Here is a 1,137,500-nt window from a genome sequence, read left to right on the forward strand (position 1 = left end):
GAGTCTGGTCAGAGTAGCTTCCACTGCCGCCCTCTTGAGGGGGTCGTGACAGGGAGATTCCAAGAACTTGTCCGGAGGGGTTCGAAGGAAGTCCAGGTAGTACCCCTCTCTGATGATGGCTAGGATCGGGGTGCTCCCTGAGGAGCTAGCATTGGGACCTGGGTGGGACTGGCCCTGGACTGGATCTCCCAGGGCCTCCTCACAGTGTGCGCATAGGGCGTCCGCTTCCTCGCTCTGTGCGGCTCTGATGTGGCATGTGAGGCAGAAGCCTTGGGCTTTTATGCCTATCTCTGGAGGTGCCGCTTCTGTGGACGCGTAAGCTCTTATGCGCTCCATTGCGTCTGGTATATGCGTGCCGGTTTTGCTCCGAGGTGTATATATGCGCCTTGTACTGTGCGCGAAGCTTATGCGCAGAAGTTTTAATGTGCGCCTAAGAATGTGCGCCCAAATTCTTGTGCGCCCAACTATTGGCGCCTAAAATATGTGCCCAGCTGTTTTCGGGCGCCTATAATATGTGCTTAGCTTAATTTGTGCGCTCAATCGGGCGGCGAAGGAGGCCAAGATGGCGACGGCGAGCGTGCGGGCAATATGGCGACCTCCTTGGAGGGTCTCCACGTGGGCAGACCCTGTTTCTCCTCGATCTTCGGAGACCGGTTTAAATAGAAGATGTACGCCTTACCTTGTCTTCGGTGCTTCCCGGTTTCGTCCCGGGCGGTCTCCGGCTGCGGGGGGAGAGGGTAAATATCTTCACCGCTGCGCTCGAGGGGATGCACCCGCTGCCTCTCAGCCACGCCTGAACTCCTCTCGCTCGGGGGCTAAGTCCTCGCCACGATTCGGCTCCGGACCGAGGCTGCCTCTATGCCGCGCCCGAACCCTTCTCGCTCGGGGGCTAGGTCCCTGCTGCGATTCGGCCACCAGACCGAGGCTCTTACCTCCGAGGGACCACGGAAATCACCTCGGGAAACTCAACTGGGGGAGGGACCCGAGGGTATCACCGCAGGAGTGCGGGGCTCGTCTTCAGGTAGGTTTTGTTCTTTAAATTTGTTCTAACGCTCGGCGAGCGTGAAGATAGCTCCTAACTGCTTTGGAGACGGAAAAATACTGAGAATCTGCACTTCCTGCAGGGATATATGTACTAGGTGCTGACGTCAGATTGAAATCTGATCCGTCTCCAACTGCTAGCACGAGTACACTATACCCATTGGTCCTGAGTCCATCTGCTACACGCTAGGTAAGGTCATTTGTGCTGCACTGTACTTGCACTACATCATAACCTGCATGTTTCATCTTATATGTTATTTATTTATTTATTTAATAGCTTTTATATACCGACGAACGTTGGGAACATCTCGTCGGTTTACAGAGAACAGAACTGAGCAACAGGCTTTACAATTATCATATAATTATATAAGGAACATTAAAAAACATACAATTAACAGAGTAGAATATACAAGGAACATTAAAAACATACAATTAACAGAGTAGAATATACAATAAATAATTAACTAAGTGGTATGCATGATAGAGGTTATCCATCTAAACGGGGGGGGGGGGGGGGGAAGAAATTCTGATAAATAGGAAGGATATCAACATTTGTAGGCGGCATATAAACACGTGTTTGGGAATAACAAGTTCTTATGTACAATATGCTGTCCTGGTAATTTCACTTTATGGGGTGTAGGGGAGATGGGAGAGTGTCAGGTGAAGTGGAGAGGGTGTGGATAGGAGGTGGAAAGGATGGGGGGGGGGGGGAGGGAAGAGGAGGGAGGTAATGAGTTGGGGGGGGGGTTGCTAGTGACTGTGTGCATGTTAGGTGTATGAGTGTTTGAAGAACCAGGTCTTCAGGTTTTGCCTGAATATTTTTGGGCAGGTTTCTTGGCGGAGGGAGGTAGGTACCGGTAGTTTATTCCAGAGTAAAGGACCTGCTAGGGAGAGGGCCCTTTCGCTTGTGGTGCGAAGTTTAGTAAGCCTAGGTGATGGGGTGTGTAATGTTGCTAGATATTGTTTTCTAGTGGGTCTATTGCTGTTGTGAAAGGAGAGGTGTTCTTTGTACCAGTGCATGTTCTGGTTGTGAAGAGATTTGTGTATTAAAGTGAGGGCTTTGAAGGTAATTCTAGATGCTACGGGTAACCAATGTAGATGTTTGAGTACCGGGGTTATGTGATCATTTTTGTGGGTGTTGGTGAGTATTCGGGCAGCTGCATTTTGGAGGAGTTGTAAAGGCTGTATGGTGTTTTTAGGCAGGCCTAAAAGCAAGGAGTTGCAGTAATCTATTTTTGATAGAATGAGTGCTTGTAATATAGTACGGAAGTCACTGAGATGTAAGAGTGGTTTGAGTCTTTTAAGGGTGTGCAGTTTGTAGAAGCAATCTTTAAGGGTGTTATTGATGAATTTCTTGCAATTAAGGTGACAGTCAATGGATACGCCGAGGCTTCGTACATGGGTGGGGAAGGTGATGTTAGTGGAGGGATTATTGTTGTGTGTGTGTGGGGGGGTCATAAGATGGGTGGGGGAGATGTTAGGGGGTGAAATAAGGATGAGTTCCGTTTTAGTAGCGTTGAGGGCGAGAAAGTTGTTGGATAGGAGGCTGCTAATTTCAGAGAGGGCGGATTTCCAAGTTTCAATGGCTTTGTGTATAGAGTCTTTAACCGGAATAAGTATCTGCACATCATCGGCATATATGAAGTGCGGAAGGTTAAGTTTAGCAAGGAGATGGCAGAGGGGGAGGAGATATATATTGAAGAGCGTAGATGAAAGAGATGAACCTTGTGGTACTCCTTGAGCGAGGTTGTGGGGTTTGGAGGTTGAGTTACCCATTTGTACGCTAAATTGTCTTTCAGCTAGGTATGAGTGGAACCATTGTAGAGCCAGGCCTGAGATACCAAAGCTGCTAAGACGTTCTAATAGGATTTGATGTTTAATGGTGTCGAATGCAGCGGATATGTCTAGGAGAATGAGGATGTGTGAGAGACCTTTGTCAAGAACTCTCAAAATTTGGAGAGAGAAATGAGTAAGGTCTCTGTGCTATGGTGTTTGCGAAAGCCGAACTGTGAGGGGGAAAGGATGTTGTTTTCATCCAAGTAGTCTGATAGCTGTTTGTTTATAGCTTTCTCAATGACTTTTGTAATTAGTGGCAGGTTTGAGATAGGTCGGAAATTGGTGAGATCAGAGGGGTCTAGGGAGGGCTTTTTCAGTATGGGTTTCACGATAGCATGCTTAAGGTTTTTGGGGATATTGCCAAGTTCAATGGACTTGTTTATGATGTTTGAGATGGGCTTGGCGATGATCCCGGGGATGGAGAGGAGATGTTTTGTGGGGATGGTATCTGTTGGGTGTGTAGAGGGTCTGATTTTTTTAAGGATAGATTCAATTTCTAGAGATGAGGTTGTGTCAAATGTTGAGAGATTAGTAGTAGATTGGTGTTGCATAGTATCATTGGATGCTTGTTTGGTGGGGAAGCATGACATGATGTTGTTGATTTTGTTGTCGAAGAATAAGGCTAGTTCTTCACATTTTGTCTGAATGTCTATGTCTGGTATGGTTGGCGTGTATGGTTTAGTTAAGTTGTTTACTAGTTGGAATAGGGCTCTTGGATTGAATTGTAGGTGGTGTATGCGTTGTGAGTGGAAGTCTCTTTTGGTTTTATCGATTGCAACTTGGTAAGAGTGCATGTAGGCTTTGAATTTATTTAATTGGGTGGCGGTGGGGTCTTTGCGCCACGCTCTTTCGAGCTTTTTTAAGTTGGATTTCATATTTTTTAGTTCTGGCGTATACCAGGGTTGTTTGTGTTTTTGAGACATGTCAATTGTGCGTTCCTGTATGGGGCAGATCTTGTTGGCAATCGTATTGGTGATATGGTTCCAGGATGTGAGTGCCGTATCAACGTCTGATAAATCAAGCGAGTTGATATCGGTAGTCATGGCTGATATTAATTCTTCTTGCTTGCAGTTACGTCTAAAATGTATGACTTTTTTACCTTGAGTGGGATGATGGGTTTTAATTACAGAACATGTTGCGTCGATGCGGTAGTGGTCGGACCAGGGGATGGGTGTGCATGAGGGGGTGTTGGCATGGATCTGAGAGTTGGTGAATAAGAGATCGAGGGTGTGGCCTGCTTTGTGAGTAGGTTGGGTGATAGTTTGTGTGAAACCGAGTGCGTCTAATGCAGTTAGTAGGGAATCACAGGCGGGCGATGTGGGGATGTTATCTACGTGGAGATTGAAGTCTCCAAGGATGAGTGCTGGAACTTGTATGTTTATGTTTTTGGAAACGTATTCGATAAGGGGGGAGGGGTTAGCCTCGAGGAGACCTGGTGGGGCATACACTAGGCAGATTTGGAGATTGTGATGTACTGCATCACCCAGTCTAATATATCCTAAATGCCCTGCACTACACTCTTATCCAGTAAGTCCCAAACTAGCTCATCTCTTCTATTATACGGATGAACTGCACAGAGTAATAAATCCTTGAAATAAATAAATGTGTAGACAGAATATAGCAAAAAAAATCCTGCTCAAACGTAAAAAAAGGATAATTATACGAGAGACCTTCATACTAGGCATCATCAGGGAAATGCATTCAAATATTTACATGTTTCTTCACCTTATAATCATTGGTCCCAATAAATGTCCCAGTGTTCATAATACACACAGTGTCCCACATATTTTTAATTTGCACAAAGTTACTTATACTATCAAGCTGAAGAAAAAGTCAACACTTATCTTGTGTGTAATCAGTTCTCACCAAGAACGCAGACATAAGCTGCTGATTTTCTCAAAAGACGACCTCCTTCCTCAAAACCAACTGACACGGGTCCGTGTTTCAAACCGGGGTTCTTGTTGTTATTTTATATTTATTTTACATTTATTTTTTATCATTTATTTTTATATTTGGGGACGTTGTTTTTGAGTAATAAATAAATGAGTCACCTCCAAGGTTTCCATGCACAGAAAAAAAGGTTTGACTGACAGCCTGCAGGCCCGGAGTGAAGCAGGAGGGAAACCTGCTGACTCCTGCCTGTCAGGCTGCTGGTTCAAGGCCTGCTGAGACCAGAAAAGAAAAAAAGACTGGTCTACTGCTGCAAATAAGTTAGAGGTAGGGGAATACCTATAACTTATATTCAAACTTTAAAACTAATTTTAATTTTTTTTTTTTTTTTTACTGAGCGCAGCAGTCGGGTTCTAAACCCTCTCGGCAGCCAGATAGGGGGGAGACGAGACCCGGAGAGACTCGGTCCCCACACCTGGAAGCGGATACGGACTCAGGCTGTGCAGCGCACAAGGGGCAAAGCCCCCCTGAGCCCGGCAAGAGCTTGGAGACGGAGCCGTCTCCCTCACAGAAGAAAGAAAAAAAGTCACTAAGAGCAAAAAATTTGTTTTTTGTTTTAAATAGGAAAAGAAGACTACAAATAAGTACTTGCTTGAGCCTAAGGAAAAGAAGAAGGAAAAGGCTGACCAGCCTAGAGCAGAGAACGAAGGGTGAGCTGCTGCACCTGCTGGAGACAGACGAATACTGAAGGGTTACAGGATAGGCTCTGTCCTCATAAGGATACCCTTTCAGTTTTGATCTGTCTCCACCTGCTGGAAAGGAGGCTCAACCCACAGTCTGGACTGATCCGGGTACGTAGAGGGAAAGGGGATAGACTCGGGAGTAATCTTAGGAAATATTTCTTTACAGAGAGGGTAGTGGATGCATGGAACAGCCTCCCAGTGGAAGTGGTGGAGGTGAGGACAGTATCTGAATTCAAGAAGCAAGGGATAAATACAGGGGATCTTTCTAAGGACGTGATACTAAGTTAAAAAAGATATAGTTGCGATGGAGAAGGTACAGAGAAGGGCAACCAAAATGATAAAGGGGATGGAACAGCTCCCCTATGAGGAAAGGCTGAAGAGGTTAGGGTTGTTCAGCTTGGAGAAGAGACGGCTGAGGGGGGATATGATAAAGATCTTTAAGTTCATGAAAGGTCTTGAACAAGTAGATGTGAATCGACTATTTACTCTTTCAGATAATAGAAAGACTAGGGGGCTTTGGATAAGTTCTTGGAGGAGAAGTCCATTAATGGCTATTAATCAATTATACTTAGGGAATAGCCACTGCTATTAATTGCATTAGTAGCATGGGATCTTCTTAGTGTTTGGGTAATTGCCAGGTGCTTGTGGCCTGGTTGTGGCCTGGATTGGCCACTGTTGGAAACAGGATGCTAGGCTTGATGGACCCTTGGTCTGACCCAGTTTCTTATGTTCTAAAGGGGAGGTGATGATTTCAAGGGGGCAGGGAGAGGAAAGAGAATTGATGAGAGGATGATGATGCCAGGGAATGAGAGAAGGAAAGAGAAGGGAACATGGTGATTCCTGTGCATTAAGGAAGATGACTGGTGGGAAGAGGGGGAATCAGGGCTGGCGTGGGCATTAGACAGTTGTCTAGGATGCCATCGGTGGATGCAAGGGTGCCATTTTTTAAATGTACAAATGAGGGATGAGAGCGATCGTGGCACATGGGACAGAAGGAGGTGGTGCGTGAGACAAGAAGATAAAGATTTCAGAGAGGGGAACAGAGAGAGAGACAGCCATGTGATACTGTAAAGTCACCACCTAGGACAGTTGGAGACCCTTTCACCAGCACTGGGGGGATGTGATGATGCCATGGGGTGGGGGTGAGGATGATAATGTCAGAAAGTGGGAGAGTGAAAGGAAGGGAAGGTGATGATACTGCATGGAGGGGGGAGAGGGAAGGGAAAAGAAAATGATGATGAAGGTGGTGGTGTGCCATGACACAAAAGATTTGTGAACACTGCCTTAAGGTGCTGCCAACAGTGGCTGAAGCATGCGGTGTTGGCACCAACCCCCAGGCAGTCTCTCATCTTGCCACCTCCTGTGATGGCCCTAACTCTATGCACAGAAGTTTCACATCCTAAGAATACTGTCCCTTTTTCTCCTATTTTGTCTCTATTTTTTTTTATTTATTATTATTTTATATACAGACATTCGATCTCAATTGAGATATCACACCGGTTTACATTCAGGTACTGTAGGTATTCTCTAGGGGAACTGTAGGTATTCTCTAGGGGAAAAATGTGTCATGAATAGATCACACTTCAGGATGCTGTTTATTTATTTAGATTAATATTCTTCCTTTCAGCCATTTCAAAGCAGATTACATTCAGCACTGTAGTAAGGCAGATTATAAAGGATGACGAGGACAAGTAGATTAAAAAAAACAACAAAAAAAAGCCGCATTTATTTGCCACTGTTCTTCTTCCCTTACAGATCCTGCACTAGCCTACCTGAACAACTATTTCTCTCAGCCCTTAGGGGGTGAAGCAATCCAAGAATCATGTGCACCAACTATGCCTCAATTTGTGATACGGATGAAACTAAGGGCAATTTCCAAAGTGCCCAGGTTTTGCACCACAGGGGAAGCCTCAGGTAAAACCTCCTCCTTCCCTGGAACAGCACCGAGGACATACACTGAGGGAGGCATTTCTCAGAGAGCCCTCCTACTCGGTCAAAGACTAATTACTGATATATTTGTTTTACAAGAAAACAATAAATCCTGCTTCATGCCACACCAGCTCTATGGATACAATTAACATTTCTCACCTTTAATAATCGCCCAGACCCGCCTTCCTTCTCTGCCGGGGATTCCTAGCCCTCCCTGTGCAGCTGAACAACTGCAAGGAGGCTTCTCCCTCCCCCTCCATTCAGCCTCTCCCCTGACCTCCCACCCATTCATTCACACCTCCCCCTCTCCCCGAGGTCACTCCTGCTCTGACCTCCCCCACACCTCCGCTTCGGCCCGTTACTTGCCCTCGCCGCCTTCAAACCGTTATTTCCAGTCCCTGGAGAGGCGCAGCCTGACGTCACTTCCGGGAAAGAGAGAGCGAGGCAGCGGCCAGAGGCCAAGTGCGCAGGCGCGGCACGGGCTGTGAGTGATCGGGGCAGACGGCCAGAGGCTAAGTGCGCAGGCGCGGCACGCGCTGTGAGCAGCGTTGCCATCCTCGCTTATTTCCCTCCAGACTGGGCTTTTTTTTCTAGGCATTCGCGGTTTTTTTTTTTTTTTTTGATTCACGGGTTGCTTGTAATTGGGCGTTTTTTGGGGCTTGGTGGGCGGGACGTTTGCTCTGATGTTGCAGTGATTGGCTGCTGCCGCAGTAAGTTAATCGGAGCTGCAAACCTTCCTACCCGGAAGTGTGAGGGCTCTGCCGGAGGTCGCCTCCTTTCCTTCCCGGAGACAGCACTTTTTTTCCCGCTCCCACATGCAGCGAAGAAAAGTTTTTTTTTTGATTGAACTTCTCTCCTGCAGGGCCTCCCTGCCCCCGTCACGGCTCTCTTCAGGCACCTTTTTGTTTTCTCCTCCTGCAAGTTTCCTGCCGTAAGGTAAGAATCTCTGGTTGCATCCTTTTTCCTTGCCTTCCGGGAACGGTGCGGGCTCGCAGCACAGCTCAGGTATCTTTGTTGTTTTGCCTCTTCTGTCCCGCTTTGTTCCCCTCCCCAGTATCGTAGGGGCCGGCCCGGCCTGGGGGCTACTGTGCCTTAAAACTACTCCCCCAGCCTTTTTTGTCTTTTTCTTCCTTTTTCCCTCCCCCACCCTCATTAGCTTTTGCTTTTTCAGCCTGAGTTCAGGCTTCTTTTTCTTTCTACCCTTCAGCCTGAGTTTGGGCTTTTTTCAGCCTGAATTTGGGCTTTTTTCCCCCTGAGTTTGGGTTTTCTTTTCCTACCTTTTTAAGCCTGAGTGGAGGCTTTTTCTTCCCCTGTTTCAGCCCGAGCTTGGGTTTTTTCCCTCAGTTTAATCTTTCTTCACCTTTTCAAGCCTGAGTTTGGGCTTTTTTTTCTCCTGAGTCTGAGCTTTCTCTTCCTGCCCCTCAAGCCTGAGTCTGGGCTTCTTCCCCACCTGCTTTGCCGGCTCCCGCTGCCCCACCCACCTGTTCTGCACACACGGCCTGGTCCACGTTTTCCTCCCCCATGCGGAGGAGAATCCAAAGTGGTGCCCAGCGGAGGGTGGTGACATCGCGGCCTTCCCCCCCATCCAGGAGGCGCTGGCTCGGTCCGGGCACTGGCTCCCAGCCATACCCGCTGATACCGCCCGGGCTGCACCTCCTGCTTCGACTTTCCTTTTTGTTCCCCTGCTGCCTCGGGGGGACTGAGACAACCACTTCTGCCCCTCCCGTGTTGCAGGTACCCGGCCCGCATTCATCTGCCCCTTTATCCACCACAGCAGCCGCCTGCCGCCCTCCCGCTCCACGCCAGGTCCTCCGGTTCCCTCCACCTCACAACGCTGGTGCTGGTACCGCAGCACCACGAGGACAGCATTATCCATCAGGGGGTCAGGCACTGAGTGAGTCAGCTAAGGGGGTGGTAGATGGCACCAGGGGTTCGTGCTGAGGGCTTGGAGGGGGGAATCGTCGGCCCCCTTGGTTCTGGGTGGGTGTCCTCCTCAGGTTGTTGTCTCTAACCCTACAGGATCCATGCTCACGACGGCCACCATTGCTCTCGCTGCCGCTCCCCCTCCCATCCGGCCGGACGCCGGGTCCATCTCCGCAGCCGGAACCTCCGCCGCCGGAGGCAGGCCCCTGAAGTCCGGGGGCAAGGCCAAGTCCAAAACCAAGACCCACATTGAGCCCAGCTCCGTGGGAGAAGGCGTGTCACTGCTGCATCCCGTTTGCCGCACCGTCTTACGCGGCCGTGGCTGCGGGATGTGCCTCCAATTCGGCTCCCCCCTTCCATCCCCCTGCTGGTGCCGCCCCGCCGCGGAGAGCCGGCCCTACGCCCAGAGCCGGCATTAGCCGTCGCCACGGAGTCCGGTGTCCCATCCCCCGGGTGAGGAACCCCAGTTCTACGCCTCGGCGATGGCCCAGCTGGTGGGCCCTAGAAATATCATCTCTTCACCAACCCTGCCGCTACACATACGGCACTGGTGGTGAAGGGTATTTTTCATGTTTTGGAACCCTTAGATGGCATAGGGACGAAGGTGTTCCTCTCGAATGTCCTGCCCGACGAGACGCTGGCGGCACACCTTGGTGCCCTCGGTGAGCTGAAGTCTCAAATTACCACCATTCCGCGCCCTGAAACACATCGAGTCGTACCCGCAAGAGGCCGTGCTCAAGCTGAAGGCAGGGCAGGAGGAGGCAGAGGGGGTCTTTATCATCCCCCACCAAGGCTATGCCTATCGGATTTACTACGGAGTGGGGGAGGCGAGGTGCTTCTCGCGTAAGGGGGTGGGGCCCACCCGCAAGGCGTGCCCCGTGGCCAGACCGTCCACCAAGGCCACCCCCTCTGCGGCCGCTGAGCCGCGAGCCTCAGCCATGATAGTCCTCTCTCTCACCCCCTCCAATCTACATTTCACTACAGGAGATTGTGCACCTCTGATGTCCTCAGCGAACTCCTTGCCAAAGAACTTCCTAACCTAGATGTCTCAAACCCTAACTCAGCTCTACTCTCATGGCACAGCATCAAAGCAGTAGCTAACAAATTATGCCCATTATCGACCAAAAAAATCAGCCTGACTTTTTTAAAAACAAACAACCTTGGTTCTCCAACGAACTCCGAAAATTTAAGCAAGACCTTAAACAGAAAACAAATGGCACAAGACCCCCTGCCCCAGCACATTAGCTGCATACAAATCCGCCCTCCACTTCTACAGGAACTCAACACTACGAACAATAAGATTTTTACGCTCCTATGTATCGGAACTCACAAAACCCACCACCCCATCCATCCCGGACAACCAAGCACAATCTAAAGCCTTCTTCCAGAGCAAAATCTCTAACCTCCTAACATGCCTACCCCCCAGCTCTATCCCTCCTCCCATCTCCTTCGCTTCTTTTTCAAATAAGGGAGCATCACTTGAATCATTCAAACTTACATTCGCCATGGAGATTGAAATCATACTAAAGAGAATGAAGCCTTCTACTCATCCTTCCGACCAAACTACTCCTATTGATGCCTGACACCATCTCCAAGCATCTGGCTGATATTATAAACTGCTCTCTATCACAAGGAATCTTCCCTGATGCTCTAAAACTCGCCACCCTCAAACCCCTTCTTAAGAAACCGACATAGACCCCAGGGACCCCAACAATTTCTGCCCTATCTCCAATCTACCTTTTGTCGCTAAGATCATGGGAAAAATTAGTCAATGCTCAACTCTCAAACTATCTTGAAGACCATAAAATACTTCACCCAACTCAATACGGATTCCGCAAATCACTAAGCACTGAAACCCTTCTCATCTCACTCACAGACCACCTCATCATGGGCTTGGACAAAGGACACTCCTTCTTGCTAGTGCTCCTCGACATCTCAGCGGCTTTCGACACTGTGAACCACGCCATCCTCCTAAATCGACTATCTGACATTGGGATAACAGGAACGGCTTTGAGATGGTTCGACTCCTTTCTCAGTAGTAGAGGATATAAAGTCAAAATCAACAACAGAGTCCCCACACATCAATTCTTCACTAGGAGTACCCCAGGGCTCTTCCCTGTCTCCCACCCTCTTCAACATCTACCTCCTTCCCCTCTGCCAGCTGCTATCAAGCCTAAAACTAAAACACTACCTCGACACCAATGACGTACAAATCCTGATCCCTATAACTGAATCCCTTACGAAAACACTTAAGTTCTGGGACAACTGCCTCCAAGCTATCAACCTCTTCCTCACCAGCCTAAACCTGGTTCTTAACTCTGCCAAAACAGAACTCCTCCTCATATCCCCTGAATACAGCGATACCCCTCAGCTGACCCACCCCAACACTCCAATCACACAAGCAAGAGATCTTGGGGTAATAATTGACAACCATCTGAATTTAAAGAAGTTCATCAACCACACAACTAAGGACTGCTTCTACAAACTACAGGTGCTAAAAAGACTTAAACATCTTCTGCACTTCCATGACTTCAGATCTGTTCTCCAGGCCATTATATTCTCCAAGCTAGACTATTGCAATTCCATTCTACTAGGTCTCCCTGCCTCCTCCACCAAACCTCTTCAGATGCTCCAAAACACAGCTGCTAGAATCCTAACAAACACCAAAGGAAGAGATCACATTACACCCATCCTCTGCGATCTGCATTGGCTACCAGTAAGCTTTAGCATCCTTCACAAATCGCTTACCATCATTCATAAGACCATTCACCACCAGGTCCCCATCGACCTGCAACTCAGACTCCACACCTCTTCAAGACATCAGGGAAGCATACAAAGGATCCCTACTTGTTGACATTCAGAAAAAAAACTTAAGACATGGCTGTTTCAACAAGCCTTCCCCTAACCCAGGCTTACATCAGCTATCCCACAGACCTTATACTAAGGCCTACTATTCAGTGCACACCATCTCCATCATTGTAATTGATTTGTTATAGTTACCTAATTACCTCTCTACTTCTGGCTTCTTCATCTTCCGTGTTCCATTACCCATGTTTTATTATAACTTCTTATATGTTAATGTTAACCCCCTGTTCTTTGTAAACCGATATGATCTGTATCATGAATGTCGGCATAAAAATTCTAAATAAATATTAAATTTATCTTTGAACTTTTCTCTTTTTAGAAAGATGCTCAAATCTCCACAATCTAGTATTGGATGGAGGGCACCTGTTTTCAAAATCAAAGTATTTTGAGTAGAAACCCATTCTTTTTGTATGTTGGGACCTGGTTGAACTACTTTGGATTGATAAAATGATTGCAACACTTTCTGCAGAATGGAGAATTGGTCGTTTGAGCGTTCCTGCTAAATTGGTGGGGGTGGACATGGTAAGCATTTGAAATGTAGAGTAACCTTTATTTTCAATAACCATTTGACTAACGGGGGGGGGGGAATCTTGTTTTCTATCTATTTTTAACTCCAGTAATGGGGTTTGAGGGAACGTTGGATTTGCATCAAAAGGGACTGAGGAACTCAATGTAGGTGGTATAGGCTCGGTTGAGCTCTACTGCAATTGTCTGGTTTGTGGCTGCTGACACACGAGCCGATACAGTAAAGCCCACCGGAGAGCCGGCACTCCGAGGCAAGCGCCCACTCTCCTGAGCGCGCGATCAAGTATTTAAATGAGGGTCCACGGTAAAAAGAGGACGCACCTCCTTTTTGACAGGAGCGCTGGCTGTCAGCAGGTTTGACATCGGACGCTCAATTTTTCCAGCGTCTGTTCTCGAGTCCGCTGATAACCACGGGTTCGGAAAATGGACGCCGGCATAATTGAGCGTCTGTCTTCCAACCTGTGGGCACATTTAAATTTTTTTTTTTAGTTTTGGGACCTCCGACTTAATTTCGCTATGATATTAAGTCAGAAGGTGTACAGAAAAGCAGTTTTTTCTGCTTTTCTGTACACTTTCGCAGTGGCGGCAGGCAATTTCTGAAAGTAAAATGTGCGGCTTGGCTGCACATTTTAGTTTCTGGATCGCGCAGGAATAACTAATAGGGCCATCAACATACATTTGCATGTTGCAGGCCCTATTAGTTTTGGGGGGTTGGCTACACATTTGACACGCTATTACCCCTTACTGTATAAGGGGTAAAAATAGCGCGTCAAACACATGGCCAAAAGCGGGCCAACGGTGCGCTCCACCGCTGTATCGGCCTAGGTGTGAGTGCAGTTACTGCTGCATAAGTGTGTTGCCTGCAAGTAGGATTATAACTCCTTTAAGAATAGTATTCTGGTCTCTTGTATGGGTCTTGCCTGACCCTTCGCTGTGGCATGGAGTTTTGGCACATAGGAGTCAGAGATTGAAGAACCATACTGATTCTTTAGCACTAGTGTGTTTTTATCTTATCCCCAAAGAAAATCTCCTGCAGCAAAAGGATCAGCCACATTTTTATGAACAGCATCGAAGCCCAGATACCCTCAGCCACACTGGCCTGTTTGCAGCCATGGCTGTTACAGAACCACTTGCTGCACTATTAGAGACACAAAGTGAGTACATTATGAATTTCAAAAAATGCTGTGTCTACCATGACAGTATTTTAAGAATGTTCCTCTTTTGGCAACTTTTTAGAATAGTCATGAAGTTTTTCTAAATTATACAGAGAGTGAACCTTTCTGATCTGATATGCAGCAATCTTTGCTTACCTGTACCAGGTATTCTCTGTGGATAGTAGGATGTTAGTCCTCACCCATCGGGGACAGTAGCAGTAACTAGAGCCCCAGTCTAGAACTTTGAGCTAAACAATGTTCGTACTTTCAAACAGGCCCTACTGAGCATGTGCAGCTGTCGTGATCACGCTGCTCCCCTTGTCAGTCACTAAGTCCATGAGAGGCCTCCTACAAGGCGGTGGGCAGGTTTTGTGAGGATTAACATTCTGCTAGCCCCAAAGAACACCTGTGCTTTCTCCAAGACAAGTAGGATAGCAGTCCTCACACATGGGTGATGGGCTTGCTAAAGTAGGAAACCACATCATACTGAAAGCACCACCTCTCCCCCTTTTGCATGTGAGGCCGCTGACCCACAAAGGGGTCTAGGCAGGAAAAGAGTTGAGTTCTACAAAAAGAAAACCATAGAAGAGACGGCTAAAAGCCCAAGGTGCAGTCGAGGTAGCTAAGGCCGAGGAGTAATGCCAGTGCTAGCAAGAAACCCACTCTGCATCATGGAAAACATTACAAGCAGGCTTTCGGCTCCGTAAACTGTGCCAAAGCTAGGGCTGGAACCTCCTCTATACAGGAAAGTCGAGAGATGCAAACAAGAGAAGGATTCTTGGAGAGGAAGACCACAGTTTCCTTCAGTGTTACAAGACACCAAAAACCCAACTAGGGCCTGAGAGATCCCCAGAAAGACTGCAGTCGGCTGGCATGCGAAAGTCAGAATGCGTCTGCAGCAGTGCGCCTATGATTGGCTGATAGGCACAATGGGCAGAAAAACCCAAGCAATGCGTGGAAGAATGATCAGCAGCAGTGTCTGTGACAGCTCCTACGTGCAACAGTATCAGACATAGCTACCCATGCAGGACACCATCAAGAGTTTCCAGGATTGTCTTTTATAGTCTTACCAGGATTTATCTCCCAAACCAGGGAGGTAAGTTAGGCCTGAAGCTCACCCAGACTGTACCCTGGCAAGGGCAGGCTATCCATCCTATCTACAGGATACTTCACAAGAGCAGGAAGGCAGTTTAGACAACCTAGTGAAGCAAGAAATGTTAAAGGCAGTACTTGGTTTGGAAAAAGTGGTGTATTTTTTGCTGCAGGTATATATTGACATATACTACTGCCCTAGCTTTTCTTTCCCTCCCCTTGACATTCTAGCTGGAAGTCAGAAGGATCAAAGAACACAAGGGGGGGCAAACCACTGGACTGCAGGGGTAAGAATAAGTCACTAGATTGTATATCTCAACCTCAAGCAAATAACTCGCTACTGAGTCCAGTAGGGTGTTATTTACAGAGATAGAGCCCTCACCCTGCTTGGAACTGCTGAAACTGAGGGCGAATCCCCCAGGGAAGAAATCCAGAAAAACTACACCAAGAGACAAGAAGCCAGGGTACCACAAGTGCAAACCCCTGTTGAACAGGATTTCTTTACCGTCCTGGAAACTCTAAGGGTACCAGGGCATGGTCAGTGTGATCTAAGCTCAGACTGCTCATGAACCTGGCTTAGATATTAATACCTCTACCATGATTATACATACTGCCCCCAAGGAAGCACACGGTCCAGTAAATGGAACAACTGTTGTATGAAGCAGGACTCCCCTGGCTGCAGACAGGGTTATCCCTAAAATGGGGACAAAGCTTGCAAGCCACTGCAACCAAAGTGTCTCTCACCCATGGATATGGCAACAGGTTGAAAGGCATACTTGCCAATTAGATGGACAAGAACCCTCCTAGCTAGGGTAGTGTCTCGCAGGCCAGAATGACTGGCAATAGGTATCAAAGGTGACTCCTGGTCAGGAGAAACCCCTGATCTTCACTGGGAAGCTAGGATGAAGAGGAGACTCCTAGTATGACGGGGAGACCAAATCTGGAATGACTCCATTGTGAACTAGACCCACTGTGTCTTCGGTCGTCCTAAGGAGGATGCTACCATCTGACCGGCTCTTGGATCCCGCAAGGAACAGAGAGTGACTGACAGAAGCAGTGACATCCCTTCTTCAGGAAACTGAGAATGAGGGACACCCCTTGTAAGGGTGGACAACCAGAGGACCCATAAGGGTTGCCCTGGAAACCCAGTCATATCTTCCTTTCCTGAAGGGATAGGAAAGCAACAGAAATAGGGGGCTCACGATACCAAAAACCTTTTAACTCTCCAGGTGAGAGCTGAGTTACAGTCACTGATCGCTGAGGTTCAGACGAGACCAATCTGGCACTTACAGCCACCCTCAGCTGCAGTAGACCACGGTAATAAAAGGAGGGACCCCAGCAAAAACAGTCCAATGACCACCACTGCTGTCCACCACGCCTGGCTTCAAGGAGATGCACTGATTTAAAAGAAGCAAGGCTCCAGTTTGGTGATAAACCTGCAAGGGACAGAGCCCCAGGGAGTTTCTAACAATGGAGGGGTTGAAAGACATTCCTCGTCTGAGGAAGATGACTCCTGACACTACCCTCCTGGTATCCACTCCCATAGGAGTTGAACTAGGGAAACAGTCTTAGGTCAGTTCTATGATTGTGGCGCAAGGCCTGTTGTGCTTGCCACAAGGGAAACACACATACCCCCATACAGCAGAGGGCAACTGGAAGAAGTGTCCTCTGCTGTAAAAGTGCACTGACTGGTACTCACAGCGGTATCCCAACCTACGCAGAGTGGCACACCACCTCTCAAGAGTCTGTGGCAGCTCGCTCCCACAAAGCAGAGTGTGTTGGTGCCTTCCTCACCAGTTAGAACAGACTACAAGGCTGATACCTTGACGTGATGATGGCAGAAACCTGGCACGGCTGTGTTCTGCACAGACAGGGAAGAATGCTGCCTACCAGCACCCAAGGCGCTTGGAGTAGATGCCCTGCCATATCAGACTATGCATGTTGTGCTCCAGTCACACTAACTCCCAACGAAGTAGATAGGAACAGTGTGACGATAGCTCCCCTACTAGGGCTCTGGATTACGGCGTGGTGGTATCCCCAAGTACCTGATAACACTTCAAGAGGCTGGACATGGCCTTGAAATTGCATCTGGAATGTCTCACTACTGTTTCCTCATAGAACGATGGCTGTGAAGTCCATGGCGACCGACAGTGCCCCACGGTTGTCCTGCAGCATCTGACCACATCCACTTGTGTCCACTGTGGTGACTGCACCCGTAGGGTCCATAGCGCTCTTGCACTCTCAGACGATGGATTGCATCAATGGCACCAAACAATGTTGCACCCAGGGCTTTGACGGCACTTGAGCATGTCTTTATTAGTTCAATGGTATACAGCGCCATCCCCGGCACCAATACCCAAAAGCACTGATGGACTGGTGGTACCAGGGATGCCTGCATGCAGAGACTCTGCAGCCCCCAACACGCATATTTGCTGCCCAAAGGAACAGCTGACTGCCAGTACCATCAACTGTTTCCCTCAGCTCACCTATGTCTGAGGTGTCAATGCTGCGAGCTCAATGGCATTTCTTGTCAGCAGCTATAGCTGATAGCCTTGCTAACACTCAGCACTAATGGTGCATGAAGCCATGTGGGGCCTCCGATGCCTCCTGATCTCAGTGGCTCAGAGCCTCCAAGATTATCAGCATCCATAGTGCCAGAGCGCCATAGGCCAGTGAACAGACCAGTGCCCCATCTGGTCACCACAACCAGGCCTTCAAGGGCACTGGAACACTGCACCTGGATGCCTCGGTGGTGCAGGGTGTCTTGAGTAGATGGCAACATTGGCACTTGACAGTCCGTCCAAGGCCGAAACCCGTAGCCTGAGAGCTTCAGTACACTCACAGGCTCTCACTCTCCGGCAGTCGATGACTCCAATGCATCAATCCATAGATTCCTAGGGCACAGAAGGCCCTTGCGGCATCAAGAGCATCCAGGCACCTCGATGGCATCAAGGGTGACCATGGTGCTCAATGGCATTCCTGGTCCTAACATTAACATGTCAGATCGGTGCACTGGTCGTAGATGTGCGTGGGCAACCATTACTGGGCATGGCACCACATGTGCAGCAGCAAGCTGCTTTCCCAGGCTCCTGCTTACCCTCTCTTACAAGGAGACTGCACTGCCATCACAGGCAAGGAGGGGAGGCTAGGACATCCAGGGCTCCTGCGCGTGGAGACTAGTTCCTTTTGAGGATAAGCTCTCTCCCATACAGGAATGGTGTGGTCCTCGCTCTAGTCACTGTCTTAACCTTCATTGATGCTGATCAATCCATGAAATGACATGGAAATCCTGCCCAGGTAGAACTCAGGCGAGTCCCCAGGCTCAACGGCCTACACAGATCACTCATGGACTGCATTGTCAGTCCTGCCAGCACCTGACAAAGGTACTAAAATCAGACAGAGCAAGGAGAGGACACACTGCAGGTGCAGTATTTATTTAATAAGGGATAGTATTAGACTGGCAGACAGTGGAAAGAAAAAAGGAAAATAAAACTACCATAAGGGAAAGAAAAACAGCTGCAGCTCTAGAAAAAAAATCAATTACAAAAACTGTGAAGACAGCAAAACTGAATACCATGACACACATGGCCCTGTGGAAATAAGAGAGACTGAGGAACTCGGCCTAGTGGGCAGCGCAATAACTACAGCTGCACATGCTCAATAGGGCCTGTTTGAAAATTCTAGAATGTAAGATCAAAGTTCCAGACCGGGGCTGCATCCGATGATGTCACCCATGGGTGAGGACCACCATCCTGCGTGTCCTCTAATCAGCGATTCTCTGAGCTTTTCCAGGAGGAAAATTCAAGTAAGCTTTCAGCGTTTTTGCTTTTTCATTGCTAATTCTCTGATAATGGAAGCATGAGCGAGTTGTATGTTTCTCATGTCCGGGGCATTTCTGTATCCTATTATTTTGCACTGTTTTGGCTAGCAGTGGGCTGGAGAGAAGTGTCTTTCCGATTTTCATTCGCGAGTCGTGCATTGGTAGCACTCTGTACTGCTTTGGGAACTGGCTGAACCGCAGCATGCTATGTTAAGTCAGTTATACCTTTTGCGTCTTTCTCTAAACTGAATGGTATTACCATTGACATCTTTTGCAAAATGTTTGGGTATGTGGAGTCCTCTGGTAAATTCTTGGGCTGTTCTGGCTCGAGTGATGGTAGTGCCGGGGATGATGGATCTGTTTATCATACAGGGTTGTTTTGAATTGCATAAGCAGATAGTTTGTATATACAAAGCTGTTTCAGAATTGTGTTCTCTTCTCTAGTATTCTAGTCTCTTCACAAAAATATGAGGATGGAAGCTTCAATTGTAGGCGCTCTTGCAACTTTCTCTAGTAATGGGGTGCATAGAAGTTTTCTTGATTAGGAATCTATTTTGTCTACCTAAAGGTCTACCCATAATTTCTGTACACATGCATGACATTCGTGTAGCAGGCTAGAGGTGTGATGATTTGGGGGTTCCAATGTTGGAGGGGAGATACAGAAATATCTAATATGTTACGTTTTTTTCCTACTTGAATAGGTTCTGAAGCAGCCTCTGATGATGTAGATAGATTATATATACACAACAGTGTCACACCCTTGGTTACCAATCAGAACGCCTTTCTTGCCCTGGTGATTCCTTAAGTCGATTGTTTTGGACCAGTCATTCTGGGCACTGCTTTCGTGCCAGCCATGGCTCCTGGCTCGGATATTTTGGCTCTGATGTGGTAACCTTTTTCTTTTGCACAGATAGTTCACAGCTGTGACCTGGTTCAGCACTGTGGCTCTTAAGCATAGGTGCAGATGATTCTGGGCTTACCTGGCCTGGAGATATTTTTGTACCTGTTTTGGATTTGATATGAGCATTCAGAGCCACCAAAGTCAAAACGCTATAAATTAGCATCAACAGGGACAGTGGTCCACAAGGATCACAATTCAAAGAATTGCAGGAAGACCTTGTGAGACTGGAAAATTGGGCATCCAAATGGCAGATGAAATTTAATGTGGATAAGTGCAAGGTGATGCATATAGGGAAAAATAACCCTTGCTGTAGTTACACAATGTTAGAGTCCATATTAGGTGCTACCATCCAAGAAAGATCTAGGCATCATAGTGGATAACACATTGAAATCGTCAGTTCAGTCTGCTGTGGCAGTCAAAAAAGCAAACAATGTTGGGAATTATTAGAAAGGGCATGGTGAAGAAAACAGAAAATGTCATAATGCCTCTGTATCGCTCCATGGTGAGACAGCACCTTGAATACTGTGTACAATTCTGGTCACCGCATCTCAAAAAAGATATAATTGCGATGGAGAAGGTACAGAGAAGGGCTACCAAAATGATAAGGGGAATGGAACAGCTCCCCTATGAGGAAAGACTAAAGAGGTTAGGACTTTTCAGCTTGGAGAAGAGACGGCTGAGGGGGGATATGATAGAGGTGTTTAAAATCATGAGAGGTCTAGAACGGGTAGATGTGAATCGGTTATTTACTCTTTCGGATAGTAGAAAGACTAGGGGGCACTCCATGAAGTTAGCATGGGGCACATTTAAAACTAATCGGAGAAAGTTCTTTTTTACTCAACGCACAATTAAACTCTGGAATTTGTTGCCAGAGGATGTGGTTAGTGCAGTTACTGTAGCTGGGTTTAAAAAAGGATTGGATAAGTTCTTGGAGGAGAAGTCCATTACCTGCTATTAAGTTCACTTAGAGAATAGCCACTGCCATTAGCAAGGGTAACATGGAATAGACTTAGTTTTTGGGTAATTGCCAGGTTCTTATGGCCTGGATTGGCCACTGTTGGAAACAGGATGCTGGGCTTGATGGACCCTTGGTCTGACCCAGCATGGCAGGTTCTTATGCTCTGGGCACAGATATGTCAGCCAAAGAATGCAAAGCTAGCATGCACATCTTGTGTCCACATTATTGGCCATCTTTTTTTTAAATGAGCTCTTCCCTTTCTTTTGTCATTTGGAAAGATGACTGGCAAGGCTGACCAAGAGACATTTCCAATCATTTGCTGAAGTGGGTGAAAACAGACAGAGAAGACTTGCAGGCGGGGATGCTAGGGGGGAAAAGCTGATGTGGTGCTGGAAGTTACCCATCTTAGGACAGCTGTGCTTGTCTATGGGAAAAAACACATTAACAGTGCCAAAACATCCAACAAGGACAAATTGGGTTGCATTCCATCAGAATTAAGTGATTAAAGGAGAAAAATTCTTTTAAAACACTGAAGGCGAAAGTCCAGTGGATTTGGCACATGGTTAGCAAAAGATCTTTGCTTTTTCTAAAAAGCTCTGGACGATCTCCATCTCCTCCATGCAAAGTGTGCAACTCACAGAAAGCACATGGACGGTGCTAATTGTTTCATTCTGAAATCAGCAGAGAATTATCTCCTTTAAATGGACTGTAGTCTAACTCTGCCAGGCAGAAGTCACTGCACACCACAAGTTTATTGCTAATCACAGGCAATGCGCTAACTTTTCAGATGATTTCTAATGTTCATATGTATCAAAAAAAAGGAAAAAAGAAATTGCAAGAAATTTGAGTCTCTATACATACAAAGAAAGACCAAAGAAATTTCATTTAACTGAGTTCTAGACACAGAATTGGGCAAGTTTGGTCGGTCAGGAAAATATAAATATATATATATATATTTTAAAACACACCAAGATTTCTTAGATGGCAGTTACCATCCACCCAGGAAAGAGTCTGTCTTGTATTTCCTGCAGGTCGCAAGCTGTAACACTGACGTTGGCTGTAGCGGAGCCTCCAACCCCAGCTGCTACACTGCTCCCATTGACAGATGATCACGATGGTAGCCGAGCAGTCAATGTGGTAACTTACAGGCCTGAGGAGGGTGAAGAATTCAACAGTCCAAAGGTTCACAGATAGTAAACAGCAGTGGCTGGGGTCTTGCAGAGCAGCAGGGCACTGGCAGGATAATGAAACGGAAGAAATACCCAATTGCAAAGGTGCTGCACCTTCCAGCACCAGAGGGGGAAATGAGCCAAACTTGTTGGAGCACAGACGTGCAGGGCAATAGCTGCAAGAATAGAAACACTGGCACTAGGCTAGGTGCAGTGCAATAATGGCAGCACTTTGAACACATTGTGTATAAGGGACATGTAGAATGACTGGACGCAGACAGACCACTGCAGCGCCATAAGCCTGTTTGCCTCATTCGTTACCACCTGAGGCAAGGAGCAGCAGAAGCCCTTGAATGCAAGGCATGTTCTCTGAACACACGCCACAAGGTTGAAAGCTGTACAGAATACAAGCTATGAGAAACTGCAGACATCAGCAACAGATGAGTGCAGAAAGTACTGCCAGCGCTGCTGCTTCCCAGTGCTGTGAAGTAAGGTGAAGGCCCTGTAGCACATCCAGGCTCCTGCAGCTACTCCCAGCCCACTGAACTGCTGCTAGTTCTAACCCCTGACAGCCACCACTGTCTACATAAGACCTTTTCAGTAGCCTTAAATCTGAATTTTTGTTCATCCCTCCTAGAAGGCCCCTGTACTCCAGCTGAGGCCTGCTAACAGCGAGCAGTCACTGCCTGGGAAAGGGTGGGGGATCCACACTATCCCCGCACCTGCAACAAAACACAGCAAACTCCAGACTCGATTTCAGGAATAAGACTGCATTTTCAGAGTTAATCTTTTTGTCCAATCACTAATTGTCAAATTAATAATAAAAAGAAAGAGGACTCACACAGAGTGCAGATAAATAGTTTGGGTGGTAAGCACCAGTAATACTGCCTGTCCTTTGTAAGGAGATGAGAGAGAAAACCTCCACCCACCAGAGTCTTCCCAATAAAGGGGCATTTTGCTCCATTTCTTTCCCAAAATAGACAAAGGTCCCATAGACCACGCTAGCACTGCCGAGGATGGAAAGTCTCCATGAAGCAGTCAGGCAAGCCAGCGGCCTCAGCACAATTATCTGCACCAAATCAAAGAAGAGTCCGAGGCTAGAGAGCTGGGCTGGGGTTCATGGTCCATCTCCAGCACAGTAAGCACAGCTCTCTCTGCCTTCTGTAAAGACACCGCCTCACAGGCTTAAGAAATTTGGCTACAGTTGTCTGGAGTGTTGAGATTGCGCTGTTTTCTTGCGTGACGATATTATTGGCATTGGCAGGTGTGAAGGTCGGGCCCAGCTGCTTACTCCATGATAGCACGGTACAGTGCTGGCTCGATGTAATCCTCCCGGTACCGGGAGTTGATGACTCGCTGCCTCTTTGCTTCTTGTTTGACTTCCTTCTCAGCAAAGATCTCTGTGAAGCGCATGTCAGAAGCCACAGACTGTGGAAGGAAGAGCAGAAATCAGAAGAGAGTCACTGGGTCTTTAGTAAACACCGTGTGCAGAAGGTGCACAGTCGACAGCAGTAAAACAATTCTGCCAGTCTTCATCATTATCATTGCTAAGTAGTATAATACTCTGATTTTTTTCCCCTCAATCAGCAGCTCTCCTGTGATGGGTCTAATCAGAGTGTGTCTTACTCTGCTTAGCATGTGTGGAGCTCAGAGTGGTTAGAGCTGCAGGGTGCAAACCAGGAAAGCCAGAGTTCAAATCCCACTACTACTCTGTGACCTTGGGCAAATCACTTCACCCTCCATTGCCCCAGGTACAAAACTCAGATTGTGAGCCCGATAGTACTTGAAAGGAACTCACGTTTGAAGTATCTGAAAAGCAAAATATAAAATTGCTTATCCTCCAGCTGCCAGAAAGATGCACTGGAGAGAACTAAACTTTTGATCAAAAACCTTGTTCATATTCTGGATGGGATGTACTAGATGAGTATGTGACTCAATCTAGAACTTTGGAAGGTGAATGTTGTTTATAATTTTTCAGAGACCCTGCAACCACACACACAGACACCCCCTGGTCACACCTTATGTAAATTACTCACCAATCGAGATTTGACTCTCTTTGGTAATTCCTCTTCAAGCGTGTACACATCGTCCCTTTTCACCATCAACTGGGATCCGTCTTCAAACTCCACCTGCCAAAGACCCCAGCACATCAAGGGTCAAAATCAGCAGCCCAGACACATCCCAACCCAGCCCAGCACATCAGGTGACCTTTGGAGCATACAAACTTGTGGTTCAGCGATATGTACGCATTTATTTTGAATTTATGAGTTGCCTATACTGAATCCTTAGGTGACGTACAATAAAAAAATGTTAATGTACAAGAAATCATAAAACTAAAAAAAATTTAAAATTGGAGACCTAAACTCCGCTGCTAAATATATAAATTAAAATAGCACAAAAATACTGAGTCAAATTGCTACATTAGGTGCTGATCAGTCAAAAGCCTGCTGAAGCAAGACTGTTTTAAGCATAGATTTAAAAGTCTAAGTTGCTAAATGAAGATTTTCAAAGCGTTCCAGAAGAGAGAAGCAGCAGCCCATGTTGTGAAGAGCAAGGCGAACATGCAGGATTAGAAAGACACAACAGCAACCTTGAATCTTTTGCACTACCGCATTGGCAACCAGTGGAGATCAGTAAGTCCAGGTGTTAACGTGAGCCCTCACTTTTCATCCTGCATAATCTGAAGCACCTTCACACACAGGCTGCGAGTCCCATACAATTACAGCAATGGTAGAATCAGGGCCTGTACAACTGCCCGAAAATTGGCATCCAGCCATTGCTTTAGACCTCAGAGCTGCCAAAAACAAAAAAAAAAACCCACCCCCCCAAACAAACCAGCTCGTAAGTGCTGCTTTAATTTGACAATAAAAGGTCAAATTTGAATCAATAGTGAGACAACTGGAATATCAATATTCTCAATGCAAACAGATGAAGAAACTCAGTGAACAATCAAACACTGTGGGCTGATCTCCTCAGTTTTAGAAAGATTTAGCAGCAGCTTGATGGGGCTAACCATTACTTGACAGCAGTTAAACAAATGGTGATCATCTCAGAGGTTTACCACTATGACAGGCACACTGCAATGAAATACTGGATGCCATCAACATACAATCTGTATCCCACACAGAGACTGGCTCGAAGCTTCCAAACTGGTGCCATAAAGATGTTAAATAGCACAGCAGACAAAGCCGATGCCTGGGGGCACCCACTGAAACTGGATAGGAAAATTGGTTCTTACCTGCTAATTTTCATTCCTGTGGTACCACGGATCAGTCCGGAACCGGTCGTCCATGGCAAATGTAAGCTGAAGCGATAGCCTCTTTCAACCAACGGGCAACGGTAGCTTTAGATGCCTTATGTCCTTTCTTAGCACTGTTCCACAGAACAAAAAGATGATCCAAAACCCGAAAAGCATTGGTGACCTCAAGTACCACAAGAGAACTCTTAACATCTAGACGTCTCAATTCTCTAGCGTGAGGAGTATCTCGATCTAAATCTGGAAAGGCCGGAAGTTCCACCGACTGATGTAAGTGAAAGGCAGAGAAAACACCTTCGGAAGAAAGGAACCGTTCTGAGCGATACCCCAATATCCGAAAACCGTAGAAAAGGTTCCTGATAGAAAAGGGCCTGCATTTCAGAGACCCTCCTAGCAGAGCAAATAGCCACCAAAAACACAGTCTTGAGGGTTAAATCCTTCAAGGTAGCCTTCTTGAGGGGCTCAAAGAGAGGTTCACATAACACCCGGAGCACCAAACTAAGACTCCAAGAAGGACAAATGGAACGGACCGGCTGGTTAAAGTGCTTCGCCTCTCAGAAAGCGGACCACATCAGGGTATGCTGCCAGAGATGCTCCTTCAATCTTGTCTCTAAGACACCCCAAAGCTGTAACTTGCACCCAGAGGGAACTAAAGGATAACCCCTTTACTGAGTCCCTTCTGTAAAAATGCAAGGATCTGTGGTACCGATGCCTGGCGAGGAAGGACCCCTTGCTTGCCACACCAAGAATTGAATATTTTCCATGCCCGGATATAAGTCAGAGAAGTAGAGGTCTTCCGCGCCTGTAAGTGAGTGGATATGACATCCTCAGGATACCCTTTCTTCCTCAATTACCTCCTCTCATAAGCCAGGCCGCTAGACAAAAGTGATCCACCTGATCTAAAAATACCGGACCCTGACGCAGCAGGTTTGAAAGATGACTTAGGCGCAGAGGACTGTCCACAGCCAGGCTGACTAGGTCCACAAACCATAGTCTCCGGGGCCACTCCGGAGCTAACAGGATAACTGTCCCTGGGTGAGTTTCTATTCTTCTCAGAGTCTTACCTTCGAGAGGCCATAGGGGAAACACGTAGAACAGAACGTCACAGTGCCAAGCAAGGACTAGAGCCATCTACTCCTTCTGCCCCATGTTCCCTTCTGTGACTGAAAAAGCATGGCGCCTTTGCATTTTTCTGAGTCATCAAGTCCAAATGGGGAGTGCCCCACCGGCGAGAGTGAGTCATTGCTTCCAAGGACAACTCCCACTCTCCGGGGTCCAGACACTGATGGCTTAAGAAAGTCCACTTGCATGTTGTCGACCCTGGCTACGTGAGAAGCTGCCAACAGGGCTTGATGTCATTCTGCCCAGGCCATCAGCTTTTCCACTTCTAAGGCTACCGGACGACTCTGCCGCCTTATTTATTTAGGTAGGTATTTTCCTGTCCCAGAGGGCTTACAATCTAAGTTTGTACCTGAGACAATGGAGGGTAAAGTGACTTGCCCAAGGTCACAAGGAGTGACAGTGGGACTCGAACCCGGGTCTCCTGGTTCGTAGCCCTCTGCTCTAACCACTAGGCTGCTCCTCCACTCCTTGACGGTTGATGTAGGCCACAGTCGTCGCATTGTCTGACAAGAGTCATACCGCCCGATGGTGGATGAGAGGAAGCAATCTCTGCAACGCCAAATGCACCGCTCTTGTTTCTAGGCGATTGATGGACCACTGTGCCTCTTCGTGTGACCACTGGCCCTGGGCCAACAGACTGGCACACGGCCCTCCAACCGGAAAGCGAGGTCTACACCTCGCTTCAAGTGGTTGAGGACAAGCTACCAACCAAGACTGGACCTGGCGGACTCCGTGAGTGGCACAGCACCTGGAATTCTTCAGACATTGGATCCCAGCGGGGAAGCAAAGCTCTGTAAAAGTCTCATATCAGCAAAGGCGCAGGGGACCAATTCCAGAGTGGACGCCATAGAGCCAAGGACCTGCAAGTAATCCCAGACCCTGGGTACTGGCAGTGACAAGAGAAGTTGAACCTGAGACAACAGCTTGACAATCTGTTCCTGCATGAGGAAGACTCTGCCGACCCGAGTATCGAATCGTGCTGCCAAGAAGTCCAGGACCTGGGAAGGAAGTAGATGGCTCTTGGGATGATTGATGACCCAACCAAGGGAGTGCAGGCGATGTAACACTGTGTACTGCCAGCCTGCAGAAGTCCTCAGACTTCACACAAATGAGCCAGTCGTCCAGATATGGGTGAACCAGTACTCCCTCCTGCTGGAGGGCTGCCGCCACCACCATCATCACCTTGGTGAAGGTACGGGGAGCTTGTCCCCAGGTTGTCTTCAGGGAGCTTATACACCTTCTCTCCTCCCAAGGACTTTATCAGCTGTGCCAAGTCTTCTCTAAACAGGAACTTACCCTTGAAAGGGAGCGCCCCCAGATGAGACTTTGAAGAGACATCGGCTGACCAGTTGCGGAGCCACAAGAGCCTCCTGGCCGAGGCTGCTGACACCATGGTCCAGGGCGAGATACGGAGATCATATAAAGCATCCGCACCATACGCCTCTGCCTGCTCAGCTTCCTGAGGAGAGAGATCCCTAGCACTGAGAAGCTGTTGAACCCACCTCAGGCTCACTCGTTGCGTAAGAATGCTACAGACAGCCGCCCTGACACCTCGAAGATTCTCTTGAGATGGACTTCGAGCTTCCGGTCCTGGAGATCTTTAAGAGCTGCTGCCCCTGCCTCCGGAATAGTCGTCGTTTTGGTGAAAGCCAACACTGAAGCATCCACCTTTGGAACCTTGAGGAGTTCCAAGGAATCCTCAAGGCAGCGAATAGAGCTTGTCCATCACTCGACCTACTCACAGGCTTGCCTCCGGAGTATCCCACTCCCGGATCATCAGTTGCAGGAGCATAGGAGGAAAAAGAAAAGTCCTGGATGGACCACACAAGCCTGCCAGGACAGGGTCCACTGTGTCATGGCCCGGGACCTCCTGAGGAAGCGCTTTCCCCAGCTCAGCTAGGTCATGCGGACTCAGCAGATCCAGCTCATCCGTCTGGAACAAAAATGAACCACCCTTGGGTCATCACCTTCCACCAGAACGGGTCTCTCTGGTTCCTCATCCTGATCCATCCCAATGAAGGGAGAAGGAGCCAGGGGAGAGTCCAGGGCCGGGAGTCCCAGCAGATCAGAGGTCCCCCTGATCCTTCCAAGGCGAGAGACTCCTGATCTTCCGAATTCTAACAGCCCCCTGTGGATCCAACCGCCTAGGGACTTTCCGAGGTGGTGGCTCTTCAGATAGTGTACGCGTCCCTGTTTCGCCTTGCTGGGACATCCTAGCCAGCTAGGCTTTAACATTAGGCTGTGCATTAACAGCACAAAGTCTGCAGTAAAAGCAGGCTGACCTTTAAAATCCCCCCGGGGAACCACAAAGTCATCAGGGGAGTCTGGAAATGAGCCAGATTCCCCTGATCAGCCAGATGCTTTCCCGCACTGCAGGACCTGGCTGAAGCTCTCCCCGACGCTCTCGATGTACCCACCCCGCCGGGGAGGCATTGAGAGCAGAGGCCTTCGCAGGAGAATTGCGTAGCCAGCTCCACACAGGCCATGCATCGGGACGCATGCAACATGGCTGGCGAGGGGAGAGGCATGCTGGTAACTGAAAAAAAAAAAAAATCAGCAACAGCCACCGGAGCCTGGAAGAATTGACACGGCAGCAAAGCGACTGCCACCCAGCCTGTAGAGACAGCACAATAAACAGCTCACAGACTTTTGGAATGGATCTTCTCTGGAGACAGGAGCAACAAGCGGGAGGGACCGGACCACCGGTACTCACCAGGCCGTGGAGCTGTTCAGGCCTCCAACCATAGCTCTAGTCTGCCTGCAACCAGGGGGCGTGGTCCCACCAAGACCTGCCAACCCCCTGGGAGGAAAAGCACTCCTTTTCTTCTTTTGCCTTTTTCTTTTTTTTATTGTCCTGCTTGATCAAGCATTAGCTGATATAGGTAGAACACCCATATTCTCTCTTTTTTTTGTTTTAGTAATCTTGGATCAGGACCGCAGGTTCTGCCACCACCATCTGCTGGAGACAGAGAAATACTGAAGGGATGCAGGTAGCACACCGCACTAAGAGGGGGTGCTCTTCAAGTTTTTCTCTGTCTCCATCTGCTGGAAGGGAGGAAAAACCCTGCAGTCTGGACTGATCCGGGTACATAAGGGAAGGACTGTAACCAATCCTCACCTGCTGCGATCGGCCAGAAAGAAAAGATGTTAACCACTAACACTAGACCAGAGGTGCTGCACTCTTAGCCGATAGAGAAGGATTTGATGAGTCAACATATCAAAGGTGGCTGAAATGTCCAATAAAAACAAAAGTTTGCCCAGCATCAAATCTAAAGTAGAAAGTAACAAAGTTTTGGTCCTCAGGGACTTTCTAAAGCTGAACTGATACTGGTCAAGGACCTGTTGTCCTGAACAAAATCATTATGGTCAGTAGTTAGCCAAGTTAGTATGGTCCAGCCCAGGTATATATATTTTTTTAAAGCATAGGAACAGACCCATTGGATTAGAAAACGTTGAGGGTGTTCCCATAGCGACCAGTCTGTGACACTATAGTACATTTGAATATTATACAATCAGCTAGAAGCTTCTCAGTCTGGCCATCCACAGGGCCAGGGATGAACATTACCCCAGTTTGCATGGCCAAATGGGACACTGTTCTCGCCAGCCATAAGTTTCAACTCCCAGGAGCTGTTAAGTCTGCAGTCTGCCAGAATACCCTTCTGCTGTGTGCAGCTGTCCTTCCCCTCTCACTCCCAGAGGCTCACCTGGTACATCTGGATTGTATGGGACGCTACAAATAGGGCTCCGTAGACCAGCCCATCAGTCCAGCGGACCTCCACCTTCTCTCCTGCAGAAGGAGGACCCAACTGAAGACAATTTCGACTCTGGAAAAAAACGAAAGAGAAGGAAAAGGATGACATAGGATAAGGACAAGAGAAAAAAAATCTAAACTGAGCCCAAGCACCTATATCTACTTCACTCTTACAGAAAATAATAACTTGTGTGGCAAATGCTGTTCAGTGTATTATCCAGACTGATGTAATGCAAGACAGCTTGCTCCCCACAAATGAGCATTTCCCATAAAAAGCATCAACTAGCCTCTGCTCCATGTATCAACACATGGAGGTTAGTCTCTTCCCTTAGCTCAGTGGTTCTCAACCCTGTCCTGGGGACCCCCCCAGCCAGTCGGGTTTTCAGGATATCCACAATGAATATGCATGAGAGAAAATTTGCATGTTATGGAGGCAGTGTATGCAAATTCTCTCTCATGTATATTCATTGTGGATATCCTGAAAACCTGGCCAGGGTTGAGAACCACTGCTTTAGCAGGAGTCCTCTGAAATGAGTCACGGAGTAAGACTGTTCCAGGTCCCCTGGAGACATTACTGCTAGCACACACCTCATCCTTTACTACTTAATATAGCCATTTAACTACCCAAACAGAAATGGAGGTGGTGCATCAGGATGCATTTGTTGTGAAGTGGGTGTCAGACACTAGGATAATTGCTTACTATCAGTTATTTGATAATTTCAGGTACATAGATCACTGGCCAAAACAGAAATTTCTGAGTCAAGATTTCTCCCGAGAGTTGTAAGCTCATGCACTGCTCTGTCACAGATGGTGGGACCTCAAAACTTACATCCCTCACCTCAGTTTAGTCATCTGAATTGCTTACCTATAAGATGTGTTCTCTATAGACAGCCACATACGTGCGTGGCCTTATTTGACAGCATGAAATGTGGAGCATTTCTCCCACAACTTAACTTCATCTACATGGGACTTTCCACCTTACCATCACTGCACAGGGCTCCTTCAGTCCTCTAGGGAACGTGTGGCTGATTATCCCGGAGAACAGCTACCAATAAGCAAGCTCAGACACAAGTGGGAATCCCTGGGGGCCACGCACCAATGGGCAGGATAACATTTTGGTGAGGCAAGGCTTTGCTTGGGTTCCCAGTCTCAAAAACCTCCAGAAGGTGAACAACCAAAATACAAAGGGGTCTTATTTTATTTTAAATTTGTTCAGGATGGATTACAAGTTTAACATTCATAAAACTTTAACACACAAATGGCATAAAAACAGTATAAAATACAAGCATTTCATTATCTTTTATACCGCGACTAGCTTTCCATTAAGTAAAAGCCTTATTAAAATAGTCTGCCTTCCACTTTCTCCTGAACAGCTTAACATCCTGCTCCTCCCATAGTCAGCGCTCCAGGGCACTGCTCCCGGCATGGACTTTGCTGCTGAAGCAGCTGAAAGGCAGCGGGTGCCATATTGGCAGAGGACATCACCCACTCATACAGCTGATCAATTTTGCTCCTCTCTCATTTTGGCATCAAACTTGGTCCCTGCTTTCCACTCCAGAGATGGCTGCAGTCGCAGGTGTAACTGCAATGAATGATGCTATAGACAAAGTCTAATCACGATGGACTTTGCATTCCATTTCCACTCAGAATGAGGTGGAAAGCAGCAGTCATGCATGTCATCTCATTCTTAACAGCAACTTATTGTTAAGGAAAAACACCATCCATTCTGCTCCATTTCATTGCCACAATCCCTGGGATATAGGGATCCTCTCTACCTATCCAACTTTCTTCTATGCTGTTACTGTTTTGTCTCCATTACCTGCTCCATGCATCCATCTCTTCTGGGAGTATTTTCTGATGTTACTCCTGAGTCTACCCCTCTGTAGCCTTTCACTGTGACCTCTTGTTTAGCACTTCCTTTCCAGTGTAATGTTCGTTTCCTGTGCATTTCTACTTTATCCAAGGCATCTGAATGTTTATCACATCCTCCCATATTTATGTTTTTCTGTTTCATCTCATACGGCTTTTGGTGTAGCCCCTGCACATTTTGATTGCCTTTCTATATTTATTTAATGGCTTTTATATACCGATAACTGTTTGCACATTGTATGGGTTTAAATAGAACAATTGTGATATATTGTTAACAGGAGAGAAATTATAATACTGCGGTCAGGGGGTAAGAAAGGGTTAAGAGGATAGGATTAACATATTAGGGTTGGATTATGTACAAATGAGAGCATTCATATGTTGTTAGGAGAGAAATGAATACATAAGGCATTCAGAAAACACCACAACTATGTATAACAGTTAATATATATAATTAACAGCTGGTAATTAACCCAGATGGCCTGTGGGCAATGCAAAGATAGGGGTTTGAAAAGCCATGTTTCTCCTTTTAGAGGCACAGCCTCCACGTAAGGTCTCACCACCTTTTCTCTATGTACCTGGAGGGCATCAGATGTGAGCAGAGGTTGTTGCACATCATTGTTTCATCCCCCACTCTGTACTGCTCTCTTAGATCAGTATCCACTCTGTGGCAGGAGATGAGTTTCCTTCAGAGGGAACTCCCATTAACCTGGAGCCCTCGTTTCTAATCCGACTGACTACCCCCTCTGCACCAGTACTCCCAGCCGTCACGGCCTGCCAAGAGCTTGGCTTTTCAGGTATCCTTAATATGCATGAGATGTCATGCAAATATACCATGTAAGTTAATTAGGGATATTCTGAAAGTCTGACCCTCGCGGGCTGGGAGTGAATACTGCTGCTATAGGGGAACGGGGCTCGTCCAGCATGCTTTGTTATACTGTAACCCACTTAGAAGAATGGAGTGTGCTGAGGATATATACTTTTTAAATTAAATTGAAATTAAAGTGTCAAATTAATGGTCACTCGTGTGTGTGTGTATATATATATATATATCTCTGACACAATCTCTTTGGGAAACCCAAGGTGCCTTGGATAGGCGAGCGTCCCCTCATCACCGCTGTCAGACTAACCAGCTTCCTGCTCACTGCCATACAGAGTGACCCATCTCTCATGCACCCCCCGGACCCAGGTTACATACCACAATATCCTCTGGGTACAGGTTGTCGCTGAAGGAACCATCATCGAAGTTGACTTCATAAAACGTTTCTTTCGTCAGCATGACGACTTCACACTGATAGTAACGTCCATTCTTGTGTTTACTGATCACAGTTTGTCCAACTGTTATATCCTTCAAGGCTGCTTTACTGTTCTGAGAGAGACAGTGAGGACATATGATCAAGCATTTCTGTGTCTCCCTGCTACAAAGTCTGCACTTAGGCTGGGGAGGGGAAGGGATGCAGAGCAGGTCTGTGCATATTACTCACAACCAGAAAGAAAACAATGACAGTATCCACCTGAGAGATTCTGAAATGAGAGCAGAAGAACAAGCACAGCCAATGTCCTTGTACTTCTGCCCTCCTACACCCACTCATCCTCTTCTGCAAGGCCTCCTGCCAAGTTTCTCTACCCGGCTATCAGTCAGAAGGATGCACTGCTGTGCATCCAGCCCCGTATACTTGGCACAAGCTCCCACAAACCGTGCGATGGAGTTCAGATGCAACCTGAAAAAATGACAAGTAATGTGGGCTAAGCATTGTTGGGTCCCAAGAGTTAGAAAGGTCCGTCCTGATGCCAGTATTGTGACGTCTGGGTCTGCATTAATCTGAAGTCCTGAACATTCTCTCAATACTGTTTGGGATCAATATTCAAAGCCTCACAAGTTATCAGACTAAACGGCGAGGATTTGAATATTGAACCACTTATGGGGCTGGGTTTTAGCTACATAACTCGTTAGCTGGATTAAAAACGGCATTCCAGGACCTTAGTTATTCGGCCAAATCTCTGGCTAACTTTAGACCTGTTTCAGAGCAGGGTATTCTGGCTGGATTACTCGCCAAGTAGCAGTGAAAAAAGAAGAAAGGCCTGCAGCCACCCGCAGCCCTACTCCCCCCACCCACACGCAGCCCTACTCCCCCCACCACCCGCAGCCCTACTCCCCCCACCACCCGCAGCCCTACTCCTACTCCCCCACCCACCCGCAGCCCTACTCCCCCCACCACCTGCAGCCCTACTCCCCCACCCGCAGCCCTACTCCCCCCACGCAGCCCTACTCTCCCCCCACCACCCGCAGTCCTACTCCCCCACCCACCCGCAGCCCTACTCCTACTCCCCCACCACCCGCAGCCCTACTCCTACTCCCCACCCACCACCCGCAGCCCTACCCCTACTCCACCACCCGCAGCCCCGCAGCCCTACTCTCCCCCCACCACCCGCCTCCCCCCACGCAGCCCTACTCTCCCCCCACCACCCGCAGCCCTACTCTCCCCCCCACCACCCGCAGCCCTACTCTCCCCCCCACCACCCGCAGCCCTACTCTCCCCCCCACCACCCGCAGCCCTACTCTCCCCCCCACCACCCGCAGCCCTACTCTCCCCCCCACCACCCCAGATCCCTGGGATCCGGGAGAAGCCAGATTGCAAGTGGGGAAAGGGCCCAACCTCTGCAACACTTTGCACTGATTTAGAAGGGGATGGGATGTGGGGGGTGCATGGCCCACCAGGGCCATTAAAATAGGTTGGGAAAAGCAGATACTCAGCGCTACTTACCTGGATCTCTTTTGAAGACAAGCAGTTAAATGATAAGTTATTCGGCCATACAAGGCCAGATAACTTTGGAGCTAACAAGCCATATTCAGTTAGGTAGCCGGATAACTTTAGCAGCGTATATTCAATGGGACATCTTTATCCCGGCTTAACTTCAGCTGGATAACTTACTGAATGCGACCCCTTTAGTTTTAAAGTGTATTCCACTTTAAGAATTATTGAAAAACAGGTTTACATTTAATAAATATTCTGCCTCTGTATGCAGGGCAAGTTGCATGATGCTCTGAGAACAGAATATTAATCCCACAAGATCTGATTCAATTCTGTTTTCCAGTTGATCAGTATTTCTCAGCTCTCTCCCTTCGCCAGCCCAAATAGCAGCAGCAGGCATTTGAGACAAGAATCAAAACCTTCATCTGTTGGACAGAGCTAAAGCACAAATCCATACACTGCTGTTCTCCAGAGGGAGAAAGCGGAAGCTCTCACCTCTGGCTGAGACAGGGACTTGTGCCTGAAGCAGGTAATGAACACCACGAAGGGCCAGTCGTCGGGCTGCATCATGACTCTGGCCGCCTGTGCACAGGTGACATGGAAGGAGGTGGGACAGCGGCCATGGGAGCACTGCACACAGCAGCCAGCAACTCTCTTCCTCCTCTTCTTACAAAAGATGCATTTCTAAAGACAGGAGATGAGCTGTTACTGTACTCTGACGGCTGACGGGGAGAGAGAGGCAGAGCAGGCCACTGAAGCAGGACTCTTACCAGCCGGAATCTCTGCAAAGGGATCCTGCTGACATCCACGGGACTGCGCTCTGAAATATTCACAAACTTGGCTTCCAGCACTGCCACAGCGCACATCACATGCACCCATCTAACAGAAGAGAGGCATCACACAGTAACACTGCTCACTAATGCACCTCCCCATAGCCATTCACCCCCTCCCCTCTCTCTCAGTGCCACAATACATTACTGCTATTAATTCCTGCACCTTTAAGTATCCTTTCTGTCCATTAAATGATTTTCTTCCCTGAACGTATTTAAAAGCATTGCCAGTGTGTGCCCTGGTTTTCGTTTAGAAGCTCTCACCTGTCGTCGTTGGCCCTGTGGAGTGCTCCACCTCGAAGGGAACATAAACAGCAGTCCTGCAGAAGCAGAAGTTATATCATTAACAAGCAGCCGAGAACGGGACCCAGGAGAGGAGGATTAACAACAAAAGAAGCTTCATTCAGGCCAGCGGGCAGTCATGCAATGCCAGCAAGAAGCAGGAGCTGAGACAGTCATTCCCATGACGCTGAGAGGCAGGTTTGGGAAGAAATAGAGGAAAAAGCCTATTACATGGAATCATGGACAATGATTAAAGAAATAACCTGTATCATATAAAATGATTATATGAACTGGCCAAAGAAATTGTTTTACATTGTACAAAAACCAGTTAATTGCGAGGATCTAGCAAGCTATTCTGAGAAGGTTGTTAAACGTCCTTCAGAGGGTAGATACTTGCAGGGTTGCAGCAGGAAGCCTCAGTGATGTCCTGCTTTGAATTTGAGCCTAGATTGATACCTGAGGTGCAAACAGTATTCTCGAAGTTAGTCAGCCTCATGTTATCTTATTCCATGTCCATTCTCGATCATCCAGGATTGAAAGAAACTTCCCATAAAATTGCAAGTATTATAAATAAGTCTTTGGCGACTTGTCAACTGTCTTAAAACCATGAACTTATGGATGAATTAAATACAATGGTCTTAAAATTGAGACAGTCATGTGGATAGCAAGTCCCTCTTCAGTATCAGATTGGTAATGTTTCTACAACTGGAGAGACGTGGAATCCGTGTTGGATTGAAGCTACTCATTAAAGCAGTTGCTAAGCATTAGACAACTAGACATCTGAAACTCTCAGGAAGATCTTAGGTTAGTTGCTCCCTCATTAGCACTGTCTCAACTAGACTATTGCAATGCTTTACATGTTGGCTTAGCACAACGCCAGGCATGTACTTCAATTAGTGCAGAATACCACTGAAGCAGAACTGATCTGACCACGTTTGGATATGCTATGGTACTGTTTTGGGGTAGGGTGGGAAGAGGTTTATCTATTAAGAAGTATATTATTGTGCAATAAACTTTGTACATTTGTTGGTTATTTAAACTGCAATAAAAATTTTGAATTGAAAAAAAAGTTACTTCCCTGATTGTAGCAAGTGTGAAAGCTCAAGACAGTATTTCTCCTACACTGGTTGCAAATTCAGCAAAAAGCACATTCACTGAACTATGGAAGGGCAGGCAAATATTTTGAATGAAGTAAATATCTTTTGCCCTTTGTCAATTGTCTAAAACTGAAAAAAGGGGGCAATTGTGAAAACTCTGCTAATGGTTGCACGCATTCTCTTTGAAAATAGAGCATGGAAAAGCACCGCAGGGATGCACGTCTGCTTTTCCAATGAAAATGCAAACTATGGATGCTGTTGCCTCTGATCTAACCTCCTCCTCTCATGCTTTGAACCACATGCACAGTGGGCTGGTTTCAGACAGCTTTGGAAAGTTGCCCTCACTACCAGCCATCATGCAATCTTCATTTTGTCACTGTGGAGAATGTGCAGGGAATCGAACTGACTAAAAACCAGAAGGAATATTTTTTTTTTTAAAACTAAACAGAGCCTGAACCATAATCTGAAAGTTTGTTGAACCAAGATAGGCAGAGACCACAAAAAAACCTCAGGTTACAAGTTCAGAATAAAGTTTCAATTAAAAAAACAAACTGATAGGGTCCACCCATTGACTCTACAACCCAAATAAGAGCATAAGAACTGCCATACGGGCTGGGTTGGTGCAAGGGTCCACCAAGCCCAGCATCCTGTTTCCAACAGAGGCCAGTCCAGGTCACAAATACCTGGCAGGATTTCTAATAGTAAATAGATCCCATGCTGCTAACGCCCAAGGATAAGCAATGGCTTTCCCCAAGTTTATCTGGTTAATAATCATTTATAGACTTTTCCTCCAGTATCTTGTCCATATCTATTTTAAGCCCAACCGCACTAACTGCCTTTACCACATCCTCTGGCAATGAATTCCAGAGCTTTATTTAGTTGAATGAACACATTTTCTCTGATTTGTTTTAAATGTCCTAAGTAACTTCATGGAGAGTGCTCTAGTCTCTATTTTTTGAAAGGATAAACAATCCATGTGAATTTCCCCATTCTGTTCCTCTCATGAGAGGGGTCTATGAAAGCAGTCATCCTCATAGGGAAGCCATCCATCCTCTATCACTTTACCCTCAGAATCACCAGATATAACTCCTAGGAGGATTCACTATTTGAAATTGATTAAGTATTTAATATTTATTTTTTATTTCATGCATGTTTCTTAGTGATGATGACTAATACTAGTTCTAACAGATTTAGACCTATTAGTTTGCTTTATTCTGGAAAGGATTATAACGCACCTTTTTATTTAAAATTCTCTTACAAACTGTAACCGTACCAGTTGGTTCCTGTGTGACGAAATGGTTACTGAACCATTATTAAATCTGATCCAGAGTCAAACTGGAATAGCTTCAGGCGCAGCTAAATCTGAACTAGAACCAAAAAGTGTACTGGTTTGACTCCCTGATTTAATGAAATTAAACATGCCCTGCATAAAACCAAGAACGTATCAAGACAGAACAGACTGATGCTCGCTCCGTATGCATGAGGGAAAGCAGAGTCACGCTGAACCTTCTCTTCTGCTCCTGTAAGAGAAAGCAGAGGTTCTCCCTGGAGCAGTAGATCATCCCCCAGGACACCTTCCTCTTTCAAGGCTGGCACAGGTCACTCCTTTGTGCATGGTTTGCCTACAAACTTTTGGATTAAAATATTTCACAGACTTGGTGGAAGTGCAGTGCACTGCCAAGCAGAGAGACTTTGCTTTAATTCCAGGCTCAGGTCTTTTGTTTCCCAGATTGGATGGGGATGCTGCAGAGGCAATGTTCAGAGTCCCTGTGAAGGAGGGAGTAGTCATTATGCAACAGTGACTCTAAGGTCCATCACAGCAATGATCGGGCTAAGTGATGCTGGGAGGGGACAGAAAATCCTCAGCTAGTTCTGAATGAAGGCTCATGGCTCTGTTCTAAATGAGCTGGAAGCCCAAAGGAGAAGGATTAAAATGCCGGGCCAGAAAAGATATCAATCTTATAGAAGACCTGGAGCTGGAAATACATTCCGAAGGTCATGAATCGAAGACACTTCCAGTGATCTTTGTGGATACCAATGTGTAGGCAAGCTTCTGTCACTTCCTGGGAAGCCAAGAACTTCCCGCTGTGGGCCACCGCAATGACCGAAGGTAGGGGGTCCATCCAAAAGTCTGGCACTTTGAGGTCCTGGTTCACCTTTTTCAGGTCCAGGATCGAGCGGAAAGAGCTTTCCTTCTGAGATACCACGAAATAGATGGAATAACGCAGCCTGTGGAGGGTCTGCCAAGCAATCTGTCTTTTTCAAAGGGGATCCACCTGGTGAGATGATAAACAGGTCTCGGAGAGGCCGAGCAAATTCTAACGCGTAGCCATATTCTATGATGCGTAGGATCCACTGGTCGGAAGATATCTTTGCCGGGACAGCCGGAAAGAGGAATGGGTCAGCCGCATGTAATTGGGGGGACTTGGGCCCCAGGGACCCTTGGTCGAAGCTTTCTCAAGTCGCTCTACGGCCGCAAAAGAAAAGAGACCAGGACTGAGACCTCTCCAAGGCTTGTCACTGGCCTGGAGCAGGAGTCCTGCTCTGTCAGAAGCGTCTCTGCTCCCAAAAACTAAAGCGGGTTGGGAGAAATCTGGAGATGGCTGAGGTATGTCCTCCGGGGGCTTATGGACTTTATTGTTGCCTAGAGAGTGAATCCGCTGCCCAAGTCCTCACCAAAAAAGAATTTGCCCTTAACAGGGAGAGCGTTAAGCTGGGCCTTACAGGAGACATCAGCTGACCAGGTGCGTAGCCATAAGAGCTTCCTCGCCGAGAATGTGGAGACCATTGACCTGGGGGAGGTACAAAGGAGGCCACAAGGCATCCGCCCCATATGCAACAGTCGCTTTAAAGTGCTCCGCCTATGCAGAGTCCTGAGGTAGGTCCCTGGAAGTCAGCAACTGCTGCATCCACCATAGGCTTGCCCGAAATGTGAAACTGCGACAGCCAGCAGCCCGAATGGCAAGGGCCGAGACTTCTAATATCCTTTTGAGAGGAATTTTGAGCTTCTTGTCCTGGAGGTCTGTAAGAGCCACCACAACTGCTACTGGAATAGTGGTTCTTTTGTGACAGCCGACAGAGGCATCCACGTTGGGAACTTACGAAAAGCTCCACGTTCTCCTCGGGCAAAGGATACAGTTTGACCATAGCCCGGCTCACTCTCAGGTCCAACTCCTGAGTATCTCACTCCCAGACCATGAATCGCTGAACCATATGATGAGACAGGAAGTCTTGGCTGGCCCTCACAAAACTAGTGAGGACCGGGTTTGTCGAATCCTGCGCCAAGACATCTGGAGGAAGTGCAATTCCTAGCTCTGCCAGGACATGCAGAATGAGAGGATCCAACTCCTCCTTCTGAAAACAAGCAAACAACCCTCAAGCCGTGTCCTTCCAGATGCAAAGCCTTGCCCGACTCCTCGTCCAGGACGGAAAGAGGAGGAACAGAGGGAGGGTCAGGATGTTCACAGAGGTCCAAGGTGCCATGAGTAGGGCTCAAGTCTCCCTGCAGTGGTGGACCCCGAATCTTTTGGACCCTGAGAGATCCCTGCAGCTCCAGCCACTGAGGTACCCCCTCCTGGGAGAACCGTCTGCCTGCCTGAGTGGTGACCCATTACTGAGCTGCAGCTAACCAGCAAGGAAAACATCAGGAAGGTCGGGCAGCGAGTCCTGAGGGCTCTCAGGACTCGATAGAGCAGGAATTAAATCGGGCAGGAGATCCCTTCCCCCAGCCGCCGCAGCTTGAGCTGCCGAGAGCATTTTTCAAAATGACAGTCATTCCCGCGCTCAGCGGGAACGGGCAGGCCTGTGCCTCCTGTACACGGGCCGTTCACCTGCACCGTGGGCTTTTGCTGCTGACTCCGACGTGGCTCCCAAACATCCCTCCCCACCGGGGAGGCAACGAACATGCAGACCCTTGCTGGGGAGCCGTGACGCTGCCTCCCTGCAAGCCGAGCAGATCGCAGCACAGGTACAGAGGGAGCAATTGGGGAAGGCGGCGTTGTAAATTCAAATCAGAGGAGGGGATCTGGGGACACAACGGGCGGTCGCGGCTGCCCGCACAGCCTTGGACCACAAATGACAACCACTGCCACACAGCCTGTATAAAGCCTCTTATCCTCTCTTTTTTTTTTTTAAGTGCGGAGCGTAATAAAGGAAAAAGGTTACCAGCACAGCATCCAGGCTGCTCCGGGTCCGGGCTGGTGGAGGGGGAGGGACTGGACCACCGGTGATCACCCCTGGCACCAGACTAGAACGGGGAGCCTCATGGGGTATTCAACCCCTGCTCTACCATAGGGGATGGTCCCACCAGGACCTGCCGACCCCCTGGGAGGAAATTCCACTCTTGTTGTGCTTGATCTTCCTTTACTTCTAATGTTCTCTCTTTTTTTTTTTTTTAAATCTTGAGATTGGTTCACCACCTCCATCTGCTGGAGACAGAGAAATACTGAAGAGATGCAGGTTAAAAGGGGGTGCTCCAAGTTTTTCTCTGTCTTCATCTGCTGGAAGGGAGGCAAAACCCAGCAGTCTGGATTAATCCGGGTATGTACAGGGAACAAAGTTTTGGATATATTGGGGGCTGGGGCCATGTACGGAACAGTTAAAGGCTGTATGTCAGAGATGGTTTACATTTGTCTGTGGCGGGAAGAAGGATCCTAAGAGATCAATTCAAACCCTATGCCATAAGAAACATAGAAATGACGGCAGAAGAAGACCAAACGGCCCATCCAGTCTGCCCAGCAAGTTTCACACTCTTTTTTTCATACTTATCTGTTTCTCTTGGCTCTTAATAACCTTTTGGTTTTATTACCCTTCCACCCCCACCATTAATGTAGAGAGCAGTGTTGGAGCTGCATCTAAATGAAATATCAAGCTTAATTAGTTAGGGGTAGTAACCGCCGCAATAAGCAAGCTACACCCATGCTTGTTTACCCCGACTGTGTAATTCAATCCTTGTTGGTTGTCTGTATATAGATCCACTTTTCTTCATTCCCCCTGCCATTGAAGCAGAGAGTTATGCTGGATATGCATTGAAAGTGAATTGTCAGTCTTTCTCCCCTGCCGTTGAAGCAGAGAGCTATGCTGGATATGCTTGAAGACTTTCTCCCCTGCCGTTGAAGCAGAGAGCTATGCTGGATATGCTTGAAGACTTTCTCCCCTGCCGTTGAAGCAAAGAGCTATGCTGGATATGCTTGAAGACTTTCTTCCCTTTCTCCCCATTTAGACTAGAGGATGGGGGTGGCAGAAGGACACTTGAATGTCACCCCCCACATCTCCAAGAAATGGGTGAAAGGGATAACAAATGTCTGCTTCCTGGCCCACAATAGAGTGGATATATAACTTCTTCCTTATAGCCCTTCTTTCTCAATCTCCGCCGTTCAAAAGCCAGGCCGCTAGACAAAAGCGATCCACCTGATCGAAAAATACGGGACCCTGCCGAAGAAGGTGGGGGAGATGGCCGAGGTGGAGAGGGCTGTCCGTGGTGAGGGTTCACGAGATCCGCAAACTACGGTCTGCGGGGCCACTCTGAAGCCACCAAAATGACGGGGCCCCGATGGAGCTCGATGCGTCTGAGCACTTTGCCCACTAGCGGCCAAGGAAGGAAAACATACAGGAGAACGTCGTGAGGCCAGGGAAGGACCAATGCATCCACTCCTTCTGCGCAATGTTCCCTTCTGCAGCTGAAGAATCTGAGAGCTTTCACATTGTTCATGATGGCCATCAGATCTAAGTATGGGGGACCCCACCTGCGGACTATCAGATTCATCGCTCTGTCTGACAACTCCCACTTGCTGGGGTCTAACTGCTGGCGACTGAGGAAATTGGCTTGAACATTATCCTTCCCCGCAATGTGGGACGCTGCTAAGCGCTCTAGGTGACGCTCCGCCCAGGCGAAGAGCTTGCTGTCTTCCAGAGCCACCAGGCGACTCCTGGTGCCTCCCTGCCGATTGATATAAGCTACAGTGGTGGAGTTGTCAGAGAGAAACTGCACCGCCTTGCGATGGAGTAAAGGAAGGAAGACCTTGAGAGCCAGGCATACCGCTTGAGCTTCCAATCGATTGATGTGCCAGCAAGATTGGCCCAGGGACCAGTACCCCTGTGTAGCCTGGGTCTGGCACACCGCTCCCCAGCCGGAGAGGCTGGTGTCCATTGTGACAAAGATCCACTGCGGCGTTTGAAGAGACATCCCCTTCAGAAGGTGGGTAGGCAAGAGCCACCATTGCAACATGACGCCGGCAGACTTTGAGAGCGGGAGGGGCGTCCGAAATTGCTCAGATACCGGCTTCCAGCGGGATAGCAAAGCTTTCTGTAACGGACACATATGCGCAAATGCCCAAGGAACCAGACTGATAGTGGAGGCCATGGAACCCAGAACCTGGAGGTAGTCCCAGGCCATGGGCAGAGCAAGTGAGAGAAAAGTGCGCACTTGGTCCCTGAGTTTGAGCGCCCGCTCATCTGAAAGGAATACCTTGCCGACTCGAGTGTTGAATCGCACCCCCAAAAATTCCAGGGTCTGGGATGGCTGAAGCTTGCTCTTGGGAAAGTTGATTATCCACCCCAGGGAGGTCAGACAAGTCAGGACCTTGTTGACTGCCAGCTTGCAGAGAGACTCCGATTTGACTCGGATGACCAATCGTCCAGGTAAGGTGGACCAGCACTCCGTCTCGATGAAGGGAGGCTGCCACTACCACCATGATCCTTGGTGAAAGTGCGCGGCCCACCAGCTCCACGGGCGCTGAACTACCTTCCGTGCCCATTTGCACCTCCTCACCCCCCCCTGATGCCTGCAGCACAGGAGAAAGCGGAGGGGAGGGGAATCCCTGCCTTCCCCATCCACGATAGGGCTCCTGCCACGTGGTGCTAAAATGGCTGCCGACTCGCTCACCCAACACATGGATGCCGATTTGCCCGCAAACGAGCAAAATGACAGCGAGGGAAGAATGGTCACACCGTGCCCCCCCCCAGCCTAAACCCGCTACATGCACCCAGAGCCCTGGGCTGTTGGCGCAAGCAAAAACTACTCCTCCACCCGCTAGCCCTGGGAAACAGCAACCGCTGCTCAGGCTCACCACGGTCACCCGAAGACAGTCCCTTCCTGCAGACAAACTGTTAAAATACTATACCTTGCCCTCTCCTATCATCCTGAAGGAATAAAAGATACCTCCCTGAACAGGATCAGTGGTGGCCAAGAGGGGAGCCTTGGAGGGTCGAGGGAGCCAGATCTCCTGGCTATTGGACCCTCCGGTATGTCGCGGACAAAGCCCAGTCAGGGTATACAACCCCCCGGTTGCCCGGCTCCACCTCAGGGATGGCCCATGACGGTGCTTAACTACCTTCTGTAGTCCACTACCACAAACACATTAACTATTCAATACTTCCTATTTATTTTTTTTTATTTTAACTAAACCTAGACTGCAGGTTTGTACCTTTTCCATCTGCTGGAGTCAGAGAAATACTGAGGGTCTACAGGTGGCACTCAGTTATGTAGCAGGGCCTCAAAGTTTTGTTTCTCTGACTCCATCTGCTGGCAGGGATGCAAAACCCGCTGGTCTGGGCATGTTCAGGAAATAACAGATTTACATTACCTTGTTCAAGTCCTTTCATGATTTTGTAGACGCGGGTTTCTGCGAAGACGTCTGCATGTTTTACTACATAGGGCCATTAGCATGTGTTACTGAGCGCATTATGGCGCTTATGTTTGGTGTGATTGGATTTTATGCACATATCTAATTAGCATATGCAGCCACTACAATCCCCGCTTCTGCTGGTTTTTATTGCGTGTGACAAAAATATCCGTGCAAAAAAATAAGCATGGGTCTTATTACATCAGCCCCCATAAAAGCATCTGAAATAGGTAGGGAAGACTCCCAGGGTCTGGCTGTCCTTCACTATCCACAGAACCTTATTTGGATCCATGGCGGCTGACAGCTGCCATGGATCTGAGTTCTCATTGAAGGTGTGGGGAGTCAGTACTCCCCACACCTTCAATGAGAACTCAGAGCCTATGTTCTTACCATCTCTTATTACTCCGAAAAGACCTAAATGTTCAATAAGGCCCAACCTACTGGCCATCAGAAGATCTACCAGATCTCCCCTGCTTCGTATCATGAAAACATCTCCTAGGCAGTGCAGACCTCAAAGCTCCCTTGGACTTATCCTCTAGAAATCTGAGAGCTTAGACCACAAAATGTCTCAAGTTCCTCTCCAAAAAGGAACATCCCTTTAAAAGGAAATGTGACTAGTTGAGTCTTAAATCAGCTGGAGATTTTGAATTATGTTTTACAATTTTCTTTTAACTAATTGTATTATGTATGACCTATGATTGTCTTAATTGTGATCTGTCTAGCATGATTTATTGCTAGAGGCAGATAAACACATTTTTAAATAATTGCACAGCCACAACAAATGCCAGGCTGCTAGAACAGAATCCATCTAAGGAGGCCACCTCATCCAGAACAGAACCAATACTTTCCAATGAGCTTTTCTGGAAAAGCTGCAACAAATGCAAAGCAGCTCTTGCAATGATCCCGCTGCACACAGCAGTCTCAAAAACGCCTGCTTAAGCACTGATTCAATCTTCCTTCCCTGCATGCTAAAAGATTGGTAGTCCCGGTGACAGGACACGAGTAGGTCCATGCTAGAAGCCTTAAGCTTCTCCCTTTCTTGTGCATTCAGAGGGTAAAGCTTAGCCAAAGCCTTGGCTTCTGGAAAATCCACTCCTTGATCAACTGATACAGGCTTTGGATGGTTTCCTTAAATCCACCACAAGGTCTCAGCTGGATACAATCTTCACCCTTTCCTTTTGTAATATTAAAAATCTTCAAGGAAGTTACTCCTTGTGAAAGCAGCAAACGAGAAAGGACTCGCCCTCTCCCACGGGACAATATGGTCCCCTCCTCCAGCTCTGTTACCACTGCCATTTGTTTGCTTAACGTCCAGTAGAGAAGAGTCCTACCTGGAGAACGTATCCTCTCCAGACGGCAGAAAGCAGGAAACCCTAGGGTCTAGCTTTGCCCCATATAGAAAGTCTGATGCAGACATTTCAAAAATGTGACTGACCGTATTGGCCACAAATGTGCAGAGAAGAGGAAGACCCAATTGCTCTTAAGGCTGCAGTGCTTGTAGTCCCAGATGACCCCGATACCGTGTCCATAACTGTAGAAAGCAGTAAGGGAGACTCCAGCCCCATGCACCCTCCTGTCTGCTGCAGCACCAAACACATCAGTGGGAATGGCCTGACCAGTCGGCCCTGGCCCCCAGAGTGCCCTCTCGCTCCTTTGCACTGCCTCTGCACAAGTTTCCTTGACCCTACATGGCCAAATGCATCCCATCTGCATTGCAGAGCAGGCTCCTCTTCTCAAAACTGTCCACAGAGAAAAACCCACTACACCTGGTCTCCTGTTCATCCTGAATAGCTTCCAAAATAATTCCTCTGCTGCAGAAGAGCTGCTTTCAATTTCTTTTTTTTTTTTAAACTAATACTTGGGCAAAAGCTTGCATTTGGACTGATCCGGGTACGAACAGGGAAAAGCTGTTAACAAGGAGAGAGGGGACACCTTTATACTAACATTAAACGATGGCAGATGATGACCAAAGCTCCATCCATTTCTTTTTTTAAAGTAGAGAAAAGTGCGCACACTTAGATAAAGGACGTGGGTGAGTGCTGGAGGAAGCCTCATAGCCGTTTGCACAGGAAGCCACAAGGCTAGGTTCCCACCGAGGCAGGGAGCAGCCCAATCCACTTCTTCACCCCGCCTGAAAACAAGGACTCCGTCACAGCACAGATGCTTGCCTGCCATTCACTGTAACCAGAGGATGGTGGCAGCCCGAGTGCAGCATGACCCAGGCTTCTGGTCTGGTCTAGCTACACGAGGAAGGGTCTCCTTCTCCGTGGCCCTGCAGAGGCTGGCATCAAGTGCCATCTCATTATCACCATTAGGCCAAGAGATGCGAGGAGAGCTGCAACCAGGAGAGGGAGAACATGGTGCTCTCACTTCTTACCTCTGCCAAAGCATTAGCTGCACACCGGGAACACATCCAGTCTTCTGTGGCCTTCTCAGAGGGAACACCATAACAACCTTATAAGGAGACAGAAGGGAGCAGATTGAGAGAAGAAATAAAAAAAGGTACATTTCATTTTCTTCATTAATATATTAAGCCTGTTTATGAAACTATACTGCTTGATAACTCAATACATTTAAAGGACGTTAGACACATTCCTACTCCCATAGCAACCTAAAACTTAACTAGGAACTGATCAAAATTGAGATGAAGGCAGCAGTAAGAGGGGGGGGGGCTTCAAAGTCTTTTGCATCGAGCGTCACATACATGCATCGAGCGTCACATGTATGATCAGTCCAGACTGCTGGGTTATGCCTCCCCTCCAGCAGATGGAGTCTGCTGGAGGGGAGGCATAACCCAGCAGTCTGGACTGATCCTGGTACTACAGGAACGAAAATTATCAGGTAAGAAACTAATTTTCCTTCATCTGCAAATTTGATTACCTCACTCGTCGTATTTCTTTCCAGATCATTTATAAATATATTGAAAAGTAAGGGTCCCAATACAGATCCCTGAGGCACTCCACTGTCCACTCCCTTCCACTGAGAAAACTGTCCATTTAATCCTACTCTCTGTTTCCTGTCTTTTAACCAGTTTGTAATCCACGAAAGGACATCGCCTCCTATCCCATGACTTTTTAGTTTTCGTAGAAGCCTCTCATGAGGAACTTTGTCAAACGCCTTCTGAAAATCCAAGTATACTATATCTACCGGTTCACCTTTATCCACATGTTTATTAACTCCTTCAAAAAAGTGAAGCAGATTTGTGAGGCAAGACTTGCCTTGGGTAAAGCCATGCTGACTTTGTTCCATTAAACCATGGCTTTCTATATGTTCTGTGATTTTGATGCTTAGAACACTTTCCACTATTTTTCCTGGCACCGGTCTGTAGTTTCCAGGATCGCCCCTGGACCCTTTTAAAATATTGGGGTTACATTAGCCACCCTCCAGTCTTCAGGTACAATGGATGATTTTAATGATAGGTTACAAATTTTTACTAATAGGTCTGAAATTTCATTTTTTAGTTCCTTCAGAACTCTGGGGTGTATACCATCCGGTCCAGGTGATTTACTACTCTTCAGTTTGTCAATCAGGTCTACCACATCTTCTAGGTTCACCGTGATTTGGTTCAGTCCATCTGAATCATTACCCATGAAAACCTTCTCCGATACGGGTACCTCCCCAACATCCTCAAATGTGAGTCTGGTTTGAAAATATGGGACCCTGACGAAGAAGGCCCGCCAGATGACCGAAGCAAATTGGCCCACCCACCACCAAGTTGATCATATCTATGAACCACGGACGCCACAGCCACGCTGGAGTGACCAAGATCACCTTGCCGCGATGTTTCTCTATGCAACGCCACACCTTGCCCACTAATGGCCAGGGAGGAAACAAAATAGGACCCCTTACGGCCAAGGCAGAACTACAGCCATTAAATCCACGTGCGGAGATCCCCACATATCTCGGATGAGCTGCATCGCAGCTTCCAACAATTCCCACTCGCCTGGGTCTGAGTCAGACAAGAAATCCGCTTGAATGTTTTTGACCCTGGCTATATGGGATGCAGCTATGCACTCTAGGTGCCTCTCTGCCCAAAGAATTAACTCTTGTGCTTCCCGAGCTACTGCCTGGCTCTTGGTTCCACCCTGCCGATTGATATAAGCCACTGTTGTCGCATTGTCCGAAAGACTCCTCACCGATCGACCTCTCACTAATGGCATAAACTCTCGCAAGGCTAGACGGATCGCTCTGGTCGCCAACCGGTTGATAGACCACGCAGACTCTCTCGTGGACCAGGTACCCTGGATTGAGTGGCACTGAAACTGCTCCCCAGCCAGAGAGACTGGCATCAGTAGTAACTAATATCCAGTCAGGGACCTCGAGGTCCACCCTTCGAACAAGATAGGAAGTTTGAAGCCACCAAGAAAGGCTCTCTCGCAATGCCCTTGAGAGGCAACAGCAGTTGAAATTCCTCTGAGACTGGCTTCCAACGAGCCAAAAGCGCTCTTTAACAGTCCCATATGGGAAAACACCCACGGTACCAACTCCAGTGTTGAAGCCATTGAGCCCAGAACCTACAAATAATCCCAGACCTTGGGCACGCGTAACTGCAACAACCAAACTTGACTTTGCAGTTTTAGAACTCTCTCCTCTGAAAGATACACTTTGCCAACTAGAGTGTCGAACCGACCGCCCAGGTACTCCAAGGTGCTGGAGACAGAGAAATACTGAGGAACTACAGATGGCGCTGGGGTTTATAAAGCAGTGTCAGTGAAACTTTGTCTCCATCTGCTGGCAGGGATGCATATGCCCAGGAGTCTGGACTGATCCGGGTACGTACAGAGAAATCACTCTTAAGGTAGTTTTTCTAGTGGCAATTTGTTTGGCCGAAGAATTTTTGATCTTCAGGCACCATCATGTAGAGACCCCATTTTGAAGATCTAAGATTCCGGGGTCTCATTGCATACAGTGCCCTCTTTTCTCCCAAAGGTTATGTCTGTGTTACATTTGAGTGTTGATGCCGCATGCAAGGGCTCTGTTACATTACCTCAAGATCACTAATAGCTTCTGGATTTCTGACCATCTTTTTGTGCTTTAGAGTGGGGCTAAAAGGGCAGAAAGTCTCAAAATCCACGATTGCACGGCAGTTGAAGGAAGCTATAGGCTCGGCTCATATCTGTCAGGAGTATCCTGTCCCGGGGGGGGGGGGGGGGGGGTGATTGAACATACTGTGACATCACAAAGTCAAAGTCGTAAGATTAATTTGCTATCATGGCAGCAGTGGCAAGGCAAGGGTCTCTGGTGCCTGGTAGCCAATGTATTTGGGAACTTCCCCCACTCCCCCCCCCCCAATTTTGGGGGCCCCTCAACCAATTGTACAAATAGAAAGGGGGCCCCTATTGTATCCCAAAACAAACACTTGAAACCCAAATATTTCATCGTTCAGCTACATTACGAAGTATTCCATATGAACTGAACTGTGTGTCAGTCCAGTTAGTATTGAGTGATAGGATATGCAAGACCTGTCATCAATATTTTGCTTCTATGGTGATGCTGCAAAGCCACACAGCAACGCACAAACATAGAAATGACGGCAGAAGAAGACCAAACGGCCCATCCAATCTGCCCAGCAAGCCACGCAGTTCATCCATTTATTTATTTATTTATTTCCCCACCCTTTTTCTCCCTCCCCACCCATCACTATTGGCTTCCAGCATCCTCCGGCCCCAACTCCCTTCCACCCCTCCACCATGCCGAGAGCAGCACCGTATCCGCATCCCAGTGAACATCCAGCTCTAACAGGGGTAGCAACTGCCGCAACAAGCGGGCCACACCCCTGCCCCATACTCCTACCCACCCCTGCTTTGTTTGTTTTTTGTTTTTGTTTTTTTTGGAGATGGCAGCCCTCCGTGAAGGCGGAACACCAACTACTGGCCACTGGCATCCCGCTCCGTGAACGCCTCTGTGGCTACTGCCGCTCTGTGCAGTGTTTTGCTGCCTCCTCTTTATTTACTCCCACTAGACCTGATGGATCCACAGTGTTTATCCCACGCCCCTTTGAAATCGTTCACAGTTTTAGACTTCACCACTTCCTCCGGAAGGGCATTCCAGGCATCCACCACCCTTTCTGTGAAGAAATACTTCCTGACATTGGTTCTTAGTCTTCCTCCCCGGAGCCTCAGCTCGTGACCTCTGGTTCTGCTGATTTTTTTCCTATGGAAAAGGTTTGTCGTTGTCTTTGGATCATTAAAGTTTTTTAAGTATCTGAAAGTCTGAATCATATCACCCCTGCTCCTCCTTTCCTCCAGGGAGTACATATTTAGATTCTTCAATCTCTCCTCAAATCTCCTCGTATGTCATCCGATGAAGATCCTTCACCTTCCTGGTCGCCCTTCTCTATACCACTCTCATCTTGTCTTTGTCTCTTTGTAGATACGGTCTCCAGAACTGAACACAGTATTCCAGGTGAGGCCTCACCAAGGACCTGTACAAGGGAATAATCACTTCCCTTTTCTTACTCGATATTCCTCTCTCTACGCAGCCCAGCATTCTTCTGGCTTTAGCTATCGCCTTGTCACATTGTTTCGCAGACTTCATATCATTAGACATTATCACCCCAAGGTCCCTCTCCTGCTCCGTGCACATCAGCCTTTCCCCCCCCCATCGAATACAGTTCATTCGGATTTCCACTCCCCATATGCATGACTTTGCACTTCTTGGCATTGAATCTCAGCTGCCATATCTTCGACCACTCTTCCAGTTTCCTTAGATCCCGTCTCATTCTCTCCACTCCCTCCGGCGTGTCCACTCTGTTGCAGATCTTAGTGTCATCCGCAAAAAGACAAACCTTACCTTCTATCCCGTCCGCAATGTCGCTCACAAAGATATTGAACAGGACCGGTCAACATCAGGTTAGTTCCAACCAAGACTGGCTGCCCGTTGACAATGTGAGCTGAGGTGATCACTGCACATGCAGAGAATGTAGAGTGTGGAGTGGCAAGATGAAGATGATCTAGATATACATGCACTAGCTGTTCCAGAAAATGTTTGCCAGTTAACTATAATACAAACTGACTGCAGTGCGTAAGGATTGCCTAAACCGTTCACACGGACTGATAATTGTTTGCAGTTTAGTATTGCAGCTTACTATATACTGGGGACTCTAAATTTGTGACATTATAATTGAAAGGGGGTTTGGAGATTTGTAACAAAGTGTGATGAGAGGGGGCAGGGGTTGATTTCATGCCAAAATAATGTGACATTTAAGGACGGTCGCATGTAGTGTAGCAGGTGATGCAGCTCACTGTGCTTGATTTAGGGGCTGGGAAATAACACAATTTTGCAATAATCAAATTCTACACTTCATTTCTATTTTGCCTGCAATAATTGTTTACTAGGGATGTGAATCGTTTTTCAACGATTAAAATTATCGTCCGATAATGTTTATATCGTCTTAAATCGTTATAGAACACGATACAATAGAAATTCTAACGATTTAATCGTTAAAAATCGTTAAATCGTGTTAGTGCGCACTAACTCGAGTTAGTGCGCACTAACTCCCCGTTAGTGCGCACTAACTCGATTTAGTGCGCACTAACTGAAAATGATACAAATAAACACTTCCAGGTCACTGAAGGTCAGTTAGGAATGAATATGTGTTCCTATTGGCTGGCTGCCCTCTTATCTATTGATGTTACCAAGGTTACCACTGAGGTGATGGTTGGGGGGATGGGAAATGGAACTGGAAACTAACGAACACCAACAGAAAATGAAACAAAGTGTTCACACTTCCCAGGTCAGTAAAGGTCACTTAGGAATGAATATGTATGTATGTATTCCTATTGGCTGGCTGTGCTCTTATCTATTGATGTTACCAATATGGTTGGGGGGATGTGAAATGGAACAGTTGGAAGCTTGACAAAAAAAGTAATGTAATGATCAGCACTCACGTGACTAGAACTTGTTTGTTTATTATTTTGTTAGCAGGCACCTGAAATGCTAGTGCATGTTGAATTTGCCAATCACTGTGCATTTAGAAAGGTGGTCCTGGCTGGAACTGTACACAGTTCAAATATATGTAATTGATTGTTGGTAAGTGTATTTTTTTAAGTAGCCACACTGGCACCAGTATGTTTACTTTTCCTCCTACTTAACTCACTAGCTCAGCTTTGTAAGAAGGGCTTCTCTGCTTGTGTGTTGTTTTTGTTTGGTGTGAGGAGAGCAGAAACATCAGATCTTTATTCAATCTACTACAGTCATCTCTTACAGTGCCCTATCCCTATTAATACCAGGAGTGTTGTGATCTTCCTGCACACAGTGCCCTAACCCTGATACCAGTCTGAGACAGCTCCCTCCCTGCATTACTAGTGAGAGGCTGGCTTCACAGACAGGGGGGAGCTGCCTGACCCTCACTCCTGACTTCCCCCATGTCCCAGCTAGTGAATGGTGTGTGGGTGAGGGGGGGGGGGGGGAGGATGGTGAAGTCTGAGACAGCTCCCTCCCTGCATTACTAGTGAGAGGCTGGCTTCACAGACAGGGGGGAGCTGCCTGACCCTCACTCCTGACTTCCCCCATGTCCCAGCTAGTGAATGGTGTGTGGGTGAGGGGGGGGGGAGGATGGTGAAGTATATGGGGGATGGGAAATGGAAACAGTTGGTAGCTTGACAAAACAAGTAATGTGATCAGTCAATGTGACTAGAACTTGTGCCCTAACCCTGATACCAGGGGTGTTGTGATCTTCCTGCATGCAGTGCCCTATCCCTATTAATACCAGGAGTGTTGTGATCTTCCTGCATGCAGTGCCCTATCCCTATTAATACCAGGAGTGTTGTGATCTTCCTGCATGCAGTGCCCTATCCCTGATATCGGGATGTGTGCAAGAAGATCACAACACCCCCGGTATCAGGAATAGGGCACTGTGTGCAGGAAGATCACAACACCCCAGTATCAGGGATAGGGCACTGTGTGCAGGAAGATCACAACACCCCTGGTATTAGGGATAGGGCACTGTGTGCAGGAAGATCACAACACTCCTGGTATTAATAGGGATAGGGCACTGTGTGCAGGAAGATCACAATACCCCTGGTATCAGGGTTAGGGCACAAGTTCTAGTCACATTGACTGATCACATTACTTGTTTTGTCAAGCTACCAACTGTTTCCATTTCCCATCCCCCATATACTGTCAGTAGGAAACTTGGTAACATGAATAAATAAGAGGGCAGCCAATAGGAATACATATTCATTCCTAAACTGACCTTAACTGACCTGAAAAGTGTCAAATTGTATCATTTTCAGTTAGTGCGCACTAACTCCCAGTTAGTGCGCACTAACTCCCGTTAGTGCGCACTAACTCGAGTTAGTGCGCACTAATCGGAAAAAACGATTTTAACGATTTTTTAACTAAAAAATCGTGCCTAAGACGATTTTCTTGCCCTGCCACACGATTTCTATCGTTAAGACGATATGGAAAACGATTCACATCCCTATTGTTTACTATGCACAAATGCATTACTGTAGCTTAGCAAATAGGGACCAGAGTTAGGCACACTGATACATGCAGATGTCTGACCGAGACGTGGCCCCATGTGATGGGGATAGGCGCAGTCGCACTTACTGGCATGAACACAGACACAGCACTTGGTGCAGCTGATAAGAGTGCTGGTACCATCCTCTTCCAGGAACGGTGTCGACAGGTTGAGATCAGTGCTGCTCCCAGTGGTTGTGAAGCACATTTCAGGGATCAGAGGCTTTGTTCGGATCTTAATGCCATCTTCACTTGGGTCACTTTTAATACTCTGACCTCCAGATTCAGTCTGATAAGAGAAAATGAGCATCTTATATTAGGAAAGTGATGCTGTTTATATAAGGAGGTAGGAGATAGATACAACACAATCTTAACTCCACTCTATCACTGGGTAAGACCACCAGGCAGCTCTATGCTTCTTTACAGAGAAATTGTTGCCAATGATAAGGGCAGGTGGGAAGCAGCAGCTAGAAGAAAGGGGCTGTGGGTGGCCTGAGTATTGGAGTAGTTTTAGAACCCTATAGGCTAAATCACATGAAATACTAAAGGCCCAAAAAGGGAGAAGACAAGCTTAACATGCACAGCGCTTGAAGCTTCTAAGAGGAGACAAGGAAACAGCAAAGTTTCATGCATACGTGAGTACACTCTTAGGCACACATTTACTATGATACTATCTATATTCTAGGAACAGCAGGCTCACAGCTGCTTCCCTCCAGCCTCACTTCATACAAAGTTTCATGCATACGTGAGTACACTCTTAGGCACACATTTACTATGATACTATCTATATTCTAGGAACAGCAGGCTCACAGCTGCTTCCCTCCAGCCTCACTTCATACAAAGTTTCATGAATACGTGAGTACACTCTTAGGCACACATTTACTATGATACTATCTATATTCTAGGAACAGCAGGCTCACAGCTGCTTCCCTCCAGCCTCACTTCATACAAACATAGGACAGAGAAAGACACTCTCTCCTCAGGTTTCTTAGCTCAGACTTCTAGAGGGGGAGCTAAGGTGGTCCCTCAGTAGCAAAAGCAGAGGTTGGTGACACCTTTTCACCTATTTTTTATTTTCTTAAGGCATAAGGCTCTGAGGACCAGAGTCCGATGCATGAAGGGCTGAGGGACTGAACAGGAGGTACAATCCAATATAAAGAGCTGGATGGCGGGGACATTATCTTAAGAGTCAATTAACATTTGTAAATCAGGTGTTAATATTTAACAGCAGGTTTAATTGTGCTACAAGAAAAAAACCATGAACAGCATGGCATAAAAGTGCAGTATATCTATACACACGCACACACAAGTAAATCAAAATGTGAATAGCATAGTATGTAAAATACCAGAGACAAAAATTGCTCTAAATCACAAAACGTTTTTCCAGAAAATTGACAAAAATGGCTTTTATAAAGAAAATATGAAGGAAAACAATTTTAGAAATCAAACCAGAAGGCAGTACTAAAGTAGAGAAAAAGCCAATTCATAACTTACTACCAACGCAGTGAGCCAACTTGTTAAAGCACTGCATAGTGTGCCTATCAGCTTCAAACTCTTAAAATCACTACTGGCATAAAAAACCCTACTTGGAAATGTAACTAAAATAAAAAAAAGTGTGTGCTAAATGGAGAAATTACTACATACCTGATCATTTCCTTTCCTTTAGTGAAGGGTAAAGTCAATCAATGAATAAACTAGGTTTCCTGCACTTCATATACGCAGATGACGTGCAAATCCTCATCCCCATTAATGACTCCCTACCTAACGCCCTGAAAATCTGGGAAGCTGCTCTTACAGAAATAAAGAACCTACTCACGGAAAACTTCCTGGCAATAAACACTGCCAAAACAGAACTACTCATTATCACTCCGCAGAACAATGCGTCCATCAACTCTTTCCATATGTCACAAACCAACCTTCCCATGGTACAGCAGGTACGCAGCCTCGGCAAATTCATAGACAACCATTTCTCTTTAAAAAAATTCATATCGGCCACAGTCAAAAATGGATTCTTCAAACTACATTCGCTAAAAAGAATTAAATCTCTTCTACACCCTCACGACTTCCGAACAGTCCTACAAGCCACAATTCTACCAAAACTCGACTACTGCAACTCAATCCTCCTAGGACTGCCTAAAAATTCGCTACAACCGTTACAGATGCTACAAAATGCGGCTGCACACATACTCACCAACACTCATCGACACGATCACATTACGCCTGCAGTACAATCTCTGCACTGGTTACCTGTAGCTTCCAGGATATTGTACAAAGTACTTACCCTCATTCATAAGTCTATCTATAATCAAGATATGCAATGGTTCTCTGATTTCACAAATCTAATAGACCAACAAGAACAATTCACCAAGCCAAACTTCAAACTCCCACCCTCAAGCACGTCTCGACAAGAGAACGCTCTTTTACTATTGCAGGAACTATCTTTTGGAATAAAATGCCTACTGACCTACGCCAGGAGCCCTGTCTTAAGAAGTTTAAACAAAACCTCAAAACCTGGCTATTTAAACAAGCTTACCCAGAATAGGAATTTTCTTAATCTGAACTGCTAATCACTCCATCACTTTGTATCCTCATTACCTCAATAATTTCTCCCACTGGCAATCCTTTGTAATCTAGTTATGTGCCCCTAAAATACAATTTCATTCTCCAAACAGAATGCAACTTTGGATTCTCCTAACTTCTATTGTTTGAATATACCTAGATGTTTATACTTACCTCCTATATTATTATCCATGTTAGAAACATGTAATACAAGTTAAACAAGCCTATCATTCATTAAATTACTTGTACTTGTTCTGTTCTATGGTCATTAGAATGTAAAGCTAGTTGCTGAATTATTGTTTATTGTAAACAGAGGTGATGTTTTCAACGTGCCGCAGTATATAAAAAAAATTTATAAATAAAAATAAATAAAAGATCCCAACGAGAGGTTTATGGAGAAAAAGCTAAGGTCACAGCTATATAGTCCCGCCCTGACATTCTTTGGAAAAGCCAAACTATGGACAAAACGGATTATACTTGAACATTCATGTTCCTCAACCAACAGGAAGACTGAGATCAGCCAAACGAAGGAACCCATCTAGCAAACTAAGGGCTAGATAAGGCACTTACTCATTGTCAATGCATAGTTCACCCTACAAAAGGCTAACCACAAATTTAAACACCAGCAGCTGAGGGCGGGTCTGGGATTGACCTACCCTTCACTAAAAGGAAAGAAAATTATCTGGTAAGTAGTTCTGTAGTTAGCCAGGCCTGAAGTGTCTAGATTTGGTTTCTTTAATATAGGTTTGAGGATAACTTGTTTCAAAGCGGGAGGGACCAATCCAAGGGTGAGTGAACAGTTAGTTTCTGATATTGGTTTGGCTGTAACATCAGGTAAAGTTAGGAGTGATTTTGTAGGAATGGAGTCCTCCGGGTGTGTGGAGGGTTTCATTTTCTTTAGGAGAACTGTTCTCACAGGCGGAGGCTGTTTCGAAGGAGTCGAGAGTGATTTTTGGGTTCTTCTGAATAGTATAAATAGGAGGGGGGAGGGGGGAACTTCGAAATAAGGTTGGTGATTTTGGAGTGGAAAAAGGTTGCTAGTTCATTGCATCGTTATCTGTGATAGGGGAGGGAACTGTATTGGTGAGGAGTGAGACGTAAGCGAATAGGGCTTTAGCGTCGTATTGGTCGTTGTGGATTTTTTGAGTGTAGTAGTCTTTTTTGGTTTTCTGTATGGAGGTTGTATATGAGTGAAGAGTGTGTTTGTAGGATGCTAGGAGGAAGGGGGGTAGGGTCCTTGCGCCATTTCTTTTCTTTGGCTCGTAACTGTTTAAGTGTCCTTAGTTCCGCCGTGAACCAAGGTTTTTTTTTGTTTTAGAAGGGTTTATTTCTATGTGTTTAGTAATCTCCTTCCATGAACAGAGGTCTGTATCTACTTTAGTGGGCAATCATTCGCATTGCCAGTGCTCCCTGCTTACCTCCGCCATGGAGCACAAACAGGCGATCGGACTTCCACAGTCTTAGTCTTGATCAAATACCGCAGAAAATGATGCTTGACGCAAAAGGTGGTACTCAGATTCATCTGTCCCTGTCCAAGGCAGGCAGAGAAATGGACTGATTCTAATGAAAGTCCAAAACCACTTTGGGCAAAAAGTAGGGCAATGTCGGAAATTGAACTGCATCCAGAGTCATATAGAGAAAAGGCTCATGGCAGGAAAGAGCTTGCAGCTCAGAGACCTGATGTGCTGAACAGATTACTACAAGGATGGAGTACACAGCGGTCGAAAGGTCGACCTGCCAAAAACTCAAGGACCAAGTTGAGATCCCACATAGGCACCAGAAGCCGCAACTGGGGGTGAAGATGCTTAACTCCCTACAGAAAATGGGACACATCTGGATGGAAAGACAAAGGCCTTCCCATTGACTCTTCCTCTATAACAAGTCAGGCTGCAACTTGAACCTTCAAGTTATTAACGGCCAAACCTTTAAGCAAGCCGCCTTGTAAAAATTGCAAAATGAACAGAATATCCACCTTGAGCGGTTAAGTAGCTTGTTCAGAACATCAGGCCTCAAAGACCCTCCAAACATAGGCTGGAGAAGTAGAAAATTTCAGGGCCCGAAGAAGAGTGGAAATTACCACAGGCGAAAAATCCCGGTTCAATCAAGCCTTTTCAAAGGCCAAACCGTAAGACAGAATTTACCCGGATCCTCGCAGAATAAACCCCTGACATAATAGATCCGTGCAAGCCAATAGCCTGATGGGACTACTCACTAGAGGTCTCTGGAGATTGGCAAACCACAGCCTTTGAGCCCAATCCAGAGCCACTAAAGACTGTGTTGGCTTGACTTGCAATCTTTTGGACTAGCCTGCCTATCAGAGGTGAGGGCGGAAACACAGAGAAGGGCGCTGCGTGGCCACTCCTGAAAAAGAGCATCTATGCCCATCACTTTTGGGTCCTGCTTGCCACTTAAGAAGCATGGAATCTTTGCATTGCTGAAGGTTGCCAACAGGTCTAGATCAGGTAGATCCCAGTGGTTCATCAGGAGCAGAAAGGCCTCATCTGCCAACTCCCATTCTCCTGTGTCCAGGTTTCTCCTGCTGAGGAAATCAGCTCTGATATTGTCTTTACTGGCAGTGTAAGAGGAAGATATGCTTAGGAGATGCTGCTCCACCCATCAATGAGCACATCTATTTCCTCTGATACCTGTTGACTTGAGTCCACTATGATTGATGTAAACCACCATTGTCACAGTCTGATATTATCCAGACCGCCCAAGCCTCTAGCTGCTCGGCGAACCGCAGACACACTAACCAATCCACCCCTGCCTCCAGTCTGTTGATGGTCCAATGCTGCTCTGCTGCATTCCAATGCCCCTTGCACCACCAATGTCTAAAAGTGAGCCCCCCAAACCCAGAGGCTCGAATCTATCATGAGTATCAGCCAAACTAGCGGAGTCAGGGAAATTCCCTTCCTGAGAAGGTCCACGTGTAACCACCAGTCCAACTGGGATCTCACCTCTAACAAAAGAAGCAGCCTCACTGCATAGTTCTGTGACTGCAGACTCCATCTGGAGAGCAAGGGCATGCATGTGTGCCTCGCCCAGGGAACCATTTAAAAATGCAGCAGCCATCAACTCCAGGGCCTGTAGATAAGACCACATGGTCAGACGAACAGAGTTCCACAGGGATCAAACTCACAGCATCCATGTGGATCCAAGACTCCGGCAGAAACACTCTGCCTTGCATCAAAACTAACCCAGAGATACTCCAGGGTCTGAGACAGCTGCACATTGTTCTTGGCCAGATTCACCACCAAGCCTAATTCCTGTAATAAGGAAGGTACCCCTGTGGAAAGTGTGACGACTCTTCCAATGTCTTGGCTCAAATTAACCAGACATCCAGATAGGGGTGAACTAGAATGCCCTCCTTGCAAAGGGCTGCTGCTACCACCATCATGACCTTGGAAAAGGTTCTGGGCATTGTGGCTAGTCCAAAAGGCAAGGCCTGAAACTGCTAATGATGATCCAGGATAGCAAATCGGAGGAACCGCTGTCAGATCCAGACATGCGTGGTAGTCCCCTGCTTGGACAGCCATTATGACAGAGTGCACAGTTTCCATCCTGCAATGTGTGACTCGTACATGATTGTTGATGCCCTTGAGATCCAGTATGGGCCAAAACAACCCTTCCTTCTTGGGCACAACAAAATTAATGGAATAAGGGCCCATATTTTGCTGTGATTCGGGAACAAGAATTGCCGCTTTCAAATTCAACAGCCATTGTAATGTTGCTTCCACTTCTACCCTCTTCTAAAGAAAGTTGCATTGTGAGACCGTGAAGGCATCCGGAGGAATGTGAAAAATTCTAGAGCATACCCATTCCGAATCACTTCAAGAGCCCATTGATCTGAATAAATCTGGACCCACCTGTGATAAAACCGGAATAGGCAACCACCTATATCCTGCACCACCAGGTGAGCCAGCAAATCTTCATTGGGAAGACTAAGGTGCTCCACCTCCGGAGCCTGCATCCTTGCAAGGACTTTGGGGGTGGAAGAATAGACCTGTGGAAGGGACGGGATCTCTGGGAAGAACCTCCCCTATAAGACTGAAAAGGCCAGTTGCTCACATTTTTTGTTTTTTTGGCAAACAAGGGACCTGGGTCTTGCCCCATTTACTTGCCATTTTTTTCCAATTCACTGCCAAATAAAAGTGAGCCTTTGAAGGGCAGCTTAGTAAGGTTGGACTTTGAAATAGTAATCTGTGGACCAGTAGCACAGCCGCAGCTACCGCTTGGCCACAATAACTGAATCAGCTGCTCTGGCAACTGTGCATACCAAATTATAGCCCGCATCAGCAAAAAGTGCACAGCCTACCACATACCAAAATCCTAGGAGCAGGGCCTGGCCAAACGGCTGCTTAACCCGCTGAGCCTGCACTCGTCCTCACCTCACACAAGTCCCCAGATATATGTGCAGGACAGCTGAACACCAAGGAAACAAACCCTTCTCCTGCTGTCTTCCATTGGCTTGGTAAAAAGAAATACGTCTCCATGAAAAAGAAATTTCTGATCGGACATTTGGCTTCTAACCCACTTTGTTGCCCTCATGGCTTTTTTAGACCATGTGCAGGTGTCCCCCTTCCACGATCAGGGGAAAATTATACTACTAGGTGACTTGCCTGGGCTAGGAATAACTCAAGGAAGTGAGAAATTCCTGCATACAGCTTTATTTTTGGCTCGCAAATGTACACTTACTTGGCTAGGGGATGCAAAGCCCGATATAAATCAATGGAAAACATATGTCAGTTATGCAGCGAGAATGGCAGCACACTAAAGCAGCAGCATGGAAATCCTTTTTCTGTGAGCTATATTTGGATGCACGCAACCATATTCTAGCTCTAGGCTATTCTGGCAGCTGGAGGGGGGAAGCTTTACACCCAGGCGATCTGTCCGTGCCGAATGAGAGAAAGATACAATACCTTGTGCTCCTGCTTATTTTACTCTTGTACCTATGTCACTCTATTTTCTATTTTTATCTGGTGTTAAATAGGAATCTGTCAATATCTGATACCTTCTCTGAAATATGAGCCACTTGGTTCTTCAAGGATATTTTATTTTGTCAGATTTTGAGAGAATGGTAAGTCGGAAGTAAGTGTGGGGGGTAGAGAATGCTAGGTTGAGAGGAAGAGAATATTTTCATGGTATAAATATTAGAGTATGAATGTTTGTGGGCGAGTGTTTTTTATAATGAGAGTGGAAGGAAAGTTTTCTATATTGAAAATTCTTAGTCACATACTATATCCTTCCCGAACGTTTTGTTTCACATATTGATATCCTTCTTGTGTTATGTTTGTTTAAACTACCACAAAGGTCTGTTCTACAATGCTGTAATTGGATTATCAATGGATATTGTAAGTTTTTATGCTGCTTTAATATAAACCTTTTATTGCAAAATAAAAGAATAGCACTTGGCTAATACTTCTACAAACTGAAAAGTCATTCAGGGAATCAAGAAGCAATTATGTAGGTTAATTCTTCAGTTTACTACCAGAAAAAGTGACCAGTCGACAGCTCAGCTGGGTTACGGGTGCTTTACCTGTTGGTAGGTTTGGAAGAGCATGCAGACAGCACAGTAAGGGGGCTGACGTGCCATTGCCATGTTATACTCTTTTTCAGCCTGGAAATTCTGTGGCCGGTTCTGCCAGAGCTGGCTGAGGGGTTTTGCCCACGATTCGGTCTCCTCCAGCTCTTCTTCGGTTGACAGGTGATCTGGCATTTCTGTAAGACAGACAAGGTGCGCTATTATGTAGTCCACATGCAGTGGATTTTCTGCCCTCCACACAAACTGTTCTGAGCTTTGTGGCCCAGAGGGTTAAACCCACCACCTCACATCAGATATTCAGAACAGGAAAATTGGGTCTTTCCATCTAGTTTTTGATCCTGTAATACCACGGATCAGTCCAGACAAGTAAGTTTTGCCTCCCTACCAGCAGATGGAAGCAGAGAACAAAAACTTTGAGGCACGGCTATATAACTAAGAGTGCCACCTGCATTCCCTGAGTATTGACCTGTACCCAAGTCAAAATGAAGTTAGTCTACCCCTTTCTAGGGCAAACCGGAAAGAAACAGGGTTGGAAACTCCTGAACACCACACTGCTTAACACAAAAAGAAATATGCTGCATCTAAAAACTAATCAACTCTTAAACAGGGTGTAGCACTTCTGATACACGATATATACCATAACCAGGAAATTCAGTCTTTCAGCAGCAAATGGGGCGGGTCTCTGGACTGATCTGTGATACTACAGGAACAAAAGTTAGCAAGTAAGAACTTGATGGGCCCTTGGTCTGACCCAGCATGGCAGGCTCTTACTGTGTCACCTGCACATCATTCATGCCAGCTCCATCTCAGATTACCAGGCGTTACCTGCTTCAAACGCAAGACACTGAAGTTGGGTGGCAGGAGGGAGATGCAGGATGAAGTACTGCTCTCCTCTTGTCAGGAGAGGCCCAAATAAGAGGAACGTGCCATCCCCAACCCAGCTTCTTGTTTCTATTTAACCTTTTATTGTCATCCATATACAATCCATATCTGATAATCCTAACAAGCACAATTTTGACATTTTACATATATGAATACCCCTGCCCCACTCCTTTTCCCATGGGGTCTGTAACCCTCAAAAATAGACGTCATAGCTGTGCATCCACCCGATAGGTAACCCTCATTAACAGAAGAGAAGCTATGAACTAATAATTCTTAATCTACTTTATGACATGTAGCTAAATAACTTGGAAGCATTAATAGCATCCTCGATCCCTAATCCACACTGCCCCTTTGGGACACCTTCCAATTCACATAAGGAGAACAAATGAAATCAAATTTAGTTATGGCATGTGTCTTTAAAACAATAATTGTATTCACTCGATACACTTGATCTATGCTTTAACAACTAGGGCCAACAGTGGTGCTTCAATTTTATTCCAGGAAAGAGCTCTCTTGCATTGAGCCGCCAAGAAAGCCTGTTTCATAAGTACTTGGCTGTTCCTGTGTGCATGCAGTACAGGCATATTCAGTACAGCATGCTTGGGGAATTACGATTACTACTCCCGCCAGCAAGAGGAGACTACTCCCGCCACCTGCCGGCAAGAGACTACTACTCCCGCCACTAAGAGGAGACTACTCCCGCCACTAAGAGACTACTACTCCCGCCACTTAGAGACTACTACTCCCGCCACTAAGAGACTACTACTCCCGCCACTAAGAGACTACTACTCCCGCCACTAAGAGATTACTTCTCCCGCCACCTGCCGGCAAGAGACTACTACTCCCGCCACCTGCCGGCAAGAGACTACTACTCCCGCCACTAAGAGGAGACTACTTCCGCCACTAAGAGATTACTACTCCCGCCAGCAAGAGGAGACTACTCCCGCCACTAAGAGGAGACTACTCCCGCCACTAAGAGGAGACTACTCCCGCCACTAAGAGGAGACTACTCCCGCCACTAAGAGGAGACTACTCCCGCCACTAAGAGGAGACTACTCCCGCCACTAAGAGACTACTACTCCCGTCACTAAGAGACTACTACTCCCGCCACTAAGAGACTACTACTCCCGCCACTAAGAGACTACTACTCCCGCCACTAAGAGACTACTACTCCCGCCACTAAGAGATTACTACTCCCGTCACTAAGAGATTACTACTCCCGTCACTAAGAGATTACTACTCCCGTCACTAAGAGATTACTACTCCCGTCACTAAGAGATTACTACTCCCGTCACTAAGAGATTACTACTCCCGTCACTAAGAGATTACTACTCCCGCCACCTGCCGGCAAGAGACTACTACTCCCGCCACTAAGAGGAGACTACTTCCGCCACTAAGAGATTACTACTCCCGCCACTAAGAGATTACTACTCCCGCCACTAAGAGATTACTACTCCCGCCACTAAGAGATTACTACTCCCGCCACTAAGAGATTACTACTCCCGCCACTAAGAGATTACTACTCCCGCCACTAAGAGATTGAATTAAAGCCGAAATTTCCTCCCATAATCTATTCATACCTCCACACTGCAGCTCAAAACAACCTCTCCAGCATGTGTCATCAATATACGGATGTGTTTATGTAACTGCTCTGGGGTTAAATACCAGCACAGTAACACTTTATAAGCGTTTCCTACGAGGGCGGTGGAGATGGAGCAGTTTGTGTGCAAGAAAGATCCTAGGGCTTGCTCTCTCTTCCAAGCTCTTAGCAGCTTCTTGTACTTTATGATCATAAGCAGGATCCTGGACTCAGGGTCAGCGGTGGCAGGAGGGCAACCAGTGCAGCTGCACAGGGCCCCCACACCACAAGGAGCCTCAGGGGCCTGCATGTAGATGAAAAGAACAATCCATTCCTGATCTGGACGCTCACTGGAGGACATCTTCAGAGAATGGCAAAAGAGGTAAAAACGTGGCATTGGTCAGCCAGCCTGCAGGGGCCTCCTGTTACCATGAGGGATGGGGCCAAGTCCCAGACCCCGGCGCGCCTCGCCATCTGCACAGGCTCAGGAGCAGTCAGACAAATGAGGTAATGGGAGAGGGGAATGCGAGAGGAAAGGAGGAAGAGGAGCCAGAAAGTGCCATGGAGACAGGGAGATAGATGGGGGATGGGAGGGCAAGCAGCCATGAAGGGGCACAGAGGAGTCAGGGAGGACAGACAGTGGGAAAAGGAAAACGTGGGATAAATAGTGGTCATGTGAGGAGAAGCAGGGGCAAGAAGAGGAACCAGCAAGAGTAGCAGCCATCCCACATAGTGGGGGACTCTCCCAACCAGCCACAACTTCAGAGGGGGATACTTTCCTGGCCAAAGCTTCGGAGTAAGGCGCCCGATGCGATGAGGGGTTGAGGAGGTAAAATCTACCTCAGGGAGGGAGCTCCATTATGTCTAAAAGCGACCTTGCCTGGCCTCACCCCATCTGTGCTTAATCCACACTCAGTCCCTCTCTCTATACTTCCATCTTAAGCACAGCGAGTGCTTTGTACTATCCATATGGACTTCATCTACTTGACGTTCACCCACTGCCCGCAAGCCACCCACCTTCATCACTACCAAAATCCTTCATCACCAAGGGATGATGTCGAGGGAGTTTACTTAAAAGCTGGTGCTGTTCCTTGGTGTTCTTGCTGTCTTTTGACTTCAAACATTCCTCAGTCACCTAAGAGATAGGCAAAAAAGAAAAAGGTTAGCGCCATTCATCCCCATGAAAACACAATCTTTAAAAGGCATCAATGGTGCACTGTGTTCAGGAAGGAATAGTAACCTAATCTGGTGAATGCTTTTATTTTTATATTCTGCTTTTGGCGCTTTTATAGCAGCTGCTTTCACTGTACACCTCATGGCATTATCAGGGAGAGCACGTGCTCCATCACAATCCTTTGAAATAAGCACGTGGATAAGGCCGTTGAGAGAAAGTCTCTCATAAGACTCCTGGGACAGGAGGCAATGGAAGCAGGTTACAGGCTAGGAATCAGTAAGACTAAGTGGTCCATTTTCCCAATAGAAAGAGTCGCATTGTGGTATGCTGAAGAGATCTTCTCTCCGACCAGTTGGGTCAGGGGAGTTTCTCTGTGGGTTTAGAAAAATCTGTATAGTTCTGTACGCTTAATATGCTACAGGTAAATTTACTGCATTTGCTTTCCTGTAGCCAAGTTTCTCCTAAATTCTCAAGATAAAGAAATACTTATGAAATCTCTGCCTTATTCAGAACAGACACAAAGCACTTTATTCCCAGTACACTGGTTGCCAAATCACTGTACAATGAGTAGGCACTCAGGTCCCAGTAGACTGGCTTCCCACCTAACTTCTATTAGTAAACTTGTTAGACTATTTTTCCTAAGAGCACTGAAAGAACTAAGGTAAGGTAAGAAATCTCTGCCATTTATCACTCCGCTTGAAATAATGCTTACAACCACTTCAATCATATATTGTCCACCTGTATTCCTTAATCATGATGCATCCACCTTGCTTGAATCTTTGACTATTTTACCTGTTGATTTAACTAAAACTAACAATTGGTGAAATTAACTTACATTATAATAATCATCCATGTCCTGCAGCAACAACCTATCTGATGCTTTATCAGGACTAGGTTGGTCACTATTAATCACTCAACCCACTCATAGGTCAAGAGTTTGACCTAATCTTTTTTATAATCCCAAAAACGTTTAACAGCTACCACTCTAATTGTTCCATGGTCAGACCATTTTGTGATTCAAGTAACTTGCAAGCTCCACTTAATAGATCCTGATTCCCCACTCTACTCCCAAAACATGAAAAAACATTGATCCAGAATCATTCAGTAATCTTGTCCTTCCTAAAACCTCTTCAATTTTAAATACAGACTTAACTACAGTCATTAATGGAATGATACAATTTCAAGTACACTAGAAAAACTAGCTCCCAGAAAACTATGCACTCTCTCTTCTAGATTAAGTGCCCCCTGGTACTTCCCTCTTTTACATAAGATGAAAGTTAAACTGTGCCAATCGGAACGTCGCTGGCGCAAAAACCGCCTCCTAGAAAAAAGATGCCTATTTCTCACACCTACATAAATATAAAAAAACAAATGGATCACGCAGAAAAAAATACAAGCCACAAGCAGCAATTGCAAAGTCTTTTTCAATATTGTAAGATCGCTTACCACTATAAAAAAATGCACCTTCTGAAAATATTAATGATTCTAAATTGAAAATTTCAAATAGTCCTTACAATCCGTGCCCTGGACAGTTACTGAAAGAAAGTAGAGAACCTATTTCTCCTTCATTGACACAATTAGTTAACTTCTCTATCCTCCAGTATATTCAGATATCTTAAAACAAACCTCAATCCTTCCAATTCCCAAAAAGAAATCAAAAGATCCCCATGATCTTTCTACCATCCAATTGCTTCATTAACTACATTGGCTAAAATAACTGAATCAGTAGTTCTTCAATTAACAGAATACATTGATGAAAATAACGTTTTACATCCAGACCAGCATGGATTCTTCAAGGGACAGTACAGAATCTTTACTTTTTTCCTCCTTTGATGCCATAATCCGTGGCTTTGATTCTAATTCACATTACACTGTAATATTTCTCGACATCTCAGCAGCTTTCGATACTTTAGATGATAACATTAGAGATGCGTTTCGGGTTTCAATATCATGTCGGGCTTCGTTTTGGGGCCCCCCCGCGGGAATTTCGTTTTTCCTACAGTTCGGGGGGGGGGGGGGGGTGTTTCAGGGGTCCTGATTTTCGGGTTAGTGTGCGCTCACTCCCGACAGTGCACACTAACGGGGAAATCTCCTAATTCGGGAAAAACGATTGCACATCCCTACATAACATTCTTTGTGCCAATCTTCAACACATTGGATTAATGGTACTGCTCTCCACTTCTATCCCACAGACCGCAACAAATTAATCTCAGACACTACCACTCCTATGGGTATTACACCAACTCTGGTATCCCTCAAGGATCAGCTTTATCTGCCATTTTATTTAATATTTACATGTTACTCTGACATCTTTCCAGTCAACATAAAATTCAAAATATATGCAGATGACATCCAATTTATTCTACCTTATACCACCTCTTGGAATAATACCTTTTCACTACTCAATCTATTTAAAATCAATAAAAACCTGGATGTCACAATTGACCCACTCAATTCTGCAAAAACTGAAGACTTATGTCTAGCAACCATTCCCAACTCTTCATGTGCTCCACCTTTAGAATTTATATTTGATAACATCTCTATTCCAATAACCAGACAGGCATGTAACTTAGGCGTTACTATAGATTCTAACTTATCCATGACAGCCAATATTTCATCAGTAACTAAAAACTTATTCTATAAAATACAACTGTAAAAAAAAAATAAATTTAAATGATTGTTGTACCCTAACAACTTCCGCTCTGTTTTACAAGCTTTAATCTTAAATGGTTTAGACTCCTGCAACTCACTCTTAGATCTGCCTGACAATACGTCCTTTACAGCTAGTCCAGAATGCAGCAGCCCGTTCATTAACCAACACTAATCGAAAAGATCAAATTACTCCAATTCTAAAACATCTCCATTGGTTACCAATACATCAACGCATTCATAAGTTTTTATCCATTATTTACAATCTATTCCAAAACACAACCACCATGTGGTTATGTTCTTTTCTGCGACTCAACTCCCTCGCCAACTACACTCTAGACAAAAATTTAGATACATGAATCATCAAAATAGCAAGACTAGACCTCACCCATAAATGCATTTTTTCTGTAGTGGGCCCCATACTTTGGAATTCGTTACCAACCCTATATGATTACTCAAACACAAAAGAATTCAAAAAGACCGCAAAAACCTACCTCTGCTCTTTAGATTTTGCCGAACCTCAACCATGATAGCCCTTTCTTTCTATTTATATTCAACTCCATATGTTAATGTTTGTTTTTAATTTGCTTATTTCATTGTTGTATTCTTACTATCTTTATTTTGATTGTTTTTATATGTCAAATTTTAATTATGTATGTTAAATCTTGTAAACTGCTTAGACCTACATATATTGTATAGGCAGCACAGAAAAGCAAGTTTGCTTACCATAAACTGTGTTTTCCATGATAGCAGGGTGAATTAGCCATGACAACTGGGGACGTCCCTCTGGTCCTCTAGATGGCGGAGCTCCAAAGAGCATACAGAGTCAAGCTCTCTCTGTGCCTGCCTATGCACATCACCAGCTTGCCTCAGTCTGTTATCTAAGCTTGCAGTTTCACTGACCAGAGACTGTCCCGGGAGGCGGGAGGGTTAGCATGGCTAATCCACCCTGCCATCCATGGAAAACACCATTTACAGTAAGCAAACTTGCTTTTTTCCCCACAGATAAGCAAGTTGAATTAGCTATGACAACTGGGGAGCCCCAAGCTAGGCGAGTTGAGCACCCCTTGGTGGTAGAAGTAGTCTGTGGTTCGATGCAGGTGTGATAGGGTTTGCTCAACCTAGCCCTCCCTTGCAGGCGGTCTCTTTTGTTGTACCCGCCTGTAGGACAGCTCGTCCTGCCACATCCGCAGCTGCTTGCTGGTTCAGGCAGTAGTGTAACGTGAAGGTGTGTAGTGACGACCACGTGGCAGCTTTGCAGATGTCCTGAATGGGCACATCGCTTAGATGTGCCATCAAGGCTGCCACTACCTTGACCTGGTGAGCCTTCAGCACAGCAGCTAAGGTTTCCGCTCTCCTACTGTAACAAAATTCAATGCATTGAGTAATCCAGGATGACAGCGTCCTTTTGGTGACAGGGCGCCCTGGGGCATTTGGGTTGAAGGAGACGAACAATTGCGAGGCTCTGGGGCTGGATTGTGTCAGACGCTTGTAGTATGCCAGGGTGCATTTACAATCCAGCATATGGAGTCGTTTCTCCGACTTATGTGGTTTCGGGAAGGTCGGCAAATTGATCGTCTGATTAAGGTGAAAGGCCAACACCACTTTAGGAAGAAACGATGGGTGGGGCCTCAACATCACTTTGCCATGATAGAACTCCAGGTATGGTGAATAATGGACCAAAGCCTGGAGCTCATTAACTCTCCTTGCTGAGGTAAGTGTCACTAGGAAAAGGACCTTCCATGAGAAGTATCTGATGTGGCTGCTATCCATGGGTTCAAAGGCTGGCAGTGTCAACTGCTCCAGGACCAGATTTAGATTCTACGGCACTGGCAGCTTCTGTACTGGCGGGTGTAGTTGGAGAACGCCTTTCATGAATCTGGACACTAGCGCATCCCTAGCGCCTCTTTTCGGATAGGAGTGGCGGCTATCAGCGAGTTTGACAGCAGACACTCAATTTTGCTGGTGTCTGTTCGAGCCCGCTGACAGCCACAGGTTCGGAAACCGGACGCCAGCAAAATTGAGCGTCCGGTTTTCAACCAGCGAGCCTAGTTCAAAATTGTTTTTTTTTAACTTTCGGGACCTCCGACTTAATATCGCCATGATATTAAGTTGGAGGGTGCACAGAACAGCAGTTTTTACTGCTTTTCTGTGCACTTTCCCAGTGCCCGGAGAAGTTAACGCCTACCTTTGGGTAGGCGCTAATTTCTAAAAGTAAAACGTGCGGCTTGGCTGCACATTTTGCTTTCTGAATCGCGCGGGAATGCCTAATAGGGCCATCAACATGCATTTGAATGTTGCGGGCGCTATTAGGTTCGGGGGGTTGGACGCACGTTTTCGATGCGCTATTACCCCTTACTGAATAAGGGGTAAAGCTAGCGCGTGGAAAACGCGCGTCCAATCGCAGGTTAACAGTGCGCCGGAGCGCACTGTACTGTATTGGCCTGAATGTTGCACTGAAAGATACAGAGCTCTTTGTGCTACCTGCGGAAGAACAAGACTGAGGCAAGCTGGGAGCCACGTGGTGCTATGCACAGGCAGGCACACAGAGCTCAACTCTGTGTGCTCTTTGGAGCTCCACCACCTAGAGGACCAGAGGGACGTCCCCAGTTGTCATGTCTAATTCAACCTGCTTATCCGCAAGAAATAGGGGCCACGGCAGGAAGGTATATAATAGAGTCTCCTGTGGCCAGGTCTGTACCAGGGTATCGATTCCCTGGGACTGGGGTCCCTGCCTGTGGCTGAAGAAACTGGGTACTTGGGTGTTGGACCAGTTTGCCAGGAGGTCCATGGTTGGTGTTCCCCAACGGTTTACTATCAATTGGAATTCTGTGGTCGACAGCTTCCATTCTCCTGGATCTAGACTTTCTCTGCTGAGGTAGTCTGCCAAGACATTGTCTTTCCCAAGATCTCTTGAAGATTCACTTCCACCCATGACATTAGGAGGTCTATTTCCAGAGACACCTGTTGGCTTCTGGTTCCGCCCCGACGGTTGATGTAGGCCACTGTTGTGGCGTTGTCTGAAATTACTCTGACCGCTTTGTCTCTGAGTCTGTGACCCAACCTTAGGCAGGCTAGTCTGACTACCCAGGCTTCTAGGCGATTGATGTTCCATCCCAACTCTTCTTCGATCCATTGCCCTTGGGCGGTTAAGCTCCTGGCAGTGTGCTCCCCATCCTCGTAGGCTGGCATCCGTGGTGAGTAGGATCCCGGTTGGTGAGAATAGTCTCGTTCCCCGTCTCAGATGGGCTTCTTGTAGCCACCATCATAGTTGGGCCCGAACTCTGTCCATGAGCTGAAGCCGTACGGTGTAGTTCTGGGACAGCAGATTCCATCGTGATAGTAGTGAGCATTGTAAGGGTCTCATGTGAGCTCGTGCCCATGGGACTACTTCCAGTGTGGATGCCATGAAGCAGAGAACTTGTAGATAATCCCATGCTGTGGGGCGAAGTTCGCTCAACAAGGTTCGTAACTGGGTCATCAGTTTTGATCTTCTTGTCTGTGTCAGATTGACCTTGTCTTGTTTAGTGTCGAACCGGACTCCCAAGAATTCTAGAGATTGGGAGGGCTGCAGGCAGCTCTTGTTTGTGTTGACCACCCACCCAAGGCTCTGCAGTAGAGTTTTGACTCTGTTGGTTGCCTGGTGGCTTTCCTCTGGGGATTTCGCTCTGATCAGCCAATCGTCTAGATAAAGGTGCACGCATATTCCTTCCTTCCTCAGTGTTGCTGCTCTTGATGGATTGGAATGTGTAGGCAGGCTTCCAACAGATCCAAGGATGTAAGGAACTCTCCCGGTTGTATCGCCCTTATTACCGAGCATAGGGTTTCCATGCGGAAGCGAGGAATCTTCAGGTGACGGTTGACCGCCTTGAGGTCCAGGATAGGTCTGAATGTTCCTTCTTTCTTGGGGACAATAAAATAGATGGAATAATGGCCAGTACTTATTTGTTGTGGGGGCACCGGTGTTAGAGACTCTAAGGCTAGTAAACTGGTCAGTGTAGCTTCCACTGCCATTCTCTTGGAAGGGTCGTGGCAGGGAGATTCCACAAACTTGTCCGAAGGGAGGTGGTGGAAATCCAGGTAATATCCCTCTCGAATGATGGATAGGACCCACTTGTCCAAAGTTCTCTCAACCCATCTTTGTTAGAATAGGGCAAGTCTGCCCCCTATGGCTTCTTCCTTTGGATGGGTTGGCTGATTTTCATTGTGGAGTGCAGCTAGGGCCTGGGCCCGAGCTGGCTCCCCTTTTATTGTGCTTGTTCCGAAAGGACTGGCTCCGGCCTGCGGGGTGGTCAGCTTGATATTTATTTATTTATTTAACAATTTTATATACCGACCTTCATAGTAGATTACCATATCGGATCGGTTTACAGTTTAACAAAGGGAAAAAAACTAGAGTAACAAATTCACGTAAACGAAAGATAACCAAAGCAGGAATAAGTCAAAGTTACAATCAACAGGGGGCGAGAACTTGGAAGCTTGCAACAAGCTGGAAAGAAGAAAAGGCCAGTAAAGTAATTTTACCGTAGAGTGTACAAGTTACAAACTTAAGAACGGTGCTTTAATCTGAAGTCTAAGAGTCCATTTATTTTTTTCTTTGAGAAACGGAGTGACAGACTGGGTAAGAAAGAAGGCCAGCTAGTGATTGTCTGGTGGTTCAGGGAAGGCTTGGAGAAAGAGCCAGGTTTTAAGATTTTTCCTGAAAGTTAATAGGCATGGCTCCAGTCTGAGGTTTGATGGGATACTATTCCAGATGGAAGGGCCTGCTGTCGAAAAGGCTTGTATATGGGTTGAAGCGCTGTGATCCTCTGCCCCTGGAGGTCCGGGGGAAGGATCGCTGGTTTCTCTTATTCCTGTCCTCCGGTAGCCGCGGCAGTGGGGACTCGCTCCATTTGTTGGCTAGTTTCTCTAGTTCGCTTCCGAACAGGAGTGTTCCCTTGAAAGGCATTCTTGTGAGTCTTTTTGGAGGATGCATCGGCTGACCAGTTTCGGAGCCAGATTTGTCTTCTGGCTGCCACGGCGGATGAGACTCCTCTAGCTGCTGTGCGTACCAGATCCGAAGTGGCGTCCGCGAGGAATGATACAGCTGGTTCCAGGGCCTCCCCAGGAGTGTTGTTCCTGGTCTGTGCTAAGCAGGCGCGTGTCACCACGGCACAGTAGGCCGCGATCTATAAAGACATAGCGGAGACGTCAAAGGACTGCTTGAGGATAGATTCCAGACGTCTGTCTTGAGCATCCTTGAGTGCTGCTCCTCCCTCCACCAGGATAGTAGTGTGCTTCAAGACCACGCAGACCATGGCATCCACTTTCGGACATGCCAGGAGATCTTTGGCGGCTGGGTCCAGAGGGTACACGGCTGCCAGAGCCCGGCCCCCTATGAATGTAGTTTCTGGGGCATCCCATTCTAGGTCAATTATTTGCTGGATGGCTTGTAATAGTGGGAAATGGCGGGAGGTCTGACGGAGTCCCTCTAATAGTGGGTTCATCTTAGGTTCCCCGAGGCACTTGTGCCCGGGATGGCGAGCTCTTTTAAGCTGTGTGTGACCAGGTCTGGAAACTCGTCCTTGGTGAAGAAGCATCTCATTGTTCGATGGGGTTCTGTCCCCGGAGGGAGTTCCCCTTCCTCCAGGGATTCTGACTCCTCATCTGAGATGTCAGTGTCCCCGAAGGTGGGGCTTCTGGGCGGTGGGATCACTTCCCTGGGCATAGAGGGTCCTGGCATATTGATGTCCTCTGGTGGAGCCTGTGTCCGCATTATAGGAGGCCCCGGTTGCATGTGGACGAAGGTATGCAGACCTTTGAAGAATTCCACCCAGGAGATAGAGGCTGGGTCTAGACTAGGGGTTGCCGTGTCCCGGGGGGGGGGGGGGGGGGGGGGGGCCCGTTTGAGGGGGTCCTGCTGTGTAATGCTAGGTTTGGCGTACTGTTCGAGAGGCTGGGATCCGGTACCGGCTGGAGAGGGCCATGAGTTGGGTCCACTAGGGCCTCTTCGCATTGTATACACAGGGCCGTGGCCTCCTCATGCTGTGCAGCTCTAATGTGGCATGCTGGGCAAAGGCCCTGAGCTTTGAGTTTATTTTCAGGCGGTGCTATGGCTTGTGCGCTCCGGTGTGCGTCGAAGTTGCGCTCATAGGTTTGGTGCGTGCGTGCAGGGAGATGTGCGTGGTGTGCGCACAGGTCGAAATTATGCACCTGGCACAGTAAGCACATGGTTATGTACGTTGCTTGTGCGCCCGATATTGTGCGCACAAGGCATTTGTGCACACGGCTCGCCTCTGTGCGCACGGATCGAAACGGCGGACAGGGTGGCGAAAAGCGCCAAAATGGTGACAGCAACCACGCGGACGATATGGTGACCACCTCGGAGGGTCTCCACGTGGGAGGGTCCTCGGATCTGACCGGGGTCTAGCCCTGCTAAGGCAGATGAACCCAGTAGCACTGGTCCCGGCTGGCGACCTGCGCATCTCCTCGAGCTTCGGAGACCGGAGACTTTTAAATAGATTTCTACCTTACCTTGTCTCGGCGCTTCCCGGTTTCGTTCCGGGCGGTCTTTAGCTGAGGGGGGAGAGGGAAAAAGCCTTCACCGCGGCGCTTAAGGTTGCACCCACTGCCTCTCAGCCTCACCCTATGTAAGGGGCTAGGTTCCTGCCGAGGGTCGGCCGCCGGACCGAGGCTTACCTCCGAGGGATCACGGAAATCACCTCGGGAATTCTTAACTGGGGGAGGGACCAGAGGGTGTCACCGCAGGGGAGCGGGGCTCGTCTGTAGAGGTAAGATTTTTTCTTAATTTGGTTTTGTTTGGTAAAATTAGTCTAAACGCTGTGCTAGCATGCATAGAGTCCATAATTGCTGTGGAGACGGAAAATACTGAAGAGCTGCACTTCCTGCAGGGGTATATGTACTAGGGCTGACATCAGATTGAAATCTGATCCGTCTCCAACTGCTATCAGGAGTACACTATACCACGCCGCTAAGTGCTCTAGGTGATGTTCTGCCCACGCGAAGAGCCTACTGGCTTCCAGAGCGACTAGGCGACTCCAGGTGCCCCTTTGTGGATTGATGTAGGCTACAGTGGTGGAATTGTCCAACAGGACCCGTACCGCCTTGTGGAGGAGTAGGGGAAGGAAGGCCTTGAGTGTAAGTCGGACCACTCGAACTTCCAGTCGATTGATGTGCCAGCAAGATTGGGTCGGAGACCAATTCCATTGAGCAGACTGGGTCTGGCATACTGCTCCCCAGCTGGAGAGGCTGGCGTCTGTTGTTACCACGATCCACTGCTGTGTCAGAAGGGACATCCCCTTCTGAAGATGGGCAGGCGATAGCCACCACTGCAGTTCTGCGACGGTAGACTCAGAGCAGCAGGGGCATCAAACTGTTCCGATACCGGTTTCCAGCAGGATAGCAAGGCTTTCTGTAACGGCCGCAGATGTGCAAAAGCCTAGGGGACCAGACTGATAGTGGAGGCCATGGACCCCAGAACCTGAAGATAATCCCAGGCCGTTGGCAGGGCAAGAGAGAAAACTGCACACTTGGCCCCTGAGTTTGAGCGATCGGTCCTCCGGAAGAAACACCCTGCCTCCTCGAGTGTCTAATTGCTCCCCCAGGAATTCCAATGTCTGGGAGGGTTGAAGCTTGTTCTTGGGAAAGTTGATGACCCACCCCAGAGAGGTCAGACACAACAGGACCTTGCTGACCTCTAGCTGGCAAAGAGACTTTGATTTGGCCCAGATGAGTCAATCGTCCAGGTAAGAATGGACTAGGACTCCGTCTCGACGCAGGGTGGCCGCCACTACCACCATTACCTTGGTGAAAGTGCACGGTACCGTGGCAAGACCAAAGGGGAGTGCTCGAAACTGAAAACGTTGGCCCAGTATCACGAACCGAAGATACCGCTGGTGGTCACAGCGAATCGGGATGTGTAAGTAGGCCTCCGTCAGATCGAGCGAGGCCAAGAATTCTCTGGATCGAACTGCCGCTATCACCGCCCTCAAGGATTCCATCCGAAAATGGGGAACCTTGAGAGCCCGGTTGATGTGCTTGAGATCCAAAATTGGACGAAAGGAGCCCTTCCCTTTTGGGCACGACAAAGTAGATGGAATATTGGCCGGACCCTTGTTCTTCCACTGGGACGGACTATGGCCCCCATTTCCAGCAGGCCTCTTTCGACTTCCGCACGGGGAGATCAGGTGAAGATCCGGTAGGTCGCGAGCAAATTCTAACGCGTAGCCTTTTTCTATCACCTCTAGGACCCACTGATCCGTCGTTATGGTGGCCCATTCCCTGAGAAACTGGGACAGTCGTCCACCTAAGTCTTGAATGGAGGAATGAGCCGGCTCCATCTCATTGAGAGGAGGACTTGGTGACAGAGTGTTGCTGGTTACTATCCCTGAAGGGCTGACATCCCCGAAAGGAATGAGACCAGGATTGAGATCGGGAAGCATTACCCCTCAGGAACTAGCCCCTTGCCCTGGTGGAAAAATGGCGTTGCCCCCTAAATCTAGTGCGAGAGGGTAAGAAGGGCTTCGACTGTTTCGGGTGGTCCTCCAGCAACTTATGAACCTTATTTTCTCCCAGGGATTTGATAAGTTGCTCTAGGTCCTCACCAAAAACAACTAGCCCTTGAAGGGAAGGGTTCCCAATTGTGCTTTGGAAGAGGTGTCTGCAGACCAATTTCTCAGCCAGAGGAGGCGCCTGGCCGAGACCGCGAAGACCATTGCCTTGGCTTGCACTCACAGAAGATCGTATGGGGCGTCTGCCCCATACAAAATCGCTCCAAGTGAGCCGCCTGCTCCGCCTCTGCAGACAGGAGGTCTTGGGAGCTGAGTAATTGTTGAACCCAACTGAGCCTTGCCTTCTGCATGAGACTGCTACAGATTGTCGCCCGAACTCCCAAGGACAGGACCTCAAATATGCGTTTGAGATAAAATTCCAACTTGCGGTCCTGGACATCCTTTAGAGCCGTAGCCCCAACCATCGGGATGGTGGTGAGTTTGGTAACCGCCATGACAGAAGAATCTACCTTGGGCATCTTAAGTAGATTCAAGCAGTCCTCAGGAAGGGGGTAGAGCTTGTCCATAGCCCTCCCCACTCGGAGTCCCGCCTCAGGGGACTCCCATTCCCCAAGGAGCATCAGCTTATGCATAGGGTGAAAAGGAAAAGTACATGAAGAACCCTATGTCCCGCCAGGACCGGGTCCACGTTGGCAGGCATTGCGGCTATAACCATATCCGCCAGGGGCAACAATTCCCAGTTCCTGCAAAATGAAGGGAATGAGCGGTTCTAGCTCCTCCTTTTGAAATAAGCGTAGCACCCGAGGATCGTCCCCCTTCGAGGGGGGGTTAGGAAGCCGCAGGTCAACATCCGTATCTGGAATTGGGACCGGCAGCGGGACCCCCGGGACAACCCTAACCGAGCCCTGGCCCTCCAGCGTCTGAGGTTGCGGAGGAGAAATTTGCGAGTTTTTTGGTGGAGGGAGGGGTCCAGGGATGGATCCTCCTGCTGTAAGCTGGCTAAATAGGATAAGAAGCACAAACTCCGCGGAGAAACAAGACAGACTTCCGGGGGGGGGGGGGGGGTGTAGGGAAAGGTCAGGTAACCCATCGGGGTATGAGGGGGGCTTAAATCAGGAGGAGAAACTGAAAAAAAAAAAAAAAAAATCGGGCTCACCTTCCTCCTGGCACATCCGATTCTGCATTTGAGCCCGCTTCCAAGATGTCCGCCGTTCCCCGGGCCGGGATTGGCCTGGCCACGCGGCGGGAACTCGCCCATGGGTAGATATGGGCAAGGGGACCGATGAGGGACCCTCCCCACCCGGTAGGCACCTGAACAGAGACCTCCGCGGGAAAAACGTGTGGCAGACTCTCCACTTGCTTTACAGGCGCTGGAACGCGGCATCAGCGCTGAAGAAAAAAAAATCGCTAAAAAAGTAAAAACAGCCGAGCTGTGCAGGGCTGAAGTCGGTCAGCGGAGGCAGCTACTGAACTCTGCCGGAGCTGTCCACAGTTCTTAAAAAGTTACAAATACAACAAATACAGCCCTGCTTGTAGCCTTTTTATTTATTTTTTTAAACTGCTCAGCTAAGCCAGGGGAAAACCACTCCCTGAGAGGGTCCTGTTGTACAGTGGAGAGCTAGATAATGGGGGAGGGACTGGACCACCAGTATCACCCCAGATGTCACCGGGAAAAAGGGGCCTAGGATGGGCAAGCCACCCCCCCCTCCGCCAGGCTCCCAGCAGAGCGGAGAGACCAGAAGTAAAGAAAATCTCCTCAGGAAAACTAAGGGAAGAAGAAGAAGGGGAACCGTAGGTTCAGCTGCTGGAGACAGACGAGTACTGAAGGGCTGCAGGGTAGGCTCTGTCCTGATATAGGAGACCCTTTCAGTTTTTCTCTGTCTCCACCTGCTGGACAGGAGGCTCAACCCACGTTCTGGACTGATCCGGGTACGTACAGGAATCTAAGTTAGTCACATTTTTTATTAAGTGGCAGGGCACGTGGCAGCCACTCTTCTAAAACCCCAGCTAATTCATGATCGTGGATATATTTGGGGAATCTAATAAATCGCAAGTTGCCCCTTTGCGACCTATTTTCTAGATCGTCGAGTTTGAGAGCTTGCTGATCATGATCTGCTTTGAGGGAAACTTTCTAAAGTGTGCACGCGATCTGTTAAATTGGACATTTTGCTGCATCTCCTGCATTTGCTTACACAAATCAGTCAGAAGCATAAATACTTTGTAAAATTTAGCATAAACCTTTTTGAACTTGGACTCTAAAGCAGCCACGACTGCTGCTGCTACTTCTGCAGCTCTGGATCCCTGATTCTGGAGATGGAGGAGTGCTACGAGTCACCACCACACTCTGTCGCAGCTTTAGTTTTTCCCTTCTCCTAGTGCTGCTGTTTTGAGGCCATAACGTCTGCCGATCTCCTACGAAAAAGCTTGCACTTCGACTGCACCTGATTGGTCTAAAAGGAGCTCCCAGTATTTTGCTTGTAAGTCCTAAATTAGCCTGGTTTTAAAGCAAAAAAAAGGAGGTGGGGATGCAGAGCTGATCAGACTTACGTCTTACACCTCCATCACATCATGTGACCCTGACCAAACCTTTTTTAAATGCAACTATACTAATAACTTTCATCACATCCTCTGACAACGAGTTCTACAGCTTAATTATGCACCGAGTAAAAACATTTCTCAGTTTTAAATATCTTACCCAGTAACTTCATTGCGTTCCCCCCCACACGACACTTCTGAATCTAGGCCAGAGGTTCCCACACCCATCCTGCGGGTCAGGTTTTCAAGATCTCCACAATGAATAGGCAAGAGAGAAAGTTTGATTACTGTGCGGGTACAGCATGTACATTTCTTTCATGGATAGTTTATTGTAGATATCCTAAAGCCTGACAGGCTAGGGATCCTCCAGGATAGCTTTGGAAACCACTGATCTAGGCTGTTTCTGCTTTGGCCGTCACTGAAATCCTTTGGCCTGTAACATAACTCGTCCCATCTCTGCTTTCTCAGTTAGCAGCACACTGCTCCCTACGCAGGCCCACTCCCTTCCCCAGGTCTCACCTCTTCCATTCCTGCTTCAGCTATGCTGGCTTTCTTGCTGCTGCCCTGATCTTGGTCCATGATACTATCTTCTCCCTTGGCGTAGCTGTGAACGATCAAGGCCTTGGCAGGGCTGGCGGCTCTGTGAAGTGGCTCTGCCAGTTCATAGTCTGAAGATGGGGAATATGCTGGTGAGATGGATGGGGGGCTGTTGGAAGGGTTGCTCTTGTAGACAGTCAAAAGATGCTCTCTGGGCAAAGTGGGTGGCATGGACAAGTCTAAAGCTGTGCTCTCTTCCTGCTGATCATTTTCTTCCTCCAGTCTTGAATTTTGACATTCCTCAGACTTTGTTTCAGTGGACTCTGTGGACTCTGAAAAGAACAATAAAATACATAAAATTGCAGAGAGCAAGCAATGGTAGGCTGGGAGAATCCTCTTACTGCAGGTGGCAGCAGGCCAGGGTCAGTCCTTCCACTGACAGCAGAGAAAGATATAGCGGGTAGGAGCCGTATCACCACAGAAGAATGCTTAATCTACAGTCTGCATCGCATGCATTTCTCTTGGGTCAGTGTTCGTGCTCATTTGCACCACAAGTACTGGGCCTTCAAAGCATTTAGCTAATGCCTCAAACTGCCCTAAAGTTGCTTCTGCTCTCCACAGCCTTGTTGGATTCTCCTTGACAAGGGCAGGGTAAAGGTGCCTGTCCTGAATCAGCCCCAAGGAGATGCAGCACAAGCTTACCTGTAGGCACTGAACGGTCCTCACTCTCTGCGTTGGCCTCTGTGGGAGAGACAGTGTTTTCCCCTGCAGGCACCTGCACCTCATACTGCATGGAGCCCAGTTCCTCTTTGCTAAAGGCATCACTCTCGCTCACTTCCTGTGGCACTTCTAAACACACCCGGTGCCTCTTGGTTCCTATTCGGTGTTTTGCCAGGCTAAAAACGAGAAGGCAAAGTTACTACATGTAACACGTTTTCTGTGATTGTGCGCAGCCCTGAGCAGAAAGCAATTCTGGCGTTCTGGAAGGAGTAGAAGCCTCTGCTATGCACACATGGAACTTCCTGCATTGTGGCAGGACCATAGCTTCTCCATTCCTTCCCATTTATAGACAATATATGAGGGAGGCAACTCCCACAGACAGGAAGGAGGGACTGTAACCAGGGAACTGCTGTCTTCAGCAAACACTTCTAGGTGAGCAACTTTGCTTTCGCTGAAGACACGCAGGCTCACCATGTCACAGGTGCTGGACTCTAGGACAGGAAGAATGAATGGGTTGGAACAGGTCGGAGAGAGCTGCTTCACCTCATGGGCATGGGCCCTAGGACAGCGCTTCATGGACTGGCACTGGTCCCCAGGGGTATTTCTGCCTGTCTGCAGAGTGACAGTCATCGTATGAGGATGACGAGGATGCAAGACCCACAGTGCACTCTGCACCACAACCAGAGATTTTTCTTAAACTTCCCCCTCTGCTCAGCCAACGTTTCCAGGTGGGGCTGGTCCTGAGGCTCCATTTTGGGAGGAGGGGGCAGCGCATCTGCTCTGCTCCGCTGCCCCATCTTCTATAAAGAAGCCAGGAGGAGGTGGGGCTTCCATAGGGCCTGAGGGCAGAGCCCCCTCCCAGGGATCAGGCCTCAGGACCAGTCCCAACTGGAAGATGTCTATGGGGCGAGGGTATTCACTGTAGTAGTGGGGAGATTGTGGGCAGGCTAGGAGAGGGAAGGCTTTAGTTTTAATAAAATAAAAAAGGTTAAGATACATTTCATACTGGTAACCTTCTGAAAGTGACAGACCAGCTATAGGGCTGACTCATGGAATTAAAGCGTCTATCACCCATCCCCTCTGCTCCTTGATTTTCTGAAGCCCCCCCCCCTCTGTCCAAGTAATTTAAGGAAGGTAGCTCGCCAGTCCCTGGCAGAACGATTCACTGATTTAGGGTGGAAATCAGTCCCCACTTTCGGCAGAAAGTCAGGTGTGAGCAGAGCACCACCCTATCATGAAATCTAGTGGAAAGTGGAAAAATCACCAGGGCCTGAAACTCAACTGTGGGCTGCAATGAGCACCACAAAAGAGTAAGCATGCAGGCACTGCTTTTATCCACGAGGTTGCACGAGACAGGACTAGGCTTGATGGGAAAGCACAATCGAAGCAAGTCCTGTGAGAAAAGGCTGAACAGCCATTGGGCTTTCTTCTGCAGGAGTGTGAGACGTGCAGCTGCACTCTGGACAGAGGAGGAAGTCCTGCGAGAAAAGGCTGTACAGCCATTGGGCTTCCTTCTGCAGGAGTGTGAGACGTGCAGCTGCACTCTGGACAGAGGAGGAAGTCCTGCGAGAAAAGGCTGTACAGACATCGGGCTTCCTTCTGCAGGAGTGTGAGACGTGCAGCTGCACTCTGGACAGGGGAGGACGTCCTGCGAGAAAAGGCTGTACAGCCATTGGGCTTCCTTCTGCAGGAGTGTGAGACGTGCAGCTGCACTCTGGACAGCGGAGGACGTCCTGCGAGAAAAGGCTGTACAGCCATTTGGGCTTCCTTCTGCAGGAGTGTGAGACGTGCAGCTGCACTCTGGACAGCGGAGGACGTCCTGCGAGAAAAGGCTGTACAGCCATTGGGCTTCCTTCTGCAGGAGTGTGAGACGTGCAGCTGCACTCTGGACAGGGGAGGAAGTCCTGCGAGAAAAGGCTGTACAGCCATTGGGCTTCCTTCTGCAGGAGTGTGAGACGTGCAGCTGCACTCTGGACAGGGGAGGAAGTCCTGCGAGAAAAGGCTGTACAGCCATTGGGCTTCCTTCGGCAGGAGTGTGAGACGTGCAGCTGCACTCTGGACAGGGGAGGAAGTCCTGCGAGAATAGGCTGTACAGACATTGGGCTTCCTTCGGCAGGAGTGTGAGACGTGCAGCTGCACTCTGGACAGCGGAGGACGTCCTGCGAGAAAAGGCTGTACAGCCATTGGGCTTCCTTCGGCAGGAGTGTGAGACGTGCAGCTGCACTCTGGACAGGGGAGGACGTCCTGCGAGAAAAGGCTGTACAGCCATTGGGCTTCCTTCGGCAGGAGTGTGAGACGTGCAGCTGCACTCTGGACAGGGGAGGAGGTATTCAAGCAATACAGAATGACAAACCTCTTCTGTTTCAAGCCATAAGGCTTGCTAGTGGATTTCTTTCTAGTCAAACTACACTCCCCTCATCACTCAAGTCAGGAGGGCTAGGGAGCACACATTGAGGAAGGGCAGCAATCCTTGGTTTTGTATGATTAAGGCTGGGAAAGCCCTTGGTGCCAATCCATGTTCAGAACAGAGGGAGAAGTGAAAAACAACAAACGCGGAGATGGAAGTAGCCAGGGTGAAAAGCATAAACCATTAATCCTGACACCAAACATCTCTGGTCAATACATTCAATTCTTAGCCCCAGCTTACGGAATAAGACCGCTGCCATTTTGTAACAAGCTCTTATGCCATGCTTTTATCTGGTGAAAACTAAAAACAAAAGAATTCAAGCATATATTACATGAAAGAGATGAAGGAAACATGAATCCTGCTACTGAATGTAAACACTGCTGGCATCAGAAAAATATAGTGCAATGTTCTCCAGTCTTGTGCCCACAGTGAGCTATAGACCACACTACAACCTCATTCAGCATCAGTGCATGCTACTATATCTAAAAGTTGTATTGTGCAATAAGGAAACAAAAGGAATAAGCAACTGTGCTTAAATTCTCCCTGCCGATTTAACCCATTGCATGAAGCACTGAGACTTACCTGCATTTCCTATTCAGCTAATGGCTCTGCAAGGTCCTTGTCGGCTACTCTGACATCGTCAAGTGCCGAGAGACCTCCATCCAAGGACCTGCCCCTGAGTGGGCCACTGGGTCAGGGATTCTGTCCAAAAATTGTGTAAGTTTTGAAACTTTATTCTTCAGCCTTATTTGGTTGGGTAGACAATGAGGGTAGGTGCAATTGTTTCTTGGATGCTAGTTTATTCCTATAAAGCATCAAGGGAGACATGCTGGGTTACCGTACATAGGAGATGTGTAGCAAGGAATACAACAGTCAGGGTGCACAAAGCTTCCGAACAACGTGTTAATGCATGCAAGGATAGAGCTGGAGGAGTTAATGCCAGGCAGCTTACATTTTGAATATAATAAGTCAGCATCAACTTGATATATTGCTAACAGAGTCCTGGCACAAGAAATGTGACACTTATTTATGCCCACAAGATTTTCCAATAAAACGAGGGAATGGAGTTTTAATTATACGTAGATGCAAGTCATCTGTGAAAAGAGCGTCCAATCAGTCCCCTCCTGCCACTGAATCAGTCATGAGAGCACAGAGCTGGATGGTGGAGCAAATAAACCACATTAGTTGAGTACTTCATTTCCATTTGTTTGAAGTTTTCTAAAGCTCTGTTTATTGGAGACTCCAATGTGCATGTGGAGGACGCCGTTTCCCCCTCATACCAATGACAGTAGCAGATTATGGTCAGCTTATAGGTTTTCCCACACAGAGGAGTGCATACAACAGTGGCACAAACTCTCTGCCTTAGCCACGCGGGAAAGCTTTCGCTGGCCAAATAGCAAGCACATCCTTTTGCTCCCTGGCGTGGCAAACACACAGCCCGTGCTGAGCGCAAATGACTGGCATGGCACCCCAGGCCTTCTGCTCCTGCCTTTAACGTGAGCGAGCGCGATGCAAATTTTCTCTGCCTATGCATGGGAACGTTGAAAAGTGACAGAGAAAATCATTTCTGAGTGGCAATATCATGTCGTAAGTGAACTCCGGCTCCTGCCAACCACAGCCACTGCTTTTTTTTTTTTTTTTTAATAAAGATTTATCTCCACTGAGCAGGCCTGCTGGATCTTTAAAGGCTTTCTCAACGGAAACGTGTAATCCCAGTCTTACAGGCTGAGCTGCTGGGCACAAACTCCACCTCAGCTACAGGAGAGGCTTCCTCCAATTCCCAGGCTCCAACTACTTGAGCTTTTTCTTTTTTTCCCCAAGAAAAGAAAATACTTCCACGTCAAGGGTCTTCTCTTCAGGAGCCATGCCGGGAAACGCGGCGCGGCAGGGAAGGGGAGCAAAGTATAAGGAATTATGTACCACTCAATTTCAGCGTTCCCTCAGAGCAGAAGCAAACCAAGTGTTGTGTTCGTGCCTCTTCTCGCCCTCGCTCCACCCTCTCTACCTGGGATGCGATTCCCTTCGGCTCAGATGGACTGATACAGCCGCGGCTTCTCCCCGCCTCTTGGTCCCGGTATCCCCGGGCTGGCTAGACGCCATGGATCGGCCATGTTCCTGAGGACGTAAGGGTGCGCGCGCTCCAGACTTTGTACCAGCAAGGGCGCGAACCTTGGGGGCGTCCCCCCGTAGTGACGTCATCCGTTTTCAATTTAAGTCTTTGTTTGCTAACCTCAAACGAGTTAGCAAGGAACTCCATCGGGATTTGCTTCGGCAGTCCACGATACTTGCAACGATGATCCAAGTCAGCAAGGGGAAACCTTTCTCCACTGCTCGGCCTTTTCAAACTTACCAGGACTACCCGCTCCTCAGGGGCTCCGCTCTCTCTCTTATTGATTTCAGATTGTAGGACGGGATCCGGTACTCGCTCCTCGAGGGCCTAGGTTTCCGAAGACTCCTATTGCCTGGAGGCGATCGCAGATGTGAACACAGTGAGTCCTATTACAGACAGGAACCGGCACTCGCTCCACGAGGGCCCTTGTTCCTAATCGCTAAGGCTCCCTTCAGTCTAAGACATTATCGCAGGTACAGAGATCATGAGTTACCATTGCAGATAGGAACCGGTACTCGCTCCACGAGGGCCTATGTTCCTAATTCCTTTCTCAGAAGATATCACATCCCAATATCTTATGGATTACTATTACAGATTAACAGACAGGAACCGGTACTCGCTCCACGAGGGCCTACGTTCCTAAATCTCTTCTAGCCTCTCTTCTATTCCAGAAGCCATCCCATACACAGTTATTGTGAGTTCTATTTCAGACTGCCTATAGGAACCAGTACTCGCCTGCGGCTCCTGTTCCTGATTACTGAAGACTCTCTGTTGCATAAGACGACATTATAGATATCTACAAGTGTGAGTGTATCATCTACCACTGGTTGTATGTCCAGCATACCCTCTCTACTCACTACCTATAGTCTCTCCTTGCAGCTCAGAGATCATAGTTCCAGTATCAGAGGGACTTCAGCCCTGCCAGGCACATCAGCTCACTACTGCCACCTCTGGTGGTTCTACTATCTGTGTTTGTCTCAATACTCCAGCCTAGCCGGTGGTCCCTCCCAGGATCTCCACTTGAGGACGCTGTCATCTGCCATTGGCCCAGGGATTCACTATTTCTACTAAGTGCTACTCCTTACACTAATAGAGCAATATTATCTGCCACTCTGTGGGAGCCAACCCACATCAGACCATTAACTCCTCTCTCTGCAGAAACTGATCCAAATCACATAGCTATCTCCCCGTGGGGATCATACAGGTTGCTGGCTCATCTTTCTACAGGAACAACGCATAACAGTTGCTACTCTTTCCCTCTGGAGGAGCAGAGCACTAACAGATCGCTACTCCTTAGCAAGATCCGTAACAGAGTGCTAACTGCGCCCCCTGGCGGGGTGTTCACTAACAGATTGCTATTCCTCCTTCAACGGAATATTCAGCAGCCAGATTCATAACAGATTGCTAACTCCTCCCCTCTGGAGGAGCAAATTTATAACACCAAGGGTCTCCAAGCCCCTGCTCACCCACCTCAACCAGGACCTAACAACCTCCTGGAAGGGCTCTCCAAACTTCTGTTTTCTTCATTTTTTTTTTTTTTTTTATATTCTCCAGACTCAGGTTGTACACCATCTATCATCTGCTGGAGACAGAGAAATACTGAGGCACTGCAGGTGGCACACTAAATTATAATGCAATGTCTGTAAATCTGTCTCCATCTGCTGGCAGGAAGGCAAAGCCACAGGAACACACGATTTATTGTTTTGCTTGGAAGAATGGTTTGGATTAGTGCATGGTCCTGACAGAAAAGATACTGTAGTCAGACCATTGTTTGATCTTGTTTGAGTTGTCCATTGGTCTGAAGCTTAAAAATTTTATGCAGTGCGAAAAGAAACTCGTTCAGCCATTCGTGCAGTCAATGGAAAGAATTAAATGGTCAAACCTGGAGCAGATTACAGGTAGGATTAGTTGATAGATGGAATAAAAGCCTGTCAGCTGCGTGTGATAAAGTGTTGCCATGCATACTCATGGTATTGGAGAACAGCAAAAATGCTCCCTGGTTCACACGTGATTTATTCACTCAGCGCCTATACAGCAACCTGGGTGCGCGGGCCTAACGCTTCACGGACACGCTGGTATCTGTCATTTCAAATGCATACTCGCTTTCTGGATCGGGCTTATTCTCTAACCACATTAAGGCATGCAAACACTAGGACTTGTTGGGCTAACAGGAATTTGTCATCGAAATTTCACACGTGGCATACTGAAGACCACCTTTTCCACCTGACATTCATCTTGCTCAAGAAATGTAAACATTGGGCTACCTTGCAAATACTTTTTTCTGAACTACCATTATTTGCTCTGCAATGTGGCAGTAATAGGAAAATTGGTTCTTATTCCTAATTTTCTTTCCTGTAGTACCACAGATTAGTCCAGACAGCTGGGTTTTGCCTCCCATTGAGCAGATTGAGACACTTAAGACCCACTGATCCGACGTGATCTTGACCCACTCCTCGTAGAAAAGAGCCAACCGGCCCCCTATTGCTGGCACCGAGGAGTGGGTCGGCCTCACCTCATTGGGGGGATTTAACTCTGCCCTGCCCCTGGGAGGGGCCATCTTGCCCAGGCCTGCATCCACGAAAGGACCGGTTCCACGACTGCTGCCTGCCAGTGCCTTGACGAGAAGAGGACCCTGAAGATCTGGAAGACGTGAATTGATTTCCGCGAGAGCGATAGGGAAAACCATTTCTAGCCTTTGTTTTGTCCTCTAGCAGCTTATGCATGTTATTCTCTGAGGGACTTGATCATTTCTTCTAAGTCCTTCCCAAAGAGCAACTTCCCTTTAAAAGGCAGTGAACCACGGCTGTGCCTTGGAAGAAAAATCTGCCGCCCAATTTCTTAACCAGAGGAGTCTCCGAGCTGACACTGCCACCACCATGCATCTCGAAGTACGGAGAAGGTCAGAGCGCATCCGCACTATAGGCCACAACAGCTTCCAGCTGCTCGGCCTGCGCAGACTCTGCAGGTGACAAGGTCCTGTCCATCTGTAACTGCTGAACCCAGCGCAGACCTGCTCTCAACATAAAACTGCTACACATAGGGCTCCCAGCACAGACCAGCTTCTGATCCTAAAGATCCTTGAGCGCCACAGTCCCGTGACCGGAATGGTCATTTCCTTAGTGACCGCTGAGATCGAAGTATCCACCTTAGGAATCCTCAGAAGATCCAGCGCTTCCTCCGGTAGCAGATACAGCTGGTCCGTGGCTCACGTGACCTTCAGCCCCGTGTCCGGAGGATCCCACTCCCAGAAAAGCAAGGCAGTCACGGACTGATGGAATGGAAAAGCCCTGGTGGGACCTCAAAGCCCCACCATAACCGGGTCCACTACTCCCAACTCAGAGCTCACATGAGGAGCGTCAATACCCAGCTCCTCCAAGACCGCAGGTATTAACGGGCCCCAGAAAGAAAGACACTGAGGGAGGAGGGAGATTGGAGAGCTACCGCAGCAAGCTCGAGCTGTGCCTGAAAGCGCTGGACAGCACTAAAAGAAACAGGGTGAGTGAACCGGGACCCCGGTGTCACGGCTCCAGGAGCTGAAGAGGAATCCCCGACCATCAGCTCTCCTGCCTCACATACCAGGGGGATGGTCCCACCAGGACCTAACTCCTCCCTCCCTGGGAGGCTGTTTGAAGAAAACTTTATCCTCTTTTGCCTGTACTTTTCTATCTTCTGTTTTGTTTGGTTTTTTTTTAAAGTCTAAGACTGCAAGAGTTTGCACCTCCACCATCTGCTGGAGACAGAGTCTGAGGATCTAACATTTGCTGTACTCAGACTCCTCGTTTGAGGGTGTATGGAGGGGATATGGACAAACCTTTGCTGCATTGCAAACAGCAATGGATACATAAATTACACACTGTTGAACTGTGAGTTAAAGAAATAGTTTGGAGTGTTTTTTGGTTTTTTTTTTTAAAACAAAAAATGCTGAAGACTTACAAACATCTCTGTACACATTTCTGAAGGCTTTAGTAATATATATGTGCTTGATTTGCAAATGGTATAAATATGAGCCAGTTTCATCTGCCATTTTTGTGAAAGCAATATGATGGCATCAGTGTGAGATGTGTGATTATGGTGTTTCCTTTATAGGATGTTTACTGATTTTATGTATTCTCATAGCACTATATATATTGGACATAGTAGCATGTACTGATGCCAAGTGATTGAGGTTGTAGTGTGGTCAGATACAGTCAAGAGCTCACAGTGGGCATAAGACCGCAGACTGAGGACATTGCAGTACAGTTTTCTGATGCCAGTGTTTAGATTCAGTAGCAAGATCCATGTTTCCTTCATATCAATCCCTTACACCAGGGATAAGGGTAAGGAGCATTTCAGCTGAGAGATTGTCACAGGGAGACTCCACAACTGGAAAGTTTATGGACTTTAAAAGTTACCCACTATTTCCAGGGACCAGCCCAACGGCACTGGAGAGGCCCTGTACTGTCAGGCGACAGGGCCACTTGTCACAGTAACCAGCTCTGCTGAAAGACATTACCTCTTCTCTGCAGGATCTATGGAGTCCGTCTCCTCCATCCTGTGCTCTTCCTGGTGGAATTCGGCAGCCTCTGGTGTGGGAATGGTGTGATCAATCACTTGATTGTCCTTCCCTGCTTTCCAAAGCTTGTAGCGCTCTGGCTGGAACTTCCGCACAAAGACATCCATTGATATCTTCACCATATCCTTTCTACAGGAGCACTGCAGACAAGTAAAAACCAGAGGCAATCAATTCAAGACAAGAAGACAACGCCTGAGCACCTCCAGCAGATCTATTCTGTGTGCACATTCCACCTGTATTACAAGGATTACCGTTTGTCGACTTAAAGAGAGCCTTGATCTGAGGCAAAAATCTGCATTCTTGCTTTCAAATACACTGAATTCTTTTAATTGATAAACAAAATCCTTAAATACACACCCCTCCCAGCACGTCATAGCCAAGCAGGAATGGAGAGCGAGTAAAAGGGAAAGCAAGTTTGCTTACCACAAACTGTGTTTTCCATAGAAAGCAGAAGAATCATTCATGACAAGTGGGTAACGTCAGAAGATGGCATCAAACGGCCCCATCGCTCCTAGCTAGCAGAGCTTTAGCTCTATCGAGCATGTGCAGGAGTTGCCCCCTGAGCTTCCTCAAACAGTAACAAGCTAATAGATGTGCAGTCGACTCTCCGGGCTAATTCATACTACTATCTATGGAAAACGCCATTTACAATAAGCAAACTTGCTTTTTCTGTCGATAAGCAGGCCGACAAGTGGGAAGTCCCAAGCTAAGGATTACAATGGGATATTACTAGAAAAAACTCAAGCCCCCCTCACCTCATACACTTTTTCTCCCCCCTCACCTCGTTCCCTTCCCTCTGCTCGCCACTCCCCCCTCTCCTCCTAGCACTCCTAAATTGCTTATCTCTTAGTGTCTTCCTTTTGTACATATGTATATATTTACAAACCTCGTTGATTATTTAATGCAAATTTCCCCTTATTATTCACACCCTCATGTATTCATTTGTTAACTTGTTTTATTTGTTCAATGTAAAGCGCCATGCCTGGCGTTTGTTTGTGTTACACTGTAAACCGATGTGATATCCTGGATGAATGTCTGTATATATATATATATATATTAAAAAAAAATTAAATAAATAAAGACTTTGCAAACGTGCTTGCCCAAATTTACTGTCATTTCCTAATTACTTTATAGATAAAAACTGCCCAAAGCAATGTAGAATAAAAATCAGTTTCAAACACCCTCATTACAATGGCCATAATCAGAGCATCTTACCCAAATCACAATATCATACTGCTACCCTACCACCAGTTGACATAAGCCAGGTTTTCAAGGAGTTACGAAATTTCTACAGCTCACTCTCCGCTCTCAAGAATGCTGGTAACTCATTCCACAAACCTGGTACTAATGACCTGGTAGCAATATTGCATATGTCTGAGAGGAACTTAACAGATGGGCAATAGAAGAGGCCTCAGCTTTCACAGAGTTCACAATTTAAAGTCCTGCGAGATTGTGGCAATGAGAAATACAGTCCGCTATCCAGTTAAAGAACACTCGACGATGGTCATAGGAAACAAAGGTGGGAAGTTTCACAATGCAGCAGAGTCCTCTTTGTAGTAAACTAAAGTCTGCTTACAATCCAGGGTATGACAGTCTTCTCTCCCGCATGTGCATGCAGCCTTGAAAAAAAGGTTGGCAATACAATGGATTGATTAATGTGAAAGGCCGAGACTACCTTAGATAGAAACTTCAGGTGTGTATGGAAGGAGAGTAGTGAACCAACGCTGAGAGTTCAGACTTATCACTACCAGAAACAGAACTTTAGGTTAAGAATTTGAGTGACATGGTTTCCAATGGCTTTCTCAAGAGCTGGGAAGGTCCCATGGATTCGGAGGCTTCTGGTCAGGAGGTGTCATCTGCCATAAAATCTTTATGAACTTTGACATTTATTTTATTTATTTTTATTTTATTTAACACTTTTTTTATACCGGCATTCGTAGGACACATCATGTCGGTTTACAAGTAACTGAGAAGGGAAATTACAATGAACAAGGGAGGGGCTAACTGGGTAATATGCAAAATACAAAGGAAGAGAGTCAACAGCAGAATTACAACTTTTTGCATTCAAGTTAGGGTTAAATATGCAAAAGAACTTATAAACAAATTAGGCGAGGCATGTACACTTGAGGAATTAGCATATGAGGGCTTATTTACAGTAAGAGGAGGCAAGTGCACATATGTATAGTTAAAAGCTAGTGGGGGGGAGAAAGGAGGGAGGGAGCAGGGGGAGAGGGGCGGGTGGGGTAGAGTGAAGAGGGGTACAGTAAGGCACGGGTACTTTGAGGGAGGGGTTGCTAGGGGGTGAGAGGGAGGGGTAAAGGGGGGCTAGGAATGCAAGGGAAGGAAACAGGAGGGGGTGGTATGAAGGCTGAGTGTGAGCTGAGGTGGTTCGTAGGACAAAATTAGGATTGAGAGGAGTTGGGGTATGCCTGTCTAAAGAGCCATGTTTTGATTCCTTTTTTGAAGTGGCTCAGGGATGGTTCTAGGCGGAGGTGGACGGGGAGGGAATTCCAAAGTGTGGGGCCCGCAATAGAGAAGGCTCTATCTCTGGTAGTGGTAAGGTGCCCAATTTTAAGTGAGGGGATTTGGAGAGTGCCAGCAAGGGAGTTTCTCGTGGGGCGATTAGCTTGGCGGAATTGTGGCATATTTTCAAGCCAGGGTGAGTTGTTATTGTATAGAGTGTTATGGAGGATGGTGAGTGTTTTGTACTGGGAATGGAAGGCGATGGGGAGCCAATGGAGGTCCTGGAGTATGGGAGTGATATGGTCTGTTTTTCTGGTGTTTGTGAGGATTCTTGCCATGGTGTTTTGGAGGATTTGGAGGGGTTTAATGGTAGATGCTGGTAGGCCTAAGAGGAGGGAGTTGCAGTAGTCGAGTTTGGTTAGTATAGTGGTTTGCATCACAGTACGGAAGTCGTGGGCGTGGAGGAGGGGCTTCAGTTTGAGGATTTGGAGTTTATAGAAGCCCCCTCTTAGTAGTGATTTAATGTGGGATTTGTAGCTTAGTTGATTGTCTAGGGAGACTCCTAGATCTCTGACACTGGGGGGTAGTGTGTGAGCTAGTGAGGCGTTTTGAATCATTTGATGGATTGAATCGATTGGTTGATTTGCTAGGATAAGGATTTCAGTTTTAGAGGCGTTGAGTGCTAGGTGTAGATTGGAGAGGAGGGAGTTGATGGATGTCAGACAAGATTCCCAGTACTGAAGGGTTTCATTGATGGATTTCTGGATGGGAATGAGTATTTGAACGTCGTCTGCATATAAGAAGAATTTTAGTCCAAGTTTAGAGAGGAGGTGGCATAGTGGGAGTAAGTATATATTGAAAAGGGTGGACGATAGAGAGGAGCCTTGGGGTACGCCTTGTGTAAGGGGAATGTGAGCGGATTCAATATTATCAAGCTTGACTAAGTACTTTCGGTGGTCGAGGTATGAGGAGAACCAGGCTAGGGCTGTGTTTGAGATTCCTATCTCTGCTAAGCGTGATATTAGGATTTGATGGTTCACTGTATCAAAGGCGGCTGAAATATCGAGAAGGGCAAGTATGTATGATTGGCTGTGGTCCATGCCTTTGAGGATGGTATCCGTTATAGCAAGTAGGAGTTTTTCGGTACTTCGATCTTTACGAAATCCATATTGTGCAGGATGAAGAATATTGTGGAGATGGGCTTATTATTGATAACGACATAAGCTGCTATGGCATGGAGGTGCACCCTCAAGAGGACATGGCAAGGCTCAACTGTAAAAAGAGCATAAATAGATGAGCAAATGCTAGGCTCACAAGAGAATGGATTTAAGGCCTTCCAACGGCACTACATGGTGAACCATAGGCCCTCCTTGTAGACTGTTTCCTGGCTGAGACTATTATGTCCTCAATCTCCCTGAGTAAGGAATGACCCGCAATGACTGTTCAAACCTCCAAGCTGACAGAGGAATTGAAGGTTGGGATGGAATAAAGTGCCATTGCTGAGTTAGCAATGCCAGTTCTGTCCTATAGGATTGGGATGCCTGCTGGACAGCTGTACAAGATACGGATACCACATCTGCCTGGACTATGCTGGTGCAATGAGTATTAGCTGAGCCTGGATTTAGATTAGTTTCTGGATCATCCGGGTGATCAAAGGGATTGGTGAAAAAGGGAGTACAGTCTAGCAGAATTTCTCCAGCTTGCTGTTCTGTTACGACGTGAACAAGTCTACTGCTGGTGGGTCCCACAACTCAAATAGACTGCCTGTGGTTGCTTAGCAAAGAGATAACTTGGGGGACGGGACTGAAAACCCTGCTGAGGTACCTCTGCAAGATTGTTCGACAGACCTGGAAGATGTGTGGCTTGAAAGGTGGCCTGTAATTCGTTTGGCAGAAAACTACGAGAGAATATACCAGATCCCCAATTGTTATAACACATCACTCATGGGAATCAGCAAACATGTAAACCATCTGGCTCTTATGTTATAACATTCATTATACACAGTACAATCTATATTGAATTCATATAGACACAGTAGAAATCTATTTCACAAATATTTATTATTATATTGCACTTCTTCCCTGTACACAATACATTTATATTACACAAAACTATCAAAAAAGTACAAATATTCAATCAAGCAGAATGCGGACATGTCAATGAAATCAATCCATTATCTGACTCACATATATATTATACGGACATATCCTAACCCTTCACCCCAATAACACATCTCACAATCACACATCATTCACACCACATAAAAACTATACCCCATAAATTACACAATTATATATCAATGTTCACTCTATTAAACACTTGATATAACTCGATCCTGTCTAATTCAGTGTTTCCAATCCTCTGCTCCATCGTTATTCACCCCAACAAGGTGCCTTGTTTCACCCTACTAGGACTTCCTCAGAGGTAATCTTTAACCACCTCTATAATTAGAAAGGGATGTTCCCATTCACAATTCAGCACCTAAAACATATGTTCCATATATATACATACATATATACACACACACACACATGTTTTAGGTGCTCGACTGTGAATGGGAACATTCACCTTGTTGGGGTGAATAACACTGGAACGAAGGGGGTGAACATCGTTGGAGCAGAGGAATGGAAACACCGAATTAGACAGGATCGAGTTATTATATCAAGTGTTTAATAGAAAGAGTGAGCATTGATATATAATTGTGAATTTTATGGGGTATAGTTTTTATGTGGTATGAATGATGTGTGGTTATCAAATTCGCGGATGATACAAAATTGAGTAGTTAAATCACAAGCAGACTGTGATACATTACAGGAGGACCTTGCAAGACTGGAAGATTGGGCATCCAAATGGCAGATGAAATTTAATGTGGACAAGTGCAAGGTGTTGCATTTAGGGAAAAATAACCCATGCTGTAGTTACACGATGTTAGGTTCCACATTAGGAGCTACCACCCAGGAAAAAGATCTAGGAGTCATAGTGGATAATACTTTAAAATAGTCAGCACAGTGTGCTGCGGCAGTCAAAAAAGCAAACAGAATGTTAGGAATTATTAGGAAGGGGAATGGTTAATAAAACGGAAAATGTCATAATGCCTCTATATCGCTCCATGGTGAGACCACACCTTGAATACTGTGTAAAATTCTGGTCACCGCATTTCAAAAAAGATATAATTGCGATGGAGAAGGTACAGAGAAGGGCAACCAAAATGATAAAGGGGATGGAACAGCTCCCCTATGAGGAAAGACTAAAGAGGTTAGGACTTTTCAGCTTGGAGAAGAGACGGCTGAGGGGGGATATGATAGAGATGTTTAAAATCATGAGAGGTCTAGAACGGGTAGATGTGACTCGGTTATTTACACTTTTGAATAATAGACTGGGGGCACTCCATGAAGTTAGCAAGTAGCACATTTAAGACTAATTGGAGAAAATTATTTCGTTCAACGCACAATAAAGATCTGGAATTTGTTGCCAGAGGATGTGGTTAGTGCAGTTAATGTAGCTGGGTTCAAAATATTTATTATATTATATTGCACTTCTTCCCTGTACACAATACATTTATATTACACAAAACTATTAAAAAAGTACAAATATTCAATCAGCAGAATGCAGACATGTCAATGAAATCAATCCATTATCTGACTCACATATACACTATCATACGGACATAGCCTAACCCTTCACCCCAATAACACATCTCACAATCACACATTTTGTAAATTCCCTTTCAAAATGCGGGGCTGCTCATAAAGAAGTACTCAGGTGACATGGGTGCTCATGGGCCGCAGTCTCCGTGAAACACTTTTTGACATGTCACATATGAAGTCCTTATTCCTGAACTCCGGGGGTTTTGATCATAAGCAGTTTTGTAATTACTAGCAATATTATAGTCTCAGCCTTGCACTTTTTTTCCTAGACAAAAGACTCCAAACGTTAGATGAAAGATGCTGAAATACAAGGCTACAGAACATTTTGAACTAATATGAGGTTAATTTATATTCCATCTAAGATTATGGAAAATATTCTTAGAACAAGCACAAAGTTACACATGAGACGAGGATTAACTTTGAGAATTAAAGCAAATTAACATACAGTCATTCAGATTTGTTTATAATAGAAAGCCAATCATAGAAGTTTTGACAATTATGTAACCTAGTTTAGGGCTTGGAAATATACAACTGAAATTCTATATAATGCTGCATTATCAGTAAAATCATTAGAGAGGGAGGTTATGCTAATGTCTTACGTGGCACTCTGCCTCTCCATAAAGTACCATATTTAATGTATAAGGTTTATATTATTTTATAGCATTTTAATAAAACTGCTCTACAGCTAGTGGCTTTAAGTGTTATTTTCAATGACTCACAACACCAGGGGCATTGTATCTGCAGCACATTGCATCTGCAGCGACTTCAGAAAATGCCTTACTGAGGGGAGGGCAATTCAGACCAAGTACCAACAGTACCCACGGACTCTGCACCTGCCTTATAGCAAGGTCAGAGGTCATGCTCTCACCTACCCTTTTCTGTGCAACTAGAAGCACCTGTACTGTGCACTTGCAAAGGCTGATTTTCATGAGTAAACTAATTTACTTGCATAAAATCTTTGAAAGTTTTCCTCAATGTCATTAACAACCCCTCAGAAGACACAAAACATTAACAGCAGTTGAGAATAAGTATTTCTAGGTAGGAGTAGAAAACTAAAAAGTAACCTACCAGCACAGACTGTTTGCCATATTCAATCCAGCGCAGCGTGGCAAAATTGGTGGACTCTGCACAGTTAAAGCCGTGGTTGAAACCAGCATGATAACCATAGGGGAAAGTTATCATGAACTGTCCAGCTTCTTGCGTGACCTGAGGGCAGCAGAAGGGAAATCAGTCGGCAAAGAGCATGGCAAAGAACCCAAGCTGCATTTAAGCTCTGGGCATGCGGCTTTCTTGCCTTGGACCTGGTATAATGGGTACAGGGCTGACTGTTATTCAGGAGAGTCCAACGTTACTCAGAAGAATCTGCCCTTAGGAGCCTGAATAAGCCCAAAGCTTCCCTAAGCTGTACAATTCATGATCTTTCTCATTACAATATGCAGAAGCTCATTATCCATCATTACTGTAAATTTGCATGTTAGTCTGTCCACTACAAAAAAAAAACAGTAGAAGAAACAATCGAGCATAATTTGGTCACGTCAGCATGGAGCAAAATGTTTGTGCACAATTCAGTCACAAGCCTGTCCCGTTTGCACACATTCTCCAACACTTATATGGCCTGACTCCAGAGGATATAATAGGAAAGAGACTTGCAAGAACACTTTATAGATCCACACACACCTTGCTGACAGTCCAGCAAGCAACAGAATATAAATAACTGCTGGCATGCCAGATCAGCACGAGTTAAAGTGCGAGAAGACACCTTTTCCTTATCTACACAATATTTTCCATCAGGGAATGCACGTACTGCCCTGGCAATGCAGATCTTTCCCTTTCATGACCTTAGGTAGCTGCTTATTACGGCGGTTACTACCCTAAACCAATTAAACCTGATACATCACTTTGAATGCATATACAGACTTGCTCTCTGCTTCAATGGCAGGGGGAAATGTGGAAAAGAGGATTTACATTCAGACAACATCCAACAAGGCATTGATCTGTGCAGTCGGGGTAACTTGCTTGGTGTGACAGTTACTACCCTTAACCATTAAGCCTTATGCTCACCTTTGATGCAACTCCAACATTACTCTCTGCATCAATGGCAGGAAATTTGAATCAAACCATTACCAACAAGGGCTCTGAACTTTGTGGTTGATGAAACATAAGTATGGGGAAATAAGTGTGGGAGCTTGCTGGGCCGATTGGTCTTTTTCTGCCATCATTTCTAAGTTCCTATGTAAGATTGAAGCTCTGCACTGCTGTCGGGCTCACACAGGACAAAGTGTAAGTGCACTGGAACCTCGCTACATTTCCGCAGGGTATTTCCAAAGGACGGCCTTCAGACACCTCATTCATCATCTGCACGTGGCAGGAAGAGGGCTCATTCCCCTCTGTGCAGGGATTCCAGGCTTCAGTAGGCTTTTTTTTTTAAATGTAAGTTCTGCCTTTTATGACACTTCAAACTGGATTAAATTAAAGTACAGGAATATTTCCTGTCCTCAGAGGGCTTACAATCTAGCAGCCTAACTTTCAAAACTATTTCAATACTTGATATGAGCATATAAATGGATGCATGGAGATTTATCCTAGTATTTTATAAACTGTGCAGCAGGAATGAGAAACTACTTACCTGATAATTTCCTTTCCTTTAGTATAGACAGCTGGAGCCAGAACAAGTGGGTTATGCACTTCTACCAGTAGATGGAGACAAAGTTGACATCACAGTATATATATATATATATATATATATATATACCCCTGCAGTGACAGCCCGCCAGTATTCTCTGCAAAAGCCAACTCTGGGCAAAAGTCTAGGGCCCAGATTAACACTTATCAGTAACCCCTGGATCATACAGTCACAGGAGGATAATAGCACAACCTGCCAGCAGCCATGCGCAGGAAGGTGTATCCACCTGTCTATACTAAAGAGGAAGAAATTATCAGGTAAATAGTAATTTCTCATTTCTTAACATTTAGACAGATGGATTCACAGCAAGTGAGATCTACCAAAGCTACTTCTGAACAGGCCAGGAGGCTGCATGCGGTCCAGTCAAAACTGCGTCCTCCTGGGCCTGCACATCCAGACGATAATACCTGGAAGGACCACAACACAGCTTGGCAAATGTCAACAGGAAACAACAATCTAAGCTCTGCCATGACGCTGCCTGAGCTCGAATGAGCCCTAACCTGAGTAGGCAACGGCTGCTCAGCATCCACATACACGGCCAAGACTACCTCCTTAATCCAGCGAGCTATTGTAGTCCACGAGGGCAGGTTGCCTTATTTACCTCCCCCATGAAGGACAAATAGGCGATCAGTCTTCCTGAGAGGGTCAGAAATCTCCAGATACCTCATGTGTCATGTCTTAACATCTAAGGATCGTAACAGACGATGTTCCTCCAAATCTCCTTCCCTGTCCAGAGCTGGCAGGGAAATGGACTGAGTCAAGTGAAAATCCAAAACCACTTTTGGCAAAAAGGAAGGAACAGAATGCAGCTGTATCTCCCCTGCCCCCTCAAGTCACTTAAGGAGCAGCTCCCAACAAGATATGGCCTGCAGCTCAGATACTCGACGCGCAGAACAAATTACCACAAGAAACAGCTTTCAAGATCAGTAACCGCAAGGAGAGATTACGCATTGATCAAAAGATGGGACCCGCCAAAAAAATCCAAAACCAGATTACGATTCCACAAGGGCAGTGGTAACTGCAAGGGAGAACACAGATGTTTCACTTCTTTCATCTGGATGAGCCGACAAGGGTCCAGTCACCTGACCCCTGAAATAGGCAAGAGCTGCTACCTGTACCTTTAAGGAATTAAGGGCCAACCCTTCACTCAATCCCTTCTGCAAAAATTCCAAAACGAGTGGGATCTTAACAAAACGATTAACTACCCCTCGAACTTCTCACCAAGCCCGAAGCACTTGCCAAACCCGCACATATGTTAAGGAAGTGCAGAATTTTCTGGCTTGTAGGAAGGTGGCAATCCCCCTGTGACCTCGATCTTCTGGATCACTCTGCCTAACATGGCCACGGGCGGGGGAAGCATACAGCAGCTCACCCTGTGGCCACTCCTGAACAAGGGCATTGATTCCCAAAGACTTTGCATCGCCCCTGTGACTAAAGAAACGCGGAACCTTTGTAGTGCGAGAAGTCGCTAGTAGGCCCAGAAATGGAAGGCCCTAGCAATCCACCATCAGCTGAAATGCCTTGTCTGACAATTCCCATTCTCCCGGATCCAAACTCTGCTCTTACATTGGTTTTTCCTGCAGTGTGTGAGGCTGAGAGATCTCCTGAGGATGCACTTCCGCCCATTCCATAAGCCGGGCTATTTCCTGCGATACACGCTAGCTCTTGGTTGCTCTCTGCCAACAGATGCAAGCCACTGTCGCTGCATTGTCCGACATTATTCAGACTGCTCAACAAGCATGCCAACCAATACTCCAGAGCCCTTGCACTGTCAGCTCCAACCCTGGAGGCTCACATCTGTCGTGAGTACCAGCCATTAAGGGGAGCTTAGGAAAACCCCCTCTGATGATCCGCCTTTTTTTAAAAATTTATAATTTATTCAATTTCACAAATATAAGCAAGACAATTCTTGCAAAGAAAATCTGAAAAGGCACAAGTAATACATAAACAAAAACTGAGCAGAAAAGAATACCAGAAATTATACAGAAGTGCCAACTTCAAATCAAGTCCCCAATCAGGGAGGAATCATTACACAATGTCAGGAAAAATGTATCAGTATAAAATATTAAATTCAAGAGAGCAGAGTAACGAACGAGAGCTATAATTTAAGGACTCTTGCGCTGTAGTGACTGATCCTTAAGTTGTCGAGACAGAAATAGCGATAACTGAGCAGGTTGCTAGAAAACATAGGAGACCTCTTTGTACTTGGAACTTCAGGAAAACCATCGCTCCCACTTGTAAAGCCCTTGGTTTCAGGATTAGTTTTGCAGCATCAGGAAATAGACGTCCATGAATATTCAGAAAGAACCCAATCTTATGCCTGAAGAAAAGACACAAGACAATCTCTATCAGGTTCAAGGGTAGCAGGTGTAGCTTCTTCTGTAACTGATTTCTCCAAGATTACAGATAAATTATCCATATCTAATGGAGGATCTTGCTGTGGTGTTAAGGAGGGTTCTCTTCTGAAATTCGGAGCATAATAGGCTTTAGATATAGATGGTAATGCCTGTTCAGAGATCTTCCAAAAAACACCTTTTGAGCATGTCCTTTGGAAAATTTATAAATCTTAAATTGCGATTTCTCCGTTTTTTTCAAGTTCTCTATTTTAAAGGCTAATTGGGAATTCTCCTTAACAGGATTACAAAACTTTAATTGATTCAACCTCAGTCTTATTTTCATCACAATATTTCTCAGCTTATAACTTAAATACTTTCAAAGTTGTAAGCTTAGTTTCCATTGGATTAAGTTGTGAAGAAACCATTTTACTTAATCCTTATCACTTTAGAGTCTATATGAGATGCTATATAAGTACTGGAACCAAAGGTTTCTAGTTCATGTTCAGAGAAGGAAGTCTCTCAGCAGCTACTACACCGTCTCCAAGCACAGCTCCCTGCTGAAGGCTTAGATGCCCCGGAGGCCACAGGCAAACCTTCCATCTCAATTGAGAAAGGAGGGAGCCCGACCTCTTCTGCCTGCAATATGGCCCCATCGGGGGGGGGGGGGGGGTGTGTGTGTGTGGCTCTCACAGTTGTGGGGTTCGGCGGGGGAATCCGCTCTCCTCCCAGCGATTCCTCAGACAATCTCAGCCCTCGGTCCACTCTGAGGAAAGCCGGATAGAGCTGCAGCTGAAGCCCTTTCCTTAACGCATCTTACGAGTCGAATGCGGCATAACCAGAGGAGAAAGGGAGTGGTAGAATGCCAGCACCAACGTTACTCCGCCATCTTCAGATGATCTGCCTTTAAACCACCACTGCAGGTGAGAGCATACCTCCATCGGCAGGTGAAGCTGACTTGAATAGTCCCAAGACTGTGGGCTCCAACGAGATAGAGGACGCTGAAGAGGACACACATGCACCCTCGCCCATGGCACCACTTCCAGGGTTGGCGCCATCAATCCGAGCACCTGTAGATAGGACCACACTTGTCAGGTGTATTGGGTTCACCTGCACCATCAGCTTCTGAATACAAACCTGCCCTGCATTGTGTTGAACTGGACACAGAGATACCCTAGCAACTGAGATGGCTAAAGACTGTTCTTGGTCAGTGTCACCATCTAACCGAGCTCCTGCAACAAGGAGACCACCTTGCATGAGACCAGAAGGCTCTCTTCCAAATCAGCCAGTCATCCAAATACGGGTGAAACAATCCCACCACTGTCACCATAACCTTGGGGGAAAAAGTTCTGGGCATGGTGGCCAGATCAAAAGGCAGCGCTCGAAACTGATGTCCCAAAAATGTGAATTGCAGAAAACAAATGATGCTCTAGTTGGACAGGAATATGCAAGGATGCCTCTTGACAGGTCCAAGAATGTCAAACTCCCCCAACTGCTTGACCATCACTGAGTGCAAGGTTTCCATGTGAAAATGAGTCACTCAAATGAGTGATGACCCCTTTGAGATCCAGAATGGGCACAATGAAATAAATGGAATACTGGCCCATATTTTCTTGAGACATGAACACTGGAACCACAGCCCTCAGATTGAGGAGTGGCAGGGAGACACCATGAACACATCCCAAGGAACACTGTGAAACTCCAGTGCCTATCCATCTCATATCACCTCCAGGACCCACTGGACTGACATGATTTCGACTCACCTCTGATGAGAGGCGATCCCCTATCTCCTGTTCCTGGGGATGTGTCATCTTCATTGGCATGTTCGGGGGTTCCAATATCCGAGCCTGCACCCCATCTGGGCTGTCTGGGACGAAAGAACTGAGACATACCAAAAGGTTGAGTCCTCTGAAAGGCTGCTCCTCCGAGGTCAAAAGTGTTTGGATCCCCTAGCACGACCTCTCATGCCATAGGGGTGTGGCGTCTGCTTCTTATCCTCCAGTAACCAAGGAATTGGGTCTCGCCCCACTTATTAGCCAGTTTCTCAAACTCACTCCCAAACAAGAGTGAACCTTTAAAGGGTATCTTCGTAAGGTTAGACTTGGAGGTCACATCAGCCAACCAATTTCTCAGCTATAATTGACGCCTGGTTGCTATTACCAAAGGCACCACTCTGGCTGAGGTGCAGACCAGGTCGCAGCCTGCATCTGCTAAAAAGGTGGCTGCTGGCTCCATCACTGCCCTATAAGTCACACCAGATTCATCAGCCTCCTGAGAGAGAAGTAAAAAGGAGCGAGCTACCAGGGAACAAGAACTGATCTGCAAAGACATTGCCACGTCTTCAAATGCTTGCTTAAGGATGGCCTCAATTCTCCTATTGTGCGCATCCTTCAACGCTGCTCCTCCCTCTACGGGGATATTCACCCGCTTGGTGCCAGCACACACAAGCACATCCACTTACAGAAAGTGTAACTGCTCTCTTGCAGCTGGATCCAGGAGGTACAGTCCTTCCAAGACTCATCCCCCTTTGAAATTAGTTTCTGGGCACCCCACTCAAAATCAATTCTTGAACAGCCTCCATAATAGGGGAAAAACAAGAGGCTTTACGCAAAGAAATCAAAATGGGATTTTTCTTTGGCTCAGACATGGATTCAGCCCCAGGGATGCCCAACATTTTCAATTTCTTTGAAATCAGAGCCAGTAACTCATCTTTATGAAAGAACCACAACAGAGTCCTCTACGGTTCCAATCCCAGAGGAATTTCCCTATCCTCTAGGGAGTAGGGATCAGCTTAGTCATCCGTGCCATCCAGGTCCCTATAGACCAGCCGATCTAGGTGTACTTCAATGCTTAACTGCAGCCCCAGGCTTGTGGGAAGTCACCACCTGTCAAGAATGGTCAGAGCGGAGGACTGAGCCTGAAGAAAGGAACTGCAACCCTTGAAAAAATCCCACCCAAGAAAAGGCAGAAGGATCCATGCCAAAACCAGGAGGCACCTGCCTGTGCCCACTGATGAACCAGTTAGGGGAGTTCCAGAGTCAGGCACATCTTTACCCAGGCTCTCAGACTGGGAAGGAAGTTCAGATGAAGGCAATTCCCCCTGAGCCTCCAAGCAGCACTGACACAAGTTAGAGGGAACAACTGGTTGAGATGTCCGAATATGACAAGCAGCAGAGAGGATAACGATGCTTAGGTTCCATCGGTCTGTCAGTACACTAACAGGCAACTGAAAAGTGTGGCTAGCTGTATTTGGGCTGCAAAAGAATTAGGCATCCAAAAATTAAGCGCACAACCCTGTGCCTCAAGCACCCAAAAACTAATCGCCCTCAATGCCGCTCAGATTGCGCATACAGCTATGTACACGCCTCAAACAGACGCTGCTACCAACTGCACGCTCAAGCAGGCGCCCAACTAAGCGTCCAAAAATTGGGCGCATAACTAGACGCACAACCCAACGGTCCTGAAGAGGGCAGCCTAATACACAGGAAAATGCGCACACTTCAGGGAACACTTCTTGTCCTAAATTTAAACTCCAAACTGTAGATTTGCACCTCTTCCATCTGCTGGAGAAGGAGAAACACTGAGGGACTGCAGGTGGCGCTGTCTCTTATGTAGCAGAGCCTCAGTTTTTGTTCTCTGCCTCTCTCTGCTGGTAGGGATGCAAAACCCACTTGTCTAGACTGATCTGGGGGTTTGAACAGGAATCACAATTTCTACACAGAGGCAGGTAGTTTATAAAGTATATGTATAGTGTTTTAATAATACTTGTGCATGAAATTAAAGTTACCAATTCACTCAGTTCAGCTCATTTAAACCCTTTAGCACTTCCACACTTCCCAACCAAAAGCTGCAGACAGGCAAGTCCAATTTCAATTGTGCTGTGCAAATCAGTTTGTTTTTCTAAAATAGCAACTTCCGCACCTAGTTCTTGACCCCAGCCCGGAACATCTCTGGACTAGTCCTTTTATGCACCAGTAAAATCACGCACAAAACCAATTCCATTCTTTCTTTCCATGTTTATAAAATAGCATGCACGTGAATACATGCTACTTATACTCATGTAAGCTATTCTATGTGGAACCTCTTTGAAAACTCATAAGTTTGTACCTGAGGTAAGGGTGCGTGAAATTACTTGCCCAAGATCCCAAGGAGTGTGAGCGAGATTTTAACCCTGGCTTCCCTGGCTCTTAGCCTGCTGCTCTAGCCATCTCACGCATACCACACAATGGACATTTGTGGATAGGAGTGCTGGCACTCAGCAGCAAAAGGGTTTCAGCTATGCCGTGTAAACCCAGACAAACTCCCTTAAAATGGCTGTTAGATGCCACCAGAAACTACAATGAAGCTAAGAGGCAAGACAGCAGCTCTAACCAGTGAGTCCATCACAGCAGCGCCAGCTGGGCCTCCCGGATCAGTATGGGGACAGCTCTAAGCACTGCTAGTGGGTCCTCCTGCTAGATCCAGTAAGTATCCTTTGCTCCTCCCAGCATTACTGCATGTGTGTATACACTAAGACGTCAACAAAGCCTAGGACAGTAACAACAGAATTTAGGAATGTAAAACTGAGCGTTGAATATTTCTCTGCCAACCACTTACATTCTGCTTGTACAACTATGCGAGCACAGATAAAAAAGGGAGTCGATGAAGGTGTTTCGGGGGTTGGTTTCTAAATTTTAGTTAATGAGCACATATATCACTCTCCACTAAAGTTATGTTTACAAGTCTGTTTGGAAATAGCAGCCCTAACGTTATCAGAGTATATTCAGCAGGACATATGCACCCAGATATTGTCATCACTTGCTCGCTTACTGAATATCCAAGACCCTCCAGTCTGTCCAGCTGAGATTCATAATTGTCTGACCGTGGTGGTTCTGATATTATGAGTCGTTCACTTTGGGCATTTGTACGTTCAGAGCTGCCCATCCACCACGAGCAGGGAATGGTCAGAGATCGGAGGAGGGAAAGTATGTACAGGCCATTTCATTTCCATGGCTATATCTACACCTGCTTCAAAGCCAAACTCAATATTTCATCCCACTAGCAAAATCATTCCATTCCCTCATACTCTGCCAATAATCTATAAAGTGCTGAATGATTTTTAAAAAGCTGGCTCAAATTTACAAGAGTATTAAATGCATTTCAAATTTATCGCCTTTCCCAAAGTAACCCAAGGCGATTTAGAGAGAAGTACATACATTAAAAATAAGCACAAATATACAAAAACAACCCCTAAAAACAAATAGCCAAATAAGACTAAAACACCAAAAATCTACAAAACTAACACAAAGCAAGTCTTGAGGATGTGAATGAAATGAAATGAAGAGAAAAGGCATGGGGGTGGTTTGCGGGAATGATGGCTACTACCCTTATTCAATAAACATTCACAAGGTTAATGCGACTCCAACATTGCTCTATGCTTCAACGGCAAGAGGAAATGTGGGAAAAAAGATCTGCATTCACAAATAAGCGTGGGAGTAGCTTGCTTGTTACAGCGGTTACTATCCCAAACCAAATTAGCCTGATGCTTCACTTTCACTGCATATCCAAGCAGCTCTCTGCTTCAGTGGCAGGGTGGGAATGAAGAAAAGAGGATTTATATTCAAACAACTAACAAGGACTAAATCGCACAGGCGAACCAATTAAGCCAGATACTTCACTTTGAATACATATACAGAGCAGCTCACTGCTTCAATGGCAGGAGGGAATGAAGAAAAGAGGATTTATATTCAGACAACAACCAACAAGGACTAAATTGCACAGGCTGGGTTAACAAATAGGCTTGGGAGTAGCTTGCTTATTGCAGTGGTTGCTACCCCTGGCCATTTAGGCTTGATACTTCACATTGATGCAGCTCTGGCACTGCTCTCTACATCAATGGTGGGGTGGAAGGAAATTGGAACCAAAAAGTTACCAATAAGGGCCCTGACTTCAGCAGTCAGAGTAACAGATAAGTATGAGAAAAATAAGTACAAAAGCTTGCTGGGCAGACTGGATGGGCCATTTGGTCTTCTTCTGCCGTCATTTCTATGTTTCTATATTAACACATGAATCTGAGGGTAATCAGCAGTTCTGAACGACAACATGCCGCCTTGGCAGCTTCTGATCCTCTGAAATCACCGTGCAGTGCTTAGTGCACCACACGGATCATTCTACCCAGACTGAGTTTCCTGTGCATCGCTTTCTCTCCTTGCCACCTTGCCACTGCTTCCAGTTCTCAGCTCACCTTGTCAAACGGGATCCCATATTTCTTCAGGATGAATGGGGATATCAAAGTCATCTTGTGACGGAGAAAGGCCTCACAGTTCTGCGCACTGCCAGGGAAGAAGCCTGCGTAACAGTGAGAAAACAGGCTGAAGACCTCAGTCTGTGTGAGGGCATCTTATCGTATGTGCCTGTCCCTTACACAAGAGACAGGCTCTGTCCTAGCTGATCACAGTTTCCCTTCCAAATTGGACCCATCAGCTACTCCATCTCTCCTCCCCCCTTTCCCAGGGAGAGCAGCAGTCTCTCCTCATCCCTGTACAATACATTTAAAAGACAAACACACGGCAAGCTTTGAGCACAGAAAATAGCTACAGTTTAGCATTCTGATTTTGGCCTGACAAACTGGAGACGAAATGCTTCCATCCATACCTTTTGCAAGTCGCTCTAGCCTTTTCCCATGCTCAGGGGGCACGGTGTACCTATAAGGAGACAACAGAAGCTCAGGTCCAATCAAGCTTTGCTGCAGGAAGGAGAGTGGGTAAAAAACCTGAGCCTGCCCTACATGCGTCCCTGCTGGCTCATGAAATGTTCCCGGAGCACTGAATCCCACTGACTCCTGGCAGCCAAGTATCCCCTACAGCACTTGTAATGCTCCAGCCAACTCACACCTCCCCAGGTGGAATAATTAGGCAATTATTGAACACCAGTACATTAGTGAGAGGAACTCTGGTTTCAGATAAAAGCCAAAAGGTTGCAAGACTGAGCATTATGGGCACCTTTGCAGCACTGCCACAATATCCCTCAACCAACTGCACAAGAGAATATTTAGAATCTGATTTAAAAAGCAAACATGCAATGCTATAGCAATAGCAAACGTGCAGCAGAGATCCGCCGCAGCTCACCTGGTGCAGGGTTGGCCTAAGGAACACCTAAACTAACAAGCTGCATGGGAAGCACTCAAAGCCCCCTCAGTATCTTCCAAATTTTAACACAAGAGATGGGACGGAGACACATACGAAGCAGCTTTCCTGCTCTCGGCTTTTCAGTTACCCAACGGGATCGGCTCAGTACAGACTTTCGCAGTCTTTGCGCTCATTACCAGGACTTAGGCTCTCCAAAGTGCAGATAGTTGATGCTGTAGAGATCCATGTCTTCAGTGTGCCAAGCAAAGGAGGTCTTCCACATGCCAAAATACAGGTAGGGGGTGTTCACCCCCTCGATAGTGATCCCACTTTCACTTTCCACCACATCCAGGATGGTGTTCAAATGCCCAATGTTCCACTCATCCACGTGCTGCAAGACAAGCAATTACAGATCACAATACCCAGTGCACGGAGAAGGTGCTCAGCGCCCCACCTTGCCCTCCTTTTATACGCTGTGATTACCTTTATGCTGGGCTTCAGATGCTGCTGGTATTGGGCTGACGTGCAGATTTGGTTGTGGCAATAAGCAGGCAAAAAAGGAAAATTGGTTCTTACCTGCTAATTTTTGTTCCTGTAGTACCACGGATCAGTCCAGACTCCTGGGTTTTGCCTCCCCTCCAGCAGATGGAGACAGAGAAAGTTTTGACAGTATACAGATTATCAAAGCCCGAATAAAACAAATCTGGATCAAGTTTGCTTAACCATAAATGTAACCAAAAAATGTAATATCAACTTGAAAGATGAATGAGATAACACAACCAACTTGGGGGGAGCTGGGTTCATAAAAAAGAACCAGAAACATAGTAGGCTGCTAAGAGAGCAAAACGAGCAGAATAAGCGGAGCAGGACCAAGAACCCAAGAGTGGTGGGCGTCTGGACTGATCCATGGTACTACAGGAACGAAAATTAGCAGGTAAGGAATAATTTTCTTTTCCCTGTACGTACCAGGATCAGTCCAGACGGTGGGATGTCCCAAAGCTTCCCTAAACCGGGTGGGCCCCTGAGAGGCCTGCTCTGAGCACCTGCTCGCCAAGTTGCCCAGAGTCTGAAGACGGGAGGTGCAGCCGATAATGTCTCGCAAAGGTGTGCAGCGATTTCCATGTTGCTGCTCGACAAATCTCCTGAGGGGAGACAGAGCGAACTTCCGCCCAGGATGCCGACTGCGAGCGGGTAGAATGAGCCTTGATACCACAAGGAAGAGTCCATCCCGCTCCAACGTAGGAGACCGAAATGCTGTCCTTTAGCCACCTAGTGATCGTTGTCTTCGACGCCTGTGAACCCTTCTTCGGACGTGACCATAGAACGAACAAGTGGTCAGTAACCCTGAAGTCATTGGTAGCCTCAAGATAGCGAAGTAACGTACGCTTGACATCCAGGAGACGAATGGCCCTCGACTCGTTGGACGCGAAGGATGGAAGTTCCACCGTCTGATTCAGATGGAAAGCCGATACGACCTTCGGGAGGAATGAGGGAACGGTGTGGAGTAAGACGCCCGAATCTGTGAAACGGAGATAGGGTTCCCTGCAGGACAAAGCTTGGAGCTCCGAAATACGCCGAGCGGAGCAGATGGCAATGAGGAAGACGGTCTTGAGCGTGAGGTCTTTAAGAGTAGCTCCACGGAGAGGTTCGAAGGGCGGACCTGATAAGGCCCGAAGAACTAAGTTGAGGCTCCAGGAGGGGCACGGGTCCCTCACCGGAGGACGCAAGTGCTTGACTCCCCTGAGAAAACGGGCAATGTCCGGCTGGAGAAGTAGAGAGCCTCCAGGCTGTACCAGGGAGCTCAGGGCAGCCACCTGTACGCGAATGGAATTATAGGAAAGGCCCTTATCCAGCCCATCCTGAAGAAACTGTAGGATCTGCAGATGACACAAAATTGTTCAGAGTAGTTAAATCACAAGCAGATTGTGATAAATTGCAGGAAGACCTTGTGAGACTGGAAAATTGGGCATCCAAATGGCAGATGAAATTTAATGTGGATAAGTGCAAGGTGATGCATATAGGGAAAAATAACCCATGCTATAATTACACGATGTTGGGTTCCATATTAGGTGCTATAACCCAAGAAAGAGATCTAGGTGTCATAGTGGATAACACATTGAAATCGTCGGTTCAGTGTGCTGCGGCAGTCAAAAAAGCAAACAGAATGTTGGGAATTATTAGAAAAGGAATGATGAATAAAACGGAAAATGTCATAATGCCTCTGTATCGCTCCATGGTGAGACCGCACCTTGAATACTGTGTACAATTCTGGTCGCCGCATCTCAAAAAAAGATATAATTGCGATGGAGAAGGTACAGAGAAGGGCTACCAAAATGATAAGGGGAATGGAACAACTCCCCTATGAGGAAAGACTAAAGAGGTTAGGACTTTTCAGCTTGGAGAAGAGACGACTGAGGGGGGATATGATAGAGGTGTTTAAAATCATGAGAGGTCTAGAACGGGTAGATGTGAATCGGTTATTTACTCTTTCGGATAGTAGAAAGACTAGGGGACACTCCATGAAGTTAGCATGGGGCACATTTAAAACTAATCGGAGAAAGTTCTTTTTTACTCAACGCACAATTAAACTCTGGAATTTGTTGCCAGAGAATGTGGTTCGTGCAGTTAGTATAGCTGTGTTTAAAAAAGGATTGGATAAGTTCTTGGAGGAGAAGTCCATTACCTGCTATTAAGTTCACTTAGAGAATAGCCACTGCCATTAGCAATGGTTACATGGAATGGACTTGGTTTTTGGGTGCTTGCCAGGTTCTTGTGGCCTGGATTGGCCACTGTTGGAGACGGGATGCTGGGCTTGATGGACCCTTGGTCTGACCCAGTATGGCATGTTCTTATCTGTGATACTGACGCCCTCGTGGTCCGAATGTCCCATTTGGAGCACCACATCTCGAAAACCTTCCAGACTCGGACGTAAGCTACCGAGGTAGACGTCTTCCGAGCCCGCAGCAGAGTCGAAACTACTGCCTCCGGGTATCCTCTGCGTCTGAGGCGCCGCCTCTCAAAAGCCAGGCCGCAAGACAGAAGAGTTCTGCCTGCTCGAAAAATACCGGTCCCTGGTGCAGTAGACGAGGGAGATGGCCCAGTCGTATTGGGCCGTCTATTGCTAGTTGGAGCAGGTCTGCAAACCAGGGTCGGCGGGGCCACTCTCGGGCGACGAAGATCACGCTTCTCCGATGATTTTCGATCCGGTGGAGCACTCTGCCCACCAGGGGCCAAGATGGGAAAGCGTAGAGAAGATGTGGCGGCCACGGGAGAACCAGCGCATCCACTCCCTCTGCGCCGCACTCCCTCCTGCGACTGAAGAAGCGGGCGGCTTTGGCGTTGATCGAGGTCGCCATCAGGATCAAGATTTGGTGGAGAAAGCTCCCCCCCCTCCTCATCAGGCCGCGCTGAGAAAGAATCCCCAGCGCGCTGCAAATTCAAGATGGCCGACCTTCCTGCCAAAGGCGGCGAAGTGGCCGGCCCGCGCCACCCGGGCTGCTGAGAAGAAAGGAAGGAAAAAGTACTGAGGGGCTGCGAGGTGCCTTCCCCTCCGGGGAGATACCTAGCGCAGATCCCCTCTCTAGAAATCCGCGACCCCGGCTCGCCGCAGGCCATATACCGGGATCACCGGGGAAGGAGCGGAAAGGCCGCGGGGGGGGGGGGGTGGGAGGCCCAGAGGAGGAGGAGAGAAGGTGCCGCGGGGGGCCCAATCGGCCGGCGCTGCCCGCTCGAGAACCGCTCCGAGGGTGCAGGGGAATGACCCTCCCTGCAGCTGCGGCCCGGGGAATGCCCGTCTCGGGGCCGCGGGGCGGAAAGCTGAGGTGGAGAGGCCGGCACCACCGGCTTCCACGAGGCACCCGCTCACAAATCCCACCTAGACGCGAGGAAAAATAAGAAAACAAACACAGCAGTTTAACTTACCCTGGGGCTAGGCAGGAGGAGAAAACAGAGAGAGAAAAATGTAAAGGAGAAAAAAAAAGCCACGCCTCCCCAAAAATTGTCTTTTTTTTTTAACTTTAAAACTTGATCCAAAATGTTCTCAAGAAAAAACAGAGAAGAAGGAAGCAGAAGAACTAAATCCCTGCTACTCTGGGGGAACAACCAGTTCCCTTACTCGCATCTGCTGGAGTCAGAAAGATACTGAGCTCCTGCGGAGGGCGTACTGGCCTATATGGGGAATCCCTCGAAGTCTGTTCTGACTCCATCTGCTGGACGGGGGACATAACCCACCGTCTGGACTGATCCTGCTACGTACAGGGAAAAAAAAGTTTTCAGTTCAGATTTTTCCTGTCTGCCTTCAGGGAACAGGCAAACTTTCTTTCAGCCTTTCTACCTCTTCAATGAGAAGGACCAGGCCTGGCACCCTACTTGTAACCTTCCCTTTAACATAACAGACTCCACCAACTACCCAGTTTATATTTCTTTCATCTTCCAAACTGATTAACCTGCTCAGCAATCCCCTATGTGGAAGAGTGTCAAAGGTCTTCCTGAAATCCAGGTAGGCCACATCTACTACTCTTGCCATCTCAGAAGAATTCAAATTAGTTTGCTTGGTTATCTTGGAATCTGTAAGCCACTGGCTTCAAGGTTTTGCACCTTTTCTTCCGCAGTGTTTCTATGACTTTGCCTGCTGCACATCCTTTGTTTCTACCTCTGGTTGTGTCCCATTTCCGGTCATACACTGAAGCGAGCTGTGAGGGGTACAGGAAGGACCTCCACTGGTCCCTGGAACGCACCCCATCAGGCTCTTTGCCTTGTCTACTTGTAATCATGACAATACCTTGAAGATTACGTCCTCAGCAGATGCCCCACCAGTTTCTTCTATTCTTGTGTGAATTTGGAAGGGAAGTATTTCTCTTGATCCTCCTCCAGTTCCCCTTTAAGCCACTTTATGTCTCTAAATAAAGTTGCAGCCCTGTCTTTACTGCCTGGAGTCTTAGAAAGAGCAGTAAGCCTAGCAATCTTCCATTATTTCTTGGTCTGCTTGTTCCACTCTTACTGCTCTGACAAAGCTGCGTTTACATTTCCATAGTTTCTGTATTCCCCAAATCCTAAGCTCCTGACAAAGCTTCCTCAGCAAAGTCCATCCTACTGCTTGGTTCCCCATTACCTGCGGGCCCTGCGATTTACCTGGTCCTACAGGTGGTTCCCCATTACCCGCGGGCCCTGCGACTTACCTGGTCATACAGGTGGTTCCCCATTACCTGCGGGCCCTGCGATTTACCTGGTCCTACAGGTGGTTCCCCATTACCTGCGGGCCCTGCGATTTACCTGGTCCTACAGGTGGTTCCCCATTACCTGCGGGCCCTGTGATTTACCTGGTCATACAGGTGGTTCCCCATTACCTGCGGGCCCTGTGATTTACCTGGTCATACAGGTGGTTCCCCATTACCCGCGGGCCCTGTGACTTACCTGGTCATACAGGTGGTTCCCCATTACCCGCGGGCCCTGCGATTTACCTGGTCCTACAGGTGGTTCCCCATTACCCGCGGGCCCTGCGATTTACCTGGTCCTACAGGTGGTTCCCCATTACCCGTGGGCCCTGCGATTTACCTGGTCCTACAGGTGGTTCCCCATTACCCGCGGGCCCTGCGATTTACCTGGTCCTACAGGTGGTTCCCCATTACCCGCGGGCCCTGCGATTTACCTGGTCCTACAGGTGGTTCCCCATTACCCGCGGGCCCTGTGACTTACCTGGTCATACAGGTGGTTCCCCATTACCCGCGGGCCCTGCGATTTACCTGGTCCTACAGGTGGTTCCCCATTACCCGCGGGCCCTGGTGATTTACCTGGTCCTACAGGTGGTTCCCCATTACCTGCGGGCCCTGCGATTTACCTGGTCCTACAGGTGGTTCCCCATTACCTGCGGGCCCTGCGATTTACCTGGTCCTACAGGTGGTTCCCCATTACCCGCGGGCCCTGCGATTTACCTGGTCATACAGGTGGTTCCCCATTACCCGCGGGCCCTGCGATTTACCTGGTCCTACAGGTGGTTCCCCATTACCCGCGGGCCCTGCGATTTACCTGGTCCTACAGGTGGTTCCCCATTACCTGCGGGCCCTGCGATTTACCTGGTCCTACAGGTGGTTCCCCATTACCTGCGGGCCCTGCGATTTACCTGGTCCTACAGGTGGTTCCCCATTACCTGCGGGCCCTGCGATTTACCTGGTCCTACAGGTGGTTCCCCATTACCTGCGGGCCCTGTGACTTACCTGGTCCTACAGGTGGTTCCCCATTACCTGCGGGCCCTGTGATTTACCTGGTCCTACAGGTGGTTCCCCATTACCTGCGGGCCCTGCGATTTACCTGGTCCTACAGGTGGTTCCCCATTACCTGCGGGCCCTGTGATTTACCTGGTCCTACAGGTGATTCCCCATTACCCGCGGACCCTGTGATTTACCTGGTCCTACAGGTGGTTCCCCATTACCCCGCGGGCCCTGTGACTTACCTGGTCCTACAGGTGGTTCCCCATTACCCGCGGACCCTGTGATTTACCTGGTCCTACAGGTGGTTCCCCATTACCTGCAGGCCCTGTGACTTACCTGGTCATACAGGTGATTCCCCATTACCCGCGGTCCCTGCGATTTACCTGGTCATACAGGTGGTTCCCCATTACCCGCGGGCCCTGTGACTTACCTGGTCATATAGGTGGTTCCCCATTACCTGCAGGCCTTGTGACTTACCTGGTCATACAGGTGATTCCCCATTACCCGCGGGCCCTGCGATTTACCTGGTCCTACAGGTGGTTCCCCATTACCTGCGGACCCTGTGATTTACCTGGTCCTACAGGTGGTTCCCCATTACCTGCGGACCCTGTGATTTACCTGGTCCTACAGGTGGTTCCCCATTACCTGCGGACCCTGTGATTTACCTGGTCCTACAGGTGGTTCCCCATTACCTGCGGACCCTGTGATTTACCTGGTCCTACAGGTGGTTCCCCATTACCCGCGGGCCCTGTGACTTACCTGGTCCTACAGGTGGTTCCCCATTACCCGCGGACCCTGTGATTTACCTGGTCCTACAGGTGGTTCCCCATTACCTGCAGGCCCTGTGACTTACCTGGTCATACAGGGTGCCATTCACATCTGCACCATAGATAGGGGCATTGAAGGTCAGGTTCTTCCAGTACTTGCGCTCCAGGTCCTCAAAGTCTGTATAGCGAGGGGTGCAATACCTGCTCAATAATACAAACACCTGTGTTACTGCAGCACAGAAAAGTCTTAAATCCTCCTCACGTCAATGCTGTACTGTAACACAAACCTCTATGCACTAAAATGCCAAGCTTTGTGCTGTAATCAAGTTACCTTCCTCACACAGAATAGCATGAGCTCCTCCTCCCAACAGTTGACACTGCCCCTACAGCAAGGCTAGCAAGCAGAGCCCGGTGCTCCTGGGCCCATCAGGGCTGCTGCCTTTTCTCCTTGCAACTAGAGGACAGCAGCTTCTTGGCTGAACACTTGAAAAAACAAAAGTTTAACTCCAAAGCTTCTGTTTGCAGCTGCTAACCCCTCTCATCCAGGGGACACACCTAGCCAGTCAGGTTTTCAGGATAGCCACCCTGAATATGAACATGAGAAATTGCCATGCTGGGTCAGAGCAAGGGTCCATCAAGCCCAGCATCCTGTTTCCAACAGAGGCCAAAACCAGGCCACATGAACCTGGCAATTACCCAAACACTAAGAAGATCCCATGCTACTGATGCAATTAATAGCAGTGGCTGTTCCCTAAGTAAACTTGATTAATAGCATGAGGTAAATTTGCATAGTGCATGAAAATCTCAAGCATACATTCCTTGTGGCTATCCTGAAAACCTGACTGCTAGGTGTATCCCCAGGACGGGGTTGAGAACTCCTGCTTTTCATCAATTCTTACTGCTCTTATCTGATAAGAACAGCAGTCACTTTACTCCATGCACGGCTGAAGGGGGGGAACAGAGCAAGCACATCTCTGGCAGCTTTAATTTGCACCTCTGAGAGTGGCTTCACTCAGAGGGATGGCCTTCCAAGGTACCTAACATCTCAGGGAGCTTCTCTAATCTTCTTGATCTTTTTTTTGTCAGACTGCAGGTTTGCACCTCTACCATCTGCTGGAGCCAGAGAAACACTGAGGGACTGCAGGTGGCGCTGTCTCTTATGTAGCCTGAAACGTTTTAGTTCTCTGCCGCCTCTGCTGGTAGGGATGCAAAACCCACTTGTCTGGACTGATCTGGGGGTTCGAACAGGGACATCATGCATGCACATGTGCTTCTTCTGGCCTCTTACTTGTCACTGTTGGCAGTCCTGCGGAACTCCCGGACGGTCATCGGTTTCTTCTGGATGTTATACTGTGTGAAGAGGCCGGACTGGCCTGTCACCACCTGCTGGATGGGTGCAGGTATGATTACGTCATCAATGTCATCATAAGTGGCACGTGGCTTCCACTCCTTGGGAGGGATTACCTGCAGAAAGCCAGCAACACCTGGTGACCTCAAAACACAACACAGTGTACAGCCCCCCAGACAATCTCCCCAGTGTACAGCCCCCCCTGCAGCACTAACTCACCTGCTTTCCTCTGACCGTACCCAGGGAGACTATGAGCAAGTCCCTGACTGGGCGAGCACATTCTAAAGCCTAACCTTCTACTATCACACTTAAGACCCTCTGGGTTTGACGAGATCTTGGTCCACTCCTCGTAGAACAGAGCCAGCCTGCCCCCTATCATTGGACCAGCCTCACATCACTGGGTAGATTTGGCTCCACCTTCACCTTGGGAAGAGCCATCTCTATCCGACCTTCACCCTCGAAAGGGCTTGTTCCAGGATGGTTATCTGCCCAAGGACTGCCTCTATGTACTCCAATGCTCTGAGCGGCCGAAATCGTCAAATCCCTCTGAAGCAGGAACGAGGAGGAAAGGAATTTCCTTTCGGCTTTTCTTCAGGCAATTTATGGACCGAGAAGCTTGATCTCCTCCTCCAAGTCCTTGCCAAAGACCAATTTCCCTTTAAAGGGTAAAGCTCCCAGCTGAGGCTTTGATGAAACGTCGGCCGACCAATTCCTCAACCAGAGGAGTCTCCGGGCTAAGACCGACATCAGAGTCCTGGAGGAGGTCCTGATGAGATCATACAAGGCATCCGCACTATATGCTACTTCGGCTTCCAGCTGCTCTGCTTGTTTCATCTCAGATTCAGACGAGGACCTGTCAGACTGTAACTGCTGCATGCAGCGTAAGCCGGCCCTCAACTGCTACACAGCAGCTCGAACACCAAGGGCAGACACCTAAAACATTTTTTTGAGGTGCACTTCCAGCTTCCTATCCTGAAGGTCCTTCAGAGCAGTAGAATGGTCTTCTTAACAGCCGAAACAGATGCATCCACCTTTGGGACCTTCAGAAGCTCAAGCGTATCCTCTGGCAAAGGATACAGCTTATCCATGGCCCTGCCTTCAGGTCTGTTTCGGGAGTATCCCACACCCTAAACAGCAACGCGCTGACCAACTTGTGAAATGGAAAATACCTTGTTGGACCCCGGAGGCCAACCATGACAGGGTCCACTGCTCCCACTTCCAATTCCTCTTACGGGACCTCCACACCCATTCCTCCAGAACAGCAGGTATCAGGGGACCCAGCTCCTCCTTGTGGACCAACTATATCACCTTGGGATCATCGCCATCAACGGCCAGGTTCTTCAACACCTGATCTGGGTCCTGACCCACCAAACACGGATCCGACCCCGGAGGGTCTTGCACTTGCAGATTATCTGCTTCTGAAGCCTCGGAGCTCTCCACGGCAGGCGTCGGTGCCCCTAGGACTCACCTGACCCTCATTGCCCCAGAGGACCTGGGTCTCTGTCGGCCTTATCTAAGCCTCCTTTTCAGCTGCACGGCCTTCCTGGCCTTATAAGCTTTGTGTAATAAAAGAACAAAATCTGAGGAGAAAGTAGAAGAGGCATCCGAGTCCTGCTGGGGGTCCTCTTCACTTCCTGATGGGAGACCCCACCACTGGGGAGTCTCCCATCAGGAGAAGGGAAATCCCCATCCCCCTCAGCAGCCTGCACAGCAGCCCTGAAGTTGGACAAGGGGGCTACCGTTCCCATGCTTAGTGGGAAGGCACTGCCGGCAGGTGAGAGCCTCTCAGGCTCATGGCAACTGGCCAATTTATTTACTGCCACGCTCCCTGAAGCGCCCTCCCCACCAGAGAGGCACCAGGAGCATGTGCCGTCACGGGAGAGATGCAGGCGTCTCCACAAGCCGAACCACACTGCATGAACTCCGGCACCGAGCAGGAGGAGCAGGAAAGCTGCCGGAGGGACGGGGAAGAACTGAGGCGAACGATCGGTTAAGCAGCAGAGCTGGGGTAAAGATGTGCTGTCCCACGGCAACCCCTATTCATTCCCTCCTGGCAATTAAACAAGTACTTCCCTCAGAGAAGAATGGCTGCAGGCTCAGAGGGCGAGGGAACCGGGACCCCCAGTTTTCAGCCCTGTCCAGCAATGAAGGAGCGAGCAACAAAGGGTCCCCGACCCCTTGCTGTCTGCCTCACAAACCAGGGGACATGGCCCCACCAAGACCTAACCACCCCCTGGGAGGCAAGTCCCCTTAAATCCTGTAGTCTAACTGGTCAGACTGCAGGCTTTACACCTCCACCATCTGCTGAAGACAGAAACACTGAGGGACTGCAGGTGCACCAGCAGGTTAGGTGACAGTGTCAATAAAACTCTCTGTCTCCATCTGCTGGAGAGGAGGCTGGACTGCTCTGGATACCTATAGGGAGGAGCATATACAATTTCCAGAGTTAAAACATCAGCTCCCTCTCTGTGTGTCCCAAGCATGCTCACTGATATCAGCTTTACAGCCCTACGTGAAAAATCTCTCTCTGGTTGATGCACATCATCTCAGTCCCCACTGTGTACCATTGCCTTTGGATTTCTGCATCCCAGAAGCTGGTGCATTTGTTTTTTGTGCATTGAACCCTAGCAAGACGTTGACCACTCTTCAAGCTAAGATCACTTCATTCTGTCAGCTCCCTCACAAGTCTCCATTCGGCTACTAATCAGGGTCACCTAAGAGAAATCTTCATGAGCTTTGCTGTAACTGATGAGAATGATGAATTTTGGTTTTGTATTTTTTTCAGGGGTAGGGGTTGTAGTTTTCATCTGGGGTGCTGAGTAGCTGATTTGGGTAGTAGCTTACATTTTTCTTCATGCATTAGCTATGCTATTTTATGTGCTTGTTTTATGCTTTATTGTAGATGCATGATTTCATGATATTGTATTGTGTGCGCATGTTGTAAGTCGCTTTGGGAAGTCTTTTCAGACCAAAAAGACCCCTCCAACTTTTACAAAACTCGGCCGCCAGAATCTTAAATACCAAACCATCAGAACACATAACCCCAGTCTTAAGATTTACAGTGGCTCCCAATCTAAAAACCTCTCTCTAATCCATAAAACTCTGTCCAATGATAAGATGGAATGGCAGAGTGCAGCACAAGATCAGCCAGCAATGGATGCAGACAAAGAGCCTCATCAATAGCAGGTGCACAGTTGTGGAACTCACTCCCTCAAGAGCTTAGAACAGAACCCAACACATTGAAAAAGAGTCTTAAAACCTGGCCTTTTAAACAAGTCTTGCTCAGAGGAATGGATCAAGGTCACAGCTACTTTCTTGCTCTACTGGACATTTCAGCAGCTTTTGACACCATAAATCACACCCACCTCCTTGCCCGCCTAACCGACATTGGCCTTTCCGGCACAGCCCTTAAGTGGTTCTCATCCTACCTCGACAATAGGAAATTCACCGTGAAAATAGGCAATGCTGAGTCCTCCCACTACGCCCTCACCCAAGGAGTCCCCCAAGGCTCCTCCCTCTCCTCTACCCTCTAACATTTACCTCACCCCCTTGTGCAAACTCTTATCAGAACTTGGCCTCAAATTCTCTCTCTACGCTGATGATGTGCAAATCATCATACCCATTCAAGGTTCCCTCTCTGACACCCTTGAATCCTGGGGAAACCATCTCGCTGCCATCAACTCCTTACTTACCAACCTCCACCTCGCTCTAAACACTGCCAAAACTGAACTCCTCCTCATATCCCATCACCCCCCTACCAATCCCGCACTCACAATCGACTCTGCTATCAAGATTCCTCATGCACAGCCCTGCGCAAGGAACCTGGGGGTCCTAATCGACCAACAACTGAACTTCAAAAAACATATCAGTGCCATACTCAAAGAGGGTTTCTTCAAACTTAAAGTCTTAAAAAACCTGAAACCTCTCCTTCACACTAGTGACTTCCGCACTGTCGTCCAGGCTACACTGGCATCCAAGATGGATTACTGTAACTCCCTCTTACTTGGCCTACCCTACTCCTCCTTAAAGCCCCTCCATATGCTACAGAACACTGTAGCCAGAACCCTCTCCAACGCTCACAAATACGACCACATTTCCCCTATACTGAAGGACCTACACTGGCTCCCTATTCCCTCCCGCATCCTCTTTAAATCCCTGACCATTATCCATAAAGCCTTATATTCCCATCACTCCAACTGGCTGGCAGATCCCCTCCAATTTGCCTGCTCGAATCGGCCGACAAGGACCACTAACAAAGGGTCCCTCCATGTGCCATCCCTAAAGAAAGCGCACCTCACAGCTACAAGGGACCGGGCGCTCTCCATTGCTGGACCTATGCACTGGAACTCACTCCCAACCCACCTCAGACTTGAACCTTGCATCACCAAATTCAGAGCCCAGCTCAAAACCCTTGATGAATATTGAATTGTGATGGATCATGACCAGAATTTGACTATGACCTTGTTCTTATGACATTATAGTTCACTTGTTGTTTGTTCCTATGCTTCTCTGCTCTCCTTATGGTTTTTTGTACTCTTTACCCTTCCCCTGTTACTTGTAATTTCCGTTGCTTTTGTTCCATGTAAACCGAGGTGATGTTTCGACTAACACCGGTATAGAAGACTCTTTAAATAAATAAATAAAATAAGTCTTCACTTAACAACTGCCAATACATCTTTCCTTACAATTGCAATGCTTTCAATTTATTTAATCTCTCAGAATATTTTATTTTGAATGTTATTTACATCAAATGTTATAATATTTGTATTTAAGATATTGACATTTTAACTATGTGATTGTTTAATGTGCTTAGTTTTACTTAATTGTTTATTTTATATTATTTTGTTTTATTGCTTCATTGTAAACCGCTGTGATATACATTTTGAACGTCAGTATATAAAAACGAATAAACAAACAGAAATAACCACTCTGCAATATCACCTCCAAATATATTGACTAGAATCGGCCCCAGTGCCAATCCCTGAAGTACTGCACAGATCACCCATCTTTCCTCTAAGTGAACTCCATTCACCACTACGCAACCAGTTCCTAGACCAGTGAGCCACACTGGAGCCCACATCTATGCTGCTCAGTGTATTTATAAGCTTGTGATGCATAAATGTCAACAGCTTTGCTGAAATCCAAGTACGCCACACCCAGTGTCTCCCTGGGTTTGTCCAGCATGATCTCCCTCTCATCAAAACCACACTACGTCAGATTCAGCAACCCCCTTTATTTTAATAGAGTTGCCATTAACATGTGCACCACTGAGCTTAGACTAACTGATGAAGGGAACTTTGTTTTTTTTTTTTTTAATATAAAACGGGAAAGTGTCTTAAAACCGGGAACAGGTCAAGACTGCAGGGTTTGCACCACCTCCATCTGCTGGAGACAGAGAAATACTGAAGGGATGCAGGTGGCACCCCGGGTTAAGAGAGGGTGCCCTTCAAGTTCTTCTCTGTCTCCATCTGCTGGAAGGGAGGCAAAACCCACAGTCTGTACAGGGAGCGCCTGCTCTGCAATCCTTTGAAACAACTCCTTTCCAAAAAGTAAGTGAAGCTGCACTCCCTTACTATCCTGGGACATAGTCCATCGGGCCCCAGTGCCCTGACCACTTTGTGTTTCACCCTCTCCTCTGGGTGCAGCGTGATACTTACTCCAACCATCAACGGTCCTTTCCCAGTTACCCTCTCTACAGGCCTTTCTCCTAAATCCACCCTCGCTCGTTTCAGACGTACCCGAAAGTAAATTCTCTACTTCTGCCTCCTCTGCCCAGCTTTAGCAGACAGTCCCCCACCCAGAGACCCAGAAAATAAAGAACAAAGTACCCTCCTGGTTTCTCTCGCAGCCACCCTGCTCTCACCTTTCCTCAGAGGCTGATTTACTAAGGCTTTTCACCGATTCTTTGCTTTAGTAAATCTAGCACTCAGCGATTTACTTTTAGTTTCCTCCACATCTTATACTAGGAAATCAACCTCAAGGGAAATGGATCATGGAGTCCACTCTCACTTATTCTAAATCTGTGTCAGAACCTTTTTACCAGAAGCAACTCTGGCAGCGTCACCGCTTCCTTAATACATTAACCCCCCCCCCCCACTGCCCCCTCCCATCTACTCTGGCAGCGTCACCGCTTCCTTAATACATTAACCCCCCCCCCCCCCCCTGCCCCCTCCCATCTACTCTGGCAGCGTCACCGCTTCCTTAATACATTAACCCCCCCCCCCCACTGCCCCCTCCCATCTACTCTGGCAGCGTCACCGCTTCCTTAATACATTAAACCCCCCCCCCCCACTGCCTCTCCCATCTACTCTGGCAGCGTCACCGCTTCCTTAATACATTAACCCCCCCCCCCCACTGCCCCATCCCATCTACTCTGGCAGCGTCACCCGCTTCCTTAATACATTAACCCGCCCCCCCCCCACTGCCCCCTCCATCTACTCTGGCAGCGTCACCGCTTCCTTAATACATTAACCCCCCCCCCACCCCCCCCCCCCACTGCCCCCTACCATCTACTCGTGGCAGCGTCACCGCTTCCTTAATACATTAAACCCCCCCCCCCCAACTGCCCCTCCCATCTACTCTGGCAGCGTCACCGCTTCCTTAATACATTAACCCCCCCCCCCACTGCCCCCTCCCATCTACTCTGGCAGCGTCCCCGCTTCCTTAATACATTAAACCCCCCCCCACTGCCCCCTCCCATCTACTCTGGCAGCGTCACCGCTTCCTTAATACATTAACCCGCCCCCCCCCCCCCACTGCCCCCTCCCATCTACTCTGGCAGCGTCACCGCCTTCTTTAATACATTAACCCCCCCCCCCCCCACTGCCCCCTCCCATCTACTCTGGCAGCGTCACCGCTTCCTTAATACATTAACCCCGCCCCCCCACTGCCCCCTCCCATCTACTCTGGCAGCGTCACCGCTTCCTTAATACATTAACCCCCCCCCCCCCCCACTGCCCCCTCCCATCTACTCTGGCAGCGTCACCGCTTCCTTAATACATTAACCCCCCCCCCCCCCCACTGCCCCCTCCCATCTACTCTGGCAGCGTCACCGCTTCCTTAATACATTAACCCCCCCCCCCACTGCCCCCTCCCATCTACTCTGGCAGCGTCACCGCTTCCTTAATACATTAACCCCCCCCCCCCCACTGCCCCCTCCCATCTACTCTGGCAGCGCCACTGCCGGCTCCCAGTCTTGCATCTTTTGTTGCAGTTTCACCCATTTTCTAGCTCTTGTTCTGTTAAGGACCAGCCCCTCGCTGCCAGATTTCCTTAAGATTACTGTGTGGAAATAGATTTAAAGAATATCACTAAGAAATTGAACAAAATTAAGAATGGTTTTCTGTAACTGACAACTGAATTGTCAAAATTTTGCCAGCACCACTGCTTTAAAAGAACACAAAGCAAATAAGAACCTAAGAAAATGCCATACTGGGTCAGACCAAGGGTCCATCAAGCCCAGCATCCTGTTTCCAACAGAGGCCAATCCAGGCCACAAGAACCTGGAATTACCCAAAAACTAAGAAGATCCCATGCTACTGATGCAATTAATAGCAGTGGCTATTCCCTAAGTAAACTTGATTAATAGCAGTTAATGGACTTCTCCTCTAAGAACTTATCCAAACCTTTTTAGAACCCAGCTACACTAACTGCACTAACCACATCCTCTGGCAACAAATTCCAGAGCTTAATTGTGCGTTGAGTGAAAAAGAAGTTTCTCTGATTAGTCTTAAATGTGCCCCATGCTAACTTCATGGAATGCCCCCTAGTCCTTCTATTATCTGAAAGAGTAAATAACCGAGTCACATCTACCCGTTCTAGACCTCTCATGATCTTAAAGACCTATCATATCCCCCCTCAGCCGTCTCTTCTCCAAGCTGAAAAGTCCTAACCTCTTCAGCCTTTCCTCATAGGGGAGCTGTTCCATCCCCTTTATCATTTTGGTTGCCCTTCTCTGTACCTTCTCCATCACAATTATATCTTTTTTGAGATGCGGCGACCAGAATTGTACACAGTATTCAAGGTGCGGTCTCAACATGGAGCGATACAGAGGCATTATGACATTATACAGAGGCATTATGACATCCCACCAGTGAAGCTTCAACAACTGAACATATGGCTATATGTAACATCTAACATTTTTAAGCTGCTCCCCCACACCATCACAAGAAGTGGGATCCCAAAAGTGCATATTAGGTGCAGTCTTCCACATGACATCACAGCTCCAGCATGCACAATCAGAACCCATTCCACACCCAAGGGAGCAACATGCTTTCTCCAAAAAGGCATCACTTAGATCAAAGCTTTACAAAATACACTCTACTGGCTAGACCTAGTCCGCCCTGCTTTTCTGAAGCAGCCACATCTGGCTTATGGAGAGTTAAAAAAATGTAATGCACGTAGTGGCAGAAAGGAGAAGAGGCTGCTAGACAGAGTCACTTAAGAAAAACTGCTGGTGGGGAGGCCAGGACCCGCCAGCAGGGTAAGAAGCTGTAAGAGTGGCCACTGAAGGACACTGCTAGGTGGAGGTGAAGAAGGGGGCAAGACAGGAATGAGAGGGGAGAGGTGAGAGGGAGAGAAGGTGACAAGAGTGAAGGAAGTAAATGAATGATTACAATGATCTGAGGGGAGTGAGATGGGAAGGGAAGGAAGTAATTAAGAATAGGGAAACAAGTGAATGAAAGCATGGAGGGAAGGGATGAGAGGGGAGTGCCCCACACACACACATGCTTCCTGCCCAGGGGGCAGATGCCAGGGGAAGGGGAAGCTAGGGAGCAGGGTTCTCAACTTCCAAGAAATCTAAAAAAATATTACTGGTATTCTATCTGCCATAACCCCAGGAACCCTGTCCTCTTCCTTCATCAAAAAGGCCAGGCATGCCTCCTCCACACAAACTCCCAGGGGCTTCCCACGTGGCCCTCTTGGTAATGTGACATTTTTTATGCTTCACTTTCCTTGAAAAGTTCAGGAACTCCTGGTTTAGACAGCTTACTGTCCTGCAAGACCCAAGCATCATACCTAGGGGGTACATCACCTGGGGTTTATGTGGTCTACCGTTAAACAAAAACTTACTAACGCCTTGGCAATCTATCTGCCTAAGAGACAAGTAGCTATTTGCTTCTGTTTTCTAGAGAATTATTTTATAGAGTTAGATGAAGTCACTCCTGTATTTGCTTATGTAGACCGTCTTTAGCAGAGAGAACCTTATGATATAGGTACCATGCTCAAGGCAAATCTCCGGCACCATTCTTAACAAAATGACATGCAATTTCTTTTCTCATGGACCATTTTGTGGTTTTAAATGAAATAGGATATCAATTACTAAAAAATGTGGTCGATACAGACTGCTTATCCCAATATTTAAGGTCAGTCTCATTTCCAACAATGCATTCTTTGCTCTGGGTACCAATCCCTGCCCTTGCCACCTCCCAGGTATCATTAGACCCACAACTCCTTGGTACACAGAGCTCCCTGTAAGAGGAACTTTAGTGCTTGAGCAGAGAAAGTACTGATAGCTCGGGTCTGATCTCAGCTCTTCATGCTGTCTTACCTTAGCCAGTCCTGCCCGGTGAGCTCCTTGTGACTCTATGTAGGCAATGTAACGGCTGAAATTGCGAAACTCCTCCATGGTTGGATAAAAAGTCATTATACGCGAGTTTCCCTTAACACACTCTGGATCAGAAGCCATTCTCTTGGCAGATGAAGATAAGCCTGAAAAAGAAAATCTGGAAGAAAGGAGGAAGAGGATGTAGAGCAATTCAAGTTTATCACAAACAATTAATGAAGTCACTATGAGCTTCCTTATTTGGTCAAGTTTTGAGCTTCCAGCTCAATCACAACCAGCCTCTACATTCATTTGCAGCTACCATGGTTACCTCATTTCTTAATTTCTAACTCCTCTCTCTTGCCTCCTTACTTACACTGCAATAACCGTCCTCTGCCAAAGGCCCCAGACTTGGACACCCTCAGTCTGCCCACTAGATGTAGCAGTTTTGTGATGGATGCAAATGCAACCTCTGTATTCCACTGGAATCTAAATGTAAAGCAGCTGTCCCTCGGTTTCAGACTAGCTGCTCCATAAACGTGTAACTTATATGTTTCTTATACTATCTAGGAACTTTCCTCCACAGCCTCTGTTCATTCTATACTGAGGAAACTGAAACCTCCCATTTTGTTGCTAATTTTATTTGCCTTTATAATCTACAAGTACTTCACTGTCTTTCCTTATTCTGGCCAGGGAATTCCTAGCCATAAAGACTCTAGACTGCAGTTTGTTTCCTGCATAACTTCTCTTGCTCGACTATATATGCCATCCTTAATTTTATTTATTAAAAATCATTTATAACTCACACCATCAAAAATTATAGAGTGGGTTACAATCTATAATGCTACTTTCCCAGCTCCTAATTTGATCTGCCCCATCATTTCAATACATTTTGTATCTTGGTATCACTGACCCATTGCTTATTTTTCTTCCACCAGATCTCTGAGAAATCTATTATGTCACTCTTTATTAAGAGCATGTATTCTAACACCAAACTTCTTTTTTTTTTTTAGACTATGGCATTTGCATAGACAACTAAAGTATATTTATTATTTCTAGTTGTAAGCTTATTAGCAGTTGATATAGGTAAGTTAGAAATCTTATCTGTCTGCTTTAAACGTACCTGCACATCAGTCCTTACCACAACCTCTACTGGCACACTCTAACTTTCCCCCATCTAACCAATATCCTTTGAAAACATCTCTCTCCAAACTATGCGCTCCTCGGCATCTGTCCACTCACCGCCTTAGTTTAGATGAAAAGCTGCTCTATTTCTTTTTTAAGGCTCAACCATGGGAACAGGCTCCACCTTCCCCAGAGTATTGCCCAGTTCCTACCAAAGCTGCACCATCCTCTCACTGAGACCCCAGAACTCTACCTGCCTCCGGGGTGCTGCACATCTACTGTTTCAGAACAAATCGCTTGCGGGCTTCTTCGTTATGAACACACAATGCACAGTAACAAGATGCGGTGCTACTGCACTGTTCGGCATCCTGGCCAGGTACCCGAAAGCCTCACCGCGTAAGGGCCGGTGCACGGGCCAGAAACAGCCCCGACCTGCCCTGCCTGGGTCCTGACCCTCTAAATCCCCACCGCCCCGCCCACCATTGTCCCCCTTGGCCTGCGATTACCATCCGCCCCCCAGGAAAAGGAAAACGAAGCTCCACCCACAACACTTGACCAGCCACCAGCGGAACACAAAAAGGAAGGGAAAGAGTTATCCAATCAGCGCCGAGCTACGCTAGCAGCCAACAAGCAGGCAGTATTCTGATTGGCTTAAGCTGCCGTCCATCTCCTACTGCCGCCCTCCTCGCAGGCCCAGGCTCGCGCAACCCGTTGAGAACTAAAGGAAGCGCGCGCGGAGTAAGATGGGGCAGGACTCACCGGCGGGCGCGCTCCACCGCGGAGAGAAGATTGTGAGAGGCGGCTACTCCGCTTCTTCAGCAGCCCCTGCCACACCTCTCGCGACAGCGGGCTCCTACTTGCGCTCCCTCCGAGGATTTAATTTCTCGGTCTAGCCGCTGCCCTGTCGTCATCCCGCGCATGCGCTTGCCCAGCAACACCTCTTCTCCCCCCCCCCCTCTGTAACTTACGTGGGCGTGGCCGGATAGAGACCATAACCAATTAGAGAAGAGTTTGTACCCTATGCCTGCCAATAACTGTTGGAAGAGAGGGCGGAGAAGCTTGTGCAGCCGTCGTCTGGTACGCGGCCTTCAACCAATCATCGTCCAGCGGAAGCGGATGTAGAATTGAATTTCGGATTCCCAGTGGGAGGTTGAGCTGAGCGCTGGAGGTTTACTTCCGGTCTGCACTCTTGTGGGTTCTATAGTGGCGGGGGATGTAAGACTGGAGCTCGCCCCTCTTCTGACCCTACGACTTGCTGGCTGCCGGTTTCACGGGGCGGCCCCCGGTTTGGAATTATATGAAAGGGCGATTTACAGACCTCTCTTGTGACCTCTCTCAGCCGTCTCTCCTCCTAGCAGAGATGCTACGGTCCCCTTTCTCATTGTTGTTGCCACGTCTGCCCCTTTTCGCGCTTCGCTAGGTCTGGATTGAGATGACGCGCAGTACTCGAGGCAGTAGGATATTTACCATCCTATGCCTCCTTTTTCTCCATTTGCCTCTGTGCTGCAGCACACTGACCTGAGGAGTTCCGTGTTTTGTGCATGATGATGCCACACGCCTTTCTCTGCGTGATAAGTCCTAATAAGAGCCATCTCCTAATCCAGTGTCTCTGTGGGTTGACTAAGAATTTGGTCAAAGCGCTAGTGGAACCAGCACACAGGCAAGGGCAATATTTTCCAAGCTGGAAAGGGAAACCTAGCCCCCCCCCCATTTCCCCGCCATAAGTACTTCTGACTGTTCACCACAGTCCTTCAACCTTTAGAATTACCTCTGGAAACCCATACTTTAGGATGACGATTCAGAAGAACTGAAAGAAATCTCAGTGAACCTGAAAGATGTACAAAATAGCAAATCACCTGAACTAACTAGATGGCATATATCCCAGAGTGTTTAAAAGAACTGAAAAATGAAATTGCAGTAATTTGTAAAATACTATTAGAATCATCTACAGTAGCTGAAGATTGGAGGATTGCCAACATAAAACCAATTTTTAAAAAGGATTCCATGGCTAGAAACAAACAGAAATGACAGCAGAAAAGGACCAAATGATCCACCCAGTCTGCTCAGCAAGCTTATGCCAGTATCTGCTGCACTGTGCAGGTTACCCTCATGCTTATCGATATCCCAGACCATAAAAGTCAGGGCCCTTGGATGCTGTCAGAATCCAATTTTCCATAACCCCTGCTTGGAAGCAGAGAGCAATGATGGAGCTGCATCAAAAGTATCAGGCTTAATGATTAAGGGTAGTAAAAGTTACCTCAGCAAGTTACCCCCATGTTTATTTGTTCCCCAAACCGTAAAAGTCAGGGCCCTTGGTGATTGCTGTCTGAATCAAATTCCCCTTTTCCCACTGCTGTTGAAGCAGAGAGAAAATATGTCATTGCATTTTTGTTGCCTTTGTAATTTCTCCTTTTAGTTTGACCCACTGTTGTTCCACCTATGTCCCCATTTTGACAAAGGCCGTACTTTTGAAATCCAAAACTTGGGTCTTTGTGTGACCTCTCTGTATCCTATTTGCGACATCAAACCATATGGTTTGATGATCACTGGTGCTCAGGTAGGCACCCACCCGGACATTAGAGACATTATCTCCATTAGTGAGCACTAAATCGAGTATAGCTCCCTCCCTCGTAGGCTCCAATACCATTTGTTTGAACAGAGCCACTACCAGGGCATCTACTATCTCTCTACTATTGTTAGATTCCGTTGAAGGGATTCTTCAGTCTACATCCGGCAGATTAAAATCTCCAACAATCACCACTTCTCCCTTCTTACTCATCTTTTGGATGTCTTCAATCAGATCTCTGTCTAGTACTTCCATTTGATTTGGAGGCCTGTAAACCACGCCAATAACAATGGATGTTCCATCATCTTTTTTTAGGGTGGCCCATAAAGATTCTTCTTTGCCCCATCTTCCCTGCAGCTTGGATGCTTGGATATGGTTTTTGACATAAAGAGCCACTCCGCCCCCTTTTCTGTCCTTTCTTAATAAGTTATACCCCGGTATGGTAGTATCCCAATCATGTGTATCCGTGACTGCAACAATGTCCAAGTCTGCCTCCACCATTAGGGCCTGCAGGTCTGGGATTTTATTGCCCAAACTACGAGCATTTGTGCACACAGCTTTCCAGCTGTTCTGGTACAGGTTAAACAGTTAACCCTTGGTCAAGGTTGTTCTCAGAACTCTGTATCTGCAGTTGAGTTGGATAAGACCCTCCCCCTGATTGGCTTACTAAGTTAAACTTTTACTTTGCTGGACACAAGAAGCTTTAGTGCTTCCTGTCTCCTGCCTAAGAACATAAGAAAATGCCATACTGGGTCAGACCAAGGGTCTATCAAGCCCAGCATCCTATTTCCAACAGTGGCCAATCCAGGCCATAAGAACCTGGCAAGTACCCAAAAACTAAGTCTAGTCCATATTAACATTGTTAATGGCAGTGGCTATTCTCTATTTTAAAAGCCCTGCGCACGTAAATCCTTCCAGATTTACGCGCGCCTATTTTGCATAGGCCGCCGGCGCGCGCAGAGCCCCGGGACGCGCGTAAGTCCCGGGGCTTTGTCAAAGGGGCGGGGAGGGGGCATTCCTGAAACGACGCGGCGTTTCAGGGGCGTGCCGTGGCGTTTTGGGGGCGGGCCTGGGGCGTTGCGCCGGCCCGGGGGCGTGGTCGAGGCCTCTGGGCCAGCCCCCGGGTCGGGTGACGGCGTGCCAGCAGCTCGCTGGCGCGCGCAGATTTACATCTGCTTTTAGCAGGTGTAAATCTGCCAACAAAGGTAAGGGGGGGTTAGATAGGGCAGGGGGGTGGGTTAGGTAGGGGAAGGTGGGGGGAGGGTGAAGGAAAGTTCCCTCCGAGGCCGTTCCGAAATCGAAGCGGCCTCGGAGTGAACAGGCAGCGCGCACCCCCTTGCGCGCGCCGACCCCGGATTTTATAAGATACGTGCGGCTACGCTCGTATCTTATAAAATCCGGCGTACTTTTGTTCGTGCCTGGTGCGCGAACAAAAGTACGCGATCGCGCAAATTTAGAAAATCTACCCCTAAGTGAACTTAATAGCAGGTAATGGACTTCTCCTCCAAGAACTTATCCAATCCTTTTTTAAACACAGCTACATTAACTGCACTAACCACATCCTCTGGCAACAAATTCCAGAGTTTAATTGTGCGTTGAGTAAAGAAGAACTTTCTCCGATTAGTTTTAAATGTGCCTCATGCTAACTTCATGGAGTGCCCCCTAGTCTTTCTACTATCCGAAAGAGTAAATAAGCACAGCCCAAAGTATCAGAAAGACCCCTGGGACAAAATAACTCACTTTCAGGTTTCAATATCAAACCTGCCCCTTACAAACAGTACAAGGCAAAAACTTTGGCAAATAGACAGTTCTATTACATTAAAGCACAGGTAAATAAAATAAAATTGCACATAGCTTCAGCAGAGGTTCTGGTTCCTTAGAATCCCAGCTCCAGGTTCTATGGCTGAGCAAATCCAATTAGCCCCACCCCAACTGGCTAGAACTCTGTTCAGTCTTTTTACTACTAAGCCCTAGAAAGCAGTCAAAGTAGCACACTTTCAGGTTTCAATAGCAAATCTGCCCCGCACAAACTTGACTGCCGCAGCACACAATGTATTATCCACCCTGATGCCTAGATCTTTTCCCTGGGTGGTAGCACCTAATATGGAACCTAACATCATGTAACTATAGTATGGGTTATTTTTCCCTATATGCAACACCTTGCACTTGTCCACATTAAATTTCATCTGCCATTTGGATGCCCAATCTTCCAGTCTTGCAATGTCCTCCTGTAATGTAGCACAATCCGCTTGTGATTTAACTACTCTGAATAATTTTGTATCATCTGCAAATCTGATTACATCACTTGTTGTATTCCTTTTTAGATCATTTATAAATATATTGAAAAGCACCGGTCCAAGTACAGATCCCTGAGGCACTCCACTGTTTGCCCATTGCCACTGAGAAAATTGTCCCTTTAATCCTGCTGCGGCAGTCAAAAAAGCAAACAGAATGTTAGGAATTATTAGAAAGGGAATGGTGAATAAAACAGAAAATATCATAATGCCTCTGTATCGCTCCATGGTGAGACCGCACCTTAAATTTTGTGTACAATTCTGGTCGCCGCATCTCAAAAAAGATATAATTGCGATGGAGAAGGTACAGAAACGGGCGACCAAAATGATAAAGGGGATGGAACAGTTCCCCTCTGAGGAAAGACTAAAGAGGTTAGGACTTTTCAGCTTGGAGAAGAGATGGCTGAGGGGGGATATGATAGAGGTGTTTAAAATCATGAGAGGTCTAGAACGGGTAGATGTGAATCGGTTATTTACTCTTTCAGATAATAGAAGGACTAGGAGGCATTCCATGAAGTTAGCATGTGGCACATTTAAAACTAATCGGAGAAAGTTCTTTTTCACTCAACGCACAATTAAACTCTGGAATTTGTTACCAGAGGATGTGGTTAGTGCAGTTAGTATAGCTGTGTTTAAAAAAGGATTGGATAAGTTCTTGGAGGAGAAGTCCATTACCTGCTATTAAGTTGACTTAGAGAATAGCCACTGCCATTAGCAATGGTTACATGGAATAGACTTAGTTTTGGGTACTTGCCAGGTTCTTATGGCCTGGTTTGGCCACTGTTGGAAACAGGATGCTGGGTTTGATGGACCCTTGGTCTGACCCAGTATGGCATGTTCTTATTAGGCCGGAGTTGGATTCAATTTTGCCTCTAAGTCTGGCAGAGATCACCCTGGGTTCATTATGGTCAGCGATTACATCTCTTGAGCTGGTGATTATAAATTTGACTCAAACTACTATGGGTTCCCAACAAAGATTTGTTAATTTGGAAAATTCTGTTTCAACTTGAAGCTTGTGAGAAACGTATAGAAAAGGTGGAAGATCTTCAACAAAAATTTGCTAAGACTGAGTTATTCAATGAAAAGAAATTGGAATTTATAGAGAATTCCTTGAAATATACAAATCTGAGGGTTTTGAATTTCCCTGTACAGAAAGTAATACCAGCAAAGGAAATGTTTAAAGAATATTTGCAACATGTATTGAAAATGCCTCAGCAATCCCTACCAGCCTTGGTGAAAGTGTATTATTTGCCTTCAAGATCTAGGATTGATAACCAAGAGGGAAATGTGCAGGCTGAAAGTTCCATGAATTTGACTGAGATTCTGGAAACATCAATAGAAACTGAAATATCAACTAGAGCAACGCTCTTTGTCTCCTTTTTATTTCCATCAGAGAGAGATGCTATTCTTCGAATGTTTCTTAGACATCAGTTAGATAATTTCCATGGACAAAAATTATGGATATACCCAGACTTAGCAAGAATAACTCAAATTAGAAGGAAGGATTTCCTGAGATTGAGATCAGATGTGGAAGCCAAGGGAGCTAGATTTCTGCTAAAGTTTCCATGCAGATGTGAAATAAATTACTTAGAGCACAAGTTTGTTTTCTTTGAGGTTTCCCAACTCCAGGTATTCTTGGAATCCCATCCCCCAGTGAACACAGAAACTGGCTAAGAGCATACGGGCCGATTCAATATGGTGCGCTCGGCTGAGCGCACCTTTAGCCACCTTTTGGCCACGCATTTGACGCGATATTTTTACCCCTTATACAGTAAGCGGTAATAGCGCGTGGAAAACGCACGGCCAACACCCCCCCCCCCCCCCCGAAACTAATAGCACCCACAACATGCAAATGCAAGTTGATGGGCCTATTAGTGATTCTTGCGCAATACAGAAAGTAAAATGTGCAGTGAAGCCGCACATTTTACTCTCAGAAATCATGAGAGGTCTAGAACGGGTAGATGTGAATCGGTTATTTACACTTTCGGATAGTAGAAAGACTAGGGGACACTCCATGAAGTTAGCATGGGGCACATTTAAAACTAATCGGAGAAAGTTCTTTTTCACTCAACGCACAATTAAACTCTGGAATTTGTTGCCAGAGGATGTGGTTAGTGCAGTTAGTGTAGCTGTGTTTAAAAAAGGATTGGATAAGTTCTTGGAGGAGAAGTCCATTACCTGCTATTAAGTTCACTTAGAGAATAGCCACTGCCATTAGCAATGGTTACATGGAATAGACTTAGTTTTTGGGTACTTGCCAGGTTCTTGTGGCCTGGATTGGCCTCTGTTGGAAACAGGATGATGGGCTTGATGGACACTTGGTCTGACCCAGTATGGCATTTTCTTATGTTCTTATGTTGATTGTTTGACTATATGAAAACTGGTTGATAAAGATGTATTGCATTATATCTGTCTACACTTATAATGTCGATGTTATAATTTTGAAATGCATAATTAAAAGATGTAAAAAGAGAGCGAGAGCAGACAATGCTGCACTTTCCCCGCACGATGGCAGCAGCAGGGCTGGTAATGGGATCTGGATGGACAGCTCACTGATTCCAGACTGAGAAGCACAGGTTGCATCAGTCCTGCAGGCTCTGTCCACTGTCAGATAATTGAATTGTGTGCAGGGGAGCTTCAGGTTTCTTGGTTCTGCAGAAGCTTGTAAATTATGCATCATGGGAGCCGAGGGGTACAGCGCTACAGTAATTAGGGAAAGAAGGAAGTCTGGGTTAGCTTAGGGATGGGAGGACTCCTTCATTAGCGGCAGAACGAGTGGTGCTGTGGAGAACATGTCATACTGTTAATCAGTCGCTTTTTTCGTTCAGGCTAACCTTAAAATATTGATGAAAATACTGAGGCACATCAGACAGTAAGGTTATAATTAAGCTAGTTAATTAAATGGTATGATTTGTTTCAGGCGGCAGACACAAATGACTGACAGTTTCATCTGGTATTTACACAATATCTGCTGGTAGGAGTATAAACAACATATGCAATGGCTTGACAGCATTTGATCTTTTCAGATTGGTCAGTTGTTTGCCTCACTGAAAAGATGTTTTCATTTTGACTTCATGTATGAGGCAAGCTTTAATAATAAAAACAAAACAGTGTAATACTGTGATTTGGGAAGAATGGGTAGGAAAAACAAATATGATGAAAATCTTGAGGAATCTGATGCCAGCTCCATCGAGACGTTACTACAGTGTTTCCCAACCAGTGTGCCTTCAGACTTGATCAGGTGGGCCAGGGAAAAGTCACCAATGCCTGATGCTCAGACCCAGCACCTCACAGCAGCAAAAGACACCAGCAGAGGCTCTTAAACTGATAGGAGCTCTTTTCTAAGTGCATGCACGATCATGCATCCCTCTTCTTCCTAACTAGAGCATGAGCTCCAGAGTGTGGAAATTAATGGACAGCATGCAGAGCACAGATAGCTAGAGCCCACACTTCATCTTCCCTGTCATCAGCATGCATGGAGCACTGGATGGGTCTCTTGAGTTTTTTTGTGAACAGCAACAGTGAAGGAGCTCTGGCAGCCACATGCAGCAGTCAAGACAATTGAGCCAGCATCTAATACCTCTCCTTTCCCTGCCCTTGTTTATAGAGGGAGCCGGTCCAGCATGATGGGTTCACGCATGTCCTTTCCCTGCCCTTGTTTATAAAGAGAGCCGGTCCAGCATGATGGGTTCACGCGGGTCCTTTCCCTGCCCTTGTTTATAGAGGGAGCTGGTCCAGCATGATGGGTTCACGCATGTCCCTTCCCTGCCCTTGTTTATAGAGGGAGCCGGTCCAGCATGATGGGTTAAGAACATAAGAAAATGCAATATTGAGTCAGACCAAGGGTCCATCAAGCCCAGCATCCTGTTTCCAACAGTGGCCAATCTAGGCCAAAAGAACCTGGCAAGTACCCAAAAACTAAGTCTATTCCATGTAACCATTGCTAATGGCAGTGGCTATTCTCTAAGTGAACTTAATAGCAGGTAATGGACTTCTCCTCCAAGAACTTATCCAATCCTTTTTTAAACACCGCTATACTAACTGCACTAACCACATCCTCTGGCAACAAATTCCAGAGTTTAATTGTGCGTTGAGTATTTATTTATTTATTTATTTATAGTTTTTATATACCGATCTTCTTGCATTAGATACAAATCAAACCGGTTTACAAGGAACAAAAAACTGCCTGTAAGGTGATACATGGAACCAAGAACATACAGTATAATAAACTGGGCAACTTATTTATAAATTTAACTGACCAGAGAAAAAACAATTTACATTACATAGTCATAAATGATCTAAAGTAGATCGATCCATTGATTTGGGAATGGATCTAGAGGATAAGATGATAAACATATTTCTAGTCATAGAGGAAATAAAAGGAGTAAAAGACTGAAGGGTATCTGAGGGTCTTTTAAAAGGTACCATGGGCTAGCGAAAAAAGTGAGATATGAGATAGAATGTAAACATCTTGCAAAATAGAAAGAATGTGATAAGCTAAAAAGCTGATTCAGGAAATGCAAGGTTAAATAACCAAGTTTTTAATTTTTTCTTGAAGGATATTGGGCAAGGGTCCTGTCTGAGGTCCGGTGGGAGATTGTTCCAATGAGTGGGACCCGCCGTAGAGAAGGCTCTGTTCTTTAGTGATGTTCTAGCTTGAGGGACTATGAGAGTGCCTTGGTAGGCTCTTCTCATTGGTCTAGTGGGATTCTTAGGGCGAACTTGGTAAGTTAGATCGATTGGTGCAAGATTGTGTACAGTTTTGTGCATGATGGTCAGCACTTTGTAGAGGATTCTATATTTAATAGGGAGCCAGTGAAGGTTGTAGAGAATAGGAGAGATGTGGTCCCTTTTTTTGGAGTTGGTTAGAATCCTGGCAGCTGAATTCTGTAACATCTATAGAGTAAAAAATAACTTTCTCTGATTAGTTTTAAATGTGCCCCATGCTAACTTCATGGAGTGCCCCTAGTCTTTTTACTATCCAAAAGAGTAAATAACAGATTCACATCTACCCGTTCTAGACCTCTCATGATTTTAAACACCTCTATCATATCCCCCCTCAGTCGTCTCTTCTCCAAGCTGAAAAGTCCTAACCTCTTTAGTCTTTCCTCAGAGGGGAGTTGTTCCATTCCCCTTATCATTTTGGTAGCCCTTCTCCATCGCAATTATATCTTTTTTGAGATGCGGCGACCAGAATTGTACACAGTATTCAAGGTGCGGTCTCACCATGGAGCGATACAGAGGCATTATGACATTTTTCGTTTTATTCACCATTCCCTTTCTAATAATTCCCAACATTCTGTTTGCTTTTTTGACTGCCGCAGCACACTGTACCGACGATTTCAATGTGTTATCCACTATGACACCTAGATCTCTTTCTTGGGTTGTAGCACCTAATATGGAACCCAACATTGTGTAATTATAGTATGGGTTATTTTTCCCTATATGCATCACCTTGCACTTATCCACATTAAATTTCATCTGCCATTTGGATGCCCAATTTTCCAGTCTCACAAGGTCTTCCTGTAATTTATCACAATCTGCTTGTGATTTAACTACTCTGAACAATTTTGTGTCATCTGCAAATCTGATTATCTCACTCGTCGTATTTCTTTCCAGATCATTTATAAATATATTGAAAAGTAAGGGTCCCAATACAGATCCCTGAGGCACTCCACTGTCCACTCCCTTCCACTGAGAAAATTGCCCATTTAATCCTACTCTCTGTTTCCTGTCTTTTAACCAGTCTGCAATCCACGAAAGGACATCGCCACCTATCCCATGACTTTTCACTTTTCCTAGAAGCCTCTCATGAGGAACTTTGTCAAACGCCTTCTGAAAATCCAAGTATACTATATCTACCGGTTCACCTTTATCCACATGTTTATTAACTCCTTCAAAAAAGTAAAGCAGATTTGTGAGGCAAGACTTGCCCTGGGTAAAGCCATGCTGACTTTGTTCCATTAAACCATGTCTTTCTGTGATTTTGATGTTTAGAACACTTTCCACTATTTTTCCTGGCACTGAAGTCAGGCTAACCGGTCTGTAGTTTCCCGGATCGCCCCTGGAGCCCTTTTTAAATATTGGGGTTACATTTGCTATCCTCCAGTCTTCAGGTACAATGGATGATTTTAATGATAAGTTACAAATTTTTACTAATAGGTCTGAAATTTCATTTTTTAGTTCCTTCAGAACTCTGGGGTGTATACCATCCGGTCCAGGTGATTTATTACTCTTCAGTTTGTTAATCAGGCCTACTACATCTTCTAGGTTCACCGTGATTTGATTCAGTCCATCTGAATCATTACCCATGAAAACCTTCTCCATTACGGGTACCTCCCCAACATCCTCTTCAGTAAACTCCGAAGCAAAGAAATCATTTAATCTTTCTGCGATGGCATTATCTTCTCTAAGTGCCCCTTTAACCCCTCGATCATCTAATGGTCCAACTGACTCCATCACAGGCTTTCTGCTTCGGATATATTTTAAAAAGTTTTTACTGTGAGTTTTTGCCTCTACAGCCAACTTCTTTTCAAATTCTCTCTTAGCCTGTCTTATCAATGTCTTACATTTAACTTGCCAATGTTTATGCTTTATCCTATTTTCTTCTGTTGGATCCTTCTTCCAATTTTTGAATGAAGATCTTTTGGCTAAAATAGCTTCTTTCACCTCCCCTTTTAACCATGCCGGTAATCGTTTTGCTTTCTTTCCACCTTTCTTAATGTGTGGAATACATCTTGACTGTGCTTCACGCGTGTCCCTACCCTGCCCTTGTTTAGAGAGGGAGCCGGTCCAGCGTGATGGGTTCACGCGTGTCCCTTCCCTGCCCTTGTTTAGAGAGGGAGCCGGTCCAGCGTGATGGGTTCACGCGTGTCCCTTCCCTTGTTTATAGAGGGAGCAGGTCCAGCGTGATGGGTTCACGCGTGTCCCCTGCCTTTTTTTTTTTTAGAGAGGGAGCCGGTCCAGCATGATGGGTTCACGCGTGTCCCTTCCCTGCTCTTGTTTAGAGAAGGAGCCGGTCCAGCATGATGGGTTCACGCGTGTCCCTTCCCTGCCCTTGTTTAGAGAGGGAGCCGGTCCAGCATGATGGGTTCACGCGTGTCCCTTCAGCCGGTCCAGCATGATGGGTTCACGCGTGTCCTTTCCCTGCCCTTGTTTATAAAAGGAGCCGGTCCAGCATGATGGGTTCACGCGTGTCCCTTCCCTTGTTTAGAGAGGGAGCCGGTCCAGCATGATGGGTTCACGCGTGTCCTTTCCCTGCCCTTGTTTATAAAAGGAGCCGGTCCAGCATGATGGGTTCACGCGTGTCCCTTCCCTGCCCTTGTTTATAAAGAGAGCCGGTCCAGCATGATGGGTTCACGCGTGTCCTTTCCCTGCCCTTGTTTATAAAAGGAGCCGCTCCAGCATGATGGGTTCACGCGTGTCCGTTCCCTGCCCTTGTTTATAAAGGGAGCCAGTCCAGCATGATGGGTTCATGTGTGTCGCTGCCCGATCTCTCCCCTTTTTTTTTTTTTTTTATTAATTTATTATTTGTTTAGAAAGGCTTTCAGTGCTTCTCTAACTCTCCTTTTGGCCATGAGCCTTCGCCATGTCCGCAGTGCCTGCTCTATGACTTCCATGGTGTGCCTTACACATTTTTTTAAATAACTTTTTATTTATAGAAACACACAGGCCAGAAAATATCTTTACAAAAGTACAGAATATAGTGGATAATATATCTCACAATTATGCTGGACAGGGTCATCTCAAGACAGTACAACATATTGAAAACAGTTGCAGTAACACCTGGTCCACTTTAGGTAAATGAGCTAATATAATAACACTTTATTTGTAAACCTGCTGTATCTTTATATTGCTGAGTAACAGGCAAAAAGTAATTTATTGAGTAGTGCATCTCTTTCAATTCCAGCACAATTCCCAAATGGTGTCATAAACAGCAATGTTGTCTTGGTGCATATAAGTGAGTTATGTGCCAATGTGAGATTTAAGGATAACCCTTCCAAAAGAAAGCAATGGTTACCACCTTCACGGAGCGGAAGGATGGAGGGCTGCCATCTCCAAAAAAAAAAAAACCCCACAAAAAACAGGGGTGGGTAAGAGTAAGTAAAATTACCGGTGAGGTCATAGGCTATAGGTATTGCCAATTATTAGGCTTGTTCAATATTGTTGAGATTACTTACCTGGTAATCTTCTTTTCCTTAGTGTAGACAGATGGACTCAGTACGAATGGGATAGTATCCCATTCGTACTGAGTCCATCTGGCTACACGCCAGGAAATTGTTTGTTAATGTGGCTCGCGGTAATGGGGGCTACTACCTGGAGATAATACCCTTGCTCAGTGTTCATACACACGATTGAGACTCCATCATTGCTCTGGGCTTCAACGGCAAGAGGTAATGTGGAAGAAAAATTAAAAAAAAAAATTGTATTCACAGGGAAGCGAGGTGTAGCTGGGCCGATACTTTACTTTCAATGCATGTCCAGCGTGGATCTCTGCTTCAACGGCAGGGGGGATGAGGGAGGATCTGTATGTGGACTGCATAGTCTGGGTGGGCAGGGGTGTGGCCTGCTTATTGCAGCGGTTATTACCCCAAATTGAGCTGAATATTCACTTGGATGCAGTTCCAGCGCTGCTCTCTACATTGATAGTGGGGTGGAGGGGAAATAGAATTAGAGTGTACTAGAAGCCAAGCGTAACAAGTATGAGAGAGAAGGAGGAGGAAAAAAAAAAGTACATAGCTTGCTGGGCAGACTGGATGGACCTTTTGGTCTTCTTCTGCCGTCGTTTCTATGTTTCTATATTAGTCATGCAGCATCTAAACAAAGCCCCACCAGTTGTCATGTGTTTTTGCCCATATCTCCATCCCCCCCATATCCCCAAGAGATACAACTGTGGGGTTAAATCAAAGGAGAGCCCAGCAATATCCTGAGTTATTGTATGTACTTCTACCCTGAAACAATGTACCTTGACACATTCTCACCACACATGGGTCTCGCATTGCCTCCAACAAAGGGGACTGGATGAAGTAAATTTAGAGATAATCCCTATGTAATAACTTAATAAGAGACAAGTACATCTGTATATGTATAGATATCATGGCAGCTGCGCTCCAAATTCTTTGCCAGTTTCATACACCTCCAATCAAAGATCCCCTTTCCAGCTCTCTATTAGAGACATGCCAGTATCATTTTCCCTATATCCAAAGGCTAGAAAATGATATCGCTTTGTTATGGCCTTAGATTCTTCGTTCGACTGTGTTAATATTTTTCAATCAGGTTTTTCTTACAACGAGAAGTTCTCCCCTTAACCTGCTCAAAGGTCAGTCTATGAAATTGTAATTATAAATAGCGCTGGGTATGAACTTGTGACTGAAAGTGAACTCTCAAGTCCTCAGAAATAACAAATTAAGATCCCTCACAGAGTTGATCAAGAAATTGTACTCCCTGTTTGTACCACGTCTCCATATCCAGGGAGAAAGTGATGGGCAAGAGATGCGTGTTGGCAAACAAGGAAATTAATGGAGAATAATTCTCATCCAATCAGTTTAGTTGTTTCCAAATCTCCATATTTTGAGAGAATGCAAAATCAAAGGCTGCTTTCCACATATATTGAGACTATTCACCCCCACTGGATAGAATAAGAGACTAGCCAAATTACGAACTGAAGTTTGACTCTTTTTCAAGTCACTCCACTCCCAATCTCCTTCAGCACCCATCCATCCCTGAATCCCCAGCAGTCTGCAGGCAAGGTAGCAGAGGTAAAAATTGGGAAATTCAAGGCCTCCATAGTCCCTAGACATTTGCAAGGTGTTTATTTTATCCTCAGAACTCCTTTGTGCCTTATGAAAGAAAAAAGAGAACCATGCATCAGCATGACGAAATGGCAAGGAACTTCATAGGGGATCTGCTGAAACTGGTAATGTTGTCTTGGCAAAATAACCATTTTAACCAAATTAACTCTACCAAGAAGTGAATTAGGTAAAACATCCCATCTATCCAAATCAGTTTGGATCTTCTGAAGAAGAGGAACATAACTTAACTTAAACAGGTTCCATATATTATCAGAGATCTGTATGCCCAGATACCTAAACCTGCCCTGAACTATCTGAAATCCCAATAAGCAATCCGGAATCCGGAATCTAGAGCCTATAAATAAATAGACAAAATCTGGGATTTAGCATAATTAATCAGATATCCTGTCATTTTACTATAAGCAATCAAAAGACTTAGAAACTCTGGGACAGACTTAGTGTCATTAGTAAGGAAAAGGATGAGGTCATCTGCATAAAGAGTAAGCCAATGCATGTGTCTATGAAATAAAAACCCCGTAATTGCATTCAATCTGATCATGTGAGCTAGAGACTCCATAGCCAGATTAAAGAGTAATGGCAATGGGATAACCCTGTCTGGTGCCCCTCATGATGGGAAAGGGAGCAGAATGTACACCATTTGTAATAACCGTGGCTTTGGGGGACTGACATAGTGCCCTAATCACCAAAGCGACCTAATCACCAAAGCGACCAAAGCGATGAAGTATTGAGAATAGAAATATCCAAGATATTCTGTCAAATGCTTTATCTGCGCCAAGAGAAATGAGAAGCCCTGACTGTTGCCTCTGTTTAGCCATGGAAATAATATCAGCTACTCATCTAACATTGTTGAGGCTCTCCCTTTCATGAAACCCATTTGATTGGGTTGAATAATTCATCTTTTCAACTGTAACTGTAGGATCTTGACTAGTATCTTCATAGTGTTTATTAGAGAGATGAGTCTAATACAAGCACAATCAGTGGGGTCCTTTCCTTTTTTGTGAATTAGCGTAATAAATGCATTGTCAAAGATCCTGTAAAGCCAGTGAGCATGTTCAATACAGTGAACAAGGCCTTGAGAAAATCTACTAGCTTTCCTTATTAGATCTTATAAAAGTCTACCAGAAAATTATTTGGGCCAGGACTCTTAAGAAATTACCATGTGGATCAGACCAAGTGTCCATCAAGCCCAGCATCCTGTTTCGAACAGAGGCCAAACCAAGCCACAAGAACCTGGCAATTACCCAAACACTAAGAAGATCCCATGCTACTGATGCAATTAATAGCAGTGGCTATTCCCTAAGTAAACTTGATTAATAGCCATTAATGGACTTCTCCTCTAAGAACTTATCCAAACCTTTTTTGAACCCAGCTACACTAAGTGAACTAACCACATCCTCTGGCAACAAATTCCAGAGCTGTATTGTGCGTTAAGTGAAAAAGAATTTTCTCTGATTAGTCTTAAATGTGCTACTTGTTAACTTCATGGAATGCCCCCTAGTCCTATTATTCGAAAGTGTAAATAACCGACTCACATCTACTCGTTCAAGACCTCTCATGATCTTAAAGACCTCTATCATATCTCCCCTCAGCCGTCTCTTCTCCAAGCTGAACAGCCCTAACCTCTTCAGCCTTTCCTCATAGGGGAGCTGTTCCTACCCCTTTATCATTTTGGTTGCCCTTCTCTGTACCTTCCTCCATCGCAACTATATTTTTTTTGGGATGCGGTGACCAGAATTGTACACAGTATTCAAGGTGCAGTCTCACCATGGGGCGATATAGAGGCATTATGACATTTTCTGTTCTATTAACCATTCCCTTCCTAATAATTCCTAACATTCTGTTTGCTTTTTTTGACTGCTGCAGCACACTGAGCCGATGATTTCAATGTATTATCCACTATGATGCCTAGATCCTTTTCCTGGGTGGTAGCTCCTAATATGGAACCTAACATTGTGTAACTTCTGCATGGGTTATTTTTCCCTATGTGCAACACCTTGCACTTGTCCACATTAAATTTCATCTGCCATTTGGATGCCCAATTTTCCAGTCTCACAAGGTCCTCCTGTAATGTATCACAATCCGCTTGTGATTTAACTACTCTGAATAATTTTGCATCATCTGCAAATTTGATAACCTCACTCGTCATATTCCTTTCCAGATCATTTATAAATATATTGAAAAGCACCGGTCCAAGTACAGATCCCTGAGGCACTCCACTGTTTACCCTTTTCCACTGAGAAAATTGACCATTTAATCCTTCTCTCTGTTTCCTGTCTTTTAACCAGTTTGTAATCCATGAAAGGACATTGCCTCCTATCCCATGACTTTTTAGTTTTCTTAGAAACCTCTCATGAGGAACTTTGTCAAACGCCTTCTGAAAATCCAAATACACTACATCTACCGGTTCACTTTTATCTACATTTATTAACCCCTTCAAAAAAATGAAGCAGATTTGTTAGGCAAGACTTCCCTTGGGTAAATCCATGTTGACTGTGTTCCATTAAACCATGTCTTTCTAGATGCTCCTCGATTTTGATCTTTAGAATATGTTCCACTATTTTACTCACTGAGGGTAAAGATTTGCTTGTAGTAGCACTACATGCATACGTTTACTCACAACCAGAGAACGAATCTGCTCACGGAGGGTAAAGATATGCAAGTAGTGGCACTACTTGTGTTTTTATTGTTTGGAATAATTCGACTGTTTCAGTGCTTTGTCTAAGGAATACTGACATCTCTGTTTCCTTTCTTTTAACCAGTTACAATCTGCAATATGACACTGCCTCCTGTCCCATGACTTTGTAATTTCCTGAGGAGTTTCTCCTGCCTTCTGAAAATCCACATACACTGTATCACTGGCTCACCTGTATCTATTCTACATGTTTACTTACACCTTGAGCAAAATCTAAGATTGCTAAGACAATACTTCTCTTTGCTAAAACCTTGGTGACTTTTTCCCATTAAGTCGTCCCCCCTGAGTTTCATCCCTTGACCTCAAGTTCTACAGAACTTTTTCTGCTGGAAAGGAAACTGTAGGACTAGACATCAAGGGATAAAATTCATAAGAACATAAGAAATTGCCATGCTGGATCAGACCAAGGGTCCATCAAGCCCAGCATCCTGTTTCCAACAGAGGCCAAACTAGGCCACAAGAACCTGGCAATTACCCAGACACTAAGAAGATCCCATGCTACTGATGCAATTGATAGCAGTGGCTATTGCCTAAGTAAACTTGATTAATAGCTGTTAATGGACTTCTCCTCCAAGAACTTATCCAAACCTTTTTTAAACCCAGCTACACCAACTGCACTAACCACATCCTCTGGCAACAAATTCCAGAGCTTTATTGTGTGTTGAGTGGGATGACTCAGAATCAACATCAGGAAATGTCTTCATGGAGTAGGTGCCGGGTGCCTGGAATGCCCTTCCGGAAGAGGTTTTGAAGACGAAAACAGTAAACAAATTCAAAAGGGCCTGGGATAAACACTTTCAGATGCCTGCTGTAGCCCCATCGAAAGATGAATTACTTTTTCTGACCTTGGGGAACCTGAGCCCCAATCTGGAATGACAGCCAAATTTGGCTGGGCTTGCAACGCTATCCCAAGATTCTTATAAAATAATTATTCAATCTTAAACTTTTCTTTGTCTCAGTGAGTTTCAGCCTTTTTCTTGGATGACGGCCTACACTGGCGGGGCTCAAAAGTTGCCTCAAAATGTACATATTTTCCCGTTCTGTACTCAGTTGAATCAGTATATGCCTCTAGTTTGGTCTTCTTCACATTCCCCTTTTAAGAACATAAGAAATTGCCATGCTAGGTCAGACCAAGGGTCCATCAAGCCCAGCATCCTGTTTCCAACAGAGGCCAAATCGGGCCACAAGAACCTGGTAAGTACCCAAACGTTTTTGTTCAGGGTCTTGGGATAGTCTCACTTTATTTAATCCTTTAAATTTCTTTATTTGTTTGCAGCCACTGATGTATATATTTTTTGACAAAATGTTATTCCCCGTGCCAGTTCAATGAGATCAGCACATGCTGCAAGGGCCAGCGGACTCAGTGCGCAAAGCCATGGTCCTTCCTCCCCATAGCAGCCAAGTCTTCTTCACATGACATAGGCCTGACTCCAGCTCTCAGCATGGGATGTTTGTCTATCATCTGCTGCAGACAGACAGCACTGACAGGCTGACCTCAGCACGGAACCCTATCAGCAACCAGCCATTCTGTCTCCGTTTGTTAGTAGGGGAACCCGTTTGTCTGGACTGGACTTGCAGGATGATAATGAATAGCAGATTTACCAATAAGTGATCTTGCATTTATTAACACGATTCTTACTCTACTGGACCTATTGTAGTGGCATGCTTGCATATTTCCCTCCTGGTAACACCAGTGGGATCAGAAGGGTTCTGAATTCACGGGGTTTGGAAACTCTTGATTTCTTGCATAGATCAATCTTCCTTTCCTCCAGACAAGTTCAATAATATCTCCCTCTATCCATCTAAAAACTTATCCTGACATGTTACTAAAGCTGATCAAGATAAAAGAGAGAGTAAATGAAGAAGGAAAGTCTTAGAAGCACCGTTGGCTTTCTTGGGGATCAATGCAAAAAAAAGAATGCTGAAAGTGGGCGCTGAGTGTTCAGCACCCGCTCTCCTAACACGCCCCCAGGCACCTCTCCTGGGAGTACCATGCAATATTTAAATTAGGGGTTGCACTGCCAAGGAGGCGCCAGGGTCGACTGCATGCCCCTAGTGCCTCCTTGACAGCGAGAGACCGCGAGCAGTTGGCCGTCCGCTAGTTAAGAAAACAGACACATTTATCGGTGTTCGTTTTCCTAATCAGTGCAGAGCCACAGGTTTGGGAAATGGACACTTGTTAACTGTTCAGGAAACAGATGCTTGTTAAGCAGTATTTTCTGCTTTTCTTTACAGCTTTTGGGAGTGCTCAGAAATAGAGCAGGCGTTCATTTCGGAGCGCAAAACTGTGTCTCTTGGACGTACATTTTTTTTTTTTTTTTCATTTTGGGTGAGTAACTAATAGCCTCATCAACAAGTATTTGTATGTGATAAGCGCTATTAGTTTCGCTATGCGCTATCACGGGTTGTGGGTTAAACAATGCACTTGGCTGAGTGCACTGCATTGCATCGGCCCCTTGGTGCTTGTGAAACAGGGGTGTCTTTTTCCAATCCACGCATGAGTGGAGCCCACACATGCATATCTGTATCCTGTAAGTTAGGCTTCTTTAGTTTTAGATGGAACTTCTTGTTTCAAGTCTCCTTTTTCTTTACATTATTTCATTAGCACTTGAAAGATTGAGAATACTGGAAGGTACTGAGTAAATCATGGCTCCTTACCTCAAGAAGAAGGACAGCAGGCTGCTGGATCCTCCAGAGAAGGGATGATAAAAGTGCTCAGTATTGAATGCCCAAAATGTACTACATAGATAAGATAGTATTCTGTTCATGTGACCAAAACAAGGGCAGGTATGAAAGGCCTGCTGCCAGGCTTCACAAAAACGACATTAAAGCAGCATGTATGAAATCCCATTATTCAAATTTATTAACATCAAGAATTCTGCACTGATGCTGTAGTTTTTTTTATTAACAAATAGAAAACAGACTGTATACAACAGAGTGAGTTCCTACAGCACTAATGCATTCACAAGGTAAAAATGAAAGCCATATCCAACATTACCAGCTCTGCACTGTGCATTCAAACAGAGTTTCGATTCTTACCATTCGGAATACATTTGATAATACAATTAGATAAACCATCCACCACCTTTCATTGAGAAGTCTGCACCTGAGTGTGCAAGCATGAGATAATAAGTTGTCTTAAGATATAGTACCGTTACATGAAGTCCAGTAGTCTTTGCCACATTGGTTGAGTAGAAATTGTTGGTGTACGATATTCCAATGAATGTTAATCATTGGCAGGATGGATGGCAGGCCCACTCTCTGGAATTGTGCATACCTCTCCCCTGCCCATCCCTGTGCAGTATGTAGCAGTTTCAAATTGTGCTCTTTCTCTCTGGAGAATGGGGAGATCCAGCTGTTTCACCCAAGTTATTGAGGCCACATAAATCTGGATGTGCATCTCCTTACCCCACTCCTTTAAATCACAGGAGTATGGAAAAAGGTAAAAGAAAAGGTTCCTGAAATTGGAATTTCTATGCGAATGTTTGGTCTCTCTCAGCAATTAAAAAAACCCAACATTTAAAAGAAAAAGCTAAAAATGACAAAATGCTGCCTTGAAAGTCAGAGCAATATTAGGAATATTCTCCTCGGTTTCTAAACATGGTTACAAACAAATTATTTGGACATAATATGATTTAAATTGTGCATGACTGAATGTCTCACGGTTTCTCTCCTATGATCCCCTCTTCGCTCTCTCCCTCAGAAAACAATCGCAGAGAATGAAAGAGAGCCGTCCACGGAATGTTCTAGAGCCAGCACGGGAACGTGCGAATGGTTTCAGCAGGCACGACGTCCCCTGGAGCACAGCGCACAATGATTGACAGAATAAAAACAGATTCAAATCAAAGGACACGGACAGAAATTTACAGGATTTCTGTTAGACATCAGTAAAACATTAAGACTGGCAAAAAAGATTATAAAACCATAATTACTAGTAGATATTTATGTATAAAAAAATCTCATGACGTGAGCAGGTTCCTGTAAGAAGAGAGAGGCCTGAATTGAGCGGGAGGTGCAAGCAGCTTGCAGTTTGCTCCTGGTTTATTGGTTGGTGGTGGGAGCCCTGCTGCCTGGCTTCAGTTGGTTATGGCTGAGGAGGTGCCGGTGGCCGCAGAGTCTCCCTTCGGATAGGCTCTGAGCAGAACTTATGTTGCATAGTGATCAAAGCTGCCGAGGTACTCGAGGGCCGCTCTGTAGCACAGCTGATACTGGTCCTAAATATCACAGGAGAAAAACAGTCACTATGTCTTCATCTTAGGAACGTATGCATAATCTGCACCCGTCCTTACCACTCCCCTTCTATTCTACGACCTCTCTTCCCCTTGCCTCAATTCCATTCTTCCACTCTACTTTCTTGGCAGAATAAAACCCCTGAGTGCTTGAGTCTGGGAATTTTTATATTATAGTCAGTTCAGGTCAAATTTCTTTCAACCTTTCCAGACAGGAGAAGGCAGGAATGTACCTCCGTCTGCACCATGGCTGGTCGCTGCGTTCGCAGAGTCTTCACTGTCTGGAACATATCCACCACCCCCTCGTACCTCATCCGCTCCAAGACAATACTAAGAGTGATGAACACTCCTGTGCGACCGACACCAGCGCTGTGGAAAGAGAAACCATCACTAATGAAGCCGCAAATCTCCCATCTCAAACAGCATTGAACAGGAAAGGGCAGATTGGTCTCCAAAGGGATTTGGATGGATTCACATTTCTGGGTCAAGCTTAGAACTGTGCTATTCTGGGATCCTGTCTCCAGCTCCTCCAACCAGCAGTTCAGGGAAAACCTGCATCTGGAGTGTGCAGCTGCTAATATAAAATACTCTCTTTGTAGAAGAATTACAAGTAGGTCATTACAATTTCTACTTAGGGCCTAGAACAGTAAAAGATGTCTCCAGAAAGCCTCGAACATCTTGATGCAAAAAAATTAGGAAAGCTGGGATGACACTTCTCTGCTCAATATAAAATGCAAAAGTCACTGAAAATAAAACAAATTTAAACTAGAAAACCAAGGATGAAGTTTAGTGGAGAATTTACAGAAGGACATTGCACAAGGAGGTCTAGTTAATTCCAAGCACTCCCTTCAGAGCTTATAGCCTACAAGAGGCTTTCTCTCCTGAGCTGGGCTGCTTTTATTTGTCGCCTGTTGCCAGGCTCTAGATGACGTACTAGCTATACATACATAATAAAATGAAATAAAAAAACCACATGCATACTTAGACAAAGACAGTTACTCTGGAAAACTGCACCAGAGACTTGGACAATTTCCTAATGGCTAATAAAGTATGAGATTATTCTCTGAGGACAGCAGACTGTCGGTCCTCACACGAGGGGGCCATCATCCCATGGAGCCCAGCACAGAGCTTTCACCTCAACGATTCTAGAGCTCTCAGCAAGCTCTCCTGAGCCACCTCCCTGCCTCCCATACACAGAGAACACCTGCTACAGGTAAGCAACTTCCTTCTCTCTGAGGACACGCAGGATGTCAGCCCTCAGACATGGAGGACAGTGTTCAGCACCATTAGTGCGCCTACTGAGAATTGTCTTGAAATTGGGCTGCCCAGGCCACACACCACTGCAGAGGTTACTGATTGCCATCGAGGGCCATTGACAGCTGGCACCACGGGCCCCATCCAGTGCCTTCATGTCAGGCACAATGCATGAGGTGACGTGCAGCATCGATGGGATTGGCGCTACCTTACACTTCACAATAAGCTCTCTTTTTTTTTTAATTTATACTTTATTAAATTTCTCAATCATTTTTTTACAATGAAAAGAAAGGTATAATGTAAAAAGAACAGGCAAATGCTACCACATTTAAATCAAATAAAACAAATACTTTCCTCCTTTTACATGAAAGTCCACGTCTCTAACCTCACACAAATAAACCCATCAGAAATCGCTCTCAACCAAGCCAAATCTAAAGCGGAAGAACTAGCGCTATTTTTCAATAACAAAATAAGCAAACTACTAACTCAGCTGCCCCATAACATCACATCTACTTCAACACCACCTCAGACCGCCTTCAAAAATACCCGCTTAGAAGAACTAGAACTCACCTCTTCCATTGAGATCCAAGGTATACTACGGAAAATGAAACCATCTTCTCACCCTTCGGATCACATCCCCTCGAAATTGCTTCTATCAATTCCTGACTCCATCGCCAAATCCCTGTCAGACATCATAAATTGCTCAGTAACACAAGGATCTTACCCAGATGACCTAAAATTGGCCTCTCTCAAACCACTACTCAAGAAACCTAATCTAGATCCTAATGACCCAAACAACTACAGACCGATCGCCAACCTCCCCTTCATAGCCAAGATTATGGAGAAATTGGTGAACACCCGACTCTCAAACTACATTGAAGAAAATAACCTCCTATCCCCATCATAATACGGATTCCGCAAAACACTAAGCACGGAGTCCCTCCTCATCTCCTTAACAGATTACCTCATCCTGGGCCTCGATAAAGGTCAAGCCTTCTTATTGATCCTACTGGACCTTTCTTCAGCCTTTGACACCGTCAATCATTCCCTACTCATTAACCAGTTAACCGCCATAGGCATCTCAGGCACAGCACTATCTTGGTTCATATCTTTTCTCAGCAACAGAGGATACAAGGTCAAGATCCAGAACAAAGAATCCTCTCTACACCCATCGTCAGTAGGAGTCCCACAAGGGTCCTCCCTGTCTCCTACTTTATTTAACATTTACCTTATACCATTATGCCAACTACTCACAGACCTCAACCTCAAACACTTCCTTTATGCGGACGATATCCAGGTCCTGATACCTATTAAGGATTCCTTCGCAAAAACTCTGGCTTACTGGGATACATGCCTTCAAAAAATTAAACTCCTCCTCACCAGCCTAAACCTGGTATTAAATTCCGGCAAAACTGAACTACTGCTCATCGCCTCAGAGAACAACCCCATTACCTCTGCACAGCAAGCCACGCCAACAATCACACAAGTGAGAGACCTAGGAGTCCTAGTTGATAATCGCCTGAATTTCAAAGCCACTATTAACAAAACCACCAAAGACTGTTTCTATCAATTACAAGTTCTGAAAAGAATTAGACCTCTTTTCTATGCCCAAGATTTCAGAACCATTCTGCAAGCAATCATTTTTTCAAAATTAGACTATTGTAACACCATCCTACTTGGCCTTCCCGCTTCATACACCAAACCGCTTCAGATGGTGCAAAATGCAGCTGCACGAATTCTGACAAATACCAGGAGAAGGGACCACATAACCCCTATTCTAAAGAACCTCCATTGGCTACCGATACACTTTAGAATAATATACAAGGCCATTCTCACCACATACAAAAACATCCACCAACTGGCTCCCATTGACCTACAGATCCCTCTCCGACTACACAATTCGTCAAGACCGACAAGAGATGCATACAAGGGTTCGCTACAGGTACCACCGCCCAAATCTACCAGACACAGCACACTAAGAGACCGAGCTTTCTCTACAGCCATCCCACCGTTATGGAACTCCATACCCTCAAATCTCAGAATAGAACCATGCATCTCAACCTTCAAAAAAAGACTAAAGACCTGGATATTCATACAAGCCTTCCCAGACGTCAATTGATCTAATACTTCCAAGCCACCCCTAATCTCCATCTACACCATGGTCGACCTTATCTCCTATCGTTTACTTGTGTAAATTAATAACCTGTCCTTTCTCTTCCTCTAAGCCAAGTTCTTATCACCTTGTTATATGTAACTGCCTTTTCAGCACCATTGTTATTGTTATGTTTACTTTGCACCCCTGTTTTATGTGAACCAGCATGATGTGACTGCTGTCTCGAATGCCGGTATATAAAAAATCTAAATAAAATAAAATATAAAGAAATATAAAGAAAAATAATTGCTGAAAATTATTCATTACATGAATATTAAAGAGAGAAAATTTTTTTTACTGACCAGCTATATTTCCAACAAAACTCAATCTCTAACCACCTTTATCTGAAAGGAATACCTCTAGATTAGAAGGTTCAAGAAAAACAAACTTGTTTTTCTGGTAAATCACAATACATTTGCAGGGAAACTTAAGAAAAAATGTTGCCCCAAGGGCTAACACTCTTTGACGCATCAAAAGAAATTGTCTCCTTCTATTCTGGGTATTCCTAGACACGTCAGGAAATACTTGCACCAATTTGCCACAAAAAAGAAAACTTTTATTTTGAAAATATTTCATTAGAACATGATTCTTATCTTGTTCTAAGGAAAAAGCCACTATTAGTGTGGCTCTTGTGGCTATATCATCCGTTGAGGCCTTTAAAAATGATGTTAAATTTGGGCTTTTTTCACATAAAACATCTATTCCTCCTTCAGGTTCTATTAATTCTCTCTTATAATTTGATACATAATACATTTTTGATATCAAAATATCATTAGTAATATGTAAGATCTCATTTATATATTTTTTAAAGAGTTCTTGAGGAGATAATAACCTCGTATATGGGAAGTTTAAAAATCGCAGATTCTTGTTGCGTAGTAAATTTTCCATATTTTCCAAATTTTTATATAATATCACAGTGTCTTTTATGAAGGTAGCCCCAGTAGTCTGTAGGGATCCTATTTGTGTACCCATTACTGAATTGGAGGCCTCAACCTGCTCCATTCTTTTGTTAAAGTTTTCCATTTTCACATTAATTTCTGCAGAAAAGACAGTGGATTGAGTTATGGACTGGGAAACCATCCTTTCCACTTTAGTGATGGCTTTCCAGACGTCCACTAGGGAGATGTTATCAGGCACCATAATCTCCTCTGGGGCCTGCTCTAGCGACTTTTGTCCATTTTCTTTAGATGTTATTCCCTCCCTCACTTCGGGGGTATTTAATACACTTACCCCTTCTTGATCAGGGGGGCCGTTGGATCTCTGGTCCTGGGCAGGACTCGCCGTTGTCCCCGAAGAGAAAGATATTTCCTGGGCCGCCTCTCTGGTAGTCTGGCTCCGAACGATATGGGTATCCATTGGTCCCTTCATCTCTTTCACCAACGGAGTTGATGTTGAAATCTTGATTTTCCTTTTTTTTCCCATGTATATTGCCTCAAGGTACTCACGAAAAAATTTTCCCCAGGGGCGCGCCCCTTTGGCGCGCGGCTTCGGCAGCGCGCCGGCGGCTGCACGCCGCTGTGCCTCTCCTTAAATCGGCACAGGCAAGCGTCGCTGTTGGTGACGTCAGGGGTGGGAGGGGAGGCATTGTTCCGCTCACCGAGGCTCGCTCAGTCCCGTCTGCCCTTCCTCCTTTCGGAGCGTCTCTCCGGGTAAGCTCCCACTTCTCTGGTCCTGTGCCTCTCCTTAAATCGGCACAGGCAAGCGTCGCTGTTGGTGACGTCAGGGGTGGGAGGGGAGGCGTTGTTCCGCTCACCGAGGCTCGCTCAGTCCCGTCTGCCCTTCCTCCTTTCGGAGCGTCTCTCCGGGTAAGCTCCCACTTCTCTGGTCCTGTGCCTCTCCTTAAATCGGCACAGGCAAGCGTCACTGTTGGTGACGTCAGGGGTGGGAGGGGAGGCGTTGTTCCGCTCACCGAGGCTCGCTCAGTCCCGTCTGCCCTTCCTCCTTTCGGAGCGTCTCTCCGGGTAAGCTCCCCAATAAGCTCTTTCGCAGTGCATTGCGAGCTTTGATGCCAGTCCATGCTGTGGCATGCACATAGGTTGCTATGCCAAAGTAGAACCAGGGCTGGTGTCATGATGTCAGGTGCATATGCGCCATTGACGGCAGGGTGGACCTGGGTGCTAGGCACTGCAGTTGCAGTGCTGAGGGTAAGCGCAGAGGTGCCACCATTACTCATGTCCTCTCTGGTGTGTGTGTATGATTGTATGATGGAAGGCATCACGGGTTTGCTTTTCAAGTGAGAATGCATTCCTATTCACTCTGGGGTCACCCTTTTGGAGTGGATACTGGGATTGTAACATTGGGATACCTCCTCCATGGAGAGAGGCAAGCCTTTACAGGCCTCCTCCCATATTGGCTTACGCTTTGGTTCCCCTTCATGGGGAAGCCTCCAAGGCGCATATCATTGCAGGTTTGTTGCTCCAGCAGCTCCCTAGGAGAAAGAGCAGCAAGAGTTGGTTGGTCAGCTTTCACTGGCATCCATGCGTATGGCTGCCATGGTGTCCAACTATGTGGCCACCAACAACTAGCTTTGTTGCCAATAGAGCCTCATAGGTGGGGAGTAGAGAGTTCCAGCATCGGGTCGACCTTGTTTTCTACTCAGGGAAGAGGCTGTTTTCACTCTCCCTTCTCCAGGTGGCTGCTTTCCTCCCCAGCCTCTCTCTGTATCCCACTGGATCCAAGAGCTAGTTGAGGAGGAGCACTCACGCCACTGCTGTGTGCTCATGGCATGTGGGGAGCTGGACTGGACTCGGGTTCCCACTTGTGGAATTCAATTCCCAGCAGCAGATAAGGATTTCTCCTGCATGGGGGGAATGTTTCTTCTGATACCTGCTGGGCACATCACGCATGTTTTCACTTTGTGACCACTCCTGACAATCAGTATCGTGTGTGGATGGTACTCTTATCACTGAGCGGAGGGTTTCATCCCTTCTGCATCCCACATGGTATGTATACCTTCACACAACTCGCCCTATCCCTGGCTGCATGCATCAGGGAGGCAGGGGATCTTGCCTAGATCCTTGAGACTTGTGTAGCCTGGTACTCTTTCTCTGAAGAGTAAGCAGCCAAAGAAATATGGCAACTGCTAATACCTTCCTGCTCCTGACATCGATGATGATGCTTCTTAGGCTTTGCACTCATTGGTTGAGAGAGGTCCTTACTCCGTGCTGGACTCCTGGGATGAATGAGGCTCCCCTCCAATCGATGCAGTTCCCAGATGCACAGATACTGATACAGACAGACTGGATTTTACTTTCTAGACATTCCCTCTGGGAGGGGGAAGACATCTGGGTATCATACCCCAGGATGCTATGCTTGTCCAAGGCACCACATGCAGTCATCATGAAGGTCTGTAATAATCATCATTCTACTACACCATACTGCTTGTCCTTAGAAAAAGTAACTATCAAAGCTGAACAGGCTCAAAAAAAGCTTCCCATTCAAAAGGGCATTAATGCTGCCTTACTCCAGGTGGTCACCTCAGCTCCTCTTAGCTCTCAGAACTGTGCAGGGGACAGGCCCTCTCTTACGCTGATCCCAACGAGCCCTTCCAATGTCCTGATTTTAGGCATGGCAGGCCATCATGGCAGTCCTCAGACCTGCAGTAGACATTTATTATTTTCTTGTCAACAGGTTGCCTACAGCAGCAACTCCCAGGCACTGCCCATTGGCTTTCCTTTGCAGGCAGGGGTCTGGCTGCTTCCCCAGCACGTACATTTAAACAATTTCTTGCCTGCTGACCTTGAGTCACCACAGCACTCAGGTAGGGCTTTCTGTCACAACCATGAAAACTCGGAGGATCAGAAGAGATTCACCTGCAGTGTACAGTGATGGGTCCATCCTGCCCAAATTGCTCCTTGGTTTTGTGCACCTGCCCAATAAAGTCAATAAAGCCCTCCCCTGTTTTTGGCACTCCTTGTTCAGGCCAGTCTGTAAACTGGAACTGTCGGATTGTTCTGGACTGGCCGTCCTGCAATGAGAAAGACACAGAAGAGTTTCAGTGAAGAATCAAATCTAGAAAAACAGACCATTTCCGCATGTAATTTATGTGAGGGGTTTTCACCTTTTTGTAGTGAAAGTGTTCCTGAGACAAGGTTAGGATGGGGGAGAAGGCTATGTGCACAGTTTTGGTTGGAAAATGTATCAAACTTCTGCGGGACTTTTCCCTCAAAGTAAAAGCATGTACACTGACAATTAGGGTAAGGATTGTGAGTGAAAGGTACCGGGTGCTTCGCAGCTAATCAGGTCCGTGTCCACCCTGAACAGCTTCCTGATTCTACCTTGCCATCTGCACATTTGGGTGCTTATCTGGCACTGCAGGTCTGCACTTTTCACTTCGCACAAACCCAACCAATTTACCCATGCGAGGTGTCTGCATGCATCGTGTTTGAATATCAGCTTGTTTTGTGTAGCCTTGCAGACTGTTAAACAATGGACTATGGCACCCGTGTGTATATTTTTTAAATCGACATATACATGCAAAGTTTGCAACCATATATCCAATGCCTCATTCCTATGCAGTCAAAATATGAGCATTATGAAAATACGCAAACAGTCTCTAGGAATTCAAAATGTCCTTTTTCACGTATGACTAACTCTTTTTCCCCGATGTAAAAGATGTACCCCATGTGCTTCTCACAGAAGTGTTCACATCATAGACAGATAACCACTGTCACAATTTGATACTGAAGTACTGAGTGCTTTGAAATCATACACCATCGTCACTGCTTAGTCAGGAAGAGACTTCTTGGGCCAACCCCTGTACCAGACCACACCTGCCCCTGGCATGTGAGACATGTTTTGGACCAATGCTAACCCTGGCATGTAGGGACTGACCCTCTCTCATTGCCCACCCTTGGCACGTGAGGCCTGTCCCGCTGTTAATGCCTGCATCTGACAGGAGAAGCCTAACCCAGGTCAACACCTGCCCTGGGCACAAGAGGCTTGTCTTGGGCCATTGCCCATCCCCTGTGCCAATGCCTGCCCCATAAGACCTATCCTGCCCCATAAGGCTTATTCCACTACCAACGACCATCCATGATGTGCAAGACCTTGCCAGGGCCAACACCTTCCCCAATGCCCGAAGCCTGCACTGGACGAACACCTGCCCCCAGCATGAAAGGCCTTTCCTACTGCCTGGCATATGAGACTTGTCTTGGGCCAGTTATCTCCCCAGTACACGAGGCTTGCCCTTGAGCGACACGTGCCCCCAGCACATGTGGCTTGACCAGCTTCTTTTCCTCGCCATCCACAGCCTGGGATGAAAGCCTCAAGCTTTGGATGGATGTAGGAGGAGAGCTGCAGAAGATACATGAAGAAGAGAGAGTGCTTTATGGAAGATGTCAAATTGCGCAGCGGCTTGTGAAAATATATTTTGTTTTTCCATGTGTTTGAAAATTGCTCTACAATGGATCTGCGAATTAATGGGTGCAGTGGAGAAGATATTTAGTTTAGTGTGTTAGTCACTGTTTGCAGTTGATCAGTGGCATAAGCAGCTAAGGAATAAGCTCGTTGAGACCCTTATCGTGTGTATTATACCCACCCAACCACCACTGGTAAAGATCCATTCTGCTTAAAGCACCATGGGGTGAATTTTCAATGAAAATTAGGCTGAAAATCTTCTTGGGGGTCTACAAATCAGACACTTAAATTTAGCCCTATTTCCTCACCTCCACTTGTGCCTAATTTACTTTCCCAGATTTCACTCCACCCATTTTTTATGAGTGCTCTGCAGAGAGAAACTTTCATTCATGCAGCTCTAGATTTTTTGAATATCAAGCCTTAGGCCTAAAAAGCAAGTATTGTCAGAGCGGGGGCAGCGTGCAGGATCAGAGAGGCCCTTCATGTACGTTAGCTTCCACATCACAAAGATCTTACAAGCAAGGTGCTAAGCGTGTTCCTTTAACAGTGGACAGCAGGTACTTACCCTGGCATCTGTGACTTTGAACTCACGGAGGATATATTGTGGCATGTTGTACTCTGCCATGGGATCCACCACAAAATACTGATATCTGGCCGAACGCTCAGCAGGCCAGTACTGATGGCACTTCTCCTGCAGACACAGGGGAAAAACTGGTGAAGAGGGGCCACCTCATGAATTGCTTATTTGTAGCAGGTGTCCTCCGAAGACAGCAGATCACCAGTCATACACATGGATTATGCGACTGTTCCTGATGGGGAACAGGATTTTCAGGAAAACATCTAAAAGCCTTTTGCTGCCCACACAGCTGTGACGCCCTGGTTCCCCTCAGTTCTGCATATCAGCTTTGACCGGGCATAAGAACAATTCTGGAAGGAGGTGGAGGGAACTGAGAAACCGAAATTCAAAAAGAGCTGAGTGCTTCTATTCAATCAGAAATACGAAGAACCCAATTTTAGTTGCATTAATTAGGAGCTTAATTTAGGATCCTTAATTCTGGGCTAAATATTTTAGGACCCTAAAACGGAGGCACCTAAAAATGTGGCCATTCAGCACTTTCTGAATACGAGCCTCCTAATGCAGCCAACCCTCTTGGATCTCCATCTGCTTCCCCATCTGCCAACCCTCATACCTCACCTGCTTCTAGTGCTTGGAAGATTTAAGAGGAGCCCCCTGGGTCACCTCCCTGTGGCCCTCCACAACCTGGGATGAATCAGCTCCTGGCGTTAATGTATTCATTTATTTACTTCACCCAATGAAGCAGCCAATCCCCATTCAGAACTCAATACAATTTTTAGATACAAAGTTTAGGCCCTGCTTTGTAATTGCCTAGAGTTAGGATCCTAAGTTAGATCATAAGACCTGCCATACTCGGTCAGACCAAAAGTCCACCAAGCCCGGTATCCTGTTTCCAACTGTGTCCAATCCAGATCACAAGAACCTGGCAGGATTCCCAAGGGGTAGAAAGATTCCAAGCTGCTTATCCCAAGAATAAGCAGCGGATTTCTGCAACTCTACTTTAATAATGGTTTATGGACTTTTCCTCCAGAAACTTGTTTTTGGACTTCTCTCCCACTCTCCTTGATGGGGGAAATTGGTTTTTTTTTTGTTTTTTTTTAAGCAGATTTAGGAAAGTCTGAAGACCTGGCTCTATTCCAGAACTTTTGTTTCTAAACAAGTTAGTTATTTTTATTTAGGCAGATATCTTTAGTCTGGTTCCAGACTTTAATTTTTATTATTGTTTTTTTATTACTTTGTTTAATGTTTTATCTTTTACTTGCTATTATTGTATTTATTTTATATTAATTGTAATTGTATAATTTTTCTTTTATTATTGTATATCACTTTGTAAAGAAATGCAATTTATCAAATACATTAAACACCAAGAGCTACCCCTCCAGGGTAGCATTCTCTGAAATGCTCCCTGTTCCACGCGCAGGACCCCAGAGGCAGGCAGAGCTCCGGAGACTCAATGCATGGATGATGGTGCAAGGAAGAGGGATTCAGTTTTGTACGGAACCAGGGAACCCTTTGGGGTGGTGGAGTCTTTTCCAAACCAGGGTGGAACCAGACTGCTGGCGCTAACCTTTAAAAAGGAGATAGAGCAGCTTTTAAACTAGAACAAAGGGGAAAGCCGACAGTCGCTCAGCAGCACATGGTTCAGAGGGAGGTATCTTCAAAGGATGCTAATGACTCATTAGAATTAGGGCATCCCGACAGTGAGGTTCCAATAATAAGTAAAGTAGTCCAAGTGCCTGTAATTACAAGTAAACACTCACCTGAGTTAAAAGATTCCAATTTATCCCTATCAATTAAAAAACAAATTGAAAATACAAACAAAAAACAAACTTTGTATGCTAATGCCAGATGTCTAACAAGTAAGATGGGAGAATTAGAATGTATAGCAGTGAATGATGACAAATTTAATTGGCATCTCAGAGACATGGTGGAAGAAAGATAACCAATGGAACTGTGCTATACTGGGGTACAAATTATATCGCAATGACAGAGAGGAGCATCTGGGAGACGGGGTAGTGTTTCATGTCCGAGATGGCTTAGAGTCCAACTGGATAAAGATCCTGCAAGAGACTAAATGCACAATCGAATCTTTATGGGTAGAAATCCCTTGTGTGTTGGGGGAAGAGTATAATGATAGGAGTATACTACCGTCCACCTGGCCAACCCTTGTTGTAGTTACACGATGTTAGGTTCCATATTAGGAGCTACCAACTAGGAAAAGGATCTAGGCATCATAGTGGATAATACTTTAAAATCGTCGGCTCAGTGTACTGCAGCAGTCAAAAAAGCAAACAGAATGTTGGGAATTATTAGGAAGGGAATGGTTAATAAAACGGAAAATGTCATAATGCCTCTGTATCGCTCCATGGTGAAGACCCCACCTTGAATACTGTGTACAATTCTGGTCGCCGCATCTCAAAAAAGATATAATTGTGATGGAGAAGGTACAGAGAAGGGCAACCAAAATGATAAAGGGGATGGAACAGCTCCCCTATGAGGAAAGGTGGAAGGGGTTAGGACTGTTCAGCTTGGAGAAGAGACGGCTGAGGGGGGATATGATAGAGGTGTTTCAGAGCATGAGAGGTCTTGAATGAGTAGATGTGAATCAATTATTTACACTTTCGGATAATAGAATGACTAGGGGGCACTCCATGAAGTTAGCATTGGCACATTTAAGCCTAATCGGAGAAAATTCTTTTTCACTCAACGCACAATAAAGCTCTGGAATTTGTTCCCAGAGGATGTGGATAGTGCAGTTAGTGTAGCTGGGTTCAAAAAAGGTTTGGATAAGTTCTTGGAGGAAAAGTCCATTAACTGCTATTAATCAAGTTTACTTAGGGAATAGACACTGCTATTACTAGCAATGGTAACATGGAATAGACTTAGTGTTTGGGTAATTGCCAGGTTCTTATGGCTTGGATTGGCCACTGTTGGAAACGGGATGCTGGGCTTGATGGAGCCTTGGTCTGACCCAGTATGGTAGGCTCTTAACAGAAACAAACCCCTCCCTTCCATTGCCCATAGGCATTGGGAATATAAATCCAGCTCTGGGTGTAAGCCCCCCTGTAGATCCAGAAAACAAAGCCCCATGTAACCATCTTGAACTTTTCATTTTTTTAAGAACTTGTTCAAAGGCCTTAGGTCTGGAATAGAACTGAATACTCCTGGACTTTGTGAAGGCCAAGAAGTACCTGGAGTAAAATCTCTGCCCCCTCTCTTATGAATGGACAGGTTCATTTGTTCTGGCCTAGAAGAGGGGGAGATTTCTGACCTGAGCTGGTCCTGGTGCTGCGTGAGATGTAATCTGCAACCATCCCTTCTGATCTGAGGTTACAACCTCCCCCTTGAGGGAAGTCTTTCAGAAATGGATTGGAATTCTGGTCGTAACCCATCTGCTGCTGTAATGGGCTTTGCAGTTAAACTCTCTGTTTCTATGTAAATACAACACACACGATGCTCCCCCTGCCCTCACAACTGCGTAGGTGTTCCTGCTGGGTCTCACCCGCCCCATTTCTCTCAGTTTGGTTAACATCACCACGATGGTGGAATTGTGCTCCCACAGCATACGCCAGAAATCTTCTGTAGTCTCAGCCAGTGGCCCTTGGGTGGCGATGTACGCTTTCTGCTGTCTGCAAAGTCAAACAAACACAGGTAGTGCAAGTGGACCAAGGTGGAATCTTTTCAGGATAGGCAGAAAAGGGGAGCAGCAGCACTTTACATAAAAAATAATATTAAAGAAAAATGCAGCGAGTACAAGGAAAGAGGCAATGACACTACCATCTACACTGGCAACACCTACAGCCTTCCGTCAAAGAGAAGGTCAAAGTAGAGTTGCCAACTGTCTGGTTCTGGACTGGACAGTCCAGGTTTCTGGTTTTTTGTACAGTGCTCAGGTCAACCATCGTAGGGCAGGAACTCTCAGGCGAAGCCTACCTTCCATTGGCCCATGCAGCTCTCGCATTCATTTCTGACACAGACGCAGAAAGAACATGGGAGAGAGGTGCTGGCTGTGCAGGCATGCCTGGGGATGTCATCGGGGTGACAGACATAAGTTTCACCACACAGTGTCAAGTGCCACTCCAAAAACATCGGAGTGGGCCCGAGATAATGCAAACCCCTGCCCAATCTGATAGGGCACAATCTGTGGCAATTGGACCTCTCACCGATCCTTGTTCTTTCCTTCATCCCCATCCCACCTTGTGATCTGGCAGCAGAAACAGTGTTTAAATCTATATCATCTCCTGCAAGATTACACTGCTCCTACCACAAGATAGGCCCTGTAGCAGAAAGAGATCACATAATTTAAACCTAATTGCTCCTTCTGTCGGCTCACTGTTTGTGGAGGAATGGCTTTGCCTCCTAAACAGGATTTGCTGCCATGGCCCCTATAGCAGAGTCACCGTGCACCCCATCCCATAGCGGCCCAAAAAGAGACTCAGAAGACATGAGGCGGCCCTGAGAAAGTGTGTGTGTGTGACATCATGTGGAAAAAAGCATGTGAGAGAGAAGCCTGTGGAAGTGACAACTGGTTGGTGCGAGAAAGCATATGGAAATGAGGAAACCTGTATATGTGAGAGCATGTGTATGTTTGTGACAGTCTATGAGAAAAAGCATGTGAGACAGAGTCTTTATGTATATGTAGGGAAGCCTTTGTGAGTGACAGCCAGTTTGTGAGAGGGAGCATGTGAGAATGAGGAAGCCTGTGTGTATGTGAGGGAGTCTGTGAGAGAGAGCCTGTGTGTGTATGAGAGTCTGTGAGAGTGAGAGCCTGTGTGTCTGAGGGAACTTTTGAAACACAGCATATGAGTGAGTGAGAGAGCGAGTGAGAGCATGTGTGTCTGTGAGGAAGTCTGTGAGAGAGCATGTCAGAGTGAGAGCCTGCATATAGGAGTGAGAGCTGGTGTATGAGAAAGTATGTGGGCGTGAGAGAGCATGCATGTGTGTAAATGAGGGAGCCTGTGAGAGCATATGTATGTATGACAAGGCCTGTGAAAAAGCATGAGTGACAGTTTGTGTGTGTGTGTGCAAGAGGGAGCCTGTGAGAGATAGCATGTGAGAATGACAGCTTGTGTGCAAGTGTGAGAAAGTATGTGGAAGTGAAAGCTGGTTTGTGAGAGAACATGTAGGAGTGGCCAGATTGTGAAAGAGAACATGTGAAAGTGAGAGCCTGTGAGACAGGATGTGTGAATGTGTGCACGAGAGCCTGAGTGTGTGAGAGAGCGCCTTGAGAGAGTGTGTGTTTATGAGGGAGCCTGTGGGAGTAAGAGCTGGTTTGTGAGAGAGAGGATGTGGGATTGTGGAAGCATGTGTGTGTGAGGGAGCATGTGAGAGTGAGAACATTGTGTGTGTATATGTAAGGGAGCCTATGAGACTGAGAGCTTGTTTGTGTGTGAAAAGGCGGGAGTGTATGTGTGTACTGTGGGAGTAACAGGGAAGGGAGCGAGAGAGGTGGTCTGACAGCCTGTGTATGAAAGAAAGTGCATGTGTGTATGTGGTAAGAGAGAGAGGATGTGGGGTATGCATGGATGTGGATGAGAGTATGTGTATATGTGTGACAGAGCATGTGTGTGAGAGAGAATGAACATGTGAGTGTGTGTGTGTGAGAGAGAGAGGATATAGTTTGTACATTTCCCATCTCCAATCCCCTAATCCTCAACAATTTCAGGGTGACTGGAAATCAAGAGTTCCCAAGTATGGGGAGCCGGGATATTTTTAATTGGGAAAAGCCACTACTTATCCTGGGCATTAGCAGCATGGGATGTAGTTACTGTTTGGGATTCTGCCAGGTACTTGTGACCTGGATTGGCCACTATTGGAAACAGGACACTGGGCTTGATGGACCTTAAATCTTAGGTTCTTATGTAACTAATGTATTCTGGATCCAGCTTCTCTGAGTTTATGAAGTCCAAGTCCCCTTCACTGGATTCCACTAGGTTTCCATGTGTGAGATCCCTAGGAAAGCCATATTTGGGCCTTTTTTATTCAGCTTGAATGCTCCAACCTTTTCCAGAACCTGCTTTTTTCTGGGAGGAGGTAGCAGCCGCTATGGCATCTTTGTTAACATTTGCCTGAGTGGCATCATAGGTCTCCTATAACCTCTGCCCTGGCTCCTTTTTCTCTGGTTTAATCTGTGCAGAGCAATTTTATATCCATAGGATTTAGCTGGATTGGGGGGGGGGGGGGGGAGAGAAAAGGCCAATTTCAACCACATAAATATTTTGAATATGGACTTCTATGTCAGTATATTTGTATTTGGTTTGAAAGAACATCTTTTCTCAGTGGTACTATAGCATAAGAATCAGTAGCCGCAGCCCCTCTGAGCCAGATGTGAACCGAACCTCCTCTGGCCTGTGCTCTCACCTGTAGCCATCTATGGAACTGGCGTTGATGTAGTCAGAGCCCTCCACACCTCGGATGGGTTGCAGGCAGACTCTGGTCAGCTCATATGGCATAATATTCACCAAACGGTTCTTGAACTTGTTACAGGGTAGGTTGGCACTGATAAAACGTGAGGTATGTGCTTTAGAGTTGGCCAGGAGCTAGAAAAAAAGAGAGGTAAGCATGAAGCCAGACATTCTCATCAATCAAACACCTCAGGGAATTCCAGAAGGCCTCAGTGACACATCTTGACCGTTTGCCCAGTTACCTCACCTACTGATACCAGCTCTGAAAGAACCCGAATAGGAAACTGCATCCATAATCCTTTGTTAAAATCTGCCACTGTACCTGAGGACTGTTGGGCTTTTAAAAAGGGCTCCAGGGTTGACCCAGTAAACTACAGACCAGTGAGTCTGATGTCGGTGCTGGACAAAAGGGTAGAAGCTATTGTCAAGAACAGAATTACTGAATATGTCGATAGACATGGGGAAGATAGAACATGGATTTAAACAAAGCAAAGTCGAGACTTACTAATCTACAGGAATTCTCTGAAGCTGTAAACAAACATGTGGCTATGGGCTGGTTTGTCACTATTCTTTATCTGGATATTCAGAAGGCATTTAATACAAATAAAAAAGTTATGGGATTACGAGGGAGCGTCCTATTGTGCACAGGTAACTCATTAAAGACAGGAACCAGAGATTGACTAAATGGTCAGTTTTCCCCATGGCATGAAAAGAACTGAGGACGCTGCTGTTTAACAGATTCATAAATGATCTAGAAGAGGAGCAAAGAGTGAGGTGATCACAATTGCAGATGGCACAAAAGTAAAACATAAACTGAAGGTAAGATACTGCAGGAGGACTTTGGGTCTCTCAATAGCAGATGAAATTTAATGTGAGCACATGCACAGCGATGCAGATAGGGAACACTAATGTCAGCGATGGGGGAATGATCTTCCACTGTGCTTATGCTGCAGCAATGGTAAATCCCTTGGGAAGAGCACACATGGTTACAGCTGCTTTTTGGTGCACATCGTTTTTAAATGCCTTTCCCCTCTCTGCCCAATTTTATGCACTCGTGGCTCATACAGTTTTCTAAAAGGTCATTTCTGCTGGCACAGTCCCTCCCTGGTTGCATGTCAGGAAAACCCATGGGGAGGAGCACTTTCGGGATCAGTCTGGCGACTGTCCACCCTTCCCCATGGGATTTACAGCCCACACACACTTTTAGCAGATGGAGGGGATCCTGAGGGTGGGATTAGAAAGCAGCACTTGTATTTCTCCGGGTGTGCGCAGTAACACAGTAGGTGACAGAGGATAAAGACCAAATGCTGCATCCAGTCTGCCCAGCAAGCTGCTTAGGGTTATAACTGCTGCTCCACTAAAGGTTACTCCATCTCTTCATGCCACTAGGGACCCCCCTTCTGTAACACCTCCTTTCTCTCTGTGCAGCCCAGTTACCACCTTGTCAGCTGCTGCTGAGTATACATTAGTTTCATTCAAACAGTCCCCGAGAACTCGGACCACAAAAAATATCTAAGTACAATGTTAAGAGTAAAGGTGACTCGGGCCAGGAATAGGGCTCAGCTCTGGGTGCTGTAACAGCCAAAAAGCAACTAGAAATTATTCAGAAAGGAATGGAGAATACAACTAGGAATAAAATAATGCCTCTGTATTGGTCAATTGGGGAGAAACCCAAGTATGGCTAGCTAAACCTTGAATCTTCAGGGATCGGGTCAGGGAATGGATCTCCCCATTTGGATCTGCTAGGTACTTCCAAGAAGCCCATACAAGCCACTGTTGGAGAAAGAAGCTGGGCTCAATGGACCTTGGTCTGACTTCTTATGTTCTTATCGTGGACCTTTAGCCACTTTCAGTAGTGGTAGAAGCTTACATACGCTCTCCATCATTTCATTATCCTGCTGTCCATGCATCTTTCTCCTTCACATACACATATAAGAGTCAGACTGCGGACAGCCTGTGTAATTAATGCATGCACTGTCATTTGGGTACATTCCCTCCCTTCCACCCACCCCTGTGTTATATTTTGATATATAGATATCTCCCCCACTAGGAGGAAAGTCTTCAAAACAAGACAATTAGTCACTTAAAATAATATTCAATGAACCCTGATTTTAGTGATTGACTAATTTTAGTCTTGTTGCTGGTCATTCACTAACTAATATTAATAAGAACATAAGAACATGCCATACTGGGTCAGACCAAGGGTCCATCAAGCCCAGCATCCTGTTTCCAACAGAGGCCAAACCAGGCCACAAGAACCTGGCAAGTACCCAAACACTAAGCAGATCCCATGCTACTGATGCAATTAATAGCAGTGGCTATTCCCTAAGTAAACTTGATTAATAGCAGTTAATGGACTTCTCCAAGAACTTATCCAAACCTTTTTTGAACCCAGCTACACTAACTGCACTAACCACATCCTCTGGCAACAAATTCCAGAGTTTAATTGTGCACTGAGTGAAAAAGAATTTTCTCCGATTAGTTTTAAATGTGCCCCATGCTAACTTCATGGAATGCCCCCTAATCCTGATGCAGTTATCATTCAAATCTTGCTATAATCATGCTGTAATTTATTGCCCTCACCCATTCCTGGCTTTCCCTAGCTGCTTTTTCTCCCCCCCCTCCTTCCTTGCATAGCTCCACCGCCCTGACAGGCTTCTCCTCCTTAAGATCAGAGTTAAGTGCAGATTTAAGTTCGAAGTTATTTATAACCTCATACCAGTATCTGGACTACCCTTCTTATATGTTATTTTATTTTATACATTTTATATATAATCTTATATGTAACTTTTCCAAGGTTTGGTTCGATGTAAACCGGTGTGATAATCTTCGTCTGGAACGTTGGTATAGTAAAAAGATGTAAATAAATAAATAAAATAAATAATCCTTCTATTATCCGAAAGTGTAAATAACCGATTCACATCTACCCCTTCTAGACCTCTCATGATTTTAAACACCTCTATCATATCTCCCCTCAGCAGTCTCTTCTCCAAGCTGAACAGCCCTAACCTCTTCAGCCTTTCCTCATAGGGGAGCTGTTCCATCCCCTTTATCATTTTTGTTGCCCTTCTCTGTAGCTTCTCCATCACAACTATATCTTTTTTGAGATGCAGCAACCAGAATTGCACACAGTATTCAAGGTGTGTTCTCACCATGGAGCGATACAGAGGCATGTAGTTATCAAATTTAAAAAACATACATTTTAAAAGACAATAAATAAATTAAAAAACAATCACATTTAACAACCTTTAAATTGAGATATACCTACTCCTTAATCAGCTTTTAAGACTTTAGCATCTGAAGAAATTAAGATGCAGACAGAAGACCAGTAGCAAGATGGAAGACTATCCAATCTTTTGCACAGAGTGCCACATGTATGAATATCCCCTTGTTAGTGAGAGATTGTATGGATGCAGCCGGTGCAAAGAGCTCCTGGCTCTCAGAGAATGAGTCTAATATCTAGAGGCCAGAGTGGCAGACCTGGAGGAGATGAGGCTCAGAAGTTTATATACGCCTGGCAGAATCTGTACCATGTGTAGGTTTTTAAAAAACCATGAGTGATCAGACAAAATACGTCTGTTATTTTTAATGTGTTTCAAATCAAACTATTATGCATCCATAGAACAGCGCAATCATTAAAAAGCTATATCAATAACAGAAATAATAAAATGGTCCTGTTCAAAAGTTTGCATACCCTTATTTCTTTTTTTTTTTTTTAATTTATGCAATTTTGTATTACAGAATCCAAGAACATTTCTTGTAATGAAAACAAAAAATGGCAATAGAAAAAAGAAAAAAACCAGGATAAAAAATAAACCTTAAGTAACTAGACAAAACCATGTCAATTTTAACCCCAGTTCACAATATAGGGATCCAGACACAATTCAAAGGGAAAAACCAGGGGAAAGAAAGGAAAATGTAGTCCTAAGAGAGGCTGAATGATTACCAGACTCTCTTCTGCCAGTACTACATCATATTAAGTAACTACGAAGGGGGATAAACTGTCTCCCAGTGGCATCTTAACACCTAGGAAATGAGATAATTGTGCCATAGGAAACATCTCTATACTTAAAATAAGGCATTTTCACGGCTATGTCAGGGAAAGTACAGCTCCCAGTGAGGGACTCTAGGTCTCAATTAAGAACTGCTGTCTCTTTTTCCTCCTTTATCTGGTCAAATCCAGGAAGAACTCACAGCGATGTCAGAGGATACGAGTGCTAGCTTGAGCCTCACATTTCCATTTGCTGCTGCTGTCACCAAACACCAAGGCCCCCTCCTCCTCTGCATATCTGAAGGGACAGTTCAGCAATGAATACTTCCCTCTGCTGCTTCTTGTTGAAGGGACAGTCAATGCCTCAGAAAACGCTGGTGCACCTCAGCATCCTCATCACCCTTCAATAGAAGGAATGAGAGGAGCTCGGAGGCCACTTCCCCTTTTCTCTTTCTTTCTCATTCTGAATGCTGATTAACTGGAAGGACAATCTCAAAAAAGTGCAGGAGATGACAGGTGGTGGAAGATTCTGGATGGAAAATGGGATCTGTTGGTCATGTACTCTGAGACTCATGTTAAATTAGCTAATTTAGTAATGATGTCATGATGGAGGGCAAGAGATAGAGAAATGCAGAGAGGGGTTTGGGGCAATGACATAAAAAATAGTCAAGATCAAGGTGTTCTCAAATTTTTGAAAGACTGCGTGCACAAACATTTTCTCTTTGTGCAACTTTTTGTAAGCTGAGTTCAAATATGTGTGCCACAAGCCAGTAGAATGCACACACAGAAGAAGATAAGATTTGCCATACTGGGTCAGACCAAAGGGCCATCAAGCCCAGTAACTTGTCTCCAATATTGGCCAATCTAAGCCACTAGTACTTGGCAAGAGCCCAAACATTAAACAGATCCCAATCTACAAATGCCAGCAATAAGCAGTGGATATTCCCTACTGATTAATAGCAGTTTATGGACTTCTCCAGCAACTTATCCAAATCTTTCTTAAACCCAGCTACACACATCCTCTGGCAATGACATGGCTGTTCAAACTAGCGTATCCTGACTAATAAACTGACTCCCCACATAGATTCGACATCACCGTCCATTTGACCACCTACCGACCGCTCATTTGACCCTCTCACCTTCTTTTTTTCTCTCCCTACCCCATCTGACCCTCTCCCCACCCTTCTGACCCTCGCCCATTCTACACCCCCCACCCTCTCCTTCCCCCCCTCTTTACTCTAGGTTCCCTCCTCTTCTTCCCCCCCAATCATCCTTATTGCTTATTTAACCTACTTGTTAATATCAACTTGTACATTTGTATATATTTCTCGTATTATTCTCCCCTGCCCTTGTTAATCCCTACCTGTTAATGTTATTATTGTAAAGCCTGTTGCTAATTTATGTTACATTGTGAACCGAGGTGATGTTTTGCAAACGTGCCTCGGTATATAAGAAACCTCTAAATAAAATAAATAAATAAATAAATGAATTTCAGTGCTTAATTGTGCATTGAGTGAAAAAGAATTTTCTCAGATTTGTTTTAAATGTGCTACTTGCTAACTTCATGGAGTGCCCTCTAGTCCTTCTATTATCCGAAAGAGTAAATAACCGATTTATATTAACTTCAAGTCCTTTCATGATTTTGTAGACTTCTATCATATCCCCCCCCCCCCCCCCCCCCCCCCCCCCCCCCCCAAGTCATCTCCTCTCCAAACTTAACAGCCTTAACTTCTTTAGCCTTTCCTCTTAGGGCAGCTGTTCCATGCCCCTTTATCATTTTGGTTGCCCTTCTCTGTACCTTCTCCATCGCAATTATATCTTTTTTGAGATGCGGCGACCAGAATTGTACACAGTATTCAAGGTGCGGTCTCACCATGGAGCGATAGAGGCATTATGACATTTTCCGTTTTATTCACCATTCCCTTCCTAATAATAATTCCCAACATTCTGTTTGCTTTTTTGACCACCACAGCACCCTGAGCTGACTATTTCAATGTAATATTGACTACGACGCTCAGATCTTTTTCCTGGGTGGTAACTCCTAAAATGGAACTTTAATCGTGTAAATTACAGCAAGGGTTATTATTCCCTATATGCATGACTTTGCACTTGTCCACAAAATATCACAATTTCTTGTCTGTGCAATGTTTTGCTGTGCATGCAGTGTTTACAGCCTGTGTGCGCGCTCACACACGAACGGCTTACAGGAAACAGTGGTCAAGATCTAGAATCATTGGGCAAAGTAAACAGAAAAGTTGAGTACATAGAGAATGGGTACATCATAGTTGCTGACTTTCATATTGATGATGGCACTTGATGATGAATATTATCAATGCTTGGCTTTTGGCTCTATTTCTATTTCTTTAGAAAATCCATACTGCTCTTTTTCTACTTCTCTTTGCTATTCTTCATATGCCAGCAGTGATGGGGAGGAAACTGATATTGTCACTGCCAAACAGTGATGAGGAGAGATACAGTCAGTGCAACCAATGGATAGAGACTTTGCCACAAGAAACAGAATTAACTACAGAAAGAATAAATGCTTAGTGACTAACCTTGAATTCCAGCTCCATTGATGTGACACTCTCTCCTGGAGGCACCTGGGTTAGTTTCTGTATATGAGCATACAGGTTCCTGGCTGGCACTTCCGTGTTTCCACATGTGGCTGCCTCCAACAAGGCCTCGTGGATGAAGATGTATTGGTCTTCTGTCTGTACCATGTAGTTCCTCTGAGCTCTCATGCATGTCACATGACCATAGATGTCAACTGTCTTTTCAGGCTTCATCCTCTCCAGCATGGCATCAATAACTATGAAGCATCCTGTCCTGCCCACGCCAGCACTACAAATCGAAGCACGACATGAATGATCAGCAGCCATGCCAGAGCAAACCACATTGCTTACCTGTAAGAGGTATAATCAGCCAAACAAATGGGTGACATCACTTGACAGGGACAAGGCAAAGCTCAGACAACTAGAGACTGTACAGATATGAGGCTTTCTTCAACATGCTGGTGAGAACGGATTGCACTGAGGTGTACCCTGCCAGAGTTGGTTTTAAGGCCAGACTCTGAAAGATGTAGATATTTCAAGCAGGTTTTGTGTGGGATATGATAAAGGATCTATGGCCTTATTGTCTCATTAGATGGCAAACCTCCTCCATTTAAACCTATAAAGCTTTCTAGAAACTTCATTGGGAAATCTAAGGGACTGAACTATTCTGCACCTAACATCCAAGCCATGAGTGTCAGGGACTGGATGCTGAAGTAATCTTCCATGACTCTTGGTGATGAGAAATGGGGAAATTGGTGTCCTAATGGATAACTCCAGATGGAGAGGAAATCAAATCTGTATCAGCCAGATACAGGCATGAGGATCACAGCTCCTTGGTTTCTTTTTAGTTTTACTAAGGTTTTTGTAACCAATCATAACAGAGGTTATGAATGAAGACCTGTTCCCCAAAGAAGGGAGAGGCTGTCTGATGCTAGAGCATAAGAGGTGTTTAAAAACCAATAAATTACAAGCACCAATCGTGGCCTATTTCGTAAAGGCTGGACTTTCTTTTTGTGACATTAAATGGTCTACTTTGGACCACATTAAACATGATTGGAGGGGTGGGAATCGGGAAAGAATTTTAATACAGCGTGAACAATGGATCTTTTGTTTACATTCAATGCAACCTGCCGGGCTAAATGCTGAGATTGAATGGTGCCACTTTTTTAAAATAGCATCTTTTCAAGCAATATAGTATCTCCTGAAGATAAATGGATTTTTTCCTTAAAAAAAATCAGGACTTTACTCTTTTTAATTAAAGGGACTAATATCTGCTTGGGCGGCTATTTATTCCGCCTTCTCTTTTGACAGCTTAATTTGACAGCTGTCACTCTTGAATTCTGCCGGCATGACATCATCACGGCAGTCCCTTTAAATGAACGCTTGCGTTTTGCTGCCTTGCGCGGCCATTTTGAATGTTCTAGATGCGGTGTCCGAACATTGGATGTAATCAGCTGATTTCTGTATTCTTCTGTAAGTGTGCCTTTTGTGTTTAAGATGATTCTAATTTAATTTCTGATGATGTTTTTAGAAAGACATGTATACTGGCTTGAGCACCCCTGATAATGTTATGTCGGGTGCGGGTGCCGTAAGAACAGGCTCTGCTGTTGCTGATATTTCTAACCACTGCTCCTAACCTACCTAAGGGAAGTTTTCCTTTTTTAATTTGCCTAAAAAATTCTCAAAAAATGTAAGAATGAATGGACACTTTGCATATGTCTAAATGACGGACCTATGATTAGTTATGACCTGGGCATTTTGTGCTGGAAAACCGATCTCCACGTACGGGTGTTATGATGGTTCTTCTTGCTATTTTCCTGTTTGTAGTATTTGTGTCTCTTTTTACTAACTGAGAAGTATAACAATTTAATTTGAATGCTATTTCTTTGATTGAACTAATTGCAATTAATTACAAATGTAAAACAAAGATGTACAATTAAAACAAGCATGACTAACTAACTAATAAAACATAACATAAAACATATCAAAACAATAAAATAAATATAAAAAATGTAAAAAATAAAATAGAACAAAATATAATAAAATATAACCAAAGTACAAGTAATTTCAATTAAGAAATATAAAATAAGCCTGTATTTGTATTTTTGTAAACCGTTATGATGGCGAAACCAAATGACGGTATATACACCTCGATAAATAAATATAAGCTAATTTAATGATCAATTAAATGAGGAACAGCTTGTACAAACAGATGAGATTTAAATGCTTTTCTAAAATTTCAAGACTCCTTTCTCGAGATGAATATTAAGAGGTAGAGAATTCCAAAGATAAGGAGATAAATAAGAGAAGCAGATTGCTCTTGAACTTTTCAGACAAATATTTTGGGTAGAAGGTAGCAATAGAAATTCTTGTTGCGAGGACCATAACTGGCACATATGAAAGTAAGGGGAAATCACAGAGGCAAGATAAGATTGGGTGCTCCAATGCAGGGCCTTGAAAGTAAGGCATCCAATTTTAAAAAATATATGAAGAGATATTGGAAACCAATGTAAATTAAACAACAAAAGAGTTACATGATCAAATTCAGATTTGTGAAAAATGACTTTAGTAGCAGTGTTTTGTGCTAGTTGAAGACATTTGAGTTGAGTTGTAGAAAGACCATGTAATAAAGCTTTGCAATGGTCAAACCTAGAGAAAACAAAGGCATGAATAAGAGGTTTTAGATCTGAGCTATCCAAAAATGGCAGAAGACTATGTAAAAATCTAAGGATAAAGTAAAACAGTCTTAAGAACCTTGGAAATATGAGAGAAATTAAGCTGGTTGTCAAAAGTGATACCTAACGATTCAGTAAAGTCCGCGGAAGAGTGGACTTGTGCGCGCGATTCTGTATTTAAATGAGGCCCGGCGGTAGAAGCGCCTCCTCAGTGGAGCCTCCCTAGCGCCTCCTCAGTGGAGCCTCCCTAGCGCCTCCTCAGTGGAGCGTCCCTAGCGCCTCCTCAGTGGAGCCTCCCTAGCGCCTCCTCAGTGGAGCCTCCCTAGCGCCTCCTCAGTGGAGCCTCCCTAGCGCCTCCTCAGTGGAGCCTCCCTAGCGCCTCCTTAGTGGAGCGTCCCTAGTGGAGCGTCCCTAGCGCCTCCTCAGTGGAGCCTCCCTAGCGCCTCCTCAGTGGAGCGTCCCTAGCGCCTCCTCAGTGGAGCCTCCTTAGTGGAGCGTCCCTAGCGCCTCCTCGGTGGAGCGTCCCTAGCGCCTCCTCGGTGGAGCCTCCCTAGCGCCTCCTCGGTGGAGCCTCCCTAGCGCCTCCTCGGTGGAGCGTCCCTAGCGCCTCCTCGGTGGAGCGTCCCTAGCGCCTCCTCGGTGGAGCGTCCCTAGCGCCTCCTCGGTGGAGCGTCCCTAGCGCCTCCTCGGTGCAGCGTCCCTAGCGCCTCCTCGGTGCAGCGTCCCTAGCGCCTCCTTAGTGCAGCCTCCCTAGCGCCTCCTTAGTGGAGCGTCCCTAGCGCCTCCTTAGTGGAGCCTCCCTAGCGCCTCCTTAGTGGAGCCTCCCTAGCACCTCCTTAGTGCAGCGTCCCTAGCGCCTCCTTAGTGGAGCCTCCCTAGCGCCTCCTTAGTGGAGCCTCCCTAGCGCCTCCTTAGTGGAGCGTCCCTAGCGCCTCCTTAGTGCAGCGTCCCTAGCGCCTCCTTAGTGGAGCCTCCCTAGCGCCTCCTTAGTGCAGCGTCCCTAGCGCCTCCTTAGTGGAGCCTCCCTAGCGCCTCCTTTTGGCCGGGAGCGTCGACTGTCAGCGGGTTTGACAGCCGACGCTCAATTTTGCTGGCGTCGGTTCTCGAGCCCGCTGACAGCCACGGGCTCGGAAACCGGACGCCGGCAAAATTGAGCGTCCGGTTTTCGACCTGACAGCCGCGGGCCGACTTCAAAATTTTTTTTCTTTTGTTTTTACTTTTTTTTACTCTTCGGGACCTCCGACTTCATATCGCCATGATATGAAGTGGGAGGGTGCACAGAAAAGCAGTTTTTACTGCTTTTCTGTGCACTTTCCCGGTGCCAGTCCTGGGGCGATCTGGTCAGAGAGAATACGTGCTGCTGCGTTCTGGACAAGTTGTAATAGTCATCGTGTGTTAAAAGGGAGTCCAGCATAAAAGGCATTGCAATAATCCAAGTTAAGTATAGGTGACTGAAGGACCATGTGAAAATCGTACGGATCCAGCAGAGGACAGTTTCTTGACCAGCTGGAGTTTGAAAAAAAGAAGACTTTACCACTGCTATAACTTTATTAAAGTTCCCAAGTTTGGAAGCAGCAAATCTGTTGCACTGCAACAGATCACATGATCCAACAGTAAGATTCTATGAAGATACTTATTTTGGGGTTTAATAAATAAAAATGATGCATTAAGAGTTGTTATTGGTGCCATGGCAATTTGAGGCAGTCCTTACCTACAGTGTACCACCATCGGGCCTGCATCAGGTGGGTTGCAAGCTTTAACTCTTCGTAAGAAGGCCAGGATGGGGGTGGGGTACTCTGGGACCCCGTGATCTGGCCATGCCATGAACTGGAATTGTCGGATCTCCCTCTTCTCACTGGAGCCATTCTGCAGGGAGAAAGGAAAGGTTTAGTGGATCATTCCCCAGTCAATCACAGTTCCACATGCAAAAGCAATCAATACCACACTATTCAGCAGTACTGATCACAACCAAACACGCAGGAGGCCCAGCAATATTTCCAAATTCCTTGTGATCCATTTTAAAGTACAATCCCATTGATGAGGGCATAACAATGCATTCTGTCACAGCCCTGGGAGTGTTCATACTCAATACACTCAGGGAGTTTTGCTGCATACAATTTCTTGTATAACATGATTTATTTTCTGCTTTCAAAGGTACTTGAAAAGCAAACGAAAAAAGAAGAACAAAGTAGAATCCACCCACAAACTTGGCTTCAATAATCCCCCAAAATGTTCCTGTGGGTAGCTGAAAGCCTCTCTGACACATCTATCACTTTCCAATGGATGACAATGTGAATAGTTAATAATGTGGGTCTCTTATATGATGCTGAGAGACTTTGTAACTTGCATGCTGAGTCCAAGCATTGCTAGTCCTACAGCAAGGAAGAGGGCACCCTTTACCTTGTAAAGTGCGAACGTTCTCACAGTATATGTGGCCAAATCCACTGTGTCCAGAAGGGTCACCTGGATCATTCCATATGTTTCAGAACCACGACCTGGCCAGTACTGGTCACACTTCACCTTCAAGGCAACAGAAAAAGCAGCAGCTAATTTTCCTGAAATTAATCTGACGTGGCATGCAAACGTACTTTGAGTAGTGATGTTTCTTCCAAAATATGCTTACTATATTTATAAGAAATTAAGAAAGATCAACGAACTGTGCTCCACTAAGGAACAAAGCAATAATCCCCTCCCCATGACAGAGGAGCCTGGTGCAAGGTCTTTACCATTGTACATTTAGGGAGATTAATTTTATAACAGTCCGTGCAGATCTAAAGTCTGAGGATCCACTGTACCCACAGTCTTTAGCCCGAATTTTCAAAGTGGACTTATGCATTATTCCACACTGAAAATTGATCAGTTGTCCTTTAACGCATGTGCACATACCGTTGTGTGCAATTGTTCAGATACCTTGGTCGAACTGTTAACTTTCAATGCATCTCAAAGTAACCAGAAGCTGACACAACCTTTACATGGTACTAAGTTAAACAGTCCATTAATATTTGAAAGAGACTTCTAAAATATTATTATGATCTGTGAGTCTCCCAAAACCTAATTTGTTTTATGTGAAGTGGGCATCTGTGATATTTATTTCAATGCAATCAGTCATATATAATCATTGGTCATATTGAGTTCTAAACATTATTTTGTATTTTATACTTCTTCACATAAAAATCAAATAAAAATGTAACTTATCTCCATATAAATCCTCAATCTACATTTCTTTCATGAAAGATTCAAAGTTCCAAACAGAAGATTTCACAAAATCCCATCTCTTATTTATTTATTTATTTAAAGTCTCTTTTATACCGATATCCGTTCGCACATCGCATCGGTTTACAATTAAACAGGAACAGTTGGGCAGAGCCCTTACATATAACAGAGAAATACAAGTTAACTTTTTGGGCAGGGCCCTTACATGTAACTGAAAACAAAAGGCTAAAACAGGGATAGGGGATAGAGCTGACTATGCGGGGCAAAGTCATTAAAATCAATAAATATATACAGCAGAAATCACTATATACGTATAACCGAAACTATATACATAGCTATGAACATAAATAACAAAGTCAATGTACAAAATCAACAAAATCTCTTGAAATCTCAAGACACACAACTCATAATATTAAGTTAAGCTAAACAACCTTCTGCAATTTTTAATGCAAAATTACTATTTAGTTGCTGATTTCACATGAGTGGTTCCTGAAAACCGTGTTTAAAAACAAAATCACTTTTCCCATAGGAAACAATGTTATACATGGGGGAGTGTTTCCAACACTAAGGCTCAAGACCAAATTTGTACAAAAAGAAATCTCAGTTTTAATACAGTATAAACCTAAAAGCATAGATACCTGCTAAATCTGCTGCTGGCTATTCAGTGTATGCAATCTGACCCACAGGATTTAACAGTTTTCCTCTACTTACTTATTCCTCTACTTATTCAGTAAGGGGCGGAAAATGCACGTCCAACCCCCCGAACCTAATAGCGCCCTCAACATGCAAATGCATGTTGAGGGCGCTATCAGGTATTCGCGAGCGATTCAGAAAACAAAATGTGCAGCCAAGCCGCACATTTTACTTTCAGAAATTAGCGCCTACCCAAAGGTCGGCGCTAATTTCTTCCGGCACCGGGAAAGTGCACAGAAAAGCAGTAAAAACTGCTTTTCTGTGCACCCTCCGACTTCATATCATGGCGATATGAAGTCGGAGGTCCCAAAGAGTAAAAAAAAAGTTTAAAAAAAAAATTGGAAGTTGGCCGGCGGCTCGAAAACCGGATGCTCAATTTTGCCGGTTTCCGAGCCCGTGGCTGTCAGCGGGCTCGAGAACAGTCACCAGCAAAATTGAGCATCGGCTGTCAAACCCGCTGACAGCCGCCGCTCCTGTCAAAAAGGACGCGCACAGGCGAGCGGGCAGTCGCCCGCTCTCCCGCAGACTTTACTGAATTGGCCTGTAAGTTGTGATCCAAACAGGCCTGTCAGGAGCAACCTGGAATACCAATCCCCTCCTTCTTCCAAGGACTCCCGCCTGCATTCGTTACCACTGCTCCTGCAGCTCCTTGGCTCCCTCCTCATCTCCAACTTTCTTCCACCCAGTAGCAGATTGCAGCTGGAGCTGTCAGCTTTGCTCGGGCTTTGCTGCACTAGTTGATGATATCAGTGCTCAATACTGGAAGCACAGACAGCGGACTGTATTATTTATCTATTTAATTAACAAATGTATATTCCACTAATCCACAGAATTTAGTGGTTAACAAACACTGCATATATAATTTCAACAAAGTAAAATATGCAACTTAAGCTAAAATAAAGCTAGAATAAAATAAAGCCTCTTAACTCGGACGTCATAAGTCTGAGGATTTCCTGTATCGGGTCCCCCTGTATTATCTGGAGTCAGGTTTTGGGCTGGCAGGCACATTTAACTCTCTTGGGGGTGACACTGTATGGCTGTTCTTCAGTTGAGTGGTGGTTTCCAGGTTCAGGGATTGCTCCTCTGGGCTGAAGGGACTGCTGTACTCTAAGGTTCTTGCTTCACTTTCTACCCTTCATTCTTTGCTTCTGCTCTTCTCCTTCTGTCCTCCCTCCTCTGGTGGATGATCAGTCAAAGTGAAAAAAAAAAAAGGTAGCAGAATTGAGTGGCCGGCAGGGAGCCTGCTTTGGGTTGGCTCTGAGGGACAGTGATATTAACTCTGGGGGAATGCAGGATTCACTCTGGATCCTGTGTGAACTGGGGCCTTAATCGGCCAATTTCAGGTTCTAGCAGCCATTGTAGAGACTGCTCAAGGGGGGTGCTGAATAACAGAGTTCCTCGGCGTTGGACAGCCAGATTGCAGTGTTCCCGCTGGCATGAATTTACCCATGGTGATGGAGCAGCATAGCTCCACAGGCTTTTAGTTTTATCCTCTGTTGGTGCATGAACAGTGCATGCTATCACAGTGGTTTCAGATTCTGGGGTCTTGTTAGTTTCTTCAGTGTCTCTGTCTGGACCGGTGCTGCTCGCCTCTTCTGAGTTTGTGCTTTTGGAATGAGAGCTCTGTTTGGAACGCTGGTTGCGCCAGTGAGAAAGCATTGCCTGCTAGGAGCCTGACTGGGATGTACAGGTGAGCCGAGGGAACCACATGCACTGCTGAGGCTGTATGTCACAGATGGACCAGGGCTAATCTCACTGGTGCTCAGTCCCACTGTAGAAAAGAGCTTACTAGTCCCATCAGTAAGATATAGCTCTTTTGACAGGCTACTATGAACTGAATATCTTGAGATAGGGAAGTTGGCCAGGAACCCTCTTGGAGACAGACCCATCACAAACCTGAGGAGTTTCCAGTGAGATAGGTGAATAAGGATGTGCGCGTAAGTGTCTTTCAGGTCCAGAGCATACAGCCAATCCTGTGGTTGAATCGTCTGGAGAGATTTCATCTTGAACCTTCCCTGAACCAAGTTTGTTCAGCTCTCTTAAATCCAGAATAGATCTGAATCCTTCTGACACCATGGAGTGAATCATATGCTTTTCATATTCCTCTATATGCACTACTGTTTGGCAGAATTCCACTCTTTTTGGGTCTGGAAGCTCTGTCAAAGGTTTCAGCTTCTGCACACATTTATTCAAATACTATGCCATGCATAGCTGATGAGCCATGATCTGGGTACTAAGCATAGACTCCTGGAAGATCTTCTTTACAAACATGTCTAACATCAGTGGATGCTATCCAGAAGGTGAGTTACGGTGATTATTAGTCTGCTTTGCACTCTTCAATTCCGACTCCACCATCACCAAGTTGTGTGGTAGCTGAGCCACCCTAAAATCTGTGCTAGAGTTGGAGGAGAGAAATCCTCTTTAGAGATGTCGGGGTAGCAAGGATCGAACCTGTAGCCTGAGGTATTTAATGCCAGGGGATCTTGCAGTGGAATCACATGGACTCCGACTCGGCATGAATCCTGTAGAAGCCATCTAGCTCAAATTGTGGGCAACTCCAGTCATCGAGAGCCACAACATGCCAGGTTTTCAGGATATCCACAATGAATATGCATGAGATAGATTTGCATGCACTCTCATGCATATTCATTGTGGATATCCTGAAAACTTGGCCTGTTTGTAGCTCTCGAGGACATGCATTGGCCACCCCATATCCAGCTAAACAGGTTCCTTATTGGACAAGCATTATTTATTTTTATTTTATTTTTAGATTTTTTTATACCGGTGTTCCTGTATGAAATACAGATCACATCGGTTTACATTGAAACAGAACATAAATTTCACCTAGAGGCATTACATAGAACAAGGTTACGGAACTTGGAACAGGGTAAACTAGTTCAAAATTAACATTGCAAATTTAAACATATTGGCTAACAAGTCTCATTGAGCATCAAAAACAAAAACATAAAAGCAAAACAGTAAATGTCACACGAGTCCTGTAGCAAGAGATTAGAAACAGAGTCGAGTAGTAGTATAGAACCTGGGGTATGCAATGGTGAGGAACTCTTGCTGGCTATAGAGGAAAAAAATGCTTATGGTCCTGGAAAAGCTTGTTTAAAGAGCCAGGTTTTAAGTTTCTTTTTGAATGTAGAGTGTGTTTCAAATTGAGGGCTGGATAAAAAGAGCCCTAGCCTGACACGCCTTTGCTGGTCCAACAGTCCTCAGAGTTTGCTCTGCGATTCTGAATTTGGCTGCTCATTTTCTTGTATATTCTTGATTTCTGCTGCATCCTGCTATGTTCCTGGTCCTCAGCTCTGCTCCATTTCCGGTTTCCAGTCTCCACCTAGTAAGTCCTGGCAGCTGCCTGCACCCAAATGCCAACCTGTGGGAATGGTAGCTGTGTTACGGAGTGTGAGTCCTTGGGCTCTGGCATGATTGGCACTAACCAGTGAGACACACGTAAATGTATACAGTTAAAATAGAGTGTGTTGTGTAACAAATCTTAGATAGTAATCAACGTAAAGGTAATTTAATGAAGACTTCTCAATAGTTGAAAGTCTGATGCAAGGCAGCAAGCATATAAATACAACAATAAGGCTGAAAAAGTCCATTTAAATTCTACAATAAGTCCTCCAATATGGGGAGCTGCACTGGGAGAGACAGGAATGAACAAAGAGTCTTAAGTACAGACTTTGCTGAAAGAAATGAGAGAACACAGGCTAAAATGGCAAATCAGAAAGAGTGTAGCCAAACTGAAAATTGCAGGACACACAGCATGCAAATCTTAAAGAAATGTACATGCCTTATAACAAAACTTGTAAAACATAATTTACATGAAACAGAGAATCATAGAAATGATGGCAGAAAAGGAGCAAATGGTCCATCTAGTCTACCAGCAAGCTTCCCATGGTATTATCTGCCGTGCCGAGCAGGTTACCCCATGTATCAGTCAGGGCTGCCTGATGTGCTTTGCTTATGGACTTGGCCATAGAACCAGTCCTGAGTTTTTTCACTAATGTCTGTGCATCAGTACCCCAGGACTGTAAAAAAAAAAAAGTCATGGCTCATGTTGTATGTTATCTATTTATTGATTTATTAATTTGCGTTGCCTTTCAGTATTATCTACTCTACTTGTTAATTGTATTATCTACTCTACTTGTTAATTGTATTTCTATCGGTTATATGTAAGGGCTCCGCCCAAAAGTTCTTGTTTTTTGTAAACCGATGCGATGTGCGAACGGCTATCGGTATAGAAGAGACTTTAAATAAATAAATAAATAAATAAATAAATAAATGTTGGTTGTCCCTGAATCCAAATGCCCCCTTCCTTCCGAAGCAGAGAGTGGTGTTGCAGATGCATAAAAAGAATCAAGGCTTATTGGTTAATAAGGGTAGTAACTGCTGCTCTGAGCAAGTTACCCTCAGATTGTAAAAGTCAGGGTCCTTGTTGGTTGCTGTCTGAATCCAAGGATCCAGGTGTCAGCCACTAATACAATTCTGGAATCCCAAGAAGATGCGGCTTCCCTGTATAGATATCGGCAATATTTGAAGAGGAACTAGATAGGAGGATCCAGCAAGCTTTGGGACAGAAAGCTGCAGATCATCAGTGCCCTAGCATCAGTGGCTCTACCAATGGACATTCAGCCGATAATGGAATCTCTGCCAATGCTTCGAGCCTCTCCACTGAATTGGCAGGGTATTTTTATGGTTGTTATAGAGGGATGGTAACATGATGTGCTATTTTATTGTTCAAAGGAAGTACATAGTTTTATTGTTTGCATGATTTTATGTGATAGTTAAACATGTATATCGCTTTGGAAATTTTTACCATAAAATTGGAAAGTGATTAATACATTTTGTAAATAAATAAACTAAATAAATAAATGCTTGGTGGATCAGCAACAATGACAGGTCCCAGAGGGGACAGCTACACCAATCGTAATTTCTAGCCCATCAAAGAAGGAAACTTCCCCAAGACACAGGAATTTATCAGGGTCTAAGACCCAACAGACAAGTACCTCCTTCTCTGAGACCTTGTCTGCTAGACAAGCAAGATCCAAATCCACGCCCCCGACCTACCAATCAGGCTTGGACTCTGAATACTTGAGGATATTGCTATGAATCTGTGGACTCTAATTAAGAGGAGTCAAAGATCTCCCCCTCAGACTCCTCTCCTTCTGAGGATCTTGAATTTGCCATTTTTATTCAGAGAATGGCAGAGGCTGTATTATTTAGTTTTCAAGAGCAGGAAGAATCTAGAGAGAAGATGTTGGACATATTCCAATTCATGGAACCCCCCCTAAGGATATCGTGGTAATCTCAGCCCATCACATCCTTCAGGAGATGCTGATAAGGATGTGGGGAAACCCCCTCCTTGTGGCTCCAGTAAACAGGGAGGCAGACATGATATATCATGTCTAGAAGGCTCCCAGATTTGAGAAGCAGCAGATGCCGCACTAATCTGTGGTAGTCAAATCCATTTTCAAGAAGGCCAAGAGGTCCAAAGACACATTCCTTGGTACCCTTGGGTAAGGATTCTCATACCCTGGACTCCCTTGAGAGGAAAGGTTTCCAGGAAGCTATGCTCAGTGCTCATATAATACCCTATTAACTCTTCATGAACCAGTATATGTGGGACATTCTGAAAAAGGGGAACGAAGCAGCAGAATAACATCCTCAAAAGCCAATGGGATAACTTTGAAGCGCTGTTGGACAAAATCATGGCGTGTGAAAAATGCTTGCTTCGGTCGTCCTTTGAAGTTTTCAAGATGCATCAAAAGTCTCTGGAGTGGGTATTGCTGCCCACAGACTCTCCTGCTGAGAAAGAATCTCAGGTTTCCAAAGAACTGAAGAAGGCAAAAGGTTTGGCCTTTTCAATTCTGGCATCAAGGAGTTCTGATGTCATACAGCAGGTGAAAGGCAAGAATTATCAGTGTTGGTCTCAGTTGATGTATGGTGCCAGAATTGAGAACATTTTGGAGGCAGCTTTGAATCCTCTGAATCGTTCCTGTGGTGAGGCGAGCTCATCCTATTTGCAGTCCCAGGAATCATATCAATAAAACAAACAAAGGTAAAAATATCCACCAGCTCTCTTTGCCTGGGAACTTTTGATTTCCAGACACCCAGAGATTGTTGTGGCTTAGTAGGAGAGAGGAAGGGTGCACACTTTATCCTCTCTCTCTCTTACACATACAAACTCTCTAACACACACAAACACATTCATTTTCTCTCTCACACGTTAACTCTCATGCACACTCCCCTTCTCTCCATCTCTCTCACACACACACACACACAGGATCTCTCACATCTACTGGATCTCCCTCTCTCATGCACATGGGTTCTCTCTCTCTCACATACATGGCTACTTTTCTCACAAACACAAAGGCTGCCTCCCTCACACACACATAGATTGCCATCCTCACACACACACATGGGTTCCCTCTCTTCCTCACACACACACAAAGGCTTTTATTCACTGACTCTCTCTTTCACTTACACACAGATGCACACATACAAATAGGCTCTCTCACAATCCGGGCCTCTGCTTCAACATGCAAAATCCTTGCTGAGCCTTTACTCTTTGCTCCATGGGTGGGAGGGGACGTGCTGGAGGTCTTGCTAGGCCCCTTCTCCTTCCAATCCCAACACCGTCTCCCCCTCCCCCTCATCCAACCCAAAAACCAACATCATCTTGCCTTTCCCTTCCAGTCCAGCACCATCTCTCCTTCCTCCTCCCCTCCCCAGCCCACCATTATCCATTTTTTCCTATCAGCTTTTTACCCCCCCTCAGCAGTGCAGCTGCACTCCTGGGCCACTTTCTTCCATCAGCATTAGGCAGTTTGGGTTCTTGGTCTCCTGTCCCCAGTGGTGATACAGCAGCACTTCCGGGCCTCCTTCCTCTATCAGCAATGGGCAGTTCCAGGCTTCCTTCTGTTCACGGTGGTGGGGCAGCAGCAGCACTTCCGGGCCTCCTTCCTCTATCAGCAATGGGCAGTTCCAGGCTTTCTTCTGTTCATGGAGGTGGGGCAGCAGCAGCACTTCCGGGCCTATTTCCTCTATCAGCAATGGGCAGTTCCAGGCTTCCTTTTGTTCACGGAGGTGGGGCAGCAGCAGCACTTCCGGGCCTCCTTCCTCTATCAGCAATGGGCAGTTCCAGGCTTTCTTCTGTTCACGGAGGTGGGGCAGCAGCAGCACTTCCGGGCCTCCTTCCTCTATCAGCAATGGGCAGTTCCAGGCTTTCTTCTGTTCATGGAGGTGGGGCAGCAGCAGCACTTCCGGGCCTCCTTCCTCTATCAGCAATGGGCAGTTCCAGGCTTTCTTCTGTTCACGGAGGTGGGGCAGCAGCAGCACTTCTGGGCCTCCTTCCTCTATCAGCAATGGGCAGTTCCAGGCTTTCTTCTGTTCACGGAGGTGGGGCAGCAGCAGCACTTCCGGGCCTCCTTCCTCTATCAGCAATGGGCAGTTCCAGGCTTTCTTCTGTTCATGGAGGTGGGGCAGCAGCAGCACTTCCGGGCCTCCTTCCTCTATCAGCAATGGGCAGTTCCAGGCTTCCTTCTGTTCACGGCGGTGGCGCAGCAGCAGCACTTCCGGGCCTCCTTCCTCTATCAGCAATGGGCAGTTCCAGGCTTCCTTCTGTTCACGGCGGTGGCGCAGCAGCAGCACTTCCGGGCCTCCTTCCTCTGTCCGCGGGGATGGGGAAGCACCATGCCTTGGCCTTCCTCCTTCATTGGTGACATCGGCAGCGGCCTGTGAAGCAGCGGCTCCTGCCTTGTGCAGCAGGCGTTTCTGTGCCTGCTCCTTGTGTCACATGCTGGCTTGGGGGGGGGGGGGGAAGAGGAAGGGGACAGAGAGTAAGACAACCTGGCCCAGGAGGAATTTTGCTGGCACAAAGAAGGTCCTGGATAAAGAGCTTTGGGTGCCTCTACCAACATAGCTGCTGCGTTGAACTGGAGAGTTAAAATCCGGACAATTTCTGCACATTTTAGCCTTTTGTCTGGGTTCTGGATGCTGCCTTTAAATTCAGTAGTCTGGAGAAAATCCAGACAGTTGGGAACCTTACTCATAAGAGAAGGCGTGGAAGTAACCTGCATGGACCACATGGGTCTTTTTCTGCTGACGTTTATGACGTTACTATCTATGAAGAAAAGATCACAACACTGCAGACAAAAAGCAGTCAAGCAACTGTAGCTGTGCCAGGCTAACAGGTTCCTGTGCATTCAGAACATTTATAGATCACCTACCTCAGTTGTACTAAATATTAAAATTAAAAAGGTTTTTATGCTTTAATTAAACAAAGTATTTATCTGTATACTGAGTAGTTCTTCTATTCCAGCTTTGAAGATAATCCATAATATACAGGATGTGTGCATGGGAAGGAGATGTAGTGTATATTATGGATTATCTTCCTCCTCCTCCTCTCTTTCATGATCCCTTCCCCCCTCTCCACCAGCCCACCCAATCTAGTACACATCCCCTCCCCATGTGCAACCCTTCCTTTCTCCTCCCCACTCACCCCATGCATATCCCTTGCTTCATTTTCTCTCCCCACTGTATGATGTTTTCATTCTCTAAACTACATAACCCTCATCTGCCCTTAACTGCATCCCCTTCCTCCAGATCTATAAATCCTTCGGTTACTCTTTAACTGCTAAAATCCACCCTTTGTACCCCAGGTTCCTCCAGTACCTGTGAACATTTTCCCATCTACTCAATGAACTCCCCCCCTTCACACCTAGGATTTCTGACCCAGCTGAGAACCTCCGAAACCTGCTGCTCCTTCCCCTAGAGTTGGGACATTTTTGCCCATTCCTCAAATATCTGTACATCATTCTCATATCCCGGGAGCTTCTACTCCAGCACAGAACCACTGCCCATGTCCTCAGATAACCACCCTTCCTGTCCACATACCCGAGACTTCTCCTCCAGCCGGGTCATCATGACAATGGTGGCTGTTCTCTGCTCCCACACCATTCTCCAGAAGTCACTCAGTGTTTCCGGCAATGGTCCCTGAGTGGCGATGTATGCATTCTGCTTCCTGTATCCATCAATGTAGTTGGCATTGATGTAATCACTGCCAGGTACCCCTGAAGAGACAGAACAGAGGGGAGGTGTGATAACTCTGGAATTCAGAGAGAGCCTCAGTTAGGAAGTTCTGAGGAGGAAAACAATACCAGTCTGATGAACAAAAGAGTATGGCGCTCTCTCAGCCCCACTCTAAGTTCACCTGCTATGCAAACCTAATTACCCTGAACTGAGTTTTGAGAAACATTTTTCAGATTAGATGGACAAAAATACCATGAATGAAGTATAAAATCAGAACAAGGATTGGGATTTGGTGTAGTTAAGAGAGACTTGGGCACTCATTTAGGCAACCTTGTTTGAGCACTTTTTCAAAGGCTGTACATTGAGGGTTTATAATGACATCAGTGTGAAGTAATCTCTTATTCAGTACCTTTTTGTTTGCATATAAAATCAATGAAGACTTTTCATTCACTGTAAGAAATGAAAAACATTTGCCCTGGATGACTTATCTACAGGTAGCACAATAGCAAATTTCAATGTTCCTTCAGCTGATGTTCTTCCATCTGAGACGTCTTTACTGATTCTATACAAAAGGACCTCTGATTTTAAAGGCAACGCAAGAAACCGCTCAGCAGGAAAGTGACCTCTATGTCATTATTGGAATACTGCAGTAGAGTCAGGACATTTTCACTGATATTATAACAAGTGGATTTATCCGGATCTCCATACAATTTCCAGCTATTATTTCTCATGATCAAAGAGAAAAGAAATATGATTTGGAAAACCCCAGAAAATCTTACTAAGTTTTGGATCATATCAATGGCTTTTTTAAATGCTCTGCATTTTCATACTTCTTTTGACAAAACGTAACACACTGCTCAATGGGTAACTCCCAACCTTAGAAACACAATATTTGGCCCATCTCTGTTGACCCAAGCTTCTGCTGTCACCTGCTTAAGTTTGTACCTTAGTGCTGGGGAGTAATAAGAATTTATCTGGACTCTCATTTGTACAAACAGGTTCTGATAGGGTGGTTCTCCTGGCAGCTGGTTCTGGCACGGTGTTTATCTCTCTAGGGCTCTGATTGTCTACATGTAAATGTATGTAAAAACCAGCATTTATTTATTTATTTATTTAACATTTTTTTATATACCGAAATTCTAGCAACAATGTTGTTAATCATTTCGGTTTACATATAACATTGGAGTGACTTAACATGCGAGTCTTACATGGAACAGGAAAATGAACTTGGAGAAAATTGAATAGATACTAATAACAAATAACATTAAAACAACAACAGTAGTAATAGACATGTTATATACAGGCGATTAAAATGAATCAGTTATGAATAAGATATCTGCAAAATAGACAAGAGGGATTGGAAAATTAATTCTTTAGTTGTTGAGCTAAGAGGTATTATGTGGCATAGACCTGGAGGAGGGATTTGTGGATAGTACTCAATCGTAGGCTTGAGAGAAAAGCCAAGTTTTAAGTCTTTTTTTAAAAGTGAGGGGGCATTGTTCAAGCCTAAGATCTGATGGTAGAGAGTTCCAGTGGATCGGACCTGCAGTGGAGAAGGCTCTTTTGTTTGACGAAATTTTAAGTGGAGGGGTTTTCAGAGAGCCTTTTTGCGCAGTTCTCAGTGGACGGGAGGAAGTATGTAGCTGGAATGGGATCCTGAGGTCTAGGTATGAGGCTTTGTAAATGGATTTATGAATGGATGAAAGGGTTTTGTAGGTGATTCTGTGTTTTATAGGGAGCCAATGGAGATTTTTTAATATTGGTGTTATGTGGTCCCTTTTTTTTGCTTTAGTTAAGATCCTGGCAGTGGCATTTTGGAGCATTTGTAGCGGTTTTAGGGAGATATCAGGGAGTCCAAGTAAAAGGGAGTTGCAGTAATCAATTTTAGAAAATATGATTGCTTGCAGAACTGATCTGAAATCCTGGGGTCTGAGTCTTTTTAGAACCTGGAGTTTGAAGAAGCATTCTTTCACTGTGTTACTGATAAAACTTTTGAAATTCAGTAGGTTATCCATGGTGACTCCAAGGTTTCTGACCTGGGTAGATAGAGGAGGTGGTGCCGGAGGATGAGTGTTGGAGAGTTGGAAGTTGCCTTCTTGGGTGATTAGGAGGTATTCCGTTTTGTTGGTATTCAGAACTAGACAGAGATCAGCAAGGAGATTGGATATGGAGAGGAAGCATGAATTCCAAAAGTGAAGTGTTTCTTGCAAGGATTTGGTGATAGGAATAAGTATTTGGACATCGTCCGCATAAAGGTAGTGGGTTAGATTTAGCTTAGAAAGTAGGTTACAGAGTGGGAGCAGGTAAATGTTGAATAAGGTCGGGGATAAAGAGGATCCTTGAGGGACGCCAAGGTTAGAACTGATCGGTTGAGATTCATAGTTGTTTATCTTAACTTTATAGAACCTGTCTTGTAGGAAGGATTTAAACCAGTTGAGTGCTGTGTTTTTGATACCAATCTCTGCTAGACGGTCTAAGAGGATCTTGTGGTTGACAGTGTCAAACGCCGCTGAGAGATCAAGGAGGATCAATAGGCAAGGGTGTTTTTTCTCTTGGTTTAAGAGAATATTGTCGGTTAGAGAAATGAGAAGGAATGCACAGATACTATCTATCTGCCTGACGTGTTTTACGACTAAAGCGACTGAGGAAAATATCAATATGCAGGCTAAATCTATCAAATTGGAAATGGGCTTTAACAACTGATCAAACTGTAACCTGTGGGAGGATGTTCCTTTCGGACTCAGTCACCTCATTAACAGTGCTTGCCCAGGCGTGTGTGCAAACACAATGTTCCAATCTGATATGTGTAGCCCTAACACATAATGCTGGAGTTTGTTCTAGGACAACATGCACATTAGAATTAAAAATGCTTTTACTGTATCCTAAACAATGAAAATATCTCAACTGCATGCCTGTCCTAGAACCTGTACCCCATAGAACGAGTGAAGGCAACCAGGCTAGCTGTTCAGGAGATCTTCAATGAATATGCATGAGATAGATTTGCATGCAATCTATCTGTGGACATCCTGACACCCTGACCTGTTTGTGATATAGGATCTCATAATCCAGCAGGCTCTGGGGGAACGCAGCAGTAAGTGACAGAAGAGGACATGCTGCTGAGGCTGAAAAACTGCTCTGTGCTGGAAACAGGCTCCAGTTCTGGAAAGAGCCACATTTCAGAGCACAGACAGTAATCAGCACCACTTACTGTGAAGGTCATGAAAGATGACGCACTTGCTCCTATCTTGGGCAAACGGGTGCCCAGAAAACAAGAAAACTGAGGCCTTTCAATGTTGTCACTGTTTTGATTCTTTTAAGGCTGGTTATAGCTCCTGACTCCTACCAAGAGAACACAGCAGGAAGATTCTTCCAAGCAGGTACCTTCAAATACTTGCCCAGAGAAGCTTCTCCCTCACAACTGCACTTCCCCAATCAGGCTAACAAGAGACACAAACTCTCTCCTAAATACTTTATGTCGCATCACCCACAGAGCATGAACGGAACAGTTTTGGCTATTCTCATGGGAATCAGATAATTAGAGAGGAACAGCTCAAGGAACAAACTTATGAAGAATATTTTTCCTTGTTTTATTACAGATTGCAATGCAATCTCTTGGCCATTGCAATAGAGCATGTGGCAGCCCCAGTAAGAAGACTCTTGTAGGATACGGAGTTTGTGTGTTACACTATGGTGATACAATCATGGCTTACGTACCATCTACGGAGGTCAGGATAACACGAGAGTGGTCATAGGCAATCACATTTGCATAGCGATTCTTTGGCTTGTTGACTTCCAGGTTAGAGTTTTCCCAGGTGAACTGCTGTCCAGGATCAATTGACTGAAGAGAGAAAGACATAAAAAGATAATAGCTGAAGTGAATCTCCTTACCTCTGTTACAAAGACAGCCTTCTAAGAGAGCCTCTTCCATAGGGAGAATCTGAACCACAAGCACTCAGAGAGAGAGCAAGAACATAAGAAATTGCCATGCTGGGTCAGACCAAGGGTCCATCAAGCCCAGCATCCTGTTTCCAACAGAGGCCAAACCAGGCCACAAGAACCTGGCAATTACCCAAACACTACTGATGCAATTAACAGCAGTGGCTATTCCTTAAGTAAATTTGATTAATAGCAGTTAATGGACTTCTCCTCCAAGAACTTATCCAAACCTTTTTTAAACCCAGCTACACTAACTGCACTAACCACATCCTCTGGCAACAAATTCCAGAGCTTAATTGTACACTGAGTTAAAAAGAACTTTCTCCGATTAGTTTTAAATGTGCTATTTGCTAACTTTGTGGAGTGCCCCCTAGTCCTTCTATTATCCGAAAGAGTAAATAACAGATTCACATCTACTCGTTCAAGACCTCTCATGATCTTAAAGACCTCTATCATATCCCCCCTCAGCCGTCTCTTCTCCAAGCTGAACAGCCCTAACCTCTTCAGCCTTTCCTCATAGGGGAGCTGTTCCATCCCCTTTATCATTTTGGTTGCCCTTCTCTATACCTTCTCCATCGCAACTATATCTTTTTTTAGATGCGGCGACCAGAATTGTACACCATATTCAAGGTGAGGTCTCACCATGGAGCGATACAGAGGCATTATGACATTTTCCATTTTATTAACCATTCCCTTCCTAATAATTCCTAACATTGTTTGCTTTTTGACTGCTGCAGCACTCTGAACTGACGATTTCAAAGTATTATCCACTATGATGCCAAGATCTCTTTCCTGGGTGATAGCTCCTAATATGGAACCAGCACAAACAGCCTACAGCCATTGCGAGCCTGGCTGAAGCTGAGATCACTCACACACAGACTCCCATTACAGAGAGAAAGAGATAGAGCTCATTTCTTTATTTGATTTATATTCTGCTTTTCAGCATTCAGGTACAAGCTCCTATTACAAGTACCCTGCAGAATACGTCCTCTAATACGTGCACCCATTACAGAGCAAACAGAAGTATTTGACACACAAATATTCATTACAGGCAAATCCCAACACAAGTAGCCTTTATGCAAAGCCAGCAGTCTGTACCCAAGCATCCATTAGGAGAAAACCCAACACAAGCTGCCAGCAAGAAAGACCCCGTCAAACATTGATAAGGAAAGGACAGCCTGCTTACAAGTGTTATACAAATGCTTGAATAAGTAACTGTTATAGAGCTAGAAAATCCCCGAACAAAGATGAAAGACCCCCTTCCCATCTATTACTGTGCAGACAGCAACCTCTGCCTTGCCTCTACATCTGCTCAATCTGCCAGTTCTTGGAAGTCCTTGCTAGCCTGGTGAGAACACGCCTGAGAGATGGCTCTGGCAGAGCTATCTCATCAGGAGCTGCATTGTACTATGCTGCAGGAGAAGCCTCCATCCCATCTGGAATTTAATTCCTATTATGAAATGTTGCAAACTCTCCATAACACAATTGCATAGCATACACCTGGGCTCTGGAGGTCAGGAGGCCTCTCATCGGATCTATGTAGGAACTATTCTAAGACAGTGCATGCATAACTTCTCTCAACATAGCGATCCCCTCGTCTAATGTCCAAAGCAAGAGTTTGGCATATCAGAAGAAGGGTGTTGCATGCAGGGCAGTGTAATATAGATACGGAGGGAATACTGACAAGTAGGGGTGGGGTCAGCTAGAAACATTTATCTGAGGCATATGAGTTGAGGCAGGAGGATGAGTGGTGGAGTGATTGGCATTTACTTATTCAAAGCCATTAGATGCAAAACCCATTATATAAGTAGAGAAAGAAATGTAATTTACTATTACTACTTATCACCTCTACAACACAACTCAACGTACACAGCGTTGCTACACAAAACATATAAGAGACAGTCCCTGGTCAGTAGAGATTACGATCTAATTAAGATAAACATACAGTGCACAAGAGACTTTGGGAATTTCGTTTATTGAGAAAATGGTTAAAATCAATAAGCTGTAATTAGGACGATCAGGGGATAAGATTTAAAAGCAATCTAAAGGTGGGTTTTTAGATTGGATTTGAATAAGGCAAGAGAGGGAACGTGACACACCAACTCAGAAGGTCCATTCCAAGCATATGGTGCAGCCAGATGGAAAGAACAGAGTTGGGAATCGGCGGTAGAGGAGAACAGCATGAATAGGAGTGATTTGCCTGATGAGCGGAGTGCACGAGGAGGGGGATGTGGAGAGAGAGAAAAGATTATTTATTTATTTAAATGTTTTATATACCGTCATTCCATGTGAGAATCACTAGATCATACCGGATTACAGGTAAAACATTCATAATTACAATGAGTGTTACAAGGTGGACAAACATTCATAATAAACGGAAATAATACAATGGTAGACATATAACATGAAAACAAAGCTAGGATATAGGGGTTTGCGAGAAGGGGGTTCAAGACTTATTTTGGTTATCTGAGCCATAGGGAACTGGTGTTTCTGTCAAGTAGAAGGCATTTTTGAATAGCCAAGTTTTTAAGTCGCTCTTGAATTTCTTTTTCTCCGTTAATGTTCGAAGTTCCTCTGGCATAGAATTCCATAGTTTGGGCTAGCAATTGATATTACTATCTCTCCAGTTTGCGTTATGTGAGAATTTCTTAAGTTCGGGAATTTTAGGAGGCCTTTGTTCTGTGATCTCAAAGTTTGTGGGGAAGGGGGGGGTTGTTTGGTTTAAATGTTATTCCCAGCAGATCGTTGTTGCTTGGATTCATTTTATTGAATATTATTGTTAGAACTTTATAATGTATTCTTGATAGTACAGGAAGTCAATGCAGAGCCATAAGTGTTGGGGTGATGTGGTCAAATTTCCTTGCACAAGACTGTAGTCTAGCTGTGGCATTCTGCAGTAGTTGAAGAGGTTTTAAGTGATTAGCCGGAAGACCCAGAAGTAAGGAATTACATTAATCCAGGTTTGAGAACACGAGAGATTGTAAAACTGTTCTGAAATCTGTTGTGTTTAGTTGAGGTTTCAATTGGCTCAATATCCGCAGCTTGTGGAAACCAGACCTCATCAATTTGCTTATGTGGGCTTTCATTGCTAAATTTTCATCAATTTGGACCCCTAGATCTCTCACTTGGGTTGCTGGGATTAATTGACAACTTCCGAGATCTATCCCTGGGGGTACAGATTTGGTGGGTTGCGGATCAACCAAATTATTTCAGATTAGTGAGGTGCTGCAGAATGAAGGCGAATAAGAAGAGCTTGAACTGTATGTGGGAATGGATAGGGAGCCAATGTAGTGACTTGAGAAGAGAGCTTAAATGGGTGTAGCAATTTTGATAAAGAAAATCGTCATAGCCAAATTTTGGATAGATTGCAATGGAGAGAGATGGTTTGCTGAGAGACCTGTGAGGAGCAGGTTGCAGTAGTCTAAGTCGGAGGTGATGAGAAAATGGATAAGAGTTCCTAGCAATGTCTTCACAAAGGAAGGGACAGATGTTAGTGATATTAGAGAGAAAGAAACAACAAATTTTAGCAGTGTTTTGTGCCAGCTAGATGCTTTCTTATAGGGGCCTGTGGGAGGGCTTTGTTCTCAGAACAGCCTGCACAACACACTTTATTCTGCCTGGACTGCCTGGCCAGCCTGTTTTGCTTCCTTAAAAGGTCCTGCCCTTTCGCAGGCCAATAGCAAAGGGCCACAGCAAAGAGCCGTTTCCCTTTGCATGACTATCCAGACATCTTGTTTTATTTTTATGTTGGTGTCTTGTTTCTTGTAATCAAATCTGCCTTCTTGTGTCATGGGTGCCTTCCTTATGTTCATTCCTGTTGTTACACGCATGGGCAAACATAGGGGGTCATTTTCGAAAGTTTTTCACGTGCGATAGCTAAATCGGGGTGGAGTCTGCACTGGAAAGGGAGGAGTCGGGGCGGCCTCGGGGCGGACTCTGCGATGATTTCGCTGATGGCGAAAGGTAAGATTCCTTATCAGCGCAGAGGTGCGATCACTGCCGGCTTTCGCAGGCCAGCCCCCGCTTCACCACCCTGCTCCCTGTTACCGCTGGATTTTCTAAGGCCTGCAACCTTAGAAAATCCAGCTCATAGTTCGGTTTATTGTTGGAAACTGCTTTCTGTGTGGCCTTCCACTTGCGTTTTTCCTTTTTGTTCATACATATCAAGGGGTTTTATTTTTGGTTTGGATGACACACCTTTTTCTATTGTTTATATAACTGTTTGGTCAGTCCATAAAAAAATGTGATTTTTATTTAGGATAATTTAAGTATCACATTTTGATTTATTTTCTTTTACAGGAATGTGGCAGTTGGAGGCTGATACTGCTGTTGCAGCAGCTCTGCCCCGGACTCCATTTTTTTTCTTTTTGCTGGGAAGGAAAGGCATGGCGGCAGGGTTCTGTTGATTTATAAGTGCATGATCCCCACCACTATGCTCCTTTTAGATTTAGGCAATGGCTGTGAAAATGTAATAGTTAGAATCCGCTACAGTTAGGTCCTGTGCTAACTGTACCATCCTCCTGGTGCTGCCAGTGCAGACTTATCGTTAACCGTTGATTTCATACCCTCTATCTACATTAAACATGATAGCTTAATAATTTTATGTGATTTTAATACTCATCTTGGTAACTCTTCCGTGGGGTGTTTTAGTAAATTTATGGACACTTTCACAGAGAGTTCAAGTACCTACCCATAGGGCTGGGCATACTTTAGATCTTACTGTCCCCGACCTGTGGCTTGCTGAAGGTCAGATTGTTGATTGTCAGGTTAACCTGGTACTCTAGTCTGATCATTATTTATTGATGTTCAGCTTCAGGATGATTTAACTGGTAAACCTTACCAAGGCCTACTGACCAAGTCAAATTTGGGTCTGAATGCTCCTCTGTACAAGACTCTCTCGACTTCAGCTCCACGGACTCCTTGCGGATTCTTTCAGTAAGAAGCTTGCTGAGGTCTCTGAGTCACTTAATCTGCTACAAAAAAAGAAAACCTCCCAGGTAATTCCAAGGGTGCCTTAGTTTTCTCAACAGCAGAGACTTAAAAATAGATTGCTGCAGAGAGCAGAATGCAGCTGGTGTAAGTGCATGGCCTCCACACAAAGATAACTTTCACATAGTCCATTCAGTATTTGAAATTTCAAAGAGGAATTCTTTTTCTAGACAGCTTCAAGAATCACTTAATTGCCCTTGTTAGTTGGGTAATTTATAAAAGACCAGATTGTGAGCAATTTGCTGCTTTTTGTGTTGAGAAGGTTCATTACCTGATGAGGCATTGGTTCTTGCAGATTTGCCTCTGCACTGTGAAAGGTTTGACTATATCTCCACATTTCAGGTAGCTGGGGTTACGGAGCACTTACTTATTTAAACATTTATATGCTGCATATAGCCACAGTTAAAATGTTCACAGAATTTTAGACATATGAACCTTAAATCTTCTTTATGTTCTTTTCTGCAGCATTTGTGCTTCGTAACCCTGGTTCCTTGATGTTGCCACTAAACTTGTACATTTTTCTCTAGTGAGGGCGCTATTAGGTGCCGCGGGTTGGACGCGCGTTTTCCTCCCCTTACTGAATAAGGGGTAAGGGAAAACGCACGTCCCAGAGCAGGCTAACAGTGCGCTCCGTACTGTATCGGCCTGCATGTTTGAAGGGAACAGTTGCAGTGAAAGTGATAGATATAGGGAGGACTGCAGGAAAAATGAAGCTGAGGGGGAATGGAGTCAGGAAAAAGGAGTGAGTTTGTAGGACATGAGAAGATGGGCAGTTTCCTACAATGTTATTTCAGGAAAAGAGGAGAAGGTGACAAGGGCCAGAGGAAGGAGAGGCATGAAATGGGGGAGAGGGAGGTGGGAGTTGAGAACTGAAAATTTGTCATGGAAGTAGTCAGCCTTAGTCTGGGCAGAAAGTGAAGATATTAGGGAGGGAGAGGGAGGTGAAGGCAGCTTGAGGAGAGAGAGATGCAAGAGGCAAGCATAATGCTGGAATATGAAACTGGCTCATCGACTGACTCAGAGAGGAGACAGCAGTGGAGAGGATAGAAGGGCTGCAGCTTGAAGCTGGTGGTGACTAAATGAGGCTGTGAGGGAGGGTAGTTCTCATATGATGGTCCAAGAGGAGAAGAGCTGAGGTGGAAAGGTCTGACAGACAGCTTGGAAGAAAGGATTTGGTCAGGACAGAAGCCATGCTTGTGAGTAGGGCCGATAGGGCAGAGTTGGGGATTGAATGTGTAGGTTAAGGCAAGGAGTTTTGAGGCACAAAAAGTCAGAAGGGTATTTATTTATTTATTTATTTATTTATTTAAGGTTTTTCTATACCGGCATTCATGATAAGATCATATCATGCCGGTTTACATATAACAGGGGGTGCAAAAACTGTTCTTTTAACAAGTGCAACGGAAGCAAAAGTTACAATAAAACAAGGTTGTAGAACTGGGAGAGGAAGGAAATAAGGATAGTAGCGTAAAAATTTACAGAGGTAACTTATTTACATTGTGCAGTGATGTCTCTTTATGGATATTAACATTGTGCAGTGAGGTCTCTCAATGGATATTTGACTCCGGAAAGGCTTGCCTGAATAGCCAAGTCTTAAGTTTTTTTTTGAATGTTGGTAAGCAGGGTTCAAGTCTAAGGTCCGGTGGTAAGGTATTCCAAAGAGAGGGGCCCGCTGTAGAGAAGGCCCGGTCTCTGAGTGCCTTATGGAGTGTAGCTTTAGTTGGGGGAACGGTCAGGGAGCCTTTGTAGGCGTCTCTGATAGGTCTGGATGATGAGTGCATTCTGAGGGGGATTTGGAGGTTGACAGGGGCCTGTGAGTGGATGGATTTGTGGATGATGGTGATGGACTTGTGTAGGATTCTGTAGTGTATTGGCAGCCAGTGAAGATTAGATAGAATTGGCGAGATGTGGTCTCTTCTTCTGGAATTTGTCAGAATTCTGGCTGCCGCGTTCTGTAGCATCTGAAGTGGTTTTATGTATGAGGCTGGGAGACCTAGCAATATTGAATTGCAGTAGTCCATCTTGGAGAAAATTACTGATTGCAAGACTGTTCTGAAGTCATGAAAGTGTAGTAGTGGTTTCATTCTCTTGATTACCTGCAGCTTGTAGAAGCAGTTCCTGGTTGTATTGTTTATAAATGCTTTTAGGTTCAGGTGTTTGTCTATTACTACCCCTAGGTCTCTTGCATGTGTAGCAATGGTGTTAACTGTTGCAGAGTGTGGGGAGTTGCTATTTTCAGGGGAGATGAGGAGGAGTTCTGTTTTGGCCGAGTTTAGAATCAGGTTTAGGTTAGCGAGGAGTTGGTTGATCTCTTGTAGGCAGTTTTCCCAGTATTTGAGGGTTTTAGAGATGGTTTCTTTGATGGGTATCAAGATTTGTACGTCGTCGGCGTATAAGAAATGTTTTAGTTGTAGGTTGGTTAACAGTTGGCATAGAGGAAGAAGGTATATGTTGAAAAGGGTTGGGGATAGTGAGGAGCCTTGAGGAACTCCTTGTGAGGAATTGTAGCGGGGAGATTCTTTATTATTGATTTTAACTTTGTAGCCTCTGTTACAGAGGAAAGACTTGAACCAAGTGTAAGCAGAGCCTGTAATTCCAATGTCTGAAAGGCGGTTGAGGAGGGTGGCATGATTGACCGTATCGAAGGCTGCCGACAAGTCCAGTAGAATTAGTAGGAACGATTGTCCTTTGTCCAAGCCCATGGTGAGATGGTCAGTTAGTGATAAGAGAAGAGTTTCAGTGCTTAAGGTCTTGCGGAACCCGTATTGTGGGTAGTCAGTGTGGAGGTTAAAGTCTCCAAGAACAGGGGAAGATGAAGATAGTTCAAATGCAGAAAATGGAAAAATTAGTTTTTAGAAGGAAAGGGTGTGGGTAAGATGAGTAGGTAATAAATGTGCCTTTTGTGGGGATAGATAAGGGATAGCCAGCCATATTAGTCTGGTATAGCAAAAATGACCCAAGGCAGGATTGCAGCTTATAGACTAACCAATTTATTGAGGCATGAGCTTTCAAGGACAAAGTCTACTTCGTCAGATGCAGCATGCATCATGCAACTGTCCTCAATAAATTGATTAGTCTATAAGGTGCAACCTGCCTCGGATTGTTTTTGGGGGGGATATGTACATTTACTGAAAACCTTCTCTCAGTACTCTGCCCTCTGGTGCTTTTGAGGTGAGCTAGGTTAGAGTGAGAGTCTGAGCCTGCATAAAGCAGAGACCAGAAGAGCTGTCTGTTAACTGAGGTCTGCCATAGCTTGCTAATATATTCCACAGAAACTGGATGTGGTTTTCAATTTCTGGAATCTTACAAAGACCTACTAACATGAGAAACCTAAAATAAAGAAGAAACTGATTGTCATTTTAGATAGTTTAGTTACTTTATTTTATTTTATTTATTTAAAATTTTTATATACCGACGTTCATCCGGGATATCACATCGGTTTACAGTGTAACTGAAACAGGCGCCTGGGATGGCGGTTTACATCGAACAGATATAACGAATTTAACATATGAACAAATGAGGAGGGGGAAAAGAGGAGGGAAATAATTAAACAAAACTTATGAGCAAAATTTACAAATATATATAGAGTATCACTATGTACAAAGTATTCATAAATACAGCAATGCCATGGAAATACAATTGTGTAGAGTTATACGGGAGGAGGGGGGATGGGGAGGGGGTGGGGGGTGTAGGAGGGGAGGAGGGGTGGATGGGGTAAAAGGAGAAGGCGAGCTGAGAAATCAGGAGAAGGTAAGAGGACTGAACAGGAAGGGGGCGAAGGAGGAATTTAGAGGTGGGAGTGAGGAATGGGGGAGAGGGAAGGAGAGTATGGGTGTGAGTGTGAAAGTGGGGGAATTAGGTGTATGCTTTGGTGAAGAGCCAGGTCTTTAGCTTACGTTTGAATGTTTTTGTGCATTCTTCTTGTCGTAGTTCGACAGGCATTGCGTTCCAAATGGTGGGCCCGGCGATAGAGAGCGCTCGGGCTCTCGTGGAGGTAAGTTTGTAATGTTTGGGAGAAGGTGTAGGCATGGAGGCGAGGTGTTGGTGTCTGATGGGCCTGTTGGATTGGTGGAGGCGGAAGGATTCGTTGAACCAGTTCATTTCAGGGTTGTATAAAGCCTTGTGGACAAGGGAGAGAGTCTTATATTGGATGCGTGATGCAATTGGGAGCCAGTGTAGGTCTTTTAATACCGGTGTGATATGGTCATTTCTGCGTGAGTTAGTAAGGATCCGGGCTGTTGTGTTTTGTAATATTTGAATGGGTTGAATGGCATTGTTCGGTAGGCCAAGGAGAAGAGCATTACAATAGTCGGTTTTGGCAAAGATGGTGGTTTGAAGAACTGTGCGGAAGTCGGGGGGATGTAGTAGGGGTTTTAGTTTTTTTAGGGAGTGTAGTTTAAAAAAGCCCTCTTTTAGTATATTGCTGATGAATTTCTTAAGCGTGAGATGGTCGTCAAGGATGACACCCAGATCACGGACTTGCTGGGCGAATGGTGTATGAATAGGAGGGGGGTTAGGATGATTTTGGGGTGAGATGAGCATGATTTCAGTTTTAGTAGTGTTAAGAGCTAAATGGATGGAAGCTAAAAGCTTGTTTATGGATTGGAGCGTATCATTCCAGATATCCATAGCTTTTGGTAGGGAGTCAGTGATGGGTATGAGCAGCTGAACATCATCAGCGTAGACAAAGTGAGGCAGCTTGAGACTAGAGAGGAGGTCACAGAGGGGTAGCATGTAAATATTGAAGAGAGTTGAGGACAGAGCTGAGCCTTGTGGTACACCCTGATTGAGGTGGATGGTTTTGGATTCGCGATTTCCTAGTTGGATTTTGAAGTTTCTGTTACTGAGGTAGGAATTGAACCAGTTATGGGCAATACCTGTGACGCCAATTTCAGTTAAGCGTTGTAGGAGAATTGAGTGGCTGATGGTATCAAAAGCGGAGGAGATGTCAAGGAAGGCGAGAATAAAGGATTGCCCTTTGTCAAATCCTTTAAGAATATGGTCTGACAGGGAAAGTAGAAGTGTCTCAGTGCTGTGGGATTTCCGGAAACCGTATTGAGCAGGTGCAAGGATACGGTTATCTTCGAGGTATTCTGAGAGTTGTTTGTTGACAGTTTTTTCGAGGAGTTTGGAGATGAAGGGGAGATTAGAGATGGGGCGGTAGTTGGCGAGGTCAGAGGGGTCAAGTTTAGGTTTTTTTAGGATAGGTTTGACGATTGCCTGTTTAAGGGGAACAGGTACTTGCCCCGAGTTGATGGACAGATTAATGATGTTTGTTAAGGGTTTAGCGATAAGGTTAGGGATGGAAAGTAGATGTTTGGTAGGGATTGTGTCCGAGGGATGGGAAGAGGGCTTGGCTTTCTTGATGAATGATTCTATTTCAAGTACTGAGGTGCAGTCTAATGAGGAGAGAAGTTTAGTGTTGTTACTAGTGATGGTGTGGTTGAGGTTATGATTGGAGAGGCTGAGGGGAGTGGTAGGTGTAGTATAGAAGGTGGACAGCAATTTGTCTATTTTGGTTTGGAAGAACGTGGCAAGTTCTTCACATTTGGATGTGGCTACTTCATCTGGAATGTCTTGGATGATTTTTCAGATGTAACCATGTAAGGATGGACATTGGCCTTCCAGTGCTTCACAAGCAGAGCATTGCAAGTCATTCCCAGAGAAAATGCTGGAGATATGAATTGCAGCTACAGCCTACCATCTGCCTGAAAGGAGGCTGGACAGGTGAGAGGCCGCTGGAATAGGGCACCCGAACAGAAACGAGTCACTCAAGGAAACTGAACCCTCCTGTTTCTCCTTTTAAAGAGGAATCAGAAAAGTTGCAAATCCAGTCCATTATACTGAGATCAGGACAAATGCCTTACAAGGGAAGATGAATTCAGGTACCGCACCATAGAAATGAGAGAGCTTGCCAAGAAGGAAACCAAAAGGTCTATTCCATGTCAAACTTTTACACATGGTGCAAAGCAGTGTTCCCAAGGGCTACTGGATGTACGTGCAAATATTGCATTTTATCATCTTCTCTATGGACCCAACCTGCACAAATCATACAAACAACTTCCACAGGTACTTTGTAGGTCAGATTTTCAAAGGGGGGGTGCAGAGCCAGAAAAATATCCTGGTATGTTATACTAAATATATTTTATAGTTTCACCAAACTTGGTAATTTAGCTATTGTGTTTTGCACTCGGGGAAGCTTAGAATTTATGTTGGTCCATAGGTCCCTCTTTCATTTTGTGCACTACTGGCTGCTGAGACCAGCAAGGATTGTTATTCCCTCTATTTGTTTAATTCTGGGAACAGAGAGAGAGCTCTCTCTGTCATTAATAACATTGAATTGGAGCTACTTCTGTCAGCAGTAAACTGTTACTCTTATGGAAGGTTACATGAAATCTGTGTATCTTAAGGTCATCTAATAAAGGACTACTGGCAATTCCATTTTATCTTCAGCTAGACTAACATCAGTAAGAGAAAGGGCACATTCTCTCGCAGCACCCAGGATCTGGAACACCCTTCCTGCTGAGCTAAGACTAGAGACAAGATTGACAGAATTTAAGAAATTACTGAAAACTTGGCTATTTAAACAGGTCTTTAATGAGAATAACAGCTAAGCAAGCTATGAATCATGTTTATGCAATGCACAAAAGAAGAAGCAGGTGTAAATTTGCTCTTCAGGGTTCTTAAGAAATGTATTTTATGTATAAGAAAATGTAATTTTGTTTTGTTTTTATGATGTATGTATATTTTATTTGGCTTTACTGTTATGAGATTGTAAACCGATGTGAAGGTTAAGTCCATACACCGATATAGAAAACTGTGATAAATAAAATAAATAAATATCATAAAACATCCCTCTTTCACTTTGTGCACTGCTCTATGCAGACAGGGGCTGGTTTAACTAGCAGGGAGTTGTCATTCCCTTGTACATTTTTCAATCTTTTGAAAGAACAGGGAACTGGCTGAGTGCTAAGTAGGAAGAGATCCAGTTGCAGGAATCTGCATGTAGATGGCAGGAGTGAATCTCTCACAGGAAAAAACAGTAGAGTGAAGCCGGTAACATAGGCCCACAGGTATAAAGTACCTGCAGACCGACAAGCTCTGGGGAAACTAAAAGTTGCCCCCTAAATCTGCCATCAGATTCTGTCTCATGTTATTCTGATAAGGAAGATTTCAGCATTTTTGAAAGCAAAATCCAAATGGAAAGATGTTCTGCCAAGAAGCAAACTCTAGAATTCACAGTTGTTTCCTCCTGGTCTCTTTGCTTCTCATGCCGACAGTGCAGGTTACTTACAGAGGTTCTCTGCCACTGATGTATGCACACATCGTACATACTGACTTTGTCCTTGAAACCTCATGCCTTAATAAATTGGTTAGTCTATAAGGTGCCACCCGACTCCTGGCATTTCTGCCTCACCAGACTAACACGGCTATCCTTCTGAAGACTTCAATACTGAGCACAATCTCTTCTTTCTTCTTTATATATTACAATCCTTTCCTTTTACTACTCTCTGCATTACCTTGGCAACACAAGGAAAGACTGTCAGACCTATTTAAATACAGAACCTAGAAGGCTCCAGCAAAGAATTAGCAGAAGGGACCTTATTTTACTTCATGCTTATAAATTTACTCTGAATTTCACCATACACTACAAATAAAATACCTTTTTCAAAGAGGGCATTAAAGATAGTGGCTGTCATGTTGCTGAATGTAGCAAAAGTACTTACTTATAATATGTACAGTATGCTACATGAGCACTTTTTCCTTCCTCAATCTACATACAAAACCCTATAATGACAAAGTGAAATCAAGTTTGTAGAAATCTGTGCAAATTAATATAAAAAAAAGAAATATCACTTTTTCATAAGTATTCAGACCCTTTGCTATGACACTCCAAGTTGAGTTCAGGTGCATCCTGTTTCCATTGATCATCCTTGAGATGTTTCTCCAACTTGACTGAAGTCCATCTTTGGTAAATTCAATTAATTGGACATGATTCAGAAAGGCACTCATCTATCTATATAAAGGTCCCCAGTGCGTGTCAGAGCAAAATCAAAGATGAAGTCGAAGGAATTGTCTGTAGACTTCCAGGACAGGATTGTGCCAAGGCACAAATCTGGGGAAAGGTACAAAAAAATTGCTGCAGCATTGAAGGAACCAAATAACTCAGTGGTCTCCATCATTCTTGAATGGAAGAAATTCAGAACCACCAGGACTCTTCCTAGAGCTGGCCACCCACCCAAACGGCGCAATCAGGGAGAAAGGTCTTGGTAACTCTGACAGCTGCAAAAGGATAATCATCTCTGCAGCACTCTACCAATCAGGCCTTCATGGTAGAGTGGCCAGGCGGAAGCCACTCCTCAGTAAAAGGCACATGACAACCCACTTGGAGTTTGTCAAAAGGCACTTAAAGAATTCTCAGAGCATAAGAAACCAGATTCTCTGATCTAATGAAATCAAGATTGAAAACTTTGGCCTGGATGCCAAACATCATGTCTGTGTTGCGCCCAGTCGCAGGCGGAGTTACTTCTGTTACCTGTAAACCGGAGTGATATGTATTTTATACAGGAACTTCCGGTATATAAAAATAAAAAATCAAAAATAAATAAATAAATTTTATTGTATTGTATTCTGAAGCTAACAGAATGTTGGGATTACTACCTGATAATCCCCTTTTCCTTAGTGTAGACAGATGGACTCAGTACAAATGGGATAGTATCCGCGTGCTAGCAGTTGGAGACGGATCTGACGTCAGCACGGGGGCGTATATATCCCCACAGGAAGCGTAGCTATTCAGTAATCTTCCTTGCAAAAGCTGTTATAGTGTACTGACGCACAGTTAAAAAGTGAAACAGGATTCCCCTGACTGATTGATAGTAGCTGGAGACCGCCAGCATTCCCAACCGAAAGGCGTGGACACCTGGTAGAGTGTACGCTCTCATGGAAACAGAGGACATGGCTTACCTGGAATCGGTGATACCCATGTACGCAGGCAGCTGGGTGGGATGCTGAGTCCATCTGTCTACACTAAGGAAAAGGGGATTATCAGGTAGTAATCCCAACATTTCCTGGCGTGTAGCCAGATGGACTCAGTACAAATGGGATGTACAAAAGCTTTACTCCCCACCTGGGCGGGAGGCTGCCTGAGGCCCATGTAACACCACCCTGGCAAATGCTGAGTCCTCCCTGGCCTGGACATCCAGGCGGTAGAATCTGGAAAAGGTATGGAGGGAGGACCATGTCGCCGCTTTACAGATTTCCGCAGGCGATAGCATCCTGGATTCCGCCCAGGATGCCGCTTGAGCTCGGGTAGAATGAGCCTTGACATGTAGAGGCGGGGTTTTTCCAGCCTCTACGTAAGCTGCCCGGATAACTTCCTTGATCCAGCGGGCGATGGTGGGCCGAGAGGCCGCTTCACCTTGTTTCTTCCCGCTGTGCAGGACGAACAGATGGTCCGTCTTTCGTAGGTCTTGTGTAAGTTCCAAATATCTGGGCAGCAATCTGCCAATGTCGAGATGGCGCAATAAATGCCCTTCTTCAGATTTCCTCAGCCCCGCCGTGGTAGGCAAGGTTATGGTCTGATTAAGATGAAACCGTGAAACCACCTTAGGTAGAAAGGAGGGAACCGTACGAAGATGGATAGCCTCTGGAGTGATCCTGAGAAATGGATCCCGGCAGGACAATGCTTATAGCTCTGAGATGCGGCGGGCTGAACATACAGCCAGCAAGAATACCATCTTCAACGTGAGGGAACGAAGAGACAGGCCCCGAAGGGGTCGAAAGGTGGATCCCGCAAGGAAATCCAAAACAAGGTTGAGGTTCCACAAAGGCACAGGCCACTTCAGTGGCGGACGAATATGCTTGACCCCCTGCAGGAAGCGAGAAACATCCTGGTGCTTAGCGATGGTCTTGCCAGCCCTCCTGGGACCATAACAAGACAGCGCAGCCACCTGAACTTTGATGGAGCTGAGGGAGAGACCCTTCTGAAGGCCATCCTGCAGGAAATCCAACACAATAGAGATCGTGGTTGCATGTGGATTGGTGCCATGCGAGTCGCACCAGGCTTCAAATACTCTCCAGATCCTGATGTATGTGAGGGATGTGGAAAACTTGCGAGCTCGGAGGAGGGTATCAATCACGGGCTCCGAGTAACCCCTCTTCTTTAATCTAGCCCTCTCAAAGGCCATACCGTAAGAGAGAATTGAGCCGGATCCTCGTGAAGAATGGGACCTTGATGTAGAAGGTCCCGAAGAGGAGGCAGGGGAAGGGGCTCCCCTGCCAGTAGTCTTCTCATGTCTGCATACCAGGGTCGTCTTGGCCAGTCTGGCGCCAGTAGAAGGACTAGGCCCTGGTGCCTCTGAATCTTGCGGATGACAGCGCCTATCAGAGGCCACGGAGGAAAGGTGTACAGTAGAGTCCCTGGAGGCCACGGCTGAACCAGGGCATCGATTCCGTGTGAGCACGGGTCGCGCTTGCGGCTGAAGAATCTGGGTACTTGAGCATTGGACCTGTCTGCCAGGAGATCCATGGCCGGAAACCCCCAATGATCCACAATCATCTGGAAGGCCGTGGGTGAGAGCTGCCACTCTCCCGGATTTAGGCGTTCCCTGCTGAGGAAGTCTGCTGTGGTATTGTCCTTCCCGGCGATGTGGACGGCGGAGATGTCCTGAAGATTCACCTCCGCCCAAGTCATCAGAGGGGCGATCTCCAGAGACACCTGTCGGCTTCTGGTTCCGCCCTGACGATTGAGGTATGCCACCGTGGTGGCGTTGTCTGACATCACTCTGACCGCCCTGTTCCGCAGTCTGTGGGCAAATTGAAGGCAGGCCAATCGGACAGCCCGGGCCTCTAGACGGTTGATGTTCCACGCCGCCTCTTCCCTGTTCCACCGCCCTTGTGCGGTGAGTTCTTCGCAGTGTGCGCCCCAGCCGCTTAGGCTGGCATCCGTGGTGAGCACAATCCACGTGGGTGAGGACATCTTCGATCCCCAGCTCATGTGGTTGGACTGCAACCACCACCGTAACTGGGTGCGCACTCGGGCAGGTAGAGGTAGGTGCGCGGAGTAGGTCCGCAGATGGGGACTCCAGCGAGAGAGCAGGGCGTGTTGGAGAGGCCTCATATGGGCCCTCGCCCAGGGCACCACTTCCAGGGTGGATGCCATGAGACCAAGAACCTGCAGATAATCCCAGGCGGTGGGTCGACTGGCTCCCATCAAAGACCGGATATGCTGCTGAAGGTTCAACGTCCTCTTGGCGGTGAGACTGACCGTGTCTGCCCGGGTGTCGAACTGTACTCCCAGGTATTCCAGGGACTGGGAAGGCTGTAGGCAGCTCTTGCTAAGGTTGATAACCCAGCCCAGGCTTTCCAGAAGGGCTATGACTCTGTCGGTGGTCCGAAGGCTCTCCTCTCGAGACTTCGCCCTGATCAGCCAGTCGTCTAGGTAGGGATGGACCAGAATTCCTTCCCGCCTGAGCGCCGCCGCTACTACTACCACCACCTTGGTGAATGTCCGTGGCGATGTCGCCAACCCAAAGGGCAGGGCCCGAAACTGGAAATGGCGGCCTAGAACCTTGAAGCGTAGGTAGCGCTGATGATCCGGATGGATCGGGATATGCAGGTATGCCTCTGACAGGTCTAATGCCGTGAGGAATTCCCCTGGCTGTACTGCGGCCTTGATGGAGCGTAGAGTTTCCATGCGAAACCGCGGGACCCGTAAGTAGCGATTGACTGACTTGAGGTCCAGGACGGGCCGAAAGGTACCCCCTTTCTTGGGTACAACGAAATAGATGGAATAATGGCCAGAATTCACTTCCCAGGCAGGTACTGGGTTGATGGCTTTCAAGGACATGAGTCTTGCCAGGGTAGCTTCCAATGCTGTCTTCTTGTGTGCGGGACACGAAGATTCCACAAACTTGTCCGGAGGGAGATGATGAAAGTGCAGATAATATCCCTCCCGGATAACGGCGAGAACCCACTGGTCCGATGTAATCTCGACCCATCTGGGGTAGAAGAGGGTCAACCTGCCCCCTATGGCTCCATCCCCCAGATGAATCGGCGGATTCTCATTGGGAGGCGCGGCCGGGACCTGAACCCGGGCCCGCTCCCCTCCTGCGCTGCTTGGTCCAAAAGGACTGATTCCCGGCTGGAGGACGTGGTGCCTGGTAACGACCCCTGTAAGGAACGAAACGCTGGGAACTCCTGCCCCTGGAGGGCCTTGGAAAGGCGCGCTGGCCCCTTCGGAACCGATCTTCCGGCAATCTGGGCACTGGAGAGGCGCCCCATGCACTGGCCAGTTTATCAAGGTCGCTGCCAAATAGAAAGGAGCCCTTGAAGGGCAATCTGGTGAGGCGGGTTTTAGAAGGCGCATCAGCCGACCATCTTCGGATCCAGAGCTGCCTCCTGGCCGCTACGGAGGATGAAATCCCTTTAGCGGTTGTCCATACCAGGTCAGATGCCGCATCCGTAAGGAACGAAAGAGCAGATTCCATGTCCGCCGCTGCAGCGTTGTTCCTAACCTGTGACAAACAGGCACGCGTCACCACGTGCAGCAGGTGGCGATCCGTAAAGATAAAGCCGCCACCTCAAAGGCCTGACGCAGAATGGCGTCCAGTCGTCGATCATGCGGCTCCCTGAGGGCCATCCCCCCTTCAACTGGAATGGTAGTGCGCTTGACCACCGCGCTAATCAAGGCGTCCACCTGAGGGCACGCCAGCAGATCCTGGATAGCCGGCGCCAATGGGTACATGCTCGTCAGAGCCCGACCCCCTTTGAAGGCAGCCGCTGGAGCCGCCCATTCTAAATCAATCAGTTGTTGCGCCGCCTGTAAGAATGGAAAATGGCGGGCCGTAGGACGAAGACCTTCCAGTAGGGGGTTCTGCGCAGAAGGTATCGAAGCGCTGGGACCTGTAATATCCAATTCCGCCAGACACTGAGACACCAGGTCGGAGAGATCCTCCTTAGGGAAGAACCGCCTCATGGTTCGATATGGCTCAGTCCCTGGAGGGAGGTCCCCCTCGTCCGGGAGTTCGGACTCGTCCTGCGAGACCTCCTGGTCTGACTGATCTGGGCTATCCATCGGTGGGAAGTCCCGCTCGCGATAAGGTTGTGAAGGCCCAGGAACAGGATCCGCAGGAGCTGCCACCGGAGCAGCCGCCGCAGGCGCAGCCACCGCAGGAACTACAGGAACCGTAGGGCCTGGATGGGCAGCCGTTTGCATCTGAACAAAGGCATGAATTCCCTTAAAGAGATCCACCCAGGAAATGGAAGCAGCCTCTAAGCGCCGGGGTACAAGCTCCCCCGGGACGCCGGATTGGTCGAGACTGCCCCCTAACTCCGGGGTAGCCCCTGGGAAACTGTCCACAAATCGTGGTTGAGACAGGTCCTGGCCCGAGGGTCGCAGGGCCCCCTCACATTGGGCACACAAAGAATTTATTTATTTATTTATTTAAATTTCTTATATACCGGCATTCGCGATGGGAGTCGCATCATGCCGGTTTACAAATAACAAGGTGTGACAACAGAATAAATACTTAATAACTTAAAAACATTAACATGTGATAGAAGAATAAGGTAGCAGTTACAATAAAACAGGGATAAAATGCAACTTGGAATGAAGAGAAGGCAAAAGAGAGATTAACACTGAGATAACAAAAGAATGACCAAGGTAAATAAAACCAAGGTAAATAAAACCTGCCTCATTAAAAAAACATTATTGAGTTGTCAAAGGTTGTTGATTACCCTGACGGGAGTTCTTAGTTGCTTGAGTTGAGAGTGGGTTCAGTTGGTGTCTGGAAAGGCTTTCAAGAATAGCCAGGTTTTAAGTCTTTTTCTGAAAGTGGGGAGGCAAGGTTCCTGTCTCAGTTCTGGTGGGATAGAATTCCACAAGGTAGGTCCTGCTGTAGAGAAAGCCCTGTCTCTGAGAGTCCTCTGGTTAAAGGTTTTTGCAGGAGGCACCTGTAATGAGTCTCTGTAGGACTCTCTGATAGGTCTGATGGAGGTATGTTTTTTAAATGGGATTTGGAGGTTAAGCGGAGAGAGTTGATGGAATGCTTTGTAGATGGTAGTAATGGATTTATATAAGATTATATAGTGCACTGGCAGCCAATGTAAGTCTTTGAGAATCGGAGATATGTGGTCTCTTCTTCTTGTGTTTGTCAAAATTCTGGCCGCCGTGTTCTGAACCATCTGAAGAGGTTTAGTATGAGAAGACGGGAGACCTAATAGAATAGAATTGCAATAATCTAACTTAGAGAAGATTATTGATTGCAAAACTGTTCTGTAATCGTGGAAATGGAAAAGTGGTTTGATTCTTTTTAAGACGTGTAATTTATAAAAGCAGTCCTTCGTGGTTTGATTAATAAAAGATTTTAGATTTAGCCGATTGTCGATAATGGCTCCTAGGTCTCTTACATGTGAAGTTTGAAAGCTGGTTGGAGGATTTGAGGTAAGGTTACTGTTTTCAGGGGAAATTATGAGGACTTCGGTTTTAGCAGAATTTAAGATTAGATTTAGGCTGGAGAGGAGGTTGTCAATATTTTGAAGACAGTTTTCCCAGATTTTGATAGTTTTTGTAAGGGATTCTTTGATAGGGATGACAATCTGGATGTCATCTGCGTATAGAAAGTATTTGAGGTTAAGATTGGTTAATAGTTGACATAGGGGTAGGAGGTAAATGTTAAAGAGCGTGGGGGAGAGAGAGGAGCCCTGTGGAACACCTAGCGAAGAAGGGTAAAACTGTGATTCTTTGTTATGTATTTTGACTTTATATCCTCTGTTTCCCAAGAATGATTTGAACCAGGCAAGAGCAGAGCCTGTAATTCCGATGTTCGCTAGTTGATTTAGGAGAAGGGAGTGATTCACGGTGTCAAAGGCCGCCGATAGGTCGAGGAGTATCAGCAAGTAGGCGTGACCTTTATCGAGGCCCATGATGAGGTAATCTGTCAGAGATATGAGAAGTGATTCTGTACTTAAAGATTTTCGGAAGCCGTATTGAGTGGGGAATAATATGTTGTTGTCTTCGAGGTATTCTGATAATCTGGTGTTGACTAATTTTTCTGTAACCTTGGCTATAAAAGGAAGGTTGGATATTGGGCGGAAGTTGGATGGATCTTTAGGATTAAGGTTCGGTTTTTTTAATAGGGGTTTGATAGAAGCAACTTTCAGGTCGTCTGGATAAATTCCTTGGGCTAAGGAACAATTGATAATGTCAGTTAGGGTTTTGGAGATGGTATCTGGTATTAGCAGCAGTAGTTTGGGAGGGATCTGGTCAAATAGGTGGGATGATGGTTTCATTCTCTTCAATACTAACTTGGTCTCTGATATTGCAATGGGTTCGAAGGCTTGTATAGCAATGTCATTGCAGTGATGGCGGAATGTGCTGGGTGGGGCTAGGGTATTCGTTTTTAGTTGAGATTGCAGGTTGGAAATTTTGTTACTGAAGAAGATGGCCAGCTCCTCAGCTTTTTCGTGCGCTTGGTTGAGTGGGATGTCCGGAGAATTGGGTTGAGTTAAGTTCGAGACGTAAGTAAAGAGGGCTTTTGAATCGAAGATGAGGTGATGTATCTTGTGAGCGTAGTAGTCCCTTTTTGTTTTTAGTGTGGCGCTCTTGTAAATGTGAAGAGCGAGTTTGTAAGCTGAGAGGGAGGTCGGTGATGGTGCTTTACGCCATTTATTTTCTTTTTGTCTCAGTGAAAGCTTGAGTTTTTGTAGTTGGTCATTAAACCAGGGTTGTCTTCTGGCGGCATTATGTTTAGGTTTTTTTGTTGCCAGTGGGCAGAGTTTATTAGCTGCCGATTCTGTGATGTTGGACCATGAGTGGAGAGCCGTGTTGGGAGTGGAGATGTCTATGTGGGGGAGTTCTAGGACAAGGTGTTCGTGAAGTTCATCGGATGAACATAGGTTTCTGTAAGTAAATTGAGGTTGAAGATCTTGTTTGATGTTAGATTGTGCCAGCGAAAAAGTGGTAGAAATTAAAGCATGGTCTGACCAGGGGACTATTTTGCATATGGGGGGTGCTGAGTACGCGATGCCTGAGTTTACAAAAATGAGATTCAAAGTGTGTCCTGCTCTGTGAGTAGGGTTGTTGATTATCTGCTTGAATCCCATGGCGGTCATTGCATTTAGGAAAGTTTCACAGTTTGTAGATGGAGAGGGGTCATCAACATGTAAGTTGAAGTCTCCCAAAATGATGGCTGGAACCGCAAGATTTATGTTAGTAGCTATTATTTCTAGAATGGGGGAGGCATCTGATTCCAGCAGTCCCGGAGGGGCGTAGACTAGAATGATTTGTAGCTGGTCAGATTTGAAAAATCCAGCTTCAATTTTTGTGGGAGAATGAATTGGGAATTGAGTAAGTCTCAGCTCTTTTTTGGCTGCAAGGAGAATACCCCCACCCTTTCTTTTCTGTCTGGGAATAGAGAAGAAGTCATGGGATTCCGTAGGAAGTTGGTTTATTAGTGCGGTGTCCGTCTGTTTAAGCCATGTTTCAGTAATTGCACAGAGGTCGGGTTTGGTGTCCAGTAGAAGGTCATTAAGTATTAGTGTTTTTTTGGTAAGGGATTGAGCGTTGAATAAAATCAGAGAGAAAAGAGCCAGGCCTAGTGTCTGTGTAAGGGGGGAAATCATGATAGGAATGAGTGATTTATAGGTAGTTGGCCGTGAAAACACTGATGGGTTTCTAATGAGAAATGACCTTTGTTGGAGAATTGGAATAGGGAGACCAGTATGCATTGAGGCTTGGAGGGGTGAGCGCTGGATGCTTGCTGGAGTGGAAGGAAGAGCGCTGGATGATTGCTGGAGTGGAAGGAAGAGCGCTGGATGCTTGCTGGAGTGGAAGGAAGAGCGCTGGATGATTGCTGGAGTGGAAGGAAGAGCGCTGGATGCTTGCTGGAGTGGAAGGAAGAGCGCTGGATGATTGCTGGAGTGGAAGGAAGAGCGCTGGATGCTTGCTGGAGTGGAAGGATGAGCGCTAGATGATTGCTGGAGTGGAAGGATGAGCGCTAGATGATTGCTGGAGTGGAAGGAAGAGCGCTAGATGATTGCTGGAGTGGAAGGAAGAGCGCTGGATGCTTGCTGGAGTGGAAGGATAAGCACTGGGTGGAAGGGTGAGCGCTAGATGATTGCTGGAGTGGAAGGAAGAGCGCTAGGTGATTACTGGAGTGGAAGGAAGAGCGCTGGATGATTGCTGGAGTGGAAGGATGAGCGCTAGATGATTGCTGGAGTGGAAGGATGAGCGCTGGATGATTGCTGGAGTGGAAGGAAGAGCGCTGGATGCTTGCTGGAGTGGAAGGATGAGCGCTAGATGATTGCTGGAGTGGAAGGATGAGCGCTAGATGATTGCTGGAGTGGAAGGAAGAGCGCTGGATGGTTGCGTTGGTCTCAGGGCTATTTGAACAGAATGTAAAAGGTCCTCATTGAGCCTAGGCTTCAAGATGTGGTTGTAGATTGGTGGAGTTTCACGTAGCTGTAGTTGTTCGCAGGTGGGTGGTGTCGTCTGCAAGAGGCCTTTGTTTGTTTGCTGGGCTTCCCTGGGTGGAGAACGGGGCTCCTCGGGGCTGCAACGAAGGGGCGAGACAAATAGCTGCTGCTATTGGCGGCTTGTGCGGGTACGGATTGGCCGCTTCACGGCCCGGAGGAGGGCTGTGGGTGGCGCCTCGGTTCGCGGCTCTGCGCCTCGTGGCCGGCGCTGGGGGCTGCCGGGGGCAAGGGTGCGAATCAGGGCCTTACCCCGGTGGGTCTCGGCGCCGGCTGCGCAGGCCTCGCACGATGGGAGACGCTGGATCGGAGACGCTGGAGCAGGTAAGAGGGAGTTTCGCGGCGCCGCGGTCGATTTAAAGGGCTCCTGGCCCTGCTGCTATTGGCGGCTTGTGCGGGTACGGATTGGCCGCTTCACGGCCCGGAGGAGGGCTGTGGGTGGCGCCTCGGTTCGTGGCTCATCCCTGCGCGTGGCCCTAAGGTGGCATGCGGAGCAGAGGCCAAGGGCTGCAATGCCCGAAGCAGGGGGCGCCGTTGCTGAAGACTCCGCAGCTTTCTGATCCATTGAACAAAAGGTGCTCACAAATAATATGCGGCAGCAATAGGCGCTTAATAGCAATAGGCTCTCAATAGCAATAGGCTCTCAATAGCAATAGGCTCTCAATAGCAATAGGCGCTTAAGAGCAATAGGCGCTTAATAGCAATAGGCGCGCAATAAGAAGAGGCGGCAGCAATATGCATGCAAGAGGCATTCAATACGCATTCAGCAATAAGCGGTCAGCAATATGCTCGTAATAGGCATTCAAGAAGCTGTCAGTAATAAGCAGTCAGCAATATGCCGAAACAAAGTCAAGGAGGAAAAAAGCCACGCCTATTACGGGCGCGGAGTACCTGAGCCAGGCCCTACGAGGGCGTCCTCCACGGCGTGCCACAGCCGCCGATCCTCTGCGCTTCGGAGACCCGTAGGAAGAGACGTACTCCGTACCAGGTTCGGCGCGTCCCAGCTGGAACACAGGCGGTCTCCGGCTGCGGGGGAAGGGATCACCTCACCACCGCAATTTGAGGAAATGCACCCGCTACCTCGTCCACTCCAGGACCGAGGGCCTCGTATACCTCACGCGGACTGCGTCCGGGGACTGTGTCACTGCCGCACTTCGGCAGGACCGAGGACTTTCCCACCGGGGGAGCACGTTAATCACCCCGGGAGCTCGCTGGGGGAGGAACCCGTGGGTATCTACCGCAGGAGCGCGGGGCTCTAAGTCGAAGAGACAGGAAAAACGAATCTAGAATGAGAAGAAAAGAGAAAAATTAAAGTAGTCTTGGAAAGCACGCTCAACTAGCGTGCAGGCACTCCAAACTGCTTTGGAGACGGAAATTACTGAATAGCTACGCTTCCTGTGGGGATATATACGCCCCCGTGCTGACGTCAGATCCGTCTCCAACTGCTAGCACGCGGATACTATCCCATTTGTACTGAGTCCATCTGGCTACACGCCAGGAAATATAGGATTTTCTGTGAATAAAACTCTCCCATTTTATTTTTCAGACTTCTGGCATTTGCATATGCTGTTTGTCTTATTTGTGTTTATGTTGGTTGTGATCCACATTGGTGCATTGCGAATTGTGGAATATAAGAAATATTCATTTTCACAAGTAGTTGATTCAGATAATTTGGAATCAGTTTTTCAACAACCTCAAAACCGTGATAAGATAGTTCCTCTTGTTTAACAGTATCCTGCTCCGAAGCATGTGCTCTTCAGCAACTGTTGCTTTCCTCCAAGATTTACTTTAAAAGCTGATCTCTTTCTTTTTCAATTCTTAACGCCAGCAGCCAGCTTCCATTTTGGTTAAGGTGGGGCCCATCCCACTAGAATAGGTCCTTCCTTTCCGAAAAAGTTCCCTAGTTCCTAATGAACCTAAAGCCCTCGTCCCTGCACCATTATCTGAGACTTCACAGCTCAGTCTTTCGGCAGTAGCACCCGGGCAGGATCCTGGACTAATCTGTGGTATTACAGGAACAAAAATTAGCAGGTAAGAACCAATTTTCCTTTCCTGTACATACCCAGATCGGTCCAGACCAGTGGGATGTACCAAAGTCACATTACTCCAGGCGGGAACTCGAAAGACCTGCTCGCAAGACGCTCTCCCCAAAAAGCGCTTGGTCCAGATCCCTAACATCCAGACGATAATGCCTTGTAAAGGTATGCAGGGAAGAACAGACTGCGGCTCTACATTTCTCCTCAGGCAACAACTGACACTCTGCCCAAGAAGCCGCTTGCGCTCTCGTCGAGTGAGCTTTCAAACCAGTCGGGACGGGGTGACCCCTCTTGATGTAGGCCAAGCAAATTGTTTTCTTTAGCCAGCGAGCCAAGGATGCCTTAGATGCCTTTTTACACTTCTTCGGACCTCCAAAGAGCACAAAAAGGTGATCCAATTTTCAAAAAGAATTAGTGACCTTCAAATACCGAAGGAGAACCCGGCGGACATCTAACAGATGAAGATCTCTTCCCATAGCGGGGTCACGAGCCCAATCAAGGAATCTGGGTAACTCCACGGACTGATTAACATGAAAGGCAGACACCACTTTCGGCAAAAAGGAAGGGACCGTGCACAGGGACACCCTATCAGCTGAGATACGAAGGAAGGGATCCCTACAGGAAAGAGCCTGCAATTCTGAAATACGCCTCGTGGAACAGATGGCCACCAAGAACACCATCTTCAAGGTGAGGTCCTTTAAGGAAGCGTGTCCCAGAGGCTCTACAGGGGGATCACGAAGTGCCCTCAACACCAGATTGAGATTTCACTCCAGGCATAACTTACGAAGAGAAGGACGAATGTGCTTCACTCCTGGCCTGCTACCTACCCACCCTAGCAGACATCCCAGGGCTGAAACCTGAACACGCAGGGAACTATAAGCCAAACCTTTAGATAATCCCTGCTGCAAAAACCCCAAGGCCTGAGGAATGGTCACAGACAACAGCACTACACCCTGCTGGTCACACCAGACTTCAAACACCTTCCACACTCGAGCGTATGCCATAGATGTCGAGGGCCGCCTGGACTGAAGCAGGGTGGAAATCACCTGTTCCGAATAACCTTTCATCCATAACCGCCGCCTCTCAAACACCAGGCTGCGAGAGAGAAGTGATCCTTCCGATCCAAAAAAATGGACCCTTAACGCAGGAGGTTCGGCAGATGAGCTAAGCGTAGCGGGCCATCTGTTGCCAACTGTACCAGGTCCGCAAACCACAGCCGATGCGGCCACTCCGGTGCCACCAGAATTATCGAACCAGGATGGTCCTCTATGCGCCAGAGAACGCGACCGATCAGGGACCACGGAGGAAAGGCATATAAGGAGGATTCTGGTTGGCCGCTTGCAGACTGGGGCGTTTACTCCTACTGCCACGATTTCCTTCATTCGGCTGAAGAGCCAGTCCATCTTGGTGTTGACACAGGTTGCCATGAGGTCTAGTTGGGGAACTCCCCATCGGGCACAAATGTGATTCCAACCCTCCCGGAATAGTTCCCACTCCCCGGGATCCAGCTGTTGACAACTGAGGAAGTCCGCCTGCATGTTGTCCATGCCTGCCACGTGAGAGGCTGCGATGCCTTCCAGATGAAGCTCAGCCCAAGCGAAGAGGAGGTGTGCTTCCTGTGCCTTGGCCGGACTCCTGGTCCCTCACTGGCGATTGAGATATGCCACCGTGGTGGCATTATTGGAGAAGACGCGAACCATTCTCCCCTGCACCAGGGACTGGAATGCCAATGCTTTGTGGACTGCCCTTGTCTCTAGGCGATTGATAGACCACGACCGTTCGGGTAAGGACCAGGTCCCCTGCGTCGCATGACTGAGGCACACTGCTCCTCAGCTTTGAAGGCTTGCATCCATTGTCATGATCATCCTATCTGGGACTTCGAGGGGTATCCCTTTCTGTAAGTTGTCTTCTGGCAGCCACCATTGCAGGCTGGGACCTGATTCGCTGCAACAAAGGCGGGGCAACTGGTATTGCTCTGACTCTGCAACGGTCTCAGGTGAGCGAAGGCCCAAGGCACCAATTCCAATGTCAAAGCCATGAACCCCAGAATTTGTAAGTAATCCCACACTCTGAGAATTGGAAGCTGTAACAAAAGATGCACTTGTTGCTGCAATTTGTACATCCTGTCGTTTGTGAGAAACACCTTGCCCTGGAGGGTGTCGAAATGAGCTCCCAAATACTCCAGACACTGTGACGGAGTCAGATGACCTTTCGCTTCGTTGATTACCCAGCCTAGGGACTGGAGACAATGGATCACACGAAGAACCGTCCGCTCACCTTCCTCTTCCGACTTGGCTCGAATCAGCCAATCGTCGGGGTAAGGATAGACTATTATCCCTTCTTTCTGGAGGGTCGCCGCCACCACGACCATTACCTTGATAAAGTCCGAACAGCAGCACCCAGAACTGAAAATGCTGACCCAGGATCTTTAATCGAAGGAATCTCTGGTGAGCGCTGTTCGAAGTGTTTCCGGGGCACCTTCAAGCAGCGATTCACCTTCTGTAGGTCCAGGATGGGTCGGAAAGTGCCCTCCTTTTTGGGAACCACAAAATAAATGGAGTACCGTCCCCTCCCCCATTCCTCGGACGGCATGGGGACGATTGCCTTCAGGGCCAGCAATCTTTGTAGAGTGTCTTCTACTGCGGCTCGCTTGTGGCGGGAAATGCATCGCAATTCCACAAAGGCCGGCATGAGAGGCCGAGAAAATTCTAAGGCATAACCTTCTTTTACCACCTCCAACACCCAGCGATCGAAGGTGATCCTGGCCCATTCCTCGTAAAATTGGGACAACCTTTCCCCAATCATCCTGTCCGAGGAGTGGGCGGACCTCATTTCATTGGGCAGGCTTCCCAGTTCCGGTTCCCTGACCGAAATCACCTCTGGCAGGACGACTGGAGCCGCGAAAGGACTGTGTACAGGAAGAGGTCTGTCTTGAACCAGAGGGTGGAACACCCTTCCCCGACCTGCTTTTTCGGAAATCCCGAAAATGGGATCGAGGACCGAATGATTTTGTGTAGGGCTTTCTATCTTCCGGCAGTTTATTGCCCTTGGAATCCTCCAGAGATTTCATCAGCTGATTCAAAACCTCTCCAAACAGCAACTTCCCTCGAAAAGGCAGACTGCACAGTTGCGACTTGGAGGAAGCATCCACTGCCCAATTGCGGAGCCATAGGAGTTGCCGAGCCGCCACCGAGGAGACCATAGTCCGGGCCACCGAACGCACCAAGTCATATAAGGCATCCACCACATATGCTACCACCGCCTCCAGACGAGCTGCCTGAGAAGCTGACAAGGTCCCAGAAGATGATGGGTCCTGCGGTTTTTGAATCCAACATAAACACACACTTTGCATCATGCTAGCACACATCGCTGCCCAAATCCTAAGGAGGAGACCATGAACACCCGCTTCAGATGCAGTTTCAGCTTGCAGTCCTGCACATCTCTGAGAGCAGCTGCTCATGCCACTGGAATGGTCGTCTTCTTGGTCACTGCTGATATAGCTGTATCCACCTTAGGTACCCTGAGGCGTTCTAAATGTTCCTCCATTAGCGGGTAGAGTTTTTGCATCGCCCGGCTGACCTTAAGTCCCGCCTCTGGGGATTCCCACTCCTGGATGAGCTTTTGAATCTTCTTTGGGATGAGAAAAGCACTAGGTGGACCCCGGAGACTGTCCAGGACTGGGTTCACTCCCTTGCTGTCAGAATCTTCGAGCGAGGGTCTTACACCCAATTCCTCAAGTACCTGGGGAATAAGGGGGCATAATTCCTCCCTCTTAAATAGCCGTATTATGTGGGGGAGTCATCCCCCTCTGTACTAGGTTCTATCGGATCTTGATCGTTGTCGCCTATATCTACGTCTGGAGGGACCTTACCCTGATCTGCAGCAGTGGAGTGGAGTTGTTCCCGGGACAAAGTTGCCTGGGACGATTGTCAGTTCGCAGCCCGCGGCAAAACACGGGTCCGTGTCGGGGGACGCCATTGAGTTGGTGTTTGTATAAACCTGTGGAGTTGCCATATTGGAGTAATAAAACATTCTTATGTTTTATATGACTTTCAAAGTTCTTTGTCAGATTGAATATTTATCTGCACTGTGTGTACTTTGCGATGCTTGGGAACTCCCATGCTGGCCTCTGCGCTTCATGAGCTTCAGAGCCAGAATTGCTTCATGAATGAGCAGCACAAATTCTGGTAAAAATCCCCCCGGTCCCGTCTTTGCTAGAATCAGTGTCCGAGTCTGTCGATTCCTCTGGTCTCAGAGCCCGCGCAGTGGGGGACAGCGGGGGAGGGTCATCCTGGGAGACCTTTTCCACAGGGTGCGCAGTGGGGGTTGAGCTCCTTCTGTTAGACCCAGCCGCCAAGCCTGACCTGCGTGCAGACTCTTGTCTGAGGCCCCTTTCCCACCCAGTGCACATCCGTGCACAGTGACAGGGGGTCTAAATAAGCTGACCATACACTGCAAGCCTTACAAGCTCCACCAGAGGAGTTTCTGTCATGTTCCTCTTGCAAAAAGGGGCATTTAACTCCCTCCCCCCCGAAGACAACAGGTGCTACCACTCAGTCCTGGTGACACCCCCCTCCCCAAAAACAAACCGCCGTGAAAATCAGCCCCAGGAATGCTGGGGAGCTGCATGGGAAGTCGAAAAAGAAAAAACAAAATGGCTGTTGCAGTAAAAATAGCTCCGGAGATGGCAGTAAAAATGAGGCAGGGGGCCTAAAAATGACCTCGGAGGTTCTTACCAGGGCTGAAACACTCTCCCCTCCTCTTCAGGGGTCTGCCTGGCTCTGCATCACCGGGCAGACCGATTTACCCCGGGAGCTGAGGTGAACAGGGAACTTGGAGCTTTTTTTTTTTTTTTTTTACACAAAAACTTTAACTTCAAGTAATAGAAAAAAATAAAGCCTAAGCTAAGAATAATAGAAAAAAATCCCCAAAGGGGCTACTTCCCTGTACTGCAGACACTGAGGGGGAGCCTTCGGGTCGCTGAGGGAGCCAGTCCCCTGGCTATCAGGGGACCCGGAACCACACGGGCTAACACCGCCCAGCTCTACCTGAGGAACGGCTCAGACACTGAACCTAGCACCTCAGGGAGCAAGAAAAATCCATCTCACACAGAGCTGCAGGTATACACGACCACCATCTGCTGGAGTCAGAGAAATACTGATGAGCTGCAAGTGGGATACCAGTGCCTCGAAGCTTTGCTCTCTGACTCCATCTGCTGGTGGGAGTGCATAACCCACTGGTCTGGACTGATCTGGGTATGAACAGGAACCTGGATTATTGTAACTCCCTATACTCAGCTTACCTACATGCAATATTCGTCCTCTACAAGTGATCCAATATTCTTACTGGCAGAGAGATCCCATGACTCCTGCTCTGATTTCCTTACATTTCCTCTCAGTTGCTTACTGTATTCAGTTTATGGTATTTATTTATTTATTTATTTAAAGAATTTATATACCGGGGTTCCTGTATAGTATACATATCACCCCGGTTTACAAGGAACCAAAACTATCGCTAAGGAACCGTAACTATCGCTTCATTTAGCGGTTTACATTGAACATTTAGCGGTTTACATTGAACATAGTTAATTTGAGAAAACATAAATAAACATAAATAAACATAAAATAGTTAATTTGAGAAAAGGTATATAATATGGTTAACCAGTTAATAACTAAAAGGCAGGTTAATAAGTACATAAGTAAGTAAATAACATTGAACTTGATAGAATCTGGTAACAGGATAAAATATAGTGTTGCATATGCTTAAGTACAGTTTCGTGTTAATTTCTTCAGAGAGATATAAGCTGGGGAAGATACGGAGGATATGAAATGCCTTTTTTCTTGCTCATTAGTTCTATGGGAAAGCTTGTTCGAACAACCAAGTCTTAAGTTTCTTTTTAAATGTAGCGTGGCACGGTTCAAGGCGAAGGTCCGGAGGGAGCGAGTTCCAGAGAGAAGGGCCCGCTGTGGATAGAGCACGTTTCCTCAGGGAGGATTTCGCCTGTTGTGTGGTTAGTATTAATACTCATATTCAACTTACTACATAACGATTCCTCCATCTGGTTAAGTACCTCAATTTGCATCTATAAACCAGAAAGGCCATTATATTCCCCTAATAAAAACTTCTGTGTATGGCTAGCCTCGATGTAACCAGAAGCCAGGCATTCTCACGTGCCAGCACAAGACTCTATAACTCTCTTCCTTACCATTTCGGGAGATCTCCAATTTAAAAATTTTCAGCTGGGCCTTGAAGACATTTCTAATTAAACAGGCATTCAACAAATAAGACAAAATTCTTACCAATTGCATAACAAAGCCTCATCAAATTTCACAGGTCAACCAGTTGAAAGAACTTTAGAAAGCCTGGAGGTTTTTCCAGCAGGTTCTAAAGATTTTTCAATGGAGTGCGTACTTGAGTTTTTATGTTATTTTTTGATCCTGTATGTTCTTATATTGTGAATTGCCTCTGGCTACTTTGCAGAGTGTGGTATAAAAGCTTTTATAAATAAATACATTTAATTTCCTGAGAAGTATGTCCTGAGGGATTTTGTTAAATGCCTTCTGAAAATCCAAATACACTATGTCAACCGGCTCACATTATAAACATGTTTATTTATACCTTCCAGAACAGTTAGAACACTGTAACTTAATGGCAGAAAGCGGCTATCTGACACAGGCATTATTCTGTCCTCGCAGCTCTGGAGTCTTCCCCAGCCCCAGCTCCCATTTCTCCTCAACTTTCCAGCCAGCCAGCAACACCGGTATTACTGCTGCCCAGACCTCGGGCCCCCTTGGGCCCTAACCCAGTCTGCCAAGCCAGAGCTAACTATATGAAGTCTTCCAGTTATTACAAAACCTGCAGCCTGCCAGACCAGGCCTCATGGATCTCACATTTGCCTCTTTGTCACACATCTGTTGAATCCTGCAAGGGTTGTGCTATGAACACAAACTTATGTTGCTATGTTGTACTTTCTGTTAGCTCCACTTTTAGCAATTAAGCATCCTCTGTGCTAATCCCACGTTCTCAACTCCGTTACTCTTTTAGCTGCCAGCACTCACCCCAGCAGGCCTGGATTCAGGCACAGGAAATTGCCTAGGATGCTAAATTCCCAGGCCAAGGACAAGCTCGTGCCAGTCGTCTACTTCAAAGGGGTACTGCTGTAGCTCTGGGACTCTGAAGGGGGTAGGGGTGGAGAAGCGTCACCCACTATCCAATTCCAGGGTCTCCAATCCTTCCTATGGGTGCCCAAAGCCTAAAACCTCCACTGTCTTTCTGAACAAATATTTCCAGATTTTTCTCTTTGACCTCCCCTTTGAAGTCTGATAACAGGACAATTTTCCAAGAAATAATGAATTTTCAAACTATTTAGCAGAGTACACAGTGACTGGGGAAGGCATTCCTGGGCCATGTTTAGGGCGCTTGAGCATTCTTGCATTTTGCTCAGTCATTAATGAACAGCTATGAGGTCTCTCTTACTGATTCATGGCAGCTTTGCTGCTATTCCACTGTGAACACCATACTGTCTGATGCCTGCTAGGGTAGTGTATTTTATTCTTGCATTTTTACTGCTCCATCAACATCTATTCTTCTGGTAATAGATGGATTCTAGCATTGCTTCAAGGTCTTCTGTTGCCTACGCAGTGCGTCAGGTGTAATAATACAGAAGCCGTTGGTAGTCCACTAATAGCTTGGTGTCTCATTTTCCATCTAGTTTTATTTAATCTTGCTCCCCACTTCGAATTGTGGATGAGGTGGGATACAAATGTTTTAAAATACATAAACACAGATTTGTGTTTTCAAATCTATGCGTGCTCTTTTCCAGCAAATACCTGCTGGCACAGAAAGCAGAGGCAATGTGCGGGGTCCTTTGAACCCATGGGCACTTTTGAAAGGGGCCTTGTGGTGCCGGGTACCTTAATCTCACCTCATACTCCTGGGAGAACTTCAGTCCATCATTGGCCTTTAAGCGATCGATATTGTCTGCAAGGTCAGAGATGGGGATTGGTGGATGGTCCCTCATACCTGTCAGGAGAAAAGCAGGGAGAGTGTTTAGCAGCAGATCCGTTCCCTCTGGAGGGGAAAACGCTCAGCTCGGAGTGGTGATGAGAGCATGCTGCAGTCTCACATCTGCTTGGACATGACAGGAAGTCATGCAGCATTCACACCACAAGAGGCCCTGGCAGCAAAGAGAATCAGGAGAGGAGAAATGGGACAAGAAGAGGGTGTCTGAAAAGCAAAGGCCAGGGGGAAAAAAGCAAAGGGAGGGAGGAAGCCAAAGCAAGAATGAAAAGGAGATTGGAACAGAGGTACGGACTGCAGAAAGTTATGGGTGGGAAGAGCAAAGCGTAGCACTACAGCAGAAGGATGAGAGCGATGAAGCATCCTCTTTCCCCTCTGAGGAGATCCCACACAGGCTGAAGGTAAAGTTCAGATCTCCTGGTGAACACGTTTCTGTCTGATGCTGTTGCTCACTGATTAATACCATCTCATTTACGACATCCCAAAGGTGGAAACAAATTCTCAAAACTCAGAAAAAAAAAGACACAAACATGGCCCTCACTGTATCAAAAGACAAGCCGCCAATATAGCATGAAACCCACTAAACATGGCCCTCACTGTATCAAAAGACAGGCAGCCAATATAGCATGGAACCCACTAAACATGGCCCTCACTGTATCAAAAGACAGGCAGCCGATATAGCATGAAACCCACTAAACATGGCCCTCACTGTATCAAAAGACAGGCAGCCGATATAGCATGGAACCCACTAAACATGGCCCTCACTGTATCAAAAGACAGGCAGCCGATATAGCATGAAACCCACTAAACATGGCCCTCACTGTATCAAAAGACAGGCAAGCCAATATAGCATGAAACCCACTAAACATGGCCCTCACTGTATCAAAAGACAGGCAGCCAATATAGCATGGAACCCACTAAACATGGCCCTCACTGTATCAAAAGACAGGCAGCCGATATAGCATGGAACCCACTAAACATGGCCCTCACTGTATCAAAAGACAGGCAGCCAATATAGCATGGAACCCACTAAACATGGCCCTCACTGTATCAAAAGACAGGCAGCCAATATAGCATGGAACCCACTAAACATGGCCCTCACTGTATCAAAAGACAGGCAGCCGATATAGCATGGAACCCACTAAACATGGCCCTCACTGTATCAAAAGACAGGCAGCCAATATAGCATGAAACCCACTTTTCTGAGGCTCGTTTACAGCTTAACCCCTGATTATCCTGCTCACAACCTAAGTCTCTTTCGCCCTTAGACTGTAAGCTCTACTGATCAGGGAGGATCTCGTGCATTTTTGCACAGTGATAGATGTGATAAGTTGGAGTAGTGGTGTGTCCGAGAATAAGCCTGAGGAACCATCTCAGAACAGGGAAGCAGCACATGGGCACCAGTATCACATGTGGACCCAGAGCAGCCAACCTGAGAAACCAACTGGGGTGCTGAGCTGAACTCAACCCAAATTACAGCGCCCCCAGCAAAAAGTCAGTGGCTTGTGAGCACGCCTGTCCAAGCCTGGAGCAGGTAATGTGGTCATGGGGAAGTCTCCTCCCTCCTGGCTCCATCCCTACCCTCCTTTTAGCCTGCTCTTCTCTGCTTCTCCTCATTCCTCTGTGGCCAGGCTCAGCTGCCTTTCAGTTTGTCTTCCCCCCTCCTCCTGGCCTCAGGTCTCCTCCACCCACTGCTTGCCCTGAAACCGTCACTGCCTCCCCAGCCTCAATTTCAAAACCTCACAGAAGTTTTAACGTGGAAAAGGGGAAGGTTTCATTCATTTTTGGGAACAATGTTTACCTAAATCCCCCTCAATTTATGCCCTCATAATGTCCAAGTTGCCCCGTTTTGGGAGAGATTTTGAGCCTATGACATTGCATGCCACTACAATCCCCCAAATACCACCTGCTCCCTCAGCACAGAAATCCTCACCAAACTTTGTCTAAACAATTTTCCAAGCTTCGGAATCTCTCCTCTGTTTCTGCCTGTGCCTGGCTTTTCTTACTTTCCTTCCTGCCTTTTTTCTTTTAAAGCTTAGTTTCTTCTCCTCCTTTCCTTTCTTTCTCGTTTGTTATTTTTCCTCCAGGTGTGTATCTCTTTCTGTCCACCAGCTCTCTCTCTCCACAGTTCATTATCTTCTCTCACCTCTTCCCTCCACCATGAACCCCTTACAACCCTTCTTTTCATTTTCCTCCATCTGCCCCTTCATCTCGTTCTCATTAAGTTCCTCCCCCTGCTCCTCTTACTACAGCTTTTCTCTTCTCACAGCTACACTCCCCTTCTCAAAGCCCGTCTCCTCCATCAGCCCTCTCAGCCTGTGTCTACTCCTCTTCCTCTCTCGCAATCCTTCTTTCACTTCCTCTCCCAGACCCTCATAGCACAATTCGATAAGACCCTCTCTCACCCTCCTCCTAGCTCATCTGACCCTCTTTACCTTTTCCAAACCCTCTATCAGCATTGTCCCGATCTCCACTTGCACCTCTGTCTTACACTGCTACTATTCTCTGACCTCCCCCTGCAGCCCATTGGTCAGACATTATATAGTCAGCCAACAGGCTGCAGGGGGAGGCGGGACCAGTAGGAGGCAGCAGAAGCACTTCCTTATTGCCCTGATAGACAGCCCTACTGCATGGAGCATTCAGCTCCCAATCTACAAGAATGCAGGAGACAATATTGAGGGTGCTCAAACACCCACAGAGCTGGTGCCTATGCCTGTACCTTCCCTGCCTTGGTAAGGCATGGGACAGGAATTGGGGTACAGCTCCCGGTGACAAGACAGGAGTAGCTTTCCATAGTCCTGGGAAGATAGGAGATTCTAGCTAACCCTACCATGGGAGGAGGGAGAACAATTCAGAGTATAATTAACTTGTCCAAGACTCTCCTGGCCATGCCTATATTCTCCAAGCGAGGGGAGCCCTCCAAGCACAATGGATATAGAGGCGTAGAGGAGTAAGAAAAACCTTCCTTGCAGCTGTGCAGTGCCTAGGATCAGGCTGAGCTCATTAACTACAGGGTCCAGATGCAGGACCAGTGTGCAGCAAGCTAGAACAAGATGTGTGTTGTTCCTCTTCCTGACACAGTAAGGGCAGAGAGTAGGCTGGAAAATTAATGGAGACTCTACTGAAGGAAAGGATAGTAGCATGTCTAGAATTCAGTGGGTTTCAGACCTGAAGTAGCCTCGTATTAGCGGAGGGGAACTGTCACATTTAAATCAGGGTTATGCACTGGACTGGGTTTTACTTGTATTCAGCCAATCTTGAACTGAGCATCAATGTAGAGGATTGGATAAGAAAGTGGTTGAGTGATAGGCAACAGAGGGTGATGGTACATGGAATTCACTGTGATTGGTGGACACCTCAGGGATCATTCCTGGGCCGATTCTCTTCAGTATCTTTGTGCGATGTCAATCGTCTGTGGCTGCTCTAGGGACAAGCATCTTCATGTCTGGGGATGCAAATCCAGGCAGATGATGATAGAGAAGCTGCATTCATCTTATTTTGTTAGAGTCTACATATATAGGTCAGTTGGCTAATGCAGATATAGAACCTACGATCTGGACTGGCCATGCACCAGTATGGACTGAATTGAGGGATTTTCAGAATATGATCCCCAGTAGGAAATTATGGAGAATGAATGATCCCTTGCTTAGTGATGAAAGGGTCATTACTGATACTGAAAAGGAAATGAATGAATATTTGAAATTCGATGGCAATGCATAGGGGGACACTGTAAAGTTGTCATTTGGGGGAAATTAACTGCTTGGGAAAGCGGGAGAGAAATAAGTGAGCTTCTCAAATGCAGGAATCTATCACAAAATAAATAAATATTTATTTATTTAAAAACTTTTCTATACCATCATTAAGTTAGGTACCATCATAACGGTTTAAAAGAAGGCACCAATATTACTATTGGAAAACAGATAAAATCTATCACTAAACAAGTGCCAAGACTTTACGGTAACATAGCTCATTTATAATTACTCATAATTGTAAGTGTTATATCATGTTATAACATGTCCATTCTTTATTGTATCATATTTTAAAACTGAGAGCAAACATATTTAAAAATAAAGTAGAATATATACCCGTGTAGGTTGGGGTAGTGTGCATGAGTGTTCTGCACTCAAACAACTGAGAGAGGAATTGAAAGCTTTTTCTTTAGACCAGGGGTCAGGAACCTATGGCTCGCGAGCCAGATGTGGCTCTTTTGATGGCTGCATCTGGCTCGCAGACAAATCTTTAATAAAAAAGTAAAAATCTAACAAAATCCCCCACCCTCCTGACGCCCCCCATGACCTCCAAAATTAATTTACTACAACCCCCCACCCTCCTGACCCCCCCAAGACCTGCCAAAAGTCCCTGGTGGTCCAGCGGGGGTCCAGGAGCGGTCCGGAGGGATCTCCTGGACTTGGGCTGTCGGCTGCCAGTAGTCAAAATGGCGTCGACGGCCCTTTGCCCTTACTATGTCACAGGAGCTACCTCTGACATAGTAAGGGCAAAGTAATTTGGCAGGTCTTGGGGGGGCGTCAGGAGAGTAGGGGGTTGTAGTAAATTAATTTGGTAGGTCTTGGGGGGGGGGGGGTCAGGAGGGTGGGGGTTTGTAGTTAGTATGGCTCTCACAGAATTACATTTTAAAATATGTGGCGTTCATGGCTCTCTCAGCCAAAAAGGTTCCCGACCCCTGCTTTAGACTATATGATCAGTAGCCAGAGCCAAAATTATGCTTGAGTGATATTATACAGGTGGTCACGCTCTATAGCTGGCAGATGGGATATATTTATTTATTTATTTAGTGCTTTTTTTATACCGGCATTCATGATACAGATCATATCATGTCGGTTTACAAATAACAAGGGTTGTAACCTATTAACATGGTATAGAGAATATAAAAGTTACAATGAACAGGGGTGCTGGAACTGGGAAGAGGAAGAAATAGCAGACAGTAACTAGATAACTGTATCAATTATTTACAAATTGTTGAGTGATCGTTCGTAACAGCTGGGGGTTCTTGGTTTATGGAAAGGCCTGTTTAAATAACCACGTCTTGAGCCTTTTTCTGAAAGTCAACAGGCAAGGTTCTTGTCTGAGCTCTGGTGGGATAGTGTTCCAAATAGTTGGTCCCGCTGTGGAAAAGGCCCGTTCTCTGGTGGTAAGATATTTGGTGGATTTTGTTGGGGGGGGGGTTATGCAGGGATCCTCTGTAAGCTTCTCTGATTGGTCTGGAGGATGTGTGAAGTCTTAATGAGAATTGAAGATCCAAGGGGGCTTGGTTGTGAATGGATTCCAAGGGGGCTTGGTTGTGAATGGCAATATTCTTGGCATCGAAATAGCAGATGAAATTTAATGTGGACAAGTGCAAGATGATGCATATAGGGAAAAATAACCCTTGCTGTAGTGACACAATGTTAGGTTCCATATTAGGTGCTACAACCCAAGAAATCATGAGAGGTCTAGAACAGGTTAATGTGAATCAGTTATTTACTCTTTCGGATAATATAAAGACTAGGGGGCACTCCATGAAGTTAGCATGGGGCACATTTAAAACTAATCGGAGAAAATTCTTTTTCACTCAACGCACAATTAAACTCTGGAATTTGTTGCCAGAGGATGTGGTTAGTGCAGTTGGTGTAGCTGGGTTTAAAAAAAGTTTGGATAAGTTCTTGGAGGAGACGTCCATTACCTGCTATTAATTAAGTTGACTTAGAAAATAGCCACTATTACTATTTTATTTATATTTATTTTCTTTCTTTTATATACCGACATTCGATCGAGATATCACATCGGTTTCCAGGTAACAGAGAGAATAGGGCGAGTTCTGCCCTATTTTACATTGTAACATGATAACAATTAAAACAATTAAAATAAAACATGGTAACAGTTGAAACAAATATATGGAAAAATAAACTTATAGCATATAACCTATATACATTATGACTTGTTAACGAATAGTTTGGGTATATATATACTAGTATAATATTACTAGTAACAGTTGCATGGAATAGACTTAGTTTTTGGGTAATTGCCAGGTTCTTGTGGCCTGGATTGGCCACTGTTGGAAACAGGATGCTGGGCATGATGAACCCTTGGTCTGATCCAGTATGGCATGTTATTATGTTCAATGTGGACAGGACTATCTGGGTGAACTGGTTGGGACAGTTGGGAGTAGATTTTCAAAGGGTTACACGCATAACCCTTTAAAACCTACCCCTGTGCGCGCCGAGCCTATTTTGCATAGGCTCGGTGGCGCGCGCAAGCCCCGGGACGCGCGTATGTCCCAGGGCTTTGAAAAAGAGGTGGTCTGGGGGTGGGGCCGGTCCCGAGTCCTCTGGCACAGCGGCAGGCTTAACTTCTGCAATAAATGTAGGGGGGGGGGAATTAGATAGGGAAGGGGGTGTGTTAGATAGGGGAAGGTGTGGGGGGGGGGGGGGGGGGGGAGCGAACGGAAAGTTCCCTCCGAGGCAAGCCATCGGGCCTCCCCTAGGGCTCGGTGCATGCAAGGTGCACAAGTGTGCACCCCCTTGCGCGCGCTGACCCTGGATTTTATAATATGCGCACGGCAGCGCGCGCATATTATAAAATCAGATGTACATTTGTGCGCGCTGGGAAGCGAGCACAAATGTGCCCCACGCGCCGTAAGATTAAAAATCTGCCCCTTGGTCTTTTTCAGCCATCGTCTATTATATTAGGATAATGTTTTTGGCATATAGTCGTGTCAGGTAGGGGTAAGTACTTATGGTTGATACACTAGCACTCAAAAACTACCGTGACTTAGCTGGACAAACCACAGGTTTTAAAATTCTCACTGCTCTGAATACCTTCAACTAGCCAGCTGTTCATCCAGACAGGTCCCATTCACTGGAACAGTATGCCAGCTGTTCATCCAGACAGGTCCCATTCACTGGAACAGTATGCCAGCTGTTTATCCAGACAGGTCCCATTCACTGGAACAGTATGCCAGCTGTTATTCCAGACAGGTCCCATTCACTGGAACAGTATGCCAGCTGTTCATCCAGACAGGTCCCATTCACTGGAACAGTATGCCACCTGACATTCGACTTGAAATAAGCACTCAACAATTTAAAAAGAAGCTGAAATCCTGGCTATTCAAACAAGCCTACCCGGAATAAATCTCCACCCCCACCGCTGCCATTGACTGCCCTCCTTTTCCCTCCACCCTGCCAATCTCTCCTAGCCATTCACCTCTCTTGTACATTCCTCTGCATAGATACAACCAATTATATATTAATTTGTAATCCTCTCTAGCATCAACTTCATGTTTTTACTTTACTACCCATGTATCACCCTCAATCAGCATTCTCCTTGTTAATTTGCCAATACTTATGTATGCTTGATCCCCCTATAGATTGCTATACTCTTCTGTATATTCGCCAAGTTCCGCCTTTCCCATTGTTTATTGTATTTCTCTATTGTTATAAGTTAAATGTAAACCGATATGAAGTCTTGACGAATACCGGTATATAAAAACCTTAAATAAAATAAATAAATAAATAAAAGTTAGCCAGATAATTTGGAACTGTTCCATGGATGAGCTAAATTAATTGGATAAGCAGAACAATTTAGGAGAAAAACAAAGGGGAAAAAGTAATCAAACCACCAGAACAGGACTGTGGGTAATTAAGGATTATTTATATTAGTGAAAATAAATTGCTAATCTGAAACTCAATAATTTAACTTTTGTGAATTTTAATGCAAGATTGTTCTAAGCCACTGTAGTCAATCACAGAGTAGAAAAAGTGCCAATGCACCTCATTCCTGTCCTGCTATGCCAAGACTCCCCCTACCCCAGCTTTGCCAGTGCACCTTAATATTGCCCTGCAGCACCCCCTGCTGTTTCAGTATTAAGAACCCACACACAGCTCTGCGAATGCACCTGCCTGCCTAGCAGCACCTCTTGCTATTCCAATAATGAGACCATACACAGCTCTGCCAACATAGCTCACAATCTTACCTGCAGCATCTCCTGCTATTTGATGAATGTCACCACCCTTAAACACACTTTACCAATACACCTCAATCCTGAGCTCAGCTTCCTTTTCTGCAGTAATGACACTCCTCTCATAGCTCTGTCAATGCACTTTCTATGATATTGAGAATCAGCATCTTGATAGTAATGGTAAATTAATGTGTGGACTGAACTCCACATAGGAGCTTTACAAACCTCCTCAATGGTGGTTGACTACAGATAGGCCTATGCTGCCATAGCTCTAATATGAAACTTGACACGCCCTTCTAGAGTCACAGAAAAATACATGTGCATATATTGGACACAAAGGGGCTGAATTAAGTTTGAAACTTGTAAGCAGCAGCATAAATCTAGAATCAGACATGCCTTGGTATAACTAATGAGATGCAATTTTTCTCAGTCCTGAGAGAGTGGTGATAGCAAAAGTGGCATTTATTGGTGGTTGTATTGTTTTCCTGGGAAAGTATGTATTTAAAGATGCAGAATAGAGGGTTACTCTGTGTGTATTAACAACATGCAAAAGTAAATTGCTTTACTGTGGGAAGGTGTGAGAGCTGTTTCCTGGAGAAGAAATCCACGGTACTTGATTTTCCCACCCACCGTCACACAGTTTCATATAAAGATTGTTTCCCAAATTAGAAGAGGGACATTTTTCACAATAGCAGTCAAATAGGAATTTACAATAACAAGTGGGCAATTAACCCTGACTCTAGCAATTGATTAATCTTAGTTCTATTGCAGGTCATTGACAAACATATTAAAATAAGTCCCTTAAATGTATTAGGGTATTTTAAACAGGATTAAGAATCTACACTTCTTATGCAACTTTAAATAACTTTAGTAACTCAATCATATTAAGATTTAGACAGCAGACCAGCAGCAGGATGAGGGCAATTCAGTCTTTTAAACCAAGTGCCACATGTATGATTATCTACCTGATGGCGAAAGGTTGTATGTGTGCACCCAGTGCAAAAAGCTCCTGGTTCTCAGAGTCTGATCTCTGGAGGCTAGAGTGACAGACCTGGAGGAACTGAGGCATACAGAGAGGTATGCAGAGCAGACCTTCAAGGACAGTTCCTCCTCCAATCTAGCAGTCCCTGTGCTACTTTGAAGAAGTAAGGTCCCCTGGCAGAAGAGCTTCAAGCTGGTGTGGCAGGAAGTGATCCTGAAGCAAAGACTTGCCTTCTAGATGATGCATTTTTTTGCACTGAAGATATGTCTCCAGGGTCGTGTGCCTAGGAGGGATTTCAACTGATGTTGTAGCATATTAATGTCAGCAGAAAATGACTCAAGTGGTCATTCAGTCTGACTAGAAAGGTTTTCCTAGGGTAGTAATTGCCGCTTTGTGCCTTCTGTTAAAGGTAGTAACCTGCACAGAGCGGCAGTTACCACCGAAAAAAACCTAAAGAACTTTCTGGGCAAACTGAGTGGACAATTTGGATCTTTTTCTACCAATTTTTACTATGCTACTATTTTACAACAGCAGTCATAACACCTCCTGAACACACAACCCTGGAGACACATCCTTGATGCAAGAAGATAACGCATCATCTGAAGGGCAAATCCTTGCAACAGTATCACTATAATTACAACAATTGCAGGCCCACTGGGGTGAAAAGAAAAAACAGATGGGTGGATCTTCTATGAGATTTGCTCTTCTCCACATGGAAGGCAATGGCTCTCTTGCAATCCAAATTGTATAAGGTTTGTTCATCTTTAAAAACCCAGTAGCCTGGAGATAAATACTGGTGGGACAACTGATTTGCTGAGATGAAAATTCGAGAAAATTATAGACAGGAACCCGGGACACCTTGCTATGATGAAACAGTATAAAAACGTGATTGAAGAAAATTATCATATGGCCTATCTAGTCTACCCATTCACACCAACTATTCAGCTCTATAATCCCTACCACTCCCCTCAGAGATACTGTATGTTTATCCCATACTTTCTTGAATCCAGATACTGTCCTTGTCTCTTTCACCTCCATTGGAAGATTATTCCATGCATCTACCACCCTCTCTGTAAGAAATATTTCCTTATTTTATTTATTTATTTATTTTAAAACGTTTCTATACCGTTGCTAAATTTAAATACCATCGCAACGTTTTACATGTAGGCACATATTTAATGTAGGTAAGTGTACTATAGTACATTCTAACAGGTGCCGTCAAAGGTTCGGTTACAATATATCATTAGACATAGTCATTTAGCAAAGTAGTTCATGACCAATTGTACCAAGGTACTTACACGGGTAGTTTTATCACACATAGTTTTATAGTTAAGCTTATTGTGGTGTAGAGTTCATAGACTAATCTACTGTAAAGTTCTAAGTACCCTGGGTCGGTGCCTTTCTGTCTTTTCCTGAATAATTTCTCTCTATTCTTTCGTCTCTTTATAAAATGCTTGTTTAAAAAGCCATGTTTTTAAACTTTTCTTGAATGCCTTGAGATCACTTTGTAGCCTGATCTCTGGAGGCATTGTGTTCCAGATTATTGGTCCTGCTAGTGATAGGGCTCTTTCTCTCACTTGTAATCCTGAGCCTACCCTCTTTCACCCTCATTCCTTGATCCCTTGTTCCAAAGCCTCCTTTCCATTGGAAGAGGCCTGCCTCCTGTGCATTGATACCGTGGAAGTATTTAAATATTTTTATCATCTCTCTCCTTTTCTTTTGGTATACATTGACAATTTTAGTAGCGACCTCTGGTCCGATTCCATTATTTTATTTATTTATATTCATAATCTAACTTTCGGCCACTTCAAAGCAGATTAAATTCAGGTACTGTAGGTATTACTTTTTAAATCCTTTTGAAGATGCGGTGTCCAGAACTGTACACAGTACTCCAAATGAGGTCTCACCAGGGACATATGCAGGACAATATCTCCTTCACTCTTCTGCTGACCATTCCTTTCTCTATGCATCCAAGCATCTTTCTGGTTTTTGCTGTTGCCTTATTCAGTTATTTGGCCACCTTAAGATCATTGGATATGATCATACCTAGATCCTGCTCTTGTTTTGTGCTTAGGAGTTTACCTCCTGTCTGTTCCCGCCCAAGTGCATGACCTTGTATTTTGTAGCATTAAATCTTTGCTGCCAGACTCTAGACCATTCTTCAAGCTTTGCTATATTCCTCCTCATGTTTTCCTCACCTTCCTGGGTGTCTACCATGTTGCAGGTTTTGGTATGAACTGCAAAAAAAATAACCTTTCCTAAGAGTCCTTTCACAAAATGTTTGCTTACGAAAATGTTGAAAAGAAACGATCTAAGCTTCCCTTCTTCTCATCGCGTTCCTGTCATCTCTGACAGCACACACTTTATCTGTGTGGAGGCAGATAATAAAATATTTGGGAGCTGCCCCAGAATCCCTATCCCCATAGCCGCCGTATGTGAATGCAGAATTTTCTTGTGTTCAAGCAGTGGCAAAATCAGGGTCTGGATTTTCATTGCAAAAAACAATTTTTTTTTTTTACTTTTCAGGAGCTCAGAGAGGAATTTGAACTTAGTCCTTCCTTACATGCTTATCTGCAGTTGCAACAGGCACTCGTGAGCCATTTCAATTTGACCAAATAGCTTCTCCCCTTAAATGCTATAGAGTACTTTGATTGCTTTGCTGTGTCTAAAAACATTATAGTCTTCTATCTCAGGTTCCTGGCAATTAAATTTAGCAAAAATATTCCACTGTCTACTGTTGATGTCTGGAACTCAGACCTAGAATTGGAACTGGATGGGAAAATCTGGAAACGCATTTGATCTTCTGCTTTCCATCTTTCTATCTGCACCAAAAGGGTAGAATTAATGGTTTAATTACTTCACAAAACCTATCATACACCTACTTTTTATGCTAAGATCTCTACCTGTTGGAGGGGGTGCGGGGAAGTTGGTACGTTTATTCACATGTGGTGGTATTACCGCATAATATGTCACTTTCGGTCTCGGGTGGCACAGGAAATAACTGACATTCTTGGGTTTCCTTTACATTTGAAGCCCTTCCTGGGCTTTTGGGATGGTTCTTTGATCCCCCATAAGTACAGAGTCCTAGTTGGTCAATTACTGTTGGCCATGTACCTCGCAATTTCTACATTTTGGAAATCTATTCCAGGCACTGACCACTGGCACCATATATATGGTGTCTGATCTGGAAAGAATATGATATGATCTAAAGGGAAAAACCTTTAAATATGATAATGTAAGGGGCATTTATAATCAGTTTGTAATTCTTTGTCTAATAATTGACTTTGTACTATTTCATTTACAGTAAGTCTGTATTGTTTTGCATTGTTACTTGCTGCATGTATGTCAGAATATGTAAAATAGGAAAAAAGAAAAGAACCGATCTCTGTGGCCCATCACTAGTACTGCTTCTTTCCTTGGAGTGAACTCCATTTACCACTACCCTTTGTCTCCAAACCCAATCAGGTGGCTAAGTCAGTAGGGCCTGGAGCTCACCGACTCTGCAGGGTTAACTGGTCGTCACTAAAATATGACCTTCTAGGTCCTGAGCTCACAAGAGTTCATCAGCTAAATCAAAATCATACTAAGGTTCCATGACTTTACGGGTGGCTTGATGGGAATTTTGAAATCTGACAATTAAGGGCTGCACAGAGAGGAACTCTTCTACATGTGCATGGATATGGCCCCATTTACGCTCAGCTGCACGCTAACAGAGTCAGACTCTGAAAGATGTAGAAGGTATTTAAGCAGTCTTTGCTTGGGGTAAGATAAGGGATCCAGGGTTTTGCCCTCACACCAGATGGGAAACGTCCTCCATTTAAACACAAAGGGGCACATTTTCAAAAGATTACGCACGTAAATCCAGAGGGGGGTAGGGTACGGGGGAAGGCAGCGTGGCTTGGCAAGTGTAAGGTGCACAATTGTGCACCCCCTTGTGCGTGCATGTTATAAAATCGCGTGGCCATGTGTGCGCGCCGGGTAGCACACACACATGGACGCGCGCGCGCGTATCTATTAAAATCTACCCCAAAATATTTTCTAGTGTATTCCTTCGTAGAAACCAGAAGAATCTGTGGAAAACATGAGGAGGTATCTAGTGAAACATTAGGAATGATCCAGGGTCTGGCAGTTAAGATTTAATGCTAAAAAATATAAAGCTATAAATCTGGACTGCAAAATCCAAAGAGAGAGGTACCTAATAGGAAGTGAAATTCTTCTATGCAAGAAAAGAGAGCAGAATCTCGGGGTGATTGTATCTGATTATCTTAAGATGGATAAGGTGAGAACAAAAGTCAGGATGCTTGAGTGCATTTGGAGAGGAATGGATGTGATATTGCATCTGTGTGAGTCCCTGGCGAGACCTGATTTGGAATGCTGTGTACAAATCTATTTATTTATTTAAACTCTTTTCTATACCGTCATTAAGCTAGTAGCCGTCACAACGGTTCACTATGAGGCACATAAATTAATGTTGCTAAATGCGTTTAATATAACTAGACAGGTGCCTGTAGGTTACGGTACATAGTTTCATAATAACTATAGGATGATAAGTGAAATAGAAATGCTTAGAATTATTAGCACAGTTTTTAACAATATACAATCTACATGTTATCTGTTTCTGCTTAAAAGTAAAACATACTCGTGTTGAGTAGGTGTGTTTTGTTAGTGCACAAACTCATTGCTCTCTACAATTCCCTGGTTTTTATTCTCCATTCTCTTTGTGGTATGCTTGTTTAAATAGGATTGGATAAGTTCTTGGAGGAGAAGTCCATTACCTGCTATTAGGTTCACTTAGAGAATAGCCACTGCCATTAGCAATGGTTACATGGAATAGACTTAGTTTTTGGGTACTTGCCAGGTTCTTATGGTCTGGATTGGCCACTGTTGGAAACAGGATGCTGGGCTTGATGGACCCTTGGTCTGACCCAGTATGGCATTTTCTTATGTTCTTATGTTCTTAATAGCCATGTTTTTAGGCTTTTTCTGAATAGTTTGATGTCTTTTTGTAATCTGATTTCTGAGGGCATGGTGTTCCATAATGATGGCCTTGCTAATGATAGGGCTCTCTCTCTTACTTGCGTTAGCCTTGCTGTTTTGACTGAGGGGATAGTTAGTAGACTGCACCTTCAACAGGATATAAACCAGATGGAGTCGGTCCACAGAGTGGCTACAAGAATAGTCAGCGGTCTTTATTCTAAAACATGTGGGGACAGACTTAAAATTCTACACCACAGGAGACCCTAGAGGAAAGGAGGGATGGGGGAGATATGAGAGAGACATTTAAATAGCTCCATGGTTTCCATGCAGAGGAAGCAGGCCTCTTTCAACGGATAGGAAGCTCTAAAACGAGAGATCATGGGATGAGGGTGAAAGAGGGTAGGCTCATGAGGAAATATTTCTTTACAGAGGAGGAAGTGGAAGCATGAAACAGCTTCTCTGTAGAGCTAGTGGAGACAAAGCAGTATCTGGATTCAAGAAAGCATGGGACAAGCACAGGAGATCTCTGACGGCGTGATAAGGATTATAAAGTTGAGTGGTTGGTGTGGATGGGCAGACTAGATAGGCCATATGGTCTTTTTCTGCCATGATTAATACATCATAAATAAATAAAAATCATGTTTCTATGTTAAATCCTCTTGCTTTCAACATCCAGGCTGTTAGGACCAAAAAATGGATGTTGGGATGAAACAGAGCTGCGCAGCTTGCTTGATTTTCCTGATGAATAACTCCTGAATGATAATGCTTTCCCTACAGTGATCAAGGACCCTACGTGTTCAACCTTTCTGAACAAACTCCCTGTCGTCAGAACAATTTGGTGAGAAGGAATTTGAAAGAGCAATCACAAGGCCAAACCGAGAGCTGCCAAGAAAGAAGTGTCAAATCTGCAAGCAGCACCCCAGGCCTCCTGAAGTCTGGGAAGGTGCGGACCCAGACAGGTCCACCTGCAGGAGCTGATGGGGCAGCAGAGTCGGAGAGGTTTCTCTTTGAAATGCTGTGTGCAGCTCCAGCTTGGCGTGAAAAGCACTGATGCTGAGACACTGGCATCAGTGTTGTTTGTAGAAAGGGAGGCTTAAAGACAGAAGGCAATAAAATGGAGAAAGGACAAGTAAAAACACTACAAATGTTATCACGATATGAACAGTGTTTTGTAAAACTGCACTCAGACATATTTTTGCCACTGAGCAGTTCACATTGCCATGCACTAAAATTCCACCTTTTACATGGTTATCCAGATTCTCTGCACAAGTAAACCATAAAAAAATATTGGGGGGGATACAATTATTTATCAGAAGATTTAATTCTTTGGCAATGGTTGTAATATCATTATATCCTCAGGGTGGACAAAAGGGAGAACATCAATCCCCTCCCTCCCCCACATTGTACTAGCTCCCAGACTAACCCAAAAGGTAGAGAAGGGACCACCCTCATCTCATATCTCAGAGCCTAAGATTTGGGTCTTAGCCAGTTAGCTCCATAAAAGATGTTTTCTTAGTGCCATAAGACACTTCTGGGCAGGTGGGAAGACTGCATGAGATAAAATATACTCAGAGCATGTGGTATTTTACCTGTTTTACCACTCTCCCCTCCCCCAGTGCTGCTGAAATAAGATTGTAATGTGAATAGTAGATTACACCACACCACACCCTGGCCCGGCTCTGACTTCTTAGACTTCTAGAGACGATGGAGGAGAGCTGAAGCCAGAGAGCCCCATGTTGCTTTGCTGCTTCACTGCTGCTTGTGCTCAGTTTCCAACTCTGCCTGTGTGGGAGATCATGGCCCAAGATTTATGTTCAGATGTGAAATCTCAGCCAAACTAATCTGTGACATGCGAGAATGATCATGAGGGAAAGACAAATATGGCAGATGAAAGGGAGAAAGAGTGAGAGACAGTGAGAGGTGTGTCTACACAATGACAGGAGAATTTCAAACTAACTTGAGATATTCGGACAACTGGGGACACTGGAACCTGCAAAGAAAACAAATGGGGCAAGAACAAAAATCCCATTAGCCTTTGACAGTCATGGCAGAGGTTCAGAGCTGGAGATGCAGGGTAAGGTGCTACATTACACACTGGGTCCCAGTTAAGCAGAAGAGATTGTCCGCTGCACCATGCTGCTGTAGGTGACTGTGAGAAGCAACCAGTTATCCGCACATCACTCCAACAAAGCAGCAAGCTGGCCACACATGTCACGCTCTACTCTCAACACCTGATGTTCCCCCAGAAAACAAGCCAAACTTCCACATTTTACAGCTTAGCAATGACATTCACAGATTAGATGCCCTGTCATACGTGGCCACTGTGGTTCTTATTCAATAAGTGCAAAGCAGGAATACTGTACAATTTAGACACAACTTGGTGGCAATGAAAGATCATAGGAGATATCAGGAGATGCTCTACCCGCCAGGAGGGAGTGGCATCCTGTACACAGTCAGAAAGATCTATGCATACAAAATCATTGAATTAAGAAGGCAGAGGTGTCTGGATGTATTCTTGACTCTTTATATACAAGTTCTTACTATTTCCAATTGGCACAAGCTACATCCCTCTGCTCCCTCCCTATCTGAGCAATACAACCCCATTAGAAGGAAGAAAGCCTGCACGTTTGGTGGAAGGGGAGGGAAGGAAGAGGAAATGTCACCTGGAATCTGGTCCCAAATCTCAGTCTGCTTATCTGACATTGCTGCCTGGATGTCCCACCGCCACCTTAAATTTAACATGGTAAAGAGAGAACCTTTTATCCTTTCCCTGAAACCCACTTCCTTTCTCTATTTCTTGGATAACATTGGCATTCTCCTTGTTCCTCCAGCCCACACCCTTGGGATCATCTTTCCCTTCTCTCTCTACACATAGTTGAAACACTACTAATAAATCTAGTTTCTTTTTCTATATCACCACCAAAATCTATCCCTTCCTTTCTGAACACTACCAGAACCCGTATGCACTCTCTCATCATCTCACTCTTACACTACTGGGAACCTGCTCCTCACAGGTCTCCCAGTGAACTCTCTCATGGGAACATACAATATTACAACAGGTACATGACCCGTCCACATTTCCTTCCTCTCCCTTAGAGATCCTCTGTGCTTGTCCCATGCTTTCTTGGACTCCAGCACTGTCCTGGTCTCCACCACCTCCACTGGGAGGCCAAGCCATTCTTCAACCACTCTCTCTGTAAATAAATATTTCTTATTTGGATTACATCTTATTTTATCCCTTTTTACCCTCATCCCATGACCTTGTATTCTAAAGCCTCCTTTCCATTGACAGAGACCTGCTTCCTGTGCATTTATTCCTTAGAAATAATTTAAAGTCTTTATCATACTTCCTTCATTCCTCCTTTCCTCCAAGGTGAATATATTTACATCTTTAAGTCTGTCTCCATATGCTTTACGATGAAGAGGGTTGACCATTTTAATAGCTGCCCTCTGGACTGATTCTATTCTGTTTATATTCATTTGCAGGTGAGGTCTACAAAATTATACACAATACTCCAAATGAGATCTCCAGAGTTTTAACCAGAGACAAAATCATCTTTTTCTTGCTGGCTATTCTTCTCCCTATGCACCCAAGCATCCTTCGGGTTTTTGCCATCATCTTATCTACTGGTTTGGCCATCTTAAGGTCATCAGATATGATCACCCTCAGATCCCACTCTTACCCCTATATTAGATGATTCGCTTGGGTTTTTACAATCCAAATGCATGACTTTGCATTTTTTAGCATTAAATATTAGTTGTCAAACTCTAGATCATTCCTCAAGCTTCACCAGAGATCATCTCATGATTTCTACACCTTCTGATGTATCTATCCTATTGCAGATTTTGGTATATGTGCAAAAAGCCAAACCTTACCCAACAGTCCTTCTACTCTATTGTTTACTAAAATGTTGAACAGAACCTGACCAACGACGATCCTTGCAGCACACCGCTAGTAACCCCCTCCCCCTGTTCTTGGAGTGAACTCCATTTACCATTATACCCTCTGTCACCTTTAATTGAACCAGGGTTTTTTTTTCAAAAAGGAAAATGAGTTCTTACATGATAATTTTCGTTCCTGTAGTACCACGGATCAGTCCAGACTGCTGGGTTTTGCCTCCCTTCCAGCAGATGAAGACAGAGAAAACTTGAAGAGCACCCTCTCTTAACCTGATGTACCACCTGAATCTCTTCAGTATTAATATTACCAAAGCAGAACACAATAAAAGTATCTAGTGCAGATCAAGCAAAGGACAAAAAGAAAACCAACAAAACTAACCATGAACTTGTGAAACCTGAGCACAGGATAAGGAGAAACCTGTAGCCTTCTTCAGTGTTTGGAACAATTAGAGAGGACTCTCAAGAAACTGATTAATCAAACCCCCCCCCCCCCCCCCCAAAGGGAGGGCGTCTGGACTGATCCGTGGTACTACAGGAACGAAAATTAGCAGATAAGAACCAATTTTCTTTTCCCTGTATGTACCCGGAGCAGTCCAGACTGCTGGGATGCACTAAAGCTTCCCTATCCAGTGTGGGACCTTGAGAGTCCCACTCAAATCACACTGCTCCCGAAACTGCTAACATCCGGTGCCTGGACGTCCAAGCAGTAGTGCCTGGCAAAAGTATGCAGCGATTTCCAAGTTGCCGCCCTGCAAATTTCTTGTGGTGAGACCAACTGGCACTCTGCCCAGGACGCAGCCTGAGATCGAATCGAATATGCTTTCAAACCATCCGCCATAGGCCGTCCACGAAAAATGTAAGCGGAAGAAATAGCTTCTTTCAACCAATGGGCTATGGTCGCCTTCGACGCTTTGTGACCCTTCTTAGGGCCGTTCCACAAGACAAACAAATGATTCAAAATCCGGAAGGCATTCGTGACCTCCAGATAGCGCAACAGAACCCTTCTGACATCCAGATGCCTCAACTCTAGCGTGAGGCACATCCATCTCGACATTTGGAAAGGGCGGGAGTTCCACAAATTGATTCAGGTGAAAAGCTGAGACAACGTTTGGCAAAAAGGATGGAACTGTTCTGAGAGAAACTCTGAATTCGGATATTTGCAAAAAGGGTTCTCTGCAAGAAAGGGTTTGGATCTCCGAAACTCTCCTAGCTGAACAGATCACCACCAAAAATACCACCTTCAAAGTTAGTCCTTTAAGGTGGTCTTCTTAACAGGTTTAAAAGAAGCTTCATACAAGTCGCTCAGGACTAAATTAAGGCTCCAGGATTCAAATGCTTTGCCTCCCCACCCCCCCAGAGGAAATGCACCACATCCGTTTCCAGTCGATTGATGGACCACTGGGCCTCCTCCTGCAACCACTGGCCCTGGACCGAATGAGACTGGCACAATGCTCCCAAACCGGAGAGACTGGCAACCGTGGTCACTATCACCCACTGAGGCACCTCGAGGTCCATCCTGCGTCTCAAGTGATCTGGGGCAAGCCACCAAGCAAGATTGGCCCTGGCGGAGTCTGTGAGTGATAAGGGTGTCTGGAATTCTTTTGACATCGGATCCCAGCGAGAGAGTAAAGCTCTCTGTAAAGGCCTCATATGAGCAAACACCATTGGAACCAATTCCAGAGTGGACGCCATCGAGCCCAGGACCTGCAGATAGTCCCATACCCTGGGTAGAGGGGCCGCCAAGAGTTGTCGAACTTAAGAACATAAGAAAATGCCATATTGGGTCAGACCAAGAGTCCATCAAGTCCAGTATACTGTTTCCAACAGTGGCCAATCCAGGCCATAAGAACCTGGCAAGTACCCAAAAACTAAGTCTATTCCATGTTACCATTGCTAATGGCAGTGGCTATTCTCTAAGTCAACTTAATAGCAGGTAATGGACTTCTCCTCCAAAAACTTATCCAATCCTTTTTTAAACACAGCTATACTAACTGCACTAACCACATCCTCTGGCAACAAAATTCCAGAGTTTAATTGTACGTTGAGTAAAAAAGAACTTTCTCCGATTAGTTTTAAATGTGCCACATGCTAACTTCATGGAGTGCCCCCTAGTCTTTCTACTATCCGAAAGAGTAAATAACCGATTCACATCTACTTGTTCTAGACCTCTCATAATTTTAAACATCTCTATCATATCCCCCCCCTCAGCCATCTCTTCTCCAAGCTGAAAAGTCCTAACCTCTTTAGTCTTTCCTCATAGGGCAGCTGTTCCATTCCCCTTATTTTGGTCGCCCTTCTCTGTACCTTCTCCATCGCAATTATATCTTTTTGAGATGCGGCGACCAGAATTGTACACAGTATTCAAGGTGCGGTCTCACCATGGAGCGATACAGAGGCATTATGACATTTTCCGTTTTATTCACCATTCCCTTTCTAATAATTCCCAACATTCTGTTTGCTTTTTTGACTGCCGCAGCACACTGAACCGACGATTTCAATGTGTTATCCACTATGACGCCTAGATCTCTTTCTTGGGTTGTAGCACCTAATATGGAACCCAACATTGTGTAATTATAGCATGGGTTATTTTTCCCTATATGCATCACCTTGCACTTATCCACATTAAATTTCATCTGCCATTTGGATGCCCAATTTTCCAGTCTCACAAGGTCTTCCTGCAATTTATCACAATCTGCTTGTGATTTAACTACTCTGAACAATTTTGTGTCATCTGCAAATCTGATTATCTCACTCGTCGTATTTCTTACCAGATCATTTATAAATATACTAGCCGTTAAGCCCGTAACAACGGGCTACATTTAAAAAAAAATTTTTCAGTCCATTTCCTTCCCACTCCCTCCCCCTCATTCTCCCTCCTCCCTCTAGTCTCCCTCCCCCCTCCCTCTCTCCTTCCCCCCTCCCCCTCTATTCTCCCTCCATCCCCTCTCCCTCTCTCCCCTCTTCCTCCCTCTCCCCCTCCCTTCCTCCCCCTTCCTTCCCCCTCCTCCCTCTCCCCTTCCTCCCACTCTCTCCTCCCCCCTCCCCTCCCTCCCCTTCCTTCCCCCTCCTCCCTCTCCCCTTCCCCCCACTCCCTCCCTCTCCCCTTCCTTCCCCCTCCTCCCTCCCCCCACTCCCTGCCTCTCCCCTTCCTTCCCCCTCCTCCCTCCCCCCTCCCCTTCCCCCCCTCCCTCCCTCCCTCTCCCCTTCCTTCCCCCTCCTCCCTCTCCCCTTCCACCCACTCTCTCCTCCCCCCCTCCTTCCCCCCACTCCCTCCCTCCCTCTCCCCTTCCTTCCCCCTCCCTCCCTCTCCCCTTCCTCCCACTCTCTCCTCCCCCCCCCTCTCCCTTCCTTCTCCCTCCTCCCTCCCCCCTCTCCTCCCTATCCTCAGTCACTCCCCCTCTCTCAATCCCCTCCCCTTTCAGATCATCCACAACCGGCAGACGGAAGATCTCCGGGGGGTCCCTCCCACGTGTGCGCAGCGCCGCTACTGCTCGTCGTCGCTGCTGCCGCTACTGCTCCTCCCACTCCTGCTCCTCGCCGCTGCCGCTCCTGCTCCTCGCCACTGCCGCTCCTGCGGCCCCAGCGCCATTTTTTTTCGTCGCTACCGCCGCTACTGCTCCTCCCACTCCTGCTTCTCACCGCCATTTTTTATTTCGGGCACGCTCGGCTCTGACCGACGTGCTCACCCGCGCATGCGCGGTAGAGCTGCTCTCTACTGCGCATTTGCGGGCCGGTCAGAGCCCATTTATAAAGTAGATTAAAAAGTAAGGGTCCCAATACAGATCCCTGAGGCACTCCACTGTCCACTCCCTTCCACTGAGAAAATTGTCCATTTAATCCTACTCTCTGTTTCCTGTCTTTTAGCCAGTTTGCAATCCATGAAAGGACATCGCCACCTATCCCATGACTTTCTACTTTTTCTAGAAGCCTCTCATGAGGAAGTTTGTCAAACGCCTTCTGAAAATCCAAGTATACTACATCTACAGGTTCACCTTTATCCACATGTTTATTAACTCCTTCAAATAAGTGAAGCAGATTTGTGAGGCAAGACTTGCCCTGGGTAAAGCCATGCTGACTTTGTTCCATTAAATCATGTCTTTCTATATGTTCTGTGATTTTGATGTTTAGAACACTTTCCACTATTTTTCCTGGCACTGAAGTCAGGCTAACCAGTCTGTAGTTTCCCGGATCACCCCTGGAGCCCTTTTTAAATATTGGGGTTACATTTGCTATCCTCCAGTCTTCAGGTTCAATGGATGATTTTAATGATAGGTTACAAATTTTTACTAATAGGTCTGAAATTTCATTTTTTAGTTCCTTCAGAACTCTGGGGTGTATACCATCCGGTCCAGGTGATTTACTACTCTTCAGTTTGTCAATCAGGTCTACCACATCTTCTAGGTTCACCATGATTTGATTCAGTCCATCTGAATCATTACCCTTGAAAACCTTCTCCATTACGGGTACCTCCCCAACATCCTCTTCAGTAAACACCGAAGCAAAGAAATCATTTAATCTTTCCACGATGGCCTTATCTTCTCTAAGTGCCCCTGTAACCCCTCGATCATCTAATGGTCCAACTGACTCCCTCACAGGCTTTCTGCTTCAGATATATTTTAAAAAGTTTTTACTGTGAGTTTTTGCCTCTACAGCCAACTTCTTCTCAAATTCTCTCTTAGCCTGTCTTATCAATGTCTTACATTTAACTTGCCAATGTTTATGCTTTATCCTATTTTCTTCTGTGGTTCCTTCTTACAATTTTTGAATGAAGATCTTTTGGCTAAAATAGCTTCTTTCACCTCCCCTTTTAACCATGCCGGTGATTGTTTTGCCTTCTTTCCACCTTTCTTAATGTGTGGAATACATCTAGACTGTGCTTCCAGAATGGTATTTTTTTTAACAATGACCACGCCTCTTGGACATTTTTTACTTTTGTAGCTGCTCCTTTCAGTTTTTTTCTAACAATTTTTCTTATTTTATCAGTTTCCCTTTTGAAAGTTTAGCATGAGAGCCTTGGATTTGCACACTGTTCCTCTTCCAGTCATTAAATCAAATTTGATCATATTATGATCACTATTGCCAAGCGGCCCCCACCACCATAGGTTACCTTCCCTAATTTCTCTTAGCATTTCACTGTCCGTCTCACCATCTTGACCAGGTGGACGGTAGTATACCCCTATCACTATAGTCTTCCCCGACACACAAGGGATTTCTACCCATAAAGATTCAATTTTGTATTTAGTCTCATGCAGGATGTTTATCCTGTTGGACTCTAAGCCATCCCGGACATAAAGCGCCACACCTCCTCCCGGGTGCTCCTCTCTGTCATTGTGATATAATTTGTACTCCGGTATAGCACTGTCCCATTGGTTATCCTCTTTCCACCATGTGTCTGATATATATATTTTAAGTGTTTTAACTTCAATGGTGAAGTAATATGTATTTTAGCCTATTATCTTTAGCTGAAAATAATGTAAAATCTATAGAGATAAGTTTGTTATATGGGTATGTTTTTTGAATCTTGCTACTGCAAATTCCATGATTGTTAACCGCCTTGATATTAAATTGAAAGTCGGTATATAAAGTTGAATAAATAAATAAAATAAATAAATAAATGCCCCCCAGGAAGTCCAAGACCTGAGAAGGACAAAGATGGCTCTTGGCCTGATTGATGACCCATCCGAGGGACTGCAGAAGGTGTAAGACTTTGCTGTCTGCCATCTCGCAGAGCTCTTTCTCCTTCGCCCGCATGAGCCAGTCGTCCAGGTACAGTTGAACCAGTACTCTATCCCATTGAAAGGCCACCGCTATTCCCACCATCACCTTGGTGAAAGTGTGAAGAGCCATAGCCAGACCAAATGAGAGGGCATGGAACTGGAAATGCATTCCGAGGATCATGAACCAAAGAAACGTCTGGTGATCCTTGTGAATCCCCATATGCAAGAAAGCTTCTATCAGATCCAGGGAAGCCAAGAACTCCCCACTGCGGACCGTTGCAATGACAGCGGTCCGCAGTGGGGACCGCTGTCCCCACTCCATCCGAAAATGCAGCAATTTGAGGGCCCTGTTCCATCCAAAAATGCGGCAATTTGAGGGCCCTGTTCACCTTTTTCAGGTCCAGGATCAGGCAGAAAGAGCCTTCCTTCTTTGTTACCTCGAAGTAAATGGAATAACGCCTCATCTTCCACTCTCTCTGTGGAACAGGAATGTTGGTTCCGAGGCCCTCCAGCCTGTGGAGGGTCTGCTGAACAAATCTGCTTTCTTTTAAAGGGGGATCTGCATGGAGAGGTCATGAATAGGTCTCGGAGAGACTGAGCAAATTCTAACACATAGCCGTGTTCAATGATGCATAGAACCTGCTGGTCGGACCTTATCTTGGCCCATTCCTTGAAAAACAGGGACAGCTGCCCGCCCACAGCCAGGATAGAGAAATTGGCCCGCAGCATCTCATTGGAAAGGCTTGGGTCCCAAGGACTCCTTGCCGATGCCTTCTTGAGTTGGTCTACGGAAGCGAAAGGAATGAGACCAGGGTTGAGACCTCCCCGAGACTTGTCGCTGGCCCAGAGCAGGGGCCCTGCTTTGTCAGAAGTGTCTCTGCCCCCAGAAACAAGAGCAAGTCAGAAGAAAGTCTTTAGATACCTTAGGTTTGTCCTTTGGAAGCTTATGGACATTATTGTCGCCCAGAGACTCAATCAACTGCTCCAAGCCTTCACCAAAAAGGAATCTGCCCTTGAAAGGGACAGCGTTGAGCTGGGCCTTAGAGGAGACATCAGCCGACCAGTTGCGCAACCATAAGAATCTCCTTGCCAAGACTGTGGAAACACCATCGTGCTGGAGGAGGAACAAAGATCATCATATAAGGCATCTGCGCCTTCTGCTACCACTGCCTCTAAGTGCTCTACCTGCGCTGACTCCTAAGGCAGTAGGTCCCTGGTAGTCAGCAGCTGCTGCACTCACCTCAGGCTCGCCTGGAGCATGAAACTTCTACAAACGGCAGCCCAAATGCCAAGGGCTGAGACTTTGAATATCCACTTAAGATGCACTGCGAGCTTCCTGTCCTGGAGATCTTTAAGGGTTGCTGCACCTGACACTGGAATAGTGGTTTGTTTTGTGATTGCCGACACAGAGGCATCTACCTTTGGAACTTTCAAAAGCTCAACGGTCTCCTCGGGCAAAGGGTAAAGTTTGTTCATAGCCTGGCCCACTCTCAGGCCTGACTCCGGAGTATCCCACTCCCGGACCACTAACTGCTGAACCTTTTTTTTTTTAATAGGCTCAAAAAAAAAGGAAATGAAGATTGCTAGCATGGCATACATGCTGCTCCGGATCGGGGTGGGCGAGGGGGAGGGACCGGAACACTGGTAATCATCCTTGGTGCATGACTAGACTGGGGAGCCTCATGGGGTATCCAATACCTGCTCTACCTGACCTGCTTCCAGGGGGTTGGTCCCACCAGGACCTGCCGACCCCCTGGGAGGAATGTCCACTTTTTGTTGTGCTGCTCGATTTCTCTTGGTCTCTTTTTTTTTTGTTTGTTTTTGGAAATTTGAATAGTTCAAGACTGCAGGGTTTGCACCACCTCCATCTGCTGGAGACAGAAAAATACTGAAAAGTTGCAGGTGGCACACCAGGTTAAGAGGGAGTGCTCTTCAAATTTTTCTCTGTCTCCATCTGTTGGAAGGGAGGCAAAACCCAGCAGTCTGGACTGATCTGGGTATATACAGGGAATCTGTTTTATTTGATATTAACAGATACCATACAATTGTATGACAGTCACAAAAATACAACTGCAGAACAGTAAAAATAAATAAAATACAACACAGTACACATTAAGGCAGCCAATCTGATCACCAGTTTCTAAACAACTCATTTACTTTAAGGCCTATACCTAGGATGCTCAGTTTGTTTATAGGTCACCTCTCTCAAACAGTTTTAAAGGCTTTGCTGAAATCCAGGTATACTCTTCTACACTACAATCTATTCAGAATTCAGCTGCATGACTTTTCTTTCTCCGATGTCACTATACCCAACAAGTCACTACATTGACACCATATCTGCTTCCACATACAGTTCAAACTCCTCTTATTCACCTACAAGAGCCTTCACTCTGTAGCCCCTCACCACCTCTCCTCTTCCCCAATATCCTTCCTCATGAATTCCATGCATCAGGCAAGTCATCCCTATCTATGCCTTCCTCCTCAACTGCCAATTTCTGATGCTATGCTTTCCACCTGGCTACATTGTATGCTTTGAATGGACTTCCCAAGTTGGTGTGTCATGCTCCCACTTTGATCTTATTCAAATCTGGTCTTAACACCCAGAGGTAGATATCTAAAACTAAATGGGATATTCAGCAGCACGGTTATACTGCTGAATATCCTGTCAAAAATTGCTACTTAGCCTGTTAAGTTATATCTGGCTAATTTCGCCCAGCTCTTTGGTGGTTTAAACTATTTGATTATTTTATTATGTTTACTTATCCAGCTAAGTCAGCTGGATAAGCAATGCCACCCTGATCCACTCACTAAATACATGGCTATCTACTTAACCAGATAAGTAGCTGAACATAAATCAATATTCAGCGGCCGCCACATAGCCAGAAAAATTGTTACTTATCCAGAGAAGTAGTGCTGAATATTGGCTTCCATATGTTTTGAGGATGCTTTTAAATCTTGATCCCTGGTTATCCTTGCTGGTTTTAATCATTTTATTAATGAATGCATTTTCCAATATCTCTTTTGTCCTGACTAAGCTCTACTGAGAAAGCAGAGTTGCTTACCTGTAATAGGTGTTCCCCTGGGGCAGCAGGATGTTAGTCTTCACACATGGGTGACATCATCAGATGGAGTCCCGATGCAGAAAACTTATGTCAAAGGTTTCTAGAACTTTGACTAGGCACACTGAACATGCCCTATACCATGCATCCACGCAGTGACCCTCTTCAGTCTCATAACATAGAATTACAATTAAAATAAAAAAAGAGAAACACAACCCCCCGCAGGGTGGCAGGCAGGTTTCATGAATTCTAACATGCTGCTGTCCTTGGAGAACACCAATTACAGGTAAGCAACTCTGCTTTCTCCAAGGACAAGCAGGATGGTAGTTCTCATACATGGGTGAATCCCTAGCTACAGGCTGCTCCCCCAACACAAAAAGGGGACCAACAAACACCTAAGCAGGTGCAAACAGGCACAACACCGGTGTTGTTGGTAACAGATGGGGAGACAGCCTGAACCCAAACAACAGGCCCTAGGTGGAAGAGTTGGGTTCTAAACCTCGAACAGATTCCAAAAGACAGACTAGGTAAACCTACCGTTGCGTCGGCCGTCTCTATCCAGACAGTAATGCGATGTGAATGTGTGGAGAGAACCATATCACAGCCTTGAAGATCTCCTCCATGGGAACTGCCTGCAAGTGGGCCACTGATGCTGCCATGGCTTTGACAGAATGAGCCTTGACATGACCCCCAAGATGCAGTCCTGCCTGGGCATAACAGAAGGAGATGCAATTTGGTAACCAATTGGATATTGTCTGTTTGGCAATGGCAATGCCCAACATATTCTTATCAAAAGAAACAAAAAGTTGGATGGACTGTCTATGGGCTTCTGTCCACTCCAGATAGAAGGCTAAGGCTTGCTTGCAGTCCAAACTATTCAGTGCTTGTTCGCCTTGGTGCAAATGGGGCCTGGGACGGAATATTAGCAGGATGATTGACTGATTAAGATGGAAATCTGTCATCACCTTAGGCAGGAACTTAGGGTGCGTACACAAGACCACGCTGTCGTGATAAAACTTAATATAAGGTGGATAAGTCACTAAGGTCTTGAGCTTGCTGACCCTGCGTGCTGAAGTAACCGCCAACAAAAATATAACCTTCCAGATCAGGTTCTTCAGATCACAGGTGCGCAGCAACTCAAAAGGAGCTTTCATCAGCTGAGCTAACACCATGTTGAGGCCCCAAGACACAGCGGGAGGCCTTAACGGAGGCTTCAATCGATGCAGACCCCACATGAAATGTACATTTATAGGCTGTACAGAGATGGGCATACCATCTTCAACAATTGATTATCTGTTTGAATATGAGTATTGTTTGTTTACACTGATCAATGTTCTCAATAATTATTTACATGAAATTCATGGTATGTTTTGTGTCCTTTAATTATTTTTATGTATGTATTTTTTGTAAATCACTTTGATCATTTGTGAAAGGCGATCAATACATTTTAATAAATGAAATAAATGAAATTAAATCTGTACCTTGGTGGTATGTGCCAATTGCACTAAGATGAACTCTATTGGAGTTGGTTTTTAAGCCAGCTTCCAATAGGTGTAGAAGGTAAACAAGCAGTTTTTGTGTGGTGCAGGAGAACTGATCTAGGGCCACCTGCTCACACCACACGGAAAACCTCCTCCACTTCAGTCCATAGGACTTTCTAGAAGCCACCAGGACCTGTGAGACATTCTCTGAAAGATCAAGCGGCTGCAGGATTAACATCTCTACATCCAGGCAGTGAGCAACAGGGCTGGAGGTTGGGATGCCATAGCTTGCCTTGGTCTTGTGTGATGAGATCTGGGGAAGTCCCCAGTCTGATCAGTTTCCAGACAGACAACTCCCAAAGGAGTGGAAACCAGACCTGCTCGGCCAATAAGGGGCTATAAGGATCACAGTCCCTTTGTTCTTGCGAAGCTTCAAGAGAGTCTTTGTCACTAAGGGAATTGGAAGATACATGACCAGAAGAACTTTGCCCCAATGATGGGTGAGGGCGTCTGAGGCTAGTTTGCTGTCTGTCTTCTGCAGGGAGCAGAAATGAGGCACCTTCCTGTTGTAGGGGGCCATGAATAGATCTATGGGCTCCCCCAGAAGCGGAATATCCGATTCACTAACCCCTGGTCCAGGAACCACTTTGTAGGGTCTGAAGGCTCTACCTAGCTGTCCACTACCATGTTCTCTGTCCCGGCCAGGTACATGGCCCTGAGCACCATCCCGTGGGACAGGGCCCACGATCATATCTGGACTGCTTCCTGACACAGGAGGAGCCTCCCTGCTTGTTAACATAAAACATGGCTACTTGGTTGTCAGTCTGGTTCAAGACAACTTTGTTGGACAGCCGATCTCTGAAAGCGCATAGCGCATACCTGATCACCCGAAGCTGTAGGAAGTTTATATGACAAGAGTGTTCTTGAGCGGACCAAAGATCCTGGGTACCAAGCCAATTTACATGAGCTTCCCACCCCAGGGTAGATTCATCCGTGGTTAGGACAATTTGTGTGGTAAGACTCAAACGAGATCTCCTATTTCAGATTAGAAAGTACTCACCACCAGGACAATGAGTTCTGGAGAGACAGGGTGACTCGGATGCAATCCTGGAGGCTCTGAATGGCCTGGTGCCACTGTGATTTCAGGGTCTAATGGGCTCTACACATGTGTAAATGTGCCAAGGGAGTAACATGGACTGTTGCAGCCACATGCCCCAACAGCCTCAACATGTGCCAGGCTGACACCTGCTGACTCTGTTGAATCTCTGCCCCTTTCTGCTTTTCTGGCAAGGCAGAAAGGCCTTAGCCTGAGCTGTGTCTAGCAGGGTTTCTATGAAGTTCAATTGTGGTGACTGAGATGGGACTTTGGGTAGTTGAGAACGAACTCTAGTGACTCCAACACCCGAATGGTCAAGCGCATGGACCTGACGGCCCCTGCCTGAAACATGCTCTTGACCAGGCCCCTGCCTGAAACATGCTCTTGACCATCCAGATAGGGGAAGACATGCACTCCATTGTCTGCAGAGGTGCGCCACCACCAAGGCTAAGCATTTTTTGAAGACGCGTGGGGCGGACTCAAGCCTGAATGACACCTGGTACTGGAAGTACTGTGTTCCCACCACAAATCGGAGATACTTCCTGTGACTGGGGAAGATCTCGATATGAGTGTATGCGTCTTTTAGTTTGAGGTAGCATAGCCAGTCCCTTTTTTGCAAAAGGGGGATCAAGGTGCCCAGAGAAATCATCTTGAACTTTTCTCTTTTTAGAAACTTGTTCAAGGCCCTCAGGTCTAGGCTAGTACTGTGTCCTTCTGTTCTCTTTGGAATCAGGAAGTACCTGGAGTAGAATCCCCACCCTCTTTGCCCTGGTGGTACAGGCTCGACTGCTCTGACCATAAAGAGGGAGGAGAGCTCCGCTTGTAGTACCTCCTGATGTGCTACTGGCCCCAATGTGGGCAAGGAGGGCAATTTGTCAGGAAACCCAATAGATTCTATCGGTACCCTTGGTGGACGATGGACAGAACACACTGGTCCAAGGTTACATTGGGCCACTGGTTCGCAAAGAACTGCAGCCTGCCCCCAACTGGAGGGTCTATCTTCTTGGGTAAGGGCAACTGGCTCATGCTCCCCTATGGCCAGTCAAAATCCTGTCCCTGGAATTGACTGAGGAGCTGGCTTCTCTGCTGCTTGGTATGGCCACGAGAGCCCAGATGATGTTGACTGGAGTGAGGTGGCAGAGGATACTACTTCCTCTGGCAAAAGAAAGACTTCCTTGGCCCTGGTCTTGATGGCCTCCTGGATGAGGAGGATGGGTCTGGAGTAGTGGCGGAGACTTGTTGGAGGGTCTCATGGTGGTCCCAAAGTTGGGTTACAGCATCCCTCACCCTATCTCCGAAGAGATTCTATCCAGTACATGGCACATCAGCGAGTCATTCCTCTACCTCCGCTTGGAGATCCAAGGCCTGCATCCATGCCATTCTGTGGGTGCCATCTCCCACTGCAGAGACTCCCGATGTTGTTTCAAAAACATCGTAGGTCGCACAGACCTCATGTTTTCTGCACGCCAGACCTTGTGCACTAGCGACATGAGGGTGTCTTGCTGCTGTTGAGGCAGCTGCTCAGCCATCTCCTGCACCTGTTTTCAGATGTCCCACGAGGACTGGCTCATGTAGAGCTGGTAGGCAGTGATGCAGGCAATAAGCATGGCACCTTGGAACACCTTCCTCCCAAGGGCATCCATCGCTCTGTGGTTCTTTTCCCGGGGTGCCAAGAAATGGGTCCGAGAGCACTTGGCCCTCTTGAGAGTGGATTTGACCACCACCGACTGGTGAGACAGCTGACACTTTTTGAATCCGGCAGCCTTTTGGATAAGATAGACCCTGTCTGCCTTCGTATTAATGGGAGGTACTGTGAGGGGGTGTTCCCATAGCCTCAGCAGCAACTCCTTAAGGATCTTGTATACCAGGACCGCCACAATCTCCTTAGGAGGATCCATGAACTGGAGAATCTCAAGCATTTTGTGCCTGGCATCCTTCTCTGTTAAAAGTTGAAACGGGATGGTTTCTGCTATCACCCTCACAAACCCTGCGAAGGTCAAGTCCTCAGGCAGGGACTTCCTCCACTCATCTGGAGAAGAGTCTGATGAGAGACCATCAAAGCCCTCAGAGGACTCTGTTGGTTCATCCCCCCCCCCAGGGTCATAGGGACCCTCATCCTCACTGTATGCTAAAGGGGATGGAGGCATTACAGGATTTGGTGTCTCTGCAGGCCTCAGTGGAGCTTCCTCTTCGGAGAAACCGGCAACTATCCCGGGAACAGGCACCATCTGGGTCAAGTAATGCACCGATGAGCACGTTGAGCTTCTCCAGTAGCAGTGGGATGACGGGCAGCACAGACTCCAGTGCCTTTGGAGCCACAGGCACAATGCCTTGCTTTGGCCGATCCACTGAAAGCTGGACTTGATGCTCCAGCTCCTCCTCAAATGCTGCCGATGCCAACACCGACTGGGAAGAAGGAGGGGTGACGAGATCTTCTTCGGATCTATGAGGTAGATTGGCGACTGGCACCAGACTGATGGAGACCGTCGCAGACCCCCAGCATCAATAGAGGATGGGCCCTCCTCGCCGCGGAGTCACTTCAGGGGCATCGTGGCAAAAGCCAGTATATCCCTGTGCCCAGCACAGTGCATCGATATGGACTGGTGCTGATGCTTCTTAGGCTTCCTTCGATGCTCGGCCCAGTCTTTCCCCGGTGCTGAGGCTGATGATGAACCTGGCGTCCTTGGCCTGGAGGAGATAGACAATGGTCGGTCTCTGGCGCCCCTATCCATCGACGGCACCGATGGTCCTGCTGATGTCGATGGCATGGTGTCCATTGGTGAGGCTCCAAAGTCTATCAATGCTGATGGCTCAGATTTCCTCGACCTGAAGAGCTGACCCATTTTGTCGAGTTGAAGCCGACATCTCTTTGGAGTCATTCGGACGCACAAACGACATCTCCAGACATCATGTGATGCCCTCAGGTAGAGGACCCATATCTCATAAGGATTCATAATGGACATGGGTCCTCAGGCACCAGGGGCATCGACAAAAACCGGATGTGGCCATGACGGAACGAAAGAAAAGTGGTCATAGGTACGAAATGAAGGCGGCAGAAATTGAAGGCCGTCGGGCACCTGAGCACTGTAGACACGGGGGGAATTGACCTTGAAAGGAAACTTACCAGAAATGCCAAAAACCCTGACTAGGATACTACAGGGAGGCACCGAGAGGGACCCAGTGATGGAAGGATACTGAAAACTGCGAAAAACTTCAATGAAAAAAGAAGTTTACCACTAGGCTACAAACAGCCAAAGTGATCTCAATTAGACCATGAGGTTTCAGCTCCATAGAAGAGATTGAAGAGGGTCACCGCGTGGATGCATGGTATAGGGAATGCTAGGCATGCTTAGTGTGCCTAGTCAAAGTCCTAGAAATTTTGACATAAGTTTTCTGCATCAGGACTCCATCTGATGATGTCACCTATGTGTGAGGACTACCATACTGCTTGTCCTCAGAGAATGGATTGTGTTCTGTGTATATATGTAGTAGTAGTCACCACACTATCACTACTCATTCTTATTAAACCGGGGAGTAGGAAGGAAATGAACCAAAGCATCGGTTTTCCCTCAGCAAGGGATTCATCCTTCCCATACCTTATGAACAATAAATCTGTCAGTTTTAACATTATGAAAAATATTCCCATTTTAAAGAACATGTGCTCCAATTTCTAGAAAGAAATTTCTGACTAATGGGAAACAGAGAAGACAACAGGGCATGCTGGAGACGAGAGCTGTACAATAGGAAAGACCTGTGAGAACCAGTGACCACATCCAGAACATACAAAAACTGGCATGGGCAAGGGATAGGGGTAAAGAAGCAGGAGAGGGGTGCTGTTTTCCACAACCAGAACATAGGCTGGGAATAAGACAAGAGCAACTCTGAAGCCAGAGAGAACAAAGATTGAGATATGAAAGGGTTGGGCGATACGGGGTGGGCGCTTGTGTCTACAGTCAGAGTTGAGGCTGGGGACTGGTAATAGCAGGATTCATGAACGCCTATGTCTGTGTATTATAGGTTCCTGAAACATCTTCACTGTTTTCTATTCATGAAATCGTGTCCTTACCTGGAGTCTGATAGGTGAGGCGCCTCATTTCCACGGGATCACTAGAATGTGCCAGGAGTGAGTCCTTGAGACCTGTCGTCTGCTCATCTTTGGCAGACGGCGAACTGGCTCTTTTCCTACAAAAAAAGAGAAATGTCTCCTAAATAATCAGAAAACACAAAAAACAAAAGTAAACCATTATGAAAAATGGACCATGTTCTATATATTGCAAAGACAAATTGTACATGGAGAGGGGACGCCTCACTCATTCCTAGTGAAAGCAGCACCTTAAATCCCTTCAAGAGCACCCTGCAAGATCAGGACTAGGGTGCTTTCATGAGCATACAGAGAGCACAGATCTAGGACCTCATCACAGATGCCCAGCGATCAGGATCAAGGAGTCCCTTAAAAGCCCCCAGAGAGCAAAACCATGAATCCCTCAAAGGCACCAGTGATAGGGCTAGGGATCTTTCAAAGGCACCTAGAAAAAGCAGATCTTGGAAATGCTCACCAGCTCTCAAAAGAGAGCATGACCTGGAGCCCCTCACAGATGTTTCAGAGATCCATAATGAACTGATAGAGACTGGATGTTTCTTAATTTATCCTAGGGCTTGGACTACATAATACCAATTCAGAAACAAATGATTTTTGCATGGATTCTTTATATATATATATATATATATATATATATATATATATATATATAATATTATATATAATATATATTATATATAATATATATAATATAATATATTATATTATATATATATATATTTATTATGTATACTACACGTCATTGGTGATCCCTGGATTCAAAGATGATCTCACCACAGATCTACATATGGGATCTGAGATTGCTTGAGTTCAGTCCAGGAACAAACATTGCCAGCGTATGCTATAAATGTTTCCTTTTGGCATGAAGAGTAGTTGAAGCTTGAAGAGTGGTCGAAGATATGGCAACTGGGATTTAATGCCAAGAAGTGCAGAGTTACGCATCTGGGGTGTGGTAATCCAATGAGCTGTATGTGATGGGGGTGAAAGACTGATGTGCACGGAGCAGGAGAGAGACCTTGGGGTGATAGTGTCTAGCGATCTGAAGATGGTGAAGCAATGTGACAAGGTGATAGCTAAAGCTAGAAGAATGCTGGGCTGCATAGAGAGGAATAACCAGTAAGAAAAAGGAAGTGATAATCCCATTGTACATGTTCTTGGCGAGGCCTCACCAGGAGTACTGTGTTCAGTTCTGGAGACCATATCTCAAAAGGGACAGAGTCAGGATGGAGGCGGTCCAGAGAAGGTCGACCAAAATGGTGGGAGGTCTCTATCAAATGACTTATGAGGAGAGGTTGAAGGACCTAAACATGTATACCCTGGAGGAAAAGAGGTGCATGCGAGACCTTCAGATACCTGAAAGGTTTTAATGATGCACGATCAACAACAAACCTTTTCCTTAGGAAGGAGATCAGTAGAACTAGAGGCCATGAGATGAAACTCTAGGGAGGACAACTCGGAATCAATGTCAGGAAATATTTCTTCACAGAGAGGGTGGTGGACACCTGGAATTCTCTTCCGGAGGAGGTGGTGAAGACAAAAATGGTGAAAGATTTCAAAAGGGCATAGGATAAATACTGTGGATCCCTAAAGGCTAGAGGAGGGAAATGAAGTAAGAGGCATGGGAGTAGCTTGGTGGTGTGGCAGTTATTACCCTTAACCAATAAGCCTTTATACTGATGATGCAACTCTAACTTTGCTCTCTGCTTCAAAGGCAGGTGGTAAAGAGGGAAAGAGAAATTAGATTCAGACAACAGCCAACAAGGACATTGAACTATACAGTCTGTGATAACAAATAAGCATGGGGGTAACTTGCTTGATGTGGCAGTTACTATCCTTAACCTATAAGCCTGATAACTACACTTCTGATGCAACTCCAACATTGTTCTCTGCTTCAACCACAGGGGGTAGAGCCCCTTGGATGGGCTGTTTTGTCCTTTTCTGCCTTCATTTCTACGTTTCTATATGTTTCTATATGTTTACTCAGCTTATGGTGTTCCCATGTGTCTTTGTCCATCAAGGGAATTCTGGCTGTGGGTGAGCTGAGAATAGTGGACTTGTTTGAGATATTGAGACTCTTGACATTTGTGTACCTTGTCTAAGTCTAGTAAAGTTGACTTTCGCCTCGTTCTTCAATCCATTATTTTTTCGAAACTTGATTACTGCAACTCAATCTTACTGGGCCTCCCCTCCAACAGCATCAAACCCCTACAGATGGTACAAAACGCCGCAGCCAGAATCCTAACTAACACTAATAGAAGAGACCATATTACCCCCACCTTGAGCTACCTCCACTGGCTACCCATCAAACAGAGAATCATATATAAAACCTTAACCATTATCCATAAAACAATTCATAACGTCGCACCTATATCTCTACAAACCCAACTTCGTCTACAATCATCGGCCAGACCCATCAGAAGTGCCTACAAAGGCACATTAGTCGCAGTTCCCGCCAAATCAACGTTAAGAAAAAGAGCACTATCCACTGCGGGACCACATCAATGGAATGCGCTCCCACCAGACATAAGACTCGAACCCAATCTACCAGAGTTCAAAAAAAGGTTAAAAACCTGGCTCTTCAGGCAAGCATTCCAATTCCCAGAGTGAAACTAGGCACCTCCTCCTGTCTTTCAGATCCAACCATTGCAAGGTGTCACAAACACATTGACACTCAATTTCATACACGGACTTGATTATTCACAATATCTATTTATTTAAGTCATCCTTTCATATTATATTATTTAACCGATTACTTGCAGACTATTACGCTACCAAAGTTCCTTGTAAAACGTGAACACGAATAATGTTATAATAATATTATATGTTTGTTAAATACTATTGTTACTTTCACTGTTCCTTGTAATAATGTTATAGTTGATTGTATGTTTATGTTCTATGTAAAAAAAACCCAGTCTATCTACCAATGACCTTTCGTTCCCGGCTGATTTGTATTGCATACAGGATTTCCCTAAATTAAAAATAAATAAATAAATATGTCAAGTGCAGTGAAAATGCGCTGAAGCATTTTCCCAAAGGAAGCACTTTTGCGCTGGAACTTGTGCTGAATCTCAATGATGTTTGTACTCTAAGCGGGCTACTAAGATATGAGACATACTAAACTGTATCTAGAATCTGTCCTTTGATGGTGATTTGTGGTCCTGGTGAAAATTGAAAGATGCTCTAAGTGAAAATTTTATACCATAGTAGGCTTGCACAAACATATTAAGCATGTATTGCAGGTCATTTTCAATATGCACAAGGATGGCCCACTCATCAGCATACTAAAGGTGAATACTGGATGCCAATAAAGGAAAATTGGTTCTTACCTGCTAATTTTCGTTCCTGTAGTACCATGGATCAGTCCAGACAGTGGGTTGAGCCTCCTTTCCAGCAGATGGAGACAGAGAAAAACTCAAAAGGTATCCTATATCAGGACAGTGCTCCCCCTGTGACCTTCAGTATAATCATTATCAAAGCAGGAAAAAAATGTAAACTATAATCTTAACCAGAGAAAGATCAAGCAAGTAAAACCTGTACACTCCAAATTGGAAGTGGAAATTTGAAACAATGCAAGAAAGCACTCTTACATATAATGGTCAGATACTTCCGGCGCCTTATAGCTCAGATATGCATTCCTCTGAAAAGCTTAGGAGATACTTCCAAAATCTGTAAATGAAAAACTTCGAGCGGTTGTTTCCAAGAAAAGTCAGAATGCAAGAAGGGCGGGCATCTGGACTGATCCGTGGTACTACAGGAACGAAAATTAGCAGGTAAGAACCAATTTTCCTTTCCCTGTACGTACCCGGATCAGTCCAGACAGTGGGATGTACCAAAGCTTCTCTAAGTAGGGTGGGACCGAGATAGTCCCGCTCGAGCACCTGTCTGCCGAAGGAACCAAAAACTGGTCCCTTTACATCGAAGCGATAATGACGAGCAAAAGTATGAAGAGATTTCCAAGCAGCTGCTCTACATATTTCTTGCGGGGAGACCAACTGGCTCTCAGTCCAAAAGGTAGCCTGTGAACACAATGAATGGGCCTTTAAGCCCTCCGGAACCGGCCGGCCCCGACAGATATACGCCAACGCAGTCACCTCCTTTTATCCAGCGAGCGATGGTAGCCTTAGAAGCCTTGTTCCCCTTAATGGGTCTGCTCCATAAGACAAAGAGATGATCAGAGACTTAAAACTCATTTGTGACATCTAAGTATTGCAGCAGCACTCTTTTCACATCAAGGTGCCTTAGGTCTCCTCCAGACTGATTTAAGTGAAAAGAGGACATGAACTTTGGCAGAAAAGCGAAGAAATGGTTCCCTATAAGACAAGGCTTGGAGCTTGGACACTAAGAACATAAGAAGAAAATAAGAACATGCCATACTGGGTCAGGATCAAGGGTCCATCAAGCCCAGCATCCTGTTTAAAACAGTGGCAAATACAGGCCATAAGAACCTGGCAAGTACCCAAAAACTAAGTCTATTCCATGTTACTGTTGCTAGTATTAGCAGTGGCTATTTTCTAAGTCAACTTAATTAATAGCAGGTAATGGACTTCTCCTCCAAGAACTTATCCAATCCTTTTTTAAACACAGCTATACTAACTGCACTAACCACATCCTCTGGCAACAAATTCCAGAGTTTAATTGTGCGTTGAGTGAAAAAGAACTTTCTCCGATTAGTTTTAAATGTGCCACATGCTAACTTCATGGAGTGCCCCCTAGTCTTTCTATTATCCGAAAGAGTAAATAACCGATTCACATCTACCTGTTCTAGAACTCTCATGATTTTAAACACCTCTATCTTATCCCCCCTCAGCAGTCTCTTCTCCAAGCTGAAAAGTCTTAACCTCTTTAGTCTTATCTCATAGGGGAGCTGTTCCATTCCCCTTATTTTGGTCGCCCTTCTCTGTACCTTCTCCATCGCAACTATATCTTTTTTGAGATGCGGCGACCAGAATTGTACACAGTATTCAAGGTTCGGTCTCGCCATGGAGCGATACAGAGGCATCATGACATTTTTCGTTTTATTCACCATTCCCTTTCTAATAATTCCCAACATTCTGTTTGCTTTTTGGACTGCCGCAGCACACTGAACTGACGATTTCAATGTGTTATCCACTATGACGCCTAGATCTCTTTCTTGGGTGGTAGCACCTAATATGGAACCTGACATTGTGTAACTATAGCATGAGTTATTTTTCCCTATGTGCATCACCTTGCACTTATCCACATTAAATTTCATCTGCCATTTCAATGCCCAATTTTCCAGTCTCACAAGGTCTTCCTGCAATTTATCACAATCTGCTTGTGATTTAACTACTCTGAACAATTTTGTATCATCTGCAAATTTGATTACCTCACTCGTATTTCTTTCCAGATCATTTATAAATATATTGAAAAGTAAGGGTCCCAATACAGATCCCTGAGGCACTCCACTGCCTACTCCCTTCCACTGAGAAAATTGTCCATTTAATCCTACTCTCTGTTTCCTGTCTTTTAGCCAGTTTCTAATCCACGAAAGGACATCGCCACCTATCCCATGACCTTTTACTTTTCCTAGAAGCCTCTCATGAGGAACTTTGTCAAACGCCTTCTGAAAATCCAAGTATACCACATCTACCGGTTCACCTTTATCCACATGTTTATTTACTCCTTCAAAAAAGTGAAGCAGATTTGTGAGGCAAGACTTGCCTTGGGTAAAGCCATGCTGCTTTGTTCCATTAAACCATGTCTTTCTATATGTTCTGTGATTTTTTTTTTTTTAAACGGTTTTTATTGGAAATATATGCATGTTCCATAAACAAAGGTTACATTTCAAGATTTAAACAATTACCGCCCAATCTCAAACCTGCCCCTCTTTGCTAAATTGACAGAGAAGGCGGTTCTGAAACAACTAAACGAACATCTTGACGACCACAAAATACTATTTCCCACACAACACGGTTTTAGAAAAAACCTCAGTACAGAAACCCTTCTACTTAATCTTTCTGACACCTTATTAAGAGGCTTTGATAACAAACTAGACCACCTTCTGATCCCTCCTCGATCTGTCAGCAGCCTTTGACATAGTGGACCACAAAAGGCTTATTTCTAGCCTGGAATCCATCGGACTCGCTGGAAAAACCCTTAACTTGTTTACCTCTTTCCTTAAAAACAGGTTTTTCAAAGTCTCCTACAACAGCATTTCATCTGAGGCCATCCCTCTAGAAACAGGAGTTCCTCAAGGGTCGGCTTTATCACCCATTCTCTTTAATATCTACCTTCTACCTTTATGCCATCTCCTAACAAGCCTTAACATCATTTTCTACATGTATGCTGATGACATACAACTTCTCATTCCTATAACTTCGTCTTTAGAAGAAGCAATGTCAAAAGCAGCCTCACACCTTGAAGCAATACGAAAGCTGCTAAACAACCTAAAATTATGTTTAAATATGAGCAAAACAGAATGTATACTAATTGCAAGAAAACATTCTGGTATAACATCCACTCCACCCTTCCAATTTGACAACATTCAAATTCAACTTAAAGACAACGTTAAAGACCTTGGTATTTGGTTAGATAATGAGCTAAATTACAAAAAACACATCACAACAAGAACAAGAGAAGGCTTCCACAAAATTCAAATACTCAAACACCTAAAACCGCTGCTTCACCTCCAGGATTTCAGAACCGTTCTTCAAGCCCTCATCTTCTCCAGTTTGGACTACTGCAACTCCCTTCTAATAGGCCTTCCTAAATCAACCTTAAGATCACTGCAGTTACTCCAAAATGCAGCTGCCAGAGTCCTGACTGGTAAAAGAAAATCAGACCACATACCCCCAGTACTCTACAACTTACAGTGGCTACCAGTTGAAAAAAGAATAGAGTACAAAGTCCTCACAATCCTACACAAGACAATTCATAAAGCAGACTACACTGCCCTGGACAACATTATACATCTACATAAATCATCACGTACAAGATCAACATATAAAATTCAGCTGGATGTTCCTTCACTACCACAAGCCAAACCATCCTCCACAAGAAATAGAGCCATCTCTATCATCGGCCCAAAACTATGGAACTCATTACCTCTACACCTCAATTCGCAAGAAAACTTTAAATCTTTTAAAAAAGAACTTAAAGCTTGGCTACTCATACAGTCTTGCAATGGCTGCTCACCCAATGTCAGCAGAACATAAATCTCTTATCACATCCACTACATGTCCTATTTTATACCAACAATCCCCCTCCTATGATGACCGCCCCGACTCGCAGAAACCTTTTCTCGTTTTTTGATTTGGTATCAACCGTCCCCGTTCAAGATTGGCATACAGTCATATATCTAATGTATAATATATTTATTGACTTTTTATTAAGTAATTGTTCTATTTCAATTTCTGTTATACTGTTATGAATTTAAATGTAACTGGTTTGTTATAATGTAAACCGGAGTGAAGGCAATGTCTGCTATACCTCGGTATATAAACGAATGCTAAATAAATAAAATAAATAAATAGTTATATACATATCAACAACAGACAGCCAGAATATGTGACAAAAACCGTAACAGTAATATTAACCGTTCTGACATATATTATGCTTACGAAAATCCTTCGTAAGCACCCATGTATCAGAGAATGAATAAACTAGTGCAACAGTTTGATGAAAATCAACTATGTGTATACCGTTTTTTATTGAACTATAATGTATCTGAATCCCACCCCTTCCCTCCATGCCCCTCCCCACTCCCAGGTTCTTCAATTATATGATAGAGTACAGGAATAACTAGTAAACTCACACCTTATTACTCAGCCATATTATTGAGCTTACGATACATACCAGAGAATCATTTCCCCGAAGCCTGTTTTGACTCCCAGATTTCATACTGAGACCATACCTTGTTAAAATGAGGTATGCGTTTTTGTTTGTAAGCAGTTATCTTCCCCAAAGTATATAAGCTGTTTACCCATGTTTGAATATCTTGGAGTGAAGGAACCCCCGCATCTTTCCACACCTTGGCTATGGCACATCGAGTAGCTACCGTACCAAAGTTAAGAAATCATGTATGTGCAGCATTTATCCCTTCGGTTTCTAAATACAGCAGTGCTTGCAGTTTGTCTGGGCCAATATACCAGTGATACAATACTTTGTAACTATTCTCTATGTGCCCTGCAGATATTAGGCCTTTACCTATATTATGATAAATATGCGTCCAAGTCACCTCTGAGAAGTCCCCAGGTAAGTCACGTTCCCACGCCCGGGTATGCGCATGGAAGTGAGTTACAGGAAAGTGGAGGAGAGAGTATAAGGTGGAGATAATTTTTGTTGCCTTATCGGCATGGCTACACAAGTTCTCGAATGAGGATATACCTTGAGCTAAGTCAACGCTGAACGTCTGACCCTGGAAAAAATGTCTCAATTGCAAATAAGAGAACATATCTTTGCTGCTTAGTTGATATCTATCTCTAAGGGTGGTATACGGTATTAATCCCCCAGGCTCCCATAAGTGCTCCAACTTAAATATACCTCTACCTTTCCAATCATTGAAAGCTGATGTTTGCTGGCCAGGGCTAAACAAGATGTTATGGATTAATGAGAGCTGTAAAATTAGCCCCTTTGTCCCACCAAGTGTTTTTTCCAACATATCCAGATGGCATAAGAGACCTCTATCATACAAGGGAAATCTACCACTGTGGTCCATGAGTTTTCTGGTTGCCAGACCATGGCGGATAAGGGCAGAGAGCCTAAGATAGCTTGTTCCAACTTCACCCAAAGCTGCTGTTTACTCTGTTTATGCCATTCAACCACTGCTTTAAGATGAGCTGCTGCATGGTAACAATGCAAATTTGGGACTTCCATCCCGCCTTGTTTTTTAGGCATAAATAGCACCTTTTTAGCTACTCTTGGATGTTTCCCTCGCCAAACAAATTTAAGAATCCTCTTCTGCCACTTCTCCAGCAGTTTTTGTGGAACAGTGATGGGGAGTGTTTGAAACAAATAGAGAATCCTAGGCAGTATATTCTTTTCCATGAGCGAAGGATAGTTTAATTGGTACAGAGCATCCTTATTTCCTATGTAAATCCCCAAATATTTAATCTTTGACTTGGCCCATCTAAAGGGGTTATTTTTCTTGAGGTGTTCAACTGTGGTCTCTGGAGTCGAAATGTTAAGAAGTTCCGATTTGTCTCAATTTATTTTAAACCCTGACATTCGGCTAAATTCCATTATTTCCAAACTGATGGCTGGTAATGACTGTAGAGGGTCTGTAATAGTGAACAAAATATCATCTGCAAAGAGCGATAATTTAGATGAAAAATCTCCCTCTTTTATCCCTCTGATCTGGTCATTATGTCGAATTTGATGTGTGAATGGTTCTAAGAAAAGTGCAAATAGGAGGGGAGATAGAGGACACCCTTGCCTTGTACCTCTACCTATAGAGAAAGTATTGGAGTAACCTCCATTAACCTTTAGGCGGGCTAGTGGTGCTTCATAAAGTTTCTTTATTCATCCTAAAAAGAAATCTCCAATTTGCATGGATTTTAATGTTTGAAATACAAAGGGCCAGTGAATGTAATCAAACGCTTTTTCTGCGTCTACCGCTAATAGTAAGCAGGGTTTTTTTTTGAGCTTTGAACCACCATATAGAATTCACCGTTTTGCAGACATAATCTGATGCCATTCTTCCTGGGATGAATCCTGATTGATCAGGAGGATGGTATTCAGTCTATTGGCTAGTATTTTTGCCAGGAGTTTCATGTCTAAATTGATTAGGGATATTGGTCTATAAGAGCCACAAATCATGGGATATCTCCCTGTTTTGGCCAATATTGTTATTCCCACTGTGCTGGTATTTGAGGACAAATACCAGCACAGCGGTATTTAGATCGCAATGAATTAAACAGCTGGACCAGGACAGGTATCAGTTGAGTAGCATATTTTTTTACAGAAGATATCCGTATAGCCATCGAGTCCTGGTGACTTACCATTTTTTAATTCTTTGATCGCCCACGTAATTTCAACTTGAGTGATTTCTCTGTCCAGAAAATCTTTTTGAGTTTGCGAAATCTGGGGAAGCTTGTCGTTAATTAAATATGTATCGATCTGTTTGTCTGCTACAGAGGTGTCAGTTGCGTACAATTCCATATAGAAGCGAAGAAATTGATTCCTAATATCAGTGTTAGTTGTCAAAATGGTACTCTGCTCATCTTTGATTTTTACTATATGATTAATGGATTGTTGCACTTTTAATTTTCGGGCTAATTGTTTTCCTGCCTTGTTACCCCCCTTCATAGTGGAGTTATTTTAATGACTCTAATCGATGGGCGATTACAGCTGCCTCTAGATCTTCCAATTTGCGCCTACATTGGTCTAGACACTTCAAAATTCTATGACAACCTATTCTCTTGTGAGCATTGGCGAGTTGCTTAATCAGTGTGAGTAAATTTTCCCTCTCTGCTTCTTTCTTTTTTTTTTTTACATATGCTGCCCTAGCTATTAATTTGCCTCTTATCACTGCCTTTAAGCAATCCCATAGTGTCATGGGTGTTACCTCACCATCATCATTTTGGATTATATAATCAGTGATGTCTCCTTGTAGTAGTAAAGAAAAAGCCTAGTCTTCCAGCAAGCTGTCATTCAGCTTCCAGAATTGCACACCCCTATCATATTGCTCAAGTTTTAAAGAAAAGCCTATTGAGGCATGGTCGGACCAAGTTATAGAATCAATATATGGTTTTTCCACCCTATTTATGATGGTTTTATCTACAACGAGAAAATCAATTCTAGAGTATGATTGATGGGCTCTAGAAAAGAAAGTGTAATTCCTAGATGTTGGATTATGGACTCTCCAAGCGTCAAGCAGACCTTGTCTGGATAAGAAAGCTTTAAACAGCTTTCTATCTTTCCCCTGAGTTGGTCCTTGCCCTTTAGAGTTATCCAGGTGCGGATTGACCGTTAGGTTACTGTCCCCACCTAAAATCAAGCAGCCTGCTCCCTTGGTTTCTATAACATTTTCCAGTTTTGAGAAGAAGGACCCCTGATTAGTATTGGGGGCATATATATTAAAAAGGTATATTTTATGCCACCCAATATTATTGTTAACAATACATATCTACCCTCGGGGTCAGGTATGTAGGCTATTTGTTCAAAAGTTATATCTTTATGAATGAGAATCCCCACCCCTGCATATTTACTAGTTTTATTGCAGGCAGCCCAGTATTGATGTGGAAATAATGCATGTTGCATTGTATGTTCATATCTGCGTTTGAGATGGGATCCCTGTATAAAAGCTATAGCTGCGTGTTGGCGTTGTAGTTCAGAAAATAAAAATTGGCGTTTTCTATATGAATTAAGTCCCTTAACATTAAGGGATAGTACTTGGAGATCAGTCACTGAAAAATCTTACATTCTTAAATAGGGAAAGGGCAAAAAACTCCCTGCATAGTGATATCTGCACACCTTGACATCCCCCATACTGACCACGATTGTGATAAAGAATGAATGTGTGTGAGTTGTGTAATATTTGACCCCTCATAAACATCCCCTTGTTCTGTACTACCAGAGACCCCCTTTGAATTTCCCCAAATGTCCCCCAACCCCTTGGCAATCAGATCCTTAGGTAGAGACCCATTTGCCTTAGCAAGAGAGAAATCAGTCATAGCGTCCTTGATCCCTAGCTTCCCTCCCCACCCCACCCCCTTCTTATAACATACCTTTATAACCAAATAACTGTTAATTCCCATGAATAATATTTTTAGTTCCAAATTGTTCCCAAACAGTAGCAATTAGAGTCTTAATCGTTAACTAACATTCGGGACCATAATTTTCAAACCATGTCTCCGAATTATTGAGTCTATACAAAGAGTCCAATTTTTTTTTTTTTTATACTCCAGTGTCTGTCTGCGTTGATGGTCCAGCTTCAGGATTCCTTCGTAGCCAACGTCCTCCCTTGTGTACTCTCTGCCAATGAGGTCCATATTCATTGTTGCTTGTAGTAGATCTAACTAGCATGATGGCTTCAAATCCCGGGAACCCAGCATTTTTTAGTATGCTGGCACCTTCTTGCACAGATTTAATCTTGTGGTAGTTGCCTTTCACGGTGAACCCCAGCCCAAGTGGAAACAACCATCTGTACCAGACATTGTCCTTCCGTAGGGCTGCTGTTATAATTTTCATCTCCTGACATTTGCAAATGGTTGCCTGCGCCAGGTCTGTGTAAATCGTTATTTCAGTATTTTCCCATGTCCACACTGTTTGCTTCCGGGCAATCATTACTATTTTTTCTTTTAAGGAGAAGTTGTGGAAACACGCAATTATGTCCTGGGGCGATTATCAGGTCGAGGACCCTGGATTTGGTGTGCTCTGTCTATTTTTGTTTCCCCAGGAGGAACAAACTCTGTGTTTGCCTGAGTGGAAAGCAGCATGGTGCTGATTTTCGATGCCTGCACAGTCCTGATAATCTGGTGTGTCCGGTACGCCACGAAACCTCAAATTCTGCCTTCGGGACCTGTTTTCAAGGTCTTCAACTTTTCATATAATGCTTCCATTTCTTTCTGCATTTTATTGTGCTCGTCCCTGGCCGACTTAATTTCCTCCATGAGGGCCTCAGCCTTGGTCTCCATGTCAAAAATGCGGCAGCCATTGTCGGCCATTTTTTCTCTAATATCGTCGATTGAGGTCATGATATCCTTTTTGCGATCTTGCAGGTCCTGTCGGAGTTCGGAAACCAATGCCACATTTCAGAACGAGTTGGTAGGTTGTCATCAGGCAGGGGAATATCGTCTGGTTGTTCTGTCGGGGACTCGCTGTCCTCTAGCACTGCCATCTTGGAAGGGCCTGGTGGTATTGATGTCCTGTTTTTTATAGGCGAATTTGCGTAAATCCGTCGTTTTGTTTTCCGCATCGACATTTAAAATATGTCAATGCAAGCGGAGCTGGAATTTCAAATTAATTCGGAGGCTGATGTGGGAGATTCGCTGAGATTGAGGGGAGAGTCGGTCGGGAGCTCAGAATCAGGCAGATATCTGCGATGATGACGTCTCTCCTCACACATCTATATGTTCTGCGATTTTGATGTTTAGAACACTTTCCACTATTTTTCCTGGCACTGAAGTCAGGCTAACCAGTCTGTAGTTTCCCGGATCGTCCCTGGAGCCCTTTTTAAATACTGAGGTTACATTTGCTATCCTCCAGTCTTCAGGGACAATGGATGATTTTAATGATAGGTTACAAATTTTTACTAATAGGTCTGAAATTTCATTTTTTAGTTCCTTTAGAATTCTGGGGTGTATACCATCCGGTCCAGGTGATTTACTACTCTTCAGTTTGTCAATCAGGCCTACCACATCTTCTAGGTTCACCGTGATTTGATTCAGTCCATCTGAATCATTACCCATGAAAACCTTCTCCATTACAGGTACCTCCCCAACATCCTCTTCAGTAAACATCGAAGCAAAGAAATCATTTAATCTTTCCACGATGGCCTTAACTTCTCTAAGTGCCCCTTTAACCCCTCGATCATCTAACGGTCCAACTGACTCCCTCACAGCTTTCTGCTTTGGATATATTTTAAAGTTTTTACTGTGAGTTTTTGCCTCTACAGCCAACTTCTTTTCAAATTCTCTCTTAGCCTGTCTTATCAATGTCTTAAATTTAACTTGCCAACGTTTATGCTTTATCCTATTTTCTTCTGTTGGTTCCTTCTTCCAATTTTTGAATGAAGATCTTTTGGCTAAAATAGCTTCTTTCACCTCCCCTTTTAACCATGCCGGTAATCGTTTTGCCTTCTTTCCACTTTTCTTAATGTGTGGAATACATCTAGACTGTGCTTCTAGAATGGTATTTTTTAACAATGACCACGCCTCTTGGACATTTTTTACTTTTGTAGCTGCTCCTTTCAGTTTTTTTCTAACAATTTTTCTCATTTTATCAAAATTTCCCTTTTGAAAGTTTAGCACGAGAGCCTTGGATTTGCACACTGTTCCTCTTCCAGTCATTAAATCAAATTTGATCATATTATGATCACTATTGCCAAGCGGCCCCACCACCATTACCTCTCTCACCAAGTCCTGTGCTCCACTGAGAATTAGATCTAAAATTGCTCCCTCTCTCGTTGGTTCCTGAACCAATTGCTCCATAAAGCTATCATTTATTCCATCCAGGAACGTTATCTCTCTAGCGTGTCCCAATGATACATTTACCCAGTCAATATTGGGGTAATTGAAGTCTCCCATTATTACCGCACTACCAATTTGGTTAGCTTCCCTAATTTCTCTTAGCATTTCACTGTCCGTCTCACCATCTTGACCAGGTGGACGGTAGTATACCCCTATCACTATAGTCTTCCCCGACACACAAGGGATTTCTACCCATAAAGATTCAATTTTGTATTTAGTCTCATGCAGGATGTTTATCCTGTTGGACTCTATGCCATCCCGGACATAAAGCGCCACACCTCCTCCCGGGTGCTCCTCTCTGTCATTGCAATATAATTTGTACCCCGGTATAGCACTGTCCCATTGGTTATCCTCTTTCCACCATGTCTCTGAGATGCCAATTAAGTCTATGTCATCATTCACTGCTAGCACAAAGGAAGGCGATCTATAAAAGCTCGATCGGGTTATTAAATTCATCTTTTCACATGTATTTACACAACCACACACTCACTACTATATTAGTAAAAAGATTTTTTTAAAAAAAATTTTCAATACACTACTATAATTGATACACAAATACTTATTGATCAATAGTAAGATATTATTAAATAATGCACTTACAGTCACAACTCTTGTATTTGAATTAAGTATTTATTTATCAAACATCTCAACATTTTAATCACATATATTGTATTAATTCTTTTACCATCATTCGATCAATTATCTATAGAATAAACTGTTTCTTATATACTCATTTACTGCAATTGAATTATTGTTTTTAACAACTTTCAATACAGCCCCTTAGTAATAAGATATCTATATCAATGTCCTAGATAGTTATCTAGGACATTGATATAGATATCTTATTACTAAGGGGCTGTATTGAAAGTTGTTAAAAACAATAATTCAATTGCAGTAAATGAGTATATAAGAAACAGTTTGCCATCCTTTCTAAACCTTTACAGATTCAATAATGCTGTTGGTCACATAGTTCTTGTGTGACCTTCAATATACAGATACTTTATTTGTGAATCAGAGAGAATACAAGGTAATTTTGAATATTTTTCATATTCTTTTAAGTTTTTTTAAGTTTTATTGATTAAGTTTTGTTATGCAAACCGTGAGTTTTTAAATTATAAGTGTTTTGAGAGCTGTTTATAAAGTTTCGAATTTTATGTATATCAATGCGCTTCCTATATGTCACCAATTTTAACCTATTTAATATATTTTTTAAAAAAACAGTTTTGGATTTATACTATTATGTTTTTATATATTTATATATTATATTTATTTATGTTGTAGCCCCTGAGGCAGCCGTTTTCAAACGGCGAAACTCGGCCTGAGTCGGGCTAATCTTGTATCTCCACTTCAATAAAGGAATTTACAAGACATCAGGCATCTATCCTCTTTGTTCATCATTCACTGCTATACATTCTAATTCTCCCATCTTACTTCTTAGACTTCTGGCATTAGCATACAAACATTTCAAAGTTTGTTTTTTGTTTGTATTTTCATTCTGCTTTTTAATTGATAGGGATAAGTTAGAATTTTTTAGCTCAGGTGAGTTTTTAGTTTCAGGCACTTGTACTATTTTTCTAATTATTGGAACCTCACTGTCGGGATGCCCTAATTCTAATGCATCATTAGTATCCTTTGAAGATACCGCTCTCCGAACCATGCGCTGCTGAGCGACTGTCGGCTTTCACCTTTGTTGTAGTTTAAAAGCTGCTCTATCTCATTTTTAAAGGTTAGCGCCAGCAGTCTGGTTCCACCCTGGTTAAGGTGGAGCCCATCCCTTTGGAAGAGACTCCCCCTTCCCCAAAAGGTTCCCCAGTTCCTAACAAAACTGAATCCCTCTTCCTTGCACCATCGTCTCATCCACGCATTGAGACTCCGGAGCTCTGCCTGCCTCTGGTGACTTGCGCGTGGAACAGGGAGCATTTCAGAGAATGCTACCCTGGAGGTTCTGGATTTAAGCTTTCTACCTAAGAGCCTAAATTTGCCTTCCAGAACCTCCCTCCCACATTTTTCATTGGTGCCCACATGTACCACAACAGTACCCCAGCACTGTCTAAAATCCTATCTAGGTGACGCGTGAGGTCCACCAACTTCGCACCAGGTAGGCATGTTACCAGGTGATCCTCACGCCCACCAGCCACCCAGCTGTTTACATTCCTAATAATCGAATCACCAACTATGACGGCCGACCTAACCCTTCCCTCCTGGGCAGTAGGCCATGGGGAGATATCCTTGGTGCGAAAGGACAATGCATCACCTGGAGAGCAGGTCCTTGCTACAGGATCCTTTCCTGCTGCACCAGGTTGATGGTCTCCAATCATGAGACCTTCTTCCTCCAAGGCAGCACCAGGGCTGCCAGTCTGAAGTTGGGACTTGGCTACTATGTCCCTGAAGGTGTCATCTATACAGCTCTCTGTCTGCCTCAGCTCCTCCAGATCTGCCACTCTAGCCTCCAGAGATCGAACTCGTTCCCTGAGAGCCAGGAGCTCTTTGCATCGCATGCACATGTACAATTTCTCACAGGCGGGTAAAAAATCATACATGTGACACTCGATGCAAAAGACTGGGAAGCCCCCTCTTGCTGCTGGACTGCTGCCTTCATCTCAAATTTGTTCAGTTCCTACTTAAGTTTTAGGTTGCTATGGGAGTAGGAATGTGTCTAATTAATGTCTTTTAAATGCATCAGTGAATTCACTATATGTCTACTAGAGGCCTACAGAGGAATGATCTCAAAGTGGCACCTCTCCTGGCTGAGCAGATAGAGAGCAGAAGTAATGTCTTAAGAGTCAGCGCTTTGAGATTGGCCCGCCTGAGGGGTTCGAAAGGCACCCTGCAGAGAACTCGAAGTACCAGATTAAGGCACCATGACGGACAAGTAGCCCGGACAGGTGGGTTCAAATGCTTAGCCCCCTTGAGGAACCACACGACATCCGGGTGGGCCACCACCGCATAACCATCGACCCGCCCTAAGAGGGAACCAAGAGCCGAAACTTGAACCACCAGGGAACTGAAAGTCAAACCTTTGGAGAGGTCATTCAGTAGGAAAGATAGGACCTGGGACACTGGGGCCTTGCGCGCCGGTACTCCTGAGTCAGCACACATCGTCTCAAACACTCTCCATATCTGAAACATAAGCGAGAAAGGTTGAAATCTTATGCACACGCAACAAGGTGGAAATACCCTCTTCTTTATAACCCTTCTTCCTCAGTCTGTGCCTCTCAAAACCCTGGCCGCTAGACAAAAGCGATCCACCTGATTGAAAAATACGGGACCCTGCCGCAGTAGGTTTGGAAGGTGACCGAGGCGAAGAGGACCGTCTGTCGCGAGGTTCACCAGATCCGCAAACCATGGTCTCCGGGGCCATTCTGGCGCTACGAGAATGACCGGCCCCTTGTGAAGCTCTATTCTTCTGAGTACTTTTCCCACCAGAGGCCAGGGTGGGAACACATAGAGGAGGATGTCGCAAGGCCAGGGTAGCACCAGGTCATCCACCCCTTCCGAGCAATGCTCCCATCTGCGGCTGAAGAATCTGGGAGTCTTCGCATTTTTCAGAATGGCCATCAGGTCTAAGTGGGGGGCTCCCCACTTGCGCATGACAAGATCCATCGCCTCTTCGGACAACTCCCACTTTCTGGGGTCTAGCTGTTGAATTAGGAAGTCAGCCTGAATATTTTCCTTCCCCGCAATGTAGGAGGCTGCCAGTCACAAGAACAGCTTGCTGGCTTCCAGGGCTACCAGCCGACTCCTGGTGTCACCCTGGCGATTGATGTAAGTTACTGTGGTGGGATTGTCGGAGAGAACTCGCACAGCTTTGCGACGGAGCAAGAGCAGGAATGTCTTGAGCGCCAGGCGAACCGCTCGGGCCTCCAGACGATTGATGTGCCATTGAGATTGGCCTGGGGACCATTGCCCTTGGGTAGACTGATTCTGACACACTCTTCCCCAGCCGGAGAGGCTGGTGTCCGTCGTAACAATGATCCACTGAGGTGTTTCCAGGCGCATCCCCTTCAACAGGTGAGCGAGTGAGCGCCACCACTGCATGCTGGCGATGGTAAAGTCGGAGAGCGGTAGAGGTGTTTGAAACTCCTCCGAGACCGACTTCCAGCGGGACCGCAAAGCTTTATGTAAAGGCCGCATATGTACGAAAGTCCATGGAACCAAATCTATAGTTGAAGCCATACAGCCCAGGACCTGGAGATAGTCCCAGGCTGTGGGCACAGAGATAACAGATGTCTTACTTGATTCATGAGCTTGAGAGCTCGGGCCTTGGGAAGCAAGACTTTGCCCACGCGGGTGTGGAAGCATGCCCATAAAAATTCCAGGACTTGAGAGGGCTTGAGGTTGCTCTTGGGGAAATTGACTATCCAACCGAGGGAGGTGAGAAACGACAAGACTCTGTTGATTGCAATCGCGCAGAACTTCTCCGATTTTGCCTGAATGAGCCAGTCGTCCAGGTAAGGTTGGATCAGTATACCCTCTCGGCAGAGGAAGGCTGCCACTACCACCATGTGCGTGGAACGGTGGCGAGACCGAATGGGAGCAGTTGAAACTGGTAATGCCATCCCAGGATGTTGAAACGGAGATACTTCTGATGTCCCTGGCAGATTGGAATATGAAGGTAGGCATCCGTCAAATCGAGAGAAGGAATTCGCCTGTGCGAACCGCTGCGATGACCGCCCTCAGGGTCTTCATCCGAAAATGGGGGACCTTGAGCGCCTTAACTCTCTTGAGGTCCAGGATTGGTCGAAAAGAGCTGTCCTTTTTGGGAACCATGAAGTCGATGGAATACTGGCCTGACCCCTGTTCCTCCAGGGGGACAGGGACTATGGCTCCAAGCTGTTGAAGCCTGTCAAGAGTCTGGCGCACAGCTGGATGCTTCCGAAGTCTGCAGGGAGAAATTAAATAGCAGTCCGGAAGATCCCAAACAAATTCTAAAGCGTAGCCTCGTTCGATTACTTCGAGGACCCACCGATCCGAAGTAATTTTGAACCATTCCTCAAAAATAGGGACAGATGACCACCTAAATTTGGAACCGAGGAATGGGCCGGCCACATCTCATTGCGAGGACTTTGGGATGGATCCTTGAGGGTTATCATCCTGGAATGGCCGTCGTCCACAAAAGGAATGAGACCATGATTGAGATCTAGTGGAGGAATTTCTTTGAGAAGACCCCCGTGGCTTGCTGTACCTGCGCTGCCCCCTGAAATGAGAGCACGAAGGAAAAAAGGACTTGGACTGTTTAGGGCGGTCCTCAGGCAGCTTATGGATCTTGTTGTCGCCTAAAGATTTGATAAGCTGTTCCAGGTCCTCCCCAAAAAGCAACTTACCCTTGAATGGGAGAGTGTCCAACTGCAATTTAGAAGAGGAGTCTGCTGCCCAATTTCACAGCCAGAGGAGGTGTCTGGCCGACACCGATGAAACCATGGATCTGGCCTGCACCCTGAGGAGATCATAGAGGGCATCAGCCCCATATGCAACCGCAGCCTCCAGCCGCTCCGCCTGTTCCGCCTCTGCAGATGGGAGGTCCTGGGTGCTGAGTAGTTGTTGAACCCACCTGAGACTTGCCTGTTGCATGAGACTGCTACAGACTGTCGCCCGAACACCGAGCGCTAGAATGTCAAAGATCATTTTGAGATGTACCTCCAACTTCAGATTCTGAAGGTCCTTCAAAGCCCATCGCTCCAGCCACCGGGATGGTGGTTCTCTTTGTGACAGCGGAAACCGAAGCATCCAGTGGTCCGGGAGGGGATAGAGCTTGTCCATTGCTCTGCCCACTCGTAAGCCAGATTCTGGAGCTTCCCATTCCTGGAGAAGTAACTACATTAGCATAGGATGAAAAGGGAAGGTACGTGGAGGGGCTCTCAGTCCTGCCAGAACAGGGTCCACGTTACTGGAAACTGGGGTACTAATGGCTTCCTCTGGAGGGGCATCTATGCCCAACTCGGTTAGAACAAAAGGGATGAGCAGGTCCAGCTCTTCCCGTTGGAATAAGTGTAAGACCCGCGGGTTGTCCCATTCGACCGGTGGATTCTGAGTTAAAGGATCTGTATCCAGATCAAGATCCGGGAGCTGAGGAGGAGGGGTAGGAGGATCCGGCAGGTTCTGCACCCGTGGTATGGTCTGAACCAGATTAGTCCCCTGGGAAACTGGGAGCTTGGGTCCCGGGTCTGTAGATACCCTAGGCACCTTTGCAGGTGGAGGGCCTATAGGAATCTTCACAGGTGGGGGGTCTTTGGGGGGATCCTCCTGCTGCAGCAAACTAGCAACATAAGCTCTGTGTCATAAAAGTACAGAATCAGTAGTAAAATGAGAAGGGGCTTTCACTGGAATTGGAGGAGGGGGGATATCGTCCTGAGGGTCCAGGATCAAACCGGAGAGAGCACGGGGCTTAAATCTGGAGGGGATTGATGAACTACAGAATCCCTCCTCCCGTCCAGCAAAGAAACAGGCTCCATATGTGAGGCCGGCTCTCCACATGCGATTCAAAATGGCAATCGAGGCATGGGGGGGGGGGGGGGGGAGGTGAGGAGTTGCCGCGGGAACGGCAAAGTCCTCCGCTCCTTCCCCCATAAGCTGCTGGTCCTTGAATAATAAAAAATAAAAAACCTCTCCTCTTTTTTTTTTTTTCCAGACAGCTTAAAGTGACAGAGGAATTTTACTTCTCTGACAAGAGACCCTAGGCATAAAACTTCTCAGGGTCTCAACAGGGGAGGGACTGGACCACCAGTATCACCCCAGCGCCAGGCAAGAGGCCACTGGGAAAAGGGTCCTAGGCTGAATAAATCAAGGGTCAGGACCCCCCTAGGCCCAAGCAAGAGCGAGGAAACTGCTCCTGATCACTAAACCTTTTTTTTTTTTTTTACTTTTTAAACACTGGGAATTAAACCAATACTTGCTTGATCCTTTATAACTAGAGAAGGAGGAAGAAGAACTTCCGCAAACCAAAAACTGCTACAAAGAAAGGGAACCACAGGTTCTGCATCTGCTGGAGACAGAGAAATACTGGAGGGTCACAGGGGGAGCTCTGTCCTCATATAGGATACCTTTTGAGATTTTCTGTCTCATCTGCTGGAAAGGAGGCTCAACCCACTGTCTGGACTGATCCGGGTAAGTATAGGGAATGGATTTTAATCTGTCAGGGAATAAAGAAAGATTAAAGAGCTAGCCATTTATTCTGTACCAGATGCCTATTCCAGTGGGGAACATAAGAAAATGCCATACTGGGTCAGACCAAGGGTCCATCAAGCCCAGCATCCTGTTTCCAACAGTGGCCAATCCAGGCCATAAGAACCTGGCAAGAACCCAAAAACTAAGTCTATTCCATGTTACCCTTGCTAATGGCAGTGGCTATTCTCTAAGTGAACTTAATAGCAGGTAATGGACTTCTCCTCCAAGAACTTATCCAATCCTTTTTTAAACACCGCTACACTAACTGCACTAACCACATCCTCTGGCAACAAATTCCAGAGTTTAATTGTGCGTTGAGTGAAAAAGAACTTTCTCCGATTAGTTTTAAATGTGCCACATGCTAACTACATGGAGTGCCCCCTAGTCTTTCTACTATCCGAAAGAGTAAATAACCGAGTCACATCTACCCGTTCTAGACCTCTCATGATTTTAAACACCTCTATCATATCCCCCCTCAGCCGTCTCCTTCTCCAAGCTGAAAAGTCCTAATCTCTTTAGTCTTTCCTCATAGGGGAGCTGTTCCATTCCCCTTATCATTTTGGTCGCCCTTCTCTGTACCTTTTCCATCGCAATTATATCTTTTTTGAGATGCGGCGACCAGAATTGTACACAGTATTCAAGGTGCGGTCTCACCATGGAGCGATACAGAGGCATTATGACATTTTCCGTTTTATTCACCATTCCCTTTCTAATAATTCCCAACATTCTGTTTGCTTTTTTGACTGCCGCAGCACACTGAGCCGACGATTTCAATGTGTTATCCACTATGACACCTAGATCTCTTTCTTGGGTTGTAGCACCTAATATGGAACCCAACATCGTGTAATTATAGCATGGGTTATTTTTCCCTATATGCATCACCTTGCACTTATCCACATTAAATTTCATCTGCCATTTGGATGCCCAATTTTCCAGTCTCACAAGGTCTTCCTGCAATTTATCACAATCTGCTTGTGATTTAACTACTCTGAACAATTTTGTATCATCTGCAAATTTGATTACCTCACTCATCGTATTCCTTTCCAGATCATTTATAAATATATTGAAAAGTAAGGGTCCCAATACAGATCCCTGAGGCACTCCACTGCCCACTCCCTTCCACTGAGAAAATTGTCCATTTAATCCTACTCTCTGTTTCCTGTCTTTTAACCAGTTTGCAATCCACAAAAGGACATTACCACCTATCCCATGATTTTTTTTTCCTAGAAGCCTCTCATGAGGAACTTTGTCAAATGCCTTCTGAAAATCCAAATACGCTACATCTACCGGTTCACCTTTATCCACATGTTTATTAACTCCTTCAAAAACGTGAAGCAGATTTGTGAGGCAAGACTTGCCCTGGGTAAAGCCATGCTGACTGTGTTCCATTAAACCATGTCTTTCTATATGCTCTGTGATTTTGATGTTTAAAATACTTTACACTATTTTTCCTGGCACTGAAGTCCGTAATGAATTTTCTAGTTAAGTCAAACTAGGCTAGTACTTTCCTCAAGAGCAATGAAGATTATGTTGGTTGCCTGTGAAGTGATCTGAAGCCACACTGAAATTCTGGTAGGTCTTTCTCATCAAAAGGAAGTAAATGGTTTAGGAAGACATGAGTAAGGATTTTTCTGGTAGAAGAGAGAACAAATATGCCTTGATAATTTCTGCATTGTGACTTGTTCGCTTTCTTAAAGATTGTAAGTGTCAGCATCCTAGAATTCAGTGTGGCAAGGCTGGCTTAAGCAGCTGGGAAATCCTGCACAAAAGAATCGGATAATCCAGGCTTAGCAGTATGTAGACTATAGGGTTCTTTCTTTGATAGACCATTTACGGGAAAGATCCTGGATCTCAAAATAATGCTCAGTTGGCTCTTTTCAGGAGGGAAAAAACAAAGAAGAATCTCTGAACATCAAAAAATATACCACCAGTGTGCAGGCCAATGGAAGAGGCAGACATACAGATAAAGATCTGTAGCCTTTGCTTTTCTCTATAAATATAAGATGGTTTGTAAGAAAGCTAGGAAAGAAACAAAAATGGGAAACAAAGAGAAAAAAAGAAAAAAAAAAAGAGGGAAGAGGATACAGAAAATTACCAGTCTCTCTCTGGTAAGGAGAGATACAGAGGGAGGGATCTGTGTGCCAATCCTTCTCTGGTAAGGAAAGATATAGGAGGAGAAATCTGTGCAGCTGACTCTCACTGTTGAGAGATATAGAAGGAGGAATTTATACGCCTGTCCCTCTCTGGTAAGGAGAGATATAGAAGGAGGGATCTGTGCGCCTGTCCCTCTCCGGTAAGGAGAGATATAGAAGGAGGGATCTGTGCGCCTGTCCCTCTCCGGTAAGGAGAGATATAGAAGGAGGTATCTGTGCGCCTGTCCCTCTCCGGTAAGGAGAGATATAGAAGGAGGGATCTGTGCGCCTGTCCCTCTCCGGTAAGGAGAGATATAGAAGGAGGGATCTGTGCGCCTGTCCCTCTCCGGTAAGGAGAGATATAGAAGGAGGGATCTGTGCGCCTGTCCCTCTCCGGTAAGGAGAGATATAGAAGGAGGGATTTATTTATATTTATTATTTATTTAGATTTTTTATATACCGGCATTCGAGACAGCAGTCACATCATGCTGGTTCACATAAAACAGGGGTGCAAAGTAAACATAACAATAACAAAGTGCTGAAAAGGCAGTTACATATAACAAGGTGATAAGAACTTGGCTTAGAGGAAGAGAAAGGACAGGTTATTAATTTACATAAGTAAACGATAGGAGATAAGGTCGACCATAGTGTAGATGGAGATTAGGGGTGGCTTGTAAGTATTAGATCAATTGACGTCTGGGAAGGCTTGTATGAATATCCAGGTCTTTAGTCTTTTTTTGAAGGTTGAGATGCATGGTTCTATTCTAAGATTTGAGGGTATGGAGTTCCATACCCTCAGGTATGGATCCATACCCTCAGGTATGGATCCATACCCTCAGGTATGGATCCATACCCTCAGGTATGGAGTTCCATACCCTCAGGTATGGAGTTCCATACCCTCAGGTATGGAGTTCCATACCCTCAGGTATGGATCTGTGCGCCTGTCCCTCTCCGGTAAGGAGAGATATAGAAGGAGGGATCTGTGCGCCTGTCCCTCTCCGGTAAGGAGAGATATAGAAGGAGGGATCTGTGCGCCTGCCCCTCTCCGGAAATGAGAGATACAGAGAAAGGGATCTGTGCGCCTGTCCCTCTCTGGTAAGAAGAGATATAGAAGGAGGGATCTGTGCGCCTGTCCCTTTCCGGTAAGGAGAGATATAGAAGGAGGGATCTGTGCGCCTGTCCCTCTCTGGTAAGGAGAGATACAGAGAAAGGGATCTGTGCGCCTGTCCCTCTCTGGTAAGGAGAGATACAGAGAAAGGGATCTGTGCGCCTGTCCCTCTCTGGTAAGGAGAGATATAGAAGGAGGGATCTGTGCGCCTGTCCCTCTCTGGTAAGGAGAGATATAGAAGGAGGGATCTGTGTGCCTGTCCCTCTCCGGTAAGGAGAGATATAGAAGGAGGGATCTGTGCGCCTGTCCCTCTCCGGTAACGAGAGATATAGAAGGAGGGATCTGTGCGCCTGTCCCTCTCCGGTAAGGAGAGATATAGAAGGAGGGATCTGTGCGCCTGTCCCTCTCCGGTAAGGAGAGATATAGAAGGAGGGATCTGTGCGCCTGTCCCTCTCCGGTAAGGAGAGATATAGAAGGAGGGATCTGTGCGCCTGTCCCTCTCCGGTAAGGAGAGATATAGAAGGAGGGATCTGTGCGCCTGTCCCTCTCCGGTAAGGAGAGATATAGAAGGAGGGATCTGTGCGCCTGTCCCTCTCCGGTAAGGAGAGATATAGAAGGAGGGATCTGTGCGCCTGTCCCTCTCCCGTAAGGAGAGACACAGGGGGAGGGGATCTGTGCGCCTGTCCCTCTCTGGTTCGGCAGAAGCTTATGTCACTCATTAAATCTATTGTAGGAGACTCGCTTTTGTGTTTTTTAAAAAAAATTTTTGCAGGGGACAATTCAAGTAGTTCTGGGTCCTCTGCTTCCCATGTGAGCCTCACAGAGTGGGAGTGAGGGGGGAAGGCACATTCAGCCATTATTTTTGTGCTCTTTTGACTTCTGCTGATATTATGGTTGGCATTTTTCAGTGCTCTGTAATCTCCTCATTAAGCCAGATTTGAAGAAACAATTTGTACATATAAGCAGCAGTTCTTTGTTTCCAAACCTGAAGACTTTAACTAGGTATGGTTTCACGACCCATACCTTATTGTTTTTAATTTGCATGTTGGCAAGTTTTACTTCCCTGACGACAGGAGGATCACAAACAATTATAAATGTATACGTACAAACACAGGCTCAGAGTAAGCACATATGCATAATACACACACATACACATACAGAGGCTGAACGTGTCCGCCTAATGCATACCTACTCACATGATAAAAAAGAAGGCTGAAAGCCTATAGACAGAGATGAGGACACATGTACAATGCTGCATTCAAACACAGAGCAGAAATAAAACACACACAAAAGATTAAGAGATTCTTTACAAGTAGAGAACAAGTCATACGCCTACCTTTCTTGTTTACTACATCCCAAGAAAAGCACAAAAACAGAAGGAGTGATTACTGTTAAATGAAGTTAAAAACAATAACCAGTAAAGACAGCCATTACTCTGTACGAGACTGCCCCAAGAGAGACTTAGTAACGACCTGAGCACTCAGGGTGTGAGTGTGAGACTGCCTCAGAGAGGCTTAGTACAAACCTGAGCACTCAGGGTGTGAGTGTGAGACTGCCTCAGAGAGGCTTAGTACAAACCTGAGCACTCAGGGTGTGAGTGTGAGACTGCCTCAGAGAGGCTTAATACAGACCTGAGCACACAGGGTGTGAGTGTGAGACTGCCTCAGAGAGGCTTAATACAGACATGGGCACTCAGGGTGTGAGTGTGAGACTGCCTCAGAGAGGCTTAATACAGACCTGAGCACTCAGGGTGTGAGTGTGAGACTGCCTCAGAGAGGCTTAATACAGACCTGAGCACTCAGGGTGTGAGTGTGAGACTGCCTCAGAGAGGCTTAATACAGACATGGGCACTCAGGGTGTGAGTGTGAGACTGCCTCAGAGAGGCTTAATACAGACCTGAGCACTCAGGGTGTGAGTGTGAGACTGCCTCAGAGAGGCTTAATACAGACCTGAGCACTCAGGGTGTGAGTGTGAGACTGCCTCAGAGAGGCTTAATACAGACCTGAGCACTCAGGGTGTGAGTGTGAGACTGCCTCAGAGAGGCTTAGTACAGACATGGGCACCCAGGGTGTGAGTGTGAGACTGCCTCAGAGAGGCTTAGTACAAACCTGAGCACTCAGGGTGTGAGTGTGAGACTGCCTCAGAGAGGCTTAATACAGACCTGAGCACACAGGGTGTGAGTGTGAGACTGCCTCAGAGAGGCTTAATACAGACATGGGCACTCAGGGTGTGAGTGTGAGACTGCCTCAGAGAGGCTTAATACAGACCTGAGCACTCAGGGTGTGAGTGTGAGACTGCCTCAGAGAGGCTTAATACAGACCTGAGCACTCAGGGTGTGAGTGTGAGACTGCCTCAGAGAGGCTTAGTACAGACATGGGCACCCAGGGTGTGAGTGTGAGACTGTCTCAGAGAGGCTTAGTACAGACATGGGCACCCAGGGTGTGAGTGTGAGACTGCCTCAGAGAGGCTTAATACAGACATGGGCACCCAGGGTGTGAGTGTGAGACTGCCTCAGAGAGGCTTAATACAGACCTGAGCACACAGGGTGTGAGTGTGAGACTGCCTCAGAGAGGCTTAATACAGACATGGGCACTCAGGGTGTGAGTGTGAGACTGCCTCAGAGAGGCTTAATACAGACCTGAGCACTCAGGGTGTGAGTGTGAGACTGCCTCAGAGAGGCTTAATACAGACCTGAGCACTCAGGGTGTGAGTGTGAGACTGCCTCAGAGAGGCTTAATACAGACCTGAGCACTCAGGGTGTGAGTGTGAGACTGCCTCAGAGAGGCTTAGTACAGACATGGGCACCCAGGGTGTGAGTGTGAGACTGCCTCAGAGAGGCTTAGTACAAACCTGAGCACTCAGGGTGTGAGTGTGAGACTGCCTCAGAGAGGCTTAATACAGACCTGAGCACACAGGGTGTGAGTGTGAGACTGCCTCAGAGAGGCTTAATACAGACATGGGCACTCAGGGTGTGAGTGTGAGACTGCCTCAGAGAGGCTTAATACAGACCTGAGCACTCAGGGTGTGAGTGTGAGACTGCCTCAGAGAGGCTTAATACAGACCTGAGCACTCAGGGTGTGAGTGTGAGACTGCCTCAGAGAGGCTTAGTACAGACATGGGCACCCAGGGTGTGAGTGTGAGACTGTCTCAGAGAGGCTTAGTACAGACATGGGCACCCAGGGTGTGAGTGTGAGACTGCCTCAGAGAGGCTTAATACAGACATGGGCACCCAGGGTGGGTGTGTGTGAGACTGTCTCGGGAGAGGCTTAATACAGACATGGGCACCCAGGGTGTGAGTGTGAGACTGTCTCAGAGAGGCTTAATACAGACCTGAGCACACAGGGTGTGAGTGTGAGACTGCCTCAGAGAGGCTTAATACAGACCTGAGCACACAGGGTGTGAGTGTGAGACTGCCTCAGAGAGGCTTAATACAGACCTGAGCACTCAGGGTGTGAGTGTGAGACTGCCTCAGAGAGGCTTAATACAGACCTGAGCACTCAGGGTGTGAGTGTGAGACTGCCTCAGAGAGGCTTAATACAGACATGGGCACTCAGGGTGTGAGTGTGAGACTGCCTCAGAGAGGCTTAATACAGACCTGAGCACTCAGGGTGTGAGTGTGAGACTGCCTCAGAGAGGCTTAATACAGACCTGAGCACTCAGGGTGTGAGTGTGAGACTGCCTCAGAGAGGCTTAATACAGACCTGAGCACTCAGGGTGTGAGTGTGAGACTGCCTCAGAGAGGCTTAATACAGACATGGGCACCCAGGGTGTGAGTGTGAGTGCCTCAGAGAGGCTTAATACAGACCTGAGCACTCAGGGTGTGAGTGTGAGACTGCCTCAGAGAGGCTTAATACAGACCTGAGCACTCAGGGTGTGAGTGTGAGACTGCCTCAGAGAGGCTTAATACAGACATGGGCACCCAGGGTGTGAGTGTGAGACTGCCTCAGAGAGGCTTAATACAGACCTGAGCACTCAGGGTGTGAGTGTGAGACTGCCTCAGAGAGGCTTAATACAGACCTGAGCACTCAGGGTATGAGTGTGAGACTGCCTCAGAGAGGCTTAATACAGACCTGAGCACTCAGGGTGTGAGTGTGAGACTGCCTCAGAGAGGCTTAATACAGACCTGAGCACTCAGGGTGTGAGTGTGAGACTGCCTCAGAGAGGCTTAATACAGACCTGAGCACTCAGGGTATGAGTGTGAGACTGCCTCAGAGAGGCTTAGTACAGACCTGAGCACTCAGGGTGTGAGTGTGAGACTGCCTCAGAGAGGCTTAATACAGACATGGGCACCCAGGGTGTGAGTGTGAGACTGCCTCAGAGAGGCTTAATACAGACCTGAGCACCCAGGGTGTGAGTGTGAGACTGCCTCAGAGAGGCTTAATACAGACCTGAGCACTCAGGGTGTGAGTGTGAGACTGCCTCAGAGAGGCTTAATACAGACCTGAGCACTCAGGGTGTGAGTGTGAGACTGCCTCAGAGAGGCTTAATACAGACCTGAGCACTCAGGGTGTGAGTGTGAGACTGCCTCAGAGAGGCTTAATACAGACATGGGCACCCAGGGTGTGAGTGTGAGACTGCCTCAGAGAGGCTTAATACAGACCTGAGCACTCAGGGTGTGAGTGTGAGACTGCCTCAGAGAGGCTTAATACAGACCTGAGCACTCAGGGTGTGAGTGTGAGACTGCCTCAGAGAGGCTTAATACAGACCTGGGCACCCAGGGTGTGAGTGTGAGACTGCCTCAGAGAGGCTTAATACAGACATGGGCACCCAGGGTGTGAGTGTGAGACTGCCTCAGAGAGGCTTAGTACAGACCTGAGCACTCAGGGTGTGAGTGTGAGACTGCCTCAGAGAGGCTTAGTACAGACCTGGGCACTCAGGGTGGGTGTGTGAGAGACTGTCTCGGGAGAGGCTTAATACAGACATGGGCACCCAGGGTGGGTGTTTGTGAGACTGTCTCGGGAGAGGCTTAATACAGACATGGGCACCCAGGGTGGGTGTGTGAGACTGCCTCAGAGAGGCTTAATACAGACCTGAGCACCCAGGGTGTGAGTGTGAGACTGCCTCAGAGAGGCTTAATACAGACATGGGCACCCAGGGTGGGTGTGTGTGAGACTGTCTCGGGAGAGGCTTAATACAGACATGGGCACCCAGGGTGGGTGTGTGTGAGACTGTCTGGGGAGAGGCTTAATACAGACATGGGCACCCAGGGTGGGTGTGTGTGAGACTGTCTCGGGAGAGGCTTAATACAGACATGGGCACCCAGGGTGGGTGTGTGTGAGACTGTCTCGGGAGAGGCTTAATACAGACATGGGCACCCAGGGTGGGTGTGTGTGAGACTGTCTGGGGAGAGGCTTAATACAGACATGGGCACCCAGGGTGGGTGTGTGTGAGACTGTCTGGGGAGAGGCTTAATACAGACATGGGCACCCAGGGTGGGTGTGTGTGAGACTGTCTGGGGAGAGGCTTAATACAGACATGGGCACCCAGGGTGGGTGTGTGTGAGACTGTCTCGGGAGTGGCTTAGTATAGACACAATACAAGCACCTTCCATTCTGTGATGGCAGTTGCATCTGGCTCCTCCATGAGCTGTGTTGCACTGGGGAGAATGGTTCCTACCCAAATGAGGAAAGCTACAGTCTATTGCAATGTTCAGGGACTCACCTTTTGAAGAGAAGGATGGCAATGACAATAATGATGATTAGAATTACAGCCAGGACAGGGCCCATCACCCACAGCATCTCGGGCTCATCCTGCTGCTTGGCTGCTGAGGACACTTCCACCACTATCTCGTCAGAGTAGGGGCTTGCCGCATACTTTTTCTAAGGGAAGAAAGCAGTGCAACATTGTGAAGCAAGATTGAAAGCAGGAGCTGCTGGGTGCTGAAGGAGAGCAGGATACAGATTATGGAAAGCACAGCCAGCGGCTTCAATCATCATTATTATTAGCATATATATGCCACTTATATATATATATATATAAGTGGCATATATATGCTAATATATATATAATATATATTAGCATATATATGCCATATTATTAGCATATATATGCCACTTCGAACTCAACCTAAGGAATGAGATAATCACCAATCTCATAACCAGTTACCGTATTTTTCGCTCCATAAGACGCACTTTTTTTCCCCCAAAGGTGGGGGGAAAATGTATGTGCGTCTTATGGAGCGAATATAAAAAAAAAACCAAACAAAAATCTAACAAACACCCCCCCCCCCCGACTCCCCCAAGACCTGCCGACTTAATTTCCTACAACCCCCCCCCCCCCCAAGACCTGACAAATTAATTTCCTGCAACCCCCCACCCTCCTGACCCCCCAAGACCTGCCAAACGTCCCTGGTGGTCCAGCGGGGGTCCGGGAATGATTTCCTGGGCGTGGGCCGTCGGCTGCCAGTAAACAAAATGGTGCCGTCGGCCCTATGCCCTCACTATGTCACTGAGACCGACCGCTGCTATTGGTCGGTCTCAGTGACATAGTGAGGGCATAGGGCCGTCGGCGCCATTTTGTTTACTGGCAGCCGACGGCCCTATGCCCTCACTATGTCACTGAGACCGATCGCTGCTATTGGTCGGTCTCAGTGACATAGTGAGGGCATAGGGCCGTCGGCGCCATTTTGTTTACTGGCAGCCGACGGCTCACGCCCAGGAGATCATTCCCGGACCGCTCCTGGACCCCCGCTGGACCACCAGGGACGTTTGGCAGGTCTTGGGGGGGGGTCAGGAGGGTGGGGGGTTGCAGGAAATTAATTCGGCAGGTCTTGGGGGGGTCAGGAGGGTGGGGGGTTGCAGGAAATTAATTCGGCAGGTCTTGGGGGGGTCAGGGGGGTGGAGGTTGTTAATTTAAAGGGTTGGGATGGGGGGGGGGTTTGGGGGTTCCCACAGAAAGAAAAATTTTCTGATCTGGGGAGTGGACCGAAATGGCCCTCCCCAGACCCGAAAACAAAATGGGGAGAAAAAAAAAAACTATGCACTCCCCTAATTTGCTCCATAAGACGCCCAGACGCAGAGCCGGTTTAGCACAATTTTATTTTTTTTTAATTTTCCCCCTCTGAATCCTAGGTGCGTCTTATGGTCAGGTGCGTCTTATGGAGCGAAAAATACGGTATATATTATTTATTTGTTGCTTGTTTCCACCCTACCTTTCTTCCTGGCTACTCTAGCCCCCAAGTTCAATGCCCCTGTTTTATGTAACTTTGCTTGATTCAGCCTTCTTGTTCTTGGTTACACTTGTTTATCCCCCAAGTTCCATGTAAACCGGCCTGATGTGAATTCTATTCGTGAAGTCCGGTATAGAAATATATAATAAATAAATAAATAAATAAATAAATATAGTGTGCTTGGACCTGTGGGGTGCCCCCATGTGCGTGCCAGTGCATCCCACCGGCCACTCACCATCCTGCCCGACTACCTTCATAATTGAAGCATTGCTTGTATAGCCAGCAGAGTGCGATGCACAATGCTCCAAGGTACAGTGGCATGGGGGTCTGTGGAGATCCAGCCCCTAGAGACTCTTGGATGGAAGGTGGCAGCAGTGGTGTTGAAGGCTGGACAGGGTGGGGATCAGCAGTGTGCTGGGGCCAGGCCCAGGAGGGTAGGAGACAGTCCTGGGGTTGGACTGGAGGACGGGGGTGGGAAGACAGTGACTAGGGACTTCCAGGCAATTTCAGCGGGTTTCCCTGGACATACCCGGATCAGTCCAGACTCCTGGGTTGTGTCTCCCTGCAGCAGATGGAGACAGAGAAAGTTTTACTGGCACTGCTACTTAACCACACGTGCCACCTGCAGTCCCTCAGTATTTCTCTGTCTCCAGCAGGTGGTAGGTGGGTGAACACCTGCAGTTCTGCGACCGAGACTATTTTTTCCTTTTGAGCCTTCCTCTCAGGGGTTTATTCATTTTTTTTTGTGAATCCTGAGGGGTTCTCCCTGTCTGGTTGAGGCAGGTGGGCTGGGGGTTGGTGACTCTTGTGTGTGCCTGACGCGTGAGCCCGTGGGGTGTAAATCTGGTGGTCCAGATTCCTCCCCTTCACGAGGCCACTTGGTCGGTTGCAGGCTCTAAGTACAGGTTTTTACTGGGACAGTATATATATATATATTTTTCGTCTGATTGTAGGCTCTGTCTCAGCTATGATACTTTTCATAAAAAAAAAAAAAAAAAAGAGAGAAGCAGTTTCAGTTCTGGCTGAGTGGCAACCCTTCCTCCTCACTTAGCAGAACGGTAAGTTTTATTTTTGGTTTATTTTTAGCAGCTCCCTGTTTTTTACTGGCAGCGTGCAGTGATGAGTCGGGGTCAGCTTGCCACGCGTGCGGCACAACTCATTCGTGGCTCAGCCAACTCGGCCTCTGTGCCGCGTGCTCCGAGGGGGGAGGACCCCTCCAACTGCACGAATGTCGCGAAACAGCGCCGGGGGTCCTCCACTGCTGTGCCATCGCATCGCTGACCGGGGTGCCAAGTCCTTCCCAATCAGCGTGGGAACAGCAGCCATCTTGGATTTGCATTCGGCAGTTCCCACGGTGTCGGAGGGGGAAGGGGAAGCTCCTTCTCATTTGTCACCGACCTGCTCCGTCTCAGGCCACGATCGGGGGAGACTTTGATGACTTAGAAGATCCCATGCTGCCAGGTAGGAACTGTCAGACCCTTTTCTACAGACTATGGCTGCTGCTGCTGCTGCTGCACGAGGCTTATCTCGCCAAGCAGCAGGCAGCTTTGGTAGCCAGGGAGCTGCGGTTTTTGATGGCTCAGCCTACCGGGGGGGGGGGTCTGCTTGACCCAAAACAGTTTCGATCTGGTCGGCATCGGGTCCTTCAGGTTCCCCCTTGGGTTTTGGCCAAGGTGGGGCTGACTCAGATGGTTCTGTCGAGGCTCCTGTAGAGTTGGAGGAATCTCAGGTTCCAGGGGTTCTGGCGGACCCAGGAGATCCGGTCTCTGGGGATGCGGATCCAGGGGACCCTATGGCGGTCCCAGTGCCTGAAGGTGATGACCTGAAGGTGGTACATCTTTTTTAGGAAAGAAGAGCTCGATGCCTTGCTGCCACTAGCCTTTCAGGTGCTTGGGGTTAAAATCCTGCAGATGGACTCTGATTTGGATGGAGCGGATCCATTCCTTCATGGAATACGGGGTCCCCCTACTGCCTTTCCGTATCACAAGTCTGTGCAGAAAATGGTGGAAGCAGAATGGGGTTCTCGATCGCGGCTTTATCTGTTATCCGAACAGATGCTGGAACTCTTTGCTCTTCCAAAGGTCAATGCTGCAGTGTTGAAGTAAGTTCAGGATTGTAGGTTAGAAGTCCACCTCAAAAGAATTTTTGAGGTCTTTGCCCTGGGCTTATGTGCGGCTATTTGTACTAGTTTCATGCGAAGAGCATGTTTCCAATGGGTGCAACAGACCCAAGAGAACCTTCCAACCTCTGGCGAGGATGCGGACAGGGCTGAGAGAATTGACGTGGCAGTGGCTTATGGAGCGGATGTCCTATATGATTTGGTTCATACCTCATCTTGCATTATGATGTCTGCGGTTTACACCAGAAGATTGCTCTGGCTACGAAATTGGGCAGTGGACGTTTCTTCCAAGGCGCAGTTGGATGCGCTACCTTTTAAAGGCCGGCTTTTATTTGACGAAGACCTTGAATAATTGATGCAGTCCCTTGGGGACAATAAAGTCCTCAGGTTACCGGAGGATAAGCCTAAGGGCAAGCAGTTTTTTCAGACAGGTTCTTGTTTTCACCTAGATAGGTCTCGGCCCCAAAGGCAGTACTCCTTTCGGGGGCAGTCCGGAGGCCAATCCTTTCAAGGGGCTCGAAGGCCATTCTGGGGCGCCGCCGGGGGGAGTACTTCCAGTCTTAAATTCCCACAATGAAGCCAAACTGGTCCACTTCGTCATTCCCACTATAGGAGGTCGTCTGGTGATGTTTTACAAGGAGTGGACCAGTATCACTCAGGAACAATAGGTTCTCAGTGTGATAAGGACTGGTTAAATTTTAGAATTTGCTCGTCCTGTCCACGATTTGTTCCTAATCTCCCCATGCGGCTCCTTAGAGAAACGTGTAGCTGTAGATATGATAAACGTGTAGCTGTAGATATGATAAACTGTCTACATCTCCTGGGACAGATGGTTCTGGTTCCTCACAAAGAGCTTTGCAGGGGGCGGTATTCCATTTATTTTGTGGTCCCAAGGAGGAGGGGATTTTCGCCTGATTTTAGATTTGAAGAAGGATGGAATGGAAATCCTGAGGTCCGTGGTTGCAGCAGTTCGCAAAGGGGCGTTTCTAGCTTCCCTGGATTTGACAGAGGCCTACCTCCACATCCCCATTCATCAGGCCTCACAGCACTTTCTGCGATTCATGATTCTTGGGACAGCATTTTCAGTTTCAGGCCCTTCCTTTCGGATTGGCCACAGTGCCATGAACCTTCACCAAGGTGGTAGCGGCAGCACTCCGGAAGGAGGGGATTCTGGTGCACCCATATCTGGATGACTGGCTATCAGGGCAAAGTCGGAGGTTCTTTGTCGCCAGTCGGGTTCTCGAAGTGCCTCAGTTGCTCGGTTGAGTTGTGAATGTAGCGCAGAGTTGCCTGTCACTGACGCAGTCCCAAGAGTATCTGGGGGTTCGTTTTGACACTCTAGTTGGCAAGGTGTACCTCTCAGAGGAGTGTGTTCTGAAGCTGCAGGAGCAGGTTCAGTGGTTGTTGCAGTTACGGGTGCCCAAGGTATGGAATTACTTACAGGTTCTGGGCTCTATGGCCTTGACACAGGAGTTAGTGCCGTGGGCCTTTGCTTACATAAGACCATTGCAGGGAGCACTTTTGTCTCGGAGGACTTTCAGCTTCAGTTACCGCTCGAGGGCATTACACAGGAGAGCCTTTCCTGATGGCTTCTAACTTCCAATCTGGTCTGGGGTATGGACTTAGAAATCCCGGATTGTGTGATAGTTACTACCGATGCCAGTCTCTTTGGTTGGGGAGCAGTATGTCAGCATCAGTCAGCTCAGCATGGCTGATCCAGGAAAGAGTCTGTATGGTCTATCAACCGACTAGAGACCAGAGCGGTCCACTTAGCCTTGCAAGAATTTCTTCCATTGGTGAGAGGCCGGTCAGTGAGGGTTTACTCCGACAATGGTGGCTTATATCAATCGACAGGGCGGAACCAATAGTCAAAGAGTAGAGAGGCACAGGAGTTGATTCATTGGGCAGAGCAACACCTGGAGCGCATAGCGGTATCACAAATTGCCAGGGTCGAAAACGTTAAGGCACATTTCTTGAGTTGGACGGTATTAGATCTTGGCAAGTGGGAGCTGGAGTCAGCAATGCAGTTCATTCGCGAATGGTGGGCCCCCTCTCCCCCCATGTAGACCTGTTGGTGACTTGTCGGAATGCCAAAGCACCTCGGTTTTTCAGTCTGAGGCGAGAGCAAGGGGCCGAGGGGGGGGGGGGGGGTCGATGTGCTAGTACTTCCTTGGCCGAGAAGAGTGTTGCTCTATGCCCTTCCTCCTTGGCTGCTTGGGGGAAAGGTTCTGTGTTGCATAAAAAAGAATCAGGGAGAAGTGGTCTTGGTGGCGCTGGAGTGGCCACGCCATCCGTGGTTCGTGGATCTGATCATTTTGGCTGTAGATGGACCAATTCGATTGGGTAATCTGGAGGTCTTCTCCGGCAGGGACCCATATTTTCCGACCAGGCTGCTTGCTTTTGTCTAACGACCTGGCTTTTGAGAGGCAATGGTTAAGATATAGGGTTATCCAGAGGCGGTTATTACTACATAATTGCAAGCCAGAAGAAAGTCTACTATGTATGGATTTGGAAGATTTTCGAGTCCTGGTGTACCACCAGCAAAGTTCGCCCTTTAAGGTCGTCAGTCTCTGACATTTTATTCTTTCTGCAGGATAGTTTCACCAAAGGCTTATTTCTTAGCTCACTTAAAGTGCAAGTAGTAGCTCTATGTTGCCTTCGTGGCAAGATTGATGGTTCATCTATTTCTGCACATCCGGACATCCTTCGCTTTATCCATGGGGCAAAGAATTTGCGACCTCCACTTCAATTGGTTTGTCCATCCTGGAATCCTAATCTTGTCCTCAGGGGTTTATGTGAGGCTCCTTTTGAACCGCTCCGGAGGGCGACTTTGAAGGACTTGACTTTTAAGGTGTTTTTTCTGGTGGCCATTTGTTCCGCTAAAAGGATTTCTGAGTTGCAGGCGCTGTCATGTCATGATCCATTCCTTCAGATTTCGCAGTCAGGAATCTCTCTTTGAGGACTGTATCTTCCTTTTTGGCAAAAATGATCTCCGCATTTCACGTGAATCAGACTGTGGAGCTTCCGGCCTTTCCAGGGCTGGATGCGTTTGTCCCGCATGTGAGGGAGCTCAGGTTGTTAGATGTCAGAAGAGCTTTATTGCGGTACCTCAAGGAAACAAATGACTTCAGGAGGTCAGATCACCTTTTTTTCTGTGGAGAGGCCCTTAGAAGGGATAGCAGGCTTCTAAGGCTACCACTGCTCGTTGGCTTAAGGAGGCTATTTGGTTCTACCTACATGGTTCGAGGTCGGCCGGTTCCGAAGGCATTACGTGCTTATTCTATGTGTTCTCAGGTGGCCTCATGGGTGGAGGCTCAGCTGGTTTCTCCCCAGGAAATTTGCAGGTCAGCGACTTGGAAGTCGCTGCATACTTTTGTTAGACACTATCGTCTGGATGTGGGCGATATAGGCTCTCCATCTTTTGGCAAAAGTGTTCTGTGAGCAGGACTCTGTAGGTCCCACCCAGTCTAGGGCGCTTTGGTACATCCCAGGAGTCTGGACTGATCTGGGTACATACAGGAAAAGGAAAATTGATTCTTACCTGCTAATTTTCGTTCCTGTAGTACCATGGATCAGTCCAGAACCTGCCCAGTCTATTGAGGGGGACAGTTGTCCGCTCATTCAATTTTTTATAGCAGAGAATATTTTCATGTTTTGTAAGTTTTTTTTGTTTTTTTTTTAAGTTGAGATGTTTTTCAATTTTGTTGTAATTTGGCTTGGGTATAGATTAATACTGAGGAACTGCAGGGTAGCACGTGTGGTTAAGAAGCAGTGTCAGTAAAACTTTCTCTGTCTCCATCTGCTGGCAAGGATGAATAACCCAGGAGTCTGGACTGATCTGTGGCACTACAGGAACAAAAATTAACAGATAAGAACCAATTTTCTTTTCAGTTATTAGTTACCAATTTCTTTTGGACATTTTCTACATTTCCAGAGTTGGGCATGGAGAAAATCCTGAAATGCAATGTAAGGTGATGAACCCTCATTATAGGTGCCCCTTTCTCAGCAGCAGCACAAAAGGGGGGTAACTGCTCATCTCCCACCCATGTAACAGCCATCAACTGGTTTGCTGTCACTCCAGAACACTAAAGCAGTTCCACAGGACTCCAGGTTATCTAAGAGTTCCTTCATCAGCGCTCTCCTAAACCCTCTGATATTTTCAGACTATCCAGAGGCAAGAAAGCTCTGCAACCCATGGGGACCAGCAACAATTGATCTGCCCAGTACTGTCAACTGTGCTTGTTGTAAAGCACAAAGAGTAATCCCAGAAGGACCGGACTGAGTCTAATGAGCCATTACAAGGAAACGAGGCTCAAGAAGCAATCTCATTGCAAACATCTGCCGAGTACCTTTCTTAGCTGCATGGATTTCCATATGGACTGCATGCATCCTGCAGTGTGCCGCTCACCAGCCAGATACCCATACATGTAATTTCTCTCTGGTTAAAGCTGACCTCTGTTCCCACTACACACAAAACTGTTGCATCGCCTCCTCCCAACCCCCATTCATCTGACTGCCATGAAGCAGACTGTGCTTACATTACATATCTCCCATTAGTGCCAGGGAGAAGTCACTGAGAAAATGTTCTTACTGTGTCTCTGTCTTCCAATGATGCTAATACAAAGCAGTGGTAGCTGAACTCTGCGCTAAGGGGCTTATTGTGGAATCCACTGTAATCCTTATCATCTCCCAGGGTGAAGGTCTCTGGCAGCACATCAAGCTGGGCTGCGATGTAGGGCTTCATCTTGTCCAGCTGACGGCGCTGGCGTCTATGTTGTGATCCTTGGTTTATGGCTTCTAGTATCTGAGTATAGAAAATGATCATTAGCACAGTTACCCAGGAAAGCATGCTTCTAGATGCAGTGTCTACAGACTGACACTCAGTGGCAAGCACTTGAAGCCTCAGTTACTATGTACTCAATTCTCTTTCCTGTATCTCTCTAGCATTCAGAAGATCCCATAATGCCACAACAAAAGAGGAAAGTTCTCTGCTGATTTCTCCTTCCCTCTGCCTGTTAGGTAACTGAGCACAGAGTATTAACACCTCCCTATGCCTTTGGTTCCTGAGCACAGAGCATTAACACTAGTACAGAATATTTACTGCAAACCACTCTCCCCTCCTTTGACTACAGTACAGAACTCTGTAATTGATGTTCTCTGATGGCAGCTGATCTACAGTAACACACAGGGATAGGGATGCAAAGCTTTTCTAGTAATGCGCAGGCTTTCACCTACACCTCAGCTTTCCACTTTCTTGACTAGCTGAGTCAGTGAAAGAGAAAAAAGCGAGACAACTCCAAATGGGAAAGAGGCAGGTGAAGGAGTAGCTAGCAGACAAATCCCAAGTCTCCCACCATTACTTCTTATACAGTTCAAATCTCCCTCCAATACTTCAGGTACAAACTTAAACGTAGAAACGTGACAGTACAAAAGATTATACGGCCTAGTCTGCCCATCCATACCAACTGCTCAACTCTACAATCTCTATTCAGCTTGTAAGCTCTCTTTGGAGGGGGGGGGGGGGGGGGGGAATTACCTACTACACCTAATTGTATCTTGCCTTGAGCTCAGATTTGGAAAGGTAATGTTATGATTCGCTGCCTGCGGGTCCCCCCGCGAGCAGGCACTCACCTGTTGCTGCTTGCTTTCCCCGACGCGGCACGGATGCCGCAGTCGGGCCTTCACTACGCGGCCGGAGCCGCAGACTTTGTTGCTCCTTGCGGCCTGGAAGCTGCCCCTGTTGCCTGCCTTTGTTGCGGCATGGAACCGCCGCTGATGCTGTTATCTTCGCAGCCTGGAGGCTGCACCCCCGGGCTGGAGTAGCGGCTGGAGCCGCCCCCGGGGTCTCCTGCAGCGGCTGGAGCTGCTGCCGTCATCGGGCCTGCTCCTCAGGCCCAGCCCTGCATGTCTGGCGTCTGATGTCGGTGCAGGACCGCTGTCCGCGGTCCTGCACAGCTCTTCCTGCTCCCTCTAGGTGTGCGGCCGCGCCTCTCTTCTGTATTTAGCCAGACACAGGAAGTGTGCTGGCCCCACCTCTGATTGGACTTCCTGTACCAGCCCTATAAAAGGGCTGCTCCGTCATTCAGTCTTCACCTTGCATCGGAGTTACTTCCCTCTGGAGGCTCCTGCCTGCCAGAGCTCCATTAGGTCTGTCTTCTTGTGGAGCTCCTAATCTCGTCTCGTCTTCTCGTCATGTCATGTCTTCGTTGCCCGAGGTCCTCATCCAGGTGTCCTGATGTCTCGTCATAGATCTTCTGCTTCCTGATGTTCCAGGTTCCTTGGTGTCCTGCTACTGTGTGTCCCTGTGCTCTTGAGCCTTCCGTACTGCCGGCCGTGGATCTCCAGGTGATGCTGCTTCGTCTTTAGGAGATGCCGGCAGTGGACTCCGGTCCCTGCGCTCCTGAGCTTCATGTCCTGCCAGCCGTTGGTGGAGCTTCGGACGACATTGTCTCCATCGTTGGAGTTCTGCTTCGACTGGATCCTTTCCTGTACTTGTCCTGTTCTCAGCGTGGTCTGTGACCAGCCTCCTCAGGCTGTGTAGGGCGCGCAGTGGGACAGGGTGGTCCGCGACCAGCCCATTGGGTCCGCCCATGAAGGTGGGCTGAGTAGGGCGCCCTGAGAGACAGTGCCAAAGTCTATCCTCCCAGCTTTTGCCTAGTTCCTCGTCTAGTCTGTGATGCCGTCGCATCAAGCCAAGTCTTCGTCTGTGATGCCGTCGCATCAACCCAAGTCTGTCATGTCTTCGTGTCAAGGTGCGTCTGCCCTCAACCTCAGGCCAGGCCTGCTGCTCCATGCCGATCTAAACGGCAGGTCCGAAAGGGCCTGGTGCAAAGGTGTATCATTTCTCCCCATGCCTATCTTCAAGGGTATATATATTTGGGTCCTTCAGCCTCTCCTCAAAAGTCTTTTGATACAGATCCCCACACCACTTTGGTTGCACTTCTCTGGACGCCTCCATTCTGTCTCTATCCTTTTTGAGATAAGGACTCCACAACTGAACACAGTACCCAGGTGAGGCCTCACAAAGGACCTGAACAAGGGCGCAATCACTTCCTTTTTCTTCCTGTTATTCCTCTCTCTATGCAGCCCAGCATTATTCTGGCTTTAGCTATACCCTTGTCGCAACCTTCAGATTGCCAGACTGTTGCGACCGATCTTCGACTGCTTTGCCCTGCATACCTCTCTCTACTTTTGGCTCATCCCGTTCACCTTGGACTGATGGCTGCCGTGGCGTCTGCTTGCTGTTCTCTCCGGCGTCCCCAGACCGGCTTTGGTTCTGCCTCCCGCCATTCTCCTTCAAGGTACCTCTAGGGCGCGCGTGTGCACGCCGCCATCATCTTTAACACTACGTTGGCGCGAACCTCAGGGGCGTCCCCCTGTTCAGACATCACGACTTCCGGGAATATCTGCCTACAGTATTTGCTAGCTCATTGAGTTAGCAACAGGATTCATACGGATGGGATTCGCTCTCCATTCCTAAGCTACTCTGCCACTCCAGCGCTATCTGGAACTCTTAGTACTCTTCGGAGTCTCTAACGGGCTACCTGCTTCTAGGGGGCCTCTCTGCTTCTTTCAGGTGCTTTCAGGAAACTGGTACTCGCTCCTCGAAGGCCTATATTCCTTGTGTCGCTGCCTGCAACCTCTACCCTTCTACTTGGAAGAACTAACTTAGAGTTACCATCAGTAACTCTCTCCACAGTATTGCTTCACTGGAATCAGGTACTCGCTCCTCGAGGGCCTGCTCTCTGCTCCGGTGCCAGACCTCTCGTCTAGTGGAATCTCTGTTACTGCTAAGTGAATACAACACTACCGAGTCTCTCTGCTTTAAGGGATCAGGTACTCGCTCCTCGAGGGCCTGAACTCCCTGTCTCGGAACTTCTCCTATTTCTACATTGGGACTCTGAATGTTAATCTTACTGTGTGCTCATAACTCTAAGTCTCTTTCCACTACAGCACTGCCTTGCAGAGGCTCCGCTGTTCCAGCGTTCTGTGTGTGACGCGCCCAGCCGGGCTCTACAACCACTACTGCCACCTCTGGTGGTCATCCACACTGTTTAATAAAAGATTCAAATCTGTGTTTGTCTGTCCGGAGTCTAACCTGACACCGTTGTCCCTCACGGGACTGCCCCCATGGGTGTGGTCAGCTGCCACAGTGTCCAAGGATCCACCCAAACACCATTAACCGTAACACAGACACTACCACCCCAAGGTCACTCTCTTGGTCCGTGCACATTAGTCTTTCACCCCCCATTACATACAGCTGTTTTAGAAAAAAACAGAACTCATGCTACTAATGCTGGTAGTAAGCAGTGGCTATTCCCAAGCAGGTTGATTATAGAAGCGCTGTTCACGCAAAAATGCCCACATATGTGGGCTGCGTGTGAACAGCGCAGATTTTTAAAAGCTGCAAATTACGCACAGATGTACCTGCGGAAAAGAGGCATGAGCATTCAGGGATGGGGCCAACACTTAAGCACATAACTCCATATTATAAAACTGAAAGCTGCAGCGTGCGTACATGAGAGATATCCGCATAACTATTCTGCTGCTCCTGATGAGGAGCAAGTCTGTAGACTTGAGTTTTAGAGCTTATAAGACAAGGTGAGGGAATCCAGGTCAACCCGGCGACATGTAGGATGAAGAACGAGAGGAGTCTGAAAGACCTCCATATTAACTAGACAAACTAGAGGACGAATTGGAAAACTGGGAAAGTGATGTGCACAGTGTCTCCTCAAACTCATACATGACTTTTTTTTCTTTCATATGAGAAATGGCTTAACCTTGCTTAAGAACATAAGAAATTGCCATACTGGGGTCAGACCAAGGATCCATCAAGCCCAGCATCCTGTTTCCAACAGTGGCTAATCCAGGCTACAAGAACCTGGCAAGTACCCAAACACTAAGTACATCTCATGCTCAGATGCCAGTAATAGCAGTGGCTATTCTCTAAGACAACTTGATTAATAGCAGGTAATGGACTTCTCCTCCATGAACTTATCCAAACTTTTTTTAAACCCAGCCACACTAACTGCACTAACCACATCCTCTGGCAACAAATTCCAGAGCTTAATAGTGCATTGAGTATAAAAACATTTTCTCCAATTAGTTTTAAATGTGCTGTTTGCTAACTTCATAGAATGCCCCCTAGTCCTTCTATTATCCGAAAGAGTAAATAACTGATTCACATTTACCCATTCTAGACCTCTCATGATTTTAAAGACCTCTATCATATCCCCACTTCTCCAAGCTGAACAGCCCTAACCTCTTCAGCCTTTCCTCATAGGGGAGCTTTTCCATACCCTTTATCATTTTGGTCGCCATTCTCTGTACTTTCTCTAGTGCAACTATATCTTTTTTTAGATGCGGCGACCAGAATTGTACACAATATTCAAGGTGCGGTCTCACCATGGAGCGATACAGAGGCATTATGACATTTTCCATTTTATTCATCATTCCCTTCCTAATAATTCCTAACATTCTGTTTGCTTTTTTGACTGCCGCAGCACACTGAACCGACGATTTCAATGTGTTATCCACTATGATGCCTAGATCTTTTTCCTGGGTGGTAGCTCCTAATATGGAACCTAACATTGTGTAACTATAGCATGGGTTATTTTTCCCTATATGCATCACCTTGCACTTATCCACATTAAATTTCATCTGCCATTTGGATGCCCAATCTTCCAGTCTCGCAAAATCCTCCTGCAAATTATCACAATCTGCTTGTGATTTAACTACTCTGAACAATTTTGTATCATCTGCAAATCTGATTACCTCACTCATCGTATTCCTTTCCAGATCATTTATAAATATATTGAAAAGCACCAGTCCAAGTACAGATCCCTGAGGCACTCCACTATTTACCCTTTTCCACTGAGAAAATTGTCCATTTAATCCTACTCTCAGTTTCCTTTTAACCAGTTTGTAACTCACAAAAGGACATCGCCAATTATCCCATGACTTTAGTTTTCTTAGAAGCCTCTCATGAGGGACTTTGTCAAATGCCAAATACACTACATCTACCGGTTCACCTTTATCCACATGTTTATTCACCCCTTCAAAAAAGTGAAGCAGATTTGTGAGGCAAGACTTGCCCTGGGTAAAGCCATGCTGACTTTGTTCCATTAAACCATGTCTTTCTATATGTTCTGTGATTTTGATGTTTAGAACACTTTCCACTGTTTTTCCTAGCACTGAAGTCAGGCTAACCGGTCTGTAGTTTCCTGGATCACCCCTGGAGCCCTTTTTAAATATTGGGGTTACTTTAGTCACCCTCCAGTCTTCAGGTACAATGGATGATTTTAATGATAGGTTATCGCAGCTGCATTCTCAGGTTTTCATGGCGCAATCTCTTTGATTGTCATGAAACAGAGAGAGACATGGATTCTGCACTGAATTCTGACTTCTTCTCTGAAGTTATTTCTTTTCTTTGGGAGGGAGGGGGAAGGAGCGGGATGTAAATTTTTTATTCTCTCTTTTTTCTGCCTTTTTCCTTCCTTTCTTGAGGCCAATATTCAGTAGGCCTTTTAGTGGACAAGTTATCTGGCTAACCTTAGTGGGGTAAACATCCTGCTGAATATACTTGCTTACAAAACATAAAAGGCTATGTTTGAATATAGCCATTTAGGTTTTTAAGTTATCTGGCTTTGGGTGGCCAGATAACTTGGTACTTATCTGGATATCTTTAAAAGATATCTGAGTAAGTAATGCCAAGAAAGTTAAAAAATAAAAAAAAACCAAATACAGGGCCCTGTGGCCTGATTTCCTCCCTCCTCTCCATCAATAAATAGTAGAGAGGCCTTGCAAGCCCCTTCTTGGACCTTCCCTTCATCCCCACCAAACCTGTAAAAGCCCCACCAGGAGTGGGTCTAAACTTTCCCGCTCCTGCCTCTGTCAAAGCTGCGCTGGATGCATAACCTACACTCAGTTTTTGCTTCCAGTGCTGGAAGGTACTTACCTGCTTCTGAGCTGCTCTAAAGTTAGCCAGCTAACATATTTATAGGAAATTTGGCTGCGTTAGTCAAACACATTTTTTTATCTGGCTAAATTATAGCCAGATAAGTGGCTGAATGTGCCACATTTGCCATTTAAACAGATATTTTGTGAGTTATCCGTCTAAATGGTTTTTGAATATTCACCTCCTTTTCTTTATTTAATTTATGAGCATCTTTTCAAGACGTCATCTCACAGCATTAATAATGGGAGTTCCAGGACTTTTTCTGCTTAGGGGCCTGCAGGGAGGGTTAAAGGAGCACTTGTAAGGGAATTTTTCTTATTTATTTTCTGGTTGGCCCCTGAAGAGATTAGACCCAAACCATGAGCTTAGAACAGAGGGAGAAGCATACCCAGAGAGGAAAACAGTTTGGCACTAGTGCTGATTACTTGTTTGAAAGGACGGTTAGAGGACTTTCAGCTGTATCATATATCCCAGCAGAGGAAAAACACATGGAGAGGGAAGAAAATCTGATTAAGATTAGTCTATAAGGTCATACCTCATCCAGTTCCATATCATCTGGACCCTGCCACCTGGCTGTCAGGCCAGTGCTAACATGGTCCAAGGGCACCACAACAATGTAATACCACCTGTGAAAGAAAAAGGACAAAGTGAAATTACATCCTAGCTGACAATTTTCTTTCCTTGAACACAGTCAGACCAGTCCAGAAGAGCAGATTATGCATGTCAATCAGCAGATGGAGACAGAGATCAACAGGCTGACAGCTGTCACTCCTTATATACACCTGTGCCAACACCAGCCTGCCCGTATTCCTGAAGCAAGCTAACTGTGCACAACTTTAACACAGCCAACAATTTAACTGGTATGCATCCCTCTTTTGTGTGTTTATTTTTCCATTTCAATGGACTTCCAGAAAAATCAGGAAGCTGAAATGAAGGCAGAGAGACCAAATAAGAACTCACTCACCTGCAGCAAAACAGACATTCACTATGCTTCCAACTTCCGCTTACTTGCCTGCAGAAACATCTCCTGTAATGCAGAGAGTGAAGAAAGACACTGGAGACATCAGCAGCATAGTGAGGGTCCTGGACTAATCTGACTGTATTCAAAGGAAGGAAATGATCAGGTAAGAAGTAATTTCACCTTCCTCTTCATCCAATCAGACCAGTCCACACAAAGGGGATGTATCCAACCTACTTCCTAAAAGGTAGATTTTAAAAGGACTGCTCGCATGCTCATAAACGCGTGTATCTCACCGTGCACAAAAATACAGGCTATTTTATAATCATAGGCACAGGAGTCTGGCGAACATCACAGAGGGAGGACAGAGGGTGAGAGACTCTATATCGTGGGGTGTTTTCAGGAGGTGAGTTGGGGTTAGGGGGGGTTGTTACAGACACATTCAGAGGTATCCACTGTAAAACTGACCTCATTAAAGAATTTTTGATCTTATAAGTGATGAAAAGGAGTTGTAAGAACATAAGAACATAAGAAATTGCCATGCTGGGTCAGACCAAGGGCCCATCAAGCCCAGCATCCTGTTTCCTACAGAGGCCAATCCAGGCCACAAGAACCTGCCAATTACCCAAACACTAAGAAGATCACATGCAACTGATGCAATTAATAGCAGTGGCTATTCCCTAAGTAAACTTGATTAATAGCAGTTAATGGACTTCTCCTCCAAGAACTTATCCAAAACGTTTTTGAACCCAGCTACACTAACTGCACTAACCACATCCTCTGGCAACAAATTCCAGAGCTTAATTGTGCGTTGAGTGAAAAAGAATTTTCTCCGATTAGTCTTAAATGTGCTACTTGCTAACTTCATGGAATACCCCCTAGCCCTGCTATTATTCGAAAGTGTAAATAACCGATTCACATCTACTCGTACAAGACTTCTCATGATCTTAAAGACCTCTATAATATCCCCCTTCAGCCGTCTCTTCTCCAAGCTGAACAGCCCTAACCTCTTCAGCCTTTCCTCATAGGGGAGCTGTTCCATCCCCTTTATCATTTTGGTTGTCCTTATAAGTGAGCAAAGGAATTGTACATAAATCAACTCCTTTTCATCACTTATAAGATCAAAAATTCTTTAATGAGGTCAGTTTTAGAATGGATACCTCAGGTCATTATGGGTGAGGATGGTGGAACATAAGAATTGTTTAAGGAGATGAAGGATGGAAGCACCTATTACTGCCCGTTGTTTAGAACGACATAGGAAAATTGGTTCTTACCTGCTAATTTTCGTTCCTGTGATACCACAGATCAGTCCAGACCAGTGGGTTATGCACTCCCACCAGTAGATGGAGTCAGAGAGCAAAGCTTTGAGGCACTGGTATCCCGAGTGTGCCACCTGCAGTTCATCAGTATTTATCGATACCCAAGCAAAGTATAATTGACAAAAAAAAAATCTAATTCCCAAAACAAGGGCGAACAGGAAAAAACTCCCTCAAGGGTCCGAAACAAACGACCCCAATACCTGAAAATCAGGTTTGAACCACGGTTCATAACAAATACCAAAATATTATAGAATCATTCTGATAGATTCCCTATGTACAGCAGCTGTTAGGTAGATCAGTCTTTCGGCAGTAGCACCCGGGCGGGATCCTGGACTGATTTGTGGTATTACAGGAACAAAAATTAGCAGGTAAGAACCAATTTTCCTTTCCTGTACATACCCAGATCAGACCAGACCAGTGGGATGTACCAAAGCCACATTACATCGGGTGGGAACTCGAAAGACCCGCTCGCAAGATGCTCTCCCCAAAAAGCGCTTGGTCCGGATCCCTAACATCCAGACGATAATGCCTTGTGAAGGTATGCAGGGAAGAACAGACTGCGGCTCTACAAATCTCCTCAGGCGACAACAACTGATCGCCCAAGCAGCCACTTGCGCTCTCGTCAAGTGTGCTTTCAAACTAGTCAGGATGAGGCGACCCTTCACGATGTAGTCCAAGCAAATTGTTTCCTTCAGTCAGCGAGCCAAGAATGCCTTAGATGCCTTTTCACCCTTCTTCAGACCGCCAAAGAGCACAAAAAGGTGATCCGATTTTCGAAAAGAGTTAGTGACCTTCAAATACCGAAGGAGAACCCGGCAGACATCTAACAGATGAAGATCTCTTCCCATAGCGGGGTCACGAGGCCAATCAGGGAATCCGGGTAACTCCACGGACTGATTAACATGAAAGGCAGACACCACTTTCGGCAAAAAGGAAGGGACCGTGCGCAGGGACACCCTATCAGCTGAGATGCGAAGGAAGGGATCCCTACAGGAAAGAGCCTGCAATTCTGAAATACTCCTCACGGAACAGATGGCCACCAAGAACACCATCTTCAAGGTGAGGTCCTTTAAGGAAGCGTGTCCCAGAGGCTCTAAAGGGGGATCACGAAGTGCCCTCAACACCAGATTGAGATTCCACTCCAGGCATAACTTACGAAGAGGAGGGCGAAGGTGCTTCACTCCTTTCAGGAAACGGACAATGTCCGAGTGGCTGGCTAGAGGCCTGCCACCTACCCGCCCTAGCAGACATCCCAGGGCTGAAACCTGAACACGCAGGGAACTATAAGCCAAACCTTTAGATAATCCCTGCTGCAAAAACCCCAAGGCCTGAGGAATGGTCACCGACAATGGCACTACACCCTGCTGGTCACACACCAGACTTCAAACACCTTTCACACTCGAGCGTATGCCATAGATGTCGAAGGCCGCCTGGACTGAAGCAGGGTGGAAAGCACCTGTTCCAAATAACCTTTCAACTGTAACCGCCGCCTCTCAAACACCAGGCTGCGAGAGAGAAGTGATCCTCCTAATCTGAAAAAATGGGCCCTTGTCGCAGGAGGTTCGGCACATGAGTTAGGCATAGTGGGCTGTCTGTCGCTAACTGTATCAGGTTTGCAAACACAGCCGCTGCGGCCACTCCGGTGCCACCAGAATTGCCGAACCGGGATGGTCCTCTTTGCGACGGAGAACGCGACCGATCAGGAGCCATGGAGGAAAGGCATATAGGAGGATTCCGGTTGGCCACTTGCAGATTAGGGCGTCTAATCCTACTGCCCTGATTTCCTTCTTTTGGCTGAAAAACCGGTTCGCCTTGGCGTTGAAATGGGTCTCCATGAGATCCAGTTGGGGAACTCCCCATCGGGCATAAATGTGATTCCAACCCTCCCGGGATAGTTCCCACTCCCTGGGATCCAGCTGTTGACGACTGAGGAAGTCTGCCTGCATGTTATCCATGCCTACCATGTGAGAGGCTGCGATGCCTTCCAGATGAAACTCGGCCCACGCGAAGAGGAGGTGTGCTTCCTGTGCCACGGCCGGACCCCTGGTTCCTCCCTGGTGACTAAGATATGCCACCGTGGCGGCGTTGTCCAAGAAGACTCGAACCATTCTCCCCTGCACCAGGGACTGGAATGCCAACAAAACTTTGCGGACTTCCCTTGTCTCTAGGTGATTATAGACCACGACTGTTCATGTAAGGACCAGGTTCCCTGCGCCGCATGACCGAGGCACACTGCTCCCCAGCCTTTAAGACTCGCATCCGTTGTCACGATCACCCAATTCGGGACTTCGAGGGGCATCCTCTTCTGTAAGTTGTTTTCTGACAGCCACCATTGCAAGCTGGACCTGATTCGCTGCGACAATGGCAGGGGCAACTGGTATTGTTGACACTGGGTCCCACCACAACAGTAGATCTCTCTGCAATGGTCTCAGGTGAGCGAAGGCCCAAGGCACCAATTCCAAAGTCGAAGCCATTTGCCCCAGAAAGTGTAGGTAATCCCACATTCTGGGAATTGGAAGCTGAAACAAAAGACGCACTTGTTGCTGCAATTTGTACATCCTGTCGTTCGTGAGAAACACCCTGCCCTGGAGGGTGTCAAAACGAGCTCCCAAATACTCCAGACACTGTGACAGAGTCAGATGACTCTTCGCTTCATTGATTACCCAGTCTAGGGAATGGAGACAATGGATCACACAAAGAACCATCCGCTCGCCTTCCTCTTCCAACTTGGCTCGAATCAGCCAATCGTCGAGGTAAGGATGGACCATTATCCCTTACTTCTGGAGGGTCGCCGCCACCATGACCATCACCTTGGTAAAGGTGCGCGGGGCCGTCGCCAGTCCGAACTGCAGCGCCCATAATTGAAAATGCTGACCCAGGATTCTTGAATCGTAGGAATCTCTGGTGAGCGCTGCGAATCAGGATGTGTAGATAAGCCTCGGTGAGATCCAAGGAGGCAAGGAACTCTCCCTTTCGAACCGCTGCGATGACTGTTTGAAGTATTTCCATTCGAAAATGGGGCAGCTTCAAACAGCGATTCACCTTCTGTAGGTCCAGGATGGGTTGGGAAGTGCCCTCCTTTTTGGGACCCACGAAATAAATGGAGTACCGTCCCCTCCCCTGGTCAGATGGCACAGGGACGATTGCCTTCATGGCCAGCAATCTTTGCAGGGTGTCTTCTACCATGGCTTGCTTGCTGCGGGAAACGCATCTCAATTCCACAAAGGCCGGCATAAGAGGCTGAGAAAATTCTAAGGTATAACCTTCTTTTATCACTTCCAACACCCAGCGATCGGAGGTGATCCTGGCCCACTCCTCGTAAAATTGGGAAAACCTGCCCCCGATCATCTCGTCTGAGGAGTGGGCGGGCCTGATTTCATTGGGCAGACTTCTCAGTTCCAGTTCTCTGACCGAAACCATCTCTGGCAAGATGATTGGAGCCACGACAGGTCTGCAGTTTATTGCCCTTGGAATCCTCCAGAGATTTCATCAGCTGATCCAAATCCTCTCCAAACAGCAACTTCCTTCGAAAAGGCAGACTGCACAGTTGCGACTTGGAGGAAGCATCTGCTGCCCAATTGTGGAGCCACAGGAGTTGCCGAGCCGCCACCGAGGAGACCATAGTCCGGGCCACCAAACGCACCAAGTCATATAAGGCATCCGCCACATATGCTACTGCCGCCTCCAGATGAGCCGCCTGAGAAGCTGACAAAGTCCCAGAAGATGATGGGTCCTGCGGTTTTTTAATCCAACATAAATACGCTCTTTGCATCATGCTGGCACACACTGCTGCCCGAAGCCCTAAGGAGGAGACCTCGAACACCCGCTTCAGATGCAGCTCCAGCTTGCGGTCCTGCACATCTCTGAGAGCAGCTGCTCGTGCCACTGGAATGGTCGTCTTCATGGTCAACGATAATACAGCCGCATCCACCTTAGGTATCCTGAGGCGTTCTAAATGTTCCTCCATTAGCGGGTAGAGTTTTTGCATCGCCCGGCTGACCTTTGCATCGCCCGGCTGACCTTAAGCCTCACCTCCAGGGATTCCCACTCCCGGCTGATGAGCTTTTGAATCTTCTTTGAGAAGGGAAAAGCACTAGGTAGACCCCAGAGACTGTCCAGGACTGGGTTCACTCCCTCGCTGTCGGAATCTTCCAGTGAGGGTCTCACCCCCAATTCCTCAAGCACGTGGGGAATAAGGGGGCACAATTCCTCCCTCTTAAACAGCTGGATTACACGGGAGTCGTCCCCCTCTGCACTAGGTTCTACCGGATCCTGATCGTCATCGCCCGTATCTAAAAGGGAAAGCTTTTCCACAGGGTGCGCTGAGCCTGACCTTCGTGCAGACTTTTTAGGTTTGGTCCTCTTGTCTGAGGCCCCTTTCCCACCCAGTGCACAGTCCGTGCACAGTAACAGGGGGTCTAAATAAGCTGACCATACCCCGCAAGCCTTACAGGCTCCAGAGGAGTTTCTGCCATGTTCCTCCTGCAAAAAGGGGCATATAACTCCCCCCCGGAAGAAAACAGATGCTGCCACCCTTCACTGGTGACTCCCACCAAAAATGCAGTGAAAATCGACCCCAGGAGCGCTGGGGAGCCATGTGGGAGGTCGGAAAAGAAAAAAACAAAATGGCCGCCGCAGTAAAAATAGCTCTGGAGCAGGCAGTAAAAATGAGGCAGGGGGCCTAAAAATGACCTTGGAGGTTCTTACCAGGGCTGAAACACTCTCCCCTCCTCTTCAGGGGTCTGCCTGGCTCTGCATCACCGGGCAGACTGATTTACCCCGGGAGCCGTGGTGAACAGGGAACTTGGAGCTGGTTTTTTTTTTACACAAAAACTTCAACATCTGGTAACAGAAAAAAATAAAGCCTAAGCTAAGAATAATAGAAAAAAATCCCCAAAGGGGTTACTTCCCTGTACCACAGACACAGAGGGGGAGCCTTCGGGTTGCTGAGGGAGCCAGTCCCCTGGCTATCAGGGGACCCGGAACCACACAGGCTAGCACCGCATCGCCTGGCTCTACCTGAGGGATGGCCCAGACACTGAACCTAGCACCTCAGGGAGCAAGAAAAATCCGTCTCACACAGAGCTGCAGGTATACACGACCACCATCTGCTGGAGTCAGAGAAATACTGATGAGCTGCAGGTGGCACACTTGGGATACCAGTGCCTTGAAGCTTTGCTCTCTGACTCCAACTGCTGATGGGAGTGCATAGCCCACTGGTGTGGACTGGGTATGTACAGGAACATGATTTTAACAGTCTCTCAGATGCTTCGCTATTGATCCAGTTAAAAAACAATCCAGGGGTGGTGAGCATGAGAGGTTACTATTATTGTTGGAATAGCGCTGGATCTCTCGTTTTCACAGCTTGGAACCGAATGGTTTATATGCTGTTTTTGGAGTTCCTGTTTATGAATTTGGATTGTGGTAAGAAATTTTAGATGTGCTAGCCACTCTTTGTATAAAGCGGCAGCAAATAATGGCAATTTTTTGAAGTCAGTATCATCTGTTTAATTAATTTACATTATGGAACGATAGTGGTTTCCCCCTTTCTGCACCGATAGTTGTGTTGATAGACTTTTATTATTAACTAATTGGTTATCAGCATAACATTAAATGAACAATTAAGTATGCATTTATGTCATTAGCGATAGCACTTTTGCGCATGCTCATAACTGTGATTGTGTTTAAATTTACTGCACATGCGTTGGCATTTTTGGTTAACTGAACCAGATAGAGAGCATGTTGCTCCGGAAATAAGATGCCGTTGGATTTTCAACAATAGTGAGTACAAGATAGAATTATGTTATGGCTTTAGGATATGAATGAGCACCTTTTTAACAAAAACATTTGTTTTAGATTCATGCCCTGAAGAAGCCTTGTTGGCAAAACGCTGGCCAATGTTGGCAATACAAAGAAAAATTTATGGACTGAAATAGATGTTTTAGATGTATAAAAAAAAGTCATAAAAATCATTATTTTGTATTTGAATAAAAGGAAGGTTGAAGGTTTTTATGACCGATGATTGGAATGCATGTAGCAAGTTCTTAAGTTTTTTTTGACTAGACTTGTTCTTATTCTGAGGTCTTTTCCTCCATGTTATAAAGTTGTAAGAGCTGTAAGATCCAATTGTGGTAATTCAAATAATTCATGTATTTTGTGAAAGTATTTTTGATATATTTCTGAGTTTTTCATCAACTTTCACTGGCTTGTTGTGTTGGGATTGAATTGTTGACTCCAGTTATCCTGACAAGGCCTCCAAATTCATTTCCAGCGAATGAAGAAGCAGGCATATCTGCAATAATACTCAGGGACTTCGGTTCCCCATTGATGATCCATGTATGCTACCATAGTGGCATCACTGGACATTACTTGGACTTCCTGCATAACTCTCTGAGGTGAAAATACCATGAAAGCCAGCTAAACTGTCCTGTCAGGTGAGGGCCAGTTTGCTGCATCTGGGGATCCTCTGTTCTTCAGCAAACTGCTCCTGACAATGTGCTCTATCCCCACCCAAGTCTGACACTTGACCTCCCAATCATCCAGAATGGGGCACCAAGTTCACTTCTCATTCTAAGAGCTTGCAGTCCATCCACCATTACAAGCTTGGTCTTACATCAGATGCCCGGAATACTCCTGAGACTGGGGAGTCCATCTGGAAGGTAAGGCCCTTTAAAGAGGACACGTGTGCCCTCGCCAACAGCACTAGGACCAATGCTATTGCCATGGATCTGAGAATCTGCAGGTACACCATACTGTCAGATTCCTAGCCGAATCAAATGCTGCCATGGCCCCTAGAAGCTGAAACTAAACCACATCATCTGGGTTGGGCACAGACTGCTTTGGGAGAAATTGACTATGCTATCCAATTCTTGCAAAACTGAACCACTCTCTCTCCTGACTTGACTTTGCCCTTATCTATCAGTCATCCATAATAGAATGAACCAATTCTTTTTTTTTTTTTTTTTTTAGCTCAAAGCCACTGCAATAACCACCATCACCCCTGAAAGCATCCTTGGGGTTGTTGCTAACTCAAAGGACAGTTCAAAAAAATGCAGCAAATCTCTCTCTCTCTATATATATATCACGCTCATCACAATCTCAAAAATAAAAATAAAAAGTGATATAATATTCCCATAAAACCTTTACTATTGTTTATAGAAATAAGATTAATATAACAAATCTTTTATTAGTTAATACAATACAAGTAAAAAAGCCAGGAACACTTCACAATTCTCAATTTTCCAAATAATAAAATCATCACACACATACAATCATTCACACCACTAAGAACCTAAATTTAACAAAATTTCCCAATTCTCTCCCATGTTTCGCTATGCAGAGCTTCTTCAGGGGAATACACTCAATTTACAATTAAATCAAAGTTCCTGTGTTCTCAAAGGACGATAGTCTTTTATACTTCTTTTCTTGTAAGTGCTTATCCACTTCTTTTCTCTCACACGCTTATCTACTTCTTCAGATAAGTCATATACGTGTATCCTTTCAATCTCAAATCCCGATCATTTTTACTTATATATCTCAATGGAAAACAGCCTTCCTTACATCCTCCCAAAGCAAGACACGTCTATGGGAAGGCAACAATTCATATCAAAAGTCAAAAAAACTCAAACCCTTCAATGAGGAGTTCGATCACACTGATACTGCCATATCGTTTTCAGAAAACGATCTGCTTGGAATAACATTTAAACCAAACAACCCCCCCCTTCCCCACAAACTCTGAGATCACAGAACAAAGGCCTCCTAAAATTCCCGAACTTAAGAAATTCTCACCTAATGCAAACTGGAGAGATAGTAATATCAATTGCTAGCCCAAACTATGGAATTCTATGCCAGAGGAACTTCGAACATTAACGGAGAAAAAGAAATTCAAGAGCGACTTAAATACTTAGTTATTCAAAAATGCCTTCTACTTGACAGAAACACCAGTTCCCTATGGCTCAGATAACCAAAATAAGTCTTGAACCCCCTCCTCGCAAACCCCTATATCCTAGCTTTGTTTTCATGTTATATGTCTACCATTGTATTATTTCCGTTTATTATGAATGTTTGTCCACCTTGTAACACTCATTATAATTATGAATGTTTTATCTGTAATCCGGTATGATCTAGTGATTCTCACATGGAATGACGGTATATAAAACATTTAAATAAATAAATAAACCGGGTGGCTTATGCCCTATTAATGAGTCCACAGGATGGTTTCACTGAAGCTGGGAGCACTGAGCCTGCCAGACAGCGCATCCTGCCCATTTCCTTTTCCGCAGGTGCAGATCACAGGCTGGAGCCAATCTACAACACATCCCTTCATGCTCCTTCTGGGCCTCTATCTGGTCACAGTGAACTCCCTAAGGAGAAAATCCAAAGCGGACCTCGGGAATGAATTTCTCTCAAAGTTAGAACACTATGCCTGCACCTAATAAATGCTGAAATATAAAGGCCATGCTGAAGAAGAAAACTTTAGCAGAAAAGGAAGAGAGCAAAGGCGTTCAAACGCTGCCATCCATGCTTCATAGGACAGCAAAAAGACTGACTCCTATCAGGCTCCCATGCTCCAAAAATGGCCGCTGATCCCGTCATAGTGCCCCACTTCCTCAGGGAGAACCCATGGTCCAGATCATCCCACTGATGCAGCGCCTGCCCCCTACCCAGAGCCCCAAAGTCCATCGCTTTCTGCCTCCAAAAGCACCGGCACAACATAAAAAGGCCCCTGACGAGCTGTTTTCACATCCCACAGCAGCTGGAGAGTAGGACCTATTCTTCCGCTCAGCTGCCATCTTACACTTCTACGTCAAAGTCAGTACTGGAGCCGGGTGGAAGGGGAGAAGCAGCAGAAAGATTCACCCACAGCTGCCTCTCTCTCGTCTCTCTGGCTGCCTTTTTCTTTTTTTATTAATTTTATCGCAGCCTATACAAAGATGCTGTGCACTAGTCCAGCCAGAGAGGCAGAAGGGAGGAAGGAAGGGGAAACTCAGTATAAACCAACTGGTCGCCCCTCCTCTCTGAAGGGAACCTTGGTTTTCAACTCCAGAGCAGCCTCCCTAATGGAATCTTCTACTAATCCAGAGCTATGTTCCCCTGAGGAAAGGAGAAAGCTATCATTCACCTCAGGAACAGCCCATCAAATCTTCCTCCTCACCCAGCCACAGCATGGGATGCTGGCCTACCATCTGCTGAGACAGAGAATACTGGCAGGCTGCTGTCAGCATGAATGTATATAAGGAGTGCATTTAACAAAACAATAGAAATAACCTACAATTTGCTGATAATAAATATCACACCAATCACATACAATCACCAGATAAGCATAGAAATCTGTCATATAAAGAGACCTTCATACAGCCTGAGCTTTTCTAGGAGTATTCATATTCACTATGGTTAAAAGCTTCTTTGATACTGCCTCCTTAATCACGCTCATAATATTGTTTAATCATTGGTCTCACTCTAAAACACTCCCAATTTTTTCAAAAAATGTTTTTTTTATGCATTATAAGGTCACTATTCTTAATTTATCAGGAAACAAGCTGTGTTCACAATCATGTTATGAAATCCCTCAAAATGTCATATCCAGCCAGTAGTGCACAAACACCAACAACAACAACAACTGCGATGGCATAAGAAGTAGGAAACAGAACAACAACGCCAGCATGTCCAATGAAAAGGAATGTCTGGCAGGTACTGCACATTAGTGCTGAGACCATACAGGACTTCTAATCTTGGTATTACAACTTAATAACTGTGCCGCGCTAAAAAGGTCCACTTATTTAGGGCAGCTCTGCTAAATCCCACTTGCATAAAAGGCATCCAAGTGCACCAGAATCCGCAGTCTCTACCCTCTTCAGAGGCACAGACAGCTGCTTCCAGATGTACAGTCCTGGGCTCTCAGCTGCCCCTTTATAAGGGAAATGCACAGGCCATGCCTGAGGTCCAAACGCTATTAGGGAGGGAAGACCTAATGCTTGACGCCTTGAAATAATGAGAGCAGTGTTTCCCCTCAGTTGGCTTCACACGCAGAGCACTGGCAACCTGGAAAGCAGAAGGCAGAGGGGGTGAGCGACACTAACCTGACAGCTGCTGCTGTTTGCAGCTTTGGAAGGCGCAGAGTGAAGCGGCCTGCCGTCATGTATTTGCTGGAGAAGAAAGGTTTGGCCTGAAGGATGTCCGGGGCAGTGCGGATGGAGACTCTGTGCTGAAGCCCGCCTGCACTGCTTCCACGATTCATCAGCACGAAGGAATAGTCTGTATCAGGCTTCAGGTTATTGATCAGTTTCCTCATAGAATGACCATCAACTTCTACTTGTTCATTATTATACAAAATCTAAAAGAGAAAAAGGAGAAAAATCATCATAGGACACAGACACAAGCGCCATTTGCACAGGGAGACCAAATGACACAGATGAAGACACAAGGAGCAGCTGCACACATCTGCCTGGGGAGGAAAATACAGGAGAGGAGAGTGAGGCACAGCTTCATATATCCTCTGGGGTATGAATACATGGGGGGGAGGGACACAGCTTCATATATCCTCTGGGGTATGAATACATGGGGGGGAGGGACACAGCTTCATATATCCTCTGGGGTATGAATACATGGGAGAGGGGGGGGAGGGACACAGCTTCATATATCCTCTGGGGTATGAATACATGGGGGGAGGGACACAGCTTCATATATCTTCTGGGGTATGAATACATGGGGGGAGGGACACAGCTTCATATATCCTCTGAGGTATGAATACATGGGGGGGAGGGACACAGCTTCATATATCCTCTGGGGTATGAATACATGGGGGGAGGGACACAGCTTCATATATCTTCTGGGGTATGAATACATGGGGGGGGGGAGGGACACAGCTTCATATATCCTCTGGGGTATGAATACATGGGAGGGACGGAGGGACACAGCTTCATATATCCTCTGGGGTATGAATACATGGGGGGAGGGACACAGCTTCATATATCCTCTGGGGTATGAATACATGGGGGGGGGGAGGGACACAGCTTCATATATCCTCTGGGGTATGAATACATGGGGGAGGGACACAGCTTCATATATCCTCTGGGGTATGAATACATGGGGGGAGGGACACAGCTTCATATATCTTCTGGGGTATGAATACATGGGGGGAGGGACACAGCTTCATATATCCTCTGGGGTATGAATACATGGGGGGAGGGACACAGCTTCATATATCTTCTGGGGTATGAATACATGGGGGGAGGGACACAGCTTCATATATCCTCTGGGGTATGAATACATGGGGGGGGGGGGGAGGGACACAGCTTCATATATCCTCTGGGGTATGAATACATGGGGGGGGGGGGGAGGGACACAGCTTCATATATCCTCTGGGGTATGAATACATGGTGGGGGGGGGACACAGCTTCATATATCCTCTGGGGTATGAATACATGGTGGGGGGGGGGGGGGGGACACAGCTTCATATATCCTCTGGGGTATGAATACATGGGGGGGAGGGACACAGCTTCATATATCCTCTGGGGTATGAATACATGGGGGGAGGGACACAGCTTCATATATCTTCTGGGGTATGAATACATGGGGGGGGGAGGGACACAGCTTCATATATCCTCTGGGGTATGAATACATGGGAGGGACGGAGGGACACAGCTTCATATATCCTCTGGGGTATGAATACATGGGGGGAGGGACACAGCTTCATATATCCTCTGGGGTATGAATACATGGGGGGGGGAGGGACACAGCTTCATATATCCTCTGGGGTATGAATACATGGGGGAGGGACACAGCTTCATATATCCTCTGGGGTATGAATACATGGGGGGAGGGACACAGCTTCATATATCTTCTGGGGTATGAATACATGGGGGGAGGGACACAGCTTCATATATCCTCTGGGGTATGAATACATGGGGGGAGGGACACAGCTTCATATATCTTCTGGGGTATGAATACATGGGGGGAGGGACACAGCTTCATATATCCTCTGGGGTATGAATACATGGGGGGGGGGACGACACAGCTTCATATATCCTCTGGGGTATGAATACATGGTGGGGGGGGGGGACACAGCTTCATATATCCTCTGGGGTATGAATACATGGGGGAGGAGGGACACAGCTTCATATATCCTCTGGGGTATGAATACATGGGGGGAGGGAAACAGCTTCATATATCCTCTGGGGTATGAATACATGGGGGGGGGGGGGACACAGCTTCATATATCCTCTGGGGTATGAATACATGGGGGAGGGACACAGCTTCATATATCCTCTGGGGTATGAATACATGGGGGGGAGGGACACAGCTTCATATATCCTCTGGGGTATGAATACATGGGGGGGGGGAGGGACACAGCTTCATATATCCTCTGGGGTATGAATACATGGGGGGAGGGACACAGCTTCATATATCTTCTGGGGTATGAATACATGGGGGGAGGGACACAGCTTCATATATCCTCTGAGGTATGAATACATGGGGGGGAGGGACACAGCTTCATATATCTTCTGGGGTATGAATACATGGGGGGGGGGGGGGAGGGACACAGCTTCATATATCCTCTGGGGTATGAATACATGGGGGGGGGGGGAGGGACACAGCTTCATATATCCTCTGGGGTATGAATACATGGGGGAGGGACACAGCTTCATATATCCTCTGGGGTATGAATACATGGGGGGGGGGGGGAGGGACACAGCTTCATATATCCTCTGGGGTATGAATACATGGGGGGGGGGGGGGGAGGGACACAGCTTCATATATCCTCTGGGGTATGAATACATGGGGGGAGGGACACAGCTTCATATATCTTCTGGGGTATGAATACATGGGGGGAGGGACACAGCTTCATATATCCTCTGAGGTATGAATACATGGGGGGGAGGGACACAGCTTCATATATCCTCTGGGGTATGAATACATGGGGGGAGGGACACAGCTTCATATATCTTCTGGGGTATGAATACATGGGGGGGGGGGAGGGACACAGCTTCATATATCCTCTGGGGTATGAATACATGGGAGGGGGGGAGGGACACAGCTTCATATATCCTCTGGGGTATGAATACATGGGGGGAGGGGACACAGCTTCATATATCCTCTGGGGTATGAATACATGGGGGGGAGAGACACAGCTTCATATATCCTCTGGGGTATGAATACATGGGGGGGAGGGGACACAGCTTCATATATCCTCTGGGGTATGAATACATGGGGGGGGGGGACACAGCTTCATATATCCTCTGGGGTATGAATACATGGGGGGGAGAGACACAGCTTCATATATCCTCTGGGGTATGAATACATGGGGGGGAGGGGACACAGCTTCATATATCCTCTGGGGTATGAATACATGGGGGGAGGGGACACAGCTTCATATATCCTCTGGGGTATGAATACATGGGGGGGGGGAGGGACACAGCTTCATATATCCTCTGGGGTATGAATACATGGGGGGAGGGACACAGCTTCATATATCCTCTGGGGTATGAATACATGGGGGGAGGGACACAGCTTCATATATCCTCTGGGGTATGAATACATGGGGGGGGGGAGGGACACAGCTTCATATATCCTCTGGGGTATGAATACATGGGGGGGAGGGGACACAGCTTCATATATCCTCTGGGGTATGAATACATGGGGGGAGGGGACACAGCTTCATATATCCTCTGGGGTATGAATACATGGGGGGGGGGAGGGACACAGCTTCATATATCCTCTGGGGTATGAATACATGGGGGGAGGGACACAGCTTCATATATCCTCTGGGGTATGAATACATGGGGGGAGGGACACAGCTTCATATATCCTCTGGGGTATGAATACATGGGGGGGGGGGAGGGACACAGCTTCATATATCCTCTGGGGTATGAATACATGGGGGGGGGGGGAGGGACACAGCTTCATATATCCTCTGGGGTATGAATACATGGGGGGGGGGAGGGACACAGCTTCATATATCCTCTGGGGTATGAATACATGGGGGGGGGGGGGGAGGGACACAGCTTCATATATCCTCTGGGGTATGAATACATGGGGGGGGGAGGGACACAGCTTCATATATCCTCTGGGGTATGAATACATGGGGGGAGGGAAACAGCTTCATATATCCTCTGGGGTATGAATACATGGGGGGAGGGACACAGCTTCATATATCCTCTGGGGTATGAATACATGGGGGGGGAGGGACACAGCTTCATATATCCTCTGGGGTATGAATACATGGGGGGGGGGGGGGGACACAGCTTCATATATCCTCTGGGGTATGAATACATGGGGGGGGGGGAGGGACACAGCTTCATATATCCTCTGGGGTATGAATACATGGGGGGGGGGGAGGGACACAGCTTCATATATCCTCTGGGGTATGAATACATGGGGGGGGGGAGGGACACAGCTTCATATATCCTCTGGGGTATGAATACATGGGGGGGGGGGAGGGACACAGCTTCATATATCCTCTGGGGTATGAATACATGGGGGAGGGACACAGCTTCATATATCCTCTGGAGTATGAATACATGGGGGGGATGAACACAGCTTCATATATCCTCTGGGGTATGAATACATGGGGGGGGGCACAGCTTCATATATCCTCTGTGGTATGAATACATGGGGGGAGGGACACAGCTTCATATATCCTCTGGGGTATGAATACATGGGGGAGAGACACAGCTTCATATATCCTCTGTGGTATGAATACATGGGGGGAGGGACACAGCTTCATATATCCTCTGGGGTATGAATACATGGGGGGAGGGACACAGCTTCATATATCCTCTGGGGTATGAATACATGGGGGGGAGGGACACAGCTTCATATATCCTCTGGGGTATGAATACATGGGGGGAGAGACAGAGCTTCATATATCCTCTGGGGTATGAATACATGGGGGGGAGGGACACAGCTTCATATATCCTCTGGGGTACGAATACATGGGGAGGGAGGGACACAGCTTCATATATCCTCTGGGGTATGAATACATGGGGGGGGGCACAGCTTCATATATCCTCTGGGGTATGAATACATGGGGGGGAGGGACACAGCTTCATATATCCTCTGGGGTATGAATAAATGGGGGGGGGGAGGGACACAGCTTCATATATCCTCTGGGGTATGGATACATGGGGGGGGGGGAGGGACACAGCTTCATATATCCTCTGGGGTATGAATACATGGGGGGGGGCACAGCTTCATATATCCTCTGGGGTATGAATACATGGGGGGAGGGACACAGCTTCATATATCCTCTGGGGTATGAATACATGGGGGGGGGATGGACACAGCTTCATATATCCTCTGGGGTATGAATACATGGGGGGGGGCACAGCTTCATATATCCTCTGGGGTATGAATACATGGGGGGAGGGACACAGCTTCATATATCCTCTGGGGTATGAATACATGGGGGGGGATGGACACAGCTTCATATATCCTCTGGGGTATGAATACATGGGGGAGGGACACAGCTTCATATATCCTCTGGGGTATGAATACATGGGGGGAGGGGACACAGCTTCATATATCCTCTGGGGTATGAATACATGGGGGGGGGGATGGACACAGCTTCATATATCCTCTGGGGTATGAATACATGGAGGGGGATGGACACAGCTTCATATATCCTCTGGGGTATGAATAGATGGGGGGGGGGGGGGGAGGGACACAGCTTCATATATCCTCTGGGGTATGAATACATGGGGGGGGGATGGACACAGCTTCATATATCCTCTGGGGTATGAATAGATGGGGGGGGGGGGGGGGGAGGGACACACCTTCATATATCCTTTGGGGTAGTGGTTATTAACTTTTTTTCGGCAGGGACATACCTGACAGATGTGACCGTCACGGGGCTATATGTAAACGTACCCTCTGCATCCACGGGAACCCACTCGACCCCCAACAATGGATGCAGAGCAGAACTAGGGCATTACCCATAGAACTCTCCACACAAAAAATGATATTTTGGTTCTGATGACATCTCAGTAAATGCAAAACAAACTCCCTTTACTACCAGGCACAATAACCCTCCTTATGAAAAGGGAATAATTTACCACTAATGCATATCCTATTGAGAAAACACAACAAATTAGATTGATACAATTGCCTACATGCCAGAACTGACCTTTACCAAGTACAGAAAAAACACAAATTATAAATATGGAGACAAACTGGAATGGAAAACCAAAAATAGCCATTCCTCATGCAGTGCAAACCTGTAGAAATCGAATGAGAAATATAGCACCTAACACAGTCCCAGGATCTGCAATAAAGCACAGAAATTAATCTGCACAAAGTTACACCTGCATTATGGAACACATAACAACCCTATCTATGAAAAGGCAACACTACAAATATTAAATCAGGTCCTAAACACTAATACACCTATTTGGAAAACAGAACAAGCCAAGCTGCTATAGAGCCCCACACAGAAATAACTGTAAAACTATATTAATGAATGTTTCAAAACAGCTGATGAACAGAATAACATCCAACAACTAAAAACTCATAAAAATTATTAAAAAGTGTCCAAATATCAATAAAATATTTCAGAACAGCAGACACATCACATAATACCCAATAATTAAAATGGCAGTCAATCAAGAAAAATAAACTTAAAATGCCACCTTTACTTACCCTCTCCAGCAACTCTCCTACTCCTTTACCTTGAAAGCACATACAAGGAGCAGCAGCGGCTGCAGAAGCTCTGTCCAAGTCACTCACACACACACTCCAATTAAACCTTACAACCAGTCTCTGTCTCACACACCCACCCTAGTCACCTCCCTGACCTGTCTCTCTCTCTCACACACACACCCATCACCTCCTGACCAGTCTCTCTCTCTCACACACACCCATCACATCCCTGTCCAGTCTGTCTCTCACACACACCCCCATCACCTCCCTGCCCAGTCTCTGTCTCTCTCACACACCCCAGTCACCTCCCTTCCCAGTCTGTCTCTCACACACACACCCCAGTCACCTCTCTGCCCAGTCTCTGTATCACACACACACCCCAGGCACCTCCCTGCCCAGTCTCTGTCTCACACACACACCCCAGGCACCTCCCTGCCCAGTCTTATCTATCTGTCTCTCACACACACCCCAGTCACCTCCTGACCATTCTCTCTCTCTCTCTCACACACACCCATCACCTCCCTGCCCAGTCTCTGTCTCTCTCACACACCCCAGTCACCTCCCTGCCCAGTCTGTCTCTCACACACGCCACAGTCACCTCCCTGCCCAGTCTCTGTCTCTCACACACACCACAGTCACCTCCCTGCCCAGTCTCTGTCTCTCACACACAACCCAATCACCTCCCTGCCCAGTCTCTGTCTCTCACACACATGTTGTTTAGAGCCCCAATGCTGTGTTCCCCTTTAATTTCACAGTGGCAGATTTCCCAGTGCTGCCGCTGCCTTCTCAGCCGCACTGAAGCAGCAAACATTTATTTTAGAAAAATATGCCATAGCACTCAGGCCTTTCTTCTGGCTGTCAGGATATCCCTAGGCTCCTGAGGCCCTCCCATCTGCCTGCTTTTATGGCCGTTGGGAGCTCCAATTGCCCCATATGTAATCAGCACGGCTGAGCACCACTTTTACTTTAAATATGACTCTGGCACGCTCACTGTTGCATACAGGAGGCACAGCCTCACACACCTGAGCCCAGTCTGATAATACAGGGGGCACAGCCTCACACACCTGAGCCCAGTCTGATAATACAGGGGGCACAGCCTCACACACCTGAGCCCAGTCTGATAATACAGGGGGCACAGCCTCACACACCTGAGCCCAGTCTGATAATACAGGAGGCACAGCCTCACACACCTGAGCCCAGTCTGATAATACAGGGGGCACAGCCTCACACACCTGAGCCCAGTCTGATAATACAGGGGGCACAGCCTCACACACCTGAGCCCAGTCTGATAATACAGGGGGCACAGCCTCACACACCTCAGCCCAGTCTGATAATACAGGGGGCACAGCCTCACACACCTGAGCCCAGTCTGATAATACAGGGGGCACAGCCTCACACACCTGAGCCCAGTCTGATAATACAGGGGGCACAGCCTCACACACCTGAGCCCAGTCTGATAATACAGGGGGCACAGCCTCACACACCTGAGCCCAGTCTGATAATACAGGGGGCACAGCCTCACACACCTGAGCCCAGTCTGATAATACAGGGGGCACAGCCTCACACACCTGAGCCCAGTCTGATAATACAGGGGGCACAGCCTTACACACCTGAGCCCAGTCTGATAATACAGGGGGGCACAGCCTCACACACCTGAGCCCAGTCTGATAATACAGGGGGCACAGCCTCACACACCTGAGCCCAGTCTGATAATACAGGGGGCACAGCCTCACACACCTGAGCCCAGTCTGATAATACAGGGGGCACAGCCTCACACACCTGAGCCCAGTCTGATAATACAGGGGGCACAGCCTCACACACCCGAGCCCAGTCTGATAATACAGGGGGCACAGCCTTACACACCCGAGCCCAGTCTGATAATACAGGGGGCACAGCCTCACACACCTGAGCCCAGTCTGATAATACAGGGGGCACAGCCTCACACACCTGAGCCCAGTCTGATAATACAGGGGGCACAGCCTCACACACCTGAGCCCAGTCTGATAATACAGGGGGCACAGCCTCACACACCTGAGCCCAGTCTGATAATACAGGGGGCACAGCCTTACACACCTGAGCCCAGTCTGATAATACAGGGGGCACAGCCTCACACACCTGAGCCCAGTCTGATAATACAGGGGGCACAGCCTCACACACCTGAGCCCAGTCTGATAATACAGGGGGCACAGCCTCACACACCTGAGCCCAGTCTGATAATACAGGGGGCACAGCCTCACACACCTGAGCCCAGTCTGATAATACAGGGGGCACAGCCTCACACACCTGAGCCCAGTCTGATAATACAGGGGGCACAGCCTCACACACCTGAGCCCAGTCTGATAATACAGGGGGCACAGCCTCACACACCTGAGCCCAGTCTGATAATACAGGGGGCACAGCCTCACACACCTGAGCCCAGTCTGATAATACAGGGGGCACAGCCTCACACACCTGAGCCCAGTCTGATAATACAGGGGGCACAGCCTCACACACCTGAGCCCAGTCTGATAATACAGGAGGCACAGCCTCACACACCTGAGCCCAGTCTGATAATACAGGGGGGCACAGCCTCACACACCTGAGCCCAGTCTGATAATACAGGTGGGCACAGCCTTTCACATCTGGGTATGGTGTAATAATACAAAGACATAATATTGGTGGAAGTCCTGAGCCACAAGAAACCACAGTCAAGGGTCAGTAAATAAATCTGAGTCCACTAGTTTCACTGTTCAAAAATATAACTTTAAATAGTTTCATATTTCAATTTTATATTTTTGCACAGTCCTGACCCTTTGTGACTGATAATACAGGGGAGACAGTCTCCCACATCTGGGCAGATGGGGACTCGGCTGTTTTTGCTGCAAAAGGGACTTCCACCAAGTGTTGATTCAAGGAATGAGAAGACTTACCCAATCAAGAATGTGTTTTTATTCTTAATAAACAGAATGTTTTTTAGAATGAAAGTGTAGAGTATATTGTGTAGATCAGTGAACACAACTCCTACTTTCATGCATTCTGTTTTGTATTTTTTAGCCAGCAGAATGTGAAACATGTACAAGGGTGTGAAAACCTTTATAAGCTGCTGATTCTCCTGGAAGAGGTTAAATTCCTCCATTTTTGCTCTTGCTAGCATTTTTTTTCAGTTTTATAATGTGTCGTTATTCTTTTATGCACAGAAACCCACGTTGAAAATTCTGGCCGAAGTCTGCAGGTAAAAGGTACTCCAAGACTTTAGCTTATGTGCGCTCTTTAACTGCCTTGATGCTTTTGGTAATAGATGGGAAATCAATTTTAAAGAAATCTCTAATGACAAAAAAAGAACAAAACACCTTGAGGTTGATATTCAAATGCTAGATGGCCAGCTAAGTAGGACTTATCTATCTAGTGTTGCGTTCGTGCCTCTTCTCGCCCCTCACTCCACCCTCTCTACCTGGGATGCGATTCCCTTTGGCTCTGACAGACAGATGCAGCCGCGGCTTCTCTCCCTCTCTTGGTCCCGGGTTCCCCCGGGCTGGCCTGACGCTACCGATCTGCCATGTTCCCGATGATGTAAGGGCGCGCGCGTTCCAGACTTTGTACCAGAAAGGGCGCGAACCTCGGGGGCATCCCCCCGTAGTGACGTCATCCATTTGTACTTTAAAAGGTCTTTGTTTGCTAACCTCTAACGAGTTAGCAAGGAACTCCAACAGGACTTGCTTTGGCAGTCCACACTACTTGCAACAACGATCTAAATCAGTGAGGTGAATCCTTCCTCACTGCTCGGCCTTTTCAAACTTACCAGGACTACCCGCTCCACGGGGGCTCCGCTTTCTCTTCTTGATTTCAGATTCCCAGAACACTCGGAAGACTCCTCATTGCCTGGAAGCGATCACGGACGTGAACACAGTGAGTTCTATTACATAGGAATCGGTACTCGCTCCATGAGGGCCTACATTCCCATTGCTCTGAAGACTCCCTTCTGTCCAAGACGTTATCGCAGGTACAGAGATCAAGAGTTACATTGGCAAGATTACAGATAGGTACCGGTACTCGCTCCACGAGGGCCCATGTTCCTAGAATATTATATTCTCTTCTACTCTAGAAGCCACTTCATATACAGCAATTGTGAGTTCATATTACAGACTGTTTGTGGGAACCAGCTCTCGCCTACGGCTCCTGTTCCTGAATGTACTGAAGAAACTCTGTGGCATAGAGACCATTGCAGACATCTACTATTGTGAGTGTACCATCTTGTATCCAGTATACCTTGTCTACTCACTACTTCTAGTCTCTCTCTACAGCTCAGCGACTCAGAGATTATATTCCAGTATCAGAAGGACTTCAGCCTTGCCGAACACAACGACTCACTACTGCCACCGCTGGTGGTCCAGCTTCCAGTCTAATAAAGAACTATTGTGTTTATCTCATATTCTAGTGTAGCCGGTGGTTCCTCTCAGGATCTCCTCCTGGGGGCGCTGTCATCTGCCATTGGCCCAGGGATTCACCATTTCCTGCAAGTGGTCATTCCTTTCACTATTGTCACCCTGTGGGAGCCAACCACTACAGACCACTAACTCCGCTCACGGAAGTATTATATAGACAGCTACTCCTCTTACTTGAGACTTGCCAGCAGCCTATATATATACAGATTGCTACTCCGTAGGAGGCATGACAAGATTGCTATCTCAGCAGCGAAGTACAATATACCTATTGTTAGGTCCTCTCCTCAGAAGAGTATCATCATATAAAACTGCCAACTCCTCTTCCTTGGAGAGTTGATCCTTAACAGATTGCTACTCCTTAGCAGATTGGTATCAGATTACTACCTCCTTTCCTTACAGGAGCATCTAACAGCAGTTCGCTAACAGATCTACAGATAGCTAACTCCTCTCCTCTGGAGGAGCAGGTCATGTCATATCACTACTCCTTCCCCTTTCAGGAGAACAGCAGAACAACTTGCTAACTCCGCCCTCCTGGCGGGGTGAGCGACAGCAGATTGCTAACTCCTCCCGACTGGAGGAGGAGAGCATAGCTTCTAGTGGCCACTGGATATTCGGAAAAGCCACTCATCTAGCTATCTAGTTAAGTTGTGGGTGGGTAGTGGGCAGAGGAGGTGTGCTACTTAGCCATCCAAGTAACGATTTGTCTAGGGATATTCAGCAGCATAGCCATGCTGGTGAATATCCCATCTAAGTTAACTGGATATGTCTATCTGGCTAACTTAGCTGAATGACTAGGTTTTCAATATTGACCTCCTTATATAATACCCAAGAAAAGTGCAAACAAATGCAAATAGGTGCAGTTTTGATACAAAGCTAACAACTAATGGATGACTTTTCAAAGGGAGTTATGTGCATAAAAGTAAGTACTAAGGTAGCAATTTTCAAAAGCTATTTACTCAAGTAGAGAGCACTTAGGCAAGTAAATCTGATGGAAAATTCAATGGCAGATATTCTAGCAATTTTCCAAAAGCCCACTTTCTTGAGTAAAACCCAGTTTTGTGTGTCTTTCTAAATTATGCCTAAAATATCAACAGTGCTCAAAAGACTAATTCAGTCTTTTGCTCACAATGGGCTAAGAACTGTATCAGAAGAATACTCTTAGGGTCAAATCAAATACCAGTTCAAAAAACTTTTCCTATCAACCATTATAATCTTTGCAACACCTCTAATTCATCCCAAAAAATACCTTTAATATTTGCCATTAAAACAAGAGAATCTGCCTTTAAGGTGGCAGCGCCTATATTTTGGAACTCAGAATGTCTGAATATAGAAAGAAGTTCTGACTGCGCCTGAAAAGTTTTTTGCTAAAATGAGCATTCGAATGAGAACACTGATATTGGTCCTCCTCTGAAATGCGTCTTCTCTGGGTACTTTGATTTTGTTTATGTAGCAAAAATGTTTTATTTTACTTATATGTTACTTTTGTGAATGTTTTATTTTGTACATCGCTTAGGCTGCTAGTGCTAAGTGATAAATAAATGTTAATAAATGAAATGTTTTGTACTTATCTTGTTATAAACACCCTTCAATGAGCACATAAATGCTCCTGCTTGACCAATGTTTCAGCAACCTACAGGCCTTCATCAGGGTCCATTATTTATAACTCTAAATTGCTTAAAACAATGGTGGGCTGCTACATTTTTTACAGCAATTTAGAGGTGCCATGAGCAGCTGATTACATTTGCATGCTAATCTGCTCATTTAAATATTCACAGGGCTAGGGCTGCATTTTTCTTGCAGCAAATGGCCTAACATGGCTTAGCGAATGAGCCCCTTAGATTGCTCCCCTCTGGGGACAGGGAAATACATAGAGTACATGTATAGAATCTGCTTTGAAGTGTCACAAAAGGGGGAATATAAATTTAAAAAAATTAAATTATTGAACCAGGACCCTCAAGCTCATGAACTGCCTATCTTCCCTGCTCAGTAGCCAAACTTTGCTAATCTTATGGTCAAAAAAAGTCATTTGATAAGATGGGAAGTGTGCAAGACTAGGGTTGAGAGGTCGTCCTGAACATACTTGCAGGAAAGACTCAATGGCAAGGAATTTTACTAGGAGTCACTGCTCTAAGCTGAGCAGCGCAGTAACATGGGGACAAGGGGGGAAGTAGAGGATTTATGCAGCACTCTTTTGAAGGAGTTGCAGAGGGTAAATAGAGAAGTTTGGAAGACAGACACGTGACTATTACAGCAGTCAAATTTGGAGGAGGAGATTGCATGAAGGAGACCCAGCAAGAGTCAAATGAGAATGACGAATGGACTCTATATACAATGCAAAATGTGAAACCAGAAAACGGGTAGTAAGGCCAAAGTCCTGCTTTGGCAGGGTCAGCTGTAATGGTGGTGAGGACTGGCAGCAGATGCAGCACTTTAGTGCTTGCAGAACTGAGGCTGAATAAATATGAACATATTCAAGAATGTACAACAGATGCACAGGAAGAGGGGTGGGAGAAAATGAAAGGAATTTTTCAGCTATACCTTGATATATTCTGGGAGAGGAGCTGCCCTGAGATCCTGCACCAGAGTTTCATCTACCTTAAAAATCAGCACCCCACAAGCTAATCACCAGTTCATTAATAGAAAGTCTTGCAAAGGTCCCGCTATCTTCAAACAACTGTCTGCTTCCCTGGCAAGATCTCTGAGGAAGCATTCATAGAAACAACTGTTTAATTACATCTGCTTAGCTTACAAATAGCATTTCTGAGATGCTCTAAGTACAGAGAGCGCTAATTGTTTCTACTGAGTATTTATTTATTTATTATCAGCTCCCCTCCAAAGTTCAGAGCAAGGTACAATTTACATACATAATAAAAACACAAATAATGTCAAGAACAATCAAACAAACAAGACATGTTCATAAAAATGTATTCATAGCTGTCTCTGCTATACATTGTTAGCCTCAGGCATCGGCATCCTGTACTGCCAACTTACGAAGGAGAGGCTAATGTGCAAAGCAAGAAATCCTGAGGGGTTTAACCATCCAGCAGAAAGCAAATAAAACATGAGCTCCGAGAAACAGCAGCTGAAGTCTTGGAAGCCCAGAGGAGAGCATGGGAATTTGTACGGATCTCACTACAGTTAGAGGAGGAGCCTGCATCAAGTCATCTAACAGAGCTCAGTGATGTTCATTCTCTCGCATGGAGGTTAACTGATTTCCAGTGCAGATTTCTGTGGATTCCTGCAGAATCCTTTACTATCTGAGGTCTGAAACTAGAAGTACTGTCAGCCTTAGTTCGGGATTGTATTAGTGATAAGGGCCAGTCTTTTTAAATCACTATGATGTATAATTTAGCTCCTTACAAGAGAGAAATGCAGTTATAATGATAAGATGCAGCTTTGTGCTTGCTTCACTGTAAAACTATTTATTTATTGTTTTTTGTATACCGTCACTTGGGTTCCACCGTAACGGTTCACAACAAACTATCTTGTATTAAGCAGTTTCCCTTTGCAGTTCTCTAGATGTATGGGATAGGGACAAGTAGGCCCCATTTAGTGTAAGAGCATGATCACAATTTAGTATTGACAAAATGGCACAAGAGGCTATTAGAGAGAAAAAGCAATTTATACTGCATTATTACAGTACAAGGTCAGCATGTAGCTTGCTTAGAAAAGATAACAGAGACCCAGTACTGCATGTACAATGCTGAAAGCATAAAAATGAAATAGCAGAATTATGGGCAGCTAGGTAGCCCCACTTTCCCCCAGTCTGATTAGAAACAGCTTGGAAACTTAGATCACACACACAAAATTACAAAATACAAGATAGAGAACAAGAACACCACTTGGAGTTCCATGAGAGTGGAGAGCATTTGCCCAGGTTTAGTTTACAGAAAGAGAATAAACTTTTATAGACCCTCTGGATACTTTTAGCTTTTGAGACCCTCATATTTTGATACTGGTATTACAGTAGTGTTTACTTCTGATATAATAATTATATGATTGCTTTTATTTTACATGATATTGATACTGATGCAGATTTTATTATTATGATCCTGCATGTCCAGCAGAATATGTTTAGATTTAGAGAAGGGCAGAGCTAATGGTCCCACATATGAAAGAAAATGTCTGGGCAAAATGGCAATTACAAGTAGTGAGTACAGATGACAAGAACCCGCCATTTCAGAATTGTCCTGACACATGCACTAGTTTTTTCTTATCAATTAGTTTGGCAATACTTCAGGAAAGCTACTAGATCAAGAAATTGACCAGCGCATGTCTATACATGGGGATAAGATGGGTGGACTCCTGCCGAGAGCTGAACTGATAGAAGTTAGCATGACAAACTTTGCAAAGACCTGTAGCTCCAAGCGCAGCCAGTTTTCCCAAAGTGATCTCTGTCTGAGGAGCTGGGGAAGACTCTCTTTTCAGGAAAGTGGCAGCTTTTCTTGTTAGGCCTTTGTGTGAGTGTGTGTGTCTATACACATATGTGTACATTCGCCTGTGGAAATTAACACTGCCGGAAGACCATGGGCCAGATTTTATAACATGCACACGGGCATAGATTTGTTCGCGCAGCCCGGCATGAACAAATCTGTGCCCGATTTTATAACATGTGCGCGCTGCCACACGCATGATATAAAATCCAGGGTCGGCGCACGCAGAGGGGTGCACAATTGTGCAACCTGCGCAAGCCGAGCCAAGCAGCCTGCCTCCGTTCCCTCCAAGGCCGCTCCGAAATTGGAGCGGCCTCGGAGGGAACTTTCCTTCCAGAGGGAAATCGGAGCGGCCTCGGAGGGAACTTTCCTTCCAGAGGGAAATCGGAGCGGCCTCGGAGGGAACTTTCTTTCCATCCCTTCCCCTATCTAACCCGTCTCCCAGTCCTAACTAAACCCCCCCCCGACCTTTATTGAAGAAGTAACGCCTGCCTCCGGGCAGGTGTAACTTGCGCGCGACGGCTCTCCATCCCCTGGCCCGGTGGCTGTTCCGGAGGCCTTGGTCCTGCCCCCGGGCCGGTGCCCCACCCCCGGCCCCATCCCTGGAACGCCCATTTTTTCAAGCCCCGGGACTTACGCGCATCCCGGGGCTCGGCGCGCGCAGGGGGAGGCAGGGGTAGGTTTTCGAGGGTTGCGCACGTATCTTACGCACGCAACCCTTTGAAAATCTACCCCCGTGTGTGCGGTTGTCTAGTGGGCAAAGGAACGTATGTAAAGATAAAGATTTTTTTGTGCTCAACCGCTGATCATTAGTGAGGTGCCATTCGTGAAGGATTTTCAAAGGAGCAGTGAATAAAAATTCCCCTGATGAAGCCCATTTGTCGGGTGAAACAAGGTCCTTGCTGGGGTGAACAGAAATTGAATATATATCTTATCAACTGAACGGCTCCTGTGTGGACGTTTTTTGAATTATGAAGGTGTAACAAAAAGATCAACTTGGAGTTGCGGTCGAATTGTACAAGTACTGTGTTGATTCACTCCTGCATCAACTGGCAAAAACACACTTGATATAACAAGACTAGAAAATAGTTGGTTTCTAATGGAATTGAGGAAGCATTTGATGAAGTTGGGACTCATTCCATAGCAGCATTATAAACTATCTCGCTAAGAAAATGCTTGTGTTTGCTTTGTTTATAAATGGAAGAATTGCATAGAAATATTTAACTGTTTGCAATATTTAGTGATATTCTTTGAAAAGCATCGAGGATGGTTTTTTAAAGTGTGCATGTGAGCAAGAGTGGTGTGTTTGTGTGACTGGGGATATTTTAGCTAATTTTTGAAGTCTGCTGAACCGCTGTAGGAAACATATTTGGGTTTGAGCTATTTAATATTGTGTGAAGTATTTATAAATAATAAAAAAAAGTTATTTATAGGTGTGTGGCTGTAACTTGAGATTTGTATATTATCTATCTATCTATATATATCTATATATAGATAGATAGATAGATGGATACAAAAGACCAGGTAATATGTAATCATATAAGGTGCTCACTTTCTGCATAATTCACTCATTTTTTTGTACTTTCAATATTGTCATTGCAATTATTAAGGTAAAGCATGTTTCTTGTTTAAACGGTTTTTGTGTTTTATTGTTTTAACATACTTAGGTCTGCTTGAAAGCAATTGTGCCATGATGGCCAAGCGTTGATTACAATTGTATTAGCATTCACACCATTAGGAGTGCATAGTCTGCAATTGATCTGTTTAACTTATCAATACTTATTTGTACACAGGGTCACATGATTGTTCGTTTGTGCTACATTTGTCAACATCAAGGTGTTCATTTATTTTAAATTTTTTTTGTGAATGATCAATAAAGATTCGTTTTAATTAAGCCCACATTAACAATGCTGGTGCTCTTTTGTCCATTCCTTTGGAATGCTTTTCTGCTTGTTTATTTATATATATATATATATATATATATATATATATATATATATATATATATATATATTTTTTTTTTTTTTTTTATTTATTTATTTATTTCCCTGTGGACTGAGGAAGATTATTTGCCCTTGCTCATTGTGCTGATATATAAACTGTTTTGTTTGTTATTGTCACAGATGTTCTTATAAGCAACTGTTTTATACAGAAAAATACAGCTTTTCATATTTTCACGTAAGCCATAGTCAGGTGTCGTCATTTTCTTAGTGTTTGTGTGATCAGACTGCAAGGCAAAACCCCCATCTTTCCACCCACCTCAAGGATTTATCCCATCCTTACCTTAAAAGGCACTGCAGGCTTATAGGAGTCAGGCACTTCCCAGCTCAACAAAACTGATGTTTTCATCACAGCATTCACACGGAAATTTTTGGCAAACACTAATAGAACAAAAACAAATTAACCCAAAATAATTGACCCGTCTGTTCAGTTATTGCTCCTAACCTTTTCCCTAGAAAAAATGAATGCGCTGTAAGTGCATATTATGATCACCTGAGATATATCTTCCTATAGGCTAGCCGAAGATCACCTTAAGCCAGCACATGATTCTCAGTACTACCAATGCTGCCAAGAGACAATCTCAACCCAGTCAGGTTACTAGGATACGACAAAGAATATATGCACGAGATAGATTTGAATGCACTGTCTCCATTGTATACAAATCTATCTCATGCATATTCATTGTGGATATCCAGAAAACTCGATTGACTAGGTGTGTCTGGAAGACTGGACTGAACCACTGTTCAGACACTTATACCCCAAGAGAGAAATCAGACACTGCTCAAAATTCAGACTGGTATCCCACTAAAAAGCTAAGAGACTAGTCTTTGCAACAACAGCTGATGTTCGGCAATCAGAAGGCGGCTGGATACAATGGCCCATGAGTCTTCCTGGAACCATGCAAGATCTCTAGGTAGTCTGTACATGAAAGAGAAGTGAGCCAACAATAAGGTCAAAGGAGAACACAATGCGTTACCCAACTTCCCATGTCTAGACCTGTTTTCAAAAAGGATTCTCCCATTATAGTAATGATGTTTCCATTTTAGCCCTGCAAAACTATTAATTGATAAAGTTATCACAAACTTTTTATAAGGCCCCCTAAAGGAATAATGACTTCTGGTTACAAAAGTATATTTCAGCAAACAGTGTGCACATGCAAGTCTATGTATAGAGCTTCTCTACTGCAGGCAGCATTGCTTGAAGCACTTGATTGAGCCTAAAAGAGCAGCCTGGAACCAGCCCAGGTCCATGAAAGGCTGAAACAATATAGAAGTCTAAACTCTTTCTACTACTAAAATAAAAAAAAAGAGTTCCTCACTCTCCCTCCTCTTCCAGCTGGTAGGATTTCCCACATGAAGGCTTGCTATCTGTTCTGGAAAAGCTTTATTAACCCAGCAGCATTGCTGGAAAGGTCACCTCAGCCAACATAACAATAGTCATTAATACCTTGTTCCACAGGCATGGTCCTGGACTGGATGCTGGGACTGAGGGGCCCATTTCCTGCACTGGTAGATGCTCGAACTTTAATGTCATAGGTTGTGTCAGGCTTCAGATTGGTAAGGGTGATGCAAGTGTCCTTGGTGGTACTGCTAAGGTCCTGTTGGCTGTTGATGTCCCGGTATACCACAGTGTAGTTGGTAATGTTGCCATTTCTCTCAGACAGCACAGGTGGGTCCCAGGATACTTCAGTAGTTGAAGTAGTGAGTCCTACCACCTCCAGATTCTGTGGAAAACCACTGGGCACATCCTCATTGGTGGTGATCATGATCTCAAACTCCTCTCCAGGCCCAGCTTTGTTCTTGGCAGAGAGTTTGAAGATGTAGGTGGCACCCTTGTGCAGCTTGGTGGCAGTGTAAAAGTATTCAGTTTTGCCAAAATCTATAGAATTCATTTTGTCTTCATCAATGCGCTTATATTGCAGTCGATAACCCAGCAAGTCCCCCACCATTTCCTTGGGAGGGCTCCACTCAACCAGAGCTGTGTTCATGTTGGTGGGACTGACCTTCATAGTGGGCTTGCCAGGCACTGTAAAACAAAGTACCAAGATTTCCGTGAAATGCTAGCAAGGGCAAGGCAAAAACAAGCAGTGAAAAGCCTAAAACAGTGTACAAAAAGGCAGGGATTTTGTTACAGAATAGGAGTGAACTACTTTTGAAAAAGCTGTGCCTATTATATCTTTGCAGGAGGGTTATGTGGCATCCCTTCCCGCAGTCCCAAACATGGGCATATGATAACTTCTACTTCTCTAAATCTTTGCTTCACGGGAATCAGCAGTCTGTGTGGGTACACTTAATTCCATCAATCCCAAAACACCTTGCTCTTGGTGGTCAATCAATTTAATATAAAATACAATCTTGCAGTATACAACAAGTCTGAACATACATGCAGAGGACGACTATAAGGAAATTATACACGTATTTCATAGAGGTTTATCCACCTTTCCGCTCTTGCCTCTCCCCTGAAAATGCTCTCACAGAGAGTCCATCAATGACTGTAGGATCCCAGTATTACGCAGGGATTGCCTCTCCCACCTGTAAATGCTCTCACCCACAGTCCATCAATAGCTGTGGGATCCCAGTACTAGACAGGGATTGCCTCTCTCTCCTGTAAATGCTCTCACCCACAGTCCATCAATAGCTGTGGGATCCCAGTACTAGACAGGGATTGCCTCTCTCTCCTGTAAATGCTCTCACCCACAGTCCATCAATAGCTGTAAGATCCCAGTACTAGACAGGGATTGCCTCTCTCACCTGTAAATGCTCTCACCCACAGTCCATCAATAGCTGTAGGATCCCAGTACTAGACAGGGATTGCCTCTCTCTCCTGTAAATGCTCTCACACACAGTCCATCAATAGCTGTGGGATCCCAGTACTAGACAGGGATTGCCTCTCTCACCTGTAAATGGCTCTCACACACAGTCCATCAATAGCTGTGGGATCCCAGTACTAGACAGGGATTGCTTCTCTCACCTGTAAATGCTCTCACCCACAGTCCATCAATAGCTGTGGGATCCCAGTACTAGACAGGGTTTGCCTCTCTCTCCTGTAAATGCTCTCACACACAGTCCATCAATAGCTGTGGGATCCCAGTACTAGACATGGATTGCCTCTTTCACCTGTAAATGCTCTCACACACAGTCCATCAATAGCTGTGGGATCCCAGTACTAGACATGGATTGCCTCTCTCTCCTGTAAATGCTCTCACACACAGTCCATCAATAGCTGTGGGATCCCAGTACTAGACAGGGATTGCCTCTTTCACCTGTAAATGCTCTCACCCACAGTCCATCAATAGCTGTGCGATCCCAGTACTAGACAGGGATTGCCTCTCTCACCTGGAAATGCTCTCACCCACAGTCCATCAATAGCTGTGGGATCCCAGTACTAGACATGGATTGCCTCTCTCTCCTGTAAATGCTCTCACACACAGTCCATCAATAGCTGTGGGATCCCAGTACTAGACATGGATTGCCTCTCTCACCTGTAAATGCTCTCACACACAGTCCATCAATAGCTGTGGGATCCCAGTACTAGACAGGGATTGCCTGTCTCACCTGTAAATGCTCTCACCCACAGTCCATCGATAGCTGTGGGATCCCAGTACTAGAAATGGATTGCCTCTGTCTCCTGTAAATGCTCTCACACACAGTCCATCAATAGCTGTGGGATCCCAGTACTTGACATGGATTGCCTGTCTCACCTGTAAATGCTCTCACACACAGTCCATCAATAGCTGTGGGATCCCAGTACTAGACAGGGATTGCCTCTCTCACCTGTAAATGCTCTCACACACAGTCCATCAATAGCTGTGGGATCCCAGTACTAGACAGGGATTGCCTCTCTCACCTGGAAATGCTCTCACACACAGTCCATCAATAGCTGTGGAATCCCAGTACTAGACAGGGATTGCCTCTCTCACCTGGAAATGCTCTCACACACAGTCCATCAATAGCTTTGGGATCCCAGTACTAGACAGGGATTGCCTCTCTCACCTGTAAATGCTCTCACACACAGTCCATCAATAGCTGTGGAATCCCAGTACTAGACATGGATTGCCTGTCTCACCTGTAAATGCTCTCACACACAGTCCATCAATAGCTGTGGGATCCCAGTACTAGACAGGGATTGCCTCTCTCACCTGTAAATGCTCTCACACACAGTCCATCAATAGCTGTGGGATCCCAGTACTAGACAGGGATTGCCTCTCTCACCTGGAAATGCTCTCACACACAGTCCATCAATAGCTGTGGGATCCCAGTACTAGATAGGGATTGCATCTCTCACCTGTAAATGCTCTCACACACAGTCCATCAATAGCTGTGGGATCCCAGTACTAGACAGGGATTGCCTCTCTCACCTGGAAATGCTCTCACACACAGTCCATCAATAGCTGTGGGATCCCAGTACTAGACAGGGATTGCCTCTCACCTGGAAATGCTCTCACACACAGTCCATCGATAGCTGTGGGATCCCAGTACTAGACAGGGATCTCCTGTAACCGATCTCATACAATATGTCGATAGCCCTGTGCTTACTCTGTTTTTAACTGATTGTTAGTTTATATTCTATTTATTGTGTATTTTATTGGTAGTCTCGATGACCATATGTTTGCAATTTGTGGAATATAAATAAATGAATAGCTGTAGAATTGCGGCTCACCTGCACCGGTAGTGGTTACAACTCTGGGCTTGCTTCTTGCTCCATCTCCTTTGGTGGTATAGGCTGCTACAGTTACAGAGTAGCTTGTATCTGGAGAAAGTCCTCCTATGACCATCTCCTAAGAATCATGTGGGGACAGGGTATAAAGAGTTAAGCAAATAACTGATAAAAGGCGGCTGCTTCCTGGTGACACACATTCCTTCTCCACCCAGCCAGCTAAGCACACCAGAGAAGGCACTTTACAGAGCTGCCCATCTGTTTTATAATAAAGCAGTATCCCCCTGCATATAGCAAATCCCTTTTAATGGTGGCTGGGGTAAAAAGGACTGTGATGTCACCAGATGACAGAGCACATCTTGTTTAATGAAAAATTATCATTAAAACCAAAAGAAACCATTACCTGTAATGCTGCAAGGCAAAACATCCTAAAAATATTAATTGTCAATTTATTTCTTGAAGCATAAGCAGCTCTTTGAATAATCCTTGTGCAATTACCCGGTATGCTCTGTGTTCCGCATAAGCAAGAAAGCATCTCATTTGATTAATTAATGGAAAAAGCAGGATGGTATCCAGGGTATGATTATACCAATTGCCAACTCAGAGGTGATTATTCCCAGAATGATTAGAACAGTGCGAAAATCAAACCTTGTCAGAGGGGGTGAAAGATGGGCCAAGCATCGGCTCTAAACAATCACTTACCCCCTCCTTCTTAACTTCCAGCAGAAAACAGAAATTTGTTTCTGTGTTGGCTTAGCCAGCAAGAAACTGATCTGTATAGGCTGCTGAGTAAACCGAAAAAGCAGGATCCTGAGGGATGAGCAGGATTCCCCCGAGGCAGCTGTGGAACTTGCTAGGACTCCTTCCTGTGGCAGATACAGCAACGACCAGCTCCCAGTTGAACAAGTGCCTGGGAATGGCAACTCATCTGTGCCAGCAGCCCGCCGAGAGGCTGAGTGGGAGGATGTTTATGGCAATAGAAAACAGCACTGGGAAGCAGGCCACAACGAGCTGACGCTGCTTGGCAGAAGGATTCAGGTAGACAAAGGCTCGTGCTGGCAATTTCTCTTCCCCAGTTCCCTGATCAGTGGATGGGAATCAATGTAATAAGGCAAGCAGGAGAAGAGGGGCAGACTGGTGTGGGGAGGGTGCTGTTGTGTATCAGCCCATTCTGCCACAAGAAGAAGGTTTAGCTTCCACATCTGTATGATTTGCTGTGCTAAATGTATCCCACTAGCTTCAAGCCACTGCAGAGGTGGTCACAGTGATTTCTCTCACTCAGGAAGCCTTACCCCAATCACTATGCAACAAAGAGGAATGCAGAGAAGTACCAGCAACATCCAACACATTTTTCTTCAGAGGAAAACGCCGATATGCTTCATCATGCACCCTTCTCCAACAGTGCCCACCCCATCAGGAAAAATACATACACATGCATGACCCTTCCAACAGTGCCAGCACCATCACATGCACAACCATTTCAACTCATCCACTCTCCTCCAATAGGGTCTGCACCATCAGGAAAAATACATACACATGCATGACCCTTCCAACACATCTGACCTCCTCCAACAGTGCCAGCACCATCACATGCACAACCATTTCAACTCATCCACTCTCCTCCAATAGGGTCTGCACCATCAGGAAAAATACATACACATGCATGACCCTTCCAACACATCTGATCTCCAATAGTGCCAGCACCATCACATGCACAACCATTTCAACTCATCCACTCTCCTCCAATAGTGTCTGCACCATCAGGAAAAATACATACACATGCATGACCCTTCCAACACATCTGACCTCCTCCAACAGTGCCAGCACCATCACATGCACAACCATTTCAACTCATCCATTCTCCTCCAATAGTGTCTGCACCATCAGGAAAAATACATACACATGCATGACCCTTCCAACACATCTGACCTCCTCCAACAGTGCCAGCACCATCAGAAAAACACACAAATATTTCAACTCATCTACCCTCCTCCAACAGTGCCTGCACATATGCTGACTTCTTCAGGGCATATTAAGCCACTAGAACAGAGCAAAAGGTGAGAGAGAATGAAGGAATGATTACAGAAAGTAGAAATGAAGCTGTCAAAATCCTTTCATGAATATGCCATCATACCAGGGGTGGTTTTGAGCTTCAGGGCTAGCTTTGCTTTTGAAAATACTTTCAGTATTTCTGTAAGGTAAGGTTTTTATAAGTATTGCCCCTGCATGTCTCTCCTTCCTTTAGTCATAAGAAAATGACACAAGAAGGCTGCTTTATTATTCTCTGTCCGCCACTGCTGGTTGGTGCTATGCTGGGGGAGGACACAGGAATGGATGTGGATACCCTCGTCTTCCCCATATCCATACATTTAGGAACAGAAAACCTCTATTAATGAACCCAACTGTCAATCAGAGACCAGCTCGATCACAAACCACTCAGCAGTCATTGAAGAAGAAAACAAAAAATAACTTGTTTTCAATTAAGCACATTTCATTTAGGTATAATCATTAATTTTCAGCTTTCTGGCAGACATGGATTCCTCAGGGCTCAATAGGTGCCCTGTAATTTACACCTTTGGTGTACTGCCTTTAATTATTTCAGTCTGCAATCATGCCAATGACATCTCTTTGGAAATCTACGATTCACAGCTTTCCAATAATCTCAGAGATGGCTAGGAACTAAACAGAATTCATCACTTAAAAGAGAGAGCCTTTCAGTTTGTGACGCTGCAGCTTGTAGTGCCACTAATGAATGTATTATCGGAAGGTATTTGTAATACATCGTTAGCATTTTCATAGAATTCCTGGGGCTATATTTTCATTTAGTGCGTGTTGACAGAGTGTACGACAACTCCCTCATTTTACCTTAAGGAGCCTGGCTCAGGGTTTTAACCCAATCCTCCGCAAGGGATTCAGGGTGAAAGCTTGAGGGGCCCCAGTTAGCTGGTAGGACCTCCTGGTACACCCATATGGAATATGTTTACCCGATGGTTGTGCCTGCCCACAAGGTGAGCTGCTACTTTGGTTTCTATAACTATGAAGCATTGTAAATAAATACTTGTACCAGACCTGGACTACTTAAGTCTCATTGTGTTCCTGGGCTACTCCTGAGGCCGCAGCAGGCTCGGATGTGCTACATGTGGTGTCAGTTCAGGGATGTTTTTGCTTAAGCAGGAAGCACAAGTAAAAACCCACAGCCTCCCAAAAAAATCCCAAAATACTCCTTGCAGAGTTTTTCTGTTCCTGGGGCCTTCTAACTTCAACTTCTGCTACAGCAGGCCAAGGGGGCTAGCCCTGCCTGGACAGTCAGGGGTCAAGTAGTAAGTTAGGGCTGGACAGGCCAGCAGATGTGTTTCTTTTCTCCACCTCATGTGAATTATCCATTTCGGAACTGGTCCCAAAGGGAGATAAAATGGAGCAGGTAATCCAGATCCTGGCCAAGGGCCAGCAACAGATGCGGAATGCTCTTCAAACACAAATAGATAAAAACAGCGGCTACAATACTAATTAATGCAACAAGGTGCAGTCTTAACTCAGCTAGCTGAGGCCCTGCAATCGGCTCTGTCCGGAATACCTCAGGCATCACCTTTGCATATCCTGTTTAAGATGAAGGCAGGAGAGGACTTGGAGGTCTTTCTAAAAAACTTTGAATGGACTGCTCACCTATCTCCCTGGCCGAAGACCAGTTGGACAGCTTACTTGGCTAATTTGCTCACTGGCAGGAGTCAAGTGGCTTTCCAGGTAGCCAATCCAAATGGGAAGGTTTCCTATGAGGAATTCAAGGCCTCTATACTACAGAGAGCTGGGTACTCCCCAGAATATTACTGGCAGCAGTTTCGGCAAGCAGTCTACAGCCCAGAGAGAAATCCAGAAATCTTTCACCAATTGAAAAATGCCAGTTGGAAGTGGCTCCAGCTGAAGGCAAGGTCAGGATTAGAAGTAGCTCATCAGATACTCCTGGAGCAGTTCCTAGATGGCCTAGACCGGGCTAATGTTGGAGAGAGCCCTGGAAGTCACGGAAGCCTTCCACCAGGCACAGTCAAATAAGGGCTTTACAGAGACAACTTGTAACAATTCCCTGGCATGGTAAAGATGATAAGAGGATCTCAGCAACGACCCTCCAAGGTAGGAGGCTTGGTCTATGTACCTGGTTTTCAAATGCCAACCTCGTCTACATGTTTTAACTGTGGACAGAAAGGGCACTTGGCAAAAGACTGTCAGCATGGTCATAGTGTGGCTGTGGAGGTTGGCCTGGTGACCCAGCCAACGCCTGAGGAAGAAGTATACATACTTAAAAATAACCCTCTACAGCAGCGACCCTCAACCTGGGGGGAAAAAAAAAAAAAGGGATTCCGTAAAGGCGGGAACAACCGAGAAATGGGGCCTTGAAGACCCTCTCTTTTTGTGCCCTTTGGGACAGATTTTCAAAGGCTACGCACATAACATAAGCGTGTAACCCGAGAAAATCTGCCCTTGCGCGCGCTGAGCCTATTTTGCATAGGCTTGGTGGCGCGCGCAAGCCCCGGGGCGCGCGTATGTCCCGGGGCTTGCAAAAAGGGGCGTTCCAGGGGCGTGGACCTGGGCAGGGCGCAGGCCCAGGGGCGGGACCGAGGCCTCCGGCACAGCCGCCGTGCCGAGGGATGGTGTGCTGGCAGCTGGCCGGCAGGCGTAACTTTCGAGATAAAGGTCAGGAGGGGGTTTTAGTTAAGGCTGGGGGGCGGGTTAGATAGGGAAAGGGAGGGGAAGGTGGTGGTGGTGGAAGGAAAGTTCCGATGTTCAATGCTTTATTTCTTGCACAAAATCTAAGTATGCTAAGACACTCTAGGTTGTGTGACTAGGAAGACACTTCGCTAATTCGTGAGGCCAGAAAGTCCTTGTGCCTTGCCTCACCACACATCCAAGGATTTGAATAGCCCTCTCTATATGCCCTTTCCCAGAGCACTCCCTAACTTCAACATTCACTTTTTTGTCAAGCAGTCTGAGCAGAAGAATTACAGGGCATACATATAAAAAACGACATTTCATAAACTGAACTGTTCAGTGCCTCTGCTTCTCTCTTAAAAAATAATACAAAAGTTTCAATCGTTATCTCTAAGCAGCAGCATCCCCTTTGAGCAGGAAAGTCAGTGATGGTAGGTTTTCGACATGACATGGAAGTGCTGGGGCTACTTGTGTGAAAGTTACAATTTAGTAGCTTAATGCAGTTAAAGGATTTTCTGACAGCCTCATGTGTACAGCGATTAAACAATGACTAAATGAAGTACCAGATATCACCCAGAATCACAAACACAACTGCTACTTACATACTCCATGGTTTCTTCTGGTCTCCACTGAGGTGAGACAGGGGAAGAGAATCAGAAAGAGAAAAAAATGGAGACAGAGAGATTTAAAAGGTACCTTCTATGAAAAAGAAGACATGGTAAGAAAAAGCATGAAACAAGCTAGTAGGACTTGTCACCTTGTTCTAACACTGGGGGATGAGGAAGATCTGCAGCCAGGCTGGAGTGAATAACAGGGTTGAAAAGATACACAGAGCAGCCCATGCTCCAGCACACGACTGAGAGATCTATTCCAGGTTATGATGCAGTATGGACCTCACAAGCTGGTGGACTGGGCTTTGGGACTACAGGTGACTTGTGCCCTGGAGAGTTCAGAAAACGTCTTCTGGGTAAACAAATATAACTTGTTGCATGCGGAAAACATGGTAAATCGCAACTATCAACTGGGAAATGTGTTCAGTGTAAGCAGGGCTAGAAAGCAGGGGCGCAGTGCCCCCTCACATTTTGCTCAGGCCCTGCCTCACTAGCAGCAAAATTATGTCACATCTGAGTCATCCCTTAAAGATGCAGCAGTTAGAATGGAAGCACTGCTAGTCCATACTCCCATCTGCCTTTAAAAAGGTTAATTTGAACAGGGAACAGCACTGCTCTTCAGCTACTCCTGTCAAGATTTGAGGCCATCAAAGTCTTTCTGTTTACTTTTGGCCCCTCCTCTCAGCACCTGGAAGCTGCTTTACATAATTGCTCAGCAGGAGAGATTAATACTTGCCTAAAGTAGCTGCCATAACCACAGAGTTTGGATAGTGAGATAGCAGGGGCAAGGAGAGAGTGAAAAGACAGATGATACAGAAGGGTTTTGTACCACAGCTGTGAAGACCCACATACGGGCCCGATACAGTAAAGTCCACGGGAGAGCGCAGGCCACTCTCCCGTGCGCGCGATTCACTATTCAAATTAGGCCCGGTGATAAACACAGGCAAAAGGAGGCGCTAGGGGCACTAGCGCGTCCCTAGCGCCTCTTCTTGGACCGGAGCGGCAGCTGTCAGCGGGTTTGACAGCCGATGCTCAATTTTGCCGGCGTCGGTTCTCGAGCCCGCTGACAGCTACGGGCTCGGAAACCGGACGCCGGCAAAATTGAGCGTCCGGTTTTCGACCCGACAGCTGCGGGCCGACTTCAAATTTTTTTTTTTTTACACTTTTGGAAACTTTCGGGACCTCCGACTTAATATCGCCATGATATTAAGTCAGAGGGTGCACAGAAAAGCAGTTTTTACTGCTTTTCTGTGCACTTTCCCGGTGCCCAAAGAAATTAGCACCTACCTTTGGGTAGGCACTAATTTCTGAAAGCAAAATGTGTGGCTTGGCTGCACATTTTTCTTTCTGAATCGAGCGGGAATACCTAATAGGGCCATCAACATGCATTTGCATGTTGCGGGCGCTATTAGGTTCGGGGGGTTGGACACGCGTTTTCGGCCCCTTACTGAATAAGGGGTAACGCTAGAGCATCGAAAACACGCGTCCAATAGAGGGTTAACAGTGCGCTCCATCGGAGCGCACTGTTAACCCTCTATTCCTTATCCCATTCTATCGGCCCGATAGAATGGGATAAGGAATAGGGGTGGGGTAAGTATCTAGTACAATGGCCTCCATGTTAACTTTGGGCTTCAACAAAAATTCAGTTCTGGCTACACCTCTGGCTACAAGTGAGGTGGTAGAGCAGCAGTAGCCTTGCCCTTCCCCAGCTCCCTGCAGCAGGGGACGGGTGAGGCATTTTCCCACAACCTCACTGATGGTGGACATCTTCTACAACACCCCTCTATCCTTCCCCCAACCCCATCCCCAAAAGCAGCTCAGAATAGAGGAGCACGTGCTGTGTGGCTGAAATCCCCGCGCACTTCCTGTCTACAGAGTGGGGCAGCTGTAGGGACAAGCAGTGTGGACTCTGTATATCTAGCGTCCTGCTACCAGTTCCATGGAGCAGTAGTGGTGTGGGAATAGAATGGAGGACACTCAGTAGTGAAATTTGAGAGCAAAGAAACCTTGGGAGGTGGGAAAGAGAAAGTGGGTAGGTAAGAAACCAGGGAAGAGGGGGAGCAGATTAGTAATCGGGGGGGAGAGGAAGCAGAGGAACCTGGGGAAAGGAGAGAAAGCAAACTTGCTTACCTGTATCATGGGTTCTTGGAGGACAGCAGGATGATCAGTCACACATGTGGGTTACATCAGCAAACCATGCTGAGTGCAATCACTCTCAGTCTTCTGGAAATGCAGGAGTCTTCCTGTGCCCTCTCAGTCTTATAACTCCATCAGGGAGGATATGTGAGACTGATCCTCCTGCCGTCTTCAGAGAACGCAGATTTCTCCAAGGACGTGCAAGGTGAGCAGTCACACATGAGAATCCCCAGCTAGATTCTGTCTTTGGTGAAAAACACCACCACTGTCAATGGGCAGGAAGAACATATGTTTGTTTTTGCATGTTTTTTTTCCATTCTATTACAAAGAATGCATAACTAATAAAATGGGCAGAGGATGGACAGATTCCAAAGGACAGACTGACCAAACCTATTGTTATGCTGAGAGTCAATGTCCATTCAGTAATGTAAACATTTGGCCTCAACTCTATATTTACTCCTGGGGGAATTCTGCGCAAAAACATTGAAAACTCTGCACACAGTTCCTAAATTCTGCACCTTTATTTGTTAAAATAACAATTTTTTTTGCAAATTATCATTCTGAATTTCAATGAAATCCAGTATTTTAATTTAAATAATAGTACAGAAAACAAAGCCTTCACATTTTTCTCACTTAGCAAAGGGTGTGTAGCGGCCTAGGCAGACCAATGTAACACCACCCAACCTGCCCTGAATTGAAAGTGCCCCTCTTACAGTGGTAGATATTTTTAAAGTCATGTTCTCCTTGTAAAGTGCTCGCTCTCTCTCTCTCCCACCCCCACCCGGTGACAGCTCTCATACCGCCTTCAGAGGTCCTCCCTGTCCGTCCCAGATATGGTCTTCAGGCTCGAGGAGCTAGGCTGAAAGCACAGCTGCGCTGCCTCCTGTGAGCCTGACCCCTGCTGTACTGTCTTCCATGTGCTTCCAGGGATCCTCTTCTGGCAAGGCTTGCGGAGCAAATATTAATTATTGTCATCATTCTGCCTGCTATAGCGCTCTGAGTAGTGGTGTGGCCTGGATTCTGCAAGTGAAGGGGAATTCTGTGTAAATTCTGCATTCTGCAGTAGTGGAGAATTCTCCGAAGACTACATACTGTACCTATGCATATCTCCTCCATGGAAACCTATCTTAGATGGGCTACCAATGCCGCCACGGTTCTACCATTATGAGATTTGACATACCTCTCTATAGAGTCAGAGCTGCTGTGCTGTAATAGGAGATGTAATCTGCTGTTCAATTAGAAATAGTGAGGTCAACATTCAAAGCACGTTCAGCGCTATTTAACTGAACAAATATAGCTTATGTGGTTAAGTAGCGGCCGCTGAATATGTGCTTAGCTGCATAAATCACTTATACGGCTAAAAAGTTAGCCACATAACTTGTGGGCATTTAGTGGGTGGAGCGAGTAAGCCGTATAAGTTGTGTAGCTAACTATTGATATTAAGTCTTAGTGGCATAAGCTATGCAGCTAAATTTAAATGAGCCATATAGCAGGTCTAAACTTAGCCAGTTAAGGGCGGATGTGTGTGTATATATATATATATATATATATATATATATATATATATATATATGCGTATATGTTGGACCAGAATTGAGCACAACCTTATACCCGTATACTACTGTAATCCAGTGTACCTTAAATGTGTACCCACAAAGCGATGTGGATTATTGAATAATTGGACTGACATGGGGAAGTTTTAATATACAAAAAAGAAAATCTTAAAAAATGTTATGATTAAAGTAAGGTGGCCTCGTACCTAATTAGGAGTCTGTTGGATTTTACAGACCCTGAGAGTGAGGGGCCTACATATAATACTTGGCATAAACCTGTGAAGTTGAAATATATTTACCATTGATACGATTGGGTTGATTTTGTGGGGACCAGAATTGAGAACATCCTTGGTAAAAACTTTGTATCCAGCTTGAAGCCAGCCATGAAGCAGCCATTGTTCTAACACCTGCTTTTCCCTGATGAACTCTACTAAGTCTGAGAATATTCCTATGCATTGAGGCTTAGATGATTTCATTTGCATCCCACCAATCCCGTGTCTATAAGAGGTGGCAACATCCAATCCAGAGCAGAGTTAGAACCCTATGGAGCTGAATATCCAAGAGAGACTCTGAGTTACACAAGAGAGGGGAGAGACAGATGACCTTGGATGTATGACATTGTTTAAATGAACTTTCTGCAGATTTTATCCTTGGCCAAGAGTTTCATACCATGATTTTCTATTCACGGACTTTTGGAAAATGGTCTGAGCGCCATGCTTCCAAAGCTGATTGTGCCAGTCACTACCATTGTGACTTGCAAGCTAAAGACTATTTTTACTCAGCACAGTTGCTCATTAAAGTGCATGCAACTGTTTGCCAGATTTACCCTGACCAATTAGTGATTTTTATCCTTGCTGCTGTCATACCTCACTGAGACATCTGTGAAATTTTAGGGTTTTTATCTGCCATTCACTAAAAGGGAAATGGATCCATTCCCTTGGACGTCAGACCGCATCCTGTTTCAGGAATGACCCAGGACTGATGCAATACTTCAAAGGGCGATAACACTCATTCAAATTGCTTTACAGCTGGGGTTATCTAGATGGCAACTGCATAATTTTAAGTGCGAGTTAAGCTTGAATAACAGATATTCTTTGCTTATCCTATATGACTGCGCCACTTAAAACCAAAACTAACTTTGAAATTGTAACAAATCAAAACCAAACAAAAAGAAATAATTGTACCATATTATCCTTGTTCTCACATATACTAATTAATTCACTACTTCATAAAAGTGTCTTGAATCTGCACCTTAACATAGAAACATAGAAATGACGGCAGAAGAAGACCAAATGGCCCATCCAGTCTGCCCAGCAAGCCACGCAGTTCATCCATTTATTTCTTTATTTATTTCCCCCCCTCCCACCCATCCCTATTGGCTTCCAGCACCCTCCGGCCCCAACTCCCTTCCACCCCTCCTCCATGCAGAGAGCAGCGCTGTATCCTCATCCCAGTGAACATCCAGCTCTAACAGGGGTAGCAACCGCCGCAACAAGCGGGCCACACCCCTGCCCCATACTCCTACCCACCCCTGCTTTGTTTGTTTGTTTCTTGTTTTAGTTTTTTTTTTGGAGATGGCAGCCCTCCGTGAAGGCAGAACACCAACCACTGGCATCCCGCTCCGTGAATGCCTCTGTGGCTACTGCCGCTCCGTGCAGTGTTTTGCTGCCTGAAGGTGGAGCACCTACTGGCCACTGGCATCCCGCTCCGTGAACGCCTCTGTGGCTACTGCCGCTCCGTGCAGTGTTTTGCTGCCTGAAGGTGGAACACCTACTGGCCACTGGCATCCCGCTCCGTGAATGCCTCTGTGGCTACTGCCGCTCCATGCAGTGTTTTGCTGCCTGAAGGTGGAGCACCTACTGGCCACCCGCTCCGTGAATGCCTCTGTGGCTACTGCCGCTCTGTGCAGTGTTTTGCTGCCTGAAGGTGGAGCACCTACTGGCCACTGGCATCCCGCTCCGTGAACGCCTCTGTGGCTACTGCCGCTCCATGCAGTGTTTTGCTGCCTGAAGGTGGAACACCAACCACTGGCATCCCGCTCCGTGAACGCCTCTGTGGCTACTGCCGCTCCGTGCAGTGTTTTGCTGCCTCCACTTTATTTGCGCCCACTAGACTTGATGGATCCACAGTGTTTATCCCACGCCCCTTTGAAGTCCTTCACAGTTTTAGACTTCACCACTTCCTCCGGAAGGGCATTCCAGGCATCCACCACCCTTTCTGTGAAGAAATACTTCCTGACATTGGTTCTTAGTCTTCCTCCCTGGAGCCTCAGCTCATGACCTCTGGTTCTGCTGATTTTTTTCCTACGGAAAAGGTTTGTCGTTGTCTTTGGATCATTAAAGTTTTTTAAGTATCTGAAAGTCTGAATCATATCACCCCTGCTCCTCCTTTCCTTAAGATCACATGAATTTATAATCGCAAAATTGTTGGTTAAATCTGATAATCTACTGTGAGATCTCTAACCAGAGACATCCTTACAGGCCCTAAGGAAGAGGACTCTGAGGACGGAGCTTCAGCAGCCCCTGCTGCTTCTGGTGAGTGCTATTGGCCTGCAGGGGAAAGGAGTAGGAGAGCTGCTGCAGAGGGTAAGTAAAAGTAAAAGGTGGCTTTTAAAGTTTATTTTTCTTGATTGATTGCCATTTTTATTATTGAGTATTATGTGATGTCTGCTGCTGTGAAATATTTTATTGATTTCTGAAGAATTTTTCATAATTTTTATGAGTTTTTAATTGTTGAATGCTATCCTGGTCATCAGCTGTTTTGTAACATTTATTAGTATAGTTTTACAATTATTTCTGTGTGGAAATCTATAGCAGCTTGGCTTGTTCTTTTTTCCTAATAGGAGGTACATTAGTGTTTAGGGCCTGATTTAATGTTTGTAGTGTTGCCTTTTCATAGATAGGGTTGTTATTGTTTGAGTGCATTCCATAATACAGGTGTAACTTTGTGCAGATTAGTTTGTGTGCATTACTGCAGATCCTGGGACTATGTTAGGTGCTATATTTCTGTTTCCATTTCGCCAGTTTTGCACTGCATGCAGAGTGGCTTTTTTGGATTTCTATTCCATTTTCTGTCTCCATATTTATAATTTGTCGTCTTTCTATACTTGGTGAAGGTCAGTTTTGTGTAACAAGTTGAGGTATTTTACTAGCATGTAGGCATTTGTATCAATCTTATTTGTTGTGTTTTCTCAATAGGACATGCATTAGTGGTAAATTACTGTCTTTTCATAAGGAGGGCTATTGCACCTGGTAGTAGAGGGAGTTTGTTTTGCTGTTACTGAGATGACACCAGAACATCTTTTTAGTATGGTGATTTGTACAAGGAACGTCCTAGTTCTTTTCTGTACTCATTGGTGGGGGGGTCGAGTGGGTTCTTCTGGATGCAGAGTGTATGTTTACATTTAGCCCTGTGACTGTTACATGATCAGTGTGTCACGCATATAAGAACTATCTATCAGGTGTGCCACAACCGAAAAAAGTTGAGAACCAATGAATTAGACAACCAAAAGCTGTACCAAGATAGGTCTGCCTTCTAAATGGTGATAATAGGCGTCAATTGCACTGAGCTGATATCTTACTAGCGTTGGTCTTGAGATCTGGCTCTGAAAGATGCAGAAGATAATCAAAAGTTTATGTTTGGAGCAGGAGAAAAGATCTTCTCACACCGAAAGTCAAACCTCCTCTTCAGTCCATAGGATTTCCTCATGGAGTCCTTCTTTGAAGCCAACAGAAAGATCTAAAGATTGCAAAGCTACCCTCTCAACTTCCAGACTGCAAGAGCCAGAAACCTGATGTTAGGATGGCACAACAGGCTCCTGATCTTGAATTATGAGGGTTGGGAATTCCCCAGCCTGACTGGATCTCAGATGAGCATATCCTGCAGGTGTGGGAACCAAATCTATCTAGCCAAAAGAGTGCTATGAGAATCATATTTCCCCAGTCTATTCTGAGCTTCAGCAAGGTCTTCGCTATAAGCAGAATTGAAGGATGTGTATATAGAAGGCCCTGTTCACAATCGAGGACAAAGGCATCAGAGGCTAGTTTGCTTTGAGTCCCTTTCCTGGCACAGAAGAGCAGGACCTTTTTGTTCTTAGGGGACACAAAAAAGGCCTACCACAGGTGTGCTCTACTTAAATATCTAGTGTGCTATCCCCTCAGTCCAGTCCAGTTACCATTGCTAGCAATAGCGGTGGTTATTATCTAAGTCAACTTAATTAATAGCAGGTAATGGACTTCTCTTTCAAGAACTTATCCAATCCTTTTTTTTAAACACAGCTATACAAACTGCACTAACCACATCCTCTGGCAACAAATTCCAGAGTTTAATTGTGCGTTGAGTGAAAAAGAACTTTCTCCAATTAGTTTTAAATGTGCCACATGCTAACTTCATGGCGTGCCCCCTAGTCTTTCTATTATCCGAAAGAGTAAAAAAACCAATTCACATCTACCCGTTTTAGACCTCTCATGATTTTAAACACCTCTATCATATCCCCCCTCAGCCGTCTCTTCTCCAAGCTGAAAAGTCCTAACCTCTTTAGTCTTTCCTCATAGGGGAGCTGTTCCATTCCCCTTATCATTTTGGTAGCCCTTCTCTGTACCTTCTCCATCGTAATTATATTTTTGAGATGCGGCGACCAGAATCATACACAGTATTCAAGGTGCGGTCTCACCATGGAGTGATACAGAGGCATTATGACACTTTCTGTTTTATTCACCATTCCCTTTCTAATAATTCCCAACATTCTCTTTGTTTTTTTGACTGCCGCAGCACACTGAACTGATGATTTCAATGTGTTATCCACTATGACGCCTAGATCTCTTTCTTGGGTAGAAGCACCTAATATGGAACCTAACATTGTGTAACTATAGCATGGGTTATTTTTCCCTATATGCATCACCTTGCACTTGTCCACATTAAATTTCATCTGTCCTTTTGATGCCCAATTTTCCAGCCTCACAAGGTCTTCCTGCAATTTATCACAATCTGCTTGTGATTTAACTACTCTGAACGATTTTGTATCATCTGCAAATTTGATTACCTCACTCGTCGTATTTCTTTCCAGATCATTTATAAATATATTGAAAAGTAAAGGTCCCAATACAGATCCCTGAGGCACTCCACTGCCCACACCCTTCCACTGAGAAAATTGTCCATTTAATCCTACTCTCTGTTTCCTGTCCATTAGCCAGTTTGTAATCCATGAAAGGACATCGCCACCTATCCCATGACTTTTTATTTTTCCTAGAAGCCTCTCATGAGGAACTTTGTCAAATGCCTTCTGAAAATCCAAGTACACTACATCTACGGTTCACCTTTATCCACATGTTTATTAACTCCTTCAAAAAAGTGAAGCAGATTTGTGAGGCAAGACTTGCCTTGGGTAAAGCCAAGCTGACTTTGTTCCATTAAACCATGTCTTTCTATATGTTCTGTGATTTTGATGTTTAGAACACTTTCCACTATTTTTCCTGGCACTGAGGTCAGGCTAACCGGTCTGTAGTTTCCCGGATCACCCCTGGAGCCCTTTTTAAATATGGGGGTTACATTAGCTATCCTCTAGTCTTCAGGTACAATGGATGATTTTAATGACAGGTTACACATTTTTAGTAATAGGTCTGAAATTTCATTTTGTAGTTCCTTCAGAACTCTGGGGTGTATACCATCCGGTCCAGGTGATTTACTACTCTTCAGTTTGTCAATCAGGTCTACCACATCTTTGGTTCAGTCCATCTGAATCATTACCCATGAAAACTTTCTCCAGTACAGGTACCTCCCCAACATCCTCTTCAGTAAACACCGAAGCAAAAAAATCATTTAATCTTTCCGCGATGGCCTTATCTTCTCTAAGTGCCCCTTTAACCCCTCGATCATCTAATGGTCCAACTAACTCCCTCACAGGTTTTCTGCTTTGGATGTATTTATAAAAGCTTTTACTGTGAGTTTTTGCCTCCATGGCCAACTTCTTTTCAAATTCTCTCTTAGCCTGTCTTATCAATGTCTTACATTTAACTTGCCAACATTTATGCATTATCCTATTTTCTTCTGTTGGATCCTTCTTCCAATTTTTGAATGAAGATCTTTTGGCTAAAATAGCTTCTTTCAACTCCCCTTTTAACCATGCCGGTAATCATTTTGCCTTCTTTCCACCATTCTTAATGTGTGGAATACATCTAGACTGTGCTTCTAGAATGGTATTTTTTAACAATGACCATGCCTCTTGGACATTTTTTACTTTTGTAGCTGCTCCTTTCAGTTTTTTTCTATTTTTCTCATTTTATCAAAGTTTCCCTTTTGAAAGTTTAGGACGAGAGCTGTGGATTTGCTTACTGTCTCCCTTCCAGTCATTAAATCAAATTTGATCATATTACTATTGCCAAGCGGCCCCACCACCGTTACCTCTCTCACCAAATCCTGTTCTCCACTGAGAATTAGATCTAAAATTGCTCCCTCTCTTGTTGGTTCCTGAACCAATTGCTCCATAAAGCTATCATTTATTCCATCCAGGAACTTTATCTCTCTAGCGTGTCCCGATGATACATTTATCCAGTCAATATTGGGGTAATTGAGGTCTCCCATTATTACCGCACTACCAATTTGGTTAGCGTCCCTAATTTATCTTAGCATTTCACTGTCAGTCTCACCATCTTGACCAGATGGACATTGATTCTGTGATACCCGTTTGAGATGTGCTCTTGATTAGCCAATTGTTCAAGTAGGAGAACAGATGCACCCCAAGTCTGTATATGTGTGTGCCACTCGCACTGCGAGACATTTTGTGAAGATTCTTGGGTCTGACACTAGGCTAAAAGGCAGCACATAATACTGGAAGTGACGATCCCCTACTACAAATCTGAGATATTTTCTGTACCTGGAAATATCTCCATATGGTGCAAGTATCCTTCACATCAAGAAAGCACAGCTAGTCCTTTCTCAGAAAGGGGATCAAGGTGCCCAAGGAAACAATTTTGAACTTTTCTCTTTTTATAAACCTGTTCAAGGAGCTTAGGTCTAGAATGGGACGGAGTCCTCCTGTTTTCTTTGGAATCAGGATATACTTTCACAAGGAAGGAGAGTTCCTTCTGTTACAATTCCTGATACTGAGACATTTCCCAGATGGGGACTGGTGGTTGATTTGGAAGGATACCCAACAGATGTAATCTGTACCCTTTTCTTATTATGCGAAGGACCCATGAGAGTTGAAGTTATACTGGACCAAAGGTTTACCTAAAACCTCAATCTGCCCCCTAACTGAAAGGTCCTCTGACATGGATACCAGGCTCTGGGACATGGTCTTTGCAATCCAGTCAAAACTCCATCCCAGGTTTTCACTGGGGTGCTCGCTGTGGTTTAGGGACCCTTTGCTGCCTTGGGCAGGCATGAAGGGCCTGCTATTGATGGAACCAAGGGGGTGGAGGGAAATGTCTCCTCGGCTGATAGAGTCGCCTCAGCTCCATACTTAGGTACTTCCAAGCTGAGGAGGATGGGTCTGGAGTGGCAATGGAGAGTTGCTGAAATGTCGCACAGTATTCTTAGATCTGAGCCACCGCTTTCTTAACCCTATCCATAAAGAGATTCTCTCCAGTACTTGGCATGTCTGTGAGTCTTTCTTGGACCTCAGGTCAGAGATCTGAGGCCTGCAGCCAGGCAAGTCTGAGGGCACCAATCCCCAAGGCAGAGACTCCTGATGATGTTTCAAAAACATCAACAGTCAATCTGACCATGTGTTTTCTACACTCCTCACCCTTGTCCACTAATGAATGGAAGTCATCATGCTGCTTCTGAAGAAGCTGCTTTGCCATGTCCCCTTCATGAACAGCTGATAGAACAGAATGCCAGCATTAAGAGGTTTCCTGAAAAATCTTCCTCCCAAGAGTATTCAAGGTTCTGAAATCCTTCCCAAAGGTACCGAGGAATGGGTTCTGGTCCTCTTGTCTTTCTTGAGAGTGGATTTGACCCCTACAGATTGGTATGGCAACTGCCTCTTCAAATCCGGGAGGCTTTTGGATACATCATGTCCGCGTTCTTGTTCACAGGAACCACAAAGAAGGGATTTTCCTATATCCTCATCTGTGCCTCCTGAAGAATCTCAAGCAATAGGATTGCCACAATTTCCTTAGGGGGGCCCCATGAACTGATGGATGTCCAGCATTTTGTAACAGGACATCCTCCTTCTGCAAAGGAAACAGAATAGCCTCAGCCATTCTCTGGATGAAATTGTCAAAGATAGAGAACTGGAAAAAAAATGAAGACATGAAAACACAAGACTCAAAATCTGCTTGATGACCAACAAGCAGTCGATGCATCTAGGTACACAAACTGGTGCACCACAAGGAGGCTGAAAAAGAAAGGAAACAAAGAAAAGACTGAAAAACCTGCCTAAGTAAAACTGTTAAATGTATGAAGATCAATCACAGAAAAACTGATCAATCAATTACTACTTTGAATGACTTGGGTTACGAACCAATGTTTTGGCAAAATGAAATGGGAGGATGGAATTGTTTTGTGTTGGGAATTGGTTCATGGTTTGGAGGACTGGTTTGAAGGCTGGCTTTTATTAATAGTTGTTTTTTTGGTAGGAATGTTTCTGTTTTGTGTTTGGGCAATTAATTTTTACCCTCAAAAGAAAGAACCTGTTGACTGCTTTATACCATCATGGCACTAAAGATTTTTCAGTGACCTATAGCCCGCCTGTCACCTTTAACCCTCAAGTAAAAGATGTGGATTTACTTGCTATTGAAGCTCTTGATGTTCAAACTTCTAATGCTTGCACTAGGGGAGAATTGTGGTGATTAGCTCAGCCATGCTTTAAGCTGTTGTTACAGCTTAGTTATCAGAAGTGGGCCAGAGGTTGCGCAAGGTAGAAGCAATTAGTAGAACATATTTAGAATGTCTGATATCTAGCAGATGTGGCAGAGACATGCTTATGGTGTCAAAATCAGATATTTGGGATGGGATAAAAAGGGTGAAAGGTTATAGAGAAAGGATGTTCTGACTTTGCTTAGCAGTGCTGATAATAATTATACCAAAGTGAAGAAATAATTATATATGTTGGAAGAAAAGCAGAAATGGAAAACGTCTGGTCACATTGACCTAAAAATGCTGAGACAAATGAGTCATGTTGTCTTTGTTTAGGTATAAGAGACATTCTGTGTCATTATGAGCTTCAGAACTATGACAAGACTAGCTCTGTCATTTCTCTGATATGCACACATCAGTAACTTGGGTGTAACTTTTATTCTGTCTAAGGAAGGAGAAGGACCAGACACCAAATTATAATTGGAGATTTCCACAAGGGAAACTGCTTTAAATATTTAACATCCTTACCGACTCCATTGGATTAGTTTCCAGGAGACAGTCCATCTGGAGGTCATTGGCATACAGATGACAACAGAGACAAACTATTTGAATATGCTTTCTCAAGGACTGCATGTATATGTTAAAAAGGGTCAGCGAGAGTGTTGAACCCTGTGATAGGCAATATTTCAGAGAAGTTCTTGTGAGAGAGTATGTCCCTGTACTGTTTGCTGGGGTCCTCCCTGTAAGAAAGAAACTGTGTTCTGCTGTTAAATCCTTTTTTTTTTTATCCTACAGAGCTGTTAATAGATTTCCTTCTCTTGTGAACTTTTAGAAAGTGGATTTTTTGCTCCACCATCTGAGTTTATTAACCTAGGCTATCCCATCTGTATATTTTCAAGGTGAACTTGCTTGCAGACCCAGACTCTCCAGCTGATATTTATTAATAACTCTCTGTGCTACATGGTTTGGAATAGGCCTTGCCAACTGAAAAATTTCTTTAAATAGCTGTAGAGAGTTTTTTTGGCTAGTGCTTATATCACATTTCCTTTTCAAAATGGAGATAGTAAAAGCTTCTACCTATAAGTTATCTGAAGGTCTGTATCATATCCTCTTCCAGGGTAAACATATTCAGATCCTTCAGCCTCTCCTCATAAGTCTTCCGATGCAGATCCCATACCATTTTGGTCACCCTTCTCTGGATCGCCTCCCTCCTGTTTCTATTCTTTATTTAATGCATGGAATTCATTTTGTCTGAGCCTCAAAGATGTGCATCATTTTGTCCTTTTTCAAGTTCCTCCCAAATTGCATCAACCCCCAAATTCTCTGGAGTTTGCTGATTCTGGCTGTTGGTGGAAAGAAAATCTTTCGCCTGACTCATCTAGCACAGCTTTATGAACACCAATTGCCGTAATGGGTTTAAGTCTGATTTAGAGAATTTATAACAAACGTTAGTAACTTGAAGTATTGCACATGGATTCACTAGCCCCTGCCCAAGATGCGCTCTTGACCGTTCAATAATCCAAATAAAGAACCACATGGATCCCTAGTCTACACAGAACTGCTTCAATGCCAAGCAGACATTTTGTGAATATCTGCAATATGCAATACTAGAGATGGTGTTTCCCTACAACAAACCTGTAATTCATTCCATACACAGAAAGTCTATGCATCCTTGAGATCCAGTCTCCTTTGTTGAGAAGGGGGAATAATAGTGCCTAGAGAAATTTTCTGCAACATAGTATTTGTTCAAGACACTTAAATCAACAATATTTATTTATTTATTTATTTAAGGCTTTTATATACCGACTTTCTTGATGCAAATCAAATCAACTCGGTTTACATCGAACAAGCAGTAACTATAAACAACCAATAACAAGAGACAATTTGAAAGGAGAATAAAGTTACATTATAACAAGGATAAGTTAACTTGGAGTAGGAAATAAGAGAGGGCACGAAGAGAAGGTAAAATATACAATGGAGTATATGAGGGAGGCAAGGAGCAGTCCTCATAATAACTTTTAAACGTCCTTATAGTAGTAATTTGTATACATGATTTAGAGCTTGTTTATATGCATAATTGCTAGAATAGATTAAAATCAGACTGTTGGGTTAGTGTCGGGGAAGGCTCGGCAGAACAGCCATGTCTTTAATTTCTTTTTAAAAGTTGGTAGACAAGATTCCTGCCTGAGGTCCGGAGGCATGGCGTTCCAGATGGTGGGACCTGTGATGGAGAATGTACGGTCTCTGATATTTGAGTGTTGTACAGCTTTAATAGGAGGTACAAGTAAGGATCCCTTGTAGGCATCCCTTAAAGGTCCCTTAAATACCTTAATACCTATATATACCTTAAATAAGGGATACCATCCCTTAAATAGGATGGTATCTTCTGGTTTTCATTGACACCAGGAAGTGTTTGACATAAAATCCTCGTCATCTTTCTTGTGGTAGAACAGGTTTGATCATGTTGGTCTGTAAAAGGGAGAGCAGCTCCTTTCTAGCATTTCCTGGCAAGACTGTGCATAAATAATTCCTTAAATAGTTAATTTGGTGGAATTTTCATGGATGTAATCTTTAGCTTTCCTTTCTAGTCCAGAGAACTTAGCTGCCAAAGGTTACGAGGGAACTCAAAAATGAAATTTCAGATCTATTAGTAAACATTTGTAACCTATCATTAAAATCATCTATTGTACCTGAAGACTGGAGGATAGCTAATGTAACCCAAATATTTAAAAAGGGCCCCAGGGGCGATCCGGTTAACTATAGACCAGTGAGCCTGACTTCAGTGCCAGGAAAAATAGTGGAAAGTGTTCTAAACATCAAAATCACAGAACATATAGAAAGTCATGGTTTAATGAAACAAAGTCAGCATGGCTTTACCCAAGGCAAATCTTGCCTCACAAATCTGCTTCACTTGTTTGAAGAGGGTTAATAAACATGTAGATAAAGGTGAACCGGTAGATGTAGTGTATTTGGATTTTCAGAAGGCGTTTGACAAAGTTCTTCATGAGAGGCTTCTAGGAAAAGTAAAAAGTCATGGGATAGGTGGTGATGTCCTTTCGTGGATTGCAAACTGGCTAAAAGACAGGAAACAGAGAATAGGATTAAATGGACAATTTTCTCAGTGGAAGGGAATGGGCAGTGCCTCAGATCTGTATTGGGACCCATACTTTTCAATATATTTATACATGATCTGGAAAGAAATACAACGAGTGAGGTAATCAAATTTGCAGATGATACAAAATTATTCAGAGTAGTTAAATCACAAGCAGATTGTGATACATTGCAGGAAGACCTTGCAATGTCTGGAAGATTGGGCATCCAAATGGCAGATGAAATTTAATATGGACAAGTGAAAGGTGTTGCATTTAGGGAACAATAACCCTTCCTGTAGTTATATGATTTTAGGTTCCATATTAGGAGTTACCACCCAGGAAAAAGATTGAGGCATCATAGTGAATATTACATTGAAATTGTCAGCTCAGTGTGGTGCAGCAGTCAAAAAAGCAAACAGAATGTTAGGAATTATTAGAAAAGGAATGGTGAATAAAACGGAAAATGTAATAATGCCTCTGTATCGCTCCATGGTGAGACTGCACCTTGAGTACTGTGTACAGTTCTGGTCACCGCATCTCAAAAAAAGATATAGCTGCGATGGAGAAGGTACAGAGAAGGGCGGCCAAAATGATAAAGGGGATGGAACACCTCCCTTGTGAGGAAAGGCTGAAGAGGCTGGGGCTGTTGAGCTCGGAGAAGAGACAACTGAGGGGGGATATGATAGAGGTCTTTAAAATCATGAGAGGTCTTGAACAAGTAGATGTGACTCGGTTATTTACACTTTCGAATAATAGAAGGACTAAGGGGCATTCCATGAAGTTAGTAAGTGGCACATTTAAGATTAATCAGAGAAAATTCTTTTTCACTCAACGCACAATTAAGCTCTGGAATTTGTTGCCAGAGAATGAGGTTAATGCAGTTAGTGTAGATGGGTTTAGAAAAGGTTTGGATAAGTTCATGGAGGAGAAGTCCATTAACTGCTATTAATCAAGTTGACTTAGGGAGTGGCCTCTGCTATTAATCTTCTTAGTGTTTGGGTACTTTCCAGGTTCTTGGAGCCTGGTTTGGCCTCTGTTGGAAACAGGATACTGGGCTAGATGGACCCTTGGTGTGACCCAGCGTAGCAATTTCTTATGTTCTTTCTCCAAATACTCATCCTTGAGCACTGAGGGAGAACAGTGCCTTAACTCGAATGCTTCTGGATGATGCTTGCATCGCTACCCATAAGGACTGAATTAAATGTGGAATAATCCTGGACCTCTTCCTAGGTCTTGGTTCAGAGAAGTGATGTCATTCCCTTGGAGACAATGAGCTACCAGCGGATGGCACACCTCCCTGTTCCTTTGGTGTCCACTGAGTGTTGGACTTTGAAGATGCGCAAAAGATGTCCAAAACTTTCAATTTTCAGAACCTAATGACCTGGGCAATATCTTAGCACATATGTTGCAACCAGAGATAGCAAATGTTGCTTACCTGTAACAGGTGTTTTCACAGGACAGCAGGATGTTAGTCCTCACATATGGGTGACATCACAAGATGGAGCCCAATCACGGAACACTTTTGTCAAAGTTTCCAGAACTTTGACTAGCCCCTACTGGGCATGCCCAGCATGGCACTAACCCTGCAGCCAGGTGGGGTCCCCCTTCAGTCTTGTTTAAAAGCTACAGGTAGTGCCAAAAAATAAAATAAAATGTTACGAACCCAACACCGCAGGGCGGCGGGTGGGTTTCGTGAGGACTAACATCCTGCTGTCCTGTGAGTACACCTGTTACAGGTAAGCAACATTTGCTTTCTCACAGGACAAGCAGGATGGTAGTCCTCACATATGGGTGAGTACCGAGCTGAGAATGTCCGAGTATGCACCAAATGTACCCAAGACATGCAACAGGCACAACAACTGGGGTGGAATTTGGCCGAGGGCATCCTGAACCCTAACGGGCAGGCGGAAGTGTGTTGGTACGTCAAGTTGTGAATAGGTTATGCAGGACAGATTGGCCAAAGATGGAATCTTGTCTTCCGGCTTTGTCCAAGCAATAGTGGCCTGTAAAAGTATGGAGAGAACTCCAGGTGGCAGCCCTGCAAATGTCAGGAAGCGGAACCAAGCGTAGGTGTGCTACTCAAGTCGCCATGGCCCTCACAGAGTGTGCTTTAACACGGTCTTGAAGTAGAATGCCTACTTGCTGGTAGCAAAAGGATATGCAGTCCGCCAACCAGGAGGAGAGAAACTGTTTACCCCACAGGCTGCCCCAATTTGATAGGATGGAAAGAGACAAACAATTGATTGCTTTTCCTGAGAGGCAGCTGTACGGTCTAGGTAGAACGTTAAAGCCCGTTTGCAGTCAAGGGCATGCAGAGCCTGCTCTCCTGGATTGGAATGGGCCTGGGAAAAAGGTAGGTAGTATAATGGATTGACTGAGATGAAAGTCTGAAACTACCTTAGGCAAATATTTAGGGTGAGTGCGGAGTACTGCCCGGTCCTGCAGAAATTTAGTGTAAGGCGGATAGGTAACTAGAGCCTGTAATTCACTAACTCTGCGAGCCAAAGTGATTGCCAGAAGGAAAATCACTTTCCATGTGAGATAGCGAAGATCACAGGATTGAAGAGGCTTGAATGGTGATTTCATGAGCCGACCCAAAACCAGACTGAGGTCCCAAGAAGGGGCCGGAGGAAGCAGTGGAGGCTTGAGGTGAAGCAAGCGCTTCAGAAAACATGTTACAAGGGGTTGTACTGATATGGGTACATCCCCGACACCTTTATGGAAGGTGGCTACCGCACTGACATGCATTCTGATGGAAGAAGTTTTTAGATCTGACTCTGATAAGTGCCAGAGATAGTCCAAAAACTTCATGATAGGACAGGTAAAGGGGTCAAGGGACCGAGAAGAGCACCATGAAGTAAACCTGTTCCATTTGTAAGAGTAAGCTTTTCTCGTGGAAGGCTTCCGTGAAGCAATCAGGACACGGGAAACTGGTTCGGAAAGGATAAGTGGCTGAAGGATTAACCTTTCAACATCCATGCAGTCAGGGACAAGGCTTGCAGATTGGGATGGTGGAGGCACCCGTCGTTCTGAGTGATCAGAAGCGGGTCCTTTCCTAAGGGAATGTGCCTGCGAATGGAGAGATCCTGAAGTATTGGAAACCACACTTGGCATGGCCAGTGAGGTGCTATCAGGATCATGGTTCCCTTATCCTGACGTAACTTCACGAGAGACTTCGAGAGAAGAGGAAGTGGAGGGAATGCATAAAGTAGACCGGTTGCCCACGAGAGGGAGAATGCGTCTCTGGGCTGAGTGTGTTTGCTGCGAATGAGAGAGCAGAAGTTCTCTACTTTGTGATTTTGAGGAGACGCAAAGAGGTCTATCTGAGGATATCCCCATTGTTGGAAGATGGAGTTCGCTACTGAGGGGTTGAGAGACCACTCGTGCGGTTGAAAGATGCGACTCAGCTTGTCTGCCAACACACTGTCCACTCCCGGCAAGTAGGTGGCCCTGAGGTACATCGAATGGGAGAGAGCTTCCGCCCATATCTGTGCAGCTTCTTGACACAGAAGGAAGGAGCCTGTGCCTCCCTGTTTGTTGATGTACCACATGGCCACCTGGTTGTCCGTCTGGATCAGGATAACTTGATTTGAGAGGTGATCCTGAAATGCCTTGAGAACATATCTGATTGCTCAAAGCTCCAGGAAATTTATTTGGTGTTTGGCTTCCTCTGGAGACCAAGATCCTTGTGTCTGCAGATTGGCTCCCCAGCCGAGGTTGGAAGCATCGGTGGTGAGAGTTAATTGAGGGTCTGGAGCCTGAAAGGGCAAGCCTTGGAGGAGATTGATCTGATTTTTCCACCAGGCAAGAGACTGACGGAGTGAGTCGGTTACGTGGACAATGGTCGACAGAGGCTGAATGCTTTGAGTCCATTGAGACCTTAGAGTCTTCTGCATGACTCTCATGATCAAACAGGCCATTGGTGTGGACCTAAACTGAGGACGCCATGTGTCCCAGGAGGATGAGAAAGTGGCATGCATTCGCGGAGTGCTGAGACTGCAGCTGGTGCGCAAGAGACACGAGGGTGAGAGCTCACTGTCGAGGCAGAAAAGCCTTTGCCTGCAAGGTGTCCAAGTCTGCCCCAATGAACGACAAGGTTTGAGATTGGACTAAGTAGGATTTGTCGTAGTTGACGAGAAATCCTAATGAAATTATTTATTTTTTTTATTTATTTAAAGCTTTTCTATACCGGCATTCATGATACAATCATATCATGCCGGTTTACATTTAACAAGGGGTGCAATAACTTTGTTCTTTTAACCAGTGTCGAGGAAGTAAAAAGTTACAATATAACAAGGTTGTTGAAACTGGGAAGGAAGGAGACAGGGATAGACAAGAATTATATAATCTTTACAGAGGTAGATTATTTACATTGTGCCTTAATGTCCCTTAATGGAAATTATTTACATTGTTCAGAAGTGTCTCTCAGTTGTGCAGTAAGGTCTCTCCATGGGACCTGGAGCAAATTACAGTGTGTAAGGTTAGACTGAGGGACGACAGAGTAGCTTGCCGAGTGGGAGCCCTGATTAACCAATCGTCTAGATAGGGGTAGTCGTGAACACCTTGAGTCCTGAGGAAGGTTGCCACTACTACGAGGCATTTTGTGAAGACTCGTGTCACAGACGCTAGGCCGAATGGAAGCACTCGGTACTGATAGTGCTTGGGGCCTACTAGAAACCTCAGGTATTTGCGATGAGATGGAGTTATCGCAATATGAGTGTATGCGTCCTGGAGGTCTAGAGAGCAGAGCCAGTCTTCTCTTTGTAGAAGAGGAAGAAGCGAGCCTAAGGTTACATTTTGAATCTCTCTTGCTGGAGAGGTACTTGTTGAGGGCCCGTAGGTCCAGAATAGGACGAACGCCTCCCGATTTTTTGGGGATTAGAAAGTACCGGGAATAGAATCCTAGGCTGTGCTGAGAGTAGGGTACGGGTTCTATTGCCTTGGACTGGAAAAGGAGGGAGACCTCCTGATCCAGAAGGAAGGAGTGATCGGATGTTCTTCATGTCGGTAGAGGTGGGGAGTCCGTGGCACAGAGAGAAAGTTCAGATGGTAACCCTGAGCAATTATCGCCAGTACCCATTGATCTGAGGTGACTGAGTGCCATATGTTGTGGAAGTGGCACAGTCGACCTCCCACTGGTATGTGAGGCAATGGAAGTTGGCTGCTGCTCTCTAGGTAGAAGTAAAAAACCTGAAGCAGGACCTGGTTGAGGAGCTACTTGCGGTTTTTGTTTCTGTGTCTGACGAGACTGGGCTTTCTGAAAAGGTCTCGTGGAACAGGATCTGGTTGGTGGCGGGTAGGACTTCTTCGGGTGGAAGAATGACTTCTTAGAGTCCTTTCGGAAGGGCTGTTTTGAAGAGTAGTCAGAGGCAGAGAGAGCTGTCTTAGGGTCTTCATGATGGTCCTTAAGTTCCGCCACCGTCCGTTGAATCTGTTTGCCAAACAGATTATCTCCTACATAGGGTAGGTCGGATAACCTGTCTTGTACCTCAGGGCGAAGGTCGGAAGTCTTGAGCCAGGCCCATCTCCTTGCCGAAATAGCGGCTGCAGATACCCTAGTAGTAGTGTCAAAGATATCGTAAGATGTTCTGATCTCAAGCTTGCCTGCCTCAAAACTCTTGTTTACTAGGGTTAGGAGCTGATCTTAAAATTGCTGAGGCAGGGAGTCTGTGAAATCTTGTATCTGCTTAAAAATGACCCTATTATATTGGGTCGTATAGAGCTGATAAGCGGCAATTCGGGAGATGAGCATTGATCCTTGGAAGACACGGCGACCAATTGCATCTGGAAACTTCTGTTCCTTGCCAGGGGGAAAAGAACTGTGAGGCTTTGATCTCTTTGCTCTTTTCTGTGCAGATTCTACCACTTCAGATTGGTGATCCAATTGAGTTTTCTGAAAACCCGGAGCTGACTGCACCAAATAGGAAGTGTCAGCTTTTCTGTGGACTGGAGCAATGGAGCCAGGATGTTCCCAGTTCTTCTTGAGGAGATCCAGAAGAACCTGGTGGATAGGGATGGAAGTTATTTCCTTGGGAGCATCCAGGAATTGTAGCAACTCCATCATCTGATGTCTATCATCCTGTTCAGTCTGTAATTGGAAGGGAACCAATTCAGACATTTCCTTCACAAAATTTATAAAGGAAAGGTCCTCTGGAGGAGAACGCTTTCTACTTTCAGTGGGTGAAGGCAAATCATCGGTTTCTGGGGAGGAATCATCAGTCCAGGTATCATAGGGATCAGCACCTGCTCCTCTAGGAACTAGAGGAGGACAGGGTGGTGGGATACCTGAGGGTCCTGGTCTAGGCTCCGAAGGAATAATTGGAGGCACCGATGAAGGCATCGAAGGTACCGGCGCAGGCATCGAGGGCATCGATGGATGGCTCGGTGGCGTATCTGCACGATGGTTGGACCGGTGGCGATGGACGAATCGGCATTGATGGCTGAGGTAGAACTCCCGATGGAGGGATGCGGAACAGTGTTTCTCCTCCCGATGACATAGTTAGCGGGGAGGGCACTGGAGCCATTGGCGACCCGGGGTCTATCGGTGGAAAAGCGGCAATGAGCGCTTCCATCCTGGAGAGCAGCGGTGCCAACGCTGCCAGAATCGGGTCAGTGGGCGGTTCCACAATCGGTACCGGTGTCGGTGCCAGAGGAACTAGGAGACGTTGCATCGCCTTGTCGATAGCCTCCTGAACCATCCAGTCCAGTTCTTCTCGGAGACCTGGAGCAAGCAGCCCCGGCTCTGGAACAGAAGAAGGAGGCAGAGGCATAGCCGGAGGGACCACCGTTTAAGGCGGAGTCATGGCTCCTGATACCCTGTTGGGCGAGAGTTGCCTCGGTGACCCGGTCGCCGAAAAGGTCGGTGCCTTTTCTGGATGGGGTTTCTTCGACGGCGGCTCGGACGATGATTTCGCTCCCTCGATGGTCTGAGACTTTCGATGTCGATGGTGATGTTTGTCCCTACGATCCCCTCGGTCCAGAGGGGGAGTAGAGGGTGTCGAAGGCCAAAATGTCGTCGATGCTGGATGGTCACCGGCTGGTGGTCGATGCTGGCGCGAAGTTAACGGAGCCAGTTCTGACGACATCGATGCAATGGAAGGAGTCGGGGTTTGAGCACGGAAGAGAAGTTCCATCTTCTCCATTCTGGCCTTGCAACCTTTTGGTGTCATTAGGGCACATTTAGTGCAGGTCAAGACATCATGCTCTCATCCAAGACACATTACACATACTTTATAAGGGTCTGTGATGGACATGGTGCGATTACAGTCCGGGCACCGTCGGAACCCCAATGCCATGGCAAAAATTGAGCCGCGGTACGGTCGACGGCCAGTAGGCCGTGAGGGCCAAACTCGACGGTAATCAACGGAGAACGGGTAAAAAAAACTTACCTGAGTACCGCGGCTTGAAAAAGTTAAAGGAGGGACCCCTGTGGGGCAAATTAACTTTTAGCAATTCCATGAGGAAAATTCCTGTCAGGAATCTCTGCAGAGCTCCTTAACCATGAGGCTACTGCTGCACGGAAAAAAGAAGACTGAAGGGGGACCCCTGCTGGCTGCAGGGTTAGTGCCATCCTGGGCATGCCCAGTAGGGGCCAGTCAAAGTTCTGGAAACTTTGACAAAAGTGTTCAGTGATTGGGCTCCATCCTGTGATGTCACCCATATGTGAGGACTAACATCCTGCTTGTCCCGTGAGAAATTATGATCCTGCCCCAAACAACAAATGTAATCTGCAGAGTGGTTTGCAATGGACAGCTTGCAATTGTATATGGAGCACCTCTTGAAGCTGCTTGTTTGCTTCTGTGCCATGGTGAAGAATATAGATGAGAAAATCAAATTAAAAGATGAAAATATATGGCATTCAAAGTCTCAAATTCTTTGGTGCTGAAAAAATGACCAAAACAGTGGTGTGTAGAAAATTTTTTTTAAAAACTTGAAAGACTGCAGAAAAAGATATGACTAGTAATCTAAAATAGGTAACTGTAGAAGTTCATAGTGCAAAAATCAACTGTGAGCAGAAGTTGCTTAAAAAACATTGAAAAATGGCCAAAAAATAAGCAAGAGAAATGCTGATATCTGAATGGACAAAAACAGACTAAGGAAGTTTGCTTAGTGACAGGATCAACTTTGTGGGAATGTCTGTACATGCTCAGAAAACTCAACCTGGATTTTCTGGGTTCTGAGAAAGCTTCTTTGCTTTAGCGCTGTCAGATGACATCACCCACTTGTGTGACTCATCATCCTGCTTGTCGACAGAGAAATAACCTTTACAGAAGGGTATGTAATACAGTACCTACAAAACCAGGAAATAATCTCTACAATTGGGCATACAACACAATAGCCACAAATACTGAACATCCCTACAGCGTGGTATATAACATAGTACCCATAAACCCCAGAAATGACCCCTACAGTGAGAGTACAACACAAGACAACACCAGTAAACCATGGGAAATAACATCCCTAGCCAATCTCCTCCATGGCATCATGTTCCCATATAGTGCCCTATAGGGGACATCTTAATGTGAGGCTTTCTGGTATGATGTTCACTGCTAGTCTTCAAGAAAACAGGTGACAGACAGTATTTCCTACAGTGGAAAGCAAAGGAGGAAAATGATTGTATCTTCTTATCTGATGAAGAGAGGATAAACCTTGAAAGCTTGTCACAGATGTATTAAGTTAGTTCAATTAAAAAGTTATCACCTACAACTTGTTTGCAGACCCTTAATTTTACATATTCAAGTGGAGTAACATGACAACCATAATTTCTTACTAGGAAAAAACATTATTCTACAGGAATCCATTAATAAGCGATGCAACGGTGTTAGTATCCTCTACTCCACCCTTGTTCCATACCTGGGCCTCCATTAGCATTATGTCTTTAATTATGGGCTGGCTGCGTGGTTCACTGTTTTCCAAAGTCACGTAAGTGACTTGATAGCCTCTGATCTGCCCATGCTGCTTGTTGGAGATTGGTGATTTCCATGACACGCGGATGGATGTCGAGTTCACAGGCTCCACCTCCACCTTGCGTGGCGGGGCACTGGGCACTAGAACACACATTACATACAGGATATCAGTGTTGGAGCAGAAGTAGTGCGCCACCCATTCACAGCACTACTCTCCACATCATGGAATTAACTGAAGGTCTGTTAATCAGAGTACTCTTTTGCACCCCATGCATCTGTTATTAAATATACAGACTTCAATTTCCAAATGAAACTGCTTTCAGTTTTATTTAATACTAATGCTTCAATTTGCAAATGCAGATTTCATGTCCTTCACAGATTTCCCAGTTGTTTTTAGTGCTGGAAATTAAAATTACTTCCAAGCACTGGGGGTAGGGATGGGGGTCCCTTTGTGTTGTGCTGGTACCACAGTCCTGCCCACTGTTCCCAGGTCTGTCTCTTCACTTACCCTGAAGCACAGATCTCCCTGCACCATTACTACCAGCCACATAGCATAGGGCTCAGCCAACTAAAGCAAACATATTACAAATAACTGAAGCATGCAAACATTTTCAGAATAAAGTAGAATAAAACAACAAACATGCTGTAGTACAAATGCAGAAAGAGAAGATGCAGCGAGCGAGAGAGAGAACTGAATTACTCAGAGATAAAATGTCTGCTGTATACAGATGATCTGGCCATTTTATTTCCTATTCTAGGTTTGCAAGACAACTTAATTCTTTGAGACACCTAGTGCAAATCCTGAGATCTATAGGTGAATTTGGAAAAGACAAAAATTATTTCCCAGAAAAAAGTTAAAAAATATCTACAAGATAAATTAAATTTTTACCTAAATAGCAAAGTAGTAAAGCACAGCCTAGACTACGCATACTTGGCCTGACACTAAGTGCAACTGGGAGCGCTACACTGGTTATAAAGAGCTCTATGGACTTTCTATTCAATAAAGACAGATTTGGCCAGTTTTAATCCCCTAATAAAACTATTAAAATGATCTAATATCATAATTCAAATATTCTCTTGTATGAAAGTGAACTCCGGGGTCCACACAGGAGAAGATTAGGAGGTGGCAGATGCAGCAAAGTGAATCAAGCTGTTACCCAGACAAACAAACAAAGTTGGAGGAAAACACATAAGTCAAGAAGAAGTTACATTTATGCTCTGAGGCTTGGAATTTAGGTGGGGGATTAGATTCGAGGTTGACTTTAATGGCACGATTGAAGAAAGTATTCAAGGTAACATTTTTTTTAATTGGGATTATTATGTCCCTTGAAGCAAATTCTCCCTCCATCAGAATTTAGATTAGTCATTCAACAACTTGATTACTATAATTCACTGTATAGTGGATTACCTAAATTTCTTCTGCATATATTGCAGCTTATTCAAAATGCTGCTGTTAGGTTAATCTTTGATTTATGGTGATAGTATTTCTCCTTATTTGATAAAATTGCATTGGCAGCCAATAAAACAGAGGGTGAGGTGTAAGTTGTTAACTTTAGTACATAAGTCCCTGTATTCTGATTCTTTTTATATTAAGAAAAAAAATAAATTCTTATGTGTTAGGATTTCACCTATGCAGCCTCATTCTTCCCTACTGCCGCCTGCATTGATGCCTCTCCACCAGAAGAGGCTTCCAGAGAGTTTAACTTCCAGCCTTGCCAAGCTCCTCCTCTCTGCCTGTGCCACACCAAAATCTCAACCCTGTGTAAACCTGCCTTGACATTGTATCCTTGCTTTTGCATAGTGTTACCCTTGGCTTCGTGTACTGGCCCTGGTTTCTTATCTTGCTCTGATGGCCTTCGGGCCTTCTTGCTCTTTGTCTTGACTTGTGGTCTTTTTGCTCTGTACCTTGGTCTTGAGACCTCCGGGTCCTATTCTGCCTTGTAACCCTGCTTTGAGGCCTTTGGGCCTACTCTGTCTAGTACCCTGACTTGTGGCCTCTCCAGGCCTTCTTATTGCCTAGTGGCCTATAGCCTCCTGCCTCGTTGCCTTCGGGCTTCTATATTCTCTGTTTGGTGATATCCCTGCCTGTCTTGTCTAACTCCTGCCCTAGTCTGCCTTGTTTGGTTTTTGTCCTTGGTTAGTCTTGTTGTGCCTTGTCAGTATCCTGCCCAGTCCTGGCTGTAGCAAAGCCCTGTCCTTATCTTGGCTTATTCAGTGCCTTGTCTAGTTCCAGGTCCTGCCTAGTATCCAGCCTAGCCGTCCAGTCTGCCAAGCCCTGCCTGCCTCATCCAAGCCTCTTTAGCCCTGCTTTCAGCCTTGCCTGCTCAGCCATAATTGTCCAGCCTTGATTTGCCTACTCTGGTTCTAGTCTGTACAGACTCACTATATGTACTGCTGCCGCAGAGACCTACTGGCCCCCAGAACCCAAGGGCTCAACCTGCAGGGGAGGGAGCAGGCTAGGCGGAAGGCCAACCCTTGTCTTGTCCAGAATCCTGCCTTGCAGTCCCAAGCCACTCTCCTGGTGGGCTTTCCCAGAACTCCTGACATTATGTACCTGCTTGCCCCCAGCATTCAGGTTCTCAGCATTATTAATACTCCCATCTATTGCATATCTTAGGTGTGAAATAAATAAATAATAAATAGATGGGAGGTTCTCATAAGCCTACACTTGAGCAATAGGAAAGAAATGGGGGGCAAGTATGAGGCTATGTAGATGACATGAAACTATTTGAAGTTGTTAAAACACGAATGAATTGTGAGGAATTGCAGAAGAACTTGCCAGACTGGGGGGACTGGGCATCTAAATGGCAGATGAAATTCAATGAGAATACATGCAAAGTGATACAAATAGGGAAAAACAGTGTTTATTATAGGTACACAATGCTGGGTTCTGTATTAGGAGTCACCATCTAGGAAAAGGATTTTGGAATCATTGTGGACAACACATTGGATGTGTGGATGCACAGTAGCCAAGGTTGAAGCCTTGATGAGTGGTGCTACTGCTAACAAGTTTCAAACTTGTGCTAATTCAACCCTTATTTGTCCATGGACAATACACTGAAATCCTCAGTTCACTGTGCTGCAGCAGTCAAAAAAGCAAATAGAATGTTAGGAATTATTCGGAAAGGCATGGAGAATATCATAATGCCTCTGTTGAGGCATTGTGTAACAACTCCCTGAGTACTGTGTACAGTTATGGTCTCCCTTGCTCAAAAAAGATGAGGTGGGACTAGAAAAAGTACAAAGGAGGACAACAAAAATGCTAAAAGGGATGGAAGAGTTCACCCATGAGAAAGAAACTGATTAAGGCTTTTCAGCATGGAGAAGAGAAAACAGAGGCAACATGAGTGTTTCTAAAAGCACGAGCTGGGTGGAGCAGGTAAGCAGAAGAATGCTAATTACCCTTTCAAATAATACTAGGACTAGGGGACACTCCAAGAAATTAACAAGTAGCAGATTTAAGTATTTGTTCATTCAGCACACAATCAAGCTGTGGAATTTGCTATCAGAGGATATGGTCAAGGCTTTTCAAGTTCCTGGAGAAAACGTCTACAGACTATTAGGAGCTACATAGACTTGGGAATGCCACCTCTTATTTTGGGAATGAACAACAAGGAATGGATCTACTCTTGGGTGACTGTCGGAAACAGGGTGCTGGGAATGATGGAATTTTAGTCTTACTCAGCATTGCATATCTTATGTTCTTAAGACAAAACAAGGAGAAATATCTGGAAGGCTATGAATACAATGCTCATAGTCTAGATAATAAAATTAAATACTTGCTAATCCTATGTACAGGGAAGATCAGGATATCGTTACTATAACAAACTTAGTTCAAGGAGTCCCATAAATGGAAAATGTCCATAGGTTCTAAAATGTTCAGAAAAGATAGGGCAAGTAAGAAAAGGGAAGACATAGTACTAAGAGGATAATTTTAAAAGAAATTTTCACAGGTAAAGCACAACGTCATTCATGGATATGCAGGCAGAAGTGAATGTATAAGGTCCATATATATGTACTGTTACCTGCATTCATGAGAGGTGTCCTGGAGAGGTGGAGGAATCTGGACAGGGTTCTCATTTATACTTGGTACTTTTTGATTTAAAAAGTGTGTATGTAAATTTACAGCATAATGGCAGCTGTAATTGTGTGCAGTTAGTTTTTCCAGAGTCATTTTCAAAGCAAACTGGCATGTGTAAATTTGTTCTGAAAATTGATGTAGCTTATGTGGGCTGCTACAAAATTACCCCCTTTATGTAAAAATATTAAAGCAACCGAAATACAGGGTGTACGGAAAAAGTAAGAAATGCTATGGGTCTTCTTGAAAATGGGGAATGAAACTTCCATCTACACTGGCGAAATCTATTAATTTTTGTCACCTGCCTTTTCAAATGCTGAAAGTTCAAGGCTGAAAAGAACGTCCTACAAAACACTCGTAAGATGACTTTCTGGGTTCTTCCCTCTAGGAAAAAGCAGAACCAGTTTAACATGGTGTCTCCCATATCTAGACTCAAGACTTGATTCAACAAAATATGATGGCCAATCAATCAAATGCAGTAGGAAAGTCTAAGAGGACTAATAGAAACAATGTTCTGATTCAGCTGCAGACTGAGGTCGTACAGTAAAGAACTAAAATTGTTTCTGTTCGAAAGCCAAATCTAAAATTTGATAATTGTCTCATCCAGTTTATTCTGCAGTTGTCAGGAAACCACACTATTAACTATTTTGCCTACAAATGGGATACGTTTCTTGTCCAGATTACTGGCATCCAGCATAGTTTTCTTAAAAAGTGATGGAACTGAATCTGGCATGTTAAAGAAGTTTTAATTAGTAGTTTAAGATGTTCTAATCTAAACAATCCTCCCCGCCCTTGGCAGATTTCAATAAATCGACACAAAAAAGGCAAGTAGGTCTTAATTCATCTGTATCTTAATTGCTTAATTCATCATAGCTTAATTCAGCATAGCTCTCTGCTTCAACGGCAGGGGAGAAGAAAAATTGATACTTCACGCATATCCAACATAGCTCTCTGCTTCAACGGCAGGGGAGAAAAAACTGATACTTCACGCATATCCAGCATAGCTCTCTGCTTCAACGGCAGGGGAGAAGAAAAACTGATACTTCACGCATATCCAGCATAGCTCCCTGCTTCAACAGCAGGGGAGAAGAAAAACAACCAATAAGTGCTGAATAACATAGTCTGGGTAAAACAAATAAGCATGGGTGTAGCTTGCTTATTGCGGCGGTTACTACCCCTACTACCCCTAACTAATCAAGCTTGATATTTCACTCGGATGCAGCTCCATCACTGCTCTCTACATTAATGGCGGGGGTGGAAGGGAAATAGAACCAAAGAGCTAAGAGAAACAGATAAGTATGAGAAAAAAATGTGTGAAGCTTGCTGGGCAGACTGGATGGGCCGTTTGGTCTTCTTCTGCCGTCATTTCTATGTTTCTATGAAAGGAGTCTAATAAGAGAGGAGGATCTTAAACATTTCTGTCTTCAGCTTGCATTTCCAATTCTGCTACACTTTGACTCTTCTCAAATACAAAATTATCTGAACAATATTCTGTAAGATAATTGCACTGACATGCAGATTCATCAACCTTCAGAGACAGTTCACAAAATGGGAAAATTCCTTAGAGGAAGTCTGGTCCATGGTTATCGAAGTGAAAATATAATTGTTCTTTCCAAATGAAAGCAACACCTGTAACAAAGTAAACTGGAAGAATGGTCAAGAGTTCAGAAAATGTAAAATCCCACATTTGGGATGCAAAACTCCATTAGCCATGGATAAATCAGAAGAACAAAGACTAGAAGCTGTCAAACAAGAATGAGATCTAGGAGTGACTGTCTCAGATGACCTGAAGGCAGCCGATAAATACAATAAAGCAAACGTGAAAGCTAACAGCTCTGCTGCATGAATAGAGCTATCATCATCAGGAAAACAAAAAGTAATATTGCTCCTGTATAGGTCATTAGTGAGACCCTATCCTGAGTACTTTCTTTAATTCTGGAGGCTGTACCTTTGTAAGGACATTGAGAAGATAGAAGTGGTTCAGGAAAGGATTAGTAAAATGATACAGGGCCTGCAATACAAACCCTACCAAGAAATACTTAAGACAATCAAAATGTACTCCCAGAGGGAAGAATGGATAGGAGGAACATGATAGAATCATTCACTGTGTGACATGCTTCAGTACAGTGTAGGAATAAGGAGTCATGATATGAAAGTACAAGGCATGAGAAAATATGTTTTTAATGAGAGGATGGTAGATGCTTAGACTAGATTATTGACTGTAATGATGACAACCAAAACTGTGATAGAATTTGAACATGCTTGGAACAGACACAGCTCAGCTGGGGAGAAACAGTAAAAGAAAAGGAGGAGGGGATTTACACGGCCAAACAGGAGAGAATACAGGTCCATGGGCAGAGAATGGTGATAGGACTACATCAGGCTTTTGTACAGTATGACCATAGTTACAATCCTAACACGACTGGCATGGATATATTTCCAAATGGCTGCAATAACCTGCACAATAAACCTAGCAATGAGCACAATTTGGACATATAGATTGGAGGAGAGTCTAGTGTTTTCAGCAGTGATGTGAACCAGCGTTCAAATCCTGCTGCCCCTCCTTGTGACCTTGGGCAAGTTACTTCACCCTCCATTGCCTCAGGTACAAACAGATTGTGAGCCCTTTAGGGACAGGGGAAACTCTAAGTTACCTATATGTAATCTGCTTAAAGCATAATATAAATAAAATAAACATTTATTTATTTAACTTGGTTTTCCACCTTAGAACATAAGATGTGGCATGGTAGGTCGAACCAAAAAATCCATCTCACACAACATCCTCTCTCTACAAACCTGTAACAATTTCAGGTACTCAAATCTGCACTCAAGAAAAGCAAAAGACTGAATAAGTTAATGAGGAAGAGGATGAGGAAGGCGGAAAGGAGGAAGAGGAAAAAGAAATCCAGAAAATGCCTTTGGAGCACAAAGAAAATAAAAAGTGGACTTGCTGGAACCTACCATCCTCATCGGTGCGTATATAGACAGGGGAGCTCTCTGGTCCAGGACCCACGCTTGTGTGAGCCCTGACCCATACTTTGTACTCTGTCCATTTCTCCAAATCTCCCATCTCCCAGCTGGTGCGCTCAGGTCCAATTTCATTCACTACGAGTTTGGTGCTGTCCTCTCCATCCACTGCTTGGTAAGCAACAGAGTACCCAATGATGACGCCATTGCGGCTGGAGGCTGGCGGGGGTACCCAACTTACCCGGATGGTGGTGGAACTGACGCTTATGCACTTGACTTCTTGGGGTGGGGCAGAAGGGGCTGGGAACAAATAAATGAAGGAATTGGGGAGATGAAGGGAAATGAATATGACAAGTGGCAGGAACAACAAATGATTTGGTAACACTTACCCAGCCAACCAGCTGCAGGTGGCAACCTTTTCATCACAAACCATTACTAGTGAGAGGAATCACTTCTAATTTTGTGATTATAAATGGTTGCACTGAGGGAAAAGGCCCTGACTAGCAGTGTTTCAGGGAATTAAAAAAGGGTACTGCCAATGCAACTCTGTATCTTATCTCTCTTTTGCTTCAAACTGAGCATGAAATGTCCAATGCATACAATCAGTCCCTGCAAAAAGAAGGCGTACTCAGTAATGCAGAAATACGTTTCCTTCATGCGTTCCTTTTTACATTTGCTTAACAGTGCAAATTTCTTTTCCTCCTCTATGTTGGCTCTTTACTTGTTTTCTGGCAGTTTTCTCCTGCTCCTTTTGGCTTTCAGCTCAATCAGAATCAAGGCTTGGATTCTGGGGCCAGGAATCTTCATTCCCCCCCAGTATACCCAGTCTAGTCACTATAGCCACGGTCCTGGGCCAGAAGCCATGAACCAGGTTCACAAGAACGTCCTCTCCCCATCCCCAGTTGATGGGGGGTGGGGATCAAATGAGGTGTCTTATGCATGGCATTCACAGCACTGCCACTGAGCCACCAGATCAGTCAGCCAGAAGGCAAAAAGCCCCTTAGTGCAGAAAGATTGGTTAATGATGTGTGAGGGAGAAAGTAGGTAGACTGGGTATAGAAAAGCAGATTTTCCAATGCCGAGCCTGGTGACTCAGTGGCAGTGCTGCAGGCTCCCACACTGCTCCTGGGGAGGGGGAGTTTTAAAACAAGATATTAGTCATTAGCCTCAGGATGTCACATAACCAGTTACGGAAAACGTTGTAATGTGTGGTTCCTGGTCTAGGCCTATGCTAGATGGGAAGGTTGTTAACCAAGGCCCAAATCCATAGAGACACAACTTTTTCACAATGGCTTGCTGAACAGGAGAGTTAATTTTGGGGATTACAAATTAACTTTTTACCACATACTGTGGATTTTAGCCCTAAAACACAAAGCTCAATCAGATGATCCTGAAGGTCCATGTCCAGCTGCCCAGGCATATTCACCTTGATAGGACAGGAAATGGCCTAACAAACGAATACAGAAACAAAAGGAATATACCGGAGGCTGTGTGTGCCTGCCTGCTGAATCCCAGATGAGAAGAGCTGTCCTGAGTCACCTGGCAGCCCCACCTGCCTTCCTTCCACTTTGAACAATTCTCCAGCACTGAGATCCTGTAAAACCACCTCTCAACCAAGAAAGCAGATAGTACACTATGCAGACCTTTCTTCTCACCTTAAGCACGCACCATGTCTAAGCAGCTTCTGATCCTTCTTTCTAGACTCACTGAAATTGGAATTTCTGGCACCGTTCTTTCTTGATTCAAATCATACTTATCCAATAAATGTTAGCAAGTTAGAATAGCTACCTACTCATCAGCATGGTATCCCATCATTACCAGCATGCCATAGGGTTCAGCACTGGCAGCTGCTTTACTCAATGTTTACCTTGCTTACCATACCATTTTACTTCCCTCTGAAATATACATGGACTGCTACCATTTAATTTCCTTCCTTATGTCTCTCCAGTAACACATCTTGGCTCTCTCATAACTTCTAATTTTAGGATGATCCTCAAAATATCCAGTACCTTCCACACTGACCTTTGATAATCTAACACTTCCAATTTCTCAACACGCAAGTAATGTAGGTGTTATGATTGATGCTGCATTATTGATGTCTCTCTTGCTAAGCTTAAAGCACTTTTGGACTCCTCAGACTTTAGAACCGTGCTCCAATCATTGATTACTGTAACTCACTATGCACTGGTCTTCCGCTGAATTCAAAATTCTACAGCTCCTTTATTGACAAGCACACATATTCAAGACCATAAATCTCCAGTGTTACAGTCCTTACAGTGGCTCCCAAACCATCAATTAATACAATATAAACTTGCAATTGTCACACATAACCTTCTACACAATACTCCTTCACCTTGACTGAGTTTCAAACTCAGACTATATACTCCAAGTTGAACTCTTCGTTCCTCCAGCCAGCATTTGTTGGATTTGCAGCAATCCAGTCTCTCTACAACTCGAGAGCAAACCTTCTGAATATCTGGCCCAGTTCTCTGAACTCGATTCCAATACAACTTTGCTCCATGGAGTACATCAAACAGTTCAGAAAGGCCTTAAAACATTTTTATTCTGTGCACCTTTTATCCAGTAAACCTGTATACTTGAGGTCTATGTTCGTTAGGCCAGTTACTGGACAGGTTATCCAGCTAAAGGTAGCTGGATAACTTGTCCCGTACATTCAACGGGAGAAACATCCTGCTGAATATACCAGCCTAAACTTATCCAGTTGCATATAGGGTTATATTTGAATAGAGCATGACCATTACTTCAATTTTATTAATTTTATGTATTTTAAAATAATCTTTCTTTTATGTTTATCAACTATTTAAATGTAATGTTATTATTATTAGAATTTCTGACTTTTCACAGTATTTATTTTCAATGGGATATGTCAATCTTTAGAACACTTTAAGCTGAATTTTAAAAGCCTAACGCGTGCATTAATTAGGAGATGCACAAATATGTTGGGCTTGTACGCACCAAGAGGATTTTAAAAGCTGCAGTGTGCACATCTTGGAAGTTTTCACAAAGGGGTGGAGTATGGGCATGGTCTGGGCAGGAATCTGAGATGCGCCCCTGCCATGTAACTCTACTTTTGCTATGGATGCCGTGTAAGTTATATCAAAGATAAAGAGGCAGACTGGCAGGGTTTTAAGGGTTGGGGAAAACTGGGGGGAGGGGTTTGGAGGTGGAAGACATCTTTTAACTGGACGAACTGGGGACGAAGTGGTAAAACTGGAAGTGGCATTGGCGCATGCCCCTTTTAAAATCCTCCAGTTTACACGGCAGATGCGGCATTTGCGCAGCCAAGTTATAAAACTGCCGTGTCCCTGGGCGCAGGCTGACAAATGTGTGCACGTGCGCCTGCATGCTGGTTTGAAAGTTACTGTCTTACTGCATCAAAATGTTTGAAGATCTTCCAAAAATGTTATTTCACTCTTCCTTTCCTATTTTCCCTTTCCCGTATCCTCTCCTTTTCCTGCTCTGCCTCCCCTTTCCTTCCCCCTTCCTCTCTTCCCCTCCTCCCTCTTCTTTTGGGTCGTTTGATCTAGTTTCACAAATACTTTTAGATTTATATCCTTAAATATTATTTAAAAAGTTGCAATTGTCCTCGGAGGGTTCTTTTCAAATTATTATATATTTTTTAAATACTATGAATGGAACTGTCCTTCAAAACATGGTTTAATTTGCCAATAAATAGCAAGTGTTTCTTACCTGTAACAGGTGTTCTCACAGGACAGCAGGATGTTAATCCTCACATATGGGTGACATCACAGGATGGAGCCCTGTACGGAAAACTTTTCTGTCAAAGTTTCTACAAAGCTTTGATTGACACTGGCACACTGATATTGCTCGGCCTGCAATTATCCCTCTGAGCCACAGGTGTCTCCCTCAGTCTCGTCTTATAGCTAAAAGCACAAGCGAAACTAAATAAACGTAAAAACTTATACAGACCCAACTCCGCAGGGTGGCGGGTGGGTTTCGTGAGGACTAACATCCTGCTGTCCTGTGAGAACACCTGTTACAGGTAAGCAACTCTGCTTTCTCACAGGACAAGCAGGATGGTAGTCCTCACATATGGGTGAGTACCGAGTTGAGGATGCCCGAGAATGCACCAAATGCACCCAAGACGCGCAAAAGGCGCAATGACAGGGGTGGAATTTGGAACGGAGGGCATCCTGAAACCCTTAACGGGTTGGTGGAAGGATGTTAGGTAGTTAAACCGAAAAGAATAAGAGTAGACGGACTGGCCAAACATGGAGCATGCCGACTAGTCGTATCTAAGCAATAATGGGCTATGAAGGTATGGAGAGAGCTCCAGGTCGCAGCCTGATAAATATGTACAAGCAGCACCGGCCGAGGGGAAGCTATTAAGGCTGGGACGGACGCAACAGAGTGGTTACACACAGTGTTGTAGTGAAATGCCTGCTTGATGGTAGGAAAAAGAGATACAGTCCATCAATTAGGAGGAATAGGTCTGTTTGCCCACTGGAACTCGCAGCTTGACTCTTGCCACAGAAGGAAAGAGTTAGGTGGAATTCCTATGGAACGTAGTGCAGTCTAGCTAGAATGCAAGTGCACTATTACTGTGCAAGAAGTGGAAAAAAACCCTCTCTCTCTCTGGTGAGAGAGAGGTGTTGGGAAAAATGGGCAGAGTATATTCTGAGTAAGGTGAGATGCAACGTCTACCTTAAGAAAGATAGGAATTTGAATACGTAAAAACCACTCGATCATGGAGGAACGCAGGGTCGGATGAGTATGTAACAAGGTGTGTAACTCACTGACCCTGTTGGCAGAAACGACATTTATGAGGGAAAGTATTTCCCACGTCAAACTGTGAAATGAGAGGAATGGAAAGGCTTGAACAGAGAACGTATGAGACTTATAAGCACGAAATATGGGTTCCATTCCGTGACTAGTGAAAATAGAGGTGGCTTGATCAGTGGATAATCGATGATAAGCTGACTCAGAACGGGTTTACCGTTAATCGGGTATCCCCACTCCCAAACGATACACCAGTTGGAACAGAGGTGTACCTATGTGCAGGATGTCTGGGGAGCAGAATCCGAGGGAGCAAGAGAAGAGAGTGGTGTAGAAAAAAGAAAAAGGGTAATACCCTTTTGTATGCGTCATGTGGTAAATCATGCCATTTTGAATGGTAGGATTTATGTGTGGAAGGTTTTGTGATGCTATCAGTACCTGAGAACATCAGTGAGTCTACGATTTGTGACTGACTGGTGAGAAGATGAATTGGTTACTGGTGTGATAGATTGAGAAGTATGGGAAGCATACTGGTCTCTGCCAGGACGTGGGTCTGAGGAACAGTGAACCCCGTCCCGGTTCAGCATTAGAAGAGTGCTGGCTATGAGAGGCAGCAGAAGAGACACATTTAAGAGGCCCTTGATGGAAGAAAGGCGTCTATGGGAACGCATTGGAAACATGTGTAGGGAGTAGAATCTGTGCATCGTATGGTTCGATTCGGACGCAGAGGGCAAGTTTTGGTTGACCTCAGCGTTAGAAGATCTTTCCCGCTACACATGTAATCCGAGACCATTCGAGCGGATGGAAACCTACATGGAGAAGGTCTGCTAGTGCGTTCAGTAAATCTCTTAGATAAGCGGCCCGAGGATACATGGAGTGAGCAAGGGCCAAGGGTAGAGCTGCCCAGCTTCCTTACAGAGCAGCTAAGAGGTTGTGTGTGCTTGTGTGTTGGAAAGCACATTGTCCCTATGCTGTCTGTATGCACAAAAGATTTGTTGCAGAGGCAGTATTGGAAGGCATAAGAGTATAACACATGGCTACAAGCTCCAGGAAGTTCATGTGGAACTGTCTCTGGAGTGGAGCAGATGCATATTGGGTTGAGAAGCTTTTAGGTCAAACTTTACAACCCTGAGTAAATGCGAGCATGAGCAGAATCAGACTAGGTTTTGGTTTTAGATCTGCAATATGGATGAGGGACGAAAGCGGTTGAACAGCTTAGACCCACTGATAATGGAATTTCACTGAATCTAACCCATAGCAGTTTTGGATCTATGAGGAAAGTGCATAGTGAAAAAACCCCATAGCCCGACAATGAAGAATTGAGGGGCTGAGGTTATGGAAAAATGCGTGCAGAGACATGTAGGAATTTATTAGAATGTTTGCGCATATGCTGGACAGGAAGGTCATTATGACTGTGGTGTCCAGAAGTGATTTATGGCAGTGACAGTAATCCCAGTTAGTAAATGTATAGTGAGTCATGAAGAAGTTAGAGCTCCTTTCGTGGACTGACTGTGGTTATGCAGCTGTCCATGCTAGGGAAAGCGTGAATGATGTTGCACTCCGCAGAGAAACAGCAGTCACCGATAGTGATTCAATGAATACCCCAGTTGCCGAAGCTGGTGCAACCAGCAGAGCTTGGGATTATAATGTTGTTGACTCACCACGAAGCACATAGAAAGATTAGAGGTAATGTAATTACTGCGATATGGAAGCATGGTGACGAGAGATACCATTTTACCTGTGCATTCTGAAGAAAGTTGGCATTTTCTGAGGTCCAGGATGGGTGGAGAGTAACTACTTTCTGTTGAAAGAAAGAATAGTGTAATTAAAATTCCCCAACCCCCCACCTTCCCCCCTCTGCGCTTTGTAGCGTCTGGGGGAGTGTACCGGGAACCTTGGTACAAGGTGGGGTGGCCGCTCTGATATCTGGCTAGTTGGGAGACCAGGTGTTGTCCAACTGGAAGGGCTGATGCAATCTGGATATCATGTAACCTCCCACGGGAGTGTGAGCGGTAAAGTCTTACCCGCATTTCTGTGTGCTGTACAAGGAGACTGAGACCTGTCGTCAGGCTTCGAGGTGGACTTGCACTTGAGGCAGTATTTGCTGGATCCCGTGTTTAGCAGATCAGCGAATGCACCTGGAACTTTGGTTCTGAAGCAGGAACCAGAAGCCAGAACATTAATCAGTATAGAGCCTCGTCGCTGAAAAAGGGCGGATGCCCTGATGCAATCCCAAAGAAATGATAGAGAGGTTCTCTTGGTATTGTGGCTGACGTAGCTGGCATAGCAATATGTGACACTAATACGGTTCTTAGAAGGTACATGACCTAGAACTTTTCGAACCATGTGGCCCGAATTAGAGAACACATCTCAATGGGAATGCCGCAGAAGCGGGTACTTACCATCTGACGTGGATCACCGAAGGACGAGCCGGTGAAGATTGCTGGCTCTGTGGATTCCAGGAGTCATCGAGGGAGTAGACACCCGTCTCAACTCTGATGCCTGGTATGGTGGCGCAGGTATAGAGGAGACAGGCTGAGCGTGGCTGGCGCAACCACGGTAGTATTTTGTGGAGGGCCACAATCCCCCAGCCGATTAACAGCTCGTGAACCCGGCCCTTGTCGCAGCGGCTCGATGTCTCGTGATGCCAGTGCAGAATTCTTTGGAACTCGTTCCAGTGTTTCTGGAGCACCAAGGACTGCCAATACTGCGCGGAACAGTGTCGATGGCAGTAGTGATGTTGCTCGGCCCGAGCACTGTCCAGCAGTGAGAAGGATAGCACCGATGTGCTGGATGGCGTCAGTGGCGGACAGTCACTGTGTCGGTGACTATGCATGCCACGGTGCTCGGCCCGGTCTTTCCCCAGCGCCGAGATGGATGCCCTCGCTGTCTTGGATGGCGACTGATGACGGACTGTCAGCATGCCTGCACTGCTCCTGGCACTATATAGTGTCGTAGGCTAATACGGGGCTTTAATAAGAACACAAAGCATGGAGCACTGTTTTCAGGCGAGGGCATTACGTGGTGGTGCTATGTCGGAATTGGTGGTGTCGATGGCGGCCGAAGCGGTCTCGAGGGTAGCGTCAAAAATATATGAAAAAACATCAATGACTCGGTTAGAGCAATGATGACAGTGACAGAGTACTGACGGCATCGGCGTAGGTATCTATGGGAACGATGCGGCATCGAATAATCGAAAAAACATCGTTGGCATCAGAAAAATGATACCGGCATCGATGGAGTCATTGACCACATCGATGGAAACGTCGATGGAAACGTCGTGGGCATCGAGGGCATTGATGTTTCGACTCGGGCACGAATGGCGTCCATGGCATCGATGGAATGGACCTGGGCATCGATGGAAAGGTCCTAGGCATCGATGGCATCCATAAAATAAAAGACGGCCGACTTCCAAATTTTTTTTAATTTAACTTTTTTTACTCTTTGGGACCTCCGACTTAATATCGCCATGATATTAAGTCGGAGGGTGCACTTTCCTGGTGCCGGAAGAAATTAGCGCCTACCTTTGGGTAGGCGCTAATTTCTGAAAGTAAAATGTGCAGCTTGGCTGCACATTTTACTTTCTCAATCGTGCGCGAATACCTAATAGGGCCATCAACATGCATTTGCATGTTGAGGGTGCTATTAGGTTTGGTGGGTTGGCCGTGCGTTTTCTGCCCCTTACCGAATAAGTGGCAAGGGAAAACGCGAGTCCAATGGCAGGTTAACAGTACGATCCGCCAAAGCGCACTGTACTGTATCGGCCTGATTGTATGTTATTGTGTAACCTGCCCCGAATTATTTGGAGGGGCGGAATATAAATACTTTAAAATAAATAAATAAAATGATCCATGACCACTTACAGTTTTAAAAAATATTGCTAGTTTTATCACTTCCTCCTCCCACAACTCCTCCCCAGAGCAGTAGTTACCTACTGGCTTTGACTGCTAGGGAATGTAATAAAAATACTGTATCTTTTTCTCTGCACTGTAAATGGATATGGGAGATGACTGATCTTGCAAAACCAACATTTAATCAGTTAGAGTAACACTGCAGGTCTTTGTGTACGCAAAGAGTACCAAAACAGGGCAAATGTGATGGGTGAGTGAAGAGTACATGGGAGGAGCAGACAGAATTTGATCACATTGAGCAATTTCTTGCCAGCAGAGAGATATGCAGGTGTCCTGGCAGTACCCTTTTAATACTTTCAAAGTTGAATATATCCCATTCACTTATGTAGCTTGTGCATACCTGACCTTCTAAGGACAGAAGCCTGGCTTATTCAGGTAACGCCAATCTTTAACTAATGGGTTGGCTGAGTAATAGCCACACTTACAATGTGCAAAAATAAAAGCTGGAAAATATTTGCAGAAGTAAATCAGGAACAACTTAAAATGTACACAGCAGGCAACTGTAGCTCAGGCACTCAGAACACAGCACTAAGGTCATAAGCAGAAGTCACTTACCAACTAGATTTCTGTCTAGTTCAGTGCTGTATGGCTGGGAAAATTCTTAGCACTGCCTTGGATTTTATTTAGTCTACACATCAATGTCTTAGTGACACTGAGAAAGCAAATGTTGCTTACCTGTAACAGGTGTTCTCACAGGACAGCAGGATGTTAGTCCTCACATATGGATGACATCATCAGGATGGAGCCCAATCACGGAAAACGTCTGTCAAAGTTTCCAGAACTTTGACTGGCCCCTACTGGGCATGCCCAGCATGGCACTAACCATGCAGCCAGCAGGGGTCCCCTTCAGTCTTATTTGATAGCTACAGGTAGTGCCGAAAAATTAAAACAAAACGTTAGGAACCCAACACCGTGGGGCGGCAGGCGGGTTTCGTGAGGACTAACATCCTGCTGTCCTGTGAGAACACATGTTACAGGTAAGCAACATTTGCTTTCTCACAGGACAAGCAGGATGGTAGTCCTCACATATGGGTGAGTACCGAGCTGAGGATGTCCAAACATGCACCAAATGTACCCAACGGCGTGCAACAGGCACAACAACTGGGGTGAAATTTGGTAGAGGACATCCTGAACCCCACCGGGCAGGCGGAAGGGTATTGGTACGTCACGTTGGAAATAGGTTACACAGGACAGATTGGCCGAAGATGGAATCTTGTCTTCCAGCTTTGTCTAGGCAATAGTGGGCTGCGAAAGTGTGGAGAGAACTCCAGGTGGCAGCCCTACAAATGTCAGGAAGAGGCACCGATCGTAGGTGTGCTACTGAAGTCGCCATGGCCCTCACAGAGTGTGCTTTAACACGGTCTTGGAAAGGAATGCCTGCTTGCCGAAAGCAAAAAGATATGCAGTCCGCCAACCAGGAGGAGAGGGTCTGCTTACCTACAGGTTGTCCTAGTTTGTTGGGATGGAAAGAGATGAATAACTGAGTGCTCTTCCTGTGGGCAACTGTACGATCTAGGTAGAACGCTAGAGCCTGTTTACAGTCAAGGGTATGCAGAGCCTGTTCCCCTGGGTTGGAGTGGGGCCTGGGAAAGAAGATAGGTAGTATGATGGATTGATTAATGTGAAACTCCGAAACTACCTTAGGCAAAAACCTAGGGTGAGTGCGGAGTACCACCCGGTCCTGCAGGAGTTTAGTGTAAGGCGGATAGGTAACTAGGGCCTGTAACTCACTAACCCTGCGAGCTGAAGTGATAGCTAAAAGGAAAATCACTTTCCATGTGAGGTATTTTAGGTCACAGGAGTGAAGAGGTTTGAAGGGTGGTTTCATGAGCCATCCGAGAACCAGATTAAGGTCCCAAGAAGGGGCCGGAGGACGTAAAGGTGGCTTGATATGGAGTAAGCCTTTAAGAAAATGAGTTAGAAGGGGTTGTACTGATACAGGGACATCCCCGACACCTTTATGGAAGGCGGCTACCGCACTAACACGCATTCTGATGGAAGAGGTCTTTAGACCGATCTCTGGCATTTATCGGTCTTTAGACCGATAAATGCCAGAGATAGTCCAAAAACCTTGGGATTGGACAGGAAAAAGGATCAAGGGATTGCGAAGAACACCATGATGTATACTTTTTCCATTTATAGGATTAAGACTTTCTTGTGGAAGGCTTCCATGAAGCAATCAGGACACGAGAAACCAAATCTGAAAGGTTAAGTGGTTGAAGGATTAACATTTCAACATCCATGCCGTCAGGGGCAAGGCCTGAAGATTGGGATGGCGTAGACATCCGTTGTTCTGAGTGATCAGAAGCGGGTGTGTTCCCAAGGGAATGTGCCTGCGGATGGAGAGATCCTGGAGTATGGGAAACCACACTTGGCGTGAACAGTGAGGTGCTATCAGGATCATGGTTCCCTTGTCCTGACAGAGCTTCACGAGAGTCTTCGAGAGAAGAGGAAGTGGAGGGAATGCATAAAGCAGACCGGTTGCCCACGAGAAGGAGAATGCATCTCTGGGCTGAGAGCGCTCGCTCCGAATGAGGGAGCAGTAATTGTCCACTTTGTGGTTCTGAGGGGACGCAAATAGGTCTATTTGGGGATAACCCCATTGTTGGAAAAGAGAGGTCGCTATTGAGGGGTTGAGCGACCACTCGTGTGGTTGGAAGACACGACTCAGTTTGTCTGCCAAGACATTGAGTACTCCCGGCAAGTAGGTGGCCCTGAGGTACATCGAGCGGGAGAGCGCTTCCGCCCAAATCTGCGCAGCTTCCTGACACAGAAGGAAGGAGCCTGTGCCTCCCTGCTTGTTGATGTACCACATGGCCACCTGGTTGTCTGTCTGAATCAGGATAACGTGATTTGATAGAGAATCCTGAAAAGCCCTGAGAGCATATCGCATCGCTCGAAGCTCCAGGAAATTTATCTGGTGTTTGGCTTCCTCTGGAGACCAAAATCCTTGTGACTGCAGATCGTTCACATGAGCTCCCCAGCCCAGGTTGGAAGCATCGGTGGTGAGAATGAGTTGAGGATCTGGCAGTTGAAAAGGCAGTCCCTGGAGGAGATGGTTCTGATCTTTTCACCAGGTGAGAGACAGACTGAGTGCATCGGTGATGTGAACAATGGTTGACAGAGGCTGAGTCGCTTGAATCCATTGTGACCTCAGAGTCCAATGCGTGATTCTCATGGCCAGGCGGGCCATTGGTGTAAGATGGACTGAGGACGCCATGTGTCCAAGAAGGACAAGGAATTGTCGAGCTGTTGCTGTGTGCTGAGACTGCAACTGGTGAGCGAGAGAAACGAGGGTTTGCACTCGTTGATGAGGTAGAAAGGCTTTTGCCTGTAAGGTGTCCAAGTCTGCCCCAATGAACAACAAGGTTTAAGATGGGACTAAATAGGATTTCTCGTAATTGACGAGAAATCCTAGAGAAATTAGAGTGTGTAGGGTCAAATCCAGGGACGATCGAGCGGCTTGCTGGGTTGGGGCCCTGATTAACCAGTCGTCTAGATAGGGGTAGACGTGAACACCTTCTTTCCTGAGAAAAGCTGCAACAACCACGAGACATTTGGTAAAGACTCGTAGTGCCGATGCTAGGCCAAATGGAAGCACTCTGTATTGATAGTGCTTTGGGCCTACTAAAAACCTGAGATACTTGCGATGAGCTGAAGCTATCGCAATGTGGGTGTACGCGTCCTGGAGGTCCAGAGAGCAGAGCCAGTCTCCTCTTTGTAGAAGAGGTAGAAGTGAGCCCAAGGTTACCATCTTGAACTTTTCCCGCTGGAGGTACTTGTTGAGGGCAGGTAGGTCCAGAATTGGATGAAGCCCCCCGGATTTTTTGGGGATCAAAAAGTACCAGGAATAGAACCCTAGGCCTTGTTGTGAAAGAGGGACAGGTTCTATTGCTCTTGACTGGAGAAGAAGGGAAACCTCCTGCTCCAGAGGGAGAGAGTGGTCGTTTACTCTCCACACTTGTAGAGGTGGTGAATCCGGTGGAAGAGCAAGAAAGTTCAGGTGGTAACCCTGAGCAATGATTGCTAGCACCCATTGGTCGTTTGTGATTGATTGCCACATGCCGTGAAAATGGCACAATCGACCTCCCACTGGTATGGCTGGCAGAGGGATCAGGCTGCTGCTCTCCAAGGGAACGTCAAAAACCTGAAGCAGGCCCCGGCTGGGGAGCTGCTTGTGGCTTTTGCTTCCGGGGCTGAGATTTCTGATAAGGCCTCGTAACGCGGGACCTTGTTGGTGGAGGATAGTACTTCCTTGGACGGAAGAATGACTTCTTAGAGTCCTTCTTGAAGGGCTATCTAGAAGGGAAGTCAGAAGTATTGATGAGAGCTGTTTGAGGGTCTCATGATGGTCCTTTAATTCAGCCACTATTTGCTGAATCTGTTCACCAAACAGATTATCTCCTATACAGGGCAGGTCAGAGAGCCTGTCTTGTACTTCTGGACGAAGGTCAGAAGACTTGAGGCAGGCCCAGTGTCTTGCCGAAATGGCAGCTGCAGACACTCTAGTGGAGGTGTCTAAGATATCGTAAGCTGTTCTTATCTCATGCTTTCCTGCTTCAAACCCCTTGTGAACAAGGGTTTGAAGATGTTCTTGTAATTGGTCAGGCAGGGTTTCAGAGAAGTCCTGTATTTGCTTGAAAATGACCCTATTGTATTGGGTCATATACAGCTGGTAAGAAGCAATCCTGGAGATAAGCATGGCCCCTTGGAACACTCGACGACCAACATTGTCGAGGAACTTGTGTTCTTTGACAGGAGGGGTAGAAGAGTGTGGTTTTGTCCTTTTTGCTTTCTTTTGAGCTGATTCCACCACAACTGAGTGGTGATCAAGCTGAGATTTTGGAAAGCCAGGGACTGACTGTACCAGATAACTAGTGTCAGCCTTTCTGTGTACTGGGCCAATGGATCCAGGATTTTCCCAGTTCTTTTTGAGGAGGTCAAGAAGAACTTGTTTAATGGGAATAGAAGTGATCACCTTAGGGGCATCCAGGAATTGGAGAAGCTCCATCATCTGGTGCCTATCATCTTGCTCCGTCTGAAGCTGGAAAGGGACCAATTCTGACATTTCCTTCACAAAATTGATGAAAGAGAGGTCCTCTGGAGGAGAACGCTTTCTACTTTCAGTAGGAGAGGGAGGTGAAGGTAAGTCATTGGTGTCTGAGGAAGTATCATCAACCCAGGTGTCATAAGGATCAGTAGGCTGACCTGTAGGACGAGAAAGCGGTTGGATACCCGAAGGCCCCGACTGAGGCTCCGAGAAAATCAAAGGAATCGCCGGGGGCACCGTGGACGGCCTGGAAGGCATCGGTGCCGGTATCGAAGGCATCGATGGCGCCGATATGTGTATTGCTCCCGATGAATGAATCGGTGGCGAGGGACGACATGGCATCGATGGCTGAGGCAGAACTCCCGAAGGAGGGATGCAAAACGGTGTTTCTCCTCCCGATGAGGCTGTCATCGGGGAGCGCACCGGAGCCATCGGAGACCCGGGAATCACCGGTGGAAGGGCAGTCATGAGCACCTCCATCCGGGATAGCAGTGGTGCCAGCGCTGCTGGAATCGGGTCGGTGACCGGTTCCACTCTCGGTACCGATGTTGGTGCCGGAGGGACCTGGAGCCGTTGCATCGCCTTGTCGATGGCCTCCTGGACCAACCGGTCCAGTTCTTCCCGGAGACCTGGGGCAGTCAGCTCCGGCTCCGTGACGGAAGAGGGAGGCTGAGGCACAGTCGGAGGGACCACCTTTACAGGCGGAATCGCGACTCCCAAACCCCAATTGGGTGAGGGTTGCCTCGATGTCCCGGTCGCAGGAGTGGTCGGTGCCGCTCCTGGATGGGGCTTCTTCGATGGTGGCTCGGACGGTGGTGAGGTCGATGATTTCGCTCCCTCGACGGTCCGAGACTTACGATGCCGATGTTTCTCCCTTCGATCCCCTCGATCTTGAGGGGGAGAAACGGGAGTCGATGGCCGTGAAGACGTCGATGGCGGGTGGTCACTGGAAACTTTGACAGAAGTTTTCCGTGATTGGGCTCCATCCTGATGATGTCACCCATATGTGAGGACTACCATCCTGCTTGTCCTGTGAGAATTACTATATCCACAATATGACTCTTGTAAGGTTTTGCTTTTTTGTAATAGCTTTATCTCAAGTTATATTATCTGATCAACTGGTCTGAATTTGGATTGTATTGCATTTGTGTGTTTTAAAGCTTTGACTTGTTTTCTGATGCAGATTTTATTCTGAGCATTGAGTGTTATTTTATTCAGATTGAATATTGTATTGTGGCGCTCTGCTTTGTTTTATTTTTTTGTTACTGTTTCATTACTTGTTTTTAAGTTTGTTTATATAGTGTACGACAGACTCACTGAGATTAATATTCAAAGGATTTGTTCAGCTAACTCTGGAGTTAGCTGGACAAACCCGGCATGAGAAATGCCCCCAACTCACTGGCTAAATTTTGACTGGATAATTTTTTGCTCACACAGAATTTACCCAGATAAAACTAGGCATCACTGTGTTTCACTTTGTCCAGTTAGAATGGATAGTCAGCGCTAGTTGAACAGCGTTATCTGGTCAGCTGGTCTAAAATTACCCGGATAACAAATCTAGCAAACTGAGCAATGGCCGATCCCTATCCTCCTGCAGTCCAAGTTAAAATAAAAGCTACTAGGCTGAGGGCAACTTTCCCCCTTCCCATCCTACGCCATCTTCCCACCCTCCATTCCAAATCCTCAAAAGTGTGCCTGAAGGTCAATGAGTGGAGGCAAGGCTCTTACCTTCTCCCTCTGACTATTTATTGCCAAAACAGCTGACGGCTTCTGACACTTAATATCAGTAGCAGCCAAGACAACCAAGTTCTTCCCCTCTTTCTCCTCACTCCCTCTCTCTCCCCTTGTCCCACTTCCCTCTTGCTCTCTCCCCCCAAATTTGCTTTCCCTGCTCCCGTGCTGATCAATGGCAGGATAACAGTGATAGTGCTTCGGGCCATGTCCTCCTTCACCTGGCCTGATTGTTGCTTTGAACCATGTGGTTGTAGAGTCTCATGAGGTTCAAACAGCAGTTGACCCACAGTTGCAGGATGCTGCCGATACACCACTGCCGAACAGTTGCTGCTTGCCAGCCCTGGCCCTGAATCTCCCACAGCAATTCTGTGGAAAGGATCTCTGTGGCCCACCCCATTCTGACACCTGTGCTTAATATTAATTTATTCCCTGCACTCCAGGGTAAACAGACTCTGGCTTGCAAATGAAAGATTTCTGACATGACTAGGTCATGTTGCTGACTGAGCTTTACAGATGTAATCTGCAACTATCACTTACTTCTGCAGAATCCATCTAAGGTTACAATGGGCCAACTATTTATGAAAAACCTCACCAGCCTCCCTACTCTGGATTCAGTCAAAATCCATCCATGGTTTTAACTGGGTGGCCATATGGCTTAGTGCTTCTTTGTTCATGATGACGAGAGCTTGAGCCCTGTGTTTCTTATGAGGACAAACTGCTTCCTAGGTGGATCCCTGTGGAACCTCTGAGAAGTGAATGCTGGTTCATAAATGTACTATGGTGCTCCTTCATAAGTTCCAAAGCGAATCTCTTAGGATTGCAACCATGAGAATCTATTGGCATCAAGGGCCATGGCAGAAACTCTTGATACTGTCAGCATTGTAGGTCATGAGGACCAGATGCTTTTGGCACACTTTACTGGTTTGGGCTTCCTTACTTTATGTTCTTCACTGGTCTCCAACAGGTGACAAAATGCGGCCTGTTTCTCTTGAAGAAGTTACTGAGTGAAATCCAGGACCCCTTCCAGAACTGTGTGCAAATACTGCATCACATAGATCTTTGTAAAACAATGCATGGGACTGAAGCATAGTGTTCTGATAATGTTTCTCTCAAAAAGATAAACAGCTTATACAAAAATTCTATCAGTGAAAATTAAGTGACAAAACAATGACAATGGTTAGCAAATCATGTCCTGGGCATGAGTTCTTGCCCTCTTGACACTTTAAAGGTTGGATTTATTATTATTATTTAATCATTTATTATCTGCTCTTCCAAATAAAATATTTGCTTGCAGATGTGTATAGCATTATACAAACAATATCTATCAACTCATAAGACAAGACAAACAACCATAAATATACTAATTCAAAGTAAAACCTACATGAGGGTTGTCATCAAAACCTACTACCACACTCTGATGTGGTAACTGGGGCTGCCAATTCCTTCAGCTGCCTGGACACAACACTTCACTTCCACCTTATCAACAGGAAGTATGGTGTGTGAGGTCTCTCACATCCAGTTCCATACATTTGGAAAGAAAGTGCTAGATAGGCACTGCCACCAAATCTTAAGGTATTCAGGTATTTGCGAAGGGTGGGCCCATCCTCAACCTACAACTTGAAATGCATGGCAAAAGTTTGAATACCTTTTGGGAAGAACATGTCTTCAAAGAGAAACCTGTTCATATCTATGACCGAGAGGGCCTTGAAAGAAGATCAGGTGAGTATTCTTTGGAAGAAAACTTCGAGAAATTGACAAACAAATCCTTATGGATACTCCCCCCCTTACTTTTTCACTTGTTAATTATTATTTATATTCCTTTCTGGAATTACTAAACTTTTCTCATTATACCAAGTATTAATATTTTATTACTACTTTCTTAGTTATGTACCTATTTATCCGCACCTAAAAACTTGGCTTTTCCGACAAGCCTTCCCCCAGTGACTCAACCCCCCCAATCCCCACCCCTCCACCCCCATTCCCTGCGTCCTGTACTCGCCCTCCCAATGTCTTAAAATTTCCCCGTCCATCATTTATACCCCTTCAAGCATCCCTTCTTTACCCTCGTTCCACTTAGTTGCTTGATTACAAGTTAACCATGTTACAGACTAGTTATGTTTATTACGTTTCATTGTAAGAAATAAGAACCCCCCCCCGCTTATTTCAGTTGTGTTGTTCTGTAAACCGATGTGACATCACTGATCTAATGTTGATATATAAAAATGTATAAATAAATATGTACCTATCTTATGTTACAAACCGTTCCATGTAAATGTTTCATCCTACATTATTTAATCACCCAATTCCATGTAAACTGATACGATGTGCAAACGGTTATAGTTATAAAAAATCCTTAAATAAATAAAAACTGACTCCAAGTCAGAGAGGAAATATTGGATGTCAGTGTGGGAAAACAGTGATCCTGGAGCGAAATTTTTTTGATTTGCTTGTTCGGCTTTGTTGACCCACTATTAACATGCTCTGAACGCATGCATAAGAAGAAAGTGAGATTAATAAATCATGATGATGATATGTGAAGGATTGCACACATCTGAGGTGATGTGCTGTGATTTAGTAATGTGAGAACCAGCATAGCTACTTGATATTTGACTCTCAATTGAGCTGGGAGCCAATGGAATGATTGCAGAACATCAGTAATACGTTCCCTCATGCTGGTATTAGTCAACATACACACTGCCGAAATCTGAGCTATTTGCAAAGGCTTTCAGAAATTTGCTGAAACCCTGATATAAAGCAAGTTACAGTAGTCTAAGACTGTAAGCCTGTTCAAAAATTATGTGGCTTCAGCAGTGGTTTTAGCCAGCATATCAGATGCAGTTTAAATAAGGTCCCATTTGCCAACAATCTCACTCGTTCATGTAGGGAAAGAAGATCAGACTCCAGTCAAATGCAGAGATTCTTAACATATGAAGAGATTGGAATAGTACAGTAATCAATAATAGATAATGCACTGGCCAGTGAGAACTGACTAAGAAGCATAACTTCTGACTTTGGTATTTTAAAAGCTAGCCTGTTATGAATCCTAGGTTCATATCCCATTTTTTTTAAATTTCCTTATTTTGTCTTCACTAACTCCACTGGGAATCCATTTCAGTAAGAAATGTTTTCTGATGCTGCTCCCAAGTTTACCCCTCTAGAGCCTCACACCAAGATCTCTTTTTCTAGAGCCTTCTGTCCTCTGAAAGGAGCTTGCTTTTTGTGTGTGATTTAGACCTTTGAAGTATCTGACTGTATCTAGCATATTTTCAAGCTCTCCACTCCACTAGGATATACATATTTATATGCTTAAGTCTTACCTCATAGGGTGTTTGGTACAGACACTGCACCATTTGCACTGCCTTTAGCCTGTTTATATCCTTAAAACCATGTCCCCATCTGCCCTCGCACCTGTCTGATTTCAGAACAAACTATGGAACCCATCACCCTTCTGATCCCCCTCTCAACTGCGTGATTTCAAGTTTTCCAATGCATGTGCACATACACACATTCTGTAGCATGGGAACATGCAAACTTCCAGCAATGAGCTTGTATAATTAGCTTCAGCAGAGTATTATTATCCCAGCTATACAGCACAGTCCCTCTCAGAGCTGTTTCTGTGAGTTGCCTGCAGGGAAGGGAAATGTGGGAACTAATACTTACCATCTCCTTTCATTCCACTCTCCCTTAATATACAAGATCCAAACCTTAGATGCCAATTACCAATACCTGAATCCAGGATGCTCCAGTCAATAAACCTGAGACTTTTCTTGGCATGGAGCAAAGAATGGTTTGAACAGTTCAAGCATACTGAGAACTTACTAGATTGGGTTGTCCTTTCTTCAATGATAGAGGTGTACACTCCAACTCCCATATCAGACCAGGCAGCCAGCTGGAACTTGTACAAGGTGTCAGGCTTCAGACCTTCTACCGTATATGAAGACGTGGGAGCAAAGGTTATCTTTTGCTGCAAAAATTTTAATTTTACATTTATATACTGCCTTTATCAACAAAAATACAACCAAAAGCAAAAATGTATATGAAAAACCTATTGCCTTCGTTGTATCATTAAGAATTTCTCCAAGACGTTCTAAGAAGTGAAACTAGTAGCAGTGACTCCCTGGGCATTATTACAACATTCTGGGGCAGTGTGATTTGTCATCACAGCAGTCTTCCCCATCTCTTCCATCCTGTTGTAGTCAGACAAGATTCCTCCCAGCTTACCTGTTTGCCGTCCTCGCCCTCCCAGTAGAGCAGCTCATACTTGGTGATGCGCTCCTGGGGTGACCGCAGCCAGCTAAGCTGGATCCTGGTTTCAGACTCGGCCTCAGCTTGGAAATCAGTTGGCTGAGCTGGCACTGTGAGAAAACAGCATGGCGCAATACTTCAATACAGGCTCCTCGTCTGCCTCCTAATCGTTTTCCCCTCAAATCATACTTCCTGGGGTTCGTGGGTGGACAGCAACAAGCAAAATTCAGTCCTACATTGAAAGTATAACTCACATTCCAATTTCACTCCAAGGGATCAAGATCCTCTTAGTACCCACTAATACAGCTAATTTCATTCAAAATATTTTAGAAATACATGGTATCATCCCCTGGGCTTAGCTAATGATTTTGATGCCCACGTATTTTTCTTTAGGACTAGAGAGTTAGAAATGTGCAAAATATTTACTCATTTATTTCAAAACCTATAGCCTGCCTCATTCAATTAACATTGCTCTAGGGAATAACAGAAATATTCACTTACACATTTGACAACATATCTTTAAAAAGATACTTAAACACATATAAAACAAACCACTTGGATATCTACAATCCATAACCATGCACAATAACTTGAATAGGCTGAATATATCAGATGAATTAAGAGAAAGCTTGAAGAAACAAATTAATCTTCAGCTGCTTTTTAAATGACTTCAAATCTGCCACTTTCTTTAAATCAAAAGGTAATTTGTTCCATAGAATATAAATTCATCTGTAGAACAGATGAATCCCCCCGTCAGTGGCAGAAGCAGGATTAGAATCCACCTGCAGTTCATTCCTCAGATGGAAAGGAATGGGTCAGACTCCTACACTGCTTCCTAATTACATCTGCACAAAAGGGCTTTTCCACTTTTACATTCAGGGCAGGATTGCGGAGGGTCGCTAATCCATCCAGATTTCTTTGTTAATATTTCATTCCTCCACTGACAGAAAACTTTCAAAGTCCCAGGGAAAGTACCTCCTAATGCAGACATACATTGCTTTATATCTTGACCCAGCTGGAACCAGGACTGGGATCTTTACAGCTAGGTAGGGATTTGCCATTAATTTCTAACTTTTCCCAATGCAGTGACAAGCTTTGGATAGCTGGGAAAGCCCATTTACATCAGATTTTCTCCAGCCCCTCTAATCTCAAACATCTCAGCCATTCCTTCAAACAGAACTTGTGCACTTCCTACACTACAGATGTCTCCCCTTCATAACCTTACTACTTTTCCCCTTCAGATCCTTCTAAAAAAATAGTAGACATTGTCTCTTTATTTCTCTTATTATATTTCTTACCTCAGAAAATACCTGACATTTGATTTAAGAAAATCTGCAGTCATCTGATTCCCACCCTCTTATTTTGCAATTGCCTTTAGCTGGCTCTCCCAGCCTTTCCACCTTAGGACTCCGCACTGGCTCTCCTCACCCATGACCAGTCCCACCTGGGTCCATGTTATGTTCTACATCCTAAAATCTCCTCACCCATGACCAGTCCCACCTGGGTCCATGTATGTTCTACATCCTAAAATCTCCTCACCCATGACCAGTCCCACCTGGGTCCATGTATGTTCTACATCCTAAAATCTCCTCACCCATGACCAGTCCCACCTGGGTCCATGAATATTCAACATCCTAAAATATCCTCACCCATGACCAGTCCCACCTGGGTCCATGTATGTTCTACATCCTAAAATCTCCTCACCCATGACCAGTCCCACCTGGGTCCAAGTATGCTCTACCCTTTAAAATCTCCTCACCCATGACCAGTCCCACCTGGGTCCATGAATATTCAACATCCTAAAATATCCTCACCCATGACCAGTCCCACCTGGGTCCATGTATGCTCTACCCTTTAAAATCTCCTCACCCATGACCAGTCCCACCTGGGTCCATTTATTTATTTATTTAGGGTTTTTTTTTATACCGACATTCTCGATATACATATCAAATCAAGTCGGTTTCCATAGAACAAAACTGTCGCCGGTGAGGCGTTACATTAAACAATAAACAGAGTATTTAACAAAAAACCGTATGCTCTACATCCTAAAACAAAAACCCCGTATGCTCTACATCCTAAAATCTCCTCACCCATGACCAGTCCCACCTGGGTCCATGTATGCTCTACATCCTAAAATCTCCTCACCCATGACCAGTCCCACCTGGGTCCATGTATGCTCTACATCCTAAAATCTCCTCACCCATGACCAGTCCCAACTGGGTCCATGTTATGTTCTACATCCTAACATCTCCTCACCCATGACCAGTCCCACCTGGGTCCATGTTATGTTCTACATCCTAAAATCTCCTCACCCATGACCAGTCCCACCTGGGTCCATGTATGCTCTACATCCTAAAATCTCCTCACCCATGACGTCCCACCTGGGACCATGTATGTTCTACCCTTTAAAATCTTCTCACCCATGACCAGTCCCACCTGGGTCCATGTATGCTCTACATCCTAAAATCTCCTCACCCATGACCAGTCCCACCTGGGTCCATGTTATGTTCTACATCCTAAAATCTCCTCACCCATGACGTCCCACCTGGGACCATGTATGTTCTACCCTTTAAAATCTCCTCACCCATGACCAGTCCCACCTGGGTCCATGTATGCTCTACATCCTAAAATCTCCTCACCCATGACCAGTCCCACCTGGGTCCATGTATGTTCTACCCTTTAAAATCTCCTCACCCATGATCAGTCCCACCTGGGTCCACGTATGCTCTACATCCTAAAATCTCCTCACCCATGACCAGTCCCACCTGGGTCCATGTATGCTCTACATCCTAAAATCTCCTCACCCATGACCAGTCCCACCTGGGTCCATGAATATTAGACATCCTAAAATATCCTCACCCATGAACAGTCCCACCTGGGTCCATGTATGTTCTACATCCTAAAATCTCCTCACCCATGACCAGTCCCACCTGGGACCATGTATGTTCTACATGTTAAAATCCCCTCACCCATGACCAGTCCCACCTGAGACCATGTATGCTCTACATCCTAAAATCTCCTCACCCATGACCAGTCCCACCTGGGACCATGTATGTTAGTTCACTCTACAGGCTCCTTCATTCATTACGACTTCCTCTCCAGTTTCAGTCCCTGTTTCTTCCTGTTGCCTGGGACCTGCATCAGACTTTGAAGTCTGTTCTCTCTGCATGGCAGTGCACAGAACTGCTTCTCGCCCGGCCTGCTTCTTTCCTATTTTAATAAGATCGCTCCATTAAAAGGGAGCCAGGAAGTAGAAGCTGGAGATGTGATATGAGGTCATCACTGTGCAAGGGTCACATCTGATGAGCTGAGGGCTGAGGCTGCACTAAAGAAAATGGGGGTGGGGATATAAAATAGGTAGATAATCCCAGGCTTGGTTCTGACCGAGCTAGAAGCAGGAGGAAAACTGCTGAGCCTCCAAAAAACAATCATTTCTATGAAATGCAAACAAATTTGATTAAGAAAGTCATTCTGCAGGTGTACGGGAGAGCCTTACATTTCTTTATTTCTAACTACTTGTAAGGGTACTCAGTGGCGCCTGCAGAGCCTATAAGACTTGCACACATAGCTGGTAAGTCAAGGTCACATTTAACTGTGCTTGTTTGGCGAGCAGGCCTCACCTGAAGAAATGAAGACTCGGACTATTTACGTCATGTCCCACCTCCCAAGCTCTGCACTACCCAGATAAAGATAGGACTGCTGCTTTCAAAAGGGAACTAAGGGCCGTGCTCCAGTTTTAGAGCGGCACCAAGCTCCTTTTTATCTCTAATTGTGCTGTTCTAGTACAGCTCCAGCCACGGGTTCTGTAGATTCATATTCTAATTATTCTCCAGTACAACTAATTACTGCTGTATTACCTTAGTCTTTGGATAAAGACACTATGGATATTTCTTGACAAAAAAACAAACTCTCTTCTACATACCGCCTTGCTGGGTTTTGACCTGAATGATATCAGAAAGCGGTCCATCTCCCACAGATGTGAAAGCCAGGAGGCGAATGCTGTAAGTGGTCCCTGTGATCAGGTTGCCTACTGTGGTAAGGTGGCTACCATCGACGTTGTGTTTCTGCCACATTTCGAAGGGCAAGTGAGCATCTGTAGTATAGTAAACCCGGTATCCTCGAACCTGTCCGTTGGGCTCCTCAGGGGGCTCCCATTGTACCAGCATGGTACTGGCACTCAGCATGCGGGCCTGGACCTTCAAGGGAGGGCTGGAGGGAGCCTGTTCTCCAGTCTGTGCTTCCACCAGGTTACTGGGAGAACCCCTCCCGATATTGTTGACAGCAATAATCCGGAACTCATACTCCGAGAAAGGGCTAAGGCCACCAATGCTGTAGCGAGTGGTTGCTACACTGTCCACCTCCTGAAAGGGCCCTTCTGAGGACTTTGCTTTGTACTGAATAACATAATAAGAGATGGGGTCCATGTTTCCAGAGTCCCAAGTCAGGGTGACACTCGTTGCACTTGTCTCTGTCACCTGCGTTTCTGTTGGTGGTTTTGGCAAAGCTACATTGAAATTAGAAAAAAAAAAAAAGGAAAGAAAAGCAGAGAAGATTAATTTAGTAATTGAGGACACTGAAAATACTTAGAATCTGAACTCACCTCCTACAATAATAAAAGCAGAATTATTCTGCATTTGTACCAAACTCAACTGCTTATTAATGGAAGTGTAAGCAGAGCAATCATGTGAACTAACAAAAGGTCATTTAAGGCAGGATACGGGAGAGAGTCGAATGACAAGTTGAAGACTCAAGCACAAAGCAGCCAGGTATACCTTCCCAGTACAGCGATAAAGTATTCTAGCATCAGAACCTCACTGTCCAGTTAAATCAGTCCCATAAAAAGGGATCATACGAACAAAAGAATTGCCAAGCTGGGCCAGACAAATGGTCCATCTAGCCCTGCATTCTGCCTCCAACACCCAACAAACAAAAACCAGTAGAGATATAAGAGTAGGAAGCAACTTGGCCTCCACCAAAACCCTAATATTAATTTCTATCTTTGCCTTCCAGCAAAGCATGCAGACTCTTGTGGAAGCCTCCTGGCTACTTAACTGTTATGTCTGTTATGTCTCATCACAGTCCAGTGGGAGCACTGAGAGGAGAGGATCACTTTGCTGGTGGCTGAAAGGAATCAGTAAGTTTTTGCTTGGGACATGGTCTTTTTTAAAAAGTATTGGGACAAAGTTAACTATTTGGGAATATTATTTAGTGTTTTGTGCGTTTGTGCTTTTAATAGTCAGTAAGGTAGCGAATAAACAAGTTAGACTGTTTGTATTTTTAAATAGTCAGTCAGTACGGCAGCTAGTAAGCAGTAGGTAGTGTGTTTATTTTTAAAAATCTGTAAGGCAGCTAGTAAGCAGAACTGAGTGTTTGTATTTAAAAAAACAAAAGTAGCCAGAAGCTAGAAATAAGATAGGACCAGTGTATACCTAAGTAAAAAGGTTAAAAAGTTCAGTTCAGTTACTCACCTTGGATAGGTGTTGAGGTAGTGTGATTTGGTTTGATTAGGTACAAAATTTGTTAATCAAGAGAGCAGTGAGTCACTCTGGCTAACTGAAGTTAGACTGTTTGTATTTCCCAACCCTCCCCCACCCACCCCTAGCTCATCCTTTAATTTATAGGCAGGTGCCACTTTCAAAAAAACAAAAAAAAACCCCAACAAAAACTTTACTGAGAGTTTGATCAGTCCCCTGTAGGCCACTACCAGACATATAGTGAATTCACTAATACATTTAAAGCACGTTAATTAGACACATTCCTACTCCCATAGCAACCTACAACTTAACTAGGAACTGAACAAAATTGAGATAAAGGCAGCAGTCCAGCAGCAAGAGGGGGGCTTCCCAGGCTTTTGCATCGAGTGTCACATGTATGATTTTTTACCCGCCGGTGAGAAGTTGTACATGTGCATGCGATGCAAAGAGCTCCTGGCACTCAGAGAACGAGTACGATCTCTGAAGGCTAGAGTGGCAGACCTGGAGGAGCTGAGGCAGACAGAGAGGTATATAGATGAGACCTTCAGGGACACAGTAGCCAAGTCCCAACTTCAGACTGGCAGCCCTGGTGCTGCCTTGGAGGAAGAAGGTCTCATGATTGGAGAGCATCAACCTGGTGCAGCAGGAAAGGATCCTGTGGCAAGGACCTGCTCTCCAGGTGATGCATTGTCCTTTCGCACTGAGGATATCTCCCCAAGGCCTACAACCCAGGAGGGAAGGGTTAGGTCGGCCGTCATAGTAGGTGATTCGATTATTAGGAATGTAGATAGCTGGGTGGCTGGTGGGCAAGAGGATCGTCTGGTAACATGCCTAAATGGTGCGAAGGTGGCGGACCTCACGCGTCACCTAGATAGGATTGTAGACAGTGCTGGGGAGGAGTCGGCTGTCGTGGTACATGTGGGCACCAACGACATAGGAAAATGTGGAAGAGAGGTTCTGGAAGCCAAATTTAGGATTTTAGGTAGGAAGCTGAAATACAGAACCTCCAGGGTGGCATTCTCTGAAATGCTTCCTGTTCCAAGTGCAGGTCCCCAGAGGCAGGCAGAGCTCCAGAGTTTCAATGCGTGGATGAGACGATGGTGCAGGGAAGAGGGATTCATCTTTGTAAAAAACTGGGGAAACCTTTGGGGAAAGGGGAGACTTTTCCGAAAGGATGGGCTCCACCTTAACCAGAGGAACCAAGCTGCTGGCACTAACTTTCAAAAAGGAGTTAGAGCAGCTTTTAAACTAGAAAAAGGGGGAAAGCCGACAGTCACTCAGCAGTGCATGGTTCAGAGAAATGTATCCTTGAAGGATACTAATGAAACAGGAGAGTTAGGGCATCCCAACAGAGAGGTTCCAATAAAAGCAAACATAGTCCATGTGCCTATATGTAAAAAATAACCATAGCTAATGATTTCCGAATTATCCCAAACAACTGAAAAGCAGGTTGTTAAAACAAACAAAAAACACACTTTGAAATGTCTGTATGCCAATACCAGAAGTCTAAGAAGTAAGATGGGAGAGTTAGAGTGTGTAGCAGCAAATGATGATATTGTCATAATTGGCCTCACAGAAACTTGGTGGAAGGAGGATAACCAATGGGACAGTGCTATATCAGGGTATAAATTATATCGCAATGATAGGGAGGATCAACTTGGCGGGGGTGTGGCACTTTATGTCCGGGAGGGTATAGAGTCCAACAGGATAAAGATCATACAAGAGACTAAATGCTCAGTAGAATCTATATGGGTAGAAATCCCATGTGTGTTGGGTAAGAGTATAGTGATAGGAGTATACTACCATCCACCTGGACAAAATGGTCAGACAGATGATGAAATGCTAAAAGAAATCAGAGAAGCAAACCAATTTGGCAGTGCAATAATAATGGGAGATTTCAATTACCCAATATTGACTGGGTAAATGTAACATCAGGACATGCTAGAGACATAAAGTTCCTGGATGTAATAAATGATTGCTTCCTGGAGCAATTGGTTCAGGAACCAACAAGAGAGGGAGCTATTTTAGATTTAATTCTTAGTGGAATGCAGGATTTGGTGAGAGAGGTAACGGTGGTGGAGCCACTTGGCAACAGTGATCATAACATGATCAAATTTAAACTAATAACTGGAAGGGGGACAATAAGTAAATCTGCAGCTCTAACACTATTTGTCTCAGAGTCAAATTTAGTAGAAATGTTTTTCATATTTTTGTTTATGGAAAAAAAAGTAGTGAAGTATTTAAACACACTACAACACCCTGTAACCCTGGGTCCAACCTACTGCTGAAGGGCTGTTCCCTTCCTGTGCCTACATACTGAAGGAGTGCCGGAGAGCTCAGGCAACCTCTATCTAGGAACTGACATAGATCTCTCTTTTTACCTTGCATGGTACCTGATTCACTAAGGGTTTTTCCCATAGACACAAAATGGGAGAAACCTGGCCCACGGTGAGCAGGACCAACTCTATATGGCGTTCTAGGAGCAACTGTGAGGGAGGGACACAGCTTTTCTCCTCGCACTCTTTTCCATACCTTTTACAGTGATTTGTGCTGTGGCTTCAATCATTCCCAGGGAGGAGATAGCCACACAGGTGTAGTTAGTAGACTTCCGAATGTTGGTCAGCTCCAAGACGTTTCGCCCGATTGGCATCTCATCCTCTTTGGTTAGTTCCACTAACCCAGCCATCCACTTGACATAGGGCATGGGGGCACCCACTGCCACACAAGTCAGATTTACACTCCCTGCAGGCATCACTTCATAGTTGCTGGGAGGAATAGAGAATCGCGGTGGAACCCGCCGCACTGAAAAGAAAGAGACAGCAGGTAGGATCACTGAACATTGGCATTAGTACCTAGTTATTTTATTATTACAGAGCAAAGGCTGTTCGCTGCTTTGCCAAAGTCTACATGCATATTGCTTCTCCATGAATCAAGGACGGAGATTAGAACAAGTTTACATGGCCTGCTTCTCTGCTTGTTCTCATGACAAATGACAGAAATGTGTCCTCCAGTGCCCGCTGCAGGACCTCAGAATGCATCAACACCTGAATGAACAGACTTACATTAAAGGGCACCAACACCTAAAAACCACAAAGAATGCCGCCCGCTTTTACCTTCTAAAATGACAGCTGCTTTTCTTTCTAGCAGGTTTTTTGTTTTGCAAGTGTTGCACCTTTCTCACTATCCATACACAGACATAACACAAATGTTATGAGAACTACTCCTGGGCAAATTCAGACTCCAATTAACTCAACTTGTTGGGCAGGATAGAACCACTTTTAGCAATGTGCCAGCGAGAATACACAGAATGTCTCGTTTCAGGCCCCGGCATCCTCGCCTTGTGTGCAGCAGCTTGCTCTCAGGGAATCACAGTCTCCTCCTGGGTCCTGGTGTTTGAGTGCTTTTCATCCAGTGACTGAGTGGCGAGTCTGAACCAGGGCTGCTAACGTACCCGGCTGAGCCGGTCCTGGTTTTGTCCCATTGCTTGTATGGAGTTGTACATCTGATTACCTACAGGAAATCAGCAGTGGGGCAAACCCAGGCCCAGATCAGCCTGTTCGCTCGACCTGAGGTGAGCTAGCAATCCTGCTCTGAACAGCTTTGTCTTGGGTTCTAAGAAAAATGTTTGCCTGGGCCAAAGCAATAATCCCAGCAGTGCTCCCTCCTGCCTTCAGGTTTGGTCCTATGGCAAGGAATGGGAAGCACATCTTTTCCAATGCATGCATCCGGTGACAGAAGAGTGAACAGCCTGGCTCGTAACATCTGCAGGAGCTGCTCAGATGGTGGGACTTCAGCAACAAATGAAGCAGAGGCTGCAGGCTCGGCAGCTTCACTTCCAGAAGCCCCATCCTTTCTGAAGCATGCAGACTTGGTAACAAAATTGCACAATGCTGTTAAGCTTTTTTTTTTGGATACTACAAATCATCTCTGGCACAAAAGAGAGCTGCTCAAATTTTTACCAACCACAGGAGGAAAGCTTGCATATTAAATCCAAAGTCTCTTAAATCAATTATTAAATTCACATCAGATAAAGCACGTTTGGGCCCTTACAGAATGAATATGGCAATGGGTTTAGCATGATGGTGGCTTCATTAGCAGGCTCTGGGGTAACTTTCGGTGTCTTTTTTTTCTCCAAATAAATGGTGGGTTCGGATTTGTTGGGTTTCTTTTCTCCCCAAATTGACTACTGTTCAATTCTTGTCACAATCCAGGGCCAAAATAAAAGAAGACATTTTGAAAATGCAAGCAAGCTTATAAAAAATGTATGCATTAAATATAAATAGCTCTCATTCACTCAGCATGCTGCAAGCTGAAGCTCTAGGAAGAGAAAACATGCAGAGGAGGCAGAGAGATTACAGGATGCATGGCACAGAGGAACAGAAGCAGCAACTCAGTTCCCACAAGATCATGCAAGAGAAACACAAAACATGACATGCAACACTTTGCACACCCCAAGACACTCCTGCATCTCTCACAGGCACAGGACACCAGGGAACAGCACAGCTTGCATCAGCACTCTACAGCGTCCCAGTCCCCACTTTCCTGACTGCAGTATTGTGCAGCAAATTGTGGCATTTTGGAAATTAAATCATTACAATTTTATTTTACGCTGTAAAAATAAATTCCTTTCCTGACCTTTATGATGTGTCCGGGTAATCTCTTAGTAATTGGTACAAAGACAGGAGGAAAGGGGAGCAGAACAGGGAAGGAATCGGAGAGAAGAATGAGAGGGGATCTCAGGGTGGTGGGGAGAGGAGAAGGGGTGGGAGAGACCTGATCAGAGATAAGGGGAAGTGAGGATCAGAGAAAGGTGAAGAGAGTGAGTGTGGGGAGAGGAGATCTGGGACTGGGAGACAGAGGGAGGGTGAATTCTACCACTAATTATTACTACTTCTAGAGCGCTACTGCCTTTCTTGCTCTCCTCCTGATATGGCGCCAATCCCCTTTCACATACAGTCAGGCCGATACTGTAAGCTCCACGGGAAAATGGGCGTGCGATACTGTATGTAAATGAGGGGTCGTGGGCACCCAGGAGAGGTCGGCTGTCCGCGGGTTAGGAAAGCAGACGCTCAGCTTTACGAGCTTCTCTTTTCCTTACCGGTGCACAGCCACAGGTCAGGAAAATGGATGCTGGTAAAAGTGAACATCCGTTTTCCTGACTGACCTGCTGGCACATTTTTTTTTTTTTTACCTTTTGGTTTCTCTGACAATATTGCAACAATATTACGTTGGAGGATGTACAGAAAAGCAGTAATTTCTGCTTTTCTGTACACCTTTTGGGGCTACTCAGAAATTAACACCAACGTCCAACCGTTGGTAAAACAGGGCGCTCGGCTGAGTGCGCTTTACAGTATCGGCCTGACAAGAGCATTAATTCTCTCTCTCTTCCTGATCCCTTCTCTCCCACACCTCCCATACACAATCCTCATCTCCCCTTCCTCTCCCTACCGCCAGCAGTAAGAGGAGAAGTGTGGCAAATGCCATGCGTTGTGTCACCCTCCTGCCGCTAGGGCTAGGGATGCCATACCCCCATGCATTTCCACCCATGAATCTGGCTCCCAGCGGCACCACTGCTGCTGGCCGATTGGTGCAAGCATGTGCCAGGCACGCTCCCCCCCAGACATGGCACGCTATAGGCAGACGTTTGTGGCTCTTGTCGTGGGCTCTAGGGTTTATTGCACGGCTCACTAAGAAACCCTTAGCATATCAGCAGCATTCCCGCCTCAGCTGATAGCATCTGCGAATGTCAGACAGCTCCATCACAGTTTTTTAAAAATCATTCTTTCATCTACCTTTCTTTCACAAAGAACAATGTGTGAGAAAAACACACCTTTCTGAAATACCATTCAATAGGGCTCATTACTCTGACAATCTGAGATTTGCCCCATGACAGGCAGAAACTACGGTGGCAGTGGCAGTCAGCTTCCTTTCCTCCCTTGCCTTCAGCACATCACCTCCACAGTGAGTTGGTGCCACAGTGCTAGGCCACCTCTCTCTCACCATTTTTATTAAGGAATAAAAAGAATTCAGATATTTAATTATTATGGATTAAGATTAAACAGAACTAGAAGAATTAGCATAGACAGTACAGTTGAAGTGGTTCATTTTAAATATGGTTTAACAGAGAACAAATATTTGCTGTTCAGTTTATCTGTTCAGTTTATCTTGCCTATTATCTGGTTCACTGCCAGACATATCAGAAGCAGGGCAAGTCAGTAAACCCTCAAGCTATCAGCCAGTCCATTCCTTGGACAGAGATCATATTAACCCTGCAGTCTCTGTGGGGTAAGTTAATAATTTAGCATGCATTAGCGTGCATTTGATGCCTTTGGAAGACAAAGCAAGGATCAAATCCTCTGCCTATTGCCTTCATAGATGGAGCTATTCTGTTTCCAAGGGTCTCCGATTCCTAAGCAAAGTGACCTCACTGCCTAATCTCTCTTCTCTTCAAAATCTCAGAGAGGGAAAGACATTTAAAAGAGACAACTGCCCTTTTTCATCTCTTCTTTGTCCTGAACATTAAAGAGAAGCAATGGTTGGAGAGAGGTTAGAATTATTCTGCTAAGAGCTTCTTGCTGTATCTTCTCCCAGGTGGATGGCTGCAGAATACCCTGCTTAATTGGCTACTCCTGAAAAGCCTCTCATCACATCCCATTTATTATTTCTGTCCCCCTCCTCTGAACCTTTGCTCATTTTGCTACGTCTTTCTTGAGATGGGCGATCAGAACCGCAGATCTATATACAGAGGCAATATGACATTTACATTCCCCTACGAATCATTCCTAACATTCTGTTTGCTTTCTGACAGCCGCTGCTGTACCCTGAGCCCGGGTCCACAATGGCTTCAAGATCCTTTCCCTGGACAGAGCCCAGCATCATGTACCTGAGTTAGGATTACCGGTTTCCCTGTGTGTATGTATCACCTTTCACTTTTCCATATTAAATTGCACCAAGATGCTCAATTCCCAAACTTGCAAGCTCTTTCTGTGTTTTAACTACTCTGAATATGTTTATCTGGAAATTTGATCACGTCACTCACTCACTGCTCCCTTTTCCATATTATTAATGAATAAATTAAACACCACCAGTTCTAGTAGATCCCTGAGGCACTCTATTGTTTATCTTTCTTTAATGGGAAAAATGACCATTTAGTTTTACTGAGGGGGTAGGAAATTCCTACAGTACCTGAATGTAATATGCTTTGAACCTCCATGAAAGGCAGAATAAAAATACAAAAGTGTTATTTATTTATTATTTGTTTGTTGATTTTGTATACCATTGTTCAGTGGGACCATCACAATGGTTCTCAATATGATAAATTAATACAATAAATAATGAACATAAAATGCAATGCGTATTAATAACAATAGATAAAGATAATAGTAAAAATAGTAAAGTTGTTATTAATAGCAGTTAATAGTAATAAATAATAAAGCAAAAACAGTAATAAAAGAATTAAAATCATTAAAACACATCATAAAGGATAAAAAAATAGAATAAGGCAAGCATGATAAAGTGTATAATATGTTATTTGGGGTCTTGGTATGCCTTCATGAATAGCCAGGTCTTAACTTCCTTTCTGAAAATTTTTAAATTTGATTGTAACCGTATTTCAGCTGGGAGAGAATTCCATATCTTTGGGCCTGCTGATGAAATCGCATGATCTCTTACTTGGCAGAGATTACTCTTTGTTTTCTATCTTTTAACCAGTTACCAATCCACAGAAAGACATCATACCTGCTGTGTCATGAATTTTTAGTTTTCTGAGGAGTCTCTTATGAGGGACTTTATCAAGTGCATTCTGAATATAAGTAGCTGCCAAACTGGGTCAGACTGAGGGACTTATCAAGCCCAGCATCCTGTTTCCAACAGTGGCCAATCCAGGCTACAAATACCTGTTCAAGTACCCAAATACTAAATAAATCCCATGCTACTAATGCCAGTAATAGCAGTGGCTATTCCCTAAGTCAATTTAATTAATAGCAGGGCATGGATGTCTCCTCTAGAAACTTATCCAAACCTTTCTTAAACCCAGCTACACTAAGTGCCTTAACCACATCCTCTGGCAATGAATCCACAGCTTAACTGGTCGTTGAGTGAAAAATAATTTTCTCCGATTAATTTTAAATGTACTACTTGCTAACTTCATGGAGTGCCCCTAGTCCTTTTATTATCTGAAAGAGTAAATAACTGATTCACATCTACCCGTTCTAGACCTCTCATGATTTTAAACACCTCTATCATATCTCCCCTCAGCAGTCTCTTCTCCAAGCTGAACAGCCCTAACCTCTTCAGCCTTTCCTTATAGGGGAGCTGTTCCATCCCCTTTATCATTTTGGTTGCCCTTCTCTGTACCCTCTCCATCGCAACTATATCTTTTTTGAGATGCAGCGACCAGAATTGCACACAGTATTCAAGATGGCTTTCTCACCATGGAGCAATACACTATATCGACTGGCTCACCTTTATCCATATGCTTAGTCACACCTTCAAAGAATTCTAATAGGTTAATAAAGCACAACCTCCCTTTTCTAAATCTGTGTTGGATCTTCCCTGTCCTATTTATCCATATGAGCAGTAATTTTATTGACAATAGGTTCTACCATTTGACCTGGCACTATTGCCCCAACATTCTCCTCAAAGAATTCTTTTAGTGTCCCCGTTATGGCCTTATCCTCACTGAGTGCCTTCCGGGTCTTCTAATGGCCCAACTGACTCTCTTAGTTTCAAAATGCTTCTAGTAGAAGTAATGGAAGTTAAACTTTACTTCACCTCAGTAGTGAAATGGTAGTAAAAGAGGGAGTTGATTTTTAGCGCACTTATCTGCACTGGGTACTACTTCAGAATACAAACAATATGCTATTTACATGAAAAATGTGCTAAAATGAGCTTACTTTCTAACCATCTTTTTAACTCATTTTTTGTACTAAAATCTTTATTACATCAGTAATGTTTTAAATTCATAAAAGTGATAGTTGATTACATCAGCCTCCTAGAATATCGGTTGGAGGCAATTCAGATAGAGGCTATGGAATTGGCGCAGGGTGTGCAGCAAAATCCATATGAGATGAAATTTAAAGACCTAAATATGTTTAAAATAAAGAGGAGAGAAGAGTGAGGGTAAATATCACAGAGACATTCAAATACCTCAAAAGGTATAAATAAGCAACAGGACACAAACCGTTTCTGGAGGAAAGAATGCTCTAGATTCTAGAGAAGGTAGACAAACAGCCATCCTTCCCCTAACCAGAGGCAGATGGTGCTGGGATGTCCCCATAGGACGGAGCAGATGATGTGTCAATTGTTACAGCATGGAAGGGGCCAGGAAAGAGAAAAGGAGAAGATGACTGGGAGCTGGACACCTGACCTAAATTTAAGCCAAAGGGACAAAATGATGTGCGACCTAGCACTGCAGAATGGAGGTCAAGAATTAAGAGTGCAGTACTGGCCTGATCTGAAGTACTGTGTTTCTCAATCATAGCTCCATGGACCCACAAGAATACTGGTGTTGGCGGCATTACTCAGAGGACTGGCAGTTGAGAAACAGTTTTTAGAACAATAGGTCACACTGGAGGGACTGAGGGGGTAGACTTGGGAGCAGCATCACAAAATATTTCAGTACGGAAAGGGTGGTGGAGACAAAAATAGTAACAAAATTCAAGAAATACAGATCAACTGGGGCACTGCACCAGGGATGAAACCAGATAGACTAAATGGGCCTTAATGTCTGGGTAGGTCTGAGTCAGTACTGCTTCAATAGGAAGAGGCGTCCTTAATAGCAAAGAAAAAAACATTCCTTATAATATGCTGAGATTTGGGCCAGTACAGGCTCAAAGGAAAAAGTGCCCCCAACATCATGCTGGGACACTGGATAGGTACTGAACTCCCTTCTCCTCCCTAACCCAACCACCTATACCCCCGTACCCTGGTCCGACCACTTTCTTATTAAGACATCTTGCACAATAAAGAATATCCCCAAACAATCTAACATGAAAACCACTATACAATTCAGGAAATCTTGTCCCATGGATGACCTCATTGACACCCTCACTGACACCCTCAAAAAACTAGACCTCTCGGACTCACAAACCGCCATCACCTCATGGAACCACATCACCAATGATACAGCCAACAAACTTTGCCCATTGATAACAAAAGAGATTCAGACTTCCACTAAAACAAAACAACCTTGGTACACAGCCAAACTAAAACTTCTAAAACACAAACTCAGAACTCAAGAAAACCTATGGCGCAAAGATCCCTCAGCCACGCAACTCGCCAAATACAAAACCCTACTTCATGCCTACAGATCTAACACTCTCAAAACAAAACGAGACCACTATGCCACTAGAATTCACAACTTTCAGTTCAATTCAAGAGCCCTTTTATCGCTCATCTCTAATCTAACCAGGACCTCACCCAAGACCACACACTGCGAAGACCCAAAACCAAATGTGATGAGCTCACTCAATTTTTCCATAATAAAATAACCATACTTTCCTCACGCTTTCCCACCTCACCCACTTCCACCAAATTTATCCCAAAAAGCTCGGACACCAAAATGGACACTTTCAAATCCATATCTGCCTCTGAAATCTTTGCAATACTTAAGAAAATGCGACCTGCCACCCACCCTTCTGATATGATCCCCACCAAAGTTCTCCTATCAATCCCAGACAGCATTTCCCAACCCCTAGCCGACATTATTAACACATCCATGTCCACTGGAGATGTTCCCAACCAGCTTAAACTAGCCATAGTAAAACCTATCCTAAAGAAACCGAAACTTGACCCAGCTGACTTATCTAACTACCGCCCCATTTCCAACCTACCCTTCCTTGCTAAAGTTCTTGAAAAAACTGTCAACACACAACTATCGAACTACCTAGATCAGCACCAGATCCTCTTTCCATCAGAACACGGCTTTCGAAAGCACTTCAGTACTGAAACACTCTTGATCTCCCTCTCCAACTACGTCATCAGAGGTCTAGACAAGGGTCACACATACATTCTAGCCCTATTAGACATCTCTGCAGCCTTCGACACTATTAATCACTCCATACTGCTCGATAGGCTATCTGTCATTGGCATCTCCGGGATCCCCCTCCGCTGGTTCAAATCATACATCAGTGACAGACACTTCAAGGTAAAAATTGAAAACCACGAATCCAAACCCATCAATATAATATGGGGCATACCCCCAAGGTTCCTCCCTATCCTCCACACTCTTATATACCTACTTCCCCTCTGCCACCTCCTGTCAAATCTTGGTTTCCCTCATTTTATCTACGTCTATGTGCAAATTCTCATACCTATCACTGACACCATATCCAGCGCATTAAAAATTGGGAAAGTGCCCTCTTCTATCAACAGCCTACTCACCCATCTCAACTTAGCCCTAAATGCTAACAAAACCGAACTTATGATCATCGCACCCCAACACCTCTACCCACTATCTATCTCCACCAACTCTCCCCATACCCTCCCAGACTTCTCGCAAAACCTAAGAGACTTAGGTGTAACCCTTGACTCCCAATTCAGCCTCCAGAAATTCATCTCTTCCACCATCAAGGATTGCTACCATAAACTACATACCCTCAAAAAACTCAAGCCAATCCTGTACGCAAGTGACTTTAGAACAGTCCTTCAAGCCCTCATCTTATCCAAACTAGACTACTCAAACGCGCTACTCCTAGGTCTACCCAAGAACACAACAGCCCCATTACAGCTGCTACAAAATGCAGCTGCGCGCATATTGACAGGCACACGCAGAAAAGAACACATCACACCTATTCTCAAACAAATCCACTGGCTCCCCATCACATCTAGAATACAATTTAAGATGCTTACGCTCATACACAAAGCCATCCACAATCCAGACATGCTCTGGTTCACAGATACCCTACATTTCCGTTCCACCACTAGACCTACCAGAACTCCATATCTTGCAACTATACACACACCCTCCCCCAAACTCTCTCAACTACCAGCCACCAAACAACGCCCCCTATCACTAGCTGGACCTGCCCTATGGAACACAATGCCTACCCAGCTACACCTCGAGACTTGCCCTAAGAAATTCAGACAGAAACTTAAGACTTGGCTGTTTACACATGCCTACGCATGATCATTTCTCCGCCTCTCACCCCTCCTTCCTTTCCCCTCCCCTTCTCCCCCCTCTCTAGGTACTCTCTCCCCTCTTATTTTGTACTTAATCCTCCTCTCTCCCTCACCCTACTTTATCCCCCCCTGCCCCCTTGCACCCCTTATTCTTCTCCTCTCATTCACCCTCACCCTCCTATCCTCGCAGCCCTAGCCTTGTCACCCCTTCTCCCCCACCTCTCCGCCTCGTACTTTGATTGTATATAATTTGTATATATGTTTCTAATATTGTTTCGCATTTACTGACTGTTCTCCAAAACCCCTGTTTACCCCCACCCCCTCCCTCCCCTCCCCCTCCCCCCTATCCTATTATCAGTTACACTGTAAAGCCTCGTTGGCTGAGTTTAAGTTGTATGGAAACCGATGTGATGTTTTCTTAATGAATGTTGGTATATAAAAACCTTTAAATAAATAAAATAAATAAATAAATAAATAAAGGAAAGAGTGTTCCATAAAACCATGCTTGGACACAAGGTCAGTAGTAGGTGAGAGAGAAGAGTGATCCTAACACCCATGCTGGGACGCTGGGTCAGTACTAGGTCAGAGGGCAGAGTAACCTCTAATTCTATGCTGGGTCACTGGGTCAGTACTAGGTCAGAGGGAAGTGTGTCCCCTAACACCATGCTGGGTCACTGGGTCATTAATGGGTCACAGATAAGTGTCCCCTAACACCATGCAGGGACACTGGGTCAGTACTGGCTTAGAGGGAAGTGTGTCTCCTAACACCATGCTGGGACACTGGGTCAGTACTTGGGTCAGAGATAAGAGTGTCCCCTAATACCATGCTGGGTCACTGGGTCAGTACTGGTTCAGAGGGAAGAGTGGCCCTAACATCATGCTGGGTCACTGGGTCAGTAGTGGCTCAGAGGGAAGCGAGATTTATCTGAACAGAGGCACTACGCTGCTTTTTTATATTAACTGGCAGTGTGAATTGGTAATGGCTCTTTTCCTGATTTATGTGCAAGATTTTAAGCTGTCTGTGGATTTAGTGTATTTGTTGTACTATTATAATGGATAGGAAGCGATACATCTGGACTTTTCTTTAGTTAAAAAGTACTTTGGGCACCATAAATATACTGTCAGATATTAGAGGAATCCATATCTGGGTGATTTTCTGTGTCCAGTGTAGATACTTTGGCCCTGGACTGCAGGCTATATCTTGTACTGATATTTTTTCTCTCAACTCTTAAGGCACTGGAAGCTTCCCGTCTTTCTGTTTTTACCCGTGCACCTGTATTGATTTGAACGGGGACCTCTTGGCCTCTTGACAACCTCCGTCTTACTGAATAAGTCCCAGGGAGACCGCTCCTCTCCATTTCTTAGGCTGTGGCCTTCTTTCTATACAGCGGATGGGGTCTGTCTTCACCTTCCTGATTCTAATCCCGATTAGGGAGCCCCTCTGCCGCTGGACACCTTCTGTGCTGTCCTGTCCCCCTAAAACGGATCTCTTCGAGTGCTTGAAAGTCTCCCCTCCAGGTTTTGATTAGACCTAATCTAGCAGAATTTGGACTCAGAAATTAGGAGGTTCTGCAGATTGCTACAATCAAAAGCTAGAGAAAGAATTGAGAGCAAGTGTGAACAAAGACAAGGGAAACCTATTTGGACCCAGCTCTTGCATTCAAGATAATGCTTGCACTTATTCCGAGTACTGACATTTTAGAGAATTTCCAAAAAAGGGTCTTGCCATTTTTTGGATATTTCAGCTCTAGGTTTGCACTGAGAAGGGGGTGGGGGGGGGGGGGAGAGATCTAATTAGAGAGGCAGAGTAGTGCAGTCTCATCAGTATTCAGCATTCACTTGCTGAAATTTCTCTGATGAAAACAACAACACTAAGGAGGGGGCGGAAGGAAAGATCCCAGGGACTGAGGTAAAAGAACACTTTAATAAATGACCTTGTAGCAGTGGCAGAGCTCTAATTAAATGCATGGGCGAGCAGCGCAGTCTTAAGTAAAGCTGGAAAACAGGAAGATGTAATTATCATTCTAAGCACTGTAAATTCCATTTGAATATTTTGAAAGTAATATCTGCCCTCACATTAAATGCTTGTAGCTGGGTTTTATTTATTTTTGCTGTGAACCTGGGCAGGGTGAGAAGTCCAATCGATTTCTTCTAGACACAAAAAGGGATTGAATTAGCTTGCGTTTGGAACTTGTGAGCTGCAGCATTCTATGACTATTACCTGGCTGCATTCTTCTCCAACGAGCACCCAAAAATCCAGCCAATTCTAAGCATATGCTCTCAATCTATTCTATGGTGTTGCAACATTTTCTTAGCCATGGTCTTTCTGATTGTAGGTGCCAGGGGTAGCTGCTCTTTCAGCTAACTATCTAACCTGCACCCTTGGTTAGCTGTCATTATGGAAGATGACCATGAGGCAGCCCTCTGCTTTAAGACTTGATAACATGAACATGGGCTAAACACTGCAGAATATCTTCTTACTGAGGTCAGCAAGATGTTCTTTTTAACTTACAAGGAGGAATGGCCTACTGGTTACAGAAATGGGATGAGAATCAGAGAAACCACAGTTTGAATCCCACTTCACCCGGTGATCTGTCTCCCATTGCCTAAGGTTCCCACTCAGGCACTGATTGCACCTGAATTACTAATAATGCCATTAAGTCACTCTGAGCATTAGCACCTTGTGACCTTGGGCAAGTCATTTTACCCTCCATTGCCTCAGGTACAAACTTAGATTGTAAGCCCTCTGGGGATAGGGAAATACCTACAGTACCTGAATGTAATCCACTTTGAAGCGCTGAAAAAAAAGTGGAATATAAATCTAAATAAATAATTTAGAAATAGGGGCCAAAATGCTTTGTTAAGATGGTTTATAAAATACTTTAAATAAACAAATAAATAACTTCAGCCTGAAGACTTGTGTAATCAGATTAAGGCTAGGCTCCACTTTCAGCCTCAGTCTGAGATTTTATATGATGCTGGTGAAAATGATAAAGGTTTGTATTTTCCACATGAAAAGCAGGCAAATTATGAACATCCAACCATATGTAATGATAGTGGTAACTGCTAAGAAAATCTTCAAACAATTCTCAAAACCACAAACCATGCGCCAAAGAACAAACCTATACAAAGTAAGAACCTACCTTGCTCCCGGCTGGGGGAGGTGACAGCCAGGACTTACACTGCTTGAGGATGGGGGTGAGCAGGAGAGAGGAAATATTGAAATTTAAAAACGGTAACGGGGGAGTTCATGTGATGCATTGAGCTGCATGGACTGGAGTTTGTGTTGCTCCAGGTGCCACCCCATTTTTTATTAAATTTTGCATGTGCTGATCGTTAATTATTTTTTTATTTTGGTAGATTTAAGATTGGACATTCAACTACATCTTTACAGTGCTAATAAAGGAATGACCATCAAACTTTCTAAAAGAGAGGAGGAGAAAATAAAAGGCTCTGAAACAAAGATGGTGGAGGACTTTGTGGCACAGCCTCGCTCTGAAACTGCAGAGATTAATCAGGAGGTCTTGGCAGCAGGAATTGCTGCTAGAAAAAATAAATTCTTACATGATGGTGCTTTGATACTAAGTTCTTGGATTTTGTTAAACGCTTTACTAACCTGGAGACTCAGGTGGTGGAGATGAGTCAGCAGATGCAGCTGCTAGAAAAGTAAGCAAAAGGGCTGCAGACCACAGAAGAAAAATTAGATTTTGAAAATTGGAGCCACAGGAATAATCTCAAGGTGCTGGTAGCGCCTGAGTGTCCAAGAGTTTCAAATGATTGAACTCTTTCATATTTGGCTGTTAAAGGAGCTGGATTTGAACATGTGGGAGCCAAAAATCCATTCTGAATAGATGCACCACATGGGGCACAAGGGACTGAGTCGAGATAAACCGAGGTCAATCATGGCTCATGTGTTCAATTTCCATGATAAAATCTTACTACTTAAAGCTTGTGGGCAGAAATCAGAGCTGATATATGAAGGCAGGAAAGTTCTGATGTTCAATAACTATTCTGCAAAGGTAGCATAGTAACGTGGCAGAAAAAGACCAAATGGTCCATCCAGTTTGCCCAGCAAGCTTCTTATGTTAGTAACTGCCACTTCGTGCAGGTTACCCCCCATGCCTTATGTTAAAGCGCAGTAATATTAACAATCAAAACCAAGCAACTGTCAGACCCATAACAAAATTACTGCTAGCAAGATTTATATAGGGTGACCAGCCTTCCTAATAATTCATATAATGCTGCTGCTTGAACGAGCTTTGCTTTTGGACTAGGCTGTAGAAGCAGTCCTGTGCTTTTTCCCTAAATGTCTGCGTATCAGTACTCAGAAAATAAAAGTCAATCTCCAGGGTTGGCTGTTGTCTGAATCCAATTCCCCTTTTTTGCCCCGCTGTTGAAGCAGAGAGAGATGTTGCAGCTGATTCAAAAGCATGAAAGCTATTTAGTTAAGGATAGTAATACCCAAAGTCTTGCCACACCAGCAAGTTACCCCCATGCATCCTTTTCTTCATTTCCACCTCTAGCCTTTAGGGATCCAGTGTTTGTCCCATGCTTTTTTGAATTCGTTTACTGTTTTCATCCTCACCACTTCCTCTAGGGATCCACCACTCTCTCCGTGAAGAAATATTTCCTGATGTTGGTTCTGAATTGCTCCTATGGCGTTTCATTTTGTGACCCCTAGTTCTACTTTTGCTTTCCAATGGAAAAGGAGGATCATACATCATTAAAACCTTTCAGGAATCTAAAAGTTTGTATCACATCTCCCCTGCCTTTCGTCTCTTCCAGGGTATACATATTCAGATCATTTAGTTTCTTCTCATAAGTCTTCTGACACAGACCCCACACCATTTTGTTTGCTCTTCTCTGGACTGCCTCCATCCTGTCTCTATCCGGGCTCCAGAGCTGAACACAGGCCTCACCAAGAATCTGTACAAGGGGATTATCACCTTTTTTTTTTGCTGGTTATCCCTCTCTCTGCAGCCCAGCATTCTTCTGGCTTCAGCTAATCAACTTGTCACATTGCTTCGCCATCTTCAGATCCCCAGACACTATTAGACCAAGTTCCCAGTTTGTGCACATTAGTCTTTCTACCTTTTTATTGAGATATTCTTACAAGTGTTTAGCACGACAACACCGGCATGCACGTCTCTTATTTAACAAAAGATTAAATTTGCGCTTTTTCCTGAGAATCAGGTGGATGGACAGTCTTAAGTTTGACTCTGCAATGGAAGCCAAAACATTTTTGGAAGTCCGGGAATTGCAGCTTACATTAAGTGACTTTGAGGAGGGCAACAAATATTTCAGATGACAACATTGAAATAAGAGAGGACTATTTGCCTTATTTTTTTCCTGATTTGACATTTTGCAAGTTGACTGTTTTGAAGTTTTCAACTGTAGAGATATGTTTTCCTTTTTGAAGAGTTATAGCACAACTGATGGCAGACTGCAGTTTCTTTTCAAAGCAGTCGTGATTGTGCTATGGAGGAGAAAGCTGTCCATAAGAACATAAGAACATAAGAAATTGCCATGCTGGGTCAGACCAAGGGTCCATCAAGCCCAGCATCCTGTTTCCAACAGAGGCCAAACCAGGCCACAAGAACCTGGCAATTACCCAAACACCTAGAAGATCCCATGCTACTGATGCAATTAATAGCAGTGACTATTCCCTAAGTAAACTTGATTAATAGCAGTTAATGGACTTCTCTTCCAAGAACTTATCCAAACCTTTTTTGAACCCAGCTACACTAACTGCACTAACCACATCCTCTGGCAACAAATTCCAGAGATTTATTGTGCGTTGAGTGAAAAAGAATTTTCTCCGATTAGTCTTAAATGTGCTACTTGCTAACTTCATGGAATGCCCCCTAGTCCTTCTATTATTCGAAAGTGTAAATAACCGAGTCACATCTACTCGTTCAAGACCTCTCATGATCTTAAAGACCTCTATGATATCCCCCCTCAGCCGTCTCTTCTCCAAGCTGAACAGCCCTAACCTCTTCAGCCTTTCCTCATAGGGGAGCTGTTCCATCCCCTTTATCATTTTGGTTGCCCTTCTCTGTACCTTCTCCATTGCAACTATATCTTTTTTGAGATACGGCGACCAGAATTGTACACAGTATTCAAGGTGTGGTCTCACCATGGAGCGATATAGAGGCATTATGACATTTTCCGTTTTATTAACCATTCCCTTCCTAATAATTCCTAACATTTTATTTGCTTTTTTGACTGCTGCAGCACACTGATTTGAATTTGAACGTGCCATTTCTATTATTTTCATCTTCTTTCTAATCAGTTTGCTGGCATGGATAAGTGTGACTGTGGGAGGTATATTACTTGAATGCAGGCAGTGATGATTGTGTGCACTAAGATTGAAGAGGGAGAGAGATTGGTGGTAGATGGCTAAGCAGAACGATAGGTTTATGTTACTGAGTATTTAGAGGTGGCATCCAAATGCATTTTCAGCGAGCGTAAAATGTGTGGTTGGGGTATATGTGATCTTTGCTCTATGGATAGAGACTGTGGAATATTATGGAAGGGTTTGAAGGATTGTGTGTGTGTGTGTGTGTGTGGAGGGGGGTGAGGGTGGTTGGAGATGGGATGGTTTGGATGGCTTGCTCAGTGGAGATATGAGTATTTGGAAAGTGTGAATGCAAAGGAGTATGACTAGGAGATGGCACTTAGACTGGGAGCTCCAGATCGGGTTTGGGTTCTTAGATGAATGTGTTTAAATTTAAAAATAGTTCATAACAATTTCTTGGAATTTAGCAGGTTTGGGATCCTGCAGTTAAAGATATTGAGTGCTTTGAAGAGACAGGGGGAAACTATTGTGCTTGCACAAGAAACGCATTTAAATACAACAGAGCATGCAAAATTGAGAAGAGAATGGGTTGGCGAATGCTTTACAGCCATCAAAAAATAGAAAACTACACATTAGGAAACATATAATTATTTAGAAAGTGGAGAAACCCTCATAAATGAGCCAAGGGTATCACTCTTTTTTTGTATAAAGAGCCTTATTAATAAAGCGTTCACTTATTATGGTAAGCCAATATCTTCATATGTTACCAAAGTGCCATATACTGATTCTAAAATATAATCACTGGGTCCTCCGCTTTACTACCCTTAACGCCACCTCTCCAATTTGAATGATGTTAATTATTTCATGATACAGAAATAGCAAAATACATTTATCGTTTCTTTCCGCTTATGGCACTGATGCATGGCCCGTAACAGCGCGTGTTTCGTAAACCTTCCTCAGGGGTCTTAACAATTGTCTGCACTATTCTGAAAAAATCAAACAAAATATAACATTAAAGTGCCTGGATGAATCTAAAATGATAATCAAATAAACTATCTTTATACATACGTGTCTTAATTCCAATATACTTGCTCTTGTTTCAAACCATGGCCATAGCGTTTCCAAAGGATCCACCATCTTACTGAACTAGGCTTTTAAACCCTCCTACAGCTCAACATTCAATCAATCACTAACAAATGAATCTACCAGAACCAATAGAATGGCACAAACATTAATAGGTTGTTCCTATCTATCGACTTGCAATACAGTGTGGTCTTTAGATGAAAATCTTCCTTAATAAGAGAGTGATACCCTTGGCTCATTTATGAGGGTTTCTCCACTTTCTAAATAATTATATGTTTCCTAATGTGTGGTTTTCTATTTTTTGATGTTTGTTAATACCACATGGTAATCAGTTTTTCATACATTTTGTCAAGAATGTTTTACATTGACAACTTCGATACTAAGGAAGGAAGGAGTGGAGGTTGTAATGGACAGGAATATGGCTGTGGGAACTGAAAGCAGTTATAGACCCTGAAGGATGTTATGTGATTTGGTTGGGGCTGTTATGGGGTGTTTGGATGATATGCTCTGTACATGTTCCCACTGTTTACGCTCATGCCTTCTTTGTTCTGGGTGAGAAACTATTATTGTGAAGGAGATATGAATTGTGTGGCAAACCATAAGCTGGAAGGGGATAGTAAAGTGGTGGAGATGAGGATAGGCTCATGGACAGATATCCCTTATTTATGCGATAATCTACAACTATTGATTGTTTGGAGTGTTCTCCATCTGGTTGCTAGAGAATATACTCATATTTCCAGGGCACATCTCTTTCAAAGTAGATTAGATTATATATAATTTTCTGATGCTGCATTTTCGAAAGTAGATTCATTTGCAATTGGTGTACTGGCTATATCAAACCATGTTCCTGTGATTATGGATTTTTGTTTTAGTAGACTGGATAGAACATACAGATGGAGAATGCTTGCTGATCTCTTAGGGAACTTGGATTTTAAAGAGTTTCTTTGTACACAGTTGGCAGACTTTAAACTCCATAACCAACATGTGGGGATACCCATATTACATTGGGAAACTGCAAAAGTGGAGCTAGAGGGGCATATTATTTTGTATACAGCCAGCAAAAGAAATATTCTTAACAAAAATATTATTTGGAGAAACAGCTCAAAAGGGCCCACGTAAAATTGGCAGGGGATTTGTCTGTGAAAACAAGGATCAATTGTTTGAGGTACAAAATAACTTACATATGTTGCTGCACCAACATATGTCTAATACCTAGCTGTAGCAAAAGCATAAGTTGGTAATAAGATAAGAATAAAGCATGCCCCCTCCATGGTTTTAACCAGTCTAGCAAGACTTTTCCAATGTTAAAAGATGATCATGAGGGTGTGGTGACAAGATAATAAGAGATCTCAAAACATTTTCAGGAATTTTAATATAAATTTTATTCTGTTAGGATGGATAATTTGGCTAAGAGACAGCAGTTCTGTGTTAGGTATGAACAAGCTGGCCTTTCTTAATGGGCCTATCACAGAAGAAGAAGTGTCTGGTAATTCAACCTCTGAAGAAGCATAAATTGCCTGGCCTGGATGGGTTCCTGGCAGAATATTATAAATTGTTAAAAGATCAAATTGTTATTTATTTATTTATTTATTTAACATTTTTCTATACCGGCATTCGTAGGACACATCACGTCGGTTTACAAGTAACTGAGAAAGGAAATTACAAAAAACGGGGAAGGGGGCTAACTGGATAATATATAAAAGTACAGATGAAGAGAGTCAAAGAGCAGAGTTACAACTTTTGCATTCATGCTAGGGTTAGATATGCAAGTGAACTATAAACAATGCTAAGGAGGCATGTGCACTTAAGAACTTAGCATATAGAACTTATTTACAGTATGAAAGGAGGCAAGTGCACGTATATACAGATAAATGCTGGTGCGGGGGGGAGGAAAAAGAAGGAGGGAGCGGGAAGGGAGAGGGGAAAGGGAAAAAAGGAGCAGGGGGGTGTGGAGGGAAACAGGGGTACAACTGAGCAAGGGTATTTTTAGGGAGAGCTTGCTAAAGGGTGAAGAGGGCGGGGTAGGGAGGAAGGGGTACAGGGAAGGTATAGGGGAGGTCAGGGAGAAGGTAGGTAGGTTGAACGGGAGCTGAGGGGGTTCAATGAGGGAAAGGACTAGGTTTGAGAGGAATTGGGGTATGCCTGTTGAAAGAGCCATGTCTTGATTCCTTTTTTGAAATGGCTCAGGGACGGTTCTAGGCGGAGTTTGGCGGGGAGGGAATTCCAGAGGGTGGGGCCCGCAATGGTGAAGGCTCTATCCCTGGTGGTGGTGAGGTGTCCAACTTTAAGTGAAGGGGTTTGGAGAGTGCCAGCAAGGGAGTTTCTAGTGGGGCGATTAGCTTGGCGGAATTGTGGCATATCTTCAAGCCAGGGTGAGTTGTTATTGTATAGTGTGTTATGGAGGATGGTAAGTGTTTTGTATTGGGAACGGAAGGTGATGGGGAGCCAGTGGAGGTCTTGGAGAATAGGAGTGATATGGTCAGTTTTTCTGGTGTTTGTTAGGATTCTTGCCATGGAATTTTGAAGGATCTGAAGGGGTTTAATGGTGGAGGCTGGGAGGCCTAAGAGAAGGGAGTTACAATAGTCGAGTCTTTGGATAGTATAGTGGTTTGCATAACAGTGCGGAAGTCGTGGGCGTGGAGAAGGGGCTTCAGTTTTTTGAGGACTTGAAGTTTATAGAAGCCCCCTTTTAGGAGTGATTTAATGTGAGGTTTGAAGCTTAGTTGATTGTCTAGGGAGACACCTAAATCTCTGACACTGGGTGGCAGTGTGTAATTTTGTGAGGCATTTTGGATCATTTGGTGGATCGAGTCGATTGGTTGATTTGCTAGGATGAGGATTTCAGTTTTAGAGGCGTTGAGTGCTAGATGTAGATTGGAGAGGAGAGAATTGATGGATGTCAGACATTTTTCCCAGTACTGAAGGGTTTCATTGATGGATTTCTGAATGGGAATAAGTATTTGTACGTCGTCTGCATATAAGAAGAATTTTAGTCCTAATTTGGAAAGGAGGTGGCAGAGTGGAAGTAAGTATATATTGAAGAGGGTGGACGATAAAGAGGAGCCTTGGGGAACGCCTTGTGCGAGGGGATTGTGAGTGGATTCAAAGTTATCAAGCTTGACTGTGTACTTTCGGTGATCAAGGTATGAGGAGAACCAGGATAGGGCTGTGTTAGAGATGCCTATCTCCGCTAAGCGTGAGATTAGGATTTGATGGTTCACAGTATCAAAGGCGGCAGAGATGTCAAGAAGGGCAAGTATGTAAGATTGGCCGTGATCCATGCCTTTGAGGATGGTATCCGTTATTGCAAGTAGGAGTTTTTCGGTGCTTCGGTCTTTACGAAAGCCATATTGAGCGGGATGTAAAATATTGTTTTCTTCTAGGAAATCTGTGAGTTGCGTGTTGACCACTTTCTCCATGATTTTGGATATGAAAGGCAGATTGGAGATGGGCCTGTAGTTTGCAGGGTCATTTTGGTCGAGGGTGGGTTTTTTTTAGTAGTGGCTTCACGATGGCGAGTTTGAGTGGGTCGGGGACTGTCCCGGAGGTGATGGAGCAGTTTATGATTTCTGCTATTGGTTTTGCAATGGCGGAGGGAATGGTAAGGAGAATTTTTGATGGGATGGCGTCTGCGATATGTGTGGCTGGTCGCATCTTTTTTAGAATGGATTCAACTTCCTTCGAGGAGGTGGTGTCAAGGGAGTCGAGATTAGTTTTGTTGTCGATAGGTAGTGGGTCTGTAGGGGCGGGATTGGATGGGAGTTGAGTTAGAATTTTGGAAATTTTACTTTTAAAGTAGTCTGCTAGTTTCTCACATTTCTCTATGCTGTTTACTTCTTGGGAGGAGGGGAAGGGGGACCTCGTGAGTTCTGCAGCAAAGGAGAATAATGCATTTGGATTGAATTTATAGCTATGGATTTTTGCTGCGTAGAAGTCACGTTTGGCATGGAGGGTTGCTTGTCGGTATGAATGCAATATATGTTTGTAGGCCATTTTGTGTGTGGGTGTCGGTTGTTTGCGCCAGGTACGTTCCTTGGTACGGAGGTCTTGTTTCAGTTTTCTTAGTTCAGTGGTGTACCATGGCTTTCTCTCGGTGCGTGTGGGGGTTATTATTTTGTGGATGGTGGGGCAAAATTCGTTGGCTATGTTGGAGATAGATTTATCCCATGACATAAGTGCAGTGTCTGGGTTAGTTAGGTCGAGGTTTTCACTTACTTTGCTGAAGGCTAGGGAGAGTTCCTCCGAAGAACATGGTTTACGGAAGGAGATTGTTTTTTTATGTGAGCTTATGATCGGTGTGTTGGTATTGATGGTGAGGTGGGCATTGATGAGAAAATGGTCGGACCAGGGGATGGGGGTGGTGATGGGTGCTTGTGGTACTGTAATGCTTGTGTTAACAAGCATTACAGTTACAAGTTAGATCTCTACAAGTTAGATCTCTACAAGTTAGATCTCTACAAGTTAGATCTCTACAAGTTAGATCTCTACAAGTTAGATCTCTACATGCAATGATGATAGATCTGAATCAGACTGGAGCACTACCTCAATCCTTGAAAGAGACCTAGCTTTCTATATTGCCCAAAAAAGGGAAAGATTTAGAGTTACCCTTGTTTTATAGGCCCATCCCACTATTAAATATGGATGTAAAAATATACTCCAAAATATTTGGAAATCATTTGGCTGGGGTGTTGCCTGAATTACTCTCTAAGACACAGGTGGATTTTGTGCAAAGAAGAAATGATGTTTTTAAATAAATAAATAAACAAAAATAAAGGGGCTCTTAGGGAAGATAAGGCCATTGCAGAAAGACTAAATGAATTCTTTGCTTCCGTGTTTACTAATGAGGATGTTGGGGAGACACCAGTTCCGGAGATGGTTTTTAGGGTTGATGAGTCAGCAAACTGAACGAAATCACTGTGAACATGGAAGATGTAGTAGGCCAGATTGACAAACTAAAGAGTAGCAAATCACCTGGACCATATGGTATGCATCCTAGGGAACTGAAGGAACTAAAAAAATGAAATTTCTGATCTATTAGTTAAAATTCATAACCTATCATTAAAATCATCCATTTATTTATTTATTTAGGTTTTTTATATACCGGCATTCATGAACAAGTCACATCATGCTGGTTTACATAAAAACAAGGGGTGCATAGAACAGTAGAACTAAACTGGTGCAAAGGGGAAGCAGTTACAAAAAACCAGGGGTAGAATAACTGGGAGAGAGAAAGAAGAGGAACAGTGGAGAGTAAAAGAGTTGTATGGGGATAAGATAAATAACTTAATGAATATTTACAGTAACATTCTTACAGGAGTTGGAGGTGGTTATGAGTTGTCCGGGAAGGCTTGTTGGAAAAGCCAGGTCTTCAATCTTTTGCGGAAAGTTGGTAGGCAGGGTTCTAGGCACAGATTTGTGGGGATGGAGTTCCAAAGTGAGGGTCCGGCTGTCGAGAATGCCTGATCTATTGCCGTTGTGTCAGGTGGATTTTGTGTTCGGTACCTGGAGGGATCCTCTATGGACTTCTCTAATTGGTCTTTGAGAGATATGAAGGCTGAGCGGATATTGAAGGTCCAGGGAGGTGTAGTTATGGATTGACTTGTAGATGAAGGTGATGGATTTGTAGAAGATTCTGGCTTGGATGGGGAGCCAGTGAAGATTTTTTTAAGATGGGTGAGATATGGTCTCTTCTTTTAGAATTTGTAAGGATTCCAGCCGCTGTGTTTTGTACCATCTGAAGGGGTTTGGTGTATGAAGATGGAAGTCCCAGAAGTACGGCGTTGCAATAATCTAATTTTGCGAAGATTATTGCTTGAAGTATGGCTCTGAAGTCTTGAAAGTGGAATAGTGGCTTAATTCTTTTTTTTTTTTTTTATCATTTAAATGTTTATTAGAAATGTAACAGTGACTGAATCTCAAACCAACAAACATAATAACAGCTATACAGGCAGAACAGAATCAGCATATAAAGCGCCACCATAGGCGGAGATATACCGTATTTAGAAAAGGAAAACCATCATAAAGCATGAGATACCAGGAAATACAACTGTAATTTTCTCCCCCCCCCCCCCCCTTCTCTCCATAGGTAAAACCAAAGAATAAATGGTAGTAATGTGTGAATATTACAAACAACCTTCGGGGCTCCTCCCTTCACTGTTACAAAACGATGTTATACTGAAAACCATCAAGCACATCAGGGAGAACCAGTGGATTGAGCGGCTTTCCAACTTAAATATGCCTGCCAAGTTTTGTCAAATTTAGGCATAGTTTTATGCCGAAAAGCTGTTATTTTAGATAATAAAAATATTTTTTCCACTCGCTGTTGTATGACTGCTTGTGTGGGTACCAGGGCATCCTTCCAGGCCCGTGCGATTTCCAAACGGGTGGCCAGAATAATATAATGAGCCAACCTATTAAAATCATCCGACATTCCCACAATCCTAAGCCCGAGCAATGCCTGTGCGGGACCAAAAACAGGGAGGCCTGGCATCAGTACACACAGCCATTGTCGTATCGTGGACCATAAGACCTGTAAAACAGGACAGTCCCACCACATATGGATAAAAGTGCCCACCTGCCCGCAGGCCCTCCAACAGTGCTCAGAGACTCGAGGCATAAATTTGTGTAACCGCTGCGGATACATATACCAACGGTATAAAACCTTATAGGCATTTTCGATCAGGGATGCAGCAATATACCCTTTCCCAAGTCCTAGAAAAATTTGTTTCCACTGCTGAGGAGAAATATCCATCCCCAAATCTCGTTCCCATGCCAGTTGAAAACTGGATTTCGGCCCATCCACCCTTGCCAATAACTGATAAATTCCCAACAGTTGGCTAGAGGTGTCAGCTTTCTTACACAAGTTTTCAAACGAAGATTGACCAGCCATCAAATGGGAGCCGATCTGGGTGGTTCTAGCAAAATGAGCTAGCTGCATATAAGGGAAATAATCAGAGTCAAGCAAATTATACTGCCGCTGTAAATCAACAAAAGATTTAATCCCAGTCGAGCCCCACACATGATCCCGTTCCAAAATTCCCCGTCTCCTCCATCTGCGGAAGGCTGGATTTTCTTGACCGGGTCTAAACTCTTTATTGGCATAAAGACTAGTGCTAGCATGATATTCCCTCCGACCCAAGAGTCTTTCCCCCTGCTGAGACCATAACGACAAAGTGTCTATCATAGAGGAGGAGAGAACGTTCCCCGGATCCACAAGCCAAGTCCTCCGGGGTTGCCAAATGAGGTATTTTAATGGGGGGCCCCCAATAAGCTCCTGATTAATTTGTATCCACTGTTTGGGAGTTTTCCCTTTATGCCAATCGATCACTTTTTTAAAGTGAGCAGCCCAATAATAACGGGGAATATCCGGTACCCCGAGCCCGCCCAGCGCCTTAGCCTGAAAAAGCACCTTCCGGGCTACCCTCGGCCTCCGTCCCGCCCATATGAAATGCATACATTTCCGTTGCCATATTCGTAGTTGGGACGCGGGCACTGGTGTAGGCAGCGTCTGAAAAAGGTACAACTTTGGCAGAAAGGACATTTTAAATACTGCCATCCGTCCCATCCATGATATGTGATACCTGCTCCATTCCTCCATCTCCTCAACCAATTTTTTCCAGAGAGGTACATAATTGAGAGTAAAGAGGTCATGCGACGCACTAAGGTGCACTCATAAATACTTAATATGAGTCGATGCCCATCGAAATGGGAACCGGCCCTTGAGGTGGGATACGGTGGGAGGGGCAAGATTGATATTCAGAATCTCCGATTTCTCCCAATTAACCCAAAAACCCGATACTCTGCTAAAGGCATCCATCTCTGAAATCAAATGAGTAAGAGAGAGTTCAGGTCTAGTGAGTGTGAGCAGGATATCATCGGCATACAGGGAGAGTTTCAACGAGATCCGTCCCATCTTCAACCCCTTGATATCCTCCTGTTCCCGGATTTTAATCGCAAAGGGCTCTAAAAACAAAGCGAAGAGCAATGGGGAGAGTGGACAACCCTGTCTGGTACCCCAACCAACCGTAAAATTAGGGGAGTAACCCCCATTTATCTTCAAGCAAGCCTGAGGGGCAGCATATAATTGCCTCAACCATTGCAAAAAAGGTGCACCGAATCCCATATGCTCCAAAGTACAGAACAGATATGGCCAGTGCACCATATCGAACGCCTTTTCGGCGTCTATTGACAAGGCTATAGTGGGAATTTGATATTTTTTCGCAAACCAGATACTATCAAAAATCTTATGAACATTGTCCGCCGTAGTCCTCCCAGGTATGAACCCCGACTGATCGGTATGTACAAGCTGCGTAATAAAACAATTTAACCGATTAGCCAATATCTTCGCCAATATTTTTACATCAATATTTAACAAAGAGATAGGCCGATACGACCCACAGAGAGAGGGATCTCTACCCGGCTTCAATAAGATAGTAATCCCAGCCGTGTTTATCCTGGGAGGACAGAACGGAGCCCTCCCTTAGGGCATTAAAAAAATTAAGAAGAACGGGCGCCAGGACAGTAGCAAACTGTTTGTAAAATCTGGGCGTAAATCCGTCCAGCCCAGGGGATTTACCCTGTTTGAGAGTTTTTATAGCTTCTGTAACTTCCAATAAAGTAATAGCCTTGTCCATAAACTGCCTCTGAGTAGCCGTCAACTCTGGTAACGAGAGGTCCGACAGGAAATGAGTTATGGCCTCATCAGATATCGTAGCGTCAGTACTATAAAGTTGCGCATAAAATTGATGAAAGCGTTGCCTGATGGAAGTATTATCGGTCAATATGACACCGTCCTCACCCTTGATTTTAAGGATAGTGGCCTGCGCTTGTTTACGTTTTAGCGTTTGTGCTAAATACTTCCCCGCTTTATTCCCACCTTCGAAAAACCTCTGTTGCGCCAAAGTTAACTGATGGGCTATCTGTGCCGAATCAAGTTGCGCGATCTTATCTTTAGTCTCGTGTATAGCTTGTAATATTTGGAGGTTAGTAGGATCGCCCATATGGGAGCGTTCCAAACCTTGAAGATGCAATAAGAACCCCCGCCTATCCTTATCAGCCCGTCGTTTAACGAACGCGGCACGGGAAATGAACGAACCGCGCAGAACACACTTCAGGCAGTCCCACACAGTCCCCGGATCCATCCCCTCTGTATCATTAGTGTTGATATAATCCTGAATTTCCTTGGCTATCTGGCATTGAAACTCGCTATCCTCCAATAGGGAGTCATTGAGGCGCCAGAAACGTTGCCCTCTATCATAATTTTGAATTTGTAGGGTGAACCAAATGGGGGAATGATCCGACCAGACGATCGGTTCAATATCCACTGCCCTAACCAGATTTATTCGCTGCCTGTCCATCAGGAACATATCCAAACGCGAATAGCTGGTGTGAGGATGCGAATAAAAGGAATAACAGCGGGATTTGGGGTAGCGGGAGCGCCATATATCTACCCCAGAAATCAGGGATTGAACGTGTTTGAGAGCTTTCCGGACCAGCGCGGAATCTGAACTACGCCCCGTGGAGTTATCCAAAGTGGGATGCAGGGTCGTATTAAAATCTCCACCCAAGATCACACTCCCTTCTGCCCTATCGGCAATAATAGTATACAAGCGTGTGAAAAAGACCTCTTTTTGAGAGGTCGGGCCATAGATCGAAATAAGGGAGTACTGCTCAGATCCCACCCTGATATTGAGCAAAAGATATCTCCCTTGGGGGTCAGTGTGGACATTCAGGAGTTCAAATTGTAAATCTTTATGGATAAGTATCCCCACCCCCGCATATTTAGTATCTTTAGTTGCAGCCGCCCAATATTGGTGCGGATAATTAACATTACGTAGCAATGACTCATACCGCTTTCTAAGGTGTGTCTCTTGTAGATATATCACATCTGCCTTTAGTCACCCCATTTCCTGAAAGAGGAGCTTACGCTTCCGCCCAGCATTTAGACCCTTAACATTTAGGGACACAAATTTAATGGTATCCATAGACACTACTTAATCCCGCCAATCCATGTAGTACCGGCCAGTAAAACTCAAGGGAACCGGTTGCGTGCAATAATAAAGAACCCTGCCTATGGGACAGACAGTAAGGAAAGCCATCAGAGAGAGGTAAACCCTGACAACCAAAGGTCGAAGCGCACCACATATACCCTGTAATGAAACCACCATTATACCACTGGAGAAAAGATACCCCCACCCCCTCCCCCTACGTTCCTCCTGGGAAGAAGAAAATCGTTCCCAGTATCTACTGGAGGAAAGACCCATCCTGAAGCGAAATCGCGACCCCCCCCCCCCCCCCACAGGATTCAGAAACTGCTACCGTGTGCATTGTCACCCCCGAAACATGAAATCAAATGTAGAAAACCCAAACATTAGAAGAACCATGGCTTACAGAACCAATACCAACAGTATAATACCAAATCAGCGCCCCCTGGGCGCCAGGTCTGGAGCAATCTGATCTGAAAAATAAGAGAAAAGTTATTGTAAAGTCACAAAAGTCAACTTGGAGCACTGTCCTTGCAGCCATCACTAGGAATTCTTCTCAATCTTCTACCCCCTTTATTCACTCGTTGCCATCTGGGTTCCTCCGTGCGGCCACCCTTAGGGACCTTAGGGTCCGAAGCTGGAACCTCCACCACCATACCCGCCTCCTTCACTGCCTGGACCGCTTCTTCAAAAGTATGCGCCCTGTAGGACTTTCCCTCCGCTTGGAACCAGATGCCAAATGGGAAGAGCCACCGGTACCGCACCTTTGCTGCTGAAAGGGCCAGGGTGATCGGTTTAAAAGCTAGTCGCTTCCGTAAGGTAGTAGCAGCCAGGTCTGCATACTCTGCAATATCATGATCTTCCCACCTCCATACTCGCTGTTGCCTAGCTGCTGCAGCAATTTTATCCTTATACATAAAGGAGTGAAAGCAGACCACTATGTCTCTGGGAGCATTGCCGACCCTGGGTCCCAGCGATCTGTGGGCTCTCTCTATCTGGCTGCTATAGGTAGGCTCCCCATCTCCTTGCGTCTGCTCCCCCAAAATCCCAGCGCATATCCGTTGAATCACAGATATACAGTCCTTATATTCTTCACTTTCAGGCACACCCTTGAAACGCAAGTTACAGCGTCTATTTCTATTTTCAATGTCCTCGAGTTTATCAGCAAACTCCATCTGTTGAAGCTGTATGGCAGAGAGATCTTTTTGTTGTGCAGCCCAGCGCTCTTCATGTTCATCAAGGTGCGTGTCAGCCTCCGCCAGCTGGCGTGCCATTGTAGCATGCTCTTCCCTCATTTCTTGCAAGGTATTGGCAATTTCAACTTTGAAGGATTTAATATCCTTGCGGAGCTCTATAAACCACGAGCGCATTTCTGCACGAATCGAAGCGTCATCCGACGGGCCTCGCTCTGCACACCCCAGAACCTCCTCGTCTCGCAGCTCCGAATCCGCCGCCATTTTGTGTGCCGCGCTCTCCGCAGCTTCCCCGCTCTTATTATAGGAAAATTGTTTAAAGTCGAAAGAGTTTTTTTTGGCAGCCATGATCCTCTAATATGCCGCTGTCGAATGCCTCAGGTTTCAGGTCAAAACGCCACGGTAAACGCGAATTAGGCTCCATTTAAGCTCCGAGGGGTGAGGAGCCCCGCTCTCAAGCGTCCAGCATGGGAAGTGACGTCACTTCCTCCCGGCTTAATTCTTTTTAATACATGTAGTTTATAAAAGCAATCCTTGGTGGTGCGGTTTATAAAAGCTTTCAGGTTCAAGTTGTTGTCAATAATGGCTCCTAGGTCTCTGACTTGAGAAGATAGGGGGATGTTTGACGTGTGAGTGTGTTGATTGTTGTTTTCAGGAGTAATGAGAATTAGTTCGGTTTTGGAGGTGTTTAGGATGAGATTTAAACTGGAGAGGAGGTCACTGATTTTTGATTGGCAAGATTCCCAGTATTCAAGTGTTTTGACTAGTGATTCTTTAAGAGGAATTACTATCTGAACATCGTCAGCATATATAAGGTGTTTGAGATTGAGATCCGTTTGAAGGTGGCACAGTGGGCGTAAGTATATGTTGAACAAGGTAGGTGATAGGGAGGATCCTTGTGGTACTCCTATGGAGGCCTTGAAGCAGGAGGATTTCTTATTGTGTATATTCTGTTGCAGGCTGATTCTACTGTCTTTAAAGCCGTACATTTCAAGAGAGAAAGGGTAGTTGTTCAAGGTATATAAAAATGTGATGAAGGAACATATGGGTGTATCTTATGACTACTATTGGGGCTGTTTGGGCCCTGGACCTAAAGATGACATTTTATTGGATGATTTAAAGAATAATTTGGAACAAGTACATAAGCTGGTAGAATGTGCTGCCCTAAGGGAGTTACAGTTTTACATGGTGGGGGTAATATTCAGTAGGGCAGTTAGTGGACAAGTTATATGGCTAAAGTTAGATGGATAACTTGTCCCGCTGAATATACTATCGTAAAGTTATCCCAACTTTCATAGCAAACCTCGCAATGGTAATAGAAGTCTTCTGTTTGCACTTGGAACAGAACTTGAAGTTACTGACCTGTTTCTCGGACAAAAGGAAGAAATTCGAAAGGCAAAATCAAATGAAGAAAATTTTGCTCTTCATACAAGATAATCTGAAGAGATGAAAAGCTTTGGTTTGGTGGCCCTCTGGTGTAGCCACATTGAAGAAAAATAAGACAATCAAAGATCCTAAAGAAAAAAAGTCAGGCTTTCAAGATCTGTGGGCTCATATAAGAAAGAAGACATCAAATGGTCTTAGTCAGGGGTGGGCAATTCCGGTCCTCGAGGGCCGCAAACCGGTTGGGTTTTCAGGATATCCCTAATGAATATGCACGAGAGATTTGCATGCACTCTGCCTCAGTCGTATGTAAATCGTTTTCATGCATATTCATTAGGGATATCCTGAAAACCCGACCGGTTTGCAGCCCTCGAGGACCGGAATTGCCCACCCCTGGTCTTAGTGGAGAAAAATGAACAGAGGAGAGTGGCAGGATTTCAGAAGCACAGGAACTACCACACACGGTCAGTGAAAGGTCTTTGTTCTTTCTAGAAAGTTCCAGAATAATCTGTTTAATATTTAACATATAGTAACATAGTAATGATGGCAGAAAAAGACCAAATGTTCTATCCAGTCTGCCCAGCAAGTTGCTGATAGTAACTGCTGCTCCTTGCAGGTTACCCCAAGCCTTATGTTAAGGGTAGTAATAATTATAATCTAAAGCAATCTACTGGTCAAACCCATTACAAAATTACTGCTAGCAACATTTTTACAGGATGAGCAGCCTTCTTGATAATTCATACAATGCTGTTTAGAAGTGCTTTGCTTTTGGACTTGGCTGAAGAAGAGGTCCTCTGCTTTTTCCCTAATGTCTGTGAATGTGTACCCAAGAATGTAAAAGTCAGTAACCAGAATTAGCTGATTAAAGTCATGTGATATGTGACTTGGTGAATTGCTAGTCTTCAAAGATTTTACTTCATTGAGGAAGAGAGGGATGAAGAGAGAAAAAGAAAGTAAGGTGGGAGGGAGACAGCTTTGGCATCAGGGAGGAAGAGTGGAGTACAGAGTGAGGGAGGGGAAACTACTACTACTAATTACTTTTATAGCTATTGGGGAGGAAAGAATCTTTGGCACTGAGAAGTGAGTGTGTGATCTGGTGTTCAGTCACTTCTAGTTATGCTGATTTTCAGTTGAGGCTCCTGCTGAAAAGATACATTTTAAGGAGTAGATTTTCAAACCCTGGCGAGTGTAAATCCTGGGGTTTACACATGTGGCTGGGCCAATTTTCAAACAGCCCAGCCACGCACGTAAACCCTGGGATGTGTGTAAGTCCCGGGCCTTGAAAATGGGATGGTCCAGGGGGCGGGGTGGTCCAGTCCAGGGGCGGGGCTAGAGGCGCCTGGCACAGCGGCCATTTGCTGCAGTGTCGGCATGCACAACTTGCTCCTGCTCCTTAACAGGAGCAAAAGGTAAAACATAAAAAATAGGGCTAGTTAGGATAGGGGAAGGGGGAGGGGGAAGGGAGGTTAGGCTAGGGGGTTGGGAGGGAACTGCGGAAGGCCCTGATACGTTGCTGGGCGTATTTGCTTAACTATACCCCCACTTGTGCGCGCCGACCCGTCATTTTATAACATGTGCGTGTCCATGTGTGCGTGCAGGGTAGGGCGCGCACATGGACACACATGCGTAAGTTTTGAAAATGTATCCTTAAAGTCTTAGAGCTTCTAGCTCTGCATCTCAAAGGGCAGTTTCAGTATAGACTTGCCAAGGACAAATGTGTAAACCTGACCGCCCCCATCTTTCCTCTTACACTTTAAGTTACATCTGTCCACTTCTGTTTTATACAGCTGTGCTAGCTAGTTCACAGGAAGAAATCAGCTAAGGTTTTATTCAGAAATTATAAAACCAGACCACTCCCATCCCATCCCTCATCAAATTATAGTAAAGACCTTCCCCATAGCAGTTCAAGTAACGAGATCATTCAAATCAAAACCTCTCAATACCAGTTTCTGTTAACGATGCTACTAGAAGCAACATGGGCAGATTGATTTCCAGCCAAGAACAGGTTAGGTATAGAGCAGGTATACACATTGAACATGCAGCACTCAAACACAGAAATGTTTATCTACTATGAGCATGCACAGCTACTAAATACATTGCATACATTCCCATACCAGGCAACAGAAACATGCAAACAATCGCATGGGAAGTCAAGGCAAACAGGAAGCAGATGCTATAGGCACATCAGAAGCTATGTGCCTGGGCCTGTCAGACCCTTCCCCCTCAGTCTGGATCTCCTCTCCCTACACCTGATTTGGTGTACTGTAGATGGATAAGAAGTGAAAGGGACCAACCTTCTCGCTGATCTGAGAGATGAAAGGTAAGTTTGATGATAGAGTGCGATGAAGATGAGGAAGGAATAAAAAAAGACAAGGAGAAACACAGAGAGAGTAAAAACATGCCAAGTGTCACCTGTGCACACCACAAGACAGCACCAGCAGGAACCCGACACACCCACACTGTGCTCCTGGAGGTGACAGTGATGGACTACAGAGACCAGCAGCGCACACACACACACCACCACCAGCAGCAGCAGCTTACACTCTTAACACTCTATCGAGACAGGAAAAGAGCATATATACAGTTACTTCAAAATATGAAGAAAATGTTCCTGAAGGGAAATGAAAACTCGTCTCTCCCTTCCTCCCCCCCAAAATGGTAAGAGAGGTCTTCTTAGGAAAGAAAACCTCCCTCGGCTCTAACACCGTCTCTAGTTCATATGCTCTTGGTAAACGCCTTGTGGAATATGGAGACGTAAGGTGCATGCAGCAGTAGTGGCTGGGTTCCTCTTTTGCCTGCAGAGCAAACAACCGTTAGTTGTATTTTCCTGTTGGGTATGGGAAATGACATTTCTAGGGCTGAGAAAAGCTCACTCCAGTGAGAGGTCTGTAGTATGGCAGCTGTAACTCAATGCTGGTTAGGAGAATACAAAGAATGCTCATCATTCATTTCCACAAAGGCAAGGAAGGGGAGATAAAAGACAAAACAGTACACAATAAAAAAACGGAGAGTGAGATCACATGTGCCCTCCATTAGTAGGAAGAGAAGGGGTAGGGGGCATCTGAAGTGTTGACATGACACATTGCACGCTCCTAGCTTACAAACATTCCAGTGTTCTTCTTCAGAGGTTTTCGGCTTGATACTTTGTGAATTTGGCCAAAGTTCATGAACCGGCGTCACACTCTGGCCAGGCAAGTTATGGGGCAAACCTTGGTGGATTAAGTGTTGAGTGGCTGAAGTGGTGAAAGTAGAAAGCTTGGCTGTAACAAGGTCCGGTATGAAATCTGTGGGGCCCATATAGATCCTACAATTTACTAAACCACTTTGCTATGTTTGGATGTAAAGAAAACACACTAGTGCTAGTTTGTAGCATGCAAGAGACCCATTTCTTGTAGGAGAGGACCTGACAGTGAAGACCATCTCTTCCTTACCTAACAGTAATGACTGACCTGGTCTGTTCATGCTTTCAGTTTAGTTTTAGTGCTCCCCTCAATGAGTGATTCTCCAGCTTTTCATGGCACTGAGTTCATAAGCAATGGATACAGACAGATAAGATATACAGATATAGCAAATGTTGCTTACCTGATGTAACAGGTGTTCTCACAGGACAGCAGGATGTTAGTCCTCACAAATGGGTGACATCGAGGATGGAGCCCACCACGGAAAACTTCTGTCAAAGTTTAAACAGAACTTTGACTGGCCCCTACTGGGCATGCCCAGCAAGGCACTGACCCTGCAGCCAGCAGGGGTCTCCCTTCAGTCTGATGTTCAAAGCTACAGGCAGTGCCTAGAAAGTAAAAACAAAACAAACCCAACACCGCGGGGTGGCGGGCGGGTTTCGTGAGGACTAACATCCTGCTGTCCTGTGAGAACACCTGTTACATCAGGTAAGCAACATTTGCTTTCTCACAGGACAAGCAGGATGGTTGTCCTCACAAATGGGTGAGTACCGAGCTGAGGATGTCCTGACTTGCACCAAATGCACCCAACGACGTGCAACAGGCACTACAACTGGGGTGGAATTTGGTAAAGGGCATCCGCACCCTACCGGGAAGGTGGAAGGGTGTTGGTACATCACGTTGGAAAAAGGTTACGCAAGACAGATTGGCCGAAGATGGAGTCCTGTCTTCCAGCTTTGTCCAAACAATAGTGGGCTGCAAAGGTATGGAGAGAACTCCAGGTTGCAGCCTTGCAGATGTCAGGAAGCGGCACCGATCGAAGGTGTGCCACTGACGTAGCCATGGCCCTCACAGAGTGTGCTTTGACACGGTCTTGAAAAGGGATGCCCGCTTGCTCATAGCAGAAAGCAATGCAGTCCGCCAACCAGGAGGAAAGAGCCTGCTTACCCACAGGTTGTCCTAACTTGTTAGGATGGAAAGAGACGAATAATTGAGTGCTCTTCCTGTGAGAAACTGTACGGTCTAGGTAAAAGGCTAGAGCCCGTTTACAGTCTAGGGTATGCAGGGTCTGTTCTCCAGAGTTGGAGTGGGGCCTGGGAAAAAAGATAGGTAGTATGATGGATTGATTAATATGAAACTCAGAAACTACCTTAGGTAAAAATTTAGGGTGAGTGCGGAGTACCGCCCGGTCCTGCAGGAGCTTAGTGTAAGGCGGATAGGTAACTAGGGCCTGTAATTCACTAACCCTGCGAGCTGAAGTGATAGCCAAAAGGAATAACACTTTCCATGTGAGATACTTTAACTCACAGGAGTGCAGAGGTTCGAAAGGAGGTTTCATTAGACGACCAAGAACCAGATTAAGGTCCCAGGATGGGGCCGGAGGCCGTAAGGGTGGCTTCAGATGGAGCAAGCCTTTAAGAAAACGTGTTACTAGGGGTTGTACTGAAATAGGGACACCCTGTACACCTTTATGGAAGGCGGCTACCGCACTGACATCCATCCTAATAGAAGAGGTTTTAAGACCTGATTCAGAGAGATGCCATAAATAGTCCAAGAATTTGGAGATTGGACAGGAAAGGGGATCAAGGGACTGAGAAGTGCACCATGATGTGTACCTTTTCCATTTGTATGAGTAAGACTTTCTTGTGGAAGGCTTTCGTGAAGCTATCAGGACTCGAGAAACGGAATCTGAAAGGTTGAAAGGCTGAAGGACTAACCTTTCAACATCCATGCCGTCAGGGACAAGGCTTGGAGGTTGGGATGGAGGAGGCATCCGTCGTTTTGAGTGAGCAGATGCGGGTCCTTTCCCAGAGGAATGTGCCTGCGGATGGAGAGATCCTGGAGTATTGGAAACCATACTTGGCGTGGCCAGTAAGGTGCTATCAGGATCATGGTTCCTCCGTCCTGGCGTAGCTTCACGAGAGTCTTTGACACAAGAGGAAGTGGAGGGAATGCGTAGAGCAGACCGGTTGTCCACTTGAGGGAGAATGCATCCCTCGGCCGAGAGTGCTGGCTCCGAATGAGAGAGCAGTAATCGTCCACTTTGTGGTTCTGAGGGGACGCAAAGAGGTCTATGCGGGGAGAACCCCACTTGTGAAACAGAGAGGTCACTATCAGAGGATCGAGTGACCACTCGTGCGGTCGGAAGACACGGCTCAGCCGGTCTGCCAATACATTGTGTACTCCCGGCAGGTAAGTGGCCCTGAGGTACATGGAGTGGGAGAGGGCTTCCGCCCAGATCTGCGCAGCTTCCTGACACAGAAGGAAGGAGCCTGTGCCTCCCTGCTTGTTTATGTACCACATGGCCACTTGGTTGTCCGTCTGGATTAAGATTATCTGATGAAAGAGATGATCTTTGAAAGTGCGGAGCGCATAGCGGATTGCTCGAAGTTCCAGGAAATTGATCTGGTGTTCGGCTTCCTCGTTGGACCATAACCCTTGGGTTTGAAAGTTGTCCACATGGGCTCCCCAACCGATGTGAGAAGCGTCGGTGGTTAGGATTACTTGCGGATCCGGTGGAAGAAAGGGTAAGCCCTGAAGGAGGTTGACCTGAGTCGTCCACCAGGTTAAGGATAGGCGCAGCGCTTGTGTGACTGTGACTATGGAGGACAGAGGCTGAAAAGCTTGAATCCATTGGTGTCGTAGAGTCCATTGTGTTACTCTCATGGCTAGTCGGGTCATGGGAGTGACTTGAACCGAGGATGCCATGTGTCCTAGGAGAATGAGGAACTGGCGAGCCGTGGCCGTGTCTTGAGACTGGAGCTGGTGAGCTAGGGACATGAGAGTTTGGACCCGTTGAAGCGGAAGGTAGGCCTTTGCCTGTAAGGTGTCCAAGTCTGCCCCAATGAAAGATAAGGTTTGAGAAGGGACGAAGCAAGATTTCTCGTAATTGACAAGAAACCCTAAGGAAAGGAGTGTGTTGATTGTCAATTGTAGGGAGGACCGGGCAATCTGAGGGGTGGAGGCCCTGATTAGCCAATCGTCCAGATAGGGGTATACGTGGACACCTTCCTTCCTGAGGAATGCTGCTACAACTACGAGGCATTTGGTGAAGACTCGTGGAGCAGATGCCAGACCGAAAGGTAGTACTCGGTATTGATAATGGTCGCGGCCTACTAGAAACCGCAGATATTTGCGATGGGATTGTGTTATCGCAATATGGGTATAAGCTTCCTTGAGGTCGAGGGAGCATAGCCAATCCCCTTTTTGCAGCAGAGGGAGTAACGTGCCCAGGGTTACCATCTTGAACTTTTCTTTTTGAAGGTACTTGTTGAGGGCCCGAAGGTCCAAAATTGGACGTAGCCCTCCTGACTTTTTTGGAATTAGGAAGTACCTGGAGTAAAATCCCTTGCCTCGTTGAGAGGGAGGGACAGGTTCTATAGCATTTGATTGCAAAAGAAGGGATACTTCCTGTTGTAATTGAGTCAAGTGGCTGGATAGACTCCATGCTTGAAGAGGCGGGGAGTCTGTCGGAAGAGTTATGAAATTGAGGTGGTAACCCTGTGCGATAATTGCCAGCACCCACTGGTCTGAGGTAATCCGTATCCAATGCTGTAAAATGTGGCACAGACGACCCCCTACAGGGATGTGGGGGAGTGGGATATGGCATGTGCTCCGTATCGGGAAGTCAAAGGCCTGCCGCAGGCCCGGGAGGTGGGGCTACAGCAGGTCTTTGTTTCCGAGGTTGGCGTAGCTGAGGTCTGGTGGAGGATCGAGCCGGACGAGGCCTAGTCGACGGAGGGTAATAACGACGTGGCCGAAAGAATGACTTTTTAGAGTCCTTCTTAGGTGGTGGTTTGGAGGATACCTCAGATGGAACAGACGAAAGTTGTTTCAACGTCTCGTGGTGATCCTTCAATTCCGCCACAATCTGTTGAATCTGTTCTCCGAACAGATTGTCCCCCAAGCAGGGTAAATCGGCTAGACGATCCTGGACCTCTGGGCGAAGGTTGGATGATTTTAACCAAGCCCAACGTCTGGCTGAGATGGCAGTAGCTGAGACTTTCGTGGAAGCATCGAAGATATCGTAGGCCGTTCTGATCTCGTGCTTCCCAGCTTCAAATCCTTTGTGAAGGAGGGCTTGAAGCTGTGGCTGGTATTGGTCCGGTAATGTGTCAGCGTAGTCCTGCATCTGTTTAAGGATAGCTCTGTTGTATTGAGTCATATAAAGTTGGTATGAAGCTATGCGAGATATCAACATAGCCCCATGATACACTTTCCTTCCCACACTATCAAGGAATTTGTTGTCCTTGATAGGGGGAGTGGAAGAGTGTGGTTTTAGGCGCTTGGCCTTCTTTTGCGCAGACTCAACTACAACAGAGCGATGATCCAGTTGAGACTTCTGAAATCCTGGTGCTGACTGAACGAGGTATGTTGAGTCAGCTTTTTTATTAACTGGTGACACAGATGAAGGTGATTCCCAGTTTTTCTTTAAAAGATCCAGAAATACCTGGTGAATGGGGATGGAAGCGATGATTTTTGGGGCATCCAGAAATTGGAGCAGCTCCATCATTTGGTGCCTGTCATCGGTCTCAGATTGCAGCTGAAAAGGCACAATTTCTGACATCTCCTTTACAAAATTTATAAAGGAGAGATCTTCAGGAGGAGATCGTTTTCTACTCTCTGTAGGAGATGGTGGGGATGGTAAATCTGTATCTGAAGATGTATCATCACCCCAGGTATCATAAGGATCATGTAGGGCTTGCAGTCCTGAAGGACCTGGTAGAGGATCCAAAGGCATCGATGGAATCGGTGCTGCAAGCGGAACTGTGAACGGCATCGAGGGCTTCGGGGGTACCGATGGAATCGGTGCCGATCTTGGAATCGATGGAGCCGAAGGATAAATCGGTGGAAAGGTATGTGAAGGCACCGATGGAACGACACCGGACGGGGGAATCCGGAACGGTGTTTCTCCTGTCGATGAATGTCCTTCCGGAGATGATGGTGTAGTCGGTGCTACTGGAATCACCGATGGAAGGGCGCGCATGAGTGCCTCCATACGATTTAGTATCGGTGCCAACGCTTCCACTAGAGGCTCGGTGGTCGGTTCCCTCCTCGGTGGCAGAGTCGGTGCTGAGGTCGGTGCCTGAGGCGGTGCCGGAATCGGTGCCGGAGGCGGTGCCGGTGGAGGCTGGAATCTTCGCATCGCATTCTCGATGGCCTCCTGGACCAGCCGGTCCAGTTCTGCCCGGAGACCAGGGGTAACCATACCCGGCTCGACGGGAGAGGGAGGCTGAGGCAGGGCCGGAAGTACCACCATAACCGGTGGGATCACGGCCCCCGCACCCCGGGAGGGTGAGGGTTTCCTCGGTGCCTGCGAACGAGACGTGGACGGTGCCAGGTCTGACCGAGGCTTTTTCGTCGGTGGCTCGGCCTGTTCAGAGGTCGATGGTTGTGGATCCTCGACGGGCCGAGACTTGTGCCGTCGATGGCGATGCTTATCCTTCCGATCTCCTCGCCCATCCGGGGAGGGGACAGGAGTCGACGGCCGAGAAGTCATCGGTGGAGGACGGTCACCGGAGGGTTGACGATGGTGGTGCAACTTCGACGGTGCCGGTTCCGATGACGTCGATGCTATCGATGGCGTTGGGGTGGGTGCATGGAAGAGGAGCCCCATCTTCTCCATCCTGGCTTTACGACCCTTAGGTGTCATTAGGGCACATTTAGTGCAAGTCAGGACATCATGCTCACTTCCCAAACATAGAACACAGACCCGATGGGGATCTGTGATTGACATAGTCCGGGTGCAATCCGGACAACGACGGAACCCCGTCGCCATGGCCTAGGGCCAAATTTAGCCGCGGGATTGGTAAGTGCCAACAGGCCTCTAGGGCCAAAATCGACGGCAGTCGATGAAAATCGGCAAAAAACTTACCGGCTTTCGCGGAGGTGACAAAAATTTGTCGAAGGGAGACCCCTGAGGGGCAAATTTTCTTCGGAAAGAAAAAAACCGAATTCCTGTCAGGAACGTGGTAAGAGAGCTCCTTTCACCGCGTGGCAACTGCTGCGCGGAAAAAAGAAGACTGAAGGGAGACCCCTGCTGGCTGCAGGGTCAGTGCCTTGCTGGGCATGCCCAGTAGGGGCCAGTCAAAGTTCTGTTTAAACTTTGACAGAAGTTTTCCGTGGTGGGCTCCATCCTCGATGTCACCCATTTGTGAGGACAACCATCCTGCTTGTCCTGTGAGAAAAGGTAAATAAAGTAGGGAGGTGGGTGCACTGGCTATAAATTAAATATGTGCTTCACAACCTACAATAGCATCTTTGTTGTAAGCAAACACTCCAGGAATACCCAGACCTGATGTAATTGAATGACAGTTCATCAATGACTCTTCAGTTACCCCGTAAAAGTCAGCACAGAATATAAACTTTCCAGAAATGTTTGACATGGAACATTTCATAAGACAGTTTCATTCTTGCTTTTTTGTTTGCCACACCTATCACTATGATTCCATAATGTAACAGACAACAATTATTAAACAGCACCAGGCCTGTCACTTCTTGACCACCTCAAAAATTGGTCATGCTATGCCCTTGCCAGTCAAATGAGTAGCCACCAATTCATGCTCCCTGAAATTCTCAGCAAAACAAGCAATTGCACATCTGCCAGTGAAGCATGGCCTTTACGTCCTGGGAACTGATCTCCTTTACTCTCCGGCACTAAGAAAACCATTTTTAAGATTATTTGTTAGTCCATGCCGGCTCTCTCTAGCATGAAAATATGTCAGCAGCTAACAGCATGAGCTCAGCAAGTCACCATCTCAGCTTGATCGCACCAGGGAGTTCACATTCTTCTAGCACTCAGTCTGTGTTGGGTCTCTTTCAGATTCTGATCTAGCATGTCAATTTATTTTATGTTCTGCAGCACAAATAAAGCTAAATAAAAAACAAGCTAGTAAACCTGCACCTAATCCCAATCTTATTTTCCCTGGTTTGTTAATGTAAGAGGAACATTTAAGAAAGATCATAATCTGTTATTTAGAGAAAGGCTTCTGTAACAAGATGGATCCTTCAAAAAGCTAATGTGATCATCATGGTATAATAAAAGCAATTGGTCACCATACAGAAGGATTCCTTCCAACGCATGCATGCCTTGCAATAGGTAGGTGCTGTGCATCAACTCAGAGATTGTACTTTTCAATCCTGAGCATCAGGGACAACAAGAATCAGTCAAATGCTATCTAAGACTGTATAAGCTATGAAACAGAATGAAGCAAGCACAAAAATCAACACAGAGAATCTTAAAGGCCAATTAAACAACATCTGTAGTGGAATTTGACTCCTATGCACAGGTGTTGCGAGTTAGAAGCACCCATGAAATACGTTATTTCTCTGGCTGACCTAGGATTGACTTTACTGAAGCCCGTTGTTTTTGTGAGACACGAGCTTGCTTGTTATACTCTGCACTGCTTGAGCATAGGATTAGTAGGTTAAAGGCAGAAGGGCTGAAGGATCAGCTTCTCTTCACTTTATAACAAAGTTTACAGTCTGAAGACAAGAGAAGATTTGAAAAAATATATTTACTCTGACATATTAAATTCATTCTGTATCGACCCCTTTTCTTTACTAGGGAGGATTAATCAATGGATCTACCTCTTCCTTTATTAGAGAGAATTAATATGAAAAAAAAAATTCTAAAAACATACCATCAGTCATAATAGGGTGACAAACTGAAAAGATATGGATTGCTTTCAAGCACTAGTCAAAGAAGAATAGCAGGGTAGATAGTGACAGAATACTAAAAACAGCAATGACTTCAATACCTTCAGCTGAAGTACGTAACAATTTTGCTAACTTCTTTAACACAAGTTCAAAAATTATGTAAAGAATTTGGTAACCTCCCAACCCATAATATTTCTTTCAAATCTATGGACGACAATAATTGGATCGAATTTTCCTCTGTATCCTCACTGGAAATAAGAAATATATTGACCAAATTAAATTCAGCTACACATCCTGTGGACCTACTTATGATTAAAAGCCTAAAATGAATAGATGAGATAAATAGCTCCATGTATAACCACAATGACAAATCTGTCCCTAAAAGAAGGCTATATCCCAGATATATTAAAATGCGCAGCGGTTAGCCCAGTACTAAAACCCAACAAGAAAGATACAAGTGACCTAATAAATTATAGACCCGTATCGAATCTACCAGCTTTAGCTAAAATAATAGAAAAAGGCAGTCCTCTGACACTTAACAGAACATATAGATTCACACAATTTGCTATTTCCATTACAACATGGATTTAGGAGAAATTACAGCACAGAAATGAGGCTTCGATTCAGGATGTGCTTATTTATCAGTACTACTGCATCTATCAGCTGCGTTCGATACAATAGATACGGATATCATAAGATTACAAGAATTAGGTATTGGAGGGAACGTATTAAAATGGTTCGCCTCTTTTCTACAGAATCGTTCGTTTAGAGCTAGAATAGAAGGATATGTTTCAATTAGATACAGGACTACGGCAGGGGTCAGCATTATCTGCCATGCTTTTTAATATCTATATGCGGTCATTATGCCACCTCCTTTCAGGAATGAGTTTTGAATACTTTATCTATGCAGATGAGATTCAATTTCTTATTCCAACTGACATATCTATTGAACACACCTTAAAATTACTTGAAATCTATTTTTCTTCCATAACACTGCTTAAACAGATGAAATTAGTATTGAATTCAGAAAAAACAGAAATCATTCTTCTAAATATGAAAATATTTCATCCCCCAATTGCACATTTAAATGCACATACAAATATAGAACTATCTGAATATGGGCGAGATTTAGGTATAATAATAAGACAGCAAACAATGAAAAATCATATCAATTTAAAAATAAAGAATGTTATCACAAATTAAACATTCTAAAATGACTAAAACCACTTACCTCAAAATGATTTTCTGACAGTACTATAATCTTTGATATTTAGTGAACTTGATTACAGTAATTCTTTAATACTTGGTTTACCATACACAACAATATGACCACTAAATTTTACAAAACACAACTGCTTGAATACTGACAAGCAGTACCAAATCTGAACATATCACTCCCATTCTTCAATCTCTCCACTGGCTCACCATTAAATACAGAGCTCAATATAAAGTTCTGGCAATTATACATAACTCATTATATAATAACAACGTAGAATGATTAAATGCATCATTACATTTGTACACACCTAATGGGACATTAAGATCAACTAATAAAAGTCTTTTGCAGATTCCTTCAGTGTTAGGTGCACATCTGAGCGAAGTCAGAGATAGATCTATCTCAGTGGCCAGACCGAGGCTATGGAACACCATACCAGAAGATTTGAGAATAGAACCCAATACTAAGCTTTTTTTTTAAAGTCTGAAAACCCGGCAATTTGGCAATAAATTCTCAATCACAAACAAAATATAACAGCAGGCTTAAATTAGATTGAAGGTCTTTGGAAATTGATATACTTTATGATATTGCGATTCTGTTTTATGTATAAACCGGTTTTATGTATTTGTAAATTTTGATTTTATTGTAAACCGCCAAGATTGTATTACAGATTGATAGTATATAAATAAATTAACATTAACAGTGTGTGGAGTTAGCTGTAAACTGTTGGATATTTCCTGAGAGGGACTTATTCCAAGTCTAACATGTGGGCTAATCTTTTAGGGAACTGGGTACTTAAGTAAAAGTTGAAAAATGGAAAATATTTTAGGAAACATTCAGTGGTAGATTTAACATTGTAAGTGTTAATGGATTTGTATTATTTGATATAAACAATTTGTAATAATGCTTCCAATAAAACTTTAAATATAAAAAACTGGAAAAGAGAATTCTGCAGACACAATTGAATTGTGGGTGCTTACAGATCCTTTATTTATACTTGAGAAATAATTGGAAAATTTGTGTGTTAAATTTGTTTGGAGATGAAACAACCTAGACTAAAAAACAGCAAAGTTACTTACCTGTAACAAGTGTTCTCCATGGATAGCAGAATGAGTTGGTCACATATGCGAGTGATGTCATCTGATGGCACCAAGATTAAATGCTTTATTAACTAGAAAGACCAAGAAGACCCAGCCACTCATGCACCACCATCTCCACGAGGCTCCCTCAGTTCTACTCCTACCTGTACAGTTTGGCATTATTCTTCTCCCCCCTGCCACTGCCATTCACTTCTTTCCTTGCAATCCACTTACAGGTGAATTTTAAATGGAGTTACATGTGTAAATGTAACATACTGTTGTAGCAATTTTCAAAAGTCATTTATGCACGCAAAATGCACTTAGATTTTTCACATATATGGATAATTCAATGGCAGTTTTATGCGTGTAAATCCTTTTGAAAATTACCCCCTTTTTGTTTAGTTTATTAAATATTTTTTATTGCTATCTACAATTAAAAATTAAAATAAAATATATACTAAAAATAAGTCATAACAAAATAAATCAAAAAATCAAAATAAAATACAAGTAAAAATAAGATAACAAACTGACCATGCATTAAGATATCATAATATATAAAGATTATTAAAGCACATCAATCAATACAGCAATACTAAACCAACCTATAGCATATATAAATTATATTGCCTATTCATGATTACATGAATATACAAAGATAATAAATATGAAAAAAAATACAATTACATACTTCATATAAAAAGGCATAGTCACAGAAAGTGACAGCTGTGTACTCATGACTATTATCTAGGGATGTAAATACTTCAGGTAATAGTATATAAACAATAGCCTAAGCAATCTCATAATTATGATAATATCCGTAGGAATTCTTGATGAGATAAAAATTGAAAAAGTCAAAATCAGAATTAAAGGAATGATTCAGCAAATAACCAATCCTTTTCCAGTCATAGTATCAGCAGTAAAGAATTCAAAACAGCTGGTGCTAAAAAAGGAAAAGCTTGTTTCAAGAGTCTTATCAAAAACAAGCTCTCTAGGTCATGGCAGTTTCAAGAGCTCTTTTTGTGAGGATCATAATGTATGGGCAGGTGTAGAGGGTACAATCGAGTACTAAGATAAAAGGGTAAAGCAAATGTTGCTTACCTGTAACAGGTGTTCTCACAGGACAGCAGGATGTTAGTCCTCACATATGGGTGACGTCAGTGGACGGAGCCCTGTTATGAAAACTTTTCTGTCAAAGTTTCTATAAAGCTTTGACTGATGCTGGCACACTGAGTGCACTGAGCATGCTCAGCCTGCAATTATCCCTGTGACCACAGGTGTCTCCCCTCAGTCTCGTCTTATAGCAAAAAGCACAAGCGGAACTAAAATAATAAAATGTATGTAGACCCAACTCCGAAGGGTGGGTTTCGTGAGGACTAACATCCTGCTGTCCTGTGAGAACACCTGTTACAGGTAAGCAACTCTGCTTTCTCACAGGACAAGCAGGATGGTAGTCCTCACATATGGGTGAGTACCGAGCTGAGGATGCCCGAGAGTGCACCAAATGCACTCAAGACGTGCAAAAGGCGCAATGACAGGGGTGGAATTTGGAACGGAGGGCATCCTGAAACCCTTAACGGGTTGGTGGAAGGATGTTGGGTAGTTAAACCAAAAAGAAGATGAGTAGACAGACTGGCTAAATGTGGAGCATGCCGGCTAGTCATATCTAAGCAATAATGGGCTGTGAAGGTATGGAGAGAGCTCCAGGTCGCAGCCTTACAAATATGTACAAGCGGCACCGGCCAAAAGTGAGCTATTGAGGTGGGTACGGCTTTAACAGTGTGTGGTTACACACGGTGTTGTAGTGAAATGCCTGCTGTTGGTAGGAAAAAGAGATACAGACCATCAATTAGGAGGAAACGGTCTGTTTACCCACTGGAACTCGCAGCTTGGCTTTTGCCACAGAAGGAAAGAGTTAGGTGGAATTCCTATGGAGTGTAGTGCGGTCTGGATAGAATGCAAGTGCACTATTACAGTCCAAGGAGTGGAAAACCCTCTCGCCCTGGTGAGAGAGAGGTGTTGGGAAAAAGGGGGCAGAGTATATTCTGAGTAAGGTGAGATGCTGCGTCTACCTTAAGAAAGATATGAAGTTGAATACGTAAGACCACTCGGTCACAGAGGAACGCAGGGTCGGGTGAGTATGTAACAAGGTGTGGAACTCACTGACCCTGTTGGCAGAAGTGATGACTACGAGGGAAAGAATTTCCCATGCCAGACTGTTAAGTGAGAGGAATGGAAAGGCTCGAACGGGGAACGCATGAGTCTTGTAAGCACTAAATATAGGCCCCATTCCGTAACCAGTAAAAATAGAGGTGGCTTAATCAGTGGATAATCCATGGTAAGCTGATTCAGAAGGGGTTGAACCGATAATCGGGTATCCCCACTCCCAAGTGGTACGCCAATTGGAACTGAGGTGTACCCATGTAGAGGATGTCTGGGGAGCAGAATTTGAGGGAGCAAGAGAAAAGAGTGGTGTAGAAAAAAAGGGGGTAATACCCTTTTGTATGCTCCATGTGGTAAATCATGCCATTTTGAATGGTAAGATTTATGTGTGGAAGGTTTTTGAGATGCTTCCAGTACCTGAGAACATCAGTGAGTCCGTGATATGAGACTGACCTGTGAGAGGGCAAATTGGTTATTGCTGTGATAGATTGAGAAGTATGGGAAAACATACTGGTCTCGGCCAGGATGTGGGTCTGAGAAACAGTGAACCCTGTCCCGGTGCAGCATTATAAGAGTGCTGGCTATGAGAGGCATCGAAAGAGACACATATAAAAGGCCTTTGATGCAGCAAAGGTGTCCATGGGAACGCATTCAAGACATGTGTAGGGAGTAGAATCTGTACACCGTTTGGTTCGATTCAGAAGCAGAGGGCAAGGTCGGTTGACCTCAGCACTAGAAGATTTTTCGCTACACATATAGTCCGAGACCATGGAAACCTATATGGAGAAGGTCTGCTAGTGCGTTCAGTAAGTCTGTTAGATAAGTGGCCCAGGGATGCATGGAGTGAGCAAGGGCCAAGGGTAGAGCTGCGCAGCTTCCTAGCAGAGCAGCTAAGAGGTTGTGCGTGCTTGTGTGTTAGAAATACCACATTGTCACTATGCTGTCTGTCTGAATGCACAAACGTTTGTTGCAGAGGCAGTATTGTAAGGCATAAAGGCATAACTCATGGCTCGAAGCTCCAGGAAGTTGATGTGAAACTCTGCATGGAGCGGAATAGACGCATATTGGGTTGAGAAGATGTTAGTTCGAACTCTGCAACCCTGAGTAAATGCGAGCATGAGCAGGACCAGCCTAGGTTTTGGTTCTAGATCTGAAATATGGATCAGGGACGAAAGCGGTTGAACAGCTTACATCCACTGATAATTGAAATTTCACTGAATCTTACTCATAACAAATCTGGACCTATGAGTAAAGTGCATGGTGAAAAAATCCTGTGGCCCAGCAATGAAAGAATTGAGGGGCTGAGGTTATGTTGTATGCGCGCAGAGACATACAGGAATTTGTCAGACTGTCTGCGTGGTTGTTGGACAGGAAGTTCGTTGTGACTGTGGTGTCCAGAAGTGTTCTATATGGGATTTATGGTAGTTAACAGCAATCCCAGGTAGTAGATTTATAGTGAGTCGTGAAGAAGATAGAGCTCCTTGCTTGGATTGACTGTTGTTATGCAGCTGTCTATGCAAGGAAAAGCGTGAATGATGTTTTATTCCGTAGAGAAACAGCAGTCACTGCCAGTGATTCAATGAATACCCAAGTTGCTGAAGCTGGAGCAACCAGCAGAGCTTGGGATTGTTATATTGTTGAAGCACATAGAAAGATTAGAGGAGAGAGGCAACCTACTTACTGCGGTATGGAAGTATGGTGACGAGAGACACCATTTTACCTGTCCCTTCTGAAGAAAGTCGATATTTCTGAGGTCCAGGATGGGCGGAGAGTAACTACTTTCTGTTGAAAGAAAGAATAGTGAGATTAAAACTCCGCCCCCCCCCCCCCCCCCCCCGCGCTTTGTAGCGTCCGGGGGACTGTACCCTGAACCTTGGTACCAAGTGGGGTGGCCGCTCTGATATCCGGCAAGTTGAGAGACCAGGAAGTGTCCAACTGGTGGGGCTGATGTAATCTGGATATCATGTAATCTCCCACGGGAGCATGAGCGGTAAAGGTTTTATCTGCATTTCTGTGTGCTGTACAAGAAAACGTCGAGACCTATCGCCAGGCCTTGAGGTGGATTTGCAATTGAGGCAGTGTTTGCTGGATCTTGTGTTTAGCAGATCAGTGAATGCATCTGGGATTTCGGTCCTTAATTAGGAACCAGAAGCCAGAGTATTAATCAGTACAGAGTCCCGTTGCTGACAATGGGATGGTGTCCTGATGCAATCCCAAATGATTGGTAGAGAGGTTCTCTTGGTATTGTGTCTGACATAGCTGGCAATAGCGATATGTGACACTAATACGGTTCTTGGAAGACAAGACGACCTAGGACCTTTCGAACCATATGGCCCGATTTAGAGAACAGGTCTCAATGGGATTGTCGCTGAAGCAGGATTAGAGTACTTACCATCCGTCGTGGATCGCAGAAGGACGAGCCAGTGAAGATCGATGGCTCCGTGGATTTCAGGAGGCATCGAGGGACAGCCTGAAGGACATAAACGTCCGACTCAACTCTGTAACCTGGTATGGTAGCGCAGGTACAGAGGAGACAGGGTGAGTGTGTCTGGCGCTACCACAGTAATTTGTGGAGGGTCAGAACCCTGCACCGGTGTCAGTGGGGAACGATTCGGGTACAGGGGAGCCATTATGAGTCATGAACCCGGCCCTCTTTGCAGCGGCTCAATGCATCGTGACGCCAGTGCAGAATTCCTCGGAACTTGGTCCGGTCATTCTGGAGCACCGAGGACTGCCAGCACTGTGTGGAACAGTGGCGGTGGCAGTAGCGATGTTGCTCGGCCCGGGCATTCTCCAGCACAGAGTAGGATAGCACCGATGTCTTGGATGGTGTCGTCGGCGGATGGTCACCGTGCCGGTGACAATGAGTGCCACGGTGCTCGGCCCGGTCTTTCCCCAGTGCAGAGGTGGATGCCCTCGCTGTCTTGGATGGCGAATGATGATGGACTGTCAGCATGCCTGCACTGCTCCTGGCACTATGTAGTGTCGTAGGCTGATACGGGGCTTTAGTTAAGAACCCAAAGCATGGAGCACTGTGTTTAGGCGAGGGCATTGCGTGTAGGTGCTATGTCAGTATTGACTATCGATGGCGGCATAGAAGCGGCCTCAGGGGTATCGTCAAAAATATAGATGAAAAAACGTTGATGGCCCGGGCAGAGCAACGATAACAGTGCCGGAGGCACCGACGGCATCGGCATAGGTATCGATGGAAACGATGTGGCATCGAAGAATTGAACAGACATCGATGGCATCAGGAAATTGATACCAGCATCGACGGAATTGATGGCCGCATCGATAGGAACGACGAGGACACCGATGGAAACAACATAGGTGTCGATGGCATCGATGGATGGAGATGGGCGCCGAAGGCTCCGACCCGGGTGTTGAACATACAAAAAAAAAATTTCTACAAATAAATCAAATTTGGACCTGGACACTAAAAGTGAGTCTGTATGACAACATTCTCATGTGGCTCAGAGGTCCTACAAATACATAATTGTTCAAGAAGGACTTGTCTGTTGTTTGTGGTTCAACAGGTTAATTGTTTGATAAGTATATACCAGTGTGCTCTTTTTGTTTGATGTGTGGATTACAATTTTAAAGTCACTGGAATAAGAATTTTTTGGGCATTTAGTTTGTGTGAATGAAAGAAATATACCAGAACCATTAAGGTAAAACTGTTTGAACTCCAAGGGGAGGTGGGAGGGTACTTGTGACCATGAAGAATACTGGTTACAGTAAGCAACCAAACAGGATTAATCAGCCACATCAGTGATTTGTTCTTAAGACCACCCACACAAATGGACATTTGGTGGGAAGGAGCTAACCAAAAATTGTGTTTTAGTTCTTAAAATGATTTCTTAGAATTGACTGCTGAGGTGAGAGTTTATATCTAGCCAATAGTATGGAGTAAAGAAAGTTATATTTACTGAATGCCATAAAGTAGCTTTACATATTCAATAGTGGCACAGCCAAGAAAAGCTGCAGATGCTGCCACTGCTTTTAGATTGTGTGCTTTTACATGGCTTTCCAGAGATAGACCTGCTTTTGTCATAGCATAAAGAGATACAATCTGAAATCCAATTTGTAATTGTGGGGGTCATTTTCAATAGTCTGCATACATCAGCACATATGCACCTGCTCTGGGTCTGCCAATTCCATCAAAGGCTTTAACGCTTGCATGCATTCGTACAAATAATGTACCATGTAGTAATGGTGGGATGCAATCTGGGCACTCAACACTTTTGGGTCTTTCACAGGAGACGTCTTGGAGTAATCATGAGTGCACTTAGCATATTTCAATGTTGACTCCATCATCACAACATGGTGCAGTAGTTGGACCACCCCAAATTCTAGGGAGGCCTGGACCCGCTATTTTAGATAATTTCTAGGCCACCAGAAGGCATGGTGTCAGTGTCTGCCACATCCTCATCTGCAGGGCCTTGAGGAGTTTGTGAATTTGGATAGCCTTAGAGTGCTGGAGGTTGAAGGAACTGAAGAACCCCGAAGACATCTCTTTGTTGGTCCTTTTCCTTCCTGACACTAATGGACAACAGTGTCTTTGTCAGCTGATCCATAACTTTGGAGTAGCACAGATACTCCACAGGAAGGTATGCTGATGAAAGTCCGGCAGGACATATCAAGGAATCCCTGTGGAATCTCTTCTCCTGACCATGGGGGAACACTAAACCACAAACCAAACTATGCTGAAGGCGACAGAGGAAATCTCCGCTGGTATAAGCAGGAAATGTCCAGTAGGAACTCAGCGTGAATTAATCCCACTTCTTCCCCTTCTAATTCAGAGTCTATCACCTAATGGTGGAAACTCACTTCCAATGCTGGAAGCTCTTTTTTTTCAATTTTTTATTTAACAAATTTTCAATTATACAACAAGCATAAACTTGCTTAGAAATTTCAGTACAGTAAAGAAATTCCATATCAAGGCATAGTAAAATACATATTCCATCATAGTACTGTACTAATACAAATAGAAGAAATAAAGGGGTGTGCCCAGAAATTGGAGCATTACAATTACGAAGAAAAAAAAAAAAAAAAAGAAAAAGGTCAGTGGTTGCTAGAGGAGATCCAGCTATTTTACTCACTACCAAGCCTACTAGGGATACTTTAGGTGTGAGAATCTAGGAATAACCTTAGTTGAGGAGGATCAAAAAACACAATTCTGATCTTGAAATTTAATACAACATTTACAAGGGTAGCGCAGTTGAAACTCTGCCCCCAATTGTAGTACATCTGGACGCATATTAAGGAAAATTTTCCTTCTAGTTTGGGTAATTTTCGTAAGATCTGGATAACACCAAACCTTTTGCCCAAATAATAAAGTTTGCCTGTTACGGAAAAAATGTCTAAATACATTGTTTCTGTTCTGTCCCCAGCAGTGGGTACATTTTTGTATCTATCTGTATTGTAGTTTAACTGTGTTTAGTGCAGTCCTCACTCTGAGGATTCTTAATAATGAAGCACTGATTGTAACCCTTGATAAAAATCTCTGAGCCTTTGTCTTTAAGAGGCCCCCCCCCCCCCCTCCACTTTCTCTCACCATCGGGAGAGCTTGAATCCTATTCAACCTAACTTAAGTTTTCCAGGGTACCTTATAGGTTCAAAGGACTGCCCCTTCATGCTCCCCCTGTGTTACATGGTTCTTAGGCTCGCTGCCTTTGGACCCTGTCCCCTGCCTCTAGCTTGTGGAGGCGTTTCTTTGGCAGCTCTCGGCCACGAGTCAGTTGCTCCAGGCTTGACTCTGAGTAGCAGTGCTCTGTGTTACCCCCTGAAACAGATTGGGTTTCACCTTCCCTCTTATTGCCTTCTTCTATGGGATAAATCAGCCTCATATTCCTCTCATCCTTCCCACCTCTACAATAACTAACTCCTGCAACACAAGAAACTCCCTTCTCCTGCTATAGTTTCATTTACCAAAGATTCTTGCCTGGGGCTTGCGTCTGAAGTGCAACAATTGTAAGTAAAGTTTACTTGTACAATAAACAATTTCAGACTTACAGAATCTTTGTCATGAGGACTGACTGGGGGGAAAGTTTAGCTGCCTGGGTAATAAAACATGGATGTTTTATGTGAGCCAGAACAGTTTCTATCCACCAAAAATGCAAAAGATACTAGAAAGGGTCTCCTGGTCATTGTTGTCTCCTGGGACATCTCTAATATCTCAGTGAGTCTGGTTGTCTCCTGGGACATCTCTAATATCTGATTGAATCTGGTAGTTTCAATATCTGAGAGACATATGTTCTAAAAAGTTCCATTGGGGAAATCATATTTATCACAGGGAAATTCAGAAATCTCAGATTATGTGACCTTAAGCTATTAAGCTATTAGTAAAAATTTGTAACTTATCATTAAAATCATCCATTGTACCTGAAGACTGGAGGATAGCAAATGTAACCCCAATATTTAAAAAGGGCTCCAGGGGCGATCCGGGAAACTACAGACCGGTTAGCCTGACTTCAGTGCCAAGAAAAATAGTGGAAAGTGTTCTAAACATCAAAATCACAGAACATATAGAAAGACATGGTTTAATGGAACAAAGTCAGCATGGCTTTACCCAGGGCAAGTCTTGCCTCACAAATCTGCTTCACTTTTTTGAAGGAGTTAATAAACATGTGGATAAAGGTGAACCGGTAGATATAGTATACTTGGATTTTCAGAAGGCGTTTGACAAAGTTCCTCATGAGAGGCTTCTAGGAAAAGTAAAAAGTCATGGGATAGGTGGCGATGTCCTTTCATGGATTGCAAACTGGCTAAAAGACAGGAAACAGAGAGTAGGATTAAATGGGCAATTTTCTCAGTGGAAGGGAGTGGACAGTGGAGTGCCTCAGGGATCTGTATTGGGACCCTTACTGTTCAATATATTTATAAATGATCTGGAAAGAAATACAACGAGTGAGATAATCAAATTTGCAGATGACACAAAACTGTTCAGAGTAGTTAAATCACAAGCAGATTGTGATAAACTGCAGGAAGATCTTGTGAGACTGGAAAATTGGGCATCCAAATGGCAGATGAAATTTAATGTGGATAAGTGCAAGGTGATGCATATAGGGAAAAATAACCCATGCTATAATTACACGATGTTGGGTTCCATATTAGGTGCTACAACCCAAGAAAGAGATCTAGGTGTCATAGTGGATAACACATTGAAATCGTCAGTTCAGTGTGCTGCGGCAGTCAAAAAAGCAAACAGAATATTGGGAATTATTAGAAAAGGAATGATGAATAAAACGGAAAATGTCATAATGCCTCTGTATCGCTCCATGGTGAGACCGCACCTTGAATACTGTGTACAATTCTGGTCGTCGCATCTCAAAAAAGATATAATTGCGATGGAGAAGGTACAGAGAAGGGCTACCAAAATGATAAGGGGAATGGAACAACTCCCCTATGAGGAAAGACTAAAGAGGTTAGGACTTTTTAGCTTGGAGAAGAGACGACTGAGGGGGGATATGATAGAGGTGTTTAAAATCATGAGAGGTCTAGAACGGGTAGATGTGAATCGGTTATTTACTCTTTCGGATAGTAGAAAGACTAGGGGACACTCCATGAAGTTAGTAAGGGGCACATTTAAAACTAATCGGAGAAAGTTCTTTTTTACTCAACGCACAATTAAACTCTGGAATTTGTTGCCAGAGAATGTGGTTCATGCAGTTAGTATAGCTGTGTTTAAAAAAGGATTGGATAAGTTCTTGGAGGAGAAGTCCATTACCTGCTATTAAGTTCACTTAGAGAATAGCCACTGCCATTAGCAATGGTTACATGGAATAGACTTAGTTTTTGGGTACTTGCCAGGTTCTTATGGCCTGGATTGGCCACTGTTGGAAACAGGATGCTGGGCTTGATGGACCCTTGGTCTGACCCAGTATGGCATTTTCTTATGTTCTTATGTTCAGTGTTCTCTATCTTTTTATTATAAACCATTTCAGCTTGTGTCATGTTATGTTGTACTTTTTCAACTTCGGTCATTCGCATTTCCAGAGCTTCAATTTTAGCATTCTGTTGAGAAATCCCCTTGGAATTTAATAAGACTTGATTTTTTGTTTCCAAAGTTACTTTAGTAAGGGATATAATAGAAGTTTCCAATGATTTTAACACTGTCCAGATTGTATTTAAAGATATCTCTGCAGGAGTTTGAACGGTAACTCCTAAACCAGGCTCTCCCTGAATATCACCACCTCTTCCCGATGTAGTGCCTGACCCATTCTCCATGCCTGATGATCTCAAGGAGTCCAGCAATCCAAGCCCCCTTCCTCTTCTATCCCAATGGAACTGTACCTGCGTGCTGTTTTCACTCGCATAGATCTCCTGTAAGGTTGCTCCCTGCAGCACCTCGGTCTCTCTTTCCTGGATATCCTCTGGTGGAGCTGTGGTTGCCAACAGTTCTCCAGCTCCTCCTCGGCACGGTGGGACAGGTCTGCTTGGAAAGCCGGGGCTCAGCGAAACATCTAGGTTCAAAGGGGACGGTGCTTGCCCTACAACCGTCCCCTCAGCGACCAGCTCTCCCGGTGTTTCTAATGCTGCAGCCGCGAAGAAACTCCTGATACGGGGCTGCGTGGTCTCCAACGGAGAGGAGCTCACCCCTGCTCCTCTCACTCTTGCCTTTCTTTTCGTGTGGGACATTTTTGTCGTAGAAAATCAAAGGTAGGAAATCGGATCGGGAGTCCTCCGGCGGCATGTCTCCTCAGGTGGCCATCTTGAAAGGGCCCCCAGAGGAGCTCAATGCTGAAAGCTCTTGAGGCGAAGCATGCACTGGTGTAGGACTTTGGATGGCCCCATCATGTGAGAAAAATTCCTCCATTTTGGACAGAAGAGGGTCTAATCTTCCTTTTTGGTCTTTAGGGCTTAAGAAAGTAAGAAACTTCTTCACAAGCTTCCACTGGCTCTTCCCTTTGTGCACCCCTTAGTGCAATCCATAGTGCAAGTTCCAGTTAATTTCTTTGCAATTGGATGTCTCTCTTTTTGTTTAATATGCTTCCTGTTATGCCTTTTGCTCAATTGTTAAAAGTCTTGCAATTTGAACTTTGTAAACCGTTATGATGGCTTTACTGAATGGCAGTATATAAAACTCAACAAATAAATAAATAAATGGGGCCTCTAAGCCGAAACCTAGATAAAAGAAATCTTCTTTAGAAACCCAAATTGGCTTATTTTCACTAAAAGGTTAATTTTATTCAGGGGGTGGTTCAAATACACCAGAATTTAAAACAGCAAAGCCTGGTCATTGCTGTGGAGAGATAAATGCAATTCACTAACAGGCCGATACAGTACAGTGCGCTCCGACGCACTTGGATGCTCGTTTTCCCTTACCCCTTATTCAGTTAGGGGCGGAAAATGCGCGTCCAACCCGCGGCACCTAATAGCGCCCTCAACATGCAAATGCATGTTGATGGCCCTATTAGGTATGCGCGCGGGATACAGTAAGTAAAATGTGCAGCCAAGCCGCACATTTTACTGTAAGAAATTAGCGCCTACCCAAAGATAGGCACTAGTTTTTGCCGGCACCAGGAAAGTGCACAGAAAAGCAGTAAAAACTGCTTTTCTGTGCACCCTCCGACTTAATATCATAGCGATATTAAGTCGGAGGTCCCAAAGGGTGTAAAAAGTAAAAAAAAGAAAAAACAAATTAAATTGGGCCGGCGGCTGTCGGGCCGAAAACCGGATACTCAATTTGCCGGTGTCCGGTTTCCGAGCCCGTGGCTGTCAGCGGGCTCAAGAACTGACACCGGCAAAATTGAGCATCGGCTGTCAAACCCGCTGACAGCCGCCGCTCCGGGTCAAAAGGAGGCGCTAGGGACGCGCTAGTGTCCCTAGCGCCTCCTTTTGCCTGTTTCTACCGCACCACCTCATTTACATACTGAATCGCGCGCACCGGCAAGTGGCCGGTGCGCGCCCTGGGAAAGCGGGTATTTGTCCGCTCTCCCGTGTTTTTACTGAATCGGCCTGAAAGGCAGCTGTATTGCTGTTGACAGAGGCACTGCAAAATGTGAACCGATAAGGTTTTTTTGGTTTTTTTTAAACACTTTCCACTATTTTTTCTGGCACTGAAGTCAGGCTGACTTGTCTGTAGTTTTCCAGATCACTCCTGGAACCCTTTTTAAATATTGGGGTTACATTAGCCACCCTCCAGTCTTCAGGTACAATGGATGACACCAGTCATGCTCTAACACCCCCTCTTCGGTTTTTATTCCCTGGATTTGAGATCTCACCATCAGTTCCCTCAGTTTAATCACAAACATTCTTGGGGCCTTATTCCCATATTCATAATAAATTTAACACTCATCCACTTATAGTTAATATGATCAAGGAATAAATAGTACAATCATGCTTGCAAAACTTCCAACTGGTTTAATATTTTTGGAGTCCCTGTATTCTTATACTGTCATTTTAATTGAGCTATTTCCTCTCTTAATTTATCCTTCTTTTGCTGTGCCTGTTTTTTACTCTGAGAGACCCACATAATCAATTTACTGCATAATGTGCATTTCAGGCCATCCCATAAAAAGGCTGTGGTTACCTCTCCATTGTCATTAAATTGAAAAAAGTCCTGAATCTCTTGCTTAATTTTTTGAGATATAGATTTCTCTCTTAGCAAAGTACCATTCACTCTACAAACTTTTCGTGGTCTGAAGAGACTAAAATTAAGAAATTCAGCCCAAATAGGTATATGATCAGACCACACCTATGACTCTAGACCAGCGGTTCTCAACCTATGGGTCGCGACCCCGGCGGGGGTCGAACGCCCAAAACGCAGGGGTCGCGCGCTCCCGGTCTCTCCCGCTGCCGTTGCTGCCGGGCTGTCAGCACGTTCAAGCCCAGCGGGAACGGCAGCGGCGCTAGAAGAAGCTCTGCACCCGCGGCTGGGCCTTTTCTTCTTCCTGCGCCTGCCCCCCCCCCCTCCCGTGACCCGGAACAGGAAGTGAATCGTGGTGCGCGGGAAGGAGAGAGAGCCGCGCCGCGCGAAAAAGTAGCAGCGGCGGCTGCAGCATCGGCCCCCGAGTAGTTGAAGCAGCCGGTAATGGAGAAAGGAGAGAGCAGCACGAGCCTCCCGCGGCCGATGGGATTCTTCTTTCTTGGCCAGCGAGGCTGCTGCAGCTCCCATTTGTGCTCGGGGGAGAAGAGGAAGTGAGTGAGAGAAAGAGAGAGAAGCAGCCAGCCAGCCTGTGTGTGATTGACTGGTCAGAGAGCTGATGTGTGTGTGTGTATGTGAGAGACAATGAAAGTGATTGCTCAGGGAGATGACTGATGTGTGTGTGTGAGAGAGAGAAAAAGCATGGAAGGGAGAAGTCTGGGTATGTGAGAAAGCATGGGCGTAAGAAGCCTGGTGTTGTGGGGGTGAAAGAAAGCATGGGAGTGAGAAACCAGGGTGAGTGTGCATGCATGAGAGAGAGAGACTGCTTGGTAAGGTGATGGTGTGTGTGAGAGAAAAAGACTGGTGTGTGTGTGTGAATGTGAGAGAATGTGATTCAGGGAATGAGAAGCCTGTGCACGTGGAGAGTGAGCATGGAAATGAGAGAGACTGGTGTGTGTGTAACAGAGAGAAAGTGATTATGGGAATGAGAAGCCTGTGCATGTGGAGAGAACAAGCATGGGAGTGAGAGACTGGTGAGTGAGTGAGTGTGTGTGTGTGAGAGAGAGAGAGAGAGACAGAGAAAGTGATTATGAGAGTGAGAAGCCCATATATGTAAGTAGAACACGGGAGTGGGAAGCCTGTGTGTGTGTGTGTGTGTATGGCATGAGAGAAACTGTTCAGGAAGGTGACTGGTGTGTGTGTGTGTGAGAAAGTGATTATGAGAGTGAGAAGCCCGTATATGTAAGTAGAACACGGGAGTGTGTGTGTGTGTGTGTGTGTGTGTGTGTATGGCATGAGAGAAACTGTTCAGGAAGGTGACTGGTGTGTGTGTGCCAAAGACTGTTTGGGAGATGATTGGTGTGTGAGAGACAGAAACTGGTCATGGGGGCATGACTGGTATGGTGTGTGTGTGTGAGAGACATGGGCACTAAGGAAGAGGACCATAAGTATAGAGCTTAGCTTCTACTGCTGCTTCTGGTGAGTGCCACGGCCTGCAGGGAAGGGGAGTAGGAGAGCTGCTGGAGGGGGTAAGTAAAGGTGGCTTTTTAAGTTTATTTTTCTTGACTGCCATTTTAATTGTGTGATGTCTGCTTTTTTGAAATATTTTATTGGTGTTTGGAGAATGTTTAATAGTTTTTATGTGTTTTTAATTGTTGGATGTTCATAGCTGTTTTGAAACATTTATTCTGCTTATTAGTATAGTTTTACAATTATTTCTGTGTGGGGATCTATAGCTGCTTGCTAGTTCTGTTTTCCTAATAAGAGGTGTATTGGTTTTTAGGACCTGATTTAATATTTGTAGTGTTGCCTTTTCATAGATAGGGTTGCTCCTGTTTGAGTGTATTCCATAATACAGGTGTAACTGTGTGCGGATTAGTTTATGTGCATTACTACAGATCCTGGGAGTATGTTAGGTCGGTTCTGTGTCTGTTACCGAGATGAGATATTTTGCTAGCATGTAAGCGTTTGTATCGGTCTTATTTGTTGTGTTTTCTCAGAGGACATGCATTGGTGGTAAACTGCTGTCTTTTCATAAGTAGGGCTATTGAGCCTGGAAATAGAAGGAGTTTGAGTTGCTGTTACTGAGATGTCACTAGAACCAGAATATCTTTTTTGTAGGGTGAGTTGTATGGGGAATGTCATAATTCTGCTTTACATCCATTATTGTGGGTCAGGGGGGTTCCTGTGGATACAAACTGTACTTTTACATCTAGCCCCGTGACGATCATGGGTCAGTGTGCCATGCATGTGAGAACCTATGGTGAGTTGAGTTACATTCACATTATAAATGTCATAATTAAATGATAAGTGTGCACTAAAATCCAACCCCATCCATAACCCCACCCCCATATGACCAAAGCCCCGCCCTCACCCCACCCTCACGGGGCGAGGGCGGGGCGAGGGGTCACCGCAACATGAGGAACTGTATTGCGGGGTCACGGCATTAGAAAGGTTGAGAACCACTGCTCTAGACCCATACTCACAAGTTTATCTAACAATAGCTGAAAGAACAGAATGTCTATACGAGAGTATGAATCATTTGGTATAGAGTAAAAAGAGTAATGTTTGGTAGTGGGAAATAAAATTCCCCAGCTGTCTACCAAATTAAATGTTTCTATCAGTTGGACTAATTTTCTCCTATGTGTCGTGTGAGATTGCCCAGGAGTTTTGGAATTATATAGAGGAGCATATAGTTAGATTGAAATCCCCCTCCAGAAGTAGGGAGCCTTTCCCATAATCCACCATCTGGACTTTAAGTAAATCATAAAATTGACTTTGCTCTTGATTAGGAGCATACATGTTTATAAGAGAGAGCTCTACACCAACCACAAAGGCATGAATGATCTGCACTTGGTTGTTCAATCCAAATTTCAATGGATGCATCCAGGACCAGTAGACCTATATATAAGAACCTATATGGATCTGGTATCCAGTTAGAAGGTGGATTACCCTCTCATACAATTTAACCCATGCAGAAATGACAGTGCTTGACTTGCTTCAAAGAATGAAGATCTTATGATCAAGCCCGCGGATAAAGGAGGTGTAATTGTAAATTCAGACGAGATTACAATATATTTCTGAAGCAAAACATCCACTAAATAATATCCATTATACCAAATTAGACTATGATCCAATGGAAGAATTAAAATGGCAGATTAATAAAGAAATAGTAGTGGCAGAGAAAGCCCTTTTTTTAACATAGAGAGAGATTATATATTTAACATCTAAGCACTCTAGAGTACTGGACGTCTACACTGTACCCAAAATTCACAAATGTCTGATTGACACTCCCACCCCGTCAACTCACTGTATCCTCAATTGGATCTATTTTGGAATCATTATCTTTTATAGATGTGTTTTTACAGAGAGAAGTTACCAAAGCCAAATCATATAGTAAAGATACTAAACATATGTTAAAATTTTACAGTGTGACAATGAATGATACAGATTTCACATTGGTAACTTTGGATATCTGCTCTCTATATACAAATATCTCTCAGCAGGCTGCGCTGTAAACAGGAGGTTTTATTTCAGCGACCTATACCACAACAGATTCCGTCTGAATTCATTTATATGATGGCTGAAATTGCCCTCACACAATTACTTTTGCTTTTTGCAAGATTGGCATTTTTTTTTACCTCCAACATCATGGCATACCAATGGGCGCAACTATGGCCAGCGACAGGTGCAACTATGGCCCGAGTGTGGCCAATTTATATGTGGCACAATTTGAGGAATGGTTTTTTTGGGCCCGTGAGGCATTGATCAAGATATATAGATATCTTTTTTTATTTGGACATCTTTAGCGCACAGATTGTTGTTTGTTGAGTGGCTGAACACTGTCGACGTGAATCTACAATTCACAGTTACTTATGATGATTGAAGGATTTCTCTCTTAGATATCATGATTTTCAAAATGGATACAAATCTGGGAACATCCCTATATCGAAAGCCTATGGAGAGAAATTCTTTATTATTCCTTTTAAGTTTCCATCCTTACAACCTCAGGTGTCATTTGCCTGTAGAACAGTTGCTATGAGTAAGATGAATTCACTCTTGCAATCGGGCAGGAGACCTAAGTGCCCGCGTCTTGGAGAGAGGTTATCCATTCTCAGTAATTAAATAAGCATATAAAAAATGCGGTATGACAATGGTTACTGTATGATCAATCAAAAGAGTCAAAGGATCAGATAGTGTGTGTGCTCAAATATTGTTTCCAATATCAGTATTATTTTCAAACATTAGGAAGTCTTAAAATTACATTCAGCATTTTCAGTACTACTTATGATAGCACACACGCGAGGTAGAAATATAAAAAATTGTCTTGTGCATTCATATTTCCCTACAGTAGAATAACTACAAAAGGATTCCTCTAAGGGTCATCAGATTGTGGAAACTGTTCATTTTGTTTCACAGCCATTACAGGAACTAGCTGGCATGACCCTCAGTCTGGTCGCACACTGACTGATAACATCCATAGATTGACAATCAACATTTGTAATCTACTTCATTGTATGCCCTTGCCCGAAGGTGAATATTGATAAAACAAAAAGGAAGATCCGTATTCGACTAACAAGCGCAATAGAGCTGTCTTATCACCAAGAAAGAACAAGCCCCCTGGTTATACATTGTTTGGAGATCATTCTATTGCAAATTTAATTGGGGTATAAGAGAACATATGAAGGAGTCACTAAGAGGGGGAGATCAAAAGTCTAGATTAAACACATGTGAACAGCTCTGGATGTATTTTCTTAATATAGTTATGCCTTGTGGACTAAATTTAGAGATAGAGTGGATACCATCATTTGACCTCACATATGTTGTTCTATTATCATTTTTTGTAATTTTTACAATTTTTTCAATTTACATATATTGTGATTCCTGAGAATTTAATTCAGATACCAGTTCGTAGACACTTACGATTTTAAAATTCAGTGCCAAAACTGACAATTGATGTTGTGTTTTGAATGGTGTGTGGAATGTTGTGCAAGAATAGGTAAAAGAAGGCTACTAACTCATTTTATTCATCTTATTTAAATGTTATATCTAATAGTTTGCATTTTATTGTAGAGAATTGCTGCACATACAAGTTATAAAGACAGAGAAGATTGGTGGCCTCTTGATGCAGAAACAGTGTTTCAAAATAAGGACCATGTCGGGATTTTGGACTTTATATAAATACTAAGATAAATTTTAACTGAATATTAAAAAAATGTAAATAATTGCTTGGTTCATTATGGAGCATTAAGGGGTCGATTTTAAAACGTGTGCGTCCATGTGTGTGCGGTTCTCGGCGCGTGCACGCATGTTATAAAATATGGTTCCTGTGCGCATGTGCGGGCAGGATGGGGGGGATTTTAAAAAGCAAAGTGCGGCGATGTCTTCCTCAATTCCCTCCCAGTCCACTCCAATTAAGGAGCGGACTGAGAGGGAACTTCCCTATACCCCTACCTAACCTTCCTACCTTTTCACCTCTCCTCTCTGACTGCTAACCCCTACCTATCTACCCTATTTTTTTTTTTTTAACTTACCTGCTCCTTTGGCATTTATGTGACAGAGCCGCAACCCAAAGGCAGTGATCACTAAGGGACTGGGTCATACTATCTACCAAATCTCATAAAGATTCTAAAGTCACCACCACCAGTTTAATCACAGAGGAGATCTGAGGAGCAATAAGTTCACATTCTGAAACAGCAGCAGCCACAGGAAGATTCTCCACCAAAGCAAACTCCCGAGGAAATTCTCAGCAACAATAGTAGCCTCTCCACCAAGAAAAATCTGCAGAGACAAAGAATAACTCATCTCCAATGCAGGTAGAACACAGGTAGCACCTTCAATGCAGGCCACATGGATGAGATCATGGGCTTGTGCCCATGCTTGTAAGGGTGCAGGCAGCGGGGGCTGAGTGAAACTTCCCCAGACAATGTTACCACTCCTTTCTCTATCCCACCAGCAGGGCTTGAAGCCCACAAACTTAATGATGGGTCGCTGGTCTGAAAAAAGTGAGGATTCCAAGGGAAAACCCCTCACTTTACCCTTCCTCTTGGGCGACATTGTCAAGAAAACAAGTATCTGGTAGGAAATGTTACAGAGCAGCTGAACGCACGTCTGCTTATGCCACCATCTTGCTCCCTATGCACATGTCCTAATATTTAACTTTTAATGAAACCCATCTGAACTCTGAGAGGGCAACAAACATGAAGATCCTTAGAGTGGAGGATATAGGTATAAATTCTGAAATTGGGGAAACTCTGCCATGTTGCATCAGAAATGGGTAAACTACACAGGCCTATGACTGCAGTGGCCAGCAACTTCCCTATCCGCTGAGAAAGGAGACCTGTAGATGTCTTGTAATTCAGCTCATTGCACCCAATAGTTTTCTTCTTTGGATTGCCAGGTTTCGCTGTGTCAGCACTGAGAACTTTAAGGCCTGTAATATGCTCAGTATCAGTCATCCCAGAGCTGATGTGCTGGATCTTGGAAATCTACTGTGTAGCAGCTCCTTGCAAGCGAGGCTTAGATTCCCTCAATGGTTACAGCCAGCTAGGACACTGAGTCAGTGTACCAGGGGCCTTCTAATTAAATGTTGACTGCCCTGACAAGTGGAAAGAGCAGAGGACTAGTTTCCCCTCAGGAAGTGAACATATTACTAGATACAGCCCTCATCTTTGGTGCAGGCACATTCTATTTTTTCATAAAGTAGCAAAGGGTCCTGGGTTTTTTTCTCCTTCTTCCGTTTTTGTGTGCACACATTTTTACTGAGGACTGAGAGACCTGACAAAACTGTGCAATAAAGAGGTTAATGTTAACTGGTTCTGAATAAGTTGCACTGCTATTATTACTGTACTTGCATCTGTCATATTTACATTGCATAACAATTGACCGTATTTGGCACTGCTTTTATTACTGTGTATATAATGTTGTGCATGTCCTACTTATCTTGTTTAACTATTGATTCTTCTTACTTACCACAAGTTCATAGTAAAACAGTTATGTTGTGATTTTGTATATTATATATCAACTAACTCAATCAATTACCGTTTAACCAACGAGTCCAATATGAAATATATCTAGATACGTTAGGTTATTAAGATTTTTTCAATATATGTGAGTAGTACCGATTCTTAAATGTATTTATGGGTGACTCTCATACCATCCCGCTAGCTTTTTGGCATGTGTGCTCTCAAGCCGCATTAGGGATCATCTTTAATCATTGGTCACTATTTTACCCATGTATTTTCAATTCAATTTATATTTCACTTTTTTTGAACAAAAAAAGTCCCGCAGTGAGAAATTCCCCGCAGAGCCCATGGAAGACCTCACAGGCTTAGGCCTATATAAGGCCCTCCTGCTAAACCCTTCTTTGCTTCAGCAACAGGTCTCTCTATTTGTAGTGCGAGTTGCTTCAGTAATCTTCGTCTTCAGTTACTATGTCTTCAGTTCCAGCATCCTCATCAGCGCGTCTTCAGTTCTAGTGTCATCGTCTTCAGCTCTTCAGTTTTTCTTTGTCTCCTCATCTGCTCATCAGTCATGCTTCTTGCCTTGCTTATCCGTCCTGCCTTTCCCTACGGATGGAGACACTGTATTGACCTCGACCTGACTCTTGGATATTTCTGAAACCCACCTGCCACTGATCACTACCTGCCTCCTGGCCATTCCTGAATGCTGCCTGCCTCTGACCATTGCTTGCCACCTGGACATTCTTGAACTTCCCCTACCACTGACACCAGCCTGCTTCCAGATTCGCCTGTACCACTTTCATTCTGACTGGCGATCCTGACGGATCTCCCTACCACCTAAGACCTGCTGGCCCTGGCACCCAAAGGCTCAACCCGAGGGGAATGTGGGCTGGTAAAGGCGAAGCTCCAGGTGGGGACCTGCAGGTTTCCTCTCTGCAGGGTGCGTCAACTTCACCTTGGCCTAAGGGACCACAAATTCAACAGTTTGCCAAGGCCATGGACCTGGTGGACTTGGCATTCCTGCAGGCCATCCTGTGTCTCGCCCAAAAAATACAAGACCAGCAGAAAATACTGGAAATCCTGGTGACCATCATGGACCAGAAATCCACGCGACTGGATGCACTCTCCGCTTTGGTGGCCCCATTGACTCCTGCAGCAGTGCCACTCCCCCTCCAGTAGCCTCCAATTGTCTCATGCTTCAGCTACAGGCTCTACCCCAGTACGTTGGGGACCCCAAGAAATGCAGGGGTTTCCTGAATCAGTGACACATGCACTTTGCTCTCCAAGCACCACTATGCCCTGATGACTTGACCAAGACAACTTACATCTTCTTGTTGTTGGATAGAACAGCTCTCGTGTGGGCCTCCCTCCTCTGGAGCATGCGGATCCCTTGCTGCATAACCTGCAGAAATTAACCGACCAGTTCAAAACAGTCTTTGAAGATATTGCCACCATGATCTCCAACTTACTCTACCTCTGCCAGGGCTCCAGGACCCTGGCAATGGAGCTCAACTGGTGGGAAAGACTGCCATATCACCATCTTCCTTATGATGTTTTCCCTAAGTTCAAGAATGAGATCGCTACTAGGGATTTCCCAACCTCCTTAGAGAGAATTATAGCACTCAGCAGGAAGACTGACTGCCAACTTCAGTAAAGAGCACAAGAGGTTCATCTTCCATAAAAGAACATCACCTTGGCACCCCTGTTCCAACAGCCATTTTTGCCTCTGATTCCTGCTCTCCCAACCTCTATCTCTTATGAAGAACCCATGCAGATAGGCTGAAGCTGTCTGGCCCCCGAGAAGAGGCTCTGCTGAAGGCAGCAGGGCATATGCTTATATTGTGCTGGCCAGGGACATCTCAAGGCCCAATGCTTGCTGAAATTGGGAAACTCCAGCGCCTAGGGTCAGGTGGGGAGATGATCCTAGGCCTTACTTTTTCAGCTTCCCAATTACTACTCCCCGTGACCATAGAGTTGGATTCTATCAGCTTCTCTACACAGTCATTAGTGGATTCAGGTTCTGGTGGGAAATTCATTATGAAGGAACTCGTGGATCAGCTTCTCATTCCCACAGTCAAATGACCCTCTTCTCTGATAATTTCTTCCATCCACAGAGACCCTCTTCCTGTCCAGATCTCTTTGAGTAAAACACTCGTGACATTACACATGGGTTTCTTTCACCAGGAAAGAATCAGTTTCCATGTGATCCCCAGGGCTATCCATCTTGTTGTGCTGGGATTACCTTGGCTTCAAGAGCATCGGCCCCAATTCGACTGAGCTACCCTACAGCTCACCAGGTGGGGGCCAAGAGTGAATGGATTCTTGCCTGCAGGGTATGGACCTCATCGATGCCTGACAATGGTAACAGCGCTTCCAAGTCTTCACCTGTAGTATGTGGACTTTGAAGACATCTTTTCTAAACAAAAGGCTGAGACTCTGCCCCCTCACCTTTCATACAATTGCAGGATCGAGCTCCTCCCAGATTCCACACCTCCGTGGGGAAACATCTACCCCTTGTCACTTCCTGAGACTTGAGTCATAACCGAATTTATCCGGGAAAACTTTGGAGAGTGGCTTGATCCGCCATTCCTCCCCTCTGGCTGGAGCCAGGTTTTTCTTCATGGCGAAGGACGGACAGCTCCTGCAGGCCATGCATTGATTACTGGGGCTTGAATGCAATCACGAAAAAGGACAGTTACCCCTTACCAATGATATCAGAGCTCTTCGACTGCCTTCAAGGCATGAAGATTTTCACCAAACTAGACCTCATGGGGGGCATATAACCTTGTGCGAATCAAGGCAGGTGACGAGTGGAAAACAGCTTTTAACACTTGTGACAGACACTGTGAGTATCTAATTATGCCTTTTGGGCTGTGCAGCGCACCAGCATTTTTCCAAAAGATGGTCAATGACATTTTTCGCGACCTATTTTATACTTGTGTAATTGTGCATCTAGACATATTGATCTTCTCTCAAGACTTCCGCACCCATCACCAAGTCATGTACACAGTCCTGCAATGCCTGCAAAAGAACAATTTATTCACCAAGCTGGAAAAGTGCCTTTTTGAGTGTGAAGAAATTCCCTTAAGAACATAAGAAATTGCCATGCTGGGTCAGACCAAGGGTCCATCAAGCCCAGCATCCTGTTTCCAACAGAGGCCAAACCAGGCCACAAGAACCTGGCAAGTACCCAAACACCAAGAAGATCCCATGCTACTGATGCAATTAATAGCAGTGGCTATTCCCTAAGTAAACTTGATTAATAGCAGTTAATGGACTTCTCCTCCAAGAGCTTATCCAAACCTTTTTAGAACCCAGCTACACTAACTGCACTAGCCACATCCTCTGGCAATAAATTCCAGAGCTTAATTGTGCGTTGAGTAAAAAATAATTTTCTCCGATTAGTCTTAAAAGTGCTGCTTGCTAACTTCATGGAATGCCCCCTAGTCCTTCTATTATCCGAAAGTGTAAATAACTGATTCACATCTATCGTTCAAGACCTCTCATAATCTTAAAGACCTCTATCATATCCCCCCTCAGGATCCACATGGATCCTGATAAAATAAAGGCTATTAGGGATTGGCCATGTCCCATGGGGCTCTGAGCGCTGCAGAGATTCTTGGGATTTGCTAACTATTATCATCAGTTTATCCCAAACTATTCCTCTGTGGCAGCCCCTCTCACTGCTCATGCCTGTAAGGCATGAGCAGTGAGAGGGGGCTGCCACAGAGGAATAGGACCCCTGAAGCCATAGAGGCATTCCAAACACTGAAGAACGCCTTTTAGGAAGGGTCCTGTCTGCGTCTTCCAGACATCATGCAGCTCTTCATCCAGGAAGTTGATGAGAAGGTACAGAGAAGGGCAACCAAAATGATAAAGGGGATGGAACAGCTTCCCTATGAGGAAAGGCTGAAGAGGTTAGGGCTGTTCAGCTTGGAGAAGAGACGGCTAAGGGGGGATATGATAGAGGTCTTTAAGGTCATGAGAGGTCTTGAATGAGTAGATGCGACTTGGTTATTTTCACTTTCGAATAATAGAAGGACTAGGGGGCATTCCATGAAGTTAGCAAGTAGCACATTTAAGACTAATCGGAGAAAATTCTTTTTCACTCAACGCACAATAAAGCTCTGGAATTTGTTGCCCGAGGATGTGGTTAGTGCAGTTAGTGTAGCTGGGTTCAAAAAAGGTTTGGATAAGTTCTTGGAGGAGAAGTCCATTAATGGCTATTAATCAATTTTACTTAGGGAATAGCCACTGCTATTAATTGCATCAGTAGCATGGGATCTTCTTAGTGTTTGGGTAATTGCCAGGTTCTTGTGGCCTGGTTTTGGCCTCTGTTGGAAACAGGATGCTGGGCTTGATGGACCCTTGGTCTGACCCAGCATGGCAATTTCTTATGTTCATATGACACTAGGCATAGCGATAGTTTTAAGTCAACATTCTCCACGAGTACTTCATTCCTGTTCCTTCTTTTCGAAGAAGTTCTTATCTGCAGAACGTAACTACGGCATCAGAGATTGAGAGCTCTTGGCCATTAAATTAGCTCTCGAGAAGAGGCATCATCTACTCGAAGGAGCTCAACACTGTAGCACAATATATACAGATCACAAAAACCTCGAACATCTTCACCAAGCTCAGCAACTAAATGCAAGGCAAGCTCACTGGTCCTTGTTCTTCACACATTTTTGTTCAAACTACTGGTACCACCCTGTGCTCAAGAACCAATGGGCAGATGCTCTCTTGCATTTCTTCCAGATCGAGAATACCCCAAGAGCCCCCCAGTCATATCATTGATCCCGTTAAAATACTTCTGGCTACCTCCATGACCGTCCCTCCAAGAAAGACAGTCATACCATCCCGACTGCATGAAAAGGTGTTGAAATGGGTTCATAACTCTCGTGTCACAAGTCACCCTGGACGGGCTTGAACCTTTGAATTGCTTTAGCGTTACTACTGGTGGCTCCAAATGAAGCAAGATGGCAGAGCTTAAGTTGATTTGTGCCCAACTTGTGCACAGCAAAAAATGCTGCATGGCTGACCCTGGGGGTTGTTACAGCCATTGCCATCCCCAGGGAACCCTGGACCTACCTGTCCACAGATTTCATCGCGGACCTTCCCCTTTCAGACAAAGCCATCATGATCTGGGTGCTCGAAGATCATTTCTCTAAAATGGCACACTTCATCCACTACCTGGCCTCCTGCCCGCACCAGAGTTGGCACACCTCTTTACTCTTCATGTCTTTCGTCTGCATGGCTTACCAAACCATATATTGTCGGACAGAGAAATACAATTTACCACAAAACACTGCTGCTCCCTTTGCAGGAAATTTGGCATTATGCTAGACTTCACTACTATCTATCACCCACAAGGAAACAGACAAGCAGAACATACCAAACGGCCTCTGAAGAAATTCTTTCGCTACTATATCAATGAGGGTTGTGTTAACATGGGTTTGTCCACAATACCCTTGTTAATACAGCCACCGGGTCATCTCCCTTTCTACTGGTCTATGGAAAACAACTGTTGCTCCTCTTCCACTGCTGGAGACAATACCCTCGCCAGCCACCCAACTGTCTGGACAGAAATTGCAAGAACTATGGGCACGGACCAATCTTCTAATCAAAATGTTGCTGACAAGAGCCAAGAGAACGGCAGATGCACTGAGAAGACCTGCTTCTCAGTTTAAGATTGGAGAAGACCTGCTTCTCAGTTTAAGATTGGAGAGAAAGTTTGGCTCAGCACATGACATTTACATCTGCGAGTACCTTCCATGTGCCTGGCCCTGCGCTACATTGCACCCTTTTCAGTATTGTGACAACTGGGACCCATCACTTAACAATTGAAGCTGCCATCAACCCTCAAGATATATAATGTGTTTCATGACTCGTTACTTAAGCCCTTGCCATCTAGGACATTATCTGAAGCTCAGGATATAACCATCAATGGAGAAACAGTATACGAAGTCAAGGAGATCCTAGATTCCTGCTGCAGGGGCAGGAAAATCAAATATTTCATCTCTTGGAAGGATTACAGCCCAGAGGAGAACTCCTGGGAGCCAGCCTCCAATATTCTAGACTGTAACCTTTTTGTTGTGTTTGGTCCGCCGTAGAGTAGGCCCATGAACTGCCACCCTTACTGGCACTTCCGAAAGCGGCATCTGATTCCCCTATGCCAGGGAAGACCTCCAAAGGAATGTGCGGCTGACCACCGCGTTCCTCCAGTTTCGGCTGTCCCTGCTGACACCAGCACAGCCCCTCTTTTCCAGGCACATGGCAAGCCATCACATACTGCCTTTCTCTGATGCAGCTGCTTTCCTGGGGCCCCTCTAGCTGCATGTGTGCCCAACTGGCCTCCTCTTAAAGGGCTTGTGGTGGGAATCAACCAGCAGCACCTAAGGAAAACATCAGCACTCTGGCATATATAAGTCCTTGCCTGCACTTTCTCTCTGCCTCAGCAATAGGTCAACTACCTCGGTAGCAGTAAATTGCCTCAGTGTGTGTGCCTGGTCTTCATTCTTGCATTCTTGTGTTTCTGATCTTCGTCCTTGTGTTCCTGGGTCCTCATTTTGTCAGCTTTGGTCTTTGTTCCCGAGTTCCTTTGTCTAGTCCCGTGGTCAGTCTTCAGTCCTTCATCTTTGTTCCTGTGGTCGGTCTTCGGTTCTTCAGTGTCTTCTCAACCCGTGCTGTCCCTTTCCTCCCTGACTGCTGTTCTGCCCTGCCTTCCCTCGGATTTCTGCATTTTGACTTTGGCTTGCCTCTCGACCAGAAGCCCAGCCTGCTGGCCCCAGCACCTGAAGGCTCAATCGAAGGGGAACAAGGGCTATTATAGATGAAGCTCCAGTTGGACCTCTGCTATAGCCAGTTCCACTAGCCGACAGTGGGGACCTGCAGGGCTCCTCCTTGCAGGTTGCATCAACTCCACCTCAGTCCAAGGGTCTACAACCTGCAACAGATTGCCGAGGCCATAGACTTGGCGGATACCACTGGCCTCCACGCCAATCTGGGGCTGGCAAAGAAACTTCAGCAACAGCAGCATTTTCTAGAGTTCTTGGTGGCCTCCATGGAGTGACAACACTCACCTAGATGCCACAGCAGCTTTGGCCGTCTCAGTCCTGCCTGCAGATACCTCACTAGCTCTAGTTGCACAGAGTCGCCCCATCTTGCATTTACCGGCTCCACCCCGGTCCACTGAGGACCCAAAACAATGCCGGGGTTTCCTCAACCAATGCTACATGCATTTCTCCCTTTAGGTGGTGCTGTTTCCGAACAATGCAGTCAAGATGACATTCATCCTGTCCCTCCTGGATGTGAAGGCTCTGGCCTGGGCCTCCTCCTTGTGGGAGCGTGCAGACCCTATCCTTCAAGATCTGCAGCAGTTTGTGAGAGCCCTCAAGATCATCTTTGATGAACCTGGCTGACTGGCCATGGTGAGTTCTGACCTCTTCCACTTGCACCAGAGCACCTGGACCTTGATGGATTATGCTACTGAATTCTGGATCCTGACCACGAAATTTAAATGGAGGGAGGCCAGTCCTTGCAGCATCTTCATGGAAGGCTTGCCCCCCCCCCCCCCCACCCCCGGAATTAAGGACAAGCTGGCTGCCTGCAAGCTTCCAGACTCCTTGGACAAGCTCATTGACCTGGTTGGGAGAATCGTCTGCCGCATCTAGCAACAGGCTAGGGCACTCCCCCCTCCCATGTAGATTAATCCCATTGGCTCCCTGCTTTCAGTGCCCGTTTTTTCCAGCGACAGCAGCACCATCAGCACCAATGCACCCCGAAGAACCCATGCAGTTGGGGCAGGGGCGCTTTGCTCCTGAGAAGAGGCGTTGCCGATACCAGCTAGGCTTGTGCCTCTATTGTGCCGCTACTGAGCACCGGCTCACACAATACCCAGTTAAGTCGGGAAACGTCAGAGCCTAGAATTTAGTGGGGGAGGTGATCCTAGCTTCACAACTCTGGCTCCTCAACTGACACTCCCGGTGACAATTGCTGTGGACAACAAGGAATTTACCACCCAAGCTCTGGTGGACTCCGACGCTGGGGAGAATTTTTTGATGAATACCCTGGTGGATCATCTAGAGCTTCCCATGGTACCCAGGAAAACCCAGCTGGATCACCCTTGCCACCATTCCCTTGACTGTACATATAGGGCTTCTCCATGTGGAACACATTTTCCACGCTATTGACAGAGCTGTTCATCTGATTATCTTGGGGCTTGCTTGGCTACCAGTGCACTCTCCACAATTTGACTGGGCATCATTACAGCTCGCCAGCTGGGGACCTCACTGCCATGGGTCCTGTTTGGAGCGGGTGTAACTCCTGCTCCGACTAGCTCTGGCGACCATCTTACCGGGTCTTCTCCTGCTGTACAGTGACTTTGAGGATGTGTTCTTTAAAAAGAAAGCCAAGATACTGCCACCCCATAGAGAATACGACAGCAGCAATGAGTTCCTGCCTGATACCAAGCCTCCCTGAGGCTGAGTGTATCTCTTACCTCTCCCCGAAACTAAGGTAATGTCGGAATACATCTGTGAAAACTTAGACCAGAGCTTCATCCAACGATCCTGTTGCCAGCTTAATTTTTGTCTCAAAAAAGGAAGGGTTGCTCTGGCCCTGCATCGACTACTGTGGCCTAAATGCAATTACTGAAAAGGATCTGTATCCTTTGCCTTTTATCTCTGTACTGTTTGACCAACTTCAAGGAGTGAGGGTTTTCCCAAAATTAGACCTCGTCGGAGCCTACAACCTGATTCGGATTTGGTCTGGGGATGAATGGAAGACAGCATTCAACACTTGAGATGGACATTACGAGTATCGGGTGATGCCCTTCAGCCTATGTAACACCCCAGCTGTCTTCCAAAAGATGACAACTCAGATCTTCAGAGACCTTCTCTACATCTGTGCTGTTGTATACCTCAACAATATCCTCATCATCTCCAGAGACCTCAATACTCATTGCTGTGATGTTCACCTGGTGCTTCAGTGACTGCGGGAAAACAAATTAGATGCAAAAAAAGAAAATGGGACTGTTTAAAAAGGAGAGCCTCTCCTTTCTGAGGTGCATTGTATCCAAAAAAGGCTTCCACATGAATCCAAAGTCAAGAGTATCCAGGATCAGCCTCAACTGACTGGGCTACAGACTCTGCAAAGATTCTTGGGTTTGGCCAACTATTACTGGCACATCATTGCAAATTATTCCAAGATCGCACTCCTCTCACTGCACTTATCCCTTAAGGGGGAAAACACTAGGTTTTGGCCTCCTGAAGCCGTAGCAGCCTTCCAAGAGTTGAAGGATGCTTTCCTCTGAAAGTCCTATCTTCACCACCCAGACCCTACATGCCACTTTATTGTAGAGGTAGACACCTCCACCATAAAGGTAGGGGCAGTTCTAAGTCAGTATTCCCCTAAAGGGGTCCTCCATCCTTGCTCATTCTTTTCAAGGAAATTTTCATCCCCTGAACACAACTTTGGCATAGTAGATAGAGAGCTCCTGGCGATCAAGATAGCACTTGAGGAGTGGTGCCACTGGCTAGAGGGAGCTCAGTGCTGTATTATCATCTACACACATCATAAGAATCTGGCACACCATCATTATGCACAACAAGCCCGCTGGTCCCTGTTTTTTGCACATTTTGATTTTGAACTGAGGTATCATCTGACCGTCAAGAACATCGGGCAGATGCGCTTTTGCGCTCCTTCCTGGCCGAGGATTCCCGGAACCTCTGAGGCACATCATTGATCTGGCCAGAATCCTCCTAGCCACCTCCATGACCGTCCCCGCCAAGGAAGATGGTCATTCCCTGCAAACTCAGAGAAAAGGTATTGAGATGGTCCCATGACTCCTGTATTGCAGGATACCTTGGGCAGGTTCGAACTTTGCACTTCTCCAAGAACACTACTTGTGGCCTCAAACGAAGCAGGATGTTTGGGCCTATGTGGACCCTTGTCCTACCTTGCGCAGAAGAAATCTCATTCGGAATGACCATCTTTCAGTTGTTACAACCATTGGCAGCCGCCAGGGTTTATCCACTGATTTCATAGTGGATCTCCCAATCTCAGATGGTGCCACTGTAATTTGGGTGACTGTTGACCACTTCTCAAAGATGGCTCATTTTGTCCCACTTCTGGGTCTGCCTTCTGCATTGGAACTGGCACTTCTTTTTACATTCCCACGTTTTCCGTTTACATGGACTCCAAGCACATTGCATCAGACCGAGTACAATTCACAGCAAAATACTAGCATTCATTGTGCAAGACGTTCAATGTCACCCTGGATTTTATGATCACCTATCATCCACAGGGGAATGGTCAGTATGAGCGTACTAACTGGACACTCAAGAACGTCCTCTGGTCCTATGCCGATGAATGTAAGGATAACTGAGCTTCCCTTCTGCCCTGGGCAGAGTTTTCTCTCAACACACATTTTCAGCTCGACCGGTCTCTCACCATTTCAAGTGGTCTACGGGAAACAGCCCTTGCCTCTTCTGTCTCTCTCTGTGACAATACCTTCGCCAGCTGCCCAGCTATCTGCCCAAGAACTCCATGATCTCTAGACCCGTGTCAACAGCCTCCTTCAAAGGGCAGTCCAAAGAACCAAGATGACCACAAACCCTCACTGGAGGTCCACTCCTGATTTCAAAGTGGGTGAGAAAGTATGGGTAAGCACACGCTACATACTCCTCAGAGTAACTTCTATGGGATTCACTCCTTGCTACATAGGGCCGTTCCCTATTCTCCGCCTGGCTGGACCTGGGACCTACCAATTAAGACTGCCACCCTCACTAGGTATACATAATGTGTTTGTGTTGCTGTTAACCCTTAATCCTCTCCTGGCCCTCAAGAGCACCACTGTGACCTCAGGAGCTGACTTCCTAAGATAGCACACTCAATGAAGTTAAAGAGATTCTAGATTCCAGACAGCAAGGAAAGAGATGGGAGTATCTTATCTCCTGGAAGGGATATGGGCCCGAAGAAAATACCTGGGAATCAGCTTCCAACATTCTGGAACCCAATCTTCTAAGGGAATTCCCATGCCATGCATCCCAGGAAACCAAAACCCTGAGGGAAGAGTTAAGGGGGGGGCTCCTGTTGTGTTCAGCGGTCCGCGGGGCAAGCCCACAAACCACCGCCCTTATCGGCACCCGATTCTCCAACGCCAGGGCAGACCCCAGAAGACCAACCGCTTAGTTCCTCCGGCTTTGGTTGCCTCCACTGATGCTGTCAGAGCCCCTCTTCCAGGTATGAGGCAGGCTGCTGTGTGCTGCCTTCCTCCAACGCCGCTGCTTTCCTGGGACCCCCCCTACATGCTAACGCCTTACTGGCCTCCTCTTAAAGGGCCAGTGGTGCCTAAGGATGACATCACCACTCTGGCATATATAAGGACGCTCCCTGCCTCAGCAGTAGGTTGACTACCTTGGTAGCAGCAAGTTGATTCAGTGTGCGCTCCTGGTCTTCATTCTTGTGTTCCTGGTCTTTGGTTCCTGAGTTCCTTCATCTAGTCCCATGGTCAATCTTCAGTTCTTCGTCTTTGTTCCTGTGGTCAGTCTTCGGTTCTTCACTGTCTTCTTCACCTGTGCTGCCCCTTACCTCCCTGCCTGACATTTCTTCCCTCGGATGGATCTCTGATTTTTGACTTTGGCTTGCCTCTCGACCTGATTGAACTCCGCCTGCCACACACCACTGCCTGGACCTAGACTCTTTTGAACTTCTCCTGCCCTGACCGCTGTCTGTCTCTGGTTCTGCATGTCTTCAGCTTGTTCCGGACTCTGGTCTGTGACTGGATGACTGATGGATCTTCACCTCCACAGCAGAGGCCCGCACCTACGTCCTGCTGCCCTGGCACCTGAGGGCTCAACCCACAGCCAGCTCCACCAGCTGACAGTGGGTATCTGCAGGGCTCCTCCCTGCAGGTTGCGTCAACTCCACCTCGGTCCAAGAGTCCACACCCGCAATACTTTTGAAGGAGTTTCACATTTGCTACCTCAAGAAACCTCAAGCCTCGGGGAGGGGACTTAAGAGAAGGGTAGTGGTCCACGAGTCCTCCCGTGAACTGCCAGTGGTCTCCGGGTCCAGGCCATTTCCTCCAGACTCCACTGGGATCCGATGCCATACTTTGATGAAGCAGGACAGCCTGACGCTCTCAGTGGTGGGACAGTACCACCTTCCTGCCAGGCTTTCTCTAGGTGTGTGCGCCGAATGGCAAAACTCTTAAAGGACCCACGGTGGGAAACTGCCCCGTGGCGCCCATGGATGATCTCACAGGTTTAGGCCTATATAAGACCCTTCTGCTTAACTCTTCTTTGCCTCAGCAACAGGTCTCTCTACTACTTGTAGTGCAAGTTGCTTCAGCATTCTTCATCTCCAGTTCCTGTTGTCTTCAGTTCCAGCGCCCTTGTCTTGAGCTCTTCAGTTGTTCTTTGTCTCGTCTGCCCACTTGTCCTGCCTTTCCCTTCAGATGAATACTCGGTATTAACCTCAGCCTGACTCTTGCATATTCCTGTATGCCGCCTGCTACCGACGACTGCCTGCCTCCTGGACATTCTTGAATGCCAACTGCCACAAGCCCATTTCCGGATTTGCCTGTACCATATTCACTCCACCTGGCGAGCTCGATGATCTCCCTACCATCAGCAGAGGCCCCCACCTAAGATTTGTCGTGGGCTGGTAAAGACGAAGCTCTACTTCATCCGGATCTGCCTGGTGATGGTGGGTACCTGCAAGGCTCCTCTGCAGGTTGCATCAACTCCATTTCAGCCTACGTGTCCACGAATTCAACAGCAGGTCCATGGATACTTTGCACCTGTGGCCTGTAAGTGAATTTTTAAAGGGAAACTCGTTACGGCATTTTGGGCTGGCTAGTGCCTCAGGTACAAAGCACCTCTGGACTGAGATTTAAAAATGAAATTCCCACACATTTCTTCCAAATTTGCCCTGTCCATCACCCAGCTGCAATGAGGTGGGGGAAAGAGGGCCATTTTCAGCCCCTGACTTTTAGCTGGGTAAAATCTTTCTATGCTTATATTATGGGGAAAGGTCAAAGGATGGAATTATTAAAAGACCTTCATTACCTTTCTTACACACTACCAAGCTTTTATTAATAAAAAAAATCCAGTGTTTAAATAGAAGTAAACTCCTAGAATCTAATGAGAGTACCCTAGTTTTTACAGAAAACCACTGCATGTTTAAACTGCAGAGCATCTTGAGATGGAATATGGGAAATTCTGCAAGAAGCCTGAGACATACTGTGGCAAGGCTAAGAGTCCAGAGAAGTTAGTGAGAGTAAAAAGATAATAGGAAAGAACCATAAATTTGTCAGTTAGCCTTGGGGTACTAAACAACTTTTAGCAAACCAGATCTGCAAGGATAGCCTGGCAAAGGCATTTTGAAAAAACACAGGAAATCACAGAGAATAGACTGCTATCAATCATGGCAATTCTATTATAGAATACACATCTTTGGCTTCCAAGACCATTTGGGTTAATTATATAATTATGCAAAACCACAGGGGTACATATTCAGGTGCGAAGCGGCTAGTTAAGTTAGCCAGAAACTCATGATCCTGCTACAGTACCTGAATGTAAACCGATGTGATATCTCAGATGAATGTTGGTATATAAAAATAACAAATAAATAAATAGATAAGTCAGCTTCTCCCTGAAATGCCTACTTCCTGTCCCAGGAATGCCCCAGACTTACCTGGCTAAACTGTAGCTGGCTAATTCGCTATCTGGCTAGAATTTAGCTGGGTAAGCATTTTAAAAATAACTTTGAATATATACCCCACAGTGTGTCCAGTGAATAAAGAGGAAAAAAACAGCAAAAAGGATGGCAGAAGACAGATAACCTGCGTGTCTTTGAGTGGGTGAAAAAACCTATGAAGTACACGAGAAATAGATTAGTGTGCAAACATGAATCTGACTTCAAAAGAAGGAATTTTTTATTCAACAGAAACAGCAGGAATTACAAACTTAGCAAAAAATTAAAATGGTGACCTCCTTTAAACATGTCAAGAACTGAAATGTGTACTGTACCTTTTCCTCAGGAGTCGTTCAGCTGGCAAGAGATGGCACTGTGAGTGGCCTGAGAACTAGCTGAAGCCCAGCATTGCAGCTGGTTAGAGATCTTGATGAGTGAATAACCCACATAAGAAACATGTTACAAGGTCTGAGAAGAATATCACAAGGTCTGCTGGATGGAGGGAGTTTGTGGAGAGACAGCCCTTACCTCGAACATAAAGATTTGCTGGAGCAGAGTAGCGGGTTCCTGCACTGTTGGCTGCAACACACTCATATTTGCCTTGGTCGGGTTCGTCACTGTTCTCTATCTGCAGAGCCCCTGTGCACAAACAAGACAAAGACATGGTAGCAACACATTTGCATATTACATGGCATGAGAAATCACCTCATCTACACTCAAACATCCAGCAGCAGACAGCTGTGTGCCACACTCCTATAATCACAAATACCATGCACTTCTGCTGTGCCACAGAAGGCAGAGAGATTTGACAAAACAAATGGAGATCAAAAAAGCTAGTTGTGTTTTAAACTGGCCTAAGTATTTGACAACACTGATATATAGGAGAAAAAAATGTAATGACCTTTTTAAAGTTCCATCAAATAAAAGCCTGCTCAGCATAATGTCTCCTAATCAAATTACTGACATTAATTTGCGGCTGTTTGCTGGCATTGCCACATCAATCATGTATGTACAAATTTGGTGACTGGCAGCAAAAAGCAAGCAGATATAAGGAGGAGACACACGATGCATACAAAATGTACATTTCTTGCAGACTGCAAAACACACATGTACAAACTCTGAGGTTATTTGTCCACAATGATGCCTTGGTGTCTCTTATCGACATTATTTTTCTTTCTATTCTCTCTTCTCTCCATTTCCCATCCATCTCACCATTCCTCCTTTAGAGCCCTTCCCCATCTGTCTTGTATTAGTGATCTCTACACTCCTTCCTTCCTTTCCAGCTGCATGGGCTCCTATCAGACTCATCTGGCTTCCAGTATTTTGCTGCTGCGTCTTCTCTTTCAGATAAGCGATTAGCCAAAGCCATTTCAGTGTTTCTCATTGGTTAGACTTGGCTTTTCTGCCCTAAGGAACTCATTAATTAGAATAAATGCCCACCCACATACAAACAGATACAGCTCACACTGGGACCGATGGTGATCTGGGGCAGCAAAAGGCATGTGATGCATCATCATTGGATCACAAACAATTACACATGCAGATTTATGTGAAAGGAAGGGAAAGGATTATTCTAATAAGTGTGATGCAAAGGAACAACATTATAACTCTGCAAGCCAAATAGATTTTGTACTTTTCAAGATCAGAGTAAATAATTCAATTGCAATGTGAATAGAAACATTGTGCTATACTTGTTTCAGTATAAGGCCATTGAAACTCTAGCATTTAAATTTTTGCTGCTGTGTATGTCTAGTGCATAGTCATAATTCAAAGGATACATCATGGTAAGAATGAAAACCCAAGCTACTATTTCAAAGGGGTTAAATTGAAGCAGCATAATAAAAGTCATTGATGACATGCTGGATGGTCTGAATGACAACATAAACTGAGAAAAATTAATGGAGCACTGAGAGGAGAGGATCACCTTGCTTGTGGCTGGAAAGAATCAGTAAGTACTGCTTGGAGACATTTTTAAAACATAAAAGTATTGGGGAGAACTAAACTACTGAAGTATATTATTAAGTGTGGTGATCATAAAGTCAGGCAACAAAGATAACTTTGTGTGTTTGTATTTCCCAACCACCCCTAGCTGATCCTTTAATTTATAGGCAGATGTCACTTTCACACTTACAATAAAAATAAAATTAAAAAAAAATCAGCCTTTTAACTTAAACTCAGAAATTCCCCGCACCTTATCCAAAGTTTGATCATTCCCTTGTAGTTACTACCAGATATATAGTGAATACACAAATACATTTAAAAGACCTTAATTATATGAAATCTTACACCCACAGCAACCTAAAACTTAACTAGGAACTGAACAAATTTAAAATGAAGGCAGCAGTCCAGCATCAAGAGGGGGGACTCCCAGTCTTTTGCATCGATTGTCACATGTATGATTTTTTACCCACCGGTGAGAAGTTGTTCGTGTGCATGCGATGCAAAGAGCTCCTGGCTCTTAGAGCAGTGGTTCTCAATCTTTTTTCCCATCGTGACACACCTGACAGGCCACGCTCACATGTGACACACTGCTCATTACAATTTACGACAGAAATAAAAAATAAAGGTCCAGTATTATTTTTATTGTTAAGAATAAAAGATACGTATTCTGTCTGAACAGAAATTGCATAAACAGTAAACATCCCACACCAAAACAGCACCAGTTTCCAGCATTTAACAGTAACCACCTTACCTAAGAAAAGGCAACACTAAAAATATTATACCAGGGAAAACGGACCAAGTCAGGCTGCTATAGAGCCCTACACAGAAACTATACGCCAGCAGAGAACCTCACTCACCTGAATCACATGTGCTGACCCTCACCTAACAAAGAATAAAGAGACCAAAATGCATAACTAGAAGCATGCAGACAAAAACTGAATTGGAAAGTGCAACAAGCCAGAGTCTCTGTATGCAGTGTAAAAAAGGTAAAAAAGAAAAATCACCCACCCTTATAAAACAAATCAAGCACCGCGCATCAAAGGGGCGCGGCAAAGGGGCATGCCCCTTTGTATGCCCCTTCGTACGCCTAAAGCAAAACCAAAGGAAACGGAACGGAACATCGAAACATACACCAAAATCAAAACTTGATGGAGTTACAGAAAGGACGAGGTGGATCTACAACACATCCCATAGAAACATGCACCAACAAAGGTAAGTAGAGCTGCAAACACAAATATTTACAAACACAAAAAGAAAGTAACAAATCACATGATTACAAAAATACCATCCGACATAATCTCAACGAAGTAAAGAAAACCAAGAGCCCAACCAAACTAAGTCTAAATAAAATGTTAACCTTAACGTTCATTCTAGTAAATGCCCAATCCATAACTAAGAAATTTCCAATAATTACAGACTTATTGTATGACATTAAACCAAATTTCATCGCTATCACTGAAACGTGGTTAAAAAAATCCGACATTATCATCAAAAATCAAATAGCACACAGAAGCTATGACATATTATCAATTCCAAGGATTAATAAACGCAGAGGCGGCATAGCATTAATTATTGAAATTTTTTTTTAATGTAAACTGATTCCAACAACATCCCCCCCAAACCACGAAATTGCACTATTTGATACAGAACACACACAAATATGCATTATATACTGCCCACCCAGCCTGCTTGACCTAAACCTATCCCCTTTAATAGAATATTTAACAATTAACCTAAACACATCAAAACCTACCATCATAATGGGTGATTTTAACTTTCACATGGACGTGTTTCCACTAACAAATACATGCCAAACACTAAATGATACATTGGAAGCACTGGGGTTCACATTAATCACAGATAAACCCACACACAAAGCTGGCCACTCCCTCGACCTGACATACATTAATCATAACTTCACCGAACACTTAAATACCAGCTATAATCAAATTCCATGGTCGGATCACTTCTTAATCCAATCCGACATCAAACTCATAAAACCAAAAGAAATACAGAAAAATGAGCCCTTAGAATTTAAATATCGTCCCCCCTTTAACCATGACATTCTAAAAAATAAATCAGAAGAAACTTTAATAAACCTCAACCCCCAAAACTGTATAGAAGCAACAACAGAATGGATAACGAATACAAGGAAATTGGCAGACGACATTAACCCCACAAGAACAATACAAATCCGTGAACCAAAACAAAAAAATCCCTTGATTTAATGAAAAATTAAAGGAAATTAAACAAAATCTGAGAAAAAAAGAAAAAGATGGAAAAAAAGACAAATCAGCAGAAAATTTAACCAAATTTAGGAAACAACTAGCCTTTTATTAAAAAAAATAATTCTTGAAGCAAAAAAAACAATTCTTTAATTCAAAAATTGAAAAATTTTCAAACAACCCACGAACACTATTCAACATAATTAAAAATCTGACTAATGATAAAGCAGATATGCCCCAAGCCCCACAAGAGAACAAATGCAACGACTTTGCACACTATTTCTCAGACAAAATCACAAACCTTAAAGCAAAGATTCCATTCCTAACAAAACAGGAAATCAAGATGCAAAAAAGAGATGTGACACAATTCTCCACATTCGACGAGATATCCCAGACCGAAGTTGAATGCATGATAAAAAAACTGATTCCCGCACCACATAAAATTGACACCATTCTCACCACAGATATAAAAAAACTAGCTGATATAACCTCATACACACTAACCAAAATAATTAACCTATCACTCAGTGAAGGAGTTATGCCAGACTCACTCAAAAATGCAATAATAAAACCTATTCTGAAAAAGAAAAACAGTGACCTAACCATCTTAGGTAACTATAGACCTGTTTCAAACTTGCCCAAGATCGCAAAATGAATAGAAAAAGCAGTACAAAAGCAACTAGCAGAACATCTAGACAACAATAACATACTCTTCCCATCACAACATGGCTTCAGAAAACACTATAGCACCGAAACGTTACTAATCTCTCTAACAGATACCGTACTTCGCGGATTTGACAGCAGAAAACACTACATCATGATACTGCTAGATCTGTCCGCAGCATTTGACACAGTAAACCATGACATACTATTAAAAAGACTGGAAGAAATTGGATTACAAAACAAAACAATTAAATGGTTCACATCCTACCTTAACAATAGATCTTATCAGGTACAGATAAAAAACTCAATATCAGACAAAATCACACTAAAGACAGGAGTCCCCCAGGGTTCAGCACTCTCAGCAACTCTAACATTTACATGCTCCCCCTCTGCCACCTACTGGCTGGGCTATGGATCATACACTACATATATACTGACGACATTCAGTTAATTCTACCAGTTTAAGAATCAATTGAAAAAACACTAAACTTTGCAATGTTATACCTAAACATAATTAAACAACTATTAAACCAAATGGAACTAGTAATCAACATTGAAAAAACAGAATTTATACATCTTGATCGAAAATACATCGAAAGAATTCAAAATCCCATTCGACTTAAAAATGACAAATCAGTAGAGTTAACTGATAAAACTAGAAACCTAGGAGTAATTATAGACACGGAACTGAGCCTTAAGCAACACATATCAATAAAAGCAAGAGAAGGCTACGCCAAACTAATGGTCCTTAGAAGACTAAAACTCTTATTAAATCAGGAACACTTTCGTACAGTACTACAAAAGCATTAATATTTGCCAGCAAGGACTACTGTTAACACACTTTTCCTAGGATTACCATACACCACTATCAGACCACTGCAAATACTACAGAACTCGGCTGCCAGAATACTTACTGGCAAAGGCAGAAGAGATCATATCACCCAAACACTTGCAGATTTACACTGGCTCCCAATAGAACAGAGAGTTCAATTTAAAACACTATGCACAGTTCATAAGCTAATAAATGACGAAAATTCTGACTGGCTAAACACCGCATTACGATTACATGTCCCTCAAAGAAATCTCAGATCGGCCAATAAAGCTCTGCTAACCATACCCTCAGTCAAAACAGCAAAGTTGACCCAAGTTAGAGAGAGAGCACTATCTTTGGCAGGACCATTATTATGGAACACATTACCACTGGAATTAAGACTAATGAAGGAATTAAAACTCTTCAAAAAAGGCTTAAAAACATGGCTCTTCAAAAAAGCATTTCACAGTGATGTAGTGGAATAACAACACATACACAAAAGCAGGAAGTCACCAAGAAAAAGCAGAATTGCTTATTTTTTTTTTATTTTCTCACAATTAAGTATTAAATTAGAAAGACAGTTAATTGTAAATGGTAACCACACCCATTCCCTATTTAGAGTATATTATTGAACTATGTAACCGTATAATAATGGCACCCTATGGATAATTGAGAAACCACATATTTGTGCCTAACTGTAAACCATTGTGATGGTGCACTACTAAACGACGGTATAGAAAAGTTTTAAATAAATAAATAAAGAAATAAAATCAGTAGCAGTAAAAGCATACTAACAAAAAGAACAGATTATTTCAAAACAGTGGATGAATGAAATATCCAATAATTAAAAACTCATGTAAAAAATTTCTAGATACCAATAAAATATTTCAAATTAGCAGACACAAAGACCCAGTAATGAAAAATAAGGATACAAAAAATGTTTTGCTCTGGATACCTGGGAACGTGTGATATTCAGGTGCCCTGAGATTGTTTTGAATTAGCAGAAGGAGGGATGGTTTGCTTGCAACTTTCTCCTCTCTCTCTCACACTGGCTCTCAAAGGCTCACATATACACATGCTTTTTCTCTCTCACTTATATAGGCTCTTAATTACACATTTATACACATGCTGTCTATCTTTCACGCTTACACACACAGGCTTTCAATCACACACATACATGCTCTTTTTCTCTCACACACAGACTCATTCACATGCTTACAAACATGCTCTCTCTCTCTTTCTCTCATTTACACACAGGTTCTCAATCACATACTCCCTCACCTAAACCACTTCTCAGTCACACAGACACACATGCTCTCTCTCTTTCTCTCATTTACACACAGGCTCTCAATCATATTCATATGCTCCCTCACCTAAACCAGTTCTCAATCACACACATACTCTCTTTCACATGTACAGGCTCTCAATCATTCACATACATGCTCTCTCACTCACACGTACACACAGGATCTCAAACACACATGCTTGTTCATTCACTCTCTCTCCCCCCCTCCCCTGAACTAGCGGCAGCAGCAGCCTCCTCCACTTCTAACCCTAAAAGCAGCAGCAACCTACTTCATTTTCAGCCCTCGCGGAGAAAGGAGTCCCATCAGCTGCGGGGGTTGACGTTCTTTGTTTTTCTCCGAGCTGCGCAGCTCATTCCTCAGGCTGTGCCTCTCTTGTTTTCTTTGGGCCGACGCTGCCTGCACTAGCATGGTCTCTTCTTCCCTCGCACGCACCTGCTGCTCACCACTTTCTCTTCCTTGAATACTGTGTGCAGTTCTGGTCACCACATCTCAAAGAGGATATAACTGCACTGGAGAAAGTGCAGAGAAGGGCAACCAAAATGATATGGGGCATGGAATGGCTGCCCCATGAGGAAAGACTAAAGAAGTTAGGGCTGTTCAGTTTGGAGAAGAGACGTCTGATGTGGGGATATGACAGAAGTCTACAAAATCATGAAAGGACTTGAAGTTAATATAAATCAGTTATATACTCTCTCAGATAATAGAAGGTCCAGGGGGCACTCCATGAAGTTAGCAAGTAGCTCACTTAAAACAAATCAAAGAAAATACTTTTCACTCAGCACATAGTTAAATTCTGAAATTCATTGCCAGGGGATGTGGTTGCAGTAGTTAGTGTTACTGAGTTTAATTAAGGTTTGGATAAGTTCCTAGAGGTTAAATCTATAAACTGCTATTACGGTAATTAATAAGCAATAGTAGCTTGTGATCTATCTAATGTTTGGGTACTTGTGACTTGGATTGACTACTGTTAGGAACAGGATACTGGGCTTGATGGACCCTTGGTCTGACCCAGTATGGCATTTCTTATGCTATGTTCTTATGATAAGACTAGTTCTATAAATAAAACTGCAATAATACATAAACCTAGTTTCAGTGCATAATCATAACTACCATTCAGCCATATGTACACCTTATTTAGAGGAGAAACATTTTTGCTTGGAGGCTACCACAACAGAGGCAGACTTGAATGCGTTGTAATACTGTAATAGAACTCAGGATTGATGTGCAACTAAACTGCAGCCTAGAATCTCATAAAGAGACAGAACTGAGCAAAAAGCAAGGGAGGAGGAGCTCTTTACATTCAGAAAACACTTGGACTTCCCTCTGGACAACCTTCAGTCTACATGACACAAGGAAATAGGAAGATTCTGACAGGATGAGACAGATTATGAGGAGCTGCTGATCGCAAGTGACTTTAATCTACCAGATCTGGATTGGAGCCTTTCTGCAGAAGCATCAGCTAGGAGAGGAGATGTCCTGGATACCCTGAAAGGGGACAATCCCCAGGCAACCAGCTGATGAACTCATTCCTAGGCAGGTGATACTGAACCTGTACTGTCAAGCAGAGACATGGTTGTCATACTAAGGAACAAATGTTCTCGTAACCTTTGAACCAAACCATACTAAGCAAAGAGGCGGACTTCAAGGTAAGTGACAGTGCTCAGGAAGCCCATCAAAAATTCAGGATCTGAAGGGTTTCAATAAAAGGAAGCACAGACAAGAGAACAAATCGTGGTGTGAGGCAAAGCTGCCATGGGAAGAATCAGGAAAGAAGCCCATATGGTGCTCTAAAGAGGAAGAAGAAATTGTAAAAACATAGAGCTTAGTATTAAGAAGTTACATAATCTTACTACACTGGTTACCTATAAAATCTAATATCAGTACAAAATATTGACTTTTATTCACAAAATCATTTACAATAAAGACTCATACTGGATAGGAGCAGCTCTACACTTTCATGTACCTTGGAGAGTGCTTAGATCTGTCAACAAAGCTTTACTAAGTATGGACCCTGCATCTCCGTATTAAAGAGAGCAGCGCACAACATGAATGGAGAAGGAGCACCGGCAGCTAGAAAGGGGAGGGGAAGGGAAGAGAGGATGGGTAGGGAGGGGATGAACCAAGTGTAGGGGAAGGGTGGATTAGGTAACAGAAGGGGAGGCGTGGGTTCATGGGCTGGGTTCAGCACAGAAATCCTTCTTTTCATGTGTCCGTTACAGCTGTGCTATCTCTGTAGCAGGGCCTAGATTATGGAATCCCAAGCCAAAATCTTTACAGTTGTCTTTGGATACTAAGGTTTTAAAAAAAAAAATCTAAAAACTGGCTTTTTAAATTAGCCTATAAAATCTAATGAATTGAAGGGGAATTGTCGATATCGATGCTTAAGGCTGCCATGACCTCAAATTATTTTGTTGCATATAATGTATTTTATTCACTATGTTTTAATCATGTAAGCCGCCCTGATTATGTTTGGAAGGATGGTCCATAAATACTTATAAACTGTATATTTAAAAAAAAAAAAAAAAAAAAATGAAGAGAATTTTAGGCTAAATTATGAAGAAAAGCAAAGGGAGACTGGAGAGGCAGTTAGAGGAGGAAATCAATCAATAGAAGATAAAACATTGTTTAGAGATATATGAGAGCGAGAGAGAATAACAAGAGGTTAGTGAGGATGGGAACCATTTTTATTGTCACTAACTTAATATGTACTGCTGCTTTTATATATTTGATTACTGTATTATAGTTTTTGATGTAGGCCGCTTTGAGCTGTACTTTTGTTTGAGGAACACATATGTTCTATGCAGAGAAAAGTATGCACATATGTCAACAATGCATGTACTTCTACCTGCGTTTATTTATAGGCGTTCCTGGGTTGGGGTTACTTCGGGGAAAGCAATTACTTGCATAGTCTTGCACAATTTTTCCTCCCTAAAAACATGCCCACACAAAGCAGGCACAAATAGCTGGGCTAGAGACATTGTTATTAAAAACAAAATGCACATTGGAGCTGCTCTTTGCCATGGTTAAGCCTGCCCTGCTAAGATGGCAGTGGGACACCCAGGTGGCAATGTCACACAAGGAAATATATATATATATATGCTTTTATACACCGACATTCATGACATCGGTCATATCATATCGGTTTACAGTAAAACAGTGTCGTAACAATTGACAATAACAACCAGAAGGAGCAAAAAGTTACAATCAAACAGGGGAGTGGAACTTGGGAGTTGGAAAGACAGAGGGAACAAATTAACTTAGAATTAAAATACAACTATAGAGATGGGGAGCTTGGGGAGGCTTTAAAATTGTTACCGGGCTGTTGCAAGGGTTCGGGGAACGTCTGTTTGAACTGAAATAGGGCTGTTGCGGTGATTAAGGGAAAGCCTGTTTGAACAACCAGGTCTTGAGGTTTTTTTGAAAGTCCTTAGGCAAGGTTCCTGTCTTAGATCTGGGGGAATGGAGTTCCAGATTGTGGGGCCTGCTGTTGAGAAGGCTCGTTCTTTTGTGGTTGACAGATGAGTGGTTTTGTTGGGAGGAGCGTGTAGGGATCCCTTATAGGCCTCCCTAATAGGTCTGGCGGAGGTGTGAAGTTCAAGTGGAAATTGTAAGTCGAGGGGAACCTGGTGATGAATAGTTTTATGAATGATAGTGAGGGATTTGTGCAGGATTCTGAAAGTTATTGGGAGCCAATGTAGATCTCAGAGGATCGGTGTAATGTGATCTCTCCTTTTGGTGTTTGTTAGGATTCTAGCGGCTGCATATTGTAACATCTGTAGGGGTTTAGTGGAGGATGTTGGTAGACCTGAAAGAATAGCATTGCAGTAGTCTACCTTAGCGAATAAAATGGCCTGCAAGACGGATCGGAAGTCGTGAAAGTGCAGTTGAGGCTTGAGTCTTTTCAGCACCTGTAGTTTGTAGAAGCAATTTTTTGTTGTGTTATTGATGAACTTCTTTAAATTCAGATGGTGGTCGATTGTTACTCCCAGATCTCTTACTTGTGTGATTGGGGAGTTAGTGTGGGACTGCTGATGGGTATCACAGTTTTCTGGAGAAATAAGAAGGAGTTCCGTCTTGTTAGTATTGAGGACCAGGTCAAGGCTGGTGAGAAGGAGGTTTATCGCTTGTAGATAGATCCCATTCCTTGAGTGATTTCGAAAGCGATTCGGTTATAGGGATCACAATTTGGACATCGTCTGCATATATGTAAAATTTCAATTTTAGATTTGTGAGTAATTGGCAGAGGGGGAGGAGGTAGATATTGAAGAGGGTGGGTGATAGAGAGGAGCCCTGGGGGACTCCGCTTGATGAGTTGATACGTGGGGATTCTTTGTTATTGACTTTAACTTTATAACCTCTGTTGCTTAAAAAGGAGTCGAACCATCTGAGTGCTGTTCCTGTTATCCCTATATCAGTAAGCCTATTTAGTCAGAAGGAATGGTTAACTGTGTCAAACGCTGCAGAAATATCTAGACGTGCTAGTAAGAAGGATTGGCCTTTGTCTAGGCTCATGCTGAGGTGGTCTGTAAGGGATATGAGAAGGGTTTCTGTGCTTCTGGATTTGCGGAAACCGTATTGAGTAGAATGTAGAATTTTATGTTCTTCGAGAAATTCTGATAGCTGATTGTTGACCACTTTTTCCAACCTGCCCTTCCAATGAAGGGCAGGTTGCAGATGTTGGTCTAAATTCCAAAAAGATTTGGAAGTGGATTCTTGTGGAAATTTCCAAAGAGATTTGGAAGTGGATTCTTGTGGAAATTTCCGGTAGATTCTTGTGGAAATTTCCAAAGAGATTTGGAAGTGGATTCTTGTGGAAATTTCCGGTAGATGTGTAAAAGGATTGGTCTAAACTACCTTTCCTCATGCTTGGAAAGATATACCCTGCCAAGACTGCTATGGTCTTCAAAGGTGGCCTTATTGTGCAATCCCTCCCTTAAAGTTGTCCAGCTAAATGCAGATTTTTGAATATTTTGGGTAATTATCCGGCTAATGTTTATCTGAATATCTCATTATCTAGCTAAACATTTAGCCAGATAATATAGGAACATTCTGGGAGCATTTCCGGGATGAGTTAAGTTAGGCGGCTTCAGAGTTAGCCATATAACATCTTGTTAACTCAGGTCATGTGACAGCTATCAAAGTTAGCTGGATAAAGTTATCCAGCTATCTTTAAGATAGCCAGCTATATTGAGTAGTCCAACTACTCTACTAACATCCCTTCAAAGTTAGCTGGATAAGTCTGCACTCTGGCCAGTGACTGAATATTACCTGTTTTCTCTTAAAATAAGCAGGTTCACCAAGTCACATAAGCGAGATTCCACAGGTAAAGGCTGTTTTTAAGAAAAAGGGGGAGGACAACACCAACAGATGGGAGAATCCTAAAAATGCTATCCCACTGACAGACTTGGTTGCAGTGTCCATTGGGGAAGTACATGCACTGAAAAATCCCATGGATACAAAGCACTGCTTGTGTATGGGTAACATTTCACCAGGAATTCAGAGGTGGATCTTACCTGATCCAGCCTGGGAATGCCTCCTCTAAATGTATATACTTTGAGCTGCTTTGGGAGGAGGGACGATGAATTTACAGACAGCTTACTGAATAAATCCCTATTTACCCAGGTAAATGGCTTTACAAACTGTCCTCTCACTGAGCAGTCAACATCACCACATCCCTCAGAGACAGAACAAAAGGAAATGAAATCTGCTAAACTTTTCAAATGGTACTTTTTGTCACTGCACTCTCAGGTCTGGTCAAAGGAAACAAAGCTGAGTAAACTTTCTTTGAGCATTAGTTCACTCAAGGTATAAGGCATCAGCTAGCTTGCAATCCAAAGAGTGAAGGACGCTTTCACCTTTGTAGTGCTTGGGGAAAAATGCTGAACAACTGACTGGTTAAGGTGAAAATCTAACATCAGCTTCAGCAGGAAATTACCATGGCTGCAGAGAACCAATCTATCATGAAATCTGATGTAAAGTAGCTTGATAATTAGGACTGTGGCTTACTAACTTTGCAGGCCAAAATGATAATCATAAAAAAGTAAAACCCAAACAGTGAAAAATGCAGTCCAACATAGCTTTCTCATGAAAGTCATATATTATATTCCATAGCATTTCTCGCCAAGAACTAGGATGGATTTATTTTAGTTTAAACTTCCCCATAAAAAAGTGACATTCATAAGAATGCAGACGTTACAATGACTTTTCATCAGTTTGGGAAGAAGCACATTGATTTTCCATGACACTGCAGGAGGCTTTATAGAAGACTTCAATTAAAGCAAACCCTGCATAAGCCTGACAACCAGGGGCTGTGCAGAAATGCGGATGATATGCACTTTTTGCATTGAGATTAACCTTAATAAAGCTGGTTTTAAGGCAGACTCTGAAAGATGTAGAAGTTATTCAAATAGGTTTTGTGTGGGACAAGAAAAAGAATCTAGTGTCTTGTCCTCCACAAGCATCTTGGAGTCTCCTTTATAGAAAACAGGACTTCGGTTACCTCTTCAGACAGAGCAAGGAATCTTATTATGTCCTCCTCAACATCCAGGTTATGAAGGTAAGAGATTGGATGTTGGGCTGGATCAATGTTCATGAGACCCTGCAATCTCAATATGGACTAAGCTGAGCTCTGCAAACTGAATTACATCTTCCACTGCAGCCATTACATTGTGAGCTCTTTTGACAAGGAAACAAGAATTGGCCTAAGTCATGTCTAGCAGAGCCTTTACAAACTTTAATTATGGTGTCAGGGTTCAATGGGTAGTTGATGACAAACCTTAGTGACTGTAGAACCTGGTATGGCACTTTGAATAGATCCATCTGCTCCTGTAAGACCTATGCCGCCTGAAGATTTCCTTAGGTATCACTGCTGGACAGTATTTGAGAGGCTTCCTGCTCTCATTCCCCTCGGCTCTGACCTGATGTGGATGATGCCAACCTGCATAGGCATCAATACACTGATGTTATTGTGGCAACCCCTTGGGATCATTACTAGCTGGCCTTAGCCTAGGACATGGAGCGTGCCTAGGAGAGGAGTGTACCATTTCATAATAGCACCTCCTGCAAGATTACTGGAATGGTGATCTCCTGTCTGCTTAAGGGCAGGCAGAGAGGGAGAGTAGTGTAGCATTTTGAGTTTGAGTTTAGAGAAGTAGGAGCTATTCTCTGTGTTTTTTTCACCTATTCCTGGATATCTATCTGGGTAACAGACTAGGAAGGAGGCAGATACCTTTCCAATAAACAACCTGTCTGGTACAGTTGTCTCAAGTTTTGATTAAGACACTTAAAATTAATTTTTGGAATTTTCTTGTGAATCCTTGGTTCTGACTCAGTGAGGAAAAGTACCAACCTTGAGAAGGACAGGAATATTTATTTATTTTGTATAAAACTTATAACCCGTTCTCGACAATTTTGGCTTGAGACAGCTTACAAACATTCATAATAAAAGACAAGACAAAAATCAATTTACATACTATAAAACGTGATTATTACAAAATGCTCTGGGTGCAATTACAGCAAAGATGATGTAAATGTGCACCATACAATAGCGTGCCACTTCGGTGCCCTGGAGATAAATAAGGGATGTCAAAAGCCTTGGTAAGAACAACATTTTTAGGGTCTTTTTAAACATTTTGGTGCAGGAGGTGTCCCCGTAGGTGATCTAGGATAGAATTCCAAAATTGTGGGCCTGCTACCGAGAAGGCTCTCTTCCAAGTATGTCCAATTGAGCCAACTTAGGTACAGGGACTTCAAGAAGTTTTTTGTGGATGAACATAAGTGTCTGGCTGGTCTGTAAAGTCAGAGTGATGCACTCAGCCATAGCAAAGAGTCTTTGTATACCAGCTTATGTATCAGAGTTAGAACCTTATATTGGATACGGCAGAAGACTGGGAGCCAGTGAAGATCAGATAGGACAGGTGTAATATGGTCCCTGAGCCGAGTGCCAGTAAGGATTCGTCCTGAGGTATTTTGAGTAACTTGCAAGGGCGTGTGACAATTGCAGGAAGTCCAAGATATGAAGAGATGCAACACTCTCACTGATTCACTATTAGGGATTGTAATACTAGTCGAAAATCATGATGTTCAAGTAAAGTATAGAAAATCCATTGACTATCTCACTGTGGTGATTCGCTACAAGGTAGTCCCTATTTTGTAATTTTCAGAAGATTTTTGCCAGCAACCTAGCTGACTAGCTGTTTCACCCTGAAAATCCTAAATTTACCATCTTGAGAGCAAAGTATAAAACATTTTGTGTCATCTGGAGACCTCCAGTGGTATCTTTCTCCTAGGAAAAAAGAAGACAACTGGGATATGGGAAAATTTAAAGAATATCTGGATCTCAGGTATTGTTTAAGATGGGATTCCACCACATGTAAGATACCCTCCACGGATTAGTATAAGTATCTCAAGTGGACAAGGGTAAGTACATTTCAAGACCCTGTTCCAAGGGACACATTCACTGACAGAAGAACAGTTTGAGAATCATTATTGGATCTGGATATAACCAAAATGAAATGGATCTGGTAGCAATTAATTACCTTGAAAGATTTGCAGTAAACTTAAATTTGGAATACCCAGTCAGATTGTCCACCCTTTTTATTTAGGTACCTACATCTATCCAGTTTATACCCCAGAAAAAGTCACTCCCTGTATCATGGGCCCTTACAAGTTTATCTTCATCCCCTCCTGCTCCCCCAGTTGAAGAATCCATTCTCTGGGGCTGTACAGACTTTGTGACTGTGTACAGGGATACAGCCCCGGAACTGAGCGTGACTCACCTTCTTTCCCATATACCACCAGAACAAAGACTATATTATGTTGTGTTATACTTATAGACTGCCTTCTTGAACAAACTGCAACCCAAAGTTGTTTAAAGCAAGCAAAATATAAACAGCAAATGCATCATAATAAAATACACCAATAATCTAAAATTATATAATGTAAAATACTATAAACCGTTCTGATGGTGAAACCGAATGATGGTATACAAAACATGTTAATTAATTAAATAAATAAATATAATAAAACATTGGTATAGTTACCATTCCCACTTCTATAAGCCATTCTAACTATTTTACTCAATCCTGACTTTAAAATATTGTAGCCAAAGAATTAAAGTCACTAAAAATTATCTTTTAACGCTCTAACTAGATCATTCTGAGACTAGCTCTCTATCCTGAAGATGCAGCTAGCTCTGGTGCTGCAGACACACATTTAGAGATGCGCCATGGAATTTCAGCATGCAAAGGGAAGGTGTAGAGAGGTGGGTTGCTTGACATACCAAGAGTTATCAAAGCCCTCAAGGCTTCAGCTTTGGCGCTTTTGCTGCACCAAGTAATCGCCTCCCTAATCCTCCTATACAACTCTGCCCCAAAGGATGTAGATGACAATACTGTTATCAACCTGGTAGGGGAACTGACATAGTAAGGTAGTGAATGACAGCAGATAAAGACCAAAATGGTTCATCTAGTCTGTCCAACAATGTATTTATTCATTCTTTCTTTGTTTCTGTAGTTTAATTTTAGGGTACTAGCAACTATAGCTGTGTGCAGGGCCCCCCCAAGCCTTCTATTAAGGGTTGTAGCAACTGCTGCACTGAGCAACCCAACCCAAAAATTTCTGTTAAGGGTAGTAGCAATTGCTATTCCACACTGGCGACCCCAAAACCTAAATTCAAATTATAGGTATAATAGAAAAGTTACCCCATTTCATCACTTCCATTCTCAAGACAACAGGAATCTTATGAGTTTCTCCCATACCCCTCTTTATTCCATTACTGTTCAACTACTTTTCCGGGAGGGCATTCCATGCATTTACCACCCTTTCCATGAAAAAATATTTTGTTCTTGAGTTTTTCCCTTTGGAGTTTCATATTATGGCCTCTAGTTTTACAACTTCCTTTCCATAGGAAAAGATTTGATTATTGTGCATCATTAATTCCTTTCAGGTTTTTTAAGGTCTGTATCATCTCTCTCCTTCCTTCTAAGATACACATATTAAAGTCCCTCAGTTTCACCTCATATGGCTTTCCATACAGACATCCACTATTCTTTGCAAGGTTGAAAAAGAAGCCTGCAGATAGGACCTTGGGAGGCTGAGCTCACTTTCAGATCTATCCTCTTTGGATGGTGCAGAGTCTTCTGCATCTTCATGATCTGAAGAGGTGCACCAACGCATCAGAATTTTTACTTTATAAAGGCCATCTAGGTGTCAGCCCTCAAGTGTCCAGAGCCTTTGGTCTTGGCTTGAATGTGGAAAGCTAGACTTGTTTTCAGTCTTGATTGATCGACTTAAGAGGTTGAGGGCTCCTTTGGAACAGCCTCAACACCAGTACTTGGTATGGCCTCCTGGCCATAAGTTGAACCTTTGATGCTAGTTTGTAGAGATGAAGAAGGATTTTCCTAGTGGTTAGAGCAATGGGCTGAGAACCAGAGCTTATCTCCCACTTCCCTCACCAATATTCTTTGTGACCCTTTGGCAAGTTACTTTAGCTTCTGTTGCATCAGATACTCACTTAGATTGTTGGCTCTTTAGAGAAGTAATTGTATATGAATTAATAATTCTGTAAGCCTCCTTGTCCATTATTTGGTAAGGAGAACATAAGAACTTGTCATACTGGGTCAGATAAAGGGTCCATCAAGCCCAGGATCCTGTTTCCAAGGGTAGCCAATCCAGGCTACAAGTATCTGGCAAGTACCTAAACACTAAGTAGATCCCATGATACCAATGCCAGCAATAGCAGTGACTATTCCTCAAGTCAACCTGATCAATAGCAATCAAAGGATCTCTCCTCTAAGAACCTATCCAAACCTTTTTTAAACCCAGCCACACTAACTGCACTAACCATATCCTCTGTCAACAAATTCCAGAGCTTAACTGTGCATTGATTGAAAAAGAATTTTCTCTGATTAGTTTTAAATGTGCTACTTGCTAAATTCAAGGAGTGCCCCTTAGTCCTTCTGTTATCTGAAAGAGTAAATAACTGATTCACATCTACCCGTTCTAGACATCTCATGATTTTAAAGACCTCTATCATATCCCCCCCTCAGTCGTCACTTCTCCAAGAAGCTGAACAGTCCTAACCTCTTTAGCCTTTCCTCACAGGGGAATTGTTCCATCCCCTTTATCATTTTGGTCGTCCTATGTACCTTCTCCAGTGCAACTATATCTTTTTTGAGATGCGGTGACCAGCATTGTACATAGTACTCAAGGTGCAGTCTCACCATGGAATGATACAGAGGCATTATGAAATTTTCCATTTTATTCACCATTCCTTTACTAATAATTCCTAACATTGTTTGCTTCTTTGACTGCCACAGCACATCGAGCCAACGATTTCAATGTATTATCCACTACTACGCCTAGATCCTTTTCCTCAGTGGTAGCTCCTAATATGGAACCTAACATTGTTAACTACAGCATGACTTATTTTTCCTTATATACATCACTTTGCACTTGTCCACATTAAATTTCATCTGCTATTTGGAAGTCCAATCTTCCAGTCTCGCAAGGTCCTCCTGCAATTTATCACAATCCGCTTGTGATTTAGCTACTCTGTATAGCCACTAGGCACTAGCCACTAGGCAAATAGCCTGACTTCAGTGCCAGGAAAAATAGTGGAAAGTGTTCTAAACATCAAAATCACAGAACATATAGAAAGACATGGTTTAATGGAACAAAGTCAGCATGGCTCTACCCAGGGCAAGTCTTGCCTCACAAATCTGCTTCACTTTTTTGAAGGAGTTAATAAACATGTGGATAAAGGTGAACCGGTAGATATAGTATACTTGGGTTTTCAGAAGGCGTTTGACAAAGTTCCTCATGAGAGGCTTCTAGGAAAAGTAAAAAGTCATGGGATAGGTGGCGATGTCCTTTCGTGGATTGCAAACTGGCTAAAAGACAGGAAACAGAGAGTAGGATTAAATGGGCAATTTTCTCAGTGGAAGGGAGTGGACAGTGGAGTGCCTCAGGGATCTGTATTGGGACCCTTACTGTTCAATATATTTATAAATGATCTGGAAAGAAATATGACGAGTGAGATAATCAAATTTGCAGATGACACAAAATTGTTCAGAGTAGTTAAATCACAAGCAGATTGTGATAAATTGCAGGAAGACCTTGTGAGACTGGAAAATTGGGCATCCAAATGGCAGATGAAATTTAATGTGTTTAAGTGCAAGATGATGCATATAGGGAAAAATAACCCATGCTATAATTACACAATGTTGGGTTCCATATTAGGTGCTACAACCCTAGAAAGAGATCTAGGTGTCATAGTGGATAACACATTGAAATAGTCGGTGCAGTGTGCTGCGGCAGTCAAAAAAGCAAACAGAATGTTGGGAATTATTAGAAAAGGAATAGTGAATAAAACGGAAAATGTCATAATGCCTCTGTATCACTCCATGGTGAGACCGCACCTTGAATACTGTGTACAATTCTGGTCGCCGCATCTCAAAAAAGATATAATTGCGATGGAGAAGGTACAGAGAAGGGCTACCAAAATGATAAGGGGAATGGAACAACTCCCCTATGAGGAAAGATTAAAGAGGTTAGGACTTTTCAGCTTGGAGAAGAGACGACTGAGGGGGGATATGATAGAGGTGTTTAAAATTATGAGAGGTCTAGAACGGGTAGATGTGAATCGGTTATTTACTCTTTCGGATAGTAGAAAGACTAGGGGGCACTCCATGAAGTTAGCATGGGGCACATTTAAAACTAATCGGAGAAAGTTCTTTTTTACTCAACGCACAATTAAACTCTGGAATTTGTTGCCAGAGAATGTGGTTAGTGCAGTTAGTATAGCTGTGTTTAAAAAAGGATTGGATAAGTTCTTGGAGGAGAAGTCCATTACCTGCTATTAAGTTCACTTAGAGAATAGCCACTGCCATTAGCAATTGTTACATGGAATAGACTTAGTTTTTGGGTACTTGCCAGGTTCTTATGGCCTGGATTGGCCACTGTTGGAAACAGGATGCTGGGCTTGATGGACCCTTGGTCTGACCCAGTATGGCATTTTCTTATGTTCTTATGACATCCAGACGGTAGAACCTGGAGAAGGTATGGAGGGAGGACCATGTCGCCACTTTACATATTTCTGCAGGCGACAGCATCCTGGATTCTGCCCAGGATGCCGCTTGTGCTCTGATAGAATGAGCTTTGACTTGTAGAGGCGGAGACTTCCCAGCCTCCACGTAAGCTGCTCTGATAACTTCTTTAATCCAGCGGGCGATGGTGGGCCGCGAGGCCGCTTCACCTTGCTTCTTCCCGCTGTGCAGGACGAACAGATGGTCCGTCTTTCGTAGTTCTTGTGTCACTTCCAGATATCTGGGCAGCAATCTGCCAATGTCTAGATGGCGTAACAAACGCCCTTCTTCAGATTTCTTCAAACCCGCCGTGGTAGGCAAGGATATGGTTTGGTTAAGATGAAACTGTGAAACCACTTTCGGTAGAAAGGATGGAACAGTGCGAAGATGGATAGCCTCCGGAGTGATTCTGAGAAATGGATCACGGCAGGACAGTGCTTGTAGCTCTGAGATGCGGCGGGCTGAACATACAGCCAGCAAGAACACCATCTTCAAGGTTAGAGAATGGAGAGACAGGCCCCAAAGGGGTCTGAAGGTGGATCCCGCGAGGAAATCCAAAACAAGGTTAAGGTTCCATAAGGGCATTGGCCACTTCAGTGGCGGACGAATATGCTTGACTCCTTGCAGGAAGCGAGAAACATCTGGGTGCTTGGCGATGGTCTTGCCATCCCTCCTGGGACCATAGCAAGACAGCGCAGCCACCTGAACCTTGATGGCGCTGAGGGAGAGACCCTTCTGAAGTCCATCCTGCAGGAAATCCAACACAATAGGGATTGTGGTCGCATGTGGATTAGTGACATGAGTGTCGCACCCTGCTTCAAATACTCTCCAGATCCTTACGTAGGTGAGGGATGTGGAAAACTTGCGAGCTCGGAGGAGTGTATCTATCACGGGCTCCGAGTAACCTCTTTTCTTCAGTCTAGTCCTCTCAATGGCCAGACCGTAAGAGAGAATTGAGCTGGATCCTCGTGAAGGATGGGACCTTGACGTAGGTGGTCCCGGAGAGGAGGCAGGGGAAGAGGCTCCCCTGCCAGTAGTCTTCTCATGTCCGCGTACCAGGGTCTTCTTGGCCAGTCTGGTGCCACTAGAAGAACTAGGCCCTGGTGTTACTGAATCTTGTGGATGATGGCGCCCAATAGAGGCCACGGAGAAAAGGCGTATAGCAGAGTTCCTGGAGGCCACGGCTGAACCAGGGCATCGATTCCGTGGGAGAACGGATCGCGCTTGCGGCTGAAGTATCTGGGTACTTGAGCATTGGACTTGTCCGCCAGTAAATCCATGTCCGGAATCCCCCAGTGATCCACAATCATCTGGGAGGCTGTGGGTGACAGCTGCCACTCTCCCGGATTTAGACGTTCTCTGCTGAGGAAGTCTGCTGTGGTGTTGTCCTTCCCGGCAATGTGGATGGCGGAGATGTCCTGAAGATTCGCCTCTGCCCAAACCATCAGTGGGGCGATCTCCAGAGATACTTGTCGGCTTCTGGTTCCGCCCTGACGGTTGATGTATGCCACCATGGTGGCGTTGTCTGACATCACTCTGACTGCTCTGTTCTTCAGTTTGTGAGCAAATCGAAGGCATGCCAATCGGACTGCCCGAGCCTTTAGACGGTTGATGTTCCACGCTGACTCTTCTCCGCACCACCGCCCTTGTGCGGTGAGTCCTTCGCAGTGTGCTCCCCAGCCACTCAGGCTGGCATCTGTGGTGAGCAGAGTCCACGTGGGAGAGGACATCCTCGACCCCTTGCTCATGTGGTCGAACTGCAGCCACCACCGTAACTGTGTCCTGACTCTGGCAGGCAGAGGTAGGTGCGTGGAATAGTTCCGTAGACGAGGGCTCCAGCGAGAGAGCAGGGAGTGTTGTAGAGGTCTCATATGGGCCCTTGCCCAAGGTACCACTTCCAGGGTGGATGCCATGAGACCAAGAACCTGCAGATAGTCCCAAGCTATGGGCCGACTGGCTCCCATCAAGTACTGGATACGCGTCTGAAGTTTCAACCTTCTCTTGGTAGTGAGACTGACTGTGTCTGCCTGCATGTCGAACTGTACTCCCAGGTACTCCAGTGACTGGGAAGGCTGTAGGCAACTCTTGCTGAGGTTGATTACCCAGCCCAAGCTTTCCAGAAGGGCGATCACCCTGTCGGTTGTCCGATGACTCTCCTCTCGTGATTTCGCCCTGATCAGCCAATCGTCTAGGTAGGGATGGACCAGAATTCCTTCCCGCCTGAGGGCCGCTGCTACCATGACAACCAAACTTGGTGAAGGTCCGCGGTGACGTGGCCAATCCGAACGGCAGAGCCCGGAATTGGAAGTGGCGACCCAGAACCTTGAAGCGTAGGTAGCGCTGATGATCCGGATGGATCGGGATGTGCAGGTATGCCTCAGAGGTCCAATGCCGTGAGGAATTCTCCTGGCTGTACTGCGGCCTTGACGGAGCGCAGAATCTCCATGCGAAACCTCGGGACCCGAAAGTATCGGTTGACTGACTTGAGGTCCAGTACAGGCCAAAAGGTGCCCCCTTTCTTGGGTACCATGAAATAAATGGAATAGTGTCCAGAATTCACTTCCCAGGCAGGTACTGGGATGATGGCTTTCAAGGACAGGAGCCTCGCCAAGGTAGCTTCCAATGCTGCCTTCTTGTGCATGGGACATGATGATTCCACAAACTTGTCCGGAGGGAGATGATGAAAGTCCAGATAATATCCCTCTCGGATAATGGCGAGGACCCACTGGTCCGACGTGATCTCGACCCATCTGGGGTAGAAGATCCTGCCCCCTATGGCTGCCCCCTTTGGCTCCGTCCCCCAGATGAATCGGCGGATTCTCATTGGGAGGCACGGCCGGGACCTGAGCCCGGGCCTGCTCCCCTCTTGCGCTGCTTGGTCCGAAAGGACTGATTCCTGGCCTGAGGACGTGGTGCCTGGTAGCGACTCCTGTAAGAAACAAAGCGCTGTGAACTCCTGCCTCTGGAGGGCCTTGGAAAGGCACGCTGGCACCTTCTGAACCGATCTTCCGGCAGTCTAGGCACTGGAGAGGCACCCCATGTACTGGCCAGTTTATCAAGGTCGCTGCCCAACAGGAAAGAGCCCTTAAAGGGCAATCTGGTGAGGCGTGTCTTTGAAGCCGCATCAGCCGACCATCTCCGGATCCAGAGCTGCCTTCTGGCAGCTACGGAGGAAGAGATCCCCTTAGCTGTTGTCTGGACTAGGTCTGATGCTGCATCCGTGAGGAACGAAAGAGCTGACTCCATGTCAGCTGCAGGAGCGTTGTTCCTAACCTGTGACAAACAGGCACGCGTCACCACTGTGCAGCAGGTCGCGATCCGCAAAGATAGAGCTGCCACCTCAAAGGTCTGCTTCAGAATGGCGTCCAGTCGCCGGTCATGAGGCTCCTTGAGGGCCATCCCCCCCTCAACTGGAATGGTAGTGCGCTTGACTACTGCGCTAATCAAGGCATCCACCTTAGGGCACGCCAGCAGGTCCTGGATAGCCGGTGCCAATGGGTACATGCCCGTCAGGGCCCGGCCTCCTTTGAAGGAAGCCGTTGGTGCCACCCATTCTAAATCTATCAGTTGTTGTGCTGCTTGCAAGAATGGAAAATGGCGGGCTGTAGGACGAAGACCTTCCAGCAGGGGGTTCTGCGCAGAGGGTACCGTAGCGCTGGGACCTGTAATATCCAACTCTGCCAGACACTGAGACACCAGGTCGGAGAGATCCTCCTTGGGGAAGAACCGCCTCATGGTTCTATATGGCTCAATCCCTGGGGGAAGTTCCCCCTCGTCCGGGAGTTCGGATTCATCCGGTGAAGCCTCCTCGTCTGACTGATCTGGACTGTCCAGCGGCGGGAGGACCCGCTCACGATAAGGGCGTGAGGGTCCAGGAACAGGATCCGCAGGAGCCGCCACCGCAGCAGCCGCCGCAGTCGCAGCCACCGCCGGAACCACAGCAACCGCAGGAACAACAGGAACAGCAGGAACAGCCGGAACCGCAGGGCCTGGACGAGAAGCCGTTTGCATCTGTACAAAGGCATGAATCCCCTTAAAGAGATCCACCCAGGAAATGGAAGCAGCCTCTAATCGCCGGGGTACAAGATTCCCTGGATTCCCGAGTGGTCGAGACTGCCCGCTAAATCCGGGGTAACCCCTGGGGAACTGTCGGCAAATCATGGCTGAGACGGGTCCTGGCCCGAGGGTCCCACGGCCTCCTCATATTGGGCACATAGGGAGTCTGGCTCTTCACTGTGCGTGGCTCTAAGCTGGCATGCAGAGCAGAGGCCAAGGGCTTTAATGCCTGAGGCAGGCGGCGCCGCCGCTGATGCGTTCTGTTCCATGTGAAAAAGAAGCGGGAATAAGATATGATTAATATAACAGTCGCACAATAATAATATGCGGTAGCAATATGCGCTTAATACAACAGGCGCGCAATAATAATATGCGGCAGCAATATGCGCTCAATATCACAGGCGCGCAATAATAAGAATATGCAGCAGCAATATTTATTTATTTATTAAAAAGCTTTTATATACCGAAGATCATGTACAAGTACATATCGCTTCGGTTTACATAAAACCAGAAATTAGAAATACCATGGGCATGGTGTACATGGAACAATAAACATTAAAACAAATAATACAAATATAAATTATATAGTAATAGTAATAATGTTGGTAATAATAATAAAATAAAATAAAATCAATAAACTGTGAGTATGCAACAAACAGGGTAGATATTGAGTAGGTGGTGCATTGAAGAATTATGCATGGAGAACATTAAATGTATGTTACAGTTAAGGTAGCGTATAACTTTATTTTTAGCTTGGGAAACTTTAGGTGAAGGTCTCCATGAATAGCCAAGTCTTCAACTTTTTCTTGAAAGTCCGTAAGCAAGGTTCAAGGCGAAGGTCCGATGCGCTTAATATAACAGGTGCTTAACCATAATAATAATATGCAATATGTTCTCAGCACTAGGCGGTCATAAAACCAGCTGAATTGTACGCAATGTGCTCTCAGCAATATACAGCCAACAATACACGCTTAAAGGCTTTCAATAGGCTCCCAGCAATATGCGGGTAGCAATACACGCTCAATGGTATTCAATAGGCTCTCAGCAATATGCGGTTAGCAATACACGCTCAATGGTATTCAATAGGCTCTCAGCAATATGCGGTTAGCAGTACACGCTCAATGGCATTCAATAGGCTGTCAGCAATAAGCGTTTAGCAATATATGCTCAATGGCATTCAATAGGTTCTCAGCAATATGCGGTTAGCAATACACGCTCAATGGCATTCAATAGGCTTTCAGCAATAAGCGGTTAGCAATATATGCTCAATGGCATTCAATAGGCTCTCAGCAATACACGCTCAGTGGCATACAATATGCTCTTAGCAATAAGGCAATATATGCACAAGGAGAAATAGAGCCACGCCTATTACGGGCGCTCAATACCTGAACAAGGCCCACAAAATGGCGCCTTCCACGGCGTGCCACGCCGCCGATCCTCGGTTCCTCGGAGACCAAAAGTAAGAGATGTACGCCTTACCTGATCCTCGGCGCTTCCCGGCTGGAACCCGGGCGGTCTCCGGCTGCGGGGGGAGAGGGCAAGTACCTTCACCACAGCATTTGAGGATATGCACCCGCTGCCTCGGCCACGCCGGGACCGAGGCGCCTCGTATGCCTCACCCGGGGGCTATGTTCCTGCCGCGATTCGGCCACCGGACCGAGGACTTAGACCTCCGGGGGATCACGGAAATCACCCCGGGAAACTCTACTGGGGGAGGGACCTTAGGGTATCACCGCAGGAGTGCGGGGCTCGATGCTGTAGAAGTTTTAGTTGAAGAAAGTAGAAAATAGAAAGTAGATTTGGAAAACACGCTCAGCGAGCATGCAGGCTCTCCAAACTGCTTTGGAGACGGAAATTACTAAGTTGCTACGCTTCCTGTGGGGATATATATACCCCGTGCTGACGTCAGATCAGTCTCCAACTGCTAGCATACGGATACTATCCCATTCGTTCTGAGTCCATTTGTTCTGAATCCATCTGGATACACGCCAGGAAATGGTCGGATACTCTCCATGTTTGCAGAGGTGGTGAGTCCGGTGGAAGATCAAGAAAGTTTAGGTGGTAACCCTGAGCAATGATTGCTAGCACCCATTGGTCGGTTGTGATTGATTGCCACATGCCGTGAAAGTGGCACAATCGACCTCCCACTGGTATGCTTGGCAGAGGAATCAGGCTGCTGCTCTCCAAATGAAAGTCAAAAACCTGAAGCAGGCCCCGACTGGGGAACTGCTTGCAGCGTTTGCTTTCGGGCCTAGCGAGGCTGAGGTTTTTGAGAAGCCCTCGTAGTTCGGGATCTTGCTGGTGGAGGATAGTACTTCCTTGGACGGAAGAATGACTTCTTAGAGTCCTTCCTAAAGGGTTGTCTTGAGGGGAAGTCGGAAGGTATCGATGAGAGCTGTTTAAAGGTCTCATGATGGTCCTTTAATTCAGCCACTATTTGCTGGATCTGTTCACCGAACAGGTTTTCTCCTACACATGGTAGGTCAGATAGCCTGTCTTGTACTTCTGGACGAAAGTCAGAAGATTTGAGCCATGCTAATCGTCTTGCCGAAATGGCAGCTGCAGACACTCTAGTAGAAGATATTGTAAGCTGTTCTTATCTCATGCTTTCCTGCTTCAAACCCCTTGTTGACAAGGATTTGAAGCTGTTAGAATTGTTCAGGCAGGGTTTCAGAGAAGTTCTGTATCTGCTTGAAAATAACCCTATTATATTGGGTCATATACAGCTGGGTAAGCAGCAATTCTGGAGATGAACATGGCCCCTTGGAACACTCGTCGACCAATATTGTCTAGGAACTTGTGTTCCTTAACAGGAGGGGTAGATGAGTGAGGCTTCGTCCTTTTTGCTTTCTTTTGAGCCGATTCTACCACAATTGAGTGTTGGTCGAGCTGAGAATTTTGAAAGCCGGAGGCTGACTGTACTAAATAGGTAGTGTCAGCTTTTCTGTGGACTGGGGCTATGGATCCTGGATTTTCCCAATTCTTTTTGAGGAGGTCAAGAAGAACTTGATGAACGGGAATAGAAGTGATCACTTTAGGGGCATCCAGGAATTGGAGGAGCTCCTTCATCTGGTGCCTATCATCCTGCTCCGTCTGAAGCTGAAAAGGAACCAACTCAGACATTTCCTTCACAAAATTAATGAGAGAAAGGTCCTCTGGAGGAGAACGCTTTCTACTTTCAGTAGGAGAGGGAGGTGAAGTTAAGTCATCGGTGTCTGTGGAAGTATCATCACCCCAGGTGTCATAAGGATCAGCAGACTAACCTGTAGGACGAGAAGGGGGGGTGGATACCCGAAGGCCCCGGCTGAGGCTCCGAGAAAATCGAAGGAATCGCCAGGGGCACCGTGGATGGCCTGGAAGGCATCGGTGCCGGTATCGAAGGCATCGATGGCGCCGATGTGCGTATCACTCCCGATGAATGAATCGGCGGCGAGGGACAAAATGGCATCGATGGCGGAGGCAATACTCCCGCAGGAGGTATGCGGAACGGTGTTTCTCCTCCCGATGAAGCTGTCAACGGGGAGCGCATCGGAGCCATCGGCGACCTGGAAATCACTGGTGGAAGGGTGGTCATGAGCGCCTCCATCCAGGATAGCAGCGGTGCCAGCGCTGCTGTCATCGGGTCGGTGACCGGTTCCACTCTCGGTACCGATGTCGGTGCCGGAGGGACCTGGAGCCGTTGCATCGCCTTGTCGATGGCCTCCTGGACCAGCTGATCCAGTTCTTCCCGGAGACCTGGAGCAAGCAGCCTCGGCTCCGTGACGGAAGAGGGAGGCGGAGGCACAGTCAGAGGGACCACCTTTACAGGCGGAATCGCGACTCCCAAACCCCGATCGGGTGATGGTGGCCTCAATGTGGTCGATGCCATTTCTGGACGGGGCTTCTTCGATGGTGGCTCGAACAGTGGCAAGGTCGATGATTTCGCTCCCTCGACGGTCCGAGACTTACGATGTCAATGGCGATGTTTCTCCCTACGATCCCCTCGATCTTGAGGGGGAGGAACCGGAGTCAATGGCCGTGAAGACGTCGATGGCGGACGGTCACCGGACGGAGGACCGATGCTGGTGCGACTTCGATGGTGCCGGTTCCGATGACGTCGATGCGATGGACGGCGTCGGGGTGTGAACACGGAAGAGGAGTCCCATCTTCTCCATTCTGGCTTTGCGACCTTTTGGTGTCATGAGGACACATTTGGTGCAAGTCAGGACATCATGCTCTTGGCCTAAACACATTACACAGACTCCATGAGGGTCTGTGATAGACATGGTATGAGTACAGTCTGGGCACTGACGAAACCCCGACGCCATGGCCATAGAAAAAAATCGAGCAGTGGTACGGTCAATGGCCAGTAGGCCGCGAGGGCCAAACTCGACAGTAATCGATGGAAAACAGGTAAAAACTTACCGGAGTACCACGGCCTGAGAAAAGTTAGAGGAGGGACCCCTGAGGGGTAATTTAAGTTTAATTAACTCCGTGTGGAAAATTCCTGTCAGGAATCTCTTCAGAGCTCCTAAACCGCGAGGCTACTGCTGTGCGGAAAAAAGAAGACTGAGGGGGGACCCCTGCTGGCTGCAGGGTTAGTGCCATGCTGGGCATGCCCAGTAGTGGTATGCCCAGCCTGATTGGGCTCCATCCTGATGATGTCACCCATATGTGAGGACTACCATCCTGCTTGTCCTGTGAGAACAAATATATTTATCTCATTTCCCTTTCCCGCAGGATATACTTGTTTAGATCTTTAAGACTGTTCCCATATGCTTTATGATGAAGGCTGCTGACCATTTTAGTAGCTGTCTTCTAGACCAATTCTATCCAGTTTTTATTTAGGGATTTAGCTCATGCCTTATTTATCGTTCAAGAAGAGTTACATTTCCCTGTCTCCAGAGAGCTTACAAGCTATGCTTGTACCTGTATCCAGCATATATCCTTTTGAAAATATGGTCTTCCACACCTTGACAGTTTCCTGACACAAATGGGTGGAGTCTTTTCCACCCAGCTTCTTCAGGAATACCATGACCACCTGGTTTTGTTTATAAGATAATTATTTTGTCCACCTGATTTCAGAACATCTTGAGGGCATTTTAAACCTTCCCGCTGCTCCATAAGTTTGAGGTGCAAACTTTTCCCTTGGAAAGACCAAGTATCCTGGTTTCAAATGTTTTGAAAATGAGTTCCCCAGCCCAGGCTGGAGGCAACTGTAGTTATAATTTGGTTATTAGGTGCTTGAAAGGGTAATCCTGGAATCAGATTGGAATGGAAGAACCATGAAGATGGGGAATCTCTCAGCTCTTCTTTGACACTGCTTCTTTCTTTTAGCCCCAAAGTAGCTTGATTCCACTGGAATTTGAACGTCAGCTGGGTGTATCTTATATAGAGATGTGTCATGGGAATAATGAACTGTGGAAGTCATAAATCCCATCAAAATGGATTATACAGAGGCTTGCTAATTCAATTTTCCTTGTGCATAGCCAATATATTGTTAAATTTTGGCAGGAAGACAAACCTTGGTGTGAGTTGTGTTTAACAGAGCCCCTACAAATTTATATTGTGATGTCAGTGTCAAATGGGATTTGAAGCAGTTGATGAAACATCCTAGTGACTGTAACACCTGAAAGTGCTATACATGACTGTATCCACTTCTATCTAAGATGTACTCTTAACCAGCCAATTTCTCAAGTAGGGAAACAAATGAACCCTAGTATGTTTACAAATGCTGCGATGACAATGACATTTTGTAAAAACCCATGGAGCTGATGCTAAGCCATAAGGCAATAAATATTGAAGGTGGCGTTTCCCTACTAAAATTGTTAAATACTTCGTTGTGCATTGAATGTATCCTTATGGGTGTCAATTTTCAAATGGTATATGTGCCAAATTTTTAGAATTAGGTGCCTAAATTGGCATCTTTGAAAATCGACTAGGGTTGAGTACTTAAATTAGTCACTTACTTTCCTTAGGCACCTAAATTTAGATTCCTATGGAGTGGGCGGTTATGGCATGGAATTAGGATGGGGGAGAAAAGTTAGAAGCCTAGCACTAGGCACCAAACTCTAGGCAAAATTGTTGCCAAAAATACATGAATTCTAAATTTGGCCACAAATTTAATCTAAATTCAGGCTTCTAAAACTTGGGTATCTCATTGAAGCACTGAGTGTTTCTGGAAAATTGTTCCCTAAGGGGTTGATATTCAAAAGATTTACTTGGCTATAATCTAGTTTTAGCTGGATAAATCTTACCTGCTCAAAATCCTGTCCCCCATTTTACCCAGTTGAATCCACGCATGTAAAATCGCAATGTGGGTGAGGGTATTCTCAGGATTGGTTAGCATGATATTCAGTGCTACCAAGGTGCTACCAAGGTAAATTTGTTTGGACAACTCCATCCAAACCCATAACCTCCTAAATTTACTCATACAAAATGTGTGCTTGTGAATTTGCTGGAAGCAGGCATTCATGTAACACCTCACCACTTCCTCTTGCCTACACGCTACCCATCTCCCCTGTACATAATCCCTCACTTAGTTAATTCTATTAGTTTTACTCCAGTTACCTCGTTTCTACTGTTTCACCCCCTCTTTGCCTATCCTTCCTCCTCTATCCATTAACCTCTATTCGTTGCCATTTTAGTTTAAACAGTTATTTGTTATTATGTAACTTTCTACCCTGATTTTTTTTCCATTTCCTCCTCTCTATCTGCTCTATGTAAACCGATGTGATGTCCATACAAACTTCGGTATATTAAAGTGTTAAATAAATAATAAATAAATAAATTCAGCAACACATTTAGCTACCTAAATGTGGCTGAATATCCAGATAAAGATAACCTGGTAAATTTACTTGGTTATCTTTAGCTGCACTGCATATTTTAACTATTGACTCAAATGTATATATGTGTTTCCTATAAATCTAGAGAACACAGCCAATCTCTTTTGTTCAGTGCCTAGGGAAATCATCTTGAACTTTTCTTTATCCTGGAATTTGTTCAAGGCTCTTAGATCTAGGATGGGATGGAAGCCGCCAGGAAGGACCTGTAGTAAAACCACCACCCTCTGTCCTATGTGGGACAGGCTTGAGCACTCTGGTCTGCAGGGGAGAGGATTTCCAATCTAAGTGATCCTGGTGACTGATTGGATATATTTAAGTATTCTCTTTCTCAAGTTATGTAGTATATATTTTCTTACAAAAATAAAAGCTTCCTCTCAGACTCTATTGTGCAAATGCTGAAAAATAGAACCTTTGTATCTCCATAGAAAGAACCAACGAATGCTCACCACACATTTCACCCGTTATTATCATTGGTCCTTAATACCTTTTCATTGAACAAGAATTTTTTTCAATTTTTTTGTTGCAAATAAAATCTAGTTAAAGTAGAAAGGATCCATACCTTATCTTAATGCATTGTAACAGGCAAAATGTGCCATGAGCATGAATTGGTTCTTTCCATGGAGATATGAAGGTCCTATTTTACAGCGTTTGCACGACAGAGTCTGAGAGGAAGCTTTCACTGCTATATGTATTACCATTAGGAACATTCCTCAAAATGGATTACAATTGTTCTTTAGCAGTATGTAGTTTGCAACATTTCTTCTTGTAATCTGCCTTGTGCCTTCTATTTATTTATTTATTTAGAATTTTTATATACCGACATTCTTGATAAAAATATCAAATCATATCGGTTTCCATTGAAACAGAACAGTCGCAGCTATGGGGTTACATTGAAACAAGTCGACAAATCGTTAAATAACAGGTGAATATAGAAAATAATAATTGTAACTAAGCAATTGTAACTAAAAGAGGTGAATATAGAAAAAAATAATTATAGATAAGCAATTATAAATAAAACCATTATAGTTAAAATTTGATTATAAATAAACAGGTCGTCAAAAACGAATGACAAATATAATGGGGCAGCAAAAACAGTGGAAAACAAGCGATACATAAAGAAAGGCAACTGATATATATTGCTGTGCGTAAGCGGAATAGAATGGGCATGGTGGGGCCCAGGGGAATTGGGTGGCCATGAGGAAGGAGAGGGTTGAAGAAGCTCCAGCTGAAAGGTGGATTGAGGAGGATGGGGGAAAAGGAAGAGCGAGGAGGGGGAGGGATGAGTGGCATTGAATCAGGATCGGGGAATGAGCTAGAGAGGTTGAGTATCTCTACAGATCGGGGGATATGCTAGAGAGGTTGAGTCTCTCTACGGTTCAGTTAAGTCCATTGATCAGTGTCTCCCTAATGTCCTGTTATGTCCTTTGACCAGTGTCCGAATGTTCTCGAGCCTCCGGGAAGGCTTGTCTGAAGAGCCAAGTTTTGAGGTGTTTCTTGAATGTTTCTAGTGGGATAAAGTGGAATATCAAATAAATAAAAAGAAATAAAGCTCTTCTGGGAGGGATTTCCAATAAATGTCATTTCTAATCATCCCTTATTATCTAGAAGACCTAACTATCAGAGTTTATAACCGGACAATGGGTTAGTAAAAAACCTTAGCCTCCCTAGAGGGAGGTCGTCGGAAGACTGGCCATGTGTTGTGGATTTAGTCGTTGGTTGGCTCATGCTGGCCAAGGCAATCCATTCTGGGACCTCCGGAATGTGGAGGCAGTGGTTAGGATCTAAAGATCTGTAAAGAGATCATCCCCACTGAATGACATGCCCTTTAGCCCTTCCTGCACATCCTCTCTGAAGTCTGAAATGATGGCCCTCTTCTGTTTACATTTGGGGCTGAACTTCAAATCATGGCTTTGTTTTTTCCGGCATGGTGAGAAAAATAATCACAGTGAAATGAAACAAAGTTAGATGACCAGAGAAAAATTTGAAAACTCATCTTAAATGAACCATTTAGAGTTTGTGACATGGAAAGAAAAAACATGTTAACAAACTGCAACAAAGACAAAAAGAAAATTTAAGAATTATCAAAGCTGCCTAAGAAAGCATGGGGGTTTTTAAAAAAATAATTTATTACTTGAATTTATTACCCACCTTTTTGAATACAGAATTCTCTCAAAGCGGGTTACAGCATATTAGAATATTAGCTTACAAATAGATCATTTGTAGCTTCACATTACAAAGTTTTACACAATTTGAATAGCAGCAAAATCACAACACAGTTAAGAATGAAGAAACACAATGAAACTGAAAAAAGTCTCTGGCAAATAAAAATGAACGGAGGAAAGGGTGGAGCTGTGATAGCACAGGGCATCCTGCACATGGACAGTAAAGGTTTAAGAGCTTTCCAGAAAGCTCTGGAAGAGATGTCAATTTGATGCAGTGCGAACTACTACATTTCAGAGAAAATGACAAATAACCATTCCCCATTTTCCTACCAAGTGCAACCAGACTCTACTTGATCTCCAACTTTCTCCTGGCTTCCCCACTACTAAAGGCTCTCTGTGCTTGCTTCAGGCTTTCTTAAATTCTAACAATATCTTTTGGTTTCCACAGCATTCACTGGGAACTTGCTTCCTACACAGAAGACTAAAGGAAGTACATCAAGACCACTTGTTCTTAAACTTCTTGTCCACAATTGCTGGCCTCTCGTGTACCACTTATACCTTCTGAGGTAAATGAATGTGTGTACAATAAGCACCTCACTCTCGTTTCTTCCAGAGGGTATATATGTAGGTCTTACCACCTCTGATGATAGGGCTTTCACTGCAGAGAAAACTAGGTTTTGATAGCCCTTGTCTGCATTATCCTACTTTTGTGCACTCTCCCTTTGGAGATACAGCCTCCAGAAGTGGACACAATATTCTAGAGAAGGTCTGATCAATGATTTCTACAAAAGTATTACTATTGCCTCTTTTCTGTTGACAACCATTATAAACCCCACTCTAAATGTCTGAAAACCCAGGAAATTTTGTGGGAAACAAATGAAGTATGATTAGTGCAATTCCTCGATTCCACAACCATTTCTGGCTCAACTTACCGGCATTGCTCCTCTGCTCCCTGTAGTGTAGGATTTGCATCTGAATGCAGCAGAAGAGGCTTTTCCTTATATTCTGAAGTAGTAAAACTATACCTTAACACTTAATGCCAATAAAACAGCTGAGGGAAGGAACCCTGGTTTCAGTCGTTCACGGTGCTCTAAATGTTAATGACTTCTGGAGGTGGAAGGGAGAACATTCCTCCTATGCTAGCCTTGCACTGAATTTCAGAGGAGAAAACTAGAATGGATGTTCCATACGGATCACAAAAAAAATGAGTCGTGAGAGATTGCTGATGAGTTGTGGCACTAGTAGTAATAGGGCCAAGAGAAAGGGCTGGAGATGAAAACGCTGGAAGTGGAACAACAGGTGGGAAGGAGGCAGACAAGAAATGAAGTGAAGTGACAATCGGAGGCACATATCAGCATTCTTACCTCTGATTGGTGTACCACCTGGTGAGGTAATTTGAATGCAAATAAGATTAAAGAGAAGTGTTAGTACAAAGAGGAAAGAAAGGAAATTAAAACAAAATCTGTTTTAAAAGCTAAAATTTGCATTAAAGTGACAGGAATAAATAAAAAATATAGCTTGCTGTGCAGTAACAAATGAAAGGATGGTGAGTACAGCCCACAAGGCCATTCCTCCCATCCTGTAATGGGTACAGCATTTCACCTTCTCGTTACACACATAACTGTTTAGCCTATTACCCACAATCTGTCTTGTAATCCCAGCTGTGTAACAGGGCAGGGCAGGGCAGGTTTCTCATCCCTATTGCTACTAAAGCAGCAGAGATGGCAGGGCCCATCCTTACAAAGGTGCCTTTGTCAGTGCTAAAAAGGTGACTGCTTACAATGACCATCAGAACAAAATCATTAAATAAAGCAGCAGAGCACAGAGCAAGTCAGCATTCCTAACAAAACTTTATTTATTGGATTTAAGATTGCAGAAGCCTGGATAAGGTTCCTTATTGCCAGAGAAAGCACAATTTGAACAGAATTTGAAATATGAATGAAATCTTTTGAATCCTTAGTCTGCATAAAGATCACTGTGAAACGCTTCCTCAGTGCTGTGTCTTGGGATTACACTTTTATAAGCACATTAGTACAAAAAAAACAAGCAGGTAGCCAACTTGCTCGAGAAAGAGCAGAAGTATTGCTTCTTATAAAAGCAGCTTTCATGGCCTCTGGGTTTGTATTAAGCTAGAAGGCGATGTCACTAAGATTTTGTGTTCTCATGCAGTGAACCATGGTTACTTTCAAAGACATGCAAATTGTAGGCTATAGAGGTCCTGGATAGCAAAGCACTAGGAAGCATGACACCCCCCTCCCCTGTTTACTTCCGGATTAAGGGTTAATACTGGGGAAATTCATGCAGATCCAATATTTTAGGTAGCTCATGGTATGTGTTGGCTTTATATGCAGATTGCTGTAAGATCTGAATACCAAACACTTACCAAAGAAAACTGAGGAGTTTAAAACAAAGACAAAAAAGAAGGTTAGACAGGAAGCAAAATGTCACGTCAGTGTTTAATCAATACCAGTAAGTATATAGCAACATGCCAGACTAATCCAAGTCACATTTTAAGCAGGTTTGATGCAAAGCAGTAACAATTCACATAAATGTTTGCCTTTCCCCTGTCTGCATTTGTTTTCATACTCACTAAGGGACTGAGGCAAAGAAGAAGCAGAGGGAAAGGACGATGTGCAGGGTAAAACGAGAGGCTTCAGTGCTACTTCCTATCAAGCATTTCAGGAATATGATCACAACAAAAAATAAATGACTTGCTACATGATGGGAAAATCGCTGTGGGAGGCTATTCCACAGCTAGGGGACACTAGAAGGAAGCTCTTCCTTTTCCAAAGATAAAAGGGATTTGATAATTTCCCCAGCAACAGGAGGAAAGCCGCAGAATTAGTTAATGGAGAAAGCATTATTTATTTATTTATATTCTGCTTTTTGCCACTTCAAAGCAGATTACATTCAGGTACATTAATGCTTTTCCTCAAAATTAATCAAGTGGCTATATAGTATAATTATTTTAAGACTTTTATAAGGCAGTTTCTTTCAAAGAAGGCTACAAAGAGTTCCAGAAGGGGAAAGGAAAGCTGTGCTGGCCGGATTATATATGTCTTGTTAGCTCAGTCAGTGGTTAGATTTATCTCATCTTTATTGTCTACTACATAGGCACAATACTTTCCTGATCTCTCCCTCTCTCCTTTTAAAGCCTTGCTATGAACTTAGTGGGAGAAGCAGGTGGCCTAATGGACTGGGATCCAGGAAAGCTGGGTTCAAATCCTACCTCTGCTACTGACCCGTCACTATGGGAGTAATTCTGAATTGTAATTTTCACGTGCAGAACAGCAGCTGATCTCTGTAGACAGCAGGACAAATCAGCCACAAGTGGGTGACATCATCCGATGGTGCCGGCCTGGACATGAAGTTCCCAGGCACCAGTCTGACTCGAGTCCCCTCAGTCCTTTCTCTAGCTAGACTTCAACTCAGCGTGGGACTGTATAGCTAATTAGTCCTGCTGTCTAGAGAGAACACCTGTTACAGGTAAGCAACTTTGCTTTCTCCGTGGACAAGCAGGACAAAAAGCAGCTACACAAATGGGGATTTTCAGGCTGAGGTTTGCTTAATTTAGAAAGTTCAGTAATATGTGGAAGATGATGGGAGGTGGGAGAGTTGAAGAACTTAACTGAATAGATTTTTTAGACTTGCCGGACCAAAGATACTGTTTCTTTAAAGGTTCTTGTTCAAGCCAATAGTTCTTGACAAATGAGTGGATTGAAGACCACGCTGCTGCTTCACAGCATGGAATGCACTACCATAGGAGATAAAAGGGGAGACAGTTATCACAAAATTTAGTTCATATTAAAAACTGTATTATTCCAATAAGCCTTTAATTTATAATTTTGTGATTGATGTAACAATGATGATCTTATTACTTTAAGTAGATAATATTCTATAAGTAATTTCTTTCATGACCACTGTTTTTCTTATTTTGTTTGTTTTATGATTTTATGTTTATTGTGTATTGTCATGAATGTCTGATGTTTTTGTAATTTATTGTGTGCTTGTGACTGCCATATAAAACGCATACCGCGTGGTTTGAGACTTAATAAAGAATCCTCATTATTTACAGATGATGAAAACTTTATACAAAAGTGGAATGCCATCTTAAATAAGTGTTCTCATGATTTAATGATTCTTATTGTGGAGATCACCAAGCATAAAATTGAGATTGTTAAAAAAGAAATAGAAGTTGAATTGGTTAAGGTTCAGAAGAGTTGCCCTACTAATGTGGTAGAGAATCAACTGAAGGATTTACAGAAACAACTGGATGAGTTTAAGCAAGAGACGAAACAATTAAAGATTAACAAGTTTAGGAGAGATGAGAGAGATTATACAGCAGGCTATGTATATCCTTGGATGAATGTAAACAGGAAACAATGTTAGAAAGCATGGTGATTTCTCATCCTCCGATGATTCTGCTGATGACTCTGGTGATGGTTCAAGTAAAGGTAGGAAAGAGGCTCGACATGTTGACTTTCAGGAACCTATAGTTGAGGGCAATGATCCACGTCCATCTTCTTTTTTGGGGTCTCGTTCCCGAGGCGGCAAAAATCCCAGGGAGTCTCGCCCGCAAAAATATGCCCATACACAAACAAATTACAATCTACGTCGTTAACATCTCATGAATTGGCTGTTTCTAATTTATCTTCAAAGGTTTTAACTGATTCCATGGTTACATTGTTGAATAAAGGTTTTTCATTTGCTCCTTTTGGTTCGTATGATCCATTTCAGACACGAGTTGAATTGCAAAAATTTTTTAGGAGGTTACACATCAAGGAATTTTTTGGTGCTAATGAGGTTTTGCAAGATAGAAATATTTTGCATAAGCCCTCTCGATGGATACCACCTTCTCCTCCTAGTTCTTTGCTACAAGCTTTTCAAACTTTGGTTTTAAGTGATTTAACGTTATTGGATCAATCACATGAATTTCCATCTTATAATCTATCTAAAGATGAGTGGAGGGCTATGAAAGAATTGCGTGAAGACACCTCCATTAAGATTGTAGCAGCAGACAAAGGGGGAGGGATAGTTGTGTTGAATGAATCTGATTAGCATCATGAAGTCATGAGACAGTTGGGGGATAACCAGTTTTATGAGGAGTTGAATAGTAATCCCATTCCTGGGATTCATGAGCAGATCAATAAGATTTTGCAGGCTGCATATAAAGATAAAGTAATTTCTAATAAAGAATTGAATTTTTTGTCTGTACCTTATCCTTCTATTCCTCATTTTTTTATCCTCTCCAAAATACATAAATCTTTGACTTCTCCCCCTGGGAGACCTATAGTTTCGGGGATTGGTTCTGTTCTGGAACCTAGCTAAATATCTCGATAAAATCTTGCAACCTAGGGTCTTGCTTATACCCTCATACATCAGGGATTCTATTGAATTATAAATCAATTGGGCACGTTACCTGTTCTTGAAGAAGGTAGTATTTTGGTTACTGCCGATATCACTGTCCTTTACACCATTGTGCCTCAATCTGCTGCACTTGATATTATTAGAACAGAATTTGGACATATGGATTTTTCTGACATCAAATTCCAATTTTTAATGACTATTGCAGAGATTGTGTTGACTTGCAGTTGTTTTTCTTACAAATCCCGTTACTTTTTACAAACTAAATGCATACCTACGGGTTCGCCCATAGCTCCAACTATTGCATGTTTATATGTTGCTTATTTTGAGAACCGGGTGGTATATTCTTCTGCATGGTTTGAACAGGTTGTTTGGTGAGGGAGATATATCGATATTTTTTTGATTTGGCGAGGAACGGCGGAACATCTTAAATTATTTTTGCATGAAATTAATGATGGAGATTCTCACTTAAAATTCACAGTTACTATGGATTCATACACAGTTTCATTTTTGGATGTAAAGGATTATTTACATAATAATAAGATCGCTACTACGGTTTATAGGAAACCCACTGACAAAAATACATTATTACACTATCACAGTTTTCATCCCCAGGAGTTGAAGAACAATATTCCTACAGGACAATTTTTAAGGTATAGACGCCTGTGTTCTTCTGTTGATGAATTTAAAAGGCAAGCACAAGTCTTAAGTGAGAGGTTTCAGGCTTGTGGCTACACTAAATCTGTAATCAAGAAAGCCTATAAGCGTGCATTGTTTGCCAACAGGGACAACTTGTTGATTAAATCTCATAATGAGGTTCCTTCAAGAATGATATGTTCCATCCCATATTCATCGAAATTTTCCAACATTAAAGAATTAGTAAGGAAACATTGGCATATTCTAGCTCCTTTAAAGATCTTTGATGAAAGCCCCATTTTTGCGATTAAGAAATGATGAGTTTGTGGGACAATCTGAATCAACGTGGAGTGAAAGTGGATGAAGGGTTGGTTCATGGACAGCAGATTTGTGGTTCTTGCTCTATTTATTGTCATGCTTGATTTTACAGGTTTTTCAACATTCCAATTTAAAACATCCGTATGTCCTTCCAGAATTATTCACATGTGAGTTGGCAGGAGAGTTTATGCTATTATATGCCCATGCGCGCTAATTTATATAGGACAAACTGTGAGACCTATAAAAGCACGTATTATAGAACACAAAAGTAGGATTAGATCGTGTAAAGAACATGCACCTCTGGTCAACCACTGGATGGAAAAACAACATGTTCTGGATGATTTAAAGTTTTTTGTAATTAAAAATGTTAGATTGAATCTGGGGGGTGATTTATCTTCTATATTGAGACGTGTTGAACAAAGGTTTATCTATAATTGGAATACCATCTCCCCCCATGGACTCAATGGTCTTACTGAGTGGATGGCATTTATTGGATGAATTGATAGTGTAGTTCAGAGTTTGGGTTGTTTTATTCTTTTGTTAGGATAGAACTCCGTATCAGTAGTTTGGTAATGGTTTTTTTGTATGAGACTTGGCACATTATATATGTGGGTCATTATAAATTATATGAACTATGTACATTCTCGTGATTGGTTCAATTATCTTTTAGTATATAAGGGCAATGTTCAGCTTCTCATCTTTGCAGCAACTTGTTGGGTAATCCGTCATTTCCAGTTTTGACGTAAGTATGTAGCATTGACGGCATTTGCTCAGGTATGTGGTGTGCTTCCTCTTGCTGTTTAATAACCTTTAATAATGTTTTTTGGTTGCAGTTTCTGCGACCGGATTAATTTGTGTGAAGCCTTGATTATACTGAGATCTTCTAAAAGAGTTCAAGAGTATTTACTCATTGAGGTAGATCTTCAAAACATATGCGCGCATGAACAAAAGTACACCAGATTTTATAAGATACGTGCGTAGCCGCGCATATCTTATAAAATCCAGGGTCGGCGTGCGCAAGGTTGCGCAAAATCGGCAGCCTGTGTGTGCCGTGCCGCGCAGCCTGCCTCCGTTCCCTCCGAGGCCGCTCCGGAATCGGAGTGGCCTTGGAGGGAATTTTCCTTCCACGTCCCCCCACCTTCCCCTCCCTTCCCCTATCTACCCCACCCCCCAGCCCTACCTTTGTTGGGCAAGTTACGCCTGCTTGAAGCAGGCGTAACTTGCGCGCACTGCCCCGGCATCCCCCGGCACAGTCCGCAGTGCCGGGGTACTCAGGACCGCCCTCCTGGCCCGCCCCCGAACCATCACCATGCCCCCGGACACACCCCCTCCCGCCCCTTTTACAAAGCCCCGGGACTTACGCGCGTCCTGGGGCTTTGCGCGCGCCGGCGGCCTATGCAAAATAGGCGCACCGGCGCGCGAGTGCCCTGCACACATAAATCCAGGAGGATTTACGCTCACAGGGGTTTTAAAATCTACCCCACTGTGAATTTATTCCGGAGACCTTGTACCTGTATGTTTTTGATAGTGAGTACACGCTGGTGTTGGGAAGGTAAGTTTAGAGACACAATAGGATTTCTGTGAGTTAATGGTGTTTTAAGCGGTAGTTAAAATTGGATTGTTTGTTTGTTTTAGTGGAAATGCTGGCAAGTAGAACTTCGGCGAAAATTAATCCCTGATGAAGCCCGGTTTCTCGAGTGAAACAAAGATCTTTTGTTGGAGGAGTCCATTGGACGGTGTCGATTCTACATGTTTAAACACAGCAGGTGTTTAATAGCAAAGGCGATTGGACTGCTTGGTTCGGCGTGTGTTGATATAGCACGCTGTAATACAATTTGAATAGAGCAGCCGAAAACATAAATAAGTGCTTGTTTCATGAAACTTTATGTAAAGTCATTATATGTATAATTTCATCTTTTGATGAATACATGATTAATTATACTGTTTGGTCTCACCATTATTTTATTGCCGCTGTGTGATCATCTGTGAAAAATTGTTTGGGTATTTTTATTGGATGAATGGTATGATTGTGATTGAGTGGATGTGCTAGTTAGTATTTATTGTCTAGATAGGTATCTTAAAAATTGGTTTCAATAAATATTGTTTACATGAGTTAGTTTTGTGATGTGATATGACATATCGTGTTCTCTAGTTTGGTTGCCATCTCCTTATGGGCCAGACAGTGCCAACTTGACAACAAACAAGAGCTCACTTTCTCTTGCTCATGACACTATTCTTATTGGCACAGACATTTTTGGTGCTGATGTGGATGGCACCAGGTTCTGTGCTGTTTTTGATGGTGCAGAACTCAGCTCCAAAGTAGATGGCATGGATCTCGATGCCAACTTAGATGGTGTGGTTATTGGCATCAATGAGATGGATGATGGCACTTTGGAAGATTTTCTCAACTCCAATGATTTTTTCAAGGAATTGTGCTCTCAAGGGGACTTCTTTTTGTCCCTATGGGAATGAGAGGATGAGCAAGATAAAACTTCCTTGCCTTTTTGCTTGGGAGATTCAGGCCTCTTTTTCTTTTTAGGCTCTGGTCCTCATATTTGAATTTCCTCAGAGGAAGAAAGTTCCAAAAATAATTTAAACTGACTGTACCTCAATGCCTTGGGTAACATTTGAGCGCATGTCTCACAGCTGGACAGATGCGATTTTCCCAGGCATTTCAGAAATACTTTGTGTAGGTCCACTCTACTCATCTTGCAGTCACAGTGCTTGAAAGAGGGTTTTCCTAACACTGACTGAAACAGAAAATATATCTAGAAAATTTCTATTTTTAGGAGACTCAACGTTGAAAATATAAAGTAAGAAAAACTGAGAAAACAAACAATAGAGAGAAAAGAATTCACAAAAATGACCATAGAACCAAGAGAGAGCAGCAACATGTCTTCCATTGCGGCAGAAGAAAAAGGACTGAGGAGACTGACATAGGGCCAGTGAGTGAGAACTCCCGCGTATGCTAAGAAAAGTTTACCTTTCTAAGCTCTGAGAGAGGCCATGCCTGTGCTGGTGCCATCAGATGACATCATCCACTTGTGTCACAAAATAAATACTCTTTGTTAAGATGTTTTTGACGATTACATTAATGAATTGTTCACATAGACGTCAGAGTTTTTCTAATTATTTATCACAGGCATGCAAACGATTTTAACACCCGGTGAGATTTTTCTTTTTCAATTTATGAATTTTTGAATTTTTCTAGATGACCTTCATAACGCCCTGCAGTATCCTTGGGCATTTCTGCTCCGTTAATTGTGCTAACGGGGCAGAAATGCCCAAGGATACTGCAGGACGTTATGAAGGTCATCTAGAAAAATTCAAAAATTCATAAATTGATAATTGAAAAAGAAAAATCTCACCGGGTGTTAAAATCGTTTGCATGCCTGTAATATATAATTAGAAAAACTCTGATTGATGTCTATGTGAATCATTCACTTGTGTGCCAGCCTTTTGTCCTGCTTGTCCATAGAGAAATGGGTTTTATAAAATTGCCCACCCAATGCATAGGTAACGTTATGTGTATGTGTCAGGCTTAGGTGTAAGTTTACTCAGACTATGCGGAGGCATTCTTGGGGTGGGGATGGGGAGAAGTTTTCACTTAAGGGCATACTTTTTGATTTTTAAAAAGTATTACTTAAGTTTACTTGGGAATGTATATACTCCTGATAGCAGGTTGTGGTGAGCAAGGAGAGATTTCCCTGAACCCGGCACTTCACAATCAGCCCCCAAAGCAGCCAAATAGAGCATAAATGAGACCCAGAAACCCAACAACAGGAAAAGAAGCACTATAGACAATATCTCCTAAGTTCTCTGCTCAAAACTGGGAATTATGGAACTCTGAGGGTGGAGCATCTGAGAACAGGTGGGGTGGGAACTCTAAACCCAGCAGTAACACATGTGGGATAAATTGGAGTTGCAGAAGGAAGATGCAGGAGGTGGCCTGTTGCCTTTATCCGAGCTCATGGAATAGCAGAAGTTGAAGGAACAGAGGAAGGTGGAGTGTCTATGGACATATCGGAGACTTATTGAAAGTAGGCTCTATGTGCCTGTTATTATGGAGCTCTACTGTTACAGCTGAAAAACTGTGCGAACGGGAGAAGGGGTAAAGAAAGGAGCAGTGCTGCTTTGTTTCATACTGATATGAGACTTCTTTGGAAGATTTAAAGGATGATTGTCATAAAGCACGGTCATGTGTAGAAGGAAAAACCCTTTTCTTTGCTTTTAGAACTGAGCTATTCCTGCGCTAACAGTGGTTCTAAGACTAAGTTTGCTGGAGTAGAAGCTGGGTTTCCCCAACACCAATTCTGAAGTTGTTTTATTTTGGCAGTTAGGGAGTTTCCCCACTGACTGCAATAGTGGAGACTGGCTTGATTTCTTGGAAGCTAAGCAGAGCTGTGGCCCCAGGGAACTGGGAAACTATTTTTGTTTGATGGTGGTTGGGAAATACTACAGGACTGAAGAAGTTTAGACTCACTAATTGTTTTGTTTGTGAGCGGTAAACCCTTGCTCTTGGAGTCAAGCAGCTGCTACATCTCCCAGTAGCCTGTACTACCATCTTTCAATGTTTTCTTTGCATCATCGGAGACTGCAGAACTTCAACTACTGGCAGGATTAGTGATTGCTTCTGCAGAGGAAAATTGTTGGAGGAAGTCCAGACTGTCTTCTAAACTCCTAAAGAGGCCTTTTGGCAGGCAGGCTCCTTCACACAGGTGTAATTTATGCAGGTATTTAAGCACAAACTTCTTTTGAAATTTGGTGTAAAATGAGCATAGTTGCCATGATGTTACTAAATTCCCCTCCCAATTTTCCATTGCATCAGGTACCCATTGTAGACTGTAAGCTCTCTGAGAAAGGAACTCAATGCAACTGTAGGTAATATGCAGTAGAGTATCCTGGTTTATGTTGTTATATAAATACCATAATAATAATAGTATATTAGCTGAAAATTGAAATTCTCTCAGATATATATATATAAATATATATTTTATTTTATTTTTTTGCTAGAAGCATAGGTCAATATTGAAAGGGACTTAGCCAGAAAGATCAAAGCTTTTGAAAACACTCCATGCTTGATGGTTTTGGTCGAGGGTGCAGAAGGATAAAGGTGGTGGTTAGTGCTGATTTTAACCACTAGCCTCCTAACTTTGCCTGCATATCTGAGTTCTGCAAAAGCAGACCTAAATCTGCCAATCTTATAATGAAAAACTAAATGACCTTCTGCTGCATCTCCATTCCCTCCCACACAGCCTCCCAACCAAGTGGGAGGAGCACACATTCTCACCTTCTGTTGCTGGGCTGTGTACTTAGTGCCAGGCTAGCTGACAGCCTACAAGCACTTAATATTCATTTATTCATTGACAGAGGGATCAATCTCTCAATGGAACTGAGAGTGATGCTCTTACACAAAGCACGTGGATGTTGTTTAAAAATGCCATCTTAGAAGCCCAGTCCAGATGTATTCTACGCATTAAAAAAGGTAGAAGGAAGGGCAAATGACTGCCGGCATGGTTAAAGAATGAATGAAAAAGGTTATTTTAGCTAAAAGAACTTCTTTCAAAACTTGGTAGAAGGATCATCTGAAGAAAATTGGAAAAAGCATAAGCAATGGCAAGTTAAATGTAAAACACTGATAAGACAGGCTAAGAGAATTTGAAAAGAAGTTGGCCATAGAGGCAAAAACTCACAATAAAAACGTTTTAAAATATATCCGATGTAGGAAGTTTGTGACGGAGTCAGTTGGACTGTTAGATGATCGAGGTGTTAAAGGTGTACTTAGGGAAGATAAGAACATTGTGGAAAGACTAAATTATATCTTTCCTTTGGAATTTACTAATGAGGATATTGAGGAGATGCCATTTTCATTTATTAAAATTTATCACAACACAAAAAAGGCCTAAGTGATGTACAAAAAAAAAGGGGTAAAACATTCATAATAAAAACCTATAAAACGAAACATACAATAATATGACTATACTGGCACTGGGTGCACAAAGCTCAGCAGTGGGGTACTTAATCCATTGTTTGCTTCAACAAAAACACCAGTTCCAGAAATGGTTTTCAAAGGTGATGATTCAGATGAACTAAACCAAATCACGGAGAACCTGGAAGATGTAGAAGGGCAGACTGACAAGCAAATCGCCCGGACCAGAAGATATGGTTTTGAAAGAACTAATAAATGAAATTTCAGATCAATTACTAGTAATCTGTAACCTATATTTAAAATCGATTGCACCTGAAGACTGGAGGGTGGTCAATGCAAGCCCGATAATTAAAAAGGGCTCCAGGGGCGATCCAGGAAACTATACACTGGTGAGCCTGACTTCAGTGCCGGGAAAAATCATGGAAACTATTCTAAAGATCAAAATCACAGAACATTTAGATAGACATGGATTATTGGGACACAGCTAGACTGGATTTACACAAGAAAAGCCTTGCCTAACAAATCTACTAATTTTCTTGAAGGGGTTAATAAACATGTTCATAAAGGTGAGCCGGTTGATTTAGTGTTTTTAGATTTTCAGAAGGCAATTTGACAAAGCTTTCTAAGAAAATTAAAAAGTCATGGGATAAGAGGCAAGTTTCTTTTGTGGATTGCAAACTGGTTAAAAGATAGCAATCAGAGTAGGACTAAATAGTCATTTTTCTCAGTGGAGAAAGGTAAACAGTGGAGTGCCTCAGGGATCTGTACTTGGACTGGTACTTTTTAAGATATTTATAAAAGATCTGGAAAAGGGAATGACAAGTGAGGTGATCAAATTTGCAGATCAGACAAAATTATTCAGAGTTGTTACATCACAAGTGGATTGTGATAAATTGCAGGACAACCTTGAAAAAGTGGACCTCTGGGCATCTAAAAAGAAGATGAAATTTATTATGGAGAAGTGCAATGTGATGTACATAAGGAAAAGTAACTCATGCTGTAGTTACACAAAGCACCATATTAGGACTTACCACCCAGGAAAAGGATTTAGGCATCTTAATTGGATAATACATTGAAATCCTAATCTCAGTGTGTGGTGGCAATCAACCTAATAATTGAAGGTTGACCGACGTGCCGCAAATGCGCAGTAGAGACCAGCTCTACCGCACATGTGCGGGCGAGCACTTCGGTCTCCGCCAGCGTCAGAAAAAAACAAAACATGGCGGCGTCGAGTGGCAGCGGCGGCGGCCAGTAGCGAGGGAGGGAGGATAGAGAGAGAGGGAGGGACGGACTGAGTGAGAGGGAGGGAGAGAGGGAGTGAGTGGGAGGGAGGGAGGGATTGAGTGAGGGGGAGGACTGAGTGGGAGGGAGGGACTGAGTGAGGGGGAGGACTGAGTGGGAGGGAGGGACTGAGGGAGGGGGAGGGAGGGACTGAGTGAGAGGGAGGGAGGGGGAGGGACTGAGTGAGAGGGAGGGAGGAGTGGGTGAGTGTGTGGGAGGGAGGTAGAGAGTGAGGGGAGAGGGAGAATGAGGGAGAGGTGAGAGACAGGGATGTGAGTAAGTGGAAGGGGGAGAGGGAGAATGAGGGAGAGGTGAGACAGGGATGTGAGTAAGTGGAAGGGTAAGAAGTTGTGGAGCAGAGAAAAAGGGAGTGGAGGAGGGGATGGGATTGAGAGAGGGTGGGGAGTGACTGAGGGAAGGGGAGAGAGGTGGGAGTGACTGAGGGAAGGGGAGGGAGGTGAGAGTGAGGGGAAGGAGGCAGTGGGAGACAGAGGGTGAGTAAGACTGAGTGGAGGAAAGGGGAGGAGTGAACGAGGGGAAGGGGGAGAGAGGGAGAAAAAGTGTAGAAGGGTGCTGTGTTAGAAAATGGACTGAAAAAAAATGTAATGTAGCCCGTTTTAACAGGCTTAACGGCTTGTCAAAAAATAAAATAGAGTTTTAGGAATTATAAGGAAAGGAATGGTGAATAAAACAGAGAATGTCAGAATACCTTTATATTGGTAAGATTACACCTTGAGTATTGTGTGCAATTCTGGCCACCATATCTCAAAAAAGATATAGTTTCTTTGGAAAAGGTACAGAGAAGGTTAACCAAGATAGTAAAGTGGATGGAACGGCTACCCTACGAGAAAAGACTAAAGAGGTTAGGACAGTACAACTTCAAGAAGAGAGTGCTGGGGGAGGGGGGGGGGGGGGAGGATATGATAGAGGTCTGTAAAATCTTGAGAGATCTAGAACAGGTAATATGGATCTATTATTTACTCTTTCAGAAAATACAAGGACTAGGAGACACTCCATGAAGTTAGCAAGTGACACATTTAAAACAAAGGGGAGAAAATTATTTTTCACTCAAATGTACAATTAAGCTCTGGAATTCACTGTTGGAGATTGAGGTTAATGTGGTTGGATTTAAAAAGGTTTGGACAAGTTCCTGAAAGAGAAGTCCATAAACTCCTATTAACCAGGCTTTACTTGGAGAATAGCCACTATTACCAGCATTTATTTACCGATTGGGTACTTGTAACCTGGATTGGCCACTGTTGAAAACGGGATGCTGTGCTTGATGGACCCTTGGTCTGACCCAGTATAGCAATTTCTTGTGTACTTAACTTCACAGAATGCCCCCTAGCGTTTGTATTTTTGAAAGAGTAAATAAAAGATTTACAATTACCTGATCTATTCCACTCATGATTTTATAGACCTCTATTAAATTACCCCTCAGCTATCTTTTCTCCAAGCTGAACAGACTCCGCCTTTTAGCCTTTCCTCGTAGGGAAGACATTTTGTCTCCTTTATCATTCTGGTCACTCTTCTCTGAACCTTTTTTTTTTATAAGAAACATAAGAAATTGCCATACTGGGTCAGACCAAGGGTCCATCAAGCCCAGTATCCTGTCTCCAACAGTGGCCAATCCAGGCTACAAGTACCTGGCAAGTACCCAAAAACTAAGTAGATCCCATGCTACCGATGCTAGTAATAGCGGTGACTATTTTCTAAGTCAACTTGATTAATAGTAGGTAATGGACTTCTCCTCCAAAAACTTATCCAAACTTTTTTTTAAACCCAGCCACACTAACTGCACTAACCACATCTCCTGGCAACAAATTCCAGAGTTTAATTGTGCGCTGAGTGAAAAAGAATTTTCTTTGATTAGTTTTAAATGTGCTTCATGCTAATTTCATGGAGTGCCCCCTAGTCCTATTATCCGAAAGAGTAAATAACAGATTCACATTTTCCGATTCCAGACCTCTCATGATTTTAAAGACCTCTATCATATCCCCCCTCAGTCGTCTCTTCTCCAAGCTGAACAGCCCTGACCTCTTAAGTCTTTCCTCGTAGGGGAGCTGTTCCATCCCCTTTATCATTTTGGTCACCCTTCTCTGTACCTTCTTCATTACAACTATATCTTTTTTGAGATGTGGCGACCAGAATTGTACACATTATTCAAAGTTCAGTTCCACCATGGAGTGGTACAGAGGCATTATGGCATTTTCCGTTTTATTCACCATTCCCTTCCTAATAATGCCTAACATTCTGTTTGCTTTTTTGACTGAGCTGACGATTTCAAGGTATTTTCCACTACGACGCCTAGATCTCTTTCCTGGGTGGTACTCCTAATAAGGAACCTAACATCGTGTAATTAAAGCATGGGTTATTTTTCCCTATATGCAACACCTTGCACTTATCCACATTAAATTTCATCTGCCATCTGGATGCCCAATTTTCCAGTCTCACAAGGTCTTCCTGCAATTTATCACAATCTGTTTGTGATTTAACTACTCTGAATAATTTTGTATCATCTGCAAATTTGATTACCTCACTCGTCGTGTTTCTTTCCAGATCATTTATAAATATATTGAAAAGGGTCCCAATACAGATCCCTGAGGCACTGCCCACTCCCTTCCCCTGAGAAAATTGTCCATTTAATCCTACTCTCTGTTTCCTGTCTTTTAGCCAGTTTGTAATCCACGAAAGGACATTGCCACCTATACCATGACTTTATACTTTTCCTAGAAGCCTCTCATTAGGAACTTTGTCAAACACCTTCTGAAAATCCAAGTACACAACATCTACCGGTTCACCTTTATCCACATTTATTAACTCCTTCAAAAAAGTGAAGCAGATTTGTGAGGCAAGACTTGCCTTGGGTAAAGCCATGCTGACTTTGTTCCATTAAACCATGTCTTTCTATATGATCTGTGATTTTGATCTTTAAAACAATTTCCACTATTTTTCCTGGCACTGAAATCAGGCTAACCGATCTGTAGTTTCCTGGATTGTCCCTGGAGCCCTTTTTAAATATTGGGGTTATATTAGCTATCCTCCAGTCTTCAGGTACAATGGATGATTTTAATGATAGGTTACAAATTTTTACTAATAGGTCTGAAATTTCATTTTTGAGTTCCATCAGAACTCTGGGGTGTATACCATCCGGTCCAGGTGATTTACTACTCTTCAGTTTGTCAATCAGGCCTACCACATCTTCTAGGTTCAACGTGATTTGATTCAGCCCATCTGAATCATTACCCATGAAAACCTTCTCCATTACGGGTACCTCCCCAACATCCTCTTCAGTAAACACTGAAGCAAAGAAATCATTTAATCTTTCCATGAATGCCTTATCTTCTCTAAGTGCCCCTTTAACCCCTCGATCATCTAACGGTCCAACTGACTCCCTTCACAGGCTTTCTGCTTCGGATATATTTTAAAAAGATTTTACTGAGAGTTTTTGCCTCTCGGCCAACTTCTTTTCAAATTCTCTTAACCTGTCTTATCTATATCTTACATTTAACTTGCCAATGCTTATGCATTATCCTATTTTCTTCTGTTGGATCCTTCTTCCAATTTTTGAATGAAGATCTTTTGGCTAAAATAGCTTTTTTCACCTCACCTGTAGCCGCGCGTATCTTATAAAATCCGGGGTCAGTGCGCGCAAGGGGTTGCACATTTGTACAACTTGCGCGCACCGAGCCCTGCGCACGCTGCCCGTTCCCTCCGAGGCCGCTCCAAAATCGGAGCTGCCTCGGTGGGAACTTTCCTTCCACCCCCCCGCACCTTCCCTTCCCTAACCCACCCTCCCCTATCTAGACCCCCCCCCCCCCCCCCCTTTATCTGAAAAGTTACTACTGCCTCCGGGCACGGCAGTCTGAGTGCCCCGACACAGCGGCCTGTTGGGGGCACTCAGCCATGCCCCCAGACCACCCACACGCCCCCGAACATGCCCCCGATCCTAAACCATGCCCCCAACCGCCCCTTTTTGCAAGCCCCGGGACTTACGCGCATCCCGGGGCTCGGCGTGCGCAGGGGGATTTTAAAAGGGTTACGCGCGTACCTTAAGAACATAAGAAAATGCCATACTGGGTCAGACCAAGGGTCCATCAAGCCCAGCATCCTGTTTCCAATAGTGGCCAATCCAGGCCATAAGAACCTGGCAAGTACCCAAAAACTAAGTCTATTCCATGTAACCATTGCTAATGGCAGTGGCTATTCTCTAAGTGAACTTAATAGCAGGTAATGGACTTATGCGTGTAACCCTTTTAAAATCCGGCCCATAATGCTGACACATTTTTTGTTTTACAATTTAATAATTTTCTGCGGTGTTATTTTAGGAATTGTTTTGTTTACTTTGTTTTATGAAGATTAATAGCCAACACAAAATTAGCATTCATATCTGTGTTTTTGGAGGGTGATGAATCAAAAGAAAAGTGAGATTTATTCCTTCTTTTAACCTCACTACTAGATTGTCACAACCCATAGAATAAGATATGACTACATGAGTTAATTTATAAAAGCTTTATTCAGTTAAGGCAACTGTACCCCCACCTTTCCTAGATAACCTTGGCTGATCAAAGACATCATACCCTGGTGATATCAAATCCTTCACACCAATGTCTGAAATAGGATATATCAAAGAATCTTCCGTAAAAAATGTGTAATTAAACCTCAATGACACCAGTAGATTTATCTATATGAAAAATAAAGGATCAATATAAAATGAACCTATCAGCAACCCACTGTGGTAGTTCTAAGGTATAATCATCAGACAGATTCAAACTGTACGTAGGTCTGAATCGTGAAATAGAGTAGCAAGCATTTTTGTAAAAATGTTATGTTTGGAGTGTTTCATCATAACATCCTTCCAGACAGTTTTAAAATTTCTCTGCTTTCACCATTATTGGCCAGCTTGATACTGCAATTATTTATTTATTTAGTGCTTTTCTATACCAGCATTCATGATACAATCATATGTCGGTTTACATGGAACGGGGGTACAATAACCTTAGATATTAACAAAGCAAAGAGAAGCAGAAGTTACAATAAAACAGGGGTGCTGGAACTGGGGGAAGAGGAAGAACAAAGCATTAGTAACTCAACGGCAAGAAGAGCAATTATTTACATTGTGCTGAATGTACAGTAATGATTGCTATGTTGAATCAGTGAGTTTCTGGAAAGGCTTGTTTAAATAACCAAGTCTTAAGCCTTTTTTTTTTTTTTTTTTTAAAGTCACCAGGCAGGGTTTTTGTCTGAGTTCGGGGGGGAATAGCATTCCATATGGTTGGTCCCGCTGCAGAGAAAGCCCGTTCTCTGGATGCTAGATGGTGTGTGGATTTGGTTGAGGGGGCATGCAGGGATCCTCTATAGGCTTCTCTGATAGACTACACACCTCATCCAGACCTGAGTGGGAATTGAAGGTTGAGATGGGCTTGGTTGTGAATGGTTTTGTGGATGATGGTGAGGGACTTGTGTAGATTGGTCCACTAGGGGTCTTTCATGTTGCCTTCTCATATATATGTGGACATAAGGAAGCCATTTTCTTCACAATGACCTTGCGGATGCAGATGTTAGTATGCTGGGCTGCTGGTGTATGTTACAAAGTTCAAGCAATAGGTTTCCTAGCAATCTAGTCATATTAAGCAATCTAGTCACATTAAGCAATCTAGTCATATAAGCTCTGATCTATTACACATTTTCATATAGTTATCTTGGTTGCTATAATTATGTTTTACAGGGAAAAGATTGCATTATGAGCCACATGTATCACAAAGGTGCCTGAAAACATAAGGTTTCAACAAAGACTGCTTGAGAAAGTCGTTAGGCGCAACATGCTCCAAGTCGGAGAACTAAAGGGATATATGAATATACTTACTTATATATATTTAAAGGAAGTACATTTTGCACCATATTAATATTATTAGACTTTTATTTAATATGCCTTTTTTCATTTCTGGCTCACTTTTAGATGCTAAATATGGGCTTCAATTAGTTTTGTGATATTTTTCTGGTATTTTTTGTTTATATCAAGAAGCTATGCATAGTGGGTTTTTTGGGGGGTATTTTATAATTATAATTTTCTTCTGAATACACCCTAAAGTTTTGTACAATTTAGTGAAAGTTTATATGAGCTCACCCTTTTTCACTTTTTCAAAAATCTTTTTTTTTAAATTATACTTTATTTTTTGAACTGGTTTGCAGAAAGACTTATGATAGAGGTTTTGCAAAATGTGGATCATAGGACACCTTGTTGCAAATTGTCTGAGTAGACAGGATCTCTAAATTAGTGTCCTCATTTTTTTTGTAAGTTTGAATAAAGGCAAAATAGAAGACTTATAGGTAGGTAGGCGGCCATGGGTTGATGAGTTTTCCCCTTTTAATAATGAGGGATCAAATTTTGTACTTGCTAAAGAAGTTTCCAGTTTGGGTGTAATGCTCGATTCAGCCTTAACTCTGGACTATCAGATAGGAAGGGTACTAAAGAAGCCTTTGTGAGACTGTTAATAGCTAAATAACTTCAACCTCTATTGTACCCCTCTAATTTTAGGTTGGTGGTACAAAGTCATGGGAAAACTTCAAATTGTTCAGAAAGAGGGTGCTAGGTTAATTACAGGTCACAGAAGATGGGAGAATGTCACTTCTGTGTTGCTTTCTCTATACTGTCAGCTCTGCTAATCAGGGTTCAATTTAAGATCTTGGCCTTGAAGTTTAGATTGTTGTGTAAAATGATAATTGGTTTTTGACCAATAAGGTAGACTGGTATCAGCCTACAAAACCTCTACAATCTAACACATAAAAGGTTGCAGGTTCCTTCTAAAAAAGAGATATATTATGACAACATGAGACAAAGTACTTTTTCCAAGTGTAGTCTCCCCTACTTTGGAACTGCGTTCCTTTGAAAATTAAGAGAACAGAGGAGTACATAAAATTCGGAGATTCTTTCACATTTAGGACATGGGCTGGAATTCGGTGAAACTGTATGGAGATAAAGAGATTTTCAGTGGTTAAACTGGGCTTAATTACCATTCAATTGCTTTACCTTGGTAATTTTATTTATTGGCATTTGATATTCTGCTTTTTACTATGAATGGCCTCAAAGCCAATTACAATAAATTCAAAGTTGGTTATAGGATCTATATATTTAAAGTCAGATCCATAGTTAAGATTCTAGGTTCTTGGACAGATCGTCTTTGTAGGGAATGCTTGGCTAAAAAGCCATGCTTTAACCTTCTTCCTGAAGGCGAGGTAGCTGGGCTCCAAGCGTAGGAATAATGGAAACATTTTCTAGATCTTTGGGGCGTAACAGGTAAAGACCCGAAGAGAAGTGCAGGAAAATCTATCAGAGGACAGAGCTAGTTGGGAAGAACTCAATTCTCTCTTGAGGGCATAAGGAAGGAGGAGTTGCAAGAGATATCCTGTTTATTCATGCACTTGAAGTCAAAGCAAACGGTTTTTAATTTGATCCTGCTCTCTACTGGTAGCCAGTAGGGATGTGAATCCTTTTTATAACGAATTGAAATATCGTACGATATTTCTTAATTCATTATATATCAGTTAAACGTGAAACGAACACTTTTCCCACCGAATTTTCGTGAAAATCGTTTTTTCGGGTTAGTGCGCGCTAACGGGAGTTAGCGCGCGCTAACAAAAACGTTTATTTTTGTTATTTTTGTTACTTTTTGTTAGCACGCACTAAGCCAAAAAACTTTTTACCAAAAAAAAATGCCGATCCGCAGGAAAATCGAAAGCGCAAACGATTGTGCACCCAATGCACATCCCTAGTAGCTAGTATAGTCTAGCTAGAATATATTTTTTATGGTCAGATGCCTTTGCTCTTACTAGGATTCTTGCTGCTGTATTTTGTGACTAAAGGGGTTTTTAATCTTTTAATTATTTTAGGAGAATATTCTGATCTACTTTGTAAGGATCAGCGCCTGAAACGTGGAATATAAAGCTGTAAATTAAATGTAATTCCTTTCTATTAATAGTCTTTCCTTTGCATTATGTCCAACAGTTTATTGTATGGTTTAATTTTACTATTATTTACTTATACATTTTGAGGGTTTATTGTGACATGAAGTTGTTGCTACATACCTTGGGCATTTTTTTTTTTTCACGGAAAGCAAATGTTGCTTACCTGTAACAGGTGTTCTCACAGGACAGCATGGATGTTAGTCCTCACATATGGGTGACATCATCAGGATGGAGCCCAATCACGGAAAACTTCTGTCAAAGTTTCCAGAACTTTTGACTGGCCCCTATTGGGCATGCCCAGCATGGCACTAACCCTGCAGCCAGCAGGGGTCCCTCTTCAGTCTTATTTGAAAGCTACAGGCAGTGCCGAAAAATAAAACAACAAAATGTTACGAACCCAACACCGCGTGGCAGCGGGCGGGTTTCGTGATGACTAACATCCTGCTGTCCTGTGAGAACACCCGTTACCGGTAAGCAACATTTGCTTTCTCAGAGGACAAGCAGGATGGTAGTCCTCACATATGGTTGAGTACAGAGCTGAGGATGTCCGAACATGCACCAAATGTACCCAAAGGCGTGCAACAGGCACAACAACTGGGGCGGAATTTGGTAGAGGGCATCCTGAACCCCACCAGGCAGGCGGAAAAGGTTGGTAGGTCACGTTGTAAACAGGTTACGAAGGACAGACTGGCCGAAGATGGAATCTTGTGTTCCGGCTTTGTCCAAGCAAGAGTGGGCTGCAAAGGTGTGGAGAGAACTCCAGGTAGCAGCTCTGCAAATGTCAGGAAGCGGCACCGATCGTAGGTGTACTGAAGTCGCCATGGCCCTCACAGAGTGCGCTTTAACACGGTCTTGGAATGGAATGCCCACTTGCTGACAGCAGAAGGATATGCAGTCCACCAACCAGGAGGAGAGAGTCTACTTACCCACAGGCTTCCCTAACTTGTTAGGGTGGAAAGAGACGAACAATTGAGTGCTTTCCTTGTGGGCAGCTGTACGGTCTAGGTAAAACGCTAGAGCCAGTTTATAGTCAAGGGTATGCAGAGCCTGTTCTCCTGGGTTGGCATAGGGCCTGGGAAAAAAGGTAGGTAGTATGATGGATTGATTAAGATAAAATCCGAAACTACATTAGGTAAGAATTTAGGGTGAGTGTGGAGTACTGCTCGGTCCTGCAGAAGTTTAGTGTAAGGCGGATAGGTAACTAGAGCCTGCAATTCACTAACTCTGCGAGCTGAAGTGATAGCCAAAAGGAAAATCACTTTCCATGTGAGATATCGAAGGTCACAGGAGTGAAGAGGCTCGAACGGTGGTTTCATGAGCCAACCCAAAACCAGATTAAGGTCCTAAGAAGGGGCCGGAGGACATAGTGGAGGCTTGATAAGGAGCAAGCCCTTCAAAAAGCGTGTTACAAGGGGTTGTACTGATATAGGGACATCCCCGACATCTTTATGGAAGGCAGCTACCGCACTGACATGCATTCTGATGGAAGAAGTCTTTAGACCTGACTCAGATAGATGCCAGAGATAGCCCAGAAACTTCGGGACTGGACAGGAAAGGGGGTCAAGGGACTGAGAAGAGCAAAATGACGTGAACCTTTTCCATTTCTAAGAGTAAGATTTTCTCGAGGAAGGCTTCCGTGAAGCAATCAAGACAAGGACGGGAAACTGGTTCAGAAAGGTTAAGTGGTTGAAGAATTAACCTTTCAACATCCATGTCGACAGGGATAAGGCGTGAAGATTGGGATGGCATAGGCTCCCGTCATTCTGAGTGATCAGAAGCAGGTCCTTTCCCAAGGGAATGTGCCTGCGGATGGAGAGATCCTGAAGTATTGGAAACCACACTTGGCGTGGCCAGTGAGGTGCTATCAGGATCATGGTTCCCTTGTCCTGACGTAACTTCACGAGAGTCTTTGAGAGAAGAGGAAGTGGAGGGAATGCATAGAGCAGACCGGTGTCCACAAGAGGGAGAATGCGTCTCTAGGTCAAGAGAGTTTGCTGCGAATGAGAGCGCAGTAGTTTTCAACTTTGCGGTTTTGTGGGGATTCAAAGAGGTCTATTTGAGGATATCCCCATTGTTGAAAAATGGAGTTTGCTACTGAAGGGTTGAGACACCACTCGTGCAGTTGAAAGACGCGACTCAGCTTGTCTGCCAGCACATTGTCCACTCCCGGTAAGTAGATGGCTTTGAGGTACATCGAATGGGAGAGAGCTTCCGGCCAAATCTGTGCAGCTTCCTGACACAGAAGGAAGGAGCCCCTACCTCCCTGCTTGTTGATGTACCACATGGCCACCTGGTTGTCCGTCTGAATCAGGATGACCTGATTTGATAGGCAATCCTGAAAAGCCCTGAGAGCATATCTGATTGCACGAAGTTCCAGGAAATTTATTTGGTGTTTGGCTTCCTCTGGAGACCAAGAGCCTTGTGTCTGCAGATTGGCTACGTGGGCTCCCCACCCGAGATTGGAAGCGTCGGTGGTAAAAATGATTTGAGGATTTGTAACCTGGAAGGGCAATCCCTGGAGGAGATTGGTCTGATTTTTTCACCAGGCGAGAGACAGACGGAGTGAGTCGGTGACGTGGACAATGGCGGACAGAGGCTGAATAGTTTGAATCCATTGAGACCTCAGTGTCCAGTGCATGAGTCTCATGGCCAAGCGGGCCATTGGTGTGACATGGACTGAGGACGCCATGTGTCCGAGAAGGACAAGAAATTGGCGTGCAGTCGCGGAGTGCTGGGACTGCAGTTGGTGAGCAAGCGACGCAAGAATCAGTGCTCGTTGTCGAGGCAGGAAAGCCTTTGCCTGTAAGGTGTCCAAGTCTGCCCCAATGAACGACAAGGTTTGAGATGGGACTAAATAGGATTTGTCATAAATGAAGAGAAATCCTAATGAAATTAGAGTGTGTAAGGTTAGATTGAGGGGTGACAGAGCAGCTTGCTGAGTGGGAGCCCTGATTAACCAGCCATCCAGATAGGGGTAGACGTGAACACCTTGTGTCCTGAGGAAGGCTGTGACGACTAAGAGGCATTTTGTAAAGACTCGTGATGCAGATACTAGGCCGAATGGAAGCACTCGGTATTGATAGTGCTTGGGGCCTACAAGGAACCTGAGGTACTTGCGATGAGCTGGACTTATCACAAAATGGGTGTATGCATCCTGAAAGTCCAGAGAGCAGAGCCAGTCTTCTCTTTGTAGAAGAGGTAGAAGCGATCCCAAGGTGACCATCTTGAACTTTTCTTGCTGGAGGTACTTGTTGAGGGCCGGTAGGTCCAGAATAGGATGGACGCCTCCTGATTTTTTGGGGATTAGGAAGTACCGGAAATAGAACCCTAGACCTTGCTGAGAGTATGGAACGTGTTCTATTGCTTTTGACTGGAGAAGGAGGGAAACCTCTTGATCCAGAAGAATGGAGTGTTCGGATGTTCTCCACGTCTGTAGAGGTGGGGAATCTGGTGGCAGGGCAAGAAAGTTCAGATGGTAACCCTGAGCAATGATTGCCAATACCCATTGGTCGGATGTGATTGAATGCCACATGTTGTGGAAGTGGCACAATCGACCTCCCACTGGTAAGTGCGACAGAGGAATCTGACTGCTGCTCTCTAAGTGGAAGTCAAAAACCTGAAGCAGGTCCTGGTTGAGGAGCTGCTTGTGGTTTTTGTTTACGGGCTTTGATAAGGTCTCGTGGCACGGGATCTGGTTCGTGGCGGGTAAGACTTCTTTGGGCGGAAGAATGACTTCTTAGAGTCATTTCTGAAGGGCTGTTTCGAGGAGAAGTTGGAAGGCATCAAAGAGAGCTGTCTTAGGGTCTCATGATGGTCCTTTAATTCTGCCACCGTCTGTTGAATCTGTTCGCCAAACAGATTATCTCCGACACAAGGCAGGTTGGATAACCGGTCTTGTACTTCTGGGCGAAGGTCAGAAGACTTGAGCCAGGCCCACCTTCTCGCCGAGATAGCAGCTGCAGACACTCTGGTAGAAGTGTCAAAAATGTCATAAGATGTTCTGATCTCATGCTTGCCTGCCTCAAAACTCTTGTTTCCTAGGGTTTGTAATTGTACTTGAAATTGCTGAGGCAGGGAGTCTGAGAAGTCCTGTATCTGCTTAAAAATGACCCTGTTATATTGGGTCATATAAAGCTGATAGGCAGCAATTCGGGAGTTGAGCATGGCCCCTTGGAATACTCGGCGACCAATGTTATCTAGAACGTCTGTTCCTTTCCAGGAGGAACAGACGAGCGAGGCCTTGACCTCTTTGCCCTCTTTTGTGCAGACTCTACCACGACCGAGTGGTGATCAAGCTGTGATTTTTGAAAACCTGGGGCTGACTGCACCAAATAGGTAGTGTCAGCTTTCCTGTGTACTGGAGCAATTGATCCAGGATGTTCCCAGTTCTTTTTGAGGAGATCGAGAAGGACCTGATGGATGGGAATAGAGGTGATTACCTTGGGGGCATCCAGGAATTGGAGCAACTCCATCATCTGGTGCCTATCATCCTGTTCCGTCTGTAATTGGAAGGGAACCAATTCAGACATTTCCTTCACAAAATTTATAAAGGAGAGGTCCTCTGGAGAAGAACGCTTCCTATTCTCAGTGGGTGAAGGTAAATCATCGGTGTCTGTTGAGGTATCATCATACGGTATCATAAGGATCAGCACCCGTCCCTCTAGGAACTAGAGGGGGAAAGGGTGGTTGGATACCTGAAGGACCCGGTCTAGGCTCCGAAGGAATCGGAGGAATTATTGGAGGCACAGGTGCAGGCATCGAGGGCATCGATGGATGACTTGGTGGTGCCGAAGGATGTATCGGCACCGATGGGTCGGTGGTGAGGGACGTATTGGCATCGATGGCTGAGGCAGAACTCCCGATGGAGGGATGCGGAACGGTGTTTCTCCTCCCGATGATGCTGTCAGTGGGGAGCGCATTGGAGCCATCGGAGACCCGGGATCCATCGGTGGAAACATAGAAACATAGAAATGACGGCAGAAGAAGACCAAACGGCCCATCTAGTCTGCCCAGCAAGCTTCACACATTTTTTTCTCTCATACTTATCTCTCTTAGCTCTTGGTAAAAGCGGCCATAAGCGCTTCCATCCTGGATAGCAGTGGTGCCAGCGCTGCCGGAATCGAGTCGATGATCGGTTCCACAGGCGGCGCGCCAGTGTGTGTGCTGGAGGAACCTGAAGACGTTGCATCGCCTTGTCGATGGCCTCCTGAACCATCCGGTCCAGTTCTTCTCGCAGACCTGGAGCAAGCAGCCCCAGCTCCGGAACAGAAGAAGGAGGCAGAGGCATAGCCGGAGGGACCACCGTTAAAGCGGAGTCGCGGCTCCCGATCCCCAATCGGGTGAGGGTTGCCTCGGTGACCCGGTCGCAGGAATGGTCGGTGCCTTTCCTGGACGGGGTTTCTTCGACAGCAGCTTGGACGATGGCGAGGTCGATTTCGCTCCCTTGATGGTCCGAGTCTTATGGTGTTGATGGCGATGTTACTCCCTGCGATCCCCTCAATCCTGAGGGGGAGTAGAGGGTGTCTATGGCAGAGAAGTCGTCGATGCCGGTCGGTCACCGGTTGGTGGTCGATGCTGGCGCGAAGTTGACAGTGCCGGTTCTGACGACGTCGATGCAATGGACGGAGTCTAGGTTTGAGCACGTAAGAGAAGTTCCATCTTCTCCATTCTGGCCTTGCGACCCTTCAGTGTCATTACGGCACATTTGCTGCAGGTCAAGACATCGTGCTTGTGTCCTAGACAAATTACACAGACTTTATGGGGATCTGTAATGGACATGGTGCAGATACAGTCCTGGCACTGACGAAACCCCAACGCCATGGAAAAAAAATCAAAGCGCGGTACAGTCGACGGCCAGTAGGCTGCGAGGGCCAAACTCGACGGTAATCGACGGAAAACGGGTAAAAACTTACCGGAGTACCACGGACTGAGAAAAGTTAGAGGAGGGACCCCTGTGGGGCAATTTAACTTTTAGTAATTCCATGAGGAAAATTCCTGTCAGGAATCTCTTCAGAGCTCCTTTACCGTGAGGCTACTGCTGCGCGGAAAAAAGAAGACTGAAGGGGGACCCCTGCTGGCTGCAGGGTTAGTGCCATGCTGGGCATGCCCAGAAGGGGCCAGTCAAAGTTCTGGAAACTTTGACAGAAGTTTTCCATGATTGGGCTCCATCCTGATGATGTCATCCATATGTGAGGACTACGATCCTGCTTGTCCTGTGAGAAAGGCATAAATTAATCTATTTATGAACTGATGTCCAGTAAAGCTCCAAAGTATGGTGGCAGAAAAGAGATGAATTCTTCCCAGAGGAACAAAAACTTCAGAATTGACAGAATATACATGACTGATTGTTTGGGTCTCTTTATTTACTGTTTTCTTTTTTTTTTTTTTTTTAAAGTAACAAGGGACTTAAAAAAAAAAAAAAAAAAACATAAAACAATGAGAAATCTAGTGGTTTGGGGGTTTTTTTGTCTTTTTTTTTTTTTTTTTTTTAATGGTCATTGTCATTCTATGCTAACTACAAGACCACCTGTAAAAATAAAGAGTATATAAAGACTAACTTCAGTATGCATTGAATCAAAAATCACTTCCCTCTTAGAAACACAGCACAACAGATAAATCATTTTCTAACAGCAGCGAGGCAGCCAATAGAAGAAGCAGAACTTGGACTAGACATCTGTTTCATTCTCCAAGGAAGTCTCCAGCAGAATGCTGCATGGCTGCCAGTTCTTGCATGTGTAGGTATCTTACAACTCTTTTATATGGTACAGCAAGGAAGGGAGCAGTTTGGGCAGCAGCAGAACTTATGATCGCCTTTTCTTTTTCACTCAGCACCTTCCTTCTGCTCCTTTGGGCTTCCAGCTCAGTTGGAACTAAAGATGGGATCTGGTGCCAGGAGAGGCTTCATTTCACTATTTCATATCTCCCACTCCAATTTACAGTCTGCAGCAAGGGGTCTCTGTAACCTAGGCCCTTAATCTAGCCACTAGGTGTTGCCATTGCACGATGCCAAACACCACCCTCTCCTCAGGGCTTCGCCCCCTGCCTCCCCAGCTCTCCACTGAGCAGGCTACAGGACTTTTTTTTATAAATTACATTTATGCATATTTTATTCCTGTTTAATTAGAATAAGGAAATTCTTTGGAGTACTTCTCATCTTCCACAAAATTTGTGCTGATACTGCTTTAGATATTCCACAGTGGATTCCAGAAAAAAAAACAGATTTTTCTTGTTAAATGTTACTCAATCCTTTCAAAATTAATTATTTTGAATGAAAAGTGAGTACACATGATAAATTGCTGATTGTAGAGCAATTGGTAGAGAGTTTTAGTTTGCCATAAATTGCATTTTTTCTTAGAATGTGTGTTATGTATGTGAATAACAAAATGCAATGTGCTACAGGTTTTATCTTAACAGCAAAGAAAGCAAATGTTGCTTACCTGTAACAGGTGTTCTTACAGGACAGCAGGATGTTAGTCCTCACATATGGGTGACATCACAGGACGGAGCCCAATCACAGAACACTTCTGTCAAAGTTTCTAGAACTTTGACTGGCACCTACTGGGCATGCCCAGCATGGCACCAACCCTGCAGCCAGCAGGGGTCCCCCTTCTGTCTTGTTTAAAAGTTATAGTAAGTGCCAAAAAAATAAAATAAGAAAACGTAACGAACCCAACACTGTGGGGTGGCGGACAGGTTTCGTGAGGACTACCATCCTGCTTTTCTGTGAGAACGCCTGTTACAGATAAGCAATATTTGCTTTCTCATAGGACAAGCAGGATGGTAGTCCTCACATATGTGTGAATACAGAGCTGAGGATGTCCGAGATATGCACCAAATGTACCCAAGACGTGCATTGGCAAAACAAGTGGGGTGGAATTTGGTAGAGGGCATCCTGAACCCTAACGGGCAGGCAGAAGGGTGTTGGGACATCAAGCTGGATAAAAGGTTGTGCAAGACAGACTGGCCGAAGATGGAATCTTGTCTTCCAGCCGTGTCCAAACAATAATGGGCTGTAAAGGTATGGAGAGAACTCCAGGTGGCAGCCCTACAAATATCAGGAAGCAGCACCAACCGTAGCTGCACTACTGAAGTTGCCATGGCCCTGATAGAATGTGCTTTAACACGGTCTTGAAGTGGAATGCCTGCTTGCTGATAGCAAAAGGATATGCAGTCCGCTAACCCACAGGTTGCCCCAATCTGGTGGAATGGAAAGAAACAAACAGTTGAGAGGTTTTCCTGTGGGCAGTTGTATGGCCAGATAACATCAAGGGGCACCCTGCAGCGCTTCTCACCCCACAGTAATGGGAGGGGAAGTGAAGGAAACAGCTTGATCTTCACCTGGAACTGGAAAGAAGCAGCGATGTAAGTGCTGCGATCATTAGACCCGCCCCCCCCATGACATCACTAACATTGGACAGCCTCAACACCAGGTGTCGCGCGCCGGGCGTCGCGTGCCGAAGGGGTGCGACAAAGGGGCGCACCGCTTCGTGCAAACCTTTGTGTATATGTAAAAATTTATATTAATGTTTCCTTTGTTAACTAAGCTGTTTCATTGTATTCGACTAAGGAATTTTTTCCTGCTTTTTCTGTTTCACTGTAAACCGGCATGATTTGCATTTAATGCAAGAATGTCGGTATATAAAAGTTAAAAATAAATAAATAAAATAAATAGAATGCTAGAGCCCATTTATAATCAAGGGTATGCAAAGCCTGTTCTCCTGAATTAGAATGGGGCCTAGGGAAGAAGGTAGGTAGTATGATGGATTGAATATTGTGAAACTCAGATACTACCTTAGGCAAAAACTTAGGGTGAGTGCAGAGTACTACCCATCATGCAGAAGTTTAGTGTAAGGCGGGTAGGTAACTAGAGCCTGTAACTCACTAACTCTGCGAGCAGACATGATTGCCAGAAGAAAAATCACTTTCCATGTGAGATAGCGAAGATCACAGGATTGGAGAGGCACGAATGGTGGTTTCATGAGCGACCCAAAACTAGGTTAAGTTCCCAAGAAGGGGCCAGAGGGTTTGAGGTGGAGTAAGCACTTCAAAAATCATGTTACAAGGGGTTGTACTGAAATGGGAACATCCGCAACACCTTTATGTAAGGTGGCTACCGCACTGACATGCATCCTGATGGAAGTAGTTTTTAGACTTGACTCTGATAGGTGCCAGAGGTAGTCCAGAAACTTCGTGGTGGAACAAGTGAAAGGATCAAGGGACAGTGAGGAACACCATGACTTAAACCTGTTCCATTTGTAAAAATAAGATTTTCTCGTGGAAGGCTTCTGTGAAGCAATCAGGACACGGGAAGGTGGCTCCGAAAGGTTGAGCGGCTGATGAATTAACCTTTCAACATCCAGGCAGTCAGGGACAAGGCTTGAAGACTGGGGTGGCGTAGCACCCGTCATTCTGAGTGATCAGAAGCGGGGCATTCCCCAGGGGAATGTGCTTGCGAATGGAGAGGTCCTGAAAAATCAGAAACCACACTTGGCGTGGCCAGTGAGGGGCTATCAGGATCATGGTTCCCTTGTCCTGACGTAGCTTCACGAGAGTCTTTGAGAGAAGTGGAAGTGGAGGGAATCCATAGAGGAGACCGGTGGCCCATGAGAGGGAGAATGTGTCCCATGTTAGTGAATGTTGGCTGCAAGTGAGCAAGCAAATTTTCTCTACTTTGTGGTTTTGAGGTGTCGCAAAGAGGTCTATATAAGGGTACCCTCAACGTTGGAATATCGAGTTCGCTACTGTGGGGTTGAGAGACCACTCGTGCAGCTGAAAAGTGCAATTCAGCCTGTCTGCCAACACATTGTCCACTCCCGGTAAGTAGGTGGCCCTGAGGTACATCGAGTGGGAAAGGACCTCCACCCATATCTGTGTAGCTTCCTGACACAGGAGGTAGGAGCCCGTCCCTCCCTGCTTGTTGATGTACCACATGGCCACACCTGGTTATCTGTCTGAATCAGGATGACCTGGTAGGAGAGGCGATCCTGAAACACTCTGAGAGCATATCTGATTGCTTGTAGCTCCAGGAAATTGATTTGGTGTTTGGCTTCCTCTGGAGACCAAGACCCTTGAGTTTGTAAATTGGCAACATGTGCTCCCCAGCCGAGGTTGGAAGCATCGGTGGTAAGGGTTACTTGAGGATCTGGAGTCTGGTAAGGTAGGCCTTGGAGGAGATTGGTCTGATTTTTCCACCAAGCTAGAGACTGACAAAGTGGGTTGGTGATGTGGACAATGGTTGATAGTGGTTGAATGGATTGAGTCCATTGTGACCGTAGAGTCCACTGCATGACTCTCATGGCCAAACGGGCCATTAAGGTAACATGTACGGAGGAAGCCATGTGTCCCAGTAAGATGAGGAAATGGTGTGCAGTTGAGCGTTATCGAGATTGTAGCTGGTGTGCGAGACAAGTGAGAGTGAGAGCTCGTTCTTGAGGCAGAAATGCCTTTGCTTTGAAGGTGTCCAAGTCTGCCCCTATGAATAACAAAGTTTGAGATGGGACTAAGCAGGATTTTTTGTAATTGATGAGAAATCTAGAGAGATCAGAGTGTGTAAGGTAAGACGTAGGGACGTCAGAGCAGCTTGCTGAGTAGAAGCCCTGATCAACCAATCGTCGAGATAGGGGAGACGTGAACACCTTGCGTCCTGAGGAAGGCTGCTACTACTGCGAGACAATTGGTGAAAACTCGTGGTGCAGATGCTAGGCTGAATGGGAGCACTCTGTATTGATAATGCTTTTGGCCCTACCAGGAATCTCAGAAATCTGCGAGGAGACTGAGTTATCGCAATGTGTGTGTTAGCGTCCTGGAGGCCTAGAGAGCAGAGCCAGTCTTCCCTTTGCAGAAGAGGAAGGAGGGAACCCAAGGTTACCATGTTGAACTTTTCTCGTTGGAGGTACTTGTTGAGGGCACGCAGGTCCAGAATTGGACAAACGCCGCCTGACCTTTTTGGGATTAGAAAGTACCGGGAATAGAATCTGAGGCCCTGTTGGGAGTAGGGCACTTGTTCGATTGCTCTGGATTGAAGGAGGAGGGAGACCTCCTGATCCAGGAGTAGTGAGTGGTTTGATGTTCCCCATGTCTGCCAAGGTGGGGAATCTGGTGGGATGAAGTGAAAGTTCAGGTGATAACCTTGAGAGATTTTGGCAAGAACCCATTGGTCCGAGGTGATTGTGTGCCATATCTTGTTGAAATGGCACAATCAACCTCCTACTGGCAGGAGAGAAGAAAAACTGATACTTCACACAACCAGCACAGCTCTCTGCTTCAACGGCAGGGGAGAAGAAAAACCTGATACTTCACGCATATCCAGCATAGCTCTTTGCTTCAACGGCAGGGGAGAAGAAAAACTGATACTTCACGCATATCCAGCATAGCTCTCTGCTTCAACGGCAGGGGAGAAGAAAAACTGATACTTCACGCATATCCAGCATAGCTCTCTGCTTCAACGGCAGGGGAGAAGAAAAACAACCAATAAGGGCTGAATAACATAGTCTGGGTAAAACAAATAAGTATGGGTGTAGCTTGCTTATTGCGGTGGTTACTACCCCTACTACCCCTAACTAATCAAGCTTGATATGTCACTTGGATGCAGCTCCATCACTGCTCTCTACATTAATGGTGGGGGTGGAAGGGAAATAGAACCAAAGAGCTAAGAGAAACAGATAAGTATGAGAAAAAAAATGTGTGAAGCTTGCTGTGCAGACTGGATGGGCCGTTTGGTCTTCTTCTGCCGTCATTTCTATGTTTCTATGTGGCAGTGGAAGCTGCTGTTCTCTCTATGAAAGAGTCAAAAACCAGAAGCAGGGCCTGGCTGAGGAGCTGCCTGTGGTTTTGGCTTACGAGGTTGATGGGACTGGGCCTTCTGGACAGGCTTAGTGGAGCGACCTCTAGATGGTGGTGGATAGGACTTCCTTTGACGGTAGAACGACTTTTTGGAGTCCTTCCTGAATGCTTGCTTGGCTGGATATTCAGAAGGCATCAGAGAGAGTAGGTGAAGAGTCTCATGATGATCCTTGAGCTGCGCCACTGTTTGCTGGATCTGTTCACCAAACAGATTGTCTCCAATGCAAGGCAGATCGGACAATCTGTCCTGGAGTTCAGGACTTAAGCCAGGCCCATCTTCTTGCAGAAATAGCAGCTGCAGATACTCTGGAAGTAGTGTAAAAAATGTCATAAGATGATCTTATTTCATGTTTTCCCGCTTCAAAACCTTTGTGAACCAGTGTTTGTAGCTATTCCTGGAAATGCTGAGGCAGTGACTCTGCAAAGTCCTGTATTTGTTTGAATAGGACCTGTTGTACTGGGTCATATAAAGCTGGTAAGAAGCGATCCGAGAGATAAGCATTGATTCCTGGAAGATACGCCAACCAATGGCATCCAGGAATTTGTGCTCTTTGCCTGGAGGGAAGGAAGAATGAGGCTTTGAGCATCGGGCCTTCTTTTGGGCAGTCTCAACAACTACGGATTGGTGATCCAATCAGGGTTTTTGGAACCCTGGAGCTGACTGGACCAAATATGTGGTATCTTCTTTTCGGTTGACTGGTGCCACCAAACCAGAGTGTTCCCAATTCTTCTTCAGAAGATCCAGAAGAACTTGATGGATAGGGATAGAGGTGATTTCTTTCGGAGCGTCCAGAAATTGTAGAAGGTCTATCATCCTGTTCAGTCTGCAGCTGGAAGGAAACTAACTCAGACATTTCTTTCACAAAATTAATGAAGGACAAGTCCTCTGGAGGAGAACGTTTCCTGCTTTCGGTAGGAGAGGGTGGTTATGGTAAATCATTGGTGTCCTGGGATGAGTCATCGGTCCATGTATCATAGGGTTCATCACCGTGCCCCCCAGGAACCTTAGAGGGACGGGATGAAGGTATTCCCGAAGGTCCCGGTCTAGGCTCTGAAGGCATCGAGGGAGTTACCGGAGGCATCGATGGACGGATTGGCGGCATCGATGGTTGAGGCATTGGCAGGACTCCTGATGGAGGAAGATAGAACGGTGTTTCTCCTCTCGATGACAGAGGAAGTAGAGAGGGCACCGGAACAGTCGGTGTCCCCCGGATCCATCGGAGGAAAAGCGGCTAGTAGTGCTTCCATCCTCGAGAGCAGCGGTGCCAGCGCTACCGGAATGGGATCGATGGTTGGTTCAGGAATCAGCACTGGTTTCGGCATCGGAGGAATCTGGAATCTTTGCATCACCTTGCCGATGGCCTCCTGAACCATCCGGTCCAGCTCTTCACGGAGACCTGGAGCGATCAGCCCCAGTTCCAGAAGGGGAGAAAGAGGCAGAGGCATAGCCGGAGGGACCACCGTTAAAGGCAGAATCGCGGCTCCCATTACCTGTCCGGGTGAGGGTTGCCTCGGTGACCCGGACTCAGAAAGGGTCGATGCCTTTTCTGGACGGGGTTTCTTCGGCGGCGGATCGGACGATGGCAAGGTCGATAATTTGCCTTCGTCGATGGTCCGAGGCTTACGGTGTCGATGTTTTTCTCGACGATCCCCTTGGTCCTAAGGGGGAACAGAGGTAGCCGATGGCCGGGAAGTCGTCGATGCTGGACGGACACCTGCTGGTGCCCGATGCTGGCGCGACGTAGATGGCGCCAATTCGGATGATGTCGTCAGAGTTTGAGACCGAAAGAGAAGTTCCATCTTCTCCATTCTGGCTTTGCGACCTTTTGATGTCATTAAGGCACATTTGGTGCAAGTCAGGACATGATGCTCACACCCAAGGCACATTACACAGACTTTATGGGGGTCTGTGATGGACATTGTGTGAGCAGAGTCAGGGCACCGATGGATCCCCAACGCCATGGCCTTTGAAAAAAATGTAGCCGTGGTGCGGTCGACGGCCAGTAGGCTGCGAGGGCCAGACTCGACGGGAATCGACCGGAACCTGGTAAAAAACTTACCGGACCACCGCGGAAGTAAAGAATTGAATAGGGGGACCCCCTGAGGGGTATTAATGATGAAATAATTCTGTGAGGAAAATTCCTGTCAGGAATCTCTGTAGAGCTCCTTAACCCGTGTGACTACTGCTGCATGGAAAAAAGAAGACTGAAGGGAGACCCCTGCTAGTTGCAGGGTTAGTTCCATCCTGGGCATGCCCAGTAGGTGCCAGTCAAAGTTCTAGAAACTTTGACAAAAGTGTTCCGTGATTGGGCTCCATCCTGTGATGTCACCCATATGTGAGGACTACCATCCTGCTTGTCCTGTGAGAACACAGGAGTTCAATAATCAGTCTAAGCTCATGCTCCATGCAATTACAGTATCTATTCTAAGTTACTTACCTTCAAATATTTTAGTCCTCAAAAGTTTGAATATTTGCAAATTAGTGCAAAGAAACAGAAGTTATTTCTGTTCCTTATTCTCTCTACCTTATCAGAACAGGACATGGATCATTACAATGCACCAGAGTATGTGGAAACCTCATTCATTTCAGACTGGACCTATCAATGTCTGCAATGCCACTGTAAGAGGGCCCGGGTTAAATGCTCCTCCCTTGGTAATTAGTGTGGCCAGTTCTTGAGCATGAATAAAATAAGATATTTTTGGAAGGAAAGATGACAAAATACTTCTGTTCCCCTCCCCTTCATGAAGGAGTGAGTGTGTTGCACATGAGGGTACTTCTTGTAATGTTGTACACCATTTCTTCCACAATTATTCAGAGGTTTTATTGCAGATGTTTATTTGGCAGGTTCACTTTCCCTTAGTGCTTGCCTAAAGCCTTTAAAATAATGAATGCATGTGATATTTTCTTTTAACACAAACATATCAAGATGGAGCCCAATTTACGGGAGAGAGAAGCTAAAGGTCAGTGGGAATTTTCATATGCTGTAAATTTATGAGTATAGGTGGAAACAGAGTTCCAGCCGGGGTCTGAATCAGTGTAGTAATTACACAGCTAGACTCGTTTTAGGGCATTTCAGAGCAATGCCAGAGGCAGGGCTCTCACCTCAGTTTAGAAATGCTTGCTTTTGGAGAAGCTGACGTGTCCAGTCCAAATGGACAGTAGAAGAAATTCATCACTGTACACAAAGCAGGAAGACCAGATTAATAAAATGTTTCACTAATATGGAAGCCATTACAAGCAGAAATGAAACAGGTTTGGATTAATTAGACCTGAAGACTTCAAATCCCAAACCTATTCTTTTCCCTCTCTTATGTGCAATCGTATGACACAGAGCAGGAGGAAAGGTACCAGAGCTTCTTCTGCTTGTTTCCCAATCAGAAGAGCAGGTTTTCTGTGGAGGTTCATGCCTGCCTGGCATACATGTCTCTTCAAAAGAAAGGAGGCAGTAAGGTTGCTCATTTTTAGGCACTGAAACTAGTACTTCTCTGTCTCAACTGCTCCGTCGCAGAGCATTTGAGAGAAGAGACAAACTCCAGTTACGTTTTTTTAATAAAATCAAATCACATCAACCTAAACCAGAAGACTCTTCGCAACCAGGTAGAAAGGGTCAAAGTTTCACCTGATGATTATTCCATAATCTGTCAACAGGCTTAATCTATGAGAAAATAGAAATGCAGTGAGTTGTTTTGTTTACCTGAGCGGAGCTGTTTAATTCGGCCATTGCTTGTGGCAGTGTCCACAGGGAGAAAGTCCTTGAACCAGGAGATTTCAGGGTCAGGGTTCCCACTAGCAGCGCACAACATGGTGGCTGTACGAGTCTTCTCTACCACCTTCAGTTGGGGCCCCATGTTAATTGTTGGGAAACCGTGTGGCAGCTGGTTCTCTGCAAAACAGAAAACAGAACATTGTATGTTGAAAAAATGATGCAGGGGAGCTGGGTTTGAATACATTGGTGATTAGAGATGTACTTCAGATGATAAAGATCTTCACAAATAGGATGGTTTAGACTTATCTGAGATGGGCACTACAGTCCTTAGCCACTGTTTCAAGTCCTACTTATGCAATCATATAAATTAAGCAAGGGGAGATGCACAATTTGCTCTCTCAACAAGCAAACTTAGGCGAGAAAAACCAAAGTAAGCCTTCAAGATATAAAAGCCCAAACTAAACAGTCAGCAACATATAATACACAGCAAGCAAAAGTAGAGAAGTGATAACTGTCAAAGTAGTTAGTGGAAAAACAAAACAAAGATGAGAGAGAGAGGCAAAGCATTATCTAGGAGAGTCATGTAAGTGAATACTCAGGTCTTATTAACGAAAGCACAGAACTGGAGCTACCATAGCAGAGGTAGATTTGAATGTCGCTGAATTCATTGCAGGGCTGCTACGTCCAGTAGGCAAACTAGGCGGTTGCCTAGAGCACCAACATTTTGGGTCAGGAAAATCCCACCAGCATGAAGCCAAGAGAGCTGCTGTCCAGAACCAATTCCACCAAAGAACAGAGAGATGTGCTGGAGCTCCTGTTGCTGGTAGGAGGGATAACTATGCTAGAGGTTCGTTGGGGAGGGGGTGCATGACCAATGGTTTGCATAGGGTGCCAAATACTCTTGCACTGCCCTTCTCTGACTCTTGGTGTAACAGAACCCAGAATTGGGATGTGCCCATCCCAGACTATTGTCTCTTCAGAAGAGACAGTGTAGAGAAAGGGGGGGAGATGGGAAGAGGAGTTCTTTATATCAAGAACATAATATTAACCATTAAAATAAAGAGAGAGTAGGGAGAAAGTGAATTACTGTGGGTTGCCTGGAAAAACCTAAGATAATGACTGTGTATACTGGAACAGCATATAGTCCTCCAGCAAGAGAAAAAAGTTCGGTCATAAAAGGCCTAACTAGAATAGAATGCAATGGCAAGATTCTGCTTGTATATGGCTTTAGCCAAAGTGAACTGGAGCAGAAGTCCAAATTTAGTCATGGACAACACAGACAGCACTTCCAGCTCCAAATTTACATGGTAAGTAGCGCATCAAGTTGGAGACACTATATTTATTTTTATTGATTTATTTAGCCATTTTATATACCGTGATTCCAAGTGAAGATCACAATGGTTTACATCATGACAAATATCATAGGTAGCCAATTACATTCAATTGACGCATTCATGTGTCATACATTTTAGCGAAAGACACGTACATTAGCTAAGGCAGTTGGGGAGGGGAAATATACAGGGACGGGGTAGCGGGGATGAGGGAGCATTTTTAACAAAAGGTGCAGTGGGGATATAAAGAAGGGGGTTGAGAAAAGAAGTTTCAGATACATTTATTTGTGCTGGGTTGGAAAGAAAGTGGTAATGAGATCCTTAAGGTAGGTTCATCATGAGTTGTTAGGAACTGGGGAACCTTTTGGGGAAGGGGGGAGTCTCTTCTGAAGGGATGGGCTCCACCTTAACCAAGGTGGAACCAGACTGCTGGCGCTAACCTTTAAAAAGAAGATAGAGCAGCTTTTAAACTAGAACAAAGGGGAAAGCCAACAGTCGCTCAGCAGCGCATGGTTTGGAGAGAGGTATCTTTAAAGGATACTAATGATGCATTAGAATTAGGGCATCCCGACAGTGAGGTTCCAATAATTAGAAAAGTAGTCCAAGTGCCTGTAACTAAAAACTCACCTGAGCTAAAAAATTCTAACTTATCCCTATCAATTAAAAAGCAGAATGAAAATACAAATAAAAAAAAACAAACTTTGAAATGTTTGTATGCTAATGCCAGAAGTCTAAGAAGTAAGATGGGAGAATTAGAAGGTATAGCAGTGAATGATGACAGACTTAATTGGCATCTCAGAGACATGGTGGAAAGAGGATAACCAATGGGACAGTGCTATACCGGGGTACAAATTATATCACAATGACAGAGAGGAGCACTCGGGAGGAGGTGTGGTGCTTTATGTCCGGGATGGCATAGAGTCCAACAGGATAAACATCCTGCATGAGACTAAATACAAAATTGAATCTTTATGGGTAGAAATCCCTTGTGTGTCGGGGACGACTATAGTGGTAAGGGTATACTACCGTCCACCTGGTCAAGATGGTGAGACAGACAGTGAAATGCTAAGAGAAATTAGGGAAGCTAACCAAACTGGTAGTGCAGTAATAATAGGAGACTTCAATTACCCCAATATAGACTGGGTAAATGTATCATCGGGTCACGCTAGAGATAACGTTCCTGGATGGAATAAATGATAGCTTTATGGAGCAATTGGTTCAGGAACCGACGAGAGAGGGAGCAATTTTAGATCTAATTCTCAGTGGAGCACAGGACTTGGTGAGAGAGGTAACGGTGGTGGGGCCTCTTGGCAATAGTGATCATAATATGATTAAATTTGATTTAATGACTGGAAAAGGAACAGTGTGCAAATCCAAGGCTTTCGTGCTAAACTTTCAAAAGGGAAACTTTGATAAAATGAGAAAAATTGTTAGAAAAAAACTGAAAGGAGCAGCTACAAAAGTAAAATATGTCCAAGAGGCGTGGTCATTGTTAAAAAATACCATTCTAGAAGCACAGTCCAGATCTATTCCACACATTAAGGTGGAAAAAAGGCAAAACGATTACCGGCATGGTTAAAAGGGTGAAAGAAGCCATTTTAGCCAAAAGATCTTCATTCAAAAATTGGAAGAAGGATCCAACAGAAGAAAATAGGATAAAGCATAAACATTGGCAAATTAAATGTAAGACATTGATAAGACAGGCTAAGAGAGAATTTGAAAAGAATTTGGCTGTAGAGGCAAAAACTCACAGTAAAAACTTTTTAAAATATATCCGAAGCAGAAAGCCTGTGAGGGAGTCAGTTGGACAGTTAGATGATCGAGGGGTTAAAGAGGCACTTAGAGAAAATAAGGCCATCACGGAAAGATTAAATGTTTTCTTTGCTTCGGTGTTTACTGACGAGGATGTTGGGAAGGTACCCTTAATGGAGAAGGTTTTCATGGGTAATGATTCAGATGGACTGAATCAAATCACGGTGAACCTAGAAGATGTGGTAGGCCTGATTGACAAACTGAAGAGTAGTAAATCACCTGGACCGGATGGATTACACCACAGAGCTCTGAAGGAACTAAAAAATGAAATTTCAGACCTATTAGTAAAAATTTGTAACCCATCATTAAAATTATCCATTGTACCTGAAGACTGGAGGATGGCAAATGTAACCCCAATATTTAAAAAGGGCTCCAAGGGCGATCCGGGAAACTACAGACCGGTTAGCCTTACTTCAGTGCCAGGAAAAATAGTGGAAAGTGCTCTAAACATCAAAATCACAGAACATATAGAAAGACATGGTTTAATGGAACAAAGTCAGCATGGCTTTACCCAGGGCAAATCTTGCCTCACAAATCTGCTTCACTTTTTTGAAGGAGTTAATAAACATGTGGATAAAGGTGAACCAGTAGATGTAGTGTACTTGGATTTTCAGAAGGCGTTTGACAAAGTTCCTCATGAGAGGCTTCTAGGAAAAGTAAAAAGTCATGGGATAGGTGGCGATGTCCTTTCGTGGATTGCAAACTGGCTAAAAGACAGGAAACAGAGAGTAGGATTAAATGGACAATTTTCTCAGTGGAAGGGAGTGGACAGCGGAGTGCCTCAGGGATCTGTATTGTGACCCTTACTTTTCAATATATTTATAAATGATCTGGAAAGAAATACGACGAGTGAGATAATGAAATTTGCAGATGACACAAAATTGTTCAGAGTAGTTAAATCACAAGCAGATTGTGATAAATTGCAGGAAGACCTTGTGAGACTGGAAAATTGGGCATCCAAATGGCAGATAAAATTCAATGTGGATAAGTACAAGGTGATGCATATAGGGAAAAATAACCCATGATATAATTACACAATGTTGGGTTCCATATTAGGTGCTACAACCCAAGAAAGAGATCTAGGTGTCATAGTGGATAACACATTGAAATAGTCTGTTCAGTGTGCTGCGGCAGTCAAAAAAGCAAACAGAATGTTGGGAATTATTAGAAAGGGAATGGTGAATAAAACGGAAAATGTCATAATGCCTCTGTATCGCTCCATGGTGAGACCGCACCTTGAATACTGTGTACAATTCTGGTCGCTGCATCTCAAAAAAGATATAATTGCAATGGAGAAGGTACAGAGAAGGGCTACCAAAATGATAAGGGGAATGGAACAGCTCCCCTATGAGGAAAGACTAAAGAGGTTAGGACTTTTCAGCTTGGAGAAGAGACGGCTGAGGGGGGATATGATAGAGATGTTTAAAATTATGAGAGGTCTAGAACAGGTAGATGTGAATCTGTTATTTACTCTTTCGGATAGTAGAAAGACTAGGGGGCACTCCATGAAGTTAGCATGGGGCACATTTAAAACTAATCGGAGAAAGTTCTTTTTTACTCAACGCACAATTAAACTCTGGAATTTGTTGCCAGAGGATGTGGTTAGTGCAGTTAGTATAGCTGGGTTTAAAAAAGGATTGGATAAGTTCTTGGAGGAGAAGTCCATTACCTGCTATTAAGTTCACTTAGAGAATAGCCACTGCCATTAGCAATGGTAACATGGAATAGACTTAGTTTTTGGGTACTTGCCAGGTTCTTATGGTCTGGATTGGCCATTGTTGGAAACAGGATGCTGGGCTTGATGGACCCTTGGTCTGATCCATGTTCTTAATAAATTAATGAAAAGGGAATTTGTCTTTGAAAATCTCATGCCTCAGGTATAAACATATTGTGAGCCCTCTGAGGCCAGGGAAATATCCACAGTATCTGAATGTGATCCACTTTGAAGCACTGAAAAAGCATAATATCTCATCATTTGCAGGGCCTGCTCCCGGTACAGCCCCTTTTCGTTGCCCTGAGGGCGGAGAAGCATTTTTTCTGCAAGGGCTAACCCTCCGTTTACCCACAGAAATCCCTATGAAAATTGCCCCAATGGGTTTAGATTACAATTCAGGTTACCAACTAGGAAATAACTTTCATTTCTTCTCCCCCAATTGTAGCAATGGATTGGAGGGGGCAGCAAGTTATGAATAAATGTATGTATAAATAAATAAATGAAGTTGACTCAAAGGGAAAAATGTATTTTTCAAAAAATTATTCAGGTAAAATAGTACATTTGACTATCAGAAACCATATCAACCGTGCATAATGCTGAAATAGGTGGCTTTCTGGGGTGCCTAACCTTTACAGCTTTGGCAGAAAGTTGGCAGGATACATGAAAGAACCAATAATGATTTGCACTATAATTTTATGCTTAAATGTACCTTTAAAAGTGATAATTAAGAGGAACTCACAACAGGAAAAGACATGCTTCAGTTCTTCTAACGAAAGCTTTTACTTGCTCGATAGCGATATGATCTGAACATAATCTCCTGTACTCCAGATCTGTCTTGTGGGCAAGTACAGGAAAAGCACAGAGAAGGACCCAAAAGCAGATTATACTGAGATGTGGGAAATCACTGAAATACAGCATCCTACACTTGGAGGTAATAATTATTTACTTACACATTTATATTCTGCAATATCCATAATGCTATGTGGAGAATATTAAAAAAACATTCATAAAAAGTCACAAAGTAAAACAAACATGAGGCACTACCATGTCCTGTGCCTCAACACAGCTTACAACCAAATTAAATAAACTCATAAAACCTCAACAAAGCTGCGAATAGAAAAGTTTTATAATTAGATGCTTGCTTGCCCGGGATGCCTGGCTTTCACACATTGTAAATGTGAGTACAGGCTAACTCTTTGGCTCCCTGCTCAGATCTCTGGTCTTGCTCAAATGGGAGAATGTGATTTCTCTCAACTTTTGGGCCTGTCCTCTGATCAAGGAGCTGAAAAGGGTGAAAGCATTTCGGTGTGGCTCTGTGATCCTTACCTGTGGCCACTGACATGGGCACTGATGACCTGGACTTTGGACAGTAGCACTGAAGGCAAGAAGCCTGACTTTTCATTCTGGGTGAGGCCCTTCTGTTCATGTCACAACCTGAACAAAATAAAATGCCCCAGACACTTATAGTAACCTGCATGAAGTTCAGTGAAAGCTATGTTTGCATTTGGAACTGAACCTGCTTCTCAGATACAGTGAGGCAACTTCAAAGACAATTTCCTGTAAAATAAAGAGACAGGCAGGCTGCTGGCAATGGCTGCAGCAAGAAAAAAAACCTCAGAAAATGCCCAAAAATCTAAATAGGAGGAAGCTAGGGTTTTCAATAAGCCAAACCCAGAAGAAAATGAGAAAAAGTCTCCTCAGCAATTCTGGAGGCCCATGAAGACACATCTGATTGTTCTGATGGAAAAAAAAGAACCTAGCGTAGCCGAAGGGCCGTGCATGCTCAATGAAAGGTTTGGAGGAAACCGTTTGGTGCCAAGGATGGTCATATTACTGGTATGGATTAGCTAGCCCCTCTCAAAAGGAACCAAAACGAGTACAGGCCCAAAAACACAAGATGGAAGTCGAGCTATGTGATGACCCCTACATGTTTTAATGAGAGAAACCTGCTATGATCTCCATATAGAATAATCTGTCTTTACCTTGCAATTTAGCTGCTACAAGCCAGACAGAAACTTGCTGAGCACTATGGCCTTGGCAAACTTTGTATCTCGTCGTGAGGCCAAATTCTGTTCACCAGACATCTTCCAGCACATGTCATCATCCACATGAAACTGGCAAGCAGCAGCAGCAGCATTAGAAACCCACCAATCCTGTGCCAGTGAATTGTGGTAATAGCCAATCAATATCAACTTTTGGATTCTATGCATATATATGCATGGATTCCTGACGAGAGCCAGAAGCAGCAGCCTAGACACAGACTTTGCAAAACCCAAGACTTAGAACACTTAGAACAGCGGACCGAAGGTAGTACAAGAAATGTAAAACCAATCCTAACCAAATCGAGGCCTACCTTCAGTGTGCAGCCTGATTCAAAAGCTTACAACACTGCTATCTGCTAAGGGATTTGTTTCAATATCTTTAGATATTTTCCTCTCTTACTGTGCATATTAGAAGTTTTGTGCTCTGGTGTTAAATCCTTTTCTCCTGCATAGCTGTTAATATATTTCCCTCTCTTCGTGTGAACTTTTAGAAAGTGGTTTTTTTTTTCTGCTGCTGTTTAATCCTTTTCTCCTGCAACTGAGTTTATTAACCTAGGCTATCCCATCTGCATATTTTTACAGTGAACTTACTTGTAGAACAAAACTCTCCAGCTGATAATTAATAATAGCAATCTTGCTACATTGTTTGAAATAGGCCTTGTCAAGTGAAAAAGTTATTTTACATAGCTATAAAGAGTATTTTTTGGCTAGTCTTTATATCACATTTCCACTATCAGAAGCTCGCTCTCCCACAATAAGCTATCCTTTTAATCTCAATAAAACTGAAATAATAATACTTGGAATCACTTAACAGATCAAATTGAGGCTACTCTCACTTTGATAACCAAACGCTGCATATCACTCAAAAAGTATGCAATCTTGGTGTTATGTTGGAATCATCTCTAGCACATAAGAACATAAGATATGCCATTCTGGGTCAGACCAAGGGTCCATCAAGCCCCGATTCCTGTTTCCAACAGTGGCCAATCCAAGTCACAAGTACCTGGCAAGTACCTAAACATTAGATAAAGGTGGGTGGGTGCCCACCTCAGCACCAGTGATCAAACGGTATGGTTTCATATCACTAATACGATCCGGAGAAGTCGCACAAAGACCAGAGTTTTGAGTTTCAAAAACATGGACATTGTTGAAATGGGGAAGTACCTGGAGGAAGAACTAGAAGGCTGGGAGAAAACGAGAGATGTGGAACAAAAGTGGGCCAAACTAAAAGGAGCAATTACTGAAGCGACTAATATATATGTTAGAAAAGTAAAGAAAAGCAAGAAATGAATGAAACCTATCTGGTTCACAAAGGAGATGGCTGACAAAATAAAAGATAAAAGAACAGTGTTTAAGAAATATAAAAGATCCCAAAGGGAGGATCACAAGGAAGAATATCTGGTAAAACTGAGGGAGACGAAGAAAGAAATCAAGAAAATGAAAAGTCAAGTGGAAGAAAGGATTGCCAAAGAGGTGAAGCGAGGTGACAAAACATTTTTCAGATACATCAGTGAAAGGAGAAAAGTCCAAACTGGATTAGTGAAATTGAAAGGTGAAAAGGATCAATGGGTGGAGACAGATGAAGAAATGGCAGAAATATTAAACGAATACTTCAGTTCATTGTTCACTAAAGAAGACCCCGGAGAAGGACCAACGCTAGTTAACACGAAACTGGAGGGGAGTGGAATGGATGAAACTCCGTTTACGAAAGAGAATGTATGGGAAGAGCTAAGAAAACTGAAGGTGGACAAAGCCATGGGGCCTCATGAGGTTCATCCCAGGATACTGAGAGAGCTCAGAGATGTGCCGGCGGGTCCACTGTGTGACCTGTTCAACAGATCCCTGGAAACGAGAGTGGTGCCGAGTGATTGGAGAAGAGTGGCTGTGGTCCCTCTTCACAAGAGTGGGAGCAGAGAGGAGGCTGGAAACTACAGGCCGGTTAGCCTCACCTTGGTGGTGGGAAAAGTATTGGATGAATCTGATTGACTTTTTTGATTGGGTGACTATAGAATTGGATTGAAGAAGAGCATTCAATGTCATCTACTTGGCTTTTAGCAAAGCTTTTGATATGGTCCCGCACAGGAGGCTTGTGAATAAAATAAGAAGCTTGGGAGTGAGTGCCAAGGTAGTGGCCTGGATAGCAAACTGGTTGAAAGACAGAAGACAATGTGTGATGGTAAATGGAACTTACTCGGAAGAGAGAGTGATGATGAGTAGAGTGCCACAAGGGTTAGTGTTGGGACCGGTCCTGTTCAATATCTTTGGGAGCGAATTGCGGATGGGATAAAAGGTAAGGTTTGTCTATTTGCGGATGATACTAAGATCTGCAACAGAATGGACACACCGGAAGGAGTGGAGAGAATGAGACAGGATTTAAGGAAGCTGGAAGACTGGTCGAAGATATGGCAGCTGAGATTCAATGCCAAGAAGTGCAGAGTCATGCATATGGGGTGTGGAAATCCAAAAGAAATGTATTCGATGGGGGGTGAAGGGCATGGAGCAGGAGAGAGACCGTAGGGTAATAGTGTCTATCGATCTGAAGTCAGCGAAACAATGTGACAAGGCAATAACTAAAGCCAGAAGAATGCTGGGCTGGATAGAGAGAGGAATATCGAATTAGAAAAGGGAAGTGATTATCCCCTTGTACAGGTACTTAGTGAGGCCTCACCTGGAGTACTATGCTCAGTTCTGGAGACTGTATCTCCGAAGAGACAGAGGCAGGATGGAGGCGGTCCAGAGAAGGGCGACCAAAAAGGTGAATAGTCTTCATCGAATGACTTATGAGGAGAGATTGAAGAATCTAAATATGTATACCCTGCAGGAAAGGAGGAGCAGGAGTGACGTAATACAGACTTTCAGATACTTGAAAGGTTTTAATGATCCAAAGTCAACGACAAACCTTTTCTGTTGGAAAAAAATCAGCAGAATCATGGGTCACGATTTAAAACTCCAGGGAGGAAGATTCAGAAACAATGTCAGGAAGTATTTCTTCACGGAGAGGGTGGTGGATGTCTGGAACGCCCTTCCGGAGGAAGTAGTGAAGACCAAAACTGTGAAGGATTTCAAAGAGGGTGGGATAAACACTGTGAATCCATAAAGTCTAGAGGATGTGAATGAAGAGAAGAGGCATGGGGGTGGCTTGCGGGAATGACAGCTACTATCTGGTGATTAATACCCTTATTCAATTTATTTATTTGTAGAGTTTTATATACTGTTATTCGGTAGAGCCATAACGGTTTACAAAATATGCAATTAGCATACAAAATATGCAATTAGCATACAATCAAATGGAGTTAACATGGTAGTTGGGAACAGTAGAGTATTGTGAACAGTAAACATTTTTTCTTAGTAGTTGAACAACAGAATAGTGAGGAGAACATAAATAAACATACACACGGATTATGCGACTCCAACATTGCTCTATGCTTCAACGGCAAGAGGAAATGTGGAAAAAAGGATTTGCATTCACAAATAAGCAGGGGAGTAGCTTGCTTGTTGCGGCGGTTACTACCCCAAACCAAATAACCCTGATTCTTCACTTTCAATGCATATCCAGCATAGCTCTCCGCTTCAACGGCAGGGAGGAATGAAGATAAGAGGATTTAAGAACATAAGCACATAAACTGCCATGCTGGGTCAGACCAAGGGTCCATCAAGCCCAGCATCCTGTTTCCAACAGAGGCCAAACCAGGCCACAAGAACCTGGCAATTACCCAAACACTAAGAAGATCCCATGCTACTGATGCAATTAATAGCAGTGGCTATTCCCTAAGTAAACTTGATTAATAGCCGTTAATGGATTTCTCCTCCAAGAACTTATCCAAACCTTTTTTGAACCCAGCTACACTAACTGCAGAGATGCACTTATATAATCTCAAGTTGTCCATAGGAATTAGTATTTTCTGGCATTACTTTTGAGACAATGTGAACAAGATATTTTATAAGCAAATCTTGTCATTCCAGAAGAGGTAGGGAAAATTTAGTTCAAATAGTCATGTGTGCATTCAGACAACAACCAACAAGGACTGAATTGCATAGTCTGGGTAAACAAATAAGAATGGCTGTAGCTTGCTTGTTGCGGCAGTTACTACCCCGAATCAATTAAGCCTGATACTTCACTTGGAATACATATCCAGCACAGCTCACTGCTTCAACGGCAGGGGGGAATGAAGATAAAGCAAAATTGCTTACCTTGTAATAGGTGTTATTCCAGGACAGCAGGATGTAGTCCTCACATATGGGTGACGTCACTGACAGAGCCCTAAACTTTCTGTCAAAGTTTCTAGAAACTTTTGACTAGCACACTGAGCATGCCCAGCATGCCATGATATTCTCAGCCACAGGGGTCTCCCTTCAGTCTTGTCTGTAGCAATAAGCTTTAGCAAAAAAATAAAATAATAAAATGTATCGGACCCAACTCCGCGGGGTGGCGGATGGGTTTCGTGAGGATTACATCCTGCTGTCCTGGGATAACACTTATTACAAGGTAAGCAATTTTGCTTTATCCCAGGACAAGCAGGATGCTAGTCCTCACATATGGGTGATTAGCAAGCTAGAGGCCGAGTCATTTTGTAGTGAAGCAACATTGCAGTATTGTTGGTAAAAATGAGGCAACCAAAAATCACAGCAGGTTGGATGTAGAAGGAGTTGGGATTATACTGGAAACAAATTCTTTAAGATAGATTGTCCCGTAGGCTGAATCTTGTCGTCCTTCTCTGTCCAAACAGTAATGAGCTGCAAAGGTGTGAAGAGAACTCCATGTTGCTGCTTTACATATGTCAAGGATCGGCACCGAACAATAGTGTGCTACTGAGGTTGACATTGATCTTACTGAATGCGCCTTTACTCGCCCTTGGAGAGGAAGACCTTTTTCATAAAGGAATTCTATGCAATCTGCTAGCCAGCTGGAGAGAGTGTGTTTGCCCACTGGATTACCCGGTTTGTTTGGATCAAAAGAAACAAAGAGTTGAGTGGATTTTCTCTGGACTGCAATGCGGTCTAAGTAATATGCTAGCACATGTTTACAGTCCAAGGTATGTAAAGTCCTTTCACCTTGGTGAGAGTGAGGCCTTGGGAACAATGTGGGCAAAACTATGGATTCAAGTGAAATTCAGTAACTACCCTGGGGAGGAATTTTGGATGTGTACGAGGAACCACCCTGTCATGTAGGAATTTTGTGTAGGGTGAGTACGTGACAAGTGCTTGTAACTCACTAACCCTTCTAGCCGATGTAATGGGCTATGAGGAAGATAGTCTTCCATGTGAGAAATTTAACATCACAGGAATTCATGGGTTCAAAAGGAGAATGCATGAGCCTTGTTAACACCAGATTAAGATTCCATTCTGTGACTGGTGACCGTATTGGAGGTTTAAGGTTGAGTTAAACCTCTCATGAATCTACTAGCAAGAGGCTGTAAGGATATAGGTGCATCTCTCATCTTGTTATGGTAAGCCGAGATTGCACTTAAGTGTACTCTTACAGTTGAGGTCTGGAGACCAGAGTCTGAAAGATGACATAAGTAGTCTAGCAAAGAAAGTGTGGGGCAGGAGAAAGGGTCAATGTCCTTTTGTGCGCACCAAAAAGTAAATCTTTTCCATTTCGAAGAATAGTTCTTCCATGTGGAAGGTTTATGTGAAGCTATAAGCACTTGAGAGACATTAGTAGAAAGACTGAGTGGTTGTAAGATCAAGCTTTCAACATACATGCTGTCCAAGATAGGGATTGAAGGTTGGGATGGCACAACCTGCCCTGATCTTGAGTTATGAGAGTGGGAGCCACACCCAGGCGAACTGGCTCTGCGATTGAGAGGTCGAGAAGTATGGGAAACAACATTTGTTGAGGCAATGTGGGGCTATTAGGATCATGGACCCCTTGTCCTGTTGTAGCTTCCCTAGAGTTTTGGTTATTAGCGGTATCGGAGGATACGCGTATAGAAGACCTGAGTTCCAAGGGCAAGCAAAGGCGTCCTTGGCTGGTGTTTCTGTTTGTGCAGAGAGCAGAAGTTGTCCACTTTGTGATTCAGGTGTGATGCAAAGAGGTCTATTGTTGGTTGTCCCCAACGTTGAAATATCCTGGTCGCTACTAAGGGATCCAGGGACCACTGATGAGGTTGAACCTGACGATTGAGGCGATCTGCAACTACGTTGTGGATGCCCGCTAGATAAGTGGCCCGGAGAAACATGGAATGTGTCAGGGCCCAGTCCCAAATCTGTGCTGCTTCTTGACAAAGGAGATACGAGCCCGTACCCTCCTTGTTTGTTCAGGTACCACATGGCTACTGTATTGTCTGTTTGAATCAGAACAGTCTTGTGTGAAAGGTAGTCCTTGAATGCATGCAGAGCATAACGTATAGCTTGAAGTTCCAGGAAATTGATTTGAAATGTTGCTTCGAGTTTTGTCCAAGTACCCTGGGTTTGGAGATTGTCTATGTGAGCTCCCCAACCTAAGGTGGATACATCTGTAGTTAAAGTTATCTGTGGAACTGGCTGTTGAAAGGGTAGGCCCTGGTACAAGTTGTCCCTGTTTGCCCACCAAAGAAGAGATGAACGTAGTTGGTGAGTTACTTGAATTGGAGATGACTGTGGTTGAATGGCTTGTATCCATTGTGACCTTAATGTCCATTGGGTCATTCTCATGGCTAGTCTTGCCATAGGAGTGACATGAACCGTGGAGGCCATGTGGCCTATTAAAGTGAGATGAGCTGTGGCTTGTTTCTGTGAGTGTAGCGATTTTGCCAATAGGGAGAGTGTTTCTGCCCGATCTTTGGGTAGGAAAGCTCTTGAAAGGATGGTGTTCAAGTCTGCTCCGATGAATTGAAGTACGTGAGACGGGATGAGATGGGACTTTTGGTAATTGATGAGAAAACCCATCGAGTGTAGCAGAGTAATCGTTAGACTGAGAGAAGCCAGAGCTCCTTGTTGAGATTGACTTCTGATGGGCTAGTCTAGGTAGGGGAAAACGTGTACACTTTCCTTGTGTAAGTGTGCTGCTACCACTGCCAGGCATTTCGTGAACACTCTGGGAGCTGAGGCAAGTCCGAATGGCAGTACTCTGTACTGGAAATGTTGTTGACCCACCAGGAAACACAGATGCTTGCAATGAGGAGGGAATATTGGAATGTGAGCGTAAGCGTCTTGTAGATCCAGAGAACAAAGTCAATCTCCTGTTTGAAGAAGGGGAAGCATGGTGCCTGGAGAAACCATCCTGAACTTTTCTTTCCTTAGAAATTTGTTGAGATTTCTGAGGTCTAGGATGGGACGTAGGCCTCCTGTTTTCTTTGGAATGAGGAAATAGCGGGAGTAGAATCCTCTGCCCTGCTGAGTCCGGGGCACTGGTTCTATTGCTCTGGCTCTCAGAAGGGTGGAGAATTCTGTTTGCAGATGAATTCTGTGATTTTCGTTTTGCGAAAGAGGTTTTGGAGGAGAGTCTCTTGGAATTGAGAGGAAATTCAGTTGGTAACCTCGTGATATTATTGAGAGTACCCATTGGTCTGTTGTTATCTGTAACCAATGGTTGTAGAAGGAGGAAACTCGACCTCCTACTGGCATGCTTGGTTTGGGTTTGAGGAAATGGCTTTTGCTCTCTGGTGGGTGGTTTCAAAAATCTGTAGCCAGTCCAGTCTGTGGTGGCAGCCTAGCGGTTATAGGCTGTGTGGGCTGAGATCTTTGCTGTGGGCGAGAAGATCTACCCTTGGATGCTGGTGGATAATACCGTCTCTGCCTATAGAAAGGTTTCCTGGTTTCTTTCCTTGGTGGACGGCGAGACATTGATGAGGAAGAGTCTTGTGGGACTGACGACAGTTGGCGTAATGTCTCTGTGTGTTCTTTTAATTGGGCCACTGCGTCCTGGATCTTTGACCCAAACAGGTTGTCACCTACGCAGGGTAAATCCACCAGCTTATCCTGTACCTCAGGCCTGAGGTCAGAGGCTTTTAGCCAAGCCCATCGGCGTGCACCGATTCCTGAGGCTGCTACTCTCGAAGCTGTTTCGAAGTTGTCGTAGGTGGCCCGGACTTCAAGCTTTCCAGCTTCAAGTCCTTTATGTATGATAGCCTGAGCCGCATCCTGGTACTGTTGAGGTAGGGAGTCTGAGTTCCTGCATCTGCTTCCATAGATTCCTCTGGTATTGCGTCATACATAGTTGGTAAGACGCTATCCTGGAGTTAAGCATGGCTCCTTGGAATACCTTTCTCCCTAGAGAGTCCAGGAATCGATGTTCCTTTCCTGGTGGAATAGAGGAATGAGGTCGTACTCTTTTGGATTTCCTTTGAGCCGACTAAACTACTACAGATTGATGCGGTAACTGTGACTTTTGGTAACCAGGAACATGTTGGACAAGATATGTAGTGTCCACTCTTTTATTAATTGGTGGAACGGAACATGGATGTTCCCAGAGCCTGTTTTGTATTTCAAAAAGTACTTCGTGGATAGGAATGGCCAGGACCTCTTCAGGTGGATCTACGAATTGTAAGACTTCTAAAGTCTGCTGTCGTGTATCCTGCTCAAACACTAAGTTGAAAGGAATTGTGTTTGCCATATCTTTTATGAAATTAGTGAAGCACAAGTCTTCTGGTGGAGACTTTTTCCTTCCTTCAGGACGAGATGGCTCAGACATGAACCTTTCAGATGAGGAATCAGTATTTTTCTCCTCCCATGAGTCGTATGGCAGTTGTTTTGAAGGAGAAGTTGGAGAAGACCTTGGTGGAAGTGATGGAGCCAGTGGTCTGAAGAGTCCTGAAGGTCCCAGGTTGAGGATTATCATGGGGTTTTGTCCAATAATATCCTCTATTCCCTTAGGATTAGTAGGGATAGGTTGCGGTGGAATGGCACTGACGAGGGCGTCGAGTCTATCCATAAACATTTTTTTTTCCAGAATAATTTTTATTGCAGGGAGAACGACTTACAGACGCAGGAACCATAAGTAATATAACAAAATGAACAGTCAAACACAGAAACAGCGACAATAGAGCTAATTTAAAACAACAATGGCTCCCTTAACAGGCGTACTCCTCAGACATTTTTCCCCTTTATTTTTGCCCCCCCCCCACTGCCATGTTCCCATTTTCACAACCCCAACCAGCCCCCATATCCCACCCACTGCCACACCACATCCATATAACAGACATTCATCATTCATGCATTGCCCTTCCCGACCTTTCCCTTAGGACCAGGTTGGTCCTAATGGCTCATAGCCATTATTAAACCCAACCTGGGTGTCTCTAGGTAGCAGAGTGTAGTATGCATGCCAGCATGCATTATAGATTTTGTCCATTTTCCTTGTCCCACTAAGACAATCCATAAATTCCATCTGCAAGAGAGAAACCATTCTGTTAGTCCACGCAGCAGTGGTGGGCACCATCGCAGGGTCAATCCATTCTGCCAGAATGATATGGCAAGCTAGTATTACAGCCAGTCACTCAAATTTCACCTTTGAGCGGTTGCCAGGAATGTTACTCGTATGTTGACTAGCCAGTAAAATGTATCCAGTAGACGCCATAACCAGATTCGTACATTGACTTATAGTCTGGATCACGGATGTCCAAAAGGTCTGCAACTTTGCTGCATAAAGGAGATTGAGACAATTTCATTTTGTACCAGCGGACATCATCATAATAGAGGCAGTAAAGAATTTTGAATTGGACTTCTTGGAGACCAAGATCCAGTAGCACTTTATAGAGAGATGTGAAACTAGTTTTCATGTGAGCCGGGTAATCAAGGAGTTCAACATAGCAGACCAACGCTTTGCCAAGGAGTCTAGGCGGGTAGCTTTGTGAAGCTGTTGTCCCATCTTTTTCCAGCCAGTAATAGTGTTTGCTAAACAAGCAGTATCAAAAACTTTAGTTGCAAAGGTCATTTCAGCCCTCACAGTCTCCGAGGACCACGCAAAAGAATGTAAACAATGACAAACTTGTAAATAGGCATAAAATTGTTTAGCTGGTATGTGAAAGGTACGGGCCAGGGTAGCAAAGTCCATTATCACATGGGACTCAAGGTCATACAAATGGCAAGTATACATCACCCCACCATCCGCCCATGACTGGAAAACAGCTTTACTATCCATCCCAGGCAGAAAATTGACATTACCTAAAAATGGTGTGAGGATGGAGCGCGGCTTTATATATGGCTAGAGTTGGGGTTGGGGGTCTTCCGCCATTTCTTTTCTGTCTCAGACTTTGTTTTAATGAGCGGAGTTCCTTAGAGAACCATGGTTGTTTGTTTTTCTGTTAAAACGGGGGCATAAGTTGTTAGCTTTGGTTTCTGTGATGTTTTGCCAAGAGAGTATAGCAGCGTTGGGATTTCATAGATCCAGGTTGGGAAGTTCTTTGATCAGGGAGTTGCTGAGATCTTCAGATGGGCAAGGTTTCCTGTAGTGTAGTAGAGTGAGCAGAAGGGGCGTCGGAGATCTTGTTGTCATCTTGAAGGTGGAGGAAATAATAAAGTGGTCTGACCAAGGTACTGGAAGACATGAGGGGGGGTGAGTGTTGTATGAGGTTGGCATTTGTGAAGATGAGATGGAGCGTATGACCTGCTTTGTGAGTGGGTTGGTTGATGAGTTGTTTGAAGCCCATGTCTGTGAGAGAGGATAAGAAGGCTTTGCAGTTGGTTGAAACAGGATTAGCGTTGATGTGTAAATTAAAGTCCCCAAGGATAATAGCTGGTGAATCTAGGGTATTTTGCTATGATTTCCACTAACGGTGAGGCGTCCGAGTCCAGCAAATTAGGTGGGGCATATGTGAGGAGGATTTGGAGTGATTTGGTCTTAAATAGGCCAACCTCTAGTTTTGGAGTTGAATTGATAGGTTGTATGGTGAGATTAAGATCTTTTTTGGCCGCAAAAATAAGAAGTCCTCCCCCTCTTTTCTTTTGTCTAGGAATTGAGAAGATATATATCTGGGTGGGAAGTTGGTTTATTAACACTGAGTCTGTCGGCCTCAGCAAGGTCTCTGTGATCGCACAAATGTCTGGTTTGGCGTCCAGCAGATAGTCGTGTAGGATATGGGTTTTCTTGGTGATCGATTGAGCATTGAATAGGGTTAGGGTGAATAAGGCAAGCCCCAGGAATTGGGTAAAGGGGGAGATCATCACCGGAATGAGATTTCTGTAGGGTTGTGATGGTATTGTGTTGGTGATTTCATCTTAATGGAGGAGCTTTGGTATAGGATAGGTATTGGGTATCCTAGTGGCATTATAAGGCAAGGGAGCTTACGTAGACAGAGTATTGCCCCAGAAGGGTGTCTTTAGGCCTTGAAGTATCTGTGGTAGCTGAATTGGATTAAATATAACTGGTGGGAATGAGGGCTAGGAAGAGAAGACCATTAAGATTGTACTGCAGCTGGAGTGCGTTGGTTGTCAGCCGGTCCGAGAGGTTGGAATGTGATGGTAGGTATAAAGAAGTCTGAGGTGCAGTCTACGGAGGTCTGCTGCCTGGGAAGAAGTTGAGACAGCACAGTGGTACTGTCCCGCGGCTCGGCTGATTGGCTGGCTACTGACTACCGGCCCAGAGGAGGCCGAGTTCCAGAGTGTCGGTCTCCGGGGGATGGGGGTGGAGCTTCGCAGTCGGCTTTATGAGCGACTGGAGGTAGGTGAGATGAATGAAGTCTCACCCCAGCAGGTCTCTAGCGCAGACTGCGCAGGCCTCACACATTGAATCGCCAAGTTGCGGGTGAGTAGCCTACCTCAGAGGGTAAAATAATTTTAGTTGAGCTGCGAGACTGCACTTCGGGGTGCATGAAGGGGCGCACAAAGGGGCAGGCTCCTTTGTCGCGCGGCGCCCGGAGAGCGTGTGGGGATTTAAATCCCCTAGGTCGCGGATCGGATGACGTCAGCGGCGCGACTCACTTTCGTGGAGGAGGAGGAGGAGGATGCGGGCTTTCTCGGCAGAGGCGAGTGAAGGCAGGTAGTAGAGCGAGGCCTCGTGGTCGGCGCTGGGCCGGTGGTGGTAGGGCGAGAATTCGGGACCTTACCCCGATGGGTCCCGGCGCCAGCTGCACGGCCCTTTCTCCCAGCTCCTATGGAAGAGGATCGCGGCAGGAGGAGGGCGACAGTCAGGATCGCTGGCGCGCGATGAGAAGGGCGCCCGGAGAGCGTGTGGGGATTTAAATCCCCCTAGGTCACGGGTCAGATGACGTCAGCGGCGCGACTCACTTTCGTGGAGGAGGAGGAGGATGCAGGCTCTCTTGGCAGAGGTGAGTGAAGGCAGGTAGTAGAGCGAGGCCTCGTGGCCGTCGGTGGGCCGTCGGTGGTAGGGCGAGAATTTTTCTCATACTTATGTTACTCTTGGCCCTTAGTAACCTTTTGGTTCTATTTCCCATCCACCCCCACCATTAATGTAGAGAGCAGTGTTGGAACTGCACCTAAGTGAAATATCTAGCTTAATTAGTTAGGGGTAGTAACCGCCGCAATAAGCAAGCTACACCCATGCTTATTTGTTTACCCAGACCAGAAATAAGCAATACACTATAAGCATGATACATCTGCAAACCATCCTGAGGAGCTACCCCTTGTTTATTTTATTTCTATCTATTTTAATATTTTATGTCAATGTTCTATGATTATGTTTATATAATTAATCTATGATTTTATTTCTCTTAACAGCTAATTTATTCTTTTACCCTATATAGTTTTTAGCTGTTACTATTTATGAACATTGTATTTCTAGTCTTGTTTTATCATGTGTAAACCGATGTGAAGGCTTGTCCGATGTGTCGGTATATAAAAACCTAATAAATTAAACAGACTATGTAATTCAGTCCTTGTTGGTTGTTGTCTGTATATAGATCCACTTTTCTTCATTCCCCCCTCACTGAAGCAGAGAGCTTTGCTGGATATGCGTAAAGTCCACATTAAATTTCATCTGCCATTTGGATGCCCAATCTTCCAGTCTTGCAAGGTCCTCCTGTAATGTAGCACAATCTGCTTGTGATCCTTCAGCCTCTCCTCATATGTCTTCTAATGCTGACCCCTCATCATTTTGATCGCTCTTCTTTGGACCACCTGTATCCCGTCTTTATCTTTAATTAGATACAGGCACCAGTACTGAACGCAGTAATCCAGGTGAGGCCTCATCAAGGACCTGTAGAAGGGTATCACCATCTCTTTTTTCTTAGTGGTTATTCCTCTCTCTATGCAGCCAAGCTTTCTTCTGGCTTTAGCTATCGCCTTGTCACATTGCTTCTTCATCTTCAGATCATCAGACACTATCACACCAAGGTCCCTCTCCCAGTCCATGTGTATTAGTATTTCATTGCCCATTACATAAAGCTCTTTTGGATTGCCGTATCGCAGATGCATGACTCTGCACTTCTTGGCATTGAATCTTGGCATTGAATCTCAGCTGCCAAATCTTCAACCACTGTTCAAGCTTTCTTAAATCACTTTTCATTCTCTCTACTCCTTCAGGCATGTCCACTCTGTTGTAGATCTTAGTATCATTAGCAAATAGACTAACTTTACCTTCTACCCCTTCTGCCAGGTCGCTCACAAAGATACTAAACAGAACCGGTCCCAATACCGATCCCTATGGCACTCTACTTATTACCTTTCTTTCTTCAGAGTAGGTTCCATTTACCATTACACGCTGTCTCCTGCCAGTCATCCAGTTTGTAATCCATGCCACCACCTTGGCGCTCACTCAAACTTCTCATTTTGTTCATGAGTCTCCTATGTGGTACCATATCAAAAGCTTTATTAAAATCCTAGTAAATCACATCCAGCATTCTTCCCTGATTCAATTCTCTAGTCACCCAATCAAAAAAATCAATCAGATCTGCCAGACAGGACCTTCCCCTGCCTTGGCTCCAGCAATCCTCCTGACTGTAGATAGTTCACTATCCTTTCCTTCAGCAGAGTCTCCATTAATTTTCCCACCACCAAGGTGAGGCTAACCGGCCTGTAGTTTCCAGTCTCCTCTCTGCTCCCACTCTTGTGAAGCGGGACCACTACCGCTGTTCTCCAGATTAGCGGCACCACTTCCGTTTCCAGGGCAGAACCTGCTGGAAGTTCTTTCTATTCGGACATTGCACCTCATTGAGACGCATGACTGAACTTTTATGATAGTAGATTCAACTCTATGGAATACCTTACTGAAAACTTAAGAGCCTAGTTGGCTGTAAAGCCCTTTAGAAAACATCTCAAGATTTTCTTCTTTACACTAGCTTTCAGGAGTCAGTTAGTCCACTTTTGTTTCCTCTGTTAAAGTTTAATTATTTGTTGATTTGTAATTTTTCCATTTTTTCTGGTTAATGAATTATCATTGGGTCTCTTGATTTTATGTTATGTTTTGTGTGTGTTTGCCATCTTGTGTGGTAATCATGGTATTATTGGTTTTGGTTTTATTATGATTATGAATATAGATTGTAACTCACCCAGAATGGTAGGTGGGCGAGTAATAAATATGTGTAAGTAAATACATTATAAGGTGCTCCTCACCATTGTTGTTGGCTATCTAAGGAGGCATGTGTTTATCATGTAGGTTAGGAATACTATTTTGTGGAACGATTGCCTTTAATCATCTTTTGCTATGTACCTACTTTTTCTTTCGTAATATCATGTATGCATTATTATGAAATATAATAAAAAAGGTGGAAATGTAATTTGCTCACACTAAATGGATTTGAAAAGATTTTTACTTTGCTTCATTGCTGAGAAAGTTAGTTTCTCCAACTGGTTTCTGCTTTTTAAAGCTAGAGATTTTTACCACCATCACAGCTAGAACTGGATACAGTAAGGCATGACAATTTATTGCTGAATGACAAATTTCTCATAGCCTTTAAGGCAACAGAATCAAAAGGTTATCTTCATTCTAGCTGCTTATTAATTTTTGGAGTTGTGTGCATACTAAACTGAAACTGGCCCAGCAGTGAAGTGAATAAATCGATACCTAAGTGCCAGGAGCTGCATTGAGAGAGCCAGAAGAGGTAAGTGACTACTCTTCTCTCTCCGGCAAGCCTTTTGTGATGTCCAGGTAGGGGTGGGGATTTACACAAATATTTATTTTGAAAGTGGGGGAGAGAGGGCATTATCCCTGTTTAACCCTATATACAGTAAACTGATGGCAAAATTACCCAGGAAACATTAACCAAGTTTATTCAGCAGGAGAACTTTAACTGGGTAAGGCTCTTCTGAAAATGGACCCATTTTGTTGGTGTATATTGAAGTTAAATACCTTTTCCAGGATGTCTGTAGCAAAAACCACCTTGAAAGCAGAAGATCCAAGTTATTTTCATTGCACTGAAGCTTTTATCCTTTATTTCTGTAGCTGAAAACGGCTAGCAATTATAGTATTCTTTTGTTACATCAAACTTGGCATTTTAAAAGCTTGTTTTTCTCAACTAAGTGCTGTTTTGAATTTGTATCAGACTAAAAACTGTTTGAATCACCTCAGCATTAGAATTCAGTCCTGCCTTTTGGTTCACAATGTATTCAATATTGCTCCAATAATTAATTTCTGTCAAGCAAATTCTGTTTCTAAGTTTTCTTCCCATTACTATGCATTTGGAGTCTATTAATATTTTCAACAGTTATTTAGACTTAAAATAGTTGAGATTTTCAACACTGAATACAAGAATATTAAATAAATAAGTAGAGCAGGACTATTTTATTTACAAAAAAATAACAAGGCTGCAGAACACACTTTCTATCTTTACTTCGCAAGCTGCAGAGGAGGAGAAAGAAGGGGTTTCTACCCCTCCACAGCTTGTTCATAGTGGTTCTCATACCTACCAGATCCTGACTGAGACAGCTCGGCTATAGCGCCACCTAGAAGCAGGGAGGTCCTGGATTGTCTGCAGAACACAACTGACATGGGAGGGATGATCCTGGAGCAGGTGCTTACAGATGGGTAGAGTATTTCTCATGTCATAGTGGGGGATTCAATACAAGAGCATAGGCAGAAGTAGTTCATTCAGAAATGAGGGTCCAGGACTTAAGAACAATTAACTTGTTAAGGGATGATGGGCTGCACAGAGAGAGACAATCAAAAGGGTGGTGTTAATGTTCCTGTACAGGCCATTGGTGAGAGCTCTTTTATAATACTGTGTTCATTTCTGGAGACCTTATCTGGAGAGAGAGAGAGAGAGAGACATACGAGGCGGTCAAAAGGCAATGAAATTAGTGCAGGTGTGGAATCAAAAAGCACAAGATAAAACTTGACAACCTGAACATGTATACCTTAGAGGACAGGAGAGACAGAGGGGATATGATACAGACATTTAATACCTGAAAGATACTAACATACAAATCAAGCTTTTCCAATAGAAAAGAAGCTGTAGAACCAGGGGTCACAGCTTGAAGCTATATTACAAAATATATTTTCACAGAAAGGAAGGTGGATGCATGCAATACCCTCCCAACAGAGGTGGTTGAGGCAAAGATAGTAGTAGAATTCAAAAAAAGTGAGATAAAGCAAGTTTGTTCATCTGTAAACATGGTTCACCGCAGGCAGCAGGCTAAAGCAGCATAATGCATGGCACTGACTCTGACCTATCTATCAAAGCTCAGTAAAACTTTACTGAGCATGCACATACTGCCTCCAGAGACCCTCAGTCTCTTCCAGAGCTTAAGCTTTGGTGAGGTAATCAACTCACCAAGGAAGTGGGAGGGTATTAAGTATGGCTAATTCATCCTGGTGTTTATGGAGAACCATGTTTACAGGTAAGCAAACTTGTTTTCTCCATTGATAAGCAGGCATGAATTAGCATAACACATGAGGTGTCCTAAGTTGAGTTCTGCACAGCAGAAGCCCTTACTTAAAAATAACTCGACCCCACCACATGGGAAGTGGACTGCTAGGAGAAGAAGCTGCGTAGAATTGTTTGCCCAAAGTTACTGCCACCTCAGGACATGCTGTCCAGACAGTACAGGGGCATAAAGGAGTGAAGTGACGACCAAGCAGACCTCAGATGAGCCACTGAAGCTGCCATGGCTCTCACTTGATGAGCTTTGATACAGTCTGTAATCTGTAAGCCAGCCAAGCACTTAATAGTGCCCTATACAGTCCACTAGGCAATTAAATTCTGGCAACTGCCCTTCGCATTCTATTGGGATCAAAGGGCACAGCTGAGAAACCAGACGGTGAAGTCCTCTTTTAGGTAATGTGCCATGGCTCTCTTACAATCCAAGGAGTGAAGAGCCTGCTCTCCTTTATGCACATAAGGTCTTGGAAAGAATGTAGATAGCATAATGGCTTGGTTAATGTGAAAAGCAGATACCACTTTCGAAAGGATCTTGGCATAAGCTTATGTAACCATCCTATTGTGAAAACACTGCAGGTATAGCGAGTATGAAACCAGAGCCTGTAGCTTACTAACTCTTCATGATGAAGAAACAGCGATGAGAAACACCACTTTCCAAGTGAGAAACTTCAAGTTCACTGACTCAAGAAGGTCAATAGGAGGTTTCATGATTTGAGCTAGGATTACACTGAGGTCTGAAGGCTTTGAAGGTTTACTGACTGGAGGTTTGGAATACCATAGTCCTTTCATTAATCTTGATGCCAGAAGGTGGCGAGAGATTGGAATCCTTTCCACCTGCTGGTGATATGGTGCAATAGCATAGAGATGAACTTGACTGAAGAGGTGTAACAGCCAGCAAGCAAGAGGTAGAATAGATACTGAAGCAAGTCCCTCGGGCCACAGCAGAAGGGGTCCAGCCTGCTGGCCTTATGCCAAGTCAAAAACTTCTTTCATTTAAAGTCATAGGATTTTCTGGCAGAAATCAAACCATCCTCCATCTCTTTGGGAAAAAGCAAGGGGAAGACTGTTACGCATCAGCACTGGAAGGTGAGAGTCGAAGATGTTACCAGTGGATCCAGAGACGGAATTGACAGTTGTAGGACATATGAGGCATTCGGTCTCAGCTGTTAAAATTGTGGGCTATTCGAATAGTCAGCCACTGATGTTTTGTTTTAATTCTGCTATGTTGTATTACTTTTAAATATATTGTATTTAATTGCATTGTAGTTTTATTTTGTGTTTATTGTACTTTGCCTAGCACACTTTTGTCTGTAATAGGCGGATAATAAATATTTTAATAAACAAATAATATGGATACCACACTTGCCATAGCCAGGCTAGTGCTACAAGGATTACCCTCGACTTGACCTGAAGGACCTTTTGAATGGTCCTGGTGATGAGAGGACCTGTCACCAGCCAATCCTCCAGATATGGGGGCACACAGACTTCCTGATGATGAAATTGTGTTGCCACTACAAGACATTTTGTGAACATGTTTTTATTTGCAGAACATAGGGAATGACGAGGAGCATACCTGACAAGCCTATCTGCCAACTAAGAAGAACCTTTACCTTGAAGAGCTTTAAAAAAATAAAGTGATAATTTTTAAATTCACCATTTTAAAATGGATGCAACCTGATCAATTTTATTTGTTGTAAACCATATCGACCAGAGAAATCTATGTGAGCAATCTTACACTAGTGAAAAAATAAAGAAAGTTAAAATCGGGTGAGCTGCAGCAGTTTGCAATACCTGCAGAACCTTCAAGGAACATCTGGACAAATCCACATAAAGGAAGTTACCATAATCAACAGTCATCTGTACAACAGTATGAAAATTTTCAGCAAGCAATGAACACATTGTTCTCAGCTTAAAAAAGGCTTCTCTTATAACAGCATTTAATTGAGGTTGTGAAGATAAAGATGAAAAAATACATGGCACAAGTTATTTTACTTATTTATTTTTATTTTAAAACATTTGTTACCTGCCCTTCCTATGTTCAAGGCAGAGACCAAGTTCAATAGTTAAAGCTGTCAGTAGAGCTAGGATAGGTGTTTTACCAGTCCACACGGCCTCTGTTTTAGCAAGATTTAAAAGCAAATTACTCAAGCAACTATTAACTACTTGTATGTAGCTTATCAAAGATTCAATAGTGGTATCAACCAAAAAAAAGCAGCTGTATATTGTCTGCATAAATTTTAAAGACTAATTTATATGAGAAAGCAGGTTTACATTAAAGAGAGGATCCTTGAGGAACACCTGAATATACTGATGTCCACGAAGAACCAGCTTGCCTAATTCTAACCTCCATCTGCCAATCAGAAAGGCATAACTTAAACCAATGTAGAATACCATTCCCTAAACCCAGATAATGTAATCTGGCTAATAAGATGGAATTACTTACTTACGCAGCCCATTGCCACCCAAATGTGAAGGGACATTATAATAACTGCATTATCATTATCAAGGTGACAAAGTACATAATCAGTAAAAGACAATAACAGTGTTAAGATCGGTGTGAAAACCACACTAGCATGGATTTACAATATAAAAATTATTAACAAACTCAGTTGAGACAAGACAATTTTTTCCAACATTTTAGCCAAAGACAGGAGAACAGAAATAGGATGGTAACTAGATATAACATCATGTTTGCAATTTGCATGGAAGACTAAGCATGCAAATGACAAATGAGATTAAAGGGGACAAGTGCAAAGTGATGCACTTAGGGAAGAGTAACTCAAATTATGGCTATACAAAGCAAGGTTCCACATTAGGAGTCACCACTCAGGAAAAGGATTTAAGTGTCATTGTTGAAAATATGTTGAAATCTTCTACTCAGTGTGCAGCAGCAGGCAAGAAAGTAAATAGAATGCTAGGAATTATTAGGAAAGGAATGGAGAATAAAAAACAGAATATCATAATGCCTCTGTCATTCCAGAGAAGGGTGACCAAAATAATAAAGGAGATGGAACTGCTCCCCTGTGTGGAAAGGCTGAAGAGGTTAGGACTTTTCAGCTTGGAGAAGAGACGGCTGAGGGGGGATATGATAGAAGTCTTTAAAATCATGAGAGGTCTTGAACGAGTAGATGTGAATTGATTATTTACACTTTTGAATAATAGAAGGAGTGCTTCATGAAGTTAGTAAGTAGCACATTTAAGACTAATCGGAGAAAAATCTTTCACTCAATGCACAATTAAGCTCTGGAATTTGTTGCCAGAGGATGTGGTTAGTGTAGTTAGTGTAGCTGGGTTTAAAAAAGGTTTGGATAAGTTCTTGGAGGAGAAGTCCATTAGGTATTAATCAAGTTGACTTAGGGAATGGCCTCTGCTATTAATTGCATCAGTAGCATGGGATCTTCTTAATGTTTGGGTACTTGCCAGGTTCTTCTGGCCTGGTTTGGCCTTTGTTGAAAACAGGATGCTGGGCTTGATGGACCCTTGGTTTGACCTAGCATGGCAATTTATGTTTTTGTGTTCTCATCTTGAATATTGTCTGCAGTTCTGGTCTCCATATCTCAAAAGCTTTAGCAGAATTAGAAAAGGTACAGAGACAGGAGACTAAAATGATAAACGGGATGGAACAATTCCCCTATGAAGAAAGGCTAAAGAGGTTAGGACTCTTCAGCTTGGAGAAGAGACTGCTGAAGGGAGATATGATAGAGATCTATAAAATAATGAGTGGAATTGAACAGTTGTTTACTCTTTTGAAAAGTACAAAGACCAGAGGACACACAATGAAGCTTCTACATAATACATTTAAAACTAATAAAAGAAAATTTTTTTACTCAACGGAATTTGTTGCCAGAAGATGTGGTGAAAGCTATTAGTGTAGTTGCATTTAAAAAAGATTTGGACAAGTTCCTGGAGGAAAAGTCCATTAACCATTATTAAGGTGGAATTGCAGAAATTCACTGCTTCTTCTTGGGATAAGCAGCTTAGAATCCTGCTAGGTACTTGTGACCTGGCTTGGCCACTGTTAGAAACAGGATACTGGGCTTGATGAACCCCTGGTCTGACCCAGTATGCAAGCCTTATGTTATGATTGGTATAACTGAAGCCATTTTAAAATATAAGGCTGTACAATCCCCTCCGGTAGGGAAGCATTCTCAATTCTAGTGACATCATCAAGACAAGGAGGTTGAAATCTATATAACTCCCAAAAAGGGCAAGGATCTAGATAATAGGATAACTTTGACCTGCTCATTACATATGCAACTTCTGTAGAGGATACCATCTGAAATTTCTCCCAATGAGTATTTATTTATTTAAGGTTTTTCTATACCGATCTTCGTTGTTGGACATCAAATTGTTTTACAGGCAATATGGAGTCAGCAACAGTGCTTTACAGTGTAACCAATACAACAATTTTGCAGACTAACTATAATGAGTTTAACAGTTTAAGACAACATTGAGCTAGCAACAGAGCTTTACAGTGTAACCTATCTTACAATTTTTACAACATAGCTATAATGACATTTTAACAGTTTGCCAGGATCAGTTTAGTAGAGCCAGTTAAGCAGATTATATTTATTTAGGTGCAGAGTTTCAGTTAATGAGTTTATCATTAGGGTATGCATCGTGATGATCTGTATATATATAACCAAATAGATCTTAAATTGGATCTAGTTTAGTCTAAACTGATAGACTTTGTGTGTAGGGGCTGGATTATATTAGTCAATTAATCTATGGGAGGAGAGGTTGAGTATTCTCAATGGAAGGCTACTTTGTGGTGGTTTGGTAGGGTATGTGCTGGGGGGGGGTGTTATTGAGGGGGCAGGGATTTGGGCTGGTGTATGATGTATTGAAGTAGGCTGTGAAACTGTTTGTTATGTTCAAACACACTGGGGTACTCAGATTTACAGTATATGTGGATCCTAGAGACTGAGATACCTTTTCGGAGCAATAATTAGTAAATTTTCCACAGTCAAGCTGGTTTTCTGAATTAGCACTTTTTGAAATATGTAATAAGCCATTTACAATACAAAATAATTCCCATGGATGATTAAAAGCCGATTGCAATTGTATAGTAAAATAAGGCTTCCTGCTAGCTTCAAAAAAAGATCTGTAAATCGAGCCTAATTCAATTGTTCCTTAAGAGCTGGGGTATAACACTTGTGCCACTTATGCTTGGCTCTAAGCACAGTCCGTTTTTTGTTTTGTTTTATTTTTATTTTTAGAGGTCAGCGCTTGAAAAAACCAGGATAGTCTATTAAATATCTGAGTACAGTTTTAATTTTAAGTGGAGGTACGGACTTAGTGACTTTAGCTAATAGGGTAATAAAGGACTGAGCAAGAGCTTTCCGTATTCTGAACCAAGAACCATTAAGACAGGGGCGTAGGGTGTCTACTGACGTTAGTGGTGCATTAGAAAATGTTCTGACGTGTGACCAGCCCTCTGAGCTGCCTCCCTAGCCTGATATTAACAAAGGCCTGGCTCGAAATGTCTCCTTTGACATTCCAACACACCTGACATTGAGCCAGCCTTTGATGTGGGAGGCAGCCCAGAGCATACCTTATCAGTAACAGGTGCCAGCAGTCAAAAATGGCTCAAGGCCCCCACTGCGATACCCAAAAGGGATACACTCTCCAAGAGACAGGCCCTTACCAACTAATCATATTAAAAAAATTCAAATTCTGGTGTCACCTCAATAACAAGTACTCAAACACCTTCTGCCAGAAGCTTTGTGAAGTAACACAAAGCCCTTCAAAAAGAGACACTCAGAACCTATAAGAAAACCTGCCAAATCATAAACTCCAGACTCAAACAGCAGCAACTGTACCTGAGACGAGGTAGCACTGCAAATATTACTAAAGACCTAGAACACCAATACACCTTCTACTGGAAAAACAGAGCAAACCTGACATTTCATGCCAGCAGAATCCCTCACCTCAGTCACACACACGCACAAACCAACCCTGACCTTATACAAAATAAGGACCACAAATTAAAAACAGAAAAATGAAAACAAAAACTGAAATGGAAACCCCAAGAAGCCCAACTCTGCATGCAGTGCAACACCAGAGAAAAACAGAAATGCATTTCCTCCTGAACTGAGCAAAATGCAAAGATGTAAGAAATTCATCTTTCCAAACTGACATATTCTAGTCTCTAAAAACTGGGAATTTTATTTGTATGTGATTGAGTTAGTCCTGGTCTCTCTCTTTAGTCTTTCTCCATTCCACTTTCCATTTCTTCTCTCCTCCTCGCTTCTTCCCTTCCTTCCCTACTTCTGCCTCAGACATTGATTCTTCCCTTTTCTCCCATCTACTCAATTTCACCCCTCTTCTCCCCTCTCTAACCCTCCAATCCTCAGTAAACTTCTTCACATCTCTTATCAGTTTTCCATCTCCTACCCAACCCTCTCTAGCCCTCCTATTTCCCCTGTCTCTCACTCCTTTTCCAGCATCCTAGTGCCTTTTCTCTTTCAACCACCCTAGTTCCCTATTTCCTCCACCCGGTGAACTCACCCTATTCTCATCCCCTCACCAACCCCTGCTCCTTTCCCTGTCATTCATTCTTCTATGTCTTATCCCCTACCAGCCTATTTCACCACCTCCCAGGCCCATTCCTACCTTTAATCACCCTTTCACAGACCCCTCCACAACACCCCAATCCAATTCCACTGCATTTTACCCCCTCTCTAGTCCTCCAGGCCATTCACAGCACTTCTCAATCCTTCTCCACCCTTTAGCCCCTCTCTCATACGCCTCTCCTCTCAGTCAATCTAACTTTCCCCACTAATATCCACCCAATCACCAAGTCCCCCCCCTGCATCCCATTCACAGTGCACTGCTCTGTCTCCCAACTCTGAGTTCCAGCTCTTATCGTACCCTGAAAAGACTTCTCTCCCTGTTTTTCCCCTGCTCTCCATCCCAGTATCTTCTCTCCTTGAGTCTCCAAATCCCATTCTTCTCATGCTCTGCTCTCCACCTCAGGCTCAATCTTCCCCTGCACTTTCACATCTCTGCTTCTGCCCCACCCAACACCTTTAAATTGTTTGGGCTGCAGCTTAAATACTGGCACTGCTCCCTCCTGAACCCCCATGGTGAAACATCCCCTGTCTGAACAGGGCTTTGCATGACTTTGTAGATACAGAGCCCTGTGGTTCAAACAGGGGATGTTTCACCGTGGGGGCTACAGGAGAAAGGAGCCCAATGATTCAAAGTAGCAGTTGAGGCAAGGGAAGAAAAGGGGAAAAATAGGATTTGGGGGAGCAAAGAGGAAAAGAGGAGGCAGGTATCAGAGTGGGATGACTGTGTGTAAAGTCAGTGGTGCACGGCACACCCCCTTTTAAAGCTGGTGGTGCCTGTGCATCACTGTGCACTATGGGCACTACTACCTCCCTGCATTCAGATGTTAATTTAGCAGGACCAATGGGGCCACAATAATACTTACTTACCTCGCCTCCAGCCAAAGTCTGAATGCCCTGGGATAGATAGTCTTAGGGAAAAAGCAGGTAAATAATGATTTGACCAGGGAGGAGCAGTTAAAATTAAATCAGCAGCTCTCTTTTCAGAAACCCAGAGAGGATTAGACTGTAGGAAGCAGAGGATTCTTTAGGATGTGAATGCAGGTTATTGAAACAAATGTACTCGCACAAGCCCCCAGAAATCTAGGTATTTTTCTGGACAAGTCATGCTCTCTTAATGATTATGGTCAGTTAAATAATATGTGAAAAGCTTTTATGATATGTTTGCTCCATGTTATTTTACTATATAAGCATTTTTGATAAACAAAAAAACTTAGGATTACATCTGTAATATTTTGCTTGTATTAAAGTTTCCACTTGTGTTCTATTATTCAGAGGGATAGCCGTGTTAGTCTGCTGTAGCACAAATGACATGAAGCACGTGATACCTTATAGACACCATTTTATTGAGCCATGAGCTTTCCAGGACAGAGTCTGCTAGTATCTGAAGAGGACTCTGTCCTGGAAAGCTCATGGCTCAATAAATTGGTGAGTCTATAAGGTGCCACCCACCTCCTGTCATTTTTACTAGTGTTCTCTGAGTGGCTTCCTTTTTCAATATATATAAACCAATCAGTGATGCAAAAGGGTTTGGAAACTGAACCTGTGTCCCGTGGAAATTTTGAAGGATTTGTTTTGGCTAAAATAGCCTCTTTCACCTTACCTTTTAACCATGACAATAATCATTTTGCCTTCCTTCCACCTTTCTTAATGCACGGAATACATTGGGACTGCGCGTCTAGGATTGTATTTTTAAACAATGTCCAAGCCTATTGAACACTTTTAACCGTTGCAGCTACACCGTTCAGTTTTTTTCTAACTATTTTCCTCATTTTATCAAAGTTTCCCTTTTGAAAATGCAATGTTAGAGCTGTAGATTTACTTATTGTCCCCCTTCCAGTTATTAGTTTAAATTTGATCATGTTATGATCCAATTTGTCCTTTTGGAAAGCTGTTGTATAATTTTGAACCCTGCTTAGACATGATCCTGTCAATCTCCCACAACCTTGGTGCGAGAGACATCTCCGTGGGTGTCCCCCACAAACTGTCCCCTATGACCTTCCCTATCAACCTCTTTACCCTCCTCCTCCCCCCTTCCCCCCTTCCCCCCTCATGCCTTATCCCTTTATCCCTCTTATCCTGTTACCCCCTCTAATCCTTTTAACACAACCTTGTACATAGTATTTTATATTATTTGCTATAACCAATATCCCGTTTATTCTGTACTTTCTTAATTTATTTTATATATATTCCAATAATTAATTACCTTGTTCTTATGTAAAATTGTTAATTGTTCCCTGTAAAGGCCATGCCTAATTGATAGTTACTCTATCATAGTTTTAAGTTATCTGTAAACCGATACGATGTGCAAACGGTTATCGGTATATAAAAGTTTCAAATAAATAACTAAATAAATGATCACTATTGACAAGTGGCCCCACCACAGTTACCTCCCCTCACCAAATCCTGCATTCCACTAAGAATTAAATCTAAAATAGCTCCCTCTTTCATTCTTCGTGGGAATTCCTTTGTGGTTTCTGACCCTTCGTCTCATCTTCGTTCCATGTTTGGTCTCTCGCCGGATCTTAAGTCCTCGTCTTCAGATGTCTTCGTCGTCTGACCCTCCTGATGTCTTCATCTTCAGATCTTCCTGAAGTCCTCATCTTCCGATGTCCTGTCCTTTCCTGAAGTCTGTTATCCTGTTGTCCTGCCTCTCGGAGCCTCCTCGATGCTCTTTGTTGGGTAACCTGGTGGCCCGAAGTCCAGATGTCTTGTTCTCCAGTTCACTTGACACCTTCGCGATGCTCTTGACTGAGTGTCCTGGGGGTTAAAGTCCAGATGTCCTGACGTGCCAGACGTCTTCTTGTTAAGTTGTCTTCGTCTTCAGAATCCTTTTTAATGTCTCCGTCTTCAGTTCTTTTTGCTGTCAAGCGTTCAGACCTTTTTTGCTCTTTCATCAAGGAAGCCTACTGACTCTTTGGCGCCCTCGTCAGGGTAGCCTCTTTTTCGGATATCCTGGTTCTGGATCTGCCTCCTAGTGGGCTGTCTTCCCTTCAACTTCGGCTGACCTTCTGATTAATCTTCCGTGTTGGGTCTGAAGCCTCCGCTTCTTATGATTGGCCGTGCCGATCATGCCGGGTCCCCGAAGCCTCAGTTCAGGATGGTTGCTGCTACGAGTCTTGGCTGGATACCTTCATACTGGGTTAACTCTGTCATCTTTCCACTCAGCAAGTGTCTTCATTAGTGTCCCTGATGATCTTCTCTTCAGCCTTGCTTCATCCTTATCAAGCCCTCGTCTGATCCTCGCCTCCATGTATCGTCTGATTGTCTTCAGTCTTCAAGTCTCATCTTATTTCAGTTCTATCATCTGCCCTCGACTTCGGTCTATCCTGGCACATTTGCCGTTCCCATACAGCATGTCCGAAAGGGCTATCAAGTGGCTGGAGGGCTACCCCAGAGACCAGCATTGCGTTGTTGGGTCTCTACTGATGCATCAGGTTTGGCGGAGGTCCGAGTCCCTAGTCTTCTGCCTGTGTGCCTGTGCTGGGATACCTCTCACCTGCCTCGGTGCTTCCACGGAGCTCCTCTCTGCAGTCTCGTCGTGGTCCAAGGGCATACCACCCTCCCTGAAAGCGGGATCGCTCCCTAGCACTGCCGCAACAACTGAAATATCTCATCATTACTGCACTGCCAAATTGGTTAGCTTCCCTGATTTCTCTTAGCATTTCATCATCTGTCTGACCACTTTGTCCACTCCTATCACTATACTCTTACCCAACACACATGGGATTTCTACCCATATAGATTCTACTGAGCATTTAGTCTCTTGTGTGATCTTTATCCTATTGGACTCTATACCCTCCCGGACAAAGTGCCACACCGCCCCAAGTTGATCCTCCTTATCATTGTGATATAATTTGTACCCGGATATAGCACTTGTACCCTGATATAGCACTTGGTTATCCCTGATATAGCACTTGGTTATCCCTGATATAGCACTTGGTTATCCCTGATATAGCACTTGGTTATCCCTGATATAGCACTTGGTTATCCTCCTCCCACCAGGTTTCTGTGATGCCAATTATGTCAATCTCATCATTTACTGCTATACACTCAACTTTCCCATCTTACTTCTTAGACTTCTGGCATTGGCATACATACCTTTCAAAGTGTATTTTTTTATTGTATTAACAACCTGCTTTTTAGTTGATAGGGATAATTTGGAAATCTTTAGCTCAGGTGATCTTTTACATATAGGCACATGGACTACGTTTGCTTTTATTGGAACCTCTCTGTTGGGATGCCCTAACTATCCTGTTTCATTAGTATCTTTCAAGGATACATTAAGAACATAAGAACATGCCATACTGGATCAGACCAAGAGTCCATCAAGCCCAGCATCCTGTTTCCAACAGTGGCCAATCCAGGCCATAAGAACCTGGTAAGTACCTAAAAACTAAGTCTATTCCATGTTATCATTGCTAGTAATAGCGGTGGTTACTAAGTCAACTTAATTAATAGCAGGCAATGGACTTCTCCTCCAAGAACTTATCCAATCCTTTTTTTTAACACAGCTATACTAACTGCACTAACCACATTTTCTGGCAACAAATTCCAGAGTTTAATTGTGCGTTGAGTGAAAAAGAACTTTCTCAGATTAGTTTTAAAAGTGCCACATGTTAACTTCATGGAGTGCCCCCTAGTCTTTCTATTATCCGAAAGAGTAAAAAACCGATTCACATCTACCCGTTCTACACCTTGATTTTAAACACCTCTATCATATCCCCCCTCAGCTGTCTCTTCTCCAAGCTGAAAAGTCCTATCCTCTTTAGTCTTTCCTCATAGGGGAGCTATTCCATTCCCTTTATCATTTTGGTCGCCCTTCTCTGTACCTTCTCTATCGCAATTATATCTTTTTTTGAGATGCAGCAACCAGAATTGTACACAGTATTCAAGGTGCGGTCTCACCATGGAGCGATACAGAGGCATTATGACATTTTCCGTTTTATTCACCATTCCCTTTCTAATAATTCCCAACATTCTGTTTGCTTTTTTGACTGCTGCAGCATACTGAACCGACAATTTCAATGTGTTATCCACTATGACGCCTAGATCTCTTTCTTGGGTAGTAGCACCTAATGTGGAGCCTAACATTGTGTAACTATAGCATGGGTTATTTTTCCCTATATGCTCACCTTGCACTTCTCCACATTAAATTTCATCTGCCATTTTGATGCCCAATTTTCCAGCCTCACAAGGTCTTCCTGCAATTTATCACAATCTGCTTGTGATTTAACTACTCTGAACAATTTTGTATCATCTACAAATGTGATTACCTCACTTGTTGTATTTCTTTCCAGATCATTTATAAATATATTGAAAAGTAAGGGTCCCAATACAGATCCCTGAGGCACTCCACTGCCCACACCCTTCCACTGAGAAAATTGTCCATTTAATCCTACTCTCTGTTTCCTGTCTTTTAGCCAGTTTGTAATCCACGAAAGGACATCGCCACCTATCCCATGACTTTTTATTTTTCCTAGAAGCCTCTCATGAGGAACTTTGTCAAACGCCTTCTGAAAATCCAAGTACACTACATCTACAGGTTCACCTTTATCCACATGTTTATTAACTCCTTCAAAAAAGTGAAGCAGATTTGTGAGGCAAGACTTGCCTTGGGTAAAGCCATGCTGACTTTGTTCCATTAAACCATGTCTTTCTATATGTTCTGTGATTTTGATGTTTAGAACACTTTCCACTATTTTTCCTGGCACTGAAGTCAGGCTAAGCGGTCTGTAGTTTCCCGGATCGCCCCTGGAGCCCTTTTTAAATATGGGGGTTACATTAGCTATCCTCTAGTCTTCAGGTACAATGGATGATTTTAATGACAGGTTACAAATTTTTACTAATAGGTCTGAAATTTCATTTTTTAGTTCCTTCAGAACCCTGGGGTGTATACCATCTGGTCCAGGTGATTTACTACTCTTCAGTTTGTCTATCAGGTCTACACATCTAGGTTCACCGTGATTTGGTTCAGTCCATCTGAATCATTACCCATGAAAACCTTCTCCAGTACGGGTACCTCCCCAACATCCTCTTCAGTAAACACCGAAGAAAAGAAATCATTTAATCTTTCCGCAAAATTGAGCGTCCGGTTTTGACCAGACAGCCACCGGCCCATTAAAAAATTTTTTTTCTTTTTTACTTTTTTTACTCTTCGAGACCTCCGACCTAATATCACCATGATATTAAGTCGGAGGGTGCACCGAAAAGCAATTTTTACTGCTTTTCTGTGCACTTTCCGTTGCCGGCAGAAACTAGCGCCTACCCAAAGGTAGGCGCTAATTTCTTAAAGTAAAATATGCGGCTTGGCTGCACATTTTACTTTTTGTATCTCGCTGGAATACCTAATAGCGCCCTCAACATGCATTTGCATGTTGAGGGTGCTATTAGGTTCCGCAGGTTGGACTGAATAAGGGGTAAGGGAAAACGCGCATCCAAGGGCAGGTTAACAGTGTGCTCCGGAGTGCACTGTACTGTATCGGCCTGTATGTCACAAAGGATATTCAAACACTTAGAGGTTTTCTTTTAGATAGCAGAATGTGAATAGAAAACAAGGCTGTGCAGACTTTTGCAAATAAATTTTGTAAAACATTTTCTTTAGAACATGTTATGTATTTGCACAAAGGTTGGAAGTTCAATAAAGAAAGAAAACCCATCCAGACTAAAAAATACTTTACATTGCTATATTTACACTCAGTTATTATAAAATATGTGTGACTTAATAAATGACTAATATTTTTCATTCCTCTTTAAATAAATGCATGTTTTCCAAAATGGGGTGTGGGGAGAATGTAATAATGTGTGGAAGTAGGATACCATTGGCAAAAGTTTTACTCGGCGCATCCAAGTGTTCGGAATTTTCTTGATTGAAAGTTGCCAACTCTATGTGTGAGGTCATTTATCTTCACATCAAGCAGATAAACAACTGGATGTTATTGAATTTCCTTGTAATGCTATCTTTTTTTTTTTTTTTTTTTTTTAAACAAGTTGTTTTTTAAATACAAATCTGCAATAAAAGCAGATTTCAATCTGCACATTTTCTATTAATTTTCTCCATTTTATTCTTTCATACCTCACAGAAGAGTTTTTGCACATTAAGAATAGCTTGATTGTATTTATATATATATATGCTAAACTTATCGAAGGAATTTTCCATGAATGCCCTATTATCTTATGAATAAGAAATCTTTAGGATTTTGAGCAATTTTTACTCAATTGTAGAACTACTTATGAAAACTGTAAACATTTCAGATTCTGTGAAACTAAAAATATGCAAATTCTAGATCAGTAGCATTTCAAACAAGAAATATAAGCAGAGGATCAGTACTGTAAAATTTGAAGTCAAAAAAGGAGAGAGGATGGAAGAAAAGCTTCCTTTAACCACTGAATTCCAAAAGATCAACAATAGCCTTCCATATTTCTCTCCCCCCTTTCCTATTTTCTATCTCAGAAGATAAAACTGTCATCCTCCCCTGTCCCCTTGGCCTGCAACCTTATAGTTATCTTTGACTCATCTCTCTCCTTTCAGAACATCCAAAGCACTGCTAAAAGATGTTTCTTTTTCTGCATTACTAAAATCCACTCTTTCCTTCCTGTCCACACTACAAAAATCTCATTGCCTCCTTAGACCACTATAACGTCCTCCTCACAGGCTTCCACTAAATTGTCTCACTCTGCTATATTCTGTTCAAACTTCAGCTACTCAGTTGACCTTCCTCCAGCATTATTATAGCCCTGTTATCCCTACATTGGCTTGCATATTACTTCTTCTCTCCCCCTGATTGTGTGTCCTGCTGGTGCAGACTGCGCTCTGTGACTTGATGCATCTTGCTTCCCCCTCCGGCTGTATTCAAATCCTGCTTACAAACTGATCTCTTTGAGAATACTTTTAAATCCAAACATCCTGACTCCGCCTTCTCTCAAATTAAATGTTTTACTGTAATAGTTAATGAAAATTAGAAAATCATTCATGTGTGTCTCAACTGTAGGAATTGGCAGAAGAAGGTTTACTAATCTAACTGCATGAAAGGCATGGCTAGCAGTCATGATTAATTCATGAAGTGACAAAGCACAGGTTACAGTTTTGCTACTTGTAGGCAGAGGAGGATGCTGCCACTTTTCTCACTTTCCTTACCAGAAAATATTGACGTGCGTGAGAACCAAGGGAGGGACAAGGCTGCAATAAAACCAGCCCCATTTTTCATCCAGTTTGACTGGCTCTGGGATTCAGCGATAAGATGAGTAAACATTGATTCAAGTAAGAGGTTCAGACACAAGACAGAACATGCAGTACAATTTATTCCACTAGTAAGAAATACTTTTATAAGAATATCTTTTCAAAGTCTCAGCTTGCTCCTCTATTTAAAAGCAATTCTTAATATAATATTGTATTTATCAGAAAACCCCTGCTTCCTATAAGTATATTTTTGCAAGAAATATCTTTTCCTATCTATTCCTCCAAATGAAAATAAGATAAGAACATAAGAAACTGCCATACTGGGTCAGACCAATAAAATTCAGCTTATTAGAAGTTGTTTCTCTGGGCTCGAAGCTGATTTTATACAAAGAAGATCAGTGTAATACAAAAGATCAGCAAAGATGGGAAACAAAGGTATGCCCTGCAGCTAAAGCTGAGTAAACCTCTCATCAACAGCTAGAACTTTAACAATAAAAATGTTTGCACGCCGAGTCGCAACACACACATTCTAGCACAAATCCCATCTCACTATGGAGATGAAAGATGGCCCAACAATTGTAAGAAACGTTCAGCAAGGTAATGGCATGCTGGAATGAGAAGAAACATGCCACAGTGAGGGACGTGCCTACAAACAGCAGCCTCCAGAAGGAGAAAAGCCAGGCAGCAGGATTAAAAGTCATAATTTAAAGAAGCTGAAAAGTCTGTAATTTCTCTTTCAAATCTACATAATCTATGGCTCACTTGTATGTTCAAGCAAAATCATCTTTTGCTTTGACCTGCTCTTTTTTTGTTGCTCCCAAAAGTTAGTCAAAAAATGTAATCTTAGTCCAATTAAAAAAAAGTCTAACTTATTATTTTTGGATCATGGACCCCTATCGTAGAACAATTTGACCATATTCAGGCCTCTAAGCCATGTGTGGCCAAGAACATAAGCACATGCCATACTGGGTCAGACCAAGGGTCCATCAAGCCCAGCATCCTGTCTCCAACAGTGGCCAATCCAGGCCATAAGAACCTGGCAAGTACCCAAACACTAAGAAGATCCCATGCTACTGATACAATTAATAGCAGTGGCTATTCCCTAAGTAAACTTGATTAATAGCCATTAATGGACTTCTCCTCCAAGAACTTATCCAAACCTTTTTTGAACCCAACTAAACTAACTGCACTAACCACATCCTCTGGCAACAAATTCCAGAGCTTTATTGTGCGTTGAGTGAAAAAGAACTTTCTCCGATTAGTTTTAAATGTGCTACTTGCTAACTTCATGGAGTGCCCCCTAGTCTTTCTACTATCCGAAAGAGTAAATAACCGATTCACATCTACCCGTTCTACACCTCTCATGATTTTAAACACCTTTATCATATCCCCCCTCAGCCGTCTTGGAAACCGGATACTGGGCTTGATGGACCTTTGGCCTGATCCAATATGGCAAGTCTTATGTTCTTAGGTTCTTATTTGATATTCTGCCTTATCGCCCACATGGTCTCAAGGAGGATTACTCTCCTCGTGGAGTTCAGGTAGTTCGGCTGCGAAAATGTAGATCTCAGGGGAAGGCTAGATAAAAAGCCACGATGTATTGTTGTTTTTTTTTTACTGAACTTAAAGTAGCATGACTCCAAGTGCAGGATTAGTAATAATTTTTGGTAACAAGGGCACAGTACTTATATAATGTGCAGTTTTGCCTGTGGAGGCAGCCATGTTGAGGGGCACTGCCCATATTTGATGCAAATAAAACTATATGAGACAACAGCTTATAGGATGTGGTGAAAGCTCTTAGTGTAGCTGGGTTTTAAAAAGGTTTAGTACAGTTATTTACCTGTAACAGGTGTTCTCTAAGGACAGCAGGATGTCAATCCTCATACATGGGTGACATCATCCGATGGAGCCCAGCACAGAAAACTTGTATCAAAGTTTCTAGAACTTTGACTGAGCCTCTCTGAGCAATCTACCACTTACCTACATGGGGTGGTCTCAGTCTTATTTCATAGAATTCAATAAAATAATAAAGAATGGAATCTATGAAGTGCAGCCCCCACTCCATGGGGAGGTGAGTGGGTCTTGTGAGGACTGATATCCTGCTGCCCTCAGATAACACCTATCACAGGTAAGTAACTATCTGAGGACGAGCAGGATGGCAGACCTCGCACATGGGTGAATCCCTAGCTACAGGCAGCCTCCCAAACAGAAAAGGGGATCAATAAAACAGGTGCCAACAGGCACAACAAACAAAAACAGGAGGACAGCCTGAACAGCTTGTTTATTTTTAACTTGTATTACTGGATGTTTATTTTTATATTATAACCTTGGCGTAATAATAGACCCAGAACTGAACCTTAAACAACACATATCACTCAAAGTTAAAGAAGGATACGCCAAATTAATGGTACTAAGGAAGTTAAAACCTTTATTAACACTAACAAATTTTCGAACTGTCTTACAAGCACTAATTTTTGCAAGCACTGATTACTGCAATGCTCTATTATCGGGACTACCATATACGACCATAAGACCACTTCAGATATTACAAAACTCTGCCGCAAGAATTTTTTATTTTATTTTTTTTTATCCAACATCTCACTGATAACTTTATGTAGAATATGAAATACAAGAGAGACCTACATGTAAGGTAAACTTTAACACATGTAGCACAAGGACAAGTCAAACAAACTCATCATATAATTGTATATTTAAATACACTTTGTTACCGAACCATTTTTGGCACTTTTTATAATGTTTTAACTGGTTTAAATACTGTTTTTTACTATATGTGCCTTCCTGTAAACCGTTGTGATGGTAAATAACTTAATGACGGTTTATGAGAGATTTTAAATAAATAAATAAATGTTTTTATTATTTGTATTTTTGATTTTTGGGTAAAATAATTGTGTGAGAAAAATGTAAACCATTTAGATTTTTGATAAACAGTATTGAAATAAAATAAACAAATAGGCACTGGGCAGAAACAGCTGGGTTCTAAATCTCAATTTCCAAAGAACTGATTGGCCAAACCTTCTGTCACTTCAGCCATCCCTATCCAGACAGTAATCAAAAGTCAATGAGTGGACAGAAGTCCACATCACAGCTCTGCAGAGCTCCTCCATGGGGACTGCTCACAAGTGGCCCATCGACACTGCCATGGCTTGAACAGAGTGAGCCTTGATATGACCCCCAAGATACAGTCTCGCCTGGGCATATCAGAAGGAGATGCAGTATGCTAGCCAACTGGAAAGCATCTGCTTAGCAACAGTGATGCCCAGCCTGTTCTGATCAAAAGAAACTAAAAGCTGGGTGGACTGTTTTCACACCACGAATTGGAGATACTTCCAGTGGCCAGGGAAGATCTTGATGCAAGTATATGTGTCTTTTAGATCGAGAAAGCAAAACCAATCCCTTTTTTGCAGGAAAGGGATCAGAGAGCAAAGGGAAACCATCTTGAACTTTTCTCTTTCTAGAAATGTGTTTAATGCCTTAAGTCTAGGATTGAACAGAGCCTCCTGGTTTTCTTTGGAATCAGGAAGTACCGGGAGTAAAATCCCTGCCCTCTCTGCTCTGGTGGAATGCACTCGACCACTATGGCCGTTAAGAGGGATGAGAGCTCTGACAAAAGCACTTCCTGAAGTGCTACTGGGCCCCAAAATGGAATCAAATAATGAAGACCAATGTTATACTGGACCACTGGTTTGCGTAAAACTGCAGCCTGCCCCCAACCGGAAAGTCCATCGCCACAGGTATGATGGTCTTGGCTACACTTTCTTTGATCCAATCAAAACCCTGTCCACAGAGTTGACAGACAATTTTGGGGCCCTTTGTTGCCTTGGACAGCTACAAGGAGATTGTTGCTGCTGACGGGACCACGATGGCAGAGGATAATGTCTCTTCAGGTGGAAGACAGACTTCCTGGGGCCAGATTTCAAAGGCCTCCTGGATGAGGAGGATGGGTCCTGAGAACCAGCGGAGAACTGCTGGAGTATCACAAATAGAATCACTGCATCCTTTACCTTATCTCCGAAGAGATTACCTTCTATACACGGCATGTCAGCAAGTCATTCTTGCACTACCTGATGGAGATCTAACGCCCAAAGCCAGGCGAGACTGTAGTGCTGATCGCTGCAGCAGAGACTCTCTATGTTGCCTCAAAAGCACTGGAAGTCAAGCACACCTCGTGTTTTCAGCATTCTAGACCCTTGTGCACCAGTGACTGGAAGGTATCCTGCAGCACTTGCTGCAGCTGTTCAGCTACCTCCTGCACCTTCTTCAGGATATCTCGCATATACTGGACCATGAAGAGCTGGTAGGCCACTATGCGGGTGATGAGCACAACTTCCTGAAACATACTTCTCTCAAAAGTATTCATGGCACCAAGGAATGGATCTGAAGGCGCTTGGCCTGTTGCTGTTACAGCAATCTGGTTCATTTAGTCTCATGATTGGAATACGGCCATTCCTGGCTATGACAAGGAAGGACAGAGAGGACAGAAAAAGGGGAAGAGTAGTTCTTTATGTCAAAAACAATATCCAAGCAATTGAATTGCACGGGACATGGGGTAAAGAAGAAGCATTATGGACAATTCTAAAAAATGAAGATGGTGCCTCCATTTTTACTGATGTGATCTATAGGTCTCCAACTCAAACAGAAGAACTAGACAGAGATCTAGTCGAAGACATCCAAAGGGTGAGAAAGAAGAAAGAAGCGTTGCTTGTTAGAGATTTTAATCTGCCATATATAGACTGGAGAATCCCTTCTGTGGAATCTACCAGAAGTAGAGGGACAGTGGATGTTTTGCAAGGAGCACTGTTCAAACAAATGGTAATGGAATCCACAAGGGAGGGAGTTGTACTCGACCTACTGTTCACCAATGGGGATAATGTCTCTAATGTCCAGGTGGGTGCCCACCTGAACTCCAGTGATCAACAAATGCTATGGTTTGATATCGCAAATAGGTTACAGAGAGGTCACATGAAGTTCCAAACTTTGAATTTCAAAAATACAGACTTTGTCAAAATGGGGACATACCATGAGGTAAAACTAGAGGTGGAATAGTGGGTCAAACTAAAAGGAACAATTACAAAGGCAACAAATTTATATGTTAGAAAAGTAAACAAAAGTAAGTGGAATAAGAAACTGACCTGGTTCTCAAAGGAGGTGGCTGAAAAAATAAAGGCAAAAAGAATAGCATTCAAGAAGTATAAAGGATCCCAAAAAGAGGAACACAGGGAAGAATATCTGTGAAAGTGAGGGAGATGAAGAAATCAAGAAAGCAAAATGTCGAGGATGAAAAGATTGCCTAAGAGGTAAAGTGAGATGACAAAATATTTTTCAGATATATCAGAGAAAGGTCCAAAGTAGTATAGTGAAATTGAAAGGTGGCAAAGATCAATCTCTGGAGAGAGATGAAGAAATGGCAGAAATAATAAAAAAAAACAAAACAAAACTTCAGTTCGATGTTCACTAAAGACGACCCTGGAGAAGGACTGTCACTGGTTGACAAGACTGTAAACGAGAGTGGTTTAGACTAAACTCCATTTACAGAAGAGAATGTATGGGAAAAGTTAGGAAAACTGAAAGTGGACAAGGCAATGGGGCCAGGTGAAGTACATCCCAGGATACAGAGGGAGCTCAGAGATATGCTATTCAATAGATTCCTGAAAATGAGAGTGGTACCACGAGATTGGAGAAGAGTGGCGGTGGCTCACTTCACAAAAGTGGGAGCAGAGAGGAGGCTGGAAACTATAGGATGGTTAGCCTCACCTTGGTGGTGGAAAAATTAATGGAAACTCTGTTGAAGGAAAGGATAGTGAACTATCTACAATCCGGGGGTTGCTCAACCAAAGGCAGCATGGATTCACCAGGGGAAGGTCCTGTCAGACAAATCTGATTGATTTTTTTTGATTGGGTGACTAGAGAATTGGATCAGGGAAGAGTGTTCAATATTATTTATTTGGATTTTAGTAAGGCTTTTGATATAGTCCTGCATAAGAGACTCGTGAACAAAATGAGAAGCTTGGGAGTAGGTGCAAAGTTAGTGGTGTATATTGCAAACTGGTAGACTCACAGCATGCAATGGTAAATTGAACCTTCTCTGAAGAAAGAACGAGATTAAGAGTAGTACCACAGGAATCAGTTTTGGGAACGGTTCTGTTCAATAACTTTGGGAGTCGCATTGCAGAAGGGATAGAAGGAAAGATCTGTCTATTTGTGGATGATACTAAGATCTGCAACAGAGTGGACATGCCTGAAGGAGTAGAGAAAATGAAAAGTGATTTAAGAAAGCTAGAAGACTGGTTGAGAATTTGGTAGCTGAGATTCAATGCCAAGAAATGCAGAGTCAAGCATCTGGAGTACAGTAATCCAAAAGAGCTATATATAATGGACAGTAAAAGACTAATGTGTATGGACTGGGAGAAAGACCTTGGGGTGATACTGTCTGGTGACCTGAACGTGGCAAAGCAATGTGACAAGGCAATAGCTAAAGCTAGAAGAATGCAGGGCTGCAGAGTGAGGAATAACCAGTAAGAAAAAGGAGGTGATGATGCCCCTGTGCAGGTCCTTGATGAGACCTCACCCGGAGTACTGTGTTCAGTTCTGGAGCCTATAAGTTTTCTGTGCTGGGCTCCATCAGATGGTGTCACCCATGTGTGTAGACTGCTATCCTGCTTGTCCTCAGAAAGAGACAAGTTCCTGGAAGAAAATTCCATAAACCAATAAGGTGGAATTGTAGAAATCCACTGCTTATCCCTGCAATAAGCAGGATAGAATCTATCAACTTTCTGGGATTCTGCCAGATACTCTTGACATGGATTGGCCACTGTTAAAAACAGGATACTGGGCTTGATGTATCTTTGATCTGACCCAGAATAACATTTTATAAACCACTAAGTGGTGGGATTACTTTAGTGTTGTTGAGACCCTTAAGACAGAGGCAGCAGATCTGAGAACAAAAACCAAGCAAATCACAGGTCTATGACCTAACCAAAAACTTCAGAGGGTTATAGGACTCATACTATAACTGCTTTCATCCTATGAGAGCATGGAATCATTTTGGCTGGAAATCATAATTGTTTAGATTGTTAATGTACATTTTAACTATTGGTGACTGTGAATATTTTCTGTTATCTGCAGTGAATACTATGTATAGCTGCAGAATATAAATAATGCAAATAAATACTATCAAAAGTTAGCTTAAAAGCAATGGGGCGGATTTTAAGAGCCCTGCTCGCCTAAATCCGCCCAAATCCGGGCGGATTTAGGCGAGCAGGGCCCTGCGCGCCGGTGAGCCTATTTTACATAGGCCTACCGGCGCGCGCAGAGCCCTGGGACTCGCGTAAGTCCCGGGGTTTTCTGAGGGGGGCCTGTCGGGGGGGGGCGGGCCCGAACCGCGTGGCGTTTTCGGGGCGTGTCGGGAGTGTTCCGGGGGCGGGCCCGGGGGCGTGGCTATGGCCCGGGGCGGTCTGGGGGTGTGGCCGCGCCCTCCGGACCCGCCCCCAGGTCACGTCCCTGCGCGCTAGCGGCCCGCTGGCGCGCGGGGATTTACGTCTCCCTCCGGGAGGCGTAAATCCCCCGACAAAGGTAAGGGGGGGGTTTAGACAGGGCCAGGCGGGTGGGTTAGGTAGGGGAAGGGAGGGGAAGGTGAGGGGAGGGCAAAAGAAAGTTCCCTCCGAGGCCGCTCCGATTTCGGAGCGGCCTCGGAGGGAACGGGGGTAGGCTGCGTGGCTCGGCGCGCGCCGGCTATACGGAATTGATAGCCTTGCGCGCGCCGATCCAGGATTTTAGCGGCTACGCCAAATCGCGCGGTTTGAAAATCTACCCCAATTTGAAGAGAGCTGCTATGATTGATAATAAGAATAGGTTATTGCAAAATATTTTATTTATTTATTTTGTGTTTTTCTATACCAGCATTCGCGAAAGGTATCACATCATGCCGGTTTACAAATAATAAGGGGTGTAAGATACAATAAGAACATTAACAGGTGCGGATCGAAAACGTTGCAGTTACAATAAAACAGGGAAATACACAACTGGGAGCAGTGAAGTCGATAGGAAGTTAACAGAAAGAACAAATTTACAGATTTAAGGTATTTACTAGAGATGTGAATCGGAACCAGAATCGGTTCGGATTTCAGTTCCGATTCACATCTCTATAGATGTGAATCGGAACCAGAATCGGTTCGGATTTCAGTTCCAATTCACATCTCTAGTATTTACTAAGTAATGGAGTTTCGCAATGATATAGATTATCATGTTAAGGTAAGGTCATGAATTGGGATTTATATTTCACCTGTTTTATTCATTGCAACAGAAGAAACATACACTTAAAACTGGGTTTACATAAGTACATAAGAAATTCCCATACTGGGTCAGACCAAGGGTCCATCAAGCCCAGCATCCTGTTTCCAACACTGGCCAATCCAGGCTACAAGTACCCGGCAATTACCCAAACATTAAGTAGATTGCATGCTACTGATACCAGTAATAGAAGGGCTATTACCTAAGTCAACTTGATTAATAGCAGTTAATGGACTTCTCCTCCAAGAACTTATTCACACATTTTTTTAAACCCAACTACACTAACCACATCCTCTGGCAACATTCCAGAACGTTGAGTGAAAAATAATTTTCTTTGATTTGTTTTGCTTCTTGCTAACTTCAAGGTGTGCCTCCTAGTCCTTCAATTATCTGAAAGAGTAAATAACAGATTCACATTTACCCATTCTAGCCCTCTCATGATCTTAAAGACCTCTATCATATCCCTCTTCAGCAGTCTCTTTTCCAAGCTGAACAGCCCTAACCTCTTCAGCCTTTCCTCATAAGGGAGCTGTTCCATCCCCTTTTATCATTTTGGTCACCCTTCTCTGGACCTTCTCCATCACAACTATATCTTTTTAGAGATGCAGAGACCAGAATTGTACACAGTATTCAGGTGCGGTCTCACCATGGAGTGATACAGAGGCATTATGACATTTTCCAAATCATTCACCATTCCCTTCCTAATATGCACTTTATGCCAATGTCAAAAAAATATTTCTTCACGAGAAAGGTGGTGGATACCTGGAATGCCCTCCTGGAGGAGGTGGTGAAAACCAAAACAGTGAAAGAATTCAAAGGGGCATGTGATAAATACTGTGGATCCCTAAAGGCTAGAGGATGGAAATGAAGAAAAGAGAGCATGGAGTAACTTGATGGTGCGGTGGTTATTACCCTTAGGGGTAGATTTTAAAAGGAGTGTGCATGCGTCCATGTGCACGCAGTTCCCATTGGCCACGTACATGTGTGTGTGGTGAGCCTGGGGCGGTGAATTTTAGTAAATTACGCGCAGCGACGCAATCATGCCTACCCCCAGTTCCCTCCCCCCTGCCTAACCTTTCTTCCCTTTCCCCTCTCTACCCCTACCCCCTACCTAGCTATCCAAAAATATTTTATTTTTCTACTTATTGCTCCTCCCAAACAGAAGCAGTTTCTGCGCACTGGCCGGCTGCCAGTACATGCTTCGCCAGGACAGCAGCTAATGCCGCTGTCCCAGTTGGTCTCCGTCCCTCCCCATCCGCCTCATTTTAGGGCCCAGCACTTGTGCGCGTGTCAGGACTTACACACATAGCTGGACCCTTTTGAAAATGCGCGCAGGCCCCAGCCACACGCATAAGTCCTGATTTTTACGTGCGTGGGCCTTTGAAAATTCACCCTTCAACCAATAAGCCTTGATACTGTTAACTCCATCATTGCTCTCTGCCTCAATGGCAGGGGGAAAAGGGGAACTGGATTTGTACAGCAACCAATGAGGGCCCCAACTTTTACGATCTGGGGAAACAAGTTTGGAGGTAGCTTGCTGATGCGGCGATTACTACCCTTAATCAATAAAGCTGATACTTTGATGCAACTCAAACATTGCTCTCTGCTTCAACGGCAAGGCATAACAGGGAACTGGATTCAGCAGCAATCAAGGGCCCTGACTTTTATGGTGTGGGAAACTGACAAGCATGGGGTAACCTACACTGCACAGCAGATACTACCATAAGCTTTCTGGGCAGTCTGGATGGACCAGTTCATCATTTTCTGCAGTCATTTTTATATTTCTAAGTTTCTATGAATTGTCAATAGGTTTTACCCACATTAAATGCACTTCACATGGGTAAATGGCTTTTGAAAATTGCTACAATAGTTACATTTACATGCATAACTCCTTTGAAAATTCACCTGTAAGCTAATGGAATGCTAATGCACCAAAAGTTTTAAAAAGCACACTATCCTGAAAAAGTGTGCACAAAGTATATGTTTAGCATCATAAACCATGTTGTATGTGAACAAATTATGTTTTGTATGCATAAAACTATTTATGCACATAAAACTTGTTCTCTAAACACTGTGTCAGGGTCTAAAAGACAACACAATAGCTACGCTTTTAAGTGATGTTTTAATGCAAGAAGACAAAAGATAAAAAACAAACACCATGTGCTACCTGATTTACAGCTTGCAGGGAAACAACCAAAATAATCCAAAAGATGCAGAATCTATTACTGGGTAATCTGAGGAAACACTCAGGAGAACAGGATGGCTTTACCTATAGTCAATGGGAGCCTGGCTGAGCATAGCCCAGCCCACAGTACCTAGAAAGGTAACACTGCAGCTTCCCCAATTCCTCTGTCCACCACCTCCAGGGTCATCGGTTCAAAATCCCAACTGCCCAACATGATTCCTCCCTCACAGTGGGTTTCCTTTGTCCCCTATAGATCATCCTAAGACTCCCATAGCACTTTTACTCTTTTACCTTGGCAGCCTGTTATGCTTTTTTTTTTTTTCCTCTGCCTTTCTGCACTATTTGTAAATTTTGTTTAAAAAAGGAAAAGAAAATCAAAATCAAAAGTTTTCTTCTTTTACAAGTCACTCTTCAGCGGTCATCACCTTAGAGGGGTGCGAAGGCAGTCCTGCTGTCCATATAGCACGGTTAACATTTGGCAGAATAGGCTTGATAAAGTTTCCTCAATTCTGCTTCGCTGATCAAAAGAATCTCGACGTGACTCAATGCTTGGGGCCCTCTTCTTCAGTGCTGAAATTTATTTATTTATTTATTAGCTTTTATATATCGACATTCGTGGGTACATCATGCCGGTTTACAATACAACTAAAGGAGGAAATTACAAAAACCAGGGTGGGGGGGAGGGAGCAGATAGGAAGAGAGAAGGGGCGAGAGAAGAGAGGGAAAAACAGGAAGAGGAGAAAAGGAACAAAGGAACATATCTTCTCTCCAGCATGGCTCTCCTTTTGCCAGCAGTCTCTCTTCTTCATCCTTGTGAAGGCCTCTCCTACAAACACTGGGCTATGGCAATTATCTGGGAGTATCCCAGCCTCTGCTGTAGTCTCCCACAATTCTGATAACAGCCCTTCTTTAAGGTTCTGGGTCATTGCCCACAGGTCTTTTTAAATATATTGGACTGTCTCGCCCAAATTGGCTATGGCAGGGACAACCACAGCATCAAACATCTCCAATCAAGAGATTAGAGCAGGGGTGGGCAAGTCCAGTCTTCAAGGGCTGCAAACCAGTCGGGTTTTCAGGATACCCCTAATGAATATGCATGAAATAGATTTGCATACAACTGAGGCAGTGTGTATGCAGGTCTCTCTCATGCATATTCATTAAGGATATCCTGAAAACCCGACTGGTTTGCAGCCCTCGAGGACCGGAATTGCCCACCCCTGGATTAGAGGCTACTACTCCCCCATTTCTCAAAATCGGGTATTTCAAGTTTGCTGTATTAATCCGGTCTTCTTAAGGCGATCTCTTTGCCTAACCTGCGTCAACTGAGAACATACACCATAAACGATCCATTCCACTCTATCCTTTGCCCCATTGTTTTAAGGGTGTATTCGATCCTGCAAGTCCTTAATTGGGACTCTCTCCTTGGGAAAACAGATTACCTCTTGGGGTAACTTCCAGATTGGGACACTGGGCCATAAAAATCTCTCAAACATCCATGCCACAGGCAGTGGGAGCGAGGCTGTGGTTATAGCCCCCCCCCCCCCCCCAAGCTGAGTCCCAAGAGGGGGCGGCAGTGCATCGGTTCTAGGGCATCATGTTCCTATTGCAGAGAGATTCCTTGAGGGGAGGAGGTGTGACCAACCCAAGATTCCTAGTTTCCCTACTTGCCGCTCCTCCAGACATATGCCAGTCTAAATACATGTGTTGATTAGCTCTTCTAGAGAGTTTTGATCCAGACCAACCTGTCCTTGATCTCTCCCCTTAAAACCAGATGAAATTGGTGTCAAATTGTTTTTTCATTCCAACCCATATCTGCCTGTAGCTGGCAGAAGCAGGTGACATACACTAGGAAAGTGTTTCTTGTTGCAGTTGTATTAAGCCCCTCTCAGCCATATGTTTCTGGTGATGGTCAGAGAGCATTTTCTTAAACTCTTGAAGGAACATATTCCATGTTGTACTCTGTTCTCATCCCAAAGTGATGGCCCATTTTAGAGTGCCTACTGTAAACAGGGTGATTACCCTACACAGTTTCTTTACTTAGAAAAGATCTCTGGGCAAAGTTGAAAATGTAAATTCTATTAATGTAGGAAACCCTTTATAGTGCCCTCTATTCCCCTCAAATCGCTCTGAAGGTAGCAAGTTAGGAGTTGGATCAGTTTTTTATTGCAGCCTCTAATTGTTGGCAGTGTTGTTTAAATAGTGTATGTACAGTTTCTAGCTGTTGACAGTTCTGCTGCAATGATTTGGCAAATTCTTTGTATTGCACTTGGAGCATCTGCTTTTAATGGTTTTCAAGTGTGGTCATTGTTAATATCGTGATAGGAGAAGAAAATAAAACCTTTCACAGTTTAAAGTGTTTTTCATATACCACTAAGGCTGGATTTCCCAGTTCAGTAAACTAAGGGTGTGGTCCACTCCCTAGCAGCATTAATGGCTGGATGCGCACAAAAGCACCCAAGAAAGGAACTAAAACCCCTACCTCAGCTGAGCTCTACCTGACTGAAATGTATCCTTCTCTATGGGTATCTTTAAAAAAAAAAAAAAGATTTTGCAACCACTGACAAAAAAGAAAATAAAACGTTTAAGCTGTTAGGTCTGTCAAATTGTGAGCTGGCACAATTTGTCATGGTCTAAAAGACAACATAATACCTGTGCTTTTAAGTGATTTTTTTAAATGCAAGACAACAAACGATAAAATACAAAACATGTGCTTCCTGGCTTACAGCTTGCAGGGAAACAACCAAAGTAACCCCGGTAATGGAGACTGCTCCCTTACTGGATGATCTGCAGAAAGAGACCCAATCCAGCTCACTATATTTCGGTGTAGTCTTATTCAGACCCAGCAAATGAAACACTCAGGAGATGCTGAGACAATTAATAACAATTGGCTGAACAGGGTGACTTTACCTATAGTCAGTGGGAGTCCGACTAGGCATAGTCCAGCCCACAATACCTAGGAAAACAACACTACTGCTTCCCCACGTCCTCACATACAAAATAGTTCACTATGCAGAGCTCCCGTCCACCAGCTCCAGAGCCAGTGGTTCAAAACCCCAAACGCCCTAACACATTGCTGAGTGCAGAAAACATGATTTGAATGCATAAATGTTTGCTCTTAAAAGTAGTGTGTACAGGAGGATAATGCATTAGTGTTGGCAATTTAAATGTAAGACATTGATAAGACAGGCTAAGAGAGAATTTGAAAAGAAGTTGGCCGCAGAGGCAAAAACTCACAGTAAAAAGCTTTTAAACTATATCTGAAGCAGAAAGCCTATGAGGGAGTCAGTTGGACCGTTAGATGATCGAGGGGTTAAAGGGGCACTTAGAGAAGATAAGGACATCGCGGAAAGATTAAATGATTTTTTTGCTTCGGTGTTTACTGAAGAGGATGTTGGGGAGATACCCATACCTGAGAAGGTTTTCATGGGAAATGATTCAGATGGACTAAACCAAATCACGGTGAACCTAGAAGATGTGGTAGGCTTGATTGACAAACTGAAGAGTAGTAAATCACCTGGACCGGATGGTATACACCCCAGAGTTCTGAAGGAACTAAAAAATGATATTTCAGACCTATTAGTAAAAATTTGTAACCTATCATTAAAATCATCCATTGTACCTGAAGACTGGAGGGTGGCTAATGTAACCCAAATATTTAAAAAGGGCTCCAGGGGCGATCCGGGAAACTACAGACTGGTTAGCCTGACTTCAGAGCCAAGAAAAATAGTGGAAAGTGTTCTAAATATCAAAATCACAGAACATATAGAAAGACATGGTTTAATGGAAAAAAGGCAGCATGGCTTTACCCAAGGCAAGTCTTGCCTCACAAATCTGCTTCACTTTTTTGAAGGAGTTAATAAACATGTAGATAAAGGTGAACCAGTAGATGTAGTGTACTTGGATTTTCAGAAGGCGTTTGACAAAGTTCCTCATGAGAGGTTTCTAGGAAAGGTAAAAAGTCATGGGATAGGTGGTGATGTCCTTACGTGGATTACAAACTGGCTAAAAGATAGGAAACAGAGAGTAAGATTAAATGGACAATTTTCTCAGTGGAAGGGAATGGGCAGTGGAGTGCCTCAGGGATCTGTATTGGGACCCTTACTTTTCAATATATTTATAAATGATCTGGAAAGAAATACGACGAGTGAGGTAATCAAATTTGCAGATGATACTAAATTGTTCAGAGTAGTTAAATCACAAGCACATTGTGATAAATTACAGGAAGACCTTGTGAGACTGGAAAATTGGGCATTGAAATGGCAGATGAAATTTAATGTGGATAAGTGCAAGGTGATACACAATATTAGGTTCCATATTAGGAGCTACCACCCAAGAAAGAGATCTAGCCGTCATAGAGGATAACACATTGAAATCATCGGTTCAGTGTGCTGCGGCAATCAAAAAAGCAAACAGAATGTTGGGAATTATTAGAAAGGGAATGGTGAATAAAACGGAAAATGTCATAATGCCTCTGTATCGCTCCATGGTGAGACCGCACCTTGAATACTGTGTACAATTCTGGTCGCCGCATCTCAAAAAAGATATAATTACGATGGAGAAGGTACAGAGAAGGGCGACCAAAATGATAAAGGGGATGGAACAGCTCCCCCATGAGGAAAGACTAAAGAGGTTAGGACTTTTCAGCTTGGAGAAAAGACGGCTGAGGGGGGATATGATAGAAGTGTTCAAAATCATGATAGGTCTAGAACGGGTAAATGTGAATTGGTTATTTACTCTTTCGTATAATAGAAAGACTAGGGTGCACTCCATGTAGTTAGCATGTGGCACATTTAAAACTAATCGGAGAAAGTTCTTTTTCACTCAACGCACAATTAAAATCTGGAATTTGTTGCCCGAGTATGTGGTTAGTGCAGTTAGTGTAGCTGTGTTTAAAAAAGAATTGGATAAGTTCTTGGAGAAGTCCATTACCTGCTATTAAGTTGACTTAGAAAATAGCCACTGTTATTACTAGCAACGGTAACATGAAATAGTTTTTGGGTACTTGCCAGGTTCTAATGGCCTGGATTGGCCACTGTTGGAAACAGGATGCTGGGCTTGATGGATCCTTGGTCTGACCCAGTATGGCATGTTCTTATGTTCTAAAGTTAACAGCACAAAAATTGTACTTCTAAGTCATTGTTTCATGGCACATTTTATGAGCAGAACTTCTGTGTCCCTACATCGTGTTTCATTATCCTAATTCATTTTGTGTGCACATGTATGAGCATTTTTGTGCTCCTCAAGTTTTGTGCACATAAATCATGTTCTGCAAACAATAATATATGGAAAACATGATTTGTGTACAAATCATGTTTTATGCACAATAAATTCAGAGTACTGGTAGGTGGTCCCACACCATCTATTCCAGATTCAGCCCCTTAGATTAACCCTAGCCCCAGAAATTTTCCTTTACTTCTGACCAGGAGTTAAATTTCCAGCACTAAAAAAACACATGAGTTAAGACTGTACACCTATCTGCATTGATGAGTGCCAATGCCTTCAGTAACATGGGATTTGCTTGAAGAAGAGCTAATTTGTACACACATTTTTGCTCATTTTTGTGCTAAACTTCTTGTTACATCAGAAGTTGTTTGCACAAAAATGTGCACTCAGCCAAGCACACCTTATTACATTGGGCCTAAGTTAATCAATAATGCTGACAAGTCTGGAATTCTTTTGGGGTTGATTTTGTTTCATGGAAACACCAAAACCAGGCTAATCAGTACATCTGATATATAACATACTGCGTGACTTGTCTCTCAAGATGCAGGGTTTCTTGCTGATTCTCCACAACTTTTTATATGACTAGCTGGGCATGCCAACTTACGATTTCAAAGAGTCACCAGCTAGGCATGCAAAAAAAGGATTACCATGAGTGCATCGACCCTTGTTGATAAACTCATTACTCAAAAGCAAAACATAATGGGACTAAAAGCTGCTAGGATTTGAGAAGGAATGACATTTCATCTATTTTTATTTAAAATCACTTTTATACCACTTTACCAGGCAATAGACTGTTCAAAACAGTGTACAATATCAAAACAGTGTTCAAAACAGTATACAATATCAGCAAAAATATAAGCAATCCAAACTGCACAACACAGAAAGACACACGAAACAATTTAAAATAAATGAATGGACTCCATGCTTGTCTATATGGGAACTGTAAACACATTTAGATCAATTTCCTTCTGCAATTGGAAGAATCCTTCATCTGACCCAACTCCAACAGAGATCTTCAAGAGACACCACAAAACATAGCTACTGTTTCAAGTTTATGAGCTGTTTGCAGACTCAGTCTCCCAAGTATAAAAGTCAGATCCTGGGCATGAACACAGGGTTTTGGTTAAATTCAGTACAACACAGAAAAACACCCTAAACTCCTAATGTCACATGTTACATCCAGTAAACATCAGCCATCTCACAGACGCATGGAATTTGTAACTGGTCTGCACATTGGCATATGATAAAAGAGAGAAAGGGACTTACTATAAAGAGAGGTTATTTTGGAAGAAAGTAGAGAATATAGGTTTTATCTTAAATGGTTTTGATTTCAGCTAAAATAATTGAGCAAAAATAATAGACAAGCAGTCAAAAAGAGCAGGGAAAATGGCTGTTTCAGACAATTCCATTCTTTTGTAGCCCTCATGAGACGTGAATTAATGCACATCAACAGCTGCAGCAGCAGCAGCCCTGCAAGAACGAACAAAACCGTTTCACAATCGATCTTCATGAATTTCAATTCTTCCCCCCCCCCCCCCCCAGGAAGTCTTCCAAGACAGATTGAAAGGCCTTGAGAAGGGAAAGCTAAACCCAGCTTTCTGAAGTGCTGGCATTAAATCTCCTCACACCAGCAGAGCTCCTTCAAGCACTCCGTTTCACACTCTACCACCTTAAGTCTTTAAGTTCTATCTGCTCTCAAAATATTTTATCAGTGTAATGTGGTTACGACTATTTACACAATTTGCTCCAGAATTCCCTCATTACATCTGTCGCTCTGAATCATTCACAGGTAGCACTGAAAGCAGTTTCTATGGAAACCAGCAGCTCAGGACCCAAAGACCGCTGTTTGCAGGTGACAGGCTTAGGCAGAACTGTCCAATATTATAATTAAGCTTATGCTATGACCATTTCCTTTTTTAGCTTTCTGTTTATCTGAAAAGTTTAATTGCAAGAAATTTCTCACAGCAAGCTTCCGTTATTCAATTTAAAAAAACATACACAAAACTAGAAATTTTACACAGAACAAATGGAACCTACTTTCCAGAATCCATGCACACTCGCATGTACATAGGGGAAAAACACCTTGTCCACTCCTCTGACATGGATAGAACACAAAACCCAAAAGTTACTAAGTAGCATAACTGTGTGTACCTGTTCATAGAATAAATAGATTCACCCCAAAAATAACCCTCTCATGATCCTCAGGGAATCCCTGACATATACTGAAAATATGTGGATCTGATGCCAAAAGGTAAATAATTAGGTAGTGTAATTCTGCATGTATAGGCATGGAATACAGGGATCCTTGTAGAGCCCTCACATCTCCTGTAAATGTAGTGTAGATTTGACATAAATCCAAGAAGTTATCAGGTGATGTAACTGTGTGTATTTGTGGAATACAGGGATCTGCAAAATATACCCATCATTATCCTCACGGACCCCGATACATCCTGAAAATGGGTTGTGGATTGTCAACTTTTGGAAACAGAATACTGGGCTTGATAGACTGTTGGTCTGACCCAGTATGGCAAATCTTATATTCTTATGGAGGTCCTCAGATTCGATTCTGGGACCAGTTCTGTTTAATATCTTTGTGAGCAATATTACAGAGGAATTAGAAGGTACAATTTATCTTTTTGTGGATGACACTAAAATGTGCAGAGTGGACACACCTGAAGGAGTGGAAAGAATGAGAAGTGACCTATAAAAACTGAATAAGTGGTCAAAGGTTTGGCACTTGCGATTCAATGCCAAGAAGTGCAGTCATTCATTTGGGGTTCGGCAATCCGAAGGAGTTGTACGTATTGGGGAGGTTAAAGATTTATGTGCACGAACTGGGAGATACCTCGGAATGATAGTGTGCGATGATCTGAATGTGGTGAAGTAATGTGACAAGGTGGTGGATAAAGCCAGAGGGATGCTGGTCTGCACAATTAAACTCTGGAATTCATTGCCAGAAGATATGGTTAAGGCAGTTACTGTAGCTGTGTTTAAAAAAGGGTTGGATAAATTCCTGAAGAAGTCCATAAACTGCTATTAATCTATAGGGAATCGCCACTGCTTGCTGCCAGCATTAGTAGCAGGGGACCTGATTAGTGGTTGGGTACTTGCCAGGTACTTGTGACTTGGATTGGCCACTGTTGGAAACAGGATACTGGGCTTGATGGGCCCTTGTTTTGACTCAGTATGGCATATCTTATGTTCTTAGAGAGAGGAATAACCAGAAGGAAAAATGAAGTGATAATCCACAGTGTTTATCACTTAAGCCAAAGGTACCACATGATGTACAGAGTCACATACATAGAAGAATATACAAATGTAACAAAACTACAAAAGTGCATCAGTAGCCTTCTGCATTTAAAAATCAAAGCTGTATCATAAAACTGTTGTCATCTAGAAAAAGAAAGACGATAGAAATGAAATGAGGTATCCAGAACTAAGCACAGTATTCCAAATGAGGCTTCACCAAATTGTGTCACATTTTTCTTGTGTGGAATTGGTGGAGTCCAGTTAGGCTGGAAGGGGGTAGGATAAAAACATGGGTGTCCAGGCTGCCCGGTTATTAGGTAACTTGCTCCAGGGTATGGTTTCAAAGCTTTGTGCGTGAGCATTTTTTGCATCAAAAGTTTTATGTATGCAATTTCCCTGCCCAGACACTTCAGAATTGTTGTAAAACTGAATACCATTGTAGTCGGCCTTTATGTCTAATGTTTTGTTTAATGTTTTCAATGGTTAATAAAAATCTAATTGACAAAAAAAAAAAGAAAAGGTAAGAGCTCCTCGAACTGTGAGACAACTGCACAGCAGAAAAGAAGAGACTAAAGGGGGACCTAGTGTGGATGTGCAGATAGCGGCATGCTGGGCATGCTCAGTGTGCTGGTCAAACCTCTAGAAACTTTGACAAAAGTTTTCCATGCCGGGCTCCATCGGATGTCATCACCCACATTGAGGACTACCATCCTGCTTGTCCTAGGAGAAATGTTGTTGCCCTTCTCCCACACCCCACACACAACTCATTTCTCATTCTTCTATTTCTCTAGCCAAGAAACTTAGTAACAGTATATTCTGGCAGAAAAAGACATAAGCAGTCCATCCAGTCTACACAGCAATTTTTTGTAAATTATATTTTATTATATTTTTAGGGAAATTGCTGCTCTGTGCAAGTTACCCCAGCCAACATGGGTTTTCCTGTTCTTCGACTCCATCATTTAGTCACTAGGAATTCTCTAAGTTTATCCCATGCCCTTTTGAATTCTATTATTGTTTCTGTTCTTGTTATCCTTTCTGGAGAACATTCCATGCATCCATTACCCTTTCCATGAAGAAATACTTCCTGATGTTGGTCCTGATGCAATTCCTTTGGAGCTTCAGAGTATGACCCCCTTGTTCTACAGCTTTCTTTCCATTGAAAAAGATTTGATTCCAGTGCATGAATATCTGTCAGGTATCATATCACCCCTGTCTCTCTCCAGTGTATACATATTTAGGTCTTTCAATCTCATCTCACCTCTTTTTTTTTTGTTGCAGAGCCCACACCATTTTGGTCGCCTTTCTCTGGACTGCTTCCATCCTGTTTCTTTCCCTTTTGAGATATGGTCTCCAAAAATGAACATGAAACTCCAGATGGTTTCGCCAATGACCTGTTTAGGGGCATCATCTCCTTTTTCCTGCTGTTTATGCCTCTCTCTAATCAGCCCAGCATCCCCCTAGCTTTAGCTATCACCTTAAGAACATAAGAAATTGCCATGCTGGGTCAGACCAAGGGTCCATCAAGCCCAGCATCCTGTTTCCAACAGAGGCCAAACCAGGCCACAAGAACCTGGCAAGTACCCAAACACTAAGCAGATCCCATGCTACTGATGCAATTAATAGCAGTGGCTATTCCCTAAGTAAACTTGATTAATAGCAGTTAATGGACTTCTCCTCCAAGAACTTATCCAAACCTTTTTTGAACCCAGCTACACTAACCACATCCTCTGGCAACAAATTCCAGAGCTTTATTGTGCATTGAGTGAAAAAGAATTTTCTCCGATTAGTCTTAAATATGTTATTTGCTAAATTCATGAAATGCCCCCTAGTCCTTCTATTATTCGAAAGTGTAAATAACCGATTCACATCTACTCATTCAAGAGCTCTCATGATCTTAAAGACCTCTATCATATCCCCCCCTCAGCCGAAATTAAAGAGTGTTGCTCACTGCCAGGGATAAACAGTGGCTTTCCCAAGTCTACCTGGTTATTGACTGTTTGCGGACTTTTCCTCTAGGAACTTGTCCAAACCCCTCTGTACTAGAAGCCTTGACCATATCCTCTGGCAACAAATGCCACAACTTAATTATGTGCAGAGTGAAAAAAATACTTTTCAGTTAGTTTCATGTTGTGCTCTAATCCTAGTATTACTTGAAAGAGTAAATAACTGTTTCCAACTTACAATTTTACATACCTCTCTCAAATCTCTTTTCAGAGTTGAAGAGCCCTAACCTGTTTGGCCATTCATCAAAGGAGAGCTGTTCCATCCTCTCCCATTTTTGTTGCCCGTTTCTCTACTTTTCCTATTTGCACTATATCTTTCTTGAGATAGGGCAACCAGAACAAAATACAGATGTAGCCATAGCAGAGATCAATAAAGAGGCAATATTTTATTTATTTAAAACTTTTATATACTGTCATTCTGGCTTCAATCATGAGGGTTATCATAGAATTAACAAATAAAATTGATACTATAAAACAATCATAAAATACAACATATGGTGTAAGAAAATAAATTATTAAAACATAAAAACAGATCAAAAAATTAAAATAAAACAAAAACCTGGCCACAGTCGTTAATCATTCTGATACCTCAAATGCTTTTTTAAAAAGACATGTTTTTTAATTCTTTTTAAAAATCATAAAATCTGCCTAAAATCTGCCATAAAAGTCATAATATATCATATTCCGACTTCTGTTTTCTATTCCTTTCTAAATATTTATTAATATTCTATTTGCTTCGTTGAACGCCACTGCACACCAAGGTGAGGATTTCAATGTATCGTAACTATAGAATTTAACACCATCAAAACTAAAACATTGCTGCAATAAGTTATTGATTTACTCTGCAAGGATGGACTCTCTGGTAAATCATACCAAGATCAGGAGACATAATGCTAATTGTTTTTCTCTTTACAGGTTAAAGATGCAACTGACAAGTGTTATCTTTTTTTTTCTCTTCATACTTATCAAATCTCATGAGGCACCCACCACTAGAGCTTTTATTTCACAGCTGGCCCCATCATCTGGAACAACCTGCCGACTGATCTAAGAATAGAACCATGCCTGACTACCTTCCGAAAAAAACTCAAGACTTGGCTTTTCGCCCAAGCCTTCCCTTAAGCCTAACATAGCTACAATTCTTCCATTTAGCCCAATAGACTAAATGCCCGACCCAGCGATTGTATATCCATTTGTGTTCATTCTCCAGTTTTTTCTGTCCTTTACTTCCAGGCTACCCTAGCCCCCAAGTTCATTCTCCCTGTTTGTAACTGCGCCTCGGCCTTCTTGTTATATGGTTTTGTTAAGTTATCCCCTAAATTTGATGTAAACCGGCCTGATATGAAGCTTGTCATGAAGTTCGGTATAGAAAAATGTTAAATAAATAAATAAATAAATAAACAAACAAACAAACATTAGAACACTAAATCAAAATGAAAAAAAAAAAAAAAAACCTAATCCAATTCCTACATGGTTATTCAAGTGGCACAGAACATACAACTTTCTTTGCCAACATATTTTCCAATTAGCAGCACAACATGAAAATGCATTTCCCATACCTTCTAACACTGTTAATTTGGCATTGCTGTTTATCTCCCCAACACTGTTAGTTGCTGTGCATTCATAGATGGCTTCATCCCGATGTACCCGAAGAGGTTGAATTCTAAGCACAGATCCTGAACCATCATCAAATTCAATCACCTAGGTAAAAAGAAAAAAAACAAACATTAATAACGAAAAGATTTCCAACTTTCCCTTTATTGCTTTCCAAACAAGACTCCTGCTCTTATGTCAGGCCCATGCTGCTGGAAGGAGCTGTGTCCCAAATCCTCTCCTTATGGCTTCCAATCAGAGCATGGCAAGGAGGAAGAGGCCTGGCCAAAGGGGATACGGCACAGCTCTCGCCTTCAGGGACAAGGAGGAGCCATGATTTCTAATATGGTTTAGAAACTTGGCTCCCTTAGGTGTCAGCAGGAGTTTGGGTTGCCTGGGCAGGGGATGGCCCTTGAAAGTAGTAATCTCCTGCCAAATGTGGGAGACATAAGACTTCTGTAATATCTACAATGTGTCTTCTCTCCTCTAGGATATACCTATATTTAGGCTCTAAGTCTCACTGCATAGCTTTTCTGGGGTAGACTCTACATCATTTTCTAGCCCTCTGTCTATATCCTTTCAAAGTTATGGTTTCCAGAATCAGACAATACTCCAGAGAAATGTTCACCAATGACATGAACTGAAAGTTATTGCCTCCTTTTTTCTACTGGTTAAACCCATGAACCTAAGATTAATATAGGCCTATAATTCACAGTTTAAACAGGGAAATCTCTCTCCCCTCCCTCTCCCAGCACAGAGTTCTCCCTCAACACTGCTAAAGCAGACAATGGTTGCACAAACCTCTAGGCTTGCAGGAGTGGGTCAGTGAAGTCAGGGATAGTGGGAGAGGTGAGAGGCAGTTCCCAGCTGTTCAGGGGACAGGATACGAACTCCTTCACCTGCAGCTGCTCTAAGTGAGGACTCCGGCCCCATAAACAGCCTAACAAAAAGGGGACTGCCAGCAGCTTGCCTGAAATTGCGCCTGCCTCACCAAGAGTCCCAAGGCTTAAGCCACCATTTTTCTCTGTTCTTCCCCTCAGATATTAACACTGGAGCCAATGCCGGTCTGGGTAATTGCAACTATAAGTGCTGGGGAAGAGCAGACAAGCTAAAAGATATATATCACTGTGGAGAGAGGCTGAGAAACGAACAATGCAAGACAGGACAAGGGACAGTGAAGGGAAAGATGTTTTACTAGGGCTCTGCTCATTTTGCTAGAGATTCAAATACTTACATAAAATGCAAAAAGAAAATGCTATGTATTCAAGAGGAGAGAGGAAAAAGGAGGAGATAAATAAAAGAAAAATAAAACTGAGCAAAGTGGATTGAGGAGGGAGAAGGAATGTTTTGTTTTGTCCTTTTTCAGATGCATTATCTCCCAGCTTTCACTGGGCTCTAAAGGTTTGATTGCATCTTGTGAAAGAAGAAAGCCTCTCTGAGCTGCCACTCTGCAATGGATCCTTTTGATGCAAAAAATGCTCACACACAAAGCTTTGAAACCATACCCTGGAGCAAGTTACCTAATAACCGGGCAGCCAGGACACCCATGCTTTTATCCTACCCCCTTCCAGCCTAACTGGACTCCACCAATTCCACACAAGAAAAATGTGACACAATTTGGATGAAATGGACATAGCTGTTTATTAGACTCCCAGTCCTGCCAATAATGTCTACAAATTGCCGCTGGGCAGTTGCCGATAACTCTGAGATTTCCGCCCAAGTGGAACCGCGGGGTCTCGCTACCTGCAAGCCCCTGGACAGGTGTCGTGACTGCCAAACACCGGAGGGGATCTCAGTCCCACCATCACACAGCAAGCCCTGCCAGAGCCCCTCCCCATGTATCCAGCTATTGATCCATCAAGACCCCAAACCCTGGGCCTGACATAGATCATCCGAGGCAAAAACGAGTAGTGGCCCATAGGCCTCTCTCGTACATATCGGCACCTCTCAGCTTCCTTCTAATGCCTCTCTATTTACAAAAGCTTTCCTGCACAAATAAATAAGCATAAACCTGCCATCTAACAATTAGTTCTGCCGAACACAAGGAGGGGTTGGGCAAGGAATCAGCTCCGCTTGGGGCAGAGGAGGAAAAAGCTGAACTGAGGGAAGGTTTTAAATTTCCCACCGGCCACCCCTTCTCCGTCGGCGGTGTCATGCTCTGCTCCGGGCCAATTGGGTGGCCCAGCATTGGGGTGCATCTTGACAACGTTACTGCTCCCTAGGCCGGGCCAACAAGGATCGGCGGCATCAGAAGCGGCTCTGCTATGATGAGGAACCCCATGGCATTGGCAACACAATGCCGGCACCATTATGGACACCATGCAGAGAGGTGGGGAACGGACCCCCTCTGCCCCGAACAGAGGTAAGGCACAGCGGAGGTGCTGCCCACACAGGTGCATCAGGCGCCCGGTCATTCGCAGTGTCCACACATCTGTGCTGGGGGGCCGCCCATTTTCCCCACGATATGCATGCCATTGATGGCAAGGTTTTCTATTCCTCCTGCAGGTAATCCTGGACCATACTAGGAAATCTACCAGGGTGAATCATGTTAAATGTAAGCTTTATTTCAAGAAGAAAGCATATGAAGTGGGGAATGATCAGATGCAGCAAAGGACATTGATAACTTCTAGCTAACACCTTACTAATGCCTGGAAACCACAAACTGAAGCTGCCCAAGAATTTAGGGAGATGAGTCTGGAAGCTAAAAGTCTGCTTCAGAAGGGAGATCACCTGTTTGTATATTAATTTCTGCAATATCCCGTCACAAATGGTGGCAGAATATCAACATCTGAGCAGCTGAGGAAACATTTACTTGTCATGTTTCTGAAAATGAACAGGATATGAAACTGAAAAAAAATGGTAGAGTAGATCGTTGTGATTATGACAGATGAGACAACATTCAGCAACATTTAGCCCTAAATATATCAGCTGCTCCCTAGAAAAGAGAAAAAGAGGCATGTCTTGTCACAAAATTTCTCACCAGCATCTCCCACACCTTTTGCACAAGTAGTAACAAAGAATCACTGAGTATACAAGTGATTCTGAGGCTTTCTTTTACATTTTAAATAATGTAGTATACATGAAGCAAGTATATAAGTCTGCACTGAAGAGGCTGTTCATAAACATACTTCATTCACATACTGGAACTGACTGCAGATGTCCTATAATTGACCCATAACTTAAAAGCTGCTTTTGTAAACCACTGTGATCTTCTTTTGGAATGACGGTATATAAAATGCCCAAATAAATAAATAAATGTCAAAGCCTATTTGAATCCAAAGGTTCGGATGGCTCAGGGTGCCCTGGTTCTGCGTGATCAGAGCGGGTGCGGTCCCCAGCTGGATGGGGGGCCTGATCGACAGCTCTTGCAGTAGAGGGAACCAGGCCTGTCGAGGCCAAAATGGAGCCATGAGGATTTTGGTCCCTCTGTCTTGTTGAAGCTTCAGCAGGGTCCTTCAGGGGGAGCGGGAGAGAAGGCTACCAATACAGCAGACCTCTCCCCCCCAGTGGAGGGAGAAGGCATCGCAGGCGAGATGCCCATCCCCCGATGACAGGGAGCAGAACCTGCTCACCCTGTGATTGTGTGGGGAGGAGAAGAGGTCCACATCTGATATCCCCCACCAATGAAACAGTTCGGTCACTACATCGGGTTTGAGAGACCATTCGTGGGGTGGAAGGAGCGACTCAGCCGGTCCGCCAGCCGTTCAAAGTCCCAGGCACGTATGTCGGGCGCAATGACATCCCCTGCTACAGGGCCCAGGCCAATACCTGCACCGCCTTGTGACAGAGGAGGAACAAGCCCGTGCTTCCCTCTTTGTTGATATACCACTTTGCCATCTGGTTGTCCATCCAGATCGTGACTGCTGTGTGTGACAATCGGTCTCTGAACGCCCATAGGGCGTAATGAATCACCCGAAGCTCCAGAAAGTTTGACAGCTGGCTTCGTGAGTGATCTAGAGAACCTGCGTGTGGAGGCTGTCCACATGGGCTCTCCAGCCCTGAGGAGAGGCATCGGTAGTGACGATCACTTGAGGAGGAGCAGATTGGAAGGGAATCCTCCGCTCCAAATTGGAGAGGTGTTCCCACCAGGATAGAGATGCCCACAGAGGTTCTGTGACTGCAACGCAATTCTCGAGGTCCTGAGAGGCCTGTCACAAGGTCCATTGAGCCCCCTGCATGCACAAACGGGCGAGAGGGGTAACATGGACAGAAGCTGCCATATGGTCCAGCAAATGGAGCAGAAGATGGGCAGTCACCTGCTGGTTGCTGTGGATGGCAGTCGCCAGTGAGGCAAGTGCAAGAGCTCGATCGTGTGGCAAAAATGCCTTTGCCTGCAACATGTCCAGTCTGGCGCCTATGAAGTCCAGCTGAGGAGATGGGCAGAGGTGAAACTTTGGGTAGTTGATCACGAACCCCAAGGCTTGTAGAATCCACGCTGTCAGGGCTAGAGTGCTCAGCGCCCCTGTGCGGGTATCGCTCTCGATTAACCAGTCATCCAGGTACAGGAAGACATGCACCACATAACGCTTGAGATATACAGTCACCACCGCCAAGCATTTGGTGAAGACACAAAAGGCAGCACCTTATTCTGACAGTGAGCCTTCCCCACCACGAAGCAGAGGTATTTTCTGTGGCTGGGGAAAATGGCATTGTGAGCGCAAGCTTCCTTCAGATCAAGGGAGCAGAGCCAGACTCCTCTTTTGAGGAGGGGAAATCAGCATACCCAGAGAGACCATCCTGAACTTTTCTCTTGAGAGAAATTTGTTCAACGCCCTGAGGTCGAGGGTGGGACGTAGGCCGCCATTCCTTTTCGGAATTAGGAAATACCTCAAATAGAACCCTTGGCCCTGCTGGGGGTGAGGGACCAGCTCTACCGTGCCTGCTACAAGAAGGGCGAAGAGCTCAGATTGAAGTATGACCTGCTGGGCAGACGAACCCCATGATGGGCATGGGGGAGAGGTCCCTGGGAGTCGACTGAAGGTGAGAATGTACCCCTGTCGGATTATGGTAAGGACCCATAGGTCCTGACATCCTCCCAGCGATGGACGAAACCAAGGAGCCTGCCCCCCACTGGGGGATCCATTGTCAGGGGTGCGCTCGACTGACTCGCTCTCTCTGCCAGTTAAAAGCCCGGTTGGGGCTTAGGCACTCACTGCTGGCAGGGGCAGCCCCTGGAGATAGAGCATGGTGTGCAAGCCTGGGAGGCCAGAGGATAATACTTCCTCTGCCTCTAAAAGGGTTTCCGGGTTCCCGGCCTGGAGGATTTCCTGGTCAAGAACAGGGCATCGGAAGCACTAGCAAAGAGATGTTGAAGGGTGTCATGGTGGTCCTTCAATTGCGCTACAGCATCCTAGACCTTATTTATTTATTTATTTAAATTAATTTATATACCGGAGGTTCCTGTATAATATACATATCACCCCGGTTCACAAAGAACAGTAACTATCGCTACAAATAGCGGTTTACATAGAACAGAATAAAAGAAGTTTTACATTGAACAAAAACAAAGTAATAAGTTTTACATTGAAGTCAGCATGTGTAAATTTCTGATTAACAAAGGAAGAAAAAAATAGATCTGAATAACTCGTTGTGGGCTTGAAAAGACTTTTCTTCATGTTCTTGGCTCTAGGGGAAAGCTTGTTTGAAAAGCCAAGTCTTAAGTTTCCCTTTAAATGTAGAGTGGCATGGTTCTAAACGAAGGTCTGGAGGGAGCGAGTTCCAAAGTGAAGGGCCTGCTGTGGATAATGCACGTTTCCTCAGAACGGATTTCATAGGTTGTGTGATTAGTCTGTTCTGATAGGCGCTTCTGGTTGGTTTCACAGATGTGTGTAATTGAATTTGGAATGTTAGGTTGAGAGGTGCGATGTTGTGTAAGGCCTTATGTATCATCATTAAAGACTTGAACTGGATCCTGTATTTAATTGGAAGCCAGTGGAGATGGTGGAGAATTGGGGTGATATGATCTCTCTTTTTGGCATTTGATAGAATTCTTGCAGAGGCGTTCAGGACCATCTGAAGTGGTTTGATGGTACATGCTGGAAGGCCTAGGAGGAGAGAGTTACAATAATCCAGCTTTGGGAGTATGATGGCTTGTAAAACCATGCGGAAGTCTCTGTATAGGAGGAGAGGTTTGAGTTTCTTTAATGTTTGAAGTTTAAAGAAACATTCTTTTGTTGTGTTGTTGACGAATTTGTTGAGACTGAGTCTGTTGTCTATGATGACTCCCAGATCTCTAACTTGTTGTGTGGTGGAGAGCCCTGTGGTGACCGGATGTTGATTAGTGTTAGAATGTGAGGAAGGGGTATAGTTTTCCGGAGTTATAATGAGGATTTCAGTTTTGTTTTTATTTAGAACCAAGTTGAGGCTGGTGAGTAGATTGTTGATAGCTGACAGATATTTATTCCAGAATGATATGGCTTTGTATATGGAATCTTCTATAGGGATGAGGATTTGAATATCATCCGCGTATAGGTAATGTCTTAGCTTAAGGTTAGTGAGAAGTTGACAAAGTGGGAGTAGATAAATATTGAAAATATAAAATATAAATATTTATAAATATAAAATATAAATATTGAAAACCTTATCCCCAAAGAGGTTGTCACCTGTGCAGGGGAGGTCAGCTAGCTTCTCCTGTACCTCTGAGCCAGAGGTTTCGGTTGTACTGAGTCATGTATAATTGGCAGACGGCAATATGGGCACCCAGCATAGCACCCTGGAAGACCTGCCCAAGGCATCAAGCTCCCTATATTCTCATCCCGGGGAGGGCCCAGAAGTGTGTGTACAGGAGCACCTGGTTTTTTTCAAGGCAGACTTTACGACCACCAACTGGTGGGGGGAGGTGCTGCTTCTTGAACCCCATGGCTTGCTGCACCTAATAGGTGGCATTTGCCTTCCTATTGACAGGGGAAATAGAGATCGGGTGCTCCCACATCCGAAGGAGTAGGTCCTTGAAGATGTGGATGGGGACCGCCATGATCTCCTTAGGAGCATCGACAAACTACAATACTTCCAGCATCTTGTGACACGCATCCTGCTCCGTGAGGAATTGGAAGGGGATAGCCTCGACCATGGTCCTGACAAACCCTGCAAAGGACAAATCCTCAGGAGGCGACCGACACCTTTCCTCAGGCAGGGAGGGCTCCGAGAGGTGTCATCCAAGTAGTTGTAGGAAGATTCCTTGGAGTCATTCCCCCAAGGGTCGTAAGGCCCTTCCTCCTCACTAGGGCCAGCGTGGGCAAGGCCCGAGTGGGATGTCAGCCCTGGGCTCCGATGGTTTCAGAGGCCTCAAGGGCACCGCGAAAATAGACGGCTCCTCTAGTCTCGAGGGGGCTAGAGGGCACGAGAGGGTGGAGGGACCCAGTAAGGACTCAAGGAACCGAGGCCTCAGGAATACGGAACCGGCTGCATTTTCCTTCTCGGAGGACCAAATGATCGGGATCGCTCAGATGGTGGGCATTGGTGGTCGTTGGGGGATCGAAGGCCCCTCAGGCACCGGTTGTGTTAGTAGAGCACCTAAAAGGACATACAGACACTCCAGCAGGGGTTCTAGGATCGACAGCGGAGGCTCGGTCACCAGCATGAGGGCTGGTGACACGGGCAGCTCGATGATCTGAAGCACCCTGATCACCATGGACTGAATCCTGTGGTGCAGCTCCTCCTGAAAGTCCGGTGAGGCCAGGACTGAGGGAGTGGGACGAGGCATCACCCGGCTCTTCCTTGAGTCTCCGATGTTGCTCTGTGCCCGGCACACACATTGATGGGGAAGGCCTGGGCCTCAGATGGCTGGGGTCGTGTGTTGATGGCGGTATGGCCACCACCAGTACCGAGCTGGAAGCAGATTTATACACCAATGGCAACCAGTGGCGATGCTTGCGGGATCTCCCATGGCGCTTGTCCCGGTCTTTCCCCAGTGCCGAAGAGGCGGAGGACCCCAATGTCTGGGACACCAGTGAGATCATGGAGGATCTATCACCGTTCCCGCGATCCATTAAAGAAGTATAGAGAGGAACAGTGAGAGGGAGCACATCCAAGGGGCTCCCTACGACCTCTCAGTGTCGAGGGATCCAACAAGGGTGTGGATGGAGCATACTTGGACGAACCAAAAGGCTTCTCCATCTTATTAAGGCATGCTCGACGACCTTTGGGGGTCATCTGGTCACACAGACGACACCTATGGATGTCGTGCAAGGCCCCAGGCAGAGGATACAGACCTCATGTGGATCCGTGATGGACATGGTTTGTGGGTACTGGGAGCACAGACGAAAACCGGATGCCATAAGAGCTACCTGATGTGCGGTCGATGACCAGCGGTCACCATGAAGCGAGGTGTCGGGAATCGACCGCAAGGAGTGAAAAATAGCAATTTAACCTACCATGCCGAGGAGGAACCGAAAGTGAAGGGGAACCCAATGATGGAAAAACTGGAAAAACACAATACTTTCAAGAAAACAAGAAAAAGAGTGAAGCTCCATAATCCACGAGTCAACTGCACCACGGAAAAGAAGAGACTGAAGGGAGACGTCGCATGGGCGTGCGAATAGCTGCATGCTGGGCATGCTCAGTGTGCTAGTCAAAGCTTCTAGAAACTTTGACGAATGCTTTCCCGTACCAGGCTCCATCGGATGATGTCACCCACTTGTGAGGACTACAATCCTGCTTGTCCTAGGAGAACAGTCAAAACAAATCTGTGGTTTTTTGTAGAATATTTATTAGTATTTCACAAGTATATAACAAATTGCAGTAATAACATCATAACATCTTTATCACAGCTCAAATACACTTGTATATTATTACATCAGAAACAATACATTAGAAACCCAATCCTGCCATCCCAACCCTTTACCCCATACGATACAAAAGACAAGCCACGAGCCACATATAACCACTCCATTGGATCATTACGGGAACTAAAGAAAGGGGGGGACATATAAACACAAAGGACATCGGACATATCATAAGACATCCAATATCTGATCTGGACAATACATATCAATGATTGGCTTAACATTAATAAGCAAAAGCAGCATATTAAGAAGACGACCGTATCTCCATGACAGACAGGGGACGAGACTGGCTTGGAATTATCTTGGCACGGAGATCCAGAGGCAGTGATAACAAAAAGCCCCGCCAAGTTCGTTGATGAGAATATTTATCTGAAACGTTGCTTATTGATTTACATTCCATCAAATAGAGGTCCAATAGACATCCAACAAGAAGCAAACTTAGGACCCATCTCCTCATGCCACTTGGCTAAGATAAGCTTCAAAGCAACTAGACACTCTGTTATGATTCCTGCCCACAGAGCTACTCTCCGCAAGCAGGCCTCGCCACCCACCTGGTTTTCCCGACGCGGCAAGACGCCGCCGACTTCGTTCACCACGGCCCGGAGGCCGTAGCCATCACCATTCCTGCGCGGCAGGGCCGAGCCTGCTGGGAGCCGCCCTTCGTGGCTGCCATCATCGCCTCCGTGGCCCAGAGGCCGCGGCTGACGCTCCTCCTCCGCAGCAGGGAGCCGCTCCCGGGGTCCTCGCTAGGCAGAGAGGCTGCCTTTGCTTCTGCCTGCCTCCCCTGCCCTCTTCGTGTGGCCTGCACCATCGCCGAGAAGCCTGCCTCCGTGGCAGGGAACAGTCACCAGCCTGTCTTCGCGGCTCGGACCGCTGACGCGATCCTCGGGGTCCTCCTCAGACGGCAGGAGGCAGTCCTGTGGCCTGCCTGCTCCTCCATGCTCCTGCACGGCCGGGTGCCACTGTCTGCAGTGCTGCAACTCACCTCTTCTCTACAGACTTCCTTTAGGCGCCGGCGCGTACCTCTTCATGCCATTTAAAGGGCCAGCCACAGGAAGTGCTGCTGGTTCCACCTGATGATGACTTCCTGCTTCAGCCCTATAAAAGGGATTCTTCGTCAGTCTCTCATGGCCTTCGGATCAGATTCCACAGTTGCCTGTGTCTTCAGACCGGTCCAGGTCCTCCCGTGGTCTTCTCTTACTTTGATGGCTTAGTGTTCAGTGTCTTCATGTTCCTCATTCCCAGTCCTGATGTCGACCTAGTCCAGATGTCCTTGTCTTCAGCTGTCTCCATGTTCCAGATGTTCTTCGTCCAGGTCTTCAGTGTCTCCAGGTTCCTCTATCCTTGTCTTCAGATGTCTTCAAGTTCCCGGTACCTGATGTTCTGCTCTTCTGTTGTCCCGATGCTTCCTGCATTCCATGTCTTCGGCTCCTGAGGTCCCTTGTCCAGGCTTCCTGATGTCTCGCTTCCTGATGTTCCAGCCCTTCCTGATGTTTTGCTCCTGTGCTCTTGAGCCTTCTTGTTCTGCCGGCTCCTTGGTTCTCCGGGTGACACGTCTCTGTCACTGGAGTTGCCTGCAGTGGATTCATTTCCTGCGCTCCTGAGCCTTCATGACCTGCCAGCCCTTGTGGTTCTCCGGATGACACCGGCTCCGTCATCGGAGTCTCGCCTCGGCTGGATTCCTTCCTGTGCTTGTCCCACTCTCCGCGTGGTCCGTGACAGCCTCCTCAGGCTGTGTAGGGCGTGCAGTGGGACAGGGTGGTCCACGACCAGCCCATTGGGTCTGCCCGTGAAGGTGGCTGTGTAGGGCACCCTGAGAGACAGTGCTAATGTCTACCTTCCCAGCTCTCGCTTCATCTGTGATGTCTTCGCATCAGCCCTCATATCTGTGATGTCTTCTATGTTCCAAGGACTCTGTCTGCCCTTGTCCTCTGTCCGGCCTGCCGCCCCATTGCCGTACCCAGCAGCAGGTCCGAAAGAGCTTGGAACAGTCTGAGGACTGTTCATCAATCAACATTGCGTTGTTGGTTGTCTGGGGCATGCAGGTCCGGTTGAGGGTCAGACCTTGTTCCCTAGTCCTTGCTTCAGTCATGTCTTGCCTTGTTACCCATGCTCGCACCAGCTCACCTCCCACGGTGTGGCTTGGGGCTCCTCCCTGGGTCATGCTGTGGCCCAAGGGCTCATAACCCTGTTTGAGAGACGACCAAGCCTCCGTGCCTCAGAGAGTAACAGCTGTCAGAGGTCGCACTCGTAACACACTCTTGATCAAAAGAAGTTTGGAAGAAATTCTTAATACACATTTCGAGTCTGTGTGACTTATAATCTGTTATTTTAATGTGTTTCAAATTAAACTATTATGCATTACAGAATAGCACAATTATAAAACCATAGCGATAAAGGAAATAATAAAATGGTCCTGTTCAAAAGTTTGCACACCCTTGAATGTTTGTTTTGATAATATACACTCAAGTTGACGCACACAGGTTGAGATGGCAATGAAGGGTAGGTATCCACACCTGTGTCTGGTTTGATTGTAATTAGTGTCTGTGTATAAATAATGAGTTTCTTAGCTCGAGAAACCTTTATGCATTTCATTCATTGCTGCACTGACTTTGGTGGCTACTGAAGCATGGAGAAAGCAAAAGAACTGTCAAAGGATCTGCAAACAAAAGTAGTTCAACTTTATAAATAAGAACATAAGAACATGCCATACTGGGTCAGACCAAGGGTCCATCAAGCCCAGCATCCTGTTTCCAACAGTGGCCAATCTAGGCCATAAGAACCTGGCAAGTACCCAAAAACTAAGTCTATTCCATGTTACCATTGCTAGTAATAGCAGTGGCTATTTTCTAAGTCAACTCAATTAATAGCAGGTAACTTATCCAATCCGTTTTTAAACACAGCTATACTAACTGAACTACAGTGGTACAGGAAAATATTGGAGGAGAATTTGCATTCATCAGCCAGGAAGATGCGTATGGGGTGCGCACTTAGCCTTTCCAACATGACAATGATCCGAAATATAAGTCCAGGTCGACCCTTCAGTGGCTGCAGCAGACGAAAGTGAAGGTTCTGCGTAGCATTAGTATCTCCTGACCTCAACATCACTGAGCCACTCTGGGACGAACTCAAACATACAGTTCATGCGAGATATACAAAGAATTTATAGGATCTGGAGGCTTTTGCCAAGAGGAATGGGCAGCTGCACCACATGAGAAAATAAAGAGCTTCATTTACAACTATCACAAAAGACTGCAAGCCATCACAGATGCAAAAAGGGGGAAATATACGATTTTAAGAACTGAGGGTATGGAAACGTTTGAACAGGACCATTTTATTATTTTCCTTATTGCTATGGTTTGTTTAATGATTGTGCTATTCTGTGATGCATAATAATTTAGTTTGAAACATTAAAAATATATTAGATGTGCTTAGTCTAATCACTAAATGCTACACATCTTACAAATTCTGCCAGGGGTATGTAAAACTTATGAGCACAACTGTACTATATATAAAATAACATCAGCAAATTAATATAAAAGATCCATCAGCTAGCAGCATATCAAACTAGCAGCAGTAGCTTCACATCTTAACTGAAAGCTTTTCATTTATTTTTTAAATAGGTGTTTACAAAAGACCAACTAATCTTTAATTTGTTGAGTTTATTTGGGCGTTGAATTCCATGGACCAAAAACTGACAAAGCCCTAGCCCAGGGTTTTCAAAAACCTAAAAATAAACAAAGGCATTATAAGAAAAGCTTCATATACTGAACACAAGCAATGAGTTGGATTATAAAGTTTCAACCAATTCTTAATATATAGTGGGGTTCAGCATCATTTAACCCTTTGAAAATTAAAGATAGACAAACTCCATCAGATATTTAATAGGGAGCTGGTGCAGACCCTGTAAAATAGGAGTGATGCTGTAAATTTGTACTTCCAGTAGGAAATTTACAGCATCTGTAAATTTCTTTAAGCAAAGTACAGCCACTGTGTGCTGTACTTTGCTTAACGTTCTCAAACCTGCTCAAGCCAGCTGCCCCGAGTCTAGCCTCTACGCTTCCAGCAAGGGATAGCTCCGCCCCCGCCCCTGCCCCACATGGACATCATTTTGGGGTGCCAGCAAAAGCCCGACTGAGGCTCCAAGCAGTGTGCGCCGAAGGGATGTACATAAGGGGCCTGTCCCTTAGTGTGCCCCCTTTGTGCACCCATTGGGCACCATTTTTCAATCAGGAATGAGACTAAATATTTTTAAATGATCTGGAAAGAAATACGAGTGAGGTAATCAAATTTGCAGATGACACAAAATTGTTCAGAGTAGTTAAATCACAAGCAGATTGTGATAAATTGCAGGAAGACCTTGTGAGACTGGAAAATTGGGCATCCAAATGGCAGATGAAATTTAATGTGGATAAGTGCAAGGTGATGCATATAGGGAAAAATAACCCATGCTATAGTTACACAATGTTAGGTTCCATATTAGGTGCTACCACCTAAGAAAGAGATCTAGGCATCAGTGGATAACACATTGAAATCGTCAGCTCAGTGTGCTGCGGCAGTCAAAAAAGCAAACAGAATGTTGGGAATTATTAGAAAGGGAATGGTGAATAAAACGAAAAATGTCAATGTCTCTGTATCGCTCCATGATGAAACTGCACCTGGAATACTGTGTACAAATCTGGTCGCCGTATCTCAAAAAAGATATAATTGCGACGGAGAAGGTACAGAGAAGGGCGACCGAAATGATAAAGGGGATGGAACAGCTCCCCTATGAGGAAAGACTAAAGAGGTTAGGACTTATCAGCTTGGAGAAGAGACGGCTGAGGGGGGATATGATAGAGGTGTTTAAAATCATGAGAGGTCTAGAACAGGTAAATGTGAATTGGTTATTTACTCTTTCGGATAATAGAAGGACTAGGGGGCACTCTAGTTTTAAATGTGCCACATTCTAACTTCATAATCGGAGAAAGTTCTTTATCACTCAACGCACAATTAAACTCTGGAATTTGTTGCCAAGGGATGTGGTTAGTGCAGTTAGTGTACCTAAATTTAAAAAAGGATTGGATAAGTTCTTGGAGGAAATGTCCATTACCTGCTATTAATTAAGCTGATTTAGAAAATAGCCACTACTATTACTAGCAACAGTAACATGGGATAGACTTAGTTTTTGGGAACTTGCCAGGTTCTTATGGCCTAGATTGGCCACTGTTGGAGACAGGATGCTGGGCTTCATGGACCCTTGGTCTGACCTAGTATGGCATGTTCTTAAGGATGTTTTCATTTGCTGGAATTTTTATAAGTCTAAAGAGTCTGCTTTGAACTTGAAGGAGACAGCCAGAAGTACAAATTCTTAGGGAGAGCTAAGGAACAAGTTTAATGTATCCTTATTTTAGAGGGCTTGTTATATTTTTCTGTTTTTTTGTGTAGTGCTAGCCTTATCTGTATATTTTTCTAGATATTGATATTGCTGCATTAAATTGCTGTGTTTGTTTAAGCAAAAAAAAAAATAATATATATATATATGTATATATATATATATATATATATATATATATATATGTGTGTATATATATATATATATATATATATATATATATATATATATACACATACACAAAAGGGGTTGGCTAAACAGCCTTGGGCAGCTGAGTCAGTGCATTGCAGGGGGGCAATCAAGTCCTTGGTCTGCTTTGAACTTGAAGGAGACAGCCAAAAGTACAAATTCTTGGGGAGAGCTAAGAGAAAAGCTTAAATTAGCTAGCCAATTCTGGGGGAGGGTCTGTTCAAAATCAATAGCAGATACAGTGTCCAGTGAACAGCCTTGGCTAAGTGTTAACTGTTTAACTCCCTCCCACAGGTTTGTTTTTCTGATATAGTTTGCCTAAATACATAATTGGCAACAAGATAAATTAGAAATGTGGCATTTCCTTAGGTGTTATCCATCAAATAAATTTACCAAAATGAGGACCATCCAATATAACTATTGTGGAGCCTTTATTCTGAGGGAAATCATCTGGAAACTTAGGGCTTGTCCCATTTGTTCAGAACTCTCTTCCTTGAAAAAGGAGCTGGATGAAGTCAAAGCTGAATTAGCTGCAATAAAGTTTCACTCACTTTACATTATTCAGGAATTAATTCCCCATTACCACAGAAAAACCAAAAGTCAAGGAAAAAGGGGTTTACAGTGGGCTCAGGTAGGATAAGACCTGTGACCCACAGACATCCATTCTTGACAGCTGCGCAGCCCACAATCTACTCCCCCCCCCCCTCACACAGGGCATTAAGGAACTCAAAAAAACAACAGGATTACAATAGGCTCTGGTAAAATTTGACCTGTGATGCAGAGACACGCTGTATCAAGTGACACAAGTACAAAACGCCTTCTCTGTATTAGATAATGAAGAAGCTCTTGCGAAAGAGATTGAAGTGTTATCTGAAAAGAAAGAAACAACCCAATGCATACAGAAATTCCATAATACAATCAGTAACCAAAGGAAAAGGCTCATTGTGCTGGGTGACTGTCATCAGAGACACTAATCTGGGAACTCTTAGCGAGGGAAACACTATAATTAAAAGCCTCCCAGGATCATCAGCCAGCAGGAATGCTATTCAAATAGTCAAAGTGATCAAAGAAGAAAGCAAAGACTCTAAAGTTGATATTATCATCCATCCGGGAACAAACAACCTTGCTAGAAACAGCTTCCAAGCGGTACAGAGAGATTTCCAGTCTCAAGCGAAGCAGATTAGTCACATGGCGACAATCATTGCCTTTTCAGAAGTGTTACCTGTTCATGGAAAGGGGAAGGAGAGGCTAAGCCATATTAATAACTTCAATGTATGGCTCAAATCCTGGTGTAAGGAACAAAGCTTTGGATTTATTGGGGCTGGGGCCATGTATGGAACAGTAAAAAGCTCTTTGTCAAAGATGGCTTACATCTGTCTGTGGCAGGAAAAAGAATCCTAAGAGATAAATTCAAATCCTATGTCATAAAGCATTTAAACTAGATGCCGGAGGTGGCAGAAAGAAATTAGAATGTCACCCCCCAAAGACAAATGCAATAGAAAACGGTGAAGTGGATAACAAAACTCAACTGAATAAGTCACAAAAGGAGTCCAAGAAAAGCAGTAACCTGAATGAGAAAAGCTGGAAAGCTATGAGCACAAATGCTCTTTATGTCAGAAACAATATCCAAGCATCTGAGCTGCAAGGAAGATGGTGCAAAGAAGCAGCACTATGGGCCGACCTAAAAAAAGATGATGGGGCATCCATTTTTATTGGTGTGGTTACAGGCCTCCAAATCAAATGGAAGAGCTTGACAGAGATCTGGTTGAAGATGTCCAAAAGATGGGAAAGAAGGGAGAAGTGGTGATTGTTGGAGATTTTAATATGCCGGATGTAAACTGGAGAATCCCTTCTGCAGAATCTAACAGTAGTAGAGAAATAGTGGATGCCGTGCAAGGGGCTCTGTTCAAACAAATGGTAAGGAAACCCACGAGGGAGGGAGCTATACTCGATTTAGTGCTCACTAACAAAGAAACATAGAAATGATGGCAGAAGACGACCAAATGGCCCAACCAGTCTGCCCAGCAAGCTTTCACACTTATTTTTCTCATACTTATCTGTTACTCTGACCGCTAAGGTCAGGGCCCTTATTGGTAACTTTTTGGTTCTAATTTCCTTCTACCCCCACTACTGATGTAGAGAGCAGTGCTGGAGCTGCATCAAAGTGAAGTATCAAGCCTAATTGGTTAGGGGTAGTAACCGCTGCAATAAGCAAGCTACTCCCACACTTATTTGTTTACCCAGCCTGTGCAATTTAGTCCTTGTTGGTTGTTGTCTGAATATAAATCCTCTTTTCTTCATCCCCCTGCCGCTGAAGCAGTGAGCTGCGCTTTATATGTATTCAAAGTGAAGATTCAGGCTTAATTGGTTTGGGGTAGTAACCGCAACAAGCAAGCTACTCCCATGCTTATTTGTGAATGCAAATCCTTTCTCCCACATTTCCTCTTGACATTGAAGCACAGAGCAATGTTGGAGTCGCCTTAACAGTGTGTTTGTTTATTGAATAAGGGTATTAATCACCAGGTAGTAGCAGACATTCCTGCAGGCCACCCCCATGCCTCTTCTCTTCATTTATTTTTATTTATTTAATGTGTTATGTATACCGTCATTTGGTTTCGCCATCAGCACGGTTTACAGTAATCGTGAAAAAAGGTTAGATAAACATCACAGCAGATTGTCTTGAAGTCGGATTACAGTTTCGGGATGTGTGTGTTAGTTTTTACATACAAAATGTTCTACTAAGGCGTAGAATGGGGTTAATAAGTGAGGTAGAAAGGACGGTATATAGGTTGGATGAGTTATACAGTTAAGTCAGTAACAACAGGGATTTAAAGGTTCAAGGTATACTTAAGAGGTTGTTATATATACGATGTGAGGTCAGTTGCACATTGTTTTAGGGATTCGAATAGTAGAAATTGTTTTGTTGATCGAGAGATGGAGATTTCTTCTTGGTGTTGGGTTGCATAGGTGTCTGGTCGTGTGGTTGAGTGAGTGAGTTTGAGTAAGCTCTGGTGAACAGCCAGGTTTTCAGCTCTTTTTTGAAGATTTTAATGTTTGGTTGAGTTCTTATTTCGATTGGTCTTGAGTTCCATAGTGTGGGGCTGGCGATGGATATGGCTCTCTCACAGGTTGTGTTCAGTTGTGTGGTTCTGGTGTGAGGGATTTTGAGGCGGCCTTTATTCGTTGTGTGTAGGTTCCGTTTTGGAGTGTGGATTTCGATGGATTTGCTTAGCCAGTTGTTTTGATATCCTATGATTAGTTTATGGAGGATTGTTAGTACTTTGTAGTCTATTCGGTATTTTATTGGGAACCAGTGTAGTGAGATGAGAGTTGGGGTAATGTGCTCATGTTTTTTTGTTCCTGTTAGAATTCTGGCGGCTGTGTTCTGTAGGATTTGGAGCGGACAGATGGTAGCGAGTGGTAGGCCAAGGAGTAGGGCATTGCAGTAGTCTAGGTTGGAGAAGATGAGTAGTTGCAGGACTGTTCTGAAATCATCCTGTGCAAGGAAGGTTTTAAGACTGAGTGTAAGTAGTTTGTGATATCCTTCCTTTATCTTGTTGGTTATGTGGATTTTGAATGATAGTTCTTTGTCTATGGTAATTCCTAGGTTTCGCGCATGGGTGACGGGAGAGATTAATGTTTTTGGGTTTACTGTTTTGAGGGTTGCATGGGGGAGTTTATTTTTTTCTCTATTTATTTTTTATTTTTAGTTATTTTTAATTTTTATATACCGAGGTTCTTGTATGAAATACAAATCACTCCGGTTTACATAAAACAGTGAAACGCCCAAAAAAGAGGGGGAGGGGCTTTACATAGAACAATAGAAGAAAGTACATATTGAACGTAGTATAGTTACAGGGAACATTCAAACTTGGTATAATGGTACAGTTACAGAGAACATTTTGACTCTGTAAGCCCAAGAAAGGAGGGGGGGCTTTACATTGAACAATATAACAAAGTACAAAACTGAACATAGCATAGTTACAGGGAACATTTGAACTCTGTGTAATAGTAAAGATTGCAAAGAGCATATGAACTCAGGATAATGGTACAGATTACAGAAAACAATTGAGCAAAGTAGCTTAAAAAGGGGAGCATGGGAAAAGACAATGTGACAGACTATGGACTATATGGAGTGCGAGTACACAAGCTTGCATAAATCGCACTGTGCTGAAATTTGTTATAGGCATTAGACCCGGGAAATGCCTAAAGTAGTATTCAAGTTATAAAAGGAGGGGAGGTGTATTATGTAGAAAGAGGGCAGGGGGAGAGCCTTTTGAAGGGGGGGGGGCCTAAGGCAGAGGATGAGCATAGTGATGTAACGTAGTCTTGTGACCTGAAAGAGAATAAATCGATGAATTAGGTGGAAGATTGACCAATAGCAGCGAACGATCGAGAGAGACCGAATAAGATAACTCAATGAGGAAGTTCATGATTGAGTTTATCAAGACATCTGGGCGGTATTAAGTGTTTGGGAAGGCTTGGCGAAAGAGCCAGGTATTTAGCTTTTTTTTGAAATCCTGATGACTTGATTCCAGTCGTAGATCTGGAGGGAGCGCGTTCCATTGGTGGGGGCCTGCTGAGGATAGTGCTCGTTTCCTTAGTGATGTTTTTGCAGGCGGGGCATACAGTGTGCCTTTGTATGCGCTTCTTATGGGTCTGGAGGATGTATGAGGTTGAAGTTGTGTGCTTAACATGATGGGGGCGAGGTTGTGTGACGCTTTGTGGATGATTGTAAGAACTTTAAAGAGGATCCTGTGTTTGATAGGAAGCCAGTGAAGGTTATGGAGGATTAGAGTGATATGTTCTCTTTTGTTGGAGTTTGTGAGGATTCTGGCAGTAGCATTCTGAACCATCTGTAAGGGTTTGATAGAGTTAGAGGGGAGTCCGAGTAGAAGAGAGTTGCAATAATTGATCTTAGATAGTATGATGGATTGAAGTACTAGCCGGAAGTCATTGAAGTGAAGGAGGGGTTTTAGCTTTCTGAGGACTTGCAATTTGTAAAAGCAGTCCTTTGTGGTAATGTTTATAAACTTTTTTAGGTTTAGATTGTTGTCTAGCCAGGCTCCTAGATTCCTGACATCAGGTGAGAAATTGATATTTGAGCTTGTTGGTTGAGAGGAGCTTGATGAGATGGTGGTGGGGTCATGAGAGATAATGAGCATTTCCATTTTATTGGCATTCAAAACTAAGTTGAGGCTAGAGAGTAGGTCTTTAATTGGCTGAAGGCAGTCATTCCAATATGAGATCGTTTTTTGAAGGGATTCTGTAATCGGGATAAGGATTTGTATGTCATCCGCATAGAGGTAATGGGTAAGCTTAAGGTTTACAAGTAGGTGGCAGAGGGGGAGGAGGTAGATATTGAAGAGGGTGGGTGAAAGTGAAGATCCTTGAGGGACACCTTGGTCTGTGAGTATGTCTAGGATGATTATTTTGGTTTTATCTATGTTTATTATACGTTTTAGGTCGGTTAGATGCTGTTTGATTTCTGAGAGATAGATGGTTGTTCTATCGTATGTTTCTTCCAGCGTATTCTGTATAGGGACCAGTATTTGTATATCGTCAGCATATAGGAAGTGGGTCAGACCAAGGCGTTCTAGAGTGACACAAATTAGGAGAAGGTATATGTTGAAGAGTGTTGCTAATAGGGCAGATCCTTGTGGAACTCCTGTGTTGAAGTTTACTTTATTCGAGAGGTTGTTATTGAACATTACTTGGAAATTTCTATGTGATAGATAGGAGGAGAACCATTTTAGTATATTACCCATGACTCCTATTTCAGATAGTCTGTCGAGTAGGATGGAATGGTTGACTGTGTCGAAAGCGGCTGATAGATCCAGGAGAATTAATAGGTAACTTTGTTGAATCCTCTAAGTACTGTGTCATTTAGTGAAAAGAGTAGTGATTCCGTGCTTAAGTTCACATCCTCAAGACTTATGGATCCATAGTGTTTATCCCACGCCCCTTTGAAATCCTTCACAGTTTTGGTCTTCACCACTTCCTCCAGAAGGGCGTTCTAGGCATCCACCACCCTCTCTGTGAAGAAATATTTCCTGACATTGGTTCTGAGCCTTCCTCCATGGAGTTTTAAATCGTGACCCCTAGTTCTGCTGATTTTCTTCCAATGGAGATAATGTCTCTGATGTCCAGGTGGGTGCCCACCTCAGCACCAGTGATCATCAAAAGGTATGGTTTCATATCACAAATAGGATACGGAGAAGAAGCACGAAGACCCAAGTTTTGAAGGTCAAAAACACGGACTTTGATGAAATGGGGAAGTACCTGGAGGAAGAACTAGAAGGCTGGGAGAACAAGAGAGATGTGGAAAAACAATGGACCAAACTAAAACGAGCAATTACCAAGGCAACTAATCTATATGTTAGTAAAGAAAAGCAAGAGAAAAATGGGGCCTAGTGAGGTGATGATATTAGGAAGAATAGCAGGGATTTCCTCGCCTCAAAAAAGCTTCAGCGCAATGTCTTATAGACATGCCTTGGCACTGTCCTCTTCAGACAGTATCCAGACGTGCTCCTATAAACTGCAGAATTTGTGTTGGGGTCAACATGGACTTCTGGTAGTTGATGACCAGACCCAGCGGGTCCAAGAACTCTATTATTTGCTGAACTTGGGTCATCAGAGTCTTGGAATCCGATGCTACCAGTAGCCAATTGTTGAGGTAGGGGAAAATTTGCATGCCCCGCTGCCGCAGGGACACCACCACTACTGCCATACCTTTCGTGAATACTCTGGGGGCCGCTGAGAGTCTGAACGGAAGGACTGTATATTGGTAATAAGTGTGTTGGAACTGAAATGAGAGGTACCGCCACGAAGATGGGTGGATAGGGATGTGGGTATAGGCATCCTTCAAATCTATCGTGCACATCCAATCAGGGGGCTGAAGAAGGGGGTAGAATGGTTTTAAGGATACCATCTTGAATTTCTCCTTCACCAGATATTTGTTCAACTTTTGGAGGTCTAGTATTGGACGGAGGCCACCGGACGTCTTGGGAATTAGGAAGTATGGAGAATACAACCCCATGTTTTGGGCATGGATCAGAATCTTGCGAATGGCCTGTTGCATTTGTAGCAATGCTATTTCTGACGCCAACTGGGGTTGGTGTGATCTGGGTCACCTGGTTGATAAATGGGGAAGCGGGGGTATGGTGAGGAAGTGTAGTTGATAGCCCTTCTGTACGATCTCTAGTACCCATCGATCAGATGTCATGGCTTCGCACGCCAGTAAACGTGCTGTTATTCGTCCTGGTGGCGATGGTTGCAGCGGTGGTGAAGGAAATCTTAAAAAGATTGGGACCGTTTGGCTGGCGCTGATGGCGGTTGGTTTTGGGGGCGCTGAGATCTAGGTCTTCCCCTTCTGTTTTGCGCTTGGGCTGGTTGTGGTCTTTGCTGCAGCTGGTATGATGGCTGGCGGTACGATGAGCAAGGCCAGAAAGGATGACGCGAAAAGGACTGCCGGCGAGATGCTGAGAAGTAGTGGCGTGGCGCTGGAAACGTGGAAGGGGCAGCCAAGGATTGAATCGCCACTGATAGTTCTTTCAATTTAGATACTGTCTCCTGAAATCTATCACCAAATAGGTTGTCCCCTTTACAAGGGGGATTCACCAATTTTTCATGCATGTTTTCTCATATCGTGCTGGCTCGAAGCCATGCCATTCGTTGTGTCGCGATGGCTGAGGCTAAAGATCTTAATAATGTCTCAAAGCCTTCATAGATGGTTCTGAGAAGGTGCCGATGGATGGTATGTTGGCTCCGGCGCCGACTGCATCAGTTGTGGCGCCGAATGTGTCGGCGTCAGGGGTGCCGGTCAACGCAATTTTTGTCTCGATGGATCCTCTGCGCCGGGTGCTCCGGGTGCGAGCAGCGCATTGAATGCTCCTTGTCCAGACTACCTTTCGATGGAGTTTTATAGGGATCTCAACCCCTCTGGACCTCCTTGGGCTCCTATGTACCTCCAGACCTGGAGGTTGATGGTTCCATCAATGAAGCCCTTCATGACGGAAGGCTCTGAGGCTTTGCTGGGCCCGGTGAGGAGTGAGACTCTGAAGGAGGGGCATACGAACCACTGGAACTATTTCTTAAACCCTCGATCTTCTGCGCCCACTGTCTTCGGGCTCGAGGCGACATGCGGCCACAATGTACGCACTCGGCCTGGACGTGGTCGGTCCCTAGGCACCGGAAGCAACGATCATGTCCATCAGTAATAGAAATGATCTTATCACAGTGGCAAGGTTTGAATCCCGGTCTCGGATTTGCCTTCTGAGAAATTCTATTTCGAGTGAAGAAAAAACCAACTGAAAAGATGTCAGCTCCGCGTGCGAAACCCACGCGGAAAGAAAGCCTGGGGAGATTCTGTTTCCTGCGCTGGAACACATGCGCAGCCGCACAGAGCAAAGCTCTGACTTCCTCTTTGGACAGCTCCGCCTCCCGGGCCCTGATAGACAGTTTCCATGACAGCATGGCTAATTCAGCCCTGCTATCAACGGGAAATGTCATAATGCCTCTGTATCGCTCCATGGTGAGACCGCACCTTGAATACTGTGTACAATTCTGGTCGCCACATCTCAAAATAGATATATAGTTGCGATGGAGAATGTACAGAGAAGAGCGACCAAAATGATAAAGGGGACGGAACAGCTCCCCTATGAGGAAAGACTAAAGAGGTTAGGACTGTTCAGCTTGGAGAAGAGACGGCTGAGAGGGGATATGATAGAGGCATTTAAAACCATGAGAAGTCTAAAACGGGTAAATGTGAATCGATTATTTACTCTTTCGGATAATAGAAGGACTAGGGGGCACTCCATAAAGTTAGCATGTAGCACATTTAAAACTAATCGGGAAAGTTCTTTTTCACTCAATGCACAATTAAACTCTGGCATTTTTTGCCAGGGGAAGTGGTTAGTGCAGTTAGTGTAGCTGGGTTTAAAAAAGGATTGAATAAGTTCTTGGAGGAGAAGTCCATTACCTGCTATTAATTAAGTTGACTTAGAAAATAGCCACTGCTATTACTAGCATCAGTAGCATGGGATAGAATTAGTTTTTGGGTACTTGCCAGATTCTTATGGCCTGGATTGGCCGCTGTTGGAAACAGTATGGCATGTTCTTATATTCTAATATACTAAACGATGGTCAATCTACGTCTCCAATTCAAACTCAAAATGTAGATAGAATTTTAAATAAAAAGGAAAAGAATATATTTTGACTTCAGTTTTGGGTTGGAATAAGTAAGATTAACAGTCATTTAGTATATCCACACACACAAAATGCAGGTCATGTATTAACCAAATATTTAAGAATATAAGAAATTGCCATGCTGGGTCAGACCAAGGGTCCATCAAGCCCATCATCCTGTTTCCAACAGAGGCCAAAACCAGGCCACAAGAAACTGGCAATTACCCAAACACTAAGAAGATCCCATGCTACTGATGCAATTAATAGCAGTGGCTATTCCCTAAATAGAATTGATTAATAGCCATTAATGGACTTCTCCTCCAAGAACTTATCCAAACCTTTTTTGAACCCATTACTGAGGAAAATATATAAATGAACCAGATCAAAACATATGAACCTAATTCTCTTTATACTTCACAATACATTTTCACAGATACTTTTAAGAAAAAATCAGCACCAATATCAAAGACATATTTCCACATTCGTATGAAATCTCTTTCTTGAACTGAATAGCTTGACATACATTCAGGCCGATATTATTTAAACATTTATTTAAACAGTTTTTATATACCGTTGATTAGACAAAAGTCCATCTCTACAGTTCACAATCTATACATCAAATTAACAGAGAGAAAGGAAGAAAATTACAATTTCTCAAATATAAAATTCACTAAAAGATAGTAATTATTTAATTAAAAACTTCTAAAATTGCCATCTAAATACGAATTATAAAAATCCCAAGAGTATAAAATTATAACTTACAGATAAGGTTAAGACAAATTAAAAAGTAGAATAAATAAGATAAAAGGTGATGCCCTTAAAGAGATTCCACTTGCTTACATGGGAACACTACCATTTATTCCGCATCAAATGCTCGCTGGAATAACCATGTTTTCAGATCTTTTCTAAATTTCTTCTTGTCTTGCTGTAGTCTCAGGTTGGTGGGCATTTCATTCCAGTATTTGGGGCCCGCAATTGATAGCGCTCGCTCCCTGACTTCACATAAATGGGCAGATTTAATGTTCGGGATCACGAGGAGACCTTTGTTTGATGATCTCAAATTACGTTGTGGTATGTGTAATCTTATTGCTGTGTTCAGCCAGTCTGTCCTTTCTCCATACAGAATCTTGTGAATGATACATAAAACTTTAAAGATTATCCTCTGTTCAATCGGGAGCCAATGTAATTCTTTCAAAATTGGAGTAATATGGTCCCTCTTTCTTGTATTTGTTAATATACGTGCAGCAGTATTTTGTAAAATCTGCAAAGGCCGTAAAGTACTTTTTGGCAAACCCAGCAACATTGCGTTGCAGTAGTCTAGTCCCGTAAATATCAGTGCCTATAATACTGTTCTAAAATTTTCTTGGAAAAGCAAAGGTTTAAGACGTTTCAACAAAAGTTAAAAATAATTTTTAAAAAATTTTTAAATTGGCCCGCCGCTCGCAGGTTGAAAACCGGACGCTCAATTTTGCTGGAGTCCGGTTTCCGAACCCATGGCTGTCAGCGGGTTTGAGAACAGACGCTGGCAAAGTTGAGCGTCAGCTGTCAAACTCACTGACAGCCACCGTTCCTGTCAAAAAAGAGGCGCTAGGGACGCGCTAGTGTCCCTAGCACCTCTTTTTACCGCGGGCCCTAATTTGAATAATTTTTTTTTCTGAATCGCGCACACAAGAGAGTGGCCTTTGTGCATGCTGGGACAGCGGGTGCTCGCCCGCGATTTTTACTGTATTGGCCTGATTGTGGGGGAAAAAAGAAAAAGGAATCTTTGCTACTTAAAAATACAATCAGCACCAAGCCCCTGTCAGATTCAAGAGTGAAGGTAATTGGTAAATTAGCCCAGGTGGTGATCTCTTTTGATGTTTCCAGTACAATCCACAGAACCTATCAGTTGTTGCAATAATATCCATTCCTCACGATTCTTCTCTAGAAATAGAGAAATAATATATTTTGGATGTGACTGGTACTGAATCGAACAGCGTTTCACACGGAACCACTTTGTGTTCTAGGATGCACTAGGGAAACCACAAGCTGACCTTCAGTGCCAAGCAGAAGAGGAGCCATTCTTTTGCTGGAGCTAAGAGCCATGGCAATGCAAAGGAGACTTAATACAACAGAATCTTACCACTGATCTCCCATGCCAGCTCCAGCTTCCTGTTGTACTAAAGCCTGAATAAAGCCATCCGATAGATCTCAGACCGGCAATAGGAGCTCTACCAGGTAAGTTTTAGCCTTGCCCTTCTTTTTGACAATCATGAAACAGGAAAAAAAAATCTTCAAATTACAAAGTCAAGTTCAGCAAATCATATGGTCAGCGTCTGCCTGCAGCAGCCATCTTGATCTACCCCCCAAATTCCTGTTTGTTGACACCGTATGTGCAATTAACAAGTAGAACCAGAAATCTCAGATGAAAACACATTATCTCTATGCACCCTTCATTGCAAGATCCAGACCCTTCTTCCAGTTGTTAGAGATGGTGGACATTTTAGACATACCGCAGGCACAGCAGCAAACAGATACACAGCTCATAAGAGAAAATCATTGTAACTGGCCAGTCACAGAAAACGACAATGATCTTCTGCTATCTTTTTGGTCAGATATTAAAATTTAAGAAGGCCTTCAAGGGAGCAGCAAAGAAGTTGAACGGGATAATGGCTGCCCTGTTCTGTGCATCCTGACTTTACATTCTTTGTTCATTCTTTTTCATTTTTCCCTAGCAGCTTCCTTCTGCTTCTTTGGACTGCCAGTTCAAGTTGAACTGGTCTCTGACAGGCTACGGAACCCATAGACTTCAATCTACAGGTGTTTTTCCCCTAATTCTACATTCCCTTCCCAACTCAGCCAATGCAATGATGGCCCTCAGTCAGGAATCACAAATGGCAATTCCATTTATTTATTTATTGGGTCTTATATACCATCACGTGGGTTCCATCGTAACAGTTTACAGCAATAAATACATCATAAACAATAAAACATCCTTATAAACATAAAACATATATAAAATTTAAAAAATTACAACTAATAGCAGCAATTCATAAAATAATCCTAAAATACATCAAAAACTACTATTCACTCCTCCTCCTCCCTCCAAAAATAAGCTGCTATATAAAACTCTAAAAAAAAAACAAAAAACAACCACCTAAAACAGTAAAATCAGAGCGTTAAAAACTAGTGAATGTATACCTGAAATCTGGCCACTAGGTGTCACCACTGAATAATGGCTGAGACTCCCAACCCACAGGGCTGTAAAATGCTGCATCCACAGTGTTCCCCACATAGTCCAGTGAATAGAAGAGCTCAAATCCATATCTTCTGCATGGCTGTGCACAGTACTTGCTACAGAGTCATCAAACTGTCTCTATGTGTTCAGTCTTCTTAAATAACTGTTATGGCCATGAATCATTCTTTCTTCTCATTTCTCTTTCTCCCATGACTATCTACCACATCTCCAAAGAGCTGGAGTACTATAGTTCAAGCTAGCCACCAATGGATGATTAAATGCAGTTCCAGAGGTTAGCTTTGAGAAGAGCTGCCTCTCAGAGATATGATTTACAACTTTGTACCTACAAGCCATCTTGACTGAGTCCTGGTTCTCTCTCTTTTAGCCTCACACTAACCTGCTGCTGTTCTGCCTTCAGGAGCAACAAGTGAAAGAGGTAGCATTCACATTCCGGACCCTCAAAATAAATCCATAGCCTATGCCAAAAGAGGCACTGAATACTGAACGCTGCACTCTTCAATCGAATAACTTTTTGCCTCTTCCAAAACATCACAACAGAATTAGAGAAAATATAACATTTGACTATTACTTGTCTAACAGAGAACCAAGCTTCCAAGCGCAAGTCAACCCTTTAATGACAAACTGCAAAGTCACTGCTCTAGGCAATCAATAGTTTAAAACCAACAGCAGCTTAACTATCAGTCATTACAAGATACAGCAAGAAATTTCCTACTCTGTTCATTTCAAAATCTTACCATTAACCTAATGCCATATTCTATGCAGGATTAGAAGAAACACAACCCATCCAGAAAGTAGAAACTAGTCGATCCCACAAGGGAAAAAAAATCAAGAAAATACATTTTAGAAAATAAAATCCTCAGGGTATACATTTGCATAATCTCTTGCTCCTGCCTGTTCAAGTCTTGATCTCCTTTTCCCCACCTCCCATTTGACATGTCAGTTTTTTTCTGTAAGTGATGGCTGGTTTTATGTTTCAGGCTGTTGCACTTGAAATATTGTTTTAAAATGCTGTATAAACTGGTGATAAATGTAAATACATAACTTCAGGAAAATAAATGTCATTTAGGGACATGCACTAAAGGTTAGCATGCATGCTAAAGCTGCTTATTTTATCATCAATTTTATATTCCAAGCAGATTACAGTATTTTCCTATCCCCAGAGGGTTTACAATCATAAGGTGGCATTCTGCCCCAATCCTAGAACCCCTCCCCTTTGTTCATATTTCCACCCTGCTCCAACCAAAAATCCCCCTGGTTAAATCCAACCAAAAATCCCCCTTGGATAAACATCCCCCCCTAAGCATACACCACAATCCTTGGTGTCTAGTGGTGCCCCTTTCCCCATAATAAGAAATATACCCTGCTGGTCTAAGGGAGTCATCAATTTCTCCTTGTATCTTTTGACATTTCATCACCTTTGACACCATAGATCATAACATTTTCCTTTTCCGACTTCAAGAATGTATTTCAGGAAAAGTATTGGAATGGTTTTGTTTGTATCTTATTGATCGATCACATGTCAAATGTAATAATTACAGTAAATTTCCTCTGTGTCTCACATTAAAACCAGTGTTCCTCAGGGCTCTGCTCTTTCCTCCATTCTGTTTGATATTTATCTAGCTCCAAACTGTAAAATCTTGTACAATTTGTCAGAAACCTACAAAATATACGCTGATGATATCCAGTTAGTCATTAGTGTCCGCTCCACTTGGAACGAAACTCTAGAACACCTTAACATGTTTTTCTTCTGTTAACGCTTGGCTCAAACATAAACTCACTTTAAACATGTCCAAAACGGAGTTCCTAGCTTTGTTTAGTCCATACTCCACTTTCAATGAAACTACCATTCACCTTAATTCAAATTTCCAAATTAAAAACCAGGTGAAAAGTCTTGGTGTCATGCTAGATAGCACACTATCCTTTAAACCTCAAGTTAAACATGTTATCAAGCAGGTTTTTCTTTAGATTGCAAGTTCTTGTTGGTCTGAAAAAACTGTTGCATGCTCCAGAATTTCGTATTATATTGCAAGCATCTATATTTCCCATTCTTGATTACTGTAACAGTCTTTACATTGGTCCTCCCTCCTCAACACTGTGCCCCCTAAAGTTATTATTAAATTCAGCGGCTCGCCTCATCACTGGCTTGAGGCGTTTTGACCATATAACTCCGACCTTAATTGAGAGCTACACTGGCTTTCGATCCACAAAAGCATTAAATGTAAACTTGGAATGACCATCTTTAAATTAATTAATGATCAATCCTGCCCATGGGCAAATGCAATTTTGAAATTCTATCAACCTTCAAGAACTTTGCACTCCTTGATGTTCCAACTCTCCGATTTACACGCTTAAACACCACTCGAGAATGCTCCTTTTTGGTTGCTGCCCAGTATTTTGGAATTCTCTTCTCATAGATATTTGACAGTGTGACTCAGTTAAGGCTTTCAAGGGACTCCTTAAGTCGTTTTTATTTGTTTTATTAATATTTCATTTTAACTTTACTGTATGGGCCTCTAAGGTTGCATGCCTCTCTCCAGCCTTTTCACCTCTGGTTCATAGCAGCTCCTGTATAGTGCAGATAGTGTGGGTGTTGTGGAAGATGTGGAGGTAGCTTCAGTGAATGGGGCACATGGTGGAATTCTTGATCTCACAAACTTGCTTTGCTGGCTTACGGCAAAATCCATTGCTGACATTGCTGTGTTCAAAGATAAATGCAGATATTCAGAGGCTTCAAAATGAAGAGCTGTCATTGTGCCAATACTGCTCATAGAGGCAGGGCTTATTGGATTTCGGTGTTCTTCCCACTCAGGGAAGGCAGATTTTCCTCTGTTGTCAATGGGATCTGGCCAAAGCACCTTCTGATGCAAGCTGTTCTGCATCTTGGCAGAATCAGAACACGCTCTTGGGCCTTTTCTTTTATAGGCCCAACTTTATGGAAATCCCTGCCTAAGGATTTGTGTAATATTTCTGACATTAAGGTTTATCGTAAGCAGCTTAAAACATTTTTATTTTCTGAAGCTTTTGGTAGTATTTAATGTTATAGCTGAGATGTAAAGGATTCATGAAAGTTCATGGAAATGTATTAATTTTACCGTATTATGATTTTTTAATTTTAATTTCATTTAATGTATTTTAGTTTGGTTATTTTGTTATGCTTGTGAAACTATTTGATGATATGTATTTATTTAAACCACATAGTGCAATGTATTTGATTAATGCACTCTATAAAACATTTTAAATAAACATCAAAAGTACATACTTTTAGTCTAGTTTCTTCCTCTTTACTTTCATCTTCTCACCTGAAGTCCAGATGCTCTCCTGCTCAGCAGTGGCAACCTGTCCCTTGTTCTAAGCTCACATTAATACAGGTTTGCAGTAAGGAGGCCGAGCCATGAGGGAGAGGACAGTACATGTGTTAGGAATCTGCTCCTCCAGAGGGGAGGAGTTAGCAATCTGTTATAATCTGCTATGCTGATGGGAGTAGCAAGCAGATGGGAGTTAGCAATCTGTTATGAACTGGCTGCTGGATACTCCCATTGAAGGAGGAGTTAGCAATCTGTTATGGATCTGCTCCTGTAGAGGGAGGAGTTAACAATCTTGTTATGCTCCGAAGGCGGAGTTAGTAACGTAGTTAGGATATAGACTGCAGAGTTAGCAATCTGTATCAGCGGAGTGTAGAGAGAGCACTCAGCTGTAGAGGAATGTAAATAGGTGGATCCTTGGGCCGATAGCAGATGACAGCGCCCCCAGGAGGATATCCTGAGAGGGACCACCGGCTAGGCTTGGTTATGGAGACAGACACAGATAGTTCCTTTATTAGACAGGTTAGTAGAACCACCAGAGGTGGCAGTAGTGAGCTGATATGCCCGGCAGGGCTAAAGGCCCTCAGGTACTGGAACAGCGATCCCAGGTTTGCTGAGCTGTAGAAAGACTATAAATAATGAGTAGACAGGGTAAACTAGATGACAAATCTCACATAAGGTCTTAAGGAGGCTCAGTAGCTGGAAAGAGTTAGGCCCTCGAGGAGCGAGTACCGGTTCCTATCTGCAATCTGAAATAGAGAAAAGAGAGCGAGGCCCCCGAGGAGCGGGTACCCCTGGTAAGTCCGAGGAGGCAAAGTAGCTTGGACGAATCCGTAGCGAGTCCGTATTCATGTCTGAAGTCGTGTCTGATTCGTAGTCCTTGCTAACTCAATCTGTTAGCGAAAGTATGAGACCTTTTATACTGGAAGCGGATGTCGTCATCTCAGGGGATGCCCCTGAGGTTCGCACCCTTGCTGGTACATACATCGGAGCGCGCGTCCTACGTCATCAGGAACATGGCGGATCTGCAGCGTCGAGCCGGTTCGGGTACGCCAGAGAGAAGCGGCATGGAGACGCCGCGGCAGCAAAAGTCGCCACACAGGTAGAGAGGATAGAATGAGGGCGTAGAGCAGCCGCGAACGCAACAACATGCTCAGTTTAGGGCTCAGTTGTAGAGGCCACACAATGTAGCACACATATGACTAACAGCTTCTTAGCTATTAGTTTTCATGGACTATTGAGAATATTTTTAGCTCATGTGCTAAAACTTTAATGTAGTGCATATTAAATGTTTTAGTGTGCAGGCTAAAAGTAAATTAACATACATTTTAGTGTACAGATCCCTTCAGACTAGGATTCCCAAGCTTTTTAGACATTAACTGAGACATTTATACTGGTGTATATGAAAGTCCTGAGTCCACATTAAGTGAGTTATCCAGGAAATGATGATGCTGGGGCACCAGGGTCCAGAAGGAATAGAAATCATAGAAACATAAACATAGAAATGACGGCAGAAGACCAATTGGCCCATCCAGTCTGCCCAGCAAGCCTCACACTTCTTTTTTTCTCATACCTATCTGTTTCTCTTGGCTCCTAGTAACCTTTGGTTCTATTTCCCTTTCACACCCACCATTAATGCAGAGAGCAGTGATGGAGCTGCATCCAAGTGAAATATCAAGCTTGATTAGTTAGGGGTAGTAACCGCCGCAATAAGCAAGCTACACCCATGCTTATTTGTTTTACCCAGACTATGTTATACAGCCCTTATTGGTTGTTTTTCTTCTCCCCTGCCATTGTAGCAGAGAGCTATGCTGGATATGCGTGAAGTATCAGTTTTTCTTCTCCCCTGCCATTGAAGCAGAGAGCTATGTTGGATATGTATTGAAAGCCACATTATCTATCAACAAATATTGAATAAGCCTAATAATTGGTAGTACCTATAGCTTATGAACTCTTCGTTAATTATACATACTCTTGCCCACCCCTGTTTTTTTGTTTGTTTTTTTTTAAATATGGAGATGGCAGCCCTCCATCCTTCCGCTCCGTGAAGGTGGAACACCAACCACTGGCCACTGGCATCCCGCTCCGTGAATGCCTCTGTGGCTACTGCCGCTCCGTGCAGTGTTTTGCTGCCTCCTCTTTATACACGTCCTCTAGACCTGATGGATCCACAGTGTTTATCCCACGCACCTTTGAAGTCCTTCACAGTTTTGGACTTCACCACTTCCTCCGGAAGGGCATTCCAGGCATCCACCACTCTCTCCGTGAAGAAATCAGAATGATTTAACTGACAATGGAAAGAGTTATTTTGTTCTATTGCGTGTTTTATTGTAATTTGCTCCAGGGCGTTTGATTAGGAGCAGGTAACCAAATGGAAATAATAAATACATAAGTAAATAGGACTATTGCCATCAAAAAATAAGTTTGAGAGGATTCTTACTAGAAATGCCCAATCTAAATTATTCTGATGACTGCTAATTTCTGCCTGGCAGCATCAATCACTACCCAACTCGCACAACTTATCAGAGGTGCCAGAAGCAAGGTGCAGATCTACAAAAAAAATGAAATCAGAGACTCAAAGACATTCTCTATAAACATCTAATATTAGGCTACAGGAGGAAAAATTCTTTCATCTCTCAATGGCAAAGTCTCTTGTCAGAAACATCAGAACAAGAGATCCCCTTTGATAGGTCACTGCTTGAAATGACATTCTAGGATTTCACAATACTATTAGCCTTTCACTTTAGCACAAAAGCTCTGAACTGAAATTCTAATTGACAGAAAGCTCTTGTACAAGCTCTAACCTCGAACCGCTGGGAGCTGACTTTCTTTCCTTTCTTCATCCAGGTGATGCGTGGTTTGGGGTCACCAGTTGCCTGGCACACAAAAGAGGCCACTCCCCCAGAAATCCCAATCTGATCATCTGGTTTCTTAATGAAACTTGGCTCACCTGAAAGACATGAGGCAAGCCCAACATTACAACTTTCACATACATACAACTAGCTGCTTCAAAAAACTCACTAGTGTAATTTTGGGGTAAATGTTACATATTGTTTGTTTAAAGCAGTAAGACTAGCAAATTTGTTTAGGAATTTCAATTGCCAAGTAAAACAAAATATGAAGGGACTAACTATATTTTTAGGGTGGTTTTTAGCTCTTATTTTTCCTGGGGAATTTATTAGCATTTATTACAACAAGAACACAAATTCTACTTACCTGGAAAAAGTCAGTCATTTTTTCTACTGATTTCTCCTGTTTCTGTTATTGTAATAAACGCTGATAAATTCCCAGGAAAAATAGAATAAAAACTGATGTTACTTATCTGAAAGTTCTGTTTGCCAGAAACAGAATTTTATTAAAAATGCAATGATAGTCTGCTACCTGTCTCTTGCTTGGACTAAAATTGTACCAAAATTCATTTGTCATTAACTGGCATTATTTATTAATAATTTAGTTGCCATTCTTATTAACAGCTTCCACAGTCTCCAGAAAGCCTTTGAAAGCAACTTCTCCAAAAAAGGGAACTGGCAAATTTTAGGGCAGTGAAAGCAGAGTTGCTTACCTGTAACAGGTGTTCTCACAGGACAGCAGGATGTTAGTCCTCACATATGGGTGACATTATCAGGATGGAGCCCAATCACAAAACACTTTTGTCAAAGATTCTAGAACTTTTACTGGCACCTACTGGGCATGCCCAGCATAACACCAACCCTGCAGCCAGCAGGGGTCCCCTTCAGTCTTGTCTTATAGTAAAAGTACATGCGAAAAATAAAATAATAAATCGTAAGCGAACCCAACTCCGCCGGGTGGCGGGTGGGTTTCGTGAGGACTAACATCCTGCTGTTCTGTGAGAACACCTGTTACAGGTAAGCAACTCTGCTTTCTCACAGGACAAGCAGGATGGTAGTCCTCACATATGGGTGAGTACCGAGCTGAGGATGCCCGAGCAAAGCACCAAATGCACCCCAAAGACGTGCAACAGGCACAACAACAGGGGTGGAAATTTGGTTAGGAGGGCATCCTGAAAACCCTGAATGGGTTGGTGGAAGGATGTTGGGAAGTTAAACAGAAAACAAATTGTGTAGAACAGACTGGCCAAAGATGGAAACCTGTGTGCCAGCCTTATCTAAGCAATAATGGGCTGAAAAAGTATGGAGAGGGCTCCAGGTAGCAGCATTACAAATATCAGGAAGCGGCACCAAACGGAGGTGCGCTACTGATGTCACCATGGCCCTGACAGTGTGCGCTTTTACACGGTCTTGTAGCAGAATGCCTGCTTGCTGGTAGCAAAAAGAAATGCATTCCGCCAACCAGGAGGAGAGGGTCTGCTTTCCCACAGGATTTCCCAATTTGATGGTATTAAAAGAAACAAACAATTGAGTGAATTTCCTGTGGGCCAACGTGTGGTCCAGATAGAAAGCTAGAGCACGTCTGCAGTCCAAAGAATGCAGAGCCTGTTCTCCTGGGTTGGAATGGGGCCTGGGGAAAAAAGTTAGGTAGGATAATAGATTGGTTAATATGGAATTCCGACACTACCTTCGGCAAAAATTTAGTGTGAGGAGCACTACCCCGTCATGCAGAATTTTAGTGTAAGGCGGGTAGGTAACTAATGCCTGTAATTCACTAACTCTGCGAGCGGACGTGATCGCCAGAAGAAAAACTACCTTCCAGGTAAGATAGCTGAGATCACAGGAGTGGAGAGGCTCAAATGGAGGTTTCATGAGCCGTCCCAAAACCACATTAAGGTCCCAAGCAGGGGCAGGAGGGCGCAGTGAAGGTTTTAAATGGAGCAAGCCTCTCAATATCCGTGATACTAAGGGTTGCGTTGAAATGGAGACATTACCTACACCCTTATGGTACGCAGACACTGCACTAACATGCACCCTGATAGAGGTAGCTTTTAGACCTAACTCTGACAGGTGCCAGAGGTAGTCCAGGAACTTTGCAGTGGAACAATTGAAGGGATCTATGGACATGGAAGTACACCAGACCGTAAACCTCTTCCATTTAGAACAATAAGACCTTCTAGTTGAAGACTTTCGTGAAGCCACCAGGTTTCGGGATACAGACTCTGAAAGGTTAAGAGGTTGGAGTATTAACCTTTCAACATCCAGGCCGTCAGAGACAGCTTGGAGGTTGGGATGACGGAGATACCCCTCATTTTGAGTGATTAGAAGGGGATCCCTCCCCACAGGAATGTGTCGGCGTACACATTGAAAACCACACCTGGCGTGGCCAATGGGGAGCTATCAGAATCATTAATCCTTTGTCCTGCCGGAGCTTCACGACAGTCTTTGAAATGAGAGGAAGAGGAGGGTATGCATAAAGGAGACCGCTGGTCTAGGAGAGAGCGAAGGCATCTCTTGGCTGCAAGTGGTGACTGCAAATGAGAAAGGAAAAGTTGTCTACTTTGTGGTTGTGTACCGACGCAAAGAGATCTATGCGAGGGTAACCCCAACGTTGGAATATCGCATCTGCTACCGTGGGGTTGAGAGACCACTCGTGCGAATGGAAAGTGCGACTCAGCTTGTCTGCCAACTCACTGTCCACTCCCGGATTGCTTTGAGGCACATCGAGCAGGAAAGGGCCCATTCCCATATCTGTGCAGCTTCCTGACGCAGAAAGTAGGAGCCCATTCCCCCTTGTTTGATGATGTACCACATCGCAACCTGATTGTCGGTTTGAATCAGGATGGCTTTGTTTGATAGGCAATCCTGAAAGGCCTTGAGGGCATATTTGATCGCCTGTAGCTCCAGAAAATGTATTTGGTGTTTGGCTTCCTCTGGCGACCAGGATCCCTGAGTCTGCAGGTCACACCTACATGTGCACCCCACCCAACGTTGGATGCGTCTGTTAAGGTGATTTGAGGATCTGGAGCCTGAAATGGAAGGCCTTGAATGAGATTGGAATGGTGCATCCACCAGGCTAGTGACAGCAGAGCTGTTTGGTAACCTGAACACTGATCGACATTTGCTGACAAGCTTGAATCCACTGGCATTTTAGGGTCCACGGCATCACTCTCATGGCTAGGCGAGCCACTGGAGTGACATGCACCGAGAACGCCATGTGACCCATCAGTTTGAGGAAGTGCCGAGCAGTTGAAGATACTAGAGACTGTAGTTGATGCACCAGAGATGCAATGGTGCATGCTGGGGAGGAAGGCTTTCGCCAATATAGTGTTTAGGTCGGCCCCTATAAAGGATAGGGTTTGGGATGGAACTATCTTGGATTTGGGATAGTTGATTAGAAACCCTAAGGAGATCAGGGTGTTGATAGTAAGACGCAGGGAGGTTAGCGCACCCTGCTGAGTTGGAGGCCTTATCAACCTATTGTCGAGATAAGGGTAGACATGAACACCCTGATTCCTGAGGAAGGCCACAACCACCACCAGGCACTTGGTGAGTACTCGTAGAGCAGACGCCAGGCCGAATGTTGGTACATGGTACTGAAAATGACGAGGGCCAACCAGGAATCACAGGAATTTGCGATGAGATGGTGTGAGTGAGATGTGTGTGTATGCGTCCTGAAGATCTAGAGAGCATAGCCAATCTCCTCTTTGCAGAAGAGGAAGTAGAGAGCCCAAGGTTACCATCTTGAATTTTTCTCTGTGCAGAAATTTGTTTAGTGCACGAAGGTCCAGTATTGGGCGTACGCCACCTGACTTTTTTGGTATTAGAAAATACAAGGAATAAAATCCCTGCACCTGCTGGGAGAGGGGTACCGGTTCTATTGCTCGGGATAAGAGGAGGGATGAGACCTCCTGCTCGAGCAAGGGAGAATGATCAGACTTCCCTCACATCGGCCAAGTTGGAGAGTCCGCTGGAACAGTCAGGAAATTTAGGTGGTAACCTTGGGTGACTACTGCAAGTACCCAATGGTCTGGGGTGACTGTGTGCCAAACGCTGCTGAAGTGGCAGAGTCGACTGCCAACCGGTATGGATGGAAAAGGAGGTTGGCTTACACTCTCTAGGAAGGAGTCAAAATCCAGACGCTGGTCCAGGCTGAGAAGCTGGCTGAGACTTTTGAGGCTGAGTCTGCCTGGATTGACCTTTTCAGTAAGGTCTGGAAGGATGTCCTCTAGAAGCTGGAGGATAAAATTTCCTTGGCTTGTAGGTTGGCCGCTTACAGTCTCGTCTGTAAGTTCTCTTAGGCACGGAAGGGAACTCAGACGCACAGAAGAAAGCTGGCGCACCGTTTCATGGTGGTCCTTCAACTGCACCACCATTTCTCAGATCTTTTTCCTGAAGAGATTATCTTCCACACAGGGTAGATCTGCTAACCTGTCTTAGACTTCTGGTCTTAAGTCCGAGGATTTGAGCCAGGCCCATCTTCGTGCACTAATCCCCACTGCAGACACTCTAGAGGCAGTGTCGAAGATATAAGCAGCGCGGACCTCATGTTTTCCAGCATCCAGACCTGTCTGAGCTAGAGTATGAAGTTGAGTCTGGAGTTGCTCTGGTAATGAATCAGAAGACCTGGATCCTTTTAAAGAGGTCTCTGTTATACTGGGTCATGTATAACAGGTAAAAGGCTATGCAAGATATGAGCATAGAGCCATGGAAGACATGCCTGCCAAAAGCATCCAGGGATTTTTGTTCTTTCCCTAGAGATATGGAGGAATGAGGTTTGAACACCGTGCCTTCTTCTGGGCTGATTCAACAACCACAGAATGATGATCCAACTGAGGCTTCTGGAGCTATGCCACCTATCTGGTACAGTCAGGAGCTGACTGTACCAGATAGATGGCATCTGTCTTGCGGTTAACAGGTGGAACTGAACATGGGTGTTCCCAGTTTCTTTTCAGGAGATCAAGCAGGATTTCATGGATAGGTATGGACATTATTTCCTTAGGAGCATCAAGAAATTGGAGTACTTCCAGCATCTTGTGCCTAGAGTCCTCTTCTATCTGAAGTTGGAAAGGAATAGTTTCAGACATTTCCTTTATGAAATTGATAAAAGACAGATCTTCTGGTGGAGAGCATCGTCTTTCATCTGGGGGAGAGAGCTCTGATGGCAGATCATCTGTATCCTGGGACAAATCATCGGTCCAAGGATTATAGGGCTGATCACCAGCACCTAGTGGGTCTCCAGCAGGGAGAAAGGGTGCTAATCCTGAAGGACCAGGCCTAGGCATCGATGGTGGCACCGACGGCATCGAAGGAGGCACCAAAGGGACCGGTGAAATTGACGGATGAGTCAGTGGTAAAATCCCAGGTGGTGGGAGGGGAATCTGTGTTTCCTCATCATCCGATGATAATGGAATCGGTGTAGAAGGCACTGGACCCACCGGTGCTCTCGGTTCCATTGGAGGCAGGGCACCGATCAACTCATCTAGTCTACCCAGTAGCGGTGCGAGCGCTACAGGAATCGGATCGGTGACCGGTACAGGCGTCGATGGAGGATGAAAGCCCTGAACTGCTTTACCGATGGCCTCTTGGATCATCTGATCCAATTCTTGCAGAAGCCTGGGGCATGGAACCCCGGCACTGGAGTAGGAGGCAGCACTGAAGGTGGGGAACGCCTCAGTGACCTGGTCACAGAAGAGGATGGGGACTTTTCTGGACGGGGCTTCTTTGTCGCTAGCTCTATCGACGCTGATGCCGAGGACTTGCCTGATTCAACGGACTGAGCCTTCCGATGCCGACGCTTTTCATGATGTTCTCCTCTGTCTTTTTCCTGAGGAGGCAAGGAGGCTATCGACATTTTTGGAATTGTCGACACAGGTCGAACAGCAGCGGTGTTCCCAGTGCTGGCGAGAGGTCGATGGCATCGGCTCGGACAACGAAGCTATCGATGAATTTGGGGTGTTTATTTAATTTATACTTTATTAAGTTTCTTAAACATTTTACAATGAAAAAAGAAATAAGAAAATTTTGAATTACATCATCAATATATCTAAGAGAGGCAAAATATAACAAGCAAACAAATAATGTAAATTCAAATATTTCAGCCCACTTTATAGGGGAGCCATCCAAGGTAATAAATCAAAGCAAAATTCAAACCAACATGAACTATTAGGAGATAAAGCCTTTATTTAATACATGTTACAATGTATTCCGCCCCAGAGGCGTCAGTTCAGTTCCATGTAAACCGGTGCGATATGTATTGTATACAGGAACATCGATATAGAAAAATTAAAAATAAATAAATATTTTTAACCAGTTATCTGTTCCCAATCTAGGGAAATTGTTACTATGCCCTTATCCACCTTTATCAGCAAGAAAAACTTCAAGGTGGGTAGGTTCTAAGAAAACAAACATTCTTTTGGAAGGTAACAAAGTATTTGCAAGGAAATTTGAGAAAAAAGTGGCGCCTAGGACCAAAACTCTCTGTCTCAAATGTAAGAACTGTTTCTGCCTTAACTGTGTGTCCTTGGAAACATCTGGGAATACTTGAATTCTCTGGCCACAGAAACTGAACTCTTTATTCCTAAAAAACTTTTGGAGAACTAAATTCTTCTCTTGTTCCAAACTGAATGCCACTATTAAAGTGGCTCTAGTTTGGATGTCATCCACTGAGGTCTCTAAAAAGGCTGTTAAATTAGGACTGTCAGTAGATATTACATCCATTTCCCCTTCAGGGGCCAGTACATCTCTTTTCTTATTTGATATATAATACATTTTTGAAATAGTGAGGTCTTTTGGAATACCCAAAATTTCTTTAGTATATTTATTAAACAACTCTTGAGCAGATAATAATCTTGTATTCAGGAAATTCAAGAATTGGTGTCGACGCTTTTCACGACGTTCTCCTCTGTCCTTTTCCTGAGGAGGCTATTGACACTTTTGGAATTGTCGACGCCGGTCAAACAGCAGCGGTGTCCCAGTGCTGGCGAGAGGTCGATGGCACCGGTTCGGATGACGTTGAAGCTGTCCATTTTCTCTAAACGGGCCTTACTGCCCTTCAGTGTCATTTGGGCACATTTGGTGCAGGTTAGGACATCATGGTCAGACCCCAAACACATAACACAGACCCCATGCGGGTCAGTGATGGACATTGTCCAAGTACAGTCGGGGCACCGACGAAAACCTGACGCCATGGCTCCAACAAAAATTTAGCCATGGTGCGATCGATGGCCGGTAGGCCCCGAAGGGATAACGACGGAAATCAACCTCAACAAGGGTAAAAGCTACCTTTCAACCGCGGAGTATAGATATTGACAGGGAGACCCCTATGGGGTAGAAGTTTTTGGAAAATTGTGAAAAGTTCTGAGAGGAAAATTCCTGTCAAGAATCTCAGAGAGCTCCTTAACCCATGTGGCTACTGCTGCGTGGAAAAAAGAAGATTAAAAGGGGGACCTCTGCTGGAAGCAGGGTCAGTGCATTGCTGGGCATGCCCAGTAGGTGCCAGTCAAAGTTCTAGAAACTTTGACAAAAGTGTTCCATGATTGGGCTCCATCCTGATGATGTCACCCATATGTGAGGACTACCATCCTGCTTGCCCTGTGAGAAAGTTTATTGCACTTTTCACCTACTTATTACGAAGTTACAGGAAATAGGTCTCTTAGACAATACTTTGAAATGGTTTTCTTCTTTTTTGAACAATAGGACTTTCACAGTAAAAATTAAAGATAAGACATCTGCCAAAATAAAATTAGAGACTGGAGTACCGCAGGGTTCTGCCCTCTCAGCTACCCTTTTTAATATTTATTTATTGCCACTGTGCCATCTTTTAACTGGTCTTAACCTAATTTAGTCTATGCAGATGATATCCAGATTTTATTTCCAATTGAATGTAGTTTAGAAGACAGTTTTAAAAGTATTGAGATGAACTTGAAGATTATTAGCCAACTGCTAATCCAAATGAAATTAATTTTAAACCTGGAAAAGACAGTTTTTATGGTGTTAGAAAAAATGTAAATTTGGAACAGAAAACTATAGTGTTGAATGATGATACCAGTTTTAAATTAGTTGATGTAGCAAGGAACTTAGGCTTATTTATCGATTTTGAATTAAATTTAAAGACCCATATCAAAAAGAAAGTTAATGAAGGCTTTGGTAAACTGAGGATGCTCAAACGTTTGAAACCGCTACTCTCTAGAGACAATTTTAAAAATGTACTCCAGGTGATGCTGTTCACAGGTACTGACTACTGCAACTCCACTATGCTGGGCCTACCTAAATCATCGATTCAGCCATTACAGATTTTACAGAATGCTGCAGCTCGGGTGCTGACCAATACCAGTCGTAGAGAACATATTTCCCCTGTTCTACAAAATCTTCATTGGTTACCAATTGAATTTAGAATAAAACAAAATGTTATGCATTATTCATAAAATTCTATATGGGGAAAAAACAGACTGGTTAAATTCAACTATAAGACTACATATACCCCAACGTGAATTAAGATCTGCTAATAAAGGTCTGCTCACCATTCCTACGGTGAGATCTGCACGCCTCAGTGAGGTTAGAGACTGTGCGATATCAATCGCCGGTCCAAAATTGTGGAACATGTTACCACCCAATTTGAGACTGCAGTCAAATTTGAAAACTTTCAAAAAGGAGTTAAAGACCTGGTGCTTTCGGCAAGCCTACATGAGTAATCCACGAGATGCAGCCTGAATCCAAGACGGAGAGTTATAAATCTGATTTTTATTTTATTTCTTTCTTTTTACTTGTTTTTATGGTTTTTTCTTTTAAGAAATTGGTTTTTATTTACTTTTATCCATATTTTTATTGAGTGTTTTAATGTAATTTTTATTCTAAACTGTGATATTTTATCAATTATTGTTTTTTTACTGTTATTCTGTAAACCGTAGAGATAGACACATAGTTCTCTCCACAACGGTATAGAAAAGCTATACAAATAAATAAATACATACTTATTTTATTTATTTATTTATTTTAGTTTTTTCTATACCAGCATTCATGAGAGTGTCACATCATGCCGGTTTACAATAAACAGGGGAGTGATGAGAGGTATAGAGAACAAAGTAAATAACATGTGTTGAACCAAAAAAACAATTACAATTACAATAAAACAGGGATAAGTACAACTTGGAGCAGAGAAGTGATATGAAAAAAATTAACATAATATATTAATCTAACTTTGACAAGGTACATTTACAAAGATTTGATGAGGTACATTAACATGAGATTGCGGTAATTGCTAGGAATTGTCCATTTGAACTAATAGTAGGATTTATTATGTGAGGGTAGAGATAGGAAGTGTTGGTTGTAAGTCAGCAGATCAGCAGTGATAGAAAGCCATGTAGCAGCAGGGAAGCCAGGGTTTAAATCCTGGGCAAGTCAGATACAAACAGATCGTTAAGCCCTCGGGGAAGAGGGATTTCTATTTTGCCTTTCAGACACCTCAAAGCAGATTCTATTCAGTTGCTGGAGATATCTCCCTGTCCTCAGAGAGTAGCTTCTACCTGAGGTAACAGAGCCCAAGATCAGAAGGAGTGGCAGTGGGATTTGAAACCCTGGCTTCTCTGATACTCAGCCAGCTGCTCTCACTACAAGACTCCTCCACTCCATATCTACAGTACCTGAATGTAATCTACTTTGAAAGATCTGACCAGTCATGAAAGGCAGAATTTTTTTTTTTTCCTATTTATTAAAGATTTTCAAAGATACAAACGTATACATTTGAAAGGAAAACAATATTTAACCATAGGTAATACTCAATCATTTAAACAATATATCATAATAACCATAGCCCTCAATTTGTAATGGGAGACCCTACTCAAGAGACGTCTTTAAATTAGGAAATAACAAAACGGACTATTCCATTTATGAAAACTGCTATAAAAGGAGTTGTAACATTTCTAAAGAACAGAAACACACATATTAGGTTACATGTTCTGGGCTAGAGCTGGCAACCATTTCATTAGGCAATTTTTCAGAATGAAATTTATTTAACTGATCGGGTTGGAAAAAAGTATGTCAGGTCTTTAAATTTTATAACACATTTACAGGGAAACTTAAGGAAAAATAACGCTCCAGACTGTAATACTCTAGACTTTAATTCAAGAAATTTCTTCCTCCTTAATTGAGTGTCTTTAGCCAAGTCCGGAAATATTTGAACATTCATACCAAGAAATAATTGCCGCTGATTCCTGAAATACATTTTAAGAACCCAATCTCGATCTGAATCTAGTAAGAAGGTTATTATAAGTGTAGCTGTTTGAATCACTTCTTCAGTAGATGATTCCAAGATCTGAGATATATTTAATGAAGACAACTGCTGCATTTCTCCACCTTCTATAGGAATCTTTTTTTTGAAGGAAGATAGTAAATCTTTGACAGAGGGGGTAGTGTAGCCTGTGATATTTTTAAAACCTCCAAGGCATATTTTGACCACATCTCATTTGGTGTAGCTGTTAGTTTCTTAGGAAAATTTATTATTCTTAAGTTTTTATTTCTTTGGTTATTTTCCATATTTTCCAGTTTTCTTAATAGGTATAAATTATCTTTTACCAAATTTTGGCAACATCTTTTCATTTCTCCCGATTCCAATTTCAAAGCATCAATTTCTCGTTTTACTTCAATTTGCTTCTCTTTACATTTTTTTTAACTTGCTTCTGTAACTGCCCCACTTTCTTTACAATAGGGCTGATCTGTGCGGTCATATTCTTATTCATGGATTCAATAGCCAACCAAATTGTCTCCAAAGTAAATACTTCAGGTCTTACCAGAGATGTTACTATTATTTCAGACTCAAAGTCCCCTTCTTCTAATTCTTCTCCATTATGCCATGATTCCAGCTCTTCCAGCGCATGTAATTCTCCTTCGTGTGTTTCTCCACCGTCGAACTCGCAGGCTCCTGGTTGAGACGCTCTAGCCGGCTCTTCCTCCGACCTTTGCGAATCCCCCTCCCTGGCGTCGTCCGGAAACAATTACATCCGGGTCAGGTTAGCCGTTCTACTTGCTGCAGGGTTCTCAGGGGCTGTCCTTTCAGCCGGTGATAAAGATGTTAATGAATCATGGAGGGCGCTGGCTGTTAAAGCGTCTCCACGGCTACCCTCCTGCGATTCGGCCCCAGGCTCTCCATTCCTCCTTGTGATGTGTGCGTCCATCGGTCCACGTATCTGGCCAGACGACAAGGCTTCCAAATTCAGCCTTTCGCGGGCCCTCCGTTTTCGCCCCGAATGAGGCATTAGGAAATCGAACAAGGTAATAGTAGGAGAAAGACGCAGCACAGCCACCCTCTAGCGCGCCATCTTGGATCTCCCCTCAGAATATTTTTTAAATAAATAAAAACAGTTTGATGGCTTACTGAAATAAGTTGATTGTCGCATTCCAGTTCCCAGTTGTCCAAACCACTTAACTAAAAAAGTCCAAATTCCTCCAGAAGTGACGAGGTAATGTAACAAGACAATGAGGGGAAATTTTGCATCAACACTCCCAGTGCTTTATCAGCTCTGTTGCCGAAGACTTCGGCAACAGAGCTGATAAAGCACTGGGAGTGCTATACATTGAGCAGCTTTCATGAAAAATAAATCTACTAAACCCTGGAGATCCCCAAAATCTGTAAGCATTATTGTAAGAACAATCTCTGTAGCAAACCCCAACAGTGACCAGTAAAGGTATGGATTTGGAAAACATCCTGAAATTGGCAGAAATCATTCTCCAAGTGAAGTACCCTCACAAGCAGAAAGCAGTCAACAGCACAACAGTTTGGGGAAGCCAACATTAGATTGCCCATTTGTTGAAGATGATAGTGTATACACAGACCAGCCCTCCCAGTGAAAGTGGTAGTGGGAAAAACAGTATCCAAATTTAAGATCGCATACCACAGGGAAGTGAATTTATTGTATATATTTATTTAAAATATTTGTTTCCCGCCCTTCCATAGTACAGGGTAGGGTACAAAGGTTAAAAGTGTTCAACAGGCTTGGACATTGTTTAAAAATACAATCCTAGAGGCACAGTCCATATGTATTCCACGCATTAAGAAAGGTGGAAGGAAGGCAAAATGATTACCGTCATGGTTAAAAGGTGAGGTGAAAGAGGCTATTTTAGCCAAAAAATCATCCTTCAAAAATTGGAAGAAGGATCCATCTGAAGAAAATAGGATAAAACATAAGCATTGTCAAGTTAAGTGTAAAACATTGATAAAACAAGCGAAGAGAGAATTTGAAATGAAGTTGGCCATAGAGGCAAAAACTCATAATAAAAACGTTTTTAAATATATCCAAAGCAAGAAACCTGTGAGGGAGTCGGTTGGACCATTGGATGACCGAGGGGTTAAAGGTGCTCTTAGGGAAGATTCGGCCATTGCAGAAAGACTAAATGAATTCTTTGCCTCCGTGTTTACTAATGAGGATGTTGGGGAGATACCAGTTCCGGAGATGGTTTTCAGGGGTGATGAGAGACTAACTGAACGAAATCACTGTCAACCTGGAAGATGTAGTAGGCCAGATTGACAAACTAAAGAGTAACAAGTCACCTGGACCGGATGGTATGCATCCTAGGGTACTAAAGGAACTCAAAAATGAAATTTCTGACCTGTTAGTTAAAATTTGTAACCTATCATTAAAATCATCCATTGTACCTGAAGACTGGAGGGTGGCCAATGTAACCCCAATATTTAAAAAAGGCTCCTAAATGAACTCGACGTGACCCACTTCCTCTACGCCGATGACATACAAATACTAATAACAATTCACAATTCACTGGAAGAAGCTTACAAGAAAACAGCCACATACCTATCCACAATCAAACAACTGCTAACCCGCATGAAACTCAAACATCGAAAAACCCAAAATAATAATCATAGAACGGAAACCCAGACCCTCACCACCACCACTCCTCATGCTTGAGAATCAAAAGGCACCAATCTCCCCAGTCACACATACACGCAACCTAGGAGTCATCACTGACCGCAAATTATCCTTCAAGAACCACATAACAAAAGTTAAGGAGGGATATCACAAACTATTAATGCTAAGACATCTAAAACCCTTTCTAACCTCAGAGGATTTCAGAACTGTACTACAACTACTCATTTTCTCCAGCATCGACTACTGCAACTCCCTACTACTTGGACTACCATTTTCCAACATCAAACCACTCCAAATCCTATAAAACACAACTGCCAGAATCCTAACAGGCACAAAAAAATGAGAACATATAACACCTATCCTTATTTCCCTACACTGACTCCCAATAAAATACTGAAGAGAATACAAGACACTGACCATCACACACAAACTAATACATAAAGATCAAACAAACTGGTCAACCATAAACATCAGTCTTCACACTCAACGAAACCTACGATCAAACAAGGGCCTCCTGACAATTCCCTCCGTCCGAACAGCACAACTCACAACAATCCGAGAAAGAGCATTCTCCCTTGCCAGCCCCAAATTATTGAACACACTTCCGACTGAACTTAGAATGCAACCCAACTTAAAAACATTCAAAAAAGATCTGAAAACATGGCTGTTCATCAAAGCTTGCAAAGACACACAAGGTCACCCAACAGCCTCCTCACAACAGACCTCCTAACCGGACAAAAACATGCTCATTTCCCTCAGACAACATATCACCGTGAACACTAGTATTGCCAACTAGTAACATAACTGTTCCCATTAATTGTTAACTGCTATCTTAATGCTACCTTTCTCTGTACCTTTACCTAACTGTACTTTGACCTGACTGTACCTGTCCCTACCTGTACTTATGCCTGACTATGCTTATGTTACCTGACTATGATTATGAAAGTACAGGGTAATGCAGATGAGAATGAATTTATTCAATCCTACATACTCAATAATATACCTGGACTTGACCAACAATACTCAAATAATGATTTTATTTATGAAATTGTAACCGAACTTTATTGACACCTGTTAGAATGTACGATAACCTACATTTACTTACCTTAGTCTATGTGCCTATTTGTAAACCGTAGCGACGGTATAGAAAAGTTTTAAAATAAATAAAATAAATAAATACCCATTTAAATTATCCCTCCATCCGAAATTTGTAAACCGTTGTGATGGCAAAACCAAATGACGGCATATAAAAATCGATAACTAAATAAATAAATGCTAAATGGAGATAGTAAGCACACTAAACTTTAGTGCACAGACCCCACAGATTTACATTTGTGTGGGAGGGCACTAAAGTTGCTATCCTTTCTATGGTACATCACAATAGGTCTATACCGATAATTTTCAAGGGATCTAGCCACTGAAAAATTGGCATTTCAAGAAGCATGGTAAAGTCAAGAGTAGAGGAGGGGAAATATACATATGTATGATATTATAAAATATATGCATGTACTTTCCAGCCAGTAGTTCCTCTGCAGATATAGGATGTACAAGATATATAGCTATCTTGTCGATCTCTTTTGAAAATTAACACAGATACACAAGCATGTGCATATCATGCACCTCAAATAGCTTAGTGAAAATTGCTCTCAATATAAGAACATAAGATATGCCATACTGGGTCAGACAAAGGGTCCATCAAGCCCAACAATGGCCAATCCAAGTGACAAATATGTGGCAAGTACCCAAACATTAAACAGATGGCATGTTACTAAGGCTGGTAACATTATAAGATGTCCCTATAAGATAGCAGGAAAGTTGACGGGTCAGCTAAAACCATCCTTTTTTGTTGTTTTCTGGTTTTATACAGTTAAATGATAATATGAGGAAAAAAGGTATGCATGTGCCAACCATAAATATATGCAGAATGTACTGGAGCACATGACTTCATTTTCAGGATTCTAATAACCTGATACACCGATAAAGATATGCAGCTAAACTTCAAGATGGTCTTCTACTAATGCACTGTGACCTTACTCTTCCAAGAGAGTTACATATATGCTACATCCTAATGTACCCCTCTTCCATAAGGCTGAATTCCCCACATAGCCTCATAAGAACACTCCCTTTCTAAATCCCTAGACAGGCAAATCTCAATAAGCATGCATTTGTAATTGCCAATCTTTGTATCTCTCTCTATAACCCAGTATTATCTGTAACTATTAATTGGGTTTAAATGCACACAAGATAAGACAAGGAGTGAAAAATGTTCTTGGTTTGTAGTTTATTTCAGTTCCAGTGGCAGGCTTTGCTTTACTCTAGTTGAAGTGTGTTTGCTCATGTTAATCAAATCTACAATTAAAGGGTCTAAAAATAAACTCAGCACCATCACTTTCCACCCACCACTACTGACTACTTTCCTTAAAGCTACCAAAGACACAGGAAAAGCCAACAGATCCTCCCATTCAGATTCATTTGATTGAATAACTTTAGATAGTATATACAAAGACCAATAATAAAGATCAGTTATTTCCAGACCTTGAATCTGGATGTTCTTCAGTGGTATACTATACAACTTGAGCTCCAAACTATGCAGTCCTGAACATATAGGATCACTATATAATGCAACTGTTTCAAACATGAAAACATCTGCAATTCTTCCATGAATGTTAGCACTGAAAATTCTTTCTGAAAACTAAGCATGTTATCAAAACCCTCTTGACACACAATACTGGGGAAGGAATAAACTAAATAGGTTTGGTACACTAAGACTGTGCATACACTTCCCAAGAAGGAGAGAAAGCTAGTTTTGTTATATTCCATGCACAAAAAGAGGAGTTCCTTACCTGTATCACTTGTTCTCTGAAGACAGCTGGATCTAAGTCCTCACATATTGGTGAAATCAGATGGAGCCCAGTGTGAAAGCGTCCAGATGCTTTGGGCATGTGCAGCCAGAACCATGTTACCATATTTGCGCAAGGCCCATGCAGTCCATACAATAGCAAAGAAACTTGGAGGCCCAAAAGGAGGCAGGTGTGTTTTATGAGGACTTACCTTCTGCTGTCTTCTAAGAACACCTGTTATAGGTAGATAATTCTGCTTTCCCTGAGGATAAGCAGGATAGAAGTCCTTGCGCAAATGGGCAATCTCTAGCTGCAGAATGCCCCAAACAAAAAAGGGGAAAATAACCAAGGAATAGAAGCAACAGGCCATTTTATTTTCTGTGGGTTTTTTTAGGTGCAGCTTGGAACTAAAATAATGGACCTAGAGGATATTAGTCAGGTTCTATATCTAACTGGTCAAAACTACTGTCACATTGGGAGACCCTGTTCAGACAATAAGAGGATGTGAATGTGTAGAGAGAACACTTTTCAGCCTTGCAGACCTCCTTCATGAAGCTGATCTTAGGTGCCCTACTTACACGGTCATGGCTCTGAAGCTGTAAGCCATAATATGCCTCAATAGATTCAGGTCTGCCTGGGCATAACAGGAGGAGATGCAACCTGCTAGCCAATTAGAAAGTATGCGCTTGGCAAGGGCAGTTCTAGGTTAGCTGGGGTCAAACGAAACAAAAAGCTGGATAAATATTCTAAGGGCTTCAGTCTGCTCTATTAGAGACACATTAGCCCCATTAATGAGCACTAGGACAAGTAAAACTCCCTCCCTCGTGGGTTCCATTATTTATTTATTTAGGGAATTTTATATACCGACAGCCGTTTGCACATCGTATCGGTTTACATATAACTTATAACTAATTGGCAATGCCATTACATAGAACAGGAACAAAGTGTACAATAACTAACTGTAAGGAGATAACCTGGATAACTGAGAAACTATTTACAGGATTCAATGGTATATACACCATGATTTGGTTAGAAACAGAGTCCATAGAATGACTGAGTATTTGTTTGAACAGAGTGCCTTGCAGGGCATCCACTATCTCTCTACTTCTGTTAGATTCTGCAGAAGGGATTCTCCAGTCCACGTCTGGCAGATTTAAGAGTCACCAACAATCAACATTTCCCCCTTCTTTCCCACCTTTATAATGTCTTTGATCAGATCTCTGTCTAGTTCTTCTGTTTGAGTTGGAGGCCTGTACACCACTCCAGTAAAAATGGATGTACCGTCATCATTTTTTAGGACTGCCAATCATGCTTTTTCCCTACCCCACTTTCCTTGCGGTTCAGTTGCTTGGATATTATTTTTGACAAAGTGCTACTCCTCCCCCTTTTTTGTCCTTTCTGTCATTCCTTAACAAGTTATAGCCCGGTATGGCCGTATCCCAATCATGAGAATCCAAGAACCGTGTCTCCGTGACAGCAACGTCGTCCAAGTCTGCCTCCGCAATTAAGGCCTGCAGGTCTGGGATTTTATTGCCCAAACTGCGAGCATTTGTAGTCATAGCTTTCCAATGTTTCTCCCTTGCTATGTTATACTTCCTAGGAACTTTTTCTGTTTTTTTGAACTGATTGATTTTGATATTTTCACTTCGCATGTATTTCACAGATCTTATTCTGCCAGAACCTACTGTTATCCAATTGATTCTGGGTTTTTGAATCCTGGATGTCTGATAACTCAGTGGTAGTGAGGGTTGAGGCACAGGTTGCTGTAAACTTGGGGAAGGTGGGTGCCTGATTGTCACGTGTCTAGTTCTACTGAGCCTAAAACATTTTTTCCTGCGATTCCGTAACCCGCTGTGGGAGAGGGGTGACAGATGGATGTTTCAAGGAAGGGGAGGTTAATTGAATCCTGGCCAATTGCTCCCTTAGATGGATCAGCTCCATTTTAATTTTAGACAGCTGAAGGCAAAAGGGACCCTTGCTTCTCCAATTGATAGGCCTTGGGACAAAAGCACCACAATTGCATTGAATTAAAGCTATTCTCTCTGATTAATTAAAATCCCAAAGATAAGGTAAGGTATGGTTAGTCCCTAGCAAAGATTTTTAATAGGTATTTGAACTAAAGAACTAAAAGTATGTGTTATCCAGCAAATATTAATAGGCAGAGTATGCAAACCAAATTAACAAGCAATATGACAGTATAAGTTATAACTAGGCTGTAAGGAACTACTAAGTAATTGGGGATGAGGTAATTGAAGCTATTATTTAGGAGACCAGGGAAGAGTATATATGATGAAAAAGCCAGGGGTGGGTGGGTACTAAACAATGGCTAGGGAGGCTGGCTATCCTTTTTTAATTCTTAGCCCTAGAAAGCAGACAAAATAACTCACTTTCGAGTATCAATTTCAAATCTGCCCCTAACAGACAAGGCACAATCTTTTGCTAATATAAAGCCCTAATACTTTAAGCACAGGTAAATAACAAAATAAATTGCACTTAGTTTCAGCAATGCTTTGGCTCATGAAGATTCCAGAGGGCGTAGACTCAGGAGTAATCTTAGGAAACATTTTTTTTAACAGAGGGTAGTGCATGCAAGGAACAACCTCCCAATGGAGGTGGTGGATACAAATACAGTATCTGAATTCAAGAAAGCATGGGATAAACATGGAGCATCTCTAACAGAGTGGTAGTTAAATTAGTTGTGTGGATGGACATACTAGATAGGTCATATGGATGTTTGTGCCATCACGTTTTTATATTTCTAACACAGTAAGTTTGGGAAACTGGTCATTTAAGTGGCAGATGAAATTACATTTGGACAAGTACAATGTGATGCACATAAAAAAAATAATCCTAACTATAAGTGCACAATGCTGGTTTCTGCATTAGGAGTCACTACCCTGGAAAAGGATCTCTGAGTCATTTTAGACAATACATTAAAATTCTCAGTTCAGTGTGCAGCAGTGGTGGTCAAAGAATCAAATAGAATATACAGAATTATTCAGAAAGGACTGGAGACTAAACAGTGAATGTCAAAATGCATCGGTATCAATTTGTGGTGCAACCTCACCTTCAGTATTGTGTGCGTTTCTGGTCACCCCATCTCAAAAAAGAAATAGCAGAACTAGAAAAGGAAAAGACAAGTGCAACAAAAATGATAAAGTGGATCAACTTGGTGGGAAGGTGGTACTTTATGTTTCAGATGGTGTTGAGTAACACGATAAACATCCTGCAAGAGGCTAAATGCACAATAGAATCTCTATGGGTTGAAATCTCATGTGTCTTAGGGTACGGTATAGTAATAAAACTACTATCCACCTAGCCAAAATGATAAGACAGACTATGAAATGCTAAGAGAAATAGGGGAAGCTAACAAACTTAGCAATGCAACAATAATGGGAGATTTCAATTATCTGAATATTGACCCCAATAAATGTAACATCAGGACATGCTAGAGAGGTAATGTTCTTAGATGGAGAAATGACTACTTCATGGGGTAATTGGTTCAAGAACCAACAAGAGAGAGAGCTATTTTAGACCTAATTTTTAGTGGAATGCAGGATTTGGTAGGCCACTTGACAATAGTGATCCCTAACATGATCAATTTGACAATAAGTAAATCTACAGCTTTAGCACTAAACTTTCAAAAGGGAGACTTTGATAAAATAAGAAAGATAGAAAAAAAAACTGAAAGGTGACACTATAAAAAGTTAAGAGCTTACAACAGGCGTGGGCCTGTTAAAAAAAAAAATACCAACTTAGAAGTGCAGTCCAGATGTATTCCATGTAATAAGAAAGGTGGAAGGAAAGCCAAACAATTGCCAGCATGGTTAAAAGGTGAGGTGAAAGAAGCTATTTTAACCAAAAGATCTTCCTTCAAAAATTGGAAGGAGGATCCATCTGAAGAAAATAGGATAAAGCATAAGCAATGGCAAGTTAAATGTAAGACATTGATAAGACAGGCTAAGAGAATTTGAAAAAAAAATTGGCTGTACAGGCAAAAATTCATAATAAAAACTTTTAAAAATATACTGTATATCCAAAGCAGGAAGCCTGCGAGAAGGTTGTTGTGCCATTAGAAAATCGAGAGGGTAAGGGGCACTTAGCCTTATCTTCTCTATTGTGGAAAGATTAAATTAATTTTTTGCTTGCTTCCGTGTTTACAAATGAAGATGTTGGGGAAATACCAGTTCCAGAGACAGTTTTCAAGGGTGATGATTCAGCTGAATTTAACCAAATCACAGTGGAACTGGAAGATGTAGTAGACCAGATTAACAAACTAAAGATTAGCAAACCACCCAAACTAGATGGCATACAGACCAGGATTCTGAAAACTCAAAAATGAAACTTCAGATCTATTACTACTAATTTGTAACCTATCATTAAATTTGTCCATTGTTCCTGATATTTAAAAAGGGCTCCAGGGGTGATCAGGGAAACTATAGACCAGTGAGCCTGGCTTCAGTGCCGGGAAAAATCATGGAAAATATTCTAAAGAACAAAATCACAGAACATATAGACAAACAGTTTAAATGGACACAGTCAACATGGATTCACCCAAGAGAAGTCTTGCCTCACAAATCTGCTACATTATTTTGAAGGGGTTAATAAACAAGTAAATAAAGGTGAATCGGTAGATGTAGGGCAGTGGTCCACAAACCTGTCCTGGAGGGCCACCAGTCAGTCGGGTTTTTGGGATATCCTCAATGAATATGCATGAGAGAAAATTTGCATGCACTGCCTCCATAACATGCAAATTTTCTCTCATGCATATTCATTGTGGATATCCCAAACACCCGACTGGCTGGTGGCTCTCCAGGACAGGTTTGGGGACCACTGATGTAGGGTATTTGGATTTTCAGAAGACATTTGACAAATCCTCCTAAGAAAATTAAAAAATCATGGGATAAGAGGTAATGTCCTTTTGTGGATTTCAAACTTATCAAAAGACAGGAAACGGAGTAGGATTAAATGGTCTGTTCTCTCAGTGGAAAGAAGTAAAGAGGGGAGTGCCTCAGGGATCTGTACTTGGACTGGTGCTTTTAATATATTTATAAAAGATCTGGTAAGGGGGAATGACAAGTGAGATGATCAAATTTACAATGAACACAAAATTATTCAGAGTACTTAAATCACAAGCAGATAGTGATATACTGTAGGAGGAACTTGCAAGATTGAAGAATGGGCATCCAAGGTGCAGATGAAATCTAATTTGGACAAGTGCAAGGTGATCCATATAAAAAAAAATAACCCATGCTGCAGTTACACGACGTTAAGTTTCATATTAGGAGTTACCATCCAGGAAAAAGATCTAGGTGGCATAGTGGATAACACATTGAAATCATTGGCTCTGTGTGCCGCAGCAATCAAAAAGGCAAACAGAAAATTAGGAATTATTAGGAAGGGAATGGTGAATAAAACGGAGAATGTCATAATGCCTCTGTATCGCTCCATGGTGAGACCGCACTTTGAATATTGTGTACAATTCTGGTCGCCGCATCTCAAAAAAGATATAATTGCAATGGAGAAGGTACAGAGAAGGGCTACCAAAATGATAAGTGGAATGGAACAGCTCCCCTATGATGAAAGACTAAAGAGGTTAGGACTTTTCATCTTGGAGAAGAGACGGCTGAGGGGGGATATGATAGAGGTGTTTAAAATCATGAGAGGTCTAGAATGGGTAGATGTGAATCGTTTTTTTACTCTTTCGGATAGTAGAAAGACTAGGGGGCACTCCATGAAGTTAGCATGTGGCACATTTAAAACTAATCAGAGAAAGTTCTCTCTCACTCAACGTACAGTTAAACTCTGGAATTTGTTGCCAGAGGATGTGGTTCGTGCAGTTAGTATAGCTGTGTTTAAAAAGGATTGGATAAGTTCTTGGAAGATAAGTCCATTACATGCTATTAATTAAGTTGACTTAGATAATAACCACAGCTATTACTAGCAACGGTAACATGGAATAGACTTAGTTTTTGGGTACTTACCAGGTTCTTATGGCCTGGATTGGCCACTGTTGGAAACAGGATGCTGGGCTTGATGGACCCTTGGTCTTACCCAGTATTGCATGTTCTTATCTGCACTTCGTAGTAGGCCACCAGCACATCCAATACAGGGTTCTCCCCTTCAGCCTAGTCTCCGCACCTTGAGTCTTCACAAAGTGCCTGGCAGTGGTGGGAGCATATCTGCACCGGAACAGGGTGCATGTGTTCCCATATCTGGACGATTGGCTCAGCAACAGTTCTTCCAAGGAGGGAGCCCATCAATCCCTGAACATGCCATTGAGCCTCCTCCAATCACTGGGGTTCCTCAGAAACTACCCGAAATCCCAGCTGACTCCGTCCCAGCAACTCAACTTCATCGGGGCAGATCTGAACACCATAGTGGCCAAGGCCTTCCTTCCCAGCAACCGCATAGCCACCCTGGCCGGGCTGGCCAGGTCCATCCGTCACAGGCGGACGGCCTCGGCCAGCCTGCTCCTGAAGTTGCTGGGTCACATGGTATCATCGGTGCATGTCACCCCAATGGCCCGTTTGGCCATGAGGGTCACGCCATGAACTCTGTGGTCTCAGTGGCACCAAGCCTATCAGAAACTCTCTGCACTGGTCCAGATAACCAAACCACTGCTGAGGGGCCCATATCAACGGCCTCCACATGGAAGGGGTGTGGTCAAAAGCCAAGGCGGGCTGCCAGATAAACTTCCTGGAACTCCGGGCAATGCGGTATGCACTCTACACATTCCAGGACCGCCTATCCAACAAAGTCATCTTGATCCAGATGGATAACCAAGTGGCCATGTGGTACGTGAACAAACAGGGGGGCACAGGCTCTTATCTCCTCTGCCAAGAGGCAGCGCAGATTTGGGCCTGAGCCCTGTCACGTTCCAGGCTCCTGAGGACCATCTACCTGGCAGGGACAGAGAATGTGCTAGCGGACTGCCTCATCCGGACATTCCACCCCCACGAGTGGTCCCTGAACCCGTGTAGCAGACAGGGTCAGCTGAAAGTGGATCTCTTGGCGTCCTCGCAGAACCACAAGGTAGACCAATTCGGCTCCCTGCACAGGGAAGTAAGGGGACAAGCTGTGGATGCCTTCGCCCACTCCTGGAGTGCAGGTCTCCTGTATGCATACCCTCCAATTTCGCTAATAGGCAAGACTCTTGTGAAGCTACAACAGGTCTGAGGCTCCATGATCCTCATAGCCCCGCATTGGCCATGTCAGGTCTGGTTTCTGATTCTCCGCAACCTGTCTGTCCAAGAGCCCATTCGCCTGGGCACCTCGCCTGATCTCATCATGCAGGATCTGGGCAGGCTACGCCACCTGAACCTCCAGTCGTTATCCCTAATGGCCTGGGTGTTGAAAGGCTAATACTCGCAGTCTCTCGACCTTTCTGATAATGTCTCGCAAGTCCTGGTAGCTTCGCGTTAGCCATCCACGCGGAAGTCATACTAAGCAGAGTGGAAAAGATTCTCGTCCTGGTGCATGGAGGGGGGTCTGGACCCTTTCGCTTGCCCCAGTCCTAGGCTTTTGAACTACCTCTGGCACCTTTCGGAATCTGGTTTTCAGACTACCTCAATCTGGGTGCCATCAGCGCCTACCACCAGGGAGTGGGCGACAATCTAGTCTCGGTGCAGCCCTTAGTGGGGCACTTCATGAGGGGCTTACTTCAACTGAAGCCTCCACTACATCCTCCTGTTGTGGCCTGGGACCTCAACACACTGCGGCGTGGCTCATGTGGCCTCCATTTGAGCCCTTGTGCTCCTGTGAGTTTAAACACCTCAACTGAAAGTTCATCTTCCTAGTAGCGGTTACTTCTGCTCGCAGAGTTAGTGAGCTGCAGGCCCTAGTGACCTATCTGCTTTACACAAGGTTCTTCCACAACAGGGTGGTGCTGCGCACTCACCCTAAGTTCCTGCCTAAGGTGGTGACTGACTTTTACCTGTATCAGTTCATCGTGTTGTCCCCCTTTTTCCCAAGATCACATTCTCATCCAAGTGAGTGGGCTCTGTACACCTTGGACTGCAAACATGCTCTCGGCATTTTATTTAGAGCACACCGCACCCCACAGGCAGTCCAACCAACTCTTTATCTCTTTTGACAGAAATAGAATTGGAGTTGCAGTGGGCAAGCAGACCTTGTCTAATTGGTTGGCGGACTATATTGCTTTCTGCTACCAGCAAGCAGGCCTTCCGCTTGAGGGCCGAGTGAAAGTGCACTCAGTGAGGGCCATGGCAGCATCAGTAGCACATTTCCGAGCAGTCCCTATTGCCGAAATCTGCAAGGCCACGACGTGGAGTTCCCTCCACATCTATGCAGCCCATTACTGTCTGGATAAGGACAGTCGACAGGAGAGCATCTTTGACTAGTCTGTCCTCCGTAACCTGTTTCCAGTATGAGAACCCAACTCTCCCTACCTAGGGCCCAGTATGAGATTCAGGCTGCCCCCGTTGTTGCCAACCGCACCCCTGTTGTTGTGCTTGCTGCACGTTATTGGGTGTCTGTTGGCCCAGTGTGTTTCAGGAGCAGACTGCAGCTTGGTATTCACCCTTCTGTGAGGACTACCATCCTGCTTGTCCTGGGAGAAACCAGAGTTGCTTACCTGTAACAGATGTTCTCCCAGGACAGCAGGATGTTGATCCTCACGAAACCCGCCCACTACCCTGCGGAGTTGGGTTCGCCTAAATTTTGTTTTATTTTTCACTCGTAATCTTCTGCTTTGAAACGAGACTGTAGGGGACCCCATGTGACCACGAAGTTGGTGGTATGCTGGGCATGCTCAGTGTGCCAGTCAAAGTTCTAGAAACTTTGACAAAAGTGTTCCATGACAGGGCTCCATCTGATGATGTCACCTATCTGTGGACTAACATCCTGCTGTCCTGGGAGAACACCTGTTACAGGTAAGCTACTTTGCTTTTTTATAAACAGTAGCTATAAACACATGTAAATGTTTTACTGTATAAGCATATATTCTATAAGCATAAACAAAAGCAGATGAAAGTATAAATACAAGATGAATTGTAAGTCCACGGCTGCTGTCTTATCTCTGATGTATCAGGGGATAGCAGCCCAGACCTGGTGTTAGCCTGTATATGTAAGTTAAGCATTTTTTTCTTCTGTATCCATCTTAGAAAAGATTTGATCAATTGTACTCATAAATATATAAGCAATTTACTCATATATAATAAATAATTATGTTCTTTTACTGTTCCTGGAGAGAGAGTGTGACCTAAAAGGGTATTGCCTGACAGAGTATGAACCAGAGACACCAGGTACTTGTATCCTGGATTGGTCACTGTTGGAAACAGGATGCTGGGTTTGATGGACCCTCATTCTGACCCAGCATGGCAACTTATGTTCTTATGAACAGCTCCCTAATGAAGAAAGGCTGAACAGATTATGGTTCTTCAGCTTGAAAAAGAGATAAGTGAGAAGGGATATGAGCAGGCCCCACCATTTGGAATACACTACCCCCAGACCTCCGACAGGAAACCTGCCTCAAATTTTAAAAAGAAACTGAAGACTTGGCTTTTCGGTAGAGCCTTTCCTGTCTCCTAGACTATATTCTACTAAGATATTATTCAATCAGCTGTGCTTCAATAACTAGCAGAATGTCATATAATCACGTTATATTGCTAGAGTTATTCTCCTGAGGTTGGCTTCAAGCCCCTTCTCTCTGTTATATCTCTCTACTTTGATTATCTGTCTCTTCATTTCCAATTCCAAGTTATTCACCCTTGTTATAATGTAACTTTTACCTTCTGCTCCCAATCTGTCTCCTCTTTTGAGGTTTGACTAGTTACTGTTAATGTACTATCGTTCTATGTAAACCGAGTTGATTTGATCTGTATCAAGAAAATCGGTATATAAAATCCCTAAATAAATAAAATAAATAAATAGGAAGTTTATAAAATCATGAGTGGGGTACGAAAGATAGCGCAAGCCGTTTTGGCATATATAAGTAGTTTTTAAATACATCAGCAGTTTGCTTAAATTAGCAGCACAATTTATCTACAGACTTCTTGATTCACATTCAATTATCACACAGAAATAAGACAGAACTGTTAAACAGACTGCCTTTCCCTTATACTCACAAATAGAACAGTTATGTAACAGAAGCTGTCTTCTCCTGGAGTCCCAGCATTCTCCTGTTCCTACCTGAACTCAAGCTCTTATTCCTGCTCTCAAGGAAGCACCTTGAGAGCTGACTTTCCCTCTCTCAATGCTGAATGTGGGGTCCTGCTCTATTAAGGAAGGTATTTCATGCATTCCTTTACAGGTGGAGCAAATAAACAGGTAATGGCTATTTACCCTTTTAAATAGTACTAAGACTAGCAGGTGCTTCATGAAACAAAGTAGGAAATTTAAAACAAATCAGACAGTATTTTTTTTTTTTTACTCAATGCATAATCAAGCTGTGGAATGTGTTGTCAGAGCATTGTGGTCAAAGTATCTAGCATATCTGGTTTAAAATGGGTTTGGAAAAATTTCTAGAGGAAAAGTCCATACACAATTATTAGCCAGGTAAATTTGGGAAAGCCATTGCTCAACACTGGGAGTGAACCAGAAGGAATGGATCTACTCTTTGGGATTTTCCTCCCACTTCTTAATGACCTCAACGGACTACAGTCAGAGAGAATTCTGGGCCTGATTATCTTTGGTCTGAAACAAAATGGTGCATCTTATACTCTTATGTTAAAGCAGCAATATGTGTTCCTGGCACAACTACCATGACCCTTAAAAGGATAGCAATTCCAGAATAAACTGCCTCCTCTCCACCCCCCACCCCCCAAGCAAATTCCCCCCTGGCTTCTCCCTGCCCACAAAAGCCACAACCCCCTGGGTCATCAAAGAACAAATGTTAAGTTCTGCCCCCTGGCTGAAACCTCACTACTCCCATCCAAAATAGCAAACATGGCCTGCCTACCTCTTGCTAGGTCTCTCATCTCACATTATTGTATCGGGTTCATACTCTGTCAGGTAGCACTGGATGAGAGAATCATTAACAAGGAGTATCCTTATAGGTCACGTTCTCCAGAACCATGTGTCATATAAGCGTAACACATCATTCCGCCTAAGAGATAATGTATTAGTGTGAGAGCAATAATTATTTTATTAGGATAGAGTAACTCAATAATCAAAGTAATAGTGTAAAAAAAAAGTGTATTATATATGAGTAAACTGCTCACATTTTTTATGAGTAATTTGATCAAGTCTTTTCTAAGATGGATACAGAAAAAAATAAGTGGTTAACTCACCTATACAGGTTAATATCAGCCAGTAGTCACTAGCTCACAATTCACATTGTATTTATACATGCATCTGCTTAGTGGTTTAAAGAGTGAAATGTTTATGTTTATATTAATCATATATGGGGGAAGTATAGTGGTAGCGAGTTCTCGGATCCTTGTGACGAATCAATCAAGAAAGATGAAGCCTTGGATCAAGCATTTTCTCCTTTAATTCATAGATGCTTAAACAGAGGTGTCTGTCCTCCAACACGGACTATGTTTTGCCACATGGGCTGCATCAGAAGGGACAGATGCCCGGAAAATCTGTCAGCAGAACCAAGAAATAAATTAAAGAGCAGACTGGGAGGGAACTTTCCTATCCCTAACCCTCCTACCTCCTCCCCTCTCCTCCCTGACCCCAACCTATCCCTAATTTTTTTTTTTTTAATTCTTACTGCTCCTCGGGAACAGAAGTAATCTCCCTGCACTAGCTGGCTGCCGGCACATGCTTCCCCTGGACATAGGCTAATGGCGCTGACACCATCCACCCCTGCCTCACCCCTGGCCCGCCCCTTTTGCAGGGCCCAGCACTTGAGCGCTTAATGGGGGTTACCTGCCTGGCCAGACCCTTCTAAAATACATGCAGCACACGGCCATGCACATAACCATTTTTTTTTCACATGCGTGGCCCTTTTAAAATCGGGCTGATAGTGTTTATGCATACATATCTTGCTTACATACTTCAGAGGTAATTTTCAAAGGAGTTACACGTGTAACTGGTAACTCCAGAGAAATTTTAAACTATTTAAAACAAACCTCAAAACCTGGCTTTTCAAACAGGCCTTTCACAAAGAAAATGGCACAAATAAGTAAGGAAGAGCAGGAATAGAGCACCTAACACAACCTCCAAGTACATATCTGGAAATTATTTATCACACAGATAAATGTAGTCAATAACCCGTAATGCCATGAATAGAAACAGAAATGACGGCAGAAGAAGACCAAACGACCCATCTAGTCTGCCCAGCAAGCTTCGCACTTTTTTTTCTTCTCATACTTATCTGTTACTCTTGACTCTTAGTGACCCTTTGGTTCTATTTCTCTTCCACCCCCACCATCAATGCAAAGAGCAGTGTTGGAGCTGCATCTAAGTGAAATAGCTAGCTTAGTTAGGGGTAGTAACTGCCGCAATAAGCAAGCTACACCCATGCTTACCTGTTTACTCAGACTATGTGATTCAGTCCTTGTTGGTTGTTGTCTATATATAGATCCACTTTTCTTCATTCCCCCTGCCATTCAAGCAGAGATTTATGCTGGATATGCATTGAAAGTGAAGTATCAGACTTTCCCCCCTGCCGTTGAAGCAGAGAGCTATGCTGGATATGCACGAAGTATCAGACTTTCTCCCCTGCCATTGAAGCAGAGAGCTATGCTGGATATGCACGAAGTATCAGACTTTCTTCCCTGCTGTTGAAGCAGAGAGCTATGCTAGATATGCACGAGTATCAGACTTTCTCCCCTGCCGTTGAAGCAGAGAGCTATGCTGGTTATACATTGAAAGTGAAGTATCAGGCTTATTTGGTTTGGGTAGTAACTGCCGTAACAAGCAGGCTACTCCCCATTTTTTGTGAATGCAAATCTTTTTCCACATTTCCCAAGACCTCACACTCACCAAGGGGAGAGGGTCTTACACACCTTAGACTGTTAACGTGCACTTGCCTATTACCTAGACCATACTGCAGCCCATAGGAAATCCACCCAGCTCTGTTTCTTTTGATAAAATGAACCGCATATTATCTCCTAGAAGTCATTCATCATAGGAAAATCCATGTCATTAACCAAATAGCTTTTAATCTTTATTTGTTACCAGATATTGGCACCCCCTTTGTAAAATTTTGAGCTAATCTCCTCTATATGTGCCGTATTGTAAATAACTTAATGACGGTATAGAAAAACTTTTAAATAAATAAATAATATACTATTGAAGCAATTTTCAAAAGTGCACATTCACAGGTAATTCATGGACAATTCAATGGCATATATTTTAGCAATTTTCAAAAGCCCACTTACATAAGTAAAGTAAATTTACACATGTAAAACCCATTTTTAAGCATCTATATGCTTTTGCAAATCAGGCCCTTAGTGTTTAGGCATACATATCTACTTACATCATATAGTTATGCATAGGTGTCTGTAAGCCCAGTCTTCCTGTCTAGCTTATCTTCCTACATTGCAATTATGTTATTAAGCACTAACATATAAACATTAACATTTACTGTTTTTCTTTTCTGCAAACCCTAAAAAAATCAACAGCTTACAAAGAACTTTCTGCTAGTTGGTGACCTGTATAGTTGGTGACCTGTAATGTAGAGAAAAAGTAACCATGGTCCTTTCTGGCAATGTGTGAGAAACTATTATCTCTGTATTACTCATTTGTGTATTTTTGTCTCTCATGCCAAATCTCATTTCAGATTTGCTCTGTAAATGGAATAATTTAAAAGGTACTATTGGTCTTTTCTTAAAAGGTAAGGGGCTTCTTGTCATCAATGCTTGAGATACCCGTGACACTATGTTCCAAAGTCAGAGCCACCACACCCCCACCCCAGGAGCAAGAGCAAGAGCAATCCTTAGTTGCTCCAACCCCGCTATCATTCAATATGGTACTATATAAAGCGACATAGGGGAGCCTCTAGTCAGCTAGTGCCATTCTGAATGACAACAGCAGTAGGTCACTCCTGGGAAGGCCTTGACACAGGAAAATAGGGAAGGGTGGTTCAGGGATGCAGGCATAGGATTCAAGTGGGAATGGGTGGGAGCAGAAAAGCATGTTTGCAATTTTGGATGGGGAAGGGGTTTCAGCCAGGCAGTGGTGCTTAATTGTTTTCATTTGTTGTAAGATTAGTTCCAGGGAGGGAAGAAGTGCGGAGTTACTTACTGTGGATGGAGGCTTGCAGAGCATGGCATGGGTAGAGGTGATATTTTGAATGCAAAATAGATGTTACTTGGGTTTTACTGCATTTATAAGGCATAGCACAGAATGTCCTCCCCCAAGAGCATCGGTATTGCTTGTTAAGATGGGGTATAATTTTTTTTTTTTTTAAGTGCTATCAGCAATGCGCACATGATTATTGCCAACATCACACCATAACATAGTTTTAATACATATATTTGCATTATTGCAGCTTATGAAATAGGTCTCTCAGAAAATGATGGCAAAAAGACCATCTAGTCTGATCAGTTATTCATGCCCACACTGCTAAGCATATAGCCCAGTTGCCAGCCAGAGTATGATTTATGATTTCCCAGTTTAAAGGACAGGTAAATTAAGAGCCAATAATGAATTAATTTGTAAAGTTATCACCTTAACTAAGACAATAAAATGTTTCGATGTAAACTGCCTCTCCGAGGCATCAGTTTTATTTCCATGTAAACCGGTGTGATATGTATATTATACAGGAACATCGGTATATAAAAACTAAAAATAAATAAAATAAATAAATAAATAAAATCTCAATTTTATGACCACAAGATACTCATATCAAATTCAGGGTATGTGAAACAGCACCAAGCTTGCGATGTGCAAGTAATACACATTCTCTCTTCAGAAGCACTTTTCAAGAGAGCGCTGAGAAACACTTTACTACCAATCGGGCCGATACAGTACAGTGTGCTCTGGTGGAGCGCACTGTTAGACTGGGTTTGGCCGCGCGTTTTCGACGCGTTAGCTTTACCCATTAACCAGTAAGGGGTAACAGCGCGTCGAAAATGCACGGCCAACCCCCCCAAAATCAATAGCGCCTGCAACATGCAAAAACTGCTTTTCTGTACACCCTCCAACTTAATATCATACCGACGCTCAGAGAGAGCACAACTTACGAGAGGAATTTCAGTTGCAAGACAGCGTTTAAAGCAAGTAAAAGAAGTATAAGGTTTCCTGAGGAAGGCAGCCCATGCTGAAGCTTGTACAAGTCGGAACATTGTTATACCATTTTTGCGGACAGAGCGACTTAACATCGCAATCATCAGAGATTTTTAAAAGCTAAGTAAACACTGAAATTTAAAGCATTATTATTGCAACATTACTATCGGGGATTTCCAAAGAAGAAAAGTTAGTATGTGAAAAATATACGGAAGAATTTGGGCCATTTTGATGGTGAAAAATTTAAGAGGTGTGCACACACGAATAATTTTTATAAAAAAAGAAAAAAGCAAATAAAATATAAGGTATGAGTAATATACTGGTGTTGAAGCCATCCTTAAAATATTAAAAGATTTGTTCTACATAAAAAATGGAGGTTGGAAGGTAGTTAATGATTAAATTAAAAAAGACATAATGGAGAGTGCTTCATAAAATCTATGAAACCACCATCCATCGTCATAATAAATTTTTCAAATAAGTTTGAGTCGGGCAGCAACACTGGTTAAAAACACATGTGATTCAGGTAATATTGAGGGGCATATTAAGAACAACCTGAATGAATTATCTCTAATAATATACAGTGAAGTTTAGTGTAAAGCAGATAGGTAACTAGGGCCTGTAATTCACTAACTCTGCGAGCAGATGTTATTGCCAAAAGAAAGATCACTTTCCATGTCAGACAGCGAAGATCACAGGATTGGAGAGGCTCGAATGGTGGTTTCATGAGCCGACCCAAAACTAGATTGAGGTCCCAAGAAGGGGCCGGAGAGCGCAGAGGAGGCTTGAGGTGAAGCAAGCCTTTCAGAAAACGTGTTACGAGGAGTTGTACTGAAATAGGAACATCCCTGATACCTCTATGGAAGGTGGCTACCGCACTGACATGCATTCTGATGAAGGAGGTTTTTAGACCTGATTCTGACAAGTGCCAGAGATAGTCTAGAAACTTCGTGGTGGAACAGGTAAAGGGATCAAGGGATTGAGAACACCACCATGATTTAAACAGGTTCCATTTGTAAAGATAAGATTTTCTTGTGGAAGGCTTCCGTGAAGCAATCAGGACACGGGAAACTGGCTCCGAAAGGTTAAGTGGCTGAAGAATTAACCTTTCAACATCTAGGCAGTCAGAGACAAGGCCTGAAGACTGGGGTGGCATAGGCACCTGTCGTTCTGAGTGATCAGAAGCGGGTCGTTTCCCAAAGGAATGTGCCTGTGAATGGAGAGGTCCTGAAGTATTGGAAACCACACCTGGCGAGGCCAGTGAGGTGCTATCAGGATCATGCGTCCCTTGTCCTGAAGTAACTTCACGAGAGTCTTCGAGAGAAGTGGAAGTGGAGGGAATGCATATAGGAGACCTGTTGCCCATGAGAGGGAGAACGCATCTCTTGGCTGAGAGTGTTGGCTGCAAGCGAGAGAGCAGAAGTTCTCTACTTTGCGGTTCTGAGGTGACACAAAGAGGTCTATGTGGGGTTAACCCCAACAATGGAATATTGAATCCGCTACAGTGGAGTTGAGGGACCACTCGTGTGGTTGAAAGGCGCGACTCAGCTTGTCCACCAACACATTGTCCACTCCCGGCAAGTAGGTAGCCCTAAGGTACATCGAATGGGAGAGGGCCTCCACCAATATCTGTGCAGCCTCCTGACACAGTAGGAAGGAGCCCGTCCCTCCCTGTTTGTTGATGTATCACATGGCCACCTGGTTGTCCATCTGAATGAGGATGACCAGGTTGGAAAGGTGATCCTGAAATACCCTGAGAGCATATCTGATTGCTCATAGCTCCAGGAAATTGATTTGGTGTTTGGCTTCCTCTGGAGACCAAGCTCCTTATGTCTGCAAATTGGTGACATGAGCTCCCCAACCGAGGTTGGAAGCATCGGTGGTGAGAATTATTTGAGGGTCTGGAGCCTGGAAGAACTCCTTAAAAAAAAAAAAACCTCAGAAAGATGCAGTCAGGAGGAATTTAGCAGTGCAATTTGTTACCAGTAAGGATGATTTAAATATTGTTTATACTGAAATCCATATAAAGGCAAAACCCACACACATTAGAAATACCTACTATGCTGGTATCAGTGTCTTCATTTAGGCTGGCAGCAACACAGAAAAGACTATGAACTACTGAATTCTTTCTTCCAGTGCCACCAATTAAACCATTTCAGCTACAAAAAATTGTTTTGTACTGCACATTCCAAAAAGATGAAAATCTCCTAACAGGAATATGCAGTATCTGATGCAATATACAACACACACACTGCACATAATAATGCATCCAACAGTCTAGTCCTTATTTAAAGTATTAAAAATAACATTCTAATCCTGAAGAACTGAAAACAAAATGAGTCAACCGTAAAGGAATCAATTATAGGGGATAAGTAACTGCTTGCATTGATTCAAGATCAGTTACTTGCAGAGTTTAGCCCAGTTTCCAACAGGGAAGGAAGGCATATGTATATTTTCACTTTGAAAATTATGCCAGAAACACTACTCAAACACATCTACATCTAACTTGTGCAGATAGTTTTTCAGAGAAAAATACCCATATAATTTAAAAAAACGCAAAAGTATACATGAAAATAAAAGCCTCTGCCCAATCCCATCCTCAGAATATCCAGTGTGAAAACCGCATGAATACAGGCCCTATACGCATAAGTCTAACCTGATAAAGAGCAAGCAATTTTTAAAGCCCATTTCTGCAGGTTAAGAATTATTTTACTTGCAAAAATGGCTTTGAAAATTACCCTCCGTTTGTATTACAGTCTTTAAAAAAAAAAAAAAAAAGAAAGCCTCCAAGCCTTGACCTTGAGTTTTACTAAATTCACAGAGGAAACAAAAAGGCCAGCAAGTTGGAAGGAAACAATTTGATAAAGTATTGCAGCGCTGAGACAGACCCGGCTTCCATTTCTTATCGATGTCACTGATGCCCAATGCACAAAATAAACTCCGGGGAACTGAGACCTTTAGCAAGACAATGTAGATCTCTCATCTGATTAGATTTCCCCCCCCCCCCCCCAAAGAAGAGCCAGATACACAGCTGGCCAGTCAGGTTTAACATCTGGAAGCTGTCACATTCAATGCTTTTAGGGACATGACAGACCTGGAAAATGTGCTAATCTGTTTACTTTAAATGGATTTACCTCAATCTGAGTTACAAATGATTGACACAAATGACAACAGCAGCCACTTCTACATTGAATTTCTAGGATCAGAGCTGATAAAGCCCTATGAAAGAAGGTCTGAAGTGAAACCCAGCATATGTTATGAGAAACAATATGAATGATCGCAATCAGTCATAATTTGTTTTCAAATTTTCCAAGATTTTACTGACAGTAATAATGAACAATCCACTCATGAGAAATGAAAGATCTGCTTTTTTTTGCTTTCACTAGGTAGAATGGTAACGATATTTTTGTTCCATGGGATGTCATTCTGAGGGCAATAGTCAAAGCCATCTCCATGGCTAGAACGGCGTTTTACTCAAGGAAATCAGTTTTGTGAAAATTGCCACTCTCTATGTGCGTACATAAGAATGTAAGAATTACCACGCTGGGTCAGACCTAAGGTCCATCAAGCCCAGTATCCAGTCTCCGACAGTGGCCAATCTAGGTCACATAGAAATCCCTAGCAGATCCATTTCCTTTCTGCTCACTTCCAAGGATAAGCGGTGGTTTTCCCAACACTCCCTGGCATTGATACGGTCCCGCATAGGAGGCTCATGAATAAAATGAGAAGCTTGGGACTCTGCGCCAAGATGGTAGGTAGATTACAAACTGGTTGTCTAACAGGAGACAGCTTAGAGCATGTAAAGGTAAATGGAACCTACTCTGAAGAGAGAACGAGACATACCACAGAGATCTATTTTGGGACCACTTTTGCTCAATATCTTTGTGAGCAACATCACAGAAGGGATAGAACATAACGTTGGTCTTTTCTGCAGATGACACCAAGATCTGCAACAGAGTGGACACATCTGAAGGAGAAGAGAGAATGAAAAGTGATTTAAAGAAAGGTTGAAGAATGGTTGAAGATTTGGCAGCTGAGATTCAATACTAAGAAGTGCAGAGTCATGCATCTGGGATGCATTAATCCAAAAGAGTTGTATGTGATGGGGGGTGAAAGACTGATGTGCATGGACTGGGAGAGGGACCTTGGTGTGATAGTGTCTGGTGATCTAAAGGCAGTGAAGCAATGTGACAAGGCGATAGCTAAAGCCAGAAGAATGCTGGGCTGCATAGAGAGGAATAACCAGTAAGAAAAAGGAGGTGGTGATGCCCTTGTATAGGTCCTTGGTGTTCAGTTCTGGAGCCCATATTTCAGAAATGATAGAGACAGGATGGAGGTGGTCCAGAGAAGGGTAACAAAAATGGTGTGGGGTCTCTATCGGATGATATATGAGGAGAGGCTGAAGGATGTGAATATGTATACCCTAGAAGAGAGGAGGTGCAGGAGAGATTTGATACAGACCTTTAACCTACACCTACCCCACACGGGCTTACCCGCCGACCACGAGGCGGTCCCTCCTTACCTGCCGTATCGCTGAGCCCTGCCTCCGTTCCTTCACGCCGGTCCCAGAAGCAGCCTTGCCGTTGCAGCCAACCAGACTCCAGACGCCGTGGTGACCTCAACAAGCGACGTCCCCGAAGCATTTAAATCCCCGGCACGATTCCGGCTTCTCTCTCTTCAGCCCTGCGATCGATCCCGGAGCGAGGTGGTAGCTAGGCCTGCGCGATCGGCGCTGCAAGCCAGTCGGGGTAAGGCCTCTTTAACCTACACCTACCCCACGCGGGCTTACCCGCCGACCACGAGGCGGTCCCTCCTTACCTGCCGTATCGCTGAGCCCTGCCTCCGTTCCTTCACGCCGGTCCCGGAAGCAGCCTTGCTGTTGCAGCCTCGCTGGGGCTTTAAATTTGCCTCCCCTCTCCTGGCGTCGCGCGCACGAAGGAGCGTGACAAAGGGGCCTGCCCCTTTGTGCGCCCCTTCAGAGCGCACAACCTTTCTCCCTGCACTGTTACCCCATTTCGCTTTTATTTTATCTAGTGATCTCTGCCACCCTCCTCCCCTTGAGAAACCCCCCATATAGCAAATCCTCCACTCTTCCTGATTCCCCCCCTTCTCTCATAGCAACTGAAAAAAAAAATGCCTCCCTACACATGCCACTGTCCCTTTCCCCCTCAACACAGATACCCCACAAAATTCTCCCCCCTTCAACCCTACCCTACCTTTCCTCTTCAAAGGAGACTGACTCCCATCCTGATATCCCCCCTTACTCAATTCCTTGGCCTATCCCTAATATCTATACTCCTCCTCAATGCCCAATCCCTCCAAAAGAAAACACATCTACTCCACGACCTCCTAACCGACTCCAACCCTGAAATTTGTGCCATAACGGAAACATGGTTTAAGCCCCACGATACCCCCCCCTCATTAACCAGCTACCCACAGACACTTATGACTTTTTCTCCATTCCCCGTAAACGGAAGAGGGGTGGGGGCCTACTCCTGGCTGCAAAGAAAGAACACAAACTCTCACCTCAAAACTGCAACCTTCCCAGCCAATATGAAGTTGGCCTCTTTAAATCCAAAACCCTCCAAATTTGCCTCATCTATACCCCCCCTGGCCTGTTAGAAAACGATTCCTCCCCACTCATTGAATTCCTTGCCGACTCTCTATCCCCAGACCTTCTTACTATCCTCCTTGGTGACTTCAACCTACACGTTGATGCCACTCCACAATCTCCTGCCTTTCTATCCTCCCTCGAGGCCATGGGATTTATACAACTCATACACTCCCCCACTCACAAGGCTGGCCATACTTTAGACCTTATCTTCATCAACTCACCATTCACCATCTTTGATCCCCCCCTTTGCACCCCCATACCATGGTCAGACCACTCCATCATTCAAACTACCCTGACTCTTCAGCAGTCCACCTCCCCTGCCCCCACCCAGTCACAATCCTTTAAATACCGAAAATCATGTACACTTGATACCCTGTCCAATGCATGCTCCGACGTATCCATTCAACTTGACCTATCTTCAGCTGACAATGCTTTCAACTCATGGCATGACATCACCCTCAACATAGCAAACACACTCTGCCCCATCACTACAAAAAACATTAAACCTGCCTGTTCAAATAAAAAACCATGGTACTCCACTGTGCTCAAGAACCTCAAAATCCTCCTCAGAACCTCGGAAAGACGTTGGCGCAAACATCCCTCCCCAGCAAGCAAAACTGCCTACTACCAGCTCATGCACCAATACAGGAATGCCATTAATTCGACCAAGCGAGAATATTACGCCAAAAAAATTCATAACTTCCAATTCAACCCCAAGGCGCTTTTCACAATGGTCTCAAACCTTACCAACTCCACTCCCACACAACCCACTACTCCCACCACAAAAAATCACTGCAACGAACTTGCGCTCTTCTTTCAAAACAAAGTCTCTTCTCTTACAGCACGCTTCTCGTCTAACCCATACACCGTGACCCCTACCTTCCTCAAGCTCTCCGCCACCCACTCCTCCTTTGACTCATCCTCGTCCCTTGAAATTGAAAACATATTAAAAAAAAATGAGACCCTCCTCCCAGCCCTACCAAACTCCTCCTAGCTATTCCCAAAACCATTGCCAAACCTCTCTCTACTATCTGCAACTGTTCCTTAGAACAAGGCACAGTACCCAATTTTCTAAAGCAGGCTGTGGTGAAACCCATCCTTAAAAAATCTAGCCTTGACCCTGCTGTTTTAGCCAATTTCAGACCTATTTCCAACCTCCCATTCCTATCTAAAATCCTGGAAAAGCTAGTCAACTCTCGTCTCTCTGATTACCTAGAACACCACAATATTCTTCCCTCCACACAATACGGCTTTCGCAAAAACCTCAGCACTGAAATATTGCTTCTATCCCTATCCGACACCATTATCAGAGGATTTGACTCTGGAAATTCATTTCTTCTCGCCATGTTAGACATTTCCGCTGCATTTGATACTGTCAACCATTTCACACTACTCCACATTCTTAGTAACATCGGAATCTCCGGCACCGCCCTCTCCTGGATTAAATCATACTTACAAGACAGTCACTACACAGTTTCCACTGGCACTAATGAATCTGACCCAATAAGCCTTGACCGAGGTGATCCTCAAGGCTCCTCTCTTTCCTCCACTCTTTTTAACATTTACATGCTCCCCTTGACCACCCTCCTCACCAAGCTTGGCGTAAAACACTTTATCTACGCAGACGATGTTCAAATTCTTTTCCCCTTCACTGACTCCCTCCAAACCGCTCTTCATAACTGGGAATCATGCTTGACTGCTATCAACCAGCTTCTCACTGACATGCACCTTGCTCTGAATCCACAAAAAACTGAACTCCTGGTCATCTCCAACAAACATCCCCCTCCCGCCATCCCCCTTGGGTTCTCCACCATGTCTTTCCCCTCCCACACCCGTAACCTTGGTATCCATATTGACAACCAGCTCTCTCTCAAACCCTTCATTAAATCTATTCTTAGTGACTACTACTTCAAACTCCAAACAATCAAGAAACTCAGACCTCTCCTATACTTCTCTGATTTCCGCACAGTACTACAGTCTATTATATTTTCCAAAATAGACTACTGTAACTCACTCCTCCTTGGCCTCCCTGCCACACACACCAGACCACTACAACTCTTGCAGAATGCCGCAGCACGCATCCTTACTAATACCAGAAAACATGACCACATTACCCCGACACTCATCGAACTCCACTGGCTGCCAATACAATCCCGCATCCTTTTCAAAGCCCTTTCCCTTATACATAAAAGCATCAACAATGAGAACACTGACTGGATAAACCCCCCTCTACTTCCTCGTAACTCCACCAGACCAACTCGTCTTGCTCTCCAAGGAACTCTCCGCACCCCCTCTATCAAATCCACCAAACTTATTACCACAATGAATAGAGCGTTCTCACTGGCCGGCCCCACCCTATGGAACTCCATGCCCCCAGATCTACGCACAGAGTCTTCCACTCCCAAATTCAAAAAAAAGCTAAAAACCTGGCAGTTCCTACAGGCCTACCCTTCATGCGACCTCCACCAGTCTGACAACCCACAGAGCTGCAGTTAGTACCACTGCTCTGAACTATTGCAGCTAATACCACCGCTCTGAACTTCCTTTTACAACTCCCTACCTCCTCACCTTGTGTCAACAATTTTTTAGACTTCTTATGCTGTCCCCCCCTCTCCCCCTGCTATAACTCTCCCTGAAACCCTACCCATTTAAGAGTTTGCTCGACCCCTAACTACCCAATCACGCTATGGTCTGCTTTCCCTGTAACACCATTACGCCTGTAATTCGCTCTAGCCTTCCCTGCTACTCAATCACACTATGGACTGTTTCTATGGACTGTTTCTCTAACCAAATTACGGTCTATATACCATCGAATTCTGTAAATAGTTTCTCTGTTACACAGTTTATCTTGTTATTGTAAGTTACTGTACATTTATTTTATTTATTTAAAATTTTTATATACCGACGTTCATCAGGGATATCACATCGGTTTACAGTGTAACTGAAACAGGCGCCTGGGATGGCGGTTTACATCGAACAGATATAACGAATTAACATATGAACAAATGAGGAGGGGAGAAAAAAGGAGGGAACTAATCAAACAAAACTTATGAGCAAAATTTACAAATATATATAGAGTATCACTATATACAAAGTATTCATACATACAGCAATGCCATGGCAAGACAATTGTGTAGAGTTATAAGAGAGAGGAGGGGTGGAGAGGGGGTAAAAGGAGAAGGCGAGCTGAGAAATCAGGAGAAGGTAGGAGGACTGAACAGGTTGGGGGCAAAGGAGGAACTTAGAGATGGGAGTGAGGAAAGGGGGAGAGGGCAGGAGAGGATGGGTGTGAAAGTGGGGAAATTAGGTGTTCCTGTTCTATGTAAGGGCATTTTGTTCCTGTTCTATGTAAAGGCATTTTGTTCCTGTTCTATGTAAGGGCATTCCCAACTAGTTATAAGTTATATGTAAACCGATACGATGTGCAAATGGTTGTCGTATATAAAATTCTCTAAATAAATAAGGTTTTAATGATACACAAACTTCAAACATTTTCAGTTGGAAAGGAAACAGTAGAACGTGGGGTTACGAAATGAAACTCCGGGGGGGGGGGGGGGGGGGGGGGAGGGGGAGGACTAAGAGAGAATGGTGGATGCCTAGAATCCTCTTTCGGAGGATGAGAAAACAAAAACAGTAAACAAATTCAAAAGGGCATGGAACAAACATTGTGGATTTCTAGAAGTTAAAGATAGGAAATAAAGAAGAGAGTGCATGGAGGTAATCTACAGAGAGTGGCAGTTACTACCCTTAACAGAAGGCACATGGGGATTACTACCTTTAACAAATTTGCCTTGATGCTTTTGACGCAACTGCAACATTGCTTCAACTATGGGATAAAAAGGGGAATTGGATTCAGATGACAGCTAATGCTAGACCACGACTTTTATGGTTTGGGGTACCGATACACAGACATTAGGAAAAAAAGCACAGGACTGCTTCTATGGCCAAGTCCATAAGCAAAGCACATTCAAGCAGCATTGTCTGAATTATCAAGAAAGCTGCTCACCCCGAAAAATGTTACTAGCAGTAATTTTGTTATGGTTTGATAGCTGCTTGATTTTGATTGTAAATATTACTATTTATTTATTTATTTGTGGTTTTTCTTGACCAACCATCATCAGAGATATCGTGCCGGTTTACATGTAACAGGGGTAAATAAAGCAGGAAGAGAGCAGTTACAAAAAAACAGGTTATCAGAGAACTGGGAGGTGCAGAGTCAGTTGCACATGGGAGCGATAGCTTAAGGCATGAAATCTGAAAAGCAAACTTATATACATAATATGAGTCTCAACATCAATATGTGATATGGGAGTGCACATATCCAATATCTACCCTTAACATAAGACTTGGGGGTAATCAGCAAGGAGCATCAGTTACTACCCTTAATAGAAAACATGGTGATAACCTAAATAGAGTGGCAGTTACTATCATAAGAAACTTGCTGGGCAGACTAGATGGACCATTTAGTCTTTCTGCCATCATTACTATGTTACTTTATTGACTTTTCCTCCAGGAATTTGGCCAAATCCCTTTTACTTTTACCTGCATAGTCTACAATTTTATCTCGAGGTAGGGTTAGATCATAAAAGGCAACAAAGTGTGCAGATTTGTATTTTCAAAATTATGCACATTGATTTATATGGAAAAAGTACCTACAGAAAAAACAGGCATAAATCTCCTGTGACAATAAACAAAGCAAAAACAAGTACAAAATTTTGCTTTGATATCTGGTGCAAACTCAGTGGGTAAAAAGCACAATTTCATCACTGGAGCTGGCCACCACAGACTAGTGTGGCAACTGAGATTGGTCAAATACTTCAATCACCTGCACACGGTACTAAGTGTCTTCCTTCTTTCTATTCAGGAGTACACAGTGAGGTTTCCTGCATATAACCAAGAAATTTGGCCAAATGAAAATGTGTACCCTTGCCACGTATATAACACACTACATCTCGAGCAGGGAGACACAATTAAATGTTTGGTTTTTTAAAATGTAAAACACTATTATTAATCTTTAAGTAGACAAGTATATACTTGTACAATCACAGGTACAAGTCCATTAAACACAGTAACATAGCAATGACAGCAGAAAAAGACTGGTCCATCCAGTCTGCCCAGCAAGCTTCCCATGGTAGTAACTGCCGCTCCATGCAGGTTACCCCCAAGCCTTACGTTAAGAGTATTAATATTTACAATCAAAGCAAGCAAATGTCAAACCCATAAGAAAATTACTGCTAGCAATATTTTTACAAGGTGACAGCCTTTTTGATGATTCAGAAGGTGCTCCTTGAATGTGCTTTGCTTATGGATTTGGCCATAGAAGCAGTCCTGTGCTTTTTTACTAATGCCTGCGTATCAGTACCCCGGATGCGTAAAAGACAAGACCCAGCATTGGCTGTCGTTTGAACCCAATTCCCCTTCCTCCCCTCCCCGCCATCAAAGCGGAGAGTGATGTGCAGTTGCATTAAGGCTAATTAGTTAAGTGTAGTAATCCCCATGCCTTCTGTTAGGGAAAGTAGCTGCCATTCCTTGCAGGTCACCCCCATTTCTTCATTCCATTTCCAGCTTTTAGGGATCCACAATGTTTATCCCATGCCTTTTTGAAATCATTTACTGTTTTCATCTTATCTCTTCCAGCAGGGAATTCCAGGCATCCACCACCCTCTCCATGAAGAAATATTTCCTGATGTTGGTTCTGAGTTGTCCCTCCCACCTGGAGTTTCATTTCGTGATCACTAGAGTCAACCCTTCTGGAGTTTATCATCATGATCCCTAGTTCTACTGTTTGCTTTCCAACGGAAAAGGTTCTAAATCATAAATCAAAATATTTAACCCGTCTTGGGGGTATTTGTGTACAAAGCCTCGATGTCCAGTGTTACAAAAATGTTCTCATTGGTAACACCTTGCATTTCATTTAGAATATAAAGCATGTGTGATCAGTCTCGCACAACAGATCTGGCATATGAAACAAAAGGTTTAAGAAAAACATCAACAAATTTCAAAAGGGGCTCCCAAAAGTAAGCCACACAATGAACCGATAGGGCACCTCGGGGATTGTGTGAAGGGGCTGAAACATCAAGGATTGCATTGTTTGCACCAATTGCCAACAGCATATTGCTAGAAGAGAGGATCAATCATGTGGGCCTTGGACATACTGTGCTATTTCTCTAAATGGATCTACTTGGCAACATCCTGGCACTAGCAAGTGGTACACACATAAGGGATGCCTAAACGTTTGTAGTGTATGTTGTACAATGTACATGTCTCTTCATTTATGTAGGGAGAATGACTCGTCTAACAGAACATAAAAGTTATTTGAATACTTTCAAGTTATATGCCTCCATAGCAGAACATTGCTTAAGTGCACATCATTACTTTTTTGATTTATACTGCTCCATCTTGGAACAAAAACAGATTGATTGTTCTGAGTGGGAACAAATCTTAAAGCATAAAGAACAGTTTTGGATCTTTTATTTAAATGCTTCATCCTCACATGGGATGAATTCAGCAGTGGAATGATTTTCCATATTTTGATCATTTGATTTTCTGCTGCTTGAATGTTGTATGTATGTTATTTTTTCATTTATTATGAAGATTGACAACGAGCGTTTTTGTTTCCAGTTGCAGGATGGAACTTGCATCACCAGTGTGGCACTTGATCTTAATTGCCTAGCACGGTTGCATGAAGGCTCTTATTAAGGATGGATGGAAGCGAAGGATTCCCCCTGAAGCAGAGGATAAGCTCAAAACATGGACCTTGTCACTTTTCTTTCTTTGCAAGTTTCCTATGACTTTTGGAATTGCTTCACCACTTGGGATTGATCATAGATAAGTTTTTCACATTTTTTGCTTCAGAAAAAAACCTAATAAATATTTTGATTCATGATTTAGATGGACTTGTGCCCATGATTATAAAAGTGATTTCTTAACGCACAAAGCTCTTCTTATAACTTAGCTATCAGTATGAAGGCACTTTTTTTGCACAAGAAGCTATTTTAACAGCTGTCCTCTTATTTAGGGACAGTTTGTACATAAGTGATTTATCATTGTTTAGCCCTTATTTTGTTGGATATGGTCATTTTTGTATTTTCCTTAACCTCTGTCTAACTAATTAGTAATTGCTACCTGGTTAAGCAGTAGTGTGCCTCAGAGTGGAGTTAGGGGACATTCACCAGTTCTTTTGGAAACTGTTATATTTTGGGACAGGGATACCTCTCTGATTTAATATGACAAGTCCTGTGGACTTTAAAGAATTCAAAATTACAATTATTTTGAATAAGTAAATTTTGATTGTGATAAAAACATTTGATTTTAAAGGACATTAGCAGAAATATTCAACATTTTGAGTTAGCCATTTCAAAAGTCACTTGAAGTGCTTTTTGGCAAATGATGAATAAATTGTAAGCAAATGTTTCAGATAGCCTTTATCAGTGGAAGTATTGGATTCAATGAGTGTGCCTTTTGCCCTTCTAATGAAATTTTGGTTATATTAAACTAGAAACAGAGAAACATGATGGCAGAAAAAGAGTGTATGGCCTATCCAATTAATTTAGCATTATAATTCCCATCACTTCTTTAGAGATCCCATGTGTTTATCCCATGCTTTCTTGAATTCAGATACTGTCCTCATCACCACTACCTACACTGGGAGGCTGTTCCATGCATCCACTACCCTCTCTGTAAAGAAATATTTCTGAAGATTACTCCTGAGTCTACCCTCTTTCAACCTCATCCCATGAGGAGGAATAACTAATGATCAGGAGTAACTAATTAGGTCGAGATCTCTAACAATAACACAAATACCCTCCAAAACTAGGTACATGGTAATAAGCCACAAAAAACTGCCAACACACACTCAGAACCTTTGTAAGTTCACAACCATGCCATAATACTATTAAACAAGATTAACACAGCAACAACCCTGCCTATGAAAAGGCAGCACTGAAAATATAGTAACATGCCCTAGAACGCTAATATATCTCCTACTGGAAAGAAAGTAAAAACTGGACTGCTACAGAAATTAAACACTAGCAAAATCCCTCCCCTCTGTCACACATGCAGAACATGAAAAGATCCTAACAAAATACAGAAAAAGGGACCATAAACGAGAAAGAAAATTGTGTCAACAAAAATTAAATTGGAAATCCCAAGACGCATAGCTAGGAATTTTGGATTATGATCACAGATTCCTTTGGATAAATGGGGGGTGGGGGGGTGTTCCCTTGCTGTGAATAAGCACACGTGAAATATAGACAACAGAAATGAGATCCTATGGGAGTACCGAGGACCTGAGAGTATTGCATTGCTGGGGAATTTAAATGACTTGAAACTTGGGAGAGAAAATAAACTGTGGGATAAATTGGTTATTCCTGTTTCTTTACCTTAGAATTTTAAAAAGCAGCTTTTTGCTTGCCCTCTCTCCCTAAAACTCACTCACCAACTCCCCTTTCCCCGCCCCCAGCACATACTTTGAATGGCTGTTATTCCAATTAAAAGGACAAGAGGGAAATTTTCACAACAAGAGTCAATTAGAAATTTAGATACAAAGGGAGTAACCCTGCCCTTATAAATAGATTAACTGCTGTCCTCTTGGTGATCATTGACAAGTCAGAAAATAACCAATTGAAGGGCCTTTACATTAGATTAAGCATTCCTACTTCCTCTGCAACCAATAAATAACTAGTGACCAAATAATATTGAGATTCACACTGCAGATGGGAGATATTCAGTATTTTGAAATGTATGCAACTTATATGAATATCTACCAGTTACTAAGAGGCTGTATGTGCACACCTAGTGCAAAGAGAACCTGGCTACCAGAGAACAAGTCTGCCTCTGGAGGCTAGCGTGACAGACCTAAAGGTGCTTAGGCAGAATGAGAGAGAGAGAGAGATAAAAAAAAGGCCTTCAGAGACATAGTATAGCGGTCCCATGTTAGAGCTGTCAGGCAGCCTCTCTGTTTGCCTTGGAAGAAAAAGGTGATTGGAAAGAGTGCATCACCTGCTACGAAAAGACCTGCCCCCTCCAGGTGATGCAATATTCTCTCACACAGAGGATGTGTCTCCAGGGGATGTGCTCAGGAGCCAAGGGATAGGATGCTCCTTCTCAATGGTGATTCATGCTGCTGGAATGTTTAGTTTGGCAATGTTTTTGTGCTATTTCTGAACTATTGACGTTTATCCCTCCCAACGCAGCTTATGCAAAACATGGTCCACGTCAGGGGATCCAGTACTGGTATCTAAAGCTTACCATGAGGCTTGCGCCACTTTTAAATTAAGTTTGTGGACTATTACAATTTGTGGATTTTCATTTAGGTGATCTTATATTTTTTCCACACCTTCTTGCTCTTTGGATTGTATCTCATAGTGTAGTTCCTCCACTCTTATCTATACCTGATTCAAACATTAGGAATATAGATAGCTGAATGGCTGGGGGGCATAAGGATCAGCTAATCATTTGAATGCCTGGTGTGAATGTGGACGGACAAGCCGTTAAGCCCGTAACAACGGGCTACATTAAAAAAAAATTTCAGTCCGTTTTCAGACACTGCACCCGTCTACAATTATTTTCCCTCACTCCCCCTTCCCTTCACTCATTCACCTGTCACTCATCCTCCTCCCCCTCGGTCACTCATTCTTGGAAATGCTCCTAGTTCCATGCATAAATTTAAGTCCCAGGTAGAAAGCTGAAATCCAGAATGCTCAGGGTTGCATTCTCGGAAATGCTCCTAGTTCCATGCATAAATTTAACTCCTAGGTAGAAAGCTGAAATCCAGAATGCTCAGGATTGCATTCTTGGAAATGCTCCCCGTTCCATGCATAAATTTAACTCCTAGGTAGAAAGCTGCAATCCAGAATGCTCAGGGTTGCATTCTCGGAAATGCTCCTAGTTCCATGCATAAATTTAACTCCTAGGTAGAAAGCTGAAATCCAGAATGCTCAGGGTTGCATTCTTGGAAATGCTCCCCATTCCATGCTTAAGAAACCAGTGGTAGGCAGAGCTCCAGGGTCTCAATGTGTGGATGAGGTGATAGTACAAGGAAGAGGGCTATACATTTGTCAGAAACTAGGCAATATTTTGGGGAAGAGGAAGCCTATAGCAAAAGGATGAGGTCTACTTTAACTTAGGTGAAACCCTGGCACTAAAAAGGAGACAGAGCAGCATTTATTTTTTCATTATTTATTTACTTCTATAAGAACATAAGAACATAAGAAAATGCCATACTGGGTCAGACCAAGGGTCCATCAAGCCCAGCATCCTGTTTCCAACAGTGGCCAATCCAGGCCATAAGAACCTGGCAAGTACCCAAAAACTAAGTCTATTCCATGTAACCATTGCTAATGGCAGTAGCTATTCTCTAAGTGAACTTAATAGCAGGTAATGGACTTCTCCTCCAAGAACTTATCCAATCCTTTTTTAAACACAGCTATACTAACTGCACGAACCACATTCTCTGGCAACAAATTCCAGAGTTTAATTGTGCGTTGAGAAAAAAAGAACTTTCTCCGATTAGTTTTAAATGTGCCCCATGCTAACTTCATGGAGTGTCCCCTAGTCCTTCTACTATCCGAAAGAGTAAATAACCGATTCACATCTACCCGTTCTAGACCTCTCATGATTTTAAACACCTCTATCATATCCCCCCTCAGTCGTCTCTTCTCCAAGCTGAAAAGTCCTAACCTCTTTAGTCTTTCCTCATAGGGGAGTTGTTCCATTCCCCTTATCATTTTGGTAGCCCTTCTCTGTACCTTCTCCATCGCAATTATATCTTTTTTGAGATGCGGCGACCAGAATTGTACACAGTATTCAAGGTGCGGTCTCACCATGGAGCGATACAGAGGCATTATGACATTTTCCGTTTTATTCATCATTCCTTTTCTAATAATTCCCAACCTTCTGTTTGCTTTTTTGACTGCCGCAGCACACTGAACCGACGATTTCAATGTGTTATCCACTATGACACCTAGATCTCTTTCTTGGGTTGTAGCACCTAATATGGAACCCAACATCGTGTAATTATAGCATGGGTTATTTTTCCCTATATGCATCACCTTGCACTTATCCACATTAAATTTCATCTGCCATTTGGATGCCCAATTTTCCAGTCTCACAAGGTCTTCCTGCAATTTATCACAATCTGCTTGTGATTTAACTACTCTGCACAATTTTGTGTCATCTGCAAATTTGATTATCTCACTCGTCGTATTTCTTTCCAGATCATTTATAAATATATTGAACAGTAAGGGTCCCAACACAGAACCCTGAGGTACTCCACTGTCCACTCCCTTCCACTGAGAAAATTGCCCATTTAATCCTACTCTGTTTCCTGTCTTTTAGCCAGTTTGCAATCCACGAAAGGACATCGCCACCTATCCCATGACTTTTTACTTTTCCTAGAAGCCTCTCATGAGGAACTTTGTCAAACGCCTTCTGAAAATCCAAGTATACTATATCTACCGGTTCACCTTTATCCACATGTTTATTAACTCCTTCAAAAAAGTGAAGCAGATTTGTGAGGCAAGACTTGCCCTGGGTAAAGCCATGCTGACTTTGTTCCATTAAACCATGTCTTTCTATATGTTCTGTGATTTTGATGTTTATAACACTTTCCACTATTTTTCCTGGCACTGAAGTCAGGCTAACCGGTCTGTAGTTTCCCGGATCGCCCCTGGAGCCCTTTTTAAATATTGGGGTTACATTTGCTATCCTCCAGTCTTCAGGTACAATGGACATACAATGGACATACAATGGACATACACCATGAAAAATCTTATAATGAAAGCACTGATATCCAGGTTGTTTGTGAATTGAAGAAATGGTCATTTGCAGTAAAATTGCTTTTTCAATCAACTTGCTGAAGAAAGACATTGGGGCCCACATTAGTCTTTTTCAAAATGAGTCTTACTGTCACTTTTTTTTTTTAAGCATTTTGATAAAAGCACCTCTGACAGTGAGGTACTGTTGATTAGCTAGAAGCAGCTGAGAAGTCCAGATTTGGCTTGTTTGATAATCCAGGAGGGGCAGGAATCTTCTATGCAAATTGTGGATTTAAGATCGGAGAGGATGGAATCTATTTATTTATTTATAACTTTTATATACAGAGGTTCAATTAACAAGATTAATTATCACTTCGGTTCACATTACAACTAGCGAAATTAACAGAGACAGAGTCTTGTTTTACAATGAACAGGGTAGAAATAACTTGGATAACCTGGGTGAAAACAATGAACAGGGAAGAAATAATCTGGAATAACATTCTGGGATGCATAAAGTGGGTGAAGCAAAAATAGAGAATTGGGTCTGTATAACATGGGTGAAAAACAGGGGAAATTGAGTAGGGGAGGACTATGAGGGCCTAACGTTGGTTAGTAGAGATGTGAATCGGATCCGATATCGGATCCGATTCACATCCGATATTGGATCCGATTCACATCTATAGAGATGTGAATCGGAACCAGAATCGGATCCGATATCGGATCCGATTCACATCCCTATTGGTTAGTGTACTCATGATGCGGATAAGAAAAATGGCTGAGGTGAGTAATTATGGAAAGGCTTGTTCGAACAACAAAGTCTTAAGTCTCTTCTTAAAGGTGATTGGACATTGTTCCAGCATCAGTTCAGGAGGGAGCAGGTTCCATTGCTTGGGGCCCGAGGCGGATATAGCTCTCTTACTGAAGGAGGTCTTGGTGGTGGGTGTTTGAAGGGTTCCTCTCTGGGCAAGTCTGATTGGACGGACCGAGGTGTGGAGTTGCAGAGGTATTGTAAGATCCAGAGGAGTAATGTTGTGTATGGCTTTGTGAGTGACTGTTAATAGTTTATGAAGGATTCTAAACTTAATTGGGAGCCAATGAAGATTCTATAAAATTGGAGTTATATGGTCCCTCTTATTGGATTTTGTGAGGATCCTGGCCGTAGCGTTCTGTAGTAGCTGGAGAGGTTTGAGTGAGATATCAGGCAGGCCGTGAAGGAGTGAATTGCAATAGTCAATTCACTATGGACATAGATTCACAGGAATCTATGTCCATGATGCAAACAGGAGGGAAAGTCATGGGTGGGGGGGGGGCAAAGATATAATTTCTTTTGCCTGGGGGTGCAAGGTCTCCTTTGGTGGTGGGGGCAGCATCCAGCTCTGTTTGGATGTGGCTGATCTTTTTAGAGAGGTGTATAGCTAGTTTGTTGTAGTTGACTGTTGCAAAGGAGAAGGATTGAAGGGTGGTGTGACCCAGTGATCTATTTACTGTCTGCAAAAGATCTCTTGCTTAGCTTTTTGCTTGGGTGATGTTCGAGAAGTAGTTTATTTTTTTTGCTTCTGTGAAGGCCTCACCCAGTAAATCAACCATCCAACACACATGGATGGCCATACTCCTAACCTAGTTCTTGCACCACAACCTCTTCCAAGAGGATGATATTCATATCACTCCATTCTCTTTGTTAAACCATCATCTAATTAAACTAGACCTGTTTCCACTTCCAACTACAAAACTGGTCAGTCCATCTTCAAAAATCTCTGAAAGCGTCCTACAAAATCTCCAGTCTACGAGCCCAGCCAGCCCCCCCTTGCCCCCATACCTCCTGTTTGTCCACTGCATTTATTCCTGCAGGCTCAGTCACCTCACTTGTCGACACATAGAATAACAGCCTCTTGAAGGTCACAGATTAACTCACCTCAAAGAAAATCATCTACATCAGAAATCCTAAACCTACCCCCTGGTACTCGCCTAAATTAAAAAATCTAAAACAAATAGGAAGATGATTTGAGCACCAGTGGTGTAAAACTACATCTCAAGGTGCGAAGAACATAAGAACATGCCATACTGGGTCAGACCAAGGGTCCATCAAGCCCAGCATCCTGTTTCCAACAGTGGCCAATCCAGGCCATAGGAACCTGGCAAGTACCCAAAAACTAAGTCTATTCCACGTTACCATTGCTAGTAATAGCAATGGCTATTTTCTAAGTCAACTTAATTAGGAGCTGATCCATAACAGATTAGGAATTTGGGTGAGTTAGCATCCTCTGCCCAGGTCTCTATCAGGCTCATGATGGCTGTGGGTTGGTCAGTAAATAGGACATGTAGTAGTTACAGATTGTTATGGATAGACTTGGTATTTAGAAGACAGTTTGCAGGGCATATTCTGGTTTGTACTGGCAGGTGCTTTTCATTGTATGTGTCTTTGTGAATAGATGAGGGTTCTATAAGTTCTTCTTTTCCTACAAAACTGTTATGTCTGGAGTGAGAAATATCAAGCCCATAATCATGCTTATGGAAAAAGAGTGGGCAAGAGGGAAGAGGTATTGTAGGATGTAAGGCATATTGTGGGGAGACATAACAAGGTAAAGTAGGTAGAATAAGTGAGGATACAACAGGCTGTTTATCTGGAAGTCGGGAGGGGAGAAAGGGAGTATTAAGCAGTTACATAAAATCCCTAAATAAGGTTAGATACTCACTGTATTGAAGTAAATGCTGGCAGGGTCTTGGGTTTTCTGGCTGCCTCTCCCTCAGCTTGCGCCTACCTATCAGTGGGTACAAGTTGGCTTAGTCTGATGGTGGTATAGAGCAGAGCTACGTATAAAGGTGAGCACAAAACGGCAGGCTCCCAACCTACATTGCGGCCCTTTAAGGGCTAGGCATCCATTGATAACATTAGTGGGGACATGCATGCCCCAGTGTTCCCAGCTAGGCTAGTGATGCAACGAGGGGCTAACAGTAAGCAAAGAAGAGTGGGCCTTAGTATGGGTTGGGCTGATGGCCACTCACCCACAGAGTCTAACTTTGTGGACTCAGGGTACACCCTTTTAAGGGCTGGGCTACAGTTGACAGCAGAGCAGGGCTTCCCTGGTATTCTTGACCATGTGGCAAGGGGCTAGTGGTGAGAATGAAGAGAGGAGATGGAGGGGGCTCTTGGTCGGGGTCAAGCCAATAGTTGCTCACACCCTGCAGCAGGCTTCTCATGTTCCCGATGGTGCTTCTAAGGGTAGAGTGGAATTTCTCTGGAGAATGTGTCTTTGGGTCTTGGTGGGGCTGGGCAATTTCCTAAGGCCCACAGGATGCCTATTTGGGTGCACACAAAGGAACACCACAGGTTGGAGGGCTTGCCTCTGTCAGTCTTCTTAGGGATTGGTGGGCTCTTCCAGATGACGTCTGCAGGAGGGAAAGGGTCGAGGGAGCGGGTCAAGAAAGCGCCTGTCCTGGCACTGCTCCTGCTACATGAATAGAGGAAGGAGGTGGGGAGCATGGTCAGCAGCACAGATTTTAAGAAATCAGCTATATAAAATTGTAAATTGTGTCAGATATAGTACAGTTTCACTAAAGAGATGTTTAGGATCTGATAGTATCATGAATGATCTGTTTCCTCAGGTGTTTTTCTGTTTATTCACTGTTTTGCTTTCACAGTGTCCTGCTTCCATTGCAGCATGTTTTTGTTCCTAATGCTGCTGTTCATGCTTTATTCTGCAGTTTCTTGTTTTCACCGCCTAGGCCTTTTTAAGTGTAAGACAGTTTATACATGTTAATAAATGTAAATATTACACTACCAACTGGTGGTCAGCCTGCTTGTTTACAGTTTCTGCAGTATTCAGTGCAGTTGGTTCTAAAAGCTTAGGGCCGGATTTTAAAAGCCCTGCACGCGTAAATCCAGCTGGATTTACGCGCGCAGGGCACTCGCACGCCAGCGCGTCTATTTTGCATAGGCAACCGGTGCACGCATAGCCCCAGGACGCGCGTAAGTCCCGGGGCTTCGTAAAAGGGGCGGGAGGGGGTGTGTCGGGGGCATGTCCGGGGTGGCTCCGGGGGCGTGGTGCCGGCCCGGGGGCGTGGTCGAGGCCTCCGGACCAGCCCCCGGGTTGGGTGATAGCGCGCCAGCAGCCTGCTGGCGCGCAGATTTACACCTCCTTTTGGCAGGCATAAATCTGCCAACAAAGGTGGGGGGGGGGTTTAAATAGGGCCCGGGGGGGGGGGGGGGGGTTAGGTAGGGGAAGGGAGGGGAAGGTGAGGGGAGGCGGAAGGAAAGTTCCGCCTCCCCTCACCTGGTGCGCCTGGTGCACGAACAAAAGTACGCGCGCGTAAATTTATAAAATCTACCCCTTAATGTCTGACTAGGAAACAGAAGTGCCTGGGAGTTTTGCCTTGTGTTTTCAGAAAACTCTGATCAGTCTATGTGTATCAGCAGCTAATCTGGCCAGTCTTGCAAAATAATTCTCATTTTACCTGTTTTTACTTCTGTAGCCCAGACTGAACTGGTCGCTGTTATCTTCAGTTTATGCACAGATCAAAAGCAGTAATAGAATAAAAACATGGTGTTAATGTCTGCTGACACAACTTTGCCAGTTAAAGATTACAATACAGTGGTTTCTTTTAAATTCATCATTTAAATTTTCAGTTGCAAATAAAACAGATGAAATGTTTAACAGATTTAATTCAACCTGTAAACTAACACCATTAATGGTGCTAAAAAAACTGACTGCTTAATGACTTGAAAATTTAACCAAATACTTTCTCAAAAGTGTGAAATATTCATGAGGGTGTGAGTCCTGACATTTCAACAGCCTTATTCTACATCATTTTCCACCACGCCTGCTTTACAGTTCTGTACCAGTTTTACTTGTTTCCTTCATGTCTTAATTTCCTTCAATAATACATCTGCCATGAATAATTAAGTAATGCATTTGCTGGTTGCTGAAAGCTGAACAAGTGCTATAAATCAGTCCCGGGACCCACTGTCAGCAAATAGATAGAATCAGTAAACTGCTACCAATCAGAAGAAGCAGAACAGCCAGACTGACAGTCCTGTGAACACCATTAGCCCCATCCACATCATCGCTTTTAGCCTGTGCTTTCAAGAGGGAAAAAAATATTTCCTTTCACCAAAGATGGCTAAAGCTAGCAAAACAGTAAAGGCTGGTTTATGAGATAAATCTGCCATAAAACAGTTTGGTACAGGGAAGTTCAAGTGGGAAAAATTAAAATATGGATTTCCACAAAATACAAGATTCTCCATTTTATACCTTCTAAATTATACAGAAAAAAAATTGATACAGCAGAATGACAGTACTTTAATTAAAAAATAAGTTTATGACAGTCACTAAAAAATAACAAAATATCAATAAAGCACACAGGTAGTTATCCAAGCTGGCCTGGCAGGCAAAATGACATAAAAATTCAGCACATCTTAATGTGACTATTGCACTAAGATGAAAGAAAATTCACAAAGGTCAAAACTCAAAATAATCTATCATCAAATATAAGATACATTACAGCCACACAGAAGCAAATTTTAGAAGATATTTGTTAAATAAACATAAGAATACTCAGCTATTAAAATTACAGGGTTTCTTAATTTATATTCTTATTTTTAGGCAATTTGTCTTATTTTGCATTATTCACACGAGGCTGAAAGTCTTATGCTGTCATTCTTATAAAAAGAAATAGAAAATTGATGCTTGAAGTCTTTCTCTGAACTGAATCACATTGCTGTAACTCCTGAGCAGAATCTGCTTCTATCTGCTGCTCCAACAGCTACGATATGCTTTCTGCAAAGGAGTACGTTTATTTCCCTTACACCCATCCAGATCTGCTTGAGTTTGCCTTTATTTTCTTAACTGCATGTGTCTGTGCATTTCTAAGAAAACAAATAGAACAAACAGTGCAAATGCACCTAAACAATTGGCTGGCAGAGAGAAACTGAAGGACTTTTGCCAATCCATATTTAGACAAGGCAACAGAACAGGCAGCCCTTGTCACTCTGTTGGGTAAGGATCTCAGATACCACAGTAGAGGTCATGCCGTGATACTAGGGCTGCTGGATTTCTCAGCAGCTTTTGACACCATAGATCACAATATCATGTTAACATGGCTAGTAGAGGTTGGCCTTAGTGGCAAGGTCCTAACTTGGTTTAACTCCTTTTTGTTTGATAGGCAACAATCTGTACATTTCACCAACAGGAGTAATGCTGCAAGATTGGAGGAGAGCGGTGGTGTTCCCGCCTCACAAGAGTGAGAGTAGAGAAGAGGCTGAAAACTACAGGCTGGTTAGCCTCACCTCGATGGTAGGAAAATTAATGGAGACTATGCTGAAGATAAGGAGAGTGAAATATCTACAATTCTGTGGGTTTCTCGACCCAAGGCAGCATGGATTCACCAGGAGAAGTCCTGTCAGACAAATCTGATTGATTTTTTTTGATTGGATGACTAGAGAATTGGATCAGGGAAGAGCACGCAATGTGATTTACTTGGATTTTAGAAAAGCTTTCAATATGGTCTCACAGTGGAAACTCGTGAAGAAAATGAGAAGCTTGGGAGACAGTACCAAGGTAGTGGCATGGATTGAAAACTAGTTGACTGACAGGAGACAGTGTGTAATGTAAATAGAACCTACTCTGAAGAAAGAGCAGAGTTAAACGGAGTACCACAGGGATCGGTTTTGGGACAGATTCTGCTCAATATCTTTGTGAACGACATTACGGAAGGGATAGAAGGTAAATTTTGTCTATTTGCAGATGATACTAAAATCTGCAACAAAGAGGATATGCCTGAAGGAGTAGAGAAAATTAAAGTGATTTTAAAAAGTTTGAAGACTGGTCAAGGATTTTGCAGCTGGGATTCAATGCCAAGAAGTACAGAGTCATGCAACTGGGGTGTGGTAATCCAAAAGAGCTCTATGTGATAGGCAGTGAAAGACAAACATGCACAGACTGGGAGGGGAACCTTGGGGTGATAGTGTCTGGTGATCTGAAAGTGGCGAAGCAATGTCACAAGGCGATAGCTAAAGCTAGAAGAATGCTGGGCTACACAGAGAGAACAACCACCAGAAGGAAAAAGGAGATGGTGATGTCCTTGTACAGGTCCTTGGTGAGATGTCACCTGAGGTACGGCTTTAAGTACTGATACACGTATCTGCAAAAGGATAGAGAAAGGGTGGAGGCAGTCTAAAGAAGAACTAGGGGTCACAAAATGAAACTCCAAGAAGGACGACTCAGAACCAGTCAGGAAATATTTTTTCACTGAGAGGGGACGATTGCCTGGAATGCCTTTCCAGAGAATTCAAAGGGGCATGGGATAAACACTGTGGATCCCTAATAGCTAGAGGATGGAAATGAAGAAAAGAGTGCATGGAGGTAACTTGCTGGTGCGGCGGTCACTATCCTTAACCAATAAGCCCTGATACTGTTGATGCAACTCCATTACTGTCCTCTGCTTCAATGGCAGAAGGAAAAGGGGATTTGGATTTAGACTGCAACCAATAACGGCTCTAACTTTTATGGTCTGTGGAACAAATAAGCATGGAGGTAACTTGCTATTGTAGCTGTTACTACCCTTATCCAATAAGCCTGATACTTTTGAATCAACTCAAACATTGCTCTCTGATTTAACAGCAAGGGATAAAGAGATATTGGATTCAGACAGCAACCAATGAGGGCCCAGACACGTATGGTTTGGAAAATTGTTCTGGATTTCTCTTTATGGGCCATTGTAACCTATTTTGCAACACAACTGTTGGACTGATTGATTTTATAGTGTGTTTGCTCATCATTCCCACTCTGTTGGAAAATTGATAACCATGGGGGTAACCTGTACAGCGTGGCAGATACTACAATAGACTTGCTGTGCAGACTGGACAGACTATTTGGTCCTTCATTTCTATGTTTAAGTAACTCACTGACACCCTAGGTTCTATGCTATCACCAGTACTTTTCAACATTTGATATGAACATTTGATATAAAAGCCTACATCTATGCAATGTCCAGCTAGTATTACCAATGGACCAAGACCCATCAACAGCAAGAAAAAAAAAATCTACGTACTTGCCTCAAAGCCATCCAATCACAGACTAAAAACAGCATATTGCATCTGAATCCCAAAAAAACAGATTCTCTTGATACAAAACACGAATGGAAAGGTCCCGGTTTTGAAAATCCCATTTGGAATTTTTAAGGTCCCACTAAAAATCACAGGTCATAAGCCTCAGACTCTTACTGGACTCAAAACTAATCATGCTTTCACAAATCCAGGCAGTATTAAAGTGTTGCCTCTTTCAAATATGCACACTGCAAAAACTTCATCCTCTCGTTGCGAAAAAGAACTTAGTACAAGTTATCCATTCATGGTAACTACACAATTAGATTACTGTAATGCACTATATTAGGGATTAACAAATAGAGCCCTTCACAGACTCCAGCTAATAAAAACTACATTGCAAGATTGATAGAGAGATGCAAGTCACATGTTAGTATCTCACCTGTCATGAGAACATAAGAACATGCCATACTGGGTCAGACCAAAGGTCCATCAAGCCCAGCATCTTGTTTCCAACAGTGGCCAATCCAGGCCATAAGTACCTGACAAGTACTCAAACATTAAATAAATCTCAAGCTACTATTGCTTATTAATTAATAGCAGTTTATGAATTTTTCCTCTATGAACTTATCCAAACATGTTTTAAACCCAATTACACTAACTGCTGTAACCTTATCCTCTGGCAATGAATTCCAGAGCTTAACTACGCTCTGAGTGAAAAATAATTTTCTTAGATTTGTTTTAAATAAGCTACTTGCTAACTTCATGGCATGCCCCCTAGTCCTCCTATTATTTGAGAGAGTAAATAACCGATCTACATTAACTTGTTCAATTCTTTTCATGATTTTGTAGATCTCTATCATATCCCTCCCTCAGTCTCTTCTCCAAACTGAACAACCCTAACTTCCTTAGCCTTTCCTCATAGGGCAGCAATTCCATGCCATTTATTTTGGTAGCCTCTCTCTGCAGTTTCTCCAGTGCAACCATATCTTTTTTGAGATGCGTGATCAGAATTGTACACAGTATTCAAGATGCACTCTCACTATGGAGCGATACAGAAGCATTATTTTTATTTATTTATTTATTTATTTATAATTTTTATATACCAAAGTTCTTGTAAGAACTACAAATCACTCCGGTTTACATAAAACGATGAAATGCCCAAAAAAGAGAAAGGGGCTTTACATGGAACAATAGAACAGAATGCCAATTTAACATAGTAATAATGAAATATTATAGATACAATTTAACAATTTAACATAGTAATAATGAAATATTATAGATACAATATAAATACAATATAAATACGAGAAACGTTTGAACTCAAAATCGTTGTACAGTTAAAAAGTCATGATAGTAAAAGTCAGTGAGGTATCCCATAATTTAGGTTATCCTCCCGTCTAGGCCGTATTAAGAGTCTGGGAAGGCTTGGTGGAAAAGCCAGGTCTTCAGTTTTTTTTTGAACTCTTGATGACCGGGTTCTAGTCTTAGATCTGGGGGGAGCGCGTTCCACTGGTTGGGGCCTGCTGAAGATAGTGCTCGTTTACTCAATGATGATTTTACCTGTGGGGCCTGCAGTGTACCCTTATATGCGCTTCTAATTGGTCTGGAAGATGTATGCGGTTGAAGTTGAGTGCTTAACATGATAGGAGCCAGTTTGTATGTCGCTTTGTGAACGATTGTGAGTACTTTATAGAGGATCCTGTGTTTAATAGGAAGCCAATGTAGGTTACGAAGGATTGGATTGATATGATCTCTTTTGTTAGAGTTTGTGAGGATTCTAGCGGCGGAGTTCTGTACCATCTGTAATGGTTTGATGGTATTGATGGGGAGACCGAGAAGAAGGGAGTTGCAATAGTCGAGCTTAGATAATATGATGGATTGAAGTACTAGCCTGAAGTCGGAGAAGTAAAGGAGGGGTTTTAGTTTTCTGAGGACTTGCAGTTTGTAAAAGCAGTCCTTTGTGGTAGTGTTTATAAACTTTTTTAGGTTTAGATGGTTGTCTAGCCAGGCTCCAAGGTCCCTGACGTCAGGTGAGAACATGCTATTTGAGTTTGGTTGCGAGAGGCTTGATGAGATTATGAGGGGGTCATGGGAGATAATAAGCATTTCAGTTTTATTGGCATTCAATACTAAGTTGAGGCTTGAGAGTAAGTCTTTAATTGGCTGTAGGCATTCGTTCCAGTAGGTGATGGTTTTTTGAAGGGATTCTGTAATCGGGAGAAGGATTTGTATGTCATCTGCATAGAGGTAATGGGTAAGCTTGAGGTTTGAGAGTAGGTGGCAGAGAGGGAGGAGGTAGATATTGAAGAGGGTGGGTGAAAGTGAGGATCCTTGCGGGACTCCTTGATCTGTAAGGACTGGATGAGATTCTTTATTGTTTATCCTAACTTTGTAGAATCTGTTGCTTAAGAAAGACTGAAACCATCTGAGAGCTGAGCCTTTGATCCCTATATTAGCTAGTTGGTCTATAAGTATAGTGTGTTTTACCGTGTCAAAAGCAGCAGACAGATCCAGAAGAACAAGCAGGTAGGATTGTTTTTTCTCCAGGTTAACGAGGATGGTGTCCGTGAGAGATAGTAAGAGAGATTCGGTGTTTAGGAGTTATGACACCCATCGTTTTATTTTTTCACTTCTTAATTCCTAACATTATGTTTGCTTTTTTGATCACCACAGCACACTGAGCTGACGATTTCAATGTATTATCCACTATGACGCCTAGATCTCTTTCCTGGAACCTAACATTTTGTAACTACAGCAAGGGTTATTTTTCCCTATATGCATCAATTTGCATCAATTTGCACTTGTTCACATTAAATTTCATCGCCCATTTGGAAGCCCAATCTTCCAGTCTTGCAAAGTCCTCCTGCAATTTATCATAATCCTCTTGAAATTAACTACTCTGCAAAATTTTGTGTCATCTGCAAATTTACTCACCTCACTTTTTGTACCCCTTTTTATAAAAATATTAAAAAGCACAAGTCCAAGTAGAGATCCCTGAGGCACTCCACTGTTTACCTACAAACTACACTGGCTACCAGTCCCCTATAGAACCAAATTCAAAACTCAATGCTGATTTACAAGGCCCTAAAAAGAAACAGACCTAGGTACCTGAACAATATATACTGGCCTACAAACTTTACAGACCTCTAAGATCCTCATTTGGTGTGTCCATAAAAATTCTGTTGACAAAATCATTCCAAATAATATATACCAATTGATGGACATTCTTAGGAGCACTTGTCCTATGGCAAGCTCTCCCAGAAGAGCTCTGCAAAATGCATGGAAGCAAGTAAAGCCTGGCTCTTCTGCTAAGCTTTTAATGCCAATCCCATAACTATCTCCATACTGGAAAGCAATAGAAACCTGTTCCCCTTCATGCATTAGAATGAAACTAAACTGCTGCCTGTCACCATATATGAGTGCTTGAAAGTTCTGCTGAGATGTCATGTATTTTACTGAGATGTTGCATGAGATGATGTGTATATTTTAATTTAGTTCTATTGCTGATTTATTTCAAATTTATTCATCACGTTCACCATCTCCTTCAGATTAAAACTGATTTACTTCAAGTTAAATACTATCCATCAAACTTCTCCTTCAAATTAGAACTAGAATGCTTAAATGTGAATCAGTTATTTACTATTTCAGATAATACAAGGAATGGGGGATGGGGCATTCCATGAAGTTAGCAAGTAGCACATTTAAAACAAATAGGAGAAAATTCTTCTTCACTCAATGCACACTTAAGCTCTGGAATACATTGCCAGAGGATGTGGTAAAGGCAATTAGCGTAGCAGGGTTTAAAAAGGTTTGACAAATTCCTGGAGGAGAAGTCCATAAACTATTAATCAAGTTAACTTAGAGAATAGCCATTGCTTATTACCGGCATTAGTAGCATGGGATCAATTTAATGTTTGGGTACTTGCAACCTGGATTGGCCACCGTTGAAGTAGATGCTGGCTTTGATGGATCCACAATCTAACCCAGTATGACTTCTTATGTTCTTATGCTACACTTCCAGGTCTTTGACTGTATATTCGTGCTCTAATATGATGTACCCTGCCTTGGGTACATAATATTAATTCTGTAACCTGCATATTTTCCATTTTCAGCATAGACACCAATTACCTGGTGTCTGTGCTGAAAATGGAAAATATGCAGGTTACAGAATTAAAGAAATGACAGTAAAATTTTGTTAATGGCAGGGCTTCCAAAACTGTGAATCAGGACTCCAAATGGGTGTCACAAAACCTTCAGTTTGGGTCACCAGTGCCTGAAATGGCAAGAAGCATCAATATCATTAGTAATATAAGTCAGCATGGGGCCTGCAAGCCAGTTGTAGGGTAAACCAAGTGACCGTAAACAAGGATATGCATAAGTGAACTGAGACCTGCTGCTATGCACACCGACTGAACCAAAAAGTGCAGGACTAAGCAATACGAATATGGAGTCTTCAGCTATGTGAGGATCTTGGAACTTCATATGAGACTTCATATGTGTTTCACAGAGGAAAATAAACTGCGATTGTTCTTACAAATCAGATGTTTTCCAGAACCTCACAATGTGAGAGGGGAACCTTGGACAAGAACTGTGCACATGTCCTTGATGAAAACTTTGTATCAAGCCATGAGACCAATTTTGAAACGAGTATTATTCCACACATGTGCTGATATATTTTAAGTGTAGATATTGAAAACTTGGCCGGTTAAGTTACAAGGATATTCAGCGGCATGACTATGCCAATGAATATCCATGTTCAAAGAGCTACTTAGCCAGATAAGTGTTATTCAACTAAGTCTAGACATGCTCACGAGAAGGTTTAGACTTAGCCGGTTAACTTCTCTCATTAAGTATCAATATCACTATTTAGCCGGCTAAGTTATCCAGCTAAGTATTTTATTTTTATTTGTCAGTTTTCTATACCGACAATCTGTAAGTAATTACAATCTTAATGGTTTACAATGCCATAAAATATAAAGTAAAAGCAATACAAAATACAAGTTAAAAAAATTAAATACATCAAATTAAATAACTAAAAAAAAAAAAATATATATATATATATATATATATATATATGTCAAATAAAAAGAAATTTAAAAGCTTAATTTTCTCATTTGTGGAGCTATTCTCTTAATTGCCATTTTAACCTTAATTGTCATACGCTCTTCTGAATAGCCAAGTTTTAAGATCTTTAATAAACTTTGTATATTCTTTTTAAATTCTCAATTCTGTCAGAAGCAAATTCCATAATTTTCAACCCGCTATCAATATAATTCTTTCCCTGACCTCAGATAAGTGTGCAGTTCGAATCAATGGAACATTAAGAAGTCCTTTGTTTGCTGATCTTAGATTCCATAAGTCCAAAGGTCCATAAGACCAAGGGTCCATCAAGCCCAGCATCCTGTTTCCAACAGTGGCCAATCCAGGCCATAAGAACCTGGCAAGTACCCAAAAACTAAGTCTTTTCCATGTTACCATTGCTAATGGCAGTGGCTATTCTCTAAGTGAACTTAATAGCAGGTAATGGACTTCTCCTCCAAGAACTTATCCAATCCTTTTTTAAACACAGTTATACTAACTGCACTAACCACATCCTCTGGCAACAAATTCCAGAGTTTAATTGTGCGCTGAGTAAAAAAGAACTTTCTCCGATTAGTTTTAAATGTGCCCCATGCTAACTTCATGGAGTGCCCCCTAGTCTTTCTACTATCCGAAAGAGTAAATAACCGATTCACATCTACCCGTTCTAGACCTCTCATGATTTTAAACAACTCTATCATATCCCCCCCTCAGTCGTCTCTTCTCCAAGCTGAAAAGTCCTAACCTCTTTAGTCTTTCCTCATAAGGAAGTTGTTCCATTCCCCTTATTTTGGTAGCCCTTCTCTGTACCTTCTCCATCGCAATTATATCTTTTTTGAGATGCGGCGACCAGAACTGTACACAGTATTCAAGGTGCGGTCTCACCTAATATGGAACCCAACATTGTGTAATTATAGAATGGGTTATTTTTCCCTATATGCATCACCTTGCACTTATCCACATTAAATTTCATCTGCCATTTCTGGTACGTGTTGGTGCCTCCCCAATCTGCCTATTGCCTGCCCACTTTTTCTCTAGCTAAAAGATAGCCACATAAGTACTACTTATCCCGCTATCGGCCGTGTGAATATCCATCTCTAGGAGAATATTAATATACATCTGGACTCAGACATTGTTTACATCCCACCAATACTGTGCCTATACAGCCTGCTCTGTAGCCAAGAAGCAGAAGTCTGACCAACTATCCCTTGAAAGAACTAAAGCTAAGAACTTCTTTATCCTATTCCTGCCGATATATTTCATGGTTTGCTGGATTCGTCCCGTGGTGTAGAGAAAGATTCTGGACTACTGCAGAAGTTTGATCTGCAATGGTTAAGGGTGAGATAAAATTGGCTTATCTTTCAGCTGGTTTAATTAGTTTGGTACCTCCCCAACATCCTCTTCAGTAAACACCGAAGAAAAGAAATCATTTAATCTTTCCACGATGGCCTTATCTTCTCTAAGTGCCTCTTTAACCCCTTGATCATCTAACGGTCCAACTGACTCCCTCACAGGCTTTCTGTATCTGATATATTTTTAAAAGTTTTTACTGTGAGTTTTTGCCTCTATGGCCAACTTCTTTTCAAATTCTCTCTTAGCCTGTCTTATCAATGTCTTACATTTAACTTGCCAACGTTTATGCATTATCCTATTTTCTTCTGTTGGATCCTTCTTCCAATTTTTGAATGAAGATCTTTTGGCTAAAATAGCTTCTTTCACCTCCCCTTTTAACCATGCCAGTTAACAGGAAGCTCTGCATGAGGAGGGATCGGAGCCTTTTCAGGACTTATTAACTTGTACTTGAAACTACCTAAAAGAAAAATGTTTCCCCTATCATCATTCTGTTCTAGCAGTTCTCATCCACCTTTAGCCCAAAGCCCAAAGGAAAATGTTACTGCTGACTCTGACCAGGGGTGTATGTTTGGACAAGGGGCTGTTTGAAGGGAGGGATCAGTTGGAGAGGGATTGACTGTGGAAGGTGAGAGTGCTGAAAGAAAACCAAGTGGGGGATATGTAAGACAGAAGCTGGGGGTGAGAGGGGATCAGTTAGGGGTGATATAAGAGAAGGCTTGGAGTGGAAGTCGTAAGGCTAGGAGTTAAAAGGGAGGGGATGACATGATCAGTTGTGGGTAAGAAGTGCAAGGGGATAAGAGGATCAAGTGGGGCGATGCGAAAAAGACTGAAGGGATAAGAAACAATGGGTAGGTAGGCTGGGGAGGTGAGAAAAGATAGGGTATGCAAGAGTAGTTCTACATGAGGTTTGGAGGTCAAGAAAGGGGAACGTTGAAGTGGAGGAGGTTAAAAGAAGTTGTCTGGAAGGGGTAGAGACTGAATCTGCTGGAGTGTGGGGAGGGTGGCAGTGACATTGTTGGAAGGGGGCCACACCTCTGCTAATTTGTTGTGTTTGCCCTATGAGGTCATGTGCTAAAATAGAGTTACATTGGCTATAAGTAACACTCCATTTACTCTATCTCTTTTATATTTTAAATATTATATAGAAAATAAATATAAAAGAGATAGAGTAAATGGAGTGTGTTACTCCATTTACTCTATCTCTTTTATATTTATTTTCTATATAATATTTAAAATATAAATATAAAATATAAAATATTTCATATTTAATATTTTAAATATTATATAGAAAATAAATATAAAAGAGATAGAGTAAATGGGGTAACACACTCCATTTACTCTATCTCTTTTATATTTATTTTTTAAATATTATATAGAATATTTAATAAATAAATATTTTATATTTATTTTATATTTATTTTCTATATAATATTTATTACTATATTACTATGTTTAATTGGTTATCTATTCTATTTGTTCCATCATTATTGTTAGTTCTATTGTTACCTGTTTTATTGTTCAACTGTTCTATGTAAAGCCCACTACTCTTTTTGGGCATTTAAAAGTTGTATGTAAACCGGATTGATTTGTAGTTCCTACAAGAACTTCGGTCTATAAAAATTAAAAATAAATAAATAAGTGTGGGAAATGGAGTTACACTGGCTAAAAGTTCAGGAAATAGTCAGCTCAGTGTGCTGCAGCAGTAAAAAAACAAAAGCAATGTTAGGAATTATTAGGAAGGGAATGCAAATAAAACAGTGGATGTCATAATGCCTCTGTATTGCTCCATGGTGAGACTGCACCTTGAATACTGTGTGCAATTCCGGATGATCCATCTCAAAAAAGATATAGCTGCATTGGAGAACATGCAGAGAATGGTGACCAAAATGATAAGGGGCATGGAAAGGCTGCCCTAGAGGAAAGGCTAAAGAAGTTAGGGCTGTTCAGTTTGGAGAAGAGACGACTGAGGTGGGATATGATAGAAGTCTACAAAATCAAATTAATGTAAATCGGCTATTTACTCTCTCAGATAATAGGAGGACTAGGGGGCACTCCATGAAGTTAGCAAGCAGCTCATTTAAAACAAATCGAAGAAAATTATTTTTCACTCAGCACTTAGTTAAGCTCTGGAATTCATTGTCAGAGGATGTGGTTATGGCAGTTAGTGTAACTGAGTTTCAAAAAGTTAAGTTCCTACAGGAAAAATCCATAAACTGCCATTAATTAATAAGCAATAGTAGCTTGAGATCTATTTAATATTTGGGTACTTGCCAGGTACTTGTGACTTGGATTGGCCACTGTTGGAAACAGGATGCTGGGCTTGATGGACCCTTGGTCTTACCCAGTATGGCATATCTTATGTTCTTCTGTAAGCCCTGGGGTATGGAATTCCATATTGTTTATGCTTAAAAATAATTTGCAGTATGCTCATGGTTTATTGAATAAATACTGCATTTAAAATGGCTCCAACCAGAATGCAGCAAGAACCCTAAGAACTTCTGTTTACCACCCCTCTGACAGTGTGGAAGGACAGAATGTTCTCTGCACAACCAGCTGCCAAGAAGCAGGTCAACCAATGGCACTGGCATTGCCTGCAGCATCATTAAGTGTTTCAATTACACCATTAATCTAACATATTTAACTTCAAATCCTTGGAGCATGTTTACCTTTCAACCTAAATATTAGTTTACCCTTCTACTACCCTGGACCTCCCTGGAGAAGCAGTATGCTACTTCTTGCTATTGTTTACTGCATGGAAGATGCATTCCTCCATTACCATCCTGGGCTTTACCCCAAAAAATACAAACCAATTGTCAACAGCTATGTATTTTTCATTCCTGCTTAGAGGCCAAACTGCATTCCTAACAAATTGTAGCTATTACCACTGGTTACACAGCTGCACAGAAGTGTTTCTGCTACTACTATTTGGCCTGATAAGAGATGTGCTGTTGCACAAGAGTCCATTCAAGTCTGTCTTCCCAGCTTTAGCTTAATGACCATAAGATAACCAGGCCAATATAGCCGTCGTTCCTAAATTATGTGGAAAAGCCGAACAAATGTTCAGAGGCTGCAGTTAGAAAACCACACTGACTCTAGCCTTTCTTCATGCAACAAACTTTATTCTTCCATTCAACCATAATCATCAGTAGTCTGCCTACTTTCTTCTACTCCTGGAGATCCTCCTGATCCCAGCTGGGATTTGACTCTCATCCTCCCCAGTAGGGTCCAGCTCACAGAGTTCTCTCCCTCTGTGGGGATTTTAGGTGGACCAGGCATCTAGCCTGGTCTTGCACAGGTAGTAAGGTGACTCCTTCACATACCCTCCCCCCTCAGCTCACACATCCAGGGAAGTGACTCAACTTCCCAATAGCCTACTTCTGGCCTCATGCTGGCTAACTTCTGGGTAGCAGCTACAGGGTCATGCTCTCCCTTTCTCCTTAGGGTCACCCTTAACCCATCTCTAATTAGCACAACCACCCACTGCACCTTTGCTCAGTGTCCACCCACAGTCTATCAGATGAGAAAACATAAGCAACCAGGTTCCAATCCTCCTCTGGCAGACCCTCTGCACTTCCCTTGAGTATTCCTGTGGTGGCTTTTCCTCCACTCACTCTATACCTTGTCATCCTTCAGACTCCAGACTCCAGTTCCCCTCTGTTTCCACAGCACCCAGCAACTCCTTTGCACATCTCCATCTGCAGCACCTCCCTCTGGTTCTACTGCAGTGGTTAGGTCTGGGCACTCTATAGTGCCTTCTTCAGGACAATCTGTAAAGCTTCCCCATCTCAGAGACCTGGTGGAAGGAGGATAACCAATGGGACAGTGCTACATTAGGGTACAAATTATACCACAATGATAGGGAGGATCAACTTGGTGGGGGTGTAGCACTTTATGTCCAGCAGGGTATAGAGACCAACAGGATAAAGAACATACAAGAGACTAAATGCTAAATAGAATCTATAAGGGTAGAAATCCCACGTGTGTTGGGTGAGAGTATAGTGATAGGAATATATTTCCGTCCACCTGGACAAAATGATCAGACAGATGATGAAATGCTAAGAAAGATCAGGGAACCAAACCAATTTGCAGTGCAGTAATAATGGGAGATTTCAATTACCCCAATATTGACTGGGTAAATGTAACATCAGGACTTGCTAGAGACCAAGTTCCTGGATGTAATAAATGATAGCTTTATGGAGCAATTGGTTCAGGAACCGACGAGAGAGGGAGCAATTTTAGATCTAATTCTCAGTGGAGCACAGGACTTGGTGAGAGAGGTAACGGTGGTGGGGCCGCTTGGCAATAGTGATCATAATATGATCAAATTTAATGACTGGAAGAGGAACAGTGTGCAAATCCACGGCTCTCGTGCTAAACTTTCAAAAGGGAAACTTTGATAAAATGAGAAAAATTGTTAGAAAAAAACTGAAAGGAGCAGCTACAAAAGTAAAAAATGTCCAAGAGGCGTGGTCATTGTTAAAAAAAATACCATTCTAGAAGCACAGTCCAGATGTATTCCACACATTAAGAAAGGTGGAAAGAAGGCAAAACGATTACCGGCATGGTTAAAAGGGGAGGTGAAAGAAGCTATTTTAGCCAAAAGATCTTCATTCAAAAATTGGAAGAAGGATCCAACAGAAGAAAATAGGATAAAGCATAAACATTGGCAAGTTAAATGTAAAACATTGATAAGACAGGCTAAGAGAGAATTTGAAAAGAAGTTGGCTATAGAGGCAAAAACTCACAGTAAAAACTTTTTAAAATATATCCGAAGCAGAAAGCCTGTGAGGGAGTTAGATGATCGAGAGGTTAAAGGGGCACTTAGAGAAGATAAGGCCATCGCGGAAAGATTAAATGATTTCTTTGCTTCGGTGTTCACTGAAGAGGATGTTGGGGAGGTACCCGTAATGGAGAAGGTTTTCATGGGTAATGATTCAGATGGACTGAATCAAATCACGGTGAACCTAGAAGATGTGGTAGGCCTGATTGACAAACTGAAGAGTAGTAAATCACCCGGACCGGATGGTATACACCCAATTTGGTTAGCTTCCCTAATTTCTCTTAGCATTTCACTGTCCGTCTCACCATCTTGACCAGGTGGACGGTAGTATACCCCTATCACTATAGTCTTCCCTGACACACAAGGGATTTCTACCCATAAAGATTCAATTTTGTATTTAGTCTCATGCAGGATGTTTATCCTGTTGGACTATGCCATCCTGGACATAAAGCGCCACACCTCCTCCCAAGTGCTCCTCTCTGTCATTGCGATATAATTTGTACCCCGGTATAGCACTGTCCCAGTGGAAAAGGGTAAACAGTGGAGTGCACCTCAGGGATCTATACTTGGACTGGTGCTTTTCAATATATTTATAAATGAACTGGAAAGGAATACGATGAGTGAAGTAGAAAGACATGGTTTAATGGAACAAAGTCAGCATGGCTTTACCCAAGGCAAGTCTTGCCTCACAAATCTGCTTCACTTTTTTGAAGGAGTTAATAAATATATGGATAAAGGTGAACCAGTAGATGTAGTGGTCATGGATTTTCAGAAGGCGTTTGACAAAGTTCCTCATGAGAGGCTTCTAGGAAAAGTAAAAAGTCACGGGATAGGGGTAGCGATGTCCTTTCGTGGATTACAAAATGGCTAAAAGACAGAAAACAGAGGGTAGGATTAAATGGACAGTTTTCTCAGTGGAAGGGTGTGGGCAGTGGAGTGCCTCAGGGATCTGTATTGGGACCCTTACTTTTCAATATATTTATAAATGATCTGGAAAGAAATAAGACGAGTGAGGTAATCAAATTTGCAGATGATACAAAATTGTTCAGAGTAGTTAAATCACAAGCAGATTGTGATAAATTGCAGGAAGACATTGTGAGACTGGAAAATTGGGCATCCAAATGGCAGATGAAATTTAATGTGGACAAGTGCAAGGTGATGCATATAGGGAAAAATAACCCATGCTATAGTTACACAATGTTAGGTTCCATATTTGGTGCTACAACCCAAGAAAGAGATCTAGGCTTCATAGTGGATAACACATTGAAATCGTCGGTTCAGTGTGCTGCGGCAGTCAAAAAAGCAAACAATGTTGAGAATTATTAGAAAGGGAATGGTGAATAAAACGGAAAATGTCATAATGCCTCTGTATCGCTCCATGGTGAGACCACACCTTGAATACTGTGTACAATTCTGGTCACCGCATCTCAAAAAAGATATAATTGCGATGGAGAAGGTACAGAGAAGGACTGCCAAAATGATAAGGGGAATGGAACAGCTCCCATATGAGGAAAGACTAAAGAGGTTAGGACTTTTCAGCTTGGAGAAGAGACGGCTGAGGGGGGATATGATAGAGGTATTTAAAATCATGAGAGGTCTAGAACGGGTAGATGTGAATCTGTTATTTACTCTTTCGGATAATAGAAAGACTAGGGGGCACTCCATGAAGTTAGCATGTGGCACATTTAAAACTAATCGGAGAAAGTTCTTTTTCACTCAACGCACAATTAAACTCTGGAATTTGTTGCCAGAGGATGTGGTTAGTGCAGATAGTATAGCTGTGTTTAAAAAAGGATTGGATAAGTTCTTGGAGGAGAAGTCCATTACCTGCTATTAAGTTCACTTAGAGAATAGCCACTGACATTAGCAATGATAACATGGAATAGACTTAGTTTTTGGGTACTTGCCAGGTTCTTATGGCCTGGATTGGCCACTGTTGGAAACAGGATGCTGGGCTTGATGGACCCTTGGTCTGACCCAGTATGGCATGTTCTTATGTTCTTATGATTTACTTGGATTTAGTAAAGCTTTTCATATGGTCCCACATAGAAGACTCGTGAATAAAATGAGAAACTTGGGAATGAGCGCCAAGGTGGTGTCATGGATTACAAACTGGTTGACAGCTAGAAGACAGTGTGCAATGGTACATGGAACCTAGTCTGAAGAGAAAACAGTGTTAAGTGGAATGCCACAGGGATCAGTGTTGGGATTGGTTCTGTTCAATATCTTTGTGAGCGATATTGCAGAAGGGATAGAAGGAAAAGTTTGTGTATTTGCCGATGATACTAAGATCTGCAACAAAGTGGACACGCCAGAAGGAATAGAGAGAATGAGATGTGATTTAAGAAAGTTTGAAAGGTGGTCGAAAATATAGCAGCTAGGATTCATTGCCAAGAAATGCAGAGTCATTAAACTGGGGTATGGTAATCCAAAAGAGGGGGGGGGGGGGGTGAAGGGATGTTGTGCACAGAGCAAGAGAGGGACCTTGGGGTGATAGTGTCTGAAGATGGCGAAGCAATATGACAAGGTGATAGCAAAAGCCAGAAGAATGCTGGGCTGCATTGAGAGAAATAACCAGTAAGAAAAAGGATGTGATAATCCCCTTGTACAGGTCCTTGGTGAGGTCTCACCTGGAGTACTGTGTTCAGTTCTGGAGACCATATCTCAAAAGGGACAGAGACAGGATGGAAGCGATCCAGAGAAGGCAACCAAAATGGTGGATGGTCTCCATCAAATGACTTATGAGAGGCTGAAAGATCTAAATATGTATACCTTGGAGGACAGGAGGTGCAGAGGAGATATGATACAGACCTTCAGATACCTGATAGGTTTTAATGATACACAATCAATGACAAACCTTTTCCATTAGAAAGAAACCAGTAGAACTAGGGGTCACGAAATGAAACTCCAGGGAAGAAAACGCAATCAGTATCAGGAAATATTTCTTCACGGAGAGGGTAGTGGATGCCTGGAATTCCCTCTCTCAGGAGGAGGCTCAGACAAAAACAGTAAAAGATTTCAAAGGAGCATGCGATAAACAGTGTGGATCCCTTAAGGCTAGAGGATGGGAATGAAGAAAAGAGTGCATGGGGGTAACTTGGTGATGCCGCGGTTACTACCCTTAACCAATAAGCCTGATACTTTTGATGCAACTCCAACATTGCTCACTGTTTCAGTGGCAAGAGGTAACAGAATTGGACTCAAACAGCAACCAACAAGGGCCCTGACTTTGATAGTCTGGGAAACTGATAATATACAAGTGACTTGTATGGCGCAGTAGATACTACCATAAGTTTGCTGAGCAGACTGGATGGACTGTTTGGTCCTTTTCTGCTATCATTTCTATGTTTCTATGTTAATACTTTCTTGGATCTTTCAGCTCACAAGTTCTGGAAGATGATCCCCTCAAAAACTATTTTTAGAAGATATTCTAAAGAACAATATGCACACAGGAAAATTAAAATCACATTCACAATAAAGATATAATTGGCTGCTGACACCCCTGGTGTAAAGTTACATATAATTCTAGTCTTATAGCATTTCAAAAGGGAACGTTTTATTTTTCTAAAATATAAGACAATTATACAGACAGGAGAATACCAATTTTCTCAAGCCAGTGAACTAAACTTTAAATGAAATCTGCAAGGCCTGTTTTCTTCTTCTAACGTCAACTATTAAGAGAAGGAGAAAGGATGTAGACAAAGGAAAAAGCATAAAACAATCACCCCGAATCAGCTCAGCGAGGCACTAATGGAATTACGGTCACCCTGACAGAAAATGTAATCATTTCTTTCACTGCAGACTGCAAAAAAGCTTTTTCTTTCCAACTTTGCACCTGATATTAAATTGTAGAGCAAAGGTGGTTTGTGACACTGTGGGTGCTGCTCTTGTCACGCTCTGTGAGCCACTCTTGAAACAGAGCATTTCAACACTTCTGTTTAACTTGACAGCTGCTTCTGGCACATTGTATTTAATTTGGGCTAATGCCAAGCTGTTATCAGAATTTCTAGTACAAGTATAACTGGCGCCTCCTGACAGAGCTATAGTAGTCACAGTAAATCCCATTTCTTTTAATAGGCTTCAATTTATTTGTTTGTTTGTTTAAATTTGCTGACCAAAATATAAGGCAAAAGTCTTGTTATCAATAATATTCCTGAGGGAGCAGATAAAAGGAACATATTTACAACAATTACATCATATCAATCACACAAATACTAGGTATGAAAAATATTACAAACGTAATTATTAGTCATTCAGAGAAGATCTGAAGCAGAACACAAGCATGTACCCAGAAAATTCAATCCTTCAGCTACTTTACCAAGACAAATAATTTAGCAAGGAGGACTGTGTTATCTGCTAGTTCTCTTTCTTTTAAATTTTATATTAGTCTGAACTATGGGCTGAATATAATAAGATATGGGTTAAAAAATGTTTATCTCCTGATGCAATAAGCCAATGGTATGCTAATGCATCGTGCGCTGACTGGAATTAAAATGTGTTGGGGAGCTGGGGGAGTCTCTTCTATGTGACTTATGTGCACAAAACTCATCAGAGATATACCTTCATCAGAAGTTTAACATGGAATAGCTGCCATTCATGTTATTCTTCTCTGGACATCCGTCTCCAATGAATTCGGACAAAGTACTCCCCTGACACAGTGGTTATCACAAAATGCGATCACGTCAGGTATTGAAGAAAGGATTTGGTGTTGTATAAGGGAAGTACTATTGGTTTTATTGCATCAAAAAATAAAAATAAAAAATGTTTGGATTTAAAAGACTCAAGCTAAAGGACATTAAGATCTGAAGACCTAGAATTATATGTTGCTAGCTAAAAGCTTAAAGTCACAAGCTGAAAAGGCCATATAATTTTGGCTTGTTGCTAGCCTGCATGAGGGAACTTTCTTACATAGAAATATATATTAGTGTGGTTCTATTTTAAAACATTTGCTACCCTTATAGAAGCAATCAAATATTTTTAGATTCACTATTTATTGTCACCTTCTGATCACACATCAAAACCCCTAACCCCTTCCCAAATGCCTTTCATTATTTATTCATTTATTTATTTAGAACTTTTTATATACCGACAACCGTTTGCACATCGTATCGGTTTACAAGTAACTTGAAACGTTTCGGCAATGCCTTTACAGGGAACAATAACTATGTATACATAGTTTCACATAAGGCAGCCACACAGCTTTTCATTTTCTGACAATGTCATCTTTTGCTCATTGAAATTCTGACCTATTAGCTCTCAAAAGCTTGACAAGAAATGTATCCAGTTAATCCAATAAAAAGGTAACCTTTATTTCTGTAAAATGATAGGTTACAAAGTACAAGTAATAGGTTTGCAATTTCATTTTTTATTCTCTAGTATGTATACCATCTGATCTAGGTGATTCATTACTCTTTAGTTATCATTCTGCCTTATTACATCTTCCAGGCTAACTATGATTTGTTTCAGTTCCTCCAAATCAACATGAAATACATTTTCCAATAGTTAAGCAGATGTTACTTACCTGTAACAGGTGTTCTCACAGGACAGCAGGATGTTAGACCTCACATATGGGTGGCATCACAGGATGGAGCCCAATCATGGAAAACTTCTGTCAAAGTTTCCAGAACTTTGACTGGCCCCTACTGGGCATGCCCAGCATGGCACTAACCCTGCAGCCAGGAGGGGCCCCACTTCAGTCTTATTTAAAAGCCACAGGCAGTGCCGAAAAATAAAATAATAAAATGTTATGAACCCAACACCGCGGGGCGGCGGGTGGGTTTCATGAGGACTAACATCTTGCTGAACTGAGGACGCCATGTGTCTCAGAAGGATTAGAAGGTGGTGTGCAGTCACGGAGTGCTGAAACTGCAGCTGGTGCAAGAGACACAAGAGTGAGAGCTTGCTGTCTAGGCAGAAAAGCCTTTGCCTGCAAGGTGTCCAAGTCTGCCCCAATGAACACCAAGGTTTGAGATGGGAATAGGTAGGATTTGTCATAGTTGACGAGAAATCCTAATGAAATTAGAGTGTGAAAGGTTAGATTGAGGGACGACAGAGCAGCTTGCTGAGTGAGAGCCCTGATTAACCAATCGTCTAGATAGGGGTAGACGTGAACACCCTGAGTCCTTAGGAAGGCTACAACTACTACAAAGTATTTTGTGAAGACTCGTGGCGCAGATGCTAAGCCGAATGGAAGCACTCGGTATTGATAGTGCTCGGGGCCTACTAGAAACCTCAGCTATTTGCGATGAGATGGAGGTATCGCAATATGAGTGTATGCGTCCTGGAGGTCGAGAGAGCAGAGCCAGTCTCCTCTTTGTAGAAGAGGAAGAAGCGAGCCTAAGGTTACCATCTTGAACTTCTCTCGCTAGAGATACTTGTTGAGGGCCCGTAGGTCCAGAATAGGACGAACGCCTCCCGATTTTTTGGGGATTAGAAAGTACCGGGAATAGAACCCTAGGCCATGCTGAGAGTAGGGTACTGGTTCTATTGCCTTGGACTGGAGGAGGAGGGAGACCTCCTGTTCCAGAAGGATGGAGTGATCGGATATTCTCCACGTCAGTAGAGGTGGGGAGTCCGTTGGAATGGAGAGAAAGTTCAGATGGTAACCCTGAGCAATTATCGCCAGTACCCATTGGTCTGAGGTGATTGAGTGCCATATGTTGTGGAAGTGGCACAAACGACTGCCCACTGGTATGTGAGGCAGTGAAATCTGGCTGCTGCTCTCTAGGTGGAAGTCAAAAACCTGAAGCAGGCCCTGGTAGAGGAGCTGCTTGTGGTTTTTGTTTACGTGATTAACAAGACTGTGCTTTTTGAAAAGGTCTCATGGCACGGGATCTGGTTTGTGGCGGGTACGACTTCGGGCGGAAAAATGACTTTTTAGAGTCCTTTCTGAAGGGCTGTTTAGAAGAATAGTCGGAAGGCATTAGAGAGAGCTGTCTGAGGGCCTCATGATGGTCCTTAAGTTTTGCCACCGTCCGTTGAATCTGTTCGCCAAACAGATTATCTCCTACACAAGGCAGGTCAGATAACCTGTCTTGTACCTCAGGGCGAAGGTCAGAAGACTTGAGCCAGGCCCACCTTCTCGCCAAAATAGCAGCTGCAGATACCCTAGTAGCAGTATCAAAGATATCATAAGATGATCTGATCTCATGCTTGCCTGCCTCAAAACCCTTGTTTACTAGGGTTTGGAGCTGTTCTTGAAATTGTTGAGGCAGGGAATCCATCAAGTCTTGCATTTGCTTAAAAATGACCCTGTTATATTGGGTCATATAAAGCTGATAAGCAGCAATTCGGGAGATGAGCATTGATCCTTGTAAGACTCGGCGACCAATGGCATCTAGAAATTTCTGTTTCTTGCCAGGGGGAAAGAAGTGTGAGGCTTTGACCTCTTTGCTCTCTTCTGTGCCGATTCCACCACTACAGACTGGTGATCCAATTCTGATTTCTGAAAGCCCTGAGCTGACTGCACCAAACAGGTAGTGTTAGCTTTTCTGTGGACTGGAGCAATGGAGCCAGGATGTTCCCAGTTCTTCTTCAAAAGATCCAGAAGAACCTGGTGGATAGGGATGGAGGTTATTACCTTAGGAGCATCTAGGAATTGGAGCAACTCCATCATCTGATGCCTATCATCCTTTTCAGTCTGTAATTGGAAGGGAACCAATTCAGATGTTTCCTTCACAAAATTTATAAAGGAAAGGTCCTCTGGAGGAGAACGCTTTCTACTTTCAGTGGGTGAAGGCAAATCATCGGTCTGGTGCGGAATCATCAGTCCAGGTATCATAGGGATCAGCAGCTGCCCCTCTAGGATGTAGAGGGGGACAGGATGGTGGGATACCTGAAGGTCCTGGTTTAGGCTCCAAAGAAATCGAAGGAATAATCGGAGGCACCGATGAAGGCATCGAAGGCGCAAAGTTGACGGTGCCGGTCCAGCTTCACCCCCTCCCTTCCTGTCCTCCACTGCAGCTATGGGGAAGGAAAGAGCAGAGATGAGCAGAGATCCCTGTTTCAGCCCCACCCTGTCTGCACAAGTAACACTATGAGGTCAGTAGTAAGGGACTGAAGCAAGGAGAGAAATAGCTGCACTTTGCTCTGTGTACACTTGCAGTCAGTGGCTTCAGGCCATGCAGGTTCTGTGGAGCTGTATCCAAGTCACTCCACCCCTCTTGGTGGCGAGAAATTTACAACCTGGAACAGGGGGTATCCTTCCAAATTCCTCAGGTTCAAACTGTCCTAACCATGGATGCGTCCACCCTAGGCTGGGTACCCCATATAGATGGGTTCAGCACTCAGGTTGTCTGGTCCACCCAGAAAAGTCTCTGTCAAACCAATTTCCTGAAGCTCCAGGCGATCAGGTACACACTGTGGGCATTCAGAGATCAGCTATCCAAAAAATAGTGTTGATCCAGACAATCAACCAGGTGGCAATGGACAATGTCAACAAGCAGGGAGGAATAGGCTCTTTCCTCCTGGATCAAGAGGCATTCTAAATAAGGTTCTGGGCCTTCTCCCATGGGATGGTGCTCAGAGCAATGTATGTGGCTGGTACTGAGAATGGGATAGCGGAAAGACTGAGTTGCTCCTTCAGACCCCATAAATGGTCTTTGGACCAGAGGATAGCAAACCGGATCTCCCATCTCTGGGGAAACCAGATCATGGATTTGTTCGCAGCCCCTTGGAACAGGAAGGTTCCTCAGTTCTGCTTAATGTATGGGGCACAATCAAAACTAGCCTCAGACACCTTTGCCCTTCATTGGGGCCAGGGTCACTGGTGGCTAAGACTTTGCTGAAGCTCAGGAGAGGAAAAAGGGACTATGATTCTTATAGTACCCCCATTGGCCAAGGCAAATATGGTTTCCACTTCCTAGGGAGCTATCCACCTGGAACAAATCAGACTTGGGGCTTCCCCAGAACTCATCACCCAGGATCAGGGCAGTCTACAATATCCCAACCTTCAGGCCTGCTGCTCACAGCTTAGATGTTGAGAGGTTGATTTTGCAACCCTTTCATTTCTTGGAAGATGTGACTTGTGTCTTCTAGAAAGCCTTCCAAGAGAAAGTCCTATGGACTGCAGTGGAGGTGGTTTTCTGTGTGGTGTGAGCAAAAGGCCTTAGGATCCTCTCTCCTGCTCAACACAGAAACTGCTTGACTAACTTCTGCATCTATCTGAAGCTGATTTCAAGACCAACTCAGAATTCATTTGATTACAATTGGTACATATCACCATGGTGTAGAGGGTAATGCCATCTCTGTACAGTCTATAGTTGTATGTGGGGTTTGTTTCAGTTGAAGCCACTCCTAAGGCCTCCCACTGTGTCCTGGGACCTCAGCTGATGAAAGCTCCTTTTCAGCCTCTGCACTTCTATGACCTGAAGTACCTGCCCTGGAAGGTCGTGTTTTTTGGTGACGGTCGCTTCAGTGTTCAGAGTCAGCATGCTCCAGGACTTAGTGACTTATCCACCCTACACTAAATTTTTTCATGATAGGCTGCATGAGCAAGACTACCCTAAGTTCCTGCCCAAAGTGGTGTTTAAATTCCATCTTAACCAGTCTATAGTCCTGCCAACACTTTTTCACTGGCCCAGTTTGCACCAAGGTAAACAAGCCCTGCACAGTTTGGACTGCAAGAGCCCCTTAGCCTATCTTAAGCGGACAGAAGCCCATAGACAGTCCATCCATCTTTTTTATCAGAACAGGCTGGGGATCACCGTTGCTTTGCCAAGCAGACACTTTCCAGTTGACTAGCAGACTGCATCTCCTTCTGTTATGCCCAGGATGGACTGCATCTTGGGAGTCATGTCAAGTCTCACTTTGTTCAAGCTATGGCAGTGTCTGTGGCCCAATTGTGAGCAGTCCCTATGGAGGAGATCTACAGAGCTGCAATGTGGAGTTCCAGCCACTCATTTACATCACATTATTGTTTGGATAGGGATGGTCGATATCACAGCAGATTTGGCCAACTTGTCCTTCGGAACTTATCTGAGGTTTAGAACTCAACTGTGTTCCCACCTAGGGCCCTTTATTTCTGTTCAGGCTGCCTCATCCTATTACCAACAAAATGTTGTTGCTGTGGTGCCCATTGGCACCTGTTTTGGTGGTCCCTCTTTTTTGTTGCGCAGGCCGCCTATAGCTAGGGATTCACCCATGTGTGAGGTCTGCCATCCTGCTCGTCCTCGGAGAAAGCAGAGTTGCTTTCCTGTAACAAGTAACTATGAGGACAACAGGATGACAGTTCTCACAAGACCCACCTGCCTGCCTTCCTGTGGATTTGGGTCTCCACTTTGTGGGCTTTATTCTTTTATTCTATGTTATAAGACTGAGGTGAACCCACATGGCTGTGAGATAGATAGAAAGCATGCTGGAGCATGCTTAGAGAAACTCAGTCAAACTCAGGCTCCATCATACATCATACATAATCATCCATGTGTGAGGACTGACATCCTGCTGTCCTCAGAGCACACCTGTTATGGGTAAGCAATTGTTACAGATTGGAAGACAGTGCTATGAAATTTGGAAATCCTGGTCCAAATCTAGTCTCCAATCACTGTGTGACCTTCAGTAAATCATACAGAATGGGAGGACGAGTGAGCAGGAGAGAGGGAGAGACGCGGTTTCCATCTCGGACTCGGAGAAAGGACCTGCCCCGATTGTCAGCGTCTCTGCAGCGTCGGAGGGTGAGGCAGGAGGCGGGGCACCGGAAGCGGCCCTTAAAATCGGCCACCCAGCACTCCCTAACCTGAGGACGAGTGAGCAGGAGAGAGGGAGAGACGCGGTTTCCATCTCGGACTCGGAGAAAGGACCTGCCCCGATTGTCAGCGTCTCTGCAGCGTCGGAGGGTGAGGCAGGAGGCGGGGCACCGGAAGCGGCCCTTAAAATCGGCCACCCAGCACTCCCTAACCTGAGGACGAGTGAGCAGGAGAGAGGGAGAGACGCGGTTTCCATCTCGGACTCGGAGAAAGGACCTGCCCCGATTGTCAGCGTCTCTGCAGCGTCGGAGGGTGAGGCAGGAGGCGGGGCACCGGAAGCGGCCCTTAAAATCGGCCACCCAGCACTCCCTAACCTGAGGACGAGTGAGCAGGAGAGAGGGAGAGACGCGGTTTCCATCTCGGACTCGGAGAAAGGACCTGCCCCGATTGTCAGCATCTCTGCAGCGTCGGAGGGTGAGGCAGGAGGCGGGGCACCGGAAGCGGCACTTAAAATCAGCCGGGGCGCGGCGCGCAGCAGAGCCGGCGCGCCGCTGAAGCCGCGCGCGCTAAAGGGGCGCGCGCACAAGCGGACTTTGCCAGACTTCGCCGGAATCGCAGGATTGCGACATTGATTTAAGTAAGATCCCCTTTCTCTCCTGCTTGTTCTGGGTTGTTAGTATCATCATTGTTTTTTTAGCTTTAGAGGTGGAACTCGTTCCTGTGTGGGTTAAGGGTATAATGCCCCCAAAGCGGAAGGGGAGAGTACGGGTGTTTCCCGCCCTCCCAATGCCATCATCCCTCCAACAGCAGGAAATAACGAGTTTCATGGCCTCACCTATACTGAAAAGTAAAGGTACCGAAGATTCTGGTGCGCCGGAGGACCAGGGAGGTTCCACCGTGCCTGCAGATGAGGCATCCTTGAGCCCTAACATCGGGCCTCCACCGGAACAAAGAAATCGGATGAGTTGTCCTCTGGATGGAGAGTTTTCCACTGAAACCTTGGAAACAGGGGAGACAGTGGAAAAACCCCAGGAAAATCCTTCAGGTAGACAGGAAGATATCCTGTCTACCAGTAATGTTCCAGATACTCTCACTCGTCCAGCTCTTGTTACGATGGACACACTATGGGACATGTTGGCAGGGACTATGTCTAATATAAAGAAACTGGAAGGGAAAGTTGATCTACTATATGATAAAAGTCAACAAGAATATTTAACAACACAGAAACAAATAAAAGATTCTGAAGAGAGGATAAAACATTTGGAAACACAAGAAAAAAAAATCCTCGGACTTTAAGGCTATGGTAGCTAAGGATAGGGAAGCGATGTCCAGGAGGATAGAAATATTGGAAAATAACACTAAACGGTTAAATTTAAGAGTTCTAAATTTTCCACGTGTAGTTGGGGAGGAACCCCTAATAACGCTAAAGAAATTCTTGGTTGAAAATCTTGGCTTTTCTCTTGAAAATTCTCCGACTATAAACAATTGTTATTTCCTCCCAAAAGTTAAGAATGAAAATGATAGATTAGAAATGTTCCAAGGGGATCTAACAAATTTTCTGGAAGATTCCTCAGCCAATGTAATTGACTGGGGAACTTTATTGGTTAATTTCTATAATATTTCTGATATAAATTCAACTATGAAAAAATACTTTAATAGATACCCAACAAATTTTCTTGGAAAACAAATAAAAATCTTTCCGGATCTAGCAATCTCAACTCAACAACGGCGTAAAGCCTTCCTAGTTTACCGCCAAGAAGTTCTTTCTAGGGGTTTCTCATTTGCATTACGTTTCCCTTGCAAATGTATAGTAAAGAGACAGGAAGATATATATATATTTTTCACCCCAGACCAGTTGAATAATTTCTTAGAACCATTGAGAATACCTTCATCTACCCCAGTGTTAACTTAGAATGGGAATGATGTATAGGAAAGCTAGTTTTTTCTTGATTATTCTTGTCTTATAAATAATCTCCCAGTATCTGATGAAACTAAAACCCTCCTCCAATGTTGATTGATAATTAAATAGTATCAGTATTTAAGGTGATAACTAGATTTATATTGCTTAATTTGAAAAGTTTCAAAACTATGCTATTGTATTTCATATGCAATAAGTGATTTATTGTATTATTTTGAAAATGAGAAATAAAGATTTAAAAAAAAAAAAAAAAATCATACAGAATGGAACAATGAAAGGGTTTGTCAAATGAATTAAGAGCCCTAAAACCACATCTAGGCTACCACTATACCACATTGAAGAAAAATTGATGGTGATTAATTTACAGCTTCATTGTTCATCAATGAGACACAATGGAATATTGTATTAGACTGATTCTCCATCTTCCTTTTGCTATCCTACATGACTGCAGCGCATATCCTATGAATTGACAGGAAATCTAATACATGCAAAACTATATTTGAAAGAATGCTTAAAACAAGCAGGAATGCTAGTTTAAATTTTAAAAAAAACTGTGCAGGTGGAATTATTAGTAGCATGTCAAAAGTAATTTACCCAAACATTTGGCCTTGAAGCTCTTCCTGAGCAGCTCTTAAAACTGCACTAGAGAAAACAGAGGTAAACATTTAAAGACTAATATTCAGCACTGTTTAGCTGGATAAGTTTGGATTTATCCAGCTAAGTGGCAACAGCTGAATATCCAGTCCCAGTCAATGGCCATCACTTAGCAGATAAATATTTATCTGGCTAAGTAGTTAGCCGGCTCTGGTGGGCAGGATGAGGGCAAAATAGGGAGGAGTTACTTATCTGGATAACTTAACTGGATAAGTGCTGATATTCGGTCTTATCCAGCTAAGTTAGACCTGCTCAATAGCAGGTCTAAAGTAAGCTGGCTAAAACTTGACTAGCTAACAAGGAACTTATCCGGGTATATTCAGTATCATAGCAATGCCGCTGAATATCCCAGTTGAGATAAGTCTTATCTGGCTAACTCACGTAGCCAAATTTTTCCCAGTATCATATCTCGAAAGCTTTTGAGGTATATGCAATAATTTCATTAGACAGTTAACTAGATACCCCATTTGGGACATGTTTCCAAAAACGTGAACAACAGGTATCCACTGTTTTTTGGGTTTTTTTAGTTGTTGCATTTTTGCAATCACTTTTGGTCAAGTATGTCCTTTCCTTTCATCTTCACTCTACTTTCAGGGAGCCATTCCTCTATCCTATTTGCTTACATGCACAGAATACAAGCAGCTTTCCCTGTGATAAAAATAATTGCTTCTGCACTGGAAAAAGAAAGAGTACTTACTGTCTGCCTGTGTCCAAGTCATCAAGCAGCAGAGAACAATCAGTGGCACAATAAGCACCTGTATGCAGGAATTAAGCACCATATTTTCCAAATACAGCATAAGTTCTCCGTAGGCCTGATGGAAGGCTAGATATACAGACTTGCTCCTGGAACAAAGATAAAAATATGCAAATCAGATCAAAACCAGCACTAGTTTTCATTTCCAAATCTGTAATCTCCATTCCTTCCATCCTTACCAGCATGGAACAAGTCTACATAACTCAATCTCGGAAAAAGAGGGAAAAAAAAAAAAAAAGACACAATAGGTTGCTTCACAGGCTCAAAAACATCTTTTAAAACTATAAAAACTAGAGACATTTATGAGATAAAAACTCTCTCTTACATAAAACTGCTAAACGATTCTTAAGATTAAACCTGTGGAAAAGCTCTCTGTGAGGCTGAATCCCATGGAAAGAATGTCTACAATAAAGAATGTTGCTAGACAGTGGCCAGTTCCATTGGGCTGAATAAGCAAACATTGTCTTATCGCATGCCTACAGAGGGATGCATTACCTTCCATCTCTGCATTTATTTCACTTCAAAAGTTATATATGGAAAGAATCAGCTCCCCATACACAAATGCATTTCAAATATTTCTCAATTTATTGTGCAATTAGATCTCCTTTTAGGGATAATAAAAGCACACATTGGCAACTATCAAGTAAGGTTCAAACTCTCCACTGAAACTTAGCACTTTATGGAAGTTAAATGCAAAGGGAAACATACCATTGTCCTGATTAGGAAGTACAAGCAACACCTGATAACATATTTCTCAAGTTTTCCTCAGCAGGTTTTACAGAAAATGTCAACAGTCAATACATTTATCTGGGTCTATTTTCGAGAGCCATTTAGTCAGCTAAATAGCAATTTACCTGGGTAAATTGGCCATCTCTAAGCTGTTTCCCTTCATCCAGCTAAAAGTCTGCACTGAGCTCCAGAGTGTGCATACGTTTAGCTAGACTAAGGAGATGTGTTTAGGGCAGGGGTAACAAAGGAATGTGAATTGATTGGATTTGCAAATCTACATGAGTTATTTTCCAACTAAAATCTGCCTGCAGAAGAAGCAAGGGCAAAATCTGCTAATCCTCCATACCATGGGCAGTTTTCAGAAGAAAGGTACACACACAGTTTACCTTTCAAAATTAGGTACAAGGACTTTGCAATTAGCTGTGTTTTGAAATGTATCCTCAGACTTATGACAAGTCACATCAGCAATGTAGAACTGAATCCAAGTTGATGGATTTCTATAATAAGAACATAAGAAATTGCCATCCTGGATCAGACCAAGGGTCCATCAAGCCCAGCATCCTGTTTCCAACAGTGGCCAAAGCAAGTCACACGTACCTGGCAAGTACCCAAACACTAAGAAGATCCCATGCTACTGATGCCAGTAATAGCAGTGGATATTCTCTATGTCAACTTGATTAATAGCAGATAATGGACTTCTCCAAGAACATCTCCAAACCTATTTTAAATCCAGCGACATTAACTGCACTAACCACATCCTCTGGCAACAAATTCCAGGGCTTAATTGCGCGTTGAGTGAAAATGGATTTTCTCCGATTAGTTTTAAATGTGCTACTTGCTAACTTAATGGAGTGTCCCCTAGTTCTTCTGTTATCCGAAAGTGTAAATAACTGATTTACATCTACCCGTTCTAGACCTCTCATGATTTTAAAGACCTCTATCATATCCCCCTTCAACCGTCTCTTCTCCAAGCCGAACAGCCCTAACCGCTTTAGTCTTTCCTCATAGGGAAGCTGTTGCATCCCCTTTAATCATTATGGTCGCCCTTCTCTGTACCTTCTCCAGTGCAACTATATCTTTTTTGAGATGCGTTGACCTGAAATATACATAGTACTCAAGGTATGGTCTCACCATAGAGCGATACAGAGGCATTATGACATTTCCCGTTTTTTTCACCATTCCCTTCCTAATAATTCCTAACATTCTGTTTGCTTTTTTGACTGCCGCACACTGATCTGACAATTTCAGTGTATTATCCACTATGATGCCTAGATCTTTTTCCTGGGTGGTAGCTCCTAATATGGAACCTAACATCGTATAACTTCTGCATGGGTTATTTTTCCCTATATGCAACACCTTGCACTTGCCCAGATTAAATTTCATCTGCCATTTGGATGCCCAATCTTCCAGTCTCGCAAGGTCCTCCTGCAATTTATCACAATCCGCCTGTGATTTAACTACTCTGAATAATTTTGTATCATCTGCAAATTTGATAACCTCACTCGTCGTTTTCTTTTCCAGATCATTTATAAATATATTGAAAAGCACTGGTCCAAGTACAGATCCCTGAGGCACTCCACTGTTTACCCTTTTCCACTGAGAAAATTGAGCATTTAATCCTACTCTGTTTCCTGTCTTTTGACCAGTTTGTAATCCACGAAAGGACATCGCCTCCTATCCCATGACATTTTAGTTTTCTTAGAAGCCTCTCATGAGGGACTTTGTCAAATGCCTTCTGTAAATCCAAATACACTACATCTACCGGTTCACCTTTATCCACATGTTTATTAACCCCTTCAAAAAAATGAAGCAGATTTGTGAGGCAAGACTTCCCTTGGGTAAATCCAAGTTGACTGTGTCCCATTAAACCATGTCTTTCTATATGTTCTCTGATTTTGATCTTTAGAATAGTTTCCACTATTTTTCCTGGTACTGAAATCAGGCTCACTGATTCCCTTTCCCTAAACATCAGACCCAGTGTTCTCATCCCTTTCAGGACTGACTAAAAGCCCCATTAAGATGCTCTACTCTGCACATATACACATCCAGATTGTTGTATCATTACCAGCAGCATCAACAGTATTCAGAGGGCACGTTAATTCAGGCCCCAACTGGTTTTCCCAATATCATTAAGCTCTGCAGACATGATAGTGTAGGAATAAGGACAAGTGTCTGGACTAATTTTATTGAGATGATTACGCCTCTAACTTCCACACAAGCTGTGTTAATTCATTCAGCCTACTAACTTTAAACCTCAGTAGAACACTTTAGCAAGCACTAATACATCTGGCTCATCAGGATGCACACACAGAGGAAGCTAGTTCTCTCACATAGAATCAGTAAAAAAAAAAAAAAAAAAAAAAAAAAATTACTGACTGTAAAATCTTGACTAAAAATGCAGCAATGTTGAGAATCTTATCTTAAACATGTAAACAGTTGAAAAACACAATCTCAAGGGATTCTACCACACCAAACCCCCATCACAGGGAAGAAATGTAGAACCAGCGAAAAGGAAAGAAAACAGAGCTTCAAGTGACAAAAGAGAATCAAAATTCAGGTTCTCTCCATCTAGGTATGAGAGCCATACTAGAGTATCATCCTACTACTTAACTTTTCTATAGAGCTACCCGACATACACAGTGCTGTATAAACACATGAGAGTGAGATCCTTCCTATTCAAGACAAATATACAGGTCAAGAAACTTGAGGAGTATAGTAAGACAATGGTTAAAATTAGCTGATGAGGCTGAAGACGGACAATCAGATTTAAGATTTAAAAACAGCCTAAAAACAAGACGAGTTTTTAGATGGGATTTAAACAAGGTGAGAGAGGGAGCAGGATACAGCAGCTTAGGAAATCTATTCCAAGCACATGGTGCAGCCAGGTGGAAAGCACAGTCTGAAATTATTAGGAGTTGGGCATAGATAGGAGTGATTTATATAATAAGCGATGTGCACAAGGATGGGTATATAAAAAGATGAGAGGAGATATACAGGTCGATACAGTAACGTTCAGTTAAAGATTCCCCGTTTGTAACGTGCTGGGAGCGCACAATACAGACGAGTAAGGCCATCCAGCGATACAGTCTCCAGTTTCACGCGTCCTTAGCGCTTCCTAAAATAGACTCATAACCCTTTCCGCACCCAGCATGTAAATGAACGAAAAAGCTGTATAATGAAGGAATTAGCTATTCCCCTCCGATACTGTAACGGGCGCTGATACTATCTCCTCAGTAACCTGCTGTTTTGCCGCGGCCTTAACGTGTTAGTTTACCGCCTCCCCCTAGTAGGTGTTAGTGTAGTGTAGTGCCAAAATCGCACGGGAAAGGGAACGGGAAAAGAGAGGTTTTACTTTTATTAAGAACTGTTATAATTTTTTAAACACTGGGGGGGTTCTTTAATTTTCTGGGGGACCTCTCCCCAATCCCACACTTATCTGCACTGTAACGTGTTCGATCGGGCGAGTAGGCAGGTAGGCGACAGCGGCGGCGTGAGCCATCAGTAGCGGCGGCGTGTACGATCGGGCGGGCGGGTAGGTGGAAAAAAAAAACTTTTCTGAGCCATCAGCAGCGGCGGCGGGATCCGGGGGGGGGGGGGGGGGGGGGAAGGTACGTGTTCGATCGGGCGAGTAGGCAGGTAGGCGACAGGGGCGGCGGCGCAGCAAAAAAAAACCAAAGCGACAAAAGTAACTTACTTTTCCGGGGCAGCAGCAGCGGGATCGGGGGGGGGGGGGGGGGTAGGCGGCGTGTTCGATCGGGCGGGCGGGTAGGTGGGAAAAAAAAAAACTTTTCTGAGCCATCAGTAGCCATCAGTAGCTCCCCCGACGAAGACAAAAAGATGGCCGCCTGCACGGGGGAAAGCGTGCAATTGGCCGCTGAGGACATGACGTAACACCCCGTGACACCAAACGTCGTGACGTCACGTCTTCAGCGGCCAATTGCACGCTTTCCCCCGTGCAGGCGGCCATCTTCGTCGGGGGAGCTACTGATGGCTCAGATCGAACACGCCGCCTACCCCCCCCCCCCCCCCCCCGCTGCCACTGCCCCACTGCCGCGGAAAAGTAAGTTACTTTTGTCGCTTTGGTTTTTTTTGCTGCGCCGCCGCCGCTGTCGCCTACCTGCCTATTCGCCTGATCAAACACGTACCCACCCCCCCCCCCCCCGGATCCCGCCGCCGCTGCTGATGGCTCAGAAAAGTTTTTTTTTTTCCTTTGGTTTTTTTTTGCTTTGCCGCTGTGTCTCACCTCCTCCCGGAGCAAGACTGCTTTCGTGCCCTGCTCCGGGAGGAGGTGAGACACAGCAGCAAAGCAAAAAAACCAAAGGCAGGAAGTAAGTCGCTTCGCCGCCTCCCTCCTCCCGGTGCCTGTCATTTCAAATGTCATTTGAAATGACAGGTACCAGCGCACCCAGGTTACTGTATAGGCGCTGTATTAAGCGCCTATACAGTAAAATGGGTTGCGCAGGCATAACCCTTCCCTAACGCTTCACAGCCTCGGCATGCATTTGCATGCGATTAGAAGAGAGTATCAGGCGCTAGGTCTAGAGGACTGTGCGTGCGGGGAGGAAGGGTGCGCCTGACACTGCCGCACTGTTTCTACCGCGGCCTTACTGTATCGACCTGATAGTGAGGAGTTGCAGAGTGAAGGCACTTGTAGGTGAGAAAGAAGAGCTTGAATTGTATGTGAAAACAAATAGAGAGCAAAACAGGGAGTCTGCATGCTTTGTGGTTTATTGTTCCACCCAGGTACACTTTTCCCCAGAGTTCATTTGCTCTGTGCTGGCCTGCAAAGTGTTGTTTGAACTCTGCACTATAGTTCAAACAGAGGCTTTGGATGCTGCCATGTCAGCATACATATCCCAGCATCCCTGAGGAAATGTAAGAAAACCATCCTGCAATGCCATTAGCGAAAATACCATTACCAGTCAGAAGGCCAATGGTTAATTCTTTGTGCACTGATTGGCCCTTCAGGCAAAGCCATTGAGGTGCTAGAACTCTCTGATATTGGCTGGGAATACAGAGGGAGCAGATCTCTGAGCTGAGGTTCTGTTACATCATGTGACAGCCTTTTTTCCGGATCTCCTCGGTACTATTAAGTAGTGGAAAATGTTTAGTAAACATTTACTGTTTAATCCTTATTTTCCTGCTCCTGTTTGCAGATATCTTTTTTGTTCACTGTTTTTACTTTTTGTTAACAAACATATTCGTTTGTTAGGTCTGCCTGTCTTGGATTGACTAATGATCCTGGTATTGCATGTATTTGGACTATGGGTATTTCTGGGAACTCTGTAACCCTTGAGTTGTGTGGGGTCCAAGTATCCCTAGAAACCAGTGGATAGCTTGCAAGCAGGGGAGTTGCTAAGAGGCAAGCAAGAACCAGATGGTGGGGTGGGAGGTTGCCAGTGTAAGAGCACATGCGCAGGTGGATCTGGGCAGTGCTTTGCAGGACCATCCAAGTATCTACAGAGTTACCCTGAGTGGATGTTAGGGGTAGCATTGAGGCATTACATGACAAGAGTCAATACAGTGACTTCAGAAGAGGGGTTATATGGGTATAGTGGACTGACGAAAGATAAATCACACTGCTGAATTTAGGATAGATTGTAGTGGAGAGAGATGGCTTACTGGAAGACCTGTGAGAAGCAGGTTGCAATAGTCTAAGCAGGAGGAAATGAGTGGATAAGGGTTCTGGTAGTATGTTCAGAAAGAAAGGGACAGTTTTAGGTGATTTGACAGCGAAAGAAAAGGCACTTTTTAGCAACGTTTTGGATATATGTACAGAAGGAGAGAGGAGTCGACGATGACTTCTAGATTACGGAATGAAGGGACTGGGAGGATGAACATGTTATCCACAGAAATAGAAAAAGGAGGAAGAAGGGAGGTGAGCTTGGGGGGAAAGATAAGCAAACACGGTCTTAGCATTGAGTTTAAAGTGGCAGTGGGACATCCAGGCAGCAATGTAAGACAAGCAAGAATATCAGGGACTGGATTTATGACAAAATTTCTGGTGTAGAGAAGTAAATCTAAGAGTCATAAGCATAAAAATAGTATTGAAAGCCATGAGAGGAAGTCAGCGTACCAAGGGAATAGTAAAGAGGGCCCAGGACAGAACCCTGAAGCACATCAATTGATGGTGGGTTGGCTGTGGAGGAGGATCTACCAGAGGAAACACTAAAAGTATCATATTAGGATCCTCCCTAGGGGAAAACATATTGATACTATTCGGGAGGTGGAATATTTGTTTTAATGAGTGGTGTGGATTGGGTAAATAGGGAACAGTTATTTACCCTTTTCGATAGTACTAGGGACTAGGGGACACTCCATGAAGCTAATGCAGTGTTTCTAAACCCTCTCCTGAAGGCAAACCTATCCAGTCAGGTTCTCAGGATTGCCACAATGAATATTCATGAGATAGATTTGCATACATTGGAGATCTGGCATATTCAGATCTCTCGGGCATATTCATTACTGATATCCTGAAAATGACTGGTTAGGTATGCCTCCAGGAGATGGTTGGCAAACACTGAGTTAATGAATAGCACTTTTAAAGCAAATTGGAGAAAGTATTTTTTCACTCAGCACACAATTTGTTGCCAGAAGATGTGGTGAAAGCAGTTACCATAGCTCGGTTTCAAAAGGGTTTAGACAAGTTCCAGAAGGAAAAGTCCATAAACCAATATTAGCAATGTAGACTTTGGAAAGCGCTGGTTATCTCTGGTTATAAGCAAAAGGATTTGACCTATTCTTTAGGATCCTGTTAGGTACATGTGACCCAAATTGGAGACAGTCGCATTTCTTATGTTCTTAATGCATGTCTCGTGCAGTGTAAAAGAGCTAGCATGGATCTCTCTCTCTCTTCCTTCCCTTCCACATGTCTCTATGCAACTAATAAAACTCATCATTTAGTAAAACCTGAATACAAACTGCACATCTAAAAAGTCTCTATTATCAGCTGCACCAACAAAATGAGAATTTACCATCAGTACAGTTGGAAATCATGTATATCTGGAAAATGTTTGCAACTTGCTTAGTGTAATTTGGGATTATGTATGTTGCTGAAAAATGTGCATATTGGGCAATTGAACTTGATTTTTTTCATATATGTTGTTTTATGTTTGATTGCATTAAGCGGGTTTTTGGCTTTGGAAAGGCGTATAATTATCCAGTTAAATTAATACACTCAGAGCTCCATATTTAAATGACAGCTGGCTAGGGAATTAGCCGAATAAACATATCTAGCTAACATAGCTGGGATATTCAGTGGTGAAGCTGTATTGAGATACACTTCCCATCCATGTTTGCTGAGGGAAGAGGGCAGTGGCATGAGAAGTAAAAAGAAAGAGGCCCCCCAGGGCAAGTTAGAAAAAGGAAAACTGGGGGGCTGATGATGTCAGCGGCTCGAGTGGCAGCCTAGCCTGGAGCTCCTGGCTATGCCGGATAGCATCCAGATAATATCGTAGCCATCCCTCCACCTTTTGACGCGGCTCCAACACCAAGCTCACCCCCGAAGGCTGCTGATGGCGAATCGGGCCCCCAAACCCGACTTTTGCAAGTTTTCCTACCAGAAATCGGCCCGGGAAAATTCTCCTGAAAAAAACAAAATGGCCGCCGTGACGGGAGAAGCGATCTCTGAGGCCTCAGCTGCAGCACCGGCACTCCCCGATTCGGAAATCCCTACTCGGGGTGAGTTTAAGGCTTGGTTTGGGGAGCTCAGCCACGATCTCAATTCTTTTAAATCTGAGATCCGTGAAACGGTGGGTGAAATGAAGGAGGAACTGTGTGAAATGGGGAGGAGGCTTTTTGAGTATGAAACCCTCACTGAATCTCAGGCAGATAAAATGAGCTCGCTGCAGAATAGCCATAAGGAAATGGCTAGTGAAATTCAGCAACTCTCCTCCAAACTGGAAGATTTAGAAAACAGGAATAGGAGGGCTAATCTGCGCTTTCGGGGCATTCCTGAGACCTCTGACTTTGCTAACTGTGTGCAAGTTATTACAGAGCTTTGCACTGATTTATTACAGCAAGATGCAAACCAAAATGCTGCAGGCTCTGGAGGGTCTCTAGTGGTCAAGCTGGAACGGGCTCACAGGGTCCAGGGTCAGAGAGCTCCTAATCAACCCAAGGATGTGATCGCTTGCTTCCATGATTTCCCTGTGAAAGAGAAGATCCTGGCCCTGGCGCGCCAGAGGGGGAAGGTGCAGCTGCAGGGACATGATGTGCAAGTCTATGCTGATGTTTCCCCGACTACTATGAAGAAACGCCAGGCTATGAAACCTATTACTGCTGTTTTGATTAAAGAAAACATCCGGTACCGCTGGCTCTTCCCCTTTGGCCTCAGCTTTACTGTGCAAGGTACAACGCACAAGGCACAATCCGTGCATGAAGCGGCGGGCATCTTGAAGGACCTTGGCTATACTGTGACGGATTTGCCGCCATCTTCCTCGCCACGTGCCGACCGCAGGGAGGAACCTCGCTGGCAGCGGATGGGAAAGGGGGGAAAGAGACTGCGACGCACCCCGGATCCAGATATCGCGAACAGAGCCCCTACATGATCTGGCTGCTTTGGCTCTGAAGGCTTTGACACTGTTTCTTGTTAAGCCGCACCGGACGTGGAGGGTTTGGTTACTGGTTATATGTTTGATAATATGCTGATGCTGCCGGGTGGGACGGCACCTGGGATGCTGTCTTCACTCACCCCTAGATGATGGGGGACCCAAGAGATGATTGTGGTTCCTTTGGGAGGGGGGGAGGGGGGGGAATGGGGAATAGTGGGGATCTCCTCTCTGGGAGTGCATTGCCTTGTTGTTTACTGCCCGGCTCACTGAGGGCTACGTGCTGCTTGGTACTATGTTTAGTTGTCTCTTGTTTCATGGGGGGACCTCTCCTGCTCTTATCTCTGTCTGCTCTATATACGCTGGGGCACTTGAAATGCACCATCACTTGTCCGGATGGCTACCTTTAAGGTACAGTCCTTTAATGTTAAGGGACTGAATACGCACCGTAAGCGTAAATTACTATATAAAGATCTGCAGCGTGCTGATATTGCGATTGCTTGTCTCCAGGAGACACATTTAAAGCGGCGCTATGAGCATTTAATGAGCTCTGCCCTTTACCCGCATCAGTATTGGGCGGCTAGCTCTAAAGCTGCTAAATATGCAGGTGTGGGGATTCTATTTCACAAGGACTTTGCTTTTGAATTGCTTGACAGTGTTGCTGACCCTTTGGGTAGATATTTATTGCTGGTCCTTAATATTGCTGGGGTCTCGTATACATTGCTTAACGTATATGCCCCCAATGTTCACCAAGCCAAATTTTATGATGCGCTGGTGAAGCTGGTCCTCTTGAAAAAAGTGTGTCACTTGATGGTGATGGGAGATTGCAATCTGCCCTTAGACCCTGGTCTTGATTCCTCGGGGGGGCGATGTTCTACTTTGAAAAGAGACCGCAATAGCCTCCTTGCTTTTTTGGACCACTTTCAGCTGGTAGATGTGTGGCGCTTTTTGCATTCCACCCAGAGGGATTATACTTTTTTCTCGAACCCCCATAACCTATACACTAGGATAGACTACGTTTTTGTGGATAGGGGAGTGATCCAAAATGTGCGCAAAGGGGTTATAGAGTCGATCACGTGGTCCGATCATGCTCCGGTGTGGGCTGAGCTGACTTTCCCTAATTATGACAAAGGCCAACGCTTTTGGCGCCTAAACGATAGCTTACTTGACAGTGACTCCTTTGTGGATCAATGTCGGCGGGTACTTACAGATTACAGTTCTCATAACCTTCACCCTGACATCTCGCCCATCACTTACTGGGACTGTTTAAAGGCAGTGCTTAGGGGGACTTTTATAGCTCGGGCCTCTTGGGTTAAAAAGGAGACCCAGCGGGAACGTTCGCTCCTGACTGCCAAATTATTGGACTTAGAACAGCACCACAAGCAAACCCCCACTGAAGTGCTCCGTTTGGCCTTAGCTGACTACCGATCGCAACTTGGGGCGCTGGATGCGGCCAAAATTGCGCATGAGCTGGAGCAAACGGAACAAGTATACTTTGAAGGGGGCAATAAAGCGGGGAAGTTGCTTGCGCATAAGTTGAGAGCCAAACGCTTACAAAACACTATTACTAAAATTGTAGGTGCTCATGGTGCACCACTTACCTCCAATGATGCGATCCGTGACTGCTTTTTACAATTTTATTCTGCACTGTATTCCCATAACCACTCTATAGAGTTCAGGGACATACAATCCTTTTTACAGGACACTCCCTTATCCCAGTTATCAGAGTCCGCCAGGGATACGCTAGACAAGGATATCTCAGAATCTGAGGTGTTATTTGCCATTAAGCAACTTAAGGCTGGCAAGTCCCCGGGGCTGGATGGGTTTACTGCCCGGTTTTATCAATGCTTTGCCGGTGATTTACTTACCCCACTTTCGGCCATGTTTAATGCCTTGCGACACGAGGGGGTTTTGAATCCTAATTCTAATGTGGCGGGTATAACGATCATTGCAAAGCCGGGACGGGACCCTACCAAGTGTGGCTCTTATAGGCCCATCTCATTGCTGAACATAGACCTCAAGCTTCTGGCTAAAATTCTGGCTAACAGGCTTAACGGTTATGTAGCACAACTCATTCACCCGGATCAGGCCGGTTTTATCCCTGGTCGCATGGCGTCCGATAATGTGCGGAAGTTGTTGGATTCCCTCTGGTGGGTTAAGCGCCATCATATCCCCTTTCTTTTTATGGCTATGGATGCGGAAAAGGCCTTTGATTTGGTTCACTGGCCTTTTTTATTTCAAGTCTTGCATACCATGGGTTTTGGGCCTTTTTTCATTACCTGGATTCAGAAATTATATGATAAACCGAGGGCCTGCATTAAGGTAAATGGGGGCTATTCCCCGTTCTTTATTGTTGAGCGGGGCACCCGCCAAGGTTGCCCGCTCTCTCCATTACTATTTGCCCTATTTATAGAACCTTTGGCCCAACGGATCCGGTTGTCGAGGGACGTGATGGGCATTAGTGTGGGGTCATATTCCTCCAAGTTGGCGATGTTTGCTGATGATGTCATTCTGACCCTTGCAGACCCTCAGCAATCGTTGCCAGCTGTGGTAGAGATTATTAAAACCTTCAGTCAAGTGTCTGGCTACTCCATTAATTGGGACAAAACCGAAATCCTTAATATTACGTTACCGGAGGACCAGGCACGGGATCTGAAAGCCCGTTTTGCTTTTAAATGGGCAAAGGAGAAAATTAAATACCTAGGTATATTTATAGGGGCTCATTCTGATGTTTTTAGGCTTAACTATCCACCTCTTCTCGCTAAATTGTACAGGGAAATGGAGGAGTGGAATCGATACCACATTTCGTGGCTGGGACGAATTGCTACTTTTAAAATGAACATCCTGCCCCGGATTGGATACCTTTTCCAGACCATTCCTTGCGTCATACCAACTGCACTGCTTCTCAAGTGGCAACGCAGGATTATGAAATTCCTGTGGCAGGGGAAGCACCCCAGGGTGGCCCAGAAAGTATTGTTTCAACCTCGGGTGCTGGGGGGCCTTGCAGTGCCTAACTTATTACGGTATTATGTTGCGGCTCAATTACGAGCTGTTGTTGATTGGCACAGAACCACCGCCCGCAAACCTTGGGCGATTCTGGAGCAGGAACTTATCGGGCCACACCTGCTGACTAATATCCTCTGGCAACCTCCTAGCTCTGGGCCCAGATTGGAAGGCCTACCGGACACGATTCAGTGTACCTTACACCTTTGGTATAAATGGAAGCCTCAGGTGGTGGGGTCCAAGGTGGGGTCGGTCCTTTTTTCCCCCTTTCACTCTGGGTCATTCTTGGGGGGTACAGCTCCGCAGGTCTTTGCAGATTGGTTGGCTAAGGGTCTTTATAATTATAGTCACTTCTGGGAGCACTCCTCGTGGGTGACGTTCTCCACTCTCCAGGCCCGGCATGACTTACCTCAGGGGGATTTCTATCGCTACCTCCAACTAATGAGTTACGCAAGAGCGACCCATATTTCCCGGGATTTACTCCAGCCAATTGGTCTCTTTGAGAATTTCTGCCGAGCGGCTGACAAAGTACAGCACTTAATGTCCAAAATTTATAAGCTGCTCCTTCAGGGTATGGGAACGCGCCCAACATACCTGTCCGCCTGGGAGGCTGATCTGGGGTCCCCGCAGGGTGACTACTTTTGGGACACTATCTTTACAGTGGGGTGTAAGGGTCTTATCTCAGCCTCCTACTTGGAAAATAGTTTCAAACTCCTTTATCGGTGGCATTATACCCCCGCTAAACTCCATAAAATTTATTCCACGGCCTCGGATCGGTGCTGGAGGGGTTGTGGGGAGCGAGGTTCCTTTTATCATATGTGGTGGGAGTGTGCTGCTGTTTCCCAGTTTTGGCAGGGACTGGCTGTGTGGCTTTCAGACATATTGCATGTTTCTATTACTCTAACCCCCATAGTTGCCCTGCTTAACTCAGACTATCCACAGCTCGACACGGCCTTACAGCGTTTTGTTAGATTGGTGGTCACCTCTGCTCGATGTGAGATAGCTTTACACTGGAAGTCTCAGGGTGTACCTACATTATTGCAGGTTCAGTCACGGGTGGCAAAGGTTTGTACCCTTAGTAAGATTACGGCGCACCGTCGGAAACAAATAGGGGCCTTTCAGCGTACCTGGTCTTTATACCTAACATGGCAACAACAACAGAAGAAGATATGATTTCCTTTTATGTTTGATTTTCTCTTATGTTATTTGTTCATACTACCTTTGCAGGAGCTCCCAGGGATGGTAGGGGAGAAGGGTGGGGGGTGAGGGGAACAGAAGGGGGGGGATATGTTTACACAATAACTGAGAAAAGCAGAGAATCTGTTGTAAGTCTTTATTGCATCTATTCTACTGTCAATTTTGTTATTGTACATGCTTCACAGATGCTGTATGGTTTTGTATTGTCGGTATTATCTTTCTCTAATAAACCTTAAATTTCAAAAAAAAGAAAAAGGAAAACTACAAATCCCAGAATCTAAGGGGTTAATGAACTCATGGAGCTCTGAGGGCAGGGATCATAGAAGGTATAGTGACAGAGTTGGAGTGAACTATTTGTGGAAGATGGAATTTGACTACGGTTACAACTGCTTCAATGTCTGGAAGTACTGCACTAAAATGGTGGCTGGGAGTAAAGCACTTCCTAGAATCGCTATATCAGGGTAAGCGAGCAGCTACAAGAAACACTGTGCTTAAAGCAGTAGCTATACTTATTTCAACATTTACATGCAGCTAATCAAATTTCTTAGCAGTTTAAAAGAATACATTCATAAAAACAGTAAATAAGAGGGACATAAAATAAAACAACTAAAACCAAACACAGATAAAACAGCTTGGTAAATCAAAACAAACATCAAACAAGTCTTAGCACTGCACAGGCCTCCTAAGTTGGTTTTCACCATGCCCCAGTTATTAAAAGCCTACAACAATGTGTTAAAGGACAACAAAAAAGGGTTATAAAATAAGGTAAAATATGATAAAACAAAGTCAGATGAAATATGAAAATTATTTATGATAAAATAAAGTAATGAAAAACGTAATGCTTGCCTTGCACTCGGAATGATCATATGACCAATCATTACCAAATCTACACATAATACCAGAATAAATACTCCTTAGTACAATTAAAAACAAATAAGAGAACTTTAAAAAAAAAAACCCTTGAGAAAAAAAAAAAAAAGAAAGGTTATGGAGAAAGACTCCTTCCCCCAAACTCTGGGTAGGTACGGAATACAATTTTGAAAATATAGAGCACTTATTATCAAAACTAAAAAAAAAGAATACCACACTAAGAAAAATACATGATATAAAATGTAATCTAAAACTTCTTTTCGCTATGGTTAATAATTTAATAAATGATCAAACAAAATGCTCCGATCAATTAAATGTAATGAATTTGTTCAGTTTTGCAATGACAAAATACTGAAACTTTTTCACTCAAGCTGTTCCAAGTGGTACTCCCATACAACCTTTTGCCACTACCACATGGTCAGATTTTGAAACAATATCCAAAATTGAAATTCAACAACTTATAAAGAAAATGAATTGTCCACAAATCCAATAGATGTCATACCAATAAAATATTTAAAAATAATTGCTAAAACCATCATTTCCGAGTATTACTAAGATAGTGAATTTATCACTATCTGAAGGTGAACTACCATTTTAATAATGCGCATCAATAAAGCCAATTTTGAAACCAAACTGTACAGACAAGTATTCTAAATAACTTTTGACCAATCTCCATGTTACCTTTCATGGCAAAGATGAAAGCTGTACATATGCAATTAGCCGAATACTTTGAGGAAAATAACATTCTATTCCCAAATCAGTTTAGTTTTAGGAAAAACCATAACTCAGAAACACTTCTACTTTCTACAATCCTCAGAGGCTTTGATTCAGGACAATCATACTTGGTAGCTTTACTTGCTTGAACAGCATTTGACACAGTAAACCACATGGCTTTACCCAGGGCAAGTCTTGCCTCACAAATCTGCTTCACTTTTTTGAAGGAGTTAATAAACATGTGGATAAAGGTGAACCGGTAGATATAGTATACTTGGATTTTCAGAAGGCGTTTGACAAAGTTCCTCATGAGAGGCTTCTAGGAAAAGTAAAAAGTCATGGGATAGGTGGCGATGTCCTTTCGTGGATTGCAAACTGGCTAAAAGACAGGAAACAGAGAGTAGGATTAAATGGGCAATTTTCTCAGTGGAAGGGAGTGGACAGTGGAGTGCCTCAGGGATCTGTATTGGGACCCTTACTGTTCAATATATTTATAAATGATCTGGAAAGAAATACGACGAGTGAGATAATCAAATTTGCAGATGACACAAAATTGTGCAGAGTAGTTAAATCACAAGCAGATTGTGATAAATTGCAGGAAGACCTTGTGAGACTGGAAAATTGGGCATCCAAATGGCAGATGAAATTTAATGTGGAAAAGTGCAAGGTGATGCATATAGGGAAAAATAACCCATGCTATAATTACACGATGTTGGGTTCCATATTAGGTGCTACAACCCAAGAAAGAGATCTAGGTGTCATAGTGGATAACACATTGAAATTGTCGGTTCAGTGTGCTGCGGCAGTCAAAAAAGCAAACAGAATGTTGGGAATTATTAGAAAAGGAATGATGAATAAAACGGAAAATGTCATAATGCCTCTGTATCGCTCCATGGTGAGACCGCACCTTGAATACTGTGTACAATTCTGGTCGCCGCATCTCAAAAAAGATATAATTGCGATGGAGAAGGTACAGAGAAGGGCTACCAAAATGATAAGGGGAATGGAACGACTCCCCTATGAGGAAAGACTAAAGAGATTAGGACTTTTCAGCTTGGAGAAGAGACGACTGAGGGGGGATATGATAGAGGTGTTTAAAATCATGAGAGGTCTAGAACGGGTAGATGTGAATCGGTTATTTACTCTTTCAGATAGTAGAAGGACTAGGGGACACTCCATGAAGTTAGCATGGGGCACATTTAAAACTAATCGGAGAAAGTTCTTTTTTACTCAACGCACAATTAAACTCTGGAATTTGTTGCCAGAGAATGTGGTTCGTGCAGGTAGTATAGCTGTGTTTAAAAAAGGATTGGATAAGTTCTTGGAGGAGAAGTCCATTACCTGCTATTAGGTTCACTTAGAGAATAGCCACTGCCATTAGCAATGGTTACATGGAATAGACTTAGTTTTTGGGTACTTGCCAGGTTCTTATGGCCTGGATTGGCCACTGTTGGAAACAGGATGCTGGGCTTGATGGACCCTTGGTCTGACCCAGTATGGCATTTTCTTATGTTCTTATGTTCTTATACTACTGTGTAGGTCAATAGAAATTGGTATAACTGGAAATGTATTAAAAAGGTTTACTTCATTTTTTGAAAATCGATCTTTCCAAGTAAAGTTAGGGCTGGTGCAAGGGGATTAGGCACCCTAGACACCTTCTGCCCATACAACATCAGATCACTAGGTAGATCATGTGATGGATAATGAGCTAAATAATCTCAGTCTTGTTCATGTTTATGGAGAGCTTGTTATCTGTTAACCGGGATCTTAGGTAGTCAGACATTTAGCAACTTCATCAAGGGCATCTTGGCAAAAGCCTCTTATTAGAACAAAAAATTGGATACCATCTGCATAGAGGCAGTATCCAACATCAAGATCTGCCAAAATGTGACTGATAGGGAAAATGTAAATAATAAATATACAGATATGGTGGATCCCTGAGAACACCACTATTTAATTCAAACAGGTCAGATTTCTGGCAATGAAGGAAATACATTGGGATATACCAGCCACTGAAACCACTACAGAACAACATTACCAATTCCTATATCACTTAAGCACTGCACAAGGATTCCATAGCCTATAGCATCAAACACAGCAGTTAGATCAAGCAAAGCTTGAAAAAAATTCAGATCCACACTCAAACCCCCATCTAAAAAAATCAAACAGAAATAAAGTCTCCGTATTGTTTATTTATTTATTAGGTTTTTATATACCGTCGTTTTCAATATATTTTTTCAATATATTTATAAATGATCTGGAAAGAAATACGAGTGAGATAATCAAATTTGCAGATGACACAAAATTGTTCAGAGTAGTTAAATCACAAGCAGATTGTGATAAATTCCAGGAGGACCTTGCAAGACTGGAAAATTGGGCATCCAAATGGCAGATGAAATTTAATGTGGATAAGTGCAAGGTGTTGCATATAGGGAAAAATAACCATTGCTGTAGTTACACGATGTTAGGTTCCATATTAGGAGCTACCACCCAGGAAAAAGATCTAGGCATCATAGTGGATAATACTTTAAAATCGTCGGCTCAATGTGCTGCAGCAGTCAAAAAAGCAAATAGAATGTTAGGAATTATTAAGAAGGGAATGGTTAATAGAATGGAAAATGTCATAATGCCTCTATAATCGCTCCATGGTGAGACCACACCTTGAATACTGTGAACAATTCTGGTCGCCGCATCTCAAAAAAGATATAGTTGCAATGGAGAAGGTTCAAAGAAGGGCAACCAAAATGATAAAGGGGATGGAACAGCTCCCCTATGAGGAAAGGCTGAAGAGGTTAGGGCTGTTCAGCTTGGAGAAGAGATGGCTGAGGGGGGATATGATAGAGGTCTTTAAGATCATGAGAGGTCTTGAATGAGTAGATGTGACTCGGTTATTTTCACTTTCGAATAATAGAAGGACTAGGGGGCATTCCATGAAGTTAGCAAGTAGCACATTTAAGACTAATCGGAGAAAATTCTTTTTCACTCAACGCACAATAAAGCTCTGGAATTTGTTGCCAGAGGATGTGGTTAGTGCAGTTAGTGTAGCTGGGTTCAAAAAAGGTTTGGATAAGTTCTTGGAGAAGTCCATTAATGGCTATTAATCAATTTTACTTAGGGAATAGCCACTGCTATTAATTGCATCAGTAGCATGGGATCTTCTTAGTGTTTGGGTAATTGCCAGGTTCTTGTGGCCTGGTTTTGGCCTCTGTTGGAAACAGGATACTGGGCTTGATGGACCCTTGGTCTGACCCAGCATGGCAATTTCTTATGTTCTTAGGCAAACGTCTGCCTGGAATCAGAGCCATAGCTAGCCTATGGCCAATATGGCCTTGGTCATAGGTGCCATCAGAGAGCACTACTGTTCACTCACACTGCAGATGAAGAGCAGTCTCAGCTCCAACCAATACAGCCCTAATGCCAAGAGCTCTGCACCGGGAGAAGAGCTGCTGCATCTGTTTCTTGTGTACCTTCTCCCTTCTAGATTCCAAATCAGGATCAGTATGCAGCCAAAATCAGAGGTGGCTTGGGCCCCAAGGAGCAGCAGGAGAGGAAGAAGCATCTGCAATGCAGAACAGCGCAGCCTCAGGCCTGCCAGAAGCAGTAGCTTCCTTCTACCTTCACTCTGGCAATGAGGAGCAGCAGGGCCGCAGGCCACAACAAGCATCGGCTTCCTCCCGCTGACCAGCTGCATGCTCTCAAGAGGAGGAGCAGCACAGAACCAACATAGCCAGTACGGATGGGAGGAGGAACAGCACAGCGTGTGTTATTGTAATTAGCAGGAAGCCAATCTAGGGTCAGACCCTTCGCCCAAAGAAGAAATCTTCCTGTCCTTCGCAGTAGATAAAAGAAAAGACTGCTGCCCCTTCTCCTTCGAGAGGGAGGGGGGAAAGGAAAGCATGTGTTTACATTTATTTATTTATTTTAATATACCAACATTTGATCCAGGATATCACATCAGTTTACAGCAAAGGATTTGAACAAATAAGGCATAGGCATCTTATTTTTTTACAGAATACCTTAGTAACAGTATAAACAGTAGAATGGGATCTTTTTAGTGTTTCGATATTTGCCAGGTTCTTGTGGCCTGGTTTGGCCTCTGTTGGAAACAGGATGCTGGGCTTGATGGACCCTTGGTCTGACCCAGTATGGCATTTTCTTATGTTCTTAATATGTGCAAGAGAGCATATGTACGTATGCTCAAGAGAGAATGACAGAAAATGTGTGTGAGCCTAAGTGTGAGGAGGGAGAGCATGTGTGTGCATATGTATGAGAGAGAGAAAGTGGGTATGTGTATATGTATGTGCGAGAATGTGTGAGAGAGAGAAGAGGAAGATTGTATGCAACAACCCCCTTTTTTCTCTTTCTGCTAATCCATGACAATGTCAGAGCAACCAGAAATCCAAAGTTCCCAGGTATGGAGAGGAGATTTTTTTAAAATTCCTTCCAGTTTTAATTATTGGATATTCTTTGATGTGTCTGTTTTGAAATATTTTGTGTTTGGAAAAATTTTACATGGGTTTTTAAGTTATTGGATGTTATTCTATCCATTGGCTGTTTTGGATTATCCTTTTTATTAATATAGCTTTAATACTATTGATATTTCTATACCTTGATTTTGTTTGATGTTTTATGAGGAATGGTGAAGTTTTTAATTTTCCATTATTGCACTGCATGCTGAATCTGGGTTATTGCAGTTTCCAAATCAGTTTGTCTGCATGTTTCTATTTATATTTTATTTGAGGGTCTGTCTGTGTGAGGTGAGGTATCCTGTGTAGGGATCTATAGCAGCTTGGCTTGTTCTGTTTTTTCAAATAGGAATTGTATTTGTGTTTTAGGGTCTGGTATAATATTTGCAGTCTTGCTTTTTCATAGGTACCAAAAACATAGAAATGATGGCAGAAAAGGACCATATGGTCCATCCAGTCTGCCCAGCAAGTTTATGGTAATATCTGCTATGTCGTGTAGGTTACCCCATTGCTGATCAGTTTCCCAGATTGTGAAAATCAGGGCTCTCGTTGGTTGCTGTTTGAATCCAGTTCCCCTTTACACGTTACCGTTGAAGCAAAGAGCAATGTTGGAGTGGCATTAAAGTATTAGGCTTATTGGTAAAGGGTAGCAACCGCTGCATCAGCAAGTTCCCCCCATGCATGCTCTCCTTCATTTCCATCCTTTAGTCTTTAGAGATCCACAGTATTTATCCCACGCCCCTTTGAATTCTCTCACTGTTTTAGTCTTCACCTCCTCTCCAGAAGGACCTTCAATGCATCCACCACGCTCTCCATGAAGAAATACTTTCTGACGTTGGCTCTGAGGCATCCTCCTTGGGAGGTTCATTACGTGACCCCTAGTTCTACTGAATTCTTTCCAATGGAAAAGGTTTGTACATCATTAAAACCTTTCAGGTATCTGAAGGTCTGTATCCTATCTCCCCTGCACCTCCTTTCTTCCAGGGTATACATATTCATATCTCTTCATAGGTTTGTCGATGTTGAGTGCTGGCAGCTAGTGCTCTTTTGATATGGAAGATTTATTGTATTGTAATTACGTTTTCTTGCGGCTTTGAGAGTCTGATACTAGATGGGTTCCCAAGGGTCTTTTTTTGCTTTCCTAGTTGGTACCACAGCAATGTATATAAATATTACATACCTATTGTAACTGATATTTTTACCTTAGGATACTGTACTCAATATCCTTTATCATGTAAAAATCTATTATAAATGCATACTTTTTGTGTGTGAGAAGGGTGCAATGGGGGGAAGGGTGCAAGGCTGTAAGGTTCATCTAGGACACACAATATCCTTGCACCAGCCTGGGCCCTGCAGTACACAAAACAGCTGAGGAGAAGCAGAAGCCTATTCAATGCTGCTCCTTTGCACTCTCTCTGTGCCAGCACAGACACTAGCAGATTGAAACCTTGCTGGCCAGCACCTTCCTAATGCTGATCTCACAACGTAGGAGATCAGCAGCAGGAAGTGCCACCCCGAGGTTTGAACCCGCTATGGCTGCCAAACATTTAATGAAAGTATGTCAGCAGGACTAGGCAGGGCAGATGCTGGGAAAGAGGTGAGATAAAAGGGGTAAATTTTGCAAAAGGGTGGGGGAAAGAAGCAGGGAGCATATACTGTTGAAAAGGAGGAGGAGAGGGTAGTAGGCAGGGGTCAGATGCTGGGGAAGCAGGGGGTAATACTGCAAAGTGAGGAGAGGTATTAAACAAATGCTGGAGAAGAGGAAAAGGTTGCTGGTGAAGGTGAAGAGGTGGGGGGGGAGAGGAGAAAAGGAGGGAGAGAAATGGAGGCTTGGTGGAAGAAAGATAAGAAATATGAGGGATATGATGTGTAGTGGGGATGGGATAAAGCTGATGGGATGGGGTAGTGCTGAGTCCACTAGAAAGGGAGAAAGCACTGGAAAGAAAAGGGGAGGAAGAAAGGGAAAGTGTTGGTGTGGAACGGGAGAATGCCGGGGTCTGTGCTGAACAGGGTGGTGAGAATGCTAATGTCTTTCCCCCTACACACACACACACACACACACACAGCCCCACCAGAGAACAGAGCACAGGCAGCAGCAGTGCAGGCTTCTCACACACACACACACACACACACACACACACACACAGGAAGGTGAGCAGAACTTTAAAGTCCCCAGAAATGCTTCTTGGTGTTTCCAGTTTGTCTGCATGTTTTCTATTTCTAATTTATAATACCTTATTTTGTATTTGGTAAGAATCTGTCCATGTTCTGTATGTGACACAGAAGTGAAGGACTCTGCCAGCATTTAGTTTCTGTGTAGGCATCTGTAGCTCAGTTTATTCTGTTTTCCCATGAGGCGGTATATTACATCTATACAGACTATCGTCATTCTTTTGGGACCACAATCACAATTAAGTCTTCCATAGATTATAAATGTGTGATGTTTTAAATGTAAAAAACAAACCTATAACAGTCTCTCCTAGCTCAGGGGTGTCATTCATTGTGAAATGGGTGAGGGCATAGTTTCTGGGGGTTTTTTGTTTTGGTTTTTTTTTTTTACTTAGCCATAGGAGCCAAATTGCTTAGCTATGGCTCTGTCTGGAATATTTCTTGCATTATATTCCATTCTTTTTCATATTTATAAACAACCTTAGGGGCTTTTTTTAAGATCTCTAAGTTGAATTTATATTATGTATGCTGATGATATTCAGTTTTACATAACCATGATTTAATAAGTGAAGGGAGGGCATTAAGTACATTTACAATTCTAGCTTTAAACTTTCACTGATAAAATGGGGAAAAGAGAAAAACAATGAAAGGTGCAGCTACAAAGATGAAACCTTTACATCAGGTGTGGTCATTGTTTAAAAATAGTAACTGTTAATGCACACAAATTATAAGATGAACATAGACACCAAAGGTGAAGCGGATTTTTTCTCTCTCATTTAACAGACCCCATACATGGGCATATTTTGTAATGCTAAATAGCATGTAAAGTAATGCGGTATAATCATAGGTCATAGATCAGTGTTTTGTTTTTTTAACTTTGCTTACTGAAACAGTCCAATGCTCAAAAAGAGTTCCCAATATATCAAAAACATCACATGGAATTTTTAAGGGAAAATTTCCAAGTTTCAACAATTTAAACTTAACTTCATGTAACGCCATGTTCTTCATGTAAGAGGCTCAGGTGGTGGAAGCCCTTTCCGTTTCACCTTTGGTGTCTATGTTCATCTTATAATTTGTGTGGATTAACAGTTGCTGTTTTGGTTACTACGGATACGGCTGTTACCACCGTTCTAAAAATTTTTTTGAGAGTTTGCTTTTGATTGCATTGTTTAAAAATACCATCTTGGAAGCCCAGTCCATTTGTAGTCCATGCATTTAAAAAGGTAAAAGGAAGGCCAAATAACTGCTAGAGTAGTTAAAAAGTGAGGTGGTGAACAAGGCTATTTTAGCCAAAAGAATTTCCTTTAAAAATTGGAAAAAGGATCATCTGAAAAAAATAGGAAAAAGCATAAGCGTTGGCAAGTTAGCTGTAAAATATTGATAAGGTGGACCAAAAGAATATGAAAAGAAGCTGGACGCAGAGGCAAAAACTCATTAAAACTTTTTAAAATATATTCAAAGTAGGAAGCCTGTGAGAGAGTCTGTTGAACCATTAGAATATCAAGGGGTTAAAAGAACATATAGGGAAAATGATGAGGCCATCACTGAAAAGACTAAATTAATTCTGTGTTTCACTGTTTATTGAAGAGAATGTTGGGGAGATACCCAAACCAGAAATGGTATTCAATGATAATGAGTCTGAAGAACAAACAAACCATCTTCAAGTTGGAAGATATAATAGAGCAGACTGACAAACTGAAGAATAGTAAATTACCCAGACCAGATGGTATACACCCCAGAGTTCTGAAAAAATTAAAAAATGAAATTGCAGTTGGTTTCTGTTTTTCTCCCGTCCACAAGGGCTTCAGCTAAGTATATTATAATTACTGCCTTAAATCTTTGAAATATAGCCAAAGGTTTTGTATATTGCATTGTTGGTGTGTCTTTGAATAGCTCAGACTGCAGCACTGAAGTGTGGAGTACTGATATTGATTCTTAGCAGTGGAAAAGAGGAGGGTTTAAATTAAATAAAATTAATTTAAAAAAAACAACACACCTCACCTAGCAATAGGCAGCTTGTATTGGAGTGGGGCTGATCCAATTCAATACCAGACAATTAGTCCTGTGAACTAAATCACACTTATGGAGGAGATCGGCCTCAGAGAAAACACCCTCAACTGGTTTCAATCTTACCTCTCCAACCGATCCTACAAAATTCAACTTAACAGCTACGAATCAGACCAATACCCACTTCCTCACGGAGTTCCCCAAGGTTCCTCCCTCTCATCAACCCTGTTCAATATATACATGCTCCCGCTTTGCAAATTCCTCACTAGCCTGAACCTCATGTTCTACATCTACGCAGATGACATCCAGATTCTCCTCCCCATCAAAGAAAGCTTAACCAACACCATCGCACTCTGGGACACCCTTGCCACCCAAATAAAGAACCTCCTCTCTCAGATCTCCCTCTGCCTCAACGACAAAAAAACTGAAATACTACACATAACTAACAAATCCTCTACTAGAACCGACAGTGACCTCTCCTCTAGCCAACCACACACCCCCCTCACCAACGAGGTCAGAAATCTCGGCTTCACTCTCGACTCTGATCTCAATATGAAAAAACACATCAGCAGGACAATCAAAGAGGGCTTCTTTAAGCTACAAGTCCTAAAAAAAACTCAAACCTCTCCTCTTCCACCATTATTACCGCACTGTGCTACAATCCCTCATACGTTCCAAGCTAGACTACTGTAACTCCCTCCTCACCGGACTGCCTGCCTCCACATTAAAACCGCTCCAACTGCTACAAAATGCAGCAGCCAGATCACTCACAAACATCAACCGCTCAGCACACATCACCCCTATACTAAAAGAACTCCACTGGCTCCCCATACCCCACCGGTCACAATACAAAATTCTCACCTTACTTCATAAAACCATCAGCAACCAAAACATCAAGTGGACAAACGACCCTCCCCAACTTCTCAACAGCCAGAAAAATCTGCGATCTCAAAACTCAGGTCTTCTTATCATCCCTCCCCCCAAACTAGCACACCTCTCCTCCACCAGACAATGCACCTTCTCTGAAGCGGGCCCCACACTCTGGAACAAGCTTCCCCCCCCCAACTCAGGCTGGAACCCTCCCTCCACTCTTTCAAAAAGAAATTAAAAACCTGGCTATTCCTAAACGCCTACCACCACCCCACCTAACCCCCCCCCTCCCTTTTAACACCCTCCGCCTCCCCTGCTCAAATGATTATACTGATACATGTGCCCCCTCAAGACTCTCCGCCACTCAATTAGTTAAAGCTCGATCCCTATATCTTTATTACATTGTATACTTAGTTTCAACCAGTTTTTGTTAAATGCAAAATTTTGTTACATTGTATTCTCAGTTCCAACCAGTTTTTGTTAAATGTAAAATAGTACGACCCTCGTCATACTATTCCAATTGTTATGTGAACCGATATGATGTACGCCAACGAATGTTGGTATATAAAAGCAAATAAATAAATAAATAAACTTATATTATTGAAAGTGTGCATTTATCTTTAAAAAGCAGCCACTCAAATGTCTATATTTCAATGTGTGATGAGAATAAACAGAAGTGTTATTTTATATAGACCCGAAAAACGCCCAGCATACTGTGTTTTGGCTCTTCATCAGGGGCATCAGGTTATTAGATTAACAGTGTTTCAAATTTCTTCAACGCCGGGGATTGCGGATGTTCATGAAACGTATCCCATCAAACTGCGACATTTGAGTGGCTACTTTTTAAAGATAAGTGCACATTTTCAATAACATTTATACGTTTGATTTACAAATTGGGAAATTGGTTGTACCACAAGTGGATGTTGAAAAAAAACCTATTTATTAAAAAAAAATCTGTATTATGAGACCAATGATTATATATTCAATGAGACTTCCCAAAAGATGCTAGGTGTCCCTACAAAATACAGGACCAGCATTATAGCAAACGCTAAAATCTCTATCACATGAAGGTCTCAATGTTGAGTTCAAATGTGCCAGACATCAAAATTTATCAAGGTATCTCTAGTTTTTTCCTGTTACATCTGTCTGTGGTAGGAAACAAGATCGTAAGTGATAAATTCATATCCTATGCTTTAAGGCATTGGTTCCCAACCCTGTCCTGGGAACCCCCCAGCCAGTCAGGTTTTCAGGATATACACAATGAATATGTATGAGATGAAATTTGCATGTTATGGAGGCAGTGCATACAAATTTTCTCTCATGCATATTCATTGTGGATTGTGGGGAATTTACTCTATTATCCGAAAGAGTAAATAGCCGATTCACATTTACCCGTTCTAGACCTCTCATGATTTTAAAGACCTCTATCATATCCCCCCCTCAGCCGTCTCTTCTCCAAGCTGAACAGCCCTAACCTCTTTAGTCTTTCCTGATAGGGAAGCCGTTTCATCCCCTTTATCATTTTGGTCGCCCTTCTCTGTACCTTCTCCATCGCAATTATATCTTTTTTGAGATGCGGCGACCAGAATTGTACACAGTACTCTAGGTGCCGTCTCACCATGGAACGATAAAGAGGAATTATGACATTTTCCGTTTTATTAACCATTCCCTTCCTAATAATTCCTAACATTCTATTTGCTTTTTTGACTGCAGCAGCACACTGAACCGATGATTTCAATGTATTATCCACTATGATGCCTAGATCTCTTTCTTAGGTTGTAGCACCTAATATGGAACCTAACAACGTGTGACTACAGCAAGGGTTATTTTTCCCTAAATGCATCACCTTGCAATTGCCCACATTAAATTTCATCTGCCATTTGGATGCCCAATCTTCCAGTCTCACAAGGTCTTCCTGTAATTTATCACAATCTGCTTGTGATTTAACTACTCTGAATAATTTTGTGTCTGCAAATTTGATTACCTCACTCGTCGTATTCCTTTCCAGATCATTGCTCTACTGGGGGGAAAAATTCAAAGACTGGTGCTCCAACGAACTGTGAAATTAGCGCTGCCTAGAAAGGCCCGGAGCCCAAAACCTAGGAGTAAAGAATCCTGTTGCACCAGTCCAGCATATACCTTATCTGCTGGAGACCAAAAAATACTGGAAATTGCCTATGCTGAATCACTCCTTATAGCATGATTGTCTATGAAAAATTATAGTTCTCTCTCTCCATCTGTTGGCAGAATGGCATAAACCATGCACCTGGACAAGTCTAGGACGATGACCAGGAAGACCCAGATCGGGAAACTCCACTCCCAACTCAGATGCCCTCTCAAACACTTAACTGCAGTGGCCAATCCCCTTATTCCGATACCCCTAGTCCTGAACCTCTCTCTCACTTCATTGCAGCTGATCCCCTCTAATCTTCGCCCACGCAATAGCCTCCCTTACCATCTCCCACACCATTCATTTCCCTCTAACTCTTTCTCCCCCCTCCAAACCCCCTCTTTCTTATCCACCTCCCCCCCCCCCCCCCCAAACCACACAATAATCAAGCCCAGGACGAGAAGGAAAAGAATGGTGATGGTGCCTCAGGCCATGTCCTCTTCCCTCTGCCACCCAGGTTCAAACTCATGCTTTGAACTCTGCAGAATATATCAGTGTTCTGTGGTTCATAGCACGTCAAGCCCCACCAGCAAAAGAGTGATAAAGTCTAAGGTACTATACTGGTCTCGTCATCAAGACTGGACTGAAACAGAGGGAATCTGCTGGGCTGTGACGGGGATCAGCAGAGACAAAAGGGAAACATTGCTGGGAGGGAAGAAAGTAAGCAATGCATGCACATATATCCAGCCAGTCACCACCCCCTCACCAACCAGGCTGCTGGTACCAACAACTCTGCAGGAACCAGCCAATGTTACAGCCTTACTACAGAATTGTGGGAAACCAAGAGCCTTGACTTACAGTAAATCAGGCACTATTCTGAACACTGCAACTACAAAGCATTCATCTTCTAACCAGCAGCATGCTATCATCTCTCTAGAGCTCAAATTAGACTCCTGGAGATCCAAGGAGGAACAAATTATGGTATTATAGAAACTATATCACAAAATACTTTACAGCTATAATATAACAGCATTTGTTCAGTGTGTATAAAAGTAAGAAAAAAAGAAATACAATGCATTTCTACAGTTCTTATACTATCCAGTCATAAACGTGGCCTTCTTGTAAAAGCATCGTTATTCAATTTCAAGGGATTTCCCATAAGAGGAAGCTGTTGCAATTTAAATGAATGTACAGGGAACATTACACAAATTGATTTGATTTTACAACTATAAGCACTCCTTTAGCATTGAAATACAGTACTGTAACAGCAGTCCTTCTCTGGCCAATCTGATGTAAATAACATCACAGTTACCTGGTTTCATACAACCTCAGCACAGTCAGAAAGAGACAGAGAGAGGAGGCAGAAATAAAATCCCTAACTAGTTGTGAAGGAAGTTCATAGTGCCGAGCTCCATGGAGGAAGAATCTGAGTGAGTTGGAAGCCCAAAAGGAGCTGAAGAAGGAAACAGCTGGGTCTACAACAAATACAAAAATTAAAATCTATGTATTAAACTGAATAGCCTAGGAAACCATCAGCACTGAAATATGATTTTTTTAAATTTTATTTTCAGGCACAGAACACATAGGAGAGGAGGAATAGCCTAGTGGTTAGAGCACTGGACTAAGAACCAGGAGACCAGGGTTCAAGTCCTGCTGTCGCTCCTTGTGACCTTGGGCAAGTCACTTTACCCTCCATTGCCTCAGGTACAAACTTAGATTGTAAGCCCTCTGGGGATAGAGAAATACCTACAGTACCTGAATGTAAACTGATGTGATATCTCGATTGAGATTGAATGTCAGTATATAAAAATAATAATGTGTAGTTTGTCAATTTAATTAAATTCATACATTTATATTCCGGCTTTCATGGATTATTTAACCATTATAATACCCAACATGTTTTGGAATTTTTGAAGCTAACATATACAATTTATACATAGCGACATAGTAATGATGACAGAAAAAGACCAAATAGTCCATCAAGTCTGGCCAGCAAGATTCTTATGGTACTAAGTGCCACTCCATGCAGGTTACCCCCATGTTTGTTTTTTTAAGGGTAGTCATATTACTAGTAATATTTTTATGGGGTGAGCAGCCTTGATAATTCAGATGCTGTTTGAACGTGATTTTGCTTTTGCTTTTATACATTCTCTCATCTGATATTGTATAGGTGATTTTTTTTTGGTTTGGTATTTTGTTTTAAGTCACTCACCTTGCTGCAACATCTTTTGCTACCGACAAGTACCTAGGGACAGTAACTTTGAAACATCTGTGTGGGTGGACACGTATGCGCATATGTTGACTTGTGCCAAAAACAGTGGCCATTTTATAACATGTGCGCATGGTATAAAATAGGCTGACATGCATATATGTGCACACAATTTTATGTGGAATTGCACACAAATGACACCTCTACCACGTAAGCGGAGGGATTTTATTAGACATGCGCGCCAACACAGTTACCAGTTTCCCCATTTCGCTCTCAAGTCGTCCAGGTAAAGGATAGGACTTCCTAACACCCCTAGTTAATTAGCCTCCCCTTTTACCCTGTTAGCCCTGACCCTTAAAACCCTGCCATCCATAGCAGAAGTAAAGTTAAACAGTAAGGGACTCCGGTGAGCGTTTGTGTGCGTATTTACTCGCGTGTTTCGTTTATAAATCCTAGAACGCCCATGCCCTGTCCAGACAACACCCACACCACGCCTCTTTTTCATGGGAAAACTTTTGTGCACGTACCTTGTGGTAGCACAGTTCAAGTGATGCCAGAGAGGTTACCACTACTGCTGAAAGGGTCTTGGCTTTTTTGAATATCTGCCTCATAATATTTTTTTAAAACCCACATTGGTGCTAGTCAATCTTTTTACTTTTTATCTAATTTAACAAAATTACTATATAGTTTAACATTTAAAGATGTTATATAAACTGTCAACCAAATAGAAAGCTCCATGTCTTAAACTAGCCATACAAACTATGACAACTTGTACGCACATCTACCTAAAATGATAAATAACAGGAAAACTAAATTGGATAAGGTGCAATATGCTAAAAGCATTCAAGCTTCTAGGCTGGCAGCTGGCATTTATCCTTAGCAGTGTGGAACAGCTACTTGAATAGGCAATTGGTCTTTTTCTGCTATTTTGTACGTTACTAGGTCATTTTACTATGTAAAATATTAAATGTGTCTGTTACCTATAATTATTCAATACAATGTGATGGCTCAGTTGCAGCAACTGATGCTACTTGGACAGACTGGCATCAGTTCACTGCAAAAATTAGCTCTCACGTTCCCAAAGGAAAGGAAATTATCAGTATCTTGTTCCAGTATTGCCTCCTGGTATGCTGAGATGATTGCACTTCTGAACCAGATCATGTCAGTGTTATGTTTGGCAGCTTCGAGATGTCCCTGCAAGCCGCTGCCCTCTCCCTCAATCCTGCCATGGCAGGACGCCACCAAAACTCACACACACAGCAGTACACTGCCATGACTGCCACCTCTGGCTGACCCCCATAGATATGTGCGTGCCTGACGTGTGTGTGTGCCTGATGTGTGCGTGCCCATGGATGACATCAACAGCCTTAGCCCTTTGTAAGGGCTCTCTGGACTCCCTCATCTTACCAATGGGTCTCCTGCATTCCTGGTGCAGTACGTGTTGCTTCTCCTGTGTCCAGCTTCCTGCCTCGTCTCATCTCTTTAACTCAGCCTTGCCCCTGTTCTCCAGCATGCCCTGCCTTGTCACATTCAGCTCCACTTACCTTCCTGCCTGTCCTGCTGTGTCAGTCCTTCCTCCTCTCCTTGTCTTGCCTGCGGCCTCTTGGATTTGACTTTTGCCTGTACACTGACTACTCGATTACTGCCTGCCTATGACCCCTTCCCTGAAATCTGACCCTTACCTGGCCCTGGATCTTCACCTACGCTATCCTATAGAAACTATGACCTAAGCCCTGCTGGCCCCCGGAATCCAAGGGCTCAACCTGAAGGGAAAGGGGCTAGTATTGGTGAAGTCTTAGTCCATTCTCTCTCTAGTGTAGCTCTACCAGCTGACAGTGAGGCCCTATAGGGTTCGCCCCATAGGCTATGTCAACCTTACCACATCAGCAAGGGTCCACACACCGATGTGATGTCCATACAAACTTCGGTATATATAAGAGTATAAATAAATAAAGAAAGAAAGAAAGAAAGAAAGAAAGAAAGAAAGGTCTATTATAGAACCCAAGTCAAATTCTGTAACAATAGGAGGTAAAGAAGAGAAGAAGAAATTACTTATCTAATTGTCTTTCTATTAATGCTCTTGCCAGTGTGGACCATGTAACAGTCCAAAAACCCATGCTAAAATAATTACACCACAAGTTTTACTATTAAAGCGTATTACACATGTGATGGCATATCAAAAAGCTATCTTATGGCAACCTCCACTGCATTTCGGAGATGGCAGACCCCAAAAACCTCTTCCAGGGTCCAATAATTACACTGTTACACATGGATGAAACAAGATAAATTGTCTGAGAAATGTACAGAATTTTAAAATGTCCAATCTGACCAACTATGTTGTGTTTTAATCTTTCTGACTATCTCAAAAAGGGCTAATACAGTCTCATAATTAAACCCTAAATACATGGCTCAAACAGATGCCACTTGGTAGTGAACACCTTTACATTTCATAAACTACCCAATCTACTGCACAATTGCCAAATCAGACCAATTATGGGAATAAATGGATTATTAATTTGTTTCATGATGTAACCTCCCAGCAAATTTTGTTTTAATTTTAAAAATTACTTTACAGTAATAAATTACAAAAATGTTTTGATATATTGCATACAATATTTTACAGAGATTTTTTAATGTAGTTTAATTAATTTGGTCTATTTATTTATTTATTCAACTTTATATACCGGCTTTCAAATTAATTTCAAGGCGGTTTACATTGATTGAATTTGCAGTAGCAGCATTCAAAACACATATATGCTAAACATATCATTATACATATTACATCACCAAAACATTAGATTAAGACTAAAACCATTTTAAATACAATAGTAAGTAAAACCCAGCCATTTCTTCTCCTTCCTCCTAAATTCTATCCTTCTTCCCATCTTCTATCCCATCTAACCCCCTCCCTCTTAACCCTTCCTCCCCTAGTTCCCCTTGTTCTATCTCATCAGCTCAACAGCTGTGGTAGGAGGGGTCAATTGTTTAGAGTAAAAGCCTGCTCGAATAACCAGGTTTTTATCTGCTTCCTGAAGCTATTGATGTTCTCCTCTGTCTGAATTTCAACAGGTAAAGAATTCCACATATTTGGTCCTGCCAAAGACAAGGACCTCTCCCTCACTGAGCTAAGATGGGCCAGTTTGGGCGATGGTATGGTCAACAGGGCCTGACCAAGTGATCTCAGATTCCGTGCTGGAACATGAATGCGTAATGAGGCATTTAGCCATTCAGAATTCCTGCCATAGATGGCTTTATGAATTAAAGTTAGACACTTGTATTGGATACGGGACTGAACCGGCAACCAATGTAATCCCATCAATACCGGGGAAACATGATCGAACCTTTTTGTATCAGTTAGAAGTTGTGCCGCGGCATTCTGCAACAGTTGCAGCGGGCAGATAGTCGATAATGGCAGACCCAGCCATAGGGCATTACAGTAATCTAATTTAGGTAAAATTAATGCCTGTACCACAATTCGAAAATCATTTGAGTGCAATAATGGCTTTAATCTCCTTAGCACTCGTAGTTTATGAAAACCATCTTTTATGATGGCCTTCACTGAAGTTTTCATATTAAGCTCAGAGTCAAGAATACAACCCAAGTCTCTGGCATCATGTTGGATCTTATATGAAGGGGGACAATTTGAGATGTCAGTCTCTATTTTCTCTGTTACCTTATTACAGATAAGCAGTATTTCAGTTTTAGCATTATTTAGTGCCAATGACATGTGTGTAAGTAGTTGTTTTATTGATTTGTAGTACACATCCCAGTGTTTCAATGTGGCCGACAAGGAATCTTTTATAGGTAACAAAATCTGGATATCATCTGCAAATAAGTAATGTATTTATTTTATTTATTTATTTTAAGTTTTTCTATACCGGCATTCGCGATGGGTATCGCATCATGTCGGTTTACAATTAACAAGTGAAGAGGTAACAAGAGGTCATAAATAACAATAAATAACAATAAATAACAATAAATTATAAAGGTAGTAGTAATAGTAAACAATATACAAGTGAAAGTTAAGAGTTGCAGTTACAATAAAACAAGGGAGTAATATAACTTGGAACAGAGAAAAGAAGCAGGGGTTTTAAACTAGATACATATGATACATATATGCCTATCTATGCATTTGAGGTGATAACGAATTGCCCTAATGCTGTGGAGTTAATAGTTATATTAGTTATGTTATATAAGTTATATAAGTTATATATGTTATATAAGTTAATTGTTATATTATTATATTAAGTTAATTGTTATATTAAGGTAAATTGTTATATTAAGGTAAATTGTTATATTAAGGTAAATGTACCAATCCCAGACCCGCTAAGAATCTGCACAATGGGGCCATATAAATATTAAACAAAGTTGGCGAAAGGGAGGAGCCCTGAGGGACTCCAGAACGGAGGTCAACTACCTCAGATTCTACTGTTCCCAGTTTAACTACGTACAATCTATTGGTGAGAAAAGATTTAAACCAATCTAATGTTTTGTCTTGGAGACCAACTTCACGCAATCTTACGATAAGTGCTTTGTGATTGACGGTATCAAATGCCGCCGATATATCTAACAGAATTAGTAAATAAGAGGTATTCTGGTCGAAGCCTCTTTGAATGGTATCGGATAATGAAATTAAGAGGGTCTCGGTGTTATGAGATTTCTGGAAACCATACTGTGCTGGAAAAAGCAGCTGATGTTCTTCTAGATGGTCCATAAGCTGCCGATTGACCACTTTTTCAATTAATTTAGCCAAGAATGGAAGTATTGAAATTGGTCTATAATTTGCCAGAACTTCCGGATCCAAATTAGCTTTTTTCAAAATGGGCTTCACTATTGCGCGTTTCAGGTTATCTGGGAATATACCTTCTTCTAATGACAAATTGACAATATCAGCCAGTGGTTTAGCTATAATATCTTGCACGGATTTTAAATGGTTAATAGACATTTTGTCCATAGGATGATTGGCAGGTGTCATTTTTTTTTATTAAGTTAGCTATTTCTAACGATGAAACTGCATCAAAGGTTGACCAGTTAACAGAAGGGTTGCTGGGTAAGATGATATTTTGTGGGGCCTGGATGCTTAGATCTTTTAGTACGGCTTGGATTTTTTCTTTAAAAAAAGAAGCAAATTCGTTGCTCTTGTTCTTTAGATTATTACCCCAGGTAGGCGAATTGCCTCTAATGTTAGTAAGTTCAGATACGTATGTAAACAGGATCCTAGGATTAAATTGGAATTTGTGGATTCTATCAGAATAGAAATTGCGTTTGGCAGTATTAATTGATTCTCTATAATTATGCAAAGCCGCTCTATAATTTGCTTGCGATGCATCGTCGCGATGTTTCCGCCAAATTCTTTCCAATTTCCTTAATCCTTTTTTAAGATCTTTTAAATGGGGGGAAAACCAAGGAGCTCTGTGTTTACCTTGGAGGGGAATCCATTTTTTAATAGTAGGACACAGTTTATTTGCTAGCTCAGACATGGCTGAATTCCATGAATTAACTGCATCCAAGGTATTAGATCTATCTAATAATATCAGCGCTTCTGGAAAGTTGGCAATTAGATCCTCGCTGTTACAGGCCTTTTTAACTTCAATTTCTATTTTATCATTTGATATAATTTTAGTCTGGGACCTTTTTAGAGAAAGTGCTGCAGTAACTAAATAGTGGTCTGACCATGGTACAGGTAGACTAATTGGTACTGAATTAGCCTTAAGGGCGTCATTAATGAACACCAAATCCAAAGTGTGGCCCGCTTTATGGGTGGGAGCATTGATTAGTTGTACGAAACCTAACGCTTCTAGCGTGTTTAAGAATGTTTCGCAGCTGGCTGAACGTGGCAAAGAGTCAACGTGTAAATTAAAATCTCCCATAATAATTGTGGGAATCCTAATATCGATCATAGATGAGAACAACTCTATAAGGGGGGAACAATTGTGCTCTAGTAGACCCGGAGGTGTATATACTAGGCATATTTGTAGTAGGCATGATTTAAATAAAGCGACCTCATACCGTGCAGCAATATTGATCTTTTGTTGGGTCACGCAGTAAGTTTTGTTAACTAGTAGTAATAAACCCCCTCCTTTTTTGTCTACCCTAGGACAGGAAAAAATGTCATAATTGGCATGGGGTAACTGATTAATAAGTACAGTATCAGAGGACCTTAGCCACGTCTCCATAATCCCACAAATATCAGGTTTATAATCTTTTAAGATGATCAAGAACGACCGGGATCTTTTTACTAATTGATTGAATATTGACCAGAGACAAAGATAACATCATTAGAGTTAATAATTTGTGATTCGGGATAACGGGAACTTGAGTCAAATGCCGCTACATAGGTTTTGTCCGTCTCTGGTCTTGGTGGACGGTTACTCTATTAAGGCTGATCCTAGCTGGAATCGGGTGTCCAGCCATATTGAGCGTCTGTACTCACAGTTATTGAAGTAGCTTCTAAAATCAGTTTTAGGCAGTTGGCACCAGGAGGCACCAAGGGGGGCACTAAGGGGAACTCCCCTTTAGCGCGCCCCTTCAGCGCGCACCGACGGCTCGTGCCACCGACTTGGTCAGCGTCTTAAAACCCCCGCGCTGCTGAATGACGTCACCCCGGGGGAGGGGTCAATGTCTCGCGGAGGGAGGGACCAGGTCTCGGGGAGGTGTCGAAGAAGCAGGCACTGAGCTGGAATCCGATGTAGCAGGTAATCCCGTTGGCGTTTTTGCCTCAGGAATTAACAGTGAGGCAAAAAACAAGTAAATTCTCTCCCTTGGGCTGTTCAACCACCGACCTGGTCAGCGTCTTAAAACCCCTGCGCTGCTCAATGACGTCACCCGGGGGGAGGGGTCAACGTCTCGCGGAGGGAGGGACCAGGTCTCGGGGAGATGTCGAAGAAGCAGGCACTGAGCTGGAATCCGATGTAGCAGGTAATCCCGTTGGCGTTTTTGCCTCAGGAGGTAACAGTGAGGCAAAAAAACAAGTAAATTCTATACCAAAAACGTCTACAATGTAATTAACAAATAAAACTAATTACATAGATTATTTGTTTTCTTTGTCACTGAATTCAGTTTCATTTTCTTCAACAGCAGGGAGATTTTATTTTCTCTTCCTGACATGGAATTGAAGTCTCATTATCTTTGCACATTACTGAATTTTGGCCTCAAGAAATGGGGGTACTTGGGTATGTGCTTCTGCTGTTGATGTGGTTTACATAGAAGAAGCTCACTTTGTGTAGCCTGGCTCCTGAGTCCAAAAGTAATGCAAAGAATGTTCTGCTGGATAACAGTATCAACATGATGGCATAGTGTTTCCATCTGTTCAATTAATTTTCTTCAGGGGAATTCACCTTTTGGTTTGAATAAATCAATGGACTTCTGTGTGCTTCCATCATTAATCTTTTTTTTTTTAATCCATACATCTGACAAACAAATCCCTTAATGGTTTGTACAGTCACTTCATCCACCAATTCTGAACAGCGTAAAGATGAAAATGCTACCTGTGCCTTGCTTTTCTATAGAATTCCAAAAGCGTAAAGCTTTCCCTTTCTTGAAAAGGATGCCGTGCAGTCACATCTGATGAAATAATGAAAAATGGGCAGAGACCTGAGCCAGCTACTGACATCAGTGTACCTCATGTTAAATTCTGACCGAAGACCAACTTCCATCCAAACGTTTACTTCATCTTGGAAGTGTGTTACAGTTTTCTGGAAGAAAGACCAACACATCTGCATCACTAATGAATACGATGTTAGTCAGCGAGAAAAATGGATGTTCCAAGGTGGTAAATGAGTCACGACTCTGCTTCTTCATGATTGTATTTCAAAGAGCTATCTCCAGATCATTGCATGGTGCCATCCTCTGTATGAAGGATATAACATTCTTTATTCAAATTATACCCAGTACTTCTGGAACAAAAATGATTGTATTTCAAAGAGCTATCTCCAGATCATTGCATGGTACCATCCTCTGTATGAAGAATATAACATTCTTTATTCAAATTATACCCAGTACGTCTGGAACAAAAATGAGGACATGATTTCACTACAAACTGAGCTATTTTTACATTATTTCTCAGCACATCAATGAAACTGGAAGGTTGTCATAGTATTAAGATTAGCTTATCTGTCTTGTTCCAAGTATTTGGAAACAATGTATACATTAGTGTATCCCATCTTAAGTTTTACAAGAATCTGTCTTACAATGTTTCCAGATGTCTATTTTCTCCAATTTTTATGCCCCCCCGGTACAGAAACTCTGGGCAAGTTTACAATAACATTTAAATACATAAATAAAACCAAAATATATAAATAAACCATAATCTAACCAAAACATTAAATATAAACATTAAAAATACCAAGAGGTCCATATTCAGTCACTATCCAAATAGGAAAGTTAGTCAGATAAACTTATCCAGCTAATTTTGGAGGCACATTCAATAGTGTAGTCGCCCCATTAAATGTAGCCAGCTAACTTTAAGATAGCTCTTTGGCCTTACCAGACTTAGCCGGATAAGTTATCTGGCTAAATCTGAATATCAGAGTTAGCTGGAACAGCTCCTCCCCAAAACATCCCCAGAATGCCCCTAAGTTATCCGGATAATAAGATAGCCAGCTAAAATACAGCTGGCTAAGTACTGAAACTTTCATTTAGATTAATACTTTGAGTTATTCATTTAAATACTTCTGATTATGAACTTCCATGTAGTCAACAATGTAAATATAGAAATCACAGGTTGTGATGAATCTGGCTGGCTGTGTGATCCTGGGCTCCAGGTACCATACCCTGTCATCCATGTACATCCCTGTTGAAATTGCTCTATTTCTTTGCTAAAACGTAAGTACTGTAGTCTAATAGTGTATGGACAGATGTGACCAAATTGCCAAAATTAGCAACCAGTAGTTTGCCAAGAAAAATAGAGAAAAATTGCATCTGTCTGAAGTTAAAATGGCAGCCTTGAAAGAAAATGCTACACTGATAGTACTGAATGAATCCAACATAGCAGTACTTACTAAAGCTGTAGTAGCGGCTCCTAATGATAAATTTAAAGCCATCTCAGCTCAAATAGCTGATGTTAAAAACTTAATTGCGGATTATAATTCCTGGCTAGAGGGGTTTGAAGGCAGGTGGGGAGTGGTGGAGGATGACTCTGCAGCAGTGACTGTCAAAATATACAAGCTGGAAAGATTTGACATTGAAAATAGATTGAGGCAGAGCAATTTAAGATTTATAGGCACATCAGAGATGAGTGAAGATAGAAATCTTCGGGACACGCTGGAACAATGACTGCCAAAAGCACCGGGCCCTGCTGCACCTGGCTGGTCTTTTCACACTAGAACGTGCACCCTGGCTGGGGAGGAACAGGTACCAGGTAACTGTAAAACTATTAAATTATTCACAGAAAGTGCAAACCTGTAAGAGTAAGGAAAAACAATTCCAAAACCACCAAGTATTGATCTTTCAAGACACTTCTGCTCGGGTCTCTTCCAAGAGTTTGTTCCAGTACGCTCAGTTTTGGTAAAAGATGGAATCGTTTCGCTTTACAATATCCGTCAAAGCTGAGTATGGTACAATAATTCAGCTGTGTTTGACCCTGTGGTGGATGTGAGAAATTCCTTCAAACACTGCCAGTGGTTGAAATCTAATACAAGCTTCATAGGAGCATTATTGAATCACTAGTGAACTGAGGATACAATGCCATGTGTCTCATATATTCAACAAAGTAAATTTAACAATACAAATAAAAACAAGAGCAGGGAATGGAAAAAAACTCAAAGTCTACAGGATCTACAGAACCTCACTTTATAATCCAAAAAATGCTTTAGAATGTTTATGAAAAGTTAAATGAGTAATTGTGCAAACTTCATTATATATTGAATTATATAGAATTCATTTTATTTATAGACATTTATATCCCGCTTTTACCAGAGATGACGTTAAGACAGATTACAGTACATTTAGTTATAAACTTCAGCCCCTTTGTACGTTCTGAGGATTTGCTCCCCAACCATTTTATCAGCATGTTTTTTCCTTTTATTTCAGCAAACATGACATTCACAACATACAAATAATAAAGTTAAGATACCCAACAATCCTTCAAGACTTGGAAACCAATTCCCTTGAACTTGGACATTTAGGCCAAAGTGAGGTTTAACAGAATTTAACCCCTTCTTTGAATCATTTCACTATCATAGCACATTCATATACTCACTCAGCCGTCTGCAATGTACCCTAGTGGAATCCACAATAGCAGGGAAACCTCATCTTCCCATTTAAATTTTCCTCAGCATAAAAGGAAGTTACCCACGAGAGCCATGAACGCCCTTAAATGAGATATCTCCGTATTCTCTTAATTTTATTTATTTATTTATTTATTTAACATTTTTCTATACCGACATTCGCACGAGACATCACATCGGTTTCCAGACAACAGCAAAATCAGCCAACAGGGCTTTACATTGTAACTGATATTTTAACTGGGGGGGAGGAGGGGGAAGGGGCAGGGCAGTAACTTGGAGCTAATGAGTATGCTGGGAACAGGGGAGGGGAGTACAGGGTTAATTTACAAAAAGCAGGAGTAATGTACATGCTATATACAATCTATTATGTACGTTCTATATACAAGACGAGGGAGTGGGGGGAGGGTAGGTTAAGGAGGGAAGAGGAGGGAAGAGGAGGGATGGGGGTGGGGGGAGGAAGGAGTCAGGGTGTAGGGTAGAGTGGATTAGGAGGGGGGTGTGGGGGGTGGGGGAAAGGAACTGGGATGGCAGATTAAGAGTAGGCGTGCGTGAAAAGCCATGTTTTAAGTTTCTGTCTAAATTTCTTTGGACAGATTTCAAGGCGTAGACTGGTGGGCATAGAGTTCCATAGCTTGGGACCAGCTAAGGAGATGGAGCGTTGTTTGGTGGAAGCGAGGTGGGATAGTTTGGGTGTAGGAGTAGGTATTGTTGCAAGGTATGGTGATCTGGTTGGCCTTGATGTCGTACGAAGGTGTAGGGTGTCAGAGAACCATTGCATGTTTGGGTTGTGGATGGCTTTGTGTATGAGAGTTAGGGTCTTGAAGATGATTCTTGAAGATATGGGGAGCCAATGTAGTTGTTTCAGAATGGGCGTGATGTGATCGTTTCTGCGTGTGCCTGTTAGTATGCGCTTACTGCATTAACTTTGCCATTGGCAAAAGGATGGTAGCTTGCTTGTTCTCCAGCATAACAAAACATGTTATTTGGCTAGCAGCACCAATGATAAAAAATCTTTTCCCTCCTTGTGGCAACATTAGATTCCTATCCATAATAATTTAAATAAATTAGCACCCAGACCAAGGGATTTTACCTCCTAGAATATCTTCCAAAAACTCAAGTTATTTTACTCCAAAAAGGCTGAATATGGTATTTGCAAACATATGGCACAAGTTCCTGGGATGGGTATTACATGTAACACATAACTCCGATTTCCCAGAGTTTCATTTTCACTCCTGAGACCCTAAGTAATGTAAACCCTATGTAACAGTTTAAACTGCATTTCTCTCATGTTAACAGCTAACAAGTACTTATATAACAAAGCAAAGGCTTGAATCATAGACTCATCCTGAATCTGCTCTCCCAGATCTTCACTCCACATATTGTTAGTCACAAAATATGAGGGTGATGGTAGAAATGTTTTCAAATGCATGGATCAAATCACAATTTTGTTGAATTGAGGGATAGTGTCCAAAAAACTATCTGCCGCATCCATGGGCATAATACGAGTCTACAAAATCATGAAAGGACTTGAACAAGTTAATGTAAATTGGTTATTTACTCTCTTAGATTTTAGAAGGACCAGGGGACAACTCTATGAAGTTAGCAAGCAGCTTGTATAAAACAAATCGAAGAAAATTCTTTTTCATTCAGCTCATAGTTAAGCTCTGGAATTCATTGCCAGAGGATGTGGTTACAGCAGTTAGTATAACTGGGTTTAAAAAAGGTTTGGATAAGTTCTTAGAGGAAAAATCCATAAACTTAATTAATAAGCAATAGCAGCTTGAGTTTTATTTAATGTTTGGGTACTTGCCAGGTACTTGTGACTTGGATTGGCCACTGTTGAAAACAGGATACTGGGCTTGATGGATCCTTGGTCTGGCCCAGTATGGCAATTCTTATGTTACGTTTTCCTGCACAAATACTCAATCCGTAATGAAGAGCTTGCAAGAAGGCATAAAATTGGGAATTCAGCAGGTCCCACTCAGCTTGCAATTGCTAAAATTAGTACTGACAAGGAGTCTCAGGATCCACCATATGAGCCAGATTACACAAACTCTTATTGGTTCACCCCGGAACACTGAATTATATAGCCCAGGTGGAAAATCAGAATTCCCCATCAGGGTCAACAATCTACCAGATTTATTCCTCCACTGAATAATATACTTAAGATATAAAACATTCTTTTCATGCCCTTGCATCCAGGAAAATACTACTTTCCTAGGAGCAAATAATTTTTCTTTTCATGTTTGGGAGAGATCTTGCACATGTTTACATCTTTAAACTGCAATTTGCTTGGTTAACTCTAAAATTTTACCATTCCTTTCTTTTTTTACACATGCCTGATAGGCAAGGATATGCCCTCTCATGACCACCTTAGCAGCATTCCAAAATACTATGGGGTTGATTTCAGGGAGCAGATTAATATCAGTATACTCCTTCCATTTGTCCCTCAAGAAAATAGCAAATAATTTATCATGATACAAATGTAGGGGTATAGACCATCTCTTGGGCCCAATGTTTATGTCCATCAAAGCCACTATAATAGTTACTAAAGCACGTTCAGAATATGTAACATCAGTTGCAGAACTAGAAAGTAGTTTGCTAAACAACATTTCAGACAAAAGAATATAGTCAATGCGAGAATACACATTATGCACATGGAGAATAATACATATATTCTTTGTCATCCAAATGTAGTGATCTCCAGCCATCAACTGCAATTCTTGGCAAACAAAAAAAACTTACCCCCAAATCATCTTGGGGTTTTTTTCTAGGAGTCTTAGCCGGTTTATAATCCACTAAAGTATTATATGCCAAGTTGAAATCCTCTCCCATAATAATTGCATACCCTCCCCACATGGATAATTTGGCCACCAAATTAGTGAAAAACCCACGTGAGTATTTATTGGGGCATAAAGATTCACAAGGGGCACCTTCAACCTCAGCAAAACCCCTGCAACTAATATAAAACTACCATGTAGGACTGTAATCAATTTTTCCTTTTCAAAACTCACATTCTTGTTTATAAGAATAGTCACTCCCCTTTTTCTAGCAGAAAAGGAGTTAAAGCACCAAACCATTCCCTTTGCAATTTTTTATGTTCAAAAACACATGAAGACTCATTGACCGACCTGCTCTGTAAAATGTATACACAAAAATCTCACAGAACAGTAAATACTTTAACACCCTATAACACTGTAAACAATTATTCATTGTATATACTTTTATTTCTATCACAACAAACTCTTTAAAATTACACCTCATCAACAATATTTATTTCTGTAACTATATCAGATCGCTACAATATTTATCACCATATCTCTAAATGGCTATTAACCCTTATTTTCATCCATTAAATTAATATCCTCTTATTGGCCTTTTCTCTCAAGCTTATTCCATCGGATTAAAAACAAAGAAAAGATCAAGATAGAAACAAATAAAAATGGCTGAAACTTTGCGAGCTCCTATTGTCCAACAAAGATCATCATGCGAAAGACTTGATAATCCAAATGATTCTTTTGCATGCAATGGAGCATGCCGTAATGCAGCACAAATTTTCAGCAATTCAAGTTTTTATAATTGTAAAAGCCACTATTAAATCATTCCAAAGGTTTACACTGTTTAAAGTGTTTAACAATCCATATAATTCTTTCAAAATTCCATAAATCCCTATTAGGTCATTAACAATGTTGAATCTGTTTAAAATGTTTGAGATTCATCAGTAGTTCAATTTAATAAAGTGGACAATACCGCCACACGGGACTCATACAAAATGTCGTTCAAACAAACTCCAAATCGCCTCTGCATTGCATGGCACCCATGCTATGCTATAGTATCATCATATGAAATTCAATCTTCCATTGTTTCATTGTTAGACCAAATGTCAGCTAAATGCAGCTAATAGGGCCGTATACGGCATTCATGTAATCAAGTTATGCGACTTTCATTCTCAATTCCTGACACTGTAGCGTATGGGCAGATCTACTGCCTGCATCAGGAGAACTCCACCACTCTGCAAAGAAATACCATATAATATACTCATTTCAAACCTAAATAAAAGCATTTCAATGAAGCACACAAACTGTCATTACTTACTAGATATCTCTTCAGCGTCTAACTCATTCATCCACGACAATATGGAACATTTTGTGTCAACGTCCCTTTCACTCTTTTAAACTATATCTAAGCAATCACCATACACATTTCTCAGATGCATGGCCTTCTATATTCAAGATAGAAACCAACTATTTTAGTCTCAACCTCTTTTAAATTCTAACACAACTGTGAAAAGAAATTTGCATTAAAAAAAATCAAGAGTCATCATCAAAAAAAGACATCCCACTCTACTTCCTTGTTTAAGCCCCCAGGGGCCACTGTGTTGCATTTGAAAATACATCTCGGTTCTCTTTGTAACAACAATCTATTGAACTCCCCTCCCCTTGACCATAGCTCTGGTTTCTCAAACTATAAACCTCAACTCATTGCCCAAATGGCCCTTGTCCTTCCTATGTGCCACTAAAGGAGTCTCACCTCTATCACAATTATATGTTCTTGTATTATCTTGATTTTGCGGGATGTTTTTCCTATATAGATTAACCCACAGGGAGACCAAATCAACTCCTATAGACTCACATGAAGTAAAAGTTTGTTTGAGCACTACTCTGTAGGAGTCCCATGTGGATTATCAAGTCTCTTTCACATGATGTTCTTTGTTGGACAATAGGGGCTCGCAAAGTTTCTTTCTACTTTTCAGCCATTTTTGTTTCTGTCATTCTTGATTTTTCTATGTTTTTAATCCAATGGAATAAGCTTGAGGGAAAAGGCCAATAAGATGATATTAATTTATTGGATGAAAATAAGGGTTAATAGCCATTTAGATAAATAGTGTAGAGATGTTATAAGCTATGGAAATTACAGTGTTATATATAGGTTGTCAAAGTATTTACTGTTATGTGAGGAATTTTTCTGTATATTCATTTATGTTCCACATCTTCCAAGTGGGTTACCTGGAGAAAGGCCACATTTGAATTACTTTTCTTCAGATCTGGAAATAACTTTTTCCTCGATAGAAGAGTGCAAACCATCGACATTAATAGAACATACAGTAATATTAGTCTTCAAAAAGAGTATTTCTAGCCTCTGGAGCCGCAACGTACATAGTCTCTAGGAAAGAGACACCCCCCCACCCCCCTGCCCAAGTCTCTCCCTTGCCTTGAAGCTTCCTCTATGACAGCACCTCATTTACTTCCTCCTCACTTAAATGGCTATTAACACACATTCTCAGACATCTCCAAGCACTCTGACCACATCCCAACCTCCACTCCCTCCCAACAAGCAGTTAGAAAACTCCAGAACCCTTGTCCAGAGAAGACACCCCTTGTGATCCTGGCAAAGGTCTAATATCTGCTCCAGTTGCTGCTGTTGCATTGCATACAACTTCCCCATCACATTTCTGCCTTTAAAGGTTGAGTCAGGAGGTTTCCACTCAGCTCCTAACATATCCATTATAGCTGTGTGGACTGGAAATGCCTTAGAAGACTTCTTTATTCCTGTCAGGACTTGGTCCCCTCTTGGCCCTTACTGTTTTAGCTGATCCTCCTCTGGTTCACTCTATTATTAACAGATTCAATTGCTTGCTTCTAACGTCAGATGTTTGGTCAATTATTTCTCCTTCTTCCTTCTCAGAGGAAACTCCCCCAATTCACCCTCTCTTTATCTGAGTGGGAATCTACTTCATGAGGGGAGGCTGAGCCCTTTGCCTTTTAAATCTCTTGTATGGCTAGGGTTCTGCTTCCGGAGGAGTTTTTCCTCTGCTGCCTTCAAGTCTCTTTGGTTTTCATTTTACAGAAAGCTTTATGCATTGACAAGACAAGTTCTGTCGAGAACTCCTGCTCCTCCTCCTCTAGCTGTAGCCCTGTGGCTCCCATTGTTCCTGAAGAAGTTCTGAACATGGCCCCAAAGCTGCTAAAGCAAGGCTCTAGCAGCACTGGGGAAATTGAAATCATAGGGCCTCACTATTCTGCAAAGGCTACTCAAAGCTGCCCCCCCCCCCCCAACCCGGCCACACTTGCCTCTGTCCCATCACAGCTCATGCAAAAGGAGCCTGTGATGCTGGGATTATGGCAGGCCCCACACTTCCGGCCTCGTTCCATACCGGCCTCTGGGGAAAATACTGGCTGAATTGGTTGACTCACCATTGTAACCATGGGTCACTGAAAGCTACCATGGGATTTTTTAGGTTTTTTTTTAAGCTTCTTGAAGGTACATAATATGTAATGTAATGAAATGGGGAAATTCAGGGGTCTAAAGTCCAGATTGCCCCAGGGGAGGAGGAAGAAAGAGAAGACCTTACGATAGCTGTCATTCCTTAAAGTCATCCTTTACAAAGATTTCTACTGGGGAAAGGCAGCCTTTAGAACAGACCAGTTCCCTAGAAACCATTCCGTTGCTATTCTGCTGAACCAGAAGTTCCCTACCATCTGCTGGAGGCAGAAGACTACCAATGCCTTCCCTGCTGCACCAGCCTGTATAAAGGAGGGACATCACAGAACAGGTCGCCTTCTGTCTCCATCTGCTGGTAGGAAGGTCAAGTCCCACTTGTCTGGGACTGGTCTGGCAGGACAATGAATAATTATCTTCAACTAGTATACAAGTGGGATTTTTGCAGAAAAAAATGATAGTTGAAAGGTCTTCCTTTGCCTGTTCTATAGACTAAAACCTGGAACTGAAATAAAAAGAATATGATTAAATTCCTATATCCCCCATGCTCTCTTCTTTCTAAATTGTTTCCCCTCTGAAGCTGGCATGGAGCAGGACAAGTTAGAAATATAGAGGAAAAGGGACAGATACTGGCAGCATTTCCATCACAACCTTGTAACTCAGGCCAAAATTAAAAAAAAAAAAAACATAGAAAGTAAAACAAATCCAGTGATTCTGCAGCACAAAGAGAATATCTCCCCACATCACAACAAACCAGGCCAAATCTAAAGTGATACAGCTAATCACAAATAAACAGAAAAGTTCACAATGTGCACCATCCTAAAGGCTGAGATAGTGAACATCAGGAGTTTGAATCATTCTCCCAAATATACACTGAGGAAGCTGAATGATGTTTTTCAGGGGGGGGGGGGGGCACACTTGAGTTGTTCATGTTTAACACAGACATGTGATGACATTGATAAACAACCTTGTACTGGTATTTTCCATTAAATTCCATCCATCTTCATCTGGATTTTCAGCACTAGCAACACAAGCCATTTTTAATACCGGGGAAATAAACTGGCTCAAGTTATTCTACTATACACAGGAGATAATGGCAAAAAACTGTACTGCTCTATCCTGTAATGTACTCTAATCAATTACAACTAGCAGTTAAAGTCAAAGGCCCCATCATACCAACTAAATGAAAATGCACATTCAGTCTGTTAAATTATTAAAAACAGCATTAGCTAAAGCTTTTATCTTTCATTTAAAAAGAAAATTAGGAATAAAATGACATTCATTCACCTAAAAAGGTACAATTTACTGTACCTAGAAATTTGGTTTCTAAAATCCATTTCCATAATACAAAGCAACTTCTTGTTCAGCTGGCACACTACTTAGAGTAAGGCCATTTTCTTCTTGCTAAACCCCCTAAGTAAACTTCTGGGCAGAGAGCTGTAGTCCTTACAGATTCAAATAAAAATGAAGAGCCCCATGTTGCCTGCATGAGTGGACACTCTAATATGGCTCCAGGCATCGCTGCTTTGTAGCAGCCTGGGATCCAGACAAATTATGTCAGATTTTGTACTTACAGCACTACATAGTGGCTAGTTCAACCCCATAGTGAATAGGTGTCTGAAAAAAGCTACATTACTAGCCAGAAAAAAGTGCCGTTATTCCTAAACAATCTAAGAAGATAAAATATATCAGTCTGATAAGCAAGTTTGCTTACCGTAAACGGTGTTTCCATAGATAGCAGGATGAATTAGCCATGCTGTCTTGGGAGTCTCAAGCTCCCTTGTCATGCAAAGGATGTTGTAGCCCCCCCCCCCCCTTTTTTTTTTTTTGCGCGACTCATTCTGAGTGGACAGCCGATATAGATTTTTTATTTTATTTTATTTTTTAAATCAAGGTGCCCAATACTGCTCGTCCTAGTTTAGCATCTTGGGACATCTGTTGGTCTAAGCAGTAGTGAGATGTGAAAGTATGCAGAGATGACCAAGTTGCCGCTTTACAAATGTCAATAGGTGAAACGTGACTTAAATGGGCTATGGACGTAGAGAGCGCCCTAAGTTGATGTGCATTTGGTTTTTTAGGTAGTGCTTCTTGTTTTTTGTTGGAACAAAACTGAGTGCACTGAGCTATCCAGCTAGAAATTGTTCATTTTGCTACTGGTAGGCCAGGCGCATTTGGATTAAAGGATAAGAACAGTTGAGATGGTCTTGAGTTCACGTGTGTTCTAGTCTTATAATATGCTAGTACTCTTTTCCAATCCAGAGTGTGGAGCAATTTCTGTCATTACTGTGTGGCCTTGGAAAGAACATAGGGAGTTCAATAGATTGATTAATATGAAACATTGAAATCACTTTCAGGAGGAAGGAAGGATGAGTTCGTAGGACTGTTTTGTGGTGAAAGAACTGTAAGGTTAGGTTCGTAATGCGCCAACACTTGGAGTTCACTTACTCGTCTTGCAGAAGTTACTGCAAGAAGGAATACTACCTTCCATGTGAGATATTTAATATGTGCTGAATCTAGAGGCTCAAATGGTGAAAGCATTAGTTGTTCAAGAACCAGGTTGCGGTTCTAGGCTATTGGTGGTTTAGAAATCGGAGGCCGCAGATGATAGAGACCTCTGATGAATCTAGAAACCATCGGATGTTGCGAGATTGGTTGACCATGGAGTGGTCTATGGTAGGCTGCAATGGCACTAATGTGTACCCGCACTGAGGCAGTCGCTAATCCTCAAGAATATAACGAGAATAGATAATCTAAGAGATTCGTAGGAGCACAATGAAAAGGATCATGGTGATTGGTGGAACACTATGATTCGTAACATTTCCATTTATAATGATATGCTCTCCTGGTAGAAGGCTTTTTAGCTGCTAAAAGAACTGTTTGGCTATGTTCCGAGATTTCTTGCTCTCTGAATAGTTCCCGTTCAATCTCCATGCTGTCAAGTGGAGGGAGTCTTGCATTGGGTGAAGGAGAGTTCCTTGGTCTTGGGAGAGTAGTCCTTCCTTGTTGTCCAAGGATATGGATGTGTCAATCGAGAGATGAAGGAGGTAAGAGTACCATGGTTGTCTTGGCCAAGCCGGGGTGATGAGGATGAGGTCCACCACCTCGGTCATGCATTTCTGTAGTGTGCGAGTTATTAGTGGAATGGGAGGGAAGGCATACATTAGACTTCACGTCCACAGAATTAAGAAGGCATCCTGAGCCGCTCTGAGGTGACTGGGAAACAGGAAGCAGAAGTGAGATAGTTTTCTGTGGCAAAAAGGTCTATGGATTGTGTTCCCCAATGGGAAAAAATTTTGTTGGCCACTTCTTGGTGTACAGCCCATTCATGAGGGTGAAATATTCGACTCGACCGGTCTGCTCTCGTGTTGGTTATGCCAAGGAGATATGTTGCTTGCAAGAGTATTGAGTGTCGAGATGCCCAATCCCATATGAGAAGGGCTTCCTTGCAGAGAATCCATGAACCGGACCCTCCTTGTTTGTTTATATAAAACATGGCTACTTGATTGTCCGTGTATATCATCACTCGCTTGCCCTGTAATTGCATCCGAAAGGTCCAGAGGGCATAACGGATTGCCCTGAGTTCGAGGAGGTTTATTTGATAAGCAGACTCGCAAGGAGTCCATTGTCCTTGTGTTTCTAGTTGATTGAAGTGTGCTCCCCCCATCCCTTGTGAGAAGCATCCTTTGTTAGGACAATATTGTGAGGTGGTGGTGAAAAACGTGCACCTCTCTGGAGTATGTGTGGCCTTAGCCACCACTGCAGATCTTTCCTCATTGCTGAAGTTAAGGATATCCTGCAAGTCATCTGCTGAGAATGTTGTGTCCACTGACGTTTTAAGCCCCATTGGAGGCGGCAAATGTGTAGACGAGTATTTCGGACCATGTGAATGGCTGCGGCCATATGTCCTAGAACGGTTAGCAATTGTCTGGCTGTTGAGTTTGTTGCAAGGCAGAGATGTCTGGTCAGTGTTTGCAGCGATAACTGCCTGTCTATCGGTAAATAGGCTCTTGCCTTTGTGGTGTCCAGTAATGCTCCTATGAAGTGCAATTTCTGGGAGGGTATGAGGTTGGATTTTTCATAGTTGATAATTAACCCTAGACTTTGCAGACAGGAGATAGATAGATAGAAGGGTGGGCCACAGTAATCAACTGCAGAGCTCCAGCAAAAATGGTCCAACGACTGCCTCTGCTGTTTCCCGGCCCTAGCCTCCCAGGAGATGCTCCTATTCAAGAATCGAGACTCTGGCTCAGAGACAAACATGTCAGAGATGGAACCTCAAGGGCTTCGCCATAAAAAGGGTTCAACGCATGGGAGAGATCAAGAGACATATTCCTCTTCTGAGGAAAAAGAGGACTACCGACACTACCCAGTGTCCACTCCCCTTAGGGTTCAATCAGGAATGTAGTCTTAGATAGTCCTGTGGCTGTGATGCACAATCAGCTGTGCTCTCCACAAAGGAAACACAAACATATACACCAATACAGCAGAGGGCAATTGGAAAACGAGCCCTTCACTGTGAAACACGCTGACCAGTACTCATACAGTAGTATCCACTTGCTAGAGTAAGTGGCTATGTGCTGCCCAACAGGCAAAGAAAAGTGTGTGATGATGCTTTCCCTGCCATTGCTTCCAAGCATTTCACGGTGCAGAACTGATAAGCAGGCTGAGACCATGACGTGGTGATGGCAGAACCCTGCATTGGCAGAAACGGAACAGACAGGGAAATGCTGCCTGTCACCGCCCGAGGCCTTGCTGTTCCTGAACACACATGCTGCACTTCACCAGCACAGTAACTCACAGTGGAGTGAACTGGAACAGTGTGACGATGTTCTCAGGACCACTGGTGCACTGGGCATGGCACGATGGCAGGTGGCGTTTCATGGCATCACTCTCAGAGTATGCTCCTAGAGGCTAGACACAGCCCTTATAACTGCATCAGAAATGGTTCACCTTCATGTTCCTCAAGGAACAAAAGTAGCAAAGTTCATGGCAACCGACTGTGCCTATGGCGCGCTTTGGTTACATTCTGCGGCATCCAACATCCACTGGGGCCCACAGTGGTGATGGTGCCCTTAGGGCCCATAGCACTATTGTACATACCAAAGAAAGGCACATCAAGGGCACCAAATAACGTGGTACCCAGGGCTTAGACAGCGCTTGACAGAACTAGGATCAGATCAAGTGTATATAGTGCCATTCCTGGAGCTACAGTCCTCCATGGACCTTGACCGCCCAGCAGCACCTGATAGAGCTCCTGGTGCTGAAGGCATCAATGGACCAGCTGTACCAGGGATGCAAGGGGCACCTGCAGGCAGAAGCTCTGCAGCCTCAACACAGCACATCGATGCCCAAAAGAACCAATGACAAGCCAGCGCCAGACTGTCCCTCTCAGCTCATATATTTGTCCGAAGGCGTCAATATGACTAGCTTGATAGCATCTCTCATTAACAGCTAGAGCTGATAAACCTGTTACGCCGATCTCAATGGCTCAGGGCCCCTGAGATCACTGGCATCCATGGCCGTGATTGGTCCATCGATGCTGATAGATCAGAGAAATGACATGGAACTCCTGCCTGGGTAGAACTCAGGTGAGTCCCCAAGCTCAATGGCCTACATGGATCACCCACGGGCTGCACTCAGTCAGTCTTGTCAGCACTGGGCAAAAGGTACAAAACAGAAAAAGGAGAGGACACAGAAGCTAAACTGCAGGCGCAGAATTATTTATTTATTTATTTTAGGAAGAAAGAGACTCTGCCAGACTGCACACAGACTAAGGCCCGCCATGAGGGTGCCAGAGGAAACAGAGCAAGAAAACTACCATAACCTAAAGGAAAGAAAACAGCTAGAGCTCTAGAAAAAAAATCACTTACAAAATCTGTAGAGAAAAGAGAGCAAAGTTGAATACTGTGACCACAGGGCTCAATGGAAAAAAAAAAAAAAAGACTGAGGGCCTCTGCCTAGGGGGCAGGGTCATGACTACAGCTGTACATGCATGTTTAAAAGTTCTAGAATCTTTGAAATCAAAGTTCCGTGCTGGGCTCCATCTGATGATGTCACCCATGTGTAAGGACAGACATCCTGCTTGTACTAAGAGAAAAGATGATCCGTAGAAGTCAGATGAAAAATGAGAAATGTTCTTATGAGAAAATAGAACTGAAGAGGGACCCACATGACATGTGATGTAGTACAGCACACTCACACTGAAGCACAGCAAAAGCTTCTAGATCAGTGGTTCTCAATCCTGTCCTGGGGACCCCCCCAGCCAGTCGGGTTTTCATGATATCCACAATGAATATGCATGAGAGAAAATCTGCATGTTATGGAGGCAGTGTATGCAAATTTTCTCTCATGCATATTCATTGTGGATATCCTGAAAACCCGACTGGCTGGGGGGGTCCCCAGGACAGGGTTGAGAACCACTGTTCTAGATGCTATTTATTTATACATTTTTAGACTGCCTCTTATATTTTAAAACAAAATCATCAAGTTAAAATAGTTTTCAATAGTCATTTAAACAGATGCACTAAAACTAACATGTACAAAGAATAAGAATTATTCAAATAAAATTATAAAATCTATGACGTGTAGCTTCACCGGGCTGAACTTGATTGGATATCACCCAGCTATGAGAATGTCACATCCTGCTTGTCCTAAGAGAACTTATTTTCTGATGTCAGATATCACAGCCTGTTAGCCAGCAAGCAAAGCTCACCATGAAAGCAGCTTAAAATGCATTTTGGAAGTGCTTATGTTTATTAATACTTAATTAATTGCAATTAATTATAAACATAAAACAAAGCAATTACAAATAAAATAGGCAAAGCTAACAAAGCAATATACAGATAAAAAAATTAGTAATAAAAACTACAAATTGAACCTAAAAAAATACAATAAAAATAAAAAATACAGATAAAATTCAAATAAGAACATGTCAAATAAACTTGTACTGGCTGATGTAGTTAACAATCCATTGTGAAAATGCCTGTACAAACAAATAAGATTTTAGTACCTTCTTAAATTTAAAAAAATCTCTCTCAAGATAAATATTGAGAGGTAAAGAATTCCAAAGGTGAGATGATAGGTAATAAAAACAAATTACATGTGAGCTTTCAAATTGATTACGAATAGAAGGTAGCACTAAAAGTTCTTATTGTGAAGACAAGAAAGAAAATAGGGAGAAATCACAGAGGCAAGATGAGTGCCCCAGCTCAAAGCCTTAAAAGGCATCCAATTTTAAATAAGATACAAAAAGATACTGGAAGCCAATGTAAATTAAACAGCAAAGGACTGACATCATCATTTAGATTTATGAAAGATGGCTTTAGCAGCAGTGTTCTGTGCCAACTGATGTCGTTTAAGCTAATTGTAGAAAGACCATAACATGTTACAGTAATCAAGCTGAGATAAGGGCATGAGTTAAAATTTTTAGATCAGAACTATTCAGAAATGCTGAGACTTTCTGGATGAAAAGAAGTGCAATAAAAATGCAAATATAAAATTTAATTACAGAAACGATAATTGTAAATAATCACCTATAGGGAAATGTAAGGTTTTGCCAACTGATAGACACATTAGGTGGCAAGGTTTAAACCTGGACGAGGGCAAGCAGAGATTATCAATTTTAGCAGCTACAAAACAAACTAGATATATCCAGTGGGGTAGGTAGCATTTCAAGGAGGACAAAATTGTTTAAACTGGACCATCTAGTGCCCTGCATTGTAACCCTACTTATTAGTGGCAGTGGTGACAACAGCCAGACCAGCATTGCATCTTTGAATGACGACATATGCTGCATCTTTGTGCAGCTGTCTGCAGTTTTTGTTCTCTGTCCATGCTCTGGAAAGGTTTCACTGTGTCGCAGTGTTTGGTAGATTTTCATCATTAATTGCAAACTGGCACATTAGCTGGAATCTCAGTGGAATATGCATTTCACCTGTTAACGGAACTCATTCAAAAAAAAAAAAAAACTATTACTAGACATGGCAGATGGAGCCATATATTTCACTTATCTCCAGAGAATGGATTTATAATGCAAAACACTGAATTCAAGATGCGACCCATGGATACAAGAAAGCAATCAGAACCAAACTGATTAAACAAGGCCTAGGTCTGAGCATGATATACAGAATACTAAACAGAAACAAGGATACCTTTGGGAGAAACAAATTGTATACTTTAATACAGCCCAGTCAGAATTCCATTACCAATATTATTGTCCTCTAAAGAAATATTAAACAATACATCTAACAAACTACTATACAAGTAAAAGATATATCTACATATTCTAAAAAAATACATTGATCAAGTTCACATTAACATCAATAGCACACAGCTGAAACGGGCTCTGCAGCAAGGGGAGACAGTGTGAGATTCCAACAGGGACAACTTAGGAGCAACATCAGGAAATATCTGTTCACAGAATAGCTGGGCCCGCGGCTTACCTGGGGCTGTGGGTCAAAGACGGGAGAGACTCCCCAGCAGAGCGGCGCTGGCCGATGGCCTCAGGGCGCTCCGAGGGCGGCGTCATTGCCACGCACTGGGGGGGGGGGGGTTGTTCCTGCAGGCCAGCATCATCGGGGACAACCGCGGCCGGCCCTGATGACGTCGGCCCGAGTACTTAAGGTGCGAGCCACACCGCAGCCGGCCTCTTTCACCTCTCCCCAGGGACCAACATCGAGGCACGGCTGCGGCGCGGCTCGTCTCACCGACCACGTGACTAAATCATGCGCAGGGGCGCCAATTTCACTGTGAATACAAAAAGAAATAACAAGTTTAAAATAAATAAATAAATAAAAACCAGGTGGGCCACAGGCTAGGAACCGGAAGCAGCCAAGAGGACTGGCAGCCACGTGTGACTCAAAAACAGAGTTCACATGGCAGCAAATTAAAAAAAAAAAATTTTAAATTAAAGATCTGCAGCACCCAGCAAAAAGAAGAAAAAGAAGGGTGCAGGGAGGCCTTCCGTGCCAGGCAGCCACCCCACACAGAAGCGAAAGGAAGAAGTTATCAAGCACAAGAGAACTAGATCAGCGGCACAGTGAGTACCCAATGGGAAGGGGACTGAGAACCTGCTACGTGGGGCAGAGGGGCACGCAGAGCCGAAGGGGAATGAGGACGACGGAGGGGAGAGGTCGTGGTAGGGACCCCTCGCAACGCGGTACCGAGCGTACGAATTGGCGGAACGAGGATCGTGGTGCGCTGAGGACACGGGCCCCACAACGAAACAGGGGGCAGCGTACGACAGCAGTTAACCGCAAGAATAACACTGCAGATGCGAACCCTGGCATGGGAGACCAGACACAGACTATGGGTTTCCCTTATTTACCGGGGTTCCCTCCACTTTGGGCCTGCGGACCTTGGATGCCGCCAGTCAGCACCGAGGGCAGTAGCAGCAACCCAGGACCTAATACATTCCCGCAATGGTCACAAAACGGCCTACGCTGGAGAGATGCCATACCCAGAATATCCGTGGGGATATTGGCCAGGACAGCAGGGCATGCGGAACAACCAAAAGACCCAAGGGAGAGACGATGAGAATTCACCGGCAGCAGGGCGCAGCAGGCATGTTGGACACACGGCAAGAAGGAGGAACAGTAGTAACAATGTGGCCAAGAGTCAGTCCGAAGGAGAGAGACAACGCAGCGAGACAACTGGGGCTACGACAGATAGCGATGGAGAGGACATGATAATACCGGCGGTGCGTTCGGGGGACACCGTCGCAGCAGAAGCAGGGCTGGAGCAACAACAGCTGGGTGAGTTAACAGAGCCTGTTTCAATTGCACAGCCCCTTAGTGACACGCCGGTAGCGCATGCATCAAAAAAGAAAGGAAGCGGAAAGCAGAGGAGAAGGTACAGTTCAAGTTCCAGTGACAGTAGCTCATCTTCGGACTCCGATAGTGCAGATGAGGACAGCTTAACCCGGGCACAGTCGGCACATGGCAAGGTGGCAGCAACCTCTACGCCGGCAAACAGCATAGCCCCTCTATGGGTAAGCGTGCCGAGGAAGCTGAGAAAAAGGATTAAAAAGAGAAAATACATTGACATCTTCTGACTTATGGAAGGAAGGAAAAGCTCAAGAGACAAAAAAAAGAACAAAGGCAGAGATGCACTGCCGGAGGACAGCAAGACCATACAGCGCAACATATGGACCTGGACCAGAGCATATCTCAGAATGATGAGTGTCATAACAAAAGACGATCCATCGCAATGCGGACAGATGCTCGGGTACGCAAACACAATTTTCGAGGCACAAAGAACATATGAAGGCTGGGCATGGCTAAATTACGACGAGCGCTTCCGGGACAAGATGGAGGAGACTAGAACGATGTCATGGGGGGACACATGATGTCGACTTATGGTTAAAACAAATGACGAACAGGGCTGCCGATGCGGGGGGCCGTGAAAGAGCGACAAAGACATCATACACAGAAGCAGCTCACGGCGGATCGGCAGACAATCAAAATAATGCCTGCTGGAGATTTAACAAATCATCTTGCACGTTCAAAGATTGCAAGTTCAAGCATGTTTGCTTGATTTGCGCGATACCTCATCCAGCAAAAAAAATGTACAAAGAAAATGGCCACAGGGAGTTCTTTCCCAAGGAAATGAAACGAGATAATGGCAAAAGCAGCCTCGCCGAGTCGAATGGACAGAATGTTAGAATGGCTTGCGAAATACCCAAAGAAAGAGGATGCTGGGAGGATTGCCAGTGGTTTTAGCAAAGGATTCCGAATTCCTTACCAAGGAAAGATCAGGGAGTTTACAGCCAATAATGCAGCGTCGACAACAAGACATTCAGAAATAGTTAAACATTGAACTGTCTTTGGGCAGAATGGCAGGCCCTTTTGTGGCACCCACATTCCAAAATATGGCATTAACTCCCCTGGCCGTGGTACCAAAGAAGAAGCCAGGCAAATATAGACTAATCCAAAACCTATCGTTCCCACCCGGGCTCTCGGTCAACGACCATCTGCCACAGGAAGAATGTTCCGTACAATATGCCTCATTTGACAGTGCGATCACTCTTCTTCGGAGGTGCGGAGAGTCTTCAGTCATGGCAAAAACTGACATCGAATCGGCATTTCGGCTGCTGCCAGTCCACCCCATCTAGTTTTCTATTGCTGGGCTTCAAGTTTCGTGGGAATTTTTACTTCGACAAGTGCATGCCCATGGGATGCTCCGTGTCTTGTGCCTATTTCGAGGCGTTCAGTTCATTTTTGCACTGGGTGACGGCAGAAAGGGCCCAGTCAGACAATATAATACACTACTTAAGAAGACTTCCTGTTCGTCAGCCCGGCTGGAACAGATGGCGGCTCACCTGTTACGGACCTTTCAGGAGGTGGCGGAGGATTTTGGAGTTCCGCTTGTACAAGAGAAGACGGAGGGGCCAACCACCACATTGTGCTTCCTCGGTATTGAGTTGGATTCTAAGAGGATGATATCCAGACTCCCAATGGACAAACTCCAAAAATTGCATGACCTACTGGACAGGGCATCCAAGGCAAAGAAGATGACACTCCGAGAGGTGCAGACAATGTTGGGAGCATTTAACTTTGCCTGCCGAGTAATCCCCATGGGCAGAGCCTTCCTGCACAGACTAGCCGCGGCAACAGCAGGAGTACGACACCCGCACCATTTCATCAGGATATCACAACCTATATGCGAGGACCTGGCGATATGGGCCTTATTCCTGAGCAGTTACAACGGCATATCAGTTTGGCAGGAGCCCCCAGCCTCAAGCCGTGACTTGGACATTCATTCAGATGCTTCTGGGGGATGGCGATTCGGCGTGTACTGTCAGGTACTAGGGTCGCAGCGCAATGGCTGGCTGCATGGGTGGACGAAGGAATAACAGCAAATATAACATTCCTGGATCTTTTCCCCATATGGGTGGCGTTGATAATCTGGGGGGAGCGCTTGCGGAACAAACACATCATATTCTGGTGTGACAACCAAACCGTGGTTTCAGTCATCAATAGACAGTCAGCCAAATGTCCATGGGTGGCGGACCTGTTTCGGCAGGTAGTCCTAAGTAGTTTGTGCATTAATACCACTGTAAAGACACATGTTCCAGGGGTTTATAATGGTGTGGCATATTCGCTATCTCGTGCTAAATGGTCTTTGTTCCGTAAACAGGTACCCAATGCCAACGAACTGGCAACTCCAGTACTGGAGCATGTATGGGCAATTGGTCACCAACCACGTTAGAACTGTTGAGACTATCTGTGGCTCCCACCACGTGGGATGCTTATTACAGGGGATACGGAAGAGTGTGCTCCTTCCTGAGACAACATGGTTGGAAAAAAGGACCGATGGCAGAGGAACAGATTGTGGCATACATAGAGTGGGCCAAGGATGTGGGACTGTTCAGGGGCATGGGTAGTGAAGCAGCTAGCTGGGCTGGCATTTTTCATAGGAGCCCAAGGTTGGGGTGACCCTACCAAAGGATTTCTGACTCTAAAAATGTTGAAGGGTTGGGGAAGGAGATTAGGGGCCCAGAGGGATGGGCGGCATCCCATAACTCACGATTTATTAATATTAATATGGCATAGGTTGGGCTAGGTATGCCATTCAACATTCTAGACAATTATTTAGGTTAGCTTTTACACTAGCCTTCCTCGGCGCGCTACGCATTGGCGAGCTGGTGGCAACATCGAAGAAGGATGTCGGTTACACGGGAATGCTGATGCAGAATATCACGAAGCAGGGGGTCATGATGAGGATGTTTATACCAAGGTCCAATACAGATCAACTGGGGGAGCTACCGTGACTCAAACGATTGCACAGTCAGGTCACTTGTCTGATGGCCAACTTAGAGAAATATCAAGACGTGCGACCTACAAAAGGGGATCATTTACTTATACATGCGGATGGGGCTCCCTTAACAAGATACCAGTTTTCAGCGATACTCAAGCAAACCTTAAATGAGATAGGAGAGAATGCAGATAACTTTGGGACACACTCTTTCAGAATAGGAGTGGCCACTAGCGCGGCGCAGGCAGGGTTCTCAACAGAGGCCATACAACAGATAGGGAGAAGGCGCTCTGCTGCGGTAAATTCCTACGTCAGGCTGGATCGAGCCGGTGCATAACACCAGGTCGATTAATTTGCTTATTTTATTGCAGAATCGTGTCCTAGGTTGCTACAGGTGTGGATCGTGGGGCACTCATTCGTGCACTGGGCAGAACAGAGGGCACGGCAGCGCAGATACGGCCCGCATCTGGGCTTGGCACGTTGGGGGATACGCATCACTTGGATGGGAAAGCATGGAATGCGCTGGGAGCAGTTACTTCCCATACTACGGGTCAAGAGGGATTTGTTGGCCAGACTGGACATCATAATACACCTGGGTGGGAACGATTTACGGACAATTTCATGCAGACAGCTGTTACGGCAGGTGAAGAGGGACCTACGGGAAATACAATCAGGATTCCCAGGAGCGCTTATTTGCTGGTCCAACATAATATCACGCATTAAATTTGCAAAACAAAAGTTATGGGGGAGAGCCCGGAAGAAGTTAAACAGACAGGGCGGAGGATGGTTGGTGCATGGGGGGCTGTCAGATACAGCACGCATGGGCTGATGAACAGTGCGAAGGTTTTACCGGCAGGACAAGGTACACCTATCTGATATCGGGTACGACTTTTTCAATAACAAAATACAAGAGGCACTCGAAAAGAACTACACATGGGTGTAAAAGGGCCGCAGCTAAGGTTTGGTTTGGGGGGGGGAGGCACCAGGTAAGTGTAAACACTACCTGGCGCTGGTGGCGGGTACCTGGGCCAATAGAGAATTTAGACCTAGGTCAGCCACGGGGCTGACAAAAGGCAGGTTGTAAAAGGGGTGAGGACCATGCCCGGAGGCAGGGCCCCCTTGCTTGTAAACGCGGCGGGGGGTCGGAAGTGATGTCACCTTGCTAGAATCGTGGTGGGCGGCAAAAGGGGAGCGTGGATCCAGTAGCAGTGAGACCGTAGGATTGGCCCGGGTGGGTGAACTGTTATAATGTTGAGTTCATATTAACTTATGTTAATAAAAGCTGCGGCCAATTAATACCAAGATTAATGTGTAATGTGCAATTATTTCATGGATGGAAAAAGGGCAGGATGCTGAAGGGAGCCCAGAGGGACGGGCGACATCCCATACCCGACGATTTATTAATATAATTATGGCATAGGTTGGGCGAAGTATGCCTTTCAACATTCAAGACAGTTATTTAGGTTAGCTTTTACACTAGCCTTCTTCGGCGCACTACGGATTGGCAAGCTGGTGGCGACATCGAAGAAGGATGTCGGTCACACGATGCATGGCCTTCCAGGTGAAGTGATGGAGACAAAAAGGTGACATAATTCAGGAAAAACTGGGACAAGCACAAAGGAGCCTTAGCTACAAAGAAGTGAAGGGAAAGCCAGAAATCAAATGGGACTTATGGCACTGCACCAGAAATTAAACTGGGCAGACTAGATGGGCCTAATGGTCCTTACCTGCTCTCACATTATATGTATGTTCAGGAAGAACTCCCCATTACCCAATTTAAGAAAAACTGGCTCACTGGGAAGGAAGAAACACAGTGCACATTGACATCCACTTATTTTGTTGAATGCAGTGAAGGAAGATAGCAACTGTAGCCATCTTTATTTATTTTTATTGATATTCTGATTTTCAGTAACTTCAAAGCAGATTACAATCAGGTACTGTAGGTATTTCCCTGTCTCCAGAGGACTTACAATCTATGGGTCAAATTTTAAAAGCGATGTTCGCACTAAAAGGCCCATATACAAGAGTATTGGGCCACATGTGAGCAATGTGCAATTTAGAAGCCGCTAAATGTGAGCATATGTGCAAGCACAAGCTATAAAAGGGGGGCAGAAATGGGGCAGGACATGGGTGATCTAGGGAGGGGTTAACAGTTATGCACATAAATCTGTCATTTAAAACAAAGACCATAGCACGCAGCAGCTTGTTAGCTGGGTGCTGATAAGGTCTAAGTGCAATGTGTATGGACCCTATGGGGCAACAGCTAGCAGAGATATACCGGAGACAGACTAGACTACGGCTTCACCTATACCAGCCCCTTTTCTCCTTAGATTGAGCCCTTGGGTTCTGGGGACTTGCAGGACTTAGGCAACAGTCTCTACGGGAATAGCACACGGCCAGGCAAGGGTCAAAGGCAAGCGGCAATCAAGAGCAGTCAAGTGTCCAGGCAATGATCAAATCCAAGAGTCAGTCTGCAGAGAAGACAAGGAGGAGGAAGGACTGACACAGCAGGACGGGCAGGAAGGCAAGTGGAGCTGGATATGACAAGACACAGCAGGCTGGGGCAAGGCCAGGCTGTAGAGATGAGGCAAGGCAGGCTGGAGGACACAGGAACCAGGAACATAGAAGCAACACACACTGCACCACGAATGCAGGAGACCCGTTGCTGAGGCAAGGAGAGGGAGTCTGGAGAGCTCTTATATATGGCTAAGGCCACTAATGTCATCCATGGGCCCTGCATCCTTTTCCCACCTTGGGCATTTTAAAGGAGACGACATCGGGTAGGCTAGAAGTGGCAGTCATGGTGACGTCTTGCCGCATGTCCGAGGCAGGGCAGCGTTCCACCACAGGAGTGAGGCTCAGCTGCTGGCATCCTGCAAGCCACCAAATGTAACACTAAGTATGCAGATATCACGTTTTAGGACTAACACAACAGGGTGAGGGGGGGGTCCGTGTCAACTGGGGGGAGTGCAGCATGAAGAACCAGAGGAGCAGGATGACCTTGAGACTGACTGGGTAAACTGGAATAATTGGAAAAACTAGGAATGTCATTCGCATGTTTTAAAATCTGCTTACTTACGTGCATTAAAATCAACAAAGTCCTAAGGAAGTTACATGAAGTACGTTTGCTGGAATAACCACTTAAAATTAGGTACATACTTATGCACAGTAGGTGAATTTTAAATCAGATGCATGTAATGATTTAAAATTCCAGCATATGTCTGCCTGCACAAGCAAGTGTGTTGCACGGGCACACATGCGCTCATTAGGCTGTAAGCTTGTACCTGAGGCAGTGGAGGGTGAAGTGACTTGTTCACAGTCACAAGGAACAGCAGTGGGATCTGAATCCTGGCTCACAGTCTATTGCTCTAACCATTAGGCTACTCCTCCACTCCACAAAATTGCCTACACTGTTTCACATTGAGTGGTGAAGGTGGAATTTGAATTTGGGTCTCAAATTCAGTATCACAAAATGACTGATAGTATTTCAATCTAAGAAAAGGGTTCATGGGAGTAACTTGCATGGAGAGCGGCAGGTACTAACCTTAACAGAAGGCATGGGGACTACTACAATTAACCAATCAGCCTTGATGTTAATGACAACTGCAACATTGCTCTCTGCTTCAACAGCGGGAGGGAGGGGGGAGAAGAACTGCAGATGACAGACAAAGCTGGGCCCTGACTTTTACTGTCCAGGGTACTAATACGAAGACACTAGGGAAATTAGCACACCACTGCTTCTGTGGCCAAGTCCAAAATAAAACATATTCAAGCAGCATTGTCTGAAATATCAAGGCGGCTGCACACCCCATAAAAAGCAAATGTTGCTTACCTGTAACAGGTGTTCTCACAGGACATCAGGATGTTAGTCCTCACGTACGGGTGACATCACAGGATGGAGCCCTGTACGGAAAACTTTTCTGTCAAAGTTTCTATAAAGCTTTGTCTGACACTGGCACACAGAGTGCACTGAGCATACTCAGCCTGCAATTATCCCTCTGAGCCACAGGTGTCTCCCTCAGTCTCGTCTTATAGCAAAAAGCGCAAGCAAAACTAAAATAAAAGCATATACAGACCCAACTCCGCAGGGTGGCGGGTGGGTTTCCTGAGAACTAACATCCTGCTGTCATGTGAGAACACCTGTTACAGGTAAGCAACACTTGCTTTCTCACAGGACAAGCAGGATGGTAGTCCTCACATATGAGTGAGTACCGAGCTGAGGATGCCCGAGCAAAGCACCAAATGCACCCAAGACGCGCAAAAGGCGCAATGACAGGGGTGGAATTTGGAACGGAGGGCATCCTGAAACCCTTAACGGGTTGGTGGAATGATGTTGGGTAGTTAAACCGAAAAGAATAGGAGTAGACTGACTGGCCAAACATGTTGCATGCCGGCTAGTCGTATCTAAGCAATAATGGGCTGTGAAGGTATGGAGAGAGCTCCAGGTCGCAGCCTTACAAATATGTACAAGCAGCAGCGGCCAAAGATAAGCTATTGAGGCTTGGACGGACGGAACAGTGTGGTTACACACAGTGTTGTAGTGAAATGCTTGCTTGTTGGTAGGAAAAGAAATACAGACCGTCAATTAGGAGGAATAGGTCTGTTTGCCCACTGGAACTCGCAGCTTGGCTCTTGCCACAGAAGGAAAGAGTTAGGTGGAATTCCTATGGAGTGTAGTGCAGTCTAGCTAGAATGCAAGTGCACTATTACAGTCCAAGGAGTGGAAAAACCCTCTCGCTTTGGTGAGAGAGGTTTTGGGAAAGTGGGCAGAGTATATTCTGAGTAAGGTGAGATGCAACGTCTACCTTAAGAAGGATATGAAGTTGAAAACATAAAACCACTCTGTCACAGAGGAACGCAGGGTAGGGTGAGTATGTAACAAGGTGTGTAACTCACTGATCCTGTTGGTAGAAGTGATGTCTAGAGGGAAAGAGTTCCCTATGGCAGACTGCTAAGTGAGAGGAATGGAAAGGCTCGAACGGAGAATGTATGAGTCTTGTAAGCACGAATTACATGTCCCATTCCATGACTAGTGAAAACAGAGGCGGCTTGATCAGTGGAAAATCCATGGTAAGCTGACTCAGAAGGGGTTGACCGTTAAACGGGTATCCCCACTCCCAAGTGGTACGCCAATTGGAACCGAGGTGTACCCATGTGAAAGATGTCTGGGGAAGCAGAATCCAAGGGAGTAAGAAAAAAAGAGTGGTGTAGAAAAAAGAAAAAGGGTAAAACCCTTTTGTAAGAGTCATGTGGTAAATCATGCCTTTTGAATGATAGGATTTGGGTGTGGAAGGGTTTTTGTTAAGTCACCAGTACCTGACAACAGTGAGTCTATGATATGAGTGACTTGTGAGAAGGCGAATTGGTTCCTGGTGTGATAGACCGAGAAGTATGGGAAGCATACTGGTGTCGGCCAAGACGTGGGTCTGAGGAACAGTGAACCCCCGTCCCGTTCCAGCTTTAGAAGAGTGCTCTCGCTGTGAGAGGCAGCGGAAGAGACACATATAATAGGGCCTTGATGGAACAAAGGTGCCTATGGGAACGCATTCGAAACGTGTAGGGAGGAGAATCCGTGCACCATATGGTTTGATGCAGACGCAGAGGGCAAGTTAGGTTGACCTCGGTGCTAGAAGATTTCTCTTGCTACACATGTAGTCCAAGACCATTCAAGAGGATGGAAACCTATATGAAGAAGGTCTGTTAGTGCGTTTAGTATGTCTGTCAGATAAGTGGTCAGAGGATGCATGGAGCGAGCAAGGGCCAACGGTAGAGCTGCGGAGCTTCCTAGCAGAGCAGCTAAGAGGTTATGCGTGCTTGTGTGTTGGAAAAGCACATTGTCCTTATGCTGTCTGTCTGTATGCACAAAGATTTGTTGCAGAGGCAGTATTAGAAGGCATAAGGGCAAAACTCATGGCTACAAGCTCCAGGAAGTTCATGTGAAACTGTGCCTGGGGCGGAATAGATGCATATTGGGTTGAGAAGATGTTAGGTCAAACTTTACAACCCTGAGTAAATGCGAGTATTAGCAGGAGCAGACTAGGTTTTGGTTCTAGATCTGCAATATGGATGAGGGACGAAAGCGGTTGAACAGCTTAGACCCACTGATGATAAAATTTCACTGAACCTACCCCCATAGCAATTTTGGAACTATGAGGAAGGTGCATAGTGAAAAAACTCCATGGCCTGACAATGAAAGAATTGAGGGGCTGAGGTTATGTTGTATGCGCACAGGGACATTTAGGAATTTGTTAGAATGTCTGCGCAGTTGCTAGACAGGAAGGTCGTTGTGACTGTGGTGTCCAGAAGTGTTCTATAAGGGATTTATGGCAGTGACAGCAATCCCAGGTAGTAGATTTATAGTGAGCCATGAAGAAGTTAGAGCTCCTTGCTTGGATTGACTGTGGTTATACAGCTGTCCATGCAAGGAAAAGGTGTGAATGATTTTGTACTCCGTAGAGAAACAGCAGTCACAGATAGTGATTCAATGAATACCCCATTTGCCAGAGCTGGTGCAACCGGCAGAGCTTGGGATTGTAATATTGTTGACTCACCATGAAGCACATAGAAAGATTAAAGGCAATCTACTTACTGCGATATGGAAACATGGTGACGAGAGATACCATTTTACCTGTGCCTTCTGAAGAAAGTTGGTATTTCTGAGGCAGAGAGTCACAGAGGGACACTTGCAGGCTATGTGTGGCTAACTATGAAAACATAGGGAGAGGGAAGGCTGCAGTCGGTTGGCAGGCCAGGGAGGTGACAGGAACCGACAGAAAAACAGGGCATAGTACTCACCGAGCATCGAATAAATGTTCGCGAAGGGAGACCCATGCAGGGGAAAAAGTGTTTGTGAAGTAAAGGTTTAAGTGTTTCCGTGCGGAAAAAGTGTTAGAATTTCTCACAGAGCTCCTAATCCCTACACTTACTGCAGAGTGGAAAAAAGAAGACTGAGGGAGACACCTGTGGCTCAGAGGGATAATTGCAGGCTGAGCATGCTCAGTGCACTCAGTGTGCCAGTGTCAGTCAAAGCTTTATAGAAACTTTGACAGAAAGATTTTCCGTACAGGGCTCCATCCTGTGATGTCACCGATATGTGAGGACTACCATCCTGCTTGTCCTGTGAGAAATGTTGCTAGCAGAAATTTTGTTATGGGTTTTATAGTTGCTTGGTTTTGATTGTAAATTACTGCCCTTAACAGAAACATGGGGGTCACCTGCACGGAGCGGCAGTTACTACCCTTAACAGAAACATGGGGGTAATCGCACGGAGTGGCAGTTACTGCCCTTAAGAACATGCCATACTGGGTCAGACCAAGGGTCCATCAAGCCCAGCATCCTGTTTTCAACAATGACCAATCCAGGCTATAAGAACCTGGCAAGTACTCAAAGACTAAGTCGATCCCATGCTACTGTTGCTAATAGCAGTGGTTATTCTCTAAGTCAACTTAATTAAAAGCAAGTAATGGACTTCTCCTCCAAGAACTTATCCAATCCTTTTTTAAACACAGCTATACTAACTGTACTAACCACATCCTCTGGCAACAAATTCAAGAGTTTAATTGTGCGTTGAGTGTAAAAGAACTTTCTCCTATTCGTTTTAAATGTGTCATATGCTAACTTCAAGGATTGCCTCCTAGTCCTTCTATTATCTTAAAGAGTAAATAACTGATTCACATTTACTCGTTCTAGACCTCTCATGATTTTAAAGACCTCTATCATATCCCTCCTCAGCCGTCTCTTCTCCAAGCTGAACAGCCCTAACCACTTTAGCCTTTCCTCATAGGGAAGCCATTCCAGCCCCTTTATAATTTTGGTCGCCCTTCTCTATACCTTCTCCATCCTCCATCGCAACTATATCTTTTTTGAGATGCGGCAACCAAGATGCGGTCTCACCATGGAGCGATACAGAGGCATTATGACATTTTCCGTTTTATTCACCATTCCCTTTCTAATAATTCCCAACAGACACATGGGGGGGTAACATGCACTGAGCGGCAGTTACTACCATAAGAAACTTGCTGGGCACAGTGGATGGACCATTTGGTCTTTTTTCTGTAGACATGTAGGGGGCCATGTTGATGGAGAGGCAAGCTGGAAGAATGTCCCGTTGGAATCTGTGAGAGGGGGAGAACACTCTTACCTGTGTGTATGAGTCAGAGTTTGAGAGTAGGGAATGTGTGGGGAAAAGGTGTAAATGTATGTGGGGAGGAGCTAGGCTGAGGGAAAAGGAGAGAATGTTGGAAAAAGAAGGAGAGGGATAGAGTGTTGGAGAGGTAAGATGTTGGAGGTGGATAAAGCATATAGGGAAGACAAGCAGGGGGAGTAGTAGAGTATGGGAAGAGGGAAAGCAGTCTACTGCCTAACAGTTAGGGCTTCTGATTTTCTACTTAATATAGGCACCCAGGTCAGTCGCTTCTCCTGCGCCCACCCTTTTACAAACCTTGCAATGAACACACAAACAACAAAGTGGGATCAAACAGGCTGCAACTTTATTACATATATAACAACCAGGAGCCTGAGCCACTCACCAGAAACAACTAAATGAGAGTGACCATCCGCCACCAACCAGCAAGATGAGCACCTCCAGGCCACGGTCCTGTTGGTTGACATTGCTAACATTAAACATACCCACGACCCCCGCCTCTAACCAGCAAGGAGCCGAATGTGGTACAATTGCACCCAGTTGTTCCCATAGGAATTCCTGACATGACCACTGCCAAGTCAATCAGCCATTAAACACCAGGCTGAACCCCCAATCAGCTCGGACTACCCACCACAGGCACAGGTAACCACTACCTGTGACTCCCAAAGATGCGGCCAAGATCACCATGAATAATAGTTTCCAAAGCTTCATGAAAGAAATTCAAAAACAAGTCCAGCCCAATGAAGGACAAGTGGACTCCATCGGCCCGAAACAAACCTTCTTCTAGGTCCCATGACCAGTCATGCTGAATGTGGTAACCCCCCCCATGGCAACCAACCAAGAACCAATCTGTTGATTGGCCTTAGCTCGGCATCTGAGTATTATTTTCCTACTCAACTCAGCAGTTGGAACTATATCAAACTAAGAAATTGCTGCACCCGGTAACAAAAGGGAAGTAGACATCAAATCGTTTCTGACCATACTGATAAACTTACCAGACATCTTACCCCAGTCGTTACCCCCAAGATGAATAATTATAATATGTGGGTGCCCAAAACTGGAAATTCCACTGCACAAACAAGGAATTAGTTCATCCTAAAGCATACCCCTATGACCCAGCCAATAAACAGTAACCCCATATCGCCCCAAGTCCAACTGTGTTCCGTAAGGGCGCCCACACGCATGTTGTAGGCCCATATGACGTATGAGTGGCCCACTATCCATATAATTGTCCCCTCTCATGCAGAACCTGCAAAGAGAGAATAATTAGCGCAATAAACACATTAGGAAGGACCAGGATGAATGTACCCCACAAAGGCATCAGATTTCCAATGCCCAAATCATTGAATCATCTCTCCCAATAGGCCTGAGGAAGCCGCAGCTGTTATGGCCCCAATGCGAAAAGAATGAGTCCTCAACCAACTAAATGTCCAACCCGGGTGCTGTCAACCCAGAACGTAAGACCATTTCAAATTCGTACTTTGTCAAAGGCCGTAAATCACAGTGAATCAAAAAACAAGATCCGCCCATAGGGCGAACTTGCCTAACTACATCGGAATTGGCCACCAGACACATCCGCAAACCCAGAACCACTCTGAGGACCACCGACGGGCCCTACCCTCCTGATCAGTTTTTGATCTGAGAATAGCAACATGCCGCAATAACAGACCAGAAGGCTCATCTCCTTTAGTTGCCTTGGTAACAAGCTCACTAATTCGGAAAGCACCAAAAAAGGCGAGTACAAACGCCAAATGGAACAGGCAACACTTGTATTCAGAAACGCACATACTTGATAACATCCCACAGCTGAAGCAAAATATCATGGGTAATGGGCAACTGCTCATCAGATTCCCGCACCAATCCCAGAGACCAACCCGACAAAATGCAACAAACCAAGAATCTGCCCATGGGAAAACTCCATCCATGGGTCCGCATAAAAAAAGAGAAACCTGACAACTGCTAGGAACCCGCAGCTTTAGACACCCCATCCGCCTTCGCTTGCTCGACAAACCGAACAGGTATATGTCTGGAACAGGACTTCACCGCCACCCCAAGGTAGCAAGGAATGACACCACCTTGTCCGTTCCCTTCACATAGTTGGTTCAGGTGGAAGGAGCTAGGGATGCCCGGAGTAGCTTCCAGAACCAAACTGCCATAGGAAAGGTGGTACTGATGCTCTGCACTATTCCGCCTCTGCAGCAAGCTTCCGAAGAAAGGCTCAATTCCAACAAGAAAGAAAATCAGCCAAAATGTTAGATACCCCAGGCACATGATGAACCCAAACAGTAATATTCAATACTAGGCAATGCAGCAAAAAATCCCGCAACAAATCAGAAACCAACATGGATTTTGAAGACCGCTTATTAATGACTTCCACAACACCTAGGTTGTCGCACCAAAACATTACTTTACTGTCACGCAAACACAATCCCCACAGAAAACCGAAACCACAATTGGGAAAAATTCCAAGGTGGTGATATTTTTGGTAGCTCCAGACTGTTTCCATTCCTCTGGCCACCTAGCTGCACACCAGGAGCCCTGAAAATATGCTCCAAAACCTGTCGAGCCTGCAGCATCAGTGAACAACTCCAGATCATGGTTGAATCAGGAATCCAACTGCCATAACTGACAACCTGTTGCATGATCCATTTACAATGATTGCTCCTTTTAACCCCAGCCGTAGCGAAGGACAGCCTATGTAAGAAAGCCCGACCCACTGGAATCACATGACATGTGTAATTCAGGCTACCCACTAAGGATTACATTTGGCACAAGGTCAATTTTTTGGAAAGCAGTGCCCTACTTACCATAACCCTCAAGCTCTCAACTTTGTCAATAGGCAAACGGGAGATCATTTCCATTGAATCTCTCTCAATTCCCAGAAAGTCTAAATGAGTGCAAGGCCCTTCTGTCTTGCCTTCTGCAATAGGGATGCCAAACTCAGTCACGATATTGTGAAATCACTTTAATGTCTCAGCACAGGCCTGCGAAGACTTCTTCCCAACAAAGTCGTTCAAATAGTGGACAACGTTCTGTGTTCTCGCCTTCTCAGCAACCACCCAACAGACAAATGTACTAAATGCCTCGAAGTATGCACAGGCGATAGAACACCCCATAGGCAAGCTTTTGTCAAAATAAAATTCAGCATCAAAACAGATACCCAACAACGGGAAACTATCTGGATGGACAGGCAATAGTAGGAAGGTGGACTCTGTCCACCTTAGCCAAAGTGCCCCTTCTGCAGCGCCAAAACTTCTGAACAGCCAACTCAAAAGACGCATACCTGACAGTATATAGATCACACGGAATAAAATCATTAACTGAATTGCCTTCTGGGAATGAGAGGTTGTGGATAAAGCAAATATTTTCCAGGGTCCTTCTTAGGCACCACCGACAAGGGAGACAAGACCATCCGATCAAATGGAGGTTCCGAAAAAGGACCAGCAATCCTTCCCAGCTCAATTTCCATTCACAACTTTTCCCTAATATGCATCAGCTTCTTAGTGGAGAGACAATTTTGCCCACCTCCGACCCCGCCAGGTCCCGCAAAGGAAATCTGAAAACCAAACTTGAACCCATGAAACAAAAGCAATGCGACATCAGTCTTCAGATACAATCTCAGCCACGGCAACAAAGCAACAACTCTAATAGGTGTGGGAGCCAAACCACAGGATTCATTTAGAGGCCTCCTTAGCCACTGAGACTGCACTGGCCACATCCCCAGACCGCTTAGGGCATTTGGTGATGGGGTGAGAGGCTCCGCAACCCAAGCACATATGCCAGAATTTGCAGTCCGGAAAGTTACAGGTTGAACAATTGAACTGTCAACACACATTGAGAAGCATGGCCCCGGCTCATCCCGCGCATCCTGGTTCAGATATCGGATAAAATGGCTCCCCACTTATTCCACCAACTACACCACCTGCGCTACCCCCCAGAAGCAGAAGAGACCTAGGAGTTCATCTGGGTCAGCCATAGCCCAGCAACCTGTGTATCCCACGATATAAATTTGTACTCCTCCATACGGTCCCAGAAGTGCTCATCATAATTTATACACCTTACTGGCAGCCAATATGGCGTCGGCATAAGCCAGAAGGGGACAATACTGCGAAGGATCATGACACCCAACCACACTAGCAAACGCAAAAACGATCTAATCCAATTAAGTACATTATGCGTGACGTTCTTTTGTGTACCAGGGAAGTGCTCCATGCTCCCCTTCTTCCTTTTCTCCCTCCTCTTCCCCCTACGGCCCTCCAACAGCTGGAAAATATCAATATATTTACGCTGCCTAATTTTCTTCCTAAGGGACCTAGGTACTATCTTCCCATAACTCAGAAAAAGTTAGCAGTGTCTGAGCCCCCCAGTCCCCTCCCCTTTCCTGCCACCCCTGAAGGACACTAAGAACCCGATGAAGAAGAATAGGAAGAGTAAGAACTGGACCTAGCCCGTTTCTTCTTTCCCTTCGACTTATCCCATCTCTTCACCTCAGAAGTCCCAACCAACTTATTTTCTGCATCTGAAGCAACCCCCATACCACACACACCAGACGAAACACCAACTGTAGGCCCAGGGACGGTGGGCAAAGAAACCTGACCCTCACCCCCCACAATACCAGACGTCTCACTCTGCTGCTCAGCACCAGAATCCCTGGAAGCTGTAATTGACAGGCCAAGTGCATTAGCTGCCGCAGATGCTGGATTATTCTGCCATTTCTCCAGTTGTGAAGGACCAAGGCCGCCGATGGGCTCTCGGGGTGGCTGTGCCTGCAAACGAAAAGGAGCAGCTGGAACAACAGGTCCAAAGGTCCCCATTGCCCCATAGAAATCGGCAAGACCCCGAGGAAAATCTGAGCCAGGACTCCAACCCACCGGGTAACCCGCCCCAGACCAACATGGACCCTGGGCCGAAAAGCCAGGAATGGCACCACCAAAATGAAAGCAAAGAGGCCATAAACCTGGTGAATTATCCCAACTTCCTGGACACAGAGAAAAAACCTCCCCTGCAGGCCAGGCCCATGCCAAAGTGCAGAGGTACCCCCCCCCCTCCCCGGCAGAAGAGAGGGGCCCCCAGTTATTACAAGGAGCACGATAATTCGCTGGAATCCCCCCCCCCCACCCCCCACCCACATCCCCAACCACCCAGAAAACCAGGCTCCATGAAGGGACTGGAACTTTCATAACCTGCAGAGGCCTTTCCACTGGGACAATGAGCCCCAACTGCACCAGGCCCACCCCACTCTAAGCATGGATTGAGCCCACCCCATTCAGGCCTGACCCAACCCAGATCCCCAGGAGCAGAAGCTCCTCCAGCGCTAGAGCTCACAACCCCTACTCTGCACGCAGCAGCCTCCAATGCTGAAGCACTGACTACTTCAGTACTGGACAGCGCCTGCTGACTCACAGCGTGGGCAACTGAAATAGGCAGAGGAGGTGCAGGAGCCTTGTGAGAAGCGAGAGCAGGCCCAGGAACACTAACAGAATCCGCAGTGGAGCCTGAAGCAGGCCCCCCAATGGCCCATGACTACGTGTTCGCGATCGAGCAGCAAAACCTCCCGAAGCACTCAGCATACATCCACCCTCTATCGCAGTCGGCCCAGGAAGGGTCGGCTCACATCTCACACCATCGACAGAAGAATTGGCACCCGGCACACAACACAGGCAAGCCGCACAGGCCCAAGGGAGGTTTGTTCACAACGCTGCCCGACTCCTCGCCTGCTGACACCACACAACCGACCCAGGACACTGGAATCGCTTGTCTGCCACTGCTCACCTCGGGAACCTCATCCGATGCCATAGCAGCCTCCTCCAAATCCATCGCACCGGAATTCCTGTTACAACATGGCACCACCAAAACAACAGAAGCAACAGGCTGGAGTGGCGACAGGCTAGTGATACTGGCCCAGCCGCGCGTAGGTCCCACACCATTCAAACTCCACCCATTCTCGTTAGGCCTAGCCCCCTAGGAACCAATCAGTTCCCAAAGCCCCGGTGGTTTCTCTAAACAACCAGGCCTGCTACCGAAGCGGGTCTGGGTCTATATTACTTTGGGCAGTCAGGTACGAGACCTGCCTGCCCTCCCAGTCTAACAGAGTTGAAAACCTGGCTTTTCACCAGAGCCTACTCAGACGCACTCAACCATCAACACCACCAGACTCCCACCCAATACAACACCAAGAAACAGATAGCATCGTGTCCACCTGTGGAGTATCACCACAACCATAAAACCTGCTCTACGCCACTCGAGAACTTTTCAATATGTAATAACTAACATTCCCTGCTGCAACTATCATTACCTAATTTGTTCACCTAATATATTCATTGTAGAAACCCTGATGTAACTGTCTACCTAATATGATTACTGTAAACCGTTATGATGGCAAAACCGAATGACAGGTATACAAAACATGTTAATTAAATAAACAAACAAACAGTTAGGGCTTCTGATTTTCAGGAATTTTATTTTGGCAATCTTCAGCACCCAAAAAGAGCTGAAGACAGCACTGACTTCTTTCAACTGCTAAAAAACCAAAGAGTGGCACACTACAAAGACAAATAATAAACAGTGCTGTAAAAGATAAGGTTATCAATAAAATAAAATAGAATAACTATCCACAAAATTAAAAAAGAAAAAATACACAAAATAAAATATATAAATAACATTCAAACATTAAGAATAAAAATACAAATAAATCCCTACAAGATCATGTTTCAGCAATGCCTGCATCACGGTATTTGAAAATATAACATCAGGTACAGAGGTGAAAAGATGTGAGACTCCATAAGCATGGACCAAGCAGTCCCACATGTGGCAATCTCAAAGGAGCTCCTTTGGGTTTTCAAGAAACTGCCACAATAACCAATGATGGAAAAAATCAAACCCTCCCACAGGGAAAGTCAGTTGTAGTTTACCTCTCAGTAAGTGATCACCACCTTTCCACTATTAAACTACAATAAGTCCATTCAAATAGGGACAACCTCTATAACCACAGCCAGCAAAACTGCACCATCAATAAGAAATATCTCTTTTTTGCTCTTCTTTCAACTGCAGTCATTTATAGAAACGGCCACAGACACCGCTGTGTTGCCGCAAGCATCAGTAGCTGGAAGTCAGCACTGTCTGCAGCTCACAGCTACCCTTGGACTGCTGAAGGAAAATTGCCAAAAACCAGAAACCCTTGTTCTGAGGTACTATTACTATACTCCTCGGGGAATTATGCACCATTCAGTGAGAACTTGCGTTTTGCATGTTAAATTAGGTATTACTCAAAGACAGTGATTATTATACTGCATTATTTTGATACATACAGAATGCAGAATTTTAGCATTTTGTGCACAGATTTTTATTTTTTTTTATTTTTTACATTTTTCTGCACTGAATTCCCTCAGGAGAATCTGGTTCTTCATGATTTATTGCTCTATGTTCTAACCATAAGCTTTCAGTACAAATCTTTAAAAATCGCCTCCATTTTTCATCTGGATGTAGATAAAAGACTAAAGACATCCCTTCTGCTCCTGCTTCACTAGTTAACAGAAACTAGTTTTCCAGCCATTAGAGTTTGGACAATTGCTTTCCTTTTGCTACCTGCCATACATTTGTCCTTGTTCAAAGAGCCATGAAAAAACTATTTTACAGCTCCAGTAGCTCTATCAGATGTTCTAAAGTAAGACATCAGGAAGCCTGTTTTACTTGATTCTTACCTGGTACAGGGCATAGGCACAAGAATTGCTTTGATATTTCATTTACTCTGATAGTACAATTTTATGTTGATCTGCAATACTACTATCATAGCATGTGTACAAATAAACAGCCCGATCCAGTAAAGTCCGTGGGAGAGCGGACTAACGCCCGCTCTCCCGGCGCGCGCACCGGCCCCTCGCCGGTGCGAGCGATCCAGTATTTAAATTAGGCGACGCAGTGCAAACGAGGGAAAGGAGGCGCTAGGGACACTAGCGCGTCCCTAGCGCCTCCTTTTGGCCTGGAGCGGCGGCTGTCAGCGGGTTTGACAGCCGACACTCAATTTTGCCGGCGTCGGTTCTCGAGCCCGCTGACAGCCACGGGCTCGGAAACCGGACGCCGGCAAAATTGAGCGTCCGGTTTTCGGCCCGACAGCCGCGGGCCGAATTCAAAATTTTATTTTATTTTTTTACTTTTTTTTTTTACTTTTGGGGACCTCCGACTTAATATCGCTATGATATTAAGTCGGAGGGTGCACAGAAAAGCAGTTTTTACTGCTTTTCTGTGCACTTCCCTGGCGCCGGAAGAAATTAGCGCCGACCTTTGGGCGGCGCTAATTTCTTAGAGTAAAATGTGCGGCTTGGCTGCACATTTTACTTACTGGATCGCTCGGGAATACCTAATAGGGCCATCAACATGCATTTGCATGTTGAGGGTGCTATTAGGTGCCGCGGGTGGGCCGCGTGTTTTCCTCCCCTTACTGAATAAGGGGTAAGGGAAAACACGCGTCCAGAGCAGGGTGACAGTGCGCTCCGACGGAGCACACTTTACTGGATCGACCTGAAAGTCTTTATAACCACCCCCTGTTAAGGAAATAGCTCATCTGTTTAACTCATAAAATATACCAACAAATATTGAAAATGCACAAATTTAATGTATTAATAGTGAAACAGAAGATACAAGTAACATTTTATCTTTCCCAGCAAAAGTTCACATGGTATTGTGTTTATTCTAACTTGCCTTGATGCTAATAGGAAAGGCATACAATCAAATTCCAAGTAATAATAATAAATACAATTAATAAGTATTTATAAAGGGGGTGCACTTAGTATAATGCCATAGATTTTACAGCTTATATGTTATATATCATTTACTTAGTGTTGGAAAGAGGCAACAGCTGAAGAGATTCAAAGGGATTCAATGACCAACAAGAACGCCAAGGCCTAAAGTTTATTTTCAGTCTTATATAAACCATTTTGATTACTAGAGAAATGTCAAGTTATGTGTGTACTTACAAGTATGCACAAAACCCCTTCTATTTTCTAACTCAAGGTAAATGCACAAGTAGAAACTCAAAATTAGGTTGTGAGTGAAAGATATACATGCATAACTTTACCTATTTCAAAATGTGGCATAAAATTAGGTCTGTATTCAGTATTCCATTTATGTGCATAACTTTTTGAGAATTTCTCCTACACATTTTACAAATGCAACTCCAAAATACCATTTTTTGGTGTGGAAAGTTATTTATATAATACAGTTACATGTATATTTTGAGGATGCTAAATGGGCCCAAGAGCTGACTTACACATCTTATTTTACACTTCTAAGTCCACTCCTAAGTTTTTGATGATCCATGTGTTTAACAAATATTGCTTACTGCTTTTGCATCCAGTCAGGATTACAGTTTCATCACCCATAATACTAAGACAACAACTATTTCATAAGGTCATACAAACAAATGACTAGAGCAAAAAATGCCAACAATTCAATAGGTGCAAAGTCCCTACTGTGAGGTAGAATGAGGCCCTGAAAAGGAGTGTGGAGATAAAGTTTAGAATGCAGATAGTGTGTGAAGGCGCGGGCTTGTACATATATAATCCCCAGGAGCAAGTGATAATTCCATCCTGGAATTCTGCTGACCCAACCTTTAGCTCTGCGGACCAGTGATTTATAAATCTACCAATGGTTCTTGAAGAAATTATTTCTTTTGATTTCTAGTCCACCAAGTTGCCAAAGGCGCTTTTAGCTAATTACAACAATAAAACACCACATTGGGTATACATTTTAATGACAGTCTGAATAATAAAAGGAAATACTAAAACACAAAGGGCACACTGCACGCATTTGTTTGTTATTTACAAATAAATTACATAACACTTTACAATTAAGAGTGCAGCTTCTTTGCATTAAGCTTCATTTTCTCTTCACAGTAGTAACATCCTTCCTAGAACTAGACTGAACTTAGACTAGCATGCGGTGTTCTTGGCAGTTTTAAAAGCAAAAAAAGGCAAAAGAATGATGAAATCGTATGAGACCACAATGCTAAATCACTCAATGAGGTTCAAGTACACAGTTATAATATTGATTATGATAGGATCCACAACCTCTTATATTATGAGCAGCATATCTCTGTGCTGCTAAATTATACAAGATACGTCAAAGAAGAAAATTATTCCTTACCTGCTAATTTTCATTCCTGTAGTACCATGGATCAGTCCAGACGGTGGGTTATGTCCCCCGTCCAGCAGATGGAGTCAGATCAGAGCTCGAGAGTGCCACCTCATATAGCAGCGCACCCTCTGCTGGAGCTCAGTATCATGTATAACAAAGCCCAAAAGAGCAAGAAACAAAAAACAATTTGGATCAAACAACTGACGTAAGTAAACATCAAGAACAAGAACATGTACGACCCAGAACAAGGTCGAAACAGTGAAACCTATGAGGAGCTGTACCAATCCCCTTAGGAAGAAAAAAGAAAGAGACAGCTACAGATACAAGGCCGAGCAGAGGTTCACAGTCCCAAAGTGGTGGGCGTCTGGACTGATCCATGGTACTACAGGAATGAAAATTAGCAGGTAAGGAATAATTTTCTTTTCCCTGTACGTACCAGGATCAGTCCAGACGGTGGGATGTACCAAAGCTTCCCTAAACCGGGTGGGCCCCTGAGAGCCCTGCTCGGATAACCTGATCGCCAAAGTGCTCAGAAGGCGAAGGCGGTAGGTGTAGCCGATAATGCCTAGCGAAGGTATGCAGTGACTTCCACGTCGCTGCCCGGCAGATCTCCTGAGGAGAGACCGCACGAGACTCTGCCCAAGACGCAGCTTGAGAGCGTGTAGAATGAGCTCTGACGCCCCTAGGCGGATCCCGACCGGACCCAATATAAGACGCTGAAATGGCATCCTTAATCCAGCGGGCGATGGTCGTTTTTGACGCGGCGGAGCCCTTTTTAGGCCCCGACCAGAGCACAAACAGGTGATCGGAAACGCGAAAGGCATTGGTAACCTCTAGGTAGTGGAGGAGCACCCGCCTGACGTCCAAATGACGAAGAGACTTCGAATCCACAGGAGAGAACGCCGGGAGCTCCACCGTTTGATTCATGTGGAAGGAAGAAACCACCTTTGGAAGAAAAGACGGGACCGTACGAAGCGAGATCCCCGCTTCCGAAATGTGTAGGTAAGGTTCCCTGCAGGAGAGAGCCTGCAGTTCCGAAATGCGGCGGGCAGAGCAGATCGCCACCAGAAAAACGGTCTTCATAGTGAGGTCCTTCAGCGACGCGCCCTGTAGAGGCTCGAAAGGCGCGCCCGCCAGGACTCGAAGAACCAGGTTGAGGCTCCACGACGGACAGGGATCCCTGACCGGTGGCCGCAAATGACGGACCCCCTTCAGGAAACGTGCGATATCCGGTTGGAGAGGCAGGGAGACTGTTGTCTGTACCAGGACATTCAGAGCCGCGACTTGTACTCGGAGAGAATTATATGCCAGTCCCTTATCCAGACCATCTTGCAAGAATTGAAGGATCAATGGGACCGTCGCCTCCGTGGGCCGGGCTCCATGGTCGACACACCAAGACTCGAAAACCTTCCACACGCGAACGTAGGCCACGGAAGTGGAAGGCTTGCGTGCCCTGAGCATCGTGGAGATTACCGCCTCTGGATAGCCTCTGCGGCGGAGGCGGCGCCGTTCAAAAGCCAGGCCGCAAGACAAAAGAGTGCCGCCTGCTCGAAAAATACCGGTCCCTGTCGGAGGAGCCGGGGAAGGTGACTCAGCCGGATCGGACCGTCCACCGACATGTGCAGCAGGTCTGCAAACCAAGGCCGACGCGGCCACTCCGGCGCTACGAGAATCACGGGGCCGCTGTGATTCTCTATTCTGCGAAGTATTTTGCCCACCAAGGGCCAAGGAGGAAAAAACATAGAGCAGCTGACCTTCCGGCCACGGCAGAGCGAGAGCGTCCACCCCCTCTGCCCCCCGTTCCCTTCTGCGACTGAAGAAGCGCGGAGCCTTGGCATTGCCCGCGGTCGCCATCAAGTCCAGTCGAGGGGTTCCCCAGCGACGAACCAGGAGAGCCATCGCCTCGTCGGAGAGAGACCATTCGCCGGGGTCCAGTCTTTGTCGACTCAGATAGTCTGCCTGAATATTGTCCACGCCGGCAATGTGAGAGGCCGCGAGCCGAAGCAGGTGAAGTTCCGCCCATGCCATCAGGGGCGCGATTTCGGCTGAAACCTGAGCGCTTCTCGTTCCTCCTTGACGATTGATGTAAGCCACAGTGGTCGCGTTGTCCGAGAGAACCCGTACCTCCTTGTTCTGAAGCAGAGGGAGGAAACGTTGCAGCGCGAGGCGCACTGCCCTGGTCTCCAGACGATTGATCGGCCACCTCGCCTCCACCGGAGACCATGTCCCCTGTATGGCGCTGCGCTCGCAGACGGCGCCCCACCCCACGAGGCTGGCGTCGGTGGTCACCACCACCCAAGATGGGACTGCTAGAGAAACGCCGCGAGCCAGGTGATCCGGGACCAGCCACCACTCTAGGCTGTCGCGAGCCAACTGAGGAAGAGGCAGAATCACGTGATACTCCTGGGACACCGGTTTCCAACGTGAGAGCAGGGACGCCTGCAGAGGGCGAAGGTGTGCAAATGCCCAGGGAACCATGTCTATGGTGGATGCCATCACTCCCAGAAGCTGTAGATAATTCCAAGCGGTAGGTTCCGTCAAAGACGCGAAGAGCCTGATGTGCTCCCTCAAGGAGAGGGCCTTGTCCGCTCGGAGGAAGACCATTCCCTGCTGAGTGTCGAAGGTTGCTCCCAGAAAATCCAATCGCTGAGAGGGAACTAGGGAGCTCTTGGACAGATTCACCACCCAGCCTAGGGAGCGAAGCACCTCCAAAACTCTGGTCACCGAAGCCTGTCCATGTGAGAAGGACTTTGCCCGCACCAGCCAGTCGTCCAGGTAGGGATGTACTAAGATCCCCTCCCGTCGAAGGGCCGCTGCCACCACTACCATGATCTTGGTGAAAGTTCGTGGGGCCGTCGCGAGTCCGAAAGGAAGAGCCCGGAATTGAAAATGCTGATCCAGAACTTTGAAGCGTAGATAACGTCTGTGGTCCGGACGTATAGGGATGTGTAGATACGCCTCTGTCAGATCCAGAGAAGCCAGGAACTCCCCCTGGTGGACTGCTGCAATTACCGACCGTAACGTCTCCATGCGGAACCGACTGACCCGCAGCGAGCGGTTTACCTCCTTTAAGTCCAGTATGGGTCTGAACGAATCGTCCTTTTTGGGAACTACGAAGTAGATGGAATAATGGCCCGAGCCCACCTCGGCGAAGGGAACGGGAACAATAGCCTCGATGTCTTGGAGTCGGTCCAACGTCTGTTGAACCGCCATCCGCTTGAGATCGGAGCCGCAAGGAGAGAAGACGAACCTGTCTCTTGGCGGACGGACAAAGTCCAAGGCGTAACCGTGTTGTATGGTGTCCAGCACCCACTGGTCTGAGGTTATCCTTACCCACTCCTCGAAGAATGCCGAGAGTCTGCCCCCGATGGGCGGACTGGAGGAGTGGGTCGCTCTGGCATCATTGGGAAGGCTTGGTGGAGGAATGTCCCTGTCCCGAGGCCTCTCTCGCGGGACGCCGCCCGCGAAAGGAACGGGACCAAGGCTGCGATCTACTGGGAGCTGTACGAGAACCAGGCTGTCGGTACGACCTGTAACGTCGTTGCGCCCTAGCCCTGGTCCTAGAGGAGGCAAATGCCCGGTAAGGACGCTGCCTGTCTTCAGGCAGACGATGTACCGAGTTCTCACCCAGCGACTTGATGATTTCATCGAGATCATTGCCGAAGAGAAACTTCCCCCGAAAGGGCATAGAACCTAGGCTCGACTTGGACGAGGCATCCGCAGACCAATTCCGCAGCCACAGGAGCCTTCGTGCTGCCACCACAGAAACCATGGACCGAGCAAGAACCCGGAAAAGATCATATAGGGCATCAGCTCCGTAAGCAATGGCAGATTCCAGGCTGTCGGCCTGGGCGGCTTCCTCCGGAGGCAACTGCTGGGACGTTAAAAGCTGTTGAACCCACAGGAGACTGGCCCTCTGAGTCAAAGAGCTGCACATGACGGCCCTCATTCCCAAGGCCGAAACTTCAAATACCTTCTTAAGGAACGTCTCCAGCTTGCGGTCCTGCGTGTCCCGTAGGGCTGTCCCGCCCGTGACGGGGATCGTGGTCCGTTTCGTCACCGCTGAGACCGCCGAATCCACTTTAGGGAAACGAATGAAATCCAAAAAATCCTCCGGTAAGGGATAAAGTTTTTCCATGGCACGGGTGACCTTCAAGGACGCCTCAGGGACGTCCCATTCCCCAGTGAGAAGCTGTAGAAAAGACTCATGCACTGGGAAAGCCTTCGCTCTAGGCCGGAGTGCAGCCAGAACTGGATCCCCTTTTTTTGATGAGGTCGCAATCGCCGGGGTCACTGGTGCCGGAGGATCCGGAGGTGGATCCAGATCCAACTCCTGCAGGGTCTGCTGGAGGAGATCCTCCAGCTCCTCTTTGTGGAAAATGCGCAGAGCGCGAGGATCGTCGCCCTCCGCCTGTCCCTCCGGGTGTGCAGGGTCCGGAGGATCCAAGGGGTCAACCCCCGACGTGGAAGCCGCTCCTACCAACCGTGGCTGAGATGGCAAAGCAGAGGTCCCCGGAACTGCCCCAGCCGGGGTCAGGGACCCGGAGGGAGGAACTGTGAGCTTAGGAATCTTTGGAGCAGGAGGACCTGCTGGAACACCTCCCGGGGCTGCCAGGCCCTGTAAATAAGCTGTGTGCATCTTGAGAATAAAGTCCGGGGCGAAAAAGGGCAGCCCGGGAGGCGCAGCAGCAGCAGCATCCCCTGGGGGTGGATGAGCGGGTCGACCTTCCTCGGGACAACGATGTAGGCGGGGGGGCCCCCTAACAGCCCCTATCTCCTCCGGCGAATTTCCTGCGCTCAGATCCTGTTCCAAAATGGCCGCCTTTCCCGCCATCGGCGATGAAGTGGCCGGCCCTCGCTGCCCGGGCTGCGGGAAGGATGGCGTCGGGAGCGAGCCCGAGGCGTGCGCTTCACCTTCCCCCTCGGGGAGGCAACGTGGACACACACCCTCCCGCGAAAAACGAGACCCCGGGTCGCCGCAGGTCTCGCAACGGGAGAAACGCGGCATGACAGCGCCGCTAGAAACAAACGCCGCGGGGGGGGCCAAAAACGAAGCGCACCGCGGGGGGGCCTAAAGGCCTTCACAACCCGCCCGACGAGTCCGCAAGCGCCGGCGGGAAGGTCCCTTCTGCCGGCGCGCCCAGGCCCGCGAAAAGGCTGCCGGGCCGCGGGACCGTCCAGGAAAATTAGCTGCAAATAAAAACTTGAACAAAGTAGAAAACTTACCCCCCAAACGAACCCTGAAAGGGACTGAGAGGTAGCACAGGAAGGAGACAGAGCAGAGAAAAGCACGCCTCCTCAGAAATTAAAGTTAAATTTTTTTTTTTTTTTTTTTTTTTTTTTTAATACAACTAGATCCAAATTGTTAAAAGAAATAAGACATGACAGGAAGAACTGAGAAAAGAGCTAAAATAACCAAAAAACCTGTCACACTGGGGAAGCACTGATTTCCCCAACTCGCATCTGCTGGAGTCAGAATGATACTGAGCTCCAGCAGAGGGTGCGCTGCTATATGAGGTGGCACTCTCGAGCTCTGATCTGACTCCATCTGCTGGACGGGGGACATAACCCACCGTCTGGACTGATCCTGGTACGTACAGGGAATCTTTCTTTCAGTGGTTGAGGGGTATAATCATTGGTCACAAGTCAGTGATTTTTTAAATTTTTATATGAAAATACAAATTAAAATTAAACTTATCTGGAGGAGAAGAATATTCTTTAAAGATGGCAAGATATGAAGTATATGGCGATTCCACAATAATAAAGTTCAGAGTTGCAGCAAAGGTGATGGTAGCAAATCCTTGACAGCAGTACAGTGTTTTGAAACCGGTGTTTCTTCATCAGAAATATTTAAATTTATATATTTATTTCCAAACATTTGATATACCACTTTTTCCAGACTGAGCTCAAAGCAGATCATAATAAATTAGGATGGGGGAAGATCTAGAACTTTTTTTTATCATCTTTTAATTTAAACAAAGCCAGAATACAGACAAGGCCTCTATCATTTTATTTTATGCTCCCTGTTTAATGTAACTTTACTTTCTACCTTGATGTTAATTGGTTTCCCCTCAGTTACATTGTAAACCGGTACGATAAGACCTAGTCTTGAGCATCGGTATAGGAAAAGAAATTAAATAAATAAATAATAAATCATACAAAAGTCTCCATCAGCTGCAAACAAAATACAGTACTTTGCAATACCAAAGGATTGTCCATCTCAAGTTACATAGAATTTCCAGTAGGAGTCCCAAATCTTGCTATATAACAACTCTTTACCTTTCAACATAGATGTTAACTTTTCAAGTAAGGCAACTGAATGGACCTGAGTCCGCCAGTGTTCCAAAGCAGAGCAGATTTCCATTTCATCGCAATCTATGAACGCACCACATGCAACAACTGCTGTATCAACAGTTCTGAAATTTGCCAAGTCTTTGGTTACTCCATAGCCCCAGAAGACACAGCCCATGGGACAAAACCACCGAACCTCCCACTCTGCCAAAAGGCAGATATATATGGGCAAATCCACCAAACATGCATACATGAACCATTTTGCCCGCAACCGCACCAACACAAAGGTGAGGCTGAGGCATTAGACTTACAAAACAGCGCATTATTAATCTGACCAGCAATTCAGCCCTTTTGGCACACAGAGATGATTTATGCACTTTATGTCAAAATAAGCCTCCATGTCTTGGATTCTCTCTGGAGCCCCAGATCTCCTGCCCACCTCTCTTCAACCTTCAGAATAGGGTTACAATTCAGGTAGGCCTGTATATCTGACCTAACACAGTATGGCACTAATATCTAAACTAGAGATCACTCACCCAGGTTTTACTTTAGTCTAACTCAAATCGAACATTTACTCAATCTAACCCAATCAAACACTGTTACCATCCATTAGAAGGAGGACTTGGTTATCATCCTTCAGAAGGACATTGTCGCCATCCAACACCATGGACTCTCAGAACAAAAAAGCTAAGTAATAAAATTAATTCATAGCAAGTGAGTGTGCTATACTGACGGAGACAATACTTAGGAGGTGCACACAAAAAAATTACACACATATATACAAAAAAAATAATAAAAAAAAGAAAAAACAAGCAAGATATATAGAGCAAATTTTATTGCCAAACTCAAAAACATTTTTTTAAAGAAAATATTGATTAATAAATGGAGGTTGGAAGGTGAGTTAATGATTAAACAGGAGAGGCAACATGGAGAGTGCCCAATGGTAAAAATATGAAACCACCATCCTCCCTCACAACAAATTTATTAATAAGTAATGAAGTATAGAGCACGGCAATAATATTTGATTGAAAGGATATATTTACCAGGTGAAGGTTTGGGTTAGACTAACAGTATGGAGCACACTTTCACCCAATCAAGTCCCCCAACAAAGGCTTCCTCTACCAGTGAAGGCCTGGTCCACTGCCAACCCTCTCTCTGTTTTCTGTTCAACATCTCAAGCAATTGAGTATAGTAGGACTGAGACTGGACAGAAATTTCAAACTCTTCTTGAAGCTCCTCAAAAGACCTAACCCTATCCTCTTCATACAAATCATTTAAACATTGCAGTTCTGCTTACCACCATTGTTTTGCCTTGTGGCTATATGTATGGAAGGACAATAGTGGATTCTTCCTCAGGGGTGAGAATGCCAGGGGCCATTTCCACTAATGCCCAACCCTCTGCATAACACTCTCCAAGATTTAACTGTACAGGCAATGGAAGGGCAAATTCTACATGCCCTCCTTCTCCTGGTGAACAATGAGAAAAGATTAGTCTCCCCCACCCATATTTTTATTTATTTATTTAGGGTTTTTATATACCGACATTCTCGATATACATATCAAATCAAGTCGGTTTCCATATAACAAAACTGTCGCCGGTAAGGCGTTACATTAAACATGGTAAAGGTAAAGGGAGTACATTAAACAATAGACAAAGTATTGAACAGAGAACGTGCAGCATAACATTAAACAATCAACAAATTATTGAACAAAAGAACGTAGATCAATAAATATAAAATATTAAACGTAAAAAAGATATATAAAATAAAATAACTATGGGAAGAGCATGAGCTAGAAAGCTGATGCTTCAAGAGATGGTTTTTCATAGCAGGTGGGTGGACTGTCCAGAAAAGGTCCTGAAGGTCTTAAGTGTATAAAGTCGGTAGTGGACTTTATATTGTGCTATTTTGCTCTTTGACCTGTGTCGAATTGTTTCTGCGATTCCGAATAGGCTTGTCGGAAGAGCCACGTTTTGAGGTTTTTCTTGAAGGTAAGATGGCAGGTTTCAAGACGAAGATCTGGCGGTAATGAGTTCCATAGGGAGGGCCCAGCAGTGGAGAGTGCTCGTTTTGCTAGCGAAGTTTTAATCGGGGGAGCATATAAAGAACCTTTATAATTATATCTGATGGGTCTTTTTGATGTGTGAAGGCGGAGTTGCGAGGTAAGATTTAGGTGAGCGCTTCCCATAATATCCTTGTGGATCATTGATAATGTCTTGAAGGTGATTCTAGCTTTTATGGGAAGCCAGTGGAGGTAGAGCAGAATTGGAGTGATGTGGGCTCTTTTGTTGGTGTTGGTGAGTAGCCTCGCTGCAGCGTTTTGTACCATCTGTAAGGGTTTTATGGACGAAAACGGAAGACCTAGCAGAAGAGAATTGCAGTAGTCTAACTTGGACAGAATTATGGACTGGACTACTAAGCGGAAGTCGTTGAAGTGAAGGAGTGGTTTCAGATTTTTTAACACTTGGAGTTTGAAGTAACATTCTTTGGTTGTGTTGTGAATGAAAGATTTAAGGTTGAATTGATCGTCGATGCGCACCCCTAAGTCTCTGACTGAAGGTGAGTGGTTTAAGGGTGGTATTGTGGATTGTGTTGAGCTTTGGATGTTGAAGAGTGTGTGGTTTTCGTCAGGAGAGATGATGAGGATTTCTGTTTTATTTTTGTTGAGTATAAGGTTGAGGCTGGATAGCAGGGAATTGATGGATAGTAAGCAGTTGTTCCAATGAGCCCAGGTTTTTTGGAGTGATTCTGTGATGGGAAGAATTATCTGAATGTCATCAGCGAAAATATAGTGCTTTAGCTTGAGACTGGAGAGTAGGTGGCAGAGTGGAAGCAGGTAAATGTTAAATAGGGTAGGGGAGAGCGATGAACCTTGAGGTACTCCTCTGCTTGATTTGATAGGAGGTGATTCTATGTTATTTATCTTGACTTTGTAGGATCTATTTTCTAGGAATGATTGAAACCAACTATGAGCTTCTCCTTGGATTCCTATATCTGATAGCCGCTCGAGGAGGATGTCATGATTTACCGTGTCGAATGCGGCGGATAAGTCGAGAAGAGCGAGGAGGTACGATTGTTTTTTTTCTAGGTTCAGGAGGATGGTGTCAGATAGTGATGTTAGTAGAGCTTCTGTGTTTTGTGATTTCCTGAATCCAAACTGAAAGGGGGAGAGTATATTGTTCTCCTCCAGGTAATCGGCCAGTTGCTTATTGACGAATCTCTCCATTACTCTTGAGATTAGGGGTAGGTTGGCTATTGGGCGGAAGTTGGCAGGGTCTGTAGTAGGCAAGTTGGGTTTTTTTAGTAATGGTTTCAGAATGGCTATTTTCAGTTGTTCTGGGACCTTTCCTTGAGTTAAAGAGCAGTTTATGATGTTTGCTAATGCTTTGGAGATGGTGTTGGGAATAGATAGTAAGAGCTTGGAGGGAATGGTGTCCAGTGGGTGAGAGGATGGTTTAAGTTTATTGAGGATGTTTTCAATTTCCAGGGATGATGGGGTCTCGAATGCTGATAAGCTGTATTTTTTGATGTGTGTCGGAGTGCTGGGAGGTATTGCTGTCAGAAGTTGAGTGGAGGTTGTGATAGAGGTGCTCTGGGGTGTAGTTGCTGTCGGCTGTTGGGGTGTTGTTGCTGTCAGCTGTTGGGTTGAGATAGTTGGGTTGAGATTGGCGATTGGCTTGAGGAGGTTGGTGATCTTGTTGTCGAAGTAAATTGCTAGTTCCAATGCTTTGTCGGCTGCTTGTTCATCTGGGATGATAGGTGGAGAGGGTTTTGTAAGGGATGTAAGGGATATTCCTTTCAATGGCTAACCACAGAGACAATCTATCTCTGTATAACCATGAAAAGATTCCCTGTAAGCGGGCAGCTCAAAAATAGGCTTGTAGATCTGGAAAAGTCATACCTCCTTAGGCCAAAGTGCGCAGCTTAACCCTCGCGGGTTTACTATCCCACAAAAATTCCAGAAGCATGCAATTAACCGCTGCAAAAAATTGTTTAGGAAGAAAGCAAGGCACGTGTTGAAATAAAGCATAGGAAGTATATTCATCTTAATAACATTGATTCTACCCCCTCAAGAAATATAATAGCCCCACCAGTCCCGCAAATTTTGCTGAATCTTAGTAAAAACTGGTACATAATTGAGCCAATAAAGATCCCCAAAATTACTGGGCACAAAAATACCCAAATATTTAATATGAGAAGGGAGCAAAACAATCGGATATCTTCCACCTTGCTAACGCCAATAGGAAAGATTTCTGATTTATGATAATTAAACTTTTATATCCAGCAACTTCCCCAAAAGCCAATACTGCTAACAGCCTCGGCCGCGACATTTTGGGATTAGACAGAAATAACACATCATCCACATATAGGGATATAAGGTGTGATTTCTCTCCCACTGGTATGCCCTGTAGCTCCTTATCAGCCCGCTGCTGAATTGCCAGAAGCTCTGCGGCCAGGTCAAAAAGCAATGGAGGTGACTGACAACCTTGCCGAGTGCCTCTCAATCGGAAAGAAGTGCGATATATACCCATTTGTGATAATTCTGGCCCTCAGGTGATCATATAGTGCTTGGATCCAAAATTGATCAGGAATCCCATATTTATTTATTATTTATTTTTCTAAACCGATATTCGATTCAGAATTTCACACCGGTTTACATATAACGGGATGTCTGAAGGCAAGCCTTTTAAAGACAAGATACAGTGTAACAGTTTAACAAAGTAACTAAAAGAAACTATAGGAACAAGAACAAATTTCATTTACAATAACTTTTCTAACATTAAAAACTTTTCAGATTTGATTTGCTATGTTCCTGCCGGAGGGGGAAGCTGACATTGCTATAAGGAAGAAAAAAAAAAGGGAGGAGATTGAGAGCTGTGATTAACTTTATGAGGGGAATGCTTTCAGAAAGAGCCATGTTTTGAGATTCTTTCTGAAGGATGGTATAGAGGGGTTAGTTCTGAGTGGAGATGGGAGAGTGTTACAGATGTTGGGACCTGCTATTTGTAAAGAGCAGTAAATAAGAAAGGCCAATGCAGCCTTCTCGGCATCTAGACTGATCACCAATCCAGCAATTTTATCACGATTAATCAACACCATTAAAAACATAAGAACATAAGAAATTGCCATGCTGGATCAGACCAATGGTCCATCAAGCCCAGCATCCTGTTTCCAACAGAGGCCAAAACCAGGTCACAAGAACCTGGCAATTACCCAAACACCAAGAAGCTCCCATGCTACTGATGCAATTAATAGCAGTGACTTTCCCTAAGTAAACTTGATTAATAGCCATTAATGGATTTCTCCAAGAACTTATCCAAACCTTTTTTGAACCCAGCTACACTAACTGCACTAACCACATCCTCTGGCAACAAATTCCTGTGCATTGAGTGAAATAATTTTCTGCAATTTGTTTTAAATGTGCTGCAAACGTGTGAAGAGAGCTCCATGTTGCAGCTCTGCAGATGTCAGCAATCGGTACTGAACGATAGTGCGCTACTGAGGTTGCCATGGCTCTTACTGAGTGCACCTTCACTCTTCCCTGGAGAGGAAGGCCTGCTTTTTCATAGCAGAATTCGATACAGTCTGCTAGCCAGTTGGAGAGAGTTTGTTTGCCCACTGCAACTCTTAGTCTGTTTTTGTCAAAAGAAACAAATAGTTGGGTGGATTTCCTATGGACTACAGTGCGGTCTAAGTAAAATGCAAGTGCACGTTTACAATCCAAGGTGTGTAAAACTCTCGCCCTGGTGAGAGTGAGGCCTTGGGAAAAAGGTGGGCAAGACTATAGACTGATTCAAGTGGAAGGCAGTAACTACCTTGGGTAGGAATTTAGGGTGAGTACGCAAGACCACTCGGTCTTGTAGGAACCTGGTATTGGGTGAGTATATAACAAGTGCTTGTAACTCACTAACCCTTCGAGCAGATGTAATGGCTACTAGGAAAAGAAGTTTCCATGTAAGAAATTTAACATCGCAAGTACTACATTTAGGTCCCATTCAGTAACTGTGGCCATAGAGGGGGCTTGAGTTGTAGTAGGCCCCTCATAAATCTACTGACAAGGGGTTGCGCTGTTACCAGGGCATCCCCAACTCCTTTGTGGTACTCTGAAATAGCACTTCTAGGATGGTTTTGTTTTTGTTTTGTATTTTAACAATGACCACGCCTCTTGCACACTTTTTACTTTTGTAGCTGCTCCTTTCAGTTTTTTTCTAACTATTTTTCTCATTTTATCAAAGTTTCCCTTTTGAAAGTTTAGCACGAGAGTTGTGGATTTGCTTACTGTCCCCCTTCCAGTCATTAAATCAAATTTGATCATATTATGATCACTATTGCCAAGTGGCCCCACCACTTCCTGAACCAATTGCTCCATAAAGCTATCATTTATTCCATCCAGGAACTTTCTCTCTCTAGCATGTCCCGATGATACATTTACCCAGTCAATATTGGGGTAATTGAAGAGATGAAGATGAAAGCAGCACTCTCTTTTTATTTTTCTCTGCTCCATCTTATGGAAGGGGTACATAACCACTTGTTTGGACTGGTCTGGCATGGAAGATAAGGAATGATTGTTGAATTTAATTATCAAAATCTCAGTGTGGGGGCCTATTGGGCTAGCAGTTAATTGGGGCGAGAGGGTGGATAAGGGTGAAAGTCACCTAAGGCAGTGGTTCCTAAAGCTGTCCTGAGGGTTCACTAGCTGGTCAGTTGAGGCTAAAGCTAGGAGAATGCTGACCTGCATAGAGAGGAATAACCAGTAAGAAAAAGGAGGTGATAATATCCTGCAATACTCTGTTCAGTTCTGGAGACCATATCTGAAAAGGGATAAAGAAAGGAAGACAGTCCAGAGAAGAGTGACCAAAATGGTGTGGGAGTTTGTATTGGAAGACTTATTAGGAGAGACTGAAGGATATGACTATGTATACCTGGAAAAGAGAGAGTACAAGGGAGATATGATACAGACCCTTCAGATACCTGAAAGGTTGTAATGATGCCAAATTTCAAACCTTTTCTATTGGAAAGCACAAAGAAGAATTAGGGATCATGAAATGAAACTCCAGGGGAATGACTTAGAATCAACATCAGGAAATATTTATTCAAGGAGAGGGTGATGGATGCTTGGATATCCTTCTGGAGAAGGTGGTGAAGACGAAAACCGTCCAAGAATTCAAAGAGGCATGGGACAAACACTGTGGATCTCTAAAGGTAAGCTTGCATGAGTCTACACAGGCTGAAAGGAGAATGCCGCATGCGGTCCCTCACTGCCAGCTGATGCAGTTGAGAAAAACTGCAGCAGTGGACCAGCATAATCAGATTAATGGGACAGGTCATGAGGAGAAATTAGGGGAGTATTGGTTAAAGAGGCAAGAGAAAGTGACAGTCAATAAGTTAAAAATATAAGGAGCTCATCCAGGAAAGTTTGCCCAGAGTCCCTTATTTTTATTATATTTGTTTTTATATACAAGAGTGTTTAAAGCAGCCCAGAGTATACTATCTGTAAAAGTCTGAAGAAAATCTAATTTATAGACCCCAAGCCAGAGTTAAACATTAACTGAAAACTTCTGGCCACCACTTTCCCAACCCCTGCACAGAAACAGCCATACATTACAATACATTTTGTTATCTATAATCAGAACTCGGGGTTTACTGCACCAAGTTTTTCAAGATTCTGTGGCATTTATGTGGCAAACCTGCATAATAACTTGGCATAACGTTTCAAACCTCTGACTATAGAAAAAAAGTCAATTTTTTTATTGAAAAACATTCACATTGTTTTTAAACAATATTTAAACTAAATCCAAATAAAAAATGTACCAAATTACAAAAATCAATAATTTATCAAGACATATATTACAAACTTAACTGTGAAAGGTCACGTTACCCAGTGTTGCTGAGATGGCATCTGGCAGGGATAAAGGGCCCTATAAGGGCTGAAGCAGCTGATGTCAGCCAAGTTCCCGCCTGGGCCCTTTAAAAGGAGGCGTTGGGCATGCACACGCGCCCGGGGAGCCGGGTCCAGTGTGCATCAGCAGCGTCCCTCGCCCTGTGGAGCGATGCTATTCTTGGAAGGGCAGGGCAGCGGTGCTGAGTTAGTTTGGCAGCATTGGGTGAGTGAGCCATCTTGCAGGGACAGCCCACAAGCTGCCAAACCTAGACTAGGCTAGGTAAATTGGGAGGGGATACAAAGAGAGAGAGGATGCTGGGATCGATGTTTCACTGATTTGACCAAGCATGGCACTTACATTCTTATGTAACCCAAATATATTTACACTTACTTTTTCTGCACATATGCTTTCCACATACTATAGTGTAACTAAGCAACTTATGCTTTTCAAAGCACTGCATATATCACTGACACACTATGTCAATATGCTAACATCCATTTCATTTATTTATTTTAAGACATTGTCTGCACACATCACAAAATGTTTGTGGCAGAGTACAAAAAGAATAAAACGTACATAATCAAAAAAACATAGCTACAATAACACATACAACAAGGAAATTAAACTATCTGCTATTTTCAATATGTATTCATTTAACAATTTTAAACACTTGCATCTTTGGCCCTAATCAGAGAAAGCCTGTGTAAACAAATAAGTCTTCAGTGTTTTCTTAACACACTTGTACTAAATTGTTTTTCTTTTTCTCTATTCCACAAATGCTTAGTAGATCTGACCCAAAAAACTGCATGCAAACCATAGAGGAAAAAACTATGAAAAAACCCAGAAGGTAGAGTAACAAGACAGCCGCACATCAAAATACACCAGAAAAAACGTTTGGAAGGTATCTGAATCGATATAGCGATCACTAAAATTACTGTCTTGTAAATTATCGTTGTCTCAGTGTTATCTACTGTAGTTGTGATGCACTGTAATTAAGATAATTAATTAGACCAAACAATGAATCAGATGCAAGTCAGCTTTAAATTATTTATTTCATTTATACTCCACCTTTCATACACATCAAAGGTGATTACATTCAAGCACTGTAAGTATTTATGTCTGAAAGAGACCTCTTTTCAAGAGATTAGAAAAAACCTGGATTTCTTTCACCTGCAATTTTCCTGCAGCAGAATTCAAATCATTTGGACAAACTATGACTCTGCTTTTCAGACGTATTAAGGTTATAGCCACCGCCAGAGCTAAGCAAACAAGTCAGCCATGAAAGCTTAAAATTCTCAGCAGAATGAAATACAAACTGTGAAAAATAATTAGAAAAGAGACTAGAAAGGAAAGGAGAGATGGCAGAACAAAACCTCTTTCCTATGCATAAAGGTGTTATCAGCCCACAAGTGAACACCTTAAAAAAAAAATAAAAAAAAGAACATTATGTAATAGAATTAAAACTTTTACAAAAATAAAATGTAATTGAAAGTAGCTTGCAACAAGTGTTCTGAGGAGAACAGAATGGGTGACATCATCCCATGAAGCCCGGCTGGAGAGGATTACTGCAACGATTCTGGAAGCTGTTGGCATGCTCAGAGCACGTGCAAGCATCATAAAGAGTCCCTTGCACTTCCAATCTAGATAAATATGAAAGGTACTAATTCCAAGGGGAGATGGGTGGGTGGGTTCTAGAAGGACTTACAACCTGCTGTCCTCTAAGACCATCTATCACAGGTAACTTTCTCTTTCTCCAATAACAAGCAGGATGTGAAGTCCTCACAGCTGGGAAATCTTTAGCAACAGGCTAAAGAATTTTTTTTTTTTCTCTGTCCTTTATTTCCTGGCTACTCTAGCCTCCAAGTTCATTTTCCCTGTTATTTGTAACTGCGCTTCGGCCTTCTTGTTATACGGTTTTTTACTAATTTAACCCCTAAGTTTGATGTAAACCGGCCTGATATGACGCCTGTCATGAAGTTCGGTATAGAAAAATGTTAAATAAATAAATAAACAAACAAACAAACAAACAGGCTGCCTTTAACAAAGAAGAGGGAAACTAAAACAGAAAAAATACAGACTACTATTTTTGGTGGCAACAAGCTTTTTTTTTTTTTTTTTTTTTAAGGCAGCCTGGAAACAAAATAATAGACTCCAGGGACTACCTGAATAAATTCAGACCAATGAGCCTGACATTGGTGCCTGGTAAAACTGTAGAAACTATAATCAAGAACAAAATCACAGGTTATATGGATAAACATGGTTCAATAGGAAAGAGCCAGCATGTATATAGGAAAAGTTGTGCCTTACTAAACTACTACAGTTCTTTGAAGGAGTAAACAATCATGTGGAATCAAACCCCTTCTGCACCTCAATGATTTTCGCACCATACTACAAGTATTCATTCTTTCCAAAGTAGATTACTGCAACGCTATACTACTAGGTTTACCCAAAAATACGTTGCTGCCGCTCCAGCTCCTACAAAACGCCGCGGCACGCATCCTCACTAACACACATAAAAGCGATCACATCACCCCTATTCTTAAAAACTTACATTGGTTACCTGTTGCCGAAAGAATATCTTATAAAACCCTCTCACTGATCCATAAGGCCCTACATAACCAAGACATGCACTGGTTCTCTGACCATTTCATCTTTCACAAATCAAATAGACCAATTAGGCAACAACACAGGGCTAATCTTGTTATTCCATCTCCAAAGCAATCCAAACTGGCCTCCACCAAAGCTCGGGCACTTTCCTTAGCTGGGCCCGTCCTCTGGAACAAACTCCCTTCCAGCCTGCGGCAGGAACCCTGCCCAAAAAAATTTAAGCACAACCTAAAAACTTACCTCTTCAAGCAAGCTTTTGCTTACCATCCTACCCTGGCACTTTATTTCTTGTATTTGAATTCCAAATATTATTATTTTCATTTGTATTAATATACCCCCTTCTTTTCCTGTAAATAGCTCCTCCCATACTTCCCTTTAATATATTTTACTGCTCCACCTCATCTGATGCCCATAAGTTAAATGTTGATGTTATCTTGTTATGAATTATCTGTTCTGTTTCTTTTTACACTTGGTTCCAATTTCTATGTAAAGCTCGGTTAGCTATAATTTTGTTTTAATGTAAACCGATGAGATGTTCCCAACGTTCATCGGTATATAAATCTTCTAAAATAAATAAATAAATGTGGATAAAGAAGAGTCAATTGATATAATGCATTTGGCTTTCCAGAAGGTGTTTGGAAAAAAATCTCTCATAAGAGACTCCTTAGTAAACTAAAAAGTCATGGAACAGGTGTTGTCTCAATGTGGATCGGTAAGTGGTTAAAAGAGTAGAACTTAATGGTCAGTCTTCCCAGGGGCGAAAGGTAAAAGCAAGTTTTCTTACTGCAAACAGCATTAAGAAAATAAAATTGCTTTACTGGTTCAGACCGAGGGTCCATCAAGCCCAGCATCCTGTTTTCAACAGTGGCCAATCCAGGCCATATGAACCTGGCAAGTACCCAAATACTAAGTCTATTCCATGTTACCGCTGTTAGTAATAGCGGTGGTTATTATCTATTACAAGTTCCTGGCAAGTACCCAAGTGTTTTTCATAGATAGCAGGATGAATTAGCCATTTCATGTGGTGACATCATTTGGTGGCACCAAACAAACTTGTCTCTTCTAGCTAATAGAGCTTTGAGCTCTACTAAGCATGTGTGGGAGTTCCACATGGCACGCTAGGTAGTTGACTCTCCATGGCTAATGAATCCTGCTTTCTACAGAAAACACAGATTACGATGAGCAAGCTTACTTTTTTCATCAATAAGCAGGCTGAATTAGTCATTACATGTGGGGGGTCCCAAACTGAGGCTTGCAGCAGAGAGATTACTGGGTAAGCAACCCAGTCCCCAACATGGAGTATAGACTACTGAGAAAAACAGGTTATGCAAAACTGCTTATCTGAAGTTATTGTCAGCTCAAGAGGTTGTATAGACAGTACTGGAACATAAAAGTATGAACTGATGATCAAGCTGCAGCTTTGCTAAGATGGGAATAGTAAAAGCCATAGATCTGATTTGAGGAGCTGCGATCAAACCAGTGATCTACAATCCTGCTAAGATGTAGCAGCACTGAATGCATTCCCATATCCAGGCAGACTATGTACATTTGGCGACTGCTATGCCAAGTTTGTTACGGTTGTAGGCAATGAATAATTGCAAAGCCCGGTGATGCAATGTTCTTCACTTATACAAGGTGCCACAATATACCCTGTGTGGATGAAGCCACAGCGCATCCTCTGCATTGGGTGTTTCCATATATCCAGCCTGACTTCCATTTCTTCCACATAGGCTCTGGTTTGATGAAGGGTGATTGTTTTTCTCAACCCCATGGCTTCGATTTGGGCCAATGGAGCAGTTCTTCAGGAGCTCATGTTCAACTCATTTCCCGTAAAGGCAGACAAAGCTGCAGCTTCTGAGAGAATCAAGCAATTCCTCTATGGCCTGGAACAGAGATTTCCAAACCTTTCCGGGGGACCTCCAAGCCAGTCAGATTTTTAGGATATCCACAATGAATATGCATGAGATTAAATTTACATGCTATGTAGACAATGTATGCAAATTTAGTTCATGCATATTCACTGTGGATATCCTGAAAATCCGACTGGCTGAGGTGTCCTCCAGGACAGGTTTGGGAATCACTGCCCTGGAGTATTGGGAATGTGGAATACTTGTCCACAGGCACATCCAGAGTGAAGTAAGGATACCAGCCAGTGAAGAATATTTTATCATGGATGCAGTTTGGGATCGCTCTGGGTTTCTGAGAAGGCAACTGTCTTTTTTTCTTTTTGTAGCACTGAAAAGTGTCATTTGGGTGTTGCAGCACAGCAAGGCAACTAAAAGTAAGAAAACTGAAGAAAATGAAAAAAACAAAAATTGTAAAGGATTTTGAAAAAAATATTTGGAGAGACTGAATATACATCCATGCTGTGCTCGACAAAATGTAACTGAGGAGGTTCCCAAGGTGGCACCCATGTAGAAACTCCCATATATGCTCAGTAGAACTCGAAGATCTACTAGCTAGGACAGATGAGTCTGTTCAGTGCCGCCTGATGACATCACCACATGCAATGGCTAATTCAGCCTGCTTTTCAGCACAAAATAGGTCCTGGGACTAGTGCCGCTCAACTTATTAATGATAAAATGGACAGATGAAATTTAACGTGGACAAATGCAAAGTGATGCACATAGGGAACAATAACCCTAATTTTAGATGCACAATGATAGGTTCCACATTAGGAATAACCCCCCCAGGAAAAAGATCTAGAAGTCAGTCAAGAGTTTGTTGAAATCCTCAGCTTAGTATGTGGCGGCAGTGGACAAAAATGCAAACAGAATGCTAGGAATTTTTCAGAAAAATGGAGAATAAAACAGAGATCATCAAAATACCTTTGTATAAATCAATGGTGCAGCTGCACCTTGAGATTTGTGTGCAATTCTGGTTATCCAATCTCAAAAATAATATAGTGGAGTTAGAAAAGGGCACAGAGGAGGGCAACAAAAATGGTTAGTTGGAAAAGCTTCCTTAAGAAGAAAGGCTAAATAGGTTATGGCTCTTCAGCTTTGAAGAGAGACAATTGAGAGGGGATATGATTGAAGTCAACAAAATCATGAGTTGAATAGAACAGGTAAATAAGGAATGGTTATTTACTCTTTCAAACAACACAAGCACTAGGGGCTAATCCAACAGAGAGCAAGAACAGTTATTTACCCTTTCAAATAGGACTAGGGAACAATCCTTTAAGCTAACAGCTTAAAGTTAACAGCTGTATAATTCATTGCTGGAGGATATGGAACACTACCAATCTTGTATATCTGGGTGAGACCTAGTCATCTGAGGCTGTCTGAATGTATTGGCACTTTGCTGGACTTCAGTGCCACATCCTCCTGCACCATTACCATCAATCTACAGCAGTACAATAAAGCTTTCCATCTCCAGTGTCTGCTCTCTGAGTCTAGCCTATCACTGTGGTTCCCCACAGGGCCCCTCCTCATGGGAGGAGTCATCACCATTGCGTCCACACTATGCCTCAAACCCAACACTGATCTACATTAACTTGTTCAAGTCCTTTCATGAGTTTGAGACTTCTATCATATCCCTCTCAGTCGTCTCTTCACCAAACTGAACAGCCCTAACTTCTTCAGCCTTTCCTCATAGGGCAGCTGTTCCATGCCCCTTATTTTGGTCGCCCTTCTCTGCACTTTCTCCAGTGCAGCTAAATCCTTTTTGAGATGCGGTGACCAGAACTGCGCACTGTATTCAAGGTGTGGTCTCACCATGGAGCAAAACAGAAACATTATGACACCCTCCATTTTATTTTCCATTCCCTTCTTAATAATTCCTAACATTCTGTTTGCTTTCTTGATCACCACAGTACACTGGGCTGACGATTTCAATATATTATACACTATGATGCCTAGACCTCTATCCTGGGTGGTAACGCCTAAGATAGAACCTAACATCGTGTAACTACAGCAAGGGTTATTTTTCCCTATATGCATCACTTTGCACCTATCCATGTTAAATTTCATCTGCCATTTGGATGCCCAATCTTCCAGTCTCGCAACACCCTCCTGCAATTTATCACAATCCGCTTGTGATTTAACTACTACTTCCCCAGCCCACTTGATCCTATCCACCTAGGTTTATCTGGATTCTATCTGGTTTCGGTCTAACACATTTTATATATGCAGACAATGTACAAATTTTAATTCCGATCGAAAAATAAACAAACACTTAAGCTTTGGGATATAGTATTAAACCAAATGAATGTTTCTCTGAATGCAAAAAAAGACTGAAATTTTATGCATCTCCCCTAAATTAAGCCAGGCAAAGGAACTTGAAATTCAGGAAGCAGCCAAAAATTATCCCATTTCCCTGGAGGTGCGAGACCTAGGGATCTTCCTAGATTGTGAATTCACAATGAAAGCGTGCGTTAAAAAAAAATCATTAATGATGGGTATTTTAGAGAGGAGGAATAGCCTAGTGGTTAGAGCAGTGGACTATGAACCAGGAGACCAGGGTTCGAGTCCTGCGGTCGCTCCTTGTGACCTTGGGCAAGTCACTTTACCCTCCATTGCCTCAGGTACAAAAACTTAGATTGTAAGCCCTCTGGGGATAGAGAAATACCTACAGTACCTGAATGTAAACCGGTGTGATATCTCAATTGAGATCGAATGTCAGTATATAAAAATAATAAATAAATAAATTAAATGTTCCTAAAGATTGAATCCTCTATTTCCAAAAGATTTTAGAACAGTTTTACAGGCTGTTTTGTCAAAATGAGATTACTGTAATTCGATGTTTTTAGGCCTACCAGCGAATGACACAAGGCCTTTACAATTATTACAGAACTCAGCAGCTAGACTTTTGATTGGAACTAAAAGATCTGATCATATTACTCCAATATTAAAGGAACTTTATTGGTTGCCTGTTAAATACAGGGCTCAGCATAAAGTCCTATTGCTAATTCATAAAACCCTCTACAATAAAAAGATAGAATGGTTAACATCAACATTACATTTTCATATCCCATCAAGAATTACAAGGTTAGCAGGCACATGGATGTTACCCATACCTTCCCCTAAAATTGCTCATCTAAATAATGTGAGAGAACAAGCCCCAACTGTGGAACTCTCTACCACAGGAATTAAGGATAGAATCAGACATTAAAATATTTTAAAAAGGCATTAAAACATGGCTATTCAAACAAGCCTTCCAAGAGTTTTAACCTAATGATTATATACCCCCTGTAATATAAATATTTAGTTGATTGTATTATCTCTGTTCTTACTGTTCTGCTTCTTTCCCTATTAAATTTTATGATTAGTTTACTATTTTGTTATTAGTCTATTATGAAACTTTTTATTTTCCTCCTTTTATTTTGGAAATGCAAATATTTTAAAATTAATATTTGTTAACTAATGTAAACCGATTTGATATGTTCGCATGAAACATCGGTATATAAAATTAATAAATAAATAAACATATCCTGGCCCCCCCCTGCCTATCCAACTTAATAAACAGTAGTGTCTATCATGGCTCCCTTCCTGAGTCACTTAGAGAAGCTGTAATCAAACCCATCCTATAAAAACCTGGCTCTAACCCTGGATCACTACCAGAGCAGTCTCCAGCCTATTCTTCTTGTCTGTTAATGAAAAAAGTAGTTTACCGCCAATTCTCTGATTTCCTAGAAGAGAGGACTGTCTTCCAATCCCATCAATCCAGTTTCAGGAAAGGACATGAAACCAAAACCATCCTCCTGGATATTGGGATTCATCTTAATGCTGACCAAGGAAGTGAAACCATCCTTATCCTACTCAACCTTACTGCAGCTTTCGATACTGTCAACTATGATCACTCATCCAGCAGCTGAGAAACATTGGTATTGCAGGTATTGCCCCCTCAGTTGGTTTGAGTCCTTCTTGTCCAACAGAAGCCAATCCATTTTGTGGGTCAATAAATCATCAACCCCCAGAACTCTCACTTGTTGTGTTCCTCAAGGCTCTGTCCTTCCTCCTATTCAGTTTAATATCTATGTGCCCCCAACTTGTGATCTTATCCAGATCTTTAATGTCAAATGACATTTGTTTGCGGACAATATCTAACATTATGTCAATATTGGAACAGTCCAAAATTCTTCTATCACTAAGCTCAACAACTGTCTCTCAGTAGTAGCCCACTGGCTCAACAGGCACAATGTCAGACTTGACCCCTCTAAATTGGAACTTCTTTGGCTGAGCTGACAGGGTCACCCCTTTCATTTCTTACAATCCCTAGCAAGCAACTACCTACAACCAAAAGCATCAATCTGGAACCTGGGATCCAACTCAATCCAACACTATCTATGATTTCACACATCACCAATGTAATAAGAGCCTCCTTCATGCCACTCCTCCACATTAGACAACTATGAAACTACTTCAAACGCAATAACTTAGATTCAATCATTCATGCTTTAATCACCAGTTGGCTAGATTACTGCAATGCCCTACTAAATGGTATTTCTAAGATTAACTTGCAATGTCTACAACTCATGCAAAACACCACAGCTAGTCACTTGGTAGGTTCTCAAACTCTGGAATGAGGTCCCTCAGCCCATTTGCCCTGAAATATGCTACCTTACATTCTGGAAGAAAACTAAAGCATGATTGTTCAACCAGATCTTCCTTCAGTCCAATCTTACCAGCTAGTACCCTTCATGGCTTTTCAACAAGTGCTGCTTCATTATGATCTATTATGCCAATCTATCAATGAGGATCCCAATTGTAAGGTACTTAATCCCTTCCTTCCCACATGGCAACAGTCCACTCACAGAAGACATGCAGTAGATATCCTGTTCGGCACCACCAACCTCTTCCCGAAGGTGGTGAATATCAAATTTCAGCTGAAAATGAATAAAAGGCTTCAGAACTCAGGTGTTACCTAACCTGGCATAGAGCCAACCAACAGCAGTTGCTTCTACTTAACTCCATTTCTTGTCCTGTTTTTTTTTGTTGTTTTTTTCTTGTTTAATGTTTCTTAAACAGTTCTTCCATTTTGTTATCCGAATGTTCTGTTTGATGTACATCGCTTTGAGAGATTTACTGTAATCTATAAAGTGATTCATAAGTATTCGTAAATAAATTTCATTAAATAATGGCAAGAAATCTAAAAAATTCTAAGAGTCCTACATTAATTGTATGATCAAAAGCATACCTTTCATTCAAACTTAATACTAAAAAATACTAAAAGTAAGGCTTTAGAAATAAGTAGCAGTATTATCTTATCTTACTAAGATGGTATAATGGAAAGCTGCATTAGCTCAGGAATGGTTCAGCATGCATCAGTAAAGATAGATAGCCCTGTGCGTGTTTAGCTTTCACTACTGCTGCAGGACAGGAGTGAAGTGCTTTGGCAGAGCTCTGTGTGTGGTAGGGATAGTCTCAGTACTGGAACAGCTTTGATATAAGGCTTGTGCTATATGCAGGGGATTGAGGATTAGGAATTACAGGTGAATACTGCATGACCAGACTGAGCTACACTGGCAGAGCTGTTTGTTTCTTAGTTCTGAAACAGTGGATGCAGCAGGTTTGAGGTACACAAACAATACTGGAACTATAGTCGGTCAGAAGTATTAGTATAAAAAGCACTCTGTGGTGAATATTTGAAAAGCTAATGTTATTAATAACATTTTAAATAAACTGAGTTCACCTAAATCTAAGAATAAAATACTCTTTCCATTCCCTCACCCCCTCTGCAGTATAAAACTAAAACTGAAAAATAATAGTGGGTCTGTTCCCAAGAATCTGAAGGATAATAAAGGCAGAAGCAGCACAGAAACCTATGTATTTATATAATAAGTTAGGGCTGAGTACTAGATACAAACACTGGATTTCTGCCCTCTTTATTTTCAGGTCTTACATTCAAAGACAGGGATAAAACTTTTGCAATTAACCCAGACCACACAGATGGCCGCAAACCTCCAAGCCCTCATAGAAAATTCACCTCTTTTACTACCAACTGACATTCTGAGAGTCGATCAGTGTGCACAGACCTCCCTGCAGATCAGGAATGATTATTAGGGGAAGCAGTCTCAAATCAACTGCACCTCATAGTGAGCCTGCCTCATTATTTTAATGGAGCTGGTTAGAAACAGGACATCTGTGCAAATAAAAGTCGGAGACTAGCGTAGCAAACCAAATACACTGTCTTACACAATGGTACTTTTACAATGGTACTTGGGGCAGCAAATGATTAAATTGGACACTTAATTTGAATAATTCCATTTTATAAACCTAGGAAACATTTTAAGCAGAAAAAAGGCCTGGATGATCACTTTTCCACAGGGAAAGCTAGCAGGCTCTTACAGCAGATCTGATTTATTTATTTAAAAAGATTTATATTTAGCTTCAAGATTACAGAAAATTAAATACATAATAAAATTATGATTACAGGCAAAAAAATTAATCTTCATTAGCAGCAAATTTCTACCTATATTACAACTATTTTTTGTTTGCTTTACTATATGTCCTTTTATCTTGTGGCCTGCATTGGCCTCTGTTGGAAACAGGATGCTAGGCTTGATGGACCCTTGGTCTGACCCAGCATGGCAATTTCTTATGTTCTTATGGTGCCATTGCCCTACAGAGGCTGGGAGCTGAAAGGAGAAGGAGGAAACTACAAGGTCACACATCAAGAAGAACAAAGCAGTCAGAAGATGGTATTCAAAGCAGTATCCTACAACATTCATAATGATTAGCAAACAACTTAATTCTGATGAAGACATATCTTACTGTAAAGTATTTCTTAAGTCAGCATGTAGCTAAACTGTGTAATCAGCTACCGCTAAATGTAGTCACAGCAAGCAGCATAGCAGGGTTCAAGAGGGATCTGGATGCATTCCTGGAAGATAAAGAACATAAATGGGTATTAGACATTGGGTAGAAGCCAAGTGGTTTCACACTATTTTAGAGCTAAACGGAGTACTTAGAAAAACTCTGGTTTTCATCTGGTGACACTTAGGCCATTGTCACAGATAAGATGCTTAGCTAGATGAATCACTGGTCTGGATCCAGCTTGTCCATTCTAATGTTAAGCATAGATACTCTAGTGGGAACAGAAAGTCTACACCCCCCTTCCAAAATATTTTCTTGTTGCCGGGAAGTAAAATACCATAAAACAGTATTTGTTCCATATATCTAATTCCTCCCCACAATTGCCAAATGAAAATATATATTCCAGAATTCCTTAGAAAATGATATAGAAATAAAAGCATGGAATATCATGGCTGGATAATTGTACACTCCTCCCCCATTGAATTTCTGTAGCAATTCTAAAACTTATTCTCCTCAGATTAGTTTAGCATATTTGATGGATTACTTTTAACTACAATCAAGGTGATGTACAATAAAATAATACAATTAGTTACTCCACAATAAATTATAAAATAACATTGAATACATTAAAACAAATAAAATAAATTAAAAATTGAATCGACGGTAATAACACAGGCAGAGAAGGTTGCATTCTGAAGATAAATGAATGGCTACGCAGATGGTATCGATGAGAGTGTTTCAGCTTCCTGTTCTAGGATTGCTGAGTGGAAATAGGGTCCATTCATTTATACTGGTGCAATTATACAGACCACCAGCAGAAGAAATGGACAGAGATTTAAACTGAAGACACAAAATTACTATGAAAGGGGAGGATCTATTCTAGGTGAATGCAATCTGCCGAATATTGATTGGGACATCCCAGCTGTGGTGTCATCTAGAAGCAGAAAGATGTGGATTGTATATAGGGAGAACTGTTCCAGCAACTGGTAATGGAATCAACACAGGAGGGGGTGAACCTAGACCTGGTGCTTACGAATAGGGAATGTGTTCCTGATGTCACAGTTGGGTGATTCACCTGGGATCCAGTGATCACAGAATGGTGGTGTTCAGTATTAGAACACAGGCAGTAGTAGTTCAGTCAAAGGTGAGGGTCCTGGTGCTCAGAAAAATAAACTTTAAGATGGGGAGTACCTCTCAAAGAGTCATTAACTGGATAGGATAAGCTAGGCCAAGTAGAAGAATAGTGGGCAAAACTAAAAAGATTTTTTAAGGGCAACAAATCTTTTTTATTACAAAGAAAAGGGAAACAGGCCATTTTTTTAAAACTTTTTATTTAAAATATAGCATACATATCATCTTACATTCTTGCATTTGTTTGAAACAATCCTCCAGATATGATGGAAAAACATGCAATAAATTTGTGACCTTCCTCTTTTAGTAAAAGTATTAATTTGATTAAGCCAATTCCTCTATCTTTTTTCAGTTACTCAGACTGAAGAAAGTATAGTTCTTCTTCCAACTCCCAATTTAAGATCCTTCCCATTGTGGAGTGGTGAGAGTATAAATCCCAATTACTTAACAAAATGAAAAGTCCCAATTCTCATACCTTTTTTTTTTTAAATACTTTGTATTTATCAGATAAAGTACATTTGAAAACCTTGAATATCATGAGAATAGTATACTCACAGAATACAAAATACAAGGATAGGTTTTGAACAACCCTCTACAGTCCCACAAAATTGACATGTAAACGTTTGGGTATCCCCCAGTATCCTCAATGATCTACAGGTTGGATTTATTTATCTACATAGTCCTAGAACTTCCCCAAATATATTTATCACTGTAATTTTCTAAAGAAGTGGCTGAAAAGGTAAGAGAAAAAAAGGTTAGCATTCATAAACAGACTGTAGAAATAAGGAAGATAGGCAAAAATATCTGGAGAAGCTAAGAATAGATGAGAAACTATAGTCAAACAAAAGGTGCAAATGGAAAAAAAATAGCTAGTATGGTAAAAAGTCAACGAGACTTTTTTTTTTTTTTTTTTAGATATATATATTAGTGACAGAAGGAAGTGCAAAAGCAGGACAAAAAGACTCAAAGGTGAAATGGGGGAATGGAATATGTAGAGCAGAGCTTTCCAAACTTTTCATGCTGGTGACACACTTTTTAGACAAACAATTTCGTGACACAGTAATTCAGTCTACTAGCAAACCAGAGGTTAAAGGTTAAACGAATGAAATGTATTTCAACAATTTATGTATGTTTCCTTAAATATATACATAAATAAAATGTTTCACGACAACCTATCTTGTGAAAACTTTTCATTTATATTAAAATATAATATTCCAAGATTAATGTTATTGTTATAATTTATGAGTAACAATAATAAAACAAAGTTATTGTGTTATTCAATTTACCTCTTTAATGAGATATGAGCTTGATGGGATGAACACAGCTTTTGAATATTTGGTGTTAATAAAAAAAAAGTCCAAAGGGTCTTCTGCATAATTTTAAAAAGCTGGCCAGTTTCACACTATAAAATTATTTGATAGCCTCATTCAACTAATTCTATATGGCTATGAAAGTGAAGTCTGGAATATACAGGAAGGGACAGAATGTCAATATAAATCCTGCACCTCCAGTTCTGTAACTCTGTGCATCCATGGAAATTCACCCAACAATGGAGCTTGGATGCTTCCCTTACAGCTCATCATACTAAAAGATATTTTCAAATTCTGGTGTCATCTCACAGTAACAGCAGCACAAACACCTTCCACTGCCAGGCACATTGGGGTAGATTTTACAAATCTACGCGTGCGCGTACTTTTGTTCGTGCACCAGGCGAGAACAAAAGTACGTGGGATTTTATAAGATATGCGCGTAGCCGCGCGTATCTTATAAAATCCGGGGTCGGCGCGCGCAAGGGGGTGCACATTTGTGCACCTTGCGTGCGCCAAGCCCTGTGCGCGCTGCCCGTTCCCTCTGAGGCCGCTCCGAAATCGGAGCGGCCTCGGAGGGAACTTTCCATTCACCCCCCCCCCCCCCCGCACCTTCCCCTCCCTTTTCCCCTACCTAACCCACCCCTCCCCGGCCCTATCTAAACCCCCTCCCTACCTTTATCTTAAAAGTTACTACTGCCTCCGGGCAGTAGCAACTTACGCGCGCCGGCGCAGCAGGCCCCGACACAGGCCGCTGTGTTGGGGCACTCGGCCACGCCCCGAGCCGGAAACACGCCCCCCCGGACACGCCCCAAAAACGCTGCGTCACTCCCAACACGCCCCCCCAGGCAAGCCCCGGGACTTACATGCGTCCCGGGGCTTGTGTGTGCCGCCGAGCCTATGCAAAATAGGTTCAGCGCGCACAGGGGTTTTTTTTTTTTGTTTTTTTTTTTTTTAAAGGGTTACTTGTGTAACCCTTTTAAAATCCAGCCCATTGTGAACTAACACAAAACCCCGCAAACAAAACACTCAAAATCTGTACTGCAATCCCATTGTAACATAACAGTAATAACACCAAGGACTCAAACAACAATAACCCTACCTGTGAAAAAGCAAGGGTAAATATTATACTGGGTCCTAGAATACCAATACACCACCTACTGAGGAAACAAAACAAACCAGATTGCTATAGATCCCTATGCTAGCAGAATCTCTCATCGTGGTCACACACACAGAGCAGAGACAGACCCTCACCAAATACAGAATACAAAATAAAGGAGCACAAATTAGACAAAAACTGAAATGGAATCCCCAAGAATTGACGGCCCAGGGGCTTTGGACAGAGCAAGAGGCGCTCTGGAGCATAAACTGCCTGGAAGCCTGGGCAGTCAGATTGGCATGTCTACAGTTCAGCCACACATTCCAGGGTCAGGGAGACAGCCTAATGTCGGACAATACAACAGCGGTACCCTACATTAGCCGCCAGGGGGGGGAGGGGGGGAGCCAAAGCCAGCAAATGTCACAGGAGATAGAACTCCTTATGGAATGGGCGGAAATACATCTATTGATGATCTCGGTCTCCCACATCGCAGAGAAAGACAGTATTAGAGCAGACTTCCTATGCAGGGAGAGTCTGGATCCAGGAGAATGGGTGTTGTCAGCCAAAGCCTTTCAGCTGGTGGTAGATCGCTGGGACCTCCCGTCCATCGACCTGCGGGCCGCATCTCACAATGCAAAGGTTCCCCGATTCTTCAGTTTCAGAAGAGATCAGTGGTCCCTGGGGATCGACGGTGTTGTTCAAACCTGGCCAGAAGAGGACTTACTATACGCCTTCCCTCTGTAGCCCCTGCTGGGCAGGGTCATTTGAAGAATCGAGAACCACAGGAGATTAGTCCTACTAGTAGCTCCAGAGTGGCCCAGGTGTCCGTGGTATGTGGACAAACAGAGATTCCTGGTGGAACCCCCCGCCTACCACCACACAGGGACCTGCTTCAGCAAGGACCGGTCCTTCATGAGGACCCATCTAGATTCTGTCTTATAGTTTGACCCTTGATAGGGTCTGCCTGATGAAGCATGGATATTCAGTGGCAGTAATTACCACCTTGCTCCAAGCATGGAAGTCCTCTACATCCTTAGCGTATGTGCAGGTCTGGAGAGTATTTAAGGCCTGGTGTGAGGAATGTTCTGTTTCTCCTTAGTCTGTCAAATCCCACTGTTGCAGAAAATCCAGTACCAGAGAGACCTCGACCGTTAAAGGATCGCAAGAGCGCGGATGACACCAGGTCTTAAAGAGCCTCCATACCCTCACATAGGCCAGGGAAATGAACGGATGTCTTGCCTGCAAGAGAATGGAAATAACTTGTTCAGAATAAACACTCAATCGTAAACGTCGCCTCTCAAAAGCCAAGCCGCGAGAGAGAAGCGACCCTCCCGATCCGAAAAGATGGGACCTTGACTAAGTAGATGCGGTAGATGAGCCAGCTGCAAAAGACCCTCTAGGGTCAAGCGAATCAGATCCGCGAACAATGGGCAGCGTGGCCACTCTGGAGCCACCAGCACCACCCTTCCGGGGTGGAATTCTATGCGACAGAGAAGCCAACCGAGAGGCCGGGGGGAAATGCATACAACAGAATCCCCGTTGGCCAGGGGCACACCAGAGCGTCGAGACAGACTGAGCCTTGTTCTTTTCGACGGCTGAAGAAGCGTTCTGTCTTTGCATTCTCCCGCCTTGCCATCAGATCCAACTGCGGGACCCCCCATCTGGCACAAATGTGGTTCCATGCTTCGGGAGACAGTTCCCACTCTCCCAGGTCGAGTTGTCGCCTGCTGAGAAAATCCGCCTGCACGTTGTCCACGCCTGCGACGCGGCAATTCCCCCAAGATGATACTCCACCCAAGCAAACAGAAGACATGCTTCGAGCGCCACCGCAGGACTTCTTGTCCCGCCCTGTCGGTTGATGTACGCCACCATCGCATTGTCGGAGAACACTCGAACTTTTCTACCCTGAATCCAGGGTAGAAAAGTTTGTAGGGCAAGACATACCACTCTTGTCTCGAGACGATTGATGGACCACGAGCCCTCTGTTGGAGACCAAAGCCCTTGGGCGGATCTGGTGTCGCACACAGCTCCCCAACCTGACAGACTCTCATCAGTGGAGACTATCAGCCAATTCGGTGGGTTCAAATCCACCCCCTTCACCAGACTGTCGCGTGAAAGCCACCATGACAGACTAGCTTTAGACTCTGGAAGCAGAGACAAGGGTAGGTGGAACTGCTCAGACACCGGACTCCACCGTGACAACAGCGCACACTATAGCGGACGTAAGTGGGCGAACACCCACGGAACCAAATCCAAGGTGGACGCCATTTATCCCAGCACTTGCAGATGATGCCACACAGTGGGTGTTTGTCTGAGAAGAAGCGCCTGTATCTGGCTCTGCAACCTGGCTACCCAGTCCGACGCCAGAAAATCTCTGCCTCGTAAGGTATCAAAACGGGCTCACAAATAGGTCAGCTCTTGGGTGGGTTCCAGGTGACTCTTCTGAAGATTGATGACCCATCCGAGCGATCTCAAGGTGAACATCACCATGCGAACCGATCTTCGCAGTCCTCCCTGGTCTTGGCGTGAATCAGCCAGTTGTCCAGGTATGGATGGACCAGGATCCCCTGCTTGCGAAGGAAGGCTGCTACCACCACCATGACTTTGGTGAAAGTTCAAGGAGCCGTCACCAGACCAAATGGAAGGGCCTGAAACTGGAAGTGTTGTCCCATGACCTTGAAGCGTAGAAACCTCTGGTGACATAGTCGTATCAGAATATGCAGATAAGCCTCCATAAGATCCAAGGACGCAAGGAACTCCCACGTCCGAACAGCAGCCAGTACCGTCTGCAGGGTTTACATGCGAAAATGAGAGATTCGGAGACAATGGTTCACCTTCTGTAGGTCTAGGATGGGACGAAACGTGCCCTCCTTTTTGGGAACCACAAAGTAAACAGAGTAATGTCCCCGACCCTCTTCTGCCTCTGGAACCGGGACAATGGCCTGTAGCTGAATCAGGCGCTGCAGGGTCTCCCGTACCACTTCCTGCTTGCTGTGCGAGGACACGTGGGACTCCACGAACACCTCCTGCATGGGACATGAAAAACTCTAGAGTGTAGCCTTCTCTGATCACCTCCAGGACCCAACGGTCTGAGGTGATCCTTGCCCATTCCGTGTAAAAGCTGATCAATCTGCGCACCCCCCCCCCAACAGCTTAGACGACGGAATGGGGACTTGTGGCTTCATTGGGAGGGTTTACTACCTCCTGTCCCGAGGTGTCCAGAATCCTGGCCGGGGTGATTCCCCCCTCGAAAGGACTGTTGCCGTCCTGAGGTCTGCTTAGACGTGGAAGGTAAGGAATACCTGCCGGAACGAAATCGGTGTGAATCCCGAAAACGCGGCCGCGAAGGAAACACCTTTCTGGTGGGCCTTTTATCTTCCGGCAAATTATGCCCCTTAGATTTTCCGAGTAGCTTTACCAACTGCTCCAGTTCCTCACCGAACAGGAGCTTACCCTTAAATGGGAGGTTACACAGCTGAGATTTTGAAGACAAATCCGCTGACCAATTGCACAGCCACAGCCGTCGGTGCGCAGTCACTACAGAAACCATGCTGCGCGCTGAAGTTCGCACTAGGTAGTAAAGTGCATCTGCTACATATGCGATGCCCGCCTTCAAACGAGCGCCCTCCAAGGTGGCACCACTGCCAGCTCCTGTAGTGGTGTTAAGAGGCCTGAACCCAGCACAAACATGCCCTCTGCATGAGGCTGGCGCAGATCGTGGCCCTAAGGCTCAATGTAGCCACTTCAAAGACTCGCTTCAACTGGATCTCCAGCTTATGGTCCTGCATATCTTTTAACATAAGAACATAAGAAAATGCCATACTGGGTCAGACCAAGGGTCCATCAAGCCCAGCATCCTGTTTCCAACAGTGGCCAATCCAGGCCATAAGAACCTGGCAAGTACCCAAAAACTGTCTATTCCATGTAACCATTGCTAATGGCAGTGGCTATTCTCTAAGTGAACTTAATAGCAGGTAATGGACTTCTCCTCCAAGAACTTATCCAATCCTTTTTTAAACACAGCTATACTAACTGCACGAACCACATTCTCTGGCAACAAATTCCAGAGTTTAATTGTGCGTTGAGTAAAAAAGAACTTTCTCCGATTAGTTTTAAATGTGCCCCATGCTAACTTCATGGAGTGTCCCCTAGTCCTTCTACTATCCGAAAGAGTAAATAACCGATTCACATCTACCCGTTCTAGACCTCTCATAATTTTAAACACCTCTATCATATCCCCCCTCAGTCGTCTCTTCTCCAGGCTGAAAAGTCCTAACCTCTTTAGTCTTTCCTCATAGGGGAGTTGTTCCATTCCCCTTATCATTTTGGTAGCCCTTCTCTGTACCTTCTCCATCGCAATTATATCTTTTTTGAGATGCGGCGACCAGAATTGTACACAGTATTCAAGGTGCGGTCTTACCATGGAGCGATACAGAGGCATTATGACATTTTCCGTTTTATTCATCATTCCTTTTCTAATAATTCCCAACATTCTGTTTGCTTTTTTGACTGCCGCAGCACACTGAACCGACGATTTCAATGTGTTATCCACTATGACACCTAGATCTCTTTCTTGGGTTGTAGCACCTAATATGGAACCCAACATCGTGTAATTATAGCATGGGTTATTTTTCCCTATATGCATCACCTTGCACTTATCCACATTAAATTTCATCTGCCATTTGGATGCCCAATTTTCCAGTCTCACAAGGTCTTCCTGCAATTTATCACAATCTGCTTGTGATTTAACTACTCTGCACAATTTTGTGTCATCTGCAAATTTGATTATCTCACTCGTCGTATTTCTTTCCAGATCATTTATAAATATATTGAACAGTAAGGGTCCCAACACAGAACCCTGAGGTACTCCACTGTCCACTCCCTTCCACTGAGAAAATTGCCCATTTAATCCTACTCTCTGTTTCCTGTCTTTTAGCCAGTTTGCAATCCACGAAAGGACATCGCCACCTATCCCATGACTTTTTACTTTTCCTAGAAGCCTCTCATGAGGAACTTTGTCAAACGCCTTCTGAAAATCCAAGTATACTATATCTACCGGTTCACCTTTATCCACATGTTTATTAACTCCTTCAAAAAAGTGAAGCAGATTTGTGAGGCAAGACTTGCCCTGGGTAAAGCCAGCACTCACTATCGGAATAGTGGTCTTTTTTTGTCACAGCCGAAACAGCCGCATCCACCTTCGGAATTTTCAGAAGATCCAAGACAACTGTTGAAAGAAGATAGAGCTTGGCCATAGCTCTGCCCACCTTGAGCCCCACATCCGGTGCGTCCCATTCGTGGGTCACCAGCTTGCGAACCTTTTTAGGCAATGGAAAGAACGAAGTGGGCCCCCGTATTCCGTCAAGAACCAGATTAACCCCATCACTATCTGATTCTTCCTGAGAGATCTTAAGCCCCAGAACTTCCAACACCTGGGGAATAAGGGGTAGTAATTCCTCCCGCTTAAAAAGGTGGACCTCGCTGGGATCATCCCCTTCTGTGGGTGGCAAATCATCATCATCTGCAGCATCTTGATCAGGGTCCCCAAAGATCAGGAACCAAATCCGGAACCTGAGCCAAACCCGGATCCGGACCTCCAAAGGGTGGGGGAGGGGTCTGCAGCCCCTGGGGACCATCATTTCCCCCGCGGGCCTGCTGTTCCTCGAGTCGACCCTTCTTGAACGGCGGCTCGGAAAGACCCACTAACTGAATTTGCCTCCTGAAGCCCGCCTGCTTTCTGGCCAGGAAAGCATGGTGCATTAACAAGACAAACTCAGACGAAAACCCCTCCGGGTCTCCATCTGCCGGAATGGGATCCTGAGGAGCCGGTTCACCCAGGCCCCCAGCGCTGTCCTCCGCCACAAGGGCTAAGACTGGAGGGGGATCCCTCCTCCCTTGAGCCTCGGCATGAAGACTGACCCCCCCCTCCCCCCCCAGTCCCAGGGGAAGGGTTCAGGGCCCGACGAACTCTCCATCCCTAGAAAGGATAAGGGAGGGAAAAAACAAAACTAAATTCTGCCTTCGCGCCCACACGCCTGACAAAGCGCGGACAGAAAGCGAGGGCCCCTTGAAAAAAACTGTGCAGCCACGTGGCCCAGGAGCTGAGGGGAAGAACGGAAAAAATAGAAAAAAAAATGCCGACAGGCCCGTTGTAATGGGTCGCGCTGCCGAGCCACGCTAAAAACTGGCCGGCGAAGAAAACACTTACCCCGTCCCTTCAGAGCAACCCGGAGCTCCGGGAGTAGATGGAAAGGGGGCCAAAGGGCTGCCAAACACCCCGGAGTGCCTGCAAGGCTGGCTTTCCCAACCAGACTCCTTACTTCAGCTCGAAACTACAGAGGAAGTCTCACTCGGTTTTACTTTTTTTTTTTTAAACTTTACTGAGTCCTGTAGAGCAGAGAGGGTCGAAGGAGCAGCTTTGGGGGAGCAGCCACGGAGGTGAGTAACCAGGAGCCTCTGGTCTTCACACTCCGAGTGGTGACGGACAAAACCCAGACGGAGGTAGCCAACTCCCCGGACGTCTGGCTTCGACTGAGGTATGGCCCACGAAGGTGCCTAACACTTCAGGAAGCAATCCTGAAGAAAAAAACCCGGAGAAAAAAAAATCTAACTAACTAAACTGAAAAATTAACTAAGACTACAGGTGCCTGTCTTCCAGCTGCTGGAGTCAGAGAAATACTGAGGGACTGCAGGTGGCTCTCTCATTATATGCAGCAGTGCCCAAAGTTCTAATTGTTCTCTGACCCCACCTGCTGGTAGGGATACACAACCCACTTCTCTGGACTGATCCTTGTACGTATAGGGAACCAGTGATTAGTTGCCCAGGAACCACTACTCTCACCTTCTCAGATCAACTAAGTGTCCTTTACAAACTCACAAGTCTAACTCGGCAAACAAATACCAACCTTAAAGCTAATATACAATATAAAGAGCTAGCAATAGTTTATCACTCCAAAATGTAAGTGTTTTCCTACCCAGGCATAACCAGCAGATGAAAGTTCTGCTGTTAGCACCCCCTCTAGACATATATGCTCCTCTTGCCCTTCTGTTAGCATGTTTTTTGTTGGGGTGATGTTTGTCTGTGTCAGTGTAGTGGCAAGTACATATAGTACTATGTGCAGGATGGCAGAGAAATGGAGGCAACGTGGCCAGCAGAGAGTCTGTTCCCTAGTAAACAGCATGGGACAGTCTTTCATTATAGCAGACTGCCCAAGCTCAAGTGAGACACTGAAGAAGGGAGCAGCATCATAGATTCATGCTCCAGAACAGACAGAGGTACAGACACAGTAAGAGTCACGGCCACAGTATGCATCTGCAGAGTCCATGTCCGAACATCATTTTGTGACAGACCCTTTTCAGCTAGTTAGCTGTAATGCAGACTTATTTACCTCAAGGTGCCCTTTAATAAGACGTGCAGTCTATGTTTTGCCCCACAGTTTTAATCAGCTATCATAAATTGCTACCTACTTCCAAATGCTAGATCGGCACTTCTGAAAAGACAAACTTGCATGCTAATCCAATCATTGTACACATAGCCAAGCTACTGAATAATTAGCAGAGATGTTAGTTAGCAATAAGAAAGCAATATAATTCTCTTAAACAATGAAAGAAATAGATTGTATTATACCGTATGTATTTTTTGTATATCACTGAGCAATTTTTTAAATATGGAAAAAGCACTTTGCTAATATTTTATTTTAAAATATTTACAAAGGCAAATCTAAAAGCAAGAAAATATTATTTAGAATCACTTAGCTTTGAGGCATGCAAGTCCAGGTTATGGCAGGTGAGCAATTATTTTATTTCATTGCAAGACAATCAAAGGTTAATTTTTGTACGTCAGAAAAATATAATAATCTTTAAATTTCCTCCTTATAACAAGGTGATAAATTTGTCAGAATGTTATTGTAACTCATCTCAGTCATTGTTCCTACCAATGATCAAAACTTTCTTAAAAACAAAACACTGGCACAATCTCACCACATGAATGCTATGAATTATCCGTTCTACACAAATATCCAAACTTTAAAGAATCTAGTCATTCTTCTGTTTCACTTCTGCACCATTGCCACTACTGCAGTAACAAAGAAATTAAATCAATCCTAATTTTACTTCTTTCCACAGTGCTTTCAATGATTTTAACAGATGCAAGATCTATTCTATACATGCCTGAAACCCACAAGTTTCTTGAAAAAGCATATTTCAGCAATTCCTTTCTCCCCTCTCCTCTCCCCACCCGTCATAAAAAAAAAAATAATAATAATCTTTCTGACAGACGAACAATTTCTGATTTCCAGGCAATTTATCACAGTTGTCGTTTGCTTGTCACTCTGTGCAACAAATCAGTGACAGAGAGAAATGCTGAGCAATTATCATATGGTTTGTATAGCTCCCATTCATACAGCTGATTATGGTTCTGCAAAGCTTAAACATAATGTTGTCAAAACATGTGATCACTTATGTGCATAATGGGGAGGATAACAGTAGTGCAGCAATTTAGACTGGCTATGCCTGACGTAATGTTTTTCACTTGAGCTGTGTAGCTTTTCCTAGGCACAATAATTACTTGGCTTGACTTTCCAATGGAATATTTTGCTTGACATCCCTCAAAATTCAAAATGTTAATATTTTAACAGTCCCTAACCTGATGAAAAATTGTACTGCAAGATAAGATATTAATGTGCAAACAAGGATTCGTATCAGAGCAGTACAAGGGAAAGTAATAATACCAGAATATAAACACCCCCCCCCCAAGTAGTAGTTTGTTCGGTTTCTCATGATGCATTACTACTTTGGAAATTTTTCAAAAATCTGCAGACATTTGGAAGTAGCTCTTATCCCCACACTAGCACAAGTGATGAGGAAAGAATGGCAGCAGAGCATGTGTGTCTGACCTTTGCAAAATGGCCTTTAACAGGTAAGAACATAAATCTATTTTATTCAAAAGAACATAAAAAGATATATACCACTTGAGGAAAAAGGCAGAACAAGATTATGGCTAGAACTAAATTATGTAAATCAGTCACCAAGACCACAGCTGCCAAGTGCATTCATGTGCAGATGGAGATTGAGCCAATTCTGCTTTCTTCCAAGTGTCATTCTCTAACTCTGAGCTACAGCTACAAGAATGCAGTGGGGCAGGCATGAGAAATCCAACTAGTTCCAAATCTGACTAAACATGCATTCAGATGGCAGTTCTGCTTGTCCTCTCTGTATATATTAAACTGTACCATGCATGCTACAGCAACTTCTGTCACTGCCTAAGAAAATGATTTGTCTGTTTAAAATGTATGTTTTCACTTTGCTGACTGACCATCTTGGGACAGATTCTTTATGAAGTCATAACAGAATCCACTTTGGGTCGTTATTGTTTGCTAGGAAAAGGAATTTTTTTTTTTTTTTTAAAGACTTGAAGGTTTGTGATCTGTACTTATTATTGGATAAAACTGAGCACTTTGGCCCAGCCCTGCGACTCAGGCTGCAGTGCTGTGGCACATGGAATCCACATCCATCAGAGCAGGTTAGACCTGAGTGTACTTAGTAGTGATGTGGATAAGATGACTAGACAGGCCGCCCCCTATCATGGATAAGATGGCTAGACAGGCCGCCCCCTATCATGGATAAGATGACTACACAGGCCGCCCCCTATCATGGATAAGATGGCTAGACAGGCCGCCCCCATCATGGATAAGATGGCTAGACAGGCCGCCCCCATCATGGATAAGATGGCTAGACAGGCCGCCCCCTATCATGGATAAGATGGCTAGACAGGCCGCCCCCATCATGGATAAGATGGCTAGACAGGCCACCCCCATCATGGATAAGATGACTACACAGGCCGCCCCCATCATGGATAAGATGGCTAGACAGGCCGCCCCCATCATGGATAAGATGGCTAGACAGGCCGCCCCCATCATGGATAAGATGGCTAGACAGGCCGCCCCCATCATGGATAAGATGGCTAGACAGGCCGCCCCCATCATGGATAAGATGGCTACACAGGCCGCCCCCTATCATGGATAAGATGGCTAGACAGGCCGCCCCCATCATGGATAAGATGGCTAGACAGGCCGCCCCCTATCATGGATAAGATGGCTAGACAGGCCGCCCCCATCATGGATAAGATGGCTAGACAGGCCACCCCCATCATGGATAAGATGACTACACAGGCCGCCCCCATCATGGATAAGATGACTACACAGGCAGCCCCTATCAAATAATGAGCTATTCTGAAAGTGCCTTAGAAGACATCCCTATGACCCTCAGGCAAGGAAGGATTCCCAGAGTGGCTCTGGTATGCCATCTGGGGACAAGGGACTGAAGTTAAAGGACATTAAAAAGGAGAGAAGGCAAAGGGGGGTAGAGAATCTTTAAGCAGTTTGAAATATGCAGAAATATTTTCAGTCTCCTATATTTGTGATATTCATGTATACAGTACTTATTTCAATATGGAGCACTCTCCTTAACATGACTAAAGTGATAGCTACTTATAATACTGTATTTGGGAAATATTCATATAGATATGAAGATTTTTCTACCCACTTGTATTTTTAAGCCTATACCCCAGCAACTTACGGTTTATGGGGGTTTTTTTTCCTATACCATCACATTGGCAAGGCCTTCACAACAGTTTACAATCAATTAAAATAGAGAAATAATACAACAAAAGGAATAACAGCTAAAATAATTGAAAAAGGAATACAAAAAATTTTGTAATTTAGCTGTTAAAACTGAAATTAAGAACATAATACATTACACTTCCTATGAAGCAGATACTAAGAGCACTTAAAACAGACTTCAGTGTTACTATCTTAAAATATAGACTAAAAGACATATCTTCTTATATCAATATTATTAGCTTCTTACTAATTCATATAATGTGATAACTGAACATAGTTATTTAAGCATAATTCAACTTCTTGAACAGTTGTCACTGAAGGTCTAAGAATGATCAATAATCATTACTGCTTTATTCAAGACTTTTACATTAAAATGTTTCTATGCCTCAAATTAAAGATCTTCTCAATTATACCACTAGAAAATTAAACCACACCAAGGCAACTGTAAGAAATGTCACAGAAATGACTTAATTCCCAGAGGAACACTATAGCTAAGATCTCTGGCTTCCCCTCCTTCTTGGCTGCCAAGTTTCAAACCAATCTCCAGAGATACATGGATGTAAAAGAGGAGAAAGGAGATAGGAAACTCCACTGTGTCACTTCTCCAGGGGTGGAGGCATATCAGAAGATGCAATGGCACAACTTAAATGCCACACACACAGATGGGGACATATCTGAATTTGTTCAAAAATTTAAAAAGTGAGTGATCAAACTGTGGACATTTTGATACTGTAAGACAGGACAAAATGTATTTCGAGGTACACATCTCAATTAAATCCACAAGACCAGCTGATGGTACTGCAAAGAATTTTAAAGTTTATTATCTAAACACAAAAAAAACCCCACACGTAAACCAAAGTAATTTAAGAAGAAATACATTTCTTCTTAAATGTACTTAAAATATTTTAGATTGAACAAAGAGTATTTTTTTAAAGGTATCTCCACAGGTAAAGCAGTGTTTTATCAATGGAAAGAAGAAATTTAATCTTGCCTATTAATTTCCTTTCCTTGTGTCCTGCCAGACCAGTCCAGATACCTGGCTGTGTGCTATCCTGCTAGCAAATGGAAACAGAGAACAAGACTTCCACTGATGTCATTCCCTACGTAAGGGCTGACACAGACAGGAAGCCACTCAATAACCTTGCATGAAAGCTAAATGCCAGAGTATAGCAAATCATAAGGCTTCCAAACTCAGAAGTTATCCAACTAGACCCGTCTCTGGAGATCTGCTCATGGGGAAGTAGAAGCACAAATTAACAACAAACACCAAAATCCAAAATAAATCTGAAAATAGAACTCTCAGCTCTTAAGAACATAAGAAATTGCCATGCTGGGTCAGACCAATGGTCCATCAAGCCCAGCATCCTGTTTCTAAAAGAGACCAAACCAGGCCACAAGAACCTGGCAATTACCCAAACACTAAGAAGATCCCATGCTACTGATGCAATTAATAGCAGTGACTATTCCCTAAGTAAACTTGATTAATAGCAGTTAATGGACTTCTCCTCCAAGAACTTATCCAAACCTTTTTTAAACCCAGCTACACTAACTGCACTAACCACAACTTCTGGCAACAAATTCCAGAGCTTTATTGTGCGTTGAGTGAAAAAGAATTTTCTCCGACTTGTCTGAAAACAAAATGTGCAGCCAAGCCGCACATTTTGTTTTCAGAAATTAGCGCCTACCCAAAGGTAGGCGCTAATTTCTCTGGGCACCGGGAAAGTGCACAGAAAAGCAGTAAAAACTGCTTTTCTGTGCACCCTCCGACTTAATATCATGGCGATATTAAGTCTGAGGTTCCGAAAATTTAAAAAAGTAAAAAAAATTTTAAAATGGGCCCGCAGCTGTCAGGTCGAAAACCGGACGCTCAATTTTACCAGCGTCCGGTTTCCGAGCCGTGGCTGTCAGCAGGCTTGAGAACCGACGCTGGCAAAATTGAGCGTCGGCTGTCAAACCTGCTGACAGCCGCTGCTTCCATCAAAAAAGAGGCGCTAGGAATCGCTAGTGTCCCTAGTGCCTCTTTTTACTGCCGGGCCTAATTTAAATAAATTAAGATACTGTATCGCGCGCACAGGAGAGTGGCCTGTTTGCGCGCAGGGAGAGTTTGCGTGCCGCTCTCCCGCGTTTTTACTGTATCGACCCGTTAGAGAATAAAACTTCCACTGACATTACTCTCTGTCTCCATCTGCTGGCAGAATAGCACATACCCATGCATCTGGGACTGATATAGCAAGACCATAAGGAACTGCCTGCCCAATATGAATGTGAGTTTATCCAGACTGAGCAGAGGCATTTCTGGGGTTGTGTTTGGGGAGTGGTTTGCATTTATGTGCAGACTTTCCATTTTCAAAAGTATGCAGATAAAGTTTCAAGAAAAATTTTCAGCCACAAATTAACAGATAATTGTGTACAGATAGTTTAGGTGAGATCATTTTCAAGGTGAACAAATGCACATAAATCAGCTTTGAAAATCAGTGTAACTTATGCATATATTTGCCAACTTTCTTATGTTAGTTGCCATCAAACTGCCCAGACAAGCGCAAAAGCTCTCTGCCCGCCATTGGCTGTGTAATATTTCCTAAGTCATTACACCTGAATGAAGAAGGAACAACAAACAATGCTGCGACAAAGAGAGCTTCTGATCAAAAGAAAATAAGCTTCATAGTAGACAAGAGGGTTGCATTCCAGTCTGAATACTACAACACACAGACCCTGTCATCTGGAATTAAAACTACTGCTGTTCCATAATTTTGGAGGGATCACTAAAGATTTTAACTTTTATCTAAAAATAAACAAAAATTATGTGGGTAAGGAAATATTCATATATAACAAATTAATGCTTTAATGTAGTGCTTCTCAAACGAGATCTCAGAGTACCTATCCATTCAGGTTTTCAGGCTCGCTACAATGAATATGGATGAGATAGATTTGCATACAATGGAAGCAGTGCATGTAAATGTATCTCATACATAATTGGGGCTACATGAAAACCTGACTAGTTAGGTATGTCCTGAGGACTGGGAATAGAAACACTGATTTAAAAACAAAAGAGGCTGAAGTGTTCATAAATAAGCATACTTTACATAGTATTCATATTAAAAAAGAGTTCTCATCTGTAATTCTGATTCTAAATTACTGTTTTTCAAGTCAGTATTGTAACTGGTTTCGTGTAACCCAATCCTGTAATTAAGTAACATAAAAGCCAGCCACTATGCAGCTGAGAAGGAACATTAGCCATCTTTTTACTCAATTCTGCACAATAGAGAGTTTTTCATAGCCAATGTGGAAAAATGGAATCAAATATGTCTCAGTTACTACTTTATAGTTTCACAGGATTCTGAGTTACCAAATAAACACACCTTAACCTCATCCAGATTTAAACACTAAATAAGAAAGATATTGACATTTTGCTAACATTGATGATGTGGAGGAATAAGCTAGTTTCCCAACCCTCTCCTACATACCTATCCAATCGGATTGTCAGGATTTCCACAAAGAATATGCATGAGATAGAGTTGAATATAATGGGTCTCCCATGTATGCACATCAATCTCATGCATATTCCTTATGGCTATCCTGAAAACTTGACTGGTTAGGTGTGCCTTCAGGAAAGAGTTGGGAAACACTAGGCTAGTGGTTAGAACAGCAAGCTAAGAACCAGAGAAGCCTGGATTCAAATCCCAGTGACACTCCTTGTGACCATAGGCAAGTCACTTCACCCTACACTGCTTCAGGTACAAACTTAAATAGTAAATTTTCAAAGAGGTTACGCACGTAAATGTAGCATATCTCATACCAATTTTTAAAAGCCTATTTACGCACATAAAGCTTTGAAAATGCACGCCATAGGGCTGAATTTCCAAAGGAGTTACATGCGTAAAAATTAAAAATTAAAAAAAAATATTGAAATCAATGGCTCAGTGTGCTGCGGCAGTCAAAAAAGCAAGCAGAAGGTTAGGAATTATTAGGAAGGGAATGGTGAATAAAACGAAAAAAGTCATAATGCCTCTATCACTCCATGGTGAGACTACACCTTGAGTACTGTGTACAATTCTGGTCAACGCATCTCAAAAAAAAGATATAGTTGCACTGGAGAAGGTACAGAGAAGGGCGACCAAAATGATAAAGGGGATGGAACAGCTCCACTGTGGGGAAAGACTAAAGAGGTTAGGGCTGTTCAGCTTGGAGAAGAGACAGCTGAGGGGGGATATGATAGAGGTTTAAAGACTGATACTTCACACATACCTAGCATAGCTCTCTGCTTCAACGGCAGGGGAGAAAGTCAGATACTTCACTTTCAATGCATGTCCAGCATAGCGCTCTGCTTCAACGGCAGGGGGAATGAAGAAAAGTAGATCTATATACAGATAACAACTAACAAGGTCTGAATTATTTAGTCTGGGTAAACAAATAAGCATGGATATATAGCTTGCTTATTGTGGTGGTTACTACCCCTAACTAATTAAGCTAGATATTTCACTTAGAGGCAGTTCCAACACTGCTCTCTACATTAATGGTGGGGGTGGAAGGGAAATAGAATCAAAAGGTTACTAAGAGCCAAGAGTAACAGATAAGAATGAGAGAAAAAAAAAGTGCAAAACTTGCTGGGCAGACTGGATGGGCCATTTGGTCTTCTTCTGCCGTCATTTCTATGTTTCTATGTTTATATAAACACGAGAGGTCTAGAACAGGTAAATGTGAATCGGTTATTTACTCTTTAGGATACCAGAAGGACTAGTATGAAGTTAGCCATGAAGTTAGCAAGTAGCACATTTAAAATTCTCTCTCACACAATGCACAATTTAGCTCTGGAATTTGATGTCAGACTATGTGGTTAGGGTAGTTAGTGTAGCTGGGTTTAAAAAAGGTTTGGATAAGTTCTTGGAGGAGAACTCCATTAACTATTAATCAAGTTGACTAACGGGCGAATTTTAAAACATGCACATGAGCAAATTCCGGGGGATACGCTTGTGGCCGGGCCCTGCGTGCACCAAGTGCATTTTCGAAAGGGCCTTGCCATACGCATATCTCCCGATACAGGCAGAAGTATCGGGCCAGCCAAAAGGGATGGGCCAGGGGGCCTGCCAGGACAGAGGCCATTAGGTTCTGTCCCAGGAAGCCGGTGCATGTAACTTTTTTCTGGTCCGAAGGAGGAGGTAAGTTTAAAAAAAAAAAAAAAGGATAGGGTAAATAGGTAGGGGTTAAGGGAGGAGAGGGGAAAGGTAGGAAGGTTAGGTAGGGGTATAGGGAAATTCCCTCCCAGTCCGCTCCTTAATTGGAGCAGACTGGGAGGGAACTGGGAAAGGCCTACCTGCGTCGCCTCGCATATTTTTGTTAAATACTCCCCCTTGCGCGCAGGAGACGAAATCTGCTTGCACATGCGCGCACAGATTATAAAATTGGGGCGTCCATGTGCACACGCTGGGAACCGCATGCACATGGATGCCCACGCACATCTTTGAAAATAGACACCTTAGGGAATAGCCACTGCTATTACTGGTATTGATAGCATGGGATCCATTTAATGTTTGGGTACTTGCCAGGTTCTTGTGGCCTGGTTTGGCCTCTGTTGGAAACAGGATGCTGGGCTTGATGGTCCCTTGGCCTGACCAATATGGCAACTTCTTATGTTCTTATGTAACCTGTCTTGAGCATGAGTGATGAGATCTTAAAAATCCCGTCTGATCAGTTTCCTGAAGGACATCTCCCGCAGCAGCAGGAACCAGACCTGTCACAGTTAAAAGGGGATTGTGAAGATCAGTCAACTTGTCCTCTTTGAGCTTTAACAAAGCCTTCACTACCAGCAATATCAGAGTATATGCATATAGTGCAAGGCAAAAGCATCCAAGGCTAGTTTGCCCACTGGGGAACACCACTAGTGTTCCCCAGAGGTGGAAGATCTGATTTGTAAGTCCCCGGTTCAGGGACCACTCATGTGGTTGCAAGGACTGACTCAGTCTGTCAGCTAGTACATTCTCCACTCTGGCCATATAAGTAGCTCTCAGAACCATCCCGAGAGATACCTGGCTCCACAGTTGAACAGCCTCCTAACACAGAAGATATGAGCCATACCTCCCTGTTTGTTAATATAATACATCGCCACTTGGTTGTCCATCTGGACAAGGATAACTTTGTTGGACAGCTGATCTCTGAAAGCCCCTAGAGCACATCAAATCACCCGGAACTCCAGGAAGTTTATTTGCTGTAACTTTTTCTGAGCAGACCAAGAGCCCATCTATATGAGCTCCCCAACCCAGAGTGGACGCATCCATCAGGAGGACAATTTGGATCAGAGAAATTTGTAAGGGGATTCCTCTGACCAGATTGGAATTGTCCTGTCACCAGAGCAGAGAGTCCTTTAACAGTTGAGCAATCAAAATGCTGTCCCATAGATCTAGAGTTGCCTGCAGCCACCAAGACATCAAGATCCATTGGGCTCTTCTTGTGTAAAAACGTGCCATGGGAGCTATATGCACCATTAATGCCATGAGGCCCAACAACTTCAACATGTGCCATGCAGATATCTACTGAATTATTTAGATCTCTTCTGTCACAGCCATCAAAAGCCCTTTGTTGCAAAAGGAAGGTTTTTGCTGAGTTGTCTCTAACAGAGCTCCAATAAACTCTGAGGAGGTAATTTTAAGAGGAGTTACATGTGTAAATGCAACATTCTATTGTAGCAATTTTCAAACGCCAATTACATGCGTAATACATGAATATCCTATGGACAATTCAATGACAGTCCTGTAATTTTCAAAAACCCACTTATATGGGTAAAGAACATTTACATGTGTAAAACCGAATTTTAAGTGTGTAAATGCTTTTTAAAATCAGGCCCTAATGGAGGTGTCAGGCTGAGTTGAGACAGTTGATAACAGAACTCTAGTAACTCCAATATCTGGATGGTCATGTGTACTGAGTCCTCTGTTCCTGCTCAACATGGGTTCTTGACCAGCTTGTCACCAGATACAGAAACACGTGCATCACCACCTTGGCTCGGCATTTCATGAAGATACGTAGGGCAGATACTTGCCCAAACAGCAGAACGCATTACTGAATGTAGTTTCCTACTACAAATCAGAGATATTTCCTGTGATTATGGGAAATATCTATATGAATATAGGTATCCTCGAGATTAAAAGAGCATAGCCAGTCCCCTTTTTGAAGAAAAGGGATTAAGGTACCAAAGGGAATCATCTTGAACATTTTCTCTTGATGAATTTGTTCAAGGCCCTTAGGTTTAGGTTAGAACAAGTTCCACTGTTTTCTTTGGAATCAGGGAATATTGGGAGTAGAATCCCTGCCCTCTTTGCCTTGGTGGAACAGGCTTGACCACTTTGGCTTTCAAGAGGGAGGAGAGCGCCTTTAGAAGCATTTCCTGATGTGCTGACTGACCCCCAACTAGGATCCTGGGGGCAATTTGGCAAGAGACCCTATAGGTTTAATCTATACTCTTTCCTGATGATGCTGAGGACCCACACATTCAAAGTTACATTGGGCCACCAGATTACATAAAACCATAGCCTCCCTCTGAATAGAAGGTCCTCTTGACCAGGTACCAAGATACTGGCTATATTCTTCATAATCCAATCAAATCCCCATCTCAGGTGTTGACTGGCTTGCTGTCTGAGGCTTAGATACAATCTGCTGCCTTGGGCAGGCCCGAGAGGCCTATTGTGCATGGGACCAAGGAAACGGAGGATAGTGCCTTCGACTGGAAAAAGCGCCTCCGCTACCCTGTCCTTAGGTACCTGATGGAGGAGGCGGCCAAGTCTTGAATGATCTTTGCGACTCCTTTCTTCACTCTGTCTCCAAAGAGATTCTCTGCCATATATGGCATGTCAGCAAGTCTTTCCTGCACTTCTGGGTGGAGATCTGAAGCCCGCAATCAGGAGAGCCTGTGGACTCCAATCCTTGTGGCAGAGACTCTTGATGCCATCTCAAAAACATCAAAGGCTCAGCGGACTTTGTGTTTTCAACATTCTAACCCTCTGTCTACCAATGACTGACATGCATCTTGCTTCTTTTGAGGAAGCTGCTTGGTCACCCCCTGCTATTGCTTTAGCAAATCCCACATATACTAGCCTGGTAGGAAGTTATGCAGGTGTTAAAAATAGCCCCCTGAAAAACATTTCTCCCAAGGATGTCAAGGGTTCTAGATTCCTTCCCCAGGGACACCAAGGAATGTGTTCTATACCTCTTGGCCTTCTTGAGAGATCTGACTACTATGACTTGGTATGGTAACTGTTTTTTCAAATCCAAGAGCATTTTGCACAAGGTAGATTGTGGTGGTGTTCTAATTAACGAAAGCCACAGAGAGGAGGTCTCCCAATTCCTCCTGAAGGACTTTGTGGAGTGGGACAGCCACAACTTCCCTAGGGTGCGCCATGAAATGAAGGATATCCAGCATTTTATTTCTGGTTTCATCCTCCAACTGTAGAAAGTAAAATTGAATTGTTTCAACTATTTCCCTGATAAAGCCTGCAAAGGAGAGGTCTTCAGAAGGGGACTTTCTTCTCTGAGAAGGGTTGGAGGGGAACCCCACTGACACAGCTTCACAGGAATCTGCAGTCATAGCTATGCCCCCAAGAGTATTCAGAGTCCGACTCACTCTTGTCTGCCAGTGATGAAGACTAACTTAATACTCAAACCCTCAGCCAAGGTATCAAGGACCAGTCACTTGGCTGTTTTGGCCAGGATCCCAAGGTACTTCGACAGCCCGGGGATACTTCTTTCCCCGAGGACCTGGAGATCAACAGCGGCAGTCATTTACACCGATCCCATCCAAGAATCAGCATTGGCACCAGCATCTCACCACCGAGCACCCTTATGGAATCGAGCAGAGGCTTGAGAATTAACAATGTCTGCCTCTATGTCACAGCACCAAGGCCCTTCAGTGCTTTCTCCAAGACCTGCTGTATCTTTCTATTCAACTCCTCCTCAAAAATAGCTGATGCCATCACTGACTGGGAGGCAGAAGGGGGTGACCATCTCCTCATCAGAACCAAGAGGTAGATCAGCAGTGGACACCTGACCCGGTGGAAGCCATCACAAGTCCCTGACATGCTTGCCATGGAACTGCTTAGGGGGATTCTCGGCATGTGGCTGTATTGTCCCCACTCTCAGGATCAGGTATTAATGGAGACATTTATTTATTTATTTATTTAGAGTTTTTCTATACCGGCATTCGTGATTAGAATGCCAATGCTTCTTTGGTTTCCTCAATGTTCGTCATGGGACCTCTTCCATGCCAGTGTCGAAGTGTCAGGAAGAGTCAGACGAAGGTCTGTCTCCAGGTTCCCTATCAGCCAGCGGCACCAAGGAATCCAACATTCTCCCTGATGCTGGTGACACTTTCCTCCACCAACGTGGCTCAGAGATCCTTCAATGCCTCCAATGTCACATGTCAACAGATCGGATTTCTGGTACCCAGAATTAATTTTCCATGAGTTCCATTCTGGACAGGCATCCTTTCAGGGTCATGTCACCTATTTGTGACACACCTGAACAGTATGCGATGCCCCCAGACACAGGATAAATCTATCATAAGGGTCCATGATAAACAGTTCTTGCACACCTGGGGCATCTCTGGAACCCTCTAGATGATTGGCCAAAATAAAAGGGAAGCAAAATCAAACTCAATTGTGGTGCTAATTCAAAGGTTGGCAGGTACTGATGGCACATCCCAAGGAACAGAATACAGAAATGAAAGAAAGCTTAGAAAAATGATCTAAAAACCATTTTTAGAATAACTGAAGGACAAAACCATAGGACCCTGTGACAAAATCTTGCAATGCTGGCAAAACCCAAAAAGTTCCAGAAACATGAGCTTGAGGCACCAAAATAAAGACTTGAAGGTTCCACGGGACAAGACAGACTGAAGGAACCCTGTGTAAGCATGTGGCATAATGGAATGCATCAGCATGCTCAGTGAGGCACAGTCAAAGTTCTAGAAACTTGGACATAAGTTTTCCATGCCAGGTTCCATGGGATATCACCCCATGTGTGAGGACTGCCATCCGCCTATCTATCCTCTAAGAACAAAAAAGTTCTCCTGTATAGGCAAAGTTATGGCTATTAAGCTTGGACTTTCTTTAAAAGCCTAAGGTAATTCAACAATGAGGTTGATTCATTAACTTTAAAACCTTCCCAGCAAAAATATATTTGCCTTTTATTCCACCCTTTCTGGGATCAACCACTGTGGTTTACACAAGTTAAATAATAACAGTATTACAATACAGGCTCACATTTAAGCCTTGATAACATAGGCAACTGTCTCCAGCACCAAATTTATTTTTTTTAATACGTACTAGAGTAACCAGGCCTGCTGCTACGGCACCAGCACCTCAGCAGTAACCGGAGAAATTCAACACAGGGCCTTCTGCTTGCATGCTTACAGGCCCTGCAGTGCTCCACTCCTCCCTCGGGGTTCCCATAGAAACAGGAAGCCTGATGCCAGAGGACAGGGCAGGGCCTGTAAGCATATGATGGCTGTAGAAGGCCCTGCACTGAATTTTTCTGGTTGCTGCTGTGGGGCCAGCACTAAGACCAAGAGTTGAGGGGTACTTGCCCTGAGATGGCAGATTTAAAGATATGCAATCAAGAGGGAAGGTTATCCCTGCATTATCTGTGGGCATATCCAACTTAAATCCAGCCTTGCTACAATGTATAACATCAAACAATGCGCCATAATAAAACAGCAAAAATATAAACAACCAAAACACATCTCAACCTTAAACAAATGTGCGGTAATAGAATGCATATTACAATGTACTATAATGGCTAAAACAGGGCTGGGAAAACTCGTTTCTCTAAAAACTTCATGTAGTTTAACATATCCTAACAATTAAAATTTATCTATGTTGATAAAATCAACTATTTCATACATACTCCATCACATCTATGCCTTCTTGAACCCCTAATGGAAAATTAAATTGCCAAAAATCCTTAGGAATTAAATTGGCAGGGATAGCCAATTACAGAGCAGAGTTTGAAAAATGCTGGCACGCGGGCCCATAATCTTAGCGACCTTGAACAAAATCACTTTACACTGGGCTTTAGGCGTGTCCTGGCTTGTACTACACTACTTGTTTCACAATATGCTTAAGATTCATTCAGTTTTGAACATGCAGCGCAGTTCTGCTGACATCAGCAACACCTGGAATTGAAAGGAGAAAGTACACAAAGCACATTCAGAATGTGACATCCGCATGACACAAGGTCAAAAAGCCAAATATCTACTCACACTTAAATGGGCTTGCTGGTTCATTTAAATATCCTTTCAAATACATAAGTGACTTGACTCGGGGGAAAAACATCACAACACATACTGAAACCTCTCACAAAAGCAAAAAAGAAATACAAAGAACATTCTATATTCTACCCCCAATGCATTTTATATGCCAACTTTGCCCCCAGTGACCTAGCTCCACAACAAGTTTATGTGAGCTAAGTTCAGCATTAAAATGATCAGGGGGAGACAAATAAAAAACAAACCACCTTAACACACAGACATTAGTATTTTATAATAAGTCTCTTCATATAGAACAGGGGGTAAAAAAAAAAAAACCCAGCAGCTGGATTAGACTAATCTCTCTCTAACTCAAGGCGTATTTCCCAAATCTCTGAAAAAAGCTTCAGTAAGACCTTTTTTTTTTTTTTTTTTTTTTTTAACAGTTTAGATCCTGCTGATCTTAATGTTTACAGGCCTATTTCGTCACTTCCATTCCTAGCAAAACTGATAAAAAGCATTGTCTTAAAGCAACCGACTGATTACATTGAGAAGAAGCAGGTCCTTGATCCACATCAGTATGGATTTAGGAAAACACAATGCTGAATTATTAATATTAACACTATTGAACACCTTGAGGAGAAGCTTGGACGGTGGCAACAGTTACATCTTAGTCTCCTTAGATACAGTAGATCACTCCATCCTTCTATATCAACTTCATGTATGTGGTATCTCTGGATCTGTCTTGCAATGGTTCAGGTCCTTCCTCTCACAACAATACCAACATGTTGAGTCTGATAACATTTATTCACAATGGTCAGAGATTGAAAGGGGTGTACCGGCAAGGTTCTGCCTTGTCTGCCATGCTTTTTAACCTCTAATTAGCCCCTTTGTGCAAGATCTTGGCTGGCCTATGTGATGGATATAAACTTTACACCGATGACATCCAGGTTTTCACACGCGTTCGACCATCTTGGTCAGATACGGTGGAGCTTGTAAATTTATGTCTCTCCACCATTAGGAAGCGGTTATTCTTTAATAAATTGTCTTTGAATCTTGCCAAAACACAATGTGTTTTGATCCAGCATCCCCTTTCCAAAATTCAACATGCAACTGCTACTGAAAACACCACTTTCCCACTGGACTCACATATACGGAATCTTTGTGTCCTAATTGACCCTTTGCTTTCTTTTCATCCTCACATATAGGCCAATGCAGTAAAGTGCGCTCAGGCTGAGCGCACTGTTAGCCCCCGTTTGGCCATGTGTTTTCGACACGCTATTTTTACCCCTTATACAGTATGGGGTAATAGCGCATGGAAATAGCGCATGGAATGTGGCCAACCCCCCCCCCCCCCCCCGAAACTAGTAGCATCCGCAACATGTAAATGCATGTTGATGGGCTTATTAGTTATTCCCGCGCAATTCAGAAAATAAAGTGTGCAGCCAAGTCGCACATTTTACTCTCAGAAATTAATTCCTGCCAAAGGCAGGCATTAAATTTCGGCCAGCCCCAGGGAAGTGTACAGAAAAGCAGAAAAAACTGCTTTTCTGTACACCCTCCCCCAAAAATGAAAAAAATTTTAAATAAAAAATAAAAATCTGCCCGCGGCTTGCGGGTTGGAAGATGGATGCTCAATTATGCCAGCGTCCATTTTCTGAACCCATGGCTGTCAGCGGGTTCGAGAACAGACGCCGGTAAAATTAAGCGTCGGCTGTCAAACCCACTGACAGCCGCCGCTTCTGTGAAAAAGGAGGCGCTAGTGTCCCTAGCGCCTCCTTTTACCGCGGGCCCTCATTTGCAGTTTTCGTTTGTTTTTTTTTTAATCATGCATCCAGGAGAGTGGCCTGGGTGCTCGCCCACGGGTTTTTCTGTATCAGCCCGATAAGAAGTATTCTAAAGTCTGGCTTTTACAAGTTATGCGTTTTATGTGGACTTAAACACCTTTTAGACAAGCCAGATTTTCGGACTGTCTTACAAGCTTCAATCCTGCCATTAGTTGATTACTGCAATTCTATCCTCATCAGCTTACCTGCTGTGACCTTAAAACCTCTCCAACATTTATTAAATGCCGCTGCCCATCTCATCTCAGGTTGTAAAAGAAGTGACGGTATTAAACCCATGTGAATTATCTCCACTGGCAACCTATTACTGAATGCATCCAGCACAAAATTGCAGTCGTATTTAAATTGATTTCTTCTGGCACACCATGGTGTAATGCCCTGCTGCATATGTACTGTCCGACTCACCATTTGCATTCATCTCAAAGGGGACTCTTGGATGTTCCTTCTTTGCACCATACCAAATTGTGTAGTACTAAAGACTGAGCTTTCTCTGTTGTGGTTCCCATTCTTTGGAACTCTTTTCCAGAAGATTTGCACCTGGCTGGTGGGAGTCATATCTTTTAAAACCTTGCTGAAAACCTGGTTATTCTAACAGGCATATTACTAGCTTTTGATGAAGAACCAAACATTTCTGCTGATGTTTCTGACTGCTATGGCTCTTTCGTGGTTTTTCTAATATTGTTTTATCTGTTTTTATGACTGTTTGTAATTTATGTTTTATGCTCGTTTTACTTGTACATCACCTAGAACACTGCTTTAGGCGATTTATAAATTCAAATAAAGTAGCTTTTAGTTCTTTTTATGCCAAACCTATTTACTCCTGTTTTTGTTTTCTTTTCGTATAGATGTGTAATATAGGTCTTTACAGTCTCTCATGCATGTTGCTCCATTAAACTGGTAGGTCTCTTTTCATGTTTTCTTCAACTTTAGTATTGTGGTCCCTGTTCTTTGCTTGTAACACTGGTTTCCTTGCTCATGCAGATAAGGTGCATTATCCATCCTGATGCAGCCCCTGCAAAATATGGTCATGTGTCTGCAGACTGCACATTATTTGAACTACTGTCTCTTCTGAAGTTTCTTTTGAATTAAGCAAAAAAAAAAAATAAAAATGTCTTGAATCCATGAAATAGCTTGACATTTTTTGCCTATACACTTTTCTCATGTATTGACTGTGTACATAACCTAGTAATCCACATATTTCTGCCCAAGAATAAATATGCCTTTTTCTTAGTTTGCTTGTAACAAGAAACTAGTCATGAGATCAGATAAATTAACAAGCCGTTACTCATGAGGTTAACTGTGCAGATATCAAGGAAAACAAAACATCAGCAACCTAACCCACACCTATTGCTGATATGATTAGGCAGACAATTGAGGCCTCAACAAATGACAACATATGGGAGTGGCCCAGAGAAGAAACTGGGACATTGGTCATTTATGCTAATTTTCTTGACCTAAGTCAAAATTAGACCAGAAGAAAAGACAGCTCTGAAGAATAGCTTGTTGGATATTAAAGTGACTGATGACCTGTTCTTGATCTCCAGCACTGTTTACAATTTTCCAAGATATAGAAGACTCACACTGAAAACTGTGAGGGGGGAAGTATTTTTGGATATATATTCATAATGCAAAATCTAGTCTTGTATGCTTTCATTGCTTACTCTAAGAATTATAAGAAAAACTTCTATACTTATGTGTTGTGTATTCTATGATATAATAATCACCATTCAGCCTACTCACTACACCCTCTGAGGCATTCCAAGAGCTGGACAACTTCTACCGACACTTATTGGCTCTCCTGAAAGATCTTGGCCTTGATAAGCCAGTCATTCAAATAGGGTCACACCAGAATTCCTTGTTTGTAGAGTGCCGCTGACAACACTACCATCACCATGGTGAATGTTGAGGCCATGGAAAACCTGAAGGGCAGAGCCTGAAACTGAAAATGCCTGCCTAGAACACAGAAACAGATGATTTTGATGTTTTTCATAAAGAAATATGGAAGTAGGCTTCTGCTAGATTCAGGGAGGTGAGGAACTCCCTTTTCCTTACTGCCAAAATAACTGACCACAAGGTTTCCATTTAGAAACGGGATTATATGAAGGCATTTGAAGACTCCTTTTAGGTTTATGACAGACTGAAAAGAGCCATCTTTCTTTGGTACTACAAAATATATCGAATAGGTTCCTTGCCTCCATTCAAGGTGGAATACTTGGACTATAACTTGCAACTATAGCAGTATCTTAGCAAGGTGTTTATGGCCTCTCTCTTGGCCAATGAGGTGCCTGTACAATATCTAGCACCCAATGATCTATGGCAATTTGTGACCATTCACAGTTAAAATGCAGGAGATGGGCACCAAAAGACAGGCCTGCTGACCAATGTCCTTTGAGACAGCTGCCACTGAAAAAGAGCCACCTTTCACTTTTCTTGTCCTTGAAAGGGGATGAGATTTAGACCTAACTGCCTGAGGTGAAAATGTTCTGCACTGGTCTAAATCTACAGAAGTCCCGGGCTCACTGTTGCCTCTACCAATGCATTTCAGAGTGGGCTTTAGTCTTCTGGGAGTCTCCGAGATTTAGATTGTCCTAGATCCTTGACTAGCTTTTGCAGATCCTCACCAAAGAGTAAGCCCCCCTAATGTTGAGATTACTTACCTGATAATCTCCTTTTCCTTAGTGTAGACAGATGGACTCAGAACAAGTGGGTATAGTGTGCTCGTGCTAGCAGTTGGAGACGGATCTGACGTCAGCACGGGAAAATATACCCCCACAGGAAGTGAAGCAACTCAGTAATCTTCCTTGCAAAAGCTGTTATGGATATATGTGTACTGACGATCAATGAATTAGTGAAACAGGATTCCCCTGACCGATTGATAGTAGCTGGAGACCGCCAGCGCTTCCAACCGGAAGGCATCGACACCTGGTAGAGTGGACGCTCTTATGTAAGAAAATCACATGGCGTACCTTGAATCGGTGAAACCCATGTACACCGGCAGCCGGGCGGGATGCTGAGTCCATCTGTCTACACTAAGGAAAAGGAGATTATCAGGTAAGTAATCTCAACATTTCCTAGCGTGTAGCCAGATGGACTCAGAACAAGTGGGATGTACAAAAGCTTTACTCCCGGACTGGGCGGGAGGTTGCCTGAGGACCGCGTAGGACTGCCCTCGCAAATGCTGTGTCCTCCCTGGCCTGAACATCCAGACGGTAAAATCTGGAAAAGGTATGGAGGGAGGACCATGTCGCCGCCTTACATATCTCTGCGGGCGACAGCATCCTAGATTCTGCCCAAGAGGCCGCCTGCGCTCTGGTGGAGTGAGCCTTGACCTGCAGAGGTGGTGACTTCCCGGCCTCTACGTAGGCCGCTCTGACAACTTCCTTGATCCAGCGGGCGATGGTGGGCCGAGAGGCCGCTTCCCCTTGCTTCTTCCCGCTGTGGAGGACGAACAGATGGTCCATCTTACGTACTGCTTCTGCCTTTCTAGGTATCTGGGCAGCAATCTGCCGATGTCAAGATGGTGTAGCAAACGCCCTTCTTCTGATTTCTTCAAACCCGCCATGGTTGGCAACGATATGGTTTGGTTGAGATGAAATTGTAAGGCTACTTTAGGTAAGAAAGAAGGAACCGTGCGAAGATGGATAGCCTCTGGAGTGATTCTGAGAAAGGGATCACGGCAGGACAGCGCTTGTAGCTCCGAGATGCGGCGTGCGGAACACACCGCCAGCAAGAAAACCATCTTCAAAGTTAGCGAACGGAGAGACAGGCCCCGAAGGGGTCTGAAGGTGGATCCCGCGAGGAAATCCAAAACTATGTTGAGGTTCCACAGGGGCACTGGCCACTTCAGTGGCGGACGAATGTGCTTGACTCCTTTCAGGAAGCGGGAAACATCTGGGTGCGTGGCAATGGTCTTGCCATCCCTCCTGGGACCGTAGCAAGACAACGCAGCCACCTGAACCTTGATGGAACTTAGGGAGAGACCCTTCTGAAGCCCATCCTGCAGGAAATCCAGAACACTAGGAATTGTGGTCGCATGTGGATTGGTGCCATGAGCGGAGGAGTGTATCTATCACCGGCTCAGAGTAACCTCTTTTCTTCAGTCTAGCCCTCTCAATGGCCAGACCGTAAGAGAGAATTGAGCTGGATCCTCGTGAAGGATGGGACCTTGACGTAGCAGGTCCCTGAGAGGAGGCAGGGGAAGAGGCTCCCCTGTCAGTAGTCTTCTCATGTCCGCGTACCAGGGTCTTCTTGGCCAGTCTGGTGCCACTAGAACTAGGCCTCTGTGCCTCTGAATCTTGTGTATAAGGGCGCCCAGCAGGGGCCACGGAGGAAAGGCGTATAGCAGAGTCCCTGGAGGCCATGGCTGAACCAGGGCGTCGATCCCGTGAGAGAAAGGATCCTGCTTGCGGCTGAAGGTTCTGGGTACTTGAGCATTGGACCTGTCCGCTAGTAAGTCCATATCCGGAGTCCCCCACCGATCCACAATCATCTGGAAGGCTGTGGGGGACAGCTGCCATTCTCCTGGACTTAGACTTTCCCTGCTGAGGAAGTCTGCCGCGTTGTTGTCCCTTCCGGCAATGTGGACGGTGGAGATATCCTGGAGATTCGCCTCTGCCCAAGCCATCAGCGGGGTTATCTCTAGGGACACCTGTTGGCTTCTGGTTCCGCCCTGTTGGTTGATGTATGCCACTGTGATGGCGTTGTCGGACATCATTCTGACTGCTCTGTTCTTCAATCTGTGAGCAAATCGCAGGCAGGCTAATCGGACTGCCCGTACCTCTAGGCGGTTGATGTTCCACCCAGACTCTTCTCTGTTCCACCGCCCTTGGGCGGTGAGCTCTCCGCAGTGTGCTCCCCATCCGCTCAGGCTGGCATCTGTGGTGAGCAGAGTCCACGTGGGGGAGGACATCTTCGACCCCCTGCTCGTGTGGTCGGACTGCAACCACCACCGTAGCTGGGTCCGCACTCTGGCGGGTAGAGGTAGATGCACGATGTATTTCTGTAAATGTGGGCTCCACCGAGAGAGGAGGGAGTGTTGTAACGGTCTCATATGGGCCCTTGCCCATGGTACCACTTCCAGGGTGTATGCCATGAGACCGAGAACCTGCAGGTAATCCCAGGCTATGGGCCGGCTGGCTCATCAGGGACCGTAGACGGGTCTGGAGCTTTAACCTTCTCTTGGTGGTTAGGCTGACTTTGTCTGCCTGGGTGTCGAACCGGACTCCCAGGTATTCCAGTGATTGGGAAGGCTGTAGGCAACTCTTGCTTAGGTTGACTACCCATCCCAGGCTTTCCAGAAGGGCGATCACTCTGTTGGTTGCCCGCTGGCTCTCCTCTCTTCGCTCTGATCAGCCAATCGTCTAGGTAGGGATGGACAAGGATTCCTTCCCGTCTGAGCGCCGCTGCTACAGCTACGATCACCTTGGTGAAGGTCCGCGGCGCCGTGGCTAACCCGAAGGGCAAAACCCGGAATTGGAAGTGTTGTCCCAGAACATTGAAGCGTAGGTAGCGCTGATGATCCCGATGGATCGGGATATGCAGGTAGGCTTCTGACAAGTCTAAGGCCGTGAGGAATTCCCCTGGCTGTACTGCGGTCTTAACTGAGCGCAGAGTTTCCATGCGAAACCGCGGGACCCTTAAGTATCGGTTGACTGACTTGAGGTCCAATACGGGCCGGAAAGTGCCCTCTTTCTTGGGTACCATGAAATAAATGGAATAGTGCCCAGAATCCATTTCCCATGCAGGTACTGGGATTATGGCTTTCAAAGACAGGAGCCTCGCCAGGGTAGCTGCCGATGCTGCCTTCTTGTGGCTTGGACACGGAGATTCCACAAACTTGCCCGGAGGGATGTGATGGAAGTCCAGATAATACCCCTCTCGGATGATGGCGAGGACCCACTGGTCCGACGTAATCTCGACCCATCTGGGGTAAAAGAGGGTTAACCTGCCCCCTTTGGCTTCGGCACCCGGATGGATCGGCTGATTCTCATTGTGGGGTGCGGCCAGGACCCGAACCCGAGCCGGCTCCCCTCTTGTGCTGCTTGGTCCGAAAGGACTGGTTCCTGGCCTGAGGACGAGGTGCCTGGTATCGACCCCTATAGGGAGTGAAGCGTTGGGAGCTTCTACCTCTGGAGGGCCTCGGAAAGGTGCGCTGGTTCCTCTTGGACCTGTCTTCCAGCAGTCGAGGTACTGGAGAGGCGCCCCATGTGCTGGCCAGTTTATCTAGGTCGCTGCCGAACAGAAGAGACCCCTTGAACGGCATTCTAGTGAGACGTATCTTAGAAGGGGCGTCGGCTGACCAGTTCCGTATCCAGAGCTGCCTCCTGGCTGCCACTGAGGAGGAGACCCCTTTGGCTGTCGTACAGACTAGGTCGGAGGCAGCATCCGTAAGGAACGAGAGAGCTGACTCCATGTCAGCTGCCGGAGCATTGTTCCTGACCTGTGACAAACAGGAACACGTTACCACTGTGCAGCAGGTTGCGATTCGCAGAGACAGAGCTGCCACCTCAAAGGTTTGTTTCAGGATGGCGTCCAGGCGGTCATGAGCCTCCTTGAGGGCCACCCCCCCCCCCCTCCACTGGAATGGTAGTGCGCTTGACCACAGCGCTAACCAAGGCGTCCACCTGAGGGCACGCCAGCATATCCTTGATTGCCGGGTCCAGGGGGTACATGCCGGACAGGGCCCGACCCCCTTTGAATGAGGCCTCCGGTGCATTCCACTCTAAATTGATCAGCTGTTGCGCCGCTTGCAGGAAGGGGAAATGGCGGGCTGTGGGACGAAGACCCTCCAGCAGGGGGTTCTGCGTGGATGCCTCCATAGTACTGGGGCCTGGAATAGCCAACTCCGTCAGGCACTGAGAAACCAGGTCGGAGAGATCTTCCTTGGGAAAGAACCGCCTCATATTTCGGTATGGCACTATCCCAGAGGGAAGTTCCCCCTCCTCGGGGGGTTCGGACCCGTCCTCTGAGACATCAGGGTCCGCATGAGCCGGACTGTCCGGAGGCGGGTGCCCGCGATAAGGGCGAGAAGGTCCAGGGGCAGGGTCAGCTGAAGCGGCAGCAGGGCCTGGACGGGAAGCTGACTGCATCTGAACAAAGGCATGGATCCCCTTAAATAAGTCACCCAGGAAATGGAAGCGGTTTCTAGCCGTCAGGGTACCAAGTCCCCTGGAATTCCTGGCTGTTCAGGACGCCCCGCTAGATCCGGGGTGGCCCCTGGGGAACTATCTGTAAACCTCGGTTGAGACGGGTCCTGGCCCGAGGCTCCCACGGCCTCCTCACATTGGGCACAAAGGGAGTCTGGCTCCTCACTCTGCGTGGCTCTAAGCTGGCACGCTGAGCAGAGGCCGAGAGCTTTCACGCCGGAATCAGGAGGTGCCGCCTCTGAGGACGCCGGGGCGTTGAAATGTTCCATCGCGGCTTGCGAATGCAGAGCACCGGTGCTTATACTGCCAATATCAGCAATATGCGCTCAACAATAATATGCGCTTAATAATATGCGGTCAGCAATATGCGCTCAATAATATACAACATGCGCCCAATAATATGCGGTCAGCAATATGCGCTCAATAATATACAATATGCGCTTAATAATATGCGGTCAGCAATATGCGCTCAATAATATACAATATGCGCCAAATAATATGCGGTCGGTAATATGCGCTCAATAATATACAATACCTGAACAAGGCAGACAAAATGGCGACCTCCACGGCGTGCCACATGCAGGCCACGCCGCCGATCCTCGTACCTCGGAGACCAAAAAGTAAGAGATGTACGCCTTACCTGATCCTCGGCGCTTCCCGGCTGTAACCCGGGCGGTCTCCGGCTGCGGGGGGAGAGGGGAAATACCTTCACCGCCGCGCTTGAGGAAATGCACCTGCTGCCTCTAAGCCGCCGAACTCGTCTCGTTCAGGTCTAAGTCCACGCCGGGACCAAGGTGCCTCTCAGCCAGGCCAGAGCCCTTCTCGCTCGGGGGCTAGATCCCTGCCGCGATTCGGCCACCGGACCGAGGCGTAGACCTCCGAGGGATCGCAGAAATCACCCCGGGAAACTCAACTGGGGGAGGGACCCGAGGGTATCACCGCAGGAGTGCGGGGCTAGTCTTCTGAGAAATTTGTAAGTAGAAAGTAGAAAATAGAAAGTAGATTTGGAAAACATGCTCAGCGAGCGTGCAGGAGCTCCAAACTGCTTTGGAGACGGAAATTACTGAGTTGCTTCACTTCCTGTGGGGATATATGTACCCGTGCTGACGTCAGATCAGTCTCCAAATGCTAGCACGAGCACACTATACCCACTTGTTCTGAGTCCATCTGGCTACACGCTAGGAAAAAGTGAGTTTACATAGACAAATCTCTGATGCAGAATCTGCCACCCAGATGCACAGCTAGAGAATACTCTTGGCTACTACCCCTGAAGTTATCGCTCTAGAGAACATTCTGATTAATTCAAAGGATGTCCACTAAGAATGCTGCCACTGATTCCAAGAAAGCCATTTCTGGATTTTCAGGGAGTTGTTCAATCCAATATACTAATGTTCAGGTTACATAACCCCCACATAGGGAGGCCTATATAGCCATGGCATTTGTAGTAAAGAGTTATTTCAAAATTGTTTCAATTTTTCTATCTTGTGGATCTTCAAGGACGGTTCTCCCTTACTAGGATACCAGTATGTCCTCTCTAGAGATTCTGAAAAGATTATTCTTTTCCTCCAGCAGTAGGGGATATAGTCTGCCGAGTACTCAACCCCCCCCCCCTTCAGTCAGCTCTGGGGAGAATCCCATTCAGTCAAGACATGTTCTTGAGACCCTACTACAAGAGGAACACCTTCTGTGGCTTCCAAATGCCTAACAGAATAGGGTTTCCTTCTGAAGAGTTTTCCTTAATGTCTCACAACCACTCAAAAACATCAAAATAAGTTAGCACTTAATATTTCAAAAACAGAAATTATTTTATCATGTTTCCCTGTTGCAAATACACCAATAGGATTTTATTTTAATAATCAGACTATTACTCTCTCGCAGACTGTTCACAATCTGGGAGCCATCATTGATCCTTCTCTTTCCATGTGTGACCATATCAGAATGGTCACTCAATCTTCGTTTCATAAACTAAGACTACTTTGTCATCTCAAACCACATCTTGAACATACCAATTTTCATTCTGTTTTACAATCACTGTTATTCTCAGGTACTGATTACTGTAATTCTCTTCTCATTGGTCTCCCAGCATATACCACTTATTACAAATTATACAGAATACCACAGCTAGACTCTTAACTAGAACCCTGATTCATGATATTACCCCAGTCCTTGGATCACTACATTGGCTCCCAATATCATACCATATACAATACAAACTGGCCATGATTATACACTCCACAATTCATAATAGTCACTCTCCCTTGATTTCCTCTGTATTAAAAATTCATGTTCCTTCCCATTCGCTTAGATCAGCAAGCCAAACGTTCCTCGTCATCCCCTCTCAAAAGTTAACTCACCTTGAGGAAACAAGAGAACGTACCTTTTTCTCAGCTGGCCCACTTCTTTGGAACTCCTTACCAAAAGAAGTGAGGTGCTTTTTTGAAGAAGTTTCTTCAAAAAAGCATTTCTATACCAAGCTAGCAACCTGTAGTCCACCTGGCTTCGGTATCTCCAGTATTTTGTGGCAGCTAAATCTGTATTCAATGTAGTAATTTGATTTCTTTTGTATTTTGTAATCTGATTTATAATGTATTTTATTTAATTTTAAATTTTATTGTCATGTAATTTTTGTTACCTATTATGTTGTTTTTAATGTACCCTGCCCTAAACATAGGAAAGGAAGGTAACAAATGTTTTAAAATAAATAAATACATAAATAAAATAAATGTTTACAATAGTAAGAGTGGCTAATACATTGGCAATGACAGTGGAAAAGGGTAAACAGTGGAGTGCCTCAGGGATCTGTACTTGGACCAGTGCTTTTCAACATATATATATATATATATATATATATATATAAATGATCTGGAAAGGAATACAACGAGTGAGGTTATCAAATTTGTGGATGATACAAAATCATTCAGTGTAGTTAAATCACAAGCGGATTGTGATACATTACAGGAGGACCTTGCAAGACTAGAAGATTGGGCATCCAAATGGCAGATGAAATTTAATGTGGACAAGTGCAAGGTGTTGCATATAGGGAGAAATAACCCTTGCTGTAGTTACACGATGTTAGGTTCCATATTAGTGGATAATACTTTAAAATCGTCGGCTCAGTGTGCTGCAGCAGTCAAAAAAGCAAACAATGTTAGGAATTATTAGGAAGGGAATGGTTAATAAAACGGAAAATGTCATAATGCCTCTATATTGCTCCATGGTGAGACCGCATCTTGAATTCTGTGTACAATTCTGATCGCCACATCTCAAAAAAGATATAGTTGCGATGGAGAAGGTACAGAGAAGGGCAACCAAAATGATAAAGGGGATGGAACAGCTCCCCTATGAGGAAAGGCTGAAGAGGTTAGGGCTGTTCAGCTTGGAGAAGAGACAGCCGAGCGAGGATATGATAGAGATCTTTAAGATCATGAGAGGTCTTGAACGAGTAGATGTGACTCGGTTCTTTACACTTTCGAATAATAGAAGGACTAGGGGGCATTCCATGAAGTTAGCAAGTAGCACATTTAAGACTAATCGGAGAAAATGTTTTTTCACTCAACGCACAATAAAGCTCTGGAATTTGTTGCCAGAGGATGTGGTTAGTGCAGTTAGTGTAGCTGGGTTCAAAAAAGGTTTGGATAAGTTCTTGGAGGAGAAGTCCATTTACTGCTATTAATCAAGTTTACTTAGGGAACAGCCACTGCTATTAATTGCATCAGTAGCATGGGATCTTCTTGGTGTTTGGGTAATTGCCAGGTTCTTATGGCCTGGTTTGGTCTCTTTTAGAAACAGGATGCTGGGCTTGATGGACCCTTGGTCTGACCCAGCATGGCAATTTATGTTCTTATAGCTCTTCCTTCCTGAAGAGCCTTAACACCACAGATTCCTCGGAGGAGAAGGAATATTCCCCAACTTTCTCGGAATGGCTTGGGGAATTGTCATAGTCCTCGCCTCCCTGAAGAGTCTCCTCTAGACTCTGATATGGTTGAGATAGCAGGAAAGACTGCTGTAGACCCTATAGCAAGAGAGGGGGGCCATTGGTCCTTCATAGCATAAAAGGCCTGATACATTAGCAGGATGAAATCTGGCTAGAACCCCTGAGAATTAGGAGGACTTAACATGAGCTGCTCCTGTTCCCTTGTCTCTGGCAGGAGAGGCCTAAGAACCTTCTTTGCCAGGGAAGAGGGGAAGTAGGAGTGCAGGGACAGGGCTCCTGCCTTTAAGGAGTTGTTCTACTCCTGTTTCTGCCCCCTTTGGGGCCTTACTGCAGGGCCCCCATCATACTGGTTTTTAGGTGCAGGTGGGGAGGGGAAGGGGGGGAGAAGCTCCAGTACTATGCAGTGAGGCTGGCTCAGGATCCCAGTCACAGTTAGGATAAAAGGAGCACACAACACTCAGAAGAGGTTTGGTGCCCAATGTAGTGCACCTATGACCGCACATCATTTCTCACTATTTCTTTTATTTTTACCACAATGAATGTTCTTATCTTACCCGCAGCGCAGTAGGTTGACTTGCCATAGAATCGCTGTAGAGCTGCCAGAGTCCTCTTCCCTATGGCATCCATAAAATTTTATTAATTACCACCAGGCCACTAGAAAGATCTACCTGAGAACCAGCATTTGACTCAGCTGCCTGTTTCTCCTAAATGGGAGCTGAAGTTCCTCCTCGCTCTTTTGTCTTTTTTTTTTTAGCAACTTTATTAGCTGCTAAGAGGAGAAGCAAAGCAGGAGAAAGGAGAAAGAACAGAGACAAGGGAAAAACCTCAAGCAACCTCCACACATACACAATCCCTCCAAAGCCAGGAACACCTACTGGATTCACAAGGTGCAACACCTGAAAACTCCCCTCCAAAGGGACCCTGGGATCTACCCCAAGGGTGCCTCAACCAGGAATATCCTGTAAGGCTGGTTCAACTGGTGTCAGAAGAGCCTAAGTTTCTCAACCAGGCCAAAAACTAACTTTGTATCTGGGAGTCTCTTCTGGTTTTGTTTTTTTGGCAAAGCTTGTTGTATCCACAACTGCTGGAGACAGAGACTACTGGAAGCTGCCTAAGACCACACCCTCCGTATAAACCCCAATGAGGTCGCAAGGGAAAAAAAAAAAAAGAGATGCGGCCTCTGTCTGACAGCTGTGGAACAGAACATTCTCGTTGGTTTAGACTGGTCTAGCAAGAAGAAAAAAGTGCTGAATATGTATTTTTTGCCTAGAGTTTCCTCTTAATCATTTACACTTCAATTGGAGCCAAACTCTGCCAGGATATGAAACTGTGACCCTCATTCACAACTATCCAAGTTTTCCCCATTCCTCTCTTCTTCTAGCCTAGCCATTGCAATAATAGTTCTTAGACAGCCCTTCTCTCTGGACACCTCTGTCTGTACACCCTAAGTCTGGGCACTAGGTAGTGATGTGGTGCAGTAGTTGATATTCCACCCGAGGGCTGTGAATACTGTCTCTACAAAAGCTAGGCCTCCTTCATGGTAGTACACAGCACTATCATGAGCCATCAGACCAGCCTCCAAATATATTTTTAATGCATTATGTATGTCCTGAATAGACCCATTTAAGAACACGAACGTCATTAAATCCAAATTTTCCATAATATTCAAACCTCCAGAACCCAAAAAATGCTAAGGTGAATTAATCCTAATAAGGTCCATATTCAAAAGCCATTTAGACAGATAAAGTTATAGTTACCCATGTAAATGACTTACCTGGTTATATTCAGCCTTTATTCGGATAAATTCTAGCCTGATAATAACTTAGGCAGCTAGAATTTATTCTGATAAGTTAGGGGCAATCCAGGGGAATAACTGTGAGGAGTTGAGTTAGCTGGCTAAGTTATCTGGCTAACTCCTATATTCAGACTTAGCAGTATGTCTTAGCCAGCTAAGACATACTGGTCGAGTCAAAGAGCTGTTCTAAAGTTAGCTGGCTATAGTTAGCTATATTCAATAGTGTGGCTGCATTGTTGAATATACCTCCAAAGTTAGCCAGATAAGTTTATCCGGCTAACTTTGCTATCTGGACTATATCTGAAGATAGACCTCAATGTGATTAACCAGTAGTATGGATAGGCCAGCATGACCTGAATCCCCACTATAGTTATGGAAACAAACAAAAATCACAGGATCCAAAAACAAAATTATAGCGGAGCCCCCAAAGCTGGATATGGATTATCAATAACCATACACCTTAAAATATACAATATTATACAAAAGCCCAGTACAAGATATTTAATAATTTCCCAAAATAATACTACTAAAAATGAAGTTTGTGTGTAGAGTATAAACCATCACTATCAAATTCCCAAAACAGAAGGCCAGAGGTCTGATGCATATTTCCTAAATACTCTGCCAAATGAAACTTCCACATGGAGATCAGTGTTCTTTTAACTACCACCACACAAACAATTCCATCTACATGAAGTCTACTGTTGTATGAACAAAGACCCAAACCAACATACCAAACCATGCCAAAAATGGTAAGACTAAAATCCTTCTCTATGCCCCCTCACAGCCAAGTTAAACGGTAACTAAAGACAATTAAAGCCCAAATACATAATCCCCTGGTGGATTTGGGGCTGTTCTATTTGTGGTTGCGTTTTCATTCTGTCATTGTATATGCTGTGTGTGTTTGAAATTTTTATTTTGTAAGCTATCCTGGGTGCCTCCAGAAGGACAGAGTATAAAATGAAAAAATATATATATATTTAGTCTTTTCCTATTTACAGAGATACTTTCTACTTTCCAAGAGACAAGCAGGTAATGAACATTCCAAAGGACCTAAATACAGAGGGTCCAATATTAAAATAAATCCAATTAAGTTAGCTGGATAAGACTATCTGGCTAAAATACATGGGATATTCAGTAGCATGGTAATTCTGCTGAATATATCTGTATAAGTATTAAAAGTTAGCCCAATAAGCTTACTCGGCCAGCTTTAGAACTGCTATGGGTCAAGTCTAACTTATCCAGTTAACTTAACCAGATAAGGCTGAATATTGCTACTTATCCAGTTAATTTAGCCAGACAGGTAGCAACACCCTGTACACCCATTGCCCGCCCACTGACAATCCAGCTAACTATTTAGCTGGATAAGTTACTTATCCAGCTAATATATTTTAACTAGATATTGTTGCAACCTACAAACTGCAACCAAATCCCTATCTACATAAAAATGCAACACATATACAAATTACAATTTGCCAACATTTGTACATACATGTACTATCAAATTCTGCATAAACTTAGATGTGTTTTTTCCTAATGTTAAATACATGTTTCTGCAGGGATAGCCAACTTCAATCCTCAAGAGCCACAATCAGATCTGTTTTTCAGGATTTCCACAATGAATATGCATGAGATAGATTTGCATGCACTGCTTCCATTGGCTTCAATTCTCTCACATGCATATTCATTGTGGATATCCTAAAAACCAGAACTGTTTGTGGCTCTTGAGGGTTGAAGTTGGCTATCCTGCAGAAACATGTATTTAACATTAGGAAAAAAACAAATCTAAGTTAAAGTTAGTATGCAGAATTTGATAGTGCATGTATGTACAAATGTTGGCAAATTGTAATTTGTATATGTGTTGCATTTATGTAGACAGGGATTTGGTTGCAGTTTGTAGGTTGCAACAATATCTAGTTAAAATATATTACTTAGCTGGATAAGTGACTTAATGTAAACCGGTATGATTTGTATTTGATGCAAGAATGCAAGAATGTCTGATATAAAAGTTAAAAATAAATAAATAGCTGGATTGTCAGTGGGTAGGCAATGGGTGTATGTGTGGCTAATTGAGGACTGGAGTTGCCACCTCTGCAGTATGAAATATTAATTTTAAGGAAAACAAATGTTCTCTTATACTCTTTCCCTCTTCCCCCAAACCTGAAAGCCCATCTTATATTCTGGTCTCTTGTTTTGATAACCATTACCTTCTCAAAAACAAAATGGAAGATAGTTTCCTTTGCAGCCTGGATTCAATGATGAATTGTATTTAGGAATTTGAAAAAAAAAAGCTCTGACTGGAGGGCTGATGTTCATTTGAACAGTATAAACTACATTTGACATGCCAGCAATGGTGTATACAGCAACTCAAGTGAAAAGCAATGAATGCTCAGAGCCATATTATAGTGAGGTTAGTCTCTAATACATCTCAGTAACTGAGCAGGTGACAACAGGATATCACAAGCACACACTAGGCTCAGCAGGGAGAACCAGCAAACACTAATAACCATCCGAATCGCTCTCCATGTCTCAAATCAACTTTGTCTTCTATTCTTAAAGAGAAGAAAATGCAAAAGGAAAATGGAAATAAAATTACTCATTAAGAAATTGCTTATTGTGGACAGTCCATTCACATGAAAAACTGCAGTTATTTAGCAATTTATTAAATTTGCTTTTACAAAGACATAAGAACAGAAGATTTGCCATGCTGGGTCAGAACCAAGGGTCCATCAAACCCAGTATCCTGTTTCCAACAGTGGCGAATTAAAGGACAAAAGTACCTGGCAAGATCAAGGGGTCAATAGATTACATGCTGCTTATCCTAGGGACAAGTAGTGGACTTCCCAAAGTCCCCCTTAATAATGGTTTATGAAATTTTCTTCCAGGAACTTATCCAAACCTTTTTTAAAACAAGCTACACTAATAGCTTTCACCACATCCTCTGGCAATGACATCCAGAGTTTAATTATGCATTGAGTAAAAAAGCATTTTCTCCTATTTGTCTTAAATGTACCACTTAGTACCTTCATTGTATGTCCCCTAGGCAACAGGCAACACTGAGCTCAGACAAGAATGTATTAACACTAGTCTAGGGACTGTACTAACACTTACCAGTAATCCCTGTAACATGTAGCAACGGAGGATCATAATACAACCATTTGGCAGCCATTTGAAGCTGGATTCATTTGACTGTCCTAAAGAAAAAGAAATTATCAGGTAAGTAGTAATTTCTCATTTCTTAGCATCCAGTCAGATGAATCCAGAACAAGTGGGATGTACCCAAGCTACTCCCAAATAAGGCTGGAGGCTGCCCACAGTCCAGTCAAAACTGCACATGCAAAGGCTGCGAACTCCCAGGCCTGCACATCCAGATAATAATACTTGGAAAAAGTGTGTAATGAGGACCACATCACAGTTCGGCAAGTGTCAATGTGAGACAATTTCACTTCTGCCCATGACTCTGCCCGAGCCCTAGCGGAATGAGCCCTGACTAGTCCTGGGGGAATTCTGCACTACTGCGGAGCGCAGAATCCTTCCCCCTCCGCGGGCCCCTGTGGGCCCTGGACGCACTCCACTCTCATTTTCACCAACTCCCCTATTCAAACCATCAACTCCCCATCATGTCTTGTGGTACCATGGTCTGATCACTCCATCATCCAAACCACCCTCGCACTTCCGCAACCTACCCCTGCCCCCTCAACTCAGCCTCTATCCTTCAAATACCGCAAGTCATGCACCCTAGATACCCTCACACAAGCATAATCAGACATCTCTAACAAACTTGACCTCTCATCACCAGACAACGCCTTCAAATCCTGGTTTGACCTCACTCTCAACATCGCTAACAAACACTGCCCCGTTGCGACAAAAACCATCAAACCGACCCATCCAAATAAAAAACCCTGATTCTCTCCTGAACTCAAGACTCTCAAAACCCTCCTTAGAACTACAGAAAGGCACTGGCGCAAACACCCCTCCCCAGCAACCAAAACTATTTATTATCAACTCATGCACGAATACAGAAAAACCATCCTTCTTACTAAACAAGAATATTACTCTAAAAAGATACATGGTTTCCAATATTTATTTATTTATTTAACACTTTTTTATACCGACCTTCATAGTAAATAAACCATATCGGATCGGTTTACATAAAACAAGGGTATAACAGAAGCAATAAATAAAAGTAATTAACAAGAAAAGAGAATAAGATAAAGTTACATTTAACAAGGAGTAAAAAACTTGGGAAGCTTAAGAGCTGGAAGGAAGTTAAAGGCCAAAAAATAATTAAAGAAGCATAGTCCAAAAGGAATTTGGATTAATGCAAAAGATGCTTTATTCAGTAAGTGCCAGAGTTCTTCGTTTGAATGGATGTAGGACTTTAATCTTCTACATCCAAGTGAGGAAAAAGAAGACTAAGGGTTGTCTGGAGGATCATCGAAGGCTTGGTGGAATAGCCACGTCTTAAGTTTTTTTCTGAACGTAGTGAGACAGGGTTCTAGTCGGAGGCTTGAAGGAATGTTGTTCCAAATAGAAGGACCTGCTATTGAAAAAGCATATAATCCCAAGGCCCTTTTTGCTTTGATCACCGGCCTCACCTGCTCCTCCCCAATGCAACCTCAAACACCCACCTCAAGGAATCGCTGCAACGAATTAGCACACTTCTTTAAAAATAAAGTCTCCTCCCTCACCGCACAATTTTCTCTTGACACCAATAACGTGATTCTTCCCTCTTTCAACTTCTTGGCCACCCTGTCTACTTTTGACCCATCCTCCACCCTGGAAATAGAAAACATCTTAAGAAAAATGAAACCCTCGTCTCATCCCTCTGAAACCATCCTGTCCAAACTTCTTCTCTCCATTCCCAAAGCAATTGCCAAACCTCTCTCCATCATTTCCAACTGCTCCCTGGAACACGGCACGGTCCCCAACATACTCAAGAGGTAGTTAAACCCATCCTCAAAAAACCTAATCTCGATCCCTCCACCCTTTCCAATCTCCCCATCTTAGCTAAAATCCTAGAAAAGCTAGTCAACTCTCGCCTCTCTGACTACCTCAAACACCACAACATTCTTCCCTCAACGCAATATGGTTTCCGGAAGCACCTGAGTACTGAAACCTAACTACTTTCCCTAACTGAAACCATAATCAAAGGAACTGATACTGGTAATTCATATCTTCTTGCTATGTTGGACATCTCTGCGGCGTTCGACACTGTTAACCACACTATCCTTCTCAACATCCTCAGCAGTATCGGTATCACTGGAACCGCACTCTCATGGATTAAATCCTACCTACAGAATCGTCATTTCACAGTCCTTACTGATAACAATGAATCCGATCCTATTAGTCTGGATCGGGGGTTCCCCAGGGCTCCTCACTCTCCTCTACCCTCTTTAACATTTACATGCTTCCCCTCACCACTCTCCTCACCAACCTTGGTATCAAATACTTCATCTACGCAGATGATGTGCAAATTCTTTTCCCTTTTTCTGACTCCCTCCAAACCGCTCTCCAAAACTGGGAATCATGCCTTACCGCCATCAACCAACTCCTCACAGGCATGCACCTTGCACTCAACCCTCAAAAAACTGAACTCCTCATCATTTCCACCAAACATCCATCACCCTCTGTCCCCCTCTCCTACTCCTCCACTACCTTCCACTCGCACACCCGTAACCTGGGTGTTCTCATTGACAATTAACTCACTCTCAAACCCTTTATTAAATCTATCTTAAGCGACTGCTTTTTCAAGCTGCAAACAATTAAAAAACTCAGACCCCCTACTACATTTCTCCGATTTTCGCACAGTTCTTCAGTCTATTATTTTCTCCAAAATAGACTACTGTAATGCTCTCCTCCTTGGCCTCCCCTCCACGCACACCAAACCTTTGCAACTCCTACAGAACACCGCAGCACGTATTCTTTCAAACAAAAAAAAAACAGACCATATTACACCAACTCTTGAGCTACACTGGCTACCTATACAATCGCGTATCCTCTTCAAAGCACTATCCATCATCCATAAAAGCATTATAAATGAAAACCTCCACTGGATCAGCCCTCCCCTCCTTCCTCGCACCTCCACAAGACCCACTCGTTCCGCCCTCCAAGGAACACTCCGCTCCCCTGCTATCAAACTCTACAAACTAATCTCCACAATGAACAGAGCTTTTTCCCGAGCTGGCCCTACCCTTTGGAACTCCCTCCCTCCAGATTTACGCACTGAGACATCCACACCTAAATTAAAAAAAAACCTAAACACATGGCTTTTCCTACAGGCCTATCCGTCCCTCTACTACCACCCTTTGACGAATATCCGAAATCTCTGTAATATAGTCACTGAATATATCTGTAATTTTTTGTAATCCTTGTTCTCTTTCTTTCCCTCCTCATTCCTTCGCTCTTCAAGTCTTGTACCTTCCCTGAATGATCTTGTTTTATCTACCATCACTTTTTGCTTTCCCTCTCCCCTTCCCATCTTTCTCCCCTCGCTTCTCCCTCCCCCCCTCCATAAGACTCACGCAACCTCTCCTCAGAATTATTTTTGAACTTTTTTACTATTAATTCCCCCTTGTCCCAATCTCCTTTTCTAGCAATAGTTTCTGTTCCTTTTTTATATAGTTCCTTGTTTTTCATTTAATTATAGTTACTGTTCCATGTAAAAGCACTGCATAAAAGTTCCAAGTTATTTGTAAACCGATGCGATGTGCAAACGGATGTCGGTTCAGAACACGGCGGCCAGAATTTTGACAAACACAAGAAGAAGAGACCACATATCTCCGATTCTCAAAGACTTACATTGGCTGCCAGTGCACTATAGAATCTTATATAAATCCATTACTACCATCTACAAAGCATTCCATCAACTCTCTCCGCTTAACCTCCAAATCCCATTTAAAAAACATACCTCCATCAGACCTATCAGAGAGTCCTACAGAGACTCATTACAGGCGCCTCCTGCAAAAACCTTTAACCATAGGACTCTCAGAGACAGGGCTTTCTCTACAGCAGGACCTACCTTGTGGAATTCTATACCACCAGAACTGAGACAGGAACCTTGCCTCCCCACTTTCAGAAAAAGACTTAAAACCTGGCTATTCTTGAAAGCCTTTCCAGACACCAACTGAACCCACTCTCAACTTAAGCAACTAAGAACTCCCGTCAGAGTAATCAACAACCTTTGACAACTCAATAATGTTCTCTCTTTTTTAATGAGGCAGGTTTATTTACCTTGGTTCTATTTACCTTGGTCATTCTTTTGTTATCTCAGTGTTAATCTCTCTTTTGCCTTCTCTTCATTCCAAGTTGCATTTTATCCCTGTTTTATTGTAACTGCTACCTTATTCTTCTATCACATGTTAATGTTTTTAAGTTATTAAGTATTTATTCTGTTGTCACACCTTGTTATTTGTAAACCGGCATGATGCGACTCCCATCGCGAATGCCGGTATATAAGAAATGTAAATAAATAAAAATAAATAAATAATGCTAAATAAATAAATATTGCCTTGCAATTCCAAAACTATATTGCAAAAAAAGAAGGTTTGCCTTGTTCTGTTATTGGAGGTTTAAGAGCAGGTTAGACAAACATTTGTTTGGAATAATATATAGAGAAAATTAATCTTGCCTGGAGACAGAGGAATAGTCTAAATAAACTTAAGGTCCCTCCCAGGTACTTTATAATTCTATAAAGCTAAAATGCTAAACTTAACCTTGTATGTGATCATTTCTATTGTTAATGAGAATTTCTGTAACTGCAACAGAGAGCTGTGGAGACTATGTTTCCAAAAAAAGAAAGGATGTGCATAACTAATAGCAATCTAAACATAATAAACATACTACAGGACAAGAGCTCCAAAATTACAATAATTTACAGAAAAGCATATTGAAATAAACAAGACTTCGCCAGTTTACAAAATTTTAAGTAGTGTGATCAAAGCCTTGCCCCCACAGGAAGGCTATTCAAGATTGATGGAGCCGGATCTTTATCCACTTTTAAAGTACTTTCTTTGCCTGTATATATCTGCCTGTATATATCTGTTAACAGACACACTGAAAAAATAAATCTAAATTATACAAAACCTCCAAGATACTTATACAAGAGTAACCTGTTATGATATTTCTTTTTACTATTTTACCATGCACTGTACTTACTTGTGTTAGAAATTTGTTTCTGTCATGCTTTGTTAACCTTTGTGATGGCTATACCAAATGACTGTATATAAAAATCAATAAATAAAATATATAAAATATATAAATAAAGAGGGTTTTAAAAAACTGAGTGGAAGAGTTTCCATTACTCTACAAACTGATCCTAAAGTTTTGGGGGTTTTTTTAATATTTGTATTCTACCAATCCACAGATCGTGGTGGATTACAACAGTAAAACCCTTCCCCATTATTAGAAAGCTTTCAGAGTTCCTCCTGAAATGTATTCTACAGATCTGAGAAATAAACTAGCAGTTAGTTCTGAGATTGGAACTACAGCCCACAAAATGTTTTGTTTCCTCTGGGAATGGCATCATTAAATATTAATATACATACACTACCTTATTTTTAAAGATGCATTTCTCATGTTAAAGTGCCTCTCTTCAAAAATACCTTTAAACATAACTGCAGTGTTATTACCATCTAGAAATAACTAAAAAACTATACCAGAAAGTTTATATGCATATTAAAGTCATTTTACATGCACTAAAAATAGCATGTCTTAAGGCCTTAACATGCATGTTAAGATGGTCCCCTAACATATTAACCTATAAGTATTAAAATTAGTGCTTGCCCATATGTGCATACGTATGTTTGTTTATCCTCTATATAAATAATATGATTGTGGTGGTGTGTTGGCAACTGCTGGGGTACTCATAACATAGTAACATAAGAATGATGGCAGAAAAGGACCAAAATGGTCCATTCAATCTGCCCAGCAAGCTTCTTATGGTAGTATCTGCCATGCTGTCCAGGTTACCCCTAGCTTTCTCTAATTGTGTGATGAGCCTTCTTGAAAATTCATACAGTGTGGATTGATATGCTTTGCTTATGGACAGCCATAGAAGCAGTCCTGTGCTTTTTCCCTTATATCCATGTATAAGTCCCAGATCGTAAAAGTGAGTGCCCTTATCGGGATGGTTTAAAATCTCTAAATTGGTAAAAAGAGCATGATGAGGCTTCAGCGTCTAGTCTTTAAAGGTCGGGGACCGTGAATACAGCGGTGGCTAGAAGCAAGTGTGTTTAGTAGAGATGGAAAAAGTGTGAGAACAGATATAGAACTTGATGATGAAAAATAAGAAATTGGAATCTTAAAGAAGACAATATGATGTTTCCATCACAGAAGTTATATTGCTTATATTGAATCCAATTAAGATTAAATCCATGGTGTGACCATTATAAATTCCCCTGACGAAGCCATTAAGGCGAAACGAGGGTCCGGTCGGGATCAACGAGGTTCAATTGAAAGGACTGGGATCAACAAGAAAAGGATTGCATCACAAGGTTCATTATAATTGATTGTATGCAGGTTCTATGGTATAGGTAATAATGCTTTTGTGATGTAAAGGATGTAAATGAACATTATGTAAGGCACATTGTGAATTTTGAGATTGTTTTTAAGATATATGTATGTTTTGTTGTATATTATTGGTGAGAATGAATGTGAATGGGTGTGTTTGGAGTGTGGATGAGGGCTGATTTCATATATATATCTATATATCTATATATATATAGATATATAGATATATTGAAAAGCACCGGTCCAAGTACAGATCCCTGTGGCACTCCACTGTTTACCCTTTTCCACTGAGAAAATTGACCATTTATTCCTACTCTCTGTTTCCTGCTTTTAACCAGTTTGTAATCCACAAAAGGACATCGCCTCCTATCCCATGACTTTTTAGTTTTCGTAGAAGCCTCTCATGAGGAACTTTGTCAAACACCTTCTGAAATTCCAAATACACTTCATCTACCGGTTCACCTTTATCCACATGTTTATTAATCCTTTCCAACGCTGCTGCCGCTTGCTGTTAAGACCTGCGCAATCGGCGCCGAGCCCCGCCGGGGGAAGGTTTGAAAACTCACCCTCCTCACCCAGGAGGCCCAGCGCAGACAGCGAGGCAAAAGTTAAGTTTAAAATTAAGCTTTTGCTAACTTTTCTCCGCGCCAAAAATCGCCGCGATCGGAAGCCCCGCCCGCCGAAGCAAGCCTCCAATAGGAGCCAGCCCAGAGGGGCTTTAAATCTGAGTCAGACCGGCGCCATCTCCTTTCCAACGCTGCTGCCGCTTGCTGTTAAGACCTGCGCAATCGGCGCCGAGCCCCGCCGGGGGAAGGTTTGAAAACTCACCCTCCTCACCCAGGAGGCCCAGCGCAGACAGCGAGGCAAAAGTTAAGTTTAAAATTAAGCTTTTGCTAACTTTTCTCCGCGCCAAAAATCGCCGCGATCGGAAGCCCCGCCCGCCGAAGCAAGCCTCCAATAGGAGCCAGCCCAGAGGGGCTTTAAATCTGAGTCAGACCGGCGCCGCGCACCGTGCGTCGCGCGCCTAAGGAGCGCGACAAAGGGGCCTGCCCCTTTGTCTCGCCCCTTCATAGAGCCCCGAGTAGGCCCCGAGCCATACCCGCGGAATAACCTAAATCTACAACAAAGGTAGCAGCTAGCAAAGGTACGGAGCCTACCGATTCAGCCGTATGGAATAAGCCCCTCTCAACCAACCTCATCCATCCCAATCTCTACAGCGTCGTAACAGACACCTACAATAAGACTCTCACCCTGTCAGAACGCCAGTCGTACAACCTCGCTACCTCCGCACCCGAACCTCGATCCATTCACCCTTCTCACCTGCAGCCTCACCTGCAAGCTTCCAGCATTCTTCCAGCCTCCTCTACAAGCTTCCAGCATTCATCCAGCCTCTTCTGCAAGCTTCCAGCATTCATCCAGACTCACCTGCAAGCTTCCAGCATTCATCCAGCCTCTTCTGCAAGCTTCCAGCATTCATCCAGCCTCTTCTGCAAGCTTCCAGCATTCATCCAGACTCACCTGCAAGCTTCCAGCATTCTTCCAGCCTCACCTGCAAGCTACAAACACTCCTCCATCCTCACATGCAAGCTACAAACACTCACCCATTCTCACATGCAAGCTACAAACACTCATCCTTTCTCACCGGCAAGCATCCAGCATCCAGCCAGCCTCACCGGCAAGCTCCCAGCATCCAGCCAGCCTCACCTGCTAGCTTCCAGCATTCATACAGCCTTACCTGCAAATTTACAGCAGTCATCCAGCCTCACCTACAAGCTTCTAGCACTCTTCATGACCCACCTGCAAGCTTCAAGTACTCATACACCATCCCCTGCAAGCCTCTAGCTTTCATCAAACCTGCACATACAAGCCTCCAACTTCCACATAGCCCCTCCTTCTTAATCATTCTAACCTCGCAACATAGTCCCTACAAATGGCCCCATTTTTCACAATTCCAATTCTTCAACATTATACACCACCTAAAAGAATTTCTTTCCGACATGCCCAACAACACAACCTTAAATCCCTCTCTTCAACTTTGATCACTCCTTCCACGCAACTTCTAGGCCTCACCCTTTTCTCTTTAAGCCTTTTCAATGCCCAATCTCTAACGAAGAAGTCTGTAATCTTAAATGACTACCTCACCGACGTGAAACCGGAGATATGTGCAATCACTGAAACTTGGTTAAAACCATCAGACACAGCAATAATTAATCAACTACCTACAGAGGCTTACGACTTCTTCTCGCTTCCTCGTCAAAAAAAAAAGGGAGGAGGTATTCTTCTAGCAACTAAAAAGGACCTCAGATTCTCGCTACATCAATCCAATTCCAATTCAAAACTTGAATTCGGCTTCTTCACCTCAGACAAGCTCCAAATCCTTCTCGTATATGCTCCCCCAGGACTCTTGGAATCAGATGCTTCACCACTGGTCGAACTAACCTCCTCCCTCATCAACTTTGACTTACCAGCTATCATTCTAGGTGATTTCAACATGCACGTTGATAACCCTACCCTATCACCTAACTGTGAAACTCTTCTCACAGCCTTCACAGCACTAGGCTTCACTCAATTAGTTAACAAACCTACCCACAAAGCTGGCCACACGCTAGACCTGATCTTCGTTAACGCTGCAATCAAGCCCGCATCTATCCCAAATTGCACTAAGGTCCCGTGGTCAGATCACTACCTCATAACAACTTCATTCTCTATAAAAGATACCAACCCAGCTTGCACTCCTTCGCCCTCCTTCAATTACAGGAAAACTTGCTCCCCAGAAGACCTTAACAATCACCTTTCACCACTACTCCACCAACTGGACCTTACAGATCCCAACGCAGCGCTTCGATCATGGAATACAATCACCGAAACTATAGCTAACAAGCTATGCCCCCCTATTACAAAAAAACCACACCAGAATTCCTCCAAAAGACAGCCATGGTTCTCTTCAGAACTAAGAAAGCTCAAACTCCAACTAAGACAAAATGAGGCTAAATGGCGCAAAAACCCAGGAACCAACACCCTTTCAATCTACAAATCATCTCTGCAGCAATACAAATCAAGCACCTTAAGATCCAAGAGGGACTACTACGCCTCGAAGATACACAACCTTGTATTCGATGCCAAAGCCCTCTTCAGCTATGTAGCCAACCTCACACAATTAAACCAACCAGAGATTGCTCATGACCAAGCTCAATCGAAAGCGGAAGAATTAGCTCTATTCTTCAGCAACAAAATCAATACTCTTCTATCACAGCTCCCCACGAACCCCACTGTTCCACTAACCACTCCTCAACCCTCAATCAACTACACTCAGTTAGAAGAACTTGACACAACTTCATCCATTGAGATCCAAGGAATTCTTAGGAAAATGAAACCTTCCTCTCACCCTTCAGATCACATCCCAGCCAAACTACTACTATCAATTCCAGAATCTATCTCCAAAACCTTGGCAGATATCATAAATTGCTCCCTTACACAAGGATTCTACCCTGACAACCTCAAACTTGCCTCACTCAAACCCCTGCTCAAAAAACCAAATCTCGACCCAAACGATTCTAACAACTTTAGACCGATAGCCAACCTCCCATTCATAGCCAAGATAATGGAAAAATTGGTAAACTCACGTCTCTCAAACTACATTGAAGATAATAACCTTCTATTCCCATCACAATACGGATTCCGTAAAACTTTAAGCACAGAAGCCCTCCTCATCTCTATGACTGACCACATCATCCTAGGCTTAGACAAAGGACAAGCCTTCATTCTGATACTACTCGACCTTTCGTCCGCATTTGATACGGTTAATCACTCCCTTCTCATCAACCAACTAACAGCCATAGGTATCTCAGGCACTGCCCTATCATGGTTCAGAACCTTCCTCAGCAACAGAGGATATAAGGTTAAGATTCATAATAAAGAATCCTCTCTTCACCCCGCGTCAGTAGGAGTCCCTCAGGGCTCATCCCTGTCTCCTACCTTGTTCAACATTTATCTGTTACCCTTATGTAAACTTCTCACCGACCTCAATCTCAAACACTTCCTCTATGCAGACGATATCCAGGTCTTGATCCCCATCGAAGAGTCACTCGCAAAAACTCTGTCTCACTGGGAAACCTGCCTCCAAAATATCAAACAGCTTCTCACAAGTCTCAACCTGATACTAAATTCATCAAAAACGGAACTTCTACTCATCACACCAGAAAACAGCTCCCTCACACTCACCCATCCTACCGTACCAAATACTACACAAGTAAGAGACCTAGGAGTTCTAATTGACAATCACCTAAACCTGAAAGCCAACATCAACAAAACCACCAGAGACTACTTTTATAAGCTCCAAGTGCTGAAAAGAATACGACCTCTCTTCCACACACATGACTTTAGAACGATTCTACAATCAATCATTTTCGCAAAGCTGGACTATTGTAACACCATCATGCTAGGTCTCCCCTCATCACACACCAAACCATTGCAAATGGTCCAAAATGCCTCCGCCCGTATACTCACAAACACTAGGAGAAGAGAACACATAACCCCTATCCTGATGGACCTTCATTGGCTGCCCATACACTTCAGAATAATCTACAAGGCCATTCTCACCATTTTCAAAAACATCCATCAATTAGCTCCAATCGATCTCCATATCCCCCTCCGATTACACCACTCTACAAGACCGACAAGAGATGCTTACAAAGGTTCACTTCAAGTACCTCCAGCCAAAACTACCAGACACATCACGCTTAGAGATCGGGCATTCTCCACAGCCGGTCCAACTTTATGGAACTCCATTCCCCCGGATCTTAGAATGGAACCCAGCATCTCAACATTCAAGAAAAAACTCAAGACGTGGCTGTTCACGCAGGCATTTCCTAACTCCAACATTATTTAATCTCCCATCAATCAACACGCTTCGCTAGTAATAACGTTAATAAATGTTATTTATTCAATGCTATCTATACTTATATATAATTATCTGATCTTCATTTTCCTTCTCACTCCAAGTTATTGATTTCCTTGTTATATGTAACTGCTTTTTCTGCACTATTGTTCAAATTGTAAAGTTTTATTATTATTACACCCCTGTTTCTTGTGAACCAGCATGATGGGACTATCGTCCTGAATGTTGGTATATAAAAAAACTTAAATAAATAAATAAAATAAATATTAACCCCTTCAAAAAAATGAAGCAGATTTGTTAGGCAAGACTTCCCTTGGGTAAATCCATGTTGACTGTGTTCCATTAAATCATGTCTTTCTATATGCTCTATGATTTTGATTTTGATCTTGAGAATAGTTTCCACTATTTTTCCCGGCACTGAAGTCAGGCTCACTGGTCTATAGTTACCCGGATCGCCCCTGGAGCCTTTTTTAAATATTGGGGTTACATTGGCCACTCTCCAGTCTACAGGTACAATGGATGATTTTAATGATAGGTTACAAATTTTAACTAATAGATCAGAAATTTCATTTTTTGAGTTCCTTCAGAACCCTAGGATGCATACCATCCGGTCCAGGTGATTTGCTACTCTTTAGTTTGTCAATCTGGCCTACTACATCTTCCAAGTTCACAGTGATTTTGTTCAGTTCGTCTGACTCATCACCCCTGAAAACCATCTTCGGAACTGGTATCTCCCCAACATCCTCATTAGTAAACATGGAGACAAAGAATTCATTTAGTCTTTCTGCAATGGCCTTATCTTCCCTAAGAGCCCCTTTAACCCCTCTGTCATCTAATGGTCCAACTGACTCCCTCACAGGTTTCTTGCTTCGGATATATTTAAAAAAGGTTTTATTATGAGTTTTTGCCTCTATGGCCAACTTCATTTCAAATTCGCTCTTCGCCTGTCTTATCAATGTTTTACACTTAGCTTGACAATGCTTATGTTTTATCCTATTTTCTTCAGATGGATCCTTCTTCCAATTTTTGAAGAATGTTTTTTGGCTAAAATAGCCTCTTTCACCTCACCTTTTAACCATGACTGGAATCGTTTTGCCTTCCTTCCACCTTTCTTAATGCGCGGAATACATATGACTGCCTCTAGGATTGTATTTTTAAACAATGCCCAAGCCTGTTGAACACTTTCAACCTTTGCAGCTGCACCTTTCAGTTTTTTTCTATTTTCCTCATTTTATCAAAGTTTCCCTTTTTAAAATTTAGTGTTAGAGCTGCAGATTTACTTATTGTCCCCCTTCCAGTTATTAATTTAAATTTGATGTTATGATCACTGTTGCCAAGTGGCCCAACCACCGTTAACTTCTCTCACCAAATCTTGCGTTCCACTAAAAATTAATAGAAGGACTAGGGGGCATTCCATGAAGTTATCAAGAAACACATTTAAGACTAATTGGAGAAAATTCTTTTTCACTCAATGCACAATAAAGCTCTGGAATTTGTTGCCAGAGGATGTGGTTAGTGCAGTTAGTGTAGCAGAGTTAAGGCTTGGATAAGTTCTTGGAGGAAAAGTCCATTAACTGCTATTAATCACGTTTACTTAGGGAATAGCCACTGCTATTAATTGCATCAGTAGCATGGGATCTTCTTAGTGTTTGGGTAATTGCCAGGTTCTTGTGGCCTGGTTTGGCCTCTGTTGGAAACAGGATGCTGGGCTTGATGGACCCTTGGTCTGACCCAGCATGGCAATTTCTTATGTACTTATTTCCTTCAGATATTTATTAGCAATTTTAAAACACATTTTTAAACCAGGGCTTATTAGTTACAAGAAAACAAGGTGGAAAAATATATATTTGATGTAATTATATATACACACACATATACAACACACACATATATACATACACATACACACACACACACACATACACGCACACACACATATATATATATATATATATATATATATAATTTTCCCACTACCGAGATAAGGCTAACCAGCCTGCAGTTTCCAGCCTCCTCTCTGCTAACTCTTGTAAAGCAGGACCACAACCGCTCTTCACTAATCTCGTGGCACCACTCCCATTTCCTGGGATCTAATGAACAGGTCTTTCAGCGGACCCGCCAGGACATCTCCAAATTCCTGTAGAATTCTGGGATACACCACATCTGGCCCTATGGCCTTGCATACTTTCAGTTTTCCTACCTCTTCCCATATATTTTCTTCTGTAAAAGGAGTTGTGTCTACCCCATTCCCATCTACAGTCTTGTCAACCAGCAATGGTCCTTCTCTGTCTTAGTGAACATAGAACTGAAGTATTTGTTTATATTTCTGCCATTTTTCTTCATCTGTCTCTATACCTTGCTCCTTGTCACCTTTCAGTTTCAGTATATCATATCAGGCCTTCCTTTCTCTGATATATCTGAAAAATGTTTTTTCAGCACTCTTTACCTCTTTGGCAATCCTTTCTTCTGTTTGACCCTTTTGCTTTCCTGATTTCTTTCTTCGTCTCCCTCAGTTTCACCAGGTATTCTTTCCTATGTTCCTCTTTTTGGGATCTTTTTGCCTTTAGGTTTGCATCCATCTCCTTTGTGAACCAAATCCGTTTCTTTTTCCTTGTATATCTATCTACTTTTCTAACATATAGATTTGTTGCTTTTGTAATAGATTCTTTTAATTTAGCCCACTGTTCTACTTTGCCCAGTGGGCCATTTTCACCCAGTCTTCTAGTTCTTCCTCCAGGTACAGACCCATTTTGTCAAAGTCCGTATTTTTGAAATTCAGAACTTCTCTGTATCTTATTTGCGATATCAAACCATACTGTCTGATAAACACTGGTGCTCAGGTGGGCACCTGTCCAGACAGAGACCTTATCCCCATTAGTGAGTACTAGGTCGAGTATCACATCCTCCTTCATGGGTTCCATTACCATTTGTTTGAGCAGAGCCCCTTACATATTCTGCAAAAGGGTTCTCCAATCCCCATGCAGCAGAATAATATCTCCAACAATTAACACATCTCCCTTCTTTCCCATCTTCTGGATGTCTTTCACCAGATCTTGATCCAGGTCTTCAGTTTGGATTGGAGGTCTATAGACCATGCTAGTGTAAATGGAAGAACCACCATCTTATATTAGGATAGCCCATAATGCTTCCTCCCCACCCCACATCCCTTGCATTGATATTGTTTTTGACAAAGTTCTACTCCTCCCCTTTTTCTGTCCTCTCTGTCCTTCCTTAGCAAGTTATAGCCTGTGATGGTCAGGAATGTGTGGAATTCAGCACTATACACAACTTTCCCATCTTATTTTTTTAGACTTCTAGCATTTGAATACAGAGATTTCAAAGTATGTTTTTTATTTGAATTAACAACCTGCTTATCAATTGATGGGGTAATTTGGAATCTTTCTGTTCTGTCTGCTCTTTACTTAAAGACACCTAGTCCACTTTAGCATTTACTGAACCTTGGCTTCCCTGGTTCTTTACCTGCTACTCTAACCTCTAGACCAACCACTCCTCCATAAACAAACATTTACTCATTTTTCTATTCTGCATTTTCCAAATCACTACAAATTATACTCACTCACCTAAGATCTATTATACTCTTATAAAAAAAATAAAAATAAAAAAAACCAGAAATCTAAATCTAAACCCATAGCCCAGATCAAGAAAACAGTTTAGAGCAGAGTATTCTCATTAACCTCTCTCTAATTCTCAAAATTGACCTTCCACAGCACAGATTTAATTTGCTACAACTGGAAAAGCCTGCACAGTTATTTATGATGTTGCATCTCGAGTCTTATTCAGAAAGTAATTTCCTAATTGGAAGGAATTAGCCATACCTTAGTTCTTGACCACAAAATCATCATGACTTCTGGGTTATATATTACATCATTATCCATTTTCCAAGTCAAAATTTAATAGGGCTATCTGGCAATCCATCTCCTGCTCAGCACTCAAACCCTAATGATGTGTATCTTCTGATAAAATATATTTAATGACTCTAGTATGCCCTACCTAAACATTAGCATTAAAATCACTAGGGCTTTGATTATTTGAATGGGCTTTTATTTTTTTCCAGTAACTGCAGCACTAGAAGCATTAGATTGATTTACTTTTGTCTACCAAGAATTCTGATTTCTTCTGCTCATATTTCTAATCCGTATTTTCAGACGATTCAAAATGCAGTAGAAGTTAAAAACAAATACACGAATAAAAATATGCATGGCCAATAATCACCAATAATAATCAATATTAGAATACTCAAGACAGCTACAAGGCAACAAACATAATAAAACCTACTATTTAGCACATGGCTGTAATAGGCCATGTAACAATTACCAAATCACTGCAAATCAAACATGTGCTTTGTATAACCTCCACTGAACCCAGTAGTTGTGGAGGTTATACAAAGCTAAGGTGTTATTGTATACAAGTTATCAAAACATAGAACCTGGCAAGTACCCAAAAACTAAGTCTATTCCATGTACCGTTGCTAGTAATAGCGGTGGTTATTATCTAAGTCAACTTAATTAATAGCAGGTAATGGACTTCTTGTCCAAGAACTTATCCAATCCTTTTTTAAACACAGCTATACTAATTGCACTAACCATATCCTCTGGCAACAAATTCCAGAGTTTAATTGTGCGTTGAGTGAAAAAGAACTTTCTCCGATTAGTTTTTTAAACGTGCCACATGCTAACTTCATGGAGTGCTCCCTAGTCTTTCTATTATCTGAAAGAGTAAAAAAAACGATTCACATCTACCCGTTCTAGACCTCTCATGATTTTAAATACCTCTATCATATCCCCCCCTCAGCCATCTCTTCTCCAAGCTGAAAAGTCCTAACCTCTTTAGTCTTTCCTCATAGGGGAGCTGTTCCATTCCCTTTATCATTTTGGTAGCCCTTCTCTGTACCTTCTCCATCGCAATTATATCTTTTTTGAGATGCAGCGACCAGAATTGTACACAGTATTCAAGGTGCGGTCTCACCATGGAGCGATACAGAGACATTATGACATTTTCCGTTTTATTTACCATTCCGTGAATGGTAAATAAACTAACTACTGGAACACTAACTACTGGCCACTGGCATCCCACTCCGTGAATGCCACAGAGGCATTCATGGAGCGGGATGCCAGTGGCCATCAGTAGTAGTTAGTGTTCCACCTTCACGGAGTGGAAGGATGGAGGGCTGCTATCTCCAAAAAAAATTTAAAAAACAAAAAAATAAAAATAAAAACAGGGGTGGGTAAGAGTATGGGGCAAGGGTGTGGCCTGCTTGTTACAGTGGTTGCTACCCCTAATTGAGCTGGATGTCACTTGGATGCAGATACGGCGCTGCTCTCTAAATTGGTGGTGGGGTGGAGGGGAATTAGGGCTGGAGGATACTGGAAGCCAATAGTAACAGGTGGGAGAGAGAAAAAGGGGAAAAAAAATGGATAAAGTGCATAGCTTGCTGGGCAGACTAGATGGGCCGTTTGGTCTTCTTCTGCCGTCATTTCTATGTTTCTATGTTTCTATTCCCTTCCTAATAATTCCCAACATTCTGTTTGCTTATTTGACAGCAGCAGCACACTGAACCGATGATTTCAATGTGTTATCCACTATGACGCCTAGATCTCTTTCTTGGGTGGTAGCACCTAATATGGAACCTCACATTGTGTAACTATAGCATGGGTTATTTTTCCCTATATGCATCACCTTGCACTTATCCACATTAAATTTCATCTGCCATTTGGATGCCCAATTTTCCAGTCTCACAAGGTCTTCCTGCAATTTATCACAATCTGCTTGTGATTTAACTACTCTGAACAATTTTGTATCATCTGCAAATCTGATTACCTCACTCATCATATTTCTTTCCAGATCATTTATAAATATATTGAAAAGTAAGGGTCCCAGTACAGATCCCTGAGGCACTCCACTGCCCACTCCCTTCCACTGAGAAAAAATTGTCCATTTAATCCTACTCTGTTTCCTGTCTTTTAGCCAGTTTGTAATCCACGAAAGGACATCGCCGCCTATCCCAAGGCTTTTTACTTTTCCTAGAAGCCTATCATGAGGAACTTTGTCAAACGCCTTCTGAAAATCCAAGTATACTATATCTACCGGTTCACCTCTATCCACATGTTTATTAACTCCTTCAAAAAAATGAAGCAGATTTGTGAGGCAAGACTTGCCCTGGGTAAAGCCATGCTGACTTTGTTCCATTAAACCATGTCTTTCTATATGTTCTGTGATTTTGATGTTAAGATCACTTTCCACTATTTTTCCTGGCAATGAAGTCAGGCTAACTGGTCTATAGTTTCCCGGATCGCCCCTGGAGCCCTTTTTAAATATTAGGGTTACATTTGCTATCCTCCAGTCTTTAGGTACATTGGATGATTTTAATGATAGGTTACAAATTTTTACTAATAGGTCTGAAATTTCATTTTTTAGTTCCTTCAGAACTCTAGGATGTATACCATCCGGTCCAGGTGATTTACTACTCTTTAGTTTGTCAATCAGGCCTACCACATCTTCTAGGTTCACCGTGATTTGATTAACCCCTCGATCATCTAACGGTCCAACTGACTCCCTCACATGCTTTCTGCTTCGGATATATTTAAAAACATTTTTACTGTGAGTTTTTGCCTCTACAGCCAACTTCTTTTCAAATTCTCTCTTAGCCTGTCTTATCAATGTCTTACATTTAACTTGCCAACGTTTATGCTTTATCCTATTTTCTTCTGTTGGATCCTTCTTCCAATTTTTGAATGAAGATCTTTTGGCTAAAATAGCTTCTTTCACCTCCCCTTTTAACCATGCTGGTAATCGTTTTGCCTTCTTTCCACCTTTCTTAATGTGTGGAATACATCTGGACTGTGCTTCTAGAATGGTATTTTTTTTTTACTTTTGTAGCTGCTCCTTTCAGTTTTTTTCTAAAATTTTCTCATTTTATCAAAGTTTCCCTTTTGAAAGTTTAGCACAAGAGCCTTGGATTTGCACACTGTTCCTCTTCCAGTCATTAAATCAAATTTGATCATATTATGATCACTATTGCCAAGCGGCTCCACCACCGTTACCTCTCTCACCAAGTCCTGTGCTCCACTGAGAATAAGATCTAAAATTGCTCCCTCTAGTCGGTTCCTGAACCAATTGCTCCATAAAGCTATCATTTATTCCATCCAGGAACGTTATCTCTCTAGCGTGTCCTGATGATACATTTACCCAGTCAATATTGGGGTAATTGAAGTCTCCCATTATTACTGCACTACCAATTTGTTAGCTTCCCTAATTTCTCTTAGCATTTCACTCTCCATCTCACCATCTTGACCAGGTGGACGGTAGTATACCCCCTATCTATCCCATGACTTTTTACTTTTCCTAGAAGCCTCTCATGAGGAACTTTGTCAAATGCCTTCTGAAAATCCAACTACACTACATCTACTGGTTCACCTTTATCCACATGTTTATTAACTCCTTCAAAAATGTGAAGCAGATTTGTGAGGCAAGACTTGCCTTGGGTAAAGCCATGCTGACTTTGTTCCATTAAACCATGTAGAAAAGCTTTTGCCTGCAAGGTGTCCAAGCCTGCCCCTATGAATGATAAGGTTTGAGATGGAACTAAGCAGGATTTGTCGTAATTGATGAGAAATCCTAGCGAAATCAGGGTATGTAAGGTAAGATGCAGGGAAGACAGAGCAGTTTGCTGAGCGGGAGCCCTGGATAAACCAATCGTCTAGATAGGGGTAGATGTGAACACCTTGAGTCCTGAGGAAGGCTGCAACTACTACGAGACATTTCGTGAAGACTCGTGGTGCAGACGCGAGGCCGAATGGAAGCACTCTGTACTGATAGTGCTTGGGGCCTACCAGAAATCTCAGGTATTTGCGATGAGATGGAGTTATCGCAATATGAGTGTATGCGTCCTGGAGGTCTAGTGAGCAGAGCCAGTCTCCTTTTTGCAGAAGAGTAAGGAGGTAACCCAAGGTTACCATCTTGAACTTTTCTCTTTGGAGGTACTTGTTGAGGGCATGTAGGTCCAGAATTGGATGAACGCCGCCTGATTTTTGGGGGATTAAAAAGTACAGGGAATAGAATCCTAGGCCTCGTTGGGAATAGGGTACTGGTTCAATTGCTCTGGACTGGAGAAAGAGGGAGACCTCCTGTTCCAGAAGTGGTGAGTGGTCAGATTTTCCCATGTCAGCCGAGGTGGGGAGTCCGGTGGGATGGAGAGAAAGTTCAGGTGATAACCCTGAGAGATTATGGCGAAGACCCACTGGTCTGTAGTGATTGTGTGCCACTTGTTGAAATGGCACTACCCAAGCGTTTAAACCCCTGAAAATCCCAGACCGCCCTGAGACTGTGACTATGGCTGCATTATGGGACCTGATGGTAGGGGTTGCATCCGCTGTAAACCATTAAGCGAAAAAGTGGAGTTATTGGCATCTCAAGGCTCCCAAAATTCGTTTGAATTTCAGAAGAAATTTGATCAAGTTTCAAGGAAAATTGTGAAACTGGAGGAAAAGGAGCAAGAAAATTTAAAGTTTAAAGCCGGATTGGTTAAAGATAATCAATTCATTGCAAGAAGAGTGGAAACATTAGAAAATGTTTCTAGACACTTAAACATAAGGATTTTAAATTTTCCACGAGTTCTGGGTAAAAACCCATATATTTCTTTAAAGAGATTCATGAAGGAAGTCCTTTGTTTTGAGGAAGAAAGTTTACCAGCTATAAATAAATGTTTCTTTTTGCCTAAAGTAACCTCAACAGCAAAAAGAGCAAATATACAGGAAAATTTAACTGAGTTCTTAGATTCAGCAACAGAAATAATAGACAGGGCTACGTTATTGGTATCGTTAATATCGTTGCTGGATGTTCAGTTAATAATGAAAAAACTACTTTAGAAAGTTTCCTGTTTTCTATAATGAAAATGTAAAACTTTTTCGTTATTTGTCTCCTATTACCCAGGAAAGGCGCAGGGAGTATTTAACCCTTCGCCAACAGGCTATTACGTTGGGTTATACTTTTAAATTAAAGTTTCCTTGTAAGTGTATCTTAAAGAAAGGAGCAGAAGTCAATATATGCTTCACTTCTGAGCAATTGAAAAGTTTTCTTACATCTAAAACCCCTATTACATCTTCTCCCAAAACTACGTAAAAGATAAGTGGTTGTTAGATGCCAGCCTTTATTGTTTAAAAAATTATTTTTCCTTTTCTAAATACTCTCCATAATTTCGGATCCTAAGCCTATGCAAGTTTACTGTATATTGATTTATAAGTTTAAGAAGGATGGAAGTTTAAATATTATTATGGTGAATTGTATATTAATATAGGTTTTTTCCTTTTTCATCCTATCTGTGTTTTCTGTATTTGCAAAATTGATGGTTTTGTAAAGTTAAAACTGATAAAGAATTAAAAAAAAAAAATGGCACAATCGACCTCCCACTGGTATGTGAGGCAGTGGAAGCTGGCTGCTGCTCTCTATGCAGGAGTCAAAAACGAAGCAGGGATCAGCTGAGGAGCTGCTTGTGGCTTTTGTTTTCGTATCTGACGATATTGGGCCTTTTGGAAAGGTCTCATGGAACGAGTCCTAGATGGTGGATAGGACTTCTTTCGACAGAAGAATGACTTTTTAGTATCGTTCCTGAATGGCTGCTTGGAGGCATAATCAGAAGGTATCAGAGAGAGCTGTCTCAGGGTCTCATGATGGTCCTTGAGTTCCGCCACCATTCGGTGAAACTGTTCGCCGAACAGATTGTCTCCTATACAGGGCAGGTCAGACATCTATCCTGCACTTCAGGGCGAAGGTCCGAAGACTTGAGCCAGGCCCATCTTCTCGCCAAGATAGCAGCTGCAGATACCCTAGTAGCAGTGTCAAAGATATCATAAGATTATCTTATCTCTTGCTTGCCCGCCTCAAAAACCTTGTTTACTAGGGTTTGGAGCTGATCTTGAAATTGCTGAGGCAGGGAGTCTGTCAAGTCTTGTATCTGCTTAAATAAGACCCTGTTTATTGGGTCATATAGCACTGATAAGAGCAATTCGAGAGATGAGCATTGAGCCCTGGAAGACCCGGGGACCAATGGCATCTAGAAATTTGTACTCCTTGCCTGGGGGAAAGAGTGTGATGTTTTGATCTCTTTACCCTCTTTTGGGCAGATTCCACGACGACAGAGTGGTGATCCAATTGAGATTTTTGAAAACCTGGGGTTGTTTGTACGAAAGAAGTGGTGTCAGCCTTCCTGTTGACTGGGGCAACAGAGCCAGGGTGTTCCCAGTTCTTTTTGAGGAGATCCAGAAGAACTTGGTGAATAGGGATGGAGGTTATTTCCTTGGGAGCATCCAACATGCCATCATTTGGTGCCTGTCATCTTGCTCGGTCTGTAAATGGAAGGGAACCAATTCAGACATCTCCTTCACAAAGTTTATGAAGGAAAGGTCCTCTGGAGGAAAACGCTTTCTTCTTTCAGAAGGAGAAGGTGGTGAAGGCAGGTCATCGGTGTCTGGGGAAGAATCATCTGTCCAGGTATCATAGGGATTGGCATCTGCCCCTCTAGGAGCCCTAGGGGGACGGGACGGTGGAATCTCTGAAGGTCCTGGTCTAGGCTCCGAAGGAATCGAAGAAATAATTGGAGGCACCGATGAAGGCATCGAAGGCATCGATGAAAGGATTGGTGGCACCGATGGACGTATCGGCACCGATGGACGAGGCATCAGTAGGACTCCCGATGGAGGGATGCAGAACGGTGTTCCCCTTCCGATGACAAGGCAAGCGGAGAGGGCACCGGAGCCTTCGGTGACCCGGGATCCATCGGTGGAAAAGCAGCGATGAGCGCTTCCATTTTCGAAAGCAGCGGTGCCAACGCTGCTGGAATCGTGTCAGCGGTCGGTCGGTGCCTTTTCTGGACGGGGTTTCTTCGATGGCGGCTCAGACGATGGCGAGGTCGATTATTTCGCTCCCTCGATGGTCCAAGGCTTTCGATAGCGATGTCGCTCTCTACGATCCCCTCGGTCCTGAGGGGAAGTAGCGGAGTTGAAGACAGAGAAGTCATCGATGCCGGACGGCCACCGACCGGTGGTCGATACTGGTGCGAAGTTGATGGTGCCGGTTCTGACAACGTCGATACCATAGACAGCGTCGGGGTTTGAGCACGGAAGAGAAGTTCCATCTTCTCCATTCTGGCCTTGCGACCTTTTGGTGTCATTAGGACACATTTGGTGCAGGTCAGGCCATCGTGCTCACATCCTAGACACATTACACAGACCTTATGGGGGTCTGTTATGGACATGATGTGATTGCAGTCCGGGCACAGACGGAACCCCGATGCCATGGCCATGAAAAACTCAAGCCGCGGTACAGTCAACGGCCAGTAGGCCGCGAGGGCCAAACTCGACGGGAATCAATTGAAAACGGGTAAAAACTTACCGGAGTACCGCGGAGTCAAAGATTTTAAGGAGGGACCCCTGTGGGGTATGAAATTTTCTAATAATTCCATGAGAAATATTCCTGTCAGGAATCTCTGTGGAGCTCCTTAACCGCGTGGCTACTGCTGCACAGAAAAAAGAAGACTGAAGGGGGACCCCTGCTGGCTGCAGGGTTAGTGCCATGCTGGGCATGCCCAGTAGGTGCCAGTCAAAGTTCTAGAAACTTTGACAAAAGTGTTCCGTGATTGGGCTCCATCCTGTGATGTCACCCATATGTGAGGACTACCATCCTGCTTGTCCTGTGAGAAGTCTATTAACTGCTATTAATCAAGTTGTCTTAGAGAATAGCCACTATTACTGGCTTCAGTAGCATAGGATCTAGTGTTTGGGTACTTGCCAGGTATTTGTAGCCTGGATTGGCCACTGTTGGAAACAGGATGCTGGACTTGATGGACCCTTGGTCTGACACAGTATGGCAATGTCTTATGGTCTTATGAAGCTCCCTAAGGAAGTAACACCAAGCAGTAAAAATACAAATTTAACATATGTTTATCCAATATTTAGACCAAACAAAAGGGGCTAATTATACATGAAAAATGATGTAAGAAAAAAAGGAGTTGGAAACAGATACAAAACAAAAATACTACACACGAATATTAATTGGCAAATAGAGATAGATATAGAAACTTCTGACATAGTTATAGTGTAAAAATCCTTCCAATTACTCTGAATCAAACATACCTAACAGTGCCACATTTTACCACAGATTTACAAGGCAACTGAAGAAGAAATCAAGTTCCCAAAGCACACACTCTTGATCTTTTAAGAAAACACACTGTATGCTTTAGTTGGACAGCTCAAGAAACAAAGACATTTTTCCATCAAGAAACATTTTTAAGCTTAAAAAAACATCTGCAAAGTCCAATTTTGATCTAGTTCCAAAGAAAAATTTACCAGTAATGAAGCCCTAGAGCTAACAGATTGCAACATTTCAGTTAAGTTCAATGCTCTGCCAGAATTTTCAGCAGGTACAGGAGTACTAGCAATTTGCTCTCCTGAGACAATGGAAAGATAGTTTTAAGTTCATAGGTGGTATTGAATTTGGGGAAACCTTCAAGTGATCAATATAAAATTTCCTTAACATTTCAACGGTGAAAGGACTGAGGATTTAGGAAAGTTTAATATTCTTTAATTAGATCTTTTAGAATAACTTTCTAAATTTTCCATCCTACAATTCAATACTTCCCTATCTTTAACTATAATGTGAATTGGTTATTTACTCTTTCGGATAGTAGAAAGACTAGGGGGTATTCCATGAAGTTAGCATGGGGCATATTTAAAACTAATTGGAGAAAGTTCTTTTTCACTCAGCGCACAATTAAACTCTGGAATTTGTTGCCAGAGGATGTGGTTAGTGCAGTTAGTGTAGCTGTGTTTAAAAAAGGATTGGATAAGTCCATTACCTGCTATTAAGTTGACTAAGAAAATAGCCACTGCTATTACTAGCAACAGTAACATGGAATAGACTTAGTGTTTGGGTACTTGCCAGGTTCTTAGGGCCTGGATTGGCCACTGTTGGAAACAGGATGCTGGGCTTGATGGACCCTTGGTCTGACCCAGTATGGGTATGTTCTTATAACAGATTGAGTATTTTTGATAGCCTTAAGTTGATTTTCAAATACAGAAACCTTATCATAATCATTAACTCAACCCTGTAGTTCCCCAAATTTAAGAATAGATAGGTCAATTCTGTCTGACAGCTATTTCCCAAGACCTTTTATTGCAGCTAAGCATTCCTCCATACTAGTAATGGGGGAAACATGTGAGATGCCAATACTGAAATTATCCATTATTCTATTAAACAGACGAACCAACAGAGTCTGATGAAGCTGAAACCTCCACATCATACTCCTGGGGTAATTTTGTGCTACTGCAGAGCACAGAATTTGTGCAGAATTCCCCTCCCACTCAGAATTTACAGTTTTTGCACAGAATTTCTGAGAAAGGCCCTGTGGTTCGCGAGCAGAGCCCATCCCACTCATGGCAAAGATCAGACTCAGAGCAGCAGCTGGCCATGAACAGAGCCCATCCTGCTCGTAGCAAAAATCAGGCCCAAAGATCAGCTGGTCACAAGTGGAGCAGCGAAGATTAACAGGCCCAGCAGCAGAGAAGGCCCAGCATAAGAGGCAAAAAAGCTTGTGCGCCTGTGTGAGACAGGAAGTGTGCTTGTGAGGGTGCCTATGTGTGTGTGAGCATATGAGAGAGAGAGAGGGGAGCCTGTGTGAGGGAATGTGTATATGAGTGAGAGATTGGGATTCTATATGTGTGAGTGAGGGATTATGTGTGAGAGAGAGAGATAGGAAGCCTCTGTGAGGGTGTGTATGAGCGAGAGGGGGAGCCTGTGTGAGAGTGAACATGTATATGAGAGTGAACATGTATATCAGAGAGAGTGACAGCCTAGGTTTGTGCGCGTGCAACAGAGAGGGCACACCTCTGTGAGGGCGTGTGTATGTGCGGGAGAGAGAAGGAACCTGTGTAAGGGTGTGTTGTATGTTTGTGCGTGCAATAGAGAGAAGGATCCTTGTGAGAGTGTGTGTTTATGAGAGGTACAGAGAAAGCCTGTATGAGAGAGAGGTCAAACTGTGGGAGTGGAGGGCTGAGGGGTAGAAAGAGTGGAAGGAAGCATGGAGGGGGGGGAAGGAAGATGATAGAGAGCAGAAGATTTGGGACCTAAGAGGGCAGAACAAAAGGGGTCTGGCCAGGGAGAGAGGGGGAAGGGACATTCTTACAGTGTACTTCTAGGGGAATTCAGCTCAAAATATTTAAAACTCTGCATCTTTGAGTAGTAACTTTTCTGTATTACATTTTAAATTACTTAAAGACTGAGATGTGTATTATGTTATTTATTGTGTTATTTTAACTAATTTAAAGTATGCAAAATTTTGCAGAATTTTAAATTCCTGTGCCCAGAATTCCTCCAGGAGTAATATCAAAGGACCCAATTCTGAGGGTATCTTCAGCTACTGAAATGGGCCCAGGGTCAGTCAGTCCCTGATGTTATAACAGGAGGGGAGCACAGATCTGGAAGGATCATACTAAAGTTCACTTCTCTTCACAGTGCACATTGGTCACCCACAAAGAGGCATGCCCTTTTGGTGCACTCCACTAGCAGCAGCCTGTCAGTGATTAGCCCAACTCTGGTTCAGCCCTACAGTAGAAGTATTGTATGCTGACGATGGCAAAACAAGGTAGCATCAACAGGCCTCTGTTCCCAACTGAGGCATTACAGGTTACAAGAGGGCCCCAGAAAGCAGTCTGTTGCACCCCTCCTGCTCAAGTCTAAATCAGAAGGATTTACAGCCTTACTCCAGTACATAAAAGAGCAATGAACAATTCTAATTGCTACATGAAAGATATATTTCATCACCCACTTTCCAGGTTTTACAAGCTAGTTTAAGCAGCTGCAATTGTTCTGGCCTTCCCACTGGAATACTCAGTTAGTTGTAGTATCAAAACTGACTCACTTATCTTTTATCATCAGACCTTCTTATCTTAATATAAATGCTCTCATTACTTTTCAATTTTTCAAAGTTGTAGCTTTTAACTTCGTTTTGTTAGACCTACATTTTTCAAATGCAGATCATTTTTTTTTATTAAGGTTCATTTCAACTGCAGCAATTAGGAAGAGGACACAAAAAGAAATTGACATCCAGTTTTGTATTATACAAATCATTTATCGGTTATTTTCATTGTGGACATTCAAAGGATAAATTACAGCATGTCAGTGACTTCTGAGTATTTATGTGACTCAATCGTCTGCTCCTCTTCAGAGCCTGCCAACATTGTTGATTTTGCTGCTTCAGTCTGTTCCATTTGTAAGTATGCCATAATATCTATCAATTGAACCTAAAGTTTGGCGTTAAATCGTTTAATGCCATTCCAAATTAAAGTCATCTTGCAGACTGTGGAAAGAAATTGGCTCCTGTATACTTCGAGTGTATAAAGTATCAGAATATTTTCATTTTCTTGTTGACAGCTGGATGTTGTAACAATTTGGAGTTGTCTACAATGTATATTGAATTTAAGAATGTTTCTATTATACTATGGATATGAAATTACAACTGTGATGCTTCTAGCTCCTCACTAGTGCCTTTTTCTATTCCTCACTGCCATCTTGGATAGCCTTAGATCAGGAGGTGGGCTGCTCCCCCTCCTCAGGAATGAGGCAAGGGCACATTGTATTCAGGCGCCTGTGCAACTGTCCAGTGTACATCTGAGGAGCTGAGCAGATATTTTAGCAGTAGTGGGGGCCTGACAGAAGCATCAGTAGCCAGGAGAGTATAAATCAGACACCATCACCCAGGGCCGACGGGGAAGAGGGAGGGCATCATCAGCACTGATGTAGGCATGGGGTTGTGATGGGCATCAGAATTTTAAGGTCCAAAGGGAAGCTGGAAACTTTGAACCCAAGCTCAGAACTTTACATACTACCATACTAGATGATGGTAGAAAAAGACCAACTGTCCCATCAAGTTATTCTGTCTACCTCCCAGCCACAGCCATTGCTTTCTATCTGGGGCAGTCATTTTTAATTTCTTGTTTGTACTAAGGATGTAAAATAACTGAAGGTTAAATAGTTAACTAATAAGCTTAGTCCTAACATTTAAACTTTGAGCCTTGACATTTAACGATTTAATATATTAAACGTCCTTACAACAGCAGAAGCCAAGTCCCAAAGCCCATGTTGAGCATGTGATCACCTTTTCCGCCTTGTGCTGCCTCATAGCTGCCATTTTCAGCTTTAGGTTTAGACTCCACCCTGGCCCTGTAGACGCAGGACCAGTTTTTGGGGTAGGCAGCACCCCTATCCTTCACAAAGATTTCTCAGATATATTTCTGATTGTTTGGGAGGCTAGAGGCAGGAGCCTCTCTGCAACTTGCTACAGCAAGGGCTCATGAGAGCCAGAGGAACCAGAACAGCCAAGGATGCTAAGACCACCTGAGTAATCGTGAAGGGATGAGGTGAATTCCTCTTACTGCAGACCACTGCAGGAGTGATCTTCATTAATTTTCCCCCTGTTCTTAACAGCACCGGAAGCTTCAGGTGGATGCCTCGCTGCAACCATTTTCCCTGGAATGCTCACTGTCATCCACAAGGGCTCAGGAGAGCCCAAAGAACCTGGCAACACAGCCTAAACGCCTGGGCATCATTAAAGAGGCCGAGCCAATTCCTCCCTTATTGTGGGAAAAAAGAAAAAGCAGACTGCCACCAAAGGGGCATCCCAAATGGGTATGATCTTTCAAGCAGGCCCATTATGTGGTTTTAGAATAGAATTTGACTTTTATATTAGAACATAAGAACATGCCATGGTCTACTCAATGTATCGGTTGATGGAACCAAACATGAGTGTCTGTTAATTAATCAATTTTGTACAGCAGCGCGCTGTACATTGGTGGCTTCATGGAAGCAGGACAGAGTTCCAGATAAGGAAGTTCTTTATCAGAAACTTGATGCTATGTGCTCCATGTACAAGATAACAGCTCAAAAGCGGAGTCAACTCCTGCAGTTTCAACAGATATGGAAGCCATATCTTGATTGGAGATATGACATGATGTCACAGGTTGGGTCCCATGCCACTCAATGATGCTTTCTGTTCACCAGACGTGTTAAGTTAATTTTCGTGATGTACTGCTGTTTTCTTATTATCCCTTTTTATGTTAAGAAGAGTACTAGGTAAATTTATGTGATATCAATAAATGGATATTAGTCAAAGAAGTCGCTCATACCCAGCTGCGATATGATTTGACATGTGGTTATTTACTACAACTGCACATTCTTCTCTTTGCACCTTATCTCTCTGTTATGGGCATTAGCGCAATCTACAAACCCGACACCTGTTTAGTTCTCTAATGTACAGTGGAATACCTTCAAGGGGTAATTGGTGTGATACCATCAGTAACTGCCTTATCTACAAGGCATATGATTGTCTCTGTATTTGATTTGACTGGCGTTGTCTGTATACACAATAGTTATGGTTGTATTGTTGTTAAAACTGTTCAATAAACTTTACATTACAAAAAAAAAAAAAAAAAAAAACATAAGAACATGCCATACTGGGTCAGACCAAGGGTCCATCAAGCCCAGCATCCTGCTTCCAACAGTGGCCAATCCAGGCCATAAGAACCTGGCAAGTACCCAAAAACTAAGTCTATTCCATGTAACCATTGCTAATGGCAGTGGCTATTCTCTAAGTGAACTTAATAGCAGGTAATGGACTTCTCCTCCAAGAACTTATCCAATCCTTTTTTAAACACAGCTATACTAACTGCACTAACCACATCCTCTGGCAACAAATTCCAGAGTTTAATTGTGCGTTGACTGAAAAAGAACTTTCTCCAATTAGTTTTAAACGTGCCCCATGTTAACTTCATGGAGTGCTGTGACAGTTACACAGTAACATAGTAGTGACAGCAGAAAAAGACCAGATAGTCTATCCACTCTGCCAGGCAAATTTCTTATGGTAGTAACTGCCACTATGTGCAGGTTACCCCCTGTTTCTGTAAAGGGTAGCAACTGCTGCTCCACGCAGGTTATCCCCAAGCCTTATGTTAAAGGTAGCAATATTAACAATCGAAAACAAACAGTTAAACCCATAACAAAGTTACTGCTAGCAACATTTTTACAGGGTGAGCAGCCTTCTTGATAATTCAGACAATGCTGCTTCATAAGAAAATGCCATACTAGGTCAGACCAAGGGTCCATCAAGCCCAGCATCCTATTTCCAACAGTGGCCAATCCAGGCCATAAGAACCTGGCAAGTACCCAAAAATTAAGTCTATTCCATGTTAGAGAATAGCCACTGCCATTAGCAATGCTAAGTGAACTTAATTAATAGCAGGTAATGTGACTTCTCCTCCAAGAACTTATCCTATCCTTTTTTAAACACAGCTATACTAACTGCACTAACCACATCCTCTGGCAACAAATTCCAGAGTTTAATTGTGCGTTGAGTAAAAAAAGAATTCTCCGATTAGTTTTCAATGTGCCACATGCTAACTTCATGGAGTGCCCCCTAGTCTATTATCCGAAAGAGTAAATAACAGATTCACATCTACCCGTTCTAGCCCTCTCATGATTTTAAACACCTCTATCATATCCCCCCTCAGCCGTCTCTTCTCCAAGCTGAAAAGTCCTAACCTCTTTAGTCTTTCCTCATAGGGGAGTTGTTCCATCCCCTTTATCATTTTGGTAGCCCTTCTCTGTAGCTTCTCCATCGCAATTATATCTTTTTTTGAGATGCGGCAACCAGAATTGTACACAGTATTCAAGGTGGGGTCTCACCATGGAGAGATACAGAGGCATTATGACATTTTCCATTTTATTCACCATTCCCTACATTCTGTTTGCTTTTTTGACTGCCACAGCACACTGAGCCGACGATTTCAATGTGTTAACCACTATGACACTTAGATCTCTTTCTTGGGTTGTAGCACCTATTATGGAACCTAACATTGTGTAACTATAGCATGGGTTATTTTTCCCTATATGCATCACCTTGCACTTGTCCACATTAAATTTCGTCTACCATTTTGATGCCCAATTTTCCAGTCTCAAGGTCTTCCTGCAATTTATCACAATCTGCTTGTGATTTAACTACACTGAACAATTTTGTATCATCTGCAAATTTGATTATCTCACTCATCGTATTTCTTTCCAGATCATTTATAAATATATTGAAAAGTAAGGGTCCCAATACAGATCCCTGAGGCACTCCACTGCCCACACCCTTCCACTGAGAAAATTGTCCATTTAATCCTACTCTGTTTCCTGTCCTTTAACCAGTTTGCAATCCACGAAAGGACATCGCCACCTATCCCATGACTTTTTACTTTTCTTAGAAGCCTCTCATGAGGAACTGTGTCAAACGCCTTCTGAAAATCCAAGAATACTACATTTACCGGTTCACCTTTATCCCATGTTTATTAACTCCTTCCAAAAAGTGAAGCAGATTTGTGAGGCAAGACTTGGCCATAGAAGCAGTCCTGAGCTTTTTCCCTATGGTTTTCGTATCTGTACCCCTGACCATAAATGTCAGGGCCAGGGTTAATTTGTTTAATAACTTACTGCGGGGGTAGCTGGCCTGTTTAAATTATATTTGAGAGTCACTTTAATTTAGATCTACTTTGTGCCTAAGGAGCAATTGAGGGTGGTGGGGACTGAAGATGTTTTTAATATAGAAGTTTAGTAGAGAAGGGGAAGGTATAGTGAAAGTAAATAAGAAGGGATTTCTAGGACATATGGGTTAGACAGAGAATTTTATATTCGTGTTAGGCATGATAGGAATGCAGTGGGAAGTGATGATTTGTACAACATTGGCTTAGGACAATGATGGTAAATTCCAGTCCTCGAGTGCCACAAACAGGCCAGGTTTCAGGATATCCACAATGAATATGCATAAGATAGATTTACATACAACAGAGGCAGTGCATGTAAATCTCTCTCGTGTATTTTCATTGTGGATGCCCTGAAAACCTGGCCTGTTTGTGGCCCTTGAGGACTGGAGTTTAGCCATCACTGGCTTAGGAGATTTAAAGATGGTCTTGAGTTATGCATGCTTGATAGTTAACACCTGGCCAGAATCTACATCACTAAACATTTGTACATATTTTTATGATTTAATGTAACCCAAACTTAATGGCACCTGTTAGAATGTAGTATAGTACGCTTACTCCAAACTTTTGTGCCTACATGTAAACCGTTGCGATGGTATATAACAATTTTTTGTTAAATGTAAAATAGTATGACCCTTGTCATACTATTCCAATTGTTATGTGAACCGATGTGATGTACTCCAACGAATGTCGGTATATAAAAGCAAATAAATAAATAAATAAATAATGACGGTATAGAAAGGACTTTAAATAAAATAAATAAATAACATTGTAGATAGAAGTTTGGCTGTTCTCTGTGTTCCGGAAACTCGGGCAGAGGCAACAAGTGATGGGATTTTCATTCAGCTCTGCCCATTGAGTTATTTAATTGAATATCAATCCAGAACAGGGAAATGTGGAGGAGAGGAGGCTATTCTGTTCATGCCTCCCTGCAGTTTTAAAAACAGGGATAGCAGATGAACCAGGAATAGAATATTTTATTTCTTAAATGCTGGTTCTAAGGGAAATAGAGAATAATGGTGATCTACCAGGCACTAGGTACCAAGGGCCTTGTAGAGCCGGTGGATTTATGTGCTGTCTTAGTCCTATGTAGACTTTTTTTTTTCCAGTTTCTCAACCTTTTCCAACTAAGTCTTGTCCCAAGCGTAAAATGTTCGTTTGAGACAGTTTTTGATTGTTGACTTCCCTGTATACCAAATTTTTTGATCCCACTAAATAATGTCTCTGATATTTCTAATGCCTTTTGACTTTAGCATTCTTTACTTACTACAGCTCTTGATAAGACTGCGCCTTTCTCTTCTACTGCTCAATCTTTCAGACGTTTCTGTAGCTTGGTTTACTCTCCACCTTAAATCTTTAACAGCAGCCTTGAACCATTCTGAACAAGATCTTGTTAATTGGTTCTCTCATCTTGCTGCATTAGATTCATTTAGAACTGTTATTGATTACAACAAGAGTTATTTCTCTGTTTGTATTGCCTCTTCTCTAAGTCAGCCTAAGGAGCTTTTTTTGGACTATTAAATATCTACTTGGCAATACTAATGGAAGCAACTCCATCTACCCTCCTTTCTCCTATAATGGATTTGCTTCCTTCTTTGTCTGTAAGATGGAGAAGATCTGTTCTGAGCTCCCTAATCCTTCTTGCCCTGACAGATCCTGCATCCTAACACAAACAAATGGTCTGATTGTCAGTCTGTCACTCCCATTGAGATAAGCAGAGTGATTAGTTCATTGAATGATTCTGTTTGTCCTATTAACCTATGTTCTACTACTGTCATGAAATGTATCATTTAGAACCTGTCAATCGTCTTGCAGTATCATTAATAGTTCTCTTTCCATTTGTTTTTTCCCTTCATTATTGAAATGTGCATTCGGCCATTCCTTATAAAATCTTCGCTTGACACTCCTGTTATTGCTAATTATCGTCTCATCTCCTCACTCCTGTTCATTGCTAACGTAATAAGAGAAAATTCCTTTTATCTTCACAACATTCATGACCAATTTCTATTTGGTTTCCACCCTGAGCACAGCACTGAGACACTTTGCTCTCCAGCTTAGATGTCTTTCACCATGGTTTCAATGCTGGTTATAGTTACATTCTGAGTCTCCTTGACATTTCTGCAGCTTTCAACAGAATTGATCATCAAATTCTCTTATCCAGGTTGGAGAGCTTTGGGCTTTCTGGTATAGTTCTTAAATGGTTTTCCTCCTATTTGCAAGACTGCTCTCAGTGTATAAGGGTTGGTTCATCCTTGTCTCCTCCTGTTCTACTTCGCACAGATGATCCTCAGGATTCTTCTCTTTCAGCTATTCTTTTCAACCTATAACAGGCCCCTCTTCGTCAACATTTTACTAATTTGGATGTTGACTTCCATTTATATGCAGACATCCAATTCCTTGTCACAGTCATTCCCTGTGCTTTTGCTTAAGCCAGAAACACATCAACACAAGTACGTAAGATTCGCCGTATTGGGTCAGACCAAAGGTCCATCAAGCCCAGTATCCTGTTTCCAACAATGGCCAATCCAGGTCATAAGTACTTGGCAGGATCCTGCTTACCTCTGGGATAAGTGGATTTCTGCAACTCCACCTTAATGATTTATAGACTTTTCCTCCAGGAACTTGTCCAAACCTTTTTTAAACACAGCTACAACAATAGCTTTCACCACATCCTCTGGCAATGAATTCCAGAGCTTAATTATGCATTGAGTAAAAAAAAAATTTATTCTCTATTATTGGTTTTAAATTTATCACCTAGTAACTTCTCTGCAATTCATACTTGGCTTACAAACAACATATTTGCCTTAAATGTCAGCAAATAGATTATTTTGAGATACTTTTCCTCCAAACTAGCCCAAACTCTGGAATTTGTTGCCAGAGAATGTGGTTCGTGCAGTTAGTATAGCTGTGTTTAAAAAAGGATTGGATAAGTTCTTGGAGGAGAAGTCCATTACCTGCTATTAAGTTCACTTAGAGAATAGCCACTGCCATTAGCAATGGTTACATGGAATAGACTTAGTTTTTGGGTACTTGCCAGGTTCTTATGGCCTGGATTGGCCACTGTTGGAAACAGGATGCTGGGCTTGATGGACCCTTGGTCTGACCCAGTATGGCATTTTCTTATGTTCTTACTTTTCTTGATTTTCAGGGTCATCAGATTTCTGTTTCTGTTCAAGTTCACAGCTTATGTATTCTCTAAGATCAATCTTTATCCTTTCGACCTCAAATCAGGAATGTAGAGAAGATTTGGTTCTTCAAGCTTCGACAGCTCAGTAAATTGAAAACCCTGCTTCCTATCACTAACTTCAGAACTGCTGTTCAATCCCTAGTTTTAAATTACAATGACTATTCCAATGTATCTTAGATTATCAGCTGTCACTATCAAAGTTCTCCAAATGCTGCACAGTGCAGCAGCTGGTACTCTCTCTGGCATCAAACTTAGAGAACACATTACACCCATCCTCTCTTCTTTTCACTGGCTCCCAGTTCACTTACATACATAGAAATGACGGCAGAAAAAGACCAATTGGCCCATCTAGTCTGCCCAGCAAGCTTCCACACTTATCTGTTTCATCAACCACCAAGTTCAGGGCCCTTGTTGGTAACTGATTCAAATTTCCTGCCATCCCCTGTCACTGATGCAGAAAGTAATGTTGGAGTTGCATCAAAGGTGAGCATAAGACTTAATGGTTAAGAGTAGTAACCGCCGCATCAAGCAAGTTACCCCGATGCTTGCTTACCAAGACTGCACAGATCCATGCCTTGTTGGATGTTGTCTGAATGTAAATCCTGTTTTCCACATTTCCCTCTGCAGTTGAAGTGGAGAGCAACGCTATATATGCATTCAAAGTGATGTATCAGGCTTAATTGGTTTAGGGCCGTGGTCCACAACCCTGTCCTGGGGGCTCACCAGCCAGTTGGGTTTTCAGGAAATCCACAATGAATATGCATGAGAGATATGCAAATTTTCTCTCATGCATATTCATTGTGGATTTCCTGAAAACCCAACTGGCTGGTGAGCCCCCAGGACAGGGTTGTGAACCACGGCCCTAAACCAATTAAGCCTGATACACTCCAGGACAGGGTTGGGGACCACTGGTTTAGGGTAGTAACCGCCGTAATAAGCAAGCTACCCCCACGTCCTTGTTGGTTATCATCTGAATACAAATCCTCTTTTCTACATTTCCCCATGCCGTTGAAGCAGAGAGCAATGTTGCAGTTGCATTAACCATGCGAAGACTTATTGAGTAAGGGTAATAATCACCAGGCACTAGCCTCCACTCCAGTAATCCACCCTCATGGCTCTTCTCTTCATTCCCATCCTCTAGCCTTTATGGAGCCACAGTGTTTATCCCATGCCCCTTCCTCCGGAAGGGCATTCATAAGATCATAAGAAATTGTCATGCTGAGTCAGATCAAGGGTCCATCAAGCCCAGCAGCCTGTTTCCAATAGAGGCCAAACCAGGCCACAAGAACCTGGCAATTACCCAAACACTAAGAAGATCCCATGCTACTGATGCAATTAATAGCAGTGGCTATTCCCTAAGTGAACTTGATTAATAACCATTAATGGACTTCTCCTCCAAGAACTTATCCAAACCTTTTTTGAACCCAGCTACACTAACTGCTCTAACCACATCCACTGGCAACAAATTCCAGAGTTTAATTGTGCGTTGAGTGAAAAAGAATTTTCTCCAATTAGTCTTAAATGTGCTACTTGCTAACTTCATGGAATGCCCCCTAGTCCTTCTATTATTCGAAAGTGTAAATAACCGATTCACAACTACTCGTACAAGACCTCTCATGATCTTAAAGACCTCTATCATATCCCCCCCTCAGCAGTCTCTTATCCAAGCTGAACAGCCCTAACCTCTTCAGCCTTTCCTCATAGGGGAGCTGTTCCATCCCCTTTATCATTTTGGTAGCCCTTCTCTGTACCTTCTCCATCGCAACTATATCTTTTTTGAGATGCGGCGACCAGAATTGTACACAGTATTCAAGGTGCGGTCTCAACATGGAGCAATACAGAGGCATTATGACATTTTCCATTTTATTAACCATTCCCTTCCTAATAATTCCTAACATTGTTTGCTTTTTTGACTGCTGCAGCACACTGAGCCGACGATTTTAAAGTATTATCTATTAGGATGCCTAGATCTTTTTCCTGGTTGGTAGCTCCTAATATGGAACCTAACATCGTGTTACTACAGCAAGGGTTATTTTTCCCTATATGCAACACCTTGCACTTGTCCACATTAAATTTCATCTGCCATTTGGATGCCCAATCTTCCAGTCTTGCAAGGTCCTCCTGTAATGTATCACAATCCGCTTGTGATTTAACTACTCTGAATAATTTAGTATCATCCGCAAATTTGATAACCTCACTTCTTTTCCAGATCATTTATATACATACTAGCCGTTAAGCCCGTAACAACGGGCTCGGTCCGTTTCCTTCCCACTCCCTCCCCCTCATTCTCCCTCCCCTCCCTCTCACCCCCCTCCTCCTCCCCCCTCTCACCCCCTCTCCTCCTCCCCCCTCTCACCCCCTCTCACCTCCCTTCCCCTCTCTCTCACACCTCCCTCCCTCCTCCCTCCCTCCCTCTCACCTCCCTCCCTCCCTCCCTCTGTCACCTCCCTCTGTCACCTCCCTCACCTCCCTCTCTCTCTCTCTCACCTTTCCTCTCACCACCTTCTCCTCCCGCTCCTGCCGGCAGATCTCGGGGGGGGGGGGGGGGTGTCACTCCTGCGCGCGCGGCGCTGCTTCTCCTGCCGGCAGATCTCGGGGGGGGGGGGGGTGTCACTCGCGCACGGCGCCGCTGCTTTCCGCTCGTGCGGCGCTGCTTCTCCTGCCGCTCCTGCCGGCAGATCTCGGGGGGGGGGGGGGGGGGGTGTCACTCGCGCGCGGCGCTGCTTCTCCTGCCGGCAGATCTCGGGGGGGGGGGGGGGGGGGGGTCACTCGCGCGCGGCGCCTCTGCTCCTCCTCCCGCTCCTGCGGCCCCATCGCCATGTTTTTTGTTTTGGGCACGCACGGCTCTGACCAACGTGCTGGCCTGCACATGCGCGGTAGAGCTGCTCTCTACTGCGCATTTGCGGGCCGTCGGTCAGAGCCCATTTATAAGGTAGATTGAAAAGCACTGGTCCAAGTACAGATCCCTGAGGCACTCCACTGTTTACCCTTTTCCACTGAGAAAATTGACCATTTAATCCTATTCTGTTTCCTGTCTTTTAACCAGTTTGTAATCCACGAAAGGACATCGCCTCCTATCCCATGACTTTTTAGTTTTCTTAGAAGCCTCATGAGGAACTTTGTCAAACGCCTTCTGAAAATCCAAATACACTACGTCTACAGGTTCACCTTTATTCACATGTTTATTAACCCCTTCAAAAAAATGAAGCAGATTTGTTAGGCAAGACATCCCTTGGGTAAATCCATGTTGACTCTGTTCCATTAAACCATGTCTTTCTATATGCTCTATGATTTTGATCTTAGGAATAGTTTCCACTATTTTTCCCAGTACTGAAGTCTGGCTCACTGGTCTATAGTTACCCGGATCTCCCCTGGTGCCTTTTTTAAATATTGGGGTTACATTGGCCACCCTCGAGTCTTCAGGTACAATGGATGATTTTAATGATAGGTTACAAATTGTAACTAATACATCTGAAATTTCATTTTTTTAGTTCCTTCAGTACCCTAGGATGCATACCATCAGGAATAGGGAAGGACCCAAAAAACAAGACGGTAGACGGTCTAGAAAAGGTTTAATATTTCATAATGTTTCAGCTGATTGAGATACCATTCTTAAGGATTCCTTGAGACGTTCTACTTTTGACAAATACCCACGTATAGAACCTTGTTTTTGAATATAAAAAGATTTCTTTGGGCAATACATGCGATCGTGTAACATCCATTCTGAAGAATGTACAAAATCCTTTATGAAATATTAAACCAGTAGATACTAGCTGAGTATTTACAACGAGCCTTGTCTCTATATGTTGATAATATTAAAGAGCCCCTGATGCAGCCATAGGGCGAAACTTTGGCCAGAGTCGGGCACTTTCAATATTGTCCAATAAAATTCTTTCCAAGGCATCTGTCCAGCTGTTTTCTTCACCTGCATACCATCCGGTCCAGGTGATTTGCTACTCTCTAGTTTGTCAATCTGGCCTACTGTATTTTCCAGGTTCACAGTGATTTCGTTCAGTTCGTCTGACTCATCACCCCTGAAAACCATCTCCGGAACTGGTATCTCCCCAACATCCTCATTAGTAAACACGGAAGCAAATAATTCATTTAGTCTTTCTGCAATGGCCTTATCTTCCCTAAGAGCCCCTTTACCCCCTCGGTCATCTAATGGTCCAACCGACTCCCTCACATGTTCCCAGGCATCCACCACCCTTTCCGTGAAGAAATACTTCCCGACATTGGTTCTGAGTCTTCCTCCCATGGTTAAAAGACAGGAAACAGAGAGTGGTATCCACCACAAGGCCCCTTCACTTATTACAAAATTCTGCAGCCAGAATCCTCACAAACACGAAATATTCTGAGCACATCACCCCGGTTTTAAAAAACCTACACTGGCTCCCCATAACCCTTTGTGCTCAATACAAAACATTAACTCTAATCCATAAAACTTTATATAACGACAACATGGAATGGCATAACGCAGCACTTCACTTCCACACACCTCACAGAAATACCGGATCGGCCAGCAATGGTACATTACCCATTCCCTCCCCAAAATCAGCTCACCTCAATTCTGTCAAAGAGCTTTGTCTATAGCTGGTCCTCTTGAACTTAGTAAACTGTTTGGAATAATGGCTCACTTCCTCAAAATGTCAACTTAATAAAATCAAAGAATCCCTTTAGGATTACTGCTCAAAAGCAGAAAACTGTTTTACAAATATTCAACCAAAAAATTTTTTTTGAAAAAAGTTATTACGGGAAATGGTATCAGATTGTAGAGTGCTCCCAGTCTCATGGGCTCTTGCCCTTACAGGGCTACAACCCTTCTCATGTTCTAGCACATTGGCTCACGTCATCTACCATTTCCACGTAAAATTTTTTCTTTTCTCCGTTTCAATCGTGAAAAATATGAACCCAACTTACCCGATAAAATTACTTAATTAAAAATAAAAAATCTTTAACTTCCAATTTTTATGTAAAACCCTCTACCTAATCACTTATCTTTTTTTGTGATGCATATGCTGCTTAATTCTCCAGTTAATTTTGTTTAATCGCTTCCTTGCTGTCAGCTGTTCTCCCGCCCGACATTGGCAATGTTTCGGCACCCTTGCGCGCCTGCTTCAGGGGCTTACAACTAAATACCTATAAGGAAAGCAGATATCTTTTACTTGATTATTCTATATTACAACACAATTTTTTTGGACAGTTCACTCAATGGTACTTACAATTCAGCTCAGCACTACCACTCCGATACCAAACTCCCTTCAAATATGGCGCTTGAATGCTCACTGATTTTCTTAAACGGAAGTGGTTTTTTTATTGCATGCCATAGATAGTAAAGGCACCAATTAGCATGACTTCACAAAAAGACCAACCAATCAACCTCTTTGTTGAGACCTGCTGGAGCTACTGTGTTCAGTTTAAAAATCCACCTCTGCTCACGTTGCAGTAGGCGGAGATTCAAATCACCTCCCCGCTCATCCTGTTCCATTACTTCTAGCACTGTACTTTTCAAGCTATAAAAATCATGTGATTTTTCTAAACAGTGCTGAACCAATGGTGCATCTATTTTATTGCGTTTTAAAGCGCTTTTATGTTCTATCAAACGAGTTTTCAAAAGCCGTGTTGTTTTGCCTATGTATAACAGACCACATGGACACCAAATAGCATATACAACATTGTTAGAATTGCATGAAGTTTTTGCTATAGGCTTGAATCTGCTTAATTTCTCTAGAGGTATGTTAATGTTAGAATGGGCCAATGAGCACACAGTACAAGACCCACATGAGGAATGACCCTCTCGTTCTATCTCTTTTCTAGGGGACATCCTAAAATGTGATGTCACCACACGATCTTTTATGTTTGACCCTCGTTTAAAGGCAATTATAGGCTGTGAATCAAAAACTGTATGTACTTGCAGGACATTCCAGTGTCGTCTTATACTGCGTGCCACCTCATTGGCTCCTAATGAATAAGGCAAAATACACGTGAGGCGCTGTGAGATAGTTTTTTGATGAGGTTTTAATAGATGTTCTCTGTGGTTCCACCTTGCTCTTTTACAGGCTTGCTTTACTATTTTTAAAGGATAGCCTCGATCCAAAAATCGCTGGCACATTTCCTTTGCCCTAATCTTATATTCTCCTACCATTGAACACAATTTTCTTAACCTCAAAAATTGACCAAAAGGAATACTATTCTTTAATGGTAATGGGTGGCAACTTGAATATTCCAATAAAGTATTCCGGTCTGTTGGTTTTTGAAAGATAGTAAAAAAGAATTTACCATCCCTTATTGAAATATTTATATCCAAAAACGAAACTGAGTTCTTACCAAAATTGTGTGTGAATTGTAAAGCCTGTTCTCGAGCTTGTTCTTGAACTTAGAACTTAGAACAGAATCCAATGCTAATACATTTAAAAAACATATCAAAACGTGGCTTTTTAAACAAGCCTTCAGTTAACACCATATTAATTTACCTTTTTTAACATTGTTCATATTTTATTCCATTTTGTTTACTAACATGCTAGGAACGTTTATGCATTTTGATCTAATTCTATAATATTTTAAATTAAGTTTCCTATTTAATGAATTTTTTTTTACAGGTTCATGACGACAAATGACCTTTTAAGTCCTCACAGATGTATGTACTAGAATCTTATGATTTTTTATCATTTTATATTGATGTTTTTGATCTTTGTACTACTGTTATGCAATGTTTGTTTTATTATATAGTGTCATGTAAACAGATATATTTTTGAATGTCGGTATAAACAAATGAACAAATAAATAAACAGAAGGGTAAACAGTGGAGTTCCTCAGGGATCTGTACTTGCACTGGTGCTTTTCAACATATTTATAAATGATCTGGAAATGAATACGAGTGAGAAAATCAAATTTGCAGATGATACAAAATTATTCAGAGTAGTTAAATCACAAGCAGATTGTAATAAATTGCAGGAGGATCTTGCGAGACTGGAAAATTGGGCATCCAAATGGCAGATGAAATTTAATATGGACAAGTGCAAGGTGATGCATATAGGTAAAAATAACCCATACTGTAGTTACACGATGTTAGGTTCCATATTAGGAGTTACCACCCAGGAAAAAGATCTAGGCATAGTGGATAATATATTGAAATTGTCAGCCCAGTGTGCTGCAGCAGTCATAAAAGCAAATAGAATGTTAGGAATTATTAGGAAGGGAATGGTTAATAGAACGGAAAATGTCATAATGCCTCTGTATCGCTCCATGGTGAGACCGCACCTTGAATACTGTGTACAATTCTGGTCGCCGCATTTCAAAAAAGATATAGTTCCAATGGAGAAGGTACAGAGAAGGGCAACCAAAATGATAAAGGGGGTGGAACAGCTCCCCTATGAGGAAAGGCTGAAGAGGTTAGGGCTGTTCAGCTTGGAGAAGAGACGGCTGAGGGGGGATATGATAGAGGTCTTTAAGATCATGAGAGGTCTTGAACGAGTAGATGTGACTCGGTTATTTACACTTTCGAATAATAGAAGGACTAGGGGGCATTCCATGAAGTTAGCAAGTAACACATTTAAGACTAATCGGAGAAAATTCTTTTTCACTCAACGCACAATAAAGCTCTGGAATTTGTTGCCAGAGGAGGTGGTTAGTGCAGTTAGTGTAGCTGGGTTCAAAAAAGGTTTGGATAAGTTCTTGGAGGAGAAGTCTATTAATAGCTATTAATCAATTATACTTAGGGAATAGCCACTGCTATTAATTCCATCAGTAGCATGGGTTCTTCTTAGTGTTTGGGTAATTGCCAGGTTCTTGTGGCCTGGTTTTGGCCTCTGTTGGAAATAGGATGCTGGGCTTGATGGACCCTTGGTCTGACCTGGCATGGCAATTTCTTATGTTCTTATCGGAGGTGTAGAACCCAAGGACAAATTGGCTAAACCTACTGACGCGTTTGCCGTCCCTATCTAAGCAATAGGAAGATATGAACGTGTGGATAGAACTCCATGTCACAGCCTTGCAGATCTCCACCACAGGAACTGCTCACAAGTGAGCCAACACCACTGCCATGGCTCTGACAGAATGAGTCTTGACATGACTCCCAAGATGCAGTCCCGCCTGGGCATAATAAAAGAAGATGCAATCTGCTAGCCAATTAGTGTCTGTTTGGCAATGGCAACGCCCAACCTATTCCTATCCAAAGAAATAACGAGTTGGGTGGACTGTCTATGGGCTTCGGTTTGCTCCAGACAAAAGGCTAAGGCTCACTTGCAGTCCAAACTGTGCAGTGCTCATTCGCCTTGGTGCGAATGGGGCCTGGGAAAGAATATTGACTGGATGATGGACTGGTTAAGGTGGAAGTCTGTCACCACCTTAGGCAGGAATTTAGGGTGCACATGCAAGACCCCCCCCCCCCCCCGTCATGATAAAAGGTGGGTAAGTCACTAAAACCTAGAGCTTGCTGAATGCCACCAAAATATGACCTTCTATGTCAGGTACTTCAGGTCACAGGTGCTCAGCAGCTCAAAAGGAGGTTTCATCACCTAATACTACACTGAGGTCCAAAGACACAGTGGGAGGCCTTAGGGGAGGCTGCAATTGAAGCAGGCATCACATAAATCATACAACTATAGGCTGTACAGAGATGGGCGTATCATCTATACCATGGTGATATGCACCAACTGCACTGACAAACGGAGTTGGTTTCCAAAGCAGCTTCCAATATGTGTAGAAAGTAATCAAGCAGATTCTGTGTGGGGCAGGAGAACAGATCTTGGGCCTTCTGCTCACACCACATGGAAAACTTCCTCCACTTCAGCCCATACGACTTTCTAGTGGAATTTATTCTAGAACTCACTAGACCTGAGACAATCTTATAAGAGATCAAGTGGCTGCAGAATTAACCTCCCAATAGCCAGGTTGTGAGCGAGAAGGCCTGAATATTGGGATGTCGCAACCTGCCTTGATCTTGCGTGATGAGATCTGGGGGAAGACCCAAGACTGATCTGTCTCCAGATGGACAATTCTCATAGGAGTGGAAACCAGATCTGTCTCGGCCAATAAGGGGTTATGAGAATCATAGTCCTTGTCCTCGCAAAGCTTCTAGACTCTTCGCAACTAAGGAAATCAGAGGATACGCATACAGAAGACCCTTGCCCCAATGAGGCTGGCTTGCCATCTGACCTGTACAGGGAGCAGAACAGAGACACCTTCCTGTTTCAAGGGGACATGAATAGATCTATGTCCGGGCTCCCCCAGAGGCGAAATAACCAATTTTCCGCCCCCTGGTCCAGGGACCATTTGTGGGGTCTGACGGCACAACTCAGTCTGTCTGCTACCACGTTCTCCATCCCTGCCAGGTACATGGCCTTGAGCACCAACCATCCCATGGGACAGGACTTATGACCAGATCTGGACCATTTCCTAACACAGGAGGAACGAACCCATACGTCCCTGCTTGTTAACATACTACATTGCTGCCTGGTTGTCAGTTTGGATCAGGACTATTTTGTTGGATAGCCAATCTTTGAAAGCCTATGGCGTGTATCTAATCACCCGAAACACCAGGAAGTTGATTTGACAAACTCTTTCCTGAGCAGACCTGAGCCCATCTACATGAGCTCCCCACCCCAGGGTGGACGTATCCATGGTTAGGACAATTTGGGTGGGAGGTCTTTGAAAGAGATCCCCCATTCCAGATTTGAAAGTACCCGCCACCAGGACAATGAATCCCAGAGGGACGGGGTGACTCGGATGGAATCCTGGAGGTTCTGCATGGCCTGGCACTACTGCAACCTCAGGATCCATTGGGCTCTGCGCATGTGTAATCATGCCAAGGGAGTGACATGGATGTTTGCGGCCATATGGCCCAGCTGCCTCAACACGTGCCTGGCTGATTCCTGCTGGCTCTGCTGAATCTCTGCCAAATCTCTGCCATGATGATCAGCAAAGGGACGGCCCTTTGACAAGGCAGGAAGGCCTTGGCCTGAGTCATATCTAGCAGGGCTCCTATGAAGTCCAGTTGAGGATGTGCAGAGATGGAACTTCAGGTAGTTGATGAAGAATCCTCACGACTCCAACACCTGGGATGGTCAAGTAAATGGATGACGGCCCCTGCCTGAGATGTGCTCTTGAGCAGTCAATTGTCCAGATATGGGAAAACATGCACTCCTAGTCTACAGAGGTGCACAGTCACCAAGGCCAGGCATTTTGTGAAGACTCGTAGGGCTGACATTAGCCTGAACGGCAACACCCAGTTCTGGAAGTGCTGTTTTCCCACCACAAATCGGCGATACTCCCTATGACTGGGGAAGATCTCGATGTAAGTGTACACGTGGCCATGACAGGACAAAATTAAAGGAGCGCAAAATTAAAATCAATGGTGGTGGGCGTCAATAGCCAGCAGGCACTGCCACCACGGAGGAATCAACCACAAAAGGAAACTTACCAATGAACAACGAAAACCCTGCTAGGAATGCTATTGAGGATGGAATGAGAGGGATCCAGCATCAAACCAAGAAAAACCTGCAAAAATGCAGAGAGAAGTTTTCCAAAACTAGGCCAAAAAGGCCCAGATTAGAGCTCACAAACAACGTTGCTGCTGCTCCGCAGAAAAAGAGAGATTGAAGAGGGATCTCGCTTGGATGCATGGTATAAGGCAAGCCTACCCCGCCAACAATTAACCCTTGCCACTGGGATCCATCCCAAACAACCGCTCTCCAACCCAGCACATAACCCACTAGAAAACTCATAACTCCCAAACCACAGGTCCTCATTGTATCAATAACACTAGCAGTCACAATGTTAATTAACTCACATTTCTCAATCAATTTTCAATGTTATCCAGGTACAACAGAACACAATATTAAGATTAAAGCAATACATAGAAGCAGTTTTTCAAGTTACAATAATGTTGACAGTCATAATTGTTAATCAAGTCGCGTTTGTCATCTAAAGTTATAAAGTTATACTGTTAAAATTATATAGCAATGTTAAAGCAGTATATTGAGGCAGTTTTCATACAAGTTACAATATAAAGATATTATGACCTTTTGTCACACTATCACACAAGTTATCATGTAAACAGATGTGATACCCATGTTCGAATGTCAGAATATAAAAACAAATAAATAAAATAAATAAGTGCTCAATATGCCAAGTCAAAGTTCCAGAAACTTTGACATAAGTTTTCTGTGTCGAGGCTCCATCTGATGTCTCCCATGTGAGGACTACCATCCTGCTTTGTCCTCGGAGAAAATCCTCTAGCTTTGCACAAATATCTTCCCGTATGCTAATGGCTTTGTGCCACGCCATTTACCTAGCTTCAAATGAAAGCCACTGATGTTCTTGCCACAGAGTCAAAAGACGCACACAAGAGATGTTAAATGTTTTTCTTCGACGTCCCTTGGAGAGGTTGTGGCGAGATGATCTCCCCAGCCTCAGATCATATATACAGTCATGGACATATTGGACTATGTAGAATTGATGGTGAGCTATATCAGCAGTCAGAGCCCTGGAATACATTGTACCAAAGTTAACCAGGAGCCTGTAGTCCTTTCCTGGCAGAGATTTTGAATACAGCCTAGTCTTTTTGGCTCTCTTAAGCATTGATTCCACAATTATGCACTGGTGCATCAGCTGTATAATTCCAAAACCTGAAGATTTCTGTATTCACTATCTGAAGCCCAGTTTTCTGGTAGCAGTTTTCCAGATATAGGTGTCTCCCACATTTTCATCTGCAGTATATCCAAGAGCGCATGTGTTCGAAGAGCCGCTGGTTATGATGGAATAACCAAAATACTGAGCAAACCCATAATTTCTGTTTGAGGATCATTGTCTTTTCAAACCATAATATTTAGGGTTGTGTCAAATTTCTCCACAAATTTGGGAGAAGGACAAGTTCTCAAGATGAATAGTCAGTCAGCTCCGAAGGCAGGTCAGAGGGAATGCCTATGGAGCTTCTAGGCAAATATACCAGAGATGGACCACTTGGCCATGATCGCTTTGCAGATTGAGGTAACAGAAGCAGGCTCGCTGGGTGACTTGGAGAGGGGAGAAGCAGTTGAGCAACTCTCAAATGTGAAGAGGCCCTGCATCCAATGCTGAAGATCCATGGATCAGAGGATCCAGCACTGGCGGTGATGTAGAAATTGCAGTATGAGTAAGATTTGCAGAAAGTGTGGAAGGCAAGGGAAAAGACAGAGTAGACTCCCAGAATGTGATTCAAAGAAAGTCTTTGCTATCTCAATCACCTAGTCAAGCAGTCCGAAGAACTCCCACACACACATCAGCTTACTCGAATGGTGTGTGTGTATATTTTATTTTACTTTACCTCTATTAGATAACAGAGGACCAGACTTAAGTGTTAATTTATCTTATAGCTGATATACTTAAAGTAGACATGACTTATCACAACCACTAAGTAATATTTATCATGAAACTATGTTACAGTATTTGATGGCACCTGTTTAGTTAATATAATTCAACACATTTAAGTTTGAAATTATGTGCCTTATTGTGAATCGTTGTGACGGCAACTAGCTTAACGACGGTATAGAAAAGATTTTAAATAAATAAATAAATCATTTTTCATAGTTCTCTGAATCAGGTGAAGGTGAGGCATTGTCCTCAGATACCAGAATGGGCTCTGCAATGGAAGGTCAATTAGACAAGAGTGACACAACTGAACAGATCAATCTGGGTTTTCCAGATGCAAGTCTTGGGATAGCAACTGTGAAACCAGAAGTGTGGTGATAGGATGTGGTAAGCGGAGAAACTGACCAGACAGCACCAAATTGGCCCATGCAGCATAGAGCTAAATGGGCAAAGCCACATAAAAAAATGGGACTCCAGAATCCATGGAAGCGTAGGATGTTTAGATCCAATGGAATATTCATCCACTGTTTGATCAGAGGTTGTTGGATAAGATTCTCGGAAGTGTTTAGAACCCAGATGAGAAGGCAGAATGCATCAAGGAGGGGACAGTTCATGTGTCCTGTGTATCGAATGATGCATAGAATATAGTAAATTACATAAGAACATAAGAAATTGCCATACTGGATCAGACCAAGGGTTCATCAAGCCCAGCATCTTGTTATCAACAGTGGCCAATCCAGGCTACAAGTATCTGGCAAGTACCCAAACACTAAGAAGATCCCATGCTACTGATGCAATTAATAGCAGTGGCTATTCCCTAAGTAAACTTGAATAATAGCAGTTAATGGACTTCTCCTCCAAGAACTTATCCAAACCTTTCTTAAACCCAGCTACACTAACTGCACTAACCCAGCTACACTAACTGCACTAACCACATCCTCTGGCAACAAATTCCAGAGCTTAATTGTGCGTTGAGTGAAAAATAATTTTCTCTGATTAGTTTTAAATGTGCCCCATGCTAACTTTTCAGGAAAAACCTTATACTATATGCTCATTGAAATGGATAATTTATTTTATTCGACTCCAGAAGGGAGCTTCTTTAAAATCAGAGAGAAACCTTGGATTCTAAATGGCTCAACAGAAGCCAACTTAAATTAATAAACTGAATTATGGCAACAACAATTTTTCAAGAAGTTGGTATGTTTACATGTCCCACTGAACACAGTAGTGATCTACATGAGATTACATTTTCATAATTCATAGTCTCACTGAAAACTTAATAATCCAGAAAATCATTTCCACATAAGTAGAAGGGGAGGGAAAAACTAAAATCATAAGCAGCATGTCAAACACCAAGATGTGAATGGCAATCTCCAGAACCAAAGGCAGCTCCCTAAACAAGGAGCCAGAGTCAAATGTAAAGAGGATCCTCCAGTATTAAGTTGACTATTACTAGGCAGTTACAAACCACACCCCCAGCCCATGACAAATGGTCAGGACAAGTGCGAGGCCCAGAGAAGCCTATATTTAAACTCAAAGCAGACTCAAAAGTATTTGCTGGTACAAACTCCACTTCCTGCCTCCACCATGAAGCCTGATTTGGCCCTCACCTGCAAACCTTTATCCCCAATCCATGCCGCAACTTGGCCTCACTCCTGGAACCCAAACTCCACACTTGCAGATAGGCAGCCCAAAACCAATTCTCTGTGTCTCAGTCCAAAGCAGAACCTGGTGGGTGTTGCCTGCCTCTGGCAAATCATACAGGATAAAACAAGAGGAACTGGAAGATGTTACATCCCACAGCAGGAATGTCTTCCAAGTTCAGTTAAAGGCTTAACAGGAGTTCCATTTTTAACTTTACTGCTCCGTTGTTTTTAATCTGTAGAAAATGTTTTCATTTCTCATTTCCCCTCAGCCTCCTACTCACTGCAAAATTAATTTTCACACCAAGTAAGAGCTCCTGCTGCTTTAATCTTCAGAGCTACTCTCCAGACAAAAGAAATGTTTTGAAGAGGGAAAATAAAACAATTCTTAAGTATTCTAATTGAAAATGCCTTCAAATCACATATTTATGACTTATCATTTAGTCACATCATTGGTGTCTACTTAAGCATTACTTAATAGAACTAAATCTTCAGTCAGATAATTTTACTTAAAAGCAATGATTATAATTACTAGCAGAATACAAAGAATGAAAAAATGTGTCCAGGAATATTTTATCAATTCTTAATGAAACATTACTTAACTGGAAATGTGACATAATACAAAAATACAAATTTCACCCAAAGAATAGCAGACCTAATTTTGAAAAATTTAGTCAAGGACCAAATACATAAATAATTACTATTATAGTGTTTATTTTAATTACACTGTGTAATTAGAATGGCAGAGAGCTGTCAATGTACTTACAATAGTACACAGAACCACCACAATTTTACAAAACCAAATCTGAAACAGAACACCTATCCCCTGAAACTTTTGCATGGAGTTTTTATCAGTCATTTCTCAAAGGCTCAGTGGCAATGCTGCACAATGACATGCAACTGGGTTCAACTGACAGGTCAGGTTTCTCTTCCCTGTACAGGCCAGGGTTGGGGATACTGCCGAGATAGCGCTCATGAAGTTCCAGTCATTTTGCACTAGTGACACCTAACAACTGGATAGGACTCATGATTGTAGAGAGCCCTGGCACATGGCCCCCAGCCAAGACCTTTTCCTGCAATAAAGGGACTATGAGTTGGGAGAAAAATATAAAATAGGGATAAAACTCCAGATAGTTATTTTTGAAGGCTTATGAGCTATAGCCCAACAGAGGCTGATTCTAATAGAGTTGGAAACCCAAAGGAGGAAACTATTAGGCCAAAAAATAAAAATAACCAAATCATTATTCAGTTTTTGAAATGGCTGCAAAACCTGAAAAAAAAATCTAAATATATCAGTTTTAAAATGTATGCTGTGCACCTTCTAAAAATGTCATCTTGCGTCTACCTCAGTTATTAATTCTGAGGGTAAATTTTATAACTGTTTGCCGAGGTAAAATCTGCAGGCACCTTTTATGCACAAACTTTCCCCTGAATTTTCAAAGTGAAGGGGATGAGTGTGAGCTTCTGATCGCCACCCAAGGCCCTCCCCCTTGCAAGCCACTCAGATCTGCCACTCCCACTTGACAGAATCCACAGGTGCTGGGCCAGCTCATAAGGAGTGCGTCAGAGGTGAGCTGCCTGTCAGCAAGCAAGACACAAAAGGATCATGCCAAAGGACATGTCTCTGTGTCCCTTCATGGCCATCCTATACAGGCACCAGATCAAGCTCAAGGACTCCCCCACCCGTCACCCACTGTAGGCAAGATTCCCCCACCCCCACTAGCCATTACTACTCACTAGACACCATCGATGCTCAACCCCATCCTCATGACCCTAAAATCTGCTTCTCAAAGCTAGGCCACTCCTCCCATTACTTTATGCTCTGTTTCAATCAAAATAATTTCTTTCGATCTACCTTTTGTCTTTAGCCATATCTATATGCATGCTCTCACCTAAAGTTTAGTGTCTTTGATTTGACTGATTACAATTTGGATCGAAATTTTAATGTAATCTGACTTGAGATTAATTTAGGACAAGGCACAATATCAAATGTTTATAAATAAAAAAATGTAAAAACTACATCACACATGCAAATCATAACTAGCCATAGCAAATATTCTGCAAACTATATCCCCCAGGTCTTGTGTGTAAAAACAACCTCACCAACTGCTCCATCCATTCCCACAAGAGCCCTGGTGCAAGAATACAACCAGACAGATCCACTACATAAAATGATGCTCCTAAACACCCAATCCATCCACAACAAACTGGATCTGCTGCACAACCTACTGGCAGAAAAGTCATTGGATATCATGTGCCTAACAGAGACATGATCAAAAAACCATGGCACTCCCTAGTTTCTGCAAATCTGTGCAACTGGTTTAACCTTTTTCCAATTCTCACAAAGAGACAAACGAGGAAGGGTAGCAATCATTTTTGGAGAAACACCAGGCCTGCCCCACTCAGGAGCTCAAGGACACAGAATCCATTCTCCTGCAGCAAGCAAATGCCCACCTCAGGTGGGCCATCTTCCTAAGCTATCGCTCACCATCTTGCAGAGAGGAAACCCTCCAAGACCTCCTCTCAGTCATTTTGCAGTTAAATCTGGATGACACAACACCACTTATCCTCATGGACTTCAACATTTGTGCAGAGAAACCTGACAAAGACCCTGCCCACAACTTCTTGATTTGTTTGTTTATGACTGAGATCAACTCATGATGCAGGCCGATCTGGTCACCCGATACTCACACCTCAAACTGTCACAAGACCCATCAATTGGAAATATTCACCCCACCTGGTTTTCTTGGTACAGCCACCATATGATACAATTTGATCTACAACCACAACCACCCCAAAGAGACACACAAAAAGATTGTAAAACAGATCAAACCAACTGCACATATAACCCAAGAAAATTTCCCAGACACTCCAGAAGACAGGCCACAACAAACTCCCACCTGAGCCTTTTCCATGGTAGACACATGAAATGCAGATCCAAGAATAACCATGGATACAACTGCCCCATGGTAGATCAAAATCCCCAAACAGTCTCCATGGTTCACACTGGAAATCATAGAACTATAACATTCAGCACCCATAAATACAGGTCTTTAAGTCACTTGAGTGTGGGCTTGGCATTTTCCATACCCATCTTTGATGTCCTCTTCTTTAGAGCTTAAAGGTTCTGCTTGCCAAAACAGTGGCAAAAAAAAAAAAAGGCATAATGCCAAAAAGTTGAAAAAATTTTTAAGAGCAACAAGGCCACATCCATGAAGAACAACGGAGGAGTTCTGAGAGCTGGATCCATGTTGGAGCTCTCAGATGACATCACTCATGCACAATGGATAATTCATGCTTGTCAATGAAGAACCTTCAAAACCCCAGGCGGGTGTAAAAATACAGTTTACACATAGGTTGCCCTTATTAAACAGGGCAGGCAAAATCTCATCTATTCTCTAAATAGTTAAGTATTCTAAACTAATGATGGGATCACATTTTCCTACAGAACCAGTGTTTACATAAACTGGCGCTTTACTCATAGGGGTAGATTTTAAAAGGTGGTGTGCCGGATTTTAAAATCCATGCACACAGGGGTGGGGGGGATTTTAGTAAGTTACGTGTGGCGACGCAATCGGGCCTTCCCCCAGTTCCCTATCACTCCTACCTAAACTCTCTCCCTCTTCCCCTTTCCTCCCCACCACCTAGAACTTTCATTTAAACTTAGGAGGGTTTTTTTTGTTTTGTTCTCTTACTGCTCCTTTGAAGAAGTAGTAATCTGTGCACACCATCCAGCTGCCGGCGCACGCTTCATCAGGACAGTGGCTAATGGCCGTTGTCCTGGCCGTCCTCCGTCCCGCCCAGACCATGCCCTGGCTCGCCCCTTTCTTAGGGCCTGGCACTTGTGCGCCTATCAGCACTTACATGAGTGGCAGGGCCCCATTGAAAATGCACGCGGCACGCACAGTGCCCAGACACGCGCATAAGTGCTGGTATTTGCACGTCTGGCCGTTTTAAAATTCAGCCGATAAGGTTTAAACTATTAACTACTACTACTAAACTTTTTGAATTTACTGGTTTAAGTGGTGTCTAATTAAATACCAATAATACTCTTTACTATGCAATCTCTGAATTTATTCACCATAAACCTGACAATGAAACTAATAAAAAAAGTCACAAAAACATACAATTATATTGATGCTAACAGAAAAAAATTCCTCACAAAAGCTACAGTAAATAAGGCTTTAAAAAAAGCATCTACACAAACATTTTTATAGCTAAATACTATAAGACATACTTATTCAATATTATGCTATTAGCCAGCTCCATTATTGCTATTTACAATTTTTAAATGTACACACACAGAAATAACTATAAAGAACCTTCATTATAAGTAAATGTATAGAAAAATAGCCATCAATAAGCATCTCTTCCTACAATCCTCTAATATGTTGTCATAAAGAGATTTGGGTTTTTTCTCTCTCTTACCCACAGACTCAGATCATCTAATTCTTGAAGCCTGGCAATAGCAAGCTCAAACAGCTACCACTAGCAGGAGCATAAAAGTTATCATTCTCAGAGATCATGCTTCTCAAAGATCATTGTCAGGCAGTCAACAAGGCTAAGGAATAAAACTGTGTTTCAAAAGCAGACTTATTCTGTCGTGCCACAAAAAATTAGAGAGACAGGGATGGAAAAAATATTTAGAAAAGTTAAGCACCAGCCAAGGAAAAAGCAAGTTTGCTTACCGTAAATGGTATTTTCCATAGATAGGATGAATTAGCCATGCTCTCTGGGACATCCTCCTGGCGGCCCGATGCGGAATTTTCTCCAAGAATACAGAGCTGTGCTGTGTGTGCCTGCAAGGTCGTTCCCGCGTGATTCTCCTCATCTCGTCAGTTAACGCAAAGCTTAAACTCGCAGCTAACGGAGAGAGCTATAGAGAGAATGAGGTGAAAGCTGTCCAGGGAGGTGGGTGGGAACACATAGCTAATTCATCCTATCTACAGAAAATACCATTCACAGTAAGGAGACTTGCTTTCTTCCCCATAGAAAAGCAGGCTGACTTGGCCATGCTCTCTGGGAGTCCCCAGCTACGCATTCTAGAGCTCATTCTTATTTCTGCTTCCATAAGGGTTTTGGATATGAAAAACATGTGTGACAGAATTCTCGGTTGACGTGGACAGCTTGTTTTAGTTGCAAAACACAGTATTGCCTCACCCATTGCTGCATCCAACTTTGTCTGTTGTATAAGACAATAATGTGCTGTGAAGGTGTGCAGAGAAGACCAGGCAGCTGCTCTACAGATATCCAAAATTGGTACATCTCTTAGGTGAGCTTTGGTGGTTGCTGTAGCTCTGATCTGATGTGCTTTTACTCCATCCAGGAATTTATCCTTATGCAATGAGTAACAGAAGTGAGCACACTGCTATAACCAAGTCGCTAACGTACGTTTTGAGACTGGTAAGCCCAGCGCATTCAGGCTAAAGGAGAGAAACAACTGTGAATTGCATTCTTTGAATATAATAAGTTAAAGCTCTCTTACAGTCCAAAGTATGAAGGGGGTTTTTTCCCCTCTGTAGCATGCAGTTTTGGGAAAAAGGTTAACACCACAAGAAATTGCCATACTGGGTCAGACCAAGGGTTCATCAAGCCCAGCAGCCTAATACCAACAGTGGCCAATCCAGGCTACAAATACCTGGCAATTATCCAAAAACTAAGTATATCCCATGCTACTGATGCCAGTAATAGCAGTGGCTATTTTCTAAGTCAACTTGCTTAATAGTCGTTAAAGCAAAATTGTTTACCTGTAACAAATGTTCTCCCAGGACAGCAGGATGTAGTCCTCGCATACGGGTGACGTCACTGGACGGAGCCCTATCACGGAAAACGTTCTGTCAAAGTTTCTAGAAACTTGACTGGCACACTGAGCCTACTGAGCATGCTCAGCATGCCATGGTCCCTCGAGCCACAGGGGTCTCCCTTCAGTCTCGTTTGTAGCAATAAGTGTAAGCGAAAAAATAAAATAAAATGTTTCGGACCCAACTCTGCGGGGTGGGTTTCGTGAGGACTACATCCTGCTGTCCTGGGATAACACCTATTACAGGGTAAGCAATTTTGCTTTATCCCAGGACAAATAGGATGTAGTCCTCACATATGGGTGATTAGCAAGCTACAGGCTGAGTCATCTTTGTTTTGGACCAACAGTGTACAACTTGTGCAACAGGCACAACAACTGGTGTACTGCTGGAAAGAATGAGGCAGCCTGAAATCACAGCAGGTTGGATGTGGAAGGAGTTGAGATTATACCTGAAAAGTTCTTTAAGACAGATTGTCCAAAGGCTGAATCTTGGCGTCCTTCCTTGTCCAGGCAGTAATGAACTGCAAATGTGTGAAGAGAGCTCCATGTTGCAGCTTTGCAGATATCAGCAATCAGTACTGAACGATAGTGTGCTACTGAGGTTGCCATTGCTCTGAGTGCGCTTTTACTCGTCCCTGGAGAGGAAGGCCTGCTTTTTCATAGCAGAAGTCTATACAATCTGCTAGCCAGTTGGAGAGAGTTGGTTTGCCCACTGCCATACCCGGTTTGTTTTTGTCAAAAGAAACAGAGCTGGGTGGATTTTCTATGGACTGCAGTGCGGTCTAGATAATACGCTAGCGCGCGTTTACAGTCCAAGGTGTGTAAAAATCTTTAGCCTTGGTGAGAGAGGTCTTAGAAAGAATGTGGGCAAATTTATAGACTGATTCAAGTGGAAATCCGTAACCACCTTGGGAAGGAATTTAGGGTGAGTAGGGAGGACCACCCGGTCATGTAGGAACCTGGTATAGGGTGAGTATGTTACAAATGCTTGTAACTCACTAACTCTTCTAGCAGATGAAATAGCTACTAGGAAGAAAACTTTCCATATAAGAAATTTAACATCGCAGGAATCTATAGGCTCAAAAGGAGAACGCATGAGCCTTGCTAGGACTACATTAAGTTCCCATTCTGTGACTGGTGGCCGCAAAGAGGGTTTAAGTTGAATTAAACCTCTCATAAACCTACTGACAAGGGGTTGCGCTGATATCGGAGCATCCCCTACTCCCTTGTGGTAAGCTGAGATAGCACTCAGGTGTACCCTTACCGAAGTCTGGAGAACAGAGTCTGAAAGGTGCCAGAGATAGTCTAATAAAGATGATGTGGGACAGGAAAAAGGGTCAAGACTTTTCTGTGTGCACCACATGGTGAATCTATTCCACTTAGACTGATAGGATTTTCATGTGGAAGGTTTTCGTGAAGCTACAAGCACTTGAGAGACATTAGTTGAAAGACCGAGTGGTTGCAGGATCAAGCTTTCAACATCCAGGCTGTGAAGGATAGGGTCTGAAGGTTAGGGTCTGAAGGTTGGATGGCGCAACCTGCCCTGGTCCTCAGATATGAGAGTTGGTGCTGTGCCCAGGCAAATTGGTTCCCTTATCGAGAGGTCGAGAAGTATGGGAAATCACACTTATCGAGGCCAGTACGGGGCTATGAGAATCATTGAGCCCTTGTCTTGTTGTAGCTTCATTAGAGTTTTGGCGGATATGCATATAGGAGGCCTGAGGTCCAGGGGCGAGCAAAGGCGTCCATGGATAACTGGTGTGTCTCTGCTTGTGTAGGGAGCAGAATCTGTCCACTTTGTGATTCAGTTTGGATGCAAAGAGGTCCATTGTTGGTTGACCCCAGAGTTGGAACAGTTTGTTGGTTATTACAGGATCCAGGGACCACTCGTGGGGATGGAACTGACGACTGAGGCGATCCGCAACTACGTTGAGTATGCCTGCTAGATAAGTTGCTCGGAGAAACTTGGAATGTGACAGAGCCCAGTCCCAAATCTGCGCGGCTGCTTGGCAGAGAAGATAAGAGCCCGTGCCTCCTTGTTTGTTCAGGTATCACATGGCAACTGTGTTGTCCATCTGTATGAGAACAGTCTTGTGTGAAAGGTAGTCCTTGAATGCAGAGAGAGCATAATGTATAGCTCGAAGATCTAGAAGTTGATTTGAAATGTTGCCTCCAACCCAAGGTGGATGTATCTGTAGTTAAAGTCACTTGTGGAACTGTGGTTGCTGGAACGGTAGGCCTGTTAACAAAAATTATGTGTGTTCATCCACCAGAAGAGAGATAAACGTAACTGGTGGGTTATTTGAATCGGAGACGACAGCAGTTGAATGGCTTGGAGCCACTGTGATCTCAAAGTCCATTGCGTCATTCTCATGGCTAATCTGGCCATAGGGGTGATGTGAACCATGGAAGCCTTGTGGCCCAGCAGAATTAGGAACTGATAGGCTGTAGCTGTTTTCTTTGCGCGTAGAAATGTCGCAAGTTCGGAGAGTGTGTCTGCACGATCTTTGAGTAGGAAGGCTTTTGCTACAGTGGTGTTCAACTCTGCTCCGATGAACTGTAAAAGACGAGATGGTATGAGGTGGGATTTTTGGTAGTTGATCAGAAATCCCAGCGAGTGAAGCAGATTGATTGTAATTTGGAGAGAGTTGAGAGCTCCTTGTTCGGACTGGTTCTTGATGAGCCAGTCATCCAGATAAGGAAAAATGTGTATGCTTTTCTTGTGTAGATGGGCCACAGCTACTGCTAGGCACTTTGTAAATACATGGCACATCGAGTCATTCCTGTACCGCAGGTCAGAGATCAGAGGCCCGTAGCCATGCCATTCTGCAGGCACCAATGTCTGCTGAAGAGACTCTCTATGCAGTCTTGAAAATATCATAGGTCGCAAAGACCTTGTGTTTTCCGCACTCCAGGCCCTTATGCACCAGCAACATGAGGGTGCCCTGCTGCTGTTGAGGCAGCTGCTCAGCCACCTCCTGCATCTGCTTCCAGATTTCTCTCGAGTACCGGCTCATGTAGAGCTGGTAGGCAGCGATACAAGAAATGAGTATGGCGCCTGGCATCCTCCTCTGTGAACACCACATGGGATGGGAAGGTTAAGACCTCGGGCAGAAACTTCCTTTGCTCCTCTGGAGGAGAAGGTTCTGAAGGGACACCCACGTATCCTTCGGAGGACTCAAAAAGCATCATCCCCCCAGGGGCCATTGGGTTCCTCATCTTCACTGTAATCCATAGTGGATGGGTCCCTAGGTGCTCAGCTTTCATCCAAATGTGCAGGCACCAGAAAAACTGGCCTGGAGGCAGCAGGCCTTAGCCTCTTCACTGGCCTCAGTGGAGCTTCCTCAGAGGAACTGGAAACAATCCACCATACTGGTAGGGGGAAGCCTTGTTGCCCCACCAGGCACCAATGCTGTCCCAGGAACCAATGCCAGCTGGGCCAGTAACACACTGATGAGCACATTGAGCTTCTCCAGAAGCAGTACGAGGTCGGGCGGTACCAGGTCTGGTGCAATCGATGCCACAGGACAAAAGCCTTGCAGCACCTGGTCTACCACTAACTGAACTCGGCGCTCCAGCTCCTCCTCGAACTTTGCTGATGCCAACACCAACTGGGAGGAGGGTGGCCAGATCCTCTTCGGATCCTCGAGATGGATTAGTGACTGGCATCAGGACTGGTGGAAACCATTGCAGAACCCTGGCACCAATGGAGGATTGGCACTCCTCGCCATGGGGTCACTTCAGGGGGCATCATGGCAAACAGTAGTGCATCCCCATGCCAGGCATCATGCACAGACGGGGGACCGGTGCCGATGCTTCTTCAGCTTCTCTCCATGCTCAGCCCTGTCTTTCCCTCGTGCCAAGGCTGATGAGGAACTAGACGTCATTGGCCTGGAGGAGATAGACTATGGTCAGTCTCCGGCACCCCTGTCCAATGGCATCAACAGAACCAATGGTCCCCCAATGTCGATGGCTTGGTGTCCATCAGTGCGGCTGCTTGGTCCTTCGATGCCGATGTGGATGGCTCTGTCTTCAACCAGAAAGCTGTTCCATCTTGAGTCAAAGCAGACATCCCTTCTGGGTCATGTTGGCACATAAGCGGCAACTCCATGTGGGCATGCTCAGTGTGCCTAGTCAAACTTCTGCATCAGGGCTCCATTTGACAACGTAACTCATATCCTCAGAGAAGCAGAATAAGGTTTTGCGCTCGGATTGACAAAAATGAAGCTTTTTGGCCAAAATTCAAAATGCTATTTATGACACAAACCTAACATTGCCCATTCCTCAGCAAACACCATCCCAACAGTAAAGTATAGGGGTGGCAGCATCATGTTGTAGGGATGCTTTTCCTTAACAGGGACTGGGTATCTTGTTAAAATTGAAGCGCAGATGGATGGTGCAACATATAGGGAGATATTGAAAGACAACCTGCTTCAGTCTACTAAAAAACTAAAACTTGGGAGAAAGTTCACCTTTCAGCAGGACAATGAACCCAAGCACAAGGCAAAAGCAACAAAAACATAAGACTTGCCATGCTGGGTCAGACCAAAGGTCCATCAAGCACAGTATCCAGTTTCCAACAGTGGCCAATTCAGGTCACAAGTACCTGGCAGGATCCCAAGGGGTAGATATATTCCAAGCTGCGTATCCCAAGAATAAGCAGTGGATTTCTGCAACTATCTTAATAATGGTTAATGGACTTTTCCTCCACTAACTTGTCCAAACCTTTTTTAAATGCAGTTACACTAACATCTTTCACCACATCCTCTGGCAATGAATTCCAGAGCTTAATTATGCGTTGAATAAAAAATATTTTTACTATTAGCTTTAAATGTATTACCTAGTAACTTCAATGTCTGCCCCTGGTCTTTGTACTTTTCGAAAGAGTAAACAACTGTTTACTTGTTCGTTTCCACTCATTTTATAGACCTCTATCATATCTCCCCTCAGCCATCTCTTCTCCAGGCTGTAGAGTCCAAACCTCTTTAGCCTTTCCTCATAGGGAAATCATTTAATCCAATTTATCATTTTGGGTGCCCTTCTCTGAACCTTTTATAATTCTGCTATATCTTTTTTGAGATGTGGTGACCAGAACAGCACACAATACTCAAGATGAGGTTGCACCATGGAGCTATACAGAGGCATTATGATATTCTCTGCTTTATTCTCCATTCCTTTCTTAATGATTCCTAACATTCTATTTGCTTTCTTGACTGTTTCTGCACACCAAGTAGAAAAATTTCAATGTATCTTCAACATTGACACTTAGATCCCTTTCCTGAGTGATGACTCCTAATGTGGAACCTTGATTTGCTCAACACAGAAGTAGTTGAACAACAGAAGTCATATTATTCTATAATGGCCAAGTCAAAGTTCAGATCTCAATCTAATCAAAAATCTCTGGCACTATTTGAAAATTAAGAACATGCCATACTGGGTCAGACCAAGGGCCCATCAAGCCCAGCATCCTGTTTCCAACAGTGGCCAAACCAGGCCACAAGAACCTGGCAAATACCCAAAAACTAAGTCTATTCCATGTTACTGTTGCTAATAATAGCAGTGACTATTTTCTTAGTCAACTTAATTAATAGCAGGTAATGGACTTCTCCTTCAAGAACTTATCGAATCCTATTTTAAACACAGCTACACTAACTGCACTAACCACATCCTCTGGCAACAAATTCCAGAGTTTAATTGTGCACTGAGTGAAAAAGAACTTTCTCAGATTAGTTTTAAATGTGCCACATGCTAACTTCATGGAGTGCCCCCTAGTCTATTATCTGAAAGAGTAAATAACTGATTCACATCTACCTGTTCTAGACCTCTCATGATTTTAAGCACCTCTAATCATATCCCCCCCCCTCAGCCGTCTCTTCTCCAAGCTGAAAAGTTCTAACCTCTTTAGTCTTTCCTCATAGGGGAGCTGTTCCATTCCCCTTATCATTTTGGTAGCCCTTCTCTGTATGTTCTCCATTGCAATTATATCTTTTTTCAGATGCGGCAACCAGAATTGTACACAGTATTCAAGGTGCGGTCTCACCATGGAGCGATACAGAGGCATTATGACATTTTCCGTTTTATTCACCATTCCCTTTCTAATAATTCCCAATATTCTGTTTGCTTTTTTGACTGCCACAACACACTGAACCGACGATTTCAATGTGTTATCCACTATGACGCCTAGATCTCTTTCTTGGGTGGTAGCACCTAATATGGAACCTAACATTATGTAACTATAGCATGGGTTATTTTTCCCTATATGCATCACCTTGCACTTATCCACATTAAATTTAATCTGCCATTTTGATGCCCAATTTTCCAGTCTCACAAGGTCTTCCTGCAATTTATCACAATCTGCTTGTGATTTAGCTACTCTGAACAATTTTGTCTCATCTGCAAATTTGATTATCTCACTCGTCGTATTTCTTTCTAGATCATGTATAAATATATTGAAAAGTAAGGGTCCCAATACAGATCCCTGAGGCACTCCACTGACCACTCCCTTCCACTGAGAAAATTGCCCATTTAATCCTACTCTCTGTTTCCTGTCTCTTAACCAGTTTGTAATCCACAAAAGGACATCGCCACCTATTCCATGACTTTTTACTTTTCCTAGAAGCCTCTCATGAGGAGCTTTGTCAAATGCCTTCTGAAAATCCAAGTACACTACATCTACCGGTTCACCATTATCCACATGTTTATTAACTCCTTCAAAAAAGTGAAGCAGATTTGTGAGGCAAGACTTGCCTTGTGTAAAGACATGCTGACTTTGTTCCATTAAACCATGGATGCAGTGTCCATCCATGGTTTAATGGATGGACACTGCATCAATGGAACAATCTGGAACAAATTTGCCAGAAAGAATGGGCAAAAATCACTGCCAAATTGAGTGCAAAGCTGGTAGAAACTTTACCCAACAGAATTAAAGCTGTTATTGTAGCAAAAGGTGGTTCTACCAAGTACCAGTCTGAAGGGGGCGAATACTTATGCAAGCAGCATTTTTCAGTTAATTTTATTTTAGAAAAAATGCAGAGAAATCATTAATTGTGACTGACATTTTACTTTAAGAGCATACTGTTTTGCAATAAACATTGTCTGGAACAATCTGTGTAAGTGTCATTTGTAATCCACACAAATCTGCTGACATTTTAGGGGGTTGAATACTTTTGCAAGCCACTGTGTGTCTTCCTGCAATCCAGCTCAGACTTGCTGTTTGAGCTGGGTTGCCCCACAAGGTTCAAACACAAGTCTGAACCATCCCTCTCTTCCTTCAAGTGGTAAGAGGGATGGAAAAAGGAGGAAGTGAAAAAAGAGTGATTAAGGTCCAGAGACAGATAAGAAATGGCAGAAAGGTCCAAGGATGGGAGTTTAAGGACAGAGAGGGGGAGGAATGGGAGAAGAAGACAGCTGGACATATGTGTGGATGGTGAGATTACATGAGAGAAAAGGAAAGAGTTGAAACTGGGAGACAAGGATAAGAGACTGAAGGGAATAAGATTCTGGTAAAAGAAATTAAAAATAGTAGAAGGGTAGAGGCAAGCAAAAGAAAAGGCACCTTTGGGAGGGACAAAGACAGGCTGTATTGTGAAAGAAGGAACAAAAAGTTAGAAGTAAAACTCAAACAGTGAAAGGCATGCAAAACAAGCAAGAAAAAAATACCCAAATACAAAAGGTTGAAAAGGTACTTTAATTTCTATAATGTAAAAGTTTAACATTTAAAATGTAAATGTTATGCAAATTTATACAAATATGCCACAACTTCTAAAGCTTTGCCACAGAATCTAGCCCTGAGCCACACCACATAAAATCAGGGCTCTGCCTTGACATATCACTATATAACCCAGTACAGTAAAAGAAAAAGCCTGTGACAAAAACAGTAATTGTTCCTAATAATCTAAGATGAATTGAACATTATTTGCATACTCTCTGCCTTTTATAACCTGCATTACAAAATTCAGGCTGCGTGGGAGAATCAATTCAAGTGCTAAGAACTGTATCTTCAAAAGGCAAACTAAATTCATTTTTCATCCAAACACTTTATACCAGAAATGTGATTAGTGCCTTACAAAAAAAAAAAATCAACAGTTCTTAGATTTTGTTTTTAGTTTCTTCATGACTGTGACCTTTTTTTAGTGCTGAGAATCATGACATCACAACTCTGTGCACACTGCTCTGCAACAGTGGCCAAGAGTGCGGACCAGCAAAAATAAAGGATGAATGACCAAAGAAAAATATTCTGTCTAAAAACTGACTAGTGATAATGTTTTAAATGTGTTTTGTATTCTGTTATAACAACATTGTTGTAAACCGCTCTGAGTTCTTTAGCAAAAGAGATATAAATGGAACTGGAAAAATTGTGAGGCTTAAATAAATAAGTGGAAGCAAATCTCCGAAACAGACTGCAACAACATTAGCTGCCATTCTGGAGGCAAGTACCTTTCCAGGTAGGGGTGTCCATACTGAATTATGGGGAAAAAAGAGCAAATTGTGCTAGCCAGTCTGCCCAGCTGAGATTTTTCCACTAGGCATAGATTTCCATATCCACCCCAACACCTGCCCGCTCCCATCTGGTCTTTTACTTCAAACATCACTTTCTATATCCCTGCAAAGTGTGCCCAGAATCAGGCCTCCACCCTCTCCACTGGTAAGCCATTTCAGGCCTCTGTGATTCCTACAAGATCAGCCCTAAATCCAACATCCAGGACCCCTATTAAGTCTTATCATCATAATCCATACAGCCATTGTGCAAAACATCTGGCCTCCCCCTGCTCGTTGAATTTTGGGTTATAACCATGGTCATTCCATGCCTTCTTGGAAACCTGATGCACTTCTACCACTGCTGTTAAGACTGTAATGAACTGGATTTCTTGCCATGTACCACAGGGACCAGTTTAATTCTTACACATTATTATAATTTATATGAATTTGGGCATAACTGAAAAATAATTCTTATTCAGCCCACTAGAGAAGACCACCCACCCCCTCTCTCAAGATGGGGCACATTTACAGTGGTTAATTATCTGTACTGTTCGAAAACAGAACTATTAAATATTCTTTACCTGAGGACATGAATGACTGGACAATATAAGAATTTTCATAACTTACATGGAAAAATTTAATTTATAAAGCAAAGCTCCATTGGAAGACATTTCTCCCATCCTTGAATCAGATTTCCACACCATTTCAATCCACTCAGCATGTCTGTTTAGTCAATATAAGCAGAATATAAATCATTTAAAATAAAAATATTGCTGTGTAACCAAAATTCAAACAGATAAATATGCAGTTGTACAAAGTTTCTACAGTGACTATACACTAAAGTGGTATTTGTTCCCAACTCTTGAGGGCCACAAACAGATTGAGTTTTCAGGATATCCTTAATGAATATGCATGAGACAGATTTGTATATAATGAAGGCAGTGTTTATTCACATTCATTAGGGATATATGTAAAACCTAACCTTTCGGCCCTCAAGTGCTGAGAGTGACTAATCACCGACATACATGCTGGATGGTTATTTCAGAGCTCTAAATGCTCATGAACACAGAAGCAAGCAACTGGTGTCTTTAAACCAGTTCTCTTCTTCAAATTAAAATACACATAAGAACTTATACCGTAAAAGCCCCATTATCTGGCACTCAACCAACTGGAAAACTCAACTAACCAGTATACAGCAACTGCTGCCAACATGGTTTAAAAAGAATGCTAATCAACATTAGGGAGCACAGAGCTTTTTCAATTCTGTGCTCTCTCCGCTCCAGCATAATCCCCTACCCACCTGTACCTTGCAGGTGACTGCCTAGAGCAGGAAGCAGGAATTGCAGATACCCTGCATATTTGATTAACCAATATGGACTATTCCCCATGCATACAGGATAGTGGGCCTTTTAGTGGTCATAAAAAGCATAAGACATGTCATGCTGAGATAGACTAAAGGTCCATCAAGCCTAGCATCCTGTCTCTGACAGCGGTAAATCTGCATCTCTGGGAAGTACTGGTACATCCTGAAGACTAGATTTATTTCTTGTTGCTCACTCCCTATAGGGTAAATCATCCTCTATTTACCTGTTCCAGCTCACCGATGATTTTATAAACCTCTAACATATCCCCTCTCAGCCATCTTTTCTGTTTAGCTATTTTCATAAAAGATCTGTTTTATCCTTTACCATTTTTCTAGCTCTTCCTGCATCTTTCCTTTTTTGAGATGGGGTTACTTGAAATGCACACAATATTTAAAGTGTGGGCATAATTATCAATCAAAATAATCTAGAAAAATTTCTAGCGCCCCGACAGCAGTTGATATCTTGCGTTGTTATGGCAAAAGCATTGCTGCCCCTGGAAACTTCTGCTCGATTAACGACACTTGCCTGACTGTGGACTCAAGATGTAGCCAGCCCCATCATGACTTCCACTCTGGCAGGATGCTTCAAAGCCATAGCAACCAATGTGGAAAATGTCCAACTTCGAGAAACCCAGTATAAGGTACTACATAGAGCTTACATTGCCCCAGATGTAGCCTGCAAATGGAAGCTAACAGGCTCCGCATCTTGCTTAAAATGTAAGGCAGAAACTCCCGCTCTTCATCATAACTTATGGGACTGTGAAGCCATTCAAAGATTCTGGGTTAAAGTTTTGGAGTATCTTGGTAGGCTCATTGCATGGACTTACCCACAGACCCGAAACTGTGTCTACTACACTTAATTCGAGAATCACTCCCGAGACCTTGCCGTCTGGCTCACCGCAGTTTCCTATACAAGGCTCTTCTGTTAGCCAAACAAACAATCTTGGCAAAGTGGCTGGCGAAGGAACCTCCGCGACTATTACAATAGAGACTGAAATTACATAGACTGGTTATATTTGAACATTTATCAGCAAAGACCTCCCCTTCCACAAAAAGATATGAGATATTTTTAGACACCTGGAATCCATATTTATTGTCCCTCAATCCCCGAGCCAGAAGCAAAATTCTGGACTTACCAGCCTAAATATGGGACCCAATCTGCATGCAGGAACTGGCCGGACCCCAGAGCCTGGGCTACCTACCATGTAACAGTTGGGGGACTTCATCCCATTCGCCGAGGGCGCAGTCATATATATATATATATATATATATATATATATATATATATATATATATATATATTTTTTTTTTATTTTTTTTTTTTTTTTTGGCTCTGAATAACACAGATTTGTCTTTCGTCATCCCACATCAGTCGGGTTTATATTTTTTTATATTTTTCTTTTATTTTATCTTATTTTAATGCTCCTGATGAAGAAACTGGTCTAAACCATTAATGACTAATGTATATGCACAGGATCACAGTTACTTTGTTTGTCACCTTGAGTTGCGAATAGGAGTACTGCCATGACAGTGACCACTTCGAACTGTGAATTGAGGGGAGGGAGGGAGGTACGGGAGATGGCTGTTTCATCTGTTTAATCTGTAATCAACCATACACTACACTACGGTTTATGTCTGTGTTGAGCTAATGAATGATACTTTATTCCAATGTTCTCCGTACGGCTCACTCTCGACGGGATGTATTTGTATGGTTTCTATCCATGGAAAGTTTATTTCTCATTTTGCAATTATAACAAGAACAACCATAAACATGTTAAAAAAAAAAGTGTGGACATATCATGGAGCAATACAGAGATATTATGATATTCTCCACTTTATTTTACATTTCTTTCTGAATCATTCTTAATCTATTTACTTTATTGACTGCCGCTGCATACCAAGTTAAGAATTTCAACATATTGTCCATAAGGATCTAAGATCCTTTTACTGCGTAATGACTCCTAATGCAGAACCCAGCACTGTGTACCTACAGAAACATAACAGAAAAAAAAAAAAGGACCATATGGCTTATTCTAGACTGCCCATCCACTCCAACTATTCAGCTTTACAATCCCCTACCACTTTCTCACAGATCCTCTGTGGTTAACCCATGCTTTCTTGAATTCAGATACTATTTCCTTGTCTCTACCACATCCACAGGCAGGCTGTTCCATGCATCCATTACCCTTTCTGTAAAGAAATACGTTCTTAGCTTACTAATGAGTCTACTACCCACTTTCAACCTCTTCCCTTGACCCCTCATTCTTGAGATCCCTTTCTCTTGATAGGCCCATTTCCTGTGAATTGATATCTTGGCGGTATGACAATGCCTCTAACATAGCTTGCCACTAGCTTGCCTTTCCTCCAGGGCGGCAAATCTCAACCGGTATGTCCCGGCTTCCCAGTGTCCCACTGCCCTGGTTGCTCCTTCCTCCCTCTCACCCACAGCAGTGAAATCTGGTGATGGAGCGCCAAGGCAGGAACGGCAGCAGTATTAGTAAACCATGGCAACATTATCGGCAAGGCCCTTTCTTCTTCCCGCCTCCATGGCCCAAAAGAGGAAGTGATGTACAGTGGAGAGCGTAGGAAGAAGAGAGGACCATACTGCATAAAATAGCAGCAGCAGCGTGAGCTCAGACCAAAATGAAGCACAGCCAGCAATCAGCAACGGGAGACAGAGCAGCCGATGAGATACTTTGTTCTTGGGCCACGGGGGCTGGAGGAGGCAGCTGCTGGGGAGGAAGGGGGGGGTCACGTGTGAGAGCGTGTGCGCGATGTGTGTGAGAGAGAGAGATTGGTCAGACTGGTCAGGGAGGTCACTGGTGTGTGAAAGAAAGGCTGGTCATGGGGTCTACAGTGTGTGTGTGTGTGTGTAAGACTGGTCGTGAGCCCTAAGGAAGAGGACCATTGAGTACAGAGCTTCAGCAACCACCATTGCTTCTGGTGTGTGCTATTGGCCTACAAAGGAAAGGAGTGGGAGAGGGTAAGTAAATGTGGCCTTTTAACTTTATTTTTCTTGATTGACTACCATTTTTGTGTATTATTTGATGTGTCTGATGTTCTGAAATATTTTATTGGTATTTGGAGAATGTTTAATGATTTTTTATGAGTTTTTAAATTGTCAGATGTATTCTAATCAGCTGTTTTGAAAAACTAGTAAGAGTTTTACAATTATTATTTCTGTGTGGAGGATCTATAGCAGTTTCTGTACTTGGTGAAGGTCGCTTCTATGTCTGTGACTGCGGTGAAGTATTTTCCTAACATATAGGCATTTATATCAGTCTTATTTGTTGTGTTTTCTTAATAGGACATGCAGTGGTAGCAAACTACTGTCTTTTCATTGGAGGGCTATTGCTGTTAGTGAGATGACACCAGAACATCTTTTTTTGTATGGGGAGTTGTATAGGTAATGCCCTAGTTCTGCTCTGCATCCACTGTTGGGGGTGGGGGGGGGGAGTTCCTGTGTATGCAGAGTAGGTTTACATTTAGCCCTGTGATAGTTATATGTTCTGCATCATGCATGTGAGAACCCTCTGTCAGGTGTGGTCCGACAGAAAAAAGGTTGAGAACCATTGCTCTAGGGTATCCCATATTTAGTTCTTTAAATCTGTCCCCATATGCTTCAAAAGACCATTGACCATTTTAGTAGCCGCCCTCTGGACCAACTCCAACCAGTTTATTTTCTTTTGAAGGTGGGGTCTCCAGAATTGTAGGCATTATTCCAAGCAAGGTCTAACCAGGCACTCATGCAAGGGCAATACCACTTTTATTTCCTTCCTTTATTTATAGTCCAACTTTCAACACTTCAAAGCACATTACATGCAGGTACTGTAGTGATTTCCCTATCCTCAGAGGGCATACAATCCAAGGGCCTAATTTACGAAGACTTTTTTTTCCATTCTGTGTCTATAGGAAAAATGTTTAGTAAATGAAGCCCTAAGTTTGTACCTGAGACAATGGAGGGTGAAATGGCAATGGAGGACTTGCCCAGGTCACAAAAAGCTCCAGTGGGATTTGAACTCTGGCTTCCCAGACCACTGCTCTAATCACTAAGCTACTCCTCCAGCTTTTTCTGCTATTCTTCTCCCTATGCAGCCAGGAATCTTTGTGGCTTTTCCTTATGCCTTATCCATCTGTTTGGTAACCTTAAGATTGTCAAATACGATTATCCCCAGATGAGACTCTTCTTTTGTGCTTAGCAGAATGCCACCTCCTTTACTTACTGCTCCCTTGGGTGTCTGCAGCCCAAATGCAAGACTATTTTTTCACATTTGAACTTAGCTTCCAGGCTCTCGACCAGTGGTTCTCAATAGCTGTGATGGAACACACACTGGGGCAGATTTTCAAAGGGGTAAGCGGGTAAGTCATGGGGCTTTCCTGGGGGGCATGTCAGGGGCGTGTCGCGGCAGTGCGTCATCTGGGGGCGGGGCAGAGGCCTCCGAAACTGCTCCCGGGCTGGGGAATCGGCGTAACTTGTGCAATAAAGGTAGGGGGGTTAGATAAGGCTGGGGGGGTGGAAGGAAAGTTCCCTCCGCTGCCGCTCCAATTTCGGAGCAGCCTCGGAGGGAACGGAAGTAGGCTGCGCGGCTTGGCGCACACAGGCTGCCGATTTTGCACAGCCTTGCGCGCACCGACCCCAGATTTTAAAGGATACGCGCGTATCTATTAAAATCTGGCATACTCTTGTTTGCACCTGGTGCGCGAACAAAAGTACACGTGGGCGTACTTTTTAAAAATCTGCCCCACTGTGTTGCAAGGTTCTGGGATGCTTGCTGCAGAGCCAGCCAGAGGCTGTTCTCTTATCAGACTCAGTGAGAATTTGACGACTTCTCCTTTTTCAGGCCTGACAGCTAGCTAGTCTACTCTTTCTGGCCCAGTGGGTGGTTGCTTCCCCTTTACTCAGATCAGGAGCAACACATTGCCAACTCCTGCTTTTCCAGACCCAACAGGACACCAACTAATACATTCCAGGCCGTGCCCTGTGTTCATCACAAGAATTACTATTGGTTCCAACAGTGAAGGATATTAAGATGAAGTAACATCATTCTTGAAAGTTTTCAGTGCTTGCCCTAAAAAGTTGGTATCTCCTCCCTTCTAAGTTGAAAGATATACAAGATGTATTATGTTTTCAGAAAGCCTTAAAGGCATGACTGTTCACCTAAGCTTTTGATTAATTTGATAACTGACCAGGTGGGACCTGTTTTAGATTTTTTTTTTTTTTAAGGTTATTCTAGTATTGGGTTAATAAGTTTTATGTTTTCAATGCGCATTTTGGTTCTATTTTAAACTGTATATTTTTAGTTGATATATAGTAAATCGCCTTGACATTTTTTGTAAGGTGATAAATATAACTTTATCTTCCCCTACTGGGCCTGGAAGGGATGGTGCTGATGCTCTCGTCACCTTGTGGGGAATTGGGAGAGAGAGAATGTGGGGGCTGCTGAGTTGGAAGGGGATGGGAAGAAAGACGGAAGGGAGCAGGGGAGAGAGAGAATGCAGGGGGAGGTCGGGAATGCTGGGCAGGGATGATAAGGATATGGAGGGGAGTGACAGGGAGCAAAAGCCATGTGTCAATTTTGGGAATGTGCATTTCTTCTCTCTTTGTACTTTACTTAGTATAGGAGGAAATGCTTTTCTGTTTTTAGTTCAGCACTGCATGAATTGTGGCTTTTTGGAGTTTCCATTCCAGTTCTCATCCCCATATTTGTAATTTATGGTCTTTAATTCTGTATTTGGTGAAATTCAGTCTGTCTACATTCTGCGTGTGTGACACCGAGGTGAGGTATTTTATTAGCATGTAGGGATCTGTATCAGTCTGCATTGGTAGTGCACCTATCTTGGCATAGCTAGGGTTATTTGCTGTTTGAGTCCTCAGAGTTAATGCTACTATGGTATGGCAGGTCAGCTACACGTGCTGAGTGATTTTTTTTTCATGTTTTGAATTTTACAATGCAATGGTAGTAGAGGGAGTTTATGGAGCTGCTCCTGAGATGATACCAGAATATCTTCTGAGTATGGTGAGTTGTATGAAGAAATATCCTTCTGCTCTCCACCCATTGTTTGGGGTCAGGGAGCTCCTATGGATGCAGTGTGTTTACATTTTGCCCCATGACACATGTATGTCACACACGTGAGCATCATTTGTCAGTTGTGTCCTAACAGAAAAGAGGTTGAGAACCACTTTAGACCATTCCTTAAGCTTCACTAGATTTCTCCTGTTTTCCACATCTTCCTGGCTGTCTACCTTGCTGCAGATTTTGGTGTCATTGGCAAAAAAGCAAACCTTTCCTGACCACCCTTCCACAATGTTGCTCAGGAAAAATGAAAAGAATTGGTGCAAGGCACTCTTCCCCGATCACTACAGTACACTGGTGGTAAGGCCCCTTTCCTCAGAGTGAACTCTATTTCCCACCCCTACAAAGATTACTCAGTTTATTTGTAAGTCACATATGTAGAACCTTGTCAAAGGCCTTCCTGAAATCCAAGTACACTACACATAGAGCTCTTCCTTGATCTAACTCTCTGGTCACCCAATCAAAGAAACTGGTCTGATTTATCTGACAAAACCATGTACGCAATTGAATTCCAGAAACTGCGCTAGCCTCCGTTTTAGCAGCGATTCGATTAATTTGCTCACCATAGAGATCAGACCAACAAGCCTGTGGTTCCCAGCCTCTTTACTTCCACCTTTGAGAACAGGAACCACATGTGCCTGTCTCCATTCCTCAGGACTACTTCCAACTCTAAAGAAGCAGTGAAAAGGTCAACCAGCAGAGCTACCAGAATTTCTCTATTCTCTTAATACCCTCTGATGTATCACATCCGGCCCCATCATTTTATTTACATTAAGTTTTGCTAGCTCCTCACACATCTCTGGAAATCAACTGGTGTTATCTCACTTCCAAGTTTATATGTTTGTTTTCTTGGTCCTGCTCATGGCCATTCCACAATGAACAGCAAATATTTGTACAGCAATTCTTGTTTTTGTCAGTGCATCACTTTGCATTTCTCCATATTAAATTTCATTGCCATTTATAAATGCCCAGTCTTCAGGTCTTCTGCAGTTCCTCATAATCCACTTGTGTTTTAACAACTTTGAATAATCTGTAAATCTGATCACCCCACTCACTGTTCCCTTTTCCAGATCCTTTATGTATCTATTAAGCTGCACTGGTTACAGATGTACTCCACAATATACCTTTCTCCACTGGCAAACTGACCATTTATTTTTACTCTGTCTCTTACCCGGTTACTACCTTCAATAGGGCATTCATTACAATACTTTTATACCACAAATCTAGAAGAACATGCCTCTTATCCCATGACACTTTAGTTTCCTCAGGAGGCTTATGTGGGACGTCAATCATCTTCTGAAAATTCAGAAACATACCTTTTATCTACATATTTACACCTTCAAAATAATGCAATAGCTTGCTAAGGCAAGATTTCCCTTTGCTAAAACCATGTTGGCTTTTCTCCATTAGGCCATTACATGGACATTTATTTTAGTTCAAACATTACAACACTACATACACAATTAGAACAATTATTTTTAAGGCTAGCTTCTACCATTTTCCCAAGCAGCAACGTCAGAATCTCTGGTCCACAGTTTCACAGTTCACCCCAGAACCCTTTTTAAAAACTAGCATTACATTGGCCACCCTTCAGGTACTGTGGCTATTTTTACACAGACAACTGAACTGACATTTAGAGTTTTGCATGCAAGCACTGAAAGAATTGTTTTCCATTTTTCTCACTCCATTTCAAAAGCCTTTGAGAGTTACAATCAGAACACGTTGATTCTTTGTACATTAAGTGACAATGCTGAATAGAATCTCACTCACATTACCTGTTATGTTACAACTATTTTTTTTAATAAAGGACAGTGATAATAAATAACAAGACCCAAATTTATTTTTTTTCCTTTTACTTTTTCTGGTAATATGTCTCCAACAGATTAGGCTCATAGAAATGCACAATACAGAATGCTGAGAAATAAGGCCTACCAAAAAATGCAAAGCATTTTCATTCTGCAGAAAAATACTTTATTATGTGTGATTTATGCCTCACAGCACCTTGGATGGCTGTTAAGATTTATAAAGCACTTAACATTCAAAATATTTAAAGTTTCTTCTTAACAGCTAATGTAAAAATTTGCAGAGGCCTTTATAATTACTTCAGCCTACACCCTAGCCAGTAAAAAGAAATCAAATATTGTTTTCCCACAATATTCTCAAAGCACAAAAAGCCAGACAACTATAGTTAAAAGTTGAGATAAATTACTGTAGAAATCATTCGTAGTAAAAATAAGTTACTCAATATTAATGATCGAAGGAGAATGCTAGAAAAGGTTAACGTAATCCAGGCCCATGTAAGCAGAAAAGGTAGCCACTGAACGTATCCTGGGTTATGCAGTTGTTACTAGTCACCACCTCTTGCTTCTTGACTGCAGAACAGAGCTGGTGAAAATCCAAAGGTTTTGTTTCTAAATGTTTATCTCTGTGGGTGGAGAAGCAGGAGGGGCAACATTCCTATGAAAATGTCCTCTTGTAACAAAGCCAGGTGGAGTCAAATACAAACTGGGTGCTTTTCCTAAGGAAACGAACCAAAAATCCAGATGGAATTTGCAGAGGGACGTAGACCATTAAGTGTAAAATTCATTGCTTGCAGTACCGAGGGCAAGTTCAATTAAATCAAAATAAAAAGGTCACTAAAGTTCATTCAAACCTGAAAAACACCTGAATGACCTTCTCCAGTTACAAACGTTTTCCCCAGCCAGAAAAAGTCTCTCACTCCTCCTTTGTTGCGTACGGCGCTTACCGAGAAGGCTCGATTAGATAGTATTCCCTACCTGCTCCCGGGAAAACAAAACTAAAGCTCGCCAATCTCTAATAAACTAGAAAAATGGCACGAAAGCCCAGGATAGCAAAACAAACTGAAGAGAAAGACCAGCAGGGAAGGAAGGGCGCGCGCACACTAAGCCGAGACGCCGGAGGTGAGTGCGGAGAAAGGAAACTCCGGCGGGGGCTTAGCCGAGGCGGCGACGTCGTCAGGTGCACGGCGCGCGGCCACAGGTCGCCGAGCCTCCGCCGCTCTCGTGCTACGTGCCAGCCGCCGCCGCTCCAGCCTCCCTCAAACCAGCACTCACCGGGGGGGGGGGGGGGGATTCAACGCTTACCGAAGGGGGGGGGGGCGCCGAGCTCCCGCCGGGAATGTAACATGCGGCTCCCGCAACAAGAGCAGCGCCGAGCCCCGACACCCCAAGGAAAGAGAGGGGGGGGGGGAGACCAGCGAGATACTAAGGAGAAATAAGGTGGGACGGGTTCCCCGGGGAGGCGCGAGCACAGAAGGACTTACCGTGGCCGCCGGCCCCTCGCATACCGCCGCTTTCCCCGCGCTAGTCTCACGCGCTCCGCCACAGACTCTCCCCGTCTGCTCGGCTGCCGCGCACGCGCACTCCCTCTCCGCGGCGCGCGCGAGGCCTGGCCCAACCCCCTCCCGCGCGCGCCATGCCTTTGCGAGAGAGCGCGCGAGCCGCAGCCACCTGTCAACGAACCGTGCCCTGCCCCTCCTTCTTCGCGCGCGCGCCGTCTGCTACCGTGTGAGAGAAAGAGAGCGCGCGCGGGCCGGAGCTACCTGTCACCGTGCCTTGTCCCTCCCCCGCGCGTGCTGTCTGGCACCGTGCGTGCGTGTGTGAGTGAAAAAAGAGAGTGTGAGGCGCAGCCGTCAGTCATCGGGCACTGCCCCCCTCCCCCGCGCCGTCTGTCTGCCGCATGTGCATGAGAGCGCGTCACCGAGCACTGTCCCTCCCCCGCGCATGGTGCCCGGTGCCCTGTGATTGAGAACATGGGAGCCGCGTTATTATCATTACTTGCCCTGGACTAACTGAATGGCGGTCAGTTAAATCAATACAGGATTCAGGAGCATTATTATTATTATTATTATTATTATTCAAGTGAGTAGTCAGTTTCTTTCCTGTTTTCTAAAGATTAGGTCTCAGGCTGTCACTGAACTAGAGTCTCATTGCAGGCTCCGGGATGTGATGGATTGATCCACAGTGGGAGTGGGGACGATAACCTCTTCCAAAAGGAAGGTGAGGGTCATGGGAAAAGGCCAGGGGCCTGGGGAGGCAAGGAGAGCCTTTCCATTGGACATTTCACAAGGAGGAAGGTCTTGGGGCAGGAAAGGTTTGTCCATAATGAAAAAAAGCTAAGGCCTCTAGGCAAGGTGAGTTTATCCTTGATCTGGGAGAGAATGGAACTGTCTCTCCCTGGGAGGGGAGCATGTTCAAAGCAGGGCATCCAGGATAAAGAAGGGCTCTCTTTGAAATCAGGATGACCATAGGCAAGAAATATAGAAATGACGGCAGAAAAGGACCAAACAGCCCATCCAGTCTGCCCAGCAAGCTCCCATACTCATCAGCTTCCCAGACCGCCAAGGCCAGGGCTCTTATTGGTTACTGTTTGAGTCCATTTTCCCTCCACCCCCTGCCGTTGAAGCAGAGAGCAATGTTGGGGTTGCATCAGAAGTGTAGTATCAGTCTTATTGGTTATGGATAGCAACCGCCGCATCAAGCAAGTTACCCCCCATGCTTATTTGTTATCACAGACTGTTACAGTTCAATGATGGAGTTGCATTAACAGTATGAAAGCTTATTGGTTAAGGGTGGTAACCACAACAACAACAAGCTACTCCCATGCCTCTTACTTCATTTCCCTCCTCTAGCCTTTAGGGATCCACAGTGTTTCTCCCATGCCCTTTTGAAATCTTTCACAATTTTTGTCTTAACCACCTCCTCTGGAAGGGCATTCCAGGCATCCATCACCCTCTCCGTGAAGAAATATTTCCTGACATTGATTCTGAGTCTTCCTCCCTGGAGTTTCATCTCATGGCCCCTAGTTCTACTGATTTCCTTCCTATGGAAAAGGTTTGTTGTTGATTGTGCATCATTAAAACCTTTCAAGTGTCTGAAGGTCTGTATCATATCTCCCCTGCTCCTCCTCTGCTCCAGTATATATATATTAGGTCCTTCAACCTCTCCTCTTAAGTCATTTGATGGAGACTTCCCACCATTTTGGTCGCCCTTCTCTGGACCGCCTCCATCTTGTCTCTGTCCCTTTGTAGATACGGTCTCCAGAACTGAGCACAGTACTCCAAGTGAGGCCTCGCCCAAGGACCTGTACAAGGGGATAATCACTTCCTTTTTCTTACTAACTATTCCTCTCTCTATGCAGCCCAGCATTTTCTAGCATTAGCTATCCCCTTGTCACATTGCTTCGCCATCTTCAGATCGCTAGATGCTATCACCCAAGGTCTCTCTCCTGCTCTGTGCATAGCAGCCCTTCACCCCTCATCACATACAGTTCTTTCGGATTTCCACACCCCAGGTGCATGACTGCACTTCTTGGCATTAAATCCCAGTTGCCATATCTGTGACCACTCTTCAAGCTTCCTTAAATCCCGTCTCATTCTCTCCACTCCTTCCTTATAGCGTGTCCACTCTGTTGCAGATCTTAGATTCATCCACAAACCTTACCTTCTATCCCTTCCGCAGTGTCGCTCTCAAAGACATTGAACAAAACCAGTCCCAACAACAATCCCTGCGGCACTCCACTTAATACCATTCTTTCTTCATAGTAGATTCCATCTACAATCATACGCTGTCTTCTATCGGTCATCCAGTTAGTAATCCACGCCAGCACCTTGGCGTCCACTCCCAAGCTTCTCATTTTGTTCAAGAGTCTTCTCTGTGGGTTTCCTGATGTCTCCAAAGCAACACAGGCAAGAAGGAGACAATTTCTTGCTTTGAAGAGTAAAGTTATGGCTATTGATGCAACTTTTTTCCTCAAAATTTCCCTGTTTGTGCCATATTACTTTTCAAGCAAAAACATTTATTTTTTCTGAACCATTGCACCTGGAAACATTCTTGAAAGACAAATCTAGTTTAAGTGAGAATACAGCTTAGATATATTTAAAATAAGGTCAAATGTGAAAATTTTATTAACTCCTCTCTCTTAAGTATTTGTTATAAGTAATTATGAATGTTATTTTTTCCTTTCTCCCCATATTATATGTAAGCAATGTTGGCAGGTTTTTGTGAATAATGCTATGGTGATTATTGCACTGCAACATTTGTTTTTCCTTGCTAAAAGTGTGTAAACATTTAAAATGCAATAAAGATAAAATTATTTAAAAAAAAAAAAGTCTTCTATGTGGGACCATATCAAAGGCTTTACTAAAATCCAAGTAAATCACATCGAGTGCTCTTCCCTGATCCAATTCTCTAGTCACTTAATCAAAACAATCAATCAGATTTGTCTGACAGGACCTTTCCCTAATGAATCCATGCTGCCTCGGGTCCAGCAATCCTCCTGACTGTAGATAGTTCACTCTCCTTTCCTTCAGCAGCGACTCCATTAATTTTCCCACCACTGAGGTGAGGGTAACCGGTCTGTAGTTTCCAGCCTCCTCTCTGCTCCCACTCTTGTGAAACGGGACCACCACCGCTCTTCTCCAATCTCTCCGCACCACTCCCGTTTCTAGGGATCTATTGAACAGGTCACACAGCGGAGCTGCCAGTACATCTCTGAGCTCCCTCAGTATCCTGGGATGAACCTCATCAGGCCCCATGGCTTTGTCCACTTTCCAGGGATCTATTGAACAGTTCACACAGCGGAGCTGCCAGCTCATCTCTGAGCTCCCTCAGTATCCTGGGATGAACCTCATCAGGCCCCATGGCTTTGTCCACTTTCAGCTTTCCTAGCTCTTCCCATACATTCTCCACTGTAAACGGAGTTTTGTCTACTCCACCCCCATCCAAGACTTGTTAACCAGTGATGGTCCTTCTCCAGGGTCTTTTTTAGTAAACACCGAACTAAAGTACTTGTTTAATATTTCTGCCTTTTCTTCGTCTCCTTCCACACATTGATCCTTTTCATCTTTCAATTTCACTCTACCACTTCGGACCTTTCTCTGATGTATCTGAAAAATGTTTTGTCACCTCTCTTTACCTCTTTGGTCTTCCTTTCTTCTGCCTGACTTTTTGCTTTCCTGATTACTTTCTTCGTCTCCCTCAGTTTAATCAGATATTCTTCCCCGTGTTCTTCTTTTTGGGATCATTTATATTTCTTGAATTCTATTCTTTTTATTTTTATTATTTCAGTCACCTCCTTTGAGAACCAGATCGGTTTCTTATTTCTCCTGCTTTTGTTTACTTTTCTAACATGTAGATTAGTTATCTTTGAAATTGCTCCTTTTAGATTGGCCCACCATTGGTCCACGTTTTCCATTTTCTCCCAGTTTTCAAGTTTTACCTCCAGGAATTTCCCCATTTCAACAAAATCCATATTTTTGAAGTTCAAAACTCGGGTCTTCGTGTGACTTCTCTGTATCCTATTTGTGATTTCAAACCATACCGTCTGATGATCACTAGTGCTGAGGTGGTCCCGTTTGTGAGCACTAAGTCAAGAAGAGCTCCCTCCCTTGTGGGTTCTATAACCATTTTTTCAACAGAGCCTCTTACAGGGCACCCATTATCTCTCTACTTCTGTTAATTCCGCAAAAGGGATTCTCCAGTCTACATAAAGCAGATTAAAATTTCCAACAATCAAGGTAGACTCAGAACCCACCCACCCACTCTCCCCCAGCACGCCAGCCCGATCCTTCCTTCTCCTGATCTCCCCACCCTCTTCTAAGTGCCATAAGCAACACCAACCCCAAAACTCCAACAAGAAAATTTCGAATAGGGCTTGTGACCAGCTCATGCACTGACAGGACCTGCAGTGTCCCCACTATTTGCATGTGTGTCCATGGTAATTGGAAATTTGTGCAGAGAAGGGGACAGGCCAACACAGGACCTTTCAACACGAGAGGACTCGCGGGCCCCATATTGAATTTTGTCAGAGTTGCTGCTGATGTGGACTCAGCGACAAGTCAGGATGATGCATTGGCAGCATTGGCAGTCTGGCACCTATGAAAATTTGGCAACAGAGACCGTTCTTATGTTGCCTGGGCCTGTTTGAAAGGCAGGTCAGACCTCATGTCAGAGAGGGTCACCCTGTGACGCAGCAGAGAAACTCTGCCTGTGGAGGGAGGGTTTCCAGGTGACGGCTGGCTAGTCCTTCTCTGTGGGGGAGGGAGGGGTGAGCCTCAAGAGCATGGATTTCTTCACTTTGTTATAAAAAGGGAAAGTTGAATGGAAATGTCTAAGTTTACATAGAATTTGTCAGGTACAGCACTGAGAAAAATGTATGAAACCTCACAATGAGAATTTCAAATTCTTACCGTGGTGTCTTGTTTTTTTCTATCAAGAAAGCGTGGGATAAATATAAGGGATCTGTAAGGGAGTGATGGGAATTACTGTATAATGCTAAATTAATTGGATAGATGAACAGACTGGATGGGTCATGCGCTCTTTTCTGTCGTCATGTTTCTATGATATCCTGATTTAATTGAAACCATTCTTTTCTTACACAATACCTTGTTTCTTGAGATACAATAATGTACAAAATAGGAATAAGGCTAATTCACAATCTGTATGTGAAATGCTAAATCAAGCCCTAGTTTCCTTATCACAGTTAATTGGCTAATTATAATCAGGTGCTCAGTGCTTCAATAATTAGGTAACCAGTAAACCACCCTGCAGAGAAAATCTGCATGACTGGGTTTAGGCACGCTATCCTATATAAAAGTCCAAAAGCTTTTGAGTTTGGGAATTCATCATGCCATGATTAAAAGAGTAGTTGATGCTTATTTGACTGGTTTACCTTTAGGCCAAAGATATTTCTGAAGCAAACGAAAAAGAGTATGTTCTATAGAACAAGAAAAATAGAATGGCAACATAGAAAAACTTGTATAATTATTAGGTAAGTAAAACTATTTTAAACAGATGTTTCTTTCCCTTTAAAGAAACTGGATAAGAAATTCATATTTGGAGACGTTTTTCAGTAATATTCAGCAAGTGAGTAAAATTCAAATCCATAAGCTGAGATAGATTGCTAGGAATAATTATTCCTAAATATTTAAAGGTTTCCTCAGTCCATTTCAAAGGTACCAATCGGAAGAACTTCCGACTTATCTAAATTTAACGTAAGACCTGAAACAGACACATATCTCTGGATTTCCTCTAATGCCATAGGTAGAACTTGCATGGACACCAAATATGAATCAATATATACACTTCCTATATGCGGATGACATACAAATCCTATATGCGGATGACATACAAATCCTATATGCGGATGACATACAAATATGCGGATGACATACAAATCCTATATGCGGATGACATACAAATCCTCATCCCTATAGAGGACACACTACACAAAGCCATGTCACACTGGAGTAAATGTCTCGCAGCTATCAACAACCTTCTCACCAGCCTCAACCTAGTCTTAAACACAAACAAAACTGAAATCCTCATTATAGCACCGGAAAACTATGTCCCATCCACTCCTCCGAACGCCAACCAAAGTCCGGATACCTTTTCTCAACAAGTAAAGGACCTGGGAGTCATCTTAGACGGTGGATTCAGCTTCAACAAATTCGTCAATAACACAACAAAAGAATGTTTCTTTAAACTACAAACCTTAAAGAAACTAAAACCACTCCTTCTGTACAGAGATTTCCGCATGGTTCTACAAGCCATCATACTCCCAAAACTGGACTACTGTAACTCTCTCCTCCTTGGCCTACCAGCTTGCACCACAAAACCACTTCAGATGGTCCTGAATGCCTCGGCAAGAATTCTCTCAAATGCCAAAAAAAGAGACCATATCACCCCAATCCTGCATCATCTACACTGGCTCCCGATAAAATACAGGATCCAATTCAAGTCCTTAATGATGATACATAAGGCCTTACATAATATCGCTCCACTCAATTTAACATTTCAAATTCAGCTACACACATCAGTGAAACCAACTAGAAGCGCATATCAGTACAGACTAACCACACAACAGGCGAAATCCTCCCTGAGGAAACGTGCTCTATCCACAGCAGGCCCTTCTCTCTGGAACTCGCTCCCTCCGGACCTTCGCCTTGAACCGTGCCACGCTACATTTAAAAAGAAACTTAAGACTTGGTTGTTCGAACAAGCTTTCCCATAGAACTAATGAGCAAGAAAAAAGGCATTTCATATCCTCCGTATCTTCCCCAGCTTATATTATATACCTTTTCTCAAATTAACTATTTTATGTTTATTTATGTTTATTTATGTTTTCTCAAATTAACTATGTTCAATGTAAACCGCTAAATGTTCAATGTAAACCGCTAAATGAAGCGATAGTTATGGTTCCTTAGCGATAGTTTTGGTTCCTTGTAAACCGGGGTGATATGTATACTATACAGGAACCCCGGTATATAAATTCTTTAAATAAATAAATAAATATATCATCTGCAAATGCAGCTATCTTTACAGTAGCTATTCATAAAGGAATGCCAAAAATATGTGATGCTAGTAGAGTACACATAAAAGAGGGTCTAAAATTAACAAAAGCAGTAAAGGTGGTAGTAGATAACCTAGTCTTGTAGCCCTCTGAAGATGTATGCATTCTGGGAGCATATCATTCACCACCGACACAGTAGAAAAAGAAAATAGAGCAGAGATTTAAGTCCAAAAAAACTCCCAGAAAACCCAAATTGACTGGCAGTTTCTGTTTGCAGTTTTATGTCAATCTTATTAAGCACCTTTTCAGTATCAAAACTAATCAGTAAGGAATCCCACTTGCTTTTAATTAAGTGTTCTTTAGAAGCTAGTATTCTCCATATATTAGTACTGGCTAACAACCTTTGGTAAATCCCACCTAAAACTCCAACATAATCTTCAACAGTATATGAGAAAGCCTGTTGTCTATTATTTTAACTAGAAGTTTAGTATCAAAATTAAGCAAAGATATTGCTTATTTGAGGCTGTAGATGATCTTTGTCTGATTTTGGAATGACCAAAACAAAGCCCTATTAGAACCATATGTGTACTTCCCAGTAGATATCAGGTCCTGATAAAAATACAGCAAAGGAGTAGTTGTGGGTCCTAGAAGAATTTTAAAAAATGCACTTGCCTGACCATCTGAGCCAGGGGCTTTAACTAACAACTATATGAACCCTATGTATTTCCTCGTGTTTCAAAGGATCATTTAAAAATTGCAACTGCAGAGGAGTTGCCTGAGGTAATTGAACAGAAGATAAATAGGTATTTATTTGCGACAAAGTATTCAGGGTTGCAGCATATAGTTGACCATAATACTGCAGAGATATTTTTGCAATCTCTCCTATGGAATTAACAAGGGTGCCTGCACTGTCCTTCAATGCCAAAATCAATCTAGAGCCCCCAGTAAATTTGATCAGTCTGGCAAGTGTTTGGCCTGCTTTGTTACCGTATTGAAAAAAAATATATTTATAATATAATAAACTCTTTTTAGTGCATTGATGGGTAAGGGAATTAAAAATCGTTTAGCAAAAAATTTAGGGGTAGATTTTATAAATCTACGCGCCCGCGTACTTTTGTTCGCGCACCAGGCGCAAACAAAAGTATGCTGGATTTTATAAGATACGCGGGTAGCCACGTGTATCTTATAAAATCTGGGGTTGGCGCACGCAAGGGGGTGCACATTTGTGCAACTTGCACGCGCCGAGCCCTCCGTGCGCTGCCCATTCCCTCCGCCTCCCCCCACCTTCCCCTCCCTTCCCCTACCTAACCCAACCCCCCGGCCCTATCTAAACCCCCCCACCTCTGTTGTGAAAGTTACGCCTGCTCGAGGTAGGCGTAACTTTGCACGCGCCGGGCCAGCTGCCGCACGCCATGTTCCAGTCTGGGGGCTGGTACGGAGGCCCCAGCCACGCCCCCGGAACACCCCCAGGCCGAAACCACACCCACGGTGCCGCCCCCGGGTGACGCGCCAGCCGCGTCACGCCCCCGATGACACGCAGATCGCGACACGCCCCCGACACGCCCCCCCAGGAAAGCCCCGGGACATATGCGTGTCCCGGGGCTTTGCGCGCACCGGAAGCCTATGCAAAATAGACTCAGCGCACGCATGGGCATTTTAAAAGGGTTACGCGCGTACCTTATGCGCGTAACCCTTTTAAAATCCAGCCCTTAGTGCTGTTAGTAGGAGATAGGCAAGAGGCATATTTCTGTTTCTCAAGATCTAGCTGTCTCTCTAAAGCCAAAATAAAATTATCCAATTGTTGTGTTTTCACCTTATCATAATAGAGTTGGGAGGGGAAATGCCAATTGGACCTGAGAACAAGAGAATCAAACCAGAGAATGATCATAGATTACAATAGAACTATGTTGTACTTCAGAGACTTTAGAAAAAAAGGTTAGAAGAAACTAAAAGGTAATCTAATCTAGAATGAGTGCCATGAGCATGAGACATATGTGTATAATCTCTGTTGCTGGGATGTAGAACACGCCAGGTGTCAAGCAAATCTAAAACATGACCACAAATGAGAGGGTTTCCCACTTCCATTAACTCATCACATACAGTATTAAAATCTCCCTCAACTAACATAGGAGTGTCATATCCCTGCAATAACTCAGAAAATCAAATGAGTATAAGTATTAGGCGCATAGAGATTACATATCACTAAAGGTTTACTGTATAAAGTACCACGTGATATCAAATACTGGCCTTGAAAATCAACGCTTCATCTATTAAAATAGAAACTTCTGTGCAAGAAAACCCAGAGGATTCATACAATACCTGTCTCACCCACTGACACTCAAGTTAGTATGCTCAGGATCAGATAACTTCATTTTCTGTATCAAAACAATGCTAATTTTAGGGTGTTGTAAATGTTGAAGGATTTTAAAACGTTTGACCTCTGACATATACCAGAAACATTCCAAGATGCACACCACAAAGTGTTCGGCATAGTATAAACCAAAAGCGTAATAACAAAAAAGGATAATCCAAAATGTAACATGGAAATCTCCCAGCCTAGACTTCCATGTATCAAGAAAGATTCAGAGATATTCCCCGCCTATGGCAAATAGAACAGAAAGCCTTAATGACAAATATATTCACCCCAACCCATTCCTATTAAAAAAAAAAAAACAAATCCCTACCCCAAAAATATACCCAAGGAAGAACCAATAATATTTTTCCATAAACACAAATAACCTCCTGGTTTCAAGAACAGCAATAATATCACAAAAACCATGATGGAAATCATAAATGCAATCTTGACACTTTCCCCTTACAAAATAGAGCAATGCAGATTGAAACTTGAAACCAGCATTTAAACAGGAAAATCTAAAAACATTATATAGAAATATCAACTATGAGTTATGTATTAAAAAAGCAGGACATTTTAAGGTACCAAGCCTTGTAAGTAATAGTTAAAACAAAAAATATTTATGTTCATGCTTATTGTAATTCAAAACCAAAGATATTAAAAGCAGAGAAACAAGATCTCAAAAAGACTATCTGAGTTAAAAATTCACTCAGAATTCAGTACTGTGGCTTAAAAAATAACTGTTCAAATAGATACTAAATCGTATAAAATTGAGCTTGCTGTATAACGCCCCACAAATAGTTCAGAGCAGTGTAGGAAAAGGAAATCCAGATGGTTAACCACAAAAGCACCATATTTGTAATAGATCTGCCCCATAAACCACAAAACCATAGGAAAACTCAATACTGAAAAATAAAAAGTGCAAGGAGCTAAAACTGAAAATAAATGTCCAAAAAAGGATAAACCAGCTTGTGAAGGAGCGTCCCTGAAAACTCTCCTTAACCAGTTCTGGACCAGGCATCTAGCCTGTGCCACCTTAAAAGTTAGAGACACAGGTAGCTTGGTGGGTAGATCCCAGAGAGCAGGAATTAAGAGTCTGGGCACAGTAGAGAACAAACAGATCCTGGGTCTCCAGGAGAATGCAGCTCCTGTAAGAAGGTGAACACTGAATGTAAAGAATGAATGTGAATACTGAAAGTAAATGCTGAGAAGTGAATAGTGAATAATGAAGGTAAGTGTTGAGATGTGAATACTGAAGATAGATGCTGAGTGTGAATGTGGCTGAAGGTAAGCCACTTTTGTAAATAAAGTTATACAATTAAAAGTCAGAATCCAACAGGTGTCTGTCCTCTGAGGAGTTACAGACCGCATGTGCTATCCCACACAGCTATTAGGAAAGAGAATTTCTGGATCCTCTTATGATTGTATTTCAGATCTTAACAACAATTAGCAATTCTGCCAGTGACCTGATTTAAAACAGTCGGGTATCCAGCTTTTGCAAGAATAAATTAGCCTCTGCAATCCAATCAAAATGTCTAGGCTTTCAAGGACTTCTGGTTATGCGCTGAGCCGAGAGGCTGTGAGAAGCTGAGCTCCCACAGGCCTACTAATTTTATTGCGTTTGCACACAATTTACTGCCACAGCAACACAATATGTCTGCCTTTAAAGATTCGGAACAAAGTTCAATTCCAGTTTTATGGGCCGACAGAAGCTCCAAAATGAGAAAGGCTAATAAATCCAGAGCCCCAGAGCAAGACAACGTGGCAACCATGATGGCCTCCGACAATGAAACAGATGAGATAGTTATAGGTGGAACCGGCAGTCAGGGCTGGTGCAAAGGGATTAGGCGCCCTAGGTACCTTCTGCCTTGAGGCTGACACCCCCCCCCACCCCCCCCCGGTCTCAGCGCCGATGCCTACCGAGTGTGTGGTTTTCTGGGCCATAAGCAGATTGGGTGCTGCTCATGGCCCGCTGAATCTCCACTCCTTTTTGCCACCACTCGTGGCCCCACATGGTTTGCCTCCCCTAATGGTTGGCACCCTAGGCCCAGGCCTAGTTCGCCTAGTGCTTCCGCCGGCCCTACGGGCAGTAAGAACTCTCACTACCTTACTAGAAGCTTTTGCCTCTAAAATCACTAAAAGGCTTGAAACTAGGCTAGGGATAGTTGTGATAAAATAACTCAGTTGATCGAAACAGTCAGATAAAATGCTTTCCACCTAGATGAAGTAGAGACTCAAGTTTCAGACTTGGAAAACACACTTACTTCTATGAGCGTTAAAATAGAAAAGCTGGAATGAACACATGTCTCGATATCTATTAAACTAGTTGATTTGGAAAAATTAGAGGGTAAGGATCCCATTTCTTTCATAGCATGATGGCTATCTGATTTCCTTGGTCTGACTTACAAAGATGGAGTCAATAAGATAGACCATGCACACCGTTCCGGTCAATGGGGGGAAACCGATAAACAAAAGATTCTCAATATGGCTTGCTCTGAGGGTAATCTGACCTATCAAGGCAGCAAAATCATGGTGTTTCAAGATGGAAGTACAAAAACAGAGGCAGGGATGCGACTTCCAGTAATGTTCTAAGCATACCAGACGTCTATCACTGAGCTCCTGCGGGGCCTACATTAATTATTCGATTTCAGCACAGCATTACTTTCCTTTTACAAACCACTGATGGCTCTCTTGAAAGACTCTAGTCAGAGCTCCCTCCCTGACCTATGGTCGAAGAGATGATCTAAAATTCGGAAGCTCTCCAGGAGGATATCGTCCAAGTGTGCTTCCTCCCTGACCTTTCCTCCCCAACCTCTCCTCCCCCGGCTGACAATTTGGAAGAGGACACTTTTGGCGCAGCCGGAGACCACGACTGCATGTCAGCTTTGATGGAGGAATTTGCCACGCATATTACAAAAAGACTGGACATATGGCTCGACATCGTCGTCGATAAGATCACACAGCTGGTGGAAACCGTGCGCAAGCATGGTGGCCTAATTGATGAGGCCAAGACGCGAATCTTGGACCTCAAAAACTCTCACTTTGATGTGGGCGAAAATTGATAAATTGGAATGTCAACAAGCTTCAACCACTAACAAAATGGATGACTTCAAGGATCATTCAAGAAGAAACAACATCAGGATGCTCGGTCTCCCGGAGCAAGCTGAAGGGAAGGACGCGGCCGCTTTTGTTTCCCGTTGGCTACTGGGCCTGCCTGGCAAAGATGGCGTTTTCAAAATTGATCGCAATCATCGCATGACACCACTGCAAGCTGATAAGGCTCAGCGCCCTCAGATTCTGATTGCCCGGCTTCACAATTTCTCGGACAAACAGAAAATTCTGTGGGCGGCTCGCGAGGCAGGGATGTTACTTCATGAAGGCGCTCGAATTATGATATTCGCTGACTTCTCAGCAGAATTGTAACGGCAGCTTTACCACCCGATTAAAAAAGAGATTGGTCGCTTGGGGGTTACCTATGCGCTGCTTTTCCAGGTCCGATTGAAAGTCAACCTGAATAGCAAAACAACATTCAGTGCTACGCTCAAAAAGGCTGAGGCTCTGGTCTCGGACCTTAAGTGGCGGGAGACAGTCACTGAAAATGATTGACCTAGTTTACTGGGATAGTTCAATGATGCCCATATTCAGAGTCATATGGCATATTACTGCAATGATTGTTAATATGTGAAGTTATTTCTTTTGGTTGGACTTTGCCTCGCGGAAGGGCGAGAGACTTTATTTCCTTGCCTCGGTTGGAGGTCCTTACCATCTTGCCCACCGCCTTCTCCCCAACACGATGTTTGTTCAGCGAGTAGAGCGATTTCTTATCTCCTGGACTTTACTTACAGCTTGTGACTTCTTTTATTCTGACTTTAAGAACATAAGAAATTGCTATGCTGGGTCAGACCAAGGGTCCATCAAGCCCTGCATCCTGTTTCCAACTGAGGCCAAACCAGGTCACAAGAACCTGGCAATTACCCAAACACTAAGAAGATCCCATGCTACTGATGCAATTAATAGCAGGGGCTATTCCCTAAGTATAATTGATTAATAGCCGATAATGGACTTCTCCTCCAAGAACTTATCCAAACCTTTTTTGAACCCAGCTACATTAACTGCACTAACCACATCCTCTGGCAACAAATTCCAGAGCTTTATTGTGCGTTGAGTAAAAAAGAATTTTCTCCAATTAGTCTTAAATGTGTTACTTGCTAACTTCATGGAGTGCCCCCTAGTCCTTCTATTATTCAAAATTGTAAATAACCGATTCACATCTACTCGTTCAAGACCTCTCATGATCTTAAAGACCTCTATCATATCCCCTCTCAGCTGTCTCTTCTCCAAGCTGAACTGCCCTAACCTCTTCAGCCTTTCCTCATAGGGGAGCTGTTCCATCCCCTTTGCTGATTTTTTCTTTTTCCCCTTGGTTTACATCTTTTTGCTTGCAATTTTCACCACTCCTCACTCAGAAGCCTATACTGAATTTTGTCCCATCGAGCCCCACATTGTTCTTCAGGATCACGATGCCCTGGTGCCGGGACTCCCTGATTTTTCATCTTTCTGGATGTCTTTTCTATTTACAATGGACCTGTTCTAGAAATTGGGGCGGATTTTAAAAGGGTTACGCGCGTAATATATGCGCGTAACCCTTTAAAACCCCTCCTGCGCGCACCAAGCCTATTTTGCATAGGCTCAACGACGCGTGCAAGCCCCAGGACGCGCGTATGTCCCAGGGCTTGAAAAAATGGGTGGGGCGTGGGCATGGCCAGAGGCCTCGCCACCGCCACTGGGCCTGGGGATCACATGCTGGCACTCGGCCGGCGCGCATAACCTACGCCTGTCCTGAGGCAGGCGTAAATAATAAAACAAAGTTAGGGGGAGGGATTTAGATAGGGCTGGGGCGAGTTAGGTAGGGGAAGGTGGGGAGAGGCAGAATGGGGAAAGCCATCGGGGCTCCCCTAGGGCTCTGTGCACCCCCTTGCGCGTGCCGACCCCGGATTTTATAATGTGCGCACGGCTGCACGCGCATGTTATAAAATCTACACCCGCACATAGGTTACAAAAACTGGCCCAGTGTGTTTTTTTTCTCATTTGTTTTATTTCTCAGTGTTTTCTTAAATTTAGGGGCTTGTCCTTCTCTTGATGCTCCACAGCCTTATTAACATTTTCCTTTTATTCTAGTGGGGGGGGGTGGATTTTTTTTTTCCTTTTGTGGATAGAAGGGATAGAAACATAGAAACATAGAAACATAGAAATGACGGCAGAAGAAGACCAAATGGCCCATCCAGTCTGCCCAGCAAGCTTCACACATTTTTTCTCTCATACTTATCTGTTTCTCTTAGCTCTTGGTTCTATTTCCCTTCCACCCCCAGTTTTAATGTAGAGAGCAGTGATGGAGCTGCATCCAAGTGAAATATCTAGCTTGATTAGTTCGGGGTAGTAGCCGCCGCAATAAGCAAGCTACACTCATGCTTATTTGTTTTACCCAGCCTATGTTATACAGCCCTTATTGGTTGTTTTTCTTCTCCCCTGCCGTTGAAGCAGGGAGCTATGCTGGATACACGTGAAGTATCAGTCTTCTCCCATGCTGTTGAAGCAGAGAGCCATGCTGGATGTGCATCGAAAGTGAAGTATCAGGCACATTTGGTTTGGGGTAGTAACCGCCGTAACAAGCCAGCTACTCCCCGTTTTGTGAGTGCGAACCCTCATTTTCTCCCCTGCCGTTGAAGCAGAGAGCTCTGCTGGATGTGTGAAGTATTGGTTTTTCTTCTCCCCTGCCGTTGAATCAGAGAACTATGCTGTATATGCATTGAAAGTGAAGTATCAGACTTATTTGATTTGGGGTAGTAACCGCCGTAACAAGCCAGCTACTCCCCTCTTTGTGAGTGTGAATCCTTTTTTCCACATTTCCTCTTGCTGTTGAAGCTTAGAGCGATGTTGGAGTCACAGTAAGCATGTGTATGTTTATTTAATAAGGGTATTGACTCCAGGCAGTAGCCCTCATTCTGGCGAGTCACCCACTCTTCATTGGCGGCCTCTTGACTTTATGGATCCACAGTGTTTATCCCACGCCCCTTTGAAGTCCTTCACAGTTCTGGTCTTCACCACATCCTCAGGAAGGGCATTCCAGGCATCCACCACCCTCTCCGTGAAGAAATACTTCCTGACATTGGTTCTGAATCTTCCTCCCTGGAGCTTCAAATCGTGACCCCTGGTTCTGGTGATTTTTTTCCTACGGAAAAGGTTTGTCGTTGTCTTTTGATCATTAACACCTTTCAAGTATCTGAAAGTCTGTATCATGTCACCTCTGCTCCTCCTTTCCTCCAGGGTGTACATATTTAGATTCTTCAATCTCTCCTCGTACGTCATCCGATGAAGATCCTCCACCTTCCTGGTCGCCCTTCTCTGTACCGCCTCCATCTTGTCTTTGTCTTTTTGAAGATACGGTCTCCAGAACTGAACACAGTACTCCAGGTGAGGCCTCACCAAGGACCTGTACATATAGTTCATGGGTCGGGCCCCTGGTCCTGAATTGATTTCCACTGGGAGATTTCCCGACCATGGGGGGAGAGGGTTGGGGGTATTTGGTCATTTGGACTGCTATGGGGATCTTTCATATCTCTGGTTTGGCTGCGTTCTGGATTTTTCTTTCCCTTTGCTTTTACGATCCCCATGGCCCTCAATTTGACCAGTGTTCTTTGGGGGGGGAGAGGGTTTGGAGATGTTAATATTTTGCCTTATGTTTCGTACAATGCTTCAGTTGTATGGATCCAGCTCAAAAGTGTCTTATATCTGCAAGGTTTGACCCAACCATGTGTATCTTTCTATATTCTTTGGTTTTTCATGGTGCTTATTTCCTCTTTTTTTGCCCGGAGGCTCATTCTTCTCTATGTTAATCATTATCTGGGCATAGCCTCTAGATGTGGACTTTTGTATTTTGTCTATATACTTTGTATTTTCTTCTATGTCCTCCGAGATTAATTGCCATTCTCTCATTGTGGCATCTCTTCTCCTGTGAAGAGAAAGCGTATACTGCAGTAGGCCAAAAGCCATAGAACACATATTTTATTTCTGTAAGAAACACATCTTACTAATGCTGAACATGAGAAGCTTTGCCAGCGCTGGGTGGGTGATATTTACTATTCATCCTTTAATTCTAAAAGTCAGGGAGTATATATACTTATTGCTAAGTCCTTGCCTTTGAAGGTTCACAAATGTGTAAAAGACCCTGAAGGGCACTATGTTATCCTTGCCTGTTCCTTGTACTCCGATACCTTTTTGTTGGTTAATGTATATGGCCCCAACCATACTCAAAAGGAGTATTTTCACACCCTATTAAATATTCTTGTCTCACTGGGGGTTGAGAAAATATGCATGGATGGAGATTGAAACATATGCATGGGCCCTGTGGTAGACCGCTCTCATGGTTGTTCTCTTCTCTCCCGTCTGGGCTGGCACAACCCAGTTTAGTTACTTCTCTTTGTCTCTTAGATCTTTGGAGATCCTACCATGGCACCGAGTGGGACTATACTTATTTCTCCTCTTAACATGGATCTTACAGCCGGATTGACTATTTTCTTTGCTCCCCATCCTTTTTCGCTAATACCCAAAGTTCGATTCTTCCTTGTACCATCTCTGATCATCATGCTGTGCAACTCACACTTAAGCCCATTGATACTCAGGAATGTACTCAGCGGTGGAGGTTGAATACATCCCTATTGGGGAGTTGGACTTCCTCTGTATGATTACAACAGTGGCCCATGACGTTACTGAGCACAATCCCGTCTCAGATTACTCTCCGTTCTCTGCTGGGAAGCTTTTAAAGCATGTCTGAGGGGCCATATTATCAGTTACGCTAGTCATGTTCAGTGGGATTATCACCATAAATTGGCTAACTTGCACTCTAAGATTGAACGATTGGAAGCTCAACATAAAAGGGATTGCCTCCCCCGAACCTATAAACAACTTGAGCTAGTCTGACAAGACCCCCAGTCCTTAGAAATTAGCCAGATAGTGCGCTCTCTCAGATTCACCAAATTGCGCTACTATGAGCATGGCGATTCGGCTGGGGTTCTTTTAGCTAAGCTGGTTCAGAAACGGAGGACTACTCCGTATATTGCCCAATTGCAAGATGCCTCAGGGTCTTTGACAGCTGATTCCTTTGGCATAGAACGGGAGATGGTGCAATATTTCTCTGACCTGTATTCCTCCCCTCCACCTTGTGATTCCTCGCTCATATAGAGGTTTTTAGACCGTTTGGATTTGCCCAAGCTTGGAGAGCCGCAGGGGGAGATGCTGTCAGCTCCTATCACGATGGGGGAAGTTTGGACGGTTATCCAAGCACTCCCTGATGGGAAATGCCCTGGACCCGATGGCTACCCCATTGATTTCTTTAAGAAATGTTTTTCGGATGTGGGACCCTTTTTATTCTCTCTGTACAATCAAGCTGATCTAATTGCCCTTTGTCTAGGATCCTTAGGTGATGCCACTATTTCTCTTATTCACAAGGAAGGGAAAGACCTGTCTGCTTGCAGGTCGTATCGTCCAATCTCCTTATTAAGTACGGATCTTAAAATACTGACGAAAATTCTGCAACTTCGTCTAGAAACTGTCCTCCCTGTCTTTAGTGCACTCAGATCAGTCTGTCTTTGTTAAAGGTCGGATATCTACGTCCAGTACCCGGTGGGTATTTAATATTATCCATCTTGCTAAAGCGCGGGGGGAAAACTTGGTTAATTATCTCCCTGGATGCGGAAAAGGCCTTTGACCGTATATCTTGGTCTTATCTGTATGCTGTCTTGCGTCACTTGAAATTGCCGGAGCGTTTTTTGCAATGGATACAGGCTATGTTTGAAACGCCTCAGGCCCAACTCCTTATAAATAGAGTCTTGTCCCCATGGTTTCCAATTGCACGTTGTACTAGACAGGGTTGCCCCCTTTCCCCTCTTTTGTTTGACCTTGTTATTGAACCCCTGGCTGCTCATATTAGGTAGAATTTGGACATTCAGGGCTTTCAATTTGGATCCGCCAAGTATTCTCTTTCTTTATATGCAGATGAAGTACTTCTTTTTCTGTCCAACCCTCGTGTTTCTAGACCAGCTTTGATGACTGCTCTTGCTACTTTTAGTGACATTTCTGGTTATAAACTTAATTTCACTAAATCCGAGATTCTTCCTTTGGGTCCCCGTATGGTAATCCCGCCATGCTTAATGGAATTTAGGGTGGTTCAGAGCGGTTTCTCTTATTTGGGGATTTTTGTTCCTCGTAATCTTTCTGAGCTCTTTTCCAAAAATTATGATGCGCTTTTGGCTTTTACTAAATTAAAATTACATAAATGGGCCAATTTGCCACTTTTCTGGGCCAGGCGTATTAATTAATCTGATCAAGATGGTCATTTTACCAAAGTTTCTCTATTTATTTCAACATACTCCTCGTAACATTCCAGCCAAGATTTTTGATTCTCCATAGCATTGTTTCTTACTTTATCTGGAATTCTCATCACCCCTGTATCCGGCTACGCCAACTGTGGCTTCCCAAGGCGGGATGGCTCTCCCTAACTTTAGATTTTATTATTGGGCCTCCAGGCTTCTTGCTCTTAAAGTTTGGTTTAGACACGTTGGAGCAGTCTGGCACCCTCTTGAACAATTGCAATCTGATGTAGCAGACCTAGCTATGCTGCCTTTCTTGCCGCCTGCCTCCCTGACTTAATCCTGTTATAGCACACACTCTTAATATTTGGCAACAGACTACTCGATATCTGCGCTTGAATGCTGAGCCTCTCTCCCGCCTTGCCCCTATTTATGGGAATGCTTTAGTCTCAGGCCATACATTTTCCCATGTTTTCAAGGAATGGAGAGAGAACGGCCTCTGTCACCTGATACAAGTATGGGATGATGGGAGATTTCAAACTTTTGAAGAGTTAATTTTTGAATATGATCTCCCGGCTTCCTCTCATGTTAACTACCTTCAACTCTGCACCGCTCTTTCCTCTGTTTTTGACTTGCAAGCACAACTCCCAGAGCTTCCCGGCCTCTATCCTTACTTGTCTGACCCTGACGCTTTGGGGAAGGGCACTTCTCTTTTATATAAGGGACGTCTGGGTACTGTAACCTCTCAGGCTTTAATCGATAGCTGGAATTGCGATTTAGGCACTACTTATATTTATTTATTTATTTATTTGCGGATTTTTTATATACCGGGGCACGTAAGTAACATCACCTCGGTATACATTCAAACATTAATTCAGCATAGTGCTTTACAATATAACATTATAACTGAAAGAGTACAAAACCATGTATAACTTTGTATAAAGAAAATAAATATCAAATTATGAGTGTCTGTGGAAATAAGCTAGAAAGCAAAGAATAGGACTCAGTTCAGGAATAGTAGGCTTTTTTGTATAACCAGGTTTTTAAGTTTTGTTTAAATTTTTTGTGGCAAAATTCCTGGCGTAATTCCGATGGCATGGTGTTCCATATTGTGGATCCAGCAATGATGAATGAGCGTTCTTTTGTAGTAGAAAGATTAGTCAGATTAGGTGCAGGGATCTTCAGTTTAGCTAAATGCTGGAACCTAGTTGGGCGGATTGATGTTTTGAATTGTAGGTGATCGGAGAACCAGTGCATATCTCTGTTGTGAATGGCTTTATGTATAAGCGTCATGGATTTATATATTATTCTGGATGTCACGGGTAGCCAGTGTAATGATTGAAGTACTGGAGTGATGTGCTCGTAGCGGCTTGTGTCGGTGATGATGCGGGCAGCTGCGTTTTGTAACATTTGCAAGGGTTGAATTGTAGTTTTAGGTAGACCTAGTAGCAATGCATTGCAGTAATCAATCTTCGATAAAATAGTCGCCTGTAATACAGTGCGGAAGTCATATTGGTATAAGAGAGGCTTAATACGTTTAAGTGTATGTAGCTTAAAGAATCCACTTTTAACTGTATCTGCAATGAATTTTTTAAACGTGAGATTGCTGTCAATGATGATGCCAAGGCTGCGTACTTGCTGTGTCATAGAAGAAATGTCTTGTGAAGGACCATAGTAGCTCGGGGTTGCATTTTTTGGAGGTGAAATAATGATAAGCTCGGTTTTATTGGTGTTAAAAGCCAATTGGTTGTCCATGAGAATTGTTTTAATTTCTAATAAGGCTGCATTCCAAGTGTTCAAGGCATTTGTGATTGTGGTGGTAATTGGTATGAGTATCTGAACATCATCTGCGTAGATGAAGTGTTGAAGACCCAGTTTTGAAAGTAGTCGGCATAGTGGTTTAAGGTAAATATTAAATAATGTAGAGGAAAGAGAGGATCCTTGGGGAACTCCTTGAGAGAGATTTCTTGTTTTGGATTCACTTAGTCCACTTTTAACACTGTAAGTTCTGTTGCTCAGGAATGACTGGAACCATAGAAGTGCTGAACCCGAAATACCTATTTCAGAGAGGCGGATTATGAGGGTATTGTGATTAACTGTGTCGAAAGCTGCTGATATATCAAGAAGGGCAATGAGATATGAGTTGCCAGCGTCTAGAGCTTTTAGAAGCACCTCTGAAAGTGATATCAGAAGCGTTTCCGTGCTGTGGAACTTTCTGAACCCAAATTGGGAAGGGAAAAGTAGTTGCTGTTCATCTAGGTAATCAGTTAGTTGTTTGTTGATGACTCTTTCCATGATTTTTAAGAGGAAGGGTAGGTTTGATACTGGGTGATAGTTTGCTGGATCAGATGAATCAAGGTTTGTTTTTTTTATCATAGGAGTTATAATAGCATGTTTGAGTACAGAAGGAACTATGCCTGTGGTGATAGATTTGTTGAGAATCTTTGCAATTGGTTTTGCTATTGTTGAATGTATTAAGAGAAGAGTCTTAGTGGGCATGATGTCTGTGGGGTGGAAAGCTGGTTTTATTTTCTTTAGAATTGATTCAACTTCAATACCAGTAGTGATCTCAAGATTAATAAGCTTAGTTTCGGATTTATTTTGCGTGGCAGATGTAGCTTGGTTGGTGTGAGTAGAATCGGTATAGTAAGGGGGATTGTTGATGTAAGTGGAGTTGATGTTAATGTTTGAGTTTGGTGCAATTTGAGACTTAAATATAACCCAAACTTGGAAATGGATTTGGACTAATGCTCACCACAACTCTATCTGTCAGCACCGTATAGTGTTAATGATTTGTTTGTTACATAAAACGTACAGTATCCCTGCCTTTTTTGCAACTATATCCTTTTCTGATAGCTCTCAATGCTGGTAGGACTGTGGTGAGCGAGGGTCTTATATCCATTTGTGGTGGCATTTGTATTGGGGTCCAATTCTTTTGGAAGAAGGTTGCAAATGAATTGGCGGATATCCTGCAACTTCCTGTTCATTTATCCCCGCGACTGGGTCTACTGGGACAATGAGACGATTCCTTAGTACCTCGGAAACATAGACATTTGGTGAGTCACATTTTGTTTGCTGCCCGGTCTACCATAGCTACCTTTTGGAAACATACTCCATGCATTGATTACTGGAAGAAACAGGTGTGTACTATTGCAGATTTAGAAAAATTCAAGTGCAGCCTTAGACATGAGCATTTTAAATATAATGTAATTTGGGAGCCATATTATAAATATTTAGAGGCCCACCCATCCGTGGTTTAATCCTTTATGATGCCCAATGTTCTAATTTATGTTCCAATTTATGTTGATTTTTTTCAACCTTCTGTTTTTAAAGGCGCCTTGATATACATGGTTGTACGTTATTATTTTGTTTTTATCATTGTGACTTGGATGTGCTGGATCCTTCTTTCATTCATTGTTTTACTGTCATATGTGCACAATTCTTTGTACTAACTGAAACATTTAAATAAAGAATTATAAAAAAAATAAAAAAAACAGAGGCAGGCTTTTACTGCTGTAAAGCGAGAATTCTACAACATTGGAGTTGGGTGTGCCATGCTTTACCTAGCCAAACCCTGGGGGGCTGCCAGCAACAAAACTACACTGTGTGAAATGGTCAAAGAAGCGCATGTTATAAAATCTGCACCCGCGCTCATGTTTTAAAATCTGCCCCATAATCTCCTTATACGTGGTCAAGATTCTCATATATCTGACCACCCCACGAGTATCTGGCCCTGCACATAGAACTTTTCACGAAATATGGTTCTCTGATGGGATAAAAGATAAATTATAACAAATCTGAAGTCTTCCCAATAGGCACTAGAGTAGTAATCCTTGAGTGCTTGTCTGTGACAGTTTTATTAGTGGTTCACATACGCAGAGACTTTAAAGACTTGTTTTCTAAAAACTATGACAGTCGCACTAATAAAATTAAACAAGACCTACAAAATTTGGATAGATCTGCCAATTTCTTGGGCAGGCTAAATAAACTTGCTGAAGATGAATATCCTTCCCAAGTTAATATATTTATTCCAGCATGTCCCATGTAATATACTGGGCAGAGTACTGGAAGCGCTGCATAGTACAATCTCTTCCTTTATATGGCAAGATCAGGCCCAGTTACCTCTGGCTCCCTAAGGCCCAGGAAAGCCCAGCGCTTCCTAATCTTAAAATCTATTACCGGGCAATAAAAACCGTTTAATTTTAAAAATCTATTACTGGGCAGCTGGTCTGCTCTGTTTGGACTCCAGGATGGAACGTATGCAGGCAGACACAGTTGATTTGGCAATGTTACCACAGATTTCTAACACTGCTATTCCCAGGACAGGACATTTCCCTTGTGGGAAGTGCTCACAAAGTGATCAAACTATAGAATGTGATCAGTGGGGTCCTTCAAACAAGGATCGCAGGATTACAATGCAATCTGCAAATAATTGTTTATCTCGGTGGGTGGTTTATGTCCCGATATGCCCATGTGACCTGAATTATGTGGGTCGCAAAAAGGCGAATGGTTAAAATTCGCCTTAATGAGCACAGAAGTTGTCTCACCATGAAGAAAGTATCTGCTCCCATTGTACAACATTGCACTGACCAAGCACATAGTTTCTCACAGTTAGTGGTTGGTAATCAATCATGTTGCTCCTTTGTCTTGGGGTGGGGGCAGCAATAGAGAAGCTCTGTTGAATCAGTGCAAGAAATTTTGGATATATACTTTAGATACTGTGCAGCAGGGTGGTCTCAACCTTGAGGTAGATTGGGATTCCTTGATATGATTTCTACAACATAGGATTTTGCATCAATAAAGTTGTGGTGATTTTCACAAATAGGCAACAGCCCTATCCCGGTCATACTCACTACTCCCATTGACCAACTAGGGACATGCATCCTTCTTAGATACCTACCAAGGGGTAGATACAATCCATCCAAATTATTCTCACCAAATCCTTCCCTGTACACCCAAGCCCATCTCTGCCCCCTCTCCCTCCCCTAACATCAAAAACAACTTCCCCCACAACCCATTCTTCATACATAAATACATCAAGTTTAGCACTAAAATAAAAAACTAATATAAATGATAGTAGAGCCAGCAACAGCATCGGCATACCAGATAAATTTGCATGTCTCCGGCACATGACAAATTGCAGGCGTCATAGCTTCATGGTAAATGCAGCTTTTCCCTCCATTTGGCTGCAAATCACTGTGACAATCCAACAAGAAATCTTCTCCTGTGAACCAGGGAACAAATGTTGAATAACAATGCACCCCGTATATCCATTATGCCACCCACACCAAAAATATTGAAGTTGGGATTGTCAAAACAATTTCTTCTCCAGCAGCCATCCTGTCCCAATAAAATGGAGGAATCCCAAGAGAAGATATTGATAGATGTTATACCACTTTCTCCAGCCAGAACATATTCTGAATGTAGCAGTTTTCAGAATGAATCTTCCAAAGTGTGCCTCAGTTTCCCATAAAAGAACCAGGAAATGTTCAGACCCCAAAACTGCGCATATTGGGGTAGATTTTAAAACCCATGTGTGCGTGGTTCCTGGCACACGCACATGGACACGGCGATTTTATAACATGCAAGTGTTGGCTCGCGCATGTTATAAAATATGATTCTCAATTTTTATATTGGCGAGCGCATGAGCAGGCGGGTGGCGTCTCGCGCGCGTAAGGGGGAGGCAGATTTTTAAAAAATACGCGCAGTGACGCGATTGGGCCTACACCAGTTCCCTACTGGGAGGGAACTTTCCTATCCCTCTTCTTACTCTGCCTCCCTTTTCCCCTCTCCTCCCCGACCCCTAAAACCCCTTTTCCTACCCTTTTTTCTTTTATTTTGAAACTTCAACTGAGTAGATGAAGTAAGTTCTGTGTGCTAGCAAGCGTCCAGTGTGTGCATCCCCAGGACAGGGCCTAATGGCCGCTGTCCCGGTCAGCCCCACCCAGACCCACCCCCAGGTCCGCCCCTTTCAAGGAGCCCAGCCCTTCTGCATGTACTGGGGGATACGCGCGTCGTCGGGCCGTTTTAAAACGCTCGGCACGCACAAGGCCCAGCCACAGGCGTATTCCCTGGTTTTTACACGTGCCAGGCTTTTAAAATTTGGACTTAAATGAACAAAAATAGCAAAAACCACCAAAGTAACTCGAACCTTGCAACGTCATGTTGGACCTCTGAAAACTTCAGACCTCCTTAATGGCCTCTACTGCCTAAAAACCAAGCCACTGTAATACATAGATGTTTTCTCCTACATCTCAGTTTTACAGTGCATTGATCCTTTACATTCTGAAAGCAATGTTTCTGCAGCTTTAACATCGGGGCAGATCTCTGCTTTACCATTTACTAACATCTGCAAATTAGCTGGGTAAATCAGTGCATATTTTATTCCCAACTTCTGAAGGTCTTTTGTCACCCCACCATATTCTTGCCATTTTGTTGTAACTCAACAGACACGTCTTGGAAAATCATGATTCTGCTCCTCTGGTAGCTTAAATCTCCAGCATCTCTTGCCACTATAAGCACTTTCCGTTTGTCGGCAAAGTTGTGCAACTGTAGTATAACTGCACGCGGCCTTCCCCCAGCTGCTGGTATGTGAGCAAGCGCACAAGGCACCCAGTCTGTCTTTAGAGCGCCACGCTTGTTCTGAATACCCAACAGGTCTGGCAGCCATGATGAAAAAGATGAAACTGGATCAGTACCTTCAGGCTTCTCCAGAATGCCCAAACTTCGGATATTGTTATGCCTAGCACGATTTTCAATGTCATCCAGTTTTGCAGCTGCCGCTCCAAATGCTTTGTTGAATCTGTTGAGTTACACGTGTGTGGCAATCAAGGAGTCCTCTAGGTCTGAAACATGAGTTTCCACTTTGTCTAATTGGGAGGAAATGTCTCCACCAGTTGGGCTACCTTTTCCTCAATAATACATAGACGAGTGTCTAATTTTTGCATAATCTTGGGGGTTGTGCTCATAAGCATTACTCTCAGCCATGTCGAGCCCCGCAACCTCCATTTCCTCCTCTGGACTGAGTCTGAGGCCTTCACCCCGCCACCTGATGCTGCTTTAGTGCTGATTTTTTGATTTGTGACCTTGGTCTGCTCATAAATCTGCCACAGTCTGATTCGCTGAATCTTTAGTAAGAGACATTTGAGTTTCGGATATAAATCAAAGTGGCTTAAGAGTATTAATTAGGTTAAACCCAGTGGGAGCTCAGCAGCATGTCACCAGACTAACTCACAGTATCCCTAGAAGTCCTTTAGTTTGTTTTCTTAAAAATGTGTTTACCGCATACCTCATGAACTTTCAAAGCGGTTAACAATTGTGGACATACATAATAAAAATGCAAAACAAGGACCACAGGGTTGCACTTGGGGTAGATTTTAAGAACATAAGTGTGTGCGTCCACATGTGTGCGCTACCCGACGCACACACATGCTCATGCAGTTTTATAATAATCGGGCGCCAGTGCTCGCATGTTATAAAATCTGGAGCGGCGCGCACAAGGGGAGGTTGAAAAATGCAATTTATGAGAGACGATGAGATCGGGCCGTCCTCGGTTCCCTGCTAGTCCGCTCCAATTAAGGAACGGACTGGGAGGGAACTTTATTACCCCATTATCTACTCTCCATCCCTCTTCCCCTCTCCTCCCGACCCCTTAAAATGCCCTACCTTTTTTTTTCTTTGTTTTAAAACGTACGCCAGCTCCTGAGCTGGCATAGGTTGCACGCGCCAGCAGGCTGCCGACACACTATCCCCTGGCATAGCGGCAAATGGTTGCTGTACCGGCCACCTCCAACTCTGCCCCCACCCCCACCACCACCACCCCTCCGCGCCCCCAGACCGCCCCTTTTCTTCGGCCCGGCTCTTGTGCTCGTAACCCCCGTTTTGTACACGCGCCGGCCATTTAAAATTGGGCTGTCACTGTTCAATAAAGGCTTTCTTGAAAAGATGGGTTTCCAATGCCTTTATAAAAAAATGTACACACAGTTCTGTCCTAATTTCATTGCCCAAGACTGCTCTCTGCTTTCACCTCTCTCTTTTGTACTGTCATCCCTCAATATAATCAGTACCCCATGACCAAGGATAACACAGGGAAAATTGACCACATTTCAGAAGATAATGATCAGAAAACCCTTAAAAACACCTTGACCCAAAAGAAGAAGAAATCTTCAACTATTACAGACTTCTGAAGAGAACAACAATCTCAAACCCAAATACAATGTCATACAAGATGGCAGCAATTTAGAAAAGTACACTTGTAATCAACTTTTCTACACATAAATTATCTCCAACTGAGAACTGCGTTATGCAGAGAACTAAGACTGTGTACAGCTCAAGAATTTAACAGGAAAAGCAGGCAGCAGAGACCACAATGAAGTTAATGAAATTAATCAAACAATGAAAAAAAGCTAAAATAAAATCGGAATCAATAAAACTTATAATTGATTACTGAGCTCTCATATGTAAGTAAAATGCTATCAATATTTATATGTGGCTAATCAATTCATCACTGGACCCCCTTCCTTAAAACATAATTTTTTTTATATAAATGAAATATCAATATTAGAAATATTATAGAAAAAGTATACCAACATAGCCCGGTTTTGGTCATAAATTGCTGGTTTAAAGAGGAGTTATAAAATACTCTACTCTAAAATATATGTACGCACCAAATTTAAAACAATATGGAATCAATTTTGAGTAGCAAAAAAGATGGAACACTGATATGTGTGCCTGAGCTTGAGATCAACATGGAGACCGCAACTAACCCAGAATCCTCTGCTATCTTAGCCTTCCTGGCTATGTGAATTTCAAATGTCTTACTGAGCCTGACCTGCAGGAATTCCAAGGACATCTGGACAGCAGTTGAAGCTGGCGACACTTTGTGATGCCTAATTATAGGATCACAAAAACAGAAGGAAACGGTTGGAACTTGAGGCTAGACTGTCACTACAGGGGCATCTGTAAACACAGCCTAAGATGTAACGATTGCCCTGACCAACAAGATTCTAACAGAACAAAGGATTAACTAAAGAGTGATGGGAAATGGGCTCCACCTTGGAGAAATAATCAGGGTAGTTTAGAGATAGTCTATCATGCTGTGGACATGACAATCTATGTAAATAATTCTCTTGGTAGTCACGCATTTTTAGAATTTCTAACCTAGTACTATATTGTATTTTACCTATAAAAGAAGGATCAGTTCATGTATATAATGAGATTCTGGTGGTCAGTTTTTCAGAGAAGTGGCATCATTATGTACCAAAAATAGTGACATATGATTAGATTAGAAATTTTTATTGTATACAAAATTTTTCAATAATATTACAATATTTTTTCTTCATCGAATACATAGAGGGGCGGATTTTCAGAGCCCTGCTCGCGTAAATCCGCCCAAAACCGGGCGGATTTACGCGAGCAGGGCCCTGCGCGCCGGGAAGCCTATTTTACATAGGCCTCCCGGCGCGCGCAGAGCCCCGGGACTCGCGTAAGTCCCGGGGTTCTCGGAGGGGGGCGTGTCGGGGGCGGGCCCGGTCGTCGCGGCGTTCCGGGGGCGTGTCGGCAGCGTTTTGGGGGCGGGTACGGGGGCGTGGCTACGGCCCGGGGGCGTGGCCGCGCCCTCCGTACCCGCCCCCCGGTCGCGGCCCGGCGCGCAGCAGGCCCGCTGGCGCGCGGGGATTTACGTCTCCCTCCGGGAGGCGTAAATCCCCCGACAAAGGTAAGGGGGGGGTGTAGACAGGGCCGGGTGGGTGGGTTAGGTAGGGGAAGGGAGGGTAAGGTGAGGGGAGGGCAAAGGAAAGTTCCCTCCGAGGCCGCTCCGATTTCGGAGCGGCCTTGGAGGGAACGGGGGGAGGCAGCGCGGCTCGGCGCGCGCAGGCTATACAAAATCGATAGCCTTGCGCGCGCCGATCCAGGATTTTAGTGGATACGCGCGGCTCCGCGCGTATCTACTAAAATCCAGCGTACTTTTGCTTGAGTCTGATGCGCAAGCAAAAGTAGGCTGATCGCGCTTCTTTTAAAATCTACCCCAGAGTGAATATCAAATTTCCAAAGAACATCACAAATCATTAAAAAAAAACATTCATACACACATACATACATTTGAAAAAAAAGTTTGTGAAAAATCTCTATAGCATTGTTCAATCCGATTTTTACACTCCTCTTTACAGCATTGTTTCAACATGAATTGAAACTCCCAACATGTTTCGCCATCCAATAGGCTTCTTCAGGGGAGCATAATATAAATCATTGCTAGCACCAATCTTCAACGATTTTCTCCATCAATTCACCCAGATGTATCCTCTCTACAAAAATAACATTCCAATAACAAACATTTTTCATTATTTTCCAAAAATACCATTTTTCCCAAGACATTTTTAATCAAAATATGTGCATTGAATATCCTGTCGGTGCCCATATACAAACCTTTTCTCTACAAAAATAACATTCCAGTATGTATACAATGTATACAATAAAATTTTCTAATTAAATCATATGTCACTATTTTTGGTATCTTGTGTTAAACTATGTGATATATTTTTATAATTGTCAGTATTTTGAATCAGAGAAGTGGCATCAGCATCTCCCAAGAATACTTATATTGATCAATAAAAAATTATACTTTCAACAAAATCTAAGTGCTCTTGTATCCCTGAGTAAGCATCATAAAGCATAGTTTGGCGTTTAATAACACTCCAACCCTGTATAGACTACAGGAGCCTTAATGCTATTACTAAGAAGGATTGCTATCCTCTACTGCTGATATCCGAGCTCTTTCATCATCTCCAAAGAGTCCAGTCTTCACAAAGCTAGATCTCAGCGTGGAAGACCACTTTTAATACTAGAGGCAGGCACTATGAGTCTTAGTAATGCACCGGCAGTCTTCCAAAGAATGGTGAATGACATCTTTTGAGACCTTTTATATTCCTCAGTGGTGGTATATTTGGATGACATCCCTATTTTCTCCAGGTAGCTGTCCACTTATAGACTGCATGTGAAACAATTCTGCAGTGCTTACAGGAACACCGCCTGTATACCAAATGTCTCTTTGAGCAAGAACAACTACTCTTCCTGGGGTATATTATCTTCAGTACCAGTCTACACATGATCCAGCAAAGCAGAAAGCCATCCTAGAATGGCCCCAGCTCATTGGGCTTTGAGCCCTGCAACAGTTTTTAGGCTTTGCGAATTACTATCAGCAGTTCATCCATTCTTGCCACATCACTCACTGCCTTAACGCGCAAGGGCGCAGACACAAGAAATTGGACTTCAGAAGTTGTCAGATCATTCCAAAAGCTAAAACAAACTTTCACTCAAGGACCATGTCTATGACAGCTGGACTCCACTCATCCTTTCGTGCTTGAGGTAGATGCCTCTTCCCTTGGGGCTGGGTCTGTTCTCGGTAAACATAGCACAGAAGGAATGTTTCTTCCTTGTTCATTCTTCACCAGGAAAATCTACCCAGTGGAGAAGAATTATAAAATCCGAGACAGAGAACTCCTAATGGTGAATCTGACCCTTGGACCTTGGGCCATAGATGGAAAAGGTGGGTGCTGGAGATGAGGTGCTAGGGAAATAGGGTGCCATGCCTTATGCTGATGAGATCTCTCCTAGAACCTACGGTCAATATGCCCTGCTAGGATGATAAGATTATCCAAGAAGCTAGGAATCTCTTATGTTGCAAGCTCGTCCGTTAGTATTGTGGGCCCTTGCGTTGGGGTGTGGTTGATGCAATCTATAGGGAAGGCCCTGTAGGTTCTCACTGCCAACTGGCGAAGCAGATGGTGTAGAGACTGAATTGGAGCTTCACCTGTATCAACCCCTTTCCCCTCGGGTTGAGCCTTTGGATTCTGGAAGCTGGTAGGTCTGGTGGAAGTTCCTGGAATACAGGCTGAAGAGTACATCTGGTGTAAGGCTGAGGTTGGAGGCAGGTGGCAAGCAAGGATAATGAGAGTCCAGGCTACGGTCAGTGGCAGGCAGCAGGCAAGGATAACGAGAGTCCAGGCTGAGGGTAGGAATATGTTAGCTAGGTAAGGATGGAGAGGTGAAGGCAATGCTGGACGAGGCGAGGAAAAGAAGACAAAGCTGGATGAGGCTAAAGAGATGAGGGCAGGGCTGAAGGCAAGGCTGAAGACACAATGGAGCAAAAGTTCGTATAGCTGGCTTTATAAAAGGTTTGGATAAGTTCTTGGATGAGAAGTCCATTAACTGCTATTAATCAAGTTGACTTAGGGAATAGCCACTGCTATTAATTGCATCAGTAGCATGGGATCTGCTTAATTTTTGGATACTTGCCAGGTACTTGTAGCCTGGATTGGCCACTGTTGGAAATAGGATGCTGGACTTGATGGACCCTTGGTCTGACCCAGTATGGCAATTTCTTATTTCTTTACTCGCTACTGGTAAGTAAACGACCTGTTGCTGAGGCAATGCTGTGTTGCATGGCTCAGATTTAAATACCCAGCTGTTTGATGTCATCAGAAGGCACCAGGGAAGTCTGTTCCCACCGTGGGGCCTTCATAAATGGGCATGCACTCCGCGTGCATGCTTAGAGGACGGCCCCAATGGCGATGGCTGTGGCATTCCTGGCCAAATGAAGCACCGGCATGGCTCAGCAGTGCTGGATGAGCGAGCCGGCAAAGATAATACAACTGAAAAAAAGCCAGATGTAAAATCTCAACAGAATCAATACAGTAATACAAAATAGGATTCTTATGTTGAAACATTTTTCACAAAAATTTCTGAATGAAACAAACTTGTGCTTTTGTACATTTCCATAATGTAATAAAGAGAACTTATCTACCAAACTGCTGATAGTCCAGACCATCTAGGAATTGCTCCTGGACTATTTGATGAGTTACTTCCAGTCCCAATCTTGTCTATGGCTAGAGCCACTTCCACCTGGCATCTTTAAAATGATGAAAGAGGTTTCTGGGGCTCTCCCTGGGCAGTAGGGCTGCCTGTTGGAACTGATGCCGATAGTATTCTGGGGGAGGACTCCACTCTCTGTAGTATAATGGCCTTGACGTCCTCATATGAAGCCCTCCAATCTGGATTAGTGGCCTGAAACTCCACTTGACTTTTGCTGGTGAGCAAATTAGCCAGGTAATTTGTCCATCTGGTCTCTGGCCAGGCCGAGAGGCAAGCGGCCTGTTCAAAGTTCTTTAGAAAGACTTCTGGGTTCTCTTCTCCCTTTATTTTAAACAGGATATGTGAAGGCGAAGGTTCCTCAGGTATTCTGGACATATCTGATTGCAGGGCCTCAGCTACCTGAGTTAAGACTGCGCCTTGTTGCGTTAATTGTTTATTTGTGTTTGTATGGTGTTTTGCAGCTGTTGCTGTCTTGTGGCCAGGAACAGCTCCTCTATGAAGAAAGGCTGAAGAGGTTAGGGCTGTTCAGCTTGGAGAAGAGACGGCTGAGGGGGGGGATATGATAGAGGTCTTTAAGATCATGAGAGGTCTTGAACGAGTAGATGTGAATCGTTATTTACGCTTTCAAATAATAGAAGGACCAGGGAGCATTCCATGAAGTTAGCAAGTAACACATTTAAGACTAATCGGAGAAAATTCTTTTTCACTCAACGCACAATTAAGCTCAGTACTCCAAGCAATTATTTTTTCCAAAATCGATTACTGCAATTCTCTGCTAATCGGCCTTCCAGCTAACACCATTAAACCCCTTCAAATGTTGCAAAACGCCTCTTCCAGGATACTGACTAAGACCAACAAAAGAGATCATATTACCCCCATCTTAAGAAACCTACATTGGCTCCCAATGAAATACAGAGTCCTATACAAAACACTGACGATCATTCATAAAACCATCCACAAGCTCACTCCACTGGAACTCAAAATTCCACTTCAACCACATCTTCCAACCAGACCGACGAGAACAGCCTACAAAAACACTCTACAATCTACTTATATCAAAACCTCCCTAAGCAAACGAGCCATGTCAGTAGTAGGTCCTACTCAATGGAACTCTCTACCGCCAGAACTCCGCTCAGAACCTTGTCCTATCAACTTTAAAAAGAGACTAAAAACCTGGCTATTTGAGCAAGCGTTCTAAGTACGACAACAACATACATCAACACCATCACACCAGCCAACGTTCTAAATTAAGATTATCCATTCATGCCACCCTTACAATTTAGTAACCTTACTCTTCTTCAGCCTACCACATAGCTTTATTCCTCTCATATTAAATTATGCGCCTTTTAATATTAATATGCGTTTGTTCTCCCCCCCTTCTAATTATGTGCCAAGTTTCTCCCCATGTAACCTGAGCCAAGTTTTTATGCCTTGTTCTTTGTAATTGCATTTCACATGCCTGTTTTTCAGTTACAATGTAAACAGAGACGATATGTAAAATTTACATGAATCCCGGTATAAAAAAAATGTTAAATAAATAAATAAATAAATATAAACATTCCCATTCATGCATACATGTACTCACCCCTATATATAGAGACACACACATAACTTTCTACATGTATAAACATTCCCATTCATGCATACATGTACTCACCCCTATATATAGAGACACACACATAACTTTCTACACGTATAAACATTCCCATTCATGCATACATGTACTCACCCCTATATATAGAGACACACACATAACTTTCTACACGTATAAACATTCCCATTCATGCATACATGTACTCACCCCTATATATAGAGACACACACATAACTTTCTACACGTATAAACATTCCCATTCATGCATCATGTACTCACCCCTATATATAGAGACACACACATAACTTTCTACACATATAAACATTCCCATTCATACATACATGTACTCACCCCTATATATAGACACACATAACTTTCTACACACATAAACATTCCCATTCATGCATACATGTACTCACTCCTATATATAGAGACACACACATAACTTTCTACATGCATAAATATTCCCATTCATGCATCATGTACTCACCCCTATATGTAGAGACACACACATAACTTTCTACATGCATAAATATTCCCATTCATGCATCATTTATTTTTTTTTATTTATTTATTTAATTTTATATACCGGCAACCGTTTGCACATCGTGCCGGTTTACAGATAACTTAAAACAAGGATATATATAGGCAAAGCCTTTACAAGGAACATTGTGTAACCTAGAACATAGTAACAGATCAATAACTAAATAAATAACTAAATAAATAACTAAATAAATACAGAGTCCTATACAAAACACTGACGATCATTCATAAAACCATCCACAAGCTCACTCCACTGGAACTCAAAATTCCACTTCAACCACATCTTCCAACCAGACCGACGAGAACAGCCTACAAAAACACTCTACAATCTACTTATATCAAAACCTCCCTAAGCAAACGAGCCATGTCAGTAGTAGGTCCTACTCAATGGAACTCTCTACCGCCAGAACTCCGCTCAGAACCTTGTCCTATCAACTTTAAAAAGAGACTAAAAACCTGGCTATTTGAGCAAGCGTTCTAAGTACGACAACAACATACATCAACACCATCACACCAGCCAACGTTCTAAATTAAGATTATCCATTCATGCCACCCTTACAATTTAGTAACCTTACTCTTCTTCAGCCTACCACATAGCTTTATTCCTCTCATATTAAATTATGCGCCTTTTAATATTAATATGCGTTTGTTCTCCCCCCCTTCTAATTATGTGCCAAGTTTCTCCCCATGTAACCTGAGCCAAGTTTTTATGCCTTGTTCTTTGTAATTGCATTTCACATGCCTGTTTTTCAGTTACAATGTAAACAGAGACGATATGTAAAATTTACATGAATCCCGGTATAAAAAAAATGTTAAATAAATAAATAAATAAATATAAACATTCCCATTCATGCATACATGTACTCACCCCTATATATAGAGACACACACATAACTTTCTACATGTATAAACATTCCCATTCATGCATACATGTACTCACCCCTATATATAGAGACACACACATAACTTTCTACACGTATAAACATTCCCATTCATGCATACATGTACTCACCCCTATATATAGAGACACACACATAACTTTCTACACGTATAAACATTCCCATTCATGCATACATGTACTCACCCCTATATATAGAGACACACACATAACTTTCTACACGTATAAACATTCCCATTCATGCATACATGTACTCACCCCCTATATATAGAGACACACACATAACTTTCTACACGTATAAACATTCCCATTCATGCATACATGTACTCACCCCTATATATAGAGACACACACATAACTTTCTACACGTATAAACATTCCCATTCATACATATGTACTCACCCCTATATATAGAGACACACACATAACTTTCTACACGTATAAACATTCCCATTCATGCATCATGTACTCACCCCTATATATAGAGACACACACATAACTTTCTACACATATAAACATTCCCATTCATACATACATGTACTCACCCCTATATATAGACACACATAACTTTCTACACACATAAACATTCCCATTCATGCATACATGTACTCACTCCTATATATAGAGACACACACATAACTTTCTACATGCATAAACATTCCCATTCATGCATACATGTACTCACCCCTATATATAGAGACACACATATAACTTTCTACACATATAAACATTCCCATTCATACATACATGTACTCACCCCTATATATAGACACACACATAACTTTCTACACACATAAACATTCCCATTCATGCATACATGTACTCACTCCTATATATAGAGACACACACAAAGCTTTCTACATGTATAAACATTCCCATTCATGCATACATGTACTCACCCCTATATATAGAGACACACACATACTCTCCCTCATGCATTTGTAAACCGATGCGATGTGCAAACGGATGTCGGTATATAAAATCATTTAAATAAATAAATGCATGAACATACACTATAAGCTTCTGTTCTCTGTAACTTGCTATGACAAGAAAGCTGGTTTACTAGTTGTGCAAACAGTTGACAGTGAAATTCTCTGCACTTGGCAGCTCTTTCATTAACTAGAGGTACAGATGGTCTCTGATTAGTTTCATTTTTTGTAACATTCCCATTGGTTGGCTTTTAAGAATGTGTTTGTTTTATTAATTATCCAATTGATCTAAACAAAACCTTGTTTCGGGAGCATTATGGTTCTATGGAGATAGATGAGAATTGTAGAAAAGTCAGGAAATGAGCTTCGGCCATGACAATGAGCAGGTCTGAATGCTCTCTGCCCTGTATGCTACTGTCTGTGCAATGCAGAATTGTCAATTTATTTATTTATTTATTTAACACTTTTTTATACCGACCTTCATAGTAATAACCATATCGGATCGGTTTACATAGAACAAGGGTATAACTGAAGCAATAAATAAAATAGTAATTAACAAGAGAGGAGAATAAGGCAAAGTTACATTTAACAAGGAGTAAAAACTTGGGAAGCTTAAAGCTGGAAGAAAGAAAGGCAGGAGGAATTATAACATAATACAAAAGGAATTTAGGTTAGAGCATAATGTGCTTTAACCTGTGATTGTCATTCGTTCAAAAAGATAGTGGACCTCTATCCTCTATGTCCATGAGAGATAAAATATGATTAGTGATTGTCTGGAGGGTCATCGAATGCTTGGTGAAATAGCCACGTCTTGAGTTTTTTTCTGAACGTAGTTAGACAAGGTTCTAATCAGAGGCCTGAAGGAATGTTGTTCCATATAGCTGGTCCTGCTATTGAAAAAGCTCTGTCTTTTGTAGAGGAAAGGCGTGAGGCTTTGGTAGGGGGGAAATTCAATGTGCCTTTGTGAATATCTCTAATTGGTCTGTTGGAAGAGTGTAATTTGAAGGGGATTTCAAAGTCGAGATGGAGTTGATGATGGATAGATTTGTGTATTAGGGTGATTGATTTGTAGAGGAATCTAAAATTTACTGGTAACCAATGTAGTTTTCTGAGGATGGGTGAAATGAGATCTCCACGGCTGGTGTTGGTTAGTAATCTCGCTGCCGCATTTTGTATCATCTGCAGTGGTTTGGTGGTCGATTTGGGGAGGCCGAGGAGAAGGGCACTGCAGTAGTCTATCTTGGCAAATAGTAGCGCTTGGAGGACTGTCCTAAAGTCTTGGAAAAAAAGAAGTGGTTTGAGTCGTTTCAGAACCTGGAGTCTATAAAAGCAGTCTTTGGATGTGGTGTTGACCATTTTCTTTAATTTAATTTAATTTTAATTTAATCCTTTGGAAATTGCTGATGTGTTCTTAAAACTGATTTAACTTCACTCCTTATTCTAACTTATGGTTTCCATAAAATGTGTATGTCTTCTACCTATAAAATATCAGCTCAGCACTAGGTTTCTGCTTCAGGTCACTTCCCACCACTGCTACTCCTAACACATACTGTATGTGCTGGTAATGTGGGCCAGGCTGCTGGTATCTTCTGATGTATTATATTTGTAAATGGAAACAATTTAATGTTTTCACAAAGGGACACATGGGATATTTTAGCTCCTGAAGGAGAGTTTTGACTTCCCTAGAAACCCCTGTAAGAAGCTTGTTGTATGAATGTATTTAACAACAGTCACGAACTGTTGCATATTTTTACTCTAGGATGTGCTTTGCTTTGCACCTGATTACACATTGAGTATGCAGCTACTGCCGTAAATTAGGAAATCTTTACAGTTACACACCATAGAACCTAATGCAGAACTTTCAGGTGACTTCACTGTGCTGCACCTCCCCAACTGGCCAGGGAGGAAGGACTGGATCACCACTGTTAAGAACATAAGAACATGCCATACTGGGTCAGACCAAGGGTCCATCAAGCCCAGCATCCTGTTTCCAACAGAGGCCAATCCAGGCCACAAGAACCTGGCAAGTACCCAAAAACTAAGTCTATTCCATGTTACCGTTGCTAGTAATAGCAGTGGCTATTCTCTAAGTCAGCTTAATTAATAGCAGGTAATGGACTTCTCCTCCAAGAACTTATCCAAACCTTTTTTAAACACAGCTACATTAACTGCACTAACCACATCATCTGGCAACAAATTCCAGAGTTTAATTGTGCGTTGAGTGAAGAAGAACTTTCTCCGATTAGTTTTAAATGTGCCCCATGCTAACTTCATGGAGTGCCCCCTAGTCTTTCTACTATCCGAAAGAGTAAATAACCGAGTCACATCTACCTATTCTAGACCTCTCATGATTTTAAACACCTCTATCATATCCCCCCTCAGTCGTCTCTTCTCCAAGCTGAAAAGTCCTAACCTCTTTAGTCTTTCCTCATAGGGGAGCTGTTCCATCCCCTTATCATTTTGGTTGCCCTTCACTGTACCTTCTGCATCGCAACCTTATCTTTTTTGAGATGCGGTTCAAGATGTCCAACCATTTGCAACAGTGCTGGGATGGTGGCAGCCCTGACTTCTAACTGGGAAGAACAGAAGTGATATTTCCAAGCTGAAGTCATGGCAGTGGAGGAAAATTAAAGTAAGTGCATGAGAAATGAAGGTAGGTCTGCAAGTAGTGACTGCTGAGCTGTGATAGCTGTTCCTTTTCTCCATCCTCACTCCTCATTTCCAGTGATTCTAGGCAATCTGACGTCTTTATTCTTGCTAAGGTAAGGAAGAAAAATGTGCCATAATGGATTACACCAGCATTGAGAAGACTTTACAATAATTATACATCATGATCAATTTATTAGCCAACCAGAGATGTAGGGATCCCAGCTTTCAAACCTAGCCAGAATACAGCATTTGGGGGCATAAAAGGAGGGGTAGAGATTAATCCTAGGAGCAGCACAGTTTATAAAATACCACATATTTCTGCTTGGAAAGAACGAGCATATTTTTTAGTACATGTGTATATTTCCAAGGCAAGAAAACACATTCTCTCTACCTATTTCATAAATATATGGATGTTTAACTTCATTGCATGAATAAACACCCAGAATTAAGCATGGAGGCAGATATTTTATAGCATTTATCAAATAAATATTTTATAATCTGTGTGGCTCCAGCCAGTTTGCCAGTACCTGCACCAGTTCACCCAGTCCTCCTCCATTTCACCTGGACCCCCAAACACTTCACCCTAATTGCTAATTGAAACTTTTTTCCCATCATTTTCACCCACCCCAAAACTACAGACAAATCCGATTTCACTTATGTGAGTAAATTCATAGGTGTAAAGTCTACAAATACATTTTGGTGGTGTATATGTGAATATCTATTACAAATACGAACTATCAAGCACGCTTCTGCATTCCACCATGTAATGCCCCCAAACCGCCCTAGCAAAATGTACCCATGCGAGTCTCTTCTGCTTGTCCACGGAGAAAGCAAAAATATGCATATTCTCTTGATGTTTATAAAATAGCATATATGTGTCCATACTGTTTTTAAGTGCATAACCCCGTTGAAAAAAATATTCTCTTTCTAACACACTAACAAGCTCCACGTATAACGCAAGGACAGTATTTTCTAGCAAGAGACAACGCTTCCACGTTTGCCTGAAGAAACCTCTCTCCCCATTGTCTTTCGAGATAACGAGCTCCTGCATGGGCTTAGCTAAGGGATGGATCAAAGGCGCTCTATTGCTAATTGGAAAGATAAGAAGCTCTGGTCCGACAGGGGCAGTACAGCCTGAGCAACAAAAGGCTATAATAATGTATGTGCATGTGTGCATGTGTGAAAAAGCAACAGGAACCAGCAGCAACCCACTACTGATCCGAGAAAGGCATTCCTACTTCTTTGGCTTTTGACAAGGTGGGGAAGAAACTGATTTGGATGAGAGAGAAATCTTACTCATCTGGAAGTCCAGATTCAGAGATAACACACAGGTTATTCAGCTAAATGCTGACTTTGTAATATTTTCCCACACTCATTTGGCTAAATTTTAGCAGGTCAATATTCAAAAGCCATTTAGATGGGTAACTGAAAATGTATCCTTCTAAATGGCTATGATATTGAAAGCTGAATAAGTCAAGAGCGTTTAGGGAGCGAGCGGGAGTCATTTCTGGGAGGAACAGAGTTAGACCTATAAGCAGGGCCGGTGTAAGGGTATTAGGTGACCCTTCTGCTTGTGCCTGGCTTCCCCTCCCCCACCCTGGTCCCAACCTTATTCACTGAGACGCCCCTCGTGACCTGCCGAGTGTTTCCTTTTATCGGCCGCGAGCAGGATGGACACTGATTCTGTGCATCTCTGGGCCGCGAGCAGGATGGGCACTGCTCGCATCCAACTGATTCCTTGTAACTTAGTCAGATAAGTTATATCCAGCTATGTTACTTATACGCCCAGCTTTGAGTATTGATCTCCAGGGCTGCTGCTGTCACTGCTTCCTTGTAACTTGGTCAGATAAGTTATATCCAGCTATGTTACTTATACGCCCAGCTTTGAATATTGATCTCCAGGGCTGCTGCTGTCACTGCTTCCTTGTAACTTAGTCAGATACTGCTGTCACCGCTTCCTTGTAACTTAGTCAGATAAATTATATCCAGCTATGTTACTTATACGCCCAGCTTTGAGTATTGATCTCCAGGGCTGCTGCTGTCACCGTTTCCTTGTAACTTAGTCAGATAAGTTATATCCAGCTATGTTACTTATACGCCCAGCTTTGAATATTGATCTCCAGGGCTGCTGCTGTCACCGCTTCCTTGTAACTTAGTCAGATAAGTTATATCCAGCTATGTTACTTATACGCCCAGCTTTGAATATTGATCTCCACGCCTGCTGCTGTCACCGCTTCCTTGTAACATAGTCAGATAAGTTATATCCAGCTATGTTACTTATACGCCCAGCTTTGAATATTGATCTCCAGGGCTGCTGCTGTCACTGCTTCCTTGTAACTTAGTCAGATAAGTTATATCCAGCTATGTTACTTATACGCCCAGCTTTGAATATTGATCAGATAAGTTATATCCAGCTATGTTACTTATACGCCCAGCTTTGAGTATTGATCTCCAGGGCTGCTGCTGTCACTGCTTCCTTGTAACTTAGTCAGATAAGTTATATCCAGCTATGTTACTTATACACCCAGCTTTGAGTATTGATCTCCAGGGCTGCTGCTGTCACTGCTTCCTTGTAACTTGGTCAGATAAGTTATATCCAGCTATGTTACTTATACGCCCAGCTTTGAATATTGATCTCCAGGGCTGCTGCTGTCACTGCTTCCTTGTAACTTAGTCAGATACTGCTGTCACCGCTTCCTTGTAACTTAGTCAGATAAATTATATCCAGCTATGTTACTTATACGCCCAGCTTTGAGTATTGATCTCCAGGGCTGCTGCTGTCACCGTTTCCTTGTAACTTAGTCAGATAAGTTATATCCAGCTATGTTACTTATACGCCCAGCTTTGAATATTGATCTCCAGGGCTGCTGCTGTCACCGCTTCCTTGTAACTTAGTCAGATAAGTTATATCCAGCTATGTTACTTATACGCCCAGCTTTGAATATTGATCTCCACGCCTGCTGCTGTCACCGCTTCCTTGTAACATAGTCAGATAAGTTATATCCAGCTATGTTACTTATACGCCCAGCTTTGAATATTGATCTCCAGGGCTGCTGCTGTCACTGCTTCCTTGTAACTTAGTCAGATAAGTTATATCCAGCTATGTTACTTATACGCCCAGCTTTGAATATTGATCAGATAAGTTATATCCAGCTATGTTACTTATACGCCCAGCTTTGAGTATTGATCTCCAGGGCTGCTGCTGTCACTGCTTCCTTGTAACTTAGTCAGATAAGTTATATCCAGCTATGTTACTTATACGCCCAGCTTTGAATATTGATCTCCACGGCTGCTGCTGTCACTGCTTCCTTGTAACTTAGTCAGATAAATTATATCCAGCTATGTTACTTATACGCCCAGCTTTGAATATTGATCTCCAGGGCTGCTGCTGTCACCGCTTCCTTGTAACTTAGTCAGATACGTTTTATCCAACTATGTTACTTATACGCCCAGCTTTGAATATTGATCTCCAGGGCTGCTGTTGTCACCGCTTCCTTGTAACTTAGTCAGATAAGTTATATCCAGCTATGTTACTTATACGCCCAGCTTTGAATATTGATCTCCAGGGCTGCTGCTGTCACCGCTTCCTTGTAACTTAGATAAATTATATCCAGCTATGTTACTTATACGCCCAGCTTTGAATATTGATCTCCAGGGCTGCTGTTGTCACCGCTTCCTTGTAACTTAGTCAGATAAGTTATATCCAGCTATGTTACTTATACGCCCAGCTTTGAATATTGATCTCCAGGGCTGCTGCTGTCACCGCTTCCTTGTAACTTAGTCAGATAAATTATATCCAGCTATGTTACTTATACGCCCAGCTTTGAATATTGATCTCCAGGGCTGCTGCTGTCACCGCTTCCTTGTAACTTAGTCAGATAAATTATATCCAGCTATGTTACTTATACGCCCAGCTTTGAGTATTGATCTCCACGCCTGCTGCTGTCACTGCTTCCTTGTAACTTAGTCAGATAAGTTATATCCAGCTATGTTACTTATACGCCCAGCTTTGAATATTGATCTCCAGGGCTGCTGCTGTCACCGCTTCCTTGTAACTTAGTCAGATAAGTTATATCCAGCTATGTTACTTATACGCCCAGCTTTGAATATTGATCTCCAGGGCTGCTGCTGTCACCGCTTCCTTGTAACTTAGTCAGATAAGTTATATCCAGCTATGTTACTTATACGCCCAGCTTTGAATATTGATCTCCAGGGCTGCTGCTGTCACCGCTTCCTTGTAACTTAGTCAGATAAATTATATCCAGCTATGTTACTTATACGCCCAGCTTTGAGTATTGATCTCCACGCCTGCTGCTGTCACTGCTTCCTTGTAACTTAGTCAGATAAGTTATATCCAGCTATGTTACTTATACGCCCAGCTTTGAATATTGATCTCCAGGGCTGCTGCTGTCACCGCTTCCTTGTAACTTAGTCAGATAAGTTATATCCAGCTATGTTACTTATACGCCCAGCTTTGAATATTGATCTCCAGGGCTGCTGCTGTCACCGCTTCCTTGTAACTTAGTCAGATAAGTTATATCCAGCTATGTTACTTATACGCCCAGCTTTGAATATTGATCTCCACGGCTGCTGCTGTCACCGCTTCCTTGTAACTTAGTCAGATAAATTATATCCAGCTATGTTACTTATACGCCCAGCTTTGAATATTGATCTCCAGGGCTGCTGTTGTCACTGCTTCCTTGTAACTTAGTCAGATAAATTATATGCAGCTATGTTACTTATACGCCCAGCTTTGAATATTGATCTCCAGGGCTGCTGCTGTCACCGCTTCCTTGTAACTTAGTCAGATAAATTATATCCAGCTATGTTACTTATACGCCCAGCTTTGAATATTGATCTCCAGGGCTGCTGCTGTCACCGCTTCCTTGTAACTTAGTCAGACAAGTTATATCCAGCTATGTTACTTATACGCCCAGCTTTGAGTATTGATCTCCACGCCTGCTGCTGTCACTGCTTCCTTGTAACTTAGTCAGATAAGTTATATCCAGCTATGTTACTTATACGCCCAGCTTTGAATATTGATCTCCAGGGCTGCTGCTGTCACTGCTTCCTTGTAACTTAGTCAGATAAATTATATCCAGCTATGTTACTTATACGCCCAGCTTTGAGTATTGATCTCCACGCCTGCTGCTGTCACTGCTTCCTTGTAACTTAGTCAGATAAATTATATCCAGCTATGTTACTTATACGCCCAGCTTTGAATACTGATCTCCAGGGCTGCTGCTGTCACTGCTTCCTTGTAACTTAGTCAGATAAATTATATCCAGCTATGTTACTTATACGCCCAGCTTTGAGTATTGATCTCCAGGGCTGCTGCTGTCACTGCTTCCTTGTAACTTAGTCAGATAAATTATATCCAGCTATGTTACTTATACGCCCAGCTTTGAATATTGATCTCCAGGGCTGCTGCTGTCACCGCTTCCTTGTAACTTAGTCAGATAAATTATATCCAGCTATGTTACTTATACGCCCAGCTTTGAATATTGATCTCCAGGGCTGCTGCTGTCACCGCTTCCTTGTAACTTAGTCAGATAAGTTATATCCAGCTATGTTACTTATACGCCCAGCTTTGAGTATTGATCTCCAGGGCTGCTGCTGTCACCGCTTCCTTGTAACTTAGTCAGATAAGTTATATCCAGCTATGTTACTTATACGCCCAGCTTTGAATATTGATCTCCAGGGCTGCTGCTGTCACCGCTTCCTTGTAACTTAGTCAGATAAGTTATATCCAGCTATGTTACTTATACACCCAGCTTTGAATATTGATCTCCACGGCTGCTGCTGTCACTGCTTCCTCAAGACTCTCTACTTCTGCATTATGGCTGCTTTCCTTGGCTCCTGCCCCTCTCTCCCTGGCCTCAGATGCCCCTGTGTCCCTTCCTTCCTCAGCATTGGCTCGTTTATTTTTTGGTGGTAGTGAAGGGGGGTCTGCCTGAGGAGGTGCTATTCCATTTGTGTGTCCAGTTCCAGAACAGCCTACCTTTCCCTCATATGAACTTGGATCTAAAGGAGGTTTCGACCTATACCTGGACCCAGATAAACTCCTATCCTTTCATCAATGAAAATGCCAGCTTTCTTTACAGCTCCAGTGCCTGGATTTGCATGGTGAAGTTCATGGCAGATGCCTCATCGACTCCTGCTCTTGCATCAGTGAAGTCTGCACCAGATATCTCTACAGCTGCAGAGCTTGCTTGTGCACTGTTAAAGCCAGCATCAGCTGCTTCTTCAGCTTTTGTCCTTGCACCAGTGAAGTCAGTGCCAGCTCTTTTTACAGCTTCTGTGCTTAGACACACCTCTCTAATAGTCTGATTGACCAGCATTGGATGTGATCCAAATTGAGACCAACATATGAAGAACCCTAAGACTGTAGAATAACCTTCTTGGCATCCGCCTCATGGAAGTTCTGTTTGTTTGGCCACTGATCCTGACCCTGTTCCAGTGTTTCTGGCTTGTAATCTTGATCTGGTGTTCCTGTCTTGTACCCCTGTTCCACTTGCATTTCCTGGCTGCTGTCCAGCCCCTAGGCTCCACCATCACATCTCGGGCCCAGCCTCTCCAGATGTGCACCTTCCATCTGGGGCAGCCCCTGATAGTTGAGCCCTGATAGCCCTGACACATTATCATTAATGCCATGTTAAATATGCATTAATGCAGCCATTATCTAGTGTCCAAGCCTGACTGGCTTTAATGTGTGATACTTGCATGCATGTTAGTGTTATTGCTGGTTCCCTGATGGTAACACTAATGCGCATGCAAATTAAAAAAAATATTAAAATTGCCTTATTATGTATTAATGCTGGATGAACTATCCAACACGAATACTTTTTGAAGGTTAATATAACCAAGTTCTCTTGCTCATCATCTCTTTGTCATAAATCAACAATGAGGTATTCAGCAGAATTCACAGATTGAAAGGAATCTGACAGGTGCTGTGATGTGATCATTTCTGCTATGGCTCCTAGAACTGAACTGAGATCACCAGCTCATTTCACGTAGGCTACGTGAGCTGGGATTGGAACTCATGGCCTAGAGGAAAACAGCTTTGTAATGCTGTGAGAATTCCCTTGAACCATTCCATCTCCATGAATCCAAACTAACACCATCTCAAGAGGTTTCACTGTGCTGGCATTAACATGCCCCACTTCCAGGACTCAGGATCCTCATCCCTTCAACCATCACTCCCCAACAACAGAAGAGAGTCGTTTGGCCCAGCCCTCTCCCCTGCCCCAAAATGTCAAAAGGGCTGTAGTTTCCCTCCTTTAGAGAAGGCCGTTGGATACCCCAACTATCACCCCAGCAGGCACACTCACCCTTCCCCATATTGAAGTCAAAAGTCTTTACTAGCAGAGGGGGAACCAGGAGGTCTTTGTTATTTTGGGAGAGGGAGAGATTTGACTGGGAGCTTTTGTCTGTTACTGAGGACATGTGATCCCTTGCAGACCATGCTTGTTGGCCATATTTCTCAGGGTTGGTTAATGCAAACTATAGGGATCAATGCACATTGTGATGATATTAGAATAACTGTGTTTTCTTTAATATGGCCATTTTAATGCTACTGCATTCTGCATCTAATTTAGTTTTGTGGATCCTATGTTAAAGCAGAATGTAATGCCAGCTTTAGAACTGGCAGGTAAAATGTATTACCGGCAACTTCTAAGGTGAGTTAGTAGGTAGACCTTTTTAATAGGGATGTGTATTCATTTGAAATTAATTGCTAAAATGCAATGCAAGGAGCCCATTTTTTTGTTTCATTTGTGGACCCTGGAAACAAATTGAGGTGCCCGTGAATGAAAATACATTTTGTCTCATTTGTTTATGTTTCCCTTTCAAGTCTATGGTTGTGCTGAGCAAATAACTATAGCTGCCACTCTGCCTACCTTCCATGCCCCAGATGCACCACTTTAGGGATCTTACTTACATTCTGCCTAGCTGCCATGGCACAGATGTACCACCTTGGGGGTCAGGTTGCCACTCTGCCTAGTTGCTATGTGTCAAGGGTTGCTGTGCCAGTAAAGGGGTAATCCCCAAGACAGAAGCAGTGGGCAGGCTGTACTTGGGGATGGGAGAGGTTGAAGCAGGGATAGGACAGGAAGGAGTTGTCACCTGTACTGGCCACTTCTCCCTCAGGTTGAGGCCTTGGGTTCTGGTGGCCGGCAGGACTTGGATGGTACAAGGGCAAAAAGACACCCACAAGAGCAGGGCTAACTGCAGGAACCACACACAAGACAGGCATGCACCACAGGACAGACAGGCAAACAGACAAACAGAACAAAACCCACAGACAGGTCAGGACCAGAAACAAGGCAAAAGAATAGAGAGCCAAAACTAAGGCCACAAACAACCAAGAAGAAATAAAACACAAGCAAGGACACAGCACAGAGAGAAGGCTACAATAATGGGGCCAAAGCAAGGACAAGGCAGACACTAGGAAACCAGAGGCGATAACTAGAGCTAAGAAGACCCAAGCTGAGGCAGGGAGCAACACATGAGGCAGACATATCTATGAATGGCTGTGCTACATCATGACGGCCAGCAGAACTTCCAAGCCATAAGAGCTTGGAGGACTGAGGCAGCATGAAAATTGACCTATAGAAGGCCCCTGCTGGCAGGAGAGCAGCACTGCAACCAGTAACTTCATACCATGCCCCAGATATACCACCTTGGGGGTCTTTCTGATTCTCTGCCCTCATGCAGTACTCCAAATGTACCACCTTGAGAAATCCATCAGTCATCTAGTTGCCTAAACACAGGGCCTTTCCCAGTAACCTCTTTTAGGCCTCCCAAGGAATAATCTGGATCCTTGAGGGTATGACTGTGTTCTGGGTTAACATTTGATCTGAGGCTGCCTCATTTTAAACCATTCTGTGATCTTAGTAGCAAGGCACCAGCCCTTGAGAGATCCAATATTGGATATACAGACTACAGCAAAACACTCAGTAAGAAGGAAGAAATGCAGGCACAGGAAAAACTTTTTGCATGTTCTGAATGTGGGAAATGTTTTAGTAGCAAGAGAGAATTAAGGCAACACCAGAAAATCAATAAAGAGAAGAGATTGTATTCAGCTACAGAATATGGGAAAATCTTTCATAATAAAGCAAATCTTGCAAATTACCTGGAAAGCCACACTGATGAGAGACCATTGTCTGTTAGGAGCACAGAGGCGTGGTCCTATCTCTAGGGGAGTTATGAGCCCTTGGGTCACGGCACGGCTCAGGGAGGAGCCCCAAGACACACCGCGAGAGGTGAGCAGGTACGAGCACGAGTGGAGCAGGAACAAGGCTGGCTCGGCCCTCCACTGGACCTACACACACCAATGAGACCCAGCAATGCAATGCCGGTCTCGAGAGTAGCCCTCCGGCCACTTGATAACCCTTCCGGACCGCAGCTTGGGAACAACGAGTGCATGAAGCCAGACGGAGGCTGAGGACAAGAACTAGATGAACCATGGATACTTGGAACTTGGACAAGACAAGGACACTTGGAACTTGGAAGACGAGGACACTTGGAACTTGGACGAGATGAGGATACTTGGAACTAGGAACTTGGACAAGACGAGGACACTAGGAACTTGGAAGATGAGGACACTTGGAGCTTGGATGAGACAAGGATACCAAAATGATAAGGGGAATGGAACAGCTCCCCTCTGAGGAAAGACTAAAGAGGTTAGGACTTTTCAGCTTGGAGAAGAGACGGCTGAGGGGGGATATGATAGAGGTCTAGAACGGTTAAATGTGAATCGGTTATTTACTCTTTCGGATAATAGAAAGACTAGGGGGCACTTCATGAAGTTAGCATGGGGCACATTTAAAACTAATCTGAGAAAGTTCTTTTTTACTGAACGCACAATAAAACTCTGGAATTTGTTGCCAGAGGATGTGGTTAGTGCAGTTAGTATAGCTGTGTTTAAAAAAGGATTGGATAAGTTCTTGGAGGAAAAGTCCATTACCTGCTATTAATTAAGTTGACTTAGAAAATAGCCACTGCTATTACTAGCAATGATAACATGGAATAGACTTAGTTTTTTGGTACTTTCCAGGTTCTTATGGCCTGGATTAGCCTCTGTTGGAAACAGGATGCTGGGCTTGATGGCCCCTTGGTCTGACCCAGTATGGCATGTTCTTATGTTCTTAACTTGGATGAGACAAGGACACTTGGAACTAGGCACTTGGACAAGATGAGGACACTAGGAATTTAGAACTTGGAAGACGAGGACACTTGGAACTTGGACGAGACGAGGATACTTGGAACTTGGAAAGCACTTCACCTCAGGGCGCTCTACATAACCCACCATGGGCTCGTCACGGACCACCCTTTCCCACTGCACACCCTACACAACATGAAAAGGCTGGTTGCGGACCACGCGGAGAGTGGGACATGCGCAGGACTGAGACTCAGGATGAAGGGGGAACCTGGGCAGTGCTCGGAAAAGGATCCAGCAGGAAGAGGGCTCCATTGACCGGAAACGGACACCGGATTAATACGGATTTACTCCCAGGGTGGTAAACTGGAGGCGAGGTTAGGCTTGAACCCGGAGCTAGGAGCTAGCGGTTATTTTAGGATCAGGACTCAGAACTTGAAACTCAGAACTTGGAACTCGGAACTCGGGTACATGAGGATCCAGACTGGAACATAAAACATCAGGAACATCAGGGCATCTGGACATGGAACATCAGATTCCTCTGGACTAGGAATAACTGGACTTGGAACATCAGGACTTGGACGAGGCACATCTATACTTCTGGACATCAGGACTTCCGGACGAAGAACATCAGGACTCCTGGACGAGGATCATCAGGATTTGGAACTTACAATGAAGGAACTCCGATGAGGGACGAGACCAGGAACATCAGATGGAGAAGATCAGGAACAAGAAGAACATGGAACATGAAGCCATCTGGACAGGAGCAGACCACGGAAGACCTTGACCGGAGAAGAGGAGACATGGACGACCATGGAATCCAGTTCGAAGGCCCCGAGGGACTGATGCTGAGCCCTTTTATAGGGCTGGACTGGGTGAAGACTGATGATGTCATCCGGTGGGGCCGCAGGCTTTTCCTGCTGCTGGCCCTTTAAATAAACTGATGAGGTCCCGTGCCTATAGAGAGAGTCCTGGAGAGCAGAGGCCTGTTGCAGCGTCCTGCCGCAATGGAGAAGGCCAGGCTGGAGATGGCTTCCACGGCTAAGTGTAGTTTCCAGGTGGGCAGGATAACTCCTTCCAAAACTGGTAAAAAGGTAAAAATACCATCTCTGCACAAAGAGTCAAAATCCTCCCTCTCCTCAGGGGTGAAAACTCCAGAATGGATGTCCTCAATGGCCTCAATTGTTTACTCACAGTTGTTAGTTCTTCTGTTTTGTTTTTTTTCCTTACTGTATCAAATGCCTGATAGGAGGGATCAAGCAACTCTGAAGGTTACGGCTCTGGCACCAGGTCACCGCTAGTCCCCCATCTTGCAGCTGTTCCCTAGCCTGAGATTCCTGAAGAGAGGGTTCCCCTTGCCCTCCCTCCAGGCAGTGTTCAGGGGTATCACCAGGCTTCTTACAAATCAAAAATCTGAAAAATCCCCCAAAACAACCTGGCATACAATATCTATTCACTAAGGAGTGAATGGACAGAGCAGATCCCTGACCTGTCTCTCGAACTGCAGGAGGATCTGAGAAAGCTCTAAAAATAGGCCCCCAAAAATCCAACTTATTAAATGGCTCCAGACTCCTCCTATAACTCTGAAATCAACTACATTGCCCCAGAGCTCTCAGGAAAGATCTGCTTATAAATCTTTACTGGGGGGATGGCCATTCCAACACCCTCAAAACAAGGGGCTGTATAGAATGGTGCCTCCCCATACTTACTAACCTACACTGTTCCTAGCTAGAGGATAACTAGGGCCACTAATGGTCCATTACACTTATGTCACAAAAATGATATTGATAACAAATCATTCACTTGCACTAAATATGACAAGTGGCATGTGCTTCAACAGGAAAACAGATATCTGCCATACCATTCTGCCTTGCTGCTGTATCCTCCCATGTCATTCTGCCTTGCTGCTGTATCCTCCCATGTTACTCTGCCTTGCTGCTGTATCCTCCCATGCCACTCTCCCTTGCTGTTGTATCCTCCCATGTTACTCTGCCTTGCTGCTGTATCCTCCCATGTCATTCTGCCTTGCTACTATATCCTTCCATACTAATCTGCCTTGCTGCTGTATCCTCCCATGTCATTCTGCCTTGCTGCTGTATCCTCCCATGCCACTCTCCCTTGCTGTCGTATCCTCCCATGTTACTCTGCCTTGCTGCTGTATCCTCCCATGTCATTCTGCCTTGCTACTATATCCTTCCATACTAATCTGCCTTGCTGCTGTATCCTCCCATGTTACTCCGCCTTGCTGCCGTATCCTCCCATGTTACTTTGCCTTGCTGCTGTATCCTCCCATGCCACTCCGCCTTGCTGCTGTATCCTCCCATGTTACTCCGCCTTGCTGCCGTATCCTCCCATGTTACTTTGCCTTGCTGCTGTATCCTCCCATGCCACTCCGCCTTGCTGCTGTATCCTCCCATGTTACTCTCCCTTGCTGCTGTATCCTCCCATACCACCCTGCCTTGCTGCCGTATCCTCCCATGCCACTCTGCCTTGCTGCTGTATCCTCCCATGTTACTCTGCCTTGCTGCTGTATCCTTCCATGCCACTCTGCCTTGCTGCTGTATCCTCCCATGTTACTCTGCGTTGCTGCTGTATCCTCCCATGCCACTCTGCCTTGCTGCTGTATCCTCCCATGTCACTCTCCCTTGCTGCTGTATCCTCCCATGTTACTCTGCGTTGCTGCTGTATCCTCCCATGCCACTCTGCCTTGCTGCTGTATCCTCCCATGTCACTCTCCCTTGCTGCTGTATCCTCCCATGTTACTCTGCGTTGCTGCTGTATCCTCCCATGCCACTCTCCCTTGCTGCTGTATCCTCCCATGTTACTCTCCCTTGCTGCTGTATCCTCCCATGCCACTCTGCCTTGCTGCTGTATCCTCCCATGTCACTCTACCTTGCTGCTGTATCCTCCCATGCCACTCTCCCTTGCTGCTGTATCCTCCCATGTTACTCTGCGTTGCTGCTGTATCCTCCCATGTCACTCTGCCTTGCTGACATACCTCAGACTCTACACCTTGGGGTGTTCTTGGCACCATGGGTGGCAGCTTTGCACCTCTTGTAGTATCTTGAATTCTTCATGTTACACTTTGTGCTGCTCTGTTTCCCTATCAGTGCCTAGGTTCTTTTTCTGCCACCTTTGCTGCTCTGTTCCCTTTTCAAGGTACCTTAGGATGTTCATGCCACTTTGGTGTCACTTTGCCCCCTTGTGCTTCCTTTGTAATGATTGTCCTCTTTTAAAGCCATGGGATATCCTTGATACACTGATGCTTTGGAGAACTCCTGTCCTGCTGGCACTCTTCTTTCCCATAGTCTTCATGCCATGGAGTTCTCTTCCCCCTTATGATTTTGCCTACCTACAAGTTTCTTTAGAATTGATTAGAAAATCCAATTTTACAACTCAAAATAGGCTGAATTGCTTCCCCCATTGACTTTAATGGTAAACAAATGAAACAAATAAACAAAATTTGTTTTCATTTGAAACTAATGAAACAAATGGAGGTGACCTACAAAACAAATAAATGAACCAAAACGAAAATGTTACCTCTGCACATGCCTACTCTGTAGTGTATATTCAGCCACTTCAATCCACCATGGAGGAAGCTATGTAATATTTTTGAGGTTGATATTCAAAAGTAATTTAGATGGATAACTGATATATTTTATATGTGTATGTATGTGCTTATGTAAATTTATTGTATGTGTTTGTATCAATAACATTTTAGATTTTTTGATAAAAGTTTGTATTATGTTTTGGTTCCTTTTTGGTATTTTGTATACATATTTTTATGTCTAACATTAGAAATTAGCTCATGACACATCCATTGCAAAGACTGTGATTCTAAACCTCCTCCTGTGATCTCCAGACCTGTCCACTGCAGAGCTATAGTTCTGCTTTAGACCTTTAGGGGGTCATTTTCAAAGCCAGGTCTGTTTGTGCATAAAAGTGTGCACATGATCCTCTTCTGCAACTGTAGAAAAGTGTTCTGAGGGGGCAGAGAAAGTTAACCCTCTGAAGAGGCACCGTAACTTTACTGAAGTTTATTTGTTGACATATACGGCCAAACACCTAAGGCTTTTCAAAGAAAGTTTATGCAGGTAAGTTTTCTTTGAAATTGCTCATTAACATCTGTGTCTACAATGTACCTGCTGTTTGAGGACTCCCTTCCCTAGTGATGGTCTGAGGTGTCTGTCTGGAGCGTGATTTCCAGCGGTGGTGCTGCCTCTTCCCCTCATAGCTTTGATTAAGCTGACAGCTCTCTGTTCTATGCAGAGTTGGTTCTTCATTTGCATTCAGGAATAATCAGCAGCAGCTGGCGAAAGCTGCTTTCTCTCCACGCAGAACTTAGCAGAAGCCTCTGTGACCCAGAGACTTATTAGTGCTGTAAATGACGAGCTTTGTACTTAGCCCGGCTGCCATTACAAGAAGCAGGTTCTCTAGCTTGTCACTTTTAATTTATGGAATGCTCTAGATATTAAAAAGTTTCAGAACGATCTGAATTTTATATATATATATATATATATATATATATATATATATATATATATATATATACACACACACACACACACACATATATATACACACACACACACACACACACATACATGGAAGAGGCACTGCTGACACGGTTATGCTGCTTTCAATGCCAGCAGTAATAGGACAGAAGCCTGGATTACAGCCTTTTCTTGTAATCTAGGTCACATTTTTTCAATTTATTGGCTGAGGCCAGAAAGGGAATAGCTTCAGGCTATAGCTGGTTAAGGCACTTCCCTAATTAGGGACCAGCTCTGCCAGATTATGAAGCCTTGCTTACTGCCCAGAGAGAGGGAGAGAGATTTTACTTTCTGTTTACTTCTCTAAGACATAGTCAGAGGGGTTAAGTGCACCCGTCTATAAACATGGGGATGCAGGGCCGGTGCGCCCGCCCTCCGGGGAAAAAACACCTACCGCCCCTCGGCTGGTTGTTACCCTCCCCATCCCCTGCGATCTCCGCTGCGGGCAGGATAGGCTCCGCTCATGGCCCCACATGGCTGCTCTCTAGCACCTGAGGTGCCCGCCTAATGGGACGTGACAGCCCTGTGGGGATGCCATGAATCCAAAAAACTTCATAGCCATCTGTGTCAACAGGAACATTAGCAAACTGCTCTGTAGTGCCCTGAAGAAATGAATGAATAGTAAAAGTCTGCACGGAAGTCAGATTGAGTTCCTCCTGGAGCAGCAAACCATTCATCCTATCTTTACTGTACAGACAATGAGTAACACGGAAGTGAAAAATAAAACCTTCAGGGAAATCTTTGCTTCCCTAATTGACTTTACAAAAGCCTTTGATTCTATCTGGCATCCTGGATTCCCTCTTAAACTACTGCAAACTGTTATTGTGAGGAAAAAACCTATGATAATTAAATCCATGTAGTCATCCTCATCCTTACTACAGATCTCCTCAATCCCAGGACTGGAACAAACTGCAAGGTCAATATTCAGCAGGCTGGTGAGCAGGCATGCTACCCAGCTATTCAGTGACCCCTAGATGGCTATACCCAGCAAGTACCCAGGTAACTCTAGGACACTTTTCAGGCCATATATACCCAGCAAGTACCCTGGTAACTCTAGGACACTTTTCAGGCCAGATATACCCAGCAAGTACCCGGGTAACTCTAGGACACTTTTCAGGCCAGATATACCCAGCAAGTACCCGGGTAACTCTAGGACACTTTTCAGGCCAGATATACCCAGCAAGTACCCGGGTAACTCTAGGACACTTTTCAGGCCAGATATACCCAGCAAGTACCCGCGAAAATCTAGGACACTTACTTTTCAGGTCAGATATACCCAGCAAGTACCCGGGTAACTATAGGACACTTACTTTTCAGGCCATATATACCCAGCTAACTTTAGCCAGGTAGAACTGCCTCTTTATAACCGGTTATATTTTTTGTTACCTGAATAAATGTAACTGTTCAGCGTTGAAAATATTCAAATCTTGGCTTTTGTCTGGGTAACTGAAAGTCTGGGTAACTCTAGGACACTGAAAGTTACCCAGTGTCGGAGGACATGTTAATCAGATTCGTGTTGGAGGCAAAAAGAGACGGGTACACGGTGGGAATCGGTGAATGCCTATATGGCAGGCTTTACCTTTTTTTCAAAAACTGGCAGAAGGCGGAAGACAGGTGCGCAGCTTTAGGGTGAAGAAAGTGTTGCATGGATAGAAAAGAGGTTCAGGTGACGTCAGCGATAAATGGTTGCTGATAAGATATCATGATTTGGTGAATTTTTCTGCTAGTTTATCAAAAGTTTGTTAGTCAAGTTTTGAAGTTGCGTTATTCCAGGTAGCATTCTCGTGGGCATTTTTCGGGGCACTGCGTATCAGGGAGATGATTGCGAAATCCAGGAAGGGTACACAGGACCATGGGCTGCGGGCGCAGAGCGTGCGTATTCGAGAGGGAGAAGTTGTATTATACCTGCCCAGGTCAAAAATGGACCAGGCGGGTAGGGGAACACATACAGTTATTGCCGGTTTTGGATGCAGTAGCCTGCCCGGTCCGGACCGCCTGGAATTACATCCGGCAGAGGCCTAAGGGGCACGGGCCTTTCCTAATACATGAGGATGGATCGGGGTTGACCCAATACCAATTTTCACAGGTTTTGCGTGGCGTAGTGCGGGAAGAGGGTAGAGAGCCGGGGTTATATAGTTCCCTACTCCTTTCGGATTGGAGCGGCGACCTCAGCGGTGGAAGCAGGAGTGCCGGCCGAAGGGATTAAGAGGTTGGGAAGATGGAGTTCGGACGCATACAAGGGGTACATTAGGAAGGGTGCAGAATAGAGGTAGGGAGTCAGCAAATAGGAAGGGTTTCGGCAGGAGGGGGATCGAGTAAAGGGACGGAGGGAAGTAGAGGGATCGGCAGCATTTCATAGGATGTTTTTTCTTACAGGAAGAATGAGGAGGAGGCATGGGACGGGATGTGCCTGGATCGTGGGCCACTCCTTCATCCACAGAGCTCAGCGGCGCGCCTTGAAACGCCCCTACGGAGAAAGTCTGGAGCTGGAGCGGTTCAGCAAGAGAGGCATGCAGTGGGACGAGCTGCGGTCTTTCGTTAGGGACAGAATCGAGATGTGGGGGATGCCGAATATCTTAGTAATTCACTTAGGGGGTAACGATATAGGTTTGAAGACCTGCCGCTCTCTGCTAACTTGTATTAAAAAGGACCTGGCCCAGTTCATGAGTAGATGGTCGGACATAATAGTCTGCTTAAAAAATAAGGATGAAATAATCTGGAACACAGGGGTTAAAAAACTGAACCGCCAAATGGGCAAGTGGATGGGGTGGGAAGGGGGTTTTTGAATCAGACACCGATGGTCATGGGAATGTGAGGCGGGACTTTTCAGTGGGGATGGGATACATTTGTCGGAGATCGGCATGGACTTGTTTAATAACGAGTTACAAGAAGGGTTGGAAAAAGAAATTAGAAAGTGGTAGTAGCTGCAGTTTGGGGGGAACGAACCGACCCTAAGTCGGTCGTTTCTGGCGGTAAACCCAAGCCCAGTTTATGTGTTACCTGTTTAAAGGGGGAGCTGGGGGGAGGAAGAGGGGGTGTCCTGCGTAGCCGAGGGGGGGCTGCTGCGCTGGGGAGAAAGGTTCATAGTGGAGCCCGCGCTCGCTGGCACGTGGCGGAGCAGGCGAGGAAAACGGGGGGAGGGGCCTCTCCACCATTGGGGTTCTAAGGTGGGGGAAGCGGGGGGACAGTTTACGTTTGTACGGGCTCGGGTTATGTTTGTAAATAAACTGCGGCCAATTTAAAGCCAACCAGGTGTAGCGTATTGATTGGGGGGGGGGGGCTTAAACGGGACAGCAAACGAGCGAGGGTGTTGCATCCCAAATTCTCTCTGTAGATAGTGCGGGTGTCGCAGAGTTTTTGGAAGATCCTCTTGATTCTCTCTCTACCAGGGCCTCTCTGATTGTCTCATTCTCTGTTGAAGAAGATAGGGATCTTGTGGTTTCCAAATATTTTAGTAATAAGGATTTTTATTTTTGTACTTTCTGGTGTCTCCTGAGCTCTGCAAGCTTGGACGAGACATTTCTTTCTCTGAAAAGTAAGCTAGAGGTCTTAGGGGCCTCTTTCTTCTTAACATTCCCTTGTAGGGGTTTTATTTCTTTACAGTCTAACATTTATTTTCATAGATTTTATGCACCTGGAGACTTTTATAGTAAATAAGAGTGTGGAGCTGGGGCCGAAGTCAGCCAGAATGGGAGGATTTATAGGATTTACGATTACTGAAATGGTGCTTCTTAGCTTTATGTCTATTTCTCTCATATATTTTCCAAAGAATTACAGAATACTCCCCCTTATTATCTGCTTAGATGATGTGTTGTAGGGTTGAAATTTTTTTATTTCCATATTTGCAATTTAGCAATTTCCTTTTGTTACTATCTACAAGCTAAGTATTTCCTTATATTTCCTTGTATTAAATGAAAACTCAATAAATAAAAATTATTAAAAAAAAATTCAAAACAGCAAATCATGAGGACCAAAATCACAAAAATGCACACCATTCAAGTCTTCTGTTAGGACAGTAAGGACTTAAAGAGCCAAGTTCAAAAATCCAATGTTGTTCTTTTTGTAAATGTAAATGATCTACATTGCCAAGCCGTGTGTTAAGCATCCTCTCATACAGGTCAATGCAGTAAAGTGCGGCCGCGGTTACCCTGCTTCTAACCCGCTTTCTACTCACAATTTGGCCGCGTTAGTCCCTTCAGTCTAGCATAAGATGGCAGGGCCCAGAAGAGTTAGGCAGGCATCGGGGAACAGGCAGCGACTGAGCCGATGCAATGACCTCTGCTATGTTTGAGGACTGTGTGTTTCCTGAAGTGAGGGTGAGTTGCATTATTTGTTTGATTTTAGCTTTCTCACTGTAAATAAACTGCACATCAGGAACCAACCAGATTCTGCCTCCTTATTTCTCTTGGCTATTTCCTAAGCCACAATGAGCCACAATACCACATTTGGTGGAAGCAGTGGGATCTCTTGCCTAAGCGGGAAGCACACGCAGGAGCCCACAGCCACGGTAGCAGAAAAAAAGAAACAAAAAAAAAAAACAAACCCAGCAGTTTTTTTTCTCTTTTCCTGGGGCCACCCAGTTTCAGTCACCCAGCTGAAGATACAACAGGCCAAGGGGGTAGCCTGACTGTGCAGTCAGGGGCAGATTTTCAAAGGGTTACGCACGTAACCCCCGAAAAGCTGCCCTTGCCTGCCCCTGCGCGCACCGAGCCTTTCTTGCATAGGCTCGGCGGCGTGCGCAAGCCCTGGGACGCGCGTATGTCCTGAGGCTTGCAAAAAGGGGCGGGGTGTAGGCGGGGCGGGGCCTGAGCCTCCAGGCAAAGCGGCCTCGGAGAAAATGGAGGCAGGCTACGGCGGCTCGGCGCGTGCAAGTTGCACAATTGTGCACCCCCTTGCGCGCGCCGACCCTGGATTTTATAACGTGCGCGCGGCTGCGCGCGCAGCTTATAAAATCAGGCGTAGATTTGTTTGCACTGGGCTGCGCGAACAAATCTACGCCCGCGTGCAGGTTTTAAAATCTGCCCCTCAGGGTTCAAGCAGAAAGTCAGGGCTGGGCAGGCCGGCAGATTTCTTTTTTTGTTTTTTTTCCCCTCTTCTTTCCCTGGAGATCCACCCAGTTTGGAGGCAGCTTGGAAAGCAGGGAAGATGGAGCAAGTGATCCAGGTCCTTGCTGCAGGGCAGCAGCAACTGCAGAACACCCTGCAAACCCAAACTGACCAGCAGCAGGCACTGCAAGAACAACTTATGTAGCAAAACACGGTGCTTTCCTAGGCACAGGCCATGCAAACCACTGTGACTAGGCCACCTTCCTTGTCGCCAGTCGTACTGGAAGAAGACCCTGATTGTTTCCTGAAGAATTTGTAACAGACAACCCTATTGGCAGGCTGGCCAAAAGATAATTGGACAACTTATCTGGGGAATCTACTCACCAGGAGTAGCCAAGAGGCCTTCCCGAGTGCCAATCCATAAGCATGGGCCATATATCAGGAAGTCAAAGCATCCATTTTAGAGAGAGCAGGACTCACCCCAGAAACCTTTCGACATCGATTTCATCAAGTCCTTCAACCAGAAGAGAACCCATAGAACCTTTTCCACTGACTTAAGTATGTGGCTTGGAAGTGGCTGTGATCAGAAGGGAAGACCAGGGGGAAGTAGCTAACGCGGTTTTGCTGAAACAATTCCTAGATGGCCTAGACTGCCCTATGCAGCAGTGAGTGTGCAGACACCCAAATCTTATGTTAGAGATGGCATTAGAAATGGCGGAAGCTTATTATCAAGCTCAGTCCATTCCTGAATGGCCACTGGTTCTGTTGCGTCCGGTCTCAGACGGTTTCGCCCCGTATGCCTCACCTTGTTCTTGGCTCCTCTCGCTTATCTTGGGAAAATGGCTACCACCGCGTCTGCAAGCCGCGGAGTCCCTGGAACGGCTATGGCTTTGCTTCCTGTCATGTTCCTCCCAAGGACCTACTAGGGTGCATGCATGTGTGCTTCCCACATCTTTATTGCAGCATTGGCGCGAACCTCGGGGGCGTCCCCCTCAAGTGACGTCACACCATCCGGGTATTTAGCCTGCCCAGATTTGCTAGCTAATTGAGTTAGCAACGGATTGGTCTCGGCCGGTCTAAACTACTGTGCCGCTTCCGTGCTGCCGCTGGAAGCTCTCCCTCTGCCCTTCAGGGTATTTACTAACCTGGGTACCCGCTCCTTGGGGGGCCCTCTGCTTTATTTCAGGTGCCTCACTGGGATCAGGTACTCGCTCCTCGAGGGCCTGCTCCCCCAGCCTCGGTGCCAGTACCATCTACTTCAGCCTGGTGGAATCGCATACATACAGCTACCATCTAGTGAGTAATCTAACTCTCATTCTGTCTCATCTACAGCATTGCCTTGCTGGGAAACCTGCACTGGAATTCCCCTATACCAACGGGGTGAGACGGGTTCCCTCTGCCAAGGGTCCTGGGACTGTTACCTCTGGATCACCTCATTACTGCCACCTCTGGTGGTACACTTCAAGCTGTATAATAAAAGAGCTAAAATTTGTGTTTCCTGAGTCTAGCCCAGTACTGTGACTCCTCACGGGGCCCTCCCCTTGGGCGTGGTCATCTGCACAGTACCCAAGAATCCACCCAAACACCGCTAAACCATAACACTCTGGCATGAATCCATGGAGATCTACGGCAGTATCCAACAAGCCGAGTATGACTGAATACCCTGGTCAGGCAAAACAAAATTGAGATGGGAGTTCTTCCTTGCCTTCTCTACCCCAAGGAGATAGGATGGGACTGTCCAAACTTTAAGAGCCTCTGGAACCAGCTCACTATGGGTTCGTCCAGTGACAACAATGAAGAGTTAGAGTTTCCAGAATTCTTTCCCTTGGATGATCCAGATCTGTATCATAAAGACTCTAAAACTCCTACGTCCCAGAGGCAACACTGTCAGGACAAATACAGTTATGCTGCTAATTTAGAGGTAGCTGGGAAGGAAGGGTTGGAGTCGGGGGGAGGAAAAGACCCGAGAGAAGTTATTGGCACAGTTCTATTGGCTGAGCCTACATAAACAGATCCAGTTATATTGTCAGTCCTGCCCTATGTGCCAACTCACCAAACCTGCCGGCATATGGGTTGCACCTCTCATATTAATGCCCATAATCAAAACCCATTTTGAAAGGGTGGGCATGGACCTTGTGGGGCTACTAGAGAGATCTACTTCAGGAAATAAGTATATGCTCGTCACTCTGGACTGTGCCTAAAGATATCCTGAGGCAGTATTGTTACGGAATATGAAAACCACAACAGTGGCGACTGCCCTAATGAAGGTTTTTTTCCATGACTTAAGCTTCCCAAGTAGATCCTGATAAATCAGGGAACTCCATTTGTGTCCAAGGTAATGAAACAGCTTTGCACCTTGCTCAAGGTACAGCTTTGCACCTTGCTCAAGGTACAAGTGGATTGAACCCAGATTCCTTTCAAAGAACAGCTGTCCACTGCATAGACAGCTGACTTAAAGCAGCTGGTGGAGCAAATCAAAGAGATCTTCTTGAACCTACCAAGTCATACCCACTTGATGTGGCATGACATCATTGCGTCTCCTGGAGTTGTGGTACGGCAACAACCCTATCAGATTCCCGAGGCCAGGTGCTGCATCATTGAGATCAAAGTGAAGGAGGTGCTCTGACTGGGGGATATAGAGGAGTCTAACAGTGATTGTTCTTCACCCATAGTGTTGGTGCCGAAGCCAGATGGGAGCAGAAGGTTCTACACCAACTTTAAAAAGGTCAACGAGATCTCAGAACTTGATGAGTACCTGATGCCTTGAGTGGACAAACTGATTGAGCATCTGGGATAAACCCAGTTCACCTCTACCCTGGACCTTACAAAAGGTTATTGGCAGGTATCTCTCATGCCAGCGGCGAAGGAGAAGATTGCATCCTCAATGCAGGGGGACTTTTCCAGAATGTCTTCTGACTCATTTTACCATCTCTTTCGGAACTACAAAGGGCAGAGTTTCAAACAGGTAGCATAGCCACGGTAAGGCATTCATTTTTATAGTGGCAATTCTGCCAACTCAAGAAAAGTTAGCCGAAAACCAAGTCCTCAAATCACAAAGAATCTCAGTAATTAGCCTGCCCTACCTTGTCCATATTAATTACTGTTTTGATCCTTAAATAATTAATTTCTCATTTCTATCCCCTCTCAATCACTCCCCCGTCAATTCTCCCTTCTCTCCCCTCCCCTCCCACACACTACCGCACTCCCATTCATTCTCTCCCTCCTCTTCCCCCATAGACCTCCCTCTCCAATGGCAGCACATGGGGTCCCCAGAGGCAGTTCCTCTTACTGCTTTGCCATGGGATTCCTGCCCTAAACCATGGAGGCTGTGGACTAAAAAATGGTTTTAAGTAAAAATAAACAAACCCTTTTCCTGCCCGCGGAGCCCGGTGATCATCATTAAGTGGTGGCACCGCTAGGCTCTGCTTTCCCCGTGGGTACGTTGCCTTCCCATGATGCAGGCACCATAGATTTGAGGCAGCCACTGCAGATATGCTTGGGGGGGGGGCACTTGTTGCCATCCCTGGAGGCAGCCTTTATTTTGCAATAACTGAAGTTTGAGTTTGCCTACCTGGAAGCCCCACATACAGCATCTTACAATAATTAAGAACAGATATTACTAGGGCATATATCTCCAGTTTTAATACTTGAGAGTCTGAATAAGTTCACAACTCACATCATTTTAAGATGGAGATAAGCTCGCTGTGCAAGCAGCCCACTATAAGCCCAAAATGTATATTTATCATCTAACCTCGAGGTCAGCAAATCAGTATTAAAGCCATAAAACAAAGAGCAGGCAGATTACAGGAAAACCAGAGACTAACAACCATTAAAACACAGCATAAAAAACGGGGGCCATTGCCTCCTTTCCAACAATTCCAGTTGAGATTCTCTGGACTGGTGTTTTTCCTTCTTTAATCCTTAGGCCACTATTGTCTGAAGTGCCTTTTCCATTTGTCACTCCTATTCTTTGGATTGGTCCCATAGAGTGACTAACGTCCTTCATACGAGTCACTATGCCGTCATGACCTTCACAGGGTTTCTCCAACTTGCACTGGAAGATCCCAGGGGCTATTCACCAAATCAAAGTCCCTGTGGCACTTTCCTCGTCTAAAAGGATCTTATTCACTTTGGGTCAGATTTTCAAAGGGTTACGCGCGTAAATCCTCAGGATTTACGTGCGTAACCGCTCCTGTGCGCGCCGAGCCTATTTTGCATAGGCCCGGCGACGTGCACAAGCCCCGGGACGCGCGTATGTCCCGGGGCTTTGTGAAAGGGGCGGGACGGGACCGAGGCCTCACGCTCAGTGGCTGTGATGGGGGAACAGCGCGAGCAACCTATGCCTGCCCATAGGCAGGCTCAGGTTATTAAACAAAGGTGGGGGGGCGGAAGGAAAGTTCCCTCCGAGGCCGCTCCAATTTCGGAGCAGCCTCGGAGGGAACGGGGAAAGCCATCGGGGCTCCCCTAGGGCTCGCAGCACGCAAGGTGCACAAATGCGCACCCTCTTGCGTGCGCTGACCCCGGACTTTTTAAAATGCGCCCGGCTGCGCGCACATGTTATAAAATCAGGCGTACCTCTTAAAATCGACCCTTTATGTTTATTTATTTATATTCCCCTTCTTCAGACACTTCAGCCAAAATCCAGTGACTGTGCCATTTGGAGGCTATGGCGGGTCTCAGACTGGAGCCTGGGGTTGCGTTGATGAGTTTAACAGAAGATGCGTGGAAGTCCTCTCCATCGCTGCAGGGTACAGGATGCCGTGATGAACCTGATCAGTTGCAGGGAACGCAGGATGCACAGAACTGCCCTCTTCTGCAGCTTGGTGTATGAGAGTAGTGGCGACAAAGAAGAGGAGTACAGCTGACGGTTAGGAAACTGTTAAAGGCACGTTTATTCCAACAAGCCTTCTGTCTTTCATGTCTCATCTTCACGTAACCCAAGGGCACACAAAAGACTTTCTCTTGGCGCCATCTCCTTTTGCCACTCATCTAATTTTAACAAGTCCCAAGGAGTGGCTTCTTTCTATAGGGGAAATGCTTAAGCTATAAGGCCCAGGCAGTGAAGGGGAATCCTCCCTGAGGGGATGTGGGAACCATAGGAACAGGCAGGCCACGATGTGGGTATTTGCAGACATTAAATAAATGTCCAGCTGATGGGTTACTTACCTTACATCACATCCGTTTTCATACAGGGGGAGCTCTGTGCAGGTGTGGGGAGCGGCTCCAGCCGGGAGGGGAGATGGAGAGGGATGTTAACTCTCTTGGGGGGAGAGGTGAGCTGGGGGGAGTATGGGGAAGGGTGAAATGAGGAACATTTGGCCTCTTGGGGGGATTGGGTCGGGGAGGAGAGATGTTGAGCCTTTTGGGTGGAGGGTAGGGAGTGATGTGGAGCCTCTGGAGGGATAAGAATGGGAAGTGATAATCTTGTAACAGGATTTGTAATTGGCAGATTAAATGTGAAAGTACTTTGCAGAAGTAATTTATCTCTGCAGTGATTGCAGGGATGAGAAATTTCTATTTCTCTGTTGACTTGCGGATCAGGAAGGCTTCAGCTGAAATCTGGATCTGTTGCTATGGAGACAGGAAGTGTCCTATGATGGGCAGAGGTTGCTCCTGCGGAGGCAGTCAGTCCCGCCCCGCATTGATTAGTCTATTTTTCCTCTCATCTCTTCCTCGGGCTTGTAGTGTTAGCCCCTGGAAATGGAGCTGTGCAAGCAGTCTATCTGCTTTGTACAACACTGAGAGTGCTCAGTATCTTGACATAGGGACATGTGTGCTTGTGCTGGAGCATCAACCCAGAAATTCCCAAGTGGGAGGCATCCGTGCAGTTCACAGGCGCATGTGTCAGTGTTTCCCCTTTGGAGGCGTGTCTGTGCAGGTCACAGGTGTGTGTGGGAGTGTCAGTGCTTCCCCTGTAGGGGGCGTGTCTGTGCAGGTCACAGGTGTGTGTGGGAGTGTCAGTGCTTCCCCTGTAGGGGGCGTGTCTGTGCAGGTCACAGGTGCATGTGGGAGTGTCAGTGCTTCCCCTGTAGGAGGCGTGTCTGTGCAGGTCACAGGTGTGTGTGGGAGTGTCAGTGCTTCCCCTGTAGGAGGCGTGTCTGTGCAGGTCACAGGTGTGTGTGGGAGTGTCAGTGCTTCCCCTGTAGGGGGCGTGTCTGTGCAGGTCACAGGTGCATGTGGGAGTGTCAGTGCTTCCCCTGTAGGAGGCGTGTCTGTGCAGGTCACACGTGTGTGTGGGAGTGTCAGTGCTTCCCCTGTAGGGGGCGTGTCTGTGCAGGTCACAGGTGTGTGTGGGAGTGTCAGTGCTTCCCCTGTAGGGGGCGTGTCTGTGCAGGTCACAGGTGTGTGTGGGAGTGTCAGTGCTTCCCCTGTAGGGGGCGTGTCTGTGCAGGTCACAGGTGCATGTGGGAGTGTCAGTGCTTCCCCTGTAGGAGGCGTGTCTGTGCAGGTCACATGTGTGTGTGGGAGTGTCAGTGCTTCCCCTGTAGGGGGCGTGTCTGTGCAGGTCACAGGTGTGTGTGGGAGTGTCAGTGCTTCCCCTGTAGGGGGCGTGTCTGTGCAGGTCACAGGTGCATGTGGGAGTGTCAGTGCGTCCCCTGTAGGGGGCGTGTCTGTGCAGTTCATAAGTGAGAGTGGTGTGTCTGTGCTTCCCCTGTAGGAGGCGTGTCTGTGCAGGTCACAGGTGTGTGTGGGAGTGTCAGTGCTTCCCCTGTAGGGGGCGTGTCTGTGCAGGTCACAGGTGTGTGTGGGAGTGTCAGTGCTTCCCCTGTAGGGGGCGTGTCTGTGCAGGTCACAGGTGTGTGTGGGAGTGTCAGTGCTTCCCCTGTAGGGGGCGTGTCTGTGCAGGTCACAGGTACATGTGGGAGTGTCAGTGCTTCCCCTGTAGGAGGCGTGTCTGTGCAGGTCACACGTGTGTGTGGGAGTGTCAGTGCTTCCCCTGTAGGGGGCGTGTCTGTGCAGGTCACAGGTGCATGTGGGAGTGTCAGTGCGTCCCCTGTAGGGGGCGTGTCTGTGCAGTTCATAAGTGAGAGTGGTGTGTCTGTGCTTCCCCTGTAGGGGCGTGTCTGTGCATTTCATAAGTGAGAGTGGTGTGTCTGTGCTTCCCCTGTAGGGGGCGTGTCTGTGCAGGTCACAGGTGGATGTGGGAGTGTCAGTGCTTCCCCTGTAGGGGGCGTGTCTGTGCAGTTCACAGGTGCGTGTGGGAGTGTCAGTGTTTCCCCTGTAGGAGGCGTGTCTGTGCAGGTCACAGGTGTGTGTGGGAGTGTCAGTGCGTCCCCTGTAGGGGGCGTGTCTGTGCAGTTCATAAGTGAGAGTGGTGTGTCTGTGCTTCCCCTGTAGGGGGCGTGTCTGTGCAGGTCACAGGTGGATGTGGGAGTGTCAGTGCTTCCCCTGTAGGGGGCGTGTCTGTGCAGTTCACAGGTGCGTGTGGGAGTGTCAGTGTTTCCCCTGTAGGAGGCGTGTCTGTGCAGGTCACAGGTGCGTGTGGGAGTGTCAGTGCTTCCCCTGTAGGAGGCGTGTCTGTGTAGTTCATAAGTGAGAGTGGTGTGTCTGTGCTTCCCCTGTAGGGGGCGAGTCTGTGCAGGTCACAGGTGCGTGTGGGAGTGTCAGTGCTTCCCCTGTAGGAGGCGTGTCTGTGTAGTTCATAAGTGAGAGTGGTGTGTCTGTGCTTCCCCTGTAGGGGGCGTGTCTGTGCAGGTCACTGGTGCATGTGGGAGTGTCAGTGCTTCCCCTGTAGGGGGCGTGTCTGTGCAGTTCACAGGTGCGTGTGGGAGTGTCAGTGCTTCCCCTGTAGGAGGCGTGTCTGTAAAGTTCACAGGTGAGAGTGGTATGACAGGGTTTTCCCTGTAGGAGGCATGTCTGTGCAGTTCATAAGTGAGAGTGGTGTGTCAGTGCTTCCCCTGTAGGGGGCGTGTCTGTGCAGGTCACAGGTGAAAGTGGTATGATAGGGTTTTCCCTGTAGGGGGCGTGTCTGTGCAGGTCACAGGTGAACGTGGTATGACAGGGTTTTCCCTGTAGGGGGCGTGTCTGTGCAGGTCACAGGTGAAAGTGGTATGACAGGGTTTTCCCTGTAGGGGCGTGTCTGTGCAGGTCACAGGTGAACGTGGTATGACAGGGTTTTCCCTGTAGGGGGCGTGTCTGTGCAGGTCACAGGTGAAAGTGGTATGACAGGGTTTTCCCTGTAAGGGGCTTAGCTCTGCAGGCCACAGGAGGGCACTAAGTTTTAATTAAATGTAAAACATATATCCTGCCTTTTCAGAATTTGAGAATCCATTCAAGGCGGATTGCAGTATAAATGGCGCATGGCAGACAACTTTCAGTAAAACAGGAAAGTGCCAAGTTACATTGCAAATTAGTCTAACAATCTGTCTAAAAAGATCTGTAATAGTGTAAACACTTCTTCAAGCAGAGAATAACATTACTAATTATATCACATTTCAAAAATAAGCTATTACAATTACTATAAACAAACAGCTTTACTTAAACAGAGAATAAATATTGCTTCCATACTAAGAACCTTAAATAACTCTAACAGTATAAATAGTACTACACACATAGAACAACATTTCTAATTATACCACATCCAAATTGTATATGCAATAAGCTATTACAAATTATTATCACTAAATAGTCTTTGCATGTCAGTATTTCCCCTGACAGAGGCATAGGTGGGAATGGACTATCAGTACCTCCTCTGAAGGTGCTGTGTCTGTGCAGACCACATTAGGCATTGGAGTGTCAGTACCTCCTCTGTAGGGGCCGTTTGTGTGTAGTGATACATATGTAGGGGCCATGTCTGTGCAGTCCACATATAGGGATAGTGTCAGTACCTCCTCTGTAGGGACTCTGTCTGTGCTTTCCACATGTGGCAGTGGAGAGTCAGTACCACTCTTATAGGGGCTGCCTCTGTAGTCCACATGTGGGGATGGAGTGTCAGTATCTCCTCTTTAGGGGCTATTTCTGTACAGTCCACTTATGGGGTTGGAGTGTCAGTATCTCCTCAGTAGGGGCCAATTCTCTGCAATCCACATGTGGCAGTGGACTGTCAGTACCTCCTCTGTAGGGGCCATGTCTGTGCAGTCCACATGTGGGAATAGAGTGTCAGTAACTCTCTTGTAAGGGTCGTATCTGTGCAGTCCAGATGTGGCAGTGGAGCGTCAATACCTCCTGTGTAGGGGCCGTGTCTGTGGAGTCCACATGTGGGAATAGAGTGTCAGTAACTCTTGTCAGGGTCGTATCCGTGCAGTCCAGATGTGGAGGTGGAGCGTCAATGCCTCCTGTAAAGGGGTCGTGTCTGTGGAGTCCACATGTGGGAATAGAGTGTCAGTAACTCTCTTGTAAGGGTCGTATCCGTGCAGTCCAGATGTGGAGGTGGAGCGTCAATGGCTCCTGTGTAGGGGCCGTGTCTGTGGAGTCCACATGTGGGAATAGAGTGTCAGTAACTCTCTTGTAAGGGTCGTATCCGTGCAGTCCAGATGTGGAGGTGGAGCGTCAATGCCTCCTGTGTAGGGGTCGTGTCTGTGGAGTCCACATGTGGGAATAGAGTGTCAGTAACTCTCTTGTAAGGGTCGTATCCGTGCAGTCCAGATGTGGAGGTGGAGCGTCAATGCCTCCTGTGTAGGGGCCGTGTCTGTGGAGTCCACATGTGGGAATAGAGTGTCAGTAACTCTCTTGTAAGGGTCGTATCCGTGCAGTCCAGATGTGGAGGTGGAGCGTCAATGCCTCCTGTGTAGGGGCCGTGTCTGTGGAGTCCACATGTGGGAATAGAGTGTCAGTAACTCTCTTGTAAGGGTCGTATCTGTGCAGTCCAGATGTGGAGGTGGAGCGTCAATGCCTCCTGTGTAGGGGTCGTGTCTGTGGAGTCCACATGTGGGAATAGAATGTCAGTAACTCTCTTGTAAGGGTCGTATCCGTGCAGTCCAGATGTGGAGGTGGAGCGTCAATGCCTCCTGTATAGGGGTCGTGTCTGTGCAGTCTGCATGTGGGAATAGAGTGTCAGTAACTCTCGTCAGGGTCGTGTCTCTGCAGTCCAGATGTGGAGGTGGAGTGTCAATGCCTCCTGTGTAGGGGCCGTGTCTGTGGAGTCCACATGTGGGAATAGAGTGTCAGTAACTCTCGTCAGGGTCGTGTCTGTGCAGTCCAGATGTGGATGTGGAGCGTCAATGCCTCCTGTATAGGGGCCGTGACTGTGCAGTCTGCATGTGGGAATAGAGTGTCAGTAACTCTCGTCAGGGTCGTGTCTGTGCAGTCCAGATGTGGAGGTGGAGCGTCAATGCCTCCTGTATAGGGGCCGTGTCTGTGCAGTCTGCATGTGGGAATAGAGTGTCAGTAACTCTCTTGTAAGGGTCGTATCCGTGCAGTCCAGATGTGGAGGTGGAGCGTCAATGCCTCCTGTATAGGGGTCGTGTCTGTGCAGTCTGCATGTGGGAATAGAGTGTCAGTAACTCTCGTCAGGGTCGTGTCTGTGCAGTCCAGATGTGGAGGTGGAGCGTCAATGCCTCCTGTATAGGGGTCGTGTCTGTGCAGTCTGCATGTGGGAATAGAGTGTCAGTAACTCTCGTCAGGGTCGTGTCTGTGCAGTCCAGATGTGGAGGTGGAGCGTCAATGCCTCCTGTATAGGGGTCGTGTCTGTGCAGTCTGCATGTGGGAATAGAGTGTCAGTAACTCTCGTCAGGGTCGTGTCTGTGCAGTCCAGATGTGGAGGTGGAGCGTCAATGCCTCCTGTATAGGGGCCGTGACTGTGCTGTCTGCATGTGGGAATAGAGTGTCAGTAACTCTCGTCAGGGTCGTGTCTGTGCAGTCCAGATGTGGAGGTGGAGCGTCAATGCCTCCTGTGTAGGGGCCGTGTCTGTGGAGTCCACATGTGGGAATAGAGTGTCAGTAACTCTCTTGTAAGGGTCGTATCCGTGCAGTCCAGATGTGGAGGTGGAGCGTCAATGCCTCCTGTGTAGGGGCCGTGTCTGTGGAGTCCACATGTGGGAATAGAGTGTCAGTAACTCTCTTGTAAGGGTCGTATCTGTGCAGTCCAGATGTGGAGGTGGAGCGTCAATGCCTCCTGTGTAGGGGTCGTGTCTGTGGAGTCCACATGTGGGAATAGAATGTCAGTAACTCTCTTGTAAGGGTCGTATCCGTGCAGTCCAGATGTGGAGGTGGAGCGTCAATGCCTCCTGTATAGGGGTCGTGTCTGTGCAGTCTGCATGTGGGAATAGAGTGTCAGTAACTCTCGTCAGGGTCGTGTCTCTGCAGTCCAGATGTGGAGGTGGAGTGTCAATGCCTCCTGTGTAGGGGCCGTGTCTGTGGAGTCCACATGTGGGAATAGAGTGTCAGTAACTCTCGTCAGGGTCGTGTCTGTGCAGTCCAGATGTGGATGTGGAGCGTCAATGCCTCCTGTATAGGGGCCGTGACTGTGCAGTCTGCATGTGGGAATAGAGTGTCAGTAACTCTCGTCAGGGTCGTGTCTGTGCAGTCCAGATGTGGAGGTGGAGCGTCAATGCCTCCTGTATAGGGGCCGTGACTGTGCAGTCTGCATGTGGGAATAGAGTGTCAGTAACTCTCTTGTAAGGGTCGTATCCGTGCAGTCCAGATGTGGAGGTGGAGCGTCAATGCCTCCTGTATAGGGGTCGTGTCTGTGCAGTCTGCATGTGGGAATAGAGTGTCAGTAACTCTCGTCAGGGTCGTGTCTGTGCAGTCCAGATGTGGAGGTGGAGCGTCAATGCCTCCTGTATAGGGGTCGTGTCTGTGCAGTCTGCATGTGGGAATAGAGTGTCAGTAACTCTCGTCAGGGTCGTGTCTGTGCAGTCCAGATGTGGAGGTGGAGCGTCAATGCCTCCTGTATAGGGGTCGTGTCTGTGCAGTCTGCATGTGGGAATAGAGTGTCAGTAACTCTCGTCAGGGTCGTGTCTGTGCAGTCCAGATGTGGAGGTGGAGCGTCAATGCCTCCTGTATAGGGGCCGTGACTGTGCTGTCTGCATGTGGGAATAGAGTGTCATTATTTCCTCTGTACAGAAAATCTGTTTATCCATGGACAATCCTCACACTGTTCTCTGTGTTCTTGTCATAGCCGCTTCTCTTTTTTATGAAACAGAGCATTTTACAGTGAAAGAGATGTGATTCACGGATAATCAATAAATTCTCTCCCAAAGGGCAGAGAATTGTCTGTAAATGTCACCTTGAGCCTCTGTGCTTTGCACGTCACTCGGGTGCTTTATAGGGTCACTGGCACAGGACAGGACATCTTCAACCATTGTCTTGCTCTGATCCTGGTTCTGGACTGTCACAAATCTGCTTCCTAAGAACAATGCAAAGAATTAGGGTTTTTACATTTCCTTCCTTGTCTCATCCCCTCCCACTCTATGGCTGGCAGGGGTCATTGCCTCCTTCCTGGGGTACAGCACATAATGGGGCTGATGCAATAAATCAGCGCGCGCCCAGCACCTCTCCTGGGCCCGCAATTTAATATTTAAATGAGGGGGGTCACGCTGCCGAGGAGGCGTTAGTGATAAATGTGCGCCCAGGAGAGGTGGCTGTCAGCGGGTTAGGAAAACGGACGCTGGTTAATTCAGCACCACTTTTCCTAACCTGACCACAGCACACGTTTGTTTGTTTTTTTACATTTTTTAACCTTTTGGCTTCTCTGACTTAATATCACCACGATATTAAGACTGAGGATGTACAGAAAAGCAGTATTTTCTATTTTTCTGTACACTTTTTTGGGCTGCTCAGAAATTAACGACTGTTCTGGGCAGGCGATAATTTCTGAGTGTAAAACTCGTGCGGGTCGGGCACACATTTTTTCTTGGATCTGAGGGGAATATTGCATTTGCACATGATGAGCAGGGTTAGTTTTGGATGCACATAAGGGGTTGTGGATGCACTAATCGTCCAAAACTCACATCCAACCATGGGTTAAACAGTGCGCTCGACTGATTGCATCGACCCCTATATTTGTAGGAAACCCTGGAGTCTCAACCAAAGGGAAAGCAGAGGGGGAAGAGAAGCTGGGGAATACACCAAGCCCCATCCCAGAACAGAAACATGAGCAGCGGCAGTAGCAAGCTTCTGTCACACATACATGTACAAACACCCCCCACCCTTCCCATACTCGTCATAGAACATGAACTGCACACACACAGCCCCATGACAGAACACATGAGCAACAGTAGTGCAAGATTGACACAAATGCACACACACAGCCCCATGACAGAACACATGAGCAACAGTAGTGCAAGATTGACACAAATGCACACACACAGCCCCATAACACATGAGCAACAGTATTTCAAGATTCACACATACACACAGTCCCATGACAGAACACATGAGCAACAGCAGAGCAAGATTCACACACACTCAGAGCCCCATGACAGAACACATGAGCATCAGTAGTGCAAGATTCACACATACACATACACACAGCCCCATGACAGAACTCATGAGCAACAGTAGTGCAAGATTCACACATACACACAGTCCCATGACAGAACACATGAGCAACAGTAGTGCAAGATTCACACACACACTGCCTCATGACAGAACACATGGGCAACAGTAGTGCAAGATTCACACATACACATACACACAGCCCCATGACAGAACTCATGAGCAACAGTAGTACAAGATTCACACACACACTGCCTCATGACAGAACACATGAGCATCAGTAGTACAAGATTCACACATACACATACACACAGCCCCATGACAGAACTCATGAGCATCAGTAGTGCAAGATTCACACATACACACAGTCCCATGACAGAACACATGAGCAACAGTAGTGCAAGATTCACACACACACTGCCTCATGACAGAACACATGGGCAACAGTAGTGCAAGATTCACACATACACATACACACAGCCCCATGACAGAACTCATCAGCAACAGTAGTGCAAGATTCACACACACACTGCCTCATGACAGAACACATGAGCAACAGCAGAGCAAGATTCACACACACACTGCCCCATGACAGAACACTGAGCAACAGCAGAGCAAGATTCACACATACACACAGCCCCATGACAGAACACATGAGCAACAGCAGAGCAAGATTCATACACACTCAGAGCCCCATGACAGAACACATGAGCAACAGCAGAGCAAGATTCATACACACACTGCCCCATGACAGAACACATGAGCAACAGCAGAGCAAGATTCACACACACACTGCCCCATGACAGAACACATGAGCAACAGTAGTGCAAGATTCACACACACACTGCCCCATGACAGAACACATGAGCAACAGTAGTGCAAGATTCACACATACACACAGCCCCATGACAGAACACATGAGCAACAGCAGAGCAAGATTCACACACACACTGCCCCATGACAGAACACATGGGCAACAGCAGAGCAAGATTCACACATACACACAGCCCCATGACAGAACACATGAGCAACAGCAGAGCAAGATTCATACACACTCAGAGCCCCATGACAGAACACATGAGCAACAGCAGTGCAAGATTCACACACACACACTGCCTCATGACAGAACACATGAGCAACAGCAGAGCAAGATTCACACATACACATACACACAGCCCCATGACAGAACACATGAGCAACAGTAGTGCAAGATTCACACACACTCAGAGCCCCATGACAGAACACATGAGCAACAGTAGTGCAAGATTCACACACACACACACACACACACACACTGCCTCATGACAGAACACATGAGCAACAGCAGAGCAAGATTCACACACACTCAGAGCCCCATGACAGAACACATGAGCAACAGCAGTGCAAGATTCACACACACTCAGAGCCCCATGACAGAACACATGAGCAACAGTAGTGCAAGATTCACACACACACACACTGCCTTATGACAGAACACATGAGCAACAGCAGAGCAAGATTCACACACACTCAGAGCCCCATGACAGAACACATGAGCAACAGCAGTGCAAGTTTTGCACGCGCACACACACACTCAGCCCCATGACAGAACACATGAGCAACAGCAGAGCAAGATTCACATATACACATACACACAGCCCCATGACAGAACACATGAGCAACAGCAGTGCAAGATTCACACACACACACTGCCCCATGACAGAACACATGAGCAACAGCAGTGCAAGATTCACACACACACTGCCTCATGACAGAACACATGAGCAACAGCAGTGCAAGTTTTGCACGCGCACACACACTCAGCCCCATGACAGAACACATGAGCAACAGCAGTGCAAGTTTTGCACACACACATTGCTCCTCTATGCAGATACAAGGAAGGCAGCGCAGAAGCCCTTTCCTTGCCTCACAATCTGCTCCTGAGTAACATTTCTGTTTTCCTCTTTTCAGAGTGCACATATTTGAAGCCCTCTGTCTGTGGATCTGAGCAGCTTCTTCTGACCGGGTCGGCCTCTTGTTGAGCTGAACCCTTACATTTTATTAGATATGCAGAGGTAGGATTCTGCTAATTCATGTCTTGATGTGTGTTCTTCCTTCACTTTGTCAGATGATGTGCACAGCTGTCTTATCTTTCCACCAGAGCTGGTGCACTCTGTCAGTCCTCATCCACAGGGACGATTATTTCCAAGCTCATTTACATGAATAAGCAGCTCTTTGCACAGTGCAACCTGCCTCCCCCTCCACCTGCATTGACGCGTGGCATTCCCGTGGCTGTGTTTGCAGCAGGATTGCAGGAAAATGCACACAGATTGCCTTTCCAAGTCAATGTGCTTTGTTTTCTGTACAAATCCACCTGCACAAAACCAGATGCAAATATCTGCAGCTCCTTTCTACCCAAGGCAAGTTTCAAAGAGTCCTGGTGTGGGCAGTGTGAACATTAAGGCTCCTAGAGTTGGCGTGTGCACATTTAATGACTTTTAAGGGTGTTTAGATTACTCTGTGGATACATTTGTTATTATCTACTTTTGTAATTATTTGATGCTAAAATAATCTTATTTTATTTATTTTGGGATGAATTCTAAAAGCATTGCTCATGCTAAAAGCCATATATATGAGTGTCTGGGATGAGCGCAAGCAACATATATTTTAAAAGCCACAAATTCCACGTGTATATTGGCAGGAATGAGTTTTAAAAAAAAAGGGGTGAAGCTAGAGCATGTCAGGGCAGGCCCAACAGTTGTGCGTGTAAATCCATATATTAAATCCGCTGTTAGCTGCATTTATTTACTGCTGCCATGATGAGGAGTAAGTCTGAGAAATTGCTTTTTATGCTTAACATGACAGGGTGAGGGGTCCTGGGGAGTGCAGGATGAAGAACCAGATGGGTCTGGATGACCTTGAGATAGACTGGGAAGGTCCTTCACACGAGCATGTTTTAAAATCCGCTCACATGTGCGCACTAAAGCCACAAAGACCTAAGGAAGATATTCGGTCACGGAATGGCTAGTGAAGTTAGCCGGATTCTCCTATCTGGATAGCTACTGATAGCCGTGTGTGGCCGCATAAATCAATGGCGGGCAGGAGGCATTTCCGGGCGCAAACACAGCAAATATCAGAGTTATCTGCATAACTTACGCGGCTACTTCTGCTCCTCCAGAAACGCCTCCTGCCTGTCCCCAATTTATGCAGCTAGAATATAGCCACATGCAGCGATGAATATTGCCGTTTTCCCATTTACAGGTCGATACAGTAAAGTGTGCTCCGTCGGAGCGCACTGTCAGCCTGCTCTGGACGCGTGTTTTCCCTTACCCCTTATTCAGTAAGGGGAAGAAAACACGCGGCACCTAATAGCGCCCTCAACATGCAAATGCATGTTGATGGCCCTATTAGGTATGCGCGCGGGATCCAGTAAGTAAAATGTGCAGCCAAGCCGCACATTTTACTGTAAGAAATTAGCGCCGACCCAAAGGTCGGCGCTAATTTCTTCCGGCGCCAGGAAAGTGCACAGAAAAGCAGTAAAAACTGCTTTTCTGTGCACCCTCCGACTTAATATCATAGCGATATTAAGTCGGAGGTCCCCAAAGGTAAAAAAAGTAAAAAAAAAAATTTGAATTCGGCCCGCGGCTGTCGGGCCGAAAACCGGACACTCAATTTTGCCGGCGTCCGGTTTCCGAGCCCGTGGCTGTCAGCAGGCTCGAGAACCGACGCCGGCAAAATTGAGCGTCGGCTGTCAAACCCGCTGACGGCCGCCGCTCCAGGCCAAAAGGAGGCGCTAGGGACGCGCTAGTGTCCCTAGCGCCTCCTTTTCCCCGTTTTTCCCGCGTCACCTCATTTAAATACTGAATCGCCCGCACCAGCGAAGGGCTGGTGCGCGTGCCGGGAGAGCGGGCGTTCGTCCGCTCTCCCGCGGTCTTACAGTATCGACCTGTTAGACGGGTAACTTTTCAGTTATCCGTCTAAATGGCTTTTGAATATCAATCTCATTAAGTACGTTTGCTCAAGTAATGGCTTAAAATTAGAAGCGCACATACACACGGCAGACATATTTTAAATCATTTGCACACAACTACGCACATGATTTAACACTGCAACGTATGTTCACTCACATGCCAATACACGCGTGTATGGGTGACCGTGCACTTGTTTTAAAATTACCATTCCTGCTTTCATCTGCACTGTCCTATTTGAGCTCCTGACTTTTAATGCTGGGTATTTTGCTTCTTAGATAATTTATTATGTTGATTTTATATTTTTGGAATCATTATGTTACATTTTTTGTGATCTTTTGGTTTTTCTTTGATACGTGGCCTTTGCATTTTACATCTGATGTATGTTTTTAATGTGCTTTACTTGTTTTTGGAAATGTGCTTGTTGTAAGTTTTATGCATTGCTTTTATTTATTCTTTATTGTATGCGTATTCTGTTTTCTGTTTTATTATTGATTATTGCTGATCCCAGCCTTGGGCAACTTTGCTTGTAAAGAGAGAATCTGAATGTGACAAATAAATAGACAATCAATAATCAATTAATTGTGATGAGAACCAAACTGTGCACAGAGGAGTCCATGAATATTTTCTCTCTGCTTATAGCACTGAGAGGGATTATTGCTTGCTCCTGCCAGGCGCTTTACTGAGCCGAGCAGGGCTCGCTGCAGTGGGCGAGGTTCCTTTGGATAATGCAGCTGGCTGGCCCAGGACGTCCTCAGATGATTAAACCAAACTCCAGCTGCTGCTTAGGAGCTCCAGAGAGCCTGCAGTCCTGGAGCCCTACCCTCCAAGTAGGCACATTGGTGTAGCCCAGGCAGCTGTCCACTCTCCCACCTCTTCTGATGGTTTTGGCACTTGCATCATGCCCTACAGCGCCTCCTGCTGGGAGAGGCCAGGACTGGAGGAGCTGTCAGCCTTCCTCTGCCATTCCCTGTGGCACCTTTTGCTGGGGAAAACTGGCACTACCTTCTGTTTCTTTGATTCTCCATGGACAGGTCCCTGCTTTTCGTCTCCTATGTGTTGGCTTTATCCTTCCCTTCTGCCTGCTTTGGGAGATTTCAGTACATAATTTTATTTTTATTTACTTGTATGTATTCATTGGTAGCTGAAGGCGCGTTACATTCACGTAGACTGTAAGGCTGAGAGCTCTGTAAGGGACTTATTACCTTCACTTCTTCGCGTACAGGAAGGACTGTGAATTCATCTTCAAGAAAGAAGCAGAACTACTCTACTAGTGCCCCCGCACAGTGGGAAATATTCCCTTGGAAAGCACAGAAGCAGCGGCTGCTCAGCTGGCAGTCTCCTGCAAGGCTCTCACTGAAGAAAGAGCTGGGATTGATGTGAGAAAATCACTGCCTCTCATGTCATGGAGAAGCTGCCTGAAGAAAGTCGTACGTCTTTTAAAGGAAAAGGCAGAGAGTGAAATAGGCAAATATCAGTGTACAGCTGGGATCCCATGGAAGAGGCATGCAGGGGGATCTGGGCTTATAAGGGTGGCTGATGGAGGCATGGAGGGGATCCTGAGGTAGAAGGGGAGGGACCCCAAGATATGAGAGGGAGGTGGGGATCCTGATGTATTACAAAATGCCCCAGCAAGGCTTTTATTAGGGACAAGGATATTTGTCACATCACCCCCTCGCTGATAGCACTGCATTGGCTGCCAGTACAATCCAGAATCTATTATAAAGTATTAACACTAACTTTTAATATCATCCATTCCAGAAATCCTGGCGTGACACTCCAAGCATACACAATGCAGTGAACACTAAGATCACAAAACAAAGGACTATTATCTGTGCCAACAACGTGGAGGTCACATCTAATGCAAATAAGAGAGCGAATGATTTCCATAGCAGGCCCAAAGCTGTGGAATTCTCTACCTGAGACGTTACGTCTGACATCAGAAAGAAAGAGTTTCAAACGTGAACTGAAAGCCTGGCTCTTCAGAAATGCATAATGATCAAACTTAAAATGTCAATATGCAGAGAACTACAAATATTAAGGATATAGATAATATTAGAAGAATGAACAACAAATTATGAGAGATGTAAACTAGTGTCCTAGACCTTTAGTTAACATGTTTTAGGAATTAATAATAGATGTCGATCTATATGAATCCCTGTTGTGTCGATGTATAATATGAATGTTACTTTTCTAAGCCGTTGTGATCTTCATTTAGATCAACGGAACATAAAATGTCTCAATAAATAAATAAAATAAATAAATGTAGGGAAATGTAAAGGAAGGGAATGGTTAATAGAACGGAAAATGTCATAATGTCTCTGTATCGCTCCATGGTGAGACCGCACCTTGAATACTGTGTACAATTCTGGTCGCCGCATCTCAAAAAAGATATAATTGCGATGGAGAAGGTACAGAGAAGGGCGACCAAAATGATAAAGGGGATGGAACAGCTCCCCTATGAGGAAAGGCTGAAGAGGTTAGGACTTTTCAGCTTGGAGAAGAGACGGCTGAGGGGGGATATGATAGAGGTGTTTAAGATCATGAGAGGTCTTGAACGAGTAGATGTGACTCGGTTATTTACTCTCTCAGATAATAGAAGGACCAGGGGGCACCTCATGAAGTTAGCAAGTAGCTCATTTAAGACTAATCGGAGAAAATTCTTTTTCACGCAACGCACAATAAAGCTCTGGAATTTGTTGCCAGAGGATGTGGTTAGTGCAGTTAGTGTAGCTGGGTTCAAAAAAGGTTTGGATAAGTTCTTGGAGGAGAAGTCCATTAATGGCTATTAATCAAGTTTACTTAGGGAATAGCCACTGCTATTAATTGCATCAGTAGCATGGGATCTTCTTAGTGTTTGGGTAATTGCCAGGTTCTTGTGGCCTGGATTGGCCACTGTTGGAAACAGGATGCTGGGCTTGATGGACCCTTGGTCTGACCCAGCACGGCAATTTCTTATGTTCTTAGGAGTGATGAGAAGGAATGAACAAGATCTCAAGATTTAAGGGGGTGGGGGGTGCACGTAAACAATTCCTAGGTATTAGGGCAGGAGGTGGGAGGTAGATCCCAAGATATAAATGGTATGGAGAAGGATCCCGGGGAGTAGCACAGAGGGGTTCCAATGATTTTAGGAAGGCATTAGGTGATCTTGAAGTAGAAGTGTAGGAACAGGGCAGAGACAAGGATAGGATCACCAGGTATAAGGATTGCAGGGAGGAAGAGAAGGGATCCTGAGGTACAAGAGTCGGAGGGTGGGGGACAGACATGGATGGGATAAGAACATGCCATACTGGGTCAGACCATCAATGGGTCCATCAAGCCCAACAACCTGTTTCCAACAGAGGCCAAACCAGGCCACAAGAACCTGGCAGGATCCCAGAAGGTCCACAGATTCCTTGCTGCTTATCCCAGGGATTTCCTCAAGTTCACCTTATTATGCACTTTTCCTCTAGGAACTTGTCCAAACCTTTTTTAAATGCAGCTACACTAATAACTTTCATCACATCCTTTGGCAACGAATTCCACAGCTTAAATATGTGTTGAGTGAAAAAAAGTCTTAGTTTTAAATGTATTATTTAGTAACTTCATTGTATGTCCCCTGATCTTTCTACTCTTTCAAAGAGTAAATAACTGTTTAATGTTTACTTGTTCCATTCCACTCATGATTTTAAACACCTCTATCATATCCCCCCTCAGCCGTCTCTTCTCCAAGCTGAACAGCCCTAACCTCTTCAGCCTTTCCTCATAGGGGAGCCGTTCCATCCCCTTTATCATCTTGGTCGCCCTTCTCTGCACCTTTTCTAATCCTGCTGTATCGTTCTTGAGATGCGGTGATCAGAACTGCACGCAATGCTCAAGATGAGGTCGCACCATGGAGTGATACAGAGGTGTTATGATATTCACCAGGTATAAGGGTTGGGGGGAGCCAGAGAGGGAATCCTGCAGGTACAAGAGTCGGAGGGTGGGGGACAGGCATGGAAGGGATCTTGACGTATAAGGGCAGGAGAGATAGAGTTAGAATCTAAGAGTTGGATATAAGAGTGAGGGAAGACATTAGGTGATCCTGAGGGATTTGGGTAAAGGGAACAGTGAGGCTTGGAAAGAAAAGCATAGGAGGGATCCCGAGGTATAAGAGCAGGGAGAGGTGAGCGACATGGAAGGGATTCTTAGGTATAAGGTACAGGGGATTCCTGGAGGGCATCTAGAGGTGAAAGGGCAGGGATGGATTTAGGATTTGATGCTTTTAGGCACTTTTGGTGTTTTCACTCCCCATCTTCTGTTACAGGGTAGCAGAGGGCTGCTCTCTGCTGAATGACCTTCAGAAGAGCTGGCAGGCTGGAAATCTTGACCAGCTTGCAGCCTTAGGCACAAACGTAATGCTTGCCTATTGAGAAGTGCAAGGCTGGGGAGAGGCATGGATGGGAGCCATGTGATTGACATACATGGTAACATAGCCATAGTAATGACGGCAGAAAAGGACAAAATGGTCCATCCAGTCTGCCCAGCAAGCTTCTCATGGTAATATCTACTGTGCTATGTAACTCACCCTCAATCCTTATGATAAGGATAGAAATATTTACAATCAAAAATCAAGCAACTGCCAAACCCATAAAAAATTACTGCTAGTAACATTTTTACTGGGTGAGGAGCCTTCCAGAAAATTCCGGCAAGGCTGCTTTGCTTTACTTTTGGACTTGGCCGTAGAAGCAGTCCTGTATTTTTTCCCTTATGTCTGCATATCAGTCCCCCCGACCATAAAATTCAGGGCCAGTGTTGATTGCCATTTGAATTCAGTTCCTTTTCTCCCCCAGCCATCAAAGCAGAGAGCGATGTTGCAGTTATTGGTTGAGGGTAATAATTCCCGTGCTTCTGATAAGGGCAGTAACGGTCTTACGAATGGGTTACCCCATGCACTCTCTCTCGTTTCCATCCTCTAGCTTTTAGGGATCACAGTGTTTATCCCATGCCCCTTTGACATCTTTCACCGTTTTCGTCTTCACCACCTCCTCTGGAAGGTCATTCCAGGCCTCCCCCACCCTCTCCGTGAAGAAATATTTCCTGACCTTGGTTCTGAGTCGTCCTCTCTGGAGTTTCATTTTGTGACTCCCTAGTTCTGCAGTTTCCTTTCCAATGGAAAAGGTTTGAAGTTTGTGCATCATTAAAACCTTTCAGGTATCTGAAGGTCTCATATCTCCTCTGCACCCTGACAGCAAATAAAAACCAAAATGGCCCATCCAGACTGTCCAGCTGAGGTTTGTTTCAGCGCTTGGGTTGCTGCATATATGAGTTCCCACATGCAGCCCACTACAGTACCAACTCCCTCTCCTCGCATCTTTTAAACTGACGTTTTCCACTCTGTATCCTCCCAAGCATGCCCAAAATCTCTGCTAGTAGGCCCCTTTCATATTAAAATCCAGCTTCCCCATGCTCACTGAAGCTTGGGTTTATTCATGGTTGCTGCATGCAGGTTCCCTAGCCTTCCTAAAGCCAAATCTACTTATACTACTGCTGTTTATGATTGTAACCAGTGCTCCATGCATTAGGATAGCCAGGGATATTCAGTGGCAGGGCCACACTGCTGAATATCCATGTTAAGTTAACTTAAGTAGCCGCTCTGCCGCTCAATATTGGCCCCCTGGTTCATAACTATTTAGGACTTTTCTTCCAGGAACATGTCCAAATCTTCTTTAAACCCAGCCGTGCCAGTTGCCTTGACCATATCCTCTGGCAGTGAATTTCATAATTTGATTGTATGCTGAGTGAAAAAATATTCAATCACATGGAAGAAATAAGAGGTGGAACAGAAATGCTGCTCGTGCAGGGGCATTCACAGTTTTCCGTTTAGTCCATAGCGACTCCTCTGGTTCTTCATCCTGCATGCCACTGATTGACCCAGACCCCTCACCCTGTTCTATAATCCCTAAAACCTAAGATCTACAGATGTGCTGCTTATCGGGAGCAGCAGTAAAGTTATGTGGATTTCTAGGGTATGCGCACTGCAGGTTTCGGTTTCAAAATTCGGAGTTATGCGCGCAAGTCTTGGCCCTGTCCCAGAACGCCAGTGCCCCACCCGTCCCCTTACTCTTGTACAGGAACATACACGCGTGTTTTGCGGCTTTTCACATGTGCGCTGCTCATGCGCAGCCCACATACAGGCATATGTTGGAATTTTTGTGCAAGCAATGCTTTTAAAACGGACCTGTGTATTTGTGTTGCCTTTATGTGTTACTAGGTTTGTAATATTATGATCTGCTAAGCACAATTTTTTGGAGAAGCAGAATATAAACTTTGAAGTAAGTAAATATTTAAATAAGCTTGCTAGGTTTCTCCAGGCTTGCGCCCTACACTCAGGGCTGCAGTTAGAGTAATGGTTGAGTAGTGAAGCCAAGGTTTAAATCCCACTCCTGCTCCATGTGACCTTGGGTAAGTCACATCTCTCTTCATTGCCCTTTTGTAGGCAGGGAAATATTTTTTGTATTAAATTTAACTTCTTGAGCACAGATTGGGAAAGGCAAGTAATTACATCTAAAAGCCAAACCTTTCCAGCAGGTTTCATTTCTCTTCAGTGAGAGATCTTTGGGTTTACCCACTTTATAAAAGGAGCTCAGTCCAGATTTTTCATTCTGGATTGATAATTCAGATTTAGTTTAATAAATAAATACAATAATGTTATTGATAAAACATTAAAATTCAAACAATTTACATAGATATAAGGCAATCTTATAAAACCAAAAATTGAAATTTTGTAAGAAATAAAACTGCGATGACCGTACATTCATATAATAAAGAGCAGGAAGCCAGGGTCCGATCCCATTTCTTCCACTCTGGATCAGATCACGTCCCCCTCCATTGCCTCAAACTTACAGGTCACTTACTAAAGGCACGCGAGGGGAGGGGGCTTCCTGCGATATTTTTCCCCTCCCAGAAAAAACATATTGTGGCAGCTCCCAGTGATCACACAAGAAAAACTATCATGAGGGAACGGGAAATACCTGCGATGGCCGCCACCTTCATACAGGCCCTCTAACCAGATAAAATACCCAGCGTGAGTCTGAGCAGGCTCCCACCCATCCATCCCCAAATGTACAAAACAGAAAAAAAAACCTTGTTTAGAGAACTGTGTGGTGCCATCCCACATCCTTATCCAAATACTGCCCCCCCCCCCCATCCCCCGGACCCCTCCATACCTTAGAGAACATTCCTGATAAAATATGAACATAACAGTAAATAAGTCACAAATTAAAAGTTCATCAAAAGCAGTCATAAATATATGTAGCAGGTCCCCCGTGTGGGTAATTAGCCTCAGCCAGGGCTGCTACAGGTCCGGAGCCAAGTGCAGAAGGGGAGAAAGATCCTGGCATGGTCAGTCCTATCACTCTCTGCGGATCACTGTCCTCAGTCAAACGGTGCAAAGAGGTCCCATAAGAGAGCAAGGAAATCACACACTCACACCAGGGCCCCTCGGGGAGTAATAGGCGTAAATCAAACTGGGTCCAAGCTGGAGTTAAATCAAAGTCTGTACTGCAACTTCAATAAAATAATCCAAGCCAGGATTCCAAAAGACAAAAACATCAGAAAGATTATGACAATGAAAATAGAGAGTTTGTCCGTACTGTGTGTTACTTCTCTTCTAAGCTCCCTTGCACCGTTATCCATGGGAAAAATATTCCCTGATTGGAGGGTTGGGGTAGCGGGAATGAGGTCCTAGTGCATCACTAGCAAAAAGAGAGAAAAATATCTCCAAGCATGAAAATTGTAGGGAAACAACTCCCAAGTATGATAACATCAGAAAAATCCCAACATGGGTCAAAACTCTTAAACTATGAACCAACTGCAAAATCTGCCCGTCTCTTGAGTTCTTGGCTTAAAAGTCTTAATCCTTCTCTTCACCCAAGTTACCACCTGTTCGCCTGGTCAAAAAGATCTTTGATCCAGTCCTCTAGGACACCGGGCGATTGCCCTTCCCTCAGGTGCTGGTCAATCAGTCTTCAACTCTCTTTCCCCAAAAAGACTTGTTTAAATTCTTGAATGTATTTCTTGAGATCTTGGGGGAGTACCAAGCTCTCTTCAACTCTTTCTCCAATCTTTCTCTCCAGCCTACTTAAGCAATGAGCATGCTCCAGGGGACTTTCCCCCAACAAGGAGGGATAATAGCTAAGGGTGATGGTGAATAGTAATCCTAGATATTAAAAACTCCCTCCCACTGCCCATAGCTGGAAGTGTTAGTGACTGGCAAAGCCCCATCACATATACAGTTTATATAACACAGTGCAGAATATCAATATCAGTCATATGTGCATGAATAGGATGCAGTGACAGAGGGTACCCACAACTCCCTCGTTCTACCTTAAATGCTAGTGACTGGCAAAGCCCCATCACATATACATAATATCAATATCAGTCATATGTGCATGAATAGGATGCAGTGACAGAGGGTACCCACAACTCCCACCTTCTACCTTAAATGTTAGTGACTGGCAAAGCCCCATCACATATACATAATATCAATATCAGTCATATGTGCATGAATAGGATGCTGTGACAGAGTGTACCCACAACTCCCTCGTTCTACCTTAAATGTTAGTGACTGGCAAAGCCCCATCACATATACATAATATCAATATCAGTCATATATGCATGAATAGGATGCAGTGACAGAGGGTACCCACAACTCCCACCTTCTACCTTAAATGTTAGTGACTGGCAAAGCCCCATCACATATACATAATATCAATATCAGTCATATGTGCATGAATAGGATGCTGTGACAGAGTGTACCCACAACTCCCTCGTTCTACCTTAAATGTTAGTGACTGGCAAAGCCCCATCACATATACATAATATCAATATCAGTCATATATGCATGAATAGGATGCAGTGACAGAGTGTACCCACAACTCCCTCGTTCTACCTTAAATGTTAGTGACTGGCAAAGCCCCATCACATATACATAATATCAATATCAGTCATATATGCATGAATAGGATGCAGTGACAGAGTGTACCCACAACTCCCTCGTTCTACCTTAAATGTTAGTGACTGGCAAAGCCCCATCACATATACATAATATCAATATCAGTCATATGTGCATGAATAGGATGCTGTGACAGAGTGTACCCACAACTCCCTCATTCTACCTTAAATGTTAGTGACTGGCAAAGCCCCATCACATATACAGAATATCAATATCAGTCATATATGCATGAATAGGATGCTGTGACAGAGTGTACCCACAACTCCCTCGTTCTACCTTAAATGTTAGTGACTGGCAAAGCCCCATCACATATACAAAATATCAATATCAGTCATATGTGCATGAATAGGATGCTGTGACAGAGTGTACCCACAACTCCCTCGTTCTAACTTAAATGCTAGTGACTGGCAAAGCCCCATCACATATACATAATATCAATATCAGTCATATATGCATGAATAGGATGCTGTGACAGAGTGTACCCACAACTCCCTCATTCTACCTTAAATGTTAGTGACTGGCAAAGCCCCATCACATATACATAATATCAATATCAGTCATATGTGCATGAATAGGATGCTGTGACAGAGTGTACCCACAACTCCCTCGTTCTAACTTAAATGCTAGTGACTGGCAAAGCCCCATCACATATACATAATATCAATATCAGTCATATGTGCATGAATAGATGCAGTGACAGAGGGTACCCACAACTCCCTCCTTCTACCTTAAATGTTAGTGACTGGCAAAGCCCCATCACATATACAGAATATCAATATCAGTCATATGTGCATGAATAGGATGCTGTGACAGAGTGTACCCACAACTCCCTCGTTCTACCTTAAATGGTAGTGACTGGCAAAGCCCCATCACATATACATAATATCAATATCAGTCATATGTGCATGAATAGGATGCTGTGACAGAGTGCACCCACAACTCCCTCGTTCTACCTTAAATGTTAGTGACTGGCAAAGCCCCATCACATATACATAATATCAATATCAGTCATATGTGCATGAATAGGATGCTGTGACAGAGTGCACCCACAACTCCCTCGTTCTACCTTAAATGCTAGTGACTGGCAAAGCCCCATCACATATACATAATATCAATATCAGTCATATGTGCATGAATAGGATGCAGTGACAGAGGGTACCCACAACTCCCTCGTTCTACCTTAAATGCTAGTGACTGGCAAAGCCCCATCACATATACATAATATCAATATCAGTCATATGTGCATGAATAGGATGCTGTGACAGAGTGCACCCACAACTCCCTCGTTCTACCTTAAATGCTAGTGACTGGCAAAGCCCCATCACATATACATAATATCAATATCAGTCATATGTGCATGAATAGGATGCAGTGACAGAGTGTACCCACAACTCCCTTGTTCTACCTTAAATGCTAGTGACTGGCAAAGCCCATCACATATACATAATATCAATATCAGTCATATATCCATGAATAGGATGCAGTGACAGAGTGTACCCACAACTCCCTCGTTCTACCTTAAATGTTAGTGACTGGCAAAGCCCATCACATATACATAATATCAATATCAGTCATATGTGCATGAATAGGATGCTGTGACAGAGTGTACCCACAACTCCCTCATTCTACCTTAAATGTTAGTGACTGCCTAAGCCCCATTACATATACAAAATATCAATATCAGTCATATGTGCATGAATAGGATGCTGTGACAGAGTGTACCCACAACTCCCTCGTTCTACCTTAAATGTTAGTGACTGGCAAAGCCCCATCACATATACAAAATATCAATATCAGTCATATGCATGAATAGGATGCTGTGACAGAGGGTACCCACAACTCCCACCTTCTACCTTAAATGCTAGTGACTGGCAAAGCCCCATCACATATACATAATATCAATATCAGTCATATATGCATGAATAGGATGCTGTGACAGAGGGTACCCACAACTCCCACCTTCTACCTTAAATGCTAGTGACTGGCAAAGCCCCATCACATATACATAATATCAATATCAGTCATATATGCATGAATAGGATGCTGTGACAGAGTGTACCCACAACTCCCTCGTTCTACCTTAAATGTTAGTGACTGGCAAAGCCCCATCACATATACAGATTATATAACAGAACGCAGAATATCAATATCAGTCATATATCCATGAATAGGATGCTGTGACAGAGTGTACCCACAACTCCCTCGTTCTACCTTAAATGCTAGTGACTGGCAAAGCCCCATCACATATACATAATATCAATATCAGTCATATGTGCATGAATAGGATGCAGTGACAGAGTGCATCCATAACTCCCTCGTTCTACCTTAAATGCTAGTGACTGGCAAAGCCCCATCACATATACATAATATCAATATCAGTCATATATGCATGAATAGGATGCTGTGACAGAGGGTACCCACAACTCCCACCTTCTACCTTAAATGCTAGTGACTGGCAAAGCCCCATCACATATACAGAATATCAATATCAGTCATATGTGCATGAATAGGATGCTGTGACAGAGTGTACCCACAACTCCCACCTTCTACCTTAAATGCTAGTGACTGGCAAAGCCCCATCACATATACAGAATATCAATATCAGTCATATGTGCATGAATAGGATGCTGTGACAGAGTGGGGAGGGGCTCCTGTGAGCAGGGTTAGGTCGGGGGGGGGGGGGGGTAGAGGAAAAATCCCATATGGGGAGGGGCTCCTGTGAGCAGGGTTAGGTTAGGGGTGGCAATAGGTGGAAAAAGTTATCCAATGAAAGAGGGTGCAGATCTCTGCAGGGGCAATAATCAAAGCCCGAGTATCCCTGTCGTGTTGCTTTGCTTCCTGGTGCAGACCGTGCCGAGATCTGCATGGCTGGGGCCACTTTCGTTGTTGTTGCATTAGTGACTGTCAGAGTTATTGGACGCGGATGTGCACGGGCAGGGAGAGTCGGTTTCTGTAAGCTCGTGGTAAAGGGGAAGCTTACGTTACTGCAGCTGCTTTCCTGGCAGCACAGGTAAAGGGGTGGCTTACATTACTGCAGCTGCTTTCCTGGCAGCACAGGTAAAGGGGTGGCTTACGTTACTGCAGCTGCTTTCCTGGCAGCACAGGTAGAGGGGTGGCTTACATTACTGCAGCTGCTTTCCTGGCAGCACAGGTAAAGGGGTGGCTTACATTACTGCAGCTGCTTTCCTGGCAGCACAGGTAAAGGGGTGGCTTACATTACTGCAGCTGCTTTCCTGGCAGCACAGGTAGAGGGGTGGCTTACATTACTGCAGCTGCTTTCCTGGCAGCACAGGTAAAGGGGTGGCTTACGTTACTGCAGCTGCTTTCCTGGCAGCACAGGTAAAGGGGTGGCTTACATTACTGCAGCTGCTTTCCTGGCAGCACAGGTAGAGGGGTGGCTTACATTACTGCAGCTGCTTTCCTGGCAGCACAGGTAAAGGGGTGGCTTACATTACTGCAGCTGCTTTCCTGGCAGCACAGGTAAAGGGGTGGCTTACATTACTGCAGCTGCTTTCCTGGCAGCACAGGTAAAGGGGTGGCTTACATTACTGCAGCTGCTTTCCTGGCAGCACAGGTAGAGGGGTGGCTTACATTACTGCAGCTGCTTTCCTGGCAGCACAGGTAAAGGGGTGGCTTACATTACTGCAGCTGCTTTCCTGGCAGCACAGGTAAAGGGGTGGCTTACATTACTGCAGCTGCTTTCCTGGCAGCACAGGTAAAGGGGTGGCTTACATTACTGCAGCTGCTTTCCTGGCAGCACAGGTAGAGGGGTGGCTTACATTACTGCAGCTGCTTTCCTGGCAGCACAGGTAAAGGGGTGGCTTACATTACTGCAGCTGCTTTCCTGGCAGCACAGGTAAAGGGGTGGCTTACATTACTGCAGCTGCTTTCCTGGCAGCACAGGTAGAGGGGTGGCTTACATTACTGCAGCTGCTTTCCTGGCAGCACAGGTAGAGGGGTGGCTTACATTACTGCAGCTGCTTTCCTGGCAGCACAGGTAAAGGGGTGGCTTACATTACTGCAGCTGCTTTCCTGGCAGCACAGGTAAAGGGGTGGCTTACATTACTGCAGCTGCTTTCCTGGCAGCACAGGTAAAGGGGTGGCTTACATTACTGCAGCTGCTTTCCTGGCAGCACAGGTAGAGGGGTGGCTTACATTACTGCAGCTGCTTTCCTGGCAGCACAGGTAAAGGGGTGGCTTACATTACTGCAGCTGCTTTCCTGGCAGCACAGGTAAAGGGGTGGCTTACATTACTGCAGCTGCTTTCCTGGCAGCACAGGTAAAGGGGTGGCTTACATTACTGCAGCTGCTTTCCTGGCAGCACAGGTAGAGGGGTGGCTTACATTACTGCAGCTGCTTTCCTGGCAGCACAGGTAAAGGGGTGGCTTACATTACTGCAGCTGCTTTCCTGGCAGCACACGAGCTCTCGCTATGATTGTGGTAGTGAAGCTGCAGAGCTCGGAATAAGACTAAGTGCAGTGGTAATTACCCTGCGAATGCAGCGAGTGACTGATGAGCTCTGAGGGGGCCACAGGCTCAGCCGCCGAGATCCTCTCCTTCTCAAACGCTCCTAATCACACTTACATTTAGTTTCTGCTTTTCATGGAGCTGTTTCCAATGCCTTAGGGAATAGAGGAGAATATGTTACATATTCAGGCAGTAAAATGCCTTTACTATGTCTCTGCTCTGTGTGAGTGAGTTAACGCTTTGTTTAATATGGAAATGCATTCTCCAGTCCTGCTGCAAGCACTTTGGTTTCTTTTCCGAGGGTGACTGCGCTATCTTGGTGCTGCCCTCTGTGCCCTTCGTCTCAGATACTCAGACACACTGCTCCCTGCACAGGTCCTGGGAGCCCCCTCTGCCTGCGCTGGAAGGTGGGGAAAGAATGGGCTCGCACAGGGTCACTGGGCAGTGCTGGGCTTTTCTGCCCACAGAAGGGAAGGAAATCACTTTCAAGGCCCTTGGGATTTCTGGAGCTCTTCTGTACTGGACTCTGCAGAAAGCATTGCGCGTTTTGTTTTTATTTTGGTGTACGGTGCTTTGATTAGCTTATCTGGGTCGGGGAGGCTCAGGGGCATAGCTACCACCAGCTTACAAGAGGGGTGTGCCGGGCACTGTCAGGATGTCTGCTGACCTTGCAATCCGGTGCCAGCCGCTTTCTACTCCCGGCTCCTCCCTGAAGCGCGATGTTCCCCCCTCCCCCCTCACTGCACCACTCAGCTTCCTGCACTCTCCTTCAGGCGGCTGGCGCAACCCCAGAGGTAGCGCAACCCCAGAGGTAGTGCAACCTCAGAAGTAGTGCAACCCCAGAGGTAGTGCAACCCCAGAGGTAGCGCAACCCCAGAGGTAGTGCAACCTCAGAAGTAGTGCAACCCCAGAGGTAGTGCAACCCCAGAGGTAGTGCAACCTTAGAAGTAGCGCAACCCCAGAGGTAGCGCAACCTCAGAAGTAGTGCAACCTCAGAAGTAGTGCAACCCCAGAGGTAGTGCAACCCCAGAGGTAGTGCAACCTCAGAAGTAGCGCAACCCCAGAGGTAGCGCAACCCCAGAGGTAGTGCAACCTCAGAAGTAGCGCAACCCCAGAGGTAGCGCAACCCCAGAGGTAGCGCAACCTCAGAAGTAGCGCAACCTCAGAAGTAGCGCAACCCCAGAGGTAGTGCAACCCCAGAGGTAGTGCAACCTCAGAAGTAGCGCAACCTCAGAGGTAGCGCAACCTCCGAAGTAGTGCAACCTCAGAAGTAGTGCAACCCCAGAGGTAGTGCAACCCCAGAGGTAGTGCAACCTCAGAAGTAGTGCAACCCCAGAGGTAGCGCAACCTCAGAAGTAGCGCAACCCCAGAGGTAGTGCAACCCCAGAGGTAGTGCAACCTCAGAAGTAGCGCAACCCCAGAGGTAGCGCAACCCCAGAGGTAGCGCAACCTCAGAAGTAGCGCAACCCCAGAGGTAGCGCAACCCCAGAGGTAGCGCAACCTCAGAAGTAGCGCAACCTCAGAAGTAGTGCAACCCCAGAGGTAGTGCAACCCCAGAGGTAGCGCAACCTCAGAGGTAGCGCAACCTCCGAAGTAGTGCAACCTCAGAGGTAGTGCAACCCCAGAGGTAGTGCAACCTCAGAAGTAGTGCAACCCCAGAGGTAGTGCAACCTCAGAAGTAGTGCAACCCCAGAGGTAGCGCAACCCAAGAGGTAGTGCAACCTCAGAAGTAGCGCAACCCCAGAGGTAGTGCAACCCCAGAGGCAGTGCAACCCCAGAGGTAGTGCAACCTCAGAAGTAGTGCAACCCCAGAGGTAGCGCAACCCCAGAGGTAGTGCAACCCCAGAGGTAGTGCAACCTCAGAAGTAGTGCAACCCCAGAGGTAGCGCAACCTCAGAAGTAGTGCAACCCCAGAGGTAGTGCAACCTCAGAAGTAGTGCAACCCCAGAGGTAGTGCAACCCCAGAGGTAGTGCAACCTTAGAAGTAGTGCAACCCCAGAGGCAGTGCAACCCCAGAGGTAGTGCAACCCCAGAGGTAGTGCAACCTTAGAAGTAGTGCAACCCCAGAGGCAGTGCAACCCCAGAGGTAGTGCAACCTCAGAAGTAGTGCAACCCCAGAGGTAGCGCAACCCCAGAGGTAGTGCAACCCCAGAGGTAGTGCAACCAATGCAGGCCAATGCAATAAGACGCGGGCACACATGCACCTTCCCCTCTCCTGGGCCTGCCATGCTCTGGTTAAGGAGCTGAGCCTGTGCGCACGGTTTGCATCCTCGTGTATGTGCTTCCTCTCAGCAACCCCTCTTGCCCCTTTGCCAGCTGATTGGGACTCTGGGGAACACCACTCCCAGCACAGGGCCACTCCCCTCCAGGTGATCGCTCCCGCCACCCGGCGATGCAGGAAGGCAGCTGCCTTACCCGTCCCCTCCTAGCGAATGTATCGGGCCAGTGCAATCCTTCTCTTGCCCGCCTGTCAGGGAAGCAACGGGGCAGCCCTGACCTCTGGTTTGGGCGCTGGAGATGATGAGGCCACAGCAGGGAGAGAAGTGGAAGCGCCATGATCAGCTCCTGGGTAGGAGGAACCTCAGATTCATTTGTTGTTTTTTTTTCACGAGCCCTTGTTGCAGGGCCAGAGTTAAGCCCACTCCAGGCTGGTTAAAACGTGCATGTCGGGCTCACAGTTTTGGGTTTTTGGTTTGTTTTTTGCATTGTGGTAAAAGCTAATAGCCTGGTCTGCATGGCATTTGCACATGATGAGCACTGATAGTTACCAGCGAGCTTGGACGCGCTAATCCCCTTCTTGCTTCAGCGGTTAGCCTAGCGCGTCCAGGTGGGACCCTGCACCTCCTTGTAGGATGCAACCGCAGGTTTAAAATGAAAGAAGAGGGAGGTATAAATATTGTATTTATCTGTTCCCTGGGGAGCCTCTGGTTGGGGCTGGCATAGAGCAGGAGTGAGGAGGAATGAGGCTGGGGCGTCCCTGGGATGCCAGAAACCTGCATAATAAGTTACAGTGTGGCTATGAGCTACGGATAATCTTTCCTAACAAGGAGGAGAGTACACGGTTGGTATGGAAAAGAGATAAAATGTTACTGTGCTTGCAATTCTGTGACAGTACAGGGAGAACAAGTTCAGCCTAAGAGAGCTGTTCCTAGCAGAGCATTCAGACGGGACCCTTACAAGCTGCCAGCGGTGAGACAGAGTGACTGCCAGATGTGGGAGGAGAAAGCAAGCCCTGCCACTCTTTATTTCTCTCACACTGATTCACACATTTCTCCTGTGCTCTAGTGAGAATAGGGAAATGTAATTGGTTTTTTTATACAAAATTAGCTAGCGAAGTTCGTGGACATCCATGTCTGGTACATCTTTGGAAGATAAGCGGGGATTCAGTATGGGAGGAACTCTCTATTATTTTAGTTAAAGCCGGGAGACGACGCTCCCCACAGACACCTGGGAGAAGGCGCCCATTCAGTTCCTTAAACTGTGCCCGCTCAGCGGATTGAGAAATCCGTGGCCAGCTGAGTGTACACATCGGTCCAGCTAGACCACCAAATCCTGACAGAGAGGCTGAGGTCCCAGCACCCACTACCTCTAATGCAACATTACAAGCAAGAAAGGAGAGCGAGAACACATAAAGGCCCAGGTATGGACTAGGAGGGCCTGTGGTGCTTTCCTGGCAGCCCCTGGGCAGCAGATGTGGCTGCGCTGAAACGCGTCGGGTGCCCTGGAGTCGTGGCTGTGCACAGGTTAGGAAAACGGATGCTCAATTCCACGTCCGCTTTATCCCACCACAGAGAAACCACACGCACGCCTGCGGTGTGCACATTGTATGTCCAAAAATCGAGCCCTTCCTTTTTTCCTAAATTTCAGTCCCCGCAAACAGTGGCTCTTCATATCCCAAGGATACTAAGGAGGAGGAGCGACTGAGAGCAGGAGGTCTTGTTTTTTCCTGAGCCCTTGGCTCCCGGTTTGACATAACGCCAGCTCCAGGGCTGCTGCTAAGTTTGCTGTGTTAAGAAGGGTGCGTTGGATGCTGGAGGTTTTTCTGCATTGGGGGCGATAGCCAAAGCCTCATCCAAATGGCGTTTACATGTGATGAGTGCTATTAGCTACACGCTTGTTGTGACGTGCATTTTGGAAGCACTAATCCCATTGCTGCATCGGGAGTTATTCTAGTCCATCCAAAACGCGCATTCGAGCAGGTGTTAAGCTGTGCGCTAGGCTGAGCATCAACCGGAAGAGTGGTGCAGAATTTGCAAAGAAAGGAGACAGAATTACTTGCAAACTTAAGGGAAAAAGTCAAGAGAAACACAGACACAAAAAAACAGAAGAACATAGCATTTACCTAAGAAACAGCCACATGACACAGCACCTGGAAAACAAAAGTGGACACACAGACTCAAATTCTTTGAAGGTTTAATAATCCAGCAAGTCCGTTTAGAGAAAGTAAAGTTTCTTTCGGTAACAAGTACTCTAACTAGTTGGAAGTAGCAGTTCTGTTCTTTTCTTAGGTTTATACTGGTACCTGTACAAGCCAAAAAGAAAGTGTTGATGCTGACACTGTTAATGCAAATTTGCTAAATCTGCAAAGATTTTCAGAGTGTTAAAACAAATAAAAGTGAACACCTAAAGTTATATTTAAAATGCAATTGTAATCCGTCTGATTATTGCTTTCACGGCTCTGCCTTCCTTCTCTATCCCTGGCTGAGTTCTTTCCCTTGGTTCCTTTGATAAGACCCAGTCAGGAGAAGAGCGACGTTCATCTCTACAGTCACTCACTCCTTACCAGCAGAAATCCCCTTCCTTACTATTGCCACCACTCCAGCATTACTCCAAAACATCTCTTCAGCCGGTGTGGTGATTCCTGCGGCCCCGCTTGACGTTTTACTTCTGGGCACTGAAGAGCGCCGGCTGTGACATCCCTGTCTCAGTCCCATAGCTGCTGCTACCACTCCCTTCCTCCCTCAAGGCTTGATCCAGCCTCCCACTGCCCCAGCCCGGGCTGGCACCCGATGAGTCTTCTTCTTCTGCTACTGCTTGCTGCAGCCAGATCAGAGCCAGGGAAAGAATAATTCCAAATTATAAATATAAAACCGACACCGCCTTGGAAAGAATGGATGGTGATAAACATGTAGGGTAGAGTAGTGATTCCCTTCCTGCTCCTCTCCCTGCCCAGCATTCCTGTTTCCCTCCCTTTCTCTCGCTCTGCCTGGTATCCCCCTGCTCTTGTTGCTGGGGTGTCCAGGGGAGGGACACAGCCAGATGTGGGGTGGGTCGTCCTTGGGTAACATGACCAGCCCGGCCAACCGAGCCAGCAGCTGCACAGGGACTAAGAAAAGCTTGTGCCAGCACAGTGGTGGCGTTTGGCACTGGTGCCAGTCCCTGATCAAGCGTCCCCCAGGCAGCTGCCTGCTACACCCCTCCCAGCAGCCCTGCTTTCCCTCTCTTTCCCCCATTCCTGGCCAGTTTACCTCTGCCTGACCCCCAGCAAGCTTGAAAGAGGGTTGGATAGGGTTAGATCTTGGGGTGGGTGAGTTGAGCTGGGGGGCATCGTGGGCACCACCAGCATCACCCATCCCATGGAGCATGGCCGTGGCAGATCCCATCCTGCCGCTGCTGAGGAGAGGCCTGGGGGGTGGGGGTGGGGGCATCATGAGTTGAGGGGGTCACTATCAGGTAGAGGAGGCGCTGATTTCACCCAGAATGCCATTTGCCCTGGAGCTGGCCCTGGGGTTGGATATAATTCTGATGGAACATCTCAACATCTTTGTTTTTCAGTCACAAGCCAGCAGCAAACTTTCTGGTGCATCACAAGCTTCAACAGTCACCGCTTGCGCCTGGGGAGGCATTTAATAAAAAAATGTAAATAAAGTGACCCTGGTTAAAAATAAAGGGGTCAATATTCAAAGCTAACTTTTGAGCAAGGATTTGAGTATTGAGTCATTTGTCCGCCTACTCATCTGGCTAAAATCAAGCTGGGTAAAGAGAGGTTCCCGGGGCATCTTAGGGAGCAGTGATTATATCCGGCTAACCTGGCCAGCTACGTTACAGCAGGTCTAAAGTTACCTGGCCTTGTGTGGCCAGACAACCGCTAACTTCACAAAACCGCCGGCCTCACGCTCCAATGTATTCATTTAAAATGTCTCACAATGATACTGCAGCGATTCCCAATATAAAATCACATTGCACACAGTTTCCATCCCCTCACCATTAACCCTCACTATCCCTGCTGTACAGCCCCCAAACACCTCCAAAATGAAAGAACCCATAGTAATGTTGCCAGCCCTCCCCCAGTTCCCCATTCCTTCCTGGAGAAAGAAAACCCTATGCACGGGGTCCTCAGCCCACCTGACTCGCCTTTGAAGATCTCACATGACCCCACATGACTATGGTGGTGATTATGATAGAAAAACCTATGCACGGGGTCCTCAGCCCACCTGACTCGCCTTTGAAGATCTCACATGACCCCACATGACTATGGTGGTGATTATGCTAGAAAAACCAATGCACGGGGTCCTCAGCCCACCTGACTCCCGTTTGAAGATCTCACATGACCCCACATGAGAATGGCGGTGATTATGCTAGAAAAACCTATGCACGGGGTCCTCAGCCCACCTGACTCGCCTTTGAAGATTTCACATGACCCCACATGACTATGGTGGTGATTATAATAGGAGCCTTTTGCATTGGGAGCACTGTTCCTCTCCATGGTTTAAATAAAGAGCCTGACTGCCCCATTTTTATTGACAGCTCTGTTATATGATATGACGAACCTTTGCAATGATTGCTCTCTGTGCAAAATTGTTTGTAAAAATCCATTGCCTTCACAGAGTCTTCATATCTGAAAGTTATAACCCATTGATTTTTAAACCATTTTTCCTTTGAAATACTTTAATTACAATAGTTATGCTGTTAAGTAAAGTTTGAATGTTACATTGGCATAATATTACTTTTAATTGCTTAACTTTTGCATGTAGGCAGGACAGAAGGGTAAAGTGTATCTTGGAATAGATAACTCCAGTCCTAGACTGCTACAAACAGGTCTGGCTTTCAGGACATCCACAATAAATTTGCATGAGTTATATCTGCATATACTGCTTCAATTGTATATAAATATATCTCATGCATATTGTAATGGTAGCACACCACCTGCTAGAAGGATGGGAAATTAGAGAAAGAGTGACAGTTTGTCAACTCCAGGATTTGAGTAAGGAAGGAGGTCCATAAGAGGGAGGAGTTTATTTTTATTTATTTATTTAAAAACTCTTCTATACCGTCGTTAAGTTAAATAACCATCACAACGGTTTACAGCAAGGCACAATAATGAAAAATATGAGTGGTATAGATTACAAATTAATCATGTGCCATCATAGTACGGTAACAGTTTAGTGAGTGGGTGCCACCCCTGAGGATCTCAGGGCCTGAATGGAATGCCTCTTGGGCAGACCTCACCCAGACTAGGCCCCCATACCCCGCCTGTTTCCAGAAAAAAAATGCTGTGTGCGTATCAGGAAGTTCGCGTGTACGCAGGTGCCTTTTAAAATCTGCGTGTTACACTCTGGCCCGACTACTGTGTGTATCTCCCGGCTGTGGCATGCGCCAGGCTTTTAAAATTCACCTCTAATAATGCACCCTATAATAATGCACCTTTATCGATTTTATGTTTTATTATTTTATTTTTTAATTAGTTTACTTTTATTGTTATGTTTTATGTTTTATTGTATATCGCTTTGATTTATATAAGAAAAGCAAATTTTCAAATGCAATAAATTAACTAAGTGCAGGGCAAATAGTGAATAGACTTCCTGAACTCATGTGGCCTACTCCCTCTCTTGCTGTGCTTAAATCCCATCTAAACAACCACCTTTTTGAGGCTGCATTTAAATCTTAGGCCTGACTGTCTGCTTTTAGCCTCATTAACTAACTTTCTTTTTCTTTTCCTTACTTTGCTTTTCTATCCATTGTCGTACCTTATGAAATGCCCCAAGTCTCCTGTCCTGTGTGTTTGCCTTATTGGATTGTAAGCTCTCTTGAGCAGGGATGGTCTTTGAGATAGGGACTTTCTATAGAAATGTTATGTAGGGAAGAGATTATGCTGTGCTATATCTGCGCTCATTAAAGCCTCATTTGTATATGATGTTCCGTCATTTACATGCAGGTAGGAAGTAATCCCTGCTTTACTGGGCGCGATAGGACCTTAGCTGTTCTACATTCGTAAACATTTTTTAGACACAAACATCTCCCTTTGAAAATCAGCCGGAGGGTTGGGTGCGTCAAAGTCTGCGCAAAGCCCAGTTTTGTGTCCCCATTTCCTCAGGAGGTGTTAGGGGTCAGATTTGGGGCAGGGGAAGGATTTGCACACACATACTTTGCATTATTCAAAGCATGCATGTAAATGTACATGCAGACAGTTACATGTGCTCTGCAAGAATGCGCTCATTTTCCAAGCACTCGTGCAGATGTTATACACTCACCCTCGCTGCCCAGGCCACTACTCTGCACTCACTTTTACTGCATAGGTTCGACCCTCTGTCTCTCCTGCGACCCCTGATTTAAAGAAATCTCATTACAGGGATTACCATTCTCACTTCTCCCTTCTTCCAGTGAATTCCTCTCAGGGCTCCGTCAGGGAAAGCATTTTCATCTGTGATTTTGGTACTGTTTTACCAGCTTTTATGTGATTAGTTCCTGAAAGCTGAGGAAGGCAGAGCAGATTGGCACTGCATGGTGTAGAAAACACACAAGCATTTCACTCACGTCCGCTTCTGAACTGGAGTTAAACAGATGGGGAAATTTTGCAGGGGATATAATCTTCAAAGATCCCACGCAAGGCCAAGTGACCTCTGCTGGTGACTCCTCGGCCGCACGTACTGGAGACCCAGATTAGGCAGATTAATCTTCTGGATATTCACTCTGCATACGTTGAAAACCCGATTGGCCGATCACCAGGGCTAATGCTTCGTGCTGATCTGCAGCTCACCCAGGTTCACTTCCCGACAGCTGGCAAGGAAGGGTCCCAGGAATAATGTGGTGGGGGCAGTCGGGGTTCATGGGGAGAAGCAGAAAATGCAGATGCACGGGTTGGGTTTTTGGGGAAATACTAAAAAGAGAGGAAGAGACTGGCACTTAAGGGAGGGCAGTTTGGTGACATTTCAAGAATGGACTGAGAGCCCCAGGAGACAGGTTCTGGGAGAACCACAGAGACTGGGGAAGCTGCGATGATCACAGATTAAAGGGTTTGGAGAGGCAGGAAGTACCAAGAAAGACTGAGGGTGTCACAGAGATGGGAAAGTCTGGGAATTACCACAGAAAATTGGGGAAATAGACACAAGGAAATGATGACAGATGAAGACCCTACAGCCCACCCAGTCTGTTCGTCCACACTTCCTGCTCAGCTTCAAGGTCCCTTCCTCTCTTTCAGAGATCCCACTACTTCACGACAATCCCAGGGTGACTGGAAATCAAAAGTGCCCAGGTATGGAGAATGTGAATTTTTAAAATCCTTTTTAGTTTTATTTTCAGGTGTTATTTGCTGTGTCTGCAGGTGTTTGGGACATTTTAGTTTTATTTTCAGGTGTTATTTGCTGTGTCTGCAGGTGTTTGGGACATTTTAGTTTTATTTTCAGGTGTTATTTGCTGTGTCTGCAGGTGTTTGGGACATTTTAGTTTTATTTTCAGGTGTTATTTGCTGTGTCTGCAGGTGTTTAGGACATTTTAGTTTTATTTTCAGGTGTTATTTGCTGTGTCTGCTGTTTTGAAATATTTTACAGGTGTTTGGGACATTTTAAAAAACGTGTATATGTTACGCGCCCCGTCAGCGCCCGGCCCGCGCACGGGCCTGCTCACCACGCTAGCTCCTCTGCAGGTCACGGGTCGGCCTCCCAACGGCAGCCGCGAGCTCCACCAGGCCGGGCCTTCCACTGTGCACCAGGCCTCACGCTGGAGTTCGGTGTCTCCAGTGGCGTTGGCCATGCCCCTAAGCGCGCGTGCGCGGACCACCCGGCCTCTTGTAGGACCAGGGGCGGGTCCTAGCTCCGCGGCGCGCCCTGATTGAACATTCAATATAAGGAAGTCCCTGCCTGCACTTCCTTGCCTGGGCAATCGGGTCAGCACTGCATGTGTACTAGTTTGCCTCCGCGTTCACAGCCTTGTTCCAGTCTTATTCCAGCGTCCTACTGGTCCAGCGTCTGTCTGTCCTGTCTCCCCGGTAGTACCCTCGGACTGTCGCTCTGGTCCTGACCTCGGCCTGCTCCTTGACCATTCTGTCCGCTGCCTGGATCCTGACCTCTGCCTGACTTGTGACCTCGTCTGATCTCCGGAACCTGACCTATGCCTCGTTGACTACTCCTCGGACTGATCCTTGGATTCTGACCTCGGCTGCCATTGACCACGTCTCCTGATTCTGGCTCTGTTCCTTGCCTTGTCATTGCCTACGCTGTTCCGGTCTTCCTTGCTCCACCAGACCTACAGCCTCGAGTCCGACCGCGCTCCCTTGCTGTCCGTGGGCTCCACCAGACCTACAGCCTCGAGTCCGACCGCGCTCCCTTGTTGTCCGTGGGCTCCACCAGACCTACAGCCTCGAGTCCGACCGCGCTCCCTTGCTGTCCGTGGGCTCCACCAGACCTACAGCCTCGAGTCCGACCGCGCTCCCTTGCTGTCCGTGGGCTCCACCAGACCTACAGCCTCGAGTCCGACCGCGCTCCCTTGCTGTCCGTGGGCTCCACCAGACCTACAGCCTCGAGTCCGACCGCGCTCCCTTGCTGTCCGTGGGCTCCACCAGACCTACAGCCTCCAGTCCGACCGCGCTCCCTTGCTGTCCGTGGGCTCCACCAGACCTACAGCCTCCAGTCCGACCGCGCTCCCTTGCTGTCCGTGGGCTCCACCAGACCTACAGCCTCGAGTCCGACCGCGCTCCCTTGCTGTCCGTGGGCTCCACCAGACCTACAGCCTCGAGTCCGACCGCGCTCCCTTGTTGTCCGTGGGCTCCACCAGACCTACAGCCTCGAGTCCGACCGCGCTCCCTTGCTGTCCGTGGGCTCCACCAGACCTACAGCCTCGAGTCCGACCGCGCTCCCTTGCTGTCCGTGGGCTCCACCAGACCTACAGCCTCGAGTCCGACCGCGCTCCCTTGCTGTCCGTGGGCTCCACCAGACCTACAGCCTCGAGTCCGACCGCGCTCCCTTGCTGTCCGTGGGCTCCACCAGACCTACAGCCTCGAGTCCGACCGCGCTCCCTTGCTGTCCGTGGGCTCCACCAGACCTACAGCCTCGAGTCCGACCGCGCTCCCTTGCTGTCCGTGGGCTCCACCAGACCTACAGCCTCGAGTCCGACCGCGCTCCCTTGCTGTCCGTGGGCTCCACCAGACCTACAGCCTCGAGTCCGACCGCGCTCCCTTGCTGTCCGTGGGCTCCACCAGACCTACAGCCTCGAGTCCGACCGCGCTCCCTTGCTGTCCGTGGGCTCCACCAGACCTACAGCCTCGAGTCCGACCGCGCTCCCTTGCTGTCCGTGGGCTCCACCAGACCTACAGCCTCGAGTCCGACCGCGCTCCCTTGCTGTCCGTGGGCTCCACCAGACCTACAGCCTCCAGTCCGACCGCGCTCCCTTGCTGTCCGTGGGCTCCACCAGACCTACAGCCTCCAGTCCGACCGCGCTCCCTTGCTGTCCGTGGGCTCCACCAGACCTACAGCCTCGAGTCCGACCGCGCTCCCTTGCTGTCCGTGGGCTCCACCAGACCTACAGCCTCGAGTCCGACCGCGCTCCCTTGTTGTCCGTGGGCTCCACCAGACCTACAGCCTCGAGTCCGACCGCGCTCCCTTGCTGTCCGTGGGCTCCACCAGACCTACAGCCTCGAGTCCGACCGCGCTCCCTTGCTGTCCGTGGGCTCCACCAGACCTACAGCCTCGAGTCCGACCGCGCTCCCTTGCTGTCCGTGGGCTCCACCAGACCTACAGCCTCGAGTCCGACCGCGCTCCCTTGCTGTCCGTGGGCTCCACCAGACCTACAGCCTCGAGTCCGACCGCGCTCCCTTGCTGTCCGTGGGCTCCACCAGACCTACAGCCTCGAGTCCGACCGCGCTCCCTTGCTGTCCGTGGGCTCCACCAGACCTACAGCCTCGAGTCCGACCGCGCTCCCTTGCTGTCCGTGGGCTCCACCAGACCTACAGCCTCGAGTCCGACCGCGCTCCCTTGTTGTCAGTGGGCTCCACCAGACCTACAGCCTCGAGTCCGACCGCGCTCCCTTGTTGTCCGTGGGCTCCACCAGACCTACAGCCTCGAGTCCGACCGCGCTCCCTTGTTGTCCGTGGGCTCCACCAGACCTACAGCCTCGAGTCCGCCCGCGCTCCCTTGCTGTCCGTGGGCTCCACCAGACCTACAGCCTCGAGTCCGACCGCGCTCCCTTGTTGTCCGTGGGCTCCACCAGACCTACAGCCTCGAGTCCGACCGCGCTCCCTTGTTGTCCGTGGGCTCCACCAGACCTACAGCCTCGAGTCCGACCGCGCTCCCTTGTTGTCCGTGGGCACGCTTCTCTGTTACCTCTCCGGGAGACCCTGCGAGGTCCACCTAAGTCCAAGCGGCCCAGGTCCCTAGGGGCTCCACCCGGGGGGACCGCGGGCTTCCAGTGGTGAAACTCACCCTAGCCTCTGTCTCCTCCTGCGCTCCGCCCCCTGGGGGCAGGTGCTTCCTGGTCCCTACCAAGGAGCCATTCTCCACTGCTCCAGGACAAGCGTCCACCTCCAAGCGCAACAATATATGAGTTTTTAATTATTTGATTTTTTTATTCATCAGCTTTTTAAAAATAATATTAGTTTGCTTTTAGTATTATGATTATGTATTTATTGTTTGATGTTTGAGGAATGGTGATGGTTCTGTTTTTCATTGTTGCACTGCATAGTGTCTGGCTTCTTGTGCTTCCCAGCTCAGTTTTTGTCTGCGAGTTTGTATTTCTACAATTCTGTATTTGGTGAGGGTCTCTTTATGTTCTGCATGTGTGACCGAGGTGAGGCATTTTCCTAACAGGAAGTGTAAGTGTATTTGGGCTTTCAGTGGGTCAAGTCCACACCCAAAATACATCACAATAGTCCTAACACCACATGGGTCCCAAGTGTCTTTCTTGCAGGGATTTCTGGTTGGCATCACAGCAGTGCATGTAAATATAATATAAGTCATATTTTTACCTCAGAATATTGTACTTTGATATTTTTCATGTAAAATATAAATGCATAAGAACTGTGTGTGTGTAATGAGACGGGGGGGGGGGGGGTGTGTGTGTAATGAGACGGGGGGGGGGGGGGTGCGCGCGCGTTGTGCAAGGCTACAAGGATCGCCATGGGTTCAGGGGGGGGGATGGGATGGGGTCAGTTTTTAAAGTTTGTATCACTGAAGGGAGCTGGGCGCCCAGGGAATGAATGAATGGGGGGTGGGGGCAGCGGCCCTGAGGAGAGGTCAAAGGTTTGGCAGCTGGAATTCAATGCAAAGAAGTGCAGAGTCATCCACCTGGGGTGCAATAATGCAAGGGAGCTGTAAGTGGTGGGGGACAAGAGATTGATGTGACTGGACCGGGAGAGAGATCTTGGGGTGATGAAGGGGGTGACTATGGCTGGAGGAATGCGAGGCAGAACCAGCAGAAAAGAGGTGGCCTGAGCAGCCAAGAATAAACCTGATGAAAGGATCCCGACCCTGGGGGAAAGAGGGCTCCAGCCCCTAAGAGACCTAAAACCTTTTATGGCCCCATCGTGTGGCAGCCGCTCCCAGAGATAGGGTTACAACTCAAACAAAGGGACACTCCAAATAGCAACCAGCAGATATTAAACAAATCATAGAAAGTCATTCTGCACTCAGCGCACCATCAAGCTGTGGACTCTGCTGCCAGAGGCCGCGGCCACGCGCCGAGCAAAGCGCAGTTTAAGAGGAGTTTGGATGAGTTCCTGGAGGAAAAGTCCAAGGCAGACTGAGGAAAGCCATCGCTCTCCCGGGCAGGGAGTAACCGGAACTAGATCGGCGTTAGGGGAAGGGCCGGGTAATTGGGACCCAGTCTGGCCACTACTGGAGCGAGGATGCTGAGCTCAATGGACCTTTGGGCTGGTTCATCATAAAGTATGGTTTCATATCACAAATAGGATACGGAGAAGTAGCACGAAGTCTCGAGTTTTGCATTTCAAAAACACAGACTTTGATGAAATGGGGAAGTACCTGCAGGAAGAACTAGAAGGCTGGGAGAACGAGAGAGATGTGGAACAACAATGGACCAAACTAAAAGGAGCAATTACCAAGGCAACTAATATATATGTTAGAAAAATAAAGAAAAGCAAGAAGAGAATGAAACCTATCTGGTTCTCAAATGAGGTGGCTGATTAAAATAAAGGCTAAAAGAACAGCATTCAAGAAATATAAAGGATCCCAAAGAGAGGATCACAAGGAAGAATATCTGGTGGAACTGAGGGAGACGAAGAAATAAATCAAGAAAGTGAAAAGTCAAGTGGAAGAAAGGATTGCCAAAGAGGTAAAGAGAGTCGACAAAACATTTTTCAGATACATCAGTGAAAGGAGAAAAGTCCAAAGTGGTATAGTGAAATTGAAAGGTGAAAAGGATCAATGGGTGGAGAGAGACGAAGAAATGGCAGAAATATTAAACAAATACTTCAGTTCGTTATTCACTAAAGAAGACCCAGGAGAAGGAGCGTTGCTAGTTAACAAGAAACTGGAGGGGAGTGGAATGGATGAAATTCCGTTTACGGAAGAGAATGTATGGGAAGAGCTGGAGAAACTGAAAGTGGACAAAGCCATGAGGCCTGATGAGGTTCATCCCAGGATACTGAAGGAGCTTAGAGATGTGCTGGTGGGTCCACTGTGTGACCTGATCAAGAGATCCCTGGAAACGGGAGTGGTGCCGAGTGATTGGAGAAGAGCGGCGGTGGTCCCTCTTCACAAGAGCGGGAGCAGACAAGAGGCTGGTAACTACAGACTGGTTAGCCTCACCTCGGTGGTGGGAAAGGTATTGGAGTCACTGCTGAAGGAAGGAATAGTGAACTATCTACAAGCAGCAGAATTGCTGGACCAGAGGCAGCAAGGTTTCACCAAGGGAAGTTCCTGTCAGACGAATCTGATAGACTTTTTTGATTGGGTGACTAGGGAATTGGATCGAGGAAGAGCACTTGATGTCATCTACTTGGATTTTAGCAAAGCTTTTGATACGGGCCTGCACAGGAGGCTGGTGAATAAAATGAGAAGCTTAGGAGTGAGTGCCGAGGTGGTGGCCTGGATTGCAAACTGGTTGACGGACAGAAGACAATGTGTGATGGTAAATGGAACTTACTCTGAAGAGAGAGCGGTTTTAAGCGGAGTGCCGCAAGGATCGGTGTTGGGACCGGTCCTGTTCAATATCTTTGTGAGCAACATTGCGGACGGGATAGAAGGTAAGGTTTGTCTTTTTGCAGATGACACTAAGATCTGCAACAGAGTGGACACGCCGGAAGGAGTGGAGAGAATGAGACGGGATTTAAGGAAGTTGGAAGAGTGGTCGAAGGTATGGCAGCTGAGATTCAATGCCAAGAAGTGCAGAGTCATGCATATGGGATGTGGAAATCCGAATGAACTGTATTCGATGGGGGGAGAAAGGCTGATGTGCACGGAGCAGGAGAGAGACCTTGGGGTGATAATGTCTAACGATCTGAAGTCGGCGAAACAATGTGACAAGGCGATAGCAAAAGCCAGAAGAATGCTGGGCTGCATAGAGAGAGGAATATCAAGTAAGAAAAGGGAAGTGATAATCCCCTTGTACAGGTCCTTGGTGAAGCCTCACCTGGAGTACTGTGTTCAGTTCTGGAGACCGTATCTCCGAAGGAACAGAGACAGGATGGAGGCGGTCCAGAGAAGGGCGACCAGGAAGGTGGAGGGTTTTCATCAAATGACTTATGAGGAGAGATTGAAGAATCTAAATATGTACACCCTGGAGGAAAGGAGGAGCAGAGGTGATATGATACAGACTTTCATATACTTGAAAGGTTTTAATGATCTAAAGACAACGACAAACCTTTTCCATTGGAAAAAAATCAGCAGAACCAGGGGTCAAGATTTGAAACTCCAGGGAGGAAGACCCAGAACCAATGTCAGGAAGTATTTCTTCACGGAGAGGGTGGTGGATGCCTGGAACGCCCTTCCGGAGGAAGTGGTGAAGACCAAAACTGTGAAGGACTTCAAAGGGGCGTGGGATAAATACTGTGGATCCATAAAGTCTAGAGGATGTGAATGAAGAGAAGAGGCATGGGGGTGGCTTGCGGGAATGACAGCTACTACCTGAAGATTAATACCCTTATTCAATAAACATACTCACTGTCAATGTGACTCCAGCATTGTTCTATGCTTCAATGGCAAGAGGAAATGTGGTAAAAAGGATTTGCATTCACAAAAAACCTGGGAGTAGCTTGCTTGTTGCGGCCGTTACTACCCCAAACCAAATAAGTCTGATACTTCACTTTCAATGCATATCCAGCATAGCTCTCTGCTTCAATGGCAGGAGGGAAAGAGGAAAAGAGGATTTATATTCAGGCAACAACCAACAAGGACTGAATTACATAGTCTGGGTAAACAAATAATTATGGGTGTAGCTTGCTTGTTACGGCGCTTACTACCCCGAATCAATTAAGCCTGATACTTCACTTGGAATACATATCCAGCGCAGCTCACTGCTTCAACATCAGGGGGGAATAAAGAAAAGAGGATTTATATTCAGACAACCAACAAGGACTGAATGGCACAGGCTGGGTAAACAAATAAGCGTGGGAGTAGCTTGCTTATTGCAGCAGTTACTACCCCGAACCAATTAAGCTAGATACTTCACTTAGATGCAGTTCCAGCACTGCTCTCTACATCAATGGCGGGAGTGGAAGGTAACTAGAACCAAAAAGTTACTAATAAGGGCCAAGAGTAACAGATAAATATGAGAAAAAAAAAGTGTGAAAGCTTGCTGGGCAGACTGGATGGGCCGTTTGGTCTTCTTCTGCCATCATTTCTATGTTTCTATCTGCAGGTGTCTCAGCTCCGCATTCATGCTGAAGGTCACACAGAAAGTGAAGGGTAGCAGTAGGTTTGGGTCTGCAGGTATCGCAGTTCTGACTCTTTGCTGAAAGTCATACAGTCAGAGCTGGTAGCAGTGTCTTGATTTGGAGATGAGTCTGCAGGGCTTTGCTATTGACTAAGGCATGGTATGGAATTTAGTCTCTGATTTGAGCAGCTGGTTGTCTGTCTGGCCAACGAGCACTTTATAGCTTCCCATTGTTGAGCAGATTTCTGTTTTCAGAGCTGTGATAGTTCTTGGATTCTCCTCACAGCTGCAGAGATGGTCTTTGATTTCCATATACCACTGTCATTTGACGAGCTGCTGAAAAGTGGAGGGGTGAACCAGTATGTGGTGCAGGAGATGCTGCCTGCAAAACAGCTTGGTACTCAGTTTGGGGATAAGGAGATCTACTTCTGGTCACAGAGGTCAATACAGTCCCTTCTCATTAGCGACTCACAATTTAGTTGTTATATACAACTCTCTAATTTAATGTCTGTCTGTTGGGGAGATATGATGGAGATCTTTAAAATCATAAGAGGTCTAGAATGGGTAAATGTGCATCGGTTATTTAATCTTTTGGATAATAGAAGGACTAGGGGGCACTCCATGAAGTTAGCAAGTAGCACATTTAAAACTAATCAGAGAAAATTCTTTTTCTCTCAGTGCACAATAAAGCTCTGGAATTTGTTGCCTGAGGATGTGATTAGTGCAATTAGTGTAGCTGGGTTTAAAAATGTTTTGGATAAGTCCATTAACTACTATTAATTAAGTTTATTTAGGGAATAGCCACTGCTATTAATTGCATCAGTAGCATGGGATCTTCTTAGTGTTTGGGTAACTGCCAGGTACTTGTGGCCTGGTTTGGCGTCTGTTGGAAACAGGATGCTGGGCTTGATGGACCCTTGCTCTGACCCAGTATGGCAACTTCTTATGTTCTTATGTGGTAGGGCAGTGTGTGTGTGTATGTGTGTGTGTGAAGCCTGCACAGCTGCTTCCTGCGCTGTTTCTCTTCTGTAGTGGGGCAGTGTGTGTGTGTGAAGCCTGTACGGCTGCTTCCTGCGCTGTTTCTCTTCTGTAGTGGGGCTGTGTGTGTGTGTTTGTGTGTGTGTGTGAAGCCTGCACGGCTGCTTCCTGCGCTGTTTCTCTTCTGTGGTGGGGCAGTGTGTATGTGTGTGTGAAGCCTGCATGGCTGCTTCCTGCGCTGCTTCTGTTCTGTGGTGGGGCAGTATGTGTGTGTGTGTGTGTGTATATGTGTGTGTGTGTGTGTGAGAAGCCTGCATGGCTGCTTCCTGCTCTGTTTCTGTTCTGTGGTGGGGCAGTGTGTGTGTTTGTGTGTGTGTGTGATGCCTGCACAGCTGCTTCCTGCGCCGTTTCTGTTCTGTGATGGGGCAGTGTGTGTGTGTGTGTGTGTGTGTGTGTGTGAAGCCTGCACTGCTGCTTCCTGCGCTGCTTCTGTTCTGTGGTGGAGCTGTGTGTGTGTGTTTGTGTGTGTGTGTGTGTGAAGCCTGCACAGCTGCTTCCTGCACTGCTTCTGTTCTGTGGTGGAGCTGTGTGTGTGTGTGTGTGTGTGTGTGTGTGAAGCCTGCACAGCTGCTTCCTGCGCTGCTTCTGTTCTGTGGTGGAGCTGTGTGTGTGTGTGTGTGTGTGTGAAGCCTGCACAGCTGCTTCCTGCGCTGCTTCTGTTCTGTGATGGGGCAGTGTGTGTGTGTGTGTGTGTGTGTGTGGTGTGTGTGTGTGTGTGAAGCCTGCACAGCTGCTTCCTGCGCTGCTTCTGTTCTGTGGTGGAGCTGTGTGTGTGTGTGTGTGTGTGTGTGTGTGTGTGAAGCCTGCACAGCTGCTTCCTGCGCTGCTTCTGTTCTGTGGTGGGGCTCTTTGTGTGTGTGTGTGTGTGTGTGTGTGTGTGTGTGTGAGAGAGAGAGAGAGAAGCCTGCAAGGCTGCTTCCTAAGCTGTTTCTGTTCTGTGGTGGGGCAGTATGTGTGTGTGTGTGTGAGAAGCCTGCATGGCTGCTTCCTGCGCTGTTTCTGTTCTGTAGTGGGGCTCTGTGTGTGTGTGTGTGTGTGTGTGTGAAGCCTGCAAGGCTGCTTCCTAAGCTGTTTCGGTTCTGTGGTGGGGCAGTATGTGTGTGTGTGTGTATGTGTGTGTGTGTGTGAGAAGCCTGCATGGCTGCTTCCTGCGCTGTTTCTGTTCTGTGGTGGGGCTCTGTGTGTGTGTGTGTGTGTGTGTGTGTGAAGCCTGCAAGGCTGCTTCCTGCGCTGTTTCTGTTCTGTGATGGGGCAGTGTGTGTGTGTGGTGTGTGTGTGTATGTGTGAAGCCTGCACAGCTGCTTCCTGCGCTGCTTCTGTTCTGTGGTGGGGCTGTGTGTGTGTGTGTGTGTGTGTGAAGCCTGCAAGGCTGCTTCCTAAGCTGTTTCGGTTCTGTGGTGGGGCAGTATGTGTGTGTGTGTGTATGTGTGTGTGTGTGTGTGAGAAGCCTGCATGGCTGCTTCCTGCGCTGTTTCTGTTCTGTGGTGGGGCTCTGTGTGTGTGTGTGTGTGTGTGTGTGTGAGAAGCCTGCATGGCTGCTTCCTAAGCTGTTTCTGTTCTGTGGTGGGGCTCTGTGTGTGTGTGTGTGTGTGAAGCCTGCACGGCTGCTTCCTGCGCCGTTTCTGTTCTGTGATGGGGCAGTGTGTGTGTGTGTGTGTGTGTGTGAAGCCTGCACGGCTGCTTCCTGCGCTGTTTCTGTTCTGTGGTGGGGCAGTGAATGATTGATACATTTTGAGAAATGGGAAGTGTGAGGAGAGTTTCTATACATGTTGGGTCCTTGAGGAAAGCTGCATAAGAAGGACTGCAGAGAATAGAAGTGTGTGATGGATCCCTGGGGAGAGCAACATTGTGTCACAGACCCACTCTTTAAGCTCAGTGGCCAAGAAAAAGGCAACTACCCTATCACTGAAAGAGCCCAAGTGCCAAATGTGACGCTACAGCCCTCTCCACCCAGAGGACCTAGGACAGAGAACTCTCCCACTTGTTCCAGTGTCCCTGCGCTCTCCAGAGTGACTCCAGAACCTTCTCACATCTTCAGCCTTCCCACAAGCCCTGCTCTCATGAGCGAGGTGAGGGATCAGATTGCCTTTCCTGAAGACTGGAGGATAGCAAATGTAACCCCAATATTTAAAAAGGGCTCCAGGGGCGATCCGGGAAACTACAGACCGGTTAGCCTGACTTCAGTGCCAGGAAAAATAGTGGAAAGTGTTCTAAACATCAAAATCACAGAACATATAGAAAGACATGGTTTAATGGAACAAAGTCAGCATGGCTTTACCCAGGGCAAGTCTTGCCTCACAAATCTGCTTCACTTTTTTGAAGGAGTTAATAAACATGTGGATAAAGGTGAACCGGTAGATATAGTATACTTGGATTTTCAGAAGGCGTTTGACAAAGTTCCTCATGAGAGGCTTCTAGGAAAAGTAAAAAGTCATGGGATAGGTGGCGATGTCCTTTCGTGGATTGCAAACTGGCTAAAATACAGGAAACAGAGAGTAGGATTAAATGGGCAATTTTCTCAGTGGAAGGGAGTGGACAGTGGAGTGCCTCAGGGATCTGTATTGGGACCCTTACTGTTCAATATATTTATAAATGATCTGGAAAGAAATACGACGAGTGAGATAATCAAATTTGCAGATGACACAAAATTGTGCAGAGTAGTTAAATCACAAGCAGATTGTGATAAATTGCAGGAAGACCTTGTGAGACTGGAAAATTGGGCATCCAAATGGCAGATGAAATTTAATGTGGAAAAGTGCAAGGTGATGCATATAGGGAAAAATAACCCATGCTATAATTACACGATGTTGGGTTCCATATTAGGTGCTACAACCCAAGAAAGAGATCTAGGTGTCATAGTGGATAACACATTGAAATCGTCGGTTCAGTGTGCTGCGGCAGTCAAAAAAGCAAACAGAATGTTGGGAATTATTAGAAAAGGAATGATGAATAAAACGGAAAATGTCATAATGCCTCTGTATCGCTCCATGGTGAGACCGCACCTTGAATACTGTGTACAATTCTGGTCGCCGCATCTCAAAAAAGATATAATTGCGATGGAGAAGGTACAGAGAAGGGCTACCAAAATGATAAGGGGAATGGAACAACTCCCCTATGAGGAAAGACTAAAGAGATTAGGACTTTTCAGCTTGGAGAAGAGACGACTGAGGGGGGATATGATAGAGGTGTTTAAAATCATGAGAGGTCTAGAACGGGTAGATGTGAATCGGTTATTTACTCTTTCAGATAGTAGAAGGACTAGGGGACACTCCATGAAGTTAGCATGGGGCACATTTAAAACTAATCGGAGAAAGTTCTTTTTTACTCAACGCACAATTAAACTCTGGAATTTGTTGCCAGAGAATGTGGTTCGTGCAGGTAGTATAGCTGTGTTTAAAAAAGGATTGGATAAGTTCTTGGAGGAGAAGTCCATTACCTGCTATTAGGTTCACTTAGAGAATAGCCACTGCCATTAGCAATGGTTACATGGAATAGACTTAGTTTTTGGGTACTTGCCAGGTTCTTATGGCCTGGATTGGCCACTGTTGGAAACAGGATGCTGGGCTTGATGGACCCTTGGTCTGACCCAGTATGGCATTTTCTTATGTTCTTATGTAAAGCTGCAAAAAGCATAAAGAGAAGTTGCTCATTTAGTGATGACTGACAGATGCTGGAATTAAGGCAATGAAGCAAAACCAAACAATTAAATTCAAATCAAAGTGACTGGAAATTCAATTCTTCCCTGCAGAACAAATCCATTTTAAACAGGCCAGAGGGAGAAAAGTGAGACCATAAATCTATACTTCCGGAAGAAATCTCACACTCTAGTCGGATCTCAGCAAAGGCTGTGTGAAAGAGAGAAAGTGACAGCAGATTAAGTGTAAACCGACTGGTAGAGCATACACATATGCACTGCTCAGGAGAGTAAGTGTAAACCGGCTGTCTGTGTATATACACATGTGCTGCTCGGGAGAGTAAGTGTAAACCGGCTGGCTGGGTATATACACATATGCACTGCTCAGGAGAGTAATTGTAAACCGGCTGGCTGGGTATATACACATATGCACTGCTCAGGAGAGTAAGTGTAAACCGGCTGGCTGGGTATATACACATGTGCTGCTCGGGAGAGTAATTGTAAACCGGCTGGCTGGGTATATACACATATGCACTGCTCAGGAGAGTAAGTGTAAACCGGCTGGCTGGGTATATACACATATGCACTGCTCAGGAGAGTAATTGTAAACCGACTGGTGGAGCAAACACATATGCACTGCTCAGGAGAGTAATTGTAAACCGGCTGGCTGGGTATATACACATATGCACTGCTCAGGAGAGTAATTGTAAACCGGCTGGCTGGGTATATACATATATGCACTGCTCAGGAGAGTAATTGTAAACCGGCTGGCTGGGTATATACACATATGCACTGCTCAGGAGAGTAATTGTAAACCAGCTGGCTGGGTATATACACATGTGCTGCTCAGGAGAGTAATTGTAAACCAGCTGGCTGGGTATATACACATGTGCTGCTCAGGAGAGTAATTGTAAACCAGCTGGCTGGGTATATACACATATGCACTGCTCAGGAGAGTAATTGTAAACCAGCTGGCTGGGTATATACACATGTGCTGCTCAGGAGAGTAATTGTAAACCGGCTGGCTGGGTATATACACATATGCACTGCTCAGGAGAGTAATTGTAAACCGACTGGTGGAGCATACACATATGCACTGCTCAGGAGAGTAATTGTAAACCGGCTGGCTGGGTATATACACATATGCACTGCTCGGGAGAGTAATTGTAAACCGGCTGGCTGGGTATATACACATGCGCTGCTCAGAAGAGTAAGTGTAAACCGGCTGGCTGGGTATATACACATGCGTTGCTCAACAGAATAAGTGTAAACCGGCTGGCTGGGTATATACACATGTGCTGCTCAGGAGAGTAAGTGTAAACTGGCTGGCTGGGTATATACAGATATGCACTGCTCAGGAGAGTAATTGTAAACCGGCTGGCTGGGTATATACAGATATGTACTGCTCAGGAGAGTAATTGTAAACCGGCTGGCTGGGTATATACACATGCGCTTCTCAACAGAGTAAGTGTAAACAGGCTGGCTGGGTATATACACATGCGCTGCTCAGGAGAGTAAGTGTAAACTGGCTGGCTGGGTATATACACATACGCTGCTCAGGAGAGTAAGTGTAAACTGGCTGGCTGGGTATAGACACATGCGCTGCTCAGGAGAGTAAGTGTAAACCGGCTGGCTGGGTATATACACATGCGCTGCTCAGGAGAGTAAGTGTAAACAGGCTGGCTGGGTATATACACATGCGCTGCTCAGGAGAGTAAGTGTAAACCGGCTGACTGGGTATATACACATGCGCTGCTCAAGAGAGTAAGTGTAAACTGGCTGGCTGGGTATATTTATTTATTTATTTAACATTTTTATATACCAACCTTCATGAAAAGATTCATATCAAATCGGTTTACATGGAACGTAGGGACTAACTAAATAAATAATCATATAACAAGAAGGCAATAACAAGTTACATATAACAAGGGTATCGAACTTGGGGGGCTAGAGTAGCCGGAAAGAAGAATACAGCAAAAAAACTAGAGGGTAAATATATATGTATACTGAGAATGGTCCCTATACACGGAACACAAGAATATTGAATATCTGTATCAAACTCAGCATCTCAATCCTAGACAGGCTTGCTAGTCTCTGTTCTCTGCCTATTTCAATTTTCAGTTTTGATACTGCCCGGCACTCAAGAATCAACGAGCAGATGCTCTCTTCTGCTCTTTTCAGACCAAGCACATCCCAGAAGCTCCAAGACATATGATCGATCCTGCTAAAATACTCCTGGCCACAGTGGTACCTACCCCTCCAGGAAAGATGGTAGTGCACTCCAGATTATAACATTGCCAAAATGCATCCTTTCCTTTCTGAACCCACTACCAGAACCTTTATCCACTCTCTCATCTCCTCCCACTTAGAATATTGCAAACTGCTTCTCACAGGTCTTCCAACAAGCCATCTCTTTCCACTGCAATCTGTCCTAAATTCATCTGCATGACTTATCTTTCACCAAAGTCACTAAGCTCACATAACCCCTATTCTGAAGTCACTGCATTGGCTCCCTATTAGCTCCCATATACAATTCAAGCTCCTCTTTCTCACTTACAAATGCTTTCAATCTGCAGCACCTCACTACCCCTGCTCTCTTATCTCTCTACACCCCTCCTTGTGCACTCCACTCGTCGGATAAGTCACACCTATCCATGCCCTTCTCTACTACCAATCCCAGACTCCGTGCTCTCCACTTGGCTGTAGCATGTGCTTGGAATAGTCTTCCTGAAGTGGTGCTCCCCTCTCTTGCCATGTTTAAATCCCATCTAAAGATCCACCTTTTTGAAACTGCTTTTAAATCGTATATCTGGTTGTCTGCTTTTAGTCTTGACTAACTTTCTTTTCTTTTAACCAAGTCTCTTGTCTTATATGTTTGTCTTATTAGATTATAAGCTATATTGAGAAGGGACTGCCTTTTTGTATGTTTGTACAGCACTGTGTATGTCGTGTATCGCTATAGAAATGTTAAGTACTAGTAGTAGATTGTGTGAAAAAGTGTTAAAATGGGCCCATGACTCCTGAATAGCAGGACACTCTGCCGGGCACGAACTCTTGAATTGCTTCAATGGCACTACTAATGGCCTCAAGTGAAGCAAGACGTTAAGGCCTATGTCAACTCGTGTCCACCTGCGCACAGCAAAAGTCCTTGCATAGCTGACCCTGGGGGCTGTTACAGCCATTGCCAGCCCCCAGGTAGCTCTGGACCCACTTGTCCACGGACCTCCCTCTCTCTAACGGCGTCACCATGATATGGGTGATAATTGATCACTTCTCCAAGATGGCGCATTTTGTCCCATTACCCAGCCTTCCTTCTGGACTAAAGCTGGCTTGCCTCTATACCCTCCATGTTTTCCGTTTTCATGGTTTACTAAAACACATCCTATCGGATAGAGGCATTCAAATCACCTCCCGGTATTGGTGCTCCCTTTGCAAGAAATTTGGCATCACACTTGACTACACAATGGCAAGCAGAGCATACTAATCAAACTCTTAAAACATTCCTTCACTCATATGTAAATGAGCGCCAGAATGACTGGGCCGCCTCCCGCCCTGGGCCGAATTCTCTCACAACCCAGATGAGCCCTTCACTTCACCAGGGTGCAGCCTCTGCAGTAGTGCCTCAATCTCAACCTAGGGAGTAGTAAATCGGGTACTAGTCAAGCTATTTTCAGAAGGCGTTTGACAAAGTTCCCCATGAGAGGCTTCTAGGAAAAGTAAAAAGTCATGGGATAGGTGGCGATGTCCTTTCGTGGATTGCAAACTGGTTAAAAGGCAGGAAACAGAGTAGGATTAAATGGACAATTTTCTCAGTGGAAGGGAGTGGACAGTGGAGTGCCTCAGGGATCTGTATTGGGACCCTTACTGTTCAATATATTTATAAATGATCTGGAAAGAAATACGACGAGTGAGATAATCAAATTTGCAGATGACACAAAATTGTTCAGAGTAGTTAAATCACAGGCGGCTTCTGATAAATTGCAGGAAGACCTTGTGAGACAGGAAAATTGGGCATCCAAATGGCAGATGAAATTTAATGTGGATAAGTGCAAGGTGATGCATATAGGGAAAAATAACCCATGCTATAGTTACACAATGTTAGGTTCCATATTAGGTGCTGCCACCCAGGGAAAAGATCTAGGCATCATAGTGGTTAACACATTGAAATCGTCAGTGCAGTGTGCTGCGGCAGTCAAAAAAGCAAACAGAATGTTAGGAATTATTAGAAAAGGAATGATGAATAAAACGGAAAATGTCATAATGCCTCTGTATCGCTCCATGGTGAGACCGCACCTTGAATACTGTGTACAATTTTGGTCGCTGCAACTCAAAAAGATATAATTGCGATGGAGAAGGTACAGAGAAGGGCAACCAAAATGATAAGGGGAATGAGGAAAGACTAAAGAGGTTAGGACTTTTCAGCTTAAAGAAGAGATGGCTGAGGGGGGATATGATAGAGGTGTTTAAAATCATGAGAGGTCTAGAACGGGTAGATGTGAATTGGTTATTTACTCTTTCAGATAATACAAAGATTAGGGGGCACTCCATGAAGTTAGCATGTGGCACATTTGAAACAAATCGGAGAAAATTCTTTTTCACTCAACGCACAATTAAACTTTGGAATTTGTTGCCAGAGGATGTGGTTAGTGCAGTTAGTGTAGCTGTGTTTAAAAAAGGATTGGATAAGTTCTTGGAGGAGAAGTCCATTACCTGCTATTAAGTTCACTTAGGGACGGATTTTAAAAGGCGCGCGAATAGCCTACTTTTGTTTGCGCTCCAGGCGCAAACAAAAGTACGCTGGATTTTAGTAGATACGCGCGGAGCCGCGCGTATCTGCTAAAATCCTGGATCGGCGCGCGCAAGGCTATCAATTACGTATAGCCGGCGCGCGCCGAGCCGCGCAGCCTACCCCTGTTCCCTCCAAGGCCGCTCCGAAATCGGAGCGGCCTCGGAGGGAACTTTCCTTTGCCCTCCCCTCACCTTCCCCTCCCTTCCCCTACCTAACCCACCCGCCCGGCCCTGTCTAAACCCCCCCCTTACCTTTGTCGGGGGATTTACGCCTCCCTCTGGGAGGCGTAAATCCCCGCGCGCCAGCGGGCCTCCTGCGTGCCGGGCCGCGACCTGGGGGCGGGTACGGAGGGCGCGGCCACGCCCCCGGACCGCCCCGGGCCGTAGCCACGCCCCCGTACCCGCCCCCAAAACGCTGCCGACACGCCCCCGAAACGCCGCGACGACCGGGCCCGCCCCCGACACGCCCCCGACACGCCCCCCTCGGAGAACCCCGGGACTTACGCGAGTCTCGGGGCTCTGCGCGCGCCGGGAGGGCTATGTAAAATAGGCTTCCCGGCGCGCAGGGCCCTGCTCGCGTAAATCCGCCCGGTTTTGGGCGGATTTACGCGAGCAGGGCTCTGAAAATCCGCCCCTTAGAGAATAGCCACTGCCATTAGCAATGGTAACATAGAATAGACTTAGTTTTTGGGTACTTGCCAGGTTCTTATGGCCTGGATTGGCCTCTGTTGGAAACAGGATGCTGGGCTTGATGGACCCTTGGTCTGACCCAGTATGGCATCTTCTTATGTTCTTATATTAACCATATTAATACAGCTACCAGTTCTTCCCCCTTCCACTTTGTTTATGGAAAACAACCCCTACGTCCGTTGCCACTGTCCGTGACAATCCCTTCTCCTGAATCTTAACATTCAGCCCAAGAATTACATGACCTGTGGAAGAAAACTAACAAGATAATGTTACGCCCGTCGGTCGCAGATGGCTGCGACCTCTCATGCTCACCTCTTTTTTCCCTGCACCATCAATCCTAGGACAAATGGCGACCTCCGCCAACCACTGCCGACTTCCCTGGCGTTCCCGGGACAGCATGGGTGCTGCAGACCGCCATCTTTTTTCCGGAATCACCTAGGCGCACATGCACGCAAGGGCCTCCTTTGCACACATCATGGCGGGAACCTCGGGGGCATCCCCTCCCGTTGAAGTCAACCCGCTGCTGTACTTAAGCTGACCGGCCCTCTGCTACTACGAGTTAGCAAGGACTTCTCTCGTTGCTGAATCCGCTCCATTCTTGGATCTCCAGTTCCAGTGTCTCCTCTTGGTGTTCGGATGCTCTGAGGACCCGCTCCTCGGGGGCCCTTCCACGTTCCTGGCTATCAGCTCCTCGGAGGGCCTTCCTGCCTGGGACTCTCTCCTGGAACTTCCTCTTGTGAGTACCTTCTACGATACCAGCCTTACTGAAGCTACTATGGAGTACCCCGTGCCTCAGGCCACTATCGTTCCTCTTCAGCAATTACTATTAGGGATGTGAATCGTTTTAGGACGATTAAAATTATCGTCCGATAATTTTAATATCGTCTTAAACCGTTATGGAACACAATACAATACAGATTCTAACGATTTATCGTTATAAATCGTTAGAATCGTGAGCCGGCACACTAAAACCCCCTAAAACCCACCCCCGACCCTTTAAATTAAATCCCCCACCCTCCCGAACCCCCCCCCAAATAACTTAAATAACCTGCGGGTCCAGCGGCGGTCCGGAACGGCAGCGGTCCGGAACGGGCTCCTACTCCTGCATCTTGTCGTCTTCGGCCGGCGCCATTTTCCAAAATGGCGCCGAAAAATGGCGGCGGCCATAGACGAAAAAGATTGGACGGCAGGAGGTCCTTCCGGACCCCCGCTGGACTTTTGGCAAGTCTCGTGGGGGTCAGGAGGCCCCCCACAAGCTGGCCAAAAGTTCCTGGAGGTCCAGCGGGGGTCAGGGAGCGATTTCCCGCCGCGAATCGTTTTCGTACGGAAAATGGCGCCGGCAGGAGATCGACTGCAGGAGGTCGTTCAGCGAGGGTTCCGGCGCCTCGCTGAACGACCTCCTGCAGTCGATCTCCTGCCGGCGCCATTTTCCGTACGAAAACGATTCGCGGCGGGAAATCGCTCCCTGACCCCCGCTGGACCTCCAGGAACTTTTGGCCAGCTTGTGGGGGGCCTCCTGACCCCCACGAGACTTGCCAAAAGTCCAGCGGGGGTCCGGAAGGACCTCCTGCCGTCCAATCTTTTTCGTCTATGGCCGCCGCCATTTTTCGGCGCCATTTTGGAAAATGGCGCCGGCCGAAGACGACAAGATGCAGGAGCAGGAGCCCGTTCCGGACCGCTGCCGTTCCGGACCGCCGCTGGACCCGCAGGTTATTTAAGTTATTTGGGGGGGGGTTCGGGAGGGTGGGGGATTTAATTTAAAGGGTCGGGGGTGGGTTTTAGGGGGTTTTAATGTGCCGGTTTTTTTCGATTTTTTCGATTTTTTAACGATTTTTCACGATTTTTCACGATATTTTACCCCCCCAAACGGCAACAATACGATTCCCTCCCCCTCCCAGCCGAAATCGATCGTTAAGACGATCGAGGACACGATTCACATCCCTAATTACTATTCCTGCATATCCTGAGCTGCAGGGTATTGCCGAGTCTACAAGATCTACATCCTGGTTCCTGTAGCTCAGACCTTACCAACAGCTTCATCATCAGTACAGTCATCCTCGGCATACCCTGCGCTGCACGCCACTACCGGATCTGCACTTCTGAGGTAATCTCCACCCGCCTGTAGGAATCTCCTGGTGTACCCCGAGCTGCGGGCCACTACCGGACCTTCATTCCAGCGGTGCCACCCTGGGCATACCTATTGCTCAAGAACTGTGTTTGTTTACATTTCCGCTCCTCGGGCTATACCTTGTCTTTCCTCTTAATAAATTCTCCACTACAGCTGTGTCCTACGTCGCTGAGACCATGGCCACTGACGGTGAGGCTCACAGGGCAAGGCACAATGGTGGAGCCCAGAAACTGGACAGGAGGCTGGAGCACAGGAACTAGATAGGCGAGCAGAAGCACTGGAACAGGATCACTAGGCAGGAGCACTGGAAACAGGGTCAGGATCAGGATCAGAGGTCAGACAGCTAGAGCTTTTGTAGGGCAGATGGATCAGCACTGTGTGCGTTCTGAAAGTTCTTTATCTACTACTGCCAGTTTGGGACACACCCATTGCTGGTCCAGTTGAACTGCTGGAGAGACATGTCTAGTTCTCCCTAGTAGACAGGGTAAGAATGCTAGACCTCTGGGGAGAGCCAGCACCCCTGCAGCTTCATAACAGGTTCATCGCCTTAAACTCCTTGAGTCATGGGTGTAAACCCCATCAACCCTGCAAGAATGCCCCTCCCTCCGAAAGGAGGCCTTCAGATATCCGAAAGACCTTTATTCCTTACATGTACATGGGTACATACGCATATACTTTGCAGCATTTTAAAATCTACGGTGCTCTTGCGAGGCTCACTTATGTGCGTATGTGGACATTTTTGCATGAGCAATGCTTTTAAAATTGACCTGCTGACTATTGCAACTTACTCCTCACAGGTCTTCCAGGGAGCCATCTCTCTCCACTTCATCCTAAATTCAGCTTCCTGACTTCCCTGTCACCAAAGTCGCTGAGCTCACATAACCCCTTTCTGAAGTCACTGCATTGGCTCCCTATCCACTCCCGCATACAGTTCAAGCTCCTCTTCCTCACCTGCAGCTCCTCACTTCCTCTCCTCTCTTATCTCTCTCTACAACCTTCCCATCTAAAAACCCACCTTTATGAGGCTGCTTTTAAATCTTAAGCTGGTTGGTTCCTTTTCAGCCTCATTAACTAATTTTAACAATTGTATTTTGCCTTGTATGTTTGTCTTGATTAGATTGTAAGCTCTATTGAGCAGGGAATGACTCGTGTGTTGCTGTTTGTAAAGTGCGTAGCAGCGCTTTAGAAATACTAAGTAGTAGGAGTAGTAGTAGTAGCCTTATACCAGCTCTCTAATGCATATTCAAGATTGTGACTCAGAGGCATTTGACTCTATACCTGCTCATTCCAACCCAAATTCTCCTGGAAATATCAGTGGATCCATACCTGGAAACCCTCCAGAAGACCTCATAGATCCAGACATCCAGCATTCATTCAGAAAAAGGCAGATTCAGGCCCCACAGAAGGATTTGTCGGGGTGCTCAGCCATGCCACCACCTTCAATCAAAACTATGGAATCCCCTTCTATCTATTCCACCAGTAGCCAGAAGAAAATACCTGAATTATAAGGTTAGGGACTGCCCGGGCCATGATACAGTGCAGCTGCTGCACAATTTGTTAACTGAGTTGGCACTATGGAACACTAAAAAGTAAAAAATGCATTCAAATACTCCTCCTATTAAAAAATACAGACAACTTGATAGTATGGGGGAAATACACCATGCTTCAGAGCAGAATTTTGGCTCACCAATTTCAAATTACCCAATATTTGTTCAATATCCTATAAAAATTAAGGACGACCGCCTCACTGCCTCCTGACGTGCATGCAAGGTTCAGAAGCAGACGAATGCTGAAAATATCTTATAAAATCAGTTTGCAACAACTTTGACACTCCTTTTCTATGGCATCAGCTACGAGTAAGCCTGTATGGATCAAGGCATCTGGCCTGAGAGAAGACGTTCATGAAGAATTGGCAGATGCTCCATGAATGGGAGAGCATCTGTTTGGAGATAAAGGGTGCAGTGAGCCTTATAAAAGAACAGTGCCCAGGGGACCGACTCTGCTGGGAGGATGCACAAACCTCCACCAGAGATCATCTGGCGTTCTCCTTCAACAGCCAGGGAGCTCGAGGTTTTAACACTCATTTTTAAGGCCTTCCAGGAGGATGGTCCAGAATCTCTGAAGGGCCTTGTGGTTATTTCTGTGCTTGGCTGAAAAACAGCAACTCTCAGTTCCCTCATTTAAAGAGCTTAGGTTGCTGGTGACCTGAAACAAAGCTTTTGCTGCTTTGTGCCCACAACTCTGGAACAGCTTTCCAGCCGAACTTAAACTACAAACTGATTTAAGATTAGTTAGACGTTGAAGATTTTCATTGCTAGCATTTGACTGAACTATCATTTTAATTGTTTTGAAAATGTATTTAAGATTTGATTGTTTTTATTTTCTTCCTCCTCTCCTCATGCATAGAGATCAGTTTTAAAACAAGCACGCACAGTGGTGTGTGAGCAAGGATACACTGGAATTTTTATTGTGTCTGCACTTGCACACGCAGGTTTTTAAATGATCCAACCGTGCATAGGTTTGCTCCTAATTTTAAGAGGTTACTCCAGCTCTGCTAGCGCGCCTGTGCCTTCCATAGGACCTTGTCGACTTTTATGTAAGTATGTCAGCAAATTTCAAAACATGCTCACGCAAGACACATTCCCAGTTTTGCAATTAGTCCAGTTAATAGTAGTAGATGCTGCTGATTATTGATTGATTGATTTTACATGTTGTTGGTCTGATCTCAATGTGTATGTGAGGCACAGTGATCCATCTTGTGTAATTTTATTAAATGCAGAGGAAATCTAAATATTTTAAATCAATAAATAAAATAAAATACAGAGAGTGGCAGTGCATGATGGTTTCCTGATGAAATGTGGATGAGTAGTACTAGAGAGAGTGGCAGTGCATGATGGTTCCCTGATGAAATGTGCATGAGTAGTACTAGAGAGAGTGGCAGTGCATGATGGTTCCCTGAAGAGCGACAGGTGGGAAGCATAAAGGAGAGGACAGAACACAGATAGAGCTGTGCATCTATTAATCTGTGACTTCTTTGTTCTTCTGAAGTGCCGAAATAGCGAGAAATCTTATTGCAGGGCATTGTAAGAGCTCTCTTTCCCGGCCATGAGATCAGACTTCATGCTCCAAGCTGCTGGACTTCACCTCAGCTCCTTGTTTAATTAGCGAGCTGTCATCCTTTCATTGAGTCAAAGCTTAGCGCAGTGCGGCGGCCCTGGCTACGCCAGCTCCGGCGGCAGCTCTGGGAGCTAAAGCTTGATGAAGACCCTCAGCACTGGTCCCTCCTATTTATCTCACCAGTGGCAGGCATTGTAGGGAGGGAGTGAAAGGCTGTCTCTGATTTCTCAAGGGGGGAAGAGGGTGACTATGCTTTACTACAGAGAGAGTCAGGGGTGAGAGGGAGGGTTAGTGGGAGAGACAGGGTGAGGGGAGAGGGAATCACTGAATTATTACCAGGAGCAATGGGGATGAGGGGAAGGGCATCTGATTTATAAGGGGTAGAAGTAGGAGGTGACAGAAGAGGCTGTCTCTGATTTATTAGCGGGAGAATAAGGGGTGAGGGAATGGTGACTGATTATTGTTAGAGTTGGGATGAGGGGAGAAGGTGTCTCTGATTAGTTGTAGGTGGGGTGAGGGGGAGGATGTCTCTGATTAGTGATGGGGGAGGGGGAGGGTGTTTGGGTAATTAGTGTGAAGGCTGTGGGTGAGGGTATTTCTGATTTATTAGCAGGAGAGACAGGGGGAGGGGGAGGATGTCTCTGATTAGTGATGGGGTGAAGGTGAGGATGTCTCTGATTAGTGATAGGTGGGGGGAGGGGAGGGTGTCTCTGATTAGTGGTAGGTGGGGTGAGGGGGAGGATGTCTCTGATTAGTGGTAGGTGGGGGGGAGGGGGAGGATGTCTCTGATTAGTGGTAGGTGGGGTGAGGGTGAGGATGTCTCTGATTAGTGGTAGGGGGAGGGGGAGGATGTCTCTGATTAGTGGTAGGTGGGGGAGGGTGAGGATGTCTCTGATTAGTGGTAGGTGCGGGGAGGGTGAGGATGTCTCTGATTAGTGGTAGGTGGGGGAGGGGGAGGATGTCTCTGATTAGTGGTAGGTGGGGTGAGGGGGAGGGGGAGGATGTCTCTGATTAGAGGTAGGAGGGGGAGGATGTCTCTGATTAGTGGTAGGGGGAGGGGGAGGATGTCTCTGATTAGTGGTAGGTGGGGGAGGGGGAGGATGTTTCTGATTAGTGGTAGGTGGGGGAGGGGGAGGATGTCTCTGATTAGTGGTGGGGGAGGGGGAGAATGTCGCTGATTAGTGATGGGGGAGGGTGAGGGTGTTTGGGTAATTAGTGTGAAGGCTGTGGGTGAGGGTATTTCTGATTTATTAGCAGGAGAGACAGGGGGAGGGGGAGGATGTCTCTGATTAGTGGTAGGGGGGAGGGGAGGGGTGTCTCTGATTAGTGATGGGGTGAGGGTGAGGATGTCTCTGATTAGTGGTAGGTGGGGTGAGGGGGAGAATGTTTCTGATTAGTGGTAGGTGGGGGGGGGGGGAGGGTGTCTCTGATTAGTGGTAGGTGGGGTGAGGGGGAGGATGTCTCTGATTAGTGGTAGGTGGGGTGAGGGGGAGGATGTCTCTGATTAGTGGTAGGTGGGGGAGGGTGAGGATGTCTCTGATTAGTGGTAGGTGGGGGGGAGGGTGAGGATGTCTCTGATTAGTGGTAGGTGGGGGAGGGGGAGGATGTCTCTGATTAGTGGTAGGTGGGGGAGGGGGAGGATGTCTCTGATTAGTGGTAGGTGGGGGGAGGGGGAGGATGTCTCTGATTAGTGGTAGGTGGGGGGAGGGGGAGGATGTCTCTGATTAGTGGTAGGTGGGGGAGGGGGAGGATGTCTCTGATTAGTGGTAGGTGGGGTGAGGGTGAGGATGTCTCTGATTAGTGGTAGGTGGGGGAGGGTGAGGATGTCTCTGATTAGTGGTAGATGGGGTGAGGGGGAGGATGTCTCTGATTAGTGGTAGGTGGGGGAGGGGGAGGATGTCTCTGATTAGTGGTAGGTGGGGGAGGGGGAGGATGTCTCTGATTAGTGGTAGGTGGGGGAGGGGGAGGATGTTTCTGATTAGTGGTAGGTGGGGGGAGGGGGAGGATGTCTCTGATTAGTGGTAGATGGGGGGAGGGTGAGGATGTCTCTGATTAGTGGTAGATGGGGGAGGGTGAGGATGTCTCTGATTAGTGGTAGGTGGGGGGAGGGTGAGGGTGTCTCTGATTAGTGGTAGGTGGGGGGAGGGGGAGGATGTCCCTTATTAGTGGTAGATGGGGTGAGGGTGAGGATGTCTCTAGTGGTAGATGGGGTGAGGGGGAGGATGTTTCTGATTAGTGGTAGGTGGGGGGAGGGGGAGGATGTCTCTGATTAGTGGTAGATGGGGGGAGGGGGAGGATGTCTCTGATTAGTGGTAGGTGGGGGAGGGTGAGGGTGTCTCTGATTAGTGGTAGGTGGGGGAGGGGGAGGATGTCTCTTATTAGTGGTAGATGGGGTGAGGATGTTTATGATTAGTGGTAGGTGGGGGAGGGGGAGGATGTCTCTGATTAGTGGTAGATGGGGTGTGGGTGAGGATGTCTCTGATTAGTGGTAGATGGGGTGAGGGTGAGGATGTCTCTGATTAGTGGTAGATGGGGTGTGGGTGAGGATGTCTCTGATTAGTGGTAGATGGGGTGAGGGTGAGGATGTCTCTGATTAGTGGTAGGTGGGGGAGGGTGAGGGTGTCTCTGATTAGTGGTAGGTGGGGTGAGGGGGGAGGATGTCTCTGATTAGTGGTAGATGGGGTGAGGGTGAGGATGTCTCTGATCAGTGGTAGGGGGGGAGGGGGAGGATGTCTCTGATTAGTGGTAGGTGGGGTGAGGGGGAGGATGTCTCTGATTAGTGGTAGATGGGGTGAGGGTGAGGATTTCTCTAATCAGTGGTAGGGGGGAGGGGGAGGGTGTCTCTGATTAGTGGTAGGTGGGGTGAGGGGGAGGATGTCTCTGATTAGTGGTTGGTGGGTGAGGGTGAGGATGTCTCTGATCAGTGGTAGGGGGGGAGGGGGAGGGTGTCTCTGATTAGTGGTAGGTGGGGAGAGGGGGAGGATGTCTCTGATTAGTGGTTGGTGGGTGAGGGTGAGGATGTCTCTGATCAGTGGTAGGGGGGAGGGGGAGGGTGTCTCTGATTAGTGGTAGGTGGGGTGAGGGGGAGGATGTCTCTGATTAGTGGTTGGTGGGTGAGGGTGAGGATGTCTCTGATCAGTGGTAGGGGGGAGGGGGAGGATGTCTCTGATTAGTGGTGGGGGAGGGGGAGGGTGTCTCTGATTAGTGGTAGGTGGGGTGAGGGGGGAGGATGTCTCTGATTAGTGGTAGGGGTGAGGGGGAGGATGTCTCTGATTAGTGGTGGGGGAGGGGGAGGGTGTCTCTGATTAGTGGTAGGTGGGGTGAGGGGGAGGATGTCTCTGATTAGTGGTAGGGTGAGGGGGGAGGATGTCTCTGATTAGTGGTGGGGGAGGGGGAGGGTGTCTCTGATTAGTGGTAGGTGGGGGGAGGGGGAGGATGTCTCTGATTAGTGGTAGGTGGGGGGAGGGGGAGGGTGTCTCTGATTAGTGGTAGGTGGGGGAGGGTGAGGATGTCTCTGATTAGTGGTAAATGGGGTGAGGGTGAGGGTGTCTCTGATTAGTGGTATGTGGGGGAGGGGGAGGGTGTCTCTGATTAGTGGTAGATGGGGTGAGGGTGTCTCTGATTAGTGGAAGGTGGGGTGAGGGGGAGGATGTCTCTGATTAGTGGTAGGGTGAGGGGGAGGATGTCTCTGATTAGTGGTGGGGAGGGGGAGGGTGTCTCTGATTAGTGGTAGGTGGGGTGAGGGGGAGGATGTCTCTGATTAGTGGTAGGGTGAGGGGGAGGCTGTCTCTGATTAGTGGTGGGGGAGGGGGAGGGTGTCTCTGATTAGTGGTAGGTGGGGTGAGGGGGAGGATGTCTCTGATTAGTGGTAGGGTGAGGGGGAGGATGTCTCTGATTAGTGGTAGGTGGGGGAGGGGGAGGGTGTCTCTGATTAGTGGTAGGTGGGGGAGGGTGAGGATGTCTCTGATTAGTGGTAGATGGGGTGAGGGTGAGGGTGTCTCTGATTAGTGGTAGGTGGGGGAGGGTGAGGATGTCTCTGATTAGTGGTAGGTGGGGTGAGGGTGAGGATGTCTCTGATCAGTGGTAGAGGGAGGGTGAGGATGTCTCTGATTAGTGGTAGATGGGGTGAGGGGGAGGGTGTCTCTGATCAGTGGTAGGGGGGAGGGGGAGGGTGTCTCTGATTAGTGGTAGGTGGGGTGAGGGGGAGGATGTCTCTGATTAGTGGTTGGTGGGTGAGGGTGAGGATGTCTCTGATCAGTGGTAGGGGGGAGGGGGGAGGGTGTCTCTGATTAGTGGTGGGGGGAGGGGGAGGGTGTCTCTGATTAGTGGTAGGTGGGGGGAGGGGGAGGATGTCTCTGATTAGTGGTAGGTGGGGGGAGGGGGAGGGTGTCTCTGATTAGTGGTAGGTGGGGGAGGGGGAGGATGTCTCTGATTAGTGGTAAATGGGGTGAGGGTGTCTCTGATTAGTGGTAGATGGGGTGAGGGTGTCTCTGATTAGTGGAAGGTGGGGTGAGGGGGAGGATGTCTCTGATTAGTGGTAGGGTGAGGGGGAGGATGTCTCTGATTAGTGGTGGGGGAGGGGGAGGGTGTCTCTGATTAGTGGTAGGTGGGGTGAGGGGGAGGATGTCTCTGATTAGTGGTAGGGTGAGGGGGAGGGTGTCTCTGATTAGTGGTAGGTGGGGGAGGGGGAGGGTGTCTCTGATTAGTGGTAGGTGGGGGAGGGTGAGGATGTCTCTGATTAGTGGTAGATGGGGTGAGGGTGAGGATGTCTCTGATTAGTGGTAGGTGGGGGGAGGGGGAGGGTGTCTCTGATTAGTGGTAGGTGGGGGAGGGTGAGGATGTCTCTGATTAGTGGTAGATGGGGTGAGGGTGAGGGTGTCTCTGATTAGTGGTAGGTGGGGGAGGGTGAGGATGTCTCTGATTAGTGGTAGATGGGGTGAGGGTGAGGATGTCTCTGATTAGTGGTAGGGGGGAGGGTGAGGATGTCTCTGATTAGTGGTAGATGGGGTGAGGGTGAGGATGTCTCTGATTAGTGGTAGGTGGGGTGAGGGTGAGGATGTCTCTGATCAGTGGTAGAGGGAGGGTGAGGATGTCTCTGATTAGTGGTAGATGGGGTGAGGGGGAGGGTGTCTCTGATCAGTGGTAGGTGGGGTGAGGGGGAGGATATCTCTGATTAGTGGTTGGTGGGTGAGGGGGAGGATATCTCTGATTAGTGGTAGGTGGGGTGAGGGGGAGGATATCTCTGATTAGTGGTTGGTGGGTGAGGGTGAGGATGTCTCTGATCAGTGGTAGGGGGGAGGGCGAGGGTGTCTCTGATTAGTGGTAGGGGAGGGAGGGTGATTCTGTAGCCGTTTTCCAGGATACATCATTTGTTACTTCCAGGCTCTCTCAGTCAGAAAATATTTACAAGATAACATCCTGCGTTTCTTGGAGATGAGCCGCACCACCTGTGCGTCTGCTGAAGATTTTGTCTTGAGGCGGTAGAGGAGGCAGGGACAGATGGAGCCCTGGCTGCTGCCTGCTGGCGCCGTTCCAAACGCATCTCCTGCAGAAACCCTCATGTAGCATCTTCTGCACTCCCTGGGCTCAGCCCCCTCTGTCCCTTTTACCAGCCCCAGGAGCCGGAGAGCAAGTCATTGCCCCAGCCTGGGGTAGCATGGGGCGGGGGTTCCCCTTCTGCACCAGGCCTGCAATGACTTTAGCAAGCAATAACAGCATTCAGAAAGCTTTGCTTCATGTGTCATGTGGGGTTCACAGCTATATTTTGAGGAAGGGCTTACGGCTGGTGAAGTGGAGCTCGGGCATTGGTTGGTGCAGCACTGACCACACCGGTCAGAATCCCAGCTTTTTTGCTTATGTGGTATCACATAAGCCACAAAGGGGTTGGTACCTTTACAGCTGTGGCTGATAGCTGCATTGCACCCACTTCTTTTCTTCTCCCTGCTGGGGTTCATCACCTCACTCTCTCCTGAAGTTCTGCATGACAAGCTCCAGAGCAGGAGGACTCCTGTTAGGGCTGTTATCAGGATCACTGGATCGTACGGGTGCTCCTCAGGGATCTTCTGGACCTGCCTAATGGGCAGGGACCACGCAACACATGCATCCACCTCCTTCCTCTCTCAGCAGAGAACTGTGCAACATAAGAACCTGCCATACTGGGCCAGACCAAGGGTCCGCCAAGCCCGGTTTCCAACAGTGGCCCATCCAGGACACAAGTACCTGGCAGGATCCCAAGGGGTAGAGAGATTGCAAGCTGCTGATCCCAAGAATAAGCAGGGGATTTCTGCAACTCCACCTTAATAATGGTTCGTGGACTTTTCTGCTAGGAATTTGTCCAAAACTTTCATGTCAAGAGAGATGAAATCCATCTACTGGAGCATGGGCAAACCATTTCTGACGTCACCCGACACAGGTAGAGCGGCCCAGACATCACCTTCCTCCCTAGAGGTCAGGCCAACAACAGTGATGGCAGGTCAGCAGCGTGGGACATAGTAACCATGGCAACAGGGAGCACCCACTCACCCTGCCCATGCCCTGCTGTCCTAGCACTACCGGAAAGTGAAAGGAGAGGAGGGGGATAGGGAAAGGAAACTGGAGAGAGGGAGAAGAATGTAAGAGAAAGGAGGAGAGGAAGTGAGGAATCAAGGTTAGCAGGAGACAGAGGAGACTGAGAGAAACGTAAAGGAGGAGATGCAGTTGAAGTTAAGGAGGATGGGAGTTGAGTTCTTCCTGAAGTCCAGGAGAAGAGCCTGGGGAGAGACTGAAAGAAGGTGGAGATGGAGAGGAAACTGAAAGGAAGACAGAGAGGTGGAAAGGAAAATCAGGAGGAGGATGCCCGGTACCATCTGCTCCCCCTCGCACCTCAAAGCTCGTTGTGCCAGGGACTCAATGCATGGGCAGAGGACAGCAGCTTATTTCTTTGTTTCCCTCGTCCTTAAGCAAGACATAGGACCAGTATTGACTGGGTAAATGTATCATCGGGACACACTAGAGAGATAACGTTCCTGGATAGAATAAATGATAGCTTTATGGAGCAATTGGTTCAGGAACCGACAAGAGAGGGAGCAATTTTAGATCTAATTCTCAGTGGAGCACAGGACTTGGTGAGAGAGGTAACGGTGGTGGGGCCGCTTGGCAATAGTGATCATAATATGATCAAATTTGATTTAATGACTGGAAGAGGAACAGTGTGCAAATCCAAGGCTCTCGTGCTAAACTTTCAAAAGGGAAACTTTGATAAAATGAGAAAAATTGTTAGAAAAAAACTGAAAGGAGCAGCTACAAAAGTAAAAAATGTCCAAGAGGCGTGGTCATTGTTAAAAAAAACAAACCATCCTAGAAGCACAGTCCAGATGTATTCCACACATTAAGAAAGGTGGAAAGAAGGCAAAACGATTACCGGCATGGTTAAAAGGGGAGGTGAAAGAAGCTGTTTTAGCCAAAAGATCTTCATTCAAAAATTGGAAGAAGGATCCAACAGAAGAAAATAGGATAAAGCATAAACGTTGCCAAGTTAAATGTAAGACATAGGGTCCAGAACCTTTTTGTTGATACGGGATAACTATTTACAGTCCCTTCCACCAAGGGCAAAAAGTCAGATACTAAATGATTATTTTATACCCAAGCAGGAGACACCTTTGTTTTCTACCACTTCTGGTAAATGCAGGGGAGGGGCGACATGGGGGGCTCCCAATTCTTACTTTATATCATTTTATTTGTTTACTATATGGTTGACTCTGTGCAGAAAACACCAATGTCAGTTATTCTGTTATTATGGTTGTAAAAGAAAACTCAATAAAAAGTTTTGAAACATAAATGTAAGACATTGATAAGACAGGCTACAAGAGAATGTGAAAAGAAGTTGGCTGTAGAGGCAAAAACTCACAGTAAAAACTTTTTTAAATATATCCGAAGCAGAAAGCCTGTGAGGGAGTCAGTTGGACCGTTAGATGATCGAGGGGTTAAAGGGGCACTTAGAGAAGATAAGGCCATCGCAGAAAGATTAACTGATTTCTCTGCTTCGGTGTTTACTGAAGAGGATGTTGGGGAGGTACCCGTAATGGAGAAGGTTTTCATGGGTAATGATTCAGATGGACTCAACAAAATCACGGTGAACATAGAAGATGTGGTGGGCCTGATTGACAAACTGAAGAGCAGTAAATCACCTGGACCGGATGGTATACACCCCAGAGTTCTGAAGGAACTAAAAAATGAAATTTCAGACCTATTACTTAAAATTTGTATCCTATCATTAAAATCATCCATTGTACCTGAAGACTGGAGGGTGGCTAATGTAACCCCAATATTTAAAAAAGGATCCAGGGTGATCCGGGAAACTAGAGACCAGTGAGCCTGACTTAAGTGCCAGGAAAAATCATGGAAACTGTTATAAAGAATAAAATCACAAAACATTTAGATAGACATGGTTTAGTGGGACACAGCCAGCATGGGTTGACCCAAGGGAAGTCTTGCCTTCCAAATATCCTACATTTTTTGGAAGGAGTGAATAAACATGTGGACAAAGGTGAACCAGTAGATGTAGTGTATTTGGATTTGCAGAAGGCATTCGACAAAGTCCTGCATGAGAGGCTTCTAAGAAAACTAAAAAGTCATGGGATAGGCGGCGATGTCCTTTTGTAGATTGCAAGTTGGTTAAAAGACAGGAATCAGAGTAGGATTAAATGATCAATTTTCTCAGTGGAAAAAGATAAACAGTGGAGTGCCTCAGGGATCTGTACTTGGACCTGTGCTTTTTAATATATATATAAATGATCTGAAAACGAATACGACGAGTGAGGTTATCAAATTTGTGGATGGCACAAAATAATGCAGAGTACTTAAATCTCAAGCTGATTGAGATAAATTGCAGGAGGACCTTGTGAGACTGGAAGATTGGGCATCCAAATGGCAGATGAAATTTAACATGGATAGGTGCAAAGTGATGCATATAGGGAAAATTAATCCATTCTGTAGTTACACAATGTTAGGTTCTATCTTAAGAGTTACTTCCCAGGAAAGAGATCTAGGCGTCATAGTGATAATACTTTGAAATTGTCAGCTCAGTGTGCTGTGGTGATCAAAAAAGCAAACAGAATGTTAGGAATTATTAGGAAGGGAATGGCAAATAAAGCTGAGGATGTCATAATGCCTCTGTATCACTCCATGGTGAGATTACACCTTGAATACTGTGTACAATTCTGGTTGCCGCATCTCAAAAAGGATATAGCTGCACTGGAGAAAGTGCGGAGAAGGGCAACCAAAATGATAAGGGTCATGGAACGGCTGCCCTATGAGGAAAGGCTAAAGAAGTTAGGCTTGTTCAGTTGGAGAAGAGACGACTGAGGGGGGATATGATAGAATCTACAAATTCATGAAAGGACTTGAACAAGTTAATGTAAATTGGTTATTTACTCTCAGATAATAGAAGGACCAGGGGGCACTCCATGAAGGTAGCAAGTAGCACATTTAAAACAAATTGAAGCAAATTATTTTTCACTTAGCGCATAGTTAAGCTTTGAAATTCATTGCCAGAGGATATGGTTACAGCAGTTAGTGTAACTGGGTTTAAAAAAGGTTTAGGTAGGTTCCTAGAGGAAAAAATCCATAAACTGCCAGTGGTAATTAATAAGCAATAGTAGCTTGTGATCTATCTTAGTGTTTGGGTAATTGCCAGGTACTTGTGACTTAGATTGGCCACTATTGGACACAGGATACAGGGCTTGATGGACCCTTGATCTGACCCAGTATGGCAATTTCTTATGTTCTTATGACAATTCCTTAAAATCCAGAACTGTCCTGTATAGACAGTAGCAAACTGGCTCCAGATTTTCAGGACAGGCTGATGCATTCCTGGTTTGACCCCTCTGCATGCAGGAAGTTGCAGGCTTGGGGACCAATTTCAAACTGATTCGGCATGGTAGGAAGTTAGCAAAGGCTTTTCTTAGGCAATGTAATAAAAAAATCAGAATGGTAAGTGCATGCTTGCAAAGAATGCACCTGTCCTGCAAATCTGGAGCCTCTATAAAACAGGACCTGACCTGGCCAAGGCAACTCTCAGAAGCATTTCCCTGGGTAACTGGCCTGCAGAAACTCTCTGCTCTTCCAGGTGAAAGTACCTCCAGGACCACCTCCTTCTTACCCCACTAGCACTGCATGCAGTGTTTATCCCCAAGCATTATCCCCTCCCCCTCCCTAAATCCACCCCAGATCCACCTCCTTCTTACCCCACTAGCACTGCATGCAGTGTTTATCCCCAAGCATTATCCCCTCCCCCTCCCTAAATCCACCCCAGATCCACCTCCTTCTTACCCCACTAGCACTGCATGCAGTGTTTATCCCCAAGCATTATCCCCTTCCCCTCCCTAAATCCACCCCAGATCCACCTCCTTCTTACCCCACTAGCACTGCATGCAGTGTTTATCCCCAAGCATTATCCCCTCCTCTTCCATAAATCCACCCCAGATCCAGCTCCTTCTTACCCCACTAGCACTGCATGCAGTGTTTATCCCCAAGCATTATCCCCTCCCCCTCCCTAAATCCACCCCAGATCCACCTCCTTATTACCCCACTAGCACTGCTTGCAGTGTTTATCCCCAAGCAATATCCCCTCCTCCTCCCTAAATCCACCCCAGATCCACCTCCTTCTTACCCCACTAGCACTGCATGCAGTGTTTATCCCCAAGCAATATCCCCTCCACCTCCCTAAATCCACCCCAGATCCACCTCCTTCTTACCCCACTAGCACTGCATGCAGTGTTTATCCCCAAGCATTATCCCCTCCTCCTCCCTAAATCCACCCCAGATCCACCTCCTTCTTACCCCACTAGCACTGCATGCAGTGTTTATCCCCAAGCATTATCCCCTCCTCCTCCATAAATCCACCCCAGATCCACCTCCTTCTTACCCCACTAGCACTGCATGCAGTGTTTATCCCCAAGCATTATCCCCTCCTCCTCCCTAAATCCACCCCAGATCCACCTCCTTCTTACCCCACTAGCACTGCTTGCAGTGTTTATCTCCAAGCATTATCCACTCCTCCTCCCTAAATCCACCCCAGATCCACCTCCTTCTTACCCCACTAGCACTGCATGCAGTGTTTATCCCCAAGCATTATCCCCTCCCCCTCCCTAAATCCACCCCATATCCACCTCCTTCTTACCCCACTAGCAGTGCATGCAGTGTTTATCCCCAAGCATTATCCCCTCCTCCTCCATAAATCCACCCCAGATCCACCTCCTTCTTACCCCACTAGCAGTGCATGCAGTGTTTATCCCCGCTACTTAACCGTATAAATTGGAACTTGCGCGTTTCACAGGGTTTCCGTTCGCACTCATGTGTGCGTGCATGTGGACTTGCTTCTCACCTTTGCACAGTTTATGAAATGCTGTAGTAAATTTGCTTGCACCACGCAGAAATGGTTGCACAGGAGCAGGTTTGAAAGTTACCCTCCCTGAGCTTTCACAGGGGAGGGGGCTGTTAACCCCCCTGACTCTGGCCTTCAGTTTTGAGGGAACGGATCTTAGACCTGTATAAACTGTTCCTGGAGGTCTCTCACCTCTGACCGCTCAGACGTTCTCCTCATTTTAGCCACCCCCATCCTTCATTGCATAAGCAGCCACACTGGTGCCGTCCTGCGATGCCTGAAAGGTTTGATTTGCAGGCAGCGGGTCGCATCTCTCAGTGCAGGGAAGCAGTCGTGGGCACGCAGGTTGTGCTCTCTGCTCTGCATCCTCAGATTCCCAGCATTTCAGGGACATATTAGTTACAGCGCCTCAAGTAGAGGGATAGTGTTTGCAGTGCCCTGCGTCAGCACCAGGATAACTGTTTCCACAGCAACCCATCTCCTGGCAGGGCTCTCTGCGCAGTGTGGCAGTGACAGGTACCTCTGCGGGGAGGGGGGAGGGAATGGACGAGGGCAGCCCAGCCATGCACCGCTCCCTCCCCAACACCACTTCCACCGTGAGGACTGCTCATCCCTCCCTGCCTCTCTGCAAATGCCAACCATCTGCCTGTGTGTACCACCCCATCCTCAACCCAGCTGTCAACGCCACTCCCTCCACCAACTGCAAATGCCCCCAATCCCTGGGCCTTCCTGCCACTTTTCCCCTACATGCAAATGTTTCCAACCTCTTCCTGTGAATGTCTGCCTAGCTATGATTGCCCCTCTCCCCCTATCTGCAAATACCTCCCCCCCCCCCACCCCTCTGCCTAGCTGTGAATGCCACCCCTCCCCTGTCTAACTGTGAATGCCACCTCCATCCCTGTCTAACTGTGAATGCCACCCCTCCCCTGTCTAACTGTGAATGCCACCCCTCCCCTGTGACTCAGGCTGCCTGTGAATGCCACCCCTCCCCTGTCTAACTGTGAATGCCACCTCCATCCCTGTCTAACTGTGGATGCCACCCCTCCCCTGTCTGCCTGTGAATGCCACCTCCTCCCCTGTCTAACTGTGAATGCCACTCCTTCCCTGTCTAACTGTGAATGCCACCTCCTCCCCTGTCTAACTGTGGATGCCACCCCTCACCTGTCTGCCTGTGAATGCCACCTCCTCCCCTGTCTAACTGTGAATGCCACCTCCTCCCCTGTCTAACTGTGAATGCTACCCCTCCCCTGTCTAACTGTGAATGCCACCTCCTCCCCTGTCTAACTGTGAATGCCACTCCATCCCTGTCTAACTGTGAATGCCACCTCCTCCCCTGTCTAACTGTGAATGCCACTCCATCCCTGTCTAACTGTGAATGCCACCTCCTCCCCTGTCTAACTGTGAATGCCACCCCTCCTCTGTCTAACTGTGAATGCCACCTCCTCCCCTGTCTAACTGTGAATGCTACCCCTCCCCTGTCTAACTGTGAATGCCACCTCCATCCCTGTCTAACTGTGGATGCCACCCCTCCCCTGTCTGCCTGTGAATGCCACCTCCTCCCCTGTCTAACTGTGAATGCCACCCCTCCCCTGTCTAACTGTGAATGCCACTCCATCCCTGTCTAACTGTGAATGCCACCTCCTCCCCTGTCTAACTGTGAATGCCACCCCTCCCGTGTCTGCCTGTGAATGCCACCTCCTCCTCTGTCTGGCTGTGAATGCCACCTCCTCCCCTGTCTGCCTGTGAATGCCACCTCCTCCCCTGTCTAACTGTGAATGCCACCCCTCCCCTGTCTGCCTGTGAATGCCACCTCCATCCCTGTCTAACTGTGAATGCCACCTCCTCCCCTGTCTAACTGTGAATGCCACCCCTCCTCTGTCTGCCTGTGAATGCCACCTCCTCCCCTGTCTAACTGTGAATGCCACCCCTCCTCTGTCTGCCTGTGAATGCCACCCCTCCCCTGTCTAACTGTGAATGCCACCCCTCCCCTGTCTGCCTGTGAATGCCACCTCCTCCTCTGTCTGGCTGTGAATGCCACCTCCTCCCCTGTCTGCCTGTGAATGCCACCTCCTCCCCTGTCTAACTGTGAATGCCACCCCTCCCCTGTCTAACTGTGAATGCCACCCCTCCTCTGTCTGCCTGTGAATGCCACCCCTCCCCTGTCTAACTGTGAATGCCACCCCTCCCCTGTCTGCCTGTGAATGCCACCTCCTCCTCTGTCTGGCTGTGAATGCCACCTCCTCCCCTGTCTGCCTGTGAATGCCACCTCCTCCCCTGTCTAACTGTGAATGCCACCCCTCCCCTGTCTGCCTGTGAATGCCACCTCCTCCCCTGTCTAACTGTGAATGCCACCCCTCCTCTGTCTAACTGTGAATGCCACCTCCATCCCTGTCTAACTGTGAATGCCACCTCCTCCCCTGTCTGCCTGTGAATCCCACACCTCCTCTGTCTGCCTGTGAATGCCACCTCCATCCCTGTCTGCCTGTGAATGCCACCTCCTCCCCTGTCTAACTGTGAATCCCACACCTCCTCTGTCTGCCTGTGAATGCCACCTCCATCCCTGTCTAGCTGTGAATGCCACCCCTCCTCTGTCTGCCTGTGAATGCCACCTCCTCCGCTGTCTAACTGTGAATGCCACCCCTCCTCTGTCTGCCTGTGAATCCCACACCTCCTCTGTCTGCCTGTGAATGCCACCTCCATCCCTGTCTGCCTGTGAATGCCACCTCCTCCCCTGTCTAACTGTGAATCCCACACCTCCTCTGTCTGCCTGTGAATGCCACCTCCATCCCTGTCTAGCTGTGAATGCCACCCCTCCTCTGTCTGCCTGTGAATGCCACCTCCTCCGCTGTCTAACTGTGAATGCCACCCCTCCTCTGTCTGCCTGTGAATGCCACCTCCTCCCCTGTCTAACTGTGAATGCCACCCCTCCTCTGTCTGCCTGTGAATGCCACCTCCTCCCCTGTCTAACTGTGAATGCCACCTCCATCTCTGTGTAGCTGTGAATGCCACCTCCACCCCTCCCCTGTCTGCCTGTGAATGCCCACCTCCTCCCCTGTCTGCCTGTGAATGCCACCCCTCCTCTGTCTGATGTGAATGCCACCTCCATCCCTGTCTAGCTGTGAATGCCACCCCTCCCCTGTCTGGCTGTGAATGCCACCCTTGTCCCTGACTTGGTTCCTGTCTGTGCTGTTTGTAGAAAGATCCTGTAGCATACTCTGTTCTTGCTTATATTCTTGTCCTGTGTTGGGCTTATGGCACCAGCTTCCTGACACAGAGCACCTGAGTGTGTGACCTAAATTGATAAAATTTGCCTGCATCACACTGCCACGTCTCACTCTGTGTCCTCTGTCCTGCGCTCTGACAGTGTGAGAGTAAAGCTTGGTTTCTTTTGCCAGGTTCAAGTGCTTTGCAGGTTTATATTAATTCAATAGTTCAGAACTTGTCAGTTTTAGCTTTTGAGTAGGGAACCTTTCACCCTCACTCTTTCTGTGCACAGACGCTTGTTTTAGGGAATTCCCTGTGTTTTAATGGTTACAAACTAAAGCAGTGTGATTACACTTCTCTAAAGCAAGCACACAAAAGGACTAGCAAACGTCTTGCACACTTCTGCATTTGCTTTGTCAGGATACGCAGTAGCACAATTGCACTATCTTAAGGTTAGCCAGAAAATATCATCTGGCTAATTACAGGAACAGGACCCCTCTACAGCAGGGCCAGAGTTACCCACACAAGTTATCAACTCAGCCCCAGAATGTCCCTGTATTATCCGGCTACGGCTAAACGTTACCTGCATAAGTGGCAGAAATATAGAAAAGTCATCATTTAGCCGGATAACGCAGAAGGTGTCCAGGTAAATGCCACTGACCAGACTCCCTACAGTAAAGCACACTACCATGCCAAGTCCAGTTTGAGCAAAGGACACATTATCCATATTAATAAGTCATAATCCATACTTACAGCACCAAAACAAACACACACACCCCAACACAAATACATACACCCCAAAACAAACACACACACACCCCAAAACAAACACACCTACAGCCCCAAAACAAACACACACACCCCAAAACAAACACACACACTCCCAAAACAAACACATACAGCCCAAAACAAACACACTCCCCCCAAAACAAACACACCCCAAAACAAACACACACACTCCCAAACAAACACACCCCAAAACAAACACTCACACTCCCAAACAAACACACCCCAAAACAAACACACTTACAGCCCCAAAACAAACACACACACCCCAAAACAAACACGCACACCCCCAAAGCAAACACATATACCCCAAAACACACACACACTCCAAAACAAAGACATACACCCCAAAACAAACTCACTTACAGCCCCAAAACAAATACGCACACCCCAAAACAAACACATACACCCCAAAACAAACACACAGCCCCAAAACAAACACACACCCCAAAACAAACTTGCACACCCCCAAAACAAACACATACACTCCAAAACAAACACATACACCCCAAAACAAACACACTTACAGCCCCAAAACAAACACACACACCCCAAAACAATTACGCACACCCCAAAATAAACACACTCACCCCAAAACAAGTGCGCACACCCCAAAACAAATACGTACACCCCAAAACAAACACACACAGCCCCAAAACAAACACACACCCAAAACAAACACATACACCCCAAAACAAACACACACACCCCAAAACAAACACACACACTCCAAAACAAACACACTTACAGCCCCAATAGAAACACACACACCCAAAACAAACACACACCCCCCAAACAAACACACACACTCCAAAACAAACACACTTACAGCCCCAAAAGAAACACACACACCCAAAACAAACACATACATCCCAAAACAAGTGCACACACCCCAAAACAAACACCCCCCCAAACAAACACACTCACCCCAAAACAAGTGCACACACCCCAAAACAAACACACTCACCCCAAAACAAGTGCGCACATGTGGATGTAGATTACAATAAGTACCTGGCACGGATATTGTATGTTTGCTTCAAGGTGGCCATAGTGAGAAAGTACTTTACACTAAGGAAGCACTGAGTGAGGTTTGTGGCATCTTTTTGACTATTTGATATAATTATTAGGATTTGGATTTTTAACTTTTGACAGCTTTACTCCCCCCCCCCCCCCATTGACTGGTGAGAGCTTCCTTCTGCCCACATTTAAAACTCTGGGAATGTCTCTTCCACCCCATTGGGGTATTAAGAGGGGTTCACCTGGGAACCTGCCCCACTGTTAGGCTAAGTTAAGAGGCTGTAGAGTTCCATCCAGAGCTAGTGGCAGGATGCCAGCCTCTTCTCCTCTACTGTCCCACGACAGCTCTTCCCTTCTCTTCTCTATCCCATACAGAACTCTCTCCAGTTCTCCAGGGGAAGACTCTCCATCCCTCTCTTTAAACTGCTGGACAGAAAATACAAAGACTAGGGGACACACCATGAAGTTACTCATTAACACATTTAAAACAAATCAGGAAAATAACTTTTCACTCAGTGCACAATTAATCTCTGGAATTCGTTAGCGGTGGAGGAAATCGGAGCAGTAGTGGAGGTGATGAGCAAACTCTAGCAATGCACCAGGGTCGAGGTATGCGCCAGAAGAAGAGTGGCGAGTAGCGGAGAGGGAAACCATGGTGAGGCCTAAGGCCAGGGTGTGATCTACCGTGATTGGAGGAGAGTTGGCTGATGGGGCAGTGTGGGACAAAGCGGAGTCAGTCGATGGTAGAAGCCAGGTCACAGTCAGCAGGAGTGCATGCAAGCCTGGTTAATAATGCTCCTGAGGCAATGGACTAGTGCATCAGCGCCTGGGTGAGACCTTAGGTACAGCATGGGGCTGACCCTTAGGGATATACCATGAAGTGGTTTTGCCTTGGTCCAGGTCAGCCTGCCTTGTATATTGTGGAGCTGGCACCAGTGCTTAGTCCTGCAGAAGGATGTGTGGCTGGAGCTGCCTTTGGGAATGGTGCTGGTGGGAACAATGTTGAGAGGCTGGGGGGCCCAGTGATCCACGAAGCAGCATAGGTGCTCAGCTTAACTGGAGGGGGGCAGTAAAGTGCATGGGGAGACCTCCTGAAGAGGACTCTGGTTCCACAGAGGAATGAAGTGATGTAGGGATGAGCAAGAAATTGGCAAAGGTTTTTGCAAGGAATTACTTTCCAACATTTGGGTTGAATCCCCATGGATTTTGCCTGGGCTGTGGAATGGAGTTAAGCCCTTGACAAAAATCAGCAAGGGGGAGAGAACTGCAATACAGCATGTTTGAAACATCTGGAAGGAACAGTGCCACTCGGCTAATGGAAATAGTGGAGTGGGATGGGGAAGAGAAGAGGAAGGGCTGGTCATGCTTAAGAGACAATGCTGAGGATCCCGTGCTCTGCAATACAGGACATAGTAATAACTGAATCTATGGTCAAAACATAGGGATGAATTAATTTGCATACAATTACCCTAGTGAAGGAAGGATGACATTCCATAACCTATTGGCATTCTGCAACTGGTAATTTGGTCCAAAAGCTGAATCCTGCTCACTAGGACTGAATAGTATGTAATGTTTAATTAATATATGGGTGTTATTTGTTATATATTTGTACTGATGTATTATGTATATACTTATGTGATCCACCCTGGACAAATTTTAAATTTGGAAGTTGTGGAATATAAGGAGAAATTACTACTTACCTGCTAATTTCCTTTAATAACGACAGGTGAATCCAAAAGTAGTGGGTTATGCACTTCTACCAGCAGATGGAGACAGAGCAAAGCTGACATCACATATATCCCTGCAGTGACATCAGACTGCCAGTACTCTTTGCAAAAGCCAACTGTGGACAAACCAGCAAAACTTGATTAACAAGACAACCACTCCACCACTCAGGCAACAGGAAAACACTGAGCTCAGACAAGGAGCATAATAACACTAGTTTAGGGACTGGATTGACACTTACCAGTAACCCCTGGAACATGCAGCCATGCAGGAGGTCAATAGCACCACCATCTGGCAGCCAAGAGCAGGAAGGTGGATTCACCTGTCCTTATTAAAGAAAAGGAAATTATCAGGTAAGTAGCAATTTCTCCTCTTAGCATATGGACAGGTGAATCCAAAACCATTGGGATGTATCAAAGCTACTCCTGAACAGGGCAGGAGGCTGCCTACGGTCCAGTCAAAACCACACATGCGAAGGCTGCGTCTTCCTGGGCCTGCACATCCAGGTGATAATGCCTGAAAAAGGTGTGTAAAGAGGACCAGGTTGCAGCTCAGCAAATGTGAACAGGAGACAATCTTAACCTGACTAGGCAACGGCTGCTCAGCATCTACATATGCGGCTGTGACTACCTCCTTAATCGAGTGGGCTATTGTGGCCCGCAATGGAGATTAAACAGCCAGTCCATCTTCCTGAGAGGTTCTGAAACCTCTAAATACCTCAATTTATGCCTCTTGACATCCAAGGGCCATAAAAGGTGATATTCCCCTGCATCTCTTGCCCTATCTAGAGATGGCAGGGAAAGACTGATTCAAGTGAAAATCTGAGACCACGTTTGGCAAAAAAGAAGGCACAGTACACAGCAATATTGTCCCTGCAGTCACTCGTAGAAATGGCTCCTGGCAAGACAAGGCCTGTAGTTTGGACAGTTGACATGCAGAACAAATCACCACAAGAAACACTGTTTTTAAGGTCAGAAACCTCAAGGAAAGGTTACGCATCAGTCAAAAAGACCAAAAACTCCAAAGTTCAAAACAGTCCACTAAAAAATCAAAAACTAGATTAAGACTCCACAAGGGCACCAGTAACCATGAGAGAGGACGAAGATGCTTCACTCCTTTCAAGAAACAGGTCACATCAGGATGAGCCGACAAGGGTCCATCATTCACCTGACCTCGGAAACAGGCAAGAGCCGCCAACTGTACCTTTAAGGAATTAAAGGCCAACCCTTTACTCAATCCATCTTGCAAAAATTCCAAATAAGCGGGATCTTAAGCGAATGAGGAAGAACCCCCTCCATCTTCACACGTAGGCTAAGTAAGTAGAGAATTTTCTTGTTTGTAGCAAGGTGGCAACCACCACAGTAGAATATCCATGCTTCAGCAACCGAGCCCTCTCAAGGGCCCTATTATAAGACAAAATCGATTTGGGTCTTCATGACAAAGAGGCCCCTGCTGCAGCAGATCCCTGTGCACCAGAAACTGGAGGGGAGAGTCCACCAGGAGCCTTTGTAGATCTGCATACCATGGTTTCCTGGGCCAATCTGGTGCCACCAGCAGCACCATCCGCCTGTGACTCTCGATTCTATGCAGCCAACTAGGTGCCCAACCAAACGAACAACCGGCCGCACAAGCATGATCCAACGGAAACTGAAGAGGGTAGTCAGCAGCGCACAAAAACCACATGAAAATGCCATGGCGGCCTACCATGCAGTGAAACAGACAAGCCTTAGAGCAGGTCCTAGACGCAAGGGCTGCTCAACCCACCAAGTTGCCCCCCCCCCCCATAACCTTTGAACCCCACTGGAGGCGGGAACGATAGTTGAATTGCGTGCCAATCATGGAGACCAGGAAGAGGGGGAGGAATTCTTATTCACCCCTTCTCTTTATCTTTTAATTTTAAAATTACCCTTTACCTGAGCTTAGCCTGTTCCAGTTGATTACAAGGCTGCGGTGGGAGACGGCATTAACCTTCACCGCTGCGCTCAAATTCTTGCACCCGCTTGCCTTTCAGCTGTTTTTTTTTTGTACAGCTAAGTCCACGGCAGTTGAAAAACCAGAAATCACCTCAGGAATTCTCAACTGAGGGAGGGACCATAAGGTATCACCACAGGAGAGTGGGGCGAATTAAATGTCCTTCCTTTTTCCTTCTAAACTTAAAATAATTCCCAGTAGGGAGATGCACATCCATCATCTGCTGGAGACGGAGAATACTGCCGGGCTGTCACTGCAGGAGTATATATACCGTGATGTCAGCTTTGCTCAGTCTCCATCTGCTGGTAGAGGTGCATAACCCAATGGTTTTGGATTCACCTGTCTGATTGCTGAGAAAGTATTTTTAAGTGTTAGGTATCAGAGCAAAATCCTTTGAAGGACTTCTAGAGATTTCTGAGAGATGCCAGTCTCCTCAGTTGGGCGAGTGCCTGTAAAATCTCAATGGCCTGTGCTCCTTTTCAGGTTTTGGGTCACTATCAAAATAGCTATCCAAGTAACTTAGATAAACAAATATTTTTTGAATACCTACCCCTTGATATTTTATGTTGAAGATGAGGGGGTGGTGTTGGTCCTCTTAAGAGCATGGGCTGATGTGATGGGTGGAAGCTGTGTCCCAGGCCAGTATAGATTCTGGGCCAGGAGAGGCTTCTTTCTAGGATGCAGTTGGGACCTCCATATGGAGAGCACCCTCAAGGAAAGAGGCCCGAGGCCATGGTGTGAAGAGATATCACCCTCCCAAGGAAATGGGGAAGGAAGAATGGAGAGCACAGGCACTTCCTCCACCTGGGGAAGGAGAACAGGTTCATCCAAGGTGAGGAGGGAGCCCCAGTGAGCTCCAGAGATAACCGGAGAGCCCACACGAGAAGGCCGAGCAGTCCGAGGAGGGCTCCTAGGAGCCTGGGATTCTACCCTAATGTCCCATTTGGAGGAATCTGGGAGTTGAAATGTGAAAGGATGTTTCCCTAATGTGAGGCGACTTTAGGTGCTGTAACAGGAAGGGAAGTAAGCTCCACTTTCCAGAAGAGCATTGATAGCTGGAGTTTCACACGAAGGCTGAGTGATTGGGGTGCTCGATAAGGCTCTGCTGGGAGATTTTGCCCTGACTGTTGTGTCACATGAAGTCTGAGTATTCAGTATTTATCTGCCTCCCTGATCCTATTCCTCCTGTAAATCCAGAAGTGGAGAGTTTGGATTTATCTGAGTGATGTGGCTCTGTCTCGATGCTTTATCATGCCAACACTAAGGGGACAGCTACTGGGGCCAGAGTTCATGGACGTTCTTCTGGACCGGTCCAGAGAGTGTGAGCTACTCCTCATGTTTCTATCTGGGCCTACGTCACCATCTGGTGTGAGTTGGAGTTAGAATAAAACAGAAGAATGCCAGAAAGAATGAGGAAGCAGAGATCACATAGCTTGGAAAAGTGTTGATTTTAATGTTGGCGTTTGCTTTTCCTGTGCTAGGTAGCTGCTAGAGAGGTAGGAAAGTGTGGTTATCACTCGTGTTTTCACCGGTGCAAATAAGGTTTTTCTCAGGACTGGTGCCCTAGGCGAACCTTACAGTCTTGTATCCCCTACTTCCACCAGCACAATTATGCATTTGTAATAAGATTTAACATGAAAAAGATTCTGAGGTGAAAATAGCACTTACATGTATATTATATTTACTGTGGGGCAAGGATGACACTTGCAACCAATATATTAGGTAGAGATGTGAATCATATGCCCAATCGTTTCTGCTTTCCGTTTCGTGTGGCCGCGGGAAAATCTCGTATTCCTGCAGATCGCCATTTTTTTTCATGAAAAATCATTTAGCGTGCACTAAGCCAAAAAATGATTTTTTACGAAAATTTGGCGAAAGTGCAATTGTTTTATCGGTTTCCCGATATATGACGAATTAGGAAATATCGTACGATATTTCCATTCGTCAAAAAAACGATGCACATCCCTAATATTAGTCTTGTCCATCAGAAAGCTTTGAGAAAACTGAATTACAATACAGTAAACTTCCCATACCAAAACAGCACTAGCTGCCATCACTCAAACAGTAAGAACTCTATGAAAAAGCAACACTGTAAATATTACACCAAGCCCTAAGACACCAACACCTTCTGTCAGAAAAACAAAAGAAGCCAGGCTGCTACAGATTCATGTGCACAAAGCACACACCAGCAGAAAACCTCACTTCAGTTACATATGCAGAACACAAGCAAACCCTCAAATACAGAACAAAGAAAACTATAAACATGTAGACCTTTCTTGGCAGATGGCACATACCCTAAAGAGCTATAAAACTTTATTATACGTGGTTAGCTGCTGTGCCTGTCCCAGCTCTTCTGTCCCCAAGGGACAGGTCCTTTCTGTGGGGATGTAGTATTCTCCGTGAGGAGTTATCAATCTGTAATAATACAGGTGTTAGTTGTGGGTGGATCCTTGGGCTGGTGGCAGATGACCATGCCCCCAGGGGAAGATCCCGAGAGGGACCACCGGTCAGGCTCAGAGTATGGAGACAGACACACACTAGTTCTTTTATTAGACAGTAGGTGGCAGTAGTGAGCTTGAAGTGCCCGGCAGGGCTGAGGTCCCTCAGATACTGGAACAGCGATCCTGGATAACTGAGCTGTAGAGAAAGTGAATATAGTGAGTAGGCAGGGTATGCGGAGTTCAGAACAGAGCCTTGATGGTAACACTCACACAATAGTCTCTTGGAACAGCCCAGGAGCTGGAAATGAATTAGGCCCTTGAGGAGCGAGTACCTGGTTCCAGGGAAAGCTCTGAGAGAGAGAGATGGTAACTCACAATGATGTAGGCAGTGAAGATTTCCTGGCAGAAGAGAATCAGCAGAGAGTCAGGAACAAGGGCCCTTGAGGAGGGTCTGTAAACCTGAAAGGCAAAGAGCGCGGGTACCTCTGGTAAGTCCGAGGAGGCAGAGTAGCTAGAACGGTTCCTTATCCTTGCTAACTCAGTTTCTTAGCGATAACAGAGACCTTTTAATATCGGAAGAGGATGACGTCATCTCAGGGGGATGCCCCTGAGGTTCGCGCCCTTGCTGGTAATTCAATCGGAGCGAGCGCGCGCCCTAGGCTTCAGGCAACATGGCGGATTTGCAGCGTGGAGCCGGGGACGCCGGAGGGAGTCGGCAGGGAGACGCCGCGGCAGCCAGACGTCCATCCACCCCGGAGGGAGTCGCCACAGAGGTAGAGAGGGCGGAGTGAAGACGTCGGGCAGCGATGGTCGCAACAGGGGATGAAGGCCGTCCTTCTTAGCCCAGGCATTAGTGTTCCCATGTGTGTGTATCGGGACTCACAGGCTGGGTGTTCAAAGAATAATAGTGCAATCACGATGTATAGAAAAATTAAAGTCCATTTACTTCCAGGTTTGGTAGAAACTTTATATTTACAGTTCTCCCGTGTAATTGTCCCTCAGTGTGAGGGTTGGGATATTGGGGAACCTCCATTTCGGAGGAGTGAGTATCCCAACATGGCTGGGTGTCCTAGCAGCGAGTAGGGTCCCTGGTGCCCAGAGAACCTGGGGTCCACGTCGCCTGCATCCCGGGATGGGGTCTCCAGAGCCTCCTCTTCTCCATCTCTCTGATCCGATTCTCATGCGGCTGCTCTGGGCAAGGAAGAGGCAGAGAAACACTTCCTTCCCAATAGATGGTGTCAGTGAACTCAAACTGGGACTCTTGTGCTGGTCCCTGCAGCCTGCCCTTGGCTGGGTGAGAAACAGATCCCTCCTGCTCTTCTAGAGGGGATTTCTGCCTCCCAGAAGGAGCAGATCTGGCCAATTCCAAAAGAACCATAAAAGTAGGAAAAACAGACAAACTGTTCAGCTCCTTCCTTCTCTTCTCCAAGCTGAAAAGTCCTAACCTCTTTAGTCTTTCCTCATAGGGGAGCTGTTCCATCCCCTTTATCATTTTGGTCGCCCTTCTCTGTACCTTCTCCATCACAATTATATCTTTTTTGAGATGCAGCGACCAGAATTGTACTCAGTATTCAAGGTGCGGTCTCACCATGGAGCGATACAGAGGCATTATGACATTTTCTGTTTTATTCACCATTCCCTTCCTAATAATTCCTAACATTGTTTGCTTTTTGACTGCCGCAGCACAGTGAGAAGCAGTGGGGTCCGACTGCGATCACAGTTAGTAGAAGCCCCTGAACATGTGGCACTCTGTGCAGCCTCCTGGTCTGCCTAGTGCTTCCCCTGACCCTGGTTTTTCTCAAAGCACTGGGGAGGGGATACTGGTGCCATGCTCTGTGGGCTTTGGGGTAGATTTTGAAAGACTACCCGGCTATAGACTTAGCTGCCTAGCGTAGACAGGATCTTCAGCTGCACGGCTATCCTGCTGAATACCCCCAGATCAACTGCTACTTAGACAGTTAAAGTCTTAGCTGGTTAAATTCAGATCTGCTATTGAGAAGGTTTAACTTAGCCGGATAATTTATCCAGCTAAATAGCCCTCCTCCTTGTGCCCATTGTTTGCCCCCAAGTCAGCAGGGTAACAGGCATTTAATATCGGCCTCTGATGATAAATCTGTTAGCAAAGGTGGTGGGGTAAGAGGGAATAAGAAAGCAGCTCATTGTTCCTGTGCAAACTCTGATGGGGCCTAGCTATTCCTAAATAATTAGTATCCACCCCTCTCTAGCGTGCACCCTCCTGCTGCTCTGTGTTCTGCGCAGGGGGTCTCAGCCGCTGGTAGTAAAGCTGGTCCCGTGTGTCCTGTCCCAGTGCCAATCCTCTATAAGGAGCAGCTGCACACACAATACCTGCAGAGAGCACCTGTGATTACAGCCTCCTTCCTGTCAGCTGCTATGAATATGCAGATGGCACAATGATGATCTAATTGGTGGTGTCCTTTGCAGGAGGGAGTGTGGCAGTGATGGATGGAGGAAGGCAGAGAGGTTAATGGCTGTTTCCTGTGTTTGGTTTTCTCCTGCCGCAGTCAGGACATTGCCCCAGACGTGAATCAGGTCTGATCATCCATGACAACGTCCCAACCCTGGGAGCAGACGCGTGCAAACTGTCACACAGTGAGGAGAAGTCTGGGTGCGCTGAACCCCAAAAGGGAGGAAAATGCATGCAATATCCCTTTATAATAGCAGAATGAATCCGAATATGCAAATACATTTACATGGATGTAACATTACAAATTATTGCTATAATTTAAATAAAAACAGAATCCCCTCCCTCTCCCCTCTGAATCCAAACCCTTCCCCCAGCCCAGATCGGGTTCCTCTCACCCCCCTCCCCCCTTCCTGAGTTAAATTATTTGCTGTGGCTCCTGGCTCGGGGCCGTTGCTCCTCCAGGCCCGGGGCAGCTGCTCCTCCAGGCTCGGGGCCGTTGCTCCTCCAGGCCCGGGGCAGCTGCTTCTCCAGGCTCGGGGCCGTTGCTCCTCCAGGCCCGGGGCCGTTGCTCCTCCAGGCTCGGGGCAGCTGCTCCTCCAGGCTCGGGGCCATTGCTCCTCCAGGCTCGGGGCCGTTGCTCCTCCAGGCCCGGGGCAGCTGCTCCTCCAGGCACGGGGCCGTTGCTCCTCCAGGCTCGGGGCAGCTGCTCCTCCAGGCCCGGGGCCGTTGCTCCTCCAGGCTCGGGGCAGCTGCTCCTCCAGGCTCGGGGCCGTTGCTCCTCCAGGCCTGGGGCCGTTGCTCCTCCAGGCTCGGGGCCGTTGCTCCTCCAGGCTCGAGGCCGTTGCTCCTCCAGGCCCGGGGCAGCTGCTCCTCCAGGCACGGGGCCGTTGCTCCTCCAGGCTCGGGGCAGCTGCTCCTCCAGGCCCGGGGCCGTTGCTCCTCCAGGCTCGAGGCCGCTGCTCCTCCAGGCTCGGGGCAGCTGCTCCTCCAGGCTCGGGGCCGTTGCTCCTCCAGGCTCGGGGCCGTTGCTCCTCCAGGCCCGGGGCAGCTGCTTCTCCAGGCTCGGGGCCGTTGCTCCTCCAGGCTCGGGGCAGCTGCTCCTCCAGGCTCGGGGCCGTTGCTCCTCCAGGCTCGAGGCCGTTGCTCCTCCAGGCCCGGGGCAGCTGCTCCTCCAGGCACGGGGCCGTTGCTCCTCCAGGCTCGGGGCAGCTGCTCCTCCAGGCTCGGGGCCGCTGCTCCTCCAGGCCTGGAGCCGCTGCCCCTCCAGGCTCGGGGCCGCTGCTCCTCCAGGCCCGGAGCCGCTGCTCCTCCAGGCCCGGGGCAGCTGCTCCTCCAGGCTCGGGGCCGCTGCTCCTCCAGGCTCGGGGCCGTTGCTCCTCCAGGCTCGGTGCAGCTGCTCCTCCAGGCTCGGGGCCGTTGCTCCTCCAGGCCCGGGGCCGCTGCTCCTCCAGGCCTGGAGCCGCTGCCCCTCCAGGCTCGGGGCCGCTGCTCCTCCAGGCCCGGAGCCGCTGCTCCTCCAGGCCCGGGGCAGCTGCTCCTCCAGGCTCGGGGCAGCTGCTCCTCCAGGCCCGGGGCCGTTGCTCCTCCAGGCTCGGGGCAGCTGCTCCTCCAGGCTCGGGGCCGTTGCTCCTCCAGGCCCGGGGCCGTTGCTCCTCCAGGCTCGGGGCTGTTGCTCCTCCAGGCTCGAGGCCGTTGCTCCTCCAGGCCCGGGGCAGCTGCTCCTCCAGGCACGGGGCCGTTGCTCCTCCAGGCTCGGGGCAGCTGCTCCTCCAGGCCCGGGGCCGTTGCTCCTCCAGGCTCGGGGCTGCTGCTCCTCCAGGCTCGGGCAGCTGCTCCTCCAGGCTCGGGGCCGTTGCTCCTCCAGGCTCGAGGCCGTTGCTCCTCCAGGCCCGGGGCAGCTGCTTCTCCAGGTTCGGGGCCGTTGCTCCTCCAGGCCCGGGGCCGTTGCTCCTCCAGGCTCGGGGCCGTTGCTCCTCCAGGCTCGAGGCCGTTGCTCCTCCAGGCCCGGGGCAGCTGCTCCTCCAGGCACGGGGCCGTTGCTCCTCCAGGCTCGGGGCAGCTGCTCCTCCAGGCCCGGGGCCGCTGCTCCTCCAGGCCTGGAGCCGCTGCCCCTCCAGGCTCGGGGCCGCTGCTCCTCCAGGCCCGGAGCCGCTGCTCCTCCAGGCCCGGGGCAGCTGCTCCTCCAGGCTCGGGGCCGCTGCTCCTCCAGGCTCGGGGCCGTTGCTCCTCCAGGCTCGGTGCAGCTGCTCCTCCAGGCCCGGGGCTGTTGCTCCTCCAGGCCCGGGGCCGCTGCTCCTCCAGGCCTGGAGCCGCTGCCCCTCCAGGCTCGGGGCAGCTGCTCCTCCAGGCTCGAGGCCCTTCTTCCCTGTATGGCACCACCCTTAGCACAGCCCAGGACGATGGGATGTGGTGGTGGCCCTGCCCTCACTGGTAGGAGCAGTGAACAAAGTCACTCGTTTCTCTGTAAAATGCCTGCAGATTGGGTAAAGGTGGCAGAACCAGGTTGCTGTGTGGTGGGGTCAGTGGAGCTGAGAACATGGGTGCAGATTGGCAGGGGGTGTCTCACACTCACTCACTCACACTCACACTCACTCTCACTCACACACTCACTCGCATGCATCCACCCTCTTGAAGTGTGTTGTACTCAGTCAGCAAGGTGCTTCTCACCTCTCCAAGCAGCATCAGAGCCCTTCCCTCCCTCCGGCCTGCAGCAGCCGTCGTCTTCCCTCCCTCACTGGCTTTGTGCATGGAGAACTCGTGTCCCTCTGAGCTCCCGCACTCCTCCCATGCATGAGGAGTGACCCCACAGTAACTCGCTTGTAATTAGGGGAGCACTGAGAGAGTGGGGCTGCAGTTTCAAGTTAGAGCCAAGTTTTAGTCTGGGGTGATTTTTGGCTCTGCTTCTGGGACGCAGACCCCCTGCTGAAGGTTTGGGAAGTTTCCTTCTGGGCAATCCACTTCTTGGCTGCTTGGGTTTCCCTTCTGGGCTGTTTTTAGGATTTTTACAGGAAGTCTGTCTGGGCTGGGGGCAGGATAGGGATTGGTGAGACCCCCGGGGTGGGGGCAGGATGGGGATTGCTGAGACCCCCGGGGTGAGGGCAGGATGGGGAGGAGATCCCGGTATTTGGGGAAAGATTTGTGGTTATAAGAGCTGGGAGGAAGATGAAGAGCCTTGGGGCTCCTGCTTGGATGCTCCTCCCAGCGAGGGCTGCAGAGAGAGTCCGGCCTGTGGAGAAGGGTGAATGAGATCAGGAGGGGCAGACGTTTGGACTCTGTGCAAGGATTGTTACCATTTTCTTCCCAGTTTGGGGGGGGGGGTTTCTGCCCACTTGGGAACCTTTCCCTGGGGGGGGGGTGAGTGTTTCCGGTGGGGGGGGGTTTCTGCCCACTTATTTATTTATTCATTTATTTATTTAAAGTTTTTATATACCGACATTCGTTAAGAAAACATCACATCGGTTTCCATAGAACAATAATTGGCCAACAGGGCTTTACAATGCAACTGATAAAAGAACTAGAGGGGAGGGGGGCGAAAGGGGGGGGGGGACACGGGGTGGAGAGAGGAGGCTTTACAAAGAAACTGAGGAGAAATTGAGGGAGGAGATGTGGAGGGGGGTAGAGGGGTAAGGCAAACTAATTTTAAACTGTACAAATATTTACACGCAAAAATCATACTTAAATACAAGAAAATGTATAATCGTATACTGGGAGGAGAGAATTGAGGGGGGGAATTCAGTCGGGATGGCGAAAGAATCGGTGCAGGGGAATAGAAGAGAAGGGAAGTGCGGCTCATGCGTAGGCTCCTGTGAACAGCCAGGTCTTGAGATTCTGTCTGAAAGTTTTAGGGCATTTCTCAAGGCGTAGGTGGGTGGGCAGGGCGTTCCATAAAGATGGACCAGCTAGGGATATTGCACGTTGTTTAGTGGCTGTGAGGTGGAAGAGTTTGGGAGAAGGAGTGTGAATGTTTGCGGTGTAGGGCGTTCTGGTGGGTCTGGAGGAGGAACGGATGTGTAAACTGTCAGGGAACCAATGCATGTCAGGATTGTGTATGGCTTTGTGGATAAGGGTAAGGGTTTTGAATTGAATTCTGGCTGCGATGGGGAGCCAGTGAAGTTGCTTGAGAATGGGTGTGATATGTTCTTTTCTACAGGTGCCTGTTAATACACGTGCGGCTGCATTTTGCAGCAACTGCAGGGGGGCAAGGCTGTTCTTCGGGAGACCTAGGAATAGAGCATTTGAGTAGTCAATTTTAGATAATATTAGGGCTTGTAAGATTGTCCTAAAGTCATTGAAGTGCAGGATGGGTTTAAGTTTTTTGAGGGTGTGTAATTTATAGTAACAGTCTTTGAGGGTGGAGGAGATGAATTTCTGTAAGCTGAATTGAGGGTCAAGAATAACCCCTAGGTCTCTTACGGCTTGCGAGAGGACTGGGGGAGCAAGGGGGGAGTTGGCTGAGGAGGTGGGTAAAGGATTGATGGGTTGGGGTGAAATGATCATAAGTTCTGTTTTATTGGGATTTAGGGCTAGGTTGAGTTGTGTGAGTAGACAGTTGATGGATGAGAGGGCATTATCCCATCTTTTTAGGGCTGTTGGCGATGGAATCGGTGATGGGTATAAGGACTTGCACGTCATCTGCGTAGACAAAGTGTGGGAGGTCGAGATTTGAGAGTAGTTGGCAGAGGGGGAGGAGGTATATGTTAAAGAGGGTGGATGATAAGGAGGAGCCTTGGGGGACACCCCTTGTGATATCGATTGGCTCAGATTCGTGGTTTTCAATTTTTACCTTGAATTGTCTGTCACTTATGTAAGATTTGAACCAGCGGAGAGGGGTCCCAGAGATGCCAATGTCAGCTAGCCTGTCGAGTAATATAGCATGGTTAATAGTGTCGAAGGCAGCGGAAATATCTAAAAGGGCCAGAAAGAAAGAATGACCTTTGTCAAAGCCTCTGATGACAAGGTCGTTGAGGGAGAGTAGTAGAGTTTCAGTACTGAAGCGCTTTCTAAAGCCGTGTTGAGAAGGATAGAGTATCTGGTGCTGGTCTAGGTAGTCTGACAGTTGGGTATTGACAGATGTTTCAAGTACTTTGGCGATGAAGGGGAGGTTGGAGATGGGTCGGTAGTTGGATAAGTCAGAAGGGTCAAGTTTTGGTTTCTTAAGGAAGGGTTTTACTATGGCTGATTTGAGCTGGGAGAGAACATCTCCAGAGGATAAGGAGGTGTTGATGATATCAGCTAGTGGTTGGGAAATTCTGTCTGGGATTGTCAACAGCATTTTGGAGGGGATCATGTCAGAGGGGTGGGTAGCAGGTCGCATTTTCTTGAGTATTGTAGAGATTTCAGAGGAGGAGGTACTTTTGAATGTATCCATTTTGTAGTCAATGACATTAGGGGTGAATTTGGTTGAAGGAGAAAAGGGAAAGCGGGAGGCAATGGTGGCAATTTTGTTGTGGAAGTATTGTGCAAGTTGGTTGCATTTAGTGTGGGGGTCTTCGCATGGAATAGAGTTGGGAGATGTCATGGTGAGGTTGGTTATAATAGAGAAAAGGGCTTTTGGGTTGTATTGAAAATTGTGAATTTTGATGGCATAGTGGTCGCGTTTGGCTTTGAGAGTGTTAGTTCTGTAATCATGCAATAGGGTTTTGTATTTGGCAAGTTGCATGGTAGAAGGATCTTTACGCCAAATCTTTTCTTGAGTTCTGAGATTGTGTTTTTGGAGTTTTAGTTCAGGGGTGTACCAGGGTTGCTTTGTTTTGGTGGGGGGTTGGATCTCTTTTATTATTAGAGGGCAAAGTACGTTGGCTGTGTCTTTAGTGATGTGGTTCCAAGAGGTGATGGCAGTTTGGGAGTCTGAGAGGTCTAGATTTTTTTTGAGGTTTTCAGTGAGGGTGTCGATAAGGTCATCTCTGGGACAGGTTTTCCTAAATTGAATCGTAGTTTTTGTGTTATGTTGCTTGGGGGTGTTCTTGATAGTGCAGGAGGTTTTAATAAGAAAGTGGTCCGACCAGGGAACAGGAGTGTAAGTGGTACATTGAGGGATGAGGGAACCTTGGGAACTTGGGAACCTTTCCCTGGGGGGGGGGGGGGGGGAGGTGAGTGTTTCCCCTGCACAGAGACTGAGAACTGTGAATGCTGCTGAGAACCGACGAGAGCTGTGCCACTGATGCTGCAATAACTTCCACAGTAAAGTTTCATTTCCCGGACGCTCAGCCAGAGTCTCGCAGTCCCAGAGAGAAAGAAAGTCTCCTCCTTGCTAACCTCGGAGGAGAAGTTCCTCACCCGGCCCTGGGGGCAGCCATGCAGTCTGCAAGCAGGGATTACACAGGGGGTGCTGCTGCAGTGACCTCTCCTGCTGACCCCTGGCCCTTCCCGCACCCTTTCCTGCTTATGGGAAAGGGTAAATCAGAGGGAAGCGAGAAGGGTGGGGCCCTGCAGGCCCCTGGCAGGGGAATGGGGGGGTCTGGACTCCCGCACAGAGGCCATAGGAAGGAGGACTGACCCCTGGCCGGCCTGCTCCTCTATCACTCTGCCAGCAGGCTGCCCAATGCAATGCAGGACCGCGCCGAAAGCTGTGCTGAAATCCAGGGAATTAGGCCCCTTCATCACGCAGGGAAAGAAATGGACCTGCTCTCCTTCTGGGATCCTGCATCCACTTCCTAGGAACTTCAGTACCTTTGCTACCACCGAGCTGAGAGTAACTGTTTATAAAGAGGTACAACATCCGCCCGTCTCCTTGGGCTGTGTCCTGCTGAGAAACCCGCTCTTGTGCCAGCGAAAGCCCTTCTTCTCCCCCTCCACAGATTTATTCTTCTTGCTTCTTGATTTTATAATCCTTTCCTGATTCCATTCACATTCTCGTCTCCTCACTAAGAGTCGCTTCTGCCACTGCTGTCTTCACTCAGCTTCATGGAAACGGAGAACCTGAGGGCCCACCCACATCTCCCTTTCAACCCTATAATCCCTTCCTCACCCTCGGAGATCCCCCTGTGCTTGTCCCAGGCTCCGAGTTCAGATCCTGTCCCTGTCCTCCAGCACCGCCTCGGAGACGCTGACTCCGTGCAACCAGCAAAGAAACACTGGGTAACATAAGAACATAAGAAATTGCCATGCTGGGTCAGACCAAGGGTCCATCAAGCCCAGCATCCTGTTTCCAACAGAGGCCAAAACCAGGCCACAAGAACCTGGCAATTACCCAAACACTAAGAAGATCCCATGCTACTGATGCAATTAATAGCAGTGGCTATTCCCTAAGTAAACTTGATTAATAGCAGTTAATGGACTTCTCCTCCAAGAACTTATCCAAACCTTTTTTGAACCCAGCTACACTAACTGCACTAACCACATCCTCTGGCAACAAATTCCAGAGCTTTATTGTGCGTTGAGTGAAAAAGAATTTTCTCTGATTAGTCTTAAATGTGCTACTTGCTAACTTCATGGAATGCCCCCTAGTCCTTCTATTATTCGAAAGTGTAAATAACCGATTCACATCTAGACCTCTCATGATCTTTAAACACCTCTATCATATCCCCCCTCAGCCGTCTCTTCTCCAAGCTGAAAAGTCCTAACCTCTTCAGCCTTTCCTCATAGGGGAGCTGTTCCATCCCCTTTATCATTTTGGTAGCCCTTCTCTGTACCTTCTCCATCACAACTATATCTTTTTTGAGATGCGGCGACCAGAATTGTACACAGTATTCAAGGTGCGGTCTCACCATGGAGCGATACAGAGGCATTATGACATTTTCTGTTCTATTAACCATTCCCTTCCTAATAATTCCTAACATTCTGTTTGCTTTTTTGACTGCTGCAGCACACTGAGCCGACGATTTCAATATATTATCCACTATGATACCTAGATCTCTTTCTTGGGTGGTAGCTCCTAATATGGAACCCAACATCGTGTAACCACAGCAAGGGTTATTTTTCCCTATATGCATCACCTTGCACTTATCCACATTAAATTTCATCTGCCATTTGGATGCCCAATCTTCAAGTCATTAGACACTCAGAGCTCTTGTCTTTCACTTTACTTGCTCAGCCAGCACTTGCTCTTATTTGCTTTCTTCACATAAAGATTAGTTGCTTTTGGCAGGGCTGCTTTTACTTTACTGTCAATGCTGCTAGAAGAATCGGCCAGGAAAGCTGAATCCATGCATGAATTCCTCAGAGACAGAAAATACATCTCCCAAGCTCCTGCAAAGAGTGGAAAAATCCTGCCCTCGCCCAACTCCAGGAGAATCTCCCACTGCTGGCAGCAGGCGAGTGCCAATAGCTGCATCCACTGCCCCCCGTCATCCCCCCCGGCTCAATTCCAGGTCCTGCATCTCTCCTGCTCCCAGCTTCATTGTTTCTGCCCTTTTCCTCCCCCTCAAGGCCAAGAGCAGCAGAACCGCACTTCATGCCTTCCTCCAGACTCAGTAACTGCTGGACCTGGATCCAGAGTATGAGTCATGCGACTCACTCCTAGTACAGAGGGAGCCCCAAAACCATGCAGGGACACTGGGTCAGTGCTGGCTCAGAGGAAGGGTGACCTCTAACACCACTGGGGACATTGGGTCAGTGCTGACTCAGAGGGAGGGTCCCCTAACACCACTGGGGACATTGGGTCAGTGCTGGCTCAGAGGGAGGGTCCCCTAACACCACTGGGGACATTGGGTCAGTGCTGGCTCAGAGGGAGGGTCCCCTAACACCACTGGGGACATTGGGTCAGTGCTGGCTCAGAGGGAGGGGCCCCTAACACCACTGGGGACACTGGGTCAGTGCTGGCTCAGAGGGAGGGTCCCCTAACACCACTGGGGACACTGGGTCAGTGCTGGCTCAGAGGGAGGGGTCCCCTAACACCACTGGGGACACTGGGTCAGTGCTGGCTCAGAGGGAGGGTCCCCTAACACCACTGGGGACATTGGGTCAGTGCTGGCTCAGAGGGAGGGTCCCCTAACACCACTGGGGACATTGGGTCAGTGCTGGCTCAGAGGGAGGGGTCCTCTAACACCACTGGGGACACTGGGTCAGTGCTGGCTCAGAGGGAGGGGCCCCTAACAGCACTGGGGACATTGGGTCAGTGCTGGCTCAGAGGGAGGGGCCCCTAACAGCACTGGGGACACTGGGTCAGTGCTGGCTCAGAGGGAGGGGCCCCTAACACCACTGGGGACATTGGGTCAGTGCTGGCTCAGAGGGAGGGTCCTCTAACACCACTGGGGACATTGGGTCAGTGCTGGCTCAGAGGGAGGGTCCCCTAACACCACTGGGGACATTGGGTCAGTGCTGGCTCAGAGGGAGGGTCCCCTAACACCACTGGGGACATTGGGTCAGTGCTGGCTCAGAGGGAGGGTCCCTCTAACACCACTGGGGACATTGGGTCAGTGCTGGCTCAGAGGGAGGGTCCTCTAACACCACTGGGGACATTGGGTCAGTGCTGGCTCAGAGGGAGGGGGACCTCTAACATCACTGGGGACATTGGGTCAGTGCTGGCTCAGAGGGAGGGTCCTCTAACACCACTGGGGACATTGGGTCAGTGCTGGCTCAGAGGGAGGGTCCCCTAACACCACTGGGGACATTGGGTCAGTGCTGGCTCAGAGGGAGGGTCCTCTAACACCACTGGGGACATTGGGTCAGTGCTGGCTCAGAGGGAGGGGTCCTCTAACACCACTGGGGACATTGGGTCAGTGCTGGCTCAGAGGGAGGGGCCCCTAACACCACTGGGGACATTGGGTCAGTGCTGGCTCAGAGGGAGGGTCCCCTAACACCACTGGGGACATTGGGTCAGTGCTGGCTCAGAGGGAGGGGTCCTCTAACACCACTGGGGACATTGGGTCAGTGCTGGCTCAGAGGGAGGGTCCTCTAACACCACTGGGGACACTGGGTCAGTGCTGGCTCAGAGGGAGGGTCCCCTAACACCACTGGGGACATTGGGTCAGTGCTGGCTCAGAGGGAGGGGTCCCCTAACAGCACTGGGGACATTGGGTCAGTGCTGGCTCAGAGGGAGGGGTCCTCTAACACCACTGGGGACACTGGGTCAGTGCTGGCTCAGAGGGAGGGTCCCCTAACACCACTGGGGACATTGGGTCAGTGCTGGCTCAGAGGGAGGGTCCTCTAACACCACTGGGGACATTGGGTCAGTGCTGGCTCAGAGGGAGGGTCCCCTAACACCACTGGGGACATTGGGTCAGTGCTGGCTCAGAGGGAGGGTCCTCTAACACCACTGGGGACATTGGGTCAGTGCTGGCTCAGAGGGAGGGTCCTCTAACACCACTGGGGACATTGGGTCAGTGCTGGCTCAGAGGGAGGGTCCTCTAACACCACTGGGGACATTGGGTCAGTGCTGGCTCAGAGGGAGGGTCCTCTAACACCACTGGGGACATTGGGTCAATGCTGGCTCAGAGGGAGGGTCCTCTAACACCACTGGGGACATTGGGTCAGTGCTGGCTCAGAGGGAGGGGTCCCTAACATCACTGGGGACATTGGGTCAGTGCTGGCTCAGAGGAAGGGTCCCTAACACCACTGGGGACATTGGGTCAGTGCTGGCTCAGAGGGAGGGGCCCCTAACACCACTGGGGACATTGGGTCAGTGCTGGCTCAGAGGGAGGGGTCCCTAACACCACTGGGGACATTGGGTCAGTGCTGACTCAGAGGGAGGGTCCTCTAACACCACTGGGGACATTGGGTCAGTGCTGGCTCAGAGGGAGGGTCCCCTAACACCACTGGGGACATTGGGTCAGTGCTGGCTCAGAGGGAGGGGTCCTCTAACACCACTGGGGACATTGGGTCAGTGCTGGCTCAGAGGGAGGGTCCTCTAACACCACTGGGGACATTGGGTCAGTGCTGGCTCAGAGGGAGGGTCCTCTAACACCACTGGGGACATTGGGTCAGTGCTGGCTCAGAGGGAGGGGTCCTCTAACACCACTGGGGACATTGGGTCAGTGCTGGCTCAGAGGGAGGGTCCTCTAACACCACTGGGGACATTGGGTCAGTGCTGGCTCAGAGGGAGGGTCCTCTAACACCACTGGGGACATTGGGTCAGTGCTGGCTCAGAGGGAGGGGCCCCTAACACCACTGGGGACATTGGGTCAGTGCTGGCTCAGAGGGAGGGGTCCTCTAACACCACTGGGGACATTGGGTCAGTGCTGGCTCAGAGGGAGGGTCCTCTAACACCACTGGGGACATTGGGTCAGTGCTGGCTCAGAGGGAGGGTCCTCTAACACCACTGGGGACATTGGGTCAGTGCTGGCTCAGAGGGAGGGGTCCTCTAACACCACTGGGGACATTGGGTCAGTGCTGGCTCAGAGGGAGGGGCCCCTAACACCACTGAGGACATTGGGTCAGTGCTGGCTCAGAGGGAGGGGTCCCCTAACACCACTGGGGACACTGGGTCAGTGCTGGCTCAGAGGGAGGGGTCCTCTAACACCACTGGGGACATTGGGTCAGTGCTGGCTCAGAGGGAGGGTCCTCTAACACCACTGGGGACATTGGGTCAGTGCTGGCTCAGAGGGAGGGTCCCCTAACACCACTGGGGACATTGGGTCAGTGCTGGCTCAGAGGGAGGGTCCCCTAACACCACTGGGGACATTGGGTCAGTGCTGGCTCAGAGGGAGGGGTCCCCTAACACCACTGGGGACATTGGGTCAGTGCTGGCTCAGAGGGAGGGGTCCCCTAACACCACTGGGGACATTGGGTCAGTGCTGGCTCAGAGGGAGGGTCCCTAACATCACTGGGGACATTGGGTCAGTGCTGGCTCAGAGGGAGGGTGACCTCTAACACCACTGGGGACATTGGGTCAGTGCTGGCTCAGAGGGAGGGGTCCCTAACACCACTGGGGACACTGGGTCAGTGCTGGCTCAGAGGAAGGGTCCCCTAACACCACTGGGGACATTGGGTCAGTGCTGGCTCAGAGGGAGGGGCCCCTAACAGCACTGGGGACACTGGGTCAGTGCTGGCTCAGAGGGAGGGGTCCCTAACACCACTGGGGACATTGGGTCAGTGCTGGCTCAGAGGGAGGGTGACCTCTAACACCACTGGGGACATTGGGTCAGTGCTGGCTCAGAGGGAGGGTCCTCTAACACCACTGGGGACATTGGGTCAGTGCTGGCTCAGAGGGAGGGGCCCCTAACACCACTGGGGACACTGGGTCAGTGCTGGCTCAGAGGAAGGGTCCCTAACACCACTGGGGACATTGGGTCAGTGCTGGCTCAGAGGGAGGGGTCCTCTAACACCACTGGGAACATTGGGTCAGTGCTAGCTCAGAGGGAGGGTGACCTCTAACACCACTGGGGACATTGGGTCAGTGCTGGCTCAGAGGGAGGGTCCCCTAACACCACTGGGGACATTGGGTCAGTGCTGGCTCAGAGGGAGGGGTCCCTAACACCACTGGGGACATTGGGTCAGTGCTGGCTCAGAGGGAGGGTCCCCTAACACCACTGGGGACATTGGGTCAGTGCTGGCTCAGAGGGAGGGTCCTCTAACACCACTGGGGACATTGGGTCAGTGCTGACTCAGAGGGAGGGTCCCTAACATCACTGGGGACATTGGGTCAGTGCTGGCTCAGAGGGAGGGTCCTCTAACACCACTGGGGACATTGGGTCAGTGCTGACTCAGAGGGAGGGTCCCTAACACCACTGGGGACATTGGGTCAGTGCTGACTCAGAGGAAGGGTCCTCTAACACCACTGGGGACATTGGGTCAGTGCTGGCTCAGAGGGAGGGTCCCCTAACACCACTGGGGACATTGGGTCAGTGCTGGCTCAGAGGGAGGGGCCCCTAACACCACTGGGGACACTGGGTCAGTGCTGGCTCAGAGGGAGGGGCCCCTAACAGCACTGGGGACATTGGGTCAGTGCTGGCTCAGAGGGAGGGGCCCCTAACAGCACTGGGGACATTGGGTCAGTGCTGGCTCAGAGGGAGGGGTCCTCTAACACCACTGGGGACATTGGGTCAGTGCTGGCTCAGAGGGAGGGGCCCCTAACACCACTGGGGACATTGGGTCAGTGCTGGCTCAGAGGGAGGGGTCCTCTAACACCACTGGGGACATTGGGTCAGTGCTGGCTCAGAGGGAGGGGCCCCTAACAGCACTGGGGACACTGGGTCAGTGCTGGCTCAGAGGGAGGGGTCCCTAACACCACTGGGGACATTGGGTCAGTGCTGGCTCAGAGGGAGGGGCCCCTAACAGCACTGGGGACATTGGGTCAGTGCTGGCTCAGAGGGAGGGGTCCTCTAACACCACTGGGGACATTGGGTCAGTGCTGGCTCAGAGGGAGGGGCCCCTAACAGCACTGGGGACACTGGGTCAGTGCTGGCTCAGAGGGAGGGGCCCCTAACACCACTGGGGACACTGGGTCAGTGCTGGCTCAGAGGAAGGGTCCCTAACACCACTGGGGACATTGGGTCAGTGCTGGCTCAGAGGGAGGGGTCCTCTAACACCACTGGGGACATTGGGTCAGTGCTGGCTCAGAGGGAGGGTCCCCTAACACCACTGGGGACATTGGGTCAGTGCTGACTCAGAGGGAGGGTCCCTAACATCACTGGGGACATTGGGTCAGTGCTGACTCAGAGGGAGGGTCCCTAACATCACTGGGGACATTGGGTCAGTGCTGGCTCAGAGGGAGGGTCCTCTAACACCACTGGGGACATTGGGTCAGTGCTGACTCAGAGGGAGGGTCCCTAACACCACTGGGGACATTGGGTCAGTGCTGACTCAGAGGGAGGGTCCCTAACATCACTGGGGACATTGGGTCAGTGCTGACTCAGAGGGAGGGTCCCTAACATCACTGGGGACATTGGGTCAGTGCTGACTCAGAGGGAGGGTCCCTAACATCACTGGGGACATTGGGTCAGTGCTGGCTCAGAGGGAGGGTCCTCTAACACCACTGGGGACATTGGGTCAGTGCTGACTCAGAGGGAGGGTCCTCTAACACCACTGGGGACATTGGGTCAGTGCTGACTCAGAGGGAGGGTCCCTAACATCACTGGGGACATTGGGTCAGTGCTGGCTCAGAGGGAGGGTCCTCTAACACCACTGGGGACATTGGGTCAGTGCTGGCTCAGAGGGAGGGTCCCCTAACACCACTGGGGACATTGGGTCAGTGCTGGCTCAGAGGGAGGGTCCCTAACACCACTGGGGACATTGGGTCAGTGCTGACTCAGAGGAAGGGTGACCTCTAACACCACTGGGGACACTGGGTCAGTGCTGGCTCAGAGGGAGGGGCCCCTAACAGCACTGGGGACATTGGGTCAGTGCTGGCTCAGAGGGAGGGGCCCCTAACAGCACTGGGGACATTGGGTCAGTGCTGGCTCAGAGGGAGGGGTCCTCTAACACCACTGGGGACACTGGGTCAGTGCTGGCTCAGAGGGAGGGTCCCCTAACACCACTGGGGACATTGGGTCAGTGCTGGCTCAGAGGGAGGGGTCCTCTAACACCACTGGGGACATTGGGTCAGTGCTGGCTCAGAGGGAGGGGTCCTCTAACACCACTGGGGACATTGGGTCAGTGCTGGCTCAGAGGGAGGGTCCTCTAACACCACTGGGGACATTGGGTCAGTGCTGGCTCAGAGGGAGGGGTCCTCTAACACCACTGGGGACATTGGGTCAGTGCTGGCTCAGAGGGAGGGTCCTCTAACACCACTGGGGACATTGGGTCAGTGCTGGCTCAGAGGGAGGGTCCTCTAACACCACTGGGGACATTGGGTCAGTGCTGGCTCAGAGGGAGGGGTCCCCTAACACCACTGGGGACATTGGGTCAGTGCTGACTCAGAGGGAGGGTCCTCTAACACCACTGGGGACATTGGGTCAGTGCTGACTCAGAGGGAGGGGCCCCTAACACCACTGGGGACATTGGGTCAGTGCTGGCTCAGAGGGAGGGGTCCTCTAACACCACTGGGGACATTGGGTCAGTGCTGACTCAGAGGGAGGGTCCTCTAACACCACTGGGGACATTGGGTCAGTGCTGGCTCAGAGGGAGGGTCCCCTAACACCACTGGGGACATTGGGTCAGTGCTGGCTCAGAGGGAGGGGTCCCCTAACACCACTGGGGACATTGGGTCAGTGCTGGCTCAGAGGGAGGGTCCTCTAACACCACTGGGGACATTGGGTCAGTGCTGGCTCAGAGGGAGGGTCCTCTAACATCACTGGGGACATTGGGTCAGTGCTGGCTCAGAGGGAGGGTCCCTAACACCACTGGGGACATTGGGTCAGTGCTGGCTCAGAGGGAGGGGTCCCTAACACCACTGGGGACATTGGGTCAGTGCTGGCTCAGAGGGAGGGGCCCCTAACACCACTGGGGACATTGGGTCAGTGCTGGCTCAGAGGGAGGGGCCCCTAACACCACTGGGGACATTGGGTCAGTGCTGGCTCAGAGGGAGGGGCCCTAACATCACTGGGGACATTGGGTCAGTGCTGGCTCAGAGGGAGGGGCCCCTAACACCACTGGGGACACTGGGTCAGTGCTGACTCAGAGGGAGGGGCCCCTAACACCACTGGGGACATTGGGTCAGTGCTGGCTCAGAGGGAGGGGTCCCCTAACACCACTGGGGACATTGGGTCAGTGCTGGCTCAGAGGGAGGGGCCCCTAACACCACTGTGGACATTGGGTCAGTGCTGGCTCAGAGGGAGGGGCCCCTAACACCACTGGGGACACTGGGTCAGTGCTGGCTCAGAGGGAGGGGCCCCTAACACCACTGGGGACATTGGGTCAGTGCTGGCTCAGAGGGAGGGGCCCCTAACACCACTGTGGACATTGGGTCAGTGCTGGCTCAGAGGGAGGGGCCCCTAACACCACTGGGGACATTGGGTCAGTGCTGGCTCAGAGGGAGGGGCCCCTAACACCACTGGGGACATTGGGTCAGTGCTGGCTCAGAGGGAGGGGCCCCTAACACCACTGGGGACACTGGGTCAGTGCTGGCTCAGAGGGAGGGGCCCCTAACACCACTGGGGACATTGGGTCAGTGCTGGCTCAGAGGGAGGGGCCCCTAACACCACTGTGGACATTGGGTCAGTGCTGGCTCAGAGGGAGGGGCCCCTAACACCACTGGGGACACTGGGTCAGTGCTGGCTCAGAGGGAGGGGCCCCTAACACCACTGGGGACACTGGGTCAGTGCTGACTCAGAGGGAGGGGTCCCCTAACACCACTGGGGACATTGGGTCAGTGCTGGCTCAGAGGGAGGGTCCCCTAACACCACTGGGGACATTGGGTCAGTGCTGGCTCAGAGGAAGGGTCCTCTAACACCACTGGGGACATTGGGTCAGTGCTGGCTCAGAGGGAGGGGTCCCCTAACACCACTGGGGACATTGGGTCAGTGCTGGCTCAGAGGGAGGGGTCCTCTAACACCACTGGGGACATTGGGTCAGTGCTGGCTCAGAGGGAGGGGTCCTCTAACACCACTGGGGACATTGGGTCAGTGCTGGCTCAGAGGGAGGGTCCCTAACACCACTGGGGACATTGGGTCAGTGCTGGCTCAGAGGAAGGGCCTCTAACACCACTGGGGACATTGGGTCAGTGCTGGCTCAGAGGAAGGGCCTCTAACACCACTGGGGACATTGGGTCAGTGCTGGCTCACAGGGAGGGTCCCCTAACATCACTGGGGACATTGGGTCAGTGCTGGCTCAGAGGGAGGGTCCCCTAACACCACTGGGGACATTGGGTCAGTGCTGGCTCAGAGGGAGGGTCCCCTAACATCACTGGGGACATTGGGTCAGTGCTGGCTCAGAGGGAGGGTCCCCTAACACCACTGGGGACATTGGGTCAGTGCTGGCTCAGAGGGAGGGGTCCCCTAACACCACTGGGGACATTGGGTCAGTGCTGGCTCAGAGGGAGGGTCCCCTAACACCACTGGGGACATTGGGTCAGTGCTGGCTCAGAGGGAGGGTCCCCTAACACCACTGGGGACATTGGGTCAGTGCTGACTCAGAGGGAGGGTCCCCTAACACCACTGGGGACATTGGGTCAGTGCTGGCTCAGAGGAAGGGTCCTCTAACACCACTGGGGACATTGGGTCAGTGCTGGCTCAGAGGGAGGGTCCCCTAACACCACTGGGGACATTGGGTCAGTGCTGGCTCAGAGGGAGGGTCCCCTAACACCACTGGGGACATTGGGTCAGTGCTGGCTCAGAGGGAGGGTCCCCTAACACCACTGGGGACATTGGGTCAGTGCTGGCTCAGAGGAAGGGTCCTCTAACACCACTGGGGACATTGGGTCAGTGCTGGCTCAGAGGGAGGGTCCCCAACACCACTGGGGACATTGGGTCAGTGCTGGCTCAGAGGGAGGGTCCCCTAACACCACTGGGGACATTGGGTCAGTGCTGGCTCAGAGGGAGGGTCCCCTAACACCACTGGGGACATTGGGTCAGTGCTGGCTCACAGGGAGGGTCCCCTAACATCACTGGGGACATTGGGTCAGTGCTGGCTCAGAGGGAGGGTCCCCTAACACCACTGGGGACATTGGGTCAGTGCTGGCTCAGAGGGAGGGTCCCCTAACACCACTGGGGACATTGGGTCAGTGCTGGCTCAGAGGAAGGGTCCTCTAACACCACTGGGGACATTGGGTCAGTGCTGGCTCACAGGGAGGGTCCCCTAACATCACTGGGGACATTGGGTCAGTGCTGGCTCAGAGGGAGGGGTCCTCTAACACCACTGGGGACATTGGGTCAGTGCTGGCTCACAGGGAGGGTCCCCTAACATCACTGGGGACATTGGGTCAGTGCTGGCTCAGAGGGAGGGGTCCTCTAACACCACTGGGGACATTGGGTCAGTGCTGGCTCAGAGGGAGGGGTCCCTAACACCACTGGGGACATTGGGTCAGTGCTGGCTCAGAGGGAGGGTCCTCTAACACCACTGGGGACATTGGGTCAGTGCTGGCTCAGAGGGAGGGGTCCCTAACACCACTGGGGACACTGGGTCAGTGCTGGCTCAGAGGGAGGGTCCCTAACACCACTGGGGACATTGGGTCAGTGCTGGCTCAGAGGGAGGGTCCCCTAACACCACTGGGGACATTGGGTCAGTGCTGGCTCACAGGGAGGGTCCCCTAACACCACTGGGGACATTGGGTCAGTGCTGGCTCAGAGGGAGGGGTCCTCTAACACCACTGGGGACATTGGGTCAGTGCTGGCTCAGAGGGAGGGTCCCTAACACCACTGGGGACATTGGGTCAGTGCTGGCTCAGAGGGAGGGGTCCTCTAACACCACTGGGGACATTGGGTCAGTGCTGGCTCAGAGGGAGGGTCCCTAACACCACTGGGGACATTGGGTCAGTGCTGGCTCAGAGGGAGGGGTCCCCTAACACCACTGGGGACATTGGGTCAGTGCTGGCTCAGAGGGAGGGTCCCCTAACACCACTGGGGACATTGGGTCAGTGCTGGCTCAGAGGGAGGGTCCCTAACACCACTGGGGACACTGGGTCAGTGCTGGCTCAGAGGGAGGGTCCCTAACACCACTGGGGACACTGGGTCAGTGCTGGCTCAGAGGGAGGGGCCTCTAACACCACTGGGGACATTGGGTCAGTGCTGGCTCAGAGGGAGGGTCCCCTAACACCACTGGGGACATTGGGTCAGTGCTGGCTCAGAGGGAGGGGCCTCTAACACCACTGGGGACATTGGGTCAGTGCTGGCTCAGAGGGAGGGTCCCCTAACACCACTGGGGACATTGGGTCAGTGCTGGCTCAGAGGGAGGGTCCCCTAACACCACTGGGGACATTGGGTCAGTGCTGGCTCAGAGGGAGGGGCCCCTAACAGCACTGGGGACATTGGGTCAGTGCTGGCTCAGAGGGAGGGGCCCCTAACACCACTGGGGACATTGGGTCAGTGCTGGCTCAGAGGGAGGGTCCCTAACACCACTGGGGACATTGGGTCAGTGCTGGCTCAGAGGGAAGGGTCCCTAACACCACTGGGGACATTGGGTCAGTGCTGGCTCAGAGGGAGGGTCCCTAACACCACTGGGGACATTGGGTCAGTGCTGGCTCAGAGGGAGGGTCCCTAACACCACTGGGGACATTGGGTCAGTGCTGGCTCAGAGGGAGGGGTCCCTAACACCACTGGGGACATTGGGTCAGTGCTGGCTCAGAGGGAGGGGTCCCTAACACCACTGGGGACATTGGGTCAGTGCTGGCTCAGAGGGAGGGGTCCCTAACACCACTGGGGACACTGGGTCAGTGCTGGCTCAGAGGGAGGGTCCCTAACACCACTGGGGACATTGGGTCAGTGCTGGCTCAGAGGGAGGGTCCTCTAACACCACTGGGGACATTGGGTCAGTGCTGGCTCAGAGGGAGGGGTCCTCTAACACCACTGGGGACATTGGGTCAGTGCTGGCTCAGAGGGAGGGGTCCTCTAACACCACTGGGGACATTGGGTCAGTGCTGGCTCAGAGGGAGGGTCCCCTAACACCACTGGGGACATTGGGTCAGTGCTGGCTCAGAGGGAGGGGCCCCTAACATCACTGGGGACATTGGGTCAGTGCTGGCTCAGAGGGAGGGGCCCCTAACACCACTGGGGACATTGGGTCAGTGCTGGCTCAGAGGGAGGGGCCCCTAACACCACTGGGGACATTGGGTCAGTGCTGGCTCAGAGGGAGGGGCCCCTAACACCACTGGGGACATTGGGTCAGTGCTGGCTCAGAGGAAGGGTCCCTAACACCACTGGGGACATTGGGTCAGTGCTGGCTCAGAGGGAGGGTCCCCTAACACCACTGGGGACATTGGGTCAGTGCTGGCTCAGAGGGAGGGGTCCCCTAACACCACTGGGGACATTGGGTCAGTGCTGGCTCAGAGGAAGGGTCCTCTAACACCACTGGGGACATTGGGTCAGTGCTGGCTCAGAGGGAGGGGTCCCCTAACACCACTGGGGACATTGGGTCAGTGCTGGCTCAGAGGGAGGGTCCCCTAACACCACTGGGGACATTGGGTCAGTGCTGGCTCAGAGGAAGGGTCCCTAACACCACTGGGGACATTGGGTCAGTGCTGGCTCAGAGGGAGGGTCCCCTAACACCACTGGGGACATTGGGTCAGTGCTGGCTCAGAGGGAGGGGTCCCCTAACACCACTGGGGACATTGGGTCAGTGCTGGCTCAGAGGAAGGGTCCTCTAACACCACTGGGGACATTGGGTCAGTGCTGGCTCAGAGGGAGGGTCCTCTAACACCACTGGGGACATTGGGTCAGTGCTGGCTCAGAGGGAGGGTGACCTCTAACACCACTGGGGACATTGGGTCAGTGCTGGCTCAGAGGGAGGGTCCCTAACACCACTGGGGACATTGGGTCAGTGCTGGCTCAGAGGGAGGGTGACCTCTAACACCACTGGGGACATTGGGTCAGTGCTGGCTCAGAGGGAGGGTCCCTAACACCACTGGGGACATTGGGTCAGTGCTGGCTCAGAGGAAGGGTCCTCTAACACCACTGGGGACATTGGGTCAGTGCTGGCTCAGAGGGAGGGTCCCTAACACCACTGGGGACATTGGGTCAGTGCTGGCTCAGAGGGAGGGTCCTCTAACACCACTGGGGACATTGGGTCAGTGCTGGCTCAGAGGGAGGGTCCCTAACACCACTGGGGACATTGGGTCAGTGCTGGCTCAGAGGAAGGGCCTCTAACACCACTGGGGACATTGGGTCAGTGCTGGCTCAGAGGGAGGGTCCCTAACACCACTGGGGACATTGGGTCAGTGCTGGCTCAGAGGAAGGGCCTCTAACACCACTGGGGACATTGGGTCAGTGCTGGCTCAGAGGAAGGGGCCCCTAACACCACTGGGGACATTGGGTCAGTGCTGGCTCAGAGGGAGGGTCCTCTAACACCACTGGGGACATTGGGTCAGTGCTGGCTCACAGGGAGGGTCCCCTAACATCACTGGGGACATTGGGTCAGTGCTGGCTCAGAGGGAGGGTCCCCTAACACCACTGGGGACATTGGGTCAGTGCTGGCTCACAGGGAGGGTCCCCTAACACCACTGGGGACATTGGGTCAGTGCTGGCTCAGAGGGAGGGTCCCCTAACACCACTGGGGACATTGGGTCAGTGCTGGCTCAGAGGAAGGGCCTCTAACATCACTGGGGACATTGGGTCAGTGCTGGCTCAGAGGAAGGGGCCCCTAACACCACTGGGGACATTGGGTCAGTGCTGGCTCAGAGGGAGGGTCCTCTAACACCACTGGGGACATTGGGTCAGTGCTGGCTCACAGGGAGGGTCCCCTAACATCACTGGGGACATTGGGTCAGTGCTGGCTCAGAGGGAGGGGTCCCTAACACCACTGGGGACACTGGGTCAGTGCTGACTCAGAGGGAGGGTCCCCTAACACCACTGGGGACATTGGGTCAGTGCTGGCTCAGAGGGAGGGTCCCCTAACACCACTGGGGACATTGGGTCAGTGCTGGCTCAGAGGGAGGGGCCCCTAACACCACTGGGGACATTGGGTCAGTGCTGGCTCAGAGGGAGGGTCCCCTAACACCACTGGGGACATTGGGTCAGTGCTGGCTCAGAGGAAGGGTCCTCTAACACCACTGGGGACATTGGGTCAGTGCTGGCTCAGAGGGAGGGTCCCCTAACACCACTGGGGACATTGGGTCAGTGCTGGCTCAGAGGGAGGGGCCCCTAACACCACTGGGGACATTGGGTCAGTGCTGGCTCAGAGGGAGGGTCCTCTAACACCACTGGGGACATTGGGTCAGTGCTGGCTCAGAGGAAGGGTCCTCTAACACCACTGGGGACATTGGGTCAGTGCTGGCTCAGAGGGAGGGTCCCCTAACACCACTGGGGACATTGGGTCAGTGCTGGCTCAGAGGAAGGGTCCTCTAACACCACTGGGGACATTGGGTCAGTGCTGGCTCAGAGGGAGGGTCCCCAACACCACTGGGGACATTGGGTCAGTGCTGGCTCAGAGGGAGGGTCCCCTAACACCACTGGGGACATTGGGTCAGTGCTGGCTCAGAGGGAGGGTCCCCTAACACCACTGGGGACATTGGGTCAGTGCTGGCTCAGAGGGAGGGTCCTCTAACACCACTGGGGACATTGGGTCAGTGCTGGCTCAGAGGGAGGGTCCTCTAACACCACTGGGGACATTGGGTCAGTGCTGGCTCAGAGGGAGGGTCCCCTAACACCACTGGGGACATTGGGTCAGTGCTGGCTCAGAGGGAGGGTCCTCTAACACCACTGGGGACATTGGGTCAGTGCTGGCTCAGAGGGAGGGTCCCCTAACACCACTGGGGACATTGGGTCAGTGCTGGCTCAGAGGGAGGGTCCCCTAACACCACTGGGGACATTGGGTCAGTGCTGGCTCAGAGGGAGGGTCCCCTAACACCACTGGGGACATTGGGTCAGTGCTGGCTCACAGGGAGGGTCCCCTAACACCACTGGGGACATTGGGTCAGTGCTGGCTCAGAGGGAGGGTCCCCTAACACCACTGGGGACATTGGGTCAGTGCTGGCTCAGAGGGAGGGTCCTCTAACACCACTGGGGACATTGGGTCAGTGCTGACTCAGAGGGAGGGGTCCTCTAACACCACTGGGGACATTGGGTCAGTGCTGGCTCAGAGGGAGGGTCCTCTAACACCACTGGGGACATTGGGTCAGTGCTGGCTCAGAGGGAGGGTCCCCTAACACCACTGGGGACATTGGGTCAGTGCTGGCTCAGAGGGAGGGTCCCCTAACACCACTGGGGACATTGGGTCAGTGCTGGCTCAGAGGAAGGGTCCCTAACACCACTGGGGACATTGGGTCAGTGCTGGCTCACAGGGAGGGTCCCCTAACATCACTGGGGACATTGGGTCAGTGCTGGCTCAGAGGGAGGGGTCCCTAACACCACTGGGGACACTGGGTCAGTGCTGGCTCAGAGGGAGGGTCCCTAACACCACTGGGGACATTGGGTCAGTGCTGGCTCAGAGGGAGGGTCCCCTAACACCACTGGGGACATTGGGTCAGTGCTGGCTCAGAGGGAGGGTCCCCTAACACCACTGGGGACATTGGGTCAGTGCTGGCTCAGAGGGAGGGTCCCCTAACACCACTGGGGACATTGGGTCAGTGCTGGCTCAGAGGGAGGGGCCCCTAACACCACTGGGGACATTGGGTCAGTGCTGGCTCAGAGGGAGGGTCCCTAACACCACTGGGGACATTGGGTCAGTGCTGGCTCAGAGGGAGGGTCCTCTAACACCACTGGGGACATTGGGTCAGTGCTGGCTCAGAGGGAGGGGTCCTCTAACACCACTGGGGACATTGGGTCAGTGCTGGCTCAGAGGGAGGGTCCCCTAACACCACTGGGGACATTGGGTCAGTGCTGGCTCAGAGGGAGGGTCCCTAACACCACTGGGGACATTGGGTCAGTGCTGGCTCAGAGGGAGGGTCCTCTAACACCACTGGGGACATTGGGTCAGTGCTGGCTCAGAGGGAGGGGTCCTCTAACACCACTGGGGACATTGGGTCAGTGCTGGCTCAGAGGGAGGGTCCCTAACACCACTGGGGACATTGGGTCAGTGCTGGCTCAGAGGGAGGGTCCTCTAACACCACTGGGGACATTGGGTCAGTGCTGGCTCAGAGGGAGGGTCCCCTAACACCACTGGGGACATTGGGTCAGTGCTGGCTCAGAGGGAGGGTCCCTAACACCACTGGGGACATTGGGTCAGTGCTGGCTCAGAGGGAGGGTCCCCTAACACCACTGGGGACATTGGGTCAGTGCTGACTCAGAGGGAGGGGTCCTCTAACACCACTGGGGACATTGGGTCAGTGCTGGCTCAGAGGGAGGGTCCCTAACACCACTGGGGACATTGGGTCAGTGCTGGCTCAGAGGGAGGGTCCCCTAACACCACTGGGGACACTGGGTCAGTGCTGGCTCAGAGGGAGGGGTCCTCTAACACCACTGGGGACATTGGGTCAGTGCTGGCTCAGAGGGAGGGGCCTCTAACACCACTGGGGACATTGGGTCAGTGCTGGCTCAGAGGGAGGGTCCCCTAACACCACTGGGGACATTGGGTCAGTGCTGGCTCAGAGGGAGGGTCCCCTAACACCACTGGGGACATTGGGTCAGTGCTGGCTCAGAGGGAGGGGTCCCCTAACACCACTGGGGACATTGGGTCAGTGCTGGCTCAGAGGGAGGGGTCCCTAACACCACTGGGGACATTGGGTCAGTGCTGGCTCAGAGGAAGGGTCCCTAACATCACTGGGGACATTGGGTCAGTGCTGGCTCAGAGGAAGGGTCCCCTAACACCACTGGGGACATTGGGTCAGTGCTGGCTCAGAGGGAGGGTCCCCTAACATCACTGGGGACACTGGGTCAGTGCTGGCTCAGAGGGAGGGTCCCCTAACACCACTGGGGACATTGGGTCAGTGCTGGCTCAGAGGAAGGGTCCCCTAACACCACTGGGGACATTGGGTCAGTGCTGGCTCAGAGGGAGGGTCCTCTAACACCACTGGGGACATTGGGTCAGTGCTGGCTCAGAGGGAGGGTCCCCTAACACCACTGGGGACATTGGGTCAGTGCTGGCTCAGAGGGAGGGGTCCTCTAACACCACTGGGGACATTGGGTCAGTGCTGGCTCAGAGGGAGGGTGACCTCTAACACCACTGGGGACATTGGGTCAGTGCTGGCTCAGAGGAAGGGTCCCTAACACCACTGGGGACATTGGGTCAGTGCTGGCTCAGAGGGAGGGTCCCCTAACACCACTGGGGACATTGGGTCAGTGCTGGCTCAGAGGGAGGGTCCCTAACACCACTGGGGACATTGGGTCAGTGCTGGCTCAGAGGAAGGGTGACCTCTAACACCACTGGGGACATTGGGTCAGTGCTGGCTCAGAGGAAGGGTCCCTAACACCACTGGGGACATTGGGTCAGTGCTGGCTCAGAGGGAGGGTCCCTAACACCACTGGGGACATTGGGTCAGTGCTGGCTCAGAGGAAGGGTGACCTCTAACACCACTGGGGACATTGGGTCAGTGCTGGCTCAGAGGGAGGGTCCCTAACACCACTGGGGACATTGGGTCAGTGCTGGCTCAGAGGAAGGGTGACCTCTAACACCACTGGGGACATTGGGTCAGTGCTGGCTCAGAGGAAGGGTGACCTCTAACACCACTGGGGACATTGGGTCAGTGCTGGCTCAGAGGGAGGGGCCTCTAACACCACTGGGGACATTGGGTCAGTGCTGGCTCAGAGGGAGGGTCCCTAACACCACTGGGGACATTGGGTCAGTGCTGGCTCAGAGGAAGGGTGACCTCTAACACCACTGGGGACATTGGGTCAGTGCTGGCTCAGAGGGAGGGTCCCCTAACACCACTGGGGACATTGGGTCAGTGCTGGCTCAGAGGGAGGGTCCCCTAACACCACTGGGGACATTGGGTCAGTGCTGGCTCAGAGGGAGGGGTCCTCTAACACCACTGGGGACATTGGGTCAGTGCTGGCTCAGAGGAAGGGTCCCTAACACCACTGGGGACATTGGGTCAGTGCTGGCTCAGAGGGAGGGTCCCCTAACACCACTGGGGACATTGGGTCAGTGCTGGCTCAGAGGGAGGGTCCCTAACACCACTGGGGACATTGGGTCAGTGCTGGCTCAGAGGAAGGGTCCCTAACACCACTGGGGACATTGGGTCAGTGCTGGCTCAGAGGGAGGGTCCCCTAACACCACTGGGGACATTGGGTCAGTGCTGGCTCAGAGGGAGGGTCCCCTAACACCACTGGGGACATTGGGTCAGTGCTGGCTCAGAGGAAGGGTCCTCTAACACCACTGGGGACATTGGGTCAGTGCTGGCTCAGAGGGAGGGTGACCTCTAACACCACTGGGGACATTGGGTCAGTGCTGGCTCAGAGGGAGGGTGACCTCTAACACCACTGGGGACATTGGGTCAGTGCTGGCTCAGAGGAAGGGTCCTCTAACATCACTGGGGACATTGGGTCAGTGCTGGCTCAGAGGGAGGGTCCTCTAACACCACTGGGGACATTGGGTCAGTGCTGGCTCAGAGGGAGGGTCCCCAACACCACTGGGGACATTGGGTCAGTGCTGGCTCAGAGGGAGGGTCCCCTAACACCACTGGGGACATTGGGTCAGTGCTGGCTCAGAGGGAGGGTCCCCTAACACCACTGGGGACATTGGGTCAGTGCTGGCTCAGAGGAAGGGTCCCCTAACACCACTGGGGACATTGGGTCAGTGCTGGCTCAGAGGGAGGGTCCCCTAACACCACTGGGGACATTGGGTCAGTGCTAGCTCAGAGGGAGGGTCCCTAACACCACTGGGGACATTGGGTCAGTGCTGGCTCAGAGGGAGGGTGACCTCTAACACCACTGGGGACATTGGGTCAGTGCTGGCTCAGAGGAAGGGTCCTCTAACACCACTGGGGACATTGGGTCAGTGCTGGCTCAGAGGAAGTTACTGTGAAGTGAACACATTTCCAGCTGCAGCAATGTTTGCAGATGTCCAAGCCCAGGCTGGGAGCCTGAGAAATCGCTCTGTACTTTATTGACTGTAGGTTGGGTCCTCCCTCTCAGGGATGCATTAGTGGGAAAGGTCAGGGATTCTTGAAGGAGGCAGCGTTCGTGTCTGACATCCTCGCATGCCCTGAAAAACCACTCAGAGCTGCTGAGCAGGATGGAAAGCAAATCTCATCTTCCCTCAGCAGAACAAGAGTGGATTAACCAAGCTCTGTGCCAGGAGGATGGAGGGGAGCAGCCTAATCTAATGTCCTGTGAAGAGAGAGAGATTCTTATTGATTCGGAGGGCACAGAATGTGTTAGAGATTAGCACTTTCTAGCAATGCTGATTTTACTAAAAAGCCACAGAGGCGCAGCAGAGAATGGGACAGGAGCACAGGCTAGAGTCCTGTGTGTGGGGGAGGGGAAGTGATCTCAGCTCCTGCAGTCCCAGCCTCCCCCAGCAGGAGGCGCTGTAGGGAATGGTGGGGGGGGGGAGTCACAGCTCCTGCAGTCCCAGCCTCCCCCAGCAGGAGGCGCTGTAGGGAATGGTGGGGGAGTCACAGCTCCTGCAGTCCCAGCCTCCCCCAGCAGGAGGCGCTGTAGGGAATGGTGGGGGAGTCACAGCTCCTGCAGTCCCAGCCTCCCCCAGCAGGAGGCGCTGTAGGGAATGGTGGGGGGAGTCACAGCTCCTGCAGTCCCAGCCTCCCCCAGCAGGAGGCGCTGTAGGGAATGGTGGGGGAGTCACAGCTCCTGCAGTCCCAGCCTCCCCCAGCAGGAGGCGCTGTAGGGACTGTCTCCTTCCACCTGAGACATTAACTCTCTCTTGTGACCTCTCTTGTGACCTCCATGACTGTAATGAGACAAGGCAGCTCCCTCTCCCCGCGTCCCCCTTACCCGGCTACAGCTAAGTCAGGTGAAAGGGTTAGGGCAGGGCGGGGCCTTAATGATTGCGACTCTCAGCATTAGCTGTGCCCTAAGAATATTATTTATTTATTTATTTTAAGTTTTTCTATACCGGCATTCACAATAGATATTGCATCATGTCGGTTTACAATTAACAAGTGGATAGGTAACAAAAAAGGTAAAAACTAATATTTATCTTAATAATAATAATAATAATAATAATAATAAAACATTAAACAAGAGAAGGCTAAGGTATGCAGTTACAATAAAACAAGGGAGTAATACAACTTGGAGCATAGAAAAGAAGCAGGGGATTAAATCGAAAGAACGTAAATAAATAATAATAAAACCAAGTCTGTCCCCCTTCCCTGTCCCGACCCCCCTCAATGTCCCACTGAGCTGCAGGCTACGAAGGGACAGCTCCCTGCACCCCAAGATATCAGCCCCCCCCCCCCCCACCATGCTCGTTAATGTTAGGGTTTAAAGCAATGGCCACCCCCGTCTTCCCAATGCAGTTAACTCCATTCATTATGTTTCTTAAACGTGAAGCCTTCTGTAATAACAGAAGTAACTCATGTTTTCAGGGTAATTATCTAAGGTATTCCCCCTTCTCCTCTGTCATCCTCCACCCACCTCTCTAAACCCCCCTCCCCCACAGCGGATCTTCTGTCTCAAAATCCTAAGCATCTGCATCCAGCTGCTACTGAGCAGGGGCATCTGCTATTACCCGGGCCCTTTTTTCCTGCTAGGGCAGTTCTGGGCTGATATCCTGCCCTAACCTTCTCCAGGGGCGGGGGAAGGGGGCAGGAGCAAAACTGCTCCTCCAGGCTTTTAACCCTGTGTTCCTGGGAGATGTGAAGAGACCCTCAGTGCTCCGAGCATCTCCCTGGCAGGAAGGGGCTCAGCATCAGGCTCCCGGGCTCTGGGCAGCCCAGCACAGGTTGTAAGATGGGACTGAAGCACATTTTCTGCAGGAAGAGTCCTGATTGGCAGCTCTGAGGACCTGCTGATTGGCCATTACTTTCTTGCAGTCAGGCTCAGCTACCTCATTGGTCAGTCTGATCTATTCCCAGCTAGGTGGCACAGCCTAAAACACAGGAAGTGGGGCTGCTTGACTTTAAAACCCTATTCAGTGATTTTACATTTGGTAACTGCCAACAGAAGCTGAAGCTTGCATTGATCTGCCTGTGATATCCTGTGCCTGTGATATCCTGTGGTCTGCCTGTGATATCCTGTGATATCCTGTGCCTGTGATATCCTGTGATCTGCCTGTGATATCCTGTGATATCCTGTGCCTGTGATATCCTGTGATCTGCCTGTGATATCCTGGGATATCCTGTGCCTGTGATATCCTGTGATCTGCCTGTGATATCCTGTGCCTGTGATATCCTGTGATCTGCCTGTGATATCCTGTGCCTGTGATATCCTGTGCCTGTGATATCCTGTGATCTGCCTGTGATATCCCAGCTGCAGGCACTAACCTGCTCCTAGGCCTTCGGCTGCGCATCTTGCAAATGCCCCGGGAGAATCATGGAGAGCAGAGCACTAATCAGGGAACCTGATCCATGGGAGGCTTTGATCTTTGTCTTCATGAATGAACTGTACTGGCTTTGCCAGGAAAGGAACTCTTAGCTCAAAGGAGATTTAATTGCTGCTATCTATACAAATAAATATAGATAAATATTGTAGATTATAGGGATAAAACAGATTATAGGTATAATTATGAATTAATAGATTATAGATAGGTAAATATAGTGATAGATTATAGAATAATAAGGATATAAATCTACAGATAGATATTTTATAGATAGAGTTAAAAATGTAGAGCTAGATAAATGATAGATCTGGATAGAGATAAACATATAGATACACAAATAGTTATATAAATAGACAATTGTATAGATAAATATTATTTATTTATTTAATATGGAGCAAGCGCTCCAATTATGATAATAATATACCTCAACACCACCACACTAGCCAACAGGCTGCTACTCTATGGGTTTCTGAGAGATGTATGTACAGAAATTATATATATAAGGTATATAATGTATATACAGAAATCAGATAAAAGGAGCAGCAGTGTGAGGCTGCTACTCTATGGGTTTCTGAGAGATGTATGTACAGAAACTTTAAATATAAGGTATATAATGTATATGCAGAAATTAGATAAAAGGAGCAGCAGTGTCAGGCTGCTACTCTATGGGTTTCTGAGAGATGTCTGTACAGAAATTATATATATAATGTATATACAGAAATTAGATAAAAGGAGCAGCAGTGTGAGGCTGCTACTCTATGGGTTTCTGAGAGATGTATGTACAGAAATTATATATATAAGGTGTATAATGTACATACAGAAATTAGATAAAAGGAGCAGCAGTGTCAGGCTGCTACTCTATGGGTTTCTGAGAGATGTCTGTACAGAAATTATATATATAATGTATATACAGAAATTAGATAAAAGGAGCAGCAGTGTGAGGCTGCTACTCTATGGGTTTCTGAGAGATGTCTGTACAGAAATTATATATATAATGTATATACAGAAATTAGATAAAAGGAGCAGCAGTGTGAGGCTGCTACTCTATGGGTTTCTGAGAGATGTAACTATGTACAGAAATTAGTTTTGTTTTTTTAACAACAGTTTGAGATAAAAGGAGCAGCAGTGTGCTGGGAGCTGTCCCTAGTGCTGAAACTGAATTTTCTGTGAATTTAAGTCTACGTAAAAGGTATTTTCTGAAAAGAAAAATTGTTAAACTAATTTAAGAACAATTTCTTTACCAGTAAACTCATTTAAGGTAAGGAGAAGAGAGTGGGTGAGAAATAACATTCGTAAAAATTACTTCTGAGGAGTTTGACAGGATTTAATTATAAAACTGCTGAGTCCTATAATATTTAGGAAAAGTTAAAGGGTTATTTATTTCTTTGTGCAAGCTTTTGGTGGCTAATGACATAAGAATCTAAGAAATTGCCATGCTGGGTCAGACCGAGGGTCCATCAAGCCCAGCATCCTGTTTCCAACAGAGGCCAAACCAGGCCATAAGAACCTGGCAAGTACCCAAACACTAAGTAGATCCCATGCTGCTAACACCCAGGGATCAGCAGTGGCTTTTCTCAGGGACAGTCACATTCCAATGGATGTGCGGGCACATATATACACGTATGTCTTGGCGTGTGCCCGGAGACGTGGAAATTTTGAAACATGCGTGCACATAAGTGTGCATTTATAAAATAGCCTAGGTGCGTGTATCTGTGCGCCTAATTTTAAGCTTGTGCTCTCCCAACAGCATAAGTCAACTTATGGACATGCAACTGCCTTTATTTTATAACAGATTCAGCTAAGGACCAGTTTCATCAGTTTACCCAGTCTACAGCTAGATCCTTCAAACCCCCTTGTTCTTTAGCCTGCACTACCCCTAGTTAACCCAGACCCCTCAAACCCCTCACAGATGCCCGTAGCTTTTTTTTTTTTAACTTACACCTCCTCCATAAGAGAAGTAAAGTTACTGGGTGTGCAGACAAGAGCATAGGTACTTGTGCACAAAGCTTATGGCCTTGCCCAGAATGCCCACGCCCCGCTCACACCATGCCCCTTTTTTGGCCGATGCATTGGCCCTTGTATGCACATATGACCACCTTATAAAATCAGGTGGACATGCAAGTGCCAGATGTGCACCCATCTCCCAATTTCGGCATGTGTCTAGCTTTTAAAATTCACTTTTAAATCTGTCAGGTTAGTAACAATTTATGGGCTTTGCCTCCAGGAACTTGTCCAAACCTTTTTTAAACCCAGATATGCTAAATGCTTTAACCATATCCTCCAGCAATGAATAGCAGAACTTAATTGTCCATTGAATGAGAGAATTTTCTCTGATTTGTTTTGAATGTGCTACTTACTAACCTCATGCAGTGTCCCCTAGTCTTTTTATTTTTTTTAAAGACTAAACAACCAATTCATTTTTACCAATTCTTTTCTACTCATGTTTTCACAGACCTCTATTATATCCTCTCTCAGACATCTCTTCTCCAAGCTGAACAGCCCTATCTTTAGCCTTTCCTCATAGGGGAGTGCTGCACTTGGTGGACTGCGGGATGGGCCTGCAGACTGCAGCTCTTATCGCCAGCCCAGGCCTGTCCATGCTGCCTCCCAATGCTGTGGCCAGCCTCCCTGGCAAGACACGGCTGTATGCCATGCCTGCCCCCAGACTCCTGCTGGGCTTCTCCAATGTCAGGCCGTCTCGCCTGGATGTGGTGGGAGGCCATGCCAATTTGCACCTGGTGGCCACTCTCTTCCTGTGTGACAGAAAGCCACCAATACAATGAGACCCTGCCTCCCTTATGGCACAATCACGCAACAGCTGTACCAGCTTTAAAGGGTCAGTGGCAGGAAGACCTCGGAGGTCCCTGATGACATCATCATGTCAGCCATAACCCTCCAGTGCCTCGGCAATAAGTTGAATCCTTGGAGTAGTGCTTTGCTTGTGCATTGTTCCTGATCCTCTTTCCTGTTTCCTGCTGTGCTCCGTTCCTGATTCATGTTCCTGAGTTCCTGTGTCCTGTTCCTGGTTTCCTGTGGAAGTCTGGTCTGCATTTGAGTTCTCATCTTCTTCGTGGTCAATCTTCCTCCTTGTATGTCTTCAGCATCTTCTCCCTACTTGTGTGGTTTCTCATCCTCCATCTAAAGAGACGAGGAAGGAAGAGGAAGTTGGACTTCTGCCTTTGACTTTGGATTGGACATTGATACTGCTTGACCTCTGCCTGCCACTGACCACTGCTTGTTTACCATTTATAACTGAACTTCGCCTGCCACCGACCATTACTTGTACCTCGACTCTGAATGAACTCTTTCCACCTCTGACCACAGCCTGGACCTGACTTTGATCGCCTGCAGGCTGCCCTGTCCGCAGCTAGACTCAGATTTCACTTCTCTTCTTAGTGCTGGCCTGCAACATCTTCAACTTGATGGATCTTCAACTTCATAGAGGCCCACACCTAAGTCCAGTTGGCCCCAGCACCTGAGGGCTCAACCTAAGGGAAACGAGGGTTGGTATTGGTGAAAATCCAGTGGGGTCTCTGCTTCAGCCAGCTCCGCCTGCCAATGCTGGGGCCCTGCAGGGCTCCTCCCTGCAGGTTCTCCTCCCTGCAGGTTCTCCTCCCTGCAGGTTCTCCTCCCTGCAGGTTCTCCTCCCTGCAGGTTCTCCTCCCTGCAGGTTCTCCTCCCTGCAGGGCTCCTCCCTGCAGGTTCTCCTCCCTGCAGGGCTCCTCCCTGCAGGTTCTCCTCCCTGCAGGGCTCCTCCCTGCAGGTTGCACCAACTCCACAACACAGACCATTTCATCCCCGTTATCATTTTGGTCACCCTTCTCTGAACCTTTTCCAATGCAACTATATCTTTTTTAAGAATCAGTGGCCAGACAAGCACGTAATACCCTAGGTGCAGCATCACCATGGGGAGATACAGAAATATTATGACATTTGCTGTTTTATTCTCCATTCCTCTCCTAATAATTCCTAACTTTCTGTTTGTTTGTTTTTTGACCACTAGCGCACACGGAACTGAGGATTTCAAATACTGTCCATGTTGACATCTGGATCCTTTTCCTGAGACCTAACATTGTTTAACTACTGTGTAATCTACTTTCCCCATGTGCATCACTTTGCACTTGTCCACATTTAATTTCATCTGCCATTTAAATACTCAGTCTTTCAGTCTCACAAGGACCTTCTGCAATTTTTCACAATTTGCGTGTGATTGATTTAACAACTCAGAATAATTTTGTCATCTGAAAATTTGATCGCCTTATGCACTGTTTCCCTTTCCATATCATTTATAAATACATTAAAAAGCATCGGTCCAAGTACAGATCCCTGAGGCACTTCTCTCTTTACCTCTCTCCACTGAGAAAACTGTCCATTTAATCCTACTCTCTGTTTCCTGTCTTTTAACCACTTTGAGGTCCACAATAGGACATCGCCTCCTATCCCATGACTTTCCAGTTTTCTCAGGATTCTCTCATTGGGCACTTTGTCAGATGTCTTCTGAAAATCTAAATGCACTACATCCAGTGGCTCACCAAAATCTATTTAGATGTGGACAATCACCTCTTCTCCGCTACCCATGATTAATCACCCACCCTCACCCACCCCCATCCCCAACTGCACCTATTGCATTTGTAAGAGACAACTCTGTCCCACCATCATTTGCAAAGTTGAGCTTTATTGGATGGATATGGCTGCAACATAGGTCAAGGCATGCAACTCAATTGCATATAACAATTAAATTACTAAACATTAATTACTAATTACAAACCTATTCTCAATCCCCAGGGTGACCATGCCCTCACCTGCTAGCATAATTAATATCATTCTACAGCAATGTAGCATCGTTGTGGGATGGTGGGGTATCAAAGTTCACCCCAATTTTACAAAATGCTTCATAGTATCATTAAGATCTTAAAAACATAAGAACTTGCCATACTGGGTCAGACCAAGGGTCCATCAAGCCCAGCATCCTGTTTCCAACAGTGGCCAAAACCAGGCCACAAGAACCTGGCAATTACCCAAACACCAAGAAGATCCCATGCTACTGATGCAATTAATAGCAGTGGCCATTCCCTAAGTCAACCTGCAGAGGAGTGGCAGAGGCCTACAGAAGCATTTGTAGGGCTGCATTTTTTCATTTTTATTGGAGCAGATATCTGATAACATCAATTTATATCAACCAAACTCATCCTGTCTGGGTTTATGTGTAATCATCACTCCTCCAGCCTCTCCTCTCTACTTCTGGCTATGTGGGTTTGCGGGCTCAGTCTTTGATTAGTGCATGGTTGGGAAGTGGGATTGTGGAGTTCGGTAGGGACCCCTTTTATTGGATGACCCTTTTGGGAGTAAGGGAATATTGATATTTCTACCTGATTGTGAAAAGCTGGTCATTCCTGAAGGTGGTGTACCATATGCATGAAATTAATTTGCATACAATGGAGGCAGTGCATGCAAATCCATCTTGTGCATATACATTGTGGATATCCTGACAATCCGCCTGGCTGCGCGTGTCCTGAATGCGAGGCTGGGAAGCCCTGATCTGTGCAGAGATGGGCAGGCTGGATAGGCTGTGTGGTTCCATTATTACCTGCAAAGGAAAAGAAGGCTTATTAATTTTTTAAAAGGAAACTCTGGAATGTGGTAAAATTACTTACACAGCTAAATCTAAACAACCCACAATCTTGAACGCTTAGAAATTCTATGGAGAAGGCCAGCCTCGTCCCTGTGAGGCTTGTCAAGCACAGGTCTTCATCAGAATCAGCAGGATCCTAAATATGCTCCGTTGTCAGAAAGAACTTTGAAATCCATTACAAACTTTACTTACCCTATACAACGCCATCACCCGGCCAAGCGTTTTGCTGCTCTGCTTCAGGGATTAGGTTTTCACAGCAGGCAAGGGAGGGTGAAGTGACATCACTTTATGTGTTCAAATAAGTTTTGTATTTGGTGCCTTATCCGTAGCAAAGGAGGATGTGGGCATGGTCTCTGGCAGCCCTGGGGTTTGGGGAAGCACAGATGCTCATGCACACATGCTCCTTTACTTCTGGGTGGATCCTCATTTAACCACATGAAAAGTAGCTAAGACTTTGAAAATATATCCTTTCAATGCCACCACTAACTTGATAAAAACAGAAGACAGTGCTGAGCCTTACTGATTACTAAGCCTTGGGTTTTGCAAGTGGAGATCTTGCTCCCTAAAGCTGACGGTGACTGAGCAGATGGGGTCTGGCTTTACTCTGGCACTTCCGTAGTCTCCAGCCAATTACTGTGCTCCAGTCCGGTGCAGGGCTAGCCAGGGATTTTACCAGCAGCAGGCTGGATCCTATCTACACCCACAGATATCTGCAGATTATATTCTGTGGCAGCCCCACCTGCAAATTCTGCTGCCCCATACACTGAAAGAATTTTAAGCTCATCCGAGACGTACGTTTCCCATCTCTGCCCCCAAATTATCTCAATGGCTGTACTCTGCAATTAGAAAGAGAGAAACAGCTATTAGCATAAATAAAGTTCACCGTACCATGGTTTGGGACGCTGCTTAGAAACACGCAAAGGACTCTCACCTGGCAGAGCTGGCACTGCTTGCGTTGAGTAATGGCATCGGGTGGGCAAGGCTACCAGTCACTGTCATGAGGTGAAACCAAGGCAGGGAAGATCTCCAGAAAGCTGGAGCAGGTAGGGTCCATCCTCTCTCTCATCCTTTATCATCCCAGCCCTCCTCTCCTCTCTCGCCAGCCTCCAGCTCTCTGGCACTCTGCCTCTTTTCTGTTTCTCTCCAGTCCTATCTTCTCTGCACTAACTCTCCATATCCCAAATCTTCCACTCTCCTCCCCCCTTCTAATCATGCCCCATCAAACTGACCCTCATGCTCTTCCGTGCCCTTCTCTACCTCTCGCTCCTCTCCACCTGCAGAAGAGTGGGGCAGGCTCACAGAAGCATTTGTAGGGCTGCATTTTTTCATTTTTGTTGAAAAGTAAAGTAAATTTCCTAAGGGTACTCAGAAGCAGTAAAGGCTTGCTGAACAGCTGCAATCTTTCTGTGTAACATTAAAGTCAATTTATTCAAATTACACTAATGGATCTTTGCAAAAAGTATGATTACTGCCCGGACCATTCTCTGCTTAGAGGGATTATGGCACCTACAGTTGCAGTGAGAAGCATCCAGCGAGTTTTACGGGATCAGTCAACATATGAAGCATTTGGATGGTGCGAGGATGGATACGATGTTATGTGAATTTGAAGACCCCATGTCCACTGTGCTTTTAGAAGCCGGGCAGTGTTTCTGTGAGGAATTAGCTGCTCTGTGATACCCACACTGGTCATGCACTGACTGCAGCACTAGAGCATATGAATCTTGACTTGACAGGACACCACCTGAACGAGCTGGCACAAACGCAGCACACTCCTAGCCATATTGGGCCAGAAAGTGACTGACATAACAAGACAGGAGACAAGTCCTTTCCGATCTGAACACAGATCCAGGCAATCCTGTTTTCCAAAGCCATAAGAGCACGGAGGATAAAATGAAATCAAGGAAGAGCAGAACTGCCTCAGGACCTGCTGTGTACCCCGGGTGTCACTGTCCCAGAGGCTGAGCAGAAAATGGCAGTGGATCAAGCAGTGAAAGGAGGGGAAGTGAACCACACTACAGACTGACTTAGGAGCATTTCAGGGAAGCAGCCTAGGGACTATGAGATGTGGCGTCTGCAGTTTTGCCGCGTTCTGAAGAACCAGAAACTTTGAGACTAGAAGAGTATGAGGCAGATGTGGGAAAAGCATCTGGCAGTGTGGTAAATGAGCACAATTCATTCATGCAGGTTCTCAAAACTGATCAAAATGCAAACGAGAATCTCTCGGAGACTCTGCATAGCAGATGCCACTTGTTTTGAGCCATTGAAGAGGGCAATGGAGTGCCCAGTATTTAAAAAACAGTTTTGGATCCTAAAGATCTTAATAAAGTTCATCTGCTTTCTAATTTGCAGTTCCTTTCCAGGATTTGCTAATGAGCAGTGTTTGTCCTAGTGAAGATGCATGTGGAAAATGTGCCCTGCCTATTAGATAGGAGAGAACACTACAATGAATTCTTGTTTATGGTTGATTAGGAGTCGCCTAATGGCAGCATTCAATAGTCAATCACATGCTTCTGTTGGCCTGCCTTAGGTGCAATGCATTGGTTCCCATCGGTTAGGACGATCCCAACACTTATATTTGGTGGCTTGTTTCTCAATGTCCTATACGACATCATTTGGGGGTACTGCAGGGTTGATACATTTCCTCTTATTGTTGAATTTGTATCTAACCCATTAATAAATCTGTCAAAAGAAGCTAAGATCCAGTTTCATCTATTGTCTGATGATTTGCTCTTAGGATTTCGCCTGCTATGCAGCCTTATCCTACCTTCATGACACCTCCCTGCCAGCAGAGGCCCTCAGTGAGCTTCATTACTAGTCTTGTCAAGCTCCTCCTCACTGCCCTTGCCACGCCCAAGTCCCAGCCCTATGTAAACCCGTCTTGTCATAGTAGCCTTGTCTTCTCATGGGGTCACTTCTGGCTCTGACCCTTGATTTTGCCTTGTGGCCTATGGGCCTTCTGGCTCTTTGTTTTGCCTTGCGGCCCCCGGGTCTACCTTGCCATGTTCCTTGTCTTGAGGCCTCTGGCCTAGTCTCTCTTGTATCCTGCCTTGGGGCTTATTCTGCTGCCTTAGGGCTTCTGTGTTCTTTGTTTCCCTTGTCTAAGTCCTGTCTTAGTTTGCCTTGATGGTCTGGTCTGCCTGTACCAGAATCCTGTCCTTGCCTTGTCTCACCTTTGTCTTGTCTAGTCCCAGGTCCTGGTTGGTAGCCAGCTTTGCTTTGTCCTACCTTGTCCAAGCCTTGCCTGTCTGGCCTTGCTGCACCGAGTCGTGTTCCTGCCCGTGTGGACTCACCACTTTGATGTACTGCCACGCAGAGACCTACTGGCCCCCAGAACCCAAGGGCTCAACCTGCAGAGGAAGGGGCTGGCTAGGTGGAAGACCGACCCTTGTCTTGCCCTGCAGTCCTGTGCCACTCCCCAGGTAGGTTTCCTGGACTCCATAACATTTGTTTTAGGAAAAAATGGTGTATCTGTAATCCAAGAGGTAAATAACTGTCTAGAAAGGATTGGGAGCTGGAAGGGGATGAATGGGATGAGGTTGCAGCCTGCTCTCATTAGATAATGTTTAGCAGTCAAGAATCAGATGTTAATTCATGCTTATTGATGGAGGCACAGACTTCTGCTCTGGTCAAGAATATTTTATTCCAAATGCAGCTAATGCATCCACTTAGAAAGGTAGTAGATCAGAAACTTCTAGCAGCTTTGATGCAGGCAGTGATTATGCCACAGAAATTAATTGGCAGGATGCAGCTAGCCCAAAATATGGCAGCAGGTCTACTTTCAGGAGTTATATACTGAGTTCAGTTCTGAAGAAATGATACTGGCTTCCAGTAAGATACAGAAAGAGTCCTAGGGCTGAATTTTCAAAAACATTTGGGTGCATAAAATGCAGTTTTATGCTTGTAAATGAGCTTTTGAAAATTCCAGGGGGTTGTACAGATCCATGCACAGGAGCAGCTCTTTTGCATTGGGTAGAGAAAGGTGTTCCAGAGGCAGTCACCTTTCTATGGGACTTCTGAAAACTTGCATGCAATTTACAGCTGCCATGGAACATAAGAAATTGCCATGCTGGGTCAGACCAAGGGTCCATCAAGCCCAGCATCCTGTTTCCAACAGAGGCCAAACCAGGCCACAAGAACTTGGCAATTACCCAAACACTAAGAAGATCCCATGTTACTGATGCAATTAATAGCAGTGGCTATTCCCTAAGTAAAATTGATTAATAGCTGTTAATGGATTTCTCCTGAAAGAACTTATCCAAACCTTTTTTGAACCCAGCTACACTAACTGCACTAACCACATCCTCTGGCAACAAATTCCAGAGCTTTATTGTGCATTGAGTGAATAAGAATTTTCTCCGATTAGTCTTAAATGTGCTACTTGCTAACTTCATGGAGTGCCCCCTAGTCCTTCTATTATTCGAAAGTGTAAATAACCGATTCACATCTACTCGTTCAAGACCTCTCATGATCTTAAAGACCTCTATCATATCCCCCCTCAGCCGTCTCTTCTCCAAGCTGAGAGGGGAAGAGGGGGTAAACGTCTGAGCATATACCACGCTGAGTCTGAGTCCACTCTGAGAACTTGCCTGCTGAGAATGATCCTCTTCAACCCTTGTTTGCCAGGTGATGGTGCAGGGTGTTTGAGGAGTTTTCTGGTTTGCCAAGTCCCTGCCCACATGAGATCTGCTGAGGGCCTTCTCTTGTGTCCCTTCTTGGAGGAGTGTGAAGCTGGCAAGCACCGGGAATCAGCAGTTTTCATCAGGACTGCTCTGCTTGCCTTCTTTCTCCATGACCCAGCTAGACAGACAGAGGATAACTTGAGATCTTTCATTTCTGACTGCTGAGTGTCAGGCAGGCGTTTCCTAGGGACTTTGTCAGTATCTTTATGGGGAGGGATTTCGTGGGGTGTGTGGAATGAGGTTTTATGTCACTTGGTGATTAATGGTGATGATTTAATTTGGAAACCGATGTGTTATGTCGGGATGAGCATCCTCCGGTTATAATAACATCTGTTTTAGGGTTTGATGATGATGATGATGATGATGTATTAAATGGTGTCTTACTGTAAGCGCGAAGGAGTTACGGACTTTGCCTAACACGGACGGTCTGATATGATTGACTTTTTCTACAGCCTGCGCTGCTTCTGCTGACTCCTTGCTGTTCATGTGATTTATTCTGGTATCGGCTGAAAGTGCAGCCAAAGAATAACCTCTGCATGCAAGAGACACTCTCCATGCTACAGATGTGCTTGCAAAGGTTTCCCTTTAAATCCACTGGTTCAGAAAAAGGAATTAAAGCTTCTGCAAAGCACTTACCGCCCTCCCTGGCCCTGGCGTGCAGTGAAGAAGAGTCTCTCTCTCCAGAGGCTGCAGCAGCATAAGAGAGAGACATTTAATATCGCCTCGGGAGGAACAAAGAAAGCTTCACATTTCTGCCTCCAGGAGGCTCGCGTGCTGCTTCCCTTCTGAACTAATATCCGGCGTCTGCTAAGTGAGGATTACTCTCCCCTGTCATTACTGCTGCCAGGCTGTGGCAATGCCCTGAATCCAGGGGCTGCCAGCTCAGCTCCCCCCCACAGCACTGCCCCCCAATACTCACCTGAGTGCTGCAGGGTCACCTTCCCCCACTACCATCACAGGTGATACGGGATTACTTTTTCCCCCACCCCCACATGGGTACTGCAGGGTCACCTTCCCCCACCCCCACAATGACACTCTGGGGTCAACTTTAGAACATAAGATAGGCCATACTGGGTCAGACCAAGGGTCCATCAAGCCCAGCATCCTGTGTCCAATAGTGGCCAATCCAAGTCACAAGTACCTGGCAATTACCCAAACACCAAGATAGATCACAAGCTACTATTGCTTATTAATTACTGTCATAGCAGTTTATGGATTTTTCCTCTAGGAACTTATCCAAACCTTTTTAAACCCAGTTACACTAACTGCTGTAACCACATCCTCTGGCAATGAATTCCAGAGCTTAACTATGCACTGAGTGAAAAAGAATTTTCTTTGATTTGTTTTAAATGTGCTACTTGCTAACTTCATGGAGTGCCCCCTGGTCCTTCTATTATCTGAGAGAGTAAATAACCGATTTATATTAACTTGTTCAAGACCTCTCATGATGTTAAACACCTCTATCATATCCCTCCCTCAGCCGTCTCTTCTCCAAGCTGAACAGCCCTAACCTCTTCAGCCTTCCCTCATAGGGGAGCTGTTCCATCCCCTTTATCATTTATGGGAGAGTTCGGGGGGGGGGGGGGGGGCAGATTGCCTTGAGCTGCCCCTGTTGGGTGCTGTAAGGAGCTGGTGCGATCTTATTTTGTTGAAACTGTTATTATGAGTTGTACATCTGAAGTAATTGTACTTGGAGCATTTTGTATTTGTTGAAAATGTTAATAGAACAGATTCAGACATTAAAAAGACATCTCTTTATACATTTTAGGGGTTTTATTTAACCTTTCTTTCCGTGTACTGAAGTGGACTAACACAGCAGCCTGACTGCTTTGTACCATTGACAGTGTTACTACAAAACAAACATCCTGTCCACACTGCCTGCTGATGGTTTCTGATTCTCAGTTATTTACAGTGAGATCCTCAGAGCTGCCAGCCCACCCCATTCCTGGAGGGAGATTTCAGGTCAACTCTGCTACCTGCAGCACTGATTTCACATCGAAGCATTGAGAAGCCACATTAAAAAATCGCTTCTCTGTGTTGTGATAAGCATCTCCACCCCCTTAGTATCAGTGAGACACTTTAATTTGCAGCTTTTGGGGGCAAAAAATAATTTTCATTGCATTAAAAAAACCACTGTTCTTATGGCCACACAATAGCAAGGGGCGTCTAATATTTTGCTGAGGTTACTGAAGTGAATTACAGCAAAAAAAGAAGCGGAATGAAAGCAGACGCTTGTACTGAACGCCCATTGCAATAAACTATTGAGCGCTATGAATGTTCGATTCTCTGTTAGCGTTCACCTTTCATTTAAATATTGCATCGGGTGCTGAGGGGATGGGGCTACGTTCACATTAACACAACGAGCGCACATTTTCAGAGCGTGACTTATTGCATCGGCCTGGCTCTGTCCTGCCAGTGATGAGATATGGTGTACCTGCCCCTGCTTCTGCCCCTGCCCCTGCCTGTACCTGCCCCTGCTTCTGCCCCTGCCCGTACCTGCCCCTGCTTCTGCCCCTGCCCCTGCCTGTACCTGCCCCTGCTTCTGCCCCTGCCCCTGCCTGTACCTGCCCCTGCCCGTACCTGCCCCTGCTCACTTCAGCCCTCTCCGTTCTGCTCATAATTTATTTTAATTTGTATATTTGGATTTGTTACCCACCTTTTTTAATTAAAAAGAAATTTCACCCAAAGCAGCTTACAGTACATTAGAAATCGTAGCACATGAACAAGGTGATTTGCAGCTTTACAAAGAGAAAGTGTGCATTTGTAGTCATTTAAAATAGCAGCAAATGTCACATTTCAACTTAGTAATAAAAAGGTTTACTATAGGATTATATCAGCAACCACCACCACTAAGCCCTACTACAACACAGTATAAGTACTGGTGATTTCTACAAAACAATACTTTAGAATAATGTTTGTTTGTAACACAGGCTGAAAGCTCTTGCGGTAGTGCCAGGTGCTATCCTGTAAGCATTCATTTTTCCAGCATTTCGGGTCTGATATGAAAGATTTCTGGGAGGGAGTTCCAGAAGGCAGGTACTGCCCCTGAGAAGGATCTTTTGTGTGTCTGTCTGTCCTTTTGATTTGTTTGATGTCGGATCTGACTGAGATCTCAGTGATCTAGAAGGCTTTTCATTCAAATAGAGAGGTTCTTCTCCTTTTACATCAATGCCATTATTTTACATTTTGTTCTGTAGGATATTGGTAGCCAGTGCAGTTTTATACAGGATGTGCTCCTTCTATCAATCGTGCAGCTACGTTTTGCATCAGAAGTGGACCCTTGGGCCGAGGTGGGGTTGACCTGACCCCGTCGGCAGGTGGAGTGGGCTGAAGTTAGAGGCCGCTGGAGCTTCACCTGTACCAGCCCTCGTTCCCCTCAGGTTGAGCCTTTGGGTGCTGGGGCCAGCAGGACTTAGGTGGGCCTTGAGGTTAGTTAGTACAGAGAATTGGTTCAGTCCAGAGACAGATGCCAGTAGGTGGCATAGTCCTACCCTGGACTGGGTTCGGTACAGGAACTCAGGCGCCAAAGGAACAGAATGTAACTGGAGGTGCTCAAGCAAAGATAGGCCGGAGCCTTGTAAGTCCATGTCCAAGGAGTAGGCGAGAGGAGGCGTCACTGACAGGCTAGGATTGGAGCCGGCGACAGGCAGAGGTCGTGGCAAGTGATGTAGAACTCTGGACACAGAGAGGTCTGTAACGTAGTCAATCAAGGCAATGGTCAGAGCACGGAGAAGGCAGGCGTAGTCGGGCGTAGCGGAGGTCCAGGGCTGGAGATGGGCTGAAGAGTAGTCAGGCGTAGCGGAGGTCTGGAGCTGGAGATGGGCTGAAGACTAGTCAGGCATAGCGGAGGTCTGGGGCTGGAGATGGGTTGAAGACTAGTCAGGCGTAGCGGAGGTCCGGGGCTGGAGATGGGCTGAAGACTAGTCAGGCGTAGCGGAGGTCCGGGGCTGGAGATGGGCTGAAGAGTAGTCAGGCGTAGCGGAGGTCCGGGGCTGGAGATGGGCTGAAGACTAGTCAGGCGTAGCGGAGGTCCGGGGCTGGAGATGGGCTGAAGACTAGTCAGGCGTAGCGGAGGTCCGGGGCTGGAGATGGGCTGAAGACTAGTCAGGCGTAGCGGAGGTCCGGGGCTGGAGATGGGCTGAAGACTAGTCAGGCGTAGCGGAGGTCCGGGGCTGGAGATGGGCTGAAGACTAGTCAGGCGTAGCGGAGTTGAAATCCAAAGAGTCAGTCCAACACATAGACGAGACAGGAACCAGGAACCACAGGAATCAAAAACACAACGTAGAGAGGATTCTCTATCAGGAATGAGTACGAGGAGTACGAGGAGACCTGTTGCAAAGGCAATGCTATGGAGCAAGGCCTGAGTTTATGGGCTGAAGACTAGTCAGGCGTAGCGGAGGTCCGGGGCTGGAGATGGGCTGAAGACTAGTCAGGCGTAGCGGAGGTCCGGGGCTGGAGATGGGCTGAAGACTAGTCAGGCGTAGCGGAGGTCCGGGGCTGGAGATGGGCTGAAGACTAGTCAGGCGTAGCGGAGGTCCGGGGCTGGAGATGGGTTGAAGACTAGTCAGGCGTAGCGGAGGTCCGGGGATGGAGATGGGCTGAAGACTAGTCAGGCGTAGCGGAGGTCCGGGGCTGGAGATGGGCTGAAGACTAGTCAGGCGTAGCGGAGGTCCGGGGCTGGAGATGGGCTGAAGACTAGTCAGGCGTAGCGGAGGTCCGGGGCTGGAGATGGGCTGAAGACTAGTCACGCGTAGCGGAGGTCCGGGGCTGGAGATGGGCTGAAGACTAGTCAGGCGTAGCGGAGGTCCGGGGCTGGAGATGGGCTGAAGACTAGTCACGCGTAGCGGAGGTCCGGGGCTGGAGATGGGCTGAAGACTAGTCAGGCGTAGCGGAGTTGAAATCCAAAGAGTCAGTCCAACACATAGACGAGACAGGAACGAGGAAGACAGGAACCAGGAACCACAGGAATCAAAAACACAACGTAGAGAGGATTCTCTATCAGGAATGAGTACGAGGAGTACGAGGAGACCTGTTGCAAAGGCAATGCTATGGAGCAAGGCCTGAGTTTATAATCGCTGAAGAGTCTGACGTCAGCATCCAAGGCTGCCACCAGGTTCCTGCCGCGGGCCCTTTAAAAGAACTAGCGATGAGCGCGTGCCTAGGGAGGAACCAGGAGCTGGAGTCCGTGGGAGAAGGTGAGAGGGCCACGCTGTGGGTCTGCTGCGGGCGGCACGCATAACAATCATTTGAAGCTTGTGGAAGGTCTTCTCTCTTAGACCTTTGCATAGTGTGCTGCAGTAATCCCGCTGTCTGGTTACCATAGCATGAACCACTGTGAGTAAGCTTGTCCTCTCACTGAGTGGACTCAGTCTTCATAAATTTCATAGTTGAAAATGGAAGCTTGTTACTGTTAACCAAAAGCAATATAAGATTAGAGACTTCCTAAAACAAATGATAATTATAGTGTGGTATCATATAGATAGTGCTGAGTGGTCCGTATAATGGCAACCTTGCTTATCAGCATAGATATATCTATCTCTATCTATATATATATATATCTCTATTTATTTGTTTGAGTGTCTTATATACTATTACTCCATGTGAGAATCACTAGTTCACAATGGTGTACAGGTTTGACCCTCACAGAAGGCGAGTTACAGAGGTAGGCATACACACCCCGGGTTTAATCTAGAACCAGGGGATGACTAACTATAGAGATACATACTGTGCAAGTGTAACCAGAGTATGGGAAGGGTTCGAGACACATTTGGTCATCGGATTCTAGGGGAATGGGTGAACCTAATTATAGGGAGGGTTGAGAACATGCGGGAAAATAAAATGTCTTTACCAGTAATAGACCCCAACTGATGAACAACAAACAAACAGTGAAATAAAGTGCTTTACTCCCACATTTTAAACAATCAACAAATGAGTCATGGCCATCTGCCTTTTTCTTACTGGTGTAACTATGATCCAATGGAAAATGCAAAATTGTGTCTCTTGAAAATCAACACTGGTAGATAACTTTATACCTGAGATACCACACTGGGATAGTACAATCTGATTAAAACGAACATCACAATTCCTTCCCCATGCCTTTGCCAATACTTGTAAATGTGAGATTTCATACATGTTAAAAAAATTGGTAAATACTAACAATGGATACTCTTTCTATCTCCAATTTAAAAAGGAAGTAAAGTTAGCTGAGAACCATCGAAAGTCATGTGGGAAGACAGTAGATATATAATGACATATTTGCAGATATATGAAAAATCCCTCCTTTCAAATGATAATTAAAGGATTGTAAAGTAGTTGTATCAGGTATCATTTGAGTCACCACATATTTTAAAGTAATTGTATCAGGTATCATTGAGTCACTACATGTTGTTACTCCCTTATCCACAAGCTTCTTATAGATGGGATATAATCGAGCTGGTGTGAACAAAGGATTCCCTGTAATTGGTAGGAAAGTTGAAACTGAAACAGATAATGACAGGGATGTGCATAGAGATGTCCAGGATTTCCTGGCGAAGGCCATTAAAGCATGCGATAGAAGTATTCCCACTTCTGCATTTTAGGGACAAGGGGAAAATAATTTGCTTCTCAAGGGCCAGATTCCCATAATGATGTGAGTCCAAAAGTGAACACAGCAAGCAGGCAAACTTATAAAGTATAAAGTGTGCAAATCTTAAAGCACCTTTTCGGGTCAGCAATCTTAGTGTCACTGTGCTCAATATAGGATTTTCTGATGCCGAAGCAACTTACTGCATATCTGGTGGCAAAGTTTCTTTTCTTTGGCTTTTAAGACAAGGGGCAACATTTGAAGTAAATATAGCAATTTAGATAATAATGCCATTTAAATTAAAACTATTCTTCCCAGACTGGAAAGAGAAGACTGCATCCAGCTTTCAACTTCAGTTCAAATGCTTTGACAATTCGCAGGATATTACGTGAATATAACTTCCTAGGAGATTTAGTGATCCATACACCTAAGTATTTGATCTCCTCTCTGGCTGATTGCAAAGGAAAATCTGCCCAAATAGGAACTAGTGCAGCCTAAATATCTAAAGTTTCTGACTTCTCTAGAATAAGTTTGAAGCCAGGGTATGGAACGCAAATATGTAGCCACTCAAGATCAATGGGAGAAGATTGCACATTAGCAATATATCATTAGCAAACATTAAGATGTCCATATTCAAAGCCATTTGGACAGATAACATAATAATTAGCCATCTACATTCAGCCCTTATCCGACTAAATTTTAGCTGGCTAATAAGTCAGGTGGCCAGACGTTAGCCAGATAAGTTAGAGTGGTACAGGGGCATAACAGGGAGGAGTTGAGTTAGCTGGATGCCTTAGATGGCTAAGTCTGGTCGAGTCAAAGAGCTGCCGTAAAGTTAGCCGGCTAACTTTCACATCAATACTGTGGCTGCACTATGGGATATGCCTCTGGCTAACTTTGCTATCCAGACTGTCTGAATATAGACCTCTAGAGGTTAACTAAGACGATTAACTCCTCCAAGTTATTGCCCCTAACTTTTCTGGCTAAATTCTAGCCAGCTAATAAGGGCTGAATATAGCTGGGTAAGCTTATTCCATGTAAATGGCTTTTGTATATGGACTTTCTAGAGTTTTAACGTGCAGATCATCAATAGGAATACCCTGAATTGTTTGGTCAGGCTCTAATGTATGAAGCAAGTATTCTAAAGACAAAATAAACAGGAGGAATGACAAGGGACATCCTGTCTCGTGTCTCTCTGTAAAAGAAATCTCAGAGAGATATCCGTTCACTGAAACCCTTGATACTGGATTACAGTATAATATTTTGAAATAATCTAATATTGTCCCATAACACCCCATCCGGTTCAAAGGAAAAAACAGAAAGGACCAAGAAACTCTATCAAAAGCCTTCTCTACATCCAGACCAGCAAACAAGAGGCCACTCACTCGCATAGATTTCATAGTCCTATTCTCCAGGGCAGAGATAACGGTTTCTGTTGCTGGAACACCTGCCCATCACAAAGCCTACCTGTGATCTAGAAACAAGTGAAAGAAGTGTGTTTCAATCTTTTGGCTAATAATTTTGCAAAAATGTTTATATCTTGGTTTAACAGGGATAGTGGCCTGTAAGAGGCGGGTTTAATAATATCACACCCTGGGTTTGGAATAATAATAATTACAGCCTCCCATAATGGCTTATCTTTTCCAAATAGACTGCATAAGCGGTCCCCTACTTGAGATGAGAGAACACAAAATTATCAGAGTTCAAAGGGAAAGTGTCCCAATAATTTGTGTTAGGCCTTCGGGTGCAAACCCAAGTAGAAGCAGACTTAAACAAAATAAAGAAACAATTTTTTAGTTCAAAAATGCAAAGTTGTTGAAGTTGAGTTCAGAAATAGAGACAATCATTGGTTCCTTGTAAGGATTGTAGAAAACACTGCATGGAAGCCACAGTATGCAAGAACTTCACATGACCATCATGCCAGATCTTCAAACAGAATGGATATTGTAGTACCAATTTCATCTTTTTATTAAACAAATCAGAACAGAGTGGGGAAAACTCGTTCACATTTCAGTGAAACTTTATTAGAAAAGCCTTGGAAAATGAACTTTTTTTTTTTCACTCAGGGTTCCTCTACACTTTCAAAATCATAGACTTCTGGGTATAATTTAGCAGACCCTGGGTCCCTCTTGTTCTTTTCACTTGATCCCCAAACGGTTTGCCTGCTCAAATTGTAACTTCCCCTCCAGTTCCAGAAGCTGCAAGCACTGGCAACTCTGACTCTAAAAAGCAGAATTTAAAACCCACGTGCCAATTTCATAACATGCGCGTGTCAACGCTACCTGCGTGCACGGTTTTATATCTGCACGCGCGCGAGTGCGGGGGATTTCAGTAGATGCGCGTGTCGACGCTACCTGCGTGCACGGTTTTATACCTGCACGCGCGCGAGTGCGGGGGATTTCAGTAGATGCGCGTGTCGACGCTACCTGCGTGCACGGTTTTATACCTGCACGCGCGCGAGTGCGGGGGATTTCAGTAGATGCGCGTGTCGACGCTACCTGCGTGCACGGTTTTATACCTGCACGCGCGCGAGTGCGGGGGATTTCAGTAGATGCGCGTGTCGACGCTACCTGCGTGCACGGTTTTATACCTGCACGCGCGCGAGTGCGGGGGATTTCAGTAGATGCGCGTGTCGACGCTACCTGCGTGCACGGTTTTATATCTGCACGCGCGCGCGTGCGGGGGATTTCAGTAGATGCGCGTGTCGACGCTACCTGCGTGCACGGTTTTATATCTGCACGCGCGCGAGTGCGGGGGATTTCAGTAGATGCGCGTGTCGACGCTACCTGCGTGCACGGTTTTATATCTGCACGCGCGCGAGTGCGGGGGATTTCAGTAGATGCGCGTGTCGACGCTACCTGCGTGCACGGTTTTATATCTGCACGCGCGCGAGTGCGGGGGATTTCAGTAGATGCGCGTGTGGACGCTACCTGCGTGCAAGGTTTTATATCTGCACGCGCGCGCGTGCGGGGGATTTCAGTAGATGCGCGTGTGGACGCTACCTGCGTGCACGGTTTTATATCTGCACGCGCGCGCGTGCGGGGGATTTCAGTAGATGCGCGTGTCGACGCTACCTGCGTGCACGGTTTTATATCTGCACGCGCGCGAGTGCGGGGGATTTCAGTAGATGCGCGTGTCGACGCTACCTGCGTGCACGGTTTTATATCTGCACGCGCGCGAGTGCGGGGGATTTCAGTAGATGCGCGTGTCGACGCTACCTGCGTGCACGGTTTTATATCTGCACGCGCGCGAGTGCGGGGGATTTCAGTAGATGCGCGTGTGGACGCTACCTGCGTGCACGGTTTTATATCTGCACGCGCGCGAGTGCGGGGGATTTCAGTAGATGCGCGTGTGGACGCTACCTGCGTGCACGGTTTTATATCTGCACGCGCACGCGTGCGGGGGATTTCAGTAGATGCGCGTGTCGACGCTACCTGCGTGCACGGTTTTATATCTGCACGCGCACGAGTGCGGGGGATTTCAGTAGATGCGCGTGTCGACGCTACCTGCGTGCACGGTTTTATATCTGCACGCGCGCGAGTGCGGGGGATTTCAGTAGATGCGCGTGTGGACGCTACCTGCGTGCACGGTTTTATATCTGCACGCGCGCGAGTGCGGGGGATTTCAGTAGATGCGCGTGTGGACGCTACCTGCGTGCACGGTTTTATATCTGCACGCGCACGCGTGCGGGGGATTTCAGTAGATGCGCGTGTCGACGCTACCTGCGTGCACGGTTTTATATCTGCACGCGCACGAGTGCGGGGGATTTCAGTAGATGCGCGTGTCGACGCTACCTGCGTGCACGGTTTTATATCTGCACGCGCGCGAGTGCGGGGGATTTCAGTAGATGCGCGTGTCGACGCTACCTGCGTGCACGGTTTTATATCTGCACGCGCGCGAGTGCGGGGGATTTCAGTAGATGCGCGTGTCGACGCTACCTGCGTGCACGGTTTTATATCTGCACGCGCGCGAGTGCGGGGGATTTCAGTAGATGCGCGTGTGGACGCTACCTGCGTGCAAGGTTTTATATCTGCACGCGCGCGCGTGCGGGGGATTTCAGTAGATGCGCGTGTGGACGCTACCTGCGTGCACGGTTTATATCTGCACGCGCGCGCGTGCGGGGGATTTCAGTAGATGCGCGTGTCGACGCTACCTGCGTGCACGGTTTTATATCTGCACGCGCGCGAGTGCGGGGGATTTCAGTAGATGCGCGTGTCGACGCTACCTGCGTGCACGGTTTTATATCTGCACGCGCGCGAGTGCGGGGGATTTCAGTAGATGCGCGTGTCGACGCTACCTGCGTGCACGGTTTTATATCTGCACGCGCGCGAGTGCGGGGGATTTCAGTAGATGCGCGTGTGGACGCTACCTGCGTGCACGGTTTTATATCTGCACGCGCGCGAGTGCGGGGGATTTCAGTAGATGCGCGTGTGGACGCTACCTGCGTGCACGGTTTTATATCTGCACGCGCACGCGTGCGGGGGATTTCAGTAGATGCGCGTGTCGACGCTACCTGCGTGCACGGTTTTATATCTGCACGCGCACGAGTGCGGGGGATTTCAGTAGATGCGCGTGTCGACGCTACCTGCGTGCACGGTTTTATATCTGCACGCGCACGAGTGCGGGGGATTTCAGTAGATGCGTGTGTCGACGCTACCTGCGTGCACGGTTTTATATCTGCATGCGCGCGAGTGCGGGGGATTTCAGTAGATGCGCGCAGCGATGTGATAAGCCCTTTCTCCAGTTCCCTCCCCGTCTGCTCCAATAAAGGAGCGGACAGGGTGGGAACTTCCTAATCCCCCTCACTAACTGCCTCCCTTTTCCCCTATCCGCTCCGACCCCTAAAACCCCACTAACTAATCTTTCTTTTATTTGTTTTACAACTTACCTGCTCTCCGGAGCAGCAGCAGCAGCAGCTTGCATGGGCCGCTCGGCTCCTGTGCCTAATGGCGCTGTCCTGGCCCCTCTTTCCTAAACCCATTCTTCGGCGCCTACCGGGAGATAAGTGCGTGGCCGCAGGTGTTTGAAAATCCTCAAGGCGCGTGTGCAACCCATCCACGCGCGTATCTCCTGGTTTTCACTCGCGCCGGGTTTTTTAAATCCGGCCTTAGGGTAGTGGCTAATTCAGAATCAGAGGTAGACTCATCCCTTCTCACAAAACGCAGACTGTTGCACCATAACCTGTTTTTCAGGTCTTTCACTTTCTCATCCAAGGCCTCATTTCTCTGCTGCAAAGCTGGCAGCTGTGTGTTTGAGCTCAGCAATTTCATTTTCCCTTGCTGAGACTCTTACCTCTACCACATTCACTCTCTTGCCACATCTGCTAATGCAGCATTTAAAGTATCGAGCTGTGTGCCAAGCTTCTCAAAGTCCCCTTTTAATACAGCAACTTCAGCGCACGTTACCTCCTGCAAGACTGAGGAGACGGTTCTTGCAACACTGCTACCCTCAATCCTCCTCTGGTCATGTTGAGATCAACAGACCGTGCTTTCTCTCTCTGGAGGACATCTTGATTCCAATGCAACCCAAAAACACTTGTGATATGTGCCAAAACTGTGGCAGTAATAATGAGTAGTGTGCCAAGACCACACGTAAAGGAGGTTTTGTAAAATTCCAGGGGTGGCACCTGCAGCCGATAAGCCAGGCATCTGCTTTGGCTCAAAGTAACTCATGAACCCCATGTTTTATAAACATTGAGAGTAGGCACATATTTTCGGTTTCATGTGTACATTTTAGCGGTGGGAAAAGGGGATGGGTTGTGGCATTCCGGAGTAGGGTTCAGAGGTATGCACAGTAGTTGCTACTTTGTAAGAGATAATCGTGTATACATTAACAAACTTATTTGTACACTTTTACCCCTGCTGATTGACTCATGCAAGTGAAATGGGATTTATCTGTTTGCAGTTTTTGGGAATGGCGCTGTTTGTTCAATTGTTGCACTGTATACAGAGTCTGGCTTCTGGTTTGCAGTTTGGTTTTTGTCTGCACGTTTTTATTTATACTTA

General features: G+C 44.9%; 2 protein-coding genes and 1 long non-coding RNA gene across 10 annotated transcripts; 1 reads left to right on the forward strand and 2 right to left on the reverse strand.

The window, feature by feature from the left end:
* Nucleotides 1–8,092: 8,092 nt before the first annotated feature.
* LOC115100324 lies at nucleotides 8,093–33,044 on the forward strand. Its single transcript, XR_003859035.1, has 4 exons — nucleotides 8,093–8,375; nucleotides 12,547–12,749; nucleotides 13,775–13,906; nucleotides 31,349–33,044. It is a non-coding gene; the product is annotated as an uncharacterized LOC115100324 (long non-coding RNA).
* On the reverse strand, nucleotides 21,411–127,801 carry KDM4A (lysine demethylase 4A). Of its 4 annotated transcripts, none has more exons than XM_029618738.1 (22): nucleotides 126,867–126,886; nucleotides 125,750–125,924; nucleotides 116,140–116,315; nucleotides 114,938–115,052; nucleotides 108,076–108,269; nucleotides 107,406–107,455; nucleotides 106,996–107,099; nucleotides 96,825–96,962; nucleotides 89,587–89,786; nucleotides 80,560–80,753; nucleotides 79,840–80,189; nucleotides 65,470–65,587; nucleotides 61,986–62,167; nucleotides 53,981–54,179; nucleotides 46,803–46,879; nucleotides 35,689–35,744; nucleotides 35,365–35,473; nucleotides 35,090–35,278; nucleotides 33,040–33,210; nucleotides 29,929–30,048; nucleotides 23,883–23,975; nucleotides 21,411–23,274 (listed from the first exon to the last, which is right to left on the reverse strand). In XM_029618738.1, exons 1-22 carry the CDS (start codon nucleotides 126,872–126,874, stop codon nucleotides 23,134–23,136), a joined length of 3,159 nt encoding a protein of 1,052 aa, XP_029474598.1. In that variant the 5' UTR covers nucleotides 126,875–126,886; the 3' UTR covers nucleotides 21,411–23,133. The 4 variants fall into 4 exon arrangements, with proteins under 4 accessions (XP_029474598.1, XP_029474599.1, XP_029474603.1 ...); XM_029618739.1 differs by lacking the exon at nucleotides 126,867–126,886 and adding an exon at nucleotides 127,628–127,801 and having other exon boundaries at nucleotides 23,134–23,274; XM_029618743.1 differs by lacking the exon at nucleotides 126,867–126,886 and adding an exon at nucleotides 127,126–127,328 and having other exon boundaries at nucleotides 23,134–23,274.
* A 19,269-nt stretch (nucleotides 127,802–147,070) lies between these two features.
* On the reverse strand, nucleotides 147,071–939,949 carry PTPRF (protein tyrosine phosphatase receptor type F). Of its 5 annotated transcripts, XM_029617708.1 has the most exons (35): nucleotides 939,732–939,949; nucleotides 823,429–823,537; nucleotides 721,513–721,658; nucleotides 640,035–640,180; nucleotides 607,125–607,266; nucleotides 546,249–546,437; nucleotides 476,674–476,784; nucleotides 399,858–400,127; nucleotides 395,774–396,355; nucleotides 391,828–391,961; nucleotides 391,426–391,570; nucleotides 372,148–372,453; nucleotides 365,056–365,249; nucleotides 340,614–340,640; nucleotides 335,314–335,431; nucleotides 332,101–332,679; nucleotides 330,937–331,034; nucleotides 313,244–313,497; nucleotides 301,423–301,513; nucleotides 294,522–294,734; nucleotides 286,305–286,462; nucleotides 256,057–256,172; nucleotides 238,695–238,727; nucleotides 222,730–222,827; nucleotides 190,087–190,210; nucleotides 186,238–186,413; nucleotides 175,825–175,944; nucleotides 175,136–175,290; nucleotides 170,753–171,038; nucleotides 164,163–164,341; nucleotides 161,305–161,431; nucleotides 157,791–157,916; nucleotides 155,680–155,834; nucleotides 148,695–148,830; nucleotides 147,071–148,446 (listed from the first exon to the last, which is right to left on the reverse strand). In XM_029617708.1, the coding sequence occupies exons 3-35, from the start codon at nucleotides 721,610–721,612 to the stop codon at nucleotides 148,378–148,380; spliced, it is 5,757 nt and encodes a 1,918-aa protein (XP_029473568.1). In that variant the 5' UTR covers nucleotides 721,613–721,658; nucleotides 823,429–823,537; nucleotides 939,732–939,949; the 3' UTR covers nucleotides 147,071–148,377. The 5 variants fall into 5 exon arrangements, with proteins under 5 accessions (XP_029473568.1, XP_029473569.1, XP_029473570.1 ...); XM_029617709.1 differs by lacking the exon at nucleotides 340,614–340,640; XM_029617710.1 differs by lacking the exon at nucleotides 238,695–238,727 and having other exon boundaries at nucleotides 939,732–939,947.
* Nucleotides 939,950–1,137,500: the final 197,551 nt, after the last annotated feature.

The sequence above is a fragment of the Rhinatrema bivittatum genome, chromosome 10 (assembly GCF_901001135.1).
Source record: "Rhinatrema bivittatum chromosome 10, aRhiBiv1.1, whole genome shotgun sequence".
NCBI classification, from domain to species: Eukaryota; Metazoa; Chordata; class Amphibia; order Gymnophiona; family Rhinatrematidae; genus Rhinatrema; species Rhinatrema bivittatum.

Bases quoted from the DNA above. Each gene is read 5' to 3' on its own strand.
- KDM4A (XM_029618738.1), bottom strand. The intron at 35,474-35,688 runs GTGAGAGCTTCT...CTCTTCTGTTAG, and splicing joins CACAGGGCCAACGACGACAG to ATGGGTGCATGTGATGTGCG. The intron at 35,279-35,364 runs GTAAGAGTCCTG...TCCTGTCTTTAG, and splicing joins CTTTGCAGAGATTCCGGCTG to AAATGCATCTTTTGTAAGAA.
- PTPRF (XM_029617708.1), bottom strand. From the start codon at position 721,612: ATGCTGTATTTGGAAAATATGGTGCTTAATTCCTGCATACAGGTGCTT. The intron at 400,128-476,673 runs GTAAGGGCTGTC...CTTTCTTTTCAG, and splicing joins AGCAAATCTTTATGTTCGAG to TGCGGCGGGTTCCACCGCGA. The intron at 190,211-222,729 runs GTGAGATTAAGG...TTCTCTCTTCAG, and splicing joins AGTTCTCCCAGGAGTATGAG to TCAATTGATCCTGGACAGCA.